A 1,137,519-nucleotide genomic window follows, 5' to 3' on the forward strand; every position below is an offset into this window, starting at 1 on the left:
CTTCTGGGAGGTTGCTTGATTGCCTGGCTCCCTTCATTAACGTGATACCTCCTGGAAAATTGGTAAACAGAGGCATATGAATGAGGTGTTGATTGCAATCAGCAGGGGAGAAGGGGGGTTGAGAGTGCTGGAGAGGCTTCCCAATCACCCGGTGGTCCGGGGTGGTTGCTGGAGAGGATCCGTTCCCCAGAACGAGCCATGCGGGGTGGCCACCCTCTGCAGCTCGTGTTGGGGAGTGGATCCTTTCCAGCAGCTGCCTGAGCAGCCCTCTGCAGAAGGACGCTGTGTGTTGACATCCTTGCCGTTTCCTCTTGGGAGCATCGGATGTGGTCTGGGGGAGCCCGTCCTCACTGCTGGGGTGGGTGGGATGAGGAGGGGATGGATGCCAGGACACCCTGTCCGATGAGGACCATGGCTGGGCTGATAGCAGGGCGCAGCAGGGTGAGAGCACCCTGGGGCTCTTGGAAAACAAGAGCTTAAAGGGATAAGCATGATCTAAGGCACATCCTATTATCAATCTGGACAGACTGCAATGGAGCTGATCCCTTGCCCGTCCATTCCACTGGCACCACTGGAGATGCCGCAGGGGCAGGCAGAGGATACGGGGCAGGTATCTGGCATTGCAGAGAGGGATTTGCCTAATTTCTGGCTTGTTGCAGGGTTAAATGGCTGAAACCACCCTCCCCGGGCCAGCTCCAGCACTGGGTTAGTGCTGCCTGGCTTTGCCAGCACCACAAAGGTGTTTGGCACCTTAGAGGTAATGACTTGCAGAGGTGAGGAAGAGTTATTAACCCTGGTTTGGGGCAGAGGTGATGAGATGCGGATCAGGTGGTCCTCCACCACCCTGCAGCATCACCGGTGGAGCAGGGAGTGTGGGGACCCCTCCACTGGGAGCTCTCCCCTGGGTGAGGGGTTCCCAGCTCTGTGCAGGGACCTGGGGGTGAAGTGAGGGTGGGCAGGGGGGGCAATGATGCCCATCGCACAGCCTGATGGTGTCTGAATCAACCTGCTCCCAGCCCTGGGCTGCTGCCAACACGCTCACCCAGAAGTGTCTGTCATTAAGCATCTATTTAGGCGTGCAGAAGTTGCCTAATTTTTCAAGGGTGCTGCAAACCCCCGATGCCCTTGAAGTCAGTAGCTGCTGAAAGTACCTGATACCTCCAAAAACGGGTCATGGGAGACTCACATCTGATGCCCAGCAGAAATAGGTGGGCAAAGGACTGGCCTGTGTGACAGGATAGCCATGTCCTTATTTGCGAAAGGGGTGTCGGGGTGTATCAGAACTCCCCTGAGTGTTCAGGAGAGATGCCTTGACCACACATCGAGGCAGGCTGCAGCCCTGCATCACCAGGAAAAGCCCAAGAGTGATGGGGACACGACTTTCTCTGTGGGGCATCCCTGTTGCCATCCAGGCTAGGTCTCTGCTCCCTGTCCCCAGCCCTGCCGCTCTGCACAGGTGGCCTTCACTCACCGGTGTCAAACTTCTTCAAAGGCTTGCCTAGAAAAGGCAGCTGAAATAGGATCCCAGAGGATTATTCCCCAGCCGTCCTCAGCGGGAAACATGACTGCTGAGGATAAAGGCAGGAATTAGAGGAGGGCACCTGAAGACTGGGGCTCAGGCTGGGAGAGCCATGTCTGCAGAAGGAGGCAAAACACTGGCAGTGTTTTTTTGCTACCGTGCATCTGTTATTTGACCTTATAAAACTCTATTTGTGGAGGTGGTTGTTATTTTTCATTAAATCTTTTAATCTAAAATCCCATTAGGCTCAGCAGCGTGTTCATTTGCGAGCAGAAGCAAAACAGTTCGGTGTTTGCTCATTCCTGTATCTTCCTCACTTCAAACAGATGTAATAAAGTATTTTCTCTTTCCCTCTTGTTTCCCTTTGTGGTTTGGCTTTTTTACGAGCCTTCGAGGCAGTTCGGCCCGATTTTTCCCCCCTCCCAGCACCAAATGCCTCTTCTAGCTCTGCTGCTTTCTGGTCTGTTGAAATCAAATAAAATTCACATGATGTCCTCTGGAGCGGGGACTTTTCTTTGCCTGGTTCTCTTGCCCAGCTGCACTGATGGGGTTAAGCCAGCCCTGCTGTTTCCAGACCACAATGTCTGGCCTTAGAATAAAACAGCATTAAAAGACACATCCAGGGGTGTTTTTATGGGGGAGTATTTTTACAGAAGCCCAGGTGTGCAGAGCAAAGTCTGCAGCCCCCCCCATCTCTGCCAGGCAGCGACTGCCTGGGGAGGGGACAGCCTGGTCCCTGCACCCAGGGAGGCACCACAGCAGCCCTTTGCAGTGTTTTTTTTTTCTCCCTCCCCTGTCTCCGTCATCTTTATTTCAGGAATTACTTAAAATCAGGCTGTGAATAATTCACCGGGAGCATACGGCAGTCCACCCTAACTGATTCGTCACAACTTCCCTTGACTTCAATAATTCACTTTCCTGCTAGGAGCTGATGTGCTTTCCTTGTATGTGGGTTTGCTGCTGAGCACACCCAGCTCCTGGACCAAATCTGTTCATGAGGAGGAGAAAAAGGGGATTTAAGGCTAAATCCCTTTGTTTTAAGAAACATTAACTTTCAAGCAGGGCAGAGGGTTTGCGAGGCAGCTTGTCCAGCTGTGTGAAAGACAATAACAAGAAGATTTGAAAATGGTCTTGGCTTGCTGCCGGAGATGCTCCTCTCGCTGCCAGCATTGGTCCCAGGTCCCCACGGCAGCAGCGGGCGTTGGTCCTGCAGCCCCCTCCTCGGCACAAGGCTTTGGGGCTGCAGCACAGACGAGCTCCCGTGGGTCAGTATCCATCCCCTAAGAGCATCCCAGACTCCCCACCACCGAGGATGTGCCCCAACCCCACTGCTCTGGCTGGCCAGGAGCTGCATCCCCCCTCAACCTTCCTAAAAAGGTGCCTGGGCTTGTGTTTTCCCCCAGCAAATGCAATCAGCATGGGTTAATTAGCCGGCAATGGCTCATAAGAGTGAGAAGGGCAACAAGCCATGGGGATTCAGCAGCCTGTCCACCCAGGCCCTGCTTATCTGGGTAAATTAGGGTTTAATTTAGAGGAAGTACAAAGGCTCCTATTGCAGTGTATTGACAGGGCTGTACTGGAGAATATACGATATACATGGGGGAGAGGCTAAAATATATAATGTACAAGCTCTATACAATAATGTTTCTGCTGCTGATCTCTTTCCCTGCCATGTCGGGAACACAGCAGCAAGGCTGGCGAGTGATGTGCGACAAGGAACCGCAGCCATGAATAACCAGCAAGCTCCCGGGAGGAGCGCGGGGTACTCTGCCAGGGCCCTGATCCCCCAAACGCCGGGGAACGCGTCTTTGCTGTGAGACAGCCTGAGGTAGGTGATGGTGAAGATGCTCGGGTGCCTGCGTAAGAGTACGGCTTGTAGGAAAGGGTTTACGCTTATGCTAAGTGCGGTGAATTTAATTTCCTCGCAATAGCACTTCAATATTACAAGGCGCTCCAGAAAAATCAGAGAGGGCCTGAAGCAAAATGCAGCCGAGTCAATTGAAGTTAACTTCCCCGGGCACAGGGCCAGGCCCCTCTTTAGAGGCTATTTTCCAGAAAGGTGGCGGATTGCCTGCAAAAATGTATTTTCAGTCGGTTTTGATTCAGCTGCCTTGAGCCTGCCCAAGCGAGCTGTGTGTGGAAAGGCCCCTGAAAGCCTGTGTTTTTTTGGGGGGGGGCAGGCTGCCTTATTTTCCCCCCTGGATCTCCTGAAGGAACCCCAAGAGCGCTATAGGTGTACTATAAGGGCCCCCAGCCCTGCCCTCTTCCAGGCACTGCGGCATACCTGAGGAGGGCTAGCGGGGGCCAGGCTGGCTCGAGGAAGGAGGGGGATGGCTTGCAGCTCCTATGGCATGGGAAGGGCTTGCAATCAGGCAAGGCAAAGCCCCCCCATGCCTGCTGCTGGCCAGGGAGGCAGAAGGGTCTCCAACACTGAGGGACCTGTGAGGGGTGGGGTGGTGTGGCCAGGAAGGGAGGCACCAGCACAGACTGAATTTAGGGCCAGAGGATCTGGGCAGGCTTGCTGCAGGTCAGGGCTGAGCTGAACTTGACCCCATGGAGGCTCCAGGCTCTATGCCCTGGGACTAAGGAGGCAGAGAATCCCCTAGCTCTGCCTGCAGGGTTTCTCTGCCCTAAGGCTGTGCTTCCTGCACCATAGTAGGGTGCAGGAGGGGCTTCCACAGCTCTTCTCCCTGCTTACCCCCCCTTCCCACTCCCTACCCCCAGACTGATGCTGCTGCTCCTGATAGCTGCTGTCTGTCTAATTGCATTATAGCCTATGGGGGGAAGGAAACCACTGCTTTGGCTTCAAACAAAAGATGCCCTAAACCAACTAATTAGCCACCCGACTTTCTCCCCAACCTCCTGTGACACTCCTGTATTTTTCACACCCTTTCAGCACCGCTAATGAGCAGAACTGGTGATGTCCCCCAGCACTGGACCCAGGCTCTGGCAATGAGCTTGTGTCCAGCATCCTGAGGGGATGCTCTGCCTCTTATCCCTTGTTTATCCTTCTCTTTGTCGTCATCCTTTTTATTTGCAGGCACTTCTTCTGGCCTACTTGCATCCAGTTCATTTTCCTTTTCTTAAATAAAACCTGACTCCAGGCCTTATTTGGTAAATAGGGCTGGAAGAAGCTGGGCTTGCTCTTTCTTCTCCTGACAATCCTTTCAGGATGGGGGAGATGAGATGGAAAGAGAGACAGATGAATAGGATGCCAAAGTGGTAAAGAAAAATAAACATGAGATTAAAGGGAGCCATGGGAGAGAAAGAAAAATGAGGCAGATCCATAGCTGGGATGGGGTAGCAGAGTAAAGGCAAGGGGGCACCTGCTAAACCCCAACTGCCCCAGCCCCTGTGCGTGAAGCGAGGGAACAAGGGGAGCAAACTGGGAACACACTGGTATGACATGGGCAGTGCTTAGCATCCCTCTCCAGCTCCTCCTGGTCATGCCTATGTGGGGATTTGGGGAGAGGGACCCGGTCTGGCGAAGAGATGGCCACGCTTTCATCCAGGAGCTCTCCTCTCCTCCCGCATCCCCTAACAAATTTTTGCCGGAGGTGCAGGTCGCTCATGGAAGCAGCCGGGCACTTTAACCTGCCTCTGTCTCCAGCTGTCAAACGCTGTAAATATCTGGGAGGCAGTTAATGCTGGGAAACAACGGAGGTGCTTTAAACGCAGCCCAGAGCCAAACCCACTGCTGGTAGGGCTCATAAATATCCCCTTTGTGTTTCTTCTCTGTCAGAAGGCAGCAATAAAAGAGAACAAGAGCCAAAGCCATCATGGGAGGCTTCAGCATCTCTGGTGCCTCCTTACCCCTTCCAGGGCATGTCTAATAGCAATGAGGAGTAAAACCCAATTAGCTGGGGGGGAGCTGGTGGCACAAGGGTGTTTGCTGGGCACGGGGAGCCCAGCACTGAGATGGCGAGGTCAGAAGCTGGCACATTACGCTCCTGAAGGGTTCAGTGTGGAAATCATTGTTTTTCCTATTATTTCCCCATTTTCAGCAGGCTGAGTAGCACTGAACATCTGCCTGAAGGCAAGTAACCTGGCCCAGCTCTTGAAACCACCAGCTTCATTGGCAGCAAATGAAGTCCTCGGTTGAAGAGATAAAGTGAGGACTAAAGTGCTAAAATTATCTGTGCTGAAACCGGGTGAGAGCGAATGCTGTTAAACAGGGCATGTGATGGGAGAAACAGGTAATTGCTGGCACCGAGCAAACCCCGGGCATCACTGGGGAAGCCAGGGAAATTTCTCTTCTTTATCAATGGGTCTCACCACCCCATCAGCCCTGAAAGCAAAGGACCCCCAGGGTGGCAGGACCCGCACTCGGGGAAGGTAGAAGCCCCATCCGGAGGCAGACATCAGCGGCATAGCTCTGCCCCAGTTGTGATTTTTTAATAAGCTCAATTCTCAGCTGGACCCAGCAGAAAAATCAATAGCAGGACTTGAGAAAGCAGTCAAAATACATGGAGCTAAATTGGCCACCCCGCAGGCAGCCGTGCGGCTTCTCGGGTGTTGTGATGTGCAGCCGCACCGAAAGGGGGGAAAAAATATCACAATTTCAAAAATCCTTTGAAATAATTGCCTAAGATTATTGAAGTCTCTTCAAATACCAGGGGAAGATCCAGAAGTGCTTTTTAAAAAGTTGGTGGTGGAAGCTGCAGGAGCGAGGGAAGCCACCTTCCCACTGCTGTGAAGGCATCTGGGGAGGGTTGGGGTGCGTTTTTCCCTTTCCCAATTAGAACGGAAGAGTGGCCTGCCACTCTACCTGCAGAGGCCTTATCTGCAAAGCAGCATATCAGCTTTGGCAGAAAGCCTTTCTTTCTCCAAAGTCTCTTTAATTCCATTCTTTTAGATCTGCCTTTACAAGCGTGGCCCCAGCGACATCCTTCAGCCCTTACAATAAAGACGGTGTCCTGAATTGTTTTATTTCTGGCAGCTTTGCCTTCAGCTCCTCCATGGCTGGGAGATATTGCCCCCCTCCGCTGCCTCCAGCCCTCCCCGCAGCTGCTGAGGATGCTGTGATGCTGTTGGGTTCAGGGGCAGCTATTTCGGTCCTCAGTGTCTCATCTGCTGGCTGATACAGGACAGATGGATGCTTCTGGGTGGTGGCTGTAGGCCCCTCCCAAGGCTGTGCAAGCCTGTCCATGAGTTACTAACAGCGTGTGGCTTTTGCTGGTTCCTACCCAGGTACCTGTAGGGACAACCCTATATCCCACCCTGCATCCGCCCTGTGGTACACCCAGGACTGGACTGGCCTTTTAACGTTTGCTGCCTGGGGCTGGGAAAGGCACGGGAAGCCTAGCCCTGGGTTTTTAATGGCTAGCCAGCTCTTCCACAGCTAGAGGAGAAAAGACAGAGGAGGAAAGTGGGGAAAAATATAAAGAAACAATATTTTTCTAGTATTTCTCTTTACTATTTCAGTGTGAGCCCTTCCAGGAGGAGGTTCTTAAAATTAATAGTGTTCTTTCTTTTTCTGTCTCTATTCCCAAGGCTCCTGGTTTAAATTAATGAAATGTCAAATATTATTAAGTTCCGATCATGTGTTTGTGATAACGAAAGGACTGATTTCCAGCCAGTTTACAACTTGGATCCATTCTCCCCCTCCCCCCTCTTTTTCTCTGATTAAAACTTCCTTTTATTAGATTTGCTCTTTCATCGGCTCCCTCTGATTTCCATCCTTTGTGGTCCAAGGCTGGGGAAAGCCTTTTCACTGAGCAGAAGATTTTAAGGCTTTTTAGCATCCTAGTATTTTCCTCCAACATATGCTCAGACAGGGGGTGACAGCCCCCGCCATGGTGCTCTGCTGGGATCTGATGGGTGCTCCCAGGGACCTCACAGTCCCTAAGACCCCAAACCCTGTCATTTCTTTTCTCACTTCCTTCTGTTAATGAGTTTAAAAGGCCACATAACAATCCAACCCACCGTAGATGGCAGCCTTGCAAGGCAAGAAGACTTTGTTATCTTCCTGAGTGGTGTTTCTCAGCAGAGGGACAACGGGGGCAATTACAACCAACACCACCAGCAGTGCAGGTCAGGCAGAGGATGGCTGGTCCCTGCCGGTAGCATCTGGGGAGCTGCAGGGCATGGCACACATCGGGGCCAGACCCTGCCACTGGGATGCAGCTGCCAAGGCAGCAGGAATGCCAAGTGGGGTTTTCCTGATGGTGACTTAACCAGGACACCATGAAAAAGAAAAAAAGGTCCTCTGATGGCCACAAACTGCCTTGGGAAAGACCAGCTGGGGGTCTCTGGGGAAGAGCACGCCAAATGCCTGAACTGCCTGGCTATGAACCAAGACAGCCCTTGATTTTTCTCATTCCCCTGACAAGGTCGTATGGTGAGGGTTGTACAGCCAGCAACATTCCTAGAGGGATGATTTAGGGAAGGATGAATGGATGGTCTTGTGTGTAGGCAGCTAGATGGGCCCATCCTGTAATGGATGGGCAACGAGGCGACAAGGTGCTCTTGCTGATGGTTTCATCAATCACCTGTCTGGCTGGCCTCTCCAGCAAACTGGAAGAGCTCAAAGGGTTAATCTGAAATTTAGGACTCAACGCCAAAGATACAGTCATTGGGAGAGAAGAAAGCCCTGTCGAAGGCTTTAGGAAATAATTTGCCTTGGCACTTTCTTATAAGAGTGAATTGATTTTTGCTGGGCTGTGTCAGGCTGAATTATGAATGGGGGAAAGTAGGGCTGGCGCTCCCAGAGGTGAAGGTGTGATAATGAGAGGCATGTGCGGAGGGGGCTTGGGGGCTGTCTCCTTTCAGCGGTTCCCACGTAAACCTGAGGCCACAGCATCATCGTCACCAGAGCCCTTGGACAGGCGGGTTTGCTCCAGCATGGACACAGAGGTGGACCCCCATGTTGTGCTCCTCAGACTGGCCAGGAGAAGCCTTTCCTGGGCTATCTCCTCTCCCTGGCCAGCCAGCAGAGAACTGATGTTGACTGCTGAAGGGTGAAGCAAACATCACAATCACCCTGAGAGGAGGCGGGAGAGTGTAAGTGAGCAAGACGTGATCCCATCACCCTGCCCTCAGTCCTGCCCTGCCCACCGCAGCCCTGTGGGGAAGGGTCTGTGCCCCTGGCCGTGCTCATGGCCTTAAAAGCTCCTGGTACTGCCTCGTTGCCCACATCTATCTCCATCAGCCCGGTGCCGAGCTCGCTGCCCGAATGGTGGGGTGGCTCTGCCCCCCAAGTGCTTTATTGATCGTGCCCCGCTCGATGCCACTTTGAGGCAAAGGCTGTCCCGCAGGCTGCGGGGAATTGTAGTGCAGCAAAGCTGGTGGACAGGAACGGAGACCAAGGCAGGCTCCTGGCTCACTGCTGGCCTGGCCCGTACGGCTCCCCTTGGCCGAGCCAAGGGCCAGGCCTGGCCCCAGCACAAAGAGCCCCTGGGGAACGCACTGTTCACCTCCGGCATGAGCTGCTTCTCCATAGCTCGGGCTGAGCATCCTGCCGTGCAGCTTGGCTTTTGTTTGCCAGCTCAAGGGGAGGCAGTGGGAAGGAAATGAGGTCTGCGCTTTTTCTTTTTTCCCCTTGCCCTTTTATTTATTATCATCTATTCTGAACCAGCTACGGCTCATCAGTAAGACCTGGGGACAGCAACTCCTGAATAAGAGGGAGCCTGTAGAAAAGCCTGGCCTGATCACAGCCACTTCCCAAACAAAGGGGCTCAGACTATCCACTTCCTACCCTGCCCCTTTTCCCAGAAAATCCCCCCTAAAGAGCAGCTTGTTCATTAAGCCCTCTGCTCCGTAATCACAGCTAACCCAGCAATAAGCACCGTGTTCACCCAGCTGGGCACAGTGTCCCCTGGTTCCTGGGAGATGGAAATACCCTGCTCCCCAGCGAGGCGGGCGGGCACGGAGAGGAGGAGATTATCACACGGCACATCGAGCCCTCAGCAGCAGGGGGGAACAGGACAGGGTGTCTCCTGAAGCCATGGCTCAGCCCCCCCACAGGTAATTGTGCATGGAAATGGATTTCCATTTCTCTGCTCAATCGTCCTGTTTGCTGTCACAGCCGAATGTTTTGCATGTGCAATTACCCGTCCCTGCATATATCTGTGGGCACGCTCAGGTGTCGACTGCCAGCCTTCGGCGGCCGCCGCTCAGCCACGTCGCTCTGCGTTTGAGCTTTAATAGCAGTCAAGCAGAAGCCATTTTCCATATGAAGCTGCAGGACCTGTGGGGTAGATAAATGGGTTTGAAAGCCTAGCAGTGTAATGAGTTAATTTAAAACCTGCCTTCTCTTCCTGTATATTAATTTACTTGGTATTATGTTTAATCTTTCACTTACTGGGGTTTAATCGGCTTCTTTTTCCCCTTCTCCCTCCGGCAGCTCCCTGGGATGTTCTGCCTTCAGCAGGAGCAGGAGGAAGCCAATCCAGGGCTGGAGAGTGGAGACCAGACCCGGGCCAAGAGGAGCTGCTGGGTCCCACAGGAGCCCAGGGTGGCACCTCACAGTCTTCTGCTCTCGTGGGTGCCCAGCAGGCAGGTGCAGACTGATTCCCCTGTGACTGGGGGGGGGGGAGACCACCCCCAGGTTTTCCTGGTGCCATTTGCCAAGGTGCTAATCACTTTAACCAACTGGGGGGGCAGCCTGGGGAATTAATCAGCTCTAATCAGAACAATGGTAGCTGACAAGGCAGCCGGGGGTGGAAATGAAGGACTGGGTTGTGCTCAACTCCCGGTGCCTGCTTTAACTGCCCACCTGGGCGATGGGGGGTGCCCAGCTCCGGAGCCCCCCAGGCACAGCGCTGAGCCAGGAGACCTCGAGTCACTGCTCCCTGTGCCCCCCACCCAGCTGCAACACCAGCCCCTGCTTTGCTGACTTCCCACAGCTGGGGCCCATGTGGAGGGGCTGAAATTTGGCTGCCTGGGGACAATCCTGCCCGAGCATCCGTCATGCTGGTCCCGCTCCCTTCCTCCTGCCAGCAGCTGCGAAGCCTTGGGTGCGAGTGGATGGCACTTCACATGAGCACTTCTCTAGAGGGGCACAGGAGGCCAGTGCAATGAATAAAAGGCTGGTGCAGCCAGGGAAAGCAGGGCAGACAACAGCAGCAGCTCCTTGGTGCTCTGAGGACACATGGTATGAGCTGAATCGGGCAAGTGAGACACAGGTCCCGCTTGCATGGCACAGCTTTGCACCCCTGGTCTTGCCACAGGCAGCATGAGCTGGGCTTTGTGTCACTCCGCTCAGAAGGCTGCAATGCAGCCGTGTGCCCATGGCTGGTCCAGATCCTCACTGGATTGCCCACTGGTCCAGCCGAAGAGAAACCAGAGGGTGTGATATTGCAGGCAGCACGCAGGAAGCAGGGAGGGCAGGAGGCAGCAGGCAGGGCTTGGCAGGGCTCACCAGCAACCTGGTGATGATGCAGTGGTAGGTGCCTAAAAGTGTGGCAGGTGCATCCAACTGAGCCCCTGCCATTTCCATCACCTGTCTCCCGGGAGGATTAGCCTAAACTGTCTCTGAGAAGGACTGGTGGATGATCTGCAAGAGAGACTATTGTGGGGTTTATTTCAGTCATTCTGATCTGAGAAACTGTCCCTGAGGCCATTGTGACAGGGTGGGCTAACACCAGGGAGAGGAAGATGGGAAACTTCAGGGAAAAGTGTGTGGGTCAGGACCCTGGAGCCACATCCAGCCCGTGCAGCATGGGGTGACGGGCAGGAGGTTAGGTCCGTGACTGGCTGCCTCTTCAGTGCCAGGGGAGCATCAGCAGCAGCTGCTGCTGGGAACATCCCCCTCCCTCCCCTCTCGCTAATGAATGTAGGTGAAACTTGCTGTGCCATGACTTTAATCAGCAAAGAAAACTGCAAAGCCTTTTTGGTTTTTTTTATTTTTTTTTTCTTTCCCCACCTGCTGAATTCAGCACCGAATGCGAATTAGGCGGCGTTTGGGCTTGGCTGCGCGCCCGCTTCCCGTGCTAATGCAGGGAGCCAGCCTCTCCTGCACATTGAGCCGCCCAGGCTAAGCCATGGCGCGCCTGGATCAGCCCCTTGCATTCCACATTGTGAGCAATAACTCCCGGAGCTTAAAGGCTGCTCGCTGCAGGCTCAGTCTGTGCCGCTCCTCTGAGCGCCGGGTGCTGGGGAGCAGGACCAGCCTGTGGCACCCATGGGTGGCTGGGCAGGGTGGCTCTGGCCACGACGCTGGGCTGGGGGGTGAGGACATGCCGCAGCAACCTTGGCACCATAGCAAGCTTGTGGTTGCATTAGCTCATGGCCAATGTGCAGGCAGCCGTGGCCAGCGTGCAGGCAGGGCACTCGGCAGCGATGGGCAGCCTGGGGAAGGGATGCAGGGGTAGGCATCCCAGAGCTCCGTGTGTGTGGGGGCTGCTGGAGCTGTACCCCTGGGCTCACACCTATGGGTCTGTCAGCGTGGCAGGAGTAATTTGCAGCTCCATTAGCACTCGGAGTCAGCACAGCGTCCCCGCAATGTGTCCATTTGATAAGAGGCAAGTTCCACTGAATAATGAGCAGTAATTGGATTTCAGGGTTAACCAGCTTGCAGCAAAAATAGAAAAGAACGGAGAGCCATTGGATATTTCTGTTCTGGCTCATCAGACACTAGAGGTTTATCTCTGCTGAGAATAGCACAGGAGAGGTAAAGTTATTAGTGACCATCAGAGCATGGTGATACCATCTCCCTCTTGTGTTTAGTGGGATGAGTCTGTGCGTCCTCCGTGAGTTTCATTTAAGGCTACGGGAGTTTATAACCCCCTGCGGGAGAGCTCCGCACGTACACCATTGCAGTGCAGCAGAGAGGAGAGAAATCAGCCCTCTTTAGTATGCAGGAGCACCCAACCTCTCTGCCGTCGGCCGGAGGGGAAGGCAGGAGCTGGCAGCCCGGGGAGCGGGCTGGGACGGCCACCAGCTGGGTGGACACATTCGGCAGGCACAAGGCAGGGTGTCCTGCTGGCGTCACCTCCTTCGGGTGACAATCTGGCATGGGGAAGGCCGGCACACGTGCGTCAGCGCCGTGCTTGCAGCTGCGGTCACCTGCTTCGGGGTGGCATCAGGGGAGGTGAAGCGGGCGCTGGCGACTGTGCCAGGCACAGGGAGATGCTGTTTGAAGTGCCGCACGCAGCCGCGATGGCCCGTCTTTCAGCAAGATTAATTCACGCTGGAAGCGGTGCGGAGAAGGGCTATTAGCATGGTGGGGGAATGGAGAGCCTGTCTTATAAGACGAGACTGAAAGCACTTGGCTTGTTTAGCCCAGCAAAGGGAAGGCAAAGCAGGGATATGATTACTCTCCATAAATATATCAAGCAAGTAAACACCAGGTACAGAAAGGAACCATTTAAGCTAAAAGACTGTGCTGGCACAAGAACAAATAGGCTTAAACTGGCTAATGTAGGCTGGAAATTAGGAGACAGTTTTTAACCATGGGAGTTGCAAGAGAGTTTTTAGCCATGGGAAGCAGAGGAGAAAAAATACCTCATTGCTTTCCAAATAGAGCCAGACCAGTGTGTGAAAGGAGCAGAAAGGCAGCTGCCTGCAACTGCAGGGGCCTGGAGTGGGAGTTGGCAGGGTCCTGCCCGCTCCAGGCTCCTTCAAGGATGTGCTGGACACATTGTGCTCTGCTGGAATTCCCTGAGGTCCCCAGTTTCATAGGGCAGGGAGCACTGTTCCCGCAGGCAAGGACAGCTGATGCCAGCCTCCCTCTGCTCGGGGGCTGGCAGGTACCCAGCGCCTGGGACAGCCCCCCAAAGTGTTCGGGAGCAGAAGGGGTGAAGAGGCAGAGGCAGCCAGTGTTGGCCACTGGCAGGGAAGGTACCACAGGAGCAGAAGCATCCGCTGACCTGAGCGGGGCAGCTCACCGCACCCCGATTTGGGCTGGCAACCTGCTGCCATCACTGCTTTTTCTGGATTTTCTTTGGAAGTGGCACACAGCTGGGCCACCAACTCCAGATTTTACCTCCTGCATGAAATTATTCTGAATTCCCTGTGTATTCTAGGGCCTGCCTAAAGGATGGGTGAAGAATCTGCTGATGAGGACTCTAATCAGTTTTGAGAGCAGGTAATTTCTCAGCTAGAGATCATCTCCAAACAGGAAATCAGATTCAGGAGATAGCTGCTTTATGCAGCACGTCATGGTGGACTAGAGAAAAGCTTGTAATAATAAGCAGAGCTGGAATAAGATCATTACTAACATCATGCATTAATTACTTTACAATCCTCCTACCAGGTGGGTTTTCCTATCTCACTTATCTCTAGTGTTAATGGAATAGGAATAATTCTAGACCCAATCCTGGCATCTGGGCAGGTTTTTTGGACACTGTATCTCCTTCCTGAAACCGGAGGAAAGACATTCCCTGCCTTCAGCGCATTCTGAGTCTGGCACCATGCCTGGGATCATAGTAAGACACAAAAGCATCTGATGGAAGCGACCACTGGATGGAGCCTCAAAGGTCATAACAATACCCGGTGCTGGTGCAGATGGTGTTCACTGATGAAAAACGCCAAGCACGAAAGCAGTGAGCATCAGTATTGCTGCGTAAGGTACGGAGGGATGCTGCCTGTGCTCCTGCCGCAGAGCTGGGGCTGGGCAGTGGTGCCTGAGCACACTGCCCTGCTCCCAGCTCCATACCCCTGAGCGGGCTGCCTGCACCTCTGCCTGACCCCTGAGCGAGCTGCCTGCACCTTTGCCTTCTCCTGCCCTTGGGTCTGCCTGCCCTTGCTGTGGTGGCTGTAGTTTCCTCGGGGCAGGGAGCATGAGGCTCCCTCCTGGAGGGGTGCAGCCGCATTCACACCCCCAGGCTGTGCAGGCTGGGATACTCTATAAAACCTCACCAAACATATTGCTTCATTCTGGCAAGACAGACACAGATAACGTAACCGTGTGAAGAGAATTCCAGTTTTCATTAAAACCCACAGACCTGCAAGCCTCAGCTCCTGCTTGAATAAGGATGAGGATAATATTGGCAGGAGAAAACGAAAACATCTGATGATATCTGAAGCAAGAGCAGGGTGGCAGCTTTGGGAAGGGAGCCCAGTGCTTCTCCTCCAGGCAGGGTCCTGTGTGCCGAGCCCTCAGTGGCTCCTGACCCCCCAGCCCTGGGAAGGGGTAAGGCAAAGCTGGCCAGGGGGATAAGCTGGGAACAGAACAATGCACAATTCAATCATCTTGCAAACTTGCAATAAAGTACCCTGAACGCCACATGGCAATGAGTTTTAGTGATGAGTGCATGAATGTGTTCACTAAAAGGGGCCTGCGGAGAGGGCAAGGACTGCTCAGGGAGGGGGCTCTGCCGTAGCTCCATTCTGCAAGGATTAGTGTCTCCTGCGCTGGGTGGCCCATGCTGCGTGTACAGACAGGACCACCATACGTGCACGGGATGTGGTGTGAGTTTCTTGCAGACAAACGGATGAGGATGCTCCTGCAGGGCCAGGGGGGCTGTTTGGGGATGGGGTGCAGCGGGAAGCAAGGAGAGGGGCTTCCTCCATGGGCAGTCAGGCTGCATTGCTGGCAGCTTGGGCCCATAATCTCCAGGCAGAGTTTTTAGCGTGGTTGCTGAATGCACCGAGCACCAAGGAAGGCTACGGCTTCCCTCAGACCCCGCTGAGATGCCATATGGATAAAAATCTTCCTTGGAAAGCCCTTCCGGCAAGGCTTGGGCTGCTGGCGGTGCTGTGCACTTGGGGACGGCTTGGCCCAGTGTCCCCCGACTGCAGCAGGACTGGGTTTCACTGGGAAGGTGCAGGGCGGTGGATAACCTGCCCCAACAACAGCCAGCTCTTCTCTCCCCAGGGATCCAGGAACATTTCCCCGCACCGCTGCCAGGTTGCAGGGGGGTCTCTCACTGTCACCAAATAACAGAGGTGGGTTGCTTTGTGTCCTGCTTGCTGGGGCTCAGCATCAGGGCGGCCCGTGGCCTGCACTGGGGGACATGGCTGAGCCCCGACAGCTTGACGCATCACATGGCCAGCACCCCAGGGAGCCCAAAGGAGGCCGGAGGGGTGATGGACAGCCCCGGGGGGTACCTGCATTCCCGGGCGGGTGTCAAGCAGCTCCCCCCCCCCGGGGACTGGCTATACGGGCGCTCTCTCTTTAAAGCAATCCCGGCCGCGATTTGTCACCGGGGCCGGGCGCGGAGGGGAGCGGGGAGGCGGGAGCGGGGAGGCGGGGGGCGCGGCGCCTCGGTACGGCAGCGGCGGCTGCTGCTGCTGCTGCGGGAGGTGCCCGGAGCCGCGGCGGCGAGCGGAGCCTTGAAGCCGCGTTGCGCGGGGGCCGGCAGCAGCCGCAAGCCCCGGGGTATGCGCTCGCCCCCGCCGCTGCCGCTGGGGCGGGGTGTGGGTAAGCGGGAGCGGAGAAGCGCGGAGCCAAGCGGAGAGCGGCGGGGAGCGGGGCGCGGGAGCCCGGCCGAGCCCCGAGCGGCGGAGGATGCGCCCAGCCCCGCGGAGCCGAGCCCAGCTGCAGCGCGGCGCGTCTCGCCCGGCCGCCGCCCGAACCCTCGGAGGTAACGGGGAGCGGGGAGCCGGGGGGGTGCAGCCGCAGCGGGATGGGGCTGGGGGGGGGGGGTGGCGGGTCGGTCTCCATCCCCCGGGACACCCTGCCACCGCCCCGTGCTCCCTGGGGACCTGCGGCTCCTCAAGAGCATCACTCGGCAAGTGCTACCCGGCGCCCTCGCAGCGGGGCTGGGATGAGGGAAGGGGCCGCCCCCCCACCCCTCCCCGGCGCGAAGGGCTCCCTGGGGCAGGCGGGTGGAGGTCACCGTGCTCTGCCCCCCCCCGCCCCCCCCCTCCGCCCCCGGCTGTCGGCTCCATCGCCCGAGCTGCTGGAGGCCCAGCCCGGAGCGATGGCAGATGCTCAGCGCCAACCTCAAAACCGCGGCGATCGAAGCTCGGCTTTGAGGTTCGATGCATCCAGTAACCTCAGGCAGCACGCGCGGGGCTGCCTGCTGCCGGCAGGCCGGCTGCTCGCCCGCCTTGCCACCCGCTCCCCAAAACCAGCCAACTTTGGGCTGACTCGGTGGGTGCCCGGCACCCAGCGCTGCCGGCAGCTGCGCCAGTGATGGGAGCCAGCCCCTGCCTTGGGCAGCTCAGCTGGAGCTGGAGGGGGTGAGGAGGGTGCCTGGACCGTCGTGGCTGGACCCCCAGGGACCAACGGCTCAGTGGCAGAATGGCACCCCAGGTTTAGCAACGAGGGGGGTTCGATTTGATCCCAGACATTTGACTTCCAGCTCTTCATTGTCCAGATGATCTGCCCTGCTAGGGAAGCTGCCTGCTTGCATCCTACGTCTTGCTCAGCTCCCCTGCCAAACTAGGGCAAACGGCAAAGCTGTCCCCCTGCCCCCCCATCCCTGCCTCTGTTGAGAAACTGAGTCTCATCTCATGTTCCTCGACTTGTACAGAAGCAACCCACCACAACAACGACCGGAGGGCCCCAGGGCTCTCCTTTTATCTGCTGCGCTGCTAACAGAGGAGAGAGAGGGGTTTAATTATCCTCAAGTGTCAGTTCAAGATAAATCTGCTGGGACACAGCTCTTGGCAGGTGTGAAATAACAGGAGGTTTTCATGCATGGAAGGCTGAGCTGAGAACAGTTCAGTGGTTTAATTGGCGGCTCCTAGGAAGGGTTCATATCAGGGTACAGAAAATGGGACGGTGCAGGCTCCAGCAGTGATCCTGGTGCCACAGCTGGAGCAAAGGGAAGATGGATGCTGAAGGCGAAGAACTTTCCCTGGTGCGTTGCTTTGGGGGTTTGGTGCAGAGCAGGTGCTCTGAGCTGGTAACGCAACCTCAAGTCAATGCCATCCTCTGATGCTTTTCCAGCATCGCTTCATTTCTGCTCATCTTTTCAGTCAGTTCCCAGGGGACCCCTTGCAGGGCCATCAGGAAATGTGCCCTGTTTTATGGGGTGCCCGGGGAGCTGAGAACGAGGGAATTACCTCCAGAACCAGGGCACTCCAGAGATGTTTTCTAAGCATGTAAGGTGGGATGGCCTCAGGGTTTATTGAGCAGCTTCTTCTCCCTCCTCCTGCTAAAATCCCTGAAATGCTTTACAGGAGCTCTCGAGATAAATGTTTGAAGAGTTTCAGTTCTCCGACTTCATGGGGAAAAGCCTCTTCCCTCTCCAAAGGGCTGTGGCAGGGGAGCTTGGCACCCACAGGGGATGTCCCCGCACTGCCGGGGCTGCAGTGCTGGCATGCATGGAGCATCTGGCTCCTCGTCTCCCGTCCCGCCCGTGGTGTGCTCATTGGCCCCTGGAGCCAGATTTGGATCAGAGAGCAGAAGCTTCTCCACAGAGTCCTCCAGCTGTGGCGTCCCACCGTGGCCGTATCGCTACCACGAAACGAGCCCTTTCTGCAGCCAGCATAACATGTTGGTCTGGTATAATGTGGTCATCCAGATGTGCTGAGCTCTTCTCTGTCCTCATTCCTTAGCCCTCCTGGGGGGGCATGGGACAGACGTTTTAAAGAAACAGTGCCCCCCCATCCCTGCTGGCTCATTGGAAGGGATGTGGATACGAGGAGCTCGTGTCGCTGCTTTTCTGGATGAAGCTGTGGTGTTGTGTTGTTATTGTAGTTATGTTCCTTGTTTTAGGGTCCAAGATAATGACTTAGCTGTACTTCATTTCAGTGCTGGGTGGAACAAGCCAGCCTTTGTGCAGTTCCCGCCAGCATGTAACAGCAGCTGGCATTAGAGGTCTGGGTTTGGTCCTGTCTCATCTGTACTGACCACCATCAGTTCTGGCTCCTCTTGCTAATCACTGATGTCTGTTGCTGACACTGTAAGGAGACATTCAGTAAATGTCCTTGTAAGACAGTGAGTTTTGTAGATGTGTAGATACGGTGATTTCAGAAAGACCCAGTTATTAGATGTCATCTCGGTGCTGTCCCCTTTCCATTTGTGCTTGGTGAACGCTGCCGATACTTGCAGCCATGCTCCAGTCCTGCCAGAGTCACATCCCTCCTCTGCAAATCTGCACTAGTGAAACTCACAGGTTGTTGTTTGGCTGCAAATCTTGTTGATGCTCCTGGTGCTGACCACTGTGGCCTGCATGGTGCTGGTCCTGATGCAGGATAGCTGGGTGATAGCCATAGCCAGGGATGGCTTGGCCGAGGACAGCTCTGAGAAGAGGCTTTCTGTCCCTTGCCGCTGTCCCTGAGTCTCTGATAAAGGCATTTTGGAGGTGTGATTGAGGAGCAGAGACACTTCCTCACTTCTTCTTGAAGGTCAAGCTCCCGTGAGATGGGCTGGACCAAGGGAGAGCAGAACCGTCACTCATTTCAGCTGCAACAAACTTTTGATGCCACCTGTGACAGGAGCATATTTAGACTTGACGTGTATCCCCCACCTTGACTTTGGGCTTTGGATCAAGGCGTAAGAGCTTTTGAGGCATGCACACACAACAAGGGGAAAAAAAAGTATAATTAAAACCACAATCCTCAAAATGTTTGCAAATCCAAGAGCTTATCCTCACCCTGGGTAGGCAGAATTAACCAAGGGTAGGATCAGTAAATCACAGAATCAGCCACTTTCATCATCAAACGTGAGACGGCTGGGAGCGCAGCTGGAACAAAGGAACGTAACCACATCGAGTCTTTGCGGGGATGCTCAGGATCTGGCACCGCAGGTTTTTTCTTTAATACCATTGCAGAGAGTGGCTTGGGAACCAGCAGGGCTCCCAGCGATACATGGTCAGGATTTGGCTTCAGATGGGTGTGATTAAGAAAAAAGGGCTGCTTGAGGTACCAAGGGCACCCACTGAGCATAGCCCTTGTCAGGGGCGGTGGGAGGGACAGTGGCTGATTCAGGACAAGATGGGCTGAGCTAATGCAATCCCCTGCCTTTGTCTGATAACTTCTCCCTCCTCAGCACTTCAGTTTTTGGTTGAACTCCCACACTTTTAGCCTGAGGAGGAGATTTAAACCATCCCTGCAAAGCTGAGAACATCCCATATGGAGATCAGCACATCAGTGCCAACAATAATAACCATAAAGGGGCTGGTTGTCCAGCATCCCGTCGCTTTAGCCACTCTCCTACTTCCACTTGCCATCAAAGCCCATCTCCAGTGAGGCCGGTTTCTGCTGCTGAGCAGTGGCCATCATCTCTTTGTACTTGGGGGAGCAGCAGGGAGGTGGAGCAGAGCCATATGGCGAGGTAGGAAGGGATCAGGCTGCCCCAGCATATCAGCATCCGCTGTGCACGACACCTTGAGGCAGCTGACCGTATGTGGGGCACGTGTCGACAGCAGCGGGGAGAAGTTGCCCTGGCATCTGGCCTTCAAATGTCTCCTTCTGCCACGCTGAGAGCAAACTCAGAGCGGGCAGAAGCGGGACAGGTGGCTTCTCCGTCACCTGCGCTTGTGTTGAGGCAGGCTGGTGTGTGCTCTGTGGGCAGCAGCGAGCCTGGGCTGCCCTGGGGCAAGGTATGAGTGGAAGAGGACAGCATAGGTCTCATTAAAGTCAGCAGGGGCTCAGAAACCCGGTGCATGGGGAGCGTGGCAAGCGTTTGAAGGGTTTTTTTGACATGTTTGGATCTGGGATGTCAGCTGAAGCAGCGGCAGCTCCCAAGTACCCCAGTGGTGTTGGAGGCTGGGGTCAGGCCAGTCCATCTGGAGTTTCATGGCATTATCTCTTAAATGCCTTTAACTGTAATAGGATGGCCTGACTGATTGGATTGTGCTCTGTAATTAATTAGCTGGGTGCACTGTATGGGAAGCAGCTACAGTGGGAAGAGAGGGAGGAATCTGCTGGTGAGAGCCGTTAAGCTTCAAATGGCCATTTCTCATTAAACCAGCCTCGTGCAGCATTACTCACTGAGCGCAGGGGGTTAGTTCCAGTGTCCTGGCCCTTTTCCAGGCGAGTAATTGTATTTTTGCTGCCCAACCGTCCCCCCAGAGCCCGGTGTGCTGCACCCCACTCCTACTGCAGGAGCCACCAACCCGCCCAGCCCTGGGGACCTGCTGGGAGGAGAGAGTTGGTTCAGGCTGGGGTGTATATGGGGTGGTGAGGGGGTGCCCCCTCTCCTCAGGAAGCCCTTGCCAGGCTGACAGACCCTGTAAGCGGTGCAACACTGTGCAGCCCGAGCTGCCCTGCAGGTTGCCTTCCCGTGCTGGTGATGGCTCCCGTGTGTGAGAGGCTCCTGGGCACGGCTGGCACGAGCCCTGCTGCTCTTCCCTCCCTTGCCAGGGCCCGTGGGCTGCTCCCCACTCCTCCTGCCATGCATTTTCTCTGGCTCCTTTGTCTGCTTTTAGCATCCATTTGTATCTTTAAACAGAAAGCATCCCTCTTAGGTTAATTGGGTTTTTTTCCCCTTTGTGTTTACTGTGGGGATTAATAAGGAACTGCAGTGTAAGGGAAATCTGCAATGGCTCCTTGTTTATTGTTTAATTTAGGAAAATGCTGCTGGGCTGGGCTCAGCCTGCCTGCTGCTGATGTTGGGGCAGGGGCAGGGAGGGGAGGGCAGGACGAGCATCCGCACGCCCAGGGGACGGGCTGGGAGCCATGGGGTTCAGTGGGTCCCGACAAGAACCATGCCTTGTCCTCGCAGCTGGGGAGAGGATGGCAGGGACCTGGGTAACTGCCTGCAGCGGCCATGAGGGGCCGAGGCCTGCTGGGGTGGGGGACCCCGGGCAGCCGCCCTCCTGGTCAGCGGCAGGGTCAGTCCGCTCTGCTCCTTGCGGTCCCCACGGCTCAAACGTTTCAGGTTTTTGATGTTTTTTAAGGGGGTCTTTTTTGGGGGTGTGTAAAGCCCTGCGGGTTGCTGAGTGCTCCTTGTTTGTAGGCCCATTTTCACAGCTCTCCTTCCCAGGCCCTCCCCTGGCTCTGGTTGATGACGGGAAGGGCTCTGGCAGCCTCACCCATGGTGTGAGGGCAGGAGGTGGCCTCGAAGGGAGAGTTGTCCCCTCTGCTGCTGTTGTGGGAGGAGGGACAGCTCCTGGGAGATGGCACCTTTCAGACCTGCAGCCTCTCCCTTCTCTTGCTGGGTGCTCGTGTGGGTGGAGGAGAGAGGTCTCCTCTCTCTGCCTCCACCAGTTGTCATATGTGTCCCCTGTAAGGTGAAACCTGCTTTCTGCTCGGGGCATCCTGGCCCCCGGTGCAGGGACAGCAGGCTCGTCTGGTGGTGCTGGACCCGTCTGACTGATCTATCCAACATCCACAGCTCCATCGTCAGCTCCTGGGTCCCTCTGGTGCCCGTCTGGAAAGTGGTGAGCTGGGGCTCTTCTCCGCTAACAGGCGCATCTGTGCTCTTGTAAAATTTCAAGCTGGTTTGTGAGGGGGAAGCTGATGCTCTGCCCGCAGATGCCCGCTGGCATCAAACTGGTCCCACTGCCTGTTTCGCCTGTGTTCGACTTTCCCCGCCTGCAAGTGCTGGAGGCTTTGCTGTGCAGCCGGGGAGCACAGTCCATGTCCCCCTTGGCAAACTTGACCTCATTGGTGCCCGTGAGCACCCCTTTTCAAGCAGCCTGCCACATGTTGGGGTGTCTGGGATGGGCTCTCCCTGGGCTGCAGAGGGCCAGGGGCTCCTCGATTGTGCAAGGAGGCTGGGGTGGAGCAGGGCAGTGTAAAACTCCAGAGGGTCAGCATCACTGCCAAGCTGGAGAAGAGTTGTAGTGCCCTCTGCACCAAAGGCTGATAAATCTTGGAGGGAAAAAACAAAGAAAAATCAACAAAAAAAGGCATGTGCCAACTCAGCTTAACCCGCAAAGGAAAACCACGTCATTTAAAAAAGAAAAGCTTTTAAAAATAGATTTTTTTTTTTTTAGCAGAGAATGCCACTCAGGAGAGTCAATGAGCTCTGTTTCAAGAGTTGGGAAACAAAACGCTCCAGGAGCTGTGAAACGAAACCTCTCATTTTCAGACTCTCCAAGTGTCAGGTGTGGCTCCTCGAGCTCTGTGTTTTTCCAGCCGGCAGTGCTGGATCCAGCCTGGCTGTGTGATAGTTGCTGGCTGCTCCCAGCCGCTGCTGCTTGCTGGAAACAGGGAATTCACCATCTTGGTGAAGGGGAGAAACTGCAACTCAGATCTGTGTTACATCTTGCCTTGGTTTCCTGCTCGCTGGTGAGGCCGAAGGGGAGCTGGTGAGCCCCATGGAGCATCCCTGCTTTTTTTTTTTTTTTTAATTGGCTAAGGAGCCCTCTTATTTGCTTCAGCTCTGACTAATGAGGCACATCTCACTTTGACAATGTGTCACAAGCAATAAATTTCTCAGGAGCTGCTGGGCTGCAGGGATGCCCTCATGCTCCCGCCTGGACTCGCTGTCCTCCACGTTGCCCTGCACTGCTGGCTCTTGCCCCAGCCCGGCATCCTCCCAGAGAAGGAGAGGAGGGTTGGGATGAAGAGGTCTGGGTGTGAAAGCAGCTATCCCCATGGGCTGGCCTTGAGGAGGGGATTATGGGGCTTCCTATGTTGTTTGCCTGGGCTGGAAATTTGAAAGAAGAAATCACCAAGGACCCAGAACATCAGTTGTTTAGTAGCTGTGATTTCTGCTGTTGTCCCAAAGATCTCTGCTGAGGCTCCAAGTGTGAACAATGTGCCAGGCTCCAGCTAATCTCATGAGGAGCTCAGGCTGGCTGGTGGTGAACCACCATGCAAGGGAAGATCCTATGGAAGACTTTTTTTCCCCATAAAAAAATGCATTTTTTGATTGCAAGACTTTGCAGGAACGTGTCTCCTTTGGTGAGGAGAGAAGGGGATGGTTTCCAACAGGAAAATCTAGATGGAACCATGATTTTCAAGGCATTCTCCATGGGAAGGCAATTTTGGCTTTATCAGGAGTGCCCCAGTCGCTCCAGGGGGGGTGCAGAGACTAAATTCTCCTTTCCTCCCCGTCCTGCCGTGGTCAGGCCATGGGGTGCAGTGACAGGGGCCAGAGCAGCCATCTCGGGATCCTCACTCTGAAAGGTGACATCGTTCTGCGTAGTAAGAGCGTATGGTATAGGTATCATATGGTATAGGTATCGTGTGATGCTCATATAGGCAAGGAGAAGGGTCGTGAGTGAGCTGGAGGCTGCCACCCTGGGGCAGAGGTGCTCAGCCATGTCTGACTGCGAAGGAAGGGGTTGAATTTGTTCGAGGGTGCGGATATCTTTGTGCAGTTTGTCACCTCTTGCTACGTGACACTAACCTTCACTCTGCTGGCATTGTTAAGGGGCTGCTCAAGGTTTCTAATCATTGATGGAAAGCACCAACTATTAACACTGCTCCTCTTTGTATTCTTGATGGATTCTCTTTAAGCCTTGCTCTTAGTGGCTCTCCACTGTTAGCTTTTGTTTTGTCCTCAATAGCTTGTCTAATAAACGCCATTATCTTGGGCACAAATCTACTTCATGTCTCAATTCCACTTGGCAAGAGTTGGTAATAACAGCGGAACAGCATCCTTTGAAAAGGGGTTCTGTCACCAGCAGCCGCAGATGCCACTTGTCCGCTTCCCACACCTGTCCCCAGAGCAGATAAAGACAAGGGGAAGATGCGTGGCCAGAAAGCAAAAGGGGCATCTGCCTGATAAATTGGATGTTTAAGCAGTGCCGGCAACAGTCAGTGCAGCAGCTCCCCCCCTGCCACCTTGGTAATTAGAGAAGATGTGCTTATGACCTGGGATCCTTCCTAATTCCAGCAGATTAGAGGGGAAAAATGGTGGTGAAGGGTGACAGCTTGTCAGGGAAGGAGATCAGAAGTATTTCTTGTATCTTGAAGGAAGGAGCGTCTCATCTATCGCTAAATAAAGCTGTTGCCTCCCAGACTAAATCTGGTCCTGGAAAGGATTTAACTGGTAGATACTGGAGCATTTACTGGGTTTTGGATCAACCTGCAGGTCCATAAATGGAAGTATTAAGGCAGCTCCGTATTTCGTCTGAGGGCAGCATGTTCCCAAGCATGTTTAAACCCACCGAGACCTGACCCTGATGCCGGTGCTGTAGCGACTCTTGCTTGTTACCATCCCTCCTGCGCGAGCCGACAAAGTGGAGGGTGAATGGTGTTTTAATTAAGGCAAACCTGATTTCTGCTGGGCCAGGCAGAGCTCAGCTGCTGCGCTGTTAGAGCTTCCCAAGGAGGATTTCCCATGCTCGGGGGAAGGGGACCATAAGTGGGAGCGCTCTGCCCAGGCTCCTCTTCTGAGCTCTCAGTTGTCCCATTGCTGGGATGTCTGGCTGCCTCCAAGATCTGTCCCCTCCCTGAGTTTTAAATATTTTATCCTCTTGGTACCTACTGCATCAAATAATTTTTTTAAAAGGCATTTTCTTTTTCTATTTTTTTCCTTACTCTGTTCTTGCATTTTAAAACGCACCCGCCATGTGTGCAGCACTCAGACATGCTCTCGGCTTCTCCCCAAATGTAATTGCTTTAAAACTGCAGATAGTCGGCAAAAGCAATTTTCTCTGCATTACAGAAGACTCCAGCTCCTCTCAGCCCTCATGCAAGTCGCTCTCCCCCAGTCTTGCGTTCTCTCTGCTACTGTGTGATGCTCAGCACCTAGGCTTTCCAGGATGATCCTCTCGCTTCTCCAGGGCTGGGGGAAGAGGCTTGAGTGAGCGCATGGTGAGGGACGTCTCTATGGGGGATAACTAGCTTCTGCTGTAGCTTCTACAGAGCAAGGGTCATGCTCGCTGGTGCCGAAGCCCTTCCCTTGGCTGTGCTGCTAGCAGGGTGCCTGCTGGTGCCACGCCTGCCTGGCTGGCTGGGTACCTGTGCCAGGCATGTGCTTGTCTCAGTTTTGCAGCTCCACTGCCCGCACATTTAACATGCTCTTTCTGTTTGCAGGACGTGTTGGGCTTTCAAAAGCATTAATGATGGAAAATAAATTGGAATCTGAGAGAAATAATCTTTAGGCATTCTCTGTAGGCCTTGTCTTGTCTTGCTTTGCCTTCCTCAGCCATGTTGAAGGCTGCAGCTGGAGGGGAATGTAAATGAGGAGGAGCCCCGGGGTCCATCTGATCTGTTGTGATGCCTCTTGCTCAGTGGCTCTCACTGCAGGGAGCCTGCCTGCTCGCTGGTGTTGATAAACCCGAGGGGTCTGGAGAGGGTGGAAGTGATGAGGTGTTGCTGGACCTTCTTGGAGGGCTTGCAGTCCTGAGTCAAAGAAGGTCAGAGAGCTGGGGGCGCACTGGGGCTTCTGAGGGTCTGTTCCCTGCTTGGGGGGCTTTAGTTGCATCCTGGCATGGGGCTGCAGTTGCCTGTGCCATGCCCTTTGGTTCTGCACCAACCTGTCCTGGGGAACCACGACCTTGTGTCAGCAACCCACCCTGCAGATGGAGTTAGGTCGCAGGTAAATGCACCTAAACATGCTCTGTACACGCTCCAGCTGAGGTGTTCCCTGCCCTGTGCTGAGACCCCATCGGTGTCAGTCTCCTGCTTGGAGGCGAAGGTGGGATCCCCCCCAGGACCACCGCCCTCACAAGCATCAGGTGCTTGGTAGGTGATGGGTGCAGGATGTTTCCTGCTTGAAGCTCAGTCTGAGCCTAAAAAGAACGAAATCTGCTGTGTGACTTAAAGACAAGGGCTTTGGCAGGAGCAGACTCGGCCACGTGGAGGAGTGTCTGCCCCTCCATCGCAAATGGTGCCTGCCTGAAATGTGACTTCCCACGACTGGATAATTAATGGTACAGCAGGTTGTTCAGAAGGTAACACGGTAAAGAAAATCCTACCAAGTTCTCAGTGCTGACATTTTCACGGGCAGCCTTTGGAGTTTCCCTCTCCCTGTGCTGGAGGGAGGATGCTGGTCACCCTTGGGATCCTGCCAAGGTCAGGAGCATCTCTGGAAACATGCAAATGTCTTGACTGGGCACCTTCAAAGCAGGACAGGGTGCAGTGGCTTTGTCAGCATCAAAACTTTCGGTCCCTGGAGGAGAGCCAATGTGCCAGAAAACCGGCTGATTTCTCCTGCTCCTGCAAAACAAACGTGGAGCTGGCATGGACCATGAGTCCATGGAGAGCCATACCTCATAGCAGCCTCCAGCGAGAGGCTGTTAAGGCACTGTTGCCTATCTTAGCCTGGCCCCTGGGCTGCTCTTGGATGCAGACCAGCCTTGTAATGAAAGCTTTTTCTATGTCTGTTTTCTGAGCATCAGTTTAACGTCTGGAAAATCCTGTTGAGCGGAGCCTGGAGCACTTCAAAGATGCCCGGGGAGAGGACAGATGCTCTGTAGGCACCCTGCATATACCAGGCGGGGAGAGAAACCCAGCCGGCCTCTGCAGGCAGCTGCCTGATCTGGGGACTGAAGCTCGCACTTGCAGCGGGAAGGGCTGAGGTCTGGTGGCTCTGAGCTCTGGAGGTTGTATTGCTGAATGCATTTTTGGACAGAAAATGTAGGGTTTTGGTGATTCTAGTGCTTGGCTTTTTGTGTGCTTACACTGAGGGCAGTCTATCTCCTTTCTCCTTTTAAATGGAGAGAAACCCAGACGTCTCCAGCTCAAAACCTACTGAACTGAGACTTTCTGCCCTTTTTCAGGGGATTGGACTTGGTGTGGTGAGGGGAATACCAAGGTTTGCTCCCACAGTGTGGGTGCCCATCTCTGGGAGAGCCTGGTGTGGTACATCCCATGTCCTCCCAGCCACAGACCTTTGGAGATGCCTAGATGAAGAGCTGGGGGTTTAGGCAGGGAGGATTCACGGGTGTGAAACCTGCTCCACTCTCATGTTAGCGTGTTGGGTTGTGCTTGTACATCCCTCCCTTCGGGGGCTGGATGATGCTGGTGGCTTTCAGCTCCCACCAAAGCCAGAGTCAGGGCTGTCTGGCTGCTCCAAGGTGCTCTGTACCTCCCCAAAGTGGGACTTCTTGCAGCGGTATCCTCTCAGTCACGTAGTTATGTGCTGTCTTAATGGTGTCAAGCTCTGAATGAGCTTGGGCAATTTGCTTTATAAAGCAACGCACTAAATATGTCAACACTCAGTGCATGTTTTTAATATAATATTTCAGACTGTTTTGAAAGAAGCCAAGATCCTTCTTTCCCTCTTCATTAGGAACGTTTTATGTGAAAGAGATGAACAATAAAGAGAGTTTGCCAGAGAGAAAGCTTTCCCAAGTATTTGTTGCTGCTGAGAAATCAGCTGCTTTTTACAAAAAAACTCTCAATGCATAACTATCAGGGCAATTAATCTGTGCGTAAGCTGCCATGGAAGGTTGTGGGATTGGCTTTGCTGGAGATGTTGAAGGCCAGGCTTGACCGTAGCCATTGGACATGCTTCAGGCACAGTGAATCCCTCTTCTCCAAGGGGTAATGGAGTAAATGACCCATCAGCAGCTCCCAGCCACCCAGGAGTTTCAGAAATACAGTCTGAGCTGCTCTGGTACTTCCAGGCTGGGGGTTGAGCAGGTTTGTGAATCTTGCACTGTTTCAGCCCAGAAATGATGGCTTTGGTTTTAACTTGCTTCTTGACAGGACCAGGGGTGGGTTCTGTCCTGGTCTCCAGCTGGGAGACTTGGTCTCCTGCCAGAGAAAGGGTAAGACCTTCTGCTTGGCTAGCTGCAATGCTCTGTTTTAGCTGGTGTTACTCAAAAGGAAAAAAATCCCAAAAAATCCCACTGCAATACTTTCATCAGAGAAACTGGGTTCCCATCTCTTCCTCCAGAGAGTTTCTCTTTCATCACAAGTTGGAGGAAACTTTCAGGGAACTCAGAACTTTCCTCTTCAACAAGGACAAACCTAGGGAGGCGGTGGGAGGGAGCTGTTCCCTGAAGCCCCTGGCTCTCCATCCATCAGGCCTCCCCAGCCGTGGCCTCACGGTGCCTGTCTGAGATGATTTCCTCATGAAAATGAAACAGAGGGCAGCCAAGAGCCTGGAGCCATCCCATCATGGAAAAGCCTGTCTGCAAGCCATGGAGCCAAAGCCTCATTAGCTGGGGTGGGTGGCACCGGGGCGTTGGACTCCGGAGAAGGATTTGAGTGAAGAGGGTGCTCTCGCTGCCAGGAGAAATGCTGCAGGCAGGAAAGTGTGCAGATGTTGGCATGACAGCTGGCTGTGCTGGGATGGGGCTCACCATGATGCTCTGACCCAGGGCAGGGCAGGAGGGGACAGAGGACGTGGATCTGAGGTGGGAGCTGGCTTCTGTGTGTGTGCTCACTGCAAAATGCGACGGGGGGATTAGGGGAGGCCCAGTGCGAATCTCTCTGGGGATGCTGCCCCCCTGCTGCAGCACCATCCCCTTCTGCACCCAGGACAGGCAGGATTTGGTTTTTCTTCTCCTCTCAGTAATCCGGCTGCTCAAATATTCTTCCTGCAGATCTTTTTTTTTTTTTTTTTTTCCGCTCCTAAATGGAGTGTTTAAGCTTATTCTTTTCTTTTCTGTGAAAGAGGCAGTAAATCCTTTATCCTGCCTGGCTATTTCTGTGTGTGCATTTTCTCATTGTGCTCCAGCTTGTCAGCTGTGTCAAAGCCCGGAAACCTTGGCCTCTGTTGGACTCCAGACTTGGATTTCTCTGTATTTAACAACACAGGCTCCCTTCGACTAACAGTTCTTTTCTCTCCCCTTGGTGTCCTTTTTTTTTTCCTTTTTTTTTAAAAAATACCTGGTTAAAAAAAGCCCTGACATAAGGGAGCAAGTGGAGGTAATGGTCTGTCGGGTTCATCCCCGGTACAGCCTGCCAGCACCAGCAAGGAGTCAAAGCTGGGGTGTCCTCCTGCTCCCTGGGCTTCTGGGGTGTCAGGGTTGCCTTGGGGAAGGGGAACACCCCAGCTGTCCCCCCACCCCGGGCAAGGGAGCTTTCCAGAGAACAGCTTGGGATTGGAGGTGCCTAATGCTTGGGCAGTGGATCCGGTGAGCACAAAGGCAGGATTTTGGTGCGTGGGGGGATTAGCCAGGGGCAGGCGGATGGCTGCCTGTGCGCTGGGGCCATGTGCCAGCTCTGGCTGTGGTGCCCACTCCTGGGAGCAAGTGTGCAGTGTCTCCCTGGGGGGATCTGATGGAGGGCCAGCCAGCCAGCCGTCCCCATGGCTGCAGAGAGGAAGACCAGGCTGTGGTGCTGGTGGCCACAGGTGGGACTGGGGACGGTGGCACATGTGCTCCAGCTTGCTCCATGCCCTGCAGTGGTGGCAGCAGCCTCAGGTGGTCAGTGCCCCCCATCCCCCGGGGCCAGCTCCACCAGCTCTGCTTTGCAGCCGAGCTGGCACTTTGTGAATGCCGTGGCAGCTTACCATGCTGGGCAGCACGGGTGTTTGTGAGAGAACAAAAGAATAAACAATGGAAACTGTGATTAATTAGCGCAGCTAATTAGCAACGTGCTTGGCTTGGGCTGGAGCTTGGTAAGGTGCCAAGACCAGAGCCGGGGGAGCGGGGAAGGGGAGAGGATGCTTTCCCACCACCCCTTTGCAATGTGCCCACACAGAAAGCTGGGACTGGGGAAATTGCTGCCCATATACCTCGGAGGTGCTGCTGACGTGCAGCTATCGCCATCCCCAGCAGCATCTTTCCATTCCCCGGTGCTGCCTTTGCTGAGAGATAACTTCCCTCAGCCACAATCAGCATCAGGAGATGGGTGTTAGACCCCCCTGCACTCCCATGCTGCAGGTGTTAATTACCGAGTCCTCGTTAGGGTCGGTGGCGTTGTCTTCCCCATGGAATAGGATACTCCTCTCTTGCCTTCCCCTACACGATACAGCCATCTTATTCTTTGCTCTCCATTTACAAATTAGCGCAAGGACCACGGTCAGCAAACAAATTTGCAGCAAGCACATGGCGGGCTAGGAGATTTGGAAGAATCCTTGGCAAATATTTGCCAGCCTCCACCGTGAACCTCGTGAATACTTTCATGACCAAGATGCTGAGCGTAACTGGCAACTTGGGATAGGATGCCAGGCCTCAGGTTGGGGATGACTGCTAAAAAATACCTAAGCTAACAGCACTTGCTTCCACCCCTCCTCCTCCCTGCCCTCTCACTCTGTAGCGTGGGAATATCTTAAGATGTGATACACTTGACTGCAGCCGTTGCAGGATCACATCATTCCCATTGAAAGGTGGCTGTGGCTAAATACCATTTGCTCAGCAAGGTCTAAAGCATTGCCCTTCGGGGTAATTGGGAGACGCAGCCCCTTTTCTGAGAACGGGAGAGTATTTTTCAAGGTGCCATCGCTTTATTATTAATTCGTTAAGCACTGACAACCCAAAACTGTTTGAGACGCAAAAAAGGATGTGAGCTCTGCCTTGGGGACCTCACAGCTAAATAAATGTATTAAATCAAACCCATGCTGGAGAGGATAGTGCTGCACGCGAAGGTGAAGCTGGTTCGAGGAGGGGTGAAGGTGCCATCTCCTCCATCAGGAAAGGGTCTAGCTTCTCTTTCAGTATTGAAGTTGGGAGGAGTGTTCGCAGATCAGCAGGTCAAGGACCTGCTTTCTCTTAGTATATCCAAGGTGGCAGTGGGACTGCTTGACCTGGGAGCAGGGGGGAGAGATCCTCTGGCCTTGTGAGACCCCCAGCTGGGCCTGTTGAGCTGAGGGGTCCTTCCCTTGCATGTTCTCAGCTGTGTACATCAGCACAGGCAGGGAAGCTGCTTGCCCAGGCGAGCTTGTGCTTGCTTGCCATCCCCACCGGTGATGCTGGAAGCACAGTAACATCCTCTGGGAACTGCTGCCAAATAGCACCCCATGACTGGCAGGAGCCCCTCAAGGGGTGCTGGACCTCTTCAAGTATTCACATCTGCTTAGTGTCCAGAGCTAAGCAGGTCCCACCCGACTCCTCTTGTTTCCTGATGATGGGGAGGGGGGAAAGAAGAGCAATATAGAAAAAAGTTAATGTTTACAGTTCTTCACCTTACCTTCAAGTCCAGCTTGCTGTGGGGTTGGGTTTGCTTGGTGGGCTCTCAAGGCCATGCATTCCCAGCCTGACATCTCCTGTGCTTTCTCACCCGCAGCCCCCTGTGCCCGGGAGCCATGAGCCGCCTGCAGAGCCACCGGAGCAGCCCCCCGGCCGCAGCCCCCCGGCGCTGCTAGGCTGCCCCGCTCCCCCGGAACGTGCCCGTCGCTGGCGGGGAGAACCAGCTGTGCCTGACCCAGCCTCTCGCATCCCTCCCAAGGTAAGGACCGCATCCTTTCTGTCTGTGAAAAGCAAGGGGTTTGTGAATACAAGAGAAAGCTGGGTTATTTCTTGGGTCGTTGCATCTCCTGCCTTGCCTGGGTTGGCACTGTTCCCTGGGCAGCATGCACAGCTGGCCTGCCTGCAGCCTGCTCCTCTCCCCCTCTTGGCTCGCTGCAAGGGTCGGGGGTGAGAACTGCCCTCATCTTGCGATTAAAAGGTGATTTTGAAGGTGGGGTAGTTCCCGATGTAACCCGTTGCTTGCAGATCGTATCCCATCTGTGAATTTGCTTGTAGTTTTAGAGGGTAGCCTGGGCTGCTGCAAGGAGCCGGGCTTGGGTGGGACCAGCGCCTTGCGACTGCCTCTGCTTCCCTGATGTACTTCCGAGGATAATTATCTATAATTTGCCTCTTAAGGATGCTCTGGAGGCTTCCCAAGCACGCGGCGCCTTTCCTCCCACTGTAAAAGGCCTTTGGGGTATTTTGAAGGCTTCCTGTGGTGGGGGATTGAGGGGTGGCTGGGGGGGGGGGTGATTGGGAGGGGAATGAGCCCCTGTCCCAGTGTCTGCTCTTTGCACTTTGCAGTGCTTTTTTTGAAGGTGAAAGTAGAGCTTGGTTTGCAGGCAGTGAGGCAGGGCTGAGGCTGCTGCGGGGCTAACCGCCCTCCTGATGGGCACAGGATCGGTATTCATGGCCGAGGAGTGGAAATCAGGTTTAGAAATAAAAATCTTGATTTCAGGGATTGTTTTGTGTTTTGAGATTTTTGGGGCTGTTGTTTTCAAGCCTCTCCTTGCAAACAGAGGTGTCAGCTGTGTGCGGTAACATGAGAATCGCGACTCCTGCATGTGTGTAATCCCCTGTGCAGGGGAGCTGGGGCCTGGAGGAAGATGTCACCAGCCTATCGCAGGGTGGGCATGGGCACAAGACTCCTGTTTTGGGAGGTCTGCGAGAGGGTTGCAGTGGCTACCGTGAGCTAAAAACATAAGTCACGGCTGGGGTCTGGCTCGTCCTTATTCCCTTTGTGAGCTCCTTGCCTGCACCTCTGGAGCTGGGATCAGCTGGGATGCTCCAGCCCTCCAGCCAGGGAAGCAGAGGCCAGTTAGCACTGCTAAGGCTGACATCCTCGGCCATAAATATCCAGCCCGATCTAATCCTCCCGGTAGCTCCAGCACTGCTGTTTTCCTAAGAGTTATTTGACTCTTTGTGTTGCACTTCTCAGACAAATGGCTTTTAAATAAAACCCTCTGCTAACTCGTTAGGCCTCCTGTCCAGGTCACTTCCTGCATGGGTGATTTATAGGGCTGCTTTTAACATTTTATTAACTTTAAATCGCCGGGGCCAGTCAATCGGAGTCTATCCCATTAGCTGTGGTGAGTGGCAGCCTGGGGCATCAGGCTCTCCTGCAGCCTCCCTTTCTTCTGGGGAGGCCGCGATGCTCCGAGAGCGACTGTGTGGGGAGAGATGGGAAAGAACAGGAGGACGATTTAGATAAGGAGGAAGAGATCTGGGATGGATAAGTGAATCGCGTAAGGGTTAAGGAGATAATGGGGCTTGTGATTATATCTGGGGAGCTGGCTTATCTCCTGCCGTTGGTACGTGTTTTCTCAGCTGCATCCCCTGCAGTGTGTGCTGGACCGTGCAGCGATGGGAGAGGAGCATCAGGGTTTGGTAAGGAGGTGGCTGCTCCAGACCGATCCCAGCAGGGCATCGCTGCCAGGCCATCCCTGAGCACCCAGCTGGGTAGGATGTTTCTGTATTAAACCCCTCCTGTAGCAGTGCCAGAGACAGAGCCTTCCTCCTTGCCTAGTGCATGCACAAGCCCCTTGAGCTCCTGGCATCCCATCTGATCCAGCGGGCTGCTCCCGGGGAGCCTTGAATCCAGTTCCCTGCCATCTAAAACGCTCCTCTGCAGCTCCTTCCCCCTTTGAGCAGAGCCAGCTCTGGACAAACCCTGCAGTCCCTGGCGGTGGGGTGAGCGGGGCTGGGCACAGCCTCGGCACGCAGGAGGCTGCCGGGTGCCGCTGGGGGCTGAGCGAGCGGAGATTGCTCCAGCTGGGAAATCCAAACGAGACGGAGATCATAAGTGATGTGAGGCTGCAGCAGCAGCTTTGATTATCTCTGGTTTTGTTGCTGCTCTCCCCCCCCCGTGCCCTGTCTTTGTTCCACCCATGCTCAGAGATGTTATTCGGGGGAGTTTTCCAGCTCTTGGTAACAGGGGAAAAAAAACCCGAACTCCTGCACAACCAGAGCTAATGAGCTCTCTCTGGAAATAAAAGCATCCTGAGGACAGCCTTGCTATATAGAACAGCCCGTTCTCTGTAGCTGCTCCGGCCACTGCCTCCGAGTGATGGACCAGCACGGGGCTGGAGGGAGCTGAGTGGAGCTGTCACCTCCCATCCTTCCCCCCAGTCATGTGAGGCATCGAGAAAGCCGAGCCGTGGCTTGCTCCTCTGGCAGAGCTCTGCTGTGGGGATAGGCATTTTGGAGCATTTGTCCAACACCCTGATGCAGAGCCCATCGCCCTGTGCATGCTTACAAGACAGGGAAAGGAGGGAACACACGCGCCCATGGGCCAGGACCAACTTTAACTAACTTGGAAAGGAATGTGGGTAACATCCTGGCTCCCGTCGCCGGCTGGGCATCACCTGGATGGGTGTAAGGAGGTGGGCTCGCTGCAGCCGCGTGTGTCTGCAGGGAAAGCAGCCCTGCAGTCCCCGAGGGCTGTCGGGGTTGTCAGGCATACGGCCAGGAGGGAATTTATCTTGCACCAAAGCCGGCATCTGAAAGACATCGTTTCTGATGTGCCCGTGATTTGCTGAAACCTGCGTCTCCTTTGTCATATTTCTGTCTGTCTCTGCCTCAAATCCCAGAGCAAAGACTGAGAACTTGCTCGCAGAGAGGAGCGGTGGTTTTTTTTCCTCCATCTTTAAATATTTATTCTGAGCTCTCAAGATACGCACGCTGTGATCTGGCAGTGTCTCCTGCATGGCAGAGGCGGGGCTGGCTGCCCTTCCCTCCGGGGAGCACAGGCAGAGCCTACCCCCTCCTCCTGCTGCTGCCCTGTGCAAGAGCCGAGTCCGAGAGGAGTGATGTGGGGTGTTCACCTCTTCCACGCATGTGCTGATTAAGGGCAGAACCCAAGCCCCGCTGAGGTGCTGTGCAAAGAAGGCTCAGGGCTGTGAGCTGCGTTTTTGGGGAAGGAGCTGTGACAGAGGTAAAAGCAGCCTGGCCCACCTGGCGAGCTCCATCGCTGGAGTGGCACATCCCAAATGACACCCACCCCTCTGTACCCTGCCTGACTTTCCCTGTGCTCCGTAGCGTGCAGAGCTGCCGCTGGAGGCTTTCCCTCTGGTCTTTGCAGCTTGTCTCAGGCTCTCAAGGTCACGCAGGTAACCGGAGCGATGCTGCCAGCCTTGGCTTTGCAGCCTGAGGTGCCGTGCTGTGCTCAGCTGTGGCTTTGGGCCTCCCTCCCTTTTGCTTTTCTTGCTCTACTTTTTCCAAGCCTTTGGACTGCCGCCGTTTGGGTGCATGGATTGAATTCAGGGAGAGCGCTCCCGTGCCGCTGGGATGCATGTGCCCAGCATGCCGATGAGGAGTGGGGCTGGTGCTGGGGAGCAGTGGCTCTGCCCCAGGATGTGCTGGGCACGGAGGGGCTGTGCCAGAGCACAGCCATGCCACAGACATTGGCCTGCAGGTCCCTGCAAAAGGGGAGATGAAGTCCCAGCTGGCTGCAACCGCCACCCTCCAAGCATTTCCCTGGAAGCTGGCTCTCCTGCAGAGCTGGCTCACCTCTGGCTCTGCCATGGGGTTGCCTGGACCAGGGGAGAGGGGGTTTTGTATCTTCTTGTAGCTCAAGTATGGTGGTGTTAAACTTCTAGGAGAAAAGCCAGGAGCTGGTTTCGCAGCAGCTCTGCAAGGGATGGGAGGATGTCTGCCTTTCCAGGTGAGCACACAATTGCTACCTCTGCCTCCAGCTGCTGCGCCTCAGGTGACCTGCTCAGCAGCTGGCACTCATCAGCAGAGAGGCTTGTCCCCTGGCCCCCCTGGCGGTGCCAGCCACGAGCTCCCTGGGCCCTGTAAGCGTGTGGGCACTGATGCAGAAAATCCCCTGCAGAGGCCTAGGATGGGATGGCAGGTGCAGCTCTGCTGGGAGATGCTCAAAACCAGCACGTAGCCAAAGGCAAGAGGAGGCATAGGAGACAATAGCTGATATAGTGGGATTTTTTTTTTAAGGAGAAATAAATGCAAGCCAGCTCACTGGTACAGTGCTAGCAGTGGAAAGCTAAACTCCAGTAAGCTGCAAAGCGATGAGGTTGGGACCATGACGGTGGTTTCCTGGCCTGCTTTTTCTACACCTGCCTGCCCTCTGCCTGTACCCACCACGAGCTGACAGCAGGACCAGGCCTCTCAACTCTCACTGAATTTTAGACCAGAAGAGTCTCATTAGCAGGAAAAGTTTCCCCAAGGTAAGTTACTGCTGCTGTAAGAAGTGCAATTATCTCTTTTCTGCTATTGCAACTGTGGGCATTGAAGTTTGCTGCTCTTATACCGTGTCATGGCAGAGCTCTTGTGCACAGAAGGGTGCTTCCAGGAGAAAAAAGTTAAATTATAGCAAGGACATTTTTTAGAAAGAAGCTCTCGTTATGGGTTTCTTCCCGCTTGGTTGTCTCATTGGGTCAGAGCCGCTGCGCCCATGAAGAGTGATGCCAGGCCCTGCCTGCCCCTTCCCTCCTGCCTGCCCCTTCCCTCCTGCCTGCCCTTCCTGCCACCTGCCTGCATGTGGCTTGGTTGGGGTGGTGGCTGTGAGTGGCTTTTAAGGAGATGTGCTGTGTGTCGGGCTCCCGCTCTGTCCCTGCCTCTTCCTTCTCACCCTGTCACCCTTGCCCAGGGCTGAAACACCCTGGGGCTCCTTGGCTCCAGTGGGATTATTCACTGAGCAACACGTCTGCAGGAACAGACAGTGCCAGAAGTGTCTCCTGGGTCTGAAATTTGTAGGAAACATTTCCTTAAGATTCAAGCTTATTCAGTCATCGGTCATTTGACCTAACAAAACCCTGCGGCACTCCATGAGCCATGCGGAAAGCTCCCAAAGCACACGCAGGGGAAGTTTGCAGCTGGATGTCACAATAACTTATTAGTGAATGGTTGGGATAAGTCATATTTCATAAAATCAGCCAGGAAAAAGATTGCTGATTAATTCTTTTTAATAAACAATGGTGAGCAGTGTGTCTCAGTTTAAGCCAGGCTGACTTGTACAGTGATTCATGGATTTTTCCGCAGGAAAAATCACCGTTGTGGGCATTGCTGGTGTGCGGGGTGCCTGCTTGCCTTCGTGAGTAATTCCCCCCACGAAAGCATTGGGGTGTGGAAAAACGATGAACTTGTCTGCGGGAACCGCAGGGGGGACTTGAGAGGGAGGAAGGGTGTGCTTGGCTCAACCACCCCAGCTGATGACTGTATCCTTTTGAAGAGCACTGCGGGAGGTGGGGGAGTGGGAATTTCACTGCCAGAAATGCTGAAGGAGGCGAATCTTGGGGAAAAAAGAGCGGAGCCGCGATGTCTGGGCTTGGCTAAGTGAGGTTGGTTGGGACCAGCTGATGCTCCCCCTTGCAACATGCTGCAGCACTTCTCTGACAGAGAAAAGACCCAAGGAAAAGTGTGTCCCAGCATCATTCATTTCTATTTAAGTTGCGTTTTCTTTATTTTCAGCACCTTGGCTTTGTGCTGGAAGCCAGCCAGCCTCCATGGTCCTCCATGCTGCTGGGATCCACGGGTCTGGGGCCAGAGCGTGCACAGGATGCAGCAGCGTGTGGCTGGAGGTGTAGCGTGCGTCTGTGTGATGCTGCTTTTATAAACCAGCCGAGGTGGGATGGGGAAATGCCGGGCGAGGCACTAGTCATAGGTGTGAGCAGTGCCTGTGCTTCGGAGGCGGTGCTGGGGGCGGCGGCGGCCCTTGCTGCGGCGCTGGGGGTTGTTTTTTAGTTTGGAGATGGAAGCAAAAAAAAAAGGTAGTAGTTCTGCTGAGCCTAAACTTGAAACTTAATCTGGTTTCTTGGTGAGGGTTTTTTTTGAATGTTTGTGGTGAAAAATGCAGGTATTTGGCTAAAACCATGAGTTTCCCACCACAGGAAAGGAAAGGTGGCACAATGGTGGGAGAGGCTTGTGTAGAGATGCAGATGGGAAAGAGGATGAAGGAGAAGTCAGCCTGGAGGTTGGTCCAGCCCCAGGAAGCAACAGGCAGGCTGACAGATCCCTTGGTGGAGTAACACCCCACGGCAGCACGGCTCAGCCCACCAAACACCTGCCCGGGTCCCCCATCCCCGCAGTCGCTCCGCAGCATTGGCAGGGGCTGCGTTCCCAGACCAGCATGCCGCCTCCTCCTTCTCCAGCCCTCCCTCCACCACAGTGCCCATCCTGGATTCATTACGATGCCTGTGTACTTCTCTAAGCCCAATATACTTTGAATTACTGCTCATCTATTCTTCTTGACATCCTCATGCTCATAACTAGGAAGCCTGCATTACCCGTTTGCACATCTGTCAAACTGCGTGTTCCTTGGCCATTTCCAGAGATACATAAAATTGCCCGTGGTTATGACATTATTGACAACCCGCCCCATCTCCTTCCCCCTCCCCGAGCCCAAATGGCTGCCTCGCTTTATGAGGATTGATATTTGGGCAGTAAATATTTTAGAGCCTCATCTGATGAGTGTGTCTGTGCGGGTGAATACATTTCTGGCTGAGGACAGATGTTGGAGCTATCTTCATTGGAAATGCGGGGCCTTGGCTTTCTCCCTCCTGCCTTTGCAGCATCTCTGTCAACTCTCTCCAGCCCCGCCACTGCTGCCTGTTCCCGGTGGGAGGAAAGGGAATTGGAGGGAAAAGCCAAGCAGAGGTTGCTGGGTAGGACTAGGGCTGGCTGGGCTGGCAGAGCTCTGCGAGGGATGTTGGGTGTCGATGGCCCATCGCTCCAGCATCCTGATGCTGGGCTCCCCAAGTCCGTCAGCAGCAGGATTGAATTTCTACAGGCAAGGTGTTTCCCTTTCCCAACCCCAGGGAAACCACCAGTTCCTGCTGTGCTGGACAAGTAGTTTCAGCCCTTTTGAAAAAAAAAGAAGACAAGCGTCAGATTGTCTGTGGTTTCTGAGGGACGTATTTTGACTTGGCTGGTCTGAAAAGCTGCTTAATCTCCCAAAGTTTCAAAATGCACTTCAATAAATGCGTCTAAAGAGGAAACAACTCGGGAACAACACAGCCTGGGTGATCTGAACAATTTTTTTATTTTGCTGAGAAAAGCAAGGGAGCCCATTTTCAGTTCCTCGAAACGATTTGCTCTCTTTTCCTTCAATCAGCAAAACAAAAAGTGTTGCCTGATTCCTAGGGAAGAGAAAAAGCAGATGCAGCTCCTGCAGAGTGAGCCGGTGCTGGGCTGGGCTGCAGCTGCCTGCAGTTCGGGGTGTCACAGCTGGGCTCAGGTTAGATCTCAGCTGGGGACATCAGGATTCAGGGAGCTTTTAAAGTACATCTGCACACGGACTGTCTGGGGGTTTTGCTTGTGCTACTAAGTGGAGTTGTCCTTGCGTCCAGATCCAAGCCTGGTCTGGGACTCAGATCCCTTCCCCACAGGGAGGAGAACTGCACCGGGGTCTGGCACAAGCCCTCTCCCCCGCAGCGGGGTTGGAGCACATGCAAGGCAAGTCAGCCCATGGGTCTCCCTGCGTGCCTTCTTGTTGCCATTTTGCTACTTTTTTTCTCTCTGAGCCTGGAGTGAGTGCATTGAAATGTGTAAAAGAATCATCTGCCTGGGGGTGGCTTTGCAACCGCTCCGTCGCAATTCCTCAGAGCCTTTGTCATGAGGGCAGGAGTTTCCTGGCTCTGAAGCGGGGTGCTGTGTGCCCGGCTGGGACCTGCCGCCAGGGGGGCCAGGGTGAGGTGATGTGGGGGCTGCTGAGCTGGCACCCCCCTAGCGTGTCACCCAAACGCCGGCTGTTCCCAGGGTGTGGGTGTCCTTTTCCCTACCCTCTTCGCTTGACGACAGGGGAGTGATGTGCAAAGGGGTCTTGGCAGCATCACTGGCTGTTTAGGGGCAGGCAGTAGGATGGAGCATTTCTGGGTCCTGCTGTTTGGGGTTTGAAGCTGTTGCATAGGCAAGAGGGGTGCCCAAGGGGTATGTGGATTTCCAGGGGTGACCTGGGGGCCAGAGCCTGTCAGCCACCTCCTCAGGGGCTGCTGTGCTGATGCTGGTGAGCGCATGTGGTTGCTGGTACCTTGGAGTCCACTGTACCTCTTACATCCAAGTTGCTCATTCAAGGAGAGATCTGTGACATTGAGGAGCTAATCTGTACAGGACAGATTTGCAAAGGTGCTGGGGAGAGGAGAAGGTGTCCAGCTCTGCTCGCAAGGGTTTGGTGTCTCCATCTCCAAAAAGCATCCCTGCAGGAGCGTGCACCAAGGTGAGGAGTTCAGTGGCCTCGTTTACTTGCCGATGAAGGATGCTGCCCTGGCCCTGGCCAGTCTGCTCTTTTACGGCAATATAGTATCTATTTATTTATGATTTCCGTGGGTGGTGTTTTGGATGATCTATTGAGCCAGAGTGAGATATTTTGAGGCACAGTGAGATATTTTAAAAACATCTCATCGCTCTGGAAATATCCATGGTGCGATAGCTGCGTATTAGTCATTCGGAAAGGGAGTGATTTCAATGAAAGAAAAAACATTTCATCTTGTCAGAGCATTTTCACTCACTGTCTGCCAGGCAGCTGCTGTCAGTCTTCGGTCTCTGTGGCTGGTTTTACTCTTCTCAGGCTCTGCCTTTTCAGTTTATTTTCTAACAAGAAATAAAATAAACCCTCTAATGGATATTGGTAGCTATGAACTCATCAATTGTCAGTAAGAAAGAGCCTTTAAAAAGATTCGATAAGCCCTCTTTGCACTGGATTATTTCCAGTGGGATTATTTCTCCCGGGGACTATCTCCATTTGGAAGGAGAAACTCCTCCTCCAGGTATTGGACCTTGAACAAAAGCCCCTGCCTCCGACATGATTTATCCCCCTGGAAAGTGGGAGTAACTCCAATACTCTCACACACCAGCTGGGGATGCAGAATTAGGCTAACGGAGAACAGGAGGAGAGATAGTTTTCTCCTAGGAGAAAAAAAAAAATCTGTAAGAAAACACAAATGATGAGGCCCCATCCTGCAAAGGAAAACAGCACAAAGCCGTTCAGCAAATGAAAAGCCAAATGAACTGCAAAAAAACCACCACCATGGTAGGAGAGATTTTCACTTGGAGGGAATCCGCCATAAATCACCTAATATTCAGCTTTGCACTGCCATCTGGGAAAACGTTCATCATATTCTACTGGTCTCTGCTCTACTTTATGTGTATCTATAGCTGGGGTTTCTATAGCACAGCCCACGCGCCCTGGGGAGGAGGTGATTCGGCCAAGATGCTCCCATCTAGTTTGATCATTATCCATAGTCAGGCTACGAGTAATTGCACTGTAGTTACGCTGTGAGTACTAGGCACTGTCGCTTTGCAGGACACAATTGCCATCGCCTTGTGCAACTGGTAGATAACTGCTTAAATGACTCAAAATGATCCCTTTGTGGTTAAATGCTTGGTTGGTGTTGATACCCAGATTTTTCACAGGGTGCAGGATGCTCAAGCACATCTAAGGGCACCTCCAGGGAAGCCTGGTGGGAATGGGCTTGTGACTGAGCTGTTTTGGGGGGGGGGGGGTGTTTCTCTGCTGCCGTGGCTCCCCTTTGGCCATCTCCTTTGAGTTAGGGAGTCCTGGCTGTATTTCCTTCCTACCTGCTGCTGAAGCCCTGTGTGTGCAGGCAGCTGCCTTCGCTGGGGCTCGCCTGCTCCTCCCAGCATGCTGCCGTGGTGCTGAGCTCCGGCTGCATCCCCGTGCATGCCCACCCCACCTCCTGCCGCGGCAGTCAGAGCGACTCCAGCCAGGGGTTTAAAATAGAAGCTATTAACTAAAGAGCAGGACAGGGCAGGGGGGAGGTAGCCAGGTCCCTCCGGGAGGATGCCAGCGGTGTCTCGGGGTTTAGTGAGCCCTGGTGCCTTGGAGCCTTGTCCCCAGCTCCCCTGGGAGGAAAGGGGCAGCGCGCCCCGTGCAAGCAGGAATCAGGGGGGTCAGGGTGGTGGCTGCCCTGGACCAAATGCCCATAGACCTCATCTCTCACTAAAAGCTGGGCTTAGCAGCGGGGACTTGTAAGCTTTACAACTGTTGTCTTTTATTTCTGGCAAAATGAAATGAAAATGCCAAACCAGAGCCATTTCTTTCCTTTAACCTTTTCCCCTTCATGTCCACGCTTGACCCAAAATACTCTTCTTTTGGTTTGCACTTGGCGCTCCCTTGCCACGCGCTCTTAATTCAATTAACACAAACCGACCTCTTGGATTTCTTGGCCAGAGGCGGGACTTATCACCCGTGTGGTGAATCCTCTGCTCTCTTGTCCTCTTGGCGTGGCATCTTCTGTAACCCTTTGCTGGTGGAGAGCGTGTCCCTGTCCTGGGCCCCTGAGTCAGCAGTATGCTGCTGCCGCCGGTGTGCTATTTCGGCTTTAAAAAAATAAGAAAGTTTCAGTATTTAAAGTATTTAAGCAGATGGGAAGCCACAAACTACAGTCGGTGGAGGGAGCGTGTTTCATGACTAACAAAATATGCCAGGTAGGCCGTTCCACTTGAGATATTTTCAGGAATATAATCACTTTCACACATCTTCATAAATTTGCCAAAGTGTTAGTTTTCCCCCATATGGATCGGGGAGGATGCAGCATGTCATGACTGTTGCACAGCATCTTGAATGCTGTGTCTTCTTGGTGCTTTTTTTTTTTCTTTCTTCCCCCCACCCAGGCTGTAATTGAAATAAAAGTTTGATTCCCTCTTCCCCATAATTAGCGTGGGCAGAGGGTCATCCTTGAGTGTTTCGGTGGGGGAGCTCCTTGGCCTCCATCCAAGGCAGGGCAGAGGAAGCAGCAGTTAAATCTCTAATAATTCCCCCAGAAAGGGCTGAGGTTAAGCTGGAGCGGTGCCGGGGATGCTGTCTCCAGTGGGGTACCAGCAGGTGACAGGGGGATGCTCTAAGGGAGCCCCAAAGGCTGCATCCTCCCCATTGAGCTCCTTTGAATAGATGTTCCAGCATCGCAGTGGGGTAAACAAATACAAAATATTTTGAAGTCATTCAGTCTCAGCATTGGATTCTTTCTTTTCTTTTTGGTATCGTGGCAAAATTAAATAAAAGGACCCGTTTTCTGCATATTATTGATCTTTCACTCAAAATCTGGGCCCTTTTCCAGGAAAAATGAGCCCTTTTGTGAACAAAGAGACAGGCACCTTCCCAACAAAAGTCAGCTTTCAAATCCAATGTTCTGTGTGTTTGAAATTTCATGTTTCTGATAGGAAAATATCAATTTCACTCAAATTTGCAGAGAAGTGATGCTGGGGAGGGGGAAGACTGTCCTGAATGGATTGGTGAGCACTTGAAGGCCATATTGCCAGAGGGATTTAAAAGCAAAGGGAAAAACAACCTTGTCACTGATTTTGAACAGCCTGTGATGTGAATCCGGAGCCAGGCTGTTGGGCTGGAGATGGCCCTGCTGTCCTTGTCCCTTGGGGACCTGGAGCCTTCATCGTACGCTCTGCACATGGCAGGAGGGCTCAGCCTGGCTCTCCTGACCAGGTCTCAGCCTCAGTGCTTTATATTCCCTTTTTTTTAACATGGTGGCTGCTGGGGCCAGATACTGAACCGGTGTAATTTGGTGTTGCTCTCTTACCTTGGTTGGGCACCCCACCGAGAGCTGCTTGCTAGTGTTTTAGACAAGCTTCGCCAGCAGTGTTTTACAGGTTAAGTCATTAAATCTCTGCAGCTCGTTTATTTGTTGATAAAGCATTTGGGAATTGCTTGGGAGGAGACGTGTTACGCTCCCTTGGACCGCGCTACCGTGTGGATGCTCAGCTGCTGTGCAGGGCTGCCAAGGTGGCTATCCTAAACGTGTTTATAGCACAGCCCATCGCTGTGACACCCTCATTATAACAAGAGGGGTTGTGTTCACCTCCTAGTTCTGCTGCTGCATCCTTTGATAGCAAGTAAATGGGTTTTCCGCATCTGTTTTCTACCTGTGCAGCGGTGATGCTCTCCTCCTGCTGTGATGCGGAGGGGAAGGAGGCAGCGCTGGCTCAAGGACATTGTTCCCAGGGCTGTCCATCTGTCACCTTGCTCATTCATCACCGCTACATAAAAAGTTTGCCTGGTGACTCGGAGCAGAGAAGTTTGTCCCCCTGCCCCGAAGGGGTTGCTCCCGGTGCTCTGATCCTGGCTGCGTGTGTAAGCTTGCTTATCTTTGGAAAGGCACGGCGGCGCTGACAAGCGGTGCAGGAGATGGGGGTTGTAGGTGGATCGTTTTTAGCAGCACGCACGCACAGAGCAGACAGCTTGGGCATGTTCCAAAACACTTCCCACGTCCCCAGGCTGAATTTTAAGAAGCTGGGGCATCTGCACATTCAAAATGCTCCGGGGTGGGGGGGGAAAGAAGGAAAAAAATCCCAAAGGCAGGCAGAGCAGCCAGCGCGTGGAAGGGGCGAGCAGCACCCAAAGGCTGATGTCTTGCTGCGGAGGGGAGTTTGTTGCAAAGGCTGAGCAGCTCCAAGCCGCTCTCCGGAGGGGCAGAGCACAGGTGAGCGTGGAGCAGCAGTCGTTGGCTTGCCTTGCGGCTGCCGGCAGGCTGGTCTTGCTCTTGGTTGAGTGGGGGGAATGGGAAGAGGAGCTTGAGTTATCCAGGAACGGTGTCTGGGTGAGTGCCTGTTCCTCCCATCCATCCGGGGTGGTGCAGCCTCTGAGCAGCTCCCTACGTGTGGGGGCCTCAGAGCCTTGCAGGAAGAGGGGGGGGGCAGTGGGGGGCAGAGCTGTCTTCCTTACGGTGATGGGGAGATGGGAATGAGCCCTGTACTCATCCCACCTTGGGTGCTTCCAGGGGCTGCCTGGGATCCTGCCCGTTAGTGGCAGGAGGTGCCCCACCGACTTCTTTCTGTGGGGCAGCCCTGGTACGCAGGACCAGCACCATCTCCTTCTGCATCTCCTGGGGGAGCTGAAGCAAGCAGGCAGTGGGCTGATCTTGGGAACACACAAGCCCTGGGCTTGCACCGGCTGGCTGAGGGCTATTTCAGCCCTACCCTGGTCTCCCTGGGGCAGGGTGGGACATACAGCCGGAGAGGGAAACCTTTGGGGGATGGAGGACGAAGGACAGCCTGTGTGTACAGTCCAGTGAAGTCTTGGAGCCCCTGGAGGGATTATCTGGGGCTTCCTCTCTGAGTCCTGGTATAGCTTTGGATAAGTAGCTTCAGGCCGTGAGGGTTGGAAGGCTTTCTGTGCTGGGTCCCCAGTTTAAGTGCTGAGAATAGCCCCAGTTCTTGCTGTGCTGCTCCCTTGAGATCCAAGGTCCCTGCTCCTGGTGACGGTGGGGCCTCGGAGGTCTTGCACTGGAGCATCAGGAAGGGATGGGTGTAAATCTGGAGACCCTGAGCTGGCTTCCGAGTTCCTCAGCTTACCGAGCTGGTCTGAACTCTGACATCCAAGGATGGAGAGCGCATCCATCTGCGTGCTCCATCGAGATCCCCTTCCTGCTGCTGGCGAGGAGGACGGCCGCGTGATGTCCCAGCAGCCCGAAGCCGTCCTCGTAGGGGTGTCTGGGCTCTGACGGCTCCCTCCTATCTCGCAAAGCGCACGGCTGCTGGGCCAGGCACGGGGGGATGCTCCTCCCGGCGCATCACGTGCAAGAGGGGCATCTTCCCGGTGCTCCTCCGTGGTTGCCTTCCATGCTGCTCAGCAGACGGTCACCCTGGCGCCTGGGTGACTCGTGCTGTGCCCTTCTGCAAACAAAGCCGGTGGCTTATTTAAACGTGGCTTTTGCCTGGTGGCAGCAGCTGGTGGTGAGGAGCCGGGGAACCTTGTGAGGAGCGAAAAGGAGAGAAGTCCAGGCGCAGAAAGCAGCCCTGCCTCTCCTGTGGGCTAAATGCCTCCAGGCTCAGAGCTTTTTTCCTTTCCTTTTGGGAAGAGGAGACTTCTTGGGAAGCCTCTGCTTCCCAAGCATCCCTCCCAGGAGAGGCTGAAGCAGACTCTAAATTATGAACTTTGTAAGTCTCTTGGTACCAGCAGAAGTAGTGTTCTCCACTATGTCCTCATCCCCCAGGTAGCCTCATGGCAAGGAGCAACCTCCCGGCAATGGATAAGTTTCTGTGGTCCTTCTGCCCTCTGTCCCTCGTCCCTTAGGTGGGCAGGGGTACTTTTGCACCTCTGGCATCCAAGGGGGGGAGGACAAGGCCCTGCCGTGCTAAACACAAGATGCTCTTCTGCTGTGCGCCCCAGGGTGAGGAGGAGGAGGAAGGCAGAGGCATAGGGATGGACCCAGGGTGCCCTGGGGGACTGGTTTGTTCCTGCTAATTAGTGGTGTAACCAGCCATCGAACAGCCGGGCTCCTGCCAGATAATTACCTTGCTGGGTGCAGGGAAGGGAGCAGAAAGACTCGTTGTTCGTGGGGACTTTAAAACCTCCCCATTCGTGAACTCATTTGGGAAAGGCAACCAAAATATATATTTTAACAGAGCTATTTCTGCCAGTCAGGCAGGCCAATTTGTTACTGAAGTGACACAATTGATTTTAACTGTAAGAATCAAGGTTTTTTGACTTTTCTCCTTTTTCAGTCCTTGGGGCAGGGGCTGGCTCAGCTGGGGGGCAAGCCGGAGGGCTGCAGGGGGTTGGGCTGGGGGGTCTGGCTTCCTCCCTCACCAAGCATTGCTAAACTTGTGGGTGTTTTAGAGAGAGGGGGAGAAAAATAAATCTGGGAGTGATCCCAGTCTGCTCAGTGCAGCACAGTGAGGTTTCCATGGGGCCAGGGTATCCTGGTGAACGTGCCTACCCATCCCTTTGCTAAGGTGACTGTACCAGACACTGCCTAAGGGCTGCCGGGGGTCCTGGCCCTCAGGCTGGCTGCTCCGCTGCCCTGGGGCTGGCTCCTGGGAGCTGCCCTGTGGGTGGCTGCTGGCTGTGCCAGGGCTGTGCCAGGGCTGTGCCTGGCAGTGCTGTCCCTTGTGTGCTCCTTGTGCCCAGTGGGTGGGATTGCTGCTGCCCAGGGCAGCGTCTGTTCTCTCCTCGCCCCTCTCACCAGGGATGGGGACCTCATTAGCTGCCTCCATCTCCTCTCCCCTCTGTTTATCTCCAGTTTTTCAACTGCTTGCCTCATTATTTTTTTTAATTTTCTTTTTTTTTCTGGCTTGAAGGGAAAAATGACTGCGTGAGTCATGATGGGGCCTGACAGCTCCCTGCGCACCCTGCCAGGTTCTACCAAAGTTGGGGCTGGGGGGGCTGCAGCAATGGCTGCCCCCACGGGTCTGGTCAGCGGGCACAGGGGACCAGACATCTCAGCTTTTTCCCTCCATCACCCATTACCCTTTACTCTGTGGTGCTTGGCATGGGGTCTGGCAAAGCTGAGGCCTCCAAGGAGGGGCTGAAGGCAGATTTGTGATTCTCCTTGGGACAGCAGTGGGGACACCATGGCATGGGGTGACAGGAGAGCAGCAGGGTGGGAACAGCTTGGGACCAAAGCCTGGTGCAGCCCTGCCTCTCTCCGTTGGCTGTAGTGGATTTGGGGCTGTGCTGAGCTAAGGAAAAGGCTCTTGGCCACTTGCATGTGCCTTGTCCAGGAATAGGCTCGCAGGGGTGACAGGCTTGTTGGGTTGGTGGCCTTGTCCCTGTTCCAGTGCACCTGGGATGTCTGCTCTCACACAGAGTGGGGTCCCGGGCTGGTGCTCCCCCCAGCACTTCCCTGCTGAAGGAGCACTGCCACTCAGTGACGCTCACCAGTGGGATGGCGATTCCTCCTCCTCCACATGGGACTGCAGGTGCCAAACCACATCTCTCCTGCTGCCAACCCTGTCCTGTCGGCAATCTCATTCCCCCTTCCTTGACACCCGGTCTCCTTTTGGAAAACGGACAGTAACTCTTAGTCAGTGCTGTCTTATGGATGATTACTTTGAAAATCCCAGGTAGAAGGGCACTTGCCCGCAGTCCCACGTGGCCAGTGCCATCCTCTGCAGCCCATCACCACCCTGGCACCCATTGCTTAGAGGGCAGGGCCACCCCAACATCTTCCTCACCCAGCATCTCTCCTGTGCTTTTTATAGCCCGAGCCTGCGCTTCCCAGCAGGCTTGCCAGTTGACCTGGATACGGCCATGCCGTGTTTGGGCTGAGCTCTCTCACGTCTCCCCTGCTCCCTCCTTGCATCGCGGTGGGCCGGAGTACTCTTTGCTGGCTTGTCAGTGCTGAGGAGGTGGCTTGGTGCTGTGCCTGGTGCACCCCAGGCTCTTCCTGCAAAGACGGCAGCATCCGTCATCCTGCCTGCTCTTGTGTTGAGAATTCTCAGTCCAGGCTGGGTAACAGGGATTTCTGTGAGCACGGTACCATCGGATCTCCGCTCCATGGGGGTCCCTTCTCTTTAGCAGGTGCTTTTTCTCCCAGATGCTGTTCTGCAGAGAGGGAACAGGGACAAATTATCATCCCCAGCATTTCTGGCTCTTCCCCCTCCTTGTCTGCCTGCCTCCCCTCCCTCCTCTCTTTAAAGAGATTCAGGTCATGCTTGGAATTAGGGCTCCCTGAACTGCAGAGAAACAGCGTTTAAACTGCTTACCATCGATTAGATGGAGTGGTTTGGGTTTGGTTTGTCCCCCCACCCTTGCCCTCAGCTTTGGATGGCTGTTTGCAGCACGGCACATTAATTCTCGCTTCAATGCCTTTGCCATCGTGGGCTGCTCGTCCCTGTGCAGGTGGGTCTGGGGTCCCTGGGGGGCTGCTCGCCGCTTTGCACCCCGCTAGTAGCCAGCTGCTCTCAACACAGAGACCTTGCAGGAAGGCATTTTATTTAGCCGGCTTCGTTTATCGCGGCGCTCCGGCTGGGATTAGACACAGATAAGACGATCAATAAATCCTCCTCTTGGCTGAGATGTGCCGTGAATTTTCAGGGAAGGGTAGGGAAAGGAGGGCACCCATTCAGAGGCGACAATCCTGGCCAGAGGCGAGGGAGGGGACAGCCGATGCTTCGAGGTTGCAAGGCAGGGGCCCTGGCCAGCTCCGCCGCAATCTCGCTGCCGATTTATAAGAAGACATCTGTATGTGGTAGAGGAGAGAAGAAACCCCACGTTGCTGCTGTGGCTGGCATGGCTGTGCTGCCGGAGAAAGTAGGTCAGACTGTGCTGCAGAGCCTGGTGCGAAGGCAAAGCCCCCAGCGCAGCCAGGCACCCACCTCTCCCCATATCCCCCCCAGCGGCTCCACTCACAGCCTGGGGCAGCCTGCCCCATGCCAAAGGCAGCCACTGCGGGGCTGGGTTGGCATCAACCCCTCACCCTGGTGTTGAGGCTGCTCTTTGCCTCTGTCCTGAGGTCCCACTCTGGTGGGTCAGGGTGAGGGTGGCAGCGTGGGACTCCGTGCAAGAGGAGGAGCAGAGCTGGAGGGGATGCGGTGGCTGTGGGCAGGCGCTGTGTGGGGAAGCTCCCCTGCCTGCCTCCTGCCTGCATCCCTGGGTGGGCCTCCTGGCTCGGATGTGTATTTAGCTGCAAGAAGGATGCCCTAGGGATGCAACTCCAGCATCATGAGTGAGCAGCGGCTCCTCTGGATCCCCAGCATTTTTGGGGTCCCCCTTTAGCTGGGGATGGGCAAAGTGCCCTTCTGGGAGAGTTTTCTGTGTCGGCAGGTAGATGGGGGGGGGGCAGCAGGGAAAGAAATGGTTAAAGGCAAAGTTTAACGCCTAAATCTGCAGCGATTTTGGGTGCCACATGGGGGTCTCAAAGCCCCGCTTGGAGCAGGCAGGACAGGACAAGTGATGGGTGTCCTGTGGGTCAGGCTCAGGCAGGGCTGGAGCATGCCCCAGCTTGTCTCAGGAGGATGGCTTGGTCCATCCCCACTTCCAGGAAGGTTTTGGGCAAGGGGAAAGTTAAGACATGCTTTCAGGACAGAGGTGTTGCAAGTGCAAATCAGGAGTGTTTCCGTGGTGGAGCCCAGCACAGCACTTTGCTATAACTGTAGGCACCTGTTGTCGATGGAAGAAAACTTTGAAATTACCTTTGCCACATGAGGGCACGGCTGGGCTCCTGCTCCCGGCCGCGCTGTGGGGAGGGATGCTGTGGGTGCTGGATCACAGCCATGGGAGTATGGCTTGCTGTGGACAGGGCCACAGGGCCACCAGCCTGGGACTGCTAGGCTCAGGGAGGTGATAATCCCACGCTAATGTGGCTCTCTTGGCATTGGTGCCATGACCCAGAGCGTAGAGGTGACCAGGGGCACCGCAACCTCCAGCAAGGACCTGCACTGATCCGAGAGGGCCAGTGGTGAAGATGCAGCAAGCCAAGCAGGGAATAAATTGAGTGTGTATATCACAGGCAGGTCTGGGCTTTATTGATTTTCAATGAAAGGCTGTGTCATGAATTTTTCTCTCCCACTGTATTTGCTGCAAAGTTGCATCTTGTCTCCAAGCATTAACCACTAACTAGAGAGCTCATTTGCCCCTCCCAGGAGATGCCGGGAGGGGGGGAGGCAAGTTTGCACATGGTCTTTTTAAGCACATGATGGATGCAGCAGCTTTACTAATCCAACACCAGAAGAGAAAGCCGGTATTAACAGTGGAAAATGTTATGTCCAGCACTTCAAGTGACTTATCGCTAAGGGGCTGTGTGTGGGATGCATCTTATTTGATGGGCTGTGTTATGCATCTCTCGCTGCTCCAGGGTCTGTCTGGGAATGGTCGCCCTGGTCCCTGCTGTCCCCAGGAGGGATGGGACATCAGCTGGGGGCCTGGGGGTTGTCACTGCTCTTGCTGGCTTTCCTTTCCTCCCAACGAGGGGGAGACTCTAAAATTTAGACAGGGGATGTAGTCCTTATGTCAAAACTTTTTTGGAAGCTGCTGAGACATCTTGTTGCATCCTGCTTTTAAGCTGGTGTTTGGAATTTGGAGCGTCTCTTTAATCTTGAAGTCATTGTTTTTAAACATTAAAGAACATCTGGAAGTAGGTATAGCATGAAATGTTTTAGGAGACATTTCTCCCCATCTTCGGAAACTCTTACAAGTCTTTTTTGCTTCTCTGATGAATGTGTTGAGAAAGCATTGAAACCAGCTGAGGGTTTTAAAAATAGATAACCAACAGAGAAAGTTTGTCTGGAAAAGATGGAATGGATAGGAGACATTTTACCTGGCTTTGGGCAGCACCACGCAGTGAGATGCGCAGCCACAGCAGCTCGTGGCCTCGCAGGGAGAGGCTGGGAAGTCTTGCAGGAAGTTGGGAATGTCCTGGAAGGGTTAACTCTGGTGCCTAGATATAGCTGGATGCACTGAAGCTGAAGTGGAGCAGTATGCAAATCTATCCACTTTCATAAACTGCTTAATTAGGCGAATGTTAATGAGACGTTAATTACTGTTGTGCCGGCGAATCCCACGGAACGGAGATTATGTTTCTCTTCAAACATCCAGTCTTAATTATAACTTGCACTTAATTCCACTGTTTTGCCTGGGACGGAGCTGGGTAGGGAGGACGAGGCGCCAGCTCCCGTGGGTGCCTGTGGTGTGTCCTCCATCCTCACCCACGTCACAGCCATGGCAGTGGGCACATGGGGATGGAGCTGTGGTGGTGGCTTGGGGACAGTGGCTGTGAACCCCCCTCCCTTACAGCCAGCTCCTTGCGTTGGGGTCCAGCCAGGCAGCAGACCCTCCAGGTGCATGTCACTGGTGGGTCAGGGTGAAAAATCCCATGTCACGTGTAATAGCTCCCATCCTTTTCCTTCGTGGGCTTGGGAAGCCCTCGGGAGGTCCCTGTTCATGCCCTGTGTGCTCCAGGGATGCCACATTGCTCTGCTCTGGAGGCGCCTGCCCCAAACTGGTGAGACTGGGGCGGGGGGGCCTCCAGAGATGCAAGCATCCACCCTGCGCCTGCTCCCCTTCTTCCTCACTTTCTACCTGCCTTGGCCTTTCTAGCCTTACTGCAAATGCTTTCTGCTGCCTGTGACTCCTGATTCCTGTGTGGATTTTTAATTGATGGAAGAGTGAATTGCCAGAGGTCCTGCTTCCACAGTGCCTGATGTGTGCATGTGAATATATTTAAAGTATGGCTTCAGCCTGGAGATCAGCAAGAGATCACTGCAATGATGAGCAGAGAAACGGCATCCCATTTCCAATTTTAACACCCATTATTATTTCAGGTTTTTTTACCTGGCTTCCATTAATGTTCAGGATAATATATATGTTTTCAAATGAGGTATTAGCGAGCCGTGAAATCTGCATCCTCAGGTTTCTTTTGTCTGGTTTTCATCCATGCATAGTTGGTGGCTGCTCTGGGCTAACTGTGAGGTTTCTGGGGTTCTTGCTCATTGCTGCCAGCTGGGTGGCAGAGGGGACAGCGTCATAAGGCTGAAACATGAGGTTTGGCTCCATCAGGGCTTTTTTGGTACCTGCAGGGAAGATTTCTTTCAGCAGCAGGGGTCTTTTTGCACAAGAAGTTGTTCACCTCACCACTGCTGCTGGTGGGAGAACCCATAGGCTTCCCGCACCGCTCCCCCCGGCAGGAGCTCGATGTCCTTCACGTCCCCAGCAAAGAGGCTTTTTAATTACGCACGCTGCATCTGCATGCCTCGGAGCTTGTCACTAGAAACCTGCAGCCAGAGAGCGGTGTCCATCGTCATCTCAGGCCCTCTCTGATGGCCAGCAGTGGCTGGGGAAGCTGCTCCGGGGTTGGAGTCGCTTTGGATTTCCATTGCATGCTGCTGCAGCCTCAAGGGACGATGAGAAAGTGTGTTGTCCCCCGAGCAACCTCCACTGGGGGTGATGATTCTCTGTATTGGATGTTTTTGATTACAAAGGGTGTCAGCTTAGGTTTTGTTTTCCCATCGTTTCTTTTCTTCCTTCTGTTCCGACTCTGCTGTTTGATTTCCAGACAGGTTTGATATTTCCTTTCCCAGCAAGCTGGCAAACCCTGGGGACTCTTGCGGGCGGCTTGCTCCGGCGCCACTCCGTTGATGGCAGGGCATGTCCCTCCCGGGACGGGCAGGCTGGGCTGGAGGACCACGGGCGAGCGGGCTGGAGGCTGCACTCGCCGCAGCACCCGTGGGGGTGGCACTGCCCGGGCGCCCTGCCGGGCTCCAGCCAGCTCTGCCTGCTTCTCACTGCCTTCTTCCAAAGTCATCTGAACGTGATTTTTTTAATCTCCCAAAAAAGCTTTTCTACCAGAAGAAACGTGTCCAACAATCAGGGATTTTTGCCTTTTTCTCTTCTTTTCTGCATTCTGCATCTCTCAGTGTTGAAGTCCCTGTTAATCAATTAAAAATGAATTCATTCCAATTCCTTTAATTTTTTAAAAATGACAGTATCCGGCCACGTACTCCTTCGCAGAGCTGCCTGCCACTCCCTCCTCCCCTCTTCGCAAGAGCAAATCTCAAACAAACAGAGCCCTGCTGCAAAATCAACAGCTGCGTGGGAGGCAGCGGCAGCATTTTGCATACGATTTCAATAAAATACATCATGTTTGGGAAACATGAGGGACAGCAAAGCCAACACGGGTGGGACCGAGAGAGGCTATCTCCTGCATTGAGACCATGCTGCCAAGATGTTCCTGCATGTCGGTGGCTCCTGTGCTGCTTTTTGGAGCCCCAAAATGCCACGAGCAGGTGCCAGCAGGATCGGGTGCTCCAGTGCAGCCTCCCCTGGGTGCCAGCACCCAGGGTGGGGACCCAGGGGGAGCAGCTCAGGCTGGGCATCGTGGGCAGAGGAGCAGGCAGGAAGAGAAGCCTTCCCTTGACCCTGTGATGTTCCGCCTGCCACTTCTAATTGCTGAGCCCAGCACCTGCTGGCTTTAAAATAAAATAAAAGGAGAGAGGAGAAAGAAGGGTTTGGCTCAACGGCATGTCTAAATTAGCGTTATTGTGCTGGGAGCTGCATGTCAGGGTAAATCCATTTCCACAGCACTGTATATCTTTACTGAGTGGGATGTTGGGGGATAAATGAACGTTCTTCATATATTATCATGGCCTGACAGCAATGAAGCAGACAGAGACGATACAAAGGTGATTAATGAGAAAGTTTGAGTTAACGAAGTGTAGTCGTCTCTCATTAGGGGGAAATGAGTTCCCTTTACTACCAGCCGCTGGGCTTGTGCAGTTGGGACTGCTCTCGTCTTTCTTTTTTTTAATTGCCAGATAACTGGTTTCTTATTTACCTTCGCTCGCCACGTTGGTGGCACGATATCACTCGTCCTGTCTGGAGCGGCTGCACTGGACTTAGAGCTTTCTTGCTACCCGCTGATAGCAGCGTTGAGTGTGTGCCGGGGGGTGCTGATGGGGGATGGAGATGCTCCTGGGGACGTCAAGGCAGGGACACAATCTGCAGAAGGGGATGCTCAGGGCTAGGGGAGTGAAGCCCCTCTCTGCTGGGTGAGCGAGAGGGAAGAAGTGGCTCTCCGGCAATCAGCCAGAGCTGGGAAAGCAGGTCTGCAACAGGAACCTGCAATATTAACAAGTCTTTTAATGAAAAATGCATCTGCTGTTCAGCTGCCTTGTGGCCAGAGAGGCAGGAGTGCTTTTTGGTACAGTGATGGTTGCTGAAGGACCTTTTATTTTACAATAGTTGAAACAAAACTGGAATCTATTTTGAATCCTTTACCTTTCCCCCTTGCTGCCTTCCTTTGACACCCCGCTGTTGTGCTAACCCCGCAAAAGCACAGTTGGGGTTTAGGAGAGGCCAAGGACCAGATTGGGTGCCCCAGCTTACAGCAGGAGGACCACCCACCCCCGTACAGTCCCTTTGCCCAGCAACTCCAGCTGAGACTGTCCTGGTCAGGGCTGCTTTGCAAAGAAAGAGCGAGCTGTGGCTGGCTGCCATTTAGTAGCTTTAGCTTTTCAAGGAGGAAGGATTTTTTTTTTTTCCCTGCCAGATTTGGGGCAGGCTGAGCAAGATCTCCTCAGCTTGGATTTCAAATTGTCTTATGGCAATCGTGCCTGGAGGCAGAGGTGAAGGCTGGGTCACAGACAGTTTGCTCTTTGCTGGTGCTTTTCATGCTGAGATTTCTTAGCAATTCCCAGAGAAGAATTTTCCCATTGCAAAGCCTATCCTGCCAGCGAGGAGTGGAAGAGGCTGGGGAGGTGGGCTGAGATCTCGTCCGGGGTATTTGCTGCCAGACCCTACTGCTTGGTACGTTTGAGCATTCCCAGAGGTGGAGTACATGTGTTCAGGCAGTGTCTGGCCCTGCCAGGGCTGCGAGCAGCCGAGGCTGCAGCCCCTGGGAACTGCCTTGCCTTCCCTGCCGCCTGCTGCCTGCAGCCAGAGAGACACCGTTTATCTAGAGCAACGAGAGACCTTAGAAAAATAACAATAAAGAAAAGGTATGTGAGAAGCATCTGTGAAATAATAACAAGATCCGGGGGATGGAGCCGCTTTCATCTGGGAGCTCTTTGCTAACCGCAGGTTGCTCCTGTCCCTCGTTAGAGAGGGAGCCGGACGACTATGCACCTGCTCAGATCTCCCTTGCCTTTCAAGATCTCCCCGTGGCGTCCTGCAGGCTGGTGAGCCTGGCCCCTGCCAGCACATCCCTCCTGCTGCCAGCTGCTGAGCTGGGCTTTAATCCCTCTAATCAGCCCTGCATCCAACCCCAGTGGTGGTGGGAAAGTGGGGCTCACCCGGGGTTGCCACGCCTCCCCGCCACGTTGCGTCCCAAATGAGAGATGTGGCAGGGCTCTTCCTGTGCTGGAACCTATGGAGTATGGAAACCCCATGTCTTCCTCAGCTTGGCTTTGTAAGGCTGAACTGCCAGCTTTGCAGCCGGTCACCTCTCAGCCAGGGTAGATGCTCATTTACGCTTGTGCCGGCTCTGGTCCAGACCCCTGGGGAACACCTGAGCAGTGCAAGTGCTGGCAGGTGCCGTGCTCCTTTCCAGCTGGCTGGAAAATGTCCATTAAAACTTGCTTTCCTGGGAAAAAGCCGGTTCAGCCAAGCTAAAACACTTGTGGGACTCTGTTGAAACCTAGGGAGTTTTTTGATGCTCCCGCACAGGTGCAGAGGAGCATGAGCTCTCAGGGCCGGGCTGGGCGAGAGCTGCCCCTGTGAACAGCCCCAGAGCAGGGTAGAACGTGAAGGGACCCCACTAGCAGGTGCTGGGGAGCAGAGAGGAGGATGTGGGGCTCAGGACTCGTGGAGAGCCTGGTGCTGGCCATGCCTTGGGCAGAGCTGATGTTTCCAGTTGAAGCCCACATCACTCTGCCCTGCTCTGCTGCCTGCCGATGAGAGGAGTTTGCTGGCTGTTAATGTGTGACTATTTGCACATGGCTTGGGAAGGGCTTTTGGCATAGTGCTTGGACTTTTCCTATCATAAAATAATTTTGTTACTCTGGAAAGAGACTCTTCTGCAAGAGAGGGTTAAGGTGTATTTCAGAGCGTTTACCTCTTGGTCTCTGGCATGAAGGGAGGTGCAGGGGAAAGGTGCTGCCTCTTATTTTGAGACTTCGTAGTTGAAATGTCTCGTGTGAGCTCAGGAGAGAAGGGATTTCTGCTGACCTTGAGAGCTACAGACCTCTGCATGTTGCTGGAGCTAAAAAGTGGGGTTGTGTCAGACCCAGGTTACATCGGCAAGGTGGGCTGGGGGTCTTTCAGGCCTGTTGTCAGCTCAGAGGTGAAGGGAGTGATGCGTCAGTGAGCATCCAAGAGCACGCTCGGACACTGGTGTAACAGCCAGCAATGTGCTTTCAGCTGTGGATTTTTTACACTTTTACACTACTGTGCACGGGAGCAGGATCTGGCCCAGGGCGTCCAGCAGCTGTGGAGACACAGGAAGCCAGAAGCAGAGTGTTTAAAGGCTAATGAAGATGCACTAGAAAATGATTAGCTTTGCAAGCAGCATTCCTGTGTGCTGGAAACGGGGTTATTATGAAGTTCTCACTAAGCCCTTGGAGATCTCTTGAGCAAGAGTGATCTGCATGCCACGCAGTGCTATTATTGGAAAGGGTGGCTTCACTGCCTATCATCTGGCTTTGCTGAGTTAGCTCCGTGGACTGTCGCCAAACATAGAGCATCTTTTTCTTGGCCGTTGCCAACCCACCTACTTGGAGTGGGTGATGACTTTTTTGTTCCTCAGCTCAGCTGGAAAAAGTGAGTGTCCCTGTGGGAGGGTGGGAAGAGGGAGCGTTGCAGGGTGGCATCTCCCAAGGAAAGAATCGGATTTCTGGGCTCGGGCATTCAGCTGGAGAAATGTTCAATATCCCACCATGATCTCAAGATGGTCCTTGCAGATGGCCTTTGCTGTGTGTTGGGCTGGGGCATCGCTGCCTGTTGGGCTTGGTCAACTCATCCCAGCCGAGCTCCTGAGGGAGGTGCATGCAGTGGCAGAGTGCCCCCACCTTCACTCTTGGGGGATGTGGGGATGCTCTTGCTTGGCCTGAACGTGGCCCAGAGCAGCTGGACTCTCCGGTGTGCCGCCACTGCTGCGAGGCTCAGCCCAGCCCAGCTTTCCCGGTGCTTTCAGGCACTGGTGTGGCATAGGATGAGATGCAGTTCCCTTCTTGGCTCCCGCTGCTTTCAAGGCAAGGAGCGCTTGCCGTGCTCCTGATTGGGGTGGGAAGCATCCTTTGGACTTGGCACTGGATCCGTGCATCCCCGGGGAGACATGCTCCTCGGGGGATCGCTCCCTGGGGCTCCGACAGCAGCCGCGCTGGCAATGCCTGCCGCTGCCAGCCCTCCCACTGCTGCTTCAGCTGCGGATTCCCCTCTGTGCTGCTGCTAACATAAATCCCCAAGTCCCTTCTAGGTCAGACATGAAGTGGTTGCTTTGCAATGAATTAGGTTGTTGAGTTTTTTCAAAGAAAAAAGCTGGAAAACATCCCTTTGACCCCAGAACCGCTGACCAAAGGACAGGAGCAGGAAGGAGGTGGAAAGTGCCGTGCAGGGAGAAAGGAGATATCAAAAAGGAGATGAGGGATGCCCAGGTCGTTGCCAACACAAACAGGAGAGACCTCAGGAAAGTGTGAAGAGTTGGGGCACAGGCACACAGCCTTGTGGCCAAAGGCCTTAAATCTGTCTGTCAAGTGTGAGTGCTGGGGAGAGGGGGTGCCTCTGCACCCCCTCGTCCAGGATGTGGGAGGGGATGATTGTGCTGGCTGCCTCTCCTGGCCGTGAACATCCCCCCTCCTGTGCTGGCAGCCCCACTGCTACCGAGGCAGAGAGAGACTCTGCAGATGAGCCGTACCGCATCAGGGCATTGGGGCTGCAATGCTGCTGGGGCTGCCAGCCCCCCCTGGCTGCGTTTCCCTGGCAGGAAAGCTGGGGAGGAACTGGGAGTCTGATTCCCCAGGGACCTCTGGGAGGGCAGCATCACTCCGGGTCAAGGATTAAATCCATTACAGAGAAGCACTTGGGGGAAAGCCCTGGACGTGATGCACATGGAGGCTGATGCATTAAAACCGCTTCCTGCGGAGATCTCCTCCTGCTCACGAGGCAGGGAGAGGGGTCAGGCACGAAACCACCATCCGGAGCTGCCTCCAGCACTAATGGCTTGCACTCGCTGGCAAGCCGGGAGCAGCCTGGTTACCAGCCTGGCGCCAGCTGGTGAAAGCAGCCCTTCAAACCCCAGCCCCTCTAAGCCAGAGCTGAGCTCTGGAGGCAGCTCAGACCCTTCCCTTTGTCATGTCAGTTGGGTCCCGTGGGCCCCGACAGCTGCCGGGCAGAGCTGCAGCCCACGGCCGTGCCTTTGCCCCGTCGGAAGGTTATCAAACCTGACGTGTTTTTTTCCAACCGTTTCAGTTCTAGCCATAAATGTCACGCAAGGAGAAAACCCATTTAGTCAGAGGGTTCCCAACCAGCTCTAATCATACGTGATATCTGGGTTCCCTGGCAGGTCGCGTTGCCTTGCTGTGGCCCAGCGCCTGGCTGGAGATGCCTTCCTGCACATGAAGGTACAGGCAGGTGTAGGCAGGTATGCCCATGCCACTTTCTTCCTAGGTGTTGTCTAACAAATGACCGGATGCAAAGAGCATTCCAAAACTTGCCAAATTAGTAGACATTTCCTAGAATGAGTGCTGGAGTTGAAGCAATCAGCCATTCCTGATTTGCTTTGAAAAACATCTATTTTCACTCTCCTTGTATTTTTCCCTTTTCTCCCCTTCCATCTTGCATCCCCACACATTTCCCCTTCCTCCTCCGTTTCATGAGCTATTTTCAAATGCCAGGAAGGGCGAGATCTGAGGGGAGGAGGAGTAACCAAAAGAAAAAAAAAGGGTGGTAAAATTATTTCACACATTTGCGGGGGAAAAAAAAAAAGGTGTGGGTGTGGGGAAAGAGAACAGCTCCAATTCCCATATAACAAAAAAGCAACTTCATTCATTTCCTGACATAATTTTATCAGGTAGAAAGGTTTGGTTACATTTACGCAGCTGTACAGCTCCCAGTGATGGTCCTGGGGGTGCCGCTGGTCCCCGAGGGGGGAGTTGTCCCTCCTGCTCTGCTGCCCTGACCCAGTGTGGGTTTGGTGTCAGGGCTTTGGCACTGCGGGAGAGGGGGCAGGAGGATGCTGAGTGGGGAGAAAAGGAAGGTTGAGCTGCTGAAAAACATGGCTTTGGATTAAGCCAAACTTTTATCCACTTTGGCCCCAGGAAGGTTAGAGAAGATGTTGCAAATATCACCAGCTTCACGGGAAGTGTTTCTTCACACAAGGACAGTATGTTGGATGATTTCCCATGTTTAATAAATAGGATTAAACCCAGCAACAACAGTGCTCACTAAGAACTCGGAGTTCAGGTTGTGATAAACTCTTTAGATGGCAAAATCTTCTTATGCTCAATTGTTTTTCTGTTTAGCTGGGAAGACTGGAAATAACTGTTTTGGCTTGATCTGAACCAGTCTTTAAATGTGATTTCTTTGGTTCACTGGCCACACTGACAAATCTCATAGTCCCTGGAAAAGGGAAGAAAAACCCCAAATCCCAAAGGCAGCTTTCCTGAGCTGCTCGCTGCTATGATGCTAAAGATAACGCTGGAGGACTGATGCTCTGGCTGTCCCACATTGAAGACCTGTTCCCCTCACACCATTGCCTTTGGTGAGCTTTGGAGAAGACCCTGACGGGAGGAGACTGGGGACCTGGCAGCAGGCATTAGCCTGCCCATCTCCCCGTGGGTGAGCCCGGGCGCTTGCAGCAGGCTGGTTTTTCACACCTTGGGGAGGGTGACATTTTCTTGGTGGCATTTCCACGTTCGAAAGCTGGCATTTCACCCCAAGAGGAAGCTGGTATTTATAAGGCAGGGCACTGGCATTTCATTCATTGTTACCATCCAGTGATTCAGACAAGGTCTCTTAGCCAGAAAGGTCAGCTAGGTCTCTGCTGTTCTTTGCTGCTTTTCTTTCTGGTTTTTTCCCCCTAAGGGAAAGAGGGAAAAACAAAGCCAAGCCACGCACCAGAACTGCTGATTGCTATTTTTCTTGCCTTGAAAATGAAGGTCTGCTATGCTACATAAAAACTAAAATTTTCCAAAGTCTGTCTTGCAAGGGTGTCTTTTGTAAGGTCCTTATTCTATTTTGCTTTGAGTTCCAAAGATGCAGCCCAGAGCCTCATGCCAGCTCGGTGTGGGTGGCACCATTGTTTGCCCCAGTGCCGTGCTGGTGCTCACCATTGCTCTAGTAATCCTGCATCATCCTCTTTCTTGGCCTCAAGAGCTGAGCTGAAGCCCACATGTTTCAAGAAACCAATATGTTTCAAGAAGCCCAAAACTGCATATTTTCTGGCCAAACACCACGTTTTGTCCCCACAGTTGCCCTGGGAGAGGTGATTTTGCATTGACTCTTCCAGGGTGGGCGAGGGATGAGGAGCAGGAAAGGAAAAGCAAGTGCAGGTCCCCGCCGTGACTATGGGGCTCTTGTTGGACTGGGGCAATATAGACACTGCCAGGGCCTGGGGAACATAAATAAAATCAATAAGAAGCTGTTAAATTGTGCCTGAACCTCGCAAGGAACAGCGTGGGGAGTGCTGGCTGCAGAGATGTATCTGCTGCCACTCCGCGGGCTGTGGCACATTCATTAAGTATCTTTAAGATGGATACACCCCCCAGTTCACCTCCTGCGAAAGCCTGGGAATTTATTTCCTCCTGAACCGTGCCATCAATCACTGGTGACAGCACCGCCTCGGCACCGCGCAGCTCAGCCACTGAACAGCCGGAAAGGCGCGGGGCTGGCTGCCCTGCCTCCTTGGGAGGGGGCTGCCTTGGACCCCCACGCCCCGACCAGGAAGAGGGGGACCCCATTCCCCTGCCCTCGGCACTGCCTTGCACCACAAATGCCTTCGTGCACCTTTTTGTGCTGCTCAGGACCCCGCTGCCTTGTGCCTGCCTGCAGCCACGCTCCACATCCCTTCACCATCCAGCACTGCGTGCAGCCATCTCTAACCCCCGCGGGCTGGCGGCGTGGAGAGGAGTTGATGGTTCCTCCTCTTGTCTCCCCTCTGCACAGCGCCCTGCGGTCCTGGGCCCCTTCTTGACACCCTAACCCTGTTCTTGGCCCCATGTTCGGTGCTTGCCAGGCGGCTGCTGGGAGGTCCCGGGGCCTCACACTGTGCACGTAAATGCAAGAGCCCAAAGTCTTTGCAGAAAAACTTTGCCGTGCCTGACTTGATGCTTGTAGCTTTTATTGGAGTAGCCAGACAGAAGCAGGATGAATCCAACGACCTGGGGCAGTATGGGAGATGCTGATCGACATGTGAGCTGCTTTGCTTTCCCTCCCTCCTCCGCCTGCTGTGTCAATGATGCTTTGGACTGGAAAGATGTGACAGGCCCACTTAGCAGGAGAAAAGACCAGCTAGAGGGGCTGAGTGACCCTCCTGCGCCGCACCCAGCACCCTCTGCCCAGCCCTTCCTGGTTCCTGGGGCCACCCCTTTCCTTCCCCGTGCTGACATTTCACCCTCCGGTGCCTTCAGCTGTCAGCCAGGGTGCACATTACTTCAATTTATGCAGAGGCCTGGGTTTTACTTCTTCCTATAATTTCTTCTGATGCTTTTAATTTTTTTCCCCATATCAGCTGGGAACCTACAGATTATCCCGTAAGAGCAGAATAAAGACTTGTCAACCTTTCTTACATGCTCCTTGAGATGAAAATAACTTCCTGAACCCCTTATAATGCTTTATTTTCTGCCGCTTCTTCTACTCTGAGTATAATTTGACTGACTAAAGGATCTTGAAGCTAAGGAAAAAAAAAAGATAAAGTAGACTAATAATAATAATGATAAAAACTGCTCCTGAGAGGCTGATAAGGGCCTGGAGACTCAGACGCCAGCACCGCCTGCCAGGGCAGGTGTGAGCCCAGCTTTTGTTCCCCAGCTTGGTAAGCCAGTGCTGGGAGTGGGGACAGCCGTCTTTGCAAAAATGGGACGTTTTTCAAGAGAAGAAAGGTATTGTGTCCCCTGTGATATGGAAATGAGCAGGGAGGTAAGGGCAGGGAGAGAGGATTTCTGATGGTAATGAGGCTTTACATTGGCTTTCTTGCCTTGCCTCCATCCCTCCCTTTCAAATGTAGGACAGGGTTTCAAGGTCTGTTGTATTCTTTTCCTTAGATTGTTTGTCATGTTTTTTTTAACCCTGCCTGTTGTGGTTTTTAAAGATAAAACGTGTGAGCTGTAATGAAGGGGCATTTGGGGAGGACTGGAAGATCACAGAATCACAGAATGGTTTGAGTTGGAAAGGACCTTGAAGATCATCCAGTTCCATCCCCCTGCCACGGGCAGGGACACCTTCCACTAGCCCAGGTTGCCCAAAGCCCGGTCCAACCTGGCCTTGAACCCTTCCAGGGAGGGGGCAGCCACAGCTCCTCTGGGCAACCTGTGCCAGTGTCTCACCACCCTCACAGTGACGGACTTCTTCCTTCTATCTAATCTAAATCTACCTTCTTTCAGTTTAAAACCATTACCCCTCATCTTATCCCTACACTCCCTGATCAAGAGTCCCTCCCCAGCTTTCCTGTAGCCCCTTTAAGTACTGGAAGGCCGCTAGAAGGTCTCCCCGGAGCCTTCTCTTCTCCAGCTGAACAACCCCGACTCTCTCAGACTGTCCTCACAGGGGAGGTGCTCCAGGCCCCTGATCATCTTCGTGGCCTCCTCTGGACCCACTCAAGCAGGTCCGTGTCCTTCTGATGTTGGTGCCCCCAGAGCTGGACCCAGCACTGCAGGGGGGGTCTCATGAGAGCAGAGTAGAGGGGGAGAATCCCCTCCCTTGACCTGCTGCCCACACTGCTCTGGATGCAGCCCAGGGTACCGTTGGCTTTCAGGGCTGTGAGCGCACGTTGCTGGCTCATGGTCAGTTTTCCATCCACTGATACTCTCAAGTCCTTCTCCTTGGGGCTGCTCTCAATCCACTCATGGCCCAGCCTGGATTTGTGCTTGGGATTGCCCCAACCCATGGGCAGGACCTTGCCCTTGGCCTTGTTGAACTCCATGAGGTTTGCACGTCCCACCTCTCCAGCCTGTCCAGGTCCCTCTGGATGGATCCCTTCCCTCTAGCGTGTGACCGCACCACACAGCTCGGTGTCGTTGTTGAGCTTGCTGAGGGTGCACTCGATCCCACTGTCCATGTCACCAACAAAGATGTTAAACAGCGCCGGTCCCAACCCCAACCCCTGAGGATGCCACTTGGCACTGCTCTCCACTTGGACATCGAGCTGTTGACCACCACTCTTTAAGTGCGACCATCCAGTCAGTTCCTCATCCACCGAGTGGTCCATCCATCAAATCCATGGCTCTCCAATTCAGAGACAAGGATGTCGCATGGGACAGTGTCAAACACTTTGCACAAGTCCAGGTAGATGACATCAGTCACTCTTCCCTTGTCCACCAGTGCTGTAACCCTGTGCTGCAGCAAACCCAAGCTGCAGACAATGCTACTATGAGCTCTCATAGCGGGTTAGATACACTTGGGAACACTTTTCCTCTCCTATCCCACCAGCCTCAGCACTGCCAGAGATGGATGTGACCTGCTGAGCTGGAGCAAAGGCTGGTGGTGAAGGCTGGTGCCATAGCTGAGATCAGTGTGGACGTGCCATCCCCAAGCACCCTGTTCCAGCTCTGCCATCCCCCTCCGTGGTTCTGATGGAAACCAGCCCCTCCACTGCTGGTGTCCCCAGGCTCCTATGGGGACACTTGTAACTTCTGGAAGTTGCTTGTGAGCAACCTTGTAGCACCTCTTTTGGAGGAACTTAGCAGCTCCAATAGTACTTGTGACTGTCCAACAATTGTGCCTTATTTTTAGTCTGAACTAGCCTAGATTCAGCCTCCAGCCACTAACTCTGGTCCAACATTTATCTTCTGCCTTGAGGAATGCTCTGCTATTCCAAAACCCTTCCTCATATAGGAAGCTGCACTTCTTAATGGAAAGGGCTGGACACAGATTTCCTGTGCAAACAGTTTCTGGTGGAAAACAGGTTTGGATTGAGCTCAATTTGTCATGTAAAATATGTACTCTCTGCTGAAGAAGTGAACTTTCTCCTCTGAAAAGCCAGTGCTGCAAGCCCATGGACTTAGCTCCTGGGAAACAAGGTGGGGAGCGGACAGCTCGGGTCTTGCTAGAGGAACTGGGGGGTATCGAATGAGCAGGAGTGGTTTCTCAGGCAGTTGCAGAGTTGCTGTTGCCTCTGTGTTGCAGACAGCTGCTGAATTCTGGTGCAGCTGGCAGTGCAGCGAGCCGCCTCAACCAGGAGGGCAGCCCGGGATGAGCGGCGAGGGCTCGCCCTGTGCCCCACTGTCAGTGCTTTTCATCTGTTGTTAATCTGAGGAACGTCACTGAACCTCCCGGGGCAGCTCGTCTGCCCACGCTGGGCAGCACCCATGGGCATAGGAGCTGCCTGCCCCTCCTGACCTGCCTGCCCTGCCTGCACTGCAGTGAAGGACCACTGAAATCTGGCTGATTTCAGAAAGTGCTGATTCAAAACTCAGCCGGTGCTCTGCCGGGCTGCCACGGGTCAGGAGGGCTCGCAGGTCAAATTCGCTATTCAGACAGGAGCTGTAAGCAAAGATGCCTCATGGTGAGCTTCACTGGTGTTTATTCCGAGCTCCCTTTTTAGCCAAAGCCCTTGAGCTATGCTGGTGATTGCTCCCCGCCTGCCCAGCAGATATTGCTGCTCAGCTGTTTGATTTTATCCCTCCTAATTTTACAAGAAGTGACAGTAAATCTATCCCGTATGCACAGGACCGTGTGGGGTGTTTAAACAATCATTCGCATCCAGATGTGTTGTTAGCTTTGGGGTATCTCCTGACAACGTGGGTTGGTGCTGGATATATTACGCCGTAAAAATTAACGTTCAGAGTCTGACATTCAATTCGCAAGAGCAAGTGAGCATTCAGCGATGAGCTCTGCTGCGTGGGGCAGCCCCATCGCCCATGGGTGCCGGGAGGGTGTCTGAGGGGTGCCAGGGATGTCTCTTATCAGACCTCCCTGCAGACACCACCGTTTAGGGGCTCCCAAGCACAGCCAAGGGTACCTATACAGCTTGTCTCCACATCCAAAGAGCCCATTAGCCTGGGAGGAGGAGGAGGGGAAGTGAGGGGATGTGGCAGAGGAAGATAAGTCTGGGGAGCAGAGGATTTGCAGGGAGTTAATGGGCGGTGAATTGGCATTATGCCCCGGCAGGTTCTCATTTCCCTGGCTTTGTGCTGGCTCATCCGTGCCCCAGCACAGGGAGGGAACATCTCCCCGATCATCCATCCCCACCTGCCCCAGCGGACCGCGCAGTGAGGGGCAAGGCAGGCAGGCACCGCCAGACTGCGTGGGGAGGAGAACGCAGCGGAGCCGGGGGCTGCCCAGGACATCATGGCCACAAGCCCCCGGAGCACAGGGTTTGCAGCTCTGGCACATGGCCCTGGGACCTCTGGCACACGGCGGGTGGCAAAAGGGACAAAGCAGAGGAAAATGAGGTTACTTAGCTGCTGTCCCACTGGTGATGCTGAGGGAGATGCTCCATTTTAAATCAAACCCGGATCAAAGCGGAGATGGCTCCTCTGCTGCTTGGGGATATATAAGGCTGTGCCTGAGCTCATAACGTAAGGGCAGTTCTTACTACTTAAAGCCATCTCCTTGCTCTGCTTCACTCGTCTACACTCACAGAACAATCCTGTATCTTCTCTGCTTCATATTACATCAGCTTGGAGGAGCTGGAGGGACCTCGCCGTGGTTTCCCCTCTGGGCAGGAGTGGTGGCCAGGCTCAGGCTGTGCCTGCTCTGAACTGGGGAAGGATGCTGACTCCATAGGAGGGTTGGTTTTGAGGCTTTCTTGAGCATGAGTGATGCAAAGTCGTGGTTTGCTACCCTGCTTCTAGCCACTAGGGCAGGATGTCCCCCCCACCAGCTCAGCCTGCACCCCCAGGGCAAGTGCCTGCCTGGGAGCCAGGGTGCAGCAGGCCTGGGGGCTGGTGGCATGGTCTGGACCCATGGGCACGCTGGTATTGTGGCTTTCCTCTCCAAACAGCAGGCAGAGGCCTTGGCCAAAGTAGAAATTTTCCAGTGCTGTTATTAACTCTTCAGCTCCGAGACAAGCAGCCCTTCTTCTGGTGCCTGGAGAGCACTCTCAGCAGCAGCTCTGTGACAGCTTAAGTCCTTCACCATGGCCACTGTGTCCCCAGTACACTGCACTGGGGAGGGCTTGATGCTCCAGTGCTCCAGGAACATGACAGTGGTGCTTGGCATAGGGTCAGGAGCATCCCGGACAGCAAGACGCTGGGTTTGGGAGCTGCTGGCAAGGGGTGAGCACTGGGGATGTGGCTGCAGGTGCTTTGGCCCCAACAGCTCCGGTCGCCCTCCTCCATGTCCCCCCCATGCAGACCTGATTGCTGCCTGGGAGAGCTCCCCAGCAGCAAGGGGACATGGTGGGACGATCACATGCAGGCCAGATCCTGCTCGGTCTGGGGGCTTCTGTAAAGAGCTGTTCCCCGCTCGTATTCCCTTGCACAGGCCTGGATGGATGAAATGGACTTTGCAGCCCCAAATCCCTTAATCTCCAATATACTTAACAGTATTAACCAGACTACAGGAGTCATATACACAGTAATTGCACTCAGCGGAGGACACGCGCAGAATTTCATGCTGGAAGGAAACGTATTATTCATTTTCTTCTGTCTCCCACCCATCTACACAGAAATACATGGAAGTCATGATAAGGATACGTTAAACATGCAAAGAAATGTCATAGCTGAAATACGACGTGCTCTCCTGGCAATTAACCTGGGCAGCCTTGCAGGAGCTGCTCAGGGTGAAATCTGCTGCATTTCAGTCTAACACTGAGACAGATTTTTGATTTTAATTTATGTTTTCTGAAGAAGCAGAGCAATGCTGGGCACCGCTGCCCAAGCAGGGACCAAGCTGTGGGATATCCCTTGGCTATGTGGACCTCTGGGTCTAACCTGTCCCCACCTCTAGGAAGCCACCATGGTCCCCTGTGTGCAGAAGGGGCCGTGGACGTTGGCACTGCCTGGGAACCTGCCGCGGCCCCCAGCAAACACAACCTGTTGCTGGTTGTGGCTGATTTAAAGCATCCTCCCTGAGGACCTGGTGACATGAGAAGCCAGTCCCTCATCTTTATGACTGGGTATTTGCACGCCCCATGCCTGGCGCTGCTCCTGTTTGCAGAGTTGATAACTGATGGCGGAGAAGACTTTATTGTCTGAGGAATACTTACACAAACGAGCACAATGGCTTAATAGGGAACACCTGGAGAAATCTCCAAAGAAAGCGCTGTAAATTCCCCTTCTCTTGGATTTATGGGAAGATTTTTCACAGATATTTATGCTTTCCCAGGTGCGTTGTTGTGACTCCTTAGCATAGATTTGCATGGCGTGCTCCAGGAGCTGATGAGGCACTGGGAGAGGGGAGTGGTGGTAGGGCAGCTCTGTGCTCATACTGGGACGGGAGTGGTGAATGGCTCCTTAATCCCTTGGCAAATTCCTACTGTGTGCAGCGGCTTGCAGCCCTGTTGGTGCTGGCCAAGCACCCGGAGAGGCTGGCAAGCAGGGATAGGTGAATTTAGGTGGCCCTGATGAATTTAGATGGTCCTGATGCAATGCAGGAGGAGGTAACCTCCCTCCCGCTCGCAGTGCCACAGCCCTGTCTGAGTGCTCTGGCTGGGAGGGACACAGGCAGGAAAGGTTCATTTTCTTGCTTTTAGGGTTTGGCAACATTAGGCTGCTTTGTGGGAGCCCGCTGGGTGCTGGGACACTCTGGTCAGCTCCAGAGGCAGCATGTGTGCACATGGATGCTGTGGCTGAAAGAGCAGCCAGGAGGGTCTGTATCTGAGCGACTCTGGGGATGTCCAAGACATTAACTGTTGTTAATTAAGTGGCATGTGTAGGCATCTTGTCTAGGACTCTGTCAAACTCTACTGCATGGCAAGGCTTTGGCTTGGGGTGGCTGGGGTTTGTGGAGCATTTTAGTGTCCTGTGGGACTGGGCTCAGCGCTGCCTCACAACAACATGCCCTGTGCCACCCACATGGGGCTGGTGCAACACCAACACTCCCCTGTCACCCTCTTAAAATGCCCACTGCTGTCAACAGCCAACCCACTGAACCACATCCCTCTCTCTCCTCCTTTCCAGGTTCCTTGCCTCGCCAGCAGGTCCTTGCAAGATTTCAGCTCTGGTAAGTGCAATAGCATTTTCTCCTTGCTGAGAGCGTGCTGGTGCTAAAGCATCACGTGGTGCTGGAGGAGCAGCAGGGCTGGGCACCATCACTGCTCCCCAGGCAGGTGTAAGAGCCTGAGCATGCCTCTGCCAAGGAGCCAGCTCCTGGTGCGCTTAACCCCAGCACAAACAGAGGCCCACGTGCTAGTGCAATTATTTCCCCGCCATGTGAAAATTGGCTGAGATACGTTTATCGCTGCCTTTCCATAATCCGCGAAGGGAAAATGCGTGGGCATCTTTGATCCTTTCCGAGTAAACTTTGACGGATAGGAACTGAAAACTTCAATTGAGTAATTGGCGTGATGATTGCAATAAAAGCCAGGAGGGCTCTGCCACCACCACCACAGCAGCTCTGGGGTGGGACTCGGGGGATCTTTGGAAAGATAAGAAGGTGAAGCGATGGGTGGGAGAAGAGCAAAACCTCCCTGGGGACCTTTGCAGAGGAGCCAGGCTTAGAGGAGCATTTAGGACCTGGAAGAAATGTGAAAGTCAGAGGTTGCAGTTCTGGCTGCAAGCTAGTGTCATCACCTGTAACCTTTCCAGTGACGGGCTCCTCTCAGGCCACCTGCTCTGCCACCAGCCACCCTGCTTGTTTTCTCCTGGGGGAACCAGTGGGTAGAAGCATAACATTTCCCTTTTCTCCAGTCTCTATGCCACTCTGTGTTTGATGTTTTCACACTTCCAAAGTCCCTATGGGTTTTCTAACCATACGCTTAACCCAGCAGAAAGGGTCCTGCTTCTGTGCTGGGATAAATTAGCAGGACTGTCTTGCAAGCAGCGCGACTGCTGCATATTGTGTCGTCTTTGCCTTTGGCCTCTTGACATGTTTTCTTTAAAAAAATATGTATTTATCAAAAAAGCAGCTTCTCTGTTTGATGCTACCCGTTGGGTTGATAATTGAGTCCCACCGAAGGCGTTGACACTGGCCGTGTGCCCAAGGATTTATTGTCGTTGTCCCAGGTTTCATGGCCCTGTTGAACTTGAGGGTTTTTCTTTTCTTTAGCAGAAAATGGTTCACTAGTTGTGGCCTAGAAATGTCAAAGGGAGGGGTGTTATGGTGGTCTAAGGGTTTTGGGTGCTGCTGGCATGACCTTGCTCTGGAACAGAGCAGCTCTGGGATGGGGACACCACTGCCCGGGGTGACCACGGCAAGGAGCAAACAATGGCAAACAAATGCCTGTAATGATGGTTGCTTCTGGCCATTGTTGATCATGCATGGTTTTCCTTGGTCCAGTCCATCCCCATGCTTTCCCAGCGGTGGTGTTTGAAGGCTCCCTGGGCTGCTATTCATGCGGGAGTGTTGGGGGATGCAAGCTGCTGTGCCGGCTGTGCGTCACCTGCCTTGTCCCCTCCCTTGCTGGTGCTGGCAGCATGGGTGGTTGTAAATCCTGATGCCTGAGGGACTGGCCTGATGTCCTCTCCCTCTGCATCCATCTCACTGGAGGGCATCTGGCATGGCATCGGCTCACCCCAAAAACTATTCCTCACTCCAAAACTAAGCAGAGACACTTGATCCATTGACACTTTGCTCGTGACGTTGGCAGCCTCAGCCGGAAGTCGCTCAGGTCCCTTCCCTGGCACTGTTCGTCCCCAAAAGCCCTTCCTGCCCAGCCAGGATGGGTGGGCTGGTGGGAGACATGGGCTCTCTGGTTGTCTTCTCTGGTCATGTCTACTCTTGGACACCCTACTTGGGCTTGGGACAGCGATTCCCATGGGGGACATGTGCAGCCTGAAGCCGGCAGCTTGTGCCTAATGCTGGGTGACCCTGAACAGGATATCTGCTTGCAAAAGGCATCGCCAACCAAGAAAGCCTGGAGAACTGGGGAGGAGTAGTGCTGGTGCTGCTGGTGAGATGGGCCTTGACCTGGGGCATGTGCCGGTGCTGGATGCGATGTCACGGTGGGAATTAAGGGAAGGGCTGTCTCAGCTGCTGCCAAAACGCTTGCACACTGCTCTGCACCAGCACATCAGGCTGCCTCAGCCCTTGGGAGAGCTGAGCTGTGTCGTGCAAGCAGCATCACCGTGTCCAGCGCTGCTCCAGTGCGTGGAGAAACTCCAGTCAATGGGTAGATGAGCTGACCACATGATTTTTCTGTGTCAGGGCCGTGTTACATCGGGAAGCGAACATACAACTCTGCCTTTCCAGGCAATTCCTTCAGGAGCAGCTCTGGCCGTGTTCCTGCCAGCAGCGAAGAGCAAGCATCTCTGTCTGCAGAGTGGTGACAGGCAGGATGGGACCTGCTGGTCCCCAGAAAAGAGGAGAAGGTGGAAAATGGCCTGGAGGAGGAGGGGCAGTGGGGGAGAAGTGGCAGTGGTGGTAGAATTGCCTCTCCTGAAGCACGGTAATTGGCTCACGACGTCTTCTCCCCGATCCTCTTACACCCCTCCTGTTGCACATCTCTCCCCAGACGCAGCCATGTGTGTTAGCAGAGATAAAAGCTCTCTTCCCACGTGGGGCTCTTCTCCCCCAGCATGCTTAATCGCAAACCAGCGTGGCAAACAGCCTTCCTGGGAGATGGCCCGGGCTCGGTTCCTCACTCTCCCTCCCTGCCTCCTGCCTTTTGCCTCCGCTCCCGCTTTCTCCCGTGCCTCGGGGCTGCCCACACGCCCCTGCAGCCTGCGTGGCTGTCACGTGCCTCTGATAAATGAGCTTCATCTGCACCCAAAATTAATCACATTGTCATGCCGGCAGAGGATGAGGCAGCTGCGCTGAAATGCCTGAATCTCTGGCTAATTTATCACAGGGGCTGGATGCAGAGCTGCTCCACAGCTCCTGCTGTGTGGGGACACACTTCGGAGAGGCGGACGGTGCCGGGGAGCTGCGAGAGCTGGGAGCGGATGCTTCGGGAGGAGGTCTTCTCCTGCTTCCCTGAGCTCAGCCATTGATTTCCAACCAGGACAACCTGGCAGGAGGTTTCTCACATTCAGGAGGGCTGATGCTGCTGGTGACAACCCAGCTCCTCTGAGCCACCTCAGACCTGGGAGCTGATGTGTCCTTCTGCGCTGGAGGATGCTCAGGAACCTGAAGCAGGAGACTAATGTGGAAAATGGACGTGAAGAAATTCTTCCAGGACTTCCAAATCTGCAGTGTTTGCGGATGGTTGAAGCGGGAGGTGCCTGGCCAGACTGACGCATCCTGTTCACTTAATTACTACAGCGCTGCTCATCAGAAGCAAGGCTTTCACTGGCTGCGTGCCTGCAGCACGCGTGCAGCCTGCAATGGGCTGGTGTCAACGTGGAGGACCAGCTCCGGGGCCAGGGTCACTCGGCTGTGGCAGCTCCTGGTACAAGACATTTGGGATGGGAGCTGGTTGTGGCATTCGCTCCTGGTGTTGCACAGGGGATGCATGTCTTTTTGGGATCCACATCATCCTGCTTGCTCGTTGCCAGCTGCTCCTCTCCATTTCAGTAAGGGTTTGGCTGGGCAGACCCTCTTTTCCTAGGTCCATCCCTAGGACAGACGTGGGTTCCTCCAATATATTCACTCTTGCTTGTCTTGTGGCAATTAATTACTGATTCCAGACCAGACTCAGCTCTGGAGTGCTCGTTAACTAATTGGATGCCTTCCAGCAAGTCCCAGCAGTCCCTCCATGATGGGAAAGTCGTGAATTCCTTGTCTGCTCCCTGATTGCTTTGTCCCCCTGTAGTTGATGGGAGCACCTTGGAAGAGGTCCGCTGGGGCTGCTCTCCAGGAACTCACAGGAGGCTGCTGACAGCACTGTGTGCTTGCTTTGGGATGCAAAATAACGGACAGCAAAGCAAAACACCGTGTAAATGCCTTGTATGGTGACTGATGGCACGCTTCAGGGGGCTCTGAGCTGGTGGAAGAGGCTGAAAACCTGCTCTGTCCACTGGTCTCTGAGGGTTTCACGACAACTCTCTTTGCAGATGTTGTCAGATGTGGGTTTTTTCCTTGTGGCCTGGCAGAAATGCAGGGAAACTAGTGTACTTTGTGATCTGAGGCTCTGCATTGCCCACGTTTTGTTGTCATGGGGAGAACTGGTCCCATGTTTTCAGAGAAAAGAAGCTTTTATCAATAAAAATTGAGCTGCTGGTGCTCTCAGCAGCTCACCCAGACAAAACAGTGAATTGCTTCTGTTAAAACTTCAAATCTTAACTCATAAGGACATGGGCTTCCTTACACCCACAGTAAGCTGGCTTTCAGGTAAACACAGTGTTTTGGGGAGCAGGAAAGGGTGTTCTGGGTCTCCTTCTGATGTGTCTGTGACAGCCCTATGGGGTCTCTGGCTAACAGGCACCAGAAGTCATGGGCAGCTGAGCGAGAGGGGATGGAAAGCTCAGTAGGAGCATCTCTGAGCCTTGTCTTCAGACCTTGCAGCCTGCTGGGCTGACTCTGGGGATTTCCTCCCTCCTTGTCTGCATGCTTTAGAGTGGTTTTTGGGCCTGTGCTTGTGACTGTTTCGGAGCTCTTGGGAGAGGCAGATGTGTATATGGCTGTGAGCAGGAGACATGTCTGACCTGATGTTCATCATTATTTTGACTCCCTTGGGGGTCTGTGGGGTATGATGCAGCCTTCGGTCAACACAGAGGAGGAATTACTGCTCTCTCGGCTCAGCCTTGTGCTCAGAGCAAGCTGCTGCTGCGGGGGAAAGGGCTCTCAGAGGTGCCACCGCTAGTCCTGGTGGCATCGGTGATGGGTCCTGATGGTCGGTGTTGCTCAGCTTTGCCGAGGCTACCTACTTCACCAGGCTGCCTTATTCTATTCATGTTCTCTTATTTTTTTAAGTCAGGGCTACAGCCAAGGCTTTGTGGGGACCCCTTTGCCAAAACACGAGAGAGACTGGCTTGTGCCCCCGGCTGAGTGGAGATGCCGGGGAGGATCCGGGGAGCAGCTGAGACATGACATGGGGAGTCGGAGGCGTGTGGTGACGCCTGTGCAAGAAATGATTCAACAGCCTGGGAAATAACAGCTCGGGTTGCCAAAGTGCGTGTTGAGAGGGTGGCAGGCAGTGCTCCTCAGGAGTCTGACAGCAGAGAACAGCAATGTTGGGCGACTCTGAGAGATGTCTTTGGCTTGGGTTGTCTGAGGTGGAAGAGTGAGGATCAGTCCCAGGTCTCACTGAAGTGGCTGGGCTGCTGCTGGTGCTAGAGCAGGGCAGGAACGACTGCCAGAGCCCAGCTGGGGCAGCCACTGGTGGTTCCTCTCAGTGTTTGCTGTCCCTGTGGCTGGGGGGGGAGCCCGCTGCTGCGCAGGGAACGGCAGAGCGAGGCATCCCTGGGAGTACATGGGATGCTCTGGGGATGCTGAGCCACCTCAGCAGAGGGAAGCAAGCGCTCGTTTGCCCAAAGAAAAGGCTTTTCCAGTCTCCATCCACTGCCAGAGCTTGGGGAAAGCCAGCTGTAGCTATTTTGAAGCACTTTGCCACACTCTGCAGCAATTGCTGAAGACGTGCCCAGGCCTTTCAGGGCTCAGCATTCAGTTTCTGAAAGGACTCGCTCCCTAGAAATTCAACTGACCTGTCTCTGCAGATACCCCTGTGCCATCAGCCGGGGACCTGTCATGGCAGGGCTGACACCTGTGAATTTGCTGCCTGTCTTTTCCTAGGTGCAAATAACTGTGCCACAAATTACATTAGACTTAACTATCTGTTAACGCTCCTGTTTTCTGTTCCTTCAGTCTTCTAGCAGTGCCAAGGAACTGGAAGTGTTTTTTTGGGTCTAGTCTGGCCCCACAGTAGTAAATGGGGGTGGCAGCAGAGGCTGTGGATGGGCAGGGAGTGCCAGGGAAGCGCTGTCCTGCAGACCCTAGGGCTGCTGGCCATGCCCTGCCCCATGGCTTGGAGGAGCAGGGGATGCTACCACATCCCTGTCGGCACTGGTAGACGGTGCTGAGCTGTTCCCCAACGGGCTTTGCAAAACAGCTCCAAGGCAGGCTCATGGTATCTCCTGTCCCTCTGTCTCTTGTAGGATCCGCTGGATGCCATGGATTTTAGCGGCATCTTGCATTTTCCTCTGGCCAGGCACAAATAACAGTATTTCACCCTCGCATCCAGCGATGCAAACCCCCTGCACCCACGTTTTGGAGAGAGCTGTGCTGTGAAGCGCCCACTCGGGCTCCTCTGAGCTCTGCCTTTGGGGTTTCGGCATGGTTTGTGTTTCCTCGAGCCTCCGTGCTTTTGGGCAGAGCTGGAAATGCCAGCCTCCCTGGGAGGGGCAGTCCTGGCATGCTCTGAAGCCAGCTCAGGGGAGCTGGAATAACCTGATATGACTCTGCAGAGCCTGATTTCTAGTCCCTGTAATTAAACATCCAGCTGTTGAGATCTTTTATGTGTATTCAAATTGAAACTTGGCAGGCTTACGGTAGCAGGGAGCTGGATTCAGTGACCGGGAAGATCTATTGCGCTCTTAAAGCAAACTCCATTATAGCCTGGCCAGGATGGGCAGGGATCTGAGCATGCCAGAGATGCTTTTAAGGGCTGAGCTGATGAGATTATATGGGAAACTTTGCCGTGTTATTGCTGACACCCAGCCCATGGACAGGGCGAGTGGGGGCTTCCTTAGAGACGGGGTCTCCAGAAGCCAAAAGAAGTCCTCAGAGCCCACTGAGGCACATAGGAGGCAGAAGAGGGCTCAGCCGCTGGAGGTCTTCCAGGCAGTGCCTGAGCTGAGCCTAAGTACAACCACCTCATTCAGGTGGAGGTGGCAGGAGAAGATGGCTGCTCCTCTGAACTACAACCCTAAACTCGAGATTTGTCCATCACTAGCGATAATGCACTGAGAAGTAAATGTCACTTACACAATTTATAGGAGAGATGCTTCGCTAGTTTTCTTTTTAAGGTTATACTAAAAATTAAACCACATTTTCCCCCAAGGGGGAGCGGCAGGCTGTCACCATAAAAAATGTCCCTGTGTGTCGTGGAGCAGCACACATGTGCGTGCACACAGCGTACGCAGGGATCGAAAGCACAAAAGGCACCACTTATGTGGCTGTTTAGCTGAGGAAAATCGTTATTTTTATACATATATTTTTATACTGTAATTTCCTGGCCGCATAAAAAAAAATCAGAGTTACACAAGCTCAGAACTGAGTTCCCAGTATAAAAGCCTGATGCGTGACTTATTTATGCAACTGAAGCATAAACTCATCAGGGACACAGGCAGGCGTGCTTGGCATGGTCTCCCGCTCCAGCTCAGGTAAAGCAAGAGAGGATCCCATCCCAGTAGGACCCATGATTCCAGAGCCATGTGGCATAGGCACCGTCAGCTCGCAGGAAATGTTCATTTGAGGTTAAGCAAGGGCTCAGCTTGGCTTTGACCGACATTTTCCCTTCCCACCCTGAGCAGTGGGGCAGCTGTTTGGGGTCCGGCTCTCTCCAGCCGCTCGTGTGGCATGTGGCTGGACAGGGCTCTGTGGCTTGGGGATGTTCATCAGCTCTGGCAGCAGAGCTAATGCGATTAAGGGCTTTCCTCGCCCTCCACTCAGTGCTCGTTAACATTTCCCTTCTAAGGCGTTTACGAGCATCGCTTAGTCTTGCTGCAGCTTTGGCTTATGCTGAGAGGAGTGCGGGGGCTGGCTGCTTGGGGAAGGCTCCCCGAAGGCCATGGGTGCTGCCCGGCCGGCGATGGGGCAGCAGAGGGAGGGGATGTGGCTGGGAGAGCTGCCGCGCTGCACCGTGCAATGCTGCCAACCCCAGTGCTTCCAGCAAGGAGTCCTATTTGTACTGGGGATTGGGAGCTTGGAGAAGGCAGATGCCTGCCCTGGGTGAGGGAGGGTGAGGCTGCCTATCTGGTAGCCCGCGAATGGAGACCTACAAACAGCTTCTCCGAGGTGTCACAACCCCATCCTCTGCACAGGCAGGGAGAGAACCCAGTTTTGGAAACCTCCTTCCCAGCTCTCTCGATCCAGGACCAGGAGAGTTATTTTTATTTGGTCTTGCAAGTAGGTCTTGAGACATCTCTAAGTGGGTGCTTCATAGCGTGCATGCAAAGAAACCTTCAACACAAAACCCTTCACAGCAGCAAGCCCGAGGCTGTGCTCTGTTGTCCCTGCCCTGTGCTCTCCTTTTGTTCCATGTCCCTGTCCCAGCTCAAGCCCTCTTTGCCGGGACGCCTGCAGCAGGCTGCCACGGGGACTGACCCCTGCCCCGCAGAGGCTGCTTGCAGGAGATGCTCCTGGACTTTCCATGGTGGCTCCCAGACAAATGGGGTTGGTGGAGCCTTTTCATTCTGGGGGAAAAATGAGGAATGGAAAAGTAAAGATATTTTTTAAAAATACAGCATTTAAAGAGAAACAACCAGCTGATGGAAAAGGGGATGTTTGGGTTGTGTGCTACTGCTTGGCTGTGGTCCCTCGTGCACTCATGGGGCATGTGGAGTCCAACTCCAGCCCAGAGAGAGGAGGGCAGGTGGTAAATGTGGAGCAGGGACATGGTTGAAGGTTTAGCTGAACTGGAGCCAAACTTTGTTCTTTTTCAGTCACCTGAAATGTGTTGGTCTGTGTTGAATCAAAGTAGAAAATCCTGTTTGATTTCTTTCTGAATATTTTAATTCTTCTACCAAGAAAAGCTGAATTTCCCATGGAAATTGCATTTCCTGTTTGGAGACAGGTTGTTAACGCACCGATCAGCACTACAGAAGGCTGCTTTTCCAGGGGCTAATACCTGAAGATTGACTGATTTCAATATCTAGCAAGATGCATCCTCTGATTCAGCCTTTTCCCTGCCTCATCGGGGCTTTTGTGCTTTTCCTTTCTCTCACGTGCATCCTCTGGAGCCTAGCAAGACCCAGACTTCTGCTGCAGCCTGGCTCAGTTGAGCCGAGGAAGGCCTCTTCTCTCTATCTGCCTGCCTATTTTCATGAAACCTCCAGGAATTTAATATCTTTGAGATTTCTAGCTGTCACTCACACGCTGTTGAATTTGACTGCTGAGTCGGAGACTAATTAGGGGAGACAGACAACACGTGGAGCACGTGATTGCACAAACCTTGTTTCCTTAAGGAAACCATGCCAAAAAAAAATTTAAAAACCCTAAAAATCCCTCTTTTCATTTTTTTTTGCCTTGTTCTACCTGAAGGTGGCTCTTGCCTGTGGCAGCCAGGGAGCATGGGCTGCCGTGGGGTGGTGATGCCCTGCACTGGGTGCCGCTGTGGGCAGGATGGGTGCTCTTGTCCCCGTGGTCCACAGGCACACAGCACTGAGTGCTCGGCGCGATGACTTTGGTCCTTCTGCTGTGACACAGGGTCGGCGTTAAAGACATGGCACAAGCATCTCCAGTGCTGCTGTGCAATTTCAGGGCAGACTCATCTGGCAGAGCCATCCTTTATAAATAAAGGAGATTTTAATTAAAAGCACTAATTGTTAACAGTCTATTATACTGCACATTAAGGTGAGATGTTAGCAAAATAGTGGGACATCCATTAAAATAACTGTTAAAATACTGAACGGTGCTGGCATTAAAGGGACTTTCGCTGGTTGCTGAAGGTGCTCCCTTCAGCCCTAGGCCAGTGTCTTGCTCCAGGATGTGTTGGTAGGGCAGGAGTTCTTGGATAAAGCAGCCAACAGCAGGTTTGGAGGTGATGCCTGATTGCCTTGTGTAACCTGTGTGCCCCATCTTGCTGTTTGCAAGGGGCACATTGGTGTCAGGGGTGAAGGATAGGCAGGGACATGGGACGGGAGCTACTGAGCCTGTTACTACATTGGGAGGAAGCATAAAAGATGCTGCCTAAGGCATGTGGAGCTGCCTTGTGCTGCAGGCAGTAGCAGGCAGGAGGAGGAGGAGGAGGGATGCCAATGGAGGCTGCAGCTCCTGGCTGACTCGCTGCCCTCCAGGGTCCAGCTCAGCTCTGGGATGCTCAGAGAAACCTGGACTCACACAGCTGCCTGCCCATGCCTGCTTTTATTCCCCTTGCCTGCTCCTTTCTTCCCCTGCTGCCAGATAGCCCCAAGACAGGCTTTTTATGCTTTTTCTTTTTGTCTTTTTCAACGAGAATAAATCTTTAATCTGTTGACTCTGAGACCATGCTGGAAACAAAGTCCTACAAATCTTGTGGGTTTTTTATAGCCACCTTCATCTCCCAGGTTGCCTGTTTGCAGCTTGGTCTGTGCCCAGAGTTGGCACCACAGGCTAGGATGGAGCTTAACCCTGACTGATCCGTGCTGGAGAAAAGGATGCAGGGATGGGGACACAGGGGCCCTGCCACCTCCACGCCCCGATGCTGTCTCCGCTCTCCTTGCAGAGAGTGTAATAGGAAAGGGGAAGCATGTGGATGGGAGGAGGTAGACGTACAGCAAGGAAAATCATCTCATTTTGCTTAATTATGACTGACTGTGACAGCCCGCATCTTTAGTTTGAAAAGTATCTGTGAGGTGCGGGTTGCTTCTCTCAAACGGGATAATTATGTTAATTAAAATGCTTTCTTTATAGCAGTTCTGATTAATAAAAACAGTTCCAGTGCTCTCTTTAAACACGCTAACCTTCTGTTGTGCAGGAAAACTGGCTTTTCTCAGCAATTTATGACTTTTAAAACAGATTACAGCGGGACAGCCTGCTGCTTTCACGCAGTAACGCTTCCTACCCGGGGGAGAGAAAGGCAGCCCACCACCGCAGCGCCCTGCTCTCGGGGAACAGACGGAGGAGAGCGCTCGGGCAGCAACGCCGGAGCAGGCAGCAACATGTGCCCGTGTGGGAGCCGCGGATGGGAGGCGTCGGGGAGCTCTGCGAGAGTGCCAGGGAATAAAAATACCACTTATTTCTCTAATTGCTGTTTATTTCCTCTGCAAAGTATTGAGATAATTAACAAGCTCCCAATTAAGAAAAAATTGTGTGTAGGGGAAAAACAGGTATGGGTGCCAAGAGGGCTGGGCTCGTGCCAGAGCGTGGTGAAGGGCAGGGGTGGTGGTCCCTCTTGTTGACCACTCGTGGGATGGGGCCCTTCGGGGACTCCAGGACTCTGGAGGACACGGCGGTTCCCCAGTTCCTCGCTGGAGACCTTTGCCAAGATGATGGTTGTGCTTCTAAAGGTTTTAAAGATTAGGAGCGTGCGTGACTGTTGGCATTCGGCTGGTTCATGTTTCATCTCTTGGCTGGTTTGTTGGTTCTTGAAAGGGTTTGTTTCTCGCATGTGGAGCTTCAAAGCCCCTGAGCATAGTCTGATGTGGGTTTGGAGAGTGGCTGAGCATCTACCACCCTCCTGTGAAGCAGTGGCAAGCCAGGAGAGCTTGATATCTCTGCAGGTAGCTCTGAAAATACTGTACACAGGCAGCCCAATGCATCACTTGCTGCTCATAAGGAGGATAGTATTGTCACACACTTGTCCCCAAATGCCAGTCTGAGCCAGCTGCATATTCCCACTGTGGCAAGGAGGTTTTGTGTCCTCCCCTCCCTCCCTTTTCCTTCCTCCACGTCTTTCCCCCGACTTGCTGTGCCTGCTGGCAGAGAGTGCCTTACACTGGTTCAGATGCTGCAGCAACACGTGAAGCAGTTCTCAGCTCCCACTTACACTTCCAGGACCAGCAAGGGGCTTTTACGCAGGGGTAGTGATTTGCATCAGGTCCCTTCCCTCCCTCCACACCCAGGAAGGGACCAGCACCTCCAGCAGCCGGTCCCCAGGCTCAGGCACTGCTGTCCTTGTGCTGGTGCCGTCCTACCGCCTTGCAGGCAACCAGCCAGAGGGCTCAGAGGAGTTTGGGTCTGTTCTGCCTTGCTCCTGTAGAAGAGGAGAAAAGTGAGTGCTTGGCTCTGTGAAATACTGCATGTGAAAAGCCACCCTTGCCCGAAGAGATGACGGCATTAGTTTGCCATCCAGCTGTGACCCCTGACGTCGAGCGGGGTGGCTGGGTGACTTCACTGGGTTCACTCGACCAGGGTGAACTGCTGGCAGGCGCGGGGAGAGGGGCTGCACAAAAGCTCCCGAGTCACCACCCTGTGACACATGCACTCGGAAGCAGCGTGCGGTGGGATTTTTATGCTCTGAACCCCTCCAAATGGCTGCTGCTGGCACTGCCTCACCACATGCACACTGCGAGCCCCCCAATTTTGAAACCTCACCTGGGCATTCAGCGAGGCTTGGCAGAGCTCAACCCCCCGGGCCGGGAAGGCTCTGCCAGCCCCATGGCTTAGGGACTTTGATTCCCTGATCATCTCCTGTTGTCACTGCTTCTGTCCCCTCCATCCCTCCTGTCCAGCCGAGCTCCACTCCCCCTCTCTTGCCGCGTTTGAAGTCTTTTGGGAAAGATTGGTGGAGGAGGAGGGGAAGCCCTGGGTATAAACTCCCACAGGCTTCAGGGTATCGTATACAGGCCAGGGGAGGGAGGTGAGGGGTGGTGGCGGTGAGGCTCCCCCATGCATGCAGCAAGGCAGCTCTGCCCTCCGGTGCGTTTGCACCCTGCAGAGCTAGGCGAGTGGGGCAGTTATACAGTGAAGCCATCCAGAGCTTCCCCGCATGTTATCTCCCCAAGCTGGGGGGGGGCCACAGCTGCCCCAGCCTGCCCCAGCGCGGCTCCAGCCCCCCCAGCACAGCCCTTTCCCTGCCCTGCAGGCTCGGCTGGGGCTGGCTCCACTCCTCTCCTCACCTCGCTGCCCCGTTTACCTCTGCTATATTTACATGTCTATTTTATGATTTCAATTTTTAATGCTTCTGCTCTTTGAAGATGCTTAATGCTTTGGAGTGGAACATTTTCTTCTGAGTCCTGAGTGCCAATTGAGGACAGACCAATAAATCAACTAATAACTGGAACCTCATTTTCTGCTCCCATGGCTGCGAGTTAACCCTCCTTGTGCTGCCTAGGCTCTCCCGGTGCTTCCCCATCTCCCCGGGCTGGACGCTGGCAGGCTGGGCTCTGTTGTTGTGCCTGGGGTGGCCAGTCAGGCACTGCCTGTACTGACTGTAAATACAGCAAGCACTTGCATGCTGCCTGTGCCAGCTCTGAAAATCCCTTGGCTGGGCGGTATCAGGCCTTTGGGCTTCCTGTGCTGGGCTGTATCTTAAGTGATGGTTTCCAGCTGTCACCTTCTTTCCTCTGCCATCACCACCGGCACTAACACGCCATTGCTGGATGGTCAGAAGAGCTGGAGATTAGCAAGGCTGCCCGCAGAGAAGCGGGGAACACAGTGGATGAGTCTGGCAGGTCACCTAGCGAGACTCGGGCTGTTCCCAAGCCCTCGACAGCTCCTCAGGCTGGAATAGTCAAGTGCCAGCTTTGCAGCTTTGTGATGCTGCAAAATCCAGGACCTCTAACTGCGCTCTGCAGGAATGACATCCGGAGAAAGCCTCTTCCCTGCTGCTTGCACAGGTGCTCCGGAGCCTGGCAACTTGTGGCAGAACTGAAGGAATCCCTCAGGAAAGCACCCCGTCTCTGTTTCACTGGCAGCTGGAGCAGATGAACCTCCGGCGCAGGAGAACGTGCTCTGTGCTACGAGTCTAACAGAAAGTGGCAGATCTTAGGTAAATCTTCTTTCCAGCTATTCACCCTAGCCCATAAGGGCTGAGGACTTTCCACACTGCTGCATTCATTTGTCCAACTCTATTTACTGTTCTCATTCATATCAATACCATCTAATCCTTTAAAGAAGCGCCCACTTCTACCACCTCCTGTAGCAGCAAGTTCTGCAGGTTGTTTGCAGGGCGCTTGAGGATTCAGGTGCTACCCCTTCTCTCAAGATACCTTCCCCAAGAGAGGCTGCTGGGCTTACCTTTCTGTAGTACTTTATTGCCTGTTGAATTATGAAAGCGCTGCTTGCATCACCTGGCAGACAGCCACGGAGCTGCCTCTCAGCTGCTCTTTAACTTCTGACTTGAAGGTGTTGCATGCATTAGCCTCCACTCCTCTACATCTGAAGCCAGACTGTGTCTGTGGGCTGTGCTAACATGGTGTGGCCGGGGCACTGGGGAAGCCCTGGCCGTGCAGAGAGCAGCCAGCCCCGGTCTCTGCTCCCTGCAGGCTGCTGTGGTACCATGCTGTTGTATGGCCAGGCAGTGCAGCGGGCAGGGGTGCAGGCAGGCCAGGCAGGGTGGACCCCAGGCCCGGCAGGACATGGGGGCTGAGCACAGCTGTGTCCTGTGGTGAGCCTCACCGGGCAGGGGGGCTCGGCACCCCCGAGCCTTGGTCCCCCACCGGTGGTGGCAGAGGCACCCCTGTCTCTCCACACCCCGGCACCAGCCTGGTGCCTTTGGCACTGCTGCCCCAGAGGAGAGAGCAGGGCTTCGTGGGGCTCTGCAGCTGCCTAATTAAGTGCCGAAGCTTCATTAAATAGTCCCTGAGACAGGCACGTCTGCCCTGGTACCCTTGCACTGCCACAGAAGTACAGGGCAGCATAGTAATAACACGAGGCCATGGCTATGCTATTTCCACCACCTTTTTTTTTTTTTTTTTTTTCTAAACAGGCTTCTCTTCAGTGCTGTGGTTTTGCTCCCGGGGGCTGGATGGCTCTCTGCAGGGGCTGCAGCTCAGCTGCAGGTGCCAGGTGGCAGCAGGGGACCGGGCTCAGCCAGGGTTTGATTCCCACTTTTGCTGTCAGAAGTGATTTGTCCCCAGGGAGCCCTCCCGGTGTTTGGCTCGGAGCAGCCTGGCCCCGGGCCAGCTCACTTTTGGCAAGCCAGGAGTGCCCAGGGCTGGTTGGCAGAGCTGCTCTGGTGTGCGGCTGATGGCTCAGGCTGCCCATCGCCATCTCCATCATTCCCAGAGAGCACTGGGGAGAGGATGGGGAAGGGAACAGGGCCCTTCTCCTTCCAGCCTCATGCTCTATTGCGCTCCAATGGCCCACATTGTGTTTATCCATAATTATAATAGGGTGACACGGTTACAGTTTCCAAACCCATACACAAATGCTTAATAACCCAGGGGAATGCTTTCCCGCTCATTAAGTGGCTCAGGCAGGAGCCGCTCTGCCTCTGCCCTTTCCCCTGGTCCTGCGCAAGCCAAGCGTGGGGAAGCATCTCAAGGCTGCAGCCTTGGGGGACCTGTCACCAGAGGGACACCACCTCCGTCCCCTGCATCCTCGGTCAGGCAGATCTGTGCACCCACGCTCTGGAAATGGAGGCAGAAGGTATCAGGGATAAATTTTCAATTGGAAAACGCATTTTTTATCAGGCTGCGTTAACAGAATTGGCGTGTAGCTGCGAAGCAAACATTCAGGTGGGAGAGTACTGAAGCAAATCATTCTGGCTTCCGTCTGTTGACAGTGTCCAGGAAATTCAAATGTATCTCTTTGATTTGACGTGTTTTGACTTTTATGTTTTAATATAATATCCAGGTTATATTTAACATTTTATTATGGTTCGTGTTTGAGAAATGAAATACTTTTTCCCTTACTGCAGCAAAATGCGTGAATGTTTCCCGGCAAAATGCAAGGGCTTGTTTTTTCCTGAGCCCTGTTCTCTGGGTGATTTTGATTCACTGAGTTCAGTGCAAAACAAAACTTTTAATTTAGGAACCTCGCACAGACCAGATATTGCAGTTTCGGACAAATTCATGGCTTTTTGGTTATGTGCACCCTGCAAAGGGGCACCTGAGCCCTGGAGCAGGTTCAGGGGTCTGGGAAAGCAGCATGTGTTCTAGTCTGGTGTTCAGAGGTGCTGCTGAGATAACATAGAGGCAGATTTACGGCTTTGACCTGACTGTGTGGGGACAGAGGTGTCTGTGGAGGACCGTGTCCTCTGCTGGTGTGGGTACATTGGTGGCGAGGGTGCCTGGGAGGTGGCACGTCCCTTTGGTAGGATGCCATGCAGGGCATCCCTCTTCCCTGCCCTGGGGCAGTCAGACCGCTCTGCTCCCGCTGCGACCCTAACAGGTCTTGGGGTGCCATAGATCAAAGTCACCTTTGCACCCCCGGCAAACCCCGACTTGAGCAAAAGGAAAGTGGAGCTGCAGGCAGAGCTCAGGGCGACTGAAATGCTTCTGCTGCCGGTGCCTGTTGGCTGCTCGCTTGCGTGTGCACGTGAGCGGGTGCATGTGTGTTTGTGCATGCATGTAGGGATAAAGCTGCTTCCCAGGCAACTTCTTTAAAAAAAACAAATGACAGCTTGTTTGCTGCTACGATTGCAGGGCTGCCTGGCAGAAGCTCCATACCAGAACTTTGTTTGGAAGATGCCACCTGCAGATAGCCAAACGCATTTGTATGGTATCAGTCGACAGCACGTTCCAGCCTCCAACTCTGTTGGGGGGGAAAATCATCTCACTGATATATGTGTTTCAACACCAATTATCCAAGCCTCATTTGCTCTAGACTCACAAGACCATGTCCCATGACATCTATTAATTGCATTAAAAATCTCTCATTATCCTAAATCTCCAGGATGGAGTTTCTCAGGCCCAGGTTTTTAGGAGGGCACGGGTGTGTGACAGCACAGAGTGGAGGATGCATTGCATTCACGGCAGGCTGGGCACACCGGGCACTCACAGCCACTGCTGTCAGCAGGGCCCAAGCCCTTTCAGGTTGGCAGCAGTGGTGTACTTCTCCCAAGCCTCTGCCACCCATTTATTCATAGTTGGGTTGTACTCTTTACGTGGCTGATCCATCAGGCACGATGTGACAGTTTGGCTTGGAGTGGCTGGGTGGTGCCGCTCCCCGCGGCCCCTCGCGGTGTCGGGCAGCGCGATGCTGCCAGTGCTCCGCACCACACGCCGCCAAGCACGAGCCACTTGCTTCCTCTTTGCCAAATACTTATTGTTCCTGCTTTGAACTTCTGCAAAGTGAGGTTTGCCAAGGCTCCAACATGAATCATTAATTAATTCCTGGAGGTTTTTTTTTTTTTTTGTGTTGTTTTGCTCTGATAACTGAAAACAGGGAGAGGGAGGCAGGAGGTGCAGGAGAGCAGAGGTGCATTTGGAGCCGTTTCACTGTCCTCGGTCAGGAGGGTGCCACAGGTGTCCCACTCACTGCAGCTCCTTGGGCTGGGCTGTAATTGCTGCCAGGCGCTGTTGGCACCCAGACCCCTGCCCTCAGCCTCTGCCCTCATCCTGCCTGCTGGGCTCCATGTGAGAAACTGTACCCACCTCTGGCTGTGAGCATCCCTCTCCCCTTGTTGTCCTCCTCCTGCGCCCTGGGGCATGGTAGGGTCTCCTCTGGTGTCCCTGGTGCTGGGGGTGCCCTTTGCTGAGAGCCTTGCTCGACACAGGAGCCCCAAGGTTGAGCAAAGGCGGGGAATTGCTTTGGAAACGTCGTACCCTTAGGGGGTCTCTGGCAGTGCTGGTAGAGGTAGAAAGCTCAGCAGGGCACCAAGAAAAGGCTTGGAAAGGAAAAGGCAAGTAAAAAGGACAGAAAGGTCTCATTAAAAGAGAAAAATACATTTTCATTTATTGGGGAAGCCTTGGGATTGTGGGGAGTGGGGTAGGGCGGTAAAATCTTGCCCGGAGGCCGAAAACCCAACTTCTTGTACGCCACGTGCTCCAGCCCTCGACCATCCCAATGGAACCCTGCTGGGCTTGTTCCAGTATTTCAGTGCCTTGTTGGGCTGGGGAGCCCCAGGCAGGTTGAAGAGAGGGCCTGGCCTTGGCTGTGGCCACGGAGGGAGGGCAGGAGCAGCAAGCCCTGACCCTGCGCCCCAGAGCCCAGGGACAGCAGGAACGGGCTGCGTTTGTGATAATGCCTGGGCCCCCAAGCCTCCGGGAACTCTTGCCATTTCCACTCTCTTGCTGGTTTAATAACTTGTTCCTTATTGACATTTTTATTCTGAACACAGGGAAAATGCCAGCATGGTAATTGCAGTACATGTAAAGCAAGGCACTGTGCCATATCCTCCAGATCATCTCCTTCCCCCTTTCCCCAGCTAGTAAGGCCCAGGCGGAAATGAGCGGTGGCTTGGCCGAAGGGTGGGATACAGGGAGCCGTGCGTGCTGTGGAGCTGCCACCACCGATGGATAGGTGGGACACAGGCACCATCCGTTCCTCCATGGTGACTCGCAGGGCAGCAGCAGGGCTGGGAATAACACCAGGTCTAATTGCTCTGCTAACAGCTAGACCCACTGCCTCCAGGAACACTTCCATCTGCAGATATCTTGTGGTTTCTAATACCATAGAAATCCCTCCTGCTCTCATGTTTACCAGCATGCAATTGCAACCCCTTGATGTCTGCATAACAGCCTTCCATCTCCCAGTTCCCCGTAAAGAGTGACAGAGCTATAACAATCTGGAAAGAGGCAAACAAGAAGCAAAAACCCACTGGGATCCAGGGAAAAATCTGTGTCCTGCAGGATGTAAATCAAAAATAGAAATGCTCTTCCCTCTCTCCACCCCAAAAGTATTTGACAAATAGATAATGTAGGAAACGTATAAATCTGCAAAGCCATGGTAGCCACCTTTTTTTCATGCAATAAGCCAGAAAATGTTTACTGCATGAGCAGACCAGAAGCTGTAATGTTGTAAAATGATAGTGCTGGGGAGCCATCTGCTTATTGACTGAAGTCTGGAGCACAGGCTTTCGCTACAGTGTCTTACATAGATGCGTGTGCATGCATATGTGCCAGGGATGCACACTGAATGCATACTGACTACGTGATTCCTTATGCCCAGGGGCCATTTGTTCACGCCTGGACACATGAGAGCGTGGGCTGCGGCATGCGTGCAAGCTTGCAGGTAGGGCCACCCCATGCACCGGGGCACGTCCCGCTCAGCAGAGGCAATGATGTGCTTCGGCAGCCTGTCCGTGCCCTGCGGGTGCTTGAGACTCCCTGGCTCAGCCTGGCTCATTCTCTTCTCATCCTGACGCATTTCACCTCCCGCTTTCAACAACCAGCCAAGCCTCTGAGCCCTACCAGCATTTGTTGTCGCCTTCTGCGATTTGATTGTTAACATGAAAACACCGTGGTTTTCCTAAATTGCTCTGTCACTCACGGCAAGCGAGGGACCCCATCCACGCGTGACGCTGGGCGCTGCGGGCTCTGGGAGAGCTGCCTTCCCTGGTGTTTGGAGCAGGGCGTTTGTATGGGCGGGCTGCACTTCACCAGGGCTCCCTATTTAGCTTGGAGAAACCTCGGGGTGTCGTTGGGTTACGTCAGGACGGGCTGTGGGGTGGTGGCTGGGGAGGAGGGTGGGCTGGTGAGGGCAGGCACAGGGGATGCAGCAGGAGGGTCTCCTCCCCTTGCCCTCTGCAACTCACAGCTCTGCTTTTCAAAGTGGGGTGATGGAAAAGCGACCGTGAAGCAAACGAGCAGACCCATAAGCTTAGGGGCTGTCAGGAGGCCTTCACGTCAGGGGGATTCCACTGGCACAGCACCGCCGAGGGACGCGTCAGAGGGCTCAGTGCAGACCTGTCATGGATTTGCATCTGATGAGAGCCTCAGGCATCCCGGGCTCCTCCCGCTAAAGCCTCTGAGCCACGCCAGCACATGGTCGCCTGTAGTTAAGAGGGGGATTATGCATGTATGAATGGTTGGCATTGAACTCCTAAACTCTCGAAATCAAATTCTGCCCTGCAGAACGGCAGCACTGCTCCTGCTGAGGTCAGGGGGATTTGTGGCTGCTTGTAAGAGAGCCAAATTTGTCTCTTCTTTCCCCACTGAAGGTCGTGCCACAGTGCCCTCAGCATCTGGCTAATCCAGCCGGTGCCCCTCACCCATATGCAGACCCACACATCTCCGGTGCCTGCTGGGGCCATGCAGAGCCCTGCGTTGGTGTCCCATCTCACACCACGGGAGCAGCAGGGACCCAGGCTGCCACACGTGTCTGTGCACCCATCAGTGTGACAACCTGACTGCAAGAATCAGTCTGCAAGTCTCCGATGCAGTGAATTTGGTCTGTAACATTGCATGCCTTTGTTTTGATGACAGGAGTGGTGAAATAACACCCATGGGACAGAAGGGATACCAAAATTATGATATTGCCCTTTGGAATTATTTCACAGTCAATGTAGCTTTCCTGTCCTCTCGGTGATATTTTACCCAGACATTGCTCAAAGGATCACTGTCTTATATTAATCCATTTCTGTTGATGCACCGAATAAAATGCTATATTCCCCCTAGCACTCCTGCTGTCCATTTTGTTTCCAAGCAGCAAGCTGCCACCGTTCACGGGCAGTGGTGTTTGTCTGCTGCTGTGAATTATGATCAGCTATTGCAGAACAGGAATGGGGTACAGATTCATTCAGTCTGCTCTCTCACAAGCTGCTCTTGTATTATTGATAACCCAGGGATGAGTGATTATTACATATATAAATTTATTTTAATTTCTTATGATTGCTGCTGTGATTAAATTATGTGCCAGGTTGTACTTGTCCTGGCAGCGATTAGGTGCTACAAGCCGTGGCAGAGTTTACATACAGGGCCTGGCTTAGTGAGACTGATAGATGAGACAGGACTGGTTTTCTCCACACAGGGCTTTGGCCCAGACCTGCAGAGGGATTTTGGTGTGTACATGTGCTTCATTTCAGTTTTGGTGGGTCTGGGTCCTGGCCTTGAGCTCAGTGCAGTGCAATTGTTTTGGATGTATGAACTTTACATGTTTCCCAGGAGAGCTATAGCCCCAGTAGCACACATCAGACTCCTGGCATGGATTTTCTTTGCTCAGTTCCTTTTTTCAGACCCAGCAGGGTTGTCCCTGTGCCCTGGGATTGTTTGGTCCAAGCTGGGTAGGAGCAAGTGGCTTTGCCTGGGCATCCAGAACCAAATCCAAACTGTATTGTTGCTTATTTTTCCAACCTGTCCCATTTTCTATAGAATTACAAACTTTGGGCTGGAGTTATAAAGGTACTTAGGCACCTAAAGATGGAGAGAGGAGCTGAGAAAGCTTAGGTGTCTACACTCTCTTCACTTACCCTGTAGACACCCATCTGCATTTTAAACGTCTTTCAATATCTGGCTATTAGGGCCAGGTAAAGCTAATTGTATGAGTAATTCTGTTGACTTAGTTACTCCTGTAAACATTGACAGAATCAGCCCTCCTGTTACTCAATAGAAAACACTTCCCAGCAGAAAATACAAACAAATTGCTCTTCATATCATAACATTTTAAAATAAAAATATCAATAAGGAGCTAAGTCAAAACTGCATTTTAGATTCAACAGATTATTCAGCAGAAAACGCAAAAACAATGAAGCTCCTCTGAGTATGGTACTAAGCATACACAGACGTATTGCTTTTTCAGATCACAAAATCTCAATACCCAAGATCAGTAGAAAACTAAGTAGAAAATGCTTTTTATAGGATTCAAATTCCAATTAAATTAGAGCAGATTATTCAACAAGAAAGCCTACAAAATGAAGTCTCAGTTTATGTATTGGAAAGCAAAATGCAAATATGTTGCTTTCCGGCTCGCAGGTTTTCAAACCAAAAGACAAACTTACTTTAAGTAAAAATTATTTCATTCAAATTCTGAGGGAATCGACTCAAGTAACTGATCCTCAACTGAATTATTCAGCTTTTTTATCAACAGACTTATTTCTTCTCTCTTTATTCTTAATTTGCCTATTCATAAATTCCACCGCTTTGTCAGTCATAAGAAATACTTTCCAGTAGCTTTGACAAAGCAAAAATTAGCAGGGAAGAGAACTGGCACATAAACACTTCACTGCAAAATACTTCCTTGCAACGTAAGATAATTTTCTCTTCCTGGAGCTTTAATGCCAGCAAAAATCAATGTGATCATCTCAGCTAAACCTCCCGCGCAGTGCTCACCGCAGGGCTTCCACCCAGCCTTTGGGGACAGTCCCCAGGCTGGCCTTGCAGTGGCCGTTTTGGTCCTGTGGCCTCTGGCAGCCAGGGGGGGAGGTCCCGGTGCCACCGCTCCACCCCAGGTCCCCACTGGCATCCCCAGGGGAACAGCTTTGCTTTTAGAAACTCTGCTTTGGGCTGAAAGGTCCCGCGGGGCAGAAGAACACGCTCTTTGGTAGACAGCTCCGTTATTCCATTTCCTTTGCTCTTAAACAGTGGTATCTTCTTTCTAGCCTGCAATTGCCTGGCTTTGACTTCGAGCCATTGGATCTCATTACGTGAGCTTGTGTGGGTCGTGGGTGTTTCTAGGGGAAATACCGGTGATCATAAATCTTTCCTTTTGATCTAAAAACATCAATCTCTGCTGATCTAAAGAAGACTCAAAGGTTACAGTAACGGTTTGAGTCAGAAGGGTAGAACTAGATGAAAATCTTAGTTCTGTAATTTTATTAGGAATTGAGAAATATTTTAACAGGGGGATTGAATGTATCTTTAAATACAGAACTTAAAAAGAAGGAAGGGATTTGTTCAACTGACACACCGGAGGAATTGTAGGACCTTAGAAACAATTTGTAAAACCTCATTAAATAGGAGAAGCTTCTGTGAATCTGTCCAGCTTTCCCACAGAACTTTGAACCTTCCTTCTCACTCCAGTCTGCAGCTATTTGCTGCTGTGGCTGCAGAGCAGTAACCTGCCTGCAGGCACCACGAGCTGCCAAGACACATCCCAGGACCCCGGAGCTGCGATGCGGGATGGTAAATGCAGTCAAGGCCAGGGTCCCTCCTTGTAATCGCTTCTGATTCTCCCAGTTTCTCCAGGCAATGGTCTTGTGTTAGTGGAAGGAGTGGAAAGGGCAGTGGATGCCTTGGGTTGGAGGTGGGACTTTGGGGGTGAGATGTGGTCTTCCTTCTGCTCTGGAAACGTTACCCGTGTGTGTCTGCTGCAAAGTGTCTTCTTGTCCTCATCTCCTTGTTTGGAGGTGTCGCAGAAGAGAAACCAGGGATGCTGTTGCCATTTTTCCCTCTCTGGAGAGCAGGCTGGGAGAGGACGCAGAGGGGCCACAGGGATTGGAGGTAGTTGCCAGAGAAGCACTAACAGAGGGTGACAGCTTGGAGCCGGCACCCTTGCACCCTACTGTGGCGTGCTACGGTCAGGACACGCTGTGTGGGTGGCTCGTGGGGACATGCCACCCAGCCCTGTCCAGCCCTGCTGCGAACACCCCACGTGCTGTGGATTTTTGCCTCCTGAGATGTGAGAGGCACGCTGGAGATTTTGGCAGCAGCACAGAGAGCAGCTGGGGTTTATGGCACCCAGGAAACTACTGAAGATGGCTTACATGTTTGAGAGACACTTGGCTATATTGGTGCTGAGGAAGGAATGTCCCTCCACCTTTCTTCTCCCTGTTTCTTGTGTGGGAGTGAGGGTTCCCCACCCTTTGGTACTCCAGCTGTGAGTGAGGCTCCCTGTGCAAGGAACCTTGGAAGTGTCACCCCTTTGGCAGAGCTCTGGGGCTCTCCTGCCAGCCTTGTGACGATGTTTCCCAGTGTGCTGGCAAGGCGACCTTGGCTGAGGCTGCCCTGCTGTGCAGGGGGATCTCAGGGTGTGCAGTGGTGCTGGCAGTGATGCTCCTCTCATGGAGAAAGCAAGCCCTGCAGCCATTGCTGGGATTCAACACTGTCTTTGTGCTTCCCAAGCCTTGTTCTATCTGGTGGGAGAGTTGCATGGGAACATCAAAGATTAATGAGTGCCCTAGGGAGAGGAATGTGGATTTGGGGGAGAAGGGCTCTCATCACCCTCCTTCCAGATTTTAATGGCCAGCTGACATGTAGAGTTTGGCAGCAGAATGAAACCCCAGCCTCTATCCTCTTCTTTTGTGGTCTGTGCTTTGCGCCCACCAGGGGAGAGTCATCATGGTTGCTGCAGAGTGGAGGGGCTGGGATTCCCCCAGGACGTGGCTCAGCGATGCCTTATCAAACCCCCAGCACTGACTGAGCTGGTAGCTCTTAGGTCCTGCCTTGGACACAACAAGGGCACGACTCAACATTTACTGGAAGGAAGGGGCAAAACACAGGGCAGGAGCTGCAGCATGTGGAGGAGCTGGGGAGGGAGAGGCAGAAAGGGAGGGAGAAGAAAAGGGAAGGGAGATAAAGGGAGGGGGACACAGGGTGGTAGAGGGCTGCTCCTTCCATCTCATTTCCCATTAGGGTGGCTTGAACAGCCCACGGCATCCTCTCCTTGCAGAGGGTAATGGGCTTTCTGCAGAGCTCTCTGCTCTACCAGGAGGGAATGAGAAAGCAATGTCAAATATATGTTTGAAATGTCAACAGAAGGGCCCTGCAAGATTGACTGCAGTCTCGTGAAATATTTAATTCTTTCTCTCCTTATGAAGAGAGACGTTATTCTGGATGAAAGATTTATGCAGGGGGAGGAGGGCAAGGGAGGAGGGGAGAGAGAGGGGGAAGAAGCGTGCGGGGAGAGGGAGGGGACCAGCAGGCTCCCTCTCTCACTGCTACCCCTAACAGGGTGCCTGTTTGATCTGCCTGCCTATTACTCATCGCTGGAAATGTTGGATGTGGCTTCATTATCTCAGGCTCATTTATTTCTATCAGCATATTTTCCCTTTCTGCTGTCTTTATCTTTGCACAGATGTCTATCACAAAGCACGTGCCCACCAAGCCCCAGACAGCCCCAGCACAGCTCACCCTAAAGCAGGGGGTACCAGGAGCTGGGGACACCGGTGGCGGCGTGGGGCCCTTGGTGGGATAGCCACAAGGAAGCCGTCCACGCCAAATGGTGGCAGAGGGGTGTCATGTTGAACAGGATAACCTTTTTCCAGGCTTGCGGGTTTTATGCTGCCTGAGGAAGAGGTCTTGCTTTCCCACGTGGGGTACCAGTGTCTGATGCTGCAGATCCGGGGAGTCAAAACTGCATCTAACGAGGCTGAGGGGGATGGGAAGGGCAAGGAAAGCATTCATCCCTTATCTGCTGCCTGCTCAACACTGTCATCTGCTCTGCATCCAAAGGCTCGCTGCCTGTCCATCTGTTTGGGGTTTGCTGAATGGGGAGCCTGTGAACAGTCAGATACCTCCGCGCTCCGAGGGACCCCTTCCTCTCGGCAACTTGCAGCGGGGCTGTAACCTCCATCCTGCCCTGCGCTGTGCTGTCAGCTCATGACTGCAACGGCTGATCCGATGGGTCTTCCTCTCTCACCCGCGGCGGCAGCGCTGGCACTCGAAGAGGGAGAGGGACGGATGTCTGCAGACACGCTCACCCGGAGCCTCCTGGCCAGTGGAGCTTAGCGGAGGCCTCTGGCATCTGTTGTAATGTCAATAACAGCGATAATCCATCTGAGGTCATGTTAGCAAGACCAGAACCAGCTGAGGAAGCATCTCTCCACCCCTGCAATTCTTGAGATAGAAAAGAAATGAGTTCCCACCAGCAACAGGAACAGAGATGTAAAATTCCAATACCAGTAAAAGAAAAAAAAATCTTGAAAAAAACCCCTTTTGATTCCACTGAATAGGGTTTTTTTAAAAATAATTTCAAAACATTTTGATAGTTGCTTTTCATTTCTAGTTCTTTTTGCAAAACTATAAATTACTGTAGATTTATTAACCTAAAAATTGATTTTCTTTCATTTCGAATGTGTCAAAAATGGGACATTTTGACCTTCTGAGCCTTTTTCCAGAATTTTTGTGAAATGGGTAATTTGTCACAACGATCCTTTTTTGGAAGGCTTTGAATTTCAACAAACTGGTATTTACTGATGAAAACACATTCAGTTGACAAATTCCCAAACCAGCTCTATTCAGGCAGTGGCTGTGATTTCAGGTTTCCAGAGCGGAGCAGAGAAAGGTTTTGGTACATGATTAGAAGCTTTCACATCCCGGGTGGGGATGCATCCTGAGAGCAGGTGCCCCTCAGACAGTTACAGCTCTCTGCGCCTGCCTAGCTCAGATTCAAAGCAGAGACCTGGAGCTGAAAAGGGCGGTAGTGTCCCCTCTCAAGTCCCCTGGGCCACCTGTGTCCTCACCGTGCTCTGCACAGCTGGCTCTGTGCAGGGCAGAGAGCTCAGAAACTCACGGCTTCCCTTGCACCTCCCCGCTGAAACCACATGCACTGGCATCACTGGCATCCAAGCTGTTACACTCACTGCAGCGTTAAACCTTGATAAATGCCTTTAATATTTAATCGGTCTTTAAAAAACATAAATAGGCAGGATATTAAATGCAACTCCTCAGGCAGAATAAGGCGAGTAATATATGTTACCCAGCGACTGGTGGCATCTCACAAAATGCACTTAGTGTGGTTTGAAACCGAGGGCTTGGGAAATGGTTCCTTTTCTTCCGTACGCTCACAGGAGTGGGAAGCTGGTGGTGGCAGGGAAAGCCCCTTTCCTTCCACCCCGTGCCCCGCAGCCCAGCCCCGCTGCAGCTGTGCAGGGCGCTCGACTACCATGCCCCAGTGCATGGTGACGGAGAGGTGGTTCGAGAAGCCAGGCCAGGCTCATGCTGACTCCCAAAATCAGATGTACCACATCTGTGGCACAAAGCCACCTCACACTTCCTGGCCCCAAACTGGGGAGCCCTGCTCAGTGCTGAGATGTGCAAGTCAGTGCAAGGCTTGTCCTCAGCGTGGAGTTGACAGGTGCTCAAACACAGGACTTCACTGTCTTCAGAAATAAGATCTGCGCCTTCGTTACACACCCTCCACGGTGCCTTTGAGGCCATGGTGCCTGCTAACGAGATCACCAGAGGCTCTCCGGCTCCAGCCTCCACCGGCTGCCTCAGCCAAGCGGGAGCTGTTAGTTCCAGCCATTAAAAATTGTTTCCTGAGGGTCCAGCAGTTGTTGTGCAATTTGCAGTAGTAGATAGGGACAAAAAGCAGAAGAAAGTTCAGATCAGAATAAGGCCACAGAGCCAAATTAGGGGCCTGAGTCCCAGGGCCGTGTCCTCTGCGGGTGACAGCGGCAGCAGTTCCTCCAGCCGCAGTGCAGCAGCATGAAGTTGCATCTGCTCAGGATTTTGCAGGATTGGCCTGCAAATTCCCACCTCCAGCTGTGTCAGGTTTTCAAAGCACTTCAACTCCAGCCCCACACGTCCCAGCGTGAGTCCGTCCGTCAGGAAGATGATTCCACTGCCCCACTGAGACACAAGATCATGATACAAAGCTTGGGCCTGGCTGTTGCTAAGGGCAAGTTATGGACTATAAAGCAGATGTATGGGCAGATAACCCTTGGGAAAATTAAAACAAAAAAAAAAAGCGCCCCTCCTCAAACATCTTTTGAAGTTCACAGGAGGTTCAGCTGACGTGCTGAGGGGAAATCTAGATTTATTAGGGAAGCTGGGGCTCAGTCATTCCCCCTAACAACCCGAGCCAGCAATCCTCACAGAGGAGGTGAGAATAATGCAAAGAGCATCCTCCCCTGCCATCACCAGCACGTCCGACTCCTTCAGCATAGCCAACACAAGTGGTGGGTGAACCTCCACGCATCTAAAGGCTGATTTTTCAATCAGACGAGCACTTAAGCCTCCCAGAGTTCAGGTACTTGTCTCTCCGCTGCCACTCCTGCCTCTTCAGTGCAAACAAGTGGGCTGGAGATCCCAAGAGAACAAGCTTTGCTATGAAGTTGCTAGCACCTGGGGCTCGCGGGTTGGGAGCGGCACGAAAATAGCCTCTCTTCAAGTTCAGCTCCCTGTAGTTCACCCACAGCAGTGTCTCAGCCACCATCAGCTTCTTCTAAATATGGAGAAATGCTGCAGGCCTTCAGCAGCAGTGCTGGGGAGCTGCCACTAAACACACGGGAATAATGATCCTGCTGCTTGGCGGGCCTGGAAAAGCAGAGACGCTGGGAGGGAGTGGAAGCAGCAGCAGCAGCAACAATAAACATGGAGCGATCCGGCGGGGGAAGGCTTGATCTGAGGGCTGGGTGATGGATCTGCTGGGCTTTTCCTGTGCAGGCTGAGGGAGGGACCTAGGACTTGTTGGAGGGAAGTAAAAGGCAGGAGCAGCTTACACCTCACCCTCACGGCATCCAGCCCACTGCAACTGTGCCTTCGTGCGCAGCGGGGAGATCCCTGCGCGGGCAAAGCCTTCTGCTCTTCCTCTCTCCAGATGGAGCAGGCGGGGGTGGCGTGCAAGTCTGGATCAGCCAGATCTCGCAGCCATGCCGTGTCATGCAGGCAGTCCCTGCCTGCCCTCTCCCTGCTGCCTGCCCAGGACCAAGCCGGCTGCCACCCTGCACCAACCAGCAGAAGAGTGTTTCCCAGCCAGAGCAGAAACACAGTCCTATGGAACCTGCTACACACATGCTGGTCCTTCTCTCATGAAGCTCCTCAAAACCCACACAAAGCAACATGGAAGAAGCCACCATAGTCCTGCAGTAGCTGGCAGCATCCAACTCTCTGCCTTTTCCTCTTTTTTTTCCCCTTTCCTCCACTTTTAATCTCCCTCCTCTGCAGAACCAAAACATTTTGGAGACTCTGCACTCTGTGCTAGCCTATTATTCACAGAACCTCCTATCTCCCTGCTTCAGGATGCTGCCTGGATCCGACCAATTACCAGCTCCCTTGATGTATAACACCATAAAACCCTTAACCTCATTATAGAAAATTTCTTTTGAATGGCCTTTAAAAACCATCTCATTACACAGGAAGAACTGTAATTACCTTTAACAAGACAGAGATATTGTGCGAGCAAGTGCGTTTGGGCTGTCAAAACAGCAGCGGTGGGAGTTCATCTCCAGCCAGTTTCACCACAAGGGCAAACACTTCGTAATTCCCTCCCCTGCCCCGCTCTTCATCCCGACCCTCCTCCTGACTCTCATTCCTCCCTTCTCCACACCTTCACCAGGCAAACACAACCCCTCGCTTGGCTCCACTTTCCACAATAAAGCCCGTCTTCCCCCAGGTCTCGTCTCTCCAATGCTCCTGGTCTCTGCAGTCTGAGCAACGCCCTTGTAAAGCCCGTCCCTGCGCTGAGATAATGCAAGGTCGATGCTGTCCGAGGGCCGCTGAGGTTCCTGCACTGAGGGTTGGGCTTGGCCAAGTGGAGCCAAGAAGGAGGTGACGATGTGGCTGCTGGGACTTGCCATTGCCATGGCCCCATGGTGCCTGGGCTGCAGGGACGATACAACCTTTCCTGAGCAAGGCCACCTGGGTTTAACAGGGAGGGCTGAATGCCAGTTTGCCTTTGCTGCCTTCCAGGGAAGAAGAAAAATGATTTTTTGTAGGGTAAAAATCCTGTCTCTGCACCTTCCAGAAGCTTTGGCTTCTATTGACCTGAAGGGCAGGGGTCTGTCCCTGCAGCCCGCCAGGATTCGGCTCTTTGCCGCCATGTTACAGCTCACCCTTGGAGGCGGACTGGAGGGGTTAAGTTGTTTTCCTTTCTGCATGCATGTGACTCAAAAGAAGATATTTTTTCCAAACAAAAATTTTTCCATCCCATCTGTCACTAATGTCAATGCACTCCTTTGCCCAGATCCATTTTTTTTTAAAAAAAAACCACCCTAAAATTCTAACATTATTTTAGAAAAATCTGAGTACGTGTTGCCAGAGCTGTGATATTTTCCATCTCTCAGAAAGGAGCTGTTGCAGTTTTTAACCCTTGGTGTTCATCCTGAGGGGCCTCACCACGCTTACTACTGCCGGGTGGCTCTGCCCCTTCCTCCCTGCTTTCCCCTGTGGCTTTTCTGGCTGTTGCTTCTTTATTTCTGTCCTGTATTTTTTCTACCTCTGGGATTTTTTTGGGGTGTGTTTTTGCTGACAAAAGAGAAGCTCATCGAGTGCTATTTACCCATTGCCAACATGTCTGCCTCTGGTAGCCCTGGCAGTGCTCACTCTGGCATTACATGTTGATAGAGAAAGCACTAGCTCTAGCCTGGGCAGCCTATGGGGTGTCTGGACCTGGTTTGTTGCTGTTGATGGACCTGGCTGCAGCACCTGCCTCTGCCAGCTGTGTTAGGAGCTATAGGCCCATGCCTCACTAGGGATGGTACCCTCTGCTCCTGGCTCCCCTCCTCCCAGAGAGCAGCCAGCCCTTTGCTGCTCCCTTGTGCTTCAGGGGATACATTTCTGAAGCCACCTGGTGAGTTTTGACCCCATAGTAGAGGGCTGATAGCTGAGCTCTGGAAAGGCACTGGCACCTTCTGGTTAGCAGCTCCCTGGTTGAGGTTCCCAGCATGTATCTTTGGAGTTGGGCTTTCTCAATGTACTGCACTTGTGACTCTGGGTGTGTTGAGAACCAGCATGGAGAGCCACGCTGGGTTTATGTGTGTTATCCACCCATGATCCTGCTCAGGATCTGCAGCCTTGCTGAGGGCAGGGCTCATGGTGCCCTCCTGGGGCTGGAGCCTGTGTCTGGGAGGAAGGTTAGCTCCTGGGGCTCAGCTTTGCCTCTCACCTCTCTGGAGCAGACGGAGGGGGTGCTAGGCCTTTAGGGAAGGGATGTCATGCTTTTATTTCAAGTAAGATGGCTAGGCTGGACTGTGGTTGATCAAAAGGCTATGAGAAGCAGCTGTGCTGTTTGTGTGCTGTCCCTGCCCAGCAGCATGCTGTGTTTGCCTGCCTTGCAGTCTGCTAGCAGGGCTGATTTTTCCTTTTGCTCCTCTGAATGCCTCAGGGGACACCTGGACTCCAGACAGTCTCCTCTTACATCTAATAAAGATGGGTGGTAATCCACCTGGGTAGTTGCCTACCTTATCTCAGTGTGCCAGAGGCTCTGGGAAATGTTCTTGGTCCTCTACCCACTGGCAGCCTCTGTGTAGGAGCCTAGGGGCTCTCTGTCACAGCAGTTGTGACCATTTCTGCAGCCTCCCCCTGTGCTGGGCTCTGCGGTGAAGGAACACAGCCCTAGCTTGTGCTGTCCTGCACTGTGGGGTGTTTATTGCAAGGATCTGTACCAGGCCCCTTTCATGGGCAGGTCTTCTGGTCTTGGTAGGGAGCAGGTGTGCCTGTGGTGCAGGTCCCTGCCACCCCAGGGACACTGTGGCAGGAGCTCTGCCTTGGGAGGGTCCCTGTGAAACAGGTCCTGGTCTGCAGCCTGCATTGGCCGAGGAGCGTTCCTGTCCTGCTATAACCACCCTCCGGAGAGCGGTTTCACTCAGCCTCGATGTCTCTGACCTTTTCAGTGTTGTGCAGCGGCATTGGCTGCCGGAGCTGCCTTTGGCTCAGCTTGCTGTCTAATGAGCCTGTGGGGATTGAGTGGAAACGGGCAGCCAATAAAAATATAGAATATTGAAAAGGTCAGAGCTGTTCAGTGTGACACAATAACTCTCAAAACTTCTCAGGCATTGCACCTCTCACTGCCAGCCTCTGGTTGTGTGCCCAGGTGCAGCTTGGCTGTGGTCAGTTTGCACAGCCCTTCCCAGAGTATGGGGTAAAAACTCACAGCTGTGCCCTCGAGGCAGCGGTGAGCTTTGCAGGCATGCCAATACCCCTGTGATTTTGCACATTGGTTGCACCTCTGCAAGCTGCATTGGAGAAATCCTCCTTCAGAAGGGGTCTTCAGAAAATGAGCTGTGCTTTCATCTTTGTGGAGGGAGAGATGCCTCAGTGGTTGGGGTGTTTGCTGACTTTTGCTAGCAGATTCCTGCCATGATCCCAACAGCAGGGAGCGGGACAGATAGGTACCTGGTTGAGGTAGTTTCAGTGTCATGCTCTGGATCTGTGCCCTGGTGTCACAGCAGCGTCAGGCAGGGGACCACAGACCTCCTGGAGAGTGCTTGCTCTTGCACTTGGTCCTGCTGGATGCAAGGGGGTCTGGCTCATCCCTGATTGCCAGCAACTGAGGGTGCATTTAAAGTCAGATGTGCCCCTGACTTTTCTGTGCCCCTCTGGCAGCTCTGAGGGAGAATCTGAGCCTCTCCTGCTTGCCAACAAGGGCAAAGCTCTTCTGCAGAGCTGTGCTGATTTAGCACATCTGTCCTTTCTGAGAGCAGGGGGGAGACATGCATCCAAAAGTTCTCAAGCTGACTCCACTTCTCCAGCATTAGTGCAGGGGGGAGTCCTCCCTTTCAGCCTCTGACCCCTTCTAGTTTTCCATCTCTGTCCCAGCACATCTGTCAACTCATCCTCTGCCACGGACCACCGGCTGGTGGGGACCTGTCCTCTCCAGTCAAGGTACATTTGATGGCCCTTTGTGGTGGCAGAGCAAGGCCTAGTGATCTTGCCATATGCCTGGCTATGGAAACATGCTGTAGGCCTGCCAGGTGCTGGGACCAGAGGGAGAAAAAGGTCTTTTAAAAACCACTTATTTCATCCCACCAAAATAGTCATGACAATTTACTGCTGAAGGCTCTGTATCAGCCCTGTGCCCCAATGACAGTTATTGGAAAATATCAAACAGCACTTTGTGCAGTTCCCTTTCCTGTGGGCAAGAGGCATTTGGAAATGACAATTCATTGAGCTTAGGAGTGAAAACTTTTTAAGTGCTGGAAGTGAAAACAAAGGAGCAGGGGGAGATTGTGGGCCAGTGCCAGGCAGGCAGCAGCCAGGGCTATGCACTGGCACAGCAGCAGGTCTCACCCTGGATGCTGCATTCCTCGTCTGGATGCTGATTTCTCTGCAGACTCTATGCCCAGCAGTTGGGGCTTGCCCAAGTTTCTGGCAGAGGAGACTGAGTGTTTTATGCCGCTTGCCTTGGTTAAATACGATGGCTGGATTATCCCGTCGGTTCCCCACAGCCATGCTCCTGCATGCCCAGCTCTCACATGCACCCTAACCCTGGCTGTGGGCACTGTGGATGTCTGCCCAGCCTGGTGCTTTTTAGAGCTCTTGGCTTTGCTATTTCAAGTCTTCATGTGGTGTCCCGGGGACAGTCTTTTGTGTGACGTGTAGTTCAGTAAATATATAATGTGGTGTTTTAGGGTTTTATTGCTTTTATGCAGCACTAATGTAATGCTATTCAGAGAGCTCTGGCATGCCTATTAGCAGCTGAAGTGGAGCAAAGGAAGGATGTTCTTCCTCTCCAAGCCCATCATCTTCCCCTCTTGATGCTCTCAGCCATGATATAGTGGTCTAAAGGAGACAACTTGTCTCTGTTAGCACTCAGTGAAAAACAGTCAATGGGATCGTTAGAAGTGACTATAGATTAGCTTTGTTTTTAAAAGGGATCTAAAATATTTGGCCAAAGTCCCATTGGAGCATTTTCAACTTTTGCAAAAACCTTCTGCTAGAAAACTTGTTTCTAGAGTTCCTACCAGAATCATGCTTTTGGGTTTGGGGTGACCTCCATGAGGAATTGCAGGTGCTCGTAAGGGCTTTAGCCAGTCTGGGAGGTGTCATCAGCATCTCAGCCCCACAGCAGCTTGTGGGGAGGGGGGGCTGTCAGGCCTTAGCTGTGTGTTGGGTGGGGTTGGAAACACTTTCATGCCTGGGATTCCCCTGATTCAGGGTAGGACTTAGCTCATGTTCCTAGCTGCACCCAAATCTGTTTCTTCTGGGCTGTTCCTGAGCAGGGGTGTTACCCTGGGAGCAGAGCCTGCTCTGTGGTGAGCCTTGTGCCCCTGTCCCGTACTGCTGCACTGAGGTGCTTGAGCTTACATGTGCACGGGTGCTCCCAGCAGGCTGTTAAGCTGCTCTTATTCTGGTTTGGCTCTTCAGCACCTTGCCAGTTTGGGCCCCTAGCAGTTAATAATTGTAATGCCTAATTTTGGTGTAAAGGTACTCATTCAATCTGCAGTTCCCAGAATGTGTGACATAGATGAATATTACACAGAAAAAGTCAAGCTTCTAGTGCGAGATCAATAGATCATAACTTGGTGACATTTGAAAATACATCTTATTAGCAGTTCATATTTTGGCACTTTCCATATATTCTCATGAACCCCCCTCCCAGCTGTCCCAGAGAGTTGCTGTCAGCAACCACATGCACAGCATCTGAAGTCCTGTGAAATAACATCACCTGTGCCGGGTGTCACTTTGTGGCTTTTATCTCATGGAAAATAAATACCCTGATGGAGAGAGGTGAAAGTGCTGTTGGTCACTGTGGTGCGGTGACCAGGAGCCATTAGCATTTTGCAGCTGTAATGACTAGGGCTTTTTTCTGAGCTGGCTCAGGGCATGTGAACCCCCAGCAGGCACCTTGTTGTTGACATTGTGTGGAGCTGTTGTGACCAGCCTTAACAGAAAGGTGAGACTGGGAGAGCAAAGGGAGCCCATGGTGGCCTCCCTGTCCTAGATGAGGATATAGAGGTTCATTGGAAGGATAATGCAGGGCATGTCTGTGTGCTGTGCTCTTGGGTACATGAGCAGAGGCTTTGTGCTTTTGGGGTACAAACCAGCACCTTTTACCAGCGTTAATGAGGAAAGGTAATGCGAGGCCCCCCCCACCCCGTGGCAGGGCATGTCCTTGCCTCATAGTGATCCTACTCAGCCCCAGCATACGGGGATCTTTGCACAGAGGCCCTTGTTTGACAGCTTAAATGTGACTTCCTCGAGGACAGGACTCAAGGTAAAGGCCGAGTCTATTTTGACTCTGGACTCATGTCTCCTGCAACTCCTGTGCTTATCTCCTTTTTTTCCCACGTGCAGAGGATGGTGCTGGGTTGATTTGTCTGCATGAGTCAGGCTCTTTGGCAACGAGTTCAGAGCTGAGTTTTGCAGCCAGCTGTAATAATATCTCTTCAGGGCATGTACACGCATGTGCACGCACCTCTCCCCTCACATCTCTTGCTCTGCTTTTTCCTCTTTGGGAGGAAGCTAATCTCCTCCACAGCCCTCACCCATCAGAGCAGATTAGAGCAGCTCGTGGCTCCTCCTGTGCTGTGGAAGAATTGCCAGGATCAGAGGTTTGGATCATGGCTGCGGGGGATGATCCCTCTTTCGGTAAGCCCGGATGAGAAAGGTGGTGTGCAGTTATTCTGCATCGGTGGAGTATGCTAGAGGAGATGCACTTTCCTCTGGTCCCCAGAGTCAATGGGAGCTGTGCTGAGTTTTGCTCAAATGGAAGATGCTTGTGTACACTTCTGTAAGCAATGAAGTGACTCAGGTTGCCCACTCAGTCTTCTCTTTCCACAGACTGTTCCCAAAGTCCCTCCGGATGTGTCTGAAGCATCCTAAATAAGACCTGTGTGCGTTGTGCTCCAAGGTGGAGGCTGTACTGAGCTGCTCAGAAAAAAATAGGCCATTGCTTTTCTCACGCAGGCAGGCATTTAAAGAGCCTGTGCGGGAGGAGTGTGGGCTTGTGGCTAAATCAGAAGTGAGGAGCTGTCCCCTCCTTTGGCACTTTACCTGCCTTGCATGAAATGGGGACGTTAGTAAGCCAGGCTGCAGGCTGGCTGGTTTTTTTTTGGTAGCTTTCTTGGTGGCACTGGCTTTGTGTAGTGCTCCTATCATCCAGCAGAAATGACTAGGCAGAAGCAGCTTGCTTTTTGCTTTGCCTTTCTGCCTAGGATTTCCAAAATGGCTCAGTTTTTTTTACCTCTGCTCCCAAAAGTCAATGGCAAAACTTGCTTGCCTGAAGTATGATTAGGTAATCAACCTCACAGGAATCCCTGCCTTGCTCCCCTGATCATTTCTCCAGGCAGATGCCCAAAGCATCTATCTTTGTCTTCCAACCTGAGGTTCTGTCTCTTCACTAATTAAATGAAGAATATCATCTCTTTATATCTGTCAGCTGATTTCAAATTATAAAGGGACCTATAGGACTAAGAACAACCTTATCCTCCCTTTGGGGATTGCCTTCCTTTTTATTTAAGTTTTTTTGCAGACTGATAATTCCATCTGAAGGTCTCCTGTGATACTATGGTAACCCTTGGATGCTAGTCAAGTGCATCCTGGCCCCCAGCGTGTGCTCATTGCCTCCTAATTGCTCTAAATAAGTTGGGAATGATGAAATTAGTGCAACTGATATCAGGCAGCCCTGGCACACTGCAGTTACAGGCGTGTCAGGGAAGTGGACAGATGGGGAGATGTTAGGATAATAGGTATTAAATGCAGATTTTACCCTGTTTGGGATCTCCATCTAAGCACTGTTCAACTTTTCAGTGCAGCAAGTTTGGCAGCTTCCATGCTGGTGCCCCAGCTGAGCAGTTGGCACGGATTGGTTACATATAGGACAAAAATGAATGACCTCCCTTGGTTCTCCAGAGATTCCTGGATATTGTACTCTCCAGGGGCAAGGATGTGCAAAACAACCCTGAGGCCACACAACATCCCCAGTCTAAATCCTCAGTTGCCAGTCCTTGGGGCAATGTGGTCAAAACTGAAGCAAGTAGGTGTGGGCTGTTGGGGCTGTGCTGGTTCAGACAGACAGGGCTTGTCTTTATGTTCACTCCCTTATCTGTAATGGACTGAGAGCTGAGTTTTGGGTTCTGGCACTGAACCCAGCAGAGCGGGGTGTCCTAGCCTGGCATGCAGGAAATCTGGCCCAAGACCCCAGTGTGCCTAGGAGCTGCATCCCCTGCTCCTGCCCTGCCTGGTAAAACAGCCCCCGGCCTAGCATGGGGACAGCACTAGTGGGGTGATGGTGGGGCTGGGAACCGCCCTGGGGAGAGGCTGGGATCTGGTTGGTGTCATTTAGTAGCTGCTCTTGTGCTCTGCTCACCTGGAAATGCTGCTGCCTTTAGTTTCCTTTGCTCTGAAAGAAAAGAAACTTGACTTTTAGCATATGTAGTCAAAGAAGAATGATACCTTGGTTTTGGCTGGCAGTGTTACTGTGTCCCACAGGAGCAGAGGGGCCTGGATAGGACCTGATTCTGGATCCTAAGCAAAGGCAGTTTTGTGACAATCTGTTCCCAGCCAGAATAGACTCATCAAATAACCCATGGGGTGAAATTCATCCAAGTAATGAGGCATGCAGACCAGCAATTCAACACTCATCCCCATGACTGAGTATCCCATCCCTGATCCTGCAGTGAGAGCTGCCCAGGTGTGGTAATATGATGCTTAAGAGCAGCATCTTAGCCAAAGCACCCCATTTTGGAGCCTGCAGGGGTGGCTGGTCCCAGGGCTGCAGGTGAGGATGAGCTTCATCAGTCTACAAGTGCTTGTGTAGCCTTACAGGTGTGTCCAGTTTTGTGATTGTGCAGTTAATAGTTTTCTGAAGATGGATGGCAGGTACAGTGCAGCAGTTTTCTTTCCAAAAAAATGCCAATCATTTTAATCACTTGCCTAAGATTTGGGTCCAGTCCAGCCACCTGGCTTTGAATAATAACTCTCCCAAACCTTCTTGAGCTAGTCTTGTGAAGCGTCGGTGTTATCAGGACACTTGAAATGGATGGGAGGCACACTGACATGGGAGCCAGCTGGCCTGCAGGATGGATGGCTGGTTGCAAAGTGATGGAAAGTTACATTTGCTCACTCTGAGCCAATTCTATTCCTGTAACTGGCCTTGGCTGTGACTTCGGTTTTCCCGTGGCTCATCGGATGCTCACCCTGTGACATGTTCACCTGGGGGCCTGTTGCACAGGCTTTGGGTTGAGATGGCAGGATCCCTTGCTCTGGGCAGCCCTCCAGGCTCAGGGCTGATCTTTCAGAGGAGTTCAAGACCTCTGAATTCCACCTGTTGCACATGTAAACGCCAAAGGAGACAATTCATGACCCACTGGTCTGACCTGCTCTGCAACAGAAGCCAGAAATCATCCCCTGCTGATTCCTTTGTCAAGTGCAGTAACTCTGGGCGAGCTCAAGCACGTGGTTCCCAAGGACACAGGAGCTGCAGGATCTCTGCTCTGCTGGCAGGCAGGAGAGGTCTTCGTGAAGCTGCAGAGGAGCAGCCGTCTCTTCCTATCTGAGGCATCTGAAGCAATCCTTTGAGTGAGGGTGCTCCCACAGGGCTGGCTGGTGTGGCTGGCACCCTGCTCTCCAGGGAGCTGCATGGGGTGTAGCAGTCTGAGGGAGCATGGACACTGCCCTGGGCTGGTCCCAGTGACTGAGTGTTCAAATCTAACCCATGGTGCCTCCAAGCAAATGTCTTGCACTGCAGGAGGTGGTTACAGTGACTGTAAATTCCTACAAGCAGGAAACACCCTGGGTTTGGAGGGGTTTGGGTGTTAATTCATGGAGTTAACTTTCTCAAAAGGATCTACAAGCTTCAGGGATGTGAGCATGATGCCATTTGGGCTTTCCAGTGAGTAGTCCAGTCTCTCCGGTGCCCAGCACCCTGCAGCACTGCAGTCCTGTTCAGGGGTGTCCTCCCACCCATTGCTGCCATTCCCTCTGCTTGGGTAGAAATGCCCCTTTCAGCTGCAGCCCCTCCACAGTTGCACTTGTGACCCAACACGCTGAGTTACTGACGAAAGCCAACATCTAATGTGTGTGCTGGTCGGCACAGCATGCTGCAACCTTGAGATCCCTGCTCAGTACACCCTCCTGCTTTTGTGTTGGCTGGAGCAGAGTTAATCCCTTTCTCCTCATCTCATGTGTCTCCTCATCTCTGCTCTCGCCTTGTCTTCCTCCGCTTTCTCTTCCCCTTAGCCACTTCCAGGAGGTGACTGCCTCTGGGCTCAGTGCCTTGGGCTGGGATAGGTCTATGCCAGCTCCCACCAAGAGCCACCTCCTTCTCTGCATCGCTGAGCACAGCGTGGTACATCCCTGCACCTGCAAGGAAAAGGTCCTGGTGCCACTCAGCAAACGAGCTGGGCACTGCCACAGGACTGGGGAAGAGGGGAAGCACAGGGCATGGCTGGTTCATCCGTGCAGGCATGCTGGGTTTTGGCCAGTGCTAGACTTGGCTGTTCCTGCCGGGCAAGGAGGAGGAGGAAGGAGCAGTGCTGGGTGGAAATCCCTGGTGAGCTGGGCTTGGCATGGGTGTGGGAGGAGGAAGGGAGCGGTGCTGGCTGCTCCCAGGAGGAGCCACCCTGTGTGACCCCCTCTTTGGCAGCTGCAGCCAGCTTGCCTATCAAGGGCAGTGAAAAAGGCTGAGCAGGCACCAGGGCTTGTTTTGCCACCAGGAACTGCTTGATGCTCCAGACAGCTGCCTTGCCAGCCTGTGCTGTGCAGAGCCTGGGCAAGGCGTGTTCTGGGGGAGCTTCATTTCTGGGGAGCAGATCCCTTGGGTTTGCTCCAGCTGAGTGTTGTCCTGGTGTTGGTGGTGCAGTTTGTCACTAGGACTCTGCTAATTGGACTAGATGTCAGTACTCTGTGGGCTTTGTGTCCCCTCCAAACAGTGCAGGTCTCGGAGACCCCATCTGGCACTGAGCAGAGTGGGTTGTTACTTGCCCCAGGTGCCCAGAGATGTCCTAGCATTGCCCTGCAGGGCAGTATGTGGAAAGAAGGGCTTGTTTTACAATCTTGGTCCCTCATGGCTGAGATTTCATGGAGCCTTTCACCCAGAGGTGAAGTCACTCACCATGGCCACCTTTAGCAGCTGCTTCTCTGCATTGTGGGTTGTAAATGTCCCCTTAATTTAGTGCCTGCAGTGCACTAAAGCAGCAACCTTAGTACAGCCTCTGCATAATAACTGAGGAGACTCTAGATCCTTTGCTCTGACACAAGGCTGCTCTCCTGGACTGCTGTAGCCCCAGTGGCTGATGTCTCCCTTACCTCAGGGTGCCTCTGCCCCATCCCTGATGAGTGGCGCATCCAGGTCTGCTCCTGGAGATGGCAGGAGGGGCTGGTGACTCTGCCACCTCTGCACTTGGGATGAGGGCAGGAGCAGGCTGGGAATAGCAGCAGGATCCTGCCCCTGGGGTCAGAGATGCAGCAAGGCTCCCTGCATGGTTCTGGGGTCCTGCCCCATCCGAGCAGGCACCAGGCCGGTCACTGAAGCACCGTACTCCTCCTCACTTGTACCAGACTGCCCCTCTGCCCTATCACCGAGCCTCCCCCCAACTTGCTTTTGAAAGATAACTCCCTGTTAAATAGAGATATTTAGTCTAATTCAGCCAGGCAGGCCAGTCCAGGCAGTAATGCTCTCACTTCCCAAATGTTTCATTTCTTTTGGCTAAACTTACTAGTGAAAGGTGTTTTTTCTCCCTCACAGAAGAGAATAACAGCTCTGACCTTGAGGAGAGAAATGATGAGGGTTCAGAGTTTTGTTTCCTTTTTTGTTGCTATTTTTCTTGCAAAATATTCAAGTTGAGAGGGATTTTTTGCTTAAACAATTTATGCCCAGTGGATAGATTTATTCCGTTCAGCTGCCAGCCACAAGAAAGCCCCATTATTCCCTGTGGCATGGCTTTTTTTCCTCAATACTCATAAATACTCTTTGCTAAATCTGAGTTTCTACTCCTTGCAAACATGAGGGACCAGGTACTCCTGCCTCAGTTCTGATGTTGGATGTTCCTCCTTGTAGCCACCTCAACTTCTTTGCTGGCCTGGGCCTAGGTAACCTGAGTGGTGCTCAGGACCTGCTCCTAAATCTCCCTCTGTCTCCCCACATCTGATCTCATTCTGCTCCCTCATTATTTGTGTGTCTTGTGGATAAAGGCTGTGTAAAAATTGCTTTTTTTTTTTTAATGTCCTGGCACCAAGAGGTGCTTTGTAGGCAGCACTTCCAAATCCCACCTGGCTGCTACTTCTCATGCCTCTGTTCTCAGCCAACACCCTGCTGTCCTGGCTTTTAGCAGGAACTGGGGAAAAAAAATGGTTTTCCAGGCTGGCTGAGTGGTTTAGCATCATTCCTTCAAGGGAGAAGGGGAAAATGTGAAGGTTTGGTTTGGTTCTGAATGATTGATTTGAATGAATGTGGCAGAAATGCAAAGTGAATGTTTGGGCTTGACAGCAGAGTTTGGATTGGGGGTAGAAAAAAAAATGAGGAGATTCTTAAAATGAAAAGTGGGCTCAGAGAGGGAGGAAAAAGGGAGATATTTTCTTTTAAACACATCAAAACTGGCCATTTTTAATGCTGACTGATCACTTAATACTCTTTTCTGAAACATCGTTCCACGTGACAAAGCACGTTTGCCAGGGCTGGGATTGCCGCAGCCCTGTGGCTCGCTGGGGAGTTTAGCTGTGGTAGCTCCAGAGCTGGCATGGCACTACCTGCCTGCCAGCCCCTTGCACCACTGGTGCCTGCCTCAGTTTCCCTTCCCTTGCCTGAAAACCTCATCCGTGAGGTTTGGGGAGCTCCAGCTGCCTCATCTCATCCTTACCAGGATGGGCTAATGCAGAGGACCCATGTGCTGCTGCAGCTCCCTTGCTCGGGAGATTTAATAGCAGTCTGGACTGAGATCTCCAAAGTCATTGCAGTAGTGAGCCTGAGACGCAGCATCCCTTCCCTGATGGACAGCTCACTGGCTCTGTCTATCTAGTGCTTTGGATTTTTTTTAGAGCTCAGATTTTCAGCCTCCTCACCTCTCCGCTAGCACAATGTTTTAGGAACAGATGGGCTTAATTTCCGATTGCCACCCCCTGAACTTGGGAGGAGGTTTGAGTTTGGAGCAAGTCTGCCTCTTATTCCATGTGACTCCATCCAGCAGACTCCTGCCTGCGGGCAGCCAGGTCTGCCTTGCCCCTGCAGACACATAGCCTCCTACTGAGGACCCAGCAAATACCCCTTTTCATGCCGAGGAGGGCTCTCTGAAGTAAGATTTCTCTCTTTTAGCAGATAAATCTGTCTCTGTTACCTTAGCAGTAGCAACGGCTGAGCATCATCTTATGGGTTGATACTGTTGAGATGCTTAGTCTAAGCTTCATCTAATCCTCTTTCATCTAGCAATCGGGCTAGTGATCTCTCAAAAACAGGTTTTCTGACACCAGCCTTGGCATTTTGTGGTGCGTGCTCGTGCTGGAAGGATAATGCTCCTGCAGTATCTCAGTGCCACTGAGCCAGAGGCAAAAGGGAAAAGAAAATGAACCAAAGTTTCTAACCTGAACTCTGTACCTGGCTTGTGGATTTGGGGTTTAGGCATCAGCTCTTTTTTTCATAGGATTTTGTGGCATGTGATTTCCTTACCTGGCTTCTTGTGGAACATAAACCAAATTTTTATAACCATGACTTTGGGTTGGATTAAAGTTTTGGGGTGTTTTCTTTTGAGAACACCCTCCTGAACCTGGCCTGTTTAGCTTCTTCCTGCTGTACACTGCCTGTGCACCTTGGGAATCCTGCAGCTCTTTGGGGAGCAATAACAAATTTAAAGCAAATTTAAAATATTTCCATTCCCTTCCTGTGCGAGGCTCTGAATTCAAGGCAGAATTTGGGGCTGCCAGACTTTGCTTGTCTGTGAACTTTGCAATCAAAACCTGATTCCTGATTGCTGAAAGTGTGAGCCTTGTGTGTGTGGTTCAATGGGCCTGTTGCCCTCGAGCATTGCAGTGTCACCTAGACCCCCATCTGGGGGACAGGCCTTGGGGTGCAGGGGGAGAGTCAGCTGGCTCTGGTCCTGGCACAAGGCAGTGGCAGGGACTAGCACAGAGGACCATCCTCCCGTGGCCTCAGGACATGGGAGTTTGCTGTCAGATTTGATCAGTCATGAGCTGGTTCCCAGCTGGTGGTTAGACCTCACCCTGGGATCTGATTTTGCCCAGCTCTGGGATGAACATCATCCCTCCTTGGGCAAGAGAGGTCAGGTGGGCCAAGCCTTCCTCTGACTGTCTGCCAGTGCTGCCGTGGTGTGGGCCAGTTGCAATGATCGATGGCCATGGGTGGGAGGGAGTGAGCAACCCCTTCTGGAGGTGGTCTCCAGTGGGGCAGGTCCCTCAGCTTGGTGTGATACTTCAGGAGGCCTCCTTATCTCTTGTGTGACCAACTGGGATGGAAAGCCCTGTGCTAGCAAGCAGATGGGCAAGTTCACCTCGAGAGCAGGGCAAGAGGAGATGAAAACCATTGTGTGGGGGACAAAGTGGAGTCAGGGAACAGACCTGACACCAGCCAGCCAGTGCTCCAGAGCTGCTCGCTGCCACCACCTTGCCCTAATCCCTTAACTCTGCTTGGCCTCAGACCCCAACACCTCCCTCCTTTTCCGCCCAAGTGGGATGTTTCTCCCTTCAGCACCTTCTCAAGCTCTCCCCATCCTCCTGTCTTGCAGGGCTGCACGTCCAGGGCTGAGCGAGGTGCCCGGCTGCTCTGTGTTGGGTCCCATGAGACAGGCAGGACCACCCTGTCCTTCCCGCCTGGGGCCGCAGCACCCCCCTCTTCCTCCGCTGCACAGGAAGCCCCTTCAGCACTCGAAACGAAACTGCAGAGGTCTGCTGCCACGGTAAGTCCCTGGGCTTCTGCTTTCCTTCCCTGTGCCACTTCTCTGGAGAAGGACGTGCTGCACGGTTTGCTTTCCTGTTTGCTCCACGTGCATCTCCCCGCTGCAGCAGGCTGCACAGCGTGGGGTGCGTACACAGGCCTGCAAAAAAAGGCTTTGAGTGAACAGTTTATGCACCGAATAATTCAGGTTTCAGTCAACAGAAACAGCTCACGAATTCAGGTTGTATTTAGCAAGTGGTTTTGGCTGGGAAAAAAAAGTGAAACACTGAAAAGTTTCATTTTGACATTTTCAAAATGAAACCTTTCAGCCATCTGTTTCGAGATGACATTTCAGTTTGAATTTTTTCTAGGTTTTTTTTTTTTCAGTGGTGGGGGGGAAGCCACCTGCAAACAAAATTAAAGCTTCACTTCAGACCAAACAAAATGTTTCATTCAGCCCCAGATTATTATTGGGGTTTTAAAATCTGGCAAAGGAAAAAAATCCTGCAGTCAACCTGAATTACTTTCTTTTCTCAATTTGGCCACCAAAACAAAAACCAAGCAAAAACCACCCACACCCCACCCCCTGGTTTTCCCAGCCCGGTTCCTCAGAATATGTTGCTGTTGGGGTTGAAAGCTGAAGGAATGGGTGTTACGCCAGGGTTGCTGGGCTGGTGGGCAGCGTAAGGGACTTGGGGCAGCTCTGGCAGGGAGGAGGAGGAGGGGGCCTTGCCCTTAGAGCAAAGAGCGGGAGGTGGTGGCTGCAAAACCTGCGGGGTTATTTGCTTTGTGCGTGCGAGGGAGTCGGAGCTGCGAGGCACGTACTACGCATCATTGGGGTTTTTTGAGTGAGAGCTTGGGAAGAGCCTGTGGTGGCAGAACATGTTGTACCAATGACTTCAGGGATGGCAGGAGAGACTCTGTGGGAGCTAATTTTAGCTATGGCAGAAAGCTTGTGCCTGAGAGGAGAGAATGCTGTGCTGAACCCACCTGGGAGCCAGCATCCTCCCAGGGAGGCAGTGGAGCCCTGAGGCTGTGGTGGTGGCCACTGGCACTGGTGCCCAGACCTGTGCTGGCAGCTGCTGGGTGCCACGGATGCAGGGCAGGTCTCACCCAGCCCCGTTCGCTCCCTGCAGATCAGCATCTCTGCCTGTTATTTCAATACTTTTCCCGCCTGGTGTTTGAGAAAGTCCAGTACTGGGGGTAGTGGGGGGAGGAGGGGGGGATAAATGTGACACTGAAGGAATCTTCTGGTCTGCCTGGAAGGTTTTTGCAGCTGGGCTTGTCCTGCACAGGAGAAACCCCTCTGGGCAAGGAGCCTGCTGGTCTGGGGAGGTAGGAGAGCAGGAAAGGACTGGGGAAGCAGTGGGGAAAGGAGAACGGTGTGGTTGGTTTGTGTGGCCCAAGCATGAGGGATGGGTTCAAACATGTGAGCGTGATTTGGGGTCAGAAGATGTAGCAAAATCACAGGAATGAGGGAGAACCCCATCTCCCAGCAGCACCACAACTCACAGAAGATCAGCAGTTGGGCATTGTGAGGGCCACAAGCTGCCAATGCAAGGCAGAGGGGACAGGGCCTCGTGGTGAACAAGACCCTACCCATGGGGCTGAAGAAGCAGCCTGCATGGGCCTCTCTTGGCCCCTTAGTGACCAGAAGGGGAGGCAGTCTGACCATACTTGCCAAATCCCATCACTTTGAGCACACAGGTAGCCCTTCCACCATGCACTCAGCTGAAAGCTGAAGCTACCTAATTAGAGGAGGCTGCACTTTGCATTTACTACACTCTCTCCACCCCAGTTTATCCCAAATGTGACCTTATCAACAGTCACATAGCAGAACTGCTGGATGTGGAGGCATGTGCTGGAAGGGAGATTGCTGTGCTTGATGGGGGCTGCCAGACTCCTCCCTGGCGTGGGGCTGTACCTGCCCTGCAATGGCTCATGCCCTTCGTCAGGAAGGAGGAATGGAGGGTTGAATCGTAGTGGGTGAGTAGGAGACCCAAAATCGTGCCATAAACAAAATCTGTGCAGCAGTGCGGGGGGGCTGCAGGAATGCATCCTCCGCCGGTTTCCTAGGAGGAGCGTGCTGCTGGCGTGTCCCTGGCTCCCAGCAGCCTGGGTGTGCAGGACTCCTGCTCCAGCAGAAAGGCTTAAAATATAAAGAGTGCTTGTCAGGTGTCTTGGTATGTGGTGGGACAGCAGGTGTTTGATATCCATTTTCATGTGCTCCCCATATTTTGTCAACACTAGCTTCCTGCTGAAGTGTTACAGGGTTTCTGCCTTTGTTGCAGAGCCAAAAATTGGCTCTTCAGAGCTATGTGATATCAGAAGGGATCAAGGGTTGTTGCAGATCTGAAATCAGTGTCTGCCCTTATTTGGAGGGGAGCCAGTTGTCCTCAAGGCTCTGTCTGCTGTTTTGCAGGTGGCTGTGGACCCAGGGTGTGTGAGTGGTGGTGCTGGGGAGGGGGGACCTTGTCCCCGTGGCCTCTGTGCCCAAGAGGTCCTTGCAGTGTGCCTGTGCCAGAGCGCAGCTCAGCTGCTGGGGGCATGGCACAGGGACCTGCCTCTGGGACGTTCGGAGGCAGAGCTTGGGGGGCTCTATGTTCCTACATATGATGTGGCCTGGAAGGTGGTGGTTGCCCTTGGGCAGGAGGTGTTTATCCTATAGGGAATCCCTCCAGCCTGGTTTGGGAGGGGTGGAAGGGTCTTTCCTCAGGCACTTACTGGAAGCCCCTGAAACATGCTGAATCATTTACCTCTTTTTTTGCATTTAGTATTCCCATCTTCCAGTCTCTTTCTCTTTTTATCTCTCCCTCTCTCCCCCTCCCCCCTTCATCTTTATCAGTAGCTAATGAAACAGGCAGGGAGAAACCCAATTCGTACAGTAATTAAATTTACTTAGTGGGTATTCAGCTGGAGTAATGAGAAGTTTAATTCAATGATTAGTTTTTTCTTTCATTAATTAAAAATGGAACAACGGTGCAGTTACAGTGGGCTGCATTGATCCTCCTTGTGGAAAGCTGCTGATGGAGGAGGAAGGAAGGCTTTTTTCTATCATTTTTTCTATCCTCCCTGGATGCTCTCCCCACACACAGATGCCTTTATTGTCCCCTCTCTCTCAGTTGACCTCTCTGCTCAGGTGTCCCTGACCCTCTCTGGGTAAGGGGTGCTTGGGGCAATGACGGAGGAGAGTGGTGGAACAGCCCCCCACACAGGTCCTCTCCCCGATCTGTCCCTACAAGCAGGCTTTCAGCTTAAAAAGGGATTTGAAATATTTGCTGTGGGTGGAAGATTGAAAAGCAGGTCCGAGCCCACAAGAAGTTTGGGGTGGGAGAGTTGTTTTCCTTCCTAGCTAAACAGATTTTGAGCCATTTAAATATGTTAAATTCATAAACATGTTTTTAGTCTTTTAAAATAAGTGATGTGTGAAAGCAAAATTAAATAAATAAACCAAATAAGTTGTTTCCCATTTTTCAATGGTTTCTGCAGGCTCTTGAGCAATGTTAGGCCCTTAGATGTCCTTTGAGACATGGTTGGGCAGGTTGTGTTCCCCTAAAGCAGAGGTATTGGTTTGCTCCTAGTTTTTACATGGAAGGTTTATATTCGTAGCTTTTGGGATCATTGTAAAATCTGTTAGGTGTATGAGTTCATAAGGAGGTGTAGTCAGTGATGGGAATAAAAACCCCCACAACAAACAATGAACCATTAATTGGTATTATAGATGCAGTCTGTGTGCATAAGGGGGCTGGCTGAGGTGGCTGGGCAGAAGAGAAGGCGCTGAATCCCCCCTTGCCCGCGCCCTCTCTGCCCAACCTGTCTTTCAAGTCATCTGTTTCTCTGCTGCTGGCGTGGAGACTGTGTGATGGTGAGAATTAGCCAAGGGCTGGGGGCAGTGAGCACCCGGCTTTGAAGCCAGTAAGTGCCAAGGGCACTCAACACCTCTGGAAATGAAATGTTTTTGTTTTCCTTGGGTGTCCTTGGGTTATCTCGGATGATAACTGCTTTGGAAAAGCTAGCGGCAGGTGATAGGCTCCTGGCCAGCCCTGTGCTGTGTCCCTGGGCAGGGAAGGGCAGGCAGAGTCCTGCAGTGGGACTGGAGCCCCTCCAGCAGCGTTCCTGTCTCCTGAGGCTCCTCTGTGCCCCCCTGCTTGTGGAGCTACTCAGGACACAGAAATAATGGTTCTATTTCAAAAAAGGAGGAATACATTCCCCTGTTTGACTTTGTCCCCCAAAACAGTGAAAGTTGTGATGGAAAATGGTTTCTAGCAGGAGAAAAGGTGAATGTGGAACACTCCTCTTGCCACTGTGACAGGAGAGTCACAGCCGTGGTACCTGTGCTGTCCCATCTCCAGCATGTACCCTGGCCGTGGCAGCAGCAGGGAGGTGAGCGAGGCTGGGCTGTGGTTGATCTGGGCACTCTGGTGCTGGCTGCTGCTGCTGTGCTGCCTCCCGTGTGTGGGGCAGCTGTGGGATGGGGCAGGCCGAGAGGTCAGCTGTCCCAGCTGGGTTTAGGGAGCATCCCCTGCCTGTCAGGATGGCAGCACAGGGTGAGGCTGCGGGGGAGGTTTAGTCTGGAGAAGAGGAGGCTGAGGGGAGACCTCATCGCCCTCTACAACTCCCTGAAAGGAGGGTGCAGAGAGGGGGGATGAGTCTCTTGAACCAAGGAACAAGCTATAGGGCAAGAGGGAATGGCCTCAAGCTGCGCCAGGGCAGGGTTAGACTGGATATTAGGAAGTATTTCTTTACAGAACAGGTTGTTAGGCATTGGAGTGGGCTGCCCAGGGCAGGGGTGGAGTCCCCATCCCTGGAGGGGTTGAAGAGTCGGGCTGACCCAGCGCTGAGGGATCTGGTGGAGTTGGGAATGGTCAGTGTGAGGTTCATGGTTGGACTGGAGGTTCTTCAAGGTCTTTTCCAACTGAGATGATTCTGTGAGGGCAGGGTGGGACAGGGCCACTGTCCCTGTGCACTCCTTGGCTGGACTGGAGCTCCTGGCATCTGCCAGGGCCTAACCTGTTGTCCCCGGAGAGGGGTGATGGTGCTTTGCTCTAGACAGTGTTTTGGGCTGACTCTGGTTGTAACACAGCATTTCCAAATTCCAGTACGTCTGTGGGAGGACCCCCAAACACCACAGGTCCATGGGATACAGTGTCCCTCAGCCAGAACCTCATGCCTCATCGCTGGGGTCCTGAGCTGTGAGACCCTTTTGCAGCTCTGGGTTTTCGTGGTGTGTTGCAATTCCTGTCCTGTGTGAAGCATTTTATTGATCTGCACAACCTGAAGCCACCAAGGATTGGGGTACAGAGATGCAGCCAAGAGCAAGGCCTGCCTGGGGAGGCTTTACTGAGGGCGGTGTGAGCCCATGCTGGCCAGTGAGTGCTATCTGGTCTTGTAGACAGCTACAGCACTGTTTTACAACAGTGTTTTTCAGAAGGCTTTTGCATGCATGTGTTTCTTGAGAGATCACTGCAAATGATTCCCAAGTGCTCTGGCCCAAATCTGTCCCGGTAGCTGTCAGCAGATCAATGCTCTACTAAGTACAGGCCTGCTCTATTTCCATGGGAAAATGGCTTCTATTAAGCAGTTCATTTTGGGCCTTTCAGCAGCAGGTCTACTAAATTTTGGTAGCTGTGTTTTTCTGTCTGTTGCAGCCTGATTTATAGCTTTTTAAATATCAACTCAGATGAAGATTAAGCTCAGCTGAGCTCTGATTTGGGAGGGAGAGGGGAAAAGCCATACACAGCTTTTTGATTTCTCTCCTGCTTGCTTCTCAAATGCCAGGTTTAAAGCTCTAATTGCGATATTGTTTCACCCACAGTGCATGAGTGGAAAGCAGAGGAGAGGCCAAAGCCCAGCGCGCCCCTGGCATCCGATCCCCCAGCATCCTGCCTTCATCTGACCTGGGTAGGTGGCACACGAGCTCGGGCACTGTTGTATTGCTGAGCATATGACACTCACATGCCTCTGTCCTGCTGAGTGCAGGACTGGACTTGTTTCTGCTGCCATATGTGTGGTAGAAATGCCTCCCCCCAGCCCCCCGTAGTCCAGGGCTGCTACCCAGCCCTCCTGGGGTGCAAGGCAATGCAGCTTTCAACTGGGATCTGGGGCAGGCGCTGCCTCTGTGTCTGGAACAGGTAAGGGATGTTCAATCCATCCTGCCTGCACAAGGGAGGGTTTTGCCAGGGTGGGATGAGGGGAAGGCATCCAAAACTGAATATTTGACTGATGGCACTTGGGAAAGGAGGGCTTTGTCGTGGGGCTGTAGGGCTCTGCTTAGGCAGGTGGATTTGCTCCAACTCATATTACATCGGTGAGGGGCAAACGCTGCCTGCATGGAGTGAACCAATGTGGGCAGCCGATTGCTGCAGCCTGGGGGATGCTGGGCAGAAATAGTTTCATCTTCCAGGAGAGGGCAGGCAAGAGGGTCCTCAAAAGACAATGTTTTCTGAGATGTCTCTATTACCGTTGCATGGCGCCCGCGCGCTCTCCACCAACTCAGCCTCTTCCAGCACTCTCGCCGGGACAGTTAAAAGATGGGAGCTGGTTTCAGCTTGTACTGTACGTACAAATCCTCAGCTGAAATCTGTGAACTGTCAGTTTGATGCAGGCAACGTGTGAGACGGCAAACATCAGAGCTGACTGGGCTGAGGCAATTTCCCAGGATGTCAGTCCTCAAGAGAGAAAAAAGGGATCTCTCTGTGAAGAGCAGAATTCAGTTTCCTAATGAAAAAAAAAAATTAGGATGATTCAAGCATCCTTTTTATGCCAGAGCTGAGGGGGGAATTGTTTGAATTGATGTTGTCCAAAGTGGTATGAGATGTCAGGGTGTGCTGTGATCTCTGCTCCACAGGAGTGGTGCCTCCGGGAGGGACACCTCTGCTTCAGGCAGAGTGCAGGGGCTCACCTGGAACTGCCCAGGAGACAGTGTCCCATGCCTGGTTCAGAGGAGAGGGGATCAAAACAGTTGAGGCAGAACTGGCTTTCACACTGACACATGCACACACATATCTAATTTCCCCTTTACATTATGTTCTTTGCTCAAAGCAAAGAGCAGGCTGCATAGGCTCAACCTGATGCATGCAAAAAAGGGACCTGTCCTCACCTTGCCTCCCGTTCCTGTGTGAGGGGCTGGTGGAGAGGTATTTCCAGCTTTGCAGAGGGATTTCTAGCTGCTTGTTGCTGTTTCCCGTTTTTATGGTACACAGGAATGGACCCAGGCACCTGTCCCTCCCTGCTCCTGCAGGTGCTCCTTGCAAGTTGGGCCCTGGGAAAAGCTGTGTGCAAAGGATGCTTGGTCAAAGGAGTTCCCACTGTGTCAGGGCCGACAGAGCAAGTGGAGGGACCATTGAAATAGCGGTTTTCTGACAAAACACCTTCTCAGCAGCAAGCCCTGAAATGCATTTATTCTTAGCGATCTTCTATCAAAACAAAATTCTGCCGGGAAATGATCGTGCTGGTTAAAGTCCTCCCTGAAAAAACGAGCACTGAGAGCCATCTGGTTTTGGTTTAGATTTGGGTATTTTCTTCCAGAGTGCCATTTGCAAAAGTTGAAGATTTTTCCTAAGAACAGTATTTAGAAAATGAGGTGGGTTTGTTTTTCCTTATGCTTTTTTCCTCTGAGAAAAGAAAAAAAAGTTATTTTCTGGGAAATTGGGATAATGGAGGGGGGTGTAGTCTTTCTCAGCCTGGTCTCTCCACTAACCTCGTGGAGGACCAGGGCAGCCCAGCACTATGTAGCGTGATGATGGGCACAGCCACATCTTGGGTCCTGAACACCCCAGGGGCAGTGCACAGCCCCTTGCCCAGCCCAAAAGCCTGGAGCAAAGCAGGGCCTGGTGCTGGGAGGGGGCATCTCAGCCTGAGCCTCCAGCAGACATGTAAGCCCTCTCCCCAAGGAGACAGTGAACCTTGGGGCTGGATGATGTGGTCAGAGGTTTTATTTAGTTCTGAGGCAGGGCTGAACCTGAGTGGATTTTTAATGCATGAATTTTTAGTGTTTAAACTGAGCAAATCTTTGAACCTATGTGGTTTCTGAGGGATGTTTCTCTTCCTCTTTGAATGCAGTGCCATAAATGCTCCCAAAAAATCCTTCCTCTCCTCTCTGGTGTTGCTAGCTCTGGTGATTCAGTCACAAAGTTGCAATAGGTCAGGCTTTACCCCAAGCCCCTGTGTCACAGGAGTGTTTTGGATTTTCACTTTTCAAAAGCCAGTTTTCAGCGTCAGGGTTATGTCAAAGGCCTATAAATGAACAGGGGTGCTGCAGGCTCCTCATCTCATGCTGCAGTGGGCCAGAAACCCCTTGTGAGTGTGACCAGGAACAGGGAGGAGGATGTGGGTGACCTGGGGGTGCAGGAAGGATGAGAAACAGGAAGGGGCTGAGTAGTGGCACCTGGCATGGCAGGAGCTGGTCTGGTGAGAGGAGGAAAGGGATGGCAGCTCATTTACCAGAAGGTGCTGCAGTGTGCATGTCTGCACTTGTTTGAGAAGGAGCAATACAAGTTGTCAGGTGGAAAACATTACCTCCCCTGATAACTTCATTTTGCTGAACAATCTCCTAGCTCACAGTAAGGAAAAATCAATGCAACAGATCCCAGCTGCTCATGCAGCAGAAGACCCTGCCTGGGAACCCCTGCCACCCCATGCTGTCCCCAGCTTATATTAAAACTGCTGTTGTTTTACCCACAAGGGTTGTTTTGTTTTCCTATCTTATTTTCTTTCCCTTCTTTGCCCTATTGAGAAAAAAAGGGGAAAGGGGGGGAAGTGATATAGCGACTTGGTGGGTACCTGGCATTTAGCCAAGGTCAAACCACCACAGGGGACCAGCTGGTGCCCCCAGAAGGGGGGCTGTCATGTAGGAGTAGCAGCAGTGTTGGGGCTGTCCTCAAGAAAGTTGCATGGGACGGCCGAGACACTGGGGACACTTGTCTTAAACCCTTAAACAGGGTGGCTGAAATGAGCTGAGAGAGAGAGCAAGGCTGGAGGGAAGGAATGCAACAGAGGGAGAGGTGTCTGTAGCCTGTTTTGCTAGGTGCTGTTTCGGGAGGTCTGCTCCTTCACCCCAGCAGGGCCAAGAAAAGCCCTGAATTACTTTTTTACACCTTATCTGGCTCCCACCTGTCTCTCTAGATTAAACCAGATTTGTTTCTAAGTGTCTTGCTCCAAGGGCCAGCAAAGCTACCGATGTAAAGAGATTTTTGTTGTTTAATTTTTTTTTTTTGGTAGCACATTTGCAAAAATAAATACTAATTGTGCAAAATGCTAATAAGCTAGGCAGGGAGCCAGGCTGCGCAGCCCAAGGATGGCACCATGCATGCAGCTGCTGGGCCTTGGTGCAAACCTGGATGCCACCACCACAGTCCAGCAGCTCTGGAGAGCTTTGCAGTGGTGGGATTTCTTGCGGGGTGCCTGATGCTTAGGGCTTTGCAGTGCCTGTGAGCCTTGGCAGGGACCACAGGGGACTATTTGTTTCAGGAGTCTGGGCACTGTGTTAGCAAGGCTGAGAGGCACTTGAGGTTTTCTAGCAGTAGAACAGCTCTTCCCCGTCTCGGAGTGGGAGATAGTATCGTGCACACACAGCTTGGGATGTCACATTAATGTTAAACGCAGGGAAGAAGCAGGAACGAGCGAGAGCAGGAGCTGGGTGTGTGTGGCAGTTTGTTTCTTCGGGTTTATGCGCTGATACTTTCTGCTTAATTGCACCCTGACATGCACAAAGCAGGGGGAGAGGCTTTAAAAAAGCTTTAAAAAAAATTACCTTCCATGAAATATTCAGGACTGGCTGGTTTCTTTTTAAAAACTGGCATAATTACTCCTGCAAGGCTTCTAGTTCTCCTGGTTTCATTGCATTTGGAGAGAGGCAGCTGGAGTGTTTGTCCTCGTTAGCAGGGAGAGAGGCTGGGCTGGTTTGTATGCATTAGAGGGAGGCGATGACTGTATTGATACTTGGAGATGGGTGAGTTGGGGATCAGCGGGTTGATTTGTTCCCATGAATATTTGCTGGTGATGGACTGAGGACTTGGAAGGGAATGGAGGCAATTTAGCAACATACTAGGCTGTACAAGGAACAAGAAAAAACATCCCTTGTGCTTTAGGCCTGTGCTCCCTGCTTGCTGTGTCCTGCCTCTCGCCGGCGGTGGGGACCGCATCCGCTTGCCTGCGGAGAGGGGCTGCTGCAGGAAGCGCTCTCCTGACGCTGTTAGCTGTGATCCAAAATTAGCATCCCATTCACTCGCTCTTAGCTGTGTTAGCTCTGCGAGGCTAATAGGGCTTATAAAAGAGGTCTCTTGTCACTGAAATCAGCAGCTCTGACTCAGAATACACAGAGGGAGCAGACTTGCTGAATAAGGCAATGTAGCTGTTGTAAGTGCTTGCCTGGCCGCAGCAGTGCTGTGGGACTTGCCCAAGGTCAGTCTGAGAATCAGTGTCAGAGCCTGGGAGGGGTCCTCTGTTCCCGTCTTGGTGGCTAAAGTGCTGGGTGAGGAGAGTGGTGTGAGCATCAAAACCAGCCAAGCTGTGGAGCATTCCCAGTGCTGTGCCATGTTCCACAATTAATCACTTCCACCCACGTTACACCTTCCCCCTCCCCTAAATCCTCCCTTGCCTGGTACTGGAGTGGGGAACGGAGGCAGCTCCAGTTTTATGAATCAATCAAAGACAATGCCTGCTTTTGAGAGCTGCTGATTTAGAGCGCCCTTTGCAAGCATGTGTGCAGTATGATTTCTTATCAGAGCATGGCTCTGGATGAGCCTGCCAAGAGGAGCTGTTCCAGCTCCTGGGCCACATCCTGGGGAGACGGGCTGAGTGGTCTTTTCATCTACAAATAAAACAAACAGGAACAAAGAAGGCAATAATATTGACTTTCATCATTGATATTCCTATTTATCTCAGTAATAATTAGTATTTCTATTGCTGGAAGGGTATAGCTCATAATCTCACTGTTTCAGGGGAGCCTATTAATGTCATCGCCAAGTACAGCGAGGCATAAAGTGCTGGGCAAGTGTCGAGGAGGGCGAAGTGGGGTGGAGTGCTGGGAATGGAGCAGACCTGGACATGGAGGAAAGAGGCAAGAGGCTGTGGAGGAGCACATGGATGCTGTAGGGAGTGGTGGAGCTGCAGAGCTGTGGAGAGTAATCTTGGGCATGGGTAGGACCTGGGTCAGCACAGCTCCCGCTGTGCCTGGGGTGAGGTGGGAGATCTGTATGGCCTTGCTGATGGGAGCTGGGTTTCTCAGGGTCCCTGTCACCCAGCCCTTCACTGTCTCCTCCAACACAACCAGAGCAAACCCCACTTGTCTGTTCAGGAGGGAAGGGCAGGACTGGTGCTTCATTGTGGTGGCCCGGGGGTGGAGGATGCACTGTGAGATGCAGTCACAGCACCTTCCCCGCAGCGTGACGTTCCTCCAGGCTGTAACAGCAGATCCCCCTTTTCACCAGCACACCAGGCAACAGGGGAAACCGGGGCAAGTTCTTGCGTCTGTCCCCACCTGCCCCCAGGGTGCCTGTGCCATTCATGTACAAACTTCCCAAAGCATCCACAGTGCTTTTTATTTGCTGGCACTTCATTAGTCATTCCCTGTCCTCTTTTAAAAACCCCTCACAGTGCTGTCTGCAGGTGCCTTGTTCTGTCAGAGCTGCGTACCTGACCTGATCCTTCTCTGGGATCCCAGAGGATGTGGGACACTGAGGTTTCAGCACCAGTGCTGTTGCTCTCCTACATTGCTGTGAAAGCTTTGTCACCCAACTGCTCCATGCATCATCCTGAATCAGTCTGGAGGTCCATTTCCTGCATCTATTTTTTTAATTGTCCTATGAAGTGCATGTCCTGACCCCACCTGTGAGGGATGGTTTCCGGTATGCAGTGTCCTGAGCATTATCAATTCCTCAGGAACCGCTGTCACAGCAGCCGCAGGGACCAGCAAGCAGCAAATGCAAATGCAGGGTGGTGTTTTTATTAGGATTTAAATGAGTTTAAGGCTGTTCAGAATTACAATGTGATTTGAGCCAGGAGGGGCTTATAAAACTGGTACGAGTTCATATATTATACAGTAAACGTGCCAAACCCCATGACTCCTGCTGAACACCTTCCTCACCAAGGTGGGGAAAGGAGCACGACAGCTGCCAGAGCTCAGCCCTGTTGTCCCATCAAGTAGGTCCTCATGGGGGAAAGGGCTGTTTGAGGTGGAAGGAGGGCTAAAAAGCTCAGCCGTGGAGGTTGCTGGGCAGGGGAGCCAGTCCCTGTAAACAAACCTGTACTGTTCAGGCTGGCAGATGGTCTCTGGCTGGAAGGTGGAGTGCAGGAGAAGCTTGTGCACGTGTTTTGGACAGGGTGCACTTCACCCACGCATCCTTCCCTCTTTGTACAGCTCCCCTGGGGGAAGGTGGCAGTGGTGTTAGCGATGCTCTGGCCATGCTGGAGGAGGCTGTGCACCAGGGAAGCAGCATGACTGCACCTTCTTCCTCCCTGTGCAGTGAGTCATGGCTTCTCTAGGTGCTGGTGCAGGATGTGGAGACCCTTCCTTGGGCCAGACTCTGCTCCAGGTTTCTGGTAGCAGGGAACTTTCTCCAGTCAGTCCAGGATGTGCCAGTCCTAGTTTGCACCTCTCTGGAGACCTCATAGCACCCAGATCCCCTGCCTTTTGCACAGACATCACTGATAAAGGCTTTAATGGCCATTATTGTAATCTATGGCTGTGCAGGGCTTTGTGCAGAGATGGAGGAGAGATGGGTGATGTGACAGAGCTGTACCTGTGTGTACAGGTGCCCTGGCTCTGACACCTGGTAGCCACTGTGGTGGGGGTGACAGATTCCTCTGTCTGCTCCCTCAGCCAGGACAGGAATAAAAGGGAAGTTGGAGCTATTGGCTTGGGATGTTCGTGCCTCGCCTCATTTCAGTGCTATGCTTTTGATCTCTGAAGGATACGGCTGAATATTTGAATGAGAAATACGTGGTTGTATTGAAATCCTAGACAAAATGCCTTTTGTGGCTCCCTGCATGTTTATTTGCGTAAGAGCGTTTTGCTGGAGAAACACGGGAAGGAGCTCGAGGGAGATGAGCGAAGGCGGGGGTGAGAGCATCGGGGAACTCGCAGTACAATTTCAGGACACTTAAGAGCCTCTTATTGTCAGTGGCAAGACAGTGACATCGGAGGCAGCTCAGGCAATTGTCTGAGACAAATTGCTTCATTTGATGGGTTTGTCGGTATCTCACTGGTTAAGTTTCTGGGTTATATATATATATACAAAGCACAGGAGAAATCCAGAAATACATATATATATGGATATATACATGTCTCTGTATCCATAGTAATCTCCCATAAATGACCTTGCAGGCATGAAATAATGTCATTGGCCTGCACGGTGCTTCTGAGCAGCTGGATGGTTGCTCTGTAGGTCTAGGGAGCGAGGGAGCCAGGCCACCTCTCGGGATTCCCACTGTGAAGCCACCGAGGTGCTCGCTATCATGCCAGGGAGTGGGGCTGGCAGTGTTTGCTGCAGGAGGGAGCATCTCCCCTCCTCCCCAAAAAGAAAGGTTTCACTTGCTTCAGGAGGTGCTGAGGGAAGAGCCTTTGCTGACAGGTAACATGCTGCTAAACAAAGCTGCTTTCCCCAGAGAGGGAAAATTGTTGCTGGTGCCTGCGGGAGAGGTGAAGGTGGAGATGTGACAGATAGCAGCCCTGCTGTTTTGTCCTACTCGGGGAGATGGCAAGCCAGGGATGAAAAGGCACCCTGATGAAAAGAGGCCCAGTGGTGGCATTTGGGAGGTGTTGGAGAGGCAATTGCTCAGCTCTCCCCTCCCCGTGCATCCGAACCAGCACAGAGCTCCTGCTTTGGACAGCCCTGTTTGAGCCATCCCCCGTGGTGAGGATGCAGGAGGAGGGCAGCCGGGGCCGTGTTGGCTGGGAGATGTGTGCTGCACCCAGCAGCCCAGATCAAAGGGACTTCAGCCAGCGACATCCTCCAGAAAGCCTTTAATGCCTAGCCCTGGAGCAAGGAGATTTACTCAAGGGACTCATTTCCTTTCCTGAACATAAAAAAACTGTGTCAACTTGACATTCAGGAAACTTTATTTAATACCTTTTTATTCATTTAACAGTTTAGCTAATTGCAATGCTTTTCTGTTATTTTTATATACTTTTTTGATTCATTCCGATGTTGTCCTTATATACTCTTTGTTCTTTAAAGCCATTTCATTATGGGTATTTATTGCCTCTGCTGGTTCTCTGGGAGGATGGGAAAGGAGGAGCGGTACCCTGGCTGCACCCATGTGCTGAAGCTTTCAGTAGCTCTGGTGATACCGGCTGGTCTCAGCAGATCAAGATAAGATATTGCAGAATCATAGGATCATTTTGGTTGGAAAAGACCTTTATGATCATAGAGTCCAACCATTAACCTAGCACTGCCAAGTCCACCACTGACCATGTCCCTCAGTGCCACATCTACAAGTCTTTTAAATACCCCCAGGGATGGTGACTCCACCACTTCTCTGGGCAGCCTGTTCCAATATTTGACAACCCTTCTGCTGAAATATTTCCTAATATCCAATCTAAACCTTCCTGGTGCAACTTGAGGCCATTTTCTCATGTCCTATCGCTTGTTACTTGGGAGAAGACATGGACGCCCACCTCGCTACAACCTACTTTCAAGTGGAGAGCAATAAGGTCTCCCCTGAGCCTCCTTTTCTCCAGGCTAAACACCCCCACTTCCCTCAGCTTCTCCTCATAAGACTTGTGCTCCAGACCCTGCACCAGCTTTGGTGCCCTTCTCTGGACATGGTCCAGCACCTCAATGTCTGTCTTGTAGTGAGGGCCCTAAAACTGAACACAGTATTCGAGGTGTGGCCTCAACAGCACCGAGTAAGGGGGTCAGTCACATCCCTAGTCCTGCTGGCCAAACTACTGCAGAAGCTGCTGCTTGTTCTTCTTCTGGTGGTTGCTGTTGAGAAGAGTGCACCCTTAGCAGCACTGGAAGAGTTTGCAGACAAGCCTTTGCTTCGCTGAATTGTTTGATTGGGGCAGAAAAACAGCAAAAACCCCAAAATGTCCCAGGGTTTCATTGTGCTGTTTTCTCTATGAAGTGATTGTCATTTTACTTTAGAAAGAAAACTTTGGTTGGAAAGTTCTTTGACTTTTATTTTAAAGAGCGGCGTAAATCCTTAGAAATGCCCAGATGTAAAGTGAAATGTTATTGCGCTTCTCTACATTTTAGATTCACAGCATTTAACAGAAAATGTTTTCTTCTGTTAAGTTGATTCTTACTGAATTGTCAAAATTATGGAAAAAATAATTGTAATAATAATTATTGCACAAATGGTAACGTGCTTTCACAGCCTTGGCTTTTACCACAGCTAGTTGTGCTCTTTCATTCCTCCTGCTCTGCATCTCAGCTGTCTCCTCTTCACTCAGACCTTTCCCCAGGCATTGACTTAGCGCTTAGGGATCTGGTGTAGTTGGGAACTGTCAGTGTTAGGTCAATGGTTGGACTGGATGATCTTCTAGGTCTTTTCCAACCTAGACAATTCTGTGATTCTATGGTGAATCCCGATGCAGCAGCCCCCCATACGTGACTTCCTTGGGCCCAAACTCACGGCAGCCCTGGCCTCGTTATGTACTGAAGTCACCAGGTCTTGCTGGTGCTGCCCCTGCCTAGGATTATCCAGATAAATGAGCTCAAGTTTAAGCTCCACCTGCCTCCAGCCTTGCCCCTTTGTGCTGGGGTGCCCTATGGCATCCATACCCCACAGCTCTGGTTGCTGGCCTGCCTAGCACCAGGTCTAAACCATGCCATCAGGCTTCGTGTTGTGCCCTGCTTGGGAACATGATGCACTGCCTGTCTCACCGTGGGGTGCTACCCCCCTGCCCAAACCAATGTTTTTAAGGCCATGAGTGGTTTGCAGCCTCCTTTCCTCCTGCCTGGTGCAATCCCCGCTCACCCCCCACCCTGCACACCCGAGCACCAGCAAGGAGCAGAGCTGGGGAAAGATGTCAAGAGCTGTTACAGCATGTGCGGGAGCTTATATAAAAGGATCCATTTTCATTCTCCTGCTTGTCTGCTTCAGTCAAAATACAATGCCACAGCTAACAACGTTTTGTGTCATAGCAGACCACAGCGAGCTAATGCATGGGCTGCTGCGGTAGGCGCTACATCTCTCTGTACCGCAGCTGTCCTGAGCCCCTACCGCAGCCTCTGGGGCTGCCTTCACCCCCGGCCCCTGGGAGCCCACAGCTCGCCCTGCTGTGAATCATGTCTCCCACTGAATTGTAGCTCCTTGTGGGCTCTGCAGCTCCCAGGTTGCAAACCACAGCCCTGCTAGGCTCTTCTCCCAGCTGGAGGAGCGGCTCTCTGGTGCTTCTGCCTTCTCAGTGTGAGATGAAGCAGACCCCTGCCTGCCCAGCTGAGCCCACTGCAGGAGCAGGCAGGCAGCTCTGGCCTCACGGGGGGACCCTGGAACAGCACTTGGTCATGTTACTGATCTTTTTCTGTTCAGTAGACACATGTGTGTACACATGGACACACACGTACCAGAGTGCCCTGGAGGTGTCTGGCACCTGGTGTCTTCAGCTTCATTATTTAGAGGCTGTAAAGAGCATCTCTGCCTGTCCCTCCATGGGCGTGTTGCAGGGCCACTGGGAGTGGCTGGAAATGGCAGGGACCTGGAGATGGTACCTGAGACAAAGTGGGGGCAGTGGAGGTTTGCGTGCTCAATCCAGGGACCAGACTGCCTTAGCCAGGGTGATGGCCATGGAGCCAGGCCTGCGCTGCAAGTCCTTAGAGATGTGATGCAGGGAGAGAAGAGGAGTGTGTAGGGACCCGTGTTTCCTTTCCTCCTCTTCAGTGAACCTTCACCTATTCCTTGGCAGGGCTGATCTTGCCTGGATACTCCCTTCTGTTGAGCTGGACCCTCCATTTTAGGGACATTTGGCTTTTCTCTGCTACTGTGTTGGGTAGGAGATGTGCTCTGTGTGGCACAGAGGGGGCAGTGCATGTGTCAAGCCTGGTCTGTGCACAACTGCTTGGACCCAGGTCCACAGATACGTTCACAGATGCTGTGGGTGAGCCTTTGCTATTGTATTTCCCCCCCCACTTCTCCCTTAAAAGTCAGTGTTGCATCTCCTTTGGAAATCTGGGCTGAGGCTGCGTGGCTGAGAGCTGCAGCAGTGTGGCTGTGAAGGTAAGCGGCCGCCCTGACTTACAGCAGGCTGGAGGGTGCTTTTGTCAGGCAGGTGGATGTGGACGGCTCTGCCCTCCAGCAGCACTGCTCCATGATCATTCACCATCAGGGACCGTCCTCTGGATAAGGCACTGTGTCTTTGTTCAATATCTGCAAATTGCTCATTACCAAGGACTCCGCTCCATGAGCAGGACCTGGGTACTGGAGCAGACAATATGAATCGTGAAACCTCAATGCACCGAGCAATTTTCATCAGAGGTTTTCACACCTTTCCTTTATCCTCTCTTTACTTTCTCTCATTTCTCCTCGGTTAGAAAGACATGGAAACAGGTCTCCTGAGCTTTGATCGTGAGCTCGCCGCCACCCCTCGCCTCTCATTGGCGCGGGCAGAGCAGCTGATGGGGCTGTGGGGACGTGGCACAGCAGCAGCGGAGCTGCAAAACTTCCCAGGGCCGGCTGGAGAGAGGCAGAGGGCACCAGCCATCTCCCATCCCATCCCCCCCGAAATGTCACTTGCTTTTAAATGCACTGGTAGTTTAAAATAAGAATAACCTGCTCCAGGGCTTCTTAAACCGTGGAATTAAATATGGTTCTGGTCTCTAGGCAGAGTCTGACTCTTCAATTCTAAATCTGCTCAGCCAAGCGAAATATTGCAGGGGGGAAAGAAATCAATATTTCTCAGGCCCAGCACGGAGAGGAAGCTGTCTGTGTGTGGCTGCAGGTGTGCAAGTGCAGACATGCACACACAAGCATGTGAGGCTGGGGTGGGAATGTGTGTGGCACGTGTGAGCACAGCAGGGAGGAGCACTGCTGAGGGACAGGGGATGGGGAGAGGACATGGTGTTTGCAGTGCCAGAGAGCTGTATGTGCTGCTCTGGGAGAGGTGTGGGGGTGAGTCCGTTGCACTGGGGTGTGTGTCTGGGCACACAGCTGGGTTTCTCTCCAGGTGGTTCCCAGCACAGTCTTTCAGATAAGGAAACACAGCTTTCTCAGTTTCATGACGTGTAATTTAGTGGCCAGGGAGAGGCTGTGAGCTTGTGCCAGTGGAGGTGTGCTGTGGCTGTCCTGGTTTCTGGTACCCGGTACATGGAGCTGAGCTGCACAGGAGACGAGAGTAATCAGGGCTAATCAGGGTTTCTGGCTGAGCGAAGGACTTTGCCCTGTGACGTGCAGGCCCCATCGTTTGGAGGATGACAGCGTTTCAGATAACGGATGGGATGCCCCTGCTCTTGCTGTTGGTTGTTTGTGTAATCCGTCATGTAGAGGCATTTCTGTGTGGTGGTGGGACCCCCACCCCAAGGACTGCTCTGGATGCACCGTGTGCTGTGTTGTGTGGCCTGTGGCAGTGTGCCCCAGTGCCAGGTGCCCTGGGCATGGCTGTCCTTGCCCAGGGCTGCCTCTTGCCCAGAGAACGTGGGCAGGGTGGGGAATGGCCCCAGGTATCCGTTCTGGGAGTGTTGCTGCAAGTTCCTGTCCTTCCCTGCAAAAAAGAGCTCGAGCTATAGCTAGAAGCTATAGTTCAGGGGAAGATGAAGCTGATTTTTCCAGGTCTAAGTTCTCGAGGTCATTTCTGTCTGTTCAACCCCTCTCCCCAGCATCACTGTCTTGCAGAGTCCTGATGCTCTCCCTCTCTGCTGCCATGTGTGCACGGTGGTGGGAGGAGGGAGCTGTGCGGCCGCGCTGGGATCAGGAGCAGAGGAGGATCTCCATCTGCAGCGGAGAGGGGAAGGACAAATGTTATTGACCTGCTCTGGCATCAGACCAAACCACAGACACTCACCCCTCCCAGAAAGTCTCTCTGATAGCTTAATTTCTTAATTGCTGTCTGTGATCAGGATGTCAGCTCTGGCTCTCCTCCAAGATATGTCACTTCCAGCAGCCCCAGGGCTCTCTACCACCTTGCTTGGTCACTACTTTCAGCTCACCGGCTTGACTGGCTGGAGTATCTCCCATCTCCATGCAGGCCACCTCTGCTGCCCTGAGGGCATCGTGGCAAATACTGAGGGAGCTCAAAATGTTCAGGGCCCTGGCTCTAGTGCTGTTTTGTGCCTTGGCCAGAGAGCCAAGGGTTGGAGCTGAACCGTGTGTTTTGAGGTCCCAGCTAGAGTCCAGCACAGTCCCTGGAGGAGATGGGAGCCTCAGATGCCTGGTGCTGGGCTCAGGATGGAGAACTGGAGAGCAGGCATGGTGGGGTGCCTGGAGATGAGGGCCCGGGAAGGGACTCAGAGGAGAGCTGCCCGCTGTGGGGTCTGGCACTGGGCTGGTGGGAATTCCTGGCACCTTCAGCCATCCAGGTAAGGCAGTGCTGGAGCATGCAGCAAGAGCTTACAAGCTGCAGCACAGCGAGGCTCTATATCTCAATAAGCAGCACTCCAAGGCAGACCTGAAAATAAATATTTGAAGAGGAAATAGTACTCTGTCTTCTATTGTCTCTCCTCCTTTCCTCTCTCACTTTCTCTCCCCCTTCTCTTGTCTTTTACGTCTGACTGAACACGAGAGTTCATTGTTAAAGGGGGTTTGTTTTCTTGTGTTTTTTTCCTTTCTCTGTTGTCTCAATGAGGAAAGTACAGGAGCTGCACTATTCAGACCCGTACAGCAGCAAGGGCTGTCTTCGTGCCGAGCTTGTCCATGCCCAGGTTGCTGGGTACTTGTTTTTCTTCTCCGTTGCTTAGTTTGCTTGCTATGATAAAACACAACTAGACGGCTGTTTCTTCTGCAAGGAACAGAGATATGATGGGACCAAGCTGTCTGAAGAGAAGTCTGTAAGTGCAGTTCAGTCCAAGCCTACAATAATTTTCCTCATTCTTAGTAGCTTTGGCTTTGTGCAGGTCAGTGGTGCCATGAATGATGCTGCTGGCCCTGTTGGCCTTGATGGGAAAGGTTAAAACTGGGCCAGGAGGAGGTATCTGGCCTTGTGCCTTCCTGGAAAAAGAGGAGTAAGGGACTGTTAAGCTGCAGATGGATGTGCAGGTCGAGGCTTGTGGCACTGCATGTACTACAAGTCAGACAGAAGGTAGGTTACTGAGGCAGTGGATTTTTACACTGGAGTGGGAAAATCAGCCTCTTGCCTGCCACCAGCTGCTAGCTGGGTAACCAAAGAAAGAGGAGCCCACCCCTTTCACAGAAATGGTGCACACCCCATGCAAGCTGGCATAGGGCTGTCAGCAAGGCCCTTCATGGATAAGAGCTGGTGAAAGTAGGGATGTTGTGTGCAGAAGTTGGTCCTGGAGTGGAGAAGCAAGTGCAGAGTCAGCCCACAGGCTGTATGATCTCCCCCTCTGCATTTGAGGATCTGTGGGCTGGGAAAGGAGCATTGGCATCATCTAGAGCCCTCCTCTGAGCGTGAAGGGAAGTGTTAGGAGAAATCAAATGTAAAAGTAGAGGTGAAGAGTGGTAGTGAGAAGGGAATGGGGAAGGGAAGGGAAAGACTCCAAAGAGGAAATGGGACTGAAAAATTCAGAGGTGTTTAAGGATATCCGAGACATCACAGGCAAGGGAGATAGTCCGGGGAAGATGTAACTTTGAGAGAAGTCTTCTCAGCCTGGCTGCAAATGTTTTCTAAGCTTCTCTGCTATATTTAGCAGCCTCCATGTCCTTTGGAGAGTTCTCCACGCAGATGGCGGAGGAGCGGCTTGCCAAATGGTGGATGCCGTGCTGTGTCGGAAGGGGGTGCCCGGTGTTCAGGGAGAGAAGTTTAATGTCGGCTTCGCCCTTTCAGCACCGAAGCCAAACAGTTCACTTTGCTGCCCCATGGACGGGGCTGCCAGATGGCTAAATATTTGCTTGTAAATTAGCAACAGGAAACATGCGATGTAAAGCCCCAAATTGAAGAAACACAGGGCCTGGATTGGACTCTTTCTCCTGCAGAGGATGGTCTCTGCAGAGCAGGGTTGGGTAGATCCATTACGGGAGCAGTACGAGGAGATCTCAAAGCAAATGAACACGGGCACTGTGCTTGCCATCTCTCCCCTGTTCATTGGCACAGTCATGGGCCATTACTCAAGTGTGCGCAGCCTCTGGCTGTGTTTGCTTTAAACCAATATGCAGAGAAACACAGCTTTTCTCTCTAGGAAAAAAAAAATGCTGCTTGTTCTGTATCTGTGCAGTATCTCACTGAATGGGATATGACTGGAATGAAATTTCCAGGCACTAATGTAATATAAGTACTCATAATCTGTGCGTGAGCATGTGTAGGGATAGGCAACGTAACGATCCCATGCTGCATGGCCCTGAGCAGCATCCCATACGGTCCTGCCCTTCTTAAGCATGAGCCTACCTGCAAAACGGCTTCGTGGCTTGCTTGGGATGTCTCTGCATCACGCCTGATCCAGGGCTCTGGGGCAGAAGGTGGGGAAGGAAAGCCTGAGACATGCTGAAAGATTGGGGAGGGGGGAACAGGGAACACAGGGGTATTCACAGAGAATCTCACCAAGGTAGTGCTAATGCTGCCTCCTGTGAGTCCTTCCAAATCTCGGGGCTGCCCAACTCCCTGCTCTGCACACCTCCACTCCAGAGGCATAGGGTTATTTTAAAAACAAGTAAATATTGAAATATTTGCTTCCTTTTATTTGCTGTCTGAAGTCAGAGCCTAGTGTTTTCACATTCTCCAGTGTTTCTGTGCAGACGGGAGGGTTGGACCCTCTCCTCTCCCCTTGGTTTCTAATGAAAGCCAAGCTTCCCACGTCTTAACTTGACTCCAGGGGCTGGGGCTTTGAGAAGCTCTACCTCTGTAATACTGGCAATAAAATCATAAGAGCTGGCTACGCTGCTGTAAAGCTTTTATTGCTGTGTGAAGAGGAACAGCGAATCCTCCCTCCCTTCTCCCTGTCCCTGCGGCTCCCCGTCTCTCGCTCCGCTCCCCATCCAGGGCTTTGAGCCTTTCTGCTAGGCAGCACAGACTGCATCCCATTTTCCTCTGCTTCTGCTCCCCTTGATCCCCTCCCTGTCCTGCTTCCCTGGGGCTGCTGCTCCTCCCTTGTCCGGCCTCGCCATGCCCCGCCAGCAGGTCTGCTCCTGCCCCCCGTCCTTGTCCTTGCTGATGTCGTGTAGCTGCTCAGCTGCACGTCAGCTCTCCGTTTGCGGCATGATCGAAACGAGAAGAGCTGTAATAGCTCCCCGCGTGGTTAGGCCATCCGTGCGTTTTGCGTTTCATGGCGACTAGGAGCGTCGTCTGCCTTCCCACACCATCCCCTACCGTATTTATAGATCACAGCGGCATTATCCGTGTGGATGCAGATTGTGCATGACGGTTTTCTATAAATACAAATGCTCTGTAATTATCGTTAGAACTATTTAGCCCAATTCAAAGGTAGATTAAATAATGAATGTGTGTGTGATATGCCTGTCGACATCAACAAATGGAAAGAGACATGTCTGGATGCATATCTGGAGGTTTCCCCGGTGAAGAAGTTGGGGGAGGAGAGCGGGGAGGGAGCTGAGCAGCCGTATTGATGTAAATGCCTCTTTCACAGGGGTTCGGGCAGCGCCGTGTGGCCCGACGGGCAATCTCTGCTCCCTGGTGGGATCTGGGGACTGGACAAATAGGTGGTTTAGGAGACACTGTGCCAAGGGACGGACAAGGACCATTGGCACGTGCAGAAGCCACTCGGTATTCACGGCTACCCATTGCTGTGCATCTTTCCCCTCCGCTTTCACAGCTCCTTGGGAGCAGCAGGAGGTAATTTCAGGCTAGGCTGCCGATGGAGAGCGATGGAAGGTGTATGATAAAGCTCCCCAAAGCCACTCGGCCCCTTGTTTCTTATGGTAATTTATTTTCTCTGAGGCTGTGCATGCCTGGGTGTGTTCCCCTTCCTGCTGGTTTCTCCCTAGCGGTGAGCTGGTCCACAGCAGAGCCCTTTGGGGACACTGTCTCTCTCCCCTGTTCCGGCTCTGCTCCTGCCCCAGCCCTCCCTATGAGAAATGAAGAGGGGAGCTTTAGCAGGGGCAGTCCCCTGCTGGGTCCTTGCTGAGGATGGATGCGGCTTTACCAGCATCCCAGAGGGGTACAGTCCCCCCTGCAAGGCAGGACTGGCACACTTGGGAAGAGCAGTGGCACTGGCATTTCAGGAAGAGGATGCAGGTGTGGTGACCCCTAAACGCTGTGTGTGCCCCAGGAGGGGAGTTTGCAAAGCCAAGGAAAGAACAAGGTAGATGTCACCACTGCTTTTAACATGGGAACCTCTGTCTCTTCCTCCTTCGCCCGCTCCCCGGGCGCGGTGAAGACCTGCCACTGCTCGAAGGCAAGAGCTCCATTAGCTCATGTGTGGCTGCTGGGTCTCAGCCCTTCCCTGGCTTGGTGTCACATCGTGGGCTGCTCCCCTGCCCCAGGGACAGTAGCTTGGGACCTGCGAGGGAAGTGAGGCTGGGAGGAAGGGCTCCATCACAGTAACTAATAACTGTGTGCTGACAAATTGAATTATACCTTTTCCAGTTGCCTGCACTATTGATCAGAGAAAAGGTTTGTGTTTTTGTTAGGCTTTTTTTTTTTTCTTTTTCCTTTTAAGTTACAGTTGCAATGTCCTGGGGGCTTACAATGAACTAAATAAGGTCAGGTTAGCAGAAGAATCAAATATGCTCTGGCAGCAGAAGCGTGGGCTTTTCCTGGTGACTCTGAGCAGAGAGGAAAGCCAGTGGTGGGAGCCGCAGCAGCTCCTGCTCCTCAGTGCCCTGGTGCAGGGAGTGTCCTGCCACAGCCTCCTGCTCCCGGGGAGGGCAGCGCTGAAGCAGAGGGTGGGCTTGCAAGTTCAGCAGCTGATAGAGTGTTTTCAGTGTGGGGTGAAACCAGACCCTACCCCACCAGGCAACATCCGGAGGGCTGCTTGGAAAAATGGGGTGATGTGGGTAGGCTGTGGGGGGAGAGGCAAAGCAAATGTCGTTGTGATTAGCCTGATCCCAAGCAGCATGGCAGGAGCTGTGGGGGAACCGGGGTTCACCAGAGTGTCTGCCACTTGTCCCAGTTCATGCCAAACTGTGCAGTCCAGGCTGCTCAACTAGCTCCTGTCCTGCCTGGGACGCTGCTGAGGTGGGCAGGAGATGCATGATGGGGTGCAAGGAGCCAGGATTTGGCCAGGCGCAGCATTTGCCCAGCAGCTCCCTGTGGGGTCCCTGCCTGGGGAAGCTGACGGTGTTTAGTTCTTTGCTCTGGTGCTGGGATCCTGCTGTGAACTCAATTAAAGCTGTGTTGGGAGAAGATGGAATAAATTACCCAGATGAAAAGGATGAGTAAAAAAACATGTGCAGAGAAATGCCAGCCCACCTTTGAAAGGCTTTATCGAACTCGGACACGTGTCGTCTTGACAGCAGTGAAGCTTCAGGGAAGGGGGAGCACTCCCTGGTGTCCCCCTTCATGTCCCCACTCCTGGGCTGGGACTGGGGACAAGGGCAGGGCTGTTGCAGGAGAAGCAGAACATTGAGGTAACCTATTGGTGCCAGACTCGGGATAGAGGTGAGGTGCTGGAAAACCAGCTTAAAGCTACGCTTAGGTGAAGGTTTGCAATGGCAGCAATGTCCACCTAGGAGAGGAGGGCGACTACAGGTTCAGCAAGTGGCTCCAGTGGCTCTTGTGTCCCATTCTCTGTTTGTCCAAGTACCCAGCCATTTGCCCTGCTTGCCCCCAGCCCCTTGAGTCCCCACTCTGTGACTTGAGTTGCTCTTTCGTGTTGCTGGAAGAGGCCAGCAGCTCTGGATAAAGGCTGGATTTGCTGCTGAGGACCATAAACATTACAAAGGGAGCAGATGCCATATGGGATCAAGCCTTACTGCCACCAGCCCCAACACTCAGCTGCTGGTCAACCAGGGCTGGCAGATAAACCCTGTAACGGTGGAAAATCACTTTGAGAGGCCAGGACTAGCGCAGGCTGGATCTGGCCCCGGGCTGCTAGCTGGACAGACCTGCTCCTCCAAAAGGGGAATCTAAGGGCGGTGTAATGCAGAGGCCAACTCTGCAGCCCTGGAGCCATGCTTAGAGGGGTGACCCGAGGGCAAGCCTCTGTGAGCAGTAGGAGCAGGGACATTCATATCTTGTTCTTGTGTAGCTCCGTTTACAAAGACCTAGATTGAAATCTCGGCTGCCCTGGGGTGGATCTGGATGGTCTCCAGAGCTGTCTGTGTGCTGGCAGAGCTGCCACACTCCACACGGTGGGTTTTCCCGCTTCACAAGTCCTGTCCTTGGTGACCCAGGAGCCCCAGGCTTTGGAAGCAAAGGTTCTGACAGGGCCAGTTCCCAGCCTGCCCCATGTCCCTCCTGCTGCATGGGGGCTCACTTCTCTTCTGTGCTTCACTGTACCAAATTCACTGATTCCAGGCAAGGACCGACAAACTCTGCACTGTCATCACTCGTCTTAGCGTTATTGGGTCTTGGTGGACAAACAGAGGCTCATCTCCCACATGGTTGTCTGTCTGACCTACTCCTTTCTGCATAACTTTGTGTGATATGATCATCCCTCCTCGTAGCAAGCTGTGCCCCCTTCACCTCACCACCACACTGGAGCTGCAGCACCGGTGCAGGGTTCAGAGGTGTATGTGAGGTGCTGTGCATGCTCGGCAGGCTGCAGGGCTGCTTGCCTTTCCGTTGTGTCGCCAGGATGGTGAAGTGCTGGTCCCTTGACAAATCCCTGTCATCCAGCACCTTACCATGGTTTCTTTACACCCAGCTCTGAGAGCCAGGGTTGCGGCAGGAGAGGTGGACCCATCCTGCTCAGTGTCCCCTGGGGCCTGCTGAGGTGTGACCGGCAGCTAGGGGACACATCTGGGCACAGAACTGACGTCTCTGCTCTTAAGTGCAACCTTCCTCCTCCCGCACTGCCCTGCTTGAGAGTCCGGCCACATCGGGCACTGGATTAACATTCCCAGCACAGCGTCACTCCATCACCATTTCTATTAAACTCATTTGCTATCTAAAGGAATTCATTTTCCACTTTGTTTGCCCATGATAAAAAAAAAGCCCTATGAGCTGAGGCCCCAGTGGCTGAGAGGGGGGACTGCCCAAGCAGGGAGCTGGGTGCCAGTGTCTCCTCCTTCAGGCCATGAGCTGGTAGGAGGGAGCGCATTCCCACCATCCATGCAACAAGATGCCCCTCTCTCTACGCTTCCACCATGCTCCTGGAAGGAAGAGCTGCCTGTTGCAGGCACCAAGGCTAGTGCTTGTTTTCTTTCTCGAGCAAATGACAGTTTCACTGTAGGATAAGACTTTGCAAAATCAGATTGTCCCCTTTTCACTGGGGATATCCCTGGGCTTCAGGAAACTCTAGCCCCTTCCAAAAATGAGGTTTTCTTGGAGTCTACAGCAAGTCCAGGGAAGGTAGAGACGAGATGGGTTCTCTCTGCCTGCTCCCCCATCTCCTTGTGTGTCATGTCCTTTAGTCAATCGCTTTGCAACAGGCTTGAGAACTGGATTCCTGCCCCTGCCTGGGGTTCAGGGCCTGTTTGGGTGCATGTGGGAGGGGGAAAACAGGTATGGGGGGTACCAGGGGGAGAAAAGAGTGAGAGTGTGTGTGTATGCATGCATGTGAGCAAAACCCCCTTGTGTGTGTGTGCGTTCCCTTCAGGGACCTTGGGGCTCATGTTGACAGCCCCCCCTGCGGTTTATCACTAAGCCTCCTAGTATGGGCACCTCCGCAGCCCTCTGTGCCGCTGCTTTCAAGGTCAGAGGCTGCTGGTAATTGATCTACAGCCTCACTATAAATCTCATGCCGAGGGGAACCTTCCCTGCTGACTCTCGACAGCAGCATCTATCCTGCATGGCTTGGCCAGCCCGGTCACCAGCAAGGGGGGCTTTAATCACTCCCTGCCTCTGCCGGACGGCATTGGGGTCTGAAACTGGCCTTGCTGGCTCCCAGCTATGCCACGCACCCTGTGCTGCTTGTGGCTGCATTTACAGAGGGTTCCTCCTGGGGTCAGCTAACCCCTCTGTGGTCTGCAGCCGCAGGGCAGGAGAGTGTGGGTGACTCGCATGGGACCTGCGGTGCAGCTGCTGGGGCCAAGGGGCTGATCTAGTGGGTTTGGGATCTCCAGCATGGCCTTGGGTGTGTGCCCCACAAGACCCAATGTTTAGGGTAATCTCCCAGCAGATGGGAAATCTGGCTCCAAGGCAGGCAGAGGAAGAGTTGTAGTTGGCATCCAGCTTCCCAGGGAGCCCGTGGAGCCATGTGTTACAGGGAGAAAGGAGCTAGGGGTGGAGAAGGGCAGTGATGGTGGCCATCAGCTGTATTAGGGGTTATGAGCTGTTAGCACTGGGGCTCAGTGCTGGGCCACCCTCCTCACCTGGTGTCCACCAAGTCCCAGGCCTGAGCAGTCGGATGCCAGGCTGGGCCCTGGCTGTGATTCCTCTGCCTGATCGACTGCCGTGGTCAGAGCAATCCAGTCAGTTGTAGTCAGCACGCGAGCCTGCTGGGTGTAGTTCGCAAACTGGAGTCCCTGCAGAATGACAGCCCTTCGCAAACACAAAATGTTTCCCTTCATAGTAATAATTTGCAACTAAACAGCAGCTCTGTTCGTGATCACGGCAGCTTTCAGCCACGAGTAGGTGCTGACTTCAAGCCCTCCTCACCCGCGCTGTGAGCAAAGCTCTGCTCTCCCAGTCCCTTCCCATGGGATCAGCCCAGTCACCCGCCCTGTTCCCACAGAGCAAAAGCATATCCTGCCAGTTTCCCTCCCACAAATCCTTTCTCAGAGTCACTGGTACTAATGGAGAAGAGAAGTAATCAAGCCAGTTTAACCCCCCTACTACCTGTGACTCTCACTGCAAAGCCTGCTAATGAGCAAGCTCAGGTTGTGCTAATTACTCTAACCCTGGCAGGCCAGATGAGAGCACCAGGAGTTAACTAATACTCAATTAACCCCTGGTTGCTTGTGCTGATTTCCCCTGTTTCCAGCAGCTGTCAGAAAGTCAACATGTAAATAGTGACAGGCAGGAGGCAGATAAGCCTCTGTGCAGCTGGGGGACTGATAACCTCCCCTGTGTGGCACTGGAACTATGCAGCCCACCCACACAAAGGACCTGAGCCCACATTGCTGAGCTCTTTTGGCACTCTTGCCTGGTGGCTTGGGGCAACTTGGAGCCCCTCTTTGAGTCTGCAGCGTTAGGTCCCAGCTGCCTCTCCGTCCCTTGATGCCCTCATCCCTTGAAGCACAAGTGCCGCCGGACGGATGGATGCAGGGAGCTCCCAGCCCTGTGCAAGGGGCCAGAGCAGGTGAGAAGGAGAAAAACCAGGATGGGTTGAGGTGATCAGGAGGGTTGTTCACCAGGAGCACAGCCCGCATCCTGTGAGTCTCAGGGAGCTTTGGACCCTGTTGTTTCTCACACCTGCAAACCTGCTGGCTCCCGAGACACCTTGGCTGTGGGGCTGGGATGCGTGGGGAGGGGGGTTCCAGGGTGTGCAGAGCGGTTGGGGCGGCCCCGGCTCCCGCCCATACGCAGAGCTGCCGCCCAGAATTTGCCCTGCAGTTGCTATGGTGACATTGCCGTTTCTTACCTCACCGGGGGAAAAAAAGCCTCCAAACATTTAATTCTGCAGCCCACCTGGGAGCCTTTTAAACTCCCCATTCGGTGTTTGACATGTAATAATTTTTCTGCTTTTAAGATTATCCTAAAATGCTCATTCTCTTTCTCTCTCTTGAAATCTCAGCAGTGGAGCCTCAGAAAGAAATCAGCATAAAAAATACCAATACAAGTTTCAAATGCCAATTTGTCACCGTCACTGAGAACAGGCAACGACAGGCACCAGGGAAGGGGACGCTGCAGCGCGAGTCAGGGCTGACCGCTGGTGACACTGGCACGGTGCAGCCACTGCCGGCCTGCTCCCGTGGGAGCTGCCACGATGGAGGGCTGGGCCCAGGGATGAGATACTGGAGTGGGAGAGGGGAAGGAGGCGATGGGCTGGGTCGTCATTCAGGAAAAATAGTGAGGAAGGGAGGAATCTGGGGAGGAGAGCTGGTTCTGGTTGGTAGCAGGGAGGGCTTTGATCTGTTACCCTGCATACAGAGTGATGCCATTGCTCAAGAGACCCATCAGTGGTGTAGGCATCAATGCAAAAATGAAAATAAGATAAAAACTCCCTAAAGAAACTGAATTAAGACTTGGCTCAATTCTCCGGGTCTGCCTCGGGCTCCCCAGATGACCCGAACTCCCCCATCCCTCCCTGGGTTTCCCTGATGATGCAGCGGAGTGGAGCCCAGCTCCGCATCACAGCCTTGACGTGCAAATAAATATAGTCAAAACTGTCAGGTGCTGGGTACCGCGGTGACAAGCGGCGCTTGGGTACCAGCAGTGGGACACCATCATATGGCTGTTTATGCTTGGGTATCTGCACACCTTACCAAGCAGATGGTCTGCTCCAGAGCACAGGGATCCAACAAGCCTGTGGAGCAATTTAATCTCCAGAAATAATTTAATATGGCTTCCTCCAGAGTACGGTGGCTTGATTTTTTTTTTCTGGCCAGCCATAGAATAATTTAATCCTGCCTTCTGTGTGAAGGTCTATTTTGAGCTCGCCACCTGCAGTGTGTTTTAATCCCACAACTCACAAAGTAATTCAATCCTCTCCCTTGGTGAGTAATTTAATCCTCTATTTCCAGGGTAATTTAATCCCCTCCCTGGGGAATAATGGAATAATTTGATCCTCCATTTCCAGAGTAATATGATCCTCTACCTGAGAAGCTCAATACTTTAAACCAGCCACCTGTGAAGCTGCGCGCATGCCTGTCTGCAGGCACTGCCATCGCTGCAAAACGGTCCTTGCCCGGGGGAGGATTCGGACATTCGCTGAGTAAATCCATCCTTGTGCTGGCTGGGGTAATCCAGGCAGGTTCAGAATGGGCAAAACCATTTGGTGCTGCCTGACCTTGGGGCTTTTGAGTCTGGGTGTGTGTGATTGCTTCATTTAAAATTCCTCCTCAACTGATTAATCCATTTGCTTGTGAATTAGTTTTAATCTGGCCGGTTCCATGGTTGTTAAAGCAGGGCAGCCTTCGCCCCCGCTTCATGGGGCTGCTGCTGTGAGGGAGGTTTGCTGCAGGCTCATTTCAGCCCTAGTGCGGGGCAGCTCAGATCTACCTATAAATAGATAGATAAATATATACATATAGGGATTGTCTTCCCATTTATCTGGAAGGGCAGTGCTGTGTCCCCTCACCTAGCGCCACCTGCAGCAGGACTCGCTGATGGGGAACAGGCTATCGGAATGGCTGAACCCTGGGTGCCATTCAGCCAGGACCCCCCTGTACTGGGGGTCTACAAGCAAGATCCCAGCATCCAAGTCTGCCGTTGAGGAGCTGGGAGCACAGTGGGGCTCTGGAGACCACCTGCTCCTGGAGCTGAGCATCCCTGCCCTGCCACAGCACCCGGGGTGCGTGCATTGCTTCTGTCTGTATTGCCACCCTCTCATGGGGCCTCTGGGCAGGTCACACACCTTCTCCCAGCATGGAAATCCACCTTGAAAGCAACAGAGACTCCCTATTGGGCTGCATGAAAGAGAGATTCGCAGCGGGAGTCTGTCTGTTTTACACCTCTTCCCCCTCATTTCTGCTATAGCAAAGGCTTGTGGTTAATAGGAGAAAGACTATTTCCTTAGATGAGATGTTAAAAAGAGAGAGAGAAATACCAATAATGATAGTGTCCGTTTCCATGCAGAGGAGGATCTGTGGAGTATTCAGAACAGAAATATTTCTCTGCCCCTCTGAAGACTGCAGCAGTTTGTACTCAGGAGAGGGATTAGCACACTGAAAAGGAAATAACACCCTGAAAAAGCCCTGTGGAAGAGGAGAAAGCGGGAAGAGGTGAGGCAAAGAGAAGAGACCTGGCAAAGGGGGAAGCACTGAAGGACTGTGTTGGCCCCAGGTTTGGGCTGCCAAAGCACAGATGGGAAGGTGCCCCAGCGTGGCGAGGCAGAGGGGGGATGGGGTTGGAGCCTGCTCGTTGCCCTGGGGAGCCCCCATGCCTGGCAGCCCTGCCCACATCTCGTGGGACCCCTGCGCACAGCGGGGTCTGCCCTGCGTCGCCCATCACATCCCCAGGGAAAAGTTTTGAGCTTGAGGCAATTATTCTTTAATCCCACTGTCAAGTTAGTTAGTGCTTAAGTCTTTCAGAAGCCAAAGGAGAGGCAAGTGGTTTGGAGGACCAGAGCCAGCTTTCATCATTCCCTGTCTGCAGCTCCCATCTGCACACCGTTGGAAATAATTCCCCATTCCCCTGAACCCGCTGCAGCCCCCCAGGACCAACCCAGTCACCCGCTGCAGCTCTTGGCAGTCTCCAGCCAGGGCTGCGCTGGGCTGAGAGGTACCAGAGGTGCCAATGATAATTGTCTTTCCTAGGGACAGAGAGTTCAGAAAAAAACCCTTGCCTGGGCTAAACAGAAATTATTGCTTCTTCCGCCACATGCTTTACATGCCCCAGTCCCTCCTGGGACTGCTAAAATTCTGCTTTTAAAACTCTGCTTTATACAAAAGTCTGTCCTGGATATGTCATCTCACATTCTAACGTGATATATTAGACAAATAATTCTTTATGTGCAAAGCGTTCCCAAGTACCTGCAGGGCAAAGGGAAGAGAGGGGCCTGAATATCTTTAAAAATCCCACTCTGAATGTTTCCACTTCAAAGTCTCTTTTGCAAATTCTGCCCCATGCTGCATCTCTTGCCCAAAAGTCAGGTCTGCCGACAGTTTCTGGGTCATGCTGAACGCCCTGTTAGCCTGCATGCCTGATTCTGGTGGCTGTGCCCTACGCTTTGGCCAGGGAAATAGTGGGCTCGCACTGGTTATGGTGTATATCCTAGTCACTGTAGTCTTGTATCAGGGTGGGGGGAGAGAGCAGGAGAGAAATATCTCCCTTTACTCCTTGAAATGTGAGCTGCTCTGTTTAACTAGTCTTGGTGTTCACTCACCTCTCTTCCCCTCTAATGAGTCGGTTTTTGTTCTCCCATATCACGTCTGAATGCACATTGCGGGTAATTGATGGACAGGACCCGGCCTCTGAAAGCTATCAACGTAGCGACTGTGAAATCACACGTCCAAATATGTTTATCTTCTCAGCTTTTTGGGCCCGAGTGCTCTTCGGACACAGATTTCCGTACTTCAAGGAGGAGAGCAAATTTCCTTCAAAATGTCAGCATAGAAATGAGAGATAAAAGGGAAGACACAGGGGCTGCTTAAACTTTGCATTCGTGACAAAGCAAGGCAGCTTGGCTTGGAGGGAAGAAACCAGAGCTCAGCCATAGCTGAGCCTTATTTTGGGGGGGGTGGTGGTGACTCGGGGGTCTGCATGCTGCAGCAGTGGGGTGAGAAAGCTGGTGCCATCCCTGGACGCTGCCCTGTGACACATACACCACCCGTGGTGGCCTCCAACCAATGTTGGATGTGCAAACCACTCGCTCTTCTCAGCTTGTTTTCCCCGGGAGGAGACGTCTCAGCAGGTTGGAGTCTGGGTGTCTTCTGTTGTGAGCTGAGCCCCTGGTGTTTGACACGGGTGAGTCCCTGGGGTCATGCTGCTGTGTCCAGCCCCGCATTGGGGAAGGTCTCTGTGCACCCTGCATTGCTGCAACATGCAGGGAAGCAGCCGTGGCCCCTGCAGCTACTGCTGAGCCGCTTTGCTCTGCCAGCACCGGCACAAGGCTGTCTGGTGGGCTGCAGCCCACCAGGGCCCAGGCACAGGCAGTGGCCCCGTGGTGAATGGCTCAGGTCCGTGCTGGTAGACCCTGCCTGCTCTCAGCACAGCTCTCAAGTGCTCTGCGAGTAATTCTCAAGTGCAGGAATTACTCTCCACACAAGCACCTCTCCAAGACTCACACAGCGGCAGCAGATGTTAGATATTTCTCCTTGGTCCCTCCCTGAGCGCTGGGCACGGGAGGACAGAGGCCGAGCTGTGGTGAGGGAAGTGGGAGGATTTCCCCAACCAGCCAGAAGGATGGAGCATGCTCCCACCACCTGGGCATAGCCATCCTCCTGCCCGGGCCAGACCCCAGTGCAACTGTCCGTGACCGCCATGGAGTAATTCCAGTGAAACCCTGAGCCCTCCTCTATTGCAGATGGAGACGGAGCAGCCACAGCACGCTCCTTGCGCGCCGCTGACTGACGGCAAAGACGCACGACCGCACATCTTGTTTTCAGCAATCTTGGTATTTGTGTTGGCAGAGCCTGGCTCACGCTAACGACAGGAGCTGCCTCTCACTGTCAGCGGCAGCTCTGCCGTCGCTGAGCCTTTGCACGCCCCCCTCTTCCCTGGAGCTGCCGGCGGCTCCGCCAGCCTCTGCTCCTGGCACCACTCGCACGTCCGCCCGCAGCTATGGCGCTGGCGTGCGTCCGCTCTCTGTCCTCTTGCAAGCGTGGTTTTGCCCCTCTTTTGATGTAGCCCCATTGCTCACCATCCCTTGGTTGTCATCCTTCTCCCACTGTCCTGGGGGGCTGCGGGGCTCCTCATGCACCAGCACCAAAGCTTAGTCTGCTTCAAAACTGCGCTCTTGAAGTCAGAGCTATGCTTCTGTCTTAAATACTGACGGCGGGTTAAGTGAGGAACCCTTGTGGGTTTGATGCTGGAGCTCCTGGGGGATAATGTGGTTTGTGCTAAGCAGAAGCTGGGAGTATAGGCTGAGAGTGGTCCCTCTGGGCTCTCTTACCGCTCGGTCTCCAGTCTCCTTTTTCTGAGGAGCTCTGTGACATGGGGATGAGCCGCAGGAGGGGACTGCAGGTCCATGGTGGGAGGTGGGATGTGGGTGGAAGCAGGGCCAGAGTGCTGGGGCCTGGGGAGCCCCACTCAGAGCAGCGCTGTTCAGCCCATCAGCTGCAGCCTGTCTGCCCCGCTCGCACTCCCGGGAACTCTCCAGGAGCATTGAGGCCACAGGGACGGTGGCTGCAACCCCTGGGACCGGGCTTTCTGGCCAGGTTCCTGCTGCATTTCTACCTGGGCCCCATTTAGCCATTTCCAGTGTGGAACGTGGCTGCTGGATATGAGCTGGACCTACTGAGCTGCAGCCACTGTCCCACCCTGTGTGAAGGGAAGGTTTAGACTGGATATTAGTAAGTATTTCTTTGCAGAAGGGGTTGTTGGGCGTTGGAATGGGCTGCCCAGGGCAGGGGGGGAGTCCCCATCCCTGGAGGGGTTTAAGAGTCGGGTTGACCCAGCGCTGAGGGATCTGGTGGAGTTGGGAACGGTCAGTGTGAGGTTCGTGGTTGGACTGGAGGAGCTTCAAGGTCTTTTCCAACCAAGATGACTCTGTGATTCTGTGAAGAGCACAGGTCCCCAGAGTTGTGCCTCAGCTCCTGACTATGCAGCCACGATGTCCATCCCTCGCAGTGCCCTGTCCTGTTGCACTGTCACCAGGAGGATCCCATCACAGGCCTGGCGAGCCTGCTGCCTGCCAGCAGGACTCGGGCTTTGCCCGCTGCTGCCATGCAGGGACCTGACAGTGGCACAGTGCAAGAGGCTTGTGCCTCTGCCTTGGGATGACAGATGCTGCTGTACCACTGAGAAGCTTTCAGGCTCAGTCTGAGAGTGGTCAGGAAGGTAAGAAGCTCTTGCCTGGCATTGCCAGAGAAGAGAGGTGAGGAGAAAGAGGACGAACTGGAGCATGGGTGCATGTGGGGACATGGACTCGGGAGCAGAGCTGGGAGGGGAGAGTGCAGAAGTGCGCAAGGACTGCACGCTGCCAGTGAGCCCAGGCGGTGCAAAAGAGAAGCCTGGACTCGTGTGTGTGTGTGTGTGTGTGTGTGTGTGTATGCAAAGGTCACACGTTCACTGCGTTTGACTTACAACGCGTTCATATAACAAAATCACCTCGGAGGGTCCCCACCCCAGGCACAGCAAATAGTAATGAGACATCTGTAGATGCTTCATGACTCAAGTGAGAGCTTGATTGCTAACCCACTTCTCTCGTTTCCTACGAGCACTAAGAAAATCAGAAGGGAGTTTTGCAGCCCCAAATCCAGCTCCTGGCCCATTCTCAGCCCACAGGTACAGTATTAGGTTGGGGCACTTGGTCTCCAAAGGCAAGGGCTGCGGGAGGAAATCTTGAGCCACCACTGAGACCTCTCAGTAGCCCTGATGTGCCTTTTGGTTCTGTCACTGGAAGTGCACCAAAAGTGCACATTTTTGATAGAGAAATGTAAATATTTTGGATACCGAGGAACAGACTTTTAGAAATGTTTCTGCAGAAGTGAGGACAAGCCACATTTCATCCCACTCCCCACCCTCACTGGAGCCCAGGAAGCCTCTTTTGCTGCCAGAGAAGCTCTTGCACGTGTAGCCCCCCCTGGGTCGCGTGTACCCTCCTCTCCAGCAAATGCATTTACCACAGTGTGAAGCACAAACTTGTCTTCTCCATGTGTGACTTCAGGCAGTATTGTAGATTAAAAGATTTGTCTTTCTCCTTTATCCAGCAGGTGGGTCTCTGGTGGCTATTTCAATACCATTCCTCGCATGGGCTCTGGGACGCCTGTGCTGAGGTTCTCAGTAAACTCAATTACACCGTGGTAATAGCATGGTATTGACTCAGGAGCCTCAGCAGCACAGGACTCTTGCCGTTTATTAGTTGTTTAATTATATGGCACATCAGGCCAAAATAATGTCATTAGCTAATTAGCCCATGTTGGGGTTTTTTGTAATTTTTCTTAAATGAATGTTAACATCAGTGAAAGGTGCCAGCTGGTAGCCCAGGAGACCGGGCTTCTTTTGCGCACAGAGCAGGTCGAGATTGGCCCCAGCCCGGATGCTTCTCCACACCGTCCTGCGGGCACAGGTCCCCTGCCACCTTTGGGGAGCTGTGCCAGGGGACAAGACGTCCCTCCCGCAGCCTCTTCACAGGGTTTGGGTGAGCTACCTATAACAGCACTTGCTCATTACGGGCCAGCTCCAGTCCCACCGAGACCAGGACCTCTAGCACCCTCCAGAGAGCTTCCCATGGGCATGGCTGGGCCAAGCCCACATCCAGGGTCTTGGGCTTGCACAGGGTTTATTCAATAGCCATGCTTTTAGGATTTAAGGAGTAGCACTGTGGTACTAGAAGGGCACAGCTCTCCAGGGCTGTCATGCAGCTCACCCCGGACAGTGACCGTGCGCTGCTGGAGCCCGCCTGTGAGTCACTGCCCCCTTGTTCGACACCGGCACGATTACGCACCGCTGAATACACAGCAACATGAAACTAAGCCTTCAAATGCCAGTGGCATGTACTACATTTATAACCCACCAGAGGGGGTGTCAGCAGCACAACTATAGGTCTAAACCTTTTATTACACACCCAGCGCTGCTCACGCTTCCCGTTTTGTCCAAGAATTCACCGAGTTACTCAGCAATGCTTTTCTTCTCCTCTATGCGAGGGGCTGAGCATGGGTGTGCGTGCGTGGGGCTGGGGAGGCAGAGCCCATGTGTCCCACGCAGGAGATGCCGTCAGTGTTGCCGTGACTTCACACACAGCACCCCTGTGTGCCCACCAAGCCCCGTGCCTGCCTTCCCGGACCGGGATCGTGTGCGAGGGGTCAGTCTGCAACAGGATCCGCTCCTCGTTTCACCCTGGTGCAGGTGCGCAAAGGAGCAACATCCCAGTGGCTCACCCAGCGGTGGACGCAGGCTGCTGACAGGGAGGTGGGGTGTATAAATCCTGTGGGGTAAATCCCATGGGATTAGGAGATCTACAAGACAGTTTTAACTATTTCTCTGTGGTTTCTGTGGCTTTTCTTGGGAGGAGGTAGCGTTGTCATGTGGGAGATGCTCCGTGCAGGATGCTGCAGGACTTCCATCCGTGATGTTTTTATAATTAGCGTGTCTTGGTGGCTTTATCACAACAGCACCAAAGCTTTTCAGCACGATGGCTCCTGACTTATGGAGGTCCTTCAACTGGCTGCTTCAGGCCTGCAATTTCCAAAGTGTTCATTTTGCCCCTGCAAGCTTCTTACCATTATTTAACTCAAACAGATTGTCTCTGGGCTTTACAAAATGCATTTGCTGCTCCTAAAGATTTCTTAACGTTTTTCGACCTGGCTGGGTCCCTTCCAAACTCTGAAGAATTGCAGCCCCTGCAGATGCTTTCATGTCCTTGAAGACAAGTGCTGCAGACTTGAGAAACTCCTTGGGGAGCCCACGCACTTTTGAGAGGTTCAAGAGTCCATAGCAAATAACTCCAAAATTAACCATGCAGTCCTCCCCCAAGTCCTCAAAGGCACTAGTTCAGATGAATAAAATAAATGTGGAGTTAATAGACCACACTGAATTTAGAATATGACATTCCAAAAAAAGGGGGGGGAAATAGAAGAATTTTCCTATAGTGAGAAACTTTCCGTTTTTCAAACCTTCTTATCTCCCCAATGCCTTAGCTGATTAATTGGACACTCTCTCGAATAATTACTTTCCAGAACAGAGAATTCTTTGGCGGACAGATTTTTTTTTTTTTTCTGAAGAAACACTAGGGAGAAACAAAATTAGGCTTGTAAGGAGAATGAGTTACACCCTTAAGCTGGACATCGCTCGTGTGGTTCCACAGTACTGCTGCGAGATAATCACCCATTCTCCCATGCTCTGCCGCTCACCTTAATAACTCTCCCAGGATTTGATGTAATGGTTTACATAACCTTTCTGAAGCATCCTGAATTCTGATGCATCCAGCACTTAAATGTGACATTGAGTCAACTCCAAAATGTTTTACAGCTGGGTGACGCTGCTTGAGGCTATCTGATACAATGAATGAGAAAGTTTCACTTACCAAGCTGAAGTGGTCGTAACTTTTTAACAGCTGAGCCGTGTGGCTGGAAATATCTCAGGGTTTCAGACCCTGAGCCGGTGGGGTGTGTTTGCCTCCCTGTGCTGCCTGCGGATGTGCACAGGATCAGGGTTGATCCGGAGCAGCAGCTACGTACGTGGGCTTGGATTCTCTTCACCTGATTGTACGTGGCCCCTCTGTAGATACCTGCCTCCAAGCCCGCTGGCTGGATGACATTTATAGTCAGCGGGGAGAAAAAAGGCACGTCCAGGCACAATTCATCTGACCTTTCTTAGGCAGCCACCTTAGAAAGAGATTAATCCTGCCCCTGAGAGGCCTTTTCTCTCCATTAGCGATATGGCAGTTCATCTGGCTCGTTCATGGATGCGGGCTGCGTTCGGGCAGATGGATCCTCTCTGGTTCCCTCTCGGGCTGTAGGATTTAGGTACCTGCACGCACCTGTGCATGCCTCCCAGCTGGCACACAAGAGAGGACGCTTTGCTCCTTCCCGGGCACTGTGCAGAGTGCATGTGTGGGAGATGGGCAGCCCTGCCTCTCCAGCACCCACCCAGCATCCATCCTGCCTCCCTAGCACCCTCCCAGCACCCTCCCAGCACCCTTCCAGCATCCTCCCCAGCTGGGGCCCTGACACGTGGCATTCGCCAGCCTAACCGAAGGCACAAGCTGAGAGGGTAGAGATAAAGATAGCTATTTTCTGATATCTGGGGCTGATTCTGCTGTCTTAAAAATCCTGCAGTAATTTCTGGTGTTGATTATATATGTAAATCTGTATCTATAATAGTCTCTCTCATATATGTCTGTGTATATATATACGCACACACACGTAGATGTGTGTATATCTAACATATGTGCTCTCAACCCACACAACATATGCGGCTCTGAAAGCCACCGGAGCGTGCGCATTTCTCAACCCGGCCTGCGTGGTACCCACAGAACAGAGCGGGGTGATGTGCCTGCCTGAGCCAGCCTCACCGCTCGCCCTGACATGGCATCTCTCTCCCTGTGCTTCCAGCCAGGATTTCTGCTCTGCACAGCACCAGCACAGGCCTGGCTGTGACCTCTGTCCCCCCCAAAAGGCATGTGGTGTGGTGGCACCTTCCTGCACTCCCCAGAATCCTCAGGGTTTGGGCTTGTGCTGGGGACGACAAGGCTTGTGAGGAGCCTCGCAAGGCTCAGTTAGCCCAGTGAAGGTTGGAGCTGGGGGATGTACCAGGTTCCCAGTGTTTCTCTGTGGCTCATTCATTAGTTTGTGTGTCTTAATAAATCGGGCTGGCCTTCTGCCAGCAGGCATTAACTCAGGCTGGACTAGTGGGGGAAGCACCTAGGGAATGGGAGGGAGCCAGTGCCCCTGGAAAGCAGAGCTGTGCCCCAAACACACACAAGACCCCATCCCACAGCCCTTGGGGCTTGTGCTACTCCAGATTCTGGGCTAAAATCACTCAGAGAAGGGGCTTTTGGGTAGCAGTGCTGTCCCTTTCACCGTGGTGTGAGACCCACATGGCTGCAGGACGTCTCCAGGCCAGTGTCCAGCACCAGCACAAGTGTCCATGACACGGAAGGTGGCAGTGGGGGAGGCTGGAGTGCTGAGCACGGTGCTCCAGGCCTGCAGGGAGAGCGGGCTCTCCGGGGTGCTAGTGGCTGTACAATGCTCAGAGCCCACAGCAGTCAGAGGTGCAGCCTGACCCTTTTCCCCATCTCTAGAAAGGGCATCATGTCTCCCAGCTTATTCTCTTCACCGGTCTGGGTACGTACATCAGACAGCCAAGCGCAGCCCCATCGCTGTAATGCAGATAGCAGTAGCATGGCCAATCACAGTTAAGCAACATAATTCAACTTTGTAATTTCCAGACGTAGCATATTCAGAAATAGTCTGAAGGAGCAGATCTGACAGAGGCATGCATCTGCGGGAGCCGTGGGAACGGGGAGGGAGCGTGCACACATCTGATAAGTTGGTCTCTCGACTGGCCGTGAGCAGAGCACATCCTGCAAAAGAGCAAGAAGCAAAACAGGGAGGGGAGGAAAGGGCAAGTCTAAGGAAATTTCAGGTGCGCAGCTGAGAAAGAGCCTTTCCTTAAGAGAGCTGTTGGTGTTGATGACATTAGTAGTGTCACTGATGGAGAAATTCAATCACTTCCAATGAGAGAAAAATAATTGTCTTTCGAGGTACAGTAGGTTGTTGTCATTTTCCTATGACACACTCCATCAACTTTCAATTTCTAGCACAAAAGCCCTTCGTTCTTGCTCGGGCCTCTCTAATCTGTTGCGGTGAGCACTCATGGCAGAAGTGGCATGGGCTGGGTGAGTCATCTGGAAACAGAAACACCCAAACTACCAAAATGAGAGCATCACCCAGACCCTGCTGGGGTGGAGAGGGTGCTAGAGGGGGGAAACGAGCTCGAGTTGGCACTCGGTGAAATATCTCATCTCCCTGAGCCCCGGCTTCCATAAAACAAGGAAAACAGGACGGTGAGGGCCTCACATAGCTTGGGTGGAGAGGTTTGGGGTCCCAGGTATCACAGGCAGGTTGGGCACGGGGAGGCCTGAACCCTCTGGGGCTGGAGGATGCAGGTTCAGCTCCATCATCCCCTCTGTGACGGTGGCAGCAGGGAGGGCAGTGGAGGGGAGAGGAAGGGGAGAAGTGCGCAGCGGTGACTCAGAGCAGAGGTGTGCACACAGGAGAGCCAGAGCTCGGCACGAAACGCTTCCCTGCCACTGGGTGAAATAAGAGGTGATTAGCAACATATCCCAGCATCCCAGCCACGGAGCCTTCTCCTCAGGCGTTTAAAGAGGAAATATATATTTTAAAATACTGCTCTAACAGAGAGAGGTAATGATGTGTTTCGAGGCAGAGATGGTATCATTCATAAAGCCCGTGCTGCTTAATTACATCAGCAGCATTTAGGAGAGGAATGATTTCCCAGTGAGTTTCTGGTTTGTTTTCCCTCTGTCCTGCTGTATCTCGCCATGACTCCAGCTGGCTGTTAGGCTCTGGTATCTCTGTCTCCAGCCACAGCTTGAGGCTTTCTGCCAGCCCCGGGGACTGGTGAAGTGTCACTGTCACCAAGTGCCAGCCGCCCAGAGAGGCCCCAGGGGCTCAGGGTGGGCAGCATCGTGACACCGAAGTGATGCCATCCTACTCTGACCCGGGATGGGGTAACAGAGGTGAGCAATGGGTTGATGCCCCTTGTGCTTCTGGGGCAATACTCAAGACTAGTTGACCCTACTTCCCTGCTGTCCTGGGCCATGAGCTCGACATCCAGTATTCCCGTGGTCTGGAGAAGATCTGCTGCCGTGTGAAATGAAGGACACCCTCTCCATTAGGCACATAGCTGTACTGCCCTTCCCAGGGCCTCCTCGGGGACCCCAGGATTTTTCTAGCAGTCACTTCCCTGATACACTGCTGTCCTTGTGCAGCCGAGTGCCTGCTTGCCGCAATGCCTGTTGCCAGCCCTGTTGCCCTCCGGCCCTGCAAACCAGAGCTCTTCCTTCCAGAGGAGAAGAGCATTTCACGCTGCTTTTAGCCAGCCTTACCTCGTGGTGCTTTCCTTTCGCCTGTCAGATCTAGCCTGATGTTATTTGGGTAGGAGCAGAGGGGTGGGAGTTTAGAGAGGCAAAATGGTGCTTTTTTTTCTTGCATTCATAAGACATTTCAAGTGACACACACAGACAATAATGTATCACTCAGCCTGAGTACAGCTTGAATGGTTTAAAAATATGCTCCTGAACTTTCCACCCCTATTCATGCACAGGCACCATCCCTTTGGGGTCTGCACTTTGGCGAGAACAAGCAAGGAGTTAAGCAGCTCAGCAAGGCGAGCTATTTATGGATGTTGCAAGCTCCCTGCTCTTCTCCATACCCCATTCAATCCTTTAATTATCTGCAGTTGTTTCATGCTGTGTCTCACCGCATGTTCTCTGGGGGAAACCGCTGGGGCTTTGCCAGTTGATGGGGATGGGGGCGGGAAGGGGGAAGACTCTGCCACACGCGCCAACACGTCCCAGGAAAATAAGGGATGCTGTGAGGTTGCTTATCTGGGGTCTGTGAGGGCTGCAGGGAGACCAGGGCATGTCCATGGGACCTTCTGGAACAAGGAAGCAGAGCTTATTGGAGCGACACCCCCAGCGGGAGTTGCCTGCAGGGAGGTGGATGTAGCAACAGAAGGTGGGAAGATTTCCCACATCCCTGGGTTCAGTCCCCTGCGTCCCCAAGCCCTCCCTGTGAAATGGAGCCCAGAAGCTGAAAAGTGTAACATGTGAGAGGGAAGAAGGCAGGAGGGACTGCGTGGCTTGCCAGCCTCTGATGTTGCTGCCCTCCAGACAGCACTGTTTCTCTACAACATTGCCAGTTTTGGAGAAGAGAGCGGCTGTTGCCAGGACTCTGTGCCTCTTGTTGTTCCCCTGACAAGCCTGCCCAGCTGCAGACTTGCTCCAGGGTAACATGAAAGCTACCCCTTCCACCTCCCTAAAACCCTTGTGAAGATCCTACTCCAGCATAGTAAGAATTTTAGTTAATCCACTAATAGTCTTTGAGTAAGTCAACCAAAAGAAAAGAGACAAGAATAATCTCCAGCGCCTGGAGCTGCGTAGCTGTTAATGAAACCAGCTCTTCAAGCATCCTCTGTACAACAGCCTGCACCCCACCTCCCCGGGCATTTCGCACTCCTGAGATCCACTCTCAGCACCTTTTCTGGCCCTTATGAACTGTGACAAAATGGTCTGGGGTAGGCCAACCAGGACCAGCACCCCACATCCCCTGCCCACTGCAGGGAAAATGGGCACTGGGAGGGTTGGGGGGGACAAGTGCCCACCCAGAGGCCAGCCAGCAGCCGGGCCAGGGGACCATCCCCTGGAGACCTTTGCAGATCCATTTGAGCACAGGGTCTGATACCCCCCAAGGTTGGCATCTGCAGCCAGTGCTGACTGGTAAGAGCTGGGGACAGTTGCTGGTTACACTGGTCTCAGATAAGTTGCTCATGGGAACTGGATATTTCTAGATTCCGGCTTCTGTATGGGTCTAGTACCAGGCATGCAGGGCTGTTACCTTCCCTACCTATATCTACCTGTGTCTCTCTGTATTCCTCCAATCCACTGCCTTACACTTCCTTTCTGGCTTATCCTGGCCAGCACCAGTGATCCTGGGAGACTCTCAGGTCCCTCTTCCCATGCAATCTCTGGCCCAGCTCTGCGCAGGGATGACAGGAATGGCTTTTGGGCTCCTCACCTCTGCCCTACACTCTCCCCAAACTGGGCCATCTGCCCCGGGGGTACCTCACACATTGCACCCCTGGGAACACCCCTCAGACCCAAGAGCTTTTACAGACATGCACACATCCACATGGGTGAATTACCTGGCCTGTGCTTCTCCTGGCATCTGGGCTCTTCCAGCCATCCACTGTGCTCCCAGCCTGCTCCCAAGCTCATCAGCAGGGCGGGGAGGCTGCGGCCAAGCCCCTGTGTGGTCCCAGCAGGCAGCACAGGCAGCACACATCCACCTCCATCTGCCACAAGAGCCAGAGGCATGGGCAGCCCCTGCACCACACACCTGGGCTAGGGGAGCAAGCACGCGTGCCTCCGTCTGCTCCGTCTGTGGGGAGTGAGGAGTGGAGCAGAGTCACCGGTGCCCCTCCAGCAGCTGGGGCTGTGCAGGAGCTTTGCGGGACGGTGCGATTTCATAGGAAACGTCTCTGTGTTTAAGGTGCTCTTTCAGGTAGAGACATCGCTTTTTAAAAATGTCTGGGTACTGCGGATGTCAGGGGGTTTTTGTCTTGATAATCATAACAAGATGTGAGGGGGTTCTCCCCTCCCTCTCTCTTCATGGCATGTGTGCTCTGGTTCAGCTCTGGATGGCCCTGGGTGAAGGCAGGGCCCCAGCAGCCCCTGCACATGCAGTGTTAGGTGCTGGAACGGCTCCTCTGTATGGATTTTGGGACTCAGCCCCCACAAGAGCTTCCCCTGGAAGCCCAATTCTGGTGGGTGCTGTTGGGGTCCATTGCCATGAAGCCCCCTCTAGCCCCCGTTGGGGACCTGTCTGTGGAGTGAAGAGTGCTGCCAGGAGCCCGAGGCTCCCCCTCCTTCCCCAGCTCCACTAGGCACAAGTTTGCTGTATTCTTACCTGATTAGTGGATTTGAAATACAGCCTTTGGCTTTGAGACCCAAAATAGATGTTAGGTTGTCTTTGCTCCGCTGGAGGCTCCTTAGTATGTAAATCCCTCCCCAACAGAGTCGGTGCAGCACTGTGCCTTCTGAGGGGATGGCACCGCCGGGATCCCAGCTTTGTGGGAGATCCCCGCTCCGGCTCCGGATCAGCAGTGTCCCACGGAGCCAGGACAGCCACGAGCTCCTCCACCGGGCTTCCCCAGGCCCTGCTTGCAGCCGTGGCACAGGGGTGCAAGCAGGGCTCCTAGCACAGCTCCCCTGTGCCACCGCTTGCCCCTGTGGTGGGCCTGGAGGGGGCCTGTGCACTGGTGTAAGAGATGGTGCTTTGCTGGGGGGAGCAGCATCCCTCCTCCCCCCACCCACCCCTTCCTCCCCCTGCGCTCCATGGCACCTGGCAGGTTTCCAGAGAGGCATCAGGGCCAGCGGGCAGTGACATTTGTTTTGTCACTTATGCTGTCATCACCAAAAAACTGAAAAAATAGCTGCCTCTAGGGGAGAGCTAGGCCCTGTAACATTCGCTTCATCTTACAGCAACTAATGCATCCGGCAGCATCCCCAGAAACCGTGCGCTCCGCTGGGATAAACGAGCTCCGTGCTGCCAGCAAAGCCGTGGCAGCAGAGCTGCCTCCCAGGCCATCCCGGTGCTGGTGGCCACCGCGCTGAGGACCGAGCGGGCACAAGGGCAGGGCCTCTCCCGGCGGTCAGGGGAGCCCCGTGCTACAACAGCCACCCGCTCTCCACGAACCCTCAGCTCTGCAGAGAGCAGGGAGCGGGTGTTCATTAAGTGACACTAATTGCTTGATACTTTTTCAGTGTTTCCTACCTTGTAAAGATTGAGTCAAAAACCAGCACCCTGAGGAACCGCCCCTATTAAATTGATGTTCATTAGAGCTGACTTTGCGCTACCTCATTAGACTTCTGTAATTGAAGGAGTTAATTGATTATCAATAATTTCAGTTGCCTCTTCCCATGCCCGTGAGGCCTTGCTGGGTCTTCTTCAGAGTCCACCATTCATCATGTGGCTCAAACGTGCCTCGCTGCTGGCAGTCGTGGACTGAAGCAGCTTGGGTTGCTCCGTGCGTCCCCATCTCTGTGCCGTGGCTGTCGGGATTCCGGCACTGCCGGCTTCACCGCAGCAACGTGGGTCCCTTGCGTTGCAGTATATTCACCCTGATTTGGCACTAGCTGCTCTAAACTCTGTTTAAAATGCTTTTGATGGCTCCCCTTTCCATATCTGTTTTTTAATGCATATGTATTATATTTGGAGAGGGTGCGTGTGGGGGTTCATCTCTTCAGTGACTCTCTCATGGGTGTGAAAGCGGAGCCTCCGAACCAGCTGCTCCCCGAGCGCAGGCTTGCTCAGCCTTGGCAGCGTGCGTTCGCTACGCCCTGTCCCGCAGCGCAGGGGTGGGGGGCACAGCCTGCGCGGGGGGGCCCTGCCGGCCGGCGGAGGCTGCGTGGGTGTGCTTGCACACTGGTTTTCCTGTGCGCGGGTGCTCTGGCTGACTCCCTCGCGCAGACACGTGCTGCCTGACTCAGTCACACGTCTGCTGTTTTTAGAGGCGGCCTTCTAACACCCTGCCTCGCTCAGCAAAAAATCAGGGAGATGCTGTGCTTCCCCCAGCCAGCCTGAAACCAACCCCCTGCGCTCAGGAGCAGTCCTCAGGCTTCGTACCCTGGCGCTGGTCTGCTGGAAATGGGACAGACGTGGCTATTGTGGTGAGAGGACCCCCAGGCAGGGACACGTCTGTGCTCAGCTCTCCTGCCATGGAGACCTCTGCCTCCTGCCCTGTCCTGCCCTTGGGGTCCACCTTTCATGCTTGCCCTTCCCCTGGGAGCAGAGCACCCAGAGCATCCGCAGGCACCCCCAGGAGCTAACGCCCCATTGTTGCATCCGACCAGAGGACCACAGGTGATGTGAAAATGGTGACACTGCAGCAGGCGAGCTGGGGATGGAGCCAGGGATCCTCTCCACCCCTCCATCCTTGCCACCTTCCCAGCCTTCACTGAGGACACAAGCAGATCTCAGAAAGCCAGAGTGTAGGGGTGCCACAGGCCATTTCTTTGCAGCCAATGCTTCTGGTTTTCCCTGGGACTTAACTTTTTTAGGCAAATGCCACTGCTGTGCCCCAGCACGGGGTCTGCGCTGCATCGCAGATGACAGCAGAGGCAACGAGAGGGGAGATAGACAAGGCAAGAGGAAACTGTTGCTCCCCACCTTCGTTAGCTTTAACTAACGAGCTGTTTATAGGAGCAACATGACACCTGCTTTCCTCTTTATAAATTCAATAATTTATGAAAGGTATTAAAGGCAAAACAGCCTCCCGGATAAAGCCTGTGATGCGTGCACTCTGGGTATTAGCCAAACGGGACAATGAGCTACACTTGAATAACACACGAAGATATTTACCCTCTCTGTCTATAAATTATTAAGGGGCTTTTTGCACATAATTACACGAGCTTTTATGTTTCTCACTCCCTGCTTTTAATCCTTTTTGGAAAGGCGCCAGTCACTTATGACAGGAGCTGAGCAAACAGCAAGCGTTACAGCCGGTTTTAGGGTCGCTGCAGATGAAGGAGTTGCAGGAGAGGGCACCAACGTGAGCCCACCCTGCTCAGCACACTGCGAGGCCGGGGCTCTCCCCGCACACCACTGCAGGGGAGGGAAATCAAAGGCGAGAGCTGTAGGGGACCGGGCCAGGGTTTGGCCCCGGCGCGGGGTGCTCTTCCTCCTCAGTGTGGGTTCACGGAGGTGGCTGTGGGAAAGTGCAAAGCAGGCTCCAGCGTTTTAATTGCTCTCCAACTGTGCATGTAAATCGATGATATGCAGATGTAATTGGGCGTGCAAATGTCACTAGGAGGCTGTTTACATGTGCAGTGTACATTAGGGGAGCGTGTATGTGTGCAAAGAAGCACTAAGGATATTAGTAATAATTACACTTCCGAGGGTGTCTGGGTGCTGGGTCTGCTGCCTCCACTTCTCCGGCGCTGGCCGTCGTGGAGCAGAGCTCCCTCCTTGCCCTGCCCCATGCCAGACCTCCCCTTCCCTGGCTGACGTGTTTGCTCCCCAGTCTCTGCCCAGCCTCCAGCACAGCTCAGCTCCCTCTCCTGCTCCCCAGCACTGCCTTTCCCTGCGCTGCATACCAGGCTGGCTGCAACCCTGGCTGAGGCATGCCCATCTCTCTGCCTGGCACACCAGGCAGGGGCCAAACCTCTTTTAAACATTAAGGTGAGGAGCCTATTTGATCCCCTCCAGGCACCCTGACCCCTTTCCGTTAGCTGCCAAGCATTTGTGAGTCAGCCCCAGCGGGACATCTCCCACACCACCTTCCCCTCCTCCTTGTCCAACACAGCCTTTTCTTTTTCTGCGTGGACATTTGACACGACTCTCATGTCCTCCACACTCACCATGGTCTCCAGGCCCTCTCTCCTTTGTGCAAAGATCTTTAATCATTGCTCTTTGTCCTATTGTATGGCTCCTATTCTTACGTCAAGCTGTTAAAAAGCTGTCACTGTCATAACTTCCTTGTCCCAGAAATTATCTTTCATCTCCTGGATGTGGGCTACAATAGACACTGAGATGCTTGATATTATTAATACCTTCTGTATATGTGTCAATGAGCTTAAGAATTCAATGGAGCCTTTTCCTGCAGCCCTTCATGCAGCGTGTTTGGGCTGCTTGACAGAGCAGTCAAGCTATCAGGCACTTGAGTCAGGCTGACATTAGGATATGTGGCCTCTCTCCGCAGCAGAGTATTTCATAGCAAGGCCTAATTTCCACACCCTGAGCTCGAACAGGATGGGGTGGTGGCCGTGCCTTGCAGTGATCTGGGTGAGCTGAGCTGGGGCAGTCCCTGTGCACCAGCAGCTCATCTCCCCTTCAGCAGCACCTGCTTGAGGGGGGCTATAGAAAGGCTTTTTTCTCCTCTTTCTACCTGTTCTCTGAAGTATCAAGGAGGTCGTGTCATGATTTGAGATGGGCAAGGCATGAGCATGTCATCTCCTACCTCTCACCTTGCTTCAGTTGAGCAAAGATGCCTGGAGATGGGCTCAGCCATGCGTCTGCTGCCGAAGGGGCTGCAGCCTCCGGGCAAGCGAGACCGTGTGTGGGGATGGCGGTGGGATCGCCCTCCGTGGCCTGCGCAGCCCCAGCCTATGTCAGCAGTGACGTTGTACGGCTCCTGCTGCAGCTGTCCCAGGTGGGCGGCTGGTGGTCGAAGGATTTTTGGTACATTGCCTCCTTCTGCTCCAAATCAATCAGCTGACCAGGGCAAGGAGCAGTACAAGACAGTACAGAGAGAAACCATTATGATAATACTTGATAACGATCCTCAATTTCACTCAGAAGCAGCCGTACAATGCAGAATTTGGACTCCCTCCAGCTGATAATGAGAAGCCACTGGACTGACTCAGCCTGCTGTGAGGAGGCATCAGTACACATCCAGATGGCCGTGGGGACGGGGGAGCAGGAATATCCTGCGTTGCCCCTTCGTCCCGCTCCCCCACACACACCCTGAAATGTCACCACCTCCAAGGAAGAAAGCACGCGCGATCTGAGAGCACGTTTCTCCCCTGACTGCATCCACAGGGGCCGCAGGGACAGGTCCTGCTGCCGGCAGAGCGGCAGCCCTGAGGTGGGCGGAGGAGGTCTGGGTGCATGTGTTGGGCCAGGCAAACATGAGACATCTGCGTCGCCTTTCCATCCCCATCCCAAGCAGCCAGGAGGTTACGGCTGCCTTCTCCAGGGAAGGATTAGTACTGGGAAGTTAGTTAGTTATTACTGGGAAAAAAGTTAGTACTGGGAAGGATTGAGGAGCCAGTTGCCGGCCGAGCCCAGGGGAAATGCAGGGCACCCTTCTCTCCCGGTGTGCAGGGGCAGAGTGGGTGCAGACCCTCCCTCTGTCCTTGTTGAGAAGGGGAGGGGGCTGGAGGGGCAGACAGCCGATCTGGCGTTCCCAGAGCTGGTGCTGGCAGTACTTCAAGGTGTGGTACATCTTATCTCAGCCTGGCATTTGCACGTATTTTCTCAGCTCAGCTTGTTACGACAAAAGTGTGAAAATCTGAAAGAAAAGGAACTATAATAATAATGGCAGTAATTAAAATCCATCTCCCTCCTGCCAGCTCAGCCCTTTCTAGACCTTTTGTGGGATTCCAGGACACGTGCCCCCAAACCAAGAGATGAGTGTGTCCCAGCTAGCCCCATTGAGGGGCAGGTCTGCTCCCCTCTGCCCGGGCTGGAGGCTTGGTCCCTCATGCAGTGTGCAGGTGCTGCCTCTCTGGGAGGCTGCTCAGAGCAGGGATAAACTCCTGCCTCCTGCCAGCAGAAGGGAACCATCTGCCACAGCCCGTTATCATCTGAGGATGGCAGTGGCAAAGAGCTGGAGCATCTGTCTGAGGGATGAGACCCCGCAGATGGACACCCAAATGTTCTTGGTGCTCCCTGCAGGTTTTAGAGAGGAAAATGTTCAATGAGGTCTTGTCAGAGGAGCTGCTCTCTGCAGTGTCTTCTGCAGCCTGGGGCTACACAGCGGTCAGGACTGGCTAGTCACACCTGGAGGGCTGGGATGCCCCTTGTCACTCCATGCTGCAAGAAGGAGGTTGACCCAGTTGAATGGGTCTTTGTGGCCTCCCACAACAGCTGGAGTTGGTCTCCACAATGTGGGGGAGGCCAGTAAAGGTGATGGGAGGGGAAAAAAAGCATGTCTACTGCAAAGCTGACAGCTGCAAATAGATAGAGGCTGTTAGTGGGGGCAGGAGACGACAGGACTTCCAGTGAGGTTTGGTTGCCTACTTCTGACTGTCCCCGGTGCTCTGTCACCCGTCCTACAACACCCTGGGGACCTTAACAGTAAGCTTCATCCTTACCTTAACTCTGGATGTTCCTCTACAAAAGAAGCCACTTGCCAGGAATGGTAGCACCCAGTTATCCTGTTCTTTTTCCTAATGTCCCATTGATGCCCTTCTCCCAGGTAACGTTATAAACCCTCTCTGAGCTGCAACGCTGCTCCTCTTCAAGCGGGACCTTCATATCAAGGAGGTGTTAAGGATGGGCTGCGTGTGGGATGGTCTCAGCCCTCATGGTAGTTGTTTGTCTGTAGTGGTGAGATGCTGGCCGGCAGTAGTCCATGAAGAGCTGGGGACAACCTGACAGTCCCAGGTAGATTTGGACCTCTGGTGCTGTGTGGGGTGAGCTGTGTCCCCCTGGGGGAAAGCACCTCAGCCTCGCTCCCGGGCAGCTGTTGCGATGGCTCGCTCCAGCCCCAGGAGCTCACTGCTGCACCAGGGCTCCATGACAGCAACGTTTTGGGGCAAGGAGGCCACAAAGGATCTGCCAGCACAGAGCTTACAATGACAGGTTGGTGAATGCAGAAACGTGGGAGCCTTTGGAGCTTCTGAGCAGGCGCCAGTGCAGTTCCTCCTGCAGAGATCAATAGGGTTTGTTGCTGCTAGGATCTACCTTTGTCCAAGGCACCCGTGGGGCTGTTGGGGTAAGGAAGTGTCACCCATGAGGTGGGGTAAGAGTTGTTCCGCCGGATTTCGAGGAAGGAAGAAGCCCAAATGACAGAGCTGTTCCTCAGGGAGATCAGGCATATTGTGGCTCCTCTTAAACTCTGGTGTCACGGATAAGGGCCTTCATGCTCCTGTGCCCAGCTAGGAGAGTAGTTATTAAGCGATGCTTTCTTCTCACTGCGCTCTCCATCCTCCCTATCACCTCACCCCGCTGCCGGCCGAAACGCACCACCGTAGCTGGCAGAGCAAACCAGGGCTCTGCTCCGCCGCCACGCCTGGTGCACCCATGCTGCCCTCGCCTCTCCTGCTGCGCCGCTCCCTCTGCCCACCCCAGCCAGAAATCACACACAGATTACAGAAAAGGCAGGTTTTACACCGGACTTTTCTAGAGGAGAGGTCTGCACGGATGCCATCTTAGCCCAAAAGCTCATCTCTGCTTCTGCACACCAAGTGCCCCGTCCTCTGCCGCTCACCGCTCTGCCAGGGTGGGGACAGCAGTCAGAGCCGAGGTGGGAAAGACGGTCTTGGAAGGCCCCCTGCTTCCAGGCAGCGTATAGCATCGCTCTCACATGGCCACCAGTGCTGCTTGCATGGCGTATTTGCTGTATCTTTGTGGAGGAGCTGAGGTGAAATTTCCCCCTCTCACACCAGACAATGCCAGGAATTATTCTGGAGTGTTATTGAATACACGGTGCCCTGCACTTTAGTGGGGCTTTAACTGTGGGGGAAAAAGCATTAAAAACGGCATTCAGAGCTCTTAGCCTGTCTTTTGTCCTCTGTTTGTTTTTTCTGGCCACATTCAGATTGCCGGCTTTGTCTGTGTTTGTGAAGTGCTATTAGCATCGATGGCATCGCTGAAATAGCCGTAATAATAAGAGGCATCGATCTACGCTGAGTAAAGGTCTGAGGACCACTGAGAGGGGCCAGGCTGAATTTCCTTGATGTCAGGAGAAGAGCGTGTGTGGACGCACACATGCACTCTCCCCCCACCCCGTGTTTTTTGCCACGAGGGTCCTTTGCTCGAGCCCACGCAGGGCTGCACGCCCGACGGGCACCCACCCTCCCAGCGAGCCGGGGTCTGCGCCCGCGGGAGGAGAGGCGGCAGCCCGGGAGTGGGCAGGAGCAGGGAGCCGGAGTGATTCAGCCCTCAGCTGGCGAGCTCGCGGTGCCTACCCTTTGTTTATTCCCGCTCTGCTCAGAAGCTCGTGTGTGCCGAGCAGGAGGATAACAACTCCGCTGAGGGCTCCGGGGAGGCAGCAGCCTCTGCCTGAGCATGGAGGGGGGCTCGCGCCGCCCTGGGTTTGCTCATCACCCGCCGCAGGGACATGGGCTTGGGATAGGTGCTGGGCTCCCAAGCTCCACGGTGGGCAGGCGGGCAGGCGGGCAGGCGGGCATGGGCGTTTGGCCCAGCTCTGGCACGCTGCCTGCCAGCCTCCCCGCAGGCTGGGGGCACGCCGTCGGTGCACAGGAGAGGCCTGGGGCGAGCACGCAGCTCTGCTTTCGCAGGAGGGAGGAAGGAGGCCTGCCCAGAGGGATGCTCTGCATGGGAATCTCCACCCCTAGGCTTGGTTAAATGGCTGGTGGAGGAAGGCCAAGCCATTGTCTTTCTCAAAAGCTCCCACCGGCCAAAAGAGCCGTCCAAGGGAAGGCTCATGGGACCCAGCGAAGGGACTCCGGCAGAGCCTCGGGCTCCAGCCCGTGCCAACACGGAGGGCCCCAGTGCAGCTGCCTTGGACCCGCCTTGGCCCACGGCCAGCCATGCTGTGGGGACAGCTAGGTAGAAGCAGGACAGAGTGGGAAGCACCCCAGGAGAGCCCTGCGAGAGGAAGCAGGAGGGGAAGGTGCACTTTAGAAGCAAAGTTTGTGTCCATTACTGCCGGAGAAATCAGCCTCCGCTGGAAGAGCCAGCGCTGGGCAAATCTGCTAATGCTGCTCGATAAATCAGTGTCCATTATGGAATGGGGTGAACAGTGGGCAGCGCTCGGGAAGTCGTGCACTTAGTCCTGAGTAAGATGCCACCAGCTCAGCATGCGCCGAGCCTCCGAGGAGGCCCTGAGGATCACCAGGTCCCACCTCAGTCCTCAGAGGCGTCCCCCAACCCTTGCAGCCCCTTTCCTCTCATGTACCGGGGGGGGGGGTGGGGGGGGGGGGTGGGGGGGGTGGGATGGTAGTGAAAAAAGAGGAGCAAAGCGCTTTGCAGAGGTAGCTGCGGTAGGACGGGCCGCTCTGAGATCGCCGGGGTAGCCTGGCATCTCCCCTCCGCAGGCTCGAGCAGGGCTGGGCGCTGAAGCGGGGGCGACCGGCAGCGCTCCTCCGGTCCGTCCGAGGCGGCACCGGCGGCGGAGGAGCGGGGACCGCCAGTGCCCCCCCGCCTCTGCAAGGGCTGCCGGGGGCCACCAGCCGCCGACTGGCCCCGGTTCGCCGCCGACCCGCGGGCGCCACAGCATCCCCGCCCGTGCGCGGGAGAGCGCGGCCCTTCCGCGGAAAGCCCCGCTCCGCCCTGCCCCGCCGCCCGCGGGGGACGGGGGGCTGCCCCCGCCGCACCGCCCCGGCCCCGGGGGGCCCGCACATCGCCCCCCCCCCCCGGCTCTCGCCTCCCCTCGCCGCGCCGGAGCGGGGGAGGCGGCGGGAGGAGGGGACTGGCCGCGGCCGCCGCTCCCGGCTCCGCGCCGCTCCGCGCACCGCCCCGCGCCCGCCGGCGGCTCCTCCCGGAGGGGAGGCGGGGGCCGGCGCGGCGGCGGCTCCCAGCCCGGCCCCGCCGCGGCAGACCCGGCCGGCGGCAGCGGGCGTGCGGAGCCCGGGCCGTGCCAGCCCGCCCGGTGGGGCGATGCCGCCGCCGCCGCCCCGCAGAGCCGCCGCCGCCGCCCGTCCGGCGGGCGCGGAGGGGAGGCAGCCGGTCTCCGCGCGTCCCTAGGGCGGCCCCGGAGCGGCCCCGTGCCCGGCCCGGCCCTTCCCCCGGGCTCGGGGCTGGGGGGGCGGCTCGGACCCGGGAGCGCCGCCGCCTCTCGTCTGTCGCTGCGGAGAGGGGGAGCTGCGTTACTGCAGGTGGAGGTTTTGGCGGAGGGGGTGGGGGCCGGGGGAGATGCCATTTCTGACCGAAGGAGATCGCCGGCGAGAATGAGATGCAGGTAAGCGAGGCGGGGATGCTGGAGCGGGGGGGGGACCGGAGCCGGCGGTACCGGCGGTGAGGGGGAGCCGGGGGGCTCCGTCCCCCCGGGCCGGACCCGCGTCGCTGCCCTCGGGCCGGAGCCGCGCCGGTGCTCGGGGCTGCCGAGCTGGGAACTTCGTGCGTGCACCGGAGAGGGCGCGGCGGGTGCGTGTGTGTGTGTGTGTGTGTGTGCGCGCTGCCGGTGCCCGCCGGTGCCGGGTTTGCACCGCGCCCCGGGGTGCGGCTGCGGGTCGCGGGGAGCGATGCGGGCACCGCCGGGCGGGGAGGAGCGGGGGGGCGGGAAGGGACAGCGGGGGCTGCCCGCCGCGGGGACGTGTGCCCCGGGCCCTGCCGTCCGCCAGCCCCTCTGGCGCTGATCCTGCCGCCTGCACCGCCCCGGTGTCTTCTTCGCTGGGCTGCCCGCCCCGGCGCCGCTGCCGGTTCCCCCCGCAGCCCCTGCCCAGCCCCGCGGGCACGGGCACCCCGCAGCCAGGCGGGGCCGGGGTGCGGGGCCGGGGTCCCGCCCGGGGCTGACTCGCCCAGCGCAGGGCTGGGGCTCGGTGGTGCTGAGACAGGCGCAGAGCTGCATCCCGATGTGGGAGCTCTCCTCCTCCCCCCGGTAGTGAAGCAGATGAGTTAGCCGGTCTGGAGCGGATTACATATTCAGGTAGGGTATGGCCGGGACAGCGCTACCTGCCAGGGCTGGCAGGGGAGCAGGGGGATCAGCGCTCAGGCAGGCTGTGCCCAGCTCCCCTACCAGCAAGGGTTAACTGAAGAGGAGGAATCGGCCCTCTGCCGGTCCCCAGGGCAGAGACACGAAGGGTTAAATACGGGCAGGGAGAGCTCACCAGCCCTGAGTGACCAGGCTGGAGGCAGGAGCCATGGGGGGTAATTTTTCAGGGCGGGGGCTCACCTCTCCATCACCAGCCCCCCAGGCTGGAGGTAGGTGAGTCGGGGCCGTGGGGAGTTGCGCCGGATGGGATGATGCCTCAGGCTCTGGGAGGGGGAGGCTCTGGGGGCACTGAAGGCTCCCCCCGCCTGGGCTCAGCCCCACACACAGGAGCCAGCCCGGAGAACTGGAGATGCTGGGGAGGGTCAGGCTGCCAGTGCAGGCTCAGTCCTCGGTTTGCGTCTGGCAGAAAAAAGAAGGGGGTTGTGGTGAAGGGGCTTCGCAGGACAGCCGGGGTTGCGAGGATGCCCAGGAGCCTGCTGGCCAGAAGGGCTTTGGGAGCCCTCCCGGGCAGTGCCGTTGCTTGTTGCTCTCTGATACCGTGTGTAGGTTATTGGATTTTTCACCTTGCGCCTTGGATGTATAAATAGCCTGTGCGAAGGGTAGAGGCATGGTTTGCTCCAGGTGCTGGAGGTGCCACCTCCGAGAAGAAATGGGAGGGTTGGTGCCATGAAAGTGATTTGCACAAGGAAGGAGGGACAGCAGGTGAGCGTGAGTGTGGGCACGGGTGGGATCAGGTCTCCTCGCCGCGGGTGCGGGCTGGTTGGCGAAGCCGAGGCTTTGCTGCCTCTCTCTGCCTGTCGCTAGCCCAGCTACCGCCCCAGCAGCCGCCATCCACGGTCCTTCCCCAGCAAACGCCCTTTCCAGCAAGCGGCTCTACCTGCCGGCTTGCAGCAGGGGACTGGTGTGAGAGCCCCACGCTGCCCCCAGCCCACGCTGCTCTCCAGGGTCTCAGCCCACGGGGGGAGCATGGGGCAGCGCAGTTCAGGCATCCCCAGGAGCAGCCCCACTGCACAGATCTGCTCCTTTTCCATTCTCCCTCCACCTCCCCTTCCTCTGCACCACCTCCGGGAGCCCCGCTCTGAAATCATATCCCTTCCACATCCCCATCCCAGCCCTCCTGCCAGCCTTAACCCTCTCCTCGCTGCTCTGCCACTTGCAGCAGTCCTGACCTGACCTTCACGCCTGCCAGAGACGGCCGTGGAGCAGTGGCGTGGCTGTGCCTCCAGCCAGCCCGCCGGCATGGGGGCTGCATGGACCTCACCAGGGCTGTGGGTGCTGCCCAACCCGTCCCCACCCCAGAGGCAGCTATCCCAGCCCCACGCCGGCACCACAGCCCAAACCTTTGTTCCACCCCCTTCCTCTGCATCAGTTCCCTCGGTTTCAAGTGCATGGCTTGTCCTTCTCCTGGACCTCTTGCAAATGCAAACGGCCAGTAACACCCCGTGCCTGGCCCAGGTGCCACGGAGCAGAGGGGCAGCGTTGCTCTCCTGGTGCACGAAGCCCCGCTCAGCCCTCCGCCCATCCCAGCAGCACGGGCTGGGGCTTGGTGGGAGGAGATGTCTGGGCTGGCCGTGCCTTCTGGCCTGCTGCTCCTGGCTCCTTCCTGGAGCACGTTGGCTCGGTAGCTTAGTACCAGGGAGGACAGGTGCTCTCTGAAGCTCTTAGACTGGCAAGGCTGGTGAGCAAGGCTGAGAGAGAAATGTGTCCCTGGGCTAAACCCTCCACGTCTTCTTCCTACAGACACACTGGGACCGTTTTCCCCGTAGCCAGGCCCTTCCGCTCCCTGCCCAGTGCCTGCTGCTCTGGGACAGGGACAGACACTCCTGGCAGGCAGCAGTGTCCCCGGTGGGGACTTTGCAGGTTACCAGCTAGCAGGAGGGGGCTTCTCCTCCTCTCTCTGCTCTAAGCCCCCATCCAGCAGCTCGGAGCGGGCAGGGCCGCAGGCAGTGCCACGTGCCTGCCCCGGGTGCTCGGGCAGCCCCAGCTTTCGCTGTGGCTCTCGCAGGACGAGCAGGAGGTGACTGGAGGAGATAGTGGAGCTGAGTTTACAGCACCTAGGGAAGAGTCAGGTTTTCCAAGCCTTTTTGTGGAGGGATTAATTACAAAACGAATGGTTATACTTCTGTAATACCGTACCGTGCTGCAGTTACTCTACACCTATAACGTAATTACTCTGTGATACCTCTAATTACCACTGTTTCATATCACTGGAAGGTTAACAGCATGACTGAATGACTTAGTATTCCTTTGGTTTCCTACTTAATACAGTCACTGTAATGATGCTGAAGTTTATACTGCTTGATGTATGTAACAAGTATAAAATCCTGTAACTTAAGGTTTTATTTCAGGGGTTGATAAATCACTTTATAATAATGCCACAATTATAGTGTAATTATAATGTAATTACGATTGCTGAATTATAAAGCACAACTGAACCTATTGTGGTTTGATGAGGATTAATACACCCCATCAGTTGTTGCTTCAGGTACATGGTTGTCACTGGCAGTGACGGGGCCGACTGTGTTGGCCGGCTGTTGGGTGCAGGCTGCTGTGACAGCTCTGGGGTGTCAGGGCTGGAGGTTGGACCCTGTCCCCTTGAGGTAGGGGAGGATGTATTTGCAACGGGCACATCTCTGTGAAAGTCCTGGTGGAAAATGCGACTCCGCCAACTCTCTTGCAAAGCTTCAGGTGTGGAAACTGCTGGAGAGACCCTTTTCCATGTCACCTCAGCTGAGTCCTGCCAGCCCTTGGGTCCTCCCTTGCTTTGTGGCCCCTTGGGCAGTTTGCCTGGGGTGGATGTTAGTGGCACCATTGACTCCTATGGACTCTCCTTCCACGGTACAGGCTAACGTGAGCTCAGTGTCCCCCTTTATGCTCGACACCGACCACTGTGGCAGTGACTTGGGGCTGGCGAGGGGAGGGCACAGTCGGTGGTGCAAGTCGTGGCATGGCTTGGCAAGGGAGGGTGCTTCCCGGCTCTTGAACATATCCAATACACTGAGTCAGCAGCTCTCCTCTGTTCTGTGCTAAACCCCGAGAAGGGAAGGGAGCAGGGTTTATCCTAGCATGAGCAGAATTGGCTTTTGGTGGGAAAGGAGCCAGAAGAGCTTGTCAGGTATCGGGGAAGGCTGGGATGAGAGAGAAGAGGTCTACAAATGCTTAACTCAAATCAAACAACTCAAGAAAAATAAAGGGAGAAAGCAGCTGAAGGCCATGGCCTCAATTTTCTTCCGAGTCAATTTTTTCCCCCTTCTCTCTCTCCATCTGGGGGAGTAAAAATTGGAGCTTGCCGAGGGGAATGGCTGCATGGAGAGAGATCTCTGTGTCTTTGCCACATGTCCCAGCTCCCTGTGACCCTAGCTGGGGCTATGTCTTACTAACAGCCAGTTTTGGTGGCTGTTTGAACCTGCAGCCTCTGGGACAGCATCAGGGCCTGTGTGGTACAGAGAGGGAGAGGAGCGTCTGAGGACGGCGCTGGCTTGGGGAAGGGGAGGAACACCAGCCGTGCCCCCCCCCCCGCCCAAGGGCTTCCCCAGCCCCGGGAGCACTGTCAGCAGTGCAGCGTGGCCTCTGCCCCATCTTGGCATGGCAAGGCAGGAGAAAGACAGGTCGCACAAAGGTGACCGTGTCTGAGCGGGCAGCGTTAATTATCAGCTTGACCTGGGCAATTGAATAAATGCTGATAAATGCCTCAGAGAGCCTCATCTCCTCTTTAGCCCGGGCAGGGAGCATGAGGCTCCCTCCATCCCTGAGAGCAGCAAGTCACGCTGGCTGGCTCGGGAAGGGGCGACAGTGGGGGGAGCGCCCAGCTTGAGCAGAGACCCCACACCACTGGAGTTAATGGCTGTGCTGGGGCAAGAACCCAGGTAATTCCTGCCTTGCAGGAGCAGCAGTTAGGGGTGACTAACAGAACCCATCTGGACCATGCCTTGCCCTGCCAAGAGGATACACAGAGTGTATGGATTCATTGGCAGCCGTGTTGGGGGGAGCCCCAGCATGACCCCCCCCCAGCTCAGTCCTCCCTCTGGTCTCGCCAAACCTTTGCTGCCGTCCCTTGCCCTCCACGGCCCCGTGCACCATCCAAACAGCATCTCCTAACTGAGTGTGGGGCTGGGCTAGGCAGCAGGTCAGCATCCCTGTCGCTGGGAGCTTGGCTTGGTTTTGCTCATTCTCCCAGTTACGCACAGAAATGGCTTCTGTTTAGCCGTCCTGCATGTTTTCTTCCATCATTTTTTTCATGTGTCTCTATAAGGCGGTCAGCCTTCGGTGCTCACAGCATTCTGCAGTGGATGTGTGTCCACACGTGGGCATGACACTCCTGGGCTCCAGAGAAGGACCCAGGTGTCCTGGTCAGAGGCCAGAGGCCCATGTCTCAGGGCTGGGGTCGGTTCCTGAGCTGGGGTGAGCCAGAGGGTCCCTTCAGGGAGTGGGGACAGGGTGAGGAGGTGCAGGACTGGGCTGTGCCTCCCGGGACATGCTTTATACAGCCCAACACCATCCAAGTGATGCTCAAATGGCAAAATACCTGCTGGCAGCCATCAGGCAGGGCTGATCCCCTGCTCTGGGGACAGGCTGGCCACTGCTCCCTGAGGGATGTGCCCATGAGCAGCCAGCCCCTGCCCTTGCTGCTGTGGGGGCCCCGGGCTGGGTGCCCATGGTGCAGCCCAGCCCCTGCTACCCTGCACAGCCCCTGCTCCCCTGGCACCCCTTTCCCCCCTGCCACACCACATTGCTCGTAGTTACCTCAGTAGGACCCCCACATAATATTTTTTTGGTCATTTCCATTCCGTTTCTTCATCAGAATGCAAAACATTAAATATCGCTCTTGTAATTATGGTTAATTTCATAACCAGCACCTTAATTGGATTGGTCTCTGATGGGGAATTCTCGTAGGAGGAAGAAGCAGAAATATTTTGACGTGATCTATTCTTTCAGCTCTTTGTTTGGATTTGAGATGTCGAGTGTGAAATGAGAAACAACTGATTTAGACCCCGAAGGCAACCTGGGGGCGGCGAGCAAAGTCTGAGCACTCTTGGAGGCTCTTCTTACCCTTTGCGCAGGCAAACGTCTACCTCCTGTACCTGAACCTGGCCTTTCCCCACCACCCCTTTGGATTGGGGGTAGTCACAGAGAGCCAAATTGATATGGTCTAACCCAAAATGGGAGCCAGGGGGGCCATGACAGGTGAGCACTGGCCTGGTGGCTTGCTTCTGCCCCAGCTCCGCTGGCAGGTGGCTCGTGCATTGTGCCATGGAGCAAGGCACAGCAATGAGGATTGGGTAGAAAAAAAAAATGGCAGCTGTAGCTGTGCTTTAAATGAATGTGCACTGCAGGAGCCAGAGGAAGGAAAGGAATTAGGGCCACAGTGGTGAGCAGCATGGAAAGCTCCTTGCCTGGCCCATGCTGGGGGAGCAGCCTGGCACAGCTCTGCACGCTCCCAGTGGGTCCAAGTCTGCCACCAGGACCTCAGGGATGTGAGGGACACCCAAAGGGACACCTCTTTTCTGCTGCAACCGAGCAGGCAAGGGCTCACCTGCATCCCCAAGCTCGGAGAGGGACACCAGCCCCTCTTGTGCCCTGATGAACCAGGTTATTTCAGCACTGCTGCCGAGGGCAGCAAGCCCCGTGGGAGTCCCAGCGGCCCCCCAGCGCTCAGCTGGGGCTGTCCCACGCGGTGGCTGTCCCACGGAGATGGTGTGCTGCCTCTCGCGCTGCCACTTTGGGCTGGCGCTACGATTTGCTCTGGGAAACATAGAATTGTGCTGCCATTAGGTGCTGCCATTAAACTGATTTGTGCTCAGCCTGTTTATTCTTTTCAATGGGAAACGATACAGAAGCTGAACCGAAATGGAAACCCTGGCCTTGCATTTCCGATTTAATTTCTATGCACTGTATTTCCCTGTGATTACTTCTGTTCTCACATACAGCCCAGAGTGCAGGCTCTGTATTATTATCAGCATCACTGGGGAGAAGGAGGAAGGGGCGGAAGGCATCTCTTGCAGCTCAAGCAAAACACAACAAAACCACCCCAACACAGCCCTCTGTCGAGGGCAGCAGGGGAACTGCTCCCTCCCCATGGTGGGGCCCTCTCTTTTTTCTCCGTGCCCACAGACTCAGCGCAGTCGCCCACTGGAAGACAGAAAAGGCCGAGGAATGGCACGGCTCCCCATGGCGTGGCTGAGGCTGCTGGCGTGCTGACACCCCTTATCGTAGGCATTAAACCGATCGTGCTTTTCGCCTCTGCTCCAGCTGCTTCGCAGCCGCGGGGCAGTGCTGCCTGCCCTGCACCGAGCCCTTCCCCAGCACGACGCTGCAGGACGGCGCTGGGTCTCCCAGGATCCTTCCCCAAAGCGCTGGGGGCTGAGATTCGCTGAGGCACAGCACCTGCAGCCAGTGCCGACTCAGCTTGGGGCACCCTTGCTAGTGAAATCAATGCATTTGATTTCATGAAATTGCCCTAAAAAATCTCAGTTTCCAGTGCTTTATTTTCTCCTCTCAACCAGCATTTCCCACCTTTTCCTTCTTGCCTGGGGGGGTTCTGTGGTTTGGGTGCAGCGCCAGGACCCCAGGAGCTCTGTGTGCAGCCCCCCTACCTTCAGAGGAGCGTATCGGCAGGGCTGGCACCACCTGGAGCGCAAATCCTGGCCAGGCCACATCCCGCAGCACCTCCCCACCGCAGAGGTTTGGGCTGGGAAGGGCTGGCGAGGTGATGACCCCTCGTCCCCAGCTGCCGGCAGCGCCTGGCCGCTCATACCCGCACTCTGCCCAGCTTCACGGGTACGGCTGGCTGCAGGACAGGCGGGCTCAGCCATGGCTCAGCACAGTTTGTTTTTATCTAATCTATTTCATTGTTGAATGAAACAATAACAGCAAATACAGGCCCTGAAGACAAGCCATAAATAATGCAAAAATCAAACAAGCGAGAAAGGGGGAAAGAAAAAAGAATTATACATGTAAAACCAGCACAGAGAAAGCCAGGCTGGGAAGAGGAATCTTCTCTTCGTGTTTGCCATCGCTCATGCTTTCTTTGGCTCCCTTTTTTTCTCCACTTCTCTCTTTCTGGAAATACCTGCAGCACTAAATTTGTTATTATGTGAACAAAACTTAATAAGAACTGGGAGGGGGAGAGAAAGAGAACTGGCTTGCGGGAAAGAGTTGGGAAATGACGTGGGTGGAGAGAACCAGGGCGGTCGTCTCACAACACCTTGAGACACAGCCATGCCCCTGCCTGCCACCCCGCTCTGCCCCTGTGTCCCCACGGGTGGCGGGGCAGGGACCGCTCTGCCGACCTGCCCAGCAGTCGTGGGGCCGTCAGTCCTGGCAGCATGGCACACGTGTGCCCTAGCACCCCGCGCAGCTGGGCCTGCCAATGGGTTATCACACAGACATCTTCACTGGGCTGGGCTGCAGACGGCCTCCCTCAAAAGGCTTCCGAGGCCACATATTTTAGGCAGCAGTATAAAAATATCAGGGCCGGTCCTAAAGGGAGATAAATCAGCAGGTTTCCCTGGAGTCAGCGAAGCTGCTGAGTTTATGCCCTCTGAAGTCCTCTCGCTATTATCCCAAAGGTTTCCAGGGCTCCAGAGCAGCCCTTGTACTGGTTGTAGGGGTGTTTAAAGGATGTGGTGTGGGAACAGAAGTGATGCCATAAGTAGGGTCTAAGCTTAAATTAAATGTAAAGAATGTGACCAGTCCCTGGCAGCAGCACTGCTCTGTAGCATTGCAGGCTTGGGACATGCTCGCTGGTCCCCGCTTGCTGTGGCTGCCCGGTGTTTGGGACTTTGATCCGGGGTTTCACCTTGAAGCATGGCAGGGACAGAGTGGGGGCAGAGCGGCTCGGACTCGTGGCTGTTAGAGGGGGTCATGTCACAAAGCTTCAGCGATGTACCCTTATGGCCCTGGGGAGTGGGGTTGCTCATGGGGCCAGGGTGTCAGCCTGGTTTGGCATTTGCCCTCCTGCTGAGCCAGTGCTGGGTGAGGGAGAGCAGAAGGCACTGGGGCTGCTCCCCCACCTCTGCTTGTGGCCCTGATTTCCTGCTGCTGGGGCTGACGGGTGCCCCAGCCCCCCTCCCGGTGCTAAGCAGAGCTCCAGGGCGCTGCAGAGCCATGGGACACTTTTTGGCAGAGGCTGGTGGCTGGAGGGGACAGGCTGTCCCCAGACAGGGAGCAGTGAGGAGGGAGCAGCTTGTCTTGGTGCCAGCCAGCCACCCCTGCCAGGCCTTTTGTGGTGCCCCCGAGTGTGGTTTGTGCATTGGGGCTGCCAGGAGCAGTGGCTCAGCCTGGCAGGGCCTGCCCACCTCGCTGCTGGGACACTGGCACCAGCCGTGGCACAGGGACCATCCTCGGGGGCAGGTGCCTGGGTCTGGGGGAGCAGGAAGCCATCAGTCACCACCGAGGTGAGCCCGTACAGAAATGCCATCTGCTCCTGGTCTGGAGGAAACGCGCTCTGGCAGCGGGGTGACTTTATACCAGCCGCTTTTATGCTACGTCAGGTGGTGTCCTGCCCTGACACAAAGGCAGGGTGTAGCGCAGGCACCGTACAGCTGCGCTCCGGCTGATTCAGCAGCGCTGCGACAGCGTGCTGAGCCACGCGGAGCCACCCCAGCAGTACCGGGGCCATGCAGAGCCGGTGGGCAGGACGGCCCAGCTGCCTGAGCTCTTCCTCATTCTCCAGACCAAAATCTACCGCTGCTGTCCAGGAGAGGAACCTTTGCAGGGCCCTCGCTGGTGCCAGGGCTGCTCGGAGCCCTCCTGGGGAGCGCAGAAGACGTTTGGGTACCACTGGAGCCCATTCCTAGGAAAAATCAATCCTCCCCCCAGTGCGACAAGAAGGGGTGGCTGCGAGCCATGGCTGGGCCGTGCTAGAAGGAGAAGGCAGTTTTCTCCCTGCAGAGGAGTGGGATGGTGGCCCAGGCTCTGGCAGCTGTCATTACCCTGCTCTCCCCAAAGGGCCTTTGCAGGCGCCGCCTCGGGGACGGCCTTGTCCCGCTACGCCTTGCTGGCCACGGGCACGGCGAGGCCTTCGCAATGTCAGCGTGACCCTGGCGGCTCTCCCAGAAGACACTCATTGGACAGACCTTTCTTTCACCTCTCCGGTGCAAATGTTTCCATAGCCCTAGGAAGGGCCTGGGGTTTTTCCATCTTGCTTTCACAGCTACAGACAGGGAAGAAAAAACATTTACAGAGACCCTCATGCTATACTGAAGCCTCCTCTACCCAGCGCTCACCCGTCAGTTGAGTGCCTGCTGAGCTCGGGGCCTTCGGGTGAGCACCTAAAACATCCTGGTGACCCAGCCCATGACGACAGAGACAGGAATCCCAAGGGGATTTGCTGAAATAAAGACAGAAAATGGAGAAGCCCCATTCAACTAGCTGGCGCACGTCCTTCCCGTCATCCCAGTGCACACCATCCTCCTGCTCTCCTGCAGACCCAGCCTGAAACGTCTCCAGTGCTGGAATCCCAAGGCCAATCCTTGGGAGATACTTCCCCAGCAAACACAGCTCTCCTGTTCTTTGTCTCGCAAGCAGAAAAAAAATCAGCCTCCTCCCAGCTTGCCTTGAACCACCAACCGGCAGTGGCTGCGGCAGCGGTGGGCCAGCCTGCGTCCCGGCCACCTCAGTCGATGAGGAGGGGAGCGTGGCTGGCTCCGAGCCCGAGCTCCACGGTGTGCTGCACCCTTACACTCCTCATTTATCTCTTGCTAGCTCAGGACTTTACACCCCTGGCATCCACAGCTGCCTTTGCAATTACTTATTGATCACTTGTCAGGATGTTTTCTTTGCTGATGGGGCAGTGAAGCATGTGTAGCTAAAGAGAGAGAAAAAACATTAAAAACGAAGGAGCAGAGGTGTGAGGAAGGTGAGCAGCTCTTGCACAGATGTGATCGCAGCAAGAAACAGCCTCAGCAAAAACTGCTCTGAGCTTCAGCATCCTGCAGAGAGGACTGGGATCTCTTTCCCATCACCCTGCTCCAACAACCTGCCTGCCGAGGCTGAAAACTGCTCTCCAGGTTGTCTCTGGGCCATCCCCGGTTGTGCCTCCACCGTACGTGTCTATCCCTCAGTGGGGTGAAGCAGATCCACAGCCCAGAGCCAAACCAGTGGACAGCTGGGCCAAAGCCTCCCCCTTCCAGCGTCCTGGCCCCTCAGCCCACTTTAGAGCTCTTCACTGCCCCTGTGCATCCCCCTCCCCTTTTTTCTGCTCTTCTTGCTCTTTGGCTCAGTGCCTCCCTGACTTAATCCCCTGTGGCGCTGGGGGCACCACGTTTTGGGTGGAAGAGCCCATTGCGGCGAGGAAACGCCTTTGCGGGGTAGTCCCGCAGGCCGGCTGCTGCGGGTATCTGGTGCCAGCCAGGCGGTGTCAGTGCCGGAAGGGGATTTGCATCTTAAATACTTCTCCGTGCTCTTTTACAGCCTCAGAGCAACTGCCAGAGCAGATCAGGTTGCGGCACACCTATTCCAGGCTCCCGCCTCAGAGCAGCTGAAAGCAGATACTTCAGAAGGCTGAGCAAAATCCCCGGGCTGGAGAGTCATGCCTTCCCGTGGGTGAGCGGGAGCCGGTGGCCCTGGGGAAGCTTGTGGCTGGTGGGGCTGGGGGTGGGCTACTCTCTGGCTAACCTGCTGTGGGTCACTGCCTCGCACGGCTTGCTTGTGTGTCCCCACCGCCCCGAGCGAGGCACTGCTGGAGGGGTCCTTCTCAGCTTCTGCTCATTTCTCCCCTGCTTCTCACACCCTCTTGTGCTGTTTCTGGAGGGTTTGGGGCCAGGATAGGACATAGGGCAGCCCTTTGCACTGCAGCAGCCTGGTTTCATGCCCTTTCTTAATGGCCCATCCATTAATGAAGGCCCAGTGGAAATGCGGCGGCAGCTTTCCATCACCCAGGCCAGCGCTGTGCCTCCAGCCACCCCGTCTGCTGCCCACCAGCCAGCCTGGCAGCACCCAGAGCTTACTTCAGGCTCTCCCTCTTTGGTTTCTTTTTACCCATGTGAAGCAGCATGGTCCCAGGAGGGAAACAGCCCCCCCTCCGCCCCTGCTCCCACCCTTCCCTGACCATCCCTGGGCACCAGAAGGAGGGCAGTTACTACCCAGGTGGGAAAAGAGGAGGAAGAGGGAGGAGGTAGGGTGGGGAAGAGGGTGAGACAAAACCAAAGGGCCCACAAATGTGCACTGGACGCAGAGGGAATGATGGAGAGATGAGGAAATGGGCACAAACATGTTTGGCAAATTAAAGCTTCGCCCTTTGTTTTGCTGCTTTGCAGATAGCTATAGGAACACTTAGTGCAGAGCCCGGGGTCTGGATAAGCAACTCTTTTAGCAGCAGGAAAGGTTGTTAAATATTTATTTGTAAACCTGGAGTCTTTATCTCTAAAATGTAGTCAAGTTCAATAAAATTTGATTTAGCTGGAGCAGCTTAGAGGAGACGAGAGCACAGACTACAAGAGCTGTGTCTCGCTGGCTTTGTGTGAAGCTGGCAGGCCAGAGGTGGGGGCGAGCCCATGGCTGACCCACACCCGTACCCGTAGCCACACTGCAGCCCAGTGTGGGTGCCCAGTGCTGCTGGGACCAGGCTCGCTCCTGGTGCCCCACGGCACCGCAGCAAGGTCAGCTCCTGTGGGGACAGACGGGGTGGGGGACGTGCTCCCCTGGCCCTGCTGAGCCCCCAGAGCGCTGCGGGCCCCCCCGCCACGGATATGGCTTGCGTTGTCCTAAATTGCCTGTTGTCGTTCGATGCTCTCGAAAGCATCTGGTTCAAGGGTGAACGTCTCCCACACTGTAATTTATGGCTGCCAGGTGGGGGTTATAGCTGACTCGGGGATTTTTGCCGCTTGCTCGCTGTCAGCGCAGCAGACAGATCGCTCGGTGCTGAGGCACACCAGCCTGGCCCCAGCCGCTGGGCACCCGCGGGGCGGTGAGCAGGGGACAGCCAGGGGCAGCGGTGAGAGCGGAGGGCACGGCCAGGCCTGCTGCCCACCCCTTGGGGCAGGGAGGCAGTGGCAGCCTCGGGAGCACACCCAGGTGCCGAGCCTGGGCTCCCTCCTGGGTCATCGCCTGGGTTTGGTTTCCCTGGGGCTGATCCCCCCCCACGCCGGGGCAGCCTGTGACCGTCACGACGGAGCAAACCCCGCGCACGTCAGTGCTCACACCCGGCCCCGGGCTGCGTTTCCAGGCACAGGCCCAGAATAGCATCTTTCCTCGCAGCGCTGCTCCCAGCCGGAGACACTCAGCTGGTCCTGCTGCATTTAGCACTGCGGGAGCGCAGCTCCAGCGCACCCATCTGCGCCTCTCGGGCCGAGGCTAGCAGCTTCCCCGGGGAGGGGGTTGTACGTTGGAGCCCTCGTCCCCAGGCAGCAGGGTGGCAAGGACGAGTGTCAGTGGATGCCGTGGCTCTGGGCATGATTTTTGCTTTGGGTTGCACTGGTTTGCTCATTGCCTAAAGGCAGCAAGTCTGGCAGCTGCTCCTTTCTTATCGATTCTTTTTTTTTAATGTGCAAAATGAGAGTCACGTTCACGCCAGAGGGCTGCAGCTCTCCCTGGGCTGGCCTGGCCTGTGCGCCGCAGCCGTGTGGCCTGATCCTGCCTGGCAGATCCTGCTGGGGCCGTGGCCGGGCACCCTGAGGGGTGCTTGGGCACATTTCACCGTCCTCCTCAGAGTAAATCTGGGAGGACTTCAATTTTTGGAAAGCCCTTAGTGGCACTTTGTCTCCGTCACTTCCCAGTTTCCTGCAGGCAGCAACAGCTGCGAGTGGCCACTGCTGTCTCTCCCCCAGCGACACCAAGCCCCCTCCCCAGAGTTGCCCAAGCCCACTCGAGGTGGCCACAGCCCCTCGCCTGGCCAGCACCTGTGGTCCCAGCAGCGGGCACCATGTGGCAGCAGAGGTGGGACAGCCAACAGGACAGCCCTAACTTCGGGCTGAGCCGCGCTGATGCGACGCGAGTCCAGCCGCTGTGGGGATGCGTGATGGCTGCTGTAAAGCCACGTGTGGGTTGTTGACCTCAGCTCACTCAAAAATCACAATTCGAGTCATTTTTAGAAGGGCACCTTTTAATATCCACCTCACCTTGAGGCACGAATATTCCTCTCTTGAAACAGCCAGAGGTAAATGGGAACCAGAAGTGATTTAAAGCTCATCTTAGCCCCGAATTTTCCAGCTTATTCATTGTCTTTCTCCCAAAGCTCTTCTCTGACTCTGGCTATTAAGATTACGGATGTTTTTGTCAGGGATTGTATTTATCACGGATTTAAATTTAGCTCAGAACTAATAACATGTGAGGTGTGTCTAGACTTAATTCTACGCAAGTGGGCTTGTCTCGTCTTGAACACCATGCAGATTTTGCTTCATTCATCTATCATCACCTCTTTGCTTATATTTTAGCCATCGATGCTGCGCTGCTCCCAGCAGCTCTGGCCACTGCTCCTCTGCCGAGGCCAGCGCAGGGACAGCAGCACGGGACCAATCCCCTGCGTGGGTGCAATCCCCTTCCCACTGTTGGAGGCACCTGTGGCCTGGCGGAGGCCGGGGCTGATGCAGGAGCCGTGTGTGGGGCCCCACGGCAGTTCTGGGCTCTCACCCCCGCCCCACGCCTGGCAGGGACCAGCACGCGGCTGCACGCACGGGCAAAGCTGAAATTTCAGCATAGAACACAGCCAAATAAGGCCGGCTGCCTGGCACTCTAATGAGCTGAAGTCTTTTCAGCCCTGGTATAATTAAGCCCCTTAGACTGTATTTTGTTTTGTATGCAGTGTTTTGCTTTCTTTGATGGCTTTCTTAGCACGGCTGTGAGGAGCAGGAATTGGTTTCTGAGAAACACCGGCCGAGGGAGGCTGCGAGCGAGCCGGCACCTCACGGGCATTCACCGGCCACGTGCTGCCCATGGGAAGAGGCAGTGACAGCGGCGGGGGGAACCCCTGGCAGCTGAGCCCTGGCCGGGCTGCAGTGTGAGCGTGGGGAGCAAATCCACATGCAGCCCTTTGCCCAGGAGCTGCCACCCGGCCGTGCCGTCCCGGCCCCAGCACAGCCCCTCGGCAGGTCCCGGTCCCAGCCCAGCGGCAGCACAACAGTAGCGGTGATCCCGCTCGGATTTGTAAGGCTGCCCAGCCCCGTCAGCACTAGGGAGGTGATGACATGGGAGATGATGAATTGTAAATACCCAGCAAATGGCTCTTCGCAGCCTGGCCCAGGCCCAAGCGAACCCACTGGAAATGTTTCCACTGGAATGGGACGTGCTGGCCCGGGGCCGGCAGGAGGGAGCTCGGCACTGCTGCCAGGGGAGCTGTGCAGGATCAGCTCCCGGCACCGCGCCCCTTTGCTTAGGGGAGGGATGTGCTTTGGAGGGTCCCCAGCGACCAGCCCCGCTGCAGAGATAGCGGGGAAAGGGGATGGAGAAGGACGGTGAACTGGGAGGAAACCACGGGAGGATTTCTGTGGGGACTGCAGGACCTCACAGCCAGCTCGCCTGGTGTGCCAAGGCCGGGTGGTTTCCGAGACGGAGCTGGTGGACACTTTTATGGCCCGTCCATCATCCTTCATCCTTGCATCTTACAAAGAAATTTTGACTAATTTTTTGGGAACAAAAGTTATACTTGGGTCGTATATCTGTGTGAAATGATGAATATAAACAGATGCAATGGAAGTAATGCTCAGAATGCGTACCAGACCCATAAATAGTGCCAGAGCAGGGAAAGTAATGTACAGGATATAGAATGATGGATACAAACGGAGCCAATGGAAGTAATGTATTGAGTATATTCAGCGATAGCCATAAATAGCATTAGTGGAAGTAATGCAGAGTGTACACATAACAATGGATATAAACATGGTCCAGAGTAGCTGTACATCTAATATGCAATATTAATATGATTTGATTCCTCATAACAGCTTGAACAACAAGGAAATAAATGCAACGGTGGCAGCGCGACAGGGAGCGTTCGCTTCCGCCTGCCGATAGGCCGGGGCGGTTCTGGGCTGGGGCACGAGCCAGACCACAACCCCCGAGGTTGGTTCCCACGGAGCTGTCGCCCTTACTCCCTGCTCAAACACCCCGCTCCCAGCTGACCCCAAGTGGGGTTCCCCCAGATGCGCAATCCTGAGCTCAGCTCCTCTGCATTTGCAAAGCAGCCTTTATATTCAGGCTCCATCTACAGGGAACAGAATAATTTCAAGAGCTTAAAATAGGATGTAGATAGATGTGTTTAGTATTAAATTTTTTTTTTTTTAAGAAGCCGAGGAAGTGAGGTTTGTCTGACACAGATTCCTCAAGGCTTTCCACTCAAAGTCTGTGCACGTTCAGTCACCAAGTGGAAAGCTGGGGGCTGGGGGGGAGAGATGGTCTCGTAGCCAAAGGGCTGGATTTCAGCTCGAAAATGAGCAGCTCTGCTCTGCTTCAGCGGTGCCTTTTGCCTTAACGTCAGCTCTACCAGGATGGTAAACCTTTTGCCATGGCTGTGCCGGTCGTTTGCTCACGTCCACCTTGCTTTCTGTCCCCCGTGTTACCTGCAGGTGAGAGATAGGATGGTAGCTGGGGAGGCGAGTATGCGCAGCCCAATCCTGGCCTGCTGGCAGCCGATTCTCCTCCTGATGCTGGGATCCATCCTGTCCGGCTCCGCCACAGGCTGCCCGCCACGCTGCGAGTGCTCCGCCCAGGAGCGCGCCGTCCTGTGCCACCGAAAGCGATTCATGGTTGTGCCGGAGGGGATCCCGACCGAGACCAGGCTGCTGGACTTGGGCAAGAACCGCATCAAGACACTCAATCAGGATGAATTTGCCAATTACCCTCACCTGGAGGAGCTGGAGCTAAATGAGAACATTATCAGTGCCATTGAACCTGGGGCTTTCAACAACCTCTTCAACCTCAGGACGCTGGGGCTCAGGAGTAACAGACTCAAGCTGATCCCCTTGGGGGTGTTTACTGGACTCAGCAACCTTACCAAGCTAGACATTAGTGAGAACAAAATTGTGATCCTCCTAGACTACATGTTCCAGGACTTGTACAACCTGAAGTCTTTGGAGGTGGGGGACAACGACCTTGTCTACATCTCCCACCGGGCCTTCAGCGGCCTCAACAGCCTGGAGCAGCTGACCCTGGAGAAATGCAACCTGACCTCCATCCCCACGGAGGCCCTGTCTCACCTTCATGGCTTGATCGTGCTGCGACTGCGCCATCTGAACATCAACACCATCCGGGATTACTCATTCAAGAGGCTGTACCGGCTCAAGGTCCTCGAGATCTCACACTGGCCCTACCTGGACACTATGACGTCCAACTGCCTCTACGGGTTGAACCTGACCTCCTTGTCCATCACCCACTGCAACCTGACGTCCATCCCATACGTGTCGGTGAGGCACTTGGTTTACCTCCGGTTCCTGAACCTGTCCTACAACCCCATCGTCACCATCGAGGGCTCCATGCTCCATGACCTGCTCAGGCTGCAGGAGATCCAGTTGGTGGGAGGGCAGCTCACCACGGTCGAGCCCTTCGCCTTCCGCGGCCTCAATTACCTGCGCATCCTGAACGTGTCAGGGAACTTGCTGACCACCCTGGAGGAGTCGGCCTTCCACTCAGTGGGCAACCTGGAGACGCTCATCCTCGACAACAACCCCTTAGCCTGCGACTGTCGGCTGCTCTGGGTTTTCCGGCGGCGATGGAGGTTGAACTTCAACAAGCAGCAGCCCACCTGCTCCACCCCTGAGTTCGTCCAGGGCAAGGAGTTCAAAGACTTCCCCGACGTCCTCCTGCCCAACTACTTCACTTGCCGCCGAGCACGGATACGGGACCGCAAACCTCAGCAGATCTTCGTGGACGAAGGCCACACTGTCCATTTTGTCTGCCGGGCAGATGGGGACCCGCCCCCCACCATCATGTGGCTCTCTCCCCGGAAGCACCTCATCTCTACCAAAACCAACGGGCGGCTCACTGTCTTCCCTGACGGCACGCTGGAGGTGCGCTACGCCCAGATCCAGGACAATGGCACCTACCTATGCATCGCCAGCAACGCAGGTGGCAACGACACCATGCTGGCCCACCTGCACGTGCGCAGCTACTCCCCCGACTGGCCCCACCAGCCCAACAAGACCTTCGCGTTCATCTCCAACCAGCCCAACGAGAGCGATGCCAACAGCACGCGCGCCACCGTGCCTTTCCCCTTTGACATCAAGACTCTCATCATCGCCACCACCATGGGCTTCATTTCCTTCCTGGGCGTCGTGCTCTTCTGTCTGGTGCTCCTCTTCCTGTGGAGCCGGGGGAAAGGCAACACCAAGCACAACATTGAGATCGAGTACGTGCCACGCAAGTCCGACGCAGGCATCAGCTCTGCCGACGCGCCGCGCAAGTTCAACATGAAAATGATTTAACCAGGCGACAATTTGCAAATAATAATGGTGGGGTTTTTTTAAAAAAAAAAAAAAAGAACAAATGAACAAATAAAAAATAATTTAAAAAGAAACATTGCTACAAACATACCGACCTCTCTCCTTCCACCGCTCCCTCAGCCCCTGTCCAAACCCACTGCACCCGCACTGTCACCACCTCTTCCTCCTCCTCTTCTTCTTTATACCAGGAAAACATTCAGCCGATGTCTTCTGGGCTCCTGTGTTTGTAAGGACTTTGTCTGATGGACTCTGGTGTCAGATATAACTTTGAGAGGGAAAAACAACAGAGGGGGGAAAAAAAAAGAAAGAAAAAAGAAATAAAAATCAATAAAAAGTTACGAACTTTCTTCTGTAACTTTGATTTCAATAATTATGGATTTTTATGAAAACTTGAAATAATAAAAAAACCCTATTTCCTATAGATAGTTGGAATGCAAAATCTTGACTTCTTGATCTGTCCAGTCCTGTATCACTGGCGAGCACTCGCTTTCTCGCTGCGGAGGCATTTTCCAGCCACCTCACTAAGAACAGCCCCAGGCCAGGGCGAGTCTCCCGCTGATGCCAAAGGTTCACGCTCCCCCAAAAGGCACCTCCCGCAGTGTCTTGGGCCCTGCACAGCACCGAGAGGAGTTTGACTGTTTTTTCCCAAGGACCGGTTGTGGTTTTATAGCCAGTTCCCCTGCCCACCCACGGAGCGGGGCCGCAGCACTGCCCTGTGTGAGCGGTACGTAGCGTGGCGGTGGCTGCCTGCCCTCTGCGCGGTCAGCAGGACGCAAAGCCCCGTCGCAGGGCAGGCAGCAGGGCAGGCAGCAGGGCAGGCAGCAGCTCACCGTGCCCGCAGCCCCCAGGCTGAGAGCCAGCAGGGCCAGGCTAGGGCCAGGCTTTGCCCAGGCGTTGCTGGGGGTACCTGGGATCCTGCTGCCTCGCACGTGGGGAGAGGACTTTCTGCCTGCCATTGCCAGCAGCGCCGTGGTGTCCCCTCTCCGACTGGCACAAGCTGGCTCTTGTGCTCTGGACAGCTGTCCCTGTGGGCAGGGATGCTGCCATCCCATCAGCACCCTTGCTGGCAGCACAAGCAGGCAGCACCCTGCCTGGCCCTGCCCGCCCGGGCACCCCCAGCCCCTGGTACCCTCCAGCACTGCTCCCCACCCACCTGTAATGATTCTCATGGTGGTTTTTGGACCTGACCGCTGGCAGCCAGACTCACAAGCACCCTCGGGCACGTCCAAGGGAATTTGGCTTCCAGGTTTGCAGGAGACCTGGTCTGAAAAAAAAAAAAATTACATAATGTTCATAAACACACACGTGCACAGCCTGAGCCAGAGGAGAACAGGCACGGGGCTGTGGCAGGGAGGTGCTGCAGGCTGTAACACGCTGCCTGCCCTGGGGCTAGCTCCACCATGGCATCTGGTCACACCGTGGCCTCTGGTCACCAGGCTGCAACCTGCCTCTGCTCAGCTCTGGTACTGGGGATCAGGAGCTCTGGGAGGTTTGTATTGCCTCAACAAGGAAAAGGGAAGGAATGGGGGTTAAATCGGCCCCCGGGCAGGGCTGTGGGAGAGGGGTGACAGTGCCACCCTGCCCTGAGACCAGAGCTATGTACTGCAGCAGGACATGGCACAGGCTACAGAAAGCATCGGCATAAAAGTGTTGTACAGCAAATGATTTAAAAAGAGCAAGTCAGGAGGGCAACCACAGAGGGAGAGTGAAATTAAGAGAGAGAAAGCAATGGGGAAAGAGATGGCTCAAGTGACGCTTTGAAAATAAGAGAAGCACCATCGGACCAGCTCAGCCCTTCCCCAGATGGTTTGTGGCAACTTCCCAACCCCAGAAGGTGCAGAGTGGGGTGAAGGCCACAGCCAGCCCCCCACGGGGCCTTTCCGTGGGAGAAACAGGGCCAGTACCGCAGCCTGGGGTCCCCAGCACAGCCTGATTGCCCTTGGCTGTGCTGGAAGCACAAAACATCCCTGCAGACGATGGTAATACGGGCACTAAAGGTTTTTATAGGCACCACCACAGCAGCGGGTGCTTCCCATCCTTCCTGACTGCCACCAGGGCCAGTGGCACCTCCCCGGCCAGCGGCTTCCTGGCCTGCCCAGCCTCAGCGGCATCGCCGAGGTGGCTGAGCCGAGATTGGCGTGCTTGATTTGTAAAGCACTTAAGGAGTCTTCAGGGATCAAAGTCACTACAAGATGATAAAAAATAAGCGACAGGAACCTGGAACGCCAACAGGGAAAAGAATGGATTTGCTTTTCTTCCAGCAATGTGCCAATCTAGAAGAACCAACCTGAAACATCTGTGCTTGTGGGGAGGGGGGATCTTTCGCTAGTTTCAGCTTTCTATTCATCTTCAAACAAAACATTTTGTGTTCCTTTCTCGGCAGTGGGTTTCAGGAGCTTTGATTTGTTAGTTTCTCATCTTGAACCCATCTTTCCTTTATAACTTTGAAACCAAAACATTTTTTTCAAAGCCTTTTGCTTTTGTTTTGCTTTTAAAAAGAGCTGAAGCAAAATGCTTCTTTGTGAGCTTCTCCGCCCACCTGTGTTTAACCAACAGTTTCAGTGAGCTAAATATGAAACCACAAACAGCAACACACAAACCTAGGCCTGAAGCTGAAGGCAGGCACGCTCGGCCCCACCTGCACCACAGATCCTGCTCCAGGGACCCCGAGCACCGGTTTGGAGCAGCGCTCCCAGGGGAGAGGCAGGGACATCCAAGGCCTCAGCTCTCTGGAGGAAGATGCGAAGCCAAGCACGGCCGAGGAAGCCGCGTACAGCAGCACGTTTGGTGCAGAAATCTCTGTTTGAGCCCTGTTGCCAGGACTGAAAATAACTCAGTGGCTCAACAAATGGCAGAGAGATGGAGGGGGGTCTCCGTGATCCTGGACAGCTATTAACACTGGCAATCTGAAAGAGCTTCTTAATTGACTCCAGTTATCCTGTTTTAATGCTGTAATCAAAAGAGCTAATTCAACACACACAGATTTGAAAAAAAAACCTAATAACCAAGTCCAACAAGGTATTTGCAGCACACTACAGTGTTTCATCAATCAAAGGGAGGAATCAAGTCTTTCACTGTTAAAAAGAAGCTTTAAAAAAAAGAAAAGGGGAGAGAAAATTATTTCTTTCCTGTGTAACATCTCAGGCTGTGCTAGCGCAGGATTTCTCCCAGCCCAGGACCTGCCACCCAGACCCACCACCTCTGGCTGCTGGAAACCCTGCCGGGGGAAGCCCCGCTGCCTGCCCTGCATCCCGGCTGCGGCTCACAGTCCCTCATTAGCAAGTTTGCCTGGTGCTCTGTGGCACTGCTGCCTGCCACACAGTTTATTATCCACACTGATTTTTTTAATCTTCGATGCTTTGTGAACTGGATAATTTTTTTTTTTCAGTCACCATGTGATTAAAGCAGACGGATGGAGCAGAAGAAAAGCATCTCAGAGTAGCCGGCATCTCAGATCAGTAATTTTCATGGCTGGTAAAGATGGGGAAAAAAACCCCAAAGAATAAACTCTCTCTCTCTCCTTTGCTGAAATTTACAGTATGTTTCTACTGCCGTTTAATCAGGGGTGAGAGAGCAGGGGCTGGGTTCCAGCATTGCTCTTCAGGTAACCGTGGGCCGTGTGTCAGAGCAAGGCAGTGCTTTTCACTTGTTTCTTTTAAATAAGGATAAATACAAAGCACTTTATAAAAGAGCTTCAAAAAGGTAGCGAAAAACCCAGGAAGAAATGTGTTTAGGGCATGGAGGGGCAAACCTGCCTCACCTCCTCTGCTTCCAAGACTGGGAGCCCCATGGGGATCTCCATGACAGGCCCCATGTGTTGGGACGAGGCAGGGAGGAGGACAAGGGGTTATTCAGCACTTCTGACCTGGGCACATCACCCGCCGCAGGCACGTCCCTCCCCAGTAGGCTCCACATTCCCCCCACGCCATGGGCTGTGGCTGGCAGGTGCCTGGCTCTCCCCTTCCACCACAGAGGCAGGAGCAGAGTTACGAGCACCCTGCGGGAGACCCATTTGTACCCGCCGACTCCCCGCCCCTCCTCATCAATCCCTGTGCCCACTCAGCCTCTCTCCCCCGATGCTCAGAGGCTCGCAGAGCAGCGCAAAAGGCCAGGTTTGAGGCCAACACCTTTGCCTACACCAGGGTGCAGGGGACCAGAGGAGAGGGGTCGGGCTGGCCCTTCGCCTCCCTGCGCCCCACAGCCCCCCGGTTCTCTGCCCACAGCCCCTGGCTGTGCTGCCCAGGCTTGCTGCCTTCCCCTGTTTCTATCAGGCCTTATCGCGCTTAATTTTACTCCTTCTCTCACTAACTGCCCTCCCTCTCTTATCTCTGCTTCAGAGTCAATTTTTTACTCTCTCCCTTTTTTCTTCCTTATCACTCGCTCTTCCCTTTTTTTTTTTTTTTATTTATTTTTTAAAATACTTTCTGCCTTCTGAGCTTCTCCCTGGCTCTCCTGCCATTTTTCTCTGTCAAGTGCTCTTCTCTCCCCATCACGTCTGTGCTTCCCGCGGTCCCCTCTCTGCACACACATTTCTCCCCCACATCTCTGCCTCCCTTCTCCCCTGGCAGGGTCTCATCCTGCTCCCTCCACAGCAAGCAGCACAGTGGCACAGAGGGTGGAGGGAAAGACTTTCTGGCTTCATCTCCTTTCCTCCTTTCTCCCTTTTCCTTCCCACTCTTCTCCCACCCTCCTGCCTTGTCCCCCTTTTCCCACCTCCTCCTTCCTCACTCCCCACGTGCTCCCTGGCCCTGCCCGGCCGGTTTGCCATGGGAGAGTGCACGGACTCTGCAGCACTGTCCCTGCTACCAAGTGTTTGCAGGACACGGCAGAGGAGAAAGGCTTTGAGGTGCAGGAGCTCAACACCCCACAGGAGACGGGTTGGGGAGCAGCCCTCCTCCCCAGCTCCCTGGCTCTGTCATAGGTACATGCAGCTCCTCCAGGAAAAAGCAGGCCTATTGCTTTCCTCTCTTTTTTCTGGGTCTGTATCTGCATGCTTATGATAGATTTACTGTGATTCTATCGGTTTATGATTAAAACCCATAAATTTTACTAGGCCTTTTTCTTATTTTCCATAATCCGCAGGATTCAAGGCAATCAAATCTTAACTGGAAAGCATGGGCTGTGCAGTTAGGTCCTGGTGTAATGGGGAATGGTTCATTTCCCAATCTACCCCCATTACTGGTGGTACTAAAGAAATATTGCCCTGCGAAAGAGATTTTTCCTCAGTTCCCTTTAAAACAATGTCCTTACCTGAGCAAAGGATCAGAGGAACAATACGAACCTCAACTAAAACACAGTGCCCCGGCCACTGCTGTTTGTTCCCATCCTGAGGTTTCCGAGAGGATTTTCCCAGCAGACTCGGGCAGGTGCTGAGGGTCTCAGGGTGACCCAGCCTGGGCAGAGCAGGGTTGCAGTTGTGGGTCCCTGTCAGCTGCTTCGTCTCAGCTCCCCATCACCAGGCAGCGGGTAGCTCCAGCCCCTCCGGAGACTTCATCATGTGCCTGTTATGATCCAGGTAATAAGACATTTCATTCAAATGAGCAAATTTATTCCAGTGGCACTTTAATAACAAAATCAATAAAACTACACTTCCCAGCAGGGCTTTATCATATGCTAAAACTGCAGCATATTGCCTGGATATACTAAATTCTCTCCCTGAAATAAAGTGCAAAGTTTAGAAGACAGATGACACCATTTGCGGCACTAGTAGGATAATACCCTAATAAATCCACGGCCACCTGGGCACTTCAGAGTTGTCACACACTGCACTTGGTGGCCACTGAGAACTTCCCAATGACAGCAAGAACAGGGATGAGAACTTTGTGCTCCTCAGGCTCACGGTGCAGGTGTAGGGAGCGTGGGCTCTGGAGGACACCCCTGTGCCAGAGCAGCGAGGCATCCACACACGCAGACCAGCCAGAGCAGACTGCGTACATGGGAGCATCATGGAGCCAGTTACCAGGGGGGGTTACCTTAGCTGTGGTGGCTCTATCTGAAAGAATTGGCTCTGATGGGGTGGGAAGGCGAGTGTTCAGCTTGGGGACCTGCTGCTCCATGCCACAGGGACCGGGCTGGCCTCTGCCAGCAGAGCTCCTCTGTGTCACCACTAAGCTAGAAAAGAGATGGAACAGTCAGGAAACGCTGCTGGTCCTGCAAGCCCGAGAGTCAGCAGCACCCCGGGACAGGCCCGAGGAAGCACCCACGTAAGCAGGCAGTTGCTGCCCTGCCCCACGTGCGGCTGTGACCCCTCTGTGCAGGATTCCACCCTCTGAGCCCTGCACCGGGCTCTACAGCTGCGCTCCCACAGACCGTCCCTCTCGCTCCCTGCCCACCTCGCCATCCCCCTCAATTACCGCTGGCCGCTTCACCACCGTTCCCCCTATCATTACACTCCAGCACCTTGCCCGACGTGAGATTATGGCTCTTCCCTCCTCCATATCCTTCCCAGACCATCATCCTTCAGCTCTCCAAACCCTGCCCTGCTCCCAGCCATTCCCGTCTGCCAGTCAGCCATGTCCCACCAGCTCTCTCCTCCTCCTCGTCCCTCCAGCTCGTGCTTCCCAAGCCTATCAGTGTTTCCCAGCCTTGAGTGCTGTGAAACTAATTAGCTCCCTACAAAGATTGAGGAATAATTAGGGACTCCACTGAAAGCATGAAACTAGGGCATCTCGCCTTAAATAAACGCGAGGAAGTGTCTCTCCGCTCTGCTGACGGCCTGCGATTGCTTCAAGCAGATGATTACACGACTTACCGTCCCTTGGCTCCCACTCCAGGCATGTTCACCAGAGGTGCCTCTGCCTCCATCTGGATTTTTCGGCTCATGTCCCTGCCACTAAAGCCGATCCTCCCCAGAGCTCCATGGCTAGCCAGGCACCGAAGCAAGCAGGCAGCTTTCCTGGAGATGCTGGGGCTGCTGGTTGGGGCGCTGCCTTCTCAGTGGTCCACCATCTCCAGGTCTCTCTGAGGGAAAGCTAGAACCAAGCATGGAAAAAAAACATTTGCAAAATTTATATTCCAGTTGCCTCCACTGGGTAGAAGAGACACTAAAACAGCCTTTCCCCTGGGCAGCTCCACCATGATGGGCAGGAGTCTGCCCTGCCCCATACTGGAGTCCCTAAAGAAGAGGGTGATACAAGAGGAGGAGGGTCTGGAGGCTGCACAGCTCCTCCTTGCTCATGCACAGACCACCCTGGGGACTCAACTTGGGCATGCTGAAGTCCCCTGGTGACACGGAGGGGTTCCATGCAAACCCGTGTCTACCCTGAGGAAACACCCATCCCTCCTGCCTCCTCGAGATGATGAGCAGGAGATGGAGTCAGAGGCAGCCCAGAATGAGGCATCTCTGACCTTCAGCACTCGCTCATCTCCCTGGTATTGCAAATGATCCCTCCTCCAGCCATTGTCTGTGCCTGAAGTGCTCCACACAGTTTTGTCACTTACTAATGATATTTAATAACAACCTGACACTCAGCCCCTGCATCTCACTCGGAGACCTGAGGCAGCTGTGCCGGAAGCCTGACTAATGTCCCCAGCCATTTGTGGAGGAGCGGTGCTTGCTGCCTCCCGGGGCAGGTGGGACAGGGTGTGGGGAGGGAAGCATTGCTTCAAGCCCTTCAGAAGAGCCTCTGCAGCTCCTGCTCCCTCTGAGCCTGCTCAGCCCAGGCTGAGCATCCCCTCCTGTCCTCAGCCCACCCCTCCTGCCCTCGCCCATGGTGAGCAGTGCTGGCAGCCACAGTGGGAAAGGACAAGTTGTCATCTTAGGGACCGACCAGCAAAGGACCTCATGGAGATTATGGCACATTATCTGAAGCCACAACGCCTGCCATCAGAGGTTTTGTGGCCTTTATGGGTTTGGTTTGTTCTTCTTAGGGTTTTCTAGTGCCTCAGATCCACAGCTGCAGAAGGGAAGGAGGGGTGGGAAGGGGGTCCTAAGTGGCAGCCTACATCAAACCTGAGGACACTGTTTCAGCATCAGGTCTGGCCAAGCTGTGCTGGAGAAAGCAAACCTGACCCTCATCCAGCCACAGCTCCTCCTCAGTGGTCCAGAGAGGTGAGGTATCAGGCGTCTGTCACCCACAGGACATTTCCTTGCCATACCCAAGGACACAGGCTTTCTCTTGTGCGAGGGTTCAGCGACCACGGAAGGTCTGCACCCCGAGAATGGCCGTGCTGAGTCAGCCCCAGAGCCGTGCACCTCAGGAGCGTGTCCTCAGCCATGGCTGCAGGCAGGTGCCTATGGCAGAGAGAAGGCCCAGGAGAGTACAGAATAACCCTAATAACCCACCTTCTGTGCAATCCCTCCCAGCCTCCGGCAACCTGAGGTTAGAGAGCTTCTGAGCCACACAGTGCCTCTGCACCATTTTCTTATTAGTTCTTAACAAACCTTTCTTCCTTGAAGTTGTCTGATTGCATTTTTTAATCTGCTCATGCCCCTGGCCTGCAGCAGCAGTTGTAGCAGTGGGTGCCACCCCCAGATCCTGTTCGGTGCTTGGTGCCACCAGCAAGGTGCTCAGCACATCCTGCGCTGTGCATATGAAATCTCTGCTGCAAATGCAGTCCCGCTCCTTTGTTTCCACCTCTGAAGGGTTAAGGATTTGCAGAGAGCAGGTGAAGCTCGGCAGAACAGGCAGGGCTGCCTGGCTGCCTGCTAAAGCTGTATCTGCACCAGCAAATGGGCTGAAGCAGCTGCTCCCTTCTCCTGGGTGACTGCTTAAAGGGACAAAGCCAAGGTCGATTAGACCCAGCCCTGGACCTGCCTTTTCTTTCTCTTTCCTTTTTCCCAGGGCTCACAAGTGTTGACAATTCAAACAGATGAGGATTCAGGACAAAAAGCAAGAGTGAGGGCTTCAAACGCCTTCATTTAACAACCCTTCCCAGGCAGACTGGCAGGACAGCTTAGCATTGCCTTTTCCACTACAGCTTGCCTGCCTGTTGCCACCCGCTCCAGAAACCATGGGAGAAGAGACCCAAAGCTTTTTAATTTCCCGTGCTGCTCTTTTTTTGTGTAACCAGATAGCATGGTTTCACACTCACTGTGTCTGCTCACAGTGTATAAATCCTTTGTGGCAGAGCCATTTTAGGGATAAAACCTCCACCTGTGACATCTTACATCAGGCTGAAAACAGAGGCAGGGCCAGGCTGTTTGCCCTGGAGCAAGTGTCCTTGGTTCTGCCCCAAGAACCAGAGAGCAGAAGAGTCCCTGGGCATTGCTGCAGCCTGGCAGAGGGCTGCTCCATGCAGAAAGAGGCAGGATTAGGTGGGGAACGGGCTGCAGGCTCTCCACCCCCCTCCATGGCAAGCAAGCCTCTCTGATGGGATGCTCTTGAAGCGAATCTGCCAAATCCATGGCCCAGGTGCCTCCAGGCACACGCACCCTGAGCTGTCAGTAAGGCTGTGCTGTCAGGACCCCAGTGACAGCACCGAAGCTGAGAGCATTTTCCAAAAGCAGAAGTGTGATGAGGAAGAAGAGACACCAAGTCACCTCAGACAAACAGTCTTGCCCAGCAACAAGAAGGTCTGGCTCTGGCACCTTCAAAGCAGCATGAGAAGCACCCTGAAAGACTGGGGTGGGTTGGGGTCTGTGTAGAACAAGGAGGTTCCTTCTGGCACCAGGCCCTCACAGATGGGTGCTCAAGGCAGCAAACAGAGGTGTCTTTATCCTGCAGTGCAAGCGGAGCTGTTCTTGTCTTTCAGACACACACCTAATCATTTTTAAGATCTGTGCCTCAGAACTATCTTTTTGATAAAACTAATCACAGGCTTAAATTACAGATAAATACCCGATATTAAAAGAACAGTTTGAAAAGGAGGAAAGGGGTAGTTTAACGGTGCTCATTTTCTCTGCTTTTCTATAGCACACATCTTGGGCTATTTAACTGTAGAGCTTATGAAGCTTCATTCTGACAACTCTCCTTTCTTTCAAATGTGGCTTCCACAAATGTTTCCCCTGGTTTCTTTACCCGCTATGCTGCTGTTAGCTGTATTATTGCAGCAGTCACCGTATCTCCAGCTGAGACTAGGAAGCAGGCATGCAAAGAGCTGTATGAAAACACAAACAAAGGAATAGACCTGGTGCTTAAAAGGCTGGACCCAAAAGCATCTACATGGGGAATGAGGGACACCTAGGTGCCCACAAGGGATCTGGGCTATAATAGCTCAACAAAGAAGAGTAGCTGAAAAAAAATCAAAGCTGCAAGTGGCTCAAGAGCCAGGATGAGGACAGCAGCCTGTGCCAGCATAGCTCTCCAGCCCACACCTCTGCTGGTCCTTGTGCTGCCAGCCAGGACAGAGCGGCTGCTGTTGGGCTGGCAGGAATGATCCAGCTCTAGGTGCTTTTAAGCACCACACAATCCAGGCTCACGCTGGCTTCCTCTGCTCTGTGGGGAACAATGGCTTTGATCAACAGAAGATTGCTGAGTTAATTGTAATGATATTCTAATAAAGCTGGGGAGATTAATTACGGCTCTTTATCAGAGCTGGCCCTCTGCCAAGGGTTTGCAAAATTGTTTTCCTCTGTTTCTTGTCATTTGAATTTAGGAGAAGAAAGGAGGAAGTTGGGTGCCTTTTTTTCCTCCAGCACTCAGGAGTGTGGCCTTGTGCCCTGCTCACGCTCACAGCTCGGCACATTTACAGAGGGGAGCAGGGAGGGTGCAGACAGAGAAAGCAAATGGAGAGTGACAGAGCAAACCAATTAGACATGATGCAGCACAATTACGCTCCTAGTCAATAAGTGGGTCGGTGCAGAGAAGTACAAAGGGACGAGGCAACGGTGTGTGGACCACAGACATCGCTTCATGCAGGGTGAACCCGGGGCACATTACACCTTTCCAGGCCAGGAGGGACAAGACACACACAGTGCTCACCATGAGGGCTCACAGCGGTGGCACTGACAACGGGCAGAAAAGCTTCATGGCCTTCATTCTTGCTCGTACCACACCGGCACAGAAAAGCAAGTGTCCGGAGAGCAGCCAGAGCCCTGCTAAGTGGCCTTGGGGAATGTGAGACTCAAACCTTCCTATTTCACTTGACAAATAGCTGTTCCTTCCAGGGAAGATTTAGCAGTGTCCAGGCAGGTGAGAGACAGACCTGCCGAGGAACGATCCAGGCTGGAAGGCAGCAGATCAATCAGGCAGAGCTGCCTGCTCTCGCTCACGGAGAAAGAAGAGGCCCTTCCTGCAGCTGGCTGGCACGCAGTGTGCTGGCGGAAGAGGCTGCAAGTCAAACCAGAGGGGGAAATGTGCTCCTCACACAAACCAGAGAGAAAGCCGAGGATTAAAATAATAAAATGTACTTTTAAGCAGGCAGCAGAGAAGTACCGGGAAACTTCGTACCAACAGGTCAGGGCTTACCACTTTGAGGAGTTAAAATGCCACCACCTAACCCACAGCCTTCAGCTCTCCGAGGGCACCCATGCCACTCCAGAGGCATTTTCCTGAATGGCTCTAGGAAGATGACACATTGCTACTGCTCATGAACCATGAAGACAGAGTGGGAGTCTAGATTAAAATTTTAAGTATTATTCCTACCAAACAGAACCTATCCAGGTTTTATGCATCTGAGACATGCTCACGCAGGACCAGCCCCGTGGGGCCCCTGCTCTCCCTGCAGCAGCGGGACCGGCACGCAGCACGGTGCTTTCTGCTGACCCCTTCCCCTGCCAGGCACAAGCTGCAACACTCACCTGCGGCTGCCGAAACGCAGCCTGTGCTGGGGTGGCACACAGCCATGCTGCTGTCTGCCAGCCCGTTGCGTGCCAGCTTCGGCCAGTGTCACTGGAACAGAGTGGGCTGGCACAGCAAGCCCAAATGTATTCATCTGAGCTGAAAATCTGGCAAGAGTAGACAGTGAGCAGCAACCTCCAGGTGCAACACGGCCACTCACAACCTCCGACTGCCTTTCCAAAGCAACACGGGTGCACCAAGCACTTTTCACCTGCTGAAGGACCAGAACACAACGGGAACATCCTCTGTGCTAAACCAGAGGACTTACAGCAAGGTCACAACACAGTAAGAGAAGGGTCTGTGTTTTCTACCATCGCCCTGATAACAACCTAGATGATTCTTTAGGGTTTTCAATGACCCATAAAAACTATCTCACATCTGAAATGTTTGCTCCAACTGAGAGGAAAAAATGCTGATCTAAATACTTTTCTCCGGGAACATGACAGAAACAATTATTCATTTAGGCTTTTGTAAAGACTATTGAGTTTGGCAAAATGTTGCTCCAGGGGTAAAATAACTGGAAAAAAATGTCAAAAACATTTAAAAGCCTTATTGTTTTTAGGCAAGGAAACTCCAGTTTTCCCATTTTGGAACAAATCCTTACACTAAATGTGAGTTTATCTTAAATACAAAGAAATAAACAAAACAGAGAACAGGTACCAAGAAGATCAATACCGAAAAGCAAAGTGTTGCAGAACTGTTTTCATAACCTTCCATCCCAAGAAAATTTGTCCTTTTATGCCAATTCTGGGTGACCAAAGTATTTCAGCAGCTCAAGATATTCCTTAAGAATAAAATCTCATTTCCAGTTGCCTCAAGACCTTACCCCTGCCTGGGACGGGCCTGGTACCGGCCCCTCTCAGAGGGGGGATACAACTGGGGGTGTGCCCAGCGGCAGCCATCCCTCCGGCACACGCTACACGAGATTACCCATAAATAAAATCATCGGCATCGGCTCTCGTGTTCATTTCACAGGCGGCTGCTCTGCTGACAGGTTTCACACGCTGCTACTGTGTCTTGTCAGCTTTATACTCTCAGGCCAACGCCAGCTCACCAGCTCCGATGTATATACATAAAAATAAATGGCTCAGAAACCCCAATAAAGTGACAGATAACATAATGGGACCTGGCTTCAGAAAATAAGCTTGTTTATGGAACCTCTGTGCCTCCAAATTTGATTTATGTCATGCGGGCTATCTCTCAGCGAGGGTTTGGGGAGGACTTGCTTCCCATGGGTGGTGGGGGGACAGCTGCTGGTTGAGAGCTGCCTTTAGGGCTCCTGCCCCAAGACTGGCACCATTAGTGTCAGGAGCAGAGAGCAGAGCTTCCCACAGGATTGGGTTGATGTGATCTTCCTCCAGCTCCCACAGGAGCTCAGCATTTTTGCTAGCAGCCGTCCCAGCCGGGTCTGATACCCGCCCCACCGGCCCGCCTCAGGGAAGCTCTCCTCATCTGCTCTGAGCCCTCTCCCACACAACTCCCTCCCTTGGGCTTTCTGGGCTTGCCCATGCTGTCTGCAAGCTGGAGGTAGCTGCAAAGAGCTCAGGGCTTCAGCAGCCAGCAGAGCATATGAAGTAAAACCAGACAGTGCCTAAAGGAGAGCATGTGAGCTTCAAACAGGAGAACTCTTGATGGCATGAGCAGGTTCTCCCAGTAGCCCCTTTGCTCTGGGCTGCAGATGGTCCTTATTCAATCTCTTGTTAGAAGAGCTTCCTTGCAAACAGGGATAATCCTTCATTTGATGTTTGCTCCCTTGGATATCACTGTTCACAGCAAGCACTGCAATTTGTGTTTATTCTTGCCAAGCCATGTTTATTCTTGAGCCGCTTTGATTGTTACAGTGAAGGCTGGGATGGCTCTTTCAGTCAAAGTGCCTGTTTCCAGGGGGCTAATAATGAGAGTCTTGTCAATCTTGAGACACAAGGGAAAAAACCACAGCCCCTCCTCTCACAGAAAACAATCAGCCGCTGCCAGACCCCACGCTTCGTACTTCTCAGTCTTTGATATGTGGCTTGAAGATCCTTAGCTCCAGCCTCAAGCAGACGTGCCACCGGGACACCAGCCCCAATGTCTTTCCTGTAGAGGAGCGTAGAGGCTCTCGGGAAAAGCCTCACAGCCACAGTGTATAAATGCCTTGAGACACGGATGTTGGAACAGCCCAGTGCCACACACAGGATGGATGCCTGGTGCGGGGTGAGCCTAGCAGAGCCTGCATGGTGGAGCTGGGCTGCTGGGACAGACACACCAGAGCTCCTGCCCCAGAGGAGCTCTTCAGAGCAACCCACGGGCCCAGAGAGTTCAAGCTGCAGATGACGGGTCACGGTAATTTGCTGCAATTTCCTACACCATGATTACAGAATCACAGAATCATCTCAGTTGGAAAGGACCTTGAAGATCATCAAGTCCAACCATTAACCTAGCACTGACAGTTCTCAACTACACCATATCCCTCAGCGCTATGTCAACCCGACTCTTAAACACTTCCAGGGATGGGGACTCTACTACCTCCCTGGGCAATCCATTCCAATGCCTGACTACCTGTTCTGTAAAGAAATACTTCCTGACATCTAGTCTAAACCTTCCCTGGCGCAACTTGAGGCCATTCCCTCTTGTCTTATCACTTATTACTTGGTTAAAGAGGCTCATCCCCAGCCCTCTGCAACCTCCTTTCAGGGAGTTGTAGAGGGCCATGAGGTCTCCCCCAGCCTCCTCTTCTCCAGACTAAACCCCCCCAGTTCCCTCAGCCGCTCCCCATCAGACCTGTGCTCCAGACCCTGCACCAGCTCCATTGCCCTTCTCTGGACACGCTCGAGTCATTCAATGGCCTTTTTGGAGGGAGAGGCCCAAAGCTGAACCCAGTCACCGAGGTGCGGCCTCACCAGTGCCGAGTACAGGGGCAAGATCACTTCCCTGTCCCTGCTGGCCACGCTATTGCTGATGCAAGCCAGGATGCCATTGGCCTTCTTGGCCACCTGGGCACACTGCTGGCTCATGTTCAGCCAGCTGTCAATCACCCCCCCAGGTCCCTCTCTGACTGGCAGCTCTCCAGCCACTCCTCCCCAAGCCTGTAGCGCTGCTGGGGGTTGTTGTGGCCGAAGTGCAGCACCCGGCATTTGGCCGTATTGAAACTCCTCCAGTTGCCCTCAGCCCATCGCTCCAGCCTGTCCAGGTCTCTCTGCAGAGCCTCCCTACCCTCGAGCAGATCAACACTCCCACCCAACTTGGTGTCATCTGCAAACTTACTGAGGGTGCACTCGATCCCCTTGTCTAGGTCATCAATAAAGATGTTAAACAGGAGTGGCCTCAAAACCGAGATTGATGATTGATGATTGATGATTGATGCACCCAGCAATTTCTGTCCTGAGCCCAGGCTCCCACGTGCAGAGCAAATCCCCAGCTAACTGCTGCCAAGCATGAACGTGAGAGGTAGGGTTACCCCTGCAAATGCAGGATCACATGCACAGACCTGCCATGGCAGAGCAGGGGAACCTCAGGCTCAGATGGCAACCACATGGCTCCCCATCCCTTGTTCCAATCTCCAGGCTTTCGTCCCATTGAGATTTTAATCAAACCTTACGTTATGCTGCCATTTGTCTGGGTCTTAGTACGAAGGAGAGCTGTGGGGGAGGTTTCCCCTCAAATTAAATAATTAAAATGTTTTTCTCAGGCTAAATAATTTTAATTTTTTCCCCCCAGCAGATCAGTGGCAATAAATATTTAATACATTCCTTGCTTCACTGCATTCAGCATGTTGCCATTTTAGAAATCATTTTATTGTGTGTATTTTTCTTCTTTTAATTACAGTCACCCAGTATCAAACCACTTCAATAAATAATCAAAGGCAGGGGAGAGACGGGGCAGCCGTGACGCTTCAGGAGATGCGTGCTGTGCTACTGGCACAGGGAGCTATGGAAAGGAGGTATGGAGGGGAGCTATGGAGGGGAGGTACGGGGGGGAGGTACGGAGGGGAGCTATGCATCCCATGCTGGCAGCCACCGCAGCTCCTGCTTGGGGCTGACAGCTGACCCCCACCTGAACGCCACAATCCTGGCTGCAACCAGCTCCTTCGGGGTTACTGAAATAAAGCCTCAGAGAGGGACGTGGTGCTTGCCAGCTCCAGCGCAAAGGTCCATCCAGCCAATATCCTCTCTGGCAGGGGCCAGCAGTGAATGCCAGGGGACGGGTGTAAAAGCTGGCCAAGCGTGCACTGATACTTCCCCAGGACGCTCCTCCAGCCGCCGGCAATCTGCGGCTGAAGGACTTCCTGAGTCAGGCATCCTATCTCTCCTTTAAAAGCTCTCAATGGATTTTTTTTTTCTTCCAAGAATTTCTCTGATTACAAGGATAGCCCAAGTGCTTCTTAACTGTTCTCTGTCCAAACCAGCCCCTGATTTCCAGTGCCAACAGGTAAAGATGCCCTCCATGCCAGCAGCTGCCGGTGATGCTGGGTGTAGTGAGCGGGGACTATGAGGGAGCAGATGTCAGAAACTGCCCCCCATGCTGCTGGAAGCTGGGAGCCCCAGCCCTTCACTGCATGGCCAGATCCCGCTGCTCCCACAGCCATTCCCCCCCAGCCACCCGGCTCATGGCCCCAGCGGCCTGGCAGGGAGAGGGTTACCATCTCCCGCAGCTGTCACCACAGCCAGCCTGGTGAATGGGATTAGCAAAAATGAATAGAAATACTACATGAAGCTAATAAGATCTGAGGGGAGTTCCTTAGACAAGTTGATTTCCAAATTGGACCGACTTTAACCTCACATAAATAAAAATGAACGCTTATAAAATATGGTGGAAAAATCCATAAGGGCAGATGAAGGCATTGATGCATTTTTATCTCCCTCCTGCACTTGCAGTACAGAGCGGGGCTCCACGTGCTGCTCAGGATCACCATGACCCTGCCTGTGCTCCAGATTAGCCCAGGCAGGTAGTGTTTGGGGCTGGACTCGATCTGCAACAGCAAATGCTTGCCCTGGGGTGTCCCTCAGCCACCAGCAAGCTTCAGGGTCTGGGAAGCTCCCCTGGGCTGGCTGCCTGCACTCTCCACTCCAGGCATGATGCAGCAGGCATCATGCAAGAAGGGGCAGGGGCTCAACCTGCCCCCCATCAGCACTGAGCTGTACGAACCCAGCGCAAAGCAAGTCTCCATCTCTGGGTGCCAGAGAAGGTCCCTCTCTGGTATCCAGACACCTCTTTTCACTAAAGCTGGAGGAACATAACGTCCCCACCCAGCCTGCCAAATTCAGCTTGAATTCACCACTGCTTCCATAAAGCGTGGCAGCAGGACAGACATACGTCACACATGCACAGAGCCCGGCGGATCTCATGAGCTTGTATTTCTTTAGGCAACCACTGTGATAAAAGGCCCTGCCCCAAAGGTCTTCAGGCTAAGCAGAAGATGAGAAGGACCAGGAGAAAGCAGGGTCACTGCCTGACAGACAGGTGGTTCCCACACTTGCACCCGAGCCATCGTCACCAATCTGGGAGAGAGGCTGGCAAAGGAGGGGTGAAGGGCAGGGACACATTTCTTGCAGGGTGCATCTAGGAGCTCCTCTTTAAGCAAGAGGCACCGGGGCAGAAAGCAGAGAGCTGGGAGACACAGTGAGTGCTGGCAGAGGCTGTCACCAGAGGCTGACTGACAGTGAGAAACCACATGTGGAGAGGGACTACGAGGTTAACAGGAAAGAAAGCTGTGAAAGGCCTGGAGAGCAGAGACAGGTAACTGCTGTTTGCCAGCAGGAACCAGCACAAGCAAGTAAAGCATGGGTGACACAAGCAAAATGACAGGCGAGGAAAATGATCCTTGCAACAGAGCTCTGAACAGGCAGGAGTGGGAGAAGATTGCATTTGTCAAGGCCAGAGAAAGGGATGTTGAAGGAATTGAGCCATGAGACGATGACACTTCGGATGAGAGTTTTAGCCGTACCTTAGCAACCCGACACAAGGGAATGAAGCAGGCTGAGCACAGCCATCTCACCCGCAGGCAACACCGAGCTGGCCCTTGGATTGGGGTAACCTTCATTTACCCACGTGGAGCTTGCACACGGATGCTGAGATCCGGGTCCAGGCAGTGCAGGAGGTGATGGCAACTGAGGACAGGCTCTGACGAGCCATTCCTGAACATAATCATCTGTTGGCATGATGAAGAAGATCTTCAGACAGACAAGACAAACGAAGAGGTAGACAGAAAACGAGGAAAGATGATTTGGGTTGCCAAGGGAGGACAGGTCTTCAAGAGGTCTGTGGGACGAGGGATCAGGAGGAGGGAAGTGTTCTGCTGGTGCAGAGCTGTTGCCAGGGAGAGCTTATCAGCATCAGGGAAAGCAGGGCACAGGGCCAGCCCTGCGCTGGAACCAGAGGAGCAGAGCCAGCCACCAGTCATCGACAGCACGTTCAAAAAGCTATGGAAATTGGGGTGGAAAAAGGGGTGGGGGAGAGCTGATGGGGTCTAAGGTAGAAGGGAAAAAAAGCAGGCCTGTCTGGGAAGATCAAAGGGAAAAGAGGTAGGGAATTACAGTGCAAGGAAAAAGTCACTGCACCCCCCTGCAAGCTCAGCCAAGCCTCCTGCAGGCCAACCAGGTGAGAGGTATCAGGAGGCAAAGCCCTAAATACTGCTCAGAAATACTGCTAACAGCAGCAGCTGCCCTATGAAAAGGGGTCTGGCCTTTGGAAAATAACGTGGGCAATAACAAAGTGGAGCAGCCTTAAATATCCATTTCCTCCACATAGATAACACTGTCTATAACTTTGGCTTTACAAGCAAATATTTACAGGGCAGAGAATCTACAAAAGATAAGTGAAATAACTTCTGGGCTGCTTGGCACAGAGACCAGAGCTCAGAGATGAGCTCTTTTTGCCTAAAGTGAGCAAGGTCCCTGGAAAAGAGGGATGGGTCCAGGGACTTGGGCAACTGGCTGACACTGAAAGCCACGTGCCTGTCTGAAAGCACAAGCAGTCATTTGATGCTTGTGAGATCTTTTCTCTGCTGCCACGTGCCAGCCCAGAGCCGGTTGTGTGCAGGACCTGGTGTTAACAGCTGGTTTTGCTGGCAGTCAGGGGAAAGGTCTGTGAACTCACAGTTCTGCTTCTGCCAGGAGATAACCTGGAGATGGTGGAAGAGCCAGGGTCCAACAGCTAGTGCTCTGTGCTCACCCATGAAACCCATCACTCACCCGTATCAGCAGGTTTCAGCTCAAGAAGAGGGCAAACATCTCAGCCTCATGCGTGTTGTACCTGTTACGAGCCTCCCTGCCTCCAGCCCTCCCTGCCATCCTCCTTGGCACCACTTGAGCACATTTTTGGGAGATGCATCATTGCCGGACAACACCAACCTCAAGGAACTGGTCCCAAAAATATGAGCGTGTCCCAGGGGAAGCCTGCCAGTCCCCTTCCCAGCCACCTCCCAGCAGCTGAGGGAGCACTGGGCACACAGCAGTTGCAGTGTTTCTGAAATAATATTGTGCACAATTTTAGATCAATAAAAAAAGGCAAAGTTTTTTCACTCAATTCAGGAGTAAAAAAAACCCCAACAAACCCAGACCCATGTACTAAATCCTCCAAGGTTTTTGTGGCACTGAAATTCAGGCTCAGAGCAACTTTTTAGGAAAGAGGAATTCCTGCTGTGTCCCTCCTCTGCACTCACTGCTCATTATCCTCAGCATGGAAATTTTTCCTACCATTTCAGGAGGTGCTTTGAGCTGTTTTCAGCTCAAAATGCTCTGTGCAGTGAATCCAGATTGGAGTTGGTAGGCAGGGGTAACAGGAGGCTGCAGGCGGGAACAAAACCCCCCCACAACACATACAACATAAAGACACTTCCAGCCTTGAAGCCACCGTAAATCCAGACCTTGCAAACTCCTCCTGAGTTTTACTGGTCAAGTTTCATTGAATTTGGCAGTGCAAGGAATTAAGCCCACGTGTGAGTCAGTGCAGGATCAGGGCCTTGGTGTGTGAGGGGCAGGCACACGCGGGAGCGTTGCAGGACACGGCGTGCACCCACTCACCTCCCCTCTGTCTCGTCAAGTTGCGTTGGAGCAGATCAAACGCAAAAACCCACAAGCGGGTTCTTCTCCTCAAACACTGTCACGGCTACTCCAGAAACAAAGGACGATTATAAGGGAAGAAGCCTCTCTCTGCCCAGGGGAAATCAGATTGCTGCTTTCATGTTTGGGCTGTGTCACTATAGGGGCTGGGAGCCAGTGTGCCTGCAGCATGGGATGGGTGGCTCTGCCCATGGTACAATTCAGGGCTTGGACAAGTCCCTGATCCTCTCGTGGGGCACGAGGTACAGGAGAAGGACTTATAAGGGCTTCGTAGCTGGCTCAGGCAGGGACAGACACACAGGCGTGCAGGGTAGATTGGGACGAAGGCAAGGGAAACTGTTCATAAAAGTGATGGATTTAATTTTCCCCTCTCCCCACTAAAATGCAGGTTTCGTCTCAACCCAGAGACATACGGGTCAAATTTGGAGATGAACTTCAGAAAAAAGTAAAAATGAAAATTTCAGACCTGATTTTTTTGTTCCTGGACATTTCTGAAACAGAGCACTTTTCACTTGGGAAGTGAGCCAGCATGCACAAACAAGAAGCAAAATGAAATGACCCCAAACAAATGAAGTAGATTTTCATGGTTTGTTTCTTCCTCGGGGTGTGCATGAGGGGAAAGAGATCATTGTCAGTCTCCCAGTGACATTTTTTTAACTGTTCTACTTCAGACACCACACTGAAAAACTGAATTATTCAGATAGCTCTAATTGCAGCTCCGAGGTACCCTTCCCTTCCTTCACCTGGTACCATCCTGGGCAGAAACCGCTGTTTCCTACTGCTTTCCCAAGGGATACAAGCTCTACCCACACCCAGAGATCATCATGTACCTACTCCCAACAGCACAACACTTTGGGGGGAAAGAGGGTTTTTACAGAGGAGCGTGCGCAAGCCCGTACGTGCGCTTATAAACTTTGCGGGGTGGAAGGAAGAACAAGAAATAATGAATCCCTTTGCACTCGCTAAGTCCAAACAAATAGACTGAAGTGGGAGCCTGATTTGCATTGGTTTGATTGAAGATGTAATTTGCTGCTGAATAAATGTGGTTGAGTCCAAATCAAACCCTTAGTCCCTCAGACATTATAACTCTTTCCTTTCTTCCCTCAGGGTTTGCCAACCTTTAAGGCTGACCAAGGATGATGTATTACAAGAAGGAATGGCCTTAAATAAGAGAAGGGCAAGTTTAGAATAGACATAAGGAAAGACTTCCCATAAGGAAGACGGAGATGTTTAAAAGAACCTCCAAGAAAAGGTGTCATCACTAGGCATGACTGCAGCCAGCCCAGCCCCACATCCCACACAGTGTCACCTCAGAATTACGGTGGCCCTCACAAGACAGAGCTGTGCCCTATGCCATGGGGCTGGGGCTCTGTTTTCCCAGCAGCCTCCTGCTCAGAGCCTTTATATCTACCATAGCTCCCCTCAGTCTATCCCACGGGTCCCCATCAATGCAGGCAGCTCTCCTGGTGCCAGCATTTCACCTGGGTTGTCCATAGCATGGTATGTTGTATGATATCCTCAGGATGGGTGGGAGACATGCAGCTCCTGGTAAGCATGTATTGCTAGGATGGGCCTCTGATAGAAATCTCCGCCCAAATTTAATGCTATTAAAATCGGGAAGTTTTTTCCAGAGCTTTTCAGGATCTTAGGGCCTTGGCTGTGCTGCCTCTCCCCCAGTAAAGCCTGGTGAGATTCAGACCTTTGCTCATATCTCACTGGCTCATCACAAACACCACCCAGCTGGAACTGGCACTTAAATGCCTTCCTCAGGCTATCGCTGACTGGGTGAACCTGCTCCCCATCAGAGTCCTGCTACATGGTGAGCCCCCTCACTTGTTCTCTTTTCTTTCCTTACAGTACCATATTTATGAGATCCCTCCAAGGTGTCTATTGATCTCTCAGGCAGCCTTGGCCACACAGCAGCTATCAGAGCAGCAAGGATCCCGTCAGCCTCTCGGGCAGGGAGCAAAGGGGAACCAGGGCCCTGCAAGAACAGATTGACCTGGCAGCAGAGGAGGAGGTCGCCCCCATCCTTGCTAGCCCCATCCCAAGGCACACCACAGTCCTTCCCCTTCACCCGCCCCCCCACCATCGCAGCTGCATCCAACTGTCAGGCAGCATAGTGCTGAGTAGAGGAGACACAAGCCAGTGCAAGAGAAAGGAGAAAAACAGCTACAACAATGAAAAATGGTGCATTATAGTCAGGGAGGAAGTTACTCACATGTTACTGAGCAGCTCTTTGCTTTGCCCTTTGTCTGAAGCCCTGAGGACTCGCAGCCACGCTATGAACATGCAGCAGAGACATGCATCTCCTGGGCATGAATTCTGCCCCTGCACAAGCTTTACCACTCCAACTGCAGCTTCCCAGTGCAGAGCATCCCTGGAAAGAACAAGGATGCTCACAGCCTCAATTTATGTGAGGGAAATCCATCACAAGGCATGAAAGCCTTTCATTCAGGACAATTTGTTGCAGGAGTTATAAACTGAGGTGCTGGGAAGCCAATTGTCAGGCCAGGAGCACTGCAGATTGGCAAGGTGGAGAGGGCTGCCCCTGCAAGAGGGATGAGAGCTACCTAATAAACATTTATGGGGCAGATGAGGCTGTAAATAGCACGGCCGCTCCCGAGCTGGGCATGGGGGAGAGAAGAGGGCAGGGGTAGGCAGCCTCGTCCCTGGACGCCGTTTGTAACCTGGAGTCATCACTCAGAAGCAAGGACCATGGTGCAGGCAACGTCAAGGCCAGAGGAAGGGAGAGAGGGAGAGATTGATTATCCCATAAATCAATTGCTGGGCACTGATTACAAAATAAACCACCAGGGCAAAGGTCAAGTGCTTTATTATATCACCCAGCCCACAAGATTTATTTACCACTTGGGCCATCAGTCCCTCTTGCCATCTATTACAGGGAGCTGCAGCTCTCCCTTCCCAGACACAACCACACACAGCCCTGCAGGCAGCAGCACAAGGCTTGGAGAAAAGATCCAGCAGCCAGGAGCAGGCAGGTCCAGGCATCAATCCTGTACGTCCTATATAGCCACATCTACAGCACTGGGAAAGGTGACAGCCAGGCAGACCGACCCAGCTGCAGACACCAGTGGTGGCTGAGGGTGGTCACCTAGTCCTCCATCACCATCAGGCTGCCTTGGAGCAAATTACTTCTCCATGGTGGGAGAGACCAGAGGAACATGGTCCCCTCTGCAAAGAGCCACCAGTGCTGGGGTGCACCATGAAGAGACTCCCACAGCCAGCTGACCTCTGGGTGCACTTGCCATTTCTTTCTGGGCTTCAGGAATGATCAAACCCTTTGAGAGGATCAGCAACTTCCCAGCAGGGGAGCAGGGCCTCACTCCAAATCAGATCTGTACCCAGACAAGTTTCCATGCCCACTTCTGCCACCTAAGCTCTGTATCCATACAGGGAGAGCTGCATGTCTCATAGCACTCAACTGGAATTCAGCCTACAAAACTTTTTTTTTCTCCCCCCTTCCCTTTCTAACTTTAGATTTTAAACACAGGCAGCAATAAGAGGAATTCCTGGGAGTATTGTTCATCTGTTTCCCATAAGCTGCTTGTCACTGACCATGAAAAGATTTCTCAGTCTGACTCCCAAAATATAAAAACCCTAAAATGGACATTTTTGAGTCCTTCACATCAACCAAAGGAGAATAACGTCAGAGCTGTAGGATGTGTGTGTGCGTGTACTCAAGAGGGTGGCAAAGAAACATCATGGGGAGGAGGAGAGGTGCCAGCCCGTGTGCCGTGGGCAGGGTGTCTTCTGCCTGCCTCCGACCGCACAGCCCACGTCTGCCTGCGGCTGGGGGAGGCGAAGGCATGAGCCTGGATGCTGCTGGGTGGGCTGCGAGGGGGTGAGAGTGCAGACAGCCTGGGCTGAGGCTGTTTCCACTTACGGATGTTCCCATTGACCATGAGGCTGTTACCCCCACCCCCCTGCACGACAGCACTCTGCCAAAATGGTTGCTGCAGTTGGCACTTGCCTGGGAGTTTATTTTTCTTTCTAGAAGCGCTAAATGTTTTGACTCCTATTTTAGCCCATCTGCCAGCAGAGAGCGGAGGCTCCAGCTCACGGGCCCAGCCACACATTCCCACAAGGCACGCAGAATACCACCACACAGAGGGGCACCACCACTAAGGGGACAGTTGAGGTGGTGAATTGCAACACACTCCGACCCTGATGAAAGTCAGTGCTGTCACTAGAAAAGTCTCAGTGATTGACCCTGGCTGGGGATACAGTCATACAGTCCTCGCAGACACCTCCTGCCCTAGGGTAGGATTCAGCCATCTTTTGTAGGGCAGCTTGTGGCCCTGACAATCGCTGCTCTACTCCTACTGATTCTACCCTCTCAGTAAGCTCGACCACCACTCAACACCCACTGTCTCCAGCTTGAAGACATAAGGTACCCTCATCCCCAAGAGGTAAAGCCCCCACCGCAGTTTCTCTGAATTGTAACAAAAACATACCCAGTCCTCCAGGACAATTCTATGTCCCAGCAGAATCAGTAAAGCACAAGGACCCATGGTTGTTCCATCAGTCCCTGCTTCCCCAAGGGAGGCAGCAAACTCCACAGGAGGAGTCCTAACAGTGCAGAGACGGGCATCTCTACCAGTAGCTGTGTTGCGCTCAGGAGTTACGTTTTCCACTGCATGGGTGGGCTCCTCAGAGCATGGTGCTCATCTCCAGAGCTGGCGTTGTCAGCCACAATCACCACCTTGACCTTGGTGGGGAAGCGTGTGATAGGTAGTTGGCCCCTCCTGCGTTCTCCCAAGGAACCCGATGGCAACAATATATTATTCCCAGCATTGATTGCCTCATTTCTGGAGGCTTCTGAAAATTCCTTGGAGTCAACAGTATATTACTTTTAGGGCTTGGCATGCCTGCTCCTCTCCCATAGGGGTTTTGACCTGCACAGACATCCATCACTCCTATCGTTTGGCCTAGCTCCATGTTTCTGATGGCAGTAATGAACTGAGGTTGGTGTGAGACAGTTACATTCCCCAGCCCTCCCTTCACTCCTCCTGGCAGATTTAGAAGTTCACATTTAATCTGAAAGAGGGAAGATGGGAGAGCAGCCTCACCAGCTGCAGTTTCTGTAAATGTCAGGATAGGAATGAGATCTTAGCAAGCCTTAATATGCTATGCAAATCCTCAGAGCATGACCGTGTGTTGCCAGGGCTTTTTATTTCCCTCCGTGGTAATCGGAGAGACAAGGATTAAAAAGAGGAGTTGCCACATAACTAGCTGGTCCCTCTTCTTTACTAGCCAATGTATAAAGACACTATCTGGACATACAGGCCTAAGGCTTTGTAAGGCTCTACAGGCAGAGGCAGGTGTTCTCCTAAAGGGTGCTAGCCAAAGACTTTTGCCTGCATCTCCCTACTTTGGAGTACGTCTGGTGTACATGCAAGGGGATGAGGCACGTGTGCATGCTTCTGCCTGTATCAGTGAACAGCCACGGATTTGGCATATGCGTGGCTGAAAGTGAGACTGTGCTCCATGGAGATGGGATGAGTAGGAGGCACTGCATGGTGCCCAGGCTTGCAGTTCTGGGTACCTCTCTCTACAACTGCATGTTTATACCACTTTTTTTCCTTTACTTTTTTTTATGCATCAGGAAAGCTCCATCATTTTCCTCTCCTGTAATGATGGTGACCTGATTAAAATTTTTATTGGATTTTACAAAATAATTTCATACATACTGTTCCCTGGAGCCCTGCAGGGTGGAGGGGAGGCGGGGGAACAGAAAAAGAGAGAAGAGAGTATATTAAGAATGAGGTAGGGAAGGAAAATATTTTATTTTACTCTGAAATGATTTTTTCTGAATGAATAATAGATTAGAAATCACACTTTTTTTTTTTTTTTTTTTTTTTTTAAATAGTGCTCTTACAAGTGCCCCTGAAATATGCAGGCATGAAAGTCACCACTTGAACATTTCAGGCCTATTTCAGTAACAGCTTTGCTTTCCCACTGCAGCTCCCAACCCTTTTCAACACCTCTCAGCAGCGAGCAAGCCATGGCAAAACAGGCTGCCGAAGCCTTGGAGATGGGCAGGAACATGAGGAGACAGACCCCTGACCCTTCTGGTCATCCACAGCACTTTCATCAGTCAGCCCAAAGCATCCCCTGATGCCTGACTCCTGTTTTAACTTGATGTTTTAACGTATGACCAAACTGGGTAGAGGCATCACTTTGTCCCTCTCCTGCAGGGACTCTAATCTGGGGTTGGTCCCAGCGACTCCAAAGAGCTTCTTATTAACAAAGCCACAAAGACAGGCCAGAAGCAGCAGGTTGTGTGGGTCCACACACCAGACTCTTGCCTCCTACCTCCCTGTCCCCAGCCTTGGCCAGTGACAGCTTGGTGAGCCTGATGTGCCCCAGGGGAGCTCATCAAGCAGGGCAGACCTCTGGGAAGCTTAAGGCAAATGAAACACAAGTGACAAAGGAAGGTTTGAAAGTTGAGATTGTCTTGCTATTTTTGCTATTTTAGCATTTTTCTACTCTTTTCCAACACCAACAAGGCAATGTTCTAATACTAACATTTCAGGTGTAGAAATCCCACTGTTGTTTTGCTCCAGTCCCTAGAAAGAAGTCAGGGCTTTGCTAGTTTGAGGAATGTCATGGGGATGATTTAGTTACCCAAGTCCATTTTCATATATTTAAATTAGATTGCAACCCTCTGGCCCAGGGACTAGCTGTTGCCTTCCAGAGGAAGACAGTCACTCCTGCAATGGGCAGCTTTGAACCCTAGGTCCCAGTGCAATAAAAAAAATGCTTTTCAAGGAGCTCAGTGCTTTCTTCAGATGTCCTTTCAGAAGTACCCCCGCAGGGCTGGCTTGTTTGAAATTTAGTTTTCCTGGTGGATGCTTATGAAATAAATATTTCAGTGCCTCACCAGAGTCCCCCCAAGGGGCAATAAGTCTCTGAGCCAAATCTGATGCCAGTTGAGTCTCAGGTGACAGCAACCACAGTTGAGTGAAATCAAGGTGAAGAATAAAGCACTTTACACTCTGTGGGCACTGTCCATGGCCAGCAGCTGAGATTGCCTGCAAGCATCTAGCTCTCTAGGTGGTTCTCAAGGTCACATTGCTGGAGGTATTAGGGTTGTCTGGGTAACCTTTAATATATGTTTTGGAATGAGTTTGGGGGATGAGGGTTGAAATTTTTTCCAGCATCATGTTCTCTAACAATTGCTGTTTGACATTTCCCCACAGGTTCTAGTTTTCTTCCTGCAACGAATGTTCAGACAAGCTCCAGGTCAGGCCACCTCTGCAATCCCCACCTCTGGGAGGGGACTGTAACCCCCTGAACCCTGCTTTCCTGCCACTTGCCTGGGTGGGACAGGACTGCTCTTTTACAAGCCATCCTCCACATATCCGCTTTGTTGTTACAGGGATCAGTGGTGAAGTGTTATCTCACCTCAAAGCATGGAAAAACCACCTCACCCCCAGCAGTACCACATGCCACACCTGGGACTTCAGAGGGCTCTGCGGTCTGCCCTCAGAGCACCACCCCTCCTGCTCCTGCCACATCCCACTAAGGCACTGTCCCCACGAGTGGGGCCAACCCCAGTCCGTGCGGGCTCTGTACAAACCATCCCTGACCCGGAGACCGACAGTGAAAAGATCTGGCAGCACACAAAAATACCTTGTAGCAGAAAGGGATTTGCAATGTAGCGAATAGCTAACTGATAAATACTATAGCAAGAAAAGTCCAAGCCCTGGATAAAAATGGCTTATGGTGTTAAGCTGTGCCCATGGTCCGAGAAATGGAGGGCACCTGCAGCCGCTATTACGTTGTCCCACACCCAGCACAAAACCGCCGTTTGTTTCCGACTGACTTTTATTTCAAGTTAAAGACAGCAACAAAGAAAAGAAGAATATAAAGCCTCCCCAAGGGGCTAAGCACAACAATTCACCGTGCAGCCTAACAGGAGCGAGACACAAAATGGCAGCTGCTCCTGCAAGCGGGCAAAGCCAGCTCCTGCCTTCCTGAGCGCAAAGAGCAGCGGCAGCTCCTGCTGCTGCACAGCTGCCTCGGTCCTGGCTCAGGATCTCAGGAAGTGGATGAGAGATTAGGGACATTAATTTCTACTCTGTGATGGGCAAAGAGAACAACCCACAGGCTCTAACCAAACTTGAATCTTTCTGGAACTCAGGCATTAATCTGTAGGAAGAATAATAACTCCATCTAAGTATTTGCATTTTACTCTTCCTGGTTTGTGAGGAGATACAACGCAGACACAGCCACCCTCCGCCAGGCGACAGGCTCATGTATAACATAGAACTCTAGGAATCTCATACGTGATCTGCAGGCCTGCTTCCAGACCTCACAGCTTCATCTCCTCCCATAGAAGCTCCTGGGAAGCCTCCAGGCTTTGAAGCTTGCATCTGCATATCAGCAGCCCTCCATCCAGGCTCCCTGGAGTGCCTGCCTCGAAGCTGAGGGCAGCCACCAGCTCACTGGCCACTGGCTTGGCTCATTTCTTGTCCCTAAATCACACACGCAGATGGGTTTAAATACATCAAATGATTTCCTAACCTCACATCTCCCTGTGAGCAGGGGCTGAAGCTGTCGCAGACATGTTATGCAGGGGCAAACAGGGGAGGTGTGGATTTGGGAACCCTTGATCTGCTCCCAGACCAGTGGGAAGGGACAGGTCAACATCAGCTTGCACCATCCCCTGCCGTCAAAAGCCATCTTTTACAGGCAGGGATTTGGCAGCCAGTGTGTAAAAGGAGCTTCTAGTCCACACCACAAAATGCCATCGCCACAAGTTACATCTCTTGACCTTCACCAAAGCAGCGGAGCATTAACTGGGTCCCTTGGCACACAGAGGAAGCTTGTGCTGTCGCCGCTTCATCCTGGATAACGAGGGCTTTAATCTCCAGGTTTGTCAACTTAGCACCTTGCCAGAACTAGGACTCATTTTTAGTATTAAAAAATAATGCATATTTATCAAACCTAGTCAGGCAGCAGGGAGGGGGAAACAGCTGGCAGCAGCCTCCCTCTCCCCATCTGACATGTGCTTGCCATTTTTCGCAGTTTCAACAGCTCTCCAGCTCTAGTCCTTATAATTACGATGAAAAAAGCCTCACACTCGACCATAGCGCCTTGCAGCCAAGATGCCAATGTGTTTCCACATAAAAGCCTTGTTGCAAAAACCCTAAAATTTTTCAGAGTCTCTGCTTTATTCCCATCCTCCCTTATATCATTGTATTCACATGATGTTCAATTATTTACAAGCATACAAAACACTCCAGCCCAGATTCTCAACTGGTATTAATCAGTGAAGTGCCAACTAAATCAACGGAGCTACAAAGATTTGCTCCGGAGAAGGATCTGTCCTGCTGTCCCTGAAGGCCGCTTCTTCCCTCCACAGTACACTTTGGGAAGGAGAGGATAAACAACAGCTTTTTTTTTTTTCATTCCCCAAGTTTGCCAGACACATGCAAGCACACTAATGCCCATGGAGACCATCTCCCCACTGCTGACCTACTTTTCATTCATGTGCCTGCGACACACTTGTCTCCCATGGCAGCCCCAGGTGTTCCTGGAAGCAGGCACCCACACCTTGCTCAGAGCCCTGTGGCAACACCAGGAGCTCTGTGCACGGGGCAGGCCCCTGGGTACTAGGATAACATCCTTGACTTCAATGACACATGAGGCTTTCAGATTATTCAGCCATACCAAAGCTTCCTTGGAACTGGTGCAGCATCATCTGTCTCCAGTCCATTCCTTCAGGGCTTTTTCTCCATCCTTTTCAGGTGGCAGCACTTTCAAGGAGGCCCAAAGGGGGACAGCTTCCCCTGGCTGGTGAGCACAGAGGGCTATCACACAAGACGGTCTCCTTTAGAGAGGGCTGATCATTTCCAGCTTTCCAGCCTCCACCATTTTAATTCAACAAGACCAGCAGAGCCCCAGGACATAGATCACAAATCGGAGAGGCCAATATATTGGGATAGGCATGGGACATTCCTCTAAAGCTATAGGACAATCTTCAATCAATGAGTGCTTTTTTAGGATGGATGAATCCCCACAGACAACACGAAGCTTTCCACAAGATCAGGGCCAGGACAACAAATCTTTTAGTAAGTCTCTTTATCAGGACTTGTGATCACACAAAAAGCAGAAACTGACTTTTGAAAGACATTGTTATTTGCACCTTCACTTAGAATCAGAAAGTGAAGAGTTCAAGAAAACATAATACGAGTCTAAAGAACAGGTCTGTTCCCTTGAGAGCATTTTCATGCACAGACTGGAGAATCGCGTGTGAAACCCTGGGCCCCTGGGCATCTCATTAGAAGACAAAAGTTTAAATTTACTCCTACTACCATCACCAGTTCACAAACCGAGGCCACTCCATTCAAAACTGGAAGGCCAAGGAAGTGCAGGAGACAGATACCAGGCTGGGTCTTATGGCACTGAACCCAGCTTACTCATCCCTCATGTACCACCACAGCAAAGATATGTCACAAGGCCTTCATCATGACTGGAATCATAATATCCATGATTCACATGGAAGACTTTTATACAAAGCACAAGATAAAAATAAAATGAAGGGGAAAAAACTTAATAAGAAACTTGTTTCATTCCCTACAAGACGGATAAACCAAGACGAATGTAAACAGCTCAACTTGACCCAAATATTTTTTCGTTGCTGAGTAACCCAGCAAAAAATGTTGTTATCTCACTAGCATCTGTGGAGATTAGATAGAATGGAATTTTAAACAAACATTCGTTGTCCCTTGTTTTAGGAATTTCAGCCTGGACATGAACTCTTGGGACTGCTGCTCTTGCAGCACCTCTGACCCCTTTCAGTAAGGAACAAACAGTGGAGGAGCGCAGGAAGCATCTGTAACATCTCCAACACATTAACATGCTGTTGACATGAAGGTTTACATGAAATATTCGTGTTTACAGCTTTCCAAATTCTTCTAAGAGAAGGACGCGGCTGCTTTGCGAAGGCTAAGAGCAGGAAATACACGCGCAGGCCATGACTACAGCAGGAGGTGGGAGGAGGGGTAGTCACAGCAGATGGCTTCGAGCCATTTTGGGTGGCAGTAGGCACCCGCCAAGGGGCTCAGACTTTACAACCCACACTGGCTGCCATATGTTGCGACGGTGGCTCAGCATCACACAGGACCCAATTTATAGCATACTTCATGGCTGCAAGTACCACACTACCCTCTTACTGCTCTCCATTAGTACAATCGCTTTTCTGCCAAGTATCTTCTAGCACCTCACTATCATATTAACTGATTTTTTTCATGTTTTTGTAGGTGGAGGGAGATCTGATAGATCAGTTGAGAGATTCAGGCATGAGGTTTTAGTCTCATTTGCGCTCTGGAGGTCAGGCCTGCTCACTCCTTCACTCCCTCCCAACAGATAAGCGCTATCGCAACAACACACAGATGCTTTTAGAGATCACCTTGGCCCTTGCTAAGCTGTGTAGCATTTCTGCTGTGTGTGTCCTGGAGTTAGAAGTGCATGGCAAGTAAGCCTGTACCTGTGACACTGGGAGCTCGGAACAGGTCGGGTGGGGAGTTTACAGCTCTGAAAATGGCAGCCCTTCAGCAACAGCAGACTTCCTTGTTGAATTTCTCCTGGAGTAACTCAGGGAAGTGAGAGCAGAGGGAAAGGCCTGGAGGTGGTAGGATGGCAGTCAGTCTTCCATCAGCCAGGGCTTGGAGGGAGAGGATGCCAACAGCACCTGGTAACAGGCTGCAATGAAAAGATGTGCACTAATTGCAGAGTGAAGGTACAGCATCGCTGTGCTATCATGTGCTTTTGTTGCTGCAGCAGCAGCAATATAACCCCAGTGCTGTGGCATGATGGCAGGGCAATACTGCAGCCCAACAAGCTTTGGAGATGGGGGAAGTGGGATGCCTTCCCCCAAATTGAGAGCAGGGTCCTTCCACCCTGGCATGGGGGAGGCTCTCACCTCTGGAGGACTCTCTGGGAAATATGGCAGTCTGCTCAAAATAGTTAGTCTCAGTCACATACAGACAACTGAATGGGCTGGACCTTCTACCCCACATGAGAGCAATGGATGAGAGGTCAGTTCATGCTCGGTCACTGGAAGGAGCAGGTCACCTTGAACCACTGGTTTACATCCCAGCTGGGTCAGCCCAGCTGCAAAACTAAAGATGAAGGCAATTTACTCTCTAAGGGTCCTTAAAATATCAACTCAGTGCAAGTATTACAGCTCCCACCAGGTCTCTGAGGGAGGACAGTCATCCACACTCGTGCTAGGCAACTGCAGTTGCATCTCTCAGATTCATGGAGAATCTGGGATATTTTTAACATTTTGAAAGAAACAGCCACTCAGCGTTGGTTATTTTAACTCAGTACAGAGTCTGTGCATGCAGACCAGTCCTACTGCACGTACACTTGCTAGTGCCCTGCTCCTCTCTCCATGGCAGCTGCTGGTCATGGCCCGTTTTGCCTCCTACCTCACAGCAGTTGCATTTTAATCCTCAGGTGATGCATCTCCTCAACATGCACAATGGGCACAGCCAGGGAGCTTCCTGGAGGAAGCTATTACAGAAATTGAGCTCACCCAAACAATTAAAAAAGGTGAAATATATCTCAAAGCTCCATTTTTTCTCTCCACTACACCTAGGACCTACATCAGACTAAAATTCATCAGTGGGAGCAGACTTTGCTCTTTTCCACTTGCTGCCTGAACCTCTATCAGTGCTGACAGCTCTACAGGGCTACCCAGAAGCTCCAGTTCACCAAGGAGGTCAACACAGTCCAGCTGTCCTGTTTAGGTTGGATCAACCAGTTCCATAAAGGAAGTAATATTGATTATACCAGTGCAGACCAGAGCCTAGGAGCATTTGGCCCCAGAGCAGCACTTCCAGGCTTGGAGAGAAGAGGCTTCTGTCTGATCACAGCCTTCTGAAAGGCTTTACTCCTCCTGCCCTACCTGGCAGCTAACACATCACAGCCAACTCCATAATCCCCCCAGCAAAGCAGATCTCAGCTGCAACTTAATCTTAACTTCCCCTTCAGCTCTCACAGCCAGCTCAAGTGAAAATGAAAAACAACTGATAAAGGAAAGCCCACAAAATGAAGCAGGTGGTGAAAGGCCCAGAGGCAGAGAATGCAACTGGAAGGAGCAACGCCACCACAGATCTAGCAATGCAAACATTAATTGCTTTTTAATTGTTCCACTGCTTTCCTTCCCCAGTGGCTGGTAATCGTGGGATTCCTGCCTGCCCTCGGTGGCTAAGGAGGAGAGGAAAACCAAGAGTGTGTCAGCGGAGGAAGCCCAGGAACCAAGCATCCACAAAGGACTGTTTTACCCTGCAGTGGGCAGCAGGCAGGTTCAGCAACCCCCAAGGTGCTGACATTTCTTTTGAGCACCACTGCAGAGCAAGTCTCCTGGGACACCTCAGCCACCTCAGGCGGGATCTAAATCACCAGTGCTACTTATGTGGAGACTATGGAGAAGTTCTTGAGTTTCCACCTGACTCAAGAGCATGATTTGCTTCTTATCAGAGATATGGGTAGGAAAGAGCATAAACAAAGCAAGAACAGTCCGTATGTTTTGCCCCAGATTCAGCTGCATTTCTGAGGTGCTAAGGAACAGAGGGAATGACCTTCGCTGTCCTGCTGCCCCCATGCCCCTGGATCCAGTCACTTCCAGCTCTCAGAGAAGGGCCCCATTGTCTCTCAGCAAACCTCCTGTTATCAAGATCCTTATGACAAAGCTGGCTTTGTGCACCTCTATGCTCCTTTGTGACCTGGAGAAGCCCAGCCTGGTAAAGCACAGCCACCACTAGATACCACTCATCAGCTGTCATGAGCATCATCTGCAAGTGTCTCCATCCCCTCCAACCTCTCCCCACAATAGTCCTGAGCCAGCACCAGGTTCAGACTTTCAAGCCTTCAGCAGATCCCTTCTATGGGAATCTCACCCAGCACCATGCATACAATCCTATAGCAGCCACAGAAGAGTAAATAAATAACCAATCTTAGCTAAACCTTCCTCCAAGTGGGCAGGAACCAGTGCTGCCATTTTTGCTGGCATGCTCATTACAGTGAGAGAAGTGACTCACATCTTTAATGGGAGCTCAGAGGAGAGGGACTAGGGAAATGGCATCTCATCCAGCCTTTCCCTAGCCAAGCCTCTTAATGAGAGGTGAAAAAGAAGCGTCATCATTTTTCACACAGGAGAACAGAATTGGTACTACAGAAGCACAAATGCACTTTTCACTCAGTGCAGCTGGTCAACACACAAGAGCTGCTGTACAGTGGGAAGATCTGGGCTTGAACGCTGTCAGTGCCTGCAAGGAGACAACCAGGCATGTTGTGAGGAAGGGAGGACTGAACCCCAGGCCACCGGATCACAGGACAAAAGCTTCCAAAGGAAGAGCGAAAAGCAAGTCCCCTGAAGCTTGCAGCAGGACCACATCCATGGCCACCATGACATCTGGCCACTAGAGCGTGACAAGACACCACCGAGGGCACATGGACAACCACCCCATCGCCACTTTGGTGCTAAGGGGCAACAAACAATTTGGGGTCCATGAGAGAGACACTTCAGTGGCAGTGGCCAACAACACAACGTACGTACTGCAGACAGGAGGCTCTTGTGCCTTCACATGCACTGCCCTGTTCCCTGAGGACCAAATTTCAAACCCTCCAAAAATCAATGAGATAACAAGGAGATGAGTTGCAGCCAATATGGATTTGTCAAGAGCAAATCACATCAAGACAATCTATCTTCCTCCTATAACAGCATAACAGGCTTTCAGCAGAGAGCACTACCTGTCAAACATCACAGCTTCAGTAAGGCTTTTGCCACTGTCTTGCTTGCCATTCCCATAAGCGAGGGGAGTATGGTCTTAAGAGAAATAATGACAGGGCAGGTATAAAACTGTTCAGATGGCCATATGCAGAGGGCAGATACCAGTGGTCTCCTCTGTTACAAAGGAAGAACGTGTTGACAAATAGGATTTTGTAGGAGTCTGTCACATACCAGCCCTCTTCAGAGCTTTCACTACTGGCCTGGATGATAGAGCAAAAAGGAAACTTATTAAATTTGCAGGTAGCATGAAGGTGGGAAGAACTGCAGGTTCTTTTAGAAGACAGGATTAGAAGATCTTGATATCTTGAGAAATCATCCTTTTTTCTTTGAGGCAGATACAAGGGTGAGGTTTTTCTCTCAGGCAGGAATAATCAGCTGTCCAAGAACAAGTGTCCAAATACAAAGAACAAATTTTCAGGGACTACTGCTTCACTGCTCTTGCATATCAAGGGCTACTGATGCTGCCAGGTGTCTGGGGCCTCTTGTTCTTGACCCTATGACAGTAGTGTCTAGGGTCCAAGACAGACTAGCAGCATGTTGTGTTAGGCAGGCATGTACTCAGGGCATCCCTTCCCAAGCAGCTTGCAAACAGAATCAGTATCAAGCTCAAAGGGCCCTGAACATGATCAGCAAACACGAATTCCCACTCCCAGGCTGCTCTTTATCTACTGCATCACTGTCACCTTGTTGCAACTGGCACATTCACTGTCTTCTCTGAGGACTGCTTTCAGCAGGGAAGGTGTTCCTGTGCCAGCAGCACATCATGCTAATGATGACAGCCAAGCACATACTAGATCTGACTGCTGTGCATACCATACATGTTTCATAAAGTTGTCCCAACTGCCTTCTGAAGCCCTCCCCATAACCATCTGCACCTGATTCTGCTGTCAAGTGATCTTCCTCAGCCCCTGCTACATCTCGTACCATTTTAACCTGCAGACTCCACAAGACAAGGACTTCCCATCTCCAGTTGAGTTTGCCACTGGAAGCAAACAAAGCACAAATGCCCTGCAAAAATAACAAACGAGCATGTCCAGATGTGGCACTTTTTATGGAAAGCCATGGCCAAGCCCCTGCAATGGGCTACATTTCTAGCCTGCAGGGAAGAGGCACTTACAACCGTTCTCCACATGATCTTTGGACTTTCCTCTCTCACCATGTATTTGTTTTATCTTAGTGTGAGCTGGTAGGGAAGCAGACCTTGCAACTTTGATGTTCCAGGTAAGTTCATTCGCTGCCAGAATAAGAAAGTAGAGTTTCCAAATAAGTGACATTTCTCTTCCTCAGAAGAGTTGCTTTTGGCAGCCAATTGCAGGGAATACTGCGAAGTAGCAATGGATTGATTTGGCTCCTATGGAGGTGACTAATGGGAACATGATCCAACAGCTAAGGCAGAGGACTAGATGGCAATGCCCCCCACAGCTGCTTTTGTAAGAAGACACTTCCCTCACATGTAATGAGGGAGTCCTCCCTGTGTGTACATATTCTGGGGGTGAATACAGGACATTTTTGCCACATGCTTCAAGAACCCAGAATGAGAAGCAAATGCTTGAAATGAAAGCAGGAGAGCCAGGCTAGGAAAGGCAAGTCAGCATTGCACTTGAGGTTCAGCAGCACCCAGTCCACTGGCAAAACCCTCTTCACTGCTGCGGATGTGAGTGATGGGTATTGACAAGGCAGATTACACAGAACATCACCCAGACCATGGGCTTTTAGCACCCTGTGGAGCATGATTGAATGCAGTCTTATTCCTCCAGAATAAAGTCTGAAATAAGGCGTTGCAGCAGAAATTATAGTGAGACTCAGGGTCATCCCAGGGCAGGTCTCTTCATGGCAAGGGGCAAGACAATCTATGCATCAGGAACTTGATCAAATTTAAAGAAAGGTCACAGGAAGAGTCAATGCAGAAGATGAACTGGCTTGTATTTATTAGCCAGCACAAAAGACAGGAGCAAGATCAAGCCATAAAAGCAAGGCATTAACACCTCTATGATCAGCATAAATCCGTGAGGATCTGCCATCTCTCACCAGTACTTATTGCGGTTTCCCTCCTGAAGGATGGGCTGTGCACGTACATCTGTACACACTCCTCCAGACTAAGAGCCTCACAGCATCTGACAACCTTGGAGCAGTCAGGTGAGGCTCCGCAGCCTGCCACTGCATTTCCTCCTTCAGAAGAGCTTGGGCATCATTACTGCACACTTAACACTGTTGAAAAGCCTGTGAAGTTTAAAACAGGATCAACATCGCTTCTGTCATTCACACGGATGCCAATGCCACAAGGGTGTCCTAGAACTTCAACAAGAGCAGCTCGCAGCTAAGGGACTACACTTGGAGCTGAACTGAAGTTACAGACTCTGTAAATTCACCTCAAAAGTTGCACTGAGTACTGGAGCCAGGGGCTAGTGGTGCTACTGGCACAGTCAGTTCAGTTCTTAGCTTACGCTTCTTTGTGTCCCTTGCTGCCTTTAAGCTACCATGTCAGAGCACCTGTGATCCACACTATTAATGCCAGGATCTCAGCTCATCCCAGTCTGAGAACAGTGCCACAGCCACAGTTATTCATGCCTTTTGTCACCTCTCAACTAGACCACAGCAGTATGACAGCCCTGCAGCATGCAAGAACTTCTAGCTGAAATATGGTCTGCATCCCTAAGTGCTCTGTAATCCTGTTACCCACAGCCACACCAGGCTGGTCCTGCCTCACACCTCCTGATACAAAGGTCCAGGAGAAATCTGACTCAAGGCCTTGGCCCTCATGTTCCTGTAGCCTCAGCAGCAGAGCTAAGGCTGCCTTCCAGGATGGAGTCCTGGGCATGGCATGTTTGATCCTAGCAGAGCACCAGTGTGCCTCACAAGGGCTGATCTCATCCATACACAGCAGACAGCCTTCTCAGCCCCTGTTGTCTCTGCCCAGGGAGCGCAGGCTATCACAAACTTTTCCTGTTGCAAACAACTGGGTTTCTTTGGGCTACTTGGTCTGACAGAAATACACCATGACGTGTGGATTTAAAGGAAACACCCTAGAACATGACTTTCCACTGCAGGCACTTAACCCCTGGGATGACACTGAAATATCTAGACCCTGACAGATGCAGACCCATTCACTGTAATGCATGACTCAAAGATGCTCAGATATAGACCTGCAGAGCACAGGAAGCTCTGTCTACAGCCTACACTAATGGTGGAGCGCTTACGAACTCCCAGTCAGCTTGTTCAGCCATATCAAATTAGCATGGAAGTTGTTTCGTTCCTTTGGAACAGGACTGGGAGAGTTTATTTGGAACAGGACAGATATTAGAGACATGAATGGGAGAGGTGGGCTCTCCAGTGCAAGCAGTGACTATCATGGCACAAAGTGGCAGAAAGAAAGAGACAGTGTTTGTGCCTCTGCTGAGCTCATACTATTCCCCTATGGCTTAGCTCCCTCAGCTGTAAAGACAAGGATAACTTTGCTCACCTATCAATTTCCTATTTGCATCAGGTAAAAAGAATAAAGGTCTGCTCCCATGAGGTTCTGATTCACTCTGCTGAAGGTGCCTTATTCTTTTAAGACAAGTTAATGGGAGTTGTGGTAAAAAGCAATCCGCCTTGTTTGGAAGTGCTGGAAGAGATGACTTATCAAGAAAGGCAGCCTCAATGCTTCATCTTGCAGATTCCCAAACATTGCTATAGGCCTTTTCTTTACCTGCCTCTGCCAATTTTCACCATGAGCTGTATTGCTTTATTATCGTCTCTCTAAGGTTCCTCCACATGCTCCAAGCTCATCCCAGACTGCCTAAATGCCAGCCGTTGCAGGCAGAGAGCCATTAGCACTGCAGTGCTGTTATTGCTGATGCCTGGGCTGGAATTAATGCAGCTCAGACACAGCGCAGTGAAAATATTGACTTTCCAGCTAATCAAACCAAATTCCATGAAAGCTACAACTTCAAACTTCAAAAAAATCCATCAATGATTCATAAATATTTGAAAGTGCCAGATTGATTGCATCTGGATTACTGCAGCAGTGGGGGCCGAGGTCTGGCTGAGAAGGAGATGCACTAGACAGCTGCTCAGACCTTGATGTCACGTATCACCTTGCACTACCAGGACTGCACAAATCTTGCCAGCTTCAGACAGAGGATGAACGCTATATCCCAGTGCTACGTTATCTATGCTGGTATAGCCCTACTCACTCCAGAGCATCCAGACTGCAGGTAGGATGTACCTTCCCAGCTGCTGGGACCACAAAGATTAGAAGCCTAAAAACTTGGTTGTTCAATTTCTGACTCTGGAATAAATATATATATATATATATATACACGCCCCCCTCCTTCACCCATTGCCCACCCACCAACCAGGTTGTTGGTGTTGCCAGAACATACCAACCTTCACCCTGCCTCCTGGGAAGCAAGACAATTTGTTATCTTGGCCTTCTCTCCACCCAGCCCAGCCCTCTCATCTTCACGCCATCCATCCAACCAAGGAGAAGTGTTTTATTTTCCTAACAACTTTTCCAAGGGAAACAAAATCCAGGAAATTATGCAACATGTAACAAGTCAAGATGATCTATTTTTACTTCACAGAGAAGCTCCAACTTTTCCCACATAAAAGAAAATTAATCTGCTGTCTAATTCCAACTTAGAGGAGAGAGGGGGAAACTTTTTTGGAAAGAAACACAATAAATAAATTTGGTTGTATTGCAGAGTCTTTGCTGCATAAAAGTTGGTTTGCAAAGCCGTTTCAGGCTGCCTTTGTCCTCCAAGTCTCTGGAGCTACATTTGTACACATGCACGAAGTTCTCTCTTGTGAAACCATATATTCAGCTGTTGAAATCCAGAGGAGAAACAGAGGTCTACAAATCTTACCCTGAAACACAAAACTGTCCTTCATTAGCAACTGATGGAGGACAGAGTCCCAAATGAACTGGAAGAGCCATTCCCCTTCAGGGCACGGAAGACAAGTATCAGAAGAGGACCAAGGCAGGCGCACGGCACTGTGCCAAGCCAGATCTCCCACAACTGCACCTCATCCTTCAATGACTGCTGTGGCAGGAAGCACAAATGCTGACTGAAGTGCTCCCACGATTTCAGCATTCAGAGTCTCTCCTCTGAAATCCTCCTCTGTAATCCTGTAAGCTAACACAGTGCAGCTCCGCACTGCAGCCTCTCCCTTGGTGGGAGCATTAATAACTTCATGGGGCCTGCCGAGGCAGCTGGGCGAGCACACACTGCACCTGCACAAGGATGGTCTCAGTACTAAGACAAGCAGTAAGGTTCAGCCCTGTCCTGAGAGGCTGGCGCTATTCTGTCAAACATGCCAACGGACCCAGCTTTCCCAGGAACACTGTATCCACCTTCACGTAGAAAGGCATGGGCACAAAACCTCAGTTCACTGTGCCAGGTACCTCTTGTCCATGGTGTGCACGCAGAGCGCAGTGTGGATGTGCTGATGGCAAGGACTGTCCCAAACTATAAGGGACAAAAGGTCTTTGGGTATCTGCTCCTGATCCTTTATGGAGGTCAAGCTCCCAAAGTCTGCCAGCTGCTTGACCACAGACCCTGTCAACAAGGAAAACATTTAGCTGCCAGCCTTCTCCAATTTCAGAATTCCACCAAGCTCTAGGCAAAGGGCTTTTCCCTCCCTGGCCTTAAATGCAGTGGACACTGTACCTCAATACTCAAAACACTGCTTGCACTGCAATAAGGAAATTGAAGTACCTGTATCTTTCTCACCACTGAAAACAAACTGAGGCCCTAAGATAGGGATTCTAGCACTAGATTGGAAAACATTCCTTGCCCATAAGCTTCCTGAAGCAAGCCTTCCCATCTTTCACACCAGAGTACAGATACCTTTAAAGCAATTGATTCTACAGCACTGCTGGTTCCTCCCCAAACATTGAAGAATAGTCTCACCCTCTGTATATTTAAAAAAATATTTTCCCTAATCAGGAGAGAAACAGGATAATCACTTGAAGTAATTTAGTGAACTAGTTAAGATTCACAAAAACATCACTTTTATTCGGCAGGGATGGCATATACATCAGTTTGACCCTCAGTACTGATGTCAGGAGTTTGAGGGCAGGGCTGCATCTCGGTTCTGTGCAACTGCAGTGCCAGAGCATGGGGTTCATGAATCTCAAATGAGGATCACAAATATCACAACAGTCAACAACGCAGCAAACATGCAGATACTGCTCTGCCTGCGTTTTCTACCACAACGCCGCACTGCCTAGGCCTGTGACACTGCTTTGTAAGAGACTGCATGAGGAGGAGAGAGGTCCCTGGTAGTGCCACATAATCAACACTTGTCTCAGATGCCACCTTCCCTCATTTCCAGTGCCGCTGCCTTTTCCTGTTCTCCACCATTCAGTTCTGTCTGCCCTCCCCACCCAGGTCAGCTGCTTCTCCAACCCTGCTGCCTGCACACACACATTATTTCTCGTCATCATCCACATCCTCGCTCCCAAGGGTGAAATTGTTTCTTTGCATGAAAATCAGGGGCCAAGGTTGAAACTTGGACTTCAGTTTAAGTAAAAGCCATTAAAAAAACCCCTGTACTCTGAGTTTGCTCATGTAAATCAATGGCATGCTAGCAGATGTACCAAATATCCCCCAATGTGCATGTGTCAGTGTATTTCTTCCTTCAGAGATCATTAATGGCTCATGACCAAGGTCAGGAGTCAAGTCTAAGACTTTGCTGCTGATATAAAGGAAAGCATCTCTTCAGTGACACAGGGCACAACCTGCCCAACTAATAGACTCACAGGAACTCCATTCCCAGACCTCATCCATCCCCCAATTTACAAATAATAAATTGCTATTTTAAAGCTGCTCTCTAGGAACAGCATCCTGAGCCTTCCCCACCCCTTGGAGAGTGTAAACACAAAGATGAGAAGACTGAAACACACAGCGGATTAAAATCGCTGTAGCTAAAATCAGCTTCAAAGCCAGAATAAAAGCAAAGCACAACGCCAAAATCTTCTGGAAAAAGAAGGGTTTTTAGCAGAGAAGGCCTAAAATGGGCAGACTTGGGACCAACCCCCCCCCAGCTACCACAAGCAAGGGCTCTCAGTCACCATAGAGACAACACACAGGCACGATGCTCCTGTCCCCGCTTCGCAACCTCTGTCTCCTCCGAGGCTCCGGAGCAGATGGCAAGCTGTGAGCAAGGGGAAGGAGGGACTGGTGAAATGCTGCATGTAAATAAGACTGCTAAACACTCCTGTTGTGACTCGGCGGCAGCCAGGAAAGGCTATTAAGGGGCTGCTGGAGGCAAACGGTTAGCCAGCAGTAATGAGCTGGCTACGAGTGACTGATTCCATGTCAAGGTTGGGCGGTATCGATCAGAGATGTACGGCTGCAGTCCTGCCACTTCAGAAAAGATGCAGGCTGATGGATCGCCTGCAAGGCCCATGTCACCAGGGAAAGGCAAGGGAGTACAGCGTCCAGAGAGAGACCAGGACAGCACCGGAACTCTGGTCAGGAGCCATCCCGAGCATCTGCCTGTTTCTAGAAGCTAATGAAGATATTCCTTTTGCTGCTGTCCTGATGCCCTCAGGAGCATCTTTTCATCATGGATTTCTATCTGGGTCTGGAAGCAGGGAAGGGGGATAACTTTGCTTCTTTAGAGAAAAATACGATGTGATTCGTACCACAGCAGCCATAGTCCTGACAGAGACTCCTCCCCACTGACAGCAAAGGGAAGGTGAAGATGCACAATGACATTGCCATGCTTTGACATGGGAAAGGCTGGGTCATTGCAGCTTAGACTGTCACATCGCCACACCAGCCAAGAAGCAGGTGTTTTTTCAGGAGCCCCACCTTTCTTACCAGACTTGGAGGATGTCTTGGGTTTGTCTTTTTTCCTTTTTTTTTTTTTTTTTTTTAGTTTTCATCTGAGAAATTTTCCCCCCTTAAAATTATCTCTTGTCTTTGTGCAAGGAACCTGTGTATCTCCTGGGCTTAACCCACTGCACCAAGAGAACGGAACAGCTCTGCACCTCACAGATGGACTGATGTAGCTTCTCAGTGCTTGTTTGGTGCCCAAAGCAACATCAGCTGGTCCCTCCACACACATGCAAGGCTAAGCCTTCTGCACAGCTACATCAGCACACCAGTGCCCTAGGTGAGAGGAGCAGGAACAATGTCCATTTGTATTGCATCATCACAGCAAGACCTTGACAGATTAGGGCAGCCTAACAGCCATGAAGACTGTCCCTTGGAGGAGAGGAGTATCCCCACTCGGTGCTAACTAGCACACCATATCCCAGCTCAGTTTGCAGGGCCTAAGGGTTTGAGATTAAGGATCTGCCCAGGATCACTCATGAGACCATTGACCAGCAGTTATGGATTTCTCTGGGTGTATGCTCTTCCATCCCTCCCTTATACAGCCTAAAAAGACTAGTGATAGTCACAGCTCAAATACTTTATTTAAAGGCTGCCTTGAGGACTAGAAGTTAATTATAAAACTAACTGACCTAGGCTCTCTGCCATACTACCTCAGGAGGAGTCTGGAAGGGTGGGGGTACTGCTAATGCATGTCTAGAGAGCATGTGTTTTACCTCCCAGCTCTTATTTCTCATTATTAATGTCAAGGTTTTTTAACAAAATTTGTCTTGGTCAATTAACTCAGACAGGGATGCTTGTAACATTCCAAATAAAGCCAGCCACATCCTGCGCTCAGAAAGATGAGCGAGCACAGCTCAGGAAACGAGGGAATGACAAGGGCAAGGCATGACTCACATCCACCCTGCTCCTGCATCCCAGAGAACAGCCCACCCCGTGAGCCTGCCGAGGACACTGATACACCAACAGGCTCCTGCTGTCCCCATAAGACTTCTCTTTGCTCTCCTGCAAACTGAGGCTAACACCTGCCTGTGGCAGAGAAGATAAAAACCTGTTTTGAAGAATATTTGCCCAGTGGATCTACCACAATAAAAGCACACGACAAGTCACAAAGAAGCTTGCGATAGCCCTGTTGCAGACCAAAAATAGAAAGAGGGATCCCTTTTCATAGAAAGGTGTTACTTTCACATCAAAATATCTCCTGGTTTGATTTTTATCAGATTCAATCACAGTGCATTGCAATTTAAGGTACAGTCAGACAGACCATGTCCATGAGGGGCCACCCAGCACCTTTGCAGTTCGGTAAGAATCGCATTGTGGAAGCTGGGGCCAATACCCTTGTTTTTCAGTAGTTATTCATGGTCTGCTGTGGGTCACTTCATGTGGGTTCTTTTCCTTGCCTGGATGGCCACTGATGTTGAATTGGAAGGCAGTGACCAGTTGGCACCTAAGAGAGGTACAGGCAGATTCCTGACTGCTGAATAAGTCCACTTCGCTTCCCAAAAATGCTTTAGGCTGGCCCCAACCGAAAAACATTGTTTCTGTACCAAAGCATCCAAGTGTTGGTCTAAAGTATGTCATATCCAAGAGAAAGGATTAGTTCCAGGGAAATCTGGTCAAAAAAGTAATTTGAAACTGCTTCATACTTCCAAAACAAAGTGTTTTGACTATCAAAATTTCATCTCTTGGCTGAAAAAACCTTTAACCAAACAGCTCAAATTTAGGGTGCTCACAGAAGCTGTACTTTCACATAAATAGAAGTCATTGTACAAATAGTGAGGAAGGATTTCTGAAAGCCGTCATCTGAACTCACCGCTTTTCCTGAGGAACACATTCACAAGTATATTTTTTGCTACAGGAATTATAACACATGTCATTTCCAACAAGAACATGCACAAGACTCACTAACATCTCAAATCTGAAATATGGACAGAGCAGGCACAAACCAGTGGGTGCCTGGAGCAAGAATTGCCTCCGGCCTCCCTGCAGGCCTTCCTCAGCAAGTCAACTGCTAATGAAGAGCTAGTAACGACCAGTTTTGGGGGACCAGCCCCCACACACTGCGTGGGCAGGGCAGACCTTGCTGCAGACTGTCACCTGGATTGCCAAATGCAGAGAGACCAGGAGAGGGAAGACTCCAGGAAGCACCAAGATCTGCAAGGGATGAGGCTTGTGTGGAGAAAAGCAAAGTGCTGGTGACCACAATGAGAACCCAGCCCTGCACCAAACGGCTGTTTTGGGTGAGAGTTTATTCATGATGCCACCACAATCTCGTTTTCCAAGCCATGGAAATGAGTACAGCTCCACACTTTTTTTTTTTTTTAGGCCAGAGCTCACCTAAAAGCTGGATCTCAGCAGATGTCAGCTCTTGCCAGCCATGGAGTAGAAATTTCAGGGCGTGGGTCCAGAGCATACTGCTTTTGGCCATGCAAAGCCTACTAAAATTCCCCCCTCAACCACTATTTTTCATCCCAGCCCCTCCAGCAGCTCATTCCTGCCCTCACAACACAGCTCACGATGTGCTCGCACACCTCTGCTGTGCTGGTACAGCTATCAGGAGCTGCGTTTTACAACCAGATCATTTCAGTGATGAAACGTAGAGTGAAGCCTCATAAACAGCTCTATCAGTGTAACCAAGGGAGCCATGTAGGACCTTCTCGAGCCATCTTCACAACAAAACACCACAGGCATACATCCCTGCTCAAAACATTTCAGTATGTGCTCTCTGTTTAAGGGTTACTGACCCCAGCAGTGTTTCAGCTGATGAACTGAGGCTCCATTCTGGCTTTGAACTGCTCACATCTGCACAGACTTGTGTGGCAGCACCATGGCTGACTTCTGGTTCTTCTCCCTGCCACAACACACCTCACCCATGCTAGTCCTTTGCAGCCAGGGCCACCTCCATGGCACTTACCCCACACCAAGAAGCAGCCTACACGCCCTGAATATTACCATATTGGTAAGAGGGCATCCCAGTGCCTGCACCAGAACACACGAAAAACTGTAGCTAACAAAATAAATAAATGCCAGCCTCTGACCCAGGAGTGCAGAAAGATTACTGATTTGATTTACAATACAAACTAAAACTTGAAGAAAAGACTGATTTTTACTAATACTTGGAGCCTTAACTGGGTTCATAGTTCGTTCAAAGGGGAGGTGGGAATTGCGCAGAGCAGAACAGTCCATGAGCTGTTGCTGCTGCACAGGTGTGGAAGGTAAGTTAAGAAACACCTGAAGAAGGTCAGCTGGGTCTATCCAGCAGCCCAAGAAAAAGAGTTTTCAGAATAATGTTTTAGTAGCGAATCCTGCTTTGAGCTGCCCCTGGCTAGCCAGCCCTTGGCAACGCAGACAGCCAGCGCTGGATGACAGCAGCCAGCTCTCCAACTGCATCCAGCCAGCACACTCCTCGTGTAACTGGGGGCACAGCATCGCATCCTGCAGGTCCCCAGAGTCAAGGGGCGAGCGCAGCCCACCCGGCCCAGCGGTACTGACAGGCACTGTCTCTTAGGCCAGCACGGGCTTCTGTCTGCTGATGTCAAGTGCTGCAGATCAGAGGCAGGATCAATACCACACTCCTGCAAAACCAGCACCGCACTGAGGTCACCGATTTGACACTGGCTAGAAACAGAAGTAAAACTGACCTCATCGATTTTCATTTTCCAAGCAAAGGCAGTGAGGCAGGAGGAGACTAGCAGTGCCAATGGCAAAAGACTAATTTGGTGGGGGTTTTCTATTTTGAATTCTTTTACATTTAATATCCATGTTCTTGATCCCACAGAGATTTACGATTCCTTTGGGCCTGCACGCTTGAGTAAGGTTGTGCATGCATTTAAGCGACAGTGGGATCTAAACCCAAGTTGTTACTAAGTACTAGGTAAGCAAATTTGCTTAATAGGATTTTTAATTTGCCATTATCCCTTTAAAAATGTATTTGTTCTCTGCTAAATAGTAATAAATTAGCCTAACAGCAATCATTTATATTTCTTTATCATCTTGGAGGCATCTCAATACATTTTCCCAACCACAGCAGTCCAATGAGGCTACACCAACTGACACATGTAGATCTCCCAGGGCATGGTTAGAAGATGGGGTCTTTACAGTAGAAGGCTTGAATTTTTCAGTAACTCAATGAAAAATGTATTTATAATTTCAAGTGGGAGGGGAGATGCACAGGAGCTCCACAAGAAGAGTTTAATCTGTTGAAAGGATGAAATCTTCCAGCAGATTTTTCTACCCTGCCCACTTACCCCCACCCCCCTGCCATCACACATTGGGAAACTGAGAAGCACCCAGCAAGCCCAGCCCTTTCAGAGAAGCTGACACAGCCTCTTACACACCTGAGCTTTGGCATACAGTCACTCACAGCCTGGCTGCTTATACCAGTGCCACCAATTGCCTCCCCCTGCACTACACCAGATCATCCCAGCTCCAGAGGCGCACACTCCTCGTGGTGCAGAGATGCAGCAAAGCCCAGAGCCCAGCCCAGGCACAAGAGCCCAGGCTTGCCTGCTTCTTTGATGTTGGTTTCAACATACAAGGATCAATCCCGGAGAAACTGCTCTTTCATAGGGACTGCAAACCTTTTATCTTGGGGCTTGCCTGCTTTCCAGAGCTCCCTCCCCAAACCCAGAAGGGTATTAGCCCCTGAGACGAGGCTGAAGAGGTGACAGACACTAACCAGGCAGGCATATCCAAACTGTGGCACTAAACCCTCTAGATTTTGGCACTCCTCCTCTCCACCATGACATGCAGCATGTATCACAACCCATTTCACTCCCAATGCTATCTTCAGAGCAGCACTATGGCAAATGCAGGGAGGGGAAAGAACAGCAATGCCCAAAGAGGCAGAGAGGCTTATCCAGGGTGACGCAGGATAAATGTGCTACCTCTCCCCCAAACAGCCACGTCCCAGTCACATTGCCCTCCCCGCTCTCCACTAAACCGAGCTGTTCATTTGAGTGTAGCTGAATGGTAATGAAGCACTTGGTGGAAATAGATTTTTTGTTCCGCCTGGTCGTGGACTGCTGGAGACAGGGGTCATTAGCTATGCATCGCTAGCAGGCAGCCGTTCCCTCATTAGCAGGCCACTCGTCTACTCCAGCCACCTACATTATTGGTTCAAAAGAGTGTGCCCAGCCATTATTGCCCTCACTAGAAACTCAGCCTAATTGGCTTAGGAGAAATACAGGTTAAGAGCATGAACAGCTCTGCAGCTAACATGGCTTTGCCAAGTCATGATTTTACGAGTTCAGGGAATTGCATATCCTCAGGTCCCGGAATCTTAGGCACTGTACTTAACCTCACTTTCTGAATCAGCTGAAGAAGATGGGATGCTTCTAAACCTCATGGCTATAGAGGGGGGAAGAGCTGGTCCTCAGAGGGCTACAAACCAGATGATACAAGCTTACTTTTTTTTTTCCTCTTTATTCTTTGAGCGGCACAATTTGGGGGCCATTTCCTAAGAAAGATTTGGTAATACAACTTCCACAAACGCAGAAGAACAACATGCTTTGCTCCTCTGAGCCCAGGAAGCAGTTGGCGGGCAGCCTGCTCTCCCATAGCTTTCTTTGTCCTCTCAAGCCAGGCGTAGGCAGAGCCCCCTCTGAGACCAGGGTACCCTGCCAGCACAGCTCGCTGCAGCCCCTCATCCTGCACCCACCAGCCTGCCCCTGCTTATAGGGCTGGTGTAACTCAGTTCACTACTACAGTCCAACTTCACACTTGAGGGAGAGGGAAGGAATGAGGGCTAGAAGAGATATCTCCAGCCACAACCAAAACACATCCAGCAAAGCATACCTTCAGTTCCTGAGCTTTCCCTGTTCAGATCAGTCACCCTTCACTGATCAACAATTCACAGTCCTTCTCAAGCTTTTACAGAGGCTTCTCTCCCCTGAAGTTGAAAGAGCATACCAGAATCACCCCCAAAGATCTCCTTGCTTGCACATCTCTCCCCAGTACCCTGACTATCACGCCCTCACCTCCTCTAGTCAACAAGATTGATTACCTCTTGTTAGCAGCTCCAGGTGCTCCAATGCTCACCTGGCATCAGGTTTCTTATCCCTTCTTGAGCAACTCAATCTAGTGGAAGGTGTTCCTGCCCATGGCAGGGGGTTAGAACTAGATGATCTTTAAGGTCCCTTTCAATACAGACCATTCTATGATTCTTTGCTATTCCTCTCTGCTAGTACCATCTGCTTGCAATTACCCCAGGGCTGAGCAAGGGACACTACTGATGGGCCATCCCCCACCGTGTCCTTGACACCACCTGAAACTTCTGTACTAACACATCTCTAATTTCAGCTGCCTCCTCATTTCCAAGCCTCTTGGCTGGGACAGGACTTGATTTCAGCCTTGCAACCCACATTCACAGAACTGGTGGGGCTTGCCTGGTTTCCTGGGACCCTTACTCTCAGCAGTCACTCGACTTGGTGTTAGGGGTCTGTCTGAACCTTCATCACAAGTCAGGGCTCAGCTGGCCTGCTGAGAACTCAAGCAGACTAAAATGGATGGGAGAACTAGCACCGTCATGCTCACCTTGCAGCCTGTTTCCATGGCTGAAGACCCAGAAAACTCCAAAAGAGAAAATAGCTCCAGAAGTTGCATCTGATGTGGTACAGCCTCTGACCACTGTATGCACTGCGTGCAATGACTCTTTAAACGGTGCACACGCATCCAGCTGCAGGTGGTAGGACTGCAACCAGAGTCATAAAAAGAAGAGAAAGTTTTAGAAATAAGTCAGCTTGCATCATTCTGATAAAATTCCCTGCAAATTGCGAGAAGAAATTTAGTTCTTTACATTGATGTATGACACAGAGGAGTTACGTGTTTAAGGCTTTTTTGATAGCATTGTTCATGCAAGCTTCCCTATACCTCTTGCAGTAGCAGATGTCTCACTCTCTGGATAGAGGCAATATATAATACAGACCTTGCCTATCTTACTAGAGCAGATCAGAAATTTTTCATCAAAGCATTGCTTACCACCAAAAAAATTAATCCATTTTCATTTAAATCAACACATTTCAGAAAATACTAATGTCACATAGACTATTCAATAGTCTTTCAATTTTAAAATATGAAACAAAGCATTTTGATAAGTCTAAAACGCCTTGCTCAAAATTATTTTTCCAAACAAAATCATTGTTTTTGTATTTTAAAAATACTGGCAAGCTGCAAAGGCTGAAATAGAAATGAAATGTTTAATTTTGGAAGAACATATGCTTCATCAGAATTTTTAACATTCGTTTCAGAGTCGAAGGAAAAACTGATGCCGCAGACTTTCTTGTCAAAAGGAAAACTCACTTCTTCCCGAGTCCTAATATTTATCACTTCTGTTCAGTGTTAACAAAATGCAGAAATACTTTTCACTTCCCATGCAAATGCAGGGAGCAGATTTCTGTTAAATAGCTTCTGCGCTCCACCCCAGAGGCAGCTGCGATTCAGCCCTCTGCAAATCCCCCATTTCATGTGCGAAAGTCTTTGGCTCTGGAGGTGACAGCCTTACAGTGACAGCAGCCTCCTGTCATGACTGGCCAAAGCAGCGAGCAATAGATCAACGTTCCTGTCGCACTCGCTGTCAGTACGTGGCCGTTAGCGGGCAAAGCGATGAATCCGCCGGGACTGAATTAATTGAATCCCAATCCTACAGGCATCCTCCAGAGACTGGAGTTGGACACAGCAATCCGTGCCTTTGGCACAGGAGCGCCGCTTTTGTTTTAAAGTACCTCTTTCCCAGAATATGTTTAAAAGTGATTAGCAATTGGCACGTAAAAAAATGACAGAAAGCTTCATTACACATTAAAATTCAAATCTGTGGTTAGCGCTTCTCCTCCGCTCGCCATTCACCCAGACTGGGAGAGAGCAGGGAAGGGGGCAACGTGGGCCTGGATGGGTGCGAAGCCGCTCTGCAGTGACAGGGCAAGAGCAAGCAGCAGGAGCAAATGTCCTTCCCATTGCCCCTCCGAAAAACGGTTCCTGGAACGACCTGGCAAATCTAGCTCTGGTCTCTGTGCGCCATGTGGTCCTTCAGCCTCTCCACTATCGTTGCCTAGAAAAGTACCGATGGGTGATTAGTACCTGTCTACACAAGCAGGACTGAGGCATCCATCAATCTCACACAGGCCACCACACAGCCAAGGGATGGAGAAGGGGACTTCTCTGCCAGAGGAGATAACAAAATCCACACTTGACTCAGTATAAGCAGCTCCAGCTTTCTCACTGGAGGAAGGGGCAAAGGGTTTGCTGTTCAATGTCCCAGTGAGCACCAGAGTTAAAGGGCTTTGTAGAAAAAGTACGTGGAAAGGGGAACACTTAAAATGAAGCATGCTTAAGAAATCCTTCCCCATCCCTCTCATGACTTTTTTGATTGTGAAAATGCTAAGTTGTTTCAGGATAGAGGGGTGGGTAAGTGTGCAATACCCCCATTTCAAGTGCTCCTGTCTCAAATAAATGTGTTTGAGATGCACCTGCAGGCCCTGGGGAAAGGGGCAGCTCCTGCCAGAAAACGAGGAGTGCCCAAACTCAGGGGGGCTGTGGGGCCTCACTGTCCCAGCCAGCCAGAGGGGTTTGCTCTCAATTTAAAGCTGCTCATAACCCCACCCAGGTATAGTCAGGTGTACAGCTGACACAGCCACAGCATCTCAAGAGGGTTTTGCATGTACACCAGGTTACTCACACCCCAGCGGGCTGCAGGGTAGGAAAGGACTGACAGCGTTTGTCCCACGTGATATTTGCAACTTTCTCTTTTCCTAACACCTTTGAGAAAAGGAAGAGTCTTGTTCTAAACCTTATACAACTGTCGCCAAACAGTGCCCATCCCACCGAGATCTGGGCCCTTCTGTCTCTCCTGATAGTGCCTGTATCCCTCAGAGGGTCACAAAACGCCACCAGCAAGAAGCGGACTCTGCCGGCAGAGGCAGGAGCTTTGCACTCAGCAGCTGGTGGCACACACCAGCCCACGAGGCCCAACATTCAGGGCAGCCTGTTTGAAGGCATGGGGACTCACACGCCTCGGCCGCAACAGGGGGTCCCCAAAATACCCATGCATTAGGCCTGCTCGCAGGGGACAAGCACCTTCTGAGTCATTTCACAGCCTTCAAACATGGGTTTTGTGCGCTGGGTTATAAAGAGATGGGGAAAGAAGTCTTGAAAAGATCAGAGTTTTTTCATCTTTTAGCGAGGTGGCATGGGAAGGGGTGGGGATCATGTGTCTCAGTGGTGGAGCAATTCATGAGGCCCACAAGCTTCCCTGAAAGGAGGCAAGGCAGTCCTAGAGAGATCAATCGCAATTTTATCTACCCTTTTCAAGTTCTCATTTCTTTTTATCCTGTACTGCCAGATAAAAATCTCTGCCTCAAACATGGGTAAGGAGATAGAGCTTTATTATACTATTCCAAAAACATTAGACGCTGTAGGCTTCACCCTTTTATGAGTTCACTTTTCTGGCACTCCCCTCTCTGCCCCCCCAAATCCCTTCCCTTTAATATTTTTTCTCTCCAAATCAGAACAACAGGCACAAAACTAATTATGTGATATTTCAGATCCATGTTGTGTTAATGGCACCAGATCGCGTGTGACATTTCCGACTTGTTAGACTATTATTCTCGCTTATTGTTATCTCTGCTGCTCTGAATACAGGCTCAGGGCTTTATATCCCCACCATGCACCAGGCTCCCACCCCCTCCTTCCCTCTCTTGTTCTCATTTATCAGCCTGTGAGGATCTGTGGAATATTAAACTGGGCCATGCTGGATTGCTCACTCTGCTCATTGTGGGCACTGGTGGAAGCGAAGGTGGAAACGATGGATCAGAGAAGGCAGGGAAAAGCAAATGCCATCAGAGATTATGGGAAGAAGCCACCAGAGCAAAAGCCAGCCCAGGGGAATCACTCCAACTTTAGGTGGAGTTGTGCCAGGCTGTGAGAAGATGTCTATCCCTCAGGTGACCTTCCAGTGATGGCTGGCCATCTCACCTGGCTTGTATTCTGCAGGGATAGACAGGAGTCCACAAGGACTCTTCTGATGTAGCTTCATCTCCCAAATGCCCTTCTTGAAAAGACAAAATGGTTGCTTCTGCTTAGACCTATGGTCTGGCCTTCAGCTGTGAAGGCAACGCACTTACACTGGCCTTGAGCCCCTGGGGTGCCTCACAGAGGTGATAGCTGGGGGGTCATGTCACACCTACAGCCTCTGTTGCTGACCATAAACCCAACGAGATGTCCTTTAACTCTAGGTTTAGTGATGGAAGCTGAGGTCCAAAAGCACAAATAGCCCAGCGAACATCGGCTGCTTTGCAGCTGCAGCATGAGGCAGAACAAATGGCAGGATTTAATAAAGGGGTGCTGCTGCCACCATACGCCTACCAGGCAAATATCCGCAATGCCACCTCAGGGATGGGACTTCCTAAGGGAATATCACAGTGCAGCTGTCACCCCTTTAGGGCTAGTTCATGGTCCCAGGGGTACAGGGGAATATGCAATCATTTTACATAGTTTTAGCTGCTCCTTCACGTTCCTGAAGAGCTCCGATATCCCTAGGACTGCTGAAGGTATTGGCCCAAATGCTGCCATCATTTTGTTTCACTTCCTGAATGATTGTGCTCCCGGGTCTCTTTAGTCATACAAATACAGCAGCTGATTTGTCTCCACGCAGCACTCAACGAGATGGAGGGTGCCAAGTTCTTCCCATTGATATAGGCAGAGACAGTGCAATCATGCCAGCACTGAGACTACAGGGAAAAGACTGAGAGGGTCCTCTGCCTCCACTCCTGCTTGCTGAGGCTTCCCAGCCTGCCACAAATCACTCTTCTCTCTCCATCCAAATTCCTCTGCTGCCTTCCAACCTCACCCTTGCTCCTGCTCCCTGCCACGATGAGAGTGAGCAGCACTCCAGAGAAAGCCCATGTGCCTGGCTCCAGCCGGTGGGTCTCTGAAACTCCTTTGTGAAAGCACTTCAGGAGAGAGCCATACTGGTAACTAAAACAGGGTGAGGGCGCAGGCTTCAGACACCCTGTCACGGTCATCCAAGCTGTTTAACTGTTCACACACTCCCTGGCCCGCGCTAGCCAGCGCTCTCCCAGACAATCCTGGACACAGTTCAGGGGATGGCATGAGCTGCAGACTGTCACCAGTGAACTGCATGGGAGAGGCCAAAGTTTAGTTGTATCAGCACAAACCATACCACACCATGCCCCCTCAGGGCCAGGGACTTGGATCCTGGCTCGTTATATTTACTAGAACAGATACAACCTTGGTACAAATGAGCTTTAGAGAGGAGTCCTTGCCAGGAATATAATCTCCAGCTTCGTTCCTCTAGGGCTCAATCCAAGAAGAGTTTGCAATCATGTACTGCTCCCTCTATGCCAAGGAGCTGGGAGGGGGGTGCAATATCAAAAACCTGAATATTCAGGGAAAATTGCTTTCTGTAACTGTGAGCCTCCGTCTTGGTTTAAGCCCCACCCAACTCTGATGCCACCAGCAGGGCTGGAAGCCACCTTGACTCCCTGCCACTGGAGCCCTTATGAGGGAAATCAGGGAGGCCACAGATGCAGGCAGGGCTCTGCGAGTTCCCAGACAGGCCTGGGTTGTCTGTACGAGTCTGTGGGTTGTAGGCTGTTTAGCAGACACACACACAGACCTGAAATAAACTTCAGCTGGGAATAGGCTGATTCCAGAAGCATCTGCAGGGATCTGCTGCAGGAACAGCTTGGCGAGAGCTGCTCATGGGAATGGTGCTGTGCCACAGTGACACGCCCTCGAGGGCCCCAGGCAAGCAGCAATTTGTGGGGTTTCTTTGCAACAATTCCTGTCCAAAGGCACTCTGGCTGCCCTTCTGGTCCATAATCCACTGAAACGCTGGCTCTGAGCAGCGCCAGGTTCAGCTCTATGACCCCATTTCTGTGGGCTCTCAACCCCTGTCTTGAAAAGAGGGACTCACAGGAGACTGTTACCAAGGAAAAAGAGAGCAAGCTGGCCTCGTTGCAACCCCAGCCCTTTCGCAGTGGGGTCTGTCACTCTCCTGCCTTAGCACCTTGCACCCCCTGCCCAAGCACCCATATGTGCTCTCTGCCTGCTCTCGGACCACTCTGCACCGTCCCCCTGGTCCCCATGTCACCACTCCTCCCTGGAGCAGCTGCAGCACAATATGCTCCACAACTTGTTAAGGGGGATGGGAGGAGGAGCAGCAAGATATAAATAAATAAAATAAAATATGTCTAGCTTAATCCTTTTATCACTATACTTCTTTCAGTCGTTTACAGAGATAATAATCGCCCAGGCTCTGCAGGAAGCACTGATGGAAGCAAGCACAGAAATCTCGTGGCAGCACCCTGCTCTCTCATCTGCTGTCACTTGGGTGCAAGGCAAGAAAACAAAGTCTTAGAGGGCCGGGCCAGGAGCTAGAGCCAGCATGGCTGGCCGTGAGGTGAGCAAGGTCGGGGCCAGCAGGACGCGGAAAAGGTTAAAAAATGGGAAGGGGGGAAGAATCAGAAGCAAAGCTATAGAAGGAGAAATGCAGACAGAGGGAGCAAGATAAAACAGCACAGTGGTACCAAGGAACAGAGCAAGAGAGGGAAGAGACAATATAGCAAAAAGCAAAGCCAGCACACACATAAGTTTAAAGTCTCACTTTCCTTGGAGATTGACCAAAGGTCAAACTGCTGGTCCACGCCAGGGTCTGGAAGCCGTGCCCAGGGCTCCTGGCTGCTCTGCCCCAAGGTGCAGGAACAGCTGGAGCAACTCAGATTCCCTGCTGTGTCCCCAGCAGGGACAACGCTCCCTGGGGAGGGACCCGGTGTCCTGATGGCCACCACGGTCTCTACTACATTCAGCAAGGAAGCAGGAGAGAAAAATGTCCCTCTGGGCAAGGGCAAGAGAATCACAGCAGGTTCCTCCTGGGGGAAACTGGGCTTTGAGCTGACGCTGGCTGAAAGCCACCCAAACACGGCAGCAGAAAGAGCTCAGCATGTGCAGTCCTCTTAGCACATGTTGACTCAAATGCTCCCACATAAAATGGCAGCTGTCTCTTCCAGTAAACAGATGCCTTCATGGCTTTAAAGGGCAGTGGATCAAGGTCATCTTTTCCCGAGGGTTAGCCATCTCTTTCTTTTTTTCCCTTCAGGCTTGCTAATATGGTACATCAGGCAGCTAGCTCTTCAGCATATCTCTTTCAGACACACTGATTCACACATCGATTCACCTAAATGCAGCACCAAATTCAACCCCATTTTTCCCATCTTCTTCCCACCCTGGAGAGTATCCCACCAGACCCCAAAGGTGCCTGGCACAGAGCTCCCACCCCTCTGGGCTCCAGCCAGGCCTGTCATCTGCAGCACCCAGGAGAAAGGACCCTTCGTCCAGGAAATATCAAGTACCTCTGGGTGTGATTTTTAATTTCCTGCAACACTAAGATCTACAATGCGATACCAGGAAAACAACACTTGTTATTTGTCTTGGTTTTATCCAGCCATAAACCATCAGCACCGCAAGGCTCAGGGAGCTGTGCCTATGATGGCTGCACACGCTTTGAAGCAAGATCCCTGCGTGCCTGTCTCTGGCTCCTGCCCGGGGTCCCCATGCATCAGCTGGGCTGTGGGGAAGCTGCCTCTGGCTTCTCTCCAAGGGGAAAAGCTTCCTGGGAGGGTCAGGCTGAGATTTCCCAGGCAATCCTTGCTGAACACAGTTGGTTTTAGTCTCTTTACTTTCTTCAGGCCCCTTCCATGAGCCCAGCCAGCTGCAAGCCTGAAGTAGTGGCCCCTCCACACATCCTGAGAAGATCTATGTGCATTGAGAGTGCTTTGTAAGTTAAAAATGCCAGTGCTTTATTCTGTCCATCCCCACAGAAGGGGGCAGTGCTCTGGGAGAGAGACAGGAGAAAACAGCTATTTAAATCAGTGTGTTCCTGTATGGGACTATTGTCAGTACTGAGAACATGCCATGGAGCCAAAGATCAGTTGAAAAAGAAGCAAAAAGCAAATCAATGTCCTGACAAGGACATTCAGTTGATCACCAAATGTCATCTCTCCTCAGCCCTCAGGTCCCTTGGGCTGTGCTCCTGATTTTATTTCCTAGCTCAGTGAGGAGACCATACAGATGGGTTTGGGGAGAAAGTGGCGGGGGAGAAGGCTGCTCTGGCTGGATCTGTCCCTTGCCTAGCACACTGCCTGCCCTGGTTATAGGTCCAATGCCAGGAGAGTGACACACAGCCATGTCGTGTTTCCCCCGTGCATTTCCAGGGGACCCTCGTATAATCTGACCTTCGTGCTATAAACCTGTGGGTGATTGCTGAGTAAGTCATTTCCTCCTGGGTGATTTAGCAGGGACTGTCGATGGAGCTGCAGTTTGTCTGGATTAGAAGAAGAATTCATCAGGCAGAGGCATGGCCCACCTGCCTGTCTCCTCTCATTCCTGTCTCCACAGCCATTCCCTGCTCGCTGGGCCCAGCAGTCCTGCCCCCTTTCTCCCCAAACAGCTCTGAGCTTTCAGGAGGGAAGAAGTCAAGCTGGGAAAGAGGTGCTGGGCTGCCTCTGCTCTTTTCTTTCCCTGTCATAAAGCTCTTAGAGTCAGCTCTGCAGTCCGGGGAATATTATCTCTCTATGCTGCTGTTAATCTCTTTATGGCATCATTTGACCCCTTCTAACATCCATTGATTTCTGAACTACCCTTTACGGCAACTCTTCAGATCCCTTTGGTCTAAATTACTAAACATCAGTGCCCAGGGCAAAATGGGAACAAATAAAGCAACAGGGAAAAGTCCATTCAGTAACCAATGACTTCGCTGGCCACTTTTGAGGCCCCTTCCTTCTCCTTCCTTCCCCGCCTCTCAGCCTCCCCTCTGTGTGCATCCTACAGATCCTCCTAAAAGCAGCTCCCTCCTTCCCTTCCTCCCAGCACACAGAGGCACCTCATCCTACCACAGCTGTGCTCTGAAAACAGGCACGATGGTACCTCCCATCACACATCTGGCAGTAGGTACTGAGCCCACCTGGCACCATCTCAGATCTTCCAGCCCTGCAACCTCCCGCAGGCACCATCACTCTCAGGTGCTCCTTTTGCAAAGGATGTTGCCACCCTCAAGGCTGAGATGGCCAAACTCACGACACTTGAAGTCACAGCCAGAAGAAGCTCCTGGCCAAGCCTTTCTCAAGCAGCCTAATAGGGCAACTCAACAAGAGATGAAGGCTGCTGCTTTTCATTTACTGGACAAATGACTTTTCACTCCAGATTAATATGTTTTAATTTATTTCTGTTTTCCTGAGCTCACCCCTTGTCCAGCAGTGGCTGTCTCCTTGCCTCATGCTTGCTACTTGTCCAAATGAAATACTGAGCTGTATTGTCTACTATTATGGTAAAATACACAATATATCACACTGATGCATTCTGTGAGTATGACATAAAAATGACGAATGTGCTCTGGCCAAACACTGAAATGTATTCATCCCGCATTAGTGCAAAATGAATATTAATATGCTCGAAAATGGCTCGGGTGATGAGAGTTTTGTGTCATATTAGAGAGGACACTTCATTCCTTCCTCATTTTTTAGACAGCATCAGCCCCCAGTTCTGACACAAGCCCTAGGATATCTAGCACAAGCTTATTTTGACAGAACTCCAGCCAGGACCACAGAGGGTGAAATGCTTGAACACAACACAGAAGCTGAGGCCCATGGAACAGATTTAGAAGGCCAGGGTGGTACCAAAGTTAAAACGGTCCCAGCTTTCTCTGTGCTGCAAATGCCTCATGATCTATCTTTTGTATATCATCGTCCCCTCCTCCACTTTCTTCAATCTCTGAATATGTCAAAGACCACCATGAGGGCTTAATGGATTGTGGGATCAGTTCATCAAATTTGGATTTGGCTGGATTCACCTGCTGAGTGCAAATTTGTGTCAGCTTTTCATAATTACTGCCCTCCTCTATGAGGTGCGATAGAATAGCTGATGAGTGCAATGGTGAAGATAATATACTTTACAATTAGGCCATTTAATTATTCCATTGTGTGATTTCCATAACCACAACCATATCTCTGCAAATTTATAGAGCACGTACAACAGAATATACCAAGTGAAGAGGAAAAGCAATGATTTTAATGTATTAATCATAAAAAACCCTTTCCTCAACTCTGCTCTGAAAGACTCAAGCACTGAAAGTGGCTCCATCTAAGGTCTGCATGCCATGATTACTGCCCTGGAGGTACCAGGAGCCATACACATACATACTCACAGACAGTCTTTGCCCCGCAGTACATACTAGATAAGTAAGACAAAGTGGGGAGAGGCGAGTGAGATTTTCACCTTCTCTTAGCCACGTCTCAGGTGACGTTTTCTTATACAGTTGCTTAGCTGCTGCATCTTTGTCAGATTTCCTGGACTGCAACATCCCCAACCCAGTGTCAGCGGTTGAGCCCAGCTCACCAGGGCTTCATCTGCTTCCAGGGGATGAGGAATTCCAGGCCAGGTCTAGCACATTCATTTCTCTCCCTCTGGCCAGTGCTTCAAGGGAAGGCAAAACAAACATGTGTTTTATCATTATGGGTACAAAACTGCAAAGCCAGGACCAGTCAGATGGCTCCAGAAATGAGCACTTGCAACTCTGTGGGCCCCACAGTGCAGCCCCTTGTGCCCCCATGCCCATTGCACACAAACCCTCTCTCGCAGCCATGCGTTACTGAACAAAAAAGCCTCAAAAGCAGCTCCAAAGGAACTGTTTGTACCTGGACTGCTCACCACAGCCTTTCATCTCCAGCAAGTGGGCCTTTCTACAGCACCATCAATACAGGATGGAGAAGGAATCATTAGATGTGGCACTTCCATCAATATCTCTAAGAGGAACAGGTGACATGAAAAAAGGTGAACCCGAGACCTCTTCAGACTGGAGACAAAGAAATTACAAGGTTCTTTTATTTTAGATGGGTTAGCATTTTGGTTTATATCTATATCTATACCTAATTTATATACCTAGAAATGTAGCATCCATTTTTCCTTTGTAAATGGGAAGTGGAGGCTGAAAGCTACAACCTTTGCCTAGAAGACTAAATGGCCTTTGGAATAGGCTGATAAGTGATAAAAACAACCTGCAAAAGCACGTATCCTTGCATCATTTAAGATGACCTTTTAGAAGGGAGACACAGGAAAAGGGGAGAAAATGAACAGAGGAAAAAAAAAAGCTGGGGGAAACAAAATTTTAAAACCAAACATCCGCTGTTGGCATTTGAAGCAGCTGCTGCTAGAACAAGAAAATAAAAATAAAAAGAGATTCGACATTTTATTTCCCCCTATCAAACAATATATCCCAGCTAATGGCAGTAGAATAAAAATTTACCCGATGCAGCCTGCAAGAGAGGCAAGAGAGGAAGAGGAGAGAACAGGGAAGAGGGAGGGGAGAAAGGTTATTATAAATGTGTCAAGCTTGTTTATGGCCCTTTATCAGCAAGCACAGCGGAAAGAGAGAGGCACCGTTAGCGCATTTTAAAAGTGTTTGGCAGCTTTGTTTGGGAATGTAAATAATCTTTATATTCAGGAGCATTTATGTTTCAAGGAACACGCAGGCACGTGCCACCTGTGCCAACAGATTTTTGAAGGACCTTCTGACATCCCTGCTGGGCTCTGCCTCCTGGGTCTGTGCCATGGGTGCTTCATCTAAAGGTCTGAAACCGCATTCGATGGAAAAGGCTGCGCTGGGGATATAAAGGGAGTTAGGGGAGGACTTGAAACCCACAGAAAACCCTTCAGTCAAGGTCAGATGCTGGGCTGGTTCACCTCCTCCCTGAAGTCAGGGGGGTTAGATTCCTCTTCCAGTGATGTTGCTGCAAATCTGGAGGAAGGCAGCTCCGATGCTCAGTGCAGAAGACCACGGCTATGCCCAAACCGCAGCCCCCCTGGGTGCAGAGTGCAGCAGCAGGGGGTCAGTCCCACAAAGGATCTGATCACCCCTTTTTCTGCTGTTCCCAGTCTCTACTGCAGTTAATGTAAGTGATAGGTAAATCACTCCCATATATTTACATGGAAAATATATTATCAGGAATACCCATGCCCTGAAGGGAGCTGACATCTCATTTTTCACAGGCAAGACGGGGAGGGAGAGTCCCAAAGAGCAGCGGTGGCAGAGATAAACCAGGAGACTGCCATGAACACGGAGACAAAGGAGGACACCGCGGTGCCTCTCCCCATCGCGGCGAGGGAGATTCACGCTCCGCAGATTAATTCTGAAGCAGTGTTTAACACATCTCCCTTTGGGGATGAAGGATTTGTCCTGCGTTTCAATGAGACATTCAAAATCATGCTCATCATTCTCGGAAATCACACTTAGTTAAATTGTCACCTCTCAAGCGCGAAGGCAGGCATGGGGCTGTGCTCTGCACAGGAGCTGGAAAGCCCGGGCAGCAGGGAGGAGAGCAAAGCCAGTGGGGTGATGGTGGGATGGCCACGTGGCTGGGGCAGGCTGGCATCAGTGTGGAGAAGCAGCAGAGGGGCTTGAAACATGGCAGCATGAAGCCAGGAAGCTTGATTTGAGGGCTTGAAGGAGAGGCAGCTCATGGGATGGCCGTGGGGCTGGTGAGGACTAGGAGGGAGCTGGGGAGATGAATGAGTGGGTGTGCAACCACCAGTATGCAGCAGAGGAAAACAAGGGTGCCTGGAAGAGGGGCAATGGCCAGAGGGCAAGGTTTTCCTTCTTGTGTGGGAGATGCAGACTGGTCACGCTAAGCCTTTCCTTTTCTGATCGATCTTTTATGCCTTCATCTTTCTTGTCTCTTTCCTTCACTCCTTGATCTGGCAAAAGAGCATAAAATTCAGAGGGAACATGCACCTTTGCTGTCCTTGCAGATCCTGGACTCCTGCAGCCAGCAGAGGAAAGGGAGAACAGCCCAAAAGGATCAGCAGATGAGTACATGCATAAAGAAACCCAAATCTCTACCAGGTACCTTGGTGGCCTGCTCCAGTATCCACCACACGTAAAAGGTATGAGATGAACAGCCTTGGGAACATCTCTGTAAGCACAGAAAGGCAGAGCAGATGCAGTGACAGCACAGGCTGTGCTCTGCTTTCACTGTAAAGCCACTCTGAGCTGGAGGGTCCCACCCAAGTCACCAGTCTGGGTGTCTCCACTCCAGTCACACAACTGTCTGTGGGACGGTTATTGGAGGAATTCCTCTCCCATGAGACTCCAGAACTGCCAACTGATGGGCGACAACTTCAGTTGCTACTGACCTGAGGACATCTGAACAAGAGTCCAAAGTCCTTTTTTACCCTTTTATTGCTCTTGAGATTCTTCACATCTGCTTTCTGAAAAGGTGTGGCTGCATTAAATTTAGCGTAGATTTGGAAGACATGAACCCAGCATAAGAGCAAAAGGTGGATTTTTTTAAAGCCAGCACAGCAGCACTTTCCAGGAGGCACTGGAATACTGTCAAACCTGTGATACCCTCCTGCTAAGCAGCCAGCAAATTCACCTTCCCCTGTGCAGCCAGGTGCCTGGAAATCGTCATATAAAGGAATTTAAATGTAGATGTGTGATATTTACTGCAAAGCACGACCTGCACACAGACAGGGGAAGGAATGCTTGAACAGGAGGAGTAAATGACTATCGCAGGCAGAAAACCCACTGCAATTCATGCATCACACAAATGGTTGTGTATATTAAAGCAATGAGGACAAAGGGTATTGATTTAGCACAAGTATCAAGAGTCCCAGGTGCTAAAACCTGAAGAAATACAAACTGTGCTGGGCAGAATAACAACAAAACGAAATGATAAAAGGATATGAGTGTTTGAAAAGACGCGTAGGACGGGCTATAAATTCTAATAATCCATATTTCTCGAAAGCAGCAGCTATTGACTCAAAAACAAAAGAGCAGGCATTGTAATGTAACAAATGTCAGACGGGATAGCAGCAGGAATTCAATTTGCTCTGGCCATATATCAACTTGAAACTTAATGTAATGGCACGTAGTTAAAGCTGCACCCTCACTTAATGGCTATTACCAGTCCTGGGTGGGTTTTCCAGCAAGCATAAAGCAGTGAGTAATTGGCCCCGCTCTGTCTGCATCACTGCTAATGAAAAAAAACACGCTCTAGCCTGGCAGCAGCGGGAGAAGGGGAAGGCAGGGAACCCAGGCAGAAGCAGGCAGCACTAGAGCTGCCAACAGCCTGCCCTGCCAGGATCCCTTGAAAGAGTTTCAGGAGAGACCTCTGGGACTTCAGCTGACCAGCTGAAGTCTTTTGTATACAGGCCGGATCCTCAAGGCAGCAGCCTGACATCCTTGTTAGCCTCCTAAGTGAACTGGATTCAGGCCTGCTGGAAGAAGAGGAGGAGAAACCCTGGGTGGTTACACCTCATCCAGCTCCTAAGCATCCACTATTTATTACTACTTGGGCAGTGGCTCTGCAGTCAGCCAATTAAGGCCATTGTAATTACTTCTCTTCAGTGACTGCAAACGGCCAAGTTAAACGACAGATTTCCCGTTCAACAGTTATTGCGGCTGCTGAAGTGAAGAAGCAGAAGTGTCGGCATTGCTGAGAATATGCTCTGACCATATGTTAGAGGCAAGAGACACTTATTGAATGGAAGAGGAGGCGGTGGGGGAGGAGGCAGGAGGCATGGATGTGGGACAGGAACCTTTGTAGCAATGAAGCATCCAAAGCAATCAAGGGAGGGCAAAGATGTAAAGCTGTCCTAATCACTTTATTGCAGATATGCAGGGGCATTCCCAATAGGCACATTAGAGTTTCTACCAAGAGCAAAGCTTGCAAAATGTTAACTTTCTAGGGATATGCCACTCCAAATTTCAGGACACAATTTTGGAACAATCAAAAATAAGATCAGCCCCTGGGAGAAACTCTCTCAGGTTTGTCATTGAGCCTCACGCATGGCAGGAAAGGACTCTGGAAGGTCAGTCAGTGCTGTGCTAACCTCCCTGCAGCACAAACACCATCAGTTGTATTCTGTATCATGAAATATGGAATTGTGGCCTTTGACTTTACTTTGTGGGAATGATGCTCTTTCAATGCTTCTCAGGAGGCTATTTAAATGGCTTCTACAGCCTTTTCTTAAAGCAATAAAGATACCCAGAGCTTGGGTCTCAGCTTTGTCTCCTCATTTACCATGAACCATACCTAGAATTTGCAGAGATGTCTAATGGAGCCATGGATTGCTGCAAGTAAAGGTCGCTTTGGGTGGCACAGCCTATTTTCATTGTGTCGCAACACTGTGAGGCATTGGTTGAGTTTCTGCACAGAGGAGCTGCTGAGCTGTGTAAAACCTGGCACAGGCTCCCTGGGACCCCAGCCACTCTCCTTAGGGACAAGAGGCGCTCATTTTGCTGAGAATTTTCCTGCATCCATCCATGGGTGAGGACACAGCCTAGCCTCAACACCACAAAGAACAAGGTCAAGTAAGAGCCCAGCTCTCTCATTTACCCCTGCACTTAGTGTCCAGTTCACACAGAAGGTAGAGAGTAGATTTTTGTGTTGTTCAGACAGCTGATAAATACAAATGGAGTGCAGGAGGCCAAGTGTGCCCATAGGAACCAGGCCTTCAGTTCCAGAAACCGGAAAGGGAAAGGGAGTTTGTACAAATCCACATTCCAGATTAAATCTCATCTTTAAACCCTGAGTTCCAGTAACAGTATCTGTTTTGATGCCCACATGCCTTGCTTTCCTCAGTAATCTCAGCCATCAGTCTCCTGTGACTGACAACACCAGGAATGAATCTCTTTTGAAGCTGACAAAACTCACTCTGAACTGATTTTCTCTTGAGCTGTGTTTATCTGAGACTGATATTGAAGAAAGCAGCTCTGAAGAAATCACAGCCTATATTTACCCCCCAGATCTGCACTGATGCAGCAACAGCCACCAAGCGTGGCCAAGGCCAGTCTTGGCAAGAGCAATACCTGCCAGCAAGCAGGATGGTTCATTTTCTGTTCCCCAGGCCCCTTTCCCTGCGAGAGCCAAGGCGGTGTTGACATGGTCTTGGCTGATTCCCATGGAGACCTGGGGCAGGCTGCCTGGCAGAGAGGGGACCCCAGCCTGACTCACAACAAAACAGTTGAAAATATTCCGGGCGTCTGTTTACAGCCCCATAAAGATTTTATGCAGTGCATTTAGCCTCATGTCTCTGCATTCATCGTGTTAAATGCTGAACGTTTTACTTTAATGCCATAGTGGCTACAAGCAGGAATACTTAACTTCAATAAATAAGAAGTAATCACATTTTCCCAGTGAATAGATTGAATATGGCCACTGGGAGAGTTCACCTTCTGAAGTCGAAAGCCAGGGGCTGTCGCTAGGGTTTCCAGCAAACTATAGACCCTGTGGAGCATCTCCAGGAAAAAAAAAAAAATTAAAAATAATGGTATAAATAATAAAGTTTATGCATCTTTTAATTGAGGAACTGGTCTGTAGCTTGGGCACAGCACACTTGTGCCCAAAAGCCAACATTAAACATTCAAATTTAGGCAATGGAGGGAAAGAGGGACAGAAGCAGATGGACTAAAACTCTATGCATTTGTGAGTAAAATCTACTGGAAAAGCACATTTGTGCTCCTTGGAAACTAGACCATTTTATGGAAGAACACACACACAGAAAAGGAGCTTCTCAAGTGAGTCCAGATTATCACAACAGACTCCCAGGCACAGTTTCTGCAGATCTCTAACTAGCTTTATCTAGGCTTTAGGCACACTCCTTCTATCTACCTGGGAGCTCCAGGCATGACAACCAGCTAAATTCCTTTGGTTGCAATAACTCCTTCCTTGAGGTGGGAACATGGCCAACTCAGAGAGCCATGCTTCAGCCTATGACCTACATGTTCACTGTTAGGAAGAGCTCAACGTCTCATGAGATAATAGCTTCATTGCTGCACCCAACAGGAATTTTACCAGGAAAGGAATTCAGGATAGGTTGGCAATGTATTAATTATGTTTGAGCTACCCCAGTTGAAGTGATACTCAATAAGAAGTCCTGACCAAGAAGGTCAAAACCTAACTGAATGTCTCCTGATTTTAACTCAAAACACCTTGCCACATTGATATGTTCACATTAGGTAACTATATTCTTCCATCTCCTTCCAAACACACTTCCCACCTCTCTCCTCCACTCCCTGACTCTGAGCATCTCTCTACTCCAATTTTCTCATCTAAAATTGGCCCTCCCTTGTTTCTCTCCAGCATTTTCTCCTTACCAACCAGACGACCAACTCAATTCATTTGCATCCTAATTTAACCACACTCCAAATCTGTCATTCAACTGTCAGCTGTAATGTTAGGAAACAACAGTTCAACACCTTCTGCACCACATCACTCCCAAATAAGCTCTTTTAATTCTGAACTATTGGGTTCTGTTGATAACCTGGTTGCACCACAGTTGTCTAAATGTAGTCCTTGGCTATAGAAAAGAAATATGATCCATAAGGGGTCTGATCTCCAGGTTACTCTTTCAAGAGCATAGGTGGTGCTGATGCCAGCAAACCTGATGCACACTGTAACAGAACTTCTTGTCCAATAGATGAGAAGGATGGGGTAGGCAGAGACAATGCCTAGAAGATAATAGTTGTCCCTACCGAAAGCATCCTTCTTGCAGCTCCCAGGTTGTTAGATTCTGAAAACACAAAGATGTTTGTGTGAAGCTTCAAGATATCAGTTCCACTAAACTGCTCCCAAGAACTTTACTGTGAGACTCTGAAGCAAAAACCGAGATGGTGGTTGACTTGCAGCTGTGCTCTACAGCTTGCCCATGGCATCTATTCTCAGCCACAGAGATGCCGGGAATTAGGCTGTGGTGATAGAAAGTGGGAAGCTCATTTTCTTTCTCCATCTGTCTTTTTCTCTCTCTCAGTTGTCTACAGAAAAATGGCAACTCTGAAGTTGACAACCAGACACCAGTGTTATCCCATGACTGGTGGTCCACCAAAGAATATGACAAGATTTTCAATCTCCTTCAGCAGAGATCTTCCAGAAGACCCTTGATCAGCTCTCCTCAACTCTACATAATGATCCACAAGGTCTCTAACAGCAGCTTCCACAACATCACCCAGAATACCTTGCATGTCTCCCTTTGAAGCTGTGACCTGATTACCATAAGCAACACACTGCAGATGTACCTCTGCAAGCCCAGAAGCATCAGGGGAAATGAATATATTAGTATTTATCGTATTAATGCAGATCAAGCTGGGTATTTGTTCTGACATTTCAATAATAGCTTTTTCTATTTTTTTAAAGCAGCAGCTTGTATTTTCTTCTCCCTTAAATAATTCATTGTTACATTAAACTTATTTTAAATTGGTGTCTTTTTTTCATCAAACTAAAACCTTATTTGCATGGCCAAAAGGGAAAAAAAGGTATAAATGAAAACTCCCTCTTTTCTCTTCTCCATTCTTTCATTCCCTCTTTTTTTCTCTCTTGTTAAAATCTCTTAATCAAAGTGACAATCTGTCTTTCCCAGGAAGGAAGCTGGCGCCTTTGAACAGTGCTGCTCCGATAGCTCTCTGCTTTGATGTGGGATTTAACTTATGCCTTTAGCAATCTCAAGTGTCTGTGCACACATGCACTGCGTGCCTGCATGTATCCATGCGTGTGTTTCTGTGTTTGTCCTTGCTGCACATACACAACCTGACCCACCCACACATGCAAAAAAAAAAAAAAAAAAAAAAAAAAAAGGGAAGGGAAAAACAGAAAATGCCATGAAAATACCACACAAAGCAATGTGAACCTCGTAGAGTTGCTACTGAGCAAGGACCTTGTTCTTTGCCTTTTCCCACAGTGACATCTTCAAGCACTTCATCAGCTGTTAACTTCAGTGAATACAAAGCGGTCTGTTACAGGAGCATGATACCCTGTAGAAGGTCAGGTGCGTACTGGAAGCTCTGTTCCTGCAGTTCGTGGTCCCTGGACCATGGCTACAGTATGTTCACATCCAGCATCCTCCTGGGTGATGAGACACAGTGTGTGATTGTGGTGTTATCATGCAACTTGCTGTCCTCTTCCTCTTCCTTCCTTCAGTTTGACTCCAGGATGCCCCTGTTCTCAGTCACTCTCCTGCTTTGACAAGTTTCCCTCTTCCTTTCTTTTAGCCCCCCTGACCTCAGTACTGTCTCTGGGGGACAGCAAGGTCTCCATCTTGTCTCTTCCTTGAGGATACAGCATAGCCTTGTCTGGTATGGCACAGTTGGCAGATTTGACCTCAGGGAATATAAACCCAGGTTTGGGCCAACGGATCACCTCAAGAGGCTGGGCCCACCTTGTTTCCCATGGGTGATTACTCCCTAGACAACTGCTCCTTCCCCTTGCCAGCAGGGCTGCCTCTCACCGTTGTCCTGGTGCCTGTTTTGTTGTGGGATGAATGCCATAGAAAGCAAAAACAGAGCAGAGCTATTGACATCTTCCCATTTCACAGCCAGAAAGCTCCCTCCCTACCAGATAAGGAAGCACCATCACTTGCTGCTATGATTTTACAGCAGTTATTCATCACATAATTCCCCAAGACCTCCACTCTATTTTTAGCAAGTTCCTTCTGGGATTTCACCCAACCCTTTAGAGATAGCCTTCCTGATCAGTATTGGGACCTTTCTCATCCTTAAGAGAAGTTCTTGGTCTAAGCAAATCAGATGTCTTGGTTTTGTGTACATTGGAGATTTTACAGGTGCTTCTACTTACTGAAAGTCTTCCCCAGTGGTTTTCCCTAACAGCAGGCCAAGTGTACAAATGCTTTACAAAATACTGAACAACATGAACCTCAGTACTACAAATCTCCAAAGCAGCTTCAAGTCAGAAAAAACAAAACCTTGACAAGAACAGAATCCAGTACTGCCTCAAGTTTCTTGTACCAAAAGCCAATCTTTAGAGCAAAATTGGTATCTTCTCAATGCCCCACTATCAAGAGTCTAAGGGGTCTTTTAAAGTTTAATGTTTCAAGTTTTACCCACTTTTCTACTCCTTTAAAAACATACACACAAACACACACATACAAACATACACAGAAACACACTATTTTTTTCTGGATTTTTTCCTTGCTTTTATGTGTCCTGCTCCTCACCTCTTCTAAGGGTTACTGGAATTTGTGTTGGTAAACTGTCTCACAGAAACAAAGCGAAGGTGGGAAACAAAGCAAATTTTCTCCCTGCCTACTCTGGGTACTTCTGCTGAGCCACTGCAAATTCCTGCACCACTGGGGAAAGCTTACACCTTGCCCATGGTGACCAAACAGGGAGATGTCAGAAGAGATCTATCTAATTTTCCAGTATCTGCATTGCAAACAATGGATTATAATCAAGACAGAAAATAACGATAGCCACAGAGTAGGAGGACACAATACTCCAGACAGCACGGGACCTCCAGACTCCACCTAAACAATTGCTGTCCCTCATTCTTTTTTGATTGAGTCACTCTCTGGCCAATCTGAGGTCTGCTGCACGGATGCTCTTCTCATCTCCATGGTACCCTTAGGTTCATCTCCTTCTATTTTGAGAACCTCTGTGCTCTCCTTTGCTTGGATCCTTTCAGTGCCCTCTCAGGGCATTATCCCGTTGAGCATGTATTGTCTCCAGAATCTTTTGCCCCCGCTACAGATCCCCTTCACTGGATATCTGTAAGTCCTTGATCATCCAAAACCAAGAGTTATATGCCCTCTGTGGAGGAGTAAGAGAACACAGCAGTTGTCACTTAAAAACCAAGGAGGTCTGGAGGCTAGTGATGGACTGCCTATGTCCAGGGATTGTGGGAGAGGACACAAGGTAGGCTTGAGATGGAGACCAAGGAGAAACGGAGTTACTGGGGAATGAAACTGAGAGAAGAGGAATAGAAGAGACAAAAAGTGAGAAAAGAATGACCAGGGAATGGGCAGAAAATGAGGAAGATGTTTTACAGCGGATAGGAAGCATTTTTTTCACATGTATCAGGAAGCAGGGAGATCACCAGGGATTTTCCAGGGCATTCACCATAGCTAGAATATACCCAGGAAACTTTCCACACCCAGCTTTTGTAATGTTTGATGTAGGACGTAAAGTCTGACTCTTACTCCTCAGAGGTACAGCCCTGAGCTAGAACTTTACCACTTCACTGTCTGTCCTGACCGCTTTTACATGGACAGCTAAATCCATCCAGATACACTTCCCCTCTAAGCGTCCTGCTTTCCAGAGCTACTGAGCATCCACAGCTCCTGCCACACATAACGCACAGCCCCTCTGAGAATCAGCACACCTGCTTAGAGCCAGATCTCTTTGCACAGCTTTGGGAAACAGGGCACAAGAGGAGGCTGTGCTGAATCTTGCTGCCAGTTCCAAACCTGTTCCCCCAGTGCTGTCTGGGGTATCTGGGGTCCGGCTCTACAATACATGGTGTATGCATGCCTTGCACATTGCAATTTGTGGGCTCAGTGTGCTGCCTGAGATAAAAGCCAGGGATGGGATCTCTCTGCAGAATCCCTATGTCATTTCTAGCAGGCAAGAAATGCAAAAGGACAGGACAAGCATGTCCAGGTATAGGCCACCTATGCATAGCCATGCCAGTCCAAGCACACCTCCTTCCCTGCTTTGTGCTCGGTGGTGCTACCTATCCGAGTCTGCTGTCTGCAGTCACTGTGCTGCACTCACCCTCGCTTTACATTCTGCATCTCCCTCCTGAGATTTGCTGCCAGCTTAATAGAGTGCACACTGGAGAAGGTCCCCCTCCGCCCCTACCCTCATGCATACCCAATCAGGCCTCCTGATCATGCAAATTAAATACAGCAATATCACCCCCCTTGCACCTCTATCCTGCCCCATTCCAGCACAAAGAGGGGGGGGGGGGGGGGGGGGAGTAACAAACCCTCCATTCATAACCAAAAACATTAATTATATGTAATGATGGGCAGTCAACTCCCTGAAGCATTTGCATAATTACTAATGCTAATGGATTCAGAGTGCCTCTCTCCTTCTCGTGGAGGAAATTTAATTGGAAAATGCATAAAAGCATGAGGAGGGAGGAGGGTGCTCCGAGTGGTCTGAAGTGGCACACGCAAAGCAGAGGAGCTCTCTGGGAACAGAGGAGGGAACCTGGGCACTCCCTCCCTGCTCCCATGGCCAACCTGCCTTTTCTTCCCTCACCTGCTCTGGCATTACCCCCATTTCTGGGGAGCAGGCACAGGAGCAAGCAAGGGGGAGATTTAGAGAGCATTCAGGTCAGCTGTCTTGACACCAAGGGAATTATAAAAATAAGATCTAATGAAATTAAGAAATTCTCAGCTATGTGCCTCAAAGACAGCAAGTAATGCCGCTTTCTTGGCAGTAAGATTTCTTGGGCCCTCTGGCCCCACAAATCTCCAATAGCTGCATCTCCCTGTGTACCCGTATACATGCTGGCAGCTGCCGAGCTTCCCTAAGGCAGAACTTGCTGCTTTCTCCCTGCTGCCTCTAGTTACGTTGCCAACAAGCCCGGCTCCCTTTCCGCAGCAAAACCGACCTCGCGGCAAAGGGCTGGCTGCAGCACAACAACGAGAGAGCTCAAACCTCTCCATGTCCTTATGGGAATGCTTTTTCCTCATTTCTGTCAACTTAATGATGGCTAAAGGAGGTGTCAAATCTGGGGCTGGGCCATCTCCTGTGGTCTTCTCAGGCCTGCAGCTCCCCACCCCCCACCCCTGCTCTCCAGGCCAGCACATCTCTGTGGCCAGTACTTTGTAGGAAGTGAACAAGAGTTCATGTGGCCATGTGTTTGAGGTTCAATTCTTCTACCCTTTCCCTCCATTTACGCCCTGTCTCTCTGGAGTTTGGCCCAGGGTCTGGGTCTGTGTCCTGCAGATGGTGCACAGCAGGTCAGTTACCTTCAAGCCCACTGCCCCTGCCCTCCTTGAGGGGCTGAGTTCCTGAATGGAGGTGAGTTTTGCGCTGCACTGTGAGCAGCTGGTGAGGCAGCAGATGGCTGGGAATCTGTAAAAATAAAAAAAAACCTGGGGCCCTGACAGCAGCACTTTTATTGTTCACTCATTCCCACTGCTGCCAGACTCCGAATGCATATCAAACAGGGTACATGCCCTTGCAAACACGATCACAGACAATTGTGCAAAATGGTGACAAAACTACTCTAACATCCCCAGCCAAGAGGTCCGAAGAGGACACCCTGTAACAATAAGAAACCTCTGCATTATCTTGGAGGAGAATCAACCCCTTCATCTTGCCCCTTTGCCATACTTTAGCAGTGGCACAACACCCCGAGGGACTGGACACCAGTCATTTTTTTTATTGCACTATAAGGCACTGTGCACACCTTCGGCAGTGCATAAATAATAAATAACAGCAATAATATGGTCCCTTGAGCAAAGCAGCATTTCATCAGCAAGAAAATCATCCTCCCTTTCTCTCTTAACATTCCAGCGGGTGCCCACTGGCAGCCCCTTACTCTGGGAGGGGTTTGCACATCTGCTTTCCATTGCAACCAGCCAGTAATTCAGGGGAGGTCATGACTGTTTACCATCTTTCTGTTGTGAGATAAGTTTGGTAAACTTTTCATACTTGTGAGGATGAGGGAGCAGAGCCAGGCAAAAAGCAGTTTTGGCGATGAATCCCTCTCTTTCTGACTTCTGACTTGCAGCAGCAGCAGCTGCTCAGGGCCTGGGTCTCCATTTTAAACACTGCCAATAAGACAGAAATCCGACTGACACCTACATGCACCAGAACCAGTGCCTTAGGCAAGGCTGAGATGGAAAGTGTTTCAACTATCCTTGTCCTCTTTTGTCAGCTCGCCAGGGACCTCATTCGAGACCTGCCGAATTCAGTGGAAACTGCAGGTTTCCAGCACCTCCACAAAACAAATGAACAAAACCCCTCAGGAGCCCAACTTACAACATGGAGAGTGGAAGTATTGGTATATACCCAGACAATATTTCTTACTCAGGCATGTTTGAGTGACTGATTCTTTCTCAGAATATTGTTTAAGCCATAAGTGACTTAACAATAACAAATTCTGAATTTTATCAGTATACCTTGTTCACTCTAGACCCCCCAAAACAGGCTTTAAACTATTTCCCTTAGGAGATTTCTGAAGTCTAAGCTCTCAGCCTACATTTCGCTTTACTTTGTTTGGTTTTTTTTTTTTTTAAATAATGACACATTTGGACATATAGATGTTTTGCCTGGATTACAAAACACTTTGAAATCCAGTGCACATTTGATCCATTTTTCCAATATAGTAGAAATGCACAGACACCATGGGGCACATTTTCACTCCCTCTAGCTAATCCCAATGCAGAGAGTAGCCCAGCATCCCTTCTTTTAGAAAACATCCTTTTTTCATTCATTTATCACTAGAGAAAGGAGAAGACTGAAACAAAGAAAAAACGGCAAAAAACCCCCACTAAGCAGTGTAACTGTTGACTAAACCTTGTTACAGTCAAGAGTGCAACCTGAACAAACCTTAACTTTTAACAGAAATTATCCACACATTTCCATTGAGAAAAATGTTTTTAATTGTTGTATGAAGCCTGCATCAGACTTCAGACCAGCAATGGGAACCATGAAGGTGGTTTTGCTTGATATTACCCCAGAGCTCTGTTCTTGGCTTTGTAACCCACTTAAGGGAAAGAAAGGCAAGGAAGAACAATTCTGCAGGAGTTTACTAAGGTAATATGAAAAGCAAGCAACTGCCACAGTGAGTATTATTTCATTTTATTGCAAAGATCTAACGCTACTGTGTGCAAAATAGGAGCTTGAAATATGGTAGCAGATTTTTCTCGTAGGGCCCTCAAACTTTTTAAGTGAAGGCTGCCCCAGAGCACTGCGACAATATTTGCCCAGTCTCAGCTGCCTACACATGGAGGGAAACTCCCTCCCCTTCGGGGCTTGATGTGCCAGGATGCCTGCCTGTTCCCAGATGCAGGAGGAGAGCTGCCAGCAGCACAGCAGAAATAATGAGTTTCCTTACAGCTCAGGACAAGGAATGGACAAGAGTTTTTGGGGACAAAAGAGAGACAGATTTCCTCAAAAGCAAGCACAGGCCCTCCCTCCGATCCTGCAGTTAGGCTAAAGATTGAGAAGGGAGAAAAATCAATGAGTCGAAGGACTGGAACTGACTGAGAAAGATACTTCAAATGCTCACTTCCCCAGAGACAGTCCGGAGTGACTCAGGCTGTCTTGCAAAGGCTGCTTCATTTCCCCAGACTATCTTGTTATTTGAGATCGAGTGTTGGGTAAGTGATCTCAAATGGCAATAGTTCATATTTGTATAGCATCTTCAACACCAATGTCTTTACAAATTTCATACTGAAATGGTCTCAACCGTCACTAGGATCCAAAAGGCAAGTGAGCAGACTATACTTATTTTTTAAAAGAGAAGTTCACTCAGATTGCCATATTTTCTGAGCCTGGTGATCTCTAAAGATTATTTTTTCCCCTATATTTATCACGGCCTAAATCTGGAGTCCCAGTGGCTGGAGGGTTGCTGGCCCATGAACAAGAATGATACAGAACCAATTTAAAAAAAAAAAGATATCTGGAATAAAAAGTGAATCTAAGAATAATTTACTTATTGTTTCTTGGTCAGGTAACAACCTCATTGGCAACGGCAGCACTATAGCAATAACTCAAGACACATCTCCTGAAGATTTAGTATTTTCCAAGGTGAGTGAAGAAATGATTTTGCATAAATTATTGAAGGTAGCTATAATTGTCAGAAGTCTCACAATGGGTTTTGCAGAGGAAGTTTCTCAGTTGCTCATGGTGGACTGTCAGATGCAAGACAGCATGCAAACAAAACATTGTAAAGGTTACTACTGAATAGATTCGAAGAACATCTCTGAGAAGGGTTATTGGCTGGAAATAGAGAGTAACAAAGTGGTTTCTGTGAAACCACAAAAGCACACAACAACACTATTTAGTTGTTTGCACAGATCTCTTGAATGCAGCAGCAAATTAAATAACGTTGTTTCTACAAGATTAACCCATAGCTAAAATGCTGCATCTTCATAAGGCAAAATCTTTGTTTATTGACAAAAATATATTAACTTCTTTTTCAGTACAGGAAATAAAGACATCCCGGAGAAGGACAATTTTATTTGCTGTCTCTAATGCTACAACCTTTGGAAATATAAAAATATTTCCAATAATCATTTATAACTACAAAGCTGAAAAGGAAGCAACCCATTGTCTTCTTGATTACTTTGAAAGCAGTGCTGAAATTTTATTTGGAATATTTCTAAAAGTTAAAGATTTACTGTAATGAAATTATTTCAATATTGGCAAAGTGTCTCCACTTGTAATTGGTAATGTTCATGCTCATTTGTATATGGAGTTATATTTCCCAAGGCTAATGGAATATAAGAATATATCACATAGCAAGTATGCCATAGATATATCATTCTTTGATCAAGGGGGCTGCATTGAAAAAAGTTTTAAATCTTTTTGACTCATCTCCCAAAGCGTTCCAGTGTTCCCACAGGGCATTTCTGTGTGCTACATTTGAAAAGATTTTTGTACTGTTCTTAAACTACTGGAAGTGACTGGTGCAGGGGAAAAGGATGGGATTGTTCAGTAGCAATTTTTAAGCTCTTTCAGGCTAACGAACACAGAGAGGCACTTTCAGTACTCCACGCCACTTACGGTCCTTTTACAGTGTGCTAAAAGCATTTTAATGATAGAGTTTTAAAATTAAAACAATGGCAAAACACATTAATTGAAAGGTAAGTTACAAAAGGCAGTTGAAGAGAAATTATTTGGCCATAAATGCGACTTTACTCTAAGAACGCATTGTATCCAGAAAAAAGAAAACGGAAAGGAATTGCATTCAGCAATATGCATTAGCTCTCAAATGTCTGCCTTCACATTTCAATTATCTAAACTGCCTTAATCTAATTCAGCCACTGAAAAAAACTGTTGACTTCTCAGGAAACCATGAATATTACTCAAAGGCCGAAATTTCTCAAAAAGCTTTGTGGAGCTGTACCCTGACTACAGCACATACTGAGAGAGTTGATAACGTGAGCACAGGCTTCAGAAATCCTATAGTCACAACTGGCCAAAGTTATTTAAACTCTGGGTCTTGAGCCTCCTAACTCTTGTAGCATGCATCACAGCCCTTCCTTCCCTTTAGAAATAGAAATAACAGAAACAAGCTAAGAGAGATTGCAGAAATATTGACTCTGTTAAGGCTGAGTTTCAAATTAAAGTCAATTTCAATTATACATGTAAAGAGTTTTGTGAAATAATTTAAAAAAACAAAGATACATTGAAATGCATTGAAACTGCTAATAAGTATTATATTTTAGATAAGAATTGACACTTAAGAAAATTGAATTTTGTACTTGCAGGCAATGGAAAAGTAGACTAGAAATGTTAAGGAAAATAGTAGTTCTTTAAAAAGTGATTTAAAACAATTAGCTAAGAAAGGTGTTTCTGCTAATTCTGTGATATTAGAGTCCCACGTGTATCTAGTTTCCAAGAAATGATAGTCAAAGCTACTGTACGGCGTTCCTTCAGCCAAACACAGAGACAGAGGAGCTCTGCGTAGCACAGGCTTTCAGCTCAAGAATAGCCATTTCCACACCCTCAGAGACAGCAGAGACACAGTCCAGAGAAATTTCCTCACCTGGCAAAAGGGAATTTGAGGACGGATCACCATTTTCTCCAGTCCTTCACAGATCATTCTGGCAGAAGGAAGCTCTCTAGGACAGTTACTTTTCCAGGTGCACACTACTTTCAGCACTCACATGGTTCCCATCACACATGAACCTGTGCACCTCAGTGGTTTTTTTTAAAAGCATGTATTTTGTCGTAACACTTCAAAATGTTGTAACAACACTTTAAACCATTGGATTTCTTGCAGAGGTTGAGGTTTTTGGCTTACCTGGTTCTGAACATCAAGGCCCACACAACGAGGCACACCAGTCACAAGACTGTACTCTTCATTCAGCCCAAAATTTGTCCAATCACCATCCTTTATATCTCACAAGTATTGTACATATTTTTGTAACATAGTCAAATACAGTGAAGACTTAAATAAGAACTGCCATCCCGTTGAAGGCTTTGTCCTCAAACTACTTAGAGATGTGCATTCCAGATAAGCGTGGATCTTGTAGCTGCTGTTTGCTGGCTGTGCATTTATTACAGGACCCGTAGCTCCTCACAGACATACTTGGACCAGGAGTGCATATGCAAATCCAGGACATGACCCAGAATTGCACCCAGACTCACACATACACAGGCAGCATCCTCACAACTGCCTTCCCTAACAAGGAACCTGGGTTAGATGCTTAAATAAAGCCTTGGAAATCTGTATTCCAGTCATGATTTCACCACAGACTCCCTGTGTGACCTTCGGCAGGTCATTTAAGCTCTTTGTAAAAATAAGACTGATAACACTTCCACTATCTGCCTTGCCTATTTAGACCTTAAGCTCCGCAGGCAGAGATTGTCTCTTACATGCACTGAGCCTGTAACAGTTGGGGCCTCTAATAACTACTATAATACAGATAATTATGAACAGGAACAATGCAAACAGCACTGACAGGGACAGGGCTGCACTACCCCCAAAAACATTGCAAAAGGAAAAAAAGTACAAAGCAGAAAGTTGTGGTTGAGCAGAACTGGGATATTATCAAACGCAAACATATTTTTGAGCTCTCTGATCAAACCGGAAGGCAGGTTTTGGGCTGTAACGAAAGAAATCGTGTTATTACCCACTTGCACAGCCTGACAGCACAGCCCCATGCAGAACGCATGAAAGCTTTCCCTTTCTATTATGCTTAGGTGCTGTGATGGAAACTCATTTTTTCTCCTTTTCATAAATAAAAACGTAAATGACTAGCAGTCTGGAAAGTGAAAGTCTTGCAGGGGGGGAGCTGCTCTCATGTTTTATCAATGAGAAAGCAGAGAACTGGGCATCATGATTTGTCTGTTTGCCTGTTTTCATTATCTTTTTAATGTTAACATTAAAGTCTTCTGGAGACTGTATTAAAAAAACCTGCTGTAGAATGACTATTTGAATAGAGATGAAATGCACCTTTGAGAATAGCAGGTAATAGCAAGGCTTTGCTTCTGCCTATGAGCTGGGAAATATGTTGTAATGTCAATGCTGGGGTTTGCTGAAAAATTCTTTCCTGTTCCAGGTTCTCTGTTTCTTCTCATATCTTTTGGCCTTTGCTCAACAACAGTACAAAGAGCCAGGGGCCACAGGATCCCATCAGCAGCACTTACTAGCTCTAAATGCCCATGCGATACAGCTGCTCTGACTCACTGCAGACTGCTGCTCCAGCCAGTGCTGCTCCAGCCAGTGCTGCCCCGCCGGCCCACAAGCTGCACCCCAGGGTGCAATCCCAGTCCGTCCACTGGGAACCTGACTGCTCAGGTATGCTCTGTTTAAAAGGGAGGTGCAGTGGCAAAAAACCCAAAGAAAACAGCTGTACTTTTATGCCCCTTTCTTACGGCATACAAAGTAGAGCCTGAAACCTTTGGACTAGGTTTCGTTTCGTTGATTTTTTTAATTGGATTGTTTTCATTCCTGTTTGGGTGGGTTTTTTTGTGTTTTGGTGTTGGGTTTTTTTCCTCCAATTGGACATTCAGGTCTTGTTGATCCCGTTTCTCTGGAAGATTTTGTGGATGGGTTGAGAACTAATAGGTTTAGGATATCAGAGGAACCAATAAATTGGAAGAGCCCTAAAAATCACAAACAGATTTTTATCTAAAATGAGGCAGTTGCTTAAAGGGTACCACCAAGATGCATTTTACCAACCTAACAAATGTTAAGGCCAGCTTTTGCATAGCAGGAGGTGCAGACTGCTTAGGAAATCAGCTTCACAGCCCACCCAAAAACACTGAGGCAAGTGCAACCCCCTCCCCACCCCCCCCAATCCTTATGGGCACACACACAGACGGATTTTTAACAAGGAGTAAGCAGTTTTCCTGTGAATTCCTCTGCTCCTCTTACTGGTTTCTGACAGACTCTTCCATATCCACCATTGCATCCCCGTGCAAGAGCAGCTGATAATTATCCTCTCTTGGGCATTAAAGCCAGAAGCGATGGGTGAGATCACTTATGCCACATTCACATTTTTCATAAACGCATATATGTTGCTTATGCCACAATTCATTCCTTCTGTCACTGCTCCGCTACAGAAATACTGGCAATGGGACATGATTATCTGCTAGTGCCCTTCTGTCCCTGCAACTCCTGATGGAGATGGAAAAAAAGCAGAATAGAGTAGAAAAGCTCTACCAATTCTCTCTGAAGGCTTAAGCAAACCTGCCACCTCTGAGTTTCCTGGAGCAGCTATTCCCACATGTGTAGCATGCAGATGAAGGAAACTATTTGATTTCAAAATCAAAAACCTGATCAACTCCAAGGCAAAGTAAAAACATCATAGCCCAGAAAGTAGCCATTAGCTAACTGTGAGTGACAAGGTGACTCCATCCTGTGTTTCTTCTTTGCCTTCTTCATGAAGACCCATCTACACCCCCAGCTCCTATCCAGGGGCAGGGGTGCATGTTGGGCTCCCATCTGAGCTCCACAGAGGAGCCAGTGCTGGTCACTGGGGAGCCAGAGCCCTTATGGAGTCTGTGATTAAGGGATACTGTACCCCAACTGCACTCAAGCAGGTGCTTACCTGCACCGAAAACTCAATAGTAAAATAGTCAATAGGAAAATTGTAACTTGTTATAAAGGAAATCATTGGGACCTAAAGTGCCGGCCTAAAGATGAGCACAGTCCCCAGTGCACTCCTGAATCAGGGCCAGGATAAGCAAAGAGCAGAGGAAAGGGAATTATTTCAGCTTTGTTCCCTTCTGGATGTTCCATATGCTCCAGCCAGCTGTTCTGGGTTTGTTCATACTCATTACAGTGGGTATGTGTGACAGACTCTACCTCCCTTCAGAGTGACTCAATCATATAGGGTCTCAAATGGTTTGCTCAAAGCTCTATTGCAGTTTGCACTGCCCCCCCCCCCCAGCTCCACACCCCACATTCCCCCTGTATTTCCTCCTGTCTAAATCTCATGGCTTTAACAAGTCACACCCTCTGGACAAGAGGAAGGTTAGGTGACTGTTCTCTCTGTTCATTCAGTTTCCTCCTTCACCCCCTGCTCATCCACCATCTTACATACATCTCAGCAACCAGAGAGAACACACTTCACTAAAAGAACAAGCAAACTTGTTTTGGGGGTCAAATTTATAGCCAAGAAGCTCTTAACACCCCCCTCCCCCCCCTTTTTCCTTTCAGAAGGCTATGCAGCAAAGCTAAGAGAAAAATGGTGATGGGGTGCAGCAAAGCCCACCATGCTCTGCCGATCCCACCAGTTTCACATCATGCAAACTGCACGTGCAGTTCTGGAGCTGCCGGAGAGCAACCGCCCCAGCATTCATGCTCCTGCAGTATTTTCTGCTAGACACACCAACACAAACACAACACCCCCTGCCCATAGCCTGAAACGGTGCGCAGCAGGCTTGTGGAACACATTCACAGGTTCAGAGATAGCATGATCCCAGAGCCCAACCTGATGCACAGCCACCATAGAAGCGTTCCCAATTAGTTCTGCCTCCACCACCCACACGATGCCACCGTCCAGCTGCCAACTCCCTGCAGGATCCCAGAGGGAGCGGAGACTCAACCACAGCTATAACCCAGTATCAGCTTTTCACAGCGTACAGTATACAGCATGGGGCCAAATCCTGAACTTTGGGATCAGGAGGACCTTTGGCATACAACAGAAGGTGACCAGCACATCTCAGGATCAGACCCCTCATTTATTCTCCATGTCCCCCTAAGCAGGGGGGCACACTGCTAGGAAAAGTCTTCAGGTTTTAGTATTCTGTCATTCTTTCCAAAAGCTGCTGTGCCACTTGCCCATAGTGGGTCTGAAATGTGATGACAGGAGAATTTGACTGTTCTCCCGCTGCTGTCCCAAACCATCTCATCTCCCAAAGACCCGCAGCCTTCTCTGAGCCTTTCTTATTACTTCATCCATTCAAACACAGAAATCCTTCCCCATCATTTTTTCCAGTAGATTTCCCTTCCACTGGCTCAGAGTGGTTCCTCCCACTGTTCCCCCACATGTTTTCTCTCAGCTTTAATCAAAGTCACTTCCTTATTTCCCAGCTGATTACCCAAGTGCTGTCTGGCCCTCAGCCACCCTCAGAGCTGGCATAAGCAGGTGCAGCTCTGACAAAGTGACATCAATCTGTGTGCACCCTGAATTGGAGTTGTCTCCCTGATGGAGACCTCTTGCTCCTAAGTATTTCTGAAAGCACAGTCTCATGGTTTGCACATGTGACTGAAGTGCAGGAGAGGAGTCAGTTCTTGCCTCTTTAACCTACTTCTAGGATCACCAAATGAATAAGCTGCCTCATCCTATACACCTTCTACCTCTCTTTGAAATGTAAATGCACTCTTTTCAGCTTGGGTGTTAGCGTTTTGGGTCAGAGGGATTGATGAGACTGCTGAGTGCTCCTGTGGTACCAGCAGAGCCTTTATTTACATTTCTCTCTACCGCCAAATCACTCTGTGCTCTCTGCTCTCCCTTGTTATTGTCCCATTGCAAGATTCTCCCATTCAGAGCCCCTTCCCAGCAAAAAGAGCATCTTACTCTCCTCAGTACTCGGCAAAGGAAGCCTGCCAAATACACAGACAAGATCTGGCTTTTCTACACCAATACTACACAGGTAGTGGAGCCTGTCGAACCCAGCCTGTACCTTGCATAAGTAGGAGGCACCTGCAATTGCACTATTGCACATAACTGTAACCTGATGTGAAGGAGAAAAATAACTCCTTCCTAGCCTTACTGTTTTCCAGCTGATTTGAAGAAATGCCTGTCTGCAGATCCGTCTTCAGGGAACTCCCAGAGTCCTGGAGCACAGGCAGATACAAACCCGAGCCTGGTTTTTAGAAGAAATATTTGTGCCAGGAGTCTTGAAAATATTTCTAAGCTACAGGCAACACTGTGCTGACTCACACTTCCACCAAAACCCATTCAAGTTTTCAGAAGCGTCAATGATATCTGCGCAGGGACCTCCAGCTCTTTGAGTTATTAGGTTTGCTTTACTAGTGAAGCCAGCAGGAAATCTTGTGTTTTGGACACCAACAGAATTTGAGCAGTGGAACTCCTTGCTTCAGGGGGCTGGATGCTATAAATTCTTGTAAGTTGAACAAGCGACTGCACAAATTCAAGGGAGAAAACCCCATCTAGAGCTACTGAATGTAATGAAATTACATTTGGGCACGAAAGTCATAAATCTCTGGAGGTGGAGAGAGCATATTAAGGAGGTGTCATTACCTGGTTGCCCTGTTCCTACATTCTTCCTCAGGCATCCACTATTTACCACTGCAGGAGAAAGCAAGCTTGGCTAGATGGACATTTGATCTCGCATACTGCAGTTGCTCTTATGTAGCCTAAGGCAAACAAAGCACTCCCAAATTCACCTGTATCTCTAAACTACTTACACAAACCCTCACAAGTCTGTCCATCTTCCCCACCTGTCACCACACTGCACTAGGAGCTACAGCAAAGAGCCACAACGTCACGATGAATGACTTGCCTCTTAATTCAATTCAGAAAGTGCTCCTATTGAGTGTCAGAGACCTACATTTACCTCTATTACCTTAAACACCCGAGGGACTACAGGAGAATAGTTGTCCCAAGCACAGCAAGAGAGGAGGACATGGCTAGAAAGTGAGTGGCCTTAGATGAGCTGATTTCCCTCTCTCCCCAAGCGCAGTGACTGTACCACCTGACTGTGATACCATCATCAATGTACATGACTGCACTCACAGTTTATTTGCATTCCTCAGCTTGGATGCGATGAATCCAAACTTCATCAACATACACATGTAGAGAACAGACTCTGCACCTCATTGTCCAGTATGATGAACCAATACACTGCCAGAGTCTGAGTCTTTCATGAAAAATGTTTTTGAGGAATTACAGGACAGCATCTCTGTGAACACTGTGAGAAGGGCTGTTCTCTCACGCTCCTGTGTCTTGTGCCACTGTGGGCAAATAACCTCAGCATTTGGCCAAAGGAAAAGCAAACAAGACCAGAGTCCCATTATGATGCTAGAGAGAAGGATGTGCAAAGGAGGCCTCCCAAGGTCATGGCGGAGAAAACACATCCACAGCTGTACCAGCAGCTGTCAGGCTCTGCCAAGATGCCTTTGCTGAGGAGGTCTCTGCAAAAATAAAAGGCATCACTGAGCACAGGGACTAGATATGGGCAGCATGTATTGGGCTCCTCTGGCCTGGGTGCAGAGAATAAAGCCCACCTGCTTGTTCCCTGCGCATGGAGCTCTGCACCATCCCTTCAGACACAGTTCAGCCTCACGCTGGAGAAAAAAAAAGGGAGGTGCTAAAGGCCAGAGTGTCTCCTTTTTTCCTTGACAGCTCTGAAGCACCAAACATACCACAGCATCTGGCTAAGCAGCCTGGCTCACGCTGTCGCTCCCTTGCCAAGGAGACTGACTGACAGATTAGATCAGACACACAGATGATGGACTGGGACATCTTGAAGCCCCATCTCAAGCCGCCTGCCGACTTCTGTTGGCAGCGTTAATCTCCAGTGACAGAGAGACCCCCACATGCATAAACCAGATGTGCAGCACTAAGTAGGGCACCATGTCATATATGCTAAGGGGAGCACAAGGGACTTCTAAGGTGCCTTGGTGCATGCTAGGGCAGAACAGCCCAGTTAGAAACTCTGCCACTGATGTGAAGAAAGGCTGAAATTGCTGCTGTGAAGAGGGAAGTAGAATAGAGAAGTTCCAGGATACGGATGGGAGGGTTGAAGCCTCCCTCAAGACAGCCTGTACGTAACTCTTCACAAAGCTTCCTATCAGTAGGAGATCTATAAAGCATTTTTCCTGTCACTAGGAGATCTCTGAAATCTCTAAAACGAATGCCAACGAGCAGTGACAAAATTAAGCCTTGATCACAGAGGGTCATGTTCCGCACCGGCTGTGCTGCACACACAGTGATCCATCAGCCGTGTCGTTCACTGGCTGGCTGCAGGGACAGCCTCTGCTTCTCCTGCTTCTTCCATGTTCCAGTGTGACCTCTGCCTGATCTCCACTTCAAATGCTCCATCTCCAGCCCCTCTGTCTTCCCTGGCGGCACATATACCCTCTGCTTCCCCCACAAAGCTATGAATCATGATAGAATAATAAGCTCATTTATGAGCTGCACACAAGCCCAAAGGACCAAAGAGCGGAATAAATCGCTACAAAGCTCTCTAAGCCGATTTATTCATTCAACAGTTTTTTGCTTTGACTCTAGCCTCCTCTAACCGGTGTCCAAACAATGTGGTAGTACAACAGGACAAACAGCAACCTTCTTTCAGGAGGTTCATTACTTTTGTCTTTTCAAGATCAAGAGATGAACTGACTTGTAAAGGATTTGAATCCCAGCGCAACAGCTGAATGCATCACTGCTCCGACCAATTCTCAGGCTTGCAGTAAGGCCTGCAGCAGTGTGTAATATGTAAATGAACTACTAACACAGGCTTACAGCACGCAGCTCCGCAGGAGGAAAGATACTGCCTAACCTCCAGGGTCCTCTTGTCCTCAGGATGGTGGACGAGGATTTAATCATGGGCCTCTCTCAGGCTAGGGAGACTTCTGAAGTTGCACACAGCTGTTTGCTGACTGATACAAAAGGACTTTGCCCTTCTTTCACACTAAGGATCACAACACTATGCAGATACCAGTCCTCCCAGGCATAGCTGCATCCATACAATAGCTCAGAATCGCTCACTATATATTACAAATAGGAAACTGGGCAAGGCAGGTTGAAAACACTGATCTGAGTTTGCCTTTCAAGGGAGGTACAGAGCTGGGCTAGAAATCTTCAGATTCCTCCTGCCTGTCCCTCACCATCCCACTTCCCTTTTGCCTTTCCCCCATCCTTCATGCCAAAAGCTCAAGTTTGCATGTTGGTTTTTGCCAGGCCTGTCTGTTCTTCGGGTTTACCCATTCCTGTGCTTTCTCACCTCAGCCTCACAAAGATGCTGGTAGGAAAGTTGTATTCCTGTATCTTTTTCATCACAGGTCAGGTGCAGAGAATTAGAACACATGGTCACGCAGTGTATCCAAGTATCCAAGTATCCAAGTATCCAAGCCTGGAGTTTCTCTTCTTCAACCTCACAACAGAATGTGGGATCTAGTATAGTGCACATGATCGAGCAACTGGAGATCCCAGATCTGCTGCTATATCTGCCCCAAATTATCTGAAGGGCTCAGGTAACAAGGTTTTCTCATCTACAAGAAATGCATAGCAATTGCCCTTTAAGCTCTTGTTACTTGCATTACAGCACATCCTAAGGGGTCATATCTCAGGCCCACACGTACAGGCAGATTTTTTTAGGAGGGCGACAAAAACTGTACAATCATTCAATAACTCAGCCCAGTGGAACATTCATCCTGGAACACAGGAGAGGGTCAGGGTCCCATAGCAGACTACACTGATACTCCCAAAGCCTCTCTGTGACTATTAGGTGCTATACAGACATGGAAGATTAGTCTCTTATAGATGCTGTGGGTAGGAACGATGAAGGAAAAAGAAGCAGGGCACAGCTAAAAAAGAAGGCACAAGATGGCATCTATTAGCAAGCATTCTATTTAGTGACTATCTGTAAACCAGGCAGTATGAGTAAGAGATATTAATGGATCTCTGACAGGCCCCTGCTATTATTGTTTCACAGGGGCAAAACAGTAAAAAGGAAGTCTTAAGAATGAGCAGGTTGAGTTCCTTGACTCATTACTCCCTGTAAAGTCCTAAAAGCACCATAGTGAGACAGAAAGCACCATATCAAGCTGCAAACAGTATTTCCCTGATCCGGGGAGGGGAGGGGGTGGGGGGGGGGTTAGCCTTTGGGAGGTAGTTGGCTACTTTCACTGATGTCCGCTCTGCCAAATCCACAAGATTTTCCAAAATCACTCTGCAGAACAGTTGGCTTTCCAACTATGTTGCCCTCATGCTGAGAGTATCCCTTATTTATCTCCGTGGGGATGAAAGGAGCTGGGAGGAAGGCATTCAGTTCTTGTTCAAATGAATCCCTCTTTGCTTTCAAAACAGCCCAGGAATCTCTCAGCTGGCATTTTTGTTCATGACTAAACAGTGGTGGAGGGTGTAATACGTGGCTTAAAGGAACAGCTCACTATGAACACATAAACAAACTGCCAGGCTCACGTTGCCTTTGCTTTGCAGCAGGACTCAGAGACATCGGGCTTTGAAGGGCTTTTACAACCCCCTTTCCTTTACATAATTAAAAAGTGATTATTTTTGTAACACAGGATGGAATCATGTTCAACAGCCTGATGACAGCAAGGAGCTAAAGTAGGGGAGGGGGAGGCACACTTTGCAACTAAAGGATAAATGGCCTTCAAAAATTGTGGAGGAGGAACAGAAATTGCAAGGAAAGGAGAGGCTGGAAGTGAAAGGAGGAGGTATTTGATTCCTGTAGGGGTGTAAATTTCGGCAAAGTGCTTGCTTCAAGATCAGGGTTGAGGTCCATTTAGCAGAGCAGTGGGGGAGAATCTGAGAACCATATTAGTAAAGACAATGAATTCTTCCCTGTGCCCTCAGTGCAGGCTCGACTCAGCACCCATTGCAGTTATTGGAAATCTTCCAAATGATTGTACTGACCCTTAAAAGGGTGGACTAGGAACCATTAGCAGGAGACATCCAGGACTGAACAAAATTTGAAGTCTCTGAAGGTATCCCACACGAACTGGAATCTCTTCAGCTCCGTGGGGAACTGGCCAAAGTCTTCTGCTGGAGCGCAAGTGAAGCTGCCAAACAAGATAGGAAACAGTTGGAAAAAGGAAGGCTGACCTCATTGATTGCATGGTTTGTCCATTTGTCTTTAGGAAGGATAATGCCGTATCTTTCTTGCAAAGATGAGGATGAAGAACAATTTGCTTGGCAGTTCAGGGGAGCAGTGGTGGAGGCAGTGATGATGTATCACGTTTGCCCCATGCTGCAACACAGCCAGGCACATGTTAACTCAGCGCCATGCTAATTAAGACTTGACAATGCCTGAGCAGCTCACAAAACAGGCAGAACCCACTTGTGCTGCCTGTGGAGAGCTACCCCAGCAGTACCACTACTTGCATGCGAAGCAGCCAATTTAAGTTTGGTCTTGTTTACCTTCAATAATGGCAGTCTCACTGTACTTACAGAAAGTTGTTTGGTTGGTGTTTTTTTTTTTTTTTTTTTAAAAAAAAAGCCATTCTGGCACTGATTTCAAAGGCAGGTAGTCGGTTTGGTGCTTTGAAGAATCCCTTGGATTCAAAAATCAAGAACCTACATCCTGAATGCTTTACGACACTTTTCTTAAGAGGCTACAAAGTGCTTTTGAATAAGGGACTCAGTCTCTTGAAGGCATTTTGCTACCATAGAGGTGCTACTGTAGCTTGTACAGCTGAACAGCTTCAAACTGGTTCCAAATAACCATAATGCAGAGGCTGATCCAAAACTGTATTCATTTTTTCCTCATTTTCACAGGCAAAATAACCACTTAAATTTGGCCTTGCATCAATAAATTGCCCCAGATAATAGGATAGATGAAAAGAAGAGCTGACTAGCAGGAAAATATAATAAAAAGGTGCTTGACTGCATGAGTCAGTACTGGCCTCTGTGTCAGTGGCACAATTAGTCCTCCCCTTGCAGGCCACATGGTTTGGTGTTGTATTTGACAGACAAATCAATCCTCCCCTTTTTCTAAGCACTGTCTAATGAATAAATCAGCAAGGTCACTGGTGTTGCTGCTTCGCCCTTTTCCTGCCAGCCAGCTGGAGCTGGACCTGCTGCCTGGCTCCATCTGCTGTGCTTCCAACAGGATCCAAGTGTCCTGGGGAGCGAGACGAAGCAGTTAAAACACACGACTGGGCAGCAAAAGTCCCTGGGTTTACTCCTGACTAATGTGTTGTCTTGGGCAAGTCACACCACCAACCCTTTAGGCCAAACAATGCATTCACTTAGCACATCTTATCTGCTGAACCAGCTGTGGAGCAAGAGAAGGAAATCAAGGAATACTGCAGAAAGGAAAAAGTACCAAAGGACTTCAGGTCACTGCTGGCTTTGCATTGGTCTAGTTCACCACTGCCATGTGCAATGAAGGTGGAAAACCTGGCACATCCAACGAGGAGTCCTTCAAGGAGGACAGCCCAGCTCCGCAGCGGTTGAGGCAGACTGTTTTATTGCATGCCGAAGCAGAGTGGGAGTTTCCATGCATCAGCCACCACGCACCAGACGAGGGGGCAGGAGGACATGCTGCAGCCAGCCCTTTCCCAGCCTGCCTCAGTCCATACCCTGCTTGCTTGCCCACAGCCTCCAGCACAGCAGGACCAGAGCTTTGCTTGAGAGCCCTAGATTGTTATGCCAAGGCACTATAAACAAATTGCTATAGTGATCTGGTCTTGTGCATGCAAAGGGGCCCTGAGCTAGTTAATGCAATAATAACAACAATAGCAGTAATTTACTCAGCACCAAGTATGTATTAAGTGTTTTCAAAACACACAGGAAGATGAGGCTGCTGTCCCAAAGCACTCATTCTAAATGGAGAGAAAGGGGAGATGGAAAAACAAACATGAGAGGACCAAGTGAGACTGTCAGCATGTCTGAGACCTGCCAGATGAAGCTTATTGCAGACCTGTTGCAAAACTGCCACCTGACCCTAGAGAAAGTTGAGCTGTGCTTGCTTTTGTTGCTTTACCCAAAGCTATTCCCATGGAGGATTTGCCCAGAACTCCACACAAGGCCTCCACCCCCTCCACCACACCCCCAACTATAGAACTTCCCACCTCTCATCTAGTTGTTTCACTCCCACATCTGCCTCCACTTCACTGAGCACCCCTAAAATCGAGGCAGACCAGTGAATAACACGACCTAAACGCTTTTTAGGGGCCCATAGAAAGCACTTCCTTTGGCCTGAGCCAAAGCCTGGTATAAGGAATGAATGTATCTCTTTTGAGAAAAAGAGATGCCTTCTCAAAGAAAGAGTCAGCCAAGAAGGCAGAGGCAAGTGCTGAAGGAAAAGGGATGACACAGTGCTCACTAGGCCTGAAGTCAACTGAGGAGAGTCTCCCCGCTTCTGACCCTATGGACAGCATTCTTTGAGAGAACAGCACATATTCCCCCCTGCAAGCCATGGGCAGCAGTCAGTCATACATAGGAGAAGAATGACTGAGCTAGAAAATGGCTGAGGACTCCATGTGACAAGACTCCTACCCTCAAAAGGAGGCATTTTCTCACCTCATACCCTTTCCTTCACTGCCCTTCTAACATTGCAGTCAGTTCCCCAGCCCTACCTTCAGCACCCTGCCCAGTGCTGGCTGTCCTCCTTTCTGACCTACTGTCACCCTCCCTTTTCCCTGCCAAGCTGACAGGCTGCTCTCCAGGACCCAGGGAGCTTTGCCCCTTTGCTAGACTGTGAGGTCTCTGGAAAAGGGGCCTGCCTTCCCTTTGTTAGCTCTGAGGGCCTGTGATACACGGGAGCCAGTGGGTGCTCACTCTCCCTAGTTCTCACCCACACATCTGCATGATTTGTGGATGCGATGGCACACAAGCACTTAGGAAAGCTGCAAGAAAGAAACTTGTGCAGGGATAACCCAGCAGCCTGGCACAGCAGGAGTACCCTGAATACAGCCAGACATGAGCAAAAGAAGAAAGCAGAGCAGAAGGGAGAGCAGAGGCAGGAGGAGGGGATAGTATGGACTTGCAGGAGGAATCAGAGGAGTCAAGTGGTGCACCTCAATGCGAGGCAAGCAGTCCAGCAGGAGGAAAACAAGAGGCTGATGAAGCCTTTGGGAAGATGACTGCAAATCAGTCTCTTTTCCTTGATATTACAATGAGTTACCTACCACTAACTATGTTCCTGAAACGGGCCAGGAAACCCTGGTCCTGAGAGAGTATTACAGCCTGGAGAAGCATGTGTGTCTTCACCACACCAACCTTGCCCACCAAGGGGACAGGAGATACTCCTAGGAAAAACACCAGAACAAATCCTTTGCCTTAGCTGGGCTAGCCAGAACATGTCTCTAACATCCTACCTGAGGTGTTGATTGGAAGTTCCATTTAGATATTAAGCAACAAGAGGAACACTGCAATGCCTTTCTTGTCATACAGCACACTTAAACCACTTCTGCTCGAGCCTAAAAGCTATCAGGGCAGTTGACTGCCCCTGACCAGCTGTTAGCCACCACACCAAGGAAAGGCCCAGCCACCCAAGCGGCAGAAGAAGAGAGGATCCCCATACAGTAATGAAAGATGACTAACTGTTAGGCCATTGGTACAGATATTAATTACTAATACAGCTTTCTGCCATGCAGGCATTCTAGTAATTGTATGAACAACAAGTTCAAGTGCCTCGTTCCATCAAATTGATGGAATAAGAAGCAAACACTCCTCTGAGCGAGTATGAATCACCAAAATGCAGCCACCCCTAGGGTGGGATGCAACTGTGTGCAGTGACAGCACCTAATCTATTAAGGCAGAAATGAGCGTGGCTGTACCAGCCAAAACAGAAGACAGAAGTGAAACAAGGCAGAGAGTGTCAAAATTCCTCCCTGTCACAGCTTTCCTAAAATCAGAGGGGAGAAACCAGAAGCAGATCTCTTGTTATTAACCCTGCAGCTGGCCCTGATGCACAGTGACCCTCTGTCACGAACACCCTCATTAGTGACTCCAAGGGCTAAAGACACCTCAGAGGCTCACATCTCATCTTGAAAACACCCCCACTACTGATCATTTGCACCTTCCTCGCTGGCATAGATGTGGTAGTGGTTGAGGATGTTGTAAGGACAGAGCCAAGCACTAGGAGGAAGATGAAGAGCCTGTTGGATTTTGTACAAGGCATAGCTCCACGCACTGCAACTTGTAGCACGTCCTCAATCACATCTCCCTCCCACACCACAGAAAACAAAAGCGCTGTGGGAGGAGATGTCTGGCTGCTACTGGCTTGGCTTGGCCTCCCTTCTCTGCCTTCCTCCTTACCCCCAGGATGGAGGAGTTAACCATATGCTGACTTCAGTATGCCAAGATGCACAAAAGCTGCTGCCTTTTTTCCTGTTGGTCTGTTTGAACATGCAACACTTCATCTCTCCCTTCTCCCCTTCACCGTCTTGTATAATAATAGTCTGTATATACAGGTACTCAGTGGACAGTAAGGCTGTAAATCTAGCTCTAAGAGAGTAAATTCAGCTTTCTAAAAAACACACATTCATTGTCAGTGAGTACAGGAACCTGGGGTTTTGCAGACAGCAAGGTTATTAAATGCTGTTGTCAGAACAGCTTTATTTGACTGCATCAGCTTTTGTAGATATAAGTGAAATGGAGTTCAGTCCTGCTTGGGATTGCCACCAGCACTGCACAGCCTGGGAGCACAGGCAACAGCCACTGCCTTCCAGGACACTCTTGCTTGCTCATATACAGACCACACGGCACATCAACACCAAGCCAATAACACAACACCAACGCAGCAAAACCGGGCCCTATGTCCATGAGTGAGGCTAAGCTTTATAGTGCTTTTTGTCTATATCTTACTTGAGAGACAGAATTCCTCCAAGTTTAAGCTCTCAAGGGAGCATCAGGAAACAGCAGGGTCCAGCTCTCCCATAAACACAGACAAGCCTGGAAGCAGAAAGGTGACCATGAGCCAGGCTGGGCAGCAATATGATATAGCCCCACAGCACCTGAGCCAGGCAGACAAAAATGGGTCCTACTAACAGATCATCAGGCAAAAGCAAAGTAACAAACCAGGTCTGAGGTCAATCCAGGAAATTCAAACAATTCTCAATTCAGGAAAGGACTGAAGCCCAGGTTTTAAATGGTGCTCCAGGACTGATGGGCAGTGGGGGTGGATAGAGGTCACAGGTGAGGGTGGTCAGGGCAGTTAAAGCCTATTAGTGCACTCACTGCCCTAACAGAGAAATGCTGTGTTCTAGGGGTCAACTCTGCTGTCCCTTTTCATGAGGAAGACTTTTCTGAAGGGAACAGGGCTGCCTGAAGTTGTTCCTTCCTTCTGGACCTGCTGTCAAAGAGTATTGAGCTGAAGAAAATGAGGAAGCTGCAAGAGATAGCAGACACTGAAGGGAGAAGGGAAGGTGACAGAAGGAAAGTAAAGGGAAATGAAGAGAAAGAGAAGGCAGAGGACAAATTATAATCACTTGGAGAGAGGCAAGAAATCCTTCATGCTCACATGAGTCCCTCATGCCAGTCCCTTCAAGTCCCATTGAGATCACTAGCTAGTACTGCCATGACTTGAAAGCAACTTTCCTCTTTGGTGCAGACAGGACAGGCAGCTGCCTGGAGCCCACTCCACACGTGTTGCCCCACTGACCCCAATTCCTACTTCAGAGAAGTGACAACTTTCAGCAGGCAGCGTAGTGGGAGAATCTATCTTGGGACCACAGAGGCAACATCTCCTCAGCTGAGAATCCCAGGAAGAGATTTTGCTGCAGGACATTGAGAGAGGTGACCCAGATCCCACAAGGATTCTGAGTAGAGGCTCTGTTACAATGACCAGCTCTTGCTGCAGACAGTTGAAATTTATTCCTAGCAGCTTCCAGGGTACTTTGAAGGAGATCTTCTTGTTTCAAACACTAACCTAGAAAAAAATTGGCCTTTTTTTGTCCTGGAGCATTCAAAACAAAGCAAACTTCCCCATGTCCCAGAAGACCATCACTTCACCTGCTGATGCACATGCTTAGAGTCCATTTTGGGTTCCCTCTGGAAAAAGGATTTATCTTGCAGAAGCATCCCAGGATCGGTTTCTATCCCAGTGGAAGCCCTACAAAGCCACATCACTGCTTAGTCATATGGTTATCCAGCACCATGAGACTGACTGTCAGGTCCTCCCAAGCTACAGAAGCCAAGAAGTTACATTAGAGATCCAAGTGCAAGAGGACAGTGTAAGACAGCAACACGAACCACTGGACTGAGACAAGTGAGAGAGAATCAGGCTCTGCATATGGAGGTGTCACAACTTTTTAGGATCTCTATAAAGCAATAGAGCTAAAAGCAATAGAGCTGGGCCCAAATGTGGAGAGCACGAGGAAGAAAACAAGGGACAGAGCAAACCACAAGCAACATGGGCAGCCTTTTGTAGTTCACACAGGTGACCACTAGATAGCTCCCTGGCTGAACAGGGCATATTCAGCAAAATTCCTATCTTTCTGTTTTTATGAAGTTTCAAAAGCTGCTTGAGGGAGTATCTAATGTGAATCAAGCATTGAAAGCAACTTGGCAAATCTCTGCTTTAATATAGAGCCTCACTGTAATTAATATCAGATTGTAGAACTCTGGGATGTACTGCCAGGAGGTCAGTGGAGTGTCTCTGGCATTTTCCTGAGGACCTTTAGGCTGAACAGTAAGGAAATGCATGGGGCAAGCACAGCAGCTTTATGGCTTCAAAAGGACACTGCCTCTCTCTGTAACAGTTTACAGAAGTAGGGTTCAGTCCATGCTCCTCATGTCCCTGGGAGTCCAGGGACTAATTTTGGATCAGATTAGCAGGCCCACTGTCAGAAATCTGAAACTAATTTTGCAGCAATCTGCACCTCACTTACGAAACCTCTCAAGGTGCACAAATAAAAAACGTGAAGATTTTGGCGGAAGACAGCCTCAGTGCATCCTCCTGCTGCATCAGCTCTATTATTAGTACAGGCTATTAGCCCTCTGTCCCATGCATCCCAGATATGCAGAGAGACCTACACACCCATGGGGCCACATAGAGCAAGGTTTGGCTATTGCAAAGCTGCACCTTCAAAAGCTGAACTACAAAACTTCAGCTTAATGGTTTTTCATTGTTAGTATCCAAGTATGCCCAGCACCTAATGATCTCCCAAGCAACTGTCCATGAAAAAGGCCTGTAACAAACCAACAGCCTCCTGAGCTCTCCAGAGAAGCTGCAATGTCAAGCCCCGAGTTCACAGTTGTCATATTTCTCCAGCTGCCCAAAGGCAAAGGGGGTAGCTCCTCCTTAGGGTACAGTAGCGATCCGAAGGAAAAGCAAAGAGTGACCCTACAATGAATTAAGGACAGAGGGGACTAGACGTGGCAGGACAGATGTGGGTGTCCCCAGCAGCCCTGCAGACTGCGTGGGGCACACACCAGCATGCAGGGGTATTTCTGGGACCCCAGATGGTTTCTCTGCACCAGCACTGGGCGGGGGAGCGGCAAAGGGCTGCACAGAGCTGGGGCACAGAGCTGCCGCTGCTCGGGAGGCACTACCTGCAGGGCTGCCTCTCCCTGCCTTGGCACCTGGGGGCTGCAGCCTGGAGGCAAAAGGGGAGCCTGGTTTGGGGGCACAGCCTGCACCAAAGTCCTCTCTACTTTAAGAGCTCTTCCAGAGCACAGCTTGGGTGGGAAGAGGATCTAAAGGACCCAAGAGAGCTTCACAGCCACTTCTCTCCAGCAGAACTGGCTTAATTTCTGTCTCTCCAGGCTTATCACAGGCTTTAAATGCCCACATTTAAGTGATTTGTCAAAACAGGGTGCAGGCACCCCAGGTCTTTGCACCCAGAGCATCCCTCTAGAGTGCAGCAGCTCTCTGTGCTGACTCCCGAGGGTAGCTGTCCCCAGGCGCTCACTGCCCTGCCAGCCACCAGCACTGCCAGGCCGAGGGACCTGGAGAGAGCAAGGTCCCCCACAAAACTGCACACTGAGAGGTAGGCAAGTCTGCAGCCACCCAGAGCAAGCCCACCCCAAAAGTATCATGGGACAGGGAAGCAGGGACATCCCCAAGGCATAAGCCTTTCCTATGGGAACCAATCTGAGCACAGAATGCTGAGCAAGGTGCTTTCACGTGTCCTGTGTAACTGCAGGTTACGTTCACCCTAGCCAACGGTTGCCTTAAATCGACAGAAAATAGCATGGTGAGAAGCAGGCAGCAAAACAATGAGAAGAGGATGAGGAGAGACCAGGAAATAGATATTTCTAGCTTCTAAATAAATCTGACAGGGAATATTCGTCTTAAATCAGGGTTGCCACAAAGCCAGTTGGAAATCTGCCTGGCCAGTTTTCCTGTCACCTTGCCAGTTGCTGGGGAGACAGCTGAATTTGCCGAGACTATTTTTTTAATGTCCAAGAACAGGATTTGCTGCACATGCCCAGACACTTTGTACATGCCCAACTGCCCTGACTACCTTGGACTTGCTCATCTTAAACTGCTCTCACAACAGACCCACATGGGTGGTACATCATTTCCCAAACCTATCTAAGTGGAGTCAAGAGAGCTGTGCAAGTAAAGCATGCACACAGTGCACACTGGACTCCTTCTGGCCCAGGATTTAGCATAAAATGCCCCATCATCTACACAGACAGTTCTCAGTCCAAGTCTGGACACATTTTTGTTGTGGGTGTAAGTAAAGATTAGATGGCATATACTGCTTCCACTCAGCAGTCCAAATGGCTCCCATCTTGGTAGCCTTCCAAAGCCTTTTCATAGTTTCCCTTAAGAGACACATTGTCCTACAGTTGGCCACAAAAAGCTCCCACAGCATCTCAGCAGACAGGACTATGCAAAAAGCCCTGAATACATATAGCAAGAGAGCAGACAGGGAAGACTCGGGGATGTAGGTCGAATTTGCAGGCTTGAGGCTGTCACCACAGACATCTTGACCCAACCTGGGTATTTCCCAGGCCAAGTGTGATGGAGACACAAGCACTAGCCTGTGTCTCTCCTCAGAGAATTTTTAACCTACGTCAAGTCAATCTTCTAATCATACATTAAACCTTGAGAAAGCAAGGCAATTGCAGCTTTAAGCCACACGAATGGGACTACCAGCACTTAGAGCTGACCTCAGACAGCTAACCTGGGAGGAAAATTATTTTAACTGGTCAGAAACCCACCTTTCTGGGAGAGCAATGCAATTTTTACAAGGCGCTCCACTCCAGCTCCATTCTGCCACTGTGGAAGCCAACATTACAAGCCGGCTTCAGTGGGAGCAAATCAAGGCAACCTTAACATCTCCAAAAATCCAAGCTGATTTTCCTACCTTTTTCTCTCTGCAGTTTGAGTGTCCTGAACACAGCCCCACCTTCCCACTGTCACCATGTTATACTCCCCAAACACATGCACAGCTCACTGAAAACAAGGGTTAAGAAGAAAACAGCAGTTTTCTGCCTGGCATTCGCATTGTTGGATTCTAGCCTGGAAATAAAGGAATATAGAAAAACACTTGTAAAAATATAAACACAATGTGCTCAAATCATGCTTCCATTGACTTTGAACAGTGTTATGCCTGGAGTGAAATGGCTCTGCTGGGCTTAAGCTTGTCCTCAGAAACACGTTCTGGGTTCTCAGCAATGCCATGGGAACTACATGGGTATCTCCAAGGGAAGAATTTGGCCAACTATACTTAACTATTCAAAATTTCAGGGTTATTTGCAGAATATGGGCCAGAGTCCCATAAAAGCAAAACAATCTGAAGAAAAAGATATTCCAGAATGACTGTGAAATAGCAAACTGCACCCTCTGCTCTCATCAAAGCACATCAATTTACAAAGTGATCAGCACGGGTATTGATTCAGACAAGGAAGAGGCAATATTTACCTAAGCACCTGCGCTTATGGTGTGTTAGACTTACCAAACAGCCTGCTACCCCAGCATTCATATACTGTGGGAGAGAATTCTCTATCATTGCAGCCTTAAAAGAGCCATGAAGCAGTAGATAGCATACGCAAAATTGTGCTTTTTGGCAGCAGGGGAATAAGTCATTCTGTGTTAGAGCCAGAGCCTTCTGCTTTGGGTCACGTTGACTCAAATGAGCTGCTAAAACCCATTCTCACGTGTTCTCCTCCCTCTTGTTGCTGTACTCTTCCCTAAAAATCCCTGCGCCTGGGACTTTAGCAGGAATTTCTTTCCCAACCTTCTCATAAGGAGGAAAAAGCACAGAGCTTAGCAAAGAAAGCGCAAGAACCATACACTCCTCTTCCCACACTCTTGTCATTTTTCTCCCACAGTCCCCACCTGCTGAATTCAGCCTGGGTGTTGTGAACAGCAGAGGAGGAAGAGCAGTGGTTCATGTTCATCCTGGAAAGTCCCCAGCCCTCCACTCATGTGCTCTTCAGTTCAATCCACTCTTCCTAACCAAATCCCCCTATTCCCATTTCCCAACCCTAGAACTAGTTGTTCAGCAGCTGACTTCAGGCATAAAAGAGTAGTAGATGTAAGGAATGCCACTGGGACTCTCAGCAGAGGAATCTGCAATATCAGGAATCAGTTTAAAAGGCCTGAACCATCTCCCAAAGCAGATATTGATGGGTCCAGAACATGGTTTCCTGGGGTGTATTTAATAGCATTTTCCAGGAAAACGTTGTTGCTATCATGTATGCTTGTCAGCTCCAGTATACTGCATTCACTGCAAACATAGGGAGGTATATTCAACTTAAAATATCATTAACCCAGAATAGGGCTTACTTCTGCAACAGGGGTCTTACTTCTGTGGTGAATGACATTTCCTCACCCTTGAGAAAGCAAATCTAAACCCCAAAGAGTTCTCATCCCCAGGCAAGCAGGTCCCAAAAAATGCTCACTGCCTAATAAAGATTATTAGGACCTTTTATGTGTCACTAGGTAATGGTTGTAGGTTGATACCAGAAAATGCACACAGGTAAGCCACGACCAGCACCCTCAGAAATGTACCTGTGATGGCAGGGGAGGAAACCCAGAAAAGAAGATACCAAAAGCAGCTTTAAGGTGTTCCCCTTCTAATTTCTTTTCCTTTTGCCAGCTTCTAGAGCAGAAAGGACTTCATCCTGAGCGACAAGCAGCACCTCTTCCTGCTCTTCTCACACATGAGATCAGTGGCACATTTCAGATTCAGTCCTACCCCAATTTTGTCACCATTTCAGGAATTGCACAGACATGTTACAGGACATCCCTAAAGCCACCTAATTCACCACTCTCCTACAACAGAGCTGGCTCTATGCCACACAGCCACACACCAGCAGAACAGGGCAGAATCACCTTGGCTGCAGCTTGCACTCCTTGATACATCCCAGGCAGAGAGCTAGCATGTAGACCATGCAGCACTTTGACTTAGACTTCATCTCCCCCTCTTAGCACACAGTTTTTCTTTCCTGCCAGCCCTCAGCTAAAACAACAAGGCCATATCAGCAAGTGGGACAGCTGGACCCGATATAGTGGCACAGACCTGGTACCATACCAGTATCAAGAGCTAGTAATTTAGGTACCATTTGGTAGCAGGTATATCTGGAATCACAGTACGGCTCTGGCAGCACTACAGTGCCCATTGCTTCCAGGCACCATTTGTAGTAGTAATGCAATTCACATAATGATAAGCTTACTGCAGGTGGAGCTGCCAGCACCCTCAGCAGGTAGAGCTAGGAGACACTTCTCATTCCCAGTCCATTTCAACACACTTTTGAAAAACTACTTCACAATCTAATGTTTTCCCAGAGCTGAAAAGTGGTTTGAATCATCTCAGAAAAAATCACTTCAGCTGCTTGTGAGTTACAGAATGATGAAAAGCACACTTTGGGGGAAAAAAAAAAAACCCACAACTAAACCCAAAAGCCTTCTAGCCAGAAAGCATGGCTGGTGCTCGAAACCTAGCACATGGAGTCTCAATGAGGAGTCTGTGCTTTCCTAAATTGGAAGAAGTTTGGCTTTGATTTAACGAAGTTATGAGTGTATGAAAATTGCATACTTAGCATGCAATGTAGTAGAAGCCTTTGTGCAGTCTTAACTCTGCATTAGCATATTCTTATTCATTTAATTAAGTGTTGCAAATTGTTTTTCCGTTAATTATTTCAGTTATGGACATTATTATTTTCCCTTTTGGAAGACAGAATCTATTTCAGGAGGGTTAATAATCCTGCTAACTCTCCTTTCCTAAACTGTTCATTGCTGCTGATAAGGTTCCACCTGCTTTTGTTAGACTGTAGGCTTCTAGCTCATTTATAATTGGATACATCCTGTACCAAATATCTCTAGAAGTGCTGATATGATATCCCAGATGGTAATATTCTCTCTTTCCTCTGCGTGTAATTTCACGAAAAGGCCCACTGACAGCTAGTGTTTAAAGAAAATTTCTGTATGCAGACATGGTAGGTGATCAGATCTGTTTTATATTAGGGATGGGTAAAATCCATCCAGATGAAAAAGAAGCAAAGAAGAGTGTATCAGAGCCAGGGAATGGCACCTGGGAGTCCTGGACTTTATTCCCAGCACCGCCACAGATCTGTTACGGAACAGTTAAAGTGCTCCACCTCAGCCTTCCTCATCTAAAACGGGCTTATTATTGACTGTACCTGCCTGGCAGGTGTCTAGTGGGTATTAGTTAATATTTGGAAACACTTTGAGATCCTCTGAGGGAAGGTACAATATAAATGCAAAGTAGTTGCACTGCTACTCTATTAACTGTTGACAGCCTGCTCTGCTCCTGCTTGAACTGTCTGCCCACATATCTGAACCAACGATGAATGCAAAGAATTAAGATGAGTAACAGTCCCAATCAAAAAGCCATCCAGAGGGGAGTCTCCATGAATTTTCTAAGAAGTCTATCTCCCACCTCCTTGCTATTAGTACACAAAAGCAAACCTCTTTATGCAATAAAGGACTGCTCGGCAAAGCATAAAGAGCCGAAGGCATAATCAGGACTAAACACGCATTAAATTCTTTTCCCATAACTTATTCAAACATTTCACATCTGCAAAACTGAGCTGGGAATCTCAGAAGGAGGGTCTCCCCCTCTGTCACATGGTACCATTCTAAACGTCTTCAGGGAAAAAAAAAACAATGAGGACAATATTTTTCAACCTGCAGCTCAGCAATTGGTCTCCTCCTTCTGTAAAATCATCTGCATACCATATACAAAAGCAACAAGGGACAGGACAGTAAAGTAATAATTTTTCAAAAGGTCTATAGGCTGTCCCTGCATTGAGAAAGAATAACAGACACTGGACTACAAGATCTAATGTGTTTTAACCTCAAAGCATCACATAAACATTAAGCTCATGAACCTGATCTCTAGGATGTGATATTATTCTTTTCGTTCTGTAAGATAGACTCTGAAAGATTGAGGAGTGCCTCCCAAAATTCATTTGGCCTCAAACCAGGCAAAAAAGGAAACAGCAGCTGGACACTGTTCGTGGTGCATGACTGCAAAGGCAGCTTTGCACACAATGCTGAAATCCACTCCAAGCACCTTAAAACTGTACTGCCCCTCTTCAGCCTCCTTTCATCTCTCTTCACCCAACAGTGTTTATCTTTCTCTTAAACTCACACACATCCCGAAGTAAATTATAAGGCCAGGGCACTAGGCAGGGTCAAAGGCTAGCATATGAATTTACTGTACTGTCTTCACTCTCCCAGAAGCCTTTCCTGAGTCCTAATAAAGATCTCTGAAACAAGATGCTAATGCTGGATTATCCGGGTAATCTCCCAGAGTTACTTCCCTGGTTTGCCTGGTTATAAATAATGAATTAGGCTTTTACTTATTATTTCTTCTGCCCTTTGGGGTCGCTGCGAGTCTTGGGAAGGAATACAAATTTAAGGATATTAGATCCATTTATTAATATCAATTTCTGCCAATCCTGCATGAGAGATGTTCCTTGCCCAGTGCATGCTATTGATACAATGAAGTGGCTGGGATGTTAATGGCATGGATCTAATAGCTAAGAACTGGCCCTGCCTTACTCACCATTCCCATAAATTGAATTTTAAAAAGGCAGATGGGTGCTTCATAAGTGGAAACAGAATCATGTGCCAGCTTTCATTTCTTTTCCATTCCTGAGCACTGGTGAAATTAAAGTCTCCCCACTGGCTTTGTCCACATAAGCCTGTCATTACAATTTAGTCCCAGTCTTAGGAGTCCCTGCTATTCCCATGCTGGATTTCTAAAGCAGCCTGGCCAATGCATCTTAACCACTTCACTGCTGCCTTCCACTGCATCATGCATTCAGCAGCAGCAACCACAGGGGCTTGCAAAGCTCTTCAAACTGAGAGCGCCAGATCTGTACCACAGCCCCTCCTCTTTCTCCCTCTTGCCTTATTCCATCTGCTCTTTGACATAAAAGCAATTAATTCCAGTCACAAATATGAGTATGCCTGCAGCACTGACCCGGCTGAGAGTCCCCAGCTGAGCCATACTCAAGGGGCTGGAATTAAGTTCAGCCACAGTTTGAGTGCTGGTAGACTCCTTAGTCCAGACAGCATGCTTTTACAAGCAGGCTCCTCAGCCTGCCCAGGGGTCTTCTGCCAGCAACAGCAAGAGCCAAGTGCAACAACGTGCTGATGAGTGCCAATATTTTTACCAAAAACTCAGATAAAATTACTGCCTCTTGGTTTCTATGTACCAATTGTGATCATAGATAGCCATATGAGCACTCCTGGTAGGCTTCAGTGTGCAGTTCACCCAATTACCTTAAAAAGTCTCATACAAAGTCCACTCACTAAAAGGATCAGTTACCAACCATCAGCTGAAGGACAGGGAGTAGAAGGCAAGTAAGCTTGATCATACAGATGTTTCTGAGACACCAGGCCTGCTCAGAGGTGGGCTGGGCAGGACAGGGCAGTATCACTGCTGACCACTCTACACCATCTCTCCTACTAGTCAGTAACTCTGTGACTTTAGCAAGCCTTGCATGAGCAAGGCCCTAGCATACAGCACAACCAGTCTCCATCTTCACCGTAGTGATCCCCCTCCAGCTCTTTAGCACCAGGCTCAAAGGCAAGGCCAGAGCCATCACACACATGTGTAAGGCACAGAGGTCACTCCCTTGGCTGAGGATCTTGAGCTGAGACAGAATTTGAGTGTTAATCAGGGTTTGTTTGATGTTTTAATCCAGTCAACTCTTGAACTCCAGACACATCCTCAATAAAGTCCAGCCATTGTCCCTACCTTTACAGATGCTCCTGAGGGCATCCTTGTGAATACCAACTTTCTCTGTAACCCCCATGCTACATCTCCCTCCTGCAACGCCAAAGTTTGCCCAGTGAACGCAGCAGCTCTGTAATTGCTGTGGCTCCTACACATAGTTCACCACCGCTATCTCCCCAAGCCCCGGCTTGTGGTCATGTTGCAAAAATATTTGGAAATCTCAGCCAAAATGCACATTTCCTGTTGCAAAGAGTTTCTCTAGGTTTCAAAATATTTCTCAAATCTTTTTCACTTTGACGTCATTTCATCTACACCTTTGAAACATGGATCTCCTTTCTGTAAGAAAAACACAGCTCTTTAAAGACCTTTTATGCTTAAAATGCATCTTTTCAATATCAACCACATATCTGAAACAAAATAGGGAGTGTATGAATCACTGGCACTGAAGATTGTTGGCACAGCTAAAGGGACTAGGACTTGTCCTGATTGATATTGCCCATGTAATGGGCAATCACTACTGGAGATCTTCCCCTGGTGCACATTTCATGGCCCTCAGCATTTGCAGATCCATTCACATTTACTCATGGAGCCTCTGGAAGTCATGCTTGTCTCAGCAGCAGCAGATATTAGTGACTTCCTCTCTTAAAAAGTGTTAAGTGTTATCTCATGAGGAAAGGCCAGTCTGCCACTGTGCTTGAATTAGGACTTGACACTCCTTTTTCTCCCTTGAAGCACAGACCATTTGTTCCCCTTCTCTCTCAGGTGGCGTAATTGAGTCCCTTGGGGAATGTTGTTAATTGAATGGGAAGTGAGACTGTCTGAGGCAGCAAAAAAGGCAGATGGTTATGACTGAGGGATAAGTCAGATGTGGCTTTAAGTTCTGCTGCCAACTGAAAGCCCATCCCTTGGAGATTAGGGATTTCAGTGATGGTCTCAGTGTGAAGGTCACAAGAGTAGATACTCTCTCCTTCTCCATGCCTTTGCGATGACCACAGAGAAATTGTCTGATCACCACACCTGAGGTATAATACCCTAGGACTGTCTGGAGACATGCTCATCACCCTACCTGAAGGTTTCCTTGCAGTGCTGATGTATATGGGATTTTGTCCCTTTGACTTTGTTATGAGATGGTTATGTTGCAGCCAATGGAATCCTACAGCAAGCTTGGGAAGAAGCAGAGAGTATGAGCAGTGTGGGAGATATGGAGGGGAGAGCACTGTGCTATTCATAGCTCATATCCCAGAAGAAAGGAAAGTCTTCAGATCAGTTCTATATTTCACTGACAGCCAATGCAAACATTTTAAAGCTGGTGTTGATCTGCCAGAGCTGGGAAGGAGTAAAAACACACACACACAATTGCTGCTGCTTCTGCTGAATTTTGTATGAAATGGGGTAATCTCAGAGGCCTATGAACAATGTATTAGAACAGCCTATCCCACAGCTTAGAAATGCACGAGCAAGCAGCTGGCTGCCCATCCACTTGGGAAAACAGGAGCAGGCTGAGCCTTGCCATGCTTTTGAGGCAATTAAAAACAAAACAGGCAGAGAGAGAGATTGAGAGACAGAAAGAGGGAAGGAATTTCCTCATTGCACAGAGGGTTCGGTTTTAAGCCCACACACCACAGTGTCTGACATCGTTCTTTGTGGATCACTTAATATCATCCCACCAGACACAGCATCTGACATCAGCCTTTGCGGATCAGTCTGTTGCAATACCAGACTTGCTGCCTTCTCACAATCGCAGAGATAAGTACCTGAAAGATCCCAGCCCAGTCCTGGTGGGATGGGCTAAATGGCAGCTGACACACCCCTAATATCACCTGTCTGGAGACAGCTCTCAGGTGCAGAGAAAAACCCTGACTTCAGCACTTTCACAAGGGATGTTTAACTGCATCTTGACTGGTCAAGCTCTTCCTGGAGTAACTACACTCAGCTTACACCCAGCCTCACTGCTTCAAACTGGCTGCAACAGAGGCAGCTGCCGCTGTGATCTGGAGAGCGAGGCAGGCTGTGCAGCCCCACAGCCGCTGCCAGCTCACACCTCCCCGTGCCAGCTGAAGCTAGTGGGATGAGGGAAAGAATTTTCTCCCTCCTCTGCCCTCCAGCTACATTGTTCATGCCCTGCCCAAAAGTGAGTATAATGCAAATTTTCAGGCATGGTTGCAAACTGTGGATGAAGTGATCTGGAGCCCCTTACAATGCAAGATCTCTGTTCATCGTTGTAATACTGTTTCGTGCACACCTCTCACAAGCAGAGGTGAGATTTTAAACAAGGACAGACGAAAAGCAAGTTTAGATGCAGAGGATAAGACCGAGGCAGTAGAGATTAAAGCAGCCAAAGGAAAGCTGAAAGTCGTACTGTGGCATCCCATTGCTTTCTACCCCTGACAGACCTGGCTTTTAAACACCACTCCTGCATCGCTTTGTGCAGTGACTGCTCCATGAAATTATTTACCAAGGCAATCAAAGAAGAAAAAAAAAAAAAAGATCCAGGAAGTTACTCAGATTACAAGTCTGCACAATTAAAACCTTGATATTTATGGCACTGTAAGACAGAGACACATTAATAAATAATACTTTGCTCTTCTCCAGCACTTTTCCTCTAATGATCTCCAAGCAATTTACAAGTTTTTGCTAGCTGAGCTTCACCAAACCCCTGTGAGGTAAGGATGAGATAAATTGAGCCCCTTTGCTCCCAGCCAAAGTTAAGATCTCTGGGAGGGAAGCAATGTAATACGGCAAAGCAACATTGCCAAATGCATGCGAGCACGAAAATAAGCTAAGTGCATGATTTTTAACTGTTGAGCAATACCTAAAACATCAACTCAAGCTGAGTCTTCACCATGCTGGGCACTACCTGACACACACTAATGATATTCCTTGAGCCAAGGACATGAGACGTGTGAAGCATAAAAGAATATGGGGTCAGGGCAGGTAGGAAGCCACATAAGAAGCGTCTCGCATACATTCTACTCATTGCAGTGCTCTAATCACCACGCAGCATGCCCTGGCTGTTTGAGGCTGGCACTCTATTGCAGGAAGAATATTGTCTGAAGAACACCTGAATTATCAGGGTCTGGGCTTCCCTCAGGAAGGAACTACAGCAGCATCTTTGGCATCCAGGGCCCAGACACAACAGAGGCACAGGGTAGCAGATGGCAGCAGGACTGGTTGGCAGCCAGCTGGCTGGGTTACACAGAGCTGTTTGGGAAGCTGATCAAGGCCTTCAGACCATGGGAATGTCGCCCAGGTGAGCACTGCAGAGCTGAGCAGATTCACATCTAACCAGAGAAGCCTGTAGCTGAAGTGGATGTAGGCTCTAGCCCCTCCATCACTCCAGAGTCCCTCCTTCCACTCCTTTATCCTGGTAGAGTGTGAGATTATCTCATACACTCTGAAAAGGAACAAGTCCTTCTTCCTCCTGGGAGCAGAGAAAGCTGCCAGGTTAGGACATGGGGACCCCAGAGGCTAGAGTGCCTTCAGGCCACAATTCAGTAACAGATCCCTGTGGGTCTGACACTAACACCATTACCTGCATTAGCTCTTGGGAGCTGAAGAAACCTTCTCAGAGTCTTTTGCCCTCAAAGCTCAAGAGATTCACCTTTGCTTATTCTTTTCAAAGCTGGGTCCTATGTGCACTGACTAATGATGGCAAGATTTAGTGCAGACCAGACTCTGCTGCAGTCAGTACAAAGCCTGATGCTTGCCCCACATGAGGAGGTGTGCAAAAGCAGAGAGATCTTTGTGACCTTTTGCACAGGTTGGCTTCTCCAAGCTCAAACCTGCAGGGCAAGCACAGTGGAGGGGTACTGCACAACTGCTAGGTGGTCTTGCTGCTCACTTTTTGGCCTACTTCCAAAGCCAGCTGATTTACCACACTGTCAAGAAGAGAAATTAGATGCCTTGCTTAAAGGTTTATATTTATTCTAATAAAAAACCCCGCAACCTACCCAGTAACTGCTAGAAATATGTGTAAACCAGTTAAACACACTTTATAAAACCTTACAACAATAATACACTTTTACTGAAACAATCACAGGAGCAATTCACCTGTACTTACTGTCCAGTCATCTGAGCACAAACAGCCCTGAGATTTATGTGTGAGTAGAAACATAATTTCTATTATCTCCGACATTAAACTTGGCAATGGAAAATCCCATGCCTGGAGTGCAAAATCAATTTCAATAACCAGAATAGCAAGAAGTCAAAGGCAGGACTTGGAAAGGACATGAGTTTCTCAAATAGCCAGCCAGCTTTCTTTATAATGGGGATGCCATTGGGATAGGATGGGATGGGCAATTGGATATTCTGGCTAGATTTTCTCTCTCAGCATGAAATATTGCTGTAGCTACATGAGGCTGGTTCTGGACCACAGTAGTGGCTCTCAAACTTTGTTTTCCCTGTCAAACCCCACACTTGGGGCATATGTGACAGAAGAGAAATGACCAAACTACAGGATTTAAGACTGCTTTTCACTGCATCCAGACCTGAAATACAGCTAGTCCAGAATGCTGCCTCTGAGGCAGGACCAGGTGCATCAGAACAAGATGTGCTAAATCCTACAAGGGGTAATCTGCCCCTCAACCCAATCCTCACTGCAGCAAAAGCACCTGTGTGAGAGGTTTCCTGGATAACAGATTAGGGATACAGGTAGAGCTGATCCTGTCTTGGAGAAAGCAGATGAGTTAGGTAACCTGCCAAGATCCATTTCAGGCTGATTTGGTGCAATTACAAGACATTGCCTTAAACCTGACACACAAGACTTTAAATCTTTCCACTGTTGATGTTTTAGGGTGACAGAGGGGAGTGTTGCCATAACTGTTTGCCAGCAAAATACCAGCTCCCCATGTAAGCTCACCCCGAACAGCAATATTCTACTTTGGAGGCAAAACTCAGGTTTTTTGAGCTCCATAGTTTTCTAAAGTTATAATGCCGTTCCTAGAAGTTATCAGCTGCAGATGGGGAAAGCTGCAAGCATGAGTTCAGAAGCGATGCTTTCACACACTTGTACTCATGCATTCTCTTCTAGGACCTGTTTATTGAGGACTATTTTACAGAAAGCTTTGACAGCACTGCTGAACCATGTACTTAGATCCTCATATGCATCCTTGTGCAGACAGAGCCTCACAGCCTTTGCTTCCCAGGGAGTCATGTCAGGTTTTAATCCATTACTCCAGTCTCTGGGAATAAAGCCAGGCTGGTACTAGGACAACTTTGCCCTGTAAAGGCAAATCTTTCACCCTTCATTATAAACAGGTTCCCCCCTACCCCCACTGTGAATTCAAGATTCAAATCCAAAAGCAGCTATTTCAACATTTATCAGAAAAGACAGACAAGGGATAGACACAAAACCCTTCTAAAAGAGGCACTAAAAAAATTAAATGCCATCTTCAGTGCAAGAATATTCAGAAGTCACAAAGAGCTGAGCCTCTGCCATGAACTACAATCAAGCAGAAATGAACCCAAGGCATGAACCGCTCTTCTAGCTCCCCTCACTCATGTCTGTATGATAACCAACAGCCAGTGCTGCAGAAAAGGAGAGAGACTCCTGAGTGATCCTTCCTAATAGATTCGTCTTTTATCATGTTTTCATGACCTTTGTAAAAGGCAATTTAAATTCTAATTGTCCTGTGAGCACCACAGGAATCAATTAGTGACAAGAGATGTTAATTGTGCAGACTGGGAGGAGGCATTGCTAGGCTGCTCAGCTCCAACACGGGGTTAAGAGCCCAGGGGAATGCTGGGATGGTTGGGGCTTTAATCAGTCCTCCTTTTTTAATAGTTTCCATGTTGTGCTGCAGTTGTCAAGGTCCATTAGTCTTCTGGAGCACTGAATGAAGCAGTGGCATCCTCTCCATTCCTGCACTCCGCAAGCACACACACAAAGGATCAGAACGAACTGCCATTGAGAAAGCAAATCCTAAAACCTCTTTCTCTTTTTGTTCTTGCTTCCCGCTCCCTACAGACCCTGCACAGAAATCAGGCCTTGGGCACTGGCTATTACAAAGCAAATGCTTAATGTTGGTGGGCTGTAGCGGAGGTGAGCCTGGTCCTGTCATCTCAAGATACAGCTTGAGCTGTCTACCGAAAGCAAACGCTCCTATTCTTGTACCAGGGCACAGTGCTTCTCTCATGAAGACCCTGGCACTGCTCAGACTGTCCTTTGAAATGCCAGACAAAGGTCAGGCTGAATGCCCAGTATTTAGACTACACAGGCACGGCTGGAGAAAATCTGCCTGAGCCAGAATGAGAATATGTAGCCCAATAGACTGTCCAGCCCATCCTGGCACAGATACTTCTCAATAAAAGAGGACTTGGCACAAGTAATCAGGTGCACTCTGAGATACATTATTTGTTACCTATTTCTCGTCAGGTGAGAGTGGTCCTACCCTGCCAACCATCAACCTTAGAAGCTGCCTTGGGCAGGGGCTGTGCCTGCCCCCGTAGAATCTGGGAATTCACACTTCAAAATCTCACTCCCCAACTCTAGGGCTAAGGCCTTCACAAAGACAGGAGAAAGGCATGCATCCTTCCTTGTAAATGAATATCTGATATAAAGAAAAACTGCAGGATAAAAGATAAACTGGTGTTAGATTTGTCTTTCAAGTCTGTATTTGCACTCTCTCTCATTCTCACAGTCATATATTAGCTCCGGAAACTGAACTGGATCATACCAGAGAGCTGGATTTAACCCCAGATCCGATGCACAGGACTGCAGGCTCAGTCCAGCTGCGTTCCTTCTAAGCCTCTACCTTCAGCCGTCTGCTCCTTCTGTCAAAGCTCTTGGTATTTCTAGGCTCAAACCCCACAGCCATGGCAAATTTCTGGATTTCTGCTGCACCCCGGTCATAGATGTTACACCTCTTCCCCCTCCTCCCAAAATATTTAGCCACACCCCTTCCCCCATCCCATGGCACTGACCTTCCTTTAACCAGCCAGACTGTTGTTCAAACTGGGGACTGTCCAAAGGCTGGGACAGCTTTTTCCTGCCAATATCACCCTCTTTCCAGATGATGGCTGGTATTTCTCTGACTCCTTAACTCACTCTTTGCTGGTCATCTGAATAACTCACTGTCTTGAGGATCCCACATTCAAGCTTTCTTGCCTGCAAATCCAAGAGGGGGTTAGCACAGCTCCCGTCACACCCAGCACAACCAACCTATGCTACTCACAGCACATTGCTGCAGCACATCACAGCACGCTCTCCAGGTCCCCACAGGGTTCTCAGTGTCCCAGGTAGGCCAGCAATCATGACTGGTGAAGGATCTTAGTGACTCAGAGTCAAAGGACTTTATATTTGGTGCTTCAACCTTCCACAACACATCTGGCCAAAGGCCCAAAGTCATCCCACCCATACGTAGCTGGGCTGCCAGTGAGGCTGCTAAGAGCTGAATTACTTTTCATCTCTATATCTACAGAAAAAGCTTGAAGGTGCTTTGGTCAGGAAGGAAGAATCCACTCCACCAGTAGCACCAATTCCACTTCTCCCCCACCTTAAGCCAGTAAGAGAGTAAAACTACCTCCAGTGCCTTCACCTCCATAGCAAAATCTCACCAATCACCTTCTCCTGGAACTGTTTACTCTCAGGTTTGAGATTCTTCTTACCTGAGAGATCAGCCTCTTCCCCAAAGTGTGCCTGCTCCCAGTGCTTCACTAGGATGTTTAATTACTTCTGATTCTGCCTGAAGCAGAGTAAATGCTCTTTCTCAGCAAATGCTTTTCTTGGGAATGCTCTCCCCATGGACACAGAATAATTATTATTATTTTTTTTAAATCTGTGCCACATTCTCTAGCAGCCTCTGGAATAAGAGATAGGGTCCATTTTTGTAAAGAGCACTGAACACAATGGGAATGTCCTGTATGACACCACCATCATATATCCTAGCCAGATTATTGTCATTTTTCAAACTGAGCTTTAGGCACTCAACCCAGAAGAAAGGAGGAGAGAGAGGACCTCAGAGTCTGTGAAAGTCTCAGGGCTTCTGCTCCCTGGTGGTGGCATCAGAACCAACAGAGATCCTTCCCTGTTACTCATGAGCATGAAGCTAAGTGTAGCTTTAGCTACCTGTAATTTGGAAGAAATAGTTAACCTACTTACATAGGACAATGCCTCCATACAGATTCATGTCTGATGGCAAAACTGCTATGCAGCAATTCCTCCCTTAATGCTCTCAGAACAAATGTTATTAATGGTTCAGCTCACGGTTTCCAGAGATCCTATTATTTTTATTGCAAATCCCACATGCAGGAAGTTTTCTGAGGGCAGAAAGCCTCAAGCATACTGGCAGGACACTAGATGGAGGATGGCCCAGCCCAGAAAAGTTGCTTAGGGACTAAGTAAGCCAGAGAAAACATGTGGTGTGGCCAAGTTTGAGACTCAAGCCAGCAGGGCAGCAAGAAGCCTGGCATTAGCATTGCACTGTAATTTCTGAGACATCTCCTTCCCTCTGCAGGAAACCCAGAGCTTCACACCAGCACAATGAACTTCTGTGGCACAAATGGGAAGAAAAACTGGCAGGTGTGAAGTGCAATCCCCATGTGAGGTTCCTCCCATCCCTTGCCAGATAGTCCTTTCCAGCTGCCACATCCATTTGCCTGAGCAGTGGAACAAAGCCAGTTTCACTCCCACCATCTTTATGAAATAGAATTAGCAGTTTCTCTACTCGTCCTCGGCCCAGTGCATCTACAAAGTCTTTTTTGAATTTCCATTAAAAATAATAATGCATTTCGCTCTGCTTCACAAGGCCCATTGCTCACCTGCCCACATCTCTTTCAGACTCTACTAGTCTTCCTTTCTTCCACCAGCATAATCATTTTATGCTTTCATCTTTTCCTTCCATTGTTTGGGTGAGTGTGGACACATTTTTATTGCTGAGATTTACAAAACAGCTTAGTCAACCGTTACATAGCAGACCTGATACGGCTCTAGAATTAGGAAGGAATGACTGTGTTATTTAGTCCCCACACCACACACGTGGCTCTGTGCTTACAGTCTCACACCTGACGGGAGGTTCACTACTAGAGCCCCACACTGCAGAGCCCAGGTCTGGTATGCAAAGTGCTATACAGACTCCTAGTGAGTTTGTTCTGGTACATCGGTTCCTCTGCAAGGTTTGATGTCCTCATACAAAATTAGTGTACAGTAAACCCAATCCTTTAAAACCAAACAAGATACAAATGCCTTCTGAAGGACCATGGCAGGAAAGAGTAAAATGGTCTCATATGTCAAGAGATTCCCTGAGGCATCAGTTCCCCATGCCTAGAGACCAGCTGAGAAGAGAAACTCCCTCTGGAGGCTGCTAATGCCTTCCTCTGCTTTCTGAAAAGGATGAGAAAGACAGGCTTGCTCTTTCTTCCTTTTCCACTTTATTCATTCACCAGCATCTGCATTGCGTGCTAACACAGTCTGCACTATCCCTGAACATTCAAGGGAAGGCAGGAGGAGCTCCAGTCAAGCCTACGGTCTCAGCGAAGGCTGCATTCACAGCTAGTCACTCAGAGCGACAGAAAAGCCTCATGCGTAAGCTGCTCTCATATAGGAGCTGATGTAAAGAGCTGCCAGAGGAAACCTTCGTCTTGGCATAGTAACTTCTAACACTTCCATAAATCCAAGGAATTAGTCTGCATATATTGTAATATCTAACCTGCTAATAATATGTATAATGCACAGGATGTGTACATGTAAGAGATATATATCATATACACAGGTGCTGTTAACACAAAAGATGATATAGTGTATCATACATATAAACATCATATATCTAATTACTAGACATTACTCCAGACATATCTGGTTTTGCCTATGCCTTTAGCATTCACTGAATATGCCTTAGAGGTCCTGATTTTCCTAATCCTAAATGTAATCTTTACCCTTCATTTTAACCCCTACAAAATTGCTGCCCTGAATGCCTCCTGTGATGCTGTTACTTATTCACAGTTAAAGACAGCATTATTTCATCAGCCCATCTACCTCTTGCTCTCCTGATTCTCTCTATTCACAAGCAGCTCTACTTCTTTCCTTTTTCTGTTCACCTGGAATAGCCTGTAATGGCTCCCCCATGGATCCTCACTACCCACCTGTCTTGGTCCAAGCATTATGGTTGGAATCAGGTGCCTCACTGAGAGCGGTGACTGGTGGTTTTCATCAGCTGAACTGTGCTCAAGGCAGGTGCTAAAGTTTCACCAACTTTTGCCTTTTTTTCTCCTCTGCTCCTACAAGAGAGATCCTATAAAAAAGGAGAGAGGTCCAAGCATGGGTACCTTCAAAAACACACCAGGTCCTACACCTCAGCAACCAAACATCTCTTTGACCAGACGCATTAGAAGGAAAGAAAGAGAGTGAAAAAGAAGTAGCAGTTATGAAAACTGGGCTACAAAGAGAGGCCAGCAAGATAGGAACTTCATTTGCCAAGTAGGAATTTAAACCAATTAGCTTCTAGTAGCATGGAGTGTTGACACCAATTTGACTCAAAAGCTGCTATTATTTTTCAAAGGCATTTTCTCCAGCTGTCAGAAAACACAGCCACATTCAAAAGCTACAAGACAACATACCAACTTTCAAACAACTGAGCTGCAGCCAAGTTCCCATGATGTCACCTGGCACTGACCACATCAGAACTGGGTCGTCAGAGCACAACCACTTGCCCTTCCAGTAACAGGTCTTGCACACCCAATCTGGCACCAGTCACGTTCACAGGCATTGCGAACTTTCCCAGCTCCAGTCTGGCACTCAGCATGTGACTTATGAAGTCATGGCACTGAGTACTACCAGCCACTGAGTCCAGCAGCAAAAATGCTTCTTGCATCAGATCTTTGTAGCACCAGCCATGCCCATACCAAGTCCATGCAGCCCTAAGGTAGCATATATAACTGAGCCTCCTGCTGGAAAAAAAAAAAAGAAAATTTGGATCTCTCAGCACCAACTCGGACCATTTCTGTCTGGGACTGACAATGGAGACTGCCACAAAGCAGCCAGTGGAACAGACCCAAATATGTGAGAAAGCCATGCGAACAGACCAAATCCTACTGGACCAAGCACTGGCCACTATTATACTCTCCCAGCTCTCGCTGATGGCAAAGAGAAGGTTACATTAACTTGACCATGACAGATGGTTTAGGATTTGAGGGCTGGTATTGCATTTCTGAAAGGCTGTTTCTGACAGTCACTGTCCAACCTGTTCAAAGGCCATCAGCTTGCATAACAGAGAAAGAGTTCAGACAAGCCCCATGATGCCCAGATACTGTTTGCTGCCCACATTGTCATATTTTCCTTTCAAAACCTCAGTTTCAGGAAACAAAGGGAAAAGCAAGAGAAGGAAATGTGGTGGCCACCATTTTAGCTTTCCATGACCCACATGATAGCTCATAGGGCAAACATGAGTCTCCACAGCTTGATATGAACAGTATAACTCCACAGCTGAGGAGCATGTCTGACTCGCATCCTTGTTGGACTGAAAACAAATACAGAGAATTCCCTATCCTCTTCTGCCCGGCTCAATGATGCAGTGAGTTAAGGAATAAGAGGCAACGGCGACAAGTTCCTGCCCAGCACAGCAGGCGCGTCCCCTCTGTGACTACCCCACCTTCCCAGGTGCCCTTGCATAATAGGCCATACCTGGCTCTGCAAGTGGAACCGAACAATAACGAGGGTGATGGTTCATTTAGCTTGGAGGTGTTGCTGAGGTTAATTTGGCCTACGCCCTGATTCAAAACTGCTTCCATAAAGAAAAAAAGATGAGTTGTTGTCATAGGAGACTCCCTTCTGAAGGGAACAGAAGGCCAAATAAGCTGACTGGACCCACTTCTTAGGGTAGTCTGCTGCCTCCCTGGGGCCCAGGTTAAAGATGTGAAGAGAAAGCTTCCTAACATGGTACAGACCTCAGATTATTACCCATTATTGATTTTTCATGTAGGCAGCGATGAAGTTGCAACAAGAAATCCGAGGGCAATCAAGAGAGACTTCAGGGCCTTGAGACAACTAGTTAAGGGATCAGGAGCACAATCAGTTTTCTCGTCCATCCTTTCAGTTGCAGGGAATGATGAGGGAAGAAACAAGAAGAGCCAGCAGATCAGTAGCTGTCTTTGAGCCTGGTGTCACTGTCAGAATTTTGGGTCTTTTCATCATGGGTCGGTTTACACAACACCAGGCCTGCTGGCAACAGACAGGGTACACCTGTCTCAAAGGGGGAAAAGGATCTTTATGCAGGAGTTAGCAGGGCTCACTGAAAGAGCTTTAAACTACATTTGAAGGGAGAGAGGGATAAAATGAGTCTTACTAGAGATAAGCCTGTTTGAGGGATGGTGTGCTAGAGAGGTCCTTTGGTACGCTGTCTCAGTGGAGGTAGGGGGTGGAGGCCATGTTGCAGCAAAGACGCAAGGGTTACTGATGTGTTAGAAACCATGGAAACACCTCAGAATGGTCACATAGGAATTAGGGTTTCTCATCCCAAAAAGGTGGCAGGATCAATGGCCCAACTGAAGAGCATCTACATCAATGCACGCAGCATGGGTAAAAACCAGGAGGAGCTGGAAGCTGTTATGCAGCAGGAAAACTGATACAGTTGCCATCACGGACACATGGTGGGATGACTTGCACAACTGGAGTGCTGCAATGGATGGCTATAAACTTTTCAGAAGGGACAGGCAAGGAAGGAGAGGCAGGGGGGTAGCCCTGCACGTTAGTGTTTTGATTGTCTAGAGCTTAGTGACGGTGATGAGAGGGTTGAGTGTTTATGGGTAAGAATCAGGGGAAAGGCCAACAAGGCAGATACGGTGAGAGTCTGTTATAGACCACCAAACCAGGATGAAGAGGCAGATGAAATATTCTATAAGCAGCTTGGAGAAGTCTCACAATCACTAGCCCTTCTTCTTGTGGGGGACTTCAACTTATCAGATATCTGCTGGAAATATAATACAGCAGAGAGGAAACAGTCTAGAAAGTTCCTGGAGTGTGTGGAAGAGACTTTCCTGACACAGTTATTGAGTGAGCCAACTAGGGAAGGCACACCCCTGGACCTGTTGTTTGTGAACAGAGAAGGACTTGTGGGTGATGTGATGGTTGGAGGTCGTCTTATGCATAGTGATCACAAAACAATAGTTTTCAATTCTCAGAAAAGGAGGGGGTTCAGCAGAACTCCTACCTTGGACTTCCAGAGGGCAGACTTTGGCCTGATTAGGGACCTGGTTGACACAGTCCCTTGGGAGGAAGTCCTGAAGGGCAAAGGGGTCCAGGAAGGCTGGGCATTCTTCAAGAAGGAAATCTTAGACACAGGAGCAGGCTGTCCCCATGTGTGGAAAGACCAGCCATCAGGGAAGACAGGCCTGGCTGAACAGAGAGCTTTGGCTGGAACTCAGGAAAAAAAGGAGTTCATGAGAGAGTTTATGAGAGAGTTTGGAAGAAGGTTATGGAGCTGGTCAGCTTGAGTACCACCAGGTAGCACATACAGGACAACCAGGCGATCAAGCCCTGTCAGCATGGGTTTATGAAAGGCAGGTCCTGCTTGACTGACCTGATCTCCTTCTATGACAAGGTGACCTGTTTAGCAGATGAGGGAAAAGGCTGTGGTTGTTGTCTACTTAAACTTTGACACTATTTCCCACAGCATTCTCTGGGACAAACTGGGTGCTCGTGGCTTGGATAGGCATACTCTTCGCTGGGTAAAGAACTGGCTGGATGGCTGGGCCCAAAGAGTTGTGGTGAACGGAGTTAAACCCAGTTGGCGGCCAGTCACAAGTGGTGTTCCCAGGACTCGGTACTGGGGCCAGTTCTGTTTAATATCTTTCTCAATGAACTGGGCAAAGGGATCGAGTGCACCCTCAGTCAGTCTGCAGATGACACCACGTTGGGTGGGAGGCTCCTCAGAGGGGTCTAGGCAGGCTGGAGCGATGGGCTGAGGCCAATTGTATGAGGTTCAACAAGGCTGAGTGCCAGGTCCTGCACTTGGGTCACAACAACCCCACGCCAAAGGCTTTGGGGAAGAAGGGCTGGAAAACTGCCCAGCAAAACAGGACCTGGGGGTGTTGGTTGACAGGTGGCTGAATATGAGCCAGCATTGTGCCCAGGTGGCCAAGAAGGCCATCCACATCCTGGCTTGTATCATCAATAGTGGCCAACAGGACTAGGGAAGGGATTGTTCCCCTTTACTCCGTGCTGGTGAGGCCACACCTTGAATACTGTGTTCAGTTTTGGGCCCCTCACTACAAGACAGACATCAAGGCACTGGAGTGCATCTGAAGAAGAGCAACAAATCTGGTGAAGGGGCTGGAGCACAAGTCCTGTGAGGGGCAGCTGAGGGAAGTGGGGGTGTTTAACCTGGAGAAAAGGAAACTCAGGGGAAACCTTATTGGTCTCTACAACTACCTGAAAGGAGGTTGTAGCAAGGTGGGTGTCAGTCTCTTCTAAGTAACACGCAATAGGACAAGAGGAAATTGCCTCAAGTTGCAACAGGGGAGGTTTAGATTGGATATTAGGAAAAATTTCTTCACCGAAAGGGTTGACAAGCATTGGAACACGCTGCCCAGGGAAGTGGTGGAGTCAACATCCCTGGAGATATTTAAAAGACATGTAGACGTGGCACTTAGGGACACGGTTAGTGGTGGACTTTGCAGTGCTAGGTTAATGGTTGGACTTGGTCTTAAAGGTCTTTTCCAACCTAAACAATTCTATGACCCTATGAAAAGGAAAAAATAAGATATAGGCCAGCACGCTACATAAAGTCTCTCTGACATAAAGGGAAGGTTGCGGCTGTGTCCTCTGCATCAGGCCATAGTAAAGTAAACACAAAATGGCAGCAGTTTCTAGCAGAGCTCTAGAAGAGATGTTAATGTCTCCCAGCAAGGCAGACACAGCTCCACCAAAGCATTCTGATGGCTTCACACAGGAGAGAGTCTAGTAGAGCTGGGCAAAGACCTGAACTTGGCAACGTCTGAAACGGCCTTTCCAGAAGCTGAGACACCCAACCTTTTTCTGGAAACTCTGGAAACCAAACTGCAAGGAAATTAAAGCAGAGGGTGTTGACATGACCTCCAACAGCAGCTGGCCTTAATGCTTCTTTTACTTATACATATATACACACAAATGTGAGAGCAGAGGAGCCTTCTGGGTTGCTGTCCCTCCAGTAAGTGGTACATTCTCAATAATGTTCCTAAAACCGACATTCTTTTGCCAGTCTGACAAGGAACCCCACATTTTGCTAGGGACGCACAAGGCCTTGCTGTTTGGGAGGGGAAAAGTGATGGGGCACACAACCCTAGCTTAACCAACTACTTAGAGAGGCACTCAGGGCTGTGTCCCAGGGTGGTGAATACAGCAGACATCTCTATTAGCAAGTCTGTAGCCTTCTGACATTGTGCTGTCATGGTGGAGAAAACTGTTACAGTAATGAGGGATGTAATTAAAATGTAGCTTGTACATGTGTGGGGAAAAACTTACTTGCAGACTGAGAACATGGGAAAATGAGATGTGACTTGAAGCTAATGGAAGGAAACAGCTCACTGAGGAAACAGAAGATTGTTTTAACAGCAACAGCCACTGGGTGGTAGAGTCTGCTACCAAGAGATGTGGTCAAGAAGGCAGTGCTGCAAGGAGCCAGCAGTGGTTTAGGTAGAGTAGTAACCATGCTAATGCAGGGAAGCCCTAAAAAGCCTGGAGGTCAGTTATATCCCAATGGTCCCCCTCTGCCTCTCTCCCAGTTTATACAAAAGCAAAGCAGAAAGAGCGTGTGCTTGGTCAAAAGGAACACATGGGGTTACACTGAAACCCCTAATTAAGCTGACGCAAGATGGGTAACACCAAAATCAGTTCCAAGATCAATATTTCTATTCATTTACAAGCATAACAAGGTTAGAGAGGTGAGCAGAGTAAATAATTAACTCATTTACAGGCTTTTTTTAAAAACAGAAAGAGTCATTTTAATCTCCTGGGTACTTAGCTATGCAGTTGACATTAATCACAACTACAGCAATTATTTGAAGTATTTGATTAATCAATCGAGAGGACAAACAGAGCTAGGCCAAACTACCCTTGCTGCATAGCTCTAATGGTCAATCAGTCAATGCATAGGTGTTGGCTTTCAGAAATGTGACATGTTTCCTGCTGGGTATAACATAACAAGTCCTCTGGCTGGCTGGATATAACAACGAGATGGATATAACACTTCAAATGGGGAAGATGGAGCCCATGATGCTTTCAAACTAAACTAAAGAGCATTTATTAATGCTAGACTTGCTGAATGGTGATTCTGATCACTTGTGGCTCTCCAGCTACTAAAGCGCAATCACATGCTTGCACAGACCTGATACTACACATGAAAAATGCCATTACATGACAGTGCCAACATTGGCAGAGGGCTAAAACTCCTAAACCTGTCCTTCTCATCTATAATATGAGCAGTTATTTCAATGAAGGAAGAATAATGAACTTAGAAGATGGTCTGAACTTTATTATTATTTAAAAAATCAGGTTAGAAAAGCTCAGGTGTACATAGCAATTTTTTCTTGCTATTTTTCCTTCTAATAATCATGCCATAGTGGAATTCCAGTTTACAACTCCTACTACTGGTAGCAGCGATCTTCAGTTTTGTTCAATTAAGTTTGCAGAGTCTTGGAAAACTACCCAAATCAAATTTCAGCACCTTTTTGAGAATGCTCACACCTACCAGCAGACAGCTGGTAAAGTGCTGTATTAAAGAACATTCTCATCTGGTTTTGCTCTGGATTAGGCTGCTGCTTTCAAAAATGCAAATGTTAACTCCCAGAACAAACTTGGCTTGATGATACTAAGCTTATGTGTAAACTGAAATGCAGCAGACTTTCATTACAAGAGCTCAACCATTTAAAAGGATGAAAATTACAAGAAGGGGCACATTTTTAAAAACAAATATTGGAACACTCAACCTGTATTTTATTGATTATGTTTTCCCCATCTAACACTTCTACTGCTGAATACAAATGAAACTAACATTTCTTTTAACACAAAAACTGGAAATTATCAAAAATCTTTTGGACTAGAACTCTTGCAGGAAATCCATCTGCTTTATGGTCATGGTAACGCAAAGTTCTGATGTGTGGCAACTGATTGCACTCCCTTCTGAGCACGACCCAGGTGAAAAGCAGGCTTTCCTGTGTGTGCACAGGACACCAGACTGCCACACAAGGGAGAAGCACGCTCCCAAACCTTTCTATGTAGATCCCTCACACGCAAAGCCAGGAGATTCCCACTCCAGTGTAGAGGACACCCTGCACAAAGAGAGGCAGTGTCTAGAATATGTCAGCACATGTGCTTTCAGTAATATCAACCACTCCAAGTTTTTAGTCTGCTCTTCAAGCAGCATATTTCTTACATCTGGCATGCAAAATACTGTAATGGTGAAGAACGTCCCATTTTGATTTAAATGAATGCATTTATTTCCAAATGGGAGACCGCAAGTTAAACAAACACATTTCTCTCTTTGCACATGAAAGCATTGTTTTGTCACAGATGTACAGTATAATACATTTATTTTCTCAATTGTTTTGTATTTGTAAGGCACTGCCAGTTATTTGGATAGGTTTGTAAGGATGAAGCAAATTGCTCTGTGGGGCTCTATTCAGGGAACATAATATTCCCACAAAAGCACCATAATTCTGCATGCAGCAACACAAACTACCACGACATTGCGGCAGCTGGCAGGGTGGATAGAGTTAGCATTATCAAAACCAGCATGACAACTCTACTCCAAAACCCCCTTACATGCATAAATTAATGATGAATGTACATTGATTAGCCCCCACCCAGATTCCAAGGAACTCTGCCATATAACTTTGAACCTCACCACATTTATTTTGTCAGTTCACAATGCCTGGGGACCACTTCAGATTTTTCTTGAATTGCACTGGCCTTGCCCAAGTCTCTTAAGCCCTGCTTGCATAAGCACACTGGGGAAGATTAGGGACTGTGCTACAGCCCCTAAGCCATGGGGATCAGCCAAGAACAGAGAATGGTATTAGTAATGTGCCAGGCAGTGCATTTTGGGAGGTCTGCCACACAGAAAGCTGGGAGGAAGAAGATCCTGGCAGGGATCACATCTATGTTTCAAAAATTAGATATAAATTCATCTGTACCTAATCCTTCTGACGAAATAGCTCCCTTCTCCAGGCATGCAGCACGGCATAACAAGATGTCACAGAAACACTTCACGTGACACTTTTTCATCACAACTACAATAGGCTGGAACTACGCACAGACTCAGTGGACACTGCTGCCCCAATATCCTCAGGCTTCTCCATCCATCTGCCAGCTTCCTACACAGGTCCCTCTAACCAGTTCTCACCTGGCACACTGCAGCTTCCTGAAACTTGACCACAAAGGCCTTCCTACCCATCTTTAAGTCCTTCTGGTTACACAGAAATGGGTTTAAAAAAAAAAGAATAAAGAAAATGTGTTCTTAGTGCAGGCTGACTAAGCCAAGTTAGTTACCTCAGGTTAAAGCAGGAGTGAAGACAAGGCAGCTTGTCCTGGAGGCTCGAGTAGAACATAACGTGGTAATTCACATTTCAAGTCAGCTCTTCTACTGTGATACTCAAACTGAGTGCAATGCCTTTAGCATACATAGGTAGATAGGTAGGTTCATACTGAGTATATAAGACAATGATAATGATACATAGGCAGACTGAACATCTAGATCTGCTAGGAAAGCCTCCTGTTTGGCTGCTACCTCTCCAAAATGTCCCTGCAGTTTCCTATGTCAGTTGATTTGACCTTTAACTAAAGGCACATCTTCACTTAGTGACTAGTTTCTGTGGGTCACCTGTGGAGCTGCTTCAGTCAGGCTTCACTTTGCATACTAATGACTCCTCTCAGCCTATGAATATGCTTTTGGGTGCTGCTTCTGTTATCATATACAAGCTCAGCTTGAGCAAACCCTGTGCAGCCTAGTTTATATGAGCAGGTGCACTGAAATTGAGCAAGAGAGAAAAATCTGTGTCAGCAGGAATATCAAGAGAGGAGCAGTGGAGGGGGGCCTTAAAGAAACAACCACCACCTGCTTTACACACATCGTCTCCTACAGACACAAGAGCTGGAAGTTCTGTGAAGAGGTCTAACAATGATCAAGACACTAACTTTAAGGTCAGGTATCAACTGGAATTCTTTATCCAGCTACAGAGAAGCTTTTTGGGATCTCATGGTTCTTCTAAGCCCATCTGTCCGTCACCTGTTTGTATGCAGCATCATTTGCAGCTTTTCTTGATGCAGTAACAGCTCATGACCTCAGAAAATTTACTACTTATAGCACTGACAGATAATAAAAACAGTGCGGAAGGGAATTTGGGCTGAAAAGAATCTCAGCTTTCTACATTTTTTGCAGAATTAATTTAGTTTTGATCAGTCAGCTCTACTTGTGGAAGCCAGGAAAGAGCTGACTCAGTAAACACACTGAGTGGTGAACACACACAGCAACCTAATGACGGCAATGGTGATTTTGTGGTAACTTGTGTACCACTGCTGAACATCACTGGAAAAGAAGAATAAGGACGAGTCCTGCAATATATTGCTGTGCTCCCTACTAGACCAGCTGAAATCTTGCTGGCAGAGTCCTGAGGAAGGTCTTGAGAATCTGCCTTTGGTGGAGTTAGGGGGCGGCAAAAAAAAGCAGTGTCACTGTAACAGAGCATAGATAGCTCTTTCAAAACACTTTTCAGCTGAGTTCTCTAAGCTCTTTGCAAAGGTGAGTCAGACCATTATCCTTGTTTTGCACATCTCCATGTGATTTACCCAAAGTGACTTACCAAAAATGAGCCACCCCTCGAGATGTCCAGCCCATCTTTTCCAATTCACAGCCTGTCATTCATCAAGCTACAGCAACAGATCCCCTGGAAGGCAGCAGTCCCTGACCACTGAGATGACATGAAGAGCACAGGGGCTGGGATGATTTTCCTGCTGCTGGTTGTTACCCGAGTAAATTTGAGAGAGGCTGTTCTCACAAACAGCTGTCAGAGGCAAAGGTAGAGGGACAGGAAGGCACATGTGGCAGCATCCCTGCTGGGACAGGAAGGCAGCACTGCTGCCGAGCCAGAACTATCCACTGCACAGGTGGGCTGATCCCACTGCCAGTCACAGCAAAGAGACTAATTACATAGAAATAACTCCTATAGGAGAAAGCAGATTATCTGTGCATTTGCTAGCAAGGTGGATGAGGGTGTTGCAGAATCAGGTCAGGTGAAGGTATTCACCAAATTCACCCACACTTAGACACTGGGCTGGTGGGGAGCAAGGGAGAAGAGGGAGCCAGTGTGGCTGGATGGAAGTACAAAAGCAGGTGAAATAGATTTACAAGACGATCTGAAGTAGTAACTTCTCAGAATAAGGCAGCAATTGCAATGAAATACACCAATATCATATGGCAATCAATACAGATTGAAAATGTGTCAGTTTTACAAAACACCTCCCCATTTCAAAGTGGATCATTAAGAAAAAAAAAAGTGAAACTATTCACTGCAGTTAACACACTTGAAACCGAAACTTTTTCTGTTTCTGAAGTTATTACATGACTTCATGTCTGAAATGAGCAAATGGAAAAGAAAACATCACTCACACAGCATTGAACTCAGCACCATTGTTTTTCTCCAGGTGACCGCTAAGGGTCTCTCTTGCTTAATATGGGCCACAATGGAGATTTTTCTCCCTCTGTCACGATGTTTTGTCATCCAAATTCATCCCTTCCCCCATCCATACTACCTAACCATCCCACGGGACACCAAACCACTAACACCTCACATCATCTCCTCTCACCAGTTTCAAACCGAGTGGTTAATGACACATCTTTTGGGGTTTTCACGTGCATGGAATGCCACATGCAACCTTTCCTGGGCAAGCAGAACACAGACGGAGCCACAGCAATGAACACTATCCATGATCTCTCTGCATGGTCACAGTATCTGTACATGCCTCAGAAGTGTAACTGTGGGCCAAACACGCCTCATTCTAGAGGCAAACACATCCTTGCTTCTCGGAGGCTGCAAGCATCAGTGTGATACCAGATTTCATGGTATGGATTCTAGCCTCACACGTCTAGATGTGTGGACAGCAAACAAGAAAGCCAGTGGTTACAAAACATGAACTATAAGTAACTAGTAGGTAATTATGGAGGGATGTGTCTGTGTGGCTCAGCTCCAACATCAACAGAGGGAAGAGCTCTGCCTATTGAGTCAGCAGCAGCATTTCCTTCCAGCCCTTGGGTTTTCCCGACAGGTCTCCCCTGTGACTTACTGCCCAGACCCACAGTGGCTGAGCTCATAAAAGCTGCTGAGCTCACACCCCCAGGGAATGGGGCTCCAGTCCCCCCTCACCAGGAGAAGTTTCCTGGCCACAACTGTGCTCCAAGGACACAGTGCCTCATCAGCCTCTCTATTACAGCAACTGAACAGAATACTAATGACATCCCAGTCCCAGCCATATCATGGAAGCTTCAGAAACACCATGCCATCATCAGACAAGGGCTGCTCAAGTCACACAAGAGTTTTATAGTGCCCCAGCCCTTTGATTATCCCTGAGTCCCAAACTGTCTATAGCCCGAGTTCAACCCCATGTAGGAGTGAAGTCAGCACCTCCTCTGCAGGACAAGAATTTGGTCAATGGGAGATTAAATGAGAGGAAGATGTTTCTTAATCAGAGACCAGATACATCTAGAAACCACAGAAGTATGCCAGACCTTCACATTATCACAAGGTGAACGAATACGCAGTTGGGCATTTTCTATTGTGTCTCTTCAGCAGGCAAGGGTATCTGAACTCTTCCATACTTATTTCATGTCTGCTATTTGAATGGACAAATGAAATGGACATTTCATTCATTTTCCTGTTTGTCCTACTGCTTCCTTCTATTTCTGTTTTTCTTCCTTTTCTATTCCTTTCTCAGTCCCACACTCTGTTTCTACTACTGTCCCCATCCCCACCAACAGAGCTAAACAGTGAACACACACTGGTCTGTCTATTCCATGTAATTCCCCGCTATAATTTTCTCTCAGCACATTTGTTAGCCCAATAAATTAGTCACTAAAAGGTTTCCAATGACAAGCAGGACTTGGACCTCTGAAAACCTCACCTCACCGGCTCAGGAGCCAGATCACATGAACAAGTTAAAGCAGCTGGTTTGATGGGGAACAGAGAGTATTTGCCAGTGCTCTGCAGTAAAGCATCTGCTCAGCTGGCCATGGACTTTTCTGTGCTACTGCAGCAGCACCTTTACATCTCTAACAGAGCTAGAGCACCAGCAGAGTAATTCACCAGGTCTGCAGGACATCTGAAGACATTTCTGAAGACCAGATAAGAGGAAGATGAAAAGTTCAGCTTCAGAACTGCATGCGTCTCAAACAATAAACGTTTTGAGTGATCAGCATTTCTAGGCAGTGAAACAAATGAGTGTTTCCATTCCCAGGGGAAGTGGGAAGCTAGCAAACTCCACTCCTCTATTCCGTAGCATACAGGAAATCTGAGTGATTGGTGGCAGCAGAATAGGGAAATGCACGTTCAGCTTATATTTCCAATGTAAATGACTTGCCACCTCACCCCTCTGCTTCCTCTTCCTTCACACACTCCCCACACCGCGGCTGGTATCTGTAGTATGTGTGGAACAGGAAGAAAAGAAAAAAGGACAATCCTTGTTAGACTGTTTTCCCCCCAACCCAATTTAAACGAGCAAAGATAACAGGCAAAAACAAAGGTCAAAGAGCTGTTCAGGGCTGAGCTCTTTTTGCCCACACACCCAGTGTGGTGGCATAGGGATGGACTAAAGAATCCTGCAGCGCTGCTCCCAGACCCCACTAAAAGACAGCTATCTGTGTCAGGTGCAGACAGCTAGCCCCTGCTCTTGCAGAATTTCACCTTGCATTACAAAGGTCAAAGCGGTAAGGAAAGAGGCTTTTTAAAATGCTGTGCACTGTTTGAGGGGCCTGTCCGATTCACAGGGACGCTGAGACACAGCAATTGCCAAGGCAAGAGAACAAACCCAGAGGAACGCAGCGAACATCCGCTTGCAGGAGGCGTGCCCCTGTCCTTTCCCAGGCAGCTCAGTGAGAGGTGCTTATTTTTACAAAGCAGGCTCTGAGATCTTAAAGAACCGATGTTGTCGCGGTGCCCTAAACCAATGAGTATGTGACCTACTCGTTCCCACTCTGTCCCTTGACCTTTTCCCATAGCATTTTCCAAAAGCATCACATGAAAAATAGCCCTTCTCAGGTCTCCAGAGGCTTTGGAGACAGCATCAAAGCTCTGTGCTTATAAACAATTCCAGCTAGGCCAAAATGCCATTCCAGCATCAGGGGTCCCGGGATTTGTAAGCCTGTCACAAGGAATTGGAGGGAGAGGGGGCAGGGGAGAGGCAGCATATGTTGCCAAGGGAAGCTGCCAGGCAGCTAGGGTGCGAGCTGAGCTCCACGAACACCCTGTAGGCTGAGATAGGGTTTAGCCACACACCTCAGAGGCTACACAGGATCTCTTTTTGCCTCCTTCCTTATTACAGAGAGCTTGCAAGCTCTCTGAGCGTGGAAGTCATTTACTGCATTGATCCTTCAGCCTAATCCTCCTGTTCTCTCCCTCCTCCTCTCACCTTGCACATCCACTAACGCTCCAGCATCCATCCTGGAGGTGAATTTACAGTCCAGATGGAGACAGGGAACTCGACAGACTGCAGAGGGACAGTCCTTGAACATTAGGGCTAGTTATTTGTTGACTCTTCAGGATTTGAAGACAAAATAGCAGCTGGCCAATGAATACCTACAGGAATCCCTGTCAGCTCCCTCTGGTGTCTCACACCATCCCTGGCACACTCCTGCCTTTTGCTAAAGGGCTGAGAAAGCTTCAACTGTTTCCAGTTTTTGTGTTTCTGCATATCTCCAGATCTAGTTTCTCTTGGCAATGGCTGCACACACTCCTTGAGCACCTTCTAAAAAGCGAATGCTGCAGAAGGCACTCCATAATTAAGACTTTTCCTCAACCACCATTTTCTTCCTCTCGCTCCAACCCATTCTTCATTTTCGCTGTATTTGTTCCTTTGTCCTCCTGGCTGTATTCTCCTATTCCTACCGCAGGCTACAGGCAAGGCCTTCAGTTGGGCAATCCACAGCAAAGGCTGTTTGAAGACTAATTACAGTTCAGGGATCATATTCCCTTGTTTCAGTGTACTACTGTTACCATTAGGGGAGAGAGACAGGCAGAAAAAAAGGAGATAAGCCACTAACAACCACCTCCTAGCAATCTCCTAGCATGCCACGACCTCCCCCCGATTGTGCGTGGAGCTTCACAGTCGCTCAGATCGGTGTGCTGACCCTGCGGGTTGAAGGCACCCCCAAGCGTGGTCTGACACTGCTGCAGCCATCCCAACAGAGCCCTTGAGTGCACCGGCCTTCCCAAGCCCTTCACAGTTCCCTGTTCCCAAGCCGTGCTGTGTCCCTTCTGTCCTTGTCTTCAGGGCATTGTCCTGTCATTTGGCATTGCTTGCCTCCTGCCATCCCCACTCTGCCTGCCTCCTGCTGGGCTCCTCCTCTCCCCAGCCTCGTCAAAGGGTGCAGCCACATACCACCTTCCCTCCAGCTCCACCACTCTAGTCTGCGTCACGTACTCCACAGTACAGCCCAGCAGCCAAGGAAAAACATTTTTGTGTCTGAATATGTGGAATGGTGCTAGTTGCAGCCAGGCAGGTTTGTGTTTGGCTAGCTCTTATGTGGTAATAGGGACATTGCACTCTTGCAGGGCAATAATTTCAGTCCCAACAAGGAAACTGGATAATTACAGAGAAAAGCAGCAGGCGCTTCAATCATTCCTACTCTGTCAGGTCTTTTAAAATGTCATTGAACAGAAATGGTGGGATAATGAAGGCCTTGACTCACTTTCAAAGCACCTGACAGGACAGCCAAGAGGAAGCAACAAGGTTAGGAGGGCTACATCATCCTTCCTGGTTCCTGGGGACTGACCCTAGAGGATGAGAGATCTGGGACAGGATGGTATGATCACAGGATGGCATAAAATAGAAATATAGTCATCTGAATTCTTTTGCTGTAGATGTCTCCAATTTAAGAACAAACCTCCTGACTTTACCTTGGTTGATCTTGTTCATTTTGTATTTTACTTGTGGCTCTTCTTCACCATTTTCCCTTTTATATAGCATCAGAAAAGCATTAACTCATGACTTTGTTCCATTCCACTGACATAACTGCTTAAATATCCTTCCTGATGTTTTGACATATATCACTTGGACAGACACTTAGAAATTTAAACCATGGAAGCTGGAGGACATTTTAAAAAATTAGAAAATATGTGGACAACTCTTCTGTTATTTTAACAATATGAAGACTCAACACTTCTGGAACTCTGCCAGCAAATGCAGGAAAATATGTGCTTACAGTGCACAAATATAAAACTGAGCACACTGATTTTTAGACATAAACCACACTTTACTACACATTGTGCACACATGCTATAACCCCCACCTTCACAAACACATTTATAGCACATAAGGCAGGCACAGGTTATTTTCAGTGCAAAGTACCTCTTGTTTCTATAGACAAGAGCATGTGTACTGAGGATGTATACATACATTGAGCGTGCAAACAAAACACCCATTCATTCTATGTAACAAAGATCTAGATCTACAAAATCAAGAATTGCACCTGTATATCAGTTCAGAATAAATTTGACATTAGCAAATGTACAATTGCTGTGAAAGGAAATAATATATCTGATGCACTCAAAAAACCCACCCTTAATTGTTCAGTCCAGAAAACAGGAAAAAGAACAATCAAATGAAATGACAATATGTATGCACTGTACATGTACAAAACGTACACTGGTGAAAGCACACCACCATAAACAAACGCAGTATTCCCAAAAGACTTATCCATACACTAATGTTGTGCTCAAACGCACACAGGCAGATCCTTAACCATATGTTCACCTGCACAAATATACATCAGAAGAACAAAAGCCCACTGAGCATAAAGGAGCCCAAAATGCACACTTTAGAAATGAGAAACACACTCCACAAATACCCAAATACACAACCCATGCATAAATGTTTTATATGCGCTCCATAGAAATTAATTCATACGTCTTAAATGAAGGCTGCATGTCATAAGCCTAATGTACTGGGGGTTGCTTTTCACCCTGTAGTTCAGAGCACAGCACACAGAGCAGTGGGTTGCAGCTGGCCCCACATAGGTTCAGTATTGATAGTTCATAAAACATGCGTAGAATTTAGTCTTCTGCCACAGCACACACCTGCATTGCTGGGTGGAATTCCCCAGAGCTAGCCTATAACTGTCAGGACTGCCATGCTGCTACACCAGCCAAGAGACATTTGGAGATTCATTTGCAATTCTCCCATTCTTTCCCCCTGACTAGGGGACCCAGGATTCAAGCTTATGTGGGGGTAAACTACTGCAACCTTCACACAGGCATCTTAATCACCACTGTGCCCTCCCACGTTACTACCTATACAACTACAGTGGAGGGCATCACTCACAAATTCCACTGTAGCTCGAGTCACAATGTGAGCAATGAAGCATTTGCAGGAGGTGGAGGATAAAGGCATTTTACTCCCCTATATTGCCCAGATACGACCTCTGATAATTTTACAGTCAGATGATCAAGTATCTAAACAGAAACAAATGCATCTAATCAAACACATCAGTGGGCAATGCCAGACCAACCAGCCAGGCATGACTCCAGTATTAATCAAAAGCATGAGGCAGAATACCCTGCTGCATGCCTGAGCCCCTTAAGGCCTAGAGACAGTCTTCCACTTCAGAAAGATTTGCATACAGTTTTGTGAGGAAGCACCTTATTCACATCAGTTTCTGTCCACTACAGGCTAAATGAGATATCCCAGTGATCCCCTGGGGGCCAGCTAGAGCACTAGACTCAGCTTCAGCTGCTTCACGTTCCAGACCCACTTCAGCTACATACACACAAAGAAATCCTGTGGCAGATGATTAGTTTCATCTATTGCAGACTGTTTAAAAGTGCCTGACCTAAACGCATCATAAAGGCTTAGAAACAGCCAGGCACATCCACAGCATGCTTGCTCCTGCTTCCAGAAATGTACATTTCTCTCTGCTGTGATGAAATCTAGACTCGCTCAGATACAGCTGTCCAAGTTAAGTGACACAAAGTGCCATCCTCATCTCTCCCTTGGTCGTTCATCAGGGAAATCGGAATCAACACTGCTCCTTTAGCTCTGCTCTGCCAAAAGTTACAGTCTCTTTAAGACAGGCTCTATAAATGCTATAAACTTGCACGGTACCGTGTATGGAGAAGGATCTCTTCCTGCTATCACAGACCAGTCTAACGGTAGAGCGAGGGGGGAGACATCACTCAGGTTCTGCCTCATCCCCTCCCAAGCACCTCTGACCAAGCAAAGGTTGTGGAAATCTAGAAAAATGGGGAGTCATCTTTCTTCCCCAGGTACCTATGTGGTGAGCAGAGCTAACCAAAAGAAAAAACAAAACAAAAACCAGGAGAGACTAATGAATAAAAATAACAGACTCTCTGCTTTTCTCCTTGTAATTTCCCCACCCTAGACAGCTGTAATGTGGAAAGTATTGAAATTTAAATCACACCTCAGCCTAACCTCAGCTGACAGGCTGCCGATGCAATAATCTCAGCCTGGCTATCTTCTTTCAGGGAGAACGACAAACCAACTAAAGGAAAGTGATAAATTTTCAATTTTATTTTAAAATATACCAGATGGGAGATTTTATTGGAGTCATAAATATGTCAAAAGCAATGTTAGCATATGATTGGAGATTGGCCCCACCAAGGGAGCAGCTCTCCCTGTTTAGAAGTACCATCAGATTCTTAATAAGAAGCTCCAGTTAGACTGCAGCAAAACAGTCTGTACATTAAAGCAATTGAATGTCTATTTGCCAGATATCTTTTTCTCTTCTCTGTCTGCCCCCAGGTTACAAAATGCAGGAGAAATGAAGGTGCTGAGGTCAGACTTAAGCATCACCAGTTTGGGTTCTCGTTTTGTTGTCAAAACATGGCTCAAGTGTATTTGATTTCTCACCAGTATTTGAAAACTGAATTTCATGTCAGTCAACGAAGCTTCCTTTGATTTCCTAGAATCCCAACCAGTAGATGTCAACTAAATTAAGCTTCAGATTTAAACTAAATCAAATTCAAGCCATGGGTCAACCTCAAATTCCAGAAATAGTGCTTGGCCTCCGTCCCAAAGTTTCATGTGAGCTAAAACCAGTTCTAAATCCCACCAGCCATTTCCAGAAATACGAGTTGCCTTTTGTAGCCTCTACACCTCTCCTCCTTCTACCACTGGTGCTGTGACAGATCACAGTAGTCTAACAGGAAGAAGCCTGATATTTATGCCTTTTCATCATTTCAAAGGTTTTACAGACTGGCTCTACCAGTTATGTCTTCGAGCATGTTTCCAGCCTTCCAGTTCAGTCAGGAAATCCTCATATTCTCATACCATTAAATTCAAATTAATCAACTGTACCACCATTGATTCCCATCACCACAGAATCTAGCTCATTGAACCTTTGACACTAAAAACTGGATGCAGAGCAAGTGAAAAATAACAATAATCTGTTATTTTATAGTTTTTCACATAAATGCTTTGCAGATTTAATCATATAGCCATGAAACTGTAAAAAGTGTTACAGAATTAATAAGAGATCTGATACATAACATATTACAGAGTAATATGCTGCAGTTATAGCTAATCTAACACAGTAACAGCACAGCAGAGGGGAAGGCAAGAAAGAGGCATAAGCAAAAAGTGACTTTGCATATGTTAGAGGTCTATGGTCTTTTTAGACTTCACTTGTTCCTCAAAGGAATGCTAGATGCTATTTCAGCACTCTCTCTAACAGATTGATCATTTGCTGTAGAAGGCTTTTAAAAAACTTTCTGAACATAAAACACCATCAGATACATTTATCACAAAATATCATCCTCCTACCCACAGCCTCCAGTCCTGGACATGCCATTCATTGGTCATGAAGCAGCAGATGCATCAAGACAAGGCGAAGCTTTTAGCAGCTTTTTAATCTGAAGGAGCAGATTGAAATAGAGGAATCATACCCATCAGTCTTAAGCTTAAAATATTTTGACTTAATGTACTACACAGTAAGGTTGGCATTCCTCTGGCTTCTGCAGTTTTCGATGGGGACTTGGACAATTCATCACTGATTGGCGCAAGGTCAAGAGAATCTGGCAAAGTACAAAAAAGCTGGGAAAGAATTCAGCTTGCAATAAAATGCATTTGACAAAACAGAAACCCATGCTGTGGATATGAAAGAACATGGCCTGGCTCTAATCTTCCACCCTCAGGAAGACTCACTGAGAAAGCAGAAGTGACCAGTTCCAAGCACACTTGAAACTATCATTTCCTAAAATTCTGTCTAACAAGCCTCAGCACTGACAATACTGGAAGAATATGGACAAAGGTGAATTCAGGAACACTGCTGCCTTCGCAGGTTAAAAGGCCTGCTAGGCCATTTCCACTATGGAACCCATGCAACTATTTTGGGCACTAATGTCTATAAGGGTGCTGTAATGGCCTGTTGTACCACAGTATGGTAAAGCTGTAACCTCTCCAGGACCAAGACTGCAGCTTACTGTATGTCTGTACAATATCTAACACAATGGAGCTCCAGTTCTAATAGCAGCCTGTGTTATTGCACTACAACAATGGGAGATGATAACTTAGGTAATGAAAATAACGCATCAGGAATATCTATGGCATAATTACACAGTTTATTCAAAGCACCTCATCAAATTGTTCAGCAACTTAAACACAGACATAGAGGCAGATACTCCTAGATTAAGAAGCAAATTATGATTAGTGCAGGTATAATTGCCTTGGAAACTCCCCCCATTTTCAGTCAGGCCAAGGACTGGCTAGTAACATGTTCAGGCAAGCACATATTTCTCCTTCTGAAAGATAAGCCCCAAATGCTTGATTAAGAGCAGTCTGAAAACACAGGAATCCGTGAGCACTGCATCTCTGATCCCAGGAGAAACTGACCTTAGGCAGCTTGGTAAGCTTCACACTTACACTAAGATGTCTTCAGGGCATTCTCCAGTTAATGTGTTACACTAATAAAGTCTATTTAATTATTTGAATAAATCTTACTATTTAATAAATCACTTAACAAAGAAGTGAACTCTTTTAGGTATTGACTAGTTAACCTACCTGGCAAACAAGTAATATCCAGGCAAGTAAGAGCATTACTTCTCCAGGTTCCTCAGTTCCAAATCCCTCCAGTACTGGGTAAACCTGCTGCCTCACTAGAAAGCTGTCCCATTCTATCACTGCAGCACACACTAACTACAAAGGTCTCAGAAGGCTACACTACTCTCGGTTTTGGCAGCCGTATGCCATCAGCCCCCAGAGAAGACCCTACTATAATCTCAAGAGCATATAATGCTGCCATCCAACACTGCAGTATCCCATTCGGCACAGGATGACCTCCTTTCCAGCACATCCTGAACACCCCTCCAGTGTTGTCAGATGTCATGCACGCTCACTTGTGCTCTTGCTATGTGTCTGTCTGCCTTCAGGAAAAACCCAAGCATCAATTCAGATGTAGAGCTGGAGGCCTGACAACACACATTCACCTTTTTCACGAATTCGCAGCACCAGGAACAACCCACAGGGGTGGGCAACCAGTAAAAAATGGTCTGTAACCAGGTCAGTCCTGCTAGGACCCTTCTTTTTTGTTTCCCTGATCCTCTCTTCCCTCCCTAGCACCAAGCCAGAACCTGGACACATGAGCAGACACAGGCTTCCCTCTGATGCAGCAGCTACTTATAAATTATACAACAAATTAAAATTACTTTATCACAGTGATAACACCATCATCTGCAGTGTTTATGGGTTAATAAATTGTGTCCATGAATGAATATGTGCTGACTCATTAACTAAGCTGCAAGTGAGAGCTGTTCATCTCTTCTGCAATACCCTGAAAACCAGTGTCCCTCCTCTGCCAGGGAATTCATTTTTATTTTCACTGCTCTGGAGAAGGGAACAGGAGGGGGGAGGAGGGAATTATTTCCTCTTGCTTGCTTCCCGCATTAGTAAAGCCCTGGAGGTTATTTAAATGGTAACTTCAAAGGAGGTATATGATCGCTCTGTTTACTGCTGTAGGAGTCTCATTTTACACTCAGATTTAAAAGCCTCTCTGACTCAGAGGCAAACAGCATCACTTACAGGCTTTGGAGCTTCACAGATACAGCCAGCTCAGGTGCAAGGGACCAGGAGGAAGGAGAGAGACAGAGAAAAGATTATTTTTTTAATTTTTTTTTTTTTTTTAAACCACGGAATGTTGGACAGGAAGAATTTTCATGGATATAACTTACTGGGCTCTGCAGGGAGTGATAGGGAATGATTTCCCATGAATAGTGAGCCTAAATGCTCCAAGTAGGGAGTAAGAGGCTGTTTGGTTGTTAGGACAGTAAGGGAAAGGAATTATGAAGAGCTGCTCTGAAGCACAGGGACAGTTACAGAGGGAAGAAAATCAGAGATTCTCATGTACCGAGCCTCCTGCACACTTATCCAACATGTCTTTTCACCAAGTCTTGAGGCTAGTAAGTATTAGCTGCAATGCATTCATTCCATCACCCCCTCCTCCCAGGGATGGCTGTGCGTCAGGCAATGAGTTACCTTGGCAAGGCTTGTTAAGTAGATTCACTAATACAGAAGGAAGTTTTTTTTTTTAAAAAAAATGCTCCTGGCACTTGGAGCATAAACTGCATTTGTGATGACTCTTTGTTCTCCTAAGCACTGATTTCTCAGTCTGACATTACAGGTGGATTTGGAAGGGAGATAAGGTTTAGAGAGAAGGTAATTCCCCCTGCCACCCTCCAGATTAGACCCAGACAGTACAATGAGCAGCCCATGTCACATCATGGCAGTACAGGCTCCTTAACAACAGCCTAGACCCCTTCCCACTGTTTTCATGGCTGCATCTAGTTTTGGTCACTGAGAACCTACCACACATGTGAAATTTAATTGGTTAGTTTTAAGAATAATGTTTATAAGTGTGGTTTGGTTTTTTTTTTTTCCTGGAAGCAGAGCTCTACTAGGAAAAGCTCCTCTCCTCCATCCCTGCTTGAGAAACTAAGCACATGGAAGATGCAGGCAAGATCAAAGAAACCATCTCCCTAGAGAACCTCAGGGTAGGATTTGTAAATGCAAGTGCTTCTGCAATTGGGCATATGGACTTGCCCCTAAAACTCAAGCTGGTCAAACCCGAGAACTATGAATTTTCAACAAAATCTATGCATTTTTTCCCATGGGCATAACTAAAATGAATCTTCTGACAGAAACCCATTTTGACAAATTTTCTGACACATTCTCCCTAATACTGCCTACAGCAGGAAGCAGCAAGATTACATGGTAGAAATATCACCTTGTGGGAGAAATAAGCTCCAGGTAGTGCCAGCACTTACATATGGTTGAATGTAACTGCTCCAAGCATATTTCAACTTCTGTCTCCATCAGGCTTGCAAATTATTGCATATATATTCATCTGATACAAAGAAAGTGGGCTCTGATACAAAGAAAGTGGGCTTTTAAAAGGATTTTTTTTTTCTCCTCGGGAAAAAAAAAAGGTTGTTTTAATTAGAATCTACTGGCTAAAAGCCTTTTTTTGGAGCAATTGCATCAATTCTGTTCCATTAGCCACTATATGAACCTGGATTAGGAAATAACTTGATACATTGCTGAAAAAAGAAAGTAAATGAGAACAGTATAACAAAGCCCTCTGCCTAGAAGCAATCAAGTATCCAAGAGGATTGTGAGGGGGGTTGTGAAGAATGCATACCCTTATTTGTGTGTTTCATTCTTTTTTGAATAATTGCAGTGTATATGAAAGCACAGGACTGACAGCAATAGCTAATGCTCTCAGAAGAGGTCATGAACCATGGTGAGCAAGTCTAGATGGAGAAGGCAGATATCTCTGCAAGTTCTGCTGAAAACCTTCCATCCTAAGACAGTCCTCCCTGTAGTTACAAAGCACTCCAGATGCCAAACAAGCATGTGACTGATGTGTTTGGTCTCTCGCAAGTTCATAAAACCCCTTCTGTACTGAGAACAAGTACCCAAATAATCTTAGACTCTGAAGGTAAAACTGTATTATCAGTTCCACCTGTACCCCCCATCACTTCAGTCAACACATTCAAAGGTGCACAGGAGATCAAAATTCTGCTCAAATCCTAGATTTTTAAAGCTTGCATGTGACAATGGCTGGGTCTTCAAAGTGTTCTGAAAGAAACTAACTGAAGGGTATGGACATATTAAACAACAAGGCACCGTTTTTGCAAAATCTTTACGTCAGAGAGTTTATTCAGACAGATGGGCGGGCTGTCCTCTGTGTAAGGCTCTGTTCTAGAAGCTCAGAGATGAAAAACAAAATGTAAATTCAACAAGTGAATATTCATAAGATGAAAACTTCACAAGACTATTTTATATTTAGAAGTCTTTGCTTGAGAACATACCTTCCTAAACCAGACATTTAAACTAACGAACAAACCATCCAGACTGACACTAGCTCTGAACCTTCTCATCACAGAAGCTCAGCAATGTCTCCGGGGAGATCTGGAGCTGACAGGAACCCTTCCCTCATGGGCAGCAACTGAGCCAGCTCTAGATCTACCGGTGAAGCCTAAATCTGATCTGTTTTATTCTGTTTTCTCCTCTTCTCCCAACTTCACACCAGCTTAATAAAACAAGATTTCTCACCTGTGACTTCTCCATGTGTAGAAGAGAAAAGGTGGGAAAAGGTCATTTTGACTGACAGGTTTTCTTCTGCTCACATCCTCCAGAATGATGACCAGCTCCTAATCACCATGCCAGCTTCCTGGCAGTGCCACTCTTTCCTGAGCTGAAACAGCACTCAGTATTCATCCCTCTCCAGTTAAACCCCTTGTAGCAGTCTGTCATCTGTCCTAAATCTTCAAAACAAGCAGTGGAAACACAATTCACCCTGAGCAAGGAGCAAGACCGAAATTCAGAAGAGACTAAGTAGTCCAGTGAAGAGAAGATACAGGTTGTGGAGAGTAGTGAATTTAGGATCCTGAGAAACAAGTTTTTTGTAATGGTATTATTTACTATGCACTCTCTGTAGACAACGAACCTAAACAGGGCTCATTAGTATGCTAAAAATCAGTTTCTAAACTGATACAGTTAAATTACATAAGACTATGGATACTGATTTTAATACTGGATCATTTCATTTTATTAATGCATCCACACCAAAATTAAGTATTTTGGCATAAATATATGTCCAGGCAGACTACATCTGTATGCTTAAAGATGGTTAAAAATCACACTTTCATTATATTAATAATTTCTAGCTAGGTGAACAAGCCCAGTCAAAAGGTTATTTCTGGCTCCCACACTCAGTCATATCATTCATTCTCTTTTATCCACTGTACCTTCCTGATTCATTTTCTGACTACTATGCCATGCAAACAAAAAAGGACTGTCTTCAGAAGACAACACAAGACCTTTGTCACCTCCTTGTATAGATACCATTTCTGTTTGCGCTCTTAAAGGCCAGAGCTTGAGAAAGAATAATGAAAGCAAGATACAACTGCATTATTTGTGCTATTGTAGGCAGCACATCTCAAACAGAAAAGAGTTATCACAAATCTGCCTTAAATAACAATAAAAAACCTGACAAATTATTATTTCTAATCCCTAATCCTCTTAACCATATCCAAAACTATTATTGGAGGTTAACAGAACAATGCCTAGAGATTCCTATTCAGATCACAGTGATATTTCCTGGACGCTGCTGACACACAGGCTAAGACACAGCCCCCTTTTCAGGCAGCTCTCAGTCTAAATGGATGATGTTTACTCTTTTCATTTGCACAATGAAGCACTGAAGCAGAGAAAAAGAAATGACCTGCCCAAGAACTCTCTCTACATCAGTTCTTTTATCATCCTCATCACTGAAGTATCTGAGTATCTTTTGCTAGTATGTTGACCAGACCACAAGACAGAAATAGCATCTGTCACACACAGAAAGTCTATCTCAGAGCCTAGAAACTAAAACTAGATTATCTGGATCCAGGCTCAGTCCTCCCACCTCACCCTGAGGAGACCTTCCTCTCAACAGATCTGTGATGTGAAAAAGCATTGGGCCTGAATAGTCAAATAGTAGATTCGGGGAATTTATTACTAGAGAACTTCCAAATTGAATTGAAATTTCCTGTCATTAAGAAAAAGTAGCAACTGTGTTTCTTTAAGTGACAGGACTGACATTTTTGTGATTTGAAACTCCTTGCTAGGATTTTAAAGTGTTGATATTTTATCATCAAATTGGAACCCAGCTGACAAGTATCAATAATACGAGAAGCTCAGCAGAGAAACAGTGACCCCCATTATTTGTGAAAGAGCACTGCTATTTTAGCTGAAGAATTGTATGCTTTTTCAGCCTTGTAATGCAACGCGGGAGTTCCTCTTTGATTTTTCTTAGGAGAAACCCCATGTACATTCCTCTGTGAAGCTGTATTGCAGGATTGGAGATACTGGATAAGTCTAGGAAAAGCCGCAGAGCCAGTTTCAGCTTCCCTACAGATTGATAATCCATAACCACATATATAATGGCTGAAGACTGCAGATGAAGTCCTGGCTCCAGCAAATTCAGTGACCAAATTTTCATTAATTTCAAGGGGGCCAAAACTTTTCTCTGAAGATTTGGCTCTACAGAACAGTTGATCTAATTGTGAAATACCTACTACTAGCTCAAAAGTGTCAAAACCACATGACAACAAACTGAACTGAGACAAACAAACCTGATGCTTCATATTAGTTCAGGGCATAGATGTGCTCCAGAAGAGTTTCTGATGAAGTTACTGCTGTCTGTCCTCTACAACCAGCATGAACACCACATAATGTATTCAGGCTAGCTCAACAGAAGTGATATAGTGTGACTCAAACACATACTGCCTAGTAATTTAGCAACCTCCAAATGGTTTTTAACATTCATGAAACTGTTGTCTGTGGTCTTATCATGAGGCAGTTGTAAGACCACCTATGTAAGATGACTGAACAAGTCAGCTTTGTGTCCTAAGGCATGGATGCTGATCTACACGATTCTCCCTCACAGAACAGCTGTATCTGAGAAAAGTCTTTATAGCAGTCTCTCACACTACAGTCAGTCAATTTTAAGTTGATTTTTGTTCTTCATCTTTGATTTTCTCTCTGTCTTTGTTCTGCTGGTGCTTCAGCGTTAGAGGAAACCATTTCTTTAACATTATCACTGTCTTGGGCTGTAATTCACCGCAGGTTCTGCTACAACATCATTGAACTCAACTACTGACTAATCTTTTTGTTAAAAACTGACTTCAGAATCCACCATTATTCTTATGCTTCTCTGCACTGCCAAGAGCATTTGACACATCTTTTCTTGTATGGGACTGAATTGGGATAAGACAAGATAGGAAAAGCAAACACAGAGTAGGATAAGCCTTGGTAGATGGCAGCCTACAGCATCGTTTAACTAAAAATTGAATGCCTAGACAGCAACTAGGTGTGAAATACCATGTGACACTGAGTAGTGCTGGTTGGTACCAAAGCAAAATTGCATCTGTGTAACAGTCACTCTTAAAGAGGATCTTGGGATTCCTTCTGCCATCACTTATATGAGAAAAGGAAGTTTATACAATGTCAAAAGGATTCAGAGAGATGGAGAAAGCACCAAGTGAATGAATCCATGCAAGCCAGAGAGCAAAGTCCAGCAGTGATGAGTCACAGGGGAGGTCAGGACTGAAGGTGAGAAGGGACAAAGATTAAGTCGGAGTTGGGATATATTGAGAAAGATGTAGAGACCAAATCCTGCCTGCAGTTATGCCCATGAAAACCTGAAGAAATCAAAGGGCTGCATTAGTCCAAGACGGACTACCAGATTTGGAAACAGACCAGATGCAGTACATATAGATCTATTTCCTTAAAGGGTGATAACCCTCAAACTCAAAGCAGCACTACCAGAAAGAGAGATGCAAGAGATGTGATGAGAAAATATAAACACGGGAATAAGGCAAGCATGTCCAGACATCATTGCCAAGCTCAGCAGGTATGTTACAGAGTATACCTAACATTTCATCTGGCTTCAAATTGCTCCTTTTGCAGGCGATAAAATTACTGCACAAATCCCAGAGAATAAACTGAGTTAACACCCCATTAAATACAACAGACTTTCAATTCACGGTAAGGACGTGCCCAGATTAAGCTACCCCTGTACAAACTGGCCCATGGGTAATATACATCAGTTCTGCTGACTTATGGTATAAAAAAAAGAAAGAAAGAAAAAGAAAAAAAAAGAAAAACACCAAGGTGCTTGGGAGTGAATTCCATTAGGAGGAATTCCTACAAGGTAAGAAAGGATATGTTCTTTGAAGCATGCTTAAACAGCACAACATATTCTTCCATAAACATTCTTTCTACGGTTGAATGCATACCCCAAGGGAGAAAGCCAGGCATTTGTTATTTTGTGTGTTTTCTTTTATCAGTACCATGATCTTGCCCCTCATCCCCCTCCCCCCTAGATTAAGCAGTCTTGATTTTATACTTTCAGTTTGTTTTGTCAGAATCTGGCTTGGAAACTGGTACCAGAGAAAATGGCACTGTTGCTGGGCTGATTTGTTGCCCCCATTTCACAGAAGACAAGATAATTTAGAACACTTACTTCCATAGTGTTGCCTTTTCTAAACACTTCAGTTGCAGTAGTTGTGGGCCCCTTCTAAATCCACTACTCCTCCAGTGACATTGAGAAAAAAAACTTTATAGGAAAAATCTCTGCTGGCAGAGGCAGTGACTCGATTTTATCTGGTTTTAAGCTGAAACAGCTTAGCATAAAGGAAGAGGGCAAGGGAGGGAAAGGCAGGCAGGTCAGGAAAACATACAGATAAGGGCAACAGCATGAAGTCAGGAGTTAGATGTGGCTTGTCACATATTTACTGACACTAGATGCTGAAAAGGGGATGGTTCTCTATAGTCTGTGCTCCCACATCATTTCCATGTACAATTTCATGAAATAGTGAACCAAAATGCAAGCAAGATAACTCCAGAAAGGAGTTCCTGCTTCTTCTATCCTCTCTGATCCTCCACTTCCTTTGCACAAACCCTAGCGCTTGCCAGACTCGTGAGCTCAGCCAATTCACAAAATACAGAAAGCTTTCAGCAAGAAAAAAGCTGGGTAGTTTTCTACTATTTTGATGAGTTAGTGAAGCTCACAGTTGGGCAGGGATGCTCTTGGCTGGAGTAAGATCATAGCGAAGCAGCTACCACCATGCTGTATATGCTCTAGCTCCAGAGAGCTGGCAGTGCTGTTTAAGTGTGAAGCTGTTGCGGGCTCCCAGAATGAAAACCAGCTCTGCAAAGACACAGTACTATGTAAATACCAACAGTTGCAAAGCTTCCATTACATGGATTTATGTATTCACAGCTCCTGCTAGTTAGGAAGCTAGAGAAGAAGTCAGCTGTGCTGCTTTTACATATCAGCCAACACACAGAATCAGCTTTAGCCAACTAGAAACCTTTATCACAGCCATTCCATGCTGTCAGAACAAGAACTTCAAAGACATGCAAACTGAGTTCATGTTTTATTTGCCGTACCAGCATTTCCTTGTAACACAAGAATGCTTGCTGTACCACTTCCACCCTGACCAGCCCTCAAAGCATGGTAGGAAAAAGAATAATGTATCTGCATGAAACAAAGAAATAAAATAATTAAAAAAAACCCCACCAAACGAAACAAAACACAAAAACCCCAAGAAACTACCATCTGCTTAGAACAAAACCGGAGAACTGAGAAAAGCAGAAGCTCCCTGGCTCTGGCTCCCACTAACACTAGCTTTTTCACTCTCACTTTGAGATACCAAGATTTATCATTAGAGGGCACTGCTTCTCCCAGTAGAAAATGGGTTCTTTTCCTTATGTGAATAGATACTTCAGACATCTGGAAATGCACATTTACCTCATAAATGTGAAGTCCTGAAACTAGGATGCAGCTGGAATTCTGTTTTCACATTTGCTACTTTTTCTGCTCAAAACCACTTCAAGAATGTATGGAATATGCAGGTCTGAATCTAAACTTACTAAGGCTAAAAACTTAACCATTTCTGCACTGGCAGTAGGTGAACAGTAACCTCAGGAATAAATGAAAATTCTATTCCTGTATCCTTATTCCTGCTGTCCTTATCCTACAAGATTTTAATGGGGTGAGGGTAGGTGGTAATTCTTATTCACCTTTTTCAGAAAAAAATGGGTCGTAAACAGAATTTGACTCTGTGCATTTACATATGCCAGGGCCACTCATTAATAAGGCAAGTAAGCAGAAGAAATATTACACCCTTCCCTCCTGCATATCAAGTTCATAGCATATGCTTGAAAGCCACATGCTGGTATACAGCCACATTTCTTCTAAAGGAGCAGATGCTCTACTTCTATAGAAGTGTTTTAAAAGAACTGAAATCTTTTGAGGACAAAGTCAACACCCTCCATAATCCATGCTTAAAGACAAGGAAAACAGCATGTGTACTGCTGTTTCCAAGCATATACAACACTCATGCTAAAAAAGCCACAGTCCTTTCCGGGAAAGGTGTTAGATTAATTTTCCAGAGCTTTTCACACTCCTGGACTCAGCCATCCTGCTGGCTTGCATTCTGATAAACTTCCTGCATCTCTTCCTCCCCCGTCCAAACAGTTTACTTCTCTTCCTCCAATATTAAAGAAACACAAACAACTTGGGCAGGAATTTGAAGTGTCATAGAGGAAAAGAAACTTCCTCTGAGAAGAATTAGAATACTAATACAGTTGTTAACATCCATTTTGAAGGGCAAGTGGTTGAAACAGTATGTTTATATGCCTAAAATTTCAGCTTGGGATTGCTCTGCAAGTGTCCTGGGCTTAAGCAACATTATTTCAAATAAATTAGATGAGGGAATTCTTTCTTAACTAACACTGGAACAGATTTAATAAAACTAAAACTGCCAATGTGAGATTGAAAGAGAAATCCCATGGTACCATTATTCCAGAAAGAAAACTAGACCTCTTTCTGATTCCCAGACAGCCAGGTATTTGGTGGTCGTGAGTATCATTCTTCTACTCAATTCAAGGAAGCCAGATGGATATCTAGCAGCCAAGGATTTGGACAGCCAGAACTCTTTATACATACATATTTAGAATCCAAATTTATGAACAAAAAGATCAGATGGACTTCAACGCATGGACGTTCTTCTGGGGAAAAGTGACAATGCCTTTCACCTTCCAGAGCATGCTTGACCAAAGCTACACACCTGTAAACAGTAGTATTTAACAACTTTAGGAGATGAACCATTTCATCAACAGGAAAAGAGAAAGCAAAGGATCTTAGAATCTTCTTATATCTTAGAATAACTTACATCAATTCAATAATATATACACAATTATGATTTAATATCAACAAAACCAAATTTTTCAACCACGCTGTACTAGCATAAGCGCAGGGACAGCTATGGGGCCAGGGTAAATCAGCACCAGAATCCTCTTGCCAGGCCTGAGCAGATATGCACATAAGGAATGAATTCTAACAAATTGCTTAAATATTTACGCTTACAATATTCAAATTAAACATATGCATGTTAGTAAGTCTGGAAGACTATCCTGCTTATGTTCTTCATAATTCCCTTTACTTACTTCCCCTAAAGCTTATACTTTATAAACAGTAGCACTTGTGACCAGCTGGAAACTTCTCCATTTATCAGCAAGAGAATCAAAGCTTTCTGTTTATTAAACTCAGAGAGCTTCTCAAGTCTTTAATCAAAACTTTTCTTTCCACACACTGCAAGCAAACTGCCTAACAAATTAGCAAAATGTACCGATACCTACACTTTCTTGGAGAACCTTGTATGTCCACCATTTCTAATGTCACCATTTCTCATTTCAATAACAATTAGAAATGTCACCATTTCTAATTTCAGAATCCCACTGTACTATTTATCATGTTAAAAAGAATATGTTATATTCCCCTAAAACATGAAAGCTAGGACAGTTTCGCTACATAATACAGTTTCTGGTATCAGTGAATTATTTACATATACTTATAGAGGAGGATGGAGGCTTAATTTCTGATGACACAAACCTGGATATAAAGACAGAGCATGAAGGAGATGAAGAAAAAGAAGCATTCTAAATAGAACAATGTGCATGGTTAGCAACATGCAGTGGCTTCAAATCCCATTAATGGGTTAACTGGGCACACTGTTTCTAGTACCTTCTTAAATGTATTCTCATTAAATAAGTATTTCCAGATATTTTTCAAAGAATACATGCTTCCTCAGGACTGTTTTAAGATGTGCTTCATTTTTTTTTTATATATTTCTGATCTATAGCACTGATGTGGCAAGTAATTTGGGAAGTCAATTTTTATAAATTTAAGTCTAGTCAACTCAGTGGAACCACTCACAAGTAGAAAGTTGACCTCATGCTTAAGCACTTCAGGATCAGGACCTAAAACCCTAGTTTAACTGTTTTCACATGATGCAATTCTCCACTCAACTGAACAAGCAATCCCCCTTCTACATTGTTTCTCTACCTCTCCATCTCCCTGCAGGTCTTTAAGTGTTACTTCAGCACTTCACAAAGTAATTAACAGAACTGATGGCATTTCAGTACTAAGTTTCCCTTATTAGTATATGCATGCAAAGAAAATCTGTATAGTTTAAAATAAACATTGATTTTTCAAACCTACAGAGCTGTCTGAACACTGTGTTGTGGCTACAAATAGACACAAACACAATAAACCTGTGTTGCATGTGTCCCCATACTGGGGTGAAACATTAAGTCAAAGACAGAAAATGAGAGAATAGCAGATCACTCATCACATCTCCCTCACAATGTACCTTTAAAATAGCGCTCACACAGTAGCCATAGTTCAGTGAAATCTGCCATCAGCATCACACCTCTCTTCTCTAAGGTGTTTCTCTAAGTTAGAAAACTTCATAGAGTAGGAAGCCGTGCATTTTCATGTCTAGCATGATTCGTACAGCCACCTTTTCCTCTTGCTGCCCTCCCAAACTGTGCTTGGAAATATCCTAGATGCATTTGCTTGTCATTACTTTGGCACAAATACTCACAACCTTGCACTGCACAGGTCTCCATATAGCAGTAATAATACAGACTTAAGCTTCAAACCTTCACAAACCCCAGTTTTTATATCTTCAAATACACAAACTATCAGTGTCTACATGTTAAATGATAAAAATCAAAACCCCGCAGCATAAGAATTACAGGTTTATTAGTATAACCCATAAATCAGTTTATAGAAGTGTTATTCCTTGTATTACGTAATGGATGTGGATACTTTACCACATACCAAAATGGTACAAGACATACAAAATCCAGAGATTTCATAATTAAGATGGCAAATTATGAATATATTCAAAAAAGTTAAAGAACCCCTCAATACTGTGAGCAATGAGGAAGAAAGAGGCAGCAAACTATTCATGGTTCACAAGGAGAAAAATTCTATGGCAGAAGTAGAGGATAGACCTGAGTGTACTCCTGACTCTGAAGGATACAAATGTATTGAAGCAAAAGATTAAAAAAAAAAAGAGACCTAATTTCAGATTCCAAATACATTATCAACAGGAACCTGCCTGAGGAAAGAGGAAGTGATCTCTTCCTCTTAAAAGAGCCCAAAGCCCTCAAATCCCCCTAACTGCCCTTAGATGATTATTAATCAACAGTCCAACTGACCAGCAGCAAACGGGGTAACAAACAGGAAAAACCAGCAGAAATATTACACTACACTGTCTTAAATTGAGCATGATTGACCACCATCTGCTCCTGATGCCATGTAAAGCACTACAGGTTAGAAAGGAACTAGATCTTTGTCTTGTAATAAACTTATTGCTGCTTTGCTCTTAATTTTTTCCTCCAGGTGTGCACCTGTTTTGCTATTACCTTCTCCAACTCTGGACTAGCCAGCATCACACAGTAGCTATTCTCCTACAGGAGATTTACCTATATTCATTCTATTTTTTATATCTTTACCATTTCATAATTGGCTTTACAAAATCTCCAAAGCATTGTAAATCTCAATGTGCAGTCCGTCCCAGATAGCTGAGAGTATCTGAACCAAGTCTGTTGGTATACAGAGAGACAAGGCATTAATTTGGCAATCAAAGTAATGAGATGTGACCACAAAAGTGACATAAAGACATGGTTGCTTACAGCACTGTGACCTCAGAAAGAGCACCAGTGGAGGCACAAATCATCCAAACTCCTCCACAGAGGATCTACACCCAAAGTATAAATTTCACGAGGCTACAGTTTGGCTCCATACTCAGCAAGCAGAAGGGAAGATATATTATAAAAATCTAGTAGGGGAAAAGAAAATCAAGAGGGGGGGCAATAAGTATAACACAGAAGGGTCTTATAGGAAGAGAAAATAAATAATGGTGGTGGGAAATAAGGAAGGACAAAGGAAGACAAGGATGTCAAAAAGGGCCGAGAGATAGACATGACATTTTTGAAGTTACTCAAGGTGGGGAACAAAGATGACAGGAAGGGTCCTGATAACAATTAGCTATAACCAAAGACCTCTGAAGTTTTAATCACCATAAATAAAAACTACTTCCTTGAGCTTTTTCAGAGGGAGATACACTTACAATGGAGAGAGGGAAGGAGCAAATTGTTTCCTTTCGAAGGTTAACATGGAGTTGCCAAAATCTCTCAGATGAGAGAGCAATGCTAGTAATAATTCTTTCATGAAAATACAGTTAAAATTGAATCAGAATGGATTCAATGTTGAACAATTTTAATGAAGCAAGTGTCAAACAAGCACATCAACTTCTTAAAAACAAAGGAACTCCAAAGTTTAATTACAAAAACATTGTACAGAAAACTTGGCATCTCAACAATTCCAAACACATTAATCCAGCAAATGGATTCCGTTTTCATATATTTCTTTTAACATTTCTCTAAGTGACAAAAGCATTTTATCCCACTCTTCTTGACACCCACTTCATTTTTTACATTTTTTTAATCAGCCAACACTGAAAAATGTAAACTGAAGTGACACTCAGAAAACACTGGAAAGACAAAATCCATTTTTATAGGGTTAATCAATGTAACTAAGAAGCTTCTTAATGAGACAAAACATCATCTGTCACATTGCTAAGCAAGAATTTAGCCTTCTCTCAGATGCTTTAAGATGGGTACACCACCTCCTCTCCTTCCTTGTGGGAAAAAGCAAGGGATTTGTCAGCCCCCAGCTAATAATATCACCTTAAACTTCCTATCCCATAACACTTGCATGCTACTCAAAAGAATGATGTATTAGCAGTACGCCACAAGCTGAGAGCTGCATCAAACTTATGTAAGCAGGAGCAGCCTGCAGCCAGCCATACCTTATTTACGGTATGTGTACGTCACAGCCTGGAATTGCATCCTACTATCATATTACATAGCAATTTCCGGAGTCTTTACGGGATACAACTCCAGGTATTAGGTAAGATGCCATAGACTGAACTTTAGAATTTTGTAAATCAACTTTTGGCTATGCAGTGCATTTTGGCCGCTTCAGTAAAAGTCAAATATCATCAATTCTAAAAAACAAGATACACACAGGAAATGAAGTTGCTTCTTCTGGAGACATTATTAACCTGTAGAATTTTTTCCCTGCACAATACTTGTTACAGAATCCACTAAAAAAGTTCATGCCAACATCAGTTGGTCTCATCCATGCTAAGGAAAATGGAGGTCAATGCAGCAAATAGAGGTTCTTTTTTGTGAAGTCTTGAAAATGAGACCGAAGACAAGAGAAAGGAGTTTCCTCCCCGAAGGAAGACTTGAATTTACATGAAAATCCTTGCTGCCTGGCTACAGCAATAAGCCCATGCGTAAGCAGATACCCAACATACAAGGTGCTGACCTGGAGATGGCTTCAGGCAACGATGAAGTCCATGAGTACACCGTGGGAAAAGAAGAAACTGCTTTTTAATCTTCAAATACTTGTGTTAGAGATACGTTAAAGTGATGCTGACTGCAATTCACTCCAGTAATGAAAGCAATCTCCAATTCATAACAGGGAAATCTTAAAGATTTCTTAAGGAGGAGCAAGAAGATTGTCATGTGGAAGAAAGAGCATTTCAACCACTACCATAAAGCCCAGAGGTGTCCGACAAGCACTCAACCAAAGTCTGAATTAACAACTTGACAGGAAACAAAGGGCAGCAAATAATTTGCATAAGTTAGTGCAGACAGTAGGTGCCTTCATCTTTGACAGGAGATGCAGTGTAGCTCAGCAAGATTACAGACTCTAGCATGCAGTTTTACTTGATATAAGTGAAAGGCCATTTAGGTCACATTGGAACATAATATGTTGAATGCTATAGGCTCCACAGGCTGTACTTTAACTGTACAAAAGGTGAAAGCACTTACAGGCTGTAATGTAGAATTCTGTGGGCTGCTATGTGGATCTAGCTGCTAATAACCTTCTCTGTCCTAATAATTCATGCAAAAATACGTGTGCTGCTTTCAGGCATATTGCTTCCCAGCACTGTGATTTCAGGAAGGCAGAAAAAAGGCAATCCCCCTGCCCATTTCTCTTTTTATAGAATACCACTCTCACCATGAGATCATTCTCTCTAAAACAAGGCAGTAACATTAAATTAGACTGAGCAACATATCAGAGGAAGGACAAGCTTTGTGGTTTTAGTCTAAAATGGAGATTCCGATTTTCCCTGCTGAGAACAACTAACGTCTCATTTTCTATCTTGATTAGCACTGACCTTTGCGGTAGTAAAATGCTCCATCAAACATTTTCAAAAGATAACAGGAGATCTTCACAGAAGAGCAGGATGCTATGTGAAAGAGAGGTGCTTGAAGAGAGGGGGGAGAGAGGAAGTGTGTCTCGTAGTAGAATCAAGTCAAAGCATCAACCACAGCCAGTCTCTAGCAGGGAGCAAGCTCACATTGTAGAAATTGCAGGCCAACACAAAAGAAAACAGGATTCTGCTTAAGAAAAGCTTATATAAACATAGAAGGCAGGGTAGGACAAGACAGTGCACCAAGGAAGACTGCCTGTTCTAGAAGAGAACACAAGCGCTGCTATCCAGTACTGCAAGTATCAGATAACAAGATCAAAAGAACAAAACTAAAGTGGAAGAAGGTAATCCCACAAGATAAACATGAACACAAAATAAAAGACACTAGAAGACATTAGGCAATAGAACACATCAAAGTTATTACTACAACACATAGGCTGACTTCATTTTACGAACTGCGAGATTTCATCTCCACAGTGAGCCAGTCCACAGAAAGTAGGCACCCTCACACCCAGCAAAATTAATAAGAAACTGAAGATTGCACAAAAGTTGCATGCTCTTAAATGTTTACACAGAGGACAGTTCCAAATGTTTAGTGGGTGGTGTCCGTGGCTTCTTAAGACCTTTTAATGCATTGATCTATTTGTCTCACTGACAAACCACAAAGGCAGGGACCAGGACAAACCTGCAATTCTGCCTCCCACCCCTAGTCTTTCCCTCATGGCTTCTTATTCCACACTGGCCAAAAGAATTTTGTAAAGCATCCCTGGGTCACGAGACCTGCAGACAAAACAGAAGAATAAGTGTTAGAAGACTACGATCTGCCAGGATTAAATAGGCACCATGACATTATTGTTTGCATGATTCATCTGAAAACACAGTATTAAGAAGTATAGCAAAGAAGCCTACAGAGACAGAACTGTAACTGAATTCCTGTTTCCATCCAAAGAACAGTGCTAAATAACGAAAAGCTTCCTCTTCTCCCCCATATACTGCTTGAAGTTCTCTTTACCATACAGTACACAAAAACTAAAACATTCACTAGTATAGTCAAATAGTCACTAAACACAATGTACCAAACCAAAACCCACCTCAGTTCTGTGAATTACAGTGGTTGACAAGAGTATCATAATAAATAGAGTTTTCTACGAACTTGATTTTAATGTGTCTCAACAGGATTATTTGGTTGAAAGACATTACATTTAGGAGAACTAATATACTTCATAGGCATGTTAACAAAGGGACAATGATGATGACAGTTTACTGATACAGTTTATCAGATGCCAGCTGAACCTTTCTATCTGTTGAGGGAAGCTCTACATTTTCCTAGGTTTGGCTCCAATAAAGCCCAACCCTCTACCTTCTAAGATTTTGTCAGAAAATATAATCATTGCCAAGTGAACATCAGTGTAGTTACTAGTCCTATGAATTACTTGATCATTATATCCAGTTACAGGCATGCCTTTATATAATGAAACTAGGTGATTGTTAATCATGTTTTTAACTGCCTCACATTGTTTTGCTGCTAAAAAGGGGGAAGGTATTGGTAGGAGGGGGAAGAAGGGAATGGAGTCCTATTTTTCAACTATAAAGAGAAAGAAAGAATTCTAAAGCAAGAATTATTTTTTCCAAACCTATTACAACTGAATCCAGTTTATTCAAGAAAAAGGTATTTGCATTTTTAACAACACAGAAATTGTCCATCATTTAGGAAATATGAATCTGTCTGACATGAGAACCAAAGTCTTGATTTTAGTAGCCTTGAGATAAGATTTTTCTGGCAAGGTGCTTAAAGGACAAACATGTGTTTCAGGGCCCGGCACGCCCTTCTAATAACTGATTGATGAGAAACTGCTTTCCCTCTTAGACTTTCTGTAAAACCTCCCCATCCCCCGATTCTCTTTTTGAGCTTGAGTGCTAATCGAAAACAGTATACGAAAATGAGGAGGTTGATGAGCTACTGAAAAATCCCAGACCTGGATCGACAAGCTGTTCCCTTCATAAATAGCAGCAGTAAAGGCACTTCTTTATTCTGCTGGGAGCTCAGTCATCTCTTAGAACTATAGTCCGTTCCATCTGGCTACCCTCTGGAAGGACAATGATCTTTTAGCTTAAGCCACACTATAATGGGGAACTGTAATTAACTGTTCTACACAGTATCACAAAAGGTCAGAATCAGAAAGGATGAAAAGCCTGTCTTCATATTGCAGATGGCACAACATTTGCATTTCTAAACACTATTCAACACATGTACAGTAGATCTCTACTCAATAAATGCCTAAAGAATGCAGGTATGTACCCAGTTAAAACAGAAGTAGGCAAACTCCTAATGGCTGTCTAGTGCTGTGCATTATGGGGAAAGTGGGAGAGTAAGCAGTGTGGGAAATGCAAAGCAGCATAGTAGTGCAGAAAGACTGAGTAGAAAAACAAATCAACAAAGAAATACCAGTTCCCTATTACAGTCTTCTAAGCTGTTAAACAGAAGCAAAGATGCAGAATCATGAGCTGAGTAATAATCTATGCACAAACCACACGATCATTAGAGTCTCAGCAAATGCGACATGTAGCCTGAACCACACATCAGCACTTCATTTACACGTGAACCTTCATAACCAGAAGAGCCTGACTACAGGTGCTACGGAGCAGGTAGTTGCAGGATATTTTCAGTTTTTAAGAGTTGAGTTCACCTGTAACCTCTTGAGACAAATAATATTCCTCTGTGACCATCCGATTCTACAATTAATGCAGAATTTTTCAGATTTACTTCACTCAAGAAAGGAACCTTCTTCTAAATTAGTCACCCTGTTACTAAAATGTAAATAATTTATCTTTTTACACCATTCTGTCAGTATTCTTATTCACCTTACACAAGTAGGACAGACAATTATTTATGTCTTTATACAAAAGATCTTGGAGCTAAGAGAAACTTCAGAACCCTTTCATGCTGTTGGATATTTTCAACCCCTTTGACTTTGCTTACGTCAGCCTGCTCCTGTGACTTCGAGGAAGAAAACTTTTTTGATTGTACAACATGGTGACCAGCACAAGAATCACTGTCAGAACAAGTGCCAGAGGTACAGAGTAGATGCCAAACAACAGCAGCCTAAGAGCAAACGCTTACCCAGTCACTAGCGTTCAAGTCTGTTTACCACATCTCGGACTGTGGCTATGAGGTTCTCGTTCTCCTGTGGGTTAGCCATAATAATACTGTGCAGCCTATTCATGTAGGAATCAATAGTTTCCATTGTGGGTGTTTCCCCGCTACCTAGAGTTAACACAGGAAAAAGAGCCACAGAATATTTAGATGACAGCAATTCCAAAAAGTTAAGACTATGCTAAAGGCAATTTGTGCCAACATGCAAACTGCTATAAGAGGTGATTTGCCATGCACCACCTCTTGTGACAGATTCTGTAAAACGATGTTCTCCTAACTCCACGAAGTGAGTAGTTCCAAGAATATCAGGACTAATGAAGCACGGTTTTCCTGGATTTGGGTCTCATAGTTGACTATAACAAACTCTTTCAACTGGGCATTCATAGTATCTAAATGGCAATACAGATGCAGCTTTTCTTTTCATCAGGGAACTTGCAGGTCCTGTCTTTCCTATTTAGAAACATTTTCACAAACCAAGTGGAGAGCAAGGACTGAATACATGTCTCACTTTATTAGGAAGAGTAAAAGCAGTAAGGAAAAAAAAGCCATGTTGAAATAAAGCAGTGACACTAAACCTTACCCTGCACGCATTTGAAGATTTCATTACCTAATACAACAAAAGCTCAGAAACAGCCAAGATCACAGAACTACAACAGCAGGCCACGTGCTGGAAATTCACAACATCGCATAAACATTAGAAGTTAAATTTAATATGTCAGACAGTCATAAAGAAAAAAAAGTGTCTTACCTGGTAGTGGGACTCCAGCAAAGCTGGTTGTGAGTGCTTGGCGTAAGGTCTCTAGATGCTGTTGCAGCACTGTGTTGCGGCTCCGCTCTTGTATCACATCCACCTCCAATTTCTCCACCGCAGTACGCATACTCTCAACATGTTTCTGCAGAGCAGCATTTCTCTCCTCAAACTCCATGTTGGATTTACGCAGCTGCCGCAGCTCAGCTTCACGTGCTGTGAATATCAACCCATTCCCATGTAGTCAAAAAACTATAAAAACCACCATATCTGTGATTGGTGGGCAATGAAGCAGAATGTTCTAGAGTGCTCAACTGATTATTACAAATAGCTTTGGTTTATAGATGAAAAAGCATCATATCATGGAGCACTGACAGTGCCTAGAGTAGTACTTAGACTTAATTTCTAGAGAGATAGACAAATTAAAAGATATTCAAAGCATCGGAATGGAAGTGAACAGGGGAACTGATTAGGAAGGAAGATGGCAAGACAGATTTCAAATGCATTCAGTATGACATAGCTTAGCAGCAGTGGCGAGAGGCCTACAGACAAGACATTAGTTACAAAAAGACATTTCTATTGATCATCAGGAAAAGTATCTGAATCTGAAGTCTGTTCAGTCAAGAAAGTCTCCAAGAAATCTGGTAAAAAATCCTAAACTCTTGGGACATGCAGCTATGAAAAACAAACAGAATAACAGAAAATGTATCAGTGGAATCTTTCCAGGGGAAGAAAAAACAAAATAATGCTAACTAGCTTGAATCATCATCATGCTATATCTTAGGTATTTCTTAATCGTGCAAAACAGCAGACCCATCTTGGACTGGCTGGAATAACAGGCATTAAACATCAGAAACATTCTCCAAAAAGGATAGTTTTGGAAGACAAAGCCAGGAAAAACTGCTGTTGCAGCCGCTGTGTTTGTACAGAGGTAAGGTAATATCAGAAACACTGATCAGCTATACCCAAGTCATTACTTCAGCTGACATGGGTGAGTGCAAGGACTCTTCAGCTGGATAAAACCTGCCAAAAACTTGGGAAAAGCAGAGAGGGGGCCCTGCAAAAGTTTAACTTACCTTTACTATGATTCAGAAACTCTTCTGTGAAAATTGGAATATCAAAAACAGATCTCTCCTTAGTATCTGCTTCTTTCTACAAAAGAAAGATTAACACATAGCTAAATAGTGCTTGTTTTCAGGAATTCCTGAAATTATTTTGATCAACAGAAAGAGAAGGGAGCCCAAAAACTGAGATAAAGAGCTGGGTGGATGGAAGACACTTCCAGCTCCTACCAAGAAAGGCCAAAGGGTAGGTGTCTCAGCTTTTAAAGATACAGGTTTAATAAAGCCAAATATGATTATCAAGAAATACCATATAACATACTAAAATATACCCTTTCACCCTAATGACATTACATATCAGAATAATTCAGTTTTAAAACTATCTGAATTCATTTATATTTTCCACTGGAAAGCATTTCACCATCAACTGACACATTCTGAAATAGTCTATACAGGACTATCAACAAACAGGCAATAAAGTGAGCAAAACACACAGTAAGTTTCATGGTTCATTCTCTTTCACTACAACAGCCAGGAGAAAGAACAGCTAAAGGAAAAACAAGCAACTTTTCCACAGTGTACTAATTCCACGTGCCTGTTCCAAACTGGGAGACATGTGCATTTTGGCTCCGAAAAAGATGGGAGCTGCACAATGCTTCAAGCAAGTCACATCTTTGAAAGATTTAGATGCATGCTGCCACTATTGAAAAGAAAGTATATAGACACAATTTGTAAGAGTCTATGGGGAAAACCTGTTTACAGAATATCCTGGAAGGATAAAGGTGAATATGTCTTGGCATATTTTGCTGTTAGAAAGCAGTCGTTCACCCTGGCTATGGCAGGTATGCATTAATGGCTTCAAGGAACCGGACTGTTGTCTCCTGCATACTGCAAAACCGAACACTGCAACATTTTTTCACTTTAAGACACAAAATAAGTTTGTCATCTTAAGATCTTATGATTGCCTGTAGTCAAGGGTTTCCTGTCAACTTTCAGATCTCTTCACCTAATTGCTGATAATGTTGGTAAATTCAACAATGTGAACTTGAGACTATTAAAATCTAAGAGAGAATTGCAGGTGCAGAAGATTTGATGCCACTTTATGGTTTGTGAGAATAATAGGCTTTCTTTAGAAAAACCTTTTCAATCAGGAAATGCTCTATAACTTAGTCAAAAAACCTAAAAAACTTAATTTGACTTAAAGAGAAAAACCTACCATAATATATTTCAGTCACCGTTTCTGCACATCAAAATCAACGGGAATTAATGCTTGCTTTAAAGCCTGCATTGCTATTGACAAAGCCAATGCAGATTTGGTTTGATAAACTGCAGCAACTACAATCAACCTGTTACTTAATATAGAAACAAAGTTAAGCATGAGAGAATGTCTGTGGAGAACAAAAGCTTTTCAAACCTCTCAAACACCACGATTGATAATGTACCACAAACTCATCCTCCAAAATTATGCAGTGTCAAACATGATTTGGTGCCCAGCAGAAGACCTAAATGTTTAACGACTGATAAAGGAAATTCTGGCAACTGAGCTCAGAGTATCATATTGGTGTCTGGCACATAAAGGGGCTAGAGGGGCTGAGCTGAATGCCATTTGGCAGTCAGTCAAGATAGACAAGACTAGATGGAACTTCAGATACTCTGTCGTTACCTGAGGAGACTGTCAATTGATTGTTTTTAAAATAAAAGACAAGCTGAGTTTTATTGTCTCGGTAGAACTACAGCTGGGAAACTGTATTTCCTGAGTGAGAACTCAAAGTTCACTTGGCCCGAATCAACTGAAGATGCACTAGAAGCAGGTGGAACTGAAGGGAGGGGGAACAAACCTTCCCAGCTCTGACCCACACAGTAGGGTGTCACTAGGGGTTCATGATTACACGTGCTCTTTGTGACGTTTTGATACTTGCTGCTATAGGGAAAAAGTCTCAAGAATATGTATTTAGAAATGAGAAGTCACTTACAGAAGCGTGCATAATGCATTCATTTTGCCTCAACCCTCCCCAGATGGCTAGGAATTCATTTCACCCCAAAACCTAGGATCTCAACATAAGCGTGCACTAAGAAACACTGGCAGTTATGAAGCTTGGTTAAAACACCTGCGGGACATCCATCTTAGATGTTCTAATTCACACTTACTATTGTTACCTGCGTGCAAAGAGGCACTGGCTTGGATCATCCCTGACTCCTAGAGAATAGATGGTGGAGGAGAGGGTACTGTGAAGAGGAGAGGGTATTCTATTTGCAGCCCTATGATACAGGCTCTTCAGGTAAAACCAAAAAAGATTAGCTGAAAACTGTTCAGCTTCTGAAAGGCAACCAAGAAATTCTACTAAATTGGAGAGTGATAATGAACACCAGCAGCGCTCTTCCATGAGAGGATACATTACCCAGCACATAAAAGATCCTCTTGACAGAGGATCAGTAGTTAAGCCACTGATGTTCACTCAGAATTAAAATCATAAGATTCTGATTACCTCCTATTGAAAAAGCCCGGTCTGTTCAGGTTGCATATCATTTTGTCATCCCTCAAATCAAAAGAGAACCAAAATTATTGTTTCTATCATTTGCCTTAAATAAGATTGAGGTGCTTCTGGAGTGTCAACAAATAATAGCATTCTCATCTGGTTATTAAAACTGAAGTTGCTCTTTGGAGGTTCCAGAACAAATCAGACTTGAAGTTATTAGAAACATGGTGCAATACAGTAAAGAGAAAACCGAGATTCAGGGCAGGGTTTAAGCTCATCCTTCCTTGTATGGTCAGGTGCAGACAATGTAAGGAACAGATATAATAAATTTACGACTTCATAAAAAGAAAGTTCTCAGAATACACGGTTTTCTTCTTGTATGTTTATACTACAGCAGCCATTTCCCTATCTTCAAAGGTTGCAGATACTACCAGGCAATGCCCAATCTCCCTGCCATATATGTATAAATCTTTGAAATCTTGCCAGTAAGATGTTATGTACCTGACTGCATGAAGCTAGACCTACTCTGAATCAAACAGCTTGAGGAAAGAAGCAATAACAGAACAGTGGAGAACAATTAACAATGGTTTGGTCACTACTGATGACAATTAACTGTTCTAGTGTATGTTGCTGTATGTCATATTTATGAAACTAGGATTTGGAGGAAGAAAAATGTTCTATTTTGTGCCCACAGATGAGCTCACTGAGACAGTGTCTCCGTGTTTTTCATGGCTGTATCTGCCTATTAAAAGTTTCCTCTCACCTTCCCAAGCCTCATCCTTTTGTTATTTTTTTATTATAATTAGTATTTGAATTGTTCATTGCAACACTTTTTGGAAGTCATCTCTATATATAATATTTAAAATCAGTTCTTCAACACTGATTCACAGCAACCAAATCATGAACGCCTAAGTAGAGCAAGGGGAGAAGGTTTCTTTGACCTTATGTTCTTATATTCTCTCAAGAAGTAATTTAATGAGATCATACCTACTAATCACAAACACAATAATAATCGTCAATGTGGATAAGAGAAAGCAGCAAGGCAACAAAAGCTTTAGTCTTGCTTCCAAGTAACAGCTTGAGTATACACTTCTAAAAGCAATCTAAACCTTCTTGACTCCCTTGCAGCAAAGATGTGAAAGCATATCAGGTGATAAGCATGTGGAATTTTATAATATAAAGGTGAAAAATGCTAAGAAAAGATGACTGCCTAACATGTTGCCAGCTCAACTGTGTAATAATTATCTGATGAAGCTCAAAAGCTCTACAGGGTATGGAGGACTCCTTTTTAACTGCATTTAATGACATGAGATTTCAGCAACAGTAGCTTGAGTTAGAAGGATGACTAGTAAGACTCTGAATTTGTAGTTTGCCACCTGTGTAATTTAAAAGTTATGTGAACCTCAGTCAACCTAGACCTTGAAGCCTTCAGTAATGTGTTTTGGTACAATTAAAGACAAACTCAGATTCAGTGACTAAAGAATCAGAAATCCTGGGGAGCATGTACTTACAAAGATTAATCTTACTGCAAGTACTTCCTTTAAGAGTTAATGAAAAGGCATATTGAAAACATGCTACCAAAGCATTTTCCTGGAAGTGAAACTTATTTTCCTTAAAGTAGACAAGACCAGTAGTTGCCTCTCAGCAGCATGCAGCCTTGTCACTATTGTAATGAACACATTAAAAAGCAACTCGATTGCTTTCCCAAGGCAAAAAAACCTCAAAGAGAAACAGATCTTTCAGAAAGGCCTATTGCTTACAAGTGAAGAGGCTGGGTATAAACAAGATTTTTCATTGCTTTTTGTTTGCAATTTATTGGTAGCCATGAAAGAAGCTCTGTGGCCCTAGGTAATACAACTGGAGAAAGTTTCAGCACTTCAAGGGGAGAGTCAGGATGCACAAGATTTGTGGTATGTCTCAACCAAGACACAGGCATCTTATCTCCAGACATTATTACCTTTTCCAATACTTACATATTCAAGGGGTGGGGGGGGGGGTGGGGTGTTGTCAGAAGGAGATTTAAGCCCCAGAGGTCTCCCAATGATTTGGTTACTTCACCCATTTTCTGCTCAAGCAAGTCACAAGCATTCACGTTGCTGCAGAAAATCAGTACCTCAAAATAGCAACCTAAAGGTGCTAACTTGCAAAGTTTATCTAGGTCTCAAGCTATTTGCACATTTTAACTCGGTATCTACTTACCAAATAATAATTAAAATTCTCTGCTTCGATAAATTGCAAAGTAAAAATTTTACAAGTTGAACCTCTAACACACCAGATACTTAAAGGCTCTATTATACTGACTCGCACCCATTGATTTACTTAAAACATAGATCTGTTTTGTAATGTGAAGCGTACCCTACACTCACACTTTATCTCAGATCATTTGTACCTGCCCAAGACTTGATAAATTTAGTTTTCACCATACTAATGTGAGCATAAGCGTACTCACTTGTTCCTAACTTTTGATCAAAAACTGCATAGGAAGGGGAAGAATCCATACTCTGAACCTCCGATTAGGGTCTTCATCTGGCATAAACTGGTTTTTATTGATTTCACTAGAAACTTTTATCATCTGAAAATCTACTCACTGATGTACAAGGGTAGAATGAAGAGGTTTACCTCATGATCATGGGCTGGCTGTCTTGCTCCATCTGAAAAAGAAAAAAATAAACAAGAAATCCCCCAAAATACACAAGATTTGAGAAAACAAGAACCAAAGAATTAAAGCAGTTACACAACCATAATTACACAACAGTTATAGACAGAAAACTCGTGCAGCTTTCCTAATAAGCCACATAGAAGCTGTGTCTAACTTTAATGCTTTTAATGCACATCCTCCGATACAATCTAGATACAGTTAAATTTACATAAATCTAATCACTTTACACATAGCTGATGCAAATGCCATAGAAAGAAGACATTCACTTTTTAACAAGCCTTTAAATCAAAGGCTTTAAAATGAGTGTCAGGCTACATGACTACCTGGGAATCTTCTGTTGTTCTAGCAAGGCACATATTTTTGTCCCGTTCAATACCTTGTCTGTGTGATTTGCCTTTTTGTCTGTCCTGTGCTTTCCTGCTAAAGACTTTGTAGGCTTCAGTCTTCTGATACTGCTCCAGCTCCCGCATATAACGCTCCTTATCTCTATCTGCTTCATCAAGGTATCGCTGAAACAAAAAAGTCCAAGAGTTTCAGGGAGTTTCCTCCCCTTCAGGAGGAAGGGAAGAAAAACAACTTGTCAGTTGAAGTGCTGATCCATTTCACCTATGCAAACAGGAAAGGAGTGAAGAAACAATGAGAATGTGTGTGAGATGCAAAGACACAAGATTTCTGGATAAAATTATTCTGGTGTCCCGTTTTCTCTTTTTAAATTTTTTTTTTTTTTTAATTAATTCAAATCACTTCTGTTAACTCTTCTTTGCTAGACTTGCTACTAAGCTATGCAACTCAGCTGAATATTACCTACACATTATAGACCTAGTACTGAAGGCTTGCCTTTCTGTGGCTGGGATTAAACGCCACCAAACAAGAACGCCTGGACAGATCATGCTTTAATGTTCAGGTCTGTAACAGTGGGGTTGCAATACACTCTTGTTTTCATGCCCCACAGACAAAAAGCACTACCATTCTACAACCACACACTCTGCCCATCTGAGAGGTGAACTCAGGAACACATCATGGCTATTGGAAAAGAGCAGCATAAAGATAAAAGAGCCTAGGCTATATCAATTTAAGCTATCTGCATTTAGGTTAAATCTTTTTTTTTTTTTCTGGTCTGAAGCTATTTCACACATCTGCATAACAGAATAAGCTTAACTAGACAATTCTTTAGGGGAACTCATGAACTGAAAAACATTTAAGGAGTGGTTGCAACACTAATGGGATCCCTTCAAGAAAAAAGTTGCCTTCCCAATTTTTTCCCCCAACTTGAAAATTCAATGGAAGTAAGTATTAAATCATCGTGAACCTTAGACACCTGGTGTGTCTTTTATTTTCATTAAGTCATCATGACAATACATGTAACTGTTACAAATTCCATGCATTTGCAACACTTAATGTTCTGGATTGAGGTGCAAATTTGGTGATGGTGGGTTTGCATTGCTTTTGGACATGGTATTCTTCTGTAAGACATGAATTCTTCTTTTCCATCTCCAGCAATGTGCTGCTGAAAAAGCGCAGTTAAAAACAACACAAGTTCTTCCTCCTTAACTTGTGTTCTGGATGGATTGTTTTGAATCAGTAAGAATGAGTTCTGCTGCATTACCTGTACGTAGATGTCCTAGGTTTTCTAGCATGGATCTATACATCTCATTAGATATTTCCCCATACAGGGGAATAACAAGAAGAATGGTTATTAGGATGCTTGCTTTATGACTTTAGTAATGCTCTTTTTCTGGGGGAGACTCAGTGTTTGGTCAGTCCAGTCAGGTCAACTGACCTGTCCTTATGCTTACCAAATAGGAAGGGAAGTAGCAAGACCACATGGCTGAAACAGGGGAAATGCAAGACTTTCCCTTCAACTTTTCTATCAGACAGCCAGTTTGCTAATTGCTGGAGATCAGCCCCAAGAGCACAATGTCAAACATGCTTTTCCCCTGGATGATGGGACACTAACCCACAGTCAGTACTCAGCAGTCTTTCCCTGACTCACTATAGGTTAGAGACTCTCAGCTTTACTCAAAAAAGGACAGATTCCCTGGGGATTTAAAAAACAGCATACAGAATAGAGATTTGACCTCAATCTCCTTTTTCTTAGGTTAAAAATCTGTCTCAGACATGGTGAGAATATGTTAAGGGCAGGGGGTAGAGGGGCAGAATGTCTTATTGTCTTCTACCCCTCTCCCAGCAGACAGCAACACCATTCACTACAGATGTATTACCAAATGAACCACTTTGCCTTGACACACATTTTCCATGATGGTTAAAACACTATGCCTATGCACCATTTTACAATATCTCTGTATAATTTGTATTCTACACGCTTAGTAAAAAAGTAACAAAAGGAACTCTTGTTTTTTGCATCATCCCATTTTTCATCCAGTCATCATAAAAACTTTTAAGTGTTATTTTGTCCTGAAAGTATTTTCAAAACCTTAAATGTCCTGATAAATTCATATGATAGCATCAAATTGCACTGTGATTTAACTACTGCTTTGGTGTAATCTCCACTTGGCAGTCAGCGTGAATGGCAAGACACTCGTAGCAATAACAAGGTCCACTCCAGGAGGAGTTAAAAGAACCAGACCCAACACTGACTTGGGCTTCAGTCATGTATCACAGTGTAGGAGGCCACAGCAGTCCCAATTAGAAGACATCACATTCTGACTGAAAAGTGGGAAAAAAACCTTTTCCTGAGGTAATGTGTGTAGAAACTCGAATACGTAACTCTCACTGTCTCATCCATCACACAGATTTCAACTTTCTTTCTAGGGCTAGCAATAATTCAAAACATTGTCTAAAAGTTTATTCATGTTAACCATCTCCTTCAGTAACCTTTCAGGTCTGCTTGTCTTGCTCTAAGACACCAGATGTTTATATACATTGATGAGTTTGTAAAACAAACAGATCGGCAAAACCGTTCAAAGCAGCTCTGAAATCCTGCCAAGTGCTCCTCAGTCACAGTGAGTAAATGCCTGCCTCATCCTTCCAATGGCTTTAGCCTTGGAAACTGGTAGGTCTCAGCTGTATCTGAGGTAGGTACAACTGAGTTACATCCAGATGAATCGCATAAGCCATGGGATGTCTCACTAGAGCAACCCCGCTCTTCTGAATTCTTGCACTATCTAGAGGATACAGTTCTCCTTGAGTCACACCTGGATGAGATACTATGGCCCTACCAAGGTTCATAACTTGAACTCTGGAGGACCTGTGCTTCTTATTTGAAATATATTCCTAAACACAACTTTAATCAAAAGCCTATCTTAACTTCCTCACTACACAACAATATTCCCATTTAACAGTAATCATAATCCAACAAGGAAAAGGGAGTTTAATGGTACCCGTTTCTCCTCAGGAGGCAGTTTACTCCATTCATTGCCCAGCATCCTGGTGATCTCTGGGAAAGGGACTTCAGGCCTCTTCGCTCGAAGCTGCTCCCTACGCTCATTCATGAATCGCACATACCCTGTGAGGGGGGATTTGGGGGCATTGGTGTCCCTAAGGGGTTTCTTCCTCTTTCTCCCTTTGGCCCAGCCTCCTCGTTTAGTTCTTTGCTGCTGCAAAATGAAAATGGAAGAAAATTCAGATTGAAGGAAAAGAATTACCACCTCTGGAAGGAATAAATATTCATGTCTCAAACATTTTCATCAGGAGTATGTTGCTGCAATACATCCTCTCCATGGATGTAAATTTCAAACCTTACTTTAGAACAATCCTGACTTTTGTCTAAGCAAAGCCAAAGAAGTCTCCCTGTGAAAAGTTGTTTGTAGTATCTCCTGGTCCACAGGGACAATAAAATAATATTTGCATCAACTTCTGATTGTAAAACCATGAGAATTGATCACCCATGAAATTATCATCCTAGATAATCGAGGTGGAAATGGTTTTTTTGTTTGTGGTTTGATTTTTTTTTTTTAATTATTCTCACCTTCACATACCCTCCTTCCCAGTCATTTGCCTCAATATGGAGGGATCTTGTGTATTAATTAACAACTGTTAACCAGTTATTTTGCCCCTTCCAAATCTTTCGCCTTCGTGCATTATGTGCCCAAAATGTGGGTGAAAGGACACTATACAGGCTTTTCTAGTCTAATCTATTCTATAGGCTTTCCTTCCCACTAGTCACCTCCAATAGAGAGATGAACAAACTCCAAAGGAGGGAACATTGTAAGATTTGCCTGTGGCACACTGTGAGCTCACAGGGATAATGTTAATCACCACTCATCCTCTTGGTTTCATACTAATATAGCAATCTCTGGAAAACACTGTTTTCTTGTGCTATGTACACACAACTATTTCAGTACCTCTAATCTCTCCCCAGATCAACATGTTCCTGCCATCATGTTAGTTTTAGTTTGCTTCCTGGAATTTTACTGCTTCCTTAATTAAACAAGGACCTCACAGCTGAAGACAAACTACACAGAGGAATATCAAATGCATCTATCAAAAAAACCAAACCCACTTTCTTGTCAAATTTCAGTTCCTTCATGATTTAACCATCAAAAATCAGTATGGGATGGTACACAAGGTATAGTCTAAAGCACTAAGCACAATGCTTTCAAAGACATCAATTACTCCCAGAAGAGTACAATAGTCTCCCTTTCCTGATCACAAGAGAAAATTAGCTGTGGCAGTTGAACCAGTCTGTGCAGCACCAGTCTGTGGACCCTGGTGGCTAAGCTAGAGACACGCTTGCTGTTCTTTGTACGTTATGACTGCCAGCTTTCCTTGGCTATCTGTGTGCAGTTGTGCAACAGGAGAAAACTAGAGAGAATCAAAAGATGAAAATGGCAAATGGATGAAAATTTGTGAACCTATCCAAAGAAATCTGAGTAGGTAAGACAAACTATAATGACAAAACTCCATGCTTTTGCTTCATTGAGAAGTCACTATTATTTCATCTCACCTCCTCCTCAGGCTTCTGCTCAGTGTTTTCAGCAGTATTAGAGGACTCATTTTGCAGCTGCTGAACCTGTGACAAATCCTCCACCAAATCTGGGTTATTCACAGACTGTGAAGTTCCACCACTGAATGAACTCTCAGAATGAGCTAATCTGAAAAAGCACATAACAGCAAAAGAAAAAATTTAATCAACATATTGCTAAATCACCATATTGCTAAATCACTTCCTCCCTAATCTTCTAAAACATGCAAAAATGTTGCAAATATATTCAGTTCTTACACTAGCAAGAAAAAGATTTTAAAGAGTCATTTTTGAAGAAGTGGCTGTTCCATCCAAGCAACTGCTGTAACTACCATACTTACTATGGACTTTCAAAGATAGTTTGATTTTTAAAGTGTTACTTTGTTTCATTTTTAGTGAAGCTTTTGATTATACAAACAACTGTCAAGCAAGTAAACGTTTGGATCAGAAATCAGAAAGCATGAATCTACGCTTCTTCAAAAATACTGTAGGGACTCTGAAATTCATCTTCAACCAATACACACCCTTCTGGATGCATTTAAGATATTTCTCCACAAATACACTTAAAGGTTTGTGGTTGTGTATGATTTGGATTGAGTTTCATTCAACATAATCTCCTGTTGATACATGTGGGTATATAAATCACAAACATGACTAGCTCCCAACAGGCTCCTGAATGGCCACTATTTAATTTTTCTGCAAGAGCTGGATCAATCAACCTTACTCTAAGAAAGGGAAAGCTGTCTAGAGGCAAAAAAAAAAGCATGCAGAAATATTTCTGAAGGAAGGTAGACAGAGAGGAGCACATATTTTGGGGCAACAACCCCATAGTCATTCTCACCACTGCACTCAGTGGGAAAATCAATATAAAATTTTAGGATTTATCTCAGATTCTAATCCCTTCTTGAGCCAGACCAAAGATTACTTGGCCTTGCCCAGTCATATTCATGAAAATTACTGTAACAGCAGCATATGCTTCAGATCTACTTTGTTCATTTACTCAGATCTACAGCTACTTACACGCATGCCAAATTTTAAATATTTAAAATAATTGTTCGCATTAATGTAGAATACAACTATAGAAAACTGATATAATTAACAGAATTGTTAGTTGAACGCGTACAGGAAAATCTGTCTTTAAATAGAGAACAGCATATTTTCATTACTCACTATAATCAGCAATTGTGGCATAATTATTGGTAAAGACACAAGGGCTGGAGAGAGCCATGCCTGACTTTCAGATACCAGATTGAGTTCATATTACTAACAATTAGAGAGGGAGAAAGGGAACAAAGCGTACACACTCCTGTAAGTTAACGACATTTGGTATGTGTCAAAAAGAAAATGGAACAACACAGCTTCCTAGAATCACTGTTATGGTTTGAAGAACATTTCAGCTTTCCTATCCGTTAGCCCTTAGCAGGGAAGCTTTCTAAACTACACATACAGGAAAAACTTCAAAGTGATGTAGCCATTTGCAGTGAAAGCTGATGAAAGCTCATTCAATACCTCTTAAACACAAACCTCATTTGAACATGTACCTCATTTAGCACCAGCAAGTTTTAAGTCCCAGATATGTACATCCAAATTCAGACCTGCTGGAAGTAAACGTGTCCATATTCATTTTTACAGTGCTTTACCTGCCTGCAAAGTCTGAATGTTATTGCTTGGTGCATTACAAAACAGAAAAGAAACTTCAAGTATCAAAACACAGCAAGAATCCAGTGTATTCCTAAAAGACAACTTCTTTTGTCATTGTGATTTTAAGAGAGGCCATTGTTTCAGTCTGTAAAAGCAAAGGCAGTCTGACAAAAGTGAAAGGCATCAGTTTCTCAGTGATTTTCTGAGATGAGCAATGAATAGTATATCTTTAATAGAAATAATTCATTTAGCAGGGACCACTATAGCCAACAGATACATCCTCCCTCTCCGCCCCCATCATGCTGTCTAAATCTCTCTTAAAGACTAAAATTCTATGGAAGCAAACACTTAAAGACAAGAGATGTAAAAGAAAAGTTTGTGACTATTTGCATCAGTTCAGAAGAGCCCTGGTTTCTCCTAAATAGAGTCCTGCAATGATCTATCAAGGCCAAAGGTGTGTTGTAGGATTTAATTTTGCTGGTTTTGTTTTTTTTTTTAATTATGTAGAATGCCTTCTTCCCACTAAAACAGATTCCCTGTCTAGAGACAGTATCTATCAGCTGAAGGTTAAAAAGAAGTAGTTGCTTACCCAGTTACATTAATTTCACTACCTTCCTTAGATCCATCTTCATCTGTAAAAAGTGGAGGAAGGTTGGAGCCAGCCACCAAGTTCTCCATACCTCTGGTTAAAGAAAAGAAAGCAAAAAGGGTAAGTTAATTAACTCATTGTTTCCCTTCAGCAGCACTTCAGTTTAAACATTACAACATACCACAAATTTTTTCACCCAGTAAACCAACTGGCCAGTGAGTCATAGCTGGCTGGCCCCAGGACAGATCCTATAGGTAGCTGTGCTTAAGGTCAGAGAATAAAGATCAGAAAGGATGCGTCAGTTCAGAGTTCCCCTCTTAACTGAGCCCTGTGTCAATGCCACAGTAATGCTGGAAATCACTGTAGCACTCTATTTTACCCCTTGAGAAAAATTTTCATTCATCATACACAGCACACAGGTACGCAGATCCCACTCTTCCAATGCACCTTCCTGTTCAGCCTCAACCACGCACCCTCAGCACAGATGTTTCTGTGTTGACCCCAAAAGAAAACTAAGTCCCCCCTGAAGTTTCAAATTAAGACTGTAGGTGATAATTCCTTGTCCACATTTTCACAATAGATCTAGGCACATAGTTGCGTGTTATTGCTAAGAGAACACAGCAATGTTTGCTAGATTGTTTTAAGCTTCAACTCCCATAGAACAGTTACAGAAGCAAGCAGTTTAAGGCACAATATACTTCTCATTGAATACAGTTTCCAAGTTAGAATTAGTTTCTTTTGTATCCTTGTAGCCTGCGATGGGAATTTGATGTGAGATAAGAAATCCAAAGAATAGTTAAAATCATTCATCCCTTTTCTTACTAAAGTATAGAACTGTCGTATCATAGGGAAAAAACATCCCAAAATGAAAAGCCTTAACCACCTCACTCTAGGATTATGGGTTGCAGTTTCAACCCATTTTCAAGGGTCATACTAGTTACCTTTCTCTTCTTTCAGTTTAGAAGTCACCGTTGATGAGCTAGCAGATATTCAGCTTGAGTATTGCTATCCCTTTCAGCTAGTATACTTAGGCTTTAAGCTTGGAGGGACTGGTGTGCGTTATAATCTTGTGCTGCTTTCTCCTGGATTGGTATGCTTTCCACTCAGCATTGAAATCAAAGTCATCTGAGACACAAAATCCTGCTCCATGTTTTTAATATTGTATGTGTTTTCCCATACCCCACCCCAGTTGCACAGGCAAAGGTTTTCTACAAAGGTAATGACACCATTTCTTACACGTTATATCACTTCCAGATCCCTATTGCAAGTACTACATCTGACATGGCACAGAACCTGTGTCAACAAACCAGTGAATACAGCAGGCACCCAAAGGGAAGCACTGTGCTCCCACTCAAAGGATTTTGGATGAGAGACATTTATTCCACAGCTATATTTGGTTAAAATTGGTCAAAGGATTCAAAAGACTATTCTCAGGAACCAAGAGCGTAATCATACATCTCATATTCTGTTTTGAGATCGTGAACTCTGCTCTATTCATTTCATGTCTCCCTTTGAAAACATATGAATATCTGCTCCCTTTAGCAACAGCTCTACACCTTCATAAGTTACTACAGATGTTAGTGATAAATGAGTCTCTGGTAAGCATCCAACTTGCTCAGTTAAGCAAATGTGCAGTTAATGCTCACAGTAGATCAGTTGAGTGATTCCATGAAACAGGCATTGTGTCAATCTAATTTCCACCATTAAGTTCATTTAAGTTTCCAAAGACTATTCTTCCTATACAGAATGAGAGAGCAAGAAAAAAAGAGTAGTTATCTCATTTTTCAGATTACATGCACCTTTTTCTCTTCTGCTTTTCCAACTGCTGAGATCCTTAGATCATCCTGAAGAATCCCATAATTTTGATTCCTTATCTAGAAAATAATGAAAGTTAAGCAGACTGCTTCTAGGTGGTACATTGACTTCTAGCAGAGACATCCTTTACACATGTATAGGAAAGACTCAACCAGGAATAAAGAAATCTAATTCCTGCTCTACTATCGTAAACCATGAACTGAGTACCATTTTGAGGTCTCAGCCCCAACAGAGATGTGGGCAAAGCTGGAGACTCCAGCAAAGGGCTGCCAAGACAGTCAGGGGCCTAGAGGCACCTGACCTGATAAGGGACACTGAGGAAACCAGGCTTGCTCAGTCTGACAGAGGCCAAGGGCAAATCTAATTCATGCTGAAAGCTACCTGATCGAAGTAGCAGAGGTGATTGAACCAAACTCAGCAGTTATATTGGCTCTGCACATTCAGATTGGACACCAGGAGGGTAGCACAACACCTGAACAGGCTGCCAGAGATGGCAGTGGAGTCTATCCTTGTAGATTTTAAATGCTCAGTTACACAAAGCTGTAACTGACCTAAACTAGTGTTGGCAACAGTCCTGCTTTGAGGGGGAGGCTGGACTAAGATGACCTCCAGATGTCCCTTCCAAGCAACATCTGCAGTTCTCTGAACTGGAACTCTACATTATGCTTTCTTTCAAATACTAGCATCTCTGACATAAAAAGGAAGAAACCTCAAATAATACAATGCTTTTAGGAAAAGTGGCAAGATACTCTGGTGGAACACATGGGATTTTAATTCTTGAAGACGGAAGCGCAAACAGTACTTCCTCAGAAATAGAAAAGAATCTACATTGAGGCTAGGGCTTTATGTATTATAAGAAAATCTGAAAATTCAACTGATTTGAAGAATGAGCCCTTCACTGATGCCCAGAAAGCTGTTTAAGCACAGCTACTAAATATACAACATAAATTGCTTCTTACAGTTGTCAAATAAGAAAGGAGTGAAGTTTTGCTTTATGTCACACAATCATTTAGTTTTGTCAGAAGTCTTAAATTATCATCTTCAAAAAAGAAAGCTAAAGCAATTAGACTAAAACGTTGTGAATCTATTTTTATGTATATGAAAAGCTTTATACATGTCTGAAAAAATAAAATAGCTTGCTTTGTTGTCAAGGCACCTCCAGCAGCCCTCTCGGGGTCAAGGACCTCTTCTCAGCCTCATCACATCAATCTACTGGCACTTAGCACTCCCACACATGTCTTAAAACAATACATATCCTCTGCATCTGAACATACCATTACCAAGTGTTGCTGTCCCTCATGCCCACTGTGACCTTCCCACCAGGTCCCGCTATGTCTGTTCACATCTGGACCTAGTCAGCAGCAGCAGAGTCTAAGCTTTCTTTCAAACTGTGGGGAGGCAGCCGGACATCAACCTTAACAACATATAAACAGAACACAAACACAGGAAGCTGGGACAACACACACTTCATTCTTGAATTTCTTTTTTATTTAACCCATATGCTTCAGATACTAACTCTTTCAGTTGATACTGAGCCACGTCCTAAATAAAATTTAACATCAGTGAATTTACAATGGCTTCTAATCTATTCCAGAAAGCCAGAAAACAAGACAGTTCCCCAAAAGCTCACTGAGAACAGATGGGAACCTACACAAGTCTTACAGTCACATTTCTCATGAATAACTGTCCCATGCCTCTGCTCTAAAACTACTATCCCCTAGTTTCAGCCCCACCATAGAGCTAGGTGTTCATTTCAGGGATGTGACAAAATGGGCAAAACAAAAACCTGAAGACAAGAACAGTAATGGGGAAGGGAATTGCTGCTTCTCAAACTTAAGCCTTTACAGAATTCACAGGACTTGAAAAGGACAGTTGGCAAGCCCCATCTAGATTTGTTCTGAATATTTGTGCAGCTTCGTCAATTTAAAGTCTGGCTAAAGTGCCTAGCGAGACACACCTAAATTAAAGGCACAAGAAAATATACTTAGTTTTTTAACAGCTAACACATATACCCTATTTTCGTTTTTTAACTATATCTACCCAAATGCAAAAGTAAAACTGAAATTGATGTTAAACTCTAAACCTTTACAAGCACTACAATTCAATGCAAGTAAGCACCACCTCCAAATAAAACTAATTCTAACTAGAGCAGCTCTGAGTTCACTGTACTGCTGCACTACAAGTTGTATCGGCTCACGGAAGCAATCAGCTAAGTGGGAATACATAAAGACTGATTTAGTTATTAACAGCAACATTTATTAAAGTGCTTGAAGAACCGTGATTTATTTTCAGATATATCAGTTCTGGAAGATCCAGCACATACTCAATTCTATTTCTTTTACAACTTTTGCAGGGTGGAGCAAAGACTCCAGCCAAACCAAAACTGTAATGCTCAATCTTACCAACACTTGGGAGTTTCACAGAGATTCTGCTTTTATTTTAAGCACAATATTGCTCAACCAGAAATGTCTTCTCAGAATGCCACCAGCAGACATCTCTCCCACTCCACTACTGATAAGCCAATACAGTCAGCAAGACATTTTTCTGACTTTATCTTAGTTCCAAACACTCCAGGCTCTCCTATGCACTGATTTTACTCCCAAGTGCAGACTCCACAGGAACTTGAGATTTAGTTGTTCGTTTGTTTTCCCCTTGTATTTCCTACATCCAGCATAACAGTGGTCAGTTGTGAAACAGCAGTAACAACCTAACCTACAGAGGCTGGGAGAGCTTTTGGATGTCTGGTTTGGGGTGCACGACCAACCACTATTTAAAAAGGATAAAAAAAACAAAAGAAAAAAAGCAAGTACAAGGACCAAGGAGGAAGAGTGCAAGCTTAAGCTTCAGACAACAAAGCAGCATTATGTGTGCAAAAAACCACGACAAGACCAAGAAAAACACCAGTGAAGAACAAGTTTCTTAACATTCCATGCTCTCAATGTTTAAACATTGATAAGATTTCCAAAGATCCATTAGTCACATATACTGACATTAGTTAAACCTCTTTACAAGCCTGAAGAAGATTCTACTTTATCCTAAACCATCAAAAATCCAGCTTAATTTATCTTTTTCTCTCCCTTCCTCCCTTCCCTTATCTCTCAGAGAAAACAAAGGCTTCACGGTGCAGAAAATCTACAACAGTATTCTGTAACTTTCAATTCAAGTTTTCTACCTGGACATTTCAGTCGCATTCAATGTGAGATAATACTACGGTGTACCAACACAGTTTGACAGTATTACTTGGGAAATTAAAGGATTTATACAGCATAAAGATTTAAGTGCTACTACACATATTAACATACAGGGAAGAATCAAACACTAGTTAATCAGATACCTTTCAAAAACAGAAGTATAGTTTAAATAAACGTTATTAATTTCTTCTCACATTAGCTTTTGTAGGCCATGTCATATAATTGTAATGTTATTTTAGTAGGAAAGATAAGAGCTGAGTTGTATTTTGAGTAAGCTGAAAGTTACCATATGATCTAATTTCTAGTCACATCTGTACAGTAGAAAGGAAAAGTTAAAAGAAGGTAGTTTTAAAATCAGGGTGAGAACAAATCCATGGTAGAGGCTGACTTTCCCATAACATCATTACTATGGTTGCACCGTTAACAATGCTATTACAGGGCAGCAGACCTAAACACACAGGTGATGCATCATCTAAAGCCCAAGTTTTTTTAAGAGCCTTTTACACATGCAATAAACAAAGGGTAAAATTTGTCACAGCCAACTTTTTCTTCAAAGAATCTGATCATTTTACTCAAACAGCAGAGAGACTATTTAAAATGTGCAATCAAGCCATTTTATCTAGCAGACCACCTCAGTTTAGCACATCCACATTCTTATTTTTCCAAGGAGATGACTAGAGTCAGAGTAGAACCTGTTCGTGGCCAGCCTGTTACAACAATGCAGACTACAAGCAGCCATTCTTCTCTTACACTGTGTACTGTTGTCTCATGGCTCACCTGAGATGAAGTAACAGTCTCTTCCAGACCCAAAGCAGTTACCGTACACTCTCCAAAATGTTCATTGCTTCCACAAAATGTAACTTGCTTTGCTTGTGTAAAGTGATTCACAACATACGTGAAATGAGACTGGACTCACAGTGTCTGCACAAGTCTGGTCACGCACTAAGTCACTGCCAATTGCAGACTGACTTCTTACTCATCCCAAGGCCACATGGAGACTTAAGATGGCTCTGAACACTGGAAAAGGATGAAAAGAGTCCTTGGCAATGCTACATTTTCAATGACTGCATCGTATCAGATAATGTTAAGCAAAAACCATATAATAAAAGTCAAGAATTATTATTTAGCCATCCAATTAAAAGGTATGGTTATGAATGCATATTTACTACAGTTAATCATATTTAAATATGAAGTCAGCATCAGAAATCCAATTTACATCCTGATTATAAAACACTGCAGGAGTTCCAATTACCTCATTGCCAGCTCTAGTTTTAGAAATGTTACTGCTGAGTGGAGGCTTTTTCCCCCATACTTCCTATTCCTGAAGTCTCTCATCCTTCTTTGCCAGAACAAATAGCTCCAAACTTTACCACTCAGAGGATAACAGTTTAAAAAAATAACCTTCTGCTACGTCACAGAAGAACCACAGTATTCCTTATCTAAGCATCAGAATCCAAGCACTTCATACTGCAAATACCTTAAATTCAGATGATTTACTGAGAGAAAAATCTGTAGGATCATCACTTCCTCTGTCTGTTCACATGCAGCCAGAATATCAGAAAACTGAAGCAAGTACATCTCCAATTAAAACTACACTGCTTCTGGAGCTGTCAGAGGAAATTCAGATTCTCTCTTGACAGGAGCATTTGCATCCATCAAGCTGGAGCAGAAGCATATTATCCAGCATTCTTGACTGCAAAAATCAGATTTGACTTTTTCCCTATAAGTAACTCATTAAACAAAGGTCTTTGTGACTTTAGGAAAATTGCAAGCCAAACTTAATGGGATGAAGGTTTTTCTGTCAGACCAGAACATATATACCAGAGAACAGGCAACTGCTTTTATTTTTACTTCTTGCCAGTAAAAACAAAGAAACACTAGAGACCAAAATAAAGACTTGTAGGAAAAATTTCCAGAGTTCCACTGCATTTCCAAGCCACTTAAGGAAAGAAGGGAGAGATGTAAAGCTTAGTTTCATGCTTAGTTTATTTGGATCTTTGTGGCAAATGCTAGCAAAGCTATTAATACTCAAACCTTAGTAACAGCTGCCAAACATCTGCAAAAATGTATTTTTAAAAAACACAAGTGTTCAATTCTATATTCTACTCTTATTTATATAAATGCATTAGGATGGAGCATATACAAGACATCTCATGTATATAAAATCCTCCTGTTCCCTGGAATGTAAGCTCTTATTCACACAGGAAAGGTACATACCCAACCCTGCAGACAAAAGCAAGAACAGCTCCACACTGAATTCTCTCTCCCTTCAAATACATGAAAGAAATTTTGCATAAGCAATAAACAAGCTTTTTAGATCACTCAAGGAAAAAACGAAACCCCACAATGAGATGACTACAATTAGTTGTGCCATCCACCCCCAGATAACTAAAATCAGTAACTGTGGTGCAGGTACCAGAGGGAAGGTTTTACTATCCAGCCCTTCATTACAGGTATTGAGCACCTATGGATTAGGATAGTTCATTTCATTCTGAATTAACATTCTTAATGATGGTATCAGTTGCCATTTAACATGATACCATTAACATATAGAACTCCACAAAATTAATGTTAATCTTCATGTTATAGATCTCACATAAGAAAATACAAACCACTCAGATCACAAAAAATAAGTATTGAAATAAATCTTGAGAAGTTTTAATTTTAATTAATCACTCTAACGTATGGCACTGGCTTTTGAAATTTTTCCATGAAAACCTCCTCTGAACTTCCAGTTACTATAGGCAATTTAGTCTACCTCTTCACCTGCTCTGTCATTTGAAAATTTCTCCAGGATCAGAGGACATCATATTTCACAAGACAAAGTTTTCCAATAGCTATTTTTACATGAACATGGCAAAAGGGTTACCCCATAAAAAAACCCACCGCCAACAACTATGTAACAGACAAACCACAGCTGAAGCACAGACACTTCTCTGAAACCACAGTGATTATAAATCATCCAAGACTTTACCAGATCCTGATAGCTTCCCCATCATTAAGTAAACTGCTACTTTCTTTCAAAATCAAAGTTCAGTTCCTCTGATCATTTATGTCAGTAAGACTCAATCATTTCACTGTTTGTGGAATGCAGCCATAAAAGTGCCATGAGCAAAGCAGTTTATTAAAAAATGTAAATGAACAGACTGAAGTTTTTCATGGTGTTTGTCCAGCTCTAACATTTACCAGCATCACACAAGTAAAACAAAAAACAGTATTAATTAATGCTTGAGGACTGCTTTGATTTAAAATACCAAGCAAGTATTCTGAACTAAAGATAACTCTGAATGTCAGGGAAATCCTGATTGTGACTGGCCAGTGAAACGAAAGGTTACATATTTGAAAATAAAATAACTGAAGAGTGGATACACCTGCCAAGATTGAAAAGTTGTTTTAAAGCTATTTTAGCACTTTTGCTCACTCTCAAAGCCTTACTCATCACAGAAGTTGTCAGAGAAGTACAGTATATACTCCTAGCTCACTTAGATTCTGGGAGAGGAAACTCTTGCTGCTGTCAGAGGAATACAGATTGGAATTTCTCATGCACATATCCACCGAAACAAGTCATTACTGACCATTTTACAGAATATGGGGTTGAATACTTTGGATGTGAGAATATACTGAAAAAGCGATTGAGTATGTACTTGAATGACTCACCACAGGCTTCATGACCCAACACAAAAGAATCTACTCTGACCTCAAGAGCCACAAAGACAGCATGGAACTGGATATTTTAAATGCACTGATATGGGTACAGGGACAAAGGTTAGAGGAAATCAAGTGTGGGAAGAGTCAGTGATTCTCACACAAAACAGGCGACTAATTCTGCCCTTTTTCAGAAAAGGCCCATCTTCAGAAAAAATATGACACTCCAGCTTCCATACATTTTTGTTCTCATTTTCTTGCTGTTGTCTTACACTATTCCAACATAAAACAAATTAGTTTGATCAAAAACCTGTCATTTAGAAGAAATCACAATTTTTAGATAGCCTTGGTTGTGCAAAATACAGGTATATAAACATTTACTCTGATCTGCTATTTCTTACCCTTTAGAAGATCAACAGAACTGATAGTAGCAAATTCTTTCTAATAGCAACGGTGAAGATCTAGATTGGACTGTTTGTTTCTAATCTGTTCTTGAAGCTCTCTGGTAATAGATTAATATGTATCAGAAATGAAAGTTTGGATGTATGCATGAAGCACACCAAAATCCCTTTTCAGTCAAGGCTCTTCTAGCAGTCTTTAATTTGAGACTGTTTCACACACATCATATCATTGACATCATAGGATCAAAATTGTATAGACCTCAGAAACAGACTTATGGAAAAATGAATAAGGAAAACCAGCACAAAAGAACAGACATGAGGTTCAAGCAAGTATCAGGATATCGGTGGACACTGCTTACAAAACCTTGTCTGGATCCATGAAAAGAAAAGAAACAGAAATATAAGTGACAGCATGATCCTGGCAAAGCATCGTCTCTCCTGGAGCAGCAGACAGATCCTTTGACCAGTGCTAGCAAGACTTTAAAGTTGTCTGAGGCCCCCAATGAAATGTGTAAAGATAAATACTATTGGGAAAGACTATACCCAAAACATGAATAAAAAATTTCAGGGATATTTGAAAAGACTGAAACTATATGCTCTTACTAGGCACATACCAGCACTCCCCTCTCACCACCACAAGGGAAAGCACACAGAAATTTTAAAATCATACAAGAACCCAGATACTTCCATGGCTCCATAAAAGAATTGGCTTCTACAAACAGGAGAATGCAGACAAGTTAGAATAAAGCTTCCAAAGGCAACAGGAAATTATGCTGTTTAGCATCATGAATGGAAAAACCAGGGAAAAAAAACAAAGTTTTTGAGTAGCCTGACTGCTCTCTGGTTTTAAGCACTAAATCAGACATCCAGAGATGTGCGTGAGGTATGTGAAGAGGCAGGTAGAGAGCACATGTCTGGAACACTTATGGCATACGTAATGAAAATACTTAATTTTGCAGCTGAAGTCGAACTGAAAAGAAAGAAGCCATGCCAGCAGCATGCCTAAATATCCAAGGCTGAGTGCTCAAAACAACAGGTAAACATTTGTAGTATTTCATCTGTTCCCCAAGCCACTTCCAGTAGTCCAAACAAATTGCCATGAGGACAGCAGCTAACTTCTTTCCACTGTCTTCCTTGCCAATGCTGCAATCTCTTCTTTGTGCCTATCCTGTCATATCATAGGCAAGATGTCAAAAGAAGCCAGGGGAAAACAGTGACCAAGAGCAGAGCATCGCTGACTAGACCTTGGAGTCAAACAGCATACAAGAACCTGGGAAAAGTGTGGCTAAGACCTATAACAATGTGCTCTTCCAACCTCTCTTCCACAGCTGCTTCTCAGATGCTGGAAACAAGGAACCAGAGATGGGAGACTGCACAAGCTCTTCAAAATAGAGTTGATCTACATACACAATAAATTTAGTCCTAAAAGAGAATTTAAATCTTTTCAAATAGCCTGAAGACTGAACAGACACAAAGATCAAGGTCCTGCATGTAACACAGTCTCAAATACTTAAGTCTGAAAGGATTCCTAATTCATGTTTAGTTATAAATGTTCTGAAAGATATTTGGCACTCAGGTTTGAGTATTTACTGTATTTAGCAGACAGCAAAGATTTATACTGCTTTTACATTTCCTTTTGATGATTTAATTTCTATATATATTTGTTAAGTAAATATGGTTCCTCTGAGCTAAAGCATAAATATTATCCCAACACCCCTATATATGGGTAAAGATGCATAGCTGGTTTTATGAAGGTCATATAGGAAATCTCTAAGAGCTAAGAATACAATCAAACTTCAGAAACAGTCTTTAAAATTCTACCAGTCTTAACTCTTATTTTGGACATCTCAACTGTTAGTCCTTAGTTTCTACAAGTCGTCGTGAGAATCTGACTTGAATATACATTATGCAATTCTTACTGCAAAGAGAAATAAGAACTAAAGTCTGCATGATCCTTGACAAAAGGTCAGTAACACTCTGGTTTACACAGCATTACATAGTGGGAAAATGGAAAAATATTTGTATTTTCAGAAGGGCTACAAAATAGATTTCACCTCAGTATAACCTCATAATCCAAAGTTCATTGCCTTGATCAGAAACAGACAAAACAAACTGGTGGAAAACGAGAGTTTAGGCAATACTCTGCCTTTTTTGATTTGTGGACCCTAAACATTTTACAATGAAGTGCAAGCACAGTGCTGCAAATTCAGGAAACTCACTTTCCTTGGTTACCTTTTGCAGCCAGTTAAAAGCAAGTACACTGGTTGCCTGAGGATCCATTACCACATTTAATCCTAAAAGTTCTCAGGAGCTTTTCAGTTAGACAACTATCTTTTCAGTCACTAGCACTCCCTTTTCATTTATAAAAAGGTCCTCTGAAAAGGCACTCATCTGTATTTTGCTACTCCCACATCACCCAGAACAAAGGCAAAAAACCATGACATTGCTTTTTAATCATTATATTTTTAAAAGCAGAAAGCATTCAGCTTCTGTGAAAACTTAAACAATCATATTTGAGCTTACGGACTTCCTGACATAAAACATTTATTACAGTAACGAAAGCTTGGCTTTCCTGGTCTATAACAGTCTCCCAAAAAGCTAATTCCCGCCCTGGAACTGTTTCCTGACCTCTAGAAAGGGTCAACTATGTATAACTGTAGTCAAAATATGCCCATGGCATTCCAAAGGTCCATGGTAAGCTCACTAAAAAGAATCCAGCAGGTTCAGTTCACATCTCAACTGATCTTTGTTTTTCATTATAAAATAGCCACTCCAGAAGAACTTAAGTAACTCTTAAGTAAATCTGTAAGTAACCCTGCCATAAGTAGCACACACAGATTCTTCAGCAATGAGTACACAGTTTTCAAAACAGGCTAGTCACCATCCTGCCAGCAATGCGTAAACCTCCAAGAGCAGGTTGTAATGTGTAAATAAAGAGTCCTGAGACCATAGAGGACTATTGCACCAGACACTACTTAATATCTCCCATCTGCAGCATAATATGCCTATATCTTGGAGTTTAGCATGTAAAAGACAAATAAAAGGCGAAGCCTATTATTTGAAACTATACTAAGTAATCAAGCTCATTAGGAAAGACTGTTCAAAATTTCAGCAAATTGTATTTTTTGGACAATTGAAGTATATTTCATTTACAGCTAACAGTTCAGTTAACAAGAAGCAGAAACATTCATCCACTTAATAATGATCTTTTCCTCTACTCAAGTATCCATGTCTTAATCACCATGAACTTGTCTGTATTCCTATCCAAAATGTCTTTCTCAGTAACATCACCTGATAATCACACATTTTATACGTAAATATCTTCTAACCGTAGAAAAAATCTGCAGATTCCAACTAGTTTTGCTGGCTAAGATCCACCCAACAAAGCATTAATGAGCAAGGAATGTGTCTAGTCACCACGTTTTCTTTGTTGGCTGTTTCTGCCCAGTTGTGGAGGAAGAGGAAGGAAACAATATGAGAAAAGTTCATGTTTTCTGCTAGACTGAATGAATCGCACTTCCAAAAATCAAGAAAATACATCTCTTGTATCATTCACATTTAAAGACTCGAAGACTGCTTTAGACTAGACTGTCTGCCTCAAAGCTTCTGGTCAAACAGAAGTAAACCAGCAAACACCCTCACTGTTTTTTTGTATGTGTGTTAGGAAGGCTACCAACAGCTGAAGAAATAAGCACTGTTTATCCTCAGGACAGAGGCGGTGATGAATAGAAGACAGGACATAAAAGCAGCTGAAAAGATTCCTTACAATGGCCACAGGAATAGAGAAGAGGAGCATCAGACAACACTTTTCCCAGTCCTGACAAATCTTGAGGGGCAGAAAGGACAAGACAATTCTCTCTACCACCAGAACAGAGATGGTAAGTTTTTACTTTATTCATCTATTAAATACAGAAATCCATCGAGAACAACCTTAGCATGGAATCCAGGATCTGCTCTCCAATTACTGAAGCTACAGCTGGACTTCCAATCTTATACTGCTCCTACAAAAAGATTCCCTCACCCTTTGTATTAAGCTCAGATTTACTCTCAACACTGAATACAACAAGCAGTATTTACTCCAAACCATTTCAACAAATTGTAAAAACAAATGTAAGTTGTCATTTCAGAGAGGAGTTGTGTTAGCCTCACTACACAGAACCAAACTTTCAGTGATTTCAAGTAGATTTAATTCAGTAGCAGGTTTAAGTAGGTTTTTTTCTTTTCTTCAAATGAAAAGCTTCGCTCAGGGCTGCTGTGCTTGCCACTCAACTAATTAGTCCTCTTGTTCAATATATTCTGTCCTTCAAGTGGAGGAGACAACATAATGAACTGCATACACTTTCACAAGATTACAGGGACAGAAAACCAAGGGACCAAGAAGATACTGTAACATCAAGCTCTTCATTGGGTATAAGCAAAAGATAAGTTCTCATTTTTAGCCTTAGAGAGGATATACTATTATTTGCTTGACAATAGTGGTTTAAATCTGAAAAGAAATGGAGTCTCTACTATATCAAAAATTGAAGGGACAGTTTGTGCCAAAGTTAGATTAAGGTTCAAAAGTAACACTCATGCCACTAGTAGCATGCAACCATCTTCACAGAGATATGCAAGCCCTACCCAAACAATCAAGTATTTCCTCCTTACTACAAGTATGGCAGTTCAGACTTAAGAGTGACTGCTGCCACGAGTGAGGATGGGAGCTATTATGTTCAAAGGTAGGTCTATCTGCATGAGAGAAAGTTCACAAAAATCAGACGCAGAGACAAGTGAAAAAGTTTCTTGAGAACTCACTGGAAGAAAGAAGTCAGGGAATATTCATGTCTCTTGATTCCTTCAAGAACCAGCTGCTTGACCATACTGTAACCTCAAAGTGGTCATTTAATTCTAAAATGAAGGCTAGAGACATGTTAGTTTCAGTTAGTGATTGCAGAGACACCACTTACAGAGACAAATTCGTTTTTACAATAAGAACTGGCAGCTGATGACTTACTTTCTCACTGGCTTTAAAAATTAGATCTTACAAACCTCTCTGCATCCTCTCATCAATACAATTTATTTCAACTCCATCAGCTTCTTCCCACATGGCACCATCTCCTTATGGGTTCAACAAGCCTCCCATAGTCTGAATTTCTCAATAGCAGTTAGAAATCATGGTTTGTCACTGTAGTATTTAACACCAATACACTTGCAACCCCTCCTACATGTTCAACATCCAAAAAGCAACTGATTTCTCAACTATTTCACTAATTTCTCATTTCTTCTCTATTTCTTCAAATAAATTGCCATTCTAATTCCTTGTCAGCTTTTGCTGATGTACTGTCTAGCTTCTTTGGGGTGATTACTTCGCCTTTCATTTATCTTTTAAGCACCAAGTTATTTAGCAGTAGAAAGCCACAGCAAACACCAGGTAACTTCTCTCACTGATCTGCAAAAACCTCCAATTGCTCCAATTTCTGTATTTTTAATTACAATGGTATACAAATACATCCGCAGTAGTGAGATATTAGCAAGCAAGTTCGGAACTAGAGATGCTTACAAGTCTCAAAAATGGAGGTATGACAGATACATTTCCTATTATAAACCAACAACTCATTTGAGTAAAATTTATCTGCGTACAACAGACTAGTGTACCTTTTCCATGATAACTTTCAGTTAATATATTACTGCAAGGCTGCATTATCACAATCCTGCCTCATCACTTACCCTGAGTCTTCTATTGGTCAGTCACTGATCCACATTCACACAAGCTGGAAGGAAAAAAACCCAACCATGCAATAGAGCTATAGACCAGTAAGTTCCTACCTTTACATAGCATTGTTTAAAGGTCTCCATAAAAAGTCAATTATACACATTTATCTGACAAACATTACTGACCTCAGACTTGAGAATAAACAATTATGCATCAATAAAGAAAAAACATTTCTCTAAACATAATTCCCAGAAGTCTGTAATATAAAGACACGGAGATAAAAGCTCAAGTTCAATTTTTTTTTAAAGTTTCTAGCCTTTACTATGCATTTGAAATCTCCCGTCTTCCCACTCTTCCTCGCTATAAAAATTTAAACCCTTTGTGTGTGTTTATCTGTATATCAGTACTTACAATACTCTTCCACGTAACAGCAATGAAAGAACATAAACTTTAGGAACATGCTGGAAAGTTTCTTGTAATCTGTTATTTCCTGCATGCTTTGCAAACCCTTCTGATAAATGTATTTTCTGTAATTCACTTGGGAAATACTTGGTTGAAATGGCATTGGAACAAAAATGTATGTTTTTACAACTGGCAATACAATTATGCAAGGAACTTAGCTAAAAAAACCCAAACATTTAAAGCATTTTCCTATAGAGAAAATGCAAGTAAGCCATATATAATGGAGTTCACATTTTCTCATGCTTGTAATGAATTTTAACATTGTCTTCACCTTATAGAAACTTAACAGAAAAGGTTTCTCAAGTAAGGAAAATATCTTTGATATTAGGATGATTTTCATATCACTACTCAAAACAGTTCACATAAAGTGAATTGCAGTTATTAATTCTAGTAACATGCAGCTATTAATTCTATATCTTTTTATATCCAAATGTAAACAGATGAACAATCAAACCAAATCTTATGTCAAGACAAAACCCACTTTGATTAGTCTAATAAAAATACTTGGAAGATTTTTATACTTTCAAGAAAGTTTCCTGGACTAAACCAGCTTATTTCCTGTCCGTAAAGCTGTAGTATACTCACATACACAGGCTAGAGGGGATGATTGTGATCACCCAGACTGACCCATGTAGCACTGGCCACCTACCCTTTGTTAAAAAAAGAACACAAAGGGGAATTCAAATCTACATAATGGTTACCCAGTCTTGTTTTAAAGACTGACACTAAGAGAAGCATCACTGCATCAGCTATCCCACACCGTAGTTATGCACACAGTAAATTTGCACGACTTTATATTGTAGCAGTCACTTAGACTCTGTTACATTTTCACAGGCTAGACCCTATCAGCTAAAAACTTGTATCAACAAATTCTGATTAAGTTGTTATTTGATAAATGTATCCTTTCAAGAAGTTAAAGGCAGCACCTGCATTCATTTTTAGGACTGAAAATATGTCTTTAACTCCTTTTCAGACTGATTGTGTGCTACCAACCCCTTCTGAATTCCAAAAGTAGCTGTAGCAGCATCAGCTGCAGAAGACATGTATTACTACCTCACCCATTAAGACTCCTCTGTTCTCATACCTAAGGCTTAGCTACTCAGAGCTTCACTAAATGCTAATGTTCACAGCTGGATTATCCAGTCACCTCCAACATTTCTTCATGTCACTGCTTCCAAGGAGGCCTTTCCCAGCCCATACTTGTCCTGAGCTATACTAATTTAAATGTGACCAAATATAAAGTCTGGTTTGCTTGAGTACAGTCTCTAAAAACAAAAACCTAAACCAGGTTGGTTAGTAAACCACAACTACTGAAAAAGCAGTTGTCACATTACCTCTCCCCAAGTAACCAAGAAGTTTCAAATTTATGTCATTTTGTTCAAAGACATCAAATTTCAGAAAGCAGGCTGAAAAAGGCACTATTTATGACTTTCAATTGACATTTTAAAAGCCAGGGATCAAACTAATACAATTCAGAAGCTTTTTTCTGCCTTGTTCCTATACTCAGAGCTTAAAAACATATGATTTGTGTTCCCACGTTTCCATTAAGCGTTTGGTGTTAGTGAAAGTTTACAGAATCCTGATAATGTCACACAATGATTTATACATTACTGTCAACTGATGAAGCAGAACAGGAAACTAGCAAAACACTGGCAGCATAAATTGAGCATTAGACAAATATAATTTTCCAGCCTCTTTCTCAAGCTTAGCATATTTTGCTACAACCTAGATTTAAGGATAGGTTACCGAGTAGCAGCTTGGTGCCGCAGAGAGGGGAAGGTCTGGATCCCTTCTCCTTTCTCACCTGGTTATGACACTCTCCACAGCTTACTGGACTTGTCACAGAGTTTCTCAAACTCCCCAACTCTTCCCTTTGGGAGAATGGCAGGGAAGAGGGGAAGCTGGGTATCTTCCCCCAGCTCAGATACATAGCTGAAAGGACACAGAGGCCTCAAATAAATATCAGAGCTTATTAAAAAAAGAATGTGTATGGAAACTCCCACTTCCACGGGTGGTAAACCATCATATTAAGCTCCATGAGCCACACCAAATCACTGAAGATAACTTTTTTGACTCATTCTGCTAGTAGCCACTTGTAGTTGTCAGATGACATGGTCATCTGCTCGCAATGAAGATAAGCCAAGTGCTAGAAGGTGCAGACAATAGCTCTCCACTGCCTAAGGCTATAGCTTTAGGGCAGCCTAAGCCTATTAAACTACTAACTACTCATATAGCATCATCTTCAGCCTGGCACCTCTTCACTGGACAAGTCAGTGCTTCAGCATGCTAAAGAAACAGAATAGCTTAGTTCATTTATCAAAGTAGTTTATGCCAGATTAAAGGGTGAAATGGCTCAGGAAAGGATCCAACAAGCATTGCAGCTGGCAGAAGAAAAAGGGATGCAAGTAGCACCGCAGAGTTAGTGACTTACATTTCTATCACCCTATAGCCTGAAATTCAGCTCTCACTATAATTCTAGTGGTGTCAGAAATTAAGAACGTTTGAAACTATTCCAGTAACTGAGGGTCCCAAAAGAGTCATAATTGGGAGGAACGATGATTACCAGAAAAAATTAGGATTATCTCAAGATGACTTGACATTTTCAGGTAGGGTTTTTTTTCCAGTCTAAACCTAAACATTTATTCTCCTGATGAAAGCTGAGAATCTTTCCTGTAAGTCTGGAAAAAGAACTTGAATTCCACAAATTCTGATTCACTTGTTCTAACGAGGGATACTTATTACGCTGGCTCGTCATATCTTATATGAATTGCAGCAAATATACTTTCTTATCGTAAACTCAGCAGAAGAGTAGTTGAAGTCTACTCTGTCATGCTTTCCACATAATGAAACAGTGAGGATTTAGTCAAATAACGGTTCTCTCAATTTCATTGCATCAGTAGCATGAGTCATGTGCGATGCCAGCTTAAGCATACTGCAGTAAATTGCACCCCAAGCCAAAACTCGGCTCCAGAGGACTTTAGCATGGTTACCGATGACATTAACTGCCTAGATGTCAGGACTGAAAAAACCTGCTATGCCATGTTTTTTAATGCAACTACACTGCTGACCAGGCACACACAAAAACCATTTTTTTCCCATGGTTACTATTCGATTTTGCATTGGCACAGTTTAAACTCCAACAGAAACAATGAATCTTCTAATGTTACACTGCCTCCGCTAAGTTTTCCAAATTTCTCCCACTTCATCACTGCTTTGGTACTCTGTTTTGAATCACAAATCTCCAGCTCCTGTTTTAGAGTGCTCCTTTGTTGAGACAATCACAATCATTCAGATCCAAGCAGCAAGAACTAACATAAAACCTGCTCATTAGGAAATATATCCTGAAAGTGAAAGAAAAGCATTCTAATATGCCTCTGTAGTTCAGGACTTTTGGAGACTGAAGATTTGATCATCTGCTCTAGAAACTCTATAGAACTTGTAATTAATGAGATATTCCAACAAGATGCTTGTGTATTTGAAGATATGGTAGCTTTAAATGGAATATCTTTATTCAATCTTAAATTTTTTATCCTTTGGGTATCAGAAGATGTCTTTGTCAATGCGCTGGATAAGTGAAATAGCAAACAAGGAAGATAATGCTTATTCTTAAAGCCAGCTGTGGAGAAGTGGGACATGAGAGGAGCACTGTACCAAGGGAGAAGGTTTAGAATGCCAGTAAAAAAATGCAAACAAACCCTTAGAATTACAACATACGCCAAGCTTTTTTCTTACCTTTGTGTGCCATTTATCCTGCACTGGGAACATTCCCCTCCGCCCCCCAGTCTTCTTGGCAGAAATGTGATGTTAGCGAACTCCAGATTTAAAAGTGTGAAAGAAGATTCACAGTTTACTGTTTTCAGTACTTTGCTTGGTGTTGATCTGTTTTCTCTGATGTTCAGTCTCATACTATTACCAGAACTTGTTTTGCCACAGCTCTCCGCTGCTTTTCCAGCTATGGAGACTGACACTTGCCATATATTGTCAGGCACTGAATTTTGAACACTAACTCCATTACATAAGAAATTCACCCTTCAGTTGATATGATTCAACATATAATTATGGCCCAAGAGTCATGAGCCTGAGATTCTTTCTTAGCCTATTCTTACACAAGTGACAAAGACAGGCCATTCTTAAAAAAAAGTTAATTTGCAATACCGATGTTTTGTCAATTACTAGTTTTCAGCAAACAGCACTCCAAAGTTAGAAAACAGCACACAATCTTATGTCCAAGGCTTTGAAACAGCAACCAAGAGAATTCCAAGAAAAACAGTTTCTTTCTTAAGTAACAAGCACAAAAAATTCACAAAAAACTAATTCATGTTATTCCACTTACCTGAAATAAAAGGAACTACAGAATAGACATAGCTAAGTCAGACCTGCTTTAACCACCCTTTGGTTAAGACTGTCTGAGAACCCATCCAACTAAAGCAAGCAACTGTACTGCAGGCTTATGTACATATTTACATCCCACCATAATAATACAAAATATTCCTTAGTCATCCATTAAGGTTGTTTTTTAAAAATCCCCAAATCTCACTCATTCCCTGCAGTTGCTGTGACATCTATCACATCCAGGGGACAAACCAGGTAACAGTTGCACCATCTGAGTAGCTAGTTACCCAGTGCAGTTTAACTTAACATCACAGGGGATTGTCCTATTCCACAAACCGCGCATCTGTTTCTCTTCAGCCAGAAGTGGTGTACAAAAACGCAGCAAGCTGTTCAGAGGGCTAAAGTGGAAGCCCAGCAATGCTCCTTCCTGACAGTAACATCCCCTGACCTGCTGCATAATCAGATAAGCATCAGGATAAAGAAAAGGAACATAACTGGCCTTTGAGCAACTGTTTACTGTATCAGCATGGATCCAGAGCAGCTAAGGTTGAGTACCCCCTCGATTTCATAGATCATACAGTTTTGTGTTATGGTTAAACATGGGCCTTACCACTTCCCCATCTTATTGCTCACGGTCTTCTTCACAACCGGTCACGCTCGCCGCCCTCACACATACACTAGCATTCATGCAAACTGTTTGTTTTTCAACTTGTCCAAGTCCTTGAACTAGTTTACCAGCTAGATAAAAAAGTTTTCATCTCATATGCTTCAAAACAGTTTGTCAAAACCAGACATGAATGCTAGCATCAGAGGACAACAGCAGTGAAGACTCACTGGCTCAAGCTCCTTTAGAATTGCACCACCAAGCAGAAAGCACAAGTCATATATACACCACCACTTAAAGTCCTAGTAAGTTCTATAGATGACAAATATTTTGAAGGGCAATTAATAAAGCTTTGTTGAGAGTTTCTTTTGGCTGCAAACAATCCCTCAGACACCACTGTATAAAGCTATGAATTTATCTTTTCATATTTGAACACAACAATAAAACAAAAGCAGACTTTCCCCTGGTAATTCACTAAATTGCCAAGAAATCCTGTGTTCTGCACTAGTTAACGGAAGGAAAAAAAAAGGAAAAAGCATTCAGAAATAAATTCCGTCAGTCTTAAGTCTCTTGATTTCAATTAATAACTGACATTTCCACTATCTTCATTCTCTTATGTGCTTCACACATGTTTATCACCAGTAACAAAACTTTACGCCACTCAGTCTTTTGACTAAACAACTCTTCCCATTTCCATGCTATAGCAATGTTTTGAACTACAGGCTAAGGGTGTCAGCTGCTCACCTCATTACTTATCCCAGCCACAATGCCCAAAAGACACATCCCAAAGTCTTAAGATTCTGTTTTACCTGGAGAAACAGCATGAGCAATCCAAGCCATAACAATGTCAGAAACAGTGAAGTATAAGATTTATTTTGTTATTCATCGTATGCCATGTAAGATGTATGGTCCAAAAGACTGAAATCAGTCAGCCAAAGTCTGCTATTGCCCTAGTTTCCTGCAAAGGACAGCAGGATCATTTGTTTCTATGATCAAAATTGTTAGTAAGCCTCTTTGAAGACAACTTTGCACAACTTCCATTTAACATATTTACTATTAAAAAGAATAATCTAGTCAGTAGCGTTCATAATGTCATTTCTGAAAGACAAGTTTTCTTCAAAGTGCATCAGCATTTGCGAGAGTAAGGTCAATTAACAGGGAAGATTTCCTAATAAATTTAGAACATGGAAGCATTCAGTTGTTCCACCACAATTGGTTTTGTTTCCCTGTAACACAGAATGAAGATTTCTCCCAGATAAACACAGCCATTCAAAACTAGCTCTAGCTGCAATTCACCAAAAGCTGTCCTTATCCAACTGTTATTAATTAGCCCTTCAGAAACAGAATGTCAGTCTCAGGTTTGTCCCTAATAGATAGGTATAAACAATGCCATTTATTGCTTCAATAAGAATTAACCTTCTGTGGGATTAACTTGCATACAAAAAGCTTTTACAGATACATCCCAACAATCCCATTATGGAAGAAATTATTACAAGACTAGTCTGTTTTAAATTGCTTACCATCTGACCTATCCCACTGGGAATAACACTGGCAGTGTATGTACAAGCCCAGATCCAGCTGTTTTGCCCTCAGAACTCAGTGACCAGCATCAGACTACACAGAGTAAGAACTAATGGCTGTCATCTCAGCTAAGGGCTGCGCTACTAACGCCACTGGAGCAGGAACAAGCCAGTTCTGTAGTCAGACAATACAACATGACCAGCACTGCAGATCTTGCCAGTGGAGGCTGAGCTACATTACTAATAAAAGTTTCAGTTACCCTTGCACTGTATATTTCAAATAGACACCAACTAGCCTTAGCAGCTTTCATGAACAAATCCACTGGGGAAAATAACAGTGGTTTCTGAAAACAAACTGTTCTTAGTAAATTCATACCTAGTGAATACTGAGTGTTGAAGTGTTTTGATTCACAACTCTTCATGTCTTAAAAAGAACTGAAGTTTAACAATTCCCATGAACACAAGAAATATTCCTCTTTCTAAGGGAAATCATGGAAGTGAAAAACAAAAAAGCTTAAGAGAATGCAGAAAGCAACCTAGTTTGGGGAGCTCTCCAAAGCCAATCAAATTATAGACAGAAAGACATTTTATTAGGGTACATGAGCAACTAGCAAAAAGAAAAAAAAAAAGACACCCGTTCTTCATTCACCTACTGTCCTTGAAATAGTACATGCACTTCCCTTGAGCTACCCTTCTCTCTCACAGATCATTATCAGAAGAGTATCCCCATTATTCTAAGTGCAGCCTCTTCACTTGTGCTCTAACATCTAACAGTTTCTCACAGCACATGCCACAACACTCAAAAAAACCAGCACAGCTCTGCACGCACTTCAGTAACCGTGAATGAGAGTACTTCAGTTTTTCAACCACAGCCTGGAGAGGGCAGGAGGTACAGTAAGAATTCAGAAACCTGTATCAGCTTGTGAAACATGCTCTAAATTTGCCTGTAACCTTTGTCCTAGTCAGTGGTAAGCTTGAGGAAAATCTCATCCAAGAACTGGCCCTAAAACAAATCCTATTTAATCAAAGAGAAACACTTACTATAAAAGGCTGAGCTTGCTTTGGCAGGTGAGGGGGTATACCTTGATAACTTGTCACACCTTGATACTAAGTGACCCTTTATTCAAATACATTGTGAACAGATACACTCACAAAGAAAGCTTACAAAGTTCATTTGAACACATTAGTTTACAGCTTTCTAAATTCCTGTGCTCTGATACCAAGAATAACTTTGTGATGCGGGTACAAAGCAAAAACACAGCTCACAGGCACTGCTTTCATTCAGAAGTCTAGGAGCAGCGAGGAAATCAGCACGTCTCCTCAGTTCTCTGCACAGTCCCTGACCATCGGACACAGAAAGCCTGGACTTGTTGAGGGAAGATGTCCTGCAAGAACAGAAGATGGAAGACAGTAAGAATCTCTCTCCGCTTGGTTGCTTTATTGCAAAGTACTAGAATTTGTTATAGTCATCTCCTAACAGTCAGGTACACACAGAAGAGTTGAACCCTATTCTCAGGTGCTAAAGAAACATCTGTGTAAGAAACATGATTCTTTTCTCCCTTCTCCAAGCCACAAAAGGTGAATCTGTGGTGTTACCCTCTGTGTACCACATCATGAACAACCAAAGGAAAAAAATATTCAATTTGCAATGAAGACAGAGAGGTCAGATCACACAATCTACACTTCTCCTATTTTGAAAACTGCTAGTATCCTATACAAAACCTAACTTAAGAATTTTAAGACTAATCAGAATACTCCATTTTTGCCACCATTTCTAAGGCTTGATCTCCTTACAATTAGTAATCTCAACTTCTGTATTGAGACATGCCAGGTTTCTAAGAACAGTAAAAAAAATTTAATCACTTTCCCTCAATTTCCTCTAAAGTGACTCTAAAGTTACAGTATTTGCCAGTGACTGGTATAGTTCTAGAAATGCGAGTATCTCATCCCTTCTAACAAGCATATAACGTTAAGTGTGTCAGAAAAAAAAATAAACCAGCATTTCCCTAATATCTTCAAATACCAGATCGTTAGTGTCCCTACACATGTGGCCTGGATTTAAAAAAAACCCCAACATGTCATGAAAATAAATTCTTTGTTTTCAACAGCTGATTATGTTTTAAGAATGATCACTTCAGACTAACAGACATAAACTTGCTAGAGCATGGTTCCCCCAAATTATTGTGCCCACATCTGTCACTACGTGGCCTTAGCCAAGCTTAGTCCACCTACACAAAAGAATTATGTTTTCAAAGATCTAACAAGACTTTACCTGCTGAAAAAGGCATTAACTGTAAACCAGTAAGAAAGTTTCCCCTACAGTGGCACTAGCACTGACATTACCCAGCTTCTATTTGCTTAGAACAGTCCTAACCAGATTTTGAAACTTAAATGTCCTAGAACAGTGGTCTCTAAAGCAGGTCACACATGCAAGACAATTCACTGAGGTGTGGGCAGAAAACATTTTTTGCCACATTAATAAATATTTTTTTAAAATAGTGTTTATTTCATTTTTATCTTATCCTAATTTCCATTTTTGAGTATGATTTATAATATATCAGTACAGTAATACCTGTACATAGTTGATAAGTCAATAAATATGCATATATTGGGGTGCATGCTAAAAAGGTTTTCTGACTGATAGGCACACACAGCCAAAAAAAAAAATGAGAGGTCACTTCTCTAGAAAGCAGAAGTTCCCTTTCTCTGTGAACAGAATTTTCCTTTTTTCCAGTGAGTAAAAAAAGAGTATTTACATTTGTCTTGCCTACCCTCAATTTTCCTAGATGCCACTAAATTCACAAGTTAGACCAATCTTACTCACTCACAAGATAGTTTTGGGGTTCTTGCCTTAGAATATCTCCAACAGCCAGCTCCACGTCTAGAAGCCCCTAGCTCCCTTCAAAGGGTCCAACACCACAACAACACTAAAGAGCTTTACTTTGCTCCAGGAAGCGAGGACCAGGCCGGTTTAACTCTAGTGCTGGTATTTCAGGGGACTCGAATGAATGGCGCCTCACAAGGCACGTGGCTCCAGTGTTTTCAATTCTAGGGTTGGGGCTTTTTTAGCAACCTCAACGATAAGAAACTGAAGTTCCTCAGGAACAGGCAATGAATGTGAAAACTTCTTACTGGCGACAAATGACCTGCTCGACCCTAAGTGGACATAATGAAAAAATAAACAGAACTAAGGAATCATTAAATATTATTCTCTCTTATCTCTTTGCAGAAACCGAGGGAAGGGATAAGGGTTATAAGGAAGAACACAGAAAGCCAAGTGCCTAGACCCTCACCCAGCTCTTCCCCCTCACCCAAGGCGAGCCCTGGTGCTTCCCCCCAGCCCCCCTCACCAGCGGGCCACAGCAAACAGGCAGCCCACCGGCAAGCGCGGGGCGGGCGGGAGGCCGGCAGCGAAGCCCGTCAGGCCTGGCCCCGGGAAGGCCGGCCCCGGGCCGCCAGCAGCGCCGCTGGGGGGCCGCTCCCCGCCTCACCACTGCCCACCGCGGCGGGAGAGGGGCGACTACCGACCCCCTTCCCCTGTCCCGGGCAAGGAAAGGAGAGGAGAAGGGCCCGAGGCCGCGGCCCTCCCTACTGACCTGCCGGAGGCGACTCTCCGCAGGGCCGGGGGTCTCCCGCCGGAGCCCGCTCCCCTCAGCCCGCGCAGTCGCCGTCGCCTCCTTCACGCGCACGGTCGCGTTACCGCCCCCCAGCCCACGCGAATCTCTCCGCCCCCGCCTCCCGCCCCCGGGCGTCCCTCTCGCCTTCCCCGAGAGAACACCTCAGGAGAAGCACCGGCCGGGCTGGGAAAGCACCCGCCGCCACCACCCGCCACCTCGCCCAGCAGCCCGGCGCGGGAATAGAAACAACACACCGGGACTACTTTCTCTACACAAGCGGAAGCGCACTAACTCGCTGCGCGCGCAGAAACACGGCAAAAAGATTTTAAAGGGCCGAGCGGAGCGCGCAGCACGCTGGGAGTGGTAGTCCGCGCACGCCGACCCCGCCCACCGCGCCCCCTCGCCTCTCCCCGGCCAATGGGCGGCCGCGCTGCACGTGATGGGCGGGCGGGGGGGCGTCTCCCCTCCGCTGGGGCGCGCGCGAAGGGCGGTGCGCGGGGGCGGGGCGGGGCCGGGCCGGGCCGGGCCGGCGGCGCCCGGAGTTAGTTGTTGCGCGCGGGCGCGGCGGTCGCAGCCCCGTCCCGGGAGTCGGTTCTTCTGCGGGGCCCGGCGGCTGCGGGGGCCGGCCGTTACCGAGCTTCCTCCGTACAGCTACCGCCGTCTTCTCCTCGCCGCCTGCCTACGGGAGGCGCCGCGCGGCCGGTGAGCCCCTGCCAGGTGAGGGGCCGGTCCGGGTCCAGGGGCGGCGGCGGGGGGGGGGGGCGGCCCCTCTCGCCGTGAGGGGAGGCCGGGGGGCGGCGGCGGCCCTGCGCCGGCAGCTCGTGTTTCCTCAGCGAGGCCCTGGGCGGGGGGAGCGAGGAGGGGCCCCGGCGCGCTTCGGCGGGGCACGGGGGGAGCGGCGGGCGCAACCGCTGCCTGCTCGCTTTTCCTGGGGGGGTCCCGCCGGCGCCCCCTGCCCCGGCCCCAGCGGGCGGCGCTGGCCCTTGCTGCGCCCGGAGGGTCCGCCTGGCGCCGGCAGCCGCCCCGGGGCCCCCGCGGGGCCGTGCGGCGCCCTCGCTCCCAGCCGCGGCGCTGGGCCCCCGGGTCGCCGCCGACAGCCCCCGGGGCCTGTGGCGGCGAAGGGGGATTCCTGCTGCCTACACCTCGGCTGGAAGTTTTGCGGCGCGATCCTGCGCTCCATATATCGTGTCTGAGCCTGCTCGGGAGCGCTGCGCGGCTTCGCAGCGGACACCTTCTAGGAATTTCACGATGATAAAGCCGCTGTAGGTGCCAGGTGGATGCTGTCCCTGTCGGGACTCTGTCCTTACTCTGTTATTACTGCGAATTCCTCACATAAAAGGCTTTACGTGTTAGTGTGTACGTGTGTAGCTACATTCCATCCTCCTTTCATGCTTTTGGTGCTTGACGGTTGTTTTGGAGTTTTAGGTGGGTCGGTCTGTTTGCCTGTTTTATTGCGGGTGAAGCTGAAACTAGACTGTAAAGGCTGGGATTTGCGTTGGGACAGCAAGTGAAACGATGTAATAAATACGTTGCAGTGGTTAGCTACTTATCAGGCAGCCGATATCTAACACGGAATGGCCAGGCTGCTCTTGGGTGAGCACAAGGAGAAGGAGGAGGGGTAGCGTTGCCTGGTGGATCTCTGACCTCGAATTTAGTAGGGGTCCTTTCTCGGAGAACATAATTTCTGTTTGCTTTAGGTCTTTGCTGTTTTATTTTGTAGAGCTTGGCTTTCATTCTTCCTTAATCACTTCATAAGGGGATCCAAAGTTTTTCTCCTTGCTAGTCACGGCTTGAAGGCTGTTCAATGTCTGCTAAAGCACTTCATTCTCAGATATTTGGGGCAAAAACAACACACAAGATATATGGGCAGGAAGGAAAGGACACACAGTTGTTTTAGGAGCCAAGACTTCATGGAATTCCAATAATTAAGTTCTATAGTTAGAAAGTTTACATAAACTTGTATAAAATTGCCAGCTGAGCAGCTACGTTTGTTACAAATTAGATACATTTAATTCTAAGTGACTTTTGTTTGACTTACAACCTCATCTACACAGTTTGATTCCAGTGGGGTAGCAGAGCAGGAAATACTTTCGGATGTTTTATTTGGTCGTTTTGACTAGTTAGAACTCTTAATCTAGTTTTACACTGGCTTAAAAGGTTTTGTCTGTAAAGTAGCTAAGATGATTTATCCAGATGAAACATCTTCCTGGCAGAGCTACTGCTCCAGTGTGTTTTCAGGAAAACCTCATTTTGTTCTCTGAAATGTAGAAGTATGCAAGAAGTGAATTACCAATTTTTCCATGAGTAACTTTCCATGGTTAATCTTATGTATTCATTTCGTGATGGATTTACCTTATTGTTAGGATATCTCACTTAGATAACTTAACTCACAGACTTCCTAAATTACTTTCTTGGCTCGTTCTGTTTGGCTGGAATGCCTGTTCCTCACCTGGACAGCAGTGGCAGGTAGGGTGTGATTCCCGAGCCTGGGCAGGAGGTACCAGCTGCAGAGCCGGGGGCCAGCAGGCTTTCCTGCCTCGCCTTTCTGCTAGTGGGCACTTGCACCCAGCTACACGCGCGTGGAAACAAGAAGCTGATGAGAGTGAGCTTCACTCATGGACACAACATTTGCATTTCTTTCTACTTTAGAACATACATTAGCCATGTAAATAAATATACAGTTATTTTGAAACAACAGCATTCCCTATGTATCGGTAAGTCTTATGGTTGCTTCAGAGAAAGAGAGAGTGAAGAGACAAAATACCATTTCAACTTCTTAGGTAATTTGTGTTTCTGACTCTTCAGCTCTTTAGAAAATCTACTTGCAAGCATATTTACCAAAATATGTATTCTTTTCTATTTACTTTTCAAATAAAGGAATTGGTTGGAATCAATCATTTAAGAAAAATAAAGGGGGGAATGGTTCCTAAATGTTTTTTTGCCTAAACAGGGTAGTAAAATATTAAGATAACTATTGTAAGTTATTGATGAGGGTCACAGACATTGGTAATCACTGAACCTTCTGTATTGTGCTAGGTGAAATATGTCCGTGAAAAGCTTACTATAAGTTAACAAGTTGTAACATGTTTTCTTTTCTGTACCTTGATCCTGAATTTACACTTGTATGTCTCTACTTCCCTTTTCCTTTTCCTGTTTAGTCTTTGCTCTTAGGTTTCCCTTCTTCCTAGAGCTGCCCTCTAGGGCATTAGGAATTAGACCCTCCTATCCCTGCTAGTTGCCCATGTTTTCTTTCCCCTTTTTTCTGAAGGGATCTGCAGCTTTACTCCTTGTCTCTGCTTTTCTTTTCCTAGCTGTTTTCTGATGAGATTGGATTTCAGGTGGCGTTAACTCAGTAGTCCTTTCTCTTTTTTTGTACGTATGGCTGTTAGCCCTTTTTTTCCCCAGCCCTTGAAAAGAGAGCCCCAAAGGTCTAAACTGGGGGTTGTGAGGTGCGGATCAGAGACGGGCTCTGTCTTCTGCCAGCTTCCACCCTGGTCCTGCTTCCTGTGCTGCAGCCACGCTGCTCCCTCCCATGTAGTCAGTGTGTCACAGCTGAGATGCGGCTGGGGGCACAACAGTGAGATGCAGGTGCCGTGGGTATAATGATGAGATAGTGCTGCACTTGTGAAGAGGACTGTGAACTTTGTGGAGTACGTGTGACATGACAAGGGATCGTAAAGAAAACACCTGACACGGGGAAACTGAAAATAAAACTTTATCTTTCTGCTATTAATATGTGATAACTCCAGATGCTTTTAACCTACTTAGAATATAAAAATCATAATCTGTAAAATGTGTTTCAGTTTATTAGTTGGAGCAGAGTTCAAAGAAATAATATCAAGTTATTTGCAAGCCATATGTAGCGTTTACTGGCTGTTAGTGGCAGCCAAAAATCACCAGTGAGGCAAAATCTGTGCTATAGGTATGTAGAGTAACATGGATTTTGGAGGAGGAGATGTGTGGCCCCTGTCCACAACCAAGGGAAAGAGGCTTCAGGTTCTCCATGCTAATACCCAAAAGGGTTGATGGAGCATGGTGCTGCGTTCTGTGATTGCGTTACCTGTGATAAGCTGGTACAGAGACCTTGTCTGTAGAGTTTTGATCGGTATTACCAGTTCTGCCACCCTTCTGTGCTCCCACACATGACCACTATTTAAGGACTAAGCATTGCACTGGGATTTACATTGGCCTAAGGCTGAAATACTTTCATTGTTTCATATGTAAGCGCACAATAATGTAGAATTCCCATTACCATACAGTTTTAAATTTAGAGTGGAAAAATACAGACTGCAAACTGGAATCAGACTTGCTAGTTGACTTTCACTGTTTTAAAGTAGAGTGAAGTGGAACGAGTAAACAGTATACACTGAGAGGAATACGAGAGCTTTAGTATTTCTGCAGTGTTGGTGACAAGGATAAATTACTTGGGTTTACTTCATAACAATTCTAATTAGTTATCCAATATTTGAACCGCAGTTTCAATAAGTTGTGGTTTAGTATTGTAGGCTCTGTGTTTCCTTTTGGGTTTTCCAAATCATAAGCAGAAATTATCAACCATGTGAGAAATTTTCAGTCTTCCTTTTTCCTAAGATAGATAAGTGGCTGAGTCACTAAAGCAATTTCTTTCCCCATATCTCCTTAAGTGGACTGAGTTGATTTGAGATTGCCTGACTGTTGAAAATGTGGATAGAGGAAAACTACGCAGTGGGTGTAGCTCTGAGGTCACTTTCTTTAGATTGATTTTCTAATAGAACCCCACCAGCTATTACAAAAGTTACCACGTTAACCCACTGAGTTATGAAACAGCTTTACCACAAATGTTTTTGGGTTTGTCTGTTCAGATGACACCAAGAACAACAGAATTTCAGAACCCCTCTGGAGCCTAGTTCACCATTTTGCTCCTCCTTGTAATCACATACTGCTGTGCAGCATGAGTACAAAATCAGTTTTAAGGTGTGCCACTTGGAGAAGTATTTTGTAATCAATCTGTAACTGTTTGGGGTTTTTTTTAAATCATTAATTTTGGGGAAAACTGTCACCCCGGCTAGTTTCCTTTTTGTGTGAGTATGTGGAAAAAATCTCCAAATAGTAGGTCCCTTATTAGGCTCACTACCCATAACTGCTGTGTATGGGCCTGGCCTTAACTGAGCTGCTTTTGTATGAATTATAGTAGCAGTAACACAAAAGATGACAATGATGTTTATTGAACATCTGCACTTTGATCACCAAATAGTTATGTTTATGTTTAAAAGATGTGTAAATATGGTGTGTAGAATGTACTTAAGAGCATTAATTTGTTGTCTGTACCTCAAAATGCCTTCAGAATTCATGGTTCTTCTTGCTTAGGAGTCGTCTTCTTAGCTGCTATCCTCTAGAGCAGAGGATGTTTAATTTCCCCATAAAATTAAATCCTCAACATGGGAAAAAATTATTTTATCCTTTTAAAGTGCAAAAAATTATAAATATTGCCTAGGAAAGACGTTTTAAAATCCTTCAGTTTGTAGGCTTTATCCCACATTTTACTTAAGAGTAATAGTTCAGTTAAAAAACCTTACATGCACTTAAACATAAATGCTGAAAAATGCTCAACAGTCTTAATGCAGTCACTGTTGACTGCAGGAGACATTCTTAGCGAAGTTTTTGAAATCACAGTAAACAAATGGATAAAAATCATGCCAGGCTAAACATTGTAGGCTTCTAGCAATAGTTGTTTTAGTAACATCTTGTCTGAGACACCAGTTCAGTGTGGTGCTAAAAAGTAAGATCGCTGACTTCATAAAGTTAGTGCTATTTCAGAAAACATTGCTACTAGCACATGATTTGCCAAATGCAACCTCATTGATGTTTAAGCACATTTGGATTATTATATTATTTGATAGAGGTGCTATAGGAAACTATTTAGTGATACAGTCACAGTTTGACCTTACATGTTTTTGTAAAACCATTAAATAAGTGCAGATCTCAATCCTAAAATGTTCTTTCTTGGATGCATGCCTGTATTTATACAGGCCTCTCTACAAAGCTCACCAGCGGAGGAAAACAGTATATAATACAAAAGATGTAAATTCTGCATGTGTATATTTACATCCAGTCTTCCAGCTCTGAGGCTCTTACTGTCAAAAAAACCTTCATAAGCATTTAAAGGACATTTAAATGTACGTTATAAACATGAACAAATATAGATATCCTTCTACATTGACTTCATGTATATTCCCTTTTACTATAAATTTCTGTACATATCACAGATGCTCTTGCTGTTGTCTCAGCTGCCAAATAGCCTCTTACTGAGTATCATTGTTTTGCTTTTATACTTGTTGGTGTCCTTTCTGTGGGTATTTTAATGCAGCAAGAGGAAGGAAGAGTAGTTTAAAAAGTATATCATCTCCCCCCAAATTGGCCAGTAAATTCAGAAACATGCATGTCTGAAGGTAATAGAGACACTTAAAAATCCTATAGCTCTTGAGCTGAAACTGTCCTTGGGTAACTATTAGTCTTCTAGCACCTTTTTTCCTCAGGCAAGTTTTGCCTTTCTCTCTACCTTGTATTAGCCTAATAGTCTTCTGCAGAGTAACCCCGAGCCTGTTTGGAACCCCGCTGAAATCACTGATTCTCTCTGTAAAGGCTCAGAATTACATCAATATTGCTTTAATAAACTTTGACATTTAATGCAAATATATACAAGCTCAGAGAGAATAAATATAGGAGTTTTCCATGGAGGAATAAGTTACATTGCGTAATTGTTTTTCATTTGCTCTAAGACTTGCTAATTGTCTTTCTAGATGGAGTAGTTTTGCTTAAAAACAGGTTGCACAATATTCTCTAGTCTCAGACTTTAAGTCAGTAACTATATGGTTAAGAAGTGTGACTCCTACTGTTTGGAATGATCTTTGGAGAAGACAGTTTATTTAATGACTTTTGTACTGTAAACTGTAGGCATTCTCGGTTTTTAGAAGCTGGGAGATAGCTCATAGTAAAGATGTAGAGAATGTGGGGCACATGAAAACTCTTCAGTATGATCAGTTCTATATGCTTTGATCGTGCAACCATTTGCAGTCTGTTGTAGTCATTGGAGCAACTCGCTGAACTTGGTGTTAAATATACATCCTAGGCATAAACATTGACTATTTTAGAGCTTTATACCTGTAAAACTGTATTTTCATACTGTGGCTTTTTTTTTTTTTTAAGTGGTTGTTTGAAGGGATGGAATATCAGATTATTAGCAAGGAAGTCTCAAACCTGCTCTGCTGCTAATGAAGCTGTCAGTAATGTATCTTTTGATCGTAACAACAAAATTTTGGAAGTATTATGGCAGGCCTTCTTAAAATGAGGCAGACTCCTATTTGGAGGTCACTATCTCTGGCTAGAAAAGATTGCTTGGAAAGTGCAGAAAAAGAAGGCATGTTACGACAAAGCTTGCTGAAGCTTGAAGTGCTCCTGTGCCTATGAATTTTGCCTAGTATTTCTTGTACAGTAAAGGCAGTATCCCTGTTAGAGAAAATGTCAGTACAAGCAGAGCTTAACATACATTGAATTTACCCTGTGATCTGTATTGGTTCTGGCTGCGGTATCGTAATTGTCATCTTGCTCGGTAAACCTGTTGGCAGGCAGGGTGCTGGGTCATGGTTCCTTACAAGTTAACCCACTTATCTTCTTAGAGTAGGAACGAATCTCTTCCAAAGGTGATTCTTTAAGGACAGTTGTTCAGAAAGTGGTACATCAGAAAGAATGTTGCACTCTGGTATATAAAGTACCTGTTTTTAGCAGTTCATAGATACTGTTAGTAACAGTTGCCATGAAAAACCTCCTGCGACAGCTTTGCAGGTTTAAGGTGAGATTGCAAAGCGGTTAGACCAAGATTCCTCAGCTGAATTGGAGATTTAGTCATGGTGAGTTCTCCTGTGTTCTGTGTAATTATCTCTGTTTTTCTGCTTGTTGGAATGTGAGAAGTGTTTGATTGTTTTGCTTGTTTGTGCAGTTGCTTTCAAAGAGAGGAGCTGAATCGGGTTCCTTTCTGATTGGTATTGCCACTCAGCATCAGCATGGTATTCAGTAAATACATTATTCAAATACAATATTGCAAATCATACTAGATTGTATAATATTGTAAATAGTAAGAAGTGGTGCATTTAAAAAAAAAAAAAAAAAGCCTGGTTCTCAAACTCCCCCCCCACCCCCCTTTTTTTTTTACTAGCCTGAAATTTTAATTTGTAGTGCATAACAGTGATAACATTGCAGGCTTTTTTCCTACTCTGTCCTATGCAGATTGACTTTATTGCTTATGGTTGTACATTATCTTTGTTTATCAGTGTAAATCAACAGAGCTATTCCTGAACAATGGAGATAGCAATGGACAGACCTTTTGAAGCCAAATTGGCAGACTGAGAAACAGTGTTGTATAGAAACATGTTGAAAAAGATAACCAGCACGGGTTATCAGGGGGTTCTGCTCAACCCCCTACAGAGGAGATTATGGAAAAGGCTGTGTAATAGTATTTTCTAAAATATTACTAGGCAACTGCTGGGGCACTTGATGGAAGGTTCATGCATACACTAATAATTCATACGGGAAATAACAGTAAGCAGATGAAATACCAAAGCAACAGCATTTAAATGTAAGTGGGAATTAGATTCTTAAGATTTCAAATGTTACATAATTGGGTTTTTTTCCCTAGAGTTGAATACCTGCAATTCTTTGCATATTAAGTCATGGTCTGCCTACACAGAAAGCTGATTTTGGGTGTCTTCATATATAAGTTGTTAAACATCCAAACAAAATGAAATCTGTAGAACACAGAAGGAAATATGAATCCATATAATGAATACTGTTGTCTTCAGTGGCAAGCACTGCTTACTGAGAAGGGATTATAAATTCAGCCAGTAGTCCCTGAAATTGTATTATGTGGATAACACACTGAAATTTTTTTGTATTGTGCTGGCTAAAAGAGTTGGTGTAGTTTTTCCATCAAACAACAATCACCAAAAAAAGGTTGAAAATATATTGGAAGAAGCAGCCGCCAATGTTGGTTCATAGTTGCAGTGATTGTGCTGGATGCAAATAGCTGAACTGCGGATAAAAAAGATTATTGAACAAGTGAAACAATTGAAAACTAGTATCAGTTTCTAAACAAATGTATGCTCTGCTTTTCCGAAACTCATAGTATTGTTATGGTTGTAGTGTATACGTTACAGAGGAGCATTCATCAGCACAGCCTCGTATCAAAGGCAGTTTCTCTACAGCAGAATGGCATTTTGGATTTGTCTCTTGTAGGAGATGCTTGTCCATTCAAACTTGTATTTCAAGTGATACGGAAACAGTTTTGATTATAATTTTAAATCTTTCTTTCTTTCCTTTTAGTGAACATGAGGCAATAAAGGGTTTCTTGTAATTTTTGTCTTTCTCCTGCCGGTTTACAAAATGTCTGTAACTTAGGTATTTTAAATCTGTAGATCCCAGCTACTTTTAACTTAGTTGATTTTGCCACATGGTTCAAGGTTTCTTTTCCATCACTGTTCTTCCTTGAGCTCTCCCAGAAGTTTCAGGGGTAATTGTTCTGCAGGGAAGATAGGTGTATATTAGATAAATGTATGTTCATTGGATGATCCACAGTACAATCTCTGCCCTGCCTGCATAATCTGCTTAACAGCTCTGAAAAATTACTTCCAGTGGACAGTTAAAAGCCTGGACAACTCCTGTATCCTTCTAGGACTAATCAGTACAGGGCTTGCTGTCTCGTAGGTGCCTTTGCAGTCATCGGTCTGCACGTCTAACGGTTTTTCTTGAACATGCTTGATTTTTTCTCGGCGGTAGTTTTATGATCTAGTTTAGAAGGGAGAGCAGTCACACCACAAGAAGGAAACTCTGTTCATTACTTAGATGAATTTGTATTCTGAGGACTTAAAAAGTACAAGGAGAATGGACAATCATATCTTCACAAAGCACCTTTCTGGGGCTGATAAGGAACACATGCTATACATCACATTAACTCACCATTTTCATATCCTTGGATATACATAACAGTGTTATTTAAGAACAGAAAATATGCAGAGAGTAGAAGGGATAGAATTCTTGAAATTGAGTGGTACCTGAAAAATTAGAAACCCAGTCTTTAGTATAAGGGAATAAAAACATGGAAATATAAGTCTGCTGCCTTTTTCCATGAAAGAGAAAAGTGAAGACTTCTCATTATTAAGACAACTATCTTTCTGAAAGCTGCTTTGCTAATTGGTGCAACCCTAATGTGTCTGCACTGGATATGCTAGGACCTGTGATAAGCATTTCCTTTTAGAAAAGCTGTACACAACGTGGAAATAGAGGGAACATCATCTCTTCTGCCTCTTTAAAATGTGTTGGAATAAATGTGTCTTTTTGAAAGGTTTTTTTGCATATTTTTCAGATGAGCAACTCTCTTGAGCTTTGTGCTTTTTATTACATAACATTTATGTTTTTAAAGTTCTGAGCATGACCTCAGGTTTTTATTTTGATTTTAGTGAAGTATTTGCTGCTTGTGGCCATATAAAACCTGAGAGATTTTTCTGTCTTCTAGCTCTAAGACCTGTAGTCCCTCACAGTTCATATGGGAGCCTTAAATGTGTAGTCTTTCAAGTAGAAAATATTTTCTTTAGTACTTTTAGAATTCAAAATCATTGCAATTTGCTCTGTATAAAATTATAACTTTCTCAGAAAATATTGGCACAAACTGTGGAAGCTGTTAGTTTTGGGAACTTTTGTTCGAATTACTCATTTTCTCTGCTTTTATTTCTTCTTTTGCTTCATAGTTAGAGGCTAGTGGACAAAGCAAACAGCACAGAAGGGCCTACTTTGGAATCTGGCAAAAAGGCAATGACTTAGAAAAGAGAATATGCCTTCTGAGGGGAAAAAATGTCCTTGAACTGAAGAAACGATTTTAGGAGCTGTGGCTTATTTTGTTGTTTGGCTCTGCAAACTAGTCAGTTTTGGCACTTTCGTGCACCAACTCCGCTAATTCATATCTTGCATGTATTCATATAGTTCTAGTTTTCTAGAAAAGAGTTATTAACAGATCCATTTTAGTATTTGTGAAAGTTAAGGTATATAATTTCTGTTGATAGTTGAAGAGGACTGTGTGACTGTAAATATCTTTGGCCATGAAGAGTTTGGACAGACATGTTCATTCTACACTACGTTGCTCTGAAACCCAAGGGTTAGGAAAAGATTTATATCTCAAAATCAACTTTTTAGTATTAGTGAGAAGAAATATGTTCTGCAAACTTTAATTCAAAAAGGAGACATTTTTTATTATTTTCACAGAACTGAGCTCAAATTTGTCTGGACATGTATATGTATATCTTACAGACATATCTGTGCTGAAATGGCTATTAATGCTGGTTTAGGAAGTAGTGTTAAATCTCTAGATATACTCATATTTCAGGAAGAGTCCATTTTTACCTGCAGAGTAGCACTGTAGAAGGTAACAGTGACTTAAAAACTCAGAGCAGCATATGAACCCAGCATTTCACTGTCTGGGGGGTGTGACTAAAGTTGCCATCTCCTTCCAGAAATTTGGTCTGACTTTGGTTTTCTAAATTTTTTTTCTTTAAAGTGCTGGTTGAGGAAATATTTAATGAGCATCCCAGCTGGCTGTGTGTTGGAAGCAGATAGGCAGCAGTGAAATGGCTTTTTCAATCATCTCCAATCAAAACCCAGAACTCCATAATTCACTGATTTAACAAATAAGAGAACTAAAAGCTTGCCTGAAGTCAGTTATTCCAGAGTTTAAAAGAGCACTCAGAACACTCTCATAGTTTTACTTTGCTAACTCACCCTTTGAAAGCAACTATGGTAAATATTTATTTAGTTGCCATAATCCAGTATGGGTATTTCTTTTGACCTCAGCAGTTAGGCTGAGTTAGGCTACTGCTTCGAAGAGCTTCAAGTCTTTAGTTCAAGTGGTAGAGATTTATGGCTTTATATCACAAAGTGTATTTCTACAGGCTTATCCTGGCACTGTTATATTTTGGTTTTGAAACTCTGTTGTATTGTCATCTTTCTTGTATAACTTGCTGTCAAAGTACATGCCAGGTCATGGGTTATGGTCTGTTCAGAGCAACCGTAGGTTTTGCTCGTTAAATATTTCTCTCTGGGTTGGAAGAGCTACACTGCATATCGGAAGCTTGCAGTCAAACCTACTGATGAGTATTTACTTTTCTCATGGCTGAATACTTAAAGTTAGCATGTGATTTGGGAGAAATCTTTGAAATTAATTTCTGTATTGTTCAGCAACAAGAAAAACTTGGAAATTGGGATGATGATTAGTTTGTTGCTTAGTTTTCAGATTGTTTTAATCAGAAATTTCAATTTTAAGATAGGAGAAGAGCACATAGAGTAAATAGGGTTTTGCTGTTTTTAGAGCATTGAAGATCCTGCCTTTAAACTCCAAGTCATAGACTGCATAAATATGTTTGAAGTAAGGACGCCTCATTTTTGTGTTTCATTGTTCACCTAAAGATCACTTTTTCCATCATTTGTGAGGAGGGATCAAACAGGCTGTGTGCAAAACGGCAAAATGCCTTCAAGTCTCTTGGTGTTGTCAGGTCATGATTAAAGCTTGATAAGATGAGAATGATTGGCAGAATGACATGCACCCATATTTTTTTAACTCTTCTGTAAAATATACTAAAATCTAAAATAGGGCATAGTGTTCTCAACAGAATGACTGTGGCAAAAACTTTGACAATGCAAACATTGTCACTCGTGGAGCTGAAACGGTTGGAAACAACAAAAAGGCAAAGTGGGAATACATTAAGTTGTCTGAAATATTTAGTAGCAATGATCTGCATTAAAATAACTTGATAAAATTAACTGATGCTTTTTGTCACTTCTTTTGCATAGCACTTTTCATATGTGCACCACAGTCTTGCAGCAAGAAAATGAGGCTCTGCACTGAGGTTCTGAAGCGGGCTGATCTGGCTAATACTTTATTGCAAGGATTTATTTCTTAATCTGAGTTGGAGAATTTGAAGTACAGGCTGGTTTTTAGCAGGCTGATTTAGATTTTGTTTGATTTAGGAATATACAGAATAGGACTGCTGTAATTAGAGCTTGGTGGCAGCTTTTGGCAAGTCCTGAATCATTTGTGCAGTAGTATTGTATGGAGAGAACACGATGGATTTTGAGGGAGGGGAAATCAGAACAATGTGCTGATTTGCTTGTGTGGGCTAATATGACTCATTTAGAATGAACTCTTAAGTTTTTTTAGGAAAAACTGACAGGCTAACCTCAGGTTTCAAATCAATTTAAATTGTCTAGCAAGCTGTAAGTCTCCCTTCAATCCACAAGGCCCTAGCAATTCTCCATGGTTTTGGGTCAGCAGTTTACAAACACTGCCTGGGCCAGTGATCTGTGAAATCAATCTTTGAGTCTTCCTGATGCTGCCTTTGAACAGTTTCATTGATGGCAAAGTAGAAATGACTGTCAGGCCTCAGGATTGGATTATAAAAATTCTAAAACTTAAAACATACAGAATACGAAATGTTGGTTAAAACACTTGGAAAGTTTCTCTACTCTTTGAATGGAAAACTTTGGACCAGAAATTTTCTGAAGGTGTGTTGCAAGATACTGAACAGGATCGTTTTGATAATGTGGTGATAATGCATAAATATATTGAAGACATTTTGCCCATCTTAGAAATTGAAAGTACTTATAGGAAGCAGCCTGCTGGCTGGCTAGTTGCATGATAAAACTGACAATTTGTGGATTCAGAAATACTTAACTGCTTTTATTCTGTGAATGCATAAGATGGATTATATACAACACTTCCTAGTTAGTGAGAAGTCAGTGGTTTTAAAGATTTAAGTCTGATGTAGTAATGGTTACACCTGCCACATGGTCTGCTCCTCTTGTTGAAAATGTTTGTTTAAAATGGCACTGTGATGTTTTCCTCGCATCTAGTGTCTTACCTATGCTAGTAAAATGTGCTTTCTGTTGTTGCTTCAGACATCTGTGACAACTGACTTATTGTTGCTACCCTGTGCCAAATTGTGTTTCTTATTAAGTAATTTTTTTCAAAAACAATTTTTTTGGGAGAAGTTTCTTACGTACTGACTCCAGCTATCGTGCTTCAGTCTGGCAGTGTATTTGGATATCCCTGTGAAGGGCCCATATCTTTCTGATGAATCTACCATCTTTTGCCCTTATATTTTCTTTCAACACAGCATTACATGCTCTCTTTAAAATATCTATAGAATATTGTGTGTTCCGTATTGTAGGATTCACTGCATTGTAGGTGAAAACTTAGTGTTGTGGAAATCTTAGTCCTGCCTATGTGTGCTGAAAAATTGATGCAACCCGTTAAAAAATTTGATAGTGTTGGCTTTTACTAATGACAAATCAACTGATGCTTTCAGGTCTAGGAAGGCATATAGGGTGCCTCCCTTAAAACTTAAGCTGTATGTAAGAATAAGAACAGCTGTTTGAAATGTCACAGCAGTCTGGGAACTGGCCATACAAGGAGCACTCTCCTTACAAAGATAGGTCTGTCTGATTCATATGTTGCATATGTGTTAAAGTTCATGGGGCTCTTTGTCTAGATGTTACGTGCATTTAATCTTTGAGGTGTTAGAAAGCTGCTCTAGATATTATTAGAATGGTAGAAAGGAAGTGGAAAAGAGGGAAAACAGACTTACTGAATATTTCAGCGGTTGTTTGCCAAATCACATTTTGGGATTCATTTCTATTTTAAATACTACAGTGGCTGCCAAAGCTGGCAAACCGTGATCCCCTTTGGAAGGGGGAGGAGACTTCATTACTTCTCTGCGGAGGAGGGACATCACTTCTTTTTCCTGTTGCTTTGTTTTTCCTTTTGTAGTGAACAAAGAAATTCTGGGGGACAAAAGTAGAAAAAGCCATTTTTTCAAAGCTTTTCTAGAAATTTTACAAAACAATGGGTTTGATTTACACTTTAAATGTGGTTTCCTGTCTTCTCTCGCATCATTTGCATACCTTTAAAAATAGTTTGGTTTAACTTTATAGGAATGTGTCCTTTCCTCAGCGCTGGTCAGGGTATTGTTTCTTTGATTATTTCCAAGTGCATATAAGCAAGAAGTGATCAAATTTAATCACCAAACAATTGGCCAGATTTGCAAAAAGGAAAGCTGATTAGAATCACCAAAAAAACCCCAGGCTGCACATAGAATAATGTGTATGCTTAAATAACTAAAGCCTACAGTTTATAAGAGAAGGTGGCTGACCAGCAAAAAGGAGCAAGGGGGGGGGGGGGGACGGACGACACCAAAAAAACCTGGGAGCCAAAAAATCTATGGCTTTTCTTCCTGCCTTTGTCATGCCTCACTTGTAGCCTTGGAAACTGAGACAAAGAGGTTAAGAAACTTGCTCACTCTTAAAATGGAGATAAGATAAAATGTACAGCTTATTTCAGTCTCGCATATTCCTCTGCAAAGTGCTCTAAGTGAACTGTGTTGTTTTTTAAATAGTATAGTCTATATGATGAACTTGTTTATTTAGGACTTGAGACAATGAAGCCACGTTTAGTTGTGTTACTGTGCCTAGCTGCTAGACTGATCCTTTGTTGTAATCCATCAGTCTTTCCGGGTTATTTCATCATCTCCTCTATCAGGAGGGTGTTGGGTGTTTTGGTCAAACTAGACAATTCTCGAACTTTCATCAGGATGCAAAGTATCTCCAGCACATAAGCACACTGACGAGTCAGAGTACAGAGGAGGTGGTTGGCTGTATGCTTTTCAAACAAGCTCTTGTTTTTCCTCAAGGAGTATAAACCAGGAATTCACGACTGTGGGATCAAAACATTGGAAAGTGTTTTTGGCAAACTGATCAACTGTGAAACAGTTAGGAGCTCTTATTTTTTAAGTCTGAAAGTGACATTTTTAAGTTTAGTTAAGTTCTGTACTTAGGGCTTTTGTTTTATAGGCTCTTTGGTTGTTCATGTGTTGTTTATATTAATGCAGCTCATTTGTAGGCAATGCAGACACTTTTAGAAATTGTAAGACTGTGGAGACATTTAATGGCTAAGGATAAATTGCACAGCTGTGGACACTATTTATACTTTCCTATATAGAAAAGAGTCTGTATCATGAAACAAGCATAGCTCAATGTTGTGAGTTTCACGGTTTTTTTAATCTTGGTGAGCACTTGCCAGCTTTTAGTTCTACAGGTTAAAAAGTGTTAGCATGCCCATATCCTAAGAAGAAAAAGATCATGCATTACCCATTAAGAAAATAAGAGAACACTGTATATTTAAGAAAGGAGAGAGAAGGTAGATGGGCTGAAGTAAAATATTTAAAAATCTTAGCAAGGAATTCTGGAAACGCTGCGTAAGATTTCTAGGCTGAGAGCATAGTTCCTAAATATGCAAAGGGGACTGTAAGAATTTAAATATGATCAAAAATAGCCAGGATTTGCTAGAATACAAAGTGAACAGTAACTCATGCAACAAGTGAGTTTACAGATTAAGGATCTGAAGCCTCTGCAATGCAATACATCCCTTCCAGAAGAAGGAAATGCCCAAGCCCACTTCTAAAAGAGCAATTTAAAGCCATTTCCAGCTTTCTAAAATATGTAAGGAAAAATAATTATAATTTTAATAATTATATCTCAACCAAAGGATCCAGAAAGGGAGCAAGCTGTTTGTTCTTGGTAGATGTGTTAATGATGGGAATCTTTTAGAAGTCAACTTTAAAGGACAAAAGGACAAACACAATTATAGGATGTGTAAAATGGAAATTAGGCAGTGAGACAGAAATGGAATTGCTTCAAAGATGAGAGGCTAGGATAAATTAAAAACTACCAGATACTATCTTCGAAATACTGGAATCTAATATCTTTGGCAATTACTTTGAAAAAAGTTCGCTGAGAGAAACCATAGGAAATTGCAGACACTGTATAGTTCTGTGCTCCTAGTTTGTATATCTTACACACAGATTGTGGATATTTTCAAGTTGACCTCCTATTTTATATCTCAAAAATTCCATAAAATTACTTTGTTATTTAAAATATCTCTGAATGCTTCCACATCCTCTAGAGATTGGGTTGCAACATTGTCGTTTGTTCGCTTTTCCCCCTTAGTGCTCTAAAATCCACAAGCTTGTTCTGTCTGAGATTGCTGTCTCTTATGGGAACCAGGGGATAGGTTTAGTGGGTGAATTATGAAGTAATTTGATCAAGGGCTCAGAAGATACAATCTTTCCTCTCTTTTATTCCCTTGTAATGTCAACACTGTGGTTTTTAAAAAATAATAATTTGCACGTATGCTCTGAAATTCCAACTTTGGCTCTGACTTGTCCTAAGCTGTTACCACTTTGTTGGGGTTGATCTGATACGGGTTACTATTTGACAGCTCTTGTCCCTCTAAGAAACTAATTTCCAAATTATATATTACAAAAGTTTGATCAAAAGATAAAGCTTGAACTAATAAGATGAATAACTTACTGACATCAAAGGGAAAATGGAATGGGGCAAAGCTGAGACCCTGGAGCACTGATGTGTTCCCAGAATCTTTCTTGTGGATGACTATTGCGGACCACTGTGTGTGTGTGTGATTACCATTATTATTTCTAAAAATGAGGCTGTTCACTACCAAAAAATAAAATCTGGGTAATAACTATTTTTCAGAATATTTAATACCTTTATACTTTTATTTTTGATTCAGATATTTATGAAGTTCTTAGACCTGCTGGCCACAACCCTTCAATGCGGTTCTGCTGTCTGTCGGTGCAGACTGATAAATTCTTTCCAGATGAAGTTAGAACCCATGAAGGGGATATTGTCCCTTACCTTTCAGTCATCCCTCAACTCCAGGTTACTGCTCCTGCATTCGAGATGCAGAACAGAGCTGCAATACCTCTTAGTTGATTTCAGTACAGTGTGAAGCAGATGAGTTTACATCACTGTTAGGGTTTTAAACATCTTAAACCTAACTTGCTTTACTTTGCACTGAAATGAGCTTGCACAGTCATTCACCGTATTCTCGCTGACAGACAGTAGCTTGATAAATCACTTCATATGACAAGAGCAAGTTTTTACTTCTTGACTGATGTCTTCAGCCCACCCTCGAATGATGTATTTTTTCCATTCTTCAGATGACTGGTAATGTGAAAAAACAATACATGGGTGCAGTAAAAAGTTGTGAGTGAACAGCAACTGGCTGCCTCCTCCCTTTGACAGTGTACCTCTACTGCATAAACCAGAAATGTACTTCTGTGGTAGCTTTCTGCAGTTGTTTGTTTTGAGAAGAATCGCTTTAGTGTGTTGCCATTATCTGAATGAGACCTTTTAAGAGAGATTTCTCTTAAGCATTTAGATGGGTTTATACATGTATGCTGTTTTATTGCATATTTAGTTTTTTCCACTTTGTGCATTTTAGTCCAAGAATGTTGCGTTCAAGGAGATCATGGAAGATTGTTAGCTGGCTCAGCAGCTTGATGGGGCCCTGCTGTGGAAAACCTGCATCTTCTAGATTCTTTTTAAATTGCACAGTGTTAAGTGATTTGTGATTCCAGTCTGAAAAGCCCTACCATTACCTTAGAATTCTTGAAAGTGAGACAAACTTAATGTTGTTCTTGTTGCTGCCATGTCAGAGAACCACTGTACGAAATGTGCTGCAAACTTAGCTCCTGACTTCACAGCAACAGCTATTTAAACCTTACTGTCCATCAGACACTTCCACAAAGGCTGCTACATCGTGTCTCAGTACAGTAGCAGTTTGCTTCTGCTTCCTGGGATGATAGAAGAAATAAGGTTCATAAATGGCACAATACAAGCTAATTAAATGTTCTTTAAAGGTCTTTTATTACACAAACTGTTAGCATTACCCTGGTGACTATGTACAAATACATCAATAGGATAATCCAGCTGTAGTTGCAAGGTTCTCTGTCTTATCACATTGCAGTCTGGGCAGCTCTGGCATGCAAAAACTTTTGATGATGAGCTCATTAGTGTTTCTCGATTTACTTGCTGTGAAGCAGTAAGTGCGAATAGTTGTTTCAGACTTGTAGGTTTTTGAAACAGCCTTATTTTTTTATCAAATGTATAGAAAATAGCAAACTTTCTGAAAAGATTGTAATATGAAGTGTGCAAGAGCTAAAAGCCTGCACCAAGTGACAGAATTTAACAAAACGTGGAACTTAATAGCAAAGGAAGGGATATCACCTCATATTCTACTGGTTTCCCAACAGTAATGAAACTGTGTGTGATGTAGCACTAGTTAAATGCAGACTGCAATGTTTCAAATGCAACAATAGTATGGGCAGTCAGGCTTTTACATTCAAAACAGACCTCTTCATCAAAGGAACAAAAGGTTTTACAGATGGCTTTGTATAGCCTTGGCTTCTAACAATACCTGATCAATCTCTGTGAAGACAAAATAACTCAAATAGATTTGGGGGACAAATAAGTTCTTTGTAAAAGTATTTCTTTCATAAGTTTTTTTATGAAATTAAGGAAAATAGAAATATAGTTCTAAAGAGTTTTTTAATAGGAATTTTTAAAAGGAATTTGAATTAAGAAAGGATATAACTAATGATATGAAAGTGTAATTAAATATTTATGATACTGTCAAATCATACTTCCCATGTGCTTACACAAAGCCAAACATATTTTTTGTGTTCCTCTTGTGTATTTCTATTCTGAGATTTGGGGTCATGGGTAAATTAATGAGTCTTATGTGCATCCAAGCTCTTAAACCCTCTTGCCTTCTTCCTGTTGTGCAATCAGTTTTCCCAGGAGTTTGTCAGTCACAGTGGAGTAATGTGCATTTGCTCCCTGAACAACCTGCACTAACCAGAACTCTTGGGGTATTTTATGATTCCCTTCTGGAAGGTGCCTGTAGCGTGATTATCCATAATCCATCAGTATTCCTTGGAATCTCTTTTATCCAAGGTAGACAGCATTGCAAGAATCATTCTGAAGAATACATCATGTGGAGAAAACATACTTTTCTCTAGAGGGATTGTGTAGGAGTTAAATACCATCTCAACTTCATGACTTTTGTAGGGAAAAAATGTTAAAGCTGCATATCTGAAGGAATAGAAACTATACTTTGATTATTATAATAATATTTGGCTTTAAGCAGCCAGACTGGCTAAATCTAGATTAGGAACCAAACCCTTCACTGGTGCTTGATAATCCTAATGCACTGGTGTTCTGTGATACTGTGGTGGTTTTCACTTGGGAATGAAAACCCCCTCTGAAAACTGACTAGCCATTTAATCCATGTTTAAAAAGAATAAATTATATTGGGAGTTATAAACAGATTAAGAAGAGCTTGAGTGTGTTATAGTCTGAAGAATCCTACAGTTATCATAAAAATCAATGTTGCAAGATGGCAGTAAAACTTCCTTACTGCCTTGATGCTGAGCTTCTACAAGCAGACAAGAAATCAAAGAGAATGAGGAGGAGGAGGATTGTTTTATGACATGCAACTGTTGCCAGTGAGATTCTTGGTTGCCATCAGAAAAGCAATTTCACTTAATGGTTATGATAAGCTACAAATTCAGACATACACAAATGTTGCATTAAAACAGCATACCGTCAGGTCCTGTGCACCTCTCATCTTTTATCCCAAATAGCTGTTTAGCTATCCAGAGCTTTGGAAGCAAGAAAACAGGTCCTTTCAAGGTTATAGCTCGTCATGCTTGGATAATGCAATTCAGAAAAGCCTAAACACAACAAATCAAAATCTGTGAAATGATGCATGGCTTCATGCTTCTGTAATTTTGAAAAAGTACATATAGATTTCCATTCTTCCATTCCAAAGAGCCCTTGAAGTATGTCAGGTATTTATAGCTTTGGATGTCTCACTTGTACATGCGGGAGTTAATGACTCACACCTTTTCCAAACAATTGAAGTGCTTCCTGAACAGTAGAGAAAACATGCCTTCCTCTGCTCAAGTACTGATTCACATTTGTTTGTTGTCGTGTGGCAAACACCATTTGGCATGTTTACTCCCAGGTCTTAATTACCCTGCAGCAGTACTTTTCTCTTTATAGATCTTATTTCCTTTCCTTCTCTCAGCTGTAGCATGAAACAGCACCTAAATTAATGCAAAAATAATAGCCTAGTTCTTCCTTCCATCTTTCCTCCTCTCCCCAGCTGCATGCTTCTGCTTCTTCCACTGTCACCAGCACCTGTGGGTCCTCCAGTGATCTTGATTCAACTCGTTAAAGCAACAGAAAATTAATCCAGTGAAGAAAAGACAGTTTTAGCAATAGGTTTGCAATTCAGATTGGCTCTTTGGGGAGGGTCATCAGCATCAGAACCAGCACCAAGGAGGGAGTCAGATTGGCACCAGGAACATACTAAGGGGGAGGGACCTATGCAATATCCCTATATTGAATATAATGAAATAACAGTAAACTGTTAATTCTGCTCAACCATTGCTTTTGTTAAAGATTTATATTGCCTTTCATTTCTGAAAGAGCTTATCTGTGTCAGGTGAACACAGGACTGAAGCATGTGAGAAGGTAACAGAAGATGCTCCAGGGCCGGAAGAGAAGGAAATGGCGCTATCAGTTCTGGCTGCTAGCCATGTAATCCTTTAATTGTTACCTGAATCTGCACCCTCGGTCTCTGGTTTTGACAGACATGTTGCATAAGCCATCATAAAGAGTTGCCCTACTCCTCATTCCCCTCATCTCTTGGTTTTGTGCTGTGCTAGCACAGGTACTTGTACAGCTGTGTCAAGAAATGGATCCCAGAAAAACTGGGAACAAGCTGAGTGATGCTTATTTAGCTGACTTACTGTTTGCTCAAATCAGTTCAACCTGCAGCCATGCAGAATGTTGTCAGCATCACCGAGAATGAGTTGTGTTATACATTTTTTTCATCTCCTTAGCCATATTGGCGTTCCCATCTGCTTATCATGAATTTGTTGCCCCCTCATTTGTGCTGAAAACAGATTCATAGGGCAACGCTGGAAAGCAGGCCATGGAAACGTTGTGGGCTTAGTACCTGCGATGGGGAGTGTGTCATGGGCCCAAGGGAGAAGCAAATCTGCAGAATGGCAGCAGCAGGATTTGGGAGAGCTGGCTGGGGAGATGACAGTGTTCCAAGATGAGTTCGTCACAAAAGAAACTATTATTTACCCATACTTTCAGATTATTTGTGTAGCTTTCTGATGCTTTTATTTGAATTAAAAGAAAATGTTGGAGACATAGTAATTTGTTGTTTAAAAATGCAATGAAACATTTATAGCATTTGTGACAAAATCTCGGATGTGGTTAAAATAAAGTTATTTTCAGTCCTTGGGCTTAGTGAAACAGCATGCTTTGAATTTTAAGTCCTATGTACTGTTGTAAATGTTATCTGTCCTTTGCGGAAGAATTCCTAGCGTGCTAGATCAGATCTCTCCCAAGATGGTCCACTTTGCACGGGTTTTGTTATCCAATCAGTCTTCATTCTGTTCATTCCTCTGCCCTTTATTAATGCCTCTTCCTGCTTTTCATCCTCCTTCTGTATATATTTGAATGCAGCCCATTTCCCTAAACGTAGCTTTTCTATTTAAATGTACCAGTGGTACTTACTCATTATTCTCCCACACCCAAACAACTCGGATTTGTTTCCCCTTTTGATAATTTTTGCTGTTGGCCAATTACATTTATGTCTGTCTTCTGCTTCAGGAATTCCACAAGTTAAATATTTTAACAGGCAATCAATACTATAGGCAGTTTTGCAAAACAATCTAGCAAAAACACTGTTAGGAAACTAGCAATCTTCCTCTGCTCAAAATAAACTAATATACAAACCCAAAATTTCCCCACCACATCCTGCTCAAATGTCTATCTTCATACACAAATAAAAATACTTGAAATATTATGAGATTCCTGTGGGTTCTTTAAATGAAATGACCTTCTCTTGCTATCCCAGGTTTAAAAGAAAATAATAATTCAAAACCCAAAATGCTTTTCCTAAACTAACTAGACCACACAGGTTGCAGTATGCATATTGTAAGGACAGTGAAGGGTTGTGCTGTAATAGAGTTTATTAGAGAAATCTGGAGCAAAGCCATCTATAGACTAGACAGATTAGAAGCATGACAACTGGACGCTGTTTCTTTCTGTCATCCTTCTTTACAGCATTTGAAAAAGAAATTGAACTGATATCCCTCATACCTCAAAGCTGTGCCTTAAGGGAGCCATTATGTTCACTCCTCTTAGCACAGAGGCTAAATTTATTTTATAATCAAGTGTTAATGCAAGAAAAAACATCTGCTTTTTAATGCTGGAAAACGTGAGCAGAATTTGTCTTCTGAGTATATTGCAAGTGGTGTTGCAGTTCGGAAAAATAATTTTTGTTTAGGCTTTTGGGCTTTAAAACAATGCTCCCCACCATTCAAAATTTTAGAAGTTTCATCTTTATGGAATTACGAATATAACTGAAAATATTTGGGTGTATTTTTATGAACTGAGAAAACTGCTTGTTGGAGTACCTTCTCACTTGTACTCTTCTACTGCATATAACCAAGTGAAACTTGTCAAACTGTAATCCCTATCTTCAAAATGGGTCTTTCTCCTAGGCTGCATTGGCCCTCAGTATTTGGAATGATTCATTTTTCACAAGTATCGTTGTAACTTGTTGCAGTTGCTGGTTTTGCATTATTAATGAAAATCAGAATTAAAAAGCCTGTCTGCTTACCAACAGATTCTCATCGAAGGAGTTTTGTCTCAAAAACATTTTGGCAGGAGTATTTAGCTATTTCATTCTGATCCGCCAAATATATTCACTACATATTAACAAATAAATTTGACTATGACAATAAATATCTATTGACATAATGCATTGCAGCAGTTGTATTTTGGTAACTTTCAATTCTTTTTCTTTCCTTCTTGGGTTGTTACATATGCATAAAATACAAATGGGTTGTCCTATATCCATATATTGATAACTTTAGTTACCACCTCCCTCCAGATGCTAGATTTTCCATTTTTTCCCACAAGTTTAGTTTAGCTAACATGGGAGATGGACTTGGTGAATTTGTTATCCTATTGACTCAGTCCAAATTCAGCGTCACATAAAACATGACCAGCCTGAAATTCTCTCTCTTTTGTAGTGACGGCATCCTTTTTGTGAGTGTCAAAGAAAAGTACAAAATTTCTCCCCAAAAGAAAATAGTTTCTTTAGGAACTAGCTGCTGCTGTTTTTATTTTGCTCAGAGAACTACTCAAATCTGATCTTCCAAACCAAAAGCCAACTATTAACGTGTATTCAAGAGGCAAGCTTTGCCAGGGTAGGAAAATGACTTCCATTTTTCTAATCAAGCAAAACTGAAGTGACAAATTTAAAACAGTGTGACTTATATGGGGGTGGGGATTAATGAGGTGATTCTGTGATAATTTATTGAACATGTGATCTGTAAATTAAACAATTATTCTTCTACAGATTGTTTGTATTCTAAATAAACTGGGATGATTCAAAACACACCCCAACTTCTTGCAAGAGCTTGGAATAATTCTCGCAAGAAACCTGTCCTTGGACCAACCTGCCTAATGAACTTGATGGTGTTCAATATCTACATGCCAAATGTAAATAAATATTTTATCATTATGGATCAGTTACCTGATAGATTATACAGTAATGGATCTGATAGCTGTTCAGATGGAGCTTTTATGATGTTGATTATCCTTTTGGGACTTATAGGGAAATGGAAGTTCTTGAGGTCACTGGAAAATTTTATGTGTTAGGGTGGAAAGATAAGACTGAAAACACAAATCTATTTGTTCATGTTTGGAAAAGGTGGAGAGAAGTTTTTGCGGTGAAAAATCTCAGTTTTATGACCAAAGTGATTCACAAAAGTGAGTTAATTTTCCTGAGCTACTTTACACTTTTTTTTTCCCCTAAAGAGTTCAAATATATGTAGTTGAACCTTTTAACTTTGAATTGTTTAGCATGGTGGTATTGCTTGGCATAAGCACAAAACTAAAAAATGCTGTGGAATATCTAATTTCCTTTAAAAGAAGTTTTTACTCCTCTGTGTGGGGCAAACAACATGTTCTTTGAAAACTGGGATTTTTTTTTTTTTTAAACATCTCTGAGTAGAGAGCTTAATTTCCAATATGCTTGCCCTTTTGTTCCTCATTTCCCTGTTTTAGTCTGTTCCCACTGCCACCATGCCCTTCTGTCGCACCCATTGCATCCTACGATGGCCTTGTTACCTCACCCAAAGATGAGACGGCAGGGTTGTGGCTAGGCTGGAGCTGTACATGTAAGGCTTGTTTGGCTGGCCAGTCGATTACTGAACTCTGTCAAGCCTTTCTCAGCAGTGCACTACCTTGGTTCTTTCTGCCTTTATTAGCTGGTACTTTTTGCAAAATTTACAGATTTTAAGATGCATTTGTAGTCCTAACTCTCCTTTTATTTGCTTGGCAGTTGTTAAGGGAGGACACATAGCAACAAACTTCATTTTCTTAGAATACAAATATGGACATGTGATTTATAGGAAATTAGTACAATGGAGTAAGTCTTAGAATTTTTTGACAATATTTTGTTATACCATGCCCAATTCAAGTTTTTACCTAAAATTATCATAATATTTGGAAGAGTGGTTTCTCTAAATGTGTTTCTATGGTCAGAAATAACTTGCAAAAAAAGATGAAATGACATTCTTGGAAATTAGATTTGCCTCTTCTGTATAATCTTGAAGTGGAGCAATATTAAAAGCATGAAGCTGTTTACAAGTGAACATCCCAGAGGTACTTAACTGTGATTCAGCAGATGCAGTTTCTTGATTGTGTTAAACTGATCTTAGGCAGTACTGCCAAAGAAAGGGGTCTCAGCAGTATTAGCACTTGTGCAGATGTGACCAGAGTCGAATTCCTAATCTGGCTGGAAATTTTCCTGTGTGGGGGATTAGTTTCCAGCCAGATTAGGAGCCACATCTATCTAGCTGATTACACAACCCACAAGCACTTTCATCAGCAACAGCTGGGAACATGCAGCCAAAGTAGTGGAGGGATAGTCCCTTAGACCAAAATTGCAGATTTTTATCTTCTTACACAGATTGTAAATCTGCACCTTAAGAAATGTTTTGTTAACATGCTGATGGGCTCAGAAAGGCTCAGCTGCTAGTGTACTGTTGAAAGAGAAAAACAAAGATCCAAAAGCTTGTTGCTTTAAGCATATTTGAGTGTGCAGTAATAGATCATTTTGAAAGTAAATTTATTACTGAATAAGTTCGGGTGTTTTGGAGCAGAAAACCCTGTAAACATGTTTTGTACCTTTGCAAGCTAAAAAAGGCTCTGCCGTTCGTAATGTTTTATACACTGCTGTATTTATACTACATAAATTTCACCCAATTTTTAGCCTCGGATAGAAAGTTTGATACAGATGTTAAGACTTTTAAGATACTAGGAATGAGAGATGTCAGTATAACACAGCTAAAATATGGTGGATTAAACTAATTTTGCTTTCAGGCTGTCTTTTTTTTTTTTTTTTGTTAGATAATTATACCTTAAGACCTAATATGTCATTCTAGATTCTTCACTTCCATTTCAATTGATTTTTCAGGTTTATCTTGGAGGACTTTACTTAGAGGGCATGGGGAGGGAGGTGATGAGATGCTGATCATAGCGGCACCATTCTGAGAGCTATAAGGCTATTTCCTGGTTTGTATATTTTCAAGATCAGTTTTTAAAAATTGTATTGGTTTCTGTTCCTCATGCCTTAGGAAGGCGCTGCTTAGGCTGGATTGGCACAGTATGGTTTTGGCTCAGCTGATTCCACTACTTGGCATTTCATCTTGCCATGGCATACTTGGGGCTCAGCATTCACTTGCTGTATTAAATAATTGAGATTATAAAGGTAGTGAGTACTTGCTCCATCAAACAAATAGTATGTTTTGGGGCAGACCAGTATGCATATTGCTGTGTGGCTGATAAAAAATGTTTAAGTTGCTACAAAGATAGACAAGGGTCATTGGAAGATTGCGTCCTTTTGTTTCTTGTTTAAGTCCTTACTTACTGTTCCTTGTGCAATGAACTTTTATAGTTTCAGTGTGCAAAACATGGTCTTCTCCTGTTAAATGTCATTCAGTGTTTTTCACTGGAAATGTTAAACCTACAACAGGTAATTAATCTTTCCTTAGTAATACTGGTTTTATTCTCCAACCCTTTAAGATATCTCATGGGTCTTGAGTAGATGATAAAGCTGTGATAGTGAATAGTTTGCTTTCAATGAACCTAATGGTGAAATAGGTTTTGCCCTCTGAAGTCCAGTATGTTTTTTCCCCATAGTTGCTCTGCAGTATGATTTCTTTTTTCCTTGATTGTGATACACTTTTAGTCAAAAGTCTCCTCTGGGCCATGGCCATCTACAGTCTTCACTGCCATCAACTGCTGTCCTCCTCATCCTGCAGGTCACACTTCAGGTAGCACATTTTAGGTAATATCAAACACACAGAAAGTCCAGCCTTTGTTTAGGTAGGAGCTTGAACACAGTAATTACACATTTGTTTTTAGCCTCCAGTGAGCGTTTTCACTAGGAATACCAGTAATGAAAGGAACTGCCTAGCAGGCAGATCAAAACTGAGCATCTTTCATAGATCAAATACTTTTTTAGTTTTTGTATATTACTGGAATAACCACCCAAGTTAAGGTTTAAGCATTGACTGTTTGAGCACTCCGGAAGAGTATGTGGTTTTGGGCTGCATGGAAAGGCAGAGGATGCTAGCAGTGTGCTTTTTCATCCTTCAAAAATACCTGTACAGGATTTCCCTATGAGCTTGTCCAAATACATATCCACAGAGAAATAAGATGCTGCTCTGTGGAGTGGTGAGTATTTAAACAAAACATGGGTAGCTTATGAAAAATCTCCTCTGGAGAGGGTTTTATGTTTCAGTAAGATCTTTAGGTTGTTGATTTCTGCAGTGCTTCTGATTCTTACTCTGAAAGTGTGAAGAGAATTATGTTGAATTGTGACAGTGTACCCCAGTTTTGAAAGGATGTCCTACTTAAGGAAATATTCATAGAGCTTAATAAAGTATTACTTAGCTTTAAGGTTTATTTGTGTAGATTTGAATTCAGGAAATTGCATTGTGATGCAAAAACTGGAGCAGCTAAAAGGAAAGGAGATTAATATACTAAGACTTGGAAGGGGAAGCTGGAGCTTGGAGGATTTTGTTGGGCACTGATTTTCATATTTAACTAAGAAACTTTCTGTAAACCTTTCTTTTTCTTTTTTCCTTTGGAGCAGAATAAGGATTCAGGATCAAAAAGATGTTATTGATACATATAAGCTGAAGATGTTTCTAATCTTTGTGCAGAAATTTTTCTGCTTATTCAGATCTGGGCATGCTTCACTCAGGCATTTCTTTCCAGGGACTCATTAAAATGAATGCACAAGTAGTATCAGATCATTTTTATTCAGCTACGTTATTAACAAAATAGAAAGTTGGAGTGATTAAGCCATGAAACTGTAACTGTCCCTCAGGAACACCTCAGCAATTGTGCCTCAGAGTGTTTCCTATTTGATTTCAATGCTTTCTTCCACAGAGGAAAGAGGTAGCGGTACAAAGATGAGCTTGTGCATGTCTACAGATAGAAAGACTGGCATTTGCAGAAGAGTCTACATTATGTGATATGTTTAAAACTGAGAACTTAACGTTGGAATTTTTTTCATAAAGATGGTATATATTTAATTTTATTGCTGTAGACAGTAACTGCAAATCATAAAAAAAATAGAAAAATGTGAAAGCTTTGTAGGATTTTGTGCCATGAATTATATCACAAAATACCATACAAAATTCCAGTAGAAAACATTAGGTATCTCATATATCACTTTCTCTTACTATTAAGAAAAGTGTAGCATTACAACTTTGTTATGTTTTTCACTGGGGGGAAAAAAAATCTCTTTGAACAGAAGAATGAGTTATAAAGGAATAAAACTATAGAAAATTAATCTATAGTGATGAGATAACTTAAGATCCTCAAGGAGTATATACCTTCCCCTGTTTGTTTTTTTTCTTTAAAAAGGCACACAAAAAGCCCCACCACAACACAAAAAAGCCCCACAGTTTTGGAAAGAAAAATAAAGATTGTCAATAACTTAATGAAGAAAATAGCTAATGAAATGTTAGTGTTTAAAAATACTGGCCTAAAAGTCAGTTGAAAAAGTAATTTGTACATGTAATCTTTCTCACCTGTCTACAAGAAAGCATGGGTCTCCTCAGGGGTGACTTATAGCCTGTATTCTGTATGCACCTTGTAAGTTAATGTCTCTGTGCTGTAACTTCAGGACAACAAATGTGCATGAACTCTATTTTCCACTGCAGTTGAACTGGGGCGTTCTCAGCTTGGCAGTTCATCAGGGCGGCTGGAAGCACCATGACCTTTCTAATTTATACAGCAGCATCTTAGCAGCCTTTGAAATACCTGAGCTGAGAAGTTGTGTCTTTTGTGTGTGGTCTGTAATCAAAATGTTCACACCTGTTATGAATGAGAAAGTTGTTCTAAAACTTTCAGTGTCTGAGTTGGGGAGGGGGGTACATGTGAAAAATAAGGTTCGTAACTGCACCAAATCCCTTCTGAGTAATATGCAGGCTGGGAAGGTGAAACACTAGATACTCTGGTGCATACTTGTACTTCATTCTATGTAAATATATATGGTATGTGTATTTATGACTACATACAGCACAAAATAGCTGGTGCGTATGGCACATTAATTACTGCGTTAGGAGGTGCCTGACAGGACTGTGTTGTCTTTAAGATTTTTAAATCAGAAGTTTTATAAAGAGATGTGCAAATAAAAATTACTGAGTGAGACTTCGAGGTAAAAAACACCAAAACTTTTAGAAATCTTGATTTAGAAAATTCAGAATAGCATTCACATGCACAAGTAATCTTCAAAGAGTTAACACAGATCATCTCTGACTTGCAGACAGCAGATCTTTAAAGATAACAATCTGTGGAAAAAACAAATGGGTAAAGGCAGCTCATCTTAGTGGTCTAATTAAAAAAGAGCATTTCTAGGCTAAATCTTTGATAATTATAATTCCCAGAAAAGCAACAATATTTTTCACTCATTCAAACTTCATTGCCATTAAATAATACTCCTTGGTTTTCTACTGTTCCTCTTTTAGAAGAGTGTGTTTCTTTTGGCAGGTAAGTACACTAGAAAGCTCAGGATCATTTGGTTATTTTGGAGGAGCTGGAGCTGTTTGAGAAGATAGGAATTTCTGTTTAGAATGGAAAACTGATCCTAATGATCTCTTTGGAGACAGAATGGTCTTTCAAATTCTTTTACTTCTGGATATTAGAAAAGTACTTCTGTGGAAAAAAGATTTGTATGTTGAAACTGAAATATGATGTGAGCTGAATACGTGTCCAGATAAATTCCACTAGTTACTGTTTTCACTGTACTACTTCTGATTAAAAGTAACCTTAAAGATTTCTTAGTGTTCACAAAACCAAGGTTTGTTAATCTGGCAATACTTTCTTTTCTTACAGTATCTATACTTCATCCACTGTACACCCTAATTTTGTATGTTCATCTATCCATGAGGAGAGTAACAGGGTGACTATCCCGGGTAAGCACTAGGCAGTACACTTAGGAGACTGGCTTCCAGTTACCGCGAGTCTCTGACACACTGCAAATCATCCAAAGCTATTTGGGGCCGGAGGGCACTTAAGAAGCAACATTTTTGATGAACAAATTTAAGTGTAGCTTCTAGTTTAACAACAATGAGGAATGGAGGTTAGTAACTTCTTAAAAATAGGAATAATGTTTAATTAGCCAGAATTGTGTGGGTCAGGGAGTGATATTTATGGGCTGAGACATTCAGTTGTGTTGGACTGACAAGTTGATATATACAAATTTTTATTTTGAAGCATTTAAGTTTTTATACATAATTAACTTGATACAACTTCATAAAAGCCAGAGGAAAAACTGTATTTTTTAACAGGACATCTTTTTATTTTTCCTTCCATAATGAACGTACACTGCTAATATTTAATCTTCAACATGTCCCAGATCATGGACTGAAATAATCAGATCACCTTTATTCTGAGATGTTTTTCTTAACTGCCTGGAATTAATTGGTCTGAGTTCAACTAGGTTAAAGTGAATATACTATAGCTGCAAAAGAAAATTTGGAAAAATACTGCCAATTCATTAATCTTTGTGTCCTGATTCTGATATGCAGTACAAAACCTCCATAAAATCTATGTGTTTACAGGAAGATAACCATTATTCTTTTGATAATCTCTATCAGTACTATTTTAAAGAATTTATAGTTATCCATTCCTTGTTTTATTTCATCTTTCTTCTGCTTTATAACTGACATTTTTTTTCATTGTAGTCCAAAAATATTATCAAATAGCCTGATCAGTTGAACACTTGTGTTATGACATGCTGTTTAAAAGCCTTAAGTGGAAGGTAAATGTTAGTGTGATAAAAGAGAACTTTAAGAAAGAACAAGTGTCATACACATTAGCTTTGAAAAGGCAGTGTAGTGCTGTGTTTCACTGCTTGTAATATAAACTGATGTAAGTAAAGGGGTATTTTATAAAAAGGAAATTGCAATTAAGGAAATAGCATGTTCCTTAATTACTGCCATTTCAGAATGATTGACAGTAAAACGGTGTTCTGTGTCCTGCTCTTTAGAGGAGTTTAACAGGCATGAGCTCTAAGGAACGTCTGGTTTTTAAGCATTTTTATCCTATACCATATAGTAATTCTGCCCATTGATTTTTGTAGGTGGCAAGGTGACTTTGCCAGTTGCATAGATAGGAAGGGAAGGTACAACAGTTACTATACAATGCCTGGAAAAAAATCCCCATCCAAGACCTATGGAATTAGGAGCATATGATTAATCAAAATGGAGTGTGAAATGAGGTGGAGCGCCTACAGCTCCCTAGCTCCTGTTCCTACGCCTGCTTAACAAAGCCAGTGAAAGAACACAGGAGCTCCCTCTTTTCCCACAGAGTATGTCTGGGTGTTCCCGCCAGCTGCTCTAGCATTTAGATTATCTCATTTAGGGGACTTCAAAACAGAAGAAAGAGGATCATAAACAAGTATGGGATCAGATCTAAGTAGAGATCTAACTAGATAACTTTACTCCATAGGCAAACCCTCATTACTATTGAGTGTTTGCACAGAATGAAAAGCAGTTTTATAGAAGTAAGGTGGCAGGAGACACCAAGAAAACTAAGCAACTTGTATCAGGGTTGCTTTTAGACATACACTGCAGTTCTGGCCATAACAAGTAGCTATTACTGCATAATAATAATTCCTTTCCAGATACTCTGTCACCAATGACTGTATTGCCCGTTGTAACTAATACCTGGTGGGAATATGGATCCCCTGTATGGCCACGTACAGAACCTGAGTGCTTAGTCCCAGGATGAGTCTATAGTCTCTCTTTTCCCCTCTCATGGTTTTCTATATTGTACTGTCAAAGTGAGTATTTGATGGTGAATGTGAATTCTGTCTCTGGGCATCCTTGACATTTGTAGACTACTGGTATCTTACTCTCTGCACAACCAGACTGGACCTACATGTTGTCTAATTAAAATAGCAGATTTTAAAGATCTTTAGTGACTGCCATATTGAATGATTTTCAAACCTTTTCGATCTAATTTTCAGCAGTGTAACTTCCTTAAGGTTCCTGATGTTTTGTCTCTAAGAATATGGGCTCTTCAAGGTGGATAATTCTTTGGATGACAAGTTATTCCACAGACCATTTCAAGAGTATTTATTGACTGATAGATCCTAATGGCTTCTGAAATGCTGCATCTTGATTTGGTCTGGAAATCTGAGTAGATAACAAATGCTGTTTGTTTGTCTTTTGGGATAAGATTAATGAGCCTTGCAAATTACTAAGGACTATCCTCTCATCATCCAGACCTGATTTCTCTGAATAGGTGCTGCATGCTAAAAGCTACTCATTAGTAGGTGAACTGATAGCTGAATGTATTTATTATTGATGGCTTGGTGGGAATTTCCCTGTCTGAAAAAGGGTGGTAGGCTGACAGAAATACTTTGCATGGAAAGGTGATGTTAAAAGATTAGCCATTTTGTGCATTTATTTCTGAAGATGCGTGTGTTTGGATTCATGCCGTGGGGTTCCCAGCATGAAAAATTATCGCTGGGAAGTAGATTGAATCTTGTCTTGCACCCCTCTCACTGTTCTTACAGACCCGTGAGATTTTTATTATAACTGATATAATCTGAAGCACGTTCCTGTAAAAGTAGTACCATTTTATTTAGCTTTTCTTCAACAATATATTGTAATTTCTATCAGTGTTTTACCACACCAAAATGGGCTGTTAAGCAAAGCTAAAGCAATGAAGCAGAAGAGAGTCCTGGATTTCAGCATGGCTACTGTAGTATCCTAGATGTTATCAAAACTAGCTTCAAAGCATTACTGCCAGCTATAAGGCACAGAAAGCAGGCATTACTCTGACTGAACTCGTAATCCTTGAAGTTTGAATCTGCTCTTAAAGATCTATTGAGACAAAATTTCATTATTATGTATCCCATTAAGAGAATATATTACTAGTATATGTAGGATAACTTTTCTGCTAATGTACAGATTTAAAATGTTTTATGAAAATAAATCAATACCTTAAAATGAAACCCAAACCTCAGAAGGCCAATTTTCTTTAAGACATGGCTCGTTCAGGAGGATTAATGGCTCCTGGTGGTATATCTCCACTTAAGCCTGTCTAAATCTGGATTGCCACAACCTTATTGTGTGACATGTCCTGCCTGTATCGCTCCCACCCCACTGCCACGTGCCCACTCCCTCTGGCTCCTCGTGGTGGCACTTGCACAGTTGCCAGCTGGATCAGCTCCCCGAACTGGCTCACCGTGGGAACATGCGAGTATCCCTGTACCTGCACCAGAAGGGGCAGAAGCTCAGAAGCCAGCAACAAGGGTAGGGCTGTGCCAGCCCGGGTTTAGATTGATTTAAGATGTTGTAGATGCACACCCTTTTGAAACGTCACTCATTTGGAATATATTATCTTCAAGTTTCCGCTGAGCCTGAAAGTTTCTAGTTGAAATGGATTTTAGATTAAGCAGAGAATTTGCAAAACAATAGGAGAGAAAAATTGTAGCATGAGTCATAAGCATGGGACCTTCCACCACTGTATGCTTAGAACTGCTGAAATCCTGTGGATTAGTTAACAGAATCACTGTAGTTTCCAGCATGTCATCAGCTACTATGTCCATTGTACTTTCAGTTTGTTGGAATAAAAGAACCAGTTTAGTCATCAAAACTTAGTGTTAGTATAAAACTCTGTAGTTTATGACCACTTTTTTGAACAACATAGCTTAGATGATGTCTTAAATTAAATGCTGATGTTTGTTAAATGTTTATTGGGTTTATATGTTGTTTATTTCTCATAACATCTGTGACATGCTAGGCACATCCCAAAACACTAAAAAGTGTATATTACTTTGGAAATTCACAAAGTAATGACTGATGGAGGAAAGAGAGGACAATACAATGTATCGAGGCGTTTGTATTAAATGCCAAGTTAATAAGTGGAGTAATTGTAATAGAGCATTGGCTGGGGTACATGATTTGCAGTTCACCTGCACTGGCTAGAGGGAACTGCCAGGTTAAAACAGTGAGGACTGTAAATGGTCTATTCAGAGGTCACTGAAAATCCAGATGGTTTAACTGAGTGTGTAATAATAAAAAAAATTGAAAAAAGTGGTATGTGGAATCAGTCATAACTCTGACAGAGCTACACTTAGAATAAAATCAGAATCGGGAGAAACAAACTTCTTTTTAGCTGACTGTTGAAGTATATCCCAATCTTTTTATTTCAGTTTGAAACATGAGCTTTCTTAGTCACCATAGCACAATAATAATTACTGTAAAATGGAGTTAAATCTTTATTTTTGCAATTGTTTGTCTTAACTGCTTTGACATTTAGTGACAGAATCATAGGAAAACAAATACTGCTTAGAGGCAGTTAAAGTGGCAGTCAGTATCTAATAGATGTGGGGCACTTTGGTCTTTCTCTGGTTTTCCTTATCTACCATATTTATCACTGAGAAGCTCAGAAGTCTTCTGCAAAGCTTCTACAAGATTTTGATGATGTCAAAATGTCTCGGAGTAATTTTTAACATTGAAGTTTAGATGAGACTGTAAAGGCTTTCTGCCTAGCTTTTATTGTTAAATCGTTTTCTATGCCTTCAGTAACTCATATCTGCTACCAATCAGCATGCAAAGCTCTGTGGCAGTTGGCCACACAGACTTTCTCAGAAGCGGGGATCTATGGAAATGTTAGCCTTCCGAGCCAGCCTGACCTTCTGAACTGGCTGCTGAGGATTGGGAAGGGTTTTCTTACAGTTTGGCTTCCAGGCAGCTAGCTGTCCCCATCAGCCTGCCTGGTGGGCTGCAGCAGTCGTTGGAAACTTTGAAAACCTTCCATTCACAGGACTTGATGCCCGCTGGTGCGTAACGGCATCAGATGACAAGTTCGTTGCTAGCTATAACAACTGCCAGGATGTTTCTTAGGTCTTCTGTAACTCATCAAGCAGGCAGTTTGGCATCCTTGAGAACATACTTGCAAACTCCAAAGCATATTGTCTTCAGAAACGAAATACTGAATTCCACACCCGTCCCTCTCCTCTTCCAAAACCACTTTTTATTCTAAAATAAGACATTTTCTTAAACTATTCTGTTTAACCAAATTGGTATTTTTTTCATGAATTTTCTGAATAATGCCATTCAGCAATGGCATTATTCACAAAAGATACTTTTTCTTTTTGTACATTTGAGAGGATAATGTAGCCAAACTTGGAATTTAACAAAATCTGGAAATGTTTCTCTGCATTGAGTAGTAAATCATTAGTTTGGGCAAGTTTACATGGCACCGTTCTGAAGACTTTGATATCAAATAGTATATCTGCGTTGGCAAAGTGAAATGCATTTAAATTTCCTATGGAACTTAGAATTTTTGTAACTTGTGGAGTGCTTAAAAGCTCTCATCTCAGTATTTAACCATTTAAATGCTTCTTCTCTGAATCTGCTCCCTACTCATCATTGCCATATCTCTCCCTCAGTCTTCTGTTGCTCTTTCCCATCTCTTAATGTTTCTTTAGTTTATCGTGTGTGGAGAACAGAAAGCAAATTAAAGCTAGGATGACATCTATGGTGGCGTTGCAGCCCAGTAAAATCTGACTTCCCATCCTTTTCTGGTCATTCGTTTCCACTTCTGTTCTGCCTCCTGCCTTGTGCCAGCACACGTGTTTGTGCAGCCGCGTGGTGAACCGAATCAGGGAAGTGATTCAGCTGCCAAAAAAGACCCAACTGCCAGCATAAAGCGATGTTGACTTGGTGGTTAGGCTGGCATAGGAACAAACAGCTGGGGGAGAAAAGGTAGGAATTATTTAAGTTTGTTCTTCTGCTGAAAAAATTATAAGTGAGCCACAGCCTAAAAATTAAGGTTTTGCCTAAAAATAAGTGATATGTAAATTCGGGGGGGGGGAAAAAAAACAATGAACATGAGCAGATTTAATTTAAAATGATTGCCACTTACTAGTGTATATTCTTGTGTTTGTTTCCAATCCTTGTGTTGATTTAGCCCAGGTCAGTTCCTCACTAAGTTAAATTAAATCAATAAAATATTCTTGAGTAGATAATGTGTACCCATACGAGCAGTGCTGATGAGGCTTAGGAAAACTACTTGATTGCTGAAATTTTACTACAAGGTTTTCAGATGCAATTTCTGTAAACCAGCAGGTTTGCAGGTTGCAGCCTCCTTCAGGAGCACGGTAGAAGCTGATACTTGAAATGCAGGTGTGTCAGGCACTGCCTGAACTCAGTGCAGCCCATGTATACTGGGATCAGCCAGCTGAACCCAACTAGCAGGTTTGCAGTGTTCGTATTTATGAGCACACCGCACCATTGACTCACCTTTGGGTCTGTCGGGGCAAATGAGAAGGATTCTTTATGGATCAAGTATTCACTATCAGTTTTTCCACTTATTTTTCATTTTTCTCTAATGGTAGAGACAAACTTGCACCTACACAGTTGTTTGTGTGCTACTGTATGGCTTGTAGATAATAGTGACAGAGTTAAAATAGATAAAGCAATTTGGGAAGTATTCCCAAAGTGAAGTTATCTGTAAGGACGTAATCCGATCTAGCCATTTGCTGCTGCTAAGGAAGTTCCTGAGCACTCTGCCCTTCCCCTTCCTCCCCACCCACGTTGGTGCTACCACCTCAGATCTTTGTCAGCTGATTTAACTCACTAACTCGGCAGAACGTGAACCTGGCAAAGGTAGCTAGCTTTCTGCTGCGTTGGTGAGTTGATGGGCACAGAAGAGGAAGCAGAACCACGTGGCTGACAGCAAAGGCAGGGAAAGGAGTGAATCCTCAGTCTTTCATCTGTGATGACAGTGTTGTGTAACTTCACTCTTAATGGTAGAGGTAACGCAGATAGGAGCACTGCTTATACCAGTAACGCTGTGTATGTGTAAGGTATCTAACTATAGACCTTTTGTTGCAAAGGCTGCCTTCTGTGATATCACCTCTAATACTGAAACAAAGCTAAGATTTTGTCAGTCCTAAAGGTACTGGAATTAGGTGATTTTTACATGGTAATTAATGGTAATAATTAGGAAAAAGGTATTAAAGAGTATATAACACTAAGGAAGAAGCCAATTAAGGTTGCAGTCAACTTTTCTGAAGTGAGAAGGCAAGCCAAAATGTGTACTGTTATGTTGGCAAACTCTTTGAAGTCCAGAAAACCAGTGAAACCCAAAACAAAGATGCTCAATTTGAGTTTTTGTTGACTAACAGGATAGAGGAAAAGTGGTTATTACAGAGTATATCTTTTACCTTCATTCTGCATGTCAGATAATTCAATTTCCTGTTCAGTATGCTGCTTTAGCATAAGAGAGGAAGAAATCTTCTCCTAGGTACTGTCATCTGCTGTGAAGGAGAGCAAGACAGCTTCTGAATTACAGGCCTGCCCTCTGGAAGCGGGGAGGTTAGACAGCGTACCCCCTCTGGGTGGCAGGGGCTGTTTGGTGCACAGCTTCTTCAGGGCACTGTTGGCTTTGACCTGTGCCCAAACTGCTGCACAGCAGATGATGGTAGTGTGGTAAACATATGGCCATGTGGTAAACCAGATCAAGAAACCAGTTCAGGTTTAAAATCTTCATAAAACAAATGAAAGAATATTTATGACACGGCTTTTTCCATTGTTTGGCATCTTTTACTGCCCTGTGGTCTCCGTGCATCTGCCTCTCCTTGCTTACAGCCAGTAAGTTAGTGCTCAGATCTCAGCCCAAGAGCTCCTGCCTTGATTTCAAATGATCAGAATATAATTCCAATTTGTGTCTTCCTCCCCTTTGTTTTTCCCTGTCAGTTTTTCCTGAAGTACACTGTGCATAGCCAAGCTGAAACACGACTGTAAGCTAGCACACAGTTCATAACTCGGAGGAAAAAATACTTTCTCTTTAGCTTACAAAACAATAGCTTAAGAACTTTTTGCTAAAGGGAGGAAAGACCTAATGCATGTACTTGATACTTTTTGCAATTGAATTCTACTGTGAAAATGAACCTTTAATTTAAGTGTAACTTCTGAAACTCACAAATAAATGTTTGTGATGAGCAATGAAGTATAGACATCAGACAATTTTAGCTTCGTCACTGTACTCCTAAGGTGGTGTTTTTCTGGGGAGCATGTTGTGACAGCATTAGTTATTATGGCTTCTGTCTTTTGCCTTTATTCTGTAACACACAGATGTAAGCTATATTAAACCTGCAAGCCCTGTTACAGCCAACAATTTTCCATTGTTTTTTGTTCTGCTGGTTTCCTACAAGAGAGGTTCTCACACTGTAGTCGGCAAAAATATATTAAACAGTTTCTTTTTAAATGCAAAGTTTGAGTATATGCAACAGTCTGTGTGAAACTACTCAGTCTGCATGAAACCCAGTGGCCTGTTAGATCATTTTACAAACAAAGTTTAGGAAACAATCCTATCCAGGTCAAGTTCCCTCTCAGCCCTCTGGCAGAGAGGAAAATGCTGACAAGTATGATGCTTTTATTCACAGTGATATCTTGTAGAGGAAAAAACTTCAATATGCATACAGAGATTTTTAACTCTTAAGTACCGTCTTTCTCAAAGGTCATGGAATAATCAGTTTGTGTCCCTTACATAAGGAAAATTGTCTCAATTTCTTAAATTACAAAGGGAAAGAGGATTTATAGTTACCTCAGTATACATTTCTAAATATTTTTACTTGTTAAGTAGCTATTTTCACAACAGTTTGTTCTTTCCTTTATACATAAATTTTGTGTAATGCTCAAAATTCTGTGTGCAAACAGGTCTGAGCCTAAAAGGAAATAATGGAAATTACTTTCAGCCATACTTCTCGGCACCCAGCAAGCATGTATCTTAGAAAGATAAAGTGAAGGGAGATTGCATGAAACCAATCAGAGCTGTTAAGCTGCAGCAATACAAAACCGTTGGTATTTTAAATAAAAGGTTAAAATAAATTCCTGTGGGTTAGTGCTGGACTATTTGAAATTCCCCTAAGTTTAAAAGAAAAAAGGAGACGGAATTTTAACCAGCTCATTTGATAGAAAATGACCTGCAGATGGGGTTTGAGAGAATAATAGGTGGCAGATTACAGTGGGAAAATTGTGGCAGAGCAGCAGCTCAGACTTTGATACATTTATGCAGAGTGGGCAGCAGAGAGATGTGAAGAATTCCCCACTGCATACGTTGCGGAGCACCAGCATAATACACTCGTTTTATTTCCACTGACTGCTGATGTACTGTAGCTGTTCATAGCAGCAATATGTTTATGAAGTCATATGCTGAAAAGATTTAAAATATTGGAAGTGTTACACAGAGTGCAAATATCAGTGGGTTTTCTACCATTTATGTGCATATTTTCATTGCACAGTCATATGTGGAAACCCTAGTGTTTCTTCCAGTCTGGTCCTGCTTTGTTCTAGGGCAAATACCCCTTCCCTAGTTCCCAGTGTCATGAAATGTATTTAGTAAATACCAAATTTTTTCAACACTTGATGTAGCCTATGGAAAATGCAAAAATAGATATTTTTTTTTTCAGACCTTCATAATTCTGCCAAATTAGAGCGATTTTATGAAGATGGCAAAAATTTTACAGCCACCAAAATTCAATTATATAGTGACTTCCTAAGCAGGAAGGTTCGGTAGCACTGGAATCTTTTTTTCCTTTCCTCTGCCTTACTGCAAGTTTACAACAAAAAAATTGGGATTGCTTGGGCAGCATACAAAAATTGAAATATTTTCATGAATGACACATGCAGGCATATTTTTTATTAAATAATGGAAACCAACATTTTTAATGCAACTTATAGCATTTATCAGCACATTTTTGATATGAAGAAATATACTCTAAAATTCTGTGGGCTTCTACAGCCCAGGGATGCAATAATATGGAATACATTTCATGTGTGTCTCCTGTGGGATTTGTCTTTTTTTTTTTTTAATAGACCCTTTGGTACTTGAGATACTGGATGTTAGAAGTGCATGTTTTTTTCAAAGATGTTAATAGATTACATTTTGTAGTAGCAAATGAACAATATTAGTCTCTAGAACTACCAAGACTCTTGCACTTACACTTGAACTTGTGTAGAAGCTTACAAGAGAGGAAAACTGAATATGTGTGTGCAGAGCCTGCTGTGGGTATATTTTGAAGCATTTTCTTAAAACAAGATGTTTACCCCAGGGGGACTGTACTTGTAGTGACCTTACTTGACCCCAGCTGGAACTCATTAAATACTCCTTTAGTGAAGAACAGTTGCAAGAAGCTGTTCCCTCCTGTACCACTAGCACACCATCAGGTGGTAGTTAGCTGAGAAAAGCAACTTTGCCTGTAACAGTTACTCCGTAGTGTTTCAGTGTGGGTAATAGTGACCTGATAGCCCAAGTCCGAGGGGAGCCGTTTTTTAGAGACTGACCAGTGTACTAGATCAAAATGCATCCTCCAAAGTTTTGGGAATAGTTTGTACTTTTGGAAGTGAATATTAAATATCCCAGTTGGCTTTTAATACTGGAAAAGAAAAGTAAGTTCCAGGTATTACAGTTACAGCTTTAAAAGTATAAGATTACTAGTAATCATTCTTCATCCTCCTTTACCACCACCTACTGTCCATTTATTTGCAAGATGTTTCACTGCCATTATTTCTTTTCTTGCTAAATAGAAATACAGTTAGAATACAAAGTCTCGTTAGTGTACTGCCTCTAGCATGGCTGTCTCTTTATAGATGGGATAGAAAGTTATAAAAAGCAGTGAAGTGCTCATTTGAGGGGGAAACAGAGCACACAAATTATTTCAGCATTATTTCCGCTCTGTAAAGCATGAAGGCACAGAGAAGTAATCTGATTTCTACTACAAATCTTAAAGGTTTTCACCCTATTTTAAATCATCTAACAATGCTTGAACAGTTCTGTTGCTTGCAAATATGCAGCATCACAGTGAACCTTCATTTATTTTCTATGTTTTTTTCCCCAAAAAACATTTTCTCTACCTTTAAACATGCCTCTCAGTTCTTGCTACTGTAGAATTCTTTCACCCTCTTCCCAAAAGCATCTGAATAGGACGTGTAGTCTCACTTGAAAAGAATGCAAAAGAGGAATGCAGGGTGGAGAGTTGGAGGTATGGAGCAGCACCCAGTCAGAATGATTACATATATCAGGACACTTCAAACTGGAAGATAGGTTAAGGGAGGCCTGCAAAAAAAAAATCACAAATCATAATGTCATAGGAAAAAGTAAATAGGGGGTGATACAAAGGAACAAGTTTCTTATCTGTGGGTCTATTTTTTTCCAACAAGAACCTGGCAGCTCAAAACAAATGCACAAAGGTACTTCACACAAAGCTGTTACGCTGTGGAATGTCCTTTCACAGGATGTTGTGGATACAAAATTGTAAATGGGTTCAAAAGGTAATTGGATAAATTTATGAAGGAAAATTCCATGCAAGACTATCAAGTACAAATATGCCATTTCTTATACAAGAAGACTCTAAGCTGTAAATTGCTGGAGAGTGGGAGAGGGCTTGGAGAAAGTGTTGCTGTTAATGCCTTTATGCTCTGGGCTGCTGCCAGAAGCAGACTAATGGACAAGCTGGGCTTTTGGTCTGATCTGCTCAGCTGCTGTCATCCTGTAAACCATTTTTGTCCTACCTAGGGCTTTCCTTGGGGTATTTATGATCCTTCTGATCTTCTTTTCAACACCTTTTGTATTTGGCAACTTTGCTTAATCTCCAGTTTACCTCTGTTATTTCAAATGTCATCAGCTGAATAGCATCATCCCTTCTTATATGAAGTCTATTATGGTCAGTTAATATTTACTGGAAGTTAATAATTTATCCTCTGCAGATGGAGCACTCTTACTTTTCCATGACAATCAACTCTTCTGTTCCTAAATTTGCGTTCGGGAGTAAAATGTTTGAAAAAGCAACTTGTTACTTCAGCTTTTCCAATTTGGAGTTTTATTCTGAACTAACATATAATAAATGCTCCTCTAGGAAATGATTTTAAGAGATTTTTCTGTAGCTTTGGTAACTGTTTTATTGAAGTATAACATTCATTGAGGTCACCCTGGATGATTCCTTGAGCTATTTGAGCCACGTTACTTAGGCCCTGTGGTCTGCACCAACCTGCCAAATTGCTCCTGTCCAGCAGCAGTTCTTATTTTTGATCCAGGTTCCCCCCTTATTGCTGTTACCTAGTTCCTCCTTTCTGTGTATTGCCAGTGAAATGTTTCTCATCATGGGTTTTCAGCTATGCATGTTATCACTCCTTTCACTTCCTTACTTCTTTTAACTTTGTCTCTTTTTTTTTTTTGACTGAAGATTTCAAATAAACGTTTTTCTCTGGCAAGAGAGTATAGAATTAAAGCTTCTCAGGTTCTCCCTTTTCGTATGAGTTCCTATATCAACACAAGTGTGTAACTCTTAAGCTTGATGTTAAACTTCAGTATCATCCTTTTAATATGCTTTTTTTTTTTTTGAGAAAATGTTCTGCCCTATTTAGAAGCACCAAGTGATGCTGCAGCTAAGCTTAGCGTGGGTCAAGTAAGCCTTACTGCGTATTGTCTGCTGTCCTTGCACGTTTCCGTATTGCACAGGACCTATTGTTTCCAGCTTGCAGCTGTTCTATACAGCTCAATCTGTGTAGCTGCCAAAACCGCTTCATGGCCAAGCTGTCTCTAGTAAGAGAGTTTAAAGAAATTATCTTCCCTTTCTTCAGTGGTTTGAAAGATGGAGATGCTTCGGACTGTGATGCAAAATTTCCCCAGTGTGTTCAATTCCTGTGCTATGGTGAAGTGGTTAAACAGTGGGTTTTAAACAGTGCAATGCGATGTTGTGCATGCTGACAAAATAAGACAACAGGACAGTGCAGGTCACAGGCAAGAGAATTTCGGTTGATTTTAGGGAAAAAACTTGAACCACTGAACACTTGCTGAATTTTGTGTCATTTAAATGGCTAGCACTTAATATTTCAGAAATAGTAAGTGCTACTTTCTGCAGTTCCCTATTACAACTCTAGTTTATTTCCATCAGTATTTTCAAACTGCAGTCAGAACAAGAAAAAGTTCCTTAAAATACTTGAGGGGAGAGAAATAGCATAGCGAGAAATCGCAAAGCCTTTTCCTGATGTCCTCAGACCTTTGCTGCGGGGTGTTACTCTCATTCCAAGTGCTTTTTGCCTTAAGGTGGCTTTTCAGTAAATACTACTAGTTTTGTAAAATTTGTCAGGGTTCAATTAGATTTTCTATTCAAAGCACTGTAAATTTTGACCTGTCTTCAGGCTCTGCTTATAATGTTGACTGACCCACAGGTCTGGTCATTTTAACTGAACTGATGTTCATTTTCTGGCATCTTACTAATTCAACCAGGAGTATTTGTTGCATTTCTTTGTCTTCTGGCTATTTCGTCCAATTCAGTTTGCTCTCTGCTGTAGTTTTCTCACTTTAGGTTTACATTATTATATTAGTGCCTTTCTCATTCTGAGGTCAAATGGTACTTCAGTGAGAAGTCAGAATGTGAGGATTGGCTCATGTCACAAACTTAATTTAACCATCATTTATGTTCTTGGAAGCACTCAATTTTTTATCCATTTCATTTATCTTAATACCTTCTTTTAAGTAAAACTTTGACAAATTGTCGCAATACATGGAAGATACTTTAGCATAGTCTTTTGAAAATAATTTTCCTAAAGATCAGTGTGAATTCTTGTCCAGAACAGACTTAAAATAATGGTGCTATGAAATGTCAAAGCTGGTAAAACTATTAAAAAGGAATTTTGACTAATGGCCCGTGTATGTGGCTTAACATTTAAGTAAAGATTGCATTTCTGACTTCAGTTATTAGAAAAATTCAGCTAGAGCATTTCTCTACAGCTTCCTGCTGACTTAAGTTTTCTTTGTCTGGCTATAGCTGTGGGAAGAGCTCAGTGCAACACATCTCTGGAATTTTCCAGCTTTGTTCGGGGTGCTGTTCGCGCTCCGCTTGCAGCCACGAGCCCTCTCTCCGGGGGCATGCTGGCTTTCTGGGCTCAAGTGGTGTTTTGTGTTAAAGCCGAGTCAGTTTTCTGGGCTAAATACTTCCGTGGAAGCCCACACTGAGAAAGGTAGTTTCCATGTAAGTGAATCAGGGAACTGTGTGTTGACAAGCCAGGGAGATGGCAGGCTTGAAAAAACAAGATTCCATTCTGACAGAGCCATCGAGGTCATTCCTAAAAATATGTAATTCACAATTGCTTTTTGGGTTTTGTTTTTTGTTGTTTTGTTTATTTTTACTTCCTGGTTTACTAACAAATCATGTACTATTTGTAATCCAGTATCAATCTCAATTTTTTTTTTTTTTGCTTTTCAGTTTTTTCACCATATGAATTGTTAGTGATTTTTTTGTTTGTTTGTTGCCATCCAGAATTTTTACAGGAATTTTATAACCAACTAGTGAATGCTCTGACAGTCTAAGGGTCAGTCAAAATACATACCAGTTTCCTGCCCCATTACTTCACATCCTACATGCTGGTGATGTACTCGCATGTCTGCCATTTAGTTCAAGGGACACACAGGAACAACAGAGATGGGTTCCCTGGCTTAGGGAAAGGAAAGGACAAACTGCATAATGAATCACCGGTACCTACACATACAGCATCGCTGACAGGCAGTCCCTACAAGTCAAATGGGTTGCAGAGTGCTGCATTAGCCTGCTGTCCTTTTGGAAGTGATACACCCAAGGTGGTGGTATGATTCATATTGTGTTTATTTTGGTACTCAAATTGCAGCTGTAGGAAAGTTCTTTCAAGTACACTGATGTTGAGGACTTGGTTTGCTTGTGTATGCGGTATTAACCTATTCAGCAGGCTTAAATCAGACTCTTCCTCTTCTCTCAGGAAATGAATTCATTTTATATGTACAGATTTCATAAGGAGAATGCCATGAATGCATTCAATCTGCCAGTTCCTCTTCGTATCACAATTCAGTAAGATTTTCTGATAACCTTTGTTGTACATCCATGAGTGTTTCTTCCTGTGGGGAGGGTGTGTGAAGCTGACAGCTACAGTCTGAGGCAGCATGTTAATGGTAGGCTTGTTTGAGATGCAGCCCTGGAGTTCTATCAGGAAATACACTGCCATTTCACATCTTTGTTGAATTGAAACCAGGGAATCAACATTATGTATTCAAGAGCAAGAAAAATGGCATTTGCAGCAGGGTGTAATTTTATTTTTATGGTCCCAAGCATTCTTTTGTTTGCAATTTTGGCTTTTAATGTATTCACGATATCTTGAAAGAGGGGTATATGTGGAGGTGGGATTTTTTAACATTGTGGGGTTTGTTGTTGTTTCTAGCTTATATAAATGTATATATTCTGTAAAGATCAAAGGTGACCTGAAAAGAGGGTTTGTAAGAGATTTTTCATCCAAATGATATTTTTTGGAATACAAACGATGGGGAAAAAAAGAAGAGAAATTTTAAGATAGTTCTCTCAAACTTTGGTTTTGTTCAAAGTTCTTACTTTCACAAGACATCTTATTTTTAGCAGAATTGCTAATAACGCAGTGAAGTATGTGGTAACAAAAGTAATGGTAAGTATTTTAACAAAAATCTCTCCCACTTGATGACACACACACACACACACTCTCTGTGGTTATTTCATTCATTCTCCTGAGAGATTCCTGGACACTTTTCAAGAGCAGATACGCTTTTTTATAATGCTATTTAAAAATATATATGGATTTTCTTTTAAATCTTTTCAGGTGTACTTTATTTTTAAATTTTTATTTGCATATAAAATTTATAAAGTTAGATTATGACAGTACTGTTTCTAGTGCTTCTGAAGCCACCTTTAAAGTCTGCCTTGGATGATCTGTCAACTCAAATTATTAAACTTGCATCTTTTTTGTAGACCCTGTGCAATTACAATATCTTTAATTTGTCTACTTTTTATGGTAAAGTTCAAGGGAAAAGACAAGCCAATTTGTTCATGACAATATTGAAATACTGCTTAATACATTTATTTAAAAGCAAAAAAAATTCTGTTATGATTGAAAGGAAAGGCTGGGAAGAAAATGTGAAATCCCACTGTATGAAGCTATAGAAGTCTTGTCAAAGTCCGAGTACTTGAGAAACTTCAAATGATCTTGCTGATTTAAACAAGGAATTAAGAATTCGCTCAGGGAAAATGTGGGCTATAAGTTGTATAAAACAGAATCAGAAAGGTCATGAGAGATGACAACAAGGTGCATGTCTCACATATGATTTATAGAGTTAAATGCAAATCATATGCATATGTGGAGAAAGTTATTTCAGGTAACTCTGGGGAAATTTTTAAAAGTCCAGTTAATTTCTCAGATTCTTCAAATTTACATATGAACATTATTTGATGGCAGTTTAATGTCTACACTTGTTTGTTACCATTTAAATAGCAACTACATGGGAAGAGCAAAGTATTTATTTGCAAGGGGGAAAGAAAGAAAATGTTCATAATATTCTAAACCACATAGTAGTAGTAGTGTTCCTCAAGTACTAAAACCAGCAGTATTTTGTGTTCATACCTAAAGTGCATTTTCTTTATTAAAAAAATGTTTTATGAGATGACTTGGAGAAACCTCGAAGAAAAGTCTTTCTCTGTTAATTGCCCAAAAGTTAAGGTTGCGCTATTCTCGTGCAAGTAGGCAAATGCTTCTGTAGAAATGCTTTGGGGGAGAGAAATATAAGAACAAACTAAAGCCACAAGGATTTTTGCCATTTTTCATCAGTGATGATGTGCCCTGCCATATGCTACAGGCAGAGGTTATCCCATCGTGATGAAGTGCACGGTGGTAATATGTATATCTGTCCATGTAAGTGAACAAATATGTTTTAGGAGGATTATATAGAAAGATTTAAGCTTAAGAAGCAGCAGCACACACAGGCTCGTAAAGCTAAGGAGAGAACTGCAAAGTGTGTTGGGCGCTTTTTTACTGATGAATGGCTCTTGCCTGGCATGACTGGTATGTGTACAAACAATACTGCTATGTTAACCCACTGCTAAAAGACGTAGTGGAGAGAAACAATTTCATGCGTGTAGACGTGTGTATACCCATAATGTTCAGGATTTATGGTGAGGGGTGAGTACAGGATATTGCAGTGGCAGATCCTGAGGTACTTCTAATAAAAAGAAAGTCTGAAGTCCATAACTTGTAATAATTGTATCACGTATAAAGAAAATCACTTAAACTCTGCTACTATCCTAATAGTAGCTAATATCTGCTACTCTGCTACTACTAACACTCCTCTTTCTCTTAGCACTCCCCTTGCTTATCTTTTGCTGACAAGATGCTGTAAGGAAATACTTCTCTGCATTTCTTTCACTTCTGTCAATCATTGATAATGATGATCTTGAAACTACTCTGCAGTGGCAACTCGCGGTACTTCAGTAAATTGTGGCTTTTGTCAGATAAATTGCATTGGTAAAAATTTTCTTGATCCCTAAAACCTTCATTTATCTTCCCATTAAAAGTATATATATTCTCCAACTTCCATTCTTCCCTTTTAATCTGTAAAGCACAGCATATGATGTGGTTTCTTTGTTGATTTTACAGATAATTTTTAGCCTGTCAAAGACCTTCTGTCTCAACAACTTTGAAACAAAGATTTTTAAATAGATGATAAAGTGCAGCTGCCAGATTAACAGACATAAGAAACTGGAAGGGGAGGATCTCACAGATGGTTCTAATAAAACTGGGCAAACAGCAAAGGAGTGTGGTGGGGGTGGGTGGGGGAGTGGATTGAAATTCAAATCGTAATCCCAGTGCAAGTCTTGGGTTTAGTTTGTGAAAGAAAGTTGCATAAACAGCCATTTGAGGGTTTGGGGTTGGGTGGGGTTTTTATTGTTGCTTTCAATTTTTCCTGTTGCTATAGTACTGCTGATTTTTCCTTCTTCCTGTATCCCTATGTCCATATTGCTTCCTGAGGCTTGTATTGCTGGGCCAGGAGTCCTCCTCTAGAAAGCCACATTCAGATATTTGTAAGATTTTTGTGAACGTGAAATACCAGTAAAAGCCTAGATTTTCCGTAACTGTTGAGATAGGAAATTCTTCTTGTTGTTACAGCAAAGAACAGTAAAAGCAATGCAGTACACTTCTGTTGCTTTACTGACAGGTGCTGCCCTTGGTCCTGTGTTCTGTCCCATAGCCTCTGCACAGGCTGTACAGCTCTTTGTGAATTTAGTAAGTTCCTTTTGGCTAAGATTGGAACTCTTCTCCAAGCTTTAATACGCCATGTGTTCCTTTAATCTATAAGAAGTTTGTACTACATGATTCATTCATAAGGATGGATGACTAGTAGTACCTTCTGTCTTCTTTCTGCTTTCTACTCTTATTAAATAATATTAGGTCTGTAATATTAGGCCAAAAATTAATGAATAAACATTGCAGTAGGAAGGATGCAGCTGAGGGAGGGCGGCCTGGATAGTCCCCGGTGGTCTCAGAATTCAATCACTAGTTCTTCTTGATGTGACAGTTTGGGGTTTCTTGGTGGGAAAATGAGCGTAGTTGTGTTGGTTTTAACCATTTCAATTCAGACTTGCTCATACCTTGAGCTTGGTTTTTCATCGTGGTAGCTCATGGCAAGTTATTTTATTTGGTGAAAGAATGTATGTTCCCAGTGAATATACCCACGATGGCACTTCCAGGTTCAATTGGCGGGTTTGTGTTCTAGAAAGCCAGTTGAATTAGAGTGAATTGTTTCCAACTTTTTAGGATGGCTACTACAGCTGTAAGATGCAGTCTTTTCTTTTCCATTTAGGGTCAGCTGGATGTGGTCACACCATGGTAGGTAGATGTATAGTCAGAGTTCAGTTTTAACCTGCACCTGGACTATCAGACTACAAGAAAGACAAGCTGGTAGCTCTTCTGGGCAGAGAACTGTATTTTCACCACGTTTCCAGAACCAAAGCAATTAATGCCTTTATTTTTTTTTTCCCTCTTGCTAATCTTTCCTTTCTTCGAAGAAAGGAATATTGTTCTGGGACCACACAGACTTTCAACCTACACAGTAGCCCTTTGGGATGTGTTTTCATGTTGCAGTGTCAAAAGCTTTGCAAATCAGTAGTTCAGGAGTGGCAAATCCTTCAAATGCATGAGTAACAGATACTTGTTTTTAAGAGTCCTTAAGCATGAGCAAGTCATTAAGTACTTCATTTCTCTCCATGAATCAGTTCTATTTAAATAGTATATTCATGTTATATTTAATATTTTTAAAAGTAAAAAAAGTTTTGACTTTAAAACTCCCTTTTTCAGAGTCTCTTCTCCTGTACATCTATGAATTTGTATTAAAAACATAAGTATATCTGGAAAGGAAAGGACATTCCCTGTACTGCTTCATTCCCTTTGTCGGTCTCCTTTGAGTGAATGGAGTCTGTCTACAGCATTTCTTCACCCAAGGAGACAATTTTGAAGTGAAGAAGTTATTACACTGTGAAAACAGAATGCATCCCTCTTTATCACCTGGTCAACGGTTAGGTAATGCCACTTTAAAATGCCATCACCCGAGCAGCCTGTCTGTGTGTACAGTAATAAATAACAGCAATATCCCCTCACGCTTCAGGGGGAGCTCTGGAAATTCTGGTCTTCAGATGGGTATTTTCTGTGCCAGGTGACTCGCAGCCTCTTTGGCAAAGCTGTCACGCATCCATTGTGTGCGGGAAGCCTGTGAAATTTCATTGAAGGAAATCCCACAGTTTATTGAAATGCTTTGGGGGTTGATATTGACCCAGTGATGTTGTGTTGTGTTTTGCTGGTACAGTCAATTTGGAAATAGTCTATTCCCCTCTCTTTACTGAATGATGCAAAAAGGATAACCTAACATGCATATTCATAATTATGTATTTTTACAGGTTTTTGTGTCCCAAGATACCAACATGCTGATACATTAAACAGCATAAATCTTGCCAGAATCCTACTAGCTTGGCAAATCTGATAGCCAGCTGAAAGCGAAGAGTAGTTCTTATGATAAAAATTGGGCAATGTACAGAATGCTGAAGTATCACCATTCATTCACAGCCCATGAAGAGTTCACTTGCTGTCAACATTAACAGGAAAAAAATTTCCCAAATCATGCCTTTGCTTCCTTGGGGACTTTCTTCAGTTTTTGCCTCCTTACATAGTCAGCAATCATAACTTGTATGGTGGTTTTTGAAATGTAGACTTCCTGTTACTAATCTTGTAATTAGGTGCCCTTTTATTCATGGGCTGTCACTCAGATTGACAGGACAGATAGCTCCCAGCCTTGGCAGTTGCTAGAAACTAGGGGATGTTTTGCAGAAATGGCTTGTGATTCATTTGTTTAGCATTCCACGCTCTTTGTTTGGTGAGGACAGCTTGTATGGGACTGAGTCACATGGCAGCTCTTTTCATACTGAGTTTCTACTGCCTGCAGCCTCTGTGGAAAGCCAAGGGAAAAAAAGGAGAGGGGGATTTATCTACATCTTCACTTACTCCATCCATGTCAATTGTCTAATAAGAGCAGCAGCTTAAAAGGAAGGATTTCACGTCATCTTTATCAATTAGCTTAAAATGTTGTAAATTAATCTACAGTACCAAGCACTGAAACATAAGTAAATAGAGAGTGGTCAGGGTTTGTGCCAGGATTTGATTCTTTGTGAGTGGTAAATTGCATTTTTTTAAGTCAGTGTGCTGTTTGGGAGTACAATAACAACTTTATATATGATATTCATACCACTTGTTGACTTAGCTACCTTTTAATATGTAATATGCTTATGTTGGAGATGAAATGTTTTCTGTGGCACCTATAAAATATAATGAAACAGCAGCTTTAAAAAACACCTAAATGTTCCTCACGAGCCACAGGAACACCTGATTTATATAAAGCAGTGGTAGTGAATCTGTGCCATCTCCAGCTGTGCCAGAGCTGTTGGAGGGCGATTCTGCAAGGCAAGGCAAATGGCAAGCAAAGCCCTTTGCTACTGCTGTGCAAAGTCTGCAGAATTTTAGGACAGAGGTGAAAATGTTTGTATGCAACTGAAATTAGAAAATGGATGTAAATGTTGGTGTTTTACTATAGTATTCCACCTTATCTATATTTAAAGTAGCGGCACAGGTCAAAATGTAACCGCATTTGGTTTTCTTAATATTTTGTTAGTTTTGCTTTTAGTTTAGGTAATTTCCTGGGATAACAGTCCTGGGAATCGTGAGGATGTTACATACATTAGTTGCCCTCGGTGAATTTTAGTATTGCCAAACATTAAGTACTATTTCTACTGTTATTCTATCTATCTTAAGTTAGACGCTGCTATGGCTATGGCAGTGTTTTTCTTGGTGTTTCCTATAGAGATGTACCCAGAGGTACCTACAATTTGAGAACCTGTGCTGCAGGCTGGTGGAGCTGTGGCCACCTCAAGCACTAAAGGAGGAGAAATCCAGGCGGCTCCTCCTTTAGCCAGCTTCTTTAATTGAGCCTGCTGCCTTAATCCACATAGTTCCCAGTCCTTGCTCTTCTAGCCAGAAGAAAAAAACTCTGGAAGGGGTTAAAATTTTACACAAACACATTGCTTTATTGAGAAACTTTAAATATGTGTTCAATGTAGCTGTTCCATGCCATGAAGCATTTGCCGATTTCTTTGTTCTGCAGGGCTGTTTTTTAATTAATTCAAAGAACTCGGTAATATGCAAAAAGTTTTGCTGCTGAGTGAGGTTCTCAAACAACTAAGGACTGTGGTATTCTCTCACTACTCGTTCTGGAGGCTTTGCAGGGCTCTGTTCTCCTACACCATATTTCTGGCTAATCCCATCTGCAAAAGGGAATTGGTTGGTACATCTCAGACAGGTTGGGAGGAGAACATTAAATTTTCTCTGCCTGGAGTAAACTCTCAACTTCTCTCTAATATCTCCATTTAGAAGGATGAACCACAAGTTGAAGTTTAAGACTAAATTAGTGGCTATTCCTTTATCTGTCTTCAGTAGGAGGTTATTCATCCCTCTCATTAATTACATTTTTAGGCACATAATGTGTGGTTTTGGTTATGATGGCTCTTGCTCATCTCACCTGTTGCTGTTCATCTGCAAAGCTATTTCAGTATCTTCCTTTCAAATGTTCTAAAAAACTGTTTTTGTAGTGATAACTGTTGTCAAGGCATTTTGCTTCTGCTGCTCAGCAGTTGATGGTTTTGCTTGTCGTGCTCATCGGTGCTGTCTTGCTATTGTACAGTCTGTGTATGCTCACCGGACTGTAATTTCTTTTCACTGAAGTTATAAAGTGCTTTGTTCCATGCTATCTGTGGCTTTCATAATACAGATAATTTCTTTGGGCATTTGAGTTTACTTTCTTTCCACCAACTTTGCCGTCCACAAATGTGTTCATACTTGAAGTCACCATAGCAGAATACGGGGAGGGGGGCAGCAGGGGGAAGGGGGGAAAAAAACACCCAGAAACAAAACCCCAAAAGAACCAGCAAGTACTGTCTCCTTGAGTAACTCAAAAGACCTCTGGGAGTGTCAGAGGCACGGCCTGAACACGGTCAGAAAACCAACAAATAACTTCTGGGCTGCTCTAGTAGGGGATGAGCATGCCTGTAAATGTGTCTGACTGTGATTAACGTGAGGGTTATTTAACTTACTCGAATGAAGGTGTAACCATCGTGAACTGCTTATATGCAAACATAAGTGCTGTTAAAGCTGTGTGCTTTCATTCTGTTCAAAGATGCAATATCTGTAGCTAGTTTTCTTCACATTTTTCCTAGCTTGTTCTTCATATTTTGTTTGGAAATTGGAATTAAAAATAAGGAAACTGCTAAGATGGCCTTTTCCTTTTACTAGGAGAAGTTCTCAATTATACCGGCTAGCTTCTGCAGTTCTTCAGTGTGTGTGCTTTTATTGCAAAGCTAGTAGTGTGACTATACGGCAGATAAAATTAAAAGGAGAGTGCAGCAGTATGCTCCTGGGGTTTAGAAAAGAAATTTGAATGCTAAGGAGGAGGAAAAGTCTGGTGTGCAGCTATGTAGCCAGAATTCTGAAAAGAATTCAGGTGTCTTTTTATGTGGGTCTTGTAGCATTTAAGTGATAAGGAGATCACTGAAGAAGGAAAATTACATTGGAAATTTGTTTGAAACATCATTGTCTCTCTTTTACAGAAAATGTTGCTGTCCTGACCAGTAATCATGAAGAGAAGGGGATGAAGTGAATTTGTCTGGAGAAGTAGGAAGTTTTGAAATTTTCAGCAGGATTTATTGCCAGTAGCTGCAGAAGGTTTTGCAAAGCCAACTGTTGGTGTTAGAATGGATGAAATTCCTCAAACTTAAGCGGTAACTAATTTTTCAGACATCTTTTTATTTCCCTAATACAGTATCCTAAGATAATTTGTGTGGATTATAGAGGATATTGTTTTAATACTACCAGAGTTTAAACAGAGTAATCTTATAAGAGCCAAACATTGGATGAATCTGTAATTTTGTGAGTTTCATTTATTAACAAGGAGTTGGAGTTTTAGTATCTGATGGTTTACTTGACAGTTGAAATTTCTTCCTGAGGGTTCATCCTATCTCTTCATCATTGAAAAACTAAATCAGATTTGGCTGTTACTCTATTAGTGACTGTCTTCCTAGCAAAACTGCAATTTGGAACAAGCTGTAGAAGCATCTCTGTACCTGGTTTTAGTTATATGGTAAGTAATTTGTGTGACTTCTGAAACTTAAGAAAAGACACATTTACGTAGTACACTATGATTCTCTTTTTCCATTTTCTTTTCTTTGCCCTTCTTACTCACTTATCCTGTTCTCTGCCCTTCATCCGTTTGTAATCAGGTATGAAACATCTAAAATACTTTTATCTTATACTTGAAACCTGTACTATGTCTTGACCAGGTCAGTGTACTAGTCAGGAATACAAAACTGTGCTACTTCTGAAGTGGGAGCAGAAGGACCCTAGCTTCTCCTACCTATCCATTTGTAGGCTTTGTCCCTTTGTAAAAGTGGGTGAAGTGTAGCCAATCAGTAAAAACAGAAGGGGGGGAGGAATTACCAGACCTTTAGTAGACCAGGATGATGTTTCGATGTCTTTTGAGAGAAGAGAGTAAAAGGTCTTCATGCACTTCTCAAAGCCTCGCTGAACAAGAGAATTTTCCTTAGTTTGGTTACACTGATGGAAAACAGTAAAATCGCTACATGTCTTCCATTTGGCATGCATAAAAAAAGGGTATGTATGTGTTTTTGATAGCTACAATTTCAAAAATGTTAGGAATTCAGATTTTCAGACATTTATAATGGTTCCTCCTACCCTCTGTTCTTGAGGGAGAGGGAACAACTCTGACAGTATATACGTGACTTTTGGTAGAAAAATTAGTACTACACTTACGAACCTTACAAGTATAGCTGTTCTCCTTTACCAGTCCAGGTAAGGTATTTCTTCCACCCATGTATCATAGCCTGTTTTAAAACTTTAATGGGAGAAGTGTTAGTGCCCTAGAATAATTCTATCCTAATTTCTGTGAGGGTAAAGGCAGGCTTTTAGAAAATGTTCAGCATTAACATAACTGTTGCTATCTGAAATCAAGATTAAGGCTCCTTAGGTCACATGAAAGCACAGTCAGACCAGCTCTGAGGAGCCTCCCAGCAACTTGGCCAATGCATCAGCTGATCAATAGACTGGTGGGGTTTTTCTCTAATTGTTTTCCTATCTTTACCAGTTGTCTGGTTTGTTGCCAGAGTTGCTTGTATATTGTCTTTATTGCTGCTGCTGTATTGGCAAGAAGGGAGGGCTTGCAGATTCCATTCATCTGCACTGGTAACAAATGAAGCTCAGAAAGGACTTAAAAGAAAAATGTTTTTCTTCTTTTAATTTTTCAAATTTACTGTGCTCATAATGTTTTGTCTCTGTTCTTCTCCTTACTTCTTCGAATGTGTGCACATATAGATCTCTTAATTCATTGATGTGTCTAAAGAGAAGAGGAGAGAAACACAGTTCCAGTTCTCATGTGTTCATTTTGCAAAAGCTGTGGAGCTGGGGCACTTCAGTGTGCTTTCACATTTCTGTGAGACACTTTAGAGCCCAGAAATATTAGCAGCATGAGTTAAAAAGCAATACTAACCACAAACTCATTTTTACTAAGGAAAATGTACCACCTTGGCATGTCTTAATTCAGCAGATTAGGAAAAGATACAAATAGTTTAGAACCATCATCATTTTAGAGGAAGGAGTCTTAGAGGACTGGAAAGTGATGTTTTGTTTGTACATTGCCCTCTGGCAGAGCAACTTTTTCTTTATGCATCCAGCCTTTGTCAAAACAGCACTAACTGAGAATCTCCCAGGGACAATGGCTTCAGCTGAGGAAACAGGTTCCTGCAATTGTTGCTGTATTGAAATTACTATTATTTAGCTGATAAAAGTGACAATCAGTGGCCCTGGAACAGGAATAACAATGCTATGTGATAGATTTCTCTCCTGCCACAGGAAGATTTTCATAGGCTGAACATCAAGAGGTTTGTGTAGTTCTCGGAAGTGCTGGGTGAGCCGAGCAGGAGGAGGCCCAGCAAGAGCCAGGGGTTGCTGTTTTGGGCAGATCTCCCTGCTGGAGATGCTCCGGAGTGGCCTAGAGTGGCCTAGGTGGGAACGGCTTGAGGATGCCAGGGGAACAGATCCTTTCTGGCTCTGACAACAGCTGGAGGATGTTGCATGGGAGGTGCTCTTGGCTCGGGGATTTTAAATGGGAGGGGTTTCTCTCAGCTTGAGAACACATTTTTTCCGCTTGACTCACTGAGTGAAATCTAAATGAATGATAAAATTTCTAAAAGTAACATTGAATTGGTCAGAATAATAAAAAATGCATTTATCATCAGGAAGGAAGAGCAAAATAAGGGGCAAGATTCAACGAAGAGGAAGTCACCACCTTCTCAATAACAATGGAAGGTTGTAGGCAGCTGAACACACCTTTGTTCAACAGCCTGCCTAGTTCTCCAGCCACACAGTAATTTACAATCAGAGAGAATTTTTCTGAAACTATTATCAGCCTCTTCTCCCACATGCAGTACCCACACACGTTTCTGTAGGGACACTTTCCACTGAAAAGACATTACACTACGAACGTTGTTTGTGTAGGTGAACTCATCATATAGAATGCAAGCCTATATGTGCATGAAAGGAAACTGCCCACTAATTCCTGCAGAACCCATTTTTTTCCAGGAACAACACCAGCCTTTGTTTCTTCTCTTTGGCTTGGCACATAGAGCAAAGAAGGGACATAAAATACTGGCACTGAAGCGGAGCCTGGTGTGACTGATTTATACTGTAGATAAAGCTAGGTACCTGCAGAAGACAGGGAGGGGCTACTGGGGTAAATGTATGTTTAAGATAATAACAATTAAAATTATCTTGTAATGATTTTCTATTTCTACACTGTATTTCCTTTGTTCGCTCCTGAGCAGTTTGCCAAACTTCAGCTGCTGTATCAATTACTTTGTACTTAACAGTTTGAAAAAGCGTTGGGAGCAGAGGCACGATGCTCTGTGTGCTTCTTGTCCAGAGCAGGCCAGCTGCCTTCCCCATCAGTGCTGCAGGAGTCGCAGAATTACATCGCTAAACCAGGGAAGGGCTAGGGGAGCATTTTAACTTCAGTTACACGTGAACAAAAGAAAGATTCAAAACCCAAGATTTTTAGCTCTGTCTCAAACGTAGCTAAAAAATACTAAAATCGGGATATGTTTGGGTTCAGAGGGTTAAGAAGAGACTTTGTTCTTCCCCTGAGACCTGGCTTGCTAGCTTCTTGGGTCCAACCAGGCCTTTCGGTTGAGGTTTAAATGTCTGAAGGTGATGATTCAAAATGGAAACATTGACAGAGTAAGCAGCAGTAACATAAAAATATTTATTAAATGTCCCTATATGCCGTTCTTTCCAAAGAGCAAATGTCATTTTTCATGAGCTTGCATTAGTCTCCATTTTCACTTATGCTTATCTGTGAAATCTGTCCCATCACAGGTATGTTAAAAATACTGTCCTTGTCAGTTCATCTGATAAAAGGAGACTGATGCTTGTGTTTGTTAAATTCATGCTGGTATGATGGCTGTCCCTGGAAACTTCAAATAAGCAGGACAGGCAAAATGGAAAAATCATCTCATAAATTTGTAAAGCTCCAAGCCAGCACTGCTCTTTATTTTGAACAGACTCCTGTATTTTACATCAAAACAACTCTGCTGCTGGGTATCGGATCTTCTAGCTCTTTTTGTGATGGGATGGCAGATTGCTTACTGCAGGAGCAGTGAATTTTCAGTGATGGGGAGATAAGAGACCTTGCTTACACGGTGAGGTCTCCAGTTTTCATTTGTTCAATATTTGTAACAGATTCACCCTCCCTTAATTTCCATCATGTGAAACTAGTGTATTTTACTTTGTCATTTCATTTATCAGCTGTTCAGTTGGTGATAATTAGATTGTATTTTTCATGCTGGGTCCTTTCATTCTTCTCTAGCCTGTTATTATGTGATGTGGTCTTGGCAAGAAACACATTCCTATTCTTAAAAAAAAAAAAAAAAAAACTGAACACATCTCAGATCCTGCTAATTAAGAAAATTATCAACTTCTAGAGTTGAAAAAGATAATCAGCACTTGAGCCTGCTGCAAACAAGAATCATTTTGTATTAACAAGAAGAACTTTCTTACTGAGTTGGAAAAGATTATGTATGTAGTTCCCATAAAAAGAAATTTTTTTAAGTGCTGTCCAGATACTGAAGAGTTATAGCCTATGGTATTGGTGCTATTTTTTTGCTACAACCTGTAAATCAAAGTTGTTACATCAGCTCTGTACGCTCCCTATTAGGAAGTGGCATGTAGGTGATTATGTAAATACCATACTTCTGGCCTGTCTGTTAACATTAAGAGTGGAATGAGGGAATGAGAGACCAGAAAGCAGCCACATATAAAAATATACCTGAGAAAGAGAGCTAAGCTAGCAGCGCCGCACGCTATGGTAGGAGATATGTCTTCTTACAGCACAGCCATTTCCTAACGCAGTCCCCTAGGCGTGTGTGCCAGGCGTGCGTGGAGCGCGGGGGGTCCCGCCGGCCCCGGTTCTGGGCAGTCACGTTCCCCCCGTACACTACAGCACCCACCCCATGCAGTGGGGTGCTTCAGCAACATCTCTTATCTCGCCTTTCAACACAAAATAATCAGAATGTTGGAGGCCCATCAGATTCAAAGCTTTTCTTAGCAATTTATGCGGAATGCAACTTTTTCTTTCAGACATGGATTTCTTTAACCCTCCAAGTATAACTCTGAAAATGCTTTCAGAAACAATCGCTTCTAATGCATAGTCTTTTTTCCTTTGTTCTTACAAAGCAGGATTTTTTCAGCCCAACCATCACTATCTTAAATATGAACATTAGCATACATCTATTCTAAGCAAAAATGCTTCCTAGTTGAATAGGTAGGGGTTTTAACAGACTTCAAAATCATTCCAAAAATACCTGGCTTGCTTTCTTTTCAGCCGTGTCTTATACGTCATTCTTTATATGAGTTAACCTATTTTTTTGCCAAGCTTTTATTTTTATTTCATTACTTTCCATTTCTGGTAATAAAAATTCTCCAAAGAAAAACTGCAGGTTACACTTTAACTCGCACTGTTATGATGATGCTTTGTGATTTGCGTTACAGTGGCATTCCAAAGATATTTAACAAAATTCAGACTTTTCCTACTGAAGGAGTATGTTAGGCAGTGTGCAAACATAATTGGGATGGTTTATTTTTCAATACTAGATAAGAAGGTGCAAGGACAAATAAATCACAAAATGAAAAGAATCCCTATTCCAGATTCTTTACATTCTTGCCTCCCCACCCAGATTTCTTGAGAACACTGCAAGTATGCTACTGAGATGCATGAAGATTTTCATCTTTATAGCCCTACCCAAGATCTAACCATTATTAATCAGTTATCTTTCTCATTGCACCATGTCTTTGCCAACATATTCTGTGGTGTATTGCTGTTTTTACAAACATCTCCACCTGGTTAAAATATTTCAAATTTTTCACAGTAGATTTTTTGAATTAGTAATTAGAAATGAAAGTTGCAGGAGCTACCACTTGATAAAAAGCAGTGATAAAATGTTTTCCCCTGATCAGTGCAGCACTAACTAGCTGTATAACTAGAGGGATTGAATCTTTCTAAAAATTCATATTTTCAGGGAAAGAACTGCTGAAAATAGAATTGGGGAAGACAACTTTCTCTTGTTTGTACTTACTTCCTCTTTTGGATTTTTTTTTTTTGCTGCAGATACAATTCAGGTGCCCAACAATATAAAAATGTATTTCATTACAAGCAGAAGGGGGGATGCATTAGCAGTTTTGCCTTCCAAACATCTCAGACTTCTTGAGCACTGTATGTGCCATCCTCTTTTGTAATAGTTTCAGAGTACATGCATCAGCAGTCAAATCGGTATATTTGACTTGTGGCATAGTACTATTTGGTTTCAATGCCCATATACAGCTTACTCAGGAAGAAACACAAACCCACAAATTTAAAGATGGCATACCGTGGGAAATAAATGTGCATTAGTACAATAATGCCTATCAGAACATTTTGGGGTTTATTTTATTACATCAATGTTGTGGCTTCAGTGTATTTAAATTTAGAGCTTAAACTGAGTGGATTTACAGGTATTAAATTAATCAGAATTTATGACTTTGACTTCTTAATGGAAAAGACATTTTTTCTGCAGCTAAAGAAAGCACCAAGCTTACTGAAGGAAGAATAATCTTTGCCTAATTGTATGACTGTGTCTTAACTGATTTTCAAGATTTTAGCTGATAATATCCATTAAGCTTGATTTCAGTGATGGATACAAAAGTTAACCTTGAATATCTGAGTGGTAGTGACACGCTTGAGTCTTGCATCAGTCAGTATTTGGTTAATTATCCAAGTATCACTGCAAAGAGAGCAGGCTCCAGCTGGCTGTAATTAGGGCTGAATTGTTCCATGCCTTCAAGACAATTTTTACATTCATGGAATCGGCAGCTTTCTGTTGTCCTCATTTCCTGTAGCATAAAAGTCCTTGTATCTCAAAGAACTAAAGAGGGGCAAATAGTGAGAGAGACTGTGTGGAAAAATCTTATTAACATCCTTAAAGGTCTGACTGGGAAATATACATGGCAAATTAAAAAAAAAATAAAAATATCAGGAGTCATAGCCTAAAAGTGTTTTTTCAGTTGATTAGAAGAAAAGGTGGATCTTTAGAAAGCACAGTGGGTTCTATAAAATCTGAAATCTGTGCTCTGTAAATCTTGGTCTTAATGAGAGACCACCAGCCTGTGTAGGAAGAAACTTGGATAGCAAATCAGGAGTGCATGTGACATAAAACAGTCAATGAAGATTCAGTAATTCAGTAGCCATGGGATACAGCACTAAAAGTGCGATATATCACATCCAATTTGTTGAAGTAAGTCTCCCTTTTTTTGTCCTTATGCCGCTGAATTACTAGCACTGCAGTACTGGCATCTGCTCTTCTGGATGTCCTAGCTTCAGGAAACACGCCTCATCTTGCTTTCTCTCTTCACTACTCAGGTCATCGTGACCTGTGCTCTGTGCAGCCTGTTGTTATCAGCCTTTATTTCAAGTCATGATCAAGCCTAGTAAGTTTTCAAATTATTACTCTCTTTGGGGAAGAAATAGCCTTTTGTTTAGTTTGCATGTAAAATTACACATTGGTATTTCAGTAGCATCCAGTGTGGAAGTTATATGCGAGGAACTGTGCAAAAAAAAAAAAAAAAAAGGCAATTAACATGATTCTTTGAAGAGCATCTGTAAATAGGTAATACAGGTCTGTAGCCCCACATGAAGATACACACTAATATGTACTTTAGAACAGGTAAAACAGGGTCATATCTTCTGTGATTTACCTAAGCCACTCGTTGTTCCCAAGGAAAACATGTGGCCCTGGGGAATCTGTTGGACAGAACAATGGTGCTAAGGTGGCCCTCGAAGCAGAGGTTGGGACAGGCTGCTCCCCAGACTGCTCCCATAATTTGAAATGACTGAAGTACTCTACGGGAAGGAGGAATACTTGAGCAGAATGGAACGTTTTTATGTAACATGGTAAGTCAGGCAGTGTGAGCCCAAGAGCTTCAGAACAGTATCTGTCTGTAGGCCATGATGCCTACACAAAACTTGCTGCTCTTCATCTGCTGAAGTCTCTGTGGAAAACTACTTCTTGGGGTGCAGAGGGTAACGGCTCCAACAGCGACCTCACTGCTGCTCCCAGCCACACAGTGTTGTCCCCTCTGTGGCTGAATGTTTGGTGCTTATTGCTTATCTCCATGAGCCCATTCAAGGTGCTCACCTGACAGAAAAGGACTCTTCCTCCCCATCCACAGGTTGATTTGCTGCAGTTTGAAAGCTGAGTCTGTTCTGAGGTGTCACAAGAGCAGCAGAGCCAGTACAAGAGAAGGGGTGAGGGTACCTGAAGGCAAACATCTCCCAACTCAGTTTACAGATGTCTAATAAGCATAAAGGCCTAAAGGAAGTTAACAAAACCAGCAGTTGATACAGAAAGATTACAAGTTAAATTCCTTCTTCTTTATTAAATGCAAATTAAATATTTTCATAGGTAGTAACAGCATATGTCTCACAGATTACCTTCATATCTGTCTGTATTTTCAGATCCAGATCTACTCAGACAATGCAGTGGCTGTGCAGATGTCTCTGAGCTGCATTTCGAAAATGTTTTTGCGGTGTGGTCATGTAACTTATGACTCAACTTTCTGCATGTGAGCAATCGTTCTTCAGTGCCATGGCATTGTTCACTAGACAAACATAGGTACTTTGTGCATAAGAGCACTTTTAGTGTTGCAAATCTGAAGTGTAGAATATACACACACACGCAAATTTGTTTTGTGTGCTGAAATAAACTTTTTCAATTTTCTCTTCTGTACTTGATTACATTATTAATAGAGAATTAATACATGTTTTGCTATTTGGACAAGAATGGTTTATTTACTGAGCTGCTGCTGTGAAAGTTTATATTCTCTAAGCATAGAATTTAGAATCACAGATTCTGTTTATTGACTGAAAGTAAGTCTCAATCCTTACTATCTAGAAAATTTCCTTGAAACTTTACTATGATGACTATGGAAAAACAGCTGAACAGGCAAGTAACTGATATCCAAATCTGTATGTACATAACTGTTTCAGCTCTAGCTATACGCTAATGAATCACTTATACATGGTTTGATATTACTTAAGTCAATCTAGTAACTAGCTGCAAGCAAAGGGAATGGATGAACTATGTCGTGTGTTGTCGTTCCCCCATTATAGAGTCATATGATCGTTTAGGTTGGAAAAGACCTTTAAGATCATCGAGTCCATCCATTAACCTAGCACTGCAAATTCCACCACTAAACCATGTCCCTGAGTGCCACGTCTGCATGTCTTTTAAATATCTCCAGGGATGGTGATTCAACCACTTCCCTGGGCAGCCTGTTCCAAAGCTTGACAACCCTTTCAGTGAAGAAATTTTTCCTAATATCCAATCTAAACCTCCCCTGCTGCAACTTGAGGCTGTTTCTTCTTGCCCTATTGCTGTTACTTGGGAAAAGACACAGACACCCACCTTGCTACAACCTTCTTTCAGGTAGTTGTAGAGGGCGATGAGGTCTTCTCTCGGCCTCCTTTTCTCCAGGCTAAACAACCCCAGTTCCCTCAATCGCTCCTCACAGGACTTGTGCTCCAGACCCTGCACCAGCTCCGTTGCCCTTCTCTGGACACACTCGAGTCATTCAATGGCCTTTTTGGAGTGAGGGGCCCAAAACTGAACCCAGTCATCGAGGTGTGGCCTCATCAGCGCCGAGTACAGGGGCAAGATCCCTTCCCTGTCCCTGCTGGCCACTATTGATATGACACAAGCTAGGATGCCATTGGCCTTCATGGCCACCTGGGCACAATGCTGGCTCATATTCAGCCGCCTGTCAACCAACACCCCCAGGAACTTTTCTGCTGGGCAGCTTTCCAGCTGCTCTTCCCTAAAGCCTTTGCTGTGGGGTTGTTGTGACCCAACTGCAGGACCCGACACTCAGCCTTGTTGAACCTCATACAATTGGCCTCAGCCCATCGCTCCAGCCTACGCAGACCCCTCTGTAGAGCCTCCCTACCCTCCAGGAGATCAACACTCCCACCCAACGTGGTGTCATCTGCAAACTGACTGAGGGTGCACTCGATCCCCTTGCCCAGATCATTCCCATAGGCCAACCCTTCTCATTCCCTTTAGCCTGGGCTAGCACTTAGCCAAAGGAAAGAGGAGCGGGGGCTGTAATTAAATTCCTTCCCTCCCCACTTAAGTTCCCTTTCTTCAGTGTTGGTTTCCAGCAGGGGAATTTGCTGTAGGGTCCCATAAGCACCAATACTGGAGCACAGCTGCACAGTGGCTGATAACATTAAACACATAAAATGGGACTATAACAGGTTTCATTGTGTTTGTAGACCACATAGCCACAGTCTCCATTTAGCATGTTTATTTTTCAGTGGTTTTCAGCAGTCTAAAGATGATATGTTTTCCAAGCACATTAAAAGAGTATTCAATTGTTATGACAAAATGTTAAAGGTACAACTTGCAACAAAATCCAGGAGCTCCTCAAAATTTGCCTCTACCTTGTGGTTCATGAGGTGATTAATCCTACGGTGACCCTGCATTCCCAACTGCCTCACCTCATGCAGAAGTTTAAGCATGTATCTCGCAGTTTGTGGTACAAAGATCAATATAACTTCCAGCATGAGGGATAATGTTTCATAATTGTTCATAGCTGGACACTGACTGCAGTAACTGCTAACCTCTTTCTGCTGCAGTGTGGCTTTTGTGATGAAACGTGATTGGAGTACACTGGAATGTTTAATGCATCATTTTAACAGTACTCTCAAACCCTAGTATCTTGGTATGTTATTATCTCAGACTCTGCAGTTGTTTCTTATTTAAATGTCCTATCTCACTTGAGATTTAATGTAATTAGAACCAGCCTGTGGAAAAATCTTTTTCTATTATGTCTTAGCTATTGTTCCAGTCAAGATGGTAAAGCAAATCAAACAGGATATAATGAAAATGATAAAAACATTTGCAAGAGGCAGTTTTCCTGAGGGAAGTAAAAGACAGCACCACTTTTCATTTTGCTTCATATTTTTAAACATGGTATGTGCCTGGAATAACTCCACAGAGACTTGTCCAATACACCTGAGAGCAGAGTCAGGTACAGCTGACAGCAATCTGACTTGATTGATACCAGAGGGAACCAACAGTACCACAGCAATAAGCCTCTTCTGCTATTAGTGTTGCTTCACTGCCCCGTTCAGCTAACACTAGGTGTGCTTGCCAGCTAAGGTATGTGTGAAGGAGCTGGGTCTGTGTCACTAAGCATCTCCTTAGGTTATCGGTGTTTTCCTCTAGCTATAGTAGCTTGAATGGGGAGGTACGGCTGGAGTGTAGTATCTGAAAAGATACTGCAGAGACAGTCATACCCAAAGCTATAGTGTAACGTGTTTCTCGGGCAAGAAGTGATGTTCCTGGTACAAAGGGGCAGGTAAAAGAATGCCAAAGGCAGAGAGTTAGTTATCTTGGGCTGGCTTGGGGGCAGGATCACGGCAAGGCAGTCTAAGCTGCTCCCTCGCTGCTGTCTCTGCTTAGGTGGATTCTGAGGCATTCCAGTGTTGTTATTCTACATCTTTTGGCTTTTCTATTAGGTTCATAATTCTGTCAAAGCTGTTTTGCAATATCTTTTTCTTTTTTGCGCACAAGCCACTTGTGAAGAGGCTTTTGTGTTGCCAGCATGTATTACAGTAATCTATATTAATTCACAGTAATATTGATAAACTTTAAGTCAGAGAGGCTTAATCAAGCGGCTGCATGCCATAGAATATAGTTAGAAATGCAGTGCTTTCAAGGGGTTTCCAGTCTTGCTATTTTAGCTCACAACAGCTGTGTATCGATGGATCGCATTTCCGAGTTGCACAATGCCTCGCCGTGGCAGAGCAGCCATATTTATCTGGTGCTGTGACGTTAGGTTCATCTTTGACAATGGGGTTTTGAAAATGCAGAGGAGTACAGCCAACTAAATCTGTCTTCATACAAATGTCAGAAGCAACAGATCAATCTCATTCTTCAGAAGCTAGTGACATAGAAATTCAAATGATCAAAATTCAAATTCAAGTAATTCAGATGATCAAAAAATCATTAGTACCTGCAAACTATTCTGAAACTTCAGTTGTAATTTAAAAAACCCCTAAAATTTACCTGAAAAAATTATCTTGTTCATAAGTTTCTGGGTTTGGTGCTGTCTAATTTGTAGAGCACTTCTGCACAAGTTTGTCTTTTCTGTTGCCTTGAACTCTTTGGAAATGAGGAAACAGTAATTTCTTCCTCTCCCCTTCCCCCCATTCCTTCTTTGTAAAGAAATGATTAAATGCTTAGAGTACAAATGCTGCACATGAATATTTATAAGAACTTTTATAACATTTAGCAAGGCAATGTTTCATGGCTGTCTCTTTCTGAATGCACATAATAAAGTACCCATAATTTCTCTGAAGCTGCACTTGCTCTTTATTAATTTGATTGCAGATTGGTAGGAACTGTAGGCTCCTCGGGGCTGTAGGGCTGCTGTTGTTAGTGATGACAAAACACATTGCTGTGTTCCCTACTTTTCTCTTAAAATGCTTGAGTTTAACATTTAGTAAGAATACATTTTTCATGCATCTTTTACATTTCAGTTACAGAAAATTGCTAGGTAGAAATCTTGTTACGTGCATTGGATAAATACCTGATTGCCTGCATTTATACTTTGGTCCTGGAAGAAACAGAGGTAAATGTTTTCTGCTTGAAATACTAACACTGTAGAACAATTGAACGGCCCTGGAGTACACTCTGCAAACCACTTGCAGGATCCTCCTGTTAATACAAAAAATGTTTTAGTCTCCGCTTCTACCTCTGCATATTGTCTCTTGGTAACAGTGCATCCTGGGAACACCTAGTAGTGTACATAATGCCTCAAAGTGTAATGCACCCATTTCAAAAAAGCAGATGGAAACTAGTAGCTGTTAATAGCAGTATTTATCCCATCGACAGAATTTTGACCAGATAAAGCACATGAGTAGTCTAATGAGAGGAGAAGGAAGACTTTAGAAGTGGGCAAAAGGGAGGGCAGAATAGAGTTTGTTGACGTATCAAAGCTGAAGATGATTTTAGAACTGTGTTTGGAAGTTCCTTGCTCATAAGGTTATGTATTATAACCTCTCCCCTCCTCTTTATTTTAAAGAAATTGCTATAAATTGCATGTGCTCATGTCCACAAAGTACTATATTAATGGAAGATTTACAGTGCTTATTTAAAAGCTGGATTGTATTTTCTGTATTGGAAGTTCTTTATTGGAACTTTATAAATGATGTGTAGGTCTGTATGAATGCACGTATTTCAGTAAATACTCCACAAAAAAGAACCTCTTTCAACCACCCATGCCAGCTGAAGTCCTACAGCAAACAGCCGTCACTGCTCATGTTCACCATGGGCTAACATTTTGCTTTGAACATTTCAGGTGGTGTGGTGGTGAAATGTTCCCAGTGTGAGTGCTGGTGCAGCAGCGGGCATGGTTCCCAAAGGCACTGCTGTGGGCAAAGCTGTATAATCTCACATGGAGTCAGCTACAACAGGTAGCCAGAAGTGTCTGGCTGGGGTTTAGGATCTCAGTGCTAGCTATGTTCTGGTAGGCTGGTTTCTATAGAGATATGTTTTAAACATTCAGTGGGTTTACATCTTCCACTGGGATAAGCTGGCTGTCTCATTTTTCCTGGGATTCATCACTAGTATAGTTTTTCTTTTACCATATCTTCTCAGTGTTAAGTTCTCTTTCATCTGGTCACACTGAGTTTAGCTTCCTGCCTGTGATGTGTATGTCTTACATAGATCTCAGTCTGAAGATCTCAGAAATATACCACCATATTTCATACCTGTGAATGTCTTCCTTTTTGTGTGTTTATAAATATGTATAATATATACTTCTCTGCCACTACAGTATACAAACTATACAGGTGTGTTTCTAAAGAAGGCACTATTTATGTGACTTCAACTCCTAAACTACTACTACACTTTCAGAGAGTGATTTCAATCTTTCCCAAATGTTATGGGCACAGCAATTTTTAGAATAATTTTCAAGATTAGAAAAGGAGAACTGAAAGAAACAATATCAACAAGCAGTTTACATTCCAATTAAAGCTGTATACTTGCAGTATGACATTTATTCCCATATATTACAATAATAATATTGAAGGAAAATACTACTCTCAGTTGTGTTTTATTTGTGCAAAACTTTTAAGCCAGCCACCTGATGCATAACCTTTGAACGTGTAAGATTCACAACTTGGTTACCACCGTAAGAAAAGTATGTACTTAACCTGAGATCTGTTTGAGTATGTTTAGCAGCAGTAGTAATGCTGCAGCGTGGTATAACGATCCCATGTTTGCATCTACAAGAAAACAAAGGTATTGTGGACATTGTTGTGGGATAACTTACCATATCCATTCAAATGTCTTAAAAAAATTGGACAATAATAACTACACGAGTTTTTTGAATCACATTCTTCATAGGGAAGATTGAAATTGGACTTCTAAAAAACGGTTTGACAGCTCTTCCTAATTTCTTTCTTAACGTTTTATTTTTAGAGTGTAAAAATAAAGTGTGTGCCAGGAAATGAATAGGCATACCAAGCAGTAAGATTCCAGAGACCTTCTGAGATTTTCATTTGTCTATGGATCGTGGCATATTAAAGGTTCGCAGAGATTTGAGGCAGAATTTATTTTATTACTTTTACATAGCCTCAAACTAGTTCTTCCATCACACCCTATAAAATAAAAACCCTCACTCAAGTAGTGAACTTGCTGCTGGAGTTTCATATCTCACTTAAAACTAGTTACCGCAGAAGGCTCTGTGGCTAAAAGGGCATTGGGCAGTCTGAGGAATCTGCTTTTTTCCTTCTTTACCTCAGCACTGCAGACATTAAAGATGATGCTGCTTAATTTCAGCAAGCAGCCACCTCATTATCTCTGTGAAGTCTCTCTTCTGCTCTCTTCCTTTCCAGTTCTTATTTCTCCAAGTTTTAGCATGCAATTAAGAGTACAGTGGCTGAAGAGTGAAAACTGAATTTTTCCCAATGCTGTTACTTATAAAATGTAATACATCGCCCACACATCCCAAGGCAGTGATTGAAGATCTCGTCTAATTTGTCTTACTTGAGATTTAAGCAAAATCATCTGCTGAGTGTTTCAGACTATCTGTGTGCATTACAATTCATCCAGGCTTCTCCAAAAAGAAAAATGTGAAAGAAGGACATGGTTAATGTACCAGTCTTTTATGTCTAGAGAACAAATTTAACATAGGACATTAGAGATATAGGCCTAGAGTCTATCTTCTGACTACACAATGCTAATTAGCATTATGAAACCATCCTTTTGTTAATCATGTTGAATTATATCAGACTTGGAAGAATTCTCTGCTGGAACAGAAGTACAGTATGTTGGTACTGAATTGCATTTGGCAAACCGCAGCGGGGTTGGCAGCGGAATAGCAGTCAACTGGAGCAAAGCAGCAGCACCACGAGAATGGTGCGAGTGTGACTGGCTGTGCACCTGCTTCCTGGCACAGCCAGAGCACCGCCTCTATCGCAGTGGGGTCTGCGGACACGGCCCGGCTTTAGAAGGCAAGATCTTGCTTTGGCAGAACTAGAGGTGAACGTCAATGAGAGGGTGTATGAAGCAGCTCTTTATAACCAGTGCATTCTGAGAAATGCTCTTAGCTTTTTTTGTGTCTTTCTGCTTTTCTCTTTAGACTTCCTCTCCCTGCAATACCATATGAAAGTAAGGAAATTATTTTGCTCTCTACAGAAAAAAGGAGAACAGATACTCTTACGTAGCAAAAATTTTTGTATAAATATGTATTCTGAGAACCTGCACAGTGCAGAGCACATCTGCTTCAGTTTCTCGGCACAGTTGTGTGAAGCGACGCAGAGGCCAAGTCCTACAACTGCATACAGACATGATAAGCAGCTGATAAATATCCTATTATTGAATTTCATAATTTTTTTTTTTAACATACTGCATTCTGGCATCTGAACATAGTTCTCCTGCCTTCATTGAGTTTGACATATTGCAATTTCTATCAAAATTAAGGTTTTGGGATCACTGTTAACATACTGTGTTTTAACAAAAGGCTTTTTAAAACAGCTGACTTAAAAAACCTGACACTTTTCAGAGTGATTTTTATATGAAAAATTATTTGAGTAGAGGGTACTTAAAACATCCATAGAAGGTGAAGTTACTAGTGATTAATGTTTTGGTTATGCCAAAAAATATTTCTGCAAATTTCTGTGGAAATCTGAAATATTAAACCTTGAATCTTTATGCAAATTACTCAGATTGTTTTTTCTGCTGAATAGCTGCCTGATACTATTCCAAACCAAAAGGTTTGTGCTTTAAAAAAAATTAATTATTTGCAAGACCACGTGTCCCTCCTTCCTCGTGCCTCCATATGTCTTCTTTCCAGATGCCGAATTTTAGTGAGCTATGAATAGGTATCTTCATTAACGGGTATACAAAAGGCTACATTTACTTTTAAATATAGTATGTTTTAATTGAATTTCATATTTTGCTTTGTTGTTAAGAAACTAAAATGGTGCAAATGCAGTATATATTATGTGGATTAGACCTGGCTATAGGTGATAGGTCTGAAACTGATTGGAAGTAGGAGGTGGTTACCACGTTGGCATGGGATGCTATGTATTAATCTTTGTCCTAAAATTAGTCAAGGGTTTTTTTATGAGAAGTCTGAAAGAAAATGTAAATACGGAGAGCAGGAAATCTGAACGCAGAGATACTCACTGATTACACTGAAAAAAGGCTCGAGCAAATCATTTGTATTTATGATGTGCAATTATAAACTAGGAATAAAGAGTCTAGGCCAGGCTTGCCTGTCTTGGCTGAGAGAAGTGAAGGTCCTCAAAGGCTTGTGGAAGTCACGATCACCCTGTTATCATGAGTTCTGGATAACAGTCTGGACTTAAAAGGACAGTGCCTGGGCTCCACATGCAGGGGAATCTATTTTAAGAGTCGGAAGGGTTTGTTTCCATTGTGTTTGTCACCGATGTGAGGCTCCAGGAATGCTGTGTTGTCTTTTGGAGAGCAACAGTCCGAGGGCGCTAATAACAATTCACAAGAGTCACTAGTGAGTAAAGGTTTGAGCAGCTTGTTTTACAGAGAAGAGCTCAATTACTTCATTTTGGTATTTAAAAAAGGGCAAAGTAGAACCAGTAGTACTTAAGTGTGGGGGCAAAAGAAATGAGTAACACTGTGTTGCATAACTGTTGCAATTACCATCACAGTTCACCATTTGACTAACAGTTGGGATCCCATATACTGTTTATATAACCGTAACATATGCCACCATGTGTTATTCAGCCCAGTTCGAGCCCATAACCTTGAAATCTGCTGTACAGATATTTTTTTCTGTATAAATTGCAAGATTAAGTCCTACAGAGAGCATGTAGTCTCTTCTATGGACCGTACTTGGGAGAGCTGGCATACACATCCCCTTGTGCACAGTGTTGATGAAGCAGTATTGGGGAGGCACGATTTAGATTCCTGAGCAATTTTCCTCAGTCAGTGGAGTATTGACATTGTCGACGGAGCCCCAGACCTCAGCAGGGAGTAGCAGGAAGAGTATTGCTACTGCCTTGCAACTTGATGCTGCTTACGTGGACAGAGGAGTAGGTCTTGGTCTCCCAGCTTCTCTTAGACTGGTTCTTAGTATTGTTAACAATTTAATTCAAAATGGCATAGTGTTTCATATGGCAGGAATAAAACCTCCCTCAAGACCCTCCAAGAGGGCAGGTAATAGTAGCCTTTCATATTTTACTCAGGTTGGCAGTGACAGAATGTAATTGCCCTGGGCTTAGTGTGGTTTCCATGAAATCCATTCCTGCACAATGGTGGACTCACAGCGGTCCTGTGTGCTAATAAAGTACACTGTCACAAAAACTTTGTCTGAAAGGTAAAAAATTCAGATGAGTGTGATTCTGCTTTTACCTTCAGATCCCTGTAGATTAGTATTGAGTCATCTCAGCAGTACAAGACTAGAAAATTCACATTGTGTTTTTTCTGGATAGAAAAAGCTTTGTATTTTTAGGATTCTGTCAAGCACAAGTACGAAAATTTATGTTTGGCAATCAACTCCTTTAGGAAAACATTTATATCTGTAAAGGAGAACTAAAGAAAAAGAATTTGAGTGCCATTTCTGCAAACAAATGTTTGTGTTGATTTTCTTTCTCTTTCCTTTGCTAGAGCTTGTTTACAGTGCTTCAGTTCTGTTGTTTCATACTGTGTCCTGACCCATGAATGAGCACTGGCCAGGTTTCAAGCTTGTGATTTTCAAGTATGATCAGCAGCCTCTTAATTAGTGTCTGAGCGCTCTGACAGCATGGCTGTTCATAGGTGGCAGGAACAGCTTCAGGCTGGGCTCGCAGGAACACGTGGAGCAGAAGGGGCTGTGGGAGCAGTGGGGCGTTTGCCAGGCTCCACTCTGGATGCAGTTGCTCTTTGTGATAAGCCACCTCTGGTTTTTAGGGGGCTGGATGCTCCTGCTGCCCACAAGGCAGATTGGTTCTTAGGGCAGGTTTTGCCTGCGTGAAGTCAGCCTTCTCAGAAGCAGTAAGCGATTCCTTCTTTTCCTTTCCTTGTCTTACAGCATTGGCTAAAAATTATAGTGACTTACATACCTGATAGGTTTAAACATCTATCTGTGAAAATGAAGGCCATTTTTTCTCTCATGAAGTAACTTGAGCAAATTCCCTAGCTGCAGAAAACAGTCACTGAATATAAAGATAAAAAACTAATACAGAATTTCTATTACACTTCCTTTCTGATTCTGTCCTTGATTATATTTAATGATGCCTTCACTGCATAGCTCTTTCATGTATGGATTATTTTTAAGTACGGAATCAGAGTTTGTGGACTAAAATAAATTACTCTGGTTTGTTTGGTTTGGTTTTTCTCCCCTGCCCTACATCATGTCTTTTTTGGTAGCCTAAAAAGATGATTACTGACTGTTAGATCCTAGTGTTTTGCTGTTAGTCCTTTTCTGTCACTATGGAAGGATACAGCTGCATCACAGAGCCCCTTCCAGGGTGCCTGGAACACTGGTGTGTTGTGGACTTGAAGATTCTCCAGGGGCTGTGATACTGCTAACTTGATAATCGGGCAAAAGAATATGAAGACTACTGGGTTGTTCTCAGTGGTCTGCAACACAATGTTTTAAATGAAGTAAGGTATTGACTTCTTGGCTTTGGGGTCTGTTTCCACACTGCTGTTACAAGCATACCTGGGTTTTCTATTTGGTGAATCATTTTTAAGGTAGGTAGTTGTAGCTGATACCATTATGGCAAATCCCCTTTGGTACCAAATGGTAAAAAGAAGCAGGAGGGTCTATATTAGCAGCAGCCTTGTTTTGTCTGCACAGCTGAGTTCTCTGAGAACCTGTGCACGCAGTTACACAATAGCATCTTTTCCTCCCTCTGACTGATGTGCTTTGCAAGGAGCATTGTATAGTGGAAATCTGTGCGAAAACTACAGAAAACACAATCCTGGTGTTTGGGGGGGTGTTATCCTAAAAGGACAGTCAGACACAACACTTAGTCATCAGAATAAGTAAAAAAATCAATTCTTGTTTACTGTGAATGCTAAAAGCATATGATTTCAGTATCTGCTAATTCCTTTTCTGAATTTCACCGATGATGGTGCTTTTTATCCCCAACAGCATTGTCTTCAGTGGTGGCTTCCCATTGTACAGGGATGGAGTGTAGGCAAAACATAAGGAGTACCTAAAGAATATCTCTTGTAAAACGTTGTTGTTTTCTCTTTTAACTTCAACACTAGTAGACAATAATATCTTTAACCTTCTGACTTACAGCTCATCACTCATTTCATTGCTGTGGCTTATGGCTGCAGATTAAAATTTCTGGCATTCATCATGCCTGGTAAAGTAGCTTATTGGGATGAATAAATGACATACTAATTAGAAGAGTAGCCTGAATGAGAATAAGCTGCTTGAACTAGCTTTGATGGCCAAAAAATTACCTGTAGCTAGTTTCTCAAGATTATCAAAGAGAACCTCAAATTAGAATGTCTGTCTTTGATCATAGATGCAAGGAACAAGGCAAAACGACTGCACCAAGTGGAAGGCAGTGGGCGGAGGTGGCTGCTGTGGAACGGGAAACTGAAGCAGTTTTTACAAAGATTCAAGCCCTTTCTAAGCACCTGCTCCATCAAGTACTGAATGAGATATCAGTATGTAACTTATTTATATTTTCCACCATAAACTAGTAATGTATGTGTCTTCAAAAGTTGAATTGTTTAGGTCAGTTGTATGACAACATTCAAACAGTACTAATCTTTTGTAAGACTTGCAGTTGGCTTCCTTACCTTAGCAATTACCATCACCTTACTTATGCATTGCTATGGACTTGTATGGATTGTTGTACGTTGCAAGACACGTGCTAGTGAACACAGTCACCTGGCCCAAGCAGCTTATAGCCTGAGGTCTCAGTTGCCCAATATCAAACCTGATTGTGTAGTCATAAAAAGCAGATAAGAACACAAAGAATGTTTTTGGGGCTGAGGTATAAGCCTGGCACCAGAGTGACAAAACGAAGCGTGGGAGGAGAAGAGAAAGGCCTTACCACTGGGAGATAATGGATATTAGCATTATTTCACCATTTAGTTATTTTGCTATATTAAACTATAAAAACACTGAAAGTAAAGAGTAGCATCTGATAAAAAGGAAAAAGCAGAATCATGTTGTTATTGAAGAGATTAATTTTGAGAAGGATTTTGCCAAAGGAAGGCTTATATAGGTAAAATCCCAAACAAAAGGGACATGCCGTACAGAGGTGGAAGCGGTACGTAGTGCGGGTTGACTGGAAGAGTATAGACCAGGAATCTTTAAGACAACATCTTGTATTCTGTGGTTCTTTGGTGCATCAGATCTGGTGAAGTGGGAGAATGGGATCTGTGAGCATGAAGAGACTTGACAGCTGGTGCCGGGTTTCATGAGCCAGGCCTTGTGTGCTGCCGGTGCTCGGGCACCTGGACTCCCGCAGCGGGCCTGTCCCTCACGCTGCCCAAACTTCCTAAATGGACAATAAGGGAATAATCTGCTAATGAGTGCATTTTCTTCTCAACTCAAATAGTTAATGTTCTGTTTAAGCACTGGAATTGGAAACTTTGCGTTTACCCCACCTAATACAACTGTCAGTGTCTTATCCTATGTACAAATGTCTAATTGTTTTTTCTGAATCCAGCTGACCTCTTGATCTCAGTGCCAGCTTGTTTCAGGAAGCATTTTATATGGAATAATTTTCTTTCTACTGATTTAAATATGCTGCACTGGGTTTCTTGCTCTTTTTTTGAGACAAACACTAAGTGGGAACACCCAGTCTACCTTCTTTATGTGACGGATCATTTAATATATTATTTTATTTGTCTCAATTCTGAACTAAACTATCCTAAATCTTTTTGTTTCACTTCATATGGAAAGCTTTTCATCCCTTAAAGTATTTTTGTGGTTGTTTTATGCTGCATTTCTTCCTGAGATGTCATAAATAGAACTGAACACAATACTCAGTAAATCATGTCATTGATTTTCTTACACTGAAAGCACGTAATCTGCTGGTTGCCTTGTGTTTTCTCTTGCACCATTTGTGTGTCTTGCAGTTAGTAATTTGTGGGAACTTCTTAAAAACTTAAAATAAAATTGTGCTGATTCTCTTTTGCTCATCATTTCATTGTTTGGTAGGAAGAAGAGCGAGTTTCCTTCGCAGAAGTCATGACAAAAGGCATGTCCCCCTCACACCGTGCTTAGCTCCTTGCTGTACAGATGCCTGGTTCCAACAAGGGACCACGTAATTCTGTGTGTAGCTCAGCCACCCCGTTCTCAAGTTTCTCCACAGTTCTTGGCTTTACACAGCCCAGCCCTACTGTGCTGTTGCTTTTAATTTATCAGTTATTTTTAATATCTCATTTTTTATAATGGCTGATAGTGTTTTATTTTTAAACTTAATTCTCTCAAGTCTTTATTTAATAACTCATAAGGCTCTTGCAGAGGGGGATGAGACTGATGGAGAGTACTCATCTGGCTTCTCAGCAGTGTGTTTTATCTTCTCTGTTGTAGGTGACCTCTTATACTGGCTGCAATCCACTAATTCTCTCATAAGTTACCTGCTCCCAATACTGCAGTGGTTTGTTTATCTTTGGCTACTTTTTAGTAAGATCCTTCATATCCTTTCTTAATACTATTTTGTAGTTTATTACACACAAGTTACTTTGCTAAACTGAAATTGATATATTGGTTTTTGCTGCATCAGGGCTTCAGCATAAAGATCTTTGGAGCAGAGGTTGCAGTAGTCCAAGGGAGAAGTTTTAAGTAAATTGAAGCTGCAGAATTGATGGATTCAATAATGCAGTGATGATCTACACTGTTTTCTTTCTCAAGCAGTGCTCAGCAGAAGGATAACCACAACCCTTACTGGGGTTTGTAACTATGGAAGCAGAATAATGGTTTTCAGGTATTTCATTTTTGTTTGTTGTGAATACATTCTGGAGAGGTTTGGTAAAGTTTATTCTTCTAGATGTTTTCATGTGCTTAAACAACGGGCAAAAAAAGATCAAAGGGCAGGATTTCAAGTGAGCCTGGGAAAGGTAAATCAAAGATAATTAGATTGGTCAAGGTATAGTCATACCGGTGCATTTTTAATATGCTGTGAAGGGCTTAATTCTCATAATTTTGCTTAAATAGAGTTGGGACAAACTTAAATGCACTGAAATTGATTCTTTTTTTTAATTATCGTTATCATGCTTGTTGCTGTTTTAGCTGATGTGCTTACCCTTAATTTGCTGCTAGATCTTGGAACGTTGTAAACAGGCCTTTTTAGGAAGCAAGGTAAACTAATTATGTGTAAGTCTGGCATATCTTACTGGGGTTTTCTTTTAAAAAAGTAAAAAATGAAACCGAAACTTTTGTGCAAGTAAAAAGTATCCCTAAAGAATATACTGTGCAACACTGAATGATCATTGTAATCCGATCATATATATATGTATGTCTGAATGGTCTTTATAAATTTAAGTTTTGTTAATGCTAAATGATGATTTTTTTCAAAAAGGGAAAACAATATTTTTAATAGTTTTCTCCAGTTAAGAATCTCTTATTATTTGAACTCATAAGAGTTCATATTCAAATACATTCCTTGGCTGGTCTACTGGGCCTCAACACCAAATGTGAGAGCTTGTCCTTCTTATTGTTTTTTGTGTTCTCAGTGTGATGATGCAGAATGTAATCGGATTACCTGGGCAGATCCTGAGGATATTTCGTGCCTTTTCCCTGCTCTGTGGCATTTATCTGTTTGGGTTAGGTAAATTGTAAAGAAATGCCTGTTTTCTTGTGAAGCATTACAGATTGTCTAGCCCTAGGCAGGTTTTTGCTCCAGTTCGTTGGTTATTTCTATCATGGTTTAATCTTACAAGTTTTAGGTAGAAAAAATATATTCAAGGGTTTCCTTCACTTAGTTTTATGAAATATTTATGTAATGTAAACTCTCTTTAAAAGAGAGAAAATATAGTTTGAGAGGTTAAAAACAGAAATAGTTTGAAGCTGCTTTCCTGATTGTTTCATACTGTCTTGCAGTAAGTTTGTAACTAGGGGGTTATTTTTCACTAGTTTGGATAGAAGTGATTCTGTTGTCCTCTCCATCCATCATACCCCCTGCATCTCAGCAGTGTAGTACCATGGTGCTGAAGAGTGGTTCTGAAGTAAATTGGCAACTTTTTAGTCTAGGTCATTGCCTCCTCAATATCCACTGCAGATTCGTTGCATTTTCTGCAGAACTGTCATTTTATGGCCTTGGACAGTTACCAGGGCAGTCAGTTCTGACCGGAAAGAGAAAAAAGAAAGAAGAAAAAAAAAAAAACAAACCTACAACTATCTCCAACAAGATAGAACTTTTCTTTTTTAACAGAAATGATAATGCCGAGCACTTAAGGACATTTCCATCTCTGCTATCTGCCATACTCACAGTTCTGAGTTGTTACAACAATGATCCAATATTTAGTGAATATTAGTTCACTTTGGGAATAAAATTGTGGCAGTTCATAATGCCATTTGCCTTATTTAGTTTCATATTTTTTCCTGACATACCTCATGTGAAGTAAGTGAAGTAAGACTGAACTTAGCATCACACTTAAGAGTCAGGGCCTATTTCTTGATCTTTCACCAAAGTCACTGTTCCTCTCTACAGAAATCTGTATTACAAAATGCTCGTTCACCTTTGTGAAGTGCTGTGAGATCCGTGACTGCACTACTCACATTTTTTAATATTGATACTTTAGATTTCATTTCCAAACTCTGCTGTGGGACTATAGAGTATCTTTTCTTTTTTTCTTGATTTACATTTCACTAATAAGTGCTGCAAGATTATTCCAAGCACAGTGCTTCTGGGTACTGAACGTAACCAAGTGTGTTTCTCAAGGTGCCTTCAAACTGGGACTGTAACTCCTGGCTGTGAAGCTCTTCTCTCTGCGTTGTATTTCATGTATGTAACGGATGTTGCAGTTAGCGTCACTTGGGGTTTTGCTTTCCTTTTAAGTTGGACAAATGATGTCAAATTGAAGAAGAAATTTTTTTTATGGCATGAAGGACAAAAAAACCCCACCTAATTAGCATATGTCACATTTGTTTGTGGTCCCAGTTATCTGTGCTGGATGGTTCAGTGGCCCTGAGTCAGTCAGTCTCAACACTCTGGGAGATGGAGTGTTTCTACAGCCCATTGCCACCCAAGCAGGACTGTATGTGTGAAGTTGGAGTGTTTCAGTTTTTCCAAAAAGTCTCTTAAAATGATTACAATTATATTAAAGTTTAAAAGAAACAGAAATCAGATACTGGCAAAGAATAACCATCACTTTATTCTTGTTATGTTAGACTTATACTAGTGTTTATGATGACCAGCGACTGTCCAGATCCTTATGGGTGGTTCAGACAAAACCAGAAAGCCGGAGTGGTTTCATGGTGTTTGGGCACTCCTGTACAGGAAGCCTAGGATGGATTCCCATTGCTGATTTCTTCAGTCCGAGGACATGCCTGTCAATGGTGAGAGGTTCATGGGTTGTTCAGTAGCAATTCATTGGACTGTTGCCTGGTAAGAAGGCTGATCAGTGCCATTTTTTCTGCAGCATAAAAATTTCAGGCCCATTTTCGTGGATAGCAATGCTAGAGCTAAATGCCTTTTCCCTGGAGGAGGACAAACAAAAGGAAATCTGTACCAAGTATCTAGTGATCTAAGAAGAGATCAAAGAGTGATAGTGTTAGAATTACCAATGATGAAATGCACACTTGTGCGCATTGCTCAGTACTATAGCAGGCATTCATTTAAGGGGAGTTTTTTTGCAGCATACAGCATTGAAAACACATGTCTAATAGGTGCATTCATTTTAATATGCTCATTCATTGAGCAGGCCTGATTAATTAGTGCGTGTCACCATCTGGTACTTACTGAGACTATTCATTTTTAAAATGTTGAAATTGTAGGGAATGTTGCACACCAATTAAGTTCCTTTTAATTGGATTATGTTAGTATAAAGTATTACTGGAGAAGGCCTTCATTGTGATTCAGCCAGCATCCATCTAAAGGAGACCCGCCAGCCTGAAATTACTTAGAACAAAGGGAAAATGCCTGAAATGCATGTTTATTACTATCTTTGTGCACTCCCCAAAGATGATGTCAACAAATAAGAGCCACAAAAATACTTCTGCATTTCAATGCAAAGTTCAGCTCCCCGACATGAGGAGATCTCAGCTGATTACTTCATTTTTGCACTGCAACTCTGAATCTGTCATCGTCTCCCTCTGACCTGGAAGATGAAATATGCTTTTGTGTCTGTTTGTTTGATGGCAACTTAACAGGGTCAGACTGAGCCCTCCTGTGTGCAGTTGTGTATCTGCTGAAATGAGGAGTATTATTGTCATTTACACAGAGTGATTCGGCCTTTAAAGCTGATAAACCATCTGAGCTGACTCAACCATTTAGTGAAGTATCACGATCTGCTGGCTGCAGCACCACAGTAGAAGCAGAACTTGTCTGTCTGTACTTGTTCCTGTCACTGACTCACTTGGTGAATTTTAGTTACTTAACGTCACTGCACTGCAGTGTTTCCGTGTATAAATTGTGAATAGGTAAGTTTACCAACTTACACAAAAAGGCTTTGAGATTAAATGCACAATGGTGATACCACGTATTTACTGTTAATGCTTTCTTTAGAAGCCTAATGCTGGTTTGTAGTTAACATCTGAGGTTGTTATTGCCTTGATTTTTGTGGAGATTGAGTATTTTCAAGTAACTTCTGTCATCTGAACTACTCATTTCAGAAGATCCAAGAGTTGTGCAGAGTAGACATTCCCTCCCATTCCTCAGCAGTTACATGGGCTGTCAGGGAAGCAGGGAAGTTATGGAAGAAAAGATATGTAATTGCTAGCAGCTTAAGAGATCTGATGTGTGACTGCCTGGATCTCTTGCTGACCTTTGTTTTGGAGAGTAGGGTAAAAATCTAGAAATGAACAATGGCAGAATATTTTTTTCTTGTTGTATTTGTGTACGTTTTCATTACTTTCACTGGACTCTGCTGCCCCCTACCAAGTTGCAGCCGCTGTTAGCAGCAATGGAAGCAATAGCCTGAACATGTGAGGAATGTTTTACATTTTTTTAATACTGAAAGAAAATTTCATTTCTGTTATCACTCATAATCACTCTCACGATAATTATCACTCATAATAGGGTATCTGTAGTTGAAACAGTCAATGTATTTTCTTTAAAGGGAGAGGAAAACATCAGAAAAATCACTATTAGTTGTACAGCAGTGAGGAAACTGCCTGAATTTTTTTTAGAATGCAGATACTTCTTTAGACGTATAAAGGTCACTATGAATTTAATTTGTAATAGAATAGGAGTGCTTCTGATTTCAAAGTATGGAAGTAGCACAATGTTGGAATTCTTTTGGTTGTTATCTTAAGATATATTTCCTCTTGTTTGAAGGTGCATGTTTCCTTTGTTCTAGCTGCAGGCAGTGTCAAAGCATGCTCCAGGGACTGTCATCCTGCAGGAGCCCAAGCCCACTGGAAACCCAGATGTAGTTCATAAACCGGAGAAGTCAGTGGCTCTTGTCCATTCCACAGACTGTGTCAAAAATCATATTAGAGAGTGTGGTTGTGATTAAACCATTTCTATTAGGTGTTGAAGAGCAAAAGATCTAAAATATCTATGCATGTCTTGGGTATCTTCTGTGGACAAGCTGTGTGTCTGCATTTACACGGACACATCAACATGTATTTTATTTTTAAGCTGAATTGCTGCAGGTGGTACTCCTGGGATGTGGGGTGTATGTTTGCACAGAGCTATGACCATGCTGTAGTTTTTACTCTGACTGGAGTGCTGTGTTGTGGTTCTGCTATGTTTCTGGTAGTTTGCATTCATATGTTGAGTGTAGTGCTCATTTGGGTTAGAGGAAAACTGACTAGTATCAGTGTATCAGAGTGAGTGCAGCCTGTGGTAAAACATAAAACTGTGGGCATATGAAGGTGTGCAATGGAGTGCTTTCCCATTTGTACCCCAACGTTCTTGGCAGAAAATGCTTAGCCTGGAAGGCCATAAAGCTGTCTGGTTTGTGATAGGATTCTAGAGCAAGTGCAGTTTACGCAGTTTCAGAGAAATAATATCACCCAGTTAAATCTTAAAAACCACACGCGTATGCACTAACCCTTTTGTTTAAATTATTTGGTCAGAGGTTTTATGTAATGGAGAAATATATTTTCCAAGAAAACATTTAGTTTAGATTCCCATTAGTGTAACTTTACGCCTTTTATTTGTTAAATACATGAAAAGGAGCTAACCAGAGTATAAAACTCTAGTGTGTGCGCTCTCTCTCTCTCTCTGATTTTAGGAGAATTATTTCTTAATGCAATTTTTCTGCTTACAATATACGGGCTTGCAAAGTGTTTAAACAACAAATCTTGGCAGAGATCAAAAACACACAAAGACATTTTACTCTGTATATAGAAAACAAAGGCTGAAAGTTTGGGCAGATCTCTATCTGGCAGACATTCTATCTCTTAGGTCATACAGAGAAAGCTTTTGGCACTGACTGTTTGGCAAAAAGCTTTGTCTGGAAACATATTTAGTCAGCGTATGAAATATGATAGCCCTGGTACCATGAATGTGTCTGAAGATACTCTAATAGAGTTAGACTTCAGCCCCATCTGGTGTTGGAACAGGATTGTTATATTAGAGTTTTCCAGCATACTACAGCCCTTTGCCAAAACACAGAGCAGTACGTGAGGAGACTGACAAATTCATACAAGTGTCAGTTTTACTAATGGTTTCTATTGTTTGCTGCACGGATGAAAACCAGTTGTGCCTGTGGTGAATTCCAGCATAGCAGTCCTGCTGCTGAGTTACTAACCACGGGCTCTAGAGAGCTGCATCTTTAACTGAATGGCTTTATTAATACCATTTCAGTGTACCTCTGTGATCAGCAAGTATACTTCCACCTGAAACCTGTAAGAATATAAAATTATTGATTTTCAGTGCCTGTGGTTGCAGAAGTTGTGGTGGACATACAGATTTTTTTACCTCAGTAAAATGTCTCCAATAATTTGAGTTATGTAACAGTGATGAAGAGACCAGACTTGTGGATTTGGCTTAGAAGGCTTAAGATCTTCAGGCAGTAATTCATGAAACTCTCAAATCATGGATACTCCGATGATGACTGTAAAGCCCAGGAGATTCATGTTTGGTTTTTACTTAGGGCTGATCATTTAAGGAAATAAAAAGGTTTACTCTGAAAGAGATTTTTCAATTGTTATTTTTGGAGGGGTTAGGTAGAAAAGCAACATGTGAAACAAAACAGGGACTAAAAATCCATAGCTTTGTTTTGAGTCAAGAAGAATGGTTTATTGCCACTATTGTAAGCTAAAGCAGAAGGAACAGTGACTTTCTGGAAAGGTTTCCCCAGCATTTTTATCTGACTTTTCCAGGATAACAGTCCAGCCTGTCCTTTCAACCAAAATACCTGTCCAGTTATACTTTGATGAAAAAAATGCTAAAATGGCAGAGTTTGGAATCGCTTGAACATATTTTGTCACTTAAGCTGAGCTCATTCACATTCAAAGCTGAAGCAAATTACCTCAATTGCATTTAGGAGAGTAAACATACTCTTACTTTCCTATCTCATGTTTAAGTAGTTATGTTGAAAGCAATGTGTGCTAATCTTCGGTTTTATATCCTCTTCCTAGCATTTGTTTTATTGGGCAAAATTAAAGGTCAATGGTCCTGAACTAGTCAAGAGAATTACTCTAAATTCTCAGTCATTGCCATTACTCTCTCTTTCTCTGCTTTCAGTAATACAGGGCTTAGCTGCCAAAGTTTTTATTCTTTATGTATGAGAAGAATGATAGTTGCAACTTTTTTTGCATTTCAGTTACACAGGCTTGTAAATTTAGGTAAAAAGAGCTAAGACATCAGCAAAAGGCTACTTATTCCAAGTTGTTCATAGAATGGAAAATGTAAGTATAATGATCAACCCGGTTTTTCCCCATTCTTATCCTCATTCTTTTTTGTGTTTCAGAATGATCACTGCTCAAAACAGTAGCCATACTAAGTGAACGGAGTGGAAACATATGGATGACATTCTTACCATGCACTGAACAGCACAGCATCAAGCGCAAAGCTCTGGGAAAATGTCTGCTTGCAACACTTTCACTGAACACGTCTGGAAACCTGGTGAATGTAAGAACTGCTTCAAGCCCAAAAGCTTGCATCAGTTACCCCCAGTGTCGGAAAAAAAAAACCTCTCACACGGAAATCTGAAATCCAATGCAAACCAAAGTAACAGCCATCGTGGGAGAAATACAGGAAATTTCCGACCACCTGTGGCAAAGAAACCCACTATAGCTGTGAAACCCACCATGATGGTAGTAGATGGGCAGGGTGTATGTGGCGAAATCAGCACACCGGATCATTGTGAGAATAAATCAGTGCCTGCAGGTTGGAACCGAAACAAAGCTGTCTTGAACAAAAAACCACTGAACAATAATAATGAAGATGAAATTGAAGGTTATAGCCATGTTCATAGGCCTTATGGCAACAATGATGGTGTAGGTAAGATACCAAATAACAATAATAATGGACTGACAGAAGTTTTGAAGGAGATTGCGGGTTTGGATGCCACACCTCAGCTAACTGGAAATGAAATGAACTCAAGAGAAACTTTCCTGGGAAGAATAAATAATTGTTATAAGAGGTCATTAGAAAGAAAGATCCCTCCAAGCTGCATGATGGGTGGAATGAAGGATTCACACAGTAAGCATGTTATTCTGAGTGGAAGCACTGAAGTAATAAGTAATGAAGGTGGACGTTTCTGTTATCCGGAGTTCTCTAGCGGAGATGAGAGTGAGGATGACGCGTTTTTTGGCAGCATGCAAGAAGAGCATGAGAGCTGGGATGAAAGTGATGAAGAGTTGCTAGCAATGGAAATTCGTATGAGGGGCCAACCTCGCTTTGCTAATTTTAGAGCTAACACCCTATCTCCTGTTCAGTTCTGTGTTGACAAAAAATGGAATACTGTACCCCTTAGAAACAAGTCTCTCCAGCGGATCTGTGCAGTAGATTATGATGACAGTTACGATGAAATTTTAAATGGTTATGGGGAAGAGACTGTGATTCTTTATGGGCAAGAGAGCATGCAGAGCATGGCATCTTCTGATTCTACATCTCCTGATTCGTCTTTGACAGAAGAGTCTCGCTCTGGAACAACTAGCAGTTCTTCACAGAAGCTCTGTAATGGAGGGTTATCTCCTAGTACTCCTCAGGACCTCAAATTGATTGAACCAGAATATGAAAGTCTTTGTGATAATCAACAAGTGAAGGATGTGTCAAAAACTCCCAGAAATGTTCCGAAAAGTCTGGAAACTCACAAGGCAGTCCTTGCGCTTCGGTTAGAAGAGAAGGATGGCAAAATTGCTGTGCAGACCGATAAGCAAGAGAATAAAAGTTCTTCAGATGTTGCTGGTCAAGCTGTAACTATTAATTTGGTGCCTGTGGAAGAGCAAGCTAAACCTTACAGGGTGGTGAATATGGAACAACCAGTTTGCAAGCCATATACCATAGTAGATGTATCAGCTGCCATGACCAATGAATGTAAGGAGAACCAGACTGAAACCTCAGAAACCAAAAATACATCATCTAACCCGAGCTCACCAGTAACTCCCGGCACGCCTGTTACATCCTCTGCAGCATCACCTGTACGAGTAAATGCTAATCTGAAAAAATCCAGTGCAATCAGATATCAAGAAGTGTGGACTTCTAGTACTAGCCCAAGACAGAAGATACCAAAGGTGGAGTTAATTGCTAACAGCTCTGGACCTTCTGTTCCTCCCAGGAAGACAAGCCACAAGTCAGCTCCTACTTCACCTACAGCTACAAACATTTCTTCAAAAACTATCCCAGTTAAGTCTCCCAATTTATCTGAGATAAAATTCAACAGCTACAATAATGCTGGCATGCCACCTTTTCCTATTATCATTCATGATGAGCCCACTTACGCTAAGAGTTCCAAAAATGCTATTAAAGTTCCTATCGTAATCAATCCAAATGCATATGATAACCTGGCTATCTATAAAAGTTTTCTAGGGACCAGCGGAGAGCTATCCATCAAAGATAAAACTACTAGTGTAATAAGCCACACATATGAAGAAATAGAAACAGAAAGCAAAATGACTGAAGCCATAGGAAGTAAACCCACTGAATGTTCCCAAGCGAAGGGGGTGACTAATAGCTCTGAATGCAGGCTGGGTTCTGTGGCTCAAAAGGTCCAAGAGTTTAATAGCTGTCTCAGTAAAAGTCAGATATCACCACAGAGAAGTCATAGTTCTGACCACAGCTCCCCATCGAGAGTTCAAAAGACAACACAAGAGCCTGCAGCAAAAATAGACATAACACCAGAGGCTTCTGTTGGCGGCAGCAGCAGTGGTAGAGAGAACGCAAGCACGGTGCTTTCACAGATTGTGGCTTCTATCCAGCCTCCGCAGTCTCCTCCAGAAACGCCTCAGTCTGGGCCCAAGTCTTGTAGCGTAGAGGAACTGTATTCCTTACCCCCTGATGCAGATGCTACTAAAAACACCCTGGTACGACCCAAATCTCTGTTTACATCCCAGTCTGAAATAGAGTCATCCAAGACGGTGGAAAACACTGCCGTTAAAATGCAGAAAGACTCACTTTCACAGCCAGTTACCACTCACTCTCCAAAGCCAGTGAGAGCCACGCCAAATACCACAAGTCCCAAAACAGAGCAAGCGCCGCCGTTTCCTCCTCCACGGTCCACTTCGTCACCCTATCATGCAAGTAACTTGTTGCAAAGACATTTCAGCAATTGGACCAAACCAAACAGTCCCACCAGGTCGACAGAGGCTGAGTCAATCCTTCATTCAGAAGGTCGGCGAGCTGCTGATGCGAAACCCAAACGCTGGATATCATTTAAGAGCTTCTTCCGCCGCAGGAAAACCGACGATGAGGAAGACAAAGAGAAAGAAAAAGAGAAAGGAAAATTGGTGGGTCTTGATGGAACTGTCATACATATGCTCCCCCCTCCTCCAGTTCAACGTCATCACTGGTTCAGTGAGGCCAAGTCAGACTCCAGTGAGAAGCCGTCGATTGTTTTCATGTATAGATGTGAACCGGCACAACCTGAACCAAAGGCTGATCTTCAGAACAAGAGTGGAGTGGAGTCTGCCATCGCAGAGGCACTAGCAAAAGACAAAGGAGAAACCCAGGAAAAGTCTCCAGAGAGCTCTGAACAGAAAATAGCGAGTCATTCATCACCAGCTCCGATTCCCAAGAAAATCCCCAGGTATTATAATCAGCTTATCTTTTTTAGTCAATTAGTTGTGAACTATCCTGTACGTACTGCTGAAAAGGGGAGAAATTAAGGAGTTTTATTACATTAAGTGTAATTTTTTCAAAGTATATTTGCTTTAGGTAACTTAAAGCATATTTTTAAAAATTTTGTGTTATATTGGATATCAGAAAAGACTAAAAAAAAATTACTAGAAACAGTACCTGATATTTGGAGTTTGCATTGCAGGTTCACTAATATGTCGTAATAGACAAGTTACATTGAATCAGATACATTTTCTGGAATTTCTAGTTTATGCTATACGTGACTAAAGAATTTCTCCACAGAAACAGAAGGAAACTATCGAAAAGTGTAATAGAAATTAAAAGATCTGTGACTGATAAAAGGTGGTATGCTAACTTTATCTCACATACCTAAGAATACAAAGGATGCTGATTAACTTGGTGCTACACTGCAACATCACTGCAGCACTCCCAAAATAAACCATGTAAAAAAGTAAAAATAGAATTAGATTATCTATAAAATAATCTATCTTTAGCGATGAATATACTTTGTCCCCTAACAGTATTGGATTCTGTAGAGCTGGTCACTCCATTTCTGCCTGACAATTTTGTTCAGTGATTTCATTTTTAATTTTTTTAAAATCAGAGTTTACTAAAATGATTCATTGTTTCAATTTCTGTGAAAGTATTTGGCCGGTAGTTCATGGTAGTTGAACATTTTAGGTCTGTCTCTTGGTTTAAAGGTTACACGTGCTTTCTTGGTTGTCTCTGAACACAAAGAACCATGTTTAGTTCCAGATAGGCATTGTTTTCAACATACCACTGAGTTCCTACAGCTCATGACAGTGCATAACCTAAGAGGGCTGCAGACATTCGTTGCAGTTGGTCACGTGGGCATAGTATGCATTTCAGTGAGTACAGACCACAGCGCTGGATGTATTAGAATATGTCTTCCAATGTTGTTATACAAACCAATTCCAAAATAGCTTCAAACTTGCATTATTTAGTTCATTATAACAATAATCTAGTGGTAGGAAATGAAAAATTTTGTAATGTTTGAGCTATGTGTGAGCCTCAAAAAAATGTATCATGGCAGTGTTCTTTGTTTTTCTTTCTCCATTGTCTATACAAGAAAGTTGCAGTGATTTTTAGTTAAATGGTTTTAAAGTTGACTTAAACTAACAGAAATCTGTGTGAGCATGGTTTGAGTTTACCATAAACTGATTCCTGTTTGTCTTAAAGTAAAATAACTATGTCTTAAACTAACCAAGAGTGACCATTTGCATCAAATGTAATTAAATCACTTTTATATCTTATCTTGGGAACACTGATACAGCATTTTCATGAAGATCAGGACTACTTTTCAGACTGCCTTTTGTCAGATGTGGACAGCTTTGGGTTTTGTAATGTAAGGTGGTGATAGGGTTTGTCATAGTATGATATAAAGCTGGTTTCTGTAGATTTCCATTCAAACTAATTGCCCCAAATACAAGATAGGATGGTCTCCAAAACCTTAGTGTACTATCTGTTTCTGGAGAGGTGGATGAATTGCAATCTCAGGGTCAGGAATTTTATTTCGAAAAAGAACAAAGTACATGAAAAATAAAAAATAGTATTTAAAAAAAAAATCCCAGTACAAATTGTGGGTGTGAGTTTCAGAAACATTAAGCACTTTCACAAAGTATTAAAGTCAGTAGGAGCTGTAAGCACTCAGCATCTCTGTAAGATGTACAGTACCACAATAATACAGGGGTGGGGGCAGTGACAAAAGGGGGTGTCCCTGCATTTACAGTGCATATTGCAGTTTAAGGCTGAAGACAGTGGGGAATGTACCCAAGGCTAGAATAACCCTTGATACGAGTCTAGTCTCTCTAGACTTACCCTAAATGAAATGGGGAGAAGTAGGCAGCTTTAGAGAGCAAGTTAAAGAACTGGAGAAGTCTGTGCTCTCCACCCCCTTTTAGAGGAACCCATTTGTTCTGTTATCTCTTGGGGAACCTAGAGAAAATTAGGTTGTACCAACATTATTTGGGTTTTTAGCAGCATTGCCATCATCAGCAGATTCACTTGATCCCACCTCCTTGGTGCCCCACTCTGGTGCTGGCAAAGCAGTTCATGTGGTCGCCTGTGGTGAACCAGACTGGGGAAGTGATCCAAGTGTAAAACAACTTTGCAGTTAATTTTCAGCCAGATCAATTCGCTGATCTGACAGGGGAGCCAGTCAGGAAGGAGCAGCTGCTTATCTCGGTGGTAAAAGGGCAATTAATGGCTGCAGTCATAGGTGGCACTTGTTCTTAGACTACCTAGAGATGGTGCTATTATAATGTTTTTGATTTTTGCACTGTTACTGGAATACCTTCTGCCATTACTGTTGAAGGCAATTGGTTATTCTGTTCTGTCTCATTCACTTATTCCAAAAAGTATGTTTACTCTTTATTTTTCTGCAAGTCATGATGATATCAGCTAAAACTATATCTTGCAATTTTCCTTGGTGAAAATTGGCATTTTCCAAATGTTAGAATTGGAATTTCTTCTTTCTAACAATATTGTTCTATGGTTTCTACAAATTTCAAAGAAAATACACTGAGGTGCTGAGAAACACATTGTGGGAACACTGGACAGTGGAAATCCTTTATCCTTCAGGAGTTACATTTAGTTACCTTGATGCAATTTGATGCCTTAAGTTATTTTGGTTTTTACTTAATTTTTGTTAAAGAGACCAAGTGAAACCTTATAATGCCAAAAAATGAAGTGGGTTTTTTTTGTTTGTTTAAGGATTTTAGCTTTTGTTTTTAATATCTCAGTAGGTGAGAATCAGGATTGTCAACTTCCATTTTTGCACAAGCAGGAGACATAACAGACAAGGCTGTATTTGTTTTGTGTTAACTCTTCAGGTATTAGTAAGAGATTAGTGTTAATTCAGGCTAAAATATGTGCATGGAAAAGATGTTTAAAAACTTCAGTTAAGCTTGCAAAGACTTAACTTTCCTAACTCAAAATGCCAGCGACAGTAAGCTCACTGAAAAACCAAACTGATGACCTGGAAAATAAACAAGTTTTTAAAATGTCAGATTACTTGGCGGGGAGGGTGGTGTCTGGAAATCAAATTAAATTAAGCTAGAATATTTCCTTACTTTGCAATGGATTACAAAGCTGCTAAAGATGATAACATAACTACAAAACAGGGCTGAAAGTATTTAGTTATCACTAGAAAGGTCAGTTTTTCCCTTTGAACAGCACTTGCAAAATACTCAGTTCTTTTCAAAGCTGAAAACTATCTCTGTTATACAAAAGAACTTGCTTTTGTTTTATCCATGTGATTGTTTCTTTCTGTTTGATGCCAGGATGGTGGTTCAAAAGGAGCTAGCAAATACTCACGTATTAAATTTACCAAAAATTTGTAGATAACTTTTTGCTAAAAAGCAGCACTCACATCAGCTTTTATCATTAATTGGAATGAAAATCAGGTGTTCTTAGAACACCTGTAGTTCATGATGCAGCAGTTGGTTCTCAGGCAAAACCTAAAATTGACCTCTAAAAAGAGAACATGATGATATTTTTGGCCCAAGTCACTGTAATTGATGAAGGTGGTACAGCACAGTGTGGAGTCCACTCAGAAGTTTAAAAAAGATATTCTTCAAAGGCTTTGTTATCTAGTGGATCAAACTGTGGCTGTTGGAGTTTCAGAAGATAAAGGTTTCTCTTCTTCATTGAAAGATCACTGCTTATACCCAGTAGCAGCTTTTTAAATTGAGACGTTTCCTGAAAGAAAACTGCAGCACGGCCTTCTGATTCTTCCTTTCCTATCTTCATAAACCACATCAGAGCTGAACTACAACCTCATTCAGCACTGTTTTAGATGGCAGTGCCTTTGTAAATCAAGGTACAACTGATTTGTGCACAGCTATTTCCATTTCAGTTATGTATTAAACTGAATAGTTTCCTTTCATAGCTACAAGTCAGCCATAACTTTCCTTTATAGGATCTTTGGGCCAGTCTTGGATGAACTAAAGATAAAACTGTATGTTTACTGAAATACTTCCTTCAAGTAGTGAGGTCTAGATATTCATTCCATTCTGCTTTAGATAAGATAGCATTGCTTCATAGCTAAAATTGGGATTACCAATCTAATTCCTAAAATGATGTTAGTCAAAGGGATTTGAGTTCATAGTGGACAGATATGAGTTCCATTGTTCACACCTACAGAACATCACTATCCTGTTGTATCTTGCTTCCAAAAGGAGTGAAATTCTTACACATATTTTAAAGTTTTGTTTTGAACGTTTTTCTTAAAAGCCATGCTTCTCCATTGCAGTTACACACTACATCATCAACTGGTGTTCTTTTAAGGCTATTTTTTGTTAAAATAGCCCCTCAGCATTTCACTGGACACTTTCATGGGCTCTGTACTTACCAGAGGACATAGATATCAAAGCTTTTGGAAATGTCTTGTTATCCTTTAAATCTTACCCCAGTGCCACACTCATAGTACAAATAGTTCACCTTGAGTAACTTCCAGCCAGATTGTTGCTCCTTAAATTAACATAAATGTCAGTGACAGATGAGAAATTTTTAGAAAACTGGCCAAAAACTTGCACAGTTCTGTCCTGCCATGGAAGTGCTTCAGTAGTGTAAGTGATCCTCAAATGCTTTTTGTTGTGCTGATTGCCTTGAGGTTGCTGATGACTGTTCAACACTGTTTGCTTTAAGTTACAGTAAGCCAAATGTGACCTCAAAAATCTGAGTTAGGCATTGAATTTCCACAATACAGGCAATGGAGAAAGACAATTCCAGTGAGGTGAGTTAGAGCACCAAGACTTAAAAGGCCCCGAATGGGTTATTTCTTCAACGGGTTTTTTTAGTATTTTCTGTTATGCCACTAACTGTTATTTAAGGAAAAAAATAGAGGTGACTCTGGGGCTAGGGGTGTGCCACAGTGCACATCGTCTGTGGCGTGGACCTCGAGAACCTGGACAGTGTAGGGAATGGAGCTTACATGTAGGCTTTCTTGATTCCGTGGGACAGGAGCCATGAAATTACTCGGAGTGCTCTGTATATCTAGAGGAATAAGAATGCTCTAACAGGTTACGCAGTAAAAACAACCGGAATCATTGTTCCTCAAAAATGTAGTCATATATTAAGATCAGGATCACATCCAGAGACAGGCAGGAATAACCACCACTGCCACATTCCACCTTCTCATTGTCATTGATCCAATCCTGCAGATTCCACAGCTGCTTCAGGAACTACTTGAGAAGAGAACAAAATCTTTTAAATCACAGGAGGGCTCTGTTTAAAACAAAGTCCTTCCCAGTTTAAAGGACCTCGTGTAAGTCTTAAGGTGAGGTTCTCACCTGAATCCAAAACCTTTTAAGCGTAGCTTGCGTAAATTGGTGAGGAGAATTCAAGCTGAAAAGAAAATTCTTGCTTGAGCAAGTCTACTGAAATGGGAGAAATCCTCACCTTGAAAAGTTCAGGTGGAACTATCAACTTCCCCTTCTCCCCAAATCTATCTTGATTTGCTTTTTTCTAGATATCAGCAAGGTTTACTTACCTTAACAATGTCCAACAGTGCTTTTAAGAGCATTAACCATCTGTCTTACCCTGTTTCATCAATGAAAAACTTTTGTGAGATTTTTCTCTAGAACATCTCTATGCTAACAGAATTGGAAATGATACATGTTCATTAAGCAAGAAGTTTGGTAACATTTTATGTGAAGATTTGTAAACACCAAGGGCTGTTAAAGAACAAAGTAGAAGGGATTTTACCATTTATTACTTTATAAATCTAGTTTAAGAAATGGTACATCGTGTATAATTGTCCTTAACTCCTCTAATACAGTCTGTAAAATGGAAAGACTGAGAACTTAAGATGGATAAAGAAAAATGTCTTTTTTATAATGCACAGTCTATCTGTGGAACTCATTGCCATTAAGTTTCGCTGACACTAAAGAGCTTAGCAGGATGTCTTTACTGGATTATCAAATGTATTCCCTTTATCCATGCAAGCATCACATTATACAAGATTTTAAAAGAAAAAGGAATATAAATTTTTATGCTTCAGGACTAAGCCAACTTCTAAATAATAAGAATTAGTAATAAACTTTATAGCTTAGTTATTTCAGATTGTCATTTGAGAAGTTTCTTTCACTTTCCTCTTTAAGTGACTATTTGTGGCTAATGGTGATAATAAGGAACTGAACTGCATGAGCCCCACTGCAATGGGTTTTCTGTACCCATAATCTACTCTGAAACCTGGGCATTGATCATCTTTGCTCAGTGTTTTGCAGAAATAAAGTGGTCTGTGTTCTGAGTAGAAGTTCCTGTGTAAGGTGGCCTTTGACCGCCCTCAAGCCATTAACCTCTCTGCATTTTTCCTCAAGGATTATTCAGTCAATTTAGGCTTTATATTAGCTTTATTAGCTTAAAAGTGTAGGGCCTGAGGGGATCTCAAAGGGATCTCTTTGAAACTAAATATATCTACAAGTTACACAGATATTTATTTTTTTGTGTAAAACTAAGTCATCTTCCTTGTTGGACTCTCTTCTCAAACTGTATGACTACCACTGATTATTGCTTTGCTGATGTCCACTCAGGGAGATCAGAGTCTCAGCTGGGTCTAAGGCCACATCCAGCTTCTCTCTGAGTTTCTGTCACTGATTTCCACCACTTGGATTTATGTGCTGTCTTACACAGAACTGTACTCCCTCAGCTTGACCTCTAGATCTGACCCTAATTCAGGAATGCACTCTCAGAATCACTTCTTGTAAGTGACTTACAATCATTTCCACTTTATCTCCCTCATATTCATTGCTGTTTATTAATCACTCTGAGAAGGCATGCTCTGAATAGAGGAAAATACAGGTCACACAATAGCTGATTCCACTGTCCTTACAAAAATGAACACTGCACAGGCTGCTCTCTGGATTCTTACTGTTCCCAAAAGACCGAGGCAAGTTAGACCACATCATCTTTTGGCTATCCTCCAAAAACTGTGAAGAAGAGCCTGAGGGAAGGAGTTAGGGGCATTCGTCCCTGCAGGAAAAACACTTTTTAAACAATTTTGAGTTTGTGCACATATGAATGACAAGTATGTGAATTCAGTGGGATGTTATCTGAAGGACAGTCATTTTTATGGCAAGTTTTTTTGCTGCACATAATCTCAGCTTCTTAGGAAAACAAACGTGTTCTCTGTGTGCAAAGGGCTGCTCCCTCCATTAACTGAGTAGTTGTTTCAGCCACATGTGCCCGAGGAGCAGTTCTCAGGTAGTTCATTTCTTATGAAGTTTGTTTTTGAAATAAAAAAGTGGAAAGAATAAGGCTTGGACAGAGGAGGCTGCGCCCACTATGGTAAAAGCTAAATCTGTGCTCTTATGCAAGGCATCAAAGAATCCATCCTGGCAAAATATGTATAAATATCCCAAATAAGGAGATAGCTTTAAGTATCACTTGCTATCAACAAGTAGATACAAAGTTACCAGGCTTTAATGGTTCTAATTTCAGAGCTGTTTATCAGCTGCTCTACTTTTCTCAAAAACTAGTTGTTTTAACTCTTTAGACTATTTCATGAAGCAAAAGCAACTGGGAATTTGGTTCTTGTAGCTTACAGAGTGAGGATGTTTTCGCCTTTTGTTCCTTCTGTGTTCTGTCGGGTTGGCATTTTGCTCGTTGAGTCACTGCACTGCGGACATATGCTTGATCTCTCCGTCTTCACTGTTAAGATACAGGGAGCATTTCCTCACAGATTTCATGGCCTGACATCTAATTGCTGTGCTTTCAAATGTATTAGATTCAGACTCTAAAACTGGTTGGAGTACAGATTTGAGATATTCGCTTACTTTTAACAGTAGGTCAGTCTAAGTTCCTAAAACTCCTCTTGAAATTTGAACCTGCTTTTCCTTAACTAATTAACATGACTAAGACCATAGTTGTCATACCAAAACAGTGATGTAGTAGACAGTGAGCTGTTTTTCATCCACGAAGGCACTGGAAGAGTTAAGAAGGCAGGGCTGTAACTGACTGGTTGCCTGGGGCGCTTTGGCAAGTCCCTGGGACCAACCCCCTAAGGTAAACATTAAGGTGCAGTAGGTGTATCACTCTGTGCAGAGTTCAGCCCTGTTGCTTACAGCTTGCACAACTTGTAGCACATCAGAACACTGTGGAATCAATGGCTCGCCAGAGTTTCAAGACATGATTAAAAGACTCAAGAAGGCCCTGAAAGAATTTCCTTTAATGGGGAATTGTGTGAGTGAGTACAGTGGGTGAGTTGGTATTTTTTTCTTTCTTCCCTTCTAGCTGTTGGTTTACTTTGGCAAAATGCTTCTGAGCTGAGGTTTAGTGTATGAGCTTGCATGTGTCTGGTTTGGAGAATGAGTCTGTCCTGTACCTCACCAATCGATACTAAAAAATTACTTTGAGATATGATAATTCCTGGTTTGTGGCAATGACAGACTGTAAAGCTGTTAGAACCTATTTCTTCTTAAAGAAAACATTCTTATTGAGGAATGCAGGTATGTATATGATTTACAGCAACTACAAGTCTTTAGTTTAATTTCTCATCATCTTGAGAGCCTTGTTACTGCTTTAATTTTATGTATGCTTTACTCTGAAATTAGGTTAACTTTTTAATGTTAATATATTTATGACACATGGAATGTTCTTCACACCATTCCTATGCATGGTACTAAAAATGAACAAAAAATTTTATGCTGATTAAAGATTACATCTTTTTGAACTTATGCCATTTTTTCTCTTTTACTAACAAGTCCTAATGAGTTTTGTTTGTATCGGCCTGCAGTTAAAATTCATGAGTCTGAGTAGAAACAGCATGTGCGTGCTGCACCGTATATGGGGTCTTGTGTTATGCAAAGTATTGGCATGTTTTAATCTTTGTAGTCTGGGATTGCTAGGAGATTGTGTATCATGATTTTCAGTATTTTGGCTTTGGCATAGAGAGACACATGCCTATAATTTATGTTAACTCTTTGAGGATATAATCTCTCCACTACAAGGATTTGTATTACAGAAACTCAGCTGCTCTATTTGAAAATACATAATTTTTGTTTCTGTTCATCAGAAGTTATATTAGGTTTTAAATCTTTACCACAAAAATTAAGTATCTGTACAAATATATGATGTGATCATCTTCTGAAGGAAGTGCATTACTCCTATCCCTTTTGGAAGTCACAAGTACTTAAAATTCCTGCTGTTCTATTTGATCAGGCTGTAATAATGAGAACTAGTGAACAGGACATGGGCTCTTGAGATTTGGCCTATAATGAGTATTTGTTTCTGTGAGTGAGAGAGCATAAAGGCACAAAAATATTTTTGCTCTGACATGTTTTAATGTGGCATATTATTGATAATTGCTGCTACATTTTCAGTAGGATTTGGGGTTTTTTTAATAAACCCGAACATTTTTTTATATATATATATATATATAAAAAATAATTTTTAAATCATACTGCTATAAATATATCCATGGAAAATGATTGAATCCATGATTTTCACAGTTTTGTGCTGTAAGTCATCACAGTTTGATTAAAACTTCATAGTTAATACCAAGCACAGAAGAATGTCTTTATGGCCTTCTGCAATTGGCCTAATGCAGGTGGATTTTCATCCTGGAGAATTTTATATGGGAAATAGATTACTGGCTTAGATGAGCTGCTAGTCTGTTTCCCAAAGTGTCAGTTCCCACAACCCTACTAGTATATGAAAATGTATCATTAAAGTTTTATTCATTTATTAAGACTTTAACAGCCCCCTTGCCATGCCTGGGTATTGTTGATTAAAGCAAAATTGTTCTGATTGGCAAAAAGCACCTTATGTCCTATGAGTCCCCCATGTTTTATGCAGAATCATCCCCGCATATATATGCATACATACATTCCCTGTAGTCAGCTGTAAAATATTTTATTATCCCTTTTGTATGAAAGGCATGAACTACTACATGTTACTATTTCAGTCAAAAGTTGTTGTTTCTCATTAAGGAAAATAAATATTGCAGAGATTTCTTACAAAAAGGAGGGTGAAAGGAGCTTATTTCTTTACCAGTTCATTCCCTTTCCTGAAGGTATTTAATGCCTAATCTGGTATTTTGCCAGTAGGATCTAGTACCCAGCTTTGGTCTCCAGGTGATTTTGTTTTATTTGTTTCAGTCAAGTGCCCGATGATACGACACTGGAGGATTTGTCCCCTCGTGTTCCTAGAGCTGTGTTTGTGAAGCAGGACAATGGTGGCAGTGCCTCAGTCATCCCAGTATCATCTGTCCGTGTCCCACAAGGGGAGGAAGAAAAGGAAGAAGCTTCAAATTCTCCTGACTTAAATCCCTGCAGTGCTACATACAGCAATTTAGGTAAGTGGATTCTCATAGAAGAAAATTTAAATTAGATAAGATTTTGGATCCCTTTCCAGGCTGTGAAGAACCTGAACGACTGAATGTCCTGAAGGTACTGCACAGTCTATTCAACTATCACTGAATTCCTGACCCATATTAAAAAGTTACATAGATGCAAGGCTTCTCTGGAAGATAAGTGAGCCAGACAAATAAGCATTTCCCAATATATAGTATCAATATTGTCAGCCTAATTTTCTAAAGCATTTTGATTTGAAGTGCTGCGAATTTAGGATACCTACAGCCAGATTTTCTAGAAGAACGAAAATCCCATCTTTATTTATGTTCAAGAATATCTGAATGCATGTTTTTAAGTAACGCTCCAATCCTGTAAGCACACCAACATACTAAGCATTTGGACAAGAGTAAACTGACTGCATTGAGATGGCTCACAAATACAGAGGTTTGACATGTCCACACAGGTTTGAGGGATCAAGGACTAAATTTTAAACCCTCAGGTGCATACATTTCTTAGACATTTAATGATATTGTTGCATTTTTTGGCTTAAAGGTGAATTAGTTGTGAACTTATTAGCATGTTCTGCTAATGAAACATTAATTAGGTATTGATTATAAAGCATAAAGAGGAAAAACATCCTGCCCAAGAGTGAAACTAACATCTACCAAGAAATTATAACTTCAAGGAGGAAAACTAAAATTTTTTTTTATGGTGGAATTATTCAGAGATCTAATGAATTATTTTCAGTTCACTGAGGTATATGTATGTATCTGTATCTACATATTTTCTGTATTTAGAACATAGCTACATTACAAATAGAATCCAGGCAGTAGATCTAGCTACATCAAAATATTTATAGCATGGCTAGCCCATGTTCCTAACCAGACTGACATATAAAAGGATCAAGCTACGGTATCATTTAATGTATGAAATATCACTTACTCCTCATGGTGAGATAGCTATTTTTCAGCCAGAGTGCTCAAGCAGTCAAGGGATTACTTGTATTTCATAGCCAAAGTAATGATATTGTGAATCTTCTGTTTAAACCTTTACTCAATTTAGCTCAATTTTCTTATGTAAGATATTACACCTGATGGCAGCTGCTTCATCATACAGTTAGATGCGCTGCTGAGATCTATGGATCTCTGTCCTTTCCACAGCATCTCACAAACTGGGAGTAGTAAACTCATGGGAAACATAATGAAATACCATTGAACACTGGAACAGGTTGCCCAGAGAAGTGGAGTCTCCATCTGTGGAGATACACAAAACCTGCTGGACGTGGTCCTGGACAACCTGCTCCAGCTGACCCTGCCAGAGCAGGGAAGGTTGGACTTGATCATCTCAGGAGGTCCCTTCCAACCTCAATGCTTCTGTGATTGTGCAATCACTTCCCTCAGTCATTGTTTTTGTCAGTGTTGTTCCTGTGTGTGAATGCTCCTTTGTAAAACCGTATAAAACTGAACCCCTTAGCATTTTATTCAAAATCTTCTCGTCATCCTTGGGTCATTTTCAGATTTGTTGTCACCAAAGTAAATTTTAGGTATGAAAGAGTTAAATTAACTTTTAGGCTTGACTTGGTCTGGTTTGGCAAGCTTGCTGCTTGTTGTTAAAAGCAATGCTACCCTAAATGGCACTGAGTTCTCTGGCTGCTGCTCAAACTTTTTTCTGGTTTATTCGAGCTACCTCACTTTCTAATTCAGATAGCCATCAAGAGATGACTAGGTTGGGATATAGAACAATTCCTACTTGTTTTCACATCTTAAATCACCTAAGCACCAAAATCATATATTTTGTAGAATTAACAATTACTGATGTGCGTGAATGAAAGGCTAAACACGAGACTATATAATTGTTACATCACATTTGACTCCTGCTTCAACTGCAGTTGTATCTACAGTTACATTTTACAGCTACATACTATAGTTTGTACTTTGTAAAATATATCATGTAAACATCACAATCTGCAGCATAATGCACAATGTTAACTTTTTTAAAATAATCTAATACACTTTCTGGTTTTTTGTTGAAAAGCAGATAATACTATGTCCTTACTTTGATAAATGTCTAATCTCCAGTTGTGACATGTCACATGAAATTTTATGAAGAGAAATAATGGCAAGCTTTGGTAAATTTCCATCTGTAGTCAGCAGTAGTTTATAATCAGGTACTGTTCTCAAATATATTTGGTTTTGGCCTTCTGCTCCCACAGGAGTTGTCCCATCATCAGTTTACAGTCCTGCCCACAAAAACTGCAAGTGTGCCAGTAAGTATTTGTCAGGGTCTAAATTGCACATGCAACATTTGAGAATAGCTCATCTATAAAATAGGGGCTGTATCTGTTAGTTGATCTAACATGTGAAATCATACATCTAGGAATTTAAAAACAAAAAATGCAGGCAAACAAGATGGAGGATCCCCTCTGGAAATCAGATACAACATAAAAGACTTGGGGTTTTTAGGAATCCTGAGGTCCCACCATGATGATAGGCTAAAAGAGTGCAGTATGTTCCTGGGTGTATAAACAGCAGGAAACTTCAGCAGGAGTTGAGAGGTTATGTGTATCTCATTTTCACCCTGCAACTGCCATGGCCACAGTCAAGCCCTGATGATCACAGTTTAAGAAGAACATTTTAAAAAAATTGTACAGGTTCTAAAGGGCTTTGAAAATGCCTATTTTGACAGGCACGTTATAGTGACTAATTCAAGAAACTGAATCTGTTTAGCTTATCAAAGAAGCAGAGTCTGACTTGATCAGGGTGTGGATGCTCATGTGTTGTTCATGCAGAACTGTGATGAGGGATACCTTTGGTATCAACTATCAAAAGATTTAGCAAAATTCAGTGGCTGCCAGATGAATCTAGATGCAGAAACAAATGTTCAAATGTGTAAGGTAAGGCCTGGATGTTTCTTTTTTAAGGTGTGACCTTATTCTAACAGAATTTAATTCAGGTAAGCCCTGTAGTTTATGATAAGGAAGACAATAGAGTAGATTATTAAAATCCTTGCCTTTACAAATATTTAAATTTTTCTATTGTTGTCTGAATTTGTTGGGAAAATTGACTTGATTGAATTTGTATTGCTCTAAGTAAATTAAGACAGTCTCAATATACTCAGGATTGTATTTCTATCATTTAAAAAAGAATTGGTTATTTTAGTATGAGCTATTTTCTCCTTACACCCAAAGAAAAGGTGAAAAAAGGAGGCTAAGTTTCTAGGTTTTGTGATTGCTGACACTGGAATAAATCCCAGATCACAGCATCTGCCATGGAGTATCGCCTCAGTAAGTTAGATCAGGGCAGTGTGCTTTAGCCAGGCTGTAAATAAGGTAATGATATCATTGTTGACTAAAACCAACAGTTCAGTGACAAACAGTGATTATAGTATCAGTCTGATACATTTTTGTATCTTATATAATTAGTACAGGTAATATCTTTAACATGGTGTAATGGAGGATGGGTAGCAAGACCTGACAAGTCACCAAGGCAGACAACCTGATGCATCTGAAGTTTTTATTTATTTAGCACCTGCAGCCCATCTCACTATATTTCTGTGCACAGTCTCAAAGTACTGGTGAGAAACTGGAGGTGCATCATGAGTGTTACTTAACCAATGTTAGCTTTCCTTTCTGTTATATGTATGATCATTCTGGTAAGATTTTTATCTATTAAACTAACAGTAAATGTGTAAACAGCTGAGTAGAATACAGGACTAACAATCATGTTCGTGTAAACCTGTACTGAATAATTTTATAGAATAGTGTTGTACACGTACTGTGTTTGTTGGAATTGGGGCTGTGAAGCATGCTGGTTGCTTTTGCAGTGGCTGCAAGATACATTTATGCATTTGTGGGTTTTTTCATGGTTTGATTATTTTTATCAGTCAGAGTAAGAGTTTTATTAAGGAGTCATGTATTTTGTACTGGTATTAAAGCTCAGTATAATTGATCTGCTACTTATTAAGGAGTGATGTATTTTGTACTGGTATTAAAGCTCAGTATAATTGATCTGCTACTTAAACAGAGAAATCTTTTCCAGGCTCTGTATTATAATAAAAATGCAGATTGCAAAGGATGATCAATATCCAAGTACAAGGGGGGAAAAAAGTACTAGGACAAGGATAGAGAAGGGGAATTTGTATAGTGGAGGTGGCCAACATATGGACTTAGTGAATACTTTAATCAGCCTTTATAACTTTGTAATGTGAAATGGAGATGTACTGACATGAGAATTACTGGGGCATCTGACTCCATTCCTGGCTGTGGGGAGAAACAGATCAGCAGAGGGTGGACTGCTCCAAGATCCAGCTAGGTGATCAGCCCAGCCCAGCCCTGTTTCCTGCAGACACGTAAGAACAGCTCGAAATTCCTCTTTCTCGCTGGTCTCCACTGTAGAGAGTCCACAGTTTTGATTTTAGATCTCTTGGGGTTTTGATGGATGTGGTCTTGGAAGATTGGTTGCCCATGTTGTACATGCATTATTATTAATTTTTGCTGTTCTTAGCAATGCAAAACATGGAATTCTTGTCAAACTGATGTGATAAGTTGGAGAATGGCAGAGGTGAGAGTCATTTTGGCCATTTTAGCCCTCTGGGTCCTGTTCATTCATCTAAATCCCTGCACTAGGGGATTAGGGATTAAGGAGTACTATAATGGTCACTAAAATTGAGAACAGAATTAATGGTCATGACAAAAGCCTAGTTACTGCTGTTTTCAGCTCTTGTTTTCAAACTCAATCTTCCCACAAGGGATGTTATCTTTGGATAAGAGATGGTAATGGCATATAATCAGAAAAATGCTTTCAAGAATAAAGGAGAATGTAGGATAGATTACCATGTCAAGAGTAAAATTAGTTTGGAGAAAGTACAGAAGCAGCCTGCTCTCACTGGTGTATTGGAGCAATATATGTCTCAGGAATAGTTCTGTTCAAGGAAGGATGGAAGCATGCAGTGTGTCACCCACTTGACTTGCCTAATTCACAATTAGTAGCTTTGCCAATTGAAGAAGTGTTTTCCTTCACAGTTCTGACATACTGCTGATCTGGTCTAAGCAAAAAAGAAAGATGCGTGGATTATCAAGAAATATAAGCAATAATTTTGCATGTCATTGCAAAAAACATGCTTATGGAATATAAATTTGAATTAAATCTGAGCTCAGTGTGTCACATTTGATAGTTTCATGAGCTAACATAAACATGTTGCAGTGCAAAGTGTGATGGTAAATCAGTTACCTGGAAAAAATAAAATTTACATGCTTTTTTTAGGGCTGATTTAGAGTTTCAGACCTCTGCATGGTGTCTGGAGACTTAAGTACTAATAATTAAGTAGTGTAGTGAGATTCTATAATGGAACTGTATTGAACTGTAGAATTCCTTAAAGCTCTCTGGAAAGCTGCTGTCTATAAAGAGTTAATTTTTTTCTGTCTTTGAACAGTCTGGAAGCCACTTCAAAGATCTCTAAGTGGTAGCCTAGTATTGTGCCTGTTCCTCCTTTACATCTGCTTCCCAAGAGTATAGCTCAGGCTGAACCTTTTAATGTTGGAGAGTCTGTGCAGTAGGTAAGAAAATGGTGGGTTTTAAGCAGGCAAGGGGAGAAGGAAATGATAAGCAAGAAAAAGAAGCAAATGCCAAAGAACATTTTTGTGCCTTTGACAGGGACAAAATTTAAGACAACCTTTTTCTTGCTAGACAATTAAAAAAAATGTGGGACATGCAGTATTACACCATGCTTGGGGACAGCTGAGCTGGAAAGACTGGCCCAATGGCCATGAAATAAATGTACACAGCGTTAAGAACTTGACATAAAAACAGTCCAGATATGAAGCTTTTCAAACATAATACAGATGGATAGATTTCAGTATGGAAAATTTGTTCTTGTGGGGAGAAACTATACTGTGACATGACATGTTTTACAAACTCATTTTCCTCAGCTGAGAATACTTGAAAAAGTAACTACATAATGACTTGTACATGCAGTTCTCTGGATCCTGCCACCCCCACCAGACATCTGCAAAGACAACTTCTGGTTATGAAAACCTTCTTCAATTATGTTTTGATGTCACACTTCCAATAGCTATGAAAAGCAGCAAAAGTCACTGGTTGCAGTCACAACACTCTTCTGTATGAATGGCTTTTGGAGGGCAGGGCCATTAAAGCAGACAGAAAATAGAAGAATCAAGAAGAAATGCTGTTATAAATCTCACCTTTCTTGGAGAGCGCTTCTGCTGCTACTGCTTGAGATATGCATCTTGTGCTAATTTGTTTTCTTGCTGTTTCCCTCCAGCATCTGTGCAGTCCTTGGATTAGCAAGTCACACAAGCAGTGCATGTTAGAAAACTGCCTCCTGAAATAGTAGCCTTTCTCAAAACCCCGGCAGTTAGGCTATTCTAGCGTAGTGGGGAAGAGGGTAAGAATGAGAAAATAGGCAAGTGATCTTTAACACACAATGTTGCTGGGGAAAAAGTACATAGGTCACAGATTTTGTAAGAGTAAGCGATTGTGGAAGATGACACGTTTGGATGAGTAAGAAAATTGGATACGAAGTAGAAATGAACTTGTCTCAGGATTATGCAAACAACTGTGGCATCTGGATGTGTGTGTCTGGCATGCAGATGTCAATTCTGCTTTTCACTCTAAATCATGCTACTTTTTGTCTCTGCAAAAGGTACCTGATAGAATTCCTCTACTGCTCAACTGGCACCAGTGTTACATGCTGCAGCATATCAAATGGTGAGAGGAAGAGCTGCTACTGTAGAGCACACTTGCTGCAATACCAAGATCAGAAAGGAGCAGTAGAGGGTCCCCTGAGTGTTAAATTGTTTTAGGCAACCTTGATAACAATTTGAGAGAGATATGCAGGGATTCTCCAATATTTCTAGCCTTTGAGCATTTTTGTTTTGTGGTAGCTAAAAAGTGATGACCCAGGGGAGTTAGTCCTATACAATCTTCCCTAACAATCAGGCATGTACAGAGCTAAGAGAATTTCCTGCTCAAAATTCAGGTTTTTAAACACTGGAATATCCAGGCTTATCACAAAATCCATAAGGATCTTCTGAGGGTTTCTTGAGCTTAAACAAAAGATAGAGATATAACTTTCATTTGTGATGTCGTCTCCTTGGAATGACTGAAAAGAGAATGATTGTTAAGAAGAGCCAAGGCTATTCTGTTTGTAGATACATCTAAAAATACAGTTCTCTGATCTTCTGAAATTAGGAGTCCTTTTCAGCATTCTAACCCAGCGTTCCAGGTTTTTGTGCATTCAGGCTAAGAGGATCTTAGATCCTGTAGTATTCATAAAAACTGTAACAACGTATCTTAAAGCGTAAAGGAAGCTATCTTTTTTCTTTTCAGAGACTGCAAAGTCATTTATTATTAATTATGGACCAAAGTTATGTAATTTCAATCTGAATCTGAGATCCCCCAGTTTGGTTCAGTGTTCCAGTTCAGTCCTCTCTTTACAAGGATTCAGCACATACTATAAATATTCAAATAGTCGTAGTGTCTTTCTACTTGCTGTTCCCTTCTTAAGTGCTCAGCTGCAATTATACAGAGCATCCAGTTCATGTTTGCTGTGTTGCAACTATAAAAATTGGCTTCCTACCTTACCATGCTGGTCAATGAACCTCGCAGGAGTAGTAGAAAACTTAGAAAATAATTTCTCTGAAAATAGTAGTTGATTATTAAGAGTGGAAAAATCTCATTTTGATATGAGGAACAACTGTTTAATTGTCCCAGAGCAGCAAGTTGGTCATTTGTATTGTCTGTTTATTGTTTTTTACTCTCTCTTATATTATTGTCATTTATTTATTCTTCATTTCCAAGGACTCTGGCAGTTATAAAACATAATTGTGCTCTCTAAAAGCCATCCAAAACACATGACAGGAAGTTTATCGTCCTAGAAGCACACAAATGTTTGAAACCAGTCAGTCAGTGGAAATCCTGTGCTTTCATGCATGTAACCTGCTGTTTGGAATCTCTCGACTGAGTCTAGGTCAGATTATCTATGAACATAATATTGCCAACAAAGTTACCTGTGGCAAGTGAGTAAGGGAAATGCACTAGAGAAAGAGGCGGGGGGAGGGGGGGAGTTTTACATTGCAGCTTAAAAAATATTTCTGTTTTTGTAATCTCAAAATATGATCATACTCTTACTGAAAGCAGTGGCAACACATTTGTCAGCTTGAGCGAAAGTAGATTTAACTTCCTTGATGTCACCTCATGAATCTAGTAGGGCACTTTCCAATGTGACTGCCTAAGTATCTAAGTTACGTTATTTGTGTCTGAAGTTTTCTGGTTTCCATTCTGAAGTAATGCTTTCAGGCTCTTTAGCACATTTCAAATCCAAGCGATGCCAAGTGCTTTACAGACTACTATGAGGATATATAGAAAAAGATCAGCTCACCTGCCAGTGAAATGCCCCTCTCAGAGAAATAGTATTCAAAGCCACTTAGCAACATCCACCCATAGTTTTTGCACATTCGAATAGGCAGTAAGGAATAATATTATAGTCAGTTGACTGCAGAAGGAATTATGGGACACTGGGTATAATTACTGAAACAGGAATTTGGCTGGAGTGCCAAAACTGATGTTTGGGTTTTGCTTGTGCTTTTTGTCATTAATCCCCTGTGATGTAAAATGCCAGCATTGCTAGCACTGAAACTGATTTTAATATATAGGCCAAGGTCAAATAAAGACTGGCTGTGTCTGACAATACATATGTGATGCTGATTTGGTCATTTTGCTTTCGAATTAGCTCTTTTCAGATAAGTATTTAGGTTTGCTTCAAATATTGGGGGGGTCCTAGTCAGGTTTGGGAGGTTTTTTGCCTTAAACTTCTTTGCAGAGTGCAAGTATGAGCAGCAGATGCAAAGTACTTTAATCTTCTATTACTATTATCTTTTTATTACGCAGGACAGTCCAGAGCAGCCATGATACCCCCAAAACAGCCAAGGCAACCAAAGGGAGCTTTGGATGATGCCATTGCCTTTGGAGGACTAGTAGACCAGGAGACAATGAACAACTTACAGCCAACACCACCTCCACTGCCAAAGAAAACCATTTTGAGAGCTAACACAGAGCCGACTCCCAGAGATCTCCAGAAGCAGGCTCTGGAGAACAACCTGTGCATTGTGGCCAATCCTACCTACGATATTGACACCAACTGGGAAGCAAGCAGCGCCTGCTCTTCGGTCAGCCTGGAGCTCAAGGTACTGGACAATGAGTCAGGAGATTCCTTGGACAGGCCTACAGAAAAACTAAGGGCAACAACCTCAGCAACTAACAGTGTTTCCAGCCTAACCACTATCAGTATTAAGGAGCGGTGTTCCAATAGCATGGAGTCTCTAACAGGGAGACGCATCTCGCAGACTAAGCAGGGCAAAGGTGTCCAGAAGCCACAAAGGCAAGCACTTTATCGAGGAATTGAAAACCGAGAAGAGGTGGTAGGTAAAATCCGAAGCCTTCACGCTGATTCACTGAAGAAGCTGGCACTTAAATGTGAAGATTTGTTCATGGCTGGACAAAAAGACCAGTTGCGATTCGGGGTGGACAGCTGGTCAGATTTCAGGCTAACCAGTGACAAGCCATGCTGTGAGGCAGGCGATGCGGTTTACTACCCAGCTTCTTACGCAAAAGATCCTCTCAACAATTACGCAGTCAAGGTAAGAGGGGCTTGAAAAACGGTAACCATGACAATCAGTGACAAAACATAACAACAATAACCACAATCTGCCACATGCCCAGTACTGATAAGTCCTATAAATAGAAGTGTGTGCTGCTTGCAGTAGAACTGTGTGAAAAGTAAGATTCCCAGGAATACAGGCTCTTCCTTCTATCAAGAACCATGTATGGCATTGGTATCTGCTGTTTAAGTTTCATCTGTTTTTATTGCAGCTCCAGAATTATTAAAATCAACACAACTTTTTATTTAATTAATGAAATATTGAAGGAAGAGATGTATTATTTTAACTGTGTCGGCAGTTTTTTGGAAACTTCCATTAACAAAATCCTTAGGTCATCTGCATGCAGATGATTCTAAATCATCACTCTTAGGAAAGATTTCAAAGTTTTCCATGTTCAGAGTCATGTAATTTTAAATGTAAAATCTAGGCTAATATATCTTTATGTTCCCATACAAGGTCTTATATTTTCATCAGCATTCATTACTGCCTTTCAAAAGCTCTGTTTAGCCATCAGTGTTGCCTTATGACCTATACTTAAAAAAGTAGAACTTGTCAGTGTTAGTTTTGTGGCCTTTTTCTAAACAAACAATTGATTTGTATCTAGTTTATTCTCCAGCTAACACATAAAAGAAATAAGATTTACTAGATTTACTGCTAATGTACTAATGACTAGTTGGCAGCTATCTCATTAAATGTTGTTACTTTATGGACTTTTGTATAGGTAATTCTTTCTGACTGCTGTATCTCCACGGTTCTGAATGCTTATCTGGTAGGATGATAGTGAGACAGCTGAGACTCATAGCCCTGCCAGGCTTCCTGTGTGACCTTGAGCAAATCATTGAACTTCTGACGACTCCTTGTTGAAACTGAGATAAAACATTTATTACCCAACACAGGTGTGGGAGACTTAATCGATTATTCCTTATAGAGCATGTTGACATTCTCAGGAGGGTGGTGCAAAATGTTGTTACCACTCCTGCATGATTGTTTACAAGAAAGATACAAAAAAATAAAAGGTAAGATTGGTGCAACTGATAGGTTCTTCTGAAACTTGAAAAGGCATCTTTTTATGGCATATCAGTGGGCATAACCATTTATATTTCTTTAGTTATCAAGAACCTCTTTTTGAAAAGATGTGAAATGAAATATGGATACCTTGTGGATGCCACATCCAGTGGTATGAAACAGCCAAGAACCAGACCATGAATATAGCTGGCAATCTACGCTGGTTGCAGAATCAACAGTCTGGCATTACTCAGTTTGGGGGGTTTTTTTAGTTTTAATACAATGATGCAAAAATGGTTGCGTCTAGGACCCGAAGTGGTATTTTTCTATACAGGCAGGTTTATCACTAAGGGAATTGTTCTTTGCACAGTATAGATGTGCCCTTAAAGTACTCCCTGACAGGCAAGACCTATGTAGTTGTTTTCTTATCTGCTGTCCTCCAAAATAAGTTTGTCTTGTAGAAAGCCAGTGAGCAGAACAGCAATGTAGCATGGTCAAATATGTGCTTTTTTTTTTGCTCTCATAATTCTGATGTATTAAAAATAGTTCTCAGACTAACAAAATTTATTGCAGTGTAATAGGTGTGATGGTCTTGAGAGTGAGTTGAAGTATCCACAAAATATCCTTGAGCTGGAGGTCACCATGAGTAGTTCTGTTAGGATGAGAGGAAAAGTTACTCTTGAAAATACTCTCCCTAGCACTTAACGTGATACAGGAAGATACTCTCACTACAAATGTTCTTTGCTTTCTTTATAAGCCAAGCAGGGCCAGCATACAGGACTACTGCTGTCTTTTTGTTTTCTCTTTCACGTATCTTAAGTATTATGCGTTCAGCTAAGTTGGGTTTTCTTCAGTTGTGTGTTTCTTTGGTGTATATTTTTATTACTTCATTCTCTGTGCTAATACATTGAATTTATATAGCGTTGTTTAAGCTGTGGTTACTGGACTTCTTTCCTCTAAAATCAGTTCTAGTACATTTCAACTTTGTCTTAACATTTGCCCCAAGTTGAACTTTGACTTATAAGTCATGAGTCCAGGATCAGATTTGTACAAAATCTCCTAACAACAGATTGTTATTACATTACGCAGAGATTTGGGGAATTTAGCTTCAACAAATATATCAGTTTTACTATAATGAGTATTTTTTGTGTGAGCCAAATTACAGTCTCATCTACCTCCAACAAATAAGCTATGTATTCCTGCCATTTTAAATCCCTTGTCCCCAAAACAGGACAGCAAAAATAGTGAGATTAAAATTACTGGTGTGCCTAGTGAATCCAAAATATAGTCTTCCTGTTATTTTTGATCAAGTCTTAGAAATAGACTTTGAAAGTGTATATGGAGCCACATCTTCGGACAGTGTAAATTTATGTAGCTCTTTTGAGTTTTGTAGAACTCTCTAAGCAACACTGGCTTAATTCAGACACTTCTTGAGTTCTATGATGTTAATATTACATTTGAGAAAAAATGTGATAATGGGTTTAATTATTATTTTCTTTGTAGAAAACAAGAGATTCACCCCCAAATGGTGATAAGAGTCTTAATGCATGTTAAAAACAAAAATTACATTTTAATATTATAGCTCCAAAAGTAGAATTCCAAAACTTAAAATTAAGTTTTAACCATTTGACTACCGCTGAATTAAATTTAGAAGAATGAATCTTTTGTCCAGATGAATGTACTCATGCACCTTTACAATCTGGTGGTATCACCAGCAAAAGATGCTTTGCTAAATTTGGTGGGGAATGAGCTCAACTTGTTCTGTTGGTGTGGATATTAGAGGAAACATTGTTTATAGGGGTGTGTTGTTTCAAAGGATTGTATTGTGCTTTTTGCTTCACTCTCACCTGATCTGCTAGTAAACATCCTGTGCAAAAAAAGTTGCAGGAAGCCATGTGGAAATTGTTTTGACTGAAACATTATAACTAAAAACAGTAAATAAGTGGTGATCAGAAAACTACTTTTCCAAATGGAAAAAACAAGTTCCCTTACAAGAAAGGTTTCCATAAAATTTCAGTCCCTGAGGTATTTTTCCTTCACTAAGTGGAGTACCACCTTCTAAGTAGTTGGTAGATCTGGGATAGTATGGATAAACATTCCCCTGAAACCACAGTCTTATCAGTAATTCCAAATATGTAGTGGAAAGGTTACACTAAAGTAAAAGCAGCAGAGAGCACCAGGTTTTTGTACAAAGGGAATTGGATGAGTTCAATTCTTAGTATTCCTGCACAGACTGAATAAGGCTGTGATATGACACGGATCTTTTTTATTTAAAAAAAATAAAATTACTACTCAGAATGAATAATAATTAGATAATTACTGTGTCAGTGATGTAAACTACTTCCACTTTCAGTATTAAACTCTCAAGGAAATTACTGTACAATATCATAGACACATAGCAATCATGATTCAGAGTCCACACGGAGCACTATAGACATAAAACCCCAGCAGGGTTATGGCCTGCAGCATGTGTGTTCTGGCCACGGGCACATGGTGCAATGCAGTTCAGGTAGGATAACAGGAATTGCAAAGGTGCAAACAGCTCAAAAGGAGCAGTCACAATTTATTGCTTTTATTGCTGCAGGGCAGCAGAAGTTCTAGCAGTAAAAGCTTAGGCTTCCTGCTAAGGTTCCTGTCCCAAGTATAAAATAGAGCAATGCACAAGTAAATAGTATTCGGCTGAGTCTGGCTGACAAGTTTCCTAGTTGCAGCTGACAATTATTTTCTAGTTATGTTTAGTTTGTCACAGTAAGCTAAGGTAGTTTTTTGGTAACTGTTTTCTAGTGGAGCTTCTTGGCAGAAGTGTTATTAAAGGGCATCCCAGAACTTCATGCTTCAGATCAAAATAAAGCTATATATGTTAAACTTTTAGCCCATTCCCAGTTCAGTCACAGCAGCATAGAATTCTGTATTTTGGCACATTGTTAAAAAGTCAAAGCTCTATTCCAAGGCCAGATCAAGAAAATGAGGTCAATCAGAGATCAAACTGGCCTCCTTGAAAAACGAGGTTGTGCCAAGAACAAGCTATCAATTTGGGATTAGCAAAATTTCATTCTACACAGAATTTCATTTGCAGTTGTCCCTCTGTGCAATACAACCAAGTAGCACAGATGGTGCAGTCTTTGCGATCTTCTGTGTTTCTCATTTTCAGCACTTGTAAATTCATTTTCTACAATATTCATCGTACTTTAAGTTCACTGACGCCCTGTAAAACGCATAGGACAGAGTAGAAATGAGATTCCCTGCTGGTAAAGTGGAAGTCAGCTGATGGCACAGTAGGCTACTGGACTCATAAAGGAAAAATAAGAGCTAATGCAGAACAGTTTTTAGAAGCTCTGAAACATTAAAATCTTGCTTCTGAGGGATGGGGGCAGGGGGAGAAAATTGAAATGCTAAGATATAAAGAAACCTGTCATGTCCCTATAAACGTGATAGAAGTTTAGTTCATATGGATGCACTAAAGAAAAACTACATGATGACAGGGCATTCCAGTGAAAAGGAAGATGGAAACTTTCCATTCCTTCCTACTCATATTTCTCTTTTTTCTCATTGCTTTCTTGCATCGTATGGAAGAGCTTTTTCCCAGGAATGCTTCATCTTTTGAACAACCAGCTCTTTATCAGCATTAGTAATAAGACTTGCCAAGCCCTTATCAACACCTTTCTTTCAGCTATAATCACATACCGTATCTTCATAGCTCAGCTGATTGTATTTCATTAAAGCAAATTGTAAATGACTGATTGATCCCACTTTCTGTTGGTGTTGTAGTCAAAGTATTTTCACCTTTTTCTTCTGTGCCCAAAAACAGGAATTCAACATACTATATGTGTAAAAGGCAACAGGATTTCCTTTTTTTTTTTTTTTTTTGTAGACTAGATGACTGGAACAGAGAAAAGCTTTAAATATCATGCAAAGAAAACTGGGCCGTATATTTACTCACAGTTTTGACACAGCATTAACTGTCACAAACAGAAAAGCAGCTCTGTATCCACTCCTTTAGCAATTTATCACAAGCAGTCTAAAACACCTGCTAATGAGGCCATCCAATTTCATAATTTGTTCCCTAAATCTTTTCAAATGTAAATATAGACTTTGGTTGCATAACTTACTATAACTCAAACATTTTGAAAACTTTAAATATTGGTCATTCAGATGATAGTTTTAGGTGATAGTGGAGTTATTCCAATACAAAACGCTAGGGTGAGCATTATTACCCATTAAAAGTATTAAACACTAGCATTCACTACTCTACTGCAAAATGGTAATATAAAATAGAGTTCTGGGTAGAAGCTGCAACTCAGAAAATGTAAAATATTGTAAGTTTGTCCATAATTAAAATTTACACTCTATGAACTGTCTTTGAACAGATCAGTAAGAAAACTTAGTTTGTCTCCACTGCTTACAGCACATCTTCCCCATTCTAGTAAGATACTGTTAAATCAGAATCTGAACTCCGCAATCCAAAACCCCGGGACTTCTTTGGACTCATGCAGCTGTATTTCACAGCAAAAGTCTGAAGAGCAGCCAGACGCTTACAGGAATATATACTACTGCAGGTCTGTCTTTTAGAAACTCTTTAATGAATTTAATGAATTTAGTCGGGTGTCCAATTTGTTGTCATACTCCAGTTTCCGGGTGCTGCTTCTAGACAGTCTAGCTTTCCATTCCCCTTGTCAATGACAGTTTTAGTGTTTGTGTAGTCAGCAATTTAATCAGCCTTAAATAACCCAGCTGCTTCTTGCACTTCTCACTTCAGGTTGTTTGTAAACAAAAAGTGAGAAGCAGAAAAAGCATGTCTAATCAGATCTCAGCCCTCTTGTCTTTGTACATATTGCATGCATGTTCATGTACCCATATAACTTCCCTGTACTAAACAAGAGAAGTTAAAGTGTCCAAAAGCCATCACTATTGGGCATTTGTGGGATTAGAGGGCTTTTCTTCTTTTTTGGTTATCTTACAGCAGAATAAGGAGGGAAAAGCTGTTTTCATGAATGCAGTCATCCTAGTATTGATTTTAATCATAATACTATTTAGTCTTTAATTTCTCTTTTGTTAATATAAAGAGAGGAGTCTGAAACAAAAACTTGTGTTTAAAACCGACATTGGGGAAAGTTTGGCTCTGTTGTGGATTCAGACTTTAGAGTGGACACTGCTCTGAAGGTTTTCGTGAACCACAGTAACAATCAAGTTCATAATGTGACTTGTTCACCCTGGGAAGTGTTAAAAGGATCATTATATATAAAGCTCTGTTCTTCTTGATGCTGGAGAGATCTTAAACTTGGAATACTGTATTCGTCATAGGGTACCACTCTTCAGAAAGATGTAATAAATGAGGAGAATCCAGAAAAGAGCAATAAGAATCAGAGGGTTAGGAATAAAGATAAGAGGAATGAGGGTTGGTTATTTTCAAAAAGAAAATATTTTCCCAAGTGTAAAGGTGTAATGTTTAAAGGGTGGGAATTAATATTTTTTAATATTGGCTAGAAGAAGGGCTATGGGTTTAAATTGAAGTAAAATAGACTTAGGATTGAATAGCAGGAAGAAAGAGAAAGGAGAAGATCGAGAAGGACAACTCTCTCTTGGGGTGTTTTTAGTAGGTTGGAAAGGCAGTTCTTAGGAATGGTTCAGCTGGCAACATACAGATCAGATTTGCCTTGCAGGCCAGTTCTGCTGGATCAGAGGAAAAGGGAATGGGTGCAAAGGCAGCGTACTCTGCCCTAATAACTGAATGCCTTTTGGTGCAGATGTGCGTGGCCAGTCATTTCTACATTAGAAGGAAGCATTACCACATCCACAGAAGCCTACGGAAGTGTGCTTTTGTACTATCACAATTCTAGGATTGACAATATTTTCTAAAAGGAGTGAATCAAGGCTGATTTTGAGAGGTGCAAAATCTATCTCCTATTATTTTAGCTTAAATTCCAGTAATAAATGAGAGCCCTTTTCTGAAGTAAGTAGAAAAAAGAGGCTGTCTAGGAGTAAAATCAGAAACTACCCTTGTAAAGAGTCCCTCCCCATCTTTCCTGTAGGCCCCCTTTACTTCTCCAGGCTGGACAACCCCAACTCTCTCAGCCTGTGCCCATAAGGGAGGGGAGAAGCTCCAGCCCCTGATCATCTTCGTGGCCTCCTCTGGATCTGCTTGAGCAGGTCCATGTCCTTCTTATATTGGAGGCCCCAGAGCTGGACCCAGCACTGCAGGGGGGGGGTCTCATGAGAGCAGAGTAGAGGAGGAGAATCCCCTCCCCATACCTGCTGGCCACACTTCTCTGGATGCAGCCCAGGGTACCGTTGGCTTTCCGGGCTGTGAGCGCACGTTGCTGGCTCACAGTCAGTTTTCCATCCACTAACCCCCCCAAGTCCTTCTCCTTGGGGCTGCTCTCAATCCACTCATGGCCCAGCCTGGATTTCTGCTTGGGATTGCCCCGACCCATGGACAGGACCTTGCACTTGGCCTTGCTGAACTCCATGAGGTTTGCACGTCCCACCTCCCCAGCCTGTCCAGGTCCCTCTGGATGGATCCCTTCCCTCCAGCGTGTGACCGCACCACACAGCTCGGTGTCGTTGTTGAGCTTGCTGAGGGTGCACTCGATCCCACTGTCCATGTCACCAACAAAGATGTTAAACAGCGCTGGTCCCAACCCCGACCCCTGAGGACGCCACTCGTCACTGCTCTCCACTTGGACATCGAGCCACTGACCACAACTGAGTGCGACCATCCAGCCAATTCCTTATCCACCAAGTGCTCCATCCATCAAATCCATGTCTCTCCAATTTAAATTGAGACAAAAATGTCATGTGGGACAGTGTCAAATGCTTTGCACACATCCAGGTAGATGACATCAGTTGCTCTTCCCTCGTCCACTAGCGTTGGATAAGGTTATTTCCTTAACAGCTGTTCTCCCCATCAGATTTGACACACGCTGGTAGGGTCTATACACCACTTTTCTAATTCTGTCTTCTGTGCAGTATTAAGTATTTAATAAATCTGGGGACTTCAGTCTCCAAGACAATCAGCTGACATTTTCTTTTCATATATAATTCAAAGATTAATGCTGTGTTTTTACTGTATTTGTTTAAAATTTTGTAACTCTTGAGAGAAGGGGGGGACAACTTTCCATGATAACTCACTTCACCTCTAACAGCATGAAATACAGTTGAAAATTTAAATTGGCAAGAGCCACTGTACAAAGAGGATAACTACCAACATTTCCAGAAAATTATGAGTTTTGTCTCTTAACTAGAAACTGCATTTTTCAAATTTGTTTTGTTTGTGCATGGCAGTTATAAACAGGCAGTTTAAGCTGCCTACATAGTATGTAGGGAAATTTAAATGCTTGTGAAGTATGGAAATATACACAGTATCAAAGACAGGAAGACAATCCAAATACTCTTACTACCTGTGTCTACTTCCATATGATTATCTGACAATGCACGTTTCCAATCCCATTAAACTATATGTTTCTTAACCCCACAAGCACATAAAAGCTGAAAAACTTTTTTTTTTTTTTTTGGTAGTGAAAGCTAAGTTTATAACTTACCCTACATAAGTTCCTGAGAAGGGGAAAACTGAGGAATGGGGAGAAAAGTCACCTTATGCTTATATTTAGGGCTAGTGTGAGATCTGGGCTCCTTGGTGGTTGTAACTGTGTAGAACTAGTGCTGACTTTTACTAAGCTTATTTATCTGGCTTTCCTTGGTTTTCAGAGATGAGCTCAGGGAAGCTGTAATTTCATGTGAAGAGAGATGTCTTCCTATTTTGTCTTCCTCTGAGCTCTGCAGTTAAGACCTGTTGGTGCATTATACCAACTGAATACTTGGGCTCTAACCTTGTAAAGATTAAAACATACACTTAACCTTACACACTTTGGACAATCTCACTGAAGGCAGTAGAACTAAGGTTAATATGCAAAGGTCAACATGCCAGAGTCTTTGTAGGGCTGTAATTTTAATCAGTAAATGCCTTAGAACAGAGGCCCTGATAGAGGTTGTCCAGTGACTGTTATAAGGGGTTGGAGCTGCCAGTTGTTATGGCAGTGCAAACAATTAATAAGGCTAATTATTATGGTGATAATGTATATATCAACAAGATATTTCTGGACAGAAATTAAATACAGCTGTACATGGCAAAATAAAAACATATACTTAGGATCTTAACAAATAATTTAAAGCAATTAAGGTACCATGTTCTAATGAATTTCCGTTCATCACCTGAGCCACAGCAAGTACGCTTGCCAGCAGCCCTGCCATGCACATGTACACCCCTTGCTGCAGACATGATGTGTTGGCTTGACACAGCTGCAGCTAATAGATTTCAGTTTCCAATTACAGTGGGCAAGGAGCATGCAACCAGTCACTTAACTCAGCTGACAGGTGGTAACTTGTTATGCCATGCTAACGCAGTCATCTGCAATCCTGTGATCATATCCTCAAATATTCTATGGGTGTTTCTTTGTATTTCCTATTGCTATTGATTATTTTTAGCTTGTTCAAGCTTCACACAAAGCTGAGAGAACACAAAATAAAATCATATGGATAAATAAGTAACTGTAAAGTAAGCTTCACTGTGCATTTACCATATATATCAGCTGCTCTTCTGACCAAAAGCGTGACCTGCCTGAACTCTATTTTCCATTGAATAATGTATGCAGAGGGAGAGCTGCTGGCACATACTGGTCTGCAGCTGCTTACTATCCAATGGAAACTGTTCGTGTGCCTTAAGATGTGCCTTCACTGTTCATGTGCCATGTGCCAAGGTCAGTTCAGTGACCTCTTCAGTGCTTGTGTTTAGGATTACTGTGGCTACCCATCAACAAAGTACAAATTTAAAAAAATAAAAGGATATCAAATTTAGAAATTTAAAAGTTTTATCTGTTCTGTTTATTTCCTTCCCCCAGATTTGTAAGAGCAAAGCTAAGGAATCCCAGCAGTATTATCACAGCCTATCTATCCGGCAGAGTCTGGCTATCAACTTTAACATCCAACAGGACTGTGGCCATTTCCTTGCTGAAGTACCAGTTCGTCTCCTTCCATGGGAGGATGCCAATGCACCAGAGGTGGAAGAAGAAGAGCAGGAAGAAGAGGAGAAGGAGCCTGAGCAAAAGAACAGAGATGCTCCTTCCAACACAGAGGCTTCACAGAAAGACAGCTCAAGCAACCAGGGGACCATCAGCAAGCCACGCAGCCGTGTTGTGGTCATCACGCGGGAGGTCCCATACCTAACTGTGGCCGACTTTGTGCGAGAATCTGCGCCCCGCCATGCAAAAAGCCCAGATTTATATGAGAGGCAGGTCTGTCTACTGCTTTTACAGCTGTGTTTGGGCCTGGAGCACCTGAAACCCTATCATATCACACACTGTGATCTGCGGTTAGAGAACCTGCTGCTGGTTCATTCCAGGCCAGGAGGCAGCCCTCTGAGCTCTGAGTCCATGGAACCCAGTCCTAACACTGCCTGCCCAGCCAGACTAATAGTAAGCAATTTCTCCCAGGCCAAGCAGAAGAGTCATATGGTGGATCCTGAGGTCCTACGGGATCAGTCCCGCCTGGCTCCAGAAATCATCACTGCAACACAGTACAAAAAGTGTGATGAGTTCCAGACTGGCATCCTCATCTACGAAATGCTGCACTTACCCAACCCCTTTGATGAGAATCCAGAGCTGAAGGAGAAGGAGTATACTCGTGCTGATCTCCCCAAGATTCCTTGCCGTTCCCTCTACTCTCAAGGGCTTCAGCAACTTGCCAGCTGCCTGCTGAATCCCAACCCTTCAGAGAGGATCCTGATATCAGAAGCCAAGGGAATCCTTCAGTGTTTGCTTTGGGGTCCACGTGAGGACTTGTTCCATGCTCTAAGTACATCTTCCAACCCCTCACGGAGAGATGCTGTACTTCAGAACTGGCTGGATATAAAAAGGACGCTGCTGATGATCAAGTTTGCAGAGAAGTCCTTGGACAGGGACTGTGGAGTTATTCTGGAAGACTGGCTTTGTTGTCAGTATCTGGCTTTTGCCACTATAGACTCACTTCACCGCATTGTGAGAATCATGCAGCAGCACTAGTTTGTAGAGCCTGTTGCTTTTCATGAAGCACCCCACACCTACACCCCAGCCCTCACTCCAGCCTGCCCTAGGGCTCACACTTTGTGTAAGTGTTAAAAAATAGCCTAGATGTCAAAGCCAGCAACTCTGAGCAAATAGGTTCCAACTGGAGAAATTGCATCCTGTACCAAATATGACAGAAACTTTACTTTTTTGCCAGGCCTGTTGGGGATTGATTATATATACATGACTCCATTTAGTTCAGACAGTATGTAACTTGATTAGTATCTGGCTGAAAAGGAGAGCAAACTTTGATACCACTATTTCTACCACTGCAGTAAACAAATTGCCCTCCTCTTCTGGGTAGTTTCTGTCATTTCCGTATGTAGCATTGGTTAATGAATAGCAGTGACCATAAGCAGAGATGGATTAGTTGTAAATGTGAGATGAATGATCCACCACGCCACAAAACACTCATTTGCTTCCATTCCACATACCACACTAAATTTTCTCTCAGCTTAGTCCCCCACAAGCAGGGTGAACTCCTTTTTCCTTTGGTCTCAACCAAACAGATTCTGTTTTTTCTCTTATGCTTTACACCTTCTTTTTTTTTCCTCCCCAGATGTGGTTATCCTGCTGACTGTGACAAGGGTCGGTGGGCAGTAAGCATCTGTGTTCAGTCCTCTTCCCTCCTTCTCTGCCTCTGACTCACTGCCTACCCATATAACCACGGATCCATGATTTCAACAATGCTGCCTTAATCAGACCATTACCCTTAGCTTAAGACCTCTGCGTTAAAAAGCAGAATATGCGTGCTTTGTCTATCCCATTTCCTACATGACATTCACCAGTCTGGACTGTTGATGTACTGTAGCTATAATCACATTTATACAAGAACAATACAACACATGGTGGGCAATTGAAATTCCCCTTCCATTGCAAAGGCACTAAAGCCTGACTTGAAATGGATGGGATGTACATAACCTTCTCTGACAATCACTGCTATGAATCGGGGATGAAAATAACAGCCACCTCTTCTGTTTTATTTTGGTCTGCTCTTGTCACTTGTGCCATATTGCAAAGTGGGACAGAAATTGGCTCTGGTGGTGTCTTGGCAGGAGATAGAAATGTTTAGAGCTTGTCTGTGTGTAGCTAACAGGCCACATGGAGACACTTTTACTGCAGACACAGTTCTCTGAAGGGTAAAAACAAGGGGGCAAAAACACTGTTGTTTAATTATTGAGGGAGCTGTTAAGTTTGGCAGCCACAACTAACAGTATCATGATCCATTTTTCCCACAGCGGTGTTTGGCTGCGTATCTCGTCTGTCGTAACTAGTGTTTTCTAATGTTGCTATAGACAACACCCTAAAAATGGAATGTTGTCAGAATAGCTCTGAGCATTGCAGACAGAGTTTAGGACTAGAACAAGAATTAGTGAGTATTAAAGAGACGGAATTTTTAAAAACTCAACCTGAAGGAGCTTTCCACTTTTAGAGGCCGCTGCTGACTTCCTTCCCTGACTTCATGGCTGTTTCCTATGGAACCTCTGCAGTTGTACCCAACGGTATCTTTGCTCAGTATTGCTAGGCTCTGAATTGTTTCCTGAATTGCTCTGAAGAATTGATCTGGATGCAGGGGAAAAAGTGATACCGAATGTTCTGACCTGGGTGATGGAAAGCAGACAGCCCTAGTTATGAGCCTGTGCTTCTCTCCTATGGATGTATGTGCAATTCTTGTATGTATTTTTTAAAGCTGTACGTTACAGTGTTCACTTTACAAACCAGCCTTTACCTGATGCTAGATCTGCAGCCCCTTCCTTTACTTTCCTGGCACATAAATGCACAGATACCCGTGTGTTCTTTTTATGGATTGATGTTTCATTTTAATTGTTAAAACTGTGAGGAATCAATTCACTTCAGCCTTGAAACAAATAGCCACTTTATACAGCATATGCATGCTTGGACCAGATGCATGGAAACTGAACAAACAGTCCTGCAGGCTTAAAGTCAGCGAAACTAGCTCTGGATCCACACCGTACATTTGGAGGGGTTGAAATGTCTATCTTGTTCTTCTCTGGCATCTATCAGAGCTAAGCTGAATTGTGTGTGGAAGCCTACATCGATTGTGCCGTAGTATAGACTGTCTTTGTGACCTTTCTAAAGATTTTTTTGAAACTTCTGATTATTGTTCTTTTGTTTGATTCACCTGTATCAGTGAAGGATCAGGCAAGGATAAGGATCATATATTTTAATGTGATTTTTTTTTTTTTCTTTCTCTTTTTGGCAAAAAGGTTAGGATGGCGGCATTGATGCAGAAAAAGAGGACAGTGCATTAAAAGCCCAAGTGCAATGTATGTAGTTGAGGTACTTCCACTACATCAGGAAAGAAAGTTTCTATACTACTGCTGAGCAGCTCGTAGAAGAACCTTTACAAAGAATCACACACACGTTCAATGCAGCCCTGCTTTATCTGGACACAGGAGGGCAATGCTCTCATAGCTTAAATACACCAAGCATGACAAGACACTCGCTTACTATCTACTAGCTATTAGTCACAATGTGTTGAGCTATGAGTAGGGCTTCTTGTTCTCTGTGGTCTGGTTTTGTGTTTGTTTTGTAGTGCATGTGCGTACATAACTTCTCACCCAACTCATATAGGCCGTACAAGCAACTCTTGGACCACTTGCCATTGCAGTGGGCTCGTTCCTTGAAGCTGGTAGGTGTTTCCGTGTTTAAGGACACATGTTCAGTGTCACTTTCACGTCAACACGCACATGCAGAGTTGAATTTTGAATGTTTTACAACATACGTATTTAATGCAGCTGGTCCGAAGCCTTTGTATCTCTTGCTATCTAATTTCAGTTTGTACCTTTTGTGATGAACCAATACTCATTTTAGCTCTGCAGTATAGTCAAGCATGGATAGATGTTCACTACCAATCTCCTTCTTGTGCAGCACTGGGTAAACTTTAGCAATTTGTGATGTTGTGTGGTTTTTTTTTTCTTTAAAAAAGAAAGAATGGTCAAAGTAGTCGAACACAATCAGGCCTGAGCTATCCTTGGAGAGCTCGAGGCTGACTTTGCAGATACGCCCATAACCGATGATTGTAACTGTGTTTGTGGTAGTTCTCCATTCTGGGAACAGATTGTGCCACATAAATATACGAGAATGTATGCATTAAACTGATTGTAAACAAATCCTAAGAATGCTACAGCATAATTGCTAAGCAAAAGGAAAAAAACCCGCTCTGTTTGTAACTGGGATCCTGTGTATGACAGGAACAAAAGCCCTGGCTGTGCATGTTATAACTTACTTGAATACGTGCACAGATCTTGAATTTTCTTTTAGCAATGTCGCACTTTCAGTTGAGCTCATGAAATAGGAAGAGCTGCAAATCTAAGATAACAGTATTGCCTGTAAATATATATTTTTCTATGAATAAAAGCTGTCATTCAAATATTTTTAACATGAACTCTAAAGATTTTTCCACTGGAAACTAATTTCTGGAAAAATCAAACACTTGTTTGAAGAATTATGATGAGTGGTTTCTGATCCTATTAGAGCCATTAAAAACCTCTCTAACGTTACAGAGAGAGCACAGTGATTGGATTCACAATGTTTAGTGCCTTGTCAAAAACCTAAAATGTAGCTGGTCAGTTGGTGGAAATCTTACTCTTTCATAATAGCCCTAGAAATGATACTGCCCATATTAGGATGCAAGCAACTTTACAAAACTAAATGCTGTACTTCATATGATACTGAGTTGATCTATTCAATGAGATTTGGTTTTGGAGTTTATGTGAACAAGTTCCTTTAAGTTGCTTGAGGTACAGCATAAACCTGCAGTAACAAAATCGTGGGCTTTCAAATTTGGGATCTGCACAGGGAGAGTAATAGTGGATAACAAGTCAATTGGTCTAGACTGACCACAGGATCAGAAGCAGCCTATTGCTTTGACAATCTACTGCAGACACTCAGCTTCTAGGACGTGAGGAATCTGATTCGTCTGGAAGAAGCAGTGAAGGTAAGATGTGCTGCTCCTGCTGTAGGTAGTGGATGTGCTGCACACCATACCCTGGTGTGAAATGGAAAATGCTGTTAAAACAGGAGTTCTAAAAAACTACTCCTGAGATGTTATAAGAAATGGTTTTGGTTTGTATTTCTCAAATGGGAATTACTTATTCACTAATTATCTTTCAAACCTCAGATCTGGTCCAGTCAATACGCATAACCAGGTGAATATAAAAAGAACCTACTAGTGAAAACTTGTCTACAAATTTTCAGAAATGAAGGAATCCAGAATTTTATTTTGGAGCCTCTGAAACGTCCAAATATAGAAGCCTGGTCTCACTTCAATATTCAGACACGATGAAATCAATAACGCAAGGTAGGATATCATGTTGCTGGCCCACAGACAAGAATGCATGTAGCATTTACAGAAATGTTCCACCTTAAATCTGTTACGCTCCACACATCCAGGCAGCACCCCCAGGGTGTGAATGGATCATCCTGACATTTTAACACAGGGGAATTCCCACATATTGGAAAGAAAAATACATTATTTAAATAAATCACATGTGTGTTAGGGTTCAGCTACTTGGAGAATCTATTCAGCAGCTTCACTCTGTAGGTCCTTAACTTTAGCATGTAAAAATAGTATTTGCTGCTGAAATAAAATGTATCTGTTTCTCAATTCTTGTGCTGAGATGCCCCACCTAATTTTCTTTTGTTTGTAATAGCAATTAAATTCATATGTAAATATAAATTAAATAGTCTTGGTTTTATTTAAATCAATTGTAACTTTTCTGAGGGATACAATGGAAACTGAATCAGACCCTTTAATGCACTTTCCTTTCCTCCTCTCCCCAAATAGGAATTCAGCTGTTTCTCTGCAGAAGCAGTACATGACCATTATTCCCTGCATGACTAGGTCATCTATTTCACTCTGATTTTGCAGAGGTAGTGTTGGTTCTGCTCAAACTCCTGTAAAACCTAGAGCACAATCCGAGCCCTTCAGCCCATGTAGAGAGAGATGTGATGATGATTTAGTTATGCAGTAAGATAACATCAAAGAAGAGCAGAATCGAATTTTAAATACCTCTATAAAAATACACCTGTGGAAATATTCTGTAAACAACCACCTGGATTCCAAACACTTCAAGGGAGGAATACACAAAAAATACTTTTCAAAAGAAATCCTGGGGAGAAATTTCTTTAGGGCACCCTAAAAGGAGGAGCAAGTCTTTCCCACTGCGATGTTGCAGAGAATTTCTAGTAGATGTTTGTTTGGATTTTATTATTCACCTGGATGCAGTATTAGAAGGATGGTAACTTTGAATAGGTGTAGAATGTAATTTAAATAATTTCCTGTAAGTCTCCTTGCATTGGTACTCCACTCAGCATTTAGTTGGAAACCACAGAATGCTTTCAGATCAGAGTTGCCAGTGAGAAATGAAATACTGAACTTACCTGTACATAAGCATTTTTCCACTCTACAGAATTTGAGCATTTGGTTTGTACTTCGGACTATATTTTTTTTTTCCATAAATCCAAGGGGAAGATTTCAGGGATTTAGAAGAGTTTGGAACTTTTTTTATATGGAGGAAATATTTGTTCATATATATATACATACATATATATATGTGTGTGTGTGGGCATGTTGTAATATATATATGTATGTATATAAATTTTTGTATCCCAAAAGTATTCTTTGCCCCTTTTTGCTTGAAAATATATATATTATATATTGTATATATAATATATATTTAAGAGTGTGTAAATTTGAATATAGTCATTTCATAAATAACACCTCTTCAAAAACGACTTGAAACTACTGTTTCTTTGTCCTTTGGCTTGGTGGTATTAGAAGGTTTTGCAGTTGAAATCCTTGGGTTTTTTTCTTTTAAAACTTAATTATGCTGAGCATTTAAGAATATGTTATTGTTTTTAATAAAAGGGGGAAATTTATTTTTCAATTAGGGATTCCAAAATCAATGGACTTTTATAAACGGAATTTCTTTAAATCCCTTGAATAAGGGATATTTTTTTTTTCAACTCCATTCTTGTGGGTAATTTGTATTTGGAATTCCTGGTTGCATTGCTTTATCTGGTGCTTCATATTGATATTTACACGTTTTTATATAAGTAAGTATATAAAATTCAAGCCTTCCTTTGTGATCAGGGGCAGTTACACTCTGGTTTGCTGTGGTACTTTGCTGTGTACTCTGTGGCATTCATGTTACTGTGTAAATAAACTAGTTTTATTACACTCAAAATCAAACTTGCTGTTGTCTCATTCTTCTCTCTTCCTAGGCAATTAGATGAAAATGTGTATTTCTGAGGAAAATGCATGTGGCAAGTCCAGCAAAAGATTGTCCTACAAGAATAGCTGGCTAGTTTGCAGCAGCTGCTGGTGTGCAAGTGTGGCAGATACAAACTTCGGTTGAAGAGTCTGATGCTCTGCACCTCCAGGCATGGCGCCACATTGGCCGGGCATCCCAGCTGCCGGAATTGCCAGTGCTTGGGACATTGTGCCACCTCCCGCCTCTGGCATTTTCCCCAGAAGTCTCACCATGGCTGGCACTATTTCAGCTCCATCTGGACAAGTGGCAGTGGCAGGCCAAAAATAAACTGGCCACCAGCAGCTGCTGTTGACTGAACCAGTGTCTGTCTTGTAAGGCCTTCTTGGAGAGAAGTGACTTGACACGTGAATGAACTGGAGACAGCCACATGTCCACACTGGGGCAGCCATTATCACTGAAGGAGCTGAGCCGAAGGTAGCAATTTCCCTAGTGTGGACAGGGCTTACATGACCTGCTCTGAAGGAATAAAATGACTTTTTAAGTCAAATGTCTATATGCTGAGACAAAGCAGGATGCCTCTGAGGCAGTCGTCTGCAGTGGAATTCATTCTGTGTCTGATCTGTTACCTTGAAGCATACAGCCTGATGGAGGGTCTGTGAAAAACAGATGGGATAATATGCATCTTCCATGATCATGCAGACACACTTCAGTGGCAGTGAGATCAAACAGCTCAATTTTGTACCCAGATTTGATAGGCAGCAATGGTGGCTGCAGATGCTAATTTATTAGCACAGAGCAGATGACACCATATACTTCGGAGCAATGCTGTGCTTCTGCGTGACAATCACACTGCTCACAAATACTTTAAAAAAAAAAAAACAACTCAAACAAACAAAAAAAGCACCCCGAGGGCTTTATTCTTCCACAGTTGCAGTGGCTTTGCACAGGTATGTTATCAATTTCAATGTGATCAGAATTAGTGTAACTACTACAGGCCTTTCACATTTATTCCTTAGACACTGTTTCAAAGCCTTTCAAAACCAGTTTAAGCTATTGTCCTCATCCTTTTTAAAAATACAAAGCTAACTGACTCCAGAGGTGTCAGTAAATATGCAACACGTTTAACAGCCTGACAGATATTTTGTCTTTGCTAGCGTAATCCCTGTTCACTTCAACAAAGTGCCATGGATTTAGCTAAACAGAGTTAGATTATTCCATTTGGCAGTGGCAATCACCACTCTGTAGGGAAAAGATATGCAAAAATAGACTGAAACCTTGTCAAGACATGATAATTATACTAGTTCAACTAAAATCTGTTTGAAATTAACTTAGTTATGTCAGTGCAAACTCTCTTGTGGGTGTCCTTAAGCGGTCACAGTCTGGCATTCTCATTTCAGCTTGTGCCAGACATGAATGCAAGCAAAGCCAACAGATGCCTGGTTTCGACTGATGCAAGAATGTATCAGGTTTTTCACCAACTCAGAAATTCACCTTATGGTATACGGGCCCTAAGGATCTATGTTCCTCTACATGATAAACCTTTATTTTCTAGAAAATATCCATGCATCACTTGAGTTCTGCAAGCTACTGCTTTTGCCCAAGTTAGTGAGTTTCTGTGCTGCCATATATGAATCACACCATCCTCCTTACCCAGCAGTGGTTTTAACTGGAGTCAGACAGAAGCAGCTAGCTCCCAAGGCAAACTGCTCAAGTTAAACATTTACCACATCTATCCTGCAGAGAAAAGCTGTAGTTTCCTTTCAACTCTGAGCTAAGACTCCTAGTTCTCTGGAGAAAGATACGCATTAAAACACCACATTGGCCCTTCAAATCTACCACACTTCACTCGGTGGTGCTGCTGCTATCTCAGGAGGCAACACTGGATCCTGGTGCTTAGCCCACCCACCCACTTGGAAGATGGAGGCTGGCTTCTTGCTATCAGCTCAACGCTTTCAAATGAGCACAAAAGTCTTTGGCAAACAGACACTGTGGGAACCACTGGGAGGGCAGCTTGGAGACTCTAAAGCAGATTTGCATATATCAGATCTGAGAACTCAAAATTATATCTATTGAACGTGCATTTTCTATTAGCATCTCCTGCTCTCACCCCCTTGTTTTGCAGTCATTAAGGTGTTATTTTTGTCACATTGCAGCAGACTCAGGACATGAACAGAAGCAGACACTGGAAGTAACTGTCAGTCATTTAAGGTAAAGCCACAAAACCCCCTACTACATCTTATACTCCAAAAGGTAAAGGAAGGAATGGGGGGGTTATTGTAAAGGTATTTACCAATGTCTGTTCTTTTTGGTATCAGCCAGTAGCCCCTGTCCAACAAGCATGTAGAAAGCTGCCTTCTCAAGCTGTTGTGTGTTTTTTTCCAGGTGCTGGGATGTGCCATGTCACTGGTATCACCCAAAGCACCTGGCTTGGCACCCTGGGGTGGGGGAGAGCCCCTACCCCCCTGCGCAGCACCATGATGCCATTTAGAGACAGAACAGCCCCAGGGATAGCACCTGTGTGCAGGGGGGCAGGGGGCAGTTACAGATCTAATGTCAGATGCTAGGTTTTGCCTGATTTCATTGGAGTCTTAATGGTCCAGATTAAGTGCAGTGAACAGCAGAAGATTAACCTTAAAAACATGAAATCCCTGCAGTTTATCTATAAGAAGCAAGCTATTAACTTTGCACCTCTCCAAAGTGCAAAAGAACATAAATGTTCCTCTAAAGAAAACGGAGAATTAAATCAAGATAATAAAATTCTCCTGGTTCCTACATGGGTACTAAATTTAAATCAAGTTACTGTTGGAAATGGGCCAGTAGTCTGCCCATGTACAGCCACTACCTCAATCATCAAAAGAAAAAGAAGACCCCATAACCTGCAAGACAGTCATGCAGCCTCTCTTGTCCAGGAGAGAAAGTCTTCCAAACTTTTTCCATTTATTTTACTGAAAAAGAGGTTTATGCTCTTTCATATTAATACTTCATCTTATGTATTTGTGTTTGCACAGGAATTACTGCTAAAGCTGCGATCAGAGGACACAAGGGTGTGCTTTGGCTTCAAACAAGAAGGAACAACAGGATGTCAGATGATGTTGTGGGATACCGCATGACAAATTTTTTAATGGCATTAGTTATAAATGTTTTAATACCATCCGCTGCTTCATAAAACCCAGACCCAGAGCTTTGCCATCACTAACGCTTTTGCAGCAGTGAACCACTCATTTCCCTATGGCATGAAGCATTTCTCCCCGTGCGTATCATCACCTTGAAGGCTTCAACATGTCCTTCTATAGAAACTTCAGCACACAATCCTACTCTCTTCATTGCTGTGAGTGAGACATTTTTTGTCTGTATGTTTTTGAGGTGATGTGGCTCAAACTGAACGACTCGGAGTAAGGGTATCAGTATTCTGTAGAATGTATTTCATCTCCGGCCTACCCGCACTCTATTTCCTTGTTCTGGGCAGACATCTTCATGCATAGAGCCTTGACTTTTGAAAATTATGGATGTTCACATTATACTATTTAGTCTATTTTTTTGTTAGGAATTAGTCCATGTTCATCCAACTCAAAATTTCCTTTTCTGTTTTTGTCTGCTTTTTCAAATAATTCAAATCCATTTGGAGTCTTCTACAAGCTTCTGCAATTTATGCTAATCTTGAACAGATTTTAATTTGTGATTAATCACTTCTTCTTCCAAATCAGCAGTCAGAAACGTTGAACTAAGACTAGTTCTTGGACACAGTTGTCTGTCTTCCCTAAAGAATTTTTACTTGTTATAGAATTTTTGTTATCTATCCACAATTGGAAGGGTTTTCTTTTTCTCCACTCACCAAAAGTAAAATAAAAATACAATGTGAGTTTTGTCCTGATCCTAAAGCACTTTACAAGAAGGGCACAATTCCTGTGTCACAGATTCAGCAACTGATGCACAGCATGGCAAAGGAACGTGTTCAAGGACACAGCAAGCCATTTGAGGGGAAAAGTATGCAAGAATCCAGGGCCCATTCAACTAAACCATCTCCTACAGTATTTCTACTTACATGTTATTGACCACTCACTCACAACTGTCTGCTATGGCTTGGGAGCCTCCATCAATTAAATCTATCACAGAATGATTTTTATGTAAATACAAATTCATTTTGTTAATTTTAATAATATTTGCTCAAACAAGAAAGTAACGAGCTTACACAGCCTTTAAAAAGAAAGGAATCCAATGCTATACCACTGGAGTAGCAGATCAAGCTCCTCTGACATCCATTTCAGGTCCAATATGCATCTAGAATGAGTCCTCTGCCACTTCATCATCCTCTTCTGTCTCCCAGCACGGTGTCAATATCTCTGCTTTGCAGGAGACAACTCTGCCTCGGAGCACCTCTCCCGCTTGGACTAGCCCTGCTCCTGGCATTGCTGAGCAGCCTTTCTTACAAGGAGGGCATGGGGAATGAGCTTCATTAACATGAATAGGAGTCCAGTGGTCCACTGCCTTGGCACACCATCAGAAATGTGTGTATCAGTCTGTGGGTTTCTTAAGTCCCAAATCTGCTACATTATTATGCTGATGACTTCAGGCAGTCTCTACTGCAAGCTTCAAAGGCCCTCATGTGATGAGCACACACAGTTCATATTACTGCCCAAAAAGAGCGCAGTCTCTTCTGAGACGGTGTATGATACCTTTCATCACCATATTAGCGTAAAATACACTGCATGGAGCTGCAATGAGAGCTGGGAACTTAGGCAGAGAGTAAGGGCATATTGGACATGTCAGGAGGCTGTGTAAACCTTTTTGCTATTGGGCAACTTGCAAAACAGCAAACTGTCAAGGCTCTTTCTTCTGCTTTAGTCAAAAGGCAGACTCCTTAGCAGCTTGGGATCCCTCATACTGTGCTGGGTATCGTTCCAACACCAATGTACTGGAAAAATGCCATCTGCTGAGCAGCAGACCATGGGCTCCATTCAGCCTGATCACTCAGGCATTGGGAGCAGTCACAGTGGAGGCAGGTGGAAAACAGCCAGTCCAAGTCTCCTCTGGAGCTACTGGCTGCCCACAAGGGCTGTCATTACAGCAGTATTGCAAATTTGCCGAGAAAAGGTAGTGGACAATAAAAAATAAAATACTTCAGGTGCATTCTCAAGATGGTATTTGTAAGAAAACAAGAGAGATGCAACACGGTCTCTTCAAAGTCCCTGTCAGCCTCTGTCAAGCACTGCCACATCTGGCAGCTCTCAGTCTCTGGAGAACTGGGGACCTTGTGACATAAGTCAGCTGGGGATGATCTGAGAACCGGCCAGTGAGACTGACTGGTGACTTTCCCACGAGCTGGTATGAAGCAATTGCAGAGCTGCTCTACACTGCTCCATGTACAACCTGGATTTAGCTGCACATCAGAAGTTTTCTTGCCAGCCCTGACTCCTGCCCTGGCCCAGGACTCTGCCAGGTAGTGCATTTTTCCCAGACGACACACTGGACAACAAGGGGAGTGGCTTGCCCATAAAAAGGCTACTGGGCAGGCAAATGGTGCCTACCTGCAATCAGAAAGAGAAGGTTGCAAATGATGCAGCCAGAGTTCAGTGGAGCTATACAAGCTTACAGCACTAAGCATCTAATGTATAAATCCCATTAGCATGTTTTAATAAGTCTAAGAGGAAATTATGTTAGATTCACCATAGACCTCATTCTTTTTTGGAATTCTGTCAATACTCTCCCTACTGGGCTGAGCCTATCACCCATGGCTGACACCACTGGCTGTGCATCTTAGAGGCTTGTGCCAGTAACAGTCACTGGCAAAAATAACTTTTCCATAATATTTTCTTTAATGTTGTGTGTCTTTGTAAGGCTCTTTTCTCTTTTCCCTCTTTCTCTTTTTATTTTTTCTCCTTTGATTCTTTTCCAAATTTTCCCTGTTAGTTATTAACTAAATGCCAACTCACTGTGTATTTGGTAATCAGATTATCTGCTAATACCTGCCTAAAGCAGTCAACATTGATTAAAAGAAAGGGTGGCCATTATGTTATTTTTAATACAAATGATTTAAGTCCTGAGGCTAAGATTGAATTAAAGGAAAGATCAAATTAATGAGGTACTGAATTAAATTAGAAACATCTGATTGCAATATTTCCTACATCTCCAAACTGCCAAAAGAAGACAGTAATATGTCTATGAATTTACATTTTCCCATGAAAAAGTACAAAGAACAGTTTGTTTTAACCGCATCTGGGAAGTGGGCCTTATCATGGATATAGTTAGATAAGCACTCAAAATCTCGAATTTTGAAAGGGGATAGAATGTAATAGCAAAAGATTCTATCTGAATACTAGCCATGAGGTCACTGCTAATTTCTTATTTCACACAATGTAGGCTAGATTTCCGAAGTGCTATCTGTTCACCCACGCCCTCCCACATACACATGTGTACACAATTGCTACGATAGAGAGTTGGAGACGTGGGTGCACACAATCCCTGAAAGCAAAGCTGTGTGCCACATTTTGGATGCAGGCAAATTTAATACAGTCATCCAGTTATTAAGATTGCTTTTTAATAATTTTATTTTTTTCCACACTTCCCAAAGTGTCTTAATGAGGGGTTTGATGTGAAAACACTTCACTAGTTTCTAATTTGGATGCATTTATCAGTTCTAAATATCTCAGGGCATGAAGATTTCAAGCTTGCTCTCTGCAGGGAGCAATCAGTGGGCTCGGGACACTGCCTGACTGAACTGAGCTCCTCGGTTTTAAAAGTGCTCTTTCTAATCTGACTTCTTATCCTACTGATCATCAGCAATCCCATTGCTATTCCTGCCCTGAATCTGACTTCATCACAGAAGTGCTGGTGTTGCACTGCATTTCTGTCATTTTAGTGAAATTCTAAACTGCTTTTGAGAAATGCTTTAACTGACTTCAATTGATTGTTTATTATCTCCCGATCATAAATGCTAATTACATAGCTGAGAAGATTGGTTTGTCTTTATTGCCATACGTTCACACAGAAATGTAGAAAATTAAATTTTTTATGATTTCAATGAATTTCTTTAGTACTTTGATCCAGTGAGTGAAGAGAAAAGATTACTCCTTCCAGTGTGGTTAAATGTGAGAACCTGCTTTACAAAAGCAATAAGCAAAGCAAGAGAACAATCTTGGCATCCTGAAGTTGTGACCTAATTCTATCCTTCACTGTACTTCTTCCTCTCTCCAAAACATCGTAAGTTCAAAATAGCTGCCCTTATATAGGGCAATTCTTCTCTCTACTCAGATAGGTCATTTAAAGAATAAAGGCCATAACTACACATAACCCTCTGAAACAAAAAACAGCCATAGTGCTTACTGGGGCAGAGCATGGCTGGGCTCTGGAATGCTTTACATCTCTGGAAAAGGCCTTCCTTGTGGTAAATGCAGCTGTGTTTTACATCAAAGACAGAATGAGTTTTCCCTGTTGATTTGAATAATCAATTGCAATTAGAGTCAGGAAAAATGCCCAAGTTCAGTGTGCAACTCACTGGATTCGGAGAATCCCCCTGCATATGGCAGATCTCTGGCTTGGCAGGAGTTTGCACGCACAAGGAGGCTCCATTTTGGATGTAGATGTATGTTTGACAAAGGTGCATCTTTTGTCTGTGGAGATCTGAAAGTAAATTAAGATAGCTCCACTGAAGGCCACAGAATTATGCTGATTCAAAACATCTCAGAGCCCAGTTTATGGCATGCAGATGAAAGATATGAAAGGAGCGGCTGTAACGTATTCTTACGTATGCACTGAGTGTGTCAGATGGTAAAACAGCATAGCCATGAGCCTAGGAACCCCTAGACAGTTAAACGGCTTAACTATAAAACCTCACGAGTTAGAAGCTCTTAATAACAAGCTATCCTGTGGTGGGACCCACGGTTGGAGGTACCAAGGTTCAGTGGCTGGTCACCCTGCAACCATGTGCCTCAGCAACTATTCCACACAAAGTGAGGTGAGCAAAGGATGTGCAGTGAGCAGGATGCTTGCTGTGAACAGAAAGCTTCACGTGCCCCACATCAATATTGCCTTGTCCCAGTGTTCTGGTTGTTCAGAATAGGAAAAGGTAAGAAATGCAACCTGACCAGGCTGGCACTGCGCTCCTTACAGGGTTGGTAAACTGCATCTGTCCTCAACACTGACCTGCCACTTTCCATTAGGTGTGGGTAAAAGGAGGTGCTTATTACCCTCCAGAAAAGAGCAACAGGATTCCTGTCCCTCCGTACCGCTCGGGTTATTGGGAACATCAGTACTCCAACTGTCAACAAGAGAAAAGAGACCAAAGGTTTATCGGACAAATCCAGCATGGTCAGGACTGTCCTTGTAAGTAGGGAGGGACTGTGTTATTACAGTTAGGAATTTCCAAATTTGATCTTTTGCCTCTGTTTTCACTGGGTTTTATTGTTGCTTTCTTAACCAAAATTAATCAATAACAGTTGTATAGCACATGTTCTCCCTATTGCTTATTTATAAATATATTTTTAAAGCCTACACTAATATATGCCATGTCTTTCACTACAGAGAAGTTCCCAAGGGATTAAACCAACAAAAAATGAAGATGAAAATATGAGCTTTCACATGATGAAATATAGATTTCCTCAATGGTTTACAGAGCTACTGGCTTCTGTATTTACAGTGGGGTTCATCCCTTATCAAATTTAATCTCAGTATAAAGCTATATTTTAACATTCAGCAAGTTCTCTACCCTTCCAAAATTTCCTCACAGCCTCCTTGCAGGCTTCACAGCCCTGCAGGTTGACATATATGTCATGCTAGGATGTTTCATCAGAAAGCAAAAGACTTTGGACACTGTGGGAGGAAGATTTTATACAACACAGTATCATTGGCAAATGCTTGATCCTCATCCTTCCCATACTGCTAAAATAGATACACCTGTCTGCTTCAGCAGAACAAGTCATCAGATAAACTGCTGGCACTCTACTGTTTCTCACCTACAATATTGACTGATTTTTATAACCAGCTCAGTCCACTCTGTCAAATTATCAGAAACTTTTCTATAATGAATTAAGAAAGCTGCTACATGAAAAAAATGAAACGAGCCTTAGTAACAGCATTTCATTCCTGCAGCATTTGTGTGATTACTGCTGGAGGAAGAACTTCATATGCTGTATCTAGACATAGACACATGATATTTTTGCTAAGTCCATGGGCTATTCTACCAAAACAAAGGAGATGTATTTTCTCCAGTGGTAAGGAAACTCATGTAAGTGATTCAGAGATCCACAGCTGCTGAGGTGATTGCCTGAGATGTGTGGGATACAGAGGATTTATGAGTTAAAAACATGATATTCCAGTCAATTACCTTGGGTTTAAGATGAAATAGAACTGTACTGAAATCAATGGTACTATGGTGTAATGCACTGGAGAATTAAGCTCCGAATCTTTTTACCTGCTCTTTGCCTACAGGAAAACTAAAACTTCTTGGACTCTCTTTCTGTGATAAGACTGCTCAAAGTCCATGTATCCATGAATAGTTAAGGCACCCAAGGATGATGCTTACAAATGGATCACCCAGTTGAGTGGTTTTGTGGAAGTAAACACCAGCAAAAACCACCCTACACCATCCACACCCTACAGCAAATTGTTGATCTAGACAGATTTCTCCTGTGTGTTCTGTAGCAAAGTGAATGTGGCATTATATGGGACAGCTACAAAACAGAGGACAGACTGGAACAGTGGGCAGCAGAAGTGAAAGGCACAGACTGAACTGCTGCCTCAGGCAGGCAGGAAGACTAGGTGCCAGATAATGATCGATGTGCTTGCTGACTACTACCAAGACTGGGACTAACCAGTGAGCTTTGCCTGTGGAGCCCTTCCCGGCTAAAAGGAAAGCACGCCTATGTAGTAAGACATGAGGAGGCCACAAGCACCAGCGCATCCTCCTGCTCCTCAGCACAAATAACAATGGTAACAGTCAAAGACTGGAAAAAGGAATAAAAACCTATTTCTGCATTTGTGAGGAAGCTGTATCTGGCAGTGAGAACACAAGGAGCAGGTCTGCTGGGGGATATCAACTGACTCACTGTCTGCGATGTGCAAGGTACATAAATCCCTGCTTTGGGATCCTGCTGTGCAGAAGTCACCAGATGGTGCTGTACATACAGACTTGGAAGTTATCTTAATGTGGGAACATGTATGGTCTTTGAGGAAATACACTGTTCTTGTTATTTCTGTGAAACCTTTCCTTTAAAGTTTAATTTGCATCTTACTCTTTCCATCTCAAATCACGTTTTGGTTAAGCTGTTTATTCAGAACAGTCTTGGCGTTGGAATTTTTGAAAAGGAATTTACAAGCATGACATTTGCAGCCAGGTCTGCAGAAAGTATGGGAAATATGGGAGAAATGCATAAGCTGCACTGAGAAAATATTTCATCATATAATTTTTATATCACTTATTTTTCCTGCAATGGGAAATACATATGCAAAGCCTGAAAATCTTCTGCCTCACAGTGGATATGTGACATCAGTCCATAAAACCGGTACGAGGTAATAAAAGAAATCTTGTGAGGATGTGGTGAGGATTAAATAGTACTAGTAAAATAGTGGGCTCTTCAGATTCAAATAACTACAGCATAGCAAAGCATTCTTATCTGTTATCAACATAATGCCAGTTGTATCCATCTCCTACTCATCTTCCCTCTAAAATGCTATAACCATCCTGCTTCAATGAAACAATGATTTTAAGACAATCAGCAGAAATATTCAGAATGTGGATTCCTCTTTTTCTCCTTCATCACCCTTTAAGAAAGGATTCATCTCATTAAAACGGGTATGAGAATTTACACCGGCTTTGAGTAGCGGGACGCAGCTCGAGCACGGCGGTGAGCGTCCCCCGAAGCGCTGCGCAGTGTCCGGCAGATGGCGGCCAACGGCGCCCCGGGGAGCCGGGGGACCCCGGGCTGAACGCTGCCGCGACACTCCGGGAGGGCACTGACCGGGGGGGTTTATCTTCCACCCGTTACGAACGAAACTCATTTATCGTGTTCTTTGCAGAGAGAACAAAGCCACATGAGACTTTCACAATGTTGCACTCAACCGGTGTGTAACATGCTAAAAATATAGTAGCACTTGTCGTTTTCATAAAATTTATAATCATTTGAACCATTTATTTCCCCAAATGAAGGCTATCGCTATAGGGCCCTTTGCATAAATCAAGAAGGCCATTAAAAATAGTTTCAGGAGGAGAGCAATTCGTTATGAAATGAAGGTCAATCTCATTAGATCACTGTAGCAGGTATCCTAATAACATCCTGGCAGAAACGAGGTATCTCATTACAGAAGTTGTATTTTGTTTGAAATATTAGGTCGTCATTAAGTGATCTCTGAAATACAAGTAATATTGGCTGTCATAAATTATTCCCCTGACAAACTGGCCTACGCAGAGGTGCTAAAACAATGGTGAGGGTACTGCACAAAGCATAACATTCTCTGTTTTTTTTAGCTGGATTCACCTACTTGATACCTGTTTGCTTTGTTGCTACTTCTGGATACTGAGCCACAGTTGGCTTGCTAAAATTATAGAGAGTGCTGATTTCAGACTGCAACTCAACAGACTACAACTGGTAAGGAAGGTGTTTAATTTTCCTTGTAACAGTTGAGGAGGACTAAGTATCTGCCAGCTGGGAAACACCAAAATTTAGAAGGGAAAAGAGACATTTACGGAGTACAGGTGTAAACATTGCTTTTATAAATACATGAGGAGTTACTTTCCCTTTAATTATCCTCACCCATTTGGAAAGTACCAAGTGTTTCTTTCCAGACCTTTCACTCTACTGGAACCACAGCTGAATCTATGGACGTGTTTAAACACTTCTCTGGAGCTATGTCACGGCACTTAACACCTGGCAGGATTATGCTGAGCATCTGCTCCAAGCCAGTCAATAAAAACCATAAAGATATCACCCTCATCATTCCTAACAGGACAGGCAGAATATCCATGGGAGGGAGCTCAACAGCTACAGGAGTCCTGCTTTCCAGAAACTCCAGACCTCCTAGGTATCAACTAAAGACTCACAAAACACCGGTGAGGTACAACAGCAGCCTCGGGAAATTGTGAGGAAATCAGAAAAAGAGGTTACATGAATTTCCTAGTACCATAAAGTTAATCCAGGCAAGGTTCTCCATCCATGGAGCATGTGCTTTAACTGCAATACCCTCTTTCCTCTCAGTATAATAGGTTTAACCATTAGTGAACTGCAAAGATTGTTGTTAAAAGGTGTGTGTACAAACCCAGATGCTAAATCCTGGAGTAGCTCGTAGCAGATGGCACCAAGAGAACAGTTTGGTAGTGCTGTTTTGTAGAAGCAAAGGCAGCCCTGCTAACTCATTGGTGACTATAGCTTGGTTTTTTTAGGGAGTTTGGGATTTCCTTTAAAAGATTCATCAGTTTTCCAAACAAGTTAGAGAAATACCAGTTACAAGAATGAAATATTTTAATGGAATTTTCTTCAAAAGCACTTCAGCTGCAGATTATGTAATGAACTCTGACAACGGTACTTAGCGGCTGGGGCAGGGAGGCCCCACAACACCTTACAGAGACACCCCAAGGCCCTATGTCCCCCAAGCCATGCCCCCATGTAACCAGACTGAAGCCAGACCCATCATGTAATGGGGACGCAGGGACATGCATGTTGGATGAGGTGCCCATGCAGTGCGTATACAGGCCAAAGTGTAAAGAAGCCTATTTATTTTACTTGTCTTTCTGCTTGTCACTGACTTACTGTCTTATCTTTACATCAGCTTTAAAATGCTATGTTTTCTTTGTGAAACACTTTCTTAGTAGATAAAACACAAACTTAAATAGCTAGGGTGAGAGAGTTGTGAATTGACAGGGTGGATGCTGTAAAAGGGAAAAGGCAATACAGACATACAAAATATGCGCAAGGGACAGGCATGGCACAGTACAAAGCGCACAAAAGCTTTGTGCTTTTTGAACAAAAAACAAACAGCAAGTAGTGATGGTTTACACAGTATCTGTTTACAGCATGGTAAATTCATACTAGTGGAAATGGTTTGAAAGACTGCATGTCTTTCGTCATTCATGAGAGGTGTGGCTTTAGTTAATAGCAATAACTGCACTGGAAATCTTTAAGAAATCATGCACACCTTTGGCTGAGAGCTGCAGGGGACAGTAACAGTCTAGATTCAGGAGAGCTCATCTGGCCAAACACCTAAGCTGCTCATTTAGGGTCCTCTATGTTTAATGGATTGAGATGTGTCCCTCCAGGATGTGATCCATTTTATCTTAAACACCTTCTTTAGGATGGGATGAACCATCCTTTCACTTTCTATTGATTACAGAAGCAACCTGGGGGAAGTAGCTTACATTGCCTGTCAAGACTAGACAGAAACTGGTGAATATCAGGTAAGGTGAAACACATTCCAGGTTCTTGGAGGGTGAAGTCTGAAGAGCATTTCTGCCAAAAGCAAATAAATAACCCACGCTTGCCCACTGTTCATTTCTGCCTATGCATGGCCCTGACAGGTGGGTTGGTGCATATTCTCTTGGGGACCATCCAGTGAACAGACTGGGGAAAAATCCAGGTTAAAAATACAACTTTTTTCCCCTGAGTTATTTTTTACCGTAATCTGCTCCCTCCTCTTGGTTTCCATGGTTACACAAATACTTATACTGGTACCTTTGTTACTGCTGTGTGAAGAAGGGTTAGGGAGAATGGAGAATCCAGCGGAAGGCTGCTGAAGCCGACACTGCTGCAGAAAGGGAAATCTCATCAAACTAGGCTCTGAGATTTCACAAACCTTTCCTTTACAGCAGGTCTGATTTAAGAAGTTCCCGTCCCCCAAGCTCTTCCTCAGCAGTGCCCAGCTATTCATAAATAAAAAAGCATCACCCTCTCTTCAAATAGTTGCACTGGCCCAGCTGGAAAGGGAGTGGGGCAGTGCAAGGACAGGAGTGTATGCCTGCAGGTGTGAAGACAGAAGGGCTTTGTTAGCAGGCTCTGCTGCCACAGGAAAAGTAATGTTACACTGAAGCCATTTTCCAGGATATAGATCCTGAAAAACGAGACGATTGGGGCTGGCAGAGAGCTCATACAGAAAATGAAATCATGGGGGAGTGAGAAGGAAGAAGGTGCTATTTGTAGTTTGGTGTAAAAGACTCCAAAGAACAGAATGGACAGTGCCATGATTTCTCCCTTTTTCTCACAGCATCAAATGGATTCAGCTATTCTCCAGCATCAGAGTGGACTTGGAGGCCAACCTACACCTAGTTCTTAATAAAAACAGTGTTAATGTACCTCTGGGGAAGCTGCCAATAGCAGTGACATGTTTCTAAAAGGAATTTTCTCCTATCTTGCTTTTGAACTATTATATCAGTCCTTTGGATCTATATGCAGAATTGGCTGTATATAGAGGCTTCTAGCTTTAAACTGGTTTTCTGTGATGCTTCTCAAATCTGAAAGGTCTCCCTCCAGCATGCCAACACTTACCATGACACCACAATGACTGGTATCAAATGTGTGTTAGAATAAATCAGATTAGAGCACACAAACATCTTGCATGCCATCCAAAGTATTTGAACAAGGACATATTATTACGTAATTAGTTCATTAAAATTGTATTTAAATGCAGTGTATATGTGTGTATATGTATGTCATTATTGAAAATTGTATTTCATGTGGGTTGTCGGATGATAGATGCTATAAAGAAAAGATAATAAATAATCTCAACCTTTTTTTTTTTTCCACTTCCCTCAGTTGTGAACATTGTTCCTGGTTCCTTCTACATCCCTTCTGTGGCAATAAAATGGACCTTGCTTCCAACATTTGATCATTACCTGAAAGCTCACAGTGTGAGTCCATCAAAAAGTGAAAAAATGCATGGAGTGACTCCTGTGAGATCATTTACTACCAGTGAAGGGCAATTAATGGATTGAAAGTCATGACTGGCATTACTGGGAGCTACAAAATCACATGGGTGGGAATCAAAGTGGTAAGAGATCTCTCCTGCTCCAAAACATGATAGAGTGATTTTCACCATTGCTGCCCTCCCTACTTAACACTGACAGTCACAGTTTCCACCTCTAGTCACTGGTTTACAATACTCTTTGCTGGTTTTGGCTGGGATAGAGTTGCTTTTCTTCACAGTAGCTAGTACAGGGCTATGTTTTGGATTTGTGCTGGAAACAGTGTTGGTAACACGGGGATGTTTTCGTTACTGCTGAGCAGGGCTTACACAGAGTCAAGGCCTTTTCAGCTTCTCACCCCACCCCACCAGCGAGGAGCTGGGAGGGGACAGAGCCGGGACAGCTGACCCCACCTGACCCAACAGATGTCCCAGACACTCTTCAATGTTCATGGACCTTTCCAGGCTATTACACACTTTGAAGAAGCTTACAATTACCTCCTCAGGAGCTGGTGAAGAGCATGAGATTATTCTTTACTACCTAATTCATTCAAATGGAATTAACTCATTTCTATTACATTTACTACAATGTTTGTCCCAAAAGCAAGAATACAGTTTTACTTTTCTAATGCATACCTGCAAATGGAAAATATCACTGCTGTGGAATTGTCCACAGGCCTGTCTAGATGAGCAATTTGTAACAGTCTAGACTCAATTGCATCAATGCAAAATGCACTGTGCCCACAGAGTTTAACTCCCAGTTTTATATAAAAGAATAGAGAGTTGAATCAGGCATAATTAAACTGAAGGGCAAGCTACATCATAATTGTATCTGCTTGCACACTTGTTTCTGCACTTCCAAGTCTGCAAAACAACTTCTCAAGCCACTTACCTTAACCAGCCATTCAGCCAACCTGTCCGGTCTGTACCACCATGGCATCTTTGATTAAATGCTAGAGTGAGCTTCTGCGAGTGCACAAATTATGCAGTTAGTATCTTGCTAGGACACTTACATTCTGTATTTGAGAATTTTGGGCCACCCTTGCGCTGCACTCATCCTTAGTCTTTGATCCTCTCACTCTCTTGAAAGAAGTGGAAGTGCAGGATATCCCTGTATACATTTCTGGTGCACATTTCTGAAAATATTGCCATGATGATAGCTCAAGCTGAATGTTGTGAAATGCTGAATAAACATTCTTTGAAGAATTTCAAAGAGGCTTAAACTGTATTAAAGACAAAAGCACATCTCGGCAGTCAAGCTACCTGTCCACATGAAGAAAGGTGGAGAAGATCTAAGCAGTAAAGCTGTGCTGGAGACAGTTCAGTTCAATTCAGTCAAGCCAGCTATTGAAATTGCAGCCAGTTTTCAAACTACTTGTTACAACCTGCTTCGAGCATGCCTTGCTCCCCGCTCTCCTGGGAACTGCATTGCCTACCCGGAGTTCAGCGAGGCATCCCTCTTCCTCTACCTGCACAGGCAGAGACCTAGAATTTCCTGCCTATGTCCCCATGTAGAGAGGAGGGGCAATTTCTGATGGCATCTTACTATCTGTCCCACCTTTCCCCTAAATGTCACTTGACTGGCATGCCATGCTTGGCATCTCATAGATGCCAGCACAGGCCCACACCTTATTCCAGAGAGAGTCAGTGGATTTGAAGTTATAGAGACTAGTGATACCCAAAAGTTTTGCATGTGTTCTCCAAAGAACCAAGAGTATTTCGCTGCACAAGAGCCTGACAACACTGGTACCCACTATCAGCCAGCTTTCTCTGCATGAGAGCAGCGAGACAGCACTGCAAAGAATGCCAGGCACCGTTACATGTACTTTTCTTCAGGAGCCATGCTTAGAGGAACACTTGGCATTTTTCTTTTTCCTGGTGCTTGATGTTGCCATCTCAGGCAGTGTGAGTCCAGCCCACACAACCCCTCTGCCAATTCAAAAGACTGACTGCAGTCTCTCCATTCCTCCTCTCTCCCCAGCGCTCTTTGCCATCCTCCCCACGAGCCCCTTTTGTTCCCTGCACACGTAACACTGCAAACCCATCGCAGGCCCTTGTGTAACCACACTTGTCTCTTTTCCAGGCATGAAGACCTAGTCCTTTCTTGTATGCTCTTCATCATTCTCAGTTATCAAAGCTAGATGCAAAAAAGAAACCGAAGAGTGTTTACTGAACACCAGTTCCTATGAATCTGTATCAAAATAGGTATTGTGTTGTGAAAGTAGAGAAAATCCATACAGAAAATCAGAGCAGGCTGTTATGTTTGTTAAGTTCAACACTGAAATTGCATAACAGCATTGTTGTACTAAAATTTTTGTAAGAGTTTTTAAATATCATTAATCCGTCTTCTATCAAACTCTTCTTAGAAAGCCTTTTTTTCCTATCAACTCTTAATGGCATTTTTGATAGTATGATCTATATACGCTTTAAAAAATACCATATGTCACAGAATTGTAATATATAAAGCACAGACAGCACATTAAAAAGCAAAAATTACGAGACAATCACACTCTAAATGCCATAAATTCAATGCAAAGCCGTACTAATAATGCAACCAACTTTGAGCATATCTTCTGGTATATAAATTAATTTTTAGTGACAGAAAATGGTCTGATAACGCTTGCAAGATTGGGAAGTTTCATCCATGAGCATATAAGGACTTGAAAAGAAAGCTGAAAAAAGACTTGGTATCTCCATGGTATCCAGGAACTGGTTCTGGATATAACTTCCCAAAATTGTAGGAGGTAAAAAACCTAACTTTGCTACCATGGAAACAGAACAGTGGAATATAACTGATTGTTAGTTTTCTGTCTTTACAGGACTGATCCCTAAAATGCCTTCAATAACATGGGTAGTTTCTTTTTCACCCAAGAAGTAAATCTGCTATAAAAGGAACAAGGAGAAGCTATTGAGCAAGCTCACCAAGCAGGGGAGAGCAGCTCAGGAACACGAGATATTTCTAGGAAGAGTGGAGGATTAGAGAGGAGAAAGAGAATAAAAGAAAGATCAAGAAGAAAGATACCATGATGCCAGAAGAAATAGGGGAGGAGGGGTTTGGTTTGACTAGCAAGACAGCAAACAGGGCCTTCACAATTAAGGGCTAGATCCTGGCCATGCTACCTTATGAATAAATAGGGCAGCAAATAAGGGATAAATACCGTTACCTTGCCCTTGCTTCCAGAGCATACATGCAGTTTCAGCAAAAGCACAGCTTGTCGAAACCATGCACATCTTCCCATCATTTCTTAAGTTACTTTTCCTTTGTTCTTCACTGGCAAATCCCACCCTCTTTGGATGCGTCCAAAATGTTCTAACTATTACCAACACTTGCACTTTCCTCACAGTATGTTGGGTTGTGCCATGTTCTTTTACTTCACTGGAAGGGTTCCTTCTTCCCACTAGACAAATGTCCTCATTGTAAAATGCATTTGCTCTCCCTGCCTGCCATGGTGATTGTACAAATAACGTAGTCACGGGTAGCCAGGTTCAGTTTCTCCTTTAAAATCCATCAGTGCACCAAGAGATCTCCCCACAGTCCAACACCGTGCACCTTTATACCCTTTGCTGGTAGTGGGTTAGCAAGGCAACCCAGCTAGCAAGATCCTCATTGCTGTCGTTTCAGATGTCTCATAGGCAGCTGCTCTTTTGTGGACTTGCCTCAGCTCTTGCCCCCAGCACTCCTGCCCTTCACCCTTCAGCCTCCTGAAGGCACAGTCTTACCATCAAACCACTCCTCAGACGACAGTTGAGTGGAGTTTCTTTTTCCCTCATGATCTAAAGCTCTACTGTGAGATGACATTCGCTGTGGTATGGGGGATCTCTAAGGACAAGAGGAGTGCTGACCTCTCCAGGCTAAGCTGCCATCGAGGCAGACGAACGGCGTCCCTCTCCTGAGGGAGGGGAAGGAATAGCCGCCACAGCGCGCGCGGCCTCGCTGTCACCCCTCAGCGCCGCGGGCCCGGGCCGCGCGCCGAGCGCCACCGCGGGCACGCGGCGGCTCCTTTAAGGGGAGCGGTTCGCCATCTTAGGTTCCTCCGCCCCCTCCTGCCACGTGACGCAAACGGCCGCCATCTTAGGCTCCCCGCGCCGTCGCCTCGGCTTGTCTGGGTCACGTGGGGCGGGGCCGGCGGCGGAGCCGAGCTGAGGGGAGCGGAGCGGAGCGGAGCCGAGCGCCTGGAGACTGAGGGGCGGCAGTGGCAGGCGCCATGGGGCAATGCGGCATCACCTCCTCCAAAACCGTCCTGGTCTTCCTTAACCTTATCTTCTGGGTGAGCGCGGGGGCGGCTGGGGAGGGTCGGGGTCTTCGGCCGTGGGGCTGCCTCTCCCTCAGCGGCGCGTAGGGGGGGCCCGAGCCGGCTGTGGCGCGGGGCCCGGCCCTGAGGGCGCTGCGGGCCGGGCTCGGCCCGGGCCGCCTCGCCGTTATCGGTCCTCGCTCACGTACAACAGTAGTTGGGAGCACCCCCGCGCCGCCTCGCCGGTTCAGTTCGTATTTAAACGGTTTCTGTTTAGCGGGTGTCTTGTGCTCCTTCGCGGGGCCCCGTGTTTTAGCGGTGAGCGCAGTCCCTTCCCTCCCAGTCCACCCCCCCAGAGTCCGGAGGTGGATGAAGCTGAATCTGTTGCCTCAGTCGCCTGGCAATAAAGGTTTAACGAGCATTAGAGATCTTGAGGCAGAGACGCTTGTGTAATTGAATACAGCTTGAGTTGCATTTTTGAGATTTTCAGGTCTCTGATGGTTTAGTTTTTGTAGAGCTGTTACGGCCGTCTAGTTTTAGGCCTTTTACTTTAAGGATGTTTGTCCCAAATACTTAGTGGTAAGTATAGAGCACCGTTTTCTTCCTCCTATTATTAACGCAAAGTTAGGATATATGTAAAACTTCATAGTCCAAAAGCAAATCTTATGTTTTCCTTCTTCCAGCAACCACAGTTGCATCGTAGTATTTATGCATCGCTTAAACCTCCCACAACTACAGTCGTGCTGACAGACAAAAGCTTACCCGGGTTGGTGGAACAGTAGGTTGCTCTAAACGACCTTTCTCAGGATGGGCATACAGGCTGTAGCTTGGCATTTATAGTCACTGTAATAATTGGCTTGTCAGAATAACATAACTCTAAATAAATGAAATCAAATTAAAGAATATTCTGTAGACTTCTAAGAATTACTTTTCTGCATTTAGCTACTGCATTTCTCAACATCTAATCCCAGCTCCAGGAACAGAAGATGTGTTGTCCCAGCTGTTCAAAGATTTCAGCTTTGAAAAAGTAATAGTGGGTAATGAGATATTAGAACGTTAAAATGTGGCTATATATAGCTACATCATTTAATATTGAAAGTCATATGAAATCTAACAAGTGTTATAGGATAAATGATCTTGTCTAAATTTTTATAAGGGAATGCCTTTCATGGGTGCCTAAAAATGAATCGTGGTCAGGGAAAATGCATATCTGTGCAGTCTCACCAGCACTTGTGTATACAGCTGTTCAGAGGGATGAGCAGTAAATGTGAGGCATATTTGACTTTAGTGCATATTAGAAGTCTATAATTTTGACTGAAGTGTATAGGCTCCATTCTTTATCTTTGAAGTTTAAGGTGGTTACATCAACCTTTTTAGTAGAGCCGTTTGTTTGGAATCTACTTAGTTGGGTGTGGCTTTTTGTTACATGCATAGTTGCAAATGGCATTTAAAAAGCTAATTAATAGCTGCTACGTCATACTTAAAGTTTTTGACTGGAGGTGTGGTTGTGAGTTGTGTTCTTGAAGGCATTTTGTAGTAGATTTTTCTCTAGTTGCTGATACAAATTAGGTTCCGTTTTGAATAAACGAACATAAGTTCTGTATGCAATTTCTCCCCACTCCAGCAGCTTAGTGATAGTTTTCATGTTTTATGTATTTGAAAGGTATTGTTTGTTATTTGCTCATTTAGTAATTTAATGCATATTGAAGTTTGCAGTTACTCAGCTTAAACAGTGGTGGGTACAAAGTTATTTTGTGTAATTGTGAACCTAGTACTTCACAATTTTTGATAACTTTTTTTCAAAGACAAACTTGTCTTAATTTAAAATGGACAGATAGTATTTAGATAGGATGTACTTTGTGTCAAATTAAAATGTCACCAATCTGGTATTCTGTAAACTGTCTCCAGCCTAAGAAGTCAACTTGTGGTGATAGCTTTTTGGTGGATCGGTAACTGGGTTGCTTGTGCTGGAACACAAGCTGCATGTGGAATGAGGCAGGCTTTCTAAAAGTGAGAATTACAAAAGTCAGTGGTTTTCTTCTCTTTAGCAAGGTATAGGCTAAAAATAGGAAAGAACAAAAGTAGTACATCTTCATTTTTAAATGGCATAAGAGAAAGAAGAATTCCAACTCTTGATCTAGCACGTTTCATTTGTTGACTGAGCTGTGTGCGTTAACGTTTGGTGCCCATCTAGTTGACAATGTAATTGCTTCTGTGCTGTTACAGAAGTCTTTTGCATGTCATTCATATGTAGTTCCAATTTTGATAATTAGATCATTCAGATTTCCACTGAGACTTGACGATAGAAAACTGCCTATAATTGGTTGAGTAACTATGAAACCTCCTTTAATTGCTTTCATAAATGCAATGTGTCTCTGTAGGGTAGTGTATATAAATCTTATATATTATCATCATCATCTTGCACAACCTGGTCTAGGGGAAGGTGTCCCTGCCCATGGCAGGAGGGTTGAAACTAGATGCCTTCCAACCCAAACCATTCTATGATTCTATGATCTTCACGGTCATCTGTAGTAATAGCAAGTTGCTTCTGCGTAGTTTGCTATCGAAACTTATGCAACAGTAGCTGATCAAAGTGAATTATAATTTCCCCGACACCCCACACCTGCCATGGGTCTCATATTTGTGGGAGGACGTGAATGTTCAGAGTGCTTTGGTAGCTGTGTTGCGAATGTGAGATGTTCAGAAAATTATCACTTCTGCTGCCGAAGAAAAAGCAGAGATGTTTTTGTTATACTCTGTAGTCTAGGATGTAACTTACTTTAAGAACTTCTTTCAAGCCTTCTATAAAAGGCAGATGTGGCTGGCTGACAGGTCATAGCCATACCCACCCACTCATTCATTATCTATGACTGCTGACTTTAATAACCCAAACTCCACTCGGTTTGCCAGTGATTGTACAAGTTCATCTCCTTTTGAAAAGTCTTGTGCTACTTACTGAATTTTCTATTTGGCACTATAAAAAAGTCATCTTGTTTCTGTATAGTCTTGTGTGAACTTTTTTCACATCCTGTTAAATTCTTACATTAACTGTACATTCCTACACGTTAATTACTACAGGATTTTTTTTAAAAGAAAATGGGCTAGTTTATCATATAGAAAGCTGCATGGGCTTCTTGCACCTCTCAAAGTTTTTGGTGTGGTACTTTGACAGTTTAGCTGAGGTGTTTGCAGGGATGTCGGGCATCGGGTACATCCTAGTGTAGACACACGTATTGCATTAAAAACACAATACTGCAGGAAAACAAAATCATGAGGAACGGTCATCAAGAGTAGCATAAGATGTTGCATGAAACATTTGAATTTTGGATAATTCAGCAAAGAGTGCTTAAGCTCAAAGGTACTTTACAAAGAAATGCATTGATAGGAAGCATAAGTTAAAGCTTGCAGTTAATAGAAAGATCAGAGGAATACAGAGTACAGATCAGATTAATGTATTTACTAGTGTTTTGTTGTTATGAATTAGTTTTGGAGTATATATGATAAATAGCAAAGGAAGAACAGTGCTTCAGTTGACCTTTATTTTGTGTTAAGTTTGCACAAGATCTATTTGGTCAACTAGTGACTTCATTTTCATTTAGATGATGCTAAGTCTTTTTCTTTAAGGAAAGGTGTTACATAGGAAATAATTGTGATGTGAAGGACAATACATCTTAGAAATAAAATAACGAAACTTTTGGTACATATATTCTCAGAAATACTTTTGGTGGAGTGGAAATCCCAACATTGATCAATCTGTCAAGACTTAGGATGCGATATGTGGAGTTTTTTTCAGTGGAGAAAGATTATAATGACTGGTATGACAGGAAAACATTAAGCTGTAGTCTTTAAAAAATACATAGTTGATAATCAGAAGATATTTTTTGATGAAGATGAAATGTTGAATATGACCAATTACAAATAAAAGATGATCATAAAGTATTTGAGAATAGCATGTTTTTCATAAAAACCTTTTGTTACAGTACAAGTCTGCATAGATTTGAAAGAGGAATAAATAAATCTACCTGGAACAAATATGTAAAGACTACCGTAAAATGTGTTTATTTTGTGAACTCTTAATTTAAGGCTTCATCGGGTGATATGCATAATTCAGTTGAAAGCAGTTTGAAGAAATGAGATGAAGACAAAAGTGCTAGGGAAATGTGTTTACAATATAGGATAGAAGGATAAAATACTTGGAGATGCTTGTAGTCTTCCTTCAGAATAGGGAGTCTGTCTATTTTATATTTCCGAAGAATATATGTGCTCTGACAGCTTGCTCTGCTAAAACGGTACCTAATGTCCTGTGCTTGCTTTGAGGTTTTTTTTCACCTGTGTCCTCCTTGAGAAAAGGAATTAACTCTGCTTCTGCAATGCTTTCAATTCAGTAGTTGTGAACTAACTTTTTAAGTTGCTCTTGCAATTATTTAACTGACTTGAAATCATTAATTTTACAGTTCATTTGACTAAGCTATTATAAAACATTCTTTGGTATGATTGTTTAGAGAAGTCTCAAGGTTTCAGTTCTGTCCAGCAAGAATGCTTTCTACAGTTCTGTGCTCACTTTGCAACATATACATGCTCACCACAGTACAGTAACCATAGTATTAGAAATTATGTAGTATTATCTTAGAGGAACTATCTGTGCTATCTTTTAAAAGGAGCTGTAGCTATCAGTGTGTATGTAGTGTGTTTTGGGTTTCTGGTAGAAGAGAAGAAAGAAAATGGAGCAAAGGGAAAATTCATTGAAATTTGGCAGTAGAAAGAATAAGTAGAAAGTAGAGCTCACTTCCCCTTACATGTAGGAATAAGCCAAGTAATTTTTCTGTTTTACTGGGAGCTTGAGAATTGTTTCTGATCTGGACTTTAAAAGCTGGGGTAATGAAGAAACTTCTTGAGAGTTTTTTGGTGATCAAAGACTATAATTGACAGATGATCCCAAAGGCTACCTGTTGGGGATTACTTGACTGAAGCCTTTTTTGTCTTGGAGGACAGTCACTTGTGGATGTGCAAGTTGAATGTTTTGTGCTTCTGCTGCTATGGTAGTGGAGTGTAATTGCAGGATTGTGTAATGGTTTGGAATCCCATGCATTAATGAAATTAATTTTTTATTTTAAAAATTAATATTTAAGACTCAGTGTTGTGCCTTCTCTGATTTTTCTTAGAATATTTGGATATGAATTTTCAGATAGCAAACGTGGGCCAGGCCCTCCCTGATTTAGGTAAGGTTTCAATTTGCTTTTAAGTAACATAGTAGTATCGTTTAAGTTTCTTTACAAGGTGAGTTTCAAGTATTTGCCTGAGATTTTTCAGGATTTTTTTGCATCTGGTCTCGTGCTTAAAAATAGAACAGAAGCAAAAACAACTTGCAAAGCTAAATGTGTTATCTTTTGAGTAGTATGTGGAATTTGAAATATCTCTTTACCTGGCAAAATTTTGTAGCATGGAGTAATCATTATTGTTCTTGTGCAGGGCAAGGAATCTGAAAACAGTGGGGTGCCAGGTCAAGTTACAACCCTGATGACCAAATAGGTGTAAAAGAATGGCTATATTGTTGACATCTCTTCTAGTTTGAAAAAAAAAAAATAGTCTGCTGGTGCACTGCCTTTGCAATCAGTGATACTTAAAATAGGTAATGCCAAATGCAAAAGCAGCCTTTTGCTTTAGCTGCAAAAGCATTTGAATTTGAGGTTTTTATGCATAGTGTTACAGAATTGAATTTGGCTAGTATAGACAAAGCAGTCTGGCTTACTTGAATTTTACATGGCATGTTTTATAAGCCTTTAAAATATTTCTGTGTTACAAAGTTGAATGAAATTGCTGGTTTTCTTCTAAAGGATTTTTTAAGGCAGTGTTCCAGTTAAGATATTATTGATGAGAACAAAGTAGAATAGTGTCAGGAAGCCATTGGGTTCTAAGGTGGATGGGGATCAATTCAAGCAAGTAGTGAAAATAACGTCAAATATGGGTGTGTATTTGTTTTGGAGGGGAGTGGAGAAGGAGATATGGAGTAGTGAAGTGCTGAAAAGAGTGTCAGACAAAGATATAGCAGAGATACCCTGTAGGGCCTTTGAAGTTAAAACTGGGAAACTAGAGTTTCAAAGACAGAAAGCTAAAAAGAAAAACTTTAGCTGATCAGGAAAACTTTTTATCTGATGTGGTTTGAGCCCACAGGGCAACTGAGTGCCTCTCAGCAGTTCACTCACCCCTTCCCTGCCCAGCTGGGAAGGAGAAAATGAATCAAAAGGCTCAGAAATCTAAGGACAGGGAGGGATAGCTCAGCCATTATGGACATCGGCAAAAGGCAGGCTTGTTAGGGGAAGAAAAAGGACATCACTTTAATTCAAAACATTAACAACAATGACGCTTAACAGACAGAAAGGGACAGTGAGAAGCGTTACCATATCTTAAAAACACCTCCCCTCACCCCTCCTTTCGGCTCAGCTTTGTTCCTGGTATCTCTACGTTCTGCCCCAGGGGCAGGGGATGGGGGAGTACAGTCAGTCTGCTGCTTCTTCCTGCAAGGTGGTGGGAGGAAAGCACTCTTTCGCGTTCTTCCCCCAGCTCCAGGTGGCATCCCTCTCACGGGAGACAGTCCTCCACAAACTGTCTCTGCCGTGAGTCCCCCCCACGGGATGCATTCTTCTCGAGATGTTCCAGCGTGGGTCACCTCCACGTGTTGCAGTCTTCCCAGTGCTAGACTACAACAGCGGGGGCTGCTGCTTCCCACAGAGTCCTGGGGCTCTCCACAGACGGATCTCTGCTCCTCTAGTGACCTCCATGGGTGGCAGGGGGGTGGCCCTGCCGTCTCTCCACGGGATATAGGGGGGAGGGGGTCCTCTACTCCAGTTCACCTCCCCTTCTTCCTCAGCCTTCTTTCCACTGACCTCAGTGTTCACATAAGTGTCCTTGTAATGCCTCCTCACAAGTCCCCCCAACCCCCTCTCAGGTTCGCCTTCTGAAATCCGTTATCACAGACACAGCCGCCATCACTAACTGTCTCGGCCTTGCACAGAGGTGGATCTGACTTGGAGTCGGGGGAGCTTTGAGAAGTTTCTCACAGGGGCCACCGCTGTAACCCCCTCCCGCACTACCGAAAACCCTGCCACACAAAGTGCACTCCAGTGCACCTCCCCCTCTTCCTCCACTACACAAACCCCAGTAATCAGGCTGTGTTGGAGAGAACTGAAAATGTCAGAGCAATACAGTAGAAGTCAAATAATGGAGTACTGTAAAAAAACGCTTTTTAAGATACTGCTCTGAGAAGCCCAAAAACTGGGTGTCAAACTGCAATACCAGTGTCCCTACTTAATGGGTAGGAAATGGTCAGGTGTTGGTATGTGTGGGGGAGTAACTGTTACAAAGAATGAAACTGGTGTAACTGTAGACCCTCAAAAATCTCACCTGAATTGTATGGGGATTTCTTTTTAAGAAAAGAAAAAGGATGTTTGCAGACTAGAAGAGGCAGTAAGTGAGATCAAAGATATGCTGAAGTTTAACGTAAGGAGGGCAATGCATAGGTTGGGATCCTTGGACAAGATCCAGGCAGAAAAGGTGAGGGACTGTTAGTGTGGAAGACTTTTTTCTTACTTTTTTTGCTTCTTTCTATCAAAGACAATGTAGATGGTCTATTGCAGTATGCCATAGGTGTACTTTACAATCCCAGTCTTGAAAGATGTTTTAGTAGTGGAATGAACAGTAATTGGGTTTAGGGTGGTATCTGTATTAATACCAAAATTTACCAGTCAGCAATGGTAAAGTTGGCAGTAGTAGGAATTTATAAGTAGGTGTACTTACCAAAAAGGTAAAATATTCCTTTATCTAACTGGACATCAGGTGTATGTGTTTTCTCCTGACATATACTTCACTGCCTCCTTCATTTCCTTGTTCAGAGAGTATGTGTTTTTCTTCAAACAGTGAATGAAATGAAGATTCTTAAGGGACAAATACTTTTCTTTGGCCTAATTAATTAAGAGTACCAAAAGAAATTCAGAAACTTTTTGTGTGTGTTCTGTTGTGGTCCCAAAGTGAAGAAAATTCAGTAGCAAAGTAAACAGCAAAAGTAACATGAAGAACAATAGTTTGGAAAGATACAAAATCATTGGAGAAGTTTTCATTGGATCTGTTAAGAGCAACATTAGTAGGGTAGTGTAAGGAAACAGTAGTTGTAAATGGAGTTGCAGTGTCCATGGTTGATAAATAAATGATCAACAAAACAACTAGTTTAAATATCTTAGCAGTTGTCATCTTAGCTAGCCAAAATTTTAGCTTTCAAACTGCTGCAGTGTGTGAGCGTTACCGAAAACATGAAAACAGTTCTTGGTGTGTTTGCAGCATACTTATTAAAAACCAACAAAAACTGCAAACAAAAAACCCCACCCACCATCACAACAACAAAACAAACCTGAAACTCTTTCAGGGTGCATCTAGACAGTGTGTAGCCTTGAATACACCTCAATGCATGTGAAAGGTGAAAGCTGACTTTGTGAAATAGGTATGGGCTTAAGAGGCTGTTTTATACCAGCCCAAAGATGGGGGGAAGTTTACTCACTATAAGAACCCCAGATTGTAAATATGCTTTCCTATAATGCTTTGAGTGATGTTTGTCATTGCATGTGTCATTAGATTTTTCCCATTCTCCCTCCAGTTCTTTGTATACTTCTTTGGCTTTTAATAACTCCTTAGAGGCCCATGCTAAAGCAATAATATCAAGCTTTTTCTGAACTACAAGAGGTCTCTGTATCTTTTAAATTTTCCTCTGATGAAAAAGATGTCTGATTGTTCAAGCCTTTTGCAACAAACTGGCTTCGTTGACTATACTTGCCTTGTCAGTCTTTTTAAAGGTTAATTCATCCTGAAATAGGAGTATGCCACTTCAGGTTCAGTACTACAAGTCAGATGCAAACAACTCTGAAAGGATGTGTGAATGCTGAATAACCAGTCATCTCCCTAGAGCATGCATGTGACCTGGCACACATTCTGAAGCTGCTGCCATCTCTATTCAGAGCCTTGAGCAGATCAAGTTCTAGAATTCTGCCTTCAAGCCCTGTTTATCAAAGACTTGTTTGAACTGTGTGCAGTTCATGTATTTGGCTTCCATTTAATGATGGGAAATGCATGATTGTAAATATGGTAGCTTTTTATTCAAATATCTTTGACTTGAGTGAGTTCAGACTTCTGCAGATTTACTGTTTACTCTGCAGGATAGTAAGCACTGAGATTTGGATTTTTTTAATTATCCTTGTGTCTTTACTTGTGATACGTCAGTTTCTCTAGATGATTCCCTTTTTGAGAAGTAAATTATTTAAGCGCATGGTGCTGTTTTGGGGTTTAATTTTGGTTTTTTCTTTTTAAAAGCATGCTTTATTCTTGGGTTCTACTTTATTCTTGGATTGCAACAGGTAATGTCAGTTTAACTGGTGCAGCACTGATCAATGTAGATTGCATACTTTGTGTAGGTAAGACTAGCTCTTTGTCTTTATCTGTTGTTACAATATTTATGCTTTATTTACATTAACATACCACATGATACTGTGGAGGTAAAACAAAATGCATTGTGCTGAGGTCCAGATGTGGATGTTGAAACTACTGAGTTGTGGGGAGGGAGGAAGGACCTCAGGCTAGTCTGGTCCCATCAGCTGAACACCTGTCAGCAGTTAGCACAGTAGATGCACTCATCTTCTGGTCTAGTTTCATCCAAAATGAGTCCTGTTACGTACTCCTAAGACTATTCGCTGATGCAAACTAGGAGGTAGTAAGTGAAAATCATCAGAAGATGAGCAAAAAGGATTGCTTGAAAAGCACATTCCAAATCCCAGCTAAAATGCTGATTTAGAGACCTCACCCCTTCCTGGTTTAGAGACAGGCTGAAGAAAACGCTAAGCATCCTGTGGTGGTGATATGAAAGGAAAAGGGAAGGCACAGGAAACTTGTGTTCCTATAAACTAACTGGGTAGTGTTGTTGTTTTCATTGTTCTGTGATAGACTAGGTATTGTACCTGTTCAAAAATAGTGTTAGACTGTGATACACAGGAAAGGAGTTTTAATCTTCATAGCTTTAAAACTTGTGAAAGCTCCAGAAGGCACCTTTGCTTTCAGGACTTTCTGGGGGTTTTTTTTTCCCCCTGAAGATTACTTGAAGTGTTTCTGAGGAACGGAGCGCAGTAATTTTTAAGGGTATGGTCACTTTGTCAACTTCCTCATTACTCTAGTGTAAGGTTTATAGACATATGAATGCACACTGCTGTTCCCATAATTCTGTAGCTTCTTCCAGAGAAACACCAGTTCCACAACATTCTTCCAAAGCGAAACCTAAGGTCAAGTGCTGTCGTGGCTGACTAGTCATTATGGAAAGGATTTAGTGAAGTCTTCAGATGAGGATGCTTTAATCTGAGAAGTCTTAGAAAAATCTGCCTTTCCAATAGTAATTACAAAATATTATTTTTTTTACAAGTCAGTTTCTGAGACAATATTTATACTTGTCAAACTCATCTTGTCTGGCATGATATTGGAAGAGCAGAGTTTCGTAAAATGTGTATGCTTCTTGAAGCAGGGAAGGAAAGCTAATATCTGTAGACAATTTTTTTTAAAGATTACCCTTTTTTATTTCAAATATTCTTTAAATATATGTGCTCATGCAGTTTATGAACCAGATTTTTTCTTAGTGAAGAAGGAAGCTGCTTAAATTTCACACGACAGAGAAGGATAAAGGGGTTCACAAATGGTTCTGATTTCAATTTTGTGGTCTGTTTTCTGTGCCTAATGCCAGCCACAGCTGTGTTTTTTCATCTGCCACCTTGCAATATACCATATTTCTAACAGGCATTTTAGTTCTTAGAAATGGGAGATTACATCACTGTCCTGTCATTCACATGCTTCATTGCTAGGCAACAGTTAATGTAATTCCATTGTTCAGTGACACTACTTTGAATCTTTGCTTTGTGTACAGAAATTGTATGTCTGCATTTTGCCATGTTGTACCTAACATGGCAGGATTTGTGTAGTTGGATTAACATTTCAACATCTTTTGTGCAAAGGGGCGATTTTGTAATGGCTTGTTCACTTCAGATTTTCTTGTCTGGAGAAGATGTCTTGCTGTTGGTCTTTGTTACTGAATTTTCGGTTTCATTACCATTGTATCTCTATGGCACCTTTTATTGGATGAATGTGAGCCTCCTGGATGCTTTTAAGATTCCTGTGGAGTACACACTTACCTCCACTGCAGAAAGAGAGGCAGAGAGGTGAAATGCATTGCTCAAATCCACACAGAACGGATGGTGCTTTTGAGCTGGCTCTTAATACTACTTTCTGTGACGTAGTGTTTCTATAACAAAGTGCTGCAGGGGATATTCCATATGTAAAGTATTATTCTAGTAGTATTTATGCAGTATTGTTTTATAGGAAGTAGTTGCAGTAGTACTGCGGTACACCTAGTACATTGTAGCAAATAGTGCTGATATACTGGGTATCAGTTGTCCTGTGGCTTGTCTTGTTCTGTGCCACACTGAACAGGTTGCCCAGGGAGGCTGCAGAGTCTCCATCCTTAGATTTTCAAGACTTCAGACAAAGCCTTGAGCAACCTGGTCTGAATTAATTGTTGACCCTGCTTTTAGCAGGAAATCGGATTAAATTATCTCCTGAGGTCCCTCCTGGCCTGAATTATTAATTGATTCTTTGATTCTACAATAGCATGACCCAGTCTTGTAGTATTATAGCTACAGGAACCAGCTATATGTGTGTCTGTCAGCTTTTTGCAACACAGGCATAGGGGTAGTTACAAGGCCACTGAGTGGGAAAGGAGGGCTGGAGGCAGCCCGCAGTGTTCTTTCTCAGATCAGAGCTGAAGTGAGCAATATTCCAGTTAACTCTTGTGCCCAGAGTATGGATTGGATTGTAATGGGGATGCTGCCCTTAACATGCAAATTAAATTCCCCAGGTCTTAGCTTAGTCATTGCAGCTTCTGAGTGGATTGGTTTAGCTTAGCCTTGTATTGGGACACCAAAAAAGTGTCATGAAATATTCAAATTATGTTGTCCATCATTGCAAATGCTTCATTTAGATGTATAGCAGGACTGTGTCATTCTGCAGCAAGTGTGAAGACAGTTGTGAAAGACATTTGTAAAGCAAAAATTGATAAGAGCCTTTGAAATAAATGTATGTTAGCTGGCTCCTCGAGCAAGAGCTGTCTGTCCTTCACTAAATCTGCTCAGCTTAAAGTTAATGAAGGTATTGATGTGTTGGGATCCCTGTAACTGTAAGAGAGGTAAGGTCATACCAGATTGATTTAAGTGCTTTGTCTTAGTGTTTTAAATCTATATAGTGTCAGATCCATCCTACAGGTCTTATTTGCAGTAACTTTAAGTTACTTTGTTTGTTTAATGGACCATTTTTGTACAACAATGCTTCTGAGAACATCTCAAAAGTTTTGTGGTATGTGTCTCTAGGTATTTGGTTCTGTCTTTTAATAATTGGTGGTTTATATCTGTTCCTACCTGCTTTGTTGGTTAGAATCAGATTTTCCGGTGCTGTGAATACTTCAGAAAGGCTGTTATTTCTAGCAGTTCATCTTTTCCCTAGCAAAGGTTGAAGTTTGCAATGTGTGTATCTATTCTGTCTAACGTTAAATCATAGGTAGTAATGAGTGAAATAGAAGACTAAGTATTAGGTAAGTAATGGCAGATTAAAGGACTGCGTACGTGTTCTGAAAAGCTGTTGAATAGCAAATAATTTGCTGCTTGGACGAGCTGGAATCCTGTTCTCAAAAGCATGAGTTTGTAAGTGTTAGACTGTGTAGAAGGTTTTAGTTTACAGCATAGGAAGGAAGTGTTTGAGAACAGGGAGGAAGATTTTGGTGTTCATAGCAGGGTTACCCTCATTTCTTGACTACATGCCTCAGAAGACTCCCATAGTGTAGTCAAAGCTAAATCTGCCTAGATTAAATGCAGTTTGAAAACTACTGGCTAGACTCCGTTCGAGTTGTTCCTAATAAACATATGCTGTGACCTTTCAAAGATGTCTAAATTTTTAAAAATCTGAATTCTGAGGAAGACTACTTTACGGTGTTCAATAAAATAATTGTTGTAAAGTAGTCTTGCTGAAAGGAGGGTTTGGTGTTCAAAGCAATTTACCATGCTGTTGTATGTATTGTAGGCAGCAGCAGGCATACTGTGCTACGTGGGAGCCTATGTGTTCATCACATATGATGACTATGATCACTTCTTTGAAGATGTCTACACACTAATTCCAGCAGTTATTATCATAGCTGTGGGAACACTTCTTTTTATTATTGGACTTATTGGGTGCTGTGCAACAATTCGAGAAAGTCGCTGTGGACTTGCTACGGTAAGTTGCAGAGTTTTTATATGATGATGTTTGGCTGTTGTATACTTGGCTGCATTCCCTTTTAATAAACTTCTGAAATATTTTCTAAAGTTTGTTCTAATCTTATTTTTTGGCCTTATATGTTTTCCCCTTATTTTGTTGTGAACATCTCATTTCAATTTTCTGTTCTAAATAATGGTGCTAAATTAGCCGGTTCTGGCAGCAGGTAGGCTCCTCAGTTTTACCTTTTTTAGAACTGTGGTCATCTTGTTTAAAAAATGTAAAACCATATCATTAAGTCATAACAGTTTTTAAATCTCATTTTTATCTGTTCTGTTTGAAAAGCTGAAATTGGATAGAGAGAAAGGTGAGCTAGGGGCCTTCTTGTTTTAAGTATCTTGCATCAAGGTTGACTGAGGGTTGTTATGATACTTCAGTATTTTTCTGTATGGCTTAATTTGGACACTGTAGTATTTTGTATCATGTGTTTCCAAGCATTTTAACTGTAATTTCAGCTTGAGAATTAGGTAGGAGAGAAGAGAGGCCAGCATTTAAACTGTCTCCACAGGGTTTTTGGTGGGGTTTTTTTTCGTTGGATACAGTGTAGACTTTTTAACAGTTTATTTTAAAAGTGCTCTTAAATATACCAAGGCAAATGCATAGCTTGCTGTGTCTGTCAGTTGTTACAGGGCTTAATCTGAAGAAATGTGCCCTTAGTCCATCTACCACTCTTAGTTACAGCCTGGGTAGTTTCTTTGATGTGACATTCCTATTTATCTAACAGAAAGAAGATTGAAAGAAGCACTTGATTAAAGCACTCTGGCATGGTGTTTTCAGTCCTAATGCACTTGACTGGCTGGGCAGCTGCTTATTACTTGGTGAAGCTCTGAACACTGAAGCTTCTTGAATGAAGTTAATACTGAGCTCATTTGGTCAACTTAAATGTCTGCTTTTAAGTTATCTGTAAAATCAAAACCTCACCTGAAAAAATACTTTAAATAGCAAAATCTGTATGGTGACTTTCAGAGACTAAATGGGTAAACCTCTTTGCACAAACACTCTTGATTTGTATTTTACAGTTTGTGATCATCCTGCTCTTGGTTTTTATCACTGAAGTTGTGGTCGTGGTTCTTGGCTACATCTACAGAGCAAAGGTAATAACTTCTCAATTTCAGTAAATGTTTGGTTGTAAACTGTGACCAAAATACTGAGGTCTAGTCTTTACTGTATTTGGTTCTGTAGAACTGTTAATGGGTATTAAAGGGAATAAAACCAAACCTCTAAGTGGGTTAATTTGAGATATCAATATCTTAAATTTTTAGAACATCAGTATTCTTCAAAGCAAAGCAAAAAGTTTTCTTAGAGGCAAAAAGCTAGCTGGAATATATCATTAACAGTTGAAGAGTAGAGGGGAGTCAAGGTAATCGGTACCATTCCATTTTCCAGATGGTCTTCAAATTTATTTACGCTTTGACTTTGTGAATGATTTAGGTTGCACAATATTTGAACATAGGGCATATTGTTGTGATATGCAGTAACTTAAATGTCATCTTGTGTTTTGGTATACAAACTAACACTGCATAATAATAAAATCAAATAGATTGAATGTGTTAATGTATACTGTCTAGATTTATACAGGTTGTTGACAAGGGTTATGGCTAAAGAAACTGTGACTTCTCCCACTGTTTGTTTAATGGAAGTTAAGAAACAGGACCAGAAAAATTAAATTAATTGTGTTTCTACCAGCATAATATGTGGCAGAAATATACCATGTGGTATTAGAGATACCATAATGTAGCTTGAAGAAATGAAATTTCTAACTTGCACAGTTTCAATGGCTTTTATTATGTCTACATCTAAATTTTGCCAAAAAATTAGCAGAAAAGGCATTTTTAGCTGTGATGTGTAGTATGATCACATTATAGGACTCTCCAGTGATATCTTAATAGGAAGCTGAACTATAACACCATTTACCTTTCTTTGGTCTTCTGTGTGTATATAAACAGCCCAGGTCTTACTAGCTCAGTATTCTCTCCTGCTATCCTGGAAGAAATGGTGAGACAACCATTAAGTAAAAAACTTACAACGGAAGGCTCCCTTGAGTAAGCAGCTAACGAGAGGACCTTGAACTATACATGATAAATCTGGCTTAATAGTTACAATAGGTTGCTTCAACAGAAAATGCTCTATTGGTAATGCTTAAATTCATCTTTTTCTCATGGTCTGCATTTGATTTCTGGCATCTTGGCCATGCACTGAGAAGATTATGTGGGACATGTTAACATGTAGTGGAAGTAGTCCGCAACTGAGGAGAGCAGTACAGTTCCTAGAGAATGGGGAACATGTTGAGTTCTTACATGTTAACTTGAATGGTTGCCTTCTGCTCCAGTACTTGCAGAAGTGTAGTGTATTACAGTATAGTTATTCAGGAATTACCGTGGATCTGAGCAGGTCTAAGCTGTGGTCATCCTACTCTCTTCTGTGTTCCCATCTTAAAGTGGCTTATTCTTTTCCGGTTGACAGCATTCAGAGCAGATAAAAGCAGATGCATAGATCTTTCTTCCCTAGCCCATCTGAAATCAAACACTTGAAAATTGGATTGGTCCCAGCTGCATGTCTCTCATTTCTGTCTTGCTACCATACAGTTTCACAGCTGTAGGTAATGCAGGGTCAGAGCTTGGGGGAAGAGGGAAGGTAGGCTCTTTTTGATGGTGGCATCATCTTACAGTAAGACATTTGTGGGAGTCAGTATTCAAAAACTAAATCTTAAGTCTTTTGAAAGGACAGACAGATTTTGTTGCTAAAAATGACAGTTTTCTACTATCCTGCAGTACTTAGCATCTTAAGCTATTGTTTCCAAGTGCAGCAGAAGTGTCAGAAATAACTTAAATTTATTAACAGTGAGCTGGGAGGTGAAATCTGCTTAGATTTCTGATTATTTTTGCCAGGATAAATAAGGCAGCTCTGTGCTTTTCTAATTTTGTTCTCGTGTTTCTGACATGGCATGTATAGATCTGTGGGGTTTTTGGTTTTGTGTGTTGTTTGTTTTTTTTAAAAAAGGCACCTGAATTGTGTTAGAATTACTTCAGTGTTAACTGTAGAAACTTCCAAACAAAACTTTACAAACAAAAGTAAAGATTGAAGTCATAGCAGTTGTTCATCAAAACTGTTGGTACCAAGTGAGACTGAGGATAATGTCTCAAGAAAGTGGTATTGTGCCCTTTTAAGATAGAATGACTGATCTTGACATCGCTTAATTTTCCAACATGCCTGTAAACCTGCATGTGTGGATCCAGTTCAGACTCGTAGTCCTTCAGAACAATGTGAGGCGTGCCTAGGGCGTATTGTGATACTGACCTGCTGCAGAATCTGCTAGCATTGGTCCTTGTCAGTGAAAGTAAGGCTTTTTGTAAATGGCAGTAGGGATTAAACAGGCTGTCAGTTGCTTGAGGACTTAGTGGCTTTTTTCCCCTGGGTGGAGTAGTTCACTCTCTTCATTTTTCATAAAACCTGCCAGTTAGCTGGAGCTAGTGACTTCTGTTTGCATTGTATGTAATTTGCATGGCTTTCGGGTGTAATGTTGCCCTAATTGAGCCATAAGCCAAATGATATACAAGCAAGCACTGAAATAAATTATTTAAAAACCTATATGACAAATTGAACAGCTGTTTTGTTATATGAATCAGAGTTGTAAATCACATTAGTTAAATCATCAAATAATTGATTTTAAACTAGTATGAGACAAGTTGCCTGTGCAGGCTAAATTGACTTTTATTCATATCTGTCTTGATACTGATTTACTTGTAAAGATAGCCAGCATTCTCGGGTGGGGGGGGAGTGAAGCTTGTGCTCTTGCTGTGGAATATTCTTCTTTAAAGAAGTTAAGGGAGTGATGTGTTAGCAAGACCTTCCTACTGTAACTTGGAAATCTAAAGAATATGTATGTTTAGTTATTGCTCAGCCCTAAGATTACATTCCTTGCATGTAATTCCTGTTGAAAGTGATAGTTCTGAATTGATTTTTTTTCCTCTAATGTTACTATTGTACAAATGTTTAGTTACACCAGACTTTTTGTGCATTTAAGTAACAGTTTACAGTGAAACATACTACTTAAAAGGTTCTAGTAAGATTTCCTCCAAAATGGGCATTATAAGATGCCTTTTGGGGGACAAGTGATGATTCTTGGGTGGCATCCATTTCTAACACATGTACTTGACAGCATCTTTAGCAGCTTGACTCATCTGCAGTAGCTTTAGGAGCTATTCCAGTAGCTGTTGCTATGTACAGTGTACTGCCATCAGCGTTTCTCAAAGTAGGGAGGCACAGAGGGACTGGGACTGAACAGAGACCTTTGTCACTTGTAGGGTAGAAAAGTCAGCCAAAAGATCTCATCTTTGAGAATTTACCTGTGCCTCAAGCAGAATGGGAAGAGCAGGTGGTATGACTTACTCATATCCTTGTGGTCCCAAATAGAACGAGTTAGCCCAGATGGTTATACTGGTTTTGGCTTGGAACTTTGAAGGAGTAGGAGGAAGTGGAAAGGTGAATGCAAGCCCTTATGGAGAGCCCTTAACTTCATGGAATGTCTGCCACAGTGTCATAATAAAAGCAATTTCCTTTGAGATACATTGCAAAGCTACTTTGTCTAAAATCTCATGGAAGATAGCTGCTTGGTTTTTTTCTTGTCCATTAGCTGCAAGGTAGCAGCACCTTTGCAAAAGTCATTAGAAGTTTAAGGAGCTGTACCACCAAAGTATACTAATTTCAGATGTTAGGGGGTTGCCTTGGTTTTCTGAATTGCTATAAGTAGGGGTGAAATTATTTTACCTAGACCTGTACTGCTTCTGTTGGTGTGCTAATGCAGATGCTTTCCTAATACTTCGCAGGTGGAGGATGAAGTTGATCACAGCATTCGGAAAGTATACAATGGATACAATGGGACAAATCCTGATGCAGCCAGTCGTGCTATTGACTATGTACAGAGGCAGGTGAGACTGTGAGGCAGTCCTTTCTGTCCTTAAAACCCAGATGCTGTGTTCCACTCCTACTTGTGTAGCATATCTTTCTCCATTCTGACAAATCGAGGAAAGAGCTGGTTGGTCAATAAATAGCTTAACTTGGTTAAAATGAGTAGAATTATGGCATTGTTGATAGGGCAATGCGTTCTGTGTGATTGGCTATCTGTGAATCAGTGTTTGGATTCAAATATTGAGTACTTAAGTATTTTTCTGCAATATTCCATTGGAAAATGTTCTCACATCTGCACATATTTATCTAGAACATGCTGAGGGAAAAAAGTGTTCTTGATTCTAGCTGAAAGCTAGTGTTGCAAGTTTCTGGATTTGAAGCTAAAAGAACCGATCAGACTTAAGGAATATTCAGGAGCTTTCAACACTCTTACAATTGCATCAACTTAAAAAGTCGTCTAACATTTACATGTTAAAAGTCTCATGTATTTAAGTCGGTGATACTACTAATTCATACCTTGCTTAAAATTCTTCCTAAAAGGGAGAAAGGCAAGAAGCTGGTAAATTGACACTTAGGGCAGTACCTCTGTTTGAGGCTGCACTGTACACAATAAAGCTCTGAGGACTGCGGTAGAGTATAAGCTCTCAGCAGAATGGAACTGTGTGTATTTAATTGGTTCATTCCTGAAGGCTTTCTACGTGGCCACACAGGCATATGACTATATAAAATGAACTTTAATTCTGCACCACAGTTCTGTGAGAAGAGCAAACTGGTTCGTGCCAGGACTATGTCCAGAAAGCAAAGGTTTTTTTCAAGCATCTGTTGTGAGCTTTAAGGATAGAGGTGTTCTAAGCCAAAAATAAAGCTTTTGTCTTGTTTGGGAGGCGTGAGGAAAAAGTGGGTTGTCAAATGTTCCCCAAGAACTTGAATTTCAAGTCTGCATTTTGTAAGGAGTATCTTAAATGTTTTCAGGCTTATAGGCCCCTTTACAATATGCTCAGTCTATGATTTGCTTAAGTAAATGTCAAATAATTTGTGCTACTCAGGTAACTAAGGTAGCCTAATCTTAATACACTTGTGTTCTTGGTATTGCAATTAGAATTGCTGTTTCATCTCACTTCTTGACTGATAAACACATTGACTCTTTACCTGCATGTTTTTCAGCTGCGCTGCTGTGGAATCCATAACTATTCAGACTGGGAGAATACTGTCTGGTTCAAACAAACTAAAAATAACAGCGTGCCGCTTAGCTGTTGCAAAGCAGCCCTCAGCAATTGTACTGGCAGTTTGACCCACCCAATGGACCTTTATTCTGAGGTAAGACAGCCAAAGACAGACCAAAGACACCCAGAGACAGACAAAAGACAGCTACTTATGTAGCTCTGTGCTTTTGCTGACAAATCATTTTGTTTTCTTTTTAGTGGGAGCATGAAGTCTTGGGGGTATTTGCTTTAACAGGAAATAAACATGGTTTTTAGAGGAAAAAACTTTTTTTCATCTGTGATACACTAAGTAATGACTTTTTTTTAGTATTTGGATTATCTTTCTGCCCTGTTTGATGCTTTTTGGGGTGGTTTTGGTGTGCCTAAATGTGGTTGCCAGATGGATATATAAGAAGTCTGCTTGTTTCAGGGGTGTGAGGCTCTGGTTGTAAAGAAGCTTCAGGAGATCATGATGTATGTCATCTGGGCAGCACTAGCATTTGCTGCTATTCAGGTAAGAGAATATTCCTTAGCTGTAACTTTTTTCTCAAATGAAATTCTAAACTGCTGTCCAGGTTATTACAGCTAAGCACAGGATGATGACAGCTTTAGTCCCTGTTCGATTGGTTTGGGGGATAAATGCACATCAGTCAAAACGATCTAAATGCTTTAACACAGAACTTCTCAACCATGTGGGGTCTAAAAGCTACTGCTATGTGCATGTATACTCTATTAGATTTGAAGATAGCTGAACAGTCAATGTTACATGCAGTAATCTACTGGAATGTAAATGGGAAACTTCTTCAAGTATGGAAGTATCATGAATGTGCTCTGATAGCATTTAACACGTGAAGAATTTGCATAGTGTTTGATTTCCAACTTTAAAGCAGATAGCTAGTACTTCATGCCATTTTAGAGGTACATCAGCTTAACTGTGCTTCATGGCATGCAAATAATGTCAGGACCACCCAGGAGGTACACCAGGGTTTTTGATAACATACTCTGCTCTTTTTCAGCTGAGCTTTGCATTGTGTCTTGCAGATTTCTTGGTTTCTGGACTTAAGTAAAAAAAGAGGTTCTAAACTGGAGAGCCTACCTACTTAAAATTGGGAACAGGCTGTCTCCCACATGAACCTTAATTGTTAGTTACCCTGGTCATAAAAAGTAACTGAGGAAATAGACTGATGCGTATCGCAGTATTTATTTAGATCTTTTAAAAAAGACTAGGACTGTCTTTTAAACATGTCTGTAAAATTGGAAGTTTGTGCATCAATTTGGCAGGCTTAGTACATTAATCAAATATGGTGCAAGTGTTATGGCCTCTGAGAAGTGTAGTACATATGCTGAATCCCAAGAGATGTGAAAACTAGTTTCAAAGTTACTTCTGTGCCCTTAATAGCATTTTATTTCAGAAAACATTACATTGTACCTGTTGAGTCAGGCAGTTTAGGTACTTCTGTTTTCAAAAGCAGCTTTTGAGCTGGATTGTATGTTTGAAGGTAAATCTTTTGCAAACAGCCTTGTGAAAATACGGTTAAATTTCTATTTCAATGCTACAAGGATATTACTCATAGGTAACACTGTATACAGTAATGTTGTTGAACTGTCCAGAACCAGGTTACTTCAGCTACGGAACTTTAAATTTGGTGAGATCTGTGCTTGGTCTTTTGAAGGAAGGTATTTTTTTAATTGCCATTCTTAAAACTTAACTTTTAAATCAATATTTAGTCTGCTTGAACACTGAAATATGTGTAATGTAAATGAAGGTATTTACTGCAACCATGATTACTGTGGCAGCTTTTTTTATGTAGGGAAAAAAAAGTATGTTATGAGGCTGGGTGAGCTGAATCCCAAGAGGAGACATTATTTCTAGCTTTGGAGTTTGCAGGTTGGTTAACGAGTCCACCCCAAAATGCAGCACAGTTATAATCCTCTTTGGGATTGGGCCAGACTTTCTGACATGTGCTTGCTATGGAAATGTGGCTGCTTGCATCCTTCTGTTATTCCTGGCTCATCAATTCTAGGCAAACATGTTAGTTGTATTATCCGTTCTGCAGTGGGTGCTCTTTGATTTGTCTCCACATGTCAGTAATCCAGCTACTGGCAGAAAGTACATATTGTATAAACAGCTTGTCAAGAAAATAAGAACATCAGAGAAGTTTCTTTGCTAATGCTGCAGTATAGCATCTTGAAATCTTTTTCTTTAAAGTTAAAACAAGCTATGTGATACCTGTTCAGAAAATGAATAGAAAATAGAGAATACAGGGTGTTTGGAATACCCTTGAAATTTCTGTCTAGTAATATGCACTGAGTGGTAATCACATTTAGTCTATCAGAGGTCATACTCTTGTATCTTTGCTTCACAGTTCAAATGGTTGTAAAGTCACATGTTTTAAAAAGACATTAGTTTTTCTCAAGTTGATTCTAAACAGTATTCAAACTGTTATTTATCTCCTGCAACCTATGTCTTAAGTTGTGACATCCCCTTATTTGTAACACAGAATTTAAGAATGTACTTAGCCTCATTCTCTGCAAAAGAGCCTGTGTGATAATTGATGTGGAGGTAAGAATGGAAACTTCAACAGATGACCTGTAACTGAGGTCGTGTCTTGTAAACTTAAGAGGAGTGATTATGTTTTCCTTACCTTTTGGTGATTTTTACTACCTTTCCTATACTCACTGCAGAGTCCGCTCTGAACTGATTGTTACTTTGTATGTTATGCAGTAAGGTGTCCAAAGTTCATTACCTCTAACAGCTTACATGGAACAAATGTACCCTTCGGTAGTCTTTAAAGTGAAAAGACTGAGAAACGGAGAATTTTTGCAAGGCTTGGAATTTGTAGAAAGCTTAGTCTTTTCTGCATAGAAGTAATTTTTGGTATATTCATGTTTCAGTTACCATGGGGATCTTCCAGTGTGCAATAATTCCCTAGTCTCAACCACAGTGACAGCACAGAACTATTAATAAATAGGAGGCAAACTGAAGGTAGCAAAGGCATTGCAGTGGAATAAAGTGCTACTTGATTAGCTGCTGAGTTCATTCTTAAAGTATAGCTCTTGTAGTTAGTGATCATTTACAAGGTACTGAGCTTGGCATGTGTATACAGCCAGTGAGCTTTTTTTGTACCAAAAAAAAGGCAAACAGGTTTGACGAAAGCAAATAAAATATAGTTACTGCTAGCAGGCAAACTTAAAAATAAAAAAAAACCACACAAAAAAAAACCCAAATCAAACCTGACTGTGGGAGATGTGTCTAAACTTTTCTGAAAGTTGAAGAGGGGGGTGTACGGATCCTTCAACACAGACTGACAGAGTATTTTTGTTCACAATGTTAAGCTATAACTGAAGAGAAACAATCAGATGCCTTACAAAAAGTTTGATGTGCTAGCATAATTTAAAAAATGACATACTTAATTTCTGTAGAGAAAGTTGAAATATGGGGATTACTTCTGTCTTTACAGTGAATTCTAGAAATATGCTCAGTGGCCTCCTAAAGGATATAAATGGCTTAACCAGTAACCCAAAAGTTGATTACATGAGTTCTTATTACAGTACCTGATTGTTTTGGATTTTACACAACTACATAAATTTAATGTCAAGTGAGTCATTGACCAGGATTATCTTTGTGAATAACTGTATATGTGATGGAACTACTTTTATTTATTTGAAATACATGGCTAGAATTAATTACAGCAAATGACTACAGGACGTGTTTTTCTGCAGCACACTTGTAATTTTATCCTTGATTTGAACAGGGAAAATAATGAAGTTTCTGTACTTGCAGGCTGTGAGCCTTCTTCAGAGTTTTGTAGCTACTGGCAACTACCATAAATGCTTCATCTCACAAGTTTAACTTAAGGGTTTTTTAATTGTGGATATTAATTCTTCACTTAGAAGGGTTCTGTCCATGAAGAGGAATTCTCTCATGTAACTCTGTTTTTCTGACATTAATATAACATATATTTGGGAGTTAATACGTGAACTGGAACCCAAGTACTGATGGAAAGTGAGGAAAGGTGCTGTTCTTACCAAGAGCCTGAAGTGGCATACTCTAGGTTACTCTCCATGTGTTTTTTTGAACCTGAGCTGGTTTCTGCTATAGATCCAAAGCAGATAATGCACTCCAGACAAAGAATATTCTTAATCTTTATAGCTTGTTCCTTTCTAGGAAATGAAAAATTCATACTAGAATTTCATCGTGCCTCTTTTTAATCACTGCTTATTTAAGCTTAGGATTTTTAAAACATTCTCTCTTCAGTCTTTCAGCAGACTTGGGTACTATGTTGCATGTACCATCATTTAGTTTTAAAACTTGTCACACATGTGATGTTTGCATCAAACTTTATTAAAAAAAGTGAGTAATTCTCCTTTTGTCCCAGTGCTGTGTTTTCACTGGGGTTTTGCTGTATCAGGAAGAAGGTTTACACTTGGTTGTCTGCTCACCCATTTCATTCTTGTTTGCTTTCTGTTCAAGAGGGTTTTCAGGGTTCTTTTTTGTTTTTTTAGAAACATGTTTACCTTCTGGGTAATGCTTTATCATCCAGAGCTATGACCGGAGCCTCATTAAATATTTGCATCTGTGAATAAGCTTCTATGCATGTGACCAAATCAATACAGTCTCTTACTGTACTAGAAGCCACCTGATTTTTTTGAGTAGGTGCAGTTTTATTCTACCTTCAGTAAACATGCAACTTCTGTAAAATAGCATGCCCTGCATCCCTGATGACATTCATCTGATTTAAGTCTTGTAAATACAGACAAGGTGATCAAACCTTAAATTCCTGGCAAACTTGCCAGCACAGTCATGGTACTGAACTTTAACAGCAAGAAAATGCTAAATGTGAATAATTCACATTGGACTTAAGCTTTCTAATATGTTAACAGAGGCTGAGCATTTGAAAGAGATCAGCGGTGAAATATTCAAAAAACTCTAAAGTTTTGCTGGTTTTCATCATGGAAATTATACGCTAATGAATTTGAATTTCACTTTGAATTTTCATACTAGATACAATATCTAAATCTGTACCTTTCATGAAATTAGTAATTTCTTCCATTTGAATTGTTGAGGCAGAATGCAAGTAGCTGACCAAAAAAAACTTCTGTTAAAGATGTCCAAGACAATCTTGCAAGAAAATAAGTCTGGAGTTTGTAGCCCTTGCTTTTTGCAGCAGGAAATGAAGCTTTTTCAAGAACAATGCATTTGTTGCAGTTTACCTTATGGACAATTAGTCTTGCGAAGCATGCTGAACGATGTGCTGAGGTTAAATCTCTTGAAGTTCCTTCTTTTGTACTCAGCTTGTTTTCTTCTTTTTTCCCTCCATAGCTTCTGGGCATGTTGTGTGCCTGTATAGTACTATGTAGGAGGAGTCGGGATCCTGCCTACGAACTGCTCATCACTGGTGGAACCTATGCCTAGAAGAGAATGCGAACACACAGTTCAATCTTATCTCACTCATGTGGAAGGTGAATGGGCCAGGTCTACTGCAATAGCTTTCTTGCCCTAAGCTTAGTCAAAGCTCACCTTTCATAGATGAGGACAGCTGTACTGTACACTGGTGATGGGCAAAACAACTCAGCTTTACACACACCTGTGACTTTCACTGTTTTAGCCAGCTATTCATGTACCTAAATGTTTTAGTATACTAGTAAACTTTCTCATTTCAGAACCATTTGCAAGTTGAGTGTAATTTGGTTGATATGAAAGTCAAAGGATGTGTGCCTACTTTGGTAGATTACCTCTAAGCATTAACAGGCTGATTCTTGCATATAGAGAGAGGATTTCTTAAACCTTCACTACATGAAACTCTTTTGGCCAAAGTTGTACAAAGGAAGCCAGCTGTATTTAATTTGAGAAAAATATTTTACTCTTGCCCCTCACCAGTGTCACTTTTTAAAAACACTTAAGTGAAGTCCAGTACACTTTATATATAAAACTGTAAAAGAAAGACTAACCAAAATTTTAGGATCATGTGACTGCAGTTTTGACCTTCAGAGATCAATTCTTTCAAATGCTAGTGGTTTAAAATACAAGCTGGCTTTTCAGGAGTATAATGTATGCACTACTGTTCTATAATGAAATATTTCTTTTTTCTATGAAGAGCGATTTTATGTGTTGAGTGAACTGTTAGACTGTAGATCTTATATTGGTTTGGAAACAATGTAGCCATGTAGAGTAGCAAAGTACTATGTGAAAGTGATCTCAACTGTAAATAGTAAACCTGATTAAATAAATCTCTGTATATCCTCCCTATAAACATGTCTTGTTTTCTGTTTTAAGATTCCAGTGTATTTGTTCAGAGTCCTGGTGTGGTAGAAGCATAAGCTTTAGTATGAAAACACCGGTTTTAAGTGGCTTCATTTAAATGGATCTGTATTTAAGGTTTGGTAGAAGCTTGATTGTATCATATTTGTTCCTTTTTATTTGAAAGAATACTACAGAAACACAGCACAACAATCTTGTTTGAACTTGGTGGAAAGTTAACATCGTGTGAATACAATTAAGGAAGAATCTATTGCCTCTCAACAGCGGGGGGATGAATAGCTGCTCTATAACTGCTGTATGTTAATTATGCATTAATGTGTCTTATGTTATTCAGATGCTTAGTCACCGCTCTGCTTTCTCTGGCTTCAGTTGTCTCCTTCTTTGCAGAAGCCAAGAATGTTCAGGATTTCTACCGGTTGCTTATGTGCTTTATCATGCAAAGTAGACATGCTCAGCCAAACTGACATCAACATAATATTCTCAAATACCTGAAGAAACATCACTCAAGAAAAGATAATTCTAGTATGTGTAGCCTGTTGTTAAGGCAAATATATTCTGTGGGGGATTTAAGTTTCTTAGAATTGTTACACTGCTGTAGAAATATACTTTTGGAATCCTGTATTAATTTCTAAAGGTGGGTTTCAGATGATATGCCCCTGGCTTAACCTGAAAGGCCTCCTGGGACTCTGGTATTAAATGTCCTGGATGTGGTAGCAAGCCTCCTTACAACCTACTATTAGAAGCGTTCATGAATTTAAGGATTATCTGCATTGTGTTATATTGCATATTGTACATATGCTTGGTAAAATCCCAGACTAATAAGATCAAGACAACCCTGGCTTGTAAGAATCAGACCAGGGCGGTTTCAAAGCAGACTTCTGTGTTGCACAAAACAAAGCTAAGGATGCTTCAAAAAGTAGTCAGGCTCTTACTAGCTACAAGGCAGAAAAGCTCCACAGTCAAGAGCTTTAACATACCTCTTTGAAGTGAGGAGATCACAGTGCATGTACTTATTAATCTTGCTGGAAGATATGGGATTGTGGTAGAGATGATTTGACAATATAACACCAAGTACTTGCTTGTAGATCAGGGAAGTATCTGCTTGCCTTTAGCAAATGTAGAGAATTCATGCTGGAATGTGGAAACCTTTTCTGAATCTAATCAATAAATATTTTACAGCTTTGTTTTGTCATAAAACACAGTCTAAACAAAGCCCAACTGAACTTTTAGCTGTTGAATTAGTTGTTTTTAGGAACCAGTGGCCTTCTTTCATTACATGATTTGTCGGTAGATCTTGCATGTGTGGATAGAGTTATGGTGTTGTGTTTAAAAAAAAAAAAAAAAAACAAACAAAAAAACCCCAAACTTGCAAGGGTCTAGTACATTGTATTTTTTATGTCTCACTGAAGTTGGGAACAAGTGGTATCTCTTCAGTATTCGGACATGAATACAGCTGTAATACAAGCAGGCTGGTTTTACTACTTACAGTCTTTGAATGATCCTGTATTGTAAATGTGCTTGGGTTGCTGTCTGCTAATTGGTGCAAACAGTGGGATTCATACTCAAGTGAGGAGGCATACCCAAGTTCTCATACTCAAGTGAGGAGGCATACCCAAGTTCTCATACTCAAGTGAGGAGGCATATCCAAGTTCTCATGTAGGGGTTGAGATAATACTGGTTTCTGCTACCATACTTTCTGCTGTCACTTCCAGTTATGTAGACTTCCTGAATTCTGAAGGTGATTAGAAGCCAGACAGCTTAAATATCTGCTACTGGTTCAGTATAGTTTAGCTTGGTTAATGTTGAATATTGCCATACTACTAAAAGCCTTGGGTTGGCCATAAATCTGTTTTGCTTAGATTCCAGAACTGGAAACTGATCTGGCAGGCTTCTGAAATTCAGTCTTTGGTTCCAGTATAGCTCTGGAGAAGAATTTCTTAATCCTGAAGTCCTATAGAAAAGGAGACAGTTTGATACTAAAGCCAGATGACAAATGAGGCTTACATAGCTGTAGTTCGTTTATCTGTGTCCTGTTAAAAGCTTTAAACAATGAAAGCAAAGTAGATGGTTCTGCTTGTCAAGGGGGTCCTGTTACTGTGCATTATAGATGTAAAACTGCAGGTGTAGTTTGCACCTATTTGTGGAAGTGCTGTTCTGTGGACCTATTTCAATAGAAATTGTGGCTTATTTAGCATTTAACTTTACCTATAGGACAGCACTATATTTGGGTGAATATACAGAGAAGCTACTCCTTTGTAAATATATTAAAGCACTAGTATTAAAATGTGTCTTGATATGCTGAGCTGCTTGCTGTCCCTGTGAGCAATGTTTCTTGCTTTTATCGAAAGCCCCTTGATTTTTCCTACAACTAAAGTATATACATTTCCAAAAGCCTGTGTTGTGTCTGAGAAGAGCTTCTACTTGTCTGGCTAAATTCCCACATATGCTGGACTCAGGCTGCCTGCTACTGTTAATAAAACTCTGCTCTTAGCAAACTATTCATGTACTAAGAAAAATAACAGTAGAAGACTAGATTTCTGTCCTGAGAGTGAGAGTGCTATTACAGACTGTTTTTCTTCTAGCGAGCTGGTGAAGCCATATGCCTTTCTGTTTCACTCCTTGCTGAACAGTTTAAGCAAGGTTTGCATCCTACCTTTTTTTCCCCACCTGAGTCAGAAGGTTTGCATTGCAATGAGATTTTGTTTTTTGTTTAGTGTTTTTTGCTGTTGAGCAAGGAACCATGTTAGTATTAAAGAACAGTGGAAAATTCTGATCAGCGTGGGCCTGTCTATCACGTTTAGCCTGTAATATACCACTGTATTGGGAGTCATTCCTTTTAAATGAAGTTATACCATAATGAAACTCAAGCTTCTGTAAACATCCAAAGCAGTATTTTCCAGTGGGGACTTTGTTGTTATAATGAACAGAATAAACCAAGAAAAAACTAAAAACTCAGGTGTAAGCAAGATGGAAGAGTTTTTCTTTAGTACGTTTTTAGTTGGTAGTTGTTTTTCTGACTGTTACTGTTGAACCCTATTTAGCATAGGACTTTAATTTGCACTGTAGTATAAAGTTACCTCCACTAGCTAGTTCGAGATAAGCTCAGGTGTCGAAGGCAATTGAGCCATGACAATATGCAGTTTAGTAGGGACTACTTAGTGAGAAAAATACCATAAACCAGCCTGTGCTTAACCAATGCTATGAGTATCACGGGTCCATTGCTTCCAGTACCAACTAGTTTGGTTTGCTCAATAATGCCACAGTTTGCAGTGTAGACTATGCAAGCCATGTGTTAATTTGACTTGCCCAGTGTCTCTGATTTGTGCTGTGATCCTTTATCTTTCTCATTGCCCCTTTTCCTGTGTTTCCGAGCTAGTTTACACTCTTGAAACTTATACTTGAACACCATTCTCATTAACGCTTCAAACAGGAATTCTTAATTTCTCTTTAACTTTAGCATCACTGATTAACTGCCTTTTTTTCCTTCTTCAGGCACAGAATCCACATGTATTAAGTATTTTTAAGGTCAGCATTCTAGCAAAGAGAATATTAAGTTTCCTCCCTTCCTCTTTGTGGAAATCTTCCATGTATTCGAGGGATATATTTTCTGTGACTGGGAAAAAAAAAATAATGGGCTTAAATTGCAGCAAGTAAAATAAGGTTGATACCTCAGGAAATACTTTTTTTTTCTTACTGAAAGAATGAATAAGCTTTGGATTGCATTAGACAGGGACGTTGGTGTCACTGTAGTTTGTCCTTTCTAATATGCTCATACCTGCCAGTGCTTTTTAGGGGACAGGGGATGACTTGATTTAATTCTAGCTCTTTTTTACTTGACTCCTGTGTCTGATACTTTTAATTCCTGTGTGGATTTCCTCTTGGCTATCTTGTACCTGGGTATAAGGCAATCCTGTTACTACTTTTGCAAGCCAAATGTCACATTTCTTGATTTTTTAGATGTGACTGCTCCCAAGAGGTTTCTTTTGTGTATTTAACTTTCTTGAATATACGATATGTAGGATGTTCCTATCCCCCTACTTAATCTGATGCAACTTGTCATCTATAGCACGGTCTACCAAAATTCAGCTCTGTTACAGCAAGATCTTGCAGCACAGGAAATGCAGAACCAACAAATAATTTTTAGTACCCTGTTGATAGGCTTGTAGAAGCTCTGTAGAACTGATTACACACTGTAGTACATTGATTACATTTTCATGTTTCACTACACTGTCAAGTGCTGATAATACTATCTATGAAGTCTAGCCACTTCTTTTCAGCAGTTACTCCTTTTACTGTTACTTCAGCCAATGGAGCTGTTAATACTAAGAACACTGGGTGATTTGGGGAGGGAGAAAGGTTTGTGTTTTTATTTAAGGGGGTGGCTGGATCTGTTCTGTGTTGCATTTCCAGCTTCAAACAGCAGTATGTTTACTTCATCCTAGCTGCACAGCTGAAGTAGCTGCTCATCCAAACCACCTGAGTCTGGTGCCTTCTGCTGAAGAGGCAGTGAGGTCTCTGTGCAGACTGCACAGGAAATTATTCAAAGAATGATTGAACATGTGTATGCTGTGTGGAGCACAAAAGCGTGTAGCTTGCCTGCAGCAGTGGGCCTGACCTCATCCAGAGCTTTTTAACACAAGGGATTAGAATTGCCTTAAGGGTGTTCTTTAATTGAGCTTTGTTTCTTCTTCCTGCTATGAAAATGACTTGTAAGTGTATTGCAGTGCAAGTCCTGTGCTTTACTGCCTTTCAGCAACCTAATATGAGGCTCATGAGAATTCGAGAATCTCATTCAGACTGTAGTAAGGAATGATCAGGTGTGTGTTTGTCTTAATAAACAGGGGGAAAAAACGATCTAACAAGCTCAGTTTAACCAAGTTAGTAAAAAAAAAAAAAAAATCTGTCTTGATAGCAAGAAGGAGGACAGCTCGTGAGATTTTTTTCATTACTTGGAGTTTCAGATGCGATTTGAGATAAGTACTTATTATAATGATAATAGTGGTAGTGATAGCCTCCACAATATGGAGTTAGTGGACCTTGTAACTGACTTAATCTTATGCTTGAGATGAATCCCACTAAAATACAATAGAAGTCTCTTAAGTGCAGTGGATCTTAGGTCTAAATTGTCTTTTTCAATCTTCCCTCTTTAGTGTCACCCTCACTGATTGGAACAACTGCCCTTTCTATGTACAATAAGTCTACTTTCACTTCCACATCCTTTTTTAAAACTCACTTTGCTAATCTTTTCGTTGCTGAACTCTGCACCTTATAGCTGATCTGTTTCCTCTGGAGCTGTATTGAGTAGATGGGAAGGTCTTTTGCGGGCAGCATCTTTTAAAACATGTACGCTTGGGATGTTGCTAAAAGGCAAGAGAGCAAACTGTCATCTATACTATATCTAAAGTGGTGCTAGCACAAAGCTTCCCCAAGTGCTGAACTTGATGCAGTGACCTATAACGTGGCAACAGTAGTTGATGGGTGCTGTAGGCTGTGCATGGCTGTTGGGTGATAAGCGAGACAGTGGGAAACAGGCTAAGAGTGCCAGCATCTTATCATTCTCATATTTCTAGACTGCTTCAGCACTGATCTTTCACTTCTGTTGTAGGGCTGTCTTTCTTGGAATTGCTGTTTGTCAATCTCAGTTTTGGTGATACTGTTCAGTATTGGGACTGATTAGGAGAGAGCAAAGTCAGTGGCAGATACCAGAATTAAGGTTGCTGCTGCTTTGTGGGAAGTCTAGGGGTGGACTGATTTTGATGGGGCGGTGTCAGAGTTTGCCTGTGCCTTACATATAGCAGTATGTGTAAACTTTGCCCTTCTGTCCTACTTCCAGGTGAAAGGAATATCTGCAAAAACTTACCAAGGTAGTCCTCTAACAAGTCATGTTTCTTTCTCTATAGCTTATCACAAGGATTAGTGCTCAAAAATAAGGCTGACTTGCAGGCTACTTGTGAGTAGATGGAAGAGGAGGAGGAAGTGCTGGGGAAGCACAGGTGTACAGCTGCTCCTTGGCCATGTGTTACACCCCAGGCAGGTTTAATGGCCTGACAGCTGCCTGGGGTAGCAGAGGTAAACATGAGATGTAAAGTTTGCCCACCTGTTTCTTTGCTTCCTTGCTATAGCAGTTGCTTTCCTGATACAAGTTTTGTTTTCATGATACGTATTTAGTCCAAGCATATATCTTTGACTTAGTCCTTGCTGTGACTGCAATAATGTCTGCTGGATCTCTGCCTGGCAGAAGTTGTCGCTTCCCTCCATGTCTCGACTCCAGGATAGCTGTTCAGCTGTATCTTGTGTGGTATATTTACACTGCAGATGAACATCAAGTACAGTTTACCCATAACCTGAAAGCATGGCCTGGTTTTGTAGACCAAACTTGGACATGAACTTTAACCACACAAATGAGAGATTATCAGAGCTTGTCTGGCAACCTGAGACTCCCTCAGTGATCCTGCTGGAGCAAGCAAAGCAGCACTATTGCAAAGTCTCAATGTTTTAGTGCTATGCAATGGACAACACTTCTTCTTTTTGCTCTCACCTGCTTTTCTTGACCCTGAATGATCATGCTTCACATCAAAGCTGTTGAGTTGAAACCTCTTCTCTCTTTGCCGGAGGGAAACCTGCAAACATGGGTTACTACTGGTAACTGGTGAGCTGCAGCAGTATAGGACCGAAGGGCTATTCCTGTTGACACTCCAGAGAATGGATGGCTTTGATTTCATCTTGGATGCGTGGTGCTTCAGGCAGCAGCCCCTTTCACCAAATGGGCTCCTGCCCCATTTCAAAGAATAACTACCTTTTTCTATGATAAATGCAGTGTCAGACCTTTGCTAGCATCAGGCTCTGACTGAAGAACTGGAATTTATTTTCTTCATGCAAATAAAATGCTTAAGCAAGCCACTGACATTTGGGGAACTTGGGAGCATCTGGGATGCCTTGCATACAAAAGCAGTCTGTTTTGTAGACCAAAGTAGGAATTAGTCTAGAAAACTGCTTTTGAACAGAGTTCTGAAATTTTTCTCCCACCTGAACAAAGGAAGCAGTAAGATATGAAATTTAAGTCACACCACTGAATGAGGCTGCTAACAGATCAAGTAAAGAAGGGGCAGTGTTCATACACTCTCAACTAAGAGTAAGAGAAGGATAAGTCCTCTTTGGCAAAGATTGCATTGTGCAGTCCCGTGCCAAGCCTCTACCAACACCTCACAGGCAATAGGCAAGACTTTATTTCCCAGTCCGTACTGTAGAAGTAGTAGGCACTCCTGGCACTTCCAGGACTTGGAGAATGCCCCATCCTTGGGAAACATGCTTTTTGCTAATAGGCCAGTGCTCTACAATGTGCTCTTGCACTTTGAATACAGTATCCATTTTAAAAGCTTAAAACCACCTTTTTAGCCTGGCAGTGTTAGTATACACGGGTGGGAAATGAAGATGGCAGCATCGAGAAACGATGGATTGAGGATACAGTACACAGACTGAGCAAACAAGTTAAATTTAGGGCCTGCGTTGATAAGCGCTGTGGTTTAAAAAAGCTGGCGCAGGACCCTGCAGAGCAGGGAGGATGCATTTCTCCAGATCCCTTCTATCCCTAGAATGAGGGCTTCTTTTTGGTTTTGAATCCCCCCATGGCTGCTGAATTGAGCAGTGACTGTAGTAAAACCTTTAGCTGCCACTTAGCAGAACAAAGTCACTGTCGCTCATGTCTCCCTTCCTCACAAGGGGTTCAGACACAAGAAGGGCTGTGCAGCCCCTCTGTAAAGACAAAGCATTTCTCACGTCTATCAGTGCATTGAAAGCTTTCCCATTCACACTTATGTTAACATTCTTATCCTGGGAAGGTTAAAGTTCACCAGTTTCCCAAGAAGTTCCTCCATGGACTGTTTTCGGCTTAAAATTTCAGAACAATTCTTTCTTAGATGCAGCTGTTGAGCATTTGTGCCCTTGCAAAGTGGAAGGGAATGTACTAAACTCCCCCACATGCTCTCCCTGCATTGAGTGTGAGTGTTATCTCATGTCTGCAGCCCCCTTACCAAGAGCCATCCAGTCATATTACAAAACAAGCAACAGCACTGTGTACACAATATAATTTGTCCTTTTGTACAAGATTTTCCATTGCAAATATTGATCTGACCGCCACCCAATGCTAGCTTGTTTAGACTGAGTCTGGGATTGAACAATCACAAAAATATTTAGCGTGCCAGAAGGATTTTTCTCTTGTGACATCAAAGTGCTTTTACAAACTCCCCATGATGAAGAGGGAAACTGAGGTATGAGGGATGACTTCTCAAAGTCATACCTTTGCTTCACGAAGTCAGTCACTTTTTTATTAAAGGCTTTAGCCTGGGCTCCCTGAACAGTCCCAAGTGTGTAATTCCACACTCAGGAAACTTCATTCAAGTTTAGGCTAGAATTTCTTTAGCAGTGCTGTGTGTCTGTTTACCCTGAGGCAGGGGCTGCAGTAAATGAGAGAATTCCAAAGTCAAAGAGGATTTAAGTCAAAGCACCACTGATGCATTTATAGTTCATCCAGCATTGCACCAATTAACACATGGTTGCTTCTCTGTATGTCTACCCTTGATTTGGTGGTTTAGTTGAATTATGGTAAGAGCAGCAAAGCTGGGAATATGTGCTGTTTTGTGTTTTCAAATCTGTAAAACACTGGCTCTTTTAGATCGGGTAAGTAAAATTCCTTCTGATTTCAAAGAACTTCTTAGGATCTATCTGTTCCCTCTTCCCCCTTACCCCCTAGTTGATTTTGTACCTTCTTTATCCTCAAGATGATATGTGGAAACCCCTGGTTATAAGCTGGTAGCTATGTTCTATGCCCAATTCTGTTTGCCTGGTGATTTTGGAGGATTTTTTCTCTTCTCTCAGAAATTTCAAGGATATCAAGTCTGATTCCTCCTGATTTTGCTGGGAGGCCTCTGATTGCTGTTAGAGTTTTATATCTAAAAGCAAGGTTTAGTCTGTGCTTTCTCTCAGAATACACCACCACAGTAAATCTGCCTTTTGGGCCCTTGTGTCAGACAGAGATGCTGCAGCCACGTGGCACACAGCAGTGATAGGCTGTAAATGTGCTCTTAAAGTTGCACCAAGTGGCTTTGTGCCAGATCAGGTGTCAGCTGTCCTTTAACAGCTGGTAGAAGGACAGGATGAGAACCGTACCATGTGCATTGGCTTAATTTGATAGAAATATGATTATCTGGCCATTCTAGCAACAGAACAAATTTGCACTGTGCATGATCCAGGAGTGCACAAATCTGGAGATAACTGTGGCTCTGAGCTTCCCTCATCCAAAATGTGAGCTGGCTACTGAAATTAGGTAATTGCTAACAAAGACTAGATAATGGCTAACAGGTTGACGAAAAGTTCTTTGCCCTCTCCACTTTCTCTCAGTAGATGAGGTGTTGTCATTTTGTTAATAACCTAATTACAGGCAGGACACTGATTCCTGTTCCTCTTCCAAAATTCAGTTATTCCACACAAGTATCCTTTCCCCTACAAAAAAACCAGCCCATCAGCCCCCCCTAGCAGCCATTTACCTTCCAGAAGCCCCATGTGACCTAGCATCACAATTTTATTTCCTTCCCCTTCCTGGGAAGCAAAATCCCAACTCTTCTCTCTCCTTTAGCCTCAGCTACAGTGAGCATGCCCAACACATCACAGCTGCACTATAAAAACACCTGTGATGGGTACTGTCATTGATGTAGGAAGTTGCTGAATGCTGCTGGTAGATGGCAGTGACTGACCCTAATGCTGTTTTTAGTTTTGATGTGTAACAGCCAGCTCTGCTCTACTCTAGTGGCTTGGCCACTTGGTTGTGCTCATAACCCCGTGGCAGCAAGGAGACATGGATCTCAGGGTGAAGGCCAAGCTAAGGGCACCTCCCTGCTCTCCTTGAATACTAGCAATGAGTGAAGTTCTGTCTGAGGACACATGAAGTATTGGTAGCTACGTGGCTGGTAACTGCCCTTGCTTTCAATGCCCCAGCCCTGCAAGTTGGAGAACAAAGCAAGGGAAAAGAGATGGTATTGAGCAGCAGAGGCTGCTTTTCAGGCCTTTACAGTTTGTCCTATACTGTGCAGAGTTGTTGCCAGTCCACACTGAAGGTTAACTGACCTTTCAGTGCAGCAGACTGTGTTTGTTTAGTACTGATGTAGAGTCCCCTGGGTTCCCTAAACCTGCACAGTTAAGCCAGCTAGCAATGATACAGCCAAGAGGTTACATAGTACCAGAGAAGAAAGTGTATTAGTTATCCACCAGCGCTTAGGTTAGATGTTTCTTAAGGCCCAGCCAGGCTCCTGTTAGACACCACCTGATGCCTGGCTTGTAATGAATCTCCTCTTGGCATCCATGTGCTTCCCCTTAAACTGCATTCAGAAATCAGTGAGGTCAGAACTGCAATCAGAAGTCTTTGCCTAGAAAATTACCTCTGGAAAGGAGACTCAGACCTTGAATGCACCTCTTGAAGAAGCAAGATGAGAAGGAATCCAAGGTAAGAGTTGCTACTGTTTATGTCTTGTATGTGATATGTCAACACTTTGGCTGAAGTATGTCAGGGTTATTCATAATACAGAGTTCAAGTCACCATCCTCATGGAGGTGGCAAACACTTCAAACCTTGAACAGCCACTCTGCTGCTGCTATTGCTGACTTCTCAGCTGTAATGGAGTTGATTTCTTCCTTTTAGCTGACTAGTAAAAAAATGCCAGAAGTTATCTGTCTGTAGCAGTGGACCTGTGAGCTTGGCAGGAGGTCTGTCATTTATGGTTAAGTACTGACTGTGTTAGCTGTCCTAGAGCTGGGTTGCCTGGATCTCTCCGTTTCTAGTCTGACTCTACTTTTTTTGACCAGGTTTTACTACTGGCTTGTGGGCTCTTAATGCCCTATGCAGCAACTGAAATCTGTTCTGTGCAGAGATGGGCCTCACGCTGCTCTTGTGGACATTTCCGAATTACATATGATTGTTGTTGGTTAAATGCTATTTTTAAACAGGTTTTCCTGTTCTTCTCCTTAATTAATAATAAGAACATGATAAAAGAGAATAATGTGCATATCTGAGTCTGTTTTAAGGGTACTGTTGGGCTAGATTGCCCACTTCCAACCTTTGAATTCTTCTTGTGGTTAAAGGAATAATGGAACAGATTACCACTATACGTTTTCATAGCTATCTCATGGCCATGTTTCTCAAATCCAAAATCCATCTAGAAGAGCAGCAGGTGTCAACCTCAGTCCCTTTCTATTCTGTTGTGGTTTGTAAGGGAAATGACTCCCAATCTTTCTTGCTGCTCATATTTAATGGATAGATGATGCCTATTTCTTACGGCCTAGTCAAAATTTTGAGAGTTAACAGTTACAGGTCTGAAATTGTTCAGTATGAAATACTTGTGGCCTGTTGTGCAAACTGAAATCCTGCAGTGCTAAGTCAAAACCAAATCAGTAACTTTATTGTAAATATCTTAAATTAGTGTGTATATACATACTAGCCATAGGCTGTAAGCAGGTAATTAGGTTCCTCCCTTGCAGAGCAGCTGGCAAAAGCACATTCTTGCTCTCTGGGAACAGCTGCTTGTGTGTGAATCTACCCAGAGCCAGAGCATTAGCAGTGTCAGTAAAGAGGTAGTCTGCTTGTTGTGAGTGTGCTATGAAATCGGAGTGGACAAACACGCAACTTTGTTTGCCACTCTTGTTTTGTCCCTGCATGTTGCATGGCACCTCCTTGTCAAAAAAATCGTAGTCAAAATGAAAGTGGAGACTTATCAGAAGTGTTTGTCCAAAAAGAATTTCAACCAAAAATGTTGGAATTTAGTTTAAGAATGCCTCCCACTGGAAAGGGCCTGTTTCAGTTTCCCATCTTACCTGAAAATTAAATGATTACTTGCATGGTCAGGTTTGTTTCCCAAGTGTTACCAAACTAGAGAGGAAACATTGTTATGAAGGCAGTAACCTACATTTGACCTTCCTGCTTTTCCTACTGATGGGGTGGATGACACCTAAAATATGGGTGTACTCAGAGGGTGTGGGTATTTCTTGATATCTCTGTTCTATTTCTGACAAGTGCTGCCACACTGATAGGGCAAACTGCCTAGATACGGCTTGGTATCTTATCAGACAAATTCTTCAATGTAAAGCAGAGGAATCATGAGAAAACATTGCTGCTGCTTTTTCATTTCCTGAACAGTCTGGAGTTAGCATGTGGGACCCAAATGCTAAGACACTGGGTAGATTTTGAAATAACTATAGCTTCTTGCACTTACTGCAGTATGTACTTGACAGAAGAAGATAGAGGTGTAAAGGAAACCAGTTCCCTGAGTTTAACAGCAAAAACATGAAATTATTTGATGGGGTAGAAACAGCAGTCACCATTCCACTAGCTGTTGGTCAGTGATGTAGACCATGTGGTACATGTAAGCAAAGATGATCTGTAACAGGACTTCAGGGTAACCAGGACTGGGTACTGCAGTGCCTTGTGTGAGGCTGTCCGGGCCCCAGAGAAGCGAGGAGTCTTAGCAAAATCTGTGTGTCACACATAATTAGAGGAGATACATTCAATGGTTTATTTTTTCTCTTTAATTAAGATAATCTGCAAAATATCTGCCTACATTTATTTAAGTATTTGTTGGTTTATTACAGTTCTCTTTGTGGAAGACCGAGTGTTCAAGAAGCAAATATATTAAATCTCTCATACTTTAGGTTTCCTCTCAGGCTGCACATAACAAGCGATGTAGCTGTCTCTGACAGCTACCATTTACAGTGCAGTGACCTAGTTGAAGGCTATTGTGGACCGTCTTTCTTTCACTGTTCAATTCAGATGTGGTCAGGGAAACCTGTCGTTAACATCTTCAGCCTGAACAAGCACTACTATTCATATAACCTAGTGCTTTAAATGCCTTTCAAGTTCCTGCAGTTCCTCTGAGCCTGTGCTAATGTGAGGTACTAAGAGCCCTTCAGCACTGATGCAGATGTGCTGCATAATAACTTGGGGAAATGTGGGAAGGACAAGTGTGCCTGTGCAAAGGACTGCAGGGAACTAAAGAAAAATGGTCTGCAGCAACTTTTATTCTATTCTTGAAGCAAGAAATTAGAATAAGGTACTGCAAGTGCCTCTTACCTTCATTCTGTTTCATTGAAGGAATAATTGCATTGACCATTATGTCTTTTTCTCTTTGTCTTTCCTTCTGTGTCTTAGCTAAGAGTTCTTCCCTGCTCCGTGCCTTTTGAGTAGCAATTTGATTCATTTTCATTGACTTGGTTCGGTTTCAAGACCTGAAACCTTGACAAACAATTTTATTCTGCCCCTAGAAATAGTGTTCTCTGCTTCAGATTAAATCACTGATTATTTTTTTTTTTAGCCATCTTGAAATACTGAAAAGGGAGGAGTGGCAGAAAGTACCTATCCATGCCTTGGTAAGTACAGTGGCAGGTGGAAATGTTCTTAATACTAAAGTAGAAAGACTGACAGAGCTGAAATCTGAGAAATACAGTGAACCTGCACAGTGTGACTTCTCTGAAGAGGGTTTGTTGAAGAACAAGCACGTTAATAGTGCCTGGAAATGAGCCAGCACGTGTCTGCCAGCAATCCCAGAGGTGCAGAGGCTGTAGATGGCAGTTAGAGACAGAAAAGCCTGTGGTCTGAGGAGGAGAGGATCAGCCAGGTGGATGGAGGAGTTGAAAGGAGAATGCACTGATGACATGAGTATGCAGATTGTATGAGGAGGTAATTGGCACTTCACTGGTGCTAGAGCAGAGGGATCAAGGCAGTACAGCACTGCTGGAGACTTGGCTTATTTGTTGCTTTTGTTCTTTTTAAACATGAAAAATCCCAGGGAGGTGTCGGGGAAACCATCCAGCCAAGGCAAAAGCAAGCCTTAGGCTGATCATCTGTCCTTATTTTGCTGCCCCAGAATCCAGTGCGAAGCAGAGCCATGGATAGCGTGGATTTCACTGTATTAAGAGATGGCCATGATGGGGAGTGCCTTATGTGTCTCAGTTCTTCAGGTGCTCCTCTCTAGCTGCATTCATTGTTTTTCATATTTTCATTAGCAATGCTCATAAAGAACAGTGGAGGGTTCCCCACCTTTCTCCCGGGTTACCCACATGCTGTAAGGGGAACTTGAAAGCGGGCTGTTAAAAGGAACTTGAGTTTCTTATTTGCTTTGTACAGCTAAGACCCTGTGACATCAAAGCTATCTGCTTTCTGAGTGTGCTTTCCACCCCACTGTCAAAAATGCTCACATAGCCTGTGCAGTAAGAGGAGATCCGTGGAAGAGAACATGACTACTGTGACCATGAAGGTGGCTCACAGGCTGGCTGGAGGCAGTCCTCCATCCTGGAGAAACAGCACTTCATTCCTTGATCTTTTTTCTTTAGTGTAGTTAAGTTCTGGGCAGGATTTTCCTCCCATGTTAGCCAAGCTTTGCAATGCTGATGGCAGTGTGCTGAGGGTAGGAAGAACTATAGGAAGAAATGCGAGTCCTAATCTCTTTGAGGTGAAGATGTTTTTTGCAGATAGCGTAGGCCAGGAGGTGCTGGGATAGGGCAGGAGGAAGAAAGAGGAAAGCATGGTCAGTTGGTTATTTCCTGACTGGTAATTGTAGAAGACAGCATTGTGGGTTGCCTTTGGTCAGCTGAAGCAGTCCTTGTGTCCTGTTCATTTTCAGTAATAGAATATTTTTGAAGTCTGAGGACTGGGGCTTCTTTTCATCAAAGCTTTTCGAGATAAGATCCTGGCACAAAGCCTCGCTGCCCATTCCTTTCTGCTGTCCACCAGCCATCCTCATTTTCTTCAATGACAACTACAATGTCTCCTTCACTGATGTCCAGTTCATCCATGTTCTGAAAGGAGACAGAGAAAGGAACTGTGGTTAGCCTGAGAGCACAGGAGGACCCAAGCATGTATTTGGAGGGGTTCTATTAGCCTGACTTTCATCAAGAGTCTGCCAGTGTCCTTCTGATTGGGAATGAGCCTGAAATAGCAGACAGTGAGAGATTAAGCACTTACTGAGCTGGCTATTTCCTTAAGATCCTCAAATTTCCCCAGCCTCCATGGTGTATATTCCTGAGCAAGTTGACTGTTGTATCATTGGGGAAGGCCAGAAAGGGTTAAATATGACTATCATAAACCAGCTAACCATGACTGAAGGGTTTGCAGGTGTTGTTAAATAAAACAGTCCACAACTTAATTCCCATGGGAGATGATAACAGCTTCTCTACTAACCCAGGCCTTAAATAGGTCTCTCAGTTCTTTTAATATGGAACAGCGGCAACCAGTGGGGGTACAGCAACTCTTCCTGAGATAGGTAACTTTTATCTCTGAGACAAACGGAGTAGTTGCAAGTAAGCTATTGCTGAGCTCTCAGGCAGCTATCAGTCCGTTCACTGGTGCTGCTCTATTTTCCATAGGAAACCACTTTGCTACCCACAGAGTAGTAAAATAGAAAACAGGGTAAGAGAGGCTTCCAGATACGTTTGACGTGTCAGCTAAATCTAAATTTAATGTACCTGAGTAGGTAAGAATGGAGTAAAAAAGTGAGTTTGGTTATATTGTATGCAATATACTAAAAGTAGTAACAGGCTCTTTTCTCAGCAGGGAAAATCCATGTGTGTCATATTTTTAAGGCAACTCCTGGAGTAAGGATCTGACAAAGAGATCCAGCAATCTCCTCAGGGGAACTGCCATCAACAGTGAGGTACTTTCCACTGTGCTTGGATGAAATTTCAGGCAAATAATAAAAGTGTGTTTAAAACAAAGCAAAACAAAGAACATATAATAAAAGGTGTCAGAATGCTGTTGTACCTAAGAGAAAGCACTCCTTTCCAGCCTGTTCTCTGTTTTCATAATTTATCTGGCTATTTGTTTTGTCACATGCCAGCATTTCTTCAGTGTTGGCTATTGATGGCAAGTCCACTGTTGTGAGTGTGTCTCTGCACTGTAACATAAGACCTGAATGCTGCTCCTCCTGCTAATCTAAAGCTAATAACAGGAATTGACATGTAATGAAACTATGAAAGTCCCATTAGGGGAGGCTAATGGTTTAGCAAGTGTCCAAGAGGTTCTGGAGTCCATCTGAATAAGAAAATATTCATAACCTTTTACTAATAGTACTATGCCTAGATAGGTCTGAAGCCAGTGAGAGTTCAGTATCCCAGTTGAAAATGCAGGTTGCTCTTTGTAACAATCTTTTGGTACATGGACCACGTCCACTGTGATTCTGCAACTTGCAACGTGGAAGTAGAGGGAAAGAGTGTCATTTATGGGGATTCAGACCTCTCCAGCATGGAGGGCCAGTATGTTAAACTGGAACAGGACTCCAGATGATAAGTGAGGTCAGATGGAGAAGAGTTCCTAGGTAAGTATCTGTCACATATTCTTACACAAGGAATCTGTATACGTTTTCTCTAGGAAAACATTTCACAAGAGATGTAAGTTCAGAATGCACAATACTGCATACTTAGCCGTCATTCCCTAAGCAAAAAAATTTTCTTGTGTTTGTCTCTTGTATTTCTAGAAGAAGGTTGTAACAGCTCAGCACTAATTAAGCAAAAAATCTTACTGTTTCATCTTGAGGCAGCATGGTCTACTGATGTGCGCCAAGAACTGGCAGTTGGGATTCCTGGCTTCTGCCTGTGACCTTGTCCAATAATTCTCTAAGTGTCCCTGGCTGCATAGTGAAGATAACATCTCCTTCACAGAATTGACACTTTCAAGATGTTTGGATCAACATCATCTATTTCAAATCTGACACTATGAAATATTTATTTTGAAGCCTTTTGTTACCTGGGCTGTGTAGTCATAAAGTACTCTGTAGTCCTGTGATGATGTGATTCCAGCTTGTTCATTTACAAAAATGGATGCATAGACTCCGTCTGCTTTCTCTGCTAGGGGGAACAAGAAAACAAAAACAACAAAAAACCCCCAAAAACAAACCACCACAGAAACAAAGAGTTCAGTTGCTTATAAATGCATGGGATCATATGCAAGAGTTCACAAATACAAGGGTTTCTGTTCTCTCTCTGTCTGGAGATGTACATGTATAGAAAAGCTGCTGTGAACTGTAGGTAAAGTCTTGCACAAAAACTGTGTCCCATTGATTAGATAACAATACACCCATTGAACTTTGTGGGAGGTCAGAAACTAGCTTTAGCCTCATCCAGGTTGGGAAAAATGTTTACCCTGCTAAAGCACAATCCAAATGGTCCAAAGAGGGAAATGCTGTGATTAAAGTGGTTTAAAATGGTTGCTAGTGGTGGTATAAAATTCCAGCAGTTCAATGATTCACACAGGACTTTTTTTTTTTTTTTTTTGCCTTGAGAAAAATGGAAAGTATTGTGCCGATGGGTCACCAGACACTTTCCAGTAGTTTACGTAGTTCCCAGATAGCTATTTGTCACTGACATTAACTTTTTTGGCAGATGTTGTTTAATCCAGCTTGTCATAATTAGGGAAACCTCTTATTCCTTCCCAGCATCTGCCTGGGAGCTTCCCCTGCCATTAAGGCAAGCAGAAATTTCCCACATGCGACTCCTGGATGAGATGATAGCACTCTGACAGCGCGTGGAGCGGCCGGGATGCCTGTACCTTTCCCCAGTCAATCCTTGGTTTAGTTGTCCTGCTCTTAAGGAGCACTCTTAGCTCCTTGACTTTTCAGATTTTGAGACAAGCATGGGAGCAGTTGAAAAAGCTAAACTCAGAGTGTGTTTGCCATTCCTGAGGGTCTTGTCCAGGGAATGCTCTCCCCTTCTGTCCCCAGCCTAAGAAAATTCCGAAGGAGTGACTACCCTCAGCATTGCTCTACGTGTGCCCAAGACCGTGCTGGTGCCCAGCAGGTCCAGCTGGTGTTTGAGCACACTGGAGAGTCTCCCCTGGCTGAGCACCGAATGCAACAAATAAGACAGTCTGGGCGTCTTTTCTGGGTGCCCAAGCAGGCAAGCCTGGCAAAGGAAATTGATTTGGGTATATTTTCAAGCTGTTCTACGACAGCTTTTTATTTTCTTTAAGCAAGAATCACAGTTAAAATGTTTTTGGTTTAAATCAAACCAATAAAAATGTCGTAAGCTGTTACTTTCTGCATAGTCAAAATACTATGTTTTAAATGTCATCTGATAAACACCTAGTTGCAAGGGTTACAATAAGACAGTGTAGCTGTGAAATTAGATGGATATCTGCATTCATAAGGCATGAACCTAGTCTGTTAAAAACTAGGTATTCTCTTGGGTTTTTTAGAGGCAGTGTATTCTACCTCAGGATAAAACCATTATCCAAGTCACACTGTGTTGTTCTGAATGTACAGCTTCCCCTTGCCTAGACAGAGGTTCTGATTATATGGATTATTTGGCACTTTAAACTGGGAAATTTGTTTAATACACATCCAAACTTAAATTCGTTTCCAGACTGCTCTTACTCTTGACTGCCAGCATGTGAATATCTGCTGTACCATTTCTGCTCCATGTCAAAGCTTGATTTAGCAATGTGATCTAAAACAAACACATCTGGTAAACTTATTTCCTGAAGAGGCATACCAAGAGGAGGGGCTGAAGGAGTGGCACTTTCCATGTTGTTTTTGCTGGTTCCATGCAGTAGTCCAGAGAATCTGCAGAACCAAGAGAAGTCAATGACAAAATGAGTGAACAGGACTGCATATGAGCATTCCTTCGTCTCAGCTGTCTGACTCAACCTTCCCTCCATCTGCTGCAGCACTGAGTAGATGTCACCTCTTCCTGTGGCTGTCTATTTTCATTTGTGCTGCAGATATATTTATCTTCAGTTAAAAATATATTTTTAAAAAATGCAGCAGGATGCTGAACCATCAGCCATCACTAAATTGTGCATAAAATGCATCCGATAGTATTTTGTTGTTGATCCAAAGGCTCATGGTGCAAAACTCCAATTATTTCACATTAATATGATGAGAATTATCAGTTGTTTATAAGAGATTACTATCTCTCTGTCTTTAAGGAAAACTCTGATACAATTTAAAATACAAAGCTTGTATGACAAGCCTTTCTAAACTGAATTTAAGTGATTTTTTTTTTTTTTAATCTATCCCTAGTTATTTTCTATATCACAGCTGGGTATTGGAGACTCAGTAAAGTGAGAAAATGGGTTAGAATTCTCAAGCATAGATAGAAATAGCATTGCATGCTTAGCATATTTAAAGGGTCTGATTTTTCAGCTGGTGAACTCTCAATGTTTCTGGAAAATGGACATTCAAACTCAACAGTTTCTGAAAAACTCAGACTGCGTGTCTCTAGGCTACTTGCCCCTGCAGAACACAGTTGTGTTCTAAATGGCAGTACACTTGTCTTCTGTAACTGTATAGGATGCAGCATTAGAATTCATAATTATAGAAGATCTGATTTCCAACTGAAAAACAAAGTACTGTACGTAAACCTTATCAGCTCACCAACAAGTCTGGACCACATTTTAAATGGGAGATCACAGCCCACTCCTTGTCTTTGCTATGTAATAAGGCTTGTCAAAATATAAAGCTCTTCTGCTTTAAATATGATGCCATTCCCACCGTGAATTAGCCATTTTAGTATAAAATATTTAAACCAATAGATCTACTATGCTCTTCTGCTGATATAACTGCATCCATGCTGCAGCATTTAGCAGCATAAATGGATCAGAAAAAGAAAGATTGCCTCCCTAATCATCACAGTTATTCTGCTAAGTGTTTTTTCCTTTGGTCTAGATACAGAGAGCAGCTCTTTGTTCTGCTCAGCTGGGCGGTGCAGTAAGCCAGGACATATTGCCGAAAAAGACAGCTCTCCCCAGCCTTTGCTCCCAGCAAGATTCACCTTTGCCCTCCCTTGAACAAAGTGGTTTTGTTGCTATGTGCCATGACTCACTAGGAAAGAGGAAATAAGTGACTACTATCCATTGCTGGCAAACTAATTGTTTTATGAATTCATTCCCTGTCTCTTCCCACTAGGCCATGGCAAAATTACTCTGACTCTGGTTTTAATAGGTTTACTTCTGTCAAGTTGTATTTATTGATATGTAGCTGCTTGTTGCTACAATGAAGGAAGTAATAACTTTCCAGGTCCTGTTTCCTGTCATCATACATTGCTGTTCATACACAGGAATATCTGTTCTGGGAACTGAAGTTTGCCACTCACCTCTTCATCATCCCACAAGACTGGGTTGGGCTGCTGTTGCTTCTGTTTGGTTCTCTGGTGTAGTAGCTCTCATATCCTATTGCATCTGCAACAGGGCAATAAAAATGAGGTGTTCAAACAGGCAAAACTTCCTTCTCCTCACCAGAGTGCATCTGACAGATGCAACCATCAGGGGCTGCTGGAGCAAACTGCAATACAGCACCTATCTGCACTCACCTGTAATGTGGCTGGAGCAGCTCAGGGGGACCTGGGGACTTGACGAAAGCCATTCAAGTGACTGTAAGCAGATATGTCCTTGCTAGGAAGGCATTGACCTGAGACGAGCACAGTCAAGGTCCTGAAGAACCATTCTAATAGCTGTGGCTAACCCTAATTAAGAAGGCAGTTTCCTCCATGACTGTTTCCTTTGTTGCCTTAAAGCTCAGATTTAAGGGAGCAGAGCATGGTCATTGTGACCCTGGGACCGTGTTTATGATACAATTGGCTGCAGTGTGTTTTGTTTCTTTTTTTCTTAATGTATTGAGTCAGGAATTTTTGAACATTATTGCCAGCAGCAATGATGAGCAATTTCCTGGTCTCTGCTTGTGCTTGAGCATTACCTTTCATATCTCCCCCATCCATCTCCTGAGAGCTGATTTGCTGTTTACCCAGAGATATTTGGGTTTTGTTCTCTCAAACAGAGCTATGTTACAGTTCCTTCACTCTCCCCTATGGTGTAAAATTGAGACCATTTCCAAGTCTAGCTTTACAGATGAAATAGTTACAGATGGATTTACTTATTTCTCATCTCATAGCTTCCAGTGGAGTTGCTTAGAGCTGGTGGCCACACACCCTTTCTGCCTTCTATGTGTTAAAGCCAAACAAACATGAGTGAAGTCTGTGATACCGCATTATCTCAGTTCTGATACCAGCAAATTAAGAAAGACATTGGACTTGGGCTAAAGGTTGTGTTGACATTCTCACATTGGGTCAGCCAAGATCACAAGCAGAGCAGGCATGTACAGCTAGTGAGTGTGAAGAATCCCTACAAATAAGACTCACAGTAATTAGGGATTTTTCTGACCAATTTAAGGGTCTCCTATTATCCTTCTAGATAGTTACCTTGGTATAGTTTCTAGTTTATAATGCATTGTAAGATTAGGTAGAAGAGGGGAGTGCGCAAAGGTTTGGTCAGGATGAAGGTCTTCTGCTACACAATGCAAAACCACATGTGGGTTTCCTCCTGCATTTTGCAAATAATAAAACAGATGAACAGCTCGCCATGTGCTACTGTGCAAACTCATTAACCAGAGCTGTGGAGATACTGGGATGTTACTTCCAGAACATGTCACCTTCTAGAAGGTGGCAAAAAAAACCAACAAAAAAGCAAGTCAGTTGTTTCTTTGCCTTTCATAAAGCTCTCAAGGGTTTTTCCCACCTATTTCTTATTAGAAATGAGACCTGACATAGCCAAGAGCTGTTTGCAGAAAATTGCCTAGGCGACGGGAGAATGAGAAATCTCACATAGGGAAAAAAAAACCTAGCTGAGAATTACAAATTTCTTAGTATACAGAGTTGTTTCACACTGTTGCAAGGCACAGTTCTCCCTTCTGCCAGTGAAAATGTAGTTTTTCCTTGGTAAATGCTCTTATATCAGTGAATTTAAATCCCCTATGTGAAGAAGAATAAACTATAGCAGCAAAATGGCATGCAGTGCACCAGTATCAATATATTAGTTTAAAAAAATTCTCCAAATCCCAATTCTTAATCATGATAGGTGTAATGGCAGAAAGACTGGGTGAAAAACAGGCCTCAGCTCAGTGCTCAGTTAGTGACAGCATCCAGCTCTGCTGAGGAAGTTGCTGGGGTGTAATTGCTGCCAGCTCTGAGTTCTGCGTTGAAATCCAAGGGGTGTAAACTGTTCCTGTACGAGATAATTATTCCTTGGGACAGGGCATTCATACTGCTGATGTTTGTACCTATGCAATTCCTAGCATGGAAAGTTTCTATCAGTATAAAATTTTCTTATGCCAGAATAGCTTATTCCCCACCCTGAATGGAAGTAAGCTCTATTGATACCGCTGAGGGCATACTAAGGGGATTTTCTCTTTGCTGTAGCAGTATGGTGTTAGAGCAGATAGTGCAAACAGTATCTGTGCACAGATTTTTAAAAAATGGAGGAAGAGATCTTTTCAGCATAGCTATATATCATCAGCTAATGAAGAGATGAAATAGGGATTTTTCTCTCCTTTTACAAAGGCAGCGAATCTTTGTTTACTGCAGCAGCTGCACAGAAGTGCAAGCATTCACTCAGTCTGTAAATATCTCGTATTGCTTGTTGAAGTAAGGGGGTATGGTTTGTATCCGGCTGTGTGAAACACTAGACAGCCTCCTTTCTGGTGATGTGTTTGGAGAACTCCTACCCTGGAGCAGCATGTTTTCATTTCACAACTGCTCTTAGGTCTTGCTGTCTCAGTCTCCATTTCAGCCCAGAGGTTTTGATCATTGAAGTCAATGAAAAGGCTGCTTTGGCTCTCTGGGCAGAGTCTGTGAACCTTACATCGCTTCTGCATGCTGGGGCAGAGCCAATTTCATTCAGAATTTTGCCCAACTAGAGTCTTGCCCTTATACAAACAACTTCCTGAGAGGACAAAACATTTTATTTCCCATTGGGCAGGTGGAACAAAACAGAATACAAAGTCTGGTCTTCTCTGTGCTGCAAATGAAGAGGCAGCATCTCTGTCAAGGGGACACCAGGGTGCAGTTACACAATAGTTGGCTCTGACTCGTCACCACTGCAGGAAATTGAGGTTGCCATCTCTGCAAGGCAGTTTGCCACCTCCTTAGCAGTGTCGGTTCAGCTGTACTGTGAAATGAGCCTGGTTGCAAAGCCAAAACTACTTTTTTTTCTCCTTTTTTGGAGGGTTATTTTTAACCTGGATGTTGTGGATCATTCAGCTATCCCACTTACAGTGCCGTGCAAGAAGCGATGGCAGCACAGTGAGGGGGAAGTGAGCAGTGGTGGGTGGGAATGAATAGCCAGAGCAGAAGCTCCTCCAGTTGGCTTCACGTCCAAAGGACGTGTACTGCACAACTGCAGCCTCAGCCTAACGGGTGACTCATCTGACAAGACCAATAGGAATAATTACCTGGAGGTTGTGTTCCTGTCATTTTAGTCTTAATGAAGTAGTCTATGTCTGACTCTACAATGCAGTTCTCCAAGCTTACGCGAACCTCTTCGTACAGCTACAAAACAGAATCCAAGAATTTAATTTAATTATTAACATTTCACGTTGAATTAACAATTAACACTCTTCTAATAGTTTTCCCCTTAAGAGACCCTGGACAGATCTTTGGCCTGTCCCCCATACAAACATTCTTGTAAACACAATTGTTTTATTTGTGCTCTGGATATTCTTGTAAGAGAGGAGTACAAAGGCAGTCCAGGGCTTTTCAATGCAATAGATTAATATCAGGAACAACTATTCAAAGTCAAAACTCACGTATGCTTTATGCTTTCCAATTTTGAGACCATGACTGGATGCCTTTCTGAAAGATGTGCCCGAGTGCAAATATACTCGACTGACCGTTCTGGTAGCTCCAATCATTCCCCCACAAACTGAGGGGAGGAGACATGTAAGTGTCACCGAGCATGACACAGACTGTCTACATCCAGGCATATATCTGGTTTACATCTAGAGGGAACAAGCTAGATTGAGTATACCCCCACACACACTGAGCGTGCACAACAGCCAGTTTACTAGAGACAGTCAGCATGTGCAGAGAAGGGCAAGTTAGTGCTGTATTGTTAGAGTACTCTTGCTCCTCCTCTTCCTCCTCTGCACATGAAGCTACTTGGCAGGAGCCCCTACCTCGTCATCCTTCACACACTGCATGGAGAGCTGGTTGCAGTGAACCCACAGCGAGTTGCGGAGGATGGTGATGCGGTCGCACTCCTGGAGCTGGAAGACCTAAAGCCAAAGAGGAGATGTGATATAGCCTCGTGGTAGTTATGTATTTGCATTGCAGGCAGCAACAGGGCTGGGGCTTCTCTGGGCTGAGTTCGTAAGTCTGCAAACTTCTGAAGGATCCTTTGTAAAGGACGTCTTTTCAGCCACTGGAGAAACTGTATCTACGTTTTCGTGCTCAAGAATTTGTTTTAATTGATTGCACCAAATTAAAGTTATGTTTTATAGACAAAAATAAAGCAAGGGAGAAGAATCAGGATCTGGATTTGACTGCTACCTCTACTGCCAAGGATTTCAGAGTCCTGTCTGCCCATTGCACTTGAAATCTTGATGTTTAACAGATCAGTAGAGTACTGGCACAAAAGGATTGTATTTATGTTAGAGGTAGAGCCAAAACTATCCATCTCTGCCTTCTAAAATGTCTTTCCCAACTTTTCTCTTTTGAAACTACTTGAGGCTCTCTGGAGTTGCCTCTATTCGTTTCTAAGGTTATTTTCATGGTAAAGAGAAGGCATTTTTCTTTCATCAGAGTTTACTCCCTTCATCTGTCTGATTTTCTCATGTTGTTGCACAGCTTGGGAAAAACGCAGGGGGAAGAGAGAAGTGTGAACTGAGGTGGGGGAAGAGGCAGATAAACCTCTTTCTTTAAAAATGTAAAAACCCAAAAAACGAACAAAAAACCCTGTAACCACCCTGATCTTAAGTTGTACTGTTATAAGTAGAACATCAATTTTTGGTTTTCTATGAGGTGTGAAAAGCTCAGATGCTTCCAGCCATCTGTTTCCATCTCTATTTGCTAGTAATTATGTCCAGAACACTGCAAATGTATACAATATTCAGCAGAACATTCAGTTGGGTATGCTGCCTGCCATCTAATATCTTACCATCTAAAAAAAACCCAGAAAAGAGTCTGTCAAGGGAGTAAGCTGGCACTGGGACCAGTTTCTGAGAGAAAAAACTTTTAAAGAGAACGTGAAGGGTGGAGAATGAGTATTTAAATATCCATTCTGAACAAAAAGCCTATGATGCAGCCTAGCCCCTCGGGGGCTGCTGAAATAGCACAAGAGCAGACTGGGAATTTTCCAGGTAAATGGTGTCCTGTCAGGAAATGCAGCTCATCAAAGGGAAGTGTAGTGACTCTGGGCTTGTCAAGCCCTTTGCAAAGTAAAGCTGGGTGTTGTGTTAGACACATCCCTCGTGCCCCGTTGGCTTGTGTGACAGGCTGCTAGTGAACCTGGGCATCTCATGCCAAGGAATATGGCACAGTCCCCATCATAAAGGTCGTCCTGGCGCTGCCGCTTGCTAGCCAAGATTTTCGGGCTATGGATATCTAGTGCTCAGCTAGACACCTAAGCGACCTCAGCACTTCCAGATTCCCCACTATGCAGCCAGAAGTTTGGGATCTTAAGCTGCTTTTTGTACTAGTTACTAGTTTTAAAGGCCTCAAAAAAAATATCAGTTCTTCTATCTACAAGCATTTTTAAAAGAAGGCATTGAAGATGCCCTTCCTTAATGACTGGTTGTTTGAATTAAGCAGCAGGCAGGCCACAAGCTCTGTGGGCTATTCAGAATTTAGCCATGTGGGAGAAATGAAGTGTGTTAGGTTGTGGAACGCTTTGCTTGTTTGTTGGCTTCTTAAGAAGGGGGAAAATGTGCATCTTGGGAAAATTAAGGCTTGGCACAATTTCTATGGAAAGTCTGCTGTGCCAGCCATGGGACTTTCCAGTCCTCCCAGATAGGGGATATTTAAGAGGAAGCCGAGAACTGCAAAGCTATGCTCCTGGCATTTCATTTTATGTGGAAATAAAGCCTGCAATAAGTAAACATAGCAAAATCATACTTTAGCAGATGGGCAAATGTATTTGAAGGATTAATATGACCAAATATGTGGCTGATTTGGACATCAACCAGTTCCTGTAAATTCTTGTACAAAACTTACTAGCCAAGAGCAAAGCTCCTTGTTCATCTTAAGCATAATGGAAATAGAGACTTTTCCACCACCACCTTTCAATTGAAAGATTACTCCATGGCAGAGGGCAAATATTCTGCAGGTGAATATAAAGTGCTATCCAAAATAAAGACTCTGAGTAGTGGATATCTTTGCTCTCAGAATGCTACGGTACATACTTTTTTAGCTTAGCCAGAAAATTTTATTTTTAGTTGCCATTGAACTTGTGAGATTTTTTTAAAAATAAAGAAACAAACACAAAAACATCTCCTGCATTGGGACAAAAAGCCATTCTGGTAGCCTCTTGCAAAACATAATCTAAACGGAATCTTTTGTTCTTTTTTAATCAATTAATTGAATTCTTCTTGTTTCCATTTTAAAATTCATTTTTTAAACTAAAACTGAATGTTCATGTCTACATTTCTGTTCATTTTCTACTGAAATTGCATTTTGCCACAAAGCAGTTATTTGAGAAACAACCTTATCTTGTCTGTGATAGAAGATCATCCCTGAAGCTAATGTATTCTTGTGTTAAGTTGTGGGTGAAAACTGGCAGCAAAGGCTGGCAAATAGATTGTACCAGTTCATATATTGCTCCACTTCTCGCACCTCTGCACTTATTCCCCTCCTTTATATTTACACACATATGCTGAACAAGCAAGGAGAGCGTAAGCAAGTGAGACAGCTAGCAGCTATGTCTAAATCAACTCTAGTTTTTGCAGTATTTTTGCAAAGACATCTACTGAGACTCCACATAAGCAAACAGCAAACCCCATGAGATGATATCTCAGGTCTTTGGACCGGTATCTGCAAGTAGGATAAAATAAAGAATGCACAAATACATCACTGCAAAAGTCAATGTTTACCTCGCAGGTTTTGATATGTTCCTGTTCCCACTCTGTCCTGACCTTATCCAGCTGCTCAATGTTCTGTTTGTACACATTCTCTGTAAACATAGACACACATAATAGAAACCCAACAGGAAAAAAAAATGAGACAGGCTCTCTCTTTTTCCTCCTATAGGACTTTGCTATGGTTTTTACACTTTAGGCCTGTGATTTGCTAGAGTATCACAAGAATGTGTGAGCTTGAAACTGGTGGGCTGCAAGGATATTCGTTTTGTTTCTTTGCAACTTTATACTAGAATAAGGATTCTCTCTGCATGGTTTGCAGATCATCTATAAACTTCAGAGTGGGGATAATGCAAATCAGAGATGAAGAGCCTGGACCGTGCTTGGGCACTGAGCACCTGTAGGCTCTTTCTGTGCCGGGCCAGCCAGGTAAGCCATGTGATTTAGTGTAACCTTTTACATGAGCAGTGAGGGACAAGTCTGAACTCATGAACCAGCTCAGATGTCTGCTGTCCTTCTGGACATATACTGTGTTTCTGGCTGCAGAGCACTACCATGCTCGTGTACAGGGAACCTGGGGGCTGTGTGTCTGGTTTGGAATGGCTGGGGGCAATTTGAGTGTCATTCTTTTGTGCTTTCAAACTTGCTAAGAAGAGCTTTTCTTCCCTGGGTGAACTCCCTAAAGGAGGTCTTCTATAAATTCTTTCATGACAGCTGGAGACTCGCATTTCCACAGGAAAGTAAATGTAGATGGCTATCAGGTTGCTGTTCTTTAGAAGTTTCTTCTTTGGGAAACCTGACTTCAAACAGAGTCAGCCTGAGTGATTTGGATGGTGCTCTGTCAAAATCAGTGTGCTGGTAGATCTTTGCTGAGAAAAATCTTAGTTCTGTTGCAAATAGAGCATCACCTGCTTCATTTGCTGCGTCTCTGCATTGCTTCGCTTTGTTCTGACTCTGAAACAGGAAAAGAAACACCCCACATTAATTTCTGACCATATACTTGGCTTCTGCCCCAGTTTTTTTGTTGCCTGCTCCCTTTCCCCTTCTAGGGGAAAAGCTCGAACTTGCAAACACTTCTTGGCTGTCCCGCCTCTATGCACAGTTCTGTTGAATGTGTGCTGTGGAGAAGAAGGGACCAGAATTTCACAGATGCAGCCATAGGTCCACTGAGTTCAAGGGAAATCTGGCAATTTACATCTTTCCATTCAGACATCCCTGCCATAGGAGCTCAGTGCTAGCATGACCCACCCTGAAGCTTGTGTCTGCTGGCTGAGTTGTTTTTTGTCAAGTGTTTGATGTGCTTTTCTAATAGATATTTATAAGCTGAAATAAATGGCATCTTCCAAGCTCCTCATGTAATACACAGATGAAAAGAACACAGCCTTTAAAATACTTTGCAAATGCCAGATTATTTCCCATAACAACTCAGAAGCCTCAAAGCAAAATTCACTCTAAGTAGAACTTTTCTTTTTTAAAAACCTGCAGCTTTTAACAATGAAAATACGGCTATTATTGACAGCTCTGTACTCCCAGGTCTTTCTGCACAGATGGTGATGACGGTACATTAATGCACAGCTCTAGACATCAGTGTAATACATTCTTCCATTCTGCCCTTCAAGATAAGGCTCAGGTAGGGGTTCTTATGACCATATTCCTCATCACAGCTGGTTGGGAAACGTGTAATAAGCTGGGAACATAAGCTCCAGTCTTATTTGTTTCCTGGCCCAAACTGTTTGCAAGTGCTACACTGACTGGTTTCTTGTGAGATGCCTCTGTGCATTTCAAATGTGCTGGCATGTGTGTGGAAGTAATGGCAATGAAGCACCCTGGGATCCTTCTGTGTGAAAGGAGCTGGGTCAGATTTTGATGCCATTGAAGTTGCTAAGTGTTCTGGCATAATTTCAGTAGGTCCAGGATTTCATCCCCTCTTTACTGCTAAGCTGGAGGCTTTTGTTCATCAAAGATTAGCAAATGCTGGAAATAAAATGTAAAGTTCTGATGCTGTTTTTGGAGTCTCCATCCCCCTACTCCTTGAGATGATTTTTGATCCTTTTTGCTTACACTGCACTGATTTTTATCGAGCCAAAGGGAGTTCATTTAGTTTGTTTTCTCCATCTGTTCCGCTGTAAAATGTTCCCATTAAAAGTTAGTGAATTGTCAGCTACAAGTATCAAGACGATGCAATGAAGAACTGCAGTGCCTTAATTTCCAATGATTTATTTCTGAGTTTGTAAATTTAGTTGAAATTAAACTAACCATAAGGAGAAAAATGTTGAGGAAAAAAATATGCATTTTAATGTAAGATACTATGCCTACTAAATGTAAGCGACCAAAAGGCAAAACTAACTGCATGACATACTTCTGACTTGTTTCTTTTTTTATGGATAATTTTTGAGAAAAATCTCATTCAGGATTCATAGAGCAATTAGATCATAGCCTGGGATAAATTAATTAGATAACTTAGTTCCTTCCCAGCCTTTTTAAAAACCTTTGGCCTATTGCAGAACAAGATCAGGGATTCCAAAGGAGTTTGTGAAGGAAGACCTCCTTCGGAAGGTGCTTTGTTTTAATTTTGATTCTAAAGGGTTAATTAGAAGGGAAAGCAGCCCCTGGCATCCCGAAGAATGTGTTGCTCAATTGTATTCTCTTGTACCTTGAAAAGGAAAAATACACAGTTTTCTCTCTAAATAGCACTGTCATATAAGATACCTTTTCTGTTTGCTTTTGGTTGCCTGAAGCACTTGTCCGTTCAAAGGACTGCTCAGCCTCATCCGCCTCCTTGCACTTCTGTTCATAGGTCTTCTTTGACTGTATTGAAATGAAATAAAATGTGAGGATTTGGGTTAGGGAACAAGGCTGGGTTGTCTCCAGCATGATGTTCTAGGCATTTTCTGTTTTGCAGTCTGGGGGAGCAAATCAGTGCCCAAGTTTGGGCAACAGAAAAAATTCCCAATAACACTGTAAGAAGATAGAAAATTAGAACTGAAAAATTGGGGTAGGGGCTGACAGCATAAATTGTCTCCTTTTCTTGGAGACCTGAAATTGTTTGCTTTCTACAATTGCATTCAGCTCCCCACAGGGGTGGTCACAAATAAACAGGCAGCTCTAGCACCATTGGTGCATCAGGTGTCTGTCCAAGCTACAGGTAGAGTCAAAATTAGGAGCCCACAGTCCCAAGGTGTCTGTGGGGATGGGTTGTCATTTCTACAGTTTGACTTGGAGCATCAGGTGGCTGAAGCCAGAGCGTTGCCTTGCCCATTGCTCCAAGCTGTGAGGCAGAGCCAGCACCCCATAACGAACAGCCTCTGTGTAGTCCTCAGAAGCAAAAGAAATCCTTATTTGTACCAAAAGACCTCCCTGTATTACAGATTCACTTAGAACAACCACGTTTAAATAAAAATTGTTAGTACAGTTCCAGCTGTAGCACTGACAGGTCTGCAACTACTTTTCTTTAGAGGCAATTGCTCACTGGAAACCAAAACCAGCTGCCTGCAGTTCCTGTACCTGCAAGCTTTCCAGCTGGAGAGGTTTCCTCCTGTTTACAAGATTTCCTCACCGTTTTTAAAATTGTATTTACACAGACTGAAAAATTACATTTGCTCCTGTAAGCATTCTTACCTAGAAAGAATGAAATCCTGTTTGACACGGGGCATTGTTCACTCCACATGAACTTTCTGAGTATTTCTTCAGTGGGTGTGGCAGGGAAGATTAGCTTCCTCCTCATAGCAGGAATTACATCCTCTCTCTCCCATACTCTCTTGCACACTCACACATTCCTGACCTTTTTTTAAATATAGGTACGTGTGGTACAGATTTTACCCTGTCTCAAACTGGAGCCAGTTTACACCAAGAAACCTGCACGAAACCTCCTTGCTTACCTCCACTGTTTTCTTATAATGGGACAATTTTCTCTTTTGTACGCGCTCCATTGCAGACTCGTACTGTAAGAAACACACAGAAGTAAGCATTTCTTGACTTGGACTTCTTCCTCCCTTTTTAGTGGCAGGATTAGGAAAGCCATTGTCAGGGCCTTTCTATAAACCACATGCCTGTGGAGAAAATTACTTCACTCTGCTTTTATAAATGCTAAGTTTCTAAATGATACGGAGAGCATCAAAGTACCAGGTAAAAAAATAATCCAAGGTAATTCTGCTTCAGCATTTTCTATTAATAGCAGAGAGCATGTAGATCTTAATTTTCTTCCTCCGTTTTTTTTTCCTTAAGGAGATTAAACAGCATAACACCCAGTCACAGTGCCCATCAGCTCTGCCAGCAGAGTTCCTTTGCTGGTGCAGGAGCTTGATCCCACACCTCTGCAGACCAAACCACTGCCTCACCAAGGGTAGTTGTCCATTTTAAACACAAATAATTATTTTGTTATTTATACTCCATTGCTTTTGGCAAAGTTATGCTCAGTGTGATTTGATTTCCATACCGTCATCTGGTCAGCATTGGAAGGACAGTGCTGAATTCTCTTTTAAGGCTTTAGTTGTGATTTGCCCAGCCTTATGTGACAGTGAGATATGCTCCTACTCGGCAGGGTATGGGTTTCTTCAGTGGGACTTTTGGTCCTTGAATCTTTATTCTGCTCAAGCAAAGCTCTCTCTGGGGTTACCCAGAGGCTTGCTTCACATTGGGCTAAATAAATAGCACAGTCCTGAGAGCAGCTACAGTGAAATACAAATCACAGCATTTTGGGAGGTTACCAAAAATGCTGACACCATCTAGCATGTCTAATGTTGACTTCCTCACAGCCACATGCTGGACAGAGGAAAAAAGCTCGCCTAAGTCTCAAAAGCAGTTTTTCCCTTTTTTCCAGGCCCCTCTAACTATTTCCAGTTGAGGGTTGTTTTTTTTTTTTTTTTCAGCTTATTGTTTTCAACAGGAGAGAGAGCCTCTCTCTTTGCAAATTGTAGCAGCAAAGGTGGGAGGGGATACAAATGTTGATGAACTAGGTGCACACTGTCTGTCTCTATCTGCCTTATTTGCTTCATCAGGTTGCTGTGGACCTTAAATCTCAGTAGCAGCACTGATTTTACCCACTTTCATATTCAGAGTTCTTTGCTGTTCCAAGTTTCTCTGTGTCAGGGTTGTAGACACAAGATTTTTGTGGCATTGGATACTGGTCATATGCATTTTCATTTGTTTAAAATTAGCAAAGAACTGGATATTTTATTTTACTCCTCTATCAGTCAATGCTTTCAGTGTTAGGTGACTGTCCCATCTTTGTCTTCAACACCATGGAACCAGCGAAGGTGTAAGAGTGACCACTGTTGTCTCTATTGAGAGCTACTTTTTCAAGGGATTTAGAGCTTGTTAAGATCATAGGGGATGAAATGACCTTAAATATACTCAAATTTTTATTACACAACATCAACTAGATGCTATTTATTCCATGTATTTGTAATTCAGCATCTATTGGTGTTGCATTCAGCATGATATTCATTTGCTTTTACATTTTTAAATGTTTGTGTTATCCCTTTATTTTAGTGCATGTTGGAGGTCATGAAGGATCATACCAAAGAAACCAGTTAGCAAGGGTATAAAAAAGAAAAAAGGAAGGATTATGTTCTTACAGGAATAATAATAGTATCTGCAGTTGCACCGCAGAGAGTAAAAGTCGCTAAAGCCTCTGTCTCCTGAGTTCAGAGCACTACTTTATTTCCAGCTGGGATCAGAAAGAGATTTTCTTCCACAGTCTAGTAAATAGAGTGAACAGGGCACACTGGGCATGTTTTATCATATTTTGTAGTATTCACAGCCTATGGCTGGAGAGACAGGTCATCAGCATGGACCATTGACCCAATCTGTTTCAACATTTCTCTAGTTCCTCACCTTTTTTCTTTGCTCCTTCTGTCTTTCTCGGAACTCCTCTATTCCTTTCAGTTCATCCTTCAGCATTACTGCCAGCTGGATATGAGAGTTTCCAACACTTTCAATTTCTAAAGCAAATCAAAATTCATATATAGTCAGTGGAAAGATCTTTAAATATGAAGTCACGTTTTTCAGATATTTCTGGGATGTGGCTGCTGTATGACTTGTCGTGAACAGAGTAGCCTTAAAAAAGGCCTCCCTGTGTTTCTGCATGCACTGACATTGCCAGGGGTTCATACAACCTGAATAGGGCTTATTGCAGGTCCTCTCAGTGCCTGCAAAGTGCACGGGCAAGACTCCTCGCTGCAGAATTGGAGCACTCGCTCAGAGCAGCCTTGGCACATGCAGAGCTGGCTGCGTTGCTTTATAGCCCCATTTACCCCAGCCACACTCCCTTCCTTCTGGGGCTGGAGGTCAGATGCTGTGGGGCAGGGGGAGGGAAAGAGCTCTGACCTCCATCATCACCCCCTGTGTCTGCTTTCCCTCCGCTATGCTGTTGGATTGTCATTGCTCTTGGGAGCTGCTTGCCAGTTGCGTCCAGCCTTGCACAAATGTCATTAGACGAGGCTGCAAGCTGAGAATTTCCAAGGGTCAGCAAAGATGGATTGAATTTCAGAGCACCTGGCTGCAAGTTGTTGGCTTTGGTGCCTCTGAAATGAAACCCCGCATTTTCCAGAAATGTTGAGCTACCCCACCCAGGCTCTAAAAATACCTTAATTCACCAGCTGCCTTTCAAAAGAGTGTTTTTATCTAAACAGCAGGTGCCAGTAGCCAGGTACACTGTCCTATTGGCTGTGATGGTGTTGCCTTTTCTGTGTGTGGATGGTTTTCGTTCAGCCTTGGGCACATTTAGAAAGCATGCTGTTTTGATGTCAGTGGTTTGCAGAAGAGGAGACAGAGCTGATATTTTGTGACTTGATCCAGATAAAACTAACTTGAGGGACAAGCTATTTTCTTTGCCACCAGAGTAAATTGAGTGCCCAGCCATGGAGGACTCCCAGTGAGTGTCCTTTCCCTCCATTCTCCACACTACAGACTGGGATAGAAAAGTTGGAAATAGAGGGGGAAAGAGGATGAAAGACCCCATTGGGGATGAATACATTGTGTGCATGTCTTACCCAGGTCAGAAAGAAAGATGTATATACTTACGTTGCTTGAGCCTCTCAAATGCTGCCTTCAGTGTGCTGTGAGGCAAAAACAAGTACGCTTTATTAGTATAGGCTTCTAAGGATGGGTTGTGAATCTAGAGAAAAACTTTCACTTCAGATTTCAAAGATCCACATAGAGGTAAAACTCTTAATAGTCTTGTAATAAAAGTTGACCATGCTAACAAGCACAACAGCATCAATCTGTTACCATCAGGAAATGCAATAAAATGCTCCATGAAGCAAGGCATTGCAGTACTCCTTATGTGCACCCTCTTTTAATCCCAGTATATTTGTGACTGTGAATGTTAACAGCCGTTTCTCTATACTTGCACCTTGCCAATGGATACAAGTCAACTGAGTGAAATAAAGATGGTCAAGGGGAATTGAGGTTTGGAGCACTAGTCTGAAGAGTAGAGTGAAACCAGCTTCACCCTCTCTGTGTTGAATGCAGCACCAGCAAATTTTTCCTCCTCAGTCACCCTTGAAGCTAGAGCAGCTCTGCTATGCAGCATCCTCCATACCATGTTTTCCGAGCACCCCCGTGTGGCACAGCTCACTCTCCTTTAAAAGACTCACGGTGGAGAGAGCCTACAGAGGCTTTGAAACCCTGATGCTCCCAGAAGTACAGCACGAATAAACCATGCTGTGAAATCAAGCCTCGGTGCTGGGCTGTGAAGTACAGCATGGAGATGAGCAAAAAGAGATGTTACGCTGCTCATCCAGAAGGACCTACATCAGTAAGTGGTCCTACAGTGTGGAGTTGCAGAAAGACATGAAAGGGTAACGATAGATTGCCTAGTGTCCTGGTTTTTTGGCAAGCCAGAATCCATTTTAAGAAAGCACTAGAGATACCAGCATAGAAGTGATGGAAGAGGAAAAAGCATTGTCTGTGAAATGCATTTTCAACTTAATAATTTCATCTAGTTCCGAGTGTGCAGGCTGGCACGACATTTGTATATGCAGAAGCCAGGGCTGTGGTGTGATTTGGAGATTTTTCAGATTTCGAAATCATCTCTTCAAGACCCGGAGTGTGTTGTTCCCTGAAAGAAACAGTTCTGGGATCTCCATGGAATCCTGGTCTACCCAAGGCATGAGCCCAGGGGAAAAGCCTGTTAATGAAGACCCTAAAGTTTCCCTGTCTGAAGCCTGGCTACTAGGAGAGCCCAGAAGAGGATGCACATCCCAGCCATGTGTGACTGCAGATGGGTTGGGAAATCCTGTATCTCTTGGGCTGTTTCAGGAGACTTAAGAGACACATGAAGGATCCTAATTGCCCTGTGTTAATTTAGGCTGGACATCTGTTTCCTAATCAAAGCTTGCTCTCCTGGTAGCAAGGCTGCCTTGGCAGGCATAAGAAGAATGCACAGGCGTGGGGAAAGGCTGGGCCTGTCCTCAGTGATAACTGATTTGCAATTCACTTCCAAATCTAAATTTGTAGAAATATAAGCAAAAGACTTTTAGCCAGAAAAGATGAGTATTGAGCTGTTTGATTCTTCAGCTTCCAACTAGATTTGTTGTGGTGAATCTCCTGAATTAAGTCAGGGAAAACATGCTAGATATTTTTCAGCATTGTCTTAATAATACTTTAACATTTTGAAGGTTTTTTTGCAAAAAATGAATCTGGTGTGAAATTTTGATAGAAACTAAATTTTCATAACACAAAGGAAACAAACAGTATTCTTTTCACCAAAGTTAATTAAAAGCTTGAAGTTAAAAGACAAGTTGAATATCAGCAGCAGAGAGAGCTTTTTTTTCACCTAAAAGCTCTAATGGATTATTTTGAGAAATTAAATATAAACAAGGAATTAAATTTGCTTTTTTAGTGTGGATTTTCCAATATGAGGTGGGGAATGTGCTGACAACTCCATGCCTGAAATAGGTAAATACTAGAATTTTAAAAATAGAGGGCACTTGCAAGCTGCACATACTATTTGCACGCTGTGTTGATCTATTGTTCCCAGAGATTTTTTTCCTTTGCTGTTGGTGATTCAAGTTATGCAAAGCCTAGCAAAATTGTTGTAGTGGATACTGAAAAATAGAGCTTTCTCAGTACATATCAAGGACAAAAGCAATTTGCTGCTTTTTTTTCCCAGCATCTGAGCTACCAGTTCATAAGCCATACATGAAGCTTTTCTCCTTTTTGCTGGCTCTCTGTAAGGATGAGTGTGTCTTCTAGTATAATAATGCATCTGGCTATGACTTGGAGAGAGACCATTTTGCCCCCTGCATGGTCTCTAATGGCCTTTTCAGAAAGCTCCGGCCTTTTGCTCCTTGTATGAAAGATTTGTCCAGCCAATTCCCTAGCTGCTGAATGGGGCAAGGCCGCACTCCTTAAGTAGATTGAAATAGACTTAAGCCATTTCCTTCCTTATTTTGATAATAATTTTCTAAAATCAGTGAGTTGGATTCCTCACCCTTATGGGGTTTAAGGGAGTAGCAAATATGCCATTGTGCAAAGTTATGTGTGGGAGAGAATAAATAAATCAAATTTTGACCCATGGATCCGTCAAGTATTCCTTTATGACTTCTGGGCTGCGGGGATGTGCTGACTGCAGTAGCAGCTCTGTAGATTAGCTTCTCGTTGCTGCTAGATGCTCTGATTATATTGGTGAAATATATAATTTCAGTGCTTTGGAGGGTTTAATGGAAGCAACATACAAGTGAGTTTTAATTTTGCCTGTGCTGTTTTGTATGTACAGTACCTATTACCTGCTGCTTCTGGGTGGGTTTGACTTTCTAATAGAATTGATAAGAGCTTTATTCTGAAGCATCCAAAGTGGGGAAGTCTTACTCTCATGGACACTTTAAAAGAGTGTTTTATCCTCTCAGTATATTATGCTGTTTAGCGTTGTGGTAGTAATTGGTTTTTGATTGTTCTGTGGCCAAATTAGAAAACCTGGGGTTGAAAATAATCCAAGCAAAACTGAAAATTTGTGATTTGCCTCTTTTTAATTTTTTTTTTTTTTTAATTGCTTACTTCTGACATTTCCATGTAAATTCTGGAAGACTGTTAAACCACTCCAGCTGAAGACAGAGCACCAGCCTTCCTTTTGGGCATCCTTACATGGAGCCTCCTGCAGATGTCCCACTGAAAATAGAGCTGGACACAAATTTACTGTGCGTGTTTCTTAAACGGCTCCTCCTTGAACATTTAAAGATTGGATTTGTCAAAATGAATTTCTGATGGAAACAAGATTGACTCTGAATCCGAAATAACGGGGGATAGAGCCTGTGCAACAGTCACTCTGCAGCAACTTCTGGTGGTTTTTGCCATCTAGTGGCTAAAATTTTCTTACCGTTTTCCGGAATGCCGACCCTGGCCACTGCCTTCAGTTGCTGTAGGCTCCTGCTATTCGAGTACAGCGGAATTGAGCTGCACTTGTAAAATCTGCACGTTTCAGTGTTTGCTTTTTTCAAGTGGAGGGGGAGAAGGAGAATCGCAGAGCTTTTAGAAGAACGGGGGAACCAAGGGGAGAAGCTCATTACAATAAATCTCACCCATTATTTGGCATTATTTCTCCAAATTCACCCAGCACACCACAGCTGGAAAGGCAACCTGTCTCTCTAGGGCAGTGACCACTGGTCCCTGTGGCTCTCCTCTAACAGGATAAACATTTACAGAATGCATCTTTTAAGAGCTTGGTTTGATTTTTCTCCCAGCAGAACCTGTCCCCTACTTTCAAGGCAGAAAACATCCTGTATTTGAGCAAAGATGCCTTGTTTGGCACTCACCCACCATTGCAGTATAGGTAAGAGGAGTAGTGGGGAATCGCTGCATCTGATCATAAATTCATTTTACTCACTCTGTAAAATTATCTTATAGTTGGTTCAGGAGGGGGACTCTGCTGGAACAGTATGGGATGACAGCACTTCAGAGTGAACTTTCCTAGCTACTCTCTGTGTTTGCTAGAGAACTGGGCTGTTGCTGCAGAGCAGGCTGCACTGGGCAGTCCTGCATGACATGAGGACCACCAGGAAATGTACTGTAGATGGGGTATGGTACCTTCTGCTTCACATTCAACAAAAGTTGAATTTTATAGCGTCAGAGATGTAATTAGCAGATATCTAGCAGTAGCAGTGCTTAGGTCACTGGTATACTCACTACATACACTGTTGCACCACACTTTTTTTTTTTTTTTCACAACTTTAAGCTTGATGGTTATGTCAATTTTTTTTGGTAATTTGTCTTTAGAGAGTGGTTTAACTGAGTAATTCAGAGAGTCCCTTTACATCTTATTACATCTTATACACAGGAAGGTAAAGCAGGCTTTTCTAACTGGAAAACCACAGCTCTTTTAAAATTTTTGTTCTCTTCTACCTTTGCTTGGTGAATAGAAGTGTGAAATAACCCCACCTTCCTTTCTGGTAGGTTTCCGTTTTAACATTATGATCTACAATGTTCTGTTCTTATTGTAATTTAAAAAAACATTCTTTCTGAAGTTGAGATAAGTCTCTGCCAGATGAACTCTACAGACCACTTTCCAGCAGTCCTATTAACCCTCTGCCTCTGGTAACTTAGATCCTGGTGACATGGTTATGAAACCAACCCAATGCCAGCCTCCTCTGAGGCCAGGGTTAACATCTGTCTTTCCTCCTGCCACACAGGGAAGACCCAATGTGGTTTTACCAACATTTCTTTCTGTGAAGCCCAGTGGTAGTAGCAAAGTGTGGGGAAACAAGTTCAAAAGCATCTGGTCTCAATTTGCACCTGGGACTCTGCATTGCAAAAAAGAAAAGAAGGGGGAGGTGGTGTGCTCTTTTAGCAGGGAGGTAATGAAGTCACTACCAAGTCCTAGGCCAGGCACATAGAGTATTTCACATGAGAATCACATCTAACATTACTTAGTGGGGATGTGGTGAAAATATCAAAGAAATGTTTTCTTCTTGTTCTCAGAAGAGCTATGAACAGCAAGGCAAAACCACGCAGTGCAACTGGAGATTTCTGTACAGGTCTCAGCTGTGGTGTGATGTTGAAACCACCCATGGTGGAGAAAAGGCATGAGCCAGCACCCTTTCTCTGGCCAGGGGAGTCCAAGTTTCTGTCTGTCTATAAATTCGCAGTAGCAAGGCGCTAGCTAGCATGGGTAGTCACATCAACTATTAAGGGGGGCTGCGCTGTGTGGCAAGCTGGGCTTAGTGTCAGGTTGGGTGTAGCATATCCTTCATGAAAGTGGTAACAAATGTGGAGGGTTCCTCTAGTGCTGTGGGGTGTTTGTATATGTGTTTTGCTTCTGGTGCTTGGATATTTTCAGATATGAGTCAGAAGCAGAAACAGGCCCAAACTGAATGGGAAAGGGGGGGCTGTGTCATCACTCCCAGGGCTGGTTACTGGGAGCATAGACACAATACCCCAGACTTTGCTGGGGCAGGAGAGCAAACAGGATGGCATCTCCAGGTACCTTCTCCTCCCTGTAAATCTGTGCCCATTAGACCCCTTGTGACTTCAGAATGATGTATGCCATACAAATCAAAGGATAAAACAATCAAAACAACTTTTGTACTTTCAACATAAAACTGAATTTCCTCATGTCTCTTGGAAAGAGAACAGGACTACTCAAAAATGCCTATCCTCATCACCAGAGAGCTTATCTAGATTGGATTTAACAAGAACTGAGCAGAGGCTTAGGTCTTTCAGAGTATGTGCTTGGGTCCATTTCCACAGAGTCCTGAAAGTTCAAAGTACAAGTGTATAAACTCTGTGTGGGTTCAGAACATTTGAGTGGACAATAACTAACCATGGAAGGATGTGACCTTCCAAACTGACTTTTAGCTTCAGCTCAAAAATGCCTGCTTTGTGTGAATAATACAGAGGATTCTGTATATTAAGTGACAGATGCACTATATTTATACACAGGAAGCAGCAACTGGCATTTCGTTACAGATGCCCTCACCTCACACTCACTGAAATATTCTATTTCAGGCATTGTAGAGAAGGGCAGAGCAGATACAGGCTTGAAGGAACTAGCCTTTCCTGAGGTCTGAAGGAGATGGTAGTGGAAAAGATGGAAGGAAAAAAGTAGGAAATCATATACATGAAAAGAGACAGCAGAGCAAATGACAAAAATAGCTGTTGTCAGACTAGGCAGAATTTAACCAGCTACTGCGTGTTTACAACAGTTATTTTACAAAAGAACAGAGTTCCCAGAGGCTCTATTTCAGCTGAAGCTGAGGATGTATCTGAAAACTGAGCTCTGTAGTATATTCTGTTTTCATGTTGTTCTGCTGAAGAGTTGCCCAAAGCTACTGCATGGATTTTCCTTGTCACCTTGCAGCCTGAAAGTTGTTTCTTCTCAAAGGCACGAGCTCTGCTGAGAATCATCTATAGTGCGTTGGAGACATCATTACTGTGTGGCTACCAGCAAACACTTGCAAACTTGATCTCAGTTTGTAACTTGGCTGAAAATCCCATTTCTGTGCATCCTCTCCCATACATGCAACACAGAATGTGGAGGGTACAAAACTGTACTGCAGTTTAAACTTAATAACATGTAGTTCCCTCTCCCCTGCTGGATATTGGTGTAGCCTGGCATTTGCCAAGAATACATGACTGTAGCTTTGTAATCATATTTTTCATATTTTTTTTTATTAGAGACTATAAAATTGTGATTCAGATGGGGGGGGGTTGTAATTAAAAAAGTGGGATAACAGGGCTTTAAAATTAGTATAAGGCAGGAATGAAGACATTTTAAAAATACACTTTAGCCCTGACTTTTGATAGGTGAGTTCCAGAGGTCCATTTCTGTGCAGCATCCATCTTTCCACCCTGACTGCTGTGATACTCACACTTTGCTCACTCCTCAAGAGCTGCCCTGCCCTCTCCTAGGTCTGACCCACTCAAGAGGTACATTTGTGATTGATATTCTCTGATGGTCCCTTCCAATACCTCTTCTCCTCCCAGTGCTTTCACTAAGACTCCCCAGCTGTCTGTATCCCCAGGCATAGCCTTCATCCAGGTAATTAGCTTAAAGGAAGCAGCTGACTTTTTCCACAGTTTCAGTGTTATTATGGACCTGAGTGTGTTTCTAAGAACCAGAACAGGCAGCAGGGACTGCAGCTCACCAGTGCAGATGTGCGTTGAGGAACCCCACTGTCAGGAAGCTAATCTGCCTTTGTCAGGTGTGTCTGATCTAACATGGCAAGTGTGGTGAGGTGGGCTAAAAATCAGCAAAGAAAAAAGCACTTCTGCACTTAAAGTACGTTGCTTTACCTTAAGACTCAGTGGATGCTAAAATGTTTCAGGTAAGAAAACATTGGGGGCTATTGCATACAAAGCTGCTGCTGGTGAGGCAACCCCTGAACTACCAAATGCTAAGGCTACAAGATTATTTAGGTGAAATATCCTCATATGCTTATCCTATTCTTCTACTCTTCCTTTGGGATCTGGTGTTGGGGATGAAATATTAGGCTAAAGGGATTTTGGTCTGAGCCTGTTTGACCCTTCTTGCAGTCTTGCACTTAGATTCAAGTGTGTGCATCCTTCTGCACATTAGAATGAACTTGTCAAGGCCTATAGCAACTGCTAAGTTAGATCTGTGTCGTGGGCTGGAAAGAGGATATCTCCCTTCCCTATAGGAAGTGGTTTCTACCAGCTGCAGTGCTCGAGGCAAGGGCAAGCAGCCAGAATGCCTAAATTTGCTTGAATCAGGCTGGACTATTCAATGATTGTGTCCTTTGGCTGTTAGGCAGCACTTATGGGGAACTTGTCTCTCTTGAGCTAGAAGCTGGAGTGTTTGTTTGCTATGCCCATGGCAACCAGCACTGGCTTCTTTAGAAACCTTGTCTCTGCTTTTTTTTTAAAAATAAAAAGTGGGGGCAGCACATCTCCCTCATTGCTGCATGTCTGCCTCTCTGATTTTAGTTGGTTTAGAAATTTTTCTACAGCTGTAGGCTCACTGCGGCCATTTCCAATACTGGTTTGAAAAAGAACAGCGAGGGCCTCACTGAAGTCAGTCACACCTCCAGTAGCAGTGCTAAACACTTGTCCCCTGCTAACTCTCAGGTCAAAATGATTTCTCATGTTTCTGGTACTCAGGAGTCTGCGGGTGGAGACACACATTGTCCTCTTTTCCCTGGTTACGATGTTATACTGCTGCTGATAATCAGTAGTGAAGTGTCCTAGTATGGTCTTGGCTTGTAGTTGCCTCTGCCAAGCACGTGCAGTGCCGGGCCCTGAGGGTTCAGTTCTCCATCAGAGCAGCTGTAACGATGCTGAGGGAACAAGCACTGGTCTACATACAAGATGGAAACCTGATGGCTGCTGTCACCTAGATTTTTCTCAAAGCAATGGAGAGTGGTCCCAGAGTTGCTGTTACATTTCAGCAAACCTTCCGTACCAGCTTTCTTTAAAGTCAGCAGCATATTTCTTCATCTGTGTCTTTCAGTAAATAAAAATAGGCAGCTGAGTCTATTTATACATTTAGCTGAGTTCAGCAATTTGCTCCAGCTGAAGCAAAAGTTTGGGAGAGAAGGGAAGAGCCCCAAAAAATGTTGAAATTGTTCTTTTCCTTGATTCAAAACTAAAAGCTTTTACAATATGGGAGAAAACTGTTTTCTACAGCGATGGCCACTACCTGGTGCAGCGTGCCATAGGCTTCTCCAGGCTTCTTCCCATTGCTTGTATTTACTCATCGTGCTTATTCTCTTCACCTCGTTTTTTGCCGGTCCTGAAGTAACAATCTGGGCAGTACCTCCCCACCACTGCCTAATTTCTCCCTTGATCAGAACCTCTTCTCTGAAAGCACAGGAAGCAAGAGAAAGGGGGTTTTTTTCTCTACATTTTGAGATGAGATTTTCTCTACATACATGAGATGAGAAGAGCAGGGCAGCTGCCAGGGACTGCGATTCTGGAGCTGGAAAGAGCTGGTCGCACTGGTAATGTGAGGACATAAGCCCAAGGCCCTGCTGGGTTGCCCATCGCGTGTAGCGGTGCCGCCGTCTCCAGTTCAGCAGGCTTGGCGTTGGCTGCAGTGCGTTAGCCACGGACGCTTTGCCAACATGCCCCTGCATGGGGACTGCTGCTCGCTCCGGTTTTGTGCTGCTTCTCTCCTGCTCTGCTTTCCACAGCACCTACAGAGCATCACTTTGATCCGGTGGAGTGATGGGAGGTTTTTGCAGCCAATTCATTAGTTTCAAAAGTTGTGCTAAACAGAATTAATTGGCCTTGAAATTGTTTCTCTTAAGGTCTTCTGGGTATTTCTTGGTATTGGAAGTTTTTGGGTGGTTATTGGAAGTTTTTGTGTAGTTGAGAACAGTCAGTGTTAGGTTAATGGTTGGACTAGATGATCTTCAAGGTCTTTTCCAACCTAGATGATTCTGTGATTCTGTTATTGTAGTCAGATTTTCTATGTTCTTTTAATAGACTTTTTGAAAGGGTATTGGATACCTTCCTGATACTGAGAACTACTGGAGTGTGAAATAATTTCCCAGGAGAAGTGACAGAAAGCTTTAGTATCCAAGATGTTTAAAAGATGACTGGATTTAACACTAGATGATAATAATTTTGCATTAGCAAGAAAATGAATGAGTGATCTAAAATTAGTAATTCCTGCTCCTCTGCAATACATAGCATGGCACAGGAAGTTCTGTAAAATGTTCTGCAAAAAAACCTGGAAGCTACTTTTTTTCCTAGTATTTGTCAAATGCAAGTTTTAGGTACAAATACCTGCACACAACACCTTCATTAGACTTTATTTGAGAAATACTGCTACCCAAAGCTGCATTTAAAGATTTCAGCCTGTCAAGTACTTTTATACTATTAGGATTCGGTATGCTCGTCAATAATAGGGAGCCCTATATAGAGGAAGCACATGGAATAAGGCATGGGAATAGCTGTGCCATGGCCCTTTCAAGCTTTTCTTATTATAGGTATTACATAGGTTCCCTCCCTCCAGTCTCACTGAAGGACTGACCTTGGGAGCAGAACTGCTGTCAGCAATCGATATCATATTAACAAACAGAAACTTCACACCATGTCAAAAATTTTAAGGCATTAAAACCAAGTATTTCATTCTCATGAGTTGTTCCAGCCCTGAATAGATCCCAGTTTTCTCTGATTTTAAATTGTTTACTCTGCACAAATGCCCTTCCCTGTCCATCTGTGTAACTGCTTAAACAACCAGGGGATGCTGAATAACAGAAAGCAAAGTTGCCTCTCTCTGCTTCAGAACGGATACAGTGAGACATTTGCTCTGATAAAAATATCAGCACAAAGCTGGTCGCTACCCAGACCAGGCGTGGGTTTATGGAAACATAGTAAATCAGCTCTGCGGCATGCTTTGTTGGTATATTCAGCCTTCTCTCTATGCCAAGCTATAAAATTGCTGGATCAAAGTGGAGCTGGGCCTGAGTCCAAACTTCCGCCGACTTCAGGGGAACTTGGATCCATATCCCAACTCTGGGACTTGGCTCTGCCTCTAAATCAAGCTCTTATAATCTCTTAGGAAAAGTCAGACCTATGAATTATCCACTAAGTCACAGAAGGGCAGCCAAAGCTGTCTGTTTTTGAACAGGTTTGCTCTGCCTGCCCTGCACTGCCAGTAAAGACATTTAGGTGGAGCCTTTCATTAATCCTGGAACGCTGATCATAGTCTTTGGTTTGGGAAGAAGAAGCCATCCATCCTTAATCTGCTATTTTAATGTCAAAATAATTTTTCTTCTCCTTCCTTTTCTCTGTTTAGATCTGTGAATTGAGACACCAGGAAGGTAGAAGCCATCTCCAGCAGCCTTTGCTAGGAACCTTGCTATACGTTACTGCATTGCTCAGGGACAAGGGAGAGATGGAACACTAGGGAACGAGAGGCTCGCACATTCTCTGGAGTGAGCCTCAGTGCTCTCCACGCTACCAGGCGCTTGGGTTAGTGCAACACTTTCTCTGTCAGCCTGGATGTGCCTCCACCGATTCGATAGCAAGTGCTATGGGTGATTGCCTGGCGCTTGCATGCCATGATGGTGCAAGGCTTTGAGGTCAAGTTTTCCCATAAAATATGAACAGGAAGCCACGCTCACGCTGAGACTGATAAATTGACATTAAAAGGAGACTGTAATTAAGAAATGACATATGGGATAGATGAGGGTAGCAGGCCCCAGGGATCAATAGAACTGTTTTGTGTTTAGATTGAGGTCTTTTCTTTCAGACTTGTCTTCTGTGACCCCAAATCTTCATCCTCTACCACCTTATTACTGTATTATTACTTGTTACAATAATGACAAAATGTCTTATTATTGCTGCTACCATCAATAATAGCTACAGTTTATCAGCAGTGTTTATTAAGTTAAATTCCATGCCAACATATATCTTCCTCTCCCAACACAATTTACACATGATCTGAAATAACAGTAGAGGAGACAGAGAAAAATATGTGTCATTTTAGTGCATTTCAGTAGTTCTATCGATTTGTTTCAAATTAAGTCCCTTCAAAGCGGTTTAAAGTTTATATTCCTAAGCTAAGCCTTTTTCCTGCTGCAGAAGCTAATTTTTGATGTCTTTGCACTTTGCTTTTGTTCTGTCACAGCCTCTCAGTGTCCACCAGCTTCCCAGAACTGCGAAGCCACTATCCTAAACATTTCACAACCTTTTCTTTTCCTTTTTTTTCCCCATCACTTAGTTTGCTTTTGGAAGCAAATATTAAACATTGTTAGGAATCCTGAAGTTAAAAAATTTCTCAGTAAAGACCTACTGGCAGTTCCCAAATGAAGATTTTGTGAACCCTGCTTTGAAGGACTGTGGTGTTTCCCCATTTTTCCTGTACATTGTGAAGTGATGTATAGCGCACTGAAGTGAGCAGCTTGTATGACCCCATTCATAGGCAAAACACAGGAGTCTGATATTGCTCCCAAAATGCTTTCATTTGCACTAATAATAAAATAATTCCTTACTTGATTTCTGTTTGTCCTCCTGCTTTTCGGGCAATTTGAATCAGCTCTTTCCCATATCTCTCTTCTGCTTGTGCTCTGTTAAAAGAAAAACTTACTCAATTTCTCTTAGTGGTACCAGGATCACATTTACACCAGTCTTGTAATTGCATTCGAGGTACAAAACATGAGAAATACAATTTCTTTAATTTCTCTAGCTCCTCAATCCTAGTGCTATTAGTTACCTCTAAAATATTTGGTTGAGCTATTTCTAGAAGAAATGAGGGAAAATTAAACCCATCTCCATGGCCTTGATTACCGTGGAGTGCTACGTACAACTCTTTCCCCAAAAAGTTGGATTCAATTAGAACAAGAGATGTACAGAAGTGTAGTGAAGATGCTCAGAATGGAGAGACTCTTTTGCAAAACAAACCTAAAAGATGATGGCTGACTTGATCATTCAAAATAAAGGCTGGGAGGAGAGTGAAGAGTAGGTTCCAAAGGATCTGTTTGAGAGGTTGTGAATAGGGAGCTGGGAGTAGCAGGAAAATTTCTAACCATTGACGACATGAAGTGCTGCTTAAACAGTTGCAGTGGAGGCAGAGGGGGAAGGAGCCTTGCTGGTTGTAAGGTGAGGCTGTGACGGTTTTATGGAAGGGACAATATGATGTGATGTTTCACCTAATGGGGAACTGTAACTAGTGACTCAGGAGAGTAGTTCTGTTTCTATGGTTAATAAAGAAATACAATTATTTCTTTGCTGTTTTCCCCTCCCCCAGCTCTGGGAGAAATTTCTATTCTCTGTTTAATTAAAAAAAAAAAAAGTATTTTTACTAAATATGTTACTTCTTTTCTCCTGGGTGCAAGACCAGGGCAGAACTGAGTTTTCAGTCTTTGAGTAGCTGCTAAAAACTATTGGATGGTCAATAATAAATAATGAACAGATGGCCTGGTGCTAGGATTTGGTGGTGGAGATTTTGTTTAGGGTAAGTCCAGTTCTCAAAAGGTGTTTCAAAGCATTTTGAACAGTTTTGAGCCTGAAACCGGGCACCTTAGAGAAACATACTCTTTGTTCAAAAAAGGAATTTTGATGTGAGTGTGAGGCCGTGCAACCCTGCTGGTTTGTTCTTACGTGCATCTTCCCACTTGGCCACGCTGTGCTTTATTGTTGCTATTTGCTGAGTTCCAGCGGTTTGAGTCTTTCAGTTTTGCAACCCAGCAGCTGTTGGGGTGGGTCTCTGAGAATATACGACTGCCCTTTCAACTGTTCCTCTGTGTCTCACAAGGCTGTGAGCACCTTGTGTTGTAACCAGCTGTACCGGTGGCTCTGGTGCAGTTTCACTAGTTTGCAATCATCGTCTGAGACCTGAGGCAGGCTCATCCTGGGGACTTTCCCCCAGCCCAAGGAGATCTGTCAGGTGGCGGAATAGGAGTGCTGGTCATACAGCAGCCTGCAGTCACTGCAGCCCAGAGTGGAGGCTGTTCTCGGCCTCTGTCCATGGCTCCCATGTGTGGTTGGTTAATTGCTGTCACCCTGCACTAGAAATTGCTGCATTTTAGTAGGGTGTTACTACGTCACTGCTTTGGGATTCCTCCTAGAAGAATGGGGTGCAAAATATGGTGACAGGCCACACAGAGGCCACTTCATTTTCATGTTAGATGAATGAAATTTCATCAAAATGGAAATATACTCCAGAGACACATAACGCTGCAGAAATAGAATGGCCTAATTCTCTTCTGATTTTAATAACAAGAAACACTTTTGTGTCAGAGACTTTGCTTAGTGCCGGTGGATGTACAGCAATGAGAATAACTCAAGTGCTACAGGCCCACTTTGCTTGCTCAGTACACGCTGTATCATGGGAAAAAAGCACAGCCAGCTCTTAATCCAGTTCCAGCTCCTGCAAAACCCGTGGGTCAAATCTTCCTGAAACTTGAGGCACTTGACTGGACTAGCCCAGGGTCAGAGGAGTTTGACAGGAGGCTGACACCATCTTTTCACATCTTAGTGCTGCCTTTCCCATTTTCTGGTACTCTTGCACACAGTTCTAGGTTTTCCTGCAGCCATGAAGAGCTGGAACACACTTTGTGTTTTAAATCCGAGGCTTTGTTCTGGAATACAACTGCTTTCTCACTTCCCAACCTCTCAGGCCCTCCTCTGGACCAGGCAGGGGTATTTGTGAGGAAAAGTAATTGGCCTGGGTGGAAAAGTGTTGGTGTAGCCAGGGCTTAGGGCAGCTGCTGCAGGAGCCCTTTTTGAAATTCTGGTATGGAGCCCGTGATATGGACAGTCTCTAGGAACAGAGATTCATCCCATGCTTTAATCTCCTCTGGGTCATTCCCATGAATGACATGAGGACAAGCTGAAACAAACATCTTCCAGAGAAGCTAGATATAATAGCTGCTTTCTGCAACTCAGTGCCCACTACCTTTTCTCCTTTTCCTCCTCCCCCAACATGCATGTACACACACAAGCACATGCACGTATGCACGCCCACTGGAATGTTTTGGGGGTGTGAAAAAGCTCATGGAAACATTTGTTCCTGTAGCTTTCAGATCTGTGAAATGACTGTATGTGTTTTTTTTCTTCTGTGTGGAAAGTCCTTTGTGCCTCCACCACAAACCAGGAAGAACCTTATCCTGCAACTTGCAGAAACCTCTGTAATGTTTTGGAAAGAAACACAGGCATGTATAGCATCAGCTGCGTGCTGCAGTGCAAAACCTTCCTGAAGCCTGCAGTGTAATTCTGATCTCTGTAAGTAATGAGTCACAAAGGAGCTATTTTAAACAGTTGAAGCTAAGCTGCCATCAGACAGATGCGACTTCAGGACTGTGTGACACGCAGCAATGAAATATGCTTTCACAGGTGGTCAAGAAAAGCAACTCAAATAGCTTCAGATTTTGATGGGAGACTCTTTGCGCTCTGTGAAATAGTCAACTTTCAGTTTGACAGCTCACATCCCCTTGAAGGGCCCAGTGCTTGAAAAGTAGCTTTCAGAAAACCAACCTAAAACTGGAAAACTAGATGGGGACACGCAGAGCAATATTCGTAAGGAGACAGTTTCTGAGATTAACTGCTCTAGGATTACCTACTGAATATATAATCCATACTGTGTGGTCTTTCCTACAGGTCATGTATGAGCATGTACGTGCCTCATGCTATATGTTGAAACTGTTGAAACCCAGCCACTTAAAAACAGAACCAAATTTCAGATATATACTTTTCTAAGTCAGAAATACAAAAATGAATTGCAAAGAAGTCAGAGCAACTGTGTAATATGTATTTTCTTACCTATAAAAGCATCACCCATCCATAGCTGTTGTTGACCGGCACCTAAGAAGCATGTAAAGGATGGACATAAACTACAACTTTGTTATTCAAGAGTCTGGTAAGCTTGGCAAATGATTTGCGCTGTCTTGGGTGTCTGGCCTTTTGGTAGCATCTTTATACAGCTTTGTCTGTATTTGAAAAATGGCCCCTTTTCAGTAGTTGCAGGAAAGTGAAACAGTGCCTGTGGCAACAGCATGTTCAAAGAGAAAGAAAAATGTGCAGGTCATTGCTTCCTGTAAAGGGGGAAACTCAGTAATGCTGCTTGTGGATGTATGTGCTACCATGTGATTCTGGACCAATAATGACCTAGGTCTTAACGGAGCTCTGGGCTTCTGACTCTTTAACCTTCTCCTTCTCTTCTCCTTCTCCAGTCTACTCAAATCTTTGGAATTTCTGTTTATCTAGCTTCACAAATCACATCACTCAGGCTTTTCTATGTAAACTAGTATCACTACCAAATTCAGAAACAGCCTACTATCCCTTTACAGACGCCAAACAGGAGAGAAAATGGAGGCTGTTCACACATTTTCACTCTGGTTTTCTTACCTCTGCTTGAGCAAATCTTCCACATCTTTGCACATCTTCCTTCCATCTAACAGCCGCTGTATGAGCACCTCGTACCCAGTGTGGAAGGTGAACTCCTTGCACTGAAGACAGAAAGATAAAGAGTTGAGCTGATCTGTGCACATAATTTGCAGGTTTACCAGATGCCTACTGTCAGTCATATGGAGCAAATTAACTATCTGGAAAATCCAAAAGACCTTTAGATTTGCTCAGAGCAATGGCAGCTGGGGAAGGGCTAAGGGCACAGGTATGGGTGAGGTTTCTCCAAAGCGAAAATCTGTAAAAGTTTTATTAAATCAAGTTTGGGTTTTAATACTGAAAAAGTGAAGTAGGTTGCAAATTTTGTGGAAAGCAGCACTAGCTGTACTTTTGGGGAAGTCACATTTAGCATTAGGTGGGGGATCTCTGCAGAGCAGAGATGTATAGTAGCTCTTAAGGACAACAGCTCCTCTTACATACATTTTCTAAAAAGAAAGGTCAGAGTCAACTTACTGCCACAGGACTCTCAGTAAGACAGTGACCCGCTGTCTAGATGTGAGTGGAGAAGTGAAGGAATCTTGCGCTCATACAAATATCAACACATGGGGTAGTGGTTGTGCCACCTGGTCAGTGGTGGGGTGTTTCAATGAGGGATTCATAGCACAGGGAGACAGTTTGCTGTCAGACAACACTTGGGTTCTGATGTGCTGTTATGTCTTCCTTTGGGATTGCTGTAACAACTCTTTTTATTGAATCAATCTGTCTCTGGCATAAATTCACCGTGGGAGGGGTTTTTTTTTTAAAAAAAGTAGAAGATGGGCATGTGGAGAGCTTAGGAATGTGGACGTTGGATCTGCAGGAAATTGAAAGTCTGTGTGTCTGAGAGGCTTGCAATGAGTGTTGCTTCCCTTGCTTTTGCATTCACTGCCCAATCTCCTGTGCAATACATGGGATTCACTTGTGCCTTTGGGTATTTTTGCAGCCTGTCCGGCTCCATGACCCCATGTGGCAAATGGAGCCAGCCAAGGCAGTCTGTGATTTTCAGCCAGCCACACTACAGGCGGGGTCATGGAGCTGAGTGGATTTTGCTGCCCCAAAACCAACCAGGGCTCTTATTTCCTACCAGGGCTCTGCATTCTGTGTGGCTCCAGGCCACGTTCCTCTGGTCTCGGACTGCGGATCCCTCCCCATCACACAAGTCCATGTGTCAGATTTATTCCTGTCCACATGATCCATCAGAGCACACCCCCTTGCATCTGAGACAGAAATATCTGAGTAATGAGAAGAAAAACAATTAGTCTTGCACTTCTTTCATCTTTTTCCCAACTTCCAGACCGCCCTGCAGCAATGGTAAATCAGAGTCACAACAGTGCTGCTGAGGAAATGCTGGGAGCCCACAAAGGGAAGGGAATAAAGTTGTGATGTGCTCTGAGTGTGGCACTAGGAGAGGATTTCTGTGTTCTACTCCTGGTCCTCCCACTGACTTACTACAGGATCAGGAGAAGACATTTTTACTTTGAGAGCCTCAGTTAACCAGTACATAGTGATAATGTTATTGAAAATATAGTGGTGAATGTTATCTGAGCTTTATGTTATAGCATTATGGTAAAATCATGGACTGTAACCATAAAGAGAATGAATATGTTCCTTCCCTCAAGCAGTTTATGTACAACACAAGTGCTTATATATGAACTGAATGCAGTTTATACATCTATCCACTGTCCCCTAAGCAGCTATCGTTTAATAAATGCGTTAGTTTATTGCTTTACACCATGACTGTTGAGAAGACAGCTGTTTAAGTTTTGGGACTCGGGAAGGATCTGCTGGCAAGCAATGGTTGGACACTTGAGCTTGCAGCTTTGCTTCCTTATTGCTGGGACTGGAGAGGAACAGGGCGAGCTCTGGGGGTGAATACCGGTGGCCGATGGCAGCCTCGGTGCTGCTCATCCAGCCCCTAGGGCTTCTGTGGGGATTTGCAGACCTGTGAGTGGGTCTTTTTGCTTCTTCAAGAGCTAGGATCAATTTCTGCAGACAACCTTTGTAAACCTACAGTTTGTAGTAACACTTCCGGTGCTACAGTTTCTTGACAGCAGTAATTCCTTCTTCCCTAACTCTTATCACCAGCAGTGGGGAGAAAGGAAAGACAGTAGGATAATGGTGCACAAGAGACAGAGACAAATGCCTCCACCAGCAAAGTGTCTGCACTACAGAGCCAGGCAAGATAATAATGTAGATAAAAGATATGGAGAGACTGCAATGGATCCACTGTTATCACTGGTGCAACCACAGGAAAATGATAGGATTACTTATGCTCATCTGATGCATATGCTCACCCATTAAGAAATAGCATCTCAAAACTAAAACACCAGTTTTCCTAATGTTTCCAAGGGCAAGTTACACACACACATCCGGGGGAGGGATCCTGCTGTGAAAGAAATGTAAAGAAACAAGATTTTGCTATTCATAGAGGAAAGTAGGAAAGGTCTTGATAATACCCCAGCAACAGACTTGTCACTTCCCCACTCTCCCTTTTTTTTGTGGACATCCCAATGGCAAAAGGCATTGCTGCTGTAAAAGAATTTCATAAATTGCCCCCTCTGCCTGACAGAAACCACTCTGGTCAGATGCTCCACAACCAACTCAGCCCAAAAATTTTGATTGCTTATTTCCAGATGCAACTAACTACATCCCATAGCTGTGTACACAACTTCCCTGTCCCAGAAATGCTGCCCAGAGGTAAGTGAAAATATCATATGGGTTTGTATCACCCCAGCAGTCAGGCTTACTGCCACAAGCAACAAATGGAGAGTGATAAGCACACTGTGAAGTTACTCTGCTGTTTCTGTTCAACATATCTCTTTGTTTAGTAAATGCTAAAACTCACTCAGTGTCTTCTCCCACCTCTTTTAAACTGGGACAGTTGCTATAATGAAAGGATGGCAAATTCTGTACATCTGAGAGAACCACCTGTTAAAATCCCTAAATGGAGAATGCAGCACCAACTTGTTATCAACCCAAAAACACACACACAAACACAACTGTGTGCCGAGGGGTCAGCTTGCTGACCAGCAACCCTTCTAGGGGCCTGATAAAAACTACCTAATGAACTTCATTCAGCCATTTGGACATCTTGCTCTAAGCCATAAAAATGCAAGGGCAAGAAGCAATGCCGTATTAAAAACTGTGTCAAGGTTCACCCTACCTTGGTGACCAAGAGAACGAATTTTGCAGCGCATCTAGCAGGATATTCTCACAGTCTGAGTTAAGGACCCTTTGTAAGCTATGCTGCCCTGGGTAGCACAGCGGTGGAGTCTTGTTGGAGCTCTGCAAACAGGCTTGCCTCCAGGACGTGCTCTGGCATTTTTACTGGCACTAATGCAAAGGGAACAGGTTACTGCTTCTCCCCACTGCTCACAACAGATTCTGTGCTTCATCTTTTTGCCTTCCTACTTCCTTGCTTCAATGAATTTAGAAATGCAAAAGCCAGATTTTGTTTATTATAACTATAGGAACATTTTAGCCCTTTAATGCATATAGAAAGATACCTGTTTAAATGTGAAATCTGTAATAGGTCTTGCACATTTCTAGATCACAGGCTTTCTACCAAGCAGGGTAGTAGTGTTCCCACCATTCATTATGTGTGCTTATGTGCACGTGTGTATGCCAAGTGCAGCCTGTACCTTACCCAGTTTTGCTTTCTGTCTGTTGCCTGCTAACATGAGTAAGACTTGAACTTGTTAAAAATAGAGCCACTGCAGCTGCACCTGAAGGAAAGCTGGAATCTCCTTTGATGGAGGCATCAGTTCCTGCCTGCTAGATTCATCTGGGTTTTTTCCCTGTGGTTGATGCTTGTAGAGGGATTTGGCTCCAGCTAAATGCCGGTCCATAAAGGACTTCCTACCATAGACACTCATTTAATCATTATTCATTTTAGGGGGATCCATCTCAAAATTTGCTTTATTGTCCTCAGTATGTGTTCCTGAAGAATGTGGAAGCCATGTTTCAGAACCACAGCATCTGAAATCTAAACCAGGGCTGCCTCAGCCTCCCAGGCAGCAGATCTGGCTGTGGTCTAGACAGCATGTGCCACTAGCACATCATGGGCTACAGCGAGGAGGGAGAGGAAACATAGCCAGGTGACAGCCCAGGTTTAGACAAGTTTAAGTTGCTGTGGTTGCTCACCCTGCAACCTTGCTTCTTAATTTCCAACCACAATGGAGCCATAAAACATTTAGGCCTAAGTTTACCTACACAAACATTTCCCTTTCATTTCAACAGCTCTTTTTCGTTCATATGTTGTACAACTGGTTTTCTCTCAACCTCTTCTTGAATCCAAACAAACCTCCTTTGCCCTTTCCTGAGATACTGGTTTTTCATTCCATTGATTCCTGTGTGTTCTTATAGCACCTGTTCAAGGCTGAATAAATCCATGATGGACAAGGATGATGCTCTACTACTCCAGTAAAAACTAGTTGATGCTTTGTACCATGGCATTAATGCCTTCTCTGTTTTCTTAGAAACACTTCTGGTACATCAGAGGATCATATTTGCCTTTTTCCACTATCAAATCACACCAGTGGCACCTAATTGAGCTACGATCTATTGATATACCTGCAATTTTCTCTTCTCCTGCAATTTTACTTAACAAGGTCCCAGAGTGCATTGGACCTTTTTGCTACTGATCTCACTCTCATTTTGCACCTTGAAACTTTAATTTTGTCTGCTTTCTGTTACCCCAGGCTTGAAGGTTATCAGATACTTCCTGTACAATATTTCATTCTACCTATTTGTTTCAGCAACAGCTATTTCCAGCCCGTTCTTAATGTCTTATGCCAGTATCTCCCATGAATATATTGAATAAAATTAATCCTGAGACCAGCTCTGAGATTCCCTCCTCCAGCTCAAGCATTTCCATTTCAGCACAAGCCACCAGCGTCTCCCCCAGAACAGTGTCTTTGCCCACTTTACAGTTGTTCTCCTGCTATGTCTGTTCAGTCCTGTTTTGTTTTTCTTCTCTAATTTCTTTGTCAAGACAATCAAGACAGCAAGATTGTTATCACATTAAACAACTATCTAGCCTTGATGAACTGTCTTGTCTTTATTCTATTTTCCATTTACCATTTTGTGTTATAATTAGCATTCACATTGAATGGTTTTGCAAAGGCTGTTAAAGTCACACTACTCAGCTAGTGCTTGGGCACCTCTCAGCTGGGACTTTGTGATGATTATAAGAACTAATAGTCAAAGAACTTTTTTTTTAAGAAGTTAGAAAAAATGTTTTAATTAGATAATAAATATATTCATTAAATGTGTAAAACATAATTTGTTTATAACAAAATCTAGGTAGGTGCTTGGAAGAGGGTGATGTGAATCACTGCTGGTAATTTGTGTCATTTCCAATGAAGTGATTCTGCTTAGTCAAAGCGTGTGTAGCTGTGAAAGAGGATTTATTCATTGTTATTCTAATAAAAAAGATTCGTTAATCTGCATTGTCCAACAGACCTATAATCACTAGTAACAAAGTGCTTGACAAAGGGATTTCAGCGTTGCAGGCAGATTTGTATTGTTCTGGGATTCTTCCATTAATACTTCACATGCGCATTGGTCTCTGCCCCCGAGCCCGGGGTTTTTCTTCTCATGGGGAAAATCACAGCTAATGGAGAGGCAGCATCTCCTCTCCTCTTCCCATTTACAAAAGTTGTTTCCCTCCAGTGCAATGAGCAACACTGTTCCTCCAGATATTAAAGGAATGTGAGAGTATATGACTGAAAAACGCAAATTTTATGCTCTAGTTTAACCAGAATAGCTTTTCCTAGAATACTTGAAAGGAGGCATGGAAGGCTGCAAGCAGTGGTGTTGACAGTAAGCACAATGGGATATGCTTTCTTCCTTCCATTTCTTTTTTTCTCTAAGGCTTAAAGATGCTGCTCCTCCACATTAGCACTTTTCTAAAGAGATAGGTGCCTTGGGACTGCGCCATCCCATCTGGTAGAAGTTTCTCCAGAGGCAATCATGCAGGTAAACATCGGGAGCTGATTGTGGGAGAGATTATTCACGGCTGGCTCTGAGCTTGTTGCTGCAGCCATGAGGGAGAGGCTCTGAGGATTTTGGTTTGGTGATGAAGGCTGCAAGCGGGAAGACTGATGGTGTCAGTTCCCTGCCCAGAGGGTAGAAATTTCAGTACAAAGATAGCTGGGGGGTGACACAGTTGTTTCTTACCCCCTGGTGGCACAAATCTGAGTAACCTTGTGCTAAGTCCCTGAGCCTTGTGCTGCTGGGTGCTCAGAGGGTACTGCAAGGCTTTTTGAAGAGCAAGCATTTATGTTTTGAAGTCACAAGGGTACTATTGCAATAATACCAGCAAGGAAAGACTAAAATGCTTTATTGGTTACTGAAGCGTGGTTTTGGTAAATAGCTATTACAATGGACTCAACTGAAGCAAAAATACCCAGGCTTGCGTGCAAAGCACCCGCTAAATTGTATGCCCTTGTATGTCCAGCTACTAATATTCAGAAAGTGATGTAAATTGATGAAGTCATTGCGGTTGTGCTGTAGGAACTGTGGGCTCTTCTGTTGTGGCTGGTTTCTTGGTGCATTTCTAGCATCATCCTGGGACCTGACTTGCCCACCCAGAACTCTTCTTAGAGGTAGTTTACGTACCCAATTCATACCTCTACCTGCTCCTGCAGGATAAGCTGGTTTGTCAGCAGCTCAGCATCTCCCCCAGGGAAGTGCTTTGCAGCTGAAGTCGTGTGTCCTGTTTGGTAAGTGCCACTGCAGCTCCACCTCAGCTTGCTGCGTTGCTCGGGGGGAGCAGCAGTTGTGGCTGTCAGCAAAAAAGGCCTTTCCCCAGTGCCTCCAGCCGCAAAGCCAGCTCCCTTGCTTTTTGCAAGGAACTAGGTCCTAGGTGGTACACACGGAGAGTAACCCCCAGCATACGGCACCGTAACAACACTACCCTGATGGGAGGAAGGGATGGAAAAGAATTAACTACGTAGCAGACGCTGGGTGCGTTGCTTGGTATGTTGCAGGATAGCGCTGAGCTACCCTGGCGATAAAGATAATATCAAAATCTGCACCTTAGCTGGTTTGCACATCTAAGGTGGGCCTGACTGCAAGCGGTAGTGGTGCGAGCACTGACAGTTACAGCATAGCTATCAGGTATTCTTTTAGCCTAATGATCATTCATTTAGGAATTATTTGAAATGTAGTCTCTGCAAATATTCAAAAAATATTAAAAAACAAAACAAAACACTTTCTCTTAAGTTTGAAAATATTTAGCTTTAAAAGTGCATTCCTTGTCTTTGTTCTTAATGGTATTTCCCCAAGGCTTTTATCAGATGTATTATTAAGACAGGTTTTGGACTGAAAATGATGAATGTTGCTAACTCACAGAAATAAACTGCTCATACAGATTTTCAAAAGAGAGAAAAAAAATTTGAAACCGAATCTGTTATGGGTATCTTTGGAATTTTTTTAAATCAATTTTTAAATCAATTTTTAAATCGATTTTTGCATCACAGCTTATCTTGTTTACTTAAGGTAAGCTCTTGACAATTTTAGTAGAACAAAAATTTGAGATTCATTTTTTCGGGTTCAAAAATGAAACAACTGTTGGTGTGAGGAGGAAGTTTAGAGAGAACAGGGGATAGTGAGTTTTGAATAAGCATCATTCTGCCAATATCTTTTCCAACTGTCAGAAAGAAATCCTTTCTATCCACAGCTGCATCACACATGATATCTCAGTTGTGGACTGAAAGTAAGCTGTTCTGAGTTACATCAATGAATTATATCACTGCATCATACCACTGTGTACTGTCACTGCTTAAAAAGAGTGTTTCTAGATCTTGATCTCTTGATCTGCTTGTCAAGTGCTCTGTCAAGGGCTGAGTATTTACTGTAGGTGAGCAGCAAACAGATTTAATAGCCAACAGTCAAACATGATTTATAATCCCAAAGTACATTTGACTGGGCTGGATATTTTCTGTCATGTCATGGTCTTTCACTGTGAACACTGTGAATCACTTGCTTTGTGTTTTTGGGTTTTTGGGTTTTTTTACCCTGGGATACTTTAAAATTTCCTAGTATTTCCAGGAATATATTAACATGATACCAAGTGGTTTTGGAAGTTTACTGCTCTTTCTCTGTGCCACTCAAGCTATCCTGAAATAAATGTGAAATAAAATGGGATAGCAGTAAGCACCACTAGTTTGTGTATCTGATGTCCAAGTGACTGTTTAAATCCCTGCTCCAGCTCAGCTGTGATACTGAGGAGGGGTGCCTGGGCCTTCTGTGGCCCTGATGCAGTAAGAAGCAGTTAGATATTGCTTCCCGTCACATGAGATGCTGTCCTGGTTCTGCTTTACACCAGCAAGACATGAAATAACCTTTTTTTCAAAACAAAAAAACAGATTCTCAGACTGACCCTCTGCTGCCTTGTCCTGGAAATGTGTTAGCAGCTGAAAACCCAGCTCTGCAACCTAATTAAGAGGTGAGAACATAAAAATGGGGGAAGGTCGTCAGTGTCCAGAACAGAGCGGCATTGCAGCAGAAGCCTCTAACCGAAACAGTCTCCTCTGACTAATGCTTGGTGTGATACAAGTCCTTTTCTACAAATTTTCATGTGATAACAAACTGGTTAGTGAGTTTAAAAGCATATGTCCATGCTGCATACTGCTGTACTGTGTAAGAGCTCCTTTTTCTTACTGGCTAGAACTATTTGGGATGGACGGGAATGTGGTGGTTCTCATGCTTTCCAAGATCAAACTGACTACAGAACTTATATGAACTTAAAAAAAGCAATACTTTTTTTTAAAAAAATATGTGGGTTTTTTCACATAAGCAGAAAAAAACATGGAAGAGTAGGTGGGCTGGAGCTGGCTGTATAAATTTTCTGACATTTCTTGTAAATTCATTCTTTGCACATTAGAAACAAAAATGTTTGCGAAGGATATAGGTGACTTTGGGGAATTTTTGTGATGATTTCAGGAGTTGACTTGGTCATTTTCAACATGAGGCTTAGTTTGCAGTTTCACTGCAGTCTTTGTTACCTAAATCTGCAATGCAATACTTTTCATGGGGAGCAAACAGCATTTATTGCCAAACATAGCATAGATGTGAACCGTGAATGCGGCCTTCAAAGATCAGAAGGAAAAAAACCATTGCATTTGTAGCATTCCAATTGCTGAGCTGCTAGATTGCTGTCTCGGGCTTCCCTATGTAATGAGGTAGGCTAGAGAACTTCAAATGAAAGCAGATTCTCATCAGACTCCAATTCTGCTAGGATATTCAGAAATAAATTGAAATTGGTATTTCACAGAGTTCATGGTAGCATTGCAAAATTGGTGATACTGAGCAAGCCAGTAGCTTCCCAGTGTCTTTTGCTCTCTATGACATTGCAGGTTTTCTCCAAGAAGAAAATAGTTGTTTTAGAGTTCTGCTGACAAGAGGAATTTGCTCTTCAGCTTCCTGAGCCCTCACCCTTCTCAGTGGCGTCCTGGACTGCTCATGTATTATGTATTAGGCATTCTTATAGTCATGGCATGTTGTTTGGCTTTCTTCACATTTTAATCACCCCATGATTTGCATAGCTACAAAGTGATGGCTGCACAAAAGCCTTCTCAATTTTTGCAGGTGGTTTGTTGGCTGGCAGACAAATGGCGCACAGGGAACAGAGTTGGAAAGTCTCAATTCCAGTCTAATAAAAGGACTCTGCTTGTGCTTGTTACCTCCATTTTAGCTTCCCTTCTTAATGATTTAATTAAATAATTTTCTGAGAATGCACAATGTTTCCTAGGGAAGAAAAACTGTAGCTTAATTTCTGGTCTCTTTGTAAAGAGTGCAAGTGTTCTATTATTCTATAGCAGTGTTTTTACATCTCATAAAATGATTAATCACAAAATCAGTTCTCCAAGCTTTAGCCAGGGGTCTAGAGAACGCAACAGTGATTTATGAACTCTAAGCTTCTTTCAAACATTACATGGAAGGAGATTTGCCTTTTGGAAGGAAAAAAATAGAGCTTCAGGTACACACGGTATCACCTCCTTTCAACTGCCCATCTGCTCATGTCTCATAATGCCTCAATTCAGGAAGATTCCTCAAAGGGCACGAGCGAAGTCAGGTAATGGAAACCTTGTGCCGTCCTTTCTCACAAGAGCACCTTCTTTGTACTGAGTAGAAGAGTGTCTCTTAATTTTGAGATGTTGTCATTTATGGTTTTATTCCAAGTGTCTTGTATTGTGAAGCAGCCAGGGAAAAAAAATGCGCCCTCTCTTGAATTACACATATTCTACCAGGTTGAGATCATGCTTTTATTTGCCCATTTCTGCTAGTTTTCACTGACTTCAGCCTTGACCTGAAGTTCTTGCTGGTGGGGGTCTCAGGATGTTTCTGACCACCTTCAGGACATGGCATGCTCCTACTGTGCAGCAGTTCAGACCCCTGATGCTTCTGTGCTAGGAAAAGGAGAAAGGGGCCAGCAGCCCGATGTGCATCACAAGAAAAAGTGTGACTAAAAGCTAGGAATCCATTCAGGAAATTTGGATATAACAAACTTCTGGAACACCTTTGTGATGGCGATAGTGAGAAATGGGAACAGGAGGAAGAAAAATCCCTTACTAATTTTAAATCAGAGCTTGATGTGGCTGTATGACACAGGTTTGAGGTGACAGCATCCCTTTATATTTTCTTCACGTGGTGACTTTAGACAACAGCTAAATCCACAAAGGTGGCTTCTGCCTGGGAGCCAACAGAGAGGCCTGATATGAGCATTTGCACCTGCCTTTCATAAGGCACAGCATAGTTTTGCCATGGTGCCTTCCAGAGTCTGATAGATAAATGTGTCAATGATGAAATCAGATGTTGCTTCAGTCACTTATTGAATAATATTAGCTACACAAGAGAAACTGGAAGTAAAATAAGGAGAAATAGAATCTTAAAAGTAGAGGATACTTCTGTTTTGTACAAAATAATGGTCAGAGTTTATTTCTGTTTCTATTCCTCTTTAGTTCATCCGCTTCCAGATCTCTTCCCTTTTACTAGGGAGTTCCTCTCCTCCTGCAAGCACTGTGGGGTAGGTCCCAGACTGCTGTGAGTGAGGCAACATGAAACAACCCTGACTTGCTCAGGCACAGAGACAATTATTCAGAAGGTCATACAGAGCCACTAGTACCAGACCTGCTTAGCTGGTACATTAATTCATTAAAAAAAACCTATGTGTCTTTCTCCTCCCTGTCTTAGAAAACTTAGAATTGTTTCCTGTCAGTCCTGAAAAAGGCACTAAATACAACATACTGCTGTAGCCACACCGTCTGCTTCCCCCATAAGAAGGGCCAGACGTTTTGTTAGTGGTCTCTTCTGGCACGTAGGGAAGGGTAAAGCTGCAGACAGTCTTCCCAGAGTCTTGCTGTACAAGCAGAATGAATTAAAGATTTAATTTGTGTCTTAGTGAGGATTATTCCGATAGCTAAATATTAGCATTTCCAGTTTACAAGAGATCTTCACCACCTAAATAATAATTTTCAACATATCCTGTTACTCAATATGATGCAACATACTCTTACACTCTGTTAGTATGGTGTATCACAAAGTCCTGGGGAATTGTGCAACCCAACAGAATGAAATCAACTTTAGGCTTTTTGAAATTCTTAAAAGAGAAGGGGTTTAATTTAAGTAAAGTCAAGCAGTTTGTCCGGGTGGAACAACTGTGCCAGTATCACATTACCTTCTGGGAGGCATTTCTCTGTGTTTGCTCCTACTTGCATAAATGTCTCTCCTCCCTTATACAAAAATAATTAAAAATTGATTAATTCTGGGTTTCTTAGGAATTCCTGAATCAATGAGGTATTTAGCTGGAAGTACCCCCTTTTTGCTGCAAGCTCCTCGGGTATAGGAAATGGGCAAGATCTACATAAGTGGGTGCACACTAAGGGATTGCACCAGCATAGCTACTTTTGAACCCTCTGAGCTGTTAAAACTGTTTCTTCAGCCCAACTGTCATGCACAAGGTGTCCGTTCACTCAGAACTGCCTTGTCTTTTAACCAACCAAAGCAAAATTCTTGTTCCACTTGCAAAGAGCCTCAGCATTACCTGCCTTAGGAGTGTTTTATGTTTTCGTGAGCTTCTCTTGTATGAAATGAATGACTACCACTTCTAGAGCAGGGTGGGAAACAGTTTTCTTGCCCTGCAAATTTATATAAGGTTTTAAAAGTCCACATTTCACCTCTTGACAACAACAGCAACAGAGAACAACACAAAAAGACATTCACATTGATATAAAGAAGAAACTTGCTCTGAATCGGGCAGATCCGATTGAGTCATCCCACTGCCTAAGCTGGTACACTATTCACCATCTGCTGTTTATATAGGGAAGAGGAATTTCATTTTAATCTCTCCTTTCTCTAGCTGTTTTACTTGTGGATGAATCTACTGGAGTGGAGGGAAGGCATGCCTGGACTCCAGGCTGCAGGTAGGGTAGACTGTGGGCAATGAAAGCTCCAGTTCCTGTTCCAAACTACATCTCCCCCGTGCAGAGCTCTCAGCACCCCAGAGAGCTGTTTCTTCGGAGTTTAGCCTCCTCTTCCCCTCTTTGGATAGAAATTTCACCTTAAACCTCCATCTCCAGAAGAAGCCTTCATCAGATGTGAACTTTTTCATTAAAACCCAGCTTTATCTTCCAAAACAGCTCCCCTACTTCCAGTAAAACTGTGTTTTCCCACAAAAAAGGTTTTGTCAAGAATACCAACCAAATGTGTGGCCAGAGTCTTTCAATGGCAGGTGCCTCCTTTCCTTCTGGTGCTCCTGAGGATTTCCATCCTGCTGAGCAGCAGCCCCCAGGGCTATTCATCAGTCCTGAATTGTTAATAACCCTTCAGTAATTACAGCACCTATTGCAAATGGCATGAAGCTGTGAGACTCAGACCTCTGTTGTTGACCATCTATTTTCTTTTTTCCTTTGCCCCTACCCTTTTTTTTTTTCTTTTCTTTCCTTTTAGGAATTAATTAGGCCAGGACAAATTGAGAGCAGCACCAAATAGCATCTTGGTTTGAAAAGTTGTTACTTTAAAGAAAAAAAAAGGTTTTGTTTATTTATTTATTTGCTCTGAGTAGAACAACAGAAGCTGGTATCTCTAAGCTAGCCTGAGCTGGTCAATTTTCCCTTAATTCTGAAGACTAAGAGTAAATAACTGTTGCTTTTCATTTCAAGCAAAAATGAAGTTTCACCAAGAGTGCTTTACCAAGAACTGTGGAACTGTTCAATTCCTCAGTCTTGTTCAGTGACGTTTTTCCATCACTTTGAAGAAGAACTAAATTCCGTTTATAGTAAGGGAGCAATTTTCTGGGGAACTGAAAAGCTGTTGGGATCTAGATACATATTTTCAACTTTTTTTTTTCTTAACCTTGACACCCTGAGCAATGCTAAATGATCCCCGTGCAGAGCCGTGCCCCCAGCCCTCACCTCGTCCCAGCCTCAAATCCCCAATTTCTTATGGAACACCAGTGAGCTTTGTATATTATTGAACTGTGACTGCTGAGAAAAGTTTCATTTCAAAACCTAGATGAAACAAGAGATGAAGCAAGTGTATTCTGTGCCATCTGCCAGCCAGAATCTACCTTGGTGCAGTATGGCATGAAAACAAGATCAGAAAAAAAGTCTTTCTGAGCTAAAAGGAGCTGAAGAATAACCAAAAAAAAAAAAGTTGGTTTGTGAAGCAGCCTAATTTGCCTTCAATACAAGTATGTAATGAGTGTAACTGGATTGAAATTCAGAGTTTTTCACTGTGCCTGCAAAGTGTCCCCAGTCAGTGACTGTAAACTTTGAAGAAAGGGAAGCATTGCAACTCTGCACTGCTGCATTGCGGGGGTGCAAGCCTTGTGGGAGGAAAGGGATGGGTCATGGATCACCCGGTACTGCAAGGAAAAAATATATGTTGAAATGAGATTCACAGGGAGAATCTGAGATTCACCCTGGAGAATGTGTCGTGGGAGGAGAGGCTGAGAGGTGGGATTGCTCAGCCTGCAGAAGAGATGGCTCAGCATGTATAAATACCTGGTGGGGGCGAGTAGGGGAGACAGAGCCAGGACTTCTCAGTGGTACCCAGTGACAGGGCAAGAGGCAACGGGCACAAATTGAAATGCAAGAAGTCCTATTTAAGCATAAGGAGGCTTTTTGCTACAAAAATAGTGAGACCCTCTAACAGTTTGCCCAGAGAGGTTGTGGAGTCTCTGTCTTTGGGGATACTCACAACATGGTGCTGGGCAAGCTGCTGTAGCTGGCCCTGTGCCCAACAGGGGGTTGGTGGAGTGATCTCCAGAGGCCCCTTCCAACCTCAGCTATTCTGTGACTCTGCCATCAGAAAATGCACCTCAACAGGCTGCTTTAGCAAACCAGTGGACACCCACTTTGATCTTTGCATGAAGTGCTGCTACAGATCCACAGGATCAGTTTCAAGCCTTGTGCGACAAATACTCATTTAACTCTAGGTGGTGTTCATTAGATGTGTCTGTATATGTGGGTGAAAAGAGTCGATGACTCACCTATTCCATATTTAAAATGCATACTCATGGCACAGTTAAAGTTGGCATAAATAAGAATCCTTCATTTTTCTGAGCTCAAGAAAAACCAAACAACTTTTGCAGACCAGGACAGATCAAAACAAACCAGATATAACTGTGTAAAAACATTAACAAAATTGTCACAGTGACTTCATCAGTCAACCAATTTAAGCAGTCAAAACCCCTAGATAAAGCATTCAGTTGCAGCATGATCATCAGAAAATTTTAATAAAATGTAATAACTGTCTAATTATTTCAGTTGCTGACCTAAAATGAGCTTTCTGTAAAGCCATTAATCTACCTGGTCTAGAAAGCCTTCTGCAGCCTTAGGACCAGTCCACCATGTTTAAACCTCCCCCAGATACTCTTCCTCCTCGTAGGGAAGATGCTCAGCCTGATGTCCCAGATGCAGGCCATAACTGAGCATATAACCAAAAGCTGCAAACATGAAACTCTAGTCCTTCCATTTAAGCTCATCACCAAGGAAAAGAACCACCCTGAATACACTGTACTTAGTTCTTCACAGACCCTCCTAGGTGCTGTTTTAGGAATACTGGGAGATGGAAGTAGACATCGACATGTTTGCCGCTCTATCAATATCTGTGCTGGGAGTGTTAGTTCATCTGAGCTTCACTTTAGCTGTTGTGCTCTGCTCAGAAGTGATTTGTGAAGCACCAGTATTTCCATAGCCACAACAACTAATCAGGTTTTCTACTTATGATTTCCTGTGGTTTCAATGACTGTTGTGAGATTGCACCCCCCTTCACGGGTGCTTCTCATCAACCCAGTTTGCTAAGCGTCCCTCCCAGATCAGCTGGGGGAATGTAGGAAGAAATTACATATAAAAAAAGAATAGAACAGCCTCTTCCGTGGAGATGAAGTTGACCTCACAACAAACACAGACATCAGCTGGGCAATTGGTTCAACTTTTCCGAGTTGGTTCCCCCTTTATTCCCCACTTCCACACACGTCCACCAGCGATGACTTGCCCTCGATGTAAGCAGGGCCACAGACATACATCTGCCTCCAGTCACACTTTCTGGAGTTCAGAGAGATGCAATATGTAGTGACAACAGAGCCTGGCCTGTCTGTATGCCAGTGTGCCGTGAGATTATTTACTTTAATTTGCCTGGTCTTTGTAGATATAGATGCAACTGGTGCAATCCAATTCAAATGAAACTCGGTGGGGAACCACTTGCAAAGCTGAGATACCAGGGCAAAAGGTTTGGCAGCCGCATCCTTCCCTGCCTGAGCTCAGCAGTGTCTTGGGTGCCGGGGGCCAGCAGGAGCCCTCACCAGCCCTGGTTCCTCCTCCCAACAAACCTGCCCGGTTCCACTTCCTCCTCACAGACCTGCTTCAAAACAATGAGCCCTGCAAAACTTAACCTCTACAGGAAAGCAGGGTAGCTTCTGACATAAAAAAGACTTCCTTTTTTGAGTAAAACAGTTGATATTGTATTTCTTCAGTACATTGCCTAGTAAGTCTAGAAAATAGTTTCATCGTGACTTTTTATAATCATCTCTGCACTCTTGTACTACAGTTCAGAGTCTCATAAGGAGATAAATTATTTATGAAACTAATTACATCTTTTTTGGTATATATAATAAACCATCATGTGATAAAGCTACAGTAACAGTTGAGGGGTTCACCTACGAAATCAGCTTTGCATTGAACCTGATCTAGAATGTAACCTGAAGTCAAAACAAGAAAGATTAAGCAAGCATCTTTGTTTGTAACGGGCTCTTTAACTTAAGCACTTCCATGGCTCCCACTGCTGTAGCATCTGACCACAGTCACAGGTGCTGCTCGGGCAGGAACGTGGTAACGTGAAGTCCGCAGCGGGGCAGGGAGGCAAATCTTGCTGTCTTATGTTCAAGGCCTGCATCATATTTGCTGGCCCGTATCTCCAACTCACTCGTGCTTTTAAATCCTAGCTGTGAGAATCCACAAGCCCTGAACTCATCCCACAGCTGAGAATGAACAAGCACTTCACACTTTAAGCATTTTTTTAAAATCCTAAGCACCTTAGGAGCTCATAACACGTTTTCAGAATTGACTTGGACACTTGAGTTTGATTCAAAGCTGCCAGAGGAAATAGATTTGCACCCACTCAACTCTGGGCACTTTGGAGCCTGCCCCAAAACCAAACATCTCCTTTGAAAGTCTTCATTCCCCCTTCCCAGGTGGGTAAGGCAAAGCCAGCAAATGCTGCCAGTAAGCACCTACCTACCTCTTGGCCAGAAATAGCTGCATTTCACAAGGCTGAAACTGGAGTGTTGAGCAGCATGGAGGAGAAAAACAAAATAGAAGGAAAAGGCAATGACAAGAATTTCAGAGGAAAGACAAACAATAAGTACAAGAACATAGAATGAGACTAAGAAAGAGATTCAGAAGGGGAAAGATTTTCTTGGTTCGTGGGTTTTTGTAACCAAAAAAAATTAATGTTGCTCAGATCTCTGCCTATTAACATGACCATGTTAACATGAAACTCAGCTGGTATCGCAGACATACTCGCTGGTATCGCAGACATACTCCCCATTAACATGGGAATTTACCTAACCTGTCTAATAGGATGCCAGAGAAGACAGGTAACATCTGTTACATTTGTACAGCAGCCCAGCAGAATATCAATCCATTAGCAACTGCCCTGCACTGGCTATCAAAACCTATTTGTATTTTTGTCTCACAAATATTTTCCAAAAAGTATTATCAGAGAATAGAAAACTTCTGCTAAAAAGCACATTTTAGTGGAGGCTTTAAGCAACTTTGCCTTAAACTATTAAGGAGTGTGTGGAGGATATAAAACCAAAAGTTGTAATTTAAAAATACACTGGTTTTAGCCCAGGCCATGCTACAAAGAAAATTAAAAAAAAATAGCACAACTGTGAAACTTTTAGTATAGTACTATCACTGCTACATTTAATAAGGGAAAAGAGAGATTAAATCACTGCTACTTTTGATAGGGGAAAAGAGACATTAAAATGTATGCGTGTTAAGAGGAACAATTTGCATTTTCCTGAAAGACAGCACACCCTGTTCTTATCAAGTTTGAGGAACTTTGGGAAGGAATGAATGGTGCTCTTTTTCTGCTAGTGGAGGAAGATCTGCTGCTCTTAGGGTTTCTTTACATTTTTTACATTGCAATAGGTACTAAAGAAACTTCTGCCTATCCAAAAGTTTACTGATGATAAGAGCAGGGAGTTGTTGCTTAGGGTATACCTGGTCAGGGTGAATTACAGGGAGGGGGTGCAGCGGTGTCCTTAGGTAGGTCTTAGAGACCAGGGATCTGTATTGAGTGATCTTCTATGGTGCAAATATACTTTTTAGTTTTTAAGACAGTTTCCACTCATGGTACAAATCGAATAAAGGAGATAATTGCTCACTGAAGCAAACTGAGCAAATACGTTTCCCTCTCCCTAATGGGCATAACAGAACCTTAAGAATGCAAAAATAATTGCTGATCTTGTGATTTGGAGGGCAAGCTGTACTCTTTTGCTGCGTTGTGCAATATCCTGTAAGTTTTCATTTTAAAAGACATTGTTGCATAGCTAAAACTACCGTCCTGCATCTGGATGTATTTCTGCCCTGTTAATCAAGCTCAGCGATGCAGTGTTTCCAGCCAAACAATATTAAAAATGAAGATGCTTTCCTTTAAGGAGGGTGTTAGCTTCAAAGCTAAGCAAGGATTATAGTCATGTTAACATGACTAAGCACAGGGGAGAAGTTTAGGGAAGAAGAGCTATAAAGAACTGGCCTGGCCAGATTCTCAGCAGGCATTAATCACCCTAACCCTGCTCCAGACTGTGGAGTGCGCCTGATTTATTCTCACTAAAGACCAAGACCCTGAAAAGTAAACGTACTAAATGTACCAGTTCTAAAAGTCAGATTGCATATTTTCAAAGGAAGTTCAGAAATGCAAAAGCTGAAGCTCCCACAGTAGCACTGGCTTGCAGTTCTGTCCCACCCCATGCATTGGACTGTGCAGTTAGTAGATGTACAAAAGAGGAGGCATGAAGAATCTTATGTAGGTGTGGTCTGGCACAGTTAGGGTTCACATCAAAATTAACTTTTGTATTTCCTCATTACATTTTTTTTTTTTTTTTAACTGTTCAAATCTGGTACTGGAGTGGGGGTGGGGAGGGCTTCCTGGAAGTGCCAGGAAGAAGGTGGTTCACTGAAACATATTCTTGCATCTGCCCTTCTATTTCATACCAAGAGAGGCTTTACCCTGAAGGGCGGGGTGGATAGAAAGAAATCACAAACTGCAAATACGCCGTGAAGGGGCTGTTCTACTTGGCCTGACAGGAAAATGGCGGGAAGAATTCATATGCTTTCATGTCTTTCTTTAAGTCAAACCTAGATGCTGAAATACATGACTGCCCGGCCAAGAGGCAACATCCTGTTTACCCAACTTTGCAACATTACGGTTTTGTCGTTTTGGTTTTTTTCCTTAAAACCTCTACTCCAGAAGCAATGGCAAGAGAACCTCAGATCACCCTTGAGAGAGAAATGACTAGGGTCTTTTTACCTTGTAACTGCAGAGAAACAGCTTAAAAACAAGACACCAAAACATTCTTCAACCGAAAGTTGAATAAGAACGGAGCATATCTACCTGCTTTAGTATTCACTGATTTTAAGGCAGTTGCCAATGTTTGGGCTTAGTTCTTTAGTGCCACTGCTAGTTTTTTCTACCTGTGCTGCTGTGTGACTCCTGGGCACCTACGAGGCGTGCATGCCCTTCTGCACCTAAAGGCAGACACGGACTCTGTAGGTGGCTGAGCAACAGCATTTTGCACGCAGCCAGCTGGCTTTGCTCTACAAGCAAACATGAGAGAATTCAGACTGTAATTAGTAACAATTCACCTGCTCAGGGGAGCCACTCCTAAAACTGAGGACACTCACAGCAAGCAAGCACTCACAGGACTGGGAGACAGACAAACCAGTGTCCCTTTCAAAAGCGGTTTCTAGCACAGGAACTGGGAATGTCAGTTGTTTAATGTGGATTGGATATAATTCTTTACAATGTCTTCTCCTGCCTAGGATCAAACACTTACACTACCAAACAGCATGGTTTTGCTTGAAGACAAATTTGCTTTTTTACTAAACTCAATTTAAAACACAGAACAGGATTAAATTAGTTTGAAACTACATATAGAACTAAGCTGTATTTTAGAAGATTTTTAAATACAGACATGTTGAATATAGGAAAAACATAGGAAATGCTCACTTACCCAAAATGCATCTTTAAACTGCAGCTGTGTCATTATTATTGCTCTGTGGAGGTAGAGGAATCCTTCAGCAAGTTTGTTCTCAGATGAGAGCAGCAGCAGGCACCGCACTGAGCTTTGCTGCTGTAGCCCAGCCAAAGCTGAAAGTGAAGCACATCCACAGACCTGTCTCTTCTGAAGTCAATCTTGTGAAAAATAGCATTGGGCAGTTTCAGGCAGCTCAGCCTAATGACCTATGGCTGTGAAGGGACGGAAGGGAAAAAAAACTCTTGCTCACTCATAGAGACATGCACACACTCAGCACCCAAACCTCAAACCTGTTTCTCTTCTGGTAAGCAGTTAATATTGAAATGAGGAAGCAAGGAGATGTCAAATGATGCCAGGCTGCTCCTTGCCATGTGTGCATGCAAGCGGCTGGGGAACAAAAAAAAAAAAACAAAACCAAAAGAGAGGAAAAATAAAAGTAAAATTCAGTGATATGATTTGGTCAGCTACAGGAGAAGAGAGAGCAATTAAAATGCAAAGGAAACCAGCACAATACAAAGAGAAAAGCTATGGAGGAAATTAGAGTCAAACTATCATATAATGCTGTGGTCTTACAAAGAAAAAGAAGCAAAAGAAATGTATGTGCCACACTTCTCCAGTGTCTTCTGGGGCTGGCAGAGGCCCACGTAGTTGTACATGGGATGTGTAGCTCAAAGTTGCATTTGCAACTGAAAAGGCTTTTGAAGACTCTGGTTAAACTAAGAACACTGTAAAGCGTGCAGGTGTCTGCACACTTTTGGATACCTCTATGTCTATATAGAGAAAATTTCTCATTTGCATGCCCTCATGTAAATGTTTATATGAATAAGAAAGATATGTGAAATTTAGAAGTAAAAATCCTAAATCCAAACTCTTGAAAAGCCTTGTGATAAGAGACCTAAGAGTTTATTAGCACCAGGACCTGAAGTGAAACTTCACAGACACCTGAACTGGCAGTGGGCCCAGCACCACACCCAGCACACTGCTGACAGCAAGTATTTCAGATGGCTCCTTAAATAAACTAACCGATCCGTTACAATGCCGCTGCAAATAATTGATAGTAAGGTAATATGTCTAACGCTTCCATGAAACCCTCTTCAAAGTACCTGCCCTGCAAGTGAGGATGCTTCTGTTCACCTCCTTAGGATGTTTTAAGGATTCTGTGTTTTTAAATACTCACTGGCATTTTCAGAAGACAGGAAAAAACAAAAGGAAAAAAATCCTGCCGTGGTTGCCTATGCAAAACTGTGTCCTTCCACACCAAGAACACATCAGGACTTACTTAGCCATAACTAATTAACGTTGCTCCTGATGCCTGGGTGTTGCTTTATTCTTGCTGTCCCTGCAGCACCAGCAGGTAATTTAGTGGTGAGGAAGTCTCGCAACTTCATTGAGCTCCAGCGGGGCACAGAGATCTGCTCAGAGATATGCAGCAGTTGGTGGTTAGAGATATCAATAGTCACTCCATGAGCAATTTGTAGCTGGCATTTTAGAGAAGTGACAAGTTTCCTTCCTGGTCAACTCAGGAAGACAGGGAATGTGCAGAGAGTTTGAGAGGGAAAATGAAATGCAAGCAAAGAAGGGCAGAAGAGTTTGCAGGGCCAGAGGTGTGAAACTGCTTTGATTGTCATGAGCAGCTGGAAAAAAGCATCATTGTGTGAGGGGGGAGAAGGAGAAATGTGAGGATTTACTCACATAGGGTGCTGAGGATGAATGAGTGAAGCTTTCTTCCAGAAGGGAGAATTCCCTGAAAAAAATGTATTTTGAGGGCATGGGCAGTAGTCATAATACTTACCTGTAAGCAAAAACAAGAATCTTTTTAACAGTGTTTTATCTCAGTCTTTCTAAAACTAAATGTTTCCTCTTACTCTTTCCAAATTACAGCTTTGTTTTGAAACGGATAGCTTTGCTGCTGTTGGGGTTCATAAAAATGCATTGAGTGCATTTTGGCTCTCCAAAATGATATGCTACTTTCTCATTAGTTTGGCCTCCAACCAAAAAGCCAATTATTTGACTGAATCTCACGCTGAGCTCTGTGCCTTTGTCTGTCCCACCCAACAGTACTGGTGTTGCCCAGTCACCTCCCTCAGGAGCAGCCAGGGATGCCTCTCTAGATACCATACTCATGGGCAGTTAGCTTTGCGCTCTGGATGAGTTTATCTCTTACCATCGGCTGCAGAAGATCCTAGACCAACAGTGTTCCTACTTCAGGTATTTTGATGAGCTTTCGGAAATTAGCTCGTGTGAGTTGTAGCCCCTGGCTCTGATGAAGCAGAGCTGTTGGGCAGACACTTGATTTGGAGCCGTCACTGCTCACACATCCCAGTGTTGCTGGATTATGTCCAGAGGATGCTGTGCCTTGCAGGGGTTGCCAGGCTTTGCAGGGCTCTGGAAGAGGGAGAAAATTATCTCAATTTTTCAGCTGAAGAAACTGAAACATATAGCAAACAGTGCTGGCAAATATGTCAGTGCTAGAAGTGAAGGCATGGGAGGGGGTTAGTGGGATGCTGATGAGGGAGTCCTCTCCAGGTGGTTGTGCTTTGCAGCTGCTGAGGTGCAAGCAGTGCATCATCAGCCAGCCGTGCCTGCATCGGGCACAGAATCCGTAACCCCATGCTGCTTGTTTCCTCTGCGTGCAGCAGCACCACCTCCGCTTGGCCAAGGTGTAAAACCGTATCTCTGCAGCTAGTAAATAGCTCTCTGCAGAGCCTTGGGTGTACCTCCCCGCTGCACTGGCTGTGACTGGGCTCAAGAAAACTGGTATAGGATTATCTTCCTTTTCTCCCATAAGCCAAAGCACCAAAGAATACCTAAATACCTTGCAGTGGGCATCTACTAAATTTATACTGAGCCAGTCTACTATAACTGCTGGTTTATAGGATGCAATTACTTCTTGTAAGCTTGTATCATTTAGCAGAGCTTGAAATAGCACCCAGAAATAGCAGTTCCCAATAGCTGTCTTAAAAGACACACCAGCCTCCTGACCATGAGTCCAGAAACTCATCTTTGTCCCTTTCCCAATCAAATGCATCAGGATAGTCTTGCAAGTCTTTTGTAAACCTCTTATGATGAATGCTGCACTTGGAGAAGAAATCTTCCTAAAACCATCCTCTAAATAGGAACAAGACAACATAGCATCTAGTTCTTAAATGATGTATCTCATGGTTGGGTTAATATCTGGATGTGAGTGGCCTGAGTTGTACAAAGGCTGGAAGGGCTGAGCCTGGGAGGGAGCTCTGCGGGGCTAAGGGAAGGGGAGCAAAATCAATGAACCTTGCTATGCTACTAACTACTATAATGCCATCTGCTGAAACCACCTTGAACTTCATGAAATTTTCCTCTACAAAATAGTTATATGGATACATTTGTACCAAACAGAAGCATTTTTAGTGGGCAAGGGGTTTAGACTATTGTCATTGTAGTGAGTGGGACTATGGTGGCAATGACAAGTAATCAGCCACTCGTTCGTTTATTTGGTTACTGACAGGATGGATGCTTTGGAAACCTGCAGAGCCTTCTCCTTCCTCACCCTTTTAACGTGACTTTTCATCTAATCTTTGCATACAGCTCCACTCAGAAATTCAGAAGTGCAAATAACGAGCCTTAAGTGGAATGCTTCCCCAACAGCCAGTGCAATTTCCTTCTCACTGCTGCTCTGAAAGGTCAAAAAGCAGGTTTTCTGTTTGATAAGGCCAAGAATCAGTCTCCAGGCCAGTGTATTGGTGGGTTTTTTCCAGTAATTAAATTGTTTGGCGGCAGAATGTACCATTTGAATCCGTTCTGTAGTGGAAAGTGATGAAAAGTCAGATTTCTTTAAAAAAAAGTTCATATTAAAAACCCTAACATTTTGACATGCATCTGAATGGAAGTTTCATTTAATTTTTAACTATATACTGCTTTGAGCAAAGCTTTTTATTGGGGAATTGCGTGGCAGGTTTGGACCTGCCAGTAGTTAAAATATGAAAATAGCTTCTATAAACAGGGTTGCGCTCATCCGGGGCTTCAAGCAAAACATTCTTCACAGTTAATGTTTCTGATTTTGGGTAGTCTGATGGAGTAGACAGTAAACCTTTTAGTCTACATAGAAACAGGACGAGGGAGTCTACAAAAAGTATTAAGGCAGTATATAAAGAGATGCTGAATACTCAGATAATTCAGGTATTAAGCTGGTTGTATTTTCCAAAACTCCTCAGGTGTATTGTGGTCCTTTGGAATCATTGTGAAATGAAAATGAAGAATAGAAGGCACTTCTGCAGTCCTTCAAAGCCTCTGAAACAATTACATCTAAGAGATACAGTTACAGAACAATTGCTGTAATACAGCCATGTTCAAAATTTAAACAGTCCAGCCTCTGGTGTCTTACTGAGTCCTAAAGCCTAGAGACACCAACAGCAATGAAACCACTTCCAGAGGAAAACCACGGCTAAAATATACAAGCATTTTAGCTGGTTAGCTGCGCCTGCCGTTTCTATTTCCATACAAATGGCTATCCGAATTTCAATGCGAGAAATGTTAGGGGCTTTCAAATTATCCACAATCGTGCCAATTTAAAAATTTTTAAATCACCTTGCCTTCTGTGAGGAGCCAATCTCTGTTCCCATGGAAACAGAAACAGCAGCCTGCGAGCATCCGGCTTGATTTGTTACAACTCCTCTGAACCCATCTATGGCTGCTGGCTGAAAGCTGATTCAGTATGCTCCAGACCCTACGACATCAGCCCTGTTCGGCTCTGAAACACGCTCCCTTTCCTTCTTTTAGAAAGAACTATTTGAACATCCATCCAAAAGCACTGTTTCACAGTGCAAGACAGTCCTGCTGGCATTGTGCTTCGGGAAAATTGACAACTAACATAAAGATTAATTGCATAGACGATGTTCTTAACCAATATCTACCATTTCATAGCGGTTTCCAATAGAGGCCTTCACTGAAAGATGGATCCAGTCCCTGATGTTTTACCCAAGAGGAAGATAATCATAGTCTTTGCCATAATTATGAAGAATATGAATGGATTTCTTCTAAGATTAACATCATGTTACTATATCCTAAAATTATCGTTCGGTATCACAAAAATGTGGGGTCTTGTCGTGCTTGGTACATATTTAAACATGGCTAGCTACCATGCTTACCCCTGAAAGTGTTCCAAAGACAAAAAAAGGTGAAGAGAAACTGTGGGAAAGTGCAATGTTATAGGAGGCTCAATTAACATAACTGGTAGTTCTTTGGAGAGAAGTATAACCACTTTGTGAAAGAGAAAATTAAAAGATTTGGGTTTCTATCTCTCCTTCTTGTCAGAACTTCAGGTACCTGCAGGAAGATGCTTTTTATTTCTCTGACATCTTTTGTATGTTTTACCAATACATCTGCTTTCTCCATCCCATTAGTTCAAAGGAAATCACTATTCATTTGCAAGTACTGCATATTCATTAGCTAAGTAGGCAGTGCTTGCAGTGCTGAAGAGGTTTCCACTTCTCAGAAAGGACTCTCTGAATACTGCAATTCTGGGAAGAAAGCAAGGTATGTGTTCTACAGACTTACACTTCCACAAACACTCTTTTTTTTTTTGGTTTGAGGCAATGCAATTACTGCCTGAAGTCTGACAATGGCTTCAAGTTCACAGAAACTTCAGGCAAATATTTAGATATGCTTTGCAAAAAAAAAGATCTTACCTGATTGCGACTACAGAGGGTATGCACATAGACAACAACTGTTCAGACTGGCATTTGCAAAGACACTGCTATGTTTTGTGAAAAATCATGGCATTTGTAGTCAATCTCAAACCATTGGACCTTTGTCCAAAATACACCATCCAGCAGGTCGGTCTCTGTACAAAATGTCCCCTCTTTACTAATACAGTGAGTTGTTTAGCATCTTGGGAGGAACAGTTTAGATTCCTTCAGCATATTTTAGCAAATATTCTGCATATTTGCTCATTTAGAAACATCACCAATTGTTTTATGATTTTTTTTATGAGTAGAAATGCAAAACTGTAGCAAGTCAACAATGAACATCTGAAAGATCTTTTCAAAATTTTTTAAAAAGCAAAACTTTTCTAGGTAAATTATTTGCATGTTTATTATTGTAAACAGTGGGAAATATTGAAGTGTAGTTGTTTTAATTTCCAGACAATGCATAACTTACACAGTACAGACAACATGATCAAAGATGGATCACGTTGCCCGGTACCTTTTTGAGCATTGACTATCTCCAAGGTGGCAATTCTTCCACCACCTCTCTGGGCCCGTTTCATGCTTAACCACCACTACTGTGAAATTTTCATCCAGTCAGAATTTCCCTTGCTGGAACTTGTGACTGTTGCTTCTTGTCATTTCGTAGTGCACCTCTGAGAAGTCTGGCTTGTTTATACCAGCAGTGCAATTCTGCTTGTTCTGTCACCCATTGACTTTCCTGGAGATGAGCTGTGCTTTTTTGGTAGGGTGTGTTTTTGTAGATACCAATTGTAAGAGCTGCTTTGTGTTCTGGAAAACTTTGGAAATCTAAGCTCCGTAATATTGGTACTTTATCTACTTGTCATATTATTCTCCCTTTGCCCTGTTCACATGACATTTTTATATGCAATGTTTGTCTAGAAATCAAATTTTGCTAGATCCTTGATTTTATAAATGGAAGGGTTTTTGGAATAAGCAGAGGAATTTTGTTCTCTTCATTGAGTCTAGCTAGTATTTGTTCCTCTGAAAGTCTCTCTCACTTAGACATTGTCCAAAGAATCATCCTGATGCATATTCCTATAGAGCTGGGGACTGCCCCTGAATTAGGGATTTTGAGGATGAGAATGTGATTACCTTGCCAACAAGAATGCTGAGACTCTCTCTCTTAGAGACCTGAGTGGTTAATACATGGAGACAAAGTGCTTTTACCAGCTTTAATATCTGAATCGGCAATATTCTGCATGTGCTGCTTACAAAGTGAGATCAGACATAACAGGCCAGAGAGCCAGTACAATGTGCTAAAGTAGGACGCCTCTTCACCCCAAACCACAGTGTATTGACAAAGAAAGTGTGATGCTTGACCTTCACCTTCACCATCTCTCTTTTTATTCTTCCTGTAAGTCAAAGCTAAGGTTTCAGTTCTGAGTTTGATATTTTTGGGTTTTTCAGACTGGCTGTGTTGAGCTGTTCCAGATGACCATAAACTGTGCTCATAAAACTTCCGCAGGTAGAAGTTGCGCCGTTGGATTGAATAAAGTCTCATTTCTCAAAAGGGGATTCTGGGATGGAATGCAGCATTAGCTGAATCTGCTCTTGCTTTCTAAAACATCCCTACAACCTGGTTTTGTCTCTTTGGTGACGTTTGCGATTGGCCAGAAAATGAGAAAAGAATCTAAGTTCCAAGAGCGGTGGGACAGACAGGAACACGCAGAGACTGCCAAAGTATTACGTCCCTAAGAAACCAGGCACAAACAGTCCCTTAGTTTTTCAACTCTGTCTTCTTGACTATCACAGTAATCTCTGATGTGTGTGTTGCTGGAGGAGGCATAGAGCTGTGTAAAGAACAGGATTCTTTATAAGCCCCTACGAGGTGTATTCGATCTGTAGGATACCATGGGTGGAGGCTCTTTCAAAACAAAGCATCAGCTTTACATGACAGAACAGCACAAGACACAGTCCTTTGTTCCAAAATGTCTTTATGGGTGAGCACATGTGGTTATAGCTCTGGTCTGGATGTTATGGAAAACTTTCTGCAGAACCTGGCAGAGGGGAGGGAGCCATCAGACACTGCTCTCAGCCTTCACCAAACAGAGCAGCTCTGAATTTTCTCCGAAGAATAGGGCCGACAGGGAACATAAAGACGAGGCGAACTTGGGTTACTTTGTGTGTGACTTTCGCAGGCTCTGGTAGTCCCAGATTCAGTACCAGTCATTCCTTCTACAAATACATGAAATAAATTATGCCACACTGCAGTGCTGAAAACCTCTCCTCTGACTAATTAAAACTAGTTTCTATTTGATTTTTATCTACAGTGAAACTGTCGCAAGTTCTAAGAGATACTTTGGTTCATTGCACTTTTTCTCAGTATAGTTAACAAATGCTAGGTAAGAGACTCTGTCAGTGCATAACCCTGGAAATACTGGAGCTACTCTCCTGTAGTATTTGGACAGGCGTCACTGAATATAAGCGGTGGATTGCCAATTTGGGCAGCCTAAACACTAGATTAAACTACCAAAAGCCACAAATCTTTCTCAGATTGTGAAAGCAGAAGCCTAATTTTAAAAACATTATCAGAAATCAAAAGAAGTCCACATTAATTTACTCTAGGAATTACAGAAACATTCAACAAAATACAATATTATTAAAGGATAGTTTAGCCCTTCCCTAAATCCATATTTCAATTAACAATGATACTGCTTCCTTTTGAAGTACCAGTTTCTGTGCCCATAAAATTACATTAAGAGCTGCAAAGTGACGAAAGCTGTAGTTCCATCTTACAGTGAACTAAGCTCTAGTAACACCTAACATGATTTGCTTACAGAAATATTAAAATAAGCAATAAATTGGATGTTTGGCACAGGCTCTGAGACGTGGATTGTATAAATGCTATGCTGTTTGGTGTTTCACTGGCCTTGCTATACCTCTTCTTATTCTTGGTTTATGCACTTACTGCAATCCAGCAAGTGACTTGGAGTCAAGTTGAAGAGCAAGGGACAGTGGCATCCTTCCAAAGGCACTCTTTTTTCTCCTTCTTTTGGAAGGTGGAACTTTCATGCTAATGATGACATTGTTAACACTGAATATGCAGCTGCATGTCATCAAGACTACTTTAAAAATGCCATCAAGAATACTAACAAATGGGCAACTTTGGGTGTATTTCAAACCAACAAAGATGACAACAAGTGTTTTAATACTCCTGGACACACCGGATTTAATGAGACTTTACTTTTTTTTAAAGCAGATCCCACCACCAACATGGCAATAGCTGCACTCAACATTCCCAGGAACTGAAATAAATGTCTACAGGTAGAAAAAACCCCAACCACTAAAATTGAAAAAATGTTTTGAATTTCTATCACTATGATATCTAAAAACATACAGTGAAAGCATATGGAGTTTTGTTCTCAATCAAAAGCACTAGCCTTCTAATGGTGATACTTCAACACCTATGTTGGAAGGAATTTCCTGTTTGTTCTGAGAATAATTAAGAGATGATATACTGGGAAAAAAACAAAGCAGAACGTGTTGCTTTACTCAATAAAAAGAGTTGGGAGGAAGGAAAACATTACTCAAGAAGAACACTGCAACAGCATTGCAGGAGTTAGTTATCGAGGAATTAAAGAACCCCAATACACTCTACATAATCTGTTCTGTGAGGCTTTGTCTTTGTTTGGAATACTCAGCTAATTTCTGTGACTTTCTAGGAGATAAAAAGCGAATATATGTACTTCCCTAAGTTGAATCTGTTGCGCCATTAACCTTTCAGACTATTTCAGACAATCACATAATGGGACAGTACTCATTTTTATGAATGGTAATTGTGGAGCTTTCAACCAAAGTTAACTTCTACAGGTTACTACTACAAATATTATTTAATGTCTTGATGCTTTAGAGTTCCATATATCACAAATAAAAAAACGCACCACAATTGCTTTTGCAAACTTGTCCAGAAAATGCTAAATGCATGCGTTGCTTTTTTTCAAATCTTCTTTAGCATCTAGATGAGATGATGTGTCTTTGGTTTATAAAAGCTAAGAATGCTGCCATGGTACATTATGTACATTGTGTATATTGTTCACATTTCAAGAAGCTGCTATGGGTGACCCACAGTAAGTAATAATGGACAAAACACAGAAAGACAGAATATTTTAAGTTTTAATGCAACAAATGAAGAAGGTCTTAACACTGTAAAATCCCATTGTATTGCTAATGCTGTAGAATTGTACATTAAAAACAATTATTGTCTATAGATGTAAAAATAGCAAGTTTTATGATACAATAAAACACAGTATAGAAACCATTTAAAATTAAGTAGAAACCTCTTAAACAATTGAGGCATTAATCTAAGTGTTTCTCCAAATGTATTAAACAAAACACAGTTAATACTGACTCTAAACATGCCCCCATCTTCCCCACTCCCCGCCCTAGTTAAACTGATTAGAAAAAATAGTAGTCTCTCAGTTACTGTGTTTTGCATTCTTTCAGAATCGTTTAGATTCTCCATTTCCTTCAAGTACAGTAGAACAACTCTTCACAATACAGTACTACCCCTGAAGTAATTTATTTCCCGACACTATATAATTTTGAAAGTAAGTACTTAAGATTAATTTTGAAGGCTAGAAGAGGCCCAAGGAAGTCTGCAGGAGGGCAATTAAATTTTGAATGCAAATTATTTACACAAACATTAGTGTACTGTAATTACAGCATAAAACTTGCAACATAGCTGATGGGTGCTTTTAACAAAAGCTCCAAATGAAAGAAAGGGAAGAAAAACAGATTACAAAATAAATAATCTAAAGTTCTTCATGGTAGAAACGTTCATCATGAAGCTGCCTACCATAATCCGTTGCTTCACTGTTAAGAAACAAATCCTGGTTCTTAAGAATTTCTGCTTCAGAAAGCTTTTTATCATCATTCAAATCCATTTCTTCAATAAGGTGAAGAGCCTTTAAAATAAATGGAACACCATGTGCACGGTTAATAGATACGAGCGTTTATAAATAATGCTTTTGGAATGGCTTTGTCAAAGTCCTGCCACAACACCATTATTTGTAACAAGCTAGACAAGATTTTGCATTCCGAACAGAGCCTTTCTTTCCTCGGTTTGTTTCCCTTTGCCTCTTTCATTTGGTGGCAAAATCACAGTATCAAATCTCTACCCTCAATATCAATTATATAGCAACAAATCAATGTCAAACCCATAGCTTTGCTTTGAGGGCGGAAGAGAGTATTAAACCAGCAAAGATTAATCATATTCCTGGAAGCACCCGTAGTCCTTGAAATCCACGGGTGAGCGCAGTACACTTTAGTGTATGATCTGCAGGAAGCACAAGCTTAGCATGTCAGGTAGTGACCCTGTGTTTTCAGAGGGCTCCTCTGGACATTCAGCCATGGGATGACAGCTACAGTAGCAAGTTCTTGATGTGTGGGACCTCAACTAGGATTTGGGCCAATGCAGTCTTCAAGATGAGCATTCTCTTTCAGAAGTGTGCACCCGTTATCTCTCAGTCACATATTTACCCTGTGTCTGACAAGAGAAGCATCATTTACAGCTCTCGGGTTAAGCTGTAGGTACTCTTGCTTTCAACTCTGGAGGTATCTACTGTGCTATGCCATTTTTTATTTCCTGAACCTGTGAAGACTCACTTTTCCATCATACATGCATATTAAAAAAAAAAGAAAGTAGGGACAGAGATGTGCAGCTGGATATTCTGTATCTATTTATGACTTGCAAAAATGCTCCATGGCTCTAATTCATAGTTAATGGATAAGTCATCTATGCATAGGAACTTCAACTTTGGGTAGCAGTTAATGTTTTCCCTTATTTCCTGACAGCAAAAGCTTGCTTTTCTGAAAAAAACTTTCAAATACTAAATCATGACAGTGTCAAATGAAACTGCAAGTTAAAACAATTCTCCGCTGTTGCTTATTTATATATTATAAAAGGAGGGGGAAGTTCAGCAGTAAAACAAAAAAACAACTGCAGGGTTGATTCAGGGTTCACAAGTATTACATAGCTCAAAGCCAGCAGGCTAGTACAGCAGCTCTGTTGTACCTATTTCTGAGAAATAGAGGAGTCCTTGCATTATGTGGGTTTTGTTTCTATTTGCTAAACATCTACAAATACAATGATTTCAAGAATCCTTCTGTTCCTACTTTTTCCGATTGGTTTGGCTCGATGTAACTGCTTAGTGACTTTTTAAAAAAATTATTACTTACATTTAAGCTGACTACATCACCAAAAAGGACTGAAGAAAATAACAGGGACTAATACCAGCCAAGCAGATTTTAAAAGTGCTCTGCATGGCAAAAACGAAGACAAACATCTTGTCAATTCCTGGAAATGGAATGTATAATAATTTTTCTATTTTTACGTTATTTAGCTACCAAGTTTCTCAAGTCATTTTGCAATGCCAAAATGAAACTGCAATATTCAGCTTTCCAACAGCAGTTTATGACTTAAGTCAATCTCTTTAGGATTGATGACTTTGCTAAGCCCTTATATTAACTGAAGAAAAAAATTAGCATGTTAGAGAAACAAATAAAAAAACCTGATTTCTTGCAGAACTGAGCTATCACTGCAGCATGGCCTTGCTGTAAGCTAAAATTTGAATGAACAGTGAAGAACTGCTAAAAAAACCCCCAACCAAGCAAATCAACATAGGTAAGAATAGACTCAACACAGAATGCATGTCAATTAGAACAGTACTGTTTCTGTGAAATAAGAACCAACCACCCTCAAGAGTCAGATGTTAAAAAAAGTCTGTGCAAAGGCTTACAGATCCACATTTACAGAAATACTACTACAGCAATTTAACAGCTTAGCTTCCTACAAGGTTAGATAAGTGAGCACCCGGTGCTGCGTGCTAGCCATGTTGCTTTTTCTGTCACCAGCAGAGCTGAGAAAGGAAGAGGTGGGACTCATTACTGTAACGAGATGGTCCAACACAATGCCTGGGCTGTGCTCTTTGACACAGAGCATCTACTGTCTCTCCCAGGAATTATGGAGGCATGGGAAGACCTGTTGTTCCTGCCATTCTGAACACCAAAATCCTCCAGTGCAAAGGAAAGACACTTGGACAAATTAAGATTAAAAGTTATTAGCGGAAAGGCAGAAATCCTCCCTACTGCAGTCGGTGACTGTAAAGTCTGCTTACTAAAATAGGTTGTTCTGGAACACTCAGTGCTTCTCCTGCCTGCTACACAAAAATAAAGACAGCTAAAATGAGAATCCACTTGAACCTATTATGGCATTCTACCCTGATTAAACCATCTGAATGATCATCAAAGTTTGCATTACAACATCTTGAATCACAGAATACTTCCATTTTCTTGTACTTATGAAAAGACAAGTTTTCAGTTCTACAAATTATGGTGATTTATCCACTTAGAAGAGTCACGACCAATTTTTGTTTTCAAAATTATGAACAGCTTCTTTTAGTAGTGTATCTCATTAGATTTACCTACAATAACTAAAAAATAACAGATTAAATACTGTACCCTTAAATCAAACCAGATAAGCTACTTAAACATGTAGAAAAGCACTTTTGTTCATTTATGAACATTCATACAATTAATAGCAACTTAAAATTTGCCTAATGCAGTTAAAAGACCTGTATTCTTTGTCAAACAGAAAAAAGGTTAAAAATATATGCAAAGATCTGCTGAACATTCTTTTTCAATCACTGAGGCATGATAAATCTGAATGCATCTATCATTTTGTTGTGACACCTTCAAAACTCTACTGCATTCATTAAAATCTAAACAGCAGTCAAAACACATACCTCCTCTTGTGCAATACCCTGATTATTAGGTACTATCCAAGACAACAGCTCTTGAGGGTTGAGTTTTCCATCATTATCCTTGTCATAGTCATTCACAAAACGATCCTTCTCAACAAGTATCCATTCTGGATCTTCCCTTGCAGCTAGTAAGACACATTTGTCAAGTTTAAAGCCACTCTTTACCTTAAAGCAGATATTTTCACCTTTTCTACAAAGCAAATTCATTTAAATCTCACAAAACACAACATAAATATGATTTTGGTAAACAAAGACAAGCCTTACAGACCAGTCCCAATACATTAAATAAATGCATTTGTCTATGAAAAAAATACTTGTATAGAATAAAACAGAATTTAAAGCTAAGGTTAAATTTACAGTTGAACTAAGTGGACATTAAAATCAAGGTTTACCATCAACTGAACTGTTTATTTTAATATCTCTGCAATTGCCCAAATTGATAGTGGAGAAAGCATACTTTATATTGAAAGTGCTGCCAAGTAGATGGTTTCCTACTTATTGGGACAGCTGACATACCAGTAGGAAAAAGTTAAGTGGATGACAGAGATCCTTGACTGAGTTAAGATTAGTCTCTCCCATTAATGTGCAGCAATTGTGTTGCAGATACCATGTTGAGAGTATCACGTGACAGCAATGTGGGCAATACTACAGCCCTCAGACATCGGTCATCCCAGCACTTAACAGACGGAGGAAAGTAGGGAAAAGCTTTAAAGCGACAAGTGTCCCAAAAAGTAGGTAGACAAATAGTGTTTTGCAATATTTGGGATTATGAAATTATAAGGCCATACGAAGTTTTTAAAAACATTCTACTGTCTGTTCTCCTGTTTTAACATCAAGGGAGGTCCATCTGTGGCAAGTAACAGAGAAGGCAAAGCTCTTGCTTAGTGCAGGCTCAATAGTCTCAGGTCAATACTGCAGGCTTTCCAATTAGTCTACTGTCTAATTTTTTTGTTGTTTTCTAAAATACCTGGAATAGAGCCAAAGCAATTTCATTTACTGCTGTTATTTGTTTGTATACTTGTTTTATACTTACCCTATGCACTGGTATTGCACCCTGCAACCTAGCCAGCAATCTTAAACTTGTCTCTAACTCTTCAAGAAATTTAGAAGCAATTCATCAAACTGATAAGCACTGCAGACAAGCATGAACAGGTATTAAGACTTCCTAAACATTATGAAAGCCAAAAGTAGTTGGCATCACAAGCAGATAAATAACAGTTTCAAAAAATAATTAGGTTTCTGTTATTAAGAAAACCAAAAAAAGTCAAGTCTCTCTCCCTCCTAACATCTAGTTTTGCAAGTAGATTATCAATGTCACAGTTCACCATACACTGTTGCCCAAAACCAGAAGACAGTTTAAAACCAGACCCACCATGTAGTTTATTAGTCATTTTAAAGTGTGCTGCAGGAACACTGTCTGCAGAAGAGATGGCCATTTGGAGAAAAGTTGAAGTAGCTTCTACAATTATAGCTGATTCTGAATTCTTGCTAAAAAGTTTTATTGACAAAGCTGTTAACTTCCCTATTACCGCAAGGTCCCTAGCAACAATTTTACTCCTTTCCAACAACTTTGGATAGACAGCCTTGGAAAAGCTTTTTTAAAGTCAGAGCAGGAAAAGGATAAAGAACCCTGTAGTTGCATCCGAGATCTGTTGTTTTTACTGGCTCTGGCAAACAGAGATGGTTATACAAGGTAAAATTACAGGTGGTTGATTGGAGTGAAGAAAAACTGACTATTCCCCTATTTCTCCATATCTTCATGCAGCTTAAACATTTTCCCCAGCTAGGATGCTAGTCCACACTTAAGATTTAGCACTCCTTAGGACCAAGTACGCCTTCCACACGCCTCAAGCTACTGTCTTCTTGGAACTGGAGGAGTTATTTGCCCTATCTTGCAGCAAATCAAATACAGTGTATACAATATTTACCTATTAGCAACACAGCTAGAGAAAACTATTGATAAACACCAGATAAGTGTCCTTTATCTTGTTAAAGAAGGAATAGATCAACTTTAAGGAAGGGCAAGAGTGGAAAAAAACCCACAAAGTGACAGCAGATAGGCTTTTGATATCTGGTACAGTGAATGGCCTCCTTCCCCTCCACCTCTCTCAAAACACACACAGCTTCAATCTTTCTAAAGCAAGGCTGACAGCTGCCGCCTTCAGCTGATAAAAGACCAGGAAAGTTTAACCTTACATTCCTGCTGGCTGGTTTCGCAGATGTGTTCAGTTAGCAAAAACGCATCTTATTTCAGCTGCATACCTAGTGATGAGGACCATGCTTCAGCTTTTAGGAAACCAAGATCTAACTTGCAAGGAGACAGAGGAATGGGCTATACACAAACTGCTGTCAAATACATACAGGGCAGACTGAAATAATGAGCTACTATGCCCAGTACCAGGAAAGGGAACTATTCTAAGAGACAGGATAATGTTACTCAGAATCTGTAGGTGGAGGTGTAAGAAGCTGAAAATAAAGGTGCATACAATTCACCCATTCCAAAAGCTTTTGTTCTGTTCCTTCTTTCATGCCCCCACCCTTTTTCCTTACTTGGGTCTCTTCTGTAATCACCAAGGAATTCTTCCAGGCTAACAAATCCATCACCATCTTTATCATGTTCTTCTAAAGCCTCCTGAATGACAAAGTCCTTTTGTATACATACAAAAAGCAAAATACCAATTTGTGAAAAATTAGCAGCTTGTAATTAAGATAAACAGCAATAAATCATTTTAGAGCAATAAGGTATTCTTTAAAGTAAAGACTCCCTCATTTCAAATCTGCTTTATGCAGATTAGTGCAGTAATTGGTTCCAGTGCAACAAAACAGATCTGTTCTTAAGTGTTTAGGATGTTGGGTTCTATGAAAACCAAATCTGAAAGGTGTACATCAAGTTGGAATCCTTCAACATAATTCAGAACTACAGAAGTAGCTGAGAAACATGAATTTGTACAAAGCTGTATCATCTCATTTCACTTTTCTTCTTTCATGTGATGTATTCACTAATTTGCATTTTTGCAATTTTATGAAATTGTTAGGAAAACTGGTTGGTCTTTTGGTCCTGCATTTCCCAGTGAAGCCAGCGTGCCTGTTCTTGTAGTTCTGTCTTTTCTTGCTTGTCCATGATCAACAGTTACGTCACCGCAAACAGAGGCTGTTTGCATGGCACTCCTCCTGGCAGCTGGCTCTGAGCATCGCACAGCCAAAACTGAAGGCTCTACTGCACAAAAGCACCAATGGACTGTCAACTGTCGGTACCGAGCTGGAATGACACCAACAGTCACAGCAGTGATGGAAGAGATGACCAATGACAAAGTGCTCCTGGCTGAAATAATAATCCACCAAATTCTGACCTGACTACAGACAATATTAAAGCTTCAGATGGGCTTGAATGCTCTTTTTTGGCCAGAAAAGTGACTACTGTGTCCCTTAAGCAAAGTGAGAGTAATCAGCACTTGACCTTTTCCCGTGCAACGAAATCTTTCCTGCCAGTCCCCCTAACTAGAACTGAACTCTGAACAGGCTTGAAACTTCCTCAACTCCCTCTCACCGATATATTTCCAACCTAACACAATTTAGAGATAGCTATGTCAGTCCAATCTCAAAAGGCTGGGATAGCTGCAATACTAGTTCTTGAAACAGGTTTCAAAGAAAAGCACCAAACTACTGCTCCAGCTCCTGACCTCCAGCACTGGATCCACAACACATTATCTGATTTTTAATTTGGTCTGTAAAAGCAATACATATAACTGCTCAAAAGCACACTTCCTGTAGTACTGGGGCTAAGCACATGAAAAAGATGTTGCATCTATACACACAGGCTGCTAAAGACACTCTCCTAAATCTTACCGTCATATACTCCGCTTCTTCAGGATGTTCAAAAGCAACAAATTCATCCACATTTAGATCAGGAACATCATCTCTATTAGCTTTTTCAAAACGCTTTTTCTCCTTTAAATGAAGCTTACAAAATAGATTTAGTTAGAGCACTTAATGAAAAGGAAGAACAACATTATAGTAGCTGGCTCTAAGTTCATTAGAATATTAATTATTTCACATTACCTACTCATATTATACTGATGTTATATTTTCACTAAAAAGAGCTCATCCAGAGCAATGAGAACAGCACTTTTAACTGAGGTAGTTTTATTCTAACAATTGCATAACAGCGTCCTTTTTTTCAATTTAAGGAGACATCTGACACACGATCTTAGCCAAGGCTTCAAAAACACAAAAGGGGATATAATGAAAAGACCAAGAATTCATGTTTTTATACATGCTTCCTCTTCTGAAATTCCCAAACCAACCTAGTGGAGTACAACGATTAACAGTAGCTGTTTCAAATTCCAAAATTTGTATTTTAAGCACATTTAACTTTCTGGATCTGTATCTTATTTATATAAAGGGCTGTTTGTAGTTCAATGAAGGTCTTGAAATACCATATATGTAAAATGCCTTTTCTGAAGCCATTTTAAGTGGTGAAGGATTAGACAGATTCCTTTAATACAAGACTGTTGTCCATTACATCTGAACATATTTCAAAGCAAAGTCGCTTCACTAACCTATTTTAAGTATAAATATTAGCATGCCTTTTAAAAATAAATATCCCCAATAAGCAGGCAAGTTCTTATTTCTGAATGTCTTGTAGTTCCTGTTTCTGTATTCCAAATGTGCAAAAATTTTTTTTTTCTCATTTCATTTCATACAGTCTCCTTAGACAAAATAAAGACCCACACCACTGATAACTGATCTCTACTCAAACTGCATGTGATGTGAACTATAAAAATTTTGGAATCCCATGACTGAGTGTGTCGTGTTAAGAGTGTGACTCTGATCTGGATAAGGGAGAAGCCAGCAAATCCGAAATCACACATATTTTAAACATAACCATTTGAAATTGTACTTCCTAGTACAATTAAGTACAAGATCTTAACTATTCTGAAAAGTAATTATATGTACTCTTAAAGAGAAGCTGACCTGAGGTGAGGGTTTAAATAGGAAAGCAGTTCAGAAGGACTGACTACAGAAAGCACTAGACTGCAACATAAGCTTGAACTATTGAGGGAAAAAAAGTCTTATTTTTCAGTGGTTTTTTGAGAAGTGATGAACAAGGCTGCCATCTTCTGGTAAATTCGTATGTTTACTTGATGTCAATTCTAAATCAATACCATAGTCTAACTTGTCCATTTTGATTAGAGCAAGATCACTACTTCCCAAATGTAAGGACAGTGCTGAAGATGGCTGACATATGATGCTTGTACAGTGCTGCTCATTTTGCTCTTTACAATATATGTCATCAAGCAGGAAAAGCTATCAAGCAGTCGAAGTACAGCATAAGTGAGTAGGAGTTCCAGCTCAGCATACTTATCAATGATGGCAGTATCTCAAACATGGGATCAATATTTTGACTGGTAGTTGCATTTAAAGGCTTGTTTTATTTAAAAGCTACGTAATTATTCAGTTAAGTGACCTCCAAAGCTTTACAGTTTGTTTCTTTAGCGTGTAAAATCCCCTGCCCATTGTCTATTTTAGCTTCACTTCTGCCAACATCCTTTATTAATCTACTACTACTTTACAAAAAGCAGGCAAAGCAATCCTCACAGAAAAAAAACAACAACACCTCAAGCCAGAATAGTCTAAGAACTCACTTATTCTCTTTTTGGAAAATATTTACATGTACTTGTAAATGTGTAACTTGAAAGGAAACCACTTTTGCTATGTGGTGACTCTTGGTGAACCCTTCCTCTCTGCCTTTCTTGCCTCTTCCCACTCTTTAGTATCTGCTTTCATACATGAGATTAATCCATAACTTCTGTTGTTTATACATCCAGTTTTAGCTATCAGAGTTGCATTCTGATTGATAAAAATGTCTCAATTGCTATTGCTTTCTCTGTGGGTCTCCAATGGACAGAAATTGTTAAAGCAGGCAATACTGATACCCCACACTGGGTACTTGAGAAATAACTGAAAAAGTGGATAGAACAGTGCAGTAGAGGGGGTTAAAGAGTACAAGTGTTTCCTTCATCTCCAGCTCCAGTGGTGCTGGCCCCTGCTGAAGGCAGGACACTGGTTAGGCTACAGACCTCATCTAACAAGATTGCCATCTTTTTTTAAGATGATGGCTGGAGACTCTGCTCTGTGATAAGACTGTCAATAGACCTATACTCCACTCAGCTAGCAAAATACACTCAGGAGGTACAATTTCATTCTGTCTTTGTTTTGTTGGTAGCAGCTTTAACACTCCATTACTTTCCTTTAATTACTCCCCTATCTCAGATAGATGAAAGTGTTAAAACATGTGCCAGCTGCTAGGGTTTCTCTACCCATCTTGTTCCGTCACAATAAACAAACATTGCTGCGTTTTGCCAACAGCTTACAGAAACTGATGTAGAAACATTTTACCTGTCGAAATGATTCTTCTTCTTGATCCTCCAGGACAGTGTTCTCATCAAAATCAATTACACGATCATACATTTGCATATTATACTCCTTCCAAGACACTAATCCATCACCATCTTTGTCATAGTCGTTGAAGTGTTGCTTAGCTTCTTGTGTAACATAATGTTTAAAAGACTGCTGTATCCAGGAACTCAGCTCATCTGTGAAAATCATTAAATAAATTTTAAAAAATCAGAATCATCTGCACTATAAAAACTGTAAAGATTCTACAGGTCTGTTCAGTCTGGTGTATACTCTGCAATTCAGATGTAAGCATATAGGCAAGAGGTTAGTTAGAGCAAAACAATCTGTTTCCTTTATGCTATGGCTTTTTTCAAGTTAACTGAATGAGAGAATAGATCATAGCTAGAGCCTTCCATTTTTCTTTGGTATTACCATTTCCTCACCAATATCTTTAGGCTAGAGTTACACGGTTACTTTAATCTGGCCTATATTAGTGCTGCCAGAAAAAATGTGATGCATCCCTCTCTGATACACATGGGAAGTGGTAGGAAAAAAATGATGACATTCATACAGCTGCACAGTGAACTGGATCACTAAAAACTTATCCCGTAAGAAGGAAGATTCTTATTTTCAGCTGAGAAAGCGCCGTTATTTAGCAACCTGGGACCTGAACAATGGAAGCAGGAAGCCTGCCCCTTTCGGTGCCTGCTGCCATTTATGTCACCTTGAAACGTTTATGTAGCCATGCCTTTTCAAATCTGAAGGTAATCGACACTGTAGCACCCTTTCACCTTTTTTTTTCCAGAGCTTTATGAAAATGATGCTGAATGTGGTTCAGACAGACAACTCTAAACATAACCTGGTACCCCAAAAAAACATTGTTCCTATCAGTTCTGGGTTTCTTTTGAAAAATTCACAAACTGAAATAAAACTAAATTCACTGCCATTTCCTTAATTACCCTAAATAAAATATTAACATATATTTTCCCTTTACTAGGGGCTTAAATCAAGCCTTATATATTCTGGAAATGCTTTTAAGCTACTTGGTTTTATAGAAATGTGGCTAAAAGCTTAATATACAGATGAATTCCCACAAATACACTGAATTGACTTCATTTAAAGATTGGGAGAACATATTCTCTCAGTATCATCCAGTTATTTTCAGGTGCCCAGAAGAGGAAGACAACTTCCTCTGCATTGCAAAATTATATAGCTAAATCAAGTCAACTGAAATCCTGCTCTGAAGAGTCATGATGACTAATAAAAAATCCTACAGAAATTACTACTTTGGTGTAGAAAAAATTTTATAGCATTTTTTAAATACTGAAGTATCTTATTCTATCCTTCTTGACAGAAGTGCCAGTACAACTTTACTAGCTTTATTTAAATATCTTTGAAAAGCAGCAAGATTTTTTAAAATGTATTTTTAATACTGAATTTATATTACCAAAGGAACCAATTTTATAACAGATTCTGTGAACTGACTGAACACGTGGAGGCGTGCATACCACATCCTATAACCACTGAGGCTTGTGCACAAAACCAGCTTTACCTTATAAGAAACCGCAACATGGTTTCTTAAAGATGGGTAACATATAATTTATAGCATGGTTTATTTCCCAGCATTTGAGGCACAGCCATCTGAACACATAACGTCCAGTGCCATTAATCAGAAATACTTAATGCTCTGACATTAGAGAAGCAGTATTGATATACCCCATCTTCTCACACTGTTAGCCCCCAAATGGAAGCGCCACTAATAAGGAAAACGTTCTTGAGAAGTGTTTTGCAATACAATGAGAAATAACTTGAAAAAGCTTTGATACTGTAAGTTTCTTAGTGTAAAGACACGTTCACATCTGAGTTTTCCTTGAGGAAGTAAGGGGAAGGCAAGTTTCCACTAGACTGAGAACCAGATGCAATATATACCATGAGGATGGTGTCTGGGTGGAATTTCTACACTTTAGGTAGACCTCTTCCCTCACAGCCTTTCATGTTGGGGACTGCCTGTTGTTCATTACAGGGATTAGCCATCCAGCCAAACTTACACACTACCTCACCTCTGCACAGTCTGATGCAGGAACACTGAAATAAGTGTCTGGTTTATTAGTTTCAGCACATGAAGTGAAAGACATTCAAGAGCTGATCTCGTCTTTAAAAGCGTATTTTGTCCTCTCACCTAGAAAGCTTCCTGCATGTTTAATATCATGTTAATGAAGTATCAGTGTTCTGGCATTTGAACAAGCACTATACTTGCTCCGTGTGTGTGCATGTGAGAGACTTTTGATTTTTTGTCAAAAGCACAGCAAAACAACAAAAATACATTTTCATGATGAGTTTTAGAATTAAATTAAGAAAGTGTCATGGTGATGTACTGAAAGGAAGGGCCTGAGTTCACCGTGGAGTGCATCGGTGTGACTGATAAAAACCTGTCTGGGAAGAGACATTTGATACTATATTGTGATGAAATGAACATACGATCCCTCAGGGTCACTTAGTGTCACCACGTACTGAGGTGCATACATGTTGTATTATGGCTGCAGTGTACTTTCTTTGCCTCTTGAACTTGCTCTCCCGAGTTGCACAAACAGGATTTCACACAGAGAAATCCACCTGAAGCAAAGAGGCTTCCTTCAGACGAGCGAGGGGCAGGCACAAGCGCAAAGCTGGTACTTGCAACTTGGTCCCGCGCTCTTGCCCACACGCCTCCTGCGTGCTCCTGAGGGCCCGCGCTTCTTTCATGGTCTGAAAGAGAGATCCCAGGGACTGAGACACCCTCTCCGTGAAGTCTGGCGGCATTCCTAACGCCCTGCGCAAGAGGGTCGTTCCGTTTCCCACAGAGATGCTCCGCGGCCTCCTCTGAGGGCGCTGGGCCAGACCTGGCAGAGGGGCCCCGCCCGGGTAAGCCCCGCCGCGCGTTCCCGGCCGGGCTCCGGGGCACGGCCCCGCCGCGGCCCCGGGCCAGCGCGTTACCCTTGCTGAGGAGGCCGTCCGCGTCCGAGTCGATCCTCTTCACAATGGCCCGCAGCCGCCGCTGCTGCTCCTCCGGGCTGAGCCGCGCGTACTCCTCCGCCTCCTCCTGCGGCAGAGGCAACTGCGCGTCACCCCGCCGCCCCCGGACCCTCCTCGGACCCTCCCCAGCCCGGTGGCGCCCGCCCCGCGGCCTCGCTGGCGGGAAGCGCCGCGCTCGGCCCGCTGCCGCCCGCCCGCCCGCCCGCCGGGGGCCGCCGCCGCCCACCTGTCCGCCGAGCAGCGCCTCCCGGTCGTAGTCGGCGCGGTGCTGCCCGTGCGCCGCGCCCAGCGCCGCCAGGGCCAGGCCCAGCGCCAGCAGCAGCGGCCGCCGCCGCCGCATGTCGCCCGCCGAGGAGGGGACCCGCGGAGAGGGGCGGGGAGAGGCCCTGCGCAGGGCGGGCCGAGCGGCGGCGGGGGCGCGGGGCGCCGCCTGCGCGGAGGGTCGGGCCCGCGGCAGCGCGGAGGGCGGGACCGGGCCCTCGGGGTACCCCCGGCCCCGGAGCGAAACGCAGGCTGCGGGAACGCGCGGCTCGGTAAGAGCGGGGAGGTTTATCCTCCTCCTGCCCAGCCCGTTACGCTCCACCAGTGTACGATACTCGATACTCCCTACATCTACAGATAATTTTCCAGCTTTTATGCATCGGTGAAGCCCGGCAGACTGAAGTGACTGTTACCAGAACTTCAGACAAACATCAGCAAACCCTGGCATGAGGGATGAGTATCAGGAAACGAGCAGCGTAGATGTTTTGTACCAAAAAGGAACAAACGTTTCTCTTACCTGAGGACCCATCGTACAAATAACACTTCTAACACAAACGGAAGCAATGCTTTATAACTAAAAACTTTCCTTAGTGTTCAGATAACAGAAAAGCTGTAAATTAAATTCAGCCTCATTTATCACTCAAACTAAAAATACATGGAGTAAATGAGCAGGGGGCCTCCACAGGAACACCATTCTGAGCTATCACATGGAATTGGGATTGCTCTGATCCTGAGCCCAGTGAGGTCAAACTAATCATTCTCACTACATTAATTGAGATTTACGTAAGGCCGCCATTAGATTTGTTACTTCTCCTTTCAATACTAGTGTATTTCTGGAACTCCTCTTTTAAACAGAAAGAAGAGAGATTAACCTACCTGGATTTCCAGAAATGCAATTGTTTCCAGGTTTAAGCAGAGCCCTCAATTAATGGACGCTGTCTCCCACACTGTCCTGTCTCTTCCACGGCGATAGCGATGTACTGCTCCCCAGTTAACCTCAAATTCTATTAACTGTGAAGAGCTACGACAGTTCATTTTGAAGATCTGAGAGTAAAATATTGCAATAAATCAGGAAATGTTATTGCAATTTCCTGCTGTATAAGAAATGTCTTTCTATTAAAAAATCTAATAGTGACTTGCTTAATATCTTTTCTTGGTTTAAATGTCAAATTTCCCATCAGTATTTATATAAATCACATATACAAAATGTGAATTAAGTCATACTACTTGTGGCATGTGTAGACAAAGCAAATCCTATAAGCAGTCAAAACAGAAGTAAGATTTGATTGATTTCTGAAATAGTACTGAAAATGCTTTGTCTTCTTTGTCTAATGCATTACTAACACCCCAAAAAAACTCTTTGCTGCATATCTCAAGGGTTGACAAGTGTATCACACATTTCAGTGCCTAAACAACTGTAAGAGCCTCCAAATAATAAATTCAACGTAGATGTATGAAGAGCAAGTTTATTACTGATATATGCACGTACCAAGATGACTGAAAAGGAGGAGGAAATACAAATAAGGAGAACAATAAAGCAAGCAAACCCGACAATATCCTATACATTAGGAAAACACCTGAAGCTCAGCAAGAGGGAAAGCATGTTCTTCTCTTGGTAGTTAGCCTGTGTCAAAATATAATCCAGACACTTCCCAGCATGCAGTTAATCCATCATATAATAAAATTCAAGATCATTCTGGTATGAATGCAGGGGAAAAAAAAAAAGAGAGACTGTCATGTTCCCTTGATATTTTTAACCAAGTGCACAGCAAATGCCTCACTACTGTAACTTGTAAGTAAAAACAGAGTATCAGTGAAACTATTTTAAAATCAGAATACAAGTCATGCCCTATAAAAGGTTTTTTATGTGCTGAACTTTCTGACTTCTCTGAAAAATTCCCCCTTCCCTCAAGACAGATTGTATAGAGTCTTTCACAAATCTGTTTGGAGCTGTTCTTTCAGTCACAAAGGGATTAATGTTAGAAGGTCATGTTCAACACAACTTCTTCTCTATGAGATCTGCAAATGTAAATCTCTTCCTGTTAAACTGTCAGCATGACAGCAGTTGTCCAGCAACACAAACAGCAGTTTCTTAAGAGTTATTTCTAGCAAGTGAAGTTATGCGTCTGGTGTTTACTCTATTTTTTTGACATTTCTACATTGTAGTTTTATAAATCACTGCCCAACTTGAATAAGTCTTGCTTTTATTTACTCTAACACGTCATTTATACACTTTCAGAATAAATGGATTTACAGTAGTTCTTTTTAGATAGGCTTCCATTTTGATGTATTTTCCTAATTTTGTTTTTATCACATGTAAATGTTTTAAGCTGCATATGAGACAATTAAGTGCATCTAAGACTGGCATGCAAAGATTATCCTTCATTCTTCTGTTATAAAAGTTGTTGGATTTTGGCTTGTGGATTTAAGTAAGGGAAAAACCTGAGCAACAGTTTACTTATAATCAGGCTTAAATACCCTGTGTTTGGATTTCAAAATGGCAGTCATTTGCTTTAGTAGTACCCAAATCCAACTTCCTGAGTATTCCAATTAATTGTTTCATAATACCTTGCACAAAGTATCCTGAAGTCTTTTAGACTCTGCAGACATTACAGACCTGTTTTTCTACTTATTTGCACGTAGTGCAGTTATTAATAGCTGAAGAAATAGGTTATAAAATGACACTCTTCTGATGTGGTATCTGATTTGGCATCGAACCAGAATGGCAGGATTTGATGCGAGTACCACTGTGCTCAGTTCAGCCGCAAACCAAAGAGGCAGTTGTGGAAACTCAGACAGGTGCCCGATAAATAATAAACAAGCTCGTTATTGAACAATGACTGTAAGGGATTTGGCTGGGGCCTTCAGGGGCCACCTGGCTCAGCTTTCTGCTCCGAACCAGTGTCAAGTATACATGTAATTTCTGAGAGATGTTTGTGCTGCTGTTCTGGAGACTTCAACTGAAGCATGTGTAATCTCCCAAACCATCTATTCCAATCCTTGTGTTAATTTTAATGTTTTAGAGATGGCAACCTAAATTGCCTTGGTTACAATTTGGGCCTCTTCTCATCATTCCTGTCGCAGTGGGGGAAACGGATTATTCTCTTTTTCTTCACACCCGTGCTTTTACATGCTTTCTGAACACTCCTACCACTTCTGCTTTTGTCATCTCTTTTGGTGAGATAGATTCAACTCGTCCAGTATTTCCTCACAAATTGTATTTTCCAGGCCTCAGATCCCATGAAAAAGGCTGGAAACCTTTCCACGTAAGCCCCATCTTTCTCCAAGCACGGTGCCCGAGCTGGACGCAGTACCCTACCTCACACCTCACCAGCGTTAAACCTCAGGATTAGGCCCTGTTTAGCTATTTGCCTGCACATGCACCCAATGTATTGTACACCATCATTTACTGGCTCGCACTGCTCGCCGTTCCCCTTTTTCCAGCTCCTCACTGGTTCGGAAAGGGCGCGGTGCTGAGGGACTGACGGCCATCACCTCACCGGTCCCGCCAGCACCTCAGCACCTTCTCACAGGGCTGACGGGGCGGCCCCAAGCGATAGAGGCCTGGCACAGAGCGGGGCGCCGGAGCTGCCTCCGGTACGCACTTTGGGAGCCCCTTCCAGCCCCGGGTCAGCGGCGGAGACGCCGCGGCCGCCCCAGCGCGGGCGGCAGGCGGGAGCCGTGTGGGCACGGTGAGGGCAATGCCTTCACCGGCACGGGCGGCGCATGCGCGGCTCGCCGGGCCGGGCGGCTGGGGGGGGGGACAGGCTCGGCGGCGGGCGGCCGCTGGCGGCGGGATGCGATGACATCACCGCGGCGGGACGCGCGCGGGCGGGACGGCGCGGCGCGGCGGAGAGCGTGAGTGGCCGCTCCGCGCGCCCCGGCGCGGGGGAGGGGCGCGGCGGCGGGACAGGGCGGCGCGGGGCGCGGCGGCGGGGCAAGATGGCGGCGGGCCAGCCCTCCCCCTCCTCCGCCCCGCGGGAGCCCCCGAGCACTGCCCCTGCGGGCGCCTCCGGGCCCCTGGGCGGCCCGGCCCGGCCCTGTGCGGCGCGGAGCCGGGTGAGGGAGTGAGGCCGGTTGCTGCAGGCAACCGGGAAGCCCATGGCGGCGAGCGGGACCCGTGGGTGTCGGTTAGGCCTTGCCGTGTGGGGGGGCTTGGCCGGGCGCCTTCCCGGGCAGCGGGGCTCCGCAGCCCCCGGGTGTGCAGCCCAGCCTCAGCCGTGCCGTGAAGGGGCCTGTCCCTCCCGAGGGAGCTTCTCCCGCGCCGTTCCCGCCCAAGCCGCGAACGAAGTCTGTGAGGAAACTTGGAATTGCTCAGTCTGAGGGAGGTTCCAGTGCTCGTAAACCTCGCGCTTAATTTGAGGTGCACCTTTCTGGTGCTGTGGAAGTTGTATGTACAGAAGGGAGAGGCACACATACTGAGCGAACTCACTGTAAATTCTTAAACACTGCCATAAATTGTATAAATATTTGCATTTTTAAAACTACTAGAGGTGTTCACAGTTTAAACTGGTGGTCTTCCTTTGCTGTCAGAAGGAAAATTGGTTACAAAAGCTGACAGTACAGTAGGTCTTGCAGTGCACTCGGGTAGGGTTTGCCTTTCTCTACACATTTTTCTAAGCACAGATTATTGTTTCTAAATTATTTCCAAATGCACTGCAGTACTGGGAAAATACTGTGGCCCTTAGCTCCCCCCCCCCCCCCCCCCCCCCCCCCCAATTTATACGTCAGTTTAATGAGCTTTTATTACACCTTGGTTATAATCAGGTTATTTTGGTGAGCAAAAAGCACGGTTTTCTAAGACACCTCCGTGAAGACTCCTCATGCTGGGCCTGTTCTGATGTTTGAAGTGATGCTGAAATACAATCTTACTTTGTTTTCAAAAACTCAGCTTCCTTCAACAAGCAGCTGCGGAATGTTTCAGTTTTCATCAGCTCAGTAGGTTTTCTTAAAGCATACAGACAAACACAAATCTTAACTGCCTGTTTGTTGACATAGGTTTGGGCTATTTACTCTTAGAAAAATCAGCAATTTACGAGGAGTACAGAATGTAATATGAGAGCAAGTGAACAGCCCACTTAAAGCAGTATCATTAACGATAAAGACCATCAAAATCCGATTTTGGATCTGATTAAAGGATAATCTTGTTCTGTTACCTAATTTCTGATAATTTAGAAGTGTCTTTAATGTCTGGTTAGCATCTGATTCTTCAGAAGAATAACAACTGTTGCAGGAGAGTGCACTCTAATCAGTAGCTGGCTAGAGTTTATTTGAACGTTAAAGCCAAGGGTTTAATTTTATTTCAGAATTATCACTGTTCTGGAAATGCTTGATGAACCTATAAATATTTAGTCCTGTGCACTTCAGCATTTGTGGCAATGGTTCTGTAGTTAAAAACTGGTTGAAAGTATTCAGTTTCTCAGAGCAGACTTCTACAGGAACTGTCACCGTCTTTTTTTTTTTTTAAATGAGAACAGAAGTTTTCTGTTTTATTTTGCTTCACCACTACTGATTTCTTAGCATGTGTCTGATTCATTTTTCTTTTTGAACAAATAACCAATTTGCCTGCTTCTCTATCACGGGAAAGATTATTCTGTTTGCCTTTCACTATTCTAGAGCAGTCCATGCAATGATTTGTTTTAAAGTTTTAATATTCTTTGTACTTTTTACTATGTTACTACATATACATTTACATTTTTCTGCAGGGTCATTCTCTTTGTTTTCTTCTTGGGCCTTTAGCTACTTTTAATAAGGAGCAATGCAAACACTTTACTAATAAAAGTGTCTTCTGAAAACCTTACTGTGTTTATCTGATGTCCATGGCATAAATGCTGCTAAGAAGCTAAAACTAACTTTAGAAGTGATTGAAGTGAAAATAATTAATTACATTTATTTTGACACAGGTATGAAAACTCAATGGGGTCATCCAAAAATGTAGTAAGTGAGCCTGTTGATGTGGAGGAAGGCTATAACATGATGGTAAGGCATTCAGCTACTATAACAGTGTGGTAGGATTTTTCCTACTGCAGAAAAACTTTTTTATCTTGGGATTCACTGATAAATCTGTTAATTTATACCTTCTCTGAAAGTATTGATTCTAGAAACTAAATCAATTTTATTAATACCGTGATGAGAAACCTTCATGAATTAATAATACTGTAGAAGAAATGTATTTCTTCTGTTTTTGCATCATTTCTAGTTGCGTTAGTATGTAGGTTTTTTGCACTTTAAAATGTTTCTTTCAGCTGATGCCCATTTTAAATTGCTTTCATCCAACCTGGGCAATAGTGTAAGACCATAATGTTTGGTTACACGAGTAGAGTGTTGTTCTTTGAAGTAGCTGAGGTTAGAGCTGCAGTCATTTTCTTTGAGAATGCAATGGATGAAACTGGTGGCTAAACAAATTTGTGGTCACTCCCTTTGCTTGGAGTACCTAGAGCACTTTGAAGAAGGTAACTTCTTTGGATAGTTATGTAGCAAATAGGAGGGATTCAGGTTGAGGAAGTGGTCAAAAACCTATGTATCTGTATCACTTCACTCATATGAAGGAGGGTATTAAAGCTTGCTCTTGTTTAGTCAAATGAGAAGACTACGTTGATACCCACTAGGGTCTTTGGCACAATAGTTCCCACTTCTCTGTGTCTGTACACTTCATTATTGCTGACTGTCCTGCTAAGGCCTTCTTTAAGGGTTTGTTGTTTTCTTTTGACTGACATCTAAGTTACGGAGACTAGAATTTTAAGTCAGGCTTTAGTTTCATGATACAAAGTGCTTGGAAATGTCATGTTGAGGTACTTCTGCTTTCCTTATAAGCCTTTCTGGCTCATAAAAGAAATAATTTTAAAAGTCACTTTGGTGGGGACTGATGCAAAGTTTTAGACATACATGGGAGTAATGATCTCCAGAAATAAGGATGGAAAACAACTGTCTTGGCGTCAGTTGTGCAGGAAGGAACCTTGGGATTATAGAAGGTCACAAGTGCAGCAAGAGAAATTCTGCTGAAGAGTTAGGTCTACTCTGACCTGGGGGGTTGGACTAGACCTGCAGGGGTCCCTTCCAGGCTTTGTTATTCTGTGATGATAGTTTATGTGTGGTATCTCATGACATGTGTTACGATTGTATCATAAGTGATGAAGAGGTAATGCCATTTTGCAAAAAAACCCCATGCATCATTGTGAGATGCTTAAATGGGAGTATCATCTGTAAGATGCAAATAACCTGTCCACAGTGTTTAGCATTGAGAAAGTCTCCACTGAAGTATTTGTATCTGCTTTTGGACATTTTCTTTCAAAGGCAGATGTGAATCAGTTGGAGACAATCTGGAAGAGAAAACCCTAAGTGCTCAGAAAACTTGAAATCCAAGATCTGGAAAACATGAGAAAAAAGGTGAAAGGAAGAGGGATGGTAAGCCTGGAAAATAGGAAGACCAATAAAGGATGAAATGGAACATAACAGCATAAAAAATAATAGGAAAAAAAAATTCAAATAGTTTCCAAGTCCTCTGTATGGCAAGAATGAGTGGTCTTATGCTATAGGAAAGCCATAGTTAAACGTAATGTAGTTTGTGCTGAGTGAACACTGTCTGCTGCTGGTGGAGGATCTGAAAGAAAAGATGCAGTAAATGAGGAAAGATTTATTTCTTTGCTTACTTCATTTTTGGCAATTGGGGATGCCATAGATTAGCTTTACTTCCAGCTAAGGTGAGTGTTTGGGTCTTTTTTGAAGACTTGAGAATAAATTAATGCAAAATGCGGTCTGAACATTCTTGTGGTTTAAGACAGACACATTTCAGAGGTGATTAAGTTAAAATTGTTTGACTGTTCTGAAGTAAGCTACCACGAATATTTACATTGGGAGTTTATATGTTAGTTTGAAGTGATTTTAAAACAGTTATGTAACATTTATGGATCTTTAACTCTTAGATCATTGATGGAAAGTGTATTGTTAAGCAACAAGGGATTAAAAACCCAAACCAAACTTGATTCATCAGAAATGGTTGCTCTTACTAAAAATTCCTAATGAGAATAGGCAATTAATTACATAGAATAAGGATGGACTAGAAGCAGTTTAGTACAGACCCCGTTTTTTATGTGCTTTGATGGGGTTTCTCTGGGCCAAAATACATAATTTGCTTTATTTAATTAGATTTTTCAGAAGTTCACTTATATAGCGGTGCTATTTTTTCTTTATTTTGGTTATATTACATGGTGATATCTCTAGGTAGGTCTGTGGAGCACTAGATGGCACACTGCGGCTTTGAAACAGGCAGTTGAGGACATCTGGATGAGAGAAACCTAAGTTAAATGTTATTATATAAGCACTGAAGTAAAAGCAGTTTCTCATTTGTGTTGCATTTCCTACCATCTTAATAAATTACAACCACTTATCTGCTATATTCATTTTTACAGTATTTTCTTTCTAAAGATGTACTATAAACCAAAGTGGTTGCAGGCTTGGGTCATATGATGGTAAGAATGAAAAGAGGAAAAATGCATCTTTTGATAAGTGCTATAGAAAATCTGTCTGTTCATGCCTAAAATAATAGTTAGATTTATGTAACTTCTTTGTTGTTAAGGGTGTCCGTGTTTAAAGATAACTTGGTCAGCAGTTTTGTGCTATCACAGTACATAAATTTATTACAGGATACAGTTTGGCTTTGTTTTAAATTATTTTCTGAGGAGTAACAATACACTGTGGAAGAGGCAAGATTTTATTTAATTGGCATTTGTCAGTTGATACAAATATTTCTTAATATATTTGGCTTCAAATGTCTTGTGATGGTGTATTTTGCAAGTGTGAAGAAATATGTTTATTAGGTAAACAAAGTTCATCCTCAGTGTCTCTCATTCTGTCTTTGAACAGCTGCAGCTTTCTAGTAATAACAGCTAACTTTAGGTGCCAGGAAATACTTTCTAGGTTCTTGTCTTCTCAGTCAGAGAGGTGGGTTTTTATATGTTTCAGATGATTCCGATAAATCTCGTGCCTTTCTGCAGGCTCTCTCCAGTCAGCTAACACATGTGTTTTGGTCTCATGTAGCTTTTATCTTGAATAACTAGTTCTAATTTAACACAAGGTAACTAAAACATTTGTAAATTCTACTGTGATGCTCTAGCAGCACTGACAATCAATTAAAGGAAGGTTAAAAATAAGTGGTGTGCACATACCCATACTGAGGGCTGGGTGGTAACTCTCATGTTGATGAATCAGTCTGCTTATCATGCAGAAAAATGGTTGTGAAAATGAGAATGTACAATTGTTTCAGATATTTGAGGAAAACTCATTACGCACGCACCCTACTTTGGATGGTTTAACCACATACTGAATGAAATTAACATATTAAAACAAAAATGTATATATTTTTTTCCATCCCTGTATTGTTTTCAGGCTTCTTTCCAACGCTCCAATAGCCATGACAAAGTGAGGAAAATAGTTGCAGAAGAGGGACGTACAGCAAGGAACCTGATTGCATGGAGTGTTCCACTGGAAAACAAAGATGATGATGGTATGTATTCAGCAGTCTTCCACAAGCTTTTTCCACTTCCATCCCTTTGTCCACTGGAGTTGCTCACCTGGAAACATGTTTCTTACATAGGATTTCTCTGTAAAAAAAATAAATGGTTATGCTGAGCGTATATAGTATAATTTTAAAGCTTTTTCCCAAAATGCACCCTCTAGTTGACGGATCACTCTATAAAACCTTCACAGTGACAGATTAGAAACTGTTTTCATTTTATCTGTAAGCAACTTCTAAGACTGTTCGTTGTTGCTGATATTATGAAGATACTTGTGTAATGTGATAATATTGTCTTAAACTGATCTGTTGTAACTTGGGAATTCAGAATTGTAGGGATGGCTTAGAACAATCCAACAAATTGCTCTCTACACTCTAAAACAAATAAGTTTGGAAGTTTCTTTTGGTATCATTTCAGTCTTTGGTAAACATCTGTGAAGAATCTTTAAGGAAGGGGATATGGGGGAACAGTTTTCCATAATGTGAGTCCTTAGAACAGTTTTGTTACTGTTGTAATATTCTCTTGTGGTATGATTACTTAAGGAGCCAGGAATTGACTAATTTTTATACTGCTCAAGCTATTCCAGATGTCAGAACGCTGTTTTTGAGGACTTTTTCTAGCTCACATGTTCCTGTGCAGGTGCTGCTGCTTTTGGGACTTAGGCAGGAGTGTCTAAAAGTAAATTATTTTTTTTTGCCGTGAAGGTGGTTGAACACTGGAACAAGTTGCCTAGGGAAACTGTGGGCAGTCTTTGTCCTTGGAGATGCTCAAAACCTGAGGGGACTTAGTCCTGGGCAGCCTGCTGTAGCTGACCCTGCTTTAAGCAGGGAGATTGGACTAGATGATCTCTAGAGGTTCCTTCCAACCTCAGCTGTTCTTGTATTCTGCCAGTGAGAAAGATGTTTCTATGAAAAGTTATGTCTAAGTTACAAGATAATTAACCCCGTGTCTGAAGCAAACTGACATGGCGTTTAAACTGTCTTTGACTTGCTTTATGCAAGTGACAAGCAGAATGACAGTTAACTTGTGTTTGTCAGCTAAACATCCTAAACCTAATTACAGATGCCCACATTTACAAGCTTTGGTTTCAGGTTCTGACCCCTTTTTCTCCAGTGTTGTTCCAGCTATCCTGTTACATTTTGTATAACGGCATATAGCAGTATTTTTAGTAAGCACTAACTGGTCAGCAGAAAAACATGTACTGTGAATCATGGTTAGCTACATGTAGGAAGAGGAAATGGAAATAATTTAAGACTTGAGCATAATCTGACCCAAGTAGTATGTGCTTTGGATCATATGCAACAGCTACTCAGTTTATTATCACGAACATGTGGATTTTTAAGTGGGCCAGCTCTGTGTTTTTATGGCAGCTTCATTTACATCTGCCTTCAGAAGATGCATTTATCTATTTGCTAGTCTTACATTTGCCTGCGTGTTCTAGAGTATGGTAGTAGATTCACTAATGTTGTTGGACTAGTCATTTATGTCATGTAAGCAGAATAGAATTGGGCCCAAAGTATTTATAGAATCTGAATTACACTTTTGGGGAAGGTAGTAATATGAATGAGTATATGTGGGAGGAACAGAGACTATTTCTAAAAGTATCTTTGAGCTACTTGTGAGTTGTTTCAACTTCTGTTTAAAGAGTCTGTTATTTTTTAATACTACCTTGCTTGTAAGAAACTTCCAAGTAAGACTTTTTCCCTAAAAATGAGTGTATGTGAATTGTAGATGAATGTTTGCTCTTAACATTTTCTGCTAAAACATTAAGAATGAATGTAAAAGTGATTTTTTAGCCTTCATTAAATAGTTTTTATGTATGATAATTAAAATCTAAGTAGCTATATTAATTTTCATCTTTTGGTTGTATTAGCAGCACTGTAATTTTTAAACTTTTTGTCACTGGTTCTTTCTTCTTTTTAAAATGTCTTCATTAAATCATAGGCTGACCTTTTTGCACAATATAAAGGATCTGACGATAATTGCCTGATGGAAAATTTCCCTGTGGAAAGGAACTTGTGGCTAATGAAAGTCTGGCAGAGCCAGATCCTGTATCTCTTGACCCTTGTCTTGGCACAGAGGGTATATATGTTGGTGTCAGTGAGCTCTGATTCATTTTATGCTGATCTTTCAATATGTATTTTGTCCCTGAGGAATGATACAGCAATATTATGAATAAAGACAGTTCTTCCTCATTCAGGGGTTGTGTAAATCAGGCCAAAGGTCCAGGTTGCCTGAGCTAGTCCTGCAACTCTTCTGTACAAAGCAGAATTTTGTCTTTGGGCAGTTTCTTCTGCTCGTAATGTTCAGAGGTATTGCTTTGGCAGTAACAGTGTGTGATTTAACATTTTCTATTATGTACTGTTATTCGTTATGACTTTTTGGTTTTTTACTGCAGAAACAGTGAGGGTATGGGCATTTGCTATTACTAGTGGTAGTGTTATAGAGGGTTGATAAAATGCTGGATTTGTTTTTTCAGTTTGTATCCTTTGATTTTCTGTTTCCTTTAAAAATTACATGTTTGTGTCCTTGCCATTTAACTTTTCCTCTGGAAGACTTGCATATTTTATATAGAGGACACGGGTAAAAGAGCAATAATGAAAAAAATTACAATCAAAACTTTCTAATTCCTTAATGGAAATATATAGTTCCTGTCAATAAGACATATTTCCTTAAAAAGGAGAGAGATTTCTGGAATGACAGGTGGCACTTCTGTTACATGTTTTGGAGCAGCACGTGCCCTTGTTATGTCAGATCTGAAATTCTAGTTACGAATACACATCAGTGATGTGAGAAAATCCAAAACATGGTGGCAATGGTCTAGAAGACATTTCAACTATTGAAATTAAAATACTCCTTCACAGAATTCATTAATATGCAGCAGATTCTGTTGGATAGGCTAATTAACAGATCAATTGACTTTGTGTCCTAGGAGGAGAGTCTTAGGACTGTGAAAAATTCACTAGTCTAATATTGTCTCCAGAATTAAATTTGCATTCCAAACCTATGGCCACCAATTGACTATTGCAGTCACTTAGATGTTGCCCAGCTTGGAAAGCTGTGATCATTCTAATAGAGGATTTCAAATTTTTTTCCTTTGTAATTATTTTATATGCCTAACTTGAAATTTGAGGCACTGCATACAGATAAGTGCTACGCACAAATTTTATTACAAAATCTAAGCTATGATATTAGCAACAGTTAAAACGTCTGAGAGGTTTGACATTTAAATGTTAATAGAAGGTAAGGTACCTTCTCAAATTGGAACTCAAAGTTCCAGATGTGTCAAAATATTGGAAAATCTTGTATTTGTAACTGTTCCCTTCTTATTTCCTATTTGTTTAAAATAATTTTGGCGCTCTCCATATAGAATTCATTTGCAGATTAAGCATTTCAGGGTAAGGAAACATATTTTAGTGGTGGAAAGGTACCTGGCACACTTTGGGGAGCCTGCAGGATAATCTACAGCTTTAGCAAGAGCCTGAAGGAGTAAATAGGTTTTGCAGTATGTGATGAAAGTCATGAAACTTTGCTCTCTTTGGCCAAGTAAGGAAGCTGTAAGAGTCATGACTGGAAACATTGTGCGTAAGACCCAGCAACATTGGATCTGATTGTAACTGGCAGAATATAACATGAAGGGAAGGGTATTCTTTAAGGCTCATAAGTTTCAAACCTTGAATTTCACTGAAATGAATGAGAATCCAGTCTAGTGCTGGTAGGTGAATACAGGGCCCTTATATTCTGGATGAGACAGTGACAGTGATTTGTAAAAGTAATTTTGTGCAAAATCCATTGCTGTAATTCAATCTGGAGGTGGAAAAACATGGAGAATTTTGGTTATATCCATGCTTGCAGGCAGTCGTATCTCCAGATCCCTAGCGTTGTACAGTTAGAAAAATCTGATCTCCTATTGCTCTACAAACTTTTAAATAGATGTGGTTTATAATAATATTAGAAACTTCAATATGCTTCCTCAGTTAAGGGGTCAAAAATAATCAGTCTCATCTGGTTGCTTCTTCCAGGCAGATACCTCTGCCTTACTTCAGATGAGATTCAGGCAGCCAGGGATCCAGGCGTCATTTTTGTGAATATGTTTCTTAAGATGGACAACTGCAGCAGCTGAGCTAGTAACATGGATTCTGGAGCACAGACTGGTAATATGTAGCAATGGCACTATAACGTAGACTGACTGTCTTACAGGTTTTATAGATAACATGAAAGAAGAGAGGTGACAGAGTAGATTTCTCACACTCTGTGTAAGAACTGGAGGAAAATGCTTGCCCAGCTGTATCCTCAGATTCGTTCAAGGAGATGAAAAGAAATATAATTGAAAATTGTTATTGTTCCTGCTGAAGGTCTGATGATGAACAGTGTCATACGCAGCTGATCTCTGCCATAGTGAGAACAGAAATGAGGGCTGCTATTAATTACTAAATTTAAAGGCAATTCCCACATTTCTCATACCAGTAAAGCTATCCGAAAGAGAGAGATGAGAGGGATGATTGTTAATATAAAAGGTAGCTTTTGAAAATAGTTTATCAATGGCTTTTTTTTTTTTTAATTGAGATATTAGCACCTCAGCTTTTTGTGACAGGAAGTCTTCACAAATCATAAACCCTGTGTGCTTCATATTTAATTACCAGACAGAGAGGAAATGGACTTCAAGTGTAAAATATGACTGTAGCACCCTGAATGCTGCAAAACTTTGCTATTTTATATATTTCACATTGGCAACTTAATAGCTAATGAGATGATCATCTTTTTGTCACTATTGTTCTTTCCTTAAAATACAGTAAATTCCTAGCAGGTGTTGCCCTTCATATGTCATTGAGTTCCCATGTATCTCATAGCAATGCTAGTATTGTATAGTTATGTACTGGTAGTCACTGAACCTACACATCCCCATTGAGCAGTGCTCTTGTGTTGTCACTACTTGTGAATATAAAAGGACAAAAGCAGAAAGGAAGATGTCTTCCAATAACTAGAGGTACTTTTTAGATGAAAAAGAATAATGAAGCTTGGAAATATGGCTGCTGCTGAAGTACAAAACTTTTTGGCCCATACACCTTAAGAAAAAATTAGTCCTTGCCACACACTATTTAAGTTTGCAAAACCTGGTATTCACATAAGTTTTGTTTTCTTTAAATGTCTGCCTTATATAGAAAGTGCCTGAAAACTTGGTTTTGTCTTTACAGGGGACTTGTTCAGACATTTCCCAGTTCTTAGATGATGGATTAGTATTCTGGTTTTTGTAGAATCTAAAGAGACTGCAACTTTTCTTTTGTGTTCGTCTGCCCCTTTTCAATTTTAACATATCCATATTTGTTTGTAAGCCTTTTCACTACGCAAGTTCTGTATGCATTCAAAATATTGTCTTTGCAGAATGTAAATCATGTCAGAAGAGAGACTTTGGTGATTGAAATATTTCAGTTATAATTCTGACATGGAACTGATCTGCAGTTTAAGCTTTTTAGTGAGTAGGAAGTTTTTATACATACAGTAGCTGGATCATTTTTTCCCCTGAATGCTGCTAAATTGAGTTCAATATATTAATTTGTACCTGTTGTTTTGGCTAATATAACATTTTAAAAATGAATTATCAAGCAAATAATTTTTAATTTGTTTTAAAATTAAAGGCCTTGTTCCCTGGAAAAGCCAGTGATGCAAACCAGCTGTAGAACTGCTTGATTATGGCAGGTTTACAGCTGCTTTACATAACCAGAGCAACGTGAAACAGCTGGACTGTGTTAGGGAGTTTGGCCTAAGAACTGTTAAAAACTCAACTGGACAATTGTGAAATTCGAGAATGATCTCCATGGTCTAGGAAGGAACTATATTCAACTAATGCCTTTATTTGCTTGACTTCATCTGGCTAAATAATCTTGAAACTTTTACTTAGATGTGATCTGTGCTAGAAAGTACTCTTGCTATAGTTAGTATTTTGTCTTATCTTGCTTACATTTTTAGTAATTGGAGCCTGTGATTTTCATGTTATGCATGTTAGATACTAAGTTGGAGGAATAAAACTTTTAAAAGAAGTTTTTTTTTTTTTTAAATTACCCCTGAGTAAATCTCAAAGATTAAATGCAAACATGTCAGGTAGGTCTGGGCTAACCCAAATTTATCTATGGAAAGATAACTCTTAATCAGTTAAGAAATTGCCACCAGCACAGCACTGAGACCTGAAATCATTCTTTCTGACTGTGGGAATTTAAACTGGTTTTGGAAGCATAGTGGCTAAAGTCACTTCATATAAGCAGTGGAGGGAGATGTGTACATTTGAGAAGGCGTTTCAGATCTTAAGGGGACTGCTTCATGCTCTGTGAATGTTTGTGTCTCTTCCTTTGGCTACCTAAATGTAGGTAAACTAAATCAAGTCCTAAGTTCTGTTTTTCCTCATCTTTCTTGGCAGAAAATATATAAATCTACTGTTGGGTTTTTTGAACAGTTTGAGAAAAACTGTATTACATTTGTTTTTCCTAGGAAAGATATTCCATGTTTTAATTCTGTAATATCTGATTGAACAGTCATTCAAGAGCAGACTTTTTTTTTTTTTAATCTATATAGAAAACTAGTATCATGTTTGATATGTAGATTGAAATGATATGATTTTCGGAGGCACTGAGCATTTAAATGTAGGTATCTTTGTTTAATGAAGTCTTATTCTTGCCTTTCTTTGTAATTCTTTTAATTTTCTGTGTGTTTTTTGGCATTATTCACAATCTGAACTGTGGAATATATATTTGGAATATACAGTTTTACAAACCTCTTACCTCATAAATGGTGCCCATATCAGTACATTGCAAGATGAGATATGTGCATTTTAGAATGCTCTAATTAAAATTGTTATTGTTGATGAAAACAGTTGCTCCTCCCACAGGAAAATCAAAATGGCAAGCTGGTGGAAAGACAAAGAGGGTGAGTCAAGGAACACACAAGACTGCAAAACAGGTATCTGCTCATTTTTTATGACATAAAATTTACAACCTAAAAATGTTTTGTGATATCACTGTTACGTTATTGGCTGAATAATACATGTATAAAATTGTGCATACGTTGTATTTTTAAAGCATACAAGCTTCAAAGTCAAGTATTCAAAAGTTGAAAAATGACAGAATTTAGGTTATCTTCCTCAGCCTTTACTTTTGGCACTTCCAAATCTCTGGATGCATTGACTTTTTGGCATTAAAATTATTTTAAGGGAAGTGCTGTTCAAGAAAATGATACAGGATATTCTTCCTATAAGCATGCTGCTTATACAAAGGCTACCTTTCTGCCCAATTTCTAATTTAAGGAAGTACTTTATTTCTTGACCTTGTGTGTTAATGGCTGAATTCAATATATCCAATTTTGGAAAAAAAAGTAGTCCAGGTGAGTAAAATTTCCAAGAGTTATGACTGGAAAGCAAGTCTGAATGAGAAGTGTCATGAAGAAGCTGCTCTTATTTTTATTCATGTTTTTTCTATGTGACTGACAATCTTTATTACATTAATAAAGTAATGCCTTAATCTTCCTGTTTAATATTTTTAACAGTTGCTTTTCTTTGATTAATGGATTTAGCCATTAGTATGGCTTTAGCCATTTAGTATTTTGAGACAGTCTGTCAGATTTTGATAATATGGCATATGGAAGATGTTATTTTTGGGAAAAAAAAAGTGTTCTGCTTCCATAGAGATGTATTTGCCCCTTTAAAGCATAGGCATGTTATTTTCCCAATTTAGTTTAGCAACTATTAACCCTGTGTTCTCTTTTCATGTACCAGTATGTTACAAACACTGTGTATCCTGGTTTTCTTGTTCTGTGAAGGTGGAATTTTATTCATGTAATTGGGGCCCCCTGTAAGGGTTTACCCTCAGAACCTTTTGGATGTAAGAGTAACGTGCTACATACTTTGGGTTCTGTCTATTTCAGTCATTTGGGATTATGTAAATACTGAATTTTCAGGAGAATACTTGATGGTTATTCAGTGGCTCTGTGTGGGATTGCTATACGAAAACTATATTGTAGAAACAGTACACTCCTAGTGGGTACAATTAATTGAAATGGACTTCTGAGTGTCTGTGCATCTTGGCATTTCAATTTAGCATTCAACGCCTTTATTTCTACCACATTTCAGACACTGGATACTGCTGTAAATTGGTGGCTTTTTTGGTTACTTTTGTTGAGCCTTCAGTTTTAATTTTCTTTTACATATAAATGGGCCACTAATCTCAAGAAAATAAACTTACAAGAAGTCTTTCATACAATCTTATCAACCTCATCTTCCTCTCAGTAGGGTGCTGGCAAATCTACATTCAATAAATTTTGGCATCCTGAGAATAAATACACACTTTGTGCTTTCCGGAACTCCAAGGCAAGTTATGGAAACTATTTTGAAAAAAAAAAAAAAAAAAAAAGAGGTTCAGTTTTAATGTCCCTTTCAGCATCCACACTGAGTTACTTGAGATGTAAGAAGGAATATTCCCATGTTTCTTAACTTCAAAGGCACAAAAGCTTTGCATTTTCTGCAGTTGAAGGTTTGAACTGTTGCTACAAGTGAGATAATATGAACTAGCCCCTCTGAATCTTTGCTGTTCTTGGGTGGGTTTTGTTGTTCTAGTGAGGACAAGCTTCAGTGTAGGCCTGCTAGATCGTGTCTGTATAAGCCATTATCACACCTTGGGTAAACATGCATATTATTTGAGGGTCGGGGGGACACCAACGCAAACTATTTTCTGGTGTGTTTGTAAACAGTATGATTGTGTCTTCTTATGTAATGTGTGGTGGTTTGCAAAGTTGTTGAGCATAGATTAAATTTTGGATAAGTGTATTGTCAAAGGCTAAGGGCTCTGACATCACTTAGAAGATTCAAAAGTAAGTACTTCTACCCAGTTGAGAATGATCTGTAGAAATTTGCAGGGTTTGAGCTTTAGAACTCTGCTCAGAAAAACTTAATTCTGTGTCCTTGTGTCTTGCTAGTGGAAAGAGAGTTGTGCCTCAAGTACTAACCAGAGTGATTTCAGAAATCTGCTAAGGGTTAGTTAGAAGCACTAGGCACAAGGATGTAAGTGGAGTTTATGTGGCTGAGTATAGCTCCTTCTTGGTGATGATGTGGGATCATTGCCTTAGCATTCTTCAGACTATGCTGTTAGGAGTATTTTGTCCTGTTGCCTGTAGAAGTACATACTTCTAATAAATATTGTTTATTTAAAACTTAGTTCCAGGAAGGGTGAATAATAAAGCCACAGCTGTACATCAGCACAGAAACGACAGTCTTGAAAAGCCTGTACCTAATCCAGCATTTCTTGCTTTTCACGGTGAAAGTTTAGTTTGATTCATTAGAAAATTTACTTAAGATGCTTACAGGTAAAGATTCTTTATATACAATATAAAGAACAATATACACATTAACTCAGAAATCCTGCTTGTGTTAAACATTTGTACAGAATATAGCAGTCTGTATAAAACATTAGTAGTATCTTTATATAAAAAATAGCTTTTGTTGCAACTCTTAAATTTAAGTGAGTAGTGGCTTTCATTTCAGTAAAGTTGGTGCCAGTCAAACTTGATTAAGTTTGAAAGCAGCTTGCGGAGTTTGATCTTTTTGCGTGGAGTTTCTGAAGTGCCAAACATGGGACACGATTTGGGTTCTTCTCTGAAAACTGACTTCTGTTTCCTTGAGTGGCAGATACCAGGCTGTGACAAATTCAGATGTACAGTGTTAGAACTAATTTGTATCAGGAACTTAAGATATTATTTCTATGAACTAACCACCAACTTAATGCTTCCCTGCTTGTGCGATTGCGTTTACAAGAAATTTGGTAGTTTAGGGGTTTGCATCCTTTCAAACGTGTTCTATTGGAATATGAGTAACTGTAAATTTTGCTTAGGTTTTACATGTACACTGGAAATCTCCTTACAGGGGTAATGTAACTGCTACAGCTTACAGTAGTTAACACAGTTCAACATGCCGTTTTCCTGATTAAAATATGGCTGACACATAAGAGAGATGATAAATGGTTGCCAAATATAGTAGACAGATAACATTTATTGCTAAATATCAAAACATATTCTATGACACTGTCTTAGAGATACATTTGAAAATGTGTCTTTAAAATAATGGGAATTATGCATGGTTCCCACTCCAAAACAACTGACCCTTTATATCAACAATATTAACTGAATGAGTAGAAACGTAATCACTTTACTAAGGTCACATTTTATAAATTCAGTCAGCAAGAGTTAGCACTGTTGTTTTAATATAGCTTTGAAAAGGGAAATAAAGAAGACCCTGGGGTACTATAGTCTAGCCAGCCTCACCTCTGTGCTCGGCAAGATCACAGAGTGAATCCTCCTGGAAACTGTGCTAGAGCACATGGAAAATAAGGAGGTGACTGGTGACAGCCAACATGGCTTCACTAGGGGCAAATTGTGCCTGACAAATTTAGCGGCCCTCTACGACAGTGTTGCAGCGTTGGTGGACAAGGGAAGAGCAACTGATGTCATCTACCTGGACTTGTGCAAAGTGTTTGACACTGTCCCACGCGACATCCTTGTCTCTGAATTGAAGAGGCATGGATTTGATGGATGGACCACTCGGTGGATGAGGAATTGACTGGATGGTCACACTCAAAGAGTTGTGGTCAACAGCTCGATGTCCAAGTGGAGAGGAGTGACAGGTGGCATCCTCAGGGGTCAGGGTTGAGACCGGCGCTGTTTAACGTCTTTGTGGTGACATGGACAGTGGGGTCGAGTGCAGCCTCAGCAAGTTCAACAACGACACCGAGCTGTGTGGTGCAGTCACACGCTGGAGGGAAGGGATCCATCCAGAGGGACCTGGACAGGCTGGAGAGGTGGGACGTGCAAACCTCATGGAGTTCAGCAAGGCCAAGGGCAAGGTCCTGCCCATGGGTTGGGGCAATCCCGTGGATAAAAAACAGCCTGGGTGATGAGTGGATTGAGAGCAGCCCCAAGGAGAAGGACTTGGGGGTATCACTGGATTGAAAACTGACTGTGAGCCAGCAATGTGCGCTCACAGCCCAGAAAGCCAAAGGTAACCTGGGCTGCATCCAGAGAAGTGTGGCCAGCAGGTATGGGGAGGGGATTCTCCTCCCCTACTCTGCTTTTATGAGACCCCCCCCTGCAATGCTGGGTCCAGCTCTGAAGGCACCAAATAAGAACATGGACTTGCTTGTGGGTCCAGAGGAGGCCATGAAGATGATCAGGGGCCTGGAGCACCTCCCTTATGGGCACAGGCTGAGAGAGTTGGGGGTGTTTAGTCTAGAGAAGAGAAGGCTCCAGGGAGACCTTCTAGCAGCCCTCCAGTACTTAAAGGGGCTACAGGAAAGCTGGGGAGGGACTCTTTATCAGGGGGGTAGGGATAGGACAAGGGATAACAATTTAAAACTGAAAGAGGGTAGATTTAGATTAGATATAAAGAAGAAATTCTTTACTGTGAGGGTGATGCAGCCCTGGCACAGATTTCCCAGAGAAGCTGTGGCTGCCCCCTCCCTGGAAGGGTTCAAGGCCAGGTTGGACGGGGCTTTGAGCAACCTGGGCTAGTGGAAGGTGTCCCTGCCCATGGCAGGGGGTTGGAACTGGATGATCTTTAAGGTCCCTTCCAACCCAAACCATTCTGTTATAAGATTCTGTAGTCAAGGTTGTGTCATTATAAACTGTATTTTAAAGGAGCTGTAAATTAGTCAGTATAAGCTTTGCTTTAAAGGTTTATATACAAGGCATCAGCTAAGGAGCATCTTTTCTCCAAGCAGTTATTTAAGAGGTGACTCCTTATGTCATAGAAGGAGAAATATGAAATACTGACTTATGAAACCCTTCTGAAATTCCTGTTCATTGGTTGTTTGTGACATGCATCTTTTCTGAACATGCCTCTGATGCATACATTAGCTGAGGTTCATCTGGAGTACACTTAGAGCATTTTGAGATATATGTAAGGGTAGCAGAGGTGTTAGTATGATTATAGTAAATCAGGTTCCCATTCTTCCCTGCCTTACAGAAAAATTAGAATCTGAACACCAACACAGGTGAGAGAATAACCATTTTGACAGCACTGTGTCTACCTCCCTAATTACAAAGCTTAAATTGCTGTGTTTAATGCTGTGTGGTACAGCCTGTCAGAGCACTGGGGAGCACAAGCAGACTGGAACCCAGAGAGGCAGGCTACTGAGGAAACAGGGCTCTGGAATTTACTGAACAGTTTTGTAGATTCTGCCTTCATGTCAGGGTTCATTCAGTTCTCTTGTAATGGGAAGCTGTGTTTATGGTGTAAATTTATCAAATAAGGCCTCTAAAATGTAGAGAAGAAAGGCATTTATATTCTGAACTACAGGGATTGAAAAATCATTTGGTTATTGCCTACTTTCCCGTTCTGTAATTTGAGCGTGAGAAATACGAGTTCGTTTACGTGTATCCTACACGTGCAGGGAACTTTCGTAGCTTAGGCACAGCTTGTTGGAATTCAAGAGGAATCCACAGAAAACAAAGATCCTCTTAAGGATAATGAGGAAAATTTTCTTTAGACTTCATACATTCTTTGGGTCTCTATTCTACATATTTCATCATAAAAATATTACTATAGCTCTTCCTTAAAAGTACTTTCATAAGTCCATCCAATACTATGCTACAGTCCTGATTACCTTATGCTGCCTGTGGTCTAAAATGACTTTTCTATAAGAGTTCTCTGTCTCCAAGTGTAAACTTACCTGCCATCAAACTCATCTTTTGGCACAAAGAAATAATTTTTCCCAGCTTTTTACACAGGGGACAAAAAGGCTTGAATCCCAGTCAATTGTTTTGCTCTTCACAGTATTTCTGGTTAGTGATTAGATATTCTAATTATAAACCCTTATGTACTGGCTTGTGCAATGTTGGTTTGGATTGTTTTTATTCAATCACCAGAAGTAGAGTTTTTAGAATGGAATTTTGCAGTAATCCCTACAAGTGCACTCCTGTAAGAACTGATTTTCTGGAGATCTGTGCCACAGTGGACCAGTGCATCAAAACTGCATTCGAGGTGCTGCTAAAGTGAATGCATTAATGGAAAAAAAAAAAACCCCAGACTATTGTACCTGTAGCTAGTACCTCCATCACAAAATGGTGCACAGCTGGGTATCACTTTGGATTTACTGGAGGTGCTTATCCACCTGGCTGCTATGGAATGGAGAAGCTTATAGCAGTCTGGCATGGTAGCAGGATTTTTCCGTTTTTTGTTGTGGGAGAGAATTTCAAGTTTAGTGAGGACAGTGTCATGGGGCCAAGTGCTGGTTTGGTATTTTCAGCCAAATAGGCATGCTTCAGAATCCTTTGGAATATCCTGTGCGGATGAGTGACAGTCTATCTCTGTCAAGGAGACCTATCCCCATATGAGTGACTAAGCTGAACACACAAGGTCAACAGATACGTAACACTGAGGTGGCATAACAGCACTTCCAAGTAGGTGCGTAGCGATTCCTGTCTGCCAGCATTTGTGAAGGCAGTTGGATGTTCTCCGTCTGCTCCCATCGCATCAACCATATTGGCAGTCCTCTGCATCTGTGCAGCAAAGCAGTACTAGATCAGTTAGTCTGCATATTAACACTAAAAATCAAAACAGATTTGTTGTAGTTAAAGCTGTTAAATTACAGCTTAAAACAGCATGAGGACATTTGCAGACTTGGTATAAGTAGGAGCAACTCGATTCATTGGCACAGCACTTACATTGGCTTGAATTGAGCTCGCAATGTTAACAATATGGTGAGTGGAAATCTTAGTACAAGTAGTCTTCTAAAGTGTGAACGCTTCCTTTTGTAACTAATTCAGTGCTTGCTTGCCTCTCCTCTGCAGTGTAGCCATAACCTATCGATCAAAGAGCTAGCCACATCAGCATTTCACTGACATTAATGCTCATATATTAGAATGAGGGTTTAAAAACGATAAAGTCATATGTAATGTCTTGGTAATAGAATTTAACTGTGATGGAATATTGCTGGTATGATTATTAGTAAAATGTTATTTTCATCTTTGGATGCACATACTTATCCTGACACGTAATACAGGATATATAATTAGAAAATGCAACTTTCTAATGTGCTAAGGAGCAGAATATCTTTGTACTGTTGTGCAACATGAATGTTGGGTTATAAATGTTAAAGAAACAATCTAGTTCTATGTAGCTGCTGCCTATATATAAGATAAGAAAGTGTGTTTTAAAAAGCTCAAGTTGGTGGCATGATGTAGTCTTCTTCAGTGAAAAATTTCTTGTTTACAGATGTTTGAATAAGTTGAAAAAATGTGTGTTGCACAGAAACCCGACCCCTTACAGCACTTATGTTTGTTGTTTTCCATTTTATCTCGTTTTTTCAGAGCACTACCATAGACTGTAAATTAACAGCAGCAGCAGCTGGAGATAAAAACTTTGACAAAAGCCCAACAAAAACAAGGCAGCCTCGAAAAGTTGATCTGCGAGCTCGATATTGGGCATTTCTTTTTGACAATCTCAGGCGGGCAGTTGATGAAATCTACGTTACATGTGAATCGGATCAGAGTGTAGTAGAATGCAAGGTAAGTTTTCAGCTGTTCCTTGCCTGTTGTCACATGGCTCTTATCATGCTTTTTTAATATTTTACAAAAAAGCCAAATGAGGAATTAGAGCTTGAGAAACATGTTACTTTTTGGTTTGTATTTAGTGAAGGCTTCTAAATAGGAAAACTGATGGCATATTTATTCAGATTTAAGAAGATGCTTTCATCTTAGGCAGTGACTAATTTTTGAAGTGGATAAAACCTGTAGTGATGTACATGTTATTAGATCTCAGTTTTTTGATGAAAACAGTTTTTGCTTATTGAGTTCTGATTTTGTTAATTTTCTGACTGAACACCAATTTATTTTTTCCCTGTGATGTTCTTTACTGTAGGTGGCACTGTTGTGATTCAGCCTTTTTCACATTTGTTTGCTTCCTGTTAAGTGGCTTAATGATACATTGCTCCCTTTTTGCAGCGATAGTTACCACTCTTCTAATTCGCTCTGTGGTGTTAAGAAAGTGATTGGTGGTGAAGTGTAAAAAATGTCTAGTTGGGATGTCACTGTAAGGCATGCTTCCTAATTTCAAATAACCTGTGTTTGTAATAACTTGTTCATCTGTTTTACGTTTTATGATTATTTTCTAGTAGATCTGTAGAAAGACCGTTGTCATGTAATAAAAACCACTCATTCTTTAGAAATGGAATTTATTGCAAGCATTAAGAGAAGCCAGAAGAATACATTATAAAAAATGTTAAAGATATGACTTCTGTTTTCATATGAAACATGGCTGAAAACTCAACACATTCTGGAAATGATTATTTAATCACTGTAAAAAATCACATATATCAATTTAAGTAAACTTTTTTCTTATCATATGCATGTAGTTCTCTGCTGTAATCAGACACGGCCAAATTGACTTTGAGATTAGCGTACAAATACATTTCATTGAAAGCAGGTTTGAAAACTGAACAGTAGCTAGAGGCTTCCAAATTTCTGGTTGGTCTAACACAATTTAACATTTTGTTACTGAACTGTCTTCCTGCTTAGGAATTTTTTGGTTTAAGAAAATCAGTCAGCCATGCGTTGTAATTAGATTACCATTTTAGACTTTTGTGACTGGAAGAACAGAAGCGTATTTGTATTATTATCACATATTTTGGGGGTTAGATATCATTCAGCATTTTAATTGTGCTACTTGGTCTGTTCTTGGATGGAGATATTACATAGCCTAAGTGAAAAGTCTTCATTTTGGTAGATGCTTGACAATGGTATATGTACCTCTGTGTATCAGATTACTTGTTTGCAAAACAGAGGTGGAAAAAGCAAAAATGAGTAAACAGGGGAGTCCAGTGTCGTATTGGAAAACTTAGGTAATATTCATATTGCTTTTACCTTTTAAAAGATTATCTTTTCAGCACAAAAAAGTGCCTTACCCGAGTAGCTGGAATATGCGTTTGTGCTATGGTCTTTTGTTTGTGAGATTTTCTTTTAGAGGTTACTGTTAAATGATAATTATTACTCTTTTGATAAATTACTAAAATTTCTGTTAATTAAGCTATGAAGTATAAAAGTGTTGGATTTTGTGAATTATTTTTGCTAATAAAGTTTCACTTCTATCAATACTTACTTATTTTGGGGGGGTTATTGTTGACAGATACAGTCCAGTTTCTACCAGAGGTGAAGTTGTCAATGTGTTCTAGCTAATCACAGTGGAATATCTTAACGTCTGCCTTTTGAAGTGAGGGCTTTACATAGCTCTTAATACATAGGCATATAACATTTTGGTATTGCATACATAGGCTTCAACTAGGGAGTGATCAAACTTGTCATTAACGTGGAGGTTTGTTTTAATTTTGGGTGGAATATTAGTGATAACAAACAATGGATCCTTGTGGAAACTGCTCGTCTTCCTCACCTCTGAACCTGAAAAGCCAGTTCTTGCTGTCCTCCATCAACTGAAAATATCTTGTCTAAGTGCAGCTTTCATTTTATGGAATATATAGAAAGCGTTTACTGTAGTACCTCACACTTTTAGGAGTTGATAAATGAAAATTGTGATCTAGTCTCAAGAGTTCTAAGAAGCACTCATGTGACAGTGTTTCAAGAATTCGTGTAGCTTAGAGAAGGCCTGTGTCCTGCCTTAAAATAGCTTAACACTGTCTTTAGTTTGATTGTTACAATTTGTCCATGTGTGACTCAGGTGAATAATCATCATTTACTTATCTAAAACACTTGTTTTATTGCCTTGGCTTTGTAGGCCTATATACATTGCTGTCATGTTAGTCCCAAGCACCAGATTTCATACTTTGTATTGACTGTTCTGATTGTGCCTGGTCAGATCTTGCAAGATCTCTGGTTGTGCTTTTTCTTGCTACTTGAAAACATCAAAGCAATGAACAGAACCTGGGTGCCCTGTTTTGTGTCAGCATGGATGCCCACTCTTGCAGGAAAGATGGCTGTAGCAAGGTCTACGTGTTGGTCCAGGGACGGCTCTGACTACTTGAATGTGCAGGATTGGGAGGATGCAAAGTGATTTTATGCCTCTGAATGAGGCATATGTGAATAGCAGCATAATATGAGGCATCATATGAATTCTCTGTGGTCTAATGAGGTATCTCCCTAACTCTTCTATTGTCGGTAGAATACCAGTAATGCAGATGTGGCATGGCAAAATATGTTAAGCTGCACTGGCGGGAGAATAATGTATGTAATGTGTATAATCCTTTTCTTAGGCTTCTGGACTTAGGACACCAAGTTCTATGCAGTCATACTATGTGTCTTGCCTGTCCTTGTATAGCCATGATTTTCTCTCATCCCTGCCATAACTTTTAAAATCAGTGGACCAATTTAAATTAATTTAGTCATTATAGATTTCATGAGAGTAGGTGACTAGCTTGGAAGAAGACATCCTGTTACGGTTCTGTAACAAGACTAGTTGTATTGAGTAGTCGACATAGCGCTTAGGGATACGGTATAGTTGGGAACTGTCAATGTTAGGTTAATGGTTGGACTGAATGATCTTCAAGGTCTTTTCCAACCTAGATGATTCTGTGATTCTGGTTCACACTGCAGAAAAAACTGCCACTCAATCTTTATTAGACACTAGGGAATTCAGAGAGAGAACAAGAGAACGTGAATGCACCAGCTGAGGAAGAGGGATTGTGTGTGTGGTTGCTTTTTAGTTTTTTGGGGCTGTTTTGTTTCTTAAATAAGAATGAATTGAAATGCATGTTATTATGTCATTTCTGGCACCAGAGAAACTAGTAAGGCGATCATGGGAAAACAGGCTCCACTAGATCCACAGTTTGCAGAACCACTTGAGCTTTTTTCGCTTGGTGGTTTGTTATGGGGGCTTTGTTTTTGTTTGTTGTTGGCTTTTTTTTTTCCCCGTCTTCAGACAGGAATTCAGCTAATTCTTATGGTTTTTCCATTTTTATGTATGCCACTACTGGTCTTCTGAATATTTCAATTTTAAGATGAAAATTCTGTTTATAATAAACTTTTACTAAAGCTCATGCTAAAAATGAGAATGGATTAGCTTCACTTTTATGTTCTTTTTTGCAAATGATTTACACTACACAGAAAAGTATCTAGTCGTTAAAATGTTACAAGAGATACCAGCAGACACAACAGGTCAGTTGAAAATGCATTAATGTATTTCTGGTATACCTAAAGACTTGAGAGGATTTTGATAAATAAGAATTCCATATTGCCACGTTTACTTTTCAAACTCATTTGACAGAATATCTTGTTAGCTTTTTTCATGAAGAACTGTTTTTATTTTTACTACTGGACATATGTGGGAAACAATATTAAATGAGGAATCAAAATGGTTAAATTGTTAACTCTTCCTTCTTTGTTTTATAAGTGGGATTTTGAAACATGTTTTTTATTAAGACGAATCCATGTTATCAAAAACTTCCTTAATTTCAACTTTTGAAGTGATATCTTCTCAAATTTACGTCTTGGTGAAATGGGCATGTGCTGTTCTATTCAAACATTTTAGTTGTATAAAGATTGTCTTAAAAGAAGACCCATGTAAAAATGAAATGTGACAACTTCTGGTGTTGAAAACCTTCAGATTAACCTGGTATAAAAGTGGCGGGTTTATTTTGTAGCTTTTGCTCTCTTCTATTCTTACAAGTTGGTATAGTTTTATTGATTACATTGTCACTGAAGATAATGTTTGATGCTCCCAAATCGGAAAGGGCTCTAGTGGCTGGTTGTGGTTGAAACTGCAGACGAAAGGGTTGTGGTAAGGATACAAACAGTGGAAATGTGTGTAAGAGGATCGGTGGTTGTGTATATTTTCTCTCAGCTTTGGGCACTGCTGAAGTTGGTATTTTGTTATTGATTTGGAATTGAGAACTCTCAAATCATGTATAGAGATATATGGGTATGGCTTTGATGCTTTGTATATAAAGATATAACGAACGTGGTTGAATTTCTAAAATAAATAAAGGGTTCTCAAGTTTAAGCATCATCTTGCTGTACATAAGTCTGTGCAATAATGATTGAGATTAGATATATTCTAATAGATTTGGTTATAACCTTCAACATTTCAAAACAAATTGTATGGGTATTCTATACATTAGCTAGGTTTCTGTGTGTCTAATGTTTATATTAATATTTTATTACCTAGTATTTTTAGGTTTGAGTGATAAACTTAGGCAGAAAAGAAACAGTAAGCTTTTAAATCTCTTTCTGTGTGCTAAAAGGAATTAAGCCCAAAATTATTTGTAGACAGAGGAAGGCAAATTCTGTAGTCAATTTTGGTGAATGGAATTTTGATTAGTTCCAAAACAGAGAAATGTGTCTTCTGCTGCTATTCTTTTATGATCTTCAGGTGTCTCAGCAACTGAGTTTATATATATATGTGTGTGTATATATATAAAAGAAACAACACACCACACGCTTGTATAGAACTCTTACTGATAGAGTGAGCAACTGGATCCAGCAGCTAAGGATAAAGTATGTCTAGAATAACATCAAACTACTTTGAATTTAATTGTTGGGGTTTTTTCCTCCTAGGCTTCAGCCTTTTTTTTTTCCTTTCAAAAAAACTGTGTTTTTGTTATGTAAAAATTTAGCTCTATATTCTTTTTAAGTTGCTGTTCAGCATTACTTAATGCTTGTACAAACTTTTGTCTTTCCACCTAGCATTACTTCTCGGTATATTTCTATAAGGTTTTGGCACAGATTTTTTGTTTCCTCATTTCTAAAGCTTACAGATCCATTCTTAATCAGTCTACCTTGAATATAGTTCAGTGAAAACAGATTAATTCTGCTTGATATTCTAACTGCCTCTTATAAAATGGAAAATTCATCAGTAAAGTTCTGTTCTGATTCTTATAGCGCAAGATACTCTGAAGAGGCAGGTAAAGCCTTTCCCTTAAAAGATTTGACATGATGTTATTATGTGAAAGAACCAGCTGAAACAACTTTAGTTAAGGCCTTCCAGTCAGGGTGATCTCTGTGAGAGTTTGAGTTGATTGAAGGCCTCCCAGAAGGAGAGAGGAACTTACTTCATTAGCATCCCTTGCTGAGAACATCTTGTGAGGGCTGCTTTTGGTTCCGGCTATGCTAATTCTAATGATTTCAATCTATGCATGCAGACTGAGAGCCATGGTCACCCAGGCTGATTACTGGCTTTTAAAACAGCCAAGAAAATAAAACTTTCTAAACGTGTTGGAGCTGAAGGTAGAAAACCCAAGATTTTCGTAACTTCAGTGTAAAAGAAATCTGCAATAATTCAGTATAATAGGATCTTGACCCTATTTCCACTGATAAGAGCCAATTCAACTCTGTCCATTTTACTTTTTTTGGAGGATAAGTTTTGATTATATTTTTTCTTCCCATACTCTTCAGTTTTACAAATGTGAAAAGTACCTGGTTTCAGGAAATTAAAAATACAGAATCAGGGTTTGATACTTAAGGCTTTTTGGGAGAGATAATTTGTTATATGTGAACTTCACTTCTTTCCTTGTAGTGCTACAAACCCTAAGAAAAGTATCCCAAGAAGGATTATGAAGTAATTTATTTCCTCAACACAGGCCTCTAAGTATTCTGTTTAGGTACATTATTCTTGTTCCAGTGTCCTGGATTTCTTTGGGTCTCTGGGTGAAAAAAATGTTGGCTTCCCAAAGGAGTTAAAAAGACCCAACCTAAACCAACTCAAACTGCAAAATCTGTGTGTTTTAATTAAGGTTTATTAAGCATCTTTTGCTTTTTACACCTAAATTCTTCTAATTGCTAATTATTTCCTACTGGAGTACTCTATTAAGTGTATTTCTATCAATCTTGTAACCATTTTGAGCATTAACTCAGTACCTTGGTGTACTGATGTCTTCATTCTTTGAACCTCTAGAATATTTTCAGTTAGGAGAATTTCAGGATGGAATGGACTCTGTTCTGTATAATTGACCCTAATTTATCTTTATTCAGTAAACCCAAGGTGATTATGAGTTTCCCTGAAAGCCTAAGCAAATTATTTACATATTAGAACATGTATAATTCTTTTTTCTGTGTTTCTGACAAGACAGTCTTTCAGATCAATAGGGTTTTATGGAATGTATATTCAAATTGTTTGAGAAGGTCTAATTCTGCAGGTGTAATATGTCAGAAGTATGCTAGGCTGCCACTTACGACTCAGTTGTAAAAAGCACATCTTCTATTTCTGAATTTGGAGATATTTAGGAAGAGTATGTTTGTGTCTTTCTAAATAAATACCCTGTGGCCATATTGTAGCAGTCAATGCCAAGTGAAAATCTCTTTTGTGAGCATTCCTTCTGCCTCTTTTTGGACATTTACATTTTCATTGTTGTCATCTTCTGCAGGTGAGACAGGAAAATGGGGTAATGATTGGGTGTTCAGTCTCACAGATGGAAATAGATGAGATCTTTCAGAATGGTAATCTATTCTAAAAAGCCAGATACTGAAAAGCTGGCATCTCATCTAGTTGGCAGTCTGGGTAATCTATTCCTGCCTCTCTGTCCTTCACATCATATATATATATATATATATATTTTTTTTTTTTTTTACTTTTTTGTGTAAATAAATTGTGTGATTAAGTCCCTGCATGTGCCCCCTGGCTGCTACATTCATTCTCACAGAGAAAATACACTGGGTAGTGGTTACGCTTCTCAGGAGCACATCCTTGGCACGTAGTGGATTATGGCTGTCATGTTGTAGGTGAATCAATGAGGAACAAGCTGAGGCCAGAGATGGTTGATGCGTTTAACGCTTGGATCTAGGAGGCCATGTGTTCCTGCAGCTTTACTGTCTAGAGTTAGCTGCTTAGTGGCTTCTGCAAGGCTGGTGTGAGAGCATTTAAAAAGGCACAGCAACTGGGAGAACTGTAGTTACTGAAAAATTACTCAGTTTTTCTCTTCTCTGCATCTGTTTTAGACACTTTTTTTTTTTTTTTTTTTTTTAAAATATTATCTACCATGTACTGAAGTTGGTATAATGAGAGTCCTTTGGCTAGAGGAGCTGCTTCCTTTCATCCTCTCCCAAAGTTGTAAGAACCACTTTGGCAATCGTCATGTTTAATCAAACCCCAGAGCTGTCTTTAAATGTTTGTAATTCAACTGTATGAAAAAGGCTACAAGGAATTTTTTGAAGCAATTTTTGTGTCAAATTACTGAAACACCTGGTTAACCTTAAACACATAAATTTAAAGAAAGAAAGAAGGAACTTAAGTTGCCTGCTAAAAGTATATTCCAGTACAAGAAAATGGAGTTTATTTTGGTAAATACATAATCTAAAATATTTGGTATAGATAATGAAACAATATAAAGTATGCATAGTTTGTGAAGTAAAGCACACATTTCTAGCCTTGAGAATAATATAAAGTACAGATGTGGTGACTGAGTTAATTTCTCTGACATGCATGCTACTACTTTTAAACTTTTAGATCAGTAACTGATTGAAATAGCTGGTTGAAAGTTTCAGTTTAAAAACTGAAGAGATAAAAATTTCAGTTTTGAATTGTAGTAAGCTTAAAATCCTACAATCTTCCATGCTTCCCTGTTCTCCTCCTCCTTGTTTGAGAATGGGAGAATAAATGGAGAAGACGATGTTTCAAAGCCATTATGGGATTTCAAAACAAAGTGAATTTCTGTTTTTAAGCATTATAACAGGCCTGTCTAGGACCCAAGTCAAGATTGTTCTGATTCAGGAATATAGGATTATTCTGATGTAGCTACTTCATATAATAGCGATCCTTATTGATTGCAAAGTCGTTAATATGATCACCCAGTTGAAGAGACCAGAAGTACAATTTAAGATAAATACATAGAAACCGAGTTAATGACTGAGAGCTGGAGAAAAGAAGGAAAAACACAAAAAGAGGTTTTTGATGTACAGGACTATTGATCAGAGAATTGAACAGAGGGGAGAAAGAAACAGGAGATGTATTGTGAGTGTTTTAAATTTTATGTCTGATTTTTCCTTTAAGTGTTGTTTTTTAACAGTATTGCTTGCTTTTTTAGTTTGAACTGGCTCTTTAAATATTGTATAGGATGGATATGACCTTGAAAAATAATGGGATTTAAAATTGTTTTGACTCTAGTGCAGCCGTAGTCTACCCCATAAAGGTTCCTTTTTGTCAGCACCTTCTCAAGTGGTACAAGTTTCCACTGCTTCAGCACCACAGGGTATATCTGCTACACTCGGTACTGTAGGTGAGCTAGAGAGCTGTATTGATGTCCAAGACCCCAGAGCCCTGCACGCCAGTATTGTGTGTCAGTAGGACAAAGGGATGGCGCCAACCGTCCTGCTGTATGCGCCAGTAACTAGAATTAATTACAAACCAATCGAATCCGTTGCAGCCAATTGGTAAACTAATTGGTAATTTTAGCTGTACATCTATATGTAGTTATCTGGATGCCTGTAACGGCGCTTTCAGAGCCACTTTTGTTCTGCTTCATCCTGCTTGACAAAATGGCCCTCATAGCTTTAGGGAGAAAGATGTGCATCAGTGAATATGGGGCCGCTCCAGCTGCTTGTCTTGTTTGTATTCCCTTGTTCGTAAAACATGAGTCGGGTTACAGCTGCATGGTTCTGCTCTGATCATTTCTGATAACATGTAGCTAAACATTCCTTAAAATAGGTTAGGCCATTTATTGTATTTTTTTTCCTGTGCCAACTAACTTCAAAAATATAACTCATATTCAGATTTATTCTTTTCTTTGTTGTTGTGAGGAATATCTCAGTGGCAGACTTGAAAAGTAAATGATTCAGAATTAAATTTTGCTTTCTATGCTCTTATTGTTAGTAACAGTCAGCACAACTTAGTATGGGCTAACCTAAATGGACATGAATTGAATTAGAAAGCTGAAATTTTATTAGTGAAACTGAAAAAAGAACTGGCTAAAATACTTGACTTGTTCATTTCTTGTACCAGACTTTACTTAAGAATTACTTTGGTGCTGTAAAACAACTGCCTTGTAAGAAAGATTTTTGTTAGCTTTTTTGTGGAATATTTCAAAACAAAGAGCAACTTTTACATCAGTAGTGGTATTCTGTTTGATTTCCAGCATATGCTCTCTGTCGTACGTACTAGTTAAAAGGATACTTATGTGAAAACTGAAGCTGAATTTCAAACTTGCATTAGTGTTAAACAAAAGGAATAATCACCCATATAATTTTATATGAAAAAGCATTTTGCGTACTTTAGAGGTCCTTTTTCAATTAAAAGTAAAGATGAAGGGGATGTGATGTTACAAAAATGTACATTAGTTACCTGTACTGTAGTAGAATGTTTTTACTGTTTTCAGTGTTAAAAGTTTTACTGTTAAAATTTGTAGTTACGCACTTAAGAACCAATATATTTTCATTTGTGATTGTTCCCAAATGTTTCTAAGTAATAATTACTTGCTTTGAGAGGAAAATTTCTCTTAATACCAGCAGGAATGACTTTGACATAGTAAAGAATTGGCAAAACAGCAACACTTTGTCATCAGTGTTTTTTCATCTACTATAGAATTATATCTATATTTTAAACTCTGCATGTGAAGCTGATGTAAGTTTTCATACAATTCAAGGTCCATTTATGGATTTTTATTATTTTCAGCATGTTGTCATCATAGAGTACAGTATACATTCTTCTTGTCTTTGAAAGAGTATTTATGAAAGCTTCTATTTCTGATTGACATGATCTTGAACTATCTCCTTTAGAAATGTGTTAATATGCTTTGTTGGGTGATAATCAGCTCTGCTGAGAAGGTGTCTTACGCCTGTTGGCTGTGATGGCCTGTGTGGTTTTTGTCACATTCAATAAATCATTTTTGAGTTTATATGTGGAATATAAGTGATTTCCTAGCTTCCTGCATAGTAAAGAATTGATCTTTCTCTACCAGTGACAGTAGATAACTATAGTTTGCTCAGGGAACATAGCTAAGAGTTTAGTCATACAGTCTTTTGCTTTGCTTTGCTGTGAAAAAATGTCAGTATTGTCTGAGTAAAGACTGTGGGATACCAATTTACCTTTTAATCTTTTATTGTTTCTGTGTAATCTGACCTTACTATAGTTACTACACTTGCATATTTGACCAAACTGGAAATCAGTAGAGTCAATAATTTCTGAAAGTTAAGAATATTTTTGACAGAAACAAGTCTTCTAGTTCTCTACTGTTCAGCCCCTAGTGTTTTATCTATGAATTTCTTCCTGATCCAGTGTGAAGTCAAGTTAATTTTATACATCCTTTCATAACAGTTAATTTTATTTGTTAGAGACCAACACATAATTTACAAGATTCTAACTACTTAATCAAGATTTTGCAATATTTTGAATAAAACTCCATCATGCCCACATAATTTTTGACTGTATGTACCCAAGAATTATGGGATGGACTAGATGGCTCTGAAGATCCCTCTCAGTTGTGTTATTTCATGATAATGTGTAAATCTTTCAAACCATCAAATGTGTTCATGACTACAGTTTTGAGTGATTAATTCACATAAAAATGCGTAAATTCTTTGGTGACTCCATATAGTTCAAAAGTAATTTTTAAAATGGTAAAAAATGAATGAGTTTGTAGTGGTCAAGAAGTGTAATCTGCGTATTGGAGTTGTAAGGTCTGGACATGTAGTTACTCCATAGACAAGAATGTGCAATTAGTGACTTTTTCACTTGTTAAGGTGTGCTAATCAGAGAAGAGAATGTAAACTTTGTATCTTGCAGTTTATGTTGTTTATTTCTCAGTAAGTTCATGTCAGAGATTATGATTTATAAACCAAGTGTAATGCTGCAGTCTTTCTCTTTTTGCCTCTCAGAATATCACCATAGGAGTCTTTTTGATTAAAAACTGCTTTATTAGTACAATAGTTCTGATAATCTCATGTGACAATAGAATGTCGTTAATCTGGACACGTACAAGTAGACATCATTGGAAAGTTCTATACACTTGAAATTCTGTAGGAAGGATACGGTTTGCTGAGGCAACTTCAGAGGCATAAGAACTGTTTTTTTCTAATGCAGGGACCCCAGGATTCTCCAGAAGGAATTCCTTCTGTCTGATGCAGTTGCCTTTGTGTAGCTTGGTGTATTTTTACTTCATAAGCAGATTAATCGTGACATTTTTACTCTCCCACAGGTCTATCAGGTTTTACAGGCAGTTTTGCTTATGGGATGAAGTATGTCCAGCATACTTTAAAAGATAGCAACTCTGACAAAAAAAAATCCTGAAACAGTGATACTTATGTACGTTAGGAATTATTTTCTTGCTGAATATTGCTATTTTGTCCTTAGACACTGGTGCTCACAGAGATCTTAGAAAATGTGCATTTTTTTGCTAGGATAAATGTTTCAATGTTTGTTCACATGAAAATCTTAACTATCTGGGCTTTTTTGTTTTCAGGGTTTTTCTTGGGTTTATTTTTTTATGAGAGCCCTACAGACTAGTAAATTTCCTACTTTCTTTTCAGTTCCTTTCTTGGGGTGGAGGGAGGATTGTTTTTTAAATACAAAGGTTGATGTAATTGTTGCTTTTCAGGAAGTCCTGATGATGCTTGATAACTATGTAAGGGACTTCAAAGCATTGATCGACTGGATACAGCTACAGGAGAAGTTAGAAAAAGCTGATGCTCAAAGCAGGTAATTAGATATATGTATTTTTTTAATCTACATCCAAATACTGTCTCATAGTAAATTTCATTTTGTAACAGAGATTCAACAAATAGAACCAATTTTATTATTTGCTCTGGGGCATCAGAAAGGAAATTTTTCTTTTGGGCACAATTGGTGTGAGGACACAGAGAAGATTTTATCCTCCCTGGTAGTGTCATCAGTGAACAGCTGTGCTGGAAACAGTAAATGGTTTGGAAGTACAGTGTCAGAAAGGTAACTGATTACGTCATTACAATTTGTGCCTGGTGTTGAATTTGTGCCTTGGTGCCGAAGTTGTAGCTTTGAGAGGTAGATGAGAAGTAAGGTTTTGCTGGTACAATTTGTGCTTGTAGAAGTGGGAGCCCTGTAGTAAGTGTGGAGTAATACACTCTAGTTCTTCCATTTTCCTTTGTTAGGCAGTGAGCTCAATCACTCATCTGCCTGTATAGAGACAAAAAGTAGGCCAAATGTGACAGTGGTTTTAGTAGTTGATTATAGGTTGTTGATCCTGCTAGTAGTACTGAACCAGTTAAAAAATAATGTCTGTAAGTGCTTTTTTCAATCTGTCTTCATCAGCACTGGGTTCTTCAAGTTTGATTTGGTTTTTTTTAATTGTCAGTTGTAATTTTCATGTAATCAGATAGCTTCAGGAGCAAGAGTTAAAAAAAAAAAAACAAACAAAAAAAAGGAAAATAGCATCTGCTTCAACGAAATGCATAATGAAACTGTTACCCTGACTTCCGCCTCAAACTGTTTGGATTAAAACATTTTACGTTAGTGACAGTTAAATCAACCTGTTCAGTTATCTTTGCAAGTACACATTTATCAGTAAATGTTATTGCTGACAAAGTTAGGTATGCCAGTAGTAGAATAGAAGAGTGGATGGTGATATATTTGGTTAATTCCAAAGTTTTTTTATGTACTGTAGATATTTGATACCTATATTAACCAAAGCATCATTTAAACTGTATTGAATGCTGTGTTACACAGGGTAGGCAAATGTAGGGTACCTGTTATGTGTTATTGTCACTAGAACTAGAGGATATTTCCAGTCCTACCCCATATCCTTTCCTTTTAACTGATTGATTTGATGTTTGGTCCTACACTGACATTTAATAAGCATTGTAATCTTGAGAGTATGCATTATTTTTGATATGGGTCTAGCTAATACGTTTTGGAGTTGGTGTAGAAATAATTGCTAAGATGTATGATTAAATTCAGCAGTATTCGTTAAAACTTTATACTTAATTTAACTTTAACTTTTAACTTGAACTTTTTTTAACTTTAAGCTAATACATTAATACTTTATAGCATTTGTCAGTGGTGTTTTTCTTTTAAGGTGATAGAGGAATAGTTACTGTGAATTTTATTTTTAAGCTTTCATTTCCTGAATTTACAGACCTACTTCATTAGCCTGGGAAGTAAAGAAAATGTCTCCAGGACGCCATGTGATTCCAAGTCCATCAACAGATAGAATTAGTGTGACATCAAATGCTCGAAGAAGTTTAAATTTTGGGTATGAAACCAGATCATAAGTTTATTAAAGCTAAAATAAGGATTCATTTGAAGCAGAGTTCACAAATACACTATTTTTCTGTAGTAATCAATACACTGTTTTGCTGTTTATTGAATCATATATGCAATTATTTGCATTCATGGAAGAAAAGCATGTGGTCTGTAAGAGAAAATCCTATCAAGGACTTAATTTTTTACTTACTTTGTTATATATTTAATTACCAGTCATTCCAAAGATCTAAAGATAACATACAATTAATTACATACAGTTTCATGTAATCTGTTTCTTATTCTCTTCCCACTAAAAAACAAAGGTCAAAATGTCAAAATTGGCATGTTAAAATTGCCAGTGTATGCCCTGTGAATGGCCAGCTGAGTCTGCAAAAGTAAGTAAGGTCAAAAAGAGTGCAGGTAAAGTGAGAGTATTATGATTCTGACGAATAGCAAAACTGATACTAGTTTAAATATAGAGCAAATTAGATACAACAGTAAAGCATCTTTTACTTCTTAAAATGAAAATGGCTGTTTGAAAGCAGTTCAACAAAAATGTGCAGAAACACCAGTTTAGAGCAGTGCTGTTTCAGCTCTGGAGAGCATGTACAAGTACAACTTAAATCTTTCTCAGGGTGTGTTTTTTAGTTCATGCAGGTTTGTTGGGATCTAGAGCACATACTATACTGTTTCATAAGTGGTTACGATGGCCTCAGCAGAGGTAATATTAGAATATTGGTCAGTCCATCTGAGTACTGAGCTCTCTTGAATTTTGAATATCAAACATTTCTACAAAAATACCATTAAGAGTGTTTGGTGGAAAAATTGCTCCAACAGTGCTAGTTTCTTTGTAGATGTATGTATTGATACCTACCTGACAACATTTGAGAGGTGTGTGCTTAAATGCATGATGAGAATGCATGAGGAGAAAATGTACACAAGTAGTCCAATGAAAAATTTGAATCTGGTGGAAATCAATGCTTTTATTTTTATTAGAACCCAAACAACAGCTCAGCATAATGAAGTCTTCCAGCTAAGCCTTTTTTTGGTATATAATTACATGTTGTATTGTTGCTGGAGCTGTTCTATTCACCATCACAGGCTGATGATGAGCAACTGTGTTAAAGCAGCTAATAACAAGATGAGCTTTCTATCCTTCAGATGTGCAAACTTTTCCTTCTTAGTCTGCTTGTATATCTCAGAGAAAGGCAACACCAGACAGCTACAATATTTTGTGTGTGTTTGAGAAAATAGGATAGAAAAATAAGGGTTTAGACATACTTGGTATTATGGAAATTTTTGACAGAATGCTAGGAATTTTTAGGAAAGAAATAGAGGACAGAAGAGGTGGTGGTGGTGTACCACTGTAGAAATTCATACTGAATGACTCTTACCTTTGGTCATCATCTCTTCCCAAAAGCAGTGTAGAAAAAGTACAGAAGCTGGAAACAGTATCCAACAGTATTGATGCAAAAAGAAAATAATTTGGAGAAGAGATAAGGAGAAGGGTATGATAAATAAAATCACTTACAAAGAAGATGAGTAGGAAAATTTTGTTCATTTTTCATGAAAAGGAATTAGGAGTACTAATTGAAATGATCAAACATCAAGCTTAAAATGACAGAAATGTTTTTCAACACTTGGTATGTAGAATTTGTTATTATGTGATGCTTTGGATGCCAAAAGCATAAATTCCTTGAGAAATTAATATCACAAAGATTAAAGTCTATCTTAGGTTATTAAACACAAAGATGTGTTTACAAAGATGTGTTACAACAACTTTTCAGGGTAAATCACTGCAACCTAGGAATATGTCAAAGAAAAAATCATTCTGTGCTGCACAGTTGTGATAGTCTCTTTGCTGGTCTGTATGGAACTGTCAGAGACAGGATACAGGGCTTGGCCTCTTTTCCTGATTTCCTCGCATGAAATGGTATTGCATCCCCATAGGATCAATGGGGATTATTAAAAACAAACAAACCAACCAGCCACATTTTTATAATTTATGGAATTATTTCTGATAGGGTTTTTTGATGACTGACTTGATAAAAATAGGAAATAACAACAAATTGACATCTCACTGGTCTTAAAATAAGTGAACAGTCTAGGTGTGTGGGGGATTCTACGCATGTGTTTGAAACTTGAAAGATCTTCATTTTTTTGTCCTTGATTTGCTTTAGCTAAAGAGGCAGCTGGATTTGTTGGACTGTTTTTATCAGTGTTATAAAGCTTGGAAGAGAAATCAGTTGTGTGATTGCAGATAAAATGACTCTTGTTACAGAAGAGAATTGGATGCTTCTTGAACACGTGCTTCTTGAATGTTACCATTTCCCAATTTAAAAATTTTTGCTTGCATTCACTTAACTAAAACTATATAGGTTTTTGCTCGAAGCCTTGTGCAGAAAATGGCAACCTTTTACAAAAAGAAAAACAAAATAATTATAAAACGACTGCAGTTCTGTCCATACAGAAACTCAAAGTTTGGGTGGTCACTGTTACTTGGACCTTTCTAAAAGTTAATAGAATGGCCTTCCAGATTTACAATTATTTTTTGCTGAGTAGGTAATAGAAAATAGATCTGTTCTTTATTTACTTAACCTGGGAACAGAGTATGTTACGGATTTGTGTGATCTACATTTGCAATAAACCTGCACTTCTTGGACTTCCTACCCATATGCTTTGTTAGACTCCTTATGCTAGTAATGGTTGCAGTCCATGCTGTACAGTTCATTGATGAAATTAGGCTGGACCCAGGAAGACACAGTAGAAGAGCTCTTATATTTGACTGTAAATACTCACCATATGTTTATTTCTATTCTAGCATTTGTTATCAGAGAATATTTCATGTGGGAACTGTTTGTCCATCCCTAGTGTTGCATGTTTCTTCAGTCATTACATATTAAAAAAATTTTAATCTGATAATTTAGCTTCTTGTTAATTTAGTTCATTGACTACTAAATATAAGAAATATAATTTGGAGATTTTTCTTCAGGTGCATTTTTCTTCAGGTGCAGCTCTATTTTCTGTCTTTGATTTTTTTCTGTGACTGGGAATATGTATGTATCAATGTTAGTTACCAAATAGAAACAAAACCCACCCCACCTGCTGATTTATTGCTGCATCCTTGTTTCTGTTGCTAGATTTACTTTTTTCATGAGTTAAATTTATAGGGATTTTGCTGATGAGAAATATACTGAGTTTTTAATGTTCAAGAACTACAAATTTCGTCTTTTAAAACTGGAAAGAGAAAAGGAGACAGGCTAGGCTGTGTGAAGAGTTATTATAGGAAGCTTTCCCTGTTGTTTTATAGTAGGTTCCAGTTTTTGGAACTAGCTTTTAGTCTGAATCATTGAATGCTAAGATGAAGGAGAGAGTGTCCTGATAAAGTTTTCTAATGAACAATTCTAAACACTAAAAATAAGACACTAAAAAGAGCTATGACTTTCATTTAGGAACCCTGCAGTGACAATTTCTGCAACACGCCTGGCTCCTTCTGGTGTCAGTTGGGCTGATAAGGTAAAAGCCAATCATGGAGCTAAAGCTGCCGGTCCTGAGCTAGCAGCAGCACAAACCTGTCTGCCACCTCCAGCACAGAAGTCATCGCGGAAAAATGGCAAGTCTCTTTAAGTGGCTTAAGTTACTGTTACAAACTGTGTGGTATAAAGTTATTTCAGAATGTGATGATCTGTTTGCAAACCAGAATGAAATCTAATTTTCCAAAATACAATGTTTAAATTAAGTATCGAGATAAAAGATTAATGCAGCCATACATTGTAATTGTTAAGTTTGAGACAAATGTGTTTTCATTTGTAGGTAACATTCCACTGTATTTCCACTAACTGGAATTTGATCTATTAAAATACCGGTACATAGGACCCCAAAAAATGAAAGGTCTTTGGTCACAAACTGACAATTTAACTGACTGCAATTTGGAATGGTTTAATAATATAAAGAATAATACATCTTCAGGAATCTGTAAAAGAGCTCAAGGTACTTTGTGCCCAGGGAGACGATGTTATTAGAACTGTGTTGAAGTAGCGATTTTTTTTTCTTTAAAGACAAGAATTACCACATTGTTATGAGTTGTTTCTCTAAAGATTCTCCTTGAAGAATGCTTGATGCGAGGGTCTCTTGTTCTAGAGAGATTTGTTTAGTTGTAGACAAAAAAAACTTTAACATTTGGTTTCTAAAATTAGTTTCTTTGCACACACTGGAACCCTGAGATTGTTTTCAGAGATGCATTTTTTCAATTTATTTTTTTCATGTGTGGTCCCAGATGACTTACTGCAAAATCAGCAGGCAGGATATAGAAATGGGTATTCTGAAAGAAATTAAAAAGAAATGTTCATAATTTGTTTTTTTAAAAGAAAAATTACAGGAAGAGCATGTATTAATTTAAGGTAGTTGTACATTCAACCTAGAAGTAGTAGAAGTCATGTGTAGTGGTTTGGAGGCCTGTGGTATATTATGGAACTAAAATACCTTGTCCAAATGTCTTGCAATTTAGCATAAGTGAGTTCAGTAGCATGCGGATTCTTGTGCTTAGGAGAGAACAATCAAAACCATACTCTAAAAAGGGTTGTTTGAGTGGGAATTGATTGATGTTGTTTGCATGAGGGAATATTTTTCTGTATATAGTTGCAGTGAGCTGGTTGGAGAACAGTAGCAGTTTGGCTGAGTTTTAGGTGTAATTCCACTTTTAATTTTTGCCAGTAGTTGAAGCTATTCATAACAAAACCTTTTCCTGTTGATTATTGCTCATCTTAAAGTGACAGACTCCAAGCTGTTGTTAAAATACCTTAATTAGGGATTCTTGTGAGTATGGAGAATTTTGTTAGTTACACAGGGAATAAAACTGACCTGCACTTCCATAGGAATAATGTATTTTTAAGAGGCTAAAAGGAAAACAGAAGAGCTTATCCTTATGTTAGTTTTATGCATTTAAAGGGCTGAAGGGTCATTGTTGTGCTGTGTTTTATTATCTATTACCTGCAGCTGATGAGCTCCAAGAGTGAAACCGTTCAGGTCCTCTAGTACTGGCCTATAAGTGTTCAGTAATTTTCAAAATCAAATACACTCTACAATTCAGACATGAAACACCTCATTTTAAGAAATCACTGTCGTTCCTTCTAGAGGCTTTGTTTACTCTTAAGAATCTCTTATTTCTGACATTCAACATTGGGGAATTTAAATTATTTTCTCATGGCTAAATTGTAATAGTTTTAACAAATTAGCTTATCGTTAGGAGCATGTTACCCTTTGTATGGAGGCTAGAATCACTTCGGTAAAATCAAATTAACCTCCCTGATTGGAGCATGAGAGGATTTGTGAAGTTTACGCAAAGGGAGTCACAAAGGCTCTTCACATGCATTATTGAAGCAGATATGGGGCTTGTGTATCATCTGCTCTGCCTGTTCGCCAGCTAATGCACTCACAGCTGTTAGGTACCTTCAGGCCTTGTGGGAGGGAGGATTCTTCCTGCCACCCTGTAGTGCTCTCTGGCCCACCCTAAAGCCCAGCTGGGGCTTACAGTGGCAAGACTTCCCTAAAACACTTTTTCTCCAGTGATTTCTAACAGTATTATCATTAGGTCTCACAATAGTTTTGTGAAGTGGATGAGTGGTGTGATACTGTATCTGTTTCATGGTTGACAAAATTTCCAAATTTAACTAAATAAGTCCTTAGGGAGAGAGAAAACACATTATTTTTCCAGATATTTCTTTAAGTTATTTTTTTCTGGATGTATAATTAAATGAGGTTGAATGATCTTATCTCATTTCCCTCATTAAACTTAGCATTACCCTCAATTATTTTAATGAATTCTAAAAAATAATATTTTTGTCTTTCATGCTTCAGTGTTTTCTACAATATGAAACATAGTCTAGTCTTATTGTGTGACCAGTTTATGGCAGGAGGAAAGATTGGATTATTAACAGTACTACACAGAGGCAATAACCTAACATGAGATTAATTCCCAGGTGCTCGTGGTAAGAAGTGGGATAGATTACCCAAGTTTAGAGTATGTATTAAGACTGAAAGTAGGTGCTTACAATTAGAATAATTATTGTTTGTACATAACTTAGGAGAAAGGGCAGTCAAGAATGTGCAAACTTCTCAGAAATATTGAATTTTTTTTTCCTGTTGCCACACTTGAAATCTAGTTTTCTTCGTTATTATTATGTTTCCTGTATTAATTGCTCCTGTCCATAACTGTGAATAGATGCTCTTTGTAATGTGGCTAAGACTTCAGACTTTGCAGGACATGCAGTCCTCTGAAGTAACTGACCTGGTTTGGGCTCAGACATGCTGGCACCTGATCTTGTGGAAGAATGTGTAACTTCTGTGTCTTGAGAACAACTTGCAGGAATGTCATCACCAACAGCAAAAGATGGTGTATTCCTGATGGGGTTGTCAAATTCTTAAGCATGATTTCTGTTGAAAATTTTACAGTAATTCCCTTCTTTTATCCTCCCACCCCCTTGTATTTTTAAGTGATCATTAAAAGTAGTCTGACAATTAACATCTCTAAAGTCTTGCCTCTTAACTCACCATCTCTTGTTATGATTTGTAAATTTACCACTTCTTGCAACACTACATTTTCTCTGTGTTTTTTTTTATTTTATTGTTCTGGTTTTCATGTCTTCTGCTGTGTAACTGTGTTTTGGCTGAGTTCATGTCTCTCGATTTACTTTCAGATTCTCAAGTAATCATGGTTTTCCAAAGTGCCTCTCAGATACAGTAGTACAACTTTAGGTTTAAAAAAGAAATTGGGGCTGAAGTTTAGTAATGAGTGGGGAAGGTCAAATAGGCTTTGGTTGTATATTACTTGCAAGTAAATTTTTAAAAAGGGACATGCATCTCCTGAGGTAGAACTCCGAAGAGTTTTGCACATAACTTGCCTAGATTTATTTTACTGATGTTGCCAGTAAGGCTGCTTGGCCAGTTCTTCCAGATGGAGTAACTTCGAAAGAATAAGGCCCTGGTGGCTCTGAGGGCCTCAAGATAACAGATGGCTTGTCACTTCCATGTAATACAAGAGCAAGCAGGGACAGGGAAGTTCAAATGAAACTAGAGAATGATCAAGGTAGTCAGATGAATTATTCATTAACAAAACTCTAGGAGTAATCAAACCCAGCATGTGATACTTAGCATGTGGACATGGCTACTGGGCTATGTGAAAAGAATTCCAGACTTAAGGAAAAAAGTGAAGGAAGAGTGATGCCCTACTGAGTATTAGCTTTGCTTCAGAGTAGGAACTGTGTGACCTAATGTTAATAAATGTACCAGCTTTGCAAACTTTTTGTTAAAAATGTTCCTGGAAATGACTGAATACTAAACTGATAAGCAAATTAAAATGAAAAAGTAACTTCTTGTGCACAGCTAGTTGTCAGATGGCATAAAACTGTTAAACTGATTCCAAATGAATCAGTCTGAATGCATGCTTGCATTAAAAACGGTTTTGTACTTAAAGAATTCACCAAACAATATTCTTTCAAACACAAGTATTTCTGTGCTGTTAAAATAATTGGATGAGTCTTCAGTAATAACTATGAATCTGAGAGTGAAAAAATACAAATTAAAAATTGAACATGTATGGCTTTTACTAAAAGATTCATTCTTATTGTAGTAAATGTGATGATGGCTTTGCTGTGCTCTGAATAATTTTATTCTGATTAATTCTATCATTTAGAGTATTAAAAAATATGCCATGAAACCAGGAGTCAACTAGGCAAGGCAGGCAAGAATTATTTTTTCTTCTGGTAGAATTAACTTCAGTAGATATTAGTAAATTACTACTAAAGGCTATCTCCTGATCTCTTTCAATGTAGAAGAGATGCCTTATGTAAGAGCTGACTTCAATTTACAGAACAAGTAGAAGTGAAATCTTGCACCAGTCTTGTTTCACCAATGACAGGCAAAAGAAATTGCAGTCTACGTCTGCTGCAGTAAAGCAGTGTTAGTTTTTTGGTTTATTTCAGTAGTTTTCTGAACAATCTCCTCATTGTCTGTTTATTACTTACCAGGGAAATTTCTTGGCCAAATTTTATCATAAGCTATATACAATAAAATCTCTGTGGTCCTACCAATTACAAAAGTCAGTAGGGTAGGAGCAGCTGTGATATACAAGGGGCCTAAGCAGTCCTTGTTGTGCCACGTCGTGCAGGGGCTATATTCTACACAGGCTGTGTCCTGGGGCTTTCTGCAGTAAGTCTGTTTGTGATTCTTGTGGAATTAAAACCCCATTCCCTGGAGTATTATTGGAGATAAGACTGTCTCTGAGAGGGTAATAACATGTTTTGATCACTTGGTCTTGTAGGTAATAATATTTTTTCCATATAAAGATGAAGAAATGAAAATAAAGCCAAAGTCACTTACAAGGGTCAAATGGAAAGTCTGTGGTAAGGCAAAAATTACAATCTGTATCTTTTTGAGTGCCATTCCCCTCTCTAACCAGTGGTGCATACTGAAGCACGTGCAAGCGCACATAGCGGGAATGAACATAGAAAGGCTTTTTGCAGAGGTATGCTGTCTCTGGTTACCATCAGTAATCTGAAGTGATCAGCTACAGTCATTCACACAAATTTTTGGAATTTACTTTGCTTTAAAATATACAGCAAATTTTCTAGAGTAAAACAGTTTCAACAGTAAAATAGCAAATTGAATTATCTTTTCGCATCTGTCATAGTATCAGTATTGTTAAGGTTTGTGAACAATTATATAGTTATGTTAAAACAGCTGTTGTATGAGCTACTCAGCTAAGATAAATTTTAATATAGCCCTGTTAACTTTACTGGTAACTCATGATTTACACCAGGCATTGGTTTGGGCTGCTATGTTTTATCCTGAGATGTTAAAAGAACCCAGTAATTAAATGAGCACTTAATGTTTGTAAAATGCTAGATGCCAAGAGTAGCAAAGTATGAAAGTGCCCTTCGTTCTGGCTTAGGCTCATTTCCAATTTACTGGTTACTGCTGATGTTGAACATCAGTTCAAGTCCACCTAAAGGTAGTTTAGTCCAGTAGGTACAACGGTTTTATCTTTTACCTAAAATAATCTCCATTTTTATTGACAGTGCTATGGCTGTGCCACTGCAGCACTTTGTGGTATAGCACTCCCAGTGAAGGCATTGTACCTGAATTTCTGTACTTGTTTTAGAGTTGCCAGAAACATGTGCCCTGGAGGGAAATTTAAAAAGACTCAAGGATTTCTGACCATGAAAATTAATGTTAAGACAGATCCTTTTTATGTACTGTAAATTACTTTAAAATAAACATACAAAAAATATTTTGTTCTCTCATCTCCCCATGGATGTGTTGACCTGCATATAGATGTTAGTGGCAGTCCATAGAGATGGTTCACTTCTTGTAACCTAACCACCATGTGTTCCTACTGAAAGCAGGTGGTATTTTTAGAGAGCATAACACTTTTACTTTACATTTTTTAAACCACTTTATATTTTGCTTTTAAAAATCAGATCTCTAGAAATGCAAGTTTTAAGCCAGTCTTTAAGTTGGTAATATGCAGTTCATCATAATATATAAATAATTTAGTTTTCTCATCACTCTTGGGTGTTTCAAGTTACATTTTTTGACAACCGAGTAGACTCATATTTATTACTATTCATATTTATGTTAAACTTTAATGTTTGAGCTCTGATCTTTATGCCTGAGTTACAGGACCATCTTTGTTAGTAAAAGCTTTAGAAATATCCAGCGAATGAATTTTGTTATAGAAGTTCTCTTCTATTCTAGATTTTTTTCCCTCTGTAAAGCAGTCAATTTAGTGTAGTTTTTTTTGGTTCTCTACTCCTCCAGGTAAAAATAATCTCCCATACCCTTCTCTTCCTTTTATGTGAATGATCCTAAAAATAGCTTATGCTAAAACTATGTTGGAGAATACCATGCATAGTTAGTTCTTGAGTTTTTTGCAAGAACTTTTGTTCAGCAAACAGGTACATAGGAGCTTATCTTTCACACGTTTGAGTTGAACCATCAGGTCTCAAAAGAATCACAGTTATTTCAAAAATATATGGGAAATTATGTGCTGTTATTAATTACTCGCCACCAAAAAATCTTATATATGAAAAAGGGCGTTTACCTTGATATTCTAGAAATCTAATCAAACTTAAGACCTGATACTTTAGGCAGATAAATGTAACTTTGAAGGCTTTTCAGGTAGGTACCAAGATTAGATATCAGAAATATTGATCAACAAGTCATATTTAACAGCTATTTAGTCATCAAAGTAAATTGAACAAAACTACTGTTCTATTTTCTCTTTCAATTTGCAATCCCACTGTAGCAATATTTTGCTATTTCCTGGAATCCAGGAAAAGAAATTTTCCAAAATGGGAAAAGTAAAGAAAACATTTCTGGAAGAATAGTAAGCCACTTCTGGGACAATACTTTCCACACTAAGACGAGCAATTACGTCTGTACTTACAGAGATTTACACTTTCTCAAAAGACCTCTAATGTTACTGTTGCTACAAAGAGCAACAAGAGTGTGGTTGCTTTGTTGTGCTTTACCATCTCATGAAATGGCAACATAGGCATGAAAAGCTTAAGTATGTGTTGCCATTTTTTACATGATTTTATTATGAGTAGCTTAGCTTCTTGACATAATGGAACTGGTCCTGTGAATAGAGTTGTTCAGGGTTTGTGAAACTGATAGCACTCCTTGAAGTAAAAAGCTTTGCTAAAGAATATTTCATAGATTTTTTTTCGGTATTGATTTTTAAAGAGAACGTTTTCATCACACAACTTGTGTAATACTGTAACAAAATAGTTGTTTATAATACTTCTATTTATAAGTCTCCCTTTCTTAGAATGGGGTGTTTTATTTATATGTAGATCGAAAGGATGCAGAGGGCTGGGAAACAGTTCAGCGTGGAAGGCCCGTTCGATCTCGATCCACAGCTTTGGCAACAAAAACTCCTGTAGCTGCAGAATCACTGAAGTCCAAAGGTGACAGTGACAAAGAAAATGTCATTTCACCACCATCAGAGAATAAGCATGGGAGTTTGGTCACTGACAGTGGTGCATCCAAAAGCACAGAGCTTGTACAGAAAGATCCTTCACATCAATCTGAAGGTCCTCTTACTGAAAAGACTCAGGTCAGTACAGTTTTGAACCATTTTCTAACCTTAAATCTTGCAACTTTTTCTTTAGAGCATTTTCTAAAGGTAGCGTTGTCTTGAGCTTTTCTTCACTAACCAGACTGGAAAATGATTTAAAAATAATGGCTATTTCAGTTACATTTATGGAAACGCATTAAGATGTTTGCCCAAATAGGCAAGTTAAAAACTGTGAGATGAGCCATATATTTTACAATGCTGTGGACAGGTTTCCCATGTTTTCCAAAAACTCAGCATTAAGCACATCTCATACATAGAAGATTTCTAGTAGAAAGATCCCACTTTTGCAAGGTTATGAGCAACTGAAATATACATGGAGTTGTTTACATCACTCACTGTAAGGTTGCCAAGTACTTTGTTAAAATCCTTTTGACCCTGGTGACTTTAAAAATCAGTATGTTACAAAATTTCGTTAATTTTTTCAAATGCCTCTTGTTAGTTCACAGCACATGCCTCAGAAGACAATGGGAGCACTGGCGCACTGATGCAAGAAGATTCCTTACAAACAGTTTCTAAGATGTCTCCAGTTCTCACAAATACTGACTGTGCTTCAAAAACTCTGCAGATTAATGAAGCTTCCTCCCTGATCACTGATACTATAAATCGGCATCAAACAGAAGAAGCTAAAACTGAAACTGAAATGGATCCCTCGGATATTTCAAATGTGAGTGCTGCCAGATTGGTAAGAAATCTTATAAGATTTCTGAGTAAATAATAAATATAAGCCTTAATTTTCTCATTCTGTCTTACATAGTGTTTGTTAACCTGCTGTAGAAATTGTGGAAAAGTCTGTAAGGTACTTACTGTAGAAAAAAGAACTTATTACACCGATACTTTTCAAGATAGGATTTAATTCCAGTAAAGTTTCTGAACTTAAACTAGAAAGATATAAATGCGTTATTTGGAATAAAGAGATCTGTGCTCTTACTACTTTTTATATATTACTTATATGTTTGCCATAATTTTTCATTTCCTTCCACTATCAATCATTTTAAGTCAGACTTAAATTCTTACTCCAGTTTTGCTAATTATTCAAACTGGAAACACATGGGCTATCAAAATTCTGTTAGAAACAAATGTAGACTTCTGTCTTTTAAGACTAGCTGAACTGCTCTCTTGGGTCTTACTATACAACTAGCAATTTGGATGACTGCCATTCTTAAGCAACAAATGTGAAGTCAGTATTCAGTTTTTATGTGGCTTCCCAAAAAGAATGTCCTTTCTTGTCTGTAGAATTCTGCAGGTTTCAAGGTGTGTCTGCTTTACTGGATTCTGTGAGTGGAGAATTGCAGTAATGCTGTGTAAAACCCAGGTTATACTTTCAGGTTATGCTTTGTTTTGGTTTTTTTCAGAAACTAGATTAAAATTCTGATTTGCAGAAGTTTTCCTGTAAATCACTTTCCCTTTAACATCTTTTACAAACTGGACTCCTGCTAGGTAGTTTCCAAGTCAAGTATCTGTTTGTTTTTAGAGCTTATATCTAGCATCTCATCCACTAACAATGTTTCAGATTCTCAGTTATTAACAGTTCAGGATGCTGACACTTTGGTGGGATCTGTGTCTCTTGTGAGCATTTCACTACTCCTGATTAGATTGTTTTGAACACCAGTTTGTGTATTGTTTGGTAGCCGAGTGGAAATGAGCCAGTTAACATTGGAGATTAGAGAACAAGAAGACAGTCAGCATATTCAGGTTTACATTCTAGCCTAACTGTCTTGTCATTCATGTTGAAGAACAAGTATAGCCTGAGTTTCTGTTGTATTAACTACGGTAAAGTTCCAGATAACAGTTCATCTGCAGATCCATTTTCATCTTTAAATAATACTTTGGAGCATGATTCCTTTTCTGGAGACAATAGCAGGGCATGCCACTAATGTTTCCGAGTATGCATTGCTTAGTCCCTAAGGCTAGGTATTTAAAAGAATAATTAGAGAACAACTGTCTTTGCTGCTTTTAATGACAGTGTTCATATAATATGTTTTGGAATTGTGGATGGTAATTAATTTCCTAAGTGTTTCATGTAACTATTAAATGAGTTAATAGTTACTGACAGTTTTAGTAGAGTTTATATTTCAGTTACCATCACAAAATATAGCAGTAAAGGAATGACAAGTAATTGGAAGTTGAACAAAATGTCATATAATTCATATTAACTATATGAAAACCACTTTTTTGTGCCTGCTGCTGATTTTGGGTTTTTTTTTCTCATTTCATGTTTCCTACAGTCTATGGCAGAAGTCCTTGCTAAGAAAGAAGAGTTAGCTGATCGCCTGGAAAAGGCAAATGAAGAAGCCATTGCTAGTGCTATTGCAGAAGAAGAGCAATTAACTAGAGAGATTGAAGCAGAGGAAAACAATGATATTAATATTGAGACTGACAATGATAGCGATTTTTCTGTGAGTGTTCAGTTTATTTTAAAGTACCCAACTTCAGACTGTCTTTGATGACAGTGCAATATGAATATAGATTTTGTTAGTGTTTGGTTTTGCATTAATGCAACCTGTTCTACATGTGAATAAAGTAAATAGTGTCATGTAATAATTACACCATACTGTCTAAGGTATATTTAGTCTTACTAAACTCAGCAGCACAGTGCTGCTGACTGGTACAAAGTCCTCTGATGTTGCAGTCATTGTGCCGCTGCCTATTTCTGTGTGCGAAACTGGGAGAGCTGGGACTTGTTATTTTTGTCACTACCACAGAGGAGCTACTCTAGGTGAAACAGAAGCCTGCATTTCTACTGTCAGAAACAGCAGGAACAGCATCTGTCTTTGAGGTGGCTAGTTCAGTTTGGAAACATTGCTGAAAGTTGCTGAGTTGGCACTGTTTAGTATGTGTGTACACCTGTGCATTAAGGTTTATGATTTTACTGTCATATTAAATTTCAGGCTAGCATGGGCAATGGAAGCATATCTTTCTGCGGTATGTCTATGGACTGGAATGATGTTCTGGCAGATTATGAAGGTAAATTTTCATATATTATTGTGCTTACATTGAAGTGACAGCAAAATTTAGAAAAATGCCCATTTTACTCATGACTAGTTAAGGTTTCAGAAGATCCCCCTGACATCTAAATATTATTCCAAGTTATGTTGGGGGTTTTTTTTGTTATTTCCTTAGGAAGGATGGACTTATGTCCTCAAACTATCTGTGTGGCTTTGTTCTACAGCTCTCTTCCCCCATCACTCTATTAGAATTTCAAAATTTGTTACCCAGTTTTATCTTAACATTTGGATAGAAGTGTAGTAAAAATCATTGAAAATGCATGGGGATTAGAGATTCTTCAGTCTGTGTTTGCACCTGACCTAGGTGCTAGAGAACCCATTTGAGAGAGAATGTCAAGAGGAACTAAGCCTCATTAATTGCACTTCTTCCAGAAAAGTGTGTTTAAACTATCTAAGGCTTTGTTTTCTTTATGTACAGCTCGTGAATCATGGCGCCAGAGTAATTCTTGGGGAGACAGAGTGGAAGAAGAGCCTGCACGTCCACCTGGACATGGAATACACATGCATGAGAAACTGTCATCACCATCACGCAAAAGGTTTTAGAGTTGTTACCTGTCTTGATTGGCCGGTGAAAACGAGCAACCAAACTCATGGCCACATGAAACTGTTCATAATTCTACTTTGTTTAAGTCTGTGGGTGGAAAGTGTTATAGAAATCAGTATATTATTTTCATCATGAACTAGGCTTGAAGACTAGAAGAACAATTTTTACATTTAGGGGAAATAATTGACCTCCAGTGGCCTGTTTGTTTTCTTTTACTGAAAATGAGATAGAAATGTTTGCAACGCTGTCAGTTAATGCTGTCTCACTTGCTTTTGCTCTGTTTTGTTTTTTATTAAAAGAACGATAGCAGAATCCAAGAAGAAACATGAAGAGAAACAAATGAAAGCTCAACAGCTGAGAGAAAAGTTACGTGAAGAAAAGACACTGAAGCTTCAAAAATTAATGGAGAGGGTAAGCTTTCTGTAATACAAAGGAACCTGTCTGCTGCCTTTCAGAAAAGCTTTTTTTTCCACGTAGTCTAGAAACGTTAGAGATTAAAATTAGCAGTGAAATGAAATTTTGCTCTGAATTTGAGTTCACATAGTTTTCACAGATAACTTGTGCATCACAGATATGAAAGGAAGAATTATTTCAAATCATGAACTTCTGTGAGAGTGTAATTGACATACTATATTGACTCAGATTCAGGGAAGGCATGATAAAAGTAGTAATGTTTTGCATGTATCCAACATAAATGTTAAAGCTTGCCAAACTGAAGCAGTTAGCAAATCAGTGCACTTTGGGTTAAACTTAATGCAGGCTTTGTGTAGGGCCTCAGATTGTTTTATTAATGTAAAAAAAGCTTCAAATATTAGAAAATTCTGAGGAATATTCATGCCCTGTTTTCTGTTACTGTATTAGTAATGAATTTACTCATTATATACAGGAAAAAGACGTACGGAAATGGAAAGAAGAATTATTAGATCAAAGACGCAGGATGATGGAGGAAAAATTACTTCATGCAGAATTTAAACGTGAAGTGCAGCTACAAGCAATTGTGAAAAAAGCACAAGAGGAAGAAGCTAAGGTAAGTTATTTTGTTTTAAAAGGAAACTATTTAATAGTTACACTTGTATATGTTTTGTATCTCAGAGTGCTCATGAGTAGGTTGTGAAGGATGGTGGAAGTTAGATATGAACACGTGTGTACTGTGAAGCGGATAAATGCCAATCTCTGAACCAGACAATTTTTCTCTAATATGAATTTAAAATTAATTAGCTGTTATTTGACATCGTGGTGGGTTGGACTGGAAGAAAAGATGGGTTGAAATAAAGAGTTAATAGTCGTCTTGCTGCTTTTGTTCCTCACAGAGAGTGTGGAAGCATTTTCAGTGATAACTAGTCCTCCTGGAAGGAGTAGAAGATCTGATTATCAATTCTCTGCTTTCCAGCGTGTAGACTGAGAAATGGGGAGAGCTCATTGCTCTTCTCCTTTGTTTAATATCCATTCTAGATCCAGCATTCTGTGTCCTTAAACAATAGTTCTGTTGCTGTGTTGTGTACCACTAATATTGTTAAACGGTTGGAATTAAATAGAAACTTACAGTTAGCACATGGCAATTATTCTAAAATAATATTTTGTTAAGTGCTCTTCTGACTTTAATACGTAATTTCATAAGACAAGCACTAGATGAATGCTTTTTGGTTTACCTTTTTCATATTGCTTGGATAAACATTGCTGTGGTTTAACCCTTAGGTGCAACTAAGCACCACACAGCCTCTCGCTCACTCCCACTGCTGCCCTGGTGGGATGGAGGAGAGAATTGGAATTGTAAAAATGAGAAAACTCATGTGTTGAGATAAAGCCAGTTTACTAATGGAAATAAATAAATCTAAAAAAAAGAAAAAAAAAAAACAAGGAGAAGGAAAACAACAGAGATAAATGAAATCCAAGAAAGACAAGTGATACAAATGAAACCAATTGCTCACTACCAACTGACTGATGCCCAGCCAGTCACTGAGCAGGGGCCACCCCTGCCAACCTCCCCCCTAGTTTTATTGCTGAGCGTGACACCATATGGTCTGGGACATCCCTTGGGTCAGGTGGGGTCAGCTGTCCCGGCTCTGTCCCCTCCCAGCTCCTCGCTGGTGGGGTGGGGTGAGAAGCTGAAAAGGCCTTGACTCTGTGTAAGCCCTGCTCAGCAGTAACTAAAACATCCCCGTGTTATCAACACTGTTTCCAGCACAAATCCAAAACATAGCCCTGTACTAGCTACTGTGAAGAAAATTAACTCTATCCCAGCCAAAACCAGCACAATATAAATGAAATATTTTATTTTAAAGACTGCTTTTCCCAAGTAAAGATACATGCATCTCCTTCAAACTAAAATGTTACATTATATAATGAGTATGTATTCTAGCTGTGATTGATGCAGCTGTTCATCCATACTATTTGAGATAAGCACAGCAAAATGGATTTAGCTTTTTTCACTTAGTCGCTGTTCCTGTCTCTTGTATTAAAATGATTTCCAGATTCCCTAATTCAGTCTAACATACCATACCTTCATTATTATTTCATTACACTGGTGTGACTTCTGTAATCATATTAACTAAATCACACTTGCCATAATTCCCCAGCTAAGCAGATGTTTCAAGTATTGTGTGTTTTTAAATGTGTAAGATCTGCTGCCTCTTGAGGTTCTTGTGTTCTGGAAATAAAGCTTAATTAGGCCAGAAGGCTTTAGAGAAATGGCTGATGAGTAGTATAGCTGAAGACCTTGGTAACTGCTGCCCAATTGGTAATCTAAATTCCCAGTGATTACTTGTTTACTGAACTGTGAAATCCGTTCTGTAAATGGATTCAAGTCAGTAAACAAAAAACCAAATGTTGTCCTACCACCCTTTATGTGATTTGTTGTCTGTCCCTGTATCTCCTCTTCAGTAATTTCTTTTGTGGATTCAGACAAGAGCATGAACTTTGAAATAGAAATTCTGCTGTACTCAATCGTAGTTTTGAGTATGGTTTATAGCTGATAAACTTCTATCATTTTCCTCAATAACTTTGGATCTAAAATTTTTATTTTATTAAATCAAAGTTAAATAACAGTTTGATTTTCCCCATCCATGTAAGTTTCTAAAGCATTTGCATTTAAAAGCCTAAAATTGACAAAAATTTTGCTCAGCAACCTGGTAACAAGGACAAAATATTGATTTACCTTCATGAACCTAAGTAGTAGAAAAGCATATTCTTTGATATTTTTAGTAGACACATTGAAGTACTTTTAAGTTAGCCTTTTCATATTATTTTCTTTTTTATTCTTGTGTATTGCACTGTTCTGTGGTTGAAAAATATATGTTTGTGAAATAGGCTATACTGATAAGAAATATCAAGACAATGAGCTTGTTTGTTTTTTTCTTATTCATAGTATGTATAGTTTCACTTTTTTTTCAGTAAGTACCCATATATTTTAAGTTAGATCAAAAGACCTGTTGGATGGCACATACTTTATTGATTTATCCAGCTGGGTCTTAGCATTCCACATTCTGTGAATGAGATAATAGACTAATGAAATCTCATGGCTGAGAAGACTGGGAAGGTTTTCCTGGTAATTACCCAAAGTTTCCTGTTTTTCTGATACAATTCAATTTCTCTTTTTTATAATCTATGGGCTATCCAGTTTTAAAAAAACAAAACCACCAAATCAAAACAAACATCCCCAACAAAAACCCAAAGCCTTATTCTCGACTTGGTAGTTTTTCAACCCCAACCCATTCTGGAGAAATGTCCCACCATTTTAATTATCAAATGGACGGAATCCCTGAAGAATGAAACTTACTTCAACTTACCAGATCTTTTACACTTTCTGATTATTTGCAGGTAAATGAAATTGCATTTATAAACACCTTAGAAGCTCAGAACAAACGTCATGATGTGTTGAATAAACTGAAAGAATATGAACAACGCTTAAATGAATTACAAGAAGAGCGTCAACGAAGACAAGAAGAAAAGCAAGCACGTGATGAAGCAGTTCAGGTATTAATATATCTAGAGTTGCAGGGGGACAATGAAATATATATTGGTTTTTCATTTTGGCTATGCAGTCTGTTGCTTTCTATCTTAACTTCTTTGTTCAACTTTTGAAAAGTATACTCTAATGTTTCTATTTTGTAATGTTTCAGCAGTAAGAGGGAGAAGGGTAAGTCTTAGAGCCGCTATAGCAGAAGTTATAGATGCTGGGTAGATGATTCATGCCTGTCCTTGAGCAATTTTAAAAAAATATTTATTACTCCATTTTAAGAAAAACCTTATGTTTTGGTAACATTTAAAACTGTGTGAGATGAAACAGAAAAATATTCCTTATCATATGCCTACTGTCATAATTACAATACTTTTTTACAGGATCAGTGAAAACTGCAATGCAAGTGTGTTTGTGTTCCTGGAATCCTGGTGGGGTTTTTTTGTTGTTGGGGGTTTTGTTGTTGTTGTTTTTTTTAATATAGCATTCCAATACCAAGTTTTCCCAGCCTCACATATCCACTTTTTTGGCACTGTTCTCTATGTTAGAATCTAAAACATGTTTTCTTATGTAAACTCCACCTCGCTCTCTATATATACCTCAGATCACCACAACTGTAGATCACCTGTGAATCCAGCTTCTGCCAGTCCTTAGTACTTAGCATTAGCAGCTGATTCTATCCCCTTAAAAAATAGGGCATGTTACTCACTTGAGTGGCTCAGAAGCCATTTCTGAGACAGAAGGTACTTCAAAAGTGCTGGATAAAACTATTTTTGAGGGAATGTATTATTAAAAGTTTCTGGATTTCCAAGGATTGATTGCATTATCAGTGGAAAGTACCCTTCCAGATTGTTTATGAAAAACCTGATCTCAGTGATGCTGTTTTTTATAGTTACTTGTACTCCCTTATTCTCGAATGCAGCTTTCCTGGAGGCCTTTTCTGTGATTTTGGGTGTTTTTGACTCTTTTTTGTCTCTAATATTTTTTCAGGGTTGTGCAGCCATTGTGCCATTCTTAAACTGGTAGTTGAACTGGAACAAATGGTGCAGACAGGCTTTCAGTACTAAATCCCACTTATCATAGAATCATAGAATGGTTTGGGTTGGAAGAGACCTTAAAGATTATCTAGTTCCAACACCCTGCCATGGGCAGGGACACTTTCCCCTAGACCAGGTTGCTCAAATCTACCCTCTTTCAGTTTAAAGCCATTACCCCTTGTCCTACCACTCCATACCCTTGTAAAGAGTCCCTCCCCATCTTTCCTGTAGGCCCCCTTTACTTCTCCAGGCTGGACAACCCCAACTCTCTCAGCCTGTCCCCATAAGGGAGGGGAGAAGCTCCAGCCCCTGATCATCTTCGTGGCCTCCTCTGGATCTGCTTGAGCAGGTCCATGTCCTTCTTATATTGGGGGCCCCAGAGCTGGACCCAGCACTGCAGGGGGGATCTCACGAGAGTGGAGTAGAGGAGGAGAATCCCCTCCCCATACCTGCTGGCCACACTTCTCTGGATGCAGCCCAGGGTACCGTTGGCTTTCCGGGCTGTGAGCGCACGTTGCTGGCTCGCAGTCAGTTTTCCATCCACAAATCCTCCCCAAGTCCTTCTCCTTGGGGCTGCTCTCAATCCACTCATGGCCCAGCCTGGATTTGTTCTTGGGATTGCCCCGACCCACGGGCAGGACCTTGCCCTTGGCCTTGCTGAACTCCATGAGGTTTGCACGTCCCACCTCCCCAGCCTGTCCAGGTCCCTCTGGATGGATCCCTTCCCTCCAGCGTGTGACCGCACCACACAGCTCGGTGTCGTTGTTGAACTTGCTGAGGCTGCACTCGATCCCACTGTCCATGTCACCAACAAAGATGTTAAACAGCGCCAGTCCCAACCCCGACCCCTGAGGACACCACTCGTCACTGCTCTTCACTTGGACATCGAGCTGTTGACCACAACTCTCTTGAGTGCGACCATCCAGCCAATTCCTTACCCACCGAGTGCTGCATTGATCAAATCCATGTCTCTACAGTTTAGAGACAAGGATGGCGTGTGGGACAGTATCAGATGCTTTGTACAAGTCCAGGTAGATGACATCAGTTGCTCTTCCATTATCTACCAATGCTGTAACCCTGTCGTAGAGGGCCACCAAATTCGTCCAGCATGCTTTGCCCCTAGTGAAATCATGCTGGGTGTTCACCAGTCACCTCCTTATTTCCCATGTGCCCTAGCACAGTTTACAGCAGGGTCCATTCCATGAACTTGCCAAGCACAGAGGTGAGATTGACTGGCCTGTAGTTCCCTGGGCTTCCTTTTTTTCCTTTTAAAAAATGGGAAATTATGATGACGCTGTTCTCTGTTCTGCCAGACTAAGGTTCAAGCTGATGCTTCCTGCTTTGCTTTTTCCATGCACCGGTTGCTTAACAGTTGAGCAAAGCCCTATATTTTGAGTTATGCTGTAGCTTTCCCTGCTGTCCTCTATAAAACAACGTATATTTCTCTCACATGGGAGTTTTTTCTGCACTGTTGTGGAACTGGACCCACTCCAGTATAATAACTTTTTAGCAGTTAGTGTAACTACGAACAAATCATTTCACTTCAGTGAACTGAAATGAATCATGAGAGTTCTGGCCTATAAGTATGAATTTAACTTTATGCAAAAACTCCTCAAACACTGGAAGAATACAACACTTCTAAACATAACTGCTTTATGTTTACTGTAACAGTGATGGACTTTTACTATGCATGGAATGGCATCATTTAAAATCACAAGGATTGTAAAAATGGTATAAAATTTTAGTATCTGTGGAATCTAGGCTGCTTCTCTTTATCTACCTCAACAATGTCGTTGTCAACCCCAAGTATTCCTCATATCCATTAAATAAAATCTACATGCTTCTTCCTGACACCAAATTCTGCAGATTCACCTTTAAACCCTTCCTTCCATCGAGCTTATTTTAACTTCTTAATTACAGGATCTACTAAAGAGGGTTTTTTAGCTTTTACTTGCATTTCCATTTAGTAACACTGGTACCTAATTAAAAGTGTGCAAGCTATACTGGTACATTTTCAAATGCAACCTTAGTGGTCTTTATAAGGAGTGTCCAGCAGAACTAGTATTTGTTCTTATGATGCACTGAGTGTATTCTGTAAAACAGTTTGCATTCTTGTTGATTTAATAGTACAGTTGTAGTAAAATATGCCATATCTTGTCTTATTTATTTTGTTAAGAAGGAAATTAACGTATGCATGCAGTGCTGTTACTGGAACTTTATGCAGGGGAGAATATTGTTACCGTGAAAGCCACAGTTTTGATTATCCATTACCAAGCTATATTGCCTGTGGAGATGAAGACAGTGCAGTTAATGTCATATTCATTAATATAAAATGCTGTGCATGAAATAAAAAACATACCCTTATTTCTGTAGTTCTTTGTTTCTTGAATAAAGATTAATGTTTTCTGGTTTTAATATGTCTAAATTTTTGTAAAGCCAATATTTAAGAATGCAGGGCTCTCATCTAACCATCTAAAACTGTTCATCATTCCAGCAAGTTTTGGTTTGTGCTAATGAAATTTCATTGCTAGTATAGCGATGTGTGCTTACAGTGCTGAAGTTTGTGGCAAGGAGTAGATTTTAAAAACTTTTAAAAATTTAAATACCTATTTTTCATTTATTGTCATACAAAACAGACTATTATTTCAGTAAGATAAGGTTTTAAGGAACACATTAAAAATCCAGTTCTCCCCAGACTTTCAGCTAAACCAGATCATCTCATTTCCTCTTAGTAAAATGCAACAACTTAATGTCTACTCATAAATGTCTTATTTGAATATGAGGTTTCAAATATGCTTTATTTTTGCATTTGTTGCTGATAGAAATATAGCCATTCTGTCAGAAAGGTTTACAATAACACATGTGGTTTCTTAATTAGTCAGAAAAAAGTAAAAAGTTTAGAAAAAAGAAAAAAATCCAGTGATAGCAAAAAATTGTCAAAATCCATTTTGTTTTATAATATCATTCAGATAGTTTCAACATCATAATTTAAATATTAGCATTCCAAGGGAACATATGTTATTTCTACATTACCTGTATCCTGTAGGATATTTAAAACGTTTTCAAATACTCTCATTAACGAACTATATTTATAAGCTTTTATAGTGGATAGTCTTTTTCAAGATGAGCAAAATGTATGGCCAAGTAATGTGTAGCTTAGTTCATACAACTTTCAATGTATGTTCAAGCTTCTGAATATACTCATATTTGCATATTATTCCTTTATCTAATAACAACACAGTTCTTACTCCATCATGAAAATAAGATAAAATTCTGTGAACATGTTAAAATACAGTTTCTGTTAATTCCTTTCTGTTTTTTCCTAAAAGAAAAATTAGAATTTACTTTTCTATGACTAGGAGCGCAAAAGAGCCCTAGAAGCAGAACGGCAAGCACGAGTTGAGGAGCTGCTGATGAAGAGGAAAGAACAAGAAGCACGGATTGAACAGCAGAGGCAAGAGAAAGAGAAAGCACGGGAAGATGCAGCACGGGAGAGGGCCAGGTAACTTTGCAACAGTTTCATTAGTTCCCTGCCCTTCACTGTTATCCCTTCCAGCAGACTGCAGCTTCTCTAGAACAACAGTACTTTCTTAGCTCTTCAGGCTTAGTATTTTAAAAAGTAACATTAATAAATATTCTTGATGAATGGTTTGAAAGAAAAAAATCAGGTGAGTAATCATAAATTCTGTAATAGATTTTTGTATTCCTTAGATACATGCACAATATAACATGCAAGGCTGTATTTTATTATATTCATCTTAGTTTTATTGCTAACAAGACCTTTTAATAATTTGCCTTTTCCATATTTTAGCTTAGTTTTCAAAGGAAGCAAGATTAATGTCCCAGTGTTCCCCATTTCCTCCACTCTCCGGTAACTTTTGGACTTACTGGCATCAATTTGAGTTCACCTTTTTGTAGATACCAGAGATAACATTTGTGAAGCACAAAGCTGGGAAATCAGGCCTCATTAATTCTACTGCCTGTGAACTACTTGGTTTATGGTTTTGCCCATAATCAAAAGCTCATAAAGGGATTTTCATATGAGCTCTTCTCTTTCTTTTGAGCCAAGCATGAGGTGCAGAGAAAATGAATGTTGGGCGGCATTGTGGTGTGTGAGAAAGGTTTACTTTCAAGTCTGATTCAGGAAAACTTTCTGCTTATTGTTTGATTTGCCAAATTCTATTTGTATTCACTTCCTATTATTCCCTCTTTCCTACAGTTCCACTGCCACAAGCATTCCATAAAACCTAAACAGAAGTTACATTTTTCCTATGACAAGAAGTGTTCACTAATGGTTCTTTAAACATTTTTGTCACAGCTTGTTTTCTTCAAAGTTGTCATGAAGAGGTTTTTTTTCTCCAAGTAAAATATTCAGAAATATATTGATCACCTTCTTTCATCTTCCAAAGTCACGAGTAATTCTGGCTTGACATCATAAAGAGATTCAACTTTCAATTAGATGTTTAATGAATTGTGGGTAGGATCTATGGCCTTGCCCAGGACTTCATGGACCTTTTCTCAATATATTGAGCCAAAGCCACAATGAGATAGAGTGAGTTGGAAGGGATCCTTCAGTATCTTATTCTCATTCATAGACACTTGAAGGAGATTAAGACTAACAAGGAGAGGTTTGGATATGCTATTTTGGGAAGATAGACATTGCACGTGTAATACTTCTACATCTTCCTGAAATTTGAGGAAACTCAAAGTAAGCAAATGTGAGATAATTGTCCCATTGACATCTTTGTCTTTTGAGGTCTTCTATGGTTAGAAATTCTAAAGGCTCAACGCATGTAAGTCTTTGGTCTCTTTGTTTAATCAATTCTAAATCTGCCACTTTGTTGCATCTGGTTTGTTTCATTATGACATATGAAGAGCCACAATTTCCATTTGCCTTCTGTCAGTACTGTGTTTCAGCAAATTCCTTCTGTATTTGGTACTATAGCACGCAGTTTTCAAATGCTTTGTACTTGATATTGCAGTACTGTGCTTGCATTTGTTTTGCTTTGCCAGATGCTGATTATACAAGAGGGATTTTTTCTTTTTTTTTTTATAATTTTGGGAAAGCGTAGGGAAGAAGGTATGTGTGGTGCCTTACAATCTGGTGATTCTGTTATGTCAGAATGGCCTCAGAGTCGTTGCATCTCCTTTATAACAGTTCTGAGGTTTCTCTAACGTAGTAGAGTTAGAGGAGGATTCAACATGACCTGCTTTAGAAGTTAAGGGAGAGATGAGCTTGACAGGAAGCTGACTGTACTATCGCTTCTGTCTTGGACTTTGGCATGTTTTGGTAGAACCTCAGGGTATCATTTGGTGATTTGTTTTGTTGGGTTTTTTTCCTGCTGCTAAAATTTGACTCTTATCCTGAAGATTTAATACTGCTGGAATGAGTAATTTTTGGAATATCTGCTTAAAGTTTCTTCAGTGTAAGCTTTACTGTGTGCATCTGGTGGTGATTAAGGCATCTGTATGAAAGGAATAGTGTACTTAAAACTGACTTTAAAAGCCCCTCTGACCTTATGGTACACTAACTTGATTCCAGTAAGGTTTTAGATGTAATTTCAGAGTATTTTATATTCCAGAGAGTTGAAATCCATAATATGGAAAATTTTGTTCTTGTCAATAGAAATCATAAAACTGTATAATGAAACCTAATCATGTCAAAAGCGTGCTTTTCGGAAGGGCTTGTACTGGAATAATGTCGATGCTCTATAAATTGAAACTTTAGAATTTTGTTTCAAATGTTATTAATCAGAGTATGCAATGGCATTAATTTGTCATAGTTTGTAGGATTAAACAAATATTTAAAAAAGCATACTGAAAGAAATAGCTAAAATAAGCTTTGGGTCTGGGTCCTGTGTTAGTTGTGTTTTGTTTCAGCTCATGGTGTGAGTCAGAAGCTCTTTAAAACAAAAATGAAGACTGTAGTTCAGTCTGTCTTTATATACCACAGGGGAGATAGCACACAAACTACCTAATGCTTCTCATCCATCATCTCTTCCTCACCCACCCTCCACGCCCATGGTCATTGGAAGAGTTCACTTATACTTTCTGAAAGAACAGTTGTGTGTGGTGTTTATCGTTAGACTTGCTTCCTTGCCTGTCTTCCTTCCTATCTGCTTTTATATTTTCTGTGGCTTTTTGTTTTAAAATGGTACTTTATCTGAGCCTTCTACTTTTACTGAAATGGCTTTGTTTTTTCTATGAGTTTTCTGTTTTAAAAAAAAGAAACAGAAATCCACACAAAACAAAAACCACTGCGGTTTGGATAATATTCTTTATGTTACCCTTTTTAGTTTCGTCACTCAAACTACTTTAATTTTAGAATGCCTTTTAAAAAGATGGCTAATGGCTTTGAATGACTTCTTCATTGCTCAGTGTTACTCAAAGCTTTTGTTACATCTTTTGGCCCTTCCCAGCTGCCAGACTTCTAGGAGTTTCTCTCCTATCCCAATTCTTTTTGTACAAACAGCATGAGTAGCTGACTTCCTTCCTTTAGGGTTTAATAGCTCCCTTGGCTTACTGATCACTAGTAAATTGTTCTTGGTGAAACTGTTAACTGCAAGTTTCTGCTTAATAGTTACAGTAACAGGTCAAATTATACCTCTTGTTCTTCTCTCAGAAAAAAAAAATCTTAGTCTCTTCAATTGGGTGATGCTTAGAGGGTTCACAGGCTCCTACTGACACGCACTTGCAGAACAGCTGTGCTGTGTTTGGAAGAGGGATGTAGGGCAGACAGGTTCAGTGGGCAAAACAGGTCTGCAGTTAGGTACAGAAGGTAACAGTAAGATAAATGCCTGATCTTTTGCTGTCTTTTGGTATCTTGAACATTTAGAATTGCAGTATCCTAGGGCTTCAATTTATCACTCGTGACTGTATCATTTGATGTTGGTCAAAGTTTTATGTGTAAGTTTATATATTCAAACTTCCACTGATCAGTTTTATAAAATGCACTGCCCTCACTGCTGTATGGTTTTATTTCCATTTCCCATTGTACTTCTCCCCTTCGGTTCACTGACTACAGCCATTGGTTGAAGAACACTAATGGTGGCAGGGTATGACATTCATCACTATTTGGTAGCATCATGTTGACTATCATTGCTCTGGTTTGGACTGAAGTACGACCCAGGTTCTGCTATGGATGTTCAGATGTCTGCCTTTAAATCATCAAAATTAAAGCATCTCTATTCTCTCTTAACTAAGTTGCTTTTTCTTGTCTGTCTTTTCTACTGACCCATCTTCAGCTTCATTTTTTGGGGTGCTTGTTCTCCATTTCATTATTAGTCAATATTATGCATGCCTTACATTATTACAAATTTTCCCTATATTTACTATCTTTTGATTAGAGATCGAGAAGAGAGGTTGGCAGCTCTTACTGCAGCTCAGCAAGAGGCCATGGAAGAACTACAGAAGAAGATTCAATTGAAGGTATAAAAGGATTCTTTAGTTGAAAAACAGATCAACAATATAAAATTTCTGCACAATTATTTTCTGTATGTATGTTTTATTTGATGAAGGTGTTACAGTGCACTGTGCAGTGTCCTGAATTATAAAACTTTACAAGAGATTTTTATTTAGACTTTTACATTAAGAGGAGGACTTTGGTGTATAACATACACCGTGTAGTTTGGAAAGAACAGAACTGAGCTCTGTGGAATTCATTAATTTCAAAGCTTTGAACATGAGAACAAATAAATCTGTATTTTCCAAGAGAAGTCAAAATTATTTTGAATTAAATAGTGAGGAAAATCGATATGTAAGAACTCTCACACTGTTTAGTGAAAACAGTTCACCAAACAGTCACACAAGGTGCTTTCTAAAGGTATTGAAGTTGATGCTGTCAAGTGCAGCATGCTGTTTCCTTTTGTTTCATGAAAGACTCCAGTTATTTCATAAAACAGGCACAAGGATCAAGCCCCTTGTAGTTGATGTGTTCAGCTGAATTAGCTGGCCAGTGGAGAACCAAGGTATCAGAAGTTTTAAGGAGATAGCCACTACTTTTCAAGAGGTGTAAAGAACTCTAAAATGATAAATTGTATTTTTAAGGGTCTGAGGTGGAACTGTGTATTACAATTTCAATTAATGATAAATTATGTAAATTTTTATTCTAGAACGGCTTATGTATACATACAAATAATTTTTCATTTCAGTGTTATTCTTTGATCCGATCCCAATCTGAAGCGCTGTAGCTACATTTACTTGTACTGTAAAATGCAGTTTTGTTATTAAACACAGGCTCATACCCCAGCGTCTGATTTTAAATAATAGTTGAGAGCTTGTTCCATTCTCGTGAGGGTTAGGTATGAAAATCCTCTGAAAGAATCCAATGAACTGTGTCTGCTACTGCAGAAAAATAACAAGTAATTTATTTTAATTTGTACTTTATGATTTAATATCTGTCAGTGAAAACAGCACTATATAAGTTACATATTTGTAGAACTGAAAGTTGAACTGGAGTGTTTCATTAAGAACAAAACCAGAACTGAGGTGTTTAACAAAAAGATATACAGAAGGGTTTGCAATTGATAATCGCCTATTAAACAAAAATAGTGCTAATTGATTATTAAGTCATAGCATAGTGATAAAATGTCTATGATGTGGTGACTTTTAATGCCTTTCAGAAACAAAAAGTAGTTTCAATTTAAGGGAAGTTCATCCTAGCTACAATATTTGGTAATTCCCAATATTTCTTTGCACAGTTTAATTCCATTTGCTGTAATTCAATGTATTTTTTCTTTGTTATTCTGATTATTTCCCATTCAGCATGATGAAAGTATTAGAAGGCACATGGAACAAATTGAACAAAGAAAAGAGAAAGCAGCTGAATTAAGTAGTGGAAGACATGCTAATACTGATTATGCACCAAAACTTACACCATATGAACGAAAAAAACAGTGCTCGTTATGCAATGTAATGGTAAGTTGGATAGAGGGGAATACTGTCAGAATTGAAGGCCAACCTAAGCCTTGAAGCTGCAGATTATGCCTCGTTCACAGATAAGAGTACTGCACATCTACTGTGTCTCTGCTCTGCTCTTGTAAAGTGCACTGTATTTTTGATTCTTCTGTCAGGTGGTTTAGAGAAGATTTGAAAGAACTGTGGAGTTGTAGGTAGCATGGAGAGTGTGGACAGTACTCAGTTATTAGTTGTCTCTGCTAAGAAAAGTAGTAATTTGGGAGCATCAAATTAAAGTAGTTAAAAGCTAGATTTAAAGCAAAGTAAAGAATGTGCTTCTTTAAATAGCAGGTAGCTGAGCTGTGAACACCTTGTTCCGAGTTCAGGGGATGATTGGACAAGTTTCACTGGATTGAAATTCACTAAAGGTTACTAGATACAGAGAAACCACATCAAGCTCAAGAAGTTCTTGAACTGAGTTTGGTTGGAGGCTTAGAAGTGTTGAAGGGGAGAATCAGTGTTTGCTTTGTCTCTTCTTTTACTTTTCTTTAGCTATCTTATTTTTTGGTCACTGTTGGAAGCCAAGTATTTTGCCAGGCAGACCTCCAGTCTCAGCAGGGTATCTCTTCTGTGTCTGCCGGTCCGTATGCCCCAGGAATGGTGGAGAAGAGGAAGCCATACAGTCACTGAGTAGGAAGCAGGGAGATCTGTTCTTCTTGCAAACTGGTTTTACTGATTTGAATTATTGAATAAACCCTTATATCCTACTAAGCATTCTTTCTCTTTAACTGCTGAATTAAACAAGATTGCATGGGATCACTTCAGGCAGTGCTGGAACAGAAACTCAGATTCAGCAGACCAGAGTCTTGTATATTCACTGATCATGCATTTCAGAATGAAAGTCCAATATATGAAGTTAGATTGAAGTGAAAATGAGATGAGAAGCCAAGATTTTTAAAATCTCTTATTATACTGCTGACTAGCAAATAATTATGTAATTTACTCTTAAGTCCTGCATAAAAGATGTTTTTGTAAATTAGGTTGAGGAATAAAGTACTGTGCTTGAAATTCTGAACATGTTTATGACAAATCAGCATATATTTAAAATACTGTTATTTATAGATTACAGAATTATTGGGGAAAAAAATGACTATTAAATCATTGTGATTACAGATTTCATCAGAAGTATACCTTTTTAGCCACATTAAAGGGAAGAAACACCAACAAGCTGTGAGAGAAAACAGTAGTATACAAGGACGAGAGCTTTCAGATGAAGAAGTGGTAAGTTTTGTTGTATTTTTTTCTATATTACTTTTAGTCTTAAATGCCATCTGAGTGCCCTAAGAAAGTCTTGAAAATTCTTATAACGAAATTGAACAAGAATATTTGTGTTAGCAGGGGAATAATAGTGCCTTTTTGAATATAGACTACTGATGAAAAGGAACAAAAGGAACAGTGGATTCAAATACTTCAGGCAATTGCCATTTGAAATAGATTGTATATAAAATGTGACTAATTGATTTTCTATTAATCCAAAGGTGTTTTTCATCTCAGGATATTTATCTTTTGGTTGTAAAAATCTCATGTGTTGCAGGTGTCTGCATTTTGCCTTACTTTTTTCTTGTTCCTTCCTGTTGCTTAAAATATCTTAACCTAAAAAAGGCCTATCAGACATGCTGTCCTGTGCATCAAGGTCAATAATGCTGAAAATTATAGTGCTAAATTACTTTAAAATGTCAGACTGGAAATGCTTTGCAAGTATAGCTTTGCTAGAAAGAACAATAATTAGTTTTTCAGTAGGTTCTTTAGAAGAATTGGCACTTAGGGTGATTTTTGAGAATCATTGAGGACATTTTATACTAAATCAAGAAACTATGCTGCTTTGAAGAAAAGACTTCTGAATGGTTGTCTGATTTAATTTCTCATTGCTGCTGCCTGAATTGAACTACAGTATTAAAGTCAAAGCCCTTTCTATGAGACAAATTGTAACAGTCAGACTTTGAGTTCTGTCTTATCCAAAAAATTTGTTAATGCCCATGTATTATGCTTGTCAGATGTTAGGGAGAAATACTGTACAAGTCAATTCTCCAGAGCTGATTCAGATTTAACTTCATTCTGTTTGGAAATGTTTCCAGCCAAGCTGATTCAAATGACACTGCTCAGTACTTCTAATTTTTGGCTGTCTTCTTTCCTTTGCAGTTCTTGTTACTATTTTTATTTGTTGAAATATTTTATTTGTTTACAGCTTCTTACATCCAGTAGTAACATCTTTTCCTTTTTAAAAAGCTTTGGAGAGTTAAGTCTCTGAGGTATTAAAATCCACAGAGGTGGTTATCACTGGAAAAACAGGAAAAAAAAAATGGAGAGATAAGTAGACTGGAGGAATAAGTTTTTGCCCTACTCCTTCCTAACTGTAACGACAGTACATAATCTTTTCAGTTTCTTTTTCCCTCTTTTACAGTGGTTAGTGGGAGCTGTGTGGTTTTGGATTTGGTTTTAGATGCCAGGTTTACCTAATTAAATACATGGAAGAAGGCTTCATCCTGCATCCGTTTTCCTAGAAATACAAGCTGTGAGATTTCCTAGAATCTTTCATTTTTGTACACGTACCAAAGTGTGAGCAATCTATAATACTGAAATTTTCTTGTATCTATCTAGCCTTAGCTTGTATCTGTCTAGCCACTGATAACTGAGCTGGTTCTTGCTGGGCAACTGTCTCAGATGAACATGGAGGAAAACAATGACCTAGATTTTCTTTTGACTGGGTGTTATATGGTATTCAAATCTGATTTGATAGTTTAACAATTCCAGCTTCCAGAAAAAGGGACCACATTGTAACAGCTGCATTTGTCCCCAGTTGGTGAAAAAGAAGTTCCACTAGAGGGCACAGATATCTTGATTTTTGTGGTGTCCAGCATCACATGCTTCAATCCAGTGTTTTTCAGCAAAACATTTCAATGTGAATTTAAGACCAAGATTAAGGTTAAATGTATGGGATTTCTGGAATGTGTTCTTAGTGCAGGAGCAAAAGGAGAGAACAGGTTTAACTGAATGAACAACTTGTTGATTACAATAGCAGATTTAAATATCCTTAATCAATATGGTGCATAGTATTTGGCATACTGGCAACATATGGATAATTCCATTGATAGATATTTAATATATTATTTATAGCTATATTTTAATTAGTCCGAGTATACAATTCTGAACTATACTGTTGTAATCTGAAATTTCCTTGGCCTGAGGCCCTCTCTGTTTTATTTTGTTTTGTTTTTTATTCCAAAGAGCAGTAATAAGATATGTGTGCTAGAGATATGGTCACTGTAAAGTAGAAAAGCAATTTTGCTTATCAGAGCAATCTGCTTTGTGTACCTCTTTATTCAGCATGCATAGTTGATGTCAAACTTTGCCTCCCCCACAACTAAAGCATTCAGTAACTTCAGTTAAGTTTTGAAATACTTGATAAAAAATGTCCAGAGAATTATATAGAAGTAAAATTGTATTCCAGTGAAGTATTATAATATTCATAGTTACTTACTCATTGCTGTTTTCAATTTTTGTAGTCAGTGAAGGTATCTCTAGTGAGAACACACTTGTACTACTTAAAGTTATTACTTGTCATCTGTGATGTCTTCAGATTATATACATCTTGTCTGTGACCCTTCTTCTTTGACATAAAAGATTTTATTTATATCACCTTTGACCTAATAAAATTTCACCTTTAACCTTATGCACTTGACACCTCAGATAACTTACTCTTGATCTTTGACTCATTTTGTGTTAAGCCTGTTAAGTATAATAGGTAGCTGCCTAGGAAAAAAGCTTTTTTAAAATTGTAATCTGACCATAGAATTTCTTTATTATTACTTGAGAAATTACAGAAGGACTTGAAATATCTTTATTTTGACCATATTGGTGTCACAGAAGGTAAGGTTTAAGTATCTCCTTAAGAATAAAAAGAAACTGTTATATTCTAGGTTTTTTCCCTTTGCTATAGCATCTACAGGTTCTGTAGTTCTACAAACATTTTCAGAGATAAAAGTAGACTTCACGTTAGAGCAGTTTTTCATTGTTCTGGAATTAAGCTTATATTGTGCTTAAGTCCAGCATATATTGTGCAAGAGCTGACAGCTGGTATTAGATCATCACTAAGAGGAATTCGCTTGTAGATGCGATATATTTGGTGAAAGTCACAGAGAAAAAAGTTTTGTTATGAATGAAGGTACTAAAAATGAAAAAGCATGAAGTTATTTCAAAGATTGTATGACAGCTTCATTTCATCTCAGCTTTTTGGGTTTTCTTCATTTAGGTATTTATTAGTCTCCAGCTGAAAAGGATGTAGGTTTCTCTTAAATCAAAAATCTATTGATTTTGAAACGGTGGTTATCATGTGAAAGCAAATTAAGTTCTATTCACATTTTTTACTTCCTTTTTAACTTTTCTTTTGTCCAGTCTCTTATAAATACATTCATTCATGCAGATGGCACAATTGTCTTAGCAGGGTAGGCTTCAGGCTAAAAGTTATCTTTCCTTCATTACATTTCTGAAACTTGTAGTGCTATCACTCTCCATCATTTCACCATTATTTTCAGTGCAGTAACAGTGTTCTGTCTGCACTTTCTCTCTCTGCTTAAATGTATGTCTCCTTCCATCAACCTTACAGCTTTACCTTCTTTTTACATTGCTGTTTTCTATGCTATTGATTTCCTGTCCCCTCTCTTAATATTCATATTTCAGTTCAGCAAAAGATGTAAACAATATATGCAATTTGATTTCATTAACTTCACTGGAATCAGTTAGTACGTTTGAAGTTATGACTAATTGTTTTGCTGGATCAAAGCCTGTGTGACACAAAGGGCTTTTGACACAAAGGCAGTCACTGAAAAGGTGCCTGCTGAAAGCCGTAGGACATCACATGGTGACTTCATTAGACTGAGTTGTCTCTGCAGGAGCCTTGTAAATGTTTGCTTCCACCTGTAGCTCCTAGATTATTTATTCATTTTTCTGCCCCTCTGCTTTCCCTTTTTTTTTTCTTTTCTTTTCTGTCCATCCTAGTTTGCTTTGAGAAATACGCATCAGTAATCCTTATAGCTTGCTTCCTTTGAACCATTGTCCTATCTCTTGTTTGTATCTCCTGTCATTTAAATACCATGGTTTGAAGGTACTTTTAGAGTATAAATCATGTAATTCCATGTAGTCTATGAATGTTTCGAATAAGTAAAAAGTACTTCTAAAAAATACATGAAATAGATAACTTGGCAGGGGTTTGGTTAATTTATATAAGGTGCATGCTAGAATTTTATGTATTCCGAAGCAGGATGGAGGAATATTAATGAACCTTTGTTTGCATATGTGCTTTTTTCATCAGGGAAGAAAACTTACTCTATTGTCATGATATAAATGAAACAAAGAACTTCTTAGAGGTATATTTAGATCAAATGAAAATGTAATCCCATGATGGAGCAAAAAGGTGGTTGTTTTCTAAAGACTGACAGCGTTAAAATGTGAGGATTTATAGAAAGACATGGTTGGTTAAGCCCACCCACATTCCTTTTGAAAAAAAACAGATAGCGACTAAAGCTTACACTGTAGTGTGGGTTGTCAAGTTGGCTGGGGTTGCAGTGGAAGCCTTTTCTGGCATAGGTCTGTCTAGATTGTAGCGGGGTCTGATTTACAGTGTGCATAACTGCTGGCAAGTGCCCCTGGTACAGACACTGTTACACTGGCAGGATTGCGCTTTTGCCAGGATGTGGTGAGAGGCTGCCTGAGAAAGAGTCGTGCTGGTACAAGTTCTGTTCCAGCGGTGTAAGGTTTATAGCTAGCACAACACAAAAGTAAAGTTGATGTTCATATGAGTTTGAATTTCTAAAAAGCTTTTCAGGGACAAGGGGTTGTTTTTCTTTAAGAAACCGAGCTGTTTTCTCAAAGTTGTGTGCTGCTTCCATTATTTCTTACGGAGGAAATTACTGAGGGAAAGAGATAAGGGAATGTTTCCATGGGGAGACTTATAGTGGCCTTCCAGTACTTAAACAGGGCCTACAGGAAAGATGGGAGGGACTCTTTATTGGGGATTGTAGGGATAGGACTAGGTGTAACAGTTTAAAACTGAAAGAGGGTTGATTTAGATTAGATATAAAGAAGAAATTCTTCCTTGTGAGGGTGGTGAGACACTGGCACAGGTTGCCCAGAGGAGCTGTGGCTGCCCCTCCCTGGAAGGGTTCAAGGCCAGGTTGGATGGGGCTTTGAGCAACCTGGGCTAGTGGAAGGTGTCCCTGCCCGTGGCAGGAGGTTGGAACTAGATGATCTTTAAGGTCCCTTCCAACTCTCAAACCATTCTGTGATTCCCCTACGGTGGGGGTTCTTCATTTTCCTAGTCCCCGCCTTTGCCTTCTGCATCTTGGGTGGTGTGGCTGAAGAACTTGCTGTTGAAGACTGAAGCAAAAAAGTAATTGAGTACCTCAGCCTTCTCCATGTCCTAAGTAACCAGGTCTCCTATTTCTTCTGGAGAGGGCCCACATTTTCCCTATTCTTTTGTTACTGATGTACCTATAGAATCTTTTTTTGTGGCCCTTGAACATCCCTGGGCAGATTTAATTCTATCAGGGCTTTAGCTTTCCTAACCTGATCCCTGGCTGCCTGTATTTCTCCCAGGCTACCTGTCCTTGCTGCCTCCCTCTGTAGGCTTCATTTTTGTGTTTTGAGTTTGTCTGAAAGTGATTTGTTTATCCATGCAGGCCTCCTGGATTTTTTTCCTGACCGCGTCTTTGATGGGATGCACCACTCCTGAGCTTGGAGGAGGTGATCCTTGAATAGTAACCATCTTTCTTGGGCCCCTCTTCCTTCCAGGGCTTTATCCCATGCTACTATGCTAAGCAGATCCCTGAAGAGGCCAAAGTCTACTCTCTTGATGTCCAGGGTATTGTGTTGCCAAGTGTGTTTTTAGCCATCTTTTTTTTATTCTGAGTACTGAAAGTCCTCAGCATTCAGTTTTAAGCTCTTGTGTTTGATTATTCAAGGCTCTGGACTGAGGCTTTCATATGAGTCTAATTTTTTTTGACTATGAACTCTGTGTGCCTAATATTTGCAGCCTTGGTCTTACAGTGGTGTATGTTTGCACTCCAGTCTCTTTTGAACATTGGAATGACGGGTTAGAACCATTACAGTACAAGGAGATGATTTTGACTCGGCTCTGGTGGTATATAATACTTAAGTCATTTCTGGGTAATACAGTGGTGCATGCAGTTTGGTCATATGTTGAACAGTATTCCTGTTTCTTTTATCCACAGAGTTCCAGACTATAGACTTCATTGTAAATTCTTTTTTTTTTTCTTGGCGTCTGGTTGTGGTATTCTAGCAGTAGCCCATTTTCCTTCTCTATTGCTCAGTGGAAGCAATCTGTAAATCACCTACAAACAAGAACTCCCCATCCCAGTAAAGCCTCAGGTTCCGGTTGAGTTTGCTTTATTCAAAATTGTTTTTTTTCCTGAGGAAGGGAGGGGATTTTTTTAGAGAGGGGTTGTGTGTTGCTAGAGGAATGGAATTAGGCCAAGCATCTGTGGTCTATTTTTGTTTATGGATATTTCGTATGTGTTGGATACCTATGGTCCTTTCAGCACAGGAGCTCTGGCCTTGTAATTCTGCTGTGAATACATTCGTCCTAGAAGAAGCTGTCATGGACAATCATGTAATTATAAAGTTTAATCCATGATGCAGTTTGCAGAAGGTCTCTCAGTACTCTATACATCAATTCTAGTTTTTTGTACTTTACGCAGCAATAGCTTCTTACCTTTAATATATTATAAAATGTTGTTTTTCTTGGCAAAATTGTACATGATTAATTGTTTATTGGCTGTGTCTTTAATTGTGATAGATCATTGCCAACAGCTGCACCCTTCTTCCTTTTGGCTTAGATATCTTGAATATTCACAGCCAGTAAGAAAAACTACTGCTGGCAGGGCCAACTACACTCTCATTTCCCCTTCTCTTGCTTGCCCTTGCAGCCACATGATAATGTCAGTGCCTTCCAGCTTTCTTCCCTAATCTGCAGAGTGGTGCTTTCCATGTCCAGTATGCAGAATTCTCATCCTTGTGGAAGAAACAGCTTTACTTTACCTTCTGTTCCCACATTTTGGAGTGACAGGTGGGAAAGGGAATGATATTAAAAATCCCAAGAAATATCCAAACCTACTATTCAGGATATTATTTGCTATTTATCTTAGTGGCAGGCTGTCATATCATTGAATTTATGGACAAGCAAGGTGACTAAAAGTGCAGTTGGTATTAGCAGTAAAAATAGTATTTAGTTTGTACATGCTAAAAAGCAGTATTAGTCCCTCATTTAAAACATTTTATCTTAATTAAAATCAGAAAGTGAAGGAAAAATTACTTCTACAATGAAAGGTCAGTCTCCATCTTTTAATGAATAATAAACATTTTTTAATGCTCTATGCTCATCTTGTAAAGTAGCATAGAAATGTGAAAAATTAAAATCTTGATTTTCAGAAAATGGTATTTGAATATCCATTACTTCATTTTTATAGCCTGTTTCTTCACGTATGAAGCACTTAAAATAACTCTTATTAATGGTAACAGGTAAATACCTTCCTCATTTTGAATCTTCTTCATACTTTGGAGTGGATCATCAGTCATGGTATTATAACAGTATTTGATCACAAACATTTGATCTGTTTATGATTAAGCATTAATGACCATTTGTATTTCAAGCTGTCATTGGTTATAATGTTGAAAATTGAATTTTGCATTTGATATAACTGATAGTCTGCTTCAGCATCTGTTTTCCATATTAAATATTGTCCTAGGCTGTGAGGAAAAAAATAAAATACTGAGGAGTTTTGTTGAAACATATAATAAAATCATGAACAAATATTCCTGTGGTAACATGATTTAGACTTGAACCTTAAAAACCTCTTCAAAATTTGGCAAATACATCCCTTAAGTGATTATGTACAAGTAAGAAACCGTTATTCCTGACATTGGTAATAAATATCAAAAGCATTTTTTAATTATTTTCTGCAGTTACAGGATATTGTTTATTTTGAAACAGGTAAAGATGTTAATCCAAAATATATATGTAGGCTTCAGAATAGTTACCTATTGATTTGCTAGAATATATTCCTTATATACCTACGTTTATACAAAATACTTAGTTTTCTATTAATTTTTTTATTCAAATGCTAGATAAAGTACAGCAATTACTGTGATACAAGCTGCTACAAGTGTTTCTTTATAATCTCCCTCATGTTTATTATTTTAATGCTGATATGAGAGGGCAAGTAAAAACAAGTGTTTGGAAGTTCTGAAAATTGAATTTAGATAAACAGCTAGAGTCAGATATTTTTCAAGTTGCCTTGGTCTGCAGAATTGGGTTAGAAAACTTAAAAGAATGCCTTTTCTTTCCAAACTTGGGGATTCAAGGTTGGAAAGAATACAGAAATAATAGGAATAACCAGTCTCACGGTATTCTGGCACTTCTGCTTCAGCTCTGGCCAGAATCCAGAAATAGAGAAGGGAATGAAACTGGAAAATAATATAGAAAAGAACCCTATAAACTTTTCAGATTCCAAGAAGGTCATTTTGGCTCAGTTTTGTGGGTGAAAGTCCAATAGCCGGAGGGTTTTCCACTTACATGAATTGATTAGTTTATACATAATGGAAACATAGCTAGTAAAGCACTGTGTCACACTCTGTATGAGACAGACTATACATTGGAAAGGTCAGGCCTTTACAGGCTTGTTGCTAGACAGTAGGATTTCACTCCAGTGCTGCTTTGTGGTAGCTCAGGACCCTCCAGAGCTCATAGAAAGTGGCAGAAAATTCTTGATATACTAGGTGGTGATCCTGGCCACTCCTGCCAGCAACTGACTGGCTTCAGACTGGAGGATTTTCAGAGCCTTCCTTCCCTGCCTGTTACTGCTACATATTAGGAGGAATATTGTGCTTCAGGAGAGCTGGCAAGGAGCAGCGTGCAGACAAGAGAACAGAGGATCTTAAGTTATGACTGCTCTACAGCAGCAAGTGCCAGGCTGTGCTTTTCTTCTCAGCTTGAGCAAATACAGATGCTTTACTGCAGTATTGTCCTACCTATGCAATCTTGCCCCAGGCAGAATTCATAAAAAGGCAACCCTTAACTCAGAAAGAAAGTAAAGGGAAATAAGTATTTCTGTTATGCTCTCTCCTAATCTTAGAATGAGGAAATTTTGTTAGGCATGCTTTACATCACGATTTAATGTTACTAGAAGTATTTGCTGAGTAGTGAAATGAATAGTAGTTTATATGTAATAAAGAGAGCCACAAGTGTCATAGTCAAAGTGATTGGGTAGGAAAATAATTTTGCAGTTGTGTTCCGGTTTGGTAAATACTTACATATCCAACATTTTGTCTGTCAAGGTCAGATACGTGGATGTTGTTGCTGTAATCACGACATTAAATGGGGAGAGCTAGTCAAGAGTATTGGTCTTCTGACAGGGTATTGTATGAAGAGGGTGTCAATTAGGGAATTTATTTTCCATCTGTTGTATTTTATATAGATTACTGAGGTTCAGAATCCAGTTTATGGTATGGTTTTCCTCATCCAAGCTGAAGTGGACTGTACTCAACTGTATAGCATTTCAACATTTTGTAATATTTGCTACACTTTTTATGGAAAAATTTTGCAATTATGTTTGTTCTGGAGTCTGAAAAATCTACTTTATTTCAGACAACATTTATAGTAATGCTGTACTCCTTGTAATATGTAAGAAAAAGGGGTGTAATTCAGCATATAGAGAAAAACATGGTTATAAGAAGTGTTTAATCAACTAAAATTATCAACTTCAAGATATGAAATGACCTGGGTAGTTTTTCTGTTTTAGGCATTTGAATGTGACTAGGCAATAACCAGCAAGAATGTGACTTCATGGGTGACCTTATTAGTTTTAGCTATAATGGTTTTGGCAACTCAGTTCCTCATGCAGTTTGTAGATGAGGCCCATCTGTTGCATCTGGAAAGATTCAGGAATCTCTGTGACTAAAAGTCAGAACAGTTGGGGATGGAGGGAGAAAGGAAAAGCAAAGACTTTTTTTGTGAATAATCTAATTTCTATCTTGTCTGCTTTGTGTTGGCTGCAGTTTTACATGTGCATTTAATGTTAGTTTTTATCACCTTGCTTGTAAATGAAGTATTGAAACTTTTACAGAAAATTTATTTCAGTTGTTTTAAAAATTACTTCAGTGTTATATAAAAATTATTAGAGGTCTGTATGGCTATGTCAAATAACATGTGTCTATACAGAACGCCATTAAATATCAAACTGTATATGTTTACCAGGTTACTTTCGTATTTCATAAGCTTTTTCAGCTAGAGACAGGCTCCCTCTGAGAAACCCATACAGTATACATTGTGATTTTTAAAAATAACCTTTAGTTTTGGTGAACGCACATTAATAACACTGGAGAGAAATAGCAGGAGTATTTCTACTTAATACATCACTGAGCCATCACCATATGAATATATAGAGGGGAATATATACAGATGACCATGAAGAAATACATCAGCATTTAATTCTTCTTTCCGTATTTTGCAGTTGTACATCACAACATAGTACAGCCTAACTGCTTTTTGTGGCACAGATTCTGCCATCTTCATGAAAGCTGATACCTTGTTTTGTGACATCGTTGATCTCAGCTGAGCAACTTGGAGGATGAGTTATCACATGTGAAAAATGATGGCAGAAATCTGATATGTAACAACCATCATAGCTGGTTCTGTTTTAATCCTGAGATAAAAAGTAATCTGTTAGAACAAACCCAGCAAAATTACTATATTATACGTAAGTCTTTAAAACAAAGCTTTAGAGAAATTGCATAGCTAAAATTGACATTGCTGGTCTAGAAACTGAAACTGCATTGAACATTTTTGGTAGGTGTGAATACAGATCTTAATAACAGAAGTTTTCATTAGAAGAGAGCCTTTACTTAATAATGCTTTGCATTTATAATGGCCTAAATTCTCCAAAGGTCTGGTGGTTTACTAATATCTGAGAGTTTGGGGTCAGAATCTGCTCAGCGTAGCACAGAATCAGGCCAGTAATGCCCCTTCACATTGCCATAAAAACAAACCCAGAATGCCTTTATGGAGGGGGTAAATTAGTCTCAGAAATTCTTATTGTATTTAGCATTTACTTATATAAAAATAATAATTTCCAAAAGTAAAATGCTTTCAGGAAGAAGTGACTAGATTACCCAGTTATTCTGCATTACCTTTATTAGAAAAAAACCTTGAAATTGAATAGTTTCATTATTGCTTAAATAAAGGCATTCAGAGGATTACAAAAGTTTGCTTTCTAAACACTGCACTGGCTTCACTCACTTTCATACACTTATGGCAATTAGTTGTATGGTATGTTAACCTGTCCAACTGATGGTTGTGCAGGTAAAGTTACTCATTAATTATTTAAAGAATTGGATATACTGTAGTTCATTGTGACTCAGTGGATTTAAAAATCTTTATTTTTTGAGATAACTGGTAGGAGCTTAATAAACATGGGAATAAAAATTTTTACACTGCTCTGAAGCATAACATAGCAGCAGCTATCTTCAGATGTCAGTTGTCATTTAATACCAAGCTATTAGTTATACTTGTTTCACACCTGAATGGTGTAGATCTGCCTACTGTGATGATCCTACGCTTTGATCTGTACCTTCAAAAAGTGATTGTTTGTGTGACACAAGGTATTATTACTCTAGTCTTACTTTAATGAGCTGTATGTATGAAGTCTGATATTATTCCAAACTGCCACACGTGAAAGCTGAGAACTCTGAGAAACATCATTCACGAAGGTGCTTGAGTTCATGTGAACAAACTGGTTTGTAACCATCCTGTGTGCTGTTGACAGCAAGACCTCTTTTGGCTCTCCCAGACTGATAAATGAATGTGCTTGTTGAACCCTGTAGTTCTCTGAGTCATCTGCTAAGCCACAGATAAGATGAGGAAAAAGAGATGAGTGTCTGGTAGGGGGATACAAGGCTTTGTGTCTCATTTCTGCCTAGCAGAAGTCTGATACCACGTTTGCAGTTGCCATCGTGCAGCAGGAGGACAGCAGGCTGACTGCACCTGGATGGAGATGTTCTGCCACTTTTGTAAGGTGGTGTCCATTTCAAAGTGCAGCGTTAACTTCATTTTGGTTTGCTGTCACTTTGAAGGATATAGTAAATAGTTTGAAGATCCGATGAACCAAAAAAACGGTTTCACTGTTGAACAAAGATATAGAACTATAGTAATCGTCCTTGTTAGTTTTGTATAGTACAAGTGCTTCCTCTCACTTGTAAGACATGACGTAAACTAATGGGAAATTACAGCGCTAGGGTGTACTAGTTCAGTTTGGGAGGCAGGGAAGTACATATCAAATTCCACTGAGATAAGTATTTTTTCTTTTTTTTTAATAACTGAGCATCCACAAAATGTCACAGATTAAGTACCCTGAAGCGTGGTAGCAAAGCAGGAGTAGTGTCATAGTGTGTTTTGAAGAAGTCCTTTTTCTTCTTAGCACTGAAAAACTCAAAATCATCAGTTTCCAAGTTTCAGGCTTATGACCAGGATTCTGTTTTTTTAAAAGCAAGTTTAAAGGAAAAGCTATTTTTAAGTGGGTGCTGAGGGATACATCTCTCTTGGTTTATTCTCTACATCTCATGGTTTATGTTCTGTGAGAACTAACTCACCAAAAATCGGGATATTTTGCTAGTCTCGTACTACTGTATGATGCCTAAAGGGGACAAAAAAGTAAGTTTTCCTTTAAGCACTTGCTAAAATTAAATGGATAATATTAAGGGGAGGAACATTGCTTACAAAAGCTGTTAGAATTACATTACACATGAATATAACAATATCCATTGTTTGAACAACTTGGACAACACATTGAGGAAAAAATGTTCCGGTGTAGTGGGAGTTACAAAGAGTAGGCAGTGTAGCAAAGTTGAAGTCCACATTACTTTTAGAATTTGCTTAGATTATTATGCTTGGTTTCTTATGTCTAATATTAATTCAGTATTCATTTGATTTAAGATAAAAATTTCAATTACTATTTTGACCAAATGTATATTGCTAGGTTATCTCATGCAGCAATGCTTTACAAAAACTAAATGGTCTTTTTCCAGGAAATTTCACAGAGATTTATTTTGTTTTCAACAGGCATAATATTTTCGTAAATCAGTGAAAGAAAATATAAGTTGTTTTCTGGAAAATATTGTCTATAAATTTTTTAACACTTCACCTTTTACTTTGAATTTTAAGGATACTTACCAAAAAGGAAGAATTAACCACATCTGATTGTGGCACTAATCATTTTCAAGGATAAATTATTCTGATAAGCAATGGTGACCTATACTTCATAATGTGTTCAGTATTCTGTGAGAAAACATACATAAGCCTAGTATATTAAAAATGGGGTAAATATATTCTAATAACTGGCATTAAACTAGTTATTTATTGTTATTTGCAAAAATGAACAATTGGCTGTTGTATGCCAGTAGTACAAGCAGCCATAATGCAATATGGAGATACGGTGTCCGCTTCTTGCGTCAGGGTATTTGTATGAGAGATTTCAATAGTGTGGACGTGTCTGTTAGTCTTTTATTATCATAGAAGGACATTACAGTATCATGCAGAACACCAGATTACACCTTTTTCAACTGAAGTAGACTAATTGTGGGCAGTGTAGTAGTTCTCAGTGGTCACTCTTAATGTTGTGTTGATTGAATTTGTTTAAGTTTCTTGCACTGACAAGGAAGGGTCTGAAGTACATTCATAGTTCAGAAGAGGTTAAATTCAGTAATGCACGTTTAAATTGAAAAGTAAGTTTAGAAGGGGCACTCGAGTAGAAATCCTTCTTGGTTGGTGAAATCTAACTTGCTGCATAGAGTACTTTGAGAAAATTTCTAATTTGAGAGAACTAAGTAAAAATAAGGTAGTCAACTGATTAGCAGCTGTGGGATTTTTGGGGGGAGAAGTTTTTGGTTTTTTGGGGGGTTTTGTTGCATGTGTAGTTTCTGGATAGTCTGCTGTTCGTTGGAATTGCTACAACAATCTACGTGTCCATCCATGGATAGCATAGATCAATCAAAATTGAGAACATCTTTAGGGAAATAGCTTTGTTGGTTATTGATCTCTAAATGATAAATATTTATTTTAAATGTGGACCTTAAACTGTACTGGGGTAGTCTGTACTTTCACTGAAAGTACCTCTGAGGAAACAGGAAATTCTTTGTAGCATTTTTTAAAACCTTGAAACAAAGCATTTATCTAAAATCACATGGTACAATCACATTCCATTTTCTTGCATGCCATTATGTAAAAACTGTACTATTTCATAATTAAAGCATTTCTTCTGTGGGCAAGTGAGATTTTACCAATATTTTCCTTAAATGCATATTTGTTAATGAGAGGAAAAGTAATATTCCCATCAATAAACAGTAATATTATAAGCTGTGAATAATTTCAATGTATTTTAACAAAAGTTGACAAGTTTAGATTTTCATGAAGAGTTAAAATCATAAACCAGAATTAGTTCATTTAATATAATGGGTTATGTTGGTAGAGCAGGGCATTGATTTCATGTAGCTGTAAAAGGCAGCTTAGAGAAGAGAGAGGACATCAACTTGGAGTTCATACTTGTTAAGTAACAGTTTCTGGAAAATGAGAGGTGATAGTTGTTCTCCTTTACTTCTCTCAATAATTATTCTCCCTTATTACAAAATACCCTTCATGTGTTCTCTCCAGTGTGAAATAATCTATTTCCCAAAATGTATTTAAAATTTTTTCTTCATTTTCTTAACCTGTTGTTAAATATTTACCACTGTTGTTTCCTGGGAAGATAATCTATAATCTCCATCACTGACTATAAGATTAATATTACTTCAATATTTTCTGCAGGAGCACCTGTCATTAAAAAAGTACATTGTGGATATTGTGATTGAGAGTTCTGTTCCTGTGGAACCATTAAAAGATGGAGAGGAGAAACAAAAAACTAAAAAGAAAGCCAAAAAGCTAAAGGCACGGATGAACTCCAGGTAGTACAAATTTCTTTTAAATTTTTTTTCTTTAAGTTTTGTTCTAAACTTTACCTTTTGTCCTTTAGTATGAGTGCAGTGGAAGGCTGAAAAAAAATTAAAATTATTTGCTTTGGGAGTGTCTTGAAAATAACACTGATGAGCCTAATTTATGGCCACTTTCTCTGATTGAGAAAGAAAACTGAGTATCGATCTGGAGCCCTTGGTTTCACCTGTTAAGAGCTTTTCTCATAATTGGATGCTAGTGCCCTGCCAAAACTGTAGCCTCTTCTAGCATACAATAGCATGTTTAAATTTGTGTAAACCATGCCTATTTTTCTTTCTAGCTATTGATTTTTAAATGAAGTATCAAAGAAAATCAATAGTAATCAACAAATAGAAGTCAGCCTGCTGTAGTGTCAAATCCCATGACTAAATTTAATCATTTTTTGTTGCCTGACACAACAAAAAGAAAGTTAAAAATATCTTAAAATGGAAAGTGAGTTGTCAGACCTGCAATTTGTTATTAGTCTAAAAAGTGACATCTGCAAATCAGTATAATATGCAGGACATCATTATATCATGAACTGGCAGTGTCAGGCTTTATAGCTGAAGAGTCTCCAGCCGAGGTTAATACTTAATTGAATGTTATAACATATTTTTGCATTTATCTCTAAAAATACTTCTCAGAAGGTAAGAATCATTGTTGCATATTTTCTCTGCCTTGTTTTTAAGCAAGAAGTGTTAGAAGAGAAAAACACCCAAATGGATTTTTAGAGCTACAGTAAAAATGAGATGTTTTATTAACTCATAATAGTGCCAATAATGGCACATTGGTCTTTAAAAACACAGTACTTCTATGTGTTATAGTTTCTGATTGTTTCCTCTTGATAAGCAAATCCACTATCTGTATATCACATTAGAACTGTTAAAACTGGATAACATATTCTTCCAGGTTTCTGATTGATTAAAATGCAGAGTTATTCATATCACCTGTTGATTTAATGCAGTTATTGGGTCCAATTTTAATTCTTTCTCAAGAGCTGCTTCTGTTGAATTTAGTCAAAGGTTTGTCAGTCCTAGGAGTACAAGCTCAAATATTAATTTGTTATTGGCACTGATAGCTGAAAAACTTTTTGAGAACATTCTGAATTTTTGTGTGTCAGATTGCTGGGTGAGTCAGCATATTCATCATCAAAAATTAAAACAGTAATAAAGGGGCATCATTTTACAAAGGTGATATACTGTTGAAAAATACAGTGGAAGTTTCAAAATCTAAGAGGAGTTATATTGGTGAGACATGAAATTCATGTTCATTAAGCTTGCTTTTAGTTTTAAAGGAGGACTAAACTTTTCAAGGGGATTACTGTCCTTGAAGATAACTGAGAGTTAAATTGAAGATTTCACCATGAGTTTTCTAGTGTTAACACAAAAGACTTACTAATAAAAATGTCCGGTAGCGATATGAAGCAAAGATTGTTCTGTGGAATTTCAAATAAACAATTGATGAGGAAAAAAAAAATCCATTTGGGAAAATAATTTTAGTCATGCAAGGCTTGCCAGTCTTCTACAGTTACTATAATTGACACTTGAGTAATAGTAATAGGCGTAGCAATGATGAATACTGCCTGGATGTTCCTGCATGTAAACTTATTGCTGGTGAGGTGGGGAAGTTTTCCATGTTCAGAAAATAGATGAGGATTATCTTAAGTTATGTGGCTAAAGCAATTAAAGTAATAACCTCAGAATTACAATATGAAATACTGAACTAGGTAATTTAGGTAGTGTCTGCTATGTTTCTGCCCAACAGTCTGGACGGTACTATCAACAGATGGCTGAGAGTTTACTGCTCAAAATCAATTCAAAACTGAGGTGGAATATATAGTTAAAGTACTTAATAATCAATTTATTGAGGATAGCTTAAAGGTGAAGAGTATTTGATGTTGATAATTCACATAGTTTCACAGGTGTTAGCAGATTATGTACAAACCACGTTTTAGTACATATTTGCCACTATTCCACTTCTCTAGAAAAACAAACGGTTATAACAAGCCCCCTTATGCCTCAAGACTTGAAATTATACATTCATATCAGTGTCTAGGAAGCTGTGATATTTTAAACTTGAAAAAAAATAAGTAACTGCATCCAAATAGGTTCCTGTTGCTCTCCTGAGTTTCTCGATCTTAAATCACTAGTTGCAATATCAAAGCAACGAAGGGCAAAGGTGAATGAGGGGACAAATTGTGATCAATGGGTTATTAGATATGTTGAGAAGTTTTGTTAGTCTTATTAATTATATTTATAACCCCAAGCCATTAAACTGGTGCTATAGTAACAACTGATATATAGCTAAGTAAATTATTTCAGATTAACATGTATGTGCTGCTAGCAGAAAATGACTTTGGTACCCGCATGGCAAGAGGAGGCTTGATGAAAGCTAACCTCAAGCAAAAGAAGTGTAGTTACGAGCTAGGAAGTACATACAGTTGAGATGTGCTTTGCAGTGGATTTAAAGCGCTCTAGTCATGTTCATTTAGTAACAGATATTTTAGGTGATTATTCATGTTTGACTGACTTGTCTGTACAAAACTTAAAGCTGAAATGTGTTGTTTCTGACTAAGAAGGCAAAAGGTTAATAAAGGAACCTCACCTTCTTGTTTAATACTAAATTCAGTTGTGATTAATAGCTTTTTTAATGATCCACAAATCAGAGCTAGGGGTAATGTAACCATATTTGCATGTAGCATAAGTTGTATAGGTTAAGCAAGCTGAGGGAAAATTTGAGTAGCTTTGGAAAACTTGATCCACTTGGGTGAACAAAAGATATAAAGCGATCTTTAGTATTTGTATCTGAGAGAAATAACAGGAATTAAATCTTTGCTAAATCATTTTCTTTGCAGGGCAGCAATGAAACACATTTCCCATTGGAAGGCACTGTCAGAATCTTAGATTTGCAAAAAACAATTGGGCATTTGTAAAGTTAGCAAGAATGTCAACTGACAGCAGTTAATATTAAGAATACATTGAAAATTAATAGGAAACACTGTCTTTATGGGTGAAAGTTGCCCTGAGGCAGATTTTTTTTCTGCTTCTATCTGAGGGGCTTTTGGCACTTTCCTCTTGGTGCTTGTTATGGGTGCTCTTGGTATAGACAGACAGATCACATACCTGATCACAAATTTGGTCTGGCATGCCAGTTAAGTTTCCTTCAGGTGTGTGTACAGTGTTTTTAAAGAATTTTCCAAGCCATGAATGATGTTGTCCCTTGTTCATCTGAGAACACAGCCTCAAGAAGCTTGAACAGCAGATCTCCCTGAAGTCCCTAGAGATCTGCGTTGCATCTGTGAAGTCTTCATTTCAGAACAGTAATCGAAAGAACAGTTTTAACAGATCAAATGTTTTTAGCAGTTAAATGCTTTTACTGCCTGCTGGATGATTGTTCATCACAGGGCTCTGCCTCTGAGAATTGAATTTTTCTGCATCACTGTAGTGTCTGGATTAGTTTGACTTTGTGTGCGTATGTTGTTTAAAAAAGCTTACAGGATTACCACTGTGAATCCTGTTTTGGTTGATGAGCTGGCCATGATTGTCACCTGTTGGCATAGGCTGGCTGGAATCTAAACAAGCAGTAGAAAAAAGTCTTGTCTCCCTCTTCCTACTTTTTGGCATATGGCCAGTGTAAATAATACTTTTAAGGGACAAAAGAGGTTTGTTTTTCTGTTTCCAGTAGTAAAAGTCATTCGTGGAGGTATTTACTCCTATGCTGTATGCCTAACAAGATTCATTATGTTACAGTACAGTCATTAGTTACATAAAAAATACTGCTGTACCTGTAAATATAACAAATTATTTATATGGTAATTATAATCTCTGTGATGTAGTGATCTTCTGACCTGCACTACGTGTCTAAATTACTAACATTTTCATCAGATGAATGTGATAATTTTATAATAAGCAGTAGCTTACTGCAGTTGCTGTATATATCATGTGTATCTTTTCTACCATTTGGAAAGTCAATTTAAATACACCATTTGTGTACTGATGTTATTCTAAAGTAGTAATATTAATCATAAATTGTTAATGGCCAATAGTTAAATATCAGTATGGATTATGATGGGGCAGAATTGACAGAAATGCCACGCGTTACTGTGAAATAGAAAAAACCCAAAGGTTAGAATTACCTTGCTGCTATTACATGCTGTACACTTCAGACAATAGTCAATAATAATGAATATTTTCTCCTCCAGGGCAAAAGAATATGAGAGTTTGATGGAAGCAAAAAATGCTGTCTCTGATTCCCCATTTAAAGCCAAGTAAGCATTTAACTTTATATATTATAGATATACACTTTTTTCCCTCCTTGCTGGAGCAGAAGTGCTTCTGAAATTTCCAGTGGAGCAGGTGTGGTAAGGTTTTCACTCAGTATGGGGTATATTGCCATTCCAATACAAAAGGTCAGACCTTATGAATGCAATTTTTCCTGAAGGTGCTGTATATCTTAAAACATTAAGATGCAACAGTAAAGAGAGCATATGCTCATCCTTTTCTTACCTGGAAGCAAGAAGGTTCCAGCTTTGTACTTCAAGACTGATGGTGAAAATTCAGCACTGGAATTCTGGGACTGAAAATCTTATGTTTGGCCTTCAGTTGGTCAGAAACAAAGGTTCATATGGTGAAAGCACAGACATTTTAATGCACAGATGTCTTAATCTGGCATTGAGCTTTTTAAAGAATAGACTTTTTTATTGTCTAGGATAAGGCACAGATGAAAACAGTTGGATGGTAAGATTAAAACAAGACCTGTTATCACTGACAAATTCCTCCTCAGTTTGAAACTGAAGATTGCTCAGCTTTTGCTTTCTGATTCCTTTGAAACTGGTTGGCAAAAGATGCAGAATGTTTGGATTTCCAAAAAGTTTTGATAAGGTCTGTCACCAGAAATTTTAAAAGAAAACTATATGGCTGTAGCATAAATGGAAATCAGTTTAAAAATTGAAAAGAAGTGGGAATATATGGACAGTCCTTGCAGAACAGGGAGGTTACCTGTAGAGTTCTGCAGCCCTATGATGTTCAACATATTCACAAGTGACTTGGAAAAAGAGGGCAAGCAGTGAGGTGACACGGTTTGATGATGATGATGCAAAGAAATTGAGGATAGTAGGGACAAGAGCTGATACTGAATGATAATTTTGAAGAGAGTGAGTGACTCGACAGCAGAATGGCAGGCAGGTGAAATCCAGTGTATATTAAGTACTACACAATGGAGGGGGAAGGCAGAACTCAGTTATATCTTCACATACGAAGTGTGGGCTTTGAACTTACAGAAGTGATATGTAGTTCCAAGAAAATACCAGCTCAATACTCTTAGGAGTTAAAGGAAATCTTTTGGTAAAATTATTTAGAAAGGAACAAAAACAGAACAAAGAATGTCCTTATGTACAAATGCTTGGGTCGTCTACATCGTTTGAATACTAAGTGCAGTTCTGGTTTTTAGTCTCAGAAAGGATATGCTAGAATTGTTAAAGGTTCAGAGAAGACAGGAAAGGAAATCAGTAATAATTTCTGGCAGGAAAGGAAATCAGTAATAATTTCTGGCATAACTTCTGTATTAGGGACTAAGTAAACTAGTACTTCTCATTGTGGAGAAAAATGTGATAATGGGAAGAAGTTTTAATGGGGATATGTTACAGATATCTGCAAGGTCGTAAATGGTATGGAAAGGATGGATGTTGATTGTTTTCTGTCCTTCCTGGTACCAGAATGACGGAGCACAGAATGAAGATGGAGCCAGGTTCAAAAGAAACCAAAGAAAACGGTTCTTAGTACAGTGTGCTATTAGATGTATGGAACTCAATGACAAAAATCACGCAGATGCTAACAGTTTACCTGCATTACTGCAGTTCTGGGAAACTACATCCAGCCCAAGAGATTCCTAAACTGAAAATGGGGAAAGAAACAGATTAGTAAAGAGGATTATGCCTGCTTGCCCTGTTCTTAATTTTCCTGAGATCCATTTACAGTTTGCTGTTTAAACAGGGTAGGGGGCAGATGGTACGCCTGTCTTATAGTTGTGCTCATGAAGTCTGTAGCAGGTCAGTCAAGAGGCTGTGGTGTCTCAACAGTTGGATTCGAAAACCTTCATCCTAAAATTACCACTTTCCAGATTGGGGATATTTGTCTTCAGAGTGAGGTAATAACCTGTACCAGATCCTGTATGTTTTGTGGTTGCTTTCATCACTCATAAATTGCTCGTATACTTGCAGGTAGCATTTTTTAGAAGTTACTGTCGGTTAAGATGTTCAGATCCTTGCTGTTGGTCTTCCTTGGTTGTATATGCAACTAGCCTGTATGTAGTATCTTTTACATAGCCTTTCAGTAGTTTGAAAACCTGCTGCTGAATCTTAGTATGTATTTTCAAATAAGAAAAATCCATCACTGAGGCTTGACATAAGAAAATTAAACATCTCCACCAGATGGCATACCTGCATAAACACAATGAGGAAGAAGGTTCTGTTGTCAGCTTTGTTTCTTATAATCAGCACTTCAATTTTCAAGATTAATTTCATGGCAGATTAAGACTTCTAGATTTTCAGCTTTTGTGTTTTGCTTTTCTTTGCTACCAGAAAATAAAAAATTTGGGTCTAGTTGTCAGAAAGTAGAAATGTGTGCTTTTGAGTGACTCTGGAAAATATTGATAAGCTGTAGTTCTTCCACTTTAGTTTCTTTCTGATTCCTGATTGTCAGTGACGTAATATGGTCAGTTGTTTCTCAGTTGCAGTGCAACAGGAACTCAGGTTTTTTTTAATTTTTAAAATTCTTTTTAATATCTTGACTGATCCTGAATTTGCAGTTCTCTTTACTTAATGAAATGCTAGTGTGCTTTCAGGCAGAATCTTCTGTTCCATCTGCTTTCTTATTTTCCTCCTTTATTGCCTCTGTTAAGGCTGTACCTCTTAGATGTAAACTAGCATGATGGCCACTGTATAGCTCACTTTTATCACAGATCTTCTGGGAGATTTCTCTTGCAGTCTTCGTGTAGAAACCCTAGTGATCTAGCAGGTGCTTACATCTAAATTTTTAAAGCAGTTTCAGATATCATAGTTATTGTTGTTTCCAAAATTACAGAACTTTTTACCTACCATGAGGGCTCAAATTGTTCGTGAGCTTTTTTAAAATCAAGGGGGTAACAATGGGAGTTCAAGTGTGAACTGACTTTTTAAGAATAGAGGACTGTCTATGAGTCAACTAGAAGCCCAGTTTATTTCTATTAAAATTTGTTTAATACAGAAAACACAAAATGGAAGAAGGATAGGGAAGAGTAGTTTTATCTCTTTCTGTGTAAGGGAAAGGATGAGAGGGCAAGAAATCTAATGAGGCAAGATGTTCTAGCTCAGATCATATCTGCGTACATGGGCAGACATATTCTTAATACAGGAAAAATTAATAGGAAAGCACCTTTTTAACAGAACTAAGTACAGGATCCTACTTAACCAAGAACAGTAGGAAGAAGAATCAGCAGAAAGAAGCAAACAGTAGTAGATCTCCACTGAAACATTATTACATTGAGAAGCTATGAAAATAGTTAGACTATTGCCTTTTTAGCCAGAACACGGTGTACTGTACTATGAGCTAATATTAACTGCTACTGTACCTGGCTGAGAGAGAGCAAACTCTTGCCAATACTAGGAGTCTTAACAGCTCTCAGGGGATCTATAAAGTTATTGAGAAAAGTCGTATCGCAGAACAAAGGGGGTGAAAACTGAGAGTGCTAAATGTGTTGTGTCAAAACAAATGCCAATACTTTTTGTTTATCCCAAAGGAAGGTTTGAGGTATTCAAATTGGAGCGAAAGTATACTAATGAACAGAAAATACTTTTTCACTTAGTGTGCTGTGGAGTTTAAAAATGAAAAAAGTTGGTTTTAAATTCCATTCAAAATGTGACACAATTGGTAGGTTTATTTGCTTAACAGAAGCAAATGCATCTTAGAACGAAATCATTAAAATAACTTTCTTTTATGCTTCCTTGCTTATGCCACATTTCTTTATTCACTCCTTTCCCCCCAAATTGATTGTGTCTTCGCAAACAACTAAAACCATCTATGGAATGCAATTTCTTATCTGATTTTAGTTCTTAGTCATGTTGTCAGTTGTTACAGAAGAAAGACAGGACCCAGAATTAGTCTTTGGCAAGTAAAAAGCCTTTTTAGATCACCTTTAAGATTAAGCCACTTTAATATTATGAGACCACTGATTTCCTGATGCAACTGGTAGATTGTTTCAGTAGTTCTTATTAGTTTAAGGTTTGCAGATTTATAAAACCTTTTGCACTAAGGAAGCAGGGTCCAAGTGCTTTCTAAGCTTTACATTAGTAATAAACTAATATCAATAAGCAGACAGGGTTTATCCTGCTTTGATAGACATGGTATGTATACCTTTTTCAGTAGTAGAGTACTGAATCTGATCCCTGAGTGGGATTGTAAATGGTTCTAAGTAGTTCTTTTTTAGAAACAAGAGTTTTAGAATATGTCTGGAACAGATTTTTTTCTTTTTAGTATCTGATAAAAAAATTGTGTCCCTTAATGAGGGAGGGATAATTCCAAATACTGCCTTATTTTGGTACGTATTTCTCTCTCAGAACTATTTCATGAGGTGAGAGGCACTTTCAAGGAAAAGGACTATGGCCATTCTCACCTGGGAGCAGCCAGTCTATTGCTACTGGCCTCTCTCCACTGTGCATTAACTGGTTGGTCACTGGTGGCACTTAGGTAATTGTATAAATGCTGTTAGACTCTTGATGGATTTGTAGTATTAATTCGATTCTCTGGGAACTGATCTGAATGTAATTATTTAGTGTCCAGTCTGTTAAGTTGGCCTGTCAAAAGGTGTGTTGATGATGTCTCTTTCTGTTCACAGCATTCTCAGGTGGCCATGGGAGCACATTTTTAAAATGGAAGGAAAACGTTTTCACTAAATTACAGTGTTATTTACATCCATTTAGTATCTTCTAATCCAAAGGATATATGTTTCAGTGTTAAAGCAATCTGCAGGTAGCAAAGTGTAATTGTTGTCCTTTAATGCAAGCAGGGAAACTAAGGTAATGAAAGATTGCTATATGCATGAAGGGAGTTAGCAGGATTGCAGGGAAAAAAAATTTAACCCCCTAGTATAATAATTTAGCCAGTCTCTCCTCATGCAAGAAGGAATTGGATTTTTTTATGTTGTTTTTTTTTTTTTTTTCTTACCCTTTTTTTTTAAACTGTGTAAAGGGACACTCCAGGTAGTATAGTAATGGGAGCCACTGTTATTCTGAAAAAGGACTGCATCACAAAAAGAGGAGAGTTAGGAAGTGAAAAATTATTTCCTGTAAGAGTCTGCAGGAGAAAAGATGGGAATGTAGTGTGAAGTTAGTTCTTGCAGAGTCCCAAAGCTAAATACCTTTAACAATGCAGTTCTTTCTTATTTTCATGATGGTATATCAGTGCATTCACAAGATAAGCCTACTGTGTAGGTTTTCTTCATGTAGTAGGCTAGGGTCCAGTTAGGTCACAATACTGACTACAATCACAGTACTGATTACTGGGGAAAATAACAGATAATCTGTGAAGCTGGAAGTATTTGTGGAAAAAATTAGTTTCCAAACAGCTCTGTCAACTGTAAGAGAGCCGAAGTGTAAATAAAATAAAACTAAACTTTAAAAAAAGATAAATACCTGCTTTATGATTGGGTGGACGGTAGATTTCATCTTCAGAGAATTGCTGGAGCATTGTTATAGGAATTCAAATAAATTCAGAAAATAATCTTGATAGGAATTTTTCATCTTTTTTCAGGTAGCTTCCATTTCAAAAACTAAAGAAGGTGTGTGAAGCTGTAGATTTATATGTTTAGTGTCTAGCAGTGTTTGGGACTGTGTCAAGATGTAGAATGGTGTTTTCCATTGCATACCTAGAGCCATCGGAGCATGCCGCATGTGCCACCAGGTACATTAATCTTACTGCAGGGAGTCAAACTGCAGGCAGTACAGGACAGTGCAGGGGCTGTACGTTGCTTTAAGAGGATACAGCATAACTCCATTTCGGGCTGGGCAGGAACTGCCACAGACTTTCTCAGTTCTCTCCAGGCCCAGGCTGCATCGGGAAGAATTGGGGCTGTGTGTCCGGCTGGCATCTGGCCGCCCTCGGCAGGAACGTACGGGAGGAGTAACCGCTCCTTCCGCACAGGAACTGCACAGACTCCAGTGCTCTTGCCCACTCATACTAATCCTTCCTTGCATACATTCAGTGTACAGCCAAGAAATCATGGTTTTAAATGTGGAAGTGCTGAAATACATTGATGTTGCTATTTCAAGGCTTTTTTCCTAGAGATGAAATGTGGCCTATAAATATTAACAGAGATCTTTTTCCTTTTGCCTACAAAATATATTAAACCTGCTAAAAATATTTAGCCCACACTAAAAAGAAACCCTTAATTCATACAATACTTTGTTATAATTTTGTTCATATATTTGCTATATAAACTTTTAATATGAATATCCCTCATTTTCCCATTTGCAGTGCAAAAAGGTCAGATAATGTATTTATATTTGCTGAACATACTATTTATTAAAGTTTACGTTATGGTAATGTTCCAAGACCAATCAATGCCTTATGTCCTTTCTGATATTTCTTCTGCATTCTGAATCATCTGTCTGTGGGCAATACTAAAATCTTAATTAGTGAGATGTAAGTAACTTTAGATAAAAAGACATTAACTTTTCCTTTTATTTAGCCCAGTAATTTTTCAGTTATTTATCATTCCCTGTATGGCATAATAAGCATTGGAGGAATGCAAGTTGGGGGACAGAAGGACGATTAAATAATTGTCTTGAATGTTTGGATTTGGACTCAACAGTATTTCCACGTAGTCACTGTTCAAGTGTTGATACCATGCTCTATTAATCTACAATGCATACAAAGAGTGTACAAGGAGTACAATACGTACAAAGATTTCTCTCTTTCCAAATCCGTTCATAGCATTGATAAATTCTATATCCAAGCACAAATCATCTTACATAGAATTCTAGTCCTTTGAAACAGTCCTAAAATTATTCTTATTTCTGTGACGCTGCCAAGAAGTCAGTATAAAGGATATTAAATGAAAATAATTTCTGCAAGGTTCACTCAGTGGGAGGAGGGAGTTTTTATTTCCTTTCTCTTCCCCATGTGATCACATAGCATAGGTTACCTGGTTTTGGCGGAAGACCAACATGCAGTAGGATATGAGGATGTAAGAGGTAATTCTTTAATTTGTCAGAACCGGAAATTTATTCTTCATGTTTCTTACTGTGTGATGCTGAACACACACTTAGAAAGCTTGAATTTTGGTAAAAGTCTCCAGAAAGACTTTTAGAAGAAATGGAAAGCTGGAAGCTTTTCCATGAGAGTTACGTGTTGTACGGCATTGGTTTTTTTAACTGAGGACAGAAACTGAACATGACATTTAACTTGCGTAGCATCTTTATAGACTGAAGAGAAGGGGAATTTGTCAACAGAAGTAGCAATGTAATTAACTATTTTCTGTTTGAGTCCTTGTGAGTAGTGTTTTGATAAATCACACATTTGTATGCTGATGCCTGATGTAGATTAGGAAAGTCCCTTTCTTTAGCCTCTGGTTAATCCTGGTTGAATTCCATTCCTCTGATGTTAAATGAAGCAAATGGAAACCCATCTTGCTGTCTTCTGTCAGATGAAGTTACAATATAGTGTGGTGGGTTTTTTCAGTGCTTTATATATGCTTTAATCATGGAATTTGGGTAGAGGTTTTGAAGAGAGCAATTCTTTTTTTGCTTAATGTGATAGAATATTGCCAAGGCAATAGCCATTCTAAATCACGTTCTATGAGAATACCCAAAATACTCTGTTTCTAGATCATGTTTCTGGACTGCAGCAATTCGACTTCACATCGGTGCTACAATCCACTCCTTAAACTCAGCAGAGTTAGTGGTCATCTGATTTACTGTCCAAGTCCTGCAGTTATTTGTGTTTTGGCTTTTAATTTTCTTTCCCATTTTAGCTCGTGGCTGAGTTAGACAGAGGTTTCCTCCAACCTCATTTTCCACAGAGGAAATAGCAGTGCAGAAAATCTCATCAGGACATAATCTTCCTTTATTTTTCTTGTCGTAGAAAAATCCTGGCTGAAAATTAGTGGATTCAGCTGATCAGATGAGAAGTAGTCCAAGACTCAAAATTCTGCAAATCGTTTTTATTTGTACTTTAAAAACATTATACGTATTTTCAGAGGTTCTTGAAAGCTTTTAACAAAGCTTTTTCAAAGAGAAGGCACAGAGTACCTGTTTCCTACTGATTAAGTGCAAATTCTCTATTCTTGCCCTAAACTAATATTCTGATTTTTTTTTTTTGATACATGTGACTAATGTGGTACATTCCCCAGCCATTCCATCTCCTTTCTTGCCTTTTGGAGACTAGTTAATGTAATTTTCTCTTTGCCATTACTCTGTAGTCACTTTGTGAGTGCTTTCTGGCCCTTTTACACTGATGATCTCCCATTTTATGATAAGCATTGATACCCTTCCCCTGTCTTTTCCTTCATGTAGAGCTATGTTTGTTTTTAGTCACCACAGGTTTCTCCCAATCATCCTCCTCAATTACCAGCTTCGTCCCACTTTCAGTACAAATTACTCGATAGATCAAACCAAAGGTCCACCAAACACTGAGCCTGTCATTAAGAGCAGCCAGTAGCAGGTATTAAGGCAATGATTGACAACTACATGGCAAGTATTGAATGATACTTCCTCCCTACCTCTCAGTCTCCAGTTAAGGTACTCTGGTTTGTATCATCTGTATCTGCACAAATTTACATCTGAGCTAGTTACTGACCTCACATTCAAGGCAAAGAAGGATAAACTACGACTGTGTTTTGACTGCTTTATTTTGTACCTTAGGATGAGATGAATGGTGTCTTGGAACTGCAAATTTCTCCTCGCTTCTTAGGAGGAGAGCATAGCTGAATAGCCCAGATGTAGATGTGTAAAACTGAAATGAATCCTAACCCATGTGTGTCTACATCTCTCCTACCTCTGCATTGTGGCTTCATTACTGACCCTCATTAATAAAATGCCCTTTCTGAGGTCGTGTGCAAAGTCACTACTTTTCACTTATTCAGATAACCCTAAAGAGCCATTTCTTTTATGATGTCTATAAGAAATGAGCCAAGCGGTCTGCTGTTCTATTTCCCTTACTCATCTCAAGAGCGAACTACTCAGCTAAGTGGGCAGAAAGGGTTGAATGATGGAAGAAAAGTAGGATGAAACCATGTTGAAAAGGAAGATGGCAAAAACTGGCAGGATAAACTGTGGAGGGAGAACAAGGAAATTAACTCTTTCAAAGCTATACTCTTCACACTATTTCTACACCATTTCCCTGAAAAAGTAGATAGTGAAACGTCATAGGCACTCTAAGTTGTCTGTATCTCCTTGCTATATTGCGTATTTCACATGCTGTTCAGTATGGATGATAATAATAGTTTTACACAGATTTTCGTGATTGCTTTATTGAAGTTTAGTTAGTGGACTTTAATTAAAAGATGAAAGTTTACATGATCAGGAGAGTTTTTGCTTTAACTGCTCTTTGTTTTCTGTTTAATGTTGAAGGTTACAGCGATTAGCAAAAGACCTTTCAAAGCACCTCCAAATGCAGGATAGCTGTTCATTGGGGAACAACAAGGTTTCTGCTCTGGACAGGACTTTAGGAGAGATCTCTCGTATTCTGGAAAAAGAGGTATTGTGACTGTTGATTAACCTATAAACTGTGTTACCCTCAAATGTCATCAGTTTGGATTTGGAAATGTTTTAAACATGATGAATACATGACCTCTGCGTAACAAGCAGTGTCTGCTATTATGCTTTTCTGTGATGGCTGCAGCAGTGGATGCTTTTATTTAGACATCAGATTTTTATGTAGGCAGTTTTGCAGAAGTGCTGAAAACCCACTTAACTGATGCTAGATCATCTGGATTATGAGAAGCTGTACTTCCGCTGTATTTTCAGTAGGATTGTTTTTAACCTGGGCCATTTCAGTCATCTAGTTTATAGTGCATAGCCACAAACAGCTTTTACAATAAGGGACCAAAACAATTATCAGAGAACGGAGGAAAGAATTGGAGCCAGCTTTGCTGTCACAGCCACCATATTGTGGTGTTAGGCTGAGTTTTGAAGGAACACAGATCTGTTCAGAGCACAACAAAGCCTGTAGGTCTTTGATGAAGGATGAAAGTATGGTGTGCATATATATGGGATATTTCTATGTTTTAGATTTTTTCAAAGTGCTGTGTTTGTAGAGCATGTTTTGGTTCATGGTAAATGTTGGATTTTTTTAATCGATAGCGTAACATTTGCATCTTTTTTACTGTTTCATCATGGTCAGTCTGCTTCCACAGCGCTTTGTGTCTTGTAATGTGTTTTTTTGTCTCCATTAAGACCACGGTATTTGAGTTTTCAGCTGGAACATTATGTTCTGTTCTCTCTCTAACCATTAGAAAATGCTTTACTTTCATATCTGTAATCAAGAAATCGTGAAAATTAGTTCTGAGAGAAACTAAATTATTGAAATCTGAGGAGAGGGTTGCATCATTGTGGTTCAGAGTTGGTGTCTGTGAAGATGAGAGCTCTGCTTGATGCCTTTCACAGTCAATGTAGAACACAGTTGCTAATAGCATATGCTTTTAAATAGTGAACGCTGCATGGGATGCATAGGATTCTGACGTGTATTCTGTTAGTTACTTCGAGCTGCTGATCAAGTTTAATAGTGTTTTTAAAAGAGCTGTGCCATTTTCAAATTTTGCAGTGTTTGCCTTAATTACTGAAAAATTCATTTGTTATTTATTTCAAAATACAGAAATCATGTTATTACCTGGAGACTATAAAAAGATGTATCTATTTTGAAAGCTACCTAAATAATTATTGGAAACTGTTTCTGGAAAGCGGTGGTGTATCCATCCTCTCTCATCAGTAGATGTTTTCTGAAATTTTTTTTAAATGAGACATGAATTGCAGCTAAATGTTAATCATTAATTGTTCACAACATTTTACTGCTTGCTGAGTCTGCAGCGGAGAGTTAAAAGATAAATGTGATAGTATTAATAGACATACATTATTTTGTTGTTGGTTTGGGTTTTTACCCCCAAAACATTATCACTGGAGAAGTATTATTATATCTAAGTGTCCTAATCAATAAGGTCAAGAAAGATTGATTTCAATAGCTGTCACTGTGTTTATGGCATAGATCATACATAGTCATTTATAGAAGTGGATAGTAATTCTCTTGTTAACTTGCAAGTCAAGAAATCAGCAGACACATCTTACATGTCAGTGGGCGGTGTAAAGAATCTTGATGGTGTCAGTCATCGACTGAGAGGAGGAGACTGACACTGTTAATTGAATTTCCCTGGAGAGCATAAAAATATACCATAATGTGGGGGGAGGAATGAGGGAGTGGGAACCACACAAGCTGTCAGTGTGTGTGAGCTGATAACATTGATTTACCCCTGCTAATGGCCTGGGTTGAATAAAGAATTGCCCTGAGGGAGGACAGAGTTCACTACAATAGATCCTTGCCACTTACTAGAAATTCTTCAGGCTCAGAAGTAGTCATGCAAATGTATTATAAAAGAAAATTGATCCAAAAAAGCTCTTTTCAGTCATACTGTGAAACAGTGGATTTTTCTTTTGTTAATAGTTTACACTGACTGAAAGATGTATTTATACAATCTCACCAGGAAAGTAAAGGTTTGTTTTACATACTGTGAAATAAAATGCTGAGCTGCTGTTGGTTAGAGTAAATAAATAAATAAATAGAACACATTAAATTTCTCAACAGAAGGAAGGGTTAATGAGCTCATTAGAAATTCCATGACTGTGCTAAAACAGCATTAAAGAGTGGGGGTATATCATTTATGCCAACTTGAATCACAAAAAAGCCCCATACAAAAGATTGGCAGCTCTGTCTCACTGGGTTTTGCCTTCAGGTAGAATCGAATCAGACTAACAATTCCTTTTTGGTCTTAGTCTTCAGATGTTGTTTTTTGTAGTAATGAATAAGGCTTTTTTTCACTTCTGAACTTCTTTTATAATGTTTGAACGTTCTAGGATGAGGCATACCTGCATGATTATTGTGGTCAATCTTGCTTTTGTTTTGCGTGCCTTCCTGGTCTGCTGGACGTGAGCAGATTCTGCACTTGGGGCCAAGTGATTTCACCAATATAGCAAGAAGAGTTTGTGTAATGTAAACTAAAATGTTTTTATATTGGCATATCCTCTAGGTACTCAAATTTGAGAAATCTGTCTCTCAGTCAAAAATACATCGTAACCACTGTATTTTTTTGAAGTCCTGTCTGTATATTGTAGCACCTTGCCTGCTTCTCATTAACACAGAATTCATAGGCTGCTGCCACTTCCCCATACAATGCAGCAAGATCTACAACTTTAACTCTGAATCCAAGGCATGATTTGAGTGCTAATCAATGAAAGAGGAGTTGCTTTGCTTTGCTTCAAGTGGTTGTTAGATCTCCAGACACTTCCTGATATGTTGACATTGGCTTGCTTGGATGAAGCTCTACAACTGCTAGAAGTATTACACTCTGTGCCAGAGAAGTATTTGTAAGTAAGCAAGTTGAAGTGCAGGTTTTGAGGGCCTGTCATGCGAGTATGGCCATCAACTGCATACAATCTGTAGTTCACATGTATTTTAATTAAATAAATATGAAAGGTACTATAAAGTCATAAACCACAATGTTGTTCCAGTTTTAAATAGATCTATACCCCTTAGGTCATGTGTCCTTGCTTCTGCTAGTAACATGAAGCAGGAGGCACAAATCCTGATGGTTGTATATGCCTGTTATGCTGTCCCCAAGATGTATCTAAAACATCCTGCTAGGGTGTGGGTTTGGTTATGTTCTAGATTATCAGAAGGCAGTCCTTGCGTTTTGTGCATTGTCTCTCATTCTTTCTGGCAGAAATCCTGGAAGGAAGTTGTATTTGCTTTCACATCTACTTTGTTTAAAAGTATATTAAAAAAACAAACACACACACAGACACAACAGCAAAAGGCATGCAAACGTTACCAGAAGGCCCTGGCCTGATGTTAGCAGATTGTCATATGGGACTCTTCAAGCTCTTAATAAGATCTGATAACACTCAGTTTAAGATCTCCCATGAATGGGCCTTTGATGCTCAAAGAAAAACTCATGTACCCTCTTAAAGAAGGCAGAGCTGATGTTTGAAACTACAGGGCTAAAACAGTTTTTCTGCCACAGTTCTTTGATTTTATACATGTTTGTTCTTTGGACTAATTTTACACATCCATTACTGAGGTCAGCAGTGTCTTTCAGATGTGCAAGGAATCCCGGATCAACTGCTCAAGTTTGACTTGAACACTCATACAGAAATGTCCTGTAATAGGGAACACTTTCAGAAACCAGTATATCGAAAGCTGTATGTCCTATTAGTGTGACTTACAGGTAGAGTTCTAAGTTGCTTATGCTGATATCATTTCCCTCAGGGTATACAGGTGAGATTTACTGATTAAAAAAACAAAACCATTTTCTACTGCGTAGGCATTAGACATTACACTGACTGAAGTACATATATTTCCAAGGCTATAAAGCTGACTTGGGTCAGAGGTTACTGCTTCTCGGATGGTCATCCTTAGACTTGCTGACAGAACATCACTTCCCTAAAGTTCTTCCTAAAATTTGTTTTGAGGGGTTTTTTTGAGGTCCAGGTTTTTAAAGTCCTACCTTTGAATGATTCGAGTATTCTAGGTGATTTTGATAGGTTGAGGCTAGGCAGAGATGACAGATGCCATTATTCTGAGGAATGTGGCAGGATGCTACCTTCACTAAGGACAGTGACAAGCAGCTGAGGGCAGTAGCCTTTTCACCTGGCTCAGCTGCAGCTAAAACACTGCTGTTAAATCACTTTAGTTAAATTTGTACAATACTTACATGTCATATCTAGACATTAATATGTCTCCCATCCTTCTGACTGGGATTATGACACAGAGATTCAATATAATCATGAGGGAACCTCATGCTTTTTGGAATCCAAGTGCAGCAGTTAATCTGCTTAACTGGAATTATTTTTATGTAATGTTTCTCATCCCACCACTGGTTTGAAAAAGACCTTCATCATAACACAAGTTATAAGAGTCCTTTAACTAAGTGATTTAACAGGTGATTTTACAGATATGCTCCTGAAGAGAGGGCTGCAGCCACAGGGGAAGGATAGGGGTTTTATAGATGTCCCAGCCTAAGCAAACATTACAGCTGAAGCTCACGTGTTTGTCACAAGGCAGAAAGCCTAACAAGCAAGATTTCCCTCATTCTGATGTTCATAAAACTTACTATGATTTAGTACATTTTTGAGGATAGCTGTGTCTCTAATCTACTTCAGGCTCCTAGGTGCTGAAAAAATCTCAGTGAATAACAGCGAGCACAAATTAAGTTGTTAAAGTGTGGAAGTAAAACGGAACCAGAGGAATAGAAAAGAAGGCTTTTAATAAGTTGAGCCATGGCCACTCATAGTTACTTACCAGCTCTTCATACAAATCTAAAAGTAGCTGCTTTTCACTAGGTTAAGTTTCAAGATACTTATTTTTATTACAAGTTCAATATTGTGTTCTTACTGGAAATAGATTTCAGGGGAAAAAAATACATATCCTTAGAAAAGGTGTAATTTTGTAAGTGAAAAATGTGTGAATCTGAGCACTGTTTTAATACTTTTTTTTAAAACAGGATCTCAATGCTTATGACCTTTAAAAGATACTGTCTCAGTCACCATTAATGGTTTGTTTTGTGTCAGGCAATGTTTTTGGTTTTGTGATTTTTAGATAGATTTTTCAGCCTCCTGCTTCAGCAGTTGTGATGTCAGTTATTTACATTTCAGTAAAATGTTTGTCGTAGCTTTCAAATACATGGGGACTGTAGACAGACGGTGTTTATCCCATTGTAAAGACTGTCAGAAATGGCTGGCTTTAACAGCACAGTCAGGCCTGGTATTTATGTTTTATTCTCTAAACTGTCAGGCCCATTGGGTATGGTGACCATAGCCAGGGTGAGGATTAATAGGCCAGTTTTTGGAAGGCACACTGAATTCAGAGGGGCTGGCTACTCCTGTCTGGGTTTTTTTTCCCCCCAATAATACAAACTCTGAATCATCAGAAACTGAAACAATAAAATTAAAAACTAATAAAGAACTAAGGTACAGAGAAAAAGCAATGTTAAATGGAACACGTGTAAGCTTTTGTACTGTTCATGATAAATTTCTTCAAAAGTCTCTATGGAGATTTAAAATTGCCCCATGTATGTGTATATAAATGTGAGGTATATACAGACAAAATAGATTTTAGAAGCAAATACTCTATGCTATAAATACTCAGTATTACTGCTTATTTAAGTATATTTAAGAATACAGTGGGAATTGTGTATCACAAACACTTACATTTGATTTTGATGCTGCAAAAATTTGTGAAGCTGGCTCAAGCACCTAGGTAGCTGCGTGTTTCTAGTATAGCAGAGTAGTGTATCCATCAAAGAGAATTGAAAGACTGAATATAATGGCTGGATTTTATTTTTGAGAAGAACAGAATTCTGGACCAACTGAAAGGCAACAATGTATGTTTAAGCTTTTCTTAACTTGCCATTGGTTATATTTAAACTGGATATGGCATTATTGCTGCACATAATCACTGTTGCTTTGAATGGGTATTATACAAGATACTGTAATTTGATATCAAATTTTTGAAGGAAGTTTGAATTCATAAGCTAAGCAGGAGTGACATAAATAGTGTATTTTATGCTAGATTATGTTACTGGAAAAATCAGGCTAGCTTTAAAGCATGCAAGGCCACAGCTTGAGGTTTGTGGCTTTTATTTCATAATTGAAGAAAACGGTCAAGTGTGAATTAGAAGCAGCAAATTTTAAACCTAAATTTTGGCTAAAAACAGTTGATCCAAGTTTAACTTAGTTCTGTTAATCAACTAGATGCCTTAGAGGCAAGGATGATCAGTATCTCTGAAGAGAGCATGAGTGTTAGCAGGCAGAGCAATGATTCAGTAATCTTTTCACAATTATTAATTCTTGTTTTTGGAGCATTGAAGGGTCATCTGAGAATAAGATGGTGGCAAAAATCTGTGGTCCTTAAAAAAAACGGTGATGATTTTTTTTTTCCCCCACACAAAATTATTTTGGTTGGCATTTATGTAGGAAAAGGAAATGATGGAGAGAAGACGACAATAATAGATGAGTTTGGGAGTTGTGAACAGAATAGATTCCTCATTTCAGTAGCAAAGCATTTCTGTAGGCAAGATATAGTCACTAGTTAAGGTGAAGTGTTAAAGATAGCTACACCTCTAGAAAAAACCCAGCATAAAGTCTGATATATGGATTCATTGAGGGCAGGAGAAATCACGGGAGGTCTCAGCTTATCTGTCACCCTCTTACTAAATCAGAAAAAGCATCATAGGGCATTATATATGAAAAAGGGTGAAAATTACTGTTTTAGTGAATTTACCTAAATCACAGACTAGTGGCTTTACCCAAATTATAGCTACACTGTGTGTATTTTGTGATCTTATGTATGCATACACACAGAGGCATATTATCTGTATATTATTTAACACACTCAGCAGTGTTTGTGTATGGCCTCACAAGTGATTAATTTCTCAGTCTGAAGCTTTAAAAAGTTATTTAATGTTCACGTTTAAGCATTATTATAGTAATGAAAAGTTTGGTCAAGATGCCAAACTTTTATAGGCATGTTTGTGATTGAGAGGTGTTTGTATTTTCCTTGACAGGGTGATTTCTGTGATGCAGCCCTTTTGTGTTTTCTTGTTTACTTAGTATCTCCCATTTCTCCACTAGAGGACACTATCTGTAGAAACAACAGCATGTACTTTTAATCCTTGGAAGTAATAAATCTATATAGCAGTCATATTTTCTTTTTGGAAGAAAAATGTTTACATAAGATTTTAATTTGGTGAATACTGATATGACTTCTGTGGCCAAAGGTACTACTTGCTAAATTAATTTGCATGTTAATTCTCAAAGTTCTGTGTTTAATTATGGCTACGTTCAAGACGGGCTTTAAAATATTGCTGATTTTTGTATTGGACAAACAGGCCCCAGTTTTGTTCAGTTTGAGTACTCCTATTGGAGCACGCCTTCATCTTTCTGACATCAGGTTCAGCCAGTTCTGGGGGACTTCATGTGCCAATGTGCTTAGAAATTGCACAGCTTTTTCTCCTACTGAGCTTCTTATAGCAGTATGTATCGTGGTTTTGGTGCGTTAGGATATTTACATAGGTAATCAGTATATATCCTGTCAAGACTTAAATGTGCAATCATACAGAGTGTTCTATAGGAAAAAATAGAAGTACACCCCTGCGTACTTCTTGTTTTAAATGCATTTTTTAAAAAAAGTAGCCACATGCCCACAGTTAAATAGGCATATTTATGAGCCACTGTTGTTTGTGCTATCTACATTTTATACTGATCTGTGGTGCAGATCGGCGTGGCCAGTCTCCAGTGTTTGAGCATCAGTTTGACTTGGCTGCAGTGGCAGGAGTGTCACGGGAGCAGCAGCAGGGCTGACCTCTGGCAGCAGCTGGCAAGGCAAATTCATGGCTGTGGATGAAAACAAGCCGGCAAAGGCCCCCGAGCCCCACATCAGTCCTGCGCCCTTTCCACCTCCACCCTTACAACGGTGCAGTGGGACCCTGCGGAGTCATTGCTGCTGTCATGTTGTAACCTACTGCCGTTCTCTTATATATGTGATATGTGTCTTTTGGCTCTTAGCCATGTGAAGATTTTGATGCATAGTGCACTAGTTTACACCAAAAAGCCTTCTTTTGTATTGGGCAGTGGGCATTTCACGGCCAAAGTGTTTAAAAACTGAAATAAGCATTCAGACACTATCTTAACTGGGCTTTCATCTTTATGGTTTTTGTTCTTTATGAAAGTAATTGCTACTCTCATTTTTTTATAATCAGAAGTTATAAATTTAAGGTTCATTTTAGCTAAACATATGATGTATTTCTATACAAAGACTGGATTCATTTTTTAGTCCATCCATTAATTTTTCAACTTTGGGTACTCCTGCAGTAGCCAGTTCCAGAGCTCAGTGATGTCACTTGAAGGGAAGTCATTAATCAAATGTAAAGCTGAATTATAACAGTTTAAAAATGATTTAAAGTCAAAATCCAAACTTTATGAAGTGTGTTAAATTACAAAACTTAAAAGTAAGTCTGTTTTACCAGCTAAAACTAGAATTCAGGCCCTTGGAACTCTGTGTTTTACCAGAAAAAATCTAATAATTTTGCTAACACAGAAGGTAACATAGGGAATTCTGTATTTATGCTTCCTTTGTTGCAAGTGTTAATCAAGTCTTTAGCTGTTCTTAGGAAAGTACAGAACCTGAGTTCAGAGCATGAACTCAGGAACTGATAAAGCAGATATAATTGATGGAAAATCTGAGATGTAAGTAACCCTCCTCGAAATCAATTCACTTCTTTAAACCCTTTAACTGGGAGATGAGAGACTTTCAATGTATACGTGTTCAGCACTGAGTGCCATGGATGCACAGTGCCACTAAAACATGGTTTGAAGGAGGTTCAGCAGTGTTCAAAGCCTGAAGTGTGGGGTATTGTGCTGTATCTACCCTCTTAACTGCATATGGTCCGAACTGCTACTAGTAGTAGAAACATCACCCGATCTGATCAACTACAGCAGCAGATTTGATAGTAATAGCACAGCGGCTGTGAGTTCAAAGAGCAGGCTGTGGGCAAACAGTGGAGGAGCTCTTTGGACAGCATTTTCTACCCAAACAGCCTTTCCCTGTCACTGCCAGGAAGAAGTCAATAGGTCAGATGTGTGTTGTGTGTTGCAGGTTGGACTAAACAGCTTTCTATCATCAATAATTCGTTTGCCCAGAGTTTCTATAATCTGTGGATTAACCTTTTTCTTGAGATGAACATACAAATAGGAGCTTGTTACTGGAGGTCAGCCACAGAATATTTTTCTAGCTTGTTTGCTAGAAATGGTATTAAAAGGCAAGTTCAGTTCACAGATAAGCTCTGCAGTGTACTTACTCCAAGATTATTTGGAGGTTAATTTACTGTCCACAATGGGTGTAGTTGAAAACTGCTGTGTTGATTTCTGGTTCTCTGGGATGCAATTAAATGTTATTAGCTTCCAGTGCACTTATGCTGTGCTGTTTGTGGCCTTTTGCTGTCAGATCAGACTTTTTTTCCTCCTACATCAGTTTGGAACTAATACATGATATCAGAATGGATATAGTGGATATATATACATTCCAAGGTATGCAAAGTTTCTTCACGAACCATTTACAAGACAAGAGATACGTTTTAATATTATTAAAATACAGGTGCTGATTGCTCAGCGATGAGAAAATGCCCTACACAGGCACGTTTCTGCTAATAAGCAGATGCCACTTTAGAGATCGTGATAAAGTAATGATTATTATAGTTTCTAAAGAAGTGAAGTTTTTATTTCATTTGGTCTGGTGGTATATCTATACAAATGTTTTCTTGAAAGTATTTTTAAAATTCTACTTCTGATTTGAGACCCTCATTTCTGACGAGAACATATCGCCTAGAGGTCTTTGTTCTCATGTTTGCAGTACTTCACAAACCCACGTTATTAATCTGCCCTGTAGTCCTTTGTTGCTGTCCTGTAGATCGGGTAATGGGCAAATAGTCCAAGAGGTTACAAGAGAGTATCCAAGGCAATCAGTGTGAAAGCTGTGTTTAGAATTCAAGAGCCCTTGACTGCACTACAGGTCTTTAAACAACCATTGCTCCCTCTCTATATGACTTCTCTCACATAATTTTAATATTGCACTGGTTTTCATAGTTCATTTTCAGCTGAAATCAGTGCTGCATTCTAGTGGCTGAAAGCTTTCAGCGGTGAAATGTCAGCCATAGGGATTTAAGGTTGTGTTGCAAGAGATCTGTAACTTTCTTACTCACTGGAGAATTTCTTCTCCAATAAACTGCTGAGAGAGAACAGGACAAGATCATGTAATTGTGCTTTTTATATACTTGTGTGGGAACTTGTGTTTATGAGATTATTCAGAAAAAGTTGAATTGGCCTTGGCTAATGGAGCCATTTATGGAGATCTAGGAGCAGTTGTTCCTGGTATTAGAGACTTAAACCTTTTATCCTTGCTTTCCTCCTTTAATTGATGCACTTACTAGATGCCCTGTTATTTATAAATAGACTAAACATTTATTTTTAATAAGCACCAGTGCTCAGTGCTGTCTTGCACAATATCTATAAGGACTATTCTTATTTTTCCAAGCAATATTGGCTGTTTCCCGTTATGCTGCTTAGCATAAGTGAAAGCAGCTAAACAGATAATATGGAATTCATTAGTTTACCTGTGTTTCCCTTATGGCTTTCACTGACTCTTGAAACTTCACAAGCAAGATTGTGAGGGTCTTGTCCTTGTCAACAGAAGTGCTAATAGAGTGCCCCTCTGTGATTTTACTATTGAACTGAAAAGACACTGCAGAACTTGGAAGGAGATCCTGTAAATAAGATTCATCTTATTCAATGAGATAAATACAGTGATTCAGTAAGGAACCACGTCCAGTATGGTTTACCTTACAATATGGGCAGAAGAATGAATAGAGTATATGATGTGCATAGGCAGAAGTTAAATGTATGAGCACGTGACATATAGTGTTTGCAGGACAGGCTTAAGAATCAATTTCTTAGCAGTGGTATTGTCCCTAGGCCTGGACCAATTTTAAGTCACTTGTCGATAATGTGCTTTCAGAGAGTATAATAGTAAATGCCCCTTCTCTTTTTCTATTTTTCATTTGATTAAAAACTAAAGTAAGCCTCATTTTTTATTGTTGCATTTGAGTGATGTATCAACTGCTTTCTTTTTCATCCTTTCTCTTTGTTATACTTGGATATTTGTCTTCCTTTAGACTAAATATAAGTTATGTGAAGTTGCAGTTAGTATACCTTAGCTTTTAAAGTGAAAAACTAGTATTATCCAAATGTCTTGGATGTTAGAGGCTGAGCTCTACACAGGAGTGTACAAGTACTGAACATCATGCAGGGAGTGAAACACGTTCTGCAAGATAAGGCCCATTTACATACCTGCTCTCTCAGATGCTAGGTAACCATCCTCTCCTAGATGAAGCCACAGAGATTAGTCTGTATGGAGTGTAAACAGAAACCAGAGGAGCTGCCTTATCTTTGAGGCTTCAGAATCAGCTTTAAAAGGCTTCAGAATTTGCATTTTGCTTTGCAGGGTAAGGTATGAAGGAGCATTTCTTGAGCCCTCCTTTCTGTAGCCTTGCATAGCATTACCTAAAGAGCTTGGGAGCTCTAATATGTAACCAGTGCATGAGGGAGGAGTTGATACAAATACATGATAGATATGTCCTTAATGTGAATAAATACCTCCCCCCAATGGTGTGCAAAGGCTACTGAGCCAAGTCTGGCTCATGTTTTAATCCTAAACTAGTTTCCCATTGATGTTTAGTGCTTGAAATTCTGTTGTGGGTGAAGTCACTCGTGTTTGAGTACCAGTCTGAGATTTTCAGATGGAATGGAGTATTATGATAATACTGATTTCACTGGAGAGAAACAACGGAACAATTAATAGAAAATATTATTTTAGTATACTCTACAGTGATTTTCACTGTGTAAAGTTTTATGTCTGGAGAGACTAATCAGAGTGTAGATTTTCTACAGTCACAGATATATCTATGGTTTTGTGTATTTATGGTTTGTGTATTTATTTAAAGAGGGAGGGAAAAAAAAAAAAAGAGGAGCCAGCCTAGAGTTCAGTTGTCTGGTTTGTTTTTCTAAGGCAGCTTTGAACTGCATTTCTTAGCCCCTGGCATTTTAGATAGAATCTTCAAACACTAGATAAAAGGAAAGAAGAAAATTCTTAAGATGGATTTCAACTATATTTTACTAATTAGTTATTATTTCTTCCTTCAGTGAACAGTTTAACAAGTGTAAAATAGAGTTGCACAAGTTCAGTGTGTTCTTCCAGAAATAGAAGTCAGAATGTTTCAGAGTATTTGGGTTTCATTCAGAAATGTTTTCTTCTGAACAGTTTTAGTTCCTGAGGTCTATTTGAACAGGCTTTCCAGATCAGCTTCTTACTCAGAAATAGTAGGCAGAACTAGCAGAAAGCATTTTTTTGGCTCATGAAGGAAAATACTCTATTTTAATCTATGTAAAAATATTGATTGTGGAGGTTTGTCTTAGCAGGAGAGTTTACACCAGAGTATTTAAGTTGGTTCAAAAAGATTTCAAATAGTCAAAATGTGAGGTGCTAAAGTTACATAGAACAGAGATGGTAAAGCTGACATTAAATCATTTCAGCTGTTAAAGCTCTGTATTATTTCTGATTCTGCTCTACTTATTAACTAATAATAATACTTTAACAGGAGAAATGTACGGAAGAGAGTGCTTTGGTCCAGGACATTGGATTTCACCCAATAACTCTTGCACCAAATTAATAAATTATGATTTAACTAGGATCATATTTTTCTAGGAGATAATCAGGTTTGATTTAAAAACTTCAAATGATTGAGAGTCGACTATATCCTAAGTATATTATGCTCATCATTAATTACTCTTGGCATTAAAAAAAAATCATTTTATTCTTACCTGAACTCATCCAGTTTCAGCTTCCAAATATTAGCTGTTACTGTGCATTATCAGAAATCTTCTTCCCGTTCATGTACTTCCACGCTGCGATCCCATCATATTTTTTCTTTCCCCAGCATAAACGAAATTGTACTTCTGTAGTGTCTCATGGTGAGGCAAATTTCTCTATCTTCTGGTTTACAAATCTTCCAGTTTGTTCTGTGTAGTAAAGGGAAGTGACAGTGGAGGACAGCGGTTTTGGCCTTGCTTCTGTCTTGGAATGTTGTATGCAGAAACCAAAAGCTGTTCCTAACTGATGCTCACTTTATTTTACTCTGTCTTACTTTGTATTGCCCACTGACCTGTATAAATAAATCAGAGATTTTTTTCCCCTGATTTGGTTTTATTTCAGAAGAATACAGTTTATATTATGTGACTACTTTAATGAGTTAAACAAAACCCAGCAAAGTAACAGCACAGGTCAGTTGGCCTTTTCACCTATTTCTTTGTTGACTGTGTTAGGTATGGTGAGGCATATGCATAAATGACTTTTTTTTAGCTGTATGTATTTTTCTGTACCAAATGACAGATAATGAGATGAAAACATTGTTTTGAACTTTGTTTAGTCTGCTAATTTTTGCATTTGCCAAACATACTTGTATCATTGGGTAAGTGGTGCTTCTGAAGGTGCCACAGATGCCGAACCCTGATAAAATCCACCCTATCTTGTTAATGAACGCACAAACAGTTGTTCCCCATCTGCTGCCTCTGTCTGAAAGGTTAGGAAGCCCTTCCTTCTTGATCACAAAGGACATAATTATTGTCTGTAGAGGAGTCAAGTACAAAGACGGTTCATCCAGTCTGACCACTGCTACACTGCAGGCCACCAAAGATTAACAGCTGCTTCTCCTTTGATTAGGTTAGGTAATAACAGTTACTTTAGTTAATAATTGGATGGAATCCCAGGCCATGTAATTCAGGTTTAGGCTGTCATTTTTTGCTGGCATGTAGCTGAGCTGTATTATTGGAACAGAGCCTGTAATCCTATTAGTCAGTTGTCACTCAAGCCATAGGAGAGGAGAGAAGGGGAATTCAGATCCATTAAGGTGTTGTAACAGGTAGGTAAATAAGTCAGCCATGCTAGCTCAGTGTGCAGGGAGCTTTTTCGATTGTCTGTCATAATTTTTTTTTTTTTAAAAAAATGAATAATTTTAAGGTTCTTAAAATGTTTAGTTCATAATTAATCCATAAAATGATTACATGATTTGTTTAATTTATAGTTATTTCTGTTTACTTTGCCACACATGCATTAGTGTACACACACTCTATACTAAAGTTCCTTGATTCATGCACTGTTCTGCTGAAACTAGTTGCTGTGTGCTCTAAATGACAAATTTATAATGTCCAAAGATTAAGAATACATAATATCACATCAGCTGTGTTGGCTTTCCTCCTGTACAAATAAGGCCGCTGTATATCACAATGATACAGGCTTGAGAGGGATAAAGAAAACATGAGGTGGTTTTTTCTTGTGTTGGTTTGCATTGCTACATCTGCTGTTCTGTGGACTATGTCTCTGGTTTTGTTTTTGTAATGGTTAAGACATATCTAGGTGGCATCCCCAAGGTTTTTTGTGCCTCATCCTCTCTCTGTTCAGGAATGTACAGATGACAGTGATAATCATTTTTGCCTACATGTTCATTTGTCCTTGCTCTCCTGCATGACCAAGTAACTTCAGAGCTTTGAAATTCTTCTGTACTTAGAAATCAAATTGTTTAAAAGTGTTAATTTGAAGTAGTTGTGAATTTATAAAAATACATATAAGCAAGTCAAATTTTCACACACTGTTTGAAATGTTTGTTATGCTCTTTCCAAATAGGGATTTAACATTTACTCCCTACAGGATCTGTCATTTCTCATACTCACATGGTGCCTGATCTACTGAGTGCCTTGGGTGCTACCAGAGTAAAAGCATAGTTACCTGAATGGGTCTTTCATTCTGACACAGATTCAAATGGGATCAATTTAAATAAGAATATTATGTGAGTCAGGGTTTTGAATAACTTACATGCCTCAGTCTACTTCTTTTGAATTTCTATTACGTTTTAATATGTATAAGCTAATGTAAAGCTTTAGCACTACAGAACATTAAGTGAGTTTGGATCATATTTTGAAGTATATAGGTTAATTTTGGAAAGAAAGACAAATTGGATAAGATAGCCTACTCCCATATGCTTATATTTTAAGAAAGGTTTCTTCAGATGAATATTTAAATACTTCAACATTTGAAAATCACCTCAAATAGGAATTATTTCAGGCATATTTTAAAATAATTTGGTATTGTTTGGCTGCTGTACTTCAGAGATAGTATGACAATATTTTTCAACATTGGGGAGATTTAATGCTGTTCATTCTTTATACACAGCTCATCTTCCTACCTGAGGTCTCCTATTGTGGATAGCTGAGGAAATTGCCTGTGCATGATTCCTTTTTTCGCTGTTTCCTCCGGTACCAGAGTCACACGGTATTCACTCTGAAAATGTCAGTAATGCAATATTCAAGTGACTCTTCTGCTCCTTTGTGGATAGGGCATGTTTTCCTCTCAGTTCCCATGACCCCTACTGACCCAAAGCCAAGCTCAAGGAGCTGTGCCTGAACCTGGGATTCCTGGTAGCAGGATGCTTGTGTGGTGGCCAAGGTCCTTCACAAGCACTGTATACCAGCAGTTACTTTGGCAATCAGCATTGCCTTTCAATAAATGGGTTAAAACCTCTTGGAGTTCTTCATCTTAAAAGAATTATTGGAGATAAATATATTCAGTATCATGCCAAAAGTAGTGTATTCCGAATCCCTAAGTGGCAGCTTTATAGACCTTTGTAAGCACCATGAACAAATACTGTGCTTGTGTATCTTTTCCAACTTTGCTGCTGGTTTGTTTCTTCCTTTTATTTAAGGCTTTTCCTCTCTCTCTTCCATGCACATAGTTAGGGATTTTTTCCCCCCATGGCTAAGCATCAAAATGCTCGTTAATTTTTATGAGTGATCTAGAGAGGAGAATATAATAGGACGTAAAGCTAAATCATATAAAACTGTGAGAAATTACAAACTCGCTTCTGCTTGATAGAAAACTGTAGTAGTAAAGGAAGTTCTTTAAAATGTAACTTTGTATTTTGCAAAGTATACTTGTATTTTAGCAAAATATTAGACAAAAGTGAAACAGGCACTCTGAAAAAAGTCTGTCTATAAAAGAAGTGATGCTGAAAAGAAGCGATGCTCCAGATTGAAGGAGAGCACATAGGAAATCAAACAGCTTCAAAAGATTAACATTCTTTATAAATACATACATGAAGATCTCCTCTCAGAATAGGGAAACATTATAGCTTCTTTCAGCGTGGCTCTGGTGACTGATTTGAGGCAGGGAAAAAAAGAGTTCCTTTCTGGACACTTCATGACTAGGTATTTATGGAGAAAAGAGGAGTTCTGGAAAAAAGATCAGAGATAAGAAAAGTTTACATGAAAAAAATAAAAAGCTGGGTTTAGCATTAATGAATATAAAGAGTTGAGAAACAAGCCAAGTAGGAAAATGGAACAGTATACGATTTCAAGAATGGAGTAATTACTAAGGGGAGAAACAAAACGGGTGCAATAAAATGGGATATAACTCAGAGTAATGGGATGAAATAGAGAAAGGGCATATTTGGTCTAAATGACAGGAAAGACTTCTTCGCCACAAGAGCTAATAGGTTGTGGCATAATCTCCCATGAGAAATAGGGAAAGTGAGAAGTGGGAAGTGCTTGGCACATTTAAAACTGGAGTAGCACTAACAAATATGCTGTAACAAATAAATCACCAGTGTCACATAAATGTCTTTCTCATTTGTGTGCTGTGATGCCAGCATGCCAATCATGCAGAAATCCTTGTGCACATTTGTCTATACTTATTATGTGTGTATGTTGATTACCAAGGAGAATGCACACTTGAAATAACAAAATCTCTCTTTACTTGTGAAGTTTGAAGCTGAAGTGAAAATTGATATGTTAGAAAGGCCCCAGGCTTTGTCTGGCGGGTGCTGAACCACTCTGCAGCACTGGTGGGGCCAGGGAGGAAGAGGAGAAAGTTTGAGATCTTGTGGCCATAAGCCAAGGTGCTCAAGTAATAGTATCTGATTTGTGGCAGGACTGTTTCTTTGCTGTTTGGCTGTCTTTTTCCTTAGGTTGCTGGAAAGCGTTGCAGGGGAGGCAGTGCTTACTGCAGATTTATCCCACTCACACTGGGCTGGATGCGCAGTTACTGTATTGTGCTGTATCAGAGGTCCCCAGGAGGTGTGCTTTTTTTTTGGTGGTTGTTGTTAGAAGGGAGGAAGAGGAAGTAAAGGAGGAATATATGAGTGAAACTCAGAAATAATTCCTCAGTTAAGGCACACTTACTGGGCTAACTGGACTAAAATTGACTGCTTAGAAATTATATTTATCAATTAGCCTGTAGGAAATCAGTGGTTGATTATCTTAACTGCTTGGTGAGTTGGCATACAAATTTCCATTCATTTGAGGCTAGTTATTCCTTTGAAGGTAAAACTTTTGGCTGTCTAAAAAGCTACATGCAGTTCATATTAATTGTGGAAAATGTTTTCTTTTTGAATAACTGATTTCTCTGAACAGTTTTTCTGGAGCTTGGAACTTAAATAGAATATAGATATTTGCTTGAAAGAAACTTAATAGAGAAAAAGTTGCATGATTTAAAAAAAAATTAAGAGATATACTTTTGTGTTTACATATTAATGTCTTATTCTCCCAGGGAAAAATGTTTCCCTTCTAAATCATATTATATCTTGCTCAATTATATTCTAATTGTTCAAAGAAAGATTTTATTGCCAGAGTCACTAGGAGTTTTTTCTGTTACGGTCTGTTACAGTATAATACATTCTTTACAAACTAATAATGATTGTATTTATAGAGCACTTCCCATTTTTTCCCACATGCCAAGTGATTGCAACACTGGGGGAAAAAAAAGATTATTAACTAGAATATCCTCATCATTGACAAAATCAAGATGGTTAAATACAAACTACCAATACAGTTACACAAAATTAGCAACTTAAAAGTAGAGAAGGAAAAAATCTTACTTGCTTTATTTTAAACAGTATGAGATAAAACCAATTTTGCAGGAAAGGAGAAAGATGTAGGTTCTAATATACTGGACCTGCTCCAGCAGAAACTCAGTCATTTGCAAACTGTAAGAATAATTGTAGGATGGTATTTAAGTGTAAAATTCTGCTAAGTGGAAGTTCAAAGAGGACACCTAGAATAAAGAAAAGCTGATCTAGAAAGCTAGGAACGCATACAAGACTAGTTTAAATTGAATCTTTCCATTTATAACCAACAACATAGCATAACTAATGCAAAACAAATCGGATGTGAAGGTTGTACCTCAAAGCTAAAAATATTCATTCATTCTGCTACATTCTGAATAAGCTGCAAGCAGTGGATTAGACAAAGGACCTGGGGAGCAGTAATAAGTTGGAGTTGCCAAAGAGATTAACTACACCAATCATCTAGGTGACACTTTCAAACTTTACCTCTGTAGTCTCACATAATTGAAGCAGTACCAAAAATCACATCCAGGTTTTTAACCTGATGCTTAAACTCCAAGCAATTAACTTGAGAAGACAGAACAGCTAACCAACTTGTATCCTCAACAGCATCTGTCAGGCAACATTTCTGTCTTCCCAAGATTAAGGATAAAATGAGACATCTGACTGGTGACACTGTCAGGCTTTCTTCTAGAGCAACAACTTAATCTACGAGGTCCACGTTCTGTGAAATACATAACCAGGTATCATCAACATAATGATGGTACTCATGTTTTAAAGTCATCTGCCTAAGCTATTTTATGCATACGGTGAACAAATTGGAACAAGCTTAGAGGTTGTCTCCTTTTGGAAAACTTTGTAAAAAAGAGGAAGTACCCATATAGGTTGACTGTATTCTTTAAATCGTATGCAAAGCAATAAAGTGTAGCTGCAAAGATAACAGCAACAGATAACGATTACCTTTATTAAAATCCCTCTAATAATATGTCGTTACAGAAAATATGCTATTCAACTGTATTACCTGTATAGTATTTGATAAGTATATATGATCTTTGAGAAAAATAGCACCTGAGAACTTCAACACCTGCTCTAAAGAATACTCTTCCCTGTTCACTGGCAGTGAAACACTTTTTTTCAAAAGTATTCAACGTGATAAATACACATATTAAGAATTTTCTACGTTGATGAAACTCAGGACAATTGTCTATCAGGCATATTTTTTTATGTGGGAATTTCTTTAATTTCTGTTGGTTCTCTTCTGTGTTTGTGTTTATCTAGAACACAGCAGATCAAATAGCATTTCGGGCTGCAGGAGGACTGACTGCCCTTGAAAATGTTCTTCAAGCAGTGACTTCTCCCACCAATCTGAATGCGGTTTCACGGATTCCTTCTAAGTAAGTACGATCAGTCCTTCATTTGCCACTTAGGATCACTAGAATATTTATTTCACACCTGCTGCTTCACTGCTGCTTTTCTTATAGTCCAGTGTTGAACTTCAGAGAAAAAAATCATGCTGTACTCTATGCTGCCATGGAAGGTGAAAGACATTTCTACTCAACCTCTGGTTTTCCAACTTGGTGGTTTTATTTCTAGCTGTGATACATTTGAGCAGTGGCATCCCTAATTGTACAAAATGAGAAAAGAGAAAACTGTATTAAACCAAAGAGGAGGTACTTATCTTTTTAAAGTTAGTCTGTAAAGCTCTCTAGTGGGAAGTGGGGGAATTTTTTAAAGGGTTGTAATTCACTAGAGTCTGACTGCTTTTAAAATGAAACAGTTGTGTGATACTCCTAGCTGAAAGGGCTTCTACAAACAGGTAAATCAAAATTCTTGTGGATTAGAGGAATTCATCTTTATAGCACATAAGAATAGAAGAGTTTAAATGTCTAATCCCTAACAAAAAGGTGGTGACTAAACAGAATACCTGCAAAAACTTGATAACTCAAAAGCATGCTTTTTTCCCTGATCTCTAACAGTAATTTTTATCCATTCAAAGGCACATATGTCCTTTCAGAGCAGAGCTAGGCATGGTTTTAGTACAAGAGGGACCAAGCCCAGGATATCCTGGTGTGTACCGTTGTCATCATTTGTTCATAGATATATTTTACCATTATAATAATTGGAATTTAAGCACTACATTATGAGGGTTTGGATTAAAACTGTCCATTAATGTGTTATGGGTCAGGTGTGAAGTACTAGGAAAGAACACCAAGGAAGAAACATGCTTCTAATATCTTTGTTCTTCAAAGAGAATAAGATTCCTGCCTTCCTGCTAAGTCATGCAGAATGCACTTGCAAGTCCAGCCGGCTCCACTGATGAGCAATCCTGAATTAGTCCGGTGGTGCTGAGCAGCTCAGCACCAACCTTTGAACTCATTAATTTGCAGAAGCTCTAATTTTGAGTTACCCTCATCAATGTGGGATAAACTTTGCAAGGGAAAGGGCTGCACTGTGCAGCCACATAAAGCTTAGCTTAAATTTATCTTTAAATTCTTAGAATGTGCATCTCCTATACATCTTTGATTTTTGTTCTTTCATTTTAGAAGTAGTCTCACTTTAGAAACCTTTGTTGAGAAAGTTTGAGAATATTTTGTTTACGTTAATGAAAACATTTTCTTTGAAGTTTGTTAGACAGTATGAGGATGTATTAGTTTTCAAAGGAACTTGTGTGCCAGTAAATAAAGCCCCATGTCAGCTACATTTGTATAACAGAAAAAACATCCAAGAAGATTTATCAGAGGTTCTCCTCTCCGTGGCAGTTAACTGTCTATCTCATACCTATTTCAGACAAATATCTGGTTTCTCAGATTACTGAGCCTATTCATGACTAAATTATAAAAAGAATTTTTAAATCTTTCAAAAATACTTTAAATGTTGTTTTATTAACACAAGTTTTCAACTATCTGTATTTCCAAAAGAAACATCAAGACAGAAAAGAGATTAATATAAACTATTCTGACAGCTTTGTATGTTAAAAAAAAATCTACTGAAGGCACTTAGCTCCACTACTGAAATACAGCATTTCATTCAACTTTACAGCAAATTGCAGTCTCCAGTTTATAGGCATCTGAAGGTACTGTAGTTTGGAAGTTATACATTAGCTCGCACATCATTTAACATAGGATCTTGTTTTCTAAGGCTAATTGCTCTTGCAGTTTTTTTTCTGCAAGAGTCTAACTTCTTGAGTCTAACTTACAGGGTCTAGAGTCTGCTAGAAATGATGCAGAGCCTCCTCTATTGTTATTTCTGTGATCATCTTTCTGATAGAGAGGAACATATTTTGTGCAGAATCTGCAATTAACTGTGGAGAGCAAGCAATAGTTCCAGAGGGTGGGACTTCCTGTGAACAGTTTGAAGCAGGAGTAAATGGGGCTGGTTTAGAGAAACCATGTTAATGCGTATTAGTATGGTCTCACTGAAGGTATTTAAGAAATTCTTCAAACATGTTGCTTTAAAAACAATGTTTGAGAGAGTTTCAAAACCAAAGGATAATCATATAGTATATCTAGTTTTCTAAGTGAGGAAGAAAATTTGTGTCACGTTTCTCCTCATTTAATTTTTGAAATCGGTTTGAAATTATTTTTCTTTCTTTTGTGCAAATATAATTTAAATCCTGAATTCTTAAACTTTGCATCTAGTGAAGCAGCTGGATTTTTCTGTTCAAAGACAAAGCCAAGCCCTGTGGAAAGAAGTTGAATTAAGATCTTTCATTAATTGCCCTCCAGTCTTCCCCTAGGCAATTATGCTTTGCTAAAGGACACTACTGTACTCAAGATTGTTTGTGTGCTCTTGCAATGTTTAACCATTTGTACTCATCTTAAATTGGGAATTCGTCTGTTGTTTTGTGATGAGGATAAGCTATTTACAAGTAGGTGAGGAGATTACATGGGCTGTTATCTACATCTCTCTTTCTCCAAAATCCTGGCAGTATGGTGCAGCTCAGAACTTTAATCCCATGTCTACAAGACAAAGCTTTATTATCAGAAGATTTAACAATATGCCTGTTGTTTTGTACTACTGTCCAGATTGGTAGTTAGACCAGTAGGATGGCAAATGCTTGAAAAAGATGTGACATTTATGAGACAGATGATACATTTGGTGTTGGGGCAGTTTTTCTCCCCTTCAGATAAATCACTGCAAAAGGAAAAGAGAAAAATAGTGGATCATAGTAAGTTTTATTATCGGTGTTAACATACAAGTTGGTGTCCAGTCGCGTTATTTCTTAAAGTAGCATTTTGTAATTTTCCTGAATTGGTTCAGTTCTCCAGAAAATAAGACATAGTCAGCAGAATTTCAAGAGGTTTCAGAGTTTTACAGTATTTTTCTTACACTTCTACTGAAAAGCAAATGGGAGCTGCGCAGCAAAACAATTTAATGACTTAAGATCAAGACCAGAAGATGGGTTTCATCCCCTGTGTTGCCTTGTGTATTTGCTGTGTGCAACTCGTTTAGCCCCTTTGTGCCATGACATGTTACTGGCCTTGAAAATTGTAACAAATCCGCTAACAAATGAGGTGTGTAGCCTTTGTTTAAGTAACATTTGTGAAACACTTTGAGTTCCTTGGGTGACCAGCATTTTAAATAAAGCTTCGCAGTAGTTATGTAAGGAACAAAGGAGGACTTTTGTTACAAGTTAAGACGTGATTAAAGTCAGTTTTATTATAATGTATCTTCTCTATTCATACAATTGCTTGCATTGTTTATTTAAAGCAAATGTTATCAGGGTAAAAAAGCTCAAACCGTAATTATATACATAAAAAGCAGAAAATAGTGCCCACATAATATTATGGATGGCATTGATACATACTACTTTTTTCAGTAAGAACTATTTTGAGCTGAGAACTGGTTTTATAGCTTGTTTTTTGTAATTTTTACTTGATTTTATGAGCATACATTTCTTAAGCTGCGCTGTTACTGTTCATGCAGTTCTACAGGATTGTTCACAATTTTTTTTTTTTTACATAAAGTACAAAACAAGGTTTCTTATTTTCTTGTAAGGTTATTCCCTCTAGAGAAACATTCATTGAAAACTAGCAGTTGGTACAAGGACATAAAGATAGTCTAAAGAGAATGACCACTGTGTGAGTTCAACATCTGAAACCTGTAGCATCTGTCTCTTTCCAGGATGTATTCTTGCTGTCTCAGGGCTGGATTTCAAGCTCTCAGAGCTCAAGAATAAAGCAATGTTGCCCTCCCGTGCAATATAGAAGAGGTTTTATTGTTGAAAGGAGCTCTGTGAAATGTTACAAAACTTCTGGATTGAGAGCCAGATCTTGCAGTGAAACAGTTGATAAGCCAGGGACTGGAGAATTTCTGTAGAAGACTTTCAAATTCTATCACACCTGTAAATGTTGGGTTAAAAAGAATTGTTTTATTGTCACTTGTCATGCAATAGTTTATTCATAAATACAGTAACATTTCAGAATGAAATGCTGATCTGTTTTTGGAAGTGTCTTGAAGGAGAATTCATGCTGAGTTTCATCTTCTCTCTATTGAGACTAGACTTCAGCTGGAGCCCAGATTTTGTCGGATATCCTTAAATAATGTAAACCAGACAAAATAGTTATTGATTGTGAATCTTTGAGGGTTTCTGATTGTGTAATAGCTCCCATGACTGAAGTATAAGGGCCTGTATATAGTATTCAAGAGTTAAAATTGGTATTTTTAACTTAAAAACGGTGTTTGTTGTTGTTGTTTCAGTCCATGTTCTTACCTCTGTGGTTCTTTTAACCGTTCCACTCTACAGCCATTCTGTGCACCCTTTTTCTGTAATAGCTCACCTCCCTCCCACTTTTTCTCAACTCAGCTTTTAAATACCAATACTGATCACTCTCTTTCTCCATCAGAGTGCTGCCTAATATTCAAACTGGTTAAAAATGAGCAGTTCACCACTGAATTAACACATCCTAATTTTGATAATATTTAGGTTTTTATTATTTCACTGCCAAATTGAGCTTTTTGGGTTATTATTTTCATTGATAATCAAAGTAGATTAATTTATAATCTTCAGAAGTTGAAAGTAATGTGAAAACGCTTTACACTTGAAACAGGTTAATTGAATGTTGATGATGCCCTGATTGTTATAAAGCAAAAGCTGTGAGTTCTCGCCTACATATCCTGGTGCACTATGGTGGGTCAGTTTTGTGTGGTTGGATACTGTTGCTGCCTCAGTATTTTGAATGAGCATTACAGTTTGTCAACTTGTTTATATCGGGCAAATTGAGGAGAGTGAAGATGTGCTAGCATGAAAGAAAATCACATACATGCATATAAACTGTTGAGATCTAGCTTGAAAATGTTGATTAAAATGAATCCTCTTCCTGTTTCTTGGTACTCATGTAAAATAAATATAACATACAGATGCATATTTTTGTCTAGTTTAAAGACAGATTTCTTTTTTGGATCAAAATTTGTGTACCATAATGAGTGTTTTTATAATTGGATTTACGCTAGAGGAAAGCCTTACATCAGAGGGCAGGCTTACTGTGTGGTTTGAGTATACATGCAGTCTAACATAGCTTTAAAGCTGATTTGTGGGTGTGATACAAAGTTCAGAGCAACATCAGTAATCAATAAACAGCTGCTTTACATGAGGCCTCGTACTACTATTTCAACTGATTGTGATATCTCTTGAGATAAAAGTTTGGGAATTAAGAGCAAGTTAGAGCTTCCAAAAGGAAAAAAAAATGATGAGAAATGTATTGAGTTTTTCATCCCATAGAGTTTCACTGGTGGTTAAATAAAGTTCTGGCTTGACATTCACAGCACTGCGCTTGTCTCGGAGGCCTTGTGCAGAAATGGTGACAGTTGACAGCTGTTGTTCCCTTAATAAGATTAAAGTAAAGAAATTAGTTGTGCTGTCTTTAATCTGCCATTTAACACTGCAAACCACCTGGGGACGGCTTCTGTGCTGACACTTCCAATTTTGAATTAAAAAAAAATTGTGGAACTGAATCATAGTTCAGAGCATGCCGTGATTAGAATGTATTTAGACACACCGTAGTTAGAAAGCTTATGTTATCAATTAAAAGAACCCTCTTTATTGTTGTGAAAAATTAATTTGACATCCATTTGCTTATGCCACCTTTTCAAAAGCATTATTGGAGTCTCTGAAAATGCAAGTACTTTTTCTGACATGAGATTCAGTTGGGAAATACAAAAGCATGATGCATTGTTACAGTGGAATTTGTTCTATGTATAAAGTGGGAAGGTTTTGTATTTTCAAATGTAAAATAAATTATTCTCTTGGGAATTAGGAAGCCTATGTATCAAGAAACATTATTGCAGTGAATTAACTAAAGCACCTCAGAAACTCTGAAATGCTATCAAAATTATAAGTTAACCTACCAACTCCCTATTTGACACTTTGGGTAAATTATAATGTTTATATTTAAATGGCATTAATCTTTATTTTAGAATAGCTGATAAAATGACAGATGCTGATTTAAAGCATCTTCTTTTCAACTGAAAATAGAAAGTACCAATATAGTTTCATATCTCTCTCTCCCTGTAAGCACACCTACACAAGCAAATAAACTTTCATGAAAAGTAAAAGTATGTGCCTAATGAAAATTTTTTTCAGCATTACTGAGGAAGATGAAATAAATACCTTTATATAGTCAGGACAGGAAAAGAGAATCCTGTTGCAAGGCAAGTTTTAAAAAATGCACATGAAGCATGCTACTTGAATCTTGTATAGGTGTTATCCTTGTAGGGTAAAAATGAGGTGAAATAGGTGAAAATTAACCTGCTTTTGATCAATAAATAATGATTTAATATTATTTTCTTACCATGTGAGCTGCAGATTGAAACTGTTTTAATTAGGCAGTAAAATTGATTACCAGTACACTAAAATTAATATAACTTGTAATATGGAGGTACTCAGAATATTAGCAAAGGAAAGGTACAAATGTTCTTTATGTTTTTACAGATCAAACCAAGCAAGGTAATGCATGCTTCTTTTTTAAATTGAAAATTATTGCTCCGGCTGAAGAAAAAGACAATCCAGAAATACAAATGAAAAATATTTTACTCTAAATTTTCTGCCCACTGAGCATTTCCAGCTTTTCTTGGCATGAGAAATACAATATATGTATATAAGATGCTTCCATTTCAGCTTTGGGGAGCCATGCTAAGTAAACAGATGCCACAGCAATGAACACAGCAATCAGTAAAGCAGCCTTCCATTATGTAAATAACTTTGTTGTTTCAAAAAATATTTTAGAAGAAAAAAAATGTAAAACTCAACTCTCTGTCTATAAGTATGTTGAATTAGTCTGCAGCTTCTTATGTTAAAAACCAGCTTTGATGATTTCTGTATGATAGTTTTTTGTTGCAGACCCACTTTTCTATGACCTTTTGACAGTGCTCACAATTTATTTTCTTCTGTGGAGCCTATTTGAACTTAGTCACATTTTTCACATGTTAAAAGAACCCAACAAAGTAAAGATATTTTCCTTTTGTTTACTTTAAACAAACAACTTGAATTTCTAGCCATCTTTATTATTGTATATATTTATGATGCATTTGTGTTGTGTGTCTGTGTGTCATGTTTCTATAGTAACTGTGATAACTTTTGTAGTAAGCAAAGTTCAAGAAATAAATTTTGTGTTTATTCTGAAATAGTATTATCCATGGTCAGATTTATCTTCTCTGTGAGTATATTCTATAGGACTGGTCCCAGCTTCCCTACAAATCCTGTTTTGAGAAGAACTTTAATTGGAGCAGATAGAAATTACTGCGCATGATGCAAAGAATAATTGGGCGTGTTTTGTACATCTGGAGCTTTCTGTGACTCATGCTCATGATTTTCTGTTCTTACCATGGCAAACCTGTTACCTCTTCCTACCAGCCATAGGTATAGGTCAGTTGAGGGTGTTGGAGTTACACACTAACGCTTCAAGGCTCTGTACAGTAGTGGTTCACAATATGTCAGTAGAAGGTTTTGGACAGGAATTTCACCTGCTCAGTGTTGCTTGCTCAGTACAAATTACTTGTTCCTCTCCATTCCTTGCATTAGTTCACAGGAGCTACACAATAGCCTCTCCCTAAAGCTGGTGCTGGTATAACAAGGTATTTTTTCTTTGAGGTTGTGCTAGGAAAGGGACCTTATATCCAAATTATGAAATCAACTGATATTCTGTGTAAGTTTTGTTATGAGTTTTGAATACAGAAGAGTCCAGTAGTCATACAGTACATGACTTGTCATAAGTATGGCTTTACTGGTTTGAAGTTATCAATTATTGAATTGATTTCATGTAAATTTTTAGTTCTGTTCAGAATCCCAAGTTTAAGAAAACGAATGTGAATTGCTGAAAGGTTGTTTTGTGATGTGCTTCCATTAATTGCTTTTAGTTTACTGAAGAAAAAAGTAAAATTCTTATTTTTCTTTTTCTTTCCTTCTGATTTTTTAGGTCACTCTGCAATACAGTAAATGCTTACAGCCTCACCTGTAGTAATTGCACAGAAAACTGCACCTATGTTCTTTTTAGTAATAAGATCACTTTTCTAATGGACCTGTTGATACACCAGTTTACGGTATGTAAAATAGCTATTTTAATTTAGAAATTTTTGTATGCTTCACAAACAGAGCGTATAGACTGTAAGAACACCAGGAGATATATGAGAATAAAGGCTCAAAAGAATAAGATTCTTTTGTTGTATGTATTTGGTAACTGTATCTACTATACTTCTATACAAGCAGATATACTTGCTTCTGCTAATATATTTCTGCAAAAGCATACGTACCGGGAGCTCTAGTGAGTGGGCAGTGTTCTATCTGTAACATTTGCTGAGGTTTTCTTCTTCAATTCACCCTATAGTAATATTTAAAGTATAGGATATTAAGAGTTGTCCATGTGTGTTTGATTCTTATGTGTTTTAGTATTGGGAATGTAAATCAGGTTAATACATGTCTGTAGTTTGATTTGCTGAAACACTTAAATAGCAGGATTCTAACTGTGAAAGTTTTAATTTTCCAATGTTTCATTTAATTTGAAATGTCATTAAATATTTTATTTGAAAACTCATTTTTAATTCATAGTGACCTGCTCATCATAAGATATTTAGTCTTGGTTTTCTACTTATAAATTGTGTGCATGTATTTTCATGAGCCAAGCAGTTTGTTAATTGAAAAGTTATGTACATAGTTTAAATAATTTAAATGACGCTGTTAGAATCAACAAGCCATAGGACTGTTGACGAACACTTTAAAAAGATAGTCCGAAGGTCCTTGACACAAACAAAACCCGAATGCAACCTGTGCATTCTCCTCTAAGTAGCTGCCAGCTCATTGTTCTTCACCAAATCTTTCCAAGAGGATTCCAGGTATTAGATTTCAAATATACTTAGTGAAAGGTGCATGTATTGTGCTGGGCCAGTCACAACACTGCTGGCTCTCTGCAGAGCGAGCCAGAGCACCGGCTCCGCGGGTAATTACACAAGAGATGAAATCCTTCAACACTTTACAAGTGACAAGATTCATTCTGATGCCAAACTCCTTCCCTTTTCTCAGTGTAGCGCTGTGCAAACGACCTCCACTTTTCCTGAAGAAATACAGAGGGTATTTCTTAGGAAATGTTGGCCACCTAGAGATCAGAGATACTACATAAGAAAAATTTACTACCCTTAGAGCTGTTTTCAGTCTGTTGCCAAATACTACCCTTGAATTGCAGAAAAACTGTAATTAAAGCTTAATGTTTCCCTGATCCACAGTGGACTTTTCTTTCCTATGCATAAAGTCTCTTATGTTCTCTTCAGGCAAAATTGGCCCCTAAACTAGGATATCTTCGTAGTTCCATGAAGTACATATTTAAGCACAAAAATATAAATACAGTGCTGCTTTTCTAACCCTGATTTTTCTCTCTTGAAAATATAATAAATCAGATCAAGTTCGAATTTTTCTTTTTTATGAAAAAGAAATGGACAAATGGAGAGCACTTTTTTTTTAATTGGATCGAGATCTGAATTTTAAAAAAACACCCATCCAAAGAATTTAACTGCCTCCAGTATTGCTAGTTTGGTGAGCTGTACGATGCTGCCTTTGCCTGTGTTGTGTGTATTTGCACTTACTGTTGGAAAATAAACCCCAAGTAATACCAGGAGTAATAAATGAGAACGTATATTTGCAAGCTTTTAAGAAATTGTTACACAACTATGCCCATATTTGCTGAATACAGAAACAGAAAGAATCCAGTTTTGAGAAACCTTTAAATATATTCTTGAATACAGGCAGTATGAACCTTATTTCCAACCAGTTTAATGTGGTTTTAGTTCTGCTTTTATTTATCAGTCAAATGCAGTGTCAGCTTCACTTTTGCTAAAACTGAGCTATACCTTTTAAAGAATAAAATTTAAAACAATCACTTCTCATTGATGACAAAAGGTTCATTTTTCTTTGCACGGGTGTAATATTTTTTTCCTCAAAACATTACTTGAAGAATTATTAAAAAAACATTTTTTTTTCCTCCAATGAAAGCTTGGGTACCAAAGGGAAATGATAGAAAAACAAATGGACTGTATTTCTTACTTTTTTGTGACATCCAGCTTGTACAAGTTAATTGTTAAGTGTCCTGTTTAGACCCTCCTTTATCTCATACCTAAACAGACTGGTAGGAAACCTTCTGTAGACTTTACTTACCATTTTACCTTTCTTAGCCTACTTAGCTCAGGTAATGCCTAAGTCAGTGTCTGTTGAGGTAAGTAGTCATGTTTCCTGATTTCATTAGTAGTGGATCAGACCTTCCCACCTGCATTCATAGAAGTCTTGTGCTCAAGTCACAACTTTTCTTATCTACAGACTGCAATCACCACTCTTCTTTGTCTACTGTACCTAGAAGATAGTTGCAAAATAATGACAGCTTTTCTAATTGTATATTTTGAAAGGTTTCACACTGAGAGAAGCAAATAATTACATGGAAGCTGTAAGCATGTAAGAATAGTGTTTTATTTGGGGGATGGATGGGGGGTGTGGTTCTAGTCAAGTGACAGCTGTCATGTACTTTTCCATGAAGATACCTGAAAAAGCTATATATGTAAGCCATACCTATATGTGCCTCCATTTGTAAATATTTTTTTGTGTGTTTAGTAAACAGATTGGGGTTTGGGGTTTTTTTGGGTTGGATATCTGTGAAATCTTATGATTTCACAATAAGAAAAGCATGACAGTTTGTTTTCTAACTATATGTTCTCAGATAGATCAAAGGGAAATTTCAAAAAGCTTTTGAGAATAACAAGCTCAACTAGACCATCTTGTACAGTAAAAATTCTTAGATTTTGTTCATTCATTCAGTTCTTCTCCATCATAGCAGCATACCTGCTGTTACCAGTTAAAGCATAATGCAGATCAATACTTGTTATGAATTAGAAATGAAGACATTTTTGTTGTTATATTTCTTTGTTCACATAAATATGCAAAATTACATGGATTCTTTCTTGCTTCATTTTCGAATTGTATACTACATAGAATTGCAAATGACTGGTTTGAGATAGTCACTGCTACGCACATCATTTATTCATGTGCAGTATTGCTAATATCCTGCACATGCAATAAAATTTTTAGACTGTTTTCCTTTCTATTTAAGATTAATTACTAAAGGCTAGAATCAGATTATTTTTATTCCTTTAAGTAGATAATTTTATGTAAACATATAGGCTTGATTTCAGAATTGAAAAACGACAACAAAAAAAGAAGTCTTGTCAGTGTCTCTCCAGCAGTCTGACTTGTCAGAGTTGGTTGCCATTTATAGCTCTGGTTGAAATTTTGAAAATTTCAAACTGGATCACTATGATTTTTTTTTTTTTTAAGGCAATCTTTAAATGCATAGTATCTGAAAATTCTAAATAAAACATCATTACTGAATATAAAAACATGTGAAATGAATGTTGCGATGTAAATAGAGATCAAACAAATGTAGAAATCAAAAGTGAGTTGCTCGTTACCTTTTTCTTCTCTGAAATACAGTGCTTAAATCTGGAGTGTATTGTAGGCAAATGGCATAAAGTACAATCACCTTGATTGGGTTTAAATTAATCTGGTTATCTAGTCACAGTGAAGTAATTTTTCTCCACCATTTCTTCACTGGAATGTGCTGCCATTTAATTTGTGTGCCTCAAAATGACAGAATACATCCTATCCCAGTTGCTAGTTTCTTAACTGTTCCTGGTCAGTTTTTTCATCTTTCATACTACAACAAGTAAGGCAGCGTCAACAAGTGAGTTTGCACTGTTTATGACAAGAATTGTAAAATCAAAGGCACATATGTGCTTCTTGGCTGTTCTGGTCCATTTTGAAATTGCATTCTGTCTCCATAGCATTCAGCGTTGTGGCACTGACAGTACTCTTAGCCCCTAAGAATGAGACTGTGTGGGAAGTTTCTACCTTCCAGGTCACTAAGGGATCTAAATAACATGTTGCTCTTCCAGTTTCGGTTCTAGTTGGAGACCTGAGGACAAGCACCTAGAATTATCAAGGTTGGCAAAAAAGTACCTCAGATGTCAGCTCTGTGGATTGCATCATTTCTAATGCAATTCAGTCAGTGTTGGCAATGTAAAAAAAGCACAGAAACTTCATGTCTTTTTCTTTCTTTTTAATAATGTAACTTTTAAAAGACCAAAAATTGGTATTTTTTTTATTTGCTTCAGTAGAAAGCCAGTGTGTTAATTCTGTAGTAAATCTTGAAAATAGAGCTAGGATAGAAGAAATAATGACATATTAAAGCACTTAGGGGTAGGGAATTTAAAAAAGTGGAACCTTCATCTGCAACCATCTTAAGCCCATAGACTTCTTGGGCCATTTCCATTTCTTTAGTTCACTAGTTACTACGTAGAAAGCCTGACATCCTATAGATACTATTTTGCAAATATATGTTTTCCAGAGTGTTTTTGAGGCAAGCCCAGTGACTTACACATTCAAAAGCACAAAATCACCACTGCTAGTGGGAGAAGAATAGAACATAAGTGATCAAATTAACAGAAATTGGGTGCTTCTTTGAAGACTTTCCGTTTAGGTTTAGCAGCTCTATATTTAAAATTCTTCATGGTTGTGAAGTATTATGCTTTTTACGAGACAAATGAAAACATAAATGACTTTTCAGTGACAGAGTTCTACGTTGCTAACTGGAAACTGTTTGGGTTTGGGTTTTTTGTTAGCACAGAAAAAAATGTGCTTTGATACGCAGAGGTACATTTGGTGACATGAGTCAGAATGGAGTAACATTTTCAGCTATATTAAATGTGTGCCTAAGTGCTTTACTGGATTGGGGCCACATTGTTCAGCATCTTGCAGGATTAAGTCCTGGATGCTGGGCAGAGCTGAAGAGCTTATGGCAGCTCTGCACAAGCAAGGGAATCCCTACACAAGGGGAATTCTCTGTTGAATGGCTTAACGGTTATATGGAGATTGTACCAGAACTGAGAATCTGGTCATCAGAATGTTCTGGTTCAAGAACTCTTGATTACGCCCAGCACAGGCAGTCATCATAAGTGCTAAAATAGCGTTGAGATGTTGGATGTGTCAAATACTTGAACAATAGTTACATTTTTCCTGATATTTCCTTTGTGATTCAAAAATGTTTTATATCAGTTACTTGACAAGTCAGTTTAAGTGTGTAATCATACCTGTAGATTTGTGTCAGTTAAACCGTTAAACCTATTAAACCTCAGAAATAAAAATGTGGAATGTTTTAACATTTACGCATCCAAAGCCCATGTTCAACAAACAGAGTTTCTCTGAATATCATTAACTCCTTGTGTAATCAACACAAAGAAACCAGAGCTTGAAAGCTTTCATAATTACACTATTAAATCTTAAGATTTCCTATCCCCTTGCTTGATATAATAATCAACAAGCGAAGTAATACATCACTTTTGCAAGCACCCCAATTAATTTTGAACATAAATCTCAACACATTTTCACACTATCCCATTAATTACTTCTTCGGTAAAAGCGCTGATCTTTTGTCACTCATTTGAGTTTGTATAAATGGAAAATATTAAAGGAAGGAATTAAGTTCAAATTTACCCATTTTCTGTAAAACAGTATTTCCTTCTATCTCCTCCTTGATGTACAGACTATAAACCCCACATTTGTCCTCACTTTATATTAATATACACACACACTTTCCCCAAAAATCAAATGTGAAAAATCGACTCCGCAATAAATGATTGTATTAAAAGTGCCAGTTCTATTTATTTTACAAATTAGGAAGAACCACTTTATATTAAAGCATGAACTTGTGTAGCTAAGGGCTATATACTTGGAAAATACAGTTCTCATATGAACATTCAGCTGGAAGACAAAAATAACCATTATCTGTTTATAGTACTGTTAATTATGGCAAATGGAAGGCTATACTGCAAAATATTATTAAGTCTTTTAAGAAATAAGTTATATATAATTTTTTATCTTAGGTGAAAAAGCAGCGAGTAGCATTTGTTAGCAGTTTCTAAAACTTGGTGTTCCTAGTACAAAGTCACCACATTTAAATTGATTTATACATTGCAAAGCTTAATCCGTCTGTTTCAGTAGGCAATTAGAATCGTTAGGCATGAATTATTTTAGTCAACAGAAGTTACTAGAGCAACATAATATTATTTTTCCTATTGAACTTGAATAAGCAACTAAAGACTTCTCACTTGCTCACTTGGCTCGTCACCAGAAACAGACTATTACGATGAGTTTTAAGTACCAACACAGGGCTCAGAGCTAATGAATAATAAAGAAATGTGCATGTTGTTCTTTGTCACCAAGTGTTACCAAATCCCTCCTGATACCTATACAGGGAGGAATGATTTTCTGTGACCTCACTTGCATATACCAAGTGTAAATTATTTTAACCTGGAATGAAAACAAAATTTCAGCCAATATTGATCACTAATTACTGTGTTGAAAGCCTCAAGCTGTCTCATAAAAGTGCCTGCACAGAGGTCTGTTGGTACGTGGAGCCCAGCAGCGTTAAGCACGGTGAATGTACCTCTGAGCCCTGTGTCTTGATTGATGCATCTGTGCTGCCAATATTCTGCCTGTAAAACTGCAGCACTTCCACACACACTTCGCTTACTGTTTGATCATAATAGGGCAGAATTTCAACTGGTTTAAATTATCTTGGACTGCAGAAATGAAAAAATAAAATTTTTAAAAATTATACTCTCCATGAGGATTTCCTTCCACGTCTGTATGCTGTATATAGATTTGTCTTCAGACTTACATGTTTTACATCTCAACTTCACTGCCTTTTTTAGGAGTGGGCTCTAGTTTAATGATTGAGAAAAATGGGATTCTGTTCCTCTGAGGTCTGTTCAGAGAGAACTGCATGTTGTGCTTCTCACATGATTGACATCTGATGGACAAGTGCAGTTGTCATCAGGTGATGTTGCATATTGAGATGTGCAGGCCTTATCCATGGGACATGTTTTTCCCACTGGCCTTAATAGTTAAAATATGGAGGTATCCATAAAAAATGCTCAGATTTTGGCATGCCTGTTTTGAGATTTGTGGGTGGAAAGCATTTCCCATTGCAACTTTTAGAACTATTTTATTCATGTCATCTTTTACGATGTTCCAGTATGTCAGGTTGTGCCCTAGAATTTGTGCAATTTTTCTGTCTTCTCAGATAGTTCCTTAGTTGGTTTTTGGGTGGGTTTGGGGTTTTCTTTGGTGGGGGAGTGTTGAATTATTTTCATCAGATTTAGTCAGGATAGGGGTTTTTTTTTAATATGTCTCCCTCCTTTCCTGGCAGAAATTTCGACTTAACTGCCTTTCATTTTTTTTAAAAATCTGGACTCTTCATTTTTGTAGACTTTGGAAGATTTAGCAGTTCTCTTTCTTTTTGAAAATAAGATGGACAGGAGAAATGTGAATCAAAGAAAGATTTGGAGCCTTGTCTTAAGGTTCGTATTGCCTTTGGGTTAGCTTTAGTAGTAAACTGCCTGACTGAGAAGTTCTGACACTAGGAAAAGATATTTCTCTCACAGGCTTTTTCAGGTGTGAAGGGGAACCACTGTAATTCATCTGTCTTGATTCAGTGAAGGTTGCCCTCTTTCACTGGCTTAAAACAGCTGTGTACCTCAGCATGTAATATAATTTGTTCTGAATTCAGTTATGCAGAAGCTGAACACCTCCTTTGCAGATTGGAAAAATTTTTTATTTCCCAACGTCCTTTGCAGCTGTTATCAGATGGCACCTCTGGTGACCTTTCCGTGGGTTGTCTAAACCTACTGCTCAGATACTTCAGTATGCTGTTTCCTAGGGGCAAACTAGTACTGGTCCAGATACAATTTGGTTTTTTCTTAGTTATGGTTTGAGTTTTATCTCAGCCAAGCTCTCTTTGTTTTGGTAAAAAATTCTGTAATTTTTCTAACATTAAAATTTAAAATAAAATACTTTGGAAATACGCTTACTTCAGAATATTTTTGTAATTTTTTGTCTGGATTTTTGTTCCAAAGGAGAAAGTCCATCAGGGATTAGATCTCACTGCAAAGATCATTCCTGTTGCCTGCAAAGTGTATTGTCTTTTTTCTGGTTAGAGCCACAATTGTACCTGTTGTGTCACAAGAACTTTTTCCTTTTAAAATACTCACTTTTGTAGGGGTGTTTGTCAAAGACTCAAACTGTTGAGTAGCCTTCTGATGGTACATTCCAAAGTCAAGTACGGGATTACCATAAAACAGTAAAAAAACAGTATTCCTTCCACAGAAAATAGCTATCTTTCCTCTGTGTTACTGAACGCTTTGTGTATCCTAGACATTTAATATGTCTTCATGGTAACACAATGTAGTAGTCAAATGAACCATCTCAGTGGTTTGTTTATTTGCAGTCAAGTTTAAAAAAATTTTTTTTTGCTAGTGACTCATCAAAAATCCTGTGTATGCATAAGAACACCACAATTATACTTATGAAGTTCTCCGCTGCTATAAAGCTTCCTTTGGTTCTTATACACTAAATGTTGTTTTGACTTCATTTATTCTGTTTCAGCTTGATTTATCTGCATAAGGGTTTTCTTGTACCTGAAATGCTTTAATGTCCATCAGCACTGCTAGAATATGTTACTTCATTATTAGTTTTGGTGTACTCATACGCAGCTTTCTAAGTGTTTCTCAACAAACTTTGGTTATTTTTACTGAATTCTGGTTGTTTTTTTCTTTTTTTCTCTTTAATTAGGTTAGTGTTCCAGATGACCATAGTGCTACTTCAGGCAGAAGTGCAAATAAGCAGGTATTTGAAGGTTTAACAACAGGACTTCTGAGGATAACTGCTGTGATTTTCAGATGTCTAATCTCCAGCTTCCCAGATGGAAACAACCACTCTACTGCACTGAAAATATTACAGGAAGTGAAAAGTAAATCCTCGCAAGTGGAAGCCTTCAACAGCAGAGTCCAAGACCTAATCAGGTTAAAAAAAAGAACAATGAAACTTCTCTAAACCTTCGTTGCTACAGAGAAAGAAAACTGCAGTGATTTAAGAAAGGAATAAACTGCTTTAACTCTTAACTTAGTAAGAGTAGTTTGTGTGTGTAGTCAAGTAGACTATTGAAATGCTATATTCTCAAACAAAAATGTTCTTCAAAAGACTGCACACACAGGAATACAGAAAACCAAGAGTCTTTTAATTTTGGACTTGGTTTTTTGTGTCCTTTCCATCCATTTCATCTCCTAATTACCTAGGAATCAGCTTCCGTATTTTCATTATTTTCTCTCAATTCTCTATGCCAACTGTGTATGCCTATTGCCTGTGTGGTCCTGCATGTCATACATTCATTCACGTAAGCTTGCCATAAAATATATACTTCCTATTATAAAGATTACACAGTAACTCCTATAATCTGATTTCAACCTTTATAATGTTGCTGTATTTTAATAGACATTTTTTTTCTAAGTATATTTCTTGAGCAAAAATTTCAATCAAAATAACTCGGTGAGTTGTAACAGTCAAGTAACAAGAGAATGCATTATTTAGTTCATTTTTACTTGGAACATTCTATTTGGTAAAAACACTTGAACCTGAATATATTAATATATATAATTAATATATATTTTAATATATATAAAAACCCTAAAATATATCCAACGATATATTAGACTTGCTAAAAGTATATAGTTTCACTAATAAATGATACAAATAGTTGTCAAGACATATTTGACCCTCTGAAAAATGCAATTCTGATTATATGCTACTGAAAATGTGTCACAGTGAGCATCTTCAGACTTTTCAAAGTCTGGTTTGATGCTGGTCGATACAAAGAAGACAGCTGGAGGAGGAAAGCAAAACAAATAGTTGTCATAGATACCAGTGACCTCTAAAACTTTATTGTTCTCATGTAACCCGCCTTCTCCCCAAACAGGTTTTGAAAGAGTGTGAAATTTCAGGATGTTGTATTCTCCCCATTTATGAATGGGAGGGTGGGAGGTCTGCTTATTGATATTTGTGCTGAACAGACATCTGACACTGACTGGGCCAAGCACAGGCATACCCTTAAGATAAGAAGATACATGAGAATCCAGCTAGGTCCCTCACCTGAGGCACTTTAGGGGATCTGGTTATAAATGGAGAATGAAATGCACGATGACAAGGTAATAGCGCAATTAGGAAAAAAAGAGAGAAGGCATTTTAAACTAGTCAAAAACAGACAAATTCTATTATTAATGAATATCTTTCACCTCCAGGTCATTGTATCATATGTCTTTGGGGAGCTGATTAAATGAGAGTTTTAGGAAGATGGGGGAGGAAAGAGGAAAGTGAATTTTTTTTTTTTTTTTCTATGTGGGGCTACTAGACCTGATGCATAAACAACAATTATCTACAGCCTGTCTGGGTATCAAAAGGGTAGCCAGATGATTTGAACTGTGCTACCATGGGTAAAAAGACTGGGAGATGGAGGCAATAGATTAGAGAACTTTGACATTCCACTTGTCTGTATGCTCAGTTCTTCAAGGAAGGGAGTGCTTCATGCGTCTCCTCGTTGACTCCAGATGCCGCTAAAGAATAGTCGCAGTAGGTGAAAACTCTCATCCATTTCTTCTCTGCCAAAAGGGCAGCTGCTTTGTATCCAGGTGTGGATGTAAAGGAAGGGGGACAATGAACATATTTTGCAGGTGTCAGTCAGACTGCAGATGTTCCTAGGGAAGAAGGAAGACAATATTGACAAGAATGGTTGTGGCTTTTTGTGAGTAATCATCTATCAGTATTAGCTGTATTTTATTTAGTTCTTCCTCTCCCCTCCTATTTCACAGAGAGATTTCTAGCACTCGGCATTTCTCTGTGACTGTGATGTATCTTAACACCCAGCTCTGTTCCTCGCATTATTCTGCTAACATAGGAGAGCTTGCTTATCACCTGTATGATCAGGTGGATTCCTTAGATCAAAATCTACAAGTAACCTAATGCTAAATAGAACAGACAAACTTACCTGAGCTACGAGCGTGCCATTAATAACCTTTGTGCGTCTTTGTTTTTGACTGCTATACTTCAGCAGCTTTAAAAATCTTTCATACTGCAGTTAGACTTCTTGCTTTATATGCAGTGTATTTTTATTCTTACTTTCATTGCTTCCAAAAGCTTTGCGTCAGCAGAGTAACCTTTGGCAGAAAGTCTAGCTTCTAGCCCTGAAGAGAGATTAGTCTTTGAGCAACAACACTGTCTGAAAAGTGGAGAGATTTTTCTTCCCTAATCTTAAAAATACCTGTTTTTTCTAAATCAGACTGTAAGACATGTGAGGGAATAGTTATTTTTACTAAATGCTTGTACAGCTCCTGTGACAAGTGTTATCGAATCAGTATTATTTACTAGGATCAATATTTTTTAAATAATATTCCATACTTAGTCAAGTCAGGGTGGTCTTGACATGGAAGCATACAACCAATGGTGTTCTCATCTCAAGGAGCCTACACTCTAAGAGGCCATCTCTAACAAATGAACTTGACAAGCCCATAGACAGAACAGGAGGTAGGATGGAGTAATATTAATAACAGGATGGTTTAGTGTAGACTATCAGTGTAAAAACAGTGAATCAGTTGTTGAGAAAGAGGAGGTGATTACAGCAGGATATTTGTCTCCACAAAGGAAGTTGATGTCACGTAAGTCAGCAGAATGAACAGTTGAGAGGGAGTACAGTCTGAGAAGCTGAATGTTTGTGGTAGAAGGAGAGTACATGAAGTTAGGTGATACCAGCAAAGTGCCATGGAAGAAAATTTATCTCTGTGCACAGTTTAAGTTGAGTTGATAATGATCAAAGTATGAGAGAACCTGGTGTGGACAGAGAGATCTTCATACAAAGACAAAAAGCAAATTTTTTGGCATAGGTTTCCAAGCTATTAGAAATTCAAAGAAGAAACTTCAGCAGTAGTGATCTGACGATCAGCAATGATGATCTGATTTACTCTGACAATAAAAAAGAAAGGCATTGTCAGTTAAAAAAAAAATAAAATCACTGGCATTGTTTTCTGTGTTGAGTTTTGGTTGAACTCCTGATGAGGCTTTCAGATCCTGATCGATCTATACTGATGGTAGAAAGTTGTTACCTGCATGTTCTACCGGTCTCTTGACTGGTGCATATATTTTAAAAAGGAAAAAAAAAGACCAACAACTGGGCAGTAGTTGTTATATATATATATTGCAATAAAACATTATCTGGGTAGCATCATTGTCGTCTTGAATTAGTGCATTCTAGAAAGTTTATCTCTTCATGCTAAAAAGAAGTCGTGCTGTTGCAGAGCTATCAAGATTACTATAAATCATTTAACTATGGCAAAATTCCATTGTCCTTCTAGGAGTATGGTAAAATAAACATTTACACTCATCTTTCTTGTACAATATAATAGGAGTTATCCTACAACAGACAGATCTCTTAGCAAAAACTACTGATAGTTACAGAGAGCCAGACCTGAAGTTACTGTAATTTGAATTGTTTTATTGAACCCTTTCAGAAAGAGCATTTAACTAATCACAACCTACATTTTGTATGGTTTGATAGTAGAGAAGCAGAAATTACTTCCTTTGCAAAGTTACCAAAACCAGCATGGGACTATTTTTTAATACGATTTTTGCTCTGTTTCTAGTTACGTGGTGAACATAGGATTGATAGACAAGCTGTGTTGCTGTTTCCTCTCCGTTCAAGGCCCTGTTGATGAGAATCCCAAAATAGCAACTTTTCTACAAAATGCCGCGGCAGTATTGCATGGAATATGTCAACTATGTTTTGCTGTCAATGGAAGGTAGGTGCGCTTGGTCTGTCATCTCCAAGGTGTTCATCAGGCAGCAGCCGTTTTAACTCTGTGCCAACACTGCGTTCATGGAAGCGAGCATTCTGATGAGGCTGTTAAACAGAACTGTTCTTAGTCACATAGTAATACCCAGTAAAGAAACAGTGCAGGAAATTCACTCTGCTCACCCTTTCACCGTGGAACTGTAATTAGTTACCTGCACTGAGCCTTGATTCTTGTAAGTCATTTATCAGAATTGCGAACTTTATCTCCTTTACTCATCATTACAGAGAGGGTTTTATCACTGCTGATTTTAAGTGTCCAGTCCTAAGGACTTCCAGGACGTGTTTTATTATCACCGAAAATAACTCCTAATTGATTTGTCTCTAGAGCAGCCTAATTCAACTCCTGTTCTTTAAAATACCACTGTCAGTAAGGAATTGTATTTTCTGTAAAGAAAAGTATCACTAGATTTGTCAGGGAATTTTCTAATGCAAAATGTTTGTTATTGTAACCTAACCAGGGCTGTGGGATGGGGTATGTGTCTGCCAGCAAATCTGGACTTCTATAATCAACAGTGTAGGACAGCCTGACACTGTGAGAGTCAAAATTTCAGAGCTTTGGGGTGCACATACTAGAACCTACCACCATTAGACTGTTACACATTTCAGGAAAAAACAAGGCTGATAGAAATTTACAATGAACTCCTGAAGGGTAAAATGATGCTAGGGTTGAAAAAAGAAGAGTTAATAAAACATTAAGAAACAAAGTTGTAGGTAAGAGCTGTTGCTGGTAACCTAGGGACACAGGCACATGGAAAAAGAACCTCAAGAAATATGAGCCCAAAGAGACCATCCCAACTTACTGAAATTTCCCTTTCTGAAAGCTGCCAACTTGGCATTTTACATTCCAGGACAGTGCTGCCAAAAGTCAAATGCTTGCTTAAAAAAAAAAAAAAAAAAATCACCCTTCTCTTAGTGGAATAATAGTTCTAGCTACAAGAGTGAGTAATATAATATTTTCAATTTCTGAAGCAGGCACATGGTTCACCCAAATAATAGAGACCTTTGCGCCCCAAAATAATACAGCACTGTGCAAGTACTTCCTTCAAGAACATGTCCTTTGTAGCAGAAGAATAATTTTGAAGGGTTGAGAGTTTTTTCTTCACAATTACACCAAGAAGTATCTGATCTTACTACCGGCATATAACAGCAACTCTTTGGATTTTATCCAAAGGTGCTGATTATTCTCAGTTTCCAGGTTGGATTGTTCATTTGAGCTTGTAAAGAAATGAGAGGAATAAACCTGGAGATTTCAAAACTGTTGTCTTTCACTTTTAGATCAAAAGCTTTGGTGTAACTGATTAGGAGGGCAGTTTAAATTAAATGTCTTTCATCACCTGAGCCCACTCTCATTTAAGAAGTGAATGCAGAGTGCAATTCTGTCGTGTTAAAGAAGTCCTTAGTCTTCAAGGTGATTTAAATGGAAAAAGGTATTGCCAAACACAGATTAAGGTGGCAGAAACAGAGCTCAAATTTATCGAATTCTTAAATATGTCACAATAGAGTAATGCATGTTGTGTGATACATGATCTGCAGCACAAAAGGCAGCCTCTCTTTGTGAGAAATACAGGTGCCTTCTTCATTCGTGGTAAATAGTAGGAGGAGGCAATGCAGCCTATTCAGCCAGAATCCAGCATTTCTCATTCTCCAGCTCGGTACATGCTTGAGCACCAAACATACATGCCATATTACACTCCTCTGTACATCAGAGTAACTAACCACTCTGCTCATAAAACTTCTCAAGTTGTTACTGAGAGGAGAAAAAATCTAGTAAGTACTAACAGTGCTCTGACACTTTAGCATGAAAAGAAGATTTGCTGAAATAATGCCAGGCTTTCACCATTGTTGCAAGAGCAATTTTGAATTGTTCTTTTGATATATCCTCCTATATAGAATGTTTCCAGGTTGTGAACTTCTTTATGCTCCTCAGTGGTGATCATGGGGAGTGCAAAATTAATTTTTTTTTCCGATAGAACTATTTCAGGCTGTTATTTGTAATATAAGAAGTTGTTCCATCTTAAATGCATCAGAGTGTGTTTATACAGTACTCTTTATACCATGTGCAGATCTTAGCATGCTGCACCACTGAGTGGCGTAGTGGGAAGGTGATAGGACAGTAGATGCTGGGTGGCTAACACACCAGGACCACCTCAGGGCTCTCAAACCATCCCCAGGGCCTGCAACAATGAAATCCTTTATGAGCTAGAAATGGCCAAGTGCTTCGTGATCTTCCTCCTTTGCTTTGCTTTCAGACTCCACCAGGCTGTTAGGAACTTTACTGCAACTGTAATCTGCAATATCCCCAGAGGGCCAGAAGTTAAACACTCTAACTCAAGTTTTAAACAATTAAGAGATCCTGTCCAGTGGGTACAAAATATGTTAGGCCATATCTGGAGCTCTGATGTAGGAAAAGCTGTCAATCTGGACTTCCCTGTCTTCCTCACAAGAACATTTCATAAAACTCCCAAATTTAGCGGAATGTTTCTAAACCAAGCTGTGAATTGATACACAGTGTTTATTTTGACAGTTACTTCATGGAAAATCATTTTGTAGGCAGGGAAGAGATCTCAGTCAAGTACCTCCTTGCACGCACCTCTACATCAGGAAGATGTTGCAACAATAATGATTATTAGAGAAAAGCCTCCAATTGTATCATATATGTATCTCAGTATTAAGTATTACATGAAGTCTATGGTTGATATAAGGTAGATGATAAAATTTTAAGACATAAACTAAGATACTTTTTTATTTTCATGGCAGACTTGGAAAAAAAAGTCCAAAATCGTAGAGTTAGATAAAATGAAGGAAAGTCTTTCTAATGTAGAAACATAAATTGGAGAATTCTCAATTTTAACATCATAAAAAGTTATTGAAATGAGGGAATCCATTCTGAACATATGTTATAAACATCTTATAATAAGAGAGGGATTATCTTTTCGTTAATGGTCAAGGTCTTTAAAAAGATTTAATTTCGATATTGATCTTCTCAAATGATCTTTTTTGGTACTGGCTAATAAATGCTAGATTGATTCTTTTAATTGAAGTTTTGCTGTGGATGTAATAGCACATTTTCCAAACACTGTGTAAAACATATAAAAGCTCATTTGTTGAAAATATTAATAACTTATAACCCCATGTGAACCTTGTTTTGATAATTTTTATACCTCAGCTGTTACACAGTGAAAATCAGTGAGGGTGGCTTGAGACCTCCAACTGGAAGTTCCATTTTTCTTATGTTGTGTTGCATCCATTGCTAGCAACAGAGGTGAGAGCTCCTTTCCTCCCTGATGAATTTAAAAAAAAAAAAAAAAGTGTATGAGAGCTGAAAATAGGGCATTGGGTATCGTCCCTTATTGTTCATCGTGAGGAGTCCTAACATGCAGCACGTCTGAATATTGAGCTATCTTTGTTTACTGAGCAAAAGATGAACCTGACATTTGATACTTGGGCTTGAAAATTGTGGCCGTGATAATACTTAACTGTTTTTTGCTCACCATTAAGAGTAACAGTAGCCAGAATTGAAAACAGAGACATTTTTATTAACCTGAAATAAAGCAAAATATTAAATAGACTTTATACAGAATAACAGTGGTTTATATAGCCACATAAATCTGTCTTGCATTTTGTGTCCAATTCCAGATGTCCGGTAGCAATGTTCAGGATGATAGCCTTTTTTTCCAGAGTTTATTATTGTAACTGTGAGAGATACAAGGCCTGTTTTGGGCCCTCGAGTCCTCAATACGCATATGGAGCATGCTTGGTTTGTAAACACAAGACAGAAAACAATGAGCAGGCATGGAATGCAAGGAGCATTAATAAAAATATGGCCATGCTTCCCCAGCTCACCCTTCCCTAAAAGCAGGAGTGAAGACTAAGTAAGAAAATATATGGCAAGTCCTTTATCAGCATAGCAAAGATCTTGCTTATGTTCCTGTCTTTTCCTGCACTGCCCAGTGTTCATCAAATCTATATCCCTTTTTTCCCTGTGAGTCTCTAGAACTAATATTTATGTCCAAGAAGTTTAATTATTACACTATGGAGGATTATTGTCAATGCCTTATTTTGCTTTTGCCCATTAGTATAAATGAAGAAATTCACACTAACCAAAGAGTTAATGCAAACAGCAGGAGGAAACTGTCAGCAGTAGTGCAGTGTAAGGGTTAATCACTAAGGAAGAATGTTCTCCCTAAGAGCAGTACAGTGGACTAGCAATAACATAGGCGCAAGGAGGAAAGGGAGTTGTGTGTAAAGTTAACATTGCAAATAATAGTTCCTCAAATTATGTAGCTTCTTGGGACATCAACTTTTTCAAAATTTTGCTGTTTTCTTATTGTAAAAAATGTCTGCAAGCTCCCTCCTATCTAGGAAAATAGAATGTCATAGCAGCAAAGTAACTAAATTGTTACTGTTATATGTTATCTCAAAACAGTGGTGGAATACATATAAATCTGTGTCAACAGCTAATGAAGTTGTGGATTACAAGCTGCAGTGGCAGAAAGCTGCAGATATATAGGGGTTGATCCAGGAAAATAGTGACTGTCATGTCACAGATACACAAGGAAGTAGGCTGGTCTGTTTTCAGTTTTATTACAGTAATTAAGATAATGTCTGTTTTGGCTGCTGGATGGCGAATCAGATACAAGTCTGCCTGAATGCTGGTTGTGCTTCTCACCGCTTCCAAGGGACAACAAATCCAGCAAGTACTGTAAACAAACGAAAACTTGTTCTTGATATTACTAAAAGGTTTCAAATGCTCCCTTTTACACAGTACCGTGATTCCTAGTTTGACAGTGTGAAATATAACAAGGTCTGACAGGTGCTAAATACTTCTTTATACTACCTCTCTTATTATTTTGCCTCTCTATTTTGACATATCTTTCTAAATAAAATAATTTAGAAGCAAAAAGTACAGATGATAGTTTTTAAATCCTAATAATAAAAAAAACCCCCAGATTATATTCTAAGCCTTTTGAAAACTCATGTTTCCATTTGGCTTCATGTTTTTAATCAGGAGTATATATTTCAAATATACAAACATGATAATGTATACCCTTAGAGAAGCTTGTCTGCTTGTTAGCTCAGTCAGTTTTTAAAACAATATGTTTTCAGATATAAACAGTTTGCTCATATTGAAGCTTGGAGAAATCTAGTTTTATACTTGTTCTGCAGAGTATGCTGTTTCTCATCAAGCTGTATTGAATTCCTGTTTTTAATAAATAGTGGAGCATTTTAAGCAGTGAAGTACCACTGTTTCGTATCTTTCTTTCCTGTGATGGATATATCCACATTTTTAAATTCTTAAACCTTTTTTATGTCATAAGCCCATACCAATTCCTGAAACTCTTCGATGGCAGAAGCCGAAAATAATAATGGCAACCCATAATGAAAATTCCCTGCATTTCATTAAACTTTTATTTTTAAGATCCTGCAGGTTGTTTGACCGTAATATAAATATTTGCCTGGTTTTCTATGTTAAATATCAAGACTTGGTAAAGTTTGAAAGCCTATCTGTTTTCCCAGCTATATAAGCCAATGTAAAAAATCCGGTAAGTCTTGCTTCCCTTCAGTGATTAATTGAAGGGGGTTTGTCCATACTGACTATTTTACTTTGGCAGCTGGTACAGACACGGAGAGTAAGCTTCTTTAAATAGGAGAATTAAAAGGAAATAACATCTGTAGGATTCTCCTCTCTTAACTTTAGTTATGTAAAACCTAGGTTTCTTGTGTGACGTCATCATCCTAGGATATTAGGGCTTTTATGGGTTCTTACTTCAGTCTGTGTCCTGACAGGACTGAATTTTCACTTGGCTTACCTTTGAGGTGCACTAAAATTCTGCTAAATGTATGAAATCCACTGTTGCACAGACTTGACCAAAATCACTCAAAGTAGCATATGTAAAGGTTCATGCTTTATTTTCCAACATCTCATATACATTTTTTTTCTACTTTAAAGCCCACAACCAGTATGAATAACGTCTTTTACCTTTTTATTGTAAACATTTAGGCTTAAAGTGATTATAACTGACAGTTAAAACCAACAGGAGCCAGTGGCCTGTACATATACACATTAACTGTAATACAGGCAACATCAAAAATAAACATTTCTAACAGTTCCTACAATCCACCAAACCTAGCAAACAGATTTTTTTTTTTTGTTAATTTTTTTAACAGCTTTGTCCTGTGGTATACCTTTAAAATTCCTGGTCTTTTCTGTGAAAAAAATAATGCGTGCATTTTGAGTTATTTTACAATTGACTTTTTTATGTATATTTTGATTCATTCACTGCTCTAGAGCAGCACAAAATGGTAAAAGGATTTCATCCAGCAATGTAAGCTTTTTCATATGGAATTGTTTAAAAATAATGATGGAGTGAGAGTTGAAAGCAAGCTAACTTTAACCTTTGGTAAAATTGGTCAATCTTCTCATTGTATATAGTCACAAAAAATTCTGTGAGGTATCATATCCAGTAATTAATTTGGGGTTATCGTTTGACCATGAGTCAAACTGTTGTGCTGTTGAAAAAGCTAAGAGTGAAATTAAGAAATACTAGTTGGCAAAAGGAGCTGTGCTCTCATGTGATACTGTGGAAATAAACATTCTAGTTACCTGAGTTGTAGTTAAGGGACGGTTAGCACATTTTGGCTACTGCATACTGCAAAATAAATAATCAGACATCAGAAGGTATTCTAAAGTGAGGAGTACTAAGGAGTCCACAGACACACAAAGCAAATTTGTAAAAATGGTGGTCCCAGAGCTGTTAGCTCACCCTTCTTTTGCAGACAATCCAGGTTCGTTCCTCACTTGCAGCCGGGTTCACATGCCAACAGGACTTGAAACTATGCAGCAGGAATCTGCATAAAGGCGCACAGCTGGCAAGGCCAGGTGATGGTGCAGGAAGTGTCTCTGCTGACTCCATTCAAACACACTCACTTAAAGACCACAGAGCTTCAAAATGAAGCTTTTGAGCACGGATTCCAGACGTAGGAAAAGGAAAGTAATGCCATAAATTGTTGTGCAGTGTAGCCCCACCCAAAACACACTTAGAGCTCTAGTATTTTTTCCACTTTTTTTGTTCTTTACAGAGTAAATGTTAGGGTCATTATGAGTGTTAGAAACCACCAGCTGAATGTTTGTGGTTTTTCTTTTTCAGCAGATAAGTGGCATCAAATCATAATTTTAATCATCTTTTTAATTTACTTCAGCTCATCTTTCGAACGTTATTACATATTTTGAGAGAATCCTATGCCTGTGGCCTTCTGAAGTGCTGTCATGGCTAGTTTTGTGGCACAGTTTCTTTAAGGGTTGTTAGGAGTTCAGTTGGCTACCACATTATTAAACAAACACGCTGTGTTTGGAACCTGTACAAGAAACTCAGACACGTTTGTCTCCAGATGACACTCTACGAATGGCTGACTGCTAACTTGCAGAGTTATAGTGGAGGTCCAGTGGTGACTGGTGGTGACAGAGTCATTTGTGTAACAACACAGGTACTGGAAAATAGGCATAGCTATGCTGCTTTTGTTCTTACTGTGTCTTACCTAAAGATCTGATTGCTTCTTTCAAAGATCTGTGAAGCAATTATGCAGTCTCATGTGGTTTTTGTACAGCATAGGTATCACTGAAATAGGACCAGGACATTAATCCTGGTAGCAGGTAGAAGAGGTAGCAGCAGAAGATGCTGTACTGAAAAGCTTTTTCAGTAGCATCAAACATTCACAGACTGTAAATAGAAATAACTTGGGAAGGAGTGGTACCCATAAATGCTAATATCAAGTAAGATCATTCCTTACATGCGTGATCTAGCTGATAAAAAGCAGGAGTGAGTCAACTGCTTTCTGAACATAAAGATGTGAGTGTACTGTGATGGAAGCAGGTGGGTGCTGTAGTGTAAGTTGTGTACAACCCAGATACTGTCCTGTCGTATTCACCTGGGCTGTAAGAAGACCCCTCAAAGGCTCTGCAGACATACTTCATAGCCTGAGCGCTATAAAAACCTTTCTAAGCCTCCTAAATCTTCCCTCCTTCGCCTGCAGCATGTCAGCCTCCTTGCAGTAGCTGTGCACACTCTGTCCCCACCCAGCTGCTAAGCGATTCCTGCTTTGGGGGCACAACGGGAGCTTGTTGTCTCAGAAAGACCTGATTATCAGCCTTGCTCTATAAAGCAAACAGTTGCTCGTGTTTTTAGTGCTTGCTCATGCTACCTTACAGAATAATTGTATCCATGAGAAAATGCATAGATACTAACTTTCAAGTTTGCTGTTATAACTACAAAGTTGGTGTTTCAAGTAACTGTTCCTTCTCTTAAAATATTTAAGCTGTATTTTAAGTTAGCCCTGTACCCGTGCCTTCTTTAGGACATGGAGAATGCAGGTTTGTTGTCCTGCTCTGCCTGTTTCTCTCTCTTTGGCCCAAGGAAGCAGTGGTGTGCTGCTACAAATACAAATTCTCATTGACAGACACTAGTTTTGAGTGAAGTGGTGCTTTATTACCTACTTTTTTTGCTTCACTAGAAAAAGTGAAAATGAGAGCATAAGATGATTATTGTCAAAACTTGGTAGTTGCTGAATTTGTGGTTTAGTTGCTCCATTGAAGACAGTGTCTGTATCATAAAGAGCAGGACTGGTCAGCGTACCTAGGATCTGTGTTGGAAACTTCACTGGAGCAGCACAATGTGTGTAACAGTGGTGCAGGGTGCTTCTGATGGAGATACTGAAAAGATTATTTAGAGCCATTCTAGTCAAGGAAAAGCTCCTTACTGATTCTGGTCAACAGGAACATTCTCAGCCCTCTGAGTGTCCAGTCTGTTCTGTGTTAAACTGAGATCTTCAAAGTTACAGGTAGTTTTAGAAAGTGGTTCTTGATTCCACTACTTTCCCATTTCCTTTGCCTTTCGTTGTTATAAAAAGTGAAGATACCCTCATGCAATCTGTCCGTTTATAACATTTCCTTATATCACCTGTCATATTTTCCTTTAATTATAAAAAAAGAATAATATATAGACTCAATCTTGGTAGTCTCTTTTGATATTGACACTTGTTTCTTTTTTCTTTTTTTTTTTTTTAAGATGGAAACATAGTAGATGAGGTAAAGACCAGATTTTGATGTAGCATATTTTCAGTGTTACTGTTCATTGTGTCTTAATATTTTAGTGTTTCTTTTGATTTCTAATAATAGATTAAATGTATTTCCATAGTGACATTCAGGTGATTTACATGTCGCATTTGAATTAGAACTCGGAGTATATAAAACTTGGTGAATTATTTTTGTGCTTCATTTTGTATTTGCCTGCCTTCCACACGTTATTTAACCTCCAGAGTAGTGACAGTCTTTGTCTTCCTTAGTAGTGACTGTCCTGCATCATCTTCTGGATTAGTAATAATGTGGAAAAACATGATCAGTACAAATCATGGAGGGATTATGTTAAGTGCGTTTGAAAGTTTGGATGTGAGGAAAGGGCATCCTGAGTTATTTGGCTGTCTGTCCTGATATCCTAGATAGCCAAATACCTTCTCCATTATTTTATGTGCATACCCAAAAGATACCAAAGAAACCTAGTTTCCATTTGCACAAGCTGTGCTGCTTTGTCTTGAGCATTTCATACCTATTTGTGCTTTGCTATCATACAGTCTCCCATAATTAACATCTGACTGAAATAAGAAGCAGTGTGTTTTGCTAACTGCTCAACCACTTCATTCTTAAATTCCTGCAGAACTATTTGATTAAGATCATCTGGTCCTAGTAACTTACTCTGCTACTTAGGTAGGCAGTTTGTTTCAGTGCCTGCAGCTGGGCAGTGAGAGCTTCCAGGGAGTTCTCCCACCTCTGCTGGCTGCTATTGCAAGAAAGAAAGATGGGTGTAGGCTGCTGACCTGAGACAGAGCTTGCATGGAGCCCCTACTGTGCCCCCAGGCTTCCGAATTAAGCTGTCAAATTTCTGCGTGGTCTCACGCTGGTATCGTGAACCCATTTTGGGAGCAAAGACATGAGTATATGGAGAAAGATATTTAAAGACACAGCTGCACTGCAACTAAAGAGAGCATGAGATGGTGCCCAGATTATTGAAAGTATTTTCTGGAAATGTTGTGGTTTCTTGACACATTAGACATCAGGTTTTTCCCTTTTAACAGTTTACTGTTTTTCTAACATTTGGCTTATTAAAAGTACTGCATCCAGGGCAAGTGTTCTCACTGAGTGCTGGTCTCCTCCTCAGACGGCTTAATGTTTCTTTGACAGGTCTTGGAACATATTTGACAATACACGTCAGGACCCCACAGGACTAACGGCAGTTCTTCAGTCTACGGATCTGGTTGGAGTCTTGCATATGCTGTACTGTGTTCTTTTCCATGGGACAATTTCAGATCCAAACACAGCAAGTCCTAAAGATAGCTATGCAGCGAACACAATCCAGGTTGCCATTCAGAGTTTACGTTTCTTCAATAGTTTTGCTGTTCTTGATCTGCCTGCCTTTCAGGTAACAGATGTTTTAAAACGTTTGCTTAGTGCAAAAATGTTAATTATTGCATATACTTTTGGACTAAGTTTTGTCTTTAAGATCTTAGTTACTGAAGGAAATTTCACAGTTAAATGTTTAGGTTTTCTTCATGCATAAAATTGATAACTGTTGTTATTTCCACCATATAGCTATGGCTAATGAATTTTACCAAAAAAATGAAAATTTAGAATACGTGAAATGCTGAATCCAATCCATTACTACTTCTATTAAAAAAACACCTCACTTCTAGTGTAGTGCTTTCTATATTTATTAAGCCCCAAAAATGTAAAAAAAATATTGGTCAAAAGCATGAAATAACAGTTTTTCTAATGTGAAAGAACTATTATAACCACAATTTACATTTGTCAGTGCTTTCAGTGGCCACTTGCTTTAAGATTGCACAACTGAAACTGAAAATCACTTGGTATCAATTTTTTTATCCAAGTAAAATTTTATTGACCAAAAATTGCAAATTAAACTTTTCATAATTTTTATTCACCAAAAAAAAAAAAAATCAAAAAAGATCGCATTTTGAGTCTTAAGAAATGAAGTCTTTTCTTACCTTCTTCGGTGAACTGATTTCTAGTGTAAATTAATCATTTTGTTGTCCAAAGACTAGTATATTTCTCAGATAAATTGGCAAAGCTGTTATGTTGTTAAGATAAAACACCTGTCAAAAAGCATTGCTTTGCAAAACACGATTAGCAGCATCAGTCTTAAACAATTCATCAGAATAGGTTTCTGTTTCATTTAATATGTAATTTGTATATAAGTTGTACCATACACTCCATCTGAAATGCATTAAACTCAGCTTTGCATGAGTAAAGATTTCAGTATTAAGGTATGAGTCTCCTCCAGTTTGTATTTCTTGACTTTGATTTTTAGTACATTTAGTATCTCTTAATAACAGCAACAAGCTATTTGCCTGTAGCAACATTCATCTGTACAGATGCAGTTGTGGGATCCAGTCCAGTCAGGGCTTTTTTACAGGGCACAGAAACAGTATATTTACTGGTGTTTCATGTAAAACAACTCTTACACACCATTAACTCCCATTTCTTTCTGTAAATGAAGGTGTATCAAAGTAGTTCTCTTCTACAGCTTGTTCAGTACCTCTCAGTTTGAGACTGGATGTTTATTTGTTGCTGTAGATATTACAGGTATATACCAGAGAGTAAGACTTGAATTGGGAGTTACAGCTTGTAGGGGAGCTATAGCAAATCACACTGACTGAAGGGCTGTTCCCTGATACCTCAAGAAACCACTAGTAATTTTTGAAATACAACCTTCTACTTACACTGTCTGTATTTATCCCTCTACCAACTACCATTATATTTGAGCATTTATAGCAAGCCATCAACATTAATTCCCAAATCCCACCATCTGCATTAGTTTAGTGCAAGTGCAAGATAGTAATTATTGCATAAAGGGTGGTAGAAAACCAACCAGTGTGAATTATTTCATTCAGTTCATTGATGCAGGGCTCCGCTCAGGAAGTATCCACTTAGCTGTCTTATTGAATTGTAGGCGTAATATTGTTTGTGATGGACAGACACACTTGTGTAGTCTCAGCAGCTATCCCTTTCAGTGTATTAATGAGATTTGTTTCTGTAATGTTCAAAAAGTCAACATACACCTGAGGCAGTTTGCTGTCCATCCTGACCTTGTGGACTGTAGCAGGCTAGCAGACAGCAGAGGGAAAAAGCGTAGTTTATGTACTGTCTGATTATTATCTCTAAGGAATAGTTTTATCATGTATTAGTAGGACTATAGAATAGGTTTTTTTGATTAACAGAAGAGGTCTGGTATTCTAGAGTTTGTATTAGCACAGATGGGTCGTGGGTATATATTTCATTTAATTTGACAGTCTAAACAATTGAAAGATGGTAGTGAGAAACAACGCAGGATCCTGAGCCGATATTAATTCTGGCTAAAAAGGAAGCATAGTTTCCTTGAAAAATTAGTTTAACTTTTATACACAAACTCAGGTGCCCTTTGACCTGTTGTTATCAGGGAAGGTTAAGCCCAGAGTGCTAGGTCACAGCATGCATGGACAGCACTAATTAAATAAGGGTGGACCTAAGAACATGGCACTTACATCATGTAAAGCAATAAATGGTGGCTGTATTGTGTGTTACATTTTGAAAATATACTAGCTTACCAGAATGCTTGAGGTTCAAGATAGAAAGTATCCACAGCTGAGTCTGTTTTAATCGTGAAGGATTCTACTTTTTCTGGGTAGATTTGGAGTATGCTAAAACTAAACTGTACTACAGACTGGGATTTATGTATATGTACTTAAAACAGGCTGCAAGGTATGAAATCAAGAAAACTCTCAAATGAAAGAGATTTTCTCACAGGCCTGCATTGCTGTTTCATTAGAGTTAGTAGACTGTCATGCTCATTCCTTGTGCTTTAGTTTTCCCCTTTGACCTTGTGTCGTTCTGTCTGTTTGACATGTTTATTAAATAGAGGCTGTAGGCTGCGCAGATAAAATCTAATTCTGAATCTCCACGTTACAGCAATTTGCCTACTTTTAAGAAGCATCCCAAGAAGCTTTGCAGCTGAGTGTTCTCTCCTTTTGGATGTTTCTAACTTTTTTTAATGTTTGAAAAGTCATTATTTGTTATTAATCTTTGTATTCCATTCAGAGCGTGAGTTATTAATGAGAAATGCCATTTGCTCTTTTGCAGAAATGAAGACAGTTTGGTTTCTTTTGCTTATTACTAAGAAATATTATTAGCATTAAGTTTTCCTGGAACATGTAATGTATGTCAAATGAAATGATCAACCTAATGCTACACTGAATGTCAACTAGGCAGAATCCAATTTTTCCCGTGTCCCTTTAAAATTTGGATTTATTCTTCTTTTTGACTTTTATATTCCAGTTGTAAATAAGTTACTGAGAGAGCTGATTCTGTCCTTCCTCCAGAGCCATCGCAACAAAGAATATAGCCTATACTTTGCAAAAAGAATAAAAGAGTGCAATTGATGTATATGTAATTCACACAAGTTCTGTAACACTGCTAGACTGTAATTTCTGGTTCTTGGCCTTTTTTTTCAGTCTATTGTGGGTGCTGAAGGACTGTCCCTTGCATTCCGGCATATTATCAGCTCTCTGCTGTGGTACTGTTCCCAGCACACCTGTGAAGGATTGCTACACGAAGTCATTATTTGTGTGGGCTATTTTACTGTAAACAACGCAGATAATCAGGTAAGGCACATGGAAAATGGGATCAGAAGTTATCAAGGGCACATTTAGTCATGGATCCCTCAAGAAAACTAATCCCCTCAACATTGTTTTTGAAGCACTTGGGATTCCTGTGAGCACAAATATATACATTTGCAAAAGAGAAGCTGAAGTTACATCTTAACACAAAAACATTAATTTTATGTGGCCATAAGCAAACCCCATGTTCTTATGCAGGCAATGATGCTGACATTGCACTGATTTTAACTAGCCTTACCCACTGCCAAGATATACTTAGCAACTGATATTTTTAATTCCCAGTTAACTTCATGTCAACTTGATCAGATGGCTGTGGTACACAACTTAAACCCTTTTAAAGCCAACTAAGCTAGTCTGCCACGAAGACGTGTCCTCAGATGCCAATGTAGCCATCTTCCTGGTAGCCAAAGCGCTCGTTTAAGTTTAAGCCAATCTTTTCCTTGAATCTTCTTAGTAGTAAACCAAATACTGTCAGACAAACAGTGGAAATTCACCTTTAGCTTCCTTGATTGTCGTTTGCTTTTGTCAGTGGGCTCTGTGACCTGTCATACTAGCTTATAAAATAACCCAGCCACTAAAATTCAAAAATATTTGCAATATTTTAGACTTAAAAATCTCCCAAGTTTTCTCAGCGTATGTGTAGCATCTGAGGGTGTATTGGGCAGGGCAGAAGTTGACACTGGCTTTTTATTTTTGAGTATATGAGCCTGACTCCGGATGTATAAAAACTGCATCATGGTGCCTACATCTTTAGTATGATTCAGCTGAATGCTGTATTTTGTGAAGTTACTCATTTTGTTCTCTCTCCACACTTGTAACACCTGGTTCCTGTTTTTGTTCAACTTCTGGGGTGGGAGTTCAGGATGAGGAGCTTAGTGCCTTCAGTTAAGCTGACAAGCAGAAGAAAGAAGTGTTACAGTTTGTCAGCAAAGGTTTAGAGAAGAGCTGTCGGATAACGTTCTTACAGTTGTTGGCTATAATTGAAACGTTATACTGTCTTAAAGCTGACAATGCTGTCAGATGTATTAGTTAATTATATAATGTAATTATATAGTAATGTTTCTGTGGCTTTGGTCACAGCTGGAGGGAGGATCCTGCAGCCTTCCTACCCTGTGCAACCAAATTCCACTCAGGATCTGGAGCTGACTGTGGGCAACGCTTTTTAATATGGTCGTTTTGAAAATTCATGCGATATTGCTGCCATTTTCTGATTCCCACTACTACACAACGGGTTGTGCTGGCATCCAGAAGTGCCAGCAAACAATGTTGTCTTTTCTCTGCAGTTTAAAAATGTCTTTTCTGGCACACAAGTATAAACAGATGTGATTCATTGCATGGAGGACTTGCGACTATAAACGTGCCAGGAATAGCTCAGAAGAGGGATTTCCTACCAGCGATGTCAGTTAGAGTAGTCTGTAGTGCCTGTCGCTGTTTACTGCTCGTGCCCTGGGGCGAAGGTCCAGCCATGGCGAGCAGGCACCGTGCCATGGCAGCAGCTGGCTATGGTGGCTGCCGGCAGGCAGTCAGGAGACTTAAGTATGTGCAAAATGCGTTTGTCTGCAGGCATGCTTCCCAGCGGGTGATTTTGCAGTGTCTTGGAGTCTTCAGCATGTGCACTTGGGGTTGAGGTCATGTGCCATCACTGGTCTATCCCCAGACTGAGTCAGTTTTCAAGACTAAAAGGTAGCTTCTGCAGCTGTGAGAGTCAAGTTTAGGTCTTTGGTTAAACAACCACAGTGTGTTAGTACTTTTCATACACTAAAAGCAGTCTTTTATGGTTGTTTGCTTTGGTGGTACTATCTCAAGAGATGTCAAGACGTGCTTAACTTTTTATGTACTTTCTGATATTCCTAATTAGTAAGTTTTTAACTGGGGAAATGGCATTTTGGTTTGGGTTTATTTTTGTTTAAAAAAACATTTTGAAAAACTGAAGCATTCCTCACTCAGGTACTTGCAAAACATGGGGAAGGTTTTTTTAGTAAAAGGAAGTATTTTTGCTTTTACTACTAGTTACAGTCATTATTTTCAGCTGCTGTTAGTGTTGTGACTCCCAGTAAAGAAACGATGCCTTTCGTGAAAAGGGAAGTGCTTTCTATTCACTCAGTTACGATTTAATTTTTTATTACGTTACGAGCTTCCAATTTTTTCTTTCGTTGTTGATCATCTGCAGAGTCCTACTAAAAATAAAAAATTGGTCTCACGGTGAAAGCTTTCAAATAGTAGGCTTGAACTCCTGGAAAGAACATCATAATAAAAATAGATACACCAGACTTGAGCTATGAAAACAAATTTCCATATAGCCTGATAGCTCTTTTTATTTAGTATTTCAACAAACTTAGTTAGAGTCAATAACTGACGTATTTCAAAACAGATTCACATTATTCTTGCAGTTAAATGTACATTTGTTTTGAAATGTTTGTAGTTTAAATAAGTCTCTTCCTCTCTAAATTTGTATCCCTTATTACAAACCTCTGTATGTTTTAACTCTCTCTCAAAAAAAAAGAACAAGTAGTTGTTTGGAGTTTTCGGTGTGCCTTTTGTGATTCCTTTGTCTACCCACATCAACAGATAAATATCCAAAATGGCTACTGGAATAAAGAAAAGAAGGCATTAATTATTAAAAAAAAATTGCAGTTTCCCAGTTTGGAGAATAGATAGATTTCTAAAAAGGAAATTTTACAGCCTGTCAACCTCAACATTGACCTTCTGTAGTAGTACTGTGATTTAAGTAAGTGAATTATTACCACTATGCAGTCAAAATAATAAAAGGGCAATTTCCTAAATATTTCACATTCATAGAAGAAAATCTTCCAAGAGCATCATATGCCAATCATTTAATGTAATATAGGTTTGTCTGGTTTTATTACACTATCTGTAAAAGTCTTTATATTTAGTTGAGTGGCAAATTAAAAAGGAAAGTTCTTTTCTCTCGTATAGCTTTGAGACTCATATTTCACTGCTGTTTCCAGGAGCCCTAAATAAGGAGGGGGGGGGCCTCATGGTGGGTCCTGCACACACGCAGAGACAGTGGCTGGGGTCCCAGTTAGCGTTTTCTCCACGGCTGGCTTTTGGTCCAGGCCCAAATGATTCTGTCGAGGAGCAACAAAGACAATGGATTTTTAAGGAATGCATTCCTAAGTGTTTTGATAGTGCCTGCTCCATTTATTTTAAAAAGACTATGATCTTGCTGACTCTGCCCACTTACAATATATCAGTAATATTGCCTTCCTTTTTTGTATTTTGCTTTAACATTGATAAAGCTTTTTCAGGGCAGCTGCACTGAAGAAATAAATCAATTATGAAACTGAAAATTTCAAAAAGCAGAGTGTTTCTTAATATTTTAAATGCTTCAGCATCATTAGTCAAGCCTAAACTGCTCTGTTTTGTATCGGCACGTGAACTTTTGTTTACTACAGAGTTAGACAGCCTGCATATCACGAGATGGGATTCTGTAATCATGCCGCAGTGGAGCTCGGCTTTATTAGGCATCTGCTTTGCATGAAGTATGATCAAGGAAACTGATTCTCTTTTTTTGGCCACCATTTAATCTACTAACATACGAAAACAGGTCCCATGATACTTAAGGATAGGCATGTAAAACTAAACTGTGTAATAAAAATGATGTCCAATCTTTCAGTAAGCCAACCATACTATATCAGACTATAGAATTACAGTTTCTAATTAAAATGTTCTTGTTAATTAAAAATGCCCTTCTATTTCATTACGTTTTTATTCCCTTTCATTGTTTGATTTAATTATTATAATGAATAGAATTAGCATGTTCTGTCAACTCACTTCATTTGCATATTATATTGGATAATTGAATGTGGTCCCGTAATTAAATTAACATGAATGACAGATGATTTGGCTTCTTTCACATTGCTGTATTGGGAATAAAAATCTTTCCATATTCATTGCAGTTAGTGAATATTTTTCATATGAAAAGTCATCACAAATCAGATCCTCAGACTCGGAATCTTGCCTGACAGGCTCCAAAAGAAGTTGCATTGTTCATTTGTATTGCTATGCATTTATTTAAATAAAAATAGCTTTTGTTCTTTCAGTCTGTGACGCACACTGTATTTAGAGTGCTCTAGAAGAATCTCACTTTCGGGATTTGTAGGATACAGAACCGGATACTTCTAAATTGTCGAACTAAACCACATTCATATTATTACTAGATTGCAAAATTAAATCTCTGTGAAAGAGCTAGGGAAAAGTATATGCAGCTTTGAAAAACTTAATTATAAAATTAGGGTTTGTAGATAGAAGTAAAAACTTCTATTAGAATAACCGATGCAATTGGAAAAATTTGGATATATGAACTATGTATCCTTGAAGAAAGGATTTCATCCCCCAAAGTTTGTCTTCCGGTTGCATAAGTCTCACTCACTCACTTCTCTGTCACTCCAGACCTTTTATCCCTAGACACTTGTGTCCGTAAGAACAGTACGTTACTCTTACTGTAAACTTATAAATAACTGAAATGTTAATATCTAATAATCCATATGTTGAAAATAGAGGCACATGAAATTAGATTTAATAGTATCATTCACTTACTAGAAATTTATCCTTGCTGTATAGATGTGGAAAATTTATCACAAAATATGTTTCAGGCATACCGGCTGGCTCCTGTTAAAGGAATAAGGAACAGTAAGACTACAGAATATTTTGGGAGAGGAATTCCTCCTGTCTTGAAAATATAAAATGTCACACAGCAGTATCACATGTATAAATATAATGTTCAAAGAAATTAAAATATTTTGTGGTAGGCACAGTTCTGAAAGGATCATGAAATTTATGACTCGTTCCCAGCACAAAGAAAGCATGGTAGATAGTCCCCAAGAAAGGCTTCATCCTGAGATTGTCTTTTCCCTTTTTTGTTAAATGATTGGCTTATAGTTGTATTTTTCTAATTTTTAGCATTTTTTTCACGTGGCAAGACTTACTTCTGTCATAAAATAGCAGTACGCTTTATCCCACAGTATGTGTGTATCACATACATATATATGTCTGTGACATACATCCGAACTGTGGTTACAAGTACTGCTAGGTTGTAAGGGACACTTACAAAGTGGCTTTAGATTAAAAGTTACCTTCTGTAGGGAAATTATTTTGTGCTTTTGACAGCGTTAGTGCGTACTGAGTTTCAGTATGTGGCCAGTTTCCTCCAGTGTTAGCATGAAGAAAGAAAAATACTTCTAAAATGGAAAAATTGTGAAAATCGGAACTTGACAGGAAAACTCGGAAGAATGGTTATAAAAATGTTATGTAGAGTTTCCATATGGGTTGTTTACTAGAGGCCGTCATTAAACTTTCAGTATTTATGTTGCTTTCGGGGCTATGGAGTGACTGGAACAATCTTTTTTGATCTGGTAGGTGGTGTTTTTGAAAATAGAACACAAGAGTAAAGATTCAGGAATTGGTAGTTACCGTATAGTTAATGTCCATATTTGTAAGTAAATAGTATCTGAAATCACTTAATTCTGATTTTGTTAGTTCCTTTTCAGAGGACAGATTTTTACGAGTATGGATTTCATGTTAAGGTTGTGGGTTTAGTTCTTTAAACCTTTCAAAGAAAAAAACCAACCCACAGCGTTTTAAAGCTTTATAGGTTTGAACAAAAAATATGCCTGGTAAATTTTTGGGAATAGCTGATTTCAGCAAGTGAGTGATTCATGTGAAGTTGTAGTCTTGACTACGATTTAGGAGCACTTCAGCTTGTGAACGAAAAACCCCCCTAAGGATTAAACTGACCAAGTTAAAATGGAGTAAATTAAAACAGATCTGTCATGTATGCTTTTTCTCTATCAGCCTTACATACTCAGACCACATAAATTCACTTAAGTGAACCAATGTCTTCACAAAAGATCGCATTCCTATCTAGACAGCCGGTGAAAAGTGGGCATGCCTCTTAGCTAATTTGTCAGACACCTTTGTTGTTATTTGAGCTTACTGATGAACTTTTTCTTTTTTAAGAATGATCTGTGACAAAGCAAATAAAATACAGCAGAAGCATATGGGACTGCATATTTCACGCATCGCATCTTAATTGTATTTCTAACATTATAAAATGCATCCTATAATTTTTTCTTTTTTTTTTTTTTTTTGTGAGGGTGTGGGGGAAGTAACTTAACATGAGCAAAGAGCATGAAATCAAGTGTATTTAGTTTCAGTTCATGACGACTGGCTGGCTGATTCCTGTAGGAGGGGAAGAGAGTGTGTAATGAAAGAAATGAATGCACTTGGATTTATCTTGTTGTCTTATTCTTGAACTGTAAACAGAAAAAAATAAACTCAGCTCCCAGTTTTCAACAGCCTTAAAATATAGTCCATAACTAAAGCTTAGAGATGAAGAGAGAGAGCAATCGGCTAATGCCGCCTCCAGAGAGCGACATTCTAATCTTATTCCTGGGTCAGGAATAAAAAGAGATTGGTAGTCACAGCTTAATCCCCAGTGGACCTTTGTCCACATCAAAAAAACACCACAGAGTTTGACTTAATCCTGCTTAATAAGCAGTTTCTTCTCAGCTAAGACCTGGGCCTGGAACACTATGGGTTTGGCCGGTGGAGATCCGTTGGTGGAGATGGACGCCGAAGCTTGCACAATGCCTGCCTTCGCTCTGCGTCGTTCCCACCCAGCTTGTCAGTCTCTGTTTCATGAGAACTAAATTTCACACTGAAATTTAAAACAAAGTCTAAAGCCTGCAAATATTTAATCAGGCCTTCCGAGCTATTGTCTGTCTCGCCTCATGTGTGAGGGAACTCCCTGTACTTCTCCCATAAACTATAAGTTTTCCAAGTCTCTGCAGACCCACAGTGACTGTCCCCAACATCACTGGCCCCATGCAGAGAGGACGCCAGCCTGCTCTGCTTTCACAGCTTTGGGCTCGGGCAGTTGACAGTTGTTCCGAGCACTTGGATGCTGCTCTAAGGGTGGGAGCTTGCAAGAGACCCAAAGAAGTCTCCCAAACCCATTTCATCATGTTTAGCTCAAGTGACACTTGATTGAAGCGATACTGAAACATAAAGACAAAATGCATTAAATCTTGCGAAGTGAGTAGTATGGAAAATCTTGCTTGTCTTCCTCTCCCCTTAGTAATGGATAAATTGTAGCACATTTTTCATGGCAGAAAAAGTACATTTTCTTGCTCTCTGTTTGAAGCTTTTCCTCAGCCAGCTCTGTAACATGTCCAATGGCTCAATGTTTCACAGTCTCTTTAGTTGATGATCAGATATTTTCACAAACCTTTACATTTATTGTGGAAGCCAGAAGACAAAATGTACTAGTAATAAAAATTCTGAGACTGTATAGCCTACTTGTGAGTAGGGTTTTGGAGAGTGACAGAAAAGGTTTGCTTTTGAAGAGAGAAAATACTCCCGAGAGACACAAAAATATTTTGTTTTTTAGACTGCAATATTTTAATTATTCACACCTTCTGGGGATTTTGACCCAAACTAGCTGTGTTCTCAAGAATGATGGCAGAAACCTCTGCCAGTAATCTGTCTGAACTTCTGTTGACTAAGGTCCTGTTTCTTCTCTAGCCTTTAAACCAAGAAGTCTTCATTCGTATCAGTTGAGTTTCATCTGTGTAAATGGGTAGAGAATCACACCCAAAGCAGCAGCTTAAATTTACAAGTGGTACATCATCAAAGTTGAAGATGTTATCTAAGCGTGAAGATGATTCTTCAAAAATAGTGCAGGGCTACAAGGGCTAATTCTAATAATTTCAGTGTTGAGAATAATACCTAAGGATTTGAGACATGGCATGATGGGGTTTTTATTTGAACTTATGGAATATATGTATTTCTCAGTATGTTTAATGTATAATAATACCCTGGTTAAAAATTACTAGACCAACAATTAAACATACAAATCTCCTGTTACATTATTTTGGAAACTATGAAGCTTACCATTTTCTAGAAAGCAGTGATACCCTTCAGTTTAACAAGGGACTTAAATATATGATTAACATTAAGCATGAGAGCAACCTCACATGTTTAAACATTTATTTTTGTGTTAATATGTTAAATGCTAAATTGCTATCATTTTTAAAGTTAGACTTTTCCTTACTACCTTTTCTAGTTCAGGCATTAGATTACTATTTTATCCTGTAGCCTGGGCATGTGTTAAATTCACAAATAGCCTCAATGCATATTAGAATTGTTTCCATTCTTCTTTCATCACATTGTAATGGAGCTTGTCTTTTACAATATCTGATTAATATTATTTGTTTATTGATTAATTTAATCTATATACACTTCATTTGTTATCTTCTAACTAAGGTGGCTTATTAGTTGTCATTTTGGGTGACATTTTTTCAAGAGCTTTGTATAAACAACTTCTTTATCTAGTTTTCCTACTAGCGTCACTTTCGATAAACATTTATACATCTTTACTGCATCACTGTGCTTGTATTTGCCACTGTCCTATCCCAAATGCTCAAATGGCTTAGGATGATTACACAAAAGCTGCTTAGATAATTTTTTTCTTTGCTACATATTTACAGAGCACCAATGAATCTGTGTGCTTAAACCATAAAGCTAGCTCTAAAAGGACAATGCTCATAATGTGGTTTATAGGAAGACTAATGTCATTTCTGAACTCTGTTATCTTCTCTCTGAAAGCTTACATGGGATGTTAAGAAAATAAACAATGGAATTTTTCAAATAGACAAAATTCTTATTTTAAAATTTGAATGTAGCAGTCTGGAACATTGTTTTTGCATGGAAATGGCACTCTGATTCCTGATAAATGTTAGGAAGAATTTAGAACATTCTTTGCTCAGAGCCTTGCCAATAGTGGAGTTTGCAAAATGGAAAGAAAGGAGCTTGACCTTAAAACAGAAGAGCCTAAGTGGTGACATATTCTGCTGATTAAATACTAGCAGTATGAGATCTGTTTATATAGAAGCAAAGAAATAATGCACATCTAACTTTGAAGAGAACCTCTGGACTACTAGTATAAAGACTTACTTCTTTTACAAAGTTATAAATAACCTGACATCAGACAAAAGGATTTAACTGTTTGATGGAATACTGTAGTTACAGAGATTAGATGCACAGTTCCTGTTCAATAAAGTTATTAGTTGTTTGTACAAATTAGAATTGACATTTATATAAATTATAAATAAATAGAAAAGAAACATTAAGAGTTCCCATACCAACAGTGCAATTTTAAGATCCAAATGTTTATAATGGCCATGTTCAAGTTGGGAACCGCAGGTCATACGAGATAGTGGAAAAGGCAAGGAGTGCCCCTTAGAGAACCATTAGCTTTTTAGTCTGAGTTGTTCTAAGAAAATTGCATCTGAACATGAAATACATTATAGAAGAAGAGCACAGTCAAGTAGAAGAGCACATTTTAATGCTTAGTTTCATAAAAAGAAAAGGAAATTCTATTGAGAAGGATGTTTTTCTAGAAAGTCAATTCAGCTCACAGTGATAATCACTGTATTTGTTTCTAAGTACCTTTGGAATACACAATTTCATTGGGAGTTTTTTCTCTCCAAAAGCTGAGGAAGGTTTTGCTTCAGAAGGTTTTAAACTTTACAGAACTATGATTCAACTCAGTTTTCCTGTATCCACTTCATGTTAGTATAATTTTGTCTCACTTTTCATTTGATAAAAGACCTACAACTTCTAATACTTGGCCAAAATTACTAAAAAATGCCAGCCTGACTGTAGAGTAATAAGAACACAGCATTGTCATGCAGAGTTAGTCACGTGAGAGTGGTGCACTTAAATGACTTGTAAGGTTTTGTTCAGATCTTGACATTTGAGTTTTTTGTGGCTACAGATTTCAGTTTTCTCCTTGACAATCTTTCTCCTTTCTCTGCTGTCTTAAAGCAGCAAGAAACAATTTTTACTTTCTTCTGTGGATGAAAGAAACTGATAGGCTACAGAAAGCACCCGTAAGTCACATTATCTTCTTGCTGCAGTGTTGCCAAGCAAGCATCCCTCTGCTGCTGGGGAGACCTGGCAGCATATGTGCAGTTCCTGGTGCTCAGATGGCAGCTGAGAGTTGCTAGACACTGATTGTCTCTACCTTCTTAGCTGAACACCCCTCTGCCCCTGCAGGTCTGATTTATGGTGGCTGTGCCCTAGCAGTGCCATTGATGCCAGCAATGCATTTTCTCCCAAAGTTTCTGCATTTTTATGTTGCGTATTTTAACAGCATAAACCATGATGTAATGTTAAGATATAGCAAAAGGAATAAAAATAATAAGCAAACAATATGATGAAGTTAACATGTCTTCCAGTTATGTTTGTGAAAAGTCTTCAGCAAGTCTCCCAAAAATGAAATAAAAATTGAAGGAAGTCTAGTTCCTGTTGCTGAGTTAGCCTGGGGCTGAGGGCTCTCGTGTATACCCCATAGGTCTCCAAGGGCCAGCACTGGCTGTGTCTCCCCAGCCCTGGACTTAAAGGACCCTGGAACAATGGATTATCGTTGACAGCGTTGTTTGCCATGCCAGAATGGATGTGGCAAATGTCTCGTTGCAAATGCACCATCTTGTTTAGCCACTTCTTTGATAGCTAGGGAAGCTGCTTTCACCAATTAAAAACATACGGTGTGTGGGCTTAGGCTTGGACTTGATAACCTGACCACTGTCTAACTCTTTGGAGGAGAACAGCTTCTTGCCAGACTTAAACCAACTCATTTTTAACCTAGAATGCTGTGATGAGATTTTTAAAATTATAACTGGGGGGGAAGCAACCTTTGAAGAAATAATTGAATAGAATGGTAAATATTATTGTCATTTAGACACATTATGAATGTCTTGTAGCTTTCTAAATGTATGGATAACCTTCAGTAAATGGTAATAATTGATTCATAATATTACAGTTCTCTGGTCTAGCACAGTTTAGTTCATTGAGAACCTGGCTTTCTGAATCAGTTGAACAGTCACTTCTCAGTTCTTTATTTTGCCTTTGCATAGACAAAAAGTTTGCTGCTGGGCTTTCTGTCCTTCCTGACCAGAAAATTAATTAGCCTCTTTGAAAGATAATTCCAGTGTTTTTATTGTATGTATGGACAGAAATAACTGACATGAGTGATGCCTTTCCAGAGCTGCAAATGTCCAAGTGAAACAAGAAAACCAAACCTAAATCCATCAGTAGAAGCAGACTAAATAGTGCTCTACAAATCAGCACTTCCACTCTGCAGTAATCACAATAGTACACAAGGAGTGAAAAAGTTCTTGGTCTGAGACCGAACCATTTTTTTTTGTTACTTGTAATAAAATATCTGACAATATTTAACATACATGCACAGAACCATTGAAAACCAATCTGCGATCATAATCTTCTTCAAATCTCTGGAAGGTTGCAGGCAGTTTTAAATTCAATTAGTTTCTTTTTTTAAATGCTTTACATATGTAAAATGTGTGCAATTACAACTTGGAAACAGAAGTTTAGATTGTCAGCAAAAATGCTACTCCTTAGTTTAAAAAAAAGTAAATCTTCACAAGGCAATTTAATTGAACTACTAGTTCTTGAAAAATTAGTAGCATGCATCTACATTACATGTCTAATTAGGACATAGGAATATATGAATGATACAAATACATGAATTATCAGTTCAGTTTGGCTAATATTTGTTCAGTATTTTACGTACAGATACTCTTCAACTCTCTGGCTGACATTTTAATTTTCTCAGTGAAAATCCTGTTTGTTACTTACAGGATGCTTATAAACTCAATTACCTGATTATGAAGATATAGTTTGAAAGACTAGGGGATTCTTACTTTAATTTTCTTGTAAAATTAATCACTGACTTGGTAAGATTTTACTTCTGATTTGACATGTAACTGCTGATATATTCTGTAGCATTGTTGTATCACTCAAAAGATCTGGATCCTATTAGTTACAAAGATTTTATTACCCTGCTTTGACAAAAATTCGTGCATATGCATTTTAAAGTAATTTTTGTTTTCATTCATGATAAAAGGAATATAGGGAAAGACTAAGTAAAAGACAAATATATGTATATACAGTATGTAAATAGAACCAGGAGGTGTTCACCAAAACATCTCTCCCTTGCCTAGTTCTCATGTGAAGATTGCCCCTGTGTATGCCAGCGGTTATCTCCCTGCCCTTGCAAGCAAAGAAAGGAGTTGCACTTTTGTGATTCTCATTCCTGCAGGATCATCAGAAAGTTATTTTTGGGCCCTTGTTGCTTCACAGAAAAATTAAATGAGCAGCAACATTCCCTTTGCTACCCAGAGGAAAATCGTAACCAAGTTATTTGGGTCCATATGGTTTATTAGTTCCCTAGCAAAGGCCTTCAGTCCCAGGAAGATCCCCTTTGCAGGGTGCCAGGAAGCAGTGGCAGGAGAGGAAGACTGCTGGAGCTGTCCTGGTGGGAATACAAGGAAGAACTGCAGAATCCAGGATGGAATATCCTCCTAGCAGTCACCTCAAGTCTGTAGCCAGACATCCTACCTAAGTGACAGGGAAAGCCTTATCTCCCAGGAAAATGATGAGTTCCCCTTACAACTTTATTACTGTTCCATACCACAAGGAGCTTTTAATTTTTTGATTGATTGTCCTTTTTTATTGCTCAAGTGCTGTGTGGCATATTACTGGCTTTTGTCATTGTAGTCTGTTTTGAAAGACTGACTTTTATACTGCTTCAGACTTCCAGAGCTAGAAGAATTGCAGCAAATGGACAAGCAATATACTATATAGTGAATATTGGCCCGAGTAAACGTGAGGAAAAAATGGATTCCATCTAGAGACTTTAGAAATGATGAATCATGCTTTCCTAAGTGATAAACTTCAGAAATACTGATGCAGTGGATCAGGATGGTTATTGCGCTTGCGAGTGCAGAGTGCACTTTCCAGAGAGTCACACGGGAGCATGGATTGCTTGGTAGGGCAGAAAAGAGTGCCTGACCCTCTGGCTATTGGAGATTAAGCAAATTAGCAGGACCTGCAGAAGGCTATAAACTGGTGGGAGTGACAGAAGATAACTGATAGGCAACCTTGAAAGGTGTCGCTCAGTAAAAAGTTCCCACAGGTCATCGCATTAGTCATTGTGCTGGACAGTCAGCTAGTGTGGATTCAGTAGACGCAGCGTACGTGGTATAGGAAAGCTGGAAATTGTATTCTTAAAGCCGACTTTTAGCAAAGGTTAAAAGTAAACAAAGTCGGATATTAGAGTGGCATATGTTGTGCAGCCTTGCTAACCATCAGCTTATACGGTGTAGCGGTTGCTTCAGTTCAGCACAGTAAAGGATTGAAGATGCTGTAGCCTCTCATTTTCAGCAGGCTTTACATGGAGAGCAGGCAGTGCCACTGGCCAGTGCTTTCTGGTGTGCTAAGCCTGAATCACATCACCATGCTCTGTAACAGGGGCTCCACCTCTGAAATGTATCAGGGTCTTGAGTTTGGCTGGTAGCACAGAGCAAAACTTCATGAATTCATCATGAAATAGCACTTGAGAAATGCATTTGCTGCGTCTCTTATCTCTGTGTAGTTTGGGTCTTCAGAGGGTTATTCTAATGTGTGTTGGGCTAAAAATAAGCTAAGCTAAGCAGGTGCATCTTATTTGGAATTTATTTAAGCTAAGCAGAGGCAAAACCAATAAAGTTGTATGAATATGTATAAATTGTGAGAGTAAGCAAAATTTGTTAATGAAATATAGAAAACATTAATGTGAGTTGCCTGCTCTGGATTAAAAAAAAATAAGAATGTAGCTTGTACTAATTTGATAGGTGTCCATTCAGAGAAAGAAAACCACAAGCAAATATTAATGGAACCTAGGCACATATCTGAAGTTAAGCAGGTGCTTAAATGCTTGGCTGTACAGAAATGTGGTGATTTAATTAGGATCTTGTTACGTTTGACAGGCATATCTGAATTTCAGGCTAGAGAGAAAACAACAAGAAAAGCTAATTCTAGGTAAATGTGTCTGGATTCCAGTATGTGGCAGCAGGAAAAGCAAGTTTTCTGCACTGGATTTCAGTAAGAAGTTTGTATCTCATATTAGAGCATTTTGTAAGATGAGTATTCCAGGCCTGCAAAACTGCCTGGGATCATTAAGTCAAGTGACTGTGTTAAAAATAAATAAATAAATAAAATAAAATAAAATAAAATTAAAAAAAAAAAAAGTCAAGAGAAGTTTTTTTCCACCATAAAGAAGTCATGGGCAAGGTTTTAATTTTTCTTCGTTGCTCATCTGCTAAGTCAAGTGCTGGACTTCACTTTCTCCACCAGTTGACAGTGAAACAAGGAATATGTGCTCTGATAGAGGTTTATTTGTTTGGGTTTTTCCCCTGTAAGGGGTGACTCTTTTTTATTTTTCTTTTCAGGCTACATAATACAGTGTATCAGGTTTAGTAGCTGCATTAATACAATGAGCTGAAATCATTAAATTGATTCCACATGTGATAAATACAAGATTAAAACGATCAGCAGCCCTTGTATATTATCTTCCTATCTTTAATGTTGATAACATCATAGCAGTAAAAATGTTGAAAAGAAAAATATAATGAAATAATAATTCCATGGAAGCTATTCGGGTATCTGCACTGTTAGTTTGACAAGAGTTCATTAATTATCCATGGCATTTTTAGAACAGGTAAAGGAAGTGAAGTGTGAAATGAAAAATTAAGTCACAAAAACTTCTTTTCCTCTGCCTGTTCATCAAGTGTACAGTTGCCATTAAAAAGAAATCAAGGGTTCTCTTGTTCTGTCCTGGATCAGAAATACCAAATGTAATTATTTTAGTACAGTCAGGATTGATTTTAAGTACTTCTGTGATTGTAGAATTTACCACAGAAAAGCATCGATTTATACAATAACCACTCCAGTTAATTTAAAATTCAAACAGTAATCAAACTCGAAGGCACCCTCTTGCTTACAGGGTGGTAGATGATAGTTAAGTTTAGAATCATCCAAATGCTTCAGTGATATTTTCCTCAAAACAGTGTCTGAATGAATGCTTCATTGTCACATATTTGGCTGTCTTTTAAAAATGTCTCCTGTCTTTAAGGGTATTAAGACTTTTCTACCAGTATTTTGAAGGGTTTTCAATGTCTTTTTGGCTGGCGAACTGAAAAAAAATGCAAATTGTTACTTTGTTGATCTTGTTTTTAAACTAAACTGCATTATCAACTGAGAGTGTGCTCTGAAGGTATTGTTAAAAGTGCTTTGAAAACTTGTAAATCCCTGTAATTTATGTTCCTGTGGTCTCAACTGCTTCTTTCTGTCCTTCTGGTTTTAATTTGAATGCAGTCTTGTCTGGGTGTGTACCTGTAAAATTGTGTTTTTCCAAGTACAATTTACAGTCGTGACCCTAAGTTTTACAGTGTTCTAACCTTATAGGAGCTTCCTCCTATGCCGAAAAGCCAACTTTGGGTCAAACAGCTCTTTCATATTGTAATTGTCTAATCAAGGTTACTTGGAACAGATCCTATTTTGGCATTTTTTAGTTTATCACAAAGACTTTATAAGAATATCAAGTAAGTTGGAAAGGTTCCTTTGCAGGAGACCAGTAATAGCATTGCCTTATTTCTTCAGATGTACACAGTTGTAAACTTAGCCTGCTTCATGACAACAGTCCCATTTATCTAAACAATTCTCCTTTTAGAGTCAATGGCACTGATAGAAACTGAGATAAGAAATACAGATGGGAGGATCTTTCTGCGTCTCTACTTACTGAAACTCCTTGCTGTGCAGCTTACAATCACCTTTTCTTTTTGGTGCCTGAGAATGCGTGGCAGACATCTACCATGAAACAGAGTCCCCTCTTAATTGCCAGAGAGCACTCTAGTAAAGGATGATCGAGCTTCGGGAGGGTTTTTACAGTCCTGGTGATCTCTTTTTTTTTTTTTTTTTTTTTCCCCCTAAAGACATGCTTACTGTGTTTAAATGGCAGGGGTTGAGGGGTTTTGTTTCGTAGCTCTAACTTACAATAGTCCCTTCGCTATAATTCTTTGTCTTTTGAATGAAGGTATTAAATTATCTATTTTATTGTAATCTGCAGATTAATCCCCTTCTCATTTACTTACTGTGGTTCTGGGTGATACAGAAGAAAGAAGTTTCACAGCCTTACATTCTTTGTGTTCATCTACAGTAACAATAATACTTGTACACTAAAACGGAAATTACTTGGACTAAATGCTATAAGCTTTATTTTTAGTGTTTACTCCTCAGCCACGCTCATTTTTTTAGCATGACTTCAACACCCTTGGTGGTTAACAGGAAGAGAAGAACAGATAGATCACGTGTTTTAATTTTCTTATGTTTGTGTTTTCAGATCATTGTACAATCTGGCCGTCACCCCACAGTGCTGCAAAAACTATGCCAGTTGCCTTTCCAGTATTTCAGTGACCCTCGTTTAATCAAAGTGCTCTTCCCTTCACTAATAGCTGCTTGTTACAATAACCCTCAGAACAAGATCATCCTGGAGCAGGAGATGAGTTGTGTTTTACTCGCCACGTTCATTCAGGTAGCTATTGCAGTAACATAACAGTGGTGTGCAGGATAACTGCAACAGTTTTTCTCGTCTTTGCTGTGTGTATGGAAGTCATTTGACTTAAGTAAAACAAGTAAACAGCATTGAAGTACTTCAAGATTCTCTGCAGCTCTTTTCAAACCACAGATTATGCCTGTACTTGAGGCATCTTACAATGCTAAAAGGTTACCGAGTAGTTCAGGTTCTTGCTGTCCCATGCAGAATCCTGTTTTCATTAAAGTTATTGGACGTGCTGGGAAGTTTTGATGTAGATCCTGCTATTACAAGACAATTCTTAAAATATTTATTTTTTAAAAACTACTGCATATACAGCATATCTGAAATTGGTATATTAATGTGTTTACATACAAATGTACAATTGTATACTGTGTACAATAGATTTACAGAGAGAACTGAACAGAAGTGTATATATTTTATGCAGAAAGTACACAGAACATATGTTACTGGTCTAATCTTGCAATCTTTATTTTTGACAGTAAGCCACTGAGGTCATTACGAATACTGTTTTGAATAAGGATTTACAGCATTTTTTTTTCCCTTTGTCTAAATTTATATGCTGTGCTTTATGTATGCCTCATGTTTTCCGTACATTTTATTGACTGTTTCCAATGAATAAATGCCGTTTTCATAAACACTCTGCTATTAAAAAATAATATGCTTTTAAGAGTCCAGTAACTTAGTATCAATCACCTGAAAGTTGCTGTTGTTGATACAGAAATGTTAGTCAAACTGGTTTTCCTAATGCCTTACAGCTAGTCCGAGGGTAGGCTACATGGATTTGGGAAAGAACTAAATACTTACTAAAAGTCTTTGCATAACATCAGACTTCTGAGTGCAACTATTTTTTATCCATTTAATGCTAAAATAATTGCATAGCAGTTTAAAAAAAAAAAGTTTGGAACTTAGTATTAAAAGAATTTGCCATATAGTAATGAACTTCTGGTTAAATACAAAGCTTTAATTCATCTTTGACTTTGACTTCCTTATAGTGAAACGACAGATTTCAGTATAGAAGTTGCAGTGGCAAAAAATAATTTAAGCATTACGAATAAATGCAGCAAGTTTAGTTTGTTTTCTTTCAGCCAAAAAACATGAGCGTGGAGAAGAGTGTTCCCTATATGAATAATTAAGGTTATTTACCTTAATTTCTTAATTTTAATTGGGGATTTAAATCCCCAGTAGCTACAGCAAACCGTAAGTATATTTACAAGGGTCAACGTTATTAATTTTATTTCCAATTAGAGGTATGTCTCAGATGCAAGTTCACATACTATTCTTGCAGGCTTTAAAAAAAAGGTGTTACATTAAAATATGGAAGATCTTTGTGTCCTGTAAAGTGTTACGTCTTTGCTGACTTCACTGGTACTTCAGTATTTTACCCATTTTAAAATCTAATCCCAGATGTTGCACACACACACACACACACACACAGAGAACAATTCTGAAAGGAGCCAAGGAATGCTCAGAGACCCGCACACACAGAAGAGACTTGCCTCGGTACTTTTATTTCAACTCGCTGCTGTTTGTCAAGCAAATCTCTCATTTGCTTCAGTGGAAGGTTTGGGAAAGACTGTAAAATGTTTCCCTCTGACTAGAAAATGAGATTCTTCCTGTGCCAGGGAATGCAAAAAGAAGTCCCGTTTACGTAAAAGTTTGGTGGTGTGTACGAATATAACACTTAAATACAGTGTGTTAAATATGTGCAGCGTAAATCAAAGGAAAATGATTGCTGGAATTTACAATGACCCATGTTATACCCCTCTTGGAACAGATTTATTTCCATCATCTGAAGTTTGCATCATCTTTTTATTTTTGTTACTTCTGTTTCTAGATGTGCCGAAACAATTAAAAAACATTTAGGAGTATCCATGATTTGCTAAATTGTATCTCTTATGTCAAAGAATACCCTCTCTGCTCCGTGAACACTTGAACAAAAGACAGGATGCTGAAAGCCCTCTCGGCACAGGGACAGCTGACTTGCTTAGTCCTACGCTGTTGAGAGCGAAGTCGGTGTCCTTGCTGGCTCCCGAGGCCACAGCATCCCGTCCGATAGCAGCAGGGATCGCACCTCGCGTCGGGCACTTAGACTGACGGCACCTCAGCTGGTTCCCCAGCTGGCTGCAGCCTTGTCAGCCTTTATCACCTCTGTGCAAGAACTTCACTTACTCTCAGGACCTCAGGCCCCCGGGTCACTGGGAAGCACAGCCAATGAAATTGGGATAATACAAGAATTTTGGAGGAGTGTATTTGGAGTCAGGAGCATAACTCTAAACCACCGTTTATTTTAAAGAAACACAGCTATAGTAAATGTTCTCTTAAATTAAAAATCATGATAATAACAATTTCCTAAGAAGGTATTAAAATCTTGTTTTTTCTGTTGTGTATTAAAGTGTATTTTTCTCAAAAGAAGTATAAATGTATAAAAATCCACTCTGTATTACAGAACTTAAATGCTGGCAGTATTCTGTTATGATATGTAGCAAACAAGCCGGAGTTTGTTAATTTACAGATTTGGTAAAGCATTCGTATTTTTGAGTGACTGTGAAGAATTAAAAACATTGTTTTTATTCCTCAGATCTGAAAACCTGATGCCATTTTGTTTTGTTGTTTTTTCTTCCCCGTAGGATTTTGCACAGAGTTCAGGCCAAATGGATAATCAGTTATCTCAGCAAAGGGGTACGTCTCCAATGAAATGTAAAAGAGTAGCAACTGCATAACAAAATGTGTAGATACTCTTATTTTACTGTGATTTAATTTTTTTTTGAATCAGCATCACGATGAAAGAAATATAGTAAATTGCAACATGATTTTACAGCTTGTTTGGCTTACATTCTGATTTAAACATACGTATCTTCCAGTCTGCCGCTCGTCGTATCAGGAGTTCAGACTGTTAATCTTTATTAAATGCTATGTGGTATCATGTCTTAAAATGTGATACTGTACATGCACATATTTAATTAGCTGCCACAAAGGCTACCTTCAAAAGTTTTAGGTTGCAGAAGCCATACAGCCATGCCAAAACACCCGGGGAGCCAAAAATTAGTAAAATACTGTCCTGTAATTATCCTGTAAAGTTTGTTAGTTTGCAGAAGACTTGCGATTTTTTTTTTTTTCCCCCTCAGTTGTTGTAAATATTGTGTAAAATGCAGTTTACCTCTTTAGGCTAAACATCTGAAAGATTCTCAGCTAAGATGGCTATTACTTGTTAAACACGTCTGAAATTCAAGTGTGTTGATGGGAATCTGGTCTTGAGTCGCCCGTATTTTGCATAAAGTACATTGCTTGGACAGTCATTTCTCCCTAATAGCAAGCAGAAATCCACCGCCATTTTGCTGAACGTTTGGCAGAAGATGAGCAGGTCTAGGTCTAAAACATCAGCTTTGTGTTTAAAAATAAATTCTAAAATATAAAATTAACGTAACTTTATGGAGATATTTAGCGTCAGCTTTATACCTCTTTAGTCTGAAGTGGTCTCGTGCAGTGTCTGCAGCACAAACTTTCCAGGATTGTGTTTGCATGAGAATCTGCTCGAGAAACATCTAAAATCCAAGTGGAAAACTGCTTTTTATTTTCACTATTCAAACTGGATGAACTTTTAAACAAAGATGACTATGTGGTGACATGTGAGTGTGATTTCTAAACATTCCCCAGTTGGAAAAAAAGCTGACTTAATAATAGTGTAAGCAGGATTATTTTTGTCCATTGTATCACTTGAATGTGAAGGATGGTGTCCCCAAAAAACAAACGGGAACAATAACGTTGCTCGGAATAAAACTTGAAAGCGCACAGTTGGCCGTCGGATGCTGCGCTGCAGCAAGCTGCTCGCAGGGCCGGGCCCTGCAAACCTGCGCACGCATGTGTAGTCCTGTTCACGTCACCAGCAGTACTCGTAGGAGTAAAAGCTGCGTTTGTAATCGTGCTGTGAGCTCCGGGGGAATCGGGGAGCAAAACTCCTCCGCAGCCCTTTGTGAAAAAAGAAGCTGCTAAGCAGAGCGAGCGCTGCTGAGGCTGCCCAAACTCGAATGAGGCTGAATTGGTCCCTGGTGGGTCCAAGAACATAAAATATGTAAAGACGTATAACGTTCCGATGCGTAAAGCAGAGAGCCTGATCCAAAAGCTTAGAAATCTAAGCTGTTGCTCATCAGAGCCCTCTGCCCCCATTTTTAAAGCCAAACCTCGATGTCCGTAGCTCCACAGAAGCGTCACCCCGTGATTTGAGAAGCTTTGGGGAGGGTGTGGGGAGTAATGACTGAAGTATCTCAAATTGGCTGGGCGCGTTCATTATTCTTGTTTTATTGCCATCTTATCTTAAGAGGGAATAACTTGCTAATTTTATGTTCTATCTTCAACAGAAAAATTTTTCAATTCTCAAGATTATCTTGAGCTGTCCAACAGATTCCCCCGCCAGTCCTGGGAAGAAGCTCGACAGTTCTTCTTGAAAAAATAAGTGTTGTATGCGGTTTAAAAATCCTTCATGTTGTCACGCTGACCAGTTCCTGCTGACTACCTTCTTTAAAAAGCTATTCCGAAAAGTTTTTTATACTCTAAATACTTATGCTGTAGATATATAATTTGCACTATTTATATCATAAGTACTGTAGATACTTTCTGTTTTGTAATTTTGATAATTTGAGTTTATTTCATTCACATATCCTAACGTCATGACTGGGGTATTTTCTACCCTGTGATGTGGTGGTACTTGCACTGCAGAACTGCTGAAATAAGATTGCAAATAGAGAAAATATGTTCTATATATCTTGTAATAAAATAACTTATTCTGTCTGTAGTGTGACTTCTGCGTTACAAATGTTGGTGTGTTTGAATTACCATAAGCAACACACGGCTCGGAGAGAAAGAAAAAAAAAAAAAAAAAGACTCCTAAGATGTCTTTCCAGTTAATCAAATGTCTAAAGAATTTGTCAGATTTGGCTCTGAGGGAAGTTCGCTTGTAATTTTTTGGCGATTTGGGATAAGTCACGTAATACGGATTTTTTAAACCACATGCCTTTTTAACGTTTCGATAAGACTTTAATAACGCTTGTTTAAACCTCGTGATGTTCTCTTAACGGTGAAGGTTCCATGAAGCAAAATTAAAACGTAAAAACGGCGGCGTGTCTCAGCAAGATTTATTTTCCGCGCCTCTCGCCGAAGGCCCCGGCGGCTGCTGCCCGGGGCCGGGCCCGCGCGGGGAGCGGCCCTGAGGGGGCGCGGGGCGGCCCGGGCCTGGCGCGGAGCGGAGCGGCGGGGCCGCGCTTCCGCGGGGAGGGCTCTGGCGGGGCCGCGCCGGTCGCGGGCCGCAGGCGGCTCACGGCCGCGGGGACCGGGACCGTCCCCTTTTCGCGGCCCCCTCGCCGGCCGCAGCGGCCCGGCCCGGCCCGCACCTGAGGCGGCGGCGGCGGCGGCAATCCCGGCCCGCCCGGCGGGGCCGCGGCGCTGCCTGAGGGGGGAGCGGGGCCTGGCGGGGACTCGGGTCCCCCGGCCGCCTCCGCGGAGGCGATTTTACGGCGCCGGGTGACGGAAACGGCTTGCTTCGGTCTAGGCCCGGGAGAGCGCGGGGAGCTGAAACCCGACCCGGCGGGAGCCAGGTAACCGCGGGGGCCCCGCGGCGGGGCTGGGGGGCGGGGGACCCCCCTTCGCACCTGTCCCCGGGCCGGGGGGGCCGCCCGCCCCGGCGGCAGCAGAGGAGCCCCTGCCTGAGGCGGCGCCTCCGCCTCTCCCGCCGGCGCGGCCCCGGCGGCCCGGGCTGCTCCGTGCGCCCCGACGGCAACTGCGGGTCGGCGGGGCGGGCCAGCTCGCCCCGGGGGGGCCGGTCCCCGCACACCCGCCTCCTCAGCCCCTCGCGGGTGCTGGAGCCGTGCCCAGCCCCGGCGCCGCGCAGCCCGTCCCGTCGCAGCCCGGGGCGCTCGGGTAGGGCCCAGCTTCCCCCCCCCCCCCCGCCCGCCCCTTCCTCGCGCCCCGAGGGTGCGGGCCCGAGTGCCCGGGGATGGGGACGCGGGGCGGCTCGCCGTGGTTTAAGGCTGCGCGGGCCCGCGGTGCCGCCGGGAGCCGGCCCTGAGCGCATTCCCGCCCGGGTGACGGGCAGGGAGCGGGAGCCGGGGCGGGCCGCGCCGCGCTCCCGGGTGATGCCGAAGGCAGATAAGGAGCCGCCGCCAGCGTCTAGACGGGGGCACGGATACACGCGAGGGGACGGCCGGCCTCGCCGCCGCCGCCCCGGGGAGGAGGCGAGGCGGCCCCGCACGGCGGCAGGTGCGGGCACCACTCGGCCGGGCGCGGGGGCTGCTCCGAAAGGGAAACCTGCGCTCCGCCTCCCCGGCTATAAATAAGCGGCCCCGGTCGGGAAAGCCGATCAGCGCCGTGCGGGGAGGCCGTGCCGGCAAAGCCCGACCCGACCCGCGCCCCGACCCGCCTCGCTCCGCGCCCCGACCCGGGCGGCTCCGCGGACGGGGAGCCCCCTCCGTCGCCCTCCCGCCCCTTGTTTTTCGTTTCAATCCTTTCCTTTTCTTTTTTTCTCTTTTTTTATTAAGTCCAAAATATTTAATCCCACTATTCAACCGCTGACTCTGACAATAAATAACAATAACTTACTTTTGTTCGTTAAAGGCTCAAACAATCCGTCCTCCGTCCACTGATAACTTAACATTATTAGTATTGGTTTTCCCGTTAAAAAGTCTCGTTTCCGTGTCCCGGTTTTCCAGCGATCGTGCGAGGCCGGGCGCCGCGGCCCGGGAGAGGCATCGGCGTGAGATGAGGCTGGACGGCGCGGCTCCGCGGAGAGAGGGCCAGGCCGGCTCCGCGGCGGCGGGAAGGCGCGCACGCCCGGGGAGTCTCTCCCCCTTCTGTATATTTTTTTTTTTTCTTTTCCCTTACAAAAAGGGAAGAAAAGCCGTCCCCGGCGGAAGCGGCGGGCGAGGCAGCCTGTCACCGTGCCGGGCTCCAGCGGGGAAATCCGCGTTTCTTTGGGGAAAAGAAACATCGAAATCCGCAGGGAAAAAAACCCAAACCAACGAAATAACCAGGGCGGGGGCTCTGTCTCCGGTCTGGTGAAGGCAGCGAGGATCCCGGTGCTTTTTTGGCCGTCAGTAACATTTTTTTTGTTTGTTTTTAAATAAGAATAATTAAAAAACAAAGGCGTTTGTCCGGCGCTCTGGGAGCGGCCCGGGGCCGGGTGTCTCATGCAGGGAGCGCAGGCATGCGGAAGTCCCGCGGCGGCGGGCGGCCCGGCCGCCTCACGTCTCGGCCGGGCTGGGCACCATGCTGTTGGGGGTGTCGGGGAGCTGGGAGGACAGCGAGGTCACGTCGCTGCCGGAGGAGGTGCCCAAGGAGCCGGACTCGGAGAAGGAGACCTGGGGGAGCAGCGGCGGTGAGCGCCCGGCGCGGTGTGTGTCCCCCACCCTCCCGCCCCGTACCCCCCCTCCCGCAGCGCCCGGGCCCGGCGGGCCGGAGCATGCCCCCCCCCACTCCCCGCCAACCCCCGCGGCCCGACGGGGCGGCCCGGCCCAGCGCGGCCCGGCTCACCAGCTGCTGGAAGGCGGCGGGCTGCTCCAGGTCGCTCTGCAGGGCGAACTCGCTGAGCGCCTTCCAGGGTGGCTGGTAGGTCTGGACCTCCACGGCGCTGCCCTGCACGGCGCTCTCGTGGCGGATGGGGCTGCCGGCCACCAGCGGCGTCCCGGTGAGGCCCTGCAGGCTCTGCGGGCGCACGGGGCTTCAGCGCCAGCCCGCCGGCCCGGGACTCCCCCCGCCCCGCCCGACGCCTCCCGCCCCGGCGGGCGCTCACCGTCTTGTCGCTGTGCTGCTGCTGCTGGAGCTGCTTCATGAGGATGGACTTCTTCTTGTCCTTGCAGCGCTTGTTCTGGAACCAGACGCGGATGACGCGGGGGCTGAGCCCCGTCATCTCCACCAGCTGCTCCTTCATCAGGGCGTCGGGGCGCGGGTTGGCGGCGTAGCAGGTCCGCAGCGTGTGCAGCTGCTTCTCGTTCAGCACCGTCCGCACGCGGGTGGTCTTCTCTGCCGCCTTGTGCGCCGGCGGCCGCGGGGCGGGCGGCCGCCCGGGCACCGGCTCTGCGGCGGGCGAGGAAGGGCGCGCACCGTCAGCGCGGCCGCCCGCCGCAGCCCCCCCCCCGCCCCCCCTTCCCCGTCCCCCGCCCGCCCCGAGGGGGAGCCGGTACCTGCGAGGTGCGCGGCGGCGGCGGGCGGCGGCAGCGCGGGGCTGCGTGGCCCGCGGGTGGCGGCGCCGTCGGGGGGCGGCCCGTGGTCGGCGCGGCAGAGCAGGTCGCGCTCCCGCAGGCAGAACTGGTCGCCGGGCAGGAGCTGGCGGCCGCAGGCGGCGCAGCGGAAACACTCCAGGTGGTAGACGTGGTCGCGGGCGCGCATCACCAGGTCGCTGCTGCTGAAGGCCGCCCGGCACTGCGCGCACTTGATGCCGAAGAGCCTGCGGGGAGGCGGAGGCGCCGTCAGGGTCCGCGGCCGCGCCGTCGGGGCGGCTCCGGGCGGCGGGCAGCGGCCGAGAGCCAGGTTTTCGTTTGGGGGAAATTCGGGGGCGGGGTGGGGCTGGGGTTGAGGGGTTTTGCGCTTTCTCGGGATTTGGTTTGGTGGGTTTTGGGGTCTTTTTTTTTTTTTTTTTTAACGAGCGGCGGCGCGTTGGGGGTCACCTGCTGTAATCCCGCTTGCAGTAGGCCTTGCCGTCGCGCAGGAAGCATGTGCAGGTCTCGTCCAGGGGCTGCCCGCACTCGGCGCACTTGAGGCAGGCGACGTGCCACTCCAGGTCCGGCGACACCCGCAGCAGGAAGGGGTCCTGGATGCGGCCCCCGCAGCCCGCGCACAGGGCCAGCCCCGGCCGCCCTGCCGGGAGCGAGCGGGGCACGGTCAGGGGCAGCCACGCGCAAGAGCAGAAGCACCAGGAATTAGGGAAAGGCACTTTTTTTCTCTTTTTTTAACGTTTTCTCCTTTTTTTCTTGGGTTGTTTTTGGTTTTTTTTTGGGTTTGTTTTTTCTCAAAATAGGAAGAGAAATAAAGACAGAGACACGGAGAGAAAGAAAGGATGGAAACACGAGAGAAATAAATACAGCCAGAAATAAAAAAACAGAAACTCGATCGAGGGAAATAAATGCAGAAAGACGGAGACATAAAAGTAGAATTTCGGAAAAGGAAATAAAAGTAGAAACACGGAAACACTAAAACAAAAGCTGAGGAAAAGCAGAAAGAAAGCAAAAGAAATAAAAACGGAATGACAGAAAGAGAAACAAAACCAGAGAAAAACCAAAAAGAGACGGTTAAAACGGCAACATGGACAAATCAAAACAGTAAGAGACAAGAAATCAAAGAGACGGAAGGAGAAATAAAACCAGGCAGAACGAGAACAGAAAGAAATAAATAAAAACGGAAAGAGAAATTAACAACAAGAAAGACAAACCGAAACACGGAAAGAGAGAAAGAAAGGAAAACGGCAACACGGGCAGAGCAAGAGGGGAGGGAAGGAAAGAAAGAAAGAAAAAGAAAAAGCAGAGGGAAGGAGAGAAAGAAATGGAAACGGCAGAAAGAAACGAGATTGGCAGCGCGGACAGCCGAACGGACCGGCGTTCGGTAAGAAACGGCGCCGGCGGGGCCGGGGAGCGCGGGGCACGAACGGGAGCAGCGGCGCCGGGGATGCCACGCGCCGAGCCCGCCGCCGCCCGCGCCCGCCGCGGTGCCGCAGCCCTTCCCGGTGCTGTCACCGCGCCCGCCGGCCCGCCCGACGGCAGCGGCGGCGCGGAGCTCGGCCCCGCAGCGTCCCGCAGCGCCCCGCGCCCGCCCCCCCGCCCGCCCCGGCGCCGCGGTGCGCGGCGCGGCACTTACTCTTGGAGGGCTCCCCCATGGCGCCCGGGAGCGGCCGCGGGAGGAGGACGTCCACCATGCGGGCGGCCCCCTGCGCACCGGCCGCGATGCGCGATGCGGGATGCGGCGCCGCCGCTCCACCACTACCCGCGCCGCGCGGGGCGGGGGCCGCGCCCGCCCCCCCGGGCCCGCCCCGCCGGGCCGCGCCGTGATGTCAGCGCGCACCGGCCGCCGGGTGGGGGGGGGGGGGGGGGGCGGCGCTGACCTCACCGCGCGGCCCCCAGAGGCGATTGGCGGCCGCGGGGAGGGCGCCCGCGGATTGGCCGTGGGGAACAATGGGCGCGCGGTGGCGCGCGGCGGGGCGCGGAGCGGCGCGGACTCCCCACGCCGCCCCGCGGGAGCCTCGGCTTGGCGTGGCTCGACGCCGGCTCGGACGGGGCGGGCAGCCCTGTGCGCCGCGGCAGAGGCTCCTCCGCGGGGGCGGCGGGGGACGCGCCTCGGCGCCCTGCGCCCCGGGCAGCCGCGGGACCCACCCGGCAGCCGCGGCCGCCCGCGGGACCCTCCGGCCGCCTGGCGCGGTGGCGGCGCCGTGCGCCCCGGCCCCGTACGCGGAGGGGACGGCGGCATCGGCAGCCCTAGGAGGTGGAGATTCATTTTCGCTTCTTCCCCCTCTGTTCTCCCTATTATTTTCGTGGACTTTTATGTCGCCTTTTATTTTCTCCTTATTTCCCTTTTTCTGTTCTTTCCCCTCTCGTTCGCCTTTTATTTCGTTGTCCCTTTTCTCTGCCTTTCGGCGTGCCGCAGGCAGGTGCCCGCCGACGGGCGCGACGGGACCGTTCCCCGGCGCTGCGCGGAGGCGCATCCCCGCGGCAGACGGGAAGGGGGCTCCGCGCAGGACACCGGCTCGACGCTGCGCGCCCGCGGAGCGATTCCCCGCTGGGGGGTGTGCGCGGAAGGGTCGCTCCAACTGACCCGAACGGGATCCGCGGCACCGTCGGGGCGGCCGTCCTGCGCAGCAGCCGCGTCATGAGTAGAAATGAGAGGAACAAATAGTCTTTTACCGCATTTTCATGCACCTGATCCCGTGCTGCTCCTGCAGCGGGACCTCTCCTGTTGCTTTTTTATCCCTTCTATTCATTTTTCCTCCCTCTTTCCCCTCAGTCTCCATGGGCTTCTTGTGTGCTAGCAGGAAAACAGGGAGAGCACTTCAGCGGCCCTTGACTCAGTTTTAAATTCCCAAAGACTTCTCAGCACAGCTCAAAAGGTCCATGAAAGCTTATACGTGCTGGAATTGAGATTGCTCCTCTCTTGGGGCTTTGGTCCTGTCCCTCCCCTCCACACAATCCCCTTTTTAATTTTACGCATGGAATTTGACGGGCATAGACCAACCTGTACGGCTGGGGAAGGACACGGTGACTTTAAATTTTGGCTCGGGAAGGGTAGGCTGTGCTCATTTTGCTCGGAGGAGGGAGGCAGGATGGATTTTCCAGCTGAAGCACTTGCTTTTTGTGCGAGTCGGGCACCCTGTAGGTGTAAAACCCCAGAAGCTGAGGAGGGGGAGAGGATGATTTGAATGCCCGACATTTGACTATCTGACCCACTCTCCCCGGCCTGACCACAGCCCCTGCTATGCCTTTGAGGCCCCCAAATGTTGAAAGCAAACATTTAAGCTTGCACAAGAGCTGAGGGGGGAAGCAGGATGGTGTTTGGGGTACCCGCCTCAGCAGGGGCACGTGTTGCCAGGGGATTTGGGCATCCCTGCCGGCCCCTGCGTGCTGGAAGGTGCCGAGGTGCAGCGTGGCGATGACATCCCCACGGCAGGGCGAGCCCACATGTCCCCTGCCTGTGTGGCAGTGGCAGGGTGGCCGTGGTGCCTGTCAGGGTTTGTGGTCCAACTGCTGCCTGCCGAGAGTGTGGCTCGTTTGCCAGCAGCAGAGCTGAGCTGGGAGGTGAGCAATGCAAAAGGGGCATTGGAAAAATTTGGCTGGCTCTGCAAACTGGGGTGACCCTGTGAGATGGGTGACGGGAAGCTCCGCAGCGCTGCCATGGCCGTGGGGCGGCACTGGGTGTCCTGCCTGTGCCTGGGCGCCTGGCAGGAAAGGGGGTGCAGAAGGGTGACTTCAGTCTGAGCCGGAATCCACGGAGTCCTGAGTGAGTCAGTATCTGCATGTGTTAATAATAAAATGCAAAAATAAAATGTCAGAGTGATAGGAGAATGAGACATGTCTAAGAATACAGCAGCTTGGCAGGGATGCTCCCTGTTGCATCACCCTTTTCTCACTCGAGGGCAGGGTCCTCTCTGCTCTCCCAAACCTCCCACCAGTTTAGGAATAAGAAAGGTTACAGCTGAGCCAGCCAGACTTTTCCAAACGGGCACAAAGCCACGCTGCAGGCACACCTGTGTCAGCACAGAGCAGCGCGCTGACACCAGGTGAGGACGGTGGGACCGGACTCGTTTCGTGACCAGGCAGGTAGGAATGGGGTGGGCAGTGCTGCACAGGCAGTTTAATAGAAACCCCCCCAAAAAGGACTTGCCAGGGAAATGCTGAAAGCCCCGAACCTCCTCTAGGTGATATATGAAAAACTTTTAAACGACTACAGGTAATGGCAAGAGGTATAAAACTAGCCCAATACCACCGCGTTTTACAAACAGGTTAATTGTTGGTTCAGTTGAGGGGGGGTGAGGGAAAGCACATCATAAAATCACAGAATAATTCAGGTCAGGAGGGACCTCTGGAAAACCACTTTCAGGTTGCTTGGAACTGCTGGAAGTGTTTGCTAGTCAAAACCAAATGCAATCTCTCCTGCCACACCGATCACTCCTTGCTCCCCTCCACCCATGTCCAGAGTTTCCGATCGCTTTCGCGGCAATTCCGGTTGGGTTTGGTGCGAGAGCTGGCAGGGGCTGCCTGGCCGCGGGGTGAGGCCATCTAACAGAGCTTCCCACTCTCTACGGAGCAACTCTTTAGTTTTTGCTCCCAAATAGAAATACAAGTTCCCTCTAGAAAGGGGAAACGGTAATAATTTTTTTGTTTGCAGCAGATTGCAAAGGCAGTAAATGCTGATTCTTTCAGAGCCAGCCATGGATTAAGTCCATTATAAAATTAAAACAGATGGAACACAATTTCACTTACATTACAAAAAAGGACAGGAACCATCTGCAATAAGATTTAGCATTGCAAAGCTATTGTTATCATGTTACCATTAAAACCTTTGATGAAGGGTTTTCTTTTCTTTCATAAACTTGTTCACATGAAACAAATGTTTTATTTATCCATCTTCCTAAGATAATCATATTTTATTTAAAAAGACGACATCTCTCAACAAACCAGCTCTTGGTTCTAACAGAACATGTGAAAACAAAGAAATGTTGTAAAACTCCAACGTCGAACCATTGGGGGGCTTCCATGGGGAGGATGTAGCAAAAGGAGAATTCTCTGTCCATTTTTTTCTTTAAAAAACATTTCCTTGTGTTTGGGGACAATGTCTGATACTGAAAATAGATAATTAATGAGATAATGGGATACTGCATGTCACCTCCTGTCCAATGGGATTATCTGATGGCTAATTATGGACAGATTGTGATTAATGTGATTATGGATTGGATATTAATCTGATTCTGGATTGATCTAGTTATGTTTTAGTCTGCTCCAAATGGTTAATTGGATCTGAGATAATAGAAATGCAGCTTGCACCAGATTTTGCCACATCAGTTGATGAAGTATCTTTTGATCTGGGTGGGTTGCGAACAATAAATTATTTACAGCTGTTGAGAAAATGACTCTTCCTTAGAATGTAGTCATTCATTTTATTTTCGAGAGCCTTTGAAAACAAAATCAATATCCTTTCTAAAAGGAGATGTTGACAAAAGAAAGGCACGTACATAACTCACAAACAAATGTGACGAAATTAAACAGTGGTTAACCCGGTGGCCTAATGTCTGGTGATGCATTTGAATTGCTATGTGGAGCTTTGGGCTCAATTCTTCTGAGACCAGCAGGGGTTGGGAGCATTGCAGGGGAAGAGGGCCCAGCTCTGGGGAAAGTGGTATTGCACAAGAGCTACTGCCAGCCTGCTATTGATTAAGAGTCAGCCATGGTAAAATGGCAAAGAGAGCCCTTGCCATTTTTTCCCCTCCGGATAAGAAGGATTCAGAGAGTTCATGGGCGCAGAAAGGACTCGTTGGCCCATCTCATCTGGCCTCCTTCATACCAGACCATGCAATTGGACCCAGTATTATTATTTTTTCCCCTCGCAGTGAGCCTGTTAATTTATGGTTGACCTCAGTCATGTCTCCCAGAGATGCATCTGGTCTTGATGTAGCCTGCCAGTGCGGGAGAGGCTGCCCCGCTCCCTGAGAAGCCATCCTGCTTGTTAACTACTTTCACTGAAATGGCAAATTAAGGTTATATTTTAGGTTCAGCCCCCAGCCACTGGATCTCATTATGCTATTATCTGCGGGATTAAAGGCAACGGGTAAGTTATAGCATCTTAGACTTTGTGACAGGGGAAGCGGGAAGTGCATTAGCCTTCGTCACCAGGTAGCATAAGCTGCAGGTAACTTCATCAGAAAGTGCTCCTCTCTCAACGGGCTTTGTAATAAAAATATCAAAACCCAAGCAGGTCCCAAAACACTGAAAACAGAGGCCCACTGCAGCTGCTGTGCTTACACTAAAGTGTTATTCACTGAGCTGAAACTGAAGGAAAAAAGGAAAAAGCAACTTTCCCTGACGTGCTTGCAGGCATGGAAAGGGCCGTTCCTCTGGGGTGATTTCACGCGCTGGCTGTCCCTGCCTCTGCAGGAGTGGCTTGGGCTGGCACGAGCGGGAATACAGTGGCATCTGGATTCCTCTTCAGCAGCGTAACGGGCAGAAAGAGCAGCTACCTGTTTAAAAAATAATGCTGCTATAACCCAACAGAGAATTTTACATGCATCTCCCATTAGCGACAAGGCAAGCTGCATGCTGGAGGAGGGCGGCAGGTTGCGAAATGCCCGTTGCAGGTGTCTGCGCTGGGATGTCTCCCCACCTGCACCGCTTCCCTCGTCCTCTGCCACTCCTGGGCAGGACTAGCTGCCTTCCAGGGGAACCTGAGCCTTTGATTTCAGGAGGTTACAAGGGTGCCTTTTCGCCCGTGACCTCATAAGAAGGGGCTTTTTTAACTCCTCCGGTGATCTCATTCTCTAGGACTATGCAGCAAATGTGATGTGACCTTGCTCCCTGACTCCCTTGTTACTTGATTGGCACATGGAAATGATTAGCAAGTGAGAGGAGTTTGTAAAAAAGGGAAAACACCTGGCTCTGGTGGCTCCATAGGCTCAGTATCAGTAGAAGGGTTGTCCCTGCTATGGGGCAGCTTTGGGGGAGCTCACTCCTCTGTCCCCCACTTTGGAAACAGGGCTCATGGCGTTGTCCCCTTCCAGAGGGCTGCTGTAAAGCCCCATGAGAGACAAGCTGCTGATCCGAGACACACAGGTGAGTGGTTGTAAAATGATCTGGGCAGAGCATTAAGCACAGCTGTGGTGGTGTTTTATTATAAAGCAACTCAAATGGCAGACATGCTGAGATGTATTTCTGTGCCAGTGAGGAGCGGAGAGCAGAACCCTGGGGAGACATGTCCCATGTTGTGAGGAGGGCCCTGTATTTGTGGCTGTGGGGAAGGGGTGAGTGCATGGGGATGGGCAATATCCTGGGGTGGCTGAACCACTTGGGTCACGTGAGCTTGCAGCGCTCTGGCACAAAATATTTCACCAGCAGAGATCTCTCCTGCTGCTTCTGAGGTGGGTTTTTGTCCTGTCCCTCCTTGCTGCTGCCGTCCGGTGCTGGGCCACAGGTCCTGCCCATCGGCTCAGAGAGCCCCGCCGAGCCGTAAGCAGGTTGCAGTTGCTTTAACGTTATTGGATTTTGACAGATTAGGAGGCGAATCCTTTCGTGTGTTGGAGAAGCTTCCCAAATGAAGCTCTTTTAATTTATCTGAGTCAGCTATCCCCAGGTGATTGCAGGAGGAGTAAGCTAAGGATGACCCGTGACAGAGGGGACCATCATAGCAGTAATAAAAAAATTCCTGCCCTTCAGTAAATCCCTTAGTCATGAGGCTGTATTAGCTGGATTCCATATGTTTTAATTAGGAATTATGTATTTGAAGGGAACTAAAATCCGATTCTAGTGGAGACGTGATTACATATTTGTGATGGTTCTCATTTAATTTGGCTTTTGTAGAGATACCAATACAAATACCTGCTCTTGTTTGCAACCATATTTTTAAAAGTTTGAGTCATCTGTGTTATTGATTTCTTTTTTTTTTTTATTTATTTCCCCCCTCACAATAGTGTGAAAAAATGTAATTCCCTTTCCAATTCAGAAATTGGGTCAGCAGATCCTAATGAAATAATCCTGGATAACAATGCACCACACAAGGATCTGCTTCCACTAATTAATGACTAATTTTTCTTTCAAAATACAAAGCACTATCCTCTGCTTGCAGTGGACAGTGACTTTACCTCCAGCGGCACCTGTTGCATGTTTTACCATTTCTATTATTGTCATGCCCTAGGTGGGAAGGTCGAATAGAAAAAAGCTTTTTGCCATGGTTCAGCTAATATGGATCATGCTGATATAACCCCTACCTGATTACAGTTATAAGCTCCTAAAACACTGGCCATAAGTGATAAAGACTTCCTTTGTGCTTCAGGGTGTAATCCGCATCAAGCCAGTTTCAATAAGGATTATGTGCATCTGAAGTGTTGCTGAGGTTTTAAATCAAAATTATAAACAGAAAACACAATAAAAAGCCTGTCACATCTCTGGAATGGTGACACTACACCTTGAAATCTGACCTAAAGGGTGGCGGTGTCACTCTGCTCATGAAAATATGATATATGCTATTAAACCAGATACATAGTGAAAGGATCAATTTATTCTGAGCTGTGATGCAATTAGGGCAATTTTGATAGTAGCTCACTCTTGGTTTTGGTCTGAGGTATTAAAAAATTAACTCGAAATTGGTTTGTTTATTTTTGTGCTTTGAGTTTTTACGTGTACATGGGTGGTTTCTTTTTATTAAAGATTTCATCCCCATGAGATGTGCATGTTGGAAGCTCAGTTTTAGATCTTAAAATAGGATTATGAAATTGTGTGCCACGCTTTTTAATGAGTAAAACACTGTAATGAATTAAAAAGACATAATGGCTGAATTAAGGATGCCCAGGATAACGTTCTTTTGTATCCTTATTTTGCTTTTGTTGTTCCTTTTGTTGGATTACCCAAGGTGCAGATAGGGATTTCTATATTGTATAAAACTTCGTATTTCTGAAGAGTTATGCTGCACCTTAACCATCTCTCAAACAGGCAGTAAAGAGCTGCTTCAATTATTTATCCACTTCTCAAACCCATCTCGGGGTCCTGTGACCAGCAAAATCATCCTTCCCCTCATCTTCATGAAAACAATTTTGTATTTTTTTCACCCGATCATTTGCTCAATCCAGAAGAAGATGCACAGGCAGCCCCAAATACTCATTCTGTTTTCTTCATTTTTGGGGGACTGGTGGAAGGGCAAAGCCAGGCCTGGGCAGAAGTTAGAGCAGCCCTGGAGCTACTTTAATCTGTATAATCAGGCACAGGCCCTGCAGGAGGTTTGTGACTTCCTTCAGCTCTTACCTCCACAGCCCTCCCTCAGGGCTTGGGGAGTTTAGGTAGTGCTCCTGGGCTCAGAAGCTGAAATATGCAGTACAGCTGCTTTTCTTCTATTACAGAGGCATTTGAGATTTGAGACAAAGTAAATTGTCCATTCAGATGCTTGCACTGCTGGACCTGGTTAGCTTTTGCTGTAAAGCGGTAGTACTTTTTGGCATCTGATATAAAAATCATGTGGCAGAATAAATGTTAGAGGTGATCCCGTGCCAAGCCGAAGAGCCTTTCTGATCAATTTGCCTTCTGCTTTTCTGCAGGGTGCCTCAGAAATGCAGAACGAATCACTGACATGCTGCAGATCACTGCTTATTCTTGGAAGAACGGTCCGATGGCCATAATTATTCAGGGTTTGTTTGTTTTTTCTCTAAACCACTTCAGGATGGGAAGAAAGAAAGAAACTGCATTCGTGGCTTGCTATCTAGCGATTTCCGGGATGGGAAGTCAGTCAGAAACATCCCAAAATCCATGTGTACTTGGGGCTCCTGGGCTGGTGGACTGGTTACTTCAGCGTGGCAGCTCCTGACAGCTTCTCTGGGACACCACGTTTTCAGAGAGCCACAGCACATGATTTAGCAGTGAATTTGGCCTGAACCATTTTATTTCATTGATTTTTAAATCCCTCTCCAATGCCACCTGGAAAAAGATCCGGAGGTATGGAAAAAACCAGCACCCAGCCTGGTCCCTGGGGTACCCTGGTGCTATGGAAGGGGCAGGCACAAAATGTCTTGCTTTGGTTTTGGGAAATCAGAATAATAATAAAAAAGTTCTATAAATTATTCAGAGCAACTGAGCTATTCTCCAATGCTGCTGTGGGGCCGAGCACAGGGGTGGGGTGAGGCAGCTGTAAATCCGCCCCGGCGAGGGGATGCCGTCCTGGGCTGGTGTTACCTGACTGGTCTGTGAAGCTGTCAGGCTGTTTGGACAACTGGTGGGTCGCGATGTTTGGGAAGTGCCGTGAGGTCTGGCCTCCCCTGTGCGCCACACGCTCCATCCCCACGTTACCTTTGCTCTGCCATGTGGGGCCGTGGGGAGGGGGGTGGTGGGCAGCCCTAGGCCTGGGCGTGCCCCCAGGGCCGGGAGCCTGCCCGCGCTGGCTGTGGCCTCCCAGGCTTCTGCTGGCTCCACAGCCGCAAATGAAGACTTTTCTCTTCTTTTTTTCTTCGCAAGGCACATTGTTATTGGCTTGGGGTAGGATCTGGTCTGGATCATAGGCATTTGCAGACAAAACGCCGCTTCCTGTTGTTTTCTTCCCTTTTAAGGGCTTTAACTCTTTGTGGAAACAGGGCAGGGGTAAAAGGAAGGCCGGAGGAGGCTGGTGTGGGTGACCAGGCCGGTTGGGCGGGGAGCCGTACGCGCTGCGAGGCGGACGGGGGCCCGTCTCCCCTCGAGGTGCTCCGCCGGAGCCGTACGTGCACCCCGACAGCGGCGGCAGCTTCGCTCTGCCTTCTGCTCCCGCCCGGGCCGTGAGGGCGAGCTGCCGGGCCGTGGCGGGACCGCGCCGAGAGCTGCCGAGCCGCGCCCCGCCCCAGCGGTTCCGGCGCTGCCGTGTCCCCGTTCTCCGCCGCCCGCAATAACCGACGGCCCCGCCGCGGCGCGCGCCCCCGGACCGGCGGCGCGAGGCCCGCTCCGCCGCCGCCCATTGGTCCGCCGCTCCGCCAATGAAGCGGCGGGGCGGGGCGCGGCTCTCGCGAGAGCGGCGCGGGGCCGGCGCGGCGGAGCCATGTTGCGGGCGGTCGCGGCGCAGCGCCTGAGGCGGGCGGTGAGTGAACGAGTGCGGGCGGGGCGGGCGGGAAGCGCGCGCGCCCCTTCGGCCGGGGCGGAGGGCGGCGGGGGGAGGGAGCTCCGCCGCGGCGCCCGGCGCTGAGGGGCCGGTTGCCTTCCCTCCGCCCGGCCGTGCGGGCCCGTGCCCAGTGGGGCAAAGGTGGGGTGGGGTGGGGCGGGGCGGGGCGCGGGGCCGAGCTCCGCCGTCGGCCCGCCCGGCAGCGGTGGCTGAGGGGGTGTCTGGGGGCGAGCAGCAGGCGCCGCCGGGGCCGAACTCTTCCGCTGGACTCCGCTTCTCTCCCACACCGTGGCTGTTAAAGTTTCTGAGTGGATGCCGGGTGTTTAAGAAGCGCTTTACAGCGCTCACCGCAGGCAGGAGTTGAGGACTGTTGCCCTATATGAAGAGCTACCGTAGTCTCAAGGGAAGCCTTAAATTTCTCGGAGCGCTCGCTCTCTTCCACCCTCGTACAGGACTGAGGAACACGAGTGCTTTCCTTAGAGCTGGAAGCGACTTCTGGAGTTTGTTACTGCAAACTCTTAGACGTTAGTGGCTCAGGGAGAGGCTTTCTGGGGTTTTGAGAGGTTAGCACAGCGTTTCTCGGTCAAATGAGCTCAGCTGTGCAGAAATGTGATTGCTTTAACTCACAATCTGCGGACGGAGCTAATGTGAAACACTTGTTGCTTTTCCATATTGACCTTCATACTGCTCAGCTGGGAGGAGTGCTGGGCTTTTGGAGGCCGTTTGCTGCTTGGTTGTCATGGTTGTTGTGTTACCAAATTTAACGACTAGGTGAACTCAAGGTTAATTGGAGTAGATGATTCATGAAATGTCCCTGAATGTCTGTTCCATCTCGAAGTGTGCACTTGGAGAGACAATCCCTCCACTAGCACTGTGTGTAAATAGCTCTTCTGAAAGAGCTTGAAATCTCACAAGTTTCTTTTTGAGCTCTCCGAGGCTTTTACAAGTATTACAGTTCTGTACAGCTCTAAAATAGGAATGATGGATGTATTAATCGGTTTCAGGTACTAAGAATGGCTTAAAAGAAGAGTTAAAGGTAGATCAGGACAACACATGATTTAATCTAAAAATGATAACTGTTGTAATCATGGACATCTTTCAGTTATTGTTAGGCTGCAGAGCAAAGGTCTTGATCTCAGGAGCTCCTAGAACATGTGGTACTGCTACGTAAATAATACTTGACTCACAATCACTGCACAATTCAGTTTCATGTCCTGGAAACATGAGGTCAGCTCCTTTTTTTTTCAGCCATATGCATCTTACAGATTTATAAAATAAAGCTAATAAAACATTGTGTGAATCTTCAGTGTGTGGGTAACAATGTAGTCTGCAAGAGAGGCAAAGCAAACTCTAGCACTGCTAATGCTCACGCAGTTCGAGAGTGAATAGAGTGTAGAGTAAAACAGGATTTGAGAGACCTGAAGTATTAGCAGCAGGGAAAGACTGGAGTTGTGTAACTTAAAGATGGGGGGACTGAGGAGGAATATGAGACAGCAAGTACGCAAAAAAATTGGTGCAGAGGTGCAAATAAGCCACGTAGCGAGTTCACTTCCAGTAGTGTTGTCTGTATTTCAGAACAGCTTTGTTGCTTTGGTTTTTATTAATGGTTTGCATGGGATATATCTGGAGAAGTTTATTACGTCTTTCTATTGCTGCTTCAAGTTCTTTGTAATTTAAAATATTTTTTGTGATTCCTAAATACATCCTTTTTGTAAATGTTTTCTGTATTTATTTTGCTGTTCTTTGCTGCAGTTTTTCAGTTCAGGGGCCTTTAGTGTTGTTTTTCTAGTTAGTGTGTCCTGGTGTTAAATAGCTGTCTCTTAGACCTCTTCTGTAGCTAGATGTGTGTGGAGGTTCTAGGAGTATAAGCTTCATTCCTAGAGCACCCTCCTCTCTGTGAGCTTCCCAAATATTTTTTCTTCTTAAGTTTTGCAGCTACAAGACTCTATAAATGGAATTGGGCATTGTTTTGCTGTGCAGGAATGTAGCCATTATCTTTAGTAATACCCCAATTCCTAGTTCCTGGAGTCAGTTCTTGGGAATTTTGCCCAGTGATAATGGGTGTTTGTGAGAGACATCATTCCTACTAAGCAGTTTTAAAATTTTAATTTCTGGCCAGCTTGCTTTTACAGCTAAGAAAATACACTCTAGAGATACCTTTGTGGGTCCAGGTATTAGGTGCTTTTGCCTTGTGAAATTTCTGTTGCAGTTTAGTTCCTAAAAGTTCCAGTAGTTCCTCCGAAGAGGTCGGGAGGCAAACCTCAGTTTCCTCAGTGAAGTTTCTAAGAGCCTATTTCATATTCGTGCATATTTGGGGCATGGGGCCGTGTAGAGTAAGCGTGCTGTAGCTCTTGCATTTCCTGGAAAGACTTTTTGACCTTCTCATCTTTTTGTTCCTGTGTCTGCCACAGTGTTACTTGCAGAGCCGATTACATAATTCCTGCATCACAACAAGCAGCCAGTGATACCTCTCTGCTCACCAGTTTCACCAAGCAGCAAGCAAGGATTTACCACATTTTAGTCTGGGATTTTCCAGCTGTTAATACACGTTTTGTAGCATATAAGCAGCAAATCCGTGTTTAAGAAGTGCTGGGCCTGCTCATGACCTGTCTATGTGCTGAAAGACCAACATATGTTCAGTTTGTGTTGGCATTGCTGTGAAGAGCAGATCACCTGTGCAAACCAAATGAGCACTTTGGACGTATGGGGTGTTGGCCCCATACGTGGGTTTATCTGTGCTCGGGTGCTGGGCATGTCCAGATTTCTAACGTTTGGCTGGGATGGTAGCAGTGAGTAGTCTCAGTTGTTTTGTCTGAAGTCTAGAAATTCAGGTATTATGCTTAAATTTTTCACATTCTGCTTGGGAAACATCACTGAGTTTCTCAGGTTGGGACCAAAAAGACGCTTTGAGGAAACTTGAGATGAGAGATTCATTTTAATTGGTGCCTACTGCACATCTAGGTTAATCTCACCAATTTTGAGACATCTGGAAGTCAGAGACCAGATTTGCTCTACAGTAAATGCTGGAGGGGTGGGGGGAGTTGGAAACTCCAGGCGGTTTTCCTTCCTAAATGTTTGTTTTAGTATAAACTGACTCACTGTCTGGAGTTTCCACCAGAGAGGAAATGTAGATGTTTCTGCTGTAGGAGGAACATAGGTGCCTAGCTTTGATTTATATCTAAACCTAGGTGAAGTAAATTTCCAGTTCTGCTGGTTGCTGGCAGATGTGTTCATAATCTATTGGCATGCTTGAGAAGCCACTTGATTGTTCAAGTTTGTAGGATGTTTAACTGTAATTGATTTCTTTGGATAGCCTCGTTTTCCAGAGTTTGGTTTTCACCAGGAACCTTCTGTGGCACAAGTGCTGAGTGCTGTTCCCTCTCAAGGCATTGTTTTCAATAGTTTGGTTGTTCTGTGAGTCTTATTTCTTGTGCTTTTTATCCTTGCTGTCAGCTGGTTAGGTTTATACTCAACCTTCCTTTTTTATCTAGGCTTCGAACTAGACATCCTGCCTAAGTACAGGTGGAGAAATTATGTCAGTGGAATAATGGGCTGTTCTTGCACACACACAGCTGGACAAGTTACTTCATCAAATTAACTACCTGTCCTATTCATTGACTCATTGCAGATTCTCAGTTTTCAGGCTCATATGTGAGTGGATGAATTACCCTCTGGTTTTACTGCAGAATCTTTATTACAACAACCAAAAATCAGTTTGTTTTTGTTTTGGTTTTGTTTAATTTAAAAAAAAAAGATTTTATACATGTTAGTATATTAAAATTCAGACTCATGCAGGAATCTTATTTGTCATCCTGGATTTTTACCCAAGATCTAGAATGTGACTTTTAATTTATTTTAAATCTGGTCTTTGTGTTCAGAAATGTCATGCATGTAGGCATGAAGTGACCTTCTCGTGTGCAGTTCCCACAAATATATAATGTGGGATCATCAGTTTAGAAATAATATCTAGTCAGTGCTGTAATATCCAGTCTGCTCAAGCAGCAACCATTGCTCTTACTCTTTTTGGCTAAAAAAATTATTTCTCACTTTATTCTAGAATTGTTTGACACAGTGATATAGAGCTCCTCTGGTGGTGCAGTACTTATTTAGGGAAAAGATCATCGTATAGTCAGAATTAAGTGCATGTTTAAAATGCATGCGGCTCTCTTTGGAAATCTGAAAACTTCAGAATCTTTCAGGAGCATGGTCCACTTTACCCTGCAACACAACTATAAATCATTGGAAAAGTGGGCTTTTTGCCACAAAAGCATGGATTTATTCTTCAAACGGTGACTAAAATCTCATAACTTTTATTGCAAATGATGTATGAAACATAATCAAAAATATGGTGTCTGATCTATATTGGCAATAAATATTTTGTTACTGGCAATTGGCTTCAAATGATCTTGGAATTTTTAATCATAACAAGTAACCTTAAGCATAAAAGGTGAAGTGCAGTGCATTTTTACAAGAATCCTTATTGTTTTAATCAAAATGTCAAATTACGATTCTGATTCTGCAAAACCATATCTTTGTATTTATATTTTTACACTGTGATTAGCTTCAGGGAAGTCCTCGGGATTTGCTTTCTCTGTGTGAGGTTTAGCATGTTGGTAGGCTTTGTGGGGTTGAAGTTCATATCCAAATTTTAGCGTCTCTGATTTTCTGAAGCTTTCTTTTCTAGTTTAAGTGGTGGGTGAGTGCATAGTTGGTGTGAGGGGAGATGGGGTCAGAATATATGTTTAAAAAAAGTATTATTTGTCTGTGCAGTCTTTAGCATTGTGTTAGTATTTGTGCCTTGGTCATATTAATGAATATATTTTGTTTTCCGTGTGTTCCATATTACATTGATCATAACTCGATCTTGATCTAGGCTTTATGTAGGATAAACAAAGACTTGAAGGATAGTATTTCTGTTCCCCCCCCCAAACCCTTCCCCTAAACTAGAATTAGTCATGGAGGAATAATGCTTTTTCCAGGTTCACCTGAAATTTAGAGAGGAAAGTCTCAGAGCTTAGAATATTTTGATTTGGTTTCATGGCAATTCTTTGCCTTTTTTCCCCTCTTCTTTCCTCCATTTTTGCTTTAGGAGTTAAAATCTGAGTGTGGATGTTGAATCAAAGTTACTATTTGAGGACCATTAAATTGTGGTGGTAGTCTAACTGGTCAAGTGCCAAATGTTTTAATGGAATATAGAAAAGCATGAATCCAATAATTATCAACAGTTCTATTGGTGTGTTTTCAGGCTCTGAGTCCTTGCTGCTTAATTGTCATCCTACCACTGTATACAGTTTTGCCTTTATACGTAGCTGATTTAAAAAGTGTCTTCTGTAGCTAGATTTTGGCTAAAACCTATAATAAATAAAAAAAAAAAAACCAACAAACAAAACAACAACCCCCAAACTACAAGAAGTAAATATTTATTTGCTATCCTTGAGTTCCTTGTGTCTTAGTCTTGCTGGTCTAACCTTCACTGATTAAGGTACTTAGTTAAATTGATCAACTGAGCTCAAATGTAATGTATTAAAAAGTTTTTCTTAGTATTGTTCTGTATTTTCCTGTGGAGGTTTTACTTTAAGCACAGCATGTAATAGATGTGCTGAAGTCAAGCAAGTTTACACCTTTTTTTTTTTTAACACCTTATGTATTCTGCCTTACTTAATAAAAGTTATCTAAATTCAGCCTGTTTTGTTTGACAGTAGCATATAATTGATAACTTTTTGTAAAGCATTGGAAGCTCTTAGGAACAGTTTTTTACTTAAATGCTAAGTACCAAACTCCTGTCTGTCTCTCTTTCTTCAAAGGCATCGCTGCTCCGGAGGTTTCAGAGTACATTAGTCATAGCAGAACACAACAATGAGACTCTTACACCCATTACACTAAATACTATCACTGCGGCAAAACGTCTCGGAGGTGAAGTTTCTTGCTTAGTAGCTGGTACCAGCTGTGACAAGGTAGGAAAAGCTATTTTCATATGAATGAAATAATGAATGCAGGGAAACAAGACTTGGTAGCATCTTGGTCAGCCTGAGAAATAATATGTAGTGAGGAAGAACTGGGCCAGGAATTGCTAATCTGCAGGAAATGTCCTGCACTTGAACTGCTGCTCTTCTGAAATGAAAATATGGGTATAGATTTCATTTCACAAGGGAGAATATCCGTATCAGTTGTTATAAGCTTAAGCAAGCAAATTTTTATAGGACTAAAGGACGATTAACTTCTTTTAAAAGACTATTTCCCTGTAAAGTTTGAAAGACAAATACTGCGGTGCTAAGAATTTGGAAGGAAGTTTGCACGCATTCAAATGGAAACCAGTGGAAATGAAACAGTGACAAACAGGGCTTCTGAGCATCTTGCTTTTACTAGTCAACTACCAGCAGCGTAGCGAGAATGGGCTTGCAACCTAAAATTCTGAAATCAGTGCTTCTTGACTTTATCGTATAGCTCACATCTAAAAAAAGTTTCTTGTGTGTTAGCTGTTGTACTGTTAGTCTAACTTCTATGTGCAAAATCTAGGCAATATAGTTAGTATATTAGTGACACTTTTATTCCAGTGTGATGTACTCTTGTCTCAACAGTAAAAGTACAAATAATTATGCCTAGTATTTTTCGTACTAGGCTATTGTTTATGAATTCTGAAAGCGATCCGTAGCATCTCGTGCAGGAGGCATACTTAGGGCAGCTAATTCACAAAGAGATGAGGAAACCTCAGTGGCTATTCTAAACTGAGGCCCAGGTGTTTGAGGTGAAGACCTCAAAGCAAATATTTAGATCAGAAAAATGGAAAAAAAAAAAGTTTGCCTGATATGTCTGCCTTTGAGTTGCTTATTCTTTGGCACTTGCATAGTAGAAAAATGATGGGGAATGGTCGGTTTGTTCATTTTTTAATACTAAGTATATGGTGTCTGTTTGGTAATGTATGTCATGCTGGGAAAAAGCAGTTTACAAAAAATGAATGGGTTTTTTTTAAGTTTCTTTGTAAGAATCTGTATTGATAGGACAAAAGAGCCAGTTACTCAAACAGATATTCTGTAGAGCTATTACAAAATAAACAAAGAATAAACAAAACTTATTTCCTCTTGCTAATTTTTGAGGGCAAACTGATACTCAGCAAACTCAGTAAAACTACACTAGTTCTGGGACGATGCATGTGGTCTCCAGACACTGCTGTCAGTCCTATTCTCTCTGATCTGCAACAACCCTTTTATCATTTAGACTTCACTTCTGCAAATTTAAAGGAAAAAATGCATAAATATAGAATTGAAAATATACATCATGTCAGAAGGCAAAGAGTCAGCTGCAAACAAAGGATTACTCCTAAATTTTGGACAAAGATCATAACATTGCTGTACATTTGTATTTGCATTGTATGCTTGTGTGGTAGATGTTGAACGATTTAAAAGAAAGTAGGATTGGTTTCTTGATGATTATATCAGAATACTGAGCAATAATCCTCAAGTGTGATTGCTATCGGCTGTTGTAGTAAATCATGAGATCATTGTGTAATCCTGCATACAGGAAGCAAGCTTTCCTATGTTTGATTTGCTTTGTAGTTTTCTTATTTACAAAATTCATTTTCATTATCCCATAGGGCACTATGCTCTGAGTCAGAAGAGCTGCATTTTGTTCCATCAGATTAGTTCTGATTTTGAGATTCACATACTTTTGTGTTCCAGATTTCACTAATCTATAGGCTGTGAGTTTTTTGCAGCAGGGACTCTGTCATGTTGTTTGTTCGTGGTGCCTGTTATAATACAAACTAATAATAATTCATTTGTAATCATAGGTAGCACAAGAACTCAGCAAAGTGCAGGGTGTTGCAAAAGTTCTGGTGGCTCAGCACGATGTATACAAGGGATTTCTAGCAGGTGAGAGTTGCTCTTGCCTATTGACCAAAAAATGGTATTTATATTTGTGATTGAAAATAAGATAGCTGTAAATTTTGAGCAATGTATTTTTATCCTCAGAGGAGCTGACTCCCTTGATTTTGGAAACCCATAAAAAATTTAATTACACCCACATTTGCGCTGGAGCATCTGCCTTTGGGAAGGTAAGTAGATCAAAGTGTATCAAAAATTTCTTGTAGAAAAGAGACACTGTTGTATGTAAGAGTGTGAATCAAAGGTCTGAGAGAGATCAGCTGTGGACAGTTTTGAGTTTTCCAAAAATGTTACAGTAGTTCGCTTAAGAGGTCATTAGTTAGAAACACTGATTCATGTCTGAGTTTTATTATGGGCTGGTTTGGACAAAGGAACAGTGTAGAAGAAATATTTAGCGGTAACCAGCTAGTTCAATGTACATAAAGCAAAATGTACAATAACACACGATAGATCAAGTGATCTGAAAGCATTATAAAAACTGTAAGGAAAAGGACAGTAAATTGAGATGAAAAATGTATGATTTGTATGTTGAAATTAAAGTGTGCAGAACTACTGGAAGCAAATCTTTTTTGGAGGGGGGAATTGCATCTCTGGTGTTAGTCATGTACATTGAAATGTCTGTGAATATATATAAATAACACAGAGCCAAGTCCTAGCCAAGGTGTTTTTTAATGAAAATACAGTTTTTCACAACTTGCTTTTTAAGGAGTGTGCTTTTAAGTACACAGAGAGCCTCAGCACTAACAATCTGGTCAATGTTGTGGTGCAGCTAAATTAGAGAAAAAGGATACTTCAGAAATCTTGCCGATGTGGGATGAATAATGGCATCAGCCTTCCATCTGACTACTTTCACTTCCAATCAATATCGATCTGTATACTTGTAATTTTGCTGAGAGAAATCTTTACATGCCTGAAGTCTTAGGGTTTTTTATTTTATTTTTTCTTTTTATTTTTGATCTGCAGTGTCTTAGTAAAGGGTAATAGCTTTTATTTTAAAGCTTATACTTCCATGTTTGAGTGCTTAATGTGAGTAAAGATTTCAGAACTGGGCCCTTTGTGTTGTACCGGATTAGGAGTGGAACAAAAAGCAAGCAAAACTCTTGCTATCATTAATTTCTTTATGATTTATGTTGCTCTTTTTATCCTTCTTCTCATTCCTAAAGGTGCTAAGTAATTTTCTAGAGTCAAAGGCGAATAGATATTCTAATGTTAATTTTTAAAATAATAATTTTTTGGCTTTTGTGGAGGAGAGTGCAGGGTGGTTTTTTTCCTATTGTCTCTGGTAACTAGCTTCCAAAAATGCTTTTTTTTTTTTTGGTTGAAGTGCTAAGAGCTCGGCAATCCATAATTGTCAATTTTCTGAGTAAATTGCATCTATATTCAGTTTTAAACTATTGAAGCAAATAAGCCTCCTAATTTAAGATATTGAATTAAGGGTTTACTTACGGTAAGTCTCATAAAATGTCTAATGTTATTACAGTAATGGGATTTTATTTGACTGCTAAAGCTACATGAGTAGCCCTACAAAAATCTTACAGTTGTATGTGCCTTTTTGCTTGCAGGCACCATTATGTGAAGTTAAAATCGGGACAGCAGGCGTTCTTTTACTGACCGTGTGCATCTTACTTAGCATTTACTTTGCTAACTTCTCATCTTTAACTTCTAGAATCTTATTCCCAGAGTGGCTGGCAAACTTGATGTTGCTCCTGTTTCTGACATTATTGAAATTCAGACACCAGACACTTTTGTGAGAACTATCTATGCAGGTGGGTAGTCACAAAAGGTATGTCGTATTTGTGCAATAAAGGACCCAATACTGATAACTTTTCTACATAATCCTGTTGTTTGAACCTTGGAATATGATAGGAATTTGCACTTTACAATCTGAATTGCTGTGGTTCATAAAAATGAAACATCGACGTGATGCTTCATGTGTGAGCAAGCAAGTAATCCCAACAATTTTGGTACTGTCAGTTAGAAAACAGGTCTATCACTAATTAAAAGAATTTGGTAATCTCGTTTATACGTACTGCATTTCTTTGTTAATGTACTTCTGATCAGATTTTGTAAAACGTAAGACATTAAGTTAATTGTCCAGCTTTATTTAATATGACTAGCATTAGTTCTGATTTAAGATATCACAGGGTTATTTTTCCTAATTAGGAAGACATTGAACTAATTGTTTATAATATTTAATTGGCTTAATTTTCAATTCTTTTTTCAGTCTTGTTTCTCTAATGCTTGTCTGACACTGTTTTAATTTAGATATAGGCTCATTAGCTTCTGTTTCTTAATTTTACTGTACAAGATTGTACCACGTGTACCAACGTGATATTACATTTTGAGTTACATTACCAGAATGAGGTTTTGTGTTGCACTTTTAAGTTGCTTTCCAGTAATTCACAGTTTCAAGATGACTTTGTTTATGAATAGCTGGTGTTGCAGCATTTTTCTCTTAGTGTTCCCTGCAGCCTCCAGTGTGAAATAAATACCTTATATTATATATTATTGAGAGAAACACGATCCCACAGATAATTCGGGCAGGCTTCATTGTCTTCTGGTGAATTCATGCAGCACAGAATAAAAGATCTACTTTGAGTTATAGACCCTTTATGTTTAAGAATGACACTTTCAAAGTTGGTTCCCCCCGCTGAAATTTAAAAGCTCATTTATAGAGATGGTTTGAATGCTCTGTATACTTTAAAAATAGAGGATTTGTTATCATACTTCAGAAACATGGAACTAAAAAGCAAATTAAAATATTTGTGATCTACATTTATTAAGTGCCTAGGTTTCAAGTTTTAGTCATCTAAAACTGCAGTTTTGGGAAGTAACTTTCGGAATATTGCCTATTCTAGTTAAGGTTATTTGTATTTTAAAAAGCATAGTATGTCTGCTATTACCTTCTTTAGAAATATAATGTGACCTCTTTTTTTAGGAAATATTCTTTGCACTGTGCAATGTGATGAAGCGATTAAAGTATTTACTGTACGGGGAACTTCTTTTGAGGCTGCACCAACAAGTGGTGGTAGTGCCAGTTTAGAAAAGTGTGAGTATTTGTTCAGGTATTTTGTGGTTTTATGTAATAGAGTTGATTTTGCTCACTGCATGGTGATGATTTTTTTCAGAAGTATTTGTCAAAGCAAACATTGTCATAATCATAGCTTTATGCTTTTAATATGAGTATTTGCACTTTTTAGCGATGTCTGATAAGGGAAGATGCGGATTATCTGCTCACTTGCAGCTTTTTCTGTGGCCAGAAATAGAGATTATCTGTGCTGGAATCTGTGCCGGTTTCACTCACTGCTTAAATCTCTGCCACTGCAATCTTGAAACTTTTCCTTATTTAAAGTTCCAGCTGTTTGAACAGCCAGATTGGTTTTCAAAGCAAGATTGAGCAAAAATAAAAGTGGCTGACTATTCACAGTTTTGATTTAATCGGTCGTATTTCAATTGAGAGAGGTCGTTACAGTGTCTAGCTAAATTAGTAGCAGTTTAAATTGATTTGAGAACACCCAGTTGTCGTTTTAGATCAGTTTTAACTAAATCAGTTTAAATTACTATTTTAGTGAAGCCAGTGTAGCTTTGATTGTGATTCTGTGACTGGATTTCTCTACTAAGTAGTCGAGGTTGGAAGGGACCTTTTGAGATCATCTAGTCCAGCGCCCCTGGAGCAGGTTGCCCAGGACTGTGTCCAGTCAGGCTTTGAGTATCTCCACAGACGGAGACTTCACAGCCACTCTGGGCAACCTGTTCAGTGTTTGATCACCTCTACTGTTTTTCGCTGTGGGCCTTTTTATGACTGTGCTGTAAAGCCAGCAGAGGCAATCATTAGTAATGTGCTGCATGTGTGTGTGTCCCAGTCCTCGTACTCTTCTGGGTGGCTTAGTACCTGCCCCTCAACCATCCTGTATTTCCTAACGTCTGTGGATGTTAGGAAACAAATGCTACTTGATACTTAAGATTAGCATATTATAGTACTGAATTGTTGTGTGCCTGTTTTAATAAGAATCTTTTAATAACAACCACAGTTATTATGCTGGGTTGATACCAATGTATTACTTATACAACAGCTCTTCCTTTTAGTGCAGCTTGTACTATAGGTTACTTAAACACAGCTAATGAAAGAGGCTTGTAACTCACCACCATAGAGCAATTACTGATAGTAGTTAAAAGCTTGTGGTAGAATTGTTTATAGAATGAACTTTTGCATTAAGTTTAAGCTCATATTTAAAAAGCTGAAAATACACACTTTATCCTTTGCTTTGCGGATGTTTTTCTTCACCCGATGAATGTAGTAACCCCTCCGCCGCCTGTTGGTCTATCTGAATGGATTGAGCAGAAGTTGACAAAAAGCGATCGACCAGAGCTTACCAGTGCAAAAGTGGTTGTATCGGGTGGTAAGTAGAGAATATTAGAAGTGTGTTACGTTGCATTTAAGTAATGGTACATCTTGATTAAATAATATCTGTAGCAGAACACTATAATGTGATCCATTAAAAAAAAAATATTATGATGTAATTCTGAAATATGGCATAGGGGCCAGTGGGAAGGCACCCAACATATGTGTTTCATGAAGAGGCAAAACATGAGTTTAACATATGCTAGCAGGCTTTTTAAGAACATTGTCCTATTTGGTGACTCCCTTTAAAATTATAGCAATATGAAGTGGTTTTAGATACAAATCTGTCATGTTTAAAAGTACTGCTAATCGTTACAGGCAGTCCAAACGTTATTATGTAATGGCTTTAATGATTTTAAAAATCATTATGTTTGTATTCTGCTTTCAGGTATAAAGTGATGGACTGTGATTATGACTGTATGCCTATGGCTAAAAAATTATCCCACTACAGAGTTTCGTACCTAAAGCCAGCAGAGGGAGCACAAATTAGTAAAAAAAAAAAATCCTGTTTCCCTGACTTCAGAGAATGATCCTGATGGTGCTGTGTGCAGAAAGTAAACTAGACAGAGTGGTGTTGCTTTATACATGAAATCATATTAGTCACAAAGACAAAAGCTAAATTTCCAAATATTAAATACTGTTTAGTAATATATCCAAAAATACTCTACGCAAGTGTGTATTTGTGCCTTTGCAAACGCAAATACTCATACAGAAAGTTTATGTAGGCAATCAAAAAATCTTAAACCGTATTATGTTCTCCTTTTAAATTTTTTTTTGTTATTAACTTTTAAGGGAGAGGCCTGAAAAGCGGTGAAAATTTTAAGTTGTTATATGATCTTGCGGATCAATTGCATGCTGCAGGTAAACTTGTTTTCCTCCTGTTTTTTCACCCTGGTTATTATATTTTTAAAGGTTACATTAAAAACACTATTCATCTTAAGTCTTTATTTGCATGTCTCTACCAAATAAATTCTTAAAATCTTGTTAGTTTAGTCATAGATAAAGTTTTGTCTTGTCCTTGTGGTCAACTGTGTATTTAAATGCCCATGTATGAAGCAAAATACTGAACTGTAATATTCCCTCTCCTCAAATCTCCACAACACAAGCTCACAAACAAAAAGTGAAGTTGTATAAATTAAAAAATGGTCTTGGCTCACTTTGAAGAGCTGATATTTTCTTTCTACATTCTTAAATTCTATTCCTTTACAGAATCCCTTTCACAGTTCTCAGAGTTTGAGCGGCACTGTCTTTTTGCTATGCTTTTGCATTAACAGGAGAACACTGACCATGTACAGTGTTTCAGCAAAATATTTTAAGTAAAGGGTGGGGGGGGAGGAGGAACATCAACATTTTAACTACATTAGTTTTAGATTCCACATGTAATAATAAATGTATAGTTTTACATGAATGGCTTTGTTTTTAAATTGGTGGCTTCACTAACTAAATGTCCATGTGGCCATTTCAAGTTTACTTTGATATTTTTCTTTACTATGCCTGACTTTTGAGCTCCACAGCAATATAAGATGGCACATGTGTTCTATTCAAACTTGGAGGAACATTATGGGAAGACATTTATGGGAAAATCCTCTTTTGACAAAGCAACAAGAGAAAATAATGGAAGTATGCCAGACTGAAATCCTTGGTTTTAAATATATGGCCCTTTGGTGCTGGGAGTAAGGATTTCCTGTTGCTTATGAAGTGCATTAGCACTTAGTATTTGGAAGTTTCAGCCAGTGGTATAGAGAGGGATTACTATAAGAGCTTTTAAGAGGGAAGTTTCTAAATACGTGCCCTTAGAGTGTGGGACTCTTCAGTAAAATACGTGTGCTTTTATGGTGATAGAAATTTGGCTCGCTAATATTTTAAAAGAAAACATTGAAAATATTTTCTTTCAACTAGTTGGAGCTTCCCGTGCAGCTGTTGATGCTGGCTTTGTTCCTAATGACATGCAAGTTGGACAGACGGGCAAAATAGTAGCACCAGTAAGTATGGAAATATCTTTCATAAAAGAGCTGTGATGTTTTCTAGCATGCATTTCATTCAAAGTAAATGCTTAGAAATTAGCTAAGTCTTAATACTGAGCCTAACAGAAAAATCTTAGCGTGCCCATTGTGCTGTTGTCACTTGAGCGTGCGTTTGCAAAACTACAGCAGCAAGCTGTGATGTAAATCTCTACTTTGGGTCAATCGGAAGTGTTCTGCAGACAGTTTTGTCAGAGGTTTTTGCATGCTGGTGTTTTCATAGTTGCCCATGCTGAACCTTTTTAGTTTTCTAACAGCCATCATTGATATGCTAAAAGATGTCATTGCCAATATAATACTTGAAATTATATTAATATGTGGCTTGATCTCTGGGAAATGTGGTGGTTTTGTTTTTTGTTTCTTTTTACAGGTGATGATTTTTTTTTTTAAGTTTTGGTAACCGTAATTGGATTATTGTATTACATTCTAAGCAAAATTTTTATAAGAGATGAAAGTGCAAGAAAAATAAGAGACAAATAATCAACTGCTGCCATAGAGTGAAATACCAGAAAGGGCATACTGTGACAATGTTGGGAAATAACCTGCTGCACATCTTTTCTGCTACGCATCCTGATACAACGGGGGACTGATTCCTATCCCTGTGTCTTTTTGGATCTAGCGGTGGGGCCTTTCTGTCATGTAGAAGTCTGAAACTACTTTCGTTCTTCCTTATGACCTGGGGAATTGCGGGGAAAGTGGTAGATAGATAAAGCACACTTGAGTGTTTGTAAATAGGAAGGTACAGATGTAGCTCATCTCAGTGTAGGTAGAATGCGCGCTAGCACGTACTGAGATGTGATGATCATGGACGTGAGCAGGGAGTTGTTACTGAGAACATGGGCAGGTATGGCAGTCTGTACACTTTGAGCTACATAATCGAGTAAACATTTAGCCTTTCAGTAAGCAGTTCTCTTTGATGAGTGTGTATGGCAACAGAAGACACCAGAGAGCAACTTTTTACATGTTGGTTTGATGAGGCCAGAAAGGGAGAGTGAGCTGGAACTTAGTAGAGAAACCTGTCATGTTTCAACTGCTGCATTTACCAAATCACAATTAATTAAGTAATACTGAAAAGCTGTACATATCCAAAGCCTTGATGAGATCTGAAATGTTTTGCCTTTGTACAATGAAGAGCTGCAAATTTGAGAACTTCAAACCATGACCGTTATTTTTCCAGCAACACGTCCAGCAGGATAGAGCAGTATTTGAAGATACCAAGGACAGGAACTTATGATTCCTGGAATCTGTTGTCAGTTCTGACTGATGGGTTTTCTTGAACAAGATACTTCATGCTTCCAAGTTGTTCTGTCTTGAAATGTGGATAGAGATGTTTGCTGCTGGTTTTTTAAAGTCCTCATCAGAGGCCTTATGATGATAGCCCTGGAGGGCTAAGTGGAGCTATTTCTAGGCACACCAGTGTTTAATGTGTAAGTCTATGATAACCAGCTGCTACAAAAAACAGATTCTGAGAAATAGACCTATTGATAAGACTTAAGGTCCATCTGCTTGCATATTGTGTCCTTCCAAAATCTTGATAGCAGTGATACTAACCTCTGCTATTCAAGGAAATTGTGAGGCTTTACAGATTAGAAATGCAACCCCAACTCTTCTTTCTGGTGGTAATTTTCTTTTGTGCATAAATATGTAATAACTAACAATATGTAATTGTTAGTTTTTTGGACATAGTACAGGACAGCTGTAGCCCCCAGCGTAATACTTCCTCTTTGCTCAGGGAACATCTGTATTTAAATATAATGCACTTTCTTTTGATCACATAATAGGCATAAGGTCCAACATATTGCAGCTGTAGGTCTCAGTCAGCTAATCAACACTAATTCAGTAAGTGCAACTGTAACATGTATGGAAATTGCAGGTTCCAAAGATGGCAGAGTCGATTGTCATGAGGAGGCAATCTTTAGCTGGTTGTTGCGTACCCAAACCTTTGAAAACCAGGGAGTCAGTTGAGTGGCATGTAACCGTATTTTGAAAGGGCACGAAATGAGACTGACCATCCTTAGTTCTTCACTGCCTAGATACCCATTAATGAAGTGGAGAATGCTGATTTGAAGACAGCTCAGCTCTGGTTTTGTGTCTTGACGCTCAACAATGAACATTCTTTCCAGAGTCAAGGGCATATAAACAATTATGTTGAAACAAAAAAAGCTAGTTTTTGATGAAGATACAGTGCTATAACTTGCCACAGATGGCTCATAGCAACATGTGGAAGTCATGAAGAACATACAGCCACATCATAGGATCACATCAATGTCATCATTGTCATCTTCTAGAGCACTGTTAAAATAGCCATTAGTCAGGACTGACTAATGAATATTTAACTATGGTGTCAATAAACAATCCTGACTGGCACAACTGCATGGTGCTACATCTTTTTGTCAGCAGGTTGATGCATTTCTCTCTCATCTCCCTTCTTAACAACAACTACTTATTAAGTAGTGAGTTAGGTAGAGTACTGAGAATTATATGCCTCTTCTTGTAAATTGTTCAGCTATTCTGGATCTTAAAATATGTGTGAGGACAGCATACAGTGGCTTAGAAGTATAGAAAATATTTTATGTTAATTGTAGTGAAAGTGCAAGTTGAATTGATACTAAGCCCTCAGAGCTGCTGACTAGAGGAATTAATTTTTCGGTGTGCTGGATAGGTATCTTAAATATGAGGCAGTTTAAAGCGCGAATTCTTACCTTCACATTCCTAATTCTACTTCACTGTCTTTTTGGTGCTTCAGCTAGAAAATTATTCTGTGCAGTAGAAGATAGCATTCACCTAAAGGAGGAGTAGAACTGAACTTTCTTGATCAGATCAAGATTATATGGGCTATTTTAACAGTCTTCTAGAAGATGACTGCTTCCTGTGAGGTATGCTTGATATCACTGGTTCAGGCAGAGCTCATGATGTTTTATCTGGAAAACTGCCAAGCAGCTTTGTATGTTGGTTAGTTATATTAGCTGAGACCTGAGTTTTGTGTTTAGTGTTGAACTCCTGTTGACATGGTGTGTGCCTTCCTGGGCGTGTGGGTTTTAAGCAGGAGAATAATCCTGGATACAAGAAACTGCTGGAGTTTGAGACATACTTGCTCTCCTGTGCAGCTGTTAGTTTCTGATGGGAAAGTATCTTAGCGTATGCTCTTACTCTTCTATTAATAGTCTCTTGCCCAGTCTCAGTGGAGGATTGGAATGCATTGTTTTTAAAGGACTCTAGAATTGGGTCATTTTTGAGAATACAGAGGGAGGAGAGTTAGTTCCAAGCTCAGGAAGAGGGGAGGCGCTTCTACTGCTGCTTTTTGTGTATGACTGCTGGGGAGTGTTTCTGTGCTGATCATTGGGTAAGCAGGTAATAATCTAACACAGAATCACAGAATCAACTAGGTTGGAAAGGACCTTGAAGATCATCAAGTCCAACCATTAACCTAACACTGCCAGTTCCCATCTACACCATATCTCTCAGCGCTATGTCGACCCTACTCTTAAACACCTCCAGGGATGGGGACTCTACCACCTCCCTGGGCAATCCATTCCACTGCCTAATAACCCATTCTGTAAAGAAATACTTCCTGACATCTAGTCTAAACCTTCCCTGGCGCAACTTGAGGCCATTCCCTCTTGTCCTGTCGCTTATTACTTGGTTAAAGAGGCTCATCCCCCCTCTCTGCACCCTCCTTTCAGATAGCTGTAGAGGGCGATGAGGTCTCCCCTCAGCCTCCTCTTCTCCAGACTAAACCCCCCCAGTTCCCTCAGCCACTCCCCATCAGACCTGTGCTCCAGACCCTGCACCAGCTCCGTTGCCCTTCTCTGGACACGCTCGAGTCATTCAATGGCCTTTTTGGAGTGAGGGGCCCAAAACTGAACACAGTAATCGAGGTGCGGAAACAGATCTGCTTATTTCTTCCCTTGTGCCTGGGATTGAGGATTTGGTGAAGGAAGGGTAATTTTGGTCATTGGTCCTTCAGTAATTCCATGACTGTCTTCAGTTTTTAAGAGTGCAGCCCACCCAGTGCATCAGAGGACATGAGAACCTCACAGCCACAGCACCTTTCCTGAAATGCTGATGTAACACATGAACAAACTGCCAGTCAAGAAACCATTGTAGTTTGTTTTGCTTAAGTAATGAAAGAATGAAGTTAATTAAGGAGTACAAATTCCACCTTCTTTCTGTTTGAGAATTAGTTCTATACAGTGCATCTACACTTCCAAAATAGCCTTGGATCTCTAAACTTCGAGCTTTTGTTCCTGTTGGAATTTATGCATTTTGTTGGTTTTTGACTGGATCTTTGGTAAACGTGTTTTGCGTATAATTTTGTTCCAGTTGTTAAAATGTTTGGTGTACTATTTTTGTTTCTGTTAGTAGCTTTTTTTACCTGTTGATTTCAGGTGATTGCAGCTCCTGTTTGAACATTCTGTCTTATGTAAGAGAAGGCTGATTTGTATTATTTGATGAGGTGGAAGGAAGGAAATTTATAGGCATAAGTGGGTATATTAAAGTATAAAATGTTACCTTCCTAATTAAAAAAGTAATTTAGTATATTCAATGTCTTTAATCACTGACAACCATTTTAGGAGTTTGGGGTTTTTTTTTTAGATTAGAAGCCAGTTGTTTTCCAGTATTTCTTATATGCAGGTGTTCTGCAGAAAAATGAAACGCGGTTCTCGGATTAAGCACTGTATGTAGTTTCTGTTTAAGAAAAAAGCCCTTGTAAGAATGATCAAATTAGTTGGTTTTGGATAAAAATAGCCTTCCCATGAGTGCCTACTGTTAAGTATTAGTGAAGTATATTCAGTTAGAAAATACTAAATTCCCTGCACAAATCAAGCCTCCCACCACCACCCCAGAGTAACTGCTATTTTTAGATGAGAAATTTCAAATAGTCAGGGGGTTAGTTTTCACAGTAAAAATCTTCCCAGTTCTTTCTAGCTTCTTTACCAAAAAAAAAAAAAAAACCAAACAAGAACAAAAGGGAGGAGGAGAAGAAAGAAGGTAAATAATGTTTTTCAGATATTTAAAACAAAACTTCTATAAATGGAACATGAATGCTTCATGTATGAGTTCAGTATTAGTCTTCCTTACCCTAGGTATAAACTAGCGACATTTCTGACATGCAAAGAAGTACGTAATCTTTCTCATGAGCTTGTGTAATTTGTCTAATACTGAAAAAACCCCAAAATTCTGACTGTTGTGAGAAAAGCAAAGCAACTGCTCTAAGCCTTAAGTAGCTTCTAGTTTTTGAACTGTGACCTTTGCAGTACAAATTTGCGAGGAAGGGGCATATAGGGGATGACTGAATGTCTACAAATAGGTGTCTAATGCCGATTTAGCTATCTGAGGTATAAAAAGTACATCCACAGGACTGCCTGTGTGGAAATGGGAGACTTCCTTCTGGAGTGGGATCTATGATTCAGGTGGGAAATCCTACCCTGTCTACAATGACACTAGGCACCTACGTTTGGACACCCAAATTGTTCCCATGGGTCTCCCAAGTTTTCCCTTGTGTCCTATTCTAATTATATGCTCTCTAGCTTTTGAAGGAAGATGGGGTTGTACTGGGATTATCTTGCTCTCAATTTTTTCCCCCCAGAAAACAAACAAAACCTCAGTGTCCCCAAGAGCTGCTTTTTTTCAGAAAGTATGTGTCATTTCAGACTGTTTGTTTTGTTATCCTCTGACCTTGTGAGGGACCTGCTGCTGCCTGAAAAGCATCCTTCTAGTTTAATCTCCTCAGAGTTTAAATGTTCACTCTCTTTTATTTTCTTTTCTTTTCCTCTATTGAAGTGTCTGTTTTTTCAGAGTCCTGTTCTATAACTTCTTTAGATTCCTTTCTAGGTTTTCCTAGCTGGCAACAGGGAAGATGTATTTCACAGTCGTAGGACTCAGGGTGTCCATCTGGGGTTAGCCATCAGTGAACCATGGCTAGAAAGCCTCACCTTCACCATCTCAGACTTTATTGCGAGGTTTTCTTCTTGAGAAGGGTACAGTACAGAGGGTCCATCCAGCAGGGAAAGTGCAGCCAGGCAGAACTCCTTATTTTCAGATGCTGCCGTCTTGTTACTTGTTACTTTCAACAATGGGCACAAAATATTAACAGGTGACAAGAAACTGAGATGGAAAACTCAGGAGGGCAGAGGTTAGGAAATATATGATGTAGTAATAATTGACACTGGATTAAATGATTGTGCTGGAAATGTGATATGATTGCCCAGAAGGCAGATGCATTTGGATATTGCATGTGCTGAGAAACCTCAGGTGGGGAAGACAGATAGGAATTCAGTGTTGTTCCGGTATGATCACCGGGACTAAACTTGCTGACCTGCTTAGCTTCAGTGCTTAAGCTTTGATTTCATACCAGGAGGTCTCTCTGGGTGTAATGGATTGCAGGAATTTCAAAAGGGAGGCAGATTTACAACTGTCAGGAACCTGACAGTAATAGTGAGGGAAAAAGAGGCACGTTCAAGTGAGATGTTGGTTCAGTTGAAAGGCACGAAAGCCATGGAAGAACAGAAACAAGGTGTTAGGTAGAAAACGCAGGAGTGGGGTGAAATTAGGAACAGGAAAAGGAAAGCTGAATGGCAAGGAAGCATTTCCTGGCACAAGAAACACATGAAGGAGCAGAAGGATCTTCAGAGCAGTGGAGTTCCTGTTGCTCCACTTCTTTTACAGGAGGATGGGATGCTTTCTGAGCTTGTATATGCCCCAGGATGTTGCTAGGCAGTCCCTTTCACTGCAGTGAGTGGCTCTGGCACTTAGTAGTCATCTTCTTGCTTTGGGAGTAGCAGGAAGGGAGAAAGGCAGTATCACATTATTCCTATATTTTGTATTTCTTTGTATGTGATGGCAAAGCGAACTTCACCTAGTCTTGGTTTTGTTTTCTCTAAAATGCACGAATGAGTCATGGTTTCATTGCATAATAAGTGGATACTAACTCTTCTTCAGTGTTACTTCCCACCGCTTTCTTAAGGATCATTTGCTTGCTTAGGTTAGCGTATCTGGTAGGTTTTGCTTCCCTTCACTTTGCTGTGGGGAAGTGTTGGGAAAGTGAAACAAGGCGTGTTTTATTCTGGTATCTCTGTTCATTTTTGTTCTCTGGTTCTTACCTAAAATTATGAACAACAGAATGAACTACTTCCCTTAGCTTCATGAGAGGTGTCACTCCTGTCATCTTGATTGTTCTCACTTTAGAAGTGTTCTACTCCTTGCTTATTGATAAGATCTTCGTTACTTCCTAATTTGTTACACATACAAGAGGGCATTGAGATACTAAAGTTTGTCATTCAAACACATGGTACATTACTTAATTTCTCCTAACTTCAGCTAGCTTCTTTGTAGGAATGTGTTATTTGTACATTACATTTGTGGGTTTTATTAACAGACCAGCAGGTACACTTTTCATTGTATAAATGGTTCAGGCTTTTAGGTAGCTAGCAGATGGGAGTAGCATTGGGAAAACTGACCGTGCTTGGGAAATTGGTTTCGGAATATCTCCTCTGATAATTCACTATTGTTGAAAAGTAGCTTTATAGTGGCAAACTTTAGAGAGCTGTTTGTATGCAGCTGGGACTGAATTTACAGAGTACCTTTCTCTGACTTGCTAAAAAGCTAAGGATTGACAACCCCTTTCATCCTGCATTATCCAGTGTAGCTTTTAACTCCAAGAAAACTATGTTCACAAATTGATGCTCTGCTCCTTTGGGGTTGGTGCAGAAACATTAAATTGTACTAAAATATTCATATGTAAGTGCATTTAGCTGAAAGCAATTGATGTGCTTTTCCCTAGAGAGAGGAAAAAAAATTGCTGTATGGCCCTGCACTCCAGCAGACACCCTAACCACGCTTAAGAGTAATTACATAGCTTGGCTGATCAAAGGTTCTTAAAGTGAAAAAGAACTGTGGTTGGGATATAGTTTAGTAATGTGCTTCTTGAACGGAACATATTCAACTGCATCAAAGTAGTACATGCTGGATAATTGTTTGATATACAGTGTAATATATATGAACTAGCGTCAAGCCAGCAAATATTTTATTGGGTTAATAGCTTGTAATTGGAAGGAGTTTCTTGTATGAAGCAATTTTCATTACAAAGATTTCTTTCTAATTTCATTGTCCTTTCACTCTTGCAAAGCAAATAAAATATCCGAGCTGCCTTTAAAAAGAGTATGTGTGCCAGAGAGGTTTATTAAACTAGCCTGTTTAAAAGCATACCACTGGTAGGATGATAAATTGATGTACACTGAAGGTTTTCAGCGTAATTCAAAAATTGACATAAAAATCAATAGTAGCTGACGGCATGCTTGTAAAGTAACTACCTCATCTTGTGTTGCACCTGTGGATGCACAGTAGTCTCTTATAGCAGCAGTTGCAACTAAAAACTGTTCTTGTGGTTCTCGTAAGCAAATGTACCTTAACTGCCCCAGGGCAGCCTAAGGCATTTTTAAATATTCTCATAGGTAAAGATGAAGTAATATTATATGCCACAGATTATTCTATAAGTAATTGAAAGAGTCAGTATGCACAGGAAAATAACTGCATTGGTATATTGGTAATTGTAATCATCTACGTATAGCACTCTTGTGACATTTATCCAAATGGCATGTAACTGGCTACATGGATTCTGGAGCCAGTTGTACGTGGTCTCATGGACTTGATGCTAATATGTAAGTTGGGTACATTTAAAACAGAAATAGGACTTTAGGAGATGTCTGAGGGGGATTTTTTCATTTTAATGATTAGCGTACAATGACTCTCTCTACAAGGCATACCATGGTCATGTTTGCTGAAAAAACAGTACAAGGCTAGGTTAATACTCTGAAAAGCAAATGATAAGTTGGATTCTTGATTCGGAATCTTGCCTTTGAATAGGATAAATCTGGGACTTGGGAATTCTGTTGCTTTTTAGGGTTGTTGTGATGCAAATCTGTGCTTACAAACGTTGAGGTCTCTCTCAGGGTCCTGGCTCCTTGTGGGATATTGTCTTGTGGGATATTGTGTGGCAGGACCAATTAAAACATTCTTGGCCTTTGTGCCGGTTTGCTGGCAGAATCAGCTCTGGCTGCTGCTGTAGCCCTTATGAGAAGCCTGATGGGAAGCTCCCACCTTCACACATTCCCATTGCTGACATACCAAGCCCTTTCTGCAAAAGTGCATCTTTAATTTAAGTACTTCCTGATTGTGCCTCCCTGCCCTCTGCTTTGTATGCTCTTAAGCTCTTCGGTTTGTTCAGCTCCCCGTGCTGCACGGTGCTCTTTCTTACTGTGAGCTCTCTTCTCTGGTGTCCCTTCCCCTGTGTTGATGTCCACTGTCCACTTCATAAAAAATAAAGATTTGTGGCGTGGCTGTCACATATGTCCAGTAATTATTTCCTGTGTGAAATTAGGATTCTGTGAGGCAAGACAATTAATTGTCTAAACTGACACCCTGCCCTTATACCACCAAAACTTTTGCTTTCCTTGACTTGCTTTTGGGACTTTAGTGCAGTGAGCCCCTTGGTCCAGAATCTGTGTGCTGTTTTGTTACACCGTTCTCATGTGGTACAGCGCTGGCAGCAGCCCTTCAGTGAAAACCTGCCTGTGCACAAGCACCAGGGAGTTGAAACGCCACTCCGTGTCCTGGACTTCGATGTAAGTGCCTGTAATTGTAGGCTGTGGATCAGCCACCCCACAGCAGTAATTAGAGCAGCTTCCAGGGATCCAAAAAGCGGGAACTTGAAGTTGGTGTAAAGCCATCTTAGTTAACACCTGAGAGGTGCGATCCAGACTCTGATTCATGCTGTTTTGTGCCTTGGCGTGGTTCTCCTGCGTAGATGAGCTCTGAAGAGCTGAGATCTCCTTCCAGACCTTAACGTGCTCTCTGCTGCCATGGCAGGCACGTCGCATAACGCAGTTGGAAGCGACGCTGCTCTGTGGTACCCATCTGCTTTCTGTTTTCCTCCCTCACTTCATAGTGCTTGGGGCTACAGTCCTGACTTGGAACTCTTGAACCCTGACACAGTAGAAATGATAGGGCTCAGTAAAAGGCACGATAGAAGTTAATGATTTTGGGGAAAACATCAAAACAAGGGTACTAGCCTGAAAATAACTTAGAGATCCAAATTTCTGAGTCTTTTATGACCTCTCTGGATGACCAGTTGAATTCTCTCCTTGGAGAGCACTGAACAATCTTGAATCTTTATCATTCAGACCTTGTGGGTCCTTTGTGGCCCCCCTACTAAATTGTAGAATAGATTTGAACTAATATTTTAGCAGGCAAATCTATTTTACAGTATGGAACTAATGATAAGACACATGCTGTCCTGTGTTCTTTGTATGAAAACATTACTGAAGTGATCTACTGTGTTACAGCCTACTGAATGGAACTACCTTAGCCAGAGAGCCAAAAGTGCATAACCTAGAAGGGCATGGCTTGGATGCATAATAAAGGCTTTTTAGACAAGCCTGGTGATTTACAAATGTACTTTTAATGAAACATCCTTGTCTTTTCCTAGATATTTTAATAGGCTATATACATAGGCATCTGGCTCTTAATAGAATATATACATAGGCATCTGGCTCCTGGTTAGCTGGATTCTTTCCAAAGTCTGAACTTCACAAAGTTAAACAGACTGATAAGAGTATCTGGTAGTCTAGATGACTGGCACTTAATGAATTGCTCTAAAAAAAATCAAATTACAGTAATGTGTTTTTAAAAAGAGCTTCTATTAAAGACTATATGATGTTAGAATAATTTCTCCTGTAACATCTGGGTTTTTTATTTGCTATAATTAAAATACTGCATTCTAACCATGAGTTCTTATATGGACAATATTATATTACATTGCAGCTGTGGTAAAAATGGATTGACCTCCAGTAGTAATCTACTCAGTAAAAAGCTATTTAGGCTAAGAAATTTCTGAGTGTCTTCAACAGCTGTGTGTTTTTGTGGAAATACAGACTAGATTCTGTGTTTCAATTTCAAAGCAAGCCTTTTTAATAGGAAATACTTTGTTCCTGCTCTGTTTTCCCTCCCCTTCAATTTTTACAGGGGAGTGCTTTTGCAGAAAAGTGTAGAAAAGCTTCATAAATCTTATTTATCTATTCCTATTCAAAAAACAGTGTAATAGGTGAAATCTGTAGCTGCAGAAACATCAGAAAGCAATCATCTTTTTTTTCTTTAATTGATATAATGACTATCAGGCCTGTACAGAAAAAGCAGTCTGCATGGTGTCCGTATTTGAACACCTTCATTTGCCAGCCTCTTCTGTAGGTCTGTGCCTGTTCCACAGCTGTGCTTTGTTCTGTCATGTTAAAAGCCACTTAACTGTAATGCACATCTTCAGTTGCACACGGGTATGATTTGTTGACCCTCTTACCCTCCCTGGCCCCCCAAATAATTTCTTGAATTAGATTTGTATGTTCTTAAATATGGACTAACCTTGGTATTGTTAAGAGAAATTCTGTTAGTATTCGAGGTTGCATCGTTTCTAAGCATGCATAAATACTACCTTTTAATTGGTTTTGACAGGTGATCCCCTAACCAGTTTTTCATGTTACAGTTTCCTCTTAGTGAATGAGTTGGTGAAAAGTACTGCCTTTGTTTTTCTTCTGTAAAATTAGGTAGCTAAACAGTACAGGTTTGACTGCTACTTGGACTTGTGGTGGGAAAACTGGCACGGAGCTGAAAATATACTTGGTTTTGGATAGATTATAGTCTGGATGATTTTCAGCCTGAGGGAAAAAAAATACTTTTCTGTTGTGAATTAAACCCCTCGATATAGATCTATTTGCCTATAAATTTTCATCTATTTTGACTGTAAGTCTCTTTGGAGATGCTAGATTGTAAGCCCCAAAATGTAAAGATCTACTGCATGTTGGTGCCTACCTGGGAAGCACTTCTTTACTCTCCTGTGAGGGAGTCCATACTGAACGGGGCAAGAAAAGCTTGAGGGCATCTGAGCATTGAGGGGAGGGGTAAAGAATAGAAACTATCACTACAAGTGTATATGCACTAGCCCACTTCAGTATCTGAAATGTTTTATCCTGCCATATAGGAAACTTTTAAAAGGTTTAAACACCTGAATTTCAGCTTGTTTAAAGGATCCTAGAGGCTTCAAACAAAAAAGCTTAGGTTTTCTCTTTAGGCAACTGCATTACCCATTTGTTGGTTATCTTGCTTAATATTTGTGTTGGGAGTCTCCAGGGTCATGAGTAACGTTGACTGCCCTGTCCTCTAGCTGAGCAGTGTCTTATGTTTGATGTAGATCTTTTTTTTTTTTTTCTCTTCTCATCTGTCTTTGCCAGATGCTCCTTTGGGATTCTCCTTTTACAGTTACATTGCGTCCCCAAGTGGGGAAGGGAACCAATCATCAGCTGCCTTTAATATTGAAAACTACTGTAATGTGAAAACTACTGCATGTAATTGATTTTGAGTAAGGTTTGTGAGAGCTGACTGAAACTGTGTCATGGGTACCAAAAATGTCTCATTTTTGTTTTCTTCTAGGAACTTTATATTGCCGTGGGAATATCTGGAGCAATCCAACACTTGGCTGGGATGAAAGACAGCAAGGTATATAAAGATGGATGTGCTAGAAGAGATTTTTGAGGAAGGAGAGGAGTTGACTTCCTTGCTTTTATAGCAGTACTTTAGCCAGCCTTCCAATTTTTTTTAACGTTAAAATTGCCAGTTTGTCTGCTTCTTTAAAACATGCTAGCCCTCTAAGCCTTGCTGAGAGAAGGTATTGTGGCAAAACATCTTAACACAGTAGAAAAACCGTTGCTCTACAACCCAAAGTGGCAAGTGGAAGCAGCTAATTGACTTTGTTTATTTAAAAAAAACCAAACCCACATATGCCTGAATTCTATACAATAGTTCCATTTGCGTTTATTTCAGAGTATGACATACTAATTCATGCATAACAATGTGCAATTTGAATTATGAACTTACTATTCCATAAAGTAAAAGATGTCTCTGACATTCCTGCATTTAGCCATTCAAATGGAAACCTATTCTAAAACGGCAGTAAAATTTAAAAGGTTTAACTCATTAGTTGCCAAAGCAAATAATCCAAAATTGGAACTGCGTTTGGTCCACGGTGCGGTGTTTGCAAAGAGGAACAGAGTTACCTGCTGAATCATACTATCAAATGACAAACATCAAGAACTGTAGGTTGTCCTGCCTCCCCGCAAGTAATTTTAGAAAAAGGATATATATTTCTTTTCTACTTCCAAGGAATGAACGTATTATGATTTCTGGCAGAAACCAAACCCAGAACTTTGAATAGCTTACAAAATTGAGGAACAGGTTTGCAAAACTTTACAGGCAGATCCTTGTGTTTAACCAGTGACAGACTAGTGAGTGTATGTGACTGGTCACTGTCCTCACAAGCCAGCCTGTGTGCTAGGATGATCTGTGCTTTCTTACAATTTAGTTCTTTTGCAAATTTTATTTAATTTTTTTTTTTTTTTTTTTTTTTTTAGAAAACATGTAAGCTGGGTTTGGGATACAGCACCGTTTTGGGGCCTCAGCCTTCTAAAATCAGGGACTCAAGTGGTGTTAGCATTAGTTTACACAGTGGAGAAAAACCAACCAAAATTAGAAATTAAGGGTGAGTGATGGGCAGGGATATGAAGGTCACTGCTGAGAAGAGCGAGTAATAGTATCTGTAGCAGTGTATTCTCACTGGGCTTAGTGGAGCGGCGTTGCCGCAGTCTCTTCTAGTCACAGTGCAGCCCCAGGGGAGACAGCAGGGACAGCCAGGCGCGGGAGAGCCTGCGAGAGCAGCGCTCGTGTGGTGCTTCCCCGGCTCCCTCTGGGCTCTGCTAGTAGCTGATGGTCCACAGTGTCTTTGTTTCGAGACATTTAGTCTCCAGCTGTGCTTTTGGGTGAGGGAGAAGATGGGTGGGTGGAATTAGTATCAGCCATTGAGAACTGTGTATTTAAAGCTGCTTAAAACTTGATCTGACCGTGTTTGTATTTATCTCCTGCCTTATCTGAGTTAAGACTACCAGCAATACTGGGAGTCTATTACTTTAAGTACCAGAATTGCCTTTGATAAAAAAATATTGAGCAGCAATATTGTCCTGTACTGTAACAGCAAACTCTCTGGTTTTTGGCTTTTCCAATGCCATGTTTGATATTTTGAGATGTTCTTTTATAGACAATAAGGACATACAAAGTTTGCCGATATGAGCTGCATACTTAACAGTTACATTTCTCCTTTATATCTTAGTTTTTTATAGTGTAAACAAATGTATTGTAAAATTCAGTTTTATTTATTTGTGTTTGAAGTGTGTTCTGCTTTACTTTTAGCCAAAGCATATGGGTGTTGCAGTTACTGAAAAGATCCAATTTTTGCAAACGTGAAGAATTATGCAGCCATGGGAACTCTCTGGAGTGTCCCCTGTCTTCCCTCAGCACTGTGAATTACCTGGCATTGTGAACTTGTATACTTCAGGATACGTTTTCCAAAGGAGTCAGATGCTTTCTACAAAGCGAAATGTATAATTTATTTGTCCTTTTACAGCAAGGTAGAAAATGCAGCTTTTGAGGCGACCGGGAGAATTGTTGCTTTCATTCCTTATTTTTAATTGCCTCATGAGGTGGTTACAGGATCTTTTCTTCCTAAGAGATTTAACCTGCAACGTTCCGTTGCAAAGAAGGTGATGCTTTTGCTTCTTGCCACGGGAAGTCTGATTTAGTGATGAGGTAGAGGACTAGATCTTACTAAGAAGTTACTTCAGCTAATGGAGACAGAGGAAGGATGAGACTGGCAAACTAAAGCTTAAGACAGTTTTGCAAGCAACTGGTGTTCATTATTTCTGGGATAAGGACAGAGCCAGCAGCCTCCAAGGTGTCCCTAACTGCTGGCCTCAGCTGGCGCTCAGCATTAGCCCGTGGCCTCATGCCCCTGTGAATGGTTCTGCAAAGCGTGGTAAGGCCTCAGAGTACAGTTAAAGTCTTTATTGAGCTAACAGCCTCGGATATCACAAGCCTGGGTTTTGCACTGTTGAACTGTCAGTGGAGGCTTGCATTTGCAAATAGGGTAACAAATAAAAACAGTCAAACTTGGGGAAAAATGTTTCAGGGGAAGCATTACTGGAATACTTGCAGGTCTTTGCTTAGGAGCTGGCAAGAGGGCAGCAGCAGCGCTCTGCTGTAGGGACTTCCTTCTCACATATATGATGTGGTCATTCTGTATAGTGAATCACAGGATGCAAATGACCTGTGAAGAAAAAAATATTTCTGTGGGCCTAAAAATGCAGGATTTGAAAACTTTTGAGTTACTGCCACTAGGTGTATACTAGTGAGCCATTAATTTTGTTGGACAAGTACACTCAGTGGAGGGAGTGAAAGAGACGTGAGCTGTGGCTCCCTGGGAAGGGCAGGTACGTGTATCACATAGCTGTTGGGTTAGAGCTGGCCTGAGGAGTCCTGTTATCCCGAATCAGCACTCACAGTGGCAGCAGAGGGGGGCAGGCACTATCAGAGTGCTGCTGTTTGGACCCCTGCTTGGTGTAAGGCCTGTTTTAGGAGCTGTTGTCTTTTTTTTTTCCCATCCTTTATGGAGTGCTCCCTATCCTGTTGGAGATTTGATGTGGACACCCATGCTTATTTTGCTGGCTGCTAGGACAGACAGTTACAGAATGATCTACCTGTAGGGCAGAGTTTAAACCAAGACATTTTCTGGACTGTTGTGTTGGGATTTTGATCGTTTGTGTTTTTCTACTGTGTGACAAACTAAATGATATGTCCCATAGTAAGTAGGTACAGAGGCCTTTAGGTATGGCTTTATTGTATTTATTTTGAATGCTGCTCTGCATTATTTCTGTAACAGTATGGCTTAGATCTTGCAGATAATCCTTTGTAGCAATTTTTTTTCTAGGCTCTTTTCAACAGGGGAGGATAGCCCCGATGTATGCAGTGAGCAGGGAAGGCAGTTTTGGGGTGGTGTTGCCTTTGTTTTTGTTTGGTTGGTTTTGAGGTGGAAAGAAAAAAATGTTTGTTAAATCCTGCAATCCATATCTTGTGCTTCCAGGGGCTTGGGGAGAATTTAGCCCATGGTTCTTGGGTGAGGCCTGTCACTGTAATCCAGCCCTAGACGTTAATCAATATCTATCTTCACATGGTGCTTTACTGTTGCTTGCAGACCATTGTTGCTATTAACAAGGATCCAGAAGCTCCAATTTTCCAAGTGGCAGACTACGGCCTGGTGGCTGACTTATTTCAGGTGAGGCTAAACTTGGAGATGTGCTGGGTAGCTGTTTCAGAGATCTAATGAGAGCTTAGATGATGTAATCTAGGAAGTGTTAAAGACATCTGTGTGAGGGTGTTCGCTTTGGGTTGTTTTGTTAAAGAATTTGCTTTATGATTTCATTATTTTCATGCTCAAAATTCAGTCCCTGCAAGTAGAAGCTGTCAGGTGTGTTGGGGAGGGGCGGGTGTCACAGGCAGCTTGACTCTGTTTCCTGAACCATTCTGAGAAATAACTGCACGTAGGTGCTTACAGGTATTTTTAAGAAGTTTCATAAAGTATGAAAGTTCAGAGGTGGCAGGAGGCATTCTGATTTTTGCCTGGGCTTGCTGCCTTCCAGACGCCCCTGAGGGACTCACTGGCAGTTCTCTCCGGGAGGACGGTGCTGTGAGCCAGCCCCTGTCCTGGCGCCTGCAGCTCGTGTGTGCGAGCGCCTGTGCGCCGGCCGCACGTGTGACGGGCAGGAGCCTGTCGTGGCTCTGCAGAGAGGCGTGGGCAGAAACTCTGCCAGCACTTAATGCCATTCCTGAACTAATGCCCGCTGGCTCAGCGGTGAGCACGGGCCTTTCCGTAAGCCAGAGACAAAGTCACATTCTGAAGAAACACCATGTAGACAATTTCCTTAATAAATTTTGTACGAATGCATTATTTCCACCTAATGGAAATGTAACGCTCTTAAATAATTAAGAGGCTTTATTCAGCAGGAGAGAAGTGGGGAGTGCTGTGAGCTGGGGTGACCCACAGCCCCTGGAGTGGTGTGCTTGGGCATGAGGGGTGGGAGGGCAGGGAGTGCAATTGGGGGGTGGGGTGCTGCACAGTGAGAGTTTGGGGGGGTCAGAGGGAGAGCATGTGCTACCCCAGCACTGGTGTTCGCAGGCGGTGCCAGAGATGACGGAGCTGCTGAAGAAGAAGTGAGCGATGGTGATGGACCCTGCACTGCAGTTGGAATGAGGGCAAATAAAGGACTGTACTGGAAAAAGGTGGGGGTCACTGTGGTGTTGGGTTTTTTTGGTGGGCAATGGGATGGCACATAATGTGGGGGGTGGGATGGGTGGAAGGATGGGAAGGGGACGAAAGAGGGATAGAAGGCAGAAAGCCACATATGTCTGTCAGTGTTTATTCCCATCCTCAGGCCCCTCCCAGCCGCTCAGCCCCTGGTAGGGTGAGGGTGGGGGGCCAGGCTGGGCCCAAGCTGTCCTGCAGCTCTGCCCTGCCCTGGGCACCATGAGGCTGTGCCAGCCCTGGTCTGTGATGCTCCCAGGCACCCTCAGGCTGGCCCCAGGACAGGGCCACAGTCTGTCTGTCCCCCTGCGCAGGGCGAGTCCATGGTGGCCTAAGACTGCCGGAAGGTCCGTTGTGCCCCAGAGGCCGTGGCAGCAGGCCCAGTGCTGGTGCCCCCCAGGCGCTGGCAGGCAGAGATGGTGCTGGCTCAGTCGGCCCCAGGCTGGCGGCCATTGCAGGAGCTGGCACAGGGTGCCTCCAGCACTGCCACCGTGCCTGCGGCAGCCTTGTCACCCGGCCCAGCGAGCGTGTCCCTGTTCCCCCAGGCTGTCCCTAGGCTTCGGGAACCCTGCCCAGCCGGGGCTCGGGGGGCCCCAGCGCCCCATACTTCTCGTCAATCACAGGGGCAGCCTGGGGGCAGTCGATGAGCGGCTTGAGCTGGAAGACGTCGAGACTCTCCTGGTTCCTGCGGTTGTAGACGCTGAGCCGGTGCCCCAGGTCAGGGCTGGCCCCCACAGAGCCCGCAGGGCTGGGCAGCTTCAGGTTGACAGGATCCAGCCCCTTCTGCGCCAGGCAGGCCTCTTCCGACAGGGAGGAGAGCAGCTCCTGCACCGCTGCCTGGGCCGCTCGCTGCCGCGCGGGCACAGGGCTGGCCCCAGCCTCTGCTGCTGCCTCGCAGGCCGTGCTGCAGTCCGGCGAGGAGCCCAGCGTCCGGCTGCTCTCGCTGCAGGCCTGGGTGCCCGAGCTGGCGGTGGAACGCGAGGCGCTGCCTGACGTGGTGCTGGCAGAGGTCCCCGTGCTGCCCAGGCGCAGCGGCACCTCCACGGTGAAGAGGTCGGAGGAGACGTTGGGGCGATGGACATCGATGGCAGCAGTGGTGACCACACAGATGGCGGCCTCGGGGCCACCGCTGTCTGCAGGGAAGAGAGCAGAGAGAGGCTGCTGAAAGCCCGGCCGGGGGGCCCTGACCCTGACACCCCCTGTACAGCTGCTGAGGGACCCTCCTCACGCATGTGTAAAATAGCTGTGTACGCCAGCCCCCCTTTATTTATCTCACCTTTTGTATATACATCTTTATGGAGAGATACAGCTCTCATTACATATTCTCTAACTTTACACACCCCCCCCTTTTATAAATATGTATACTGTCTGTTTATGGAAAGAGAGAAAGACTGTACATAAAGTGATAGATAAATCTAGCTCTACACAAACACATTCCCTGCACACCCCCACACCCTTTATTTATATACCTTTTAAAATACATATATATATATATCTCCCCATGTCTAGATACACACATCTTTTATATATCCATGTATATAATGAGGGTGTATAGAGAGGGCTATTAATATAAATAGTATTGCACACATCTATATATTACATATATGTACACACATGGAGCTCCACATATTATACATTAATACTGATATACAGACACAAAGACATTCAAGACAGACACACTATAGTACACAGTCCCCATCTTTAAATACATATAATTACTGATCATCAAAGGGCATACACTCACACATCCCTGGGCTATATAAATATGTGTGTGTATGTATCAGGAATGGATACAGAGGGAGGAATATACATACACTTACACATGTACACCCCCTCTTTAGTTACAGAGCATAGCTTTTATTTATAATAACATATATAGAGGGATACACAACTATAAATAATACCATATACCTCTATGTATGTATGTGTGTGTCTATACACAGTCTCCCACACCCCCCCATTTTAGATACACATGATCTTTATACATAGATTTATCTATATATACAGGTCCCATATCTAATACATTATACCTATATATGTACTACACACACACATAGTCCCCCCCTTTAAATAACTATCTTTACACATTCTCTCACACACACCTATGCTTACCTTTATATATAAATAGTTATGTATTGCTCACTCTCTGTGTATATACATGGGGAATGTATATAATAGGATATACATAGATAATACATCAAACCTATATATGAACACACCCCTTTATTTATACCGCTTTGAGATTATACACACACACGTATAGATACACACCTTTTATAGCTCTCCTAGTATATGACGGGAATTATATAAAGGGATATATATCTACATATAATACCTATATATGTACACATGCACTACATACTATATAAAATCCATAGGTATATATACACAGTCCCTCTCTCTCACACACACCCCCACCCCCCATTTTACAGACACCTGATCTTTATATATAGCTTTAGCTATATAGATATGGGAAATGCATGTGTGTATATATGAGCCCATTGTAATCATATATTATACCTACACATATACAGAAAATTTTTATATAGCTGTAAATACACACATCTATATACATTGCCATGTGTATAATGGGAATGAATATAGAGGGCTATACATCCATAAATAATACTCTGTGTGTGCACACATATTCTATACAATATACATGTGTATGTCTACAGAGTCTCACATGTTTTATATACACATTCATATATAGATAAATCTAAACAGATATGGGGGGGGTTAGGACCATGTATAACACAGTATACATATGCACACGCAGACATTTGATACATATACTATAGCATACATAGTCCCCCTTTAAATACATATAATGATCTGTCTTTAAGTAGACTACACACACTCACACACACATATACTTACCTTTAAATAAAGGTATTTCTCACTGTGTATATACACAGGCAATGTATATATAGGGATATACCTATATAATACCTTATACCTGTATTTGAGCACACATACACATCCATATTATATGTAATACCTATTACACATATAAAATTGTATGTATACACACACAGATACACCTTTTTATGTATCTCCATGTATATTATGGTGATGTATACAGAGCGATGTACAGCTATAAATAATACCATATACCTGTACCTATATATGTACACATGCACATACATATTATATAAAATACATAGGTATATATACACAGTCCCCCCATTTTATATATACCTAATCTTTATATATAGATTTAGCCATATAGATATGGGGAATGTGTATCTGCCCCGTATATATTACATAATGTATATATAATGCTTACCTTTATATACATGTGTATCTCTGTGTGTATACATGGTGAACGTATATATAGGGATATAAACTATCTGTGAACACATACACATATAAAATTGTCTGTATATACATACACAGACACATGGTCACTCACACCTTCCCCTCCTTTACATTTATCTTCTTAAACATACATACACCTATGTATAGAGTCAAACATCTGTATATATAGCCATGTATATAATGAGGATGTATATACAGAGATAGATATACATAAATAAAAATAACACTGTATACCTGTATGTGTATGCACACACATTTTTTATAGATACATATAACTTAACATGTGTATAGATACACAGTCTTTCTCACACATATATACAGAATTTAATACATATCTTTAAAAATTTATCCATATTTATAGAGAGAATGTCTGTGTGTGTAGGGAAGTTTCCCCATTTATAATACATTATACCTATATGTGTACACACATTTATTATATATAATACATGTATATGTATATATACACTCATGTATTTTCCAAAATATCATATATAAACTATGTATGTACATACACAGGCTCTCACATACCCACCCACATATATATATTTACACATATAAAAATATAAATACCTGTCTTGGTATCTGTCTGCATACACACACACACAAATAGCTTTTATGTGCTGTAGTATAGTCACACACCTTTTAATATAATTTTATATGTAGCAACATATCTATGTATATGCAATTATACACGCATCCCTTTATGTGTCTTTATACCTATGCACACATACAGACATATCATTACATATAAACATATATCTCCCCATCTATATGTGGATATAGATATAATACATTGTATTTACATATGCACATATACATATCTTTATATATATCCCTGTATATATACGGGGATATACACAAGACACTATACCTGTATATACACACATACTGACATTCATATTTTAAATAATACAGAATACATACAAAATATATATGTACCGACATTGTCACACACATCTCATATGCATGACAAAAATCAGAAGATACCTGTAATAAGCATATCTGTCTCCCCACGTATATCAACGTTGGGATGTATCTACAAGTATATACGTATATAATACAATCTACACATATATTTTTACAACCATAGACACATTTATCCTTATGTTACATATACATCCATATATGTGTGTGCATCTCCATGTGTGTATGTACATATGGGGATATAGATACATAGACACACCCCTACCCCTTTACATATATCTCTATATATTTTTATAGATTTTAATATATGTATTTAGATAAAATATCTGTGTATATACATGGACACTGCCTCACACACATCTTTGTATGTATATAAAAGTCATATACATATATAGGTATATGCACATTCACACATACCTCTATATGTATATAAATCTTTTCATATATATGGGGATGTATGTTTGGAGATACATATATGTACGTACATATACATACATTATACACATATATGTACAAACAAATTTTTACTTATGTCTGTATATGTATGTTTATCTGCATTTGTATATACATGGGATATACATATAGAATACATTACAGTTTTATATGCATATATACACACAATTTTATGTACACAATATGTATGTATATACACAGACACATCCCTATATAGATATACACACTTTTTTTTAATATAGCCATGAGATTGCATATACATAAGGGGGGGGTGTGTGCATACACCACCCCCTGCCCAGCCTGGCTTGCCCTGGCCTTTGCCTGTTCAGCCTCCTCCCGGCAAGGGCAGCCCTGGGCCAGGCAGCCCAGGCCACCGCCCCAGCCCTGCCCACGCACCAGGAGCCCTCGGTGCCAGGGGCCATCGGTCTGGAGCTGAGCCCGGGTGACAGCCTGTGCCTGCGGTTGAGGCCTTACACTGAACCTCTCCGAAAGGTCCCCAGCAGGCGCTGGGCTGAGCTCACCCCCCGCTCCTGCTCCCTGCAGTGACTTCACCCAGGCTGTTCATTCCCGGCTCCACCTGAACCGCTCTGCGGGCTGGGGCAGCCCAGCGCGGGGAACTCACCTCTCCCACGGCTCCAGCTATCACGAGCGCCTTCGGCAGGAGCAACCTTGGGGCCCTTCGACCTTTAGAGAATTAACTACTTTGGTACAGATTTCCACGGACCAAACCAAGAGGTGCCATGGCGGGTCTCATTTCGACACCACTGTTCAGTCTCACCTGGTTTACAGCACACAGTGCAATGCAAAAATACAGTTCACATTTACTTTTTCAAGCAGAACTTACCACTGCTAGGCTCATTGTAGTAACGACTGATGTAATTATTCATGTCATCCTCTGAAAGAAAAAAAAGGCAGCCATTAGAAGACCATTTATTTGATTGAAATTCCACCCTGTGACCGCCCAGGGCACCACTTTCTGTGTATTTTTAGGCCAGAAGACCAGGTGTGATTTGGTGACACACTACACCCCCCATCCACCCTGTGGCTGCAGCCAAAAGAGGGGTTACCATTCCTTGCGGTTCTTTAGGGCACCAGCCTGGGAATGAGGCACTCTGCATTCCGAAGAAAACGAGCTCCACGGTCAAGACAAGTGTAATGCTGGCCTTTCTCTGGGCAGCAGGGCCCTCCCCTCCTGCATATAGCACAAAGGTAAAGCTCGTGTTCGTCCTGACAGGCTGAGCCGAGGGCAGCAGCACAGACCTACTCGTGCTGTACAGTTACACCACCGAGTGAGCTCCTTCCACAGGGTTACCCTTCACTGCCATACCGCCTGTGACCCGAGCTGCCTTCTTGCTCACAGTAATGGTCACCGCCAAGCACCCTGCGCCCTACCAGGCTGCAGCCGTGCCCTGTTCTGCCAAGGAGTTCTCCAGGTAGGGGTACTGGGAGGGCAGGTTTCATTTCTCCTATAGGGACACTTCTATTCTCTTTCAATATTTTTTTTCATGTGGGCCCAATACTGCTTCTCATTTTCATTTGCAGTCCCCTCCTGAGACCTATGCTGTTGCCACGCTGAACAGCAACGACATAACCATTGCTCCTGAGCAGCTTCCCTGTGTTTCTGCACTCTCTCATTCCTTTTCATGTTTTTAACTTGTTCCTGTGGAAAGTAGTTGACTTAAAAAAAAAGCAGAAACAATATCCTGTATGTTTCCAGAAGAACAGCTAGAACTTCCCCTGTTCTGTCTTGGATGACATGGCCAATAAAAGCCACCCGAGTTTACCAAAACAAGTGGAAATGCCTCTCCAGCTCAGCACAAGTGCTGCTGTGGGAAACAAAAAAAGAGAGCCTGACAAGCCAGCTCTCTAGCAGTTGTAAATCCATGTAATTTTAATGTGTAAATCCCTACTTCTAGAATAATGCCTTCTTTGTTTCATTCAGAATGAATAGTGTTATTTTGTTGTATATTACATATACAAATGTAATATATAACATTACACTATCTGTTGGCTTAAAATACACTATAAAGATTTTTACAAGTCAGAGGTGTAGTACTACACTTGTAGTATGTACATGAGAGCTACATCTGAACTGCAATAATGGTAAAATAAAAACGAAGACCATAAAAGGGAAAGCAGCAGCTATACTACATGTACAGATTTTAGATGCTGCAGATGACAGTGGGATTTCCTGTGATCTTACAGAAAAGCAGAGCGTTTTACAGTCGCTGAAAAACAAAATAACGAATTCGTCCTGTTGCAGTTCTGAGCAGAACACAAATATTGCTGCTAAGAACACAGTATCAGCAGCCCAGGAAGAATTTCAAGCTTACAAGCAGCCTGACCTGCCCAATTTGCGGTGTAGCTGTGCTCTAAAAGCATTCTCTCTTTTAAGTGCTCTTTTTGATACCATGTCTCAGAAAACCATGCTCATCCCTTTGAGCCAGATTTCCTTCATCCCCCTGGGTCTCTGTGGCTACAGTCCTGCCTTTTCACAGCACACTGCGGTTTGCAGGTGAAAGAAACAGATGTTTTCTGGGGAACACTTTCTCCACACAACAAGACCCAAACCACCAAGCACTCTGTACCTGAAATAGCTGCACTCATAAGAAGGCAATCTAACCTGACACTGAAAGGCAACATGGTTGTTTTCCTGGTTTCATTGCATCTTAAAAGCTTTTTTGGCCCTTGTTGATCTTTAAATGCCTGCAGTCAGAGGTGTGCTTTGTGCTAATGTCTGAGTTTAAAAAAGAGGCCTCAGAGTAGCTCAAGGCAATGCTGCTGAATTAGGAATACATTGCAAGGCTTTTCCGCTATCTGCTACTAAAATACATTTCATTTCAATCATGCATAATTTATCTTCTGAATGCCACCAAACCTGCCAGCCCATATAGATACTGGTTCTTGTTCAGGCATGGAACCTTCAGCTACAGTCAGAAAAAGCCTGCATATCTGTACTTTCGCTAATGCACTTCCAGCATATTTAGCTTAGAGTCTAATTCTCAGCAGAGAAATGAGGAAAACAGAACTATGGTTTGGCCTGGACGAGGGCATGTTCTGCACGTGGGTCGCCCCTCCTGATCACCTAGCAAAAGCACGCAGCCACAGTCAGTGCAATGCCCGGGGGACTGGGGTACTCGCATTAATGTCTGCCCCAAATGCCAAGATGCTTTGCACTGAAGACAGAAAACAACTTGGAAAAGTTATCATCTGCTTTTCCTGTCTTATGGCAAGGCTCAGATCAAGCCTTCTTTAGGACTGCATACATTTACTGCCCTGGCCACCTGTCTGTCAACTCACAGAATGTGCCAGGGCACTGTTTTCAAACCGATCAGTTGCTTTCAAACCAGTTTAACAAAGAGATCTAGACTACTCTTTCTATCAGCCAAGGCCCGTGCCAAACACCTCAAAAGGAAACCCTGAAATGCACTCACATCCCTTTGAGCGGTGGGTGAGGAAAACCACTGATTGTCCTGGCTGTGTGTGTGACCGTGTGTGCACACCAGATTGGGAGAGCTGCCTACTTTAATGTTATGCTGCGATGGCCTTATTAATGTCATTGTTTTACATTGCTTATCTATCTATAAATAAAATATATATGTATAAATATGTATGTAAAATATAAAACACACACATATTTTTTACCTTGAATAGTTTCTTATGAATAAAACCAATAAAGAGTCATGGAATAACAACAGCAGAATAAATATTTCAACAACAGATGAAGTTTTGGAATCATTATATTAAAGCAAACTGTCAATTAACAAACTCATCTTAAGTCATATGGGAGTCTCAGCTACTTTGGGCATAAAAGGCTGTAAACAATTGCAGTTATCTCTCATTATATTCTACATTGCTGAAAGCAGGGAGTTCAAAAAAATGCCACAAATACACAACTGAAAGCAACTATTTGTGCATATAAAACATAAATAAAAAGTACAGTACTGCACATTACTGTAGAACCCTGCTTAAGTGCTTTATGGTGATTTAGAGTGAGATGAAGTCCCTACTGCTCAGTATGTGCAGTCAGATGGGATCAGGAGTACAACTACATTTGCAGCTGGTGGCCTGCAGGAAGTTTGTATGAGCAAGTAGGGGAGACCAGCTTTTACAAGAAGGGCAGATTGCTTATATTATTTGAATTCTACATAAGTGTTTTCTGCTGTCAGTGTATTTTAGTTTCAGCTCCAGAAAGGGAGTTTTCTTAAGAAATACTTCATTCTTCACAGTTTCCCCATTTTTTAAAAATTTCTTTTTTTTCTTATTTCTGACAGCTTAGAATTTTCAGGATCCAGAAGACTTAATTTTCCTCCTTTCCTAGAAATAAACCCATCTCTTCAAATACATAGCAAATGTTAGCTGCACTTCCCATTTCTAGAAGAGAAACTTTCAATTTAAAAGTCCTTAGCTATAATGATGCCCAAATGGTATTTACAGTAAATTAAGGAACTGGCAGTAAGTAGAAAGAAAAAGCATTTCCCTCTTATTTCCCCTGGAAATGGCAACCTCAGAAAAAGGTCTGTGGATGGTGATGGGGATCCTCTTGCTACATACACCAGGAGGAATCATAGAACCATTTGGGTTGGAAAAGACCTTTAAGATCATAGAGTCCAACCATAAACTTAACACTGCCAAGTCCACCAATAAACCATGTCCCCACGTACCACATGTAATGAATAAAAGCCTTCACGCCCAGGAAATGTGGTGACAAATCTGGTGACAAAGATCCAATAATTGTGAGTTGAAAAGGTAGAATAGGAAGAGTGAGGCAGCTCTTCCTCATGTGAAAAGCCATCCTAACCTGTGGTGAACAAGGATGGTTCTACAATCCTCCCTGGAAAGCGAGAGCGACGGGAAGCACTAAGATACGCAGCAGCACTGTAGAGGAATTTGGCTGAGAGAAGGTTTTGCTGGGCAGGAGAAGGAACAAGCAGAAACAGGCTGTTCTTTACGGTCCACAAGCATTATTTGCTCAAGTTAGTGTGGGGTGTGAATGACTGCCAAAACAGCATGACAAAACAAGACACCTGGAACTGCTTCACCTGCCAGTGGAAGATGGCAACCGTATAAGTGTAAGAGGTGAGGCACCAGAGTAACGTGGGACCACGAACAGACAGCAGGGCTGACTCCAACGTGATCAGGCCTTTTCACTAGACAGAAGGGAATGTCTGGTTGGGAAGGCTGCTCAGACTCCTACCTATCTCATGTAAAACCAAAACAGCCTTCCCTGACACTGCAACCAACCACTTCTGCAAGGCTGTAAGCACAGTAAAGTCAGATCAAGAAGAAGTAAATCCCATCTCTTAATCTGCTACCCAAATCTGTTACTGAAAAAACATGGTCAGGATCTGACAGCTACTGGATTTTGTCAGATGAAGGTTTTCAAATTATCTGCCTGTTTTTTTCCTGCAAGACTTAGAACACACACTAAAATGGTTCAGGGAGTAAACAACTATTTAGAGTACAGTCCCATATAATCTCATCTGACCCAAGAGACAATGTTGTAATCTCTCTCTCCTGGCCCTATAAAAACCTAATAAATTTGGTGAAACACATAAATGACATTCCAACCAAGGCAGCTCTCTCTTTTTAGTTCTATAATCCCTGCCTTCTCTCTCTCAAAGCTGAATTTTCTCAGCTGGAAGGTTATTTTTTCTGCTGTGTAACCTCCCACTGAGAATGTGAATCATCAGAGTAGAGTAATATCTTACCCTGACTTTCTTCCAGAAAGCAATCTTTACTAGGAGGTTTCTAAAGAAGCAGATCTTTTATCTCCATCACTGCTATCTGACACTGGCGTCTTCTCCTTAAAGTACCACTACCACTTAGAAGCATTTGGGAAAGAAAAGTAGCATAAAATACACTTTGCAGTAGAACCCACTAAGATACGCTTTAGTATGACGGTGTAGTGCAGTAAGAAAGGAAGACAGAATGTACATAAAAAAAGACATCTATAGGTGTTTCTGAAAGCAGCAACCTTCCTAGGGAGTTTTCCCCCTGCAGATTGCCATGCAATCTCTGGCAATCCAGATCTGTCTGACCGTGGCCATCTCAACTTCACCATCACCAAACTCTCAGCCAGACCTAACCTCCTCAGCAGTCCAAGCACAGCTCACTGCTCACTTGTGAATTCATTCATTAAGACATATGCATGCTCCCTAGGCTGTGCTGTACTGTCTAGTTCACCCTTCTGGTCTTGTGCAAGATGACCCGAGCAGAGTTTTTTCCCCTTTGCTTTGCTGGCCCTAGAAGGTCTCTCTCCCTTTCCCTCTAGCAACGTGGAAAGTTTGCGCCAACAGGAAACATGAACAGCCAGCTGGCACTTTCCAGGAGACTTCCCCTGCTTTTCGTATGAAGGCAGATTGCAACATGAGACCAAGCCGCAGCACTCACACGACTGTTCCATTCACACGGATATCCAGTCCCTGCAGAGGTTGGATGGATGCCTGAGCACGTGGATAATCCACCTAGAGAGGAACTGTCGAAATTAGCTTGCACAGATAAGAACAACAGATTCAGTCTGGTTTTTAAGTCAGAAATCAACCTGAGATGGAAGTCGTGCAGAAGGAAATCCTGGGATATGGAACAGGCTCCATTATCAGCAGATACTGCTAGGGCAGAAAAATCAGGACAGAAAACCAAAACACTTAACTGACAACAAATTGGGTGGCTTTGGCCCTCGCTTTAGCAGATCATGCTACAAGAGCAGTGTGTGCTGAGCTGAGCATGGCTCAGATGCAACACATCTGTGTGTCAGCATGCCTGGTGGCTTTGGGGATGGCCTTTGGCTTTGGAGGATGGCCTGGGGGACCTCTCAATGCTCCTTCCAATCTTGTTCTCTATGAATATGGATCAGCAGATCCACATCTGAGTTGGCTTGTTACAGTCAGTCTGAAGCAAACACAGAGGAACTTGGGTCTGTCTCTGCAAAATGACCACATTTGTTGAGTGTAGAAAAACAAAGGTCGACAAAGAATATGGCTACCAACAAAACAATAACTTCCTGGGTAAACATTAGGGAAAGAGAAGAATAATTGAAGCAAAAGGATTCAAGAACAAATTGTTACTGGCAACAAATAAATGTTGACTGAGAATTAGGAAAATAATTCCAATAATTTAGAAAAGTGAGATGCTGGAACAGTGTTATAATGGCAGCGGAGAGCAAAATACATCACTGCTGTCACATGGAGCACGATCTGTTTATGAAAGAGATTATTGTGAAAGGGGCTGCATGCTTGGACAGTGGAAAACGTTCCAGTTGTGTTCCTTTACCTGTCAGCAATGTCTTCACACTTCTTCACATTAATGATGGGAGACAACTTCAACCTCACACGCGTGACTGTATGCTCACCACCTCTGGAAGTGAAAAGTTTCTACTCCACCCATTTGGTGAATATGAAATTTAAGAGCCTAACTTCACTAACTACATACACATTGATGTAAGTGTTGCTTAAGGTTTAATTCCTTTGATTCCTGCCTGGATGATCAATGCACAGAGAACCACAAAGCCTGGAAGAGGCATCTACAGAGAAGCCAAATCCTCACTCTTCCACAGAGATACATGGAGCTTAACCAGGAAGCGGAGTGCACTTAAAATATAACCATTTCGTGGAGTAGGCTTCAAAGTAGATACATCTCAATGTTTGAAAATAACCTTAAACTACTTTTTATCTATTGTCCTACAGTAACGGGGCGTTCTTAGAGCACTAACAGATGATGATGAAAGAAACTGGCTTAGAGTTTAAGAGTGTTCCACCAGCTCAGACTACCTTGCAAGGAACAACTGACAAAATCCTTTCCAGTGCCCTGCTTTGCCTTCTCACAAAGCTAATGAATAATCTTAAGGGAAGCCCTCTGAAGCTCCAGAATTTTTCACATTCCCTTCCCAATATCCCACTTTTCTCACAAAACAGTGGGTACCTCTGGGGAGAGCAAGCTTTACTTTTCTCCAAGCACGATAAATTGCAGCAGTCCCTCAAAGCAAAAGACTTACTGTCAACCCCATAAAAATGGAAATTTGACTCAGAACAGCTAAAATAAGTTTTCTCCAATGTGAAGTAACAGAGCTAGGATCCGGTTGTTGCTCAAAGGAATAGAAAGGTGGCATATTAATCTTAAAACTATGGCAGTACTGTAGAATTTCAAAAACTGAAATGATATATGCAGGAAAATGAGGAATTTCCACTAGGGACACTAATTCATATATTATGGGAGAGATTAAAGAATAATAAATTTTGGAAGGAAGTATTAATGGCTATATGGGACACTGTGAACCTGGCATTCCCTGAAGCCTGGAACTTTGTATACCAAACACTAAAAATGATTTGTGCAGGAGCAGAAAACATTAGATGTTATTCTGACCGTGAGCAGTTATATACTGTACAAAGTAAGAACTCAGTAAGGGAAAAAACTTCCTTTATAGAGACGAACAGATAGGATAATATTTGCCATTACGTCAAATGGTAACCATCTCCGAGAAGAAGAAAGGAGATGACAGCACTTAGGCTATTTCCCTTGCTCTTAGAAGAAAGGCTGACCACAATGGTCCCGAAAATCATTAGCGATGCTGCTGTGCATTCACATGCAACAGCTTTCACCCTAAGCTCTTTACAAACCGAGGCAGAGAAGGTAAGTAAAGCGCTCACAGTGCAGCAAATGTCACAGTTTTGCCCTGTGTTTACGGCTCCTGAGTCCTGCCCTTCTCTTGAGTCCATCATCTTTCCTGGTGTGGATAATGGTGCCCTTTGACTTGCATGCTGAAACCTGTGTTTTAGCCTGCATGTTTGTCTGCTTTGGAGATCAATTTTTTGGCAAGACAAATAAAACCTCAGTTCCAAACAAGTTAAAGTTTAAAAATTTCCTGCTTCTTAGTCAAATTAATTAGAAAATACCATATAGCCATACATGGTCCACAGAGTTATTCCTACAGTGTTAGGAGGTCTCTTGGTAAACTGCTCTGGGGAGGATAGATGCATGTGAGGCAGCAACCAGCTCATTATTCAGAATTAGCACAGGACCAACCAGGCCACAAACAGTTTACAGCTGTACAGCCTCAAGAAGTGGTCCTTCAAGAAGAGGCATGAAATATTAGCTGGAGAGTTACAGGACACTTTCAGAGCCCACTGACCATCTGCCTAGAGCTCTTGCCTCTCCCAGTCTTGTACTACCAATTAAGGCACCACTTCAGATACAAAAAGAAAGAGATCTGCAGAAAGAAAAGCTAGGTGAAAACATGTACTGAAAGCTACCAGATCAGCCAGCACATACAATACTCTCCTGGTGCAGGCCACAGTGTGTGTCTCTACACAAATTCCCTGAGATGCTGCATGTACCATGTGATGCTGGGCTTACCTGACTTACTTTACTGAAGGCTGTAGTAAATGGTTGCAGAAAATCCAGTGTAAATACAAGAGTACAAGCTTACGGCTTCCCCTGAGGAGCTTTAACTTATGCACTATCCCATAAAACTCCCAGGTAGGGAAATGAGTAAAAAGTCTCAGTGCTTTCTTATTCCATAACCCCTTCGTGGTAAAGTATTCTGCACTCAATGTTTCCATTGTTCAATATAGATGGGGGAAATAAGATTAGCTTGAGATGGAATATCCCAATTTTTTGTGCAGTATGTTCTCTAGCCAACTCAAGCTTGCTGGTTTGGCAGAATTTGGGGCTCTCCAAAGACAGTGACTTTTTGACGGCTGACAAAGTTAAGTTTGGCACAAGCACATGCATTCCATGCCATACCCTACCCTCAGCTGTTATATGTAGCTATATAGCTAATGTTATATATAATGTTATATAGCTAATGTTCTGCCAGAGCATAAGAGAACAGCTCATCAGAGCCTGTTTTGCCTAACAGCTGAACTGCGGCGTTGAACTGTAGCTTTTATTTTAACAGTATTAGCAACCTGGTCCCTTATTTCTCTTCCAACTAGTCAGTGTAATAGGCAACTGCAGATATTTTTCAAAGGTCACAAATGCCATGTGGCACACAGAATGATTAATTGCAGTCATCACCCTGGAATCTTTAAGGAGGAAAAAATACAGCTTAGAGAAAATGGGTGCAAAGCAATTCCTAATGTGGTCTGACACAGAGTATAACTTGCAAAACATAACCCTTGACCCAAAAGTCAGGAGCTAAAACACTGGTGGCTTACAGTTCCAGGCAGAGCAAGTGGTGGGGAAAGCCCTGAAGATAGCACAGCCAGTGTAACCACAGCACATGAGAAGCAGGAGAATACAGAAATGACCTACAGGAAACATCTCAATCGTCTGTGCTGTGCAGAGCCATGTCTCAGGAGTGTATTTATTTCACATGCCTGAGCAGGTGGGGAGATGGGAGATCCTACACCCCTTCCACACTATGCAAATGGAAGCACCTGCAGCTGACATGCCACATTCAGGTTTTGCTGATACATGTATTGGTCACAACGGCCAGGGGGTAGATGAAGAAAATGCTGGTGGCATGCCAAAGTGATAATGGTGAAAGCTGCTGCAGCAACAGTCAGCGTATTAACGGGAGTGCAGGTTGGTGCTGGGAGAGCTGCAGAAGACAGACCAAGTTGAGGTGGGGAGGGAGAAGAACCAGGTAGGGCTGGCTCATGATCTTTCATCCCCAGGGGTAGCTGCCTTCTCAAGCTGTTAGTTGAGGTTCTGAAGTCCTGTAGTAATCTCTAAGCCAGCACTGCTAGTGCTTGGTAGCTTGCTTACTACTTTCCTTTGCAAACTAATCCAGGAAATTACATGCAAAATCCTCTTCCTCAATTGACTGTTACCTGGATTGTGAAGTAAAGCACTGAACATTATTGCTGGGCTTGTGGTTTCCCATGCAGTCTTAACTGGGCCCCTTGTTGGCAGTCCACTGTGATGGTAGACTACCACAGATGAGTGTCCCTTGCTATAAGACCACAGGAAATTTTCTTCTGTCCAACTCCTGCCTCATTCAACATAAAGGATGATTGTTCAAATAGAGTAACCCGAATTTAGCTTCTGAAGACAAGCACTCAATGCATCTACATTTTTTATGTAATATGTGATACAATGCACAAAAAAATATTTCCTCCAGTATTTTTAGATGACTTCTGGGAATCAGAAATTAATTCTGTATACTCAATATGCATGTTTAAATAAAACAAAACTTACCTGATACGTAATGTGTTTTCTTACGTGTTCTTGTTAGCTGAGCATCTTTTTTCAGTGAAAAGCATGAAGCTCTCTAATCAGGTAACCTAACTGAACATAGAAATCAATCCTGAAGATTGTGTGTCTACTTTGATGCACGTGTGGCCAGCATTTTACAGGTAGACACAAATAATAAGTGATTGTGTTAACCTGGATGTTCAAAAGAATACCTTGGACAGAAGAATTTTTAAATGAATCTCCACAGCTCTAAAATTTCAGCAAGCCTCCTTATAATGTGCACAACACTCTCCAGTTCCAAATGTAACCCTCAAGGAACACATGCATAAATTATAATATATCCACTGGGGAAACCTCTGAAATACTATAAAAAAGGCAGAAATGCATTTTAGGGGGCAGTCTGCTCAACTGCTTTTAAACACAATTTCAAATCAGGAATAATTAATGGCTGAACTGTGGCTAGCGCTTCGATATTATAAAGAGGAAAAAACAAAAACAATTTCTACATGCTTTCATGACTGTGTAGAGAGTGGAGTGGATTATCATTTGAAAATGTCTGGTGAGCTTCTTCTATTAAACCTATGGATTAAAATACTTCTGTGCCTTGAATTCTAAGGAGTTTGACCAAAATAAAGATACCATGCAAACCTCTAATTCAGACATATTCACATACTGCTCATCTACTAAAATAATCAAGCTAAGATGTCCACAGAAGACTAATGTATCACTAAGGTAGAAAGTGCTGTCTCCTCTGGAGTATTACATTAAATGGTACTGAGATCAGGACACATTCTGCACTCCATTGTAAGGGCTGGGGGATCCCAGGAAAGAGAGCTGTATCTTTTCCAAAAATACTTCCAGTCTAGCACTTGTGTGATAACGATGGATCCAAGTAAATATAACTGTTGATATTCCCCTGAACCACAGACCTGCCTGACAGACAGCTCACAGATATGGACTGCTCTTCACCATAGTCACGTGCCACTTAGACATCCGAGCAGGAGCTGCCTACACCGCGCATCACTCCTCTTCTGGCACCAGAGCTGCCCCGCCCAAGCACAGCAGGGCTGTCCAGCGCTGGCAGCTTTAAGCAATCTGGTGAGAGCACAGCCTCTAGGCAAGGCAAACTTCACAGTTAATGCATGAGTCCTCTCTAAACCACAGAAATGAAAGTGGCCAAAGACCAAAACTGTTTTGAAATGTTCTCAATTTCCCTGCTTTTACCTCTAAGTGATTATCCTTTTGCCAATTCTGATTTGGCTGCTGCTTCTTTGGTGTTTGATGGATATAATCATGAGGACACTGGGAAGGCACATCATAGTCATTTTCTTCCTGAGTCATTTTATTGGCTCTGTTCAGAATCTGTTCGTAAATACAACAGCTCCTGCCACTTCAAAGCAGACTCTTTGCAAAAATGGGAAAATGCAGTCTCCAGGGAAAGTAACCAATGCACTGGTAGAGTGGAATTATTTAGTGGGTTCAGTAACTCCATGTAAGGGATCAGCTGTGCCAGCAGGTAGCAGCACGCAGGCAGCACTCACCTCGTGGAGGTCGCAACTCAGTGATGTTCTCGGTGGCTTCATCATCGGAATCTTCAGTTGCTACCACCTTGTACCGGTTGCTGCTCTGTTTGTTCAGTACATGTGGGACCTGCAGCGCAGCCTCTCTCTCTGCAGCCAGGTCCAAATCCTGCTGAGCAAGGTGGGCCCTCAGCTGCCTGATTTCAAACTAGAGGAAAAAACACCACATACTGATGTCATATAAGCATGGCCAGAAGTCTATATCCTACAGTTGGGGACTTATTACTCATTTTATCACTAAACCACTACAGACTGGTGACAGAAAATACAGTGTGGTTGAGCTGGGATGACAGTCCAAGCTGCTGATGCTCTCCCAAAGCCCATGTGAACTGGACCATTGTTCACATAATCTAAAAATAATGACTGCCTTGTGCTGGTCTATTTTGTACATGTGTGCATCCTGAAGATATGATTTTGGACAATTTTTAACAGATCTAACAGTGACATCAAATGAAATCTTTATAGAAGACTGCTCTTAACAGGCATTTAGGGATTCATGACAAACATCTCTAACCTGCTAGACTTTGTAATGATGTAATGATGATTTCTGTGGAGGGAGGTTCTCTAAGCAGTACCCAGAATGATCCTCCCCTACTAACTGGGCAAGGGGGAGGGACACCACAGTCCTCTTCCAGCTTGAAATCTTCTGTACTCAACAGTGGGCAGAAAACCATGCGGAAGGTTGTCACTTTTCTGGCCACTCCCCTCAAATATATGAGCCACGGCAGTTAAAAACTTTTTGCAGTCAGGTGGAGATTTGCCTCATAACTGGTGTTATAAAGCAGACACCTAACAAAGTGACAGAAACTACCAGGTACAATCCTATTGATGGACACAGCATATTTCTCTTATGTTTGACAGCCACAAGTCTTCCACAATGCAAGAAGGAAAATAATTCTTCTGGGGAGGCTGCAGAGACCCTCTAAACCCTTATATAAGCACTACAAAATCCCACTGTCCTCCCCCTCTGCCATCCAGCACAGCTACAGGGCTGCATGGCAGAGCTGCTTTTTTTTTAAACTCCTTTTAAGATCAGTGGTACAGCAGTGACCAAGTCATGTCTAATTATAGAGAGTCTGAGACGGAAAAGCAAATGAGGCGAATAATAGGCTAAGGCATTTAAAATTTAGCATTGCTGGGCCTCCCATAGTTCAAGGCCTGAAAAGCCATCCGAGAGCATGATGCTACGGCGGGCCACACTGCACCTGTCACTCTGCATTTACAACAGAGATGGAATTAGCACCTCGATGCTTGAAAACTGGTGTGTAACAGCATGTAGGCTACATTAATCTGGTTCTGGCTCTTGCCTCTCAGATGCTGACTCAAATCTACTTTGCTGTCAGATTTTGGAATCCATCAGCAGACCTAGTTTGTTCCACCGTGGTCCACATCGGACACAGCACAAATCCCAGGCACACCAGAGAGCACCAGCAGTTCCTCCAAGCTGTGTAAAACAACTGGAGGGGAAACAAGGCAGAGTTTCCGCAGATTTTAGAAAGAAAAAAAGAGGAAAGAAAAAGGGATTCCAGTTTGCCACATCTGGAGACTATCAGCTTTCCAGAGCATAAGGGAAGGAACTACAGTAACTGGAAGCCCACTACAAGACTCAAATCTAGAGAGCAAAAGGGCAGTTTAAGCTTTCCAGATCACATTCAAACCACCTAATACAGGGATCTAACAAAGCACACAGCTTTTTCTTGGCCTTGAAGTCAGCGGACAGAGGTCTGGCAGCTGCAGACAGCTGGCTGCATAAAATGCTCATTGCTCTTAACCAAAGATCCTCCGGCAGTGGCAGTCAGAGGAGTTGGGTAGTATCAGCAAATATCAAAATACAGCCCTGCTCCTTGATTCCTTCAATGAAACCTCCATGGCAGATCCCAGATGGTGGTTTTTGTGTTAACCTATCAGCTAGGAAGAAGCACAAACTGGTAGCGCTAACACTTCTCCCAGCCAGCCATAAGCTTCCTGAGGCTTAAGGTGCCCATGCCATACCAGAGGTGGCTGTATGAATGTGTCATTAAGCCATGAAAAGACTGTCCGGAGTCCAAATTTACAACACAGAGAATTTCAGGTTTATCCTTCACATTAAAAAAAGAAATCTCAAAATATCTTACATTCATCTTTAATGGGAAAAAGATACCCTTTCAAACACTCCCTTGGTTTAAAGGAAGAAATGCAGTCAAACATGATAGGCAAAAAATAAATCTGGTGATTTTTTTAAAAAAACGATTGCCTAACCATATCTACTTGCCTAGCTCAAACTAAAAGGCAATAAGAATTAGGCATCATTGCTGGTTTTCTACATTTCACATTTCATCCTTCAAAATCATTCCTTTGTGTCAGAAAAAGAAATACTGCCACTAAAATGATTAACTCTGGCCAAGAGGCAGGATATAATTTCTTTTTTCATGGAAGTGAAAAAATTTGGCAAGTATTTTATAACACAAATAGATAAAACTACCTAAATGACATCTCAACAATTGTATTTCTGCATCACACCCAGTTTAACCAGCTTAAGCATTTACAAAGATTGGCTGAACCTTCTAACAATCAAAAGCTTGAAGGGAATTACTGCATTTCACAGATGTGAAAAAGGAGGTGATCTCTCCTGCTCCAGTGAACCTACAGCAAAAATGAGGGAAGAGACAGACTTTCTGATGACCGCTTACATGTTTGAATCAATAAAGTAAGCATTTCCAAATATCCACAGATTATTGCCATATCTTTAAAATTTCCATGCCCAGTCACCATCCAGTTTTTAATAGATGAGTTCATAAATTTTATTGTTTAATACGGCTCTGCCAACAAGCTATGAACTACCCAGCTGGACATGCTGGACCAAGTAGCAGTCTGCAACCATTACTGGGATCATCACGCTGGACAACTACACTTTGTCCAAACAATTCTTTATTTCCTATTTATACGGGGGAATTACTATCTTGGTTGAATCCCAACCACACAGACTGCATGAGAAACTGGAATCCACAGAGAAAATTACTACCACGGTTAGAGGTGAACAGCTAGTACCGTTAGCAACGTCAAAACCAGGAGGGGCTTTGCTGCCATCTTATGTTTGAAAGACAGAAATACATATTGGGCCTCCCGCAGCAGACGAAGCACCTGCTTATGAAGATGGCACAAATGTCACGTTCTAGCAGAAACTGAAACCTAGACCTGATGTCTTGGCTCACGCAACGCTTCCCTCATCCACTGCCTGAGGATGAGAAGCGTATATGCAGGACTTGCAACTTTTTAAGTGATATATGAACCCTCTTTTATTGCTAGCTGCAAACACAATCCACATGCTTGTCTTCCTTTCAGCTCTTAACACTGAGCTAGTTCAGCTGGTCTAAAATCCAAACTGAACACGAGACTGTCAAGAGCAGATATCAGGATTGAATTCCTAGGCACAGTAAAGCAGCACAGCATCATCTGCAAGGTGAATAACAGCACACAGAGATGTTCAGAAAGGTAACAGCACAAACTGATGGTGCCTACAAAATCACACAGTTGCAGCTTTGGTTAACAGAGACTCTCCCACTTTTCCATTACCTCAGATGGTCAGCTTCCAGGTCACATTCATGTTTGCCCTGAAGTCTTTGTAGTCATTACAACAGTGGAAAGCTAGAATTAAATACTATTGTGTAGCTGTAGTTTTTTTATTGACAGAGAAGAGGGTATTCACTGTAACGAATACCCTCTTCTCATGTAAACTCACTCCCACATTCACTGTTACTGATGCAAAGTGATCCATACATGTTCCACAGAGATGCAGAACCGTAACTGTCACAGACACAGCATAAGACACAGCCAAAACCCAACACAATATGCTGCCTCCAAATGCAAACCCAAACTCTAAGTCTCTAGTATGTTCAAAAAGGGACTGGGTGGGATGGAAAAAAAAAAAATTAAAAAAAAAAATCACCATTTATCGTAAGGATTGATTTCAGAAAATGAAAGGACATTCAATAAAGTATCTAGGAAAAGTTAAACAAGAAACAGATATTTTTTCCTCACAGAAGGCATGCATCTACCCAGGAGATCACTTAAATATTGTTTCAAACTATAACTTAAAAATTATCCCAAGATATTGTCGAAGCCGGAATCCAATTTTAGCCACTAAAAACAACCCACTAAAAACAAAGGTTAAGTCTAAGAGAAGTGGGTGTTCCTTACAGGTATTATGAGAGACTGCATGAGCAAATTATGTTGTAGGTGCTTATATCTATTGAACATCATATTGAACACCGACCTCGGGCAGTTCTAATGTGTAAAAGAGGTAATGAGATTGCTCTGGCTGCATGTCATGCAGTCCAGGGCAGGTTAAATAAATCATTAAAAGGTATAAAATATAACAGTCTTTTAAAGTAAAAATTCTAGGCCAAGTTAAACATATGAAATTTCTATTTGCAGTAGGAGCTGATGTAGCTATCTGAATGTAGACCTGAGCCACTCTAATACAGAGTACTGCATGAAGCTGTACTGAGAAACCCTGTTTCATATTTTCAGGTAGACCATCCTTCCTTCAGCCTGTAAGGAAGGATGCCTATTATGCATAGCATAAGGGGGGGGGGTGTGTGAAAAAAAGCATATAAAGTTATACACATGCTTTGATTTGTTTAAATTAAGACTTACTCATAGGTATCAGCTCTGTATTAAGAACCTCAGAAATCCCACAGAGAGCCAGTGGGCAAATAACGCTGTTGTGGGGAAGATAACTTGTTGTGATCAAGGAGACTAAGGTGAACCATCTCCTGACTCAAGGTAATTACCAACTGCACTAGAGACTGCTACTGGCATCATTTACCAGGACACCTAAATATTCATTATCTCTAATTACATATACTTTGGTAGCTTCTGGTCGGTTCCTTTATCAGTAAGTTCCTAACATACTTTGCAATGGAAAAAATATATTTGAAAACTTCATAGAATCACAGCAAGACCTAGGCTGAAATGGACCTGTGAGGGTCACATAGACCAGCACCCCACTTAAAGCAAGTCCATTTAGCTCAGGTTGCTAAAAGCAACTGTCCTGTCAAGTTTTGATTATCTCCAAGGTCATATATACCACAGCCTTCCCAGAAGTCTGCTACAGTGCCTGACCATTCTCCCAGTGAAATGTTTGTTCTTATATTCAATAGGAATTTTGCACATTCCAAGCTTATGTACTGTCACTGTGCACCTCTGAGACGAGCTTGGCTACACCCTCCCATGAGGGAGCTGAAGACATCAATAAAGGTGTAATACATGTGGCTAATGTGAAAATACACTTATTACCAAGAAAAAGGGAGATACAGACCATCTCATAAGAATGAGTAACTAGATTTTCAGGCATAGAGTTCATGGATGGTAAATTTACTTAGTGTTTTCAAAATTTGTTACATGTCCTCTTGTGGCACAAACTTAGCAATATTTTGGCAGGAAACAAACCAGAAAGAACTATGGGGCACACCTGTGCACTTCCTCACTCAAAGAATGCATTAGGTGATTATTTATAAGCAGGTAAAATGACAGTGCTCTACATACCATCTCAGTTTACATGCCTGGTTGTATAAAACATGTGACCCAGCCTATCTGATATTTTACAACATGCATGTAAGACTCAAAAAGGGACTTACCAGTGAATCATATAGTACTTCTGTTTAATGGTGTAGCCACAGAGTATGATTGACATAGATTCAGAGAGATCAATGAACATTTTAGCCAGAAGCTTACTTGTGTCTAATGCAGGAGCAATAACTTTGCTCAATTCTATTAGTGCTGTCTGTACAGAATACCCTGCCCTAAAACTCATCTGCCACTGGGATACAATCCAATGTTTATTTCCATTAGTTTAGCCATTGTTGGTAACAATAAAGATCAGGAGACAGTTGCAAACTAATGATTTACAGGCAGAATGAAACATGGGATGACCTTGGCTGCCTTCCATTCACCAAGAAAATGACTGGTAGTTAGAAATAAATTAAAATTATTGCAAAAGGATAACATAAGTTATTTCTCCGAGAGGTAATTTTACCAGCTAAATAGCCCTGTCATTAAACCAGCAGCTGTTGTACAAATTATATCCCAAGATAAAAAAGAAATTATAGCTTCCATAGTTGTTGCAGCTTTGAGAATGATGAAAAACCCAATTCTATAGGAGCTGACAGAAAAGGAGCTCTTGTGATAAGGCTGAATACACAGTCATGGCTGGACTGTACTCAGCTGAATGACTCCTATGAAAAAGTTAAGCAGAAAAGATCATGTAAGTAGATCTATTATCAGAAAAGGAAATTGTGATTCAGGTGATTCCAGAGGAAAAAAAGCAATCTTCTTTGACTGGAATTTGCATTGTTAATAGAACTTTGGAACTTTGTTTTGCAACTTAACTTCTTCTGATAAAACAATACCATCAGCAATATAGTCTTGTTCATATTTTTGACAGTAATTGCAGTGAGACGTTTTTACCTTTTACCTTTACCCACTTTTAGAAACCCCCATTACTGTGATTGTTAATGTTTCTCAGGTTTTGTGAAGTCCTGTACAGCCATCTCAGCCCTTTCAGTATTTTCTGCCTCAACTGCCCTCATGCTCCATTCCCTTTTAATGACTTCCTTCTTGGCCAAGGGAGAATAAATAAAACAGCAAACTATTCAAACAGTTTCAGTGGGATACTACAGAGAACAAAGTGGTGGTCCATGCAACTATAATTTATAAAATATATTCTGGTTTTCAGATGTATGGCTAGCCAAAAATCAACATCTGGAAAGAGTTTTTATGTTTGCAAAAGTACATCTCCAATGTCATTCAGGAATGGAAATGTACTTTATAGTACCTAGATACTCTATCACTGGCCAAAAAAATATACAACTGACAAAAGAAATAGAATTCATAAAGTAAGATGAAGGGAGGTTGCATCTTTCCTGCTTTTATTTTTTTAAAGCAAGAACTCCATTTTTGCCTGTCAAGTGTTAAGTACCAGCATCAAAACAGGAAGGCATTGGACTTCAGAGAACTGGCCACCAATTACTTTTTTTAAAATCCTGAACAAAGCAGGCTATTTCTTTTTTCCAGTTCCTCTTCAGAAATAATGAATATTTTGTCTGAAACTTTCAAACTAATTTTGTCTGCAGAAAATGCTAGACCTTGAGAATTTTAATCCCAATTGCCTGACAAGTGGCAAAGCTGTAGGAAACTGAACACAGGATCTCAGAAAAAGAAGTGCTGGGAAATCTTTCTAACAGGAATGTTTTCAGCCCTGTCAATAATTATTAAATAAATGCAAATCATCAGTGTGGTCACAAAGATGCAGCCTCAGGATGAATCGGTATCTACATCCACTGCTGGGATGTAGGTAACCATGGTGGCTTGCCCATTCTTCCTACCTGGGCTGGCACTGGTGTGCCCCAGCACCTACCTGAGGCAGGTCAACCCCTACGGGCTGCTCCCAGCTATCCCACCTGCCCATGCCAGAGGTGGCACCCCACAGACAAGGCAAACTGGAATCCCTCCCTGGCGGTGCTCCAGATTTGAGAACAGCCAGACTACTGCAGGGAAACCTTCACTCACAAACACAGACATGCACACTTAAACTCCACAAATGAGCAATCCTTTAAAAAGGTCAGGAAAGATGATCAAGTGAAAAAGCAAAAACCTGGCAGAATTTTAGACATTAAATACCATTAGGAGACATTTTTCCCACCAGATACTGTACACAATGTTAATGTGAATATTATAATGCTGACAACTTGTTCTTGACTGAATTATGAAGCTAATAATTTACAAAGGAAGGATGTAGTACTTCTGTCAATGTCTTATGTTGCTAACTGTAGCAAATTAGTACATTTACCTCATATTATACAGCTGAGACATTTGTTTGGCAGGAAGTCGGGACACTAAAATAAGAGGGATTAGTATGCTGTCATTTTTCTATAGTCCATATTTTTCCATAGCTGATGACACTTGAAAGCTAGGAACGAACCTGCTCTGTTTTCACAGATTTACTCATCTACCAATGCAGTATTTCTTTGTGCGTGATATACAGCTATGCTGTAACCATCAAAACTCAGATTAGGGCTACTATGTTAAGGCATTTTGCAAGCCAGGCATGCAGATGAGAAGTACATGTATCAGAATGGAGAGCATTAAAAGCTGCTCATGAACCCACTTGGGGTAGTGAGCCCACCTTTACTCAAAGACTATGAAAGAGTAACACTGAAAATTGTGTTGAGATTGGGAGTGTTATCTGGCTATATATTTCCTAAAAATGAATGTTTTCAACTTTATGACTGTCAAGAACTTTAGCCTAATAGCATGGTCTGACAGACAAAATACTGCAACGGGACTCAAGAAATCACAGATTTGCCTAGTGCATTTGGTCAAATGATAATGTCTCCCCTGTAAAATGGGGTATATTTCATTTCTCTGTTTCACAACCACGACAGAAGCATGAATCAATATCATTGTGCAAAGTTGTCATGAAGAGAACTGCAGTTTTAGCACTGAAGATACTTACATAGTTGGAAGTAACTAATTTTTGGCAAGAGTCAAGCCTAAGGTTTTGAAACTTGTTATTGTTAACGTGAGAGACTCTCAAAAACAGCCTTATGAAATGACACACACTGTCAACAGTCTTCCAAATTCATCCCACAGACAAGGCAGCCTAACACTACCAAGAGTTCAATGCAGAATCCTAGGCTGAGATACAGGAGACCTAGAACTAAGTCTAAAAAGTCATAAAAAAAGTCTAAATACTGATGGTTTCACCAGTATTTTAGGTTCCTTGGTAAAAGATGGGCAGCTAAATCCCTGCTTCAGATTATGCAGCTTTTGGGCAGTTGGTCTGTTCTGGGACAAGTCGCCTCTCCTCCTGTCTGCTCAGGCCCTTCAACTTTCTGACTGAGCCATTCAGACTTACAGGTCTCCTCATTTTGTATTTGAAAATCACCTAATCACAAGTGGGGAGTGGGAGCTGAAGCTAAAAATCTCCAGGATTTATTTGGACACCTCATAGTTACCCTTACAACTGAAACAAGAGTGAGTCACTTGGGGGATCATTCTGTGGTGGTTTGATGGTCACCTGAATGCCTGGACCTCAACATACATCCCTGGTTCCTACGTTAAAGGAGGTTATTCAAGAACTCATTTGCATGAGACAAACTGCAAAAACTCATAGCTCATTCCCCAAACAGTGGTTTTACACCTTTTCCATGTAAATATATTAATTTGAGATATTTTAAGCTTCACCTCCCCTTACCTCAAGGCTGAATCACTGAACATTTGGGGGCCTGGGAAGAGTCTTAAATCTTTACTTGTTTCCAGCAACTAGAACCTTCTGCTGCAACATTTTGAGTCTGCCAAAAGAGTCTCTGACTGACCTACAGGGAAGCTGCCTTCTGCATTTAAAGCAGGGAGATTCATTAGCTTTCAACTGCATATACTTTTCCTAGGAATACGGCCCTAATATAGCTGCAGTCTCCAACAATGGCAATGACTTTTGCATGTTCTTAGTATCATGTCAAGCTATCTGTACTCATTCAATAAATGACCTACTGGAAGTATTCTTTTTCTATTCCTCACATTTGTTTTCCTCACCTTAAAAAACACAAGCATAGCAGCAGAGGGAGACAACTGCTGTTTGACAAACAGCATGCTGACAACATCCTGGCTGCAGCTAACACTTCCTTAACACTGAGACCCGTCACCTTACAACAGGAGTCCTAGTGATACTTCTCAAACCTTAGCTTGCAGCAAAGTACATGAACCATTTCATTTGCCATGACAAGCTACGCGTAAATAAAGACATAACTGAACTTTACCCCTTGTTCTTGGCAGATCTGGGTTAGTCTTTCCAGCTGCTCATCTTGAATAACCTTTGCCTTCTCATATTGCTGAATCATCATCTCCATCTCCACTTTCACTGGAAGGACATATGCTGGAAAACACAAATAAGCACTTAAAGTAACCCTTTACAGGCCAAAGAATGTTACCCCTTTCACTTGCATGTAGAGAACTAGAGTATTTCTTATAGAAATAGCACTGGAGTATTTCTCCTGCGGAAGGATTTCTAACATGTGAAATGCGTGTCATCAGCAGGGTCTAGATCTTGTCTTGTCAGACCTCCATTTACCTGGCTGAGCTGAAACGCATCCTGCACACTCTTCCCAGCTTTTGCTGCACTAATACAGATCTTTTACAGTGGGTACCACAGATTTCCTGAATTGCTGGGTAGGAGGATTTTCTGGTTAGAGTTAGGCCCATCCCCTCTAAAACCTAAACAGCACGGCTCCCTTAGGAAAAGAACTCTTCCAGAGCCCTAAGCATTTAATTCCTAGACTTTGTGGCAAGAAATAAGTCCTTAATGGAAACAGCAGACTAGGAAGGATATTTTAAAAAACAAAAAGGCATTTATCTTCTCTTGCTTTTCAAGCTACAGCCCAGTTTTCAATAGGCCTTCCAAACGCCTCTGGAAACTTTGCTCCTGTCATAACTATGACAAACTCAGACTGATCAGCAAAGCTGTTCAATGCATATCGCAATTCTTGATGTTTTCTGAAGCTACACAAGACCCTGAACTTTTCTTGTACACTTCAATCAGAGGGCTATGACCTTTCCCCAAAATAACAACTGGACTCTTTCACACATGAGCAAAGTGACCCTTCATTTATCCCTTTACCATCTCTTTTCCCTGTAACCTGAAATGCCTGCAACAGTTGAACACAAAGTAGCCTATGCTAAAGCCCTTGCTTCCAGGTAGTCTGCAAAGTTGCTCTTTGCAACCTTGACTTGCTAGGGCTTTCTTATCCCCCCCCCAGTGCCTCCCCGCAGAGCTCTGTGCAAAACAATAGCGATACACGCTTCATTATTATGCTGTACAGCACACCAGCATTGCAGAGAGCACCTTCAGCATGGAACCCCTATGGTAAGAAAATGCTCCTGGAATCTGACATAAAAATTGTATTGCAGACAAGATTTTGGAAAAGAAAGCCCCAAGACAGAGCTAGCTGTATGGAAATGGGGACGGTGCAAATATCAGAAAAGCAGATTGGAAGCAATTATTCTGCAGAATCAGGAACGACATCTGGTGGCAAGAGACAGGAAGGAGGTCAGGGCATTTGCTTTACAGGATAGGGGAGGTGAAGGTGCCTAACAGAAAAACAAACCAATCAATTATAAAGGCTCCTAGGGAATAGGAGATACAGCCATGAGCTTGAGACCTACTCTCCTCTATGGGAGTCACAACTCTGTTCAGTGCTTTTAAAATGTAAGAGGAAGGAGAACGATGGTGGCAAGCAATCTTTCCATATTTTTAAATTCTCTTTTTTTCCAGCCTGCCAGGTAAGTCTTGGAGTCACAAACTGAATCGCCACTCACCATCAATGATCCTCTTCACTCTCCATATTCGTAGTGTGATAATAAGGCTGATAGCATCCCATGGGCTGCTGGGGCCATTAGCCACTGTTGAGGCCACCATTGGTGCCAAGGACAAGATTATGACAGCACCATCAAACACCTAGAGAGAAATCAGTTTTTTCAAACCCTTCCTCAAGATTGTAACCTTGCCATTCCTGCTTGGGGTCTTGAAGTGCTCCCACTTTGCCCAAAAGAAATGCAATTATGGTACATATTTGAAAGGGATAGGAGAGGTGGCCAAGCCACAGAAAGGCTGCATGCTTTTTAGGTAGCACAACAGAATTCCTTAGTGCATTTTATGAGGTGAGGAGAGATAAACTGTGGTGGGAGGGCAGGGAGAGAGAAAGGTATTTAGAAATACTGGCCAGAATCCCCAAGCAGAAGTGATAGCCTAAATGCTATTACAGCTAAAGAGTTTTATTATCACTCGTATTTATTACCTACTACTTGGCATAATGTCATCCCAAAAAAGGATACAGTCCCTGCCCATAGATCTTACTGTCTAAATGAAGAGATCAAGAAGACAAGTAGAAAAAGATGGAGCAAAGAGACTTGATGGCTCTTGGCCACGTCCTGACTACACAACGTGTGTGGGAACGGCTGTGCATCAAGACAGAAAGACTCCCTGCTCTCACCTTTATTGGGCAGCTAGGTTTTCAAGGATTTTGACAACTGGGACTATTCAGAATGATTTGTATGACATTGGTTGCATTGGGATTAGATCAGAAAAGGCAACTATGCAAAGTATTAGACAGAAATGCGTAAGCAAATACATTTCAGAGCAAACTGGCAATAGTGTTGTGTCTGCCTTACACTCGCCTAGCAGGATAGAACAGAATACCACATTCTCATCCCTACCGAGACCCTTCCCAGCTGCCAAAAACCATTGATTAATGGTTTGAATAAGGAGGCAGGACATAGATTTTATAAGCACTATACATTCAGGATTGAGCATAACAATTCAGTGTACTGAAAAGAAACACTTCTTACTGCCACCATTTGATGGGCAGTGAATAATATCACTCCATTCCAAATTACTAAAATGAATTATCAGAAATCACTGCATTTAGCTTTAATAATAAGAATCTCTGAATCAATAATTTAAGTTTCACTTGAGTTTTTTAGCAAAACAAGTTAAAATATTTACAACTTTATTACAAAAACGTGCAAGCCTCTAGACTCACTTGAGCTCTGAGAAAACCCAGATTTTCTTCTGGTGCATCCTGTGCAGTATTAGTTTATCAGACATCATCAATAAAGAGCTTTTAATTTTCCTGATGTCAAGATTTCTGCTCAGACTGGGATTATGTGTTATTTATAACACATGTATTTCCTTAACTGCCTCTGCAACAGTACACATTCTACCTCATTTTTAATTTGAGGTACAAATTACAGTGTTTATTGTAACTCAATTTAATTTAAAAATAATTTCACAATAAGATTGGGGGGTTTGCCAAACCAGTATTTTCTATCAGAAAACTACACAAAATTTTTCAACCAGTTCTAATTTCAACTTGATTACGGGAATGGGGTTACACAAGTCACTCTCCACAAGGCAATCTTCACTCATATTGCTCATTATCTCAGGGTAGCAGTATCAACAGTTAGACTAGCATAGCTCTAACAACAAAACAGATAGATACAAAGGAAAAATGCCACAAGCCCTCCCTTAATAAAATATTTCCAAATATGACACACTTCTGAATCTCACCACAAAAGGGACTGCATCATACAGCTATGTATACATGCATACAGTGAAAAGAATGTGGATATTTATCTGAGTTAAACGATAGTATATTGCATCAGATCTATAACAAAGCTACCCAAAGCAGTTCTTAATATTCTTACTGTGTCTGCCTGGAAAACAGTACGATGAGTAAGAGTGCTTACCTCTATTTTGTTTTCAATGTAATCCCATATGCCAAGGACCACAATCCTCAAAATAGTCTAGTAAAATAGATTGGGGGGAAAAAAAGATGATGAATGTTATTGTAATTTTAGATAAACATTTAGCCCTTTATCCACTTAGGGGATCATTTTTTGTCTTATTTAAGCATTATGCATTTCTTCTGAATAATAATGAGGATCTAGAAATAGCTACACTTCTGTATTATAAGAGCAGGTATTGCTTTCCAACCACTGTATTGACTCAGTAAAACTTCCATAAACAAGTTCACAGTTCAAATGTTCATCAGTCTTTCCATCCTCCTAAAATTTCACTTTTAGACTTGTGAGATTACCAACCCTCCCCACTTCACTCCCCTGACCCAAGCCTATATAAGATCCACTGTGGGGCCCCCTCAGTTGGAATGGGGGAAGATTCTCTTTTCTTTCCATCTTTGATATGCCAGTGTTTACTATTTTCTAAGAAAATAAAAGAGGCACTGCTCCCTCTTGATGCCTAAAGATACTGACATTTCATCAATCTGAAGAGCAGAGGCTCTTAATTCTCCCACTCTGGAGTACACGGCCCAGAAGTCATAGGATAAGGGAGAAAAATATCTCTGTGATCCTCCTCTATGGAGCAAAACAGCTATAAGTAGCACCAGTAGCTAGAAAAGAGGAATAAAGAAAGAACACAGAATGAACCAATGGTGAATTCCCATTAAAAAAAATCCAATGGCATCTTTCCTAATTTTTAACCCAGCTTTCAGAAGACGCAATAAAAAAAAAACCTTAAAAAAAAGAAATCAATCAGCCAACTAATGACTGGAATTGAATTCACATAAAAGCGTAACCGGTAGGGATGTTTTCTGCCAATAGCAACATCAAGGTCAGATTTTGACAGACACTACAGACATGAAGAGCCTAACTGCAGCTGTGTGCCTCACAAAGAAGATCAGAATGGTACTTTCTACACTAAAGAACGGTACTAATGACAGAGAGCTCAGCAGGCCTATTTGTGAGGGGTGACCATGCCAAGAACTGTGCAGAAAAAAAGTAAATTACTGTGATGAAAATATGTAGTTCCTCTTCATTACAAATACAAATATATTAAACCCCAACCAACTCTGAATTTATGCCAAACATACCAGCACTAACTAGCTGCAGAACAACACTGGATTTTTCAGTACTGTTCCTATGTGTGGTTTTGCCAAACCCCATGAGCCCAATTGCCTCACTTGGCCCAGGATGACTGCGCTGAGCTCTATCTTGGCACTTAATCCTGTTTTGCAGAGGTAGACATTGCTGTGGGAGATACGGTGCTTTCAGACACCAGCCTCATGCCACCAGTGAGCAGGAAAGTGAACCAGCCAACGCTTACTCAGAAATGGCATATGGGAAACACTGGCCACGTCTGGCTGAGAAAGGGAGCCACTAGCCGTAAGAGAAAATGCAGCACGCTCTTTCCTCTACAAAAAATTATGAGACTCTATGTAGACACCAAGAATTGTTAATGCTGCTGGTCTGTACTCCTAAAAAGAACATTTGACTTCCAAAGCATTTTACAAATGCAGCCTAGGAATAAGGCTCACAGCAATTTCCTTATTAACCTGTATGTTCATGGTTTATATGTGGAGGAAGAGATGCACAACAGCAGCTCCTCAAATCCTTTAATGACTACGAATTCACCAGCATGACCTGATGTAAGCACAAGCTGTAAGTACACATGCTGCTGTGTACTCCCTGCAGCCTCAACGCAGGCTCTGAGCAGAATACTTTCAGAGAAAAGCATCCCAGCTCATCTGTAAGCACCTCCTTTGCTCCCCATTGAGAAGCTGCACAAAATGCTTAAGTACCAGTTACTTATGAGCCTGTAAATTCAGCCATATTAGTTAATCTGGGGTCCACCACAGCAAGTTCCACAGCAGGCAGCCATCAGTAAACACATGAGGAAAAGCAGCACCTTTTTTAAAGCTTGGGATGCCACCCTTCCTACAGCAAGCCTGGTGACAGCATGGAGAAATCTGCCTCATTTTCTTCTATGCTTAGGCAGCATTTATGAAGTGCTAGGTCGATGAGCATCTAACTAAAGGATGGCTGAACACTTAACACCTTTACAGTAACTGGTGGTGAAAACCTTTCTTCCTTTGGACAGATGAGCACAAAGGTATTTTCACTGAAATAATAAGGCATATCTTCACAAAGAGAATAGAAACACTGTCTCACAACCCTAAATATGATTTAACATGGGGCTGTTGAGGGAACATAAAAAAGGATTTTCCTTTCTGCCCTTTTAATTCCTCACTGCAGTGTTTAAATCAGACAGTGCTACTGTCATATTAATGGGTCTGAGCAATTCCAAGGGCTGGAAGCTAGCACAAATGTTTTCATTTTCAGTCTGCTGAGGTGAATCAGCACAAGTCATCAATGACTGGAAGTCTACTCGGCAGACATTTAATTCAGTAATGGTTGGTGCTACCTTTAGAAGATAGGTCTCCTTCTCAGAAAAAAATGCCTTGGTGATTAGCATCTTTGCTCTCAACTAGGGCAGACACACTGTAGGAAGAGTGAGTGTGAGGGCAGCATGAACCCAGCTCCCCAGCTGAGAGAGGCACTCTTCAGAACAAACTGGTCACGACTGAGGGTTAAGCTTTAAAAACATTTGGTCTGTATGGAAGGTCTTAAAGCTATGCACCAGCATTGTCACTCTTAGCAAAAAACCTCACATCATCACTGAAGTGACAAAAGCCATGCAAGGCAGCTTTTCCTGGGTGCCCTGGGGAAACTGGGCACCCCAAGGAAGTACCATGAGTGAGTCACAGCCTGCGTGCATCTGGAGACTCAAGTGCCATACACTTACTCCCACTGGCCAGTCTTCACTAGTGGCAACTCCAAATGAGGTTTAGCTTTCTCTGCTCTCCCTCTGTACAAAGCACGAGATCACATCCCCTGCTGCTGCCATAACTCTTACTCAGAGGAGTCTGAACCAAGCAAATTTGGACTTCACTGGGCAAATCTCCCTCAATGTAATAAATACTTTGACTGAAATGAAAGCATTGGTGTTACTTATAAATAACATTTTAGTATTTTTCCTAAACAATCCAAAATATCTTTCAAACAAATACATATTGCATTTGATTGTGCACTTTCTCTGTACAGAACTTAAAAAATGAGAACCTGTAGAAGCATCTGAAAAAAACAGAGACAGAAATTAATAATCCAGGAAACTTCCTACGCACTGTACACGGACCAAACTGAAAAATGCATACGAATTAAAAGAGAACTGCAACTGTAACATTCATCACAGACAAAACATAAATGTTAGTCACAACTCTACCATTTGTAGACGCAAGTATCTACAAGAAATAGAGAAAAAAATGGAGCGGCGCTTCTGTTTCCTACTGATGTGCAGGCATTTTTCAGCACTGTAGCAAATGCACACACATAGTTTTGCATTACACTACAGGCATTCTGCATTTTTGGACACACATATTTGAAAGCAAACAATAAATATCAGTGTGAGTGCTTTTCTGTTAAAGGCCACTGCCAGCTTGGGTTTTTTGTACTTGAAAAGGAATGCTTAACATTTCTTGACTGGAAATATTTTAAATAGAAAGTCCCTAACATATATATTTTTTTAGTTATATCAGAAATACAATTTTTGTTTTCTGAGAAAAGCTAAATTATTAGATAAAAGTCTGTCCAGTGGACCAATAAAAAGTAAATAACTGAACACTTCTGTTAATTTCTTTAAGTTGGAGAAAACCCAGGTAAAAGTAAACTTTTAAACCATTTTTCAGAATTACAGAAATGTAATTTCAAAGTTGACAGTGTCCCTTGGTGACACACAGTTGTTTGCACATTAACCATCTGCAGTGAAGTTTATGAAGAATTGTGTGATGCTGTGGGTTTTCTCTAATTTTGTAGGGAAACCTGGCCAAGTCCTTTGCTGAGCCAGCCGTATGAATTCCCACAATCTGCATGAGCTAGCTACATTTGTCAGCTGACTGCAATGTACATTAGGTAATTTTAAATACTTTTTTGCTTGCACAGTTAACATACAATTTACTACTCAGTGACTCACTGTGCCAAATTCATCCGTAGTGTAAAGAAATCAAAAGGAGGCTGCACAGGAGGTGAAGCTGGCCCACCAGGTTTAGCTGACAGCACAGTAGAGCAACTCTGCATTTCAAATAGGGTAGCGATTGTGCAAGAGAGAGACAGGATGGAGCGGGGTGGAAAGGGTGTCTTTAGAAGAGCCCTTCCTTCCTTCCTTCCTTCCACTGCCAAAAAACTAATCTATTTGTTACAGAGGGTCTTTACCTCTGGCTTATACAGAATCTCTGAAGATTAAGCTTCTGTCTTTTGGATATAACTCCTAAGACCAAATATTTACTGAAATCTTTCCCAGAAAGAACACCTTGTACCCAAAATCTGTAATTTATAATCTCTCTGGTTTGGGTCACTTCACAGAGGTCATAGCTCATTCACTACGTAAAAGACTCTTCTTTTGCCATCTTCTGGTGTGCTTGTCCTGAGATACTGCAATTAGCTGTTCTAGTGCATGCTATCTCCAGGCCACTGGAGCGTGGAGGAACATGTTAGCATCTTTAAACTGAGATGTCCTTCTGTTTCCAGTGCACAGGCATCCTCCTCATGTGGTTTCTCTTCAATCAAGGCTGCGAAAGGAAACATGTAACTACTGACCTCATCTCACATATTACTCAGTACAAAACACTCCCCACGTACTGTACCCTGTAACTGCTGTGACTCTATCAGCACATGTGGTCACATAGAAATAATTCACTGCAAAAGCTTGGTGACACTAATAGACAAACACAGTATATTATTTTTCACTGACTACCACTAACACTATTATGATATCATATAGCATTCAAATGCACCTTTGCATAAACACTGCAGTTCTACTTGTTCTTAAGTTCTCCCATAATACTTTTTCTTAGAATACAGAGAAAAATAATGAATTTTAAACTGACAACTCTGAATAGATTTGAAAGGGCTTTTCAGGAATAGAAATGGCTTACTAGAGATGCAGCATACTACCATAAGGTAAATGCAGATTGGATAGAAAATTGGTCTTCAGCAACCCTGCATCAGAAGTTCCCTCTGGGCATCATTACACCAGTGCTAATTCTTATCTTTGAAATGCACTGCGTAGAAAGTGCTGGACTGTCACTATCAAGAGATGGAAGCACAGATGAAGCACTGATAGAGCACGCCATATAAGTCAGGTATATTCTTGGAAACGAAATGGGCAGACTGGCATTTCAGGAAGGTGTCTAGCTTAATTCCTAGATCTCTACAAGACCATTTTCCCAGTAACTACCTTTTTGTGAAGCAAGAAAAGTGGTTAGAAAAGAAATTTCACAGTATATTAAATATTTACTTTTTTACACACTGGCAAAGAAGGAAGCTTGAATTTACCTTTATGAACTATACTAGTATATAAAATCCATATCTTTGTTCCTAGATTCTCCCTAATCAACTTCCTTAAAAATCAAAACATTCACAGCCAGCAATGCAGTGCATTTGTGCACCGTGAGAAAAGTTGTGTGGACATGGAATGAAAGTAAACATCCAGAAAAAAAGCCGCAGCTTATGGAAGAATTATAGAATTACTAGAAGACTATTATCTTTCTGCTCAGCTGTTTGAAGCTCACGAAAAAAGTAACACAACTAATTTCTAATATAAAATTATGAATTTGTTATGAAAAATCTATATGGGAAAAACATTATTTTCTCTTAGTTCTGTCATTTGGGATGTTTTTCCTTTTTAACAGAACCCTAATAGTAGGGTCTCCCTTAAGAGGTTTTATTCCTTCCAAGGATTGCTATTAACAAAGAGTAAAGTGTCAGACTACTACAAACACTTCCTTTTAACATAAAGGATGAGAAAAGTCTTGGGGTTTTTTTTTTCCTCCTAGAAGTGAAAATGCACTTGTGAGCCACAGCTAATGAAACAAATTCTTTATCAGCTAGGACCCCAGACTTACTCTCCTCAATTTGAGAACTCATTTCTTGGACACAGATGCAGGAAAAAAAGTCACAATTCTGTGATTGCCTAACTCTAAGCACATCAGAAGACTTGGTTCCTCCCAGGGAAACACTCAAGTGCTGAAAGCTAGCAGAATGCCTGAGTGCTTGGCTGACTGAAGCACATACAGAGCAATGCAAACAACTAATATCAAAACTCGATTCTTGCACACAGTCTCATCAATCTTAGTGGAAAAGCAGAACTGAAGAACAGCTACAGAATCAAATATTTGTGGCAATGTGAGAAGACTATTAAAACACAAGCAGACTCCAATCCACTTACCAAAACACTGTGACATGCCCCATCTTCCTTTTCTCAGCCAACTATTACCAAGGCTGAATTTGCCCTCTTGATAGGGTGTAACCCCGGCCTTGCCTTGCTGTTGGTACTGGGGTTTCCCCCCCAGTGTCTTTCTCTTCTCTTCTGTCTTAACATCTGGGTAACATTTGGTGCACAGACAAATCATAGTGATGTATGTAAACAGAGACAAACATACACAATCAACACCACTAGTAAATCCTGTTCAAATACTTGGAAAAAAGCAAAAAGAGCTGATGTGCACTTCGCTTGAATAAGGATATTTCAATGTTGGGAAGTCACAGACAGTGACAGAAAATATGAAATTAACAGAGTGCAATAAATTCCTTTAAGGCTTGTGGCTATAACACAAGTGTAGAGAGAGCAGGAAGATGCTGTGAAAGTAGCTACTTAATTTTGTTGGCAGCTGTTCTGCCGGCATTTGCCAGCTGCTGGCATGTTCGTCCCTTTCATTTTAACCAAGCAGAAAGCCAGTGCCTGTTTAACTCCAACAGGAGGGGACTGTAATTACTTGCAATGCCTTTATAGCACCAGCTTTTAATCAGTCATATTTTTCCAAAGCATTCAGATTTTGTGCAGAAAGTCTTCTGGTTTTTAACAAGTATTTTACAACTTTGTATTATTTGTTCTCTAAGTCTGAGTTGAGGCCTCTCTGAAGAATTGTATATTCACACTTACAACAAATGGGAACCAAACTACAGAATAAACAGTAAATCCAAACTTAGAACATGGTACTTGCCACGGTAGCAACCCTTTCTGAACACCAGAAACCCTGACTTTGAGAAAAAAGGCACTGACTGAAGGACTAATCAATCCTCAGCAGTTGCCTGTTATATCCAAGCAAACTAATTAAACCTGCTCACATCTCTGGAAAATCATCCTGGCACGAATAGTCACAGACTGCAAAAACTCACTATAACACATGATCTTCTCAACAAATAATTCCAATCAAAGACAGCTGACTCATGGTATTGGGAATCAGAGGGCAAAAAATGTCCTAAAGGCACCAAAAGAGTAAATAAAATGAAGATGGATGAAATAAAAAATAATGTGATCTGCAATTTTTGCAATGTTTTGTAACCTCTTGAAAAATCAAAGTTTTTGATTTGGATGAGAAAAAAAATTAAACCCTCTGTTTTTCCTCTGATGAGACGCATTTCAACGCAAACAGATGTGCTGTTGCTCATTAAACCAACCTGGTACAAGGCCAACCCCAGCAAACCCAGTAGGAAAGGTACACTCTTCATTCTCTTCCAGATCTGCGGCTTTTGAAGCACATCCAGTTGCTTTGTGGAGCCACCTCTGTTGCTTTAACCCAGTCAAGGACTCTGAACTGCCAGATGAACCAATATCCAAAAATCTACCCTTCTCTGTGCACTTTACACAGCTGCCTTGTGGTCTCATTTTAGTTTGGTGTAAATTCAAACCATAATCAAATAGGTGAAGGAAGATAATACTTTGGAAGACCGAAACAGATAATAAAGTGAATGATAAGAAGTTTACAAAAAATGAGAACAGACAAAGGAAGTAGTTCCAAATGCCTACTAGAGAGAGACAAGAAAAGCCAATGATCCAAAATGAGGATGGTGAGTCAGGCAACCAGTTTTGGCTCTGTGAAGTATTTCTGTTATTATTTTCCTGCAAAACACTCCTGAACCAGTTCATCCACTTCTGCGGGTACTCTGTCTCAGTAGAACTGAAACAACTAATTTCTTCCTTGAGACAGACAAATACTGGCCTTGAGGATCTGTCTGAACTGCCACAATCAACCAACCAAAAACTGTCGGCATATGAACTGAACTATAGAAGGGACGCAGGAGCAAGGCACTGCGTCAGGGTTTGAGGAGAGTGGTTGGTGGTACAAGTGAATGAAAACAGAACTTGAGATTACACTCCAGCAGAAGGAAATTGAGGCCCACAGGAGAAGTTTCTTGTGAAACAAGCTCCAGAAAGTGATGAAGATCAGGCAAGAGTGCATGTGCAGCCATGCTGCTAGCAGCAGAGTTACAGTTGGGAAGCTCAGGACTACAGGGAGCTTCAGGGTGCTAATATCCAATGGAAAAAAAGTTCTGGGGTAGGGGAAAGTACTTCTTTACAGGGAATGGACTCCATATAGCAAACCTGAGTCTTTGAGAATTAGGATGTGCAATTCACAAAGGAAAGAGACTGCAAAATTTTTTAATTGTCTAGAGATTATTTTTTTTAGTCAGTTTACATGTATCCTACAACCCACAATAACTGTCAAAGGATGAGGATCGTAATCTTATCTATGTGCGTAACCGCAGCACCAGAAGGGTAGGATACAAAGCAGTCTTGAGATCCCTGCCTGTTATCAAGGAATCCTTTCAGAAAGTACCCCTGACAGTCTGGCAACACCAGCTAGAAAATCCCTGTTATGGGCAGAAATACAAAGCGATATATGTAAAGAAATGTGTTTCATTAATAGAACCACGGAAATAAGCAGTGGTATAATACACAAGTACGAATTCAACACAAGTGATCTATCAAATCATTTGCAGATATCACAGCTCCTTGGTTTTTAACTTTTTTTTTGGTAACCTTTACCTAAATTTACCACAGAGTGAAGACAGTAACATCTATTTGGATGGTATTTTCTCCTATGGAACCAGAAAAAATATTTCTAAATATTTAAATCCAAGCTGTCTCCCAACTTAAACATAAAATGTTCCTTTGTGACAAGTAACACACTATGACCTGAAAACATAGCCTTAAAAATATTTTGGAGTATTTCAGGAATAGTCTAAATGTTTCAATATCAATGACGACTTCTTGGAATAAAGTTGAAAACTGTAAAAGATTATCTCAATTTGGTAATTTGTTTTATCACAGCTACAGCTTTTTCCATTCATACAAATTTTTGCAGAGAAATTCACCATTTGTTTCATTCTCTTACTGCGTCTGTATGCAGCAGCCTAGAACATCTAAACTACCTACATAAATTGTAAGAAGAGATAACTCCATTCTTAAAACAGTTCTCTTTGTCAAAAACCCCTGTGGATCTTTATTCCTGAAGGATATATCTTATTCCTATACCTTATACCTAGTGACACTGATAAGATTTCTGTGAGAACAAATGGATGAAACTGGTCTTGTCCTGTACCTGTAGTGATTCGGAGATTATTATTTCTTTTTGTAGTTTTCCAATGATAATTTGTAAGACAGTATCTTCCATGTTTCCTCATCAATTTGAGGCAACTGACAAACAGCGCTAATCTAAAGAAGATTTTTTAGTTTGCTGAGTAGGAGTGGCAACTGTTAACTTTTTTTTTTTTAAGTACACCGTGCTACATTTATTCACAGTCAAATTACTGTTAAACTCCTGCTAATTCCAGTGACAGCATAAAAATACTTTGCAGTTCTGTATGTGGTGAAAGACTTTGATTATACATACCTCTGAAAAGAAAACAGACAGGATGACTAGGCTGATCCAGTGAATTACTCCTGCAAACTGTGAAGCACTTGAAACTGCAATTAACACAATACAATGAAGCATCATTATAGTAGCAGAATGCAACTTACATTTAATACAATTAGTACTGCTACAACTTACATATGGGTAAAGCTTTCTTTCTTACATTTTGTAATGGAAGTACCAGAAAGAGGATGGGATGTAATGGGACATGGAGCTCCAGCCCTGTCAGCTGCTCAGCCCAATTCAGGCCAGCATGTTAGCACCCGCAGCAGCTGTTCATTGGAGCTTTTACAGATGAGACTGCTGGTAAGCAACAACATACACGTTTTAGGTCTTTGATGCTCTGTCACTGCTCCATGTTCTCACTCCATGCACTGCTTTAGTACGAGATGTGTGACTAAATCCTGTATACCTAAAAATGCAGAGTTAGAATTCTGTAAGGAAACAGAATGCTCTCCTACCCCCACGTTATTCCTTGTATTCAGCCTTTGACAGTTTGGCTCAGAAGATCGGTAATTGTCTGGAACAGGTACCTAAAAACTAGTGCTCAAACTGGGCTTCAAAATAACAGTTCTATCATCTAAAGAAATAACCTAGGTAGGTAGACTTTTGTACAGCTCTCCAGATGTGGCATGAACAGCCACAACTGGCTTAGGATCCCATTCCTCTCAGAGTCAAGTTTGACTCTAGGAAAACCATAGTGAGAAAAGCAACAGAAAGAACCAATGTCATTGTTAATTGTTAATAAGATCAAATCTTAATATATTTTAAGGAGTTTGTGAAGTATCAGCAATTGAATTTGTACAACAATGTGTTTTTGTACAATCTATTTCAGGAAACGTGGCTGTCATGGGTAGTTTTGTCTTTAAGCAAGTTGCTATGAGAACACACAAGAAAGTTACAGTAAATGAAATCAAATTCCCGTTTAAGTAATTGGTTAAGACACACAATTTCCTTTGTAAGCACTTTATTTCAGAAAGACAGTGACCATTAAAATCACTTATGTTCACTGCATTTCAAACTCCTCCATGAAAAGAAGTCTGTAAAGGGTAAGTTAAAATGGTAATTTATGAAATTCTGGATTCTACACACTACCTTCCCATATAGGTACTCTTTATGCATGCAGATTGTTGAGGTAGTTATTCCACTTGCAAAGTGGAATGACTGAACAAAAGTCCTTTCAGGAACTGACCGGCAGGAATACTCAGGAAAACTTATCTGAATTCATTAAAAGTATGATTTTACAGAGTACTAAAGCCTTGCATGGACACTCACTGGCATTAATCACATTTTCATTTGATTCAACTTATTTTACTTATAAGCTAAATGAAATAAATTTAGACACATGAGTTTGCTGCAAGACTACATATGAAGCTCTATGATATGGGTTATCTTTACAGGTTTAAATGAGTATCTTGAAATCTGGAGGATTACTTAATAAGTAAGTTCAACTGAAATTCTGTGATCAAAGTTCCCTTCATTGCTGACAAAACAAAGCAGAAAGGTGAAAGGGTCCAGTATCTGAACTGCTAGCAACACCTACTCCGAAGGTCACACACATGCTCTCAAGTTTGGAATAAGGGAATGAAGAGAAAAAATAGTCTCTTTATTTCAGGGTATTTGCGAGTCTACCATCCCAGACAGATTAAAATAGTCTGTGTGGTCTTGCAGTATCAAAGAATTGCTGAGTAACAGCAAAGTTTGAGGCAATTGATGACTGAGCATAGAGATGCAAGACTGTGACAGAATTAACTAAGTCCCAAGAACATATAGGGCATGTGCTAAATAAAGCATCTTATTTTAAAATAAAAACTGATCAAAAAGGGAAGGGGATCAGGAAATCAGGATGCAAAGAAAACTGTGTGGGCTGCCACTGGAACTCTCAGAGCTGAGGTTCATCTGGGGCTTGATGAGAGAGGGTTTGCTGTGGTGCAACAGAGGAACTAGTTAAAGAAACAAATGGGCAAAATATAATATATTTAACTTTCCCAAGACACTGTCTTTATAGAGTGGCATAAAGAACAAGAAATGCAAACCATTTGTAAGCTATTTGTAAGCTATTTTTCAAACAGCTGTCGATTGACATACAAGGCTCCAGCTGCCCCTTAGTGGACAAAAAAGATACAGCAACCACGAATTTGGAAAGAAAATCAATTTCTGATGCTGCACTAACTGTAGCAGTGTGCTGGACACACTGCCAGCCAGCGTGCAATTAAATTGCCAGCAAAACATTAAATTTGAAAAAGCCTTCCAAGCAAGAAGCTTTTGTACAAGACAAATCACTAAGACAAAGACTAAATCACTAGCCCGTACACTGAATCTGAATTTGCCTCTTCTGAAACACTCCCTTTCAAAAATGCAGTGAAAAGCTACAAAAACAGGAGAAGGGTCTTCTCCAGGAGGTGTTCATCCCTGCCCTGTGATGATTTGGATACATCACTGGGATTCAGTTTGAAACAAAGCACCTAAGCTATTCAGCTTCTACTTTCATCTGGAACAGAATTTCACATCTGTTGTACTTGTAGACTTTTTTTCCCCAAAATCGTAACTAAAAGCCAAAAAGTTCTGCTTTACTTCACATTTTGCTTGTCTGGTGCTATGGGGAATAAGTGAATCATAGAATGGTTTGGGTTGGAAGGGACCTTAAAGATCATCTAGTTCCAGTCCCCCTGCCATAGGCAAGGACACCTTCCACTAGCCCAGGTTGCCCAAAGCCCCGTCCAACCTGGCCTTGAACCCTTCCAGGGAGGGGGCAGCCACAGCTTCTCTGGGCAACCTGTGCCAGTGTCTCACCACCCTCACAGTGAAGCATTTCTTCTTTATATCTAATCTAAATCTACCCTCTCTCAGTTTAAAACCATTACCCCTTGTCCTACCGTTCCATGCCCTTGCAAAAAGTCCCTCCCCACCTTTCCTGTAGCCACCTTTAAGTACTGGAAGGCTTCTATAAGGTCTCCCCAGAGCCATCTGTTCTCCAGGCTGAACAAGCCCAACTCTCTCAGCCTGTCCTTACAGGGGAGGTGCTCCAGCCTCTCGATCATCTTTGTGGCCTCCTCTGGATCTGCTCAAGCAGGTCCGTGTCCTTCTGATGCTGGAGGCCCCAGAGCTGGACCCAGCACTGCCGGGGGGGGGGTCTCATGAGAGCAGAGTAGAGGGGGAGAATCCCCTCCCTGCACCTGCTGACCACACTTCTCTGGATGCAGCCCAGGGTACTGTTGGCCTTCTGGGCTGTGAGCGCACGTTGCTGGCTCACAGTCAGTTTTCCATCCACTAATCCCCCCAAGTCCTTCTCCTTGGGGCTGCTCTCAATCCACTCATGGCCCAGCCTGGATTTGTGCTTGGGATTGCCCTGACCCATGGGCAGGACCTTGCACTTGGCCTTGCTGAGCTTCATGAGGTTTGCATGGGCCCACCTCTCCAGCCTGTCCAGGTCTCTCTGGATGGATCCCTTTGTTGACAAACCTGCTGCGGGTGCACTCCATCCCACTGTCCATGTCACCGACAAAGATGTTAAACAGTGCCGGTCCCAACACCGACCCCTGAGGAACACCACTGACCCCTGAGGAATGCAAATCCAGATGCTTTTTAGTCATGAAGATGATGGTTCGGTATAAAATGTGGAGCACAGCCAACCTCAGCCTACTTCCTCCCCCTTTCCCTCAATTCTACATCTCCTCAAAATGTATATCCAGGAGGGAAGGGATGAAGAATACATCCTGACAAACCCTGAGTGGCCATTGGTAGAAGCTCGTACTACCAGCACTTGCTTTTGGGGAATGTTGTTCTTGATGATGATTTCCTGGCAGATACAAACTACACTGCTTCTGCAAGGAGCAGACAGCAGATGCTCGCTGCATGGTTTGGACAAGCCCTGAACCCATTCTTACAGAGGCACTGCTGTACTGCAATGTGCATTTTCTTTGCACAGCTATGCGTGTACTCAGACAGGGCCCTGATCCAGCAACCAAATGGACAGGAGTGGAGGTTTTCAGCTTCACTTCAGGAAGGCCTGATGCCTTTTACAGGCACACCTGCCGCAGCTGATTGCAGAAGGAGGGCAGTACTAAGGTATCCTGAGTTGCTTTCCCTCAAAACTACTGAAGACAAAGTGGCATATTTCTGAGGAGTGGGGCTTGGAAGCTGCCACGACCCTCTTTTTTTGAAACGAGGTGCAAGTGACTTAATATACATCTATTTCTACATTTGCAAAACATCACAAAGTTTTGAGACATTATTTTGTTAATGCATGTGAAGAGCTTTGAAGATAGGACTAAAAAAGCCGATTATAGGACAGAGACCTATAATAAAAGACCTATTATATGTCTCCTGCTTTCTGGGGTTTCTAATTCTGGTATGAATATGCTTTGTGCTGAAATACCCTAAAAGGTCTCTGTCCTTTTCATGTGTGTGACCTACACATTTGCAAATGTGGTCTCCATCACTGGCAGTTTTGTGTATGGGAGAAGTGCACAGTGCAACCAAAGACTGCACTAAAAGTATGAGAGGAAAATGATGCTCTCAAAATGTCACAGCCAAAGAAAACACCATTTAAAAAAAAAAAATGAAAAAACCAGAAGGCTTCCTAAGTAATTACATTTTATAATGTGGATTAGCAGTTGTTACTATGAATGAAATTGGCAGCAGTGTGCCATAACATATCCTAATGCATTGGTTGATTTCATATAGAATAAGGAATCATTTAAAACTCTAATTACATTTTTGAAAAACATAATTATGGCCTAATGGCTTTTTAAAACCTTAAGGTGACACACATTCCTCATATGACTTAACTGCAATACTTGTATTAGCCCCACCAAGATAGCCTTTATCTGATTTAAAACAAAATCGAAGGTATTCAACTTAACAAAGGCAAGAAGCCTGATGTGTTAAATCATTAGTTAAAATGCAAAGTAGCAACAGAGTGGAATGGGTCCTTTCTCAGGTGCCGAACCAATCCATACAGGTAGGGGCAGCCTCTGAACAGTGAAATCACCCGGCTCAACCAAACACCTATAGGTCATGCATGCACTAGTTGTAAGCTGCAGAGCTTTTAAGAATATCATATGTACTAGACACAGAGGAGGAATGATCTCTAAAATAAAGCCTTCTTTAGAAGATTCTTCAGAAAACAAACAGTAAGAAAGCAGGTGCTTCCAGAGGAAAGCCTCCAAAATGTAAAAATCTAAAAGAAATCAACAGAAACAGTTTTTAAACTCTTCGGTTCTACAGGAAGTGACAATTCTCTACATAAACAGGAAGATGTGGCACCTCAATAAATATTGTTGAAAGCTTCTTCCTCATTCAATTTTTAAGGACTGACACCCATAATTAGCATTCGCAACATTTATTGAGAGCAGCAGACTTGTCCAAATTCTAGGCTTCCTCAGCCAGAATTGGTAAGTCACCAGAGACAACTGAAAACTACAACTATAATGGATCAACCATACTCAGAATAGGGTGTGCAGCATGGACAGGGGTGTAAATGGTGGACAACAGTGTGGAAAGACAGCTTAGTCATTTATTCATCTTATAGGGTTTATAAAATGGCTGCGGTTATCAATAAAGTCTCCTAAATTATTCTTAATACAATTGCAATACCTAAATCTTTACCGTGAAATCTAACTCCACTAATATCAATTGACAAATCACAAAAATAAAAGGACTTCAACAGAATAAAAAGTTCCTTTGCCCGGTTGCCGTAGAAGATACCAGACCGTTAACTCTTTCATGTTACGTATTCTTGCATTTTTGGGATTGTCTGAACCCCGTCACTGTCGTTTCAACATATCTGAGATTGCATGGAGATGTTAAGAGGCTGCTCTTCAACATTTAGCATAGGGAAAGATGTAGCGGGTATTTGCATTCATGTCAGCTTTGTATCATAAAGCAAAAAAAAAAAAGAGAAGGGGGGAATGGAGGAAAAGAGCAGTAGGGGAAAAAAAAAAGAATTAGGAAGCAAAACAGCAGCATTAAAATTTCCATTGTGGAACCTGTGTAGAGTGAATTCAGATAAAGCAAAACTCCATTTAAGCTATTATTTGACTCCCAGTGTGTTAGCAAAGTAGAATCAAAATCTGCATCATTTCAGTGCATTACAAGATAGAAAACCATAATTTCAATTTCTACCCACCTCAGTAGAAGTAATAATAGAGACAGCACCAAATACCCTAGCAAGTTCATCACTTCCATCTATCCACATGCATGTGAAAAGTATCAGAGATTAATGATGCACAAATGATCTTTTTTCTGTGTATACAGAGTGTGTTTGTAAAGGACAGACCTCTTCAAGTACTAATGACAATATGTGCAGATCCCTGCATGTACACTCTGCTTGTATCCTTTGAAAATTTTTCCTATACTGAATCTGGTCAGCAAAATAAGGAAGAGACTGACTTCACTATACCAGGGTTCCACAAAACCACATTTCTTACCTATCCTAGTAACCATTTAAATGGTAGGAAAAAACAAATCCCCACCATCCTCCCCCCTTCAAAAACCTCCCAGCAAGTTAAGCCTTAATTTCATCAGAATTTAAAAAAAAAAAATCCTCCTACTCACACTGGAGAAGCTTTATATCTATTAGGAGTTCCAGAGTCAGAAGAATCACCACCAATACTACACAGGCTACCAGGAAACTGTTGAGACTTGCACTGAGCAAAAATACCTGCCACACAGCTGCTCGTCTCCCACAGCACGGTTTTAGCCAGTTAGATCTAAGGAAATAAAATTAAGAGGAGAAACAAGAAAAGAAAAGAAAAGAAGTGAAAAAGGAAGAGAGCTAAAGAGCAGTGAACTCAAAATTACAAGTTCTGCTGTTATGGATACACTCAGCAGTAACGTACAAAGACTTTGCAAAACTCACTTTTATTGGTTTATTTACCAAGAAAAACACTTCATGAAAAAACTTCATCCTGGGGGTCTTGTGTGTCTCTCCAACCCTCTGGAGCGTTCAAGTGCCTTCCAATGCACTAATGCAGCCCTAATTACATACATACTTTTCTGCTTTCTTCCTGTCTTACTATTTTTCATGTGTTTTTATTTTGATGTACATGCTGCATTCACACATCTGTGAGTACCAAGGCATAGCAGGACTCTGCTATTAGGTTAGAAGCTAATGAGAATTTCTCTACCATTGAATTTTATGGTCATGAACCTTTATCCCTGTTCTAGTATGAGACGAATCAGACAAGATCTGCCAAATTTAGTTTGCAACAATCAGTCCATGACATCATGGAAAAGAGCAATAGGAATCTGGAAAACACTGAAGAATAAGCTCAGCGACTCCACAGCTATACCTATACTAGCAAATATACACAGCCTGGCAAAGTGTCAAGGCACTGGCCAAGGCTGTCTAGTTTGTCTATTTGTCTCCCACCAATCTGTTTGTAGACCAGGCCAAAAAGGACTTTCCCAGAGTTTGGGGTAGCACAGTTTTGGGGACAGCATATGCCAGGGACTGCTCCCAAACCTAGTATAGATGAGATCACCTTGTTTTGGAGGAAAAAGAAGGTTTAGGCACCATGAAGGGAGCTGTGAGGAGGCTACAAGGACCAGAACTCTGGAATGAAGTTGATGAATCAGTAAATGTTGCACTAGTATTGTGCTAATGCAGATACACATTTTCAAGTGGGTTATTAAAAAAAGTATTTTTTTTCTTTTGAAAATATTTGTAATAGGAAAAACAGCAGCATAGACTTCAGAAGCATAAAGCCCATCCTGCTACTTCTTTTCTCCTAAAATCCCCCCATAGTTTCAATTTGATACAGTACCATATCATTTCTCATCATAGTGTTTCATAATGTTCGTGCACTGGCCCACCTCTGAAAGTTCTGATGCTTGCCTGGCACTTCATATTTTCAAAGCACTGTACATACACATTAGCTAATAAAGAGCTGACATGACTTATTAACTAGGGTTTAAGGAACTGCAAGCATACAGAAGTGTGGTGCAGTAACTGCACTGTCTGAACTAAAATATCAATACACAGAAATCAATGGTATACAAAAAGATATGATGATACTGATCAATTCCAAATAAATAGCTCTAGACTCAATAACTCATGTCAAAAGTAAACACTTGGAAAAACATCACAAAACATTCCCTGACATCTCCACACTCAAAAATGAGGGAGAAAGTGATGACAAGCAGTGCTCAAAGACTTGACACTTTCAAGCAGCTTCTCAGAATTAAGCATATCAACTAAACACTTGTACTCAGGTTGCCTGATTACCTGACCTTAAAAGGCCTCCTCAATTGACTCTTAAAACTTCAGAGATTTGACAAGTGTTACTATCAGGAACTTGCCCTTAGTTTAACTTTGTTACGGTTCTAGCCTGAATACAGAATGCACTACATTTTAAACAGGTATTTTTAAAACATAAGGAAGAAAAGGCATTGGGACAGGACCTCTTTGCAAACTTGATCTTTTAGTGGATTTTATTTTACATCATCTCAAAACAGTATAACTTGTCTTTACTGCAACTGTTATTTTGGGTTTTGGTTTTTAAATCTTTCTAAAAATAACGCTAGGGAATGGCCCTGTTAAATAGAACAGTTTTTAGTTCTATTCTCTTCCTACATATATCTTCCCTTTTCCAAAAGGACTTGTTTTGCCAGCATTTAACATTGCAGGGCAGTTTTCCTCTTTCCTATTCTCAAAACGATCAGTAGAGGGCCTAAGTACATGCCTGTAGAAGCTCTATGTAGTGGAGATTTTCAAATATACCAAATGTACCAGTAAGAATAAATCAACTGTGATACTCAGCACACATTACATATAACCACGATAATCATTATTCAAGCTAATAATTACTTAGAGAATGCAAAAGAATGTGGAGTTACTCTGTCTGTGCAGCGCTAATACTCCACTGATTCCAAAAAGCTTCTGAATGAAACTATCAGTTTAAGATTGGAAAAGCAATCAACATAAGAGGTCAAGTGCAGATCATCTGCATGTTTACACCTATGTATCAATCAAAAATATATAAACTGATTGCAGAAACACAGAAGTGTTTGCAATTTAAGCACTGAAAAACCACCTCCAGTTTCATACCTTAATTTATTACACCAAAGCGCATTTCTTCAACCCTTGTCCTGTGAATGGACAGTTATTAGCATCTTCACATCGTTGCCTAGCAGACCTCTTTCCATACCCCCTCCAAGCCCTCTGAACCCACTGACATTAACAACCACACTGTGCTCTAAAAGGAACACTGAATGGTTTCATTCCTGGATGCTGCTTAGCTAGCTCATTCCCTGCTACTTCTACACTCCTGTATAGTAGAGTCCTGATTTTGCTGTGAGATGTTGTTTTATGGTTTCTGGTTGGTTTGGGGTTTTTTTTTTTAATTCTCACATCTTGTAAAGGATGGACATAAGTAATAAAAGGAACGATAAGAAAAAGTGCCCTATTTCATTCAGTACTTTTGGTGTCCTGACTGTGTTGTCTGTGGATGCCATGCCCTATATGGATACTAGTAAAGTATGACATTAGACAACTTTACTGTGTGACTTCAAACAGGTTCATTAGGTATCTCAGTTACACCATCTCTATAACAGGAATACTATATACCTTTCTTACGATCCCTGGATGAAGTAAATCAACGTACTAGCATGGGAATTTCTTGGTTGATGGTTATATAGGGCTGTAAAATTTTGTCATGAGACATTAAAATATATTTAGTGCAACTATACCAGGGGTAATTCTTTTTAAAGATACTTTCACACATGGCTTTGTGGAAAACCAATCTGTCATCATCACTGCTAGCTTTATTAATAAACAGCTTGGAAAAAAGAACATAAGGCAAAACTGGGAAAAGTTTAACATATTTATTTGGTAAGGAACCACTACAAACAATTTGTTCAAGCTGTTAACAGCTGTCACTGTTTCTATTTTCTGGTCTTGTAAACAAATACCCCAAAATCTGCATTATACCTTACCCTGTCTTTTTTTTTTTTTTTTTTTTTGGCTAAACAGCAAGTGTTTGCATCTCACAAGATGGCTATGATCAGAAAACAGAAGGATGGACGAGATCCAAATCACTATCTGAAGGAGCAGAAAGCCCATGGTCAGGAAGTGACAGGAACACAGAAAGGCGAAGTAACAATACAAAATCTGGCTGAGACAAAACAGACAGCAGAGCCTCACAGCAGGCCACAGGAGCGCTGGAAGCCCTGAGCAACTCCAAGGAACAGACAGATCTCTGCACCCCTCGCCTGAACTTGTCTTACAAGCTTAGTTTAACTACAGAAGTTTAACTATTGAGAGCACCCTCATGCTTTTTTTCCCCCCTAAGTTTTACTATTTCAAACCCCATGACATTTCTTGGGAGACTGATGCAAAACTCTGTTGCTCAAATGGCATGAAAGATTCCCCCAGTTTTCTGCCTAAACTCACACATGGCCAGTTTATACATATTTGCTTTTGTGCCAGTATTGTTCTTTAGCTTGATTAGTTCTTTTCCCTTGCTGGCATTTTGTCCATGACGCATTTATACACAGCAATGGCACATCCACTCATGTAATTTAATTAAAGCCTATGCTTTTTGTAAAGCACTCACTCAGTTTCTCTGTCCTAGTGGTCCCTTCTGCATGTGAATACAGACAACTAGAGCAGTACATAATATTCTGGAATAGGTTTAATTACACGAATGCTTCTCAGCTCTATTTGAAGTACTTTATGCTCTCTAGGATCATTCGTGCCTTCTTTATAGGTGTATATCACACCATTTGCTCACAGACATCCTGTGATTACCTGGTATATTACTCTTCTCATTAGAAAATTGCTTATTAGGCTTTTCCTTTTTATGCTAAGGTCTTTAGCAAAATATTAACATCATGCTCAAAAACAACCTTTAAGAAATATAAGAACAGCCGTATTAGGTCAGAACAAAAGCTTGGTATCCCTGTATCCAACAGTGGCCATGAGCAGACATCTCAAGATGAATAAGAACACAGCAAACATGTAACACCTCCCCTTAAAACTCCCACAGCATCCAACTATTTTCAACTTGGTGACTGACTTCCTGAGACAGATGTGGTTTCTTGGATTCTACTTAGTAACCTCCAATGAATTTCTCTTCCACAAACTTGTCCAACTTCCCCTTAAGGCTAGATAAGCTATTAGCAGCCATGCATCCTTTAGAAAGTAGTTCCACACATCTACTGCCCTCTGTGCAAAGAGCAACCTCTTTGTTTCTTTTGAACGTGGCCTTAATCTATTAATGTACCCTAGCACCTCTACTGGGAGGTTGGGTGTGTGTGTTTCAAACTTTATTGTAACCTCTCTGTGTCACAGATTTTGTAATCTCAATCAAATTTCGCGTCAGCCTTCTCTTTTCCAGATTGAAGAGTCCTAGCTTACATAGTGATCTCCAATGGAAGTTGTATCACATCTTTGATCACATTTTTTCTTTGAATCTTTTCCAGTTCTTTCATATCTACCATATCCTTTTTGACAGGGACCAGAACTACGTTCATGCTGAAGACGTGGACAAAGCTTGGATATACGGAGAGGCACAACAATGGCCCGCCCCTCTTTTATTCTCTACTGCTTTTCCTAATGAATCCTAACATCTGATTTGCTTTTAGACTGCTGCTCAGCATTTACTTGACATTTTCACAGACTCTCCTTCCAGACTAATGTTCCTCTTTTACACATTTCCCCTTTGTCCTATTGCTTATCCATCCTTCAGTTTTTGCACCAAGCCATGCCTTCTCCAATTTAGACAATTAATTCCAGTGTTAAGCCAGATGAATTAGACCTATGTCATTTCTACTCTCCAATAGCTTTGCAAACAGCGCTCTGTGGGCTACAACTACTACACTTCTACCCACAAAAAGTACCTGGGAAAAGCAAGTTCTGTTGGAAAAATACAGAAAGATCTACAAATCAAAAAAGTCTGAAAATCACTGAGCTAGAAAATCAAATCTTTTTTTTTTTTTTTTTTTACTTACAGTAGCGCTCCCTCTACCAATCGGTGTTACTGATAAAAGACATTACTGGGACACACTCAAAAGATTTAGGTACTAGGATAAGCACAATAATGAGCTATTCTGGAAAACAACATCTACAAAGATAAACACTTAAAAGGATCTGTGCAGAAAACTAAGTTTCTAAATCACTGAACATCCCTGTAACATAGCCCAAAATTTCATGCATTCTTTAGTGAAGAGCAGGTCACCTCACAGGTTCTGTCGTGCTGAATGTTCATTTTCTGCTGCAGTGCAGGTCTTAGTTTTGGACCAGAGCACAGAGAGTAGCAGTGATGTAGTACTGCACAAAGAACAAATCAGCACTACAGTCTCATTCACTGTATTTTGCTGTTAAGATTTTGCACCATCCTTCTGGACTCAGACTGTGGCTGGCAGCTAAAAATAAATTAAAAGTCACACTTGTAAATACAAGGAGCTTGCTTGCTACATGAAACAGTTCTGCCCTCCAAAACCTTTGCACTTTATCTCAAGCTTGGACCTCATTATTAACCATCTATCAACGTCATGTGCTCCAGGATCTGCATGAGGCGCAAAGAACTTTTCAGAAAAGGGACTGGTTTTTAATTATGCTGCCAGGCATAGACAAGAAAAGCAGAAAACAAGAGAAATGTTATAACTTGCTCCATTCAAGTTCTTTTAGTTAAAGCATCTTTAGGCTTTGTAGAAAACTCAAGTAAAATACCTCAAAGATCAAAATAAAAACTGAAAGATGAATATGAAAACCAGAAATAATGGCATCTACTTGGTGCAATTACAGAAGACAGACTGAAGGAACAGACATCCTTCTCCCAGGATGGGTGAATGCATTTATGAGTGAAGGCTTGCAACCAATTTAAAATTAAAAGCTCACGACTTTCCAGTGTTAATTTCTGAATCTCTGTAAAGCTCTGTGCAGTTTTGGTTTCCCTTCCTTTTTATCTCCCTCTCTATCCCTTCCTATAGTTTTCTTTTTTCAGATATTCCTACTGTTTAATGCACTTTCTAGCTGCGACCAAACAAATCTAAGGCCATGAACAGATGATCATAAATTATTGAATTACAACAACGTGACTACTTACAGCTAATGTCAAGTGAGTCACATTAACTGTACGAACTCCCAACCTTTACAGCTGTTGAAGTAAAACACAATATTTGAAGCACCTTCATGTTTCAAATGTGTTTAACATATAAAAAATCAAAACAAATACAACAAATAATTTAAAGTTGGTGTATCTCTCTCCCCTTGCTTCCTACCCCCATTAAACACAGATCTTTATCGACAGACAGGCTCACTGCCTAACTGCATATTCACAAAAAAATTCAGCTGGTTGTGCAACCGTCTGTAAATTCTTTTATAATTTATCGTGAATGATACCTCCTAACTGGAAATTAAGGAAAAGACAGGAAGAAGAGCTTTCCCCTATCCCCACTTGTCTCTAGCACACATGTACCATGTTCTGCATGTTGTCAATTTTCCAACTACTCCCCATCATTTTTATTGGTCCTTGATGCAAAAATAGAAGAGAGAAAGTATTTTTTGGAAAACAGAATACTTGATTGGAAAAGAAGAAATTAAGAGTGGCACTTAAAGCTAATGTTAACATTTAAAAATCTCCTAGCTTTCTGGGTGCTTAGTTTCCTTAAAGAAACATTCATATATTCTTTTTATGCAAATCAAGTTCAATGCAGACACAGCCTCTCCAATAAATTCACAGACATGAAGAAAATGGGCAACTTTGATGCTACTTTTTGTACATGAGTATCAGCTAATCTGTTACAGATATGTTAGAAGTGTATACTATATGTTCTCCTTGGCATGTCTCCAGCCTATGCCTCAATCCTTTCTGCAATGTCTAAGCATGGAGTACAGAGCACACAGTGTTATCTAAGGATGATTCTAACAAGTTAACTGCAGGGCGTATCAGTGAGACTAACAACTAACAAAATAAACATCACACTCATATTGGTTCTGAGAACCAAGCCACACAGGGTAGAAGAGATATAGCTTTATAAATAGAGATTGCTATAGTCACATAAAACTCAAAATGTTTTAGTTACATATTATTGGCATTTATCAGAAATTTCCCTTTTTCTGAAGGGTAAGACCCATAGCTCTATTAACACCAGGCACATCAGCCTCACTGCAGCTAGGAAGCAAGCCAGATGCAGGAATCCCTCCTATCCCACATGTGGAGACCACAGGAACCTTACTTCTCTTCCGTGCAAAGAAGGCAATGCCAGCCCACCCACATGATTTATAATGAGTGAGAATATTTACAATGCAGATTCCATTCAACTTAACCAACTTCCATCATGTAAATTCTTTGTACTTTCCCTGTTTGAGAAGTCTACAGAGGGAAAAGAATTTTTTCTTAACCCACATTAGAAGTCAACACATTTTGTGTTTTATTGAGGGTTTCTGGTAGAGTGGAACAGTTTTTCTTGCCTGATTACCCTTTCACTACTTACAGGTGTATTTCAGGGACAGGCTTAATGTGCTGTCTAATATGCAGTCCTTTCTTTCTTGCTTAGCATGTGTATCAGCATTGTAAACTAAATTTCTGACAAAGCTCAAATCACGACAACTGTCCACTAACTTCCTTCAACAACACTGACAACAGGAACTGACTGCCCTGAGCATTTGATATGATAGAGTAAAGACTCGTCAAACTGCACAAAATAGGATTTTTATTCCAGTGTCTTTAAAGCCATGGGGCTGTCAATTTTCATATGGTCTGTCTAACAAAAGACAGACCGTAATTCTCCTTTCTTTTTGCTTTTCCTTTTATTTTTTTTTCATTTCTCATGGGAGGGGTAGGTAGTCTGATGCCATCTGAGTTTCCAGGCCCACAGAGAGGGATGACCTACGATGCACCTATTCCTGGTTGCCTATTAATATTGGGTTTATTGAGAGAAACACTCTCTCAGACAAAACAATAAGTTCCCCTAATTAGCAAGCAGGCTAAATTTGCATTTGTGCTTGGACCCTGAACACCTTCTGGCCTTAAAGAAGGAAAGTTAGAGGAAAGCCTCGGGGTGCACACAACCAAACCCTTAAATCATAAGACTCCTTTATTGCCCACTCATTCACCTCTAGTCTCCTGTGTCTCTTGTTGCTTTGTGCACGGAGATGGAGACTTACTAGTGACAACCCACATCAGGAACCAGGGATTGTGGACAATTATGTTGAAAATCACAAGGTCATGGACAGATGGCAGCTTGTAACAGCCACCCAGCGTTTTCCAAGCACAGGGATGTGCCAGACCTTCCTGCTGCAGAGCCTTGCAGTTAGAACAACTAAAACTTGCCAAGATCAGCTACAGATCTAGAACAACAGAGCCATACAGAACATGTGCAGGTCATACAGGTTGGCACCTTCCCTGAAATTCTTGGGGAAAAGTATACTGAAGGTAACACTTGGAGTCTGTGACAAAGGCAGACTGCCAGGGAGAGGAAGATGAGTCCTACACCACCTTTTAGTACTTTCTGGCATTAGCAGTATCTTCTGGTATCTCCCCCTGCAACCTGTGCAGCAGCATTGGGGTAACAGAGCGTCACAGTTACAAATATGGATGCTGGCAGAAACTACCGAGACTTAAGACATTTTCTTCCACCTCCTGTGCTGCCCTTCCCATATCCTCTCTTTATACACAAGGGAGATGTAGCTGACAGTTTCTGTACCAAACTGATCTGACCCACTCTATCTCTCTCCTTCTTACTCAGGCGGAAGCCAGTCACATCTAACGAGGCCATGAAAAAGAAATTATACCACATTCACAAAACCAGACATATTCCCAACCCAAGTCATGAGGTGGTATGGGGACAGTATTTTACTTTTGCTGCTAGGCTTCCTGAGCTCAGCTCTGCTGCTAAATTTCACAAGGCATCAGTTGCGATCAGTGCTTCTGAAAGGAAGAAGCCGCCATTCCCACAAGGCAGATGCAGTCCTGGGACTCAGCTGAACATACTTGGCCAAAATGCATTAAGACATACAAACTAAAGCTATGAATTTTCTTCAGAGAATCCACTCTACAGCTGGGAGGTCCGGATGGCACCTGCTTATTTCCGTTTAGACTGATAAAGCTACAAAAGAAGTCTGTGTGAAGGAAGAGATCTCTGCTGAGGAAAAGAATGATAAGTCTATTTCCATGCTTAAGACTGCAGAGCTGCTCAAATAGTTACAATGAGAGATCTGTGCACTTTGGCACAGTGAAGAATTGAGTTTCAGATCATAAAAATATATAAAAATGCATATTTGAACTAAACTGGTATTTACTCAGCACCAAAATAGCCTGAGGGTTACACCTGCATACTCAAATTAATTTTCAAGTGCCTCTTTTGCTACGCAGGGTATTTTATGTTACAGTTGTACCATACTTATATAACCTACTTGAAATGTATTTCCCCTTGTTTGGAGTAACAACTTTCTGGAGACATCTCATAAAGTCCAATTTGGAAAGAAATTAAAGGCAAGAGCCTTCCCCACATACTGCTTCCTGACTACCATACAGAATACCTGCTGAGCAGAGATCAAGCAGGTCTCTCTGCTGATTTCAGAGCACAGGTTAAAACACATTGAGCTGTTAATAAATGGAGGATTATATAAAGCCTTTTAATGTCTTCATCAATGAGAGCTCTATATGACTTACTGTGAAGTGCTTTTAGATGGATCTTACTGACAGAGTATACATACATTCAGTGCAACACACAAGGGAACAGTAATCACAGAATCAGAGGGGCTAGGCACAAGTGCTCACCTAATCTCTGTCCCAAGGGATGTTAAACTGTAGTGTTATCATTCCTGACAAAAGCGTAGTCTTAAAAATATATCTAGCAATTGCAACTCTATTCCCCTTCTCCCCATACACACCAGTAGTCTACCCCAGCACTTCGCTACCCTCATTATTCCTTTCTTTGCTGCAATTCAAGCTTTTTACTTCTTGTCCTAAACATCATGGAGATCAATAACAGACTGTTCTCTTACTCACTGAAGTCTCTTATAAGCTCCCCTGAAAGTCTCTTCTTCACGTGAAACATGGTTATTTCAATCAGTACTCCATGGCAGGTTTTCTGAGCCTATAATCATTCTCACTGCCTTCCTCTGGATTCTCTCCAGTTGACCCAAATCTTTCATAAAAAATTTAGTATAGCAGTCCACCTACCGCCACTCCAAACCTGAACCAGGCATAAGAACAACTTCTAATGTCCTGTAGGACAACAATGCTACCTAATCTGACACTGGGTCACGTTTGGGCAAATGTTATGAACTGATTAAGATCTTTTATTCCAAAAAAACTGCAACAGTTGTTCTACGAAAACAGGAGCAATACATGTATACATTATCAAAAACAAAGCTCTCACACAAGCAAACTATGCAATTCAAATTATTCTGTGAAAAGCACACAATCTGTCCAGGAATCAGCAGTACTAAGTCATTAACTCTCAGTCAGGAGATGTACAAGAATCACAGTAGCAAACTCTGTCATCCTGAAACCCTCCTGAAACACCTTTCAAAAAGAGCTTTCACCAGGCCATTCTGCTTGTCTGATGGGCTCCATGCTTGCTCTAGTTTTCCCTAACAGAAGGCTTCCAGACTGTGGCTAAATAGAAGCTATGAATCACTTAAAATTACAAAGAGCCCCAAACCAGCACAGATTAGTTGTATTAGGAAAGATCATTTCCATCCTGTGACAATGGATTTTAAAAGAATTTGAGGACAACCAGTTGCACTTCTCCAGCTCAAGGTTTTGGTTTTTTTTTTACAGGCCATGAAATTCCTATAATCTAAAAACTATAAAACAAAATTACGTCCTTTGTACTTACCCTTCTCTTTGGTACTCCTCATCCAAATTTGACAAAAGCTGGGACCCAGCTACAGACAGATCAAGTGCAGCTAAAGGTAGATCTCGATAAGCAAAATTAACAAGCTGTACAGGAGCAATGCTTTTGGTCTCTTCTTCCACTTGTTGTGAAATTATCTCAACTTCTGAAACACCGCCTTCTATTGTAGGCCTGAAAATGTGATAAGCAAAATAAAAAACACTCTCTCTCTACATACACATATAAATAGAAATAAATAAATAAGCAAGCAAGTAAAAATAAGTTAGAGACAAGAACTTCACAGGATCATAAAAAGCCAGCAACTTAAAAGACCTGTGCAAGGTCATTGCGGGAAGTGTCTTCACTGAGGGGACAGACCAAATCTCTCCAAACTTGCCTTTCATAGATCCCACTGCAATCAACAGAAACCTCACAGACAAAGGAGAACAGCATTTCACTCTGCTGAATCTGCTTCAAAAGCACTAAATATAAATCGATACGTTATAAACAAACAAATATGGAAACAATGCATGAACCCAAAAGCAAAATATTTGTGCAAAACAGAAAGAAGGCATGTAACTATGCCAACTAAAAACTCACTGCTTTGTCACTTAGATCAGTGAGCAATGAATAGCTAAGCTTATTAATCATTATATACAAATCAACTGTTAATTAACGGATGCAGTTTGACCCCTCTTCCACTGTGGGTCAATATTCAGATAGTTTTGGTAGATGGCAACTTTGTTTCATTCAACTAGAAAGGAACATTCTGTTACAAGTTATTTCAAAATAATTCTGAAAGGAGAACAATGATTCAGAAGAATTATGGACTCCTCTATAAAGATTATCTAACCTATCCTTAGTACGGCTTCTAAATCTGAACATTCATTCTTCTACCGCCCCACTAACATTAATGGGAACTCCATGCAGGTAAAACCAGAGTCTGACTATGTATATATCTTCCACATTTATAACAATATACTACTTATCTAGAAACCCAAGCTTTTGTCAGTTAGCATATTATCTAGTGTATGCGAAGGATGACTTCGTTGTGGGAGAGAGCTTGCACGTCAAGCCCCAGCAGGTATTGATCCTCTGTAGTACCCAGTGAAAGCTGCTTGCTCCATTTGATTCAGAGCAGATGCAAGCATAAACTTCTTTAGCTTTCATCAAGGGGAGCTTGCCAACTTCTGAAGAAATCTTAGGCTACTTGTCAGAGGTTTTCAACAGCAGGTGTGAAAATATCCTTTTTCCTTAGGGACCCAACTTCCCCCTGTTATTTGACTGCAAAAGTTGCATTGGTGATTGTGTTTTAAAGAAGATTTTAATAATCTTCCAGCTATTCAAGCAACCTCCATAACAGTTCATTTTTTTCCAGAAAAAAAAAAACCAACTAGAAGAGTTCTTAACTCATATATCTTGTAAGTCTAAGGACATAGGATGTAGGTGAAGGAACTAAAATTCTATGTTGAACAGATAGAGCAAGATCCTATTGGTCAGAGCCTCACCATTAGACTAACCCTCTCAGACGGAAAACATTACTCCTAAATTAAAAGGAGCTAACTGCTGCCAGCATTACACGAGAAAGTAATTTTAAAAATCCGCAAATGCTGGTTTATGTCAAGCATTTGGCAGAGAAAGGCTGCAACTGTGTCATCCTATGGCAGAAAGTAGAGGTAAAAGGAAGTACTATTTGACCAACCTAAAGGCTTATTTTATTTTATTCTTTGTCTAACTAAGAACAGAAAGTAATGAGATCTGTTCATTTCCAACAGAACTGTATTTCTCTGTAAACAATCTGAAATCAGAAGCCCAGAGGTAAGAGCTAATTTTAGCAAGAATTTCCTTTCTTTGGCTTTCACCATTAGTGCCATCCTGTGGACATTTACCTTAACAAGACCAAGCTGGTTCAGTTTTGCATGGAAGAGCATACAATGCTCCAATTTCCAGTATTACAAAGGAAATAGGAAACTGGATTGGTGCAGCCTTCCCTCGCCCAATACTATTTACCTTCTGTACTCTTAGACTAAATGACAGATGTTGTTTAATTTGACTGAATAGAAAAGCAAACAAACCAACAGACTAGTGTTGCCAAAGAGCTTTAAAACAGATTTGGTGGCAGGAAAGAAAAAAGGCTCTGAAAATAATATGACATATGAGTTCTCAGCCACTAGCCGTTAATATCACATCAGACATGCTTACAGCATTCATGGTTTTTCTGTTAACTCACACTCTTTAAACAACTGACCAAATCTTACTACTCCTTCTCAAAATATCAACTTTTCCTTCCAGTAATACTGATAGAACCCTCTTGATGTCACATCATTCTCCTACAGGTAGCAACTGGTTTCCTTCTATTTAAAATAGGTTATAACTATCCTCACGTGGTACTTACTGAGGATTGGTCATGTTGGATGATGCAACCAAATCAGCAGTGGTTCCAGTATTTAACTAATTCCAGCTGCTCTGCACAGAAGTTCTAGCCTTCCAAGATTAGGTCTCTGTGAGAAGCAATAGAACGTTATCTGAAACACAGTCGAAGAACTCCAAAGGGCTGCACTGATATTTGTTGTCATGTTGCAAGTTTGCCTAATAATTTTATTTCCCCCGTGATTTCTTTTGAAAAGGAACCTGGTTTTATTCCACGTGAATTCCTCCATATTATGGAAGCTGTAGTTACAGTGGATTTACTTTTACACATGGACACCTGCTCACATATATACTTCCATAAGAACACAGGTCTTGCTTTAAACCACTAGATTGTTGAGAAAGATAACCAAGATCAGAGAGGGGAGCAGATTTTCAAAGAAAGCTCATGGCTTCAGGAGCACAAATTCTGTTGGAAGCCAACTGATTTTTTTATCTTTCTTTTTACAATTTAATATACTTTATAGAAACAATCATTAGCTTTGTCAACAAAGCTTGGGGTTTTGTTCTCCCATTTTCCAATCTGAACTGTGTTCCTGACTCCCTTTACTACTTCTGAAAGTCTCTTCCAAGAGTTAATTCATGTTGTCAAACATTCTAGATGGGTTGTTATCAAGATGATATTTTGACCAACAAAACCCACTTGGAAAAGGTGCCACATTTGCTTGTGGCAAAACCTCCATTTGTATTGTATCCTGGACCAATGCATGGCAACCAAAATGGAAGAGAACAAATGAATGAAACTTGTGAGAATGAAACCTACTGATACACAGGTTTTGATAGCTGGAAAAACATAAACTGGAGAATACCAAGAAACATAAATTCTGAGAAAAAGATATCATGAGAGATTTTGTAAAGCTACTGTCAAGATTATATGCTAAATAATTTTTAAAAGTAACATAAAAACATACTCTTACTTTAATTAAACAGAAATAGTCATTGGCAAATTAGAATATTGCTGACAATAACACCAAAAAAAATTTAATGATAATGAAAAATGGTTCTTAATACTAAACTTTATCCTGGAGTCACTTACAGGCTGAATTGTTAGTATCAGTCAAGTATTTGCAGCAGAGACATAATGTAGCAACAGTATGACTCTTAACCACCACTTGATACCAGATAGTAAAATTGAACTTACATCTTCTGTAGAGCCATTTCCAAGGCTTTATTTCACGTCCCGTAACCTTATAATAACGTAAAACGTAGTCAATACATTCTCAGATTTTTCAGATTATGTGCCTGGGTATGCAAAAAGAAAGGGTCTACACTGTGATCATCCTTCTCAGGTAGGTAAGTCAGCCAAAAGCAATTTAATTATTCATATGAAGAAAAGAAACAAGACCGACTTTAAAACAGAAAAATACACATAATTTAGAAAAATACACACTCCATTTATCTATAACCTTGTAATACTTCTAAAGTCAGTGTAAGCAGCAAACTTTTTTCAGATAAACTTTCCCTAATACAGCAGAGACTTGATTCAACATCCATTTGATATCAGGGGGAGTCTCCTCCCTGGCCTTCGTAGCCCTTGAATTATTTTATTTGTTATATCCCTAAGGCAGCACAATACTAAAGCATTTGCCTAATATTACTCATGTTTAAATCACACCCTGAAGGGATTTGGTGAATCTGTACCTACAACAGCTTTATGATAGCAATTGTTACACCTACCAGCACAACAAAACTAAAATATAAATATCAGCCTTGTTTTGCAATATTAGTGCTCTAAAATCTCATTTGGGGTTGACATTTTACAACATTTTTCAAAAAAACAATTTTTAATGAAAAATTTTACCCAAACCAATTGTTCTAAGCACTTAGCCTGAGAAAATAGTGAAGGTATGAGGTACCATGTCAGCTGTCTTGTGAGACTGAGGAAATTGAGAATCCTGCTATAACTGCATTTGCAGGCCTGGAGAGTATAAGGTAAATGGGGATACAAGCAATTTAGGAAATGGGAATAAAACTGATGGAAACTGGCCTCGGAGAACAGGCAGACAGATGTAGGTAGGGGAATTTCTTAACATAGTAAAAAAATTCACCATTTATTTGGGAGACAGCACAGTGCTAATACTCGCAACCTCCCTCCCAAAAGAGGCTTAAAAAACAAAACAATGACAAAAAATGTGTAGCTAGATTTTTAAAAAAATCCTTATTTTTTTACAGTGATCTCCAGATTTTGAGAGAACTTAAGTCATAACAGTGGGGCCAGCAACACTGCAGTTCTTTCACATAGGACATGAATATGAAATATTTGCCACTCCAGAATATAAAATCAGACTCTTTTTTTTCCTAAAGCTAGAAATATGCTTACATTCACACAGAACTTTGTTTTACAACTCAACCAGATCTGACCAGTGGCAACATCAATAGGCCAAACCTGCTCTCTGCTACTGGAGTTGGCAGCTCTACAGATAGTTTGCTCACCACCAGGACTGAAGGAGCAACTTGCAGTCGGACAGCAAGCTCTTCTGACAGCTCTGATGGCTCCCCAGGGAGCAGAGTCCAACTCGCCTTAGCTGAAGGGTTCGTTACCTTGATATAAGGCGCTCACAAAGGTGAGACGAGTAACGTGGGAGGAGACCTGAAAGGAGATAGAGGGAGTCAAGTCTCCAAAGGACTCAGTGGAGCCTTCCGGAGAGAAAAAGTGGCAAAAAGTGAGTAATTTCTGGTGCAGATGCCTAATGTATTAGCTGATTTAATTAATTAAAAAGACAAGTAGTTAATATGTACAATAGGAGGGCGGCTCAACTGAAACCTTCAAAATGGACATTAATAGGTTGTGTATATCTATATCCTAAAGTGACAACTGTGATTGATGCTTCTTTCTACGCTTTATGCAAGAAACACAAATGTCTTAACATATACTAATATTTTGCAGAAACTTATTCTTTCCATCCATTCCACCTCATCTACCTGTTAAAACTTCCTTAAAAAACCACAACTTTTACAGCAGCATAAAACACTCCCAACTTCCACAGGAAATTTCTGTGCAACTGAGTGGTGTTTAAAAGCAACAAGGAACAGCAGGGAGATTTTATTCTTCTGAACTTATCTCTCACTTATATTCCTATAGGATATAGAGTAGGCAAAGAGCAATGATGTGGCTCTCCTCCTTACCAACAGAGATGGGGAGGGGGCAGAGGTCAACCTTTGGGTATTCCATCTACCACCAGAACAGAAATTTTTCCATACAGACCTTTCCACACCTATTCCACTCAGTGTTCAGTAGACAAAAAAATCCTCATCTCTCACGGTCTCATCTGAGGCAATTAGTTAACAGCTCCAGTGAGGTTTTTTTCACTTCTTGGAACTGAGATGAGACAGCACTCGGTGCATGCTGAGTTGCCATGTGAGTATGAGCAATGCCCATTTTGTGAGAGTTCAGCAATTCTATTTGTTTTGTGGTGTGTTTTCAAGGTGAGATTGCTGTAGAAGGAACAGAGTTTCCCAACTTAAACAGACTTAGTTTATAAAGGAGATATGACAGAAAGGAAAGAATTGTCCCAAAAAGTTTCTAGTGCAAGCTTTGAAGTGGTATAAAACCCAGGAACATTCACTGGACTGACTGCCGTACTGTCTTGTATGTACTGAGGTCAGTGTAATCTGATGGGAAGCATATTTCTGAATAGTTTTCTGTATAAAGTCAAGTTTGTGGACTAGTAGCCCATCTTAAAATGTGTAGGATCACAGTTCAAATCTCAGCAAAGCTGACTCAGCTCTTCACCTATCTGCAGTAGGTGAAGGAAGTTGCACCCAGTTGCTCAGTTGCACTGAGCTCTTTCTGAGGCAAGACCTCCAAAGTGCTTAAAAGGTGCTGTATTTGCATTGAAGTCCCTCAGCTTTCCTCTGTTCTTTGCACAGGTATTACACAGGCCGGAGTTCCTCAAAGCTTTTTCAAGGTACCCTTTGTTTATGATTTCTTTCACCCCCTCCTCTGTGGGGACACTGGCAATGCTTCACAGTTCATGGGTTAGGCTCAGAACCACACAGGTTGAGAAGTGGGGTCATGCGATATAGTTGAGCAAAGGTTCATGCTGCTGCCTTGCCCAGCACACATCCTGTCTGAGTTAATTGGTTAATGTTTAGATCAACCTTCCATTGTCAGTCACCACACCTTCACTGTAGCTTGCTAATAAGGAGATAAAGTCCAGCTTAAACAACACAAAGCATAGAACACAGTTTGGAAAACATGTTAAAGTTTAGCACATGTGTGTACATACACTCTAAGCTAAAAGAAAAAAGAACAAAAACCAAACCAAAACTCCAAGAGCAGCCTTAAAAAAAAAGCTGTACACTTGTGCGTGAAAACCATGACTTTTAGCACCAGTTTAAATACAGTCTTACAAAATACATGCCACAATGTTGTGGCCCCACTACAGTGGGTGGGGAGTAGGAAGATGGTTTAATTTAAGCCTTTCACACCAAAGTCTCTACTAACTTGCACCCTGTTTAGCTGAGCTGAAGTCAAGACCACATAGTTCGGAGCTGTTAATTGGACTTGCTCATGTTCTGAGGAGTATTATCATGAAGCTGTAAACTTCTGTACAAAATACAGACACTGACTGAAACATATGAGTTTATGTTCTTACAAGTATCAACAAGACCAAGCTCTGACATGTTCTAACTAAAGATTTTTCCACATAGCCCCCCGAATAGCAGCTTAGACACATGGACAGGCTAACAGTTTGCATTAACAGTAAATGCAACAGGCCCCACTTGAGGAAACACTGCTGTGGGCCACAATGCAGGTTTTAGGCATTCTTACCCAGTTTCTGCTCCTTCCTCTGCCCATGCCAGAGCCATGCACCTGCACACAGGCCATTACAGTGAGCTGGATCAGGAAACTGATTTGGAATTTCAATCAACAACAAAAAAGTTATTTTTCTTTTCCTGCACTTTTTTTTTTTAAAAAAAAGCAGGATGGCTTCCCTGATATAGGCACAGTACAGCTCCAGAAATAGTAATGTCAGCAAAACTGAGAGGGTAGGACAGTGCACTGTGGGCACAGCCATAGAAACAAACAGCATGGTAGAGAAATACTTAAGATCAGAAATACTCAAATCAAAGACAGTGTTGAGCCCTGGTCACTGGCAACAGGAAGGGGTGCAAAATGAAAAGGGCTTCTGTGTGGGTTTTTTCTTCTGCGTCACACTGGAGCTTTTTATTCTGAATTTAGTACATAAAGGAATTTTGTTTCCTTTATGCAAAAAAAGTTGGTTTTATATCAGTCTATAAATTAAAATTTTTATGCAGTCTAAAGCTCCAATGCAAATGATGGCTATTACAGTTCCTACTGGGCACTCCTAAGGAGGTCATGGAGCTATCCAGAAAAACAGAGAAAGGGCAAGAGGGAATAATTTGAACTAGGAGCAGGGAAAAACACCTAACCAGACATTACCCCAGAAGCTTTCAAAGAGAAAGGGGAAGTGTGATTTAGGGGTACCTACATTTAGTTCTTGTGAATTAGACTAGACAAATTTCTTGTGTGATTAACACCACTGATACCACACTGAGGACAAGCATGACCATGACATGATCACTCATCTCGACTGGTGCAAGCTGCATTTCTCCAAGAACTGAAACTAGGCTTCCTGGGATAACAACCTGATAATTCTGACAACCGTTTTTGTTTTAACCTCTCTGTGAGAATTTTAACCAGCTCCACACATCTGCATTCAGAGTGTGTTATTGGTCATGTATGTAAAAACTCTTTTCTTCAGAAATCCAGCAACCTGCACTTCTGAAGGGGAAACCCTGAAAACCTTGTGCAGGAGAGGCTTCTTCGCTTCGCTTCAGACTGAACAAAGTTGTTTTATCTTTTTTCCCCCTAATGGGGGAACAGGTTAATTGTGAGAAAAAATTAAAATGTCTTTTGATTAAACTGACCCTCCCTAATTCCACTTTTAAGACAAGAGTTTGATAAAGTATTTCTTTATATGACTGTATAAAGAATACTTCCTTTATTTAATTTTAAAAAAATAATTGATCTGTCAAAAGATTATGAATGCAGAGATGCCACACAGAAAACAAACAGCAAATTAACTTCCTTAACAAGTACATTTGATACATATTTTAACACTGCAGATTCCCCATTTCATTCATGTCTTCACCATTCCCATGCAGTAACCAGAAAAAGGAAAGGGGTACAAGAGATACGAGCTTTTTATTTCAAGGAAAAAGGGATGTTGAATTTTGCATCTTTTTTATGGAGGGATCTACAGTACAGTTTTTTAAATACATCACATCAAAAAGGAAAAAAATCCTCTATCACAGGAAAAGTATTTAGATTGGAAAAAATCAGGCATTTGGAAATTAAGAAACAGCAGATTTGGACTTGCTCATGCAGCCATAATTCTATCCCCTTGTGGTATCATCCTGTATGCTGAAATTAAGCAGAATGCTGTTTGGGGAAAAAAAGAACATGTAATCATGTAACTAAATTATTCGTAAATATAGCTCATACTTTCTACAGAGAAGTTTAGACAGGCCAAAAAAGAGAAAAATAATCTTGTGCACAACCATAACCTCTCCACAAATGCATCACGATCATTGGTCAAATCTTAACCTTTTTGGTACTGCAGATTTGGACTACAGGACAAAAAACTCTAGCTGCAAGAAAGCCTTTAGAGGAGGCCTAGACCAATACAAACTCCCAGGAGAGCCCAGTCAAGTCCACCCTCTTCCAAGGAGCTTGCAGATGGTACTTTCAGACAGAAACAGGAGAAGCTGCTCTGTTTGGGATGGTTATGAAAAGCCTCCACTCATGCTCCTTCCCTCTATCTCTTCACCTAGAAACTGCAGAGAGCACAGGGGCTACATAGCAGGTCTACGAGCAAGGTCTTGTGACATGCAAACAATCCAGCATGAATATGCTTTCAACACATACCAGTGCTGCCCTGACAGCTCCTTTGGGCTCTCGTTCCAGTTCATACTACACAGTGCATACTGGCACTGTTGAAATTCAGTTGGTCTGATACACTACCAACTTTGCAGAAAAGGCACATGTCCAGCAGGTACTGCAGCAATCCACAATGTAGTTAATTCTGAAGATGTCACGGCTCAAAGAAAAGGTACTTCTCTGGACTGATGGCCTTCTGCTTGACAAATTTTAACACTATGGCAAATAACAGGAGCAATATGGCATCTCAAAAAACTGGATGAACTGTCAAGGCTACCCAAATAGAAAGCTTGCTCATAGCTCCTTAATAAAGAACATGCATTCATTCAGCAAACAGATTATTCATTTGATCTCTTACTCTGCAGTAACCCCAAGCTTGCCACTCACCTTACCAGTTTACAAACTGCCCCTCGTTTAGCTGTAATAAATTGGTGATCCTAACAGTTGTTCTCTATAGCTTCCCCATGCAGTTAAAGTAGAAGGAAAAAATCCCCACACTATAGGGCTCTTGAATGGAGAAAATAAACACAAAAGAGCAATTGCATATTTAAAAGGTCCCTTTACAGATTTGTCTAGTTTTCAATGTTTGGGCCTGCTTAATAAGAAGAATCCACAAAAATACGGTTGGTGTTTCACATGAGCATTAGGCACAAGGCTGCCAGCTTACACTATCTTACAGCACATCTCAACATCTGCTTAGGTCTCCAACTGCTGGAGATGGTACTGTCATTTGACAAGTGAGGTCATATCTACACATACAAAGCAGCACCATTTAGACCAGGCGTGGCTCCTAGCGAGATGATCTCTCCTTACAGCCCAGCACAAGGATACTAACAGAGACCATGGGCTTTCATAAATAGCTCCAGCAGGATGCTATGTTGATACTGCTTCTGGGTTCACATTTGGAAAGCTCAGTATTAGTTAGCTTTTGTGATGTACCACTGCACATGTTGATAGGAACAAGCCTGGCATCAACAGCTGCACTGGACTGAAAACATGTGTTTTTTTCCAGTCTGGGAAACTAAATGACTCTGGGCTCAGCCAGCACAAGGTTAGAAGATCATTTGGACAAATTTCGTAACTCCCTCCCAACCCAACCAAGATTTTTTTGTGCCAAAAATACTGGTTCTCAAAAAAAAATAATTCCCATCTTCTTTGGATTAAATATTAAAATATTAAATTCAAAACCCAAAGTTGGGTTTGTATTTGCTTGGCTAACAACAATTCCATTTCTGAATTTTAAATGTTTGTGGATGACACTAACCTCACCAAGTCATATTAAGCCAAATTATTACTATTGGAAGCAAGTCAAGTACCCATTTAGTTTCAAAGAAGTTTGGTTTGCTTGCATCTGTCAAGAGTCAATTTTTGGATTTTGCTTCTAGTTCTTTTTCTGATTCCCTGGAACTGCAGTGAAAAGCCACTAACCAGAAACCTGCAGCCACGTCTTTTGTTTTCAAACCAGCAAGATAGGTCCAGTCACTCTTTAGAATAGTAAAGAAAAAAAATACGTACACTTTCCAACATGCTATAATGAATGGTTTTAGTTCTTTATAGATACCCGGCAGGATTTCTCTCATCATATTTGAGTTAATCACACATGCACTTAATTTTTGTAGTCTGCTAATGGCTTCTGAGGTAAAAATACAAGCCCATTTGAAATCAACAGCAAAATTTCCTTGGACAGAGCTGGAATTTCACTCAGGCTTTTAACACTAGTGACAGAGTAACACAAATACTTGAGTCAGCCTGCTTTGAGATGTCCCTCAGTTCGATGTATGTCTCAATTCAGAAGGGTGACACTGTCAATCTGTCTTAGGGAACACTTAATCATGTGAAAGTAGTAGGATCACCCCATGTCTGCCATGAAAATGGTTAAGACTCACTACATTTTAATTTCCATCCACAATATGTGCTGCTCATCTTACTTGGAGGTTAACCTTCTAATGAACACAAGCTTAAGTATCTGTCCATACCCTTAGGTTAATGTAACTTGAAGATTGCCCTTCAGCCATTAGACTTCAGCCTTCCGGCTCTTCCTCAAGCTATTAATTTTCTTTAAAATCCTAGGCCTAATAGATTCTGGATTGAAATACCTTTAGAAAACTTTAAAAGTATTTCTAATTTTCTAGAAGAGTTAATGTCAACCAAAATACAAAAGATTTGCAACACTACAATAAGAATGGGGGAAAGTACAAAGAAAACCTCATGAGAAATTCTTGGCATTTATTAAATCTCTTGGAGCTGAGAATTTCAATGCATCTTACCAATTATGGCTGTTAGGCCTGTAAATATTATATTTCTATATAAGAAGGAAACTGAGAAGAAAGTTCATTAGACCAATTCTGTGTCTCACATAATAAGCAGTACAGAATCAAAACAAACCTACGTAGACAGGTACTAAATCCAGCCAAGCTATTAGACAAGTCAAAAACAGCATCTGGAAATAAAGATTTCATTCTAAGAACCAACTATACTACAAATATGTTTTTGAGAAATATCTATGTTCTGTCATTCCTGATAAGTATTATGGGCGACTTTCCAGACAAAATGCAATAAATTTACATGAATTTATGGCTTTACTGTGTATCTTACTATACAACTATACAATAATTAGCCCATTGATGTGAAATACATTGCTCTTCTCCCAAACAGCACTATGCTTTGTAGTTTAGCTTTTGGAAACAAATAGCCCAGCTGTTTTGATTGCAAATTTACAAGTAGTTGCAGTAATTCATCTTGGTGATGCATACAGGGTAAACCTCACTCTGCAAAAGCAAACAGCTAATAAAATTCTTGAATTCGCATCCTGTTTAGTACTTCAGAGGAAAGTTATTTCACACAGTGCGTGCAGACACAATAGTTGTACTGTTCGAGGCTAGAAAAATCTTTCCTGGCCACTGGGGTTAAGTGCCTTATCATAGCACGCAGCATACTGATAGTCATTATTTTGATGTACAGCTAGTGCATTTAACTGTATAAACCCTAGCTCCCTCAGCAGGTGATGGAATGCACCTACTACATATTCTAGGCCAAGTTTCTGCCACAAAATACTGATGGTGAGGGACTCAGCTCAAGCTGTGAGTAAAGCAGACCCAGCCCTGACAGTCCTACATACAATCTGGAGGAAGCAGCCCACCTAATGCAGACATGTCAACCGGCCAGTAATTGCCACATTTAGTAGCCAAGCCTGTACCTTGCCCCCTTACTTCTACGTGAGGTCTGGAAGACATGACAGCCAGTGTAAGTTTGGAGCCTGCCTAGACTGTCTGCTGTGAACTGCACAGGTAGGAGAACAATTCTTCCCACTGCACAGGGAAACAGGATGGGAAGTGCTCGCTCTTTGTCTTGCAGCAAGAAGTAACTACAGTGCAGGGGCTAGCATAATTTTTTTTTTTTTAGAAGTATAAAGGGGAAAGAAAAAGCAGAAACTTGAAAGGTCTCTGCAAAAGTTCATCTAGTTGAAGATGTCCCTGCTCACTGCAGGAGGGTTGGACTAGATGATTCTGTGAAAAGCAGCACAGCAACAAAGTGCCCAGAGAGAGAAGGGATGGGATCTGGTTTGACACCTGTTGCAGCCAAATCCCAGCATATGGTCTGGTGAAGAATTCATACAGCAAAAAGCCAACACCTCCAAGGTCTGGTTCAACATACAACTACAAATAATACAGACTCATAGAACGGTTTGGGTTGGAAGGGACCTTAAAGATCATCTAGTTCCAACCCCATGGGCAGGGACACCTTCCACTAGCCCAGGTTGCCCAAAGCCCTATCCAACCTGGCCTTGAACACTGCCAGGGAGGGGGCAGCCACAGCTCCTTTGGGCAACCTGTGTCTCAGCACCCTCACAGTGAAGAGCTTCTTCCTCATATCTAATCTAAATCTGCCCTCTACATACCTCATGAACAAGTACACCTTTACTTCTACCTTATATTGTGCATTTAAAGTAGGTGGTTTTGAGCTTCAAAAAAATATTATGTCCATTTAAAAATAATAATTTCAGGCACTATCTGTACCTACATATATGCTTTAGAACTTTGAAGCTCTAGTTTTTCTACTTAGAAAAAAAGCAACAAAAACATTTTATTGATTTTTTTTTTGGGGGGGTAGAACTTTAATGTAAGCATTAGGTTTTCAGAACTTTTTTACTAGAGGTAATCAATTCATTAGTTTTGTATGGTATACAAGAAGGATCACTGAGGTATGCAAGAGGAATAGTTTCTGAAAATGTTGAAAAGCATTTTCCCTGCACAGGCATGCAGAATTCTTCCTGCAGGATGAAGCTATTTGCTTATTCATATATTAAAATACATTCAGCTACTGGTCATATAATACATCACACGTGGAAAGTAAAAATGCTAAACTGATTTTTTTCCCCCTTCAAGAATACAGAACATCACCATCCCTGCCCAACCCTCATCTCTTAAACTCTGCAAGAACAGAGGACTGATACTATTGTCACATGAGTAAATGGAAGGCACCACAAACTACTGAATAAATTTCAGAGAAGAGTGTAGGAACACCCACACATGAACTCACTTTGTTTTAAAGTAGAAAACCGTCAACTTCCACTGATAGCATCAGTATCACAGAGAAGCTTGAGATTAAATTCTCAATTGCTAAGGGCTCACAAAGTTTACTCTTCACTAGGAAATTAATCTTTCTGTGAGCACAGAACCAGGTTTCCCTGCGGCACACGAATTTGGTGCTACTGCTAACATACTAAGAAATCCATGCTGTAAAGCAATGAGGATGATACTCTGGGATTCAGATTTAAAATCTACTTCTGTATTCCCTCACAGGCTTCTGCAGTGTAATTTGAATCAGGGTCTTAAAGACACATGGTAAAACTGAGCATCTTCACAGTTGACCATGTTAATCAACTAAGACCCCAGCAGAACATTAGTGAGAAACACTGAACAATACTGAAATATTGTTCTTATGTTAGAGGCAGATAAAATTAATGCTGTGGTTCAAACAGAAGTGCTAATTCTGTGATGCTGCTTCACCTGTTTGGACTTCAGTGCCTGCATGCTACTTCAGGTGCCTAAGTGCTTTCATAGTGACTGACTTCCTGGACCACCGTTCTCCCTTCAAGGAGAGGGGAGGGAAAAAAAACCCAAACAAAACCAAAAAACTTCCCTGCCTTAGAGAAGTTTTGATCATAAAACTCAAGACAGCACACTGATAAAATACAGTCATCAGTTGCTTTGTCTTATCAATCTAACAACAATGCAAAGACCCTCACCTCAAACCTGGTCTTCCTGAAGTGGCACCAAGAACCCCAGAGGTGCTGCACAGCCCAATGAGGCTTCTGCTGTCACTGACAATGCAGCAAGAAAGTACAGGAAATGTTGCACCGACAGGGACCTGGCTTCAGCTTCCCTGGCAATTCCAAAAGTAAACTTTCAGTAATTGTTCTACTCAATACTTAACAAATCATTGCGAAACAGGAAGAAACAAATAGTATATAAAAACTTCACATGTGTTTCCAACTAAAAGTCATGTACGTTAATTCCTAGGCTGCTCGTTAAATATACAGCCATAGTTGCTTATTTACAGATGAAAAAAGTTGGGGAGACGAACTGACTGAGAAAAGTTATTCTTTAAAATGCCTGGCACTAATGCTGAATCAGACTAGTTGCTTTTGCCTGTGTATTAAATAATTATAACAAACATGTATTAAAGGAGATATAAGTGTTCACAGAAAATTACTGTATTACACATGGCAGTGTCTACTGGAGACATGTAGTACAATGGGCACGTTTATGCAACAGACTGCTACCCTGGAATTCAGTCCAGGAAACAGATAAAGCAGATGTATTTGAAAAAGCTTTGTTTACTCACTATTTTCTTTAAAACAGAAGATCACAAAAAAACAGGACAACCCAATCACACTGGTCCACAAAAAATTCTTTGTTATCGTTCAACATTCTGTGCTGCGATTCCTTAACATCCACCAGAGCAAGTTAAGGGCATTCTGCCTCTTGGCACCACACAGATAGAAAGGCTTTGGCCACTACTGTGTGACCCAACGTAGCAGTCATCCTGCCACCCTCCACAGCCCTATTTTAGCAGTATCTTATTTAGTACTTCAAGTCCCATGACCCACATCCAATAAGGAGGTCCTGTCTAATACACTGATCAGATAAAAGGATGCTTTTCAAGCAATGTTATGCAAGGGATCCATACTGCAACGCAAGCCACTAAACAAATGCTAAGTTATAAATAAAACACATTCTTGCTCTTAAACCACCTGCCAGTCACCTGCTTGAAACTGAACTGTGTGTTACATCTGCAAACACAGACTTTTGTTAAGATTTATCAATTCACCTTTATTAACGTAAAAAACCCACTCTACCAGGGTAGTCATTAACATTTCTAAGAGGTTGGAAACTCAGAAAAATGTGTCCAAAGACAGGCAGATGAGAGCAAAGAATCTGTATTGGCTTCTGGATTAAAAACTTGAAGAGCCGGTCAAACTGTTGGAAATTTTTCAGAAATGCTTTTACATCAACATTGCACTAACACTCCTACAACCCAATCACTATCTGCTAAATAACATATCAATCTCCAGCCAAAGACTCACTAGCACTTTCAATAAAATTTAAGTAAATTAACAAGTACATACTACCTAACTAAACCCAAAGTCCAAGACCACATGCAAATAGGTGCCAGAGTCTGAATTAGAACTCACATTTCTGACTTTTGGTCTGACACTCAGTGCAAAATGCCACTTCGCAAAAGAAAAGCCTCCAGTATTATAAGTATAGGTTGTCGGGTTTTTAAAATACATATATAAAATCTAAACCAAAATAATTAATTTTTGCAAAAGTCTTATTTGAATCAAATATAAAAATGCAAAAGCAATATAAATTCTCCAATAAAACAAGAATATCTGCAAGGAATTAAGATCGTATGGCCTCAAGCCAGAGATTTACTGCACTTGACACTGTGAAAACAAGCAGTAGAAATGAGATAAACTGCTTGCTGCAAAGGCCAATAATAAAGAGGCAATATCTTGTGATCATTCATTTCTAATCTTCATAGCTCCAAAACACTGGTCTTTAATAAAACTGTTATTCTCTTGTGTTATCCTTCTCTTTCTCAATATACTGATTTCAAACACGATATCGACAATTGACAGTGCATGACCTGTTGCGTTTACAGCGTTTGATAAATACAGGATAGAAAGCTTTCAGATGGTATCAAGCACCTGTTCTCAGTGAGAGTTGTCAAAGGCATCCACTGCAAACTTCACTGCAAGATTGAGGCAGGAAAGATACCAAGGTGACAATCAGAATTGTATGATTTTTAAGGTCCTAGAAATGAACAGTCTTTCAGGACAAGAAAAATTGGCCCATACTTTTGATATTTGCATGCTACTTCGAGACACATTAGGTACTTTAGAAGGTGTTTTTTTAAAGTGACATAAACCCTGATCAAAAGTACTTAATCTGAGACAGTGTTTGCAGGAGTAAGATCACACAATTTTGAACAAGTATATACTAGTTTATAAATATAGGTTGGTTTAACAGACCTATCATACTTACTGTGATACTGAACATTGGATCTTTTAGGAAAAATTGAAGGATAGCTAGCATGAGAAACAGGGAATGCTTCAGGACAGGGGAAACTTCTGTCTTGAATCAAAGATAAACAAGTTTTTGAAAAAATATTCCATTAACAAGCAGGGTTTTTTAATGCACATTACCCTTTAACAGCTGGTAATACAGAAACACTCTGCTACTAAGCACACCACAGAGAGGTGACCAAACCAAGTGTAATGAACTTCAGAGAATACTCAGAGACATGTTAGGCAGCATCCAAAGACTAGAAAAATAATCTAAGCACAGACAGGCCAAAATACAGTGCACCCTCATCCAAGAACAGAACACTTCTGACTCCTATGGGAGCAAGACAATCAATGGCTTTAGATCAGTTCAGGCAGCTGTACACTTTTAAAGCATTTTACCACTAACTTGTGTGCTGCTGCAGATGGCAGACAGAGCACACATTTATAGGGCAGAACTAATTTCTCCTACTTTCAACAAGAGCACGCCCCATTTCAAAAGTCCCAGGGAATACCCATGTTATAGTGTGATACATAATTGTAGATGCATCAAACTTTCACTGGTGTAAGGAGACAACCCATTCATTTTCCATTAAGTTACTATGCCTCCCTTTGTTCTTGTAAAAAAAAAAAAAGGTAAACATAAGCCATAAAAATTAAAAACACATTTTTCCCCTCTCTGCTTTTAGAGGAAATGGCTTACTAAAAGAAAAGATTGCTTTACTGTGTCCAGGCCAAGAGTTTTCCTCTTCAGATTAGTGAGAAGGATTATAGCAGCTCATGCTGAGCTAGCACTGCTGCAGCTGGACTTTGATACTAGTTGCTAGGCTGCCTAGTTTAAAGCTAACTCGGGTAGAGCTGTACAAACTGCAGTCTGCAATGCAGCAGCAAATTAACTATTTAACTTTAACCAAAATCCTTTTTCCCTACTTACTGAAAAACAGCAGCTGACAAACTATGGATCTGGCATTCTTTCACATGGAATAAGATTTGCTGCAAGTATCTAAAAATATACTTCATGGCTGACAGCCCAAGGAACCAATCAATGAAAGTTCAAGAAGTGCATTTTACAGTCCAGATGTTCTCAAACTGCGCTCCACTGACAGCTCAGAGATGGTTGGTCACATTATGCTGACTTTTCTCCCCTCTGCTGTACCAGTGTTCAAAAGATGAAAAGTACATCTACAATTCTCAAAATATTTCTCCTTAAACATTTTCTCCTTTTGCTACTGTTAGCATAAAAATATCACAGCAAATCAATGGGATGAGAGGTTGTCCCACAGACAACCTGGTGTAAAGTATGAATCAAACTTGAACCTCTGCAGCAGGATGACCTTAATGAGAGCTCTGAAGGCACAAAAATGACAGGATCCACATGTACATACATACACTCTAGATAATGACAAAAATTCCACAAGGCAAACACACTTTTTCCAACCTGACCTACGTACTTTCAGTGGGTATTGTGTTGAAACTTGTGCAAAATGGGGAAGAGCAAGAGATCTTACCTGCTTAATTAAGGAAAAACCTGGTAGGATATTTTAGGCAAATAGACTGCAACAGTGAACAGTCCTACTACATCTTAATTTATTAAATACTCATGCCTGAAAGGTTTCCTCCTCCAGTTATAAATTCTTATAAAAATGCAAATCTATACCTTGGGGAAAAGATAAGAACTAGTTTAAACATGCATTTATCCATGCACTAAAACAAACACAAAACGATCTCAAAACTGATAAAAATCTAAGCTTGGATACAACACTGTCATCTGCCTTGTATAAGGGATACACATACTCCAGCTACGGACATAGCCACATCTTCATCCATCTTTTCATTTGGACATTAAATTAACAATTAGCAACTTGACACCAAATGCCATTATAGGCAAGAAGGGAAGCATCTAGGTCCAGCATGTAGATTCAGTAGCTGTTGCTACATATATATCTCTCCTTGCTGGAATCACAAGAATCCTTATAGTTCAGTCCTTTGTGGGTGTAAGGAAGAGAATGCTTAGCCTGATACAAGCAAAGTCATTAGAAATTAAGTACCATGTAGCTTCCTTGCCCATAGCAGAGAATTGAAAAACAGGTCATGTACAGCACCTTTAGATATCATTTTTTATTTTGATCTTGGCTTTGCAAGTCCTTTCTTTCTCCTTCCCTTGCAAAGGCACATACTCCTCACAGAAGCGCAAATCTGTAAGCATCCCCAGAGCAGCCTCTGAGGCTGTTTTGCTGCATTTCCCAGAAAGCAGCCTTAATTTTGCCAAGTCAGAATCACCGATCCATCATCTTTGCTACGTGTTATAAAGGAGAGGACTAAAGCAAAAGTTGAAACATTCAGTGTTTCTCCTTGGAAAAGTGCTCTGCCATTTCAGTCTGCTCCATCTTTCCTTCCCTAAATAGGAGAACTTTTGCCCTTGGTTTCATGTCTCTGCTCCAGTCAAAAGGCTGCTTGATGGTAGCAGAACACGCATTACATTCTGGGCTTTTTTCAATCCTAAATAATTCAAACTCCCTGCTCTTACTACAACACTGGTATGCATTTGGATTTTGTCCCTTGAACACTGACAATTCAAACTCTTGCCCATCATTTCACTTCATTTTTAATTAATCATTTTTAAGGTAAGCCACATTAATCTGTGTATTCAATTTGAGAAGTGAACAAGAATTTGTTTTCACCTAGATGTTCAGGTCTTCGAAGCACAGGTGAACAGCTTCATGTACAGACCACTATACCCAGCATTTCAGGCAACATTCAGCTAGCAGATTCCTTTACAGACATGCTACCAAATCAGCCTAACACATAACTATTGCTCTGGCTAAATATGGGGTTCGGGTGAGAAGTGGGGAAGTGATTTCCTTAGTTTTGTTGTCTGAGGGGTTACTGAGATCATGGACACTGCCTTCTTTGTCCCTATTTTTCACATGTCTTTTGGCAGCTATATACAGCAAGACAGATTCCTTTATGTATGATAAATGCTACAATCACTGCCATCTCCTTAGGGAAGGCAAAGAGTGCTGATCACAGCTCAAATGGGTATATAGCTCATACTGAAAATACAACTTCTCTACTGCAAGGCAGCCTGATCTTCTGCAGGCTAAACAGTCACAGGTATAAAACACGTGTTTTGATTAACTGAATATGCTGCACTTGATACAATAAAACCATTACTTTGAGTGGGTTTGACCACTTTTGTTGCCCTTTAAGGCAGTAATTTTATCACCTTATTGCTTTTCTTTTAAACTCCATCTTGGGAATAAGAAACTAAGATGCCTGTCTTAAGCAGGATGAAATCTAGAGGAAAAAGGTCCATTCACCGTCACCTGTTCCCCAGCCCCTCTAAAGCAGAGTACTGAAGGGATAGCGGATTTTACCAAGCTGATAGTTACCTCCAAGCATGAGCTTACATAAGTGAGTGCCCAGAGGAATCTGCAAACTTACCTTTGATCATACTCTGACATACTTGCAAAAATTATCAGCTATTGACACTGCAGTCAATAATTTCCTATTCCACCTTGGGATTTTAAAGCATTAAAAAGCCTAAGCAATTATTCACAAGGTAGAAATACCTTCTCTTCTATAGATAAGTAAAATAAGGTTCAGTATGTGACAGAGAAAGACATGCCTCTTCTCTTGTAACTCCTACTTGCGTGTCTTAATCATACACTTGTTCTTCTTCACCATTTAGTTTCCTCCCTTTCTGTCCTCAAGCAGTTTGGGAAGCTTCTAAACTGTTTTACTCTTCAGGGCATTTTTGTTTGTTTTGGTTTTTAATACAGTCTATGTTTAAACAGTCTGTAGGTCCTAACTGTTGCTGTGGACAAACACCCATACAAAACTAAATTCAATAAACCAAAAAAATCTCTGCAACACTTTCAGAACTGCTGGTAGCATACAGTAAGAAGTGTGACATGCATGGCAGAACAGGCAGTCTTTACTGTTGTAAAAGCTTTTACTGAACTCTGTTCTATTTAAGTTCTTACATCAGCTAGATAACAGATGATTTATAATACAAATATTGTATGTCATATACTTCAAACCTAGGCTCTGAATGCAAACAGTGCCATTATCTGTTTAACAAAGACCAATTATTCAATGAATAATCAAGCTACTGTGCAAGTCCTGAATGCCTATAATATGTTATTTGATAATATGGTGTCATCTTGACCTAGACAGAGCTGCCTACAGCATATAATTAAAGGTTTCGAATACGTTATGCTCCTCTCCTGCCAAACACTGTTCATGCAGTATGCTTTATATACCCAGTGAAACTAATAGAAAAACAGTCTATTTCAGACTGAAGTGCTTTGTTAAACCATTTAAACAAAACTAGTACACAGCCCCAAGATCAGATGTCCTTCTAGGGCACCACCACCTGTTTTTCCTCCAATACCAAATTCTTCATTTTATACTTTAATATTTTGAACACTGGCCTTCCCTTTTTCTATCTTCATTCTATGATAAAACACTCTGCATTGCTTTATGATAGCATCATAATCAAGTATTTCATTACATTAGACACTACCTGGAGACAAAAGCTCCTGTTCCCCACAGCCAACAACAAAAAGCAAGTATGTTTTAAAGAGATTTTTAAAGCCTGTGAAATACACAGGCACTAGGGCATGAAGTCCTCTCTCTTGACAAAATGAACTGTGCAAGCCTGTATTTCCCAGCCAATTTGTCTCATGTACCATAATCCTTATTTGAAGGCATGAAACAGAAGAAAGCTCACTTCACATGTTCACTCAGTCTGTGAAATCTCTCCACCAAGGCAGTCTGTGAAAGTGCTAGTTAACAGTGTTTTAGATGAGGATGTGCATCATTTCTCATTAGATAATATACTTTCTTCATTTAACCCAGCAAATATCAGTCAGATACTAGCTGATGCCAGTCACCTAGGCACTCTGAGAATTGGCTGCATTTCCAAATGTATCAAACAAATAACCAATTAGTCTTTGTTTGCTAGCTCACTGTATCCAGTGCTTTCCTATTCAGGCCTTGGCAGGCTACCAGTTACTTTGACTGCAGTCCTGTCCCTTCCCTTCCCCCCAAAAAAGGGAAATGATCTTAGACTGAAAGAAGTTCTTCAAAAGCAACAAGCCTACCTAATCTTCAGACTGAAACAGTGCATTCAGATGGGGTGCAACATCCAGCCACTAAAGGAAAAAGGACCAAGTTTCTTTCCATAGCTCCCAAGTTTCAGAAAAGTACAAGGAAGCTGCTGATGAGCATTTTTAATCAAAAGAGAATGTAATTAAAAAAAAAAAAAAACAAAAAGCACCTTACAACTGGACAGTATGTAGCTCAATAGTCAAAGGCTTCTAAGAGTCTCTGAGCTCCTATTCCTGTCTGTTGAGGGAATCCTTTGCCTGGCACTCCAGGCCTTCCCAGCATTTCAAATAATACCTTCATTTACACATCAAAACTCCTCTACTTTCTGTCAGGATATGAAGCCTGGTACCAGCCTAAAAGCAGCACTTCAGGATAACTGTTATAGTCTCTTGCTTAACTAGAACCATGTTATTTTACCTGCACAACAATTACTTCTTTTTCTACAGCAAAGTAATAGATGAAAATGGTCAGTATCTTTAAACTAAAGATCTTTAGTATCTTTAACTAAATCTAAACTTTTTCTAATGTTAGTCTCAAGTCACTATGGTTATCTGATCCTGACTTCTAAAACCATAGAGAAACTGCCTTATCAGTTATTTCTGTCTCACAAGAAGCATACTACTAAAGGAATCCTTTCCTCATTTTCACATTAGAAAACAATGACGGGAAGCCAAGTTGGTGAAAATATCCATTAATCTAAGCATGTCACAGTTACATCCATCACAGATTTATCCTTCAACAAACTCCTGAATATTTAAGTAATATATTTCAGAAGACTTCAATACAAGTCATACAACACCATGCATTTAAAAAACCCAGCCACTACACACTAACTAGTCTCTGAAGTTCTCTGATTTGGGGGCTAAAAGCAAACCTTCAGGTTTTTCCTGTGCCTTTTTTTTTTTCCTTTTAAATTGGAAAAAAATTCCCCAGAGAACAAGTCTCTCAACAAAGTAGCGCAAGATGCAGCTCAGCAGCGATTTAACAGACCCTACACCAGTTTCAGACAGCAGAGCTGGCTGTCCTCAGTGACGCTACTACTACAGATATTCAGCTATAGATCACCAATAGGTAGGCCACAGCTCTCATGAGACTGTAATAGAAGCCATCAAATATTTCCTTCTCCCAAAACCTACTCAGTATTCTCACTGTCAGCCTAGTTTCACAGCTGTGTACTGAGGGTTGGATTTCCATTTAAAAGTACTGAGAACATATACTAATGCACAGAATATCATTCAAAAACAGTTCATGTGGAGCAAGTCTCAAACTCACATTTTCTTGGAAAACTTACAATGAACTTCTTTCTCATTGTCTGTTTTAGTACAGGACAAAAGCTTTCTAGAAAGCTATCTACAGTATGTTGAATTGACTCTTGCAGGAAAAAAGGCAAAAAAACCCCAATGCTGTGTTAAGAACTTGACTGCACTTTTGTTCAAAACAAAGTAAAAACTTTAAAGAACACAGTGAACATACTCTATCCACTCTCCTCCCCAAAGCCAAAAGTATTCTTACCGGTCTGCAAGCACTTTCGTATCACAGTGTGGTCACTGCAGCACTGTCCTACATAATAAATATGCATGTAACGATCAAAAGTGAGGATCCCTGATCTAAAGAGCAAGGAAGACTGTTTCCGATAAATTACTTGCTTCTGACTCTCCCACTTTCTGGTTTTATAACCACCTCTTCCAGTCTAAAAAAAATAAGGGCTTTTCCATGTGGCTACATGAAAAACAAACTACTGACTGACAAAAAAGACAATGTACAAAAGTTAGCTGTCATACTTACAAAAGAAATTTAATGTAAAATGTACTTTTGGAGGTACTTCTGCAGGTAAAATCTCTGAACATTATAGTATAAATATAGCCTAACTATTTTTTCAGTGGTACACCATTAGATAACTAGAAGAAAGTTAGGTTATTATGATTTCAATATTAGTAATGTGAAATCTGACAACAAAAATATACACATGTTCACACTGCCAAAGGCAATAAGACTTCTCTTTGCCAGTGTTGATCCTTGATACGTAGATAAACAGAAGGATCTGGATATACCCAAAATGCACAAGACCTAAATTAAGAAAGATTCTTAAGTGTCACACTTAATCACTTTAAAAAATAAACTATTAATGAACAATGAATTTAGTATCTGCTATGCATTTAAAGAGACTATGTTGCAAGTTTGTGCTCGGATACAAAAATGTCAACAGAATTTTTAATGACATATATACAGTATTACCTATATAACTAAGGTTTTCCTATGCATCTATCACCATTCACAATGTTCTTGTTAAAATATATTTAGATTGCAAATCCTCTGGGACAGGACTTGTCTTTTATCCATACCTGAACAGTCCACAGCACAATGAAAGTCCCAGTCTTTTTTGCGTTAAATACTAGCATAGTACAAGTATTTTTTTAATGTAGGAGAAGATTGAAAATATTCAGAAAGCACCCTTTGTGTTTGCTCTCTGTGCTTAATTCCCAGTTACAGTTCAGAATAAACACTTCAGCTGTCATTGTATTAACAGTTTTACCTACATAAGAAATTCAAGATGGGGCCAAGTTTGCCTGCATAATGATTTCACAGTAAGTGGCAACCAGATGGACAGCACACCACCATATGCTCCCCTTTGCTGAAAGGTGGAAAAGTGAGCAAATATGAATCAGAAAAAAAGGAAGGAGAGTGGGGAGACGTATCTCTGCAGTATGCCCATTAATTCATGAACACACACTTTCCTATCAGAACCGTACACAAACTTCTCTATTCCTTGTTCCTTAGGATCTGGATTGCAGGGAAGCAAAGGCAACGATTAGGGGGTAGCTAGGGAACAGCTGTTGTCTCCAGCATAGTCCTTGTCAGGCAGGTACATATCTGTGCTACATCCAGCCGTGTTGCATTCCTAAGAAGAGCCATTGTACAAGCATGGCAAAAAAAAACCAGCATCACCATGGCCCTAATAAAGTGAAGGGAAGGGAACAAAGACATCACTCCATAGGGTCAGCCTCTCTGAAGCTGACACTTTCCAATGCAGCATCAAGAGCCGAGAGGCTCAGAAGCTGTGCCCACTCTGCAACCTCCTCTGAATTTCTTTTTGCCCAGAAATAACGTGTCAAAAACTTTTAAGTAAACCTTCATGCTACCTATGTCTTGCATTGCTCTTTCAGTTGGAGCAGACAATCTGGCCATACTATAACGTCTCCAAGGATTACCTGACCTTTTGAGCTAGTCCTAAAAATAACACCTTTCAAAGTTAAACATATCTATTTAATTACACTACTGCTCCCTGCTCAGAAAGACCTTCTTAAGACCAAACAGAAAAAAGAGCATTCAGATTTCTGGAGGTGGCAGCTGCTAACAGAAGAAAAACAGTAAATATGTGCAAGAAAAATCTTTGAGGTTGTTGGGGGTTTTTTTTTTGGACACTTATGCAAGTTAACATGTGAACCTTGACCCATATCTCAATTTCCTGTTAAAAAGTTGCTTTCAAAGCTGTCTAATATTATAATTCCAGATAAGAACATAATTATTTACTAGGTGTGGGTTGTAAAACCCAGGCAGCTATTATATACAGAGAAAAATAACAGTCTGCTTGCTAGCCGAGACATACCACATGCCTCATGTTTACATCCCGAACATTTGTTAACTTTAATTATTACAGACAGGAGCTCTTTGGTTTACTTTAAGAGCTTTCTTTAAATTTGTACCATCAGCTAAATTCACTGGTAGTCCAAATGGTGTACTTTTCTATAAGAAATTGATAGACTCGAACAAAAAGTATTTCAGGCAAAATACTAAAGTAATTCAACAGCAAAAGTCTCACCATCTTCAATAAAATTTGTATTTTTCTATTTTTATATACGAATTTTCATTTTCTATTAGTGGAAAAAGCTGGTAGGCACACTTCAATATCAGACACATAACACTTTCCACTACAAAGACTTTTGCAACTTTTTGAGAAGCTCTGACACTTGCCTCATTTGCAGGCAGACTTTGAAGTTCCCTGGAACAGCAGAGATGTTCTTTGTCTTATGGCAATCCATTCAAGTTAAACTGAACTGATTTCTATGCCTGCTTGCTTTCCTTAATCAAGTATTTGGTGGCCTCAAAAAAAAATGGACATGAACCCCATGTACTCAAGGGCTGGGCAGCTTGCATGTCTGACAGAGGAGTAGCAGCATGCTATGGAGCACTCACAGGTTGCTGAAGCAAAAAAGCGGAGTGGCAGGACAGACAGCAGAAAGGAGGATGAAATAGGTCAGACTTTACCAGTTGTTTCCCTAGACAAAGCGCAGAACCACAAGGTCCTTCCTCATTCACCAAGTAAGAACCTTACCACGTAAGGCAATTACCTGAATTAGAAATCACTACCGAAGGCTCAAATCCCACTTAGGGATTTGTTAAGGTCAACAAGGGAAGTTTATACCTCCATGTAATATTGGTTTTTTTAAAAAAAAAGGTAAAAGCCACAATACTAAGATGTTCCATGTTAGAAACTAATTTGCAGGAAGGCTATTTGGATTGAAAGTTAAACTCTTGAAAATTAGGAAGCATCATATTTAAAACAGCGTATGACTTAAGCCCCATTTGCATTAATCCTCTTCTTAACTGTTAAGATCACATACTACTTTTCCTGCAAATCATCGTCTCATTCAGTTAACAGGGTGGCTCACAACACAGAACTACATCTGCACAGCCCTAAATCAGACAGCTTCTCACTCACAGGTCTGACTTTGTAACCAAAATATTTGAACACACATTTCAAAAATGTAGCTTCATTTGTGTGTAATGCTATAGGTGCACATGGTACACAATACAGTAACTGCCACGAAGAAAGTCTTACAGCTGAAATGTACCAAAGCAACACTGAACCCTAGACAAGATAAAATGAAAGTGAGACAGAGGGAGAACCTCTTCAATCTGAAAACATTATGATTTTGAATGAAGCAAGAAATAAGCCGATATTGCATTTCATAATGCTTAGCTAATGACAAAAGTATCATTAGAAAACCTCCATTGCTACTTGAGTTTACAAGAAGGCCTGTCTTCCATTATATTCATGCAAACCCAGTGATTTCAACAGGATTACATGGATGTAGAGTTCATTGTGACTGTATAACTAAATTAAGAATTAAACCCTAATACATCACTCTCGTCAAACCAAATCCTAAACCCAGCAATTATGTGGCCTGAAACATCACAGAGAAACTGAAGTAAACCTTCCACTGTCTTTCACCCAGCCTCTGTCCCCAGTGTACTATCTATAAATTTGGTAGAAAAAAGCTTTTGATTCACCTTAGGCAGGAGCCTCTAGAGCCAAAGAATGCACAATGGCTAAGTTCTACCCCACAGTGATAACAAACAAACTTTTATTATTTTTCTCTTGAAGATGGAATTTCACCAAGTATGCTCATAACCACCTACACTACTAAAAATACTTCTAAAAGAATTGACAGAGTTTGGAATTTTTTTTCAAGTCAAAAAATCCCAAACTCCCAAACTCCCCATCCCCCCCCCCCCCGATTCCAGACTTACCCCTCACATTATTAAACCTAATGAGAGCATGGCAAACAAGTTTCAGCAGCACACAGTATCAGGCTAGAACCAGCAAGGAGAGGAAAAGGAGGAATCTAATCACGGTCTTCCTCTCACATACCAACTAACAATGAAGATTCTGCAAATAGCACTTAGTTGACACTTTTGATGATAACGCACAAGGCAGAAAGGACTCCAGCTCACTCTGTCAACATTGGTTCTGCAGTGTTTGTAAGGATAAAGTATTTTGTCTGTTAAATAATCCCCCTGTCCAGGAAGCAGATGAGTTGGGCACCACTATACTGACATAACATCCCATTTGTTGAGGTATGCAGACAGTTTTATACTACATAACACAATTCAGTTAATTGTTATTCTATTGCCAGGTAATGCAACTAATTTAAATGAATACTGATGATATATTATAGGTAAATTTTAGTCATGTCAGGATCTTGTAGGGCAATGCAGTTTATCCTCCTAATTTGGATGTAATCACATGCAGTAACACTGAAAGCATGCTCCTGATCATGCTCGAGGTTTTGCTAGTTCTGTCCCTTTGTGCTAAAAGTAATCTGTGATGCAATATTACTGCAGAGTCAGAAACTGCAGCGTATAGACCATCAGAAACGAAACAGCAAGCTGCTAGGTAGCCAGGTTTCAGGGAGTCACCACTGAACCCAAGCTGGAGTAATAGCACAACAGCACCCTAGGGCCAGGAGAGAGGCAGTATAATGAGCTGTACGCACCTTCTACAGAGCGCCTTCAGAACTGAACCACGCATACACCTAACTAACCTTTGGGAACAGACACAGTGATAGCGAAAACAGCTACACTGTGCATTATGTTCTGCATTTATGCTGTCAGTCACAGTCTGAAATTATTTCAGCTGAGTAGCAGGCTTGCACTAGTACTTGCACTGCAAGCTTACACAGCTCACATCTTAATTTTCTTACTGACCTTTTCATAAACTGGTTGGAGTTAAGATCTTCATCTCACCTCCTACTTCAGTTCTGAAGCTAGAATAGCTGATGCGTGCTCTTTTTACACACTCTCTTTGCCCACTGTTGTCTTTAGCGTAGTTACTACCTGCTAACCACATCCACTTTTTGTACAACTTACACTTCTTTCCACCCTTCAGGCAAAAACCCCACCTTGCACTAAACAAAGACAAGTCAATTTTGCGATCCAACGGGTAGCATCAGGACAGAGCTGCAAAAACTCCACTTTGTTCAGAAACATACAGGAATGAGTACGCATATGCATTGCTTCAGGAATGTGGGCTCTTTACCCATAGTCAATGACTGTAAGCACACTCTTCACAGCGTTTAGGAACCATAACACGTTGGAAGCAGTATACACCTGCTTCTTATTCTGCATCCTCTGTAAATGAGGAGTATTCCTTTCCTTCTCTGCCTCACAATACACATCTTGTTCACAAGATCAAGTAACAGCTTTTCCCATACAAGATAATTGCTGCATAACGTTAATCATAATATCTTGTTGCAAAGCACTTATGCGCTACTACTGTATGGTCTAATTTATAATCCTCCTCTAATATGGCCATGCTATTAATAACCCTTTTACAAGTGTCCTGCAGGAACTTGCAGCATCTTCACAGGAACTACCAGAAACAATACTGTTTCACTCAATTCATTCTCAGGTAATAATGTTTTACAGCACATTAAATATACACAGGTTGCTTACCCTTCTTTGTGCAAATTCCAGTAATAAGTCTTGCAAAAAAATACGAGGATTCCTGACAGCCACATCACAAAACAGCAATTTCCAGCTGTATGCCCATAACATGACAGGTGCCCTGTGCTCAGACAAATGAGCCCTCTCTGCTGATTGCATTCACAGCTGTAAAATAGCCCTACATCATTACTCATTTTACTCCTTTTATATACACAATCTTTTGCAGCTGTTACAACGGTGTCAGGTGCATGCGCTATTTAATATAGAGCCCCTACGCTGGTTTGCTCTCAAACCCACATGTAAGAACCAAGAAATTTTGCTGAAGACACATTTAACAGATCCTTTTCCTAACTTCAGCATACTAACAAACGTAGAAACCACGCATGTTCGTGTACTATTTTCCTTCAGTAAAGTTACTGTGATGTGCTATCCTGCTACAGCACATCAATCCTCACAATTTAAAGATTTCACCTCCATAGACGTAACAAAAAAGGCCTAATAAGTTTATTACATTTTTATGGAAGGCATACCAAAAACTCCCTTGTCAGGTGCAGTCTAAACGGATTTCAACTTCAAAAAAGAAACTACTGTTCCTTTTCTTGTTGTGGCTAACAAGGATGCTACTCTAGAACAGAGAGTTTCCAAAAACAGCTGCAGCATCTTATAGATTTATAACACTCAATGAAGAAATTGTTCAAGTGGCCGTATCGCAGAGGTATTACCCGTTAGGCGGGTTTTCACGCAAAATGAGAATAAAAGCGACTTTTACGCTAAGGCATTACTGGGGTTATTTGCATTCGGGAACCGCACGCCAGAAGTTGGCCACCCGCGCCCGTCCTGGGGCTCAGGACCCGCGGGGGACGCCGCCGGGAAGCGGTGGCGGGGGGCTGCGGGGCGGGAGGCGCCCGCCCGCTGCCAGAGACCCCCGCCCCGCGTAACCCCCTGGGCCCCCTCCTCTGAGGGAGCAACGCCGCACCGGCCGCGGCCCCGCGCCACAGGCGGACACGGCCCGAACACACCCCCCACAGCCCCCCCGGCCCGGGCCGCTCCGCCCGCGGCCTGACTGACCCCACGGGAGGGTGCTCCGGTCTCACCGCCCCCCCCGCCCCGCCTCCCCGGCAGGCCGGCCCGCGGCTGGGCGCCCCAAGACCCCCCCCCTCCTCCTCCGGCCCCGCCGCCGGGAAGTTGGCGGAAGGCGGCGCCCGCTGCCAAACTTTCTCCACCGCGGAGGGGCTCCCCGCGCCCCGTCCGCCAGCGCGGCCGCACCAGCGCGGCGCAGGGACCCCGCCGGGCCGCCCTGCCCGCCCCCGGGGGGCTGGCCCGCCGCGGCGGCACGGCGTACGGCGGCGCCGGGAGGCGGAGAGGGGGGTCCCCAGCGCCGCGCACGGCCGCGCCGGGGCACGGCACATACCTGCTGCCCGCGACGCTGGCACCCGCGCAGCGCCGCTCCGCCAACGGCCCGGCGCGCGCCTCGCGCGGAACCGGCAGCGGCGGGAAGGGGGGGGGGGGGGGGGGGGGAGGGGGAATGCCTGCGCGCGAGCCGCGCGCGCCCTCCCTTCCTCCCGGGTCGCCTAGGAAACAGCGGGCCGGCGCTCGGGTCGGTTGGCGGGAGGGACGGGGGGAGGAGGAGGCGGTTTAAAGGGGGCGCGCGCGCGTGCTCGCCCCGCGTCACGTGGGCGCCGCCGACCCAATAGTGGCGGCGAACGGCGGGCGCTGGAGTACTACGGGCTGGGGAAGGTGAGGCGCGAGGGGCGGGGCGGGGCGGGCAGGGGAGGGGCGGCTCCCCCGCCCTCCGCCCCCGGGAGGTCCCCTCACGGCAGGAGCCGCCGTGTCGCCATCGCCGACCCCCGGCACAGGGCGGGCAGGTGGGAGCTCCGGGGTGAGCGGCCGCGGGGTGAGGGGGCCCCAGGGTGAGGGGCCGCTCCAGCCCGGTGGCGGCGGGGGCTGGTTGCTGTCGGGGCGGCCGCCCCGAGAGGCGTGCCGGGGCTTTGACAGAACGTTATTCTTAAAGTTCTGCCTGTTCTTTTTGTGTTTTGTGTTGTTTTTATAGACACCGGGATTACATAACTGCGTTCGGAGAGAGCAACTGCAAGATTACACGATGCAGATTAGAGATTACGTTGATTCAGCAGATTGTCCTATGCATGTCTGAGAAAGATTACACCAGCAGAGTTAAGAATACCCATTTGCCGTGGTAAGCTGTGGTTTAAGTAGAACAAATTAACTCAATACAAAATTAAATGCAAAAAAAAAAAAAAAAAAGGAAGTAAAAAAACCCCAAGGTTAAGAACATCTTTTAAATGGGCAAAATAAAAACAGATTGAAATTCACGTTTTAACAGTTTCCTCCCATATGCTGAGCTGGTGTGGAATAGCTGGCGCTGGCAGCAGCTATTACTGTCTGGATAATGTTTAGCTTAAAAAGTCAAAAATCAGTGTTATGAAGACCAGTTACATTAGCTTCTTGATGACTACTATGTAAACATAAATATCTAAAGTGTTATGATACATATTTTTTAGTATCTCAAAATTATTTAAGTGATATTGGTCTATTTTATTAAATGCCCATGTGCTAAACTGTCTCCTTGTATGCCAGTTTGTAATACAGATTTTTTGAGTTCTGATCTTTGGGTCTGAGATTACTGACATCTGAGAGCTGACATTCTGAGGGACACTATATCTACCACAAGGATATGAATGAAATTAATCATGCAGTGAGAACCTTTTAAGTTGTATTACATTTCAGTTGATTAATTCTTAGAGAGTTTAGGGATGAAATTTGGGAGTAAAGTACCATAGAAGAAATCAGTAAGCACCAGAATGAAAGGATAGCATTGTCAGGTTTCTTTTTCCAATCTTGATAGTGATTATTTTACTGCAAGTGTCTTCTAAAATTTATTAATTCCCCCACATAAGCACCCACAAGCTCGAGACTGGAATCTCTATCTCAAAATTACAAGTATGTAGTATGACTATAGTAGTTACATTTGACAGAAGCCTCAGCTGAAATGTAGCTTTGCCAACTTCTGTATTAATATCTCATACAGTAGAACTGGAGTTTCAGATGGGAATTTGCAATTGGTTGCAAACAACTTATGAAATTTTAGGAATGGAAAGTTTTCCCTTAAATTTAATGTTTTAAATTGTGATTTCAACATCATGACAACAGTTTTACCAGCTGGCTTAGTATATAATCAATCCCAGATACCTCAGTGGATAAAATCAAAATATAAACCTAAATTTTTGCTGTAGGTATGCCTAAAACAAGAGGACTCACTCATTTGTTGTCATTTGAGAAAACTGTAGAGGAGAGAGTTTTGAACAACAGTGTTCAAAAAATTCACCTGTCAATCACAAGCATGTTGAGACTTGTGTGCTATTTGGCATCTGCCCTCGCTTCTGTCTTTTGTTAGAGTTCCTTCACATTGTGGCTATCCCATCTTAAAAGAAACTTTCGGTGTGTAGATTTGAGTTACACCCTGTTCTTATACAAATTTGTTGTAATATCTCGACTTGAATTCTTCCTTATTGAGATCTCCAATTGTTTCAGGCAGTTTGATGGATTTTTTTCTGATGCCTGATGATTTTCTGTGCTAAAATCGGTTATGAGCTTCATATGGGAAGGGTATTAGAAGTTATCATCTAGATAAGAAAATAACCAGACTCCTTTTACCAAGACTTCAGGACAGTTCCTGGCTCTTGGAGAAAATAAGAGGTGTAGACTACTAACTGCTTGATAGATATCAAGGACACATCTCAGGAGGAAATTTATGTTTAATTAGCCGTCTAAGCAGATAGTGCAATTTTTAAATTTTTGCCCCTTCAGTGTTTTCACGACACAAATATTTGAGCTCAGTATTGGGGCAGAATGAGATTTTACCTCTTTTGGATTTTAAAAAAGAATGCCTAATGCAGTAAAATCCCATTCTTGAAGACAGCCGTAAGGTGCAACTTAATCTAAATGAACAAAAAATGTATATTTGAAATAGCCATGTGACTGAAATGATCTTTAATTCGGGAGAGAGTTTATACAGAGATTAATTTTAAGAATGTTTGAATAGCAAAGAGCCATAAACCAAACCCCAAATCATTATTCAGTGCTCTCTTTTTATCTGCTAATGCTCATTAAGACTTCCAGTTATCATCTTCTGGGGATACTGAATCTCATGCATGCTTAGAGTAGTTAGCCATTAAAAGTACAGAAAAATAAGTGGCAATAAGGATTCTGTTTTAAGTATATGGGGAGCAAAGCACACAGGTTCATTTAAAGACAAATCTAATGAGTTGAAAGTACTTGTTCCAGCCAGCCTCCAGTACGGCCAGATATTACCATCTATTTTTGCTAAAGAGCTGAACCCATTGCAGTTTTGTGGCCGAGCGCTCAATTTGCCCAGAAATACACTAGGAGTTCCCAAAAAAGAGAAACCTGTATTTTTTCCCCTAGTGTTTTAGTGCCCAAGAAGCACAAGGGCATATGAATTTTCTTGTGTGGCTCACTTTAATCTGTGGTTTCTCTGCTGCAGACAGTATTTCCATCACATTTGCAGCATTCAGTGTGACACATGCGTACACAGAGTTCATGCTTCATTCAGCAAAGTACTTGACCATGCTTTAACTTAGTGATTTAGGATATGGTTAACTCTAAACACGTGGTTTAAATCCTTTCCTAAACTGAAGCCCTTGTTAACTGATTCAGACTATGAAAATAAAGATGTCCAGGACTTCCAAGTAATTGAAGAGGTTAAAATAGTATCAGTATATATCAGTATACACAGGTGACCTAACTTTAATGTATGAACTGTAATCTTTCAATGTATTGTTAATAGTTTAGATGACAAAGATGTGGGGAAAAGGGTAGAACTGATCAGAAGTTTTTTCAACAAGCTGGCACAGAGCAAAATAGGCTGTATTTTAAATTTCAGATTAAAATACTCTAACTTGATACACAAAGTAGTCTTTCATGATCTCCTGAGATGCATGCAAGATAAACATTTGAGCATTTATAGAGTTGGATTCTTAGTTTCTGTGAGCACAGGCTACAGCTGTGTCTTAAAGGAAGACATTGAGTTTGGAAAGTTTTAGGTAGATGCACGAATGATCTTTTGTGTTTCTAGTACCAGTTCAGTTCACAGATAAATAGAAGCAAGTTAGAATCAAGTTTAGCAACAATTTCTGCTATAGCATTTAATTTTCTTTACAATATATCAGCCTACTTTTCTAATGAGATAGAGAGTCCAAATCATTCTTTTTAGGACACTGATACATACTTTAACTTTTGTTCAGTGTGCATGAACGCCCCAGAGAAAACCATTTACTTATAAATACATGACTACCTAATGATTTACTTTTCAGTCTTAAAAAAAAAAAGCCACAACTGTGAATGCTGTCAGCAACATCTCTTTTGAAAGTGATCTTTAGACCCAAATTGTGATACTTATTATCAGAACTTAAAGAATAGAATTATGCATACACACATACATCCTCTTAGATTGTTTAGGAAGTATTTCCACCCCTTTCCTTCGCCACTCGGTTTCCTTGAATCTGCAGGCAACAAAGTTTAAAAATAAACAATTAGCCCCATAGCCTCTTCAAACTGTCTTGTTCTCTGCAGTTGGCTTATAAACAATTTGTAGTACAGGTAACAATTAGTCCTAGTCCAAACAGCTGATGAGTTGTGTAGCACATTTGTTTAACACACTGATGCAGTAGAAAACTGTCAGCTTCCTCCGAATTTTCTGCTAGATCATTGGATTTAAGCATCTCCTGAAAAAGTTCAGCCTACACTAGTAGCAGCGCGAGCGATAGTGAGATGCATACTGACAGTAAGATGAAGGAAAGGAGATGCAAGATCTCCTTTTCGTAGTAGCAAAATCAAGTTATTTTGTCTGTTCGAGGACCCATATCCTAATTAAATCTGGTAAAGGAGCTAGTCTGAAATTTAGGTTATATATTCTATTTATATTTTCTGTTATGAAAGCTATTGGATATTATACAATTTTGTGGAACATTCTGAAAAAAGGTGGAGTAAATTAAAAAGGACTGCTTGCTCCAATAAAATACAAATTTAAATCAGATTTTTGACTGCTGCAGTAATATTTTTATGATGCAATTTATCTATACTACATTAGGTGAATGTTTTGAATTCAGCAATAAATTGTAGTACCGGTAACCCTAGAAAAATATGCAAGTGATTCTGTGAGCATAACGGGGTGTTACCCTATGTTACCCTATACTTGGCCTCTGTATGCATGTTTGTCTTTGTTGTAACCTCACCCACGTTACACTTTATGTAAATTTGAAGCCTTTTTAACAGCACATACAGAATCCAGATCTTGACTGCTAAAAATAACCATCTCCAGGATGATTTATTTCTTTTAAAGCCAGGATTTTAGTTCTGAAGTGAATCATGTTGGTTCGTTTCTTTGTGCCACGTGCTATGCTAATTGTACTTGGTTGTGTACACAAAGTAAGCAAAGTTGCGTATCTGTGAGACAGCCCAAGAGGACAGCCTTTGGGTGGGGACCTTGCTGTTACAGCCCAGTATCACAGGGAACTGCCATTTCAGATTTTCTTGTATGGACAGGACACTTAAAAGAGCTACAGAAGCCATCTGAGGTCCCATGAAAAACAGAACTGTCTGCTTATACAGTAAGTACTAATGCATTATACCTTTTGAAATGGGCCTCTACAGAAAGTTGCCTTTCTGTTACTAAAAGCTGAAGTATAGGCAATTATTTCTGGTAAAGTTGATAATTTATTTTATTTGATCATTTAATGGGAAAAAGTCTTTCTTCCAATATAGGACAGTTTGCTTAAATATTTACTCTATGTACACTTTAATGTATAATTAAGAAAAAAAGAGCAAACAGTAAAAAATGAGATCTATCATGTTAGGCTTGTTCAGTAACCTATTTAGTAAGGTAAACCTTGACTATACCTTACAAGAAAAAAGAATATAGCAGCATTAGATGGTTATAGACTTGGCATGTCTACAGAACAAGTTTCCCTTTAGCAATGTCAAGTGAAGATTGGTTTCTGTCCAGACAGAGAGTTTCTATTCCTATTTTAAAAATAACTGTACAAGTCTTGACCTTACTGAGTTCTGCTAAATTCACTGCCTATATTACTAATTTCACCTGACTTCCAGACATGAGAAACACTCAGGTGAAACACACACATTCTCTCTGAGAAATTACAAATTGGAAGTTCTTGTTTGTGGAATGCCATAATTCTACCACCAAGATCTTACCTGACTGAATAATTACCAGCCTGAGGACTGGTTCAGTTGTATGCACTGTCTTTCAAGGTACAAACGTCAATTTAATTAGCTAGCCAGAAAAAATAATTTAGATTGCCTCAAACCATCAGGTATTACTATTCTGAATAAGCATGGCAGTTTGCAAAAAGTATTCATTGTTTAAACGTGCTTTAGTGTGAATTTGGTTTTACTCTGTAGACTGCCCTTAGGAGTTCACTGAATTTGACAGTAGACTTGAATGTTTGCCATTAACTGTGAATTAATGGAACTCACATACAGTATAACAGTATATAACTGTGAAAGTGCAACAAATGTCTTACCAGCAACACTGAAAGATGCATTCCAATAGCTATTTCTTCATGGAATAAAAGTTGCTAGGATTAAAAATGACGTGTTAAATTTACATGTTTGTCTTTAGGTGCCGTTTTAGAAGAATAGCCTCTGACCAAGAATAAAAATTGTTGTCGGAATAATATGCGAACAGGTAATTTCCTCCAAGTCTTTACTTGGATGTGTATACATATATAATTAGAATTCATTAAATTTGCATTGATTTCAACAGCTGCCATTGGGATTGTCACGACTGCTCTGTAGGGCTGTCATCACTTCCTAGTCAACAAACTAGAGATCACCAGTCAGTGGTACAAATTCCCTAAGGAGATGTTTGCTTTGACCAATCCTAATATTTCACAGTTCATGATTGATTAGCATACAGTCCAAAGTTGCTTATAAGTGAGGAAGCATGCATCAGCCCCTTTATCTTCTGTCAACATATCCCACTCCTCCCCCTTCCTTTTTTTGTTTTAGCAGACGTCAGGATTAGACAGTCTGTAGTATTTTAGCCTCTGGATTAGGCAAGACAGCCGAGTCAACATGTGGATTATCAAGGCTGGCTCAGTTCTTCGGGGGTTAAGGTGATGTTGAGCCTTTATTTGTTTTTCTTTTCAATAGATAGGACAGTCAGGCCACAAAAGTTTAAATGCAAACAGACAAGATAGTTTAGGGACAGGTTTTCATGCATATCCTTAAACAGAATAATTGAGAATCAGTGCATTTAGAGGCTGCTATTACCCCTGCCAGTTTTGAGTATTCAGCATCTAGCATTACAAAGAACAATCTTGTTTCATTCCTCTTCACTTCTCCTCCCACCAGAACCCGGCTTGTTTTTAAAAGTAACTTTTGTGTGCTATTTCTCTTTATTTAATCTCTCACATAGAAGGATATATCAAAATACGTATATATATATAATGTAGAACATATGTTGATAGAGTTTCTACAGTTGTATTAATTGAAAAGATAAATCTTCTGTATTTTTTTTAATTGCCCATCATCACATCACTTGTTAAACTTTTCTATCTTGATTATGGTAGTCTGAATGTAGTATACATTTGACTTTCAAAGCATACAATTTGCATTTTTAGATTAATATAATGTATTGACTTCCCTAATGAAAAATCGTAACACATTCACCAATGCTAATGTAATTGGGTGTTGGCTTGTACTGAACCCCTTCTGATACTCCAGTATGCTCTTTCCCATCACTCACTATAAATTTAAAGGGATAAACTGTTGCTTTCATACTTTCCTGTCTATAAATACAGAGGTGTAGCTTTCAAATTTGATCCAAACTACTGCATTTCAGTATCGAGTGGTATATGGGATCAAGTACAATAATATATATTTCTGTATTGTAGCAAACCCCACTACTACTAGTAATTACCAACATTTTTTTAGTGTTAGAGCATCCTGAATTGTCTTTTATTCCCCTTCATAATTCTGTCATCTACTTGATACTGTATTGCTCTGGTACTTCCAATAAGTAGTAGCAAAGTATTAATACACAAAATAGAACAAATGAAAAGCACAATTGGATGGAAAATGGGGCACCTGATCTACATGGACACAGAGGTTTCTTCAAATGTCTCATTACTGGTAAAAATTAAGGTTACCATTTTTCCCTTAGCACTGAAAAGAAGTCTAGCTCTAGAAGGAAATAGCCTATAGAGAAATTGTCTGTAATTACAATCAAAAAGGCTTCGAAGGCTTCCTAGGCACTTTTTGTTCTCTCTCTCCACCTCTCTCACTTTTCTCTAATAGGCCTAAGACAGAGTGCCTGAGGTATTTTACCAGAACAAAAATGTCTAGTTGGGCTGCAGAGCTGGTTCTTAATACACAGATCACACCATAACAGTGAGAGAATCATTCTCCCAAATGTTCTGAGACCTGAATGACTTCAGGCATTTAGTTTTCTTCTTCTTCTACCACTATGCCAATGTGAGACAGGCCTATTTCTGCATAAAGATGAAGAAAAGAACGAGAACCATAAGGCATGATTTTAAGGAGGTTAACAAGTTCTCATTAATTCTCATGAGAATTTCTTTGAAGGCTTTCCACAAGCTGTCTGAAGGGATTTTTCTGTGGGGCCTACCTTCTATCGTCTCGCTTTTCCAACAACATTTAACTCCCTAAGATGCTTAATAGAGTTGAGAGCAGGTCAAAGTTGAGAGTTTTGCTTTTTTCCTCTTGATTCTTACAATTGTATAGCTATCCTGATCCACTGTTCATGTATTCAATACCCTCTCTTCATTTAAAGAAGGATGTAGCCTTCAATTTAATTACACTGTCACAGAAGTTCCACTGTTATGTTTGAATAGACAAAAATCATAATTTGTAGTTCTTATTTAAAAACCTCCTTGTTTTTTTCTGTTACCATTCCTATTGCAATTATACTGTTGCCTATGCAAAATAATTTTAAAAGTCTTTTAATAGTGAACTTGCAGTAAATGAATTGTCAAGCACAGAACACTTCAGAGGTAAAATTATAAGTCCATTTAACTTATAACAAAGTAGGACAGAACACACATTTCTGTTATGCCACGTCCTGAGCCAGTGCAGCAAGGTCAAACATGAACAATCTTTCCAGACTTACCTCCCTCCTCCTCCAGCTCCCTAATTTATCTGCACACGTGCAAAAAGGTCCAGTTACCATTTGGATGCTAGCACTCTGATAACATGAACATGAAACTGAATTCCTGTTGAGCTCTGTGGTATAACTGACTTTGTCTTAAAATAATATAAGGACTTTACTCACACTTCTACATCAATATATTGTCGTAGAAATGGAAGAATGTATGAAAAGATGGGAGAGTGGAATTACTAGTGATGGTCTAGTATCACAGGATGCATGATGTTTTTGTTGCACAGAGTTAGAAGTAGCTAAGCTTTTCTGCAACTCTTAGAAAAGTCAGGTTTATTTTATATACAAAGCTGTAGAAGCTTCCTCTAGGGTAGAATCTCTTATGGCCACACTTCTCACTTTTTTCTGCAGGAATAAAGGGGACCCCTAGCTCTTTTTCCTGAAGGACAAACAAGAAAATTAAAATCTTGATTCCTCTTAAACAACACTATATTTTGTATAGAACATGTCTTCTATACATAGATAGTGAGACAGCAGAATTCTTATTTTCAGAACTTCTGGGAGAAGTAACAACAAAAACAACACCTAAAGTGTGAGGTAACACATGATTCTCACGCTTGTGATATCAGAACACTGGTCTATTTTTCTTTTGATTGAAATAGTGTGGTTTCATAAGATTAAAGAAATGTATAAAAACATATATGTATATATATATAAAAATTAGTTACTGATGCATTAAATGTATCATAAATATATGCAGTTCAACTTCCAAATTGAAACTGCTTTCAAAAAGAGTGAAATGGTACAGTTAGATACTCTTTTTAATCATAAAATAGACAACTGCTGCTCTGAGTGCCAACATTAGTATCCTGTATTTGGGGTTTTATTAGAATGCCTACTTGTGTTGAACACACTAACAATTCATGTAAGAAGCCTACTGAGTTAGCCTTTTTGAGATCCGTGGAAATGACACTGTAACAGGCAGTCTTCTACAGAAGTGACACTTCATAGGCTAGCTCCTCTATTGGTTGTTAAGAATTGGGGTGGGAAAACCTGGTGGTGTCCAACTGCGCTATGATTCAGCTCTTAATAGAGCCTGGAGCAGTCTTAGAATGTCCTGCTCCACACCTGACACTGTTCTGGGTTTACCTGTACTGACTCCGATTCTCTCACAGAAGCCAGTTAAGCCACTGGAACAGGACAAACCAGACTTCATATAGGTCACCATGTGAATCACTGTACTCAGTACAGTTTGTGGTCACGAAAGGCAAATGAAGTAAGTTCCTCTCACTGCAAGAGAAATTTTGCATTTATTCATATAGTTTAGGTGCTTCATGTCCGATATGGTGATAAATTTGTGATCTTTTTGCATATTGTTACATGAAACAATTCTGCAAGGTAGATAGTGCTGTACGTTGCTGGCCTGCAAGGCAACACTGATACCTTATTTGTTCATAGGGTGGTTTTGTTTATGTGTAGTGGTTTGTTTTAGTGGTTTTTGGTTTTGTTTTTTGTTATTGTTGTGGGGTTTTTTTAAGGAAGCCGCTCCCCAAAAGTATACTTAAGATACCCTTTTATTGATAAAAATACAGAAGTGTCTATTTTTCTCTGTGTTTGTTTTGGTCTTATTTTTAAGATCATGAAGAACTCTGTGGCACCACTTACGGATCTTTTTGTCTAAATGGAGGGATTTGTTATATGATTCCTACTGTATCCAGTCCATTCTGCAGGTCAGTGAAACTAAAGTTTGTGTGTTTAAGTATTGGACAGTAGCTGTCTATGGACTATTTCTCCATTTTGCTTCCTTAAGAAATTACTGTTAAAATGTTATATAAAAGAAAGTATCTATTACCTATGGCTGTTCCTCATTCAGTAATTCATGCTCAGATTACTTATCTACCTTGCGGAGACATGACAATATGAGAAAAATAAACAGCTATACTTGGTGTATAATTGTTTGACAGGTGCAACAGTACTGTTACGTATGCATTCAGGATGATATCTATATTTAGAGCCATATTTCCTCCCCTCATTACAATACAGAAAGGAACAAAATACCCTTTGCCTCTTGGAATATAGACTGTAGGAAAGGCATTCAGAAACACAAAGTACATTTCCAGTTTTTCTTCCAGATGGAATTATATTGCAAAAATTCTTATAACAAAATGGCCTGACCCGAACAAAATGAGGAGGCTCAAAATGGAATATAATCTTTTAAGGGGGAAAAAAAGAATGTAATTCAAGACTTACTATGTTCTCTGAATCTCACTGAATACTCAAAGGGCAGCTTTAAATGACAGCCAAAGACCACTTGATAAAGAAACATCAAGGCAGCAAATATAGATACTTCTTACACCATTTGTTTACAGGACCATTCTTCTTTTTGAAGCCCATGTAGCACAGTGGAAAAGAAGCACTTCCTATTTTTGCATGGGGATATGTTTCCTGCATAAATACCGCCCTATCCTTTTATTTTCTCATTTACCAAGACGTGAGAAGATGCTAAATTAAATTCTAATTCTTCACGGTTCTGCATTTACTAATTCCGAGTTATCATTCATCAAAATCCATTATGGTTAATTTAATGGGTTTACTTAACATAATAATAAGCATTCAGACACGTATTACCTACACTTAAGGGCATTACCTTGTTTAATTCTGTGGCAACTTCTGCTCCCTCTTCAGTCTTGAGCTATAACTAATGATAACTGGATGAAATAGTTGAAGAAGGAAACAGAGTATTTTCTAAGATGCCTAATTAAAGTTTATTTATTTCTTTTGTTTGGGACGGTTCAATTTAAACATTTAAACTCATCTAGTAGACAAAGAGAGAAGAGGCAATTTTGTGGTAAATGCTCACTGAAAAACATGGACAGCATATCACTGTCATTAAGCATATTGTCCAATGTCATGCAATGAATCAGATCCATAAGTGAGGATAAAGCTCAGAAGCGCTGTATGATGATGATTTATTCTAACTGCTAAACCTTGCAAGCTTATGCAATGTGAAATGAATACTACACACACAAAAAGTAAAACATGTTGAAATATGCATTTTTCTTCTAGAAGGAATCCCATATTATTGATATTAAAATACCTAAATGAAAAAAGAACAGTGAGACTAAACAGTATCAGTTACACGATTTCAAAGCACCCTCTCAACTATTGCTAGACTATGTAATGAGGAAGGTGTGTTTGATGCAATAACTGTAAATATAAAGTAACAAATACTCAGAACAATTCATTCTCCAGGAGCACAAACTAGTCAGCGTAGATAATTTCCACTTTAAAAGGGCTCCAAATGAAGTAATTTGTAATTCAGGTACTAGAGGATTTTATAACCTGCTGAAGCAGAAAAGTAACATCTTAAGAGCATTTTTGTTATACTCAAGCAATCTTATTGCATTTAAATTATCAAGTATTTTTCTTCTGTATCTAGTGGTTGATTATGAAGTTATATGGTTTAAATAGCAGCATTCTATTTAAGCATGTCCTCATTCTAAGCATGTTCCTTAATCAGTCAGAGAAGGCTAATTATAGATGAGAAAGGTTTTGTTTACACACAGATATCTTAGTAATCAGCGGTGATGCGAATAGAAACAACAGAAAAAAATGCATCACTATTCAGCAGAATTCAGAAAAATATTTGGTGCTTCAAGACTGGCATCATCACACAGTTGCGCGAAGTTTCTTTGATGCAGGTTTCTGCCAAATCCCACCTAAATCTTCCAAGTGTTCTCAAATGATCACCTCCCACCAACAGAAAAATTGAATCAGTTTTAGAATCAAAAGCTGAATGATCATTATACAGCATTGATTAAAAGGGGGAAATGGAGCAAGAACAAACTGTAAAAATACCTTAAAACACATTTGCCTTGACATGCTACTTTTTTACACAAATGTGTTGTGCTAAAGTGTGCAAAGTTAGTGCAGATTACCTGATGCAACACCATTAGACATAATTTCACAATGTAACTAGGAAAATGGCATAATTCTCTAGAAATACGTATTTTGTAGCATGGTAACAAAGTAAGAGCCACTATTTACTCTTGGAATTTCAGTTATTTTTACCATTCAGAAATGGGTATATATACAAGGTAGAGATTTAATAGAAACATTAGTTGACCCCCGTCCCCTGTGCAACATTAGCAGATTTTAAATACAGCTGATGTGTGTTAAAACATGAAGTTGCTCAGCTGCCATCTTCCCTCATTCCTTTCCTAACAATGAGTTAATGTTCTCAGCAGCAAAAGGTGCACCTGTCATCATAAACAAGATGAGCTTCAAACCCAGGAATGCTCAAATGTACTAAATAAACACGCAGCAGAATGGAGAAGGATGGAAAAGCAGCTGCCTCAGGTGTATTATAAAACATGAGGCTGAAAGCTGTTTGCCTCAGCACCTGATGCACAGCTGTCCCATAATCATTAATTAACACAGTGCAGAATTAAGTGAAGATTTTGTTGTCTGAGGGGAAGCTCTGGTACTTCCCTTTTGTCTTACACATGGCAGATTTCTGAGAGTCTTCTTTCTGTATGTCAGACAAAATACAGATGGTATACGACCACACAAACACAGCTCCTCTGCTTCTGAGGGCAGTACACACAGAAATTAATAGTGAGTGCTCTCCTTTTGAGGAAGGGATTATTTTCTACAGAGGGCAGTGCATTCAGGCTAAGTACTGCAAGGGACAGAGGCAGACCTTGGAAATCTCCTCCCTGAAACTCCTGTGTATGGTTAAAGGATATCTCTACTTTCCCCTTCCTTTGCTTCTACCCTAATGCAATCTCTCCTCCACCTTTCCTATACTAATTCAGTAAATCTCATGCAAATTCCTTCTATCACTTTGTGTACACCCCATCTTTTGTCTGGCTCTTTATCTGAGATGGGTCCTTCATTACCTTTTTCAAACGTCCCCACGAGTGATATACTTGCTGTGCTGTAAGCCTTCAGAATATACACACTGCAAGTTGCCAGTGAAGGGCTTCCCACTCATCTGGGCTTTTCTTCTTTCTCTGCCTCCAAAACTATACTTTGGCATACTCCAGGCTCTTCTGAAAAGAAAGCAGCCAACTAGTATTTTTCAATTCTGATTTTAGCTTGAAAGGCAGGAACAAAAGTTAAAATACAAACCAAAAATATAGCCCCAAAAAATCAATAATTAAGATTTAATGGGACATGCAACATTATCCTATATGCTTGCTAAGTATTAGTGATGAGAATTAATATCAGTGCAAGGTATGGTAAAGCTTGCCATATAAACACATAGCTAAGTGAGTTCTAGGGGAAAATAACCCATTCTTTCAACTTATTCTTATGACTTCCAGTAGTAGCATGAATTTTACTTTACTATGTATATGAATACAGATTCAGAGTAACAGTTTTGAAACTCCTCTGAACACAAAACTTTTAAAAAAGCTGCTTAGGGCTTTCAGTTAACTTTGCCATTGCTTATTCACTTTGGCTTTAAATTCTTTTTCATACTTACTAGATGCCTTTGTGTATGGATTAGGACAACTTTTGGGAGCCTGCTACAGACTGAAGATTATGGTGATTTTGAAGCTATCAGCCATGTAGTCTGAATTGCATTGACGAGCAGATAATTTTTCAGCTGTCTTTTTCTGCTTAGAGCTTGCTTTTTATTTACATGCAAGTAGTTTTTATACCAAGAAGCACCCAGGTTTTTCCTAAAGGAAGACTAAATGAAATCTAAAGTCAAGACTCTTATAGTAGAATACTAAGCAATGGGAGTCTGTGTACATATTTGACTCAAATCCTATTTCCATCTTTAAAGTCTGTCAGATACTTGCTTATGATGCCCACCTTAGAGTCTGGAAGAGAAAGAAACCTTACCTTCTTTCCTAAATCGGACTTGCACTGTCTCATGAACTGCATCTGCAAACAAGACAGCAGTAATGCCTTGTGTTACTGGAGGGCTATTATGCTTATATTTTAGTTACAGATTAGATTGCAAAGGATCAATATAATTGCAGACCTGCTGGTCATCTCCTGACATCCAGTGCAGTCAATTTCCTTCCACCTTGTATTGATGCTGATATGGGTAGGTTTGATTAACAGCCTATGTTGGAAGATTCTGTGGATTTCTTTACTTATATTTCTTAACATACATTATGTTAGGGTTTTGTCTCCAGCACAGCTCCTGTAGTAAGTTTGTATACAACAGTTAAGGCTGGCTCATCTCATCTGACAAGAGGCGTGGGCGTGTGTGCATGCGTGTGCAGGCACCTAGGAAAGCTGAAATCTGGATGCTATCTGAAAATGGGAGTTTCTAGTCTCACAGCTTTTCCTCAGACATTTGAAGGCTGTTGTCCTTCAACTCTGATTGAACTAGAAAGTCTAATTTCTTAGAGAAGGAAAGACCTTTTTTGCATTTTAAAAATCAACTTTGGAATGCTACATAGTACAACCATTTAAAGCCAACAGACAGCATGTGCTGAAACAGCAGGCTAACGGCATGCAGATGATGTACAACAGCAACACCTGGCCTAATGACCACAAGACTTAGTGCAACTCCCTCTTACTATAGCCTAGAAGCAGGCTTCTCTGTCTTTTGCACTCACTTATTCATTCAAGTGCAGAAGCGCAGTTGCCTACATATTAACAACTGCAAGTACGTCATGCTTAACTTGTACTCTACTTTTAGGCATTCATTATAAACAAGATAAACTACGAGTTGCTACTGACTTTTAAGGCTGTGTAAAGTCTGTCTGTATAAGACTGACTACCTCTAGGAGACACTGTATAGATACCATCAGTCTGGATTATGTTCATAGCCCGCATGCTTGTTAGAAACTCCTCCTTTTCTGTCTTGCTTGCAGTCACTGTGTATGTAACTCCACTGAAATTAGTAGAGCACTGCTAATGCAACAGGATAAGCAGATCTGAGTGAGTTCCACTGCTAATTACTGAAGTCTGCTTAGCTTCTTTCCCACCAATTTTAGGAAAGGACTTAGAGTAGAAACGTTTCCCTCTCTTGGTTGCCCTAAAGCATCAGTTGCTTCTGTATTTAACATAGTCCTTCACCTGTTTGTACATCGGCACTGATGAAAAATTAATGATAAAAGCTTGTGCAAGCCAATAGCTTAACATCTGGATTTTCAGAAATGCCCTAACTGTAGCAGAGCCTGTTGCTAGGGTGACATTAGCTATAATTTTGTTTATTTAAATGTAAGCAAGAGATACCTCATCTCAGTTTTCCTGTTTCTATGAACACCTCCATCATTTTTAGGTTACACGACAGTATTTTCTACATAGCATGGAATCACTTTCAACAAGTGTGTCAACAGGTCAGCCTAGAGAAAGTACATGGGCAGCTTTGTAATCCCTAATCCATTGCACACAGTTAAACAGATACTATCAAACTGGCAAGTCACGGAAAACATGTTTCTAAAATTTGGTTTTGTTACATCCAGGAAGAATTAATAGGTTCAGCATACAGGATGTTTAAATTTTTTAGTGTAGGTCTTTTCCCCTTTGCTATAACCTTGGATTCATACTGGCTAGTTTTCCCCTTACAGTCTTAGGCCTTCTGGCTCCTTTCCCTCTTGAAGACTTGTGACTACCTTAAGCATCTGGTTCTGTTTAGTAGAAATTGGCTACAATCTCAGTGACCTTTTTGCTGCACTGTCATCACATTCCCAATTTTTTTTCCATGGTCTTTCGCAGAACACAAATATGGCTTCCATGCACTGTTCGTGCCAACTCTACTGTATCACAACAGTCCTCTAACCCTAGCCTTTTACCTAATCCTATATGCAACTCTCTTCAGCTAGAAGGACTATTTTTTCTTCCTCCTGCTTCATTTTTCTCTTTAGGCTACTGACTTACTCCCTTTACACTCATTCTCTAGAACTTTTCCACAAGCCTTAATCTGATGCCAAACCCTATTTATTTTTTCTTCCTGTATCATTTTAGCCTTCTGGTTTTCATTGGTATTCAAGAATACTTCTATGAATTTTATATTCCATTTTCTATCCCTGTTATTCTATTCAGCTCTTCAAAGCATTTCTCTTTTCACTTGCTAGAGAACAATGCCCCACTCAAATGACACTTCTATTCTTAAAGTATTCTACAGTATTTCAGAAATAGGCCACTGAAATACCACTATACTTACAGTAAATATCTGGAACATTATCTCAAGCAATCAGAGCAGTCTGCCTACCCTTCCTTCTCCCAGCAGTCAAACATAGTAACTTTGAAAAGTCTCACATTGTCCCTAGTAAATGGTGGCTGTTTGATCAGTTGCACAGCTTTAATACATGATGATAATTAATTTTTTTCTACTGTCTAAATCTTCTGTTTTATTTTCAAAGGCAAAGAATTTAAAGAAATGGTAGTAATTCCTTGTGCAGTAGTTTAGACCGGTAGTACTGAAATAGTGGTCCATAATCTACAGAAAGCAGTGCTGGGACTCACATCAAGCATGCATGTTGGTATGCTCACAGTGATCCATTTGTCTTATTTAGATATGCTAGACATCTTTCTTTTTTGGCAGTTCCTCCCCACTCCGCCTTCTTATCCCTCATCTGAAATTATACCTTGCAGCTGCCAATGGCAGTTGAGAACTTCAAGTATGTTACGGAGTTCAGCCCATTTTTCTCAGCTGGAGCCTGAAATTGCTTATGTCACAGATTATTATGACTTCAGTGCCAGAAATAGCAAGAAGGAGCAAGATCTTTAGTAATACAAATATAGAGAAGCAAATTTACATACATAAAAGATACATGCAGAACGTAGTTATTGAATGAAGTGCTTTCCATTTTCTGTAATGCAATAAATTCCTTAAGAAAATTTAGCAGAATAAGTGCAAAATATAGAACAAAGGAAGATTAGTTTAGCTTCAACCTATTTTTGACTCAATATGAATTACTAAGCCATTCATTTTATTTAATAAAATATTTTAATCCTTTCTTCAGAAGAAGTTTTCAGAAGCTCAATACATAAAATAAGCATAGTAGAGAAGACTTCTATCTAGATCTCTCCAAGAGAGGGTCACTCACCAAGCATGTAACATGTTCTGGCACAAATTATTACACTGCATAACCTACTTTTGCAATTTAAGGTGTAGTGTGCCTCAATAAATTCCTGTTTCCTTGATCTACTTAGCTGACAGTACTATCTCTTCAACAAAGAAAGCTAGAAAGTTACATGAAAGGGGAAAAAGAAATCATGACTACTGTGTGAGAACCAGTAGGATGACAGAGTTAATACTAAAGAGGTGGATTTAATTCATTAAATCTGCCAGTGGAGGAGGCAGATTTAACTGCAGAGTACACCATTGTGAAGTATATTGCTAATCCATTTAATCTATGAAGAAATGTATGGTTTAATATGTTAAAGCAGTATGGATCAGAATGTAAACTTGATGCCCAACATGCCCAATTCCCTTTGTTCAGGAAATACAAGGCGAGTGGAAATTCCATAAGAAAACTTGCTGTGAAGCAAACATAAAGCTTGAATTACGTCATAACAACTTCCCTCCCCACTTAAGACCAGAAGCCTTTGTGCTTTTCATATTAGATGACAAGTTACCATCTAATCTGAATAAAACTTGGTTTCCCAGGTGTATTGAGAATTACACAGGAGCCCGTTGTGAGGAAGTTTTGCTGCCCAGCATCAAGTCCCAAACAAAAGGTGACCTGTTTGCAGCTTTCTTGGCTTCACTTCTTCTTCTAGGAGTTCTTGTAATTGGAGCATTCTACTTCCTTTGCAGGTAAAAGTGCTTCAGAGTGCTGAAGCTATTTAATCAAGTAGAAATTTCTTCTGGTAATCATGTACTAATTATTTGAATGTAAAACCATGTAATGAATTATCCATAAGGTTTGTATGGTTATTCAGCATAATTAATGTGGATGTCTCAACTTGTTGCTTGTACTATTTTACTTCCTGGCTTGTAGTTTTCTCAGTGTCTTTTCTAAGCTATTACTTATAGTTGCTTTGTAACAAATACATGTAGTACACCCACTTCTAAGAGATTGTACAGTCTACCTGGAGTTAGTGCTAACATTTTAAAACATTAGTCAATCCTTATGTTGTCCAAAGATTGAGAAGTAGAAGCAAATTACTAAAGTGCTTAGGGATCAACTGTTCCACTGCATTGAATTGGCAGCCAAGCCAACGGGTGCCAATAGCTCCCAATTCCTTTACAGCTCCTGGTTTAAAAAGGAAAACTAAGGAAAGAATCAAATTCAAGAATAATCCCAGGTAGATGTTCATTAACCAACATCTAGAATAAATCAGAGGGATAACTCATTCATCCAGGATGATCCATGTTTGAGTATCATGAAGATGTCAGTGCTAGACAGCAAGTGCTGCAGGTTTGGTTTTAGTAGCATTTTAGGCATATTAGGACTTCAAACGAAAACACATAAGCAATTACTGGGATTAAGTCAACTATTTGATGCTGTATTTATATTAGTACAGTATATCAGTACATTTATACCAAACCCAAACCAACTTACTCTCTGCATTTATGTATGCAAGTCAACCTCCCATGTCCCCTCTTGTTTTTAGAGTATAGCACTTTCTGTAAGAGCTCATTTTGTTATATACTGTTAATATGTATTTATGCCTTTATGAGTCAGCTTACTAGCCCCTGTAATTCTTAGCCATCACAGACTTGCAGCCTCTTCCTCCTTCTCCTATGCTGCATTTCTCCTTGGGTATGATAGCCTAAGGTTCTTGCAATTCTGTTCTTTGCTCTCCATAATCACATTGCCAAATCAACCTCTCTGATCAGTGCCTTTCAATGAGCGACCTTTGGAATAGCTGGTCTAGTTTTACCTCAGCTGCTGTCATGGAAACCCACTGAATGCCAGTTTTTCCCATAGCTGAATATATTTAGAAGAGATAGCATTTGCTAAAACAGAGTTTGTATTAAAAAAAAAACTTGCAGAGGATACCCCCCACCTTAGTAATTTTAGTTAAAGTAATCCTGTTTTAGCAGTGGAATGTCACAGCAGTTGTTCACTAAAGAACATTTGCAGATTACTATGAAGTTATTAGAATTGAAATACAGCTTTACCTAACTAAAGAAAAATTCATTCAAGTCTCACAGAGGTACGGAGAGTATTTCTTTAGAAGCAAAGCTTGTTTCTGAGAAGAGAAAAGAAGTCTTCAGAGAGCAGAGAATTCAGAGTAATCAGTTAAAAGATCCCCTTCCCCTTGCATACAGTAAAATTAGGAAAAAGCTGGAGACAACAACCTACTGAGTTCTATGGTCAGAGTCTTGCATTGCAACGTACAGCAGTTTAGAACAGCAGTGACAGGTCTGTGCAAATATTTTATTAGACAGCTGGAAGATGAACCTCAACTGCTCTGTTTCTGTATAGGAAATGAATTTACTCAAGCTTTACCTAACTGGCAGAACAAGTAGTAGGGCATCTTTATTAGAAAAATAACAAGGACAGCAAATCAGTCTTAACATAGTTGCCCTTGAACCTATCTTACATACCAGACTAGCTTGGGAAATCTCATAAAAACATGATCAACTTCTTTATACTAAAGAATGTAATTGGCTAAAAATTGTCTTGTCGTACCTTTACACTTCAGAGGCTGATGTAGCACAATCATCTGCTGAAGAACTCATCTATAAAAGAAACACTTCACATCTAAAAGTCCTTATCTCTTGACTGAAGTGACCAACATATAAGAGGAGTCTCAAGTGGATACTTTAATCTACTCCCCTCTTTTCAGCTGTATAAACAAGGATTATTGCAAGCAGCTGTCTTTAATTTTTTTTTTTCCCAAATTTGATCTACAACCTGTATCATAACATTCTGGAAGAGGGTGGAAGAGGGAGGGGCTTGTAAGGGTTAGCTGAGAGTTTGCATCATCCCTGATTTGTCCTCTTGACAAGACATATTAAATTTCAAATTTTAAGAGAAATATTGTGCTATCAAGTTTTCACTATTACACTTTATTAAACAAATATGTTTGATCCAGAATCAGAAAGCAGTTTTTCCCCCCATATTGTGTGGTAGTAAGCATTTCTGTGGCTCTTTCACCAGAGGATTCTAGTGTAGTTTTAGTATAAACAGCAATGCAATCTGGAGGGATGCAGAAGAGGAGATATTAATTGCAATTTTGGATACAGAAAAAATCCCTAAAATTATACATCATATCTTTTAGAATGTAGGAAATCAGTGCCCTATTTTCTTGTCCCTGTCATCACTTGTACCCCCTCTTCCTTTCCAAGTTTTCTTCCTTTCAGGCTGCTTGGGGCAGATTTCGGGACCAGGCATGTGCAAGAGGATTTCAGGCTCCTACAAACAAATCCATTCAGGATACAAGGGTGGAGAGAAAGGATTTCATTGCTTTGCTTATAAAACCAAATCATAAGTAACGGTGAAAGTAAGAGGGAGAAGTGGTCAAGGACTGGTGATGAACAAAAGCAACTTAAAACTGGAGAAGATACACAGTAGGCTAGGGTTAAACCTCCCACTGTTGTTGGAACCTGCTGAAGGAAAGGCTACTGTAGTGAGCTATCTTAGTGAGGCTCAGGTTGATAGAATATAATTATTTAGGGAGTAAAGTGAGTAGCTTTAATTTACTTTCTGAAAAAATGATGAGGAATGTTGTTGCAAAGAAAAGACTATGCTTTTATGTCTCCTCAAGGATGAGTTGTAAAACAATTTTATATCATGTAGTAGGAATTCATAAAACAGTACTGTCCACACCCAAAAGTAGTGTGAAAACCAGTTCATTAGCTTCCTGTTACTTTATCAAGTTTTCTCCAGGAATATCTTGTTTCACAGGCAATAAACATCGCTTCTCTGTCAAAGGAGGAATCCTGATCTTTAAAGAGCATGCTCAGTTCTGTTTGCTACATTCCTGTAAAAGCTCACCACATAAAACTATTGCTATTTCTAACTATTGGGATTCACTAGAAGGTATGGCACCATGCCAACAATTGTACTTTAGTGAAGACAGTAAAATATCTACATTGTGAATGTAAAACTTATCCATATATATATATTTTTAAAATCAGAACTGATTTCATGAGAGCGATTTGCTATTTAGCACTGAAAAACTGTCTTGGATTGGAGCAGGCTTGTGTGCAGCTTTAGGCCCAGGAACTGCGTAACCTGTTAGCAGAGCAGAGTCCATGGAGGCAGAGCAAAGCCAGATCTAGCCGCTCTCTATCTTGAAACAAACACACACACACACCCCGCCAAAAAATGGTACTGATAAAGCCTGTCATTTTGACCCGGGGAAAACAGGAAAGTATGCAAAAATCCTTGCCATTACATTGTTACTGAGGTAACAAACGGCATATTTTGCTACAAGCAATTCACCTATCGGTACAGGTCCATCTGGCCACCTTTCTTCAAAAACATACTGTACAAGGGTTACTGGAAGAAGAAAGGTAGCTGATTAGTATAGATTCCACATAAGCCAGCTTTTATTTAAAAACAATATTGAGGCCTGAATGCCATGCACACAGCTTGGAGGAACAGAGAAAACGTGAGGGAAAACTAAAATAAATCTGCAGTTGATTTCTCTACTTTTTTATAAGTCCATGTTGAGATGCCAATTTACCTGTAAGGTAAGTGTATAAGGATGAACAGGAACTCAGCCAGCCAAAACAACAGGATCTAGGAATAAAGCCATTTAAGCTGTCCAAGACAACAGATTTTGTGGAGGAGTTATATCACCACAGGACACAAACTGGACAGAAAGAAGAATAGCTCATAACTCTTCTCAGGAGAGCAGATGCCTAATTACTATTAAAAGAAAGGGAAAGAGGTCAGCTCTATTTAAAAGATCTGTTTCTCAAGAAAGTGTGGAAAATATCACATTATTGATATTTCACTTCCAAATGCGAACAGAGTTAATGATAATTTAAATTTGGTGATATCTACTAATTGCTTAAATAAAGACCTGAGAAATCAAACAAACATTAACTTCAGGAGAGAAGCCATGTAGTTCTGAGTGCTGTTCCTGCCTCTGATCTCTGTTCTTCTCCCTCAAATACATGCTTATCAAAAATGTTGAGTGTTAATTAGAAAATAATTGCAGAAGATCCATGTCACTTTTTTTCAGGGGAAGCATCATTCAATTGATTTGTCTCTTTTCTGATAACTTTTTCACTGATAACTTTTTTCACTCTGTGTGTGGTTTGTTTTTCCCTTTTTCCCCTCCCTGTTGTCTGTCTTTTGTTTCTTATGGTCAGGAAAGCTTCTATTCCAAGGACAAGTTCTTCAGAGTGTGGTGCCAACCTGGTTGAAACTACAAGCAGCAATGGCTGCAACAGTGAGTACATTTAAAGTTAAATGACTGGGCTCCATAAGGAAGACAGGGGAGGAAGTTTTAATTCAAAGCATGTGTTTTGTTTATTTTTCAGAAATAATAATAGAGTAAAGCATTAGAGTGGAAGAATGGTGAGAAAACAACATGCAGAGCAACCCTAAGAATACAGTAGTTGTAGAGGATGATGTGGTAAGCAAGATGAGAGAAGACAGACTGAAATAGGAGGCTTACTTATGTGTTGGAGAAGACTGCAACTAAGACATAAAGAGAAACGGTTGCACTTATTAGAGTTTCTATGTATTTTTAAAGGTGTATCAAATTATACAGAGATCACTATAATCACTATATGTTTGAATTTTGTGAGATTTTTCATGACAAGTTACTGTTTTCAATAATGCAGAGGTAGAAGCATGAGAATTTTTTTACTGCACGGGAAATGAGACTGAATCTTTTTTTTTTTTTTCACTGCACAGAGAATATGAGATCATCACAGGGTTTTTAGCATGAGGTAATACTATGAATTTTTGACAGGATTATCCTTTTCCACAGGATTGCCCCAGAGTTGAGGACTGTCTTGATTCAATAGTTTTAAAATTTATACCTGTGATACATGTCCCCAGAATTTGGCTTGTTTCAGATACACTTACCAGATGTATGGGAAAAAAAAAAAAAGTACCTTTCTCCAGCTAATACTGCCTTTTTTTTTTTTTAAATTAATAGTAAGACAACATGAGGATGAGGTACCACTGCTAGCATATTGACCAGCTTCCTGGAACAAGATTTTAATTCAAATTAAAAGAAAACATTAGTAAGAGAGATTGGTAATGTTTAAAAGAAGTTTACTAGGTAGAGTATTTACCCTTTGTTTGGTATACGTCCCTAATATTAAGCAAGACACCTTCTTTGATGGTTTTATTTTTGTCTTGTTTTTTTCTGAACATCTCACTACTGAGGGAGATTTAAACCTTACCTTAAATTTTCCAGTTGGTATTTCAGATAATAGAAGTCAGGAATTTTACTTATCACGTCCATTCTTGACACAAAATTTTATCCAGGCAGGTGTCTTGTGCTGCCAAGTGCTTCCCTCTCTAGAGATTTATTTGTTTTATTCACATAACCATTTGTTCATCACACCAGTATATTATATATCACTGTCTGGTTCCTTACAGGATTCTCTTACTCAGACAAAGAGAGGCCAAATGACATGGTCCATCTCTCTTTCTGCCTTGACAACACAGAGAAGCAGTCTGGTTAGACAGAGGCATAGAAAATGTGAACTGAACAATTCTCTTTTCAACTCATTTCTAGCACTGGAGGTTGAAAACAGCAAAAATCAGATATGTTTCCATAATGCCACATTACCTAGCAGCTCATTATATGGGATTTATAAGGTTGTACTGAAGAGAAAATTAATTGAGAAAACTTCAGGAATTGAAAGAGGAGGAAATGCAGAACACAGATATCTTATCTCTGAAATAAACAATCTGGAGGTGTATAAAAATATAGGGGCAAAGAAAATGTTGAATAAGCTTTTATTCCTAGGGTGTCTACTACATGCTGTAGTGTCAGAAAAAATAGTGTGCATTTTATATCAGTGTAGACAAAAGTACAGCAAGACAGAGAAGAAAAGACATGCTGTTACAGCATATAAGGTAAGAAGTCAAAGAGAAAACTGTATTGTAATAGCTACTAGAAAACAAAACAGAAAAATACCTTACTTTCTGAGGACTCATGTCAGAGAAGTTAGAGTCCAAGTTAAAGCTCAGCATCTGAAGGGAGAATCTGAGGGCACCAAATCAAGTAGAGGACCTGATCCAGAGATTAAGTTATATAAAGCACTAAAAGATCACTTTCTCCCTAAATTAACTGATCTTACATGTTATTTTCTGGACTTCAAACCTTTAGCAGATACTCTGAAGGAAGCTGATAATCTTGTTTTAAAGGCTAGGAAAGAGCAAAGTGATTTTTCATCACACAGGGACACACCACTGTTAAATACAGAGCTTAGGAGCTTTGTAGCAGTACTGACAGCTACACTAGAATCAGTATTACCTAAAGTACTTCGCACAGCCTCAGTGAAAATTAGTCAGAGACAACTACTGTTAGATAACTTCCATGTGTTATTGATCATGCAACATTCAGACCTAATAATGTTAAAGTTTGGTATACTATTTCCATTGAAGAAGGAGATGGCTTGTGGTCATCTTAAGTGGAAATTGAGGAAGGAAATATTAATGGAAGATGTAAGAAATGAATGGACTGAAGTTGTACTCTTCTTAGAACCTTCTCAGCTTTCTAGACAGACATGGAATAGTTATTCACTGTTAGCTATTCTGTTTGCATTATTTGGGAAACAATGTGTACAAAATGTGAGGATGAATAAACCAAAACCATGTTTAAATGCAAACAAGTTGATTTATGAAACAATGTTATCTTTGAAGGAAATCCTATTAGTGAGTCAGACTGCTTCAAACCCATTGCATCTGAGAACACTTCAGCTGCTAAAATTAATTATTTCAATTCACAAGCTTTGTGAATATGATGTTCAGGTCAAAATGAGATCAGGCTACAAATTCATTTTAAGGTGGTCAAATGCCACAGAAAGTACAGGGTAGCCAGCATTACATATAATTTAATTTGTTTTAAAAAATTATGCAAGTAGTCCTGTGAGCAATAAAGCTAAGGAAACACTCGTTCCAAAGGATCAGATCTTGTGGTTGGAGTCACTGGAGTCTAAAGAAGTGTTCCATGGATACACAGGGATGGGTAATAAGGTCTCTCTTCTCCACTTGACTCCTGCTTTCATGAAACATAAGATCTAATGTCTTTCAAATTACCCCTCCACCAGTTGAAAGGTTATAGAGGAAAGAAAATCAGAAAAGACTCATTTCCTAGGAACCTCCACTAATATGATTACACAACAATTTATTATAGTGTTATTGCAAAAATTCTTTTATACCTGAGGATCATGTTTTCCTTCCAGAATCTTGTAGTAAAGTTCTCTTCATAATGTGTTGCAAAAACCTTTTGCTCACTTGCAGAACGAAATGCCAGCCATTAGCAGAAAATCTCTTTATAGACCTAAGTAAGAGGTTGCTTATATTACTAAGCATACAATTTTTTTCATTAGTAGCCCAAACAAGCACTGGGGCAATGTACAATGAAAGGAGAAGGAGAAATGGCTGTTCAAAGAAAACAAGATTTCTCTGGGCTGCATAGCCTTTGGATTTATATTGTTAACTATTAAGGGGGCTGACCAATGGGAGGTCCACTTGGTAGCCCCTGCCATTTTAAAGGTACCTTCAATGTTGTGTGACCCCTTCACAATTTACTGCACTAAAAAAAAAAAAAGTATTTTCCTCCTGGCCTTGCATTTTTGAAGAGCAGTAGAGGGGCTCCAATAGTATGACTCAGTTATTTGAAAATGGGAAGAAGAAATGGGGGAGAGGACTTATCACAATAGAAATGGTGTCTGTGCCATTGCTTTCTGTTGTGTGTTCCAGCTAGGAGCTACTGAACTGACCAGAGGCCAGGCAGAACGGGAAAGCAGTGAGCTTACCTGAAAGGCTACAAAATCCTGTTACGTGTTCAGCAAATTCTGTATCAGGAGACAGGTCCCTAGAAGGGACTGCCCAGGGAGAGGGAGAACTTTAGCCAAAGGTGGCTATGGATTTAACATGGGACACCCAACTCTTCTACATTAAAAACCAAAACAACCCCCTCCGTTATGTTCCTTTGGTATCTAGCACCCTTTCAGATTTAACGGACATCAAGCTAGTTCCAGTAAAAACTGAGAAGACTCTGGATTAGTTTGGATAAGAGTTTTCACTTGTACTATGACCATATTCAAACCCAGGGATATTAATGAAGATGAATCTTTATAAGTTTGGGAAAATAGAACTAAATTGTGTTGTGATTCTCTGGCAATGTTACTTAGATTACCAGGATGCCTATGTTCACTGTACCTCCCAGTTATAATGCCTTTTGCTGACATTTATATACTTAAATGAAGAGATGGAATATTCCTATATCTCAGATTATATGGAATAATCAAAAGAATCAAGACATAAATTATTTACTTTTTGTGGTTAAGATTAGTGAAAAAAGTGCTTCTTTCAAGAAAATACTGCAGTATTTCCTGAACTTTGGGGGGAAATGCGCAAACAGAAAAACCCAAACATGGGCATGCCTAAAGATGTTTAAAAAACCAACAAAACCTTTTTCATTATTGTATGTAACATTATCTGTTTGTGTTTATCCAAAGTCCGTTCTTGCTCTTCTTGTGATTGTAACCTGTTCAACATAATCTGTATGTAATGCGAGAGATCAATTTCTTGATAGCAAAGTACCAAATACTGATAGGCAGGTTTCCACTCAGTTCCACGGTTGAGACTGATACTCCACAAAACCTTTCACCAGGAATTATTTCTATAGCTAGCTAAGGGTGTGTAAACAGAACCTGCAGCTGTAGAACCTGAAATAAGGAGACATTGCTGTTTTCATCCCCCAAATTAAAACTACCACCAATTTCTAACACTTCTAAATTCACCTCTATGTCAGGTTGTGTAACATTTAAACATTCTTTTCCAGTGTACATTAAAAGAGACTGTTTTCAAAATATCCTCTCAATGTAAGTAATGATATTTTGACTACAACTTTTGTACAGGCAAATGATGGGCTGGAAAAATATAGCTGAGCATCCACTGGTGACATTTTTTAATAGGGCTTTGTAATTTGAGTCTATTTTGTATGTTCTCCATCGCAGAATTTGCTGCTGCTTCAAACTCTTCAGTCACTTTCACCAGTTCTGGAGATTCTAGGAGAGTTCTTGTTTTGAGGGGATTAGTGTTTGCTCTCACTACTGCCATACTGACAACTCGGCTAAGAAGAGCTTATTTTAAAAAAGCTGTTTCTAACTCTTATAGCTGTGAAAATTTATCTTGAAAAGGTGACATGACTGCCACTGATTCAGTGATGTGAATCACTCAAACATTTATTTTGAGAAGTTTGTGCTACCTGCTAATCTCAGTGAGGATCTAGCTGTGAAATGTAATGATGGCAAATTATAAATTGTTTTTAAAAAGCATTTAGAAGCACAAATCCCATTGATTTGAGAATAAAATTTTTGCTCCTAAATTATCAAAGCACTTGAAAAAAAATTCCAGTTAGCTTTCTCTGCTAATGATTCTAACATAAGCATCCAGGTAATATAATTTCCAAATAATCCAAACCTGTTTTATGCCTTTCCTCTGAAAAAAAAGTTTCCAGTTTTTCACTGTAGCTACATGTTGTCTGTTTAGAAAAATACCCTACATGGTTACGAAGTACTGGTAGGCATAAAATAATCAGTACAAGGGTCCTACAATGTTTGAACTTGTATCTGTTTGACCTAAAACTGCTACAGGACCAAGGCACACCACCACCAGAAGTGAGCTCAGTTTACCTTGACGCACACCTTTGAGCCTGTAATTCAGGAGACACATTCCTAGATAGAACACCGTCACGGCTAATCCAGAGCCACTCTGAAACAGCCTCTTCTGGAGCCTGTGTCTGGCTGAGAAATGGGCTTAGGAAGAGGAAAAATCTCAAGTAAGAAACTTTATAATTAGTTTAATGTTTATCTTGCCTGCTTTTGTGTGCACAAAATACAACTGCTGTATTAAGATGGAATATATTTTAGAGATCCACCACAGACTCATGCAGTAAAAAAAAAAATCTTCCCCACAATATAATCAAGAAAAATAATCAGACAGTGGGGGAAATAATTAGTTTCTTAATGTTTGCAGAGTGCTCAGAGATTATAATATAAAAGACCCTATAAAAGACCACTGAAATTTACATGTTTACTATCTTTGCAACTTCTAACTATGCAAACTTCCAGACCTCAAACGTTATTTTTCTGTATCATAAAATAGGCATCTGAACGGCAAATGTTTCTTCTCTCATTTGGCCAGACATTAGGGGTTCAGAAAACTTCAGTCAATACCAAAGTTAGTGTCTTACATGAAAGCTAATGAACACCACTACAATTACTTCTAATAGAAAGTTCTCCGTTTTCAGAAAGACAAAAATAAACTAAGAGGGTGTAATGACACTGAGTTTTGAGGTAGACTTCATAAAAATTAATTAAGAATTGTATGTAATCCCTTTTTTTTTTTCAAAAATCAGTCTGAGGTTTAACATTCTTATCAGCCTTCTCTGCTGCATGCTGAAAGTCAGTTTGGGTGCATCATTTACGTATCTTGGTTTACTGTTCCCTGCCAAGGGGCCATGATTCAGTATGACTCAGTCATTTCTTAAAATAAGGCTTGTTCCAGTATTAACTTGGGCCAAACCAAATCTGACACCGAGAGTAACAAAACCCAAGTTCACTATCTTTACAGTTTTCTTCAGTTTTTAACTGAAATTGCCTTCTGGCAGTACAGTTGTGCCACAGCATAATTTGGCTTTATCTAATGATTCTGGCTTTCTTACAACTGTACGTTATAAAAACATCCTATAATGAGGGGATTCTTGGATTAGTAGTTTTAGAATATTATAGTAATAGCTTTGTTTGGTAATTGCCATTTTGGTTGTGCAAGTACGAGGCTACACATCACACTCCTTGCCTGGTTTTTGTATTTTTGAAACCCACAGTTCACTTAATTGAAAGATGCATTAAGAAAAAATGTGCAATGAAACATTATTCATATTCAAAACATGGGAAAAAATAATGTCTTTTACCTTTTGTGAGCAAAACCATCACTCCTCCCTGCAGGTCTTGTGACTTTGAAGGTTTTCTTTTTTTCTTAACAAAACCAAAATCCAGATGTGGTCACTCAGGGATTATATTCTCTTGCTGGAAACATATTACCATCAGCACTGTAACTGCAGATAATTATCTTTAGAGCAGTCCTGCTATTCACATTTGCCTCAATTACTGAATATTCATTTAACTTATTTTGTCCACTTTAAAACCTCGTAGTTATTTTTTGAGTTACAGGGATATAAATTATTGCACTGCAAAACTTCCTGTCAATTAAGAACAAGCTCTGCCTTTTGGTACATGCACTTTTTAAGCAAATACATTTTGGCTTCACTCAGGAGTTGTCACGGTTGAAGAGCAAATGAGTGTGGAGGCAAAATGAATTTGGATAGCAAAACACTTTAATCACAGATGTTGCAATTTTATCAATTACACCACTTCCCCATCACTTGGAAGACATGACATGGTCTGGGGGACAGCATAGCAGTTCCAGCCATGCAGTGCACGGTTCTGGGGTCCTCTGGGCTCATCCCCACTCCCTGAGGTTGGAGATGATCCTGGACTCTGGTGCAGGCTCTTGGGGTTCCTCCCCCAGTGTCTTTTCTGTACTACGTTTACCTCTTAAGTGTCCTCAGCTGCAGGACTGGGCAGCTGTGGGACCTTGCTGATGATTAGCCCCTTCAAAGCACTCTCCCGTTTTGCTGCGCCTTCGCTGGAGCTCACCAGCTGCGTCTTCGGACACTTCTGGGCATGTTTGCACTGTTGTTCAGGGCACGTGGTTGATCATACTCCATCTACTTCTACTACAGCAAAACGTCAGTTACAGTTCGTGGGCTTATGCTAGTAGTGATGCTGACTAGCCCTAACTCTTGCTAACAGCTACAGGAATCCTGTCTGTGCTACAGAAATGAAACATTTTCTTTGCTTCCTGTTAAATGCAGCTTATGCAGACAGAAAGGGTCAAACATGACATTCCCGTTATGCTGAAAAAAACAGGTACCCACCTCCCACTGAGAGGCTTCTCTTAAAATTCAAGCATACTCCATTTCCAAATACCTTTCCTTCTAAATGCAGTAACAAAACATTTTCCAAGTCACACCCACGCTTACTTATCTCCTATCCCTAGAAGGCCACTGGGAGTTCACAGCTCATCCACTGTCTTCTAATTAAAAAAACCCATCACAGACACAGCCATGGGAAAGCCTGCCTGTGCTCAGCACCCACTGAAACAACAGTTAACCCTCAGGACACTGTTGCCTTTACCTTAGCTCGTTAGGCCAAGTTTAGGAAAGGTTTTAACTAGACATGGGTCAAAAGGTGCCAACTGTAGTCTTGGCTGGTACATTTCAAGCAAAATATCATTATTTTGTTGTACAACAGACAGCTAAGTATTTTTTTTACTACACCAAGAACAGGCCAGCTGCCTGCTTTGGCATTTAAAAGTGTGGTGAAATGGTGCAAAATTAATTTATTTTCTTGTCATTCTATTACTAAGTGAAAATAAAAGGGAAAAAAGTATTTGAAAGGGAGCAAATATATTATTAGCAATACTGAGACTATGCTGAATTTACTTACTTCAACTTTGCAATACTGCATTCCAGCTGCAGCAATCAAAACAGGTGACTGATGTGAAAGCATGGGAAAAACATGCAAAAGCACAAGTCTTGTTTAAAGGCTCTACATAAATAGAACACAGCCAGATCTTGTGTGGCCCACAATTTCAAACTAAAAAGAGAAAAAGCTTTGTCAAGGAACTTTTTAAAGATACCAGGAAGTCTTAATTTTTAGCCCTCTGGATTTAAAAAGTTTTTAACAGAGAGCATCATGCTACAAGAGAATCTAAAGGAAAAGGCAACTAGTGCATTTCGATTGTGTAAACTTAAATACACAAAGACTGAAACTGCTGGTACACACAAAGTATCAGATATTATTCTAAACCAGCTGTTTAAGACAACTGAAATTCAGTTCAAGAGGGTGAGACAAGTTGAGCTTGTGACTAGACTCTTTAAATCAGAGCTTTTTCTCTAAGAATAGAAGGCAAGGTACTTTTGCGTATTTTCATCTTTATTTAATGAGCACTTTGTTATTTTTCCCTAAATTCATTTTATCTAGTAAAACCATTTGGTTCTGTAAATAGGACTCAAGCCTGGGCAGGTTGTGCATCTCTTGAAATAAAATCCAGGAAATGGTGGATTTTATGCATCAGTATTTCAGTGTGCATCAGTAGTTTTTCTAGACTGTTTTACATACATAAATAGAGTGCATCAAAGTACTGTTTCTTTCTACACATTGATATTTGGACTCCAACTGCCATCTGTGCAAACCATTCTCATTTTGGAAGAAAGAGGCTTTCTTCAATTGCAGAATTCCATCAAATATCATTTACCTGCAATTCTGTACAGGGGATTACACAAAATGCAAAGCTTTCTCGTAGCTATTACATTAAACTCTATTCCAACTACAAGATTTGATAATATTACCAAAATGATGTTTACGTTTTGGAAGGGGCTTTGATTGCAAGATGTCCGCTCTTCCAGACTTCTCAGCTTTCTGGAATGAAACAAACAGCTCACTGAAGCATTAAAAACATTTACGCTTGGTTTGCTTTAGTTGAACCAAGATGAATAAGAGTCATAACGGTAGTGTAACCATGAAGCAGGTCATCCTTTATGTCATTACATTCTCTTAATACGAAATTCCCAGTAACTATTCGATCACATCCTATTTCCCCATGTCCAAAAAAGCCAAAGAGGGGAACGTTTGGAAAAAACTTCCTAAATGCATCTGCTTCCATATTCCTTTTGGTTTTATAATGCCGATATCCTCTGCCAACACATGCAAACATGAAGCCAATGGTGTTACGCTCGGGGATGTTTGCTGCTTTGAGACGCTGCATGGCTGCTTCTGCTGTCCTCTCATCAGCTACGTCCTGGTCTAACAAAACAGTGGCACTCTGGATCTGGGGACCGCTGAAAGCCAGCCCGACCACACCGCAGGCATCGCCGGGCTGCGCGCTCTTACTGAAAGGCAACAGGCACCACGTTAGAGAACGTTCCAGGGAGACCACCGCCAGCCTGAATAAACTGCTCCTGTGCCAGAAGCAGATTTCAAAGCAGACCAACATCCTGAAAGCTACACATTTGTTAAAAAACAAACCAAAGCCTTCAAATTTTAGCAACATTTTTTAGCAACTTTTCACAAGGAAAAACTTTCATATCCATTACCAAGGATTAAGCATAAGCCTACCTTTCAAATGCGTGCCAAATTCAGCAGTTAGTGTATGTCACCACTCTGTAATTCCAACTAAACTATTAGTTAAACTTAAGACAAGCAAAGATACTGAGCATTTACATCCCAAACCAGAGCAGCAATCAATAATGGCTTCAGAGTCACATTGCTTTAAGTCTCCTTGGCTGGCCAGGACGCATTGCTTTCAGTACTTACCTACTCATGCTTTATTAAAAATAATTTACTGTATGGTCAACTCTCTTATCTGGAACAATAGTGCAGCTGGCACACCTCAGATGCAAGAAAAACGTTGGTATTACTATGGAGCCCAGACCCACACTAGCATGAGGAGCCCACGGCAGTGTCTGCACTGCGCTCCCCAGCACAGGGCCCTCGTGAGGATGCACCAGCACCCGCCAGTCCGAGGGCACAAGGGGCCCTCCCTGCTCGCTGGGCAGCACGGCAGCCCTGCCCTGCAGGGATCCTGGAGGAGGGAAGGGGTGTAACCCAGGTGAGATCTAGCCCTGTCCTGGGAGTGCCATGTCCTTCAGCAGCAGCAGCGTGTTAGGGGTGCTCCTGGGGCACAGGCCTGGCCTATTTGTGTGTTCAGCTACTGCTCTGTAATGTGAACCAAACGAGGCTGACCTAGAAACAAAACGTTCACATAAATGGTCTCTATCACAACAAGTGATAATTTATCTGCAAGCCAGAGTAAACACAGATGGCAATAAACGCACACAGGGTATCTGAAGCTGGAAATCTTCATCGCACTGGGTTTCTCCTAGCTGGGTTTCCAGAATCCAGGTCATACCACAGTCACACAAAGCTTCCAGCTTTTCTGGCTAAATCCCTGTGTTGGACTTTATTATCTTAAAAAAAAAAATTATCATTTTATTACTATTAATGGGCATTCCTAATATGACATAACTAAAAGGCTATAGCTTCTTTGATGTTTCTCCCATTTTAAATCTTCTTTACAATTTGCCTTCAAAAAGGTACCTACTTCTCAGAGGTCAGTGATGTAAAGCTCTCCACTTGTCCCCCAGCCAGGATGATACTTTTCTCATTCAAAGGATTGACTATTTGATGAAGAAATCGAGTCGCTCCAGACTTCCAGGAGTTGTAGCCAAACAGAAGAACCACCCGGAGATCTGGGTTATTCTTCAGACCTACAAACAAAAACCCAAACACCAATCCTCTTACGTTTAAATCCTGACCCCTGCAGTCCAGCCATCCTAGTCTCTCCTCAAATAATACACCACACCTTCAGTAATGGCTTTCCACTGCTGCAGTTGGGAAAACAAGACCCAAGTTGCCCAGGCATTCAGGAGCTGGGCTGCATTCCCCATGTAAGTGAGAATTTCTGAAAAGAACCTAGCAGAGAAAAGACAACTGCATCTGCATCCTCCAGCTTTCCACTTCTTTAGCAGAGCACCTGAGTTTTACCACAGCCCTTCAGTTTTACTTGGCAGTCTTAACTGTCCTTTTACAGACAAGAACTGAGCATACAGGTTATTCAACAAGGACCACAAGGCAGTAAATAGCTTTACCTGAAAATCAAATACATTACAGACATCAGCAGGCTGCTTATTCCAAGGCAGAAACTCCCAGGGTCCTAGAAGACTCAAGAAACCCTCATTAAATTACTCTTCGTAAGTGATCCTACTCTGCTGAGGTCACAACATGAAGAATGTAAACTCTATTTATTGAAACGTGCCATCTTCTGTTCTACCCTTCCTCGCTACAACGCCTGACTTAGGATCTAAATGCAAAGTTATTTTGGAGAAGAAAAGCAGCTCCTCCCCACAAGTTTCTAAACTGCAGTGATGAGAATCACTCCCAATGGCACAAACTCATTTATCTTTACTTTTAACCAATTAGAGTTGCTCAAAACTTAACAGCTCCCTCTGAACAGCTTGGAACCTAACTGAGGTAATCTGAGATCGATACTCAGGATAATGTAATACTCCAGAGAATGGGAAGAACAGAGATGCATAATTACCAGCTGCTGCGTGCTCTTTGAGTGGAGTTAGCACAGAAGCTGTCGCTTCCGTGCTGGCGCCTAAAAGAGCAGCACAACACTTCACAAAAACCCAAATAAAGGGGAGAACAAGGACATACCTGCTTCAGCAAATTTACTTTCATCAAAGACCCTGTTCTTCAAGTCTTTTGAAAAATGGAAGGTATGAATCTTTACCCCATCGATTTTGGGAAACAACAGAGCAAACCCAGCTTCGCCCTCTTCAATTTCTTGAGGTTGATTGCTGCTTGAACCCATAGGAGTAACTACAAAGATACAAAGCCAGACATCTTGTGTTCAGTAATTCTAATACTTTCATCTACCCTGTAACACAGGTTAAAAGAGGCAGAACAGCTTAGGTGATGTAAAACATGACAGTTCATTCCCCTAACAACATATCTAATTGATTGCTGGTGTGATTTTGTTGTTGATGTTTGGGTAAGACGAAGCACGTAGGAGTCCTGCTGGCTACTGATCATGCTGAAGTCACTTTGGACAAGGAGACATGGATATATTTAGGCATTTCCTCCAGCCACATCAAATGTAAGTCAGCTGGAAAACAAGCACTGTGCAATACAGCTGTCTCAAGCCTTCCTGCCAACTTCTGCAGGTCCGCAAACATAATCAAGATTTTTAAGGACCACAAATGAAACAGGGAAAAGTGTTATACAAACATGATGACAGTATAAAGCAAACTGACACAAATATTGGGAGTGTATTATTGAATTACAATAGTGACAACAATCAAAATACACTACTTATGCTGTGGAAGAATTTAAGGAAAAAATTTTCTAATGATAAAAAAAGTGAAGCGCTAGAAAAAGACCGCCAAGGGAATTTTCCATAGCTATTGCATATGCCTCCTGCTAGACCATAACAAACAGGTACATACTGAGAATGTCCTGTACAATTAGTCACAACATGACTCTGAAAAATACAGATAAATCAAAGAAACATTCATTACATTAGGTGCTAGGAGAAACTGCAGTAAGCTGTCTGCTCAATTAAATCAACCCCTTTAACTGCATCACATGAAGTAAGAATTTAAGCTCCACATGACTTAGCAGAGACACTACGAACTCCTTAAAATTTAAGCTAGTGTTGAACAAGGTGGGAAAACATGATAATTGCTGTGAGAACTCTCCTGTCAGTCTGCAGGACTATGCTTTCAAAAACATACGAAATTGTGATAAACAGGCACTGGAATAGATGCGCGATACACTTAGATGCCTTCAAACTGATCTCTCACAAAATCACACGTTTTCCTCCTACCTACAATCCCTGGGGTGACCAGTCCAAGAACCTGACATCGCTTTGGCAACAATTTTTCAAGCGCAATTGCTGTTTCTTTACTGTTTCTTTTCCTGGCTGTTAAAAAAAGAAGAAAAAAGGCAGAGAGAAGTAAAAATTAGTTGCTCTGCACAGTACCGGAATAAACCCAGCAGTCTATCCCATCCCATTTAACCAGTGCTGCCCATCAGTGGCTGCCCTGTTAGCAACGCAGCAAATCCCTACGACTGGTAAGAGCACAGCACCGCTGGCAAACGGAGCCAGTACCCTCTGGAGGGCGGGAAAGGAACTGGTCTGTGTAAAATAACATACACCTACGAGCTGTGTCTTATATCACAAAAGTAAAACTATGAGGTCACGATTTCCGCCAAAGATTTACTTTCCCCTGGAATTCATATTCAGAGAGTTCCCTCCTGGCGCCGTGCTTACACCCCCGGCACGTCCTGAAGCGGGCGAGAGTAGGGCGGAGGTTTCCCTTTACCTTTCTTCTGCTCGTGACACTCCTCGTGCCCGCTGAACGTCTCCGCGTCAGCTATATAGAGCACGGTCTGCGGCAGCACGTGCACCTTCTGTGAACAGACGGGAGAAGGGCGGTACTGCGGGGCCGCTGCCCCGGCGCCCCGTCCCAGGGGGCGGCTCCCGGCTCCGGAGCGGGAGGAGCGGCCGCGGAAAACCGCTCCCCGCTGCGCTGTGCCGTGAGCACCGCCCCCCCCCGCCCAACCTCCCCACAGGAGCGCGAAGGCCCCGACCCCGCGTCCCGCCGGGCCGGTCCCTCCCGCCAAGGCCGCCGGGCCTGAGGCGCCGCGCGCACCCACCTCCAGCTCGCGGGCCAGCGCGCGCACCAGCGCGTGGCTCTCGGCGGGGCCCGGCTCCAGCGCCGACACCCAGGTGACGCGCTGCCGCGCCCGCAGGATCCGCCGCGCGCACTCCCTCCACAGCCGGCACACGCTGCAACACACCGCGGACACCACGCGTCGGCGGGGCCGCCCCGGCCCCCGGCGCCGCCGCCTCGGAACCGGAGCCGACCGCCCCGACGGCGCCCACCCCCGCGGCCCCGCCTCTTACCAGGCGGCGCGCAGCAGCGCCTTGGTGGGCAGGAAGCCGAGGACGCGCTCCACCACCTCGGCCAGGTTGCCGAGGACGAGGCCGCCCTTCGCCGCAGCCTCCATGGCCCCGCCGAGACCCCGCCGCGGCGTCGCCGCTCTGCGTCACCCGCGCGCCGACGCTCCCGGGGCCGCCTTCCGGTCACGCGGCGGCGGGGCCGGCCCGGACAGCCCCGCTCGCGCCCCCTGGCGGCGGGGAGGTCTCACCCGCTCCCCCCCCCCCCCCCCCCCCCGCCCAGCGCCCCAGCACGGACACAGCCAGCTTCGTAAAATGGTTTTTATTCATAAACTTGATGCAAGTTTACAAATTACTGTACATTGCCAAGTAACTCCGCAATGAGAAATGGAACCCAAACCAAAGCATGCGCCGAAGGGGCCGGCCTGCCTGCGCGGCGGCGGGGGGGGGCGCGGAGGCACCGCGGCGCGCAGGCTGCAGCCCCCGCCGCCCCCCCGCCCCACAGCGGGACAACCACGCAAGCAGAAAGGCTGGGAAGTCACCCACCGCACATTGGAAACGATACGGACGGGGAGCAGTGCCAAACCTTTCCCCGCGTTTCTTTCGAGCTAAAAACTGGATCTAGAAGCAAATGCACAAGGACCCGTGGGTGCCTGATAGAGAAAAGAGCACAAATCGGATAGTCAACTAAAAAACCATAACAAAAACATGCTTCTGCGCTTCTAAAAAGTGCTTAATCCATGGTACACACCCTTAGCTCAGCCCCAGAGGGGTGCAAAGGCCTAATGACTAGCACTACAACCAAAATAGAATCGATTTAGGTAAGGCAATGAAACATAGTGTAATTACACAGACCCAGATTCATTTCCTAATAAAGAAAGAACAGTTCCCATCAGTCTTTCAATAACAAAACCACGGTCATGACTATGGCAACATTTCTTAAACCTCTGAATCAGATGATGTGTTTTTGTACTTTACTGTAGCTTTTATATAAAAATTTTTCATTCAAGGATTTTCATCTCGATTTGTGCCAATCACTTTATAAGTTCATTAGTTTACAAATGATTGCAACAACCCGTTAATAAAATGGAACACCTAAAAAGGTTTTTAGTATTTTAAATAACTTCAAGCTTCATACTGCGGCTCTTCTTGTTAAGGAGGTTGAGCCAACAAGTAGCAGGAACAGCCCAGCAAGTTCTGATGCCCCAGTGGAAGTGACTAGTTACAAGGTTTTATTGGCACAGCCTTGCTTTGCTTAAAACAAACAAACAAAAAAGACAAAAAAACCAAACCAAAACAAAAAATTAACATAATCTAAAAAAAGAGCATCTTTTCCAAGAAACAGTTCATATTCTCATACAGCCATGAAAAATGTTTAATGACTTAACATACATGTGTTTTTCCTATATCATTAATTTGGAAATACTACAAATGCTGTCATTTTCAACCAGAAAAACTACTGTGATTTGCAAGACCTGACATTTCCTAAAACAGTATTAAACAATGTATTAAACTTCTTGGCTTTAAATGAAACGATACAACGCAAGTCTCTGCAGTCTGCATTTTGCAAAAGGTAAGAAATACACAAAAGTGTGTGAACAACTCACTCCTATTGAATGATCTTTAGTAACTCGATAGCCTGCTGTAGGGAGCTTATGCTTTCAAATAAAAAAAAGGGAGAAGGGAGGGCGTGGCCCAAATGCTTAATCCATAAGAACAAATATGGTAAAGGCCCAAACTGCTCAGTCCAGATACCTAAGAAGAGCGGAATGGTAAGGCTGTAACTTATACTTTACGTGTCAGTTGACAGATTATCCACTAACTTATCTAATAGCTAAAGTCTTCAGTACAGCTGTTATAGGGGCACTCATAGCTTGAGTCTGTGTGTTGGAAAACATAAAAAAGAGCTTGTTTTGTTGACATTGGTCCAGGTATACAAGAGTCCTCAATGTTAGCCATCTTCTTTTGGAGGAGTGTACCAGCCTAGGGAGAACAGAGAAATGTGTTAGGTACCGACATTGCTACACCAAAACAATCTTACCATTTTATTCTCAAGTTGGGGGAGATTGAAGCCTAATCTGGCTCCTTCCTTCCCTCTTAAAGTAGGCCAGCTCAGCCAGACCCAGTGCCCTAAACTCTAGTGGTCTGCAGTAGGAGATAAAGCATGTGACACATCCAGGATTTGGGTGTGAAAACTAAATGCTTCAAAGTTTGGGGTTTTTTATGGCTATCCTGAGTCGGACAAGCTGGACATCAAGAGGGGAAGCTGTTCAAGGAGGAACATTGCTTTAACAAAACCAAATGGAATCGGGGTAGAACCCCCAAGTCTTCAAGCCACTTAATGCACACACATACACACATGACTACACTGGGATACTTGTATACAAATCCCATCCTGCGTACTGAAGAGTTAGGCATGCACAAGCATTCAAACGGTTTATCCTACTTCTGCAAATCTTGCTGTAGGAATAGGTTCAGAAATGTCAGTTGAGCAACTTGTCTCGATAGGATCTGGCACATTTAGCAGTTGAATCATACCTGACCAAGTGCGCATAGTTTTTTCTAGCCACCTCCAGATATCCAATCTTAATTCCCCCAGCCACTACTGTAAAAATTCCTCTAAATTTTTGTACAGTGAATAAAGGGCCTATTTATGTTGTCCCAGAGAACAGGTAGCAGCTATAAGTTAAAGACACCTTTGGCAGCAGCAATAAATGCTGTGAATGCTTTGTGTACAGCTCCTGACGCAGCAGTAATCACTGTAGTCAAAGCTAGCACATAGCTAGAAGTAAACATGCTGGCTTTTGTAGCAAACTAAAAAAGCAAAAGACTCAGTTAATGGCAAGATCAAAATATCATAAAATTGGAAAGCATTTTAAAGTCGTTATCTTTAATCTTCCTCCCAGTAGCAGAGAAGGCATTATGTTCAGTTTTAGAGGTAGGGAAACCAAGGTGCTCACTGGAGTCACACTGAAACACGCGCTCATGTTCACAGCCCCATGAATTCCCAGAGGACACCCTGTCCAACTGTGATCAAAGAACATCACGGAAGTAGTAACTGGGACTAACTCCCTCATCATAAGACCAGGGTACCAATTCTGCTGACTACTTTTACATAACATGTAAGCCACTTAAACCTTTTCAAGCCTCAGGTCATTTGTAGTCTTCTCATCCTGGCACAACGAATGCAATTATACCAGACGCACTTCAATACTTGTTTTATGCAGCTGAGAGACCATTAACTGACTTTAAACAGGGTAAAAAAACGTGTGTCTCATTTCTCTTGCACAGTTTTCCAGCCAGCACACTTCACTTGGACTTTCTGTGGTTTTTAGTCTCTGGTCTTTCTTCTTGCTTTATCTCTTCCTTAATGGTTACTACTACTAAGGTCTTGCCACACTGAAACAAAGCCTTTCAGGGGAAGAGGCAAACTTCCAGCAGGTACTTCACCAACAAATAAAGACACTTTAAAAGCTACAGTAACAATAAAGTTCCTAGATCAACTGGCAAAAAATGAAATTGAACTACCTTTCAAAAGACAGTCAGAACACATGGAACATTCATGTAAGCTGGAAAAGTTGCAATGATTGTTAGTCAAGTTACTTTAAGCACTATTGTCTGCCTAGTGCAAGATGAGAAAAAGGAAACACCATTTATGGTCTTCCCAAGACAACAGAAGACACTCTGGCACTTCAAGTTTTACTGCAAGTTTATCAATTCCCAGGTTGTTGTGCGGACAAGAACAAAGTTGCAAGAATATACATACCATTTTTCTCATGTATTTGTACTAGTGACTTATAGGACTGCTGTGCTCTTGCTAGATTATATTGATTCTGAAAGGAGAAAAAACTAACATAAAACCCCTGCATCTAGACACACCAGACTTAAAAACAGTTTTACAAAGAAACTCTACAGCGGGCTTACAAATAAAAACCGTGCACAATGTTACAACACTCCTGGCTTTGAAGTACAAGATTTTTAAGACAATTATACCTTATTTTCTTATTTCTCCTCCTTTATAATGACAGTAATTTGTACGCCCCTGCTGCTGGAAAGGCTCCTCTGTCAGAGGGTTGAGAACCTGAGGTAAGTCAGAAGTGCATGCAAACCAGAACGGCAGGCTTCAGGCAATCCCCACTGTAACTGTCTTGCTCAGCTGACCAGCTACCAGGTTAGAATCTGTGATCACAAACTTTTACATCTTACCTAGTTCGCTATCCTTGAATTGGTACTTAAAAACTGGCATCCAAGTGACAAATCTCATTGACTTAAATATTTAAACATCCTTTGAAACCAGCATTTAGTACTTCAAAGTCTTTTAAAGTCACAGTCCATTACCAGCACGCACACTTGAACTGAATTATGATTTTGATTAATGCTGAATGGTTAGCTCAGAAGTATTTGCATGGTATTATTTTTCACCCTCTCGTGAAACTTTGTAGGTGTTTAGTCCAGCAAGACAAGAAATTCTTAACATTAGCATATGTGATCCCAGCAGTCAGGCAGTTATGTACAGCCCTTCTCAGAGCCAGAATTTCCAAATCCTCCCAATTCCCAATTCTGAACCCTCCTTCCTCCCCTCCTTGCCAGTACAGGGATAGTACAAGTCTAACTACTTGCACACCCTGCCCATCCCAAGGTTTTAATCCTCCTCATACATTCATCATTTCCTAACAAACTCATAGTTAACTGCCAATAAGATACTCATACATGCACCAGACATCAAGATAAATCAAAATGCAAATATATTTGCAATGACAATTCTGTCATTAAGCATCTTCTACACAAGTCAGCAAAGAAAGGGAAGCCTATCAGTAATCTGTGTGAAATACACAGCGCATTTACCTTATTGGCTCCAAACTGTACTCTGGCTTTTCCTTTGACTAAAGTGGCATTGATCTGCATGATGACTGATTCTATTGAATAGGCACTGCTCCAGCCCTGGAGGAGGAAGGAAATATTTCTATATAACATGTACTTGCTTCTTGTGCTCACCTTGCAAATCTATTTTGGAATGTGTGCTTTGGGATTTTTTTTTTTTTCCCTGCACTACAGTTTTCGTTTTAACTACTTGTTTTCAGTTAACAACTTTTATTTTCCAGAGAAAATCTGGGAAGTGATACACAGTATTAGTACTAAGAACTTGTAGGAAAAAATTAAAAGGCTGAATCACACATTTCCAAAATACAGCAAGACAGAAAAACAAGAAGAGCTCTATTATTACAGCATTTACACATTTCCAGCAATGTCACAACAGAAATTACAACTTCCTGTAAGTAGAAAAGACTGCTATCTAATGAAGCCATTGAGTGAGCTGTGACAATTCTGCTCCCATGAAAATGTCTTGTCTCTGGCATTGCTTTACCTTCCAGGGTTCACAAAAGTTTCTGCCAGAGCCTGCAAATAGTTAGTTCATTCATTTACTTATTTTAAAAAGAAAACCAATCACTCTGTCTACACAAAAGTAATCTATGGCTAGAATCTTCTGTGTTCCTCACTTCTCCAGAGCTGACTTTGTGCAGAGGCTTCTGGAAAAGAAAAAAAAAAAAGTGTCTTGCTCCACTCTTTACACTGGCTTCCTCTCAGAAATTTGGAGAATTCAAAGTTGATGTGCTCTCACTTCTTGCCTCTTCCTCAGACCTCTTGTAAGCCATCCAAGGCAGAAAAGATCACACACAGAAAAGATCTCACACAAGATCAGCAAGGCAAATCTTGTGGGACTGAGGTTTATTCCACCATGTTCCCTTTGGAGTGCATAATGTATTCCACACAGGGATTCTTCAAACTCAGGGGAAACACCTATTTTCATTATTTTAAAGCATGCTTTGCTGTTGTCCAGATAACAGAGCCTGTGTTCACCTGTTTAGTAAGAAGTTCCATGCATAATGCACCTCCACCTAGGACATACCTAAAAACAAATGTGAAAGAAATATTTGACATCAGCAGTTAGTAAAAAAATGAAACTGTTCACAGCACTTTAAGCTCTTGCAAGCTAGTTTGTTAAATTTTTTGTTCACATAAAGCTGAAATGCCCTTTAATCAATGATATACTGTAACTAGTTAGCCATATTATACTTATGCACAGAAGATTAGCATTGTGAGACAAAAAAAAAAGATTTTTCTTTGCTCTACACTTAGTTAAAATCAGTAGTCAAGCTAGTCTGCACAACTCCTTACACAGACCATGAAAAAAGGAAGGTTGCTTTTTATGGCTACACTATGTATACATAGTACTGACAGGTAGTTGTCAAAAACCCAAACAAATTCACTTCTGTAAAGAAATTTAACACAATTCCTAACAATGTGGGTGCACCTATAAATCAAAGATATAGACAAATAAGATAAAACAGACCTTCACTTGCTCTTTTCCTATAAACCACTTTCTAATTTCCGTAACACTTCATCATGCATTGTGCTGACTGGGACTGAGCAGTCAGAATGCCTGGTCATCACAAAGCCTGGACTGAGGGAGTAGAATTTACCACTCCAAAAATCTAGTCTCCCCTACGATCAAGTCATTCAAACAACATATATCTGTATGACATTCATAGGGAACAGACAACTGAAAATTTTCTGGGCCATTCTTTCTTTCATTCTACAAAGAAGTCCAAGTACAACAAAACCAGAATCCAAATGAGTTTTCTGGTGTCTGGAACTGCTTGTTTACTTTTTCAGTCGCAGCAACCCCTCATCAACGCTATTAAACTGCACTATTACTTGAATGCTAAAAAGACATGCAGCTATTAAAATCAAATCAGAATCAGCACCAGCTATCGCAGACTGCATTTTCAAATGTACAGGTATAATAGAAGGTGAATTTAATCTTCTCTCCATGGATATATACAAGTTTCTGTGTCACGGACAGCACTTCAAACACATTTTAGATACTTTTGGAGCATGGTGTCGATTAAATTTAGTATTTTTGGATTAGCATTTGATGAGTTTTGGGACAAAAGCTTTAAGGCAGTGTTACCAGCAAGAGAGAGTCTATACCAGCAAGAGGTAAGACTATACAGCAAGTTTAAGGCAACACAGGGATCAAGATCCCTTCAAAGCACCAACTCAAAACATCCTACACAACAGAAGAAGTAACAGCGATGTTAACCATCCACAAAGAAGCCAGTTCTTAAACATTACGGCAGGCACAGAGTTTTTCAAAGCTAGACACAAACTAAGCAATTCAAAGAATTGCACCCAGCTGTTTGCCTACTATTAGCTCATAAAACTTGAGAAGCAAGTCTCCACATCATACTTTGAGCTCTTCACCAAACTCAAGGTCTACAGCAGCTCATGTATATGTTTAGGGGAAATTTCTTGAAGTCTCATGGTAGCCTCAAAATGTTCCCTGCAAACCCAATCAACCAATGTCAAGTTGTAACATTTTTACCACAAAGCAAAATTTCTGTAAGGCAACTCAAACCTACCCTCCTGTGAGCACAGGAGATACCACTCGCACAAAGGGAGGATCAAAAGGGAAGTTATCCTGAAAGGCATAACAAAAAACAGGTTAAGAACTATACTGTGATACTGTTTTCCTAATCAGAAAGTATTTCAGTAGCCTTATTTGGCAAATCAGCTTTAAAGCAGTAAAATTTTTCAGTTCTGTAAAAATCACTTTTCCACAGTACTGGCTAAAAAGCCATTTTTGGGAAGCTTTAGTGCCAAACTTAAAAAGATGCTTTTTTTTTTTTTCTAATGCTACAGCTCCACCTTTACCCAAGTAACAGCTGAGGGTCATTTCAGTAACTTTCTACAGTAAACTACAAATTTAACTCCAGCATTTCTTCCCACAGACACATACCTTAAAAGAGAAGTTGAGTAAAATGTATTCTACACCTTCTTTTTCTTTTAAGACCTGAAGATCACTATGCAGTGGGCTATCAGGATCAACCCTACAAAAGAAGCAGCGGGGGAGACCCTGGATGAAATAAATATTTTTACTACCTGTAAATAGTAATTACTCTTAAAGAGCTCCTTTATGTATTTGTAGTTTACAAACTGGAATTTCAGGTGAACTGTAGAAAACTCTTGCTGCCTTTACAAAGTAAATACTCTGCCATGAGATCAGCATGAAATCTTGCTGCAACGCACTACATTCCCAATACTATCAAGTGTTATTTGAACCTAGTTAGTGCAACATAACCTGTTCATTTGAAAACAGCAATTTAAATCCTCTGCAGTTCACCAAAAATGTATGTTTCAAGAAGATGGAGGGGGCTGAACTAACAGGAAGACTGCAGTGATCTAATTTTCAGTACACAGTTAGTGAATCCTTTATGGAATATACGATCCTAGTTCCGTATCAGCTGTTAAAAAGTAATCTGCATCAGCAGAAGTATTAAAGCCAGCAGCTTCTGCTCAGCAGAATTTCAGCAACTGTTTATTGCAAAATGCTGGTGGTGAGCAGCCTAGACATTAATTCAGACACTACTGGGTTAATCCCACCCAGACTCTGACACCCCAGCAGCTTTTAAAAGAGACTAGTCAAAAAATACCTGCAGCAAGCCAAAAGCATACGTTAAAGGGACTGATGGGCTATTAAATCCAATCCGCTGCTACAGGTGAAATCACAAAAACTTATCAGATCCCATTTCAGAACTACTTGGGCAGTTTGTCCCCAACCTACCAATGGGATGTTGTTTCAGAAAAAAATCTCCCAAAGCTTAGAAACCTATCATTTTCAGCCATAGCTTGTACTAGGCCAGATCAGAGTTACTTAATTCTAGGAACAATACCGTTCCTTATTCAAATGGGCTCTTTTCTCTCTGACATTTACCCCCTCAGCTAGTCTGTACACAGTTCATTTGTTTTCAGACACTTTTTGCTGGGATAAACAAACACAATACTTCTTATCTTCTCTTAGTCATTCTGGAAGCCATTTGCTGCATGCATTTCATTTTCTCTTTCTTGAAGGCAGAAAATCAGACCTGTTCACAGCACTTGAAAAGAGGTTTCACATCACTGCACAGTGGTTTGAGCACTTTGTTACAGAAGCACTTGACAGACAAGGCCTCCTGTAATATGGCACAGGTTTTTCTGACATACGTCATTCCTGCCATTTTCATCTTCTAAACATTCACATGCCTATGATTACACTAAGAAGGAAACAAAACTGTGTTTCAGCAGCTGGTGAGAAGTCTTACCACTAGGACAAGGCAACAATTCCTACAGGCAGGTCAACTACTGTGCTAAAACAGTTTATGTCCTTATACTTATTCACCATGGTATATCTGAACTGATGGAAGTTCTTTCATCCATTGCCACCTTTTGCAGCCACTCAGCCTACTTTGGATAGGCTTTTCCTTCCTACAGGTTATCTTGTAGGATGATGGCAGATGATCCCGCTACCAGGAATAATTTCAGTATAATACCTCCAGAATTAAAGTTATTGGACTATGGACACAAGAAGATGAATTACCATCTGGTACACACAGTGAAAAGCAGTACATAAGAGAAGACAAGTTATGTACTTATATAAGTCATAATTATGTTATACCTAAAAGTTTCAGTCCTATGTGTCTGCTCAACTGTAGAAACAAAGAACTACTGACACTAAGACAGCTCTGTTCCTTCTTGTATCTTGAATGAAACTAGAAGTTGCATTTTCTTGAAATTAAAAACAAACAAAACCAAAATAAAACCACCCAGACAAAAACTCTAGACCAAAAAAAAAAATCATTCATATTCTGGAGTAGTTTTGGAAAGAGAATAGAACAGTAATGAAAGTTAGGTAATATGTATTCTGTTGGCTGTGCAAAGAGGGTTTAGGGTTTTGCCAGCTCAATTACTACAGTTCAATCTCTGTGCACATTTCTGTATATCAGAATTGTAGCTACCACACACTATTTTATATGCTCTGGCTAGAGAGTCTCATTTATCAGAAGTAAGATTCTGTGCATCAATAATAAAATAGATTCTTCAGAACATATAAAAACTTTAATAACTTACTTTAGAAGCTTAACGTGCCATTCATACAAGCTGTCATTTACCAGTTCCACTGAATATATCCCTGCAGAAATATTAGATAGAATTAATTATGCACTAAAAGCTTAACAAGGTAAAACTTAGCAAAAACATTCTTTGCTTTTAAGTACAAACACTGTCAGTAGATGTAAGCAATAGATAAGATTACTGAGATACTGAGGCACATCCTTCCTCCAAAAGCAGAAGCACTTCTGAGCAACTGCAAGGAAAAAAAGTTCTTTCACTTCTATAAAAAAAAAAATTCTACATGAATCAAAATGATTTTCTGACACCTAACCACTTGTCCCCCCTCCCAGTTCCCCTTCAAACTTTTCACAGCTACAACTCCAGCTTGCTTAGTACTCAGTACTTTTTACACCCAGTACACGACCAACACGATTTTAAAACACTTAACACACAGTGTGAGTATGCAGCAGTATATTTCATAGGTTCTCGTCAGTATTGGCAGACCAGGACAGGACACTGGACAGTGTATGGGCTAAAAACCCCAAAAGAGAAGATACTGCATTGGATGAAGCCCATTCCCAAGAGCCAACCAAAGGTGCCAGGCAGATGCACCAAAACAATAGTTCTCTCTGAAAGCCAGCTGGTGATTTTCAGCAGTCTATTTGTTTCAAGCACATTAAACAGTAGTTATGCATTTCAATCAAAGGGAAGGATGAAAGATTATCTTCCATTTTCTTGCATACTCAAGCTTCCTCTCTGCAGAAGTTCACAAGCAGCCCAGGAAAACGCAATAAATCTTTAACCATCAGACAAGATTTAGAAAATGGTATCAGTGATGTTCCAAAGTCTTATCTCTTCCCCCACAGACTATTCATGCATATACACTAAACAACTATGATTAAACTTGATACCTGGGCTAATATTTAACAGCGTATCTGTTGCTGACAGAATTATTTGGAAGACATACGCAAATCAGGAATCTGCCTAGGATTTCTGAAGGCTATACAACCAATAGACTGCAGTGACCACATTCTCTCCAAGGAATTACAGTATTCATTTCTGAGTTTTATTATTCTAGAATACATTATCTTGCAGTTGAAACTTCTAAGCATTAGTACTTGGGAGTACAGATGACATTTCAAGCTGTCCAGACACTTATTTCTAAAGCATTCCAAAACTCAGTAAACAAGGTAAAGAAATCATGCTTGTTTCTCCTTATGCAAGTGCCACAAACAAGCAGGCACTGCAGCCAAGATCATGATTTCAAATTTTGCTAAGTCTAGGACAACAAAATAGGTCTGAAAACTTACTCACTGTGCTCTCAGTGTCCCTTTTAATCAGCAGCTAAATCAGACACACCACACATCTGTGTTTGAGGATGAACAGAAGGAGCTACTAAAGCCTTTTTCCAATTTCCCAGGTCCAAGGACACTATTTTCTGACTTGCCCTTAGTATAAACGGAAGTCATGAATTACAAGAATTTCAATTTGTACTGCTCTGATGTAACAACAAAAAAGCTGACATTCCGAACTCTGCTCATTGTCAACTCCCATTAACGAGGCATCTATTCCACCACTGTATCCAGAATATCTTCTTCCACCTACATCCAAAAAGGGAGTGAAGTCTGGAAGAAGCAGCTTCTCACTATTACAGCTTTGGCACCTAACACGAGTATAAAATAGTTGTTACAGATAACAGAACAAGCTACAGTAAGGATTCTGACAATATCCTAAATAATGGAAGATCACAAGAGAACTTCCATCAGCTTGTTTATTCACTAAGCCTCTAGCCCTATTCCTGCATTCCTTCATCACCCTAGAAGTCCTGCTCTTACCCAGAATTCATGTACCAGTCCTTCAGCTCCAAGGTCCACATGTTTATATTATAGCTTCCCCAAAGCTGGTCTTAAGAGCTGTACTGTACTTAAACCAGAAGCTGTAAGAGGGTTCTTCAGAGATGTGCACAGTTCAGGACTAGCAAGAATGAGCCTTAACAGAACCGCAAACTACTTAATCAACCTTTCAAGCACCCAAATTTTGAGCTGAATAGTATCTGTACGTCCTCGTGAACATCAGCAGCATTAGGGTTGCTTGCTGTCTTGATACAGAAGCTTCTTAACAACACTATCCAAAGCTGAGGGGGGTTTTGTTTGATTTTCTTTAATAGTCAAGAGGCATTATTTGGAACCAGCTCATATGCTTTTTTCTTAATTTAGGCAGTAAGAGGAAAAAAATTACTGTCAGGAAGAATTTATCTGATTGGTACCAGTTTGTGAGAGGTCCATAAGGTAGGGAAGGGTATCAAGGTAGGTTCCCCTCACAGACACAGGAGATTTTTTGTTTTACTCCTCTAAGAGGCCATCCATAGAGGTGATGAAGTAAAAGCAAGCACACAGAACCATGAACAAAGCAAAAAATTAAAGAGATGAAAAGGTAGAACAAAACCCAACTCCTTCCAAAATAGAGGCAATGTCTTACTTATAGCAACTTTATTGCAACTAGAAGTAAATGCACCATACAGCCTTTGGATAAAAGCAGTGAGTTGAAGTCACTATATATGAACAATACAACCGCTAAAGATATGAGAAGATTTCATTTAATATCTCCAAATTCTTTGTTCCTCTCTATCCCCCCAAATTATGTTAAGACCTTTGTGAATCCTCCCTTATGAACTAAGCAAATCTCCAACTTCATATTTGGAAACGAGATCACCTTGGTTTGGCGAACTTGTGACTCCTGTTATAAAAACAGGTTATGAAACTCTAATTTACAGCAGAATATCTAAAATTGCTGGAGTATTTTTTGCTTCTGTTAGCTCATAAGAAAATGGTTTTCTGTTTGTTTTTAAGGGTAGTTCTTCACCTAGATTTTCCAGGTAGATAAGCAACTTTCCTGTTGACAGCAAGCTTGTAGTCATCCTTTGCTTGACCTCCAACAGTAGTATTTCAATCTCTAAAAGGAACTTCATTCTAAACAAGGATACTACCTTGAATATACACCCATAGTTGAAGTCCTGACAGTGTTTTTTAATGCTATTTTTTAATAGTTTAACAGGAAAGAAAAAATTTAAAGGACTATTACTAAAAGTATTACTCACTTCAGAATTCCCAGTGTTGTCCTACTGTCAGTCCTGAAAACTTGTAACCTCACATACACTAAATAAAGAGATCCTTATGCAACTAAAAAGCAGCCTTAGATTTTCTGGCTTATATTACAAAAAATGAAGACAGTGGTAAATTACCTTACAATAGTTACCAGAACCTTTAAGTTTCACAATGTTTCCCTTTGTTGGTTAATAATAAGAAATTAAATTAAGGGAAAAACGGACCATGGAGCAAGTACTCCTAACAAAGATTAAATTAAAAAAAAAAAGCAGCCAATTATCTAACCATGCACCTGCTCACATGGTGACAGTTATCTAACAACTAAAGACAGAAGTAGGCTATAAAAGCAGGAGTTTTGTGCAGAGAGGAACTGATATTTAAATTCACTCAAGTCCTAAGACTAAATGAAGCCATAAGGAATTTGTCTAGGTAAGTTTTATAACAAACAGCATCGTTTACTGGCAAAATTTAATAAATGTATCAGTAGGACAGTGATCCAAAGCAGGATTGCCACAGTTTTATATTGTCAACATCCACTTGACACTTTACTTCATAAACTTATTTTAGAGATCAACAGGAGGCGTCCAGTTGCAATCTTTTTACATATTCCTGAGTCACAAGCTAATAAGTTACTATACTCACCCTTTTGATTCTCAACTTTCTTTAGTTTAGCAAGATTTACTTTTCCTCATCATTTAGAGTATGTTTTCCTACATTATGAGTTCAGTCTTCTGCAACTAGTTAAGACTTGTTATTAACCTAAAGCCAAGAAATGGCATTATTAAGCAACCCAAATCCTCACCTGAAACTACACCTATTATAGGGGCTCCTTGTTGTGCCTCCAGCAGTACCATTATGTGATTAAGCACCATACAGCCTTTATAGTCAAGTAGATTTGTTATTCCCAATCTTTGTTCCAACCACAAAAACAATCCTAAAGATCATACACGGCCAGTGAAGCATCCCTCATGACACATCTATTTCTAGGCTCTTCCTTAGACCCTCTAATCTAACTCTTTACTGGATAGATGGTGATTAGGGCATACTAGCAAGCATTCAGTTGCAATAAAGTCTAAAAGAAGTAGGCTATGTTAGATCAACACTAGGTTACCTAATCAAATATATACTTCAGACATTTTAGCACTGTCCACAGTACTTCAGCACATAAAACTATTTACCTAAAAGGTAAATATGGGAAATCAAAACAGGAGCCTATTCTCTTCAACTCTGTCCTTTTACACACTAATTACAATGCCATAGCCACTGAGTGAAATTTAAGCCCACTAGAAATAAACTAGGGAAGAAGTTCAGAAAAATAATGGAGAGAGGATTAAAGTTTAGACTGACTTTCTAATCGGGCATTCCTCCTGTTCGCATCCTGGCTTGCACCAGGTCCTCATACCTGGCTGCAGTGATGGGCGATCTCTACTCGGCTGACCTACAGGAATACAACTTGCCTCAAATCTATGTAATTTCTATTTCTTGTATGGTAACACTCAGACAATATACTGATTCCTTTGCTGACCTAGTTCAGATACAGCCCTCATATAGAGCAAATAAAACAGCCAACCACCTACCTAGCTAAAGCTAATCACCGTCTGTTATTCAAACAAATTTAAAAGACAAGCTTGTTTTCTATTGCCATTTGTATCCTTATTCCAAGGAATACACAGAGCTCAGAATCAGATTAACACCATCACAAAATAATAAAAGTAACAGCAGTATGATTAAGGTTAAATCCTATATAATAACAAAACCTTCTGCTGTTACACACAAATCCCTCTACAACAAGCATATTCTTGTGAGCAGTACTACCCGCTGGTAGTGGTGAAAGCTTTTGCCCTATATACCTGGATAGCTGCATTTCAGGTAGTTCTGAAAACTCAAGAAGTCCCACAGGAGTAATCTTGAGTTGTTCTTTGTAGTCATCCACCCCAAGAGCATTCTCCTAGTTACACCAATCCTGTTAATTCTCGTATGAAGCTTTGCATAACAAAAAGGAAGAACATTTTAGAGGATGTATATCCTGACTTCCTTTTTCTCCACAAATACACTATTTTATGGAATGAGATTATATACAATGTATCTATCTATGTATTTTTATATATATATATGTACACACATACACATGCATACACACTCACATATATACATACATATGACAACAAAACACAGTGGGATTAGCAGGAAGTATTTGCCAAGATAATTCTTTTAAAGTGTATTTTAAGGGAAATGAGAAGCATTTTACCTGTTTTATAACTCTGTGATCTATATATATCCCTGAGTTCTTTCATAAGTCGATCTGAAGCCTGAACTGACCCAGAGACTGCACCCTGAAACAAACAAAAATTACTCCAAATAAGTGAAAAGTAGCATTTACATCAAACAGCTTTATTTCCATTACAAAGTTACACTAACTAGCAAGTATTAAGAAAATATTAATTTCTATATTACCATTAGGTTTTTGACAAGTTACATATTCTAGTGAGCAAAGACTACTCAAAAGAAACAAGACACTCCCTCTAAAGCAGCACATTAATATATACTACTACCTGGCATAGGTGATACAAACTTTTAATCAAAGTATAACAGACATTTTTCTGTAAAGGAGTTTAATCTCTTTTGATTTTCAAGATGCATCCACAGTACATTTCTAATAGGGAAATATTTCCTTTTACCTTCTGCTCTTATGCACTGAAAGGAAGAGTAAGACTAATCCTAAGAACAAGATTCTGCATGTAAGGTTTTACTGTTTTCTCAGAAGTATATTTGCATTTGGTTATGAAAAAAGGTACAGGAGTTAGGAAGTATCCACTATAGAACAGCAGCTTCTGGATAAAGGAAGACCAAGAGAATTATTTTAAAAATGCAGAACAAAAGCAACACTATTATTTGCAATAGAGTGAAAAAAATCAATACCTACACAGGGGAAGACTAAAGTAAGTAAATCTTAAAGTACTAAATGTTTTGTTGTGATTTGTCATAGTTCTTGTGGTTTATGCAATCAGGGCAGAAATTTCTTCTGTTCTTTTAGAGCTCAGTTCTGTATTACTCAGCATCTCAAAGTGATAGAAAACTCAGCATACCATTTCTGAACCTGATATTTCAGCCTGTGATACAGTGCTAAAGCTAAACAAAAAGACCTTTAAGAGACATGCATATAAAATATGACTGGCCCTAAAAACCACCAGTTATTGACAAACTAACGAACACACCAGTTATCAAGTAACTGACATCTATTTATATCAACTGCTGCACTGCATGTATTCTGCACACATTCCCAACATTGACAGTTCTGTGACCTTGGTATAAAATTTTGCCCCAATTTTCTGAGCTTTGAAGTGAGGACAGAACTTTCTCCTCTTACAAAACTGAAGTACTTATTTAGAATAACATGATCACCCAAAGCACCTAGATTACCCTCTTCAATTCCATGCCAAAGCTAGCAGGAAAGATTTTGATACTAAACTTTAGATGTTACACAATTACCCTGCTTATATATTCCACCTGAAATACCATTTTATATTCGAGATTTTTGGAAAACAGAGATAAAAATTAGTGCTACAAGATTTAAAATATGGAAAAGGAATGAGGACTTCAAATGAGGTAAGGTACCTATCACCCTGAACACCAGCCCTGTGAAACTCTGACTTTCACCAGCAGTCAGTCTCCCAAAGGTAGATTATTTCATGAGGCCTGCGCAGATCTCTGCTGCTGCTTGGACTTCAGTCACTCCCACTGAAACACAGGCTAATACATGTCACTCATAAGTATGCTTGGGGCAGGGGGGGACGACCACTCCCCAAAAAAACCCCAAACACAAAAAAAGACTCCCCCCGAACAAAGTTAAGTTCAGCCTCTCTATATGAGTACTGAGTTTATAGGTCTGTTTTTCTACTCCATCTAAAAATTTGAAGAGATTTGTTTTTTCAGTTTCCTTTCAGACCTTATAAACATCTACGGACAGATCCTTTCTGGACAGAAGTATCAGAGAAGTATTTCTAGAGGAATCTGAAGCAGCTATGACCATCGTCTAATACCTGAAACATCATCCCTGTTTGTCTGAAGTCAACAGTGATATTATATATTCTACAAGGTCTTAAATTGTAGGATCAAATTATTTCTTAATAAGTCTTACATATCAGTAATAGTTACTTGATACTAAAGCCTTCACATACTCCTTTGTGTTCTCTGTTCAGCAGCATCATATAATATGCTTAGCTTCACACTATAATCTGTAGATTAATCTTGCAGGCTATTCATTTCCATATTTCACTGGATTTAATTATGCAGGTTACTGAAATTCCACTAGTTTTTCTTAACGGACCGGTATGAAGAATGTACTTTGTAATTAAATATGCAAATAAAAGGCAACTCCTTTCCTCTGATGAAACAAAAGCTACATAAGGATAGGGCTCCAGACAAGTCATTTCTCAATTCACTGAAGCCCATGTCTATAGAGCAGTATCAGACAAAGAAGGGATTTTTCTTCCTTTAACAGCAAGTGAATGAAGTTTTATGGGAAAAAAGTGGTTGTTTATATACATTATTTGCAGATTACTACTACTTATATCCACTATTTGCAGATTAGCTGAAAAAGGAAGCATTACACTTAAAAAGTTAACATACATTTTAAAAGTTAACACAACGCAGTGTTAACCACCATTCTCCGTACAATTGCTGTGGTTTTTCAGACCTGTACTGTGAGTGTTAAGGTTGAGACTCATGAATGTGTTGAGTCCAGAGGAAAGAAACTTCACAGAGAAGCTTTGCATGCAGAGCCATGCAATACCCTTGCCTCATCTCCTGTATTTCTTACTGAAAAAGGATTTTTGTTACATTCTTCCTGGAATGTCAACCTCTAAATACAGGCAATTCAAGAACAACTTAGATTCTAAAGACATCCAGTGGAAAACCAGTTTCCTCATTGCATCTTTATTTCCAAATTAAGCCACTGAATTCTGTATACAATGTTGGAAGCTCACCTTTGCATATGAAAATTTAAGTACCTTCTGTACTGTAGTAATTTAAAAACCACAGCATAACACATCCATATATTCCTGAGTGCCATTATAACTGCTGATAAACTGAAGTGGTATTTAAAAAAAGGAAAAAGGTTAGTTTTAGTGTGTGTAAGCTAGCCTTGGTAGACTTTGTATGTCTGTAACAGTGTTTTTCACCCTTGTTTCCTAGGAGCTTCCAGTTGGTCTGCCCACTTCTTATACAGCAGTATTAAATATAGTTAGACTTGCTACTCTGAAGAATCGATAGACTGCAAACCAGTAATCTGTGACCAAGAGAAAGAGGCTAGCAAGCTTAACCTAAGAAGTTTAGCACAGGAGTTTACCTGAAGTGCTCTGAACTACCCTTGGAGGAATCTGAAGAGGAAGCCCGCAGAGATTAACTGCTATACGCCAAACACCACTCTGAAACACAAAGCTTTCATTCTGGTGTCACTTTTGGTTTTTATAACTATTGTTAAAATGCATTTTAGAAGAGAGTCCTACTTGCATCACACCATTGCGTGATATAGCAGAGCAGTGAGTTCAGTTCTGACTATCATGGCACTAAAATTAAAAACTTTAACTTTCAATAATAACTAGCTATATGCAAGTTATAATTTCAAAGACTGAATTCAGAGATAAATAACTGAGTATCCTTGCGGAAAAGTGGGACTTACCACTCCAAGAGAGATAGAGCTCCCATTTCTCCAGTTGTGAGATCAAGACTTACAGTCACAACTGCCTTAGAAATAACTGGTCAGTCATGGGATCTGACAGGTATCTGTCATGTGGGGTTGATGTCAAATGCAGAGACACATAGCCATTTGATCTGTAAACTGAAGAAGTTAACAGAGCTGCCAGACAAGCTCCAAGTGGCTTTTTCCTATTAAGTAATCAAATAGCCACAAAAAGTCTCACTTGATCATCCTCTCCTGTACCAGGATACTCATGGTTCTCCAGAACAATGAGTAGCTAAACTGGAGAAATCCCTGCCACAGGAAGTAAACATCTATGTGAACAACATGCCAATTGCTGAGAGTTGCAAATAACAGAAACACCTGGTACAGGAATTCCCAGAGCCAAAACTGTTGGACATGAAAAATATTCATGAGACGCATCACTACAAGCTTGTCCTGTTCTCAAACTCTTCCCCCAAGGATGTGCTTCTGCCACTGGCAGAAACATGAAAACTTTGGTCCAAGTCAGTGTAGGCATTGTATTTTTCAGAAGTGTTTCTATCCTTCACTAGCATTTTAGTGTGAATGTATAAATCTGAGTAAAATATTTTATACAACAGTTAAGCAACTTCTAAGAACACTAGGGCTTCAGAACTGAGTTTCTGCATTCACAAGTCAGTAGGGCACACCTAAACGTGCAGAAATGAGCACAGCACATGCCACTGCCCTAGCTGTCTGCTGCACTAAGTCTCCAGAGATATGAAGTTTTGCAGCCTCAGCTTTTCTCCTTCGGAGATTTCCCACACACACACACACCTTCCATTCCTCAAAAGATAACCACAGTCTGCTCCTTAAAGGGGTTATCTGAGGTAGGAGATGCAGTTCACTGCAGTTTAAATCCAAAGACTGGATTGTCTGTTTTCTGTCTGAATAGAAAAATACTGTCACACATCAAAACAGTACAGTAAATCACCTCATTCACAATACATTTCAGATAATTCAGCCACAAGACCAAAACTTACCTGCTAAAACAAAACACAAAAAATGGAAACTCCTCCAAGATAAAAAACCAAAATGTGAGGTGACCCAAAAAGAGCTAACAAATACAAGTTTATTGTTACTGAACTTTTTCAGTATTTGTGTGGAAGTACATTCATTCATGGAAGTTAAAGTAGATTCATACTTACTTCAAGGATTAGACTGAAAATGGAAATGACACCTTACACTTCATAAAATCTGAAGATGAAAGTGGAGACATTTGAGGCTTCTAAAGGAAAGTGCATAAACTCCTCAGCAGGAAATGGAAAAAGCTAATAGCATTATCTTAATAAGAAAAGCATTAATCTCTAAAATGACTATGTGGGGAGAGACCTCTGAAAAGCAAGCAGCAGCAAGTTGTTAAATATTTGAAGTTAATGATTCCAGTTCAAAGACTTTTTTTACTCCCAGTAAGCAAGTGGTTCTTTAAAGTTATTACAATGTTAAGAGGAGAATTAATTCTTTCTCCAAGTTACATACCGTACCGCAAGCCAAACTTATTTCCTGATGCCGGCAAGAAGAGTAAGATTAGGGATACTGCCAAGGAAGAGAACTCATTTACAAAATTAGTAGATATGTATTCTTAACTTGTATAAAACACACAAACCCTACAAACTCCTATGACAAAAGTCTTAAGCAGCAGAAAAATGTCTTTAACCTGTTAGTAATATGTGAGAATGGGACTGCATGCACTCTTTTCCTATGGGAAAACCTTTAGCATGATTCATAACTTCAACCTGTATTTCAGCCAAGGGGAGAGAGGATGACTCATGGATTTGGGCCAAAGAACATGTAAAGGAACTGAAAATCTTCTGGTTGCATCGGGCACTGTCAAAGCCCTACATTAGGCTTCACGTTCTCTCATCCAACAACAAGCATGCAAGTGGCATGGCTTTATTTTACTTTCATCTGTTGAGAAAACAAAGTATACCAAGAGAAAGTATACAAAGTGTTGTGTGGTTTGTGTGAAAACTAAACTATGTTTAGCCACTACATTTAAGTTTGTGAAACTCATACTGTCCTTTAAGAAAACCCACTATGAAGGGCTGTACAGATTTACATTTTGCTTTATGTTAGGATACTGAGCAAACTTCTGCTATCTTAGATCATATTTAACAGGTTCTATTAAAAGTCCCATGTTTTGGCAGCATAAAGGGGCATTTAAGTGCTACTAGGTTAGCTCTTTCCTAGGTCAGTAGTGCAGCTATAGTTTCCAGTTCTCAAGCACTTAAAAGTAAACCCTCACAAACCCTTTGAGAAATTATTTAAGCAGCACAGCTATTTCTGGTGACCCACAAAAATACCACAGTTCCTCAGCAGCAGTTGAATACCCTGTTCCCTGTACTCAGCTGACCTTGTTTATGCACCAGCGTCAACGAGAGTGTCTTGGCATGAGAAACAGCTATTATGTAAGTTGAATCTGCTGTTGTCAAACAAAAAACCAGCAGTGTTCGTTTCAGCTCTACTAGATGTGGACAGAAAAAGCAATAGGAAAGGCAGTATTTGCCAAATGGGAAAGAACAGATAGCAAAAGAAAATCGGCAGGTTTAAGAGGCTGTCCGCACCAAGGAAGAATGTTGGCATTACAAAAACCTTTCTTCAGTTCTACCAGATCTTTAAATGATGGTAAAGCAGACCATGCCTTTAAGGCTGCAAGAGGATTTATTTTTTCTTAACAATTAAGAAGTCTTTACCAGCAGGTCTGAATTGTAAATAAATATACAGAATCTCAATAAGCATCTTCTCAAACTCTGAACAAACATTTGAGTTTAAACAAAACCAATAAGTGACCATTGTATTTATGATTAGTCAAGTCTTAAACCAGACTTGATTATACAGCAAAAGCAGTTCGGCGCCTTATGTTTACCTGCTTTTAAATACCGAAATACCGATCAGGTTTGGGTTTCTTTTTGTTTGGGGGTGGTTTTTTTTGGCTGGTTGGCTTTGTCGTTCGATTTTTTGTTGGTTTTGGGTTGTTTTGTTTTTAAACAGGTGATCACTACCATACACGTTCCTTCAGACCACCTGATAGGTAACTATTGAATTCATACACAAATCACAGAGCAGTCTCCTCTAGCCAGCTATCTCATGCTGCCTATTTCAGCAGAACATAAGTCTAAGGTATTTTTGACAGGTTTGCACTCAAGTCATATTGGAACAGCACTGGGACAGGAGCAGAAGACTTGTAGTTGAAGAACTCTGACAGAAGCATTTCTATTTTGTTTCCTTTGCAAAGCAGATGGCTACAAACTGAAACTCTTTTGCATGTTCAAGTGTCAGTAACTAAGAGGAAGAATTTTTTTTCTAAACTAGATAAAGTTATTCAGGGCCAGTAATTCATGACAAGAAATAGTCAAGATTCTGATAACTAAAGGAGCCTTTTCCCAAAATTCTTGTAACTAGATCTACCAGGAGTGCATCCAATATTAGAAGTGGATTGGCTTGGTTAGTGCTGAGCACTTCGAATATATATAGTTCTCACTACAAATCAAAAGAGGTTTACAACAGCAATTCTCTTGAATCTAATATAATTTAAATATAATTTAGGCTTTTTAGAAAATATTTACTGGAAAGATCATCAAGATTTTTCTTGAACTAGAACAAAGCTGGTTCCTTGGGCAAAAATCCATGTGTTCCCTACATACCAATTCCTAAATCTTATGCCTTCCCTAAATACAGGTCCCTCCCCTATACCTAACTACTGCTCACGTCCTCAGCTATTAGCTTAATAAGAAATAGCACATCTTGTGCCTGGACACGATGTACGTGTCTGCTGACTTGCCAAACAACATATAAAAAAACCTTATGAGCTCACACAGTAGCAGGCACCAGTTCAAGCACCTTCCTTCTGTACAGGTGACTTACGAAAATTTTAGAACCCTTACTTTTGGCTGAAACTGGTCATGAACAAAAGCATTACACATTTTAAGCCTCTGTGAAACAAAAGTTTGATTTCTTTGGAAGCCAGGCTAAATAAAATTAAGGTTGTGTGACATCATCATTCCCTCCTACATGCACCTTTGAGAAGTAGAAGGTTCTCTGAAACTTGGCACTTGTGACAAAACACTTCTAAGCCTCTGGAGAACAAACAGTTTTTTTACAACTGCCTGCTGGCAGGATCACTCAGAAAACTGTGATAATAAAGCTGCAGAGCTGCTGAAGGCCCCTTGCTTTATGTCTGGCAAAAAACCCCAACACCCTTCAGTAATTTCCACATGGTGTAGATATTACTGAAAAACAAACTCATGCATAAAATGGATTTAAAGCACAAATTCCTGGGTTTACTAAGTATGTTAAGTCACCCATGAATTTTAATGCAGTCTGTTTTGTATACGGCTTTATTTTAATAAGGGCTCAGCAACAAAAGTCATGCTTATAACCTAGATGCTTTCTGCTGATTCTGCAAGGAGGACTACTATTTGTAACAAAGGCATCAAGAAAGAGACAGAGGGACAACCAAATAGATACCTCTGTAAATTGGATAAGCAGTTAAATATCATTAACAAGTGTGAAACCTGGATTTGCATGTAAGAGTTGACTCTAGTGAGAAAACTAAAAGATGTTTCTTCATCTAAAATGCCAAGAATACCCCAACCCAGTTTGACAAAACAAATTATGATAGCATTCTCCCAGGATGAGAGTGCTTTGAAGTAGTTTCTGTGCCTCTGTGGGATGTGGGCTGACAACTAACTTCCTGTGCCAAAGATTTTGATGAAAGATGAGTCTATTTACTAAATGACCTTGGAATCCTAGCTAGCCTATTCAAACTTCACCAAAAAGAGCTATTTAGGTCCCATAACTTGAGATGTTTTTCTTATATATGCTGGAAATCAGCTACACGCTAATTTATGTCTAGGTGCATAGCAGTAGGCTTTATTTGCTGAAAACCATTTCTATTGTACAGCCAGAAATATTACAGAGAAAAAACATAAACCATTAACTCACATTTAAGTGATCTTGCCTTTGATTTTTTCTGATTTTTTCTAAGATTGCAAGGTTCTCTTTTTCAATGCCTTCATCCTCAGATTTCTTCCCATCAACTGGTTCCTCCTCCTTCATATCATAGTGATCCAGATCTTCAATGTCCTACAGGATAGAGGAAAATTCACTGTAACTTAACTGTGCTCTTCATTCAACGAAACCCTCTCCAAGGGCATTTAGGGATACAGTCGCATACTGCACAGCACTATGTATTAGTGACTGTTGGATGCCATTTCTATTTTGCTCTAACTTCACTCTCTCAGCCAACAGTATTCACTGGAAGTGTAGGGAGCCTTCACAATACAAATGAGACCACATTTCACAACATGCTTCTGGTCACAGAAACAAGCACAATAAAACCTCCACAAGAAGTTAAGATTCTAGTGAATTAGCCCATTGAAGTAGGTAGAAAACAAGAAGTTAAGGCATTCTGAACAGGGCTTGAGAATCCAAGAGTACCCAACATTAGAGTGTCTCCAAGATGTTTCTAATTGCAGAGTCTTTTCAATTAGAATCCTAGCTATATTACACTTCTGGCAAACAATGACTAACATATCCGGCAGGGCTACAGCAACCCTTCAAGAAAGTTATGTATTAGAAAGCTACATGTACTTTTACTCAAGGTGAACATTTCAGCTAAAGATTAGATGCAGCAACTTGGAATTACAAAATTATGTAGTCAAGTATTCTGATCACACAAGCCAACATTTCAGTTTTGAGTTCTAGACTAAGACACTGAAAAATCCTCCCCTCTGTATTCTGAGACGGGGTTCTCCTGTTGCAGAGGAGCTCTCTGAACTTAAGACAACTGCCTGTAAGGCGATTCAAGTGCTATTTGTGGAGAAGAGGGGAAGGATGTAAATGCCTTGAGATGAAAAAGGAAGCACTACAGCAGCCACACCAGCAAGCTATGAGCACACAACTATCAGAATGCTCCAATATGCAGTGCTCCACCACACCTGTGGCTACTCTTTATGCACCATCTGTTTGCATGGCAGGAAAACCTAGCCATAAATGCAAATTCAAGGATGTCTTACATAGTAGAAAAAACACCTATCTGGTGCCTTTGACAATACTGTTTCCTCCGACTGTAACAGATTTTAGATCGAGTATTCTTTAAAATGCTCATGTTTCTCAAAATAATGATACAGCCCTAGGAACAGTGAGCTGCTTTTCACTTTAGAAATTGGACTAGATTACAAGTTGGTGATACCAGTGCCACACTCACTATGCCACCGGACAGTTTATAAATAATGACAGACGTGACAATTTTTTTGTCTAAGTAACCTGAACAGAGTATTAGGGGCTACTTACAAGTCCGCAAGCAACAACAGCCTTGTGGCAGCAGGATATTGGAGAATACATACTACCTTTACAGAAACTGTGTCTCCAACAAACGTGGTCTGGATCAGGCTAAGTATGGTATAAGATAGGCTGCTTCAAATTAACTCCAGAATATGGGTAACATTTAGATCTTTTCTAAAGGAAGACCTTTTATTCAGAATAGGAGTTGTTCATTCTCACTACACTCCTTCTTCATTAAAAATCTAAATCTGAAGTAGTCAGTTCTCTTATAACAAGGCTACTATAGTGGTTTAAAAAGCAAGCATCTTAGAGCTATTCTAACGTGCAGTACAAGTAATTGAAAGGGGTGGTTCTCACACAATAAAAATCTCATTAAAAGAAGCACCATGTTGCCAGACAGTGACATAAACCCCTTAAAGTTTAGCATGTCTGTTTTGGATGTCCTTCCATTTCCTTCAGTGTATTGTAGTTAAAAACTAGCTCCCCTGTTTAATGAATCAGCAGACTCATTTACTCTTAGCCAGTCAGCTTCAATTTGGGAGGCACTTTCAAGCATATCAGAGCCAGTTCATATGCTGCTTGAAATAGGAGTTAACAACGTGAACTTACTGATTTGGCACACAGTGTTATGTATTGTTTGACTAAAGCACAAACAGATGTACAATTCTCCGTACCCAAGTAAGCTCACAGCTGAAATCCAGGTTTAAGAAAATCTCACCAGTTTTGTGGTTGAAGTGAAAGCTGACATTAAGGTAACCATCCAAATTTTTAATTATCTTTTCTACTGAACTTTAGGGAGACTACATTTTACAGTTTGGTTTAATAACTAGCCAGCCACTGCAGAGCACAATGCCAGAATTCTAGTAGATTAGGACAGCAATCTCATATATACACATACTTCACCCATATCTTCTTCTTCCTCCTCCTCTGATGTAACTTCTTCGGTTGTCCCATTCTGCAATACAACAATGAGGTTTCTGCATAAGTTGTGCACATGTTCCTTTCTTTCAAAACCAGGAAGTCTACTATCAAAAGAGAAAGCAGTATATATGAAAGTTACATTTATCAAGGTCTGCAGAGGACTGAAGTTTAACGTGACAGACATACAAAGATGCTTTTCTGGAGTACAACAGTGAAGAGGTTTTTGCATGAAGCAAAGAAACAGAGTGTCACAATTAATTTCACATTAAGTTCTAAGTTGAAACTTAAGATTCAGATAAGGATATCCTATTCTGGGACAGTGACAAACGCCATAAACAAGTCAAGCAGGTTATAACTCATGATCTCTTCACCATGAAATCAGATCATAGCTCTGACCAGAATCCATATACGTGCTAGACATCTAAAAAGAAAAAACTCTAGACCTCTAAAACTTAATGGATTTTTGTCTCACTACCTAGAACTTCTATGCAACAACTACTGTCATCATATAGCCACTGTTGTTAGATTATTTGATAAAATACCGGAACAATATATTGAGCTCATTTTTCATGGCTTTCAATTTCAGGATACCACTTCAAGCTCAGGAAGTTTGAGCTGCATAAAGACTCAGGAGCATTCTGATACACTTACCCTCTGCTTCCTCTCCCTTTGGCAAAGAAGGAATGCCACTGCTGTAAACAATGCAGGGGACTAGACGGATCTTCAGTCTGACTTACTAAGGCCACTCCTACTTAACCCACAAATTATCTGACATTTCTGGCTAAGAAAACTTCCACAAGTTTGTTTTTTAGTTTCAGAGCATAAGCAAGGCTCTTCAAATGAAGCTGCTTCCTAATATCACAGGCCTATTGCCTTACAGTTGCACTGCTATGTGGGTGGCTGAGAGAAAAGACCTATAGGATTACAGTTTGGCACGTGACCAAAATTAAGCAAGTTATTTGTCATTACTATAGTACTGTCACCACAGGAAAACCATCTGTTTACACTACAGGAGTTTTTAGAAAGCATGTCATCTTAACATGTATAAGCAAAAGAAGGCATCATAATCTTATTAAAAATACAAAAATGAACAGTTACTGTCTTACCAGTTCTGTTTTCAGCACAATACAAAACATTTTAGTTAACCAGAACATTCCACAGCCCTTCACAACTCCTAATTTGTCAAGTGCACAAAAAGTAAACAAGGCACCTCAAGATACTCCCTACCCAAAGTAGCATATGGTCTTGATATCCCATGTCTCTGCAAGGGATTGAAGAGGAAAGAAAACATCAACAGAGGTTCATCCAAGTGCACACTGTAAAACATATACTCTTCAACAAAAAGCAAACAGTGTTTAATCACATTTACATTTCGGGAAAAATGAAAATTTGGGAAGCACTAGGAATGCACAGCAATTGGCTTGAACAACATTTAGGGGGGAATTAAACTGACAGGACTGGTATCACATATACACCTTTCAATGATACAGGAGCTCCAAAGTAAATCGTGTAATATTATCACACTATTATTAAATGGATTCTGCAAACAAAATTCAGATTGAGAACACCATAAAGCAACAGTACTTCATATCTCAGTCAAGGTTTAATCATTCCCACCATCACGTTGCTTGGATTTGAAAAAAACAACGCCTTCATTGCCGTAAGAAAGTGTCCACAGTATTTTAATTTACCTGTCCAGCTGGTAACGGCTGATCTAACATTTCAACATCTGGATGCTGAGGAAGATTATATAATCTGCAGAGGTCACATATTAATCGCTTCAGCTGTTGAAGAAGCTATAAAAAAAAGAAGACATGGAAACATGCATTTAAACCAAAGCACAGAACAATATATTTTGAATTTTCTTCATATGTTGGTACTGACCTTTCAGTCAGTGTATAGCATTTAAACCTGCACTCATTGGAATAAATTTTAAAGACGCCTCTTTTTCTCCGTAGTCATTGTAATAAAATCCTCACAATGAGAAACCAAGGACATGGCAAATTAAAGATGGCTCCCATTCATCTTCATGTCAAGCGCAAAAAAACATGAGCAAAAGAATAATCTGCTCTGGCAGCATCATCCATTCCCAGCATAGGTGCCCCAGCCACAAGTCACTAAGGAATAATCAAATGGTCATCTTCCATGAGACAAGGTAGTCCATTCCAGTTTCCTAGGTTAAAGACCATGTCTTCAAAAAACCAAGGAGGAACAATCTGATTTTCCACATTCTGAATCACTTTCTAGGGCACACAAGTGAGGCACCAGAAGCAAGACACACACTATACAAGGCACAGAAACTAGCCAAGCTCTGAGCTAGAGCCCAAGTAGTCTGCTTGCCATATCTTGTATCAGGTCGAGGCACAACCTGTTACTATCACTGATTTCTGTTTCCAACTTTCAGCGTTACATTGACTGTGTTCTGTTAACTCTAAAATATGGAACACCTTTCATTCAGTGTAATGCTAACCAGAAAATAAATTTAGTTCTGCAGAAACAGGGGAACATTAAGTTTGCCTCTTGATCACCATGCTAATTAAGTAGTTCCATAGCTGTTAACTTTCTCTAGGCAGCCTCAGATTCCTCCGAGTTAAGGCCAAGACCACAAAAGACTGTACTACTGCATTTCCTCACTTTTCAAGGTCTTTGCATAGCTGTGTCAGGACTGCACAATATGTTTGCAAAATGGTCAACACTTCATTATTTGCAGAATAATACCCTAGATGAAGCTTGCAAAAATTACACATCCATGAATGGACTTTTTTTCCAGATACCAAAGGAAGCTTGTCTTGCCACTTGTAGAAGTTAGCACGCAAGATAGCCATTTCTGTACACACATCCTTCAGCACTACTAGTAGTTACGCTTAAGAGTGGCAACCCCCACTCCCCTTTAAGTACCTATCCATAAAGGAGGGAGACTCAGGCAATGTGGCCTCACCTAAGGTACAGCATAGACTGTATTATCCCAAAAGAATAATACCTCTACAACACTACTTGGTGTTTGTTTACTGTATTTCTTAAAATACACAATAAAGTATCTAAGAAAAATCTAGTCACCCCAAAATGCTCTACATGTCTAAAGCCTTGCTATTGGCCAGTTTAAATGCTCTTACCTTACTGCAAGTGAAAATTCAGCCTCTCCAGGGTTAAGAACTCGTTTCCAAGCCCGTATCACTAGCAGTGATAAGTAAATGTTGCCCTTATGCTACTTGAAAGCTTTGGTGCTTTTTCCTTCTCCAGTAGGATTCAACGTTCAATAGAAACGTTATTTACTCATTGGAGGCCATGAACTGACATACCAGCCTGCATTACGAGAATTACAATGTTCTCTCCTATCACACCACTTTTGCTGTTTCTGCATCATTCGTGACAGTCATCCTCAACTCAAAAATAAAGCAGATGATACCAAAAGAACTGGTGTATCAGCAACACATTTCTTGTGAGTATATACCTCAGATGTAATAGTTTATGTTGCCACAAGCTTTCTGTAACAACCACATTTCTCAGCAGTGTTAAGACTCTACACCTGTTTGAACCTTCCTGGGTATCTGAAACATCAGGAAATCTCTTAGCAGGCAGAAAGCAGGTTAATAAATCAATAAATTAGTTGGTAGATAGAATCACAGGTCTTACAATTATTGTTCTCAACACATATAAGATGCTTAAAGTTGCACCACTACACATTTTGTTGAGAAAATTTTTCTCTGCGCTAACAGTGCCTCATGGAGAGTTGGAGCAGAAACTATAAAATTTCAGGAATTGTCATTTTTCTCACATAGCTATGTAAAGCTAGGCAAGCCAGTAATCTGTTTACATGTGTTGTGAAGCATACAAAAAAATCTAAATGGCAGGGGAAGAATACCATCACTGGCATTTGGCTGGTCCAAAGCTTTGAAAAGCAGATGAACACAAGTATTAGATGTGTCTCACAGAAAGAAACAGTAAGAGCTGAGAAGAGGGTTAAGAACTGCTCCTGCCCTGCTTCCTCTATTCCATAAAAAGTCCTGTCACCTGAATTGAAATTCAGAAGGAATCTTTGCAGCCAGGACCTAACACATTGCAAGCTTCTCTCACTTCCTTCTGAACACAGCACCACTGCGAGGTACACAAGCACTCTCAAAGCAACAAGCTCCTGAACAACCTGGACCAAATTACACACTGGCTGTGCCTGAAGAGGTGTCTTCCTGCCTCCAGCAGCACATTTTCACCTTCTCATATGCACTGGCACCAGAGATCACACAACCATGCAGCAGCTTACAAACTTCGTGGCAGATCAATTACTGATGTGCTTCAGCACATAAGCACCAAATTTCACCATAAAGGGGGAGGCAGGAATGTGCAGCTGAGGGCAAGGACCCCCTTCTCTGGCAGCAGTCTACACTTTGGGGTTAGCTTAATGCAACTGTCAAACTGCAGTTTCATTTTTATAGCTAAGTTGTTTTACTTGACATCAGTTTCTACAACCTTCAAAGGCGGTGGCAGAGCGAGAAGCTGACCCCATCTCTACAACCCTTCTCCTTATTGTTATGCTTTTCCTCCACGGGAATTCATTTCATACCCTTGATCCTTCTGCCATGGATCACCATCACCATTATCCCTTACAATCTGCACATACGTAAGAAAAATCATAGGATAATTTGGGCTGAAAGGCACGTCTGGAAGTCATCTGATCCAAGCCCCTGCTATAAGCAGGGCCTAGCACGATTTGGTATGTGTTAGTGGTACATGAATAGACTGTATCGAAAGGGATAGCAGATTTCTGCCATGTATTAATAATTTAAATGTATTTCCAGGCTAACTTCACATGCTTGGCTAATGTAAAATGAATGCTTAACACACACTTTGCTGCTGCTGCTGAAGAAAAGTGGGCTAACAGTATACTAATAGTTTCTCTGAAATACAAACTGCCTAAAGCAGAAACTAAGCAGCAACTAGAATGCAAAATCCACAGGGTATTAAAGGAGCAATATAAATAGCCTGTATAAGGTAAATGCTCAAGTGACAAATTTATAAACTAATGATATTGATTATAATTAATATAAAAATGACAACAAAACATAAAAATGTAATATATATATCTGTAATAGAACTTTTAATGCTTCAGGAGTTCCAAGAACTTGGTAGCTCTTACGGATACCATAATGCCGTTTTAGAACACAAAAACGCCTCTTAGAATTTTACGTTTTCTGTATTAACATCTTACAAATCTGAAAACAGTTTAGAACAATTTCTCTGAAACCTATCCTACATTAGGAGGCCTTTTTAGGCATGAAGAGATCTTTCTACTGCTGCAAGTATTAACAATTTTAGGATACCTTTAATGGTATTAATATACTGCTGGGTTTACTATGAAGCACCTTGTTTTCTGATTACGAAGAAACATGGACTTACAAAGTATAGTGTAAGTATACACATACTTATTTTTCTATATGTATCTATCTACTTATATATACACACTACATCTATATAAAAACAAACTAATCAATAAATCTTAGCCTACCACTGAAGAAAACTGCTGAAGAAGAATACAAGAGGAAACAGAGGGAAGAAATAACTGTCATTTGGAGTGTGACCACTACTTAGCTATCAGGTAGTCTGTGATAGTAACTAGCCTCATGCACATCCAGCAGCCTTGGACAGTTTCAGAATATAAAGCAAAGCTTCTTCCTGCATTTTGCCTCCATGACCCCCAGTACAAAATTAGTTGCTGCCACATTGGTAGTTTGCAAGAGCCAACATTCCTTCCTGAAATACCATCACGTGGGACTAAAGCTAAATTCTTAATACAGAAGCAGTGTGCTTAGGGACAGCAGCTTGTCCATGCTGTACACATACTTATGCCAGAAATCCTACACTTTTGATGTCTTCCAAACAAATTTAAGCCTTCAAGGTTTGGAGAGTGTGAGAATTAAAACTGCCCATCTGAATTTAAGTCCATTTCACTATTGTCTTTAAAAAGCAAACCTCCAAATCATGTACAGTTGTATTTAATAACCCAGGAAGTAAGGTTTGAGACTTCAGACTTGCAAGGATAACTTCCATTATATTAAACAGAACAGTGAAAGTGGAGGATGTCTCTTTTGCATGGCACAACCACTAGAAGGCAGCTGTCAGTCGCAAGTACCTCCAAGTCTAATGTGATGCTGATTTTCAGGATCTGAAAAAGAACTCAGGAGACACTAGGGGTCACAGAGAATTCTGCAGCCCCTTCATCTGCTGACTGGAACTTGCTCAGTAAGACTCCAAACCTAATGATACCTATGCTGATCATGTTCTTTACAATCTTTCAACATTTTTAGTGTTTTGACAAATTTTCATAGCAAATAGCACCATGGTGATGCCAAGGTAAGTAACACAGTTTCAGAACCACAGAAAATTTTCCAGTAAACATGTGCATGATTTTAACATAGTAAAAGAGTTTTCCTTTTACCATGTCAAATGACCAGGCTTCCATATATATATATATATATAGCCCTGTCAAACTTCTATGCCTGAAGAGCATGTTCTTCAGTTTCACAAATAGCTGACACCTGGCAAAAGTTACAAAGCAAGTAGAAAGGGCAGAGTAATACCAAAGAACACTAAATCAGGGTACACGTGCTAGCAGTGCTTTTAGCAGACATTCACTGTGCTCAGCTGAGCTCTTGGAAGAGTCCAATGCAATTTCCCATTCAAAATTTGACTGTTCCAATAACTTTATGACTTTAGAGCAACATGGCACAAATGATACTTTAGCTGCAATAAATTAAATGAAAACTGCTTTGAAACATTCTAAAAGTCTAAATTGAACTGAGTTATTAGGAGACAGCATGATAAATCAGAAATCTCTGTATTTCTATAAGCAGTTCCTTATCCCTTCCTACCCTATTCCAAGAAGTCTGTGTGTGTTGCTCCAATGACCTTGAAGGGGAGGAAGCGAGTTGCACAGGGAGAAGTTGTACAGAGAAAAAAGAAACCCAAAACCCACAAAACCAAGCCTTTTGAGCAAAACAGAGAAATCAGACTTTGTAGTGCAAGTATTTGTCTCTTCAACCACTCCCATCTGTCTTCACCTTGGCATAACATGATGTAGGGTGGATTCCTGAGAAACCAACGGGCCATCCACAGGTGTCTATTACATCAACCCATCAGCTTTTACATGGGCAAGTACAATCTTGATATCAGAAGCTGTTTTCTTACAATGTACATGAGCAGTCTCTGTGCATATGCAATTCACAACAGCAAATCCTATGAATGTTTGCAATAAGTCTTTCTACCCTATTGCAAGCAAATCTGTAGGTAGTTAGACATAGGAAATACCTTGTTTAAAACCTTTAGTCTGAAGCTACTAGCCATGCCAGTTTCAAGCTGGAGAACCTTCTGAAAAGTGTATTTAAGAAAAAAGTTGATTTGGCCATATTTCCTGCTACTATATTGTTGTATGTCTTTCTAGGCAGAAATCACAAAGACTAGGAGATCTGTAACATTCTTCTCAGTGTAGTTTAGTCTAAAGTTTAGGTTTTAAAAAGAAAATACACAACAGATACGTGTGTCTCCTGTAATGAGATCCAACATAATACATTAAAACAGTAATGCTCCTCTGCAATGCCCCTTTGTTTTTAATTATGGCAATGCCCATAAAGACTCTCACTTGCTTGTTAGTTTTCTAATTATTTCTGCTAGAAGTCAAATGCATCTTAAATACTCTTTAGAAAAAGAAATTTACACATCCTTATTTAAGGTTGAATATGCTTAACATTATCCCAGTAAATATTACAGGTAAGTGATTTCATGACAAAGAACATTCCCAGTTTTCACAAACCAGGCAAATACTAAGGCCAGCATATAATCCATGCAATAAGCAGTATCCTGCAGACTGATTTGTTTTGTATGTATGATGTGCATGCACGTGTTCCTGTATACAAAAACAAACAAAAAAATGTTAAAATAATCTGTTAATAAAGATCATTCTTAAGGGCTATTTAATATCCATCAAGCTGAATTTGGAGAGGAACAACTGAATTTGTCAGTATGCCACAATACTGCTCAGTATGGAAAAAAGTATATTTGTACTGAAACTTATCTCCAAGGAATATTCAAGGACACTTACTTTCCTATATAAAATGAGAAGTTAATTTTTATATATATATACACACACACGCACACAGAGAGCTCCTATCACTACACCAAAAGAGTACTCAAGTAAGATATAATGCCTGATAGTTTTCTGAAATACAAAACTACCATTAGAAACTGTGCAACAATTTTCTTTAAATAGTAATCATCCAAACTCACAACACTGTTCAAACTTACCACTATCTAAGGAACATTCTGATGAACCAGAAGCTATCAGGTCAAGTTGTCTTCAATGAAACCAGGAATTCTTTGTATCAGTTACCATTGTAGCCATGTTTTAGAGAACATACATTCTCGAGAACAGAAAGCTTTTGCCTCTGTAATTGATCTCTGTGCAAAGAAAACTCTGGAAGAGCTGGTTTCTTCAGTAGTTTTAGGTTCTCATGCATTTCACTGTTTAATTCTTTTCAGAAAACTTTAAACTGTAATTATTGGGGCTGAAACTTAACTTTCAAAAAGCAAGCATTTAAGTAATCTTCCCCTCCTTGCCCCAAATCTTTTGAACTACTTTTCATAGAATCATAGAATGGTTTGGGTTGGAAGGGACCTTAAAGACCATCCAGTTCCAACCCCCTGCCATGGGCAGGGACACCTTCCACTAGCCCAGGTTGCTCAAAGCCCCGTCCAACCTGGCCTTGAACACTGCCAGGGAGGGGCAGCCACAGCTTCTCTGGGCAACCTGTGCCAGTGTCTCTCTACCCTCACAGTGAAGACCAGAATTCTTCCTTATATCTAGTTTAAATCTACCCTCTTTCAGTTTAAAACCATTACCCCTCGTCCTATCCCTGCACTCCCTGATAAAAGAGTCCTTCCCCATCTTTCCTGTAGGCCCCCTTTAAGTACTAGAAGGTTCATATGTTTTTTGGATGATAAACTTGTGTTTACAAATCCCCCCATATAACCCCCAAACTGAGCTAATTAAATTGCTTGTTAATGTGACAAAGCTAAATAAACACCCAAAACAACCAAAACACTTGGCTCACCAGAGTATTGCTCTTCTTAATATCTTCTAAACGCTCTAAGACTGAAGTCAGGTTTGGGTCATCTGATTCTACAAACCATATTGGTGATGAAGAGGGGTAAGACTCCTGTTAAAAAAAACAACACAAAAGACCCAACAAATAAATAAACAAAAAACCCATAAAGCTTTTAAAACTCATTCACCCCAAAAATTTCACAACACAGTATTAACATCACCTTTTATCTTACTTTCTAAGCCAGGTAACATAGAAGATTTTAATACAGCATTTTTAGGCAACACAAAAGAAGTTGTAAGAAATCCAGTCAGCTGGTTCTTCTAGTATTTCATCCTATTTTTATCTTGATTAGATGATGAACATACATAAGAAACAGTGTTGAAAAGTTTAAAACCCTGGGGCAGGTGGAACAGGAGGGAGAAAACTAGAAATGCAGTACAGGTGATCATTACCAAAAAATGTAATCACAAGTAGTACATGTCAAAGAATAAAACTGTATTGATGCCAATTTAACATAAAAATACAGATTCTTCCAAATTTAAGCTGTGAAAACAATGAAACCTGGAGTCTTCAGATTTTCTCCTCAAATAGGATTATTCAAACTGTTCTAGCGCTGGCCCTCAGACTAAAGCAACATGGCTCAAATCTCCTGCCTCGGAGGACAAGTTAAGTTAGGCAGATCACAATGCCAAAAATCTGCAATTTTATCTTTGAACCACCCCGGCTCACAGAGGACTTTTCACTGCTGAAAGATTTCTCAAACAATATATTGCATACAACCCTATCAAGAAGGCTTACAGAATAACGTTCTTCCATCAATAGAGTCCTACAGTTGTTAGGCAGATGCACAAACACATCCTAGTGACAGAGATCAAATGGGTTCACAGGATTAGAAGTGTGCTCGATTTTCCAGAACAAGCCATGGTTAGGGCACATACAACATACAGAACAGATGTGGCCCACAACTGCTCATACAATCCATGACAAGCGATTTTTCTGTCACTAAGCTGCCACAGCATGCAGCCCTTCAAAATGTGCTAGGAAGAGCCTTGCTACAGAAAGGTGAAGTCCTTTGCCTCTTGTTTAGATGTTTCAAAAAGCAATTCCAATTTTTTCCTAACACAGGTTTGGTAACATTGTGAGGATGGTGGAAATCACATAGCTTCCAACTCAGCAGTAGGCGTCTCTCCGTATCCCTGGCATGTTTGGATTTTCTTGTTTTGTTTTAGTTGTTTGAGGCATTCTCCACTTCTCACCCATTCAATTAAATTCTAGTAGTTGAGGACAAATTACTGAACCTCAGTTTTATCACCCAGATATTATCTTCATATCCCCAGGTGTTACAAAATACTATGAGGGAATTTTCATTCATTCCTCTTGCTGCAGTATAAATTTACTCACTGCAGTTTAAAATTCCGTATTTCTCATTCCAGAGACAACAAATCATGCTTCATCCTTCAATACTTAAAGAGTCAAGGTTCCTACTGCTACTTTAATAGGTGACTCCAAAATGTGCACTATACTTACAAATTTACACCCTTTCTTGACTGCATTGGGTATTTTTGGCTTTATAGTTTTCAAGACAACAGTACCAACTTTCAGAGAAGGAAGACATCATACCTGTCTGTTAGTGATACTGTCTGGTCAAGCAAACTTAGCCTAAGCAAGCTCTCAAAGTACAAGTCCCGTAAGAAAAAAAACAGACCTTCCTTATTTAAATTAGCTTCTGTCATTTCATAGATACTGGGTTTATTAGAATGCAGAATACGATCCATTTGTAAACTGGAGAAATATATAAGCATGTTAGAATTGTCTTTTAGTAACATAAAGCTTACTTTCTAATCAACCTTCCAGCTGAAGTGCTGAACCTCATCAAAGAATGCATGTGATTAGACAAAGGGCATCAGCTTTGGCAAAACAAGACTATCACAGCAAAGTTCCCACCTGGCAGCACACTCCAGGAAGTTCTAGCTCCAGAGGTCTAAAATTCCCACCTGTAAACTGAAACCTTTGCATAAACTTATTTTTAAACAAGCTCAATCCCCTCCTAAGTTTATATTTATTTTCTTAAAAATCACAGCTAAAAATACCTTAGAATACATGATACTCCTAGCATCTTTATGAAAAGACAAACTGTTTACATCCTTCAGCTTCACTCTGAAGTATACCATACACAAAGCAGAGACCTTAGAACATCTAATTCTTGATTAACTAAGGCCTAACATCTCAAATGTCTGTCAAGAAAGTCCAGTACTCAGCTTGCCCAGATTTTAAGGCTAAGGAAGACAAACAGATAAGTAATTACATGTGATTTAATCACTTTCTTCCTTTACTAAATACAGTACCTTGGAAAAGTCTATTTTCTCCTCAGTTTAAGACACTCTTGAAAGACTAACCACTATCACTGCTGGAGAAACATGGTTGAATTCTCAGCTGCTCCTGGGTTCCCAAACTATTTTTTAAGGAGCTACACTTTATTAAAGATATTCCAGGTTTTGTACTGATAACCTCCCAGACATTTTTCATTCAACCTGCCTCTAAAGTCTCTGGCAATTGTGCATTATTCTTACATCAAGACTTTCACACTGCAACACTGGATCTTTATGCACAGTAGGGAACATCAGAAGGGAGACTCCGGCCCTATTGCCTGAAGACTTGTTTGAACCAGCTATTTTTGAGACCTGAACTTCTCTGGCCAGCTCATTAAGTTAAGAGAAAGGCAATAGGGTAAACACTACTACTGTGACTTTAGATTACGCCAACATTCCCATCAGCAAATACAAAGAACAAGCAAAATCCGTTCCAAGATTCATTGAGCCATCTGCTTCTTAAAATCCTCAGATTCATTAGAATAAAAATATTCTCCAGATACAGCCAACATTTGGGCTGTGTATGCACATTCTCCTAACAGGTATTTTTAGCCTTTTTTTTTTTTTTTGATCAAGCATTTGTTAATTGTGTTAGTCCAGGTCTAAGCAAGTCTATTAATTGCAGTGATTTATACAAGATAAACATCTGTCAGTCCACACTTGTAAACCATATCTGGAATCTGAAGACTGCTTACAGAATGAAGCTCAACTCTTCACTACCTATATTCTTTTCTGACAATTCTGTTTCTCCTTTCTCCACCAGCAGGATTTAATAATGAAGGATTTAATGAACAAACCCACAGTAGGACATTTGCTGGTTGCAATCAGTATCTATTCCCAGTCTGGGCAGCCTATACAAAAATCTCTTCCAAAAAACTTGCAGCGAATCCTTTGTCAGGCAGGGACACGACTGATAGTGCAGATCTGAAGATCAAGCAATCCCACTATGTGTTTAAATACATTACAGTGGCTACTTGAATGTGCTGATGCCTTCTGCACTGAGTGACAGTCCTTATGTTTTGCTCTTTCCATATTTTGCAATGAAAGCAGGCCCTGCTGTACAGGAGAAAACATACTAGGATTTGATACTGCCTGCATGATTAGTGTATAGCACATATGAATTATTATACCCTAAAATTGATTAAATATTCAAATTTTTAGTCTGCTTTAGCTTTTGAAATGTGAATGGGAACAATGCATTTACCAGAAAGGCTTTTTTTAAATACTGTGCGAGTATACTCACTCATCTGTATCAGAAAATATTTCAAATTTTGGACTTCTGGAATATGGATATTTAATTGCATATTCCAACTTTTTCACAACAGATGCTTAATATTAAAATACAAGTTCAATCAACCTTCCAGTTTGCTGCAATACTTTTTAATTCTTCAGACTTACCAATAAATATGTTCATTTAACTTAAAAACATAAATGGCACTAAGTTTCTCTAGATCTGTAAGTAATACGTATTTTTGGAACAGCTGAGTTTCACGCGGATATGAGTCACCATATTTTTAAATACAGAATTCACACACAAACTTCAAACATTCTGATCTTGAGCTATAAACAAGCTCATGAGTTTGTAACACCATAGCATGCAATGAAAGACTAAGCTTGTGGTTTGTAAGGTCAAACTACTGAACTCCACATGAACTAATTCTGCTGAGAGAATTAAGCCAGCTTTTTCTTCCATATCTGCATCCTATAGAGAGAAGAGATGGATTTGAGTGGTTAACTCATGTAAGGAACACAAGCTTCCCAAATACAAAGACAACATTTCACAAGAGGAACCCTAGAATAGCAGCTATTTTACTATTAATTCTCAGTGGCTAAAAAACAACATTATTTTGGGCCTTTCACTACAAAGCTGACGTACAGCGGTTTTGTATAATCTATTTAGCTGCACAGGTATCACCCATACTAAGTGTTTGAGATCTTTTATGCAACTGCTATAACATGACATTTCCCTGCTCTCTACAAGTAAAAGCAAAGGCTACAATGCTTAGATTTGGGCAGCTTTCACAAGCTAATGCACGCTGTACAGCTTGAAAAGCTAATGCAATTGCTCAGTAAGACACTACAGGCTGAGATGACATCACACCTAGCATGTACTGAGGCCTGAGGACAAAGGCTGAATGTTTACAGCCAACCCAGATACAATTACAATTCATGGGATCATCGCTTCTAGAGAGTCTTTGTATTAACACCAGGACAGATTGGGAGCTTTGTCAACACAAACGCTTCTGTAGCTTCTGTAACAGAATGCAGCAAAAGAATTTAGCCTACTAATAAACATACAAAATACAAAGAGAATAAAGCCCCGCACTCCTGGCACTGGAACAATTTCAAAACCTATCAGATCATTTAGGAAAACCACAGCGTATGAGAAGAATAAACACGGGATCTCACTGTTCAGACATTCTGTTGCATCCTCTGGAAGAGGGTCTACTTATATTTTACTAACAATTTCGCTTACCACAAAAAAAAAAGGGAAAAAGTGACAGAAGATACCAGGAACATATAAAGACAGCTCTTCCTGGGTAGAAATCTGTCATCTAAGTATATCTTATCTAAGCTTTCTCATCCTTAACAATAAGGCTGTTTTACTCGCAGTGTTATACAATCTTTATCCTGTTCTGTAAAGCTACAGCGACGCAATTTTGATGCAAGAGATTTTTATAGGAGCTATTTCTAAATCACTATAATACTGTTGAAATTGTGAAGTTGCTAAATTAAAACAACACATCTTGCTCACATTCCTAAGATTAGAACAACCTGTACACACAGCTTGCTATGAGGTGATAAGAGTAGCCATGTCTCCTTGTACACAACAGCCATTTTGTCATGGACAAATAGTAGGAAAACACGTTTAAACATACATCTTCAGCATTATGATTTAAAATTGCAATTACATGCTGACAGTTCTTAATTTTCTTTAATTTCTAGATCATCTTAGATTAGAAAAGGGGTTTTTTTATAACTCCTTAGCATACTGGCTGAACAAAATTCAACCAATTCTATTTCTTTTCTAAGTTTTTGCAAAATCTCTATAATCGACAGAACCTAGTTCTGTTCTTCTTACACAACTAAACTTAGCTGATTTTTATAAGAGCACTTCTACCTTTCATCTTCTGAGTCCCCAAATTTCTTTGTCCACCCCTGTTTACTTCTGAACAACAGAACATCAAACCCCCAGATCTTTTAAACAGCTTAATTGTGTTGAGAAGGCTAGCAAGAGACCATTCTAGCTCACACAAATCTTGGTAATGAAGTAAGTAAATCCTAATGTAACAAGCCATTTCAGAGGGCTTTTCAAGGTGAATACATTTGCAGCTATAAACACACATCAGGTAACTGACCTCAAATCATAAATGGCTTTCCCTCAGCAGACATCTTGATGCTACCAAATTTGTTCATTTGAATTAAATAGCAGAACTATATTTAAAAAAATAAAATCAAGTCCCACTGTTTAGGGATCATATACATATCTTACACAAGCATTCAAAAAAATACTGAAGATTAAACTACACAATTAGCTACAATTTAGCACATATTATTTGGAATTGTTAGTCATTCATTACTCATGAATTTTTCACCTGTGCTAATATGCCTTTAGAGGAAAGGAAAAAAAAAAACCCAGACTTAATATTAACAAAGATACCAGGACTTAAGAAGATATTCTTACAAGTTTAGCTTGATTACCATAAAACACTAGTACTTAGAGCTTCTTAAGAGTATTAGTTGTGATTACACAACTGACAGACTGCTTCCCATTACGAGGGGCCAAACGTTTCAAAGGCAGCTTACAATGCAGGTAAGCATTTTCTACCACTAGGTACTTGAGTGCCTGTGAAATCTACAGGCTAAGAACCTTTCAAAGTCAGCAGATTGTCACCTGCCCTCCCATCCCATTCTTTATAATTAAAAAAGAAAGCATGAAGGGTCACTTTCAACTCAGGTTTTTTGAAACTTCATTGGAAACAATCCAAATAAAACTATTTCCCAGAAACCTCAAGTTAATAAAACCCCCAAAATTTGTATTTTCAAATATCCAGATGTTATCGTTTGCTCTGTTGTACAGACTGAGTTATTGAACATATTACAAATATTCTAACATTTAATTTCCAAGTTCAAGTAAAAATTTGCACTTTTACATATGAAAGAACTGTCATTTCATTAAGAATCTAACAGTTGAGTGATCCAGAGTTCTAAAAGATAAGAAAAGTGCATGCAGTAGGGGATTTACAAATAAAATTTAATATTGTGAGTAGGGAGGAAGCAAAGTTAATTTTACTCACCTCTACTGAGCAAGGGAAAAACTTCAAACTGCTTTTCCTTTTGAATTTTAAGATTGTATACCACACATTATTAACCTGCTCAATGCATATAAACAAAAGGGCATCTTTATTCACTAGAGATCAGTTAGAGGGAGATCTTTAAGTGTTTCTATACAACAGAAAGCAAGTTTGTATCAGCTTTAATTTTCTTAAGCTCCTCCTGAAATCAAAGCCTGACGTGGTCAGTTCAGTGAGAACACTTGTTAAAACTCATGCATTTGGTAAGGCACCAAGTTCAACTGACTAAAATACATGTATCTCTCAAACATAGAAAAGTACTGCAATTCTACCCTCAAGTTTAATGACTGTCTTGACAGCTAGAGCCTATACAAGACAATCCCAGGTGAAGTGACACGCTTTGGTTGGACCCCTGGAGATTGCAAGAGCTTTATCATCTTGCACCTTTACAGGAGGTAGCTGAAAGAATCCCATAATCCTGTTCTATGTAGGTTCTGCCAATACGCTCATCACTGCAGAGCTGAATACCTTCAGGAGCGCATTAAAACAACACAACTAACAGGGTCAAGGTTTTCGTCTCCCGCACGCTCTCCAGGGAATGAGGCAAGTGTAGCAGAGTATCTTGGTTTAGAATTATTTATGTTATTAAATACAGCCGTGTTAGAGAAGGCAGGGTCAAAGGCATGTGCCTCACAGAACAGAAAGAGTATAACAAACCACAGCTCTACAGGTGCCTGTAAAATTCACTCTACAATCACAAATTGTCCCAAACAAAAATATAGTTCTCTGTAAAGCAAGTTCTGCTGATTGCAGAAATCTACCACGAAAGTAACCACAAGGAAACGTTTCTGTTAAAAGCATACAGAACAGCTATGGACATTACTTTTGTCTTCACAACAGACATCCTCTTGGGCAGAGCAAAGCAGTTCCCCTCCTGTACATCAGGCTTTTAGAGACATACGTGCAACAGTCTGCAACTTTGCACCTTCTACAGCCACTTTCTGTACAAGTGCACAGGGACTACAGCATGTTTTTAAATTAACTGAAAGCCTAGAGCATGGAACACTTTTTGCAACATATAAATTCAGCAGCATCTGCAAGTGCCAATGTTCATAAGATGGTGACCACAGCATAGCTAAGTAAGTATGAACAGGGACAGTATTTCAATGGCAGTTCACTCGTGTAAAAATTATTCCAAAACCCAAGCAGCTTGTAATTTGCAGCTTCACCTGCAAAAATTCATTTGTTCAACCCAGGCCCATAGAATTCTCTTGAAATTGTTACAGAATCTTCAACTTTTTTACTTTAGATACACCTAAGACAGAAAATAACATTTTAAGAAGAAAAAAATCCTGGAAAAGACTTAAGCAAATGATGCTTTCAAACAGGCACATACAAGAGGCCAATAATTTCAAGTTAAATAATCTAAGATACTTCTCTGTTTTACTTCCATGTCTCTATGCAGATACACACATTTAAATCTCTCACTGCTCAAATGTCATTACCTTAGAATAAGACAAAACACACACAACCAAAGTAACAAAGGCACAAAACACCACTTCAAATGGTCACAAACATGGATGAAGATATGGCAACATAGGTCCTACACTTCTTACGGTCAAGTTCTTTCAGACAAGTTTTTACAGCCATTCTTTGAACTATTTAATTTACACAAAATGTCCCAACTGTTGTTTCCAATATGTGAAACTGCACATTACTCTTGGAAAAAACAGGTTTATCAGACTCTCTTATCAGTTGCCACAACCTCATCTACTCCCCTTACCAAACAAAAGGCAGCAGGCTATCTGTTGTTGAGTATAACATAACTACACAGAATTACAATACAAACTTTGAGCATAAAAGCAAAAAAGGCACCTTTCTGATAAAAACATAGTTATTGATCTTCACTGGGAAGCAACATTTTGTTCTCCAGGTCATTGTCATAATGCAGCATGCCATCTATCCATTCAAAGAAATTCACAAAAAAGATGAACTCTTAACACTTTCATATGGACCCCAAGTAAAATCACCAAATGTTCATGTTCAAACACAACTCCTAAATTAACACTAAGCATGGTCTAGCTAACAGCATAGCAAATGACAGTTGTTCAAGAGCAGTGTGCAGTCTCTGAAAATGAAAACTGTTGTTAAGGGCCAACCCAGTTAAGTGAGCTGAGGAACATTTCCTTGCCAATACTATTAACAGAAACAAAGTTACAGATCATCCACACTGAAAATTGAGCAAAGAACACAGCATTGCTGAAGACTTTCCTTATCAGGAAGGAGGCTGTAGAGCTGAGACTAGAACTCAGAGTTTTCCCACAGCACCTCACAGCAGCCAGATCAACCTATATTGCTCCTCGCACACAAAAACCCCACTGTGTGCTTGTACTCTCATCTTGACAGTTGTCAGAGGATGGTTGTTTTGGAGCCCTCAGCCACAAGGGGTTCTCTTCTTTAATGCATGCATTACACATGCACTCAAGCTGGCAATGGTTTATCTAATAAGCAGCTAGACACATGCGCTAAAGAGAAAGGTATTTTGCAAATCTTGATTCTCCAATACTCTTTCTTTACCAGCAGCACAGTATGTGCCCAAATTCCTGAAGGACGTCCGGTTACTTGAAATAAACTAGCAACTCGTTCTAACCATCAAGAGTTATTAATTACCTACTTCTGCAACTATACAGATAAGTACATTCAGAAAAGGTATCATCAACATTAGTGTCACAGAGCCACAGCAGCAAGAAATGGCTTCTAATACGGCTAGAACTGAAGAAGGGGTTATAAATAAGTTGCAACATGTCACTCTCTCCCCGAGTTAACTTGAAAAATAAGTTTCTTAGCAGACCTGCTCTTGACTTTATCACTTATACAGTTACTCCACAGCATGTAAAGTCTGATGTCACTTCTGCTGTCACCCAAAAATCCAGGCTTCCCCCTCCTCCTCTTCATTCTCTTTACCCTCAGGAATTTACATCTTCCAAATGTTCAAATCATTCACCACTCCCCCTCCAAAGGCACTGTACCCTTTGCCCCTCTCTGAAAACAACTTTCCTCTTTTCCGCCTTTTCCCTTTACAGATTTGCTGTGCCCCAGACACATCCACAGATAGAAGGATTTTTCATTCTCACCCACTGCTAACAGAGGTCCTGCTGCTCTATGCTCTTAGCACCTGAGTAGCACTCCCAGCCACCACCCACCTGGTTCCCAAGCTCTCCCCTCACAGCAACACGTACACAGCTGCCCTGAGTGCTGCTTAGTCACTGTCCTTCAGATTAGAGCCATTTAGATGGAACTTTGTCATCGTCCCGTGTCCCCCCCCCCCCCCCCCCAAATTTCAGTACCACAGAGTTCAACCAGTGTTTACCATTAATAAGTTAAATACCACACTCTTACCACAGTTATTTCCTACTTCAAAAATTCAAGGAAGCCTGTGGTATCTTGAACACCACTGCACAGGAACGCTTTAATTTTTTCTAATGCCACTATACAAGTTCTGACAGAGCTTATGTTCCTTTCTGAATACACACTGAAGAAGCTATTGCAAGATCTCTGACAAAGCTATTGCAAGATCTGCAACCATACTGAACTCTTCTTTCTCTCAGAGGTGTTAAAAACTTAGAGATCTGGGAAAAAGGAGAACACAGTCCAAACTAAGTCTCAAGAAATCATGCACTAACTGCTCTACAGTACTGGATACACCAGGATGCCTTGTATGCATAACAAAAAAGAAACAAAACACGTAAGGTTATTATTTTAATGCCACACTTAAAGATTACAGCTGGAAGCGAGAAATCAGTAAGTCATACACTAACTGGTATGCTTGTTTCCAGCAAAGATCAACTGAGAACTATTCTGACCATATTAGCTTCAAGATCTAAATGTTAAATAGCCCGCCCTTACTACAATCAGTCATTTAATTTTCCAGTTGTCTTCTATGAGCTGGTGACAGGTCATTTTCACTTCTACAGAGCTTGCAGCTGAAGAAATACAGTGGAATGCTTCCTAAATCATGAACTATCATGTGTCTTAAAAATGGCATATTATCATTCATATTCTAAAGAAAAAGAAAAAAATTAACTTCAGCCAGGAATTCAGGCTTTTACAACCTTTCAAAACTACACAAACAACCTGACAGTACTGAACAGTAGGCCACAACGAGGCATAACTAAAATGGTAGTTATTTCTGTTAATCAGCTTCTACAAACATTTGCTCCTATCCAGAAGTTTTGCCTTTTTTTCTTAGTAACACTATTTAGAGAACTGTTTCCATCTTCATATCTTCCATTCTCCTGAAAGGAATTTAATTTTACAAGTAAACAAACAAACTACTTCCAGTTAGTCTGGTCCAGTTGTCTCTATTTAGCTGTCACTGTAACAACCAGATGCTCACGAAGGCCCACCGGGCTGATGCCGACTCAGGTATTCCATACGGAGCAATCCCAAGTGCCACTGAGGACTCAGCCAGCACTTGGCAAGCAGCTCTGTCAGCAATGCTGGCTTCAGCAGTCTTCCCCAGCACTCACTCATTCCTATGCCCTCTGTTGTGACGGTACAGCTGTTTGTGCAGCCACGCAGTGAACCAGACTGGGAAATGATCCAGATTAACAATAACCCAGTAAAGAATTTTTACATGCCAGTCAGGTCCTTAATCCAGTAAACTCAATTTTGGCCACCTCACAAGGCACATAGCCTTTACTGGTCTGCAAGCAACAGCAGGATTACAGAGCGCACAGGACACAATCACACTTTGCTCTCCCTAGCAATTGCAGTTAATTCATGCTGAGGATACCAGCATGTCATCAATACACAATATCCCCTGACATAACACAGAAAAAAACCCTGCAGATTCATTCTAGTCTGAGTTAATCTAACAGAATGAAGTTACTCTTTTTTTGGGAACACACTTGATCAACTCTGTTAATAACTTCTGATTTTACAGAGTTCCATTGTAGACAGAATGCCACATGAATTTCAAGTGCAACCTTATTTTCCAGAATAGAATACTTTCTACACTACTCCCTTCTTTTTCTAATTTCATTGATAAAAAGCTTTGACAGAAAAGCCAGTGTCTTAGCACGTCTGCCTCCCCTCCCCAATCAAGACTAGCGGAACATACTCTTGCTTCTTGTAGCATAAGAAAGGTCTCTGTAATACCAACTACCAGTCCTCCAATTTTGACACAAAGTTAAGTATCATTGGCACACAAAGGAATCCATCACATACCATGAAATGCCTGTTACACAGTAGCCCTGCTCTAAATTAATCTCTTAAACATTAGTGAATATGAAGAAACATACAAAAATTACCAGGTATCTTTCAGTCCTTTACAAAAACCTCCTGAACAGTTAACATGAGGAAGGATGCTGAGAAAAAGAATACAATTCTTTTTATAAACTTCTTTTAATTATCAAAGTGCAGGGAGAGCTCTTCTGAGGACCAAACCAGTCCCACTTCTGAAATTATTATATCATTAACTCACATGAGTAACCCATCTGAAATAAGTGCAGTTTCCTGTACATTAAAACCTCAACATAAGCCAGTGTTTATATTTGAAGCCCACCACTACGGCTTTCTAGGATATTTTAGGAACACTTCATACATTATAGAGGGCACAGAACAACTGCCTGCAAAGTCCTGAAGTACTTGTTACAGCCTTTCACAGACAGCACAACTAAGTTGTGGTGTCGGAAAGTAAGGCCCTATATCTTCCAGACACAAAAGATTTCTCCTACTCTTTTTTGCAATATTCTATTTTTGCTACATAAACCACCACCAAACTCCTCAATTTCTACTGCGTAAGTTAGGGTTCATAATAGTTACATGAGTGCCTTTTTTAAAACACCAAGTACATCCAATTCCAGCTAGAAAAGTACGTATTATCAAGATAAAGCTGTGTATGCTTTGATTAGTCCTGGTATTCATATACTGCAAGACAAAGGTCTCAACCTCACTACAGAATGTCTAGTGATCTTAAAAAAAAAAGGTATCTGTGGTTTGAACTGAATGCCTTGTTCATTATGTGGTTAGTTCTGTGTACAAACAAATAACCTTTTTAAAAGGTTATCAGCTGTCTAGGCATTAGCTAGGAGTGTGTTTAATATTAAAATCTTCTCCCTTTGAAGGACTACTGTATGTGCAAATACACTCACTTTCTGTATATACCCAACTTGTCAAAAGCTTCACAGGTAATCTCTTTTCATCCATTCTAGTTTAGAAGGGAAAATAAAGTCTTCTCCCATCAGTTGCAGTTATCTGTAGACAGTAACGTTTTCAAGTCTTTCATAGCAGCTTCTAACTCCGATTTAGCAGCAGGGTATTTTTCAGCAAAAGCAGAAGATACCTCTTTCCAGCAGAGAAGCAAGAGTATACTAGATTCAGCCATATCACCTGAATTGAATTGTTAATGTATGAAGGATATCACTGCACATCAGAGCCCAGTAGCTGTTTGGGGCAAAATTTGCTCCCACTCAGACCTGGTGCAAACCCCATTCTACCTGAAGTGCTACCTGAGGACACAGAATTTCAGTAGTAGTTTTGTGTATGGGTGGAGAGATATTAATATCCAGTTTCTCTCCGAAGAGATTATCTTAAAAAATACGCTATGTTTTACAGCAGTTCATACCAGTCCTTTTTGTTGTAATAACTAGGAAAAGATTGAATAATTCTAACATACACTTCGGAATACTATGATTTAAGTCTCATAAGGTAGCACACTGAAACTATGAATTGCGTGGAAGACACTTACCTGAAGTCATGATCACTAAACACACTCCTCTAAGTAATTTCAAAAAACATGCAGAACAGGACCAGGATAAATACATATACTTTGTAAAAGACACTACTTCATTGAACTTAATTAGAATACTGCTGCTAAATAAAAAGGAAATCTGAGAAAAACAGAAATAAAACTCCAGAACAGAGACACTGCTGTTGGCATAACAAAATGGGAATGTGAAGGTACACAGCCTGAACAAGTTCAATAATTAGACAGTTCTCAGGAATAAGCAGCAATGTTTCTGACAGGGATGACTCCACCCTAAAGTGTCTCTCTTAAAATAATCTGATTAACTATTTAAGTTCCAATATCAGTGACTACCAGAAATAATGAAGGACAGACTTGGACAAAGCTTGCCTGTCACTTTACGAAACAGAACAACTATCAAGTAAAAATGTATCTTGCTTTCATTTCAAGCATTGCTTAGTATCACAGGTAGACCATTCCTAGGATGCTGCAGCAAATGCTTAACCTTGACAGTTCTACAAACTCATACTGCAGACAACCAGAAAGTCATCTCTGCGAGAAGTTCCAGGGCAGGCTTCTAATCAAACTGTGGAATTTAGTCTAGAAAACTTTGGGAGATCCATGCAGTTCCTAAGCAGACACTCTCCCTCACCTCTCCAGAAGAATGTTTTCTCTTTCCTCTGCCTTCTCTCTCTAGACTGAAGAAAAGAAAGAGATCCATTGTGAAGATCAGAGCAACTTAGTTATCAGGTCTCTTTTCAGACTTAGTGCAGAAGCTACTGGAAGCTTCCTTCCCTACCAGATTTTCCTCCATCCAGTAACTTCAGCATCTGTACACACTGCTGGACAGCTTTCACTTTAGGTAAAGTATTGAGGTAAACAGAACCACGAAGAAAAAAAGCTATTATTGAGCTTTGTGCTTACTCTTCCCCTTAACAGGATTCTTGAGCCTCCAGATGTACAATTTACTGTAAGCTTTAGTTGAACAAGGGAAATGGCCTGGCTTGATGAGTGTTGTAGGAGCTAAACTGGTTAGAAGAAGCAAACAGCTGAAGTTACGTATTCGCGCTGCAAATCCAGAGCACTAAGATAGCAGCTTCTGATGCAGAGGGTGAGTCTCCCTAAGAAAACATATTTACCAACAACTTTATAGCCTTACTAGCTTTTGTATGCTACTACTGCCATTTGAAGTTCTACTTCCCACAGTACCTGCAGATCCACTGAAGCACAGTAAACAAGACTTATATCTTTCTAGTTTACCTACAGAAAAAAACAAGAGTCAATTAGGAGTCAGAGCCAAGAGATTCAATTCAGTGGGAAGAAAAAACACTTTTGTCACACTTAAGAGCTCTAACACTTGTGTCAAAAAACTAGGACAGAAGCCCAGAGGTCAGCTTTCTCTGTTTGGCTCTGTCATCTTCTGCCCACTTGTTTGAAGAGAGCCACCTCTGTATTTCAGGTTGCCCTCTCCCATTTATTTTTAACAGATAGGGAAAATAACCACCTACCTCAAAGAGCCAAAAATTAGTCAACATTGGAAAGCACCAACCTATTCGCAGACAACTGTGAAACAGAAGTTTCAAGAAGCTCAGACACAGCCTTTTTTTTCAAAGCAGAAGTCTCAGCTCTAAGGTTTGAAACAGCTCTTTTCCTGTTCTTTTTGCAAGCTCATAATACCACAATTCTAATGGCATGTGAAAGACGTCTTGACCTTTAGGGCGAGAGACTGTAATAGCAGATTGCAGGCACTGTTTCCTCATTAATAACATAAAAATGCCAAGAGTGACCTTAGCCTGTTTCTTGCTTGCGGAGACACACCTCCACCAAAGGCCTGCAAGTAAGTGAGCACACTCCTTTGCAAGTTAAGAAAGAATTACTATCAAAAGCATCTACGTCAAAAGCAGCCTCAGAAGTAGACATACACCACAGCACAAACCCAAGGCACCAAAAACTTGTGGCCTCACTACTGGCTTCCCTGTTAGCTGTCCCTTGACAAAGAAATAACCCATCAAATTCAACTGGCAACTAAAGGTGCACAATCAATCATCAGATCTTTTATTTTACTCTTTTGAGAGAGACTTATGAACTAGATCATCTTGTGTGGAAACAAAGAGCCAGACTTCTCAGCAATGAAACACTCTCTACTGAATAAAAAAATATTTAAAGGAAGTCACACAATCCATCATCTAACAGATCATGTCTGAAAACAAGAACACCAAAACATCTTGCTTATTTTACCATAGAAAACATCTTAACCTCTTACAAGTATATACAAGTGTCCGGTAAAACAAACACCTGTCCCACGACCACAAAACTGACTCCTCATGACAATTAACAGTGAAACCTGAAAGATCCTCTTAACAAGTCTCCTTTAATTTAATAAAGTTACTTTAAGGCAAATAAGGATCCAATCAAGATTACTGGATTTGCCTGGTTTGCATGCACACTTTCACCTTTCAGTACTCAAATATTTACACCTAGACGCCTATTTCTACCTCCACACTATCTGTTTGAAACTTTCATCCTTTTATAGGCAAAAGACAAAAAAGCTCCAGAGCTTCCTCAAACCCAAACATACTAACCCCATTTTCACCCAGGCAAAATTTTTTGATTCTCTACTCTTACCCTCTGAATCTTGATAAGGCATTTGAACTCACTTATAACTACAACCAGTCCAACAAAAATGAACCTCCAGCGCTTTCCTGTACATGAGTCACAGACACCGATATATTCAAATCCCTTGGCAAGTTTAGGCCCTAAATTTTTTAAAACACAGAGGATTTTTACCGTGGCACAAAACAGTGACCATTTTATTCTGCTTCCTTCCCACACATTTAAAACAAACAAACCTTAATGAATTTAAGTCAGGGGGCGGGGGGAACAAAGCTTAGAAACGAGAAATCCCGAAGCAAACCGCAAGTACAAGTCCTCAGATTGGACAAGGCTGCCCGTGGCCCCTTTCCCAAGTTTAAGTGCCACTATTTCGATAAAACAACTATAAACAGCTGTTCGGTAGGGGACCAGAGGCGCTATGCTATCCCTCCATGACAGCACGAAGGAAAAGTTTCGCCGTCCTTCCTAGCGCCGCGGCCCCCCCGCCGCGCCTCCGGGCTGACCCCCGGGGAAGGCCCTGCCGCCACCCAGGCCCGCCCGTGCCGCGTTTCCCCGCCCGGGTCAGGGCGGGCCGCCCGGCTCCAGGCCGCGGCGGTGTGGCGCACTCACTAAAGCGCTCGCCCCCACCTCCCTCCCGGGCTCCCACCGCCCGGGGCAGGGGGGGAAACGCTCCCCGTGCCCCGCCGAGACGCCGCAAGGACGGGGCGGGCGGGCGGGCCGGGCCCCCCCTCCCTCTGCTCCCCCGCCACCCCTCCGCCGCTGCCCCGGGGGACGGCCCCGCGGCGGAGAGCCAACCCGGGGGCTCTCTCCCCGCTGCCCCGGGCCCGGCTGCCCTTTGTTCCGGCTCGCGGCCCCGACGCAGGGGGCGGCTGGCGGCGCGACGGCCCCACGTCCTTCCCCCGCACCCGCCGCTTCCCCGGAGGAGCCCCCCGGAGGGGCTGCCGGGCCCCGGCCTCGGCGGGGAGGAGCGGCCGGGGGCGCCCGCTCCCTAACTTTTGTTACGGTCGCGGTGGGGAGGAAACGCAGAGCCTCGGGGCGGGGAGCGGGCCCCGGAGCCCCCCCCTCCCCCCGGTCCCGGCCCCCGCGGCGGGCGGAGGCCCCTGTCGTGTCCCCCCCCCCCCCCCCGCCGGTGCTGAGTCACCCCCGCGGCGGGGCTGCGCCCCCTCCCCGCGCCCCGCAGACAATGGCGAGGGCGGGCCGTGCCCCGGCCCTCCCCCCGCCGCCCCCGGCCCCGCTCGGCCCCCGCACCGTGATGTTGCAGTGGATGGTGAGCGGCGGCGGCGGCTGCGGGCTGGAGCCCGGCGGCGGCGGCAGGAGCACGAACTGGCAGTGGAGCTCGTCCAGCTTCCAGGAGACGATGCGGAAGCGCTCGTGGTCCTTGTCGAAGATGGACTCGAGGAACTTCAGCTCGGCCTTGAGCCCTGACACCGACATCCTGGCCTCATCTCCGGGCCCGGGCCTGCGCCGCCTCGCCCGCTCTGCCGCCGCCTCCCTCCGCCTCAGCCCGGCCCGACCCTGGCCCCGGCCGCGCCTGCGGGGCGGAAGATGGCGGGAGGGCGGGGAGGCCGGGGCAGCCCCAGCCGGCGGGGGGACGGCGAGCGCGGCGGCAGCTGCCTTTGTACCAGCCTCCTGCACCCCCGCGCTCGCTTAAAAGGGCAACAGCGCAGCCCGCTCCCCCTTCCTCCCTTCCCTTCCCCTTCCTCCCCGGCGGGCTGGGCCAGGCCCGCCAGCCGCCCCGCCCTCGCCCTGCCCTCCTCCCGCTAGGCCGGCCCCGCTCCCGGGACACACGCAGCAGGGCCGGGCCGGCCCCCTGCCCCTCCCCCGGGGCCGCCGCCCGCCTCCCCGCGTCCGCCCCCAGCCCCCTCGGTCGCCGCCGCGACCGCCCCCGCGGCCCGGGCCCCGCGGCACCCTGCCCGGGCTCTGCCCGCCCGCCCCGACCCCGGCCCGGGCTCGGCCTTCGGCTCCGCCGCTCGGAGCCCGCCGGCGCCCCGCTCGCGGCAGCCCGGTGCCCAGCCGCGCTGACTGCTCACCCGTGTGTCTCCTCCTCTTCTCCTGCTCAGCCCTGCGACAGGGCACGCGGTCTTCCTGCCTCACCGCACTTCTTTTCTGCTGAGAAAAACTGCAGCTTGGCTTTGCGCTTGTCATCTCGGCGTCCTGTCAGTCCGCCAGTACTCCTAGAGGTCAGCCAACACAAACCGGGGATTCCTGTCCCGGCATTTCTGACGGATCAATACAAATAAAACCTGGTGTCGATCTTTGCAGGCTGGAAAGCAGCAGTACAGAGGCCAAGAAAAATTGTTAGTGTTGCGTTCAAGTTCCTCTGTAATTGTACAACATTCTACCTCCCGAAAAAGCACTACGAAGCATGAAAGCAGAGTAAAGTGAATACTCACTATATTCAGGGATCAAGACATGCTGCCTCTATTTCTATCACTTCCTGACACTGAAAAATTAGCTCTGCACCTTTGTTTGTCTCTTTCCATCTTGGTTTTGTCTGTAGACAGTTGACAAAGATCAGCTCCCACATGGCATAAAGAGATTACCTCGATCGATACAAGTAATACTGGTGCAGAGTATCCTTCTTATTTCCCAACCAGCTTTTAATTAATGCAGTACACACATGCACACACACAAACCTGGAATAGGGATTTGCCTTTTTTTTTTTTTACATTGATATTTTATATAAATCTTTAATTCCAGAGAAACTGGCAGCACTTCACAAACCACAAGCTGAATCTTGTCAAGTGGTGAGAACTCTAATCTTGATCCAGAAAAACAGTTATGCACATGCCCAACTCCAAGCATATGGAAGTCTTACTGATTTGTGGGCTTGAAATCTCCTATCCTTCCAGCAAATAGAGCTGCAAAGAACACACTTTGCTACAAAAGAAGCCAGGAAGAATTGACGCTGGTTAAATACTCTGAAGGAAAGATACCAGAAAGTCCAGAAAGTTGAAAGACCTGTTTTTTCCAGGTATCATTTGAAAGGCTCCTATTATACTTTGTGTGCAACTCGGCTTTCCTAGAAGGGCTGGACTGTGTGTTGGCTCAGACTGTATGGCCTGCAAAGTGAAGACAAAGTGAATATGACTTGTCTGTCAATGCATCAACAGGAAGGGTAAAGACCTTTGGGAGATAAGGGAAGATTTAAATATATTTATAGCTAATTTGCCCTTAAACAGCAGAAAATTATGACTATACCTATTAGAAGTGGAGGGCCTGGAAGACCCTTTCTGTGGGAACACCAGAGACAAAACTAAACAAATCAGACTTTGTCAGGCATTACACGATGCGATGCATGAAACAATGGAGGAATGAATTTGGTGACTCAGCCCTCTTTCCCTCATACGATAGAATTTTGGCCTAGAACACCTCACTGCAGCAGATAGGTGGGTAGGCTTAGCAAGTTCAAACTGCACCTTTTGACATACTTTACCAGACCTGCATCTATCACTACCTCCGGTCTTCCATCCTCCCTGTCTTCTCATCTGCCTTCCCTCTCCTCTGCCCCTCCATTAACTGTGACGCCCCATTTTTTCTGGCAAGCATGGAAGGCAGGAGAACCTCTCAAGCACCCAGTGATCGAAACATGGTTTCTCCTGACCATCTGGCAGGCCAAACAAATTGCTTAATCGGCCAAGTGTGCCCTCCAAGCCATACATTGTTTAAGGCTGGTCTAGAACTTTCCCCAGTTCCTTCAGTCTGCCTTTTTGTTGCAGGCTTCAAGAAGCAACATGCAGCTGCACAGCCACCAGTCCTTTAAATTCTATTGCACTTCTCTGTATTTAGTAGGCATTGTGCAAGCTGTGACATTGCCTGTGAATTCATTTCTGTGATAAGACCTTGAGAACACATTGGGGCTGCCTCACTCTCTGGAATCCAGAGGCTGCTTCAGAGGTGTAAAGAGTTGTTCATCATATCTGACTCATTCTTGTTTTTTCCTTCATGGACTTGCCATGGGACTTTGACAAGAATCTCACTTTGGTCACAAGATGACTCAGGAAATCCTGAGTCTCCCAAAGACCAAAATGAATGCACACAAGGGAAGACCTGACATCTCTGGGTAATAAAGGAAATCAATCCTGGTAAAGACCCTCAGGGTCATATTCTAGTCATTACTAGATGCTCTTAAGTTCCCTTGATCTATATTGCCTGTAAGCACCAGTTTTTTCTACCTTTCTTCCTGCAAGTACATCTTCAGCATCATGGGAACCTATCTCCATCTATCATACAGCTAGATTTCCTCTTCCAGGGATCTGAACTTTGGACAAACCTCTCTGTTATGAAGATAACACACTTTCATAACCTTCTTTGTTTCTTTTCCCTCACTTTCATTTAAATACAACAATTTTTGTAAGAGTCCTCAACTGAATCTCTCAGAAAAAACAGCAGATTCCTCATTGCTTTCTGGGGTAGAACTGACAAGAAAAAAGGAGGCAGTTTAGACCAAAATTTTCTTTCCCATTACCATTTGCTGCCAGTTCTGCCTCCAACATATCAGATAGGCATGTCCCTAGCAAGATAAAAAGCCAGCAGCAAGGGGCAAAGGGAACTGAAGGAAAGGTAAGTTCGGAATGAGCCATTAAGACGGAAATCATAGACTCATAGAATGGTTTGGGTTGGAAGGGACCTTAAAGATCATCTAGTTCCCACCCCCCTGCCATGGGCAGGGACACCTTCCACTAGCCCAGGTTGCCCAAATCCCTGTCCAACCTGGCCTTGAACACTGCCAGGGAGGGGGCAGCCACAGCTTCTCTGGGCAACCTGTGCCAGTGTCTCAACACTCCCACAGTGAAAAATTTCTTCCTTACATCTGAACTAAATCTACCCTCTTTCAGTTTAAAGCTATTACCTCTCATCCTATCAGTCCATGCCCTTGTAAAAAGTTCCTCTCCATCTTTCCTATAGGCCTTCTTTAGGTTCTGGGAGGCCGCTATAAGGTCTCCCCAGAGCCTTCTCTTCTCCAGGCTGAACAATCCCAACTCTCTCAGTTTGTCCTCTTAAGGGAGGTTCTCCAGGCCTCTGATCATCTTCGTGGTCTCCTCTGGACAAATGAATGAATAGGCTTTGATGAAAGCAAGAATTGTTTGGGGCTTAAAGAAAGGATGTTCCATAGCACAGATGAATTTGAGTTTATATTAGTCCTTTTTCTTCCTGTAAATGCCTTTTCCAGGTCGGCTGTATTTCCAGCTTTACCCCTGAGTGAAGCTCCTGTATGTTCAACTGAATGTCTGTGCCTAGCAGAGGATTAATTTGTTTCTCTGAGAATGGTTTGTGATTTTGTTTTTTGACCTCATTTCTCTCATTTACAGTCTAGCCCTTAGAAAGGATCTTTCTGTTTAATTCTGATGCCATTTTCCTGAGACAAATGGCAGGCACCAAAGAAGGAACTGCCATTTTATAAATAAGGAAGGCCCAGATCTTTTTTAACCCTGAACCCCAGCAGAAGGAGAAAGAAAATGATAAAGTTAACGAGATAGGAGGAAGTGTAAATTGGTTTTTGTGATGGATGATGCAGTTTGATAATACCTGATCCCAGAGTAGAACAGACACTTAAACTTTTTCACAAGTAGCAGCAGAACCTGAGACTAGAAAAGACAAATAATACCTGATACCCATAAAGAGGAGGATAAGTCAGGAACCTCCCCTGAAATTTTGAGCAAAGGCAGAAAGATTCAAGAGGATCCTGCTTTTCCAGGATACAATCCAAGCTGTCTTGCTCACCAAAGCCAGGCTTTCACATCAACTTCTGAGCTCACAGCATCAAAGTCATTGATTAAATAATGAAGTAACTTTCAAAGCATTTCAGAAAAAAACATACAGCAGTGCATAAAATGAAATGGCTGGACTATGCAGTTTCAAGAAGCATGGCATGCAGTGGACATGGGATTGCTTAGTCCCTCAAATACCTCTTTACTTTTAAAGGCTTTAACAGTTAAGGAATGGCATTTTAAAACCAAACTATACTAGAGCAGCTTTGGACAGATAGCGATGCTGTTGCCCAGATGTTCAGGGATAGGGGTCAAGGAGGTGTCCCCACAGGCACTCAAATACTATGGCCATGAGTTTAGCATTTTAAGAAAATAATTAAAAAAAAAAAAGTAGCTTGGCTTTACCCAGGATGGTCAGAGAGTAGTTTTCAGTTACAATTCTTCTGAGTCCATCCCTGTGGCTGTCAGCAACTGAGTCAAATAGGTCCCTTCTTTAGGGTGTTTTTGCTCAGCCACTGTAATCCTATGCAGGAAACAGCAATAAGCTTTTGGTGAAGATTTCCTTCCTGCTTGTGGATTTGTAGTTCTGGCTATATTTATATATACTACTGAACAGTATGTATTTCAGAACAGTCAAAAGCTAAATAGCGTCTGCAAAACAAGGTTAAATGATGTTTTTGTTCCATATGAAAATTGTGGGAATTAATGTATCAGCAGAAGGGTGCCACAGGAAAGCAAAGCCATGTTAATCAAAGCCTTGCAACACTGCAAATAGGGATTAGAATCCACCATACAAACACATCAGAAACTAAACTTGTGCGTACATTAAAATGCACAGTGAGGGAATATGCCTAGTGTTCTCCTTTATGGCTCACATAGCTTCTTAAAAACAGATGAAACACACATCTATGAAAGCAATAAGGAACCATGCAGCCATATCTGAGGCATGCCATTTAATAAAATATCAGAACAAGCTAGAAAAAAAAGGAAAACTTGATATTGTTTTTCCAAACCAGCTGGGCGAAGGAAGAGGTTGCTGCATGGAACACTGTTCAGAGCACAATAACTCACCTTCCCTGGACTCCCTAGGACTTGCACCCCTTCCTTGGGATCCACACAGGGTCATAAGCCTTAGAGGGCTCAGCAAGCTTATCTTCCCTTGCCATCACAAAAGCTTAAAAGGGATGTACAGGAGCAGAGGTCAGATGCCAGGTTCAGTCCCGCTAAACACATCTCTGGCTGGAGCAGGAGGCAAGGAAATGGGCAGATCCCCAGGTCAGGTACTCACCGTGCTGAGATGCAATCTTAATCACAGTTGAATATGCAGCTCCTTCATCCCCTTTCTTTTTCATTTTGATAGGCAGTGAAATAGTTAACTTTGTCTATATTTAAATATCAGCACTGGGCATCTGAGTTGGCAGGCACCAAGATGAACTGGGTAGGTCAGAGTTATTGTTTCAGATTCTGCAAGCACAGCCAGACATCACCACATCACTTAGCCTGGAAAACAAATCAAACGCATCTCAGCAACCGTACCATCCAGGGCTTCTCATTTACTTTTATTACTTTTTGTAGGTAAGTTTAGATTTTTGGGGAACAGAGCGGTGCCTGTGACAGTACTCTCCCTGTTCAAACCCTCAACAGAATGTCTGAAGTGCTGCACAAACCCTAACCCCACCAGTGTCACACCAAAACAGGCACAGGATGCAGCCTCATCTTATATGTGGGGAAGTCGGACGCATTTTGGGAGGCAGTGTTATTGCAGAACCGGGTGTATAGACAATCTTAGAACCCAAACACGATTTAGCACTGCAGTAACTCAGTTAACTTTATTTCTGACCCAGACTTGGAAGAGAGTTTATTGAAGTTATCTAGTGAGCTGGTGTCAGTGCTGGGATTTGTCCTGCTTGTGCTGTTTGTCAACAGAGCCCAGCCGTCTGAGAAAAGACACCTTGAGTCTGGGGCCAGTTCTACAGCAGCCCTGTTCACAGCCTTGTTGTGGACTGAAATAGTCACAACTCCACTGTGTCTAGCCATGTCCCATCCTATCCTAACACCCCCTTGCTCAAAGGGATCAGGCAAAGTGCCATTGGAGCTGTCAGAGCCAGTACTTTGAGTGTTGTCCACCCCTCTATGCTGCGAATGCTCACACGGGACATGGAGCAGAGGGGTGGAAGAAGGCTCAGGGCCCACAGTTCCTCGAGAAGCAGCATGAGAGGTGGCACATCCATTTGAGCTGATGCTGAAGGTTGTATGAGAATCAGTTCATCTCAGATCTTAAGTTGCTCCCTAGTGCACATCATAAGCAGTTTTTTCTCACTATCACCACAACAGGACAGGCTATGCTTTTCCGCGATCACACAGTACTCACAAGAATTAAAATACTGGTGACCTAGATGAGCGATTTTCAATCATTCTCTGATTTGGAGGTCACACGGATCCATAGACCACTAGTCAAGATCTACCAAGCTCTGGTGTAGGATTTTTTACATACTCTCAATCTAGTAACTTTTAAATACCAAACACACAAAATCGAGTTTGGAAGATACAGCACTGAAAAAAAAAAAAAAAAAAAAAAGTAGTGAAGTACATCTGGAAAACTAACTCACGTATCTTTATGGGTGAAAGAAGGACAGAAAAGATAAGACATTTTTTCCATTATGTAGATGACTTGAAGTATGAAGAGTTGCCTGAGAAAAAGCCACAGAAAACAGCAGTCTCAGAGAATCAAAGGCAAGATTAAACCTCAGAAAAGAATGATCCCAGAATTACCATTCTGTAAGTCTGACTCTTTTTCTGCCAGAAACAAATTCTAAGCACAAAAAACCACTAAAACAGATGAAGGATAACAGATTCACAAGCAGTTATATTTGCCTTGGAGTTTATAAGGAAGGGAACCTCCTATAGATTTACAACATCAGTGAGTAAAAGGGAAGTAGCAGAACCAACATACTTGTCTTTAAGCAAACATTTGAAAGACTGAATCACAAAAGTCTGAACATAACATCAATTCACATTTCTTGACATAATGGCACCCACATAGCTTGAGAATTGGCTTAAGAGTTGTGAACAAGGAATAAAAATAGCAAATTACTGAGCAGAGAAAGGTAATTAGTGTGTTTAAAATGGATCATGGTAGTGCTGTGTTAGAGTTGAGATTGAGACTTTCATAGTGATCTAGAAGAGACTATCACTGATGAAATTATGAGATGATACAAAGAGGCATTTTGAATAACAATGAGGATGAGGAAATAATTCTAAGAGGTGCAAAAAATCAGAAATGATTAAAAAAACCCAACTCCTTCATCTATAAGCCACAAACCTAGTGAATCCTGGTTTCCTATAGATTATGTTTTTATATCACCATCACACTGCCTATCACTTGGTCTCATGCTATAAATCCCCTCACCCTTTCCCAGTTCCTTCTCATGTCTCCACAGCTCTTACTTTCCACAGGATTCTCCATATTTCCACCCACATTTGCCACGTGGCTGTTTTGGCTAGGGGAGACAGAGCAGATGCTGTGGCTGCTTTCAGAATCTATCCTGCCTGGTATATTCTATTGTATTCTTTACTTCAATCTGTCTATTTAAAAAAACATTTTTATAGATAAGATTCTGGTTTTTTGTCCAGTATATTCTATGTATGAGCAGATGAGCTCTGGTTTGTGGACAGGGTAAGACCAGGGGTCTTATCAATATTTCCAAATGGGCGAACACTTTCTTTCCTCTAGTTAGTCACTGGTTTTTAGAAAATTTGTGGAACGTAATATTTTACTCTATGTTTCTATCAAATTTGAACAGTCCAACAAGCTCAAGAAGCAGTTAACAGCAAGGTCAGTATAACATTAAGTGGTGTTTGCCGGTATCATTTCATAAAGAATGGAAAGCTTGATAAACACAGAAGGGAAAACTGCACCTAGAATACTGCAACTGTGATCTTGGCAGAAAGTTATCAAAAAATCAGAGCAAAGCGTGGGACTTGGAGGACAGATTTCTGAAGTGGAATTTAAGAGGACTAAACACCAGAGCTGGCTTCTCAGATGCAGCCAATGTCTATTAGGATCCTCCTTTACACCCCTCAATCCTAGAAGTGACTTGGACTCACTTTAGCTCCAGGCACAACACAGAGCAACCTCAGAACAACACAGCATCTGTGTGACACCTACAAGAATGCATCGTGTGGCAATATGCTCACTGGGGTGATTTTTTTCTCTAGACAAGAGTCTTAACTTGTCCCCTACCTGGCTGAGGAAGATTTATCTGGCTTGAAGAACCAGTCTCATATAAGCGCTTTAACTAAAGGATAGTTAAATAAGGATACACTAGCTTCCCACAGAGACAGGAGGGGAGGAACAGGGCTGGAGGGAAGGAGTTAAAGGATCTTTATCATCCCCTTCCTGCATTAGCACATGGTTGTATTATATAACCAACAGTACAGGTAGTTGCACAGCCCTGCATTTGTGTTCTGGTTCCTAGTATCTGCAGGCTGCGAGCACTAAGTAAAGAGAGGGACTATTTAGCACTGATATACAGAGGAAGATGGGGATTTAAACAAGAAAAATAAAACTAAACCAGGAACAAGAAAACACAACCTGAATGTTAGCTCAAAGCTTCCTGCCACTGTGACGTAAGAGACTATAGAAATCTCTGAGGAAGCAATGCCGAAGCAACGCCGTAGTGCAGAAGAGCTGCCAAGAGTGGCCACCAAAGGACAAGGGTGGCCCAAGGTGGGCACAATGGGCAAGGTCAAGGGATAAGGCTGTGATTTCATGGTGGCGAGACAAGCTGGATAAGGTGAGCTGTAGGAAAGAAATGTTGATTAGAGACTGCTTAGAAACCTCCTCTGGCCCAGATGTTTCAAAGAGCAAAGTCTTGCCGCACTGGTTACCCAGTTTTAATTTCGCCTGCACTCCTGACAGTATTGCCAGCCCTGACAAGGCTGGGCTCAGCGAGGATTTCTGTCACGTCCTGTTAGCAACCCCGGCAGTTTTCAGCGGGCACACACTACCACCTAGCGCCGAGCGATTTTCCTGCAGGAAGAAGACTGAACACAAGCGTTCTCCAAAGGGACTTTGGTCCCTGCAGCTCCTGGGCTCTCCCGGGCCAAGCGGCGCCCTTCGGTGCAGCCAGCCCGACTGCACTGACGTGGGAGGAGAAGCAGGTACAGGCACAGCGAGAGAAAAAAGCCCCTGTAATGTCGACAACCTTGAAGATAAGAGATACCGATAAAGGCAGGCAGCAGCCCTTTTCCATGCTCTGAAATTGTTTTCAAGCATTCAGGACAGTCAATCCTAGTTTATCCATCGCCTACAAGGGACTGCAGGAAATGCACTGAAACGGTGCGAGTTCTTCAACTCAGGTGAGCTGTGTCAAAGCTGAACATAAGCCCCATAGGAGAGAAAAGTGGTTTACTATTCCCTTTCCCTGTCCTATTGTCAGCTTCTTGACATCTGACCTGGATTTAAATTAAGTAAATTTATACAGTAATATTAACCCAAACAACTAATCTGGGGAACTAGCCTCTGTGTGGCTGTTGGCCTTGTGAGCGAATACGGCTGACCATAAATTCTTATTCATTTTTCACATTAATCGTGCCATGTAATAAAAGGTTCTTGCAGATGAGATTCTGTCTTTTTGTCAGGTACTCTAGAATCAGCAAAATCAACAGCATATTCATTGATTTATCTTTGCAATTATACAAAGGCTTATACCTTCGTCTCCAGGCAAGGAGATGAGCCAGTAACATTTTCAAGCCCCTTTTCCATTCACAAATTTTTAAACTTTTTACAAGAAGAGCTTTTAGAAACACACAGTCATTTACCAGCTGGTGGAGCTCACTAAATAGCAGGAAGATTTGTCCACAAGCATTCTTTGAATTGCAAGTGAATTGTGACTCAGCCGCATTTATTAACCTTCTGCTTTCATTTCCACAAAAGCTTACGCCTTTGGGATCTTCCTGTTTTTCTGCTGGCAGAACACATCATGAATGCACTGAATTCACTGTGGAGTTACTACCACCTTCATCTGTTGAAGAGCTGCAGAACAGGTCTCCTTGGCACAGATACAGACGATGTGACTGTGTAACTTTGCAGAACAGCTGTAACAGTTGTGGGTAGGTCCAGTTATCATCTGCTTAAACTGGTCAAAGCATTAACTTTTAATGGACCTGGTGTTACTGAATTCATGCTTCTCACTGTCTTGTTACCCAAATTGGCCAGCCAGAGCAATAGCAACAACTCCATACAACTCATGGGACCAATAAATATGAATTACAAGCTGGGAATATATAGACTAAACCACCTCCCTAATTCTGATAAACAGCCCATCGAGCTCCAGTGGACACCTGCCCACCAAGTCCAGTGAGCTTTGAATGAGGCTCTGTCTGAAGGACAACATTTAGTCACTGAACAGGTACCCCGAGTATTTTGTTTGTAGTATGATCTGGGGAACAAAAGACTATAGTTAATGTAAATGAGAAAAATCTTACATGTTCTCTTTCAAACAGATTTGCAACAGGAACTGAATATTCAACATTGACACCTATTCCAAGAGCCATAAATCATGGACCCAACTAAAAGATGTTTTAAAAACCCCAGATCTTTGAATTAAAATACATGTAGGATTTTCTTAATTTGTCTCCAGTTTTTGTTTGTTTTCTTGGAGACATCAGGATATTTTCATACTTTTCTCAGGCACTTTGAGTGCTAAAACATACCTTAAAATTAAAACAGCAATTCTTAAATACATAATCCAGAAACTGAGTCTTTAAAGAAAAATGCAAAATACCATGTGAGCAGCTATACTAAAATAGTTATTTAATTTGGGAGCATGAATGCTTGTGTTAGACTGAAATTGTGATCAAACTTCCATATTTTCTAGAGTCATTAAAAACATTATTTTCTTCATAGAATCAATAGAATTAAAATATGTCCAGTGTCCTAAGTACTGGAAGGAATTATGAAAAGCATTATTCTAATGCTTCTTCAGGTTGCAGAAGCAGAGACAGTGATGTCAAGCATTCAACTTCCAACATATACTCTTTAAAAACTTCTGTTTGGACTCTCTTTAGACCATTCCTGCACTGGCAGTTTTGATGATTGTGAAACATGCACACTGTTTTCAGCTAAAACAACCATAAAGTTTTACTGAGCCACATCACTCTCATCTAGGAAAAAATTAAAGTTTAGGCTTTGTTCTAAGCACACAAACAGTGCCATAGAAATAACTGGGATTTAAGCACATACTTTATATTAAAAGCAAATGCTCAACTGTTTTGCTGGATCAAGAGCTGTAAGTCTTAGTGATGCCATGGTCTCTATGACAACTAAGTGTGATATTACATGAAGGATTATGATTTAAAGGAACACTGTTACATCTGGCCTTTTCAACTGACGTGGTCCTAGTTTATCCTGTACGTACCTTGTGTATCAATCTGCCTGTCTTTGTGGAATCACAGAGCCCACGACCAGAAAGGGAAGGCCTCAGCAGACCAGGCTGAAAGTGAGTGAAGGACACTGCTCCCCTCTCTATTCCTGCAGCTTCCAGGGAGGGGGGGAAAAAAAAAGAAAAAAAAAAATCAATTCAGACTCAGGGCTGCGCTACCCTTTCAGGCATAGCTGCAGCCCAGGAGCTTGCTGATAGCTGAGGGATACTGCAGCTGCAGTGCAAGAAACCAAGAGCCAGATAAAGTGGCAGCGCAGGTGCTGTATGCCCAGGCTCCCTCCCTTCAAAGCCCTCACAGACCTGGCACTGTTCCCTGCACCCACCACCTGTCCTATGGGGTAGACTCCACATCCTGTTGAAGACTTGAATACCCATGAGAAATTGTTAACAAAACTCCAGTACAAACAAGTCTCACCTCCACAGCCTCCTTTCTCCCTCCCAGCAGTGATCTGCTGGGTCACTGCTCCTCTCAGCCCCGAAGACTGCAGAAACTCCACACCACCCTTGCTTTCCAATTAACTCATTCTTCATTTGGCTCTTCTGAGAGCATGTTACAGCTCTTGGAGATGTCCTCCAGCTACCTCCATAGACCTCAGTGATCTTTACAAACATAACCAGAAAGGTATTTTCATCCCTTAGGAGCAGGTGCCAACAGCAAATACATACTACTTAGTACTAAAAGCTATCCTAGACTAGTTTGGAACAGGGTAGGAAATACCCACAAAGAAGTAAACGCTCTCACTGTCCTTGGTGTAATAACAGCAGCCCGCTTTTTAACTGAGAACTATTAAACCCACACCTGCAGACCTCCAGCAGCCGGATGACTGCAGCACATTCCCAGCTGCTCATACGCTGTTGCCTCCATCCATCTCAGCTAGTTGCAGCCATTTTGGGTAGGAATACTGTCTTCTCTCACCCTCTCATTTTCAGAGAGCCGTCTGGCTCTCAGGCTGCTACGCATTCAGGACACGCTGATTCACCTGCTGCTTTTACAGGCAAATGAGAGCCAGTGTTGCAAATTTGTTCAATGGCCCTTTTAAGTACATGGCTGGCTTTGTAGCAAACAGCTCCCTTTAGATTAGGATAAATGCTTTACCAAGGAGATTAGTGCCACTGCACTTGTGAAGTCATGATATTCCTTACAAATAAAATCAGTGACTATAAATAGCCAGCACATCTTCCATCCTATGACACTGTGAGTTTCTTCCTTGCAAAACAGATGAGCTCACTGAGAGATAATTTTGTGATGGCCAGATAGCTTCAACATAAGATTGAGCCTATCATCATTAGTCCAATTAAAGCTTCTTTTTATACCAGTAAAATAACTGATGTACTGATAAACTGCCTCAGTTCATTGTTACTGCAATATCCACAGCTGCTCTGAACACATCCATGTAATCAATATGGCACACTAAAAGGTTTCTAAATGAGTTAACTCTTCCAGGAACCAGCCAGATTTCTGAGGGATTATTTGCTTATAAAATCTCATTGCTTTTTGTTCTGTGTTTCTTTTATTTACAGAGGCATTAAGTCCAATCAGGAGCTGATCACACACACTCGAGCAGAGCATAATATGAATGTCACATACTATTATTGTAATAGAAGTTGAGCAAGGGAACCTGGCCTTGAGGCTACTTTTCCCATGTAAAAAAATACTTAACCTAACCTGCATCATTCTGACAGAACTAGGTTAGGGAGTGACTATGTGCAGTTACATTGGCAGAGCACAGCGTACCATGAGGGATGAGAGAAGGGTAGCCAAAGACAGTAAGCTCTTACTCCAGGTCAGCAGCAGCCAGAACAGCATCTCCCAGAATAGCCTTGGTAACATGATCAAAAGGGCCTATTTTACCACCACACTAAGCTGCAGGTCATCATTTAACACGAACTAGGTCTGTAGTGTCCCTGTTCTTTTTCGGTGGCATTGCCCCCACTCACTCTGCTGCAGGTGCAGACAACTGTGCAGCTCCCAGGGCAACAGAGAACTGCATTCTCCTTTAAAGGGTGCAGCTGTAGCTACAATCATCAGGTTCCTGCTCTGTTCTCTGGGATAGATTAGAAACAGTCCCAGGAGCCATACTAAATCTCTCTGAATGCCTAACTTTACTGCATGTCCAGGAGAAACAAATCTCTCAGGTCAGCCTCTCCCTGTCCTGCTTCAGGGGAAGGACGGTGTGGAATACAAGCCCACACACGTTTCTGAGGGGGTGTGGAGTTTTTGTGGTTGACTCCAATTAAAAACCCCAACTAAAACTGCGAAGTCCGTTAAAAGCCTTGTTAACCTTCTATGAGGCAAATGCTTGAACTTCAGACTTACTCATCCACAAATCTCCTTTTTGAATCCAACACTTCGATTTCCTGTATTTGCTGCATTCTGTAGATATAGTTTTTCTAGCAGCTGCAGATACGTGTGCAAAAGCAATCACTCCTACCTGATGCCTACATCATTACATGAGAACTTCACAGCCCAAAATGCAACTGCTGAGTCTCCTCTGAAAGTTAACTCCAGGCAGCCACATACCAAGCAATAATGGTGGGTACTGTACATGCATTAGAGGAGCTACAGAGATACCTTTTTTTCAGCTTAGAAGTAGTTGTCACATGCTTATAGCCTATTATGAGGGTTAGGCAGTGAATGCTTCTTGACCTAAACAGAGCTTTTCACCTGTTCACTGCTATCTGCTGCTGATGTTACCACTAGAAATGCAAAAAGGCAACTCTGAGTTTCCCATGTTGAAACACAACACTTTAATGAGTTCATTTTGAAGTATGCCTCAAAGACCAGACCGAGATGGTAGTAGGATGCATAGCTTTCAATAACTTGTCAAAATCCTTTTAGGAGACAAAATAGCATATATTTTTTGAGGGGTTCCCATCTGTCTGAATTTCTAATTTGTTTTATGCAGCTAAGACAGCTCAGATGGGACTTAGCTGAGAATACATATCCTGAAGCTGGGTTTCTGAAGTTTTCTTCACACCAGGACGGTACCTGCATAACAAAATTCATAAGCTGCAGAACTGCAGCTCAGGCCCAATGTCTCTTCTGCCTTCTTCAGATAAGGAGGGTCACCCAGATCCCAGAGGCAGACTGCTCCTGAATGGACTCTGCAGCAGTTCCTCACTGCCAGGAACAGCTGCAGGGGAGCAGTTGGTGACAGGGATACAGCACTGAGCTTTCTGCACTGGCTCCAACTGGTTGATGACTCTGGCCACCATAGCACTTCACCATTCCTATTGGTCCTGGTACAGCTCAAAGAGACCCCATAGCTACTACAGACCCAGCTCTCAGCTGGCCCAGGTGGTTAGCACCAGGTTTTGTCTGTTTGTTTGTAAATCCCTTTGGAGGTTGTTTACAAAGGCTTTGTGGTCCATGAGCAGCATGAGAGACACTTTGAAAGGGTAGTGTCCCCAGAGGCAGTGAATTCTCCATTGCTTCAGTCATAGAACTCTGCCTTACAGTCCCCATCCAGGGAAGTGAGCCAAAGATAGCTACATCTTCCAAATAAAGACTTTGTGGAGGCTGCATCACCCTCCGATGTTTTGAAATTTCCAGTGGACCACATCAGTCATAGTGAAGTGAGAAGCAGCATTTAAACTAAACCTTGCATCAAGAAGTAGAACCTCATCTGTGACGGGGATAGCATCTTCTTGTTTCAAAAAAATCACACATCTGTCAGAATCCTTTTGGCTCCTATTACAACATATATTGCCTAAAAATAATTGCTTGTTTCCTGTTGTTTTAGTTAGTTTGCTCTGTGTGCCTGGCAGCATTTTGCAGTTTCACTGTTTCCCCAAGACCATCAATCAGTTTCCCCTGTTTGTGTCGGTTTTTCACACACCACACAGAAAAGGAAAACATGAAAAAAAAAGAAAGGAAAAATGAGATTATAATCCACTTGAAGCAGCTGGGGGCAGGGGAAAATGTAGTACCAAGAACTCCTCTAACTTTTCTTAAAAAGTGATTGCATTTCAAGTTTACTATCCCTATTTAGCTGTAAAAGACATAGTCTCTTTCTGTAACAAAGGTTAAGAGCATGAGTTCTCAGACTACCACTTGTCTGTGGCAATTTCAAAATCAGCTGAGGAAACGCAATTTCATCTCTATTAATGAAATGATGCACGGCCACATTGATTAAATGAGTGTAAGAAGACAGTGATCAACACAACTTCTGCTTAGTTCTTACAGTTTTAGAAACACAAAGTTGGGTAACATTATCCTTTTTAGGATGGAAAAAAAAAACCAAACACCCATGTAGTTATCCAGACAAGAAGAAACCCAGGGCTTTGGGTTTTTTTCTCCCAGTAATTAGTAATTAGCTCTAATTACAGATCTTTAGTTCTACTTTTGTTGGTTTAATCAGTTATGGGCTTCAGTCCCCAAAGGTAAGATCTGCACCCCTCCAAAGAGGTACTTTTCCAAAGAAAAGTACTTTCAACTTTTCTCTCCGAGCAGCTCAAGATGCTCCTCTAGGCACTGGTCTAATCCAACAGGCTGTGTCTGAGAGCTGAGTCACATGAAGCTACATAGCACTTCAGTGCGAGCAATTATGGAGAAATTACCTCGTTAAACTCCTTGGTGCTAATATTTGTCACCATTTACAGATCAGCCTGCCTCAAGAAAGAAACTGTCCAGTGCATGTAGAGCTTCTATCTAGATGGGGATGGAGCTCACAGTATTTTCTGTGATACTTATATCTGTGAGCAGACTTGGTGTTCAATACAAACAGCTTGCTTCAACACACTTACTCATAAACAAGTGCCATCTGCATCACGTTTGCTGTTCATCATAAGCCAGGGGAAAGCCACAGGAACAAGAAGGAAAGAGCATGGTAATACTTTCACCAAACAAGGCCATCTTATGATCTTGATTCACTTGTGGGCAGCAGGCCAGGGAAGGGTTAGGAGGAGAATCTCTCAAACCCAGGTATAGTTAATCCCAAAGAGTTGACCAGAAGATGGCGTGAGAGGAACAGTTTTCAAAGAAAATCACCGGCGGTGGCCTGCTGACTGCAGCTGAGCCAGCCATGGTGGGACCCTGTCTTCCCAGCCACTCAGTAGCTCCCACGGGGCTGGAGCTGGCCTTGAAAGCAGCGGAGGTGCCACTCAATGGGACACATGGACAGATGGTGGATTTAGCTGGTTAATTAAAGGGATATTTTTGGTCTCCAAATCCAGTTTGCTCTGGAAATTTGACATGTTCTGAAAATCTGTAAAATATGAGTACAAAAAGGAAATAAGGACTGAAAGTCTTTTGGGAGAGGAAGGGAGAAAATAATTCTTAATATTCTTGACATCATGGTTGGTTCTTAGAAGGCTGTGCAAACACTACGCTCTTTGGCAGATATCTCCACAGAAGAAGTCAGTGACAATCAGATAAACCTGGAGCATTCATATTCAATCACTGCAGCTACTATGGTTCAGTGTTCATCCAGAGGAGACCAAAAATCTGGACATGCAAAAATAATCCCTATGAGTTGCCATGGTTCTTTTCTTCTCCTACCAAGCTGATCTGTTAGTTCAGGCAATACACCTTGAGATAAACTGAACTATAAAGTTCAAGCAAAGAGTACTATTTCTAGACAACTGCTTCTATTAATTTAAATCACACCAATTTTCCTGTTCAATATCTGGGGAAAACCACATGGTATTTCCAGTGTGGGACTAAAGGTCTCTGATCATTTCACTTGTACTTTAAAATCTACAACATGCTTTATATTCTGAAAAAGCATCTAGAAATCTTTTTTTCCTGAGGTTCATACAGCCTTACTCTGCCAATATTTGCTTTGGCTCAGACTTACGTGGACCAGGGAATTAATTTTGTATGATAGCCACACAGACTTGTGGTGAAGAGTTTTACCATCTGAGTGTAGCACAGGACACAGTTTGATGTACAGCTTTCAGTGCAGATCCACTGGCAATGGTTACAGTTTAATGTTGTAAAAGGAAAATATGTTCACATTAATGTTTCAAAGCTGATCTATTCCATTTGATTAAACTGCCACGTTTTCACAGGGGAAAAATTCATAGTTTGGAGAAGCAGTGACACTCAATAATTATCCATTACTTCTTCCCCCTTTTAATATTCCATTTATTTCACTTTTCCCAACACATTTTCAACTAGAAATCCTGGAAACTGTTCAAATCTGTCTTGATCAACCCTATGTCCCTATCTTATACATGCTAATATATTAAATGCTCGAAATAAGAAGGGCTTTATGTGAATGCTCCACATTATCTGTTAAAAATGGGATCTTCAGTGTCACCTACTTCCGTTAGTTACTCAACCTTCAGTGGCACTTCTACTCCTTCTGGACTCTATCCATCTGTAGAGATCCAAATGACTTCAGTGTTAGTCACAGCCAGACCCTTGCCCTCACTATCATTTGGTCATGCACATGAACACTGAGGGCCACACAGGTGAAAGGGTGCCCAGCTCCGTGGAAGAACAAGTCCAACAACCAGTGGAAGCTCTCTCCTCTGCTCTGGCTACATTGGATCATCCTCAACCCATCTGACACTTTGGGATGATGCTGCCTGATTGCACATCGTTGAAAGTCCTGCTCTGACTAACTTTGCGAGGGTAGCTTTGGGTCTCTTGGAAGCTAGACAGAGCCACTTATCTTCAGAAGGAGATTATATGACAAGGCAGGCAGTGTTACAGACTATGTTTTCCTCTGTACATCAGATGTTGGCTTTGGTACCTGGGATCCATCTGTCACACTCATAATCAAGCCAACTGCTTGGCAGACTGCCACAATGTTCTTCACATCTGTTTGATATTAACCTTTTACATTACTGATTTAGCTGTCAATTGACTACTGCTTCTTTTGCAGAATGTGGTAAGAAATGTTTGGAAAACACCATGCCAATGACCTAACTACGTACCATTTCAAATGTTTTTTTGGCAGCACTACCTTACATAAACAGTTTGCAAATACACCTGTCTTCCTCCACAAGGAAACTCTTGTAACAGATGTGTATTTGTAGCATAGGGCCCCTAAACGGCAGAGATGAGATGGGAGACTTGTACTAAAGACTTTTCAATCACACACTAGCAAACAGTTAAAAAAAACCCCTCTTTGAACACACAAGGTAGGTAATCAGTGGGAGAAAAAAGCACATGATCAGCTGTGAGCTACAGAGGAGGAAGAAAGGCCAAGAAGAAAAACTGAAAACAGTCTCCAGGTAGGTTTCTCTGGGGAGGTTCAAAACTCCATCCATATCAGCAGGCACCTAAGCACCTTTAAAACACAGGCTCGAAGTCCCCCAGTGGCTCACCACAATCAACCTGTGGTTATTCTTGATCAGTTCTTAGCCATAAGGTTTTCCACCCCCAGCTCTGATTTTGCTGCTCAGTGGTTAACATTAATGCTTCATAGCTGTGTTGGCCATCAGCCATTTCCCATGCCATCCTCTCCTGGCACTCTCCCCAATAAACCTTGAAAGTATTGTAAGGCAGGGGTGGGAGACAATCCTGCATAGCCTCAGCTGTGGGGTTTTACTATTGTCAGCATAGAAAAGGCAGCAGGGACAGTTTCATGGTTTGCAGGGCTCACTAAAGCATGCAGCATGCCTCAGGGAGACAGCTGGCTATGTCTCCACCGATTTTTGCCCTCTGACAGCTCCCCTCCTGTAAGTCATCTAGAGAAACAGTTGGCTGGGAGGCAGCTATGAATATTTGACATGGGGAGCAAACACGGAGGCATGCTGAATAGCACCTGCCCCTAAGTTCCAAAAAACAGAAGTACAAATGCACCCTCCAGCAGAGCAAACACAAGTTTCAGCGACCCGAGAACTAATACAGTATAGTGCTGCTGCAGTGAAAATGCTCTAGTATAGCTGATAATCTCTTCAGTCTATTTGTGTGTGAAAGCACTCAATTTCCTAACAAGCAGAAGGTTATTTCAACTCCACCTATTTCCTGTACAGCACCTCTTTACCACGAGAGTGCATCCTTGCAGTTTGCACTGGGTGCATCCGCTCTTACTGCGGTATCCAGGTAACAATACCTTAAATGCAGAGTTGTTTTGTGCCAACTGCCTTTATCACAGCCTTTGAGAAGAACTTATTTGCAAATGTTTAGTTTGATATTAGATCTAATTTATAGCATACAAAATCAATGGGAGGGTAACAAAATGCCTTTCAACTAGATTTAAAATAGGTATTGGGTCTTAGTGCATTAACAAAACACTGCTGAATATCTAGAAAAACTCTCTCCAAAGCAATATTGTAGTTCTTTCTGGCCAACTTTCTTTGGTTTCCTTACCATAGTACCCTTTCTCCTATGATCCCAACAACAAAGGAAAAACCACCCTAGTAGTTTAACTCACCATTTCTTACCAGGTGCTGGCTATGTCTTAGTCAGCATTGTAAAAAAGTTGTTTTGTAAATTAATCTTCTCAGCAGATGATGTCAAAGCATGTTTCTAGGGGTGGGAACCTATGTGAATATAAATAACACAATATCTAAAGTATAGACTTGATATTATGCATACTCTCATAAAACCAAAACTTTGAGCCTTGTGTAACTGGGCAAAGGAAAAGCTGGTAGAAATAGCAATCTCCTCAGGTCCCCCTTTCTAAAAGGAGCTGTTTCATCTTTTTGTGGATTTTGCCTTTCCCAGCTGTGCTTGTTTGTTCTTGCCTTGCATAGCTGGGTACAGAGTTGGGAACCTGAAGAGAGTGATGGTCCAAGTGTTTCCTACTTTGGTCAAAGAACATTCTTGCTGAGACCCTATTGATTAACAGGAGCAGCGTGGCTGATCCCCAGACGGGCTGTTTCATTGCCACAGGCATCTTTCTGGAACTTTAATGCTGCCTTCCCAGTAACCACTCCCTCTGGGAATGATCTTGTACTTTACAGAAGTCAGTGCATCACCGCTGGTATTTCCACAATTTCTCAATCACTGCTACCCTTGAAAGAAGCCAGTATAAACCTCTAGTAATCCCATTTAAGACACAAAGGCTCTACAGATTATAAACTTATTCCTGATAATTTTTCATGGGTTGACAAATGTTTGCACTGTTTTGATTTACAGCCACACTGCACTGTTAGACTATTTGTAAGATCTGACTACCTGATACTTTGGGAGATTGTCTGGTCTAGAAGATGTGCCAAAGAGACGGGGACCCAGACAGCGGGATCATTTTTCCAGTTTTGTCACAGGGCCTGCATGTGGGACCTTGCAACAGCCACATGAGGTCAAGTAAGTCACATAGCCTACTGGTGCCTCCATTTCATTTTCATCTGTCACCTGTCTCACTTATTTAGGTTGCCAGCTCTGGAGAACAAGGGCTTCTTCTTACAATAAATACATTCAAGATCACAGGTGTGGTTTCTAGACACAGCTGCAGTAGAATAGAAAACATGAAAGCAGAGTGGAGCTATTCTGCAAGACTGTCCACAGCATTCAGCTGGTAAGGCCCAAGAAGTACCGTCAGAAGGTCATGTCAAGGGCAAAATTCATAATGAGTAAGATTGCTTATCTGAATGTCTAGAAGCAAATGAGAGCGCACATTACAATCATCAAATTCACTTAAGAAGAGGCAGACAACTAACATATGACACACACTGTTGTGGATCAAGGACAGACAGTGTAGTCACTGAAATGATCTAACTAATAAATACTGGAGGCTGATCTAGGGAATGATCCAGTTTCCCAATGACCTCAAAGGATTTTTGTTTACAACTTCTTAAAAATGAAGGAAGGAAAATTTCTTGCAGAAGAAAACAGGATTAAACAGGTAAATAACTTATCAATGCCTTTCATTAAGTGGATATACGTCAGAGAAAAATACTTATTGATGAAGGGTGGTTATAAATATAGAACAGTCTGGCATGTGAAAACAGAGGCAGGATGTTGGTGCAAAGTAGTGGCATTCCTACCAACAAGCAGAATCAATAGCTTCTGGGTAAAAAAGGAAAATAGAGCAACAGAGAACCACACTTTAAAAAAAAAGCCTAAACACCTCCCCGCCATAGGCTGTAGAGGCCAATACTAGGAAATATGAACAAGAGTCTGATCCCAAAACAGATAGATATAAATATGTCCCAAATAAAGTCATGCAGCTCTTGGGCTTCTGTTTGACTGTTCTGAGCCTGGTCTCTCAGTGCTATGACATTACAAATATTCGACTATGTTATTACTCTTCACTTTTATCCCACATCACTCACAAATCTGAGGTCAAAGTTAATCCAGAACAACTTCTGGTTATATGTCTGAATAAGCACTCTCAAAATGGAGAGGAAAGTTTACAACACTACTGAAGTTGATCCCTTTTTTTTAAAGAAAGCTTCCCTACTACAAGAAAATGCAAAGCAGCACGGTTATGTTCTCCCAGCATATTACCAGGCATTTCTTACCACCTCTTTTCAAGAATTTCAGGCAATAGGTCAAATCCTGTTTTCAGGCATACATGATTAGCTGTGGATCGAATTAATCACAGGTGAAAACACAGCTATGACAACCAGGTCAGTGGGCCTGTGCCTAAATCTGTCTTTAGAAGTCAAAACATAGGAAAAATTGTTTGCAAAATACTGCCTTAGGTTTTCTATACTTATAATAAGCTGAAGTATAGTCTGCTAAGCTGTTTCTCACAATTTCTGGCTGAATCACTTGTAAAATAAAAATATATTGCCCAGTCTACAGTGGTCTCCCTGTAGGAGAAAAGAGCATCCAGAGGAACAGGTTTCATCTTTCTCACTATCCTCTTCTCTGCTCCAGACAGATTTGGAAAGAGGTTGACCAATTCCACTCACCATCTGCAATATTCCTCTATGATTTGATGGTTGGTACTTGCATCAAAATCTCTCCAAGGAGCTGAGGACCTGCATTTGTTCACCCTGCTCATTTGTGAGTGAAGACAGACACCCAGAAACGGGCAAGCAAAGGACACTGGTGCATGAGAGAGGGACCACTGCAACCTGTTCCTTGGTCTTGGTATCCTGCAACACCATTCTGTTGCTACAACAAAATTTGGTTTTATACACACTGCTAAGAAGCTTTGAGCTGCCCCTAACACTGGACAGTGGAACTCGTATGAACTTTGACAGTGACATTACAAGTGGAAATGGCTCCTAGTTATCTAAATGTTGGTGGGGAAGGAAACTGAGGACTTAACTTTTGACTGTTTTGGGCCTGGTCAAATGGACAGAACGAAGGGGCAAAGCATCAGGTTTTTGCCAGTGCCACTACCAACCCACATGTAGCAGCTGGGTATCTGGGTCAGTGATTCAAAGGGCTTTCCCTTGGCAGAAGGGTTCTGTCCCAGCACTTTTCCGGGCTTTTGCACACAGGGAAGCCCCTACTGCCTGCCAACAGAAGCTCTGAGAGACAGGTCTGGAGAGCTTCGTGTCAACTGTCACCTTTCTGCTTCCCTGGTTTCTAGGAGAGACAAGGAAGACAAATAACTTGTGGATCCAGGTCCTCCATTGCCAAACAACACAGAAGGACAGAATTTGTCCTCCTAGCCCAGGATACTTCTACCAGTAACCGCTGTTGGCATCTGTTACATCCAGGTGGATAAGGAATGACCAGGTAGCAGTGAGAGTTCAAAACCTAGCTGGTTTTTTCTTGCAATCCAGGTTAAAGGACTGCCCAGTCTTCCTCTGGCCCTTACAGCAGGTGGTTAAAACAGACAGCAAGCAATGAGTCATACCACTAAGAGCAGAATTCTATTCATTATTTACCAGTCTCTGGGGTCTCTCTGCTGCTTGGAGCCAGCCTACATCTCCTATCAATCATTTAACACGTTCCAGTTCAGTGCAGTTACATACGGCTCAGAGCACAGATCTTGTCCGGAAGAATCTCCCACTTAGTGCTCTTTTTGTGCAGCCTCCTCCCAAGTCTCTTGTACCTTCCCAAGACTCATAACTTCTTGGCAATGGTTCAGCTCTTTTTCACTTTAAAAATTAATTTAGTGTTCACGAAAGGTGCCAGACTGCCAGCACTCAAAACTGCAGCCTGACATTTGCCCACAGAGCAGGTACTGCCCAAGCAACTGGAGATCATGTTGTGTGACACTGACCTGATGATGTGTCTCAGCCCTTTTTACAGGGGGCAGTCTTTAGAGATCAGACAGTTACATTTACAAACTAATTCATTTCTCACCTTCTAGCTGAGAACATGCTAGCTCCAGCCACACAGAGTCAGTCTAAATATCCCTCTGGCCCTAGCATCCTGCCTCTCACAGTGACCAAGCTAGATACACTGGGAAGAAAGCAAGATGGAAATTACTAGCCCCAAATACCCTTCTACAGATTGCAGCTCAGAGACTTCTTGGTTTCAAGGTATTTAGTGGTGCCTAGAAAGTATGAATGCCTCTTCCATAAATTTGTTCATGGAAATCTTTGGCATCTGCAATCCTACAGAAGTAATTCCACAGCTTACTATATGTTGCAATAACCCTCATATTCTTTTCCCTGTTTTGAACCTCCCACATGCTGCTAGACCAGAGAAGATACTGGTTCTTGTTGCCTCATCTGCCATTGACCTACCACAAGCTACAGGACAAACTATAGCATCTCTGCAACTCTGCTTTACCTGGTACAGAACAGGAGTAAAAACAAGTAGGCTTCTCTAAGAGATGTCTAGACACCTCTGGATGAAGAGCTCTGTAACATGTATTGGTGCTATGAGGTGGATGATGGTTATAGCCTAACAGATAAGCAACCACAAGGTCATTAAATGGTAACTTTTGGGTCACAGCTAATCTGGAATACATACAAAACACGTGCTTAGGAATGGGCCTAGAGCTCTTTTCTGATCCTCTGTAACTGCTAATGCAACAGTGCTACCGCACCACAATTCTTCCTCAGAGAAATAGCTAAAAACCCTGTTGTGACCCCATTCAGTGTTTCTGGAGGGAGGGTGTACACTGAATATTTGCAGTGACAGTTTAGCAAAGCAGTGCAAGGTGGAAAGGATTTAGCAATATTCAAAATTAAGGAGAGCTAGAGAAAAATTTCTATTACATGTTTTCCAAACACAAACAAGGTTTCCTGTGAAATGTTTTGAGTTTTCATTGCAAACCACAGTTATTTAATGCCAAATTATAAACAGGTGAGATTGAGTGTTTCCCCCCTCCATTTTTGACAGAAATACAACTGCATTAATAGAAAGCTTTTTTTTTTTTTCTTAAAAAATTAACCTTTGGCAAAACCAATCTTTGCTGAAACAACTCAACCAAGCCTTCTTAAAAACCTTTAACAAATGGAAATGCCAACAGGTGACAAGAGACAAATAAAAAAAAATTTGGGGCAGTAAGAAGACTTGATGAGCTAAAAAGAAGATGGAAAATGAATTATGGCAGAGAGAAAGAAATCAGAAGATTTTTTAAAGGCAAAACCCTGTAGGAGAATCAATGTCAGTCACCGAGTTTCAAAGGGACAGTTACGTGTCTGAGCACCTTGACATTGATTTATGTGTACACGTTAAGTAGCTGTTGCTCTTTCTCCTGATGCAATTCCAAATTGCTCAAGGTCACTGAAAATATTGTTGGTTGGGTTTTATCTAGCCAAATAGGAGGAAACTGACAGTGAGTATATTTATACTTCAGTGCTTTGGACAAAGCCAAAGTGCCTTAGTCTGTAGGACAACCAGGGAATACATATTTTGTAGAGGATAAGTTCTGAGTTTTCTCAAAAGAAATAAACATGGAATGGTCCCATTGGAATATTCAGTATTTCATGACCACAACAAGCCTCAACAGCTATTTTCTTAACTCATGTCTACAACAAAACACAGCAATGCACTTCAGGCAATACCATGGATTGATATTTGCCTGGACTAAGTGTATTGACCCCAGCTTAAGCACTAGCAAGTGTAACTACTTGTGTCAATTTTCTATCCAAATATTTAAAAGAATTCTTGCGATTCTGGTCTATATGTTTTGGAATACATTATGAAAAGATAATATTTTTCTGATAGCTCTGGCATATTTTTCCACACTATCAATCATGACAGAAACTTTCAGTTGTCTCCAGACTTTTTCAGAACTTGTTTATGTGCAGCTATTCTAAGTCAATGCATTCCTCATGATTACACAGGAGACAGACTGGCAAATATAATATATGAAGTAATCAGTTGCAGTAACTGTGTTCTTAATGTAACATGACAGCTCTTTGCTCAGCAACTTTGCAATAGAAGCTCTGGTATTTAGAACTGCTATTTTTATTTTTATTTTGAGCTTAGACAGTAAGAGATTAAAACTGAATTGTCCTCAGGCAAAATGAACACAAAGTCCTCGTGCAATTGTAGTATATAAAACTCTGTGTGGCTGTTTTCCTCTGGGTGAACTGGGAATGACGCCTACCTAGCCAGTGGAGTCCAGCTTGGGCAAGATCAAATCTCTCCTGATTTTACCCAACTTTAAGTTATAAATATCCTGAGTACTCAGATGGCATCTTTGATACAACATTCATAAGATACTAGTCAAGGAGTGTAAAATAGAATAGACTCATATTTAAGTTAGCTGTCAGACTGTTTACTTGAGGTGACGGTAGCTAATGAGAAGTACTTTCCATATGCAGGAGCCCTAAGTCATGTTTCAGCTGTAGAAGAAAGGGGCATGTCACACCTCAATGCTCCATGCATGAGAAAAATTCCTACTGTCAATCAGACCAGCTTGGTCTGGATTCTGACTCTTCAGCCAGGAGGAGGCAATAAAACCTCAGTTCTACCCCCTTTCCTTCCCCTCAATAAACCACCTCTACTCTTAGCCCTAAGAGCCAACATACCATATATTCTTCAACGATGTTAGCTGAGCTCATTATTCATACACATTAACTGTTTGTGAATATCCTAGCATGAAGAAAACAGAGGAATACAATTTACTTTAAGTAGCCCCTGGAAATTCTCATTTAGGCTGTCACCTGTATCTAAATCTGAACACTTAGATTCAAGTTTACATACAGGACAGAAACAAAGGAGGTGGCATCATACTCATGCTACAGATGGAGAAGTGAGGTGTAAAAATTGACAAGATTTCCCATGGCCACACACAGTGACAGTGGGAAAGTCAGGGACCAATTCCAGTTTCCTGGTTCTCAATCCACTAACTTAAGGGTAACTATCTTTTCTTTTTCTTTTCTTTTTTTTTTTTTAAACCACGGACACAAAATCTTTACTGACTTGGGTGCAAAAATATACCACCTTGCTCCACATGCAAAAATATCCATTATGACCTATGTTCTATTATGTAGAAGAGACATATATAGATGTTTTGCACAACAAAAGTGTGTGTGGAGGGAGATTAAACAGAATGAACAAGAGGAAAATACTAAAGTAATTGAAAGAGAGGAATGAATCCTCTTGGCACTGAATACCTGTGATAAGTGCAAGATATGAATACAAAAGAAAACACCCTGCCACATAAGGCTCAAACTAAGCTGCATCTGCAGTTTGGTGAATGAGCTTCATGTTACCTCCAGGAAAATTCACACTGCCCTTCCATTCCACCTCGTTTCTTCAGGGCAACGGCAGAGTGACAATACTCATTATCATCATTATGCTTATTCACAGCTCTTTACATGCACCTGCCTCATCTCACAGGACTGCCCTGAATCAGCACACTTAATTTTTACAGATAGAGAAGCATATAGAAGTTTCTGAACTGGGCACAGCAACCTCCCTTACTGCTGGGTCAGCACTGGTTTCATGGGGCACACTGATGGCGCAGGCCATGGCGCAGTGCAGTTTTTTCAGCTAGCTTCCCATGAGCTAGCTTTGGTGCCCACAGCAGTACGCAACCCCACATAAGCTGGGATAGGCCTATGGGATAGGTTTATTTTGGCACCCAGGACACACCATCCCCAAAGCTGGGAGAGAACTGAACTGGACCATGAAAGCTTTGGCTGCACCCGAGATGAAACTTTGCTTCTCAGTGGTTTTTGCTGCCTCTTTGGTTCCTTAGAAGTTGCTCCCCAAAAGCTGCCCCATTCAGTGCTGTTCCTGGTGGGTGCTCACTTTGTCACCTACCATTCAACATTTATGTCTGGTTTGATGTTCCCTGAGGAGAAAGACCCCTCTCATTCCATGTCTTGCTCAGGCATCTCTGTGCTCTCCTACAGAGCTGTGTAATAGGCTGCAGAGCAGTCTGCAGTATAAACACATCTGAATCCACAATCTCTTCGAGATCTAATGCACATACACTGTCACTCAGCTTCTCTAGCACTGTGCAAGAAGTGAACTCAGCAGACTTTTTAACATTGCATCTGAACTGAAATTCATGCGTGTCTATTTTTTAGGCTGCAGGAACATTAAGAAAACCATGAATACTAATACACTTTATATAATAAGAGTGCGTGGACCAACTCAATTTTATGACTCATCTGTGACACTATTTAAGTGTTCTAAAGAGCGAGAAGATAGTATTGCATTGAACAATGCACAGATGGCCTACTTCACATAGGAAAGAAATTAGTATTTTCATACTTCATGACAGTAGTTTGAAATTCAGCGAAGCATTGTAAGAGATAAGCTAGAACTGCTGACATTTGCGAGCAGTTAAATGGTTCGGTATCTAGTGCTGCAGGCATCAACTCAGGCTGACAAAACAGTTTCTCTCTAGTTTATTGGGAGGTTACTACAGGATGGATTCCGATGATGGTTTTCAGTTTCAGCCCTTTGTTGAAAAGGCACAGCCACAACACAAATATACTACAGACCCCGTGGATTGCCAGTGTTGCTGCAATTTAGCAGCTATGGTACTTACATTGTTGCACCTTTACAAGTGGAAGTAGGGTCACAGGTAAGTCAGTCTCTCATGAGTTCTTGCTGAACATGCTATTTTTGTTCTTTCATAAGCCAGGCTTAAAACAAGAAAAGAATGCAGTCAGGCAAGCATATGCTTAGTGCACAGGTGGATGTTTTATTTTATTTTTAATAAAATGAACCTCAGAAATATTAGCTACAAGTATTATTCAAGCCTTTGCCTATCTAAAATATTAAGAAGAATGTTTCTTTGCCGTGTTTGGAAGAGGATCTCACAATAACCAAGAGAAAAAAAAATATTTTTTTTTTTTACTCCTCTCCAAAGAAAGGGAAAAAATCTTGTTCCAATCCCCAGGTACATACATTTTCCTAATTCTCACTCTTTGTTAAGTCTTTCACTCAGAAATTTAAATAATAAGCACTTATATTAATAAATGTTATATATAGTACATGTAATTAACACCACATGGAGGTAAACATATGCTGTCCCAAGGGATTCTACTGATTCTGATGACAAAGAGCAGCAGAAAAGGGAAGGTGAGACCTGGGAAACTTGAACCTTTGATTCTGAATCCTTTGATTCAGATGGATTCTGAAGTGTTGTACAAATTGCTCCTGATAGATCACTTCCCTTCATTCAGTTCTGAAATGCATAACCGGGTTATAAACTACATGACTTAAACAGCAAGACAATCAGATAAGACTATTATGCTCATTCAGATCACCATTTTTATTTCAAAAGTAGTTGCTCAGACTGGGAATCTTGCAGAGAAAGGTTAAATATCTGCTCTTAAAACACTAAGGTCTTGAACCCAAACTTCCCATGTCTGAAAATTAATGTCCTAATTATTGCTTGCTTTTACAATAATTTCCATCTTGTGTCTCAGAAATCTCCTGACAGATTTTGAACAAACTGACATGTTTCCAGTAAGATGCGGATATAGTCATTCTTTTCCAATGAGAAAGTTTTCATCAAAACATTCAGAGCCAGCTCTCTTTTTAATATGATTTGTTCAGTTAATGATCAAGCTTTTCTTGTAATTCTAGAAGCAAAGAATGTTTGAAAGGCCCAGCCACACTCAGACTGTGTCACTTCTCTCCACCTGCAGCCAGTGCTACAGCTGTGTCCAGAGAGGGGCTCGAGAAGATCCCAGGTCCAAGGCAGGTCCTGGAGACAGCCTGCTTCAAGGGACTGAGGCAGAAGCATCCTGACATTACAGATATTTAGGCTCAAGGGGAAAGGCTAATTGTGTCCCAGCTTCTCTCCCAGTGTTGTCCCTGATACAAAAAAGCAACAGGGCAACAGCCATACCCCAGGCCCACTCAAAGAACATAAGCTTTCTTATTTCTCTTGGAGATGCTGCCTTGCAGAAACACAAAAATGAATACATCCATTCTCTTACCAACCCTCTGATGCAGGAAATCTTCATTCAACCAGCAGCAGACACAGAAGGAGGAACATTACAGAAGCACATTGAGCGAAGAATCATAGCCCAACTATAAGGGGGTGCAACATTATATTAGCACATGAAATCTACTGTCTCCAAAATCCACACACTAAAAAGCCCCTGAGAAAAATGAGTGAGAAATATTCCTGCTCATAACAGTGGTGTATGGCTTTTGCCCAGCAACAAGGGAGAATTAACCACAGTGAACTGCCCAGTTTAGTTTGTGTACCTAGGTGCCTACTCAGCTGTGCACCTTCGTGGCAACATAAATAAGAATGACAGGGGGGACATTTGAAGATGTCATGCTCTTAAGCTGACTAACTTAAAGGTGCTTTCACTTAGTGCTGCAATGACACTGGCAGAGTTCTAAGATGGAAAGGAAAGACAGACATAGGGTCCACAGGAACGCAGGCTGCAAGGTAGGGAATTTGGGGGAAGAGGGAAGTGTATAGCCAAAGCAGTATCAAAAGTTTGTTGGGCCACTCACAAAAGTGGCCAGAAGTGATATTAATGTAAGTTTGATATCCAAACTCAGAATCCCTTGCTCAGTCCCTTATGGTATCTGTGTTTTCTTACCAGGTCCCAAATTGGAGTCTGAGTAAAAGCTATTTAAGAAACTGAGTTTGGCCATGTGATGCAGAACACAGCAGCATTTGGGATCAGGGCACCAGCAGCAACAGGGGAAGCTTGCCAAGATAGAAGTGATGGTGAAAATGCAAAGGCAAACCTCTGTGCAACAGTATAGAAAATAGATAAATGAAGCATAAAGAATGGTCTGTGATCTCCTGCCAAGAAAATGGAATTTGTAACTCTATGACTTGAAGAGATGGCAGCCTGAGAGATCTGCATTTAATGAGCAAAGTTTAGGATATTTACTAGCCAGACTTCAGCATGCCTCAGGCCTTAGGCCAGTATCACTGGAGTCAGAAGGAAGTACTAGCAATTCTCTTATGAGTTTTAAACACAAGATAAATAGAAAGATTTGAGCCAAGATAAAAATATCACCTCTGTAGTCCTTGGCACAGGGAGAAGCAGAAGAAACAATTTCTCTGGAAATCCTTGTAACTGTGGGAAAGTCAAATGACACTGAAACTAAGGAAAGCACAAATTCTTTTCTACCTGAATAGCCTTTCAAAGACCAGAGACCATTTGTAGTTGCTATTCTCAGTCACCGGGAGCCAAAGCTGAATAGGTAGAATCAGAAGAGAGAAAAAATAAAAACCTTACAGCAGTAAGGGATGGACTTCCAAGGAGAATGAACACGCAGCTTTTGCACAGAAATGGCTATAGGGGATTTCTGTTGAAACTTCAAGAATCACTTAATGTTTGTGAGTGAGAGCTCCTTACAGAAATGATGAATCAGAGAAAGCATAAACTGGACTTGAGACTTACTCTGACTCACAATATACAGGAGTACCTGGCCCCAATACATGCCAGATAAACATTTTCTTTAGCTACGCTTATGATGGGCATATCCAGCATTGGTGTTCTAAAACCTCTATGACACCACACTTGCCCTAGTCACTGCTAGTGGTCTTTAACCATTGTTGTTTTTCTAATAGTTCTTCTGCCTAAACATACCGTCAACCCATCACCCTTGCACTTGCCCTAAAAAACCCCAGCTAGGGTCAATTCTGGATGATTAATCAGTATCAATCATTTTCCCCATGGGAAAATCTCTTTCAGTGAACTTTAATGCTTGCTTGCAACCCTGCAGCTTCAACTACAAAGTATAGAAGATAAAATGAAACTCCATCATCATTAATTGTACAATCTTGAAACTTCATGAGTGCCCATAATGCCATTTGGATTTCCATTTAGGATTAGACCACTGTTCCGCTAATTACACCACCTATAAAATACACAGTTTTTTTTAAAGTGACACTAAATCTAGTTTCCTAGTACTATCTCAGTGACCTCATGCTATAAATGTAAGTAGTCGGAGACTACATTACCAGAGAAAAACAACAGGGAAGGAACTTTTTGAAACCCTCTTGATGATTCTATTATGTTGCTCCTTCTAAAAAATATTATAAAGTTGAAAAACAGTCAATTTGCATCCTGGATGTCTATTAGCAAAGTCATTAGGATCCCATTATTATATAAGATTTCAATGGAAAAACAACTTTAGTGCAATACAGCAGAGACCCACTGATGATCTTTCAGCATGAAATTATAACAAGAGTACATGTGGCAGCTTCCTCTGAAAATGAAGTCACAAGGAAAAATGGGACAGCTTTAACACAACTTCTACAGCTTTTCAAAATAACATAAGGAATTAAAGACTGTAATTTAAACTAATACTGTGTATTATGAACAATAAAGCCTATCAAGTGAGTCAAGTACTTTTGCAGTTCATTGTTTTTGGCCTGCCCTAGTGTTAGCATTTAAGTGTTTATTATGCAGTAGATTATAACACCTGAACAAAGCAGATCTCATTTGTGAGGTGACATATGGCTGCATATGAACTACCTGTGTCATGACATTCCAGTCCAGACAGGCAGGAGTGCATCTTCACAACACTGCAGAGCATTAACAAGCAGAGCTTGTAGTTGGGAATACAAAGCACTGTTATGAAAGGATGCTCTGCAATACAACATTTACAATTCCCCAGGGATCACCTAAAGGTCTAGACCCCAATTCAACACACCTTCTAAACAGATGTTTTGTTCTAAGCATATGTCCAAACTTCAGTACTTTTCAAAAGTGGGTGAACATTTTTACCAGTGTCTAACACAGGTGGAACAAATGCTATATTTACAAATTACATCCATCTGAGAAGGCAAATAACACTTGGGTGATTTAACCAAGGAAAGATTGTTCTTGATGAAATATTTTTCTTACCCCTTTTGAAATAACCCAATCAATAGTCCTTCCATTTCCTCGTTGTTCCACTGGACTGCAATAGCCAGATTATTTTCCCCTGATATTCATCATAGTTTTCCATTTGCTTAAACTTCATCCTCTGACTAACCTTTGGAATAATCTTACTCTCCTCTTCAGTGCTAGTATCGTCCAAAATGATTATATGACAAAGCACACTCTATATCTGTTTATGTATTCTGCATTGCATCTTTTTTAAAAAAAATAAACCCTTGCTAAGGCATAGATACTGCTACTGCTGAGGGCAGTTAGATGCACAGAGCTCAAAACAAAACTGATTCTTATGCCTCTTTCTGGTCTCAGTCCAGATTCCAATTAATGCATCAGGACTGTCCGCTGGCCTCAAATATAGCAGAATTGGGCCAGCTGTTATTTGAAATGCTATAAAGGGGCGGAGGTGGTGAACACAAAGCAGTGATTTTAAAAGCTACATTCACTCCACTGATCACAGGGAGAGAAAAGATTTGTTTGAAACGACAAATGCCCAGATAACTATCTTTCATCCAACCATAAAAAAAACTTATGCCCAGATGCAGCACCATCAATAAAGAACATCAGTAAAGGTCTGAAAGGACAGCATCATGAAAGTTGCTAAGAAAATGCTTCGTGCATTTTCAGATAAAACATCTGCAGCAGGTATATAAATAGAAAACATGACTGAAGCTTGAATGATTATTCAAGAACTATGATTTGCTCTTCCAAACTCTCTGGAAGGAATTGCTATATGAATAGGATATATATGCTTAAGACATAATAAGGTATGCAAGGATAAATTCAGCTTCACATAAGTATCCAGACAGATGCTTCAAACAGACCACAGACTTAAATAACTTACTGCACAGGGGCTTGTCAATAAATCCCTTAGAAATTACTTGGAAGGAAACAAGTATTTACATTCTGTGACACATAAAAAGAGCAGTGCGCTACCACTGCTGGAGTTGTAGCAGAAAGTCAAACCACTGAAGTCAGGGTGAGACTGGTAGCCTTCTATATGAGAGAATTTCATTCTGTACCACACAAATTAAGGTGCCTTTGTACAATGCACATCATAGTGTGCAACTGTGGATGACCATGCAGGCCAGAGGTGCACTTTGAACCTTACAGATTTCCTGCCCAAAGCCCAGCAAGTCCCAGCATTGTACAGGTCTCTGTACAGTTAACATGGAAGACTAAATAGTGCGCTCCCCGGCTGTCAAGGTTACTCAAGCACAGTCCTCATCACAAATCCTGCAAGTCGTCACATCCAGTGTTATCTTCTAGACATCCCAGATAGCTTCAGACACTAGCTCTGAGCTTCCTGAACAGTCGCTACTTCATTTCAACAAGGGGCCGGGGGGGGGGGGAAGGAAAAAAAAAAAAATCTAATGGAAAGGTTAAAATTGCAAATCATGTCACAGCTGAGTATTTTACTGAGATGGTCAGCTGGAGTGCTCAAAGCCAGTCCCAAATCATCATGTACAAGTGCCAAAAATCACAAATGCATCCCATTCAGCTGCCAACAGTTTCAGCTGGCACTGCACATCTTGATCACAATACAGACAAAAATCTGTGGTATGCTGACAGTGCAGCAGAGCCAAAATAATAACATCTATCAGTATCACAGGTCTAACAGTCTACAGAGGGAGTGGTATTTCTTTTCAAAACCCCATACTCAAAACCAGATTCTGATTATTAGAACCCAGGCCAGGAGAAGGTTAGGAAAAATATCCTTTAATACAGAAATGCCTCCTGATACTATGGAGCTACAAGGAGCATCATAGATGTTTCATAATTTTCTATAAAGCACACACCCTATACTCAAGAACACTGCCCAGGTTACATTGTGCTACAGCAGCTATATCCTCATGTTCCACTCAAGTTTAAGGTCCCAGTCCTGCATGATTTACTCCCATGTTCATCCTTATCTCTATGAACAGGCCTGGGAAGTTAAATAGACCTGTTTGCATCTGGACCCCAGAATATACAGGAATCTTTGCAGGTCGAAGGGACAGGAAAGTACATTCCCACAACTCCCAAAACATGTACTGTTATTGGTAACCCATGTTTTTTTAAACTGATCCTGGCCCAAAGCTACATAAAACCAGAACAGGTTTAAATAATGTTTTCAGTGTTACACATCTGCCATTTCTCAGTGCATAACAAAATGTCATGCTGGGAATCCATGGAGATCTAGAGACATGTGGCTTGGCAGCCCCATTTTAAATTCCTGTTACCACATTAAACTAATTGACTCTGAAGAAGGAAAAATAATTAGGAGAAAGAATTCACATGGTAGGAAAATATATAGCATTAATGAGCATTGCTATTTATTGCTCATACTCCTGCCTGTCTATTTTTGATGCACAAATGCTCTATTGTAGATTAGCTGGAACTGCTAAATAAAAACATAAGAATGAAAAACGATTTCCTTTAACTTCTGTCAGACTATTCAGAATAGAAGTAGAGAAGATGACAGCAACACAAATCCGGAAAGAATGGGAAATAGCAGGATATGGGGAAGAGCAAAACAGGGACAAGGTCATTTACCCAAGCTGTTAAAGACATAGGTTATGGCAGCTGCCTCTGGCAAAAGAAGGTATTTCAGAGAGAAGCAACACCTACGACTCAGGACCGAGTCTGCATAAGAGAAAGTACAATGACTCTTTGCCTGTCAACACTGCAGCTACAGAAAGAGCAGGTAAGCATCATCATGGTCAGGAGTTCTGGTCATGTTATTCTGTTCTCAGAATCCTGGAGCAAACCTGATGACCTTACTGAGCTACTTCTGGTTCCACTGAGCTCACTCCCTTCAAGTGATGGCAGTCAGGAACAACTTCAGTGAAGTCTCTGGTAACACTGCAGTATAGCAGAATGGTAAATTCAGAGCAGACCTTATGTTCAAGAATGGAAACTTGTGAGGGAAGTACTGCAGAAACCAGCAGCCTGGTCCAAGTCTAAGAGAAGCTGCAGCTTTCATTTCAGGCACCACATGGCACTCAGCTCCTGCCTGAGAATGTGTGTGCAGGGAGTTGGAGAAGCCAAGAACAACAATCTCTCTTCTAATTTGATGGCAGAGGCCTGACACGGGGCTCACACATAAAACACCACAGCTGATAGTATTACCATCCTTCACTCTGCATGGTACAGCCTGAGGGCGCTATCACCACTGCTTATTTAATATATTGAAGGTCTCCCAGAAAGCTCCTCTCGCCTGTAAGGACTCACTGCTCTTGGACTAATGGGTCTTAAAAAAACCTGACCCTTTTCTTAGTACACAGAAGATACAGTTTAAGTGCTTTGAAGCTTCCCATTTTGAAGTAAGAAAGGGAGGGCAAGAACAAGGAGGAAAGAGTTGTAGGAGTCACTGGGGCCACGGAGAAGCATATCAGGACACATTCAGCTGACATGGCCACAGATTACCCATACAAAAATGCTGTTAGTGCTGTTTTGCCTGATGGTTATAGCTAAAGGGAGATTTTGATACAATAGAACAAGAGAGACTGTGGAAGAAAGAGATGACATAGACCATTCCTACCCTGTGTGCACAGTGAGGCCAACAGTAGTATTTTTGTTGATAAGTGAGATCGTCAGTAGTGTTTCAACACAGATAAAGAAAAAGTGGGGGATTGGGGGGGGGGGGGGAACACGCACACGCTAAAAAATTTCCACTCAAGCACAAGACTAGACTTAGTCTCCTGTCCCTTTTATAGAGCTTATGGAGTAAAACAGGAAAGAGTACATTAGATGCAACTGACTGTAATAAAATATGTAATAATTACTAGAATTAACAAAGACACTTCCCTAGCAGGGCAGGCAAAAACCAAATTAGGCATTTTCTTCTTTGTGTAACTTGACATTCTAAACGTCAAGTCCCACTCTGGATATGCAAAAACTTCTGCTCTACATGATACCTACAGTGAAAACAGCAAAATAGAAAATTTTGGCAATAAAAATCTCCCTAAAGGAAGACACTGCTAAACTGAGCTGCTCTAGGAAGAAGAGGCAGATATTGCACTCTCATTTAGAAGTACTGGACATGGAAACAATAACAGTTAAAGGAATGGACTCCAAGATGGTGATAGGTTCTTTTCTGTCCTTCCCCAATGACACAAGTGCAGCAGAAATGGCATTTCCCAGGAGACAGGTATCCAGCTACTTGCTCCTCTGAAGTGTTTAAAAAGCAGTATCTCCTTGGACAATTTTATTTTTGAATTTCTAGAATTGCTCTGCTACTCTTTCCTCTCTTCCATGAGCAGCTGGCTGCCAGTTAACTGCTAGTAGCTGCTATCTGAGGCTTGCTGATCTACAAGAAACTACAGGCAGTGTCTGGATCTTGCTCACAAAGGCAGACATGCAGCACAGTTCCATTGAATTTACAGCCTGGACTTGCATGGTGTGAACCAAGATCAGAAACACAATCTAGTAAAGTGTTGCTGAAGCAGACGTGGCAACACCCAGAAGGGCCATAATGAGAACAAGAGCTCCCATGGCAAACACACCAGCTGTGGGGAAGTTCACTAGCAAAGCTGTAGTCTGCAGGCAGTTACCATGCCTTGGGCTTTAAAATGTTGCCAGAAAAATAGATAGTTGTTGCAGGGTAAATCCATGAGGCCACATTTTAATCTCACCTGTTCTCTTTCCAGCTGAGTGAAGTTCTGGATTTCAACCAGCAGCAGGGAAAACAATCTGCCTGAGAACAACCATTTCCACTAGACAAGCCAACAGGAACTGATCCAGTCACTCCAGGTCCATCTGGGGCATTCAGTGCTTTTTGGCCTCCAATAGTTTCTTTTCCAAATGTGCTAGGAAAGCTTCCTAGGACCTGTCATCTACTGAGCTAAAATCTTCCAGCACTCCCTGCGGCTCAGTTAAACTGGGTACAGAACTGGACACAGATTTTCAGATGGCTCATAAATGCTATAGACCTGAGTACTATTCTTCCCAGTGGATGGTTTTATAACATGAGTCAGGACCTCATACGGAACTGCTCAAAACCATGAAAGATATTATTAGCATGTGTCACAGCTGGAAACCTTTTACTGTGCCATTTTTTTTTACTTTAAGATTCTTTACTGTTGCCCTATTTTCAAGAGAGCAAAGAGTTTTTGAGTGATCTTGGAAAATCTCGGTGTTTGACAGGAAACAGATTTGTCCAAGACATTTTTTTCCCCCAAAAAATAATTAAAACACAAATTCACTTCTCAACATAATGCTCCTTCCGTTTCAGAAAAGTTTCAACACTGTATACATGTGTGGTTTTTTATAACAAAGAGCAACTTAAAGTATAATTCATCACCATAAATCAGACACTGAGAAATCACTCTGACAGCTCTAAAAGCAATTAAACTTTATCTTAATAGAGGCAACGTTCATTGGCAAGGCAAACTGTTTTTCTACTAGTCTTTGGAGATATTTTATAAGCAATATGTAAAGACCCTTTTAAAATCCTCTTACAAAATGTATGTTGACAGTGGAAGGCCAACAAGGCAAAAAAACCCATAAAATGCTGCTAAATTAGAATATTATCGGAAGCTCTGCAGGTACAAAATTTGCAGGCCTTGCACACCCAGGCATAATACAATCAGCTCTGCAATAAGCAGCATACAGTTAGAGTACCAGCTGCTTTGCCCTCCATAAGGAAGTAGAAGGCAAAGCAGAGCTCTCACTTCCTTTCTTCTGTTTATTGAAAAAAAAGTAGACTCATATTGTTTCCAAATTATAAGGGCCCAAGCAAACAAAAATCCAAGAAATTATTCATAAATCCAGTGTGACCCAATTCAAGACTCATACAGTGGTTAGACACACTGGTTAAATACATGCTTATTTATTAGCATTTTCCTTAATATGTCTTTCTTTCTGACTGCTCTGAAAGAAGGTTCCTCAGATAGACTGTCTTGTCAATGAAATTAGTCCTTAAATACAGTATAAATTTGATACTAAATTAAATATAGAGCAGTGGAAAGAACACTGTTCAACTGAAATTGGGTTTGCAGTGTGCTGGTTGCAGCTGCTGATTCAGAGTATCTACACAGCAATTATAATTCTGCTTGTAGCTGAGTGTAGACATGTTGGAGGGGCTGTGCCAAGCTACTAGCATTACCAGCACTGCTACCTGCCAGCTTATTTGACATCTTTGCTGCACTGCAAACACAGCTGTGATTGCAAGAGAGATGCACGCTGTACAACATTATATTTACACTCACCATTTAGGTCTGGTCCACAATATAGATGCAAATTTTAGACTGTCTCTGAATCTCACATGTGGTTTCCATGCTTGGTTTGGAGTAGTACCTATTGTTTTGAGTATATAACTAACTTCAGTTTGTAAGGATCACTCTTTTTTTTTTTCCTTCCAAAGTTAGGTTTACCCACATGAATTTTCATCCCCCTCAATCCATGTGTAAATGCAATGCATCACCCCAAACAACCTGCAAAGCTGTGGTAGCCCTTTTTCTTTGAATAGTACCTTTAAAACCTGGTCAGCTCAATACACATATCTGCAGAGAGCAAATGCACACTATCTGCCTGCCTGGAGATTTAGCTTTTCTTTTGTCTTTATTGTTCTCTTGGTGAGACTAAATGCTTACTCTTTTTTTTCTGTGCAAAAGGAAACCATATAAACCTCATTTTGCCCTGAAACTGCACAGACTTTTGCATGCATTCTCCTTCCCCTAATAAATATATTAATGAAGTTCAGTTTCAGCACCTGTGTTTGATTCTCTCACTTGGTAACATCTGACACATTTTTTCTAAATCCATCCTTTTCTGCCTGTTCATAAATGAAAAGAATAGAGTTCCTTTGAGAGCTGTGCATTGTAAGAGATGATAGTTTTCTGACCTATTACTATTCCTGCAGATGAGCTGGTTGGTTTGTTTGTTTTTACCTCCATGCCTTTAGCTTAAAAAGCTGAGAGAAAAAGACAGGCTGTGGGAATCTCAGCAAGAACTACTTTGATTAGCTATGCTGCTATTAAAGAGAGAAGAAGAAACTTCAAAATGGAGTGCGAGCCTTTTTCATACATAGAAGTTTTGACATTTTAGCTATCCTGTTAAGATATAGGCAACTGTCCCCAAGTGTGTATGTCTACGATTAAATTAGAAAGGCTTATTCCTGTACAGGAAGCTAATTTGAAAAAGGCAATCATGATTGTATTTTAACCAGATTAATTATGAATTGCACAACTATCAGTTTATCAGACAAATGTACTTGTAAAAACATAAAGCAATATTTTTTTTTACACCAATACACTGATTTTGTTCTGCTGATACAAAATCCTATGAGTGCAGAGAGGTCTCTTCGGTTCCTAAAATATGTGCTACCACTATCAGTCCTGGAAGTTGTAGTTACCCTCATTTTAAAATTGCACTTGTCACCCTCACGAACACTTTTCTCATTACAGGTGAGGATACACACTTTCACAAGATTACAGCCACTCTGGGCCTGGCATGTAGTGTTATATGAATAGACTGATCTGGAAACAGCTCTGTTCATGTGGCTATAGGAAATCTCACAAGTACTACTGCCTTTTGAGTTGCAGTGAGGTGCAGCAACTTACAGCATAGGGATCATGCATAACTGTTTGCACAAAATCAGCAGAAGGGAAGAATTAGAGCAGCCTCACTGATATAAAAGCTGATGTCAACCTGTCCCAAAAAAGAAAGTAGTATTAACATGAGAGAACACTTCACTCAACAGTAAAGGTTGAGAAAGAAATAATCAGTCTTTTCTCCCTTCCATCAAAAATTAAACTGCTGAGTATTTTTGTGAGGAAAAGCAGGCAGTGGAAACACTTCCTCTGTTTGTTCCCAAAGGAGGGCAACAAGAAACTACCTCCCTTGCACAAAGAGCTCTCTTCAAACCCCCCAACACAGACACATCCCTCTTGGGGTATGAGCAATCCTGTCCTTCAGCCTTATTCTTTGGCCTTAATGCTGATATTACCAAAAGAACACAATCACCCTTGTTTTTGCCACAGGGAAGTGTTTGATGTGGACTGTGTACCACACTCAAATTACTTTCAGGCAATACCGAGCCCTGCAATCGCTTCAAACAAGATTATAACCCAAGTGAAGAAAAACAAGACAATACCAATTCAGCAGTTGAAGAACAGATTCTGAAGAAATTCTTGCCTTGATAGAGAACTACAGCACACAGAGTTAGAAAAAGAAAGCAGAAATGTTTGGAAATTCTGAATATCAGAAATGTTAGCAAGAGAGTAAAGTATCTCAAATACTTTACTCTCCATGACACTCTAGTTAGAGAGAACCAGTAACGAGATTTGCCTACCATACCCAAGCCTGCTCTTTCTAGAGATGGAAAAGAAGACATGGGACACTGGGAGAAGGAGGAATTGAAGGGAAGTTCAGGGAGAAACAGGAAGTAAGATTCTTCTCAACTCAAGGTAGAACACACTTAAGCCTTCTCTGCTGCCCAGTCTTCCTCAGTATCCAATTAAAAAAATGCATGTAAACTACAATTCTGCAAATGTCAATCAGAAAAGCAATGGAAAACATACCTGCCTTTTACACAGATTTTAAGTTCTTTAGTCTAGGGGCAATAAGAACATGGCACAAGAGTGCTTTAGACTGTTGTCTAGACTAAAAAGTGGCCTCTATCCTAGTAAATCCTTACCCTTTCATTGTGCTTCTATGCTGTCAGTGTAAAGCCTATGACTTGGGCTATTATCATATGAGCAGACATGTTCAGTTTGCCTTGCAGTCCTGTCTGCCATTGTCTCAGGACTCCACAGAGATGTTATGCTCTTTGCAGAGCAGACTAAATACACAGTGCTCGGTGCATCCGGCATGATGCATCTGTCCTGTTCACCACTGCAGGCAGGCAGGCAGGCATTTCAGTCCATGGTGCCTCCTAGTGTGGCCTTGAGTCTGTCTCATACATGATAGCACAGAGCCTTGTTTGCAGGGAGTGAGGAATCGCAGGCAGGGCTGGACTCAAGCACAGCCTTGGGCCCACACTTGCTACGCAGTCTGGATGTACCCTGACGACAGCCCTGAGCCACCCCTGTCATTGCGTCTTCATTTAATTTATACTAGCTTCATTACACTCTGCTGTAGGGTTGTCAATCAAAATGACAATTGGTCCATTAAGGCTGCCACCAGTCAAATGCAATTTTGGATAACTCAGAGGAGGTGAACTCACTCACTGTATGAATCCTGACAAATGGGTTTTCACCTCATTTTTTCCCCCCCTTTTTTTTTTTTACATCACCATGTGAGCCGTTTCTTGCATTTCTAGTAATCCTATTAACTTTCAAAGTGATGCAGCATGGGATTCCAGTCAATCAGCCAGTCAGTGAGAATTAATGGGCAGTGGAAAGGTTGCTTGTGATAGATCGAGCCTTCACGCAAAGAAAATTGGAAATGCAAGTGAAAGAGTCAATGGAGTGAGCTGCCTGGGGCCCTGCCAACAACTGAGTGAAAAATATCTGCAAAACACACTACAGCTCACTGCAATCAACCTGACCCTCAGATCATGTGCCAAAGAGATTGCTCAGGCCACAGCAAAATAACGTCTGATGTCAACACATTTTTGCAGGGTCCACCAACCTCAGGTGGAGCTGCTAACTCATTAATGGAATGAAGTAGGGGAAAGAAGAAGAGGCAGCACTGTGTTTCGAAGATCCAAACCATCTCCAAGCCTTTTATATCTAGGTGGGTGAGGCTTGTGAAAGGCAACGGAACACAGAGTCCTTCACCACAACTCTCTGTGTCTGCTCACCTCTCTGTCAGCTAACATGAACTGATAGCAGCTTCCCTAGCAGAACACACCAGAAATAAAATTATATTGTTTCCCTTCTTTTGGCAGTAAACCAGCATTTCAACATCTAGGACTTGAGATGGGACTTCAAGGGTTCAGTCAAATATAAGGGCTCAAGACAGTTTGATCGCAACGCTCTGCTCCTCTGCATTTGAAGTAAAAATCTTCTAGTTTTGACTGCTTGATGCATTCTTCTTCTATAAAAATTTTTTTCCAATAGAAAACCAAAAGCCTCCAAATCTGTTGGGTGGTTCTGAAAGATAATCCTCCTTCCAACAGGAGTAATGGGAGCAAACCTAACCAGTTCAGATGTACAAGCCCATAAATGAGTACTTGAGAACTAAGATCTGGTTGTCTGCAACAACAGAGGATAAGGTCTATTGATTTCCAAAGGTCATATGTAGGCAGACCAGAGTCATATAAAAGCTTTTACTGGCACACAAAAGCAAACAGGAATGCAATTGGCCTCATTCTGGATCCTCAACACTGTTCTTTTATATCTCTTATGACACCCTCTGCGCATTAAAGCGGTGCATATAGTACCAAGAGCACAGAGATGAACTCCATCACTTTCTCACAAAGAAGGTTTTCTTGGTCCTGTAACTAAGAGAAGCAGACGAAGATGGCTTTTGATACTCTTTAGTCCTATATGCATTTTACACTACCTGCATTATCCATATGTCACACAAACTGCTCACTTGTATCAAAACACATCTGGGAAAAATTTATCACTGAGATAGTCAGAGATGCTTACATTCTGTAAACCAAGTGTACCAGGGGTTTTTTCTCACTTGATTACTTCCGAAGAGCTATGCCTGTATCAAAAGAAAAGTTTTCACCCAAGAACAAGCCAGCCAGTAATAAATGTGCTCTTTTTTTTTTTTTTCCTACACATTCCAAGTTATTTCAAACAAAAGATGTAAATATTCCACTTCTGGAGTCTAATTTCTGAAGGACTGAATAAAATTACCTTTTGGAAGGAGTGACTTCTGCCTAGCACTCTATTTAATTCATTCTGTCAGCGCATGCTTTAGTGCTCTGTGTGGGAGACTGACTTCATCCAAGACTGATGCTCTCTGCTCTATAAATTGAATCCACTGATGCATAATTGAGCCCTTGACTATAACAAGTATTTGCTTCACCAGACCCTCTTCTTGCTTGCTTGCTATATTTGCTCTGTGAAAAATATGTTTTTTCATTCTGGGGAATGAAAAATTGAGGGACCTGAAACTAAGAGGTGCTGAGCTTCCTTGGAGCCCTGCAGAAGTAGACAACATTTGATGCATATCAGGTAACAGCTTTGATTTCCACTATTTTGCTGCTACTTTCATTTTTCACGACATGTTTTTACACAAAGTTTGTTGGAAGCAAAAAAACAATCAGTGTTTGTGTTGAAACAGTAATTGCTTCTGGTTTTGGAAAGACAAAAAGCAGGCTCACCTCATATCATCCTATAAACCTGTGTATATCAGTAGACTTACAAGCCTTCTCATGGGGAAGCAACCGAGCAGTCTGGAGCCTTTTGGCAGAGCCCACCCAGCATTCTGTTCTGTCAACTGATTGCACACGATCCAGAACATACACCATGTCACACACTCTAGATACTTAATCTGCAAAATGAGATATCTCATATTTAATTGATGAATAGACGTCTCACGGGAAGGCCAATTTCCTTGTTTCTCTGTCAGTGCTAACTAACAGCATATCAAGATTGTTTTTTAATCATTAAGAGAGAAACACAAAACAGCAGGAGTGCCATTCTAAATGCCATTTGGGTCTCTGTTACCAAACTTCCAGGCTTTGTTCCAAAGGGATTTGGAAGATGTTAGGAAGCAGCTGCTCACAGCTAAGGTTGTCTGACAGGCACAAATGTCTGAGAACATCAGCTTATAGCCAGGTGTAAGCAGCCACAGCAGAGAGCCCTACAGCACACTCTGTGCTATGTGCACTGTTAGGATTGCTGCAGGCCTGGCCTGCATTTTGTTGTATTCCAGTATGCTACTGTATGTGAATTGTGAGAAAGCTTGCCTGCCTTTCTAGCTGTGGTGAAATGGGGAAAGGCACCAAAGTACTACTAGCACCATGCAAAATGTACATGATAACAAGAAAGGAGAAAGCAAAAATCAGGTTTTAGTCAACACACCTATTTGGACAAGCATATCTGTGGCCAAGCATCACCAAACCTTTTGACAGAGGGGTTTGTGTGTGGACCAGGAGAACACAGAAAAGCTTGAAGTCATGGTACAGAAGAGCCATACCATTAGCGCAGTGGTTGCTTATAACACTCCTTATACTCTTTCTGCTGCAACCAGGAACTATACGATCACATTAGCCTGGAACAGAGAAGCTTATTCCATGAGCCTAATATAATCACACCTCACTCAAAGATACCAGAAATTCTACTAAAACCTTTGAAGTTCTTGTTAGTCTTCACTGGTTTCATTTACAACAACCTTGTAATGCTGGGGAATTTCAAACCTGATATTTGAGAGAGAGGACAAAGCTGAGGTTACCAACTGCAATGCAGTTCACCAGCTCTGGATTCAAAACTATTTGCACCGGACTTTCTGCTTTAGTTGGCCAAGCTGCTCCCTGACCATCTTGCAGAGGTGACCCATGTAGGGCAGCACAAATGGATGCTCTTTGGAACAGAGACGATGTCCCAGTGTGCACAGCAACACTCAGTGCAACAGGGCTCTGATTTTAATCTGTTCCTGAGACTGTGTCATAGTGTATGTAACAGAACAAGTATATATGACAACAATCACCTGTGGACACTACGCCACAGTGAATTGATTTTCTATTTGACAGATCTCTGCTACCATCAGCACTAATACCCACCAGAAGACATGACCTAGAATCTTTGCACAGGAAATGAAAGAAATCATAACAAAGAAAATTCAGTAATAAGTAGAAACAATTTCAAGTAAAACAACCCACAGCTAAGCTTCTGGTATAACTGTGCCTATATTGAACTCCACATTGCACATACAGAAGTTCTGCATCATTATAAATTTTTAGGTTTCCTCTGTCAGGTTTTATCAAGAATGTATCTGCGGTATTTTTACAACACTGATGTCATTAGCACATGTAAGCTATCTCATGATTGTCATTCAGTAACAAAATGGGGACAGGTTGTTACAAGTTTAACTTTATTTGAAACCCCTTGGGTCTTTCTACACTATTTAGGCAGATTGCTTTTGACATGTGGGTTGCACTTGCAGGTGCCAGTCACAGGCCAGCAGACAGCTTAAAAGCAGCCTTTATCATCCCTCTAGCTGTAGAGGTCACTGCACAACAAGGATTACACTCAATATTGGATCAAGAGCTTCTGGTTTACTCACAGCTGAACAGACCCTGTGGCGTTATAGGGCAGGGCCCCCCATCCTCAAGTTTTTCAAGTTCTCCCGACATGTATAATTAATATCATATACTGCACCTTCATTTATATTATTCATCAAATAAAGCATATTCAAATGGAATTCAAATGAAGGATGTTGTTAAAAAAATATAGTGAGGATACTACACGATAATACAAAGTTCAGAATTTTCTGAATGTTTTTTGAAAGTAGTAGTATTTAAAATTTAATTTGAGAAACTTCATACGTTAAGGGCTCAGAATACTATACCTTCATTAAAAGAGCTAGAACTAAATGCAAAATATATGTTCAAGCAATGTATGTTTATTACAAAAGTTTTCAGCTGACTGACCATGGAAGGGAGGGAGGCTGCTGATTGAGCACATTAATTCAGACGCTCAGTATAAATATATCTGCACAATTGCAGTCTCTTCTGCAGGTGCATAAAAATGCTTTCTTCTCATTTTATTTTATAATTTAAAGTTTAAAATGAAATAGGAACTGAAAAATCTGAAAAGTTTATTTTCTTCTCCCAATCTCAGTCTAAAAACCAGGTAAGAGAGGCTAAAATATTCTAGTTCTAAACATACTAGTTCTAAATTCTCAGGGATCTAATAATCAAGTAACTAGATCAACTCGCTCAAGTATTACAAGTAATATTTGCTGTGGAAATCAGTTGGTCTTAAACAGAAAACATTTTTAATAAACTTTTTTCTAAAACATTCAGTGTATTTAGTAGGTATTAACTCCCTCCAGTCAAAATTACCTGATGCTTTCTTTCATAATTTTCCCTTTCTCATAGCACCAGTTTGAGGCTTCCCCCTGAGAAATTCCTAGTTATAGACAAATTGAGAACATTTGAAAGGGGTCCAAAAAGCCTAATATGATGGGATAGAACTTCATATTCCAAAAGTTAAAATTTTGCCATTAACACAAAAGGAAAAATGGTCTGGTGCTTTTTTTTAAAAAAAAAAAAAAATAAACTTAGTCTAGGTAAGCTTTCTGCATGCATAAACTGTTCTCCCTGGAATAACTGGACATCAGTATGTACTGGAGCAGGACCCTAAGATGTGATTTCCAAGTACTGGAGTCACGAAGGAGTAAGTTATTTGCTAACATAATACGTAAAATTCAGCTGAATTGCACTGGAGAAAATATCTTTGCAAGCTCTTAAAAGCCCAGGAAAGGTCCTCACAGTTCTGTGATTTAAATTCATCCTTTGCTTGCTCTGCTTTCACCTTACAGAACTGCACAGGAATCAACACAGTAATAGTAGGTTGGTGGAATCAGGTTAGACCTTTCCTAAGAAGGTTGAAACATAAGAAACTCCATTCCTCATATCTAAAAATACTGGTGAATGTGATATCCTGCTTTAATGACTACACACACATAGAAAAATAAACATATGTGTGAGTCTCAGAAGAATTTGACAAGATCCAGAGAAAGCAATGCAAGTTTTCAGTTTCCTCAAACATGTTTTCACTGTGTCTGCTGTGATGAAGATGGACAGTCCTGATACATTATTTACCACGCTGTGGGGAATGCCCCAGAGCCAAAAGGAAACGTGTTGTAGACAAAGACTAATGCAAGACAACTGCTACTGTAGGGCTGGTCTTTTGGAGAGACAGTGAAGAGCTGAGCAGGTGGATTAGCCAGGGCTTCCCATGGCACCATAGCAAATGCAGACTGAGGACACAGATGAGGCTTTTGGGTGGTAACAGAATTGTTCTTTCTGAAAGGAATCTGATACTCATGAAGCAAGATATTTTTCAAAGGCACCAAGAAGCATAAAGGCTCAGCTCCCTCTATCAACAATTCAAACTTTCCATACTCTGTTTTATTTTGTGAGCCTGCCTATAGGTCATTTTTTAGTTATTATCCCCTTTCTTCTACAAAAGGGTCTCCTCTCAGCACCTGCTCTGACCAGCCTTTCCCCTCCAGCTTTCTTCCAAAATTGTCCTTTTACCATTCACTTCCTTCCACACTCCATGCACTAGGTGTCACCTCTTTATTCAAATCCAGCATTACTTCCTTCAAATCCATCATGACAAATACTTCGCAGGAAAATGCTTTCAGATCAGCCCCAAATAAAAAAGCAAGCTATCATGCCCATAAATTAACTCAGACTCTTCCAGTGCATTAGTATCCGGTTACTTAGCAAGGATCAGATTCTGCAATGGTATTTGTTGTTAGTGTGACTTCAAAAAACAACCGAAAGCATCAGTTGATCAGTAAAAGGCTGTACAGCTCACAGAGGTGGCACTTAGATTTTAAACTCAAGAGAACAGGAAACATCCATCTCCCTCTGGCACAGTATCAAGAAATCTACTGGCCCTGGACAAATCCAGTGTAATAACAAAAGCAACAACTTCATCAGTAGGGACCTGCCTGGGCTTTTGTGCTTCTCCCTTCCCTGGCCCTAAGAACCTGGTGGAAGGTAAGCCCTGAAGCAACATCACCAACTCTGTGAGCAAAAGCCTGATGGTTCTAAGGAGAAAGTTGAAGAAAGAGTTGTCACTTTTTATGTGTGTGAGTACAGGCCTAGCACAGCAGCATCTGATTCCTAGCTGGGGCATCTAAGTGCTGCTGCAATTACAAAACTCCTTTGTGTGCTCAAATGTTTTCAGCCTTGGGCTATCAAGAGAAGACTCCTTTCTGCTTCTGTGTTCCCCTACTTAATGAATTACTTATGTTCAGGTGGCTGTTTTGAGACGTGGTGCCTTTGCAAATATAACAATGTAAAATATTTCAGGAAGACACTGCAAGGAATGAATGACAAAACAGTAATTTATGGGTAGTACATAGTTACTTCTCAACCACGGCCCCAGCAGAAAACCTAGCATGAATCACAGCACTGTAATTCATGCTGTCAAACTGTTACTGAAGGACTATATATTGAAGGTGGTTGTTAACTACGGACAGTTATTATTAATGCTAGTAGCCAATCCAGATATATTTACTACTCAATTATTTGTGGTCTTTTCCATACAGGTCTGTGAGAGGCTGATGTAGAGCTGCAGTCTATTTTGGAACTGGAAATTTTATTAAGCCTATATATTTGGTTTCTGAGGTTTTTAATTGGTATTAATGAAATATTTGAACCTGTGAGTGGGAATTTTTTTATAAAAGTCATGCTCTTTCTTTAGTAAGTGAACAAATGTGATCAAAGGGACCAGGAGAGGAGATGCAAAGCCTTCTGGAGCATAATCTAGACCTCATTTTTACCATTAGTTTAAAATAAATAAAGAGAAAAGATAATTACCATGAACCACCTCATCATGCAGATCCAAACGTCACTGAAAGCAGTCTGCAAAACACTCTGAAACTCTGGGAGGAAAGAGACTATGAAAACATTGGCTATGCTTTATTAGGGTTTGTGAATGTTCTGGGAGACAAAGACAACCATTTTTCCTAAAACCTCTTTGTGAACCAGATTTGGCTTCCACAGGTGATGGAGATTCACCAAGTGTCTCCCAGGGGCTGGACTAAGGGGCTGTGGCATTCTTGGGAGACACCTTACCCGCTCCATGACACCTTTTGTAGACATCCTCCTGCTCACCTTCTTACTTTGACTTAATCAAGACTACCTCTCTGAGACCTTTGGTGACTGTGACAGGAACCAGGAGCAGCACAGTTTAATTCCATTTCACATGTGAAATGAGCACAAAGTAAGCCACACACACTACTTATCACAAGACAAACGCTCAAAAATTCAGTTACACTCACATGCGATCCACATGAAAATCGCGGGGATCTAATTTAAGTCAGGGTGCTATAAACAAGTAAGGAAGGAGGAAAAACAATCATTAGGTACACATGCAAAAAGGTGCAATCTGGTACAAAGAATACAAAAATAATTTCTATATTGGTTACAGAAAAATACGCAAGAAAACCTGTCACAATGTTAGATAATAAACACTGCGACAGTAAATTAACTTCCAGTGTATTGATCTGTTTGGTGAACACAATGATTTTAAGTAACCATTCTGCCTAACAGAGAGAGGGAGAAAGGTATGGCATTGTGCCCACCCTAACACCACACTGCTCTTGACAAGTCAGAGGGTAATGGACCAGGCAGAACTCAGATGTCCAGCATTCCCCTTCACAAGCCATGCTCTCACTGTTCTGCCAAGCTCTAGAATATTTGTTAAAGGTTTATTAACAAGGCTAATCTATACATGGAATGGGATGACAGAGTTGTTAAATGCCTTCACAGATTTACATTTAAAAACAGAATGTACAAATAAATAGAAAACTGAAGAGGGCAAACGACAAGTTCTTTATTTCTGCTATCACTTAAAGGCAAAACAGATCCCATAAAATGGAAACTATTTTTCCAAAGCTCTTTCCAACTGGCCATTTTAAAATATAGTAGAACCACTAGCATCTGAACGCTCTTCCATGTGGTACAATCCTCCCCATTTTACATTTAGTAACCTAGAGAGGCTACAGTTATGTGTCCAGTGTTCACAAGTCAGTAAAGCACAAACTGAGATCAGCACAAACAGTAGCAGGACTTCCACAAATAGATTGCTAAAAAAAAAAAACCAAAACAAAACCAAAACAAAACAAAAAAACCACCCCACAACAAACAAGTACACAGGAAGAGAAACACATTAGATGCTAGCTCTATTGCTCCTGGCTTAAAAGCATAAGGATGCCAAGCCTTACTGACATTTTACTCCTCAGAATCACTCCAGGGGTTACTCTCAAGTAGCCTACATCAACAAAACTAGCACATGATGAAAAGTCTGCATCTTAGGAGCAGGTGCAACTTCAGATCTGAAGGGTTCATGTCAAAGCTGAGTGGGCATTTAAAAGCCTGCAGCTTCAGTGAAATGAAGCTTTAATGTTGCAATTTGCTCTTAGCAAGTAATTCTGGTGAATTTTGCTAAAGCTATTTAAATGTTAGAGCATTTCTGCACAGTGATTAGGAGCCAAGAGCTATAAGCATGAAAATGGCATTCGAAACACTCATAGCAATTTGCACATGCTTGTTGCAGAACCTAATCAGGATTGCGGTGCTTGAGACAGCAAATTGAAGGCAAGTCATAGACTTCACCAAAGAGTTAACATTCATCATTTGCAGGAGCTGGGCAAACATCAGTGCTAAGATAAGAATACAATTCAATGTGGGCTCTCACATTCACAGAACTAACACAAGTCCATTTATATTCAGAAAAGAAGTATCGCACTCTGGGATTTATCTGTTACATGACATATGAAAATGCTGTCTAATGAAGACTGACCTAGTTTTAAGAATGGAAAGTGCACCTTCTGTTTGCTTTTCCTTTCACTGTTCATTAGCAAGTTCTCTTCCCCTCTGACAGCCCCTGACCAAACCCAGTACAGCACATGTCTTTCCACCATGGCTAATAATGTCATCTTTTTCAGTATTCCTTTAGGATTTCGTTAGGTAACAGTAATCCTAAAATCCCCAGGGAGAAAACAAACTACAAAAACAACAAAAAAAAAAGAACCCCACACCCAAAAACCAACCGAAACCCAAACCAAGAACTCACAATAAAAAAACCCCCAAACAACCAAAAAACCCACCATCCAGCTACTGCCTGACTTAAGAATCAGGTTGGGGTAACTCAGCACTTCACAAGATCAGGAGCTCAGATCCACAGTCCCTGCAAAGCACTGGGGCTTCTTGACACTAACATCCTCATAGCAGGGGCTAGGGGAGTGTTCAGAGCTCCTGGCTGGGGAACTTGTTTGAAGATTAGTTACTCCAGCAATGTTAATGCACCATAAGGAGGAGACAACAGTGCAAAGCAAATTAAAATATTTCTCTGATTGCATTGAAAATTCAGCTCCAATTAAAAATCATTGACACTGAAAAAAAAGGATCTGCCTGTCTTAAATGGCTCCTAAATTAGAAGAGGTCTCAGAGAGGCCCCTCACCCAGGCAGATTTAATGAAAGATTATTTCAGAAGCAGAGATCATGACTGCATAGCACAAGCACTTCATCAAAGGGAATCCGACTTAAAATACATCTGCATCCTAAACAGACAAGATCTATCCAAGGTCAGAGAGGAAACGTAAGCTGATGGGGTTAAGGCAGTGTGCCCAAAATCATGCTGCAGATCTGTGTCAGTTCTACAAGAGGTGTCTGGGACTTCGTTCAAGTAGTCCTGAAAGGATATTACTCACTGCATAATCTTCCTTCAGCTGGTCATGTGTGGATTAAACTAAACACCTTACAAGCAATTTCTGAATTAAAAGCAGTCTTCCATTCTATAACCAAGGTCTTCCAAATATAGCTGGAAAAGTTGTATTCACTCTTGTAAAATTCACCACTGTTTATGTATTACACATCTTTCCATCCTCAGTAAGTTTTAGTTTTTTCAAGTCTCTTTATTTTCTCTACTACTTATATTTTAATTTTTTTTAACCACAGATATGGTATCAAGAAAAAATAGTAAAAAGCTAAAACCATTTATTTGTGAAAGGATAAAGTTACCAGGATTAGGGAACTGCTGAATTATCTGAAATTACCTTATGTCCTTTGCTCTGCATGTCTTAAGTAACTAGCATCTCTTTACAGTGTATACAAAGAAACTGCAATGAATCAGACTAATATACAAGCAGCTGCATGAAAAGCTACTAGGCAAATGACCAATATTCAGACCAATAATGCAAAAACCAACATTACTGCATTTCTCACAGCTTCTTATCACACGTGTAAAAATCAGGGGGGGTCTGCTCTTTTCTGACATTGTCATTTTCACATCTGGGAAAATGGAAAATTAAGAGAGTCATTGTAGTATGAATATGATAATCGAATAAGACAGCTCTTTCATATTTATGTGCAAAATTACAAACCGTAAAACACTTGTTTTAATCCTGTGTGCAACAGCTCTATAAAGCACAGCTCATGTAACAACTTTTATAACAGATTATGTGAATTAAATGTTCTTGAACTGCTGCCAGCTGAAAACCCTAAACCCTTTTCTGTAGAAGGGAAGAAACACTTTTTTATTCTCAATTAAGAAACACAGTGTAAGTCTATATGCAAGAAACCTCTTTTCCTATTGAAACTCTCTGGCCTGCAATATAAAATGGCATGCAATTAGCAGTGGATTAAACTGCCACTCTTGATATATTTTCTTTCCCTGCTGCCTGCTCTGCCTGAGGGGACTGCCACTCCCCACAATCCCACTTCCAAACCATTGCCTTCTTCAGCCTTGCACTTTAAGATAAACCACATTCAATTTTGACTCACACTGATACTCCATGCTAAAGATTACAACCCGTCTGGTGCTGATTTGTGGCCCATTGAGCTCTCTGGCACATAGAGAAGCAGGGCGAAGGGTCACAACTGTTTTATCTCTTGCAATTTAAGGCACTGCCAAGTGCATGTCAGTCCTGAGCGTTAGCTGACATGAGGCTGAGTATGACTTAGCCCTGAAAATGAACTGTGGCCAGTATCATGTCACAGTGATAATTTAATCCTGTTCTTATTTACACTGACTACTGGATCATGGCTTTCTCCAGTCAAGCAAGCTCAATTTCTTGCAGTCTTGCACACACAGCAGCAGTCCACAGTTCAGGTGAGATCCCTGTGGATAAACACTAATGAGGCCTCTCTGGCTCCCTGTCACCCTCTGCCCTCACTGCTGAAGGCACCATCTACAAACCAGTCTGAGAAAAAACACACCTGTCTCACCTGTGTCAAAAGGCCCCTGGATAGGCGGTGACTGTGATTTTCACCGGATCTGGGAGGCAAAATCAAGTCCCACTTCATAAGGTAAAGCATTCAAAGGTAAAGAAAACCAACATAAAATGAGCTGGCTAGTATCTTCCTCTCTTCTCTACTTTTAAGTGCTTTTAAGTGGGCTAACAAGAAAGGGAAGCAGGCCAGCATTATTAAGCAGAGAATTAAGTCATTCTGCATTATTTCTGTGTATGATATTGACCATCCACAAATCTAATTGGTAGCTAATGGTGAATTAGTGCTGCCAAGTCATCTTCTCTCCATTTCCCTCAAATCATTTTCCCTGGGGATGCACTGGAAAGGAGCCTTTGAAAACTCCTATTAAATAGCCACTGACTTTCAAATGAAGTAATTGAAAAGGACAAAGCAGACACAGTGACTTACAGAACTAACTTCATATCCTAGGAAATTGATTTGTTTTTACATCAAGTGACTAAGAACTTGATGGTCTCAAACAATCCTTCCTGGTTTTTCTCAGGCCACAACCCCACTGCATTTTCTGCCCTTGAGCTGCTCAGCACTGAGGCACGATGGCTCTGTGTTGAGAGACTCTAGCAGGGAAGCTCCAGCATACTGTGTATGCCTATAAATATTAGCCATCTATTTTTCATAATCCCAAAACATAGATAGAAGAGGTCAGCAGATGAATTTATAAGAAGAGGGCATCAGCTTAGCCAGGTCTGTTTTTGAGAAATTACCAAATATTCTAGAAGAATTTTGAAGTTTGTTTGGTAAATCTGCACTTGTGATCATACCAGCTACATGTGCAAAAAGCAAACCCCTGGTTAAAGAAACGCATTCTTGCTATTCATTAAAAATATTTCTCTTACAATGCAAAAAGAAACCCCAGAGATAGTATATGCAAATTTCAGCTTCAAAGAACACACACAGTGGCACAAACTAATCTCATACAACTACCAACCAGCCCTGCTCAGCCAGCGCAGCTAGGGGCAGCCCCACAGTAGGCATACAGCCCTCCAATGCAGCTGCCACCAGGGAAGAACAAAGCAGGTTTTTATCAACATGAGCTATTAAACATTCAGTAGGCTTCATTCACAGCAAGGCTAAGTACTTCATATCAAACAAACTCTGGAGTGTTTGAGGTAAAAGGTGTGATGTCTTGAGTGTATTCTTTCACATGAAAAATGGCTTGACTGATGGCTGCTCCCATGATAAATAGTTTGTGCATCCCAAAGCAGCTACGGTTGGCTATAGACCACGAGAGGCACCTTTACATTCAATTTGCTTTCTTTTAAATCTGTTATTTTCTACTGCAAGAACCTCTAGTTCCCTTTAAAGAAATTAATTCTCCAAAGATTTTGCCTTTTTCACCCAGCTCATACTTACTGAAACCATTTTAAGCCAGTAGTCTGTAAGGAAAGTTATATTATTAATGCTTTATTACTCTCTTATTTTATTACATCTTTATGGAAAGGAGACTTTGCTTTCTTTATGATTTAATCAAGCCTTTGCTATGCTTTAAAATTCATACAAGATTAAAAACTACTTTCAGATATCGAGCTTGTCCTGTGAAGTTCATTTGTGGTTGCTCTCCCAGCACTGCTTTTTTGGGAATCAATTTTATCAGTGCAAATAATTCTAGAGCAACTATATTATCAACTATTACCAATTCTCTACTTACTGCCACAATATTTAAATTACTTCAGTATATTGAACTATAGCCATCTAAAGTTAAAGATGTAAAATCAAGACTACACTTTAAATATCTAAATAAATGTTCTTTCAGTATTGCTTCCTAATCTCCATGGGAAATACGCATTCCTCTCTAAATGCAGGAACTGCATTAACAAGAACAGGGAGTCTAAGTAGATTGTGTTGACCCTGTGCACACATGTGAAATTTGATACTGGACACAGGAGGTTGCCTACCCATTATCCACAGGTGTAATCATATTTTTAAAAGTCCTGGACTTTAGCCTTGGTCATTTTATTTAGACATTTAAATCTGCAAAAATAGTTAGCAAAGCTATGCCATCATTAGCAGAATAATATCAGCATGAAAATCTGTATTTATATTCAAAACATATATCCATTTGAAATGTCTCTCTCAAAGCTAAAATGCCTTGCAGTCACACAATTAAGTGACTTGAATAAGAAACTTGCTTGATTAGTTTGGTAAAGATACAAAGTTATTTCGGGTAATTAAATCTAAATGTGACTGCAAGGAGTTTCAGAAAGATACCACAACGCTGAATGAGCATTCAGATTCAATATTAAAACACAGTAACGCACACAAGGGTAAAACAATGCTAACTATATATATTTATCAAGAGATTACTTACTATCCCTAAAGAAAGTAATATGAGAGTCATCATGAAAGGGTTTGTGAAAGTGTTAGACACTCAGAGGCAAATATGTTTGGAACTATTAAAAAGCTGAAGCAAAACAGAAGACATGAGTTTCTCTTGCAGAAATCTCTGATACACCTGCATTTTGAGTACTATTCCGTTTCTTATGTTCTTCCCTAAGCATCTTATGTATTACCAACTATCATCAGAGATTAGGTATTTGAGTGTAAGGACCCTTGTTTGCTCCAGCATGATTGTTCTTACCCATGTGTTAATTACTAGTCACCTTCTCCTGCTTATGTTTTTGGGGCAGTTATGATTAACAAAGATAAAACTGAATATTTATTTATTTTTAAATCCCTGCATATAGATAAGCTCTCCTAGCAGAAACTACCAAGCAGTTATCACTGTTTCTCACAAAAGGCACGTTAGACAGCACTTCCCAGAGCACTTGGCAGTCACATGGAATCCAAACCCAGCTCTGCCCAAACACCCCGCAGCACTGCTAACCTCTCTCTACCCTGCCAACCGCTCTTCTGTCACAGCATGTCTTGACAGCACATCAAATGCTCTGTTTGCTAAATATGTCTGGAGGACAAAGATGTGCTGAAGTGGGACTAACACTAGTTCAGAGAGAACACCTTCAAGACTGTCATAACAGAAAGAAGTGTCAGAAGAACTAATAAATAATGAAATCCAACTTTACGTTTTATTATCTCCAAGTCTGGCATTCTAAAAATTGTCTGTAATCCCAAAGTTTAAGAAAACTAATGATTCAAAAAGAATAATCAACTATTGTAGAAAGAGCAATTAATTCAATTCAGGATGAAGCAAATTAGTTTCCCTGTATGGGTGCAGCCGCAGAGTAAGCAGTGTTTGCTAAGCACTCCCTCCCAGCATGAGCTGCTGCACCCTCGCACTCCCTCACACCATGACTGCATGGATGCGGCAGGACCGAGCTGGTGTAGAGGCGGCAGCAGAGCAGTCATATCATCCCACTGAGAGCTCATATATGGACAAGGAGAGCCCACAGAAATACCCCTGGCCCTCACTGCCTAGCACCAGGAAACACTGCATTGAAAAGAACTTCAGACACAGAAGGCACCCAGGTCCCCCTGCAATTATACAGGAATGCAGCACTTAAGGTTATTGGTGCTACTGAAAGAAATCACTCTCCCTGCACAAGAGAAAACAACTGAAGCCAAATAAAATCATTATGGTGATTTCTGTGGTCTGTAGATCAGGTTTTAAATCTATTCTTTTCAACCATTGCCCTTGGAGACACTACAACTGTTCCCAGCTCCCTATGTGCAAAAAGTCCATTGCAAGTCCCTCCCTGCAAAATGACTCATCTCCTGCTGCCACTGTGCTTTTCCTGCTCTGCCTTGAGAGCCGACAGAGAAACTCTTCCCGTTCCTTATCCACCTCTGTGCTCTTTTATCTCATACCACACAAAATTACAGTGCTTAGTCCTAAAACCTTAGTTATTGGTCCTTCATTTATGAATTAACTCTTGGAATTTTCACATTTCAGAGAGAGCTTGAGGCAAATCACTTGAGTTTCTTCATCGGTTTCTGTACTTATGAAGGGTGGTAAGATCTATATTATACAGACAGTCCTCTCCGTTGAGAGACTACCTGCTACATATCACTATAAGCAAAAAGTGCATGTCATCCATGAGAGAACTTTTTGGTGACCGTTTTACATTGATGGTTATAAATGGCCTGCACTAATTCATCGACAGCCTGGTGCACACATCACTCTAGGAATCAGAACCTTCTATTTTTGCAACACTTTCCATTATCTTAAAGGAGGACAGTGTCCCACTACCTAAATGCATTTGTAGAGTGAGTAAATTTCACTATTTCCACTACTCATTGACTTTTCATTCAATGTCCTGTAAGCCCTAACATCCCAAAAGCAGCAGTGACTTCTTAAATAATTCCATTATCAGAGCAAGCCAGGAGCCCAAAACCATGAGAATATAAAACTTTCAAAACCCCTTTGCTTTGATTCTGCATTTGCTATACAGAAATAAACTTTCCAATCCAGACAGTGGGGAGCTCTGGCAAACAGGTGAAAGTCTGAGAGATAGCATTATTTGATATAAATTATTTTTCTTGGTGTCAGATCTTCAATCTCAGAATTTTTATAAGGACAGCATTGCTGGGATAGGAAAGAGTAAAAGAAACTGAATTTTTTTTTTTTTTTAAAAAGGATGTCAACACTAAGTGTGTCCATTTTCTTAATGGCCTCTGGGATAGCATGATCTATAATAGCATGTATTTCAGGAAAAGTGGAACGGAAAAGGCATATGTATTTAATTATTAATAATTTTTTACTGCTCCAATGTTGAAAGAACGCAGTGGGAGCCCAGCCATCATTTAATGCACAAAGGCTCAACTTTATTAGTACTCACACTTCTTTTATATCCACAATAATTAGTTCATACATATTGCAAAAAGCAAGCTCCTTATAGGTTGCTAAGGTTAGATACATTGGTTGCTAAGGTTAAATACCAATCTCTCCCTTTATGATTTCTGCAAGGCCTTCTACATAGTCCTGCTTCTGTTCTTTGTTCTTCTTTGATACTTTTCGGTATTCTCCCATCACGTCGCCGTTGTCAGCAGTTCCTCGGTGCTGTGCCCTTTCTCACGTAGCCAGTTGTTAGCAAACTGCTCCACATCTCCCCCGTTTTCTTTTTGCACTTGTGCTAAAAATATTGCAGAGGCAGTCTTCTGCAGGGCCCTTTGCAGAAGATTGACAATACATGGCAACATCAAAAGCACAGTCACAATTATCAAGATCATGACCCCTATAGACTTGATCAGAGATATTAACCATCCTGAAAGTCCCCAACCTTTAAACATCCTTGTTAACCAATCTAATCCATCATCTTCTGTTAAATGTTTGACACCATCCTTTAGCTGCTGTATGCTTTTGAAAATAGATTCTGAGTGGTCAGACAAATTCATGCAACACATTCCTTCAAAATCTTCACATCCATGTCCTTGCGCTAAAAGCAAAAAATCAATTGCAGCTCTGTTCTGTAAAGTAGCATGTCTAACACTATCAACATCAGTTAAAAGACCACTTAAAGCTAAAGAAGTAGCGTTAGTCTGTTTGCTAAGCCAACCAAAGTTACCCAGATATTCTGCTTGGGTTGTGGAACTACCCATCCTTCAGCCTGATGCAGGTTCCAGCACAGGCCGAACACACCGAGCAGGAACCCAGCGAGGGCCGGCATCTGTAGAGACACAAGCATAACCCCTGCCCCAGGTTAATCAGTCGCTGTCGATGAGCTTGTCTCTCCTCCGGCGTCATTGGGAGGTGCGGCAGGTTTCGCCCATCTCGCTGGAACCCATACAGTGCCTGTTGGTGTAGAAACACAAAGATATCCCCTTCCCCATATTACTACTTTAGCTGGTCCTTTCCACAATCCATCTTTTGGATCCTTATAATTTACCCATATCTCTTTCCTTCCCTCACTTACTTTTGCCTTTTCATAATGTAACATAGCTGGTGGTTGTTCTGCGTCTCCAAATATACACAAGTGATTCATTACAAATAATGTTTTTGCTAATCTTTCTTGTACATCCTGTATTTCCTGATATTTTGTTACATAACGTTTCAAGGTACCATTTGCTCTCTCAACTATGGCCTGTCCTGTGGGAGAATGCGGTATCCCTGTTACATGCTTCACTCCCCACTTGTTTAAAAATCTTTGCATTCGACTTCCGACATATGCTGGTCCATTGTCTGTCTTTATAGTATTCGGAACTCCCATTATTGCAAAACAACATGTTAAGTGTCTGATTACCTGTATGGCCTTTTCCCCACTCTGTGCAGAGGCCCATATATATTTGCTATAAGTATCTATAGTAACATGTACATATTTAAGTCTACCAAAACTTTGTATGTGAGTCACATCCATTTGCCATACTTCATTAGATTTCGTCCCTCTAGGATTGACTCCTATTCCAATACCAACCCCTTTATTGTGAAAACTACAAACAGGGCATGTTTTTACTATGGCCGTGGCCTCCGCCATCGTGATGCCAAATTGTGTTTTTAGCCCTTTTGCATTCTGGTGGAATACGTCATGTGCTTCTTTTGCCAATTTGTCTTTCGGCATGGGAACATGTACAACAGTGGATACCAACTTGTCCGCTCGAGCATTACCTTCCCCAAGTCCTATATCCCATTTATGACTCCTAACATGAATGACAGCATACGGTTGTTCCCTTATTTTTATGGCCCTCTGTAATTGTAAGAACAATTCATAGAGACGCTTATTTTGTACTTCCCTGACTTCTGCATCTTCTATCCTTGCTACTATTCCTGCTACATACATAGAATCAGTTACAATATTCAATGGTTCATTAAACTTAACCATCGCCCAAACTACTGCCAATAGTTCCAAAGTTTGTAGTGTGTCTTGTGCTGTGGCTTTTAATATCTCGTGTTTCCATGTATTATCTTCTTGCCACGTTATAGCTGCTGTCCGAGATTTCTTTCCTGCATCTGTATAAACTGTGATGGCATTCGGAATCGGCGCCTGTTGTCTTTTTGGCTGTTCAATCCAATGTAATTGTCCTAACCATCTCAAAGGTTCCGTAGATAATTGATCAGTTGACAACATCATTGGCCCATTTAACATGGCTTCCTGCAATGCTGTGCTATTTGCCAGGTACCACTGCATGGTTTCCTTCTGCATTGGACAGTATATGAATTGAGGTTCTCTTCCACTTATTTGAATAACTCGCACACGACCTTTCTTTACTAAATTTGCTAGTGCCTCAATTCTTTGAAGTAAAGATTTTGATTGTTGTAATGCTGGCGTGATCCATTCTAGCACCCATGTCTCCCCCGTTTTCTTTTTAGACTGCGTAATAGCTCCGAGCAAATGCTGTGAACCCATCCACACAAGTATGTCCAGGGGGAGCTCAGCATCTCTCCGACGCACTTGTCCAGAAGTAATACGATCCATAATCTGTTGTAGCACTCGTCTCTGGTCTGCTGATAAAGACACCACCTGTGCAGGGTCATTTCCTTTTAACAGTGGTCGTAATTGCTGTAAAAGTTCATTTGGGATGCCCACTATAGGTTTTAGCCATTGTAAATCTCCTAATAGCTTCTGAGCATCGTGCAGTGTTGAAATTTCAGGATTAATTGTCAATTTTTGTGGTGTTACTATTTGTTTCATTAAAGACAATCCCAAATACTTCCATGGAGCTGTTTTTTGTATCTTTTCTGGTGCAATTACCAATCTTTGCTTTGCAAGGGTGTTTACAATTTCTTTTATCTGTGTTTCTGTAAATGGTTCTTTCTGTGCAAATAATATATCATCCATATAGTGATAAATTATAACATTAGTCCATTTTTGACGTAATGGCTGTAAGGCTGCATCTACAAAAATCTGACATAAAGTTGGACTATTTCTCATTCCTTGTGGTAAAACTGTCCATTCAAACCGTTGATCTGGCCCTTCTCTATTTATTGTTGGTAAAGTGAAAGCAAATCGGCGCATGTCCTTTTCATGAAGCGGAATCGTAAAGAAACAATCTTTTAAGTCCACAATCAAAATAGGCCATTCATAAGGTAACATAGCTGGATTCGGCATACCTGGTTGTAAAGCCCCCATTGGTTCCATTTGTTTGTTTACTTCCCTAAGGTCATGCAAAAGTCGATATTTGCCTGATTTCTTTTTTATGACAAATATCGGAGTATTCCAAGGACTAGTAGATAATCTTAAATGTCCTTGCTGATATTGTTCTTGTACTAGCAAGTGTGCTTGCTCAAGACTTTCCCTTTTTAGTGGCCACTGCTTTACCCATATTGGATCGTCAGATGTCCAAGTTATAGGGATCGGGAAAGTCCAAGCAATGGCCATTAGAATAAATGGTGATCGTTTGTCAAAACTATTCCCATTTGTGCTAACACATCTCTTCCAATTAAACAGTTTACCCCTGGAGGTAATTGCACTACAGCAAGCACCGCTGTGACTGTTTGTCCTTCAATTATTAATTGTAGGGGCGGCGTTCGATTAGCTAAAGTTAAACCACCCACGCCAGTAATGGTGGTAGTATGCTCTTGTAACGGCCAGCCTTGTGGCCAAGAAGAAGGCGACAGTATGCTGGAATCTGCGCCTGTGTCTAACAACCCTTCCACAGTTATTGTGTTACCTTGAAATGACAGATGAACAGTCTTCCTGGGTCTCGTACTCAGATTCAGTGTTAGCAGGGTCAGGCTTCCTGTATATCCGAAGCCTTTGTTTCCGCGACTCTTTTCAGTCACTGGTCGTATTGTTTGAGTCACTTGTGGCAGAGGTACCAGCTGTGCAATCCGTTGTCCCTGTGCAATCTTTACTGGTGGATTCAGTGTATATGCCATAATATAGATTTCACCTTCATAATCTGCATCAATAACTCCCGGTAAAACAAATAGTCCACATTGCGATGCTGATGATCTTCCTAATAATAAAGCTCCCATGGCTCTCCCATTAATAATGATAGGTCCTCGTACATTCGTAGATATTGTTTGAGGATTATTTGTTAACAGGATAACATCTACTGCTGCTGCCAGGTCCAACCCGAGACTTCCCCGGGTGGCGGGTTGAAGGACTGCGCTGCGGCTGCAATTTTCGTCGTTGCGCGGCGGCCGGCGAACGCGCTCCGTGTGGAGTTTCCCGACCGTCTGCGGCAAGCCCCCTCATTATGGGAGTTGGATCGGCAAGTTTGACACCATACATTTCTGGCTGTACAACTCTTTCGTACATGCCCTGGAGCTCCGCATCGGTAACACCGCAGCTGCCCCTTTTGAGGTGTCTGCACTTTAACTGCTGCTGCTGCTGAAGTCTGGAGAGGCGCAAGGGCTGCCATAACCTGACTTTGAGTAGCCTGAGCCTGTTCTTTCATTCCTTCCCCTAATTTCTTTATTGCCTCTACAAGAAAAGCCTGAGGTCCAGTGGGTATCGATGACGCCTTTTCAAGTGCCTCCTCTACAGTCCAATGTGCCCTTAATGTATTCAATAAACTCTTTGTAGCAGGATTGCCATTTTGTGAAATACATTGTTTTAAGAGAGCACCCTGCATGTAGAGAGGTACTCTTGCTCTTTCAATTGCATTTACCAACTTATCTACAAAACTGCCCAAAGTTTCTTCTCTCCCTTGCTTAATTCCCATATACATTGGAACTCCGCCTGGCTCTTTCACTTGCTCTATGGCTTCTCTCACTAACCTCATTGCCTCTCTCACTTTATCCGGACCAAGCAGTGCTTGAGCTTCTACTCTAGCATAAGGTCCTAACCCCATTAATTCATCCATTGTAATCCCTTGTAATGGATCTCCTGCTTGCCGCTGTACCGCTATCGATTCTAACACTCTCGCTTGCCAATGCGCATTAAACAACAACCACTGACTAGGAGAGAAAATTAACTTTGCTATACCCCGACAATCTGCAGGCAAAAGAAGTTGAGTGCTCCAGAGATAATCTAACATTTGACGAGTCGGTTCACCAGTAACACCATAAGAACTCACTGTAGAGCGCAATTGTGACAAAAGCTTCCAATCTAATGCCGTAACAGTAGCATTTATTCCACCAGCAGGGTTCGGCTGAAACTGAACTGGAAAAGCCATTGCTGTCGCCATCTGAGTCATCTCCTCATCCCCTTTTTCTAACCCCTCTCGTGCCAATGCATTCCAAGCCCGACACCTTTCTTTAGCGATCTCTATCCCCAGCCCATCTTCTGAGCCTGGAGTAGAATTCTCGCTTTCCGGCGTCACAGTGTGGCTGGATGCGTCAGGGCTACTCAGGGCAGAAGCGGGGGGAGCGGTAGGGAGAACTCGTTCTGAGCTTTCCTGTCCCGTCTCTTCGGAACGTAAAGGTGGTAAAACAAGCTCACGAAACGTAGGCGGTAATGGCCACCTAGTTTCCTCCTCCCCATATCTGGTGTTTTTCTCTTTTGCCGCAACTGCGCCCTGTGCAGCTCTTTTTTCCGCCTGATATCTGAGCAATTCATTATGAACCATCCTCCATAACTTTCCCAACTTTTTTGCTGTCTTATCATCATTCAATGTTAATTCCCATAACTTATCTCCAAATTTTCGCCATTCCGATAACTCATGAACTGTATGTGGATTAATAAAACAACCTTGCTCTACCCCATAAGCTAAAAGCCCCTGAAGATCCTTTTTTACATCTATTCCCTCAACCCGGCGTTGTGTCAGCCAGGATGCAAATAAATCATATGCCGCTTGCCTGTCCATACCTGAATTTTTCCGTTGCAGCCTTTCCAGGTCTCGGCAGCACGTATCAGCAGGGCTCACCTCTTATGACACCCTGGGCGCGGGCCTTTTTAGTCGCCTTTCGCCGTCCTCGCTGCTTAAGGACCTGAACAACCTTCTCTGGTCTTTATCCTTTGTGGTGCCTGATACGTCCTTTGGCACGGATCACGTCGGGGTCACCACTTGTTGAAAGAACGCAGTGGGAGCCCAGCCATCATTTAATGCACAAAGGCTCAACTTTATTAGTACTCACACTTCTTTTATATCCACAATAATTAGTTCATACATATTGCAAAAAGCAAGCTCCTTATAGGTTGCTAAGGTTAGATACATTGGTTGCTAAGGTTAAATACCAATCTCTCCCTTTATGATTTCTGCAAGGCCTTCTACATAGTCCTGCTTCTGTTCTTTGTTCTTCTTTGATACTTTTCGGTATTCTCCCATCACGTCGCCGTTGTCAGCAGTTCCTCGGTGCTGTGCCCTTTCTCACGTAGCCAGTTGTTAGCAAACTGCTCCACACTCCAAAGCATTAGTAACAGCTCTGCTCACTACACACTCTAGAGCTGATCCCAGCACGAAAGGCACATTTTCCTAATGTCAGCAACATATCGATTTTTGTTCCTTTTATTTGTGCATCAAGGCTCCCAGTCTGTGCATGTGTGCATATGTGTGTATTTGAGTGTGTGGGGTAAAGACTAGAGATGGATGATGTTCTCTGGAGATTTTGGCCCATGTCTTTGTACGGAACAGCTTTTCCCCTACCCTCTTACATTTCTCTGCTCCTTCACGTAGGCACTATTGTTTCTATGCTCACCCTGCAGCTGTGAAATGAAACAGTCACAGTCAGCAAATGCTGTGCCTCAGCTGAGAACAAGAAGTGAAGCATGGTACAAACTGGACCTTCCATCCTCTCCAAGGGCAAATACATTGCTTTTACAATGCTTCCAGCCTCAGCTGAACTGAAGTTGAGAGGACAGACTCATTCCTGATCCTGCAGCTAGTGCAGGATGATGTACAGCGTACACATCACATTTCAGCTGAAGTGTCTGTTAAGCTGAAGTTCAACCATGCCAGAACTGCCTACAAAGGCAGAAGAAACAGAGAAGAGAGCTAAACATCCTAACAAAGTAAATTCACCAGCCTGTATCATTTATTACTCACTAATAGTAATTGTTTCTGGGTTGTTTTGTTTTTTGTTTGTTTTTTTTTTAAAAAAAGGGGTGTAGTTCGAATTGTAGTTCTGGTATTTTATTGAAGTGTCAAAAAGGTAACAGAAGAGACTTTGCCGTGATACTCCTTCCTCCCTGTTAGAATCAGTAACAGACCCTACAGTTTATAGTAAACTCCTTTTTGCAAAGGTGGAACTGGCCTGGAGCCCCAGTGCACATTTGGGGCTCTGATGTGTCCTTACTTCTTGCAAAAGGCTGGGGCTCCTCCTAAGGGGAAAGGCAGAATCCCAGTTAAGTGAGCCTAGCAGCTATTTTGTCACTTTAGGCACTCACATTGAAAGCTGATCCAGCTGGAATTGCAAATCAGAGAAAGAATAATAGAAAACTAGAAGAAACATGGGAACTGAAATTATCTCAAGGCATTTCTGCAAAGGTTCTATTTGTTATGAAACACCACGGGGAAAGCACGCATTGAGTACTGCATTTACGAGGGTCAAACACTGTTTCCTCTAGATAGGTAGATTAGCCTCTACTCCAAACCCCAGTCCCTCCCTTTCAAAGTCCCTATGGCCTTGTCCCTGCTCTGCTCACAACACCCCCTTCCCAGTGTCACAGAGCATCTGCCTTCCAGGCCCCACCTCTCTCTGCTTCACAGTCCCAGGTCACACTGCTGATCTTGTCTTCTCTCTCATTCATTCTTCTCAGTTTGGTGACTTTTATAGGTAAAATGAAGTCTATTTCCACACATGCCACTTCTAAGACACATCTGCAGGATAATCCCACTCTTCACAGTCACAACATTGTTTTCAGTCATTTTATCCTGAGATCCTAACTACCACATTTACTTGTAGATGTCCTTCTTCCCCTCATTTGAGCTCAGCCCCATCTTCCTCAATTCTCAGGCCACCTGTCGTCTCACAGCTGCCTCCCCAGCCCCATCTTTCTATTTCACAGTCTATATAAGCTATTTTCTGATCCTGCACTCATGGTGCCTTCTTCTCACAGTTATTTTGCAACAGCACCTCTGCACAGCCCTCCCAGGCAGATTTCTAACTTCTCTACCTTCAGCCCCTATTTCCACCTCCTCCAGCTTCACAGCTCTCTCTTGCTGTGCATCCACTTGTCTCATCTCTTATCTAATCCAAGACTGCTTGTTCCCCACAAAAAGCCTCAAAAGGGATAGCACATATGCTCCAGCCACTGCATTTTCAAAGACTTAGCATACTTGAAACAGGTCTGAAGGGAAGTGTCTTGAATTTTCTGGGCCTCACTCCCTTACTGCACACTTAACACTAGTGTAGGTATAATGTTTGACTTCCATGATTATTCTCAGATTGATGCAAGATTCAAATATGCAAGAGTCTGCATATAGCAAAAAGTTAAAAAAATATATTTGGACCAGAAAAAGGTATTTAGACCACACAAAGGAATAAGGCCTGGGTGTTCCAGGTGGCTGGTTTTAGGAACCTCTGAGCATTTGTATGAAAGACATTGTTGCTATTGCAGGACCCATGACATGTGAATGGGAGCACCAGGGCTCCTGTGAGGTCTATCTGCAGACCCCAGTCTGCTGGGCTTCTCCTCCAGCCAGGACTTGCAAAAGATAAGAACAGATATAAATAGCATGCAGCATGCTGGCAAGCAGAGCTGTGACAAAGTGCTGTGCTGACTGCTGAGTGCCATCCTGAAGGAATCAGCACTTTTTTTGGATGCTACTTCAAATCTTTATAATTGGAACAGATTGAAAAGATCAAATGTGCCAAACATGCCGATTCCAGTTCAGAGCAAAATCAGTACACAAAAATCAGGGGCATGGAAAGAAAATACCCTCTAGAAATAGCCTCTCTTCCTCTCACTTATCTAATCCAAAAGGATTTAGCCTAGTACTTAACATACACATTAGTTAGAGAAAACAATCCATCCAGCACTGTGCGCCTTCCATGGCATCTGCTGTACAAATCCAGTGTCCCAGAATACTCCCGAATTAACCACACTGTTTTTGAGTGAGGTCATGGACAAAGGCAAGGGGGAGAAATGAATACAGGCAGGGTGGGCAGAAAATGCATTTCCAGAAATCCAGACTCATCTTTTCATTGACCTCAGTGAGATTATATCAAGGATAATTCTGCCCAAAGCATAGCATGGTGATGACTTAAGAAGGCCGTGCCAGTTGGCAGGAGAAACAGAGAAGGGTCTAACAAGAGTGGTGTTTAAAACATGTACAAGCACAGAAAGGCTTCCCTGACTTCATCCTGTTAGAATACAGCATAGAAATTAATCCAGACAAGCTTCTAGGGAAGGGATGGTTTGATTTTATTTTCAGCTATGAATTCATGTTCACCTAGCCCTTGCCAAAAACTGCTTAAGTACAACCAAAATTACTTCCCCAGTCACCTCACCCTCCTATGTACACAACAATATCATGTACATCTCTATGCTTCCCGAGAATGACCTCACTAGCTGTTAAACATGCCAAAATATTTCTCTTATTATACACCTCCATCAGAACCCAAAATAAAGACAGTATGTGATGACAAACCCAGCAAGACAGGCTTCAAAGCCTCATTTATAGTGATCTAGGTAAACCAAATTATGGTCTTGCCCAGATTTCTTATGCAGGTCTATCTCCAAAGGAGACAGCTTGGGATTTAAGACACTACATGCTGCTGCTATAGACTTTGAAGGAGATCTCAGCAGGAACATAGTCCCTGCTGTATCCAGCTACACAAGCCTTTCAAGCACAGGAGAAACGAGTGGAGTCTGAAATCAATAAACATTTGCCAGAATGTGTGCATCTAGGTATTATTCAGAGGTCATGATGTTGAATGCAAGTTCTACTGCTGCTCTGGAAGTCACAAAGAGAGAAGTAATCATCTTCTTCAACTCTGAGCAGCAGTGACAGAAAGCATTTTCCCCTCAATTTCTCTTTCTTCTGTAGAGCTGCAGGAGACTCTAAAGGGACACCAACAGTGAAGTACAAAATCTTCTCTTTCCCTATCACAGCAGGAACAAACCCAACAATACACAAAACAGAGACCTTGCTTGTATGCTCCCTCTGTGAGGTGAGAAAGATAAGCAGAATGACAAGATTTTAACCGGAGCCATGGGCAGCACACTCCTACCTCAGTCACTGACTTGCTGTGCAACTTTTGGGCAAGTCTCTTCTGTGTCTCTAGGAAAGTGGTCAATACTGCAATCCTCACAAGTCCTTTATCAGGCTACACTGGTAATAAACTGATAAATGTCTGATGGAGAGAAGAAACGAACCTCACTTTGAATTTCTGTAAAGGCCATCTGATTATTATGGCCAAAATAGAATAAGATGTTAATTAACCTAATAGGAGGCTGACTACATGAAGATTCAGACTCAGGAGCTTCTACCTGTAGATGCACTTTGCCTGGTCTGCATACTATAACTCACTGGGTATTCTCACCTTACTAGAATTCATTCTTACCCCTTTTCTGCCAGTTTGACTCAATCACATACAGCAAAATAATTGGCCTTTACCAGAGCAGGCATCCAAAAATATCATAATTGAAAGGTGTAATGTAATAAGTTGTACTAAGATGTAGTAAATTGTAGCAGCCAAAATAATTCCATGTCACAGTGTTCTTCTTTCTTTCTGCAGGACAGGGGCTGTTTATTTTCTTTAACCTCTCTTTTTCTTCTTACAATAATACATACTTATGCTCTCATCCAAGCTCTTACTTCATAATAAGCAAATCAACAACTAGACAGTCACCAAACCTCTCTCCCATCAGACAGTTCCACCCACCTTAGCACAGCCTGGCAGTTTCTTACCTCTCGTCCAAGGCCTGTTTCTCCTCAAAGCCTTGCTGCCACTCCAGGCCTGCGCAGAGCAGAGCTGGCGCTTCTCTGAGCCAGCGCAGGACAGAGCTGACCCCAGCAGGGCTCTCCAGCCCATGTCGACTTGGCTCTTAAATTATTGAATCTCCCACAGCTGCACAGGGCTGACACTCCCACAGTGTACTGTCCAGCATTCAGATTTTTTATTTTATTCCTCTGCCTACATTTGTGAATTTTCTCTTAAAGAGTCAGAAAACAATCACACTGCAGAACAGATTCAAAAGGGATGGCAAAACCTTCTGTCCAACTTTCAGTAAACCCATTGCGTTTGGGAGTTGAGATTTCCATTCTCCTCAAATACAAAGCATCTTAGTCTTTATCTCATTGGCTTGATATTCCAGCTGCCATAAACAGCTCCTTTTGGGCTAATGAAAATGTCCTTTGCATAAATCTAGCCTGAAGCAGACACCACCAAAGCAATTTTTAGAAGTACTTCTAAAGCAACTGAATGTCCTGGGTGAGTGAAGCTCAGACTGACACATGAATCAAGCTGAATAGGTATAGTTCACATTAATTTGTCATGAAAAGGGGGCACCACATGCTTGATATGGAATCTGTAATAATATGTAAACTCTTAGTTGTCATGGGCATACCTTGCTCATTAATTATTTGGCAATTATGGCAGATTTACATTCTTATTTTCTAAACATTTTCCTTTCTCCATGTGTCATACAAGACATTGACAAAGAACAAACAATAGGAGTAATTTAGCAATATAATACAGCAATGTCCTTGCTGTGTTATCTATGAGGACTGAATTTAGGACCTATACAGGCATCAGACTGGGAAAAGGGAAGAGGGAGGTGGAAGGAGCAGAGGGGAAAGAGGAGGGGGAAAACACAGAGAAACGGGAAAAAAAAATGCTTCTACAGTCTTCTTACTCTTTGGTTTTAGATCTGGACCTGCAATTGGTTGAACAGCTTTGACTTTTCACTAAGAAATGGAGGAAGTAACCATAACTCACCCAGCCCACTCCTAAAAACAGATAAGATTAACTCAATCACCTGCTCCAGGTTTTTTGGGGATAGAAAAGCCAACCCTGCTGAAGTGTAAATCACAACTGCACTATAGCAGTCTTCCCCTTCCAAAATGACTGTGAGAGTCAGTACCACTTTGCGTTATTATTCCACCTTCTGCAAGTGCAAACAAAAACACCTCATATGGATTGGAAGGTGTAACACAACCACTGTAACAGCAGCTGGGGATTTTTACTGATGTGTGTTTACCTAAGTGCACGTATATGATCCCTATTAACACAGCATTTAACGGTTTCTCAGCTTTATAAGGCATTTATCCTCTCAGCTTCCCAGTGAGGAAGCAGAAAGAAGCTGTCACTTGTTCAAGCACAGAGAAAATGTGGAGAAGAATGAGGAATGGATCCAACCTAAACAAACCCAGACTTCAGATACAAAGCTCTGTGTGCAGGGCATGCTCTGCTTGTGCCACAGAGCCAAACCACCTGCTGAACCATCAATACAAAAAGAGAAGTCATGAGGAGAGTCACGAGGAAACATCACGCAATGATCTAGATCTTGGCCAAAACCAAGATTTCTTTCCATGGCTCTCCTCTCTGACTGCTGGTTGCTTGCTAACAAGCTCCAGTAACTTCAGTAAGGCTCAGGCTTACTCCAAATGCTCTTAATGAAAGATCAAGAAACCAGCTGAACCAGCTCTGTTCACTGTTGGATTCAGTTATGAGGAATGGCTTATTTTCCTGCTGCTAAGGCAAAACTCCTGAATATAACAAAAAATTAGTGATAAGAACCATCTCACCTTTTGGCTGTTCCCATCTTTCTGTTATTTAGATGACTTAACTAAATTATCAGAAATAAAACCCAGCCAAGTAATCATACTTTATAATGGTAGATTAACTTGATTTTTCAATTGCTGCAAGATTTAAAAAAAAAAAAAAAATCTCCAAATTAAACTGCTCAATCATGAGCCAAACAGGAGCAGCACATGACATGACCCCCCCAGAGGCACATAACACAAGGAGTCAGTTGCAACACAAGCACCAGAAGCCAGCTCAATACTGCGTCCCTGTGAGCTGTACCATAACAGCAATCTTTCTACCAGAATACACGCTGGCCCTGGAGCCGCATCTCAGGAGCTGGGCTGTTTGTCTTTTGCCTTACGAAAGTGATCAACTGTTGTTATGCTACATTCATCAGAAAATGTATCCTTCAGCAACCTGATGTGGACCCAAATTGTTTTCTAAATGGTGGTAGAAGTAAAAATAAAAACACACATGAATTTTTTAAAAACTTATTTAAACCAATAATGCTTGCAATAAAGAGCAACCCAGTAGCCAGAAATTCTAATATCTTATTGCCAGACTTACAGCACACATTTTTCACCCCACTTGATTAAGGTGACCCTAAAATAAGAAGACTTTACACAGGTTAGGATCCGAGTTTGCAGAATCAGCATAATTGACCTCAGAGGGGGAAGAAATCATCAATGTTTAAGTAATAGTGAAATCCAGCCTTCCTCACGTGGACAGCTACCAGTTTCAGCACCTGCTACTTTCTGAACCCAGTCTCTCTACTTAGAGCACTTGTAAATCTATAAGTAATGAAAGTGAGGAGCTCCCACAGAACATCTCCCTTAAGTTCTGCACCAGCACAGTGCCCGCTCAGTGCTTGAACCACCTCTAGTCAGACTCACTAGTTTTATCTCTCAGTTACCCTGTTCTTGGCATCTTCTTTTACCTGTTCTCAACTCCTAGAAGCTGAGACTCTATTCTGCCTCTGTACAACACACACATACAATGGGAGCCCTAGGCCAAAGGCTGCACCTCTGTGGGTTGCTGTCATATAACATAATAAAGAACACACAGGTAATAAGTCCTCCACATGCCATGCAACAAACCTACAGCCTACAGTTGCTCAGCTCCGAGTTCACAGAAGCCCGTATCTTCTCTTCCAGTCTGCTGCTAAACTCATGCTCTGGATTTCTGGTGTACTTAACAAAACATCTGATCATGCTTAGCTACCAAGACTGACCCTATGTCTCCTCTAGCCAGTAACTGCACAAAACCAGCACTAATGCTGGTAAGCGGAGTAAGCAGAAACAGACCACCTGACACAAGGGAAAGGAGTGGGTGGTTTGAATCTCATAGTAATAAGGAGCTCAGTGATACTAGACTCTTTCTGGCTTAAGAGCATTTAGTTCTTCAGCTGGCTACTGGCAAACATACTAAAAGCCATCAGTGAAGTGGTTTCATGCATTGCCAACTTGCTGGTTCTCCACTGGTGTGATAAAACTGGGAGCAGAAACAGCTGAAGTGTTAGGCAAAGGGAGGTGAGTAAAGGCAAAGGAAGAGTAAAAAGGTGAAAAAAGTAAAGATAGAGAAGATGAGAGAGAAGGAAAGGATGTGTCTATAAACTAAACAGTGAAAGGGGTCCTGTGGATAGTTAATTCACAAACACATTGAGTTTAGCTAATGCTGAGAGATGTAAAGGAGAGGAACAGGAAGGGTTGGGAAAATAAGATTCAATATAAGTACTGTCCTAATATTAAAAAACATAACCTATGAGTAAAAAGCAAGTAAAAGCAGGGTCACAGCAACAAAGAGAAGCCCAGCTTCTTAACTCCTGTGGGTGATGACTTCATGCTTTATATTCCTATCCTTGTGTCCTGAGAAAATATACACATCACATTCCTGTCCACTGGGCCCAAACAACTTTAGAACTTCACAGCTTATTGAAGCCGTTCTCACCGGAAGAGAAGGCTTCTAAACACCTCAATATCTTTGCAGACAGGCAATCAGCAGGGGAGAGAAATCCCACTGTACTTATCTTGTATTAAGCATCAAGGAACCTGTACCAGAAACAGCCTTGCAAACTATACTCCATTTTCAGGCAGTTCTGAAGTTCCTGACTCTGACTTGTGACTGTAAGCAATTCTGGAATGACCCAAGCCACTAAAGAGAATGCAACTAAGTACCTGAGTTTCTGGGGTTTGTTGTTCTTTGGCAGTAGAAGCTCCCTAATTAGAGTATGGCACAATTTAACACTGTATGTAGTCAGGTGCTAACCCCAAATACAATAGTCTGGCTTATTCTATATTTAAAAAAAACCCAAACACCTACCATGGGGAATGGGAGCCTGGCCTTGATTCATTGTGAGACCTCAGCCAAAGCACTGTGTAAATTTTCAGATACTTTGAAGAGTCACCAGACAAGCTCCCACGCATACACACACATATCCCCCCAGGCATTCTGGTATTCAGTTTTGTGCTAACAACTCTTAGCTATAAAAATGCTCTTCTTATGTCTTCACAAGCTGGCTTGCCTACAGTTTTGTGGAATCTGCCTCCTTAGACACCCGTCTGACTCGCAGACATTGCAAAGTCGTTTAGATCCCCATCTTGCAAACTGCTCCTGGTGGCACAGCAGCTATGAGCAGGTGCCTGGAGCAGCTGTTTGTGCAGAGAAGACTGTCAGGATGGCACCTGAGCCTCTTTGCACCTCAGTTTCCTCATACAGTTAAAAACCTCTCAAAATAATGAGGTTTCCTTTCTCAAGTAATAACTTTCTGGGGAAACAATACTGCAGAAATACTGACTGCATGCACAAAGAGCCCTTCAAATGTACTTGAAAGTACTGCATTGTTTCCAGCACTTACCAAACATTCATAAAGATTAGGAACACACCAGAGTATTTCTGTGCTTTGCATTGTGGTTACTAGTTAGTTCAAATCTGTCTTTTGTGAAAACTGCAATACAGAGTGAAGTATCAGGCATAACCTTTCCAACTGGAAGTCTTTTATCCTCTGTACCACTTTCTTTGAGATTCCATCTCTTCTTATGGCAGCTGCCTGAAAACAGTCTGGATACGAATCATGTTAATAAAATACTCATCTGCTTTAGTTGAAGTATTTTCCAAGCGCACATAATAAGGTAATAAGAAACATCTTAAAGATAATTTACAAAAGAGCACTGCAGCCAGCATAAACTTTAATGGGACAATCATAATTGCTTGGCAAAGCCTAAGGAAAAAAAAAACCAACAAAAGAGACCTGTGGGATCTGCAGTTCCTTACAGGCTCACAACTATCCTATGCTGAGACACTACACAAGTGTCAGGACAAATGGGCTGGACTGACATTTTCAGTTCAGCTGTGCTTTGGAGAGAATAACTGGAATATAAACAGCACTTCACACTAATGGTGTGTGTGCTCAGATCAAGCCTACTTCTGCAGCTTTGGACATGTCCCTGGCAAAGGCACCCACGCAAACACAGGATGGGTAGTGGGAAGTAAGCTATCACCCAGGAGAGTCCTCCGAGTACAAAGTGGCAGAGGCAGAACTTGGGAAAGCTGGGAAATGTGATATTTCTCCCTACCCACCACACAGCAATTGACTTCAGTCAGCCAGAGAAGAATGTAAGGAGGGAAAAAAAAAAGTCAAAATAAGCTACTGTATCACATATTCTGTGCTCACTTGTGACCACCCTTCCCCAAAATTGTCTGTTTCACCAAGAGACCCACTTGGTCACAGAACGTCTGGAATAATTCCTCTGTAAGCAGAGCTGTTCCATACAACATGAGTTTCCCAAAGCCACTTCTTTAAAGCCTCTGTGCACAAATGAACAGCTTCTCCCTCTCTCTCTCTCTCCTCCTTGGCTCCAGTTGACAAAGGCCTACACTTCTCACTTCTGCTTTGAGAGCAGAGGGGAAATTCTGTTGGCTTCAAAAATCCAATTTCATTCTCAATACAGATATTTGTACCATTTTTAATCCACATATTTTGCTCTCCTGTGCTGGTCACTCACTTTCTACTGCCTCCCTGATCTTAGCATTGGTAGTCCAAAGCCAGAAAGAACCACTAGCCTCAGGCAAACACAAGACAGTTTGATTATAAATGGATTATAAATTTTGCATATCAGAAAAAGAGCTTTTTCTGTAAGAATTAAGAATTAATCCCAGGGGATTAATCTGAAAGAGAAGTTTTTGAATCTTAGAAGGATACACTTTATCAAGGCTAGCTTCCCTTGGCATTGCTAGAGAAACTATGAGAGGCCTTTGGCCTCTTTATTTGCTATTCTCACATCTTAAATTGAAGGGTGATGATAAGTCTTTAACAAACACCACACTTATGCTTCCTATCTCCAAACTACAAATTATTCAATTACAGTAGGAAGAACAAGTGCAGAAAGTCCAAACCAGTTTAAAATAACCAGAATGAAAGTCCCATGCTACCTTGCTCCTGATTATTTGTAGTAATCATTTCACTTGCACTCTGGTCCTTAGTTTTCCAGTCTACAAAAGAGTTGAATTTAATACAGAAAGTACTAAATTTAAACATTTTAAATATAAATAGGAAGGCTCCCCTATTTTAAAGCCCTAGGTATTTTTTTCCTTCACATTTTTCACCTACTTTTACAGACAGCAGAAAGAAATCCACCTCAGGATGTCACTAGGCTAGACACATATTCAGAAAGGACAGACCACTAGGTACTACTCACACCCAGACAAGTTAGTTACACTGATTGATAAACAGCAGACACTTTTCTGATGGAGTATGACCTCTTTTGAAAGCTTTCCATTCTGCTAAAGATACCTGATTCAGTCAAAAACATTTTTGCTTTTTAACAGAGAAAAAGAAAAGAACTTCAATTTTTCTGCAAATTTCAAAATCCAGTTTCAATAACGAAAAAACACATCAATGTTTGCCACAGAAAAAAAAAAATAGTTTCCTCAACCTACCAGCACACTCTTTCATCCGCTTTATACCCTCCTTAATGTTACCTCGCCAAGCAGAAACTTACACCCTGGGCTTTGGGAACATTATCCCTCTACTGCCACAGGCCTGTGGAAGGAACATTTACCATCATGGGATGAAGCTGTGCAGAGCAGCCTCTCTCCCTTCCCTCCATGTAAATGGGAGCTGTAAAAGCCACTGCCTGCACAGTCAATGTGTTGAAACCCACTGCACCTGAGGAAGACTTGTTTTCTCCCCTCTCCAATACCATAAAAAGGACAAGAAAAGAGCTAGTGTTAAATCAACAGTATAGCACTATCCTCTTCTACGGTATGTATGTCTTTACTGACATAAAAGTATTCTTGAGGGGATGCTTAAAATTCCTGTATGCAAAATGGTTGAAAAACTTAGATTAAGCTGTCTTTAGCTCCGTTTTCTTATTAAAACATTTATGTTGAAGACATTTTAAATTCTTTGTCCTGACACGTCTAGCCTTTATAAAAAAATCAAGCATTATAAGCTCTCTGGGAAGTTTCTCCCCCTTTCTCAGTCAGTGTAACTGATCCCTGGAGAAACTGCTTTCCAACCCCTTTCATCTCATGTTCTAAGACTGTTTTAGCTCTGTGTTTCAGTGACAGCAGTGTAGGCACATAATCTTCTAAAAAGCAAGGACTAAAGGAACTCAGATCACCAGGAGAGCTGAGAGGATGTGTGTGGTGCTTTGGACAAACCTCACAGCTCTAATGACAAAGGATTCACCTTTCTCTCAAATGCTTGCATTCAGTAGCTGTCTTCAGGTGAAAAATAACCTCTCACTGACAGTTGTTACAAAAATGAATTGCCCTTAGAAGTAACTGAAACCTCAACCAAATGGTATTTAGACAGAAAAAATCATAACAAGTTAGAAGATGTCTATGACCCGAGGTAGGGGCAGGCAGAAATACTCAACCTAGCTCTGAATTTCAAATGACTGCAGGTCCCCTGCTCCCAGTATCAGAAAGTGATCATTTAAAGTAGAGGGATTAAGCAAGAGAGGAATATGAATGTTTTAAAAGCTCTAGGAAAGCAAAGCAGTGGCAATCAGACACTGGAGGCATTCCACCTCAGACTATCTTCAGTTCAGTGACTGTGATGTTTACAACTTATACAAAATCAAAGCATTTTGTTTGGAATGATGACAAAACAAAATATTTTTTAAAATTTTCAGCAAGAAAAATCCTCAAGAAATTAGTTCAGCATTGATCTGGCCTGATCTGTCTGGTTTTGTGCCAATCCCACTAAATCAATTACTCCTACTGCCTCAGATGGGACTTTACTAAGAAAATCACAGACATGGTTCTAGCCTAGTCAAAATGGGATTGCTTTTGTTCTCTTGCATGCTGGCATGCTTCAGACTGCCACAAATAAGGAGCAGATGGAAGTGTAGATTGCACTGGGTAGAACTCAAAATAGATTTTTGGCTATCCAAGACACAGTAGTCTCTGGAGACTCTCAATTACATATAAGAAATTGTAAGGTTCCAGTTGAATTCTAAAAATACACATCTTTACTGACAAGTAAATGTATTATACGTTTATATTTAGCTCATGTTCACATTCAGAGGGACTGCTGCTGTATTTTATGTGACAACAGGAAAACTATTGTTTTTGACCACCCAGTGGGACAGACATGTCACAAAAAGAATTTGACAGAGATTTTATGGACAGCTAGAGATTAATCTCACGCACATACACAAGTTAATTATTCAGGAGGAAAAAAACAGGTCATGTACTAAGCCAGATACTTTGTTAATTACCTTATATGTACTACTTACCAAGTGAATAAATGACCCAGTGAGTCAGGTCAATTGCTTGCTGAGTTAAATGTATTATCTACTGAATCAGATACATCACCTCTTCAAACAGAAACATAGTTTCTTAAACTAGATGCAATATATTGCCTTACATGTCATATATGATGAGCTATGCTAGCTGAAGACAACATCCCAGGATACAAAGGCTGCACTATGAGCCAGTAACTGAAAGAACAAAGGTGATGTTTTAATAAACAAGCAAACATCAAATAAAATTCAAAAGGAAGCAATCCATTGAACATGTACTGAGACCACCACCCAACATTGTGGACACAAGACCTGTGAGCACCTTGACAAATTACACAAAGAGCTTCAAGTATGATCTATGGTGTGGAAAAAGAACCTGCTTTATTTATGAGACACCAAGAAACCTAATCTATTTTGCTTATCCAAAAGAAAGCTAAGAGTCCAAAACTTATCTCAGGGGAGATTTCAGAGTGCAGATGGAACTCTGACAAGGACATAAACATACGCAGTGGTTGAAACTTAGAAATAAGATACAAACTTGTAACAATTTAAAGAACAATCAGAATCCTGCTACTTAAGGATATGGTTATTCTTCAGCATTTGAAGTCTTAAGAAGTTAAAAACTGTGGAAATTTAAAAATTATGTTCTAGCTTAATCTTAAATGATGTGTGAGAGGTAAGAATCCTGTGGTCTGTAGTAGGGAGGACACTAGATGATGTGTTCTGGTTTTAGACTCAACCTACAAATGTCACACAAGTACATAATTTTTAAATTCTTATGAAGTGAATCTTCCTGTGCCTACATTAACACATAGAGGAATCAAGAACATAGATCATTCCATCTGCTGTATATTAACACACTGAACCTTACAGCAAACAGCATGCAATGGGTAGTGAACTTGTCATCTATTTATTGGAAGACCATTCTGAAACTAGATACAGTCTTCTGCTAGGACTGAGGAACAAGTCAAAAAATCTCATCTCTCAAATACTGGGAAGGTTTGGATTTGATAAAAATCCATCCTATTCTTTAAGGAAGTAGCAAAGATACGTGACTGAACTTTTGAGAACTGAGAACTATATTCTAACCCTCATCACTGATTTCCTACAAAATTGCCCTAAATTTCATTCTCTCATTTTATTTTGTTTCCTGATCTATAAAAGAGGAGTAGTAATACTTCAAGTGCCCAGCAAAGTACATTGGTATCTGTGACCCAAATGCGCTATTAGTCTTAAAAACAGGGAGTCATCATCTCCGGTAGAAGGAAAAGCCTTAGATTGAAGGCTGCAGTGTTGACTAACAGAGCCAAGGCCGGTGGGTACCATTAGCTCTAAACTGGATGATGAAAGGTGGAGGCAGGAGCCACAACAAGATCCCCGAAAGAGCCATCCTGGGCTTAAATGACTCTGCTTTTCATGACTAAAACGCCTAATCAAAGCATGTTTTACTTACTCAGCCTGCACAAGGCACTGGCAGTGGGGAAGAGGTGGCCTGTTCCCAAACACATATGGTTGTTTTGTAATCCAGCCTAAACATAACATCCATCATTCTACAGCACTTTTAAAAGCTAGTAGTGCCTTTATTGTATATAGCACAGCACAGCCCGTAACCAGACATGCATGCAAAATGTTCTAAACCCAATATAAAATAACAAAAAAGCATGTCCTATCCCACAATCTACAACCTGAAAAATCTCCTGGAGTAGAGGGATACTGCACAAATAGTGGAAAAAGCTGACTTCCAGGTACTCCTCTAGCAGTGACTCGCAGAGGAAGAGAGCACAGCTGTAGGACAGAGCTCTTGGCAGTACACCAAGGAGACAGCATCCTACGCTTTCAGTCTGGAGTTTCAAAATGAGTGATCTGAACTTTGTGTATTTTCTCAGGGCCACATTAAGCTGTTTCACATTGAAATCCAGCTCCAGCATCCTTCCTCTGGATACACACAGCACCTGCGCAGCAGTGTAGGCACAAAGGACCATGCTAACTATCCACTGGGGAAAAATGCAGATATAATAAGGTGCACATGGAAGGTAAAGATAAGGGCACAGTTGCTGCTGGATAGAGTTTGCCCAGTGACACTACACAGGCCTGAAAATGGAGAGTAAGTGGGTGTCGTATAGCCACTGCAGCAGTCTGCAGTGGTATGGTGTTATACTGAAGGCAGGGCCATCAGCACAAGTCTGGCAGGTTAAGGAACTACAAATAACCATCAAAAGTCCATCAGATCAATACAGGCTGTCGCAGTTGCTTGCTGCTGGAGAGGAGGACCTTGCCTGTTGTTCAGCATCAGGACCTCACTACAACCATCCCCCTGAAATATCAGTAATTTGTGTGGGTTTTCTTGCTTGGAAAAACAAACGACTCACAAGTTCTCATAAGCACAACTGCCACAAAGGATAATAAGCCCCAGAAGTGGTTACAAAACTGAGGCCCTCATAACGATTTCCTTTCAGTCATAACTGATTATATCCACACAACAGAATCCCAAGGCATCGCTAATGATAGTAGACTCTGTCAGTATGTGAGATGCGATGAGACTTTGTGAATTAAACCCCATTATTGTCCTAAATTATAGATAAATTTCTCCCTTTCCTTGGTGATAGGCAACATACTTTTTCTTCAGGGCAGTTAGATGATGTCAGCACAAATTACTGCTTTCCACACGGTACAGACGATAAAACTGGAGGCATTAAAGAAGCTTACAAAAATCAGATCTGAAGAGACAGAAGGAACTGCTTCCTTTGACTTGGAAATAACAAATTTTGCTGTGGCATGCTGGGTAAGGCAAAAGAAAAAAAAACCTTAATTTGGGACACTGATGGAGCTTCAAAAGCTTCACATACTTAAAAATCAAAATTGAAGTTTGGATTCTTGCTCTAAATTACAACATGCCTGTCTCTAGATGCTTACATCCCTCCATTAAACATATACTGATGTGTAATACTGACAAAATAGGTTATTTTCCAGCAAACTAGGGAGCTCTATTTTAGGCCTGGGGAAAAAAAAAAAAGAATGTACAATGTCATTTAGAGTGTTTTTCTACATGATTTCCTATTCTTTTAGTTTTTCCTGATAGATCAAAGTTGAAGGAAGGGCAGAGAAAATGCTAGTGGTTATATGTTTGAGAAAGGTTCACAAGTTCTATATGAGGCAAGGTTTGCAGGAGATAGTAGTATCTTTTAATAGATCAAGTGATATAATCAGAAAAAGACCGCCAGGTTGTCAGGCATCTGGCTCTACAAAATTTTTTGTTACTTGATATACAAATACTTAATTTGCAAATCCAAGAGCAGGGAATTACTTCATTATCCTCTATCATAATTTTATTATTGCACTGTATGCACTAGAAGTCAAGCTCTTGGTTGCCATCTGCTGTTTCTTTGTTTACATTTCACCATTTTTATTAGCAACGCCAGGTCATGATAAGGAGTCTTAAAGAATTGTTAAGAACAGGCACAAATGCTGCTTTCGCACACAACCTGTCAGAGACAGGTGACCAAAAAAATTCTGAAAGGCTTTCTTAGTGAAATGCTGTCCAGCTCTTCATATAGAGAGTATGTGAAGCCCTCTCAAAACCAAGGTAGGAAGTCTAGGCTTAGTAGTAGCAAATCCCTAGCAAATTTGCTCGGGATCATTTTGTGACTACAGCATTGGTATGAAAGCCTTTCTAAGCCTGTTTTTCTTGTTGCCATTTCTGTGCTTAACCTCATGGCAACTGGCAGCACTCCCTGCTGTCACCCACTCCTATCCTGTACCTTGATGTGGGCATGACTAGAAAAAGATACTGCTTAGACTTCCACTCCAGCCCTGGCACCACTACCTTCCCCACCCAAGATGGGGTCCCCATCTCCCAGCTTGTTCTGGTGTCAGACTCCTGGGCTCCAAGTCTCCCAGTGCCTGCTACTTCCCAAGCTAAGTGGGTATAAAATTCCCAGAGTAAAACTATTAAGTTTGGAGCCTCTCTAGGCAAAAATTAAGGCTGTGCCTGTGTCTCCACCTGTAAGACCTTTTCCTTCAGTGTTTTCAGTTCCATTCCTCTCTGCACTGCATGGGAACAGATCTGACTTGTTCCCAGACACCTTTTAAGTGCCTTCAAGGAAGTCACTCGCGTTGAGGATTTTTATGCTTATTGCTCTCTGGTATTTACAGAACCACATGCCCTGTACGTCTATTGTGGCAACATTTCTTTGAATTCAACATGTTTAATTTTTAAAGAGTTTAGAGAAATCAAATACAGCCACGTCATATGTGAAATACTTCCCAAGCAAGAGCCAGTTTTGCCAGGGCCTCCAACATTAAAATCACAGTAAGCATTCAGCTCTGTTCCACCAAAACTACGACCAAAGAGCTTCTACTTTGAATTTCCATGCTTCTGCAGACAGCTGTTCTGGGGTTGCCCATTTGATTCTTCTCAGGACCAACCTAGTCTCTGCACTTTCACAGTTTCGGCATCTGCCAGGAAGCAGGAACAGCAGACATTTCTGCTCTCTTATGTAAGTCTATGTAGACTTCATATTTGTTCTCACTACTCTGTGTAACCACCAGGTTACAGGAACTCAAAGAACTCCGCACAGGAGGGTCTTACTGGAGAGCCATAAGACTGGGCTTTCTGCTGGGCTAAAGCTGATTCCAAACAGGGATCCAGCTCTCACTGACAGCAGCCATAATAAAGTCAACCTCCCGCAAAACTTTGTTAAACCTGAAACTGGATTTTATTTTCCATTTTGTCCCTTCAAAGCAATTAAAATAAAAAGGAATCTCACTAACAACCTCATGTGCTGCACTGAGAGTCTGGGTACTTGAAAACTGTAGAAGCCTGAAAACTAGAAGCTGGAAGTCCAGTCAGTCCCCAACTCCTTAAGGGGCTTCTGCCAACCCTTAATATGATTTTAACAATCCTCACTTTGAGGTAGTGATGATGCAGGTTAGTGCTCAAGATATATTCATCACTCTAGCCACATCTGGATCTTTAAGGAGATGGGGAAAAAAAAAAGAGGGATAACAAAGTTAAAAGGACGTTAATTATTATTAGTCCTGACAAAGCAGTATTGCCAGGTTAGCTTCATAACAGACCAACCCAGTATGCATTCCATCTGCTTGTTAAAGAACAAGCAAAAGCCTCTTTGGTAGCAGAAGCACAAGTGTGAAAGCCACAGTAATACAAGGTTTCCTTGTGTTTTCATGATTCTTTTTCATTCCTTGCCATCCAAGCCCTTTACAAACATTAGTTAATTCTTTGCAAATCCTTATCTTTGCTTTACACCTGGGGAAACTGGAGCACTGAGCAGGGAGGGTACTCATCTAAACACAGCCCTGGAGACTCATGGTAGAGCTGAGAACAAAGCCCATGTCTTTTGGCTCTCAGTGTTGTATCCTAAAGCCTTCTTTTACCTGCACTTCTCAAATTTGCTCATTTTAAAATGCAACAGTTCCAAATAAAAAGGTCAATCTCAAACAGTATAAATGTCATTCACTCTTCTCCTACTCCTGCATTTGAAGAGATGTGCAGATACAGATGTTCTGATTCCCTCCATCATGGGTGTGAGAGAGAAACCTTTGGACTCTGCCACAAACACTTGTGGGTTTGTGGATTTTTTGGCACACAAGTGATTTCAATAACAGAAGAACAACCCACACATGGCAATGCCCCATCCTAAAAGCCTCAGTGTACAAAACAGCCATTACTATCCTGGCATGGGCCCAACACAGTGAAAGCAAGGAAGGAGGAAGCAGTGTGCAGGTTTGCCTCAGTGAAAAAGGGTGATGGTTAAAAATCAAGCAAAACTCTTCACAATTTTGCAGTGACGTGTTCTGCACCACAGCACTTCTGGGTTTCCCAGATGACCATGTATGCACCAGGAACTTATCTATCGCTAGTAGTATCCTGCAGTATATAGAGGCATCTTGAGAAGAAAAATAATTTTACTGCCAAAAATAGTGATCCTTCTAATACAACTCTGTCCACTACAGAATTTGCCAACTTCATAGATAAACTTCACACCACACTACAGTCTGAGCAAGACCTGCAGGTTTGGCACTGCAACATTAAATTCCACACACAGCTTGAAAATATCATGTGTGATTTATTCATAGCATCTACTTTTAGGAGATGGTAGAGCTTTTCTCAATAGCTTACCAATTACTGCAGAAAACACTATAGTAGTAAACGGTATTAAAATTTCAATCTGCATAGTTGAATGTGTATTTGCATTAGCGCAGGCTGCTTACTCTTTACTCTTGGGATAGTTATGTTTTATTTCACAGGAATGTTATATGCTTTATAATCTTCAGCACGCATAGGAAACAGTTGTTTCCTGTAGGATTTTGCTATAGGACATTCCAGATGTTTCAGTAGAAAGGTATAAATACTGAAAAAGCTGGAAATAAATCCTTACTAACTGACTCTTAGGTTCAGTTTGATAAAGCAGAATAAAGTGATTAGGATTAAAAGGAGCAATTCTACTGAAGCTAGAAAACATATTGTAAATACTAAAAACTTGTAACTGGACCTTTATCAAGGGATGTAACATACTCTGCCATTACATCAAAACTGGAAAGTGGGCAATGCTCACAGTGATTTGGCCGGCAAGGAAGAACAGTTTCTTAGTCAGAATAATGTAGCAAGGTAGATAATCGTAACAAATAGAGCTTCCTACTCTTGGAATTCATGTTTAGAGATTTTACCTCAAAAAGTAAGAGCACACAAAAATGCTTACACTGCATATAGGAACACACTGGTATTGACAAAGATGTGTTCTTAAACATGCACATATTTAGCCCCTTTTTATTAATTTCATACAAGATGCAAGCATTGCAAGAATGGCTACAGCTTCATTTACAATGTTTTAAAGCATATATGACTGTTTGCCAGTCATATATTGGGCAGTCAACAGGTTGTCCTGGAATGAATCTCAAAGCATGTAGAAGGAATCGAAAGAGACTGATAAAAATAAAAGCATCAGCTCCAAAATAGCATAACCGCCCACAGCTGCTGCTTCTGCAGTGCTTTGGAGAACTCTCATGACTTGTTACACTTGTGCGCTTTGAAGGTTAAAGATGTTGATGATAATAAGTGTTAGAGGCTTTAATATTACTGCCTCAAATATTCTACAAACATAACACACCTGTTAGCTCATAAAGCATATGGTGACAACTTTCAAAAATTAACCAGAAAAGGAAAGCATTGTTTTTCCAGGAGTCAGACATATCAGACATATTCCAGAGCAGAAAGGTGGTTTTTCATTGATCCATAATAATTCATATTTTGACAATGAAAACTGGAATCACATTCATTGCTACCAAGTCATTCGTACACATCGTTTGTGTTATTAACATTGTCACAGTGCTATTAGTGGCAATTCTCTGGAACATTTTGTGGGTTTGGAGCAGATTCTAATGCGATGACATATCAGGCACCAACATACAGTATCATCGTTTGAAACCTTAAAGGACTGTTATTTACCTGATAATATGGTAGCATCCACAGCTCTGTTTCCTACTGTCATTTGCAAAAGCGTGATGGTATTATAACTTGCCTGAAGACAGCTTATTACAAATACCTGTACATATTGGTTAGAACCCATTTGGCAAGGCAAATATAATTACAGAAGTGCAGTAGGAAATGGACTTTATGACATGGTTACCCACATAGTCACGGTCCACCACTGTAGAGTAAGCCTCTCAAGGAAAAATAGTTCTCCAGTATAAAGCCTCTACTAGTCCAGAAAAGCTTACTAAATTCCAAAGCTTTAGATTATAACAGACCAAATATTCCATGCCCTTCCCACTGATTTTTCCCAACATTTGTTTTGTGTGCAGACCTAGCTAGGCTCATCCAGCTGACAGTTATTGGACCTACAGTGCCACAGTCTTGTTTTGCCTTGCAGCTTTAAATCGGGACACACTAAAGCACTGTTAAATGAAGCTGCAGAAGTACAACTTAACCCAAAAACTTTAGCATTAGAATGGCTGAGGTATCACACAGCTCTAACGGGTCTGTAAGTGCATTTGTAAGGAACAAAATTCCAGGAATGCAGAATGTTAGCTCCAGCACAGCTGTTCTAATGAGCTCCTTTAGACAGTAGTGAGTAGGGAAAACTGTGATTTTACCTGCAGGGGGCAATGTTGGGTATTTGCCGAAGTTACTCGTAAGAAGTTCCAGTTTTCAATGTATCAGAGAGCAATGCCTTGCTGCTGATGAGATGAGCAGATATCATTAAAGTTCACACAGACGTAAGGTGCTAGAAAAATAAAATCCATTGTTAGCTGACATTTTCCGTAGCAATGTTCAAATTAGAGCTCAGCCCTGAACTTCATTTCAGTGTCACAGCTACTGGAAACTAATTGTGGCTTTCCACCTGGAAGCATGTATTTTTGCAACAATCTCCCTATACCTGTGCCTGTTTCATTAAGGAGGTCAGCTGCACCCCAGGTTGCTTCCACTTTGAAAGCTCCAGCATTTCTGTCTGGTTCTTTCCTAATGCAAATGGCAGCTTGAAATCACCGTGATAAATCCACAAAAGATGACTGCCAGTTTTCCTGGGCTCTTGGACATCTTGCATTCCTCATGCATCTAAGAGCTCTAATACCCTAAGGCATGCAAAGCATTACAGTACCAGGAACAAACCCCCAGCCAGTTCAGTGGATGGCTCTCTGCCATGCTATTCCCATGCCTGCACAGTGCATTAACATGCAAATCCAGAATATCACATATGCTAATGTCTACTAAAAAGACTTTTCATTTCAGGATCTCAACTGAATGAACAAATGGAAACCTGCAGCATCACTGTGGGGAAAACAGTTGCATAGCAGAAGTGATCAAGGAAGACCTTCAGTGACCTGTCAGAATGAATGAACAAAAGTGAATGGCAAAGGAAGGAATATGGCCAGAGAGAAGAAAACTAGCTGTGGTAATTCTCCCTGTCCACCACAGCTTCAGCAGCAACACTAGTGCAATCGGTGAATGACCTGTGGACCCTTTGGCTCTGTGATGGCCCACCGCTTTGGTGAAGCAACTCCAACCTGTTTTCTTATACCTTGAGCTGCTACTCAACTCTCAAGCATCAATCAGCATAGATGGTACAAGCACAGTGACTTCAGGGCCTATACATCTGTTACTCCTGTAACCTCTGCAAAAGCACAGAGACTGGGTTGGCAGATGGGAGATTTGCCTTTGAGGAGAAATAGGTCAGGTATCAGAAAGTAAAAACAGAGAAACAGATGCGGTCTTTCTACTCCAGCAGACTGGTACGTTGCTCAAACATACCCTTAGTATCTGAAGGCAGAGCTCCTTGAGAGCAATTCCCCGTACATTATAAAAGACAACATTGCCCAGCAGCTCAAGAGTGCAGCAAGGACTCTGACCGTCCAAACCTGTGACAAGACACAAGCCAATCACACTGTAGTGAGAAGCAAGAAGTGGTGGCTTCAGCAGAAACACTTTGCTTGGGACATACCTCCTAGGGTTTGTGACTATTACAAGAGGGCAATTTTCTGTGGGAAGGCTCCGTTTCTACATGCTGTTAATTAAATGCTGGAGAAAAGCAGAGAAATAGTGTTCTATTTTCATGCAGTTAGTCTATTCACATGTACCCACCAGGATTGCATTGGCTTTTTTCATCCAAGTAGATGTCCCCACAATGACTGTTCTCTTGTTTGTCTCACTGAAACCATTTTGAGGTAAGAATTCTAATTCCCATTTAGAGTAATAGAATCATAGAATGGTTTGGGTTGGAAGGGACCTTTAAAGGTCCTCTAGTCCAACCCCCCTGCAATGAGCAGGGACATCTACAACTAGATCTGGTTGCTCAGAGCCCCATCCAACCTGGCTCTGAATGTTTCCAGGGATGGGGCATCTACCACCTCTGTGGGAAACCTGTGCCAGTGTTTCACCACCCTCATTATAAAAAAATTGCTTCCTTACATCTAGTCTGAATCTACCTTCTTTCACTTTAAAACCATTGCCCCATGTTCTATCACTACAGGCCCTATTAAAAAGTTTGTCACCATCCTTCTTATAAGTCCTTTTCAAGTACTGAAAGGCCGCACTAAGGTGTGCCTGGAACCTTCTCTTCCACAGACTGAACAACCCCAATTTAAGTCAATTCCAGATGTTGAATAAGAGGGAAAAGGAAGTGATGAAAACACAAAAAAACCCTTAAAACAGCCAGGAGCTAGGACAGGGAATCTGTGATACCAGGCTGGCCATAATCATTAATCATTAAGAAAAGCAACACAACCAGCACATTTATGTTGGTATGGCTAACAATAAGGCAACAGTGTGCTGTAAAAATTTTTTGAGTATACAGAAACCATTGATTCCTACATAGTCCACAGAACTTTTTATCATCCGAGATGTTCGCATAGTATTAAGACGCAATAAATCCACCTCTAAACAAAGTGATCACATGTATATATATAAATGTTTGGTGGTTATAAGAGATCAAAGTTTTATACATTTTAAAGTTAAAAAAACTATAAAATCTATGGGATTATAACTGAGGGTGTTCTATTAAAGTTACATTAAAGGAAATTGTTTGAGATTGCAGGGGAAGAAAGGTGAGAATGTACAAGCCATCCTTCTCATGGTAGAAGGCTGTGAGCTTTTTAAAGAACTACTGGGAATCCTTAGTGGAGGATATGGTAAAATTGACATACCTTGAGTTTTCGGAGTAAGGGAAGGCAACACAAGCCACTTCATCAAGCCACTTGTTTTATCCAAGTAGAAGTCCATGCAGTGAGTGCATTTCCATTTGTCTCACTGAATCCCTCCTCCTACACTAAAGAAATGAGCCAAAAATATTAAATAGACTATTTAGAGGAGTTACATAGATTGTAGATAGTACAATTACCAGAAATTTTAGTAGAGTCTCTTTACATATTGGGCTACCTCTGATGGCAGCTCCTTTAAAGACAATGAAGTTATAACATACTGGCCTATTTGGTGAAAAAAGAAGGTGACTAAAACATTTAGGGAGAAGACAATCAGTTCAACACTACACTGACAGCTTGCCTAAAAACAGCAGCAGGTCACCTTCTTGAAATAAACCCAGTCAGGTAGCAACTATGCTAGATGCAGAAGTCTGGTGTGTTATGCTGGTAAATCAGGAATGCCTTCATCCCAGCCAATGGTGTTAGACTGTTGGGAGATGAGACAGGAGCAGAACTGCACCCTGTGGCCAGCTGAAGCAGAGAGAAACCTCCATATGGAGTATTTAGAAGATTAGCACCTTTCTTTTTCTATCCAGGGACTTCAGCCTGTCCTACAGTGCTTGCAAAAGGCATTAAAGAACTTCCTTTCCCCTTCCTTCTACACAAATCTTTCCATGGCAAGTCCCAAAACACATGATACTCTATACTCTGCTGAACCCTTCAGCTGTAAAAGATCACTTCCATAGAATTTCTCTACTGCTCCTCTGGAGTGTCTTTATAGCTATTGCTATTTCTCAACAGGCTCCTTTAGCTTTCTTCTAAAAACCCTGTCAAATGCTAATGACAACAAATTCTCTGTTCCTCTCCTGCTGTTCCCAAAAAGACTTTTGGAGTTCTAGTTCAGAGAGTTCATGTGTGGGCCTTGGAGTGGAAAAGGGTTGGCAGTTTCTCTCAACACAGAAAATTACCCTCTGCTAGGGCTATAATTTATTGACATGTCTTTCACTAACAGGTCTTAAGGCACAAAGTTATAACCAGCTCTTCCCACACATTGCACTTATTAACCAGAAACCCTTTTAAATGTGATCTAGTAGCAAGAATTAAGCAGTTGTGTTTTGCAGATCATGTTCCTTAGCTTGCTCTTTCATTTCCTCTTGTTCAACATTATCACATTATGTTCCTTCTTCTTATGTGCTTTTCCTCTTCACAAAGCTCTTTAAACAGCTGCAAAGGGGGAGGGATCAGTATGCTCACGAAAACTCCACTTTGCAGAATGCTTCTGCCAGGTCCTACTGTCTGTCTCTTTCCAGGCATTTAGTACCTCCAAGATTCAGGTTTGCTTTTACATCTTTTCCTTGTGCATCCCTGACAACAGAGCCTATTGCCAGCTGTCTTAATTGAAGAACAGTAATCCACCTCTTCTTGTTATTGCCATGAGGAATACGTACACCCTCTTTCTCTTTGTAGCGAGCTCCTTTTATTTTAACGGTAAGTGATCTTTTCTTTCAGATACAGTTTGCAGAACAGCAATAGCTTTAAGGGCTAGGAGGTAGGACTGTGATATAAGCTCTCAGACAATTTGTAACTATCACCTCGGTAGGTTGCAGACTTTAAGAGGATGCATGAAATTGATTATTTTAGTGTTGTTTCTGGCTTGTTCGGTATCAGCAAATCTACTACAATGGATATGGACAGACAGTAAGTTGGACATAAAATGACAGAACAGTAGGAGATGACAATGATAATCACTAAACAATATCCCTTTAGATGCTCCCAGGATCATCTGTGATGGGAAAAGCTAGTATCATGCTGAGAGTGAAAAAATAAAAAATGAACCATGACATGAACCATAAATAAGACACATCTCATCCCTCTGCAACTGTTGGCTCAAGTTCATATATTTTGCAAAGTTCATACTTCCTAATTGCTTGATTAATATGTAAATGGTTTAAATTAAGTTGAGATATGTAAATATATGCTAAAAAAGGCAAACCTACATTAAGCACATTTTCTTGATTCTGCCAGGATTTCTTGCATATGTTTTAGCCAACACGCACAGCCCAATAGCAGCATGAAATAGTGCATTTACCATGGGAGCTTCTTCCCACAAAAACTCCACCGAAGTGTTCCGAGTGAAACTGGCTGAAATTGAACCAAGACAAAAATCACATCTTTCCCATAATTAGCTATTCATCCCACAGTTGTTTTGTTTCTTCAGTCACTGAAAGGCAACTTTAGAAAACATCTGCTTTGTGACAAATGAAGAGTGAGGGCCTACTTTAGATTCTTAGATTACACACTTTTAAACCCATTAGTATTTCCTTTTTATTTGCATTAATTGCAGTGTAGAAATTAAAATACGCTTTAAAATACAGTAAATTCACCACTACTTTCACTGGAACATAAGCATTCCAAATCAGTGTGCATCGTTCTAAGAGGTTATATAAATCTTTTACTCCAGAGTATGCTGAGAAGTAATAACATCACGAAGTAATTTCAGAGAAGATAATGGGATTGTCTTATTGCTTCTTCTCGCCTGCTCTTTACTAATTACAGATGGGAATTTGGTATGTCACCATTGTCCACATAAGTTATTTGTGAGAGAGGAAAGAACAAAAATGACAACATATGCTACAATACATTATTTCTAAGCAAATGCTATTTCAACATTTATTAAAATAACTGAAGTCGGGGAAATGGAGAAAACATGCTTTATGTTAAACTTTGCAGTTCAGACAGTGATAACAGTGTACTTGCCTATATTTATCAACATTGCTCCTTATTCTGTTCTGTGGAAATCACTCCAACATATTTGTCATTACACTTGAAAATAACATAACACAGAATGGTTAGTTACTTCATTTTATGTGTTTAAATTAGACCATGTAAAAGGGAAAGTTTGCACAGGGGAGTGAATGAAGCCTGTGGTTTTGTTTCTTCTGCTGTGAAATTGGAAGCATCCTGATGCAGTTTGTTTTTTTTTTTTTTAAATGGTCATATGTCCACAGAGAAAACAAACTTACTGCAGAATGTATACTGCAAGTTAAGTGGCAATTGTCTCTTCTTGTCATGGAGCAGATGTGTAGCGCGTTCAGTGAGGCTAAAACAATTTCCCTAGCTCAGGATCCACCCCAATGTGTTTTCTCTATTACTGCTTTCCGTACACAAAAATACTCCACCCCCAAATTAGGACTGCTTCATCATTCTTGTTAAAATCATTTGTCTAAAAGCATTTTTGCAACAGTTCTGGTGATCACTGTTATTTGGGAAAAAAAAAAAAAAAACAGTTTGCGAGGGAAACTGCACTTCCATTTCTTCCAACTCTGAGAGGCAGGAGTTTCAAATGCATGGCTACAGGAAAGGCATATGAAGATGAATGCCTGGTAATTTTGTTCTCATTGGGTGCCATATGGTTAATATGTAGATTGCTAATGGAAAATAGATTATAAAAATTATAGAAGAATCACTCATTTATACACGTTATTTACAGGGAGACTGGATTTAGCGACCTTTAAGGCAGTGCACTGCTGACATCTAGTGGTATTTGATACAGGCATCTGAGAGATGAGCAAGTAGCCCCTTCGATCTTTATTTCTCGTGATTAAGATATTTAAAGGTTGCGATGGGATAGCAATTTAATAAAGAATTATTCATTACAGGAACCCCTCCCCTAAGAACAGATAATTTCCTAACGGGATTCATTGTGTAGCAAATACATTTTTTATAATTAAGTCATGGCCTGTCATTTATCTGCATAAAGTTTATTGACAGTCAGTACTTTGAAATCTGAGCTGTTCTCATCAGACATGCAGACCCCACAGTATGTTTTGATTTGCAGACCAGACGACTATGATTGCTAAAACCAGAGAATAGGATTATTACAAATTCAGAATTAGCTTTATGCAAGTATCCTGCAGTTTCTACTTCTTACTCACTGTTTAGCAAATACTCCATATTCTAGAACATTTACAGAAAAAGATGGCAACACGGTGAAAACATCTTTAACAATTCAAACAAGAATTCACTGTCTTTGCTAGCAGCATTCAGTGACCACTGTATGAAACAAACCAAATGAAAATTTATTTATATTTGAATCATAGCCACCTGCTTATGTCACTTACATATGCAACAGTGGGATTGTTTGTTAAAAAAACCAAAACCAAACCAACACAACAAAATAACTTTGACCAAGATTCTCTCTTTAGCTATCACAAGGCCTCTCACCTATCCTTATAAACACAGAATGATTCATTCCTAGAGTGCGGCCCCATTTTCTTCACAGTATCAAATTTAACTCTATCTTGATTGCAATGAGCAAGAAAAAACAATCTGGAGCTTAGCAAGGATCAGCATAGCTCTAGCTTGATAAGCCTTTGATTAGGCAGGCTTACATTGAGAATAAATGTAATATTAAAATATCACATGATACTAGGGCTTTTATAATAACTTCCAGGGAGGTACAAAGCAAGTGTGAATCAAAAATCAAACTGGCCCAACAAACACAGATGTATTCATCCAAATTTGTTTTCCCAAATGGCTTGGGAAGCATTTGAGAAGCCTGTTCTTAAGAACAATATTATGGTTAAGTATATGTGACAAAATTTGTGCTACCAATGTCATAGCATATGCTGGTCTTAAAAGAATTAAAACAAGCCTGTTGTTTATCCCAACCTTTCCCCGGAGCTTGAGCTGTTCTTAGATGTGGAAATATCTGTTCAATAATGTTTTACGTCTCTCCACTTTCTTACTGGATCAGAAACAAGAAGTTCTTATAGTATTTTTTTAATCTGAGTGGAATTCAGAAGTACCAAGTTTCAAGAGAGACCTGTTCCCCCTAGCAACTTACAGCCCAGTTCACATGGAAACTAGACACTTTCTACGAACGCACACAAACTTTGGCTGCTTATGTGATCCTGGCCTTTTGATGTCTGCCTTTCTCTGGATCTCATGGATATGCTACAACATAAAAAACCAGAACAAATTAATTTACTCCAAATTCAAAATACTTGCATTGCCAGTGGTTTTTACTGTGTGGAACTGGTCTGGAGAATAATGAAGCAAGTATGTTGTAGGGACACTATCCTCATTTCCGCGACATCTAGGGTTAAATTAGGTGCCTTTTCCTATGGAAGAATCATTCTATCAATTGGATTAGAATCTGTTTTTATTAATACATGTGTCCATCACTGTCAGCTGTATAACACAACACAGAATTACTCAACATAGAGCAGAATCTCTCTGGGTCAATTCTGTTGGCGGGATATTACCAGGACCTTAGTCATCAGTACTATTATGTGGTCAACAGTGGTTTGAGAAGTCTACTAGAATGGCTTTAAACAGCACATGCAAGAACATGGCAACAGATGCAGTTGTTCTGCTCCATGGAGAATGTTCAGGCTTGTTTGATAGTATTCTGCAGATACTAGATTTTGCAGTCACTGAACTCCAGCTTTGGTCATCTAAGATTTATGGTATTTGTACTAGTCCATAAATCAGGTTTTGTTTCCACATAAAATAAGGCTTACATACTGTCTCAGGTTTTCAAATGAAATCATTCTGAAACAGAAATATCACTAGCTACCAAAGAGTTCCCAATCATTAGAAAACTCTTATGACTCCTACAGTTCATTCCCTGGTTTTCCCTACACAGATCAGAGTCTTTCAATTTATATGTGTGCCTGCAACTCTGTCTCCTACGACACTAAAGAGAGAAATCACAGCAAGACTCCCTGCATTTGGATCGCTGAAACATTCTTTCTCTGTTATTAAGAGGGTGGTGTGCTCCCAGTTTCTATTTCTGAATGTACTCCCAAAAGTATCTATTTGAGCTTCACATTTTACTGTGAAAAAACCCAAAGGGTTCTGATTTATCTGCTTTGATCTATGCTCTGTGAAAGACAGTCAACTTCAGCAGAACAGATATTGGTACAAGCACCATATCCTTCTGTTCACATAAGCCTACAGTCTTTAGAAAATCAAAAGCCCTCGTTATTTCATGAAGATGATCTGATGCACAGAAATTCTGTGATCCCTACATCATATCACTCGGTCTCCCTTCTATAATCCCGTTACGTGATGTTTTACAGGAAGCACTGCAGCAGATGCTGAAGAAAAGCTAATGAACCACCTACTGAGTCCTGACAGGTACAACAAGTTAATTCGACCAGCTGTCAACTCATCCCAGTTGGTATCTATAGAACTGCAGGTTTCCCTGGCACAGCTCATCAGCGTGGTAAGTTCAAATTAGGCTATGCCTTTTAATTCATTACTACCTGCACAGCAGCACTCTAAGTAAAAGTCATATTGGTATTACTATGTCCCTGTTATTTTCTAGTTTACATAATAATACTTGGTGGGTAGGGCCTACACATGGCAATTTACCGGTTTTATACTTTACAATGCAGCTACAACAGGGAGACCAATCTATGCCTAAGCAATAAAGAACAGCAGCCAGATCTTCATCCAATAAAATTCCATTGATCAAAAAATCAAAATCACTCCACTGATTTCCGTAGTGCTGCAGTAAATTACACCAGGTCAGGATCTATCCTGGACTGTGTACACAGTACTAAACCATCTTCTGCTGCTTGCATCGAAGAAATGTGGTTGAATGGCCTGAAAACAAGCTATGAAGCCAACTCAAAATCTCATGGCATATCAGCAAAGAATAGTGAAATGTTGCAAAGAAGACGACACATTAGTTCTGGCTGGAATAGCCTGACATGGTTAAAACAATCCTCATGTAAGCAACTCCTCGTATTCAATAAAAATTACTTCAGTGAGTCTGAAAGACATTTTCACTCACAAGGTTAGGCTGTGTTTAACAGTTCTTCCAAGGTACAAATACACACCTCAGTGCCAAGGGACGTTTAGCATTAACTGCAGTGGGAACAAGATCCAGCACCTAAGTGGGAATAATTTCCTGAATCAGGGCTTTCAACTCTGTTGCTCCCTAGATGAAAAAGAGGATACAGATGACTTCCTCCCTGCCAGAATTTGTGTATGGGCCAGTGACTGGACTTCTGCAAACTTTAAGAGACCTATATAATTCATATTCTGAAATTCAAGAGGAAAAAGAGAGAGACACTGATAGAACATAAGGGAAACTTTACAAACAGATAAGTTTTCATATTCATATGCAGGCTAATTTATACATGATATACTGTCAGGTGACTCTGGGACAAGTGCTCCCTCTCTCCTGCAGAATTCCACCTGGACACAGACATGTGTCCTCACACAGTGCACTGCCATCACTAGCAAAACGTCCTCCCAGATGTCAGATTCTGGGCATAAAAAGGAAGGTGTCTTGCCCCTCCCAGGCCCCAGCAATCAACAACCTAAGCAGAGTAGATGAATGGGCAAGGATCTAGAATTGCACAGTTCAGTCCCTACCCCTCTATAACCTCACTCTTCAAGCAGAAAGCAAAATTAGGCATCTTACAGGATCCAACAATCTCAATCATTTTCAGGATTGGAGAATTAACTTGGTTTTGTGCAGAAATCCTCCTGACTCTGACCTCCTACCTTGTCCCCTCAGTAGAGTCCCAGCCACACAGATCTGTTGCACAGAGATTTCTCTGATGGACTGCTGTCCAGAGAGAGGGCAGTTCCATGAAGCAGAGGCCGCCAGCTGAGAGCTTACATGGCAAATCTTTCACAAACCTCACACAAACCTCACACAAGTTAATCTAGGCCTTCCAGGTGGTCAAATGTGACTTCTGTTTCAAATCAAATCCACAAAAAAAAAAAAAGCAAATTAGCTCGGTAGGTCAGTGGTAGTTGTTCACAAATAGCCACAGTCACTCCAGTCACAACTGTCCTTGTTAAAAGTCACTTGGAGCTCCACACTTATGGGGTTACTATTTATCATCAGTATGTGCACAAGACTGGCCTTCTTACCATCAGAGAGGGGCCTGTCTTGAAATACACTAGATGAAATCATATTGCGCGTTGGAAATATCCTCAAAAGCCCACTGAATAAATCTTATTACTCCAATAAAGTGAAACATTTTAGATGACAACTTTTCTCTCTCTTTTTACCTGCAGAATGAACGGGAGCAGATCATGACCACAAACGTCTGGCTGAACCAGGTAACCAAACCCACACAGACATGCTCTTGCAAACCACAAATGCAACTGCTTTCACTCCATCACAGTGATTGTTTTGTTAGCGCTGGTCTGGGTACTCCCATCACTACTGTACAATTCTTCTCTTAGGAGTGGATTGATTATCGTTTGGCTTGGAAGCCCTCTGACTATGAAGGAATAAATAAGCTGAGAATACCTGCAAAACACATCTGGCTGCCAGACATTGTGCTTTACAATAAGTAAGTAAAACTTCTGTAGTTTATGCAGACAGTGAACAAAATTTTAAATATGTATCAAGAAACAAGCATCAGAACCAATGAAGTAGGTCTGATAAAATTATAAAACTGAATTTTGTAACTTTTGGCCTGTATCAAGTATATCTGACTGGGTTACTGGCCTCAAAGATAATTTTAGTAAAATCAAGGCTCTGGTTAACCAAATTCCAGCAGACCTGGAGCATGTCTGCAGTGTGAGCTGTTACAACACCAGAGGATCTGTGACAAGGCTCACAATTGAGACACAGATCTATATCAAACTAGACCATATGGAAAGCATGAATTGTAAGCACAAGAGCAGCCATACACTGGTCACCTTTTCAAGACAAGACATCTGGAATTCTATTGGACATCTTAGGTTCTGGGATACTTTTTTGTCTCCTACTTCTTCCCCTCTCTCTTCCACCACAGACCTCAGGACATCAATCTGTTACAAAGTTCTAGAACCCCATGAGTTACTATTCATTTACAAAACCAAATTATGTTCTATTTTCATAAAGCATCAAAAAATCGATTATAAGAATACATAACAAATCTGTCAACATTTGACCCTGTTGCTTTACAGTACTGAGAAAAATAAAAACTTGGTGCTAAACCATACTACAGTTCTTCTATCAAACAAACAATTTTGCCAAACTGCCAATTTTGTTTTGCTTTGCTTTGTTTTTAAGTCTCTAGCAAAGCCTTGAAGTGGATGATATCAAGTCTTTGGGGGAAAAAAATCACTTTATAATATACTTTCATGATACTTTGAAAACCAGTTAATTCATGAACACATGACAGTTTATGAACATATACAGATGGGAAACCTAGGAAGTTTATATATAACTGAGTTAAATCCCTGGAATCCTACTACTGAAAATCAGATTTGAGAAATACTTAAAACTACAGTATTAGTCACAAAATAATTCAGACAGTGGATTAGGATGTACTCTGCCTGGTCAAATCTTGTTCTGGCAAATTGTGCCCCCACCCTCTGCTTCTTTCTTCCTTACTCCCCAAATGATACCATTTAATGGCTTGTAAGAATGGAAAGAAACAGTTTTAAGAGCTTCTTAAATGTACGGGAACAAGCTTTTAGCCTCACCATATTGGATTTTTACATTAGTACAAAGCTTCAAATTAAAATTTTAGATAAAGGACAACCTTCCTAACTTTCTGCTGCTGAAGCAGTGTTTCACAGGCATCAGTCAGTTCAAGAAGGTGTTAAGGAAAACACAAAGAGCATCCCCATGTCCCCCAGCTCTGACCACATGTAGCCTGTGCACAGGACTGCAGAGGGCACAGAGACGGCACCAGCAGCCCAGCCTCTGTCCCACAGCTGAGCCGGGGACAGCCAGCAGAACCTACATATTGTCAGCCCAGGCGTCTACCCAGCACATTGTAGAGCATAATGGTCAATCTAACTCAGAGAGATACAGATATGTGAGAAATAAGATACAATTTCTTTACTAAAAAATAGCAGTTTTATTGGCAATGAACTAATGACCTTTGTACGTTGTAGCCACTCACTTCTGCATCTGGTTGTTTCACTGCCTGCATGAATTAGCTATGAGGATCTCAGCTCAGTGCCAGGCACCAGGGTCTGCAGCATGAGGCCTTTCCAGAGCCAAATGTAACTGATATGGAGAACAGCCACACAGGTGCCAAGTCTTGGTAGCACTTCCCTGATTAGAAAAAAAAAAATCAACCTTAGCACCAAAATAGCTTTATTTTCCATTATGTCTTGTAACCAAACAAGTGATTCATTAGACTTTTTATTAACTCTTAAGGGGCACATTTCCACTCAAATAAAAGGGTGCTACTTAATTATAGTCAGCTGAACTTCATTCATTTACACCTGCCGTGAGTTTGGGGTTATATTTTTGCAAATAACATACTGGCTTTAGGTTATGTGCATTTCTTCACATATATATTAGTTTAACAAAAGGAGGCATGCGGGATGTATCTAGTCCAGGCTTTTCTTTGCAGTCTAACAAAGACGCTAACCCAGTTTTTAATAAAATTAATTGATCAACATAGGAACAAACCCTTGAGTTTCCTCATCTGTCAAGAAAGACAGTCCCTGATAGTTGTTCCTTCCTACTGTTACACTTCCTTTTGATAGCCCAATAGGTTGAGTTTGAAAGGTGTTGCATAGCACACTTGAGAAGATGCAGTGAATACACTCAGAAACACTAAATTTCAATAATATTTATCAGCAGATGACCACTTCACATTTCTACCTCAGGATACTTCATAGGTTAAACAGCCCTAAGTTGTTTGCCAAGAAACATTGGACAGGAGAAGATATTGACTGCTGACTGATAATGATCTTCTCCCTGAATTAAAGGGCCCATCATAACATAGAAGAGTCTCCTGGTGGAAATTTGGCAGTTGGATGAGATATAAAGCCAAGATTAATTGTGGGCACTAAGAACACTGTGGCTTGTCTGTTCCGGTTTTGTAATAAGTAAACATTAAGTGGAGTGACGCAATAAATTATAAACCATATAATTACATTTCCTCTGCCTACACTCTCCCTGCATTTCTAACTAACGCTGCTCATCCTTATTTCCTCATCCAAGTCATTTAGGAGTGTTGCTGTGTGCTCTTAGCAGTGGCTGTGTTCCAGATCAAAGGTACCTCCATTTTCATGCTGGATGATCTCATTTTTATTCAGCCTTCAGAGATGTAGTAAGCCTTAATTACTTTAACAAACAATTACAAAATACTTTGAGTTCTTTGCATGAAACAGAGATTATTATTTAATAATAATATTGTGAAATAGTTTTTGTAAGTATTGGACCAAATATCAGTTCTCTGATTGGGAGAAATGCATACATTAATCTCCCTATCAAGTTATAGCTCCCTACTAAATAGATTTCAAAATCAAAATGTTACCAAACTTTGATTCTAGAAACAACTAAGGCCCACAGGACTAAGAATGTCAGAGCTCTTCTATTCTGAACTATGTTCTTCCTCTTAATGTTTTATTATCTTCTCTCCTTTTTCTTTCCTCTTCTTCCATCAGTGCGGATGGCACATATGAAGTTTCGCTATACACAAATGCAATTGTAAAGAATAATGGAAGCATTCGCTGGTTGCCACCAGCCATTTACAAGAGTGCCTGCAAGATTGAAGTTAAGCATTTCCCATTTGATCAACAAAACTGCACATTAAAGTTCCGTTCTTGGACATATGATCATACAGAAATTGATATGGTGCTTAAAACTTCCATGGCAAGCATGGACGACTTTACGCCAAGTGGAGAGTGGGACATTGTAGCACTCCCAGGAAGAAGGACTGTAAATCCCTCGGACCCCAATTATGTCGATGTGACATATGACTTCATTATTAAAAGGAAACCTCTTTTTTATACCATCAATCTTATCATTCCCTGTGTGCTAATTACATCCTTAGCCATCCTGGTGTTCTACTTGCCTTCAGACTGTGGTGAAAAAATGACCTTATGCATATCCGTGTTGCTTGCCTTGACTGTGTTCTTGCTGCTGATCTCCAAAATTGTCCCTCCAACATCTTTAGATGTTCCACTGATTGGGAAGTATCTCATGTTTACAATGGTACTAGTGACCTTCTCCATAGTTACCAGTGTCTGTGTACTCAACGTCCACCATAGATCTCCAAGTACTCACACTATGCCCCCTTGGGTAAAGCTGGTTTTCCTTGAAAGACTCCCAGCCTATCTGTTCATGAAGCGTCCAGAAAATAATTCTCCACAGCAAAAGCTGTGCAACTGCAAAAAGACAAAAGCAGAGAATCCTTGTATGGAGTCAGCCGACTTCTACAAGAACTCTACCTATTTTTTGAATACAGCCTCTGCCAAAAAATATGATATGAAAATCACTGAGACTCTTGACAATGTCAGCAGTCATCGAGATTTTAGATTAAGAACAGGCACAAAATTTTCTCCTGAAGTCCAAGAAGCAATTGATGGAGTCAGTTTTATAGCAGAGCACATGAAAAGTGATGACAACGACCAGAGTGTAAGTAAAAATGAGAAATCATTCCAGTCTTTCCAAACTTCATCTCCTGTCCTCCTCTGTAACATGCTGTTCTTCAGAAAGCATATTTGAACTCCCTAGCTATTCTAAAGTTTTTAGAGAGATTCTAGCTATAGCTTATAAGAAGAAATAATTTTTGCCATTCAAAGAACTTACTGAATAGCAATTTGGTAAATGCCAATACTGTCCTGGAAAGTAACATGGCTATTTCTACAAAGAGAGAATGCTGATTGTCCAGTAAGTCATGAAACACCCCTGAAAAAGCTGTGCTGTCACATTCAAGTACTGTTTGGCAGGGAAAAAAATTAATATTCAGTTCCAGGTTGGAAAAAGAATATTTTTCCCCATTGTATTCAGTAAGACTGTGACTCAACCCATGGCCAGGCCATTTTTACCAGCAACAAGCTACCTGCAGCTCAAGCATTTATTGATGTAACTGGGCATAGAAGGAGGATTTAGTAAAATTGGTAAAAGACCTTCGCAAACACCCTCTCCGGGCTAATATATCTGTACATATATGGCGAACATAATGGGTAGGATCAAAATCCTAATGCCAGCAGAGCTGACACTTCTTTCATTTGAGTTAAATCAGACTCATTATTGGCTATGAGAAGTGCTTTATCCAGGATGCATTTAAGCAGTGCTGCTGCTGCCCTATTCACTTACCCTACTCATGTGCTACTAGCTAACACACTAAAGTTGATACAAATACAGTGTGAATAATGCTTGGAAAAACTCAGATGGTTCAGATTTTTGTTTAGACTAGCACCCGTGGTTGGGAAAAATCATCTTCATACCTACCAGTGTCCTCTCTCTGACCCAGATCCCAGTCAGACTCTAGGTTCTCTATTCCTGTTGTGCTCACCCTCCCTCAGCCAAGAAGATTATTAAATAAAGTCTGGTTTCTGATCTTGCAGAAGTCCCTTGAGGAGCATGCCGCTGAGTAGTTCATGTTTTCTATTAACTGAAATTACTGTCAATATAAATAAAGAAGATCAGCTATTAACATTAGACATGAGCTCGTAAACATTGACTGAACAGAAGCAGACTTCACAGAGGAGAAAAAAAGTTTTCTAATAGTTCAGAAGTTCTTACAAGAATGTGTTGCACACTAAAGGAACTACAAAGTTTCCAGTTGATATTAAGAACAATTTTCAAGGGTATTTTATACACTAGAAATTAATTGAATGCTTTTCATACAAGGTCCTCTGATACTACATATCACTTCTCCAGATTCATAATTTTAATCTCTGCTTTCTTCATTCATTATCATGGTCTGATAAGAACTGCTCACGTACATTTACTACAGTATGATCTCAGAAGCACACAATTCCCATTAGCAGCAGTAGAAGTTAAAAGTGGGCACTGAAGAAAAAATATGTGATGTTCTAATATGAGACAGGAGATAATTGACAAGCATGGTAAAGTCATTGCGGTGAGGATGTCCCATGTGTAACTAGGATGAATGAGAGAGGAAAAAATAATCACTCCTGAGATGCAAATGAAGATTGATATATTCTCCCTTTACAATAATAGCCTGATAGTCACTTCGGTTTGAAAACAGAATCTAAGGCCATGACTTTCACAGACAACATATGCAAGGCAAAAAGGGATTTTAATAAAAGCAACAGTATTAATATGCATTAAAACCCTTGATTAAGATGACTGCTGATAAGAAAAGAATTCTAAAGCTAACCTTATTTAACATCTATTTTTGTCCACTGAGATTAATAGCATCTGCAAACTAAAATTAAAGAAAAAAATTCCTTAATTGGATTATACTGTGAGACCTTCCAGACTGGCTTCCACCAGGTGGCCGTGCTCAGTACCTGATGCATCCAAGACATCTAAGAAATATTTACAGTATTTTTCTCCACTGCCCACAATGATTGTAGGAGAAAAATCCCTTACCAAGCCTAAAGTCAGTTTATTCCCTGAACCTTGAGATTTGTTTTCTTTTATTTTCATAAACAAAAACTTGGCATTAGCAAGAGGAAAAAGAATATGACAAATTGCTAATATCTTTAATTGGCTTTTTCTTCCAGGTCATTGAAGATTGGAAGTATGTTGCCATGGTAGTGGACAGGCTGTTTCTCTGGATATTCGTCCTTGTTTGTGTCCTGGGGACTGTTGGATTATTTCTGCAGCCACTTTTTCAAAACCACACTGCTGCGATGAACCCTTAGTCATCATTTAAAATTGCCAGACTTACATAGATGTTTGGTCTCATTCTGCTCTCAGTTTCCCTCTGTTAAATTCACAGAGATGCCGACTGAGTTGCTCTTACATCTGATTTAGAGTAGGGAAATGGAAAGAAGAACTCAACAACTTATGATAGGGAAAAAATCCCAAAACAAACAGAAAACTATTATTTTTTCCAAACAGTTCAGTACTTCTGGTGATATCTTGGCCCTTTTTTCAATTATTTAAAGTCTGAACATTACAGAGAAAGGCTTTGACTGTACAATACGACATCCTGGCTCACAAGCATTATTATTAAAAAAGTATTTTACATATGTTGCCACAGGAAGGACATTTTCTTTCCTTAGAATACTGCAATTTCCCTATTACAAAGAAGGTATTGCTATGACATTTATTTCCTTCAAATGCATCAAAACCGTGTCTGATTTATAAAGAGCCTTACAGCTGGAATCACTGTTTAGCTGTTTGAGTATAATATTTAAAACTGAACTGAGAAACAGAGACATACTTCTGAGGTAACCACTAACAGGTTTCTCACGTTGCCATCTCTGATAGCTGAGTGATCAACAGAGGCCAAATTAATATATGATAAACAAACATGTATATACTCTGTTCAATCATGAAATATAAATAAAATGTAAAATTTTCCTTTATACAGATTTAGTCCTGAAATGTTCCTGCAACTTTAATAGCTCATGTAACTGGGGTTCATACACACTTCAACGAATCTAAGGCTAAGAGCACAGGAAAGCATCAAGAGAAGACACCTGTGAAAGGCAGTTAGAATGAGGAGAAGACACCTGAGAACAAATGGACCTGCATATTTTGCTGGGGAGGTTTTAATGTAGATTTAAGTATAATCCTCAAAAAATTAGCTAGGAAAGCACAGTCTTAAAGTCTTTGGCAAAGGACAGATCAAGGCCCTAGACTCCCATCACAGCACAATCCCACCACACTTTGTTCCAAGTAGCTTGTAACCTGCAAAAAGAGAAGTGGGCTCCTGGCATTTTCCAAGCTAAACCAATCTCACCTTTTCCTCGGGGTGCTGTCAGAACACATAACCATTGATGGGTACAACCAATGACTGGTGAACAAACTGTTAAAATCCACTACTACTTGTGAAGGGGATTTAAGGCTCACCTGTCCCAGGGGAGGATTAGCTGACACCTAAACCTGTGTTCTTCAACAAGCCACAGATGAAGACAGCTCTGGCTCTATTTGCCCTCATCAAACTGAGCCACATCTCTACCTAGATCACCATTCCCAGGCAGCTACAGATAACGACATAGATTTAGACATGCCAAAACAGCTAGACCAACACTTTTCCAATTGTTCAAAGCAACTCTAGGACCTCTGCTGATTCCTGTGTTCACTCCTTCCCTGTCCACGTGCTGAAGTCCCCAGCACTGCAGCCACACACCCACCCCTGAGCACCGGAAGGGCTCTCCTGAGGGTCTGAGCACTGCAGCATGGCCTGGTGCGCCGCAGCCTAGGAAAGATACAATGAAAAAGTATCAGAAGTGGGGTGGGTGATGCTAGGTGAGTAGCAGCATCTCCCTTCGGTCGTATGCTAGAAGACAGAATGGTTGTAACAATGCCATCCACCCTTCCACTCCCCTTCCTCTATGCACTGTATCTGTGTCCATCACTGAAGACAGGGCAAGAAGATGAAGGATGACTGTAGGACAGCCCTATTAATGCAGGTGTGCCCTGTGACCATTGAAGCTGCCACATCCTCCTCTCCCAGAGGGTAGCAATGCTCTGGTCATCTCCCCAAACATTAAGCGTTCTGGACATTTCCCATGGTGACTGGTGGGCGGTGTAAAGTTTAAATGGGTCAAACCTGCTTTCCCTGCCTCAAATGTCTTCTCCTTCTCAAAGGAGAGAGAGAGAGCAGAGCTATTTCTCTGCAGGCAACTGAAACAACAGCTGTGATGTGAGATGGGGCACAGGAGCCCGTAGGGAGCAGAGGGGGTACCCTCAACCACACAGGAAAATGCTCCTCTATGTTAGGTTATATGCCAGGAGTTGATGTGGCACAGAACATCACAAGCACACGTGCACACACTGTCCCAGCTGCTGAACAGTTTTTTCTGCTTACAGAGAAGCCAGAGGGAAGCCAGAGCAGCTGCCAGCACTGTGCAGACTGTGTAAAGGTGAAGCCCCTTTAAATCCCACAATAACCCTGAACAATGACTCTGAAAGAGGCACTGCAGACCTCAGCACAGACTTAAACACTCTCGTGAACTACTACACACTCCTGCAGGGCAGAAGGGAGAGGGACTCAGCCACCCAAGCAACCAAGGTTGCAGGAAGTCAGCCATGGACCCTGCAGTCCACCCAACTGACACTGGACCTGTGCAGAGCAGAGACCCCTCTCTCTGCTCTTTTCACCCGGCACCAACAGCACTTTTGTCTCTGCCCTGCTCTCACCCTCCTACCAGTCACTACTTCTCACCCCGGTCCCTTCTTCTACTTCTTCTTATCCTCCCCCTCACTGCCTGAATGTGACTGAAATGAGGCCTCCAGTACTCTCATCTCCTAGCTGGCCTTATCTTTACAAGCAGTAATAACTGATAACGCTTGGCTCTGTAACTGCAGCCTTCAGCTGAATTATCCCCAGCATAGACAAAAGTTTTAGAAAGGATTTGGCGGCTCAGCTAGCAGCTAACACAGAGCACAGGCAGATGGAGGCCTCAGATTTGACAAACCCAGCAAAAGCTTAAAAAAGGCACATCACTGGCCCCAAGGAGATCCCTTCAGAACTAGAGCTCCTCATCCAGGAAATGGTGGGCTCTGGTGCTTTCCGTACACTGTAGCCACCTTATTCCTTTTTTAATCACGAGTGAAGCAATATACTGTTCCCTAGTTATGTTCTTGGAAACCACGACTGTAATCTTTTTTAAGTTTCCAGAAATAATTCAATCCATAGCAAACTTCAGAATGGAAAATTTCACCCAAAGTCCTAAAATTTTGAAAAATCTGACCTTCTAAAACTGTGCTTTCAAAATGGAAAATGCTATTTTTGCCTAACCCTCAGCAGCTCCACCTACGTAATACATAGAACTCTTCCCAGTTTAACTTATCAAAGAATTGTAGGATTTTCTGCTTTGATTTTTTGGCAAATTTTCAAAAATAAAAGATTTCTAGAGAAAATAAATGTTTAAAATGTCATCTTGCAAGCTAATATGAATATGGTAAGGTCTCCATTCATCAAACAAAATAAACTTCAACATTTCCAATTTTCAGGGGTTTTACAGTAATGCTTTTTATGAAAAAAAGGAGAAAAGTGGTCATTCAAAATGTATTTTTCACTAAAACTGTTTTTCAATGGCAGTGTGCAACTAGCCTTTGCTTCCCCACTAGTGAGGAAAAGCCTCTGCCGGCTCCCTCCTCATTCCCTACCATTACAAAACTCTTTAATGCTGACCAATTCTGTCTTCCATCAGAACAGGTAGAAGTGCCACCACCACCACACACATGTACCATCTGCGTCCAGGTGAGTCTATCTGGGACTGTTTCGGCACTCCTGCAGCCACAGCAAACTAGAAAGACCAGCAGTGTTGGATTTTTATAGAGGGAATATCAATACCCCAGACAAAGAGGGGAAAATATTATTTTCCTCATCACCTGAGTTGATTAAGATTTGATCTTAATAAATCTCAACAAAGCAAAACACCTCTAGAAGTGGCATGTTTATTAAAAAGCAAAGGCCACATAGTTTGCTACTGCAGATCTTCTTGGGTAGATTAGTTTACCCCTACCCATACGAATTCTTCTCCTATGCAGTTCTGCAATGCAGTCATGGTGACGTGTTCTTATCACATCACTCTCCCTAGCCATAAAAATAATCCTACCACAAACCTGAGCTGATTTCACCAGGAGCCCCAGCATGTGATGTTAGAAACAAAGTATCTGCTCACGCAAACACCATTGAAAATTTCAGTAACTAGGCAAATTAAGCTAAAATACCTGTATCCTTAATGCAATGGCTCTTTGCTGCCTCTGCAGATCAGATGTTTCCAAATTATTCAGGTTTAAGCACTGACTTTTGGGGAACATGGGTTATGATCTGATCTTTGAAGCTTTACCTCATTTCTAGTTGGGACTAAAAAGAAACAAACAAAAATTTCAGTTATAATGTTGCTTATACATAGAAAACAATAAGGCAGAAAGGGAAAACATCTAGTCTCAACGGCTCAGAAAGGCAAAAAAATGTATCCACAAAGGGTTAAGCTAAAAGACCAAGCAGCTGAGTTTGCTGGAAAAAAGAAATAAAATCAAATGGACAGTAAAGCCTATTTCCTCCAAGCTAATAGAATTACAGAAATTATCATAAGAGCATGTGTCTGGGGATGGAGTGAATGATGCTCTGAGAGATAGGGTAAAGAGGATAAACAAGCTCTGTGCCAAGAGCAGCTGAGCTGAACCCAGCCTGGTGCTCTTTCTCCCAGTGCTATCTCTTAACACAGTGCCAAATGGGGTCATCGTTTATCCTTCCCTAACGGCAGGGCGGGAAACACCTACTGGGTGCAGCCTCCCACAGGGCCTCCGTCTTGTCATTTCCAAAACCCAGGGTGGAATCCCACATTTTTCACTCCCCCTCCTCTCTCCGCACAGACTGCCCAGATGTGTGCATGTGTGTATGCATGTGCCTTGCATCACCTGGTCATTCAAGGGGGGGAAAAAGTAACATACAAGTTAACAAGAAAGCTGATGGGCACCTGGGGAATAAACCACTATGCAAATCACAATTTTATGATTGAGCTTCAAACACAACTCTCCATTGTCCCCCATCTCCTTCCCCCTGAACAACAAGGTTTTGTGGGATCAAGCTGGCATCCTATGCTCTTATTCCCCTTCCCAAATTTCACCTTTCTAATGCATGAAACCGGGAACGGTCCAAAGACGGTTATTCCCAAGAGTTTGGTCAAGTTTGATCTCCAACTCAATGTATATCAGCTTGGGCTTAGATCCTGACAACAG

At 42.7% G+C, this 1,137,519-nt stretch overlaps 14 protein-coding genes and 1 long non-coding RNA gene across 47 annotated transcripts; 7 read left to right on the top strand and 8 right to left on the bottom strand.

Moving 5' to 3' along the window:
• The first annotated feature begins 15,197 nt into the window (after window positions 1-15,197).
• On the top strand, window positions 15,198-183,059 carry LINGO1 (leucine rich repeat and Ig domain containing 1). Of its 5 annotated transcripts, none has more exons than XM_074837475.1 (6): window positions 15,198-15,349; window positions 31,322-31,483; window positions 68,119-68,161; window positions 110,715-110,885; window positions 116,679-116,764; window positions 180,767-183,059. In XM_074837475.1, exon 6 carries the CDS (start codon window positions 180,779-180,781, stop codon window positions 182,618-182,620), a length of 1,842 nt encoding a protein of 613 aa, XP_074693576.1. In that variant the 5' UTR covers window positions 15,198-15,349; window positions 31,322-31,483; window positions 68,119-68,161; window positions 110,715-110,885; window positions 116,679-116,764; window positions 180,767-180,778; the 3' UTR covers window positions 182,621-183,059. The 5 variants fall into 5 exon arrangements, with proteins under 5 accessions (XP_074693576.1, XP_074693575.1, XP_074693574.1 ...); XM_074837474.1 differs by lacking the exon at window positions 15,198-15,349 and adding an exon at window positions 15,699-15,987; XM_074837473.1 differs by lacking the exons at window positions 15,198-15,349; window positions 31,322-31,483; window positions 68,119-68,161; window positions 110,715-110,885; window positions 116,679-116,764 and adding an exon at window positions 164,436-164,516.
• A 5,554-nt stretch (window positions 183,060-188,613) lies between these two features.
• On the bottom strand, window positions 188,614-372,395 carry HMG20A (high mobility group 20A). Of its 12 annotated transcripts, none has more exons than XR_012624804.1 (12): window positions 372,147-372,277; window positions 369,817-369,935; window positions 346,889-346,981; window positions 344,641-344,788; window positions 343,076-343,291; window positions 340,111-340,243; window positions 339,695-339,726; window positions 334,614-334,689; window positions 333,538-333,753; window positions 332,757-332,900; window positions 189,390-189,609; window positions 188,614-188,749 (listed from the first exon to the last, which is right to left on the bottom strand). XR_012624804.1 is itself a non-coding variant. In XM_074837052.1 (12 exons), exons 4-11 carry the CDS (start codon window positions 346,975-346,977, stop codon window positions 332,764-332,766), a joined length of 1,047 nt encoding a protein of 348 aa, XP_074693153.1. In that variant the 5' UTR covers window positions 346,978-346,981; window positions 348,688-348,762; window positions 369,817-369,935; window positions 372,147-372,276; the 3' UTR covers window positions 327,608-330,415; window positions 332,757-332,763. The 12 variants fall into 12 exon arrangements, 10 of the variants coding, with proteins under 10 accessions (XP_074693153.1, XP_074693151.1, XP_074693150.1 ...); XR_012624803.1 differs by lacking the exons at window positions 188,614-188,749; window positions 189,390-189,609 and adding exons at window positions 294,003-294,048; window positions 330,321-330,415 and having other exon boundaries at window positions 372,147-372,276; XM_074837052.1 differs by lacking the exons at window positions 188,614-188,749; window positions 189,390-189,609 and adding exons at window positions 327,608-330,415; window positions 348,688-348,762 and having other exon boundaries at window positions 372,147-372,276.
• A 304-nt stretch (window positions 372,396-372,699) lies between these two features.
• On the top strand, window positions 372,700-495,986 carry PEAK1 (pseudopodium enriched atypical kinase 1). 6 transcript variants are annotated; one of them, XR_012624939.1, is made up of 8 exons: window positions 372,700-372,884; window positions 425,773-425,943; window positions 455,353-458,631; window positions 466,784-466,900; window positions 468,800-468,996; window positions 477,901-478,649; window positions 488,570-489,812; window positions 490,329-495,986. XR_012624939.1 is itself a non-coding variant. In XM_074838083.1 (8 exons), the coding sequence occupies exons 4-8, from the start codon at window positions 455,465-455,467 to the stop codon at window positions 489,725-489,727; spliced, it is 5,388 nt and encodes a 1,795-aa protein (XP_074694184.1). In that variant the 5' UTR covers window positions 372,700-372,884; window positions 425,773-425,943; window positions 445,833-445,977; window positions 455,353-455,464; the 3' UTR covers window positions 489,728-495,986. The 6 variants fall into 6 exon arrangements, 5 of the variants coding, with proteins under 5 accessions (XP_074694184.1, XP_074694183.1, XP_074694185.1 ...); XM_074838083.1 differs by adding an exon at window positions 445,833-445,977 and having other exon boundaries at window positions 488,570-495,986; XM_074838082.1 differs by having other exon boundaries at window positions 488,570-495,986.
• Window positions 495,987-514,981: 18,995 nt separating this feature from the next.
• TSPAN3 (tetraspanin 3) lies at window positions 514,982-540,861 on the top strand. Its single transcript, XM_074837037.1, has 7 exons — window positions 514,982-515,156; window positions 528,267-528,458; window positions 529,517-529,591; window positions 533,324-533,425; window positions 534,570-534,722; window positions 535,038-535,121; window positions 539,931-540,861. Exons 1-7 carry the CDS (start codon window positions 515,094-515,096, stop codon window positions 540,021-540,023), a joined length of 762 nt encoding a protein of 253 aa, XP_074693138.1. The 5' UTR covers window positions 514,982-515,093; the 3' UTR covers window positions 540,024-540,861.
• A 12,558-nt stretch (window positions 540,862-553,419) lies between these two features.
• On the bottom strand, window positions 553,420-610,798 carry PSTPIP1 (proline-serine-threonine phosphatase interacting protein 1). Its single transcript, XM_074837602.1, has 15 exons — window positions 610,268-610,798; window positions 590,485-590,585; window positions 586,632-586,706; window positions 574,759-574,793; window positions 573,571-573,677; window positions 571,614-571,676; window positions 570,445-570,543; window positions 568,644-568,689; window positions 567,751-567,830; window positions 564,841-564,939; window positions 564,118-564,214; window positions 560,990-561,074; window positions 559,388-559,458; window positions 557,646-557,746; window positions 553,420-555,703 (listed from the first exon to the last, which is right to left on the bottom strand). The coding sequence occupies exons 1-15, from the start codon at window positions 610,298-610,300 to the stop codon at window positions 555,572-555,574; spliced, it is 1,224 nt and encodes a 407-aa protein (XP_074693703.1). The 5' UTR covers window positions 610,301-610,798; the 3' UTR covers window positions 553,420-555,571.
• Window positions 610,799-620,091: 9,293 nt separating this feature from the next.
• RCN2 (reticulocalbin 2) lies at window positions 620,092-633,549 on the bottom strand. Of its 3 annotated transcripts, none has more exons than XM_074837377.1 (7): window positions 633,394-633,549; window positions 633,129-633,234; window positions 630,156-630,352; window positions 627,603-627,704; window positions 626,307-626,403; window positions 623,739-623,881; window positions 620,092-620,900 (listed from the first exon to the last, which is right to left on the bottom strand). In XM_074837377.1, exons 1-7 carry the CDS (start codon window positions 633,505-633,507, stop codon window positions 620,748-620,750), a joined length of 912 nt encoding a protein of 303 aa, XP_074693478.1. In that variant the 5' UTR covers window positions 633,508-633,549; the 3' UTR covers window positions 620,092-620,747. The 3 variants fall into 3 exon arrangements, with proteins under 3 accessions (XP_074693478.1, XP_074693477.1, XP_074693479.1); XM_074837376.1 differs by having other exon boundaries at window positions 627,603-627,716; XM_074837378.1 differs by lacking the exon at window positions 620,092-620,900 and adding an exon at window positions 620,908-621,481 and having other exon boundaries at window positions 627,603-627,716.
• Window positions 633,550-637,190: 3,641 nt separating this feature from the next.
• Window positions 637,191-805,017, top strand: SCAPER (S-phase cyclin A associated protein in the ER). 3 transcript variants are annotated; one of them, XM_074837481.1, is made up of 32 exons: window positions 637,191-637,286; window positions 639,332-639,407; window positions 642,813-642,930; window positions 649,821-649,891; window positions 657,281-657,478; window positions 669,436-669,536; window positions 670,948-671,064; window positions 674,507-674,667; window positions 681,908-682,170; window positions 682,631-682,855; window positions 684,417-684,587; window positions 685,080-685,155; window positions 685,615-685,732; window positions 686,040-686,151; window positions 686,627-686,767; window positions 689,557-689,712; window positions 694,092-694,234; window positions 698,079-698,160; window positions 699,496-699,648; window positions 700,801-700,908; window positions 715,553-715,689; window positions 719,916-719,981; window positions 729,315-729,441; window positions 748,727-748,842; window positions 756,862-756,985; window positions 765,606-765,835; window positions 769,499-769,654; window positions 779,939-780,176; window positions 783,262-783,411; window positions 799,691-799,882; window positions 802,534-802,585; window positions 804,262-805,017. In XM_074837481.1, exons 1-32 carry the CDS (start codon window positions 637,231-637,233, stop codon window positions 804,354-804,356), a joined length of 4,329 nt encoding a protein of 1,442 aa, XP_074693582.1. In that variant the 5' UTR covers window positions 637,191-637,230; the 3' UTR covers window positions 804,357-805,017. The 3 variants fall into 3 exon arrangements, with proteins under 3 accessions (XP_074693582.1, XP_074693583.1, XP_074693584.1); XM_074837482.1 differs by having other exon boundaries at window positions 682,757-682,855; XM_074837483.1 differs by lacking the exons at window positions 779,939-780,176; window positions 783,262-783,411; window positions 799,691-799,882; window positions 802,534-802,585; window positions 804,262-805,017 and having other exon boundaries at window positions 765,713-765,835; window positions 769,499-769,638.
• A 1,250-nt stretch (window positions 805,018-806,267) lies between these two features.
• On the bottom strand, window positions 806,268-809,822 carry ISL2 (ISL LIM homeobox 2). The gene is made up of 6 exons (XM_074837289.1): window positions 809,741-809,822; window positions 808,558-808,747; window positions 808,075-808,337; window positions 807,684-807,967; window positions 807,425-807,595; window positions 806,268-807,252 (listed from the first exon to the last, which is right to left on the bottom strand). The coding sequence occupies exons 1-6, from the start codon at window positions 809,796-809,798 to the stop codon at window positions 807,136-807,138; spliced, it is 1,083 nt and encodes a 360-aa protein (XP_074693390.1). The 5' UTR covers window positions 809,799-809,822; the 3' UTR covers window positions 806,268-807,135.
• A 9,263-nt stretch (window positions 809,823-819,085) lies between these two features.
• Window positions 819,086-850,697, top strand: ETFA (electron transfer flavoprotein subunit alpha). Its single transcript, XM_074837488.1, has 12 exons — window positions 819,086-819,166; window positions 824,992-825,141; window positions 826,974-827,055; window positions 827,155-827,237; window positions 828,734-828,833; window positions 830,006-830,116; window positions 831,366-831,467; window positions 832,262-832,330; window positions 833,369-833,451; window positions 845,968-846,033; window positions 849,614-849,694; window positions 850,595-850,697. The coding sequence occupies exons 1-12, from the start codon at window positions 819,128-819,130 to the stop codon at window positions 850,631-850,633; spliced, it is 1,005 nt and encodes a 334-aa protein (XP_074693589.1). The 5' UTR covers window positions 819,086-819,127; the 3' UTR covers window positions 850,634-850,697.
• Window positions 849,026-914,000, bottom strand: TMEM266 (transmembrane protein 266). Its single transcript, XM_074837485.1, has 12 exons — window positions 913,869-914,000; window positions 912,577-912,677; window positions 911,404-911,509; window positions 909,012-909,200; window positions 897,774-897,928; window positions 891,195-891,268; window positions 881,416-881,472; window positions 879,487-879,625; window positions 877,932-878,047; window positions 868,096-868,282; window positions 856,263-856,313; window positions 849,026-851,853 (listed from the first exon to the last, which is right to left on the bottom strand). Exons 3-12 carry the CDS (start codon window positions 911,415-911,417, stop codon window positions 851,273-851,275), a joined length of 1,563 nt encoding a protein of 520 aa, XP_074693586.1. The 5' UTR covers window positions 911,418-911,509; window positions 912,577-912,677; window positions 913,869-914,000; the 3' UTR covers window positions 849,026-851,272.
• On the top strand, window positions 913,985-967,322 carry NRG4 (neuregulin 4). 3 transcript variants are annotated; one of them, XR_012624868.1, is made up of 9 exons: window positions 913,985-914,098; window positions 940,308-940,451; window positions 944,840-944,904; window positions 945,933-945,998; window positions 950,068-950,161; window positions 958,015-958,164; window positions 962,626-962,705; window positions 962,797-962,891; window positions 966,206-967,322. XR_012624868.1 is itself a non-coding variant. In XM_074837489.1 (8 exons), exons 4-8 carry the CDS (start codon window positions 945,989-945,991, stop codon window positions 962,811-962,813), a joined length of 351 nt encoding a protein of 116 aa, XP_074693590.1. In that variant the 5' UTR covers window positions 913,985-914,098; window positions 940,308-940,451; window positions 944,840-944,904; window positions 945,933-945,988; the 3' UTR covers window positions 962,814-963,047. The 3 variants fall into 3 exon arrangements, 2 of the variants coding, with proteins under 2 accessions (XP_074693590.1, XP_074693591.1); XM_074837489.1 differs by lacking the exon at window positions 966,206-967,322 and having other exon boundaries at window positions 962,797-963,047; XM_074837490.1 differs by lacking the exons at window positions 944,840-944,904; window positions 966,206-967,322 and having other exon boundaries at window positions 962,797-963,047.
• A 2,503-nt stretch (window positions 967,323-969,825) lies between these two features.
• Window positions 969,826-977,239, bottom strand: FBXO22 (F-box protein 22). Of its 4 annotated transcripts, none has more exons than XR_012624866.1 (8): window positions 977,051-977,239; window positions 976,801-976,933; window positions 976,467-976,554; window positions 975,968-976,063; window positions 974,797-974,961; window positions 973,679-973,844; window positions 971,928-972,467; window positions 969,826-971,172 (listed from the first exon to the last, which is right to left on the bottom strand). XR_012624866.1 is itself a non-coding variant. In XM_074837486.1 (7 exons), the coding sequence occupies exons 1-7, from the start codon at window positions 977,152-977,154 to the stop codon at window positions 972,038-972,040; spliced, it is 1,182 nt and encodes a 393-aa protein (XP_074693587.1). In that variant the 5' UTR covers window positions 977,155-977,239; the 3' UTR covers window positions 969,826-972,037. The 4 variants fall into 4 exon arrangements, 2 of the variants coding, with proteins under 2 accessions (XP_074693587.1, XP_074693588.1); XR_012624867.1 differs by lacking the exons at window positions 969,826-971,172; window positions 971,928-972,467 and adding exons at window positions 972,958-973,320; window positions 973,413-973,544; XM_074837486.1 differs by having other exon boundaries at window positions 969,826-972,467.
• Window positions 977,240-977,351: 112 nt separating this feature from the next.
• Window positions 977,352-1,029,832, bottom strand: UBE2Q2 (ubiquitin conjugating enzyme E2 Q2). 4 transcript variants are annotated; one of them, XM_074837712.1, is made up of 13 exons: window positions 1,029,369-1,029,827; window positions 1,012,102-1,012,206; window positions 1,004,695-1,004,799; window positions 1,002,981-1,003,037; window positions 1,000,742-1,000,882; window positions 992,327-992,411; window positions 986,993-987,053; window positions 984,846-984,936; window positions 984,469-984,527; window positions 982,904-982,952; window positions 981,890-981,985; window positions 980,811-980,877; window positions 977,352-979,027 (listed from the first exon to the last, which is right to left on the bottom strand). In XM_074837712.1, exons 1-13 carry the CDS (start codon window positions 1,029,552-1,029,554, stop codon window positions 978,996-978,998), a joined length of 1,134 nt encoding a protein of 377 aa, XP_074693813.1. In that variant the 5' UTR covers window positions 1,029,555-1,029,827; the 3' UTR covers window positions 977,352-978,995. The 4 variants fall into 4 exon arrangements, with proteins under 4 accessions (XP_074693813.1, XP_074693812.1, XP_074693814.1 ...); XM_074837711.1 differs by lacking the exon at window positions 980,811-980,877 and having other exon boundaries at window positions 1,029,369-1,029,829; XM_074837713.1 differs by lacking the exons at window positions 980,811-980,877; window positions 1,012,102-1,012,206 and having other exon boundaries at window positions 1,029,369-1,029,832.
• Window positions 1,029,833-1,087,846: 58,014 nt separating this feature from the next.
• Window positions 1,087,847-1,089,511, bottom strand: LOC141928755 (uncharacterized). Its single transcript, XR_012624857.1, has 2 exons — window positions 1,088,612-1,089,511; window positions 1,087,847-1,088,482 (listed from the first exon to the last, which is right to left on the bottom strand). It is a non-coding gene; the product is annotated as an uncharacterized LOC141928755 (long non-coding RNA).
• Window positions 1,089,512-1,119,258: 29,747 nt separating this feature from the next.
• Window positions 1,119,259-1,133,186, top strand: CHRNB4 (cholinergic receptor nicotinic beta 4 subunit). Its single transcript, XM_074837425.1, has 6 exons — window positions 1,119,259-1,119,452; window positions 1,124,051-1,124,196; window positions 1,126,011-1,126,055; window positions 1,126,182-1,126,291; window positions 1,129,341-1,130,313; window positions 1,132,377-1,133,186. The coding sequence occupies exons 1-6, from the start codon at window positions 1,119,398-1,119,400 to the stop codon at window positions 1,132,515-1,132,517; spliced, it is 1,470 nt and encodes a 489-aa protein (XP_074693526.1). The 5' UTR covers window positions 1,119,259-1,119,397; the 3' UTR covers window positions 1,132,518-1,133,186.
• The last annotated feature ends 4,333 nt before the right edge of the window (window positions 1,133,187-1,137,519 follow it).

This window comes from Strix aluco, chromosome 12 (assembly GCF_031877795.1).
Source record: "Strix aluco isolate bStrAlu1 chromosome 12, bStrAlu1.hap1, whole genome shotgun sequence".
In the NCBI taxonomy this organism is placed as follows: domain Eukaryota; kingdom Metazoa; phylum Chordata; class Aves; order Strigiformes; family Strigidae; genus Strix; species Strix aluco.

Excerpts from the sequence above, each read along its gene's own strand:
- TSPAN3 (XM_074837037.1), top strand. The coding sequence starts at position 515,094 with ATGGGGCAATGCGGCATCACCTCCTCCAAAACCGTCCTGGTCTTCCTT. Across the intron at positions 529,592-533,323 it reads GCTACATCTACAGAGCAAAG|GTGGAGGATGAAGTTGATCA; the intron begins GTAATAACTTCT and ends AATACTTCGCAG. Across the intron at positions 534,723-535,037 it reads CAATGGACCTTTATTCTGAG|GGGTGTGAGGCTCTGGTTGT; the intron begins GTAAGACAGCCA and ends TGCTTGTTTCAG.
- PEAK1 (XM_074838083.1), top strand. The coding sequence starts at position 455,465 with ATGTCTGCTTGCAACACTTTCACTGAACACGTCTGGAAACCTGGTGAA. Across the intron at positions 458,632-466,783 it reads ATTCCCAAGAAAATCCCCAG|CACATCAGAACACTGTGGAA; the intron begins GTATTATAATCA and ends CACAACTTGTAG. Across the intron at positions 468,997-477,900 it reads TGCTACATACAGCAATTTAG|GACAGTCCAGAGCAGCCATG; the intron begins GTAAGTGGATTC and ends TTTATTACGCAG.
- SCAPER (XM_074837481.1), top strand. The coding sequence starts at position 637,231 with ATGACATCACCGCGGCGGGACGCGCGCGGGCGGGACGGCGCGGCGCGG. Across the intron at positions 669,537-670,947 it reads AAAGCTGATGCTCAAAGCAG|ACCTACTTCATTAGCCTGGG; the intron begins GTAATTAGATAT and ends CTGAATTTACAG. Across the intron at positions 765,836-769,498 it reads AGAGTCCAAGACCTAATCAG|TTACGTGGTGAACATAGGAT; the intron begins GTTAAAAAAAAG and ends CTCTGTTTCTAG.
- HMG20A (XM_074837050.1), bottom strand. The coding sequence starts at position 346,977 with ATGGAGAACTTGGTGGCTGGCTCCAACCTTCCTCCACTTTTTACAGAT. Across the intron at positions 343,292-344,640 it reads AGCAGAAGCCTGAGGAGGAG|CAGCAAAGAACTAAACGAGG; the intron begins GTGAGATGAAAT and ends TTCATTTTGCAG. Across the intron at positions 339,727-340,110 it reads AGGCAAATCACACAGACAAG|ATGGAGCAAGACAGCCAGCC; the intron begins GTATTGAACGGG and ends TTTCTTTTTCAG.
- CHRNB4 (XM_074837425.1), top strand. The coding sequence starts at position 1,119,398 with ATGAGGAATACGTACACCCTCTTTCTCTTTGTAGCGAGCTCCTTTTAT. Across the intron at positions 1,126,056-1,126,181 it reads CAAACGTCTGGCTGAACCAG|GAGTGGATTGATTATCGTTT; the intron begins GTAACCAAACCC and ends TTCTTCTCTTAG. Across the intron at positions 1,126,292-1,129,340 it reads GACATTGTGCTTTACAATAA|TGCGGATGGCACATATGAAG; the intron begins GTAAGTAAAACT and ends TTCTTCCATCAG.
- TMEM266 (XM_074837485.1), bottom strand. Across the intron at positions 897,929-909,011 it reads GAGGAGTACCAAAGAGAAGG|ATCTAACTGGCTAAAACCGT; the intron begins GTAAGTACAAAG and ends TTATTTCCTTAG. Across the intron at positions 891,269-897,773 it reads AGATATAAAGCTTCTCCAGT|TTTCAAGTGCTTCACAGTTT; the intron begins GTGAGTAGGAGG and ends TGTTAATTGCAG.
- UBE2Q2 (XM_074837711.1), bottom strand. The coding sequence starts at position 1,029,554 with ATGTCGGTGTCAGGGCTCAAGGCCGAGCTGAAGTTCCTCGAGTCCATC. Across the intron at positions 1,000,883-1,002,980 it reads AAGAAGAAGATATGGGTGAA|GACATTGAAGATCTGGATCA; the intron begins GTATGTGTATAT and ends TCTATCCTGTAG. Across the intron at positions 987,054-992,326 it reads ATCACAGAGTTATAAAACAG|GGATATATTCAGTGGAACTG; the intron begins GTAAAATGCTTC and ends ATATTTCTGCAG.
- FBXO22 (XM_074837486.1), bottom strand. The coding sequence starts at position 977,154 with ATGGAGGCTGCGGCGAAGGGCGGCCTCGTCCTCGGCAACCTGGCCGAG. Across the intron at positions 974,962-975,967 it reads GGTCACCCCAGGGATTGTAG|TTACTCCTATGGGTTCAAGC; the intron begins GTAGGAGGAAAA and ends GTATCTTTGTAG. Across the intron at positions 973,845-974,796 it reads AAGTAAATTTGCTGAAGCAG|GTCTGAAGAATAACCCAGAT; the intron begins GTATGTCCTTGT and ends TTTTGTTTGTAG.
- NRG4 (XM_074837489.1), top strand. Across the intron at positions 950,162-958,014 it reads GTATCCAGTCCATTCTGCAG|GTGTATTGAGAATTACACAG; the intron begins GTCAGTGAAACT and ends TTGGTTTCCCAG. Across the intron at positions 958,165-962,625 it reads GCATTCTACTTCCTTTGCAG|GAAAGCTTCTATTCCAAGGA; the intron begins GTAAAAGTGCTT and ends TCTTATGGTCAG.
- ETFA (XM_074837488.1), top strand. The coding sequence starts at position 819,128 with ATGTTGCGGGCGGTCGCGGCGCAGCGCCTGAGGCGGGCG. Across the intron at positions 833,452-845,967 it reads CGGGCAAAATAGTAGCACCA|GAACTTTATATTGCCGTGGG; the intron begins GTAAGTATGGAA and ends GTTTTCTTCTAG. Across the intron at positions 846,034-849,613 it reads CTGGGATGAAAGACAGCAAG|ACCATTGTTGCTATTAACAA; the intron begins GTATATAAAGAT and ends TGTTGCTTGCAG.
- PSTPIP1 (XM_074837602.1), bottom strand. The coding sequence starts at position 610,300 with ATGACACAGCTGCAGTTTAAAGATGCATTTTGG. Across the intron at positions 574,794-586,631 it reads GGAGGACAAACAGAAATCAA|CACACTGAAGGCAGCATTTG; the intron begins GTAAGGAATTAT and ends TTTGCCTCACAG. Across the intron at positions 557,747-559,387 it reads TCCTTCAGCCCCTCCTCTTG|CAGAGAAAGCAGACGGAGTC; the intron begins GTATGCCTCTTC and ends TGTTCCCCCTAG.
- RCN2 (XM_074837376.1), bottom strand. The coding sequence starts at position 633,507 with ATGCGGCGGCGGCGGCCGCTGCTGCTGGCGCTGGGCCTGGCCCTGGCG. Across the intron at positions 630,353-633,128 it reads GGACGGCCTCCTCAGCAAGG|ATGAGCTGAGTTCCTGGATA; the intron begins GTAACGCGCTGG and ends TGATTTTCACAG. Across the intron at positions 627,717-630,155 it reads AAGAAGAATCATTTCGACAG|CTTCATTTAAAGGAGAAAAA; the intron begins GTAAAATGTTTC and ends CTATTTTGTAAG.
- ISL2 (XM_074837289.1), bottom strand. The coding sequence starts at position 809,798 with ATGGTGGACGTCCTCCTCCCGCGGCCGCTCCCGGGCGCCATGGGGGAG. Across the intron at positions 808,748-809,740 it reads CATGGGGGAGCCCTCCAAGA|GGCGGCCGGGGCTGGCCCTG; the intron begins GTAAGTGCCGCG and ends CGCTCCCGGCAG. Across the intron at positions 807,968-808,074 it reads CGCCGCCGCGCACCTCGCAG|AGCCGGTGCCCGGGCGGCCG; the intron begins GTACCGGCTCCC and ends CGCCCGCCGCAG.